The 1,153,433-nt window shown below is 42.9% G+C and overlaps 2 protein-coding genes across 2 annotated transcripts; both read right to left on the bottom strand.

Moving 5' to 3' along the window:
• Positions 1-175,679: 175,679 nt before the first annotated feature.
• Positions 175,680-177,274, bottom strand: LOC126088465 (pyridoxal phosphate homeostasis protein-like). The gene is given in 2 exon segments (XM_049906610.1): positions 175,680-176,834; positions 176,836-177,274. Coding segments are annotated over 2 exon segments (825 nt in total). The 5' UTR covers positions 177,076-177,274; the 3' UTR covers positions 175,680-176,249.
• Positions 177,275-300,660: 123,386 nt separating this feature from the next.
• LOC126088454 (discoidin domain-containing receptor 2-like) lies at positions 300,661-1,065,610 on the bottom strand. Its single transcript, XM_049906599.1, has 19 exons — positions 1,065,446-1,065,610; positions 784,652-784,759; positions 627,118-627,201; positions 574,643-574,748; positions 509,951-510,182; positions 452,800-452,947; positions 421,593-421,751; positions 396,551-396,690; positions 390,428-390,638; positions 387,331-387,719; positions 362,017-362,164; positions 351,981-352,132; positions 334,900-335,172; positions 323,360-323,469; positions 311,328-311,534; positions 303,867-303,959; positions 303,630-303,771; positions 302,045-302,194; positions 300,661-301,934 (listed from the first exon to the last, which is right to left on the bottom strand). Exons 3-19 carry the CDS (start codon positions 627,179-627,181, stop codon positions 301,782-301,784), a joined length of 2,877 nt encoding a protein of 958 aa, XP_049762556.1. The 5' UTR covers positions 627,182-627,201; positions 784,652-784,759; positions 1,065,446-1,065,610; the 3' UTR covers positions 300,661-301,781.
• Positions 1,065,611-1,153,433: the final 87,823 nt, after the last annotated feature.

Genomic DNA, 1,153,433 nt, shown 5'->3' with positions numbered 1-1,153,433 from the left:
CCATCTGCTGATAGCTTGCTTTCCCGTATTTCGAACGAAATACGTCATTGATTCTGCGCATCATGGATCCGACAGTTCTTTGGTAAGTTTGTGAAGGTATGTGGCATGAGATGTCTATGCATGTAGTAGTATTAGTAGTAGGCTTCTAAGGGACTCGAAGCTCCCATGTCGATCTCACATTATTCCTCCGGATGCTCCTGCTTTGTGCTGCCTCTTGCCAGTTATTTATTCCCATGCAATCAATTTTATTGCACCAAGTACTCTTTGGTCTCCCCATAGGTCTTTTGCCTTATAGCTTCTCCCTGCATATTCTTAACACAATTTGGCCTTCTTTCATTCTCATGCGATGTCCAGCCCATTGCAGTCTTCTAGCATTTATTGTGTTTACTATTGTTGGTTGTTGTGATAGCTTTTGGATTTCTATGTTGTGTCTTCTCTTCCAGCACTGTGGTTCATATCATGATATGGACCAAAGGCTTTTCCATAAACTTTATTCTCAAACACTTGTAAATGGCGGTGTTATGTTTTCGTTGGGCTCAATGTTTCTGCCCCATAGATTAGAACTGGTCTCATGATTGTATTATATAACTTTATTTTAGTTTTCCTAGACAGCAGTTTGGAACCTAAGAGATTTTGTATTCCATAATAGGCTCGGTTAGCCTTTTGCAGTCTCGCTTTTATTTCTACCTGTCTCTGATTTTGTCCATCTATCACTGATCCCAGAAATTTTAACTGCTCAACGCACTCGAATTTGTTTCCATCAACTATTAAATGTAATTGGTTATCCCATTGATCTCTACATCTTTGAACTATCATGTATTTCGTTTTCTCGTCATTTACTTCCAGGCCAAGTCTTGATGCTTCTGTTGCAAGTTCCACAAATAATTGCCTAATCTCTATTTCACTGTTTCCAATGTGCACTATGTCTTCTGCCTATGCTAATATGTTAATTTTGCTTTCGTGGAGGATCCCAGCAGGTACCGGTTTGAGTTACCTCACAACTCTTTCTAAAGATATATTGAAGAGAAGGGGGGGGGGACAAAGCATCTCCTTATCTTAAACCAGTTTTGTTTTTGAAATGGTCAGACTTTAATCCATTTAGTAAAACCCTGTTTGTATTTTCATCCAAGTAGATATTTATCAATTTAATTGGGAAACCAAATTCAGTCATAACATTCCACAAGCTTTTTCTATGGATGGAGTCTTAAGCTTTCATGAAATCGATGAACAGATAATGTATTTTTTGTTTATATTTCCAAACTTTTTCATCTATTGATTTGATTGCAAATACGTTGTCAGTGGTGGATCTGTTTTTGCGGAAGCCATTTTGACAATCTAAAATTATATTTTCTGCATATGGATTTAAGCGGCATAACAGCAAACAAGGTAAGATCTTATAACCTGTATTGACTAATGATATTCCTCTGTAGTTTGTGAGATCTTTCCTGTCTCCTTTTTTATGTACAGGGACTATTAATGACTCTCTCCACTCTCTTGGAATATTTTCTGTTTCCCAGATTATCTGTATAAGATGAAATAAACATCTGTGCAATGCTTCTCCGACTTATTTTAGTATCTCAGGTGGGATGCTGTCATTGCCAATTTTTTACCATTTTTAGGCGTTTGATACACTCTACCACCTCCTCATAAGTGGTTACTGGAATTTCCTCACAGTTGTGGCTGTTGCTGGAACTAGTAATCGGTGCTTCTCGATCAGAACAGTTCAGTAGGTTGTCAAAATACTCCTTGCTTGTCGGTTAAATTTTTCTTTGTTCAGTCATCATATTGCTATTTAAATCCTTCATTACCTTGATTTTGTAATTAAAACTTTTCTAATTTTGATGATTGTACCGTACATTTTCCGGATGTTGTTATTTTGATGATATTCATGAATAGATTCAATCTATTGTTTTATGAATTCCTTCTTTTTCTTCCAGTTAATTTTGTTTGCCAGCGTTTGAGCCTTTTGATAAGCAATTTCTATTTCAGAATTCTTATTTGCTTTCAACCATTTCTTCCGTAGTTTCATAATCTTGTCTTCAGCTTCTTGATACTCTTCATCGAACCATTTCTACCTTGTATACGCATGGGTCATGAAATTCGCGTAAATCAGACCGCTGATTTACGTACGCGGTGATGGCACCCGACAGCGACCCAGATGAGTTGCGCGGGATTTACATCAGGTGAGACGAATTTGGTCTCCGAGACATCTGCGTCAGTTCACTACAGTGCTCCTCAAACCACTGCAGCATGGTCCTGGATACTACACACGGACAGTTATACTGCTGGAAGATGACATCATCGTCATGGTAGACATCAAGAATGAAGGGAGCCAGGCGGTTCGCAGCTACTAGCGTTTCGTCAATTACTACCACAGATCCCAAGCAAGCGCAGGAGAATATCTCCTACTGCCTAATACTGCTACCGCCAGTCTGACCCGTAGCGCCCTCCACATTTCGATCCGTCGTTCACCTCGATGACAGCGTTTGAGCCTGTATGTTTCCATTCATCGACTGTCGAATTCTGATAGCCCCATGGCCAATGCACTTATAATTGATGTCGTCGCCTTAGGTCAACATGTGAGCATGTAGGAGTGGTATGCTGCAGAGCTACATGTTCAACAATCTACGAGAACGGTGCGCTCCGAAACACTTGTGTGTGGACCAGCATTGAGCTCTTTCAGCAAAGATATCACAGATCACCATCTATCATACTTCACAGAGCAGACAAGCCACGAAACCCCACATTCTGTGATGAGTCGGGGACGTCCAACAATTTAGAGATTAGTGGTAGTTAGTAGAGGGACAACCTATGTGCCACCCCACTCTCCATTGTTGCCAAATTTATTCAAGATGGCGACGATGATGTCATCCAAGATGGTGGCATGTAAACTTGGCAACATTGCATGATGTCATGCAAGATGGCGGATTTTGGCAGGAAAATAGGCCAATTGTGCTACATCCACTAACCTAACCTAAAAAAAAAATGGCGGGAATTTTGAATTTTGGAGGGGAAAATAGCTCAATTGTGCTATGTCCAATAACCTAAGCCTCCAGAAGAAAATATGGCGGGAAGTTTGAATTCCAACAGGATAATGCATGCAAAACTGTACTTCTCTTTATTATTATTATTCATTATTATTGATTATCATTTATTAACATTCATTATCATTTATTATTATTTATTATCATTTATTATTTTTTATTATCATTTATTATTATTGACCTGCCTCCACTAGAAAATTCCATCCAAATTCAAATTCCAACATGATAATGCCTGCAAAACCTTACTTTTGTTTATTATTCATTATCATTCATTACCAGTTATTAACATTCATTATCATTCATTGTCATTTATTATCATTCATTATCATTCATTGTCATTTATTATCATACATTATCATTCATTACCATTTATTATCATTCATTATAATTCATTATCATTTATTATCATTCATTATCATTCATTATCATTTATTATTATTATTATTATTATTATTATTATTATTATTATTGTTTATAGTTATTGGCCTACATCCACTAGAAAATTACGCCAAATTCAAATTCCAACACGATAATATCTCAAAAATTGTACTTCTATATATTATTATCATTTATTATTTATTCAAGATGACCGATTTTCTCGGTGAGAAAGCCATTTTCCTTACATCCATAACAAAAATCTATCATAAGTTCAAATCCCAACACCATAATTGAACACACTTACGATGTTTCTCCCTCACTTATCCTTTTTTTCACTGGTAGCCTATCATAATCGCACCAAATAATAAACTGCACTTATAGTAACGTAAGTCACATCCCTTGATTTTGCAGGGATGAAGGGATTGAAGACTTTATTTCAAGCGGTACGGTCATCACTTGTTTTCCAACACAGTCAGCACACACATCTTTGATATCGCAGTGCAGTCACCACGACGTCCGCGCTCCAACTGAATTAGTTCAAATCCTCGCCACCTCCTGGCCAGAGCGCGGAGACACTGCCTACGCCTGTCACATGGCGGCCGGCCACTAGCGCGGAGGGCGAACACAACGATCGCTCCCACGTCGTAAACATATTTTTGCTGGACACGCTAGAACTTGTCGAGTTTGACGTCATAGCGGCCCCTTGTCCGCTCACCACGTGCATTCGTCGCCTCCGCAGGTTTCCCGCCAAAATTGTCTGCCTCAGAGCTGAATCACACAATGGTCGGCCGTTTCCCTGCAACACTTTCGGCGCCGCGTTCAAACCTGTCAATGCCGACCGCTCACCGTCTACCACGTGTCCCTGTGTGAGCAAGAACGCAGTGCTACACTTTTGGCAGCAAAGTTTGCTCGACACTGGAATCCGCCATGACTATATAACAGCACGTTTGGACCACACTAGAACGCCCGCTAATTGACTCGCTCTAGTGAATGCGTAATAACTGTACAATCGCTTCGCCGCCGCCCCATTTACATCACACACCCTCCATACACGCGACAGACATACCCCTCTGTAAATACCTGTAAAATGACTCTCAATTTCAGACATTATTGTCATGCAGGTATGTCCCAACTGACTTCTCTATGCTCTCACAGCGAAACTCCAGAGCACAGCTGACGTACGCGCAGCCGGCTAAGCCCGCTCCATCGACAGCTCCCTGGCTCGCTGACGTCAAGCGACCAACGGTGCCCACACAGCCCCACGGCCAGCGTACCAGGTAGTTGGTGAGCGGCGCCTCAGAGTCTGACTACGTAAACATCTTTCGGCGCCCGCGAGCACTTAATGCTGGACACGATGGAACCTGTCGACCATGTACCGGACAAAGGATACGTTTGGCGCTAGAGTTTGACCAACAGTGAAATCTACCATGACCGTATAAGAGCACGTTTGCTCGTCGCGAGAATGCTCGCTAATTCACTCCCACCACTCCACTATATTAAATAATTGAATTCACAATTTAATATACGTATGCAAACGTATTCAACTCCCTAATTTCAACTACATTTCGAGGACCAGAACGCCACCTCCTCCTCCTAGGAACCAGCGCCAAGTTTGAAATCTGCCAGTAAACAAAGCTCACTTGAGCTTCTGCCACCAACCTAAGACAATTGTTTCAAACTAAGCCACCAGCACTCAACCTCTTCCTACACGTTTCTGATAAACGGACTGACCCTGCACTAGGTCCATGGACCGAGGAACGAATTTACTTTATTTAGGAATGAAGTATCTGTATCACATCATACAGACGTGCGAAACACTCCTACATAACTCATTTATAATGTTCTAGACACACGCTTGCTAATTGTAAACAGTTAAAAATAACTCATAGCACAGCCTACAGACATGTGAACCGCTCATAAATAATGCAAAACATATACCTCCAAATAGCCAAACAACTGCTTTTGAGGTGTTGGATTTGGTGTGCTGTTAGGAATTTTTGAATGCTTGCACTCTGAGTTATTCGAGGGGAGTATTGTGAATTCCGTTTGTCCGCACTGGAGGTGGATCGCATTTGTGCCTTCATGACTTTTTCACTGTTTGATGGCAGAGGATAAAGTTGATAGAGTGTTGAGGATCTGTTGTACTTGTACCTAGTTTGAGGTGTACAACATTGCGCGCATTTCCGGCGAATGGTCAAAACAAGGTCCTATAGATCATTCCGTTTATAGACAGGTTGCAGAAGGTAATAGATTTGTCTTTCTCTGACTTGATTTGCAGATATCAGATGGGTGAAGATAAATGCATACTCATCTATGCTTAGAAAGGGAGAATGTTTTTTATTATTAAGTGAGTTTTGGCAGGAGTGAATATGGTTTTATATATGCGAGTGGAAATTATCGGCGAAGGGTGAATGACGTCGGGTTCGATGGCGGGGGGGAGACACTGCTTACATGTCCTGTTGGAGATGCAAGGGAGAGATAGAGATCTGCGCTATTCTGGAATCCATTTGTGCACTGTATGTCATTAGACAATAGCTGGAGAGCAGGTATAGGGAGAGCACACTTCAGCATTCTGGTCCTGGGGCTGAGTGGACGGCTGTTTAGATGGACAGCTATGTGGCTTTGACATGGCGCCAGTGGCGCTCTGACACTCGCTTTGTAAGGCGCTATGGGATTAGTTTGAGCATTTAGTACTTGTTTCGGTGGTTATTGGATTAAGAACTGTAATATTGAAGGTCATGACCTCAGCGGGACCGCTGTGTAATTGAGTAAGTGTGTTTACGTATTTGAAGATATGTTTCGCGAATGGTGATGTTAAGTTGATAGCGCAGTTTATCTACCACTGTAAAAAAATAGCTGTCTGCTGCTGAAAGAAAGAAAGAAAGAAAGGGATGACCTTGCCCCCAGATCTGATGGATGAGTTATTAGATAAGAGCAAGTGATAGTTGAATGATGCTATGTGTTCGGATGTAGGAGTCTCTAAATGTTGCGGCGAGATTTTCTTTATGTGGAAATTTATGCAATCTATAGATAGTGATATTCGACCGCTAGTAACAACAGTTAAGAGCGGAAAAATAGGTACAAATCGAGCGCTGGCAGAATGTTGCGGCAATGGTAAGAATATTTAATTGTAGGTGGAGGTGGTAAACATGGACCAGGTGAAAGGTATGTGCTGAGATTCGATCAGGATAGAGCCAGTGAAAAATGTCGATAGTTCCCAACTGCAAGGTTGGACGAGTAGTACATCTTCGAGTAGTAAGATCTTTGACAGCTAACAGAGCTAGGTGCACGCGCTAGAAGTTTGAGGAGATGCGCAGAGACAGCAGACGTGTTTCGAGTTGGAACTAGATGCCTGCAGGAGGCAGCCAGGTCGTGACAGCATCAAAGTAAGAATTGGCGCTACGCACATAATAAGCTATATTGAGCGAAACTCGGCACATACCTGGGGAAACTAGAAAGAATAATTAATAAGATAGGTTTTGTTTGGTTAAATAATGTCTAAAACCTAGATAGAAATCCCATTGTTGATGCAATAAGCGTTTTGTGAAACTTTCTCATAAATCCATGCTATGGAAGTTGTTTTTAGTTTTTCACATGTGCCTTAAATGTTTGAACAATAAATATGTTTTAGATAAAATTAGAGTTTCATCTCACACCTTATGTCGTTCTCTGCATCCTGTGCTTGCATTGAACCAAAAGGTACATTAAAGTAAAGTTCCCATGAGTAAAGCTAATAATTTCATTTATCAGAGTAAAATAATTTATATGCCATTGCACAGTTGGCAAATTATTCAGATCAGGACAGAATTTTTATGAAGTAACAAACAGGGTCAAAATGAGTAAAGTTATCTCGAATGACAATTTTATGCCATTGCACTACGGCTGAGTTGAATATATGTTTTATTATCGGCTAAACGGGAAGAAGTGCACGAGCTAAGTCCACAGACGCAGTCAGATGCAGGTTGGTGACTTTCATTTATTTTTACCACTAAACTTTCATGCAGTCAGATGTGTATTTTGAGTATTAATTTTCCAACAATATTTTCATGCAGTCAGATAAAGTTCAGTTCAGTTAAATACGCAGTCAGATGCAAGTTTTATTAAAGACTAAAGCAGTCATATGCGATTCAGTCTAGTTTAAATAGAGAATTTTTATAAAAACACTTTCACAGGCTTTGAATATTGTCGTATGTGCTTGATGCTCTGTATAAAAGTTTGAATCTTTAATTGCGTTTGGTATTTCTCGGTGTGTGTAAAATTAATTTTACTGTTGAAAGTGAGAGAAAGATGAGTTTATTGGTGTTTAGATAGAGGCTACGTTTGTAATTCGAAAAGAGGGGATGAGAATGGCAAATTGATTGATGGGCGTGGTTTATGGGGTGATATATGAGTGTCAAGATAGGGTTGAGGACGTTTGCGTATGTTGATGGTGGGACGGGTGTGAGGTTAGCTGCGGTGGGAGGTGTAAATTAGATCTTATTTTTTTTTAAAATGTTGTAAAGTAGGAATGCTATTGAGAAGGTTTTTAGATGGGTGGTAACGCGACGAGGCGAGAGCAGGGATGTGTAGTTATGTTTAGTTAAAGGGCCATGTAATGTCTTGTAAGGAGCAATGTGCAGTGTGCTACAGTGTCATAGGAGGTAAAGACATGTGCTGCTATCGTGTGTCTAGCGTATGGAGGCTGCGCTTTGGAATTATGCTACGTTGATATAAAGTTGACTTTCACAATCCTGTAGGCAGGGTGCAGAGTGGGGGTACCTGCGCATGTCTACTGAGTTATTTTTCGAGCGGATCTGCAGGTTCTGCTATGCGTTATTAGGATAGTTTACGAGTACTGAGCGTATCTACACATCTGTGTGATGTATTATTTAGTAGCAGATTGCTATAGTGTGTACTGAAATTATGATTGGGTGCGTGTCTGTGGGCTGTGCAACTTGGCCCAGGGCACATCCGGGATAGGTGTTTTGTGATAGCGTGCTAGATACACTGTATGGTTAAATAAGTTGTTCGAAAAAAATAAATAGAGTGTTCTCAATTATTACACGCGCCTGCAGCGCAGATCAGAGTGATTTGGTTTATCCGCCACCATGTCGGTTGCATGCGAGTAGTAAATGTTTTCCCGGCCGCGTTAATCGAGGGTGTCAACGAGCTATGAGCTATTCTGAGAATAGACGTGAAGGCAGGTCCAGACCTGAGACGCCGGCGGTATACATGAGAAGAACAATGCAGCTTTCACATCTGTCGGCTGTCACGAGCGCTCAGAAGATGAACTTGGCTGGAGACTCTGGAATCCCCTTCTCCGCCGACCGCACGCGCGCGCGGCCTGACTTAGAGCGAAATCTAAGGCGCATATGCGATATCAATTTCTCCGGTGATTGGTGCTAAAGCGACTGTGTTGAGGTCATGTTTGGGGGAGGCCGAGCAGAGACTTTTGGTCGGTTTGGCAGCTGGTGGTGTTTGGGCGCGTTTGTTGCACTATTTTGCGAGCATGTCTGTGCACTGTGCGGTACTTTATTTGGAGAGTTTAAGAGTACAGAGCTCGTCTGCTGATATTTTGTACTGCATTATTTTAAGAGCTGTTTGCTATTGTGTGGTGAAATTAGGAGCTGTTTACGTGTTTGTGGCCTGTGTCAGATGGCCACAGTCGGATCAGTGCGGTTGTTTTGTGACAAATATACTCCACGACTAAATAAAAGGGCTCCAAATAAATAGAGTGCAGCCCTTCCTTACTTCCGCGAGCAGCACAGCGCAGTCTGAGCTGTTTTTGCGCAATATCGGCAATCTGGTCAGAATGTGAGTAGACAAGTAACTGGACAAATTTATCAGTAGAGGAGTTACAGGTCTGGATTGGAATGAATATCTTGATGGGTGTGGTTGTGTTGCCAAGTGTAGTGCACTACTGGAGTTCAGAAACTGCCTAATGTCAGCCTTACATATCGAAACCTGTGAGAAGTAAAAGTTTGTAAAAGATATGTTGCAAATAAAGAAAGTACACTCGTTCTTCCTTCCATCAGCCTATGCACTGAAATTATTTGCGAAAATTAGTTGTTTGGCCATTTGGAGGTATATGTTTTGCATTATTTATGAGCGGTTCGCATGTCTGTAGGCTGTGATATGCGTTATTTTTAACTGTTTACAATTAGCAAGCGAGTGTCTAGAACATTATAAATGAGTTATGTAGGAGTGTTTTGCACGTCTGTATGATGTGGGACATGTCGGTGTGATACAGATACTCCATTCCTAAATAAAGTAAATTCGTTCCTCGGTCCATGGACCTAGTGCAGGGTGAGTCCATTTCCCAGAAACGTGCAGGAAGAGGTTGAGTGCTGGTGGCTTAGTTTGAAACAATTGTCTTAGGTTGGTGGCAGAAGCTCAAGTGAGCTTTGTTTACTGGCAGATTTCAAACTTGGCACTGGTTCCTAGGAGGATGAGGTGGCGTTCTGGTCCTCGAAAAGTAGTTGAAATTAGGGAGTTGAACACGTTTGTATATGTACATTAAATTGTGAATTCAATTATTTAATATAGCGGGGTGGTGAGAGTGAATTAGCTAGCGTTTTCGCGATGAACAAACGCGCTGTTATACGGTCATGGTGGATTCCACTGTCGGTCAAACTCTAGCGCCAATCGTATCCTTTGTCCGGTACACGGTCGACAGGTTCCATCGTGTCCAGCGTTAAGTTCTCGCGGGCGCCGAAAGATGTTTACGTAGTCGGACTCTGAGGCGCCGCTCACCGCCTACCTGGTGCACTGGCCGCAGGGGCTGTGCGGGCACCGTTGGTCACTTGACGTCAGCTGGCCATGGAGTTGTCGATGGAGCGGGCTCAGCCGGCCGCGCGTACGTCAGCTGCGCTCTGGAGTTTCGCTGTGAGAGCATAGAGAATTCAGTTTGGACACACCTGCGTGACCGTAAGTCTTTTTCCAGGTATTTACAGAGGGCTATGTCCGTCGCCTGTATGGAGGGTGTGTAACGTAAGCGGGGCGCGGCGAAGCGATTTTACAGTTATTTCGCGCGCGCTAGAGGGATTCAATTAGCGGACGTTCTAGTGCAGTCCAAACGTGCTGTTATATAGTCATGGCGGATCCCACTGTCGAGCACACTTTGCAGCCAAAAGTGTAGCACTGCGTTCTCGCTCGCACAGGGACACGTGGCAGACGGTGAGCGGTCGCAATCGACAGGTTTGAACGTGGCGCCGAAAGTGTTGCAGGGTAACGGCCGACCACTGTGTGGTTCAGCTCCGAGGCAGACAATTTTGGCGGGAAACGTGCGGAGGCGACGAATGCATGTGGTGAACGGACAAGGGGCACTGTGACGTCAAATTCGACAAGTTGCAGCGTGTCCAGCGCAAAACTTGTTTACGACGTAGTAGTGATCACTGGGCTCGCCCCCCGAGCTAGTGGCTGGCCGCCTCATGTGACAGGCATAGGCAGTGTCTCTACACGCTGGCCAGGGGTGGCAAGGATTTGAACTAATTCAGTTGGAGCGCGGACGTCGTGGTGACTGCACTGCGATATCAAAGATGTGTGTGCTGACTGTGTTGGAGAACAAGTGATGACTGTACTGCTTGAAATAAAGTCTTCAATCGCTTCCCCCTGCAAAATCAAAGGATGTGACTTACGTTACTATAAGTGCAGTTTATTATTTGATGCGATTATGATAGGCTACCAGTGGAAAAAAAAGATAAGTGAGGGAGAAAGATCGTAAGTGTGTTCAATTATGGTGTTGGGATTTGAACTTATGATAGATTTTTGTTATGGATGTAAGGAAAATGGCTTTCTCACCGAGGAAATCGGTCATCTTGAATAAATAATAAATGATAATAATATATAGAAGTACAGTTTTTGAGATATTATCGTGTTGGAATTTGAATTTGGCGTAATTTTCTAGTGGATGTAGGCTATAACTATAAATAATAATAATAATAATAATGCCAGTCGTAAAAGGCGACGAAATTAACAAACCACTAATAGGGCTAACCCCCCTTTTAGTGTGATTAGTTGGTTCAGGACAGAACTAAAGAAGCCTTGGACAAGTGCCGTCATGGTCGGGGACGACGCTTGAACCCTATGCCCGCCCACAATGGTAGCCAACTGGAAAATGATTTAAATCCAAATAGAGGTGTTTTGCAGGATATGCTTCCTGCAACCACCCTAGAAGGAAAACAAAGACAGAGGATGAGATGGTCAGATGAAGTTAATCAACACCTCATGTTCTGTTATTACCAATCAACAAACCTAGGAACCAACGCAACTGGATACAGATCACAAGTATACACAACATTTATTACCACATACCCAGAATTAAAATTTTTAAGAGAACAACGTCTCGCTGATCAGTATCGTGTAATAATCAAGAATAACAGGATACCCCAGTCAGAATTAGAAAACATCAAACAACAAGTACAACAAATACTGGAACAAAATAATGTGCAATCAGAAGAAGAAGAAAATACAGTAATGGACTCAAACATCCCAGAGCAAACAAACAAAGACCAACACGCATCAATTAAACAATCAGAGGAAAACGAAATCTTAAGACAGCCACCAGAACAAGCACAAATAGAACACGAAGAGACACACATGTTAGATATAGAAGAGAAATTTCAGCTGACATATATAGAATACAAAGACACAAATACAGACATTAGACCATTCTTGCATAGACCGTCAAATAACCCACAAGTCGAAACAACAATAAAAACTATCAACACAATCATACACAACAAAATAAATGAAAACACAACTATCGAAGAGTTACAACTACTGGTTTATATAGGAGCACTCACTACACTAAATATACTCACTAGGCAGAGATCAGAACAAACCAATACACAGAAGAAACCCACAAAACCTACATGGCAACACAGGCTACAGATCAGAATAGAAAAACTGAGAAAAGACATCAGACAGCTAACACAATTTATAAGAAATGAAATATCAGACAAAAAACGAAAAAGATTAGGTAAAATCTCACAACAAGAAGCAATAGAGATATTAGATGAAAAGAAGCAGAAATTACAAGCATTGGCCAAACGACTTAGAAGATACAAAAAAAGTGAAAATAGAAGGAAACAAAACCAAACATTCAATACAAACCAAAAGAGATTTTACCAAACAATAGATAACACACACATTAAAATAGACAATCAACCAAACATAACAGACATGGAACACTTCTGGAGCAACATATGGTCAAACCCAGTACAACGTAACAGGCATGCACTGTGGATACAAGCAGAAACAGACTCATACAAGATGATACCACAAATGCCTGAAGTGATAATTTTGCAACATGAAGTCACCCGAGCAATTAATTCTACGCACAATTGGAAAGCCCCTGGAAATGATAAAATACCAAATTTCTGGCTAAAGAAGTTCACCTCAACACATTCACATCTAACTAAATTATTTAACAGTTACATTGCAGACCCATACACATTCCCTGATACACTTACACAAGGAATAACCTATCTTAAACCTAAAGATCAAGCAGACACAGCAAACCCAGCTAAATATCGCCCCATAACATGCCTACCAACAATCTACAAAATATTAACTTCAGTCATTACACAGAAATTAATGACACATACAACACAGAACAAAATTATAAATGAAGAACAAAAAGGCTGCTGCAAAGGAGCACGAGGATGTAAAGAGCAACTGATAATAGATACAGAGGTGACATATCAAGCTAAAACTAAACAAAGGTCACTACACTACGCATACATTGATTACCAAAAAGCTTTTGATAGTGTACCCCACTCATGGTTACTACAGTTATTGGAAATATACAAAGTAGTTTTTAAATTGATACAGTTCCTAAACATAGTTATGAAAAACTGGAAAACCACACTTAATATTCAAACAAACTCCAATAATATCACATCACAGCCAATACAGATTAAGCGTGGAATATTCCAAGGAGACTCATTAAGTCCTTTCTGGTTCTGTCTTGCTCTGAACCCACTATCCAACATGCTAAATAATACAAATTATGGATATAATATTACTGGAACATACCCACACAAAATCACACCTTAGCTATACATGGATGATCTAAAACTACTGGCAGCTACCAATCAACAACTCAACCAATTACTAAAGATAACAGAAGTATTCAGCAATGACATAAATATGGCTTTTGGAACAGACAAATGAAAGAAAAATAGCATTTACAAGGGAAAACACACTAAACAAGAAGATTACATATTGGATAACGACAGCGACTCCAATGAAGCGATGGAAAAAACAGATGCCTATAAATATCTAGGATACAGACAAAAAATAGGAATAGATAATACAAATATTAAAGAAGAACTAAAAGAAAAATATAGACAAAGACTAACAAAAATACTGAAAACAGAATTGACAGCAAGAAACAAGACAAAAGCTATAAATACTTATGCTATACCAATATTGACCTACTCATTTGGAGTAGTGAAATGGAGTAACACAGACCTAGAAGCACTCAATACACTTACACGATCACAATGCCACAAATATAGAATACATCACATACATTCAGCAACAGAAAGATTCACATTAAGCAGAAAGGAAGGAGGAAGGGGATTCAAAAATGGTTCAAATGGCTCTGAGCACTATGGGACTCAACATCTTAGGTCATAAGTCCCCTAGAACTTAGAACTACTTAAACCTAACTAACCTAAGGACATCACACACACCTATGCCTGAGGCAGGATTCGAACCTGCGACCGTAGCAGTCCCACAGTTCCGGACTGCAGCGCCAGAACCGCTAGACTACCGCGGCCTGCGAAGGGGATTCATCGACATAAAAAACCTACATTATGGACAGGTAGACAATTTAAGAAAATTCTTTCTAGAACAAGCAGAAACTAGCAAAATACACAAAGCAATCACTCATATAAATACATCGGCTACACCACTGCAATTTCATAACCACTTCTACAACCCTTTAGATCACATAACATCAACAGATACGAAGAAAGTAAATTGGAAAAAGAAAACACTACATGGCAAACATCCATATCATCTAACACAGCCACACATCGATCAAGACGCATCCAACACATGGCTAAGAAAAGGCAATATATACAGTGAGACAGAAGGATTCATGATTGCAATACAGGATCAAACAATAAACACCAGATATTACAGCAAGCATATTATTAAAGATCCCAATACCACAACAGATAAATGCAGACTATGCAAACAACAAATAGAAACAGTAGATCACATCACAAGTGGATGTACAATACTAGCAAATACAGAATACCCCAGAAGACATGACAATGTAGCAAAAATAATACATCAACAGCTTGCCTTACAACATAAAATTATAAAACAACACGTTCCCACATACAAGTATGCATCACAAAATGTGCTGGAGAATGATGAATACAAATTATACTGGAACAGAAACATTATAACAGATAAAACAACACCACATAACAAACCTGACATCATACTCACCAATAAAAAGAAGAAATTAACACAACTAATCGAAATATCCATACCCAATACAACAAATATACAAAGGAAAATGGGTGAAAAAATTGAAAAATACCTCCAACTGGCTGAGGAAGTCAAGGACATGTGGCATCAGGATAAAGTTGACATTATACCAATTACACTATCAACTACAGGAGTCATACCACACAATATCCACCAGTACATCAATGCAATACAGCTACATCCAAACTTATATATACAATTACAGAAATCCGTAATTATTGATACATGTTCAATTACCCAAAAGTTCCTAAATGCAATATAACATACCGTACAGTTAAAAGGAAGTGACACTTGATCAAGGTCCGTGTCACTTTCCATTTTTAACCAGACTTAACGTCTGAGAAAGTAAAGAAATAATAATAATAATAATAATAATGATATTGATTGATTATGAATGATAATAAATGACAATGAATTATAATGAATGATAATAAATGACAATGAATGATAATGAATGTTAATAAATGATAATGAATGATAATGAATAATAAACAAAAGTAAGGTTTTGCAGGCATTATCATGTTGGAATTTGAATTTGGGGGGAATTTTGTAGTGGAGGCAAGCCAATAACAATAAATAACAATAAATGATAATAAATAATAATAAATGATAATGAATAATAATAAATGATAATGAATGTTAATAAATGATAATCGATAATAATGAAGAATAATAATAAAGAGAAGTACAGTTTTGCATGCATTATCCTGTTGGAATTCAAACTTTCCGCCATTTTTTCTTCTGGAGGCTTACGTTAGTGGACATAGCACAATTGGGCTATTTTCCCCACCGAAATTCAAAATTCGCGCCATTTTTTCTTGAGGTTAAGTTAGTGGATGTAGTGTAATTGGACTATTTTCCTGCCAAAATCCGCCATCTTGGATAACATCACGCGATGTTGCCAAGTCTACATGCCACCATCTTGGATGACGTCATCGCCGCCATCTTGAATACATTTGGCAGCAATGGAGAGTGGGGTGGCACATAGGTTTTCTCTCTACTATAGTTTCACTGTCCTTCTTCTTTCCAAGGATGCTCACAACAGTAGCATGTGAACATTCGACCAACTTCGCCTCTTTTTAGATACTTCTTTCGAAGCTCTGCGCAATAATAATCAGGTCTTTGTCAAAGTTGCTGAATCGATTTTCCCATTTGCCACCTGTATCTTTGATAGGATGATCCCCCATCCGTGTCTGTGCCATTTACATACTTTTGTCACCTGATCGGCAGTAGCCATAATGTTTTGGCTGAACGATATGCAAAGGCCAGTGATTTCCCTAGCTCAATGATAATATTCAGAACCGAATAACAGAGCAGTAAGAAATTCCTGGCTCGTTTTCGAAGGAACCGATAATACAATTAACTGTGTGACCAGTACGTTTCACTAGTATGCCTTACGTAGGTTCTAGAAAGGTAGCAAACCTACGTAGGCCAAATAAAGAGAAATATAAAGATGGCATAAGTATCTTTCTTCACAAACAAGAAACTACAGCAGAAATTGGTCCACATCTTGAAAAACAAAGAACACAAGTTCAGAGAATCAGGATCATACTAAAATCACATGTAAGACTTGTTCAAGTTACTACATAGGACAATGTGGCAGGAATGTTAAAATTAGATACACTGAACACATCAACCATGACATACACAACCAATTTACATTGGACATCCATTCGAAAAGACAAAAGATGTTAAGATACTTCACCACGTACAAAAATCAGGTACAGTAGATTTAATAGAGGACCTTCAAATTTTTGTGCAACACGAAAAGCAAGGAGAAAAAATTCTCAGCCACAAACTGGGTAGTGAATTAGTTAACTTTTTCAAATGTTTCTTCTGCATATGATAGCTGTGCTAATTTTCATAAATATGTACCTTTCCTCCTATATAAATATGTAATTGATAATTGATTAGTCAACAGTATCAAAAATAAATTTTGTACTTGACAACTTAATCCAAAAACAATCTGAAACATCTGACTGTGTACGTACTCTTCGTGAGACCATAACGTCATAATATCTTTGTAGAATATTTTAATTACAAAAACAAATAGTTTAAGTGATGATTTGAGTATATGTTTCATTCTTTATGATGGAGGAGGCACCATACGTGTAAGCACGCAAACAAATCTATCTCATCTAACATTAGCACAACATAAAGATTAATTTTATCCGATTTTCCGGTTGCAATATAACCTCAAAAAGACATTTGCTTTCAAGAGAGGCAGAAAATCACACATGTAAACATCACCAAAAGTATTCGTGTAGATAAATGCAATTAAAAATAAGAATTAATTCTCGAATCATGTTGTGCCAAGCAAGGAAAAAATAAGTAACTAATTCAGTTTTCATTTTTTTCAACCAAGTAATCATATTTATTGACGATGTTGTTGGGTTAGCATGTCAACAAGCACCGTTCGTGTGCTGCGGATCATCAAGTTCAAGAGTGTGTGCTCAGAAACACTTAAACCTGCACTAGTATCTCAGTGTCTTCTGATCTGCTACAGATAATCGCTTGTCCTGTTTTATAGAGCGAGAAAGCTTCAGACTTTTATTGTCTGTAATGAGACACGAACGTCCGACACTTTGATGCCTACTCGTAATTACACTGTCCCACGTACACTTTCCACTGTTACGCTCTCGACAGGAGCATGCGAGCAAGGGATCACTTTCGCCGTTTCCTGGATACTCGTCCTCGCTTGTAGTGAGATGAACTACTGTTTCAGTTGCTTCATTAGATAATTTTCTATACTCTGTGAAATATTTTCATATTCTGAAGAGGCATTCAGAATTGGGAGCTGCACATTGATAAGAATGATATGTAATTGAAAATTACTGATCGTTAAACGCAGATGAAATAAGTAGAACCGTTCTTCGTAAATATCATTTAAAGGTAAGTAACTTTACTTGAATGTCTAATTATCCCACTTAGGGCACAGTGGTCCATACACATATCATTTAGAAGATTAATGTACATTTGTACTTTATAAACATATACACTGTCCAGTGACATTAATGTGACCACCAGCTATGTTTCGAAATGGACGTGCAAAAACCACCTACAGATGGAGGTGGCAATACTAATAGTGAAGGGTACATGAAGTGTATAGGGAGGAACGGATTAAACAGTGCAGTCATCGTCGTAATGTGGAAACGGAACGATTTATCTGCTGTCCAAATCAGATTTAACACTGGCTTTCGAACCAAATTTGAAAGCATTTCCAAAACAGTTAAGTTTGTAAACGACTCACGTGCCGCCGTGGTTGAAGTATTAAGTGCAAGTGAAAATAGTGCTATCCAAAATCGACTCCTAGGTTACTGTGGTTCACCTGGGCCGTAGATAAGAGGGGTTAACGTATGCTAGGGAGCTTTTTATAAGCGAATAGACGTGCAACTCTTAAGCAACCGATCATCCAGATGAACCAAAACTCTACCAATAGCGTCTCCTAGAGGAGCAGATTCGCTGGACTTTGGAATGCCTTTTGCATCTACGTTGCCAGAAACTTGTGTGATGTGACCCACATTAATGTCTTCCATTGTAAATCGCAACTAACGTGTGGATATCGAACATTGCTGCATATGGGTGTCCTCAGCAGCAGTCTGGTTCACGCACCCAAGTTGACTGCTGTCCATTGGCGACGTGCCATTACCGCAACTGGACATACCACTGATTGGTGACAGGTGGCCTTTTCCTCAAGTCCTATGCTCCATCGGTCAGATGGCAGACTCCTTGCGACACTCGTCTATAGATTCGAGGTTGCAAGAGAGAAACGACATGGGCTGGGGAACGTGTTCATGGTATTGCTTCTATGATCTCTTCATTCTGGAAGGCACAATGGATCAACACAAGTATGCATCTATTCTTTGGGACCATGTCTACCCCTACAAGTAGTTAATTTTTCCTCTGCATTGTAGCATACATCAGCAGGACAATGGAGTGTGTCATATAGCTCGCAGTGTGCGTGCGTTGTTGGAGGAGCACCGTAATGGGCTTACCGTATTTCCCTGACTGCCAAACCCCCATGATTTAAGCTCATTCGGTAACCTGTGGTACCGCCTCAGTCAGGTTGTATGCGCCACAGACCGGCATCCGAGGAACCTAGAGCAGCTGGGTACGGCACTAGAGTCGCCACAGCTCCACATTTCTGTCGGTACATTCCACAAACTCACTGACTGTCTCTGAGCAGGACTCACAGCGATCTGCAAAAGGTGGTTATTCAGACTTTTCAGATTTAACTGGGTGGAGTAGGTTCTTTGGAAGTGGCATTCCTTTTGCATCTACACTCCTGGAAATGGAAAACAGAACACATTGACACCGGTGTGTCAGACCCACCATACTTGCTCCGGACACTGCGAGAGGGCTGTACAAGCCATGATCACACGCACGGCACAGCGGACACACCAGGGACCGCGGTGTTGGCCGTCGAATGGCGCTAGCTGCGCAGCATTTGTGCACCGCCGCCGTCAGTGTCAGCCAGTTTGCCGTGGCATACGGAGCTCCATCGCAGTCTTTAACACTGGTAGCATGCCGCGACAGCGTGGACGTGAACCGTATGTGCAGTTGAGCGAGGGCGTATAGTGGGCATGCGGGAGGCCGGGTGGACGTACCGCCGAATTGCTCAACACGTGGGGCGTGAGGTCTCCACAGTACATCGATGTTGTCGCCAGTGGTCGGCGGAAGGTGCACGTGCCCGTCGACCTGGGACCGGACCGCAGCGACGCACGGATGCACGCCAAGACCGTAGGATCCTACGCAGTGCCGTAGGGGACCGCACCGCCACTTCCCAGCAAATTAGGGACACTGTTGCTCCTGGGGTATCGGCGAGGACCATTCGCAACCGTCTCCATGAAGCTGGGCTACGGTCCCGCACACCGTTAGGCCGTCTTCCGCCCACGCCCCAATATCGTGCAGCCCGCCTCCAGTGGTGTCGCGACAGGCGTGAATGGAGGGACGAATGGAGACGTGTCGTCTTCAGCGATGAGAGTCACTTCTGCCTTGGTGCCAATGATGGTCGTATGCGTGTTTGGCGCCGTGCAGGTGAGCGCCACAATCAGGACTGCATACGACCGAGGCACACAGGGCCAACACCCGGCATCATGGGGTGGGGAGCGATCTCCTACACTGGCCGTACACCACTGGTGATCGTCGAGGGGACACTGAATAGTGCACGGAACATCCAAACCGTCATCGAACCCATCGTTCTACCATTCCTAGACCGGCAAGGGAACTTGCTGTTCCAACAGGACAATGCACGTCCGCATGTATCGCGTGCCACCCAACGTGCTCTAAAAGGTGTAAGTCAACTACCCTGGCCAGCAAGATCTCCGGATCTGTCCCCCATTGAGCATGTTTGGGACTGGATGAAGCGTCGTCTCACGCGGTCTGCACGTCCAGCACGAACGCTGGTCCAACTGAGGCGCCAGGTGGAAATGGCAAAGCTGAGTTAACGTGTACTATCACATGAATGGTAAACACAGGCCCGCTCTAAGTAAACGCCATACGTAATTTACTGCACACAACGAGGAAGAACGAGATTATTTATTTGTTACTTCCTCTGAAACGGGCCGCAATACAGAATGGAATCCAGTGGACATTTCTCTCAGTTTTCCTGTTTAGTTTTCAAGTTCTCTGTGTGTGTGATACCGTTCTACATTTCTTCATATTTCCTGCTAGTCTCTTAATCCCTCCATGTACAGCGCCGTGGCTTAAGTATGTTACGTATTGTACTTTTTATGTGCCTCTACTATTTTCCAGCTTTGTTGACACTGTTTACAGCCATTAAATCTTTTCGTCGAAAAAGCTAAGACCTTCAGGAAAAGAAAAATCTCGAATTAAGGCGCACGAAATTCTCATTCACTATGTAAGTTTCAGAGGTGATATTACTTTTAACAGCTGACAGTGAAAAACATATACGGAATGTTCTTTCTAAACTTTTAACAATTCTGATAATGTTTGTACTAAGAATTAATATTAGCGAAAACAAAATTTCTAAGCTAATAGTGGGTGAGAAGGATACTTGTCAAAAAATTGAAAAAATTGAGCGAAATGACAGATATAAAAGTAATATATACTTAAATTTAAGTATCTTAATTCCCGAATACAACAAATCCTACATAGTTATCAGAAAAATAATTGTAACACCAACAGGCTTGCTTGTGAGCGTATTTGTCTGTCTTCAACAGTGTTGTCCAGCTTTGATACCTATACACGTCGTACATGTCAAAAGACTAGGTCAGGAGCCATTGTTTTCTTCCACTGAAAGCATACTGAACGTACGCGAAGAAGTCCGGTACGAATTGTCACTTTTTTTTTCCTGACTCATGGGACAGCGAAATGCTGAAAAACTTGAATTGACAGACGCTTGAGAAACAGATGCCAAGTATGCAGAAAACATAACTGCAGGGATTAAAGAACCGATATTAACCGAAGAATCTGATTATATAACTGGTGGTGAAATGAAAACGATAGAGATGGGAAAAATTTAAGTAAACTGTTTACTATTTCAAAAGTAATCGCCGTTGTTATTAACGCATGTATCCAACTGTGAGACGAGACGGTCACCGTTTTCATGGGAAAAAGGTCAGCAGTTGCCTACGGAACCGTGGCTCGTACCCAATGCGGCACCTTTCCGATCGAAGTGGACCAGTACTCATTAAGTCATTCTTGAGGGCTCCAAAACTATGGAAATCACATGGAGACGGATCGCGACTGGAGGATGTGTAAGGGCATGCCAGAGAAATTTCTGCGGCGTAAACGAAACAACCTGATAACAAAATCGCCTCCCACATGTTGGCAAGTGTGTTTCGACTACGCCGCAGACGTTTCGCGGGGAAGCCTTTGCACATCCTTCATATGGTCCCGATGTCTCCCGATGGGATTTCTATATTTTTGGAGTTCTGAATAAACACATTCGTGGGCGTCGAGTAGCTTTGGACGAAGAGGTGCACGCCTGGGTACAAGCATAGTTTTATGGACAATCGCAAAAATCTTTCCAAGAAAGCACTGACTCTCTTACCTCGCAGTGGGATAAGTTTATTACCAGTTATCACGTTTAATTTTAAAATAATAAACAGTTTACTTAATTTTCTTTCAACTTTCCATTTCACTGCCACTTACATGATACCTCCCCGCGTATCACACTTTGGAGTCACAAAAGTAACAGTAGATTAATTACCACGTACACAGACATAGTTAAGCGTTTATTCGTCTTGCGCATCACATACAAGCGGAACGGGAAGGATACTTCACACGATTACAATAGTAAGTACCGTTTGCTATGCACGTTATAGTTATTTGCAGTGAATGTACATTTGTTGATTTCATGTAGAAATATGAGACACTAGACATTCTGTGTGTTCGTGTTTATAGGTTCATGAATACTTCACCAACCATTTTCAGAACGTAGGTTGAATACAAAGACAGTTGTTAATTCAATGTGGCATAAACCTGAATGTTAACGCAGTATAAATAACATTGATCTGAGATAAAGCAGTCGAAATTAAGAAACCAAAAGCAATTCACTTTAAAACTATTAAGCAGTAATGTATTTCATAACTGTGTAGTAAAAGTATCTCACGGCGAAGAGCAAAAACGGGAGAATGTCCTAGGTTATACCACACAGTTATCAACTGCGTCCCTTCAAGAGAATGTCCTAGGTTATACCAGACAGTTATCAACTGCGACCCTTCAAGACGCTAAGAAAAAGTATAAAGAAATTTTTTAACTCGACAGATATAAGTCCTCCTTCGCAAATGTTAATATATAGCGCCGGCGTTGATGTATGATGTGTGTGTGTGTGTGTGCGTGTGTGTGAGAGAGAGAGAGAGAGAGAGAGAGAGAGAGAGAGAGACAGAGAGAGAGTGGGTAGTGTGCGAGTGGGCTGGTTTGTTTGTATGTGGGAAAGGAGGGAGGAAGAGTGTGAGTAAATGAGTGAGTTAGAGAGAGAATGTGGAGAGAGAGAGAGAGACGTAGGAGAAAAGGACTAGAGTGGATGAGGTAGAGAATGAGGAGGGGCGGAGGTCGTAGTGTTTCGTGGTGTGGTGTGGTGGCACTATTTATCCTGTGGAAGCGGGACTACCCCGGAATTAAATCTGGCGCATTAAGGCCCACAAATCTGTGGCGTCGGCGTTGCCGGCTCGTGAAATTGCTGCTATTAAATCGTGCTAGCGTAGCAGAGGCCCCACACCGAGGCACGCTCAACACTATGTATGGTGACATGTGTTTGTGTGTGTGTGTGTGTGTGTGTGTGTGAGTGCAGCACTAATCGGTCGCGGCTAGTCGACCACGGAGAATCTCACTCAATTTTCGCCCTTGTACACGTACGCTTAGCGGCAATTACAGATCCTCCTTTCCGCCGTGATAAAAGCAATGAAAGTTAAGTACTAAAGAGTGCAAGCGGTAAGTAACCAGACGATGTGAAACTGCACATATTTCGCACGAGTTTTGTACCAGCCTTAAGAAGTGATGGGAAAAACTACTGATTTAAAAACTTTATAGACCATTCGACTGTATTCGCGTTCAGTCGTTTTTTTTCTCTGTCGAATGAAACCACCGAGCGAAATACTCTCCGCGGCCATGTTGTAACGAATATTAGGGTCAGTGCTGAAATGTAGACTTACAGCAAAAGCGTGTTCGACCAGCGGTCGCGCGGTTCCGGACTGAAGGGCATAGAACCGCTCGGCCACGCCGACCGGCTATCTGCACAGTGGGTTATAGTAAATCAAACTTACCTTAAAGATGTGCCAGGATTAACTAACTCGATGGACGTGAGCAAGAAATGTTTGCGATCAATTTGCCTAGCACAACTGGAAGAATCTTGCCTACCTCCCGTCTACTAAGATGTCACATAGCCGTTGTCCCGTTTAGTTTCTTCTTCGTCGGTCGCGAACTCTAACGCTCGTACCATAGTCAGTTCATAATAGCGTGCTAAGTGGGTAGGTTTATACGCTAAGCATGTAATAAAATTTTCAAATGCTGGGATCCCAAATGATTTTGTTATATTTGATAATCGTAAAATAAGTAAAATGATTTGTAGAGCCGGTCTATCGTTAATATTCATAACAATTTTCTTGGTCATGAATCATTACTTTTTGCGCACCGCAAAAGTCACACAAATGCTTCACATTATCTTACAATCAACATGGAATGCACAAATATGTTTTCCCAGACAACTTTAACAATTCAGTCCGTCTTTATACGGAGTTGAATTTCACACACTAGTTCGCGTGATGCCACCTCAAAAATCGATTGTGGATTGTGTAATCAGTTATCTTAACAGTTTGGCACCTGTAATTTCAGGGTGCACTTGTGACTGGTACGTCTTTTCCATCAGTACGCATTGACACTGACTGGTACGTGTTTTCCATCAATAAGCATTCACACTCGAATCTCTAACTAGCATTACCTGATGACCTTAGTGATATTGAAATTATTATTAACACGTTTTCAGTTCAAGTAATGTCATTAGTACATTTGGAGTAGTATATTAATATTTAAACTGTAAATATACATGCTAATAGATTCGCTTGTTTACGCCCAGTGTGTTAGGTATATCTTCACTTCAGTGTGATATGGCTCTTGCACTCCCGGCCGTTCTAACGCTTATGTTGCCTTCTGATGCTTCTTTGGATGAATCTGCTTCGTGATCCTACCTACTCGCTAGCCTTCTGCAACAGAATCTTCCTATACAGTTAATTAAAACACAGCAACAAAATGTAGTAAACGCAGGAGCTACGTGGCATGAACGCCACAATCTCAGCTGTATGAATGTTTTCACTCACTGAAACTGATTCCTAAAATTCAAATTAACTATAACCGATATATATGTGCTGCCTAATGCGACATAAGAAAATTAGTGCTGGGCCAGGACTCGAACAAGGATTTCCCACTGGTCGCCTTATCACTTACCCTATCCGAGCACACTCACTGGATCGACCCAAACATCCACATCTCACACACGTATATATTTCTTCTACTTACAAATTTTTTCCTCCATTTCCTCCATTCCCAGTCAGAGATCTATCCCTGTAATGTGAAATTTTTATTGAAGTTCACCGATTCTACTCATTTCCTTAGACTTTATTTAATTAATGCAGTTCCAGAACAGCGAGGAAGAATTTTTTCCAGATGTCACTATTCTCATAAATTTTAAATGCTGTAGACGAGATGTTTGAATTTCCTGGTCTGGCATCAGTATCCATATGTTACGACGTTTAAAACAGAAGAAGCTGCAGTGCGGAGTGAAATACTTTTTCTGGAAGAATCCTCTATGCTGCCAATAAACCATTGCTCTGACATTTATTACACACTGAACTAACAATGCTGATGTGACGAACGATTGCTCATGTTTTTCCAGAGCCGTCTTCTGAGCGAGATAAACACAAGTAGCTGTTCATTTGCATGAAGTGTTGAGTGCTATTGACAAGAGATTTCAAACTGATTACGTATTTCTGGATTACCGAAAGGCTTTTGACACTGTACCACACAAGCTGCTTGCAGTGAAATTGCGTGCTTATGGAATATCGTCTGTTATGTGATGGATTTGCGATTTCCTTTCAGAGAAGTCACAGTTCGTAGTAACTGACGGAAAGTCATCGAGTAAAATATAATTCTTAAAGAAAAAGCTACACAATTCTGTCACATTTATGTGGCCACCGCATATGTTCGGCGTTATTAGCCAATAACAAATGACCGATGGCAGATTGCAGCATTATAAGTGGATGATATATAAAGCATTTCGGGGTGACGTGTAATAAACAGTGCAGTCATTATCGGAATGAGAATAGCTATTATGGTTGTCATGATAATAGTAAAATAGCCACAGGCATTTTTGCGACCACTCTTCTCAGTGACGTGTTTCGAAAATATCATCATCAGATTCAATTAGGGGAACAGATGACACCATACAAAGTACTGAGACAATATAAGTGTTCCAGGAATTATTATTCAATATGGCACACTTAAGTTGAGTCAGTGCATTGTATGGTGTCTGCTCTCTTAATTGAATCTGATGATGATATTTTCGAAACACCGCACTATAAAGGGTGGTCTAAATAATTGCCGTGGCTGTTACTGTTATCATGTTGTCCTTAACAGCTATTCCCATATGCCTACCATTTATGGAAAGGACTTGGCCTAAAGGATTTCAAATCCTTCATTCAGTGGTTTAACACATAATTTATGAACCAATCGTCATTACAAATTACATAAACTTCGCCATAAAAGTTAATGTAAGTTAGGAAATACATTCTAAAAAACAAGCCATTTCCCCAAGTGACACGTTGCTTTTTAAAAAAATTATAAGCTTTTATAATGCAAATGATTGACAATTTTAACAGCAGCAATAATTTAGAAGTGATGGATTACGAATCTGCAGATGCACCCAGGCAACATGAACATAGAGCAGCCACTAATGCACAGTACAAATTTCAAAACTTACTTTCAAATAAGAATGGGCATGAGGCATCCGATAACAAAGCTTTTAAAACAGAAACTTTGGTTTGATTTAAATACATAGTAAGTTACATTGTTGTGTTAAGTCAACAAAAATTAAGTTAAACTCCACTGCCTTAGAGAAAATACCCAGATATACTTTTAAAGAAATATTAATTTACTACAAATGAACTCAGCTCTGATAGAACAGCAATAAGAATGGCTGAGGTCCATCGTAATCAGGTTAGGGCCAAAGAACAAAGGAAGCCATAACAGCTGACATTCATAGAGCGCCTAGAAACCCAATTTGACCAAAACTTAATAACTTAACCTGTCCTCGCCTCGCCTATGCAGAATGTCACAGATGTCTGGCAGCAAGAGAGCACACACCAGCACTGTGCTATAGCACCATGGCAACACGCTAGCTGAACAGCTTGACTGTTGTCCTCAGTTTGAGTAGGCAACTTCCATATGAACCCATCACTAATGATTCCATCAGAGAAATCACAGTGACACATTCCTGCAGTACAGAGTAGTAACCTTAAGGTATTGTACTATTCACACACTACCAAGTGAACAGCTCCCAAATATATTTTCTAACGCCCATCACTTCAAGAGATCTTTTTCTTTGAACTGTTTTTTATATGGTATGGCAAGTTGGAGTTAGTATCATTCTGAGTGCTTCACAACTGGTAAATTATTTAGGTCAGTGTCTCAGTTGTGGTACTTCTCGCCGTTAGTTTGCCTGACCCGTCAGCACACAAAATTTCAGATATACAGCTGCATTTATTATTGCAGTTGCCTTTCGTTAATTATTTGTTTTACTTAAGTGATATTGCAATTCTGAGAAGATTCTTGCAATATCCATTAAGTGAGGATGAAAAAAATTTACTGAAGTCACTTTACTTAAATACGATTTAATATTGAAAAAACTGATTCCTTTTACTGTTTCGAAGAAAGAATTGCTGATCAACAGAATCCTCCTACATTTACATTTGTTTTTGTTTGTCAAAATCAGCAAATATTAAAATATTTATTACAATTCTGGGCCATTGTCATTCAGAACAATGGCGTTGACCTCTGTAGAAATGTTTCCCTACAAAATCTGCATAAAGCATTTAAGTCATTCACTTCATGAATACAGGGTCTTTTGCAATAAAACATTAGCGACACGTTTTCGTGCCTCATCACAAAATGGCTTCTTACAATACCAAGAAACGAGAGGGAAGTGAGTGGGAACCTTTTTCAAAAGGAAGAGATTCTCATATCATAATAGTTGATTACAGAGTCTTTGTGATTTTTCTGCAATAATATTTATTTTGTTTATATCAGTTTTGTTACATTTGCGAAGTTATTCACTATTATTTTTTGACGTTATGTGGTGTACCACCACAGTTTCCTTTAAGTAAGAAACAACATTCTGACAGTCTCAGCAGAGCCCACAAACACCAAGGAAAATTTTACTTATTTCTTCTAACTTGCAGCCTTAAAACTAAATTGCAACTAAAATAGTGAATTTTGGTCTCGCAATGTTCATGGTAGAAACGCTTCTACTATTGGCTTAACACTTTATAATCAAGCCAACACTGTGGAGAAACTTCGAGACACCAGTATACAGTAAATGCTAAAACATACTGCATAGTACATGAGCCAATGTATTATAATAACACACATCAGCCACTGCATCAAAACATAACCTAGAATAATTTTAGTTTTAGAGTGAGAAATAGTAGCTATCAATAGATAGAAAATGGGGCTACCAGCACCCATTTTGTGGGTTTCCTATTAGCAATCAAATTGACTCCTAATTAATTTCAAGCACAACACCTTTATTTTGACAAAACTAAAAAGATAAATATCATGAATGAAATAAATAAAAAAATCACACAAATGAAAATTTGAACCACATATAAAAATAAATAAAAAATCATAATTTCATATAATTTACACAGTATGAAGTTGAATGATTATCAGTTAATTATAAATTTTTCACTGAACAAAAAAACATGCACACAAAAAATTTTATTTTTGGGTTTAAATTTTAACATGGTTTTACATTTCTACTTTTTCGAATGAAAGGAGAAGTTAGTAAAACCTACAAATAAAAGAATTACAGTGTAGAACAAAAGAACTGACAATTAAAGAAGATTCTGAAGTTAAGAAATGTAATCTTGTTGAAAAAATCTTTATTGGTAATTATAATTTTAGTAATTTTTAAGTCATCTTATATATAAAAATATCTATAAAAGTATAGAACTTAAGAAATTGTATAATTTATATTAACAGAAGAAACCTATAGTAGCTCTGTTGTCATTATATTAAAAAGAAAAGTCATTTAAATTGACTGTTATTTGTCTTTCCTATAAATTACCTGAAAATTTTGTAAAAAAATTTAAAGATAAAGTAAACTGGATTTAAATTTCACAGTATTAAACTTTACCAGAAGATAACATTATAGGATTTAAAGATAACATAGATTGGTTTTATACTTCTATAACTGACTGATTACTCACCAGAAAATTTTATGAGTTTCAAGACGCAGTAAATTTGGTTTGTATATCGAAATACCGAAAATTATAGAAAATTTAGCAGGAGAATTTGAAAATTAGGTAGATTGAAGAATTGCGTAAATTATAATTTTCTAAAGATGAAAAGACTGATCCTGATTAAAAATTTTCAGTTTATATTCTGTTTGAAATATCATAAGTTAAAATATTTTATCTACAAAATAATAATATAAGCTAAATTATCATTAGAATTTTTTTCAATAAAATAGTACATTATTTTGTAGTGGTTCTTTGTGTTGGTATAACATTTTTTCTTTGAGTACTATTGTAACGTAAGTAGGATAATTTGTAATGAAATTATATGTATTTATATCAATATCTCTTTTTAAATGTGTAACTCATTTAAAAACACGAAATGAATTTAAAGTGTTCAAAAAATAATTTGGTGTATATAAATTCCGCATCTCCTAAGGAAAACATTTCCTTCCTCCATATTTTAGTTAATACTCTGTAATTTGGGATTATCAAATAATGTAGGACTATTTTTTAATTTTTAAGGAAACCAACAAAAATACAATAGTTATATCAAAGTTTGCTGCATGATAATGACTTGTTGCCTTTGATTGTGGCACCATACACAATCATTAACTCAGCTCCAGGGAGGTAGGGTCCTCTTTCCTATTCCTACACTGGGGTAATTCCTGTCTGGTGTGTCCATGTTGCGGGGCTGGGCATCCTACACTTCAGTAGATCGTAGTGATAGGATGGCTGAGTTCTGGTAAGGACCCAATCCCATGGGGTATAACATGGAACCCATGCCCATGGCAGCAACGGTTGAGATGAAAGTCTTTGGAATGGCGTAGCTGGGAGATGTGGCAACCCTCCTTTCTGGGGATTAAATGAGAAGGAAACCACTGCCTTTTGGTGGAGGAGGAAATAAAAATGCTAGGGAGACAACTCCAACAGAAAATCCTTTTTTTCGTTAGGCCCAGCAAGCCAGTAGGAAAGCCATCATATATTGCTTTCAAGGCACAGACGAGTTCGGAACGAACCACTCAGGATTTGACTCCACTGCTTCTTCAAATACTGGTGCGAATGATGGGAGACCTGATGGTATTCATCAGTACAAGAAGATGAAACCAAGTGGACTAAAAGATAACCTAAATATTGGAACCCTTAATATATCAACCCTCAATGGGAAAATGGAAGAAATGACAGATGTACTAACAGAGAAAGTTTTATATTTTGGGATTAAGCAAAACGAAGTGGAAGGGAAAAGGTGAGAAGAATTTGAGAGGAGGAGGAAAGCTGTACTGGAGTGGGAATAACAGGTTTGGAAGAAATGGTGTGGCAGTGACGGTGAATAAGAATGTACAAAGCTGTATTGAAAGTGTGAGATATGTATCAGACAGGATCATAATCTTAAACCTGAGATTTCAAAAAGAAACACTAAAAGCTATCCTGCTTTATGCTCCTTAAGTGGGATGTAGCGAAGAAGACAAGATAGAATTTGAAAATGAGTTAGAGAACCATATAAAGAGTTTTTACATAGTGATGGGAGACTTTAATGCACAAGTAGACAAAGACAGAAAGGGATTTGAGCAAGTGATGGGATGTTTTGGATATGGAGACAGAAATAAAGAAGGGGAAAGATACTTGAATTGTGCCAGAGGAATGGGATGAAAAAAGCGAACAGCTGGTTTATGAAGAGAGAAAGTCATGTTATCACTAGATACAGTTGCGATAGAAGAACTAAGAGTGTAATTGATTATATTCTAGTAGATAGGGAATGGGGAGAGAAAGAAACAAGTGTGAAGGTAATTCCAAATGTGAGTGCAGATGTAGACCGTTGATTACTGGTGGGACAATGGAAAATGAATAAGAGTGTGAAAAATATAAAACAGAAGAACGTGATGAGAATACGGGATCGGAAAGTGAAGGAGAGTGAAAGTACTGAGAAGAATAGAGAATTAATCACACAAAACTTTCCAAACGAAGTTTTCTGTGATGTAGGAAAAAATGGAGTTTATTCAAAGACACTTTAGTCACAGCATCACAAAAAGTGTGTGGTAGAACATCTGGAAAGGAAAAAGTAAGACACACAAGTTGGTGGGATGATACCACAATCCAAGCAGTTAGAAGAAAAAATGGAGCATGGAGAAAGTGGTGGAAAACTAAAAATGATGAGTCACGCGCAGTTCGTGCAGTTCACTCAGCTACTCAGATTAATCGGACAGATCAAGAAAGAGCAAATAACATGATAATGGAGGCCAATTATATATATGATTCTCATGTTTCACACAAAAATCCGACGATCTCTGCCACCTATAATACAATTTGAGGGGTACGGGTGGGAACGTGTAGTCCTAACAGTGAACAGTTGAATGGTGAAGGGGTTGTGCATACTGTGTCTTCAATAATGATGGAAAAGAGAGTTTAATTAAACACCACCAGTTTCAAACCTTCTCGACTGTCAAGAAAAATATTCACCCAGTTGTATTGATAAAGAATTTTCGAAACATACTGCCCAGAGCATGGACCGATAAACAAAAGATACAGTTAATTGTTTCGCACGTAGTAGGAGACGCTGCTGTATGGGAGACAGATGCAGCTGAAACTAGTTACACCTGAGAACAATTTGAGAAAGCATTTGAAAATAAGTACTGGTCACCTTGTACTCAGGGGAACACTTAGAAAGAAGTATACAGTCCAGAGGCACATAGCCCTTAATAAGGAATCCTAAGAAAGTATTTCGGAAAATATATTAAGAAAACGTGATATTGGGACGAACCGATCTCAATTCGTGATGTGGTCAGGCTATTAAAATCCAGACTTCCACCGAATATTAGAGAGAAAATAATCCATGTTCCAGACTATGATTTGGATAACTTCCTGTCTGTCTTGGATTCAACAGACTTTATTCAGGAAGACTTAAAGTTAGAATGTAGCAATGGAAATGGTTACGAGTACAATGAAAACAACAATAACAGACAAAATAGTTGGAATAATTGTGGGAATTGCTCTAATGGAAGAAACCACCATGGTAAACCTACGAACGGAAATAAGTAATTTAACAGTCATCCGAATGACGAAAAAGGTAATAACAACAGACAGGCTCGGGGTGACAGTTCACCTGAATACAGACAAAAACGAAGATATGAGGAAAGATTTGGCCCAGAAGATGTCAATCAACAGCTGATGCGGGATGCAGGGTCACAGGGGAAGAATAGGTTTGCAGTGCCCTGGCATCCGAGGCAGGACAATAACAATAGCCCCGAAAGATGCTCGAACCATAGCCATTGTAGGAACGAAGACGGTCAAGCAGGTACTTCAAACAGCAGGTACTTGGCAGAACCAGAATCAAAGTATGAGTATAGTTGATGTGACAAATGAAAATTATCCTACATCAACCGATTCAACAAACTAAAGACGGCCGCGATTAGCTCTCCGTTGTTGGCCATGGGGCGGAGGGAGACCTCACAAGAGACTAATGAGAAACAGGATGTAGTCAATATGTTATGATATAACGATGGTGTTGGAATGAAGGAGGAACTTATATCTGAGAATAAGAGATGTAACCAAGTAGATAGTGAGTTGATACAGGCTGTGGTTCAGGCTAAGGTTCTTAGTTACCAGTTTAAAGCACTCCCATTCGGTTCAAATACAAGTGCGGTCGTATTCATAGCAGCTCTTGATATGGTATAAGGTCCAGAGTTAATTGATAGAGTCACGGTATACGTGGATGACATTTTAATTACGACTCCCACATGGGAAAAGTATATGAAGACAGTAAACAGAATAGTGAGCAAATTCGAATAGGCTGGAGTCACTGCTAACCTAAGCAAGTCAAATTTCGTTAGGGACAAATTAAATTTCTAGGACATATCCTTTCACCCTCGGGGAACGTGCCACACAGGAAGAAGAAACTGCGAATCATTAGAGCTTTTCCAACGTCTACATCAAAGACGCAATTAAAAGCGTTCTTGAGCCTAAAATCTTTAAATTGGCGTTTTGATACTGATCAATTATTAACATCGATGTGCTGTTATATCTGATCAAGATAAAGACAGGGTGGTCCATTGTTAGTGACCGGGCCAAATATCTCACGAAATAAGCGTCAAACGGAAAAACTACAAAGAACGAAACTTGTCTAACTTGAAGGGGGAAACCAGATGGCGCTATGGTTGGCCCGCTAGATGGCGCTGCCATAGATCAAACGGATATCAACTGCGTTTTTTAAAATAGGAACCCTAATTTTTATTACATCTTCTTGTAGTACGTAAAGAAATATAAATGTTTTAGTTGGACCACTTTCTTCGCTTTGTAATAGATGGTGCTGTAATAGTCATAAACATGTGGCTCACAATTTTAGACGAACAGTTGGTAACAGGTTGTTGTTGTTGTTGTCTTCAGTCCTGAGACTGGTTTGATGCAGCTCTCCATGCTACTCTATCCTGTGCAAGCTTCTTTATCTCCCAGTACCTACTGCAACCTACATCCTTCTGAATCTGCTTAGTGTATTCATCTCTTGGTCTCCCCCTACGATTTTTACCCTCCACGCTGCCTTCCAATACTAAATTGATGATCCCTTGATGCCCCAGAACATGTCCTACTAACCGATCCCTTCTTCTGGTCAAGTTGTGCCACAAACTTCTCTTCTCCCCAATCCTATTCAATACTTCCTCATTAGTTATGTGATCTACCCATCTAATCTTCAGCATTCTTCTGTAGCACCACATTTCAAAAGCTTCTATTCTCTTCTTGTCCAAACTATTTACCGTCCATGTTTCACTTCCATACATGGCTACACTCCATACAAATACTTTCAGAAATGGCTTCCTGACACTTAAATCTATACTCGATGTTAACAAATTTCTCTTCTTCAGAAACGCTTTCCTTGCCATTGCCAGTCTACATTTTATATCCTCTCTACTTCGACCATCATCAGTTATTTTGCTCCCCAAATAGCAAAACTCCTTTACTACTTTAAGTGTCTCATTTCCTAATCTAATACCCTCAGCATCACCCGACTTAATTCGACTACATTCCATTATCCTCGTTTTGCTTTTGTTGATGTTCATCTTATATCCTCCCTTCAAGACACCATCCATTCCGTTCAACTGCTCTTCCAAGTCCTTTGCTGTCTCTGAAAGAATTACAATGTCATCGGCGAACCTCAAAGTTTTTATTTCTTCTCCATGGATTTTAATACCTACTCCTAATTTTTCTTTTGTTTCCTTTACTGCTTGCTCAATATACAGATTGAATAACATTGGGGAGAGGTTGCAACCCTGTCTCACTCCCTTCCCAACCGCTGCTTCCCTCTCATGCCCCTCGACTCTTATAACTGCCATCTGGTTTCTGTACAAATTGTAAATAGCCTTTCGCTCCCTGTATTTTACCCCTGCCAACTTAAGAATTTGAAAGAGAGTATTCCAGTCAACATTGTCAAAAGCTTTCTCTAAGTCTACAAATGCTAGAAACGTAGGTTTGCCTTTTCTTAATCTTTCTTCTAAGATAAGTCGTAAGGTCAGTATTGCCTCACGTGTTCCAGTATTTCTACGGAATCCAAACTGATCTTCCCCGAGGTCGGCTTCTACTAGTTTTTCCATTCGTCTGTAAAGAATTCGTGTTAGTATTTTGCAGCTGTGGCTTATTAAACTGATTGTTCGGTAATTTTCACATCTGTCAACACCTGCTTTCTTTGGGATTGGAATGATTATATTCTTCTTGAAGTCTGAGGGTATTTCGCCTGTTTCATACATCTTGCTCACCAGATGGTAGAGTTTTGTCAGAACTGGCTCTCCCAAGGCCGTCAGTAGTTCTACTGGAATGTTGTCTACTCCGGGGGCCTTGTTTCGACTCAGGTCTTTCAATGCTCTGTCAAACTCTTCACGCAGTATCGTATCTCCCATTTCATCTTCATCTACATCCTCTTCCATTTCCATAATATTGTCCTCAAGTACATCGCCCTTGTATAGACCCTCTATATACTCCTTCCACCTTTCGGCTTTCCCTTCGTTGCTTAGAACTGGGTGTCCATCTGAGCTCTTGATGTTCATACAAGTGGTTCTCTTATCTCCAAAGGTCTCTTTAATTTTCCTGTACGCAGTATCTATCTTACCCCTAGTGAGATAAGCCTCTACATCCTTACATTTGTCCTCTAGCCATCCCTGCTTAGCCATTCTGCACTTCCTGTCGATCTCATTTTTGAGACGTTTGTATTCCTTTTTGCCTGCCTCATTTTCTGCATTTTTATATTTTCTCCTTTCATCAATTAAATTCAATATTTCTTCTGTTACCCAAGGATTTCTACTAGCCCTCGTCTTTTTACCTACTTGATCCTCTGCTGCCTTCACTACTTCATCTCTCAAAGCTACCCATTCTTCTTCTACTGTATTTCTTTCCCCCATTCCTGTCGATTGTTCCCTTATGCTCTCCCTGAAACTCTCTAAAACCTCTGGTTCTTTCAGTTTATCCAGGTCCCATCTCCTTAAATTCTCACCTTTTTGCAGTTTCTTCAGTTTTAATCTACAGGTCATAACCAATAGATTGTGGTCAGAGTCCACATCTGCCCCTGGAAATGTCTTACAATTTAAAACCTGGTTCCTAAATCTCTGTCTTACCATTATATAATCTATCTGATACCTTTTAGTATCTCCAGGGTTCTTCCATGTATACAACCTTCTATCATGATTCTTAAACCAAGAGTTAGCTATGATTAAGTTGTGCTCTGTGCAAAATTCTACCAGGCGGCTTCCTCTTTCATTTCTTAGCCCCAATCCATATTCCCCTACTACGTTACCTTCTCTCCCTTTTCCTACACTCGAATTCCAGTCACCCATGACTATTAAATTTTCGTCTCCATTCACTATCTGAATAATTTCTTTAATTTAATCATGCATTTCTTCAATTTCTTCGTCATCTGCAGAGCTAGTTGGCATATAAACTTGTACTACTGTAGTAGGTGTGGGCTTCGTATCTATCTTGGCCACAATAATGCGTTCACTATGCTGTTTGTAGTAGCTTATCCGCATTCCGATTTTCCTATTCATTATTAAACCTACTCCTGCATTACCCCTATTTGACTTTGTGTTTATAACCCTGTAGTCACCTGACCAGAAGTCTTGTGCCTCCTGCCACCGAACTTTACTAATTCCCACTATATCTATCTTTAACCTATCCATTGCCCTTTTTAAATTTTCTAACCTACCTGCCCGATTAAGGGATCTGACATTCCACGCTCCGATCCGTAGAACGCCAGTTTTCTTTCTCCTGATAACGACATCCTCTTGAGTAGTCCCCGCCCGGAGATCCGAATGGGGGACTATTTTACCTCCGGAATATTTTACCCAAGAAGACACCATCATCATTTAATCATACAGTAAAGCTGCATGCCCTCGGGAAAAATTACGGCCGTAGTTTCCCCTTGCTTTCAGCCGTTCGCAGTACCAGCACAGCAAGGCCGTTTTGGTTATTGTTACAAGGCCAGATGAGTCAATCATCCAGACTGTTGCCCCTGCAACTACTGAAAAGGCTGCTGCCCCTCTTCAGGAACCACACGTTTGTCTGGCCTCTCAACAGATACCCCTCCGTTGTGGTTGTACCTACGGTACGGCTATCTGTATCGCTGAGGCACGCAAGCCTCCCCACCAACGGGAAGGTCCATGGTTCATGGGGGGGGGGGGGGGGGGTAACAGGTAGGTTTTTTAAATTAAAATATTGAACGTAGGTACGTTTGAACATTTTATTTAGGTTGTACCGATGTGACACATGTACCTTTGTGAACTTATCATTCCTGAGAATGCATGCTGTTACAGCGTGATTACCAGTAAATACCACATCAATGCAATAAATGATCAAAATTATGTCCGTCAACCTCAATGCATTTGGCAATACGTGGAACGACATTCCTGTCACAACAGCGAGTAGTTCGCCTTCCGTAATGTTCGTACATGCATTGACAATGCGCTGGTGCATGTTGTCAAGCGTTGTCGGTGGATCACGATAGCAAATATCCTTCAACTTTCCCCACAGAAAGAAATCAGGGGATGTCAGATCCAGTGAACGTGCCGGCATGGTATGATGCTTCGACGACCAATCCACCTGTTATGAAATATGCTATTCAATACCGCTTCAACCGAACGCGAGCCATGTGCAGGACATCCATCGTATTGTAAATACATCGCCATTCTGTCATGCGTGAAACATCTTGTAGTAACATCGGTAGAACATTATGTAGGAAATCAGCATACATTGCACCATTTAGATTTCCATAGATAAAAAGAAGGCCAATTATCCGTCCTCCCATAATGGCCTAATCTACACCATATTTTAAATCTATTGACGATGCTATGCAGATTATATTTATATGTTTTGACGATGCCATTATGGCAGTATCACTTTAGGACATGGTGTAAAAAATGGTACGTTATACAATACTTTATCTGTACATTTCCCTGGTGTATGACAGTATATTGTGAGACATATTGCTGTTTTATGTTAAAAGACACACTGCTCACTAGATGTATATATTTATATATTTTAGATCTGAAGATGGTCATTACCGACTGAAACTGGTCATCGTCTAAAGAATTCATTTGTAATCAGAGACTGGAATAAAAAAGCATTTTACAGTATTGGATCACTGTTTGTACACGCGGTTTTGTCGCAGTTGGTGAAACATCTATTAACCTATAACAAGCTGATGCTGTTGTTGTTCTTGCATTTCATGAAATTTTGCTGTGGAGCCGTGCCGGAAAACATCTTAAAGGAGGGTATAAGACGACGCACATCCGGAACGCGGTTGTGTGCGGTTTGTTGCTGTCGTGCGTCAGCTGATCGCTCGCCTCGGTGACGTCACAACCTGCAGTACGAGGCCTACGAGAGAGACATGACGCGGCGCGTACGTCACGAAGGTAGTCCTTCGCTCGCTAGCACGTTCAAATCAGCAGACAAACTAAGTCTCCACAACTGTTAACTCTTAACTAGGCGTGTCTGTACAAACGAAAATTGAATGTTCTACTGGAATCGGCTGTTATGGAATCTTACTGTTATTAGTCCTATAATGATAAGTCCATGGGCCTACTTACAATTTGTTACGGCTCTGCTGGATTACAGTAAAATAAAATCATGCTAAAATGACTATCAGCTGCATAAGGCACCACTTCCAGCATGTAATGAGTTCTGTTAAACAGAAGAGATTAAATGCTATAAACAAGCCGCTATACCATTTATATCGAGTATTGACCTAAAATTAAATTTTACTGTAGTACTGTTAATCAGTAAGACTTTGTAATAGCGGATTCCAATGGAAGATGCAATTCTCATTAGTACTTACACATCGTGCTGCGAGTTAACAGGTTTGTAAACGCATTTTGTCTGCTGAGCTGAGCGAGCGCGTTCAGGACTACCTTCGTGACGTACGCGCCGCGGCCTGTCCTTCTCGTGGGCCTCGCTGCAGTACGCGCTGTCGGGGGCGCAATCCGGCGCCCACTCCCTGAACAATGCACATTCCAAAGTTTGTAAAAGACATTAACGATGAACTGAATTGAAATCTTTTATTTATGTCTTCAAATGTTGAATAAAGGACAGTCTTATAGACCTATCCTGGTTTTCCCTCGGTTTCCCAGTGGCTTTTACCCAAAAGTGGGAGCGCAAAACAAATTATTCCGAGAAAAGATAGTAAAAAGACTGTCCTAAACTTCAGAATAAAATCATCGATGTGCAAGAACTGCAAGAAAGTACCTGTATTATCACAACTACTGAAATCACTTGTCTGTAGTCACCTGCTTGTTCGCTGGCATACTTCAAACTAATTAATACAATGATCAATTTGTCGCCACCTGTGTGGACGCAAACGAATTCAATCAATGACAATAAAAATAAATCACATAAATCTGTCGTCACCTGTTTGGACGCAGAGAAACTTAAAATACATTAATACCATTATTAAATCAAATACATCTGCCGTTACCTGTTTGTACGTAGACATTATAAACTGAAATATGCTATCGTGGAATGCCATTTACAAGACCGTATGTAACTATGCAAATGGCATCCCAGGGAGCTTTTATAGCAAAGCCTCCGGAATAAAGAGTATAAATTAAATTATCAACAATGGAAGCGCTATATGCGCTCACAGAATAGTGATTTGTAGTATCTTTGTCATTTGGTACAAAGAGGGATGAACGTTTTTTGCTTCATTGTCTTCTTGGTTCTGATGTTGTAGCCGGCGGATGTTTATTGTTCACATCTGAACATATAAACAAATACGTAATCAGTGCCGTTTGCTGCATTGTAAAATGTTTATTACATTCGGAGATATTGTAACCTAACGTTGACGCTTGAGTACCACTCCTCCGCTGTTCGATCGTGTGTATCGGAGAGCACCGAATTACGTAGGGATCCAAAAGGAACGGTGATGGACCTTAGGTACAGAAGAGACTGGAACAGCATATTACGTCCACATGATAACACTTTTTTATTGGTCTTTTTCATTGACGCACATGTACATTACTGTGAGGGGTGAGGTAAACGTACACACGTGGTTTCCATGGATCACTACAATAGTAGTTTGCGGTTAAACTGAGAATATGGGTCAGACGGAGACGTGTTCGGATAGTCCATACGGTGTATTGACCAATGTGTCCGGCTGGCTTAGTGGTCAGAACACCTGCCTAGTAAGCAGGAGACCAGGTTCGAATCCCAGTCCGGCACAAAGTTTCAACCTTCCTTTTGATTTTAATCAATTCTCGTTCGCAACCAATGTCTCTAAATCCCTCTGTATCTTAGCTCATAATGGTTGCTGGATCAAAATTATGTCTGTTGTTTCGGATATGTGCGTAAGTATAGACACCACTTATGTATAAAAAGATGATTGCCAGCCAGTATATCACTTCCAGATAGACTAAATACAAAGACTGATATGGCTTCCGGTAAAGTGAATCCATGAGAAGTGAGTGTAACAAGCAGCAACACCTGACACACGTGATTCTAGTTCCTTTAAGCATTAATCTTACGTATGTGGAGATATTAGTATCTTTGAATTCATAACAGCACGGAGTTATTAAAGCAGTATGTGAGGCAGTTACCAGCTTCTAAACAGTTCATGACAGCAACGTGTGAGCACCTACCACATTGTACGGATACACACGATCGGATACTCACACTACAAATAATACAAGAAAACGTTCCCAAAATAACATCGCCACGTAAAATTCACCCTCATCACAGAAAATTAATTGAGTTGGTCTCACTCGATTCGCTACGCATTGTAATGTCTGCTCAACGGCGTGGACCTCTGCCAGACGGTAGCAGCTGTCCTCGCAACATCAGAACACAGCACAAAGTCCGCCTTCGATTTTGCCATACCTAGTCCGATGAAGAAGTCAACAGGAGTAATGGAGCACTACTTTCAAACGAGAATGGGCGCATGTCCCAAATTCGCGAACGAATACTGTTGGTATATTGTAAACCGACTCGCCAAAGTCTTAAATCTGTCACAGTGATCACGTAAAGATATCGCTAAGGAGATTGTATCCATTGATCGAAGCTGGTCACTGCAAGCTCTTGTACATTTTAGCAAACTTATTTATCGATATTCACAAAAAGGCAAAATATTATATAAAGGAATGAGAGTCTTGAGTCAACAGCCCACTTTCATAGTAAAGAGATGACAGAATATTTTGGCTGTTTGTGAAAATCAGGTGACTGCAGCACCACTTGATGGAGATACTACTATCTAGTAGAATCCCTGGCTAGTCATCATTTGAAGAATTTCTTAAAGTTTCTTCAGCTATACGAAATTTCAGAGTGAAGTCTGATTAGCACTTGTCTCTATTTTTGCAAAAATTTCTGAAACCATGAATATGTGGGGCAAATGAATATATGATTACCTAGCAGTACGCCCCGAATTTGTTTTTAAAGCATTGTAGCGCAGCAAAAGCCGCCAAAAGCCGGCGCACACTTTGTTAGCCTTCATTTGGAAGCATTCCGAATGAGCGTGTTCCGCGAAAGTAAACAGACAAACAAAACGCATGAAAACTGCACTTTGAATTCGTGTGCTCTTTTGGTGCTTCTTTTCCGTTTGCACTTGTATACGTGCGGTGGAAGCTGCTCTCGTGGTGGAACCCACAAAGCCCGCTCGTTGCTAATAGAAGCTTTCACATAGTGCCACGCTAAGTTTGCTTGTTTTTCCAACTCTGCAAAACTGCTCGTAATAATTGTTGTGTCTACACTGGCTGGGTTCTGTCGTCAAAAGAAACACCTATGGTGCTGCCGCTAAAGTACAGAGAATGAATATTCCATTTTTTGGCTTTACACCACAACAGAGAATTAGTGCCAGACGCAATAAAAGTTCTATATATAATTTTCATGTTTTTATGTGTTTCTCAGTTAGAGGTTAGTGCAGACCACTGCTGGTTTAACCTTTAAGTAATCAGACGTTTTGAAGTGGTATTTACATGCTGGTTGTCTTAACATGCCATAAGAACGGAAAAACAAATTTAATGATAGTAATTGAACAGTCTGTAAATTACATCTGTGAGAATGCGTAGCTGAGTTGCTTTTGAGACTCAAAGATGATCTGATGTCGGATCGAAATGGATTATGCATTTTATAAAGCAATTATTAATGAAATTAAATTTATCTATTGAATGAAATATAACAAAAATTGACAAAGCAGTTCTTTGTTGGAACAGACTGCATGCAGTTTCATCAAAGGAAATTATCATATTGGATACAAATATAAATCCGTTTCGCACCTGTTTTAGTCTTTTCCATCTGCAAGCATTCGGCCCACTTCACGTGTTGTTGTTTCGCGCTTCTTGATTGCAGCTGTGTTAAAGCTTACTTTTATTTTACAATTTGCATATGAATCCTGGAAAGTCAGGATGAAGATACATCAGTTATTAGAGTCTCATAATCTAATCAACAATATCCATCTCACGTTGCAGTACTTGTCTTCAATAATCTACTTTCTCTGAATTTTGTAATCACCTTAGAACGTAAACAGTGTTTTCCCCAACCATCTTCAAATTGAAAATTGAAAATCTACAACAGTCATCATTAGTCAATGATTAGTTTCTCTAGTCTGTAACTGGACCGAAAGAGTGACAAAGTAACTGTGCAAAATATAGTATTAAGTGAGAGCCATGTTCCTTAGCGTAGCAACTGCGTTTGTCTTTCTCGTCTTGAGACGATTAACTCAGATGAGACCAATTTTATGTCGTTATTTACTTATCAATTCATGTAATGTTTCGCTGGGCTCCAGAATTTTAAGTATGTGACTTTCTACGATGTCTTGTAACCTCAGAAGATGTTACTGCGGTGTGCTTGCAAATGTATCCATTGCTTTCTCTTTTAGCGAAATTTCAGGTCTTCCCGTGACCAATTTAGCAGCAGGTGAAAACTCTTCCCACCCTCCCCCTTGTTCTATGGGAATATGGGGATACTCTTTCGATCAGGGGAAGCTAGGGCACAAAGCTCCTGAAGTGCAAGGTACTAGGCACAAAAATGACATTTATTGATAAAATCGTACTTCGACACTTGTGCAATGCACGATGTTATTGAGAAAACTGTGTACAATTGGCATTAGCGACTTTACATAATAACACATTCTAGTTTTCAGTTTAATTCGACAAGAGACGACCACTCAGGGTCCTTATGTTTCAGTTGGTGCAAGCCGCATTTAAATCAAATGACACAAGCTAGGAAGTAATCCAGATCTAACTACCATTTCGTAACTAAATAATTACAAGACGATAAGACCTCAATATTCCCCACAGTTCATTTATGATTCTCGGTTCCAATTGGTACCAGCCGCTGTGGGAATAATCCCATAAGCCATAGAATTATTCAGATCAGCAACGGGTCTAACCTTCTACTAATGATTACACAACACTCAAGATACTAAAAGTTTAATCGGCGTGTAGCTCCCTTGGAAGACTAACTTGACTTTTCTACTTGAATCGGAAGTAACTACTTAAATTGCAAACTGCATACAATATAAAATAAGATAAATTTATTGTTCCGGCGTAACGACAAGCGCCGGCACGATGATCAAGAACAAGAGCAGAGAGAGAACAGCCGCACTAGAAGAGCAGCACTAGAAGGCGACCAGTGATATTAACGATAGCAGTGACTCATGAACGTGCGTGATTAGGATGCATGGAGATTGTATATTTCGAAGGACACTGATTATTTGTATGTCGCCAATTACTTGCGACACCATCATTTAGAAACGAAAGTTGAGTATTGTCAATTCGATTACTGTAATGAACTCCATTAATATGATCTGCTTGTATGTTGTCTAGCTATCCGAGCAAACAGTTTCCTAGGCAACGTATATTACACGAGTGGGCAGGATCCCACCTTTATCAAAAATCTAAAGATTGCGCAAACAGACAAAACGCTTAACTTGGCGCTTAGCTGTCCTTGAAATCACAGACTGAATCGGCACTAGCCCATTAAATTTTCAAACTAAACAAGCAGCTTATACAAGCAGATTAATTTTTAAGTTGAACTCGGCAATTAGCTGTCTTCAAATTCTGAAATAAAGTGTTCAATAGGAATCGGCACTATTCATTTAAATTTACAACTACACTTGCAGCTTACGCAAACGTATCATATTTTTAACTTTAGCTCGGCGCTTAGCCTTCTTTAGATTGTCCAATGAATTTTCCAATTCGAATCTACACTAGCTGTTTTATCTTCAGGAATACAGCAAAATCTGGTCTTGACCACAAATAACACCAAAAACGTTTTTTAAAAACAACTTCACGGCTCTAGCCGCCATTAAACTACGCAGGTTAACTATTTTCCTGAGCAATGACAGGTGTTTGGAAGTTTCAGTTCACAGCATTAATAAACCTAATCGTCTAACAGGCCTGGGTCGACTCAGTACATGAAAACAGTACTTGCTTTAGCTGGTGCCTCCGGCGCAGACGACAAACCCCGTTACACGTTAAGTCCAGCCAGTCACATGGAACTATATCGGCTCTAGCTGCGTGATACTTATTCAGATATAAGGTTACGACTTGTCAATGAATAAACTCACAAATCCTGCGACATAAAGGTCGAAGGTTTCAAAAGTACTTAATGAGAACAATATTAAAATGAAGCTGCAATTGAAGGCTAGACATAAACCATTTTACTACCGCAAATTACTCTGAAACATCGCGTATGGCAGTACTCACACAACAAATTAAAGATCGAGGGAAGAATAATAACAACAGAGAATATTTAAAAAAAATGGCTCTAAGCACTATAGGACAGAACTTCTGAGGTCTTCAGTCCCATAGAACTTAGAACTACTAAAACCTAACTAACCTAAGGACATCACACACATCCATGCCCGCAGCAGGATTCGAACCTGCGACCGTAGCGGTCGCGCGGTTCCAGACTGAAGCGCCTAGAACCGCTCGGCCACCCCGGCCGGCAGAGAATATTTCAGCTAGATGGCTTTAACCACTCATATATACCAGTAGCTCATACGCAAAAATTCCTTTGCTAGAACAGTTCACCGGCCCATGACAGTCCCAAACGTTTAACTTGAAAACTATCAGATATAACAACCACCGGGTTACCACTACAGCTACACAACAGACGGGCCTTTAGCCACTCTGCGTTTTAACTGCTTTTAAACACACAAGCATGTAGGAAATGGATACACGATACATAGCAGCAGACTATTAGCTCTGACGTACAACGCCTGATAATTTTAGTCCCAACACTTTACTTCTGCCCACCAAGACACAACTGAGGATTATACTCCAAGACTGCCACATTTCTAGCCAAACTCGTGCAAGATTCCGCAACAACGTGAGTCTTTCAGCACGTGACAACGTGAGTTTTATGAAAGATAACCGATAAATTTTCCAGGAACGATACTTGACGATGATTTTATCATGAATCGGTGTTGTAGTTCCAACACATCACTCCCAAACCCTCGGAATGCCACCCGCAGAGGCTTGTTCCGTCCTCGGTAAACAGCGCCGCGCCAGGCCCCGCTGTTCTCGACTTGGGTTCACTTACGCGCTCTACGAGTCCACAAGTCGGGTCCGTTGCGGCGTGTTACGTGTTGAGTTCCGACTTGTCCACTGCTCGCCGTGCTTCCTGCTGTCCCTATCGCGTGCCATTCTCCTCCTTCAAACGCCGTCCTCTCGACCTCGCCCTCTAATCGCGCATCCAACGCTGCAACTATCGCTGATGCGGTTGGTTGGTTGGTTTGTGGGGGTTAAAGGAACCAGACTGTGACGGTCATCGGTCCCTTTCTCCAAAAAAATTAAATCACCCACAGAGAATAAAAAACGAACAACAGAAAATATGGCAGACGACACAGGACAAGAGAGACTCAGACATCAGATAAAACAAATTAAAATCACACAGAGTGTGACGGTGGTTGGCCGACCATAGAGATAAAAAAGGAAAAGCCAACCACCGAGAACACATTAAAAACTCAGTTTAAAATCGTAGGGCAAAGGCCAGAATCAACACAAAATACAAACACTCAGATTAAAAGGTAAGAACCCCCTGCTCGAATAAAACGCAAAACTAAGTCCACAATGGCAGAGTCATCTGTTAAAAGGGCAGGGAGCGTGTCAGGCAGCGCAAACGTCTGCTTGAGCACACTTAAAAGTGGACAGTCCAACAAAACGTGGACCACCGTCAAAGCCGACCCGCATCGACATATAGGCGGGTCCTCATGCCGCAGTATAAAGCTGTGTGTCAAGCGGGTGCGGCCAATGCGGAGCCGGCAAAGGACTACTGATTCCCTGTGAGTGCCTCGCAGGGATGACCGCCACACAGTCGTCGTCTCCTTGACGGCACGGAGTTTATTAGGGGTGGTCAGGCCGCGCCATTCAGCGTCCCATAGCGCGAAAACTTTGCGGCGCAAGACTGCTCGCAAATCAGTCTCCGGGAGGCCAATGTCCAGGGTTGGTTCACTGGTGGCCTGTTTGGCCAGGCGGTCCACATGTTCATTGCCCGGGATACCGACATGACCGGGGGTCCACACAAAGACCACAGAGCGGCCGCAACGGGTAAGAGTGTGCAGGGACTCCTGGACAGCCATCACCAGACGAGAGCGAGGGAAGCACTGGCCGATAGCTCGTAAACTGCTCAGGGAGTCGCTACAGATAACGAAGGACTCACCTGAGCAGGAGCGGGTATACTCTAGGGCACGAAAGATTGCGATTAGCTCGGCAGTGAAAACTTTGCAACCAGCCGGCAAGGATCGTTGTTCGAAATGGTCCCCTAGAGTTAGAGCATAACCGACCCAACTAGCAAGCATCGAACCGTCAGTGTATACAATGCCAGAGTCCTCATACGTGGCTAGGATGGAATAAAAGCGGCGGCGGAAGGCTTCCGGAAGGACTGAGTCTTTCGGGCCCTGTGCCAATTCGAGCCGAAGGCAAGGGCGAGGCACACACCACGGGGGTGTATGCAGAGGGGCCCGGAAAGGTGGTGGAACAGGGAACACCCCAAGCCCGGAGAGAAGCTCTCGGACGCGGACGGCGATCGTACAACCCGACCGGGGCCGACGTTCTGGGAGATGGACGACTGACTGCAGGAACAGGAGACGATAATTTGGATGCCCGGGGAAGCTAAAAACATGGCAGCATAAGCGGCCAGTAAATTTTGGCACCTTAACCGCAGTGGAGGGACACCTGCCTCCACAAGTATGCTGTCCACATGGCTGGTTCAGAAGGCACCAGTGGCAAGTCGTATTCCGCTGTGTAGGATTGGGTCCAGCACCCGCAAAGCAGATGGGGATGCTGAGCCATAAGCCAAGCTCCCATAATCCAGACGAGACTGGATTAACGCCTGGTAGAGACGTAAGACGGTAGATCGGTCGGCGCCCCAGCTGGTGTGGCTCAAGCGTCGCAGAGCATTTAGATGCAGCCAACACATCTGTTTAAGCTGCCGAATATGAGGCAGCCAAGTGAACCGGGCATCAAAAACCACACCCAAAAACCTATGTGACTCCACCACATCAAGAAGTTCGCCATCAAGGTAACGCCGCGGCTCCTGATGAACAGTGCGTCCCCAGCAGAAATGCATAACGCAGGTCTTGGCTGCCGAAAACTGAAAGCCATGCGCTACAGCCCAAGACTGCACCTTGCGGATAGCGCCCTGCAGCTGACGTTCAGCAGCTGCAATGCCATTAGAGCTATAGTAAAGGCAGAAGTCATCGGCAAACAAGGACGCTGAGACAGACGTTCCCACCACTGCAGCGACCTAGTTAATTGCCATTAAAAACAGGCAGACACTTAAAACAGATCCCTGTGGCACCCTGTTCTCCTGAACTCGGGAGGAACTATGAGAGCCCGCGACTTGCACGCGGAAGGTACGATGCGCCAGAAAATCGCGTATGAAAATCGGCAGCGGACCCCGAAGACCCCAATCATGAAGTGTAGAGAGGATGTGATGGCGCCACGTGGTATCATACACTTTCCCCATGTCGAGAAAGACAGGGACCAGGTGCTGACGGTGGGCCAAGGCCGTACGGATGGCTGACTCCAGGCTCACCAGATTGTAGGTGGCAGAGCGGCCTTTACGGAGCCCACCCTGAGATGGTGCCAGGAGGCCCCGTGACTCAAGTACCCAACTCAATCGCCAGCTCACCATCCATTCGAGCAACAAGCAAAGAACGTTGGTGAGGCTAATGGGGCGGTAGCTGTCCACCTCCAAAGGGTTCTTGCCAGGTTTCAAAACGGGGATATCAATGCTTTCCCGCCATTGCAACGGAAACTCACCCTCAACCCAGAGACGGTTGTAAAGGTCGAGGAGCCATCGCTGGCAGTCCACTGAAAGGTGTTTCAGCATCTGACAGTGGATGCGATCTGGCCCAGGAGCGGTATCAGGGCAAGTGGCTAGGGCACCGTGAAATTCCCACTCGCTGAATGGAACATTGTAGGATTCAGGATGGTGGGTGGGAAATGAAAGCCTCTTTAATGGAATGGAAGGCCAGTGTGTAATTTGCAGAAGCGGAACTCAGAGCAAAATGCTCTGCCAAGCGGTTGGCAATTACGTCGGAGTCAGTACAAACTGCTCCATTCAGTGACAGCGCAGGGACACTGACAGGGGTGCGATAGCCATAGAGGCATCGAATCTTGGCCCAGACCTGCAATGGAGTGACATGGAGGCCAATGGTGGACACATACGGCTCCCAGCACTCCTGCTTGCGTTGGCGGATAAGGCGGCAGGCTCGCGCACGCAGCCATTTGAAGGTGATGAGATGTTCTATGGAGGGATTTCGCTTGTGACGCTGAAGCGCCCGCCTGAGATCTTTAATCGCTTCATCGATCTCAGGTGACCACCAAGACACAGTCCTCCACCTATGGGACCCAGAAGAACGGGGAATGGCAGATTCTGCGGCAGTAACGATGCCGGTAGTGACCGAGTGAACCACCGCATCAATGTCGTCATTAGAGAGAGGCTCAAGAGCGGCAGTGGAGGAGAACAAGTCCCAGTCAGCCTTATTCATAGCCCACCTGCAAGAGCGCCCAGAAGACTGACGCTGTGGCAGTGACAGAAAGATCGTACAGTGGTCACTACCATACAGGTCGTCATGCACTTTCCATTGGACAGACGGTAAGAGACTAGGGCTACAGATCGAAATGTCGATAACGGAGTACGTGTCGTGCGCCAGTAACAAGAGAGGTGGCGGCAATTGGGCTATCAGTGCAGCCAGGACATGCTGCGCGACATCACCATCCGGTGGAAGATAAAGACTGCAGACGGTAACAGCCTGTGGCGTCCACACCTGAACAACGACAGCCTCTAAAGGTGTTTCTAGAGGGACAGACTCGCTGTGAAGTGAGTGAAGGACATAGATGCAGACGACACCAGACACCCTGCCCGGTTCTTATAATAACCCCGATAGCCACGGAGGGCGGGGGTTCGCATCGCTGGAAACAAAGTTTCCTGAAGAGCAATGCAGAAGAAAGGGTGAAGACTGATAAGTTGTCAGAGCTCAGCTAGATGGTGGAAGAAACCGCTGCAGCTCCACTGGAGGATGATATTGTCCATCGCTCAGAAAGGTGTGAAGGGACTGGAGAGGCAGATTACGCCGCTGGGTCACCTGCTGCCTCCGATGGAGCACCTGTGCAAGTGCTATCCACTGCGTCTGAGCGACCGGCGAGATCCTCAGCGGACGCAAGAATCTCCACCTCATCCTCAGACGCAGAGCCTGTAGGTAGCGGTGGAGTAGGTGCCACCGCAGGTGCCTTGGTCTTACGGGTCTTCAATTTCGCTTTCTCTCACTGTTCCTTAGGTTGCCGTTGCTCGGAGGGCGTATTGGAATCAGTCTCTGGGACCGAAGATGAGCGCGAAGCTCGACGACCAGCGACCTGTGGCTTCTTCAGCGACTAGTGGGTGTCTGCTGCGCCGCTGGTAGGAACCTGGGAGTGACCCTTACGAGCGAGAGAAGACGAAGAAGACGAACGCATCTCCGGCTTAGAAGTGGGGACTGGCGTCCCCGATGGTTGGGGGGGGGGGGGGGGGTGTTGCTCCTGAAGTAGATGGAGCAGGCACAGGATGGAGCCTCTCATATTCCCGCCTAGCCTCGGAGTAGGTCAGGCGGTCCAGGGTCTTATATTCCATTATCTTCCATTGTTTCTGGAATATCCTACAGTCCGGCGAGCAGGGGGAACGGTGTTCTCTCCAGGTAACACAGATGGTAGGCGGAGCACATGGAGTATTGGGATGCAAAGGACGTCCACAATCTCGACATGTGTTGCCGGAAGTACAGCAGGATGACGTGTGCCCGAACTTCCAGCATTTAAAACACTACATCTGAGGAGGGATATATGGTTTCACATTACAGCGGTAAACCATCACCTTGACCTTTCGGGTAAGACGTCACCCTTGGCGGCCAAGATGAAGGCACCGGTGGCTACCTGATTATCCCTCGGACCCCGATGAACGCGCTGGATGAAGTGAACACCTCGTCGTTCTAGGTTGGCGCGTAGTTCATCGTCAGACTGCAGGAGAAGATCCCTGTGGAATATAATACCCTGGACCATGTTTAAACTCTTATGGGGTGTGATGCTAACTGAAACGTCCCCTAACTTATCGCAAGCGAGCAACCTCTGTGACTGGGCAGAGGATGCTGTCTTGACCAGAACTGAACCAGAGCGCATTTTGGACAATCCCTCCACCTCCCCGAACTTGTCCTCTATATGCCCCACAAAAAACTGGGGCTTGGTTGACACAAATGGTTCACCATCAACTCGCGTACATTCTAGGTACCAGGGTGAATAATCTGCACTGCCTTCTTTAGCCATACGTTCCTCCCATGGAGTGGCCAGGGAGGGAAATGATCTCGGATCAAATTTCTTCCGGTTGAGGTTAGACCTCGATCGCTTAGAAGCTGCTGGTGGAGGCCCACCAGTGAGAGATGTTGTACCACGCTTCATTGCGGGTCATCCGCCCTGATGCCACCCACTCTGACCAGGGGCTTTCCCCACGGGCGCCATCCAGCCACAGCAAAGACCACCTGGCAGGATGGCCTTTGCCGGGAGTCCTGATGGCCCAAAGGGATAGGCATCTACTCCTTGGCATACGTGAGGAGGTAGCAGCTCAGGCATCAGCAGTGCGATCCCTGTGTAGTAAGGGCGCTACCACCAAGAGGGTACATGACGAGCCCCCCACACTGGACTGGCTACCATGCTGGTTGTCGGGGGTTGAATATCCATTACTAAAGGGAGCAAAGATGGAAGTGCTCAATGGAGGGCATATACACTACCTGGAACACACTGCAGCTGATGTGGCCAGAAGCTCGGTGTAAGGCCAGCTCCATGACAATATCCGGTGTGCCAGATCTTAGAGCAAGATGGATATATAATGCACCGCGTAAGGCGTCCTTCCCCGAACGGTACGCACTAATGGAAAATTTTGAAATGGAGTGGTCATACCCTGTAGGGGACCATCACATTAAGGCCGAAACGTTTGAGACTCCATTTAGTCGCCTCTTACGACAGGCAGGAATACTGCCGGCCTATTCTAACCCCGAACCCAGAGGGGGCCGCTGATGCGAATCGTTAGGCAAATAACTCAGCGGGAAGCATCAGCAAGGACGGGTTAGCTGTTCTTGTGTAAAAATCTGTATACCGACGACGTTCAAACTTCAGAAACAGCAGACCCGGTCTCCTGAAAGACGAAGTTGTTGCGCAATAACAGCATAATCAGCGCTACGATGACGCTGAAATAGCAGAAAGACTGAGCCAACAAGGTGGTGGTGACATAATTCTCAAATTATCGTGCTTTCCTCCTTGTTTCTGTTGTGAAGTAACGGAGAGATATTAATTTTTAAAATAAATTATCACTTTTCTTTTAGTCTGTTATCTAGATCCGAAAACAGACCAAACGTTGCACATGAATTGGCATGAATATGGCACATAGTGTTTTATCATAACTGCAAATGTGTTAGCATAATATAACTTAGCATTATGGTTTTTAATGGAGTGAAAATCAACATAAAGGAAAAGGTCATAATAAGTTTTGAATAAATAAACGGCAAAATTTTTAAATACGACCCTTTGACCATCTGGCGCATGGATGTATGTCCATCCATAATCCAGAAAGCTAATTTTGTTGTTCTACTGTATTACGCTGTACTGCTGCGTCGCCAAGTTTTCGATCTATAATTCTGGCCGCCACTACTATATAACAATACACTATACAGCAGTACAGTACTCTACAACGCTGTATTGTTCTTTTTTATTTTTTTATTTGCAGTGTTGTCCACTACAATATATCTCTAATACTAATGCATGTATTGTGTGTGTGTGTGTGTGTGTGTGTGTGTTCGTGTGTTTGTGTGTGGAATGGGGAGTGTAATGTTTGTGTTGTATGATGGTAATGATGATGATGATGATGATGATGATGGCGATGGAGAGGGTGGAACGCGTTGCCGGCATATCAGCATATACCCTACCCTTCAAGAACCGCTACAAGGGGGCAGCCAAGTATGACGTCAGGGAGTTCCATTGGACGGATCATCCTCGTGTGTCACACGCTCCCACTTCAAGAGAAGCTGCGGAGTATCTGATATTTAAACTTCTGTAGTTGATATAAGAACCAAGCTAGGTTCCTCATTTGCCTGAACAGTTAGCCCCCGGCACACTGGGGCACAACTCTGGATTCACAGGAGCTGTGACGCTATGACACTGTCTAGAGATTGGGAGATGGCTGTCAGGGTATCAGGAAATCCTTCCTGATCCTCTCCGAGGCTCATTTCCTCTCTTATTCTGGAGGTTGTTTTAAGTCGATGTTCTGCCGTGGTGCGTCTCGTTGTCATAAGGTATGGCCTCTTCTCGCTTATCTCTTAGCCGCGTAGGCTTGCAATTCATAACCTGAGAGAAAGCGATGCCCTTCAGGAACTGTAAAGCACCAAGCCCACATAAATACCGCCAATTAAAGTCAAGCAGTATCAGTCACCAGCTACGGCCAGCTTCGAAGGGATGTTTTGTTAAATTAATTTGATATGCTAAACCAAAGATCCAGTTGTATCATATATCACTGTCTGTCTAAAATTCTTGGCATATTTTCGTTATTCAGTTTCTAAAAGTAACTGAGGCCTTCTGAAATCATTCATCTTTTGTCCGCCTTCATGTAAGGAAGCATTTTCTTGTTACTAATCCTTTTTCAAATAACAATAACAGTATTCAAATAAATTTTAAATGATAATAACAGTATTAAATGTATTTAAGTGTTTATTTTATAATAGTCCAATATAGACTTCGTTAGTAATGATATGTCCGAAATTTATCTCTGTTTCAGTTTTAATTACTTTAGGAAATGATTGGTTTGGTGACGTCGATTTTAGCGCCAACCGTGCGCCATTATAGGCAGATCTGCGTTCTATGCAAGTCGAAACTTTCAGTCTACAGTTCTTGTCAGGAAGTACGATTAAAATTTTTTGTGTAATGCAAAACATTTTGTCGCATTATACCTCCTACTATCACGTTCCGCCGTCACGAAGATTACCTGCTGGGCAACAACAACCCTGAATCTGGCCAGCACAAAATCAAATAACACAAGAGTTTTATTTTGAAAAATGACTTGTCTTTCTTTATAAAAGTCCTGCTGTGGTCACTGAGATGTATCCCGACTCTGCAGTATCTTTACGGAGGAATTATGTACGTTCGATGCTTTTCACTCACATTTCTTCCTTTGTTTTAAAGAGGATACGTGAAAAGGTCTGTTCCAGTCTTCATCATGGGGTGGGACATCAAGCTATTGTCACTACATGCAGTCCTAACCAGCTGGGGTCTGCCAGCTGAACCTACATCCGAATGCTACTCACTTGCTGCCGGAGGGTCACATGCTAGATAACGTCCTTCCATTGCTAGTTGCCTACTCAGGGGTCCGCTGTTCTTGCCTGCGTCCCCTAGCTGACCAACCGTCTTTGCCCTGTGCGGGCAAACACTGCCTACTCTGCAACTCATCCCTGCTGCTGGACAGTATGGAAAAGGAACAAGTGCTCATAGCTCTATAGGTATGCATGTTAGAGTTCATGTTTACTAGACCTTTTTATTGTTTGATCGATACACTCACCTGTTTCTCGGTGGAGTTTTAGCTCTCGCTGAATATTACGTGAGTTTCGGCATTTTCGGGTTACTAATCATTCGTAATACTGTTGGTATAAACAGAAGCGCAGCCAGCAGTCGTTACAAATTAGCTCTCACCAAATGCTCGCGTACAAGCTCGTTTTCATATTCAGAGATTAGTGGTTCTATAATTAAATAATGTTCACAGTTTTTGCAGATCATGCAAAATGACACGGACGATCTTCTGTGGAGAGTGATCCATTACTCCAGAAGTTCGTAATTTTTTGGTCTTCCTGCTTCACTTATTTTCTTTCAGGGAATTAATTAACTTCTGTCATAGTTAATTATCTCCTTCTGGTACTCGATAGACTGCTTTCCGTTGTACTTGAAGATTTTAACTGATGTCACCACCTAGACAGTGGTCAGACGCGTCTTTACAGGGAATTGGAGGAAAAATGGCGGTATTCAACTGCAAATAGTTCAAATTTTCGTTCGGTTGTTAAGTCAAGGAGGACGACTGTTACCTTTCAATTTGCATACTCTGCGATGTTAAGGTTTCAAATGGCTTACAGTATCAAGATTAGTGAGTCAGAATCGTGAGATATTCATTAGTAAACTCTCAAATAACTTATCGTAATGGGCAACATTTTGCTTTCGCTTTGGTAAGTGTCATATGAAAGCTTCTGTTAGGAGGGGGGGAGGGGAAGGAAGGAGGGGAACTGCAGTGAGCAACTGGAACAAGCAAATGAATGATTTTTTTTCACAGTCGTCATTTTTCAACAACCGTAGATTCATTTTCCAGAGTAAAATGATTTGTCAACAACACTTCTGGAATACTTTAATACTCTTAATCGCTCATCTTCGGAAGTTCAACTCTGTCCTGCACGTCTGCATATCCATGTTATAAGCCAGTAATGAGCTACCGAAAACGACAGATTACTCTGTCGAGATGGATTCACTGAAATAAAGTATTTCAAACATGCAGCTCACGACTGATTTTACTTTGGAAAACAACATAGATGAGCCAATATTACAGTGTGCGTTAATCATAGCTTCGGCAGATTTGCGATCACACAAGGTGGAACGTGTGGATAACATTCCTTGCTAATTTCTGGTACCAATGGTGGAAGTGGCACTAAAATTAGTATTCCACGTGTTTACGATCTATGGGTCTACTGTCGTAAAAATATACAGGAAAACAGTGGCAAAATCAGTTTAATATTTCATGCATCAAACATGGTAATAAGAATAAGTTAACGAAGAATAGGAAAGAAAATGAGGGGCTGTTAGCTGACGATAGTCTAGCCTCAAGGACGTTGGTCTTGATAGTGGATGGAAGACTCAAGAAAAATCACGAGAAGTTCTACAAACTGTTGACCAATCAAAAGCACTGGATAAAGTAAAAGGGAGTAAGGTGTTTAAAATTGTCAGAAGAATAATTGTAGGGTACAGAGAAAGACATGTGATATTCAATATATACAAAAAAGAGAAACAATAAAAATCAAAGACAAATAACGAAATTCTCGGATTTAAAGGGATGTAACGGATAGAGCCTTTCTCCCACATTGATCAATCTATACATCGAAGAACAATGACGTATCTGAAAAGAAAGTGAAATTCAGCATGAAAGATTCTCAGTTATCAATTTCGCTAATGACATTGCTATCTTCAAAGAATGTGGGAGCAAGTTACAAGATATGTTACATGGAGTCTAATAAGGACGGACTATGGTCTGAAAGTAAACGAAAGAAACGCGAAGTTAGAGGAGTAGTAGAAATGGGATAGACTTAACATCGTATTTAAGGCCGTGGGGTAGACGAAAGGATTTTGCTACCTTGGAAACAAAATAACACAAGAAGGACAAAGTACATAGGACATAAGAAGCAGATTGGTATAGACGAAGAGGGCACTTCTTGCCAAGAGCCGTTTGATATTATCTAAATTCATTCATAATCCGAGGAATAAAATTCTGAGAATATATATTTGGAGTACAGTTTATAACACTCCTGTCTGCTACTGCTATACCATAACCTCAAAACTGGAGGCAATTTGCAAAACAGAATTATTTTGTTAGACTGATAATGGTATAAAGCAACAGAGCAGTGTTACCCTCTGAGAGGAATTTTGTTATGTTGACTGTGTTGTACCTAACGGAGGTGGCTTATCGGAAGTAAAAGTCAGAATTACGTGAATATTTGAACATTACCAAACAAAATTTTGCCTATCTGCACTGTTCAACAGATAAACAAAACGGTCGCCAGCCTAACTAGGCAAGAGAATGATTAACATTCTCGTCCAAGAAAATAGTTATTAGTAACTTTAATGGATAAACACAACCTATACTTTGTCACACGCGAGTGCAGTAAACTCTGACACATATATATGTTTATGGTAAGATTGAAACTAACAGTTAGAACAGCAGAAACTATTTGCAAAATTATAAGAGATAGCGCAACACACTATTACTTTCAGGGCTTAAATAAATTATGGTTTTACTAATTAGTGGTCTTTCCATTACTTGTTACCGCACATTAATACAATAGACAAACTGTGTATCTTGTTATACTATTAATATGCACTTCCAATACACAAGAGAGACAAACACTTAGCAATCATGAACATATAGTTTTCTACTATTGCAGTTTCCCACTTTTACTACAGCGAAACACAATGTTGACAAAATTGCAAGAAACTGACTCACCTTTTAGAATTTACTACAGACAACAATGTGATCATTTACTTTATAAGCCCCAGTCTTAAGAACTTTTAATTTTGAAGTTGGCAACAGCACTTTAATAAGCAGTTTTAATAGGAATATTTTCAGCAAACAACATTTACTTTAACTCACTCTCTTGCCATATTAACTTTAACTTTCTTTTTACTATGTTGAAGAGGCATTAATGAGCAAAATACTGGGCTTTAATGTTCTTTTAGTAAGGACACTCGGATATCACTTTAGCTCAAAAGGAGAGGAACCTGAGAGGTGTTATGATGAGGAGAAAAATCAGGTTAAGTACATAAATTCAGATATAAATTACCTTATATTTGAGCACACTAACACATCCATTAAGCTGATCCTTCACAGTACATCATTGTAGTATTCTGATGTAATGATTGCGCAATGTGGTGGCAACTGCATGTTGTTAGGTGGAATTGCAGGTAGAATTGCTGGACTCTGTCATTTCTTGGTGGCGATGATTGATACCAATCCCAGAATATTTCTAGCTATTTATCCATTCTTCCGAGGCATTGGAAAGCGGCAGGAAAAGCCTCTCTCGGAACCGGCACAATATGCATCTTTTACATGGCAGTGCACCGACTCGTAGCACGACCCCGACTCGTAGCTCGTCCCCAACTGACTATCAGTTCCACCTTTTCTACATAGGCCAACCACAATTTGCGCGCGCTACACAGTTCCGTTCCTGAGGGGAATCACTACACCTCTTACATACAGAATAACTAAGAGCCCTAAGTGAGGATCAGCAGTTTACATAACAGCAACCAAATATATTAAATAAAACAGAACATTTACAAATATTGACATTTCTACAAAAAATTATTTTCACAGAAATTACATTTATATATGGGAAGTTTTGTTCCCTCCAAATGGGACAAAGGTTTAAAATTACAGATACACTACTTTGCATAGACTCAGACCATGACTCAAAGTTTGTACAAAGAAAGGAGTATACAATTTTATGTTATCGATTCAATCAAACAATATTTACAGAAGCTCAACGATGTAACGTTAAATGAAACAAAAGCAAAATAAATCAGTAGAGTATTAGAGCTATGGTGTTACACATGCCCCATGTTTTGTTGAAGTTTCCCATCAGGGATACTTCAAGGAAACATCCATAACACCTAAGTGGTGTTGGCTACAAAAAAAAAAAATTATTCCATTTAACTTTAGTTGGGAAAAAAAACACACATTACAAACATACAGTATATACACTAAGAAATTGCATACATTTCTTCCAAAAGATTTTCAAAATGAGACATTTACAGTAATTTTCATTTTCACACTTGTTTAAGGATACTAATTTTCATCATTACACAAAATATCTTTAAGCATGTTCATTTCATACACACACAGTTCAATTAATAGGCAATCAGTACACAAAATAAACCTGCATATTAGTAGAAAAGGGATAGCCTTCAAAATAAAATAAAAGAATAAACACATATACAATAGCACAAAAAACTTAACAAAGCAGAAATTAGTCTTTCAATATTTTCAAAGAAAGTAAATATTCATAGACACCCAAGCATTCTCATGGTCACAGTACATTTTACAAGATTCAACAATTAATGTAATATTGAAAATTTCAATTTGCATCCAGATATGCACGAATATTTACACAAACAACTATGAGAACCTTTTTCCAACTGACTCTTTAAATACCAAAGTAACTTTGCAAGGTTTTTTCAAAATAATTTACTTTAAAGCTGCTCTCCATTAATAACAGTCCAAAAATATTTGTTGCACATAAACACACTAACATATTCAGAGCCTATCTTTAATCATCACTGCTGTGTTTTAAAACAAGCCAGTCCAAAACTTTAAGTTATTTCAAAAAACCTTGTATCAAAAACATCTACATCCATTTAAATAAGAATGCATATATAATTTATAATAACTTTTCACTGACTTCAATAAGAATAGTCAGTTCATAACATATTGCTCAAAAAACCTAACTTAGTTCACTGCTTGCCTCAGCACTAGCAGTCCATGTTACACATTCTGCCCATTATTGGTTTGGCAGTCTTTGTATGTAAACATTTAGGCACAAATACACAATTTAGATTAACAACACTAAAAAAAAACACCCTTTTAAGTTGACACACTGCCCCATCCTCTAGGTTTGGCAGTTCGTGACCACTTATCAACTTCTTGCCCCACAACGGCAAGTCCTTTGGCTACTGCTCACATAGCATATTTTGTAGTCCTTAGCTTCAGGACCACAGCATTCTTATTCTTTTGTCTTGTTTTGCTGCCCAACAACATATTTTTGAGCAGTTTATTGTCATCATCTATAAGTTTTTTATCATCATGTCACATCTTTGTTACCAATTGCATTAATGGTATAAAACATAAAACCTGCAACTCTGAAACAGTAATTAGACACTGATAATATTAAATCTTTCTTTACACCATGACAAAATCAGTTAATATACACATCATTAATAGAGAAAATTTTAAATGACATTGTTGGTATAATGACAATGTTCAGGGGTTATTTGAGAGTCCCTGATTTGTGGTTTTTCTCCCCACTTTCATACTCAGTAATATTTCTTTTAAAGTCAATGTTTATCTCCTCAGTTTTAAACACACACAAAGTTTTTCAACATCATAATTATCCCTATTTTCAAAAAAACATTTACATTCAGTCATATTATAGTATTAATTTGCCTTGTTTCCAGTATTCTTACCTTTTCTCATCAATATTTCTCTTTCCAATTACTTTTCCATTACATTTTTCCTACTCAATACCCACTATACATTCATTATTCTTGGTCATTTTCTAGTGTACCCAATTTAATTATTCATTTACTTGTCCTCTCAGTATCTTGTCCACAATACTCATTACTTATATTATTTTTACACTTTTCAGTTTATTCTGATAGAGAAGAAAGAAAGAAGATAGTAAAAGTTCTGAATGATGAAGAAGAAGGTTGGCAGCACGAAAAGAAATGGAAGTAGTGCTGGCAGCAACTTGGGTCCCTGGTGCTCGTCAGGCACCTGACAATGCAAAGAGTGCATTGCCCCCTGAGGGTTGTACATTTAATTCTTCATTGATTTCTGTGGACATACATTTTCAGGTCAACTATATTTCTAACTACTAAAGGCTTCCTTGACCTCTAATATTTTACTGAAAGGCATTTTTTCAGTAAAATGTGTAGGTCCTGATTGTATTTTTCTTTCCAAGTCATACATTTTGCCTTGGATTTGTGAAGTGTTATGTTCACACTTCTTTTCGCAAGTAACAATCTGTTTGGTTAATTCTCTACTTGTTTCTGTTACAGATTGTTTAATCTGTGCAAATTCCACGTTACATTCTGTTTGTATTTCGGATTTAATACCGAATACCTTTTCATCCACTTTAGTACAGACTAAGGGTTCTATTTGATCGTGAATTTTAATTACTTCAGTGTCAAATCTTTCGTTAATGTCATCAATCTCTCCTTGTATGTTGGCAATATTGCCACTGATGACAGTAATTTCGCTTTTAAGGTTTTTAATTTCATTACTCACAATGTCTACTTTTACATCAACCTTCTCAATCTGTTTACTAATATCACTACCCTGTGTTGCAATTTGCTGTCTTTGTTCTACATTTTGTTGCCCCAGTGCTGCGATTTGAGCATTAATATTGTCACTGTGTGCTGTAATTTGCGCATTAATATTATCATTTTCTGCTGCATTTTGTTGCCCCTGTGCTCCAATTTGTGCAGACAACATTTTTAACAATTCTATCATATCTGAATTCTTTTCACTTTTAGGTTCTGCTACATTTTTGTGTTCGAGTCCTACTTCCCTTTCAGTTTTTGGTGACTCAAACATATCCCGCGATTCATTGACATAGCCACTGTCTTCGACAACATCGCCCATATTGTCTTGCTTAGTACGCGCGACATACATAGCTTCGATCTGTTTATTGACGTCTGCGTGATAACGTACGTAATTTAAATCACGCATAATGCCATCTGTTGTTGTGCTGCCTGAACTGCTCTCGATTGCATTCTGTTCTCACGTGTCTACATTTATTTCTAGTTTCCTGTCCATTTTAGCTATTATTAAGTACTGATACCATTTATTTTCAATTTAAACTGAACTTTCACTATCCGTTCTGTCATCTAATGTACAGGTTCGTGCCGCTGGACGTTTTATGTTCACTCTATGTTTGTAAAATGCTAACTGCTTATAATTTTTTCCGTCTGTAGGTGCAAACTGAACAACGTCCTGTCACGCGGCGCCACATATAACACTCCTGTCTGCTACTGCTATACCATAACCTCAAAACTGGAGGCAATTTGCAAAACAGAATTATTTTGTCAGAGTGATAATGGTATAAAGCAACAGAGCGGTGTTACCCTCTGAGAGGAATTTTGTTATGTTGACCGTGTTGTACCTAACGAAGGTGGCTTATCGGAAGTGAAAGTCAGAATTACGTGAATACTTGAACAGTACCAAACAAAATTTTGCCCATCTGCACTGTTCAACGGATAAAGAAAACGGTCGCCAGCCTAACTAGGCAAGGAAATGATTAACATTCTCGTTCAAGAAAATAGTTATTAGTAACTTTAATGGATAAACACAACCTATACTTTGGCACATGCGAGTGCAGTAAACTCTGACACATATATATGTTTATGGTAAGATTGAAACTAACAGTTAGAGCAGCAGAAACTATTTGCAAAATTATAAGAGATAGCGCAACACACTATTACTTTCAGGGCTTAAAGAAATTATGGTTTTACTAATTAGTGGTCTTTCCATTACTTGTTACCGCACATTAATACAATAGACAAACTGTGTATCTTGTTATACTATTAATATGCACTTCCAATACACAAGAGAGACAAACACTTAGCAATCATGAACATATAGTTTTCTACTATTGCAGTTTCCCACTTTTACTACAGCGAAACACAATGTTGACAAAATTGCAAGAAACTGACTCACCTTTTAGAATTTACTACAGACAACAATGTGATCATTTACTTTATAAGCCCCAGTCTTAAGAACTTTTAATTTTGAAGTTGGCAACAGCACTTTAATAAGCAGTTTTAATAGGAATATTTTCAGCAAACAACATTTACTTTAACTCACTCTCTTGCCATATTAACTTTAACTTTCTTTTTACTATGTTGAAGAGGCATTAATGAGCAAAATACTGGGCTTTAATGTTCTTTTAGTAAGGACACTCGGATATCACTTTAGCTCAAAAGGAGAGGAACCTGAGAGGTGTTATGATGAGGAGAAAAATCAGGTTAAGTACATAAATTCAGATATAAATTACCTTATATTTGAGCACACTAACACATCCATTAAGCTGATCCTTCACAGTACATCATTGTAGTATTCTGATGTAATGATTGCGCAATGTGGTGGCAACTGCATGTTGTTAGGTGGAATTGCAGGTAGAATTGCTGGACTCTGTCATTTCTTGGTGGCGATGATTGATACCAATCCCAGAATATTTCTAGCTATTTATCCATTCTTCCGAGGCATTGGAAAGCGGCAGGAAAAGCCTCTCTCGGAACCGGCACAATATGCATCTTTTACATGGCAGTGCACCGACTCGTAGCACGACCCCGACTCGTAGCTCGTCCCCAACTGACTATCAGTTCCACCTTTTCTACATAGGCCAACCACAATTTGCGCGCGCTACACAGTTCCGTTCCCGAGGGGAATCACTACACCTCTTACATACAGAATAACTAAGAGCCCTAAGTGAGGATCAGCAGTTTACATAACAGCAACCAAATATATTAAATAAAAAATAACATTTACAGATATTGACATTTCTACAAAAAATTATTTTCACAGAAATTACAATTATATATGGGAAGTTTTGTTCCCTCCAAATGGGACAAAGGTTTAAAATTACAGATACACTACTTTGCATAGAATCAGACCATGACTCAAAGTTTGTACAAAGAAAGGAGTATACAATTTTATGTTATCGATTCAATCAAACAATATTTACAGAAGCTCAACGATGTAACGTTATATGAAACAAAAGCAAAATAAATCAGTAGAGTATTAGAGCTATCGTGTTACACATGCCCCATGTTTTGTTGAAGTTTCCCGTCAGGGATACTTCAAGGAAACATCCATAACACCTAAGTGGTGTTGGCTGCAAAAAAAAAAAAATATTCCATTTAACTTTAGTTGGGAAAAAAAACACACATTTTAAACATACAGTATACACACTAAGAAATTGCATACATTTCTTCCAAAAGATTTTCAAAATGAGACATTTACAGTAATTTTCATTTTCACACTTGTTTAAGGATACTAATTTTCATCATTACACAAAATATCTTTAAGCATGTTCATTTCATACACACACAGTTCAATTAATAGGCAATCAGTACACAAAATAAATCTGCATATTTGTAGAAAAGGTATAGCCTTCAAAATAAAATAAAAGAATAAACACATATACAATAGCACAAAAAACTTAACAAAGCAGAAATTAGTCTTTCAATATTTTCAAAGAAAGTAAATATTCATAGACACCCAAGCATTCTCATGGTCACAGTACATTTTACAAGATTCAACAATTAATGTAATATTGAAAATTTCAATTTGCATCCAGATATGCACGAATATTTACACAAACAACAATGAGAACCTTTTTCCAACTGACTCTTTAAAAACCAAAGTAACTTTGCAAGGTTTTTTCAAAATAATTTACTTTAAAGCTGCTCTCCATTAATAACAGTCCAAAAATATTTGTTGCACATAAACACACTAACATATTCAGAGCCTATCTTTAATCATCACTGCTGTGTTTTAAAACAAGCCAGTCCAAAACTTTAAGTTATTTCAAAAAACCTTGTATCAAAAACATCTACATCCATTTAAATAAGAATGCATATATAATTTATAATAACTTTTCACTGACTTCAATAAGAATAGTCAGTTCATAACATATTGCCCAAAAAAGCTAACTTAGTTCACTGCTTGCCTCAGTACTAGCAGTCCATGTTACACATTCTGCCCATTATTGGTTTGACAGTCTTTGTATATAAACATTTAGGCACAAATACACAATTTAGATTAACAACACTAAAAAAAAACACCCTTTTAAGTTGACACACTGCCCCATCCTCTAGGTTTGGTAGTTCGTGACCACTTATCAACTTCTTGCCCCACAATGGCAAGTCCTTTGGCTCTGCTCACATAGCATATTTTGTAGTCCTTAGCTTCAGGACCACAGCATTCTTATTCTTTTGTCTTGTTTTGCTGCCCAACAACATATTTTTGAGCAGTTTATTGTCATCATCTATAAGTTTTTTATCATCATGTCACATCTTTGTTACCAATTGCATTAATGGTATAAAACATAAAACCTGCAACTCTGAAACAGTAATTAGACACTGATAATATTAAATCTTTCTTTACACCATGACAAAATCAGTTAATATACACATCATTAATAGAGAAAATTTTAAATGACATTGTTGGTATAATGACAATGTTCAGGGGTTATTTGAGAGTCCCTGATTTGTGGTTTTTCTCCCCACTTTCATACTCAGTAATATTTCTTTTAAAGTCAATGTTTATCTCCTCAGTTTTAAACACACACAAAGTTTTTCAACATCATAATTATCCCTATTTTCAAAAAAACATTTACATTCAGTCATATTATAGTATTAATTTGCCTTGTTTCCAGTATTCTTACCTTTTCTCATCAATATTTCTCTTTCCAATTACTTTTCCATTACATTTTTCCTACTCAATACCCACTATACATTCATTATTCTTGGTCATTTTCTAGTGTACCCAATTTAATTATTCATTTACTTGTCCTCTCAGTATCTTGTCCACAATACTCATTACTTATATTATTTTTACACTTTTCAGTTTATTCTGATAGAGAAGAAAGAAAGAAGATAGTAAAAGTTCTGAATGATGAAGAAGAAGGTTGGCAGCACGAAAAGAAATGGAAGTAGTGCTGGCAGCAACTTGGGTCCCTGGTGCTCGTCAGGCACCTGACAATGCAAAGAGTGCATTGCCCCCTGAGGGTTGTACATTTAATTCTTCATTGATTTCTGTGGACATACATTTTCAGGTCAACTATATTTCTAACTCCTAAAGGCTTCCTTGACCTCTAATATTTTACTGAAAGGCATTTTTTCAGTAAAATGTGTAGGTCCTGATTGTATTTTTCTTTCCAAGTCATACATTTTGCCTTGGATTTGTGAAGTGTTATGTTCACACTTCTTTTCGCAAGTAACAATCTGTTTGGTTAATTCTCTACTTGTTTCTGTTACAGATTGTTTAATCTGTGCAAATTCCACGTTACATTCTGTTTGTATTTCGGATTTAATACCGAATACCTTTTCATCCACTTTAGTACAGACTAAGGGTTCTATTTGATCGTGAATTTTAATTACTTCAGTGTCAAATCTTTCGTTAATGTCATCAATCTCTCCTTGTATGTTGGCAATATTGCCACTGATGACAGTAATTTCGCTTTTAAGGTTTTTAATTTCATTACTCACAATGTCTACTTTTACATCAACCTTCTCACTACCCTGTGTTGCAATTTGCTGTCTTTGTTCTACATTTTGTTGCCCCAGTGCTGCGATTTGAGCATTAATATTGTCACTGTGTGCTGTAATTTGCGCATTAATATTATCATTTTCTGCTGCATTTTGTTGCCCCTGTGCTCCAATTTGTGCAGACAACATTTTTAACAATTCTATCATATCTGAATTCTTTTCACTTTTAGGTTCTGCTACATTTTTGTGTTCGAGTCCTACTTCCCTTTCAGTTTTTGGTGACTCAAACATATCCCGCGATTCATTGACATAGCCACTGTCTTCGACAACATCGCCCATATTGTCTTGCTTAGTACGCGCGACATACATAGCTTCGATCTGTTTATTGACGTCTGCGTGATAACGTACGTAATTTAAATCACGCATAATGCCATCTGTTGTTGTGCTGCCTGAACTGCTCTCGATTGCATTCTGTTCTCGCGTGTCTACATTTATTTCTAGTTTCCTGTCCATTTTAGCTATTATTAAGTACTGATACCATTTATTTTCAATTTAAACTGAACTTTCACTATCCGTTCTGTCATCTAATGTACAGGTTCGTGCCGCTGGACGTTTTATGTTCACTCTATGTTTGTAAAATGCTAACTGCTTATAATTTTTTCCGTCTGTAGGTGCAAACTGAACAACGTCCTGTCACGCGGCGCCACATATAACACTCCTGTCTGCTACTGCTATACCATAACCTCAAAACTGGAGGCAATTTGCAAAACAGAATTATTTTGTCAGAGTGATAATGGTATAAAGCAACAGAGCGGTGTTACCCTCTGAGAGGAATTTTGTTATGTTGACCGTGTTGTACCTAACGAAGGTGGCTTATCAGAAGTGAAAGTCAGAATTACGTGAATATTTGAACAGTACCAAACAAAATTTTGCCCATCTGCACTGTTCAACGGATAAAGAAAACGGTCGCCAGCCTAACTAGGCAAGGAAATGATTAACATTCTCGTTCAAGAAAATAGTTATTAGTAACTTTAATGGATAAACACAACCTATACTTTGGCACATGCGAGTGCAGTAAACTCTGACACATATATATGTTTATGGTAAGATTGAAACTAACAGTTAGAGCAGCAGAAACTATTTGCAAAATTATAAGAGATAGCGCAACACACTATTACTTTCAGGGCTTAAAGAAATTATGGTTTTACTAATTAGTGGTCTTTCCATTACTTGTTACCGCACATTAATACAATAGACAAACTGTGTATCTTGTTATACTATTAATATGCACTTCCAATACACAAGAGAGACAAACACTTAGCAATCATGAACATATAGTTTTCTACTATTGCAGTTTCCCACTTTTACTACAGCGAAACACAATGTTGACAAAATTGCAAGAAACTGACTCACCTTTTAGAATTTACTACAGACAACAATGTGATCATTTACTTTATAAGCCCCAGTCTTAAGAACTTTTAATTTTGAAGTTGGCAACAGCACTTTAATAAGCAGTTTTAATAGGAATATTTTCAGCAAACAACATTTACTTTAACTCACTCTCTTGCCATATTAACTTTAACTTTCTTTTTACTATGTTGAAGAGGCATTAATGAGCAAAATACTGGGCTTTAATGTTCTTTTAGTAAGGACACTCGGATATCACTTTAGCTCAAAAGGAGAGGAACCTGAGAGGTGTTATGATGAGGAGAAAAATCAGGTTAAGTACATAAATTCAGATATAAATTACCTTATATTTGAGCACACTAACACATCCATTAAGCTGATCCTTCACAGTACATCATTGTAGTATTCTGATGTAATGATTGCGCAATGTGGTGGCAACTGCATGTTGTTAGGTGGAATTGCAGGTAGAATTGCTGGACTCTGTCATTTCTTGGTGGCGATGATTGATACCAATCCCAGAATATTTCTAGCTATTTATCCATTCTTCCGAGGCATTGGAAAGCGGCAGGAAAAGCCTCTCTCGGAACCGGCACAATATGCATCTTTTACATGGCAGTGCACCGACTCGTAGCACGACCCCGACTCGTAGCTCGTCCCCAACTGACTATCAGTTCCTCCTTTTCTACATAGGCCAACCACAATTTGCGCGCGCTACACAGTTCCGTTCCCGAGGGGAATCACTACACCTCTTACATACAGAATAACTAAGAGCCCTAAGTGAGGATCAGCAGTTTACATAACAGCAACCAAATATATTAAATAAAAAAGAACATTTACAAATATTGACATTTCTACAAAAAATTATTTTCACAGAAATTACATTAATATATGGGAAGTTTTGTTCCCTCCAAATGGGACAAAGGTTTAAAATTACAGATACACTACTTTGCATAGAATCAGACCATGACTCAAAGTTTGTACAAAGAAAGGAGTATACAATTTTATGTTATCGATTCAATCAAACAATATTTACAGAAGCTCAACGATGTAACGTTAAATGAAACAAAAGCAAAATAAATCAGTAGAGTATTAGAGCTATGGTGTTACACATGCCCCATGTTTTGTTGAAGTTTCCCGTCAGGGATACTTCAAGGAAACATCCATAACACCTAAGTGGTGTTGGCTGCAAAAAAAAAAAAAAAAATTATTCCATTTAACTTTAGTTGGGAAAAAAAACACACATTACAAACATACAGTATATACACTAAGAAATTGCTTACATTTCTTCCAAAAGATTTTCAAAATGAGACATTTACAGTAATTTTCATTTTCACACTTGTTTAAGGATACTAATTTTCATCATTATACAAAATATCTTTAAGCATGTTCATTTCATACACACACAGTTCAATTAATAGGCAATCAGTACACAAAATAAACCTGCATATTAGTAGAAAAGGTATAGCCTTCAAAATAAAATAAAAGAATAAACACATATACAATAGCACAAAAAACTTAACAAAGCAGAAATTAGTCTTTCAATATTTTCAAAGAAAGTAAATATTCATAGACACCCAAGCATTCTCATGGTCACAGTACATTTTACAAGATTCAACAATTAATGTAATATTGAAAATTTCAATTTGCATCCAGATATGCACGAATATTTACACAAACAACTATGAGAACCTTTTTCCAACTGACTCTTTAAATACCAAAGTAACTTTGCAAGGTTTTTTCAAAATAATTTACTTTAAAGGTGCTCTCCATTAATAACAGTCCAAAAATATTTGTTGCACATAAACACACTAACATATTCAGAGCCTATCTTTAATCATCACTGCTGTGTTTTAAAACAAGCCAGTCCAAAACTTTAAGTTATTTCAAAAAACCTTGTATCAAAAACATCTACATCCATTTAAATAAGAATGCATACATAATTTATAATAACTTTTCACTGACTTCAATAAGAATAGTCAGTTCATAACATATTGCTCAAAAAACCTAACTTAGTTCACTGCTTGCCTCAGCACTAGCAGTCCATGTTACACATTCTGCCCATTATTGGTTTGGCAGTCTTTGTATGTAAACATTTAGGCACAAATACACAATTTAGATTAACAACACTAAAAAAAACACCCTTTTAAGTTGACACACTGCCCCATCCTCTAGGTTTGGCAGTTCGTGACCACTTATCAACTTCTTGCCCCACAACGGCAAGTCCTTTGGCTACTGCTCACATAGCATATTTTGTAGTCCTTAGCTTCAGGACCACAGCATTCTTATTCTTTTGTCTTGTTTTGCTGCCCAACAACATATTTTTGAGCAGTTTATTGTCATCATCTATAAGTTTTTTATCATCATGTCACATCTTTGTTACCAATTGCATTAATGGTATAAAACATAAAACCTGCAACTCTGAAACAGTAATTAGACACTGATAATATTAAATCTTTCTTTACACCATGACAAAATCAGTTAATATACACATCATTAATAGAGAAAATTTTAAATGACATTGTTGGTATAATGACAATGTTCAGGGGTTATTTGAGAGTCCCTGATTTGTGGTTTTTCTCCCCACTTTCATACTCAGTAATATTTCTTTTAAAGTCAATGTTTATCTCCTCAGTTTTAAACACACACAAAGTGTTTCAACATCGTAATTATCCCTATTTTCAAAAAAACATTTACATTCAGTCATATTATAGTATTAATTTGCCTTGTTTCCAGTATTCTTACCTTTTCTCATCAATATTTCTCTTTCCAATTACTTTTCCATTACATTTTTCCTACTCAATACCCACTATACATTCATTATTCTTGGTCATTTTCTAGTGTACCCAATTTAATTATTCATTTACTTGTCCTCTCAGTATCTTGTCCACAATACTCATTACTTATATTATTTTTACACTTTTCAGTTTATTCTGATAGAGAAGAAAGAAAGAAGATAGTAAAGTTCTGAATGATGAAGAAGAAGGTTGGCAGCACGAAAAGAAATGGAAGTAGTGCTGGCAGCAACTTGGGTCCCTGGTGCTCGTCAGGCACCTGACAATGCAAAGAGTGCATTGCCCCCTGAGGGTTGTACATTTAATTCTTCATTGATTTCTGTGGACATACATTTTCAGGTCAACTATATTTCTAACTCCTAAAGGCTTCCTTGACCTCTAATATTTTACTGAAAGGCATTTTTTCAGTAAAATGTGTAGGTCCTGATTGTATTTTTCTTTCCAAGTCATACATTTTGCCTTGGATTTGTGAAGTGTTATGTTCACACTTCTTTTCGCAAGTAACAATCTGTTTGGTTAATTCTCTACTTGTTTCTGTTACAGATTGTTTAATCTGTGCAAATTCCACGTTACATTCTGTTTGTATTTCGGATTTAATACCGAATACCTTTTCATCCACTTTAGTACAGACTAAGGGTTCTATTTGATCTTGAATTTTAATTACTTCAGTGTCAAATCTTTCGTTAATGTCATCAATCTGTCCTTGTATGTTGGCAATATTGCCACTGATGACAGTAATTTCGCTTTTAAGGTTTTTAATTTCATTACTCACAATGTCTACTTTTACATCAACCTTCTCACTACCCTGTGTTGCAATTTGCTGTCTTTGTTCTACATTTTGTTGCCCCAGTGCTGCGATTTGAGCATTAATATTGTCACTGTGTGCTGTAATTTGCGCATTAATATTATCATTTTCTGCTGCATTTTGTTGCCCCTGTGCTCCAATTTGTGCAGACAACATTTTTAACAATTCTATCATATCTGAATTCTTTTCACTTTTAGGTTCTGCTACATTTTTGTGTTCGAGTCCTACTTCCCTTTCAGTTTTTGGTGACTCAAACATATCCCGCGATTCATTGACATAGCCACTGTCTTCGACAACATCGCCCATATTGTCTTGCTTAGTATGCGCGACATACATAGCTTCGATCTGTTTATTGACGTCTGCGTGATAACGTACGTAATTTAAATCACGCATAATGCCATCTGTTGTTGTGCTGCCTGAACTGCTCTCGATTGCATTCTGTTCTCGCGTGTCTACATTTATTTCTAGTTTCCTGTCCATTTTAGCTATTATTAAGTACTGATACCATTTATTTTCAATTTAAACTGAACTTTCACTATCCGTTCTGTCATCTAATGTACAGGTTCGTGCCGCTGGACGTTTTATGTTCACTCTATGTTTGTAAAATGCTAACTGCTTATAATTTTTTCCGTCTGTAGGTGCAAACTGAACAACGTCCTGTCACGCGGCGCCACATATAACACTCCTGTCTGCTACTGCTATACCATAACCTCAAAACTGGAGGCAATTTGCAAAACAGAATTATTTTGTCAGAGTGATAATGGTATAAAGCAACAGAGCGGTGTTACCCTCTGAGAGGAATTTTGTTATGTTAACCGTGTTGTACCTAACGAAGGTGGCTTATCGGAAGTGAAAGTCAGAATTACGTGAATATTTGAACAGTACCAAACAAAATTTTGCCCATCTGCACTGTTCAACGGATAAAGAAAACGGTCGCCAGCCTAACTAGGCAAGGAAATGATTAACATTCTCGTTCAAGAAAATAGTTATTAGTAACTTTAATGGATAAACACAACCTATACTTTGGCACATGCGAGTGCAGTAAACTCTGACACATATATATGTTTATGGTAAGATTGAAACTAACAGTTAGAGCAGCAGAAACTATTTGCAAAATTATAAGAGATAGCGCAACACACTATTACTTTCAGGGCTTAAAGAAATTATGGTTTTACTAATTAGTGGTCTTTCCATTACTTGTTACCGCACATTAATACAATAGACAAACTGTGTATCTTGTTATACTATTAATATGCACTTCCAATACACAAGAGAGACAAACACTTAGCAATCATGAACATATAGTTTTCTACTATTGCAGTTTCCCACTTTTACTACAGCGAAACACAATGTTGACAAAATTGCAAGAAACTGACTCACCTTTTAGAATTTACTACAGACAACAATGTGATCATTTACTTTATAAGCCCCAGTCTTAAGAACTTTTAATTTTGAAGTTGGCAACAGCACTTTAATAAGCAGTTTTAATAGGAATATTTTCAGCAAACAACATTTACTTTAACTCACTCTCTTGCCATATTAACTTTAACTTTCTTTTTACTATGTTGAAGAGGCATTAATGAGCAAAATACTGGGCTTTAATGTTCTTTTAGTAAGGACACTCGGATATCACTTTAGCTCAAAAGGAGAGGAACCTGAGAGGTGTTATGATGAGGAGAAAAATCAGGTTAAGTACATAAATTCAGATATAAATTACCTTATATTTGAGCACACTAACACATCCATTAAGCTGATCCTTCACAGTACATCATTGTAGTATTCTGATGTAATGATTGCGCAATGTGGTGGCAACTGCATGTTGTTAGGTGGAATTGCAGGTAGAATTGCTGGACTCTGTCATTTCTTGGTGGCGATGATTGATACCAATCCCAGAATATTTCTAGCTATTTATCCATTCTTCTGAGGCATTGGAAAGCGGCAGGAAAAGCCTCTCTCGGAACCGGCACAATATGCATCTTTTACATGGCAGTGCACCAACTCTTAGCACGACCCCGACTCGTAGCTCGTCCCCAACTGACTATCAGTTCCACCTTTTCTACATAGGCCAACCACAATTTGCGCGCGCTACACAGTTCCGTTCCCGAGGGGAATCACTACACCTCTTACATACAGAATAACTAAGAGCCCTAAGTGAGGATCAGCAGTTTACATAACAGCAACCAAATATATTAAATAAAAAAGAACATTTACAAATATTGACATTTCTACAAAAAATTATTTTCACAGAAATTACATTAATATATGGGAAGTTTTGTTCCCTCCAAATGGGACAAAGGTTTAAAATTACAGATACACTACTTTGCATAGAATCAGACCATGACTCAAAGTTTGTACAAAGAAAGGAGTATACAATTTTATGTTATCGATTCAATCAAACAATATTTACAGAAGCTCAACGATGTAACGTTAAATGAAACAAAAGCAAAATAAATCAGTAGAGTATTAGAGCTATGGTGTTACACATGCCCCATGTTTTGTTGAAGTTTCCCGTCAGGGATACTTCAAGGAAACATCCATAACACCTAAGTGGTGTTGGCTGCAAAAAAAAAAAAAAAAAAAAAAATTATTCCATTTAACTTTAGTTGGGAAAAAAAACACACATTACAAACATACAGTATATACACTAAGAAATTGCATACATTTCTTCCAAAAGATTTTCAAAATGAGACATTTACAGTAATTTTCATTTTCACACTTGTTTAAGGATACTAATTTTCATCATTATACAAAATATCTTTAAGCATGTTCATTTCATACACACACAGTTCAATTAATAGGCAATCAGTACACAAAATAAACCTGCATATTAGTAGAAAAGGTATAGCCTTCAAAATAAAATAAAAGAATAAACACATATACAATAGCACAAAAAACTTAACAAAGCAGAAATTAGTCTTTCAATATTTTCAAAGAAAGTAAATATTCATAGACACCCAAGCATTCTCATGGTCACAGTACATTTTACAAGATTCAACAATTAATGTAATATTGAAAATTTCAATTTGCATCCAGATATGCACGAATATTTACACAAACAACTATGAGAACCTTTTTCCAACTGACTCTTTAAATACCAAAGTAACTTTGCAAGGTTTTTTCAAAATAATTTACTTTAAAGCTGCTCTCCATTAATAACAGTCCAAAAATATTTGTTGCACATAAACACACTAACATATTCAGAGCCTATCTTTAATCATCACTGCTGTGTTTTAAAACAAGCCAGTCCAAAACTTTAAGTTATTTCAAAAAACCTTGTATCAAAAACATCTACATCCATTTAAATAAGAATGCATACATAATTTATAATAACTTTTCACTGACTTCAATAAGAATAGTCAGTTCATAACATATTGCTCAAAAAACCTAACTTAGTTCACTGCTTGCCTCAGCACTAGCAGTCCATGTTACACATTCTGCCCATTATTGGTTTGGCAGTCTTTGTATGTAAACATTTAGGCACAAATACACAATTTAGATTAACAACACTAAAAAAAAACACCCTTTTAAGTTGACACACTGCCCCATCCTCTAGGTTTGGCAGTTCGTGACCACTTATCAACTTCTTGCCCCACAACGGCAAGTCCTTTGGCTACTGCTCACATAGCATATTTTGTAGTCCTTAGCTTCAGGACCACAGCATTCTTATTCTTTTGTCTTGTTTTGCTGCCCAACAACATATTTTTGAGCAGTTTATTGTCATCATCTATAAGTTTTTTACCATCATGTCACATCTTTGTTACCAATTGCATTAATGGTATAAAACATAAAACCTGCAACTCTGAAACAGTAATTAGACACTGATAATATTAAATCTTTCTTTACACCATGACAAAATCAGTTAATATACACATCATTAATAGAGAAAATTTTAAATGACATTGTTGGTATAATGACAATGTTCAGGGGTTATTTGAGAGTCCCTGATTTGTGGTTTTTCTCCCCACTTTCATACTCAGTAATATTTCTTTTAAAGTCAATGTTTATCTCCTCAGTTTTAAACACACACAAAGTGTTTCAACATCATAATTATCCCTATTTTCAAAAAAACATTTACATTCAGTCATATTATAGTATTAATTTGCCTTGTTTCCAGTATTCTTACCTTTTCTCATCAATATTTCTCTTTCCAATTACTTTTCCATTACATTTTTCCTACTCAATACCCACTATACATTCATTATTCTTGGTCATTTTCTAGTGTACCCAATTTAATTATTCATTTACTTGTCCTCTCAGTATCTTGTCCACAATACTCATTACTTATATTATTTTTACACTTTTCAGTTTATTCTGATAGAGAAGAAAGAAAGAAGATAGTAAAGTTCTGAATGATGAAGAAGAAGGTTGGCAGCACGAAAAGAAATGGAAGTAGTGCTGGCAGCAACTTGGGTCCCTGGTGCTCGTCAGGCACCTGACAATGCAAAGAGTGCATTGCCCCCTGAGGGTTGTACATTTAATTCTTCATTGATTTCTGTGGACATACATTTTCAGGTCAACTATATTTCTAACTCCTAAAGGCTTCCTTGACCTCTAATATTTTACTGAAAGGCATTTTTTCAGTAAAATGTGTAGGTCCTGATTGTATTTTTCTTTCCAAGTCATACATTTTGCCTTGGATTTGTGAAGTGTTATGTTCACACTTCTTTTCGCAAGTAACAATCTGTTTGGTTAATTCTCTACTTGTTTCTGTTACAGATTGTTTAATCTGTGCAAATTCCACGTTACATTCTGTTTGTATTTCGGATTTAATACCGAATACCTTTTCATCCACTTTAGTACAGACTAAGGGTTCTATTTGATCTTGAATTTTAATTACTTCAGTGTCAAATCTTTCGTTAATGTCATCAATCTGTCCTTGTATGTTGGCAATATTGCCACTGATGACAGTAATTTCGCTTTTAAGGTTTTTAATTTCATTACTCACAATGTCTACTTTTACATCAACCTTCTCAATCTGTTTACTAATATCACTACCCTGTGTTGCAATTTGCTGTCTTTGTTCTACATTTTGTTGCCCCAGTGCTGCGATTTGAGCATTAATATTGTCACTGTGTGCTGTAATTTGCGCATTAATATTATCATTTTCTGCTGCATTTTGTTGCCCCTGTGCTCCAATTTGTGCAGACAACATTTTTAACAATTCTATCATATCTGAATTCTTTTCACTTTTAGGTTCTGCTACATTTTTGTGTTCGAGTCCTACTTCCCTTTCAGTTTTTGGTGACTCAAACATATCCCGCGATTCATTGACATAGCCACTGTCTTCGACAACATCGCCCATATTGTCTTGCTTAGTACGCGCGACATACATAGCTTCGATCTGTTTATTGACGACTGCGTGATAACGTACGTAATTTAAATCACGCATAATGCCATCTGTTGTTGTGCTGCCTGAACTGCTCTCGATTGCATTCTGTTCTCGCGTGTCTACATTTATTTCTAGTTTCCTGTCCATTTTAGCTATTATTAAGTACTGATACCATTTATTTTCAATTTAAACTGAACTTTCACTATCCGTTCTGTCATCTAATGTACAGGTTCGTGCCGCTGGACGTTTTATGTTCACTCTATGTTTGTAAAATGCTAACTGCTTATAATTTTTTCCGTCTGTAGGTGCAAACTGAACAACGTCCTCTCACGCGGCGCCACATATAACACTCCTGTTTGCTACTGCTATACCATAACCTCAAAACTGGAGGCAATTTGCAAAACAGAATTATTTTGTCAGAGTGATAATGGTATAAAGCAACAGAGCGGTGTTACCCTCTGAGAGGAATTTTGTTATGTTGACCGTGTTGTACCTAACGAAGGTGGCTTATCGGAAGTGAAAGTCAGAATTACGTGAATATTTGAACAGTACCAAACAAAATTTTGCCCATCTGCACTGTTCAACGGATAAAGAAAACGGTCGCCAGCCTAACTAGGCAAGGAAATGATTAACATTCTCGTTCAAGAAAATAGTTATTAGTAACTTTAATGGATAAACACAACCTATACTTTGTCACATGCGAGTGCAGTAAACTCTGACACATATATATGTTTATGGTAAGATTGAAACTAACAGTTAGAACAGCAGAAACTATTTGCAAAATTATAAGAGATAGCGCAACACACTATTACTTTCAGGGCTTAAAGAAATTATGGTTTTACTAATTAGTGGTCTTTCCATTACTTGTTACCGCACATTAATACAATAGACAAACTGTGTATCTTGTTATACTATTAATATGCACTTCCAATACACAAGAGAGACAAACACTTAGCAATCATGAACATATAGTTTTCTACTATTGCAGTTTCCCACTTTTACTACAGCGAAACACAATGTTGACAAAATTGCAAGAAACTGACTCACCTTTTAGAATTTACTACAGACAACAATGTGATCATTTACTTTATAAGCCCTAGTCTTAAGAACTTTTAATTTTGAAGTTGGCAACAGCACTTTAATAAGCAGTTTTAATAGGAATATTTTCAGCAAACAACATTTACTTTAACTCACTCTCTTGCCATATTAACTTTAACTTTCTTTTTACTATGTTGAAGAGGCATTAATGAGCAAAATACTGGGCTTTAATGTTCTTTTAGTAAGGACACTCGGATATCACTTTAGCTCAAAAGGAGAGGAACCTGAGAGGTGTTATGATGAGGAGAAAAATCAGGTTAAGTACATAAATTCAGATATAAATTACCTTATATTTGAGCACACTAACACATCCATTAAGCTGATCCTTCACAGTACATCATTGTAGTATTCTGATGTAATGATTGCGCAATGTGGTGGCAACTGCATGTTGTTAGGTGGAATTGCAGGTAGAATTGCTGGACTCTGTCATTTCTTGGTGGCGATGATTGATACCAATCCCAGAATATTTCTAGCTATTTATCCATTCTTCCGAGGCATTGGAAAGCGGCAGGAAAAGCCTCTCTCGGAACCGGCACAATATGCATCTTTTACATGGCAGTGCACCAACTCTTAGCACGACCCCGACTCGTAGCTCGTCCCCAACTGACTATCAGTTCCACCTTTTCTACATAGGCCAACCACAATTTGCGCGCGCTACACAGTTCCGTTCCCGAGGGGAATCACTACACCTCTTACATACAGAATAACTAAGAGCCCTAAGTGAGGATCAGCAGTTTACATAACAGCAACCAAATATATTAAATAAAAAAGAACATTTACAAATATTGACATTTCTACAAAAAATTATTTTCACAGAAATTACATTAATATATGGGAAGTTTTGTTCCCTCCAAATGGGACAAAGGTTTAAAATTACAGATACACTACTTTGCATAGAATCAGACCATGACTCAAAGTTTGTACAAAGAAAGGAGTATACAATTTTATGTTATCGATTCAATCAAACAATATTTACAGAAGCTCAACAATGTAACGTTAAATGAAACAAAAGCAAAATAAATCAGTAGAGTATTAGAGCTATGGTGTTACACATGCCCCATGTTTTGTTGAAGTTTCCCATCAGGGATACTTCAAGGAAACATCCATAACACCTAAGTGGTGTTGGCTGCAAAAAAAAAAAATTATTCCATTTAACTTTAGTTGGGAAAAAAAACACACATTACAAACATACAGTATATACACTAAGAAATTGCATACATTTCTTCCAAAAGATTTTCAAAATGAGACATTTACAGTAATTTTCATTTTCACACTTGTTTAAGGATACTAATTTTCATCATTATACAAAATATCTTTAAGCATGTTCATTTCATACACACACAGTTCAATTAATAGGCAATCAGTACACAAAATAAATCTGCATATTAGTAGAAAAGGTATATCCTTCAAAATAAAATAAAAGAATAAACACATATACAATAGCACAAAAAACTTAACAAAGCAGAAATTAGTCTTTCAATATTTTCAAAGAAAGTAAATATTCATAGACACCCAAGCATTCTCATGGTCACAGTACATTTTACAAGATTCAACAATTAATGTAATATTGAAAATTTCAATTTGCATCCAGATATGCACGAATATTTACACAAACAACTATGAGAACCTTTTTCCAACTGACTCTTTAAATACCAAAGTAACTTTGCAAGGTTTTTTCAAAATAATTTACTTTAAAGCTGCTCTCCATTAATAACAGTCCAAAAATATTTGTTGCACATAAACACACTAACATATTCAGAGCCTATCTTTAATCATCACTGCTGTGTTTTAAAACAAGCCAGTCCAAAACTTTAAGTTATTTCAAAAAACCTTGTATCAAAAACATCTACATCCATTTAAATAAGAATGCATACATAATTTATAATAACTTTTCACTGACTTCAATAAGAATAGTCAGTTCATAACATATTGCTCAAAAAACCTAACTTAGTTCACTGCTTGCCTCAGCACTAGCAGTCCATGTTACACATTCTGCCCATTATTGGTTTGGCAGTCTTTGTATGTAAACATTTAGGCACAAATACACAATTTAGATTAACAACACTAAAAAAAAACACCCTTTTAAGTTGACACACTGCCCCATCCTCTAGGTTTGGCAGTTCGTGACCACTTATCAACTTCTTGCCCCACAACGGCAAGTCCTTTGGCTACTGCTCACATAGCATATTTTGTAGTCCTTAGCTTCAGGACCACAGCATTCTTATTCTTTTGTCTTGTTTTGCTGCCCAACAACATATTTTTGAGCAGTTTATTGTCATCATCTATAAGTTTTTTATCATCATGTCACATCTTTGTTACCAATTGCATTAATGGTATAAAACATAAAACCTGCAACTCTGAAACAGTAATTAGACACTGATAATATTAAATCTTTCTTTACACCATGACAAAATCAGTTAATATACACATCATTAATAGAGAAAATTTTAAATGACATTGTTGGTATAATGACAATGTTCAGGGGTTATTTGAGAGTCCCTGATTTGTGGTTTTTCTCCCCACTTTCATACTCAGTAATATTTCTTTTAAAGTCAATGTTTATCTCCTCAGTTTTAAACACACACAAAGTTTTTCAACATCATAATTATCCCTATTTTCAAAAAAACATTTACATTCAGTCATATTATAGTATTAATTTGCCTTGTTTCCAGTATTCTTACCTTTTCTCATCAATATTTTTCTTTCCAATTACTTTTCCATTACATTTTTCCTACTCAATACCCACTATACATTCATTATTCTTGGTCATTTTCTAGTGTACCCAATTTAATTATTCATTTACTTGTCCTCTCAGTATCTTGTCCACAATACTCATTACTTATATTATTTTTACACTTTTCAGTTTATTCTGATAGAGAAGAAAGAAAGAAGATAGTAAAAGTTCTGAATGATGAAGAAGAAGGTTGGCAGCACGAAAAGAAATGGAAGTAGTGCTGGCAGCAACTTGGGTCCCTGGTGCTCGTCAGGCACCTGACAATGCAAAGAGTGCATTGCCCCCTGAGGGTTGTACATTTAATTCTTCATTGATTTCTGTGGACATACATTTTCAGGTCAACTATATTTCTAACTCCTAAAGGCTTCCTTGACCTCTAATATTTTACTGAAAGGCATTTTTTCAGTAAAATGTGTAGGTCCTGATTGTATTTTTCTTTCCAAGTCATACATTTTGCCTTGGATTTGTGAAGTGTTATGTTCACACTTCTTTTCGCAAGTAACAATCTGTTTGGTTAATTCTCTACTTGTTTCTGTTACAGATTGTTTAATCTGTGCAAATTCCACGTTACATTCTGTTTGTATTTCGGATTTAATACCGAATACCTTTTCATCCACTTTAGTACAGACTAAGGGTTCTATTTGATCTTGAATTTTAATTACTTCAGTGTCAAATCTTTCGTTAATGTCATCAATCTGTCCTTGTATGTTGGCAATATTGCCACTGATGACAGTAATTTCGCTTTTAAGGTTTTTAATTTCATTACTCACAATGTCTACTTTTACATCAACCTTCTCAATCTGTTTACTAATATCACTACCCTGTGTTGCAATTTGCTGTCTTTGTTCTACATTTTGTTGCCCCAGTGCTGCGATTTGAGCATTAATATTGTCACTGTGTGCTGTAATTTGCGCATTAATATTATCATTTTCTGCTGCATTTTGTTGCCCCTGTGCTCCAATTTGTGCAGACAACATTTTTAACAATTCTATCATATCTGAATTCTTTTCACTTTTAGGTTCTGCTACATTTTTGTGTTCGAGTCCTACTTCCCTTTCAGTTTTTGGTGACTCAAACATATCCCGCGATTCATTGACATAGCCACTGTCTTCGACAACATCGCCCATATTGTCTTGCTTAGTACGCGCGACATACATAGCTTCGATCTGTTTATTGACGTCTGCGTGATAACGTACGTAATTTAAATCACGCATAATGCCATCTGTTGTTGTGCTGCCTGAACTGCTCTCGATTGCATTCTGTTCTCGCGTGTCTACATTTATTTCTAGTTTCCTGTCCATTTTAGCTATTATTAAGTACTGATACCATTTATTTTCAATTTAAACTGAACTTTCACTATCCGTTCTGTCATCTAATGTACAGGTTCGTGCCGCTGGACGTTTTATGTTCACTCTATGTTTGTAAAATGCTAACTGCTTATAATTTTTTCCGTCTGTAGGTGCAAACTGAACAAAGTCCTGTCACGCGGCGCCACATATAACACTCCTGTCTGCTACTGCTATACCATAACCTCAAAACTGGAGGCAATTTGCAAAACAGAATTATTTTGTCAGAGTGATAATGGTATAAAGAAACAGAGCGGTGTTACCCTCTGAGAGGAATTTTGTTATGTTGACCGTGTTGTACCTAACGAAGGTGGCTTATCAGAAGTGAAAGTCAGAATTACGTGAATATTTGAACAGTACCAAACAAAATTTTGCCCATCTGCACTGTTCAACGGATAAAGAAAACGGTCGCCAGCCTAACTAGGCAAGGAAATGATTAACATTCTCGTTCAAGAAAATAGTTATTAGTAACTTTAATGGATAAACACAACCTATACTTTGTCACATGCGAGTGCAGTAAACTCTGACACATATATATGTTTATGGTAAGATTGAAACTAACAGTTAGAGCAGCAGAAACTATTTGCAAAATTATAAGAGATAGCGCAACACACTATTACTTTCAGGGCTTAAAGAAATTATGGTTTTACTAATTAGTGGTCTTTCCATTACTTGTTACCGCACATTAATACAATAGACAAACTGTGTATCTTGTTATACTATTAATATGCACTTCCAATACACAAGAGAGACAAACACTTAGCAATCATGAACATATAGTTTTCTACTATTGCAGTTTCCCACTTTTACTACAGCGAAACACAATGTTGACAAAATTGCAAGAAACTGACTCACCTTTTAGAATTTACTACAGACAACAATGTGATCATTTACTTTATAAGCCCCAGTCTTAAGAACTTTTAATTTTGAAGTTGGCAACAGCACTTTAATAAGCAGTTTTAATAGGAATATTTTCAGCAAACAACATTTACTTTAACTCACTCTCTTGCCATATTAACTTTAACTTTCTTTTTACTATGTTGAAGAGGCATTAATGAGCAAAATACTGGGCTTTAATGTTCTTTTAGTAAGGACACTCGGATATCACTTTAGCTCAAAAGGAGAGGAACCTGAGAGGTGTTATGATGAGGAGAAAAATCAGGTTAAGTACATAAATTCAGATATAAATTACCTTATATTTGAGCACACTAACACATCCATTAAGCTGATCCTTCACAGTACATCATTGTAGTATTCTGATGTAATGATTGCGCAATGTGGTGGCAACTGCATGTTGTTAGGTGGAATTGCAGGTAGAATTGCTGGACTCTGTCATTTCTTGGTGGCGATGATTGATACCAATCCCAGAATATTTCTAGCTATTTATCCATTCTTCCGAGGCATTGGAAAGCGGCAGGAAAAGCCTCTCTCGGAACCGGCACAATATGCATCTTTTACATGGCAGTGCACCGACTCGTAGCACGACCCCGACTCGTAGCTCGTCCCCAACTGACTATCAGTTCCACCTTTTCTACATAGGCCAACCACAATTTGCGCGCGCTACACAGTTCCGTTCCCGAGGGGAATCACTACACCTCTTACATACAGAATAACTAAGAGCCCTAAGTGAGGATCAGCAGTTTACATAACAGCAACCAAATATATTAAATAAAAAAGAACATTTACAAATATTGACATTTCTACAAAAAATTATTTTCACAGAAATTACATTAATATATGGGAAGTTTTGTTCCCTCCAAATGGGACAAAGGTTTAAAATTACAGATACACTACTTTGCATAGAATCAGACCATGACTCAAAGTTTGTACAAAGAAAGGAGTATACAATTTTATTTTATCGATTCAATCAAACAATATTTACAGAAGCTCAACAATGTAACGTTAAATGAAACAAAAGCAAAATAAATCAGTAGAGTATTAGAGCTATGGTGTTACACATGCCCCATGTTTTGTTGAAGTTTCCCGTCAGGGATACTTCAAGGAAACATCCATAACACCTAAGTGGTGTTGGCTGCAAAAAAAAAAAAAATTATTCCATTTAACTTTAGTTGGGAAAAAAAACACACATTACAAACATACAGTATATACACTAAGAAATTGCATACATTTCTTCCAAAAGATTTTCAAAATGAGACATTTACAGTAATTTTCATTTTCACACTTGTTTAAGGATACTAATTTTCATCATTATACAAAATATCTTTAAGCATGTTCATTTCATACACACACAGTTCAATTAATAGGCAATCAGTACACAAAATAAACCTGCATATTAGTAGAAAAGGTATAGCCTTCAAAATAAAATAAAAGAATAAACACATATACAATAGCACAAAAAACTTAACAAAAGCAGAAATTAGTCTTTCAATATTTTCAAAGAAAGTAAATATTCATAGACACCCAAGCATTCTCATGGTCACAGTACATTTTACAAGATTCAACAATTAATGTAATATTGAAAATTTCAATTTGCATCCAGATATGCACGAATATTTACACAAACAACTATGAGAACCTTTTTCCAACTGACTCTTTAAATACCAAAGTAACTTTGCAAGGTTTTTTCAAAATAATTTACTTTAAAGCTGCTCTCCATTAATAACAGTCCAAAAATATTTGTTGCACATAAACACACTAACATATTCAGAGCCTATCTTTAATCATCACTGCTGTGTTTTAAAACAAGCCAGTCCAAAACTTTAAGTTATTTCAAAAAACCTTGTATCAAAAACATCTACATCCATTTAAATAAGAATGCATATATAATTTATAATAACTTTTCACTGACTTCAATAAGAATAGTCAGTTCATAACATATTGCTCAAAAAACCTAACTTAGTTCACTGCTTGCCTCAGTACTAGCAGTCCATGTTACACATTCTGCCCATTATTGGTTTGGCAGTCTTTGTATGTAAACATTTAGGCACAAATACACAATTTAGATTAACAACACTAAAAAAAAACACCCTTTTAAGTTGACACACTGCCCCATCCTCTAGGTTTGGCAGTTCGTGACAACTTATCAACTTCTTGCCCCACAACGGCAAGTCCTTTGGCTACTGCTCACATAGCATATTTTGTAGTCCTTAGCTTCAGGACCACAGCATTCTTATTCTTTTGTCTTGTTTTGCTGCCCAACAACATATTTTTGAGCAGTTTATTGTCATCATCTATAAGTTTTTTATCATCATGCCACATCTTTGTTACCAATTGCATTAATGGTATAAAACATAAAACCTGCAACTCTGAAACAGTAATTAGACACTGATAATATTAAATCTTTCTTTACACCATGACAAAATCAGTTAATATACACATCATTAATAGAGAAAATTTTAAATGACATTGTTGGTATAATGACAATGTTCAGGGGTTATTTGAGAGTCCCTGATTTGTGGTTTTTCTCCCCACTTTCATACTCAGTAATATTTCTTTTAAAGTCAATGTTTATCTCCTCAGTTTTAAACACACACAAAGTTTTTCAACATCATAATTATCCCTATTTTCAAAAAAACATTTACATTCAGTCATATTATAGTATTAATTTGCCTTGTTTCCAGTATTCTTACCTTTTCTCATCAATATTTCTCTTTCCAATTACTTTTCCATTACATTTTTCCTACTCAATACCCACTATACATTCATTATTCTTGGTCATTTTCTAGTGTACCCAATTTAATTATTCATTTACTTGTCCTCTCAGTATCTTGTCCACAATACTCATTACTTATATTATTTTTACACTTTTCAGTTTATTCTGATAGAGAAGAAAGAAAGAAGATAGTAAAAGTTCTGAATGATGAAGAAGAAGGTTGGCAGCACGAAAAGAAATGGAAGTAGTGCTGGCAGCAACTTGGGTCCCTGGTGCTCGTCAGGCACCTGACAATGCAAAGAGTGCATTGCCCCCTGAGGGTTGTACATTTAATTCTTCATTGATTTCTGTGGACATACATTTTCAGGTCAACTATATTTCTAACTCCTAAAGGCTTCCTTGACCTCTAATATTTTACTGAAAGGCATTTTTTCAGTAAAATGTGTAGGTCCTGATTGTATTTTTCTTTCCAAGTCATACATTTTGCCTTGGATTTGTGAAGTGTTATGTTCACACTTCTTTTCGCAAGTAACAATCTGTTTGGTTAATTCTCTACTTGTTTCTGTTACAGATTGTTTAATCTGTGCAAATTCCACGTTACATTCTGTTTGTATTTCGGATTTAATACCGAATACCTTTTCATCCACTTTAGTACAGACTAAGGGTTCTATTTGATCTTGAATTTTAATTACTTCAGTGTCAAATCTTTCGTTAATGTCATCAATCTGTCCTTGTATGTTGGCAATATTGCCACTGATGACAGTAATTTCGCTTTTAAGGTTTTTAATTTCATTACTCACAATGTCTACTTTTACATCAACCTTCTCAATCTGTTTACTAATATCACTACCCTGTGTTGCAATTTGCTGTCTTTGTTCTACATTTTGTTGCCCCAGTGCTGCGATTTGAGCATTAATATTGTCACTGTGTGCTGTAATTTGTGCATTAATATTATCATTTTCTGCTGCATTTTGTTGCCCCTGTGCTCCAATTTGTGCAGACAACATTTTTAACAATTCTATCATATCTGAATTCTTTTCACTTTTAGGTTCTGCTACATTTTTGTGTTCGAGTCCTACTTCCCTTTCAGTTTTTGGTGACTCAAACATATCCCGCGATTCATTGACATAGCCACTGTCTTCGACAACATCGCCCATATTGTCTTGCTTAGTACGCGCGACATACATAGCTTCGATCTGTTTATTGACGTCTGCGTGATAACGTACGTAATTTAAATCACGCGTAGTGCCATCTGTTGTTGTGCTGCCTGAACTGCTCTCGATTGCATTCTGTTCTCGCGTGTCTACATTTATTTCTAGTTTCCTGTCCATTTTAGCTATTATTAAGTACTGATACCATTTATTTTCAATTTAAACTGAACTTTCACTATCCGTTCTGTCATCTAATGTACAGGTTCGTGCCGCTGGACGTTTTATGTTCACTCTATGTTTGTAAAATGGTAATCAGGGTAAGTACTTAAATTCAGATATAAATTACCTTATATTTGAGCACACTAACACATCCATTAAGCTGATCCTTCACAGTACATCTTTGTAGTATTCCAATGTAATGATTGCGCAATGTGGTGGCAACTGCATGTTGTTAGGTGGAATTGCAGGTAGAATTGCTGGACTCTGTCATTTCTTGGTGGCGATGATTGATACCAATCCCAGAATATTTCCAGCTATTTATCCATTCTTCCGAGGCATTGGAAAGCGGCAGGAAAAGTCTTTCTCGGAACCGGCACAATATGCATCTTTTACATGGCAGTGCACCGACTCGTAGCTTGACCCCGAGTCGTAACTCGTCCCCGACTGACTATCAGTTCCACCTTTTCTACGTAGGCCAACCACAATTTGCGAGCGCTACACAGTTCCGTTCCCGAGGGGAATCACTACACCTCTTACATACAGAATAACTAAGAGCCCTAAGTGAGGATCAGCAGTTTACATAACAGCAACCAAATATATTAAATAAAACAGATCATTTACAGATATTGACATTTCTACAAAAAATTATTTTCACAGAAATTACAATTATATATGGGAAGTTTTGTTCCCTCCAAATGGGACAAAGGTTTTAAATTACAGATACACAACTTTGCAAAAAATCAGACCATGACTCAAAGTTTGTACAAAGAAAGGAGTATACAATTTTATGTTATCGATTCAATCAAACAATATTTACAGAAGCTCAACGATGTAACGTTAAATGAAACAAAAGCAAAATAAATCAGTAGAGTATTACAGCTATGGTGTTACAAGTTCTGTAGAGTAGTGAAACATCGACTAAGAGAAAATCAGAAAAGTAGAGGAACGAAGCGTTAGAAGGGACCCGATATAGAAGGATATTGAAAGTATTATGGATTGATAAGAAATGAGGCCGTTCTCCGCGGAATCGGCATGGAAAGGAACACATAGAGAGCACTCACAAGAAGAAGCGGCAGGATGACAGGTGTTAAAATATAACAGAATCTCCAATAAGGCTGTGGATGCAGCCATAGACGGTGAAACAGTAGAGCAGACAGAGACTGAAATATATCTAGCAGATAACTGAAAGTGCTACTCTTAGAAGATGTTGTGTTACGTGAGGAATTCCTACGGGGCCGCATTAAACCAGTCAGAAAACCAATGGCCGGAAGAAAGTGTGTGGCACGAAGAACCGTTCACTCACGCTTTCTGTCTACACATTAATACTATTTCGAATAGCATGGCTTGCTTCTATCATCACTTGAAGATATGCACACCGTCATTGTGATAATTATTTTACACGTTGTTAATCTCTCCCCCCATCAGTAGTAAGATACAGTCAACTGACTGAGAACATTCGGCAGTCCGTCGTAGTGTCCGTAGACAGAACTGGTATGGATGAAGCAGCTGCTCGTGCAGAATTCACCATACGAAAGAGTTCATGTCATAAGTTCCTCTCATTGTTCCTGCGTTTGTTTCAGTATGGTATTCCATTCGGCGCAAATCTCGTTTCTTCACACTTGTCGAACAAACTGTGAGGGCTCGACAGTATCCCTTGCGCTCGTTACGAATAATGCTACCTTTGTATGTCAATGGTACAATCCACAGAACTATTTTCTCTTGAAATGGGACCCTGATGATGCCGTTAGGCGTACATTACGTGTTCTTGTAAGTTAACACCGTTCTCTAAATTTTAGCACGACACAGTGCCTTCCATTTCACGCGTGAAATAATGCGACAACTTTTATATGCCTGCCCTTTCTCAGAACGTGACGAACTGAATGGCAGATGTTGGAGACAACGAAAGTGATAGTACAAAGACATCACAGTCAGCAGACTAAGGACGGAGGTAAACGCAACCAATAAATAATGAGTAAATAATTTCAACTGAAACGAAGTCTACGCCACTGAGCCCTGACGAATGATGGGACGAGTAAAATGGCCTATTTCGAATTAAATATCATCACCTGCTGTAAATTTACTTTCGATCAGCACGACCAATCTAGATCGCCAAAGCCTTTTCCAGTCATTATGTGTCAATCATCGCGGCACAGTCTGTCTCTGTACTGCCTTGGCGATAGGCTCTTAATCACCGAAAAATGACATAGGTGACCTACACCCGTCCGAGTGAAATGGAAATGAGCTTTTGGCGTCATTGGCCAGGAGGCCCCTCACGGGGCAGGTCATGCCGCCTTGGTGCAGGTCTTATTACATTAGACGCCACAATGGGCGACCTGCTCACCGGATGGGGATGAAATGATGATGTAGACCACACAACACCCGTCCCTGAGCGGAGAAAATCCACGACCCAGCCGGGAATCGAACCCGGGCCCGTAGGGCGGCAATCTGTCACGCTGACCACTCAGCTAACGAGGCGGACACCCGTCGGAGTAATAGACAATAAAAGCGCAGCTGATGTTGCCATTTGTTTCCACGCAGTTACTACAGTTGTGGAAACTGCACGGCCATGTCCCGTATTGTGGACAAAACATTTCACTGGCCATTACCTGAAAATGCATTGTTTCCGGATCTACGATAACAGGGCTATTTGTTTTTAATTTTAACCTTTACTGTAGCTTGTGTAAGTGTGACACCCTTTTTGGAAATACACTATACTAATAGTGAACTGTAATGGCCCTACTACACACTTAAGATACTCTCTAAGTTTCTACTTTGCATGACTTTACTCTGTTAGGAACAACGTTTTTAGTTGTATCTGCTAGAGAGTCCTGGTCCAATATTTCGTAAGATCGTATTTTGTTGCTTAGGTGATTGCGTACGAAATGCCTTCCCGATGTCAAGGAATACAATATGAATCTGAACGCCGATATCTATGACCCCTCTGGATCTTGTGGACGAAAAGAGGTAGGGGCTCTCATTAGATTTCGGTTTGCCGAATCCATTTTATAATTCCTCCTTCTGTTTGGTACAATTATGTGTCATTTATTTTATGAAATTGAGAAGAAGAAAAAGCGCAGTTATTTTAATGATGGGAGCTGGAGTAAAACCTCTACAGTTGATTCATTACTAGGAAACTGATGTGTGACCGCGAAAGAAATATGAGTATTTCAACGCTAATATTTGCGCTGCGTAGCAATGCTTCTTTTCAGAAATATCGAACTTCGTGAAAGGCGTTTTTGAATAAACGCATGCTCTTCCATGGACCATGCAACTGGTAATTAAGTTAGCGGCAATGGCGGCCGATCAATAGCAGCAAAGTATTAGTAACACCAAACTTCATTAGGCGCTTACCGATTTACTGCTATGAAAAAATTTAAAATAATGTTAGGACAGGAAATATCAGTAAAAATTATTCCATTCCATTTTCGTATGGTGGCACAGCAACCTTCTATTGCTACTATTTAAAAACAATCGTATGTCGCAGTATGTTCTTTATTATCTTAAGAACACGCGTTTCGCCCGAATAGCCCATCATCAGGTTATCTGAAAATACAAGGGGGCAACGATATTACAATAAATCCAGCGATGTCCTATTCTGGACTACTATAAAAGCAAAAGAAGCTTCAAAGACCGACCAAATAAAATGATATAAACGTAATATAACTCATGTTAAAAGATCAGTAATTGTCTGTCAATAAGCATCCGTCAAAAAGGTATGATACCGCATAGAAAACGCTAAAAAGAAACCCGCCTGGAAAAATATTCAAAATTAATGAAATAAAATCACTGGAATCAGGCATTAGTAGAGAACGAAGGAGAAACCGGAAATGCGTATTACTTCAGCGAGGTGACGACTGGTATACCAGCTAAGAACAGGATCTCGAGCGCACACCGTAAACAGCCATAAATTACAACGGCCCCAGAGGCCCATCCGCATTCACATAGTGCGTGCATATGGAAAATATTAGGCTTGTACTAGTGACAGTCGCCATGTGGCATTGCCGTCGGGTTTACAATGTTATAACAGTGTAAAAATAGAATCACCAGCTGCGACATAGTCGCGGATATGAACATTAGTAAAAATAGGGCTTGATAAATTAAGAACTAATAAAACATAATAGATCATTTGGGAATATACACAGTGCAGTGAAACGTCCCCTTTCAACAATTATACAAGACTGTGCTTAAACTGACACACAATATTTTTTAGCGCAACGTAATCTGACTTTCATAAATCCGTACAAAGGAATGGCCCTGAGTAACATTAAACTATACCTTTCAGAAATCACTTACCTCACAAAAATCTTCATTACTCGAACTACTGCAATACAGCGAGCGCCACTACTGCCAGCTAAATAAAAGATTCAAACTACGGAAGGCACTAACTACTGATAGGGATAGTTAGCAAATGAAAGATATTAATAGAGAACAAACAATGTATTTACCTTAATAGTCATAATATATATAGCAGTTCATGACAAATTACAAAACTCCGCCATCTCTCTCCCCACATGCACCACTGCTGGCGTCTCACCTCCAACTGCGCAACGCTACACGCTGTTCACATCCAGCTGCCGCTGCCCAACACTACAATGGCAGACAACAATGCAAACTAGCCACAGGCTGCACACAGCACAGCCAGTGATTTTCATCTGATAGGGATAGGACAATATTATGGAAATGGAAGAGGATGTAGATGAAGATGAAATGGGAGATAAGATACTGCGTGAAGAGTTTGACAGAGCACTGAAAGACCTGAGGCAAAACAAGGCCCCGGGAGTAGACAACATTCCATTAGAACTACTGACGGCCTCAGGAGAGCCAGTCATGACAAAACTCTACCATCTGGTGAGCACGATGTATGAGACAGGTGAAATACCCTCAGACTTTAAGAAGAATATAATAATTCCAATCCCAAAGAAAGCAGGTGTTGACAGATGTGAAAGTTTCCGAACTATCAGTTTAATAAGTCACAGCTGCAAAATACTAACGCGAATTCTTTACAGACGAATGGAAAAACTGGTAGAAGCCGACCTCGGGGAAGATCAGTTTGGATTCCGTAGAAATGTTGGAACACGTGAGGCAATACTGACCTTACGACTTATCTTGGAAGAAAGATTAAGAAAAGGCAAACCTACGTTTCTAGCATTGTAGACTTAGAGAAAGCTTTTGACAATGTTGACTGGAATACTCTCTTTCAAATTCTGAAGGTGGCAGGGGTAAAATACAGGGAGCGAAAGGCTATTTACAATTTGTACAGAAACCAGATGGCAGTTATAAGAGTCGAGGGGCATGAAAGGGAAGCAGTGATTGGGAAAGGAGTGAGACAGGGTTGTAGCCTCTCCCCGATGTTATTCAATCTGTATATTGAGCAAGCAGTAAAGGAAACAAAAGAAAAATTCGGAGTAGGTATTAAAATTCATGGAGAAGAAGTAAAAACTTTGAGGTTCGCCGATGACATTGTAATTCTGTCAGAGACAGCAAAGGACTTGGAAGAGCAGTTGAACGGAATGGACAGTGTCTTGAAAGGAGGATATAAGATGAACATCAACAAAAGCAAAACGAGGATAATGGAATGTAGTCAAATTAAGTCGGGTGATGCTGAGGGAATTAGATTAGGAAATGAGACACTTAAAGTAGTAAAGGAGTTTTGCTATTTAGGTAGTAAAATAACTGATGATGGTCGAAGTAGAGAGGATATAAAATGTAGACTGGCAATGGCAAGGAAAGCGTTTCTCAAGAAGAGAAATTTGTTAACATCGAATATAGATTTAGGTGTCAGGAAGTCGTTTCTGAAAGTATTTGTATGGAGTGTAGCCATGTATGGAAGTGAGACATGGACGATAACTAGTTTGGACAAGAAGAGAATAGAAGCTTTCGAAATGTGGTGCTACAGAAGAATGCTGAAGATAAGGTGGGTAGATCACGTAACTAATGAGAAGGTATTGAATAGGATTGGGGAGAAGAGAAGTTTGTGGCACGACTTGACTAGAAGAAGGGATCGGTTGGTAGGACATGTTCTGAGGCATCGAGGGATCACAAATTTAGCATTGGAGGGCAGCGTGGAGGGTAAAAATCGTAGAGGGAGACCAAGAGATGAATACACCAAGCAGATTCAGAAGGATGTAGGTTGCAGTAGGTACTGGGAGATGAAGAAGCTTGCACAGGATAGAGTAGCATGGAGAGCTGCATCAAACCAGTCTCAGGACTGAAGACCACAACAACGACAGGGATAGTTAGCAAATGAAAGATATTAATAGAGAACAAACAATGTATTTACCTTAATAGTCATAATATATATAGCAGTTCATGACAAATTACAAAACTCCGCTATCTCTCTCCCCACATCCACCACTGCTGGCGGTTCACCTCCAACTGCGCAACGCTACGCGCTGTTCACACCCAGCTGCCGCTGCCCAACACTACAATGGCAGACAACAATGCAAACTAGCCACAGGCTGCACACAGCACAGCCAGTGATTTTCATACAGAGCGCTACGTAACGTTGCCAATAAGAAAATATAAACAGCCTACTTACAGCAGGACATGCTAGATAGAAAGCTATGCACAGAGAATATCCTTATACACAAAAGCGTTGTAAAAGAACAATAAAATGGAATACATAGAGCAATAAAATAAAGATCAGACTACAAATCTGTGACTAAAGTGTAACAATGCCGAAAAGATAAAATACATTTGCATACACATGAGAAGTGACCGACCCAATGATAATAAAAAGCTAAAAACTAACAAATTGTTTATAAATGGGATCAGGCAATCATAGAAAACCTGATTCCTTGAATTGGATAACAGCGAACAATTCACCTCCGCTGAATCTGAATCCTTTTACAAATCTAATAACATCACTCACATCCGCTCAGCACCTTTTTCACCAGAGTCCAATGCGGAAGCAGAAAAGTTTGAGAGTACTTTCAAGGCCTAAATAACAAAGCGATGGCCATCTCACTTCAAGGAAAATGCTCTGCCTCTGTTCCTCTCCTTATACCATACGACGCATCAGGGAGATAGGTCTCCTGCGTAATTTCTCCATGGCAGACCTCACCGGACCACTCTGCATCTGCTCCATCCTACACACTCCCACGTCCCCTCCTTCACCCCCCCCCCCCAAATTCAGGACCAATAACAAGATATATTTTCGGGTTTCTCACAGTGGTCATTCATGGGCACTTGGATTGTCGTCAGTTCTGTGGGTACGGCTACATATGTTACTCAGGAAGGAATGGGGCGCTATCGGCATAGGCATCAGAATCAGCTGCTCTCTCCCGTTACTCCCGACCCTTCTGCTGAGTCCTTGGTTGCAGAGAAGACACTGATAGGATGCCACTTGCGGGTCTTCTTCCCTGGAGGCGTCTTCTTCCCTGGAGGCCCACTCAGCAGGAGCAGGTCTGCGGAATCCTCGCCTTGCTTACCCACAGCGACCTGCCTCCTGCCCAGACATTCCCCTCCCCCTCCCTCCCACCTCCACAATCGCCAACAGCACGACGCCATTTCAGAGCGGTATTTTGGTGAGGGGTAGTGCGGTATTATCAATGACTGCACAGTGGCGCACAGCATTTCCCAGCCATGAATCAGACGGCGTTCAGCGCGCCGCCAAAGGCGGCAGCACCACGGAGTCTTAACAACACAGGCGCGACCACCCCTAAGCCGCTTCCGCGGTAACCCAGAAACGCCAGCCGGCTCATATATAGAAAATAACAACCTACCGTCCACAGGCCAAACATGCCACGGAAATTGGTGTTAAGTTCGTATGAGACAAAACTGCTGACGTTATCGGTCGCTATACGTACACACTACTTTAGCTAACATAAACTAACTTACGCTAAGGACAAAGCGCACACCCATGACCAAGGGGGACTCGAGCCTCCGACGGGGGAGCTTTGCAAGCTGTCGTAGGGCGCGTTAGACCGTGCGGCAATCACACCATACGACGACACTGTGAGCTCGCCTGCGGCCTGTGTACTCCAGCGTGCCAGGACTGGCTAAAGGCGCACGCCCTGCCACGGAGGGCATTGCGAACTGGGGCTGCAGTCTCGCGAAATGCTTGGTCTCTCCGCTTGTAACTACCGACTGTTACCATGCTATGACACCGCGAGCTCGCCTGCGGCCAGTGTACTCCAGCGTGCCAGGACTGGTTAAAGGCGCATGCCCTGCCATGGAGGGCATTGCGAACTGGGGCTTCAGTCTCGTGAAGTGCTTGGTCCCTCCGCTTGTAACTACAGACATATACAGACTTGATTGACAGTGCTCTATGATTGTGTTAGAACCTCAGTGTACCATATTATTTTTTCTTTATTGTATTTCAATTCCCCATCAGGGCGGGCTGGCAGCAGCATCTGTGCTGCTCTTCAGCCAAAAGACATAGAACAAACAATAGAAGACAGTGAAAAATAACCAAAGGAGAGATTATGGTGAACATAGATATAAAAAAGGATGAACATCATGGAAGGCAATAGACAAAAAAAGGGGCGACTGTAATTAAATGGAGATAAAAAACTGTAAAAAAGTAGCGCACACAAAAAGCCACACACTGCGACAGTTAAATGAACACAAGTCACAGTATGACCGGAGCATAAAAAGCATCGACAGATGGCGTAGCACATAACAAACACTGACAGCGAACCTCAAGGCAGAACACAATTAAAATCACACCTTTTCATGCACATTAGAAACAGCACTAAACAGAACACTGACATGGCACATGGACGATGATCAAAACGGATCTGCCAGGGGCAAGGAGATGAGGGAGACTGGAAGAAGGGAGGGAGGGAGGTAGGGGAAGAGAGGGGGGAGAGGGGTGGGGGGTGCGCTGAAGAGGGCCAGGTAGGGAGGGATGTGGGAAGGAAAGAGGCAAGTATGGAGTGCAGGGTCTCAGGGTGGGGGGGGGAGGAGGAAAATCCGCTCTGGGAGGAGGAGGGGAGAGGAAAAAGGGGGCCCTGGGGAGGGGAACAAGGACAGGTTATGGTTGGGAGGAAGGGTAGATGTCACAGCGAAGTTCATCGTCTGGGAGCTGGAGGCGCTGGAAATTGGCCTGATGAAGGAGATGGAGGGTGTAGAGGTGGAGAGAGGGAGGAACACAGCGATAGAGGCGCGGCAATGTGTGGGGGGTGGAGAGGAAGGAGGAAACCAGAGGGTGGGGGGAATGAAGCCTACGGACAATGTAAAGCATGCAGAGGTATTGGAGGAACAGTAGGTGGTGGGGGAAGGGGATCAGTTCATACAGGAGCCGTGTGGGGGAAGGAGGGCGGATATGGAAGGCAAGGCGGAGTGCGTGGCGTTCAAGGATTTGGAGGGCCCTGTAAAAGCGGGTGGTGGCGGAGATCCAGGCAACACTGGCATAACAGAGGATAGGACGAATGAGAGATTTGTAGATGTGGAGGATGGTGGAAGGCTGCAATCCCCATGTCCGGCCAGACAGGAGTTTCGGAAGGCGGAGGCGGGAATGGGCTTTCTGCTGGATGGTCTGGAGATGAGAGGTCCAGGCTACGTGTTGGTCGAGAGTGAGGCCAAGGTATCTCAGGGTAGGGGTGAGCTGGATGGGATGACCATAAAGGGTGAGGTAGAAATCATGGAGACGAAAGGAGCGAGTGGTGTAGCCTATGATGATTGCCTGCGTTTTGGAGGGGTTGAGGCGGAGGAACCACTGGTTACACCAAGTGGTGAACTGGTTAAGGTGAGTTTGGAGGGTACGTTGGGACCATTGAAGGGTAGGATAGAGAGCTAGGAAGGTGTTGTCATCAGCATACTGCAGAAGGTGGACTGGTGGGGGTGGCTAGGACATATCAGCGTATACAAGAGATAAAGGAGAGGGCAGTGGACAGAGCCCTGGGGGAAGCCAACAGTGGGATAAAAGATACAGGAGTTGGTGTTGTGGAGGGTGACATAGGAAGGACGGTGCGAGAGGAAGGAAGCGACCAGACGGACAAAACTGATAGGCAGGGCGTAGGTTTGGAGTTTAAAGAGGAGACTGGGATGCCATACACGGACATAGGCATTTTGGAGGTCAAGGGAAACAAAAATGGCGTAGCGACGGGAGTTGAGCTGGAGGGACAGAAAGTGAACGACGTTAAGGAGTTGGTCTTTAGTGGAGAAGGAGGGTCGGAAGCCACACTGGATAAGGGGGAGGAGGTGGTGTTGAGTAAGGTGCTGATGGATACAGTGGGAGAGGATTGATTCGAAGACGGAGGTGAGGCAGATTGGACGATAGGAAGAGGTGGCAGAAGGGGGTTTGTTAGGTTTGAGGAATAAGAGGACGCAGGAGGTCTTCCATCAGTGTACCATTCTGTCTGACTGTTTATATTCAGATCTTGTGTGAACTTCAGCTGAGAAATTAAACTTCTTTTTCCACTCACACCTCCAGTCTTCGTTGTCTTGAACTTCCCTGGTCAAAAAGCACCATAACAAGATTCATAACGTAGTAAAACTGTAGGCTTAAAACTCTTAATCTATAAATCCCCTCGAATTCATGAATCTAAAATACTACCAGAGGAATGATTGATATTAATCTCCATAAAATCTGTTTATTCACCAAAAGTCCGTCAGACTTTACCAAAAGCTAGAGTAAACAAAAGTTATACGATATTGTTTATGAACTGTCATATAACTGAGCGTGGACTAAATACAACAATCCAACCCCACAACACAGCAACCGTACTTATAAACTCTTAAGACATTCAATGTTCCCTAAGCTAACGGCATCAACTGTTTTCTGAATAATAGCCAAGGCCACCCATCACTTCTGTGCAGCTAGTGCGATCTATCTGTGTCGACACCACAACCACACCATCCTGGCGACCATAAAGTAGCCAGGCGACACAATTAAAATAAACAACCTTACCACATTAGAAGACTCGATGATAACCCCCACTGTTGATGATATGGACCAAGGAGACAAGGACGCCAGGGCGTGGAAGCGGTGTCCTGCGGCGAACACGCCCAGTCAATGTTCCTCACAGGTCGAATACTGGATGAGCAAGGCCGCTGCTGCAGCCACTCGGCACCAGAGACCTTCGATATAGGCGGTGCCCCAGTAACGCTTCCCACATCTTGGCTGTCCACCGCCTGCGGCAAAGGTGCGGGCGGTATTTCGACTACGTCGCAACAGTGAAGAGTTTTTGTGACGGCACACCATACTTCCGGATTTTAGCAGATGCAGGAGTGCATCTTTTGCTTGAAAGTTACTAACAGCAGTACTTTACATACATAAATCACTTTTGCTGTAGCCAGTAGTCTGAGATGTGTCTTCTTCAGCTGAGCGGGTTAGGTAGAGTAGCTTTCCTTGGCGAGCTCTGTCTTGGTCTGGCAAATCAGTGCAGCCTCGGCTGGAAGAGCGTGGTTTGAAGAGAGAACAAAGTATTCTAGTCTTAATCTAGTAATGAGGTCTACACTGCAATAGAAAAAGTGCCAACACCGTATGCCCACCACACCAGAGTGAAACACAACCATTGAACGTGTCTCGCCTCCAAAGGAAACAGAACATGGGTGACGTAAGCCAGTGTGTGGCTTCGCTCGTTACCAGCAAAACCGATGCTCCTTGGAACAGGGTAATCCTGCTCTCCAACCAAGGGGCCAACGAAACACCACTGAGGCCATACTGACAAAACGATTCTACTGCCGCCAACATACACTGCGCGTAAGGACGACTAAGATAAGATAAGATAAGATACGCGAAATTAGGGCTCATACAGAGACATATAGACATTCCTTTTACCCTCGCTCTATTTGCGAGTGGAACAGGAAAGGCAATGACTAGTAGTGTTACAGGGTACCTTTCGCCATGCACCGTACGGTGGCTTGCGGAGTATCTGTGTAGCTGTAGACGTAGATGTAGATGATGCAGATTCAACCACAGCATCCTGCAGGCGCCCTACGAACCAGCAGACTGTGCCTATGGACCGGTGCACCTTGGAATGTTATAGACAAGAGCTGATGTTATTCGAAAGGCAGTAAACATAGATTTGGTAGTAAGTGCTGTTTTTATTCATAGTAGAAATAGTTTTATGTATTACTGGGCATTTTGGCTGATTTGGATTGGGCATGTGAATAGCATGAATGAAGGCAGGGTACTACGAAGTATACCATCCCGGCGGAAGAAACGGCGCAACTGAAAAATGATATGGAGGCAATGGAATGAACGAATAAGAACGCTGAGGAAACTAGGACAGAAGAAGATGGCGTCTGAGGACGGAGAAACGGCGCCAGCCGTAGATAATCCACAACAAGAAAAAGAAAAAGTTTGATGTAGTTATGGTGATGGAAGACAGTACTGCGCAGCATAAAATTAAGTCCGAAGTGACCCATTACGACTGATAAGAGTGGCACTTGTAGTCTGGGGGTAGCGTCTTTGATTAATAATCAAAACGTCGTCCGTCCTGGGTTCGAAACACGCGCATGCTTACATTGATAATTAATAATCGGCATAAAAGTCACCCTCATTCTACCAACGGCCTTGTCAAAGAGGACGGATGAGAAGACAAAGGTTCGGGGCACTCTCTTGTCCCAGGGGTGGGAAACAGCTTCTAAGGGCGGATGAATCTGCAATGATCAACCGCATGAGGATGCAGAAGGGAATGAAAACCACTGCATTAAAGACACATAACGTGTATCCACGGCACATGTGGCCTGTAACTGAAAAAGTGTAATGATGATGTCTCCATCGGAAAAAGATTCCGGAATAGTCCCCCATTCGGATCTCCGGCAGGGGGCGATGACCATGGGAAAAAGACTGAATAACGAACGAGAGGATAAAGTTCTAAGAATCGGTGTGTGGAATATCAGAAGCTTGAACGTGGTAAGGAAGCTACAAAATCTATAAAGGGAAATGCGGAGGTTCAGTCTAGATACAGTAGGGGTCAGTGAAGTGAAATGGAAAGAAGACAAGGATTTCTGGTCATATTAGTGTAGGGTAACATCAAGATCAATAGAACATTTTATAACGGGAGTAGGATTCGTTATGAATAGGAAAGGGCAGAAAGTGTTACTCTGAACAGTACATCAGAATCTACAGCAGACCACCACTGACAACGATAATTCAGGTTTACATGTCGGCGTCGTAGTCTGAAGACGAAGAGACAGAGAAAGTAAATGACGATATTGAAAGGATAATACAGTACGCAAAGGGAGATGAAAATCTTGTAGTCATAAGGAACCAGAATCGAGTAGTAGGGGTAGGAGCAGAAGAAACGGTTACAGAAAAGTGAGATTGGGACAAGGAACGAAAGAGGAGAAAGAGTAGTTGAGTTCTGTAATAAATTTCAACTAGTACTAGCACATACTCTATTCAAGAATCACAAGACGAGGAGGAGTACTTGGAAAGGGTCAGTTGATGCGGGAAGGTTTCAGTTGGTTTACATGATGGTCAGACAGACATTTAGAAATCAGGTACCGGATTGAAGGTGTACTCAGGAGCATATATAGACTCAGATCACAATGTAGTGGTGATGAAGAGCAGGCTGAAATTTAAGAAGTTAGTCGGGGGGAAAAATCAATACACAAAGAGGTGGGAAACGGAAGTATTAAGAAATGACTAGATTCGCTTGAAGTTCTCTGAGGCTATAGTATAGCATTAAGGAGTAGGTCAGTAGGCAGTATACCTGAGGTGGAATGGACATCCCCGAAAAGGGCAATTACAGAGGTTGGAAAGAAAAATATAGCTACAAAGAATGTAAGCGTAAAAAAATAAAGGGTAGCAGAAGAAATACTTCAGGTGATTGACGAAAGAAGGAGTACAAAAATAGAATTCACTGAGGAATGAAATAAATAGGAAGTGCAGGTAGAACTGACTCAGCATACAGGAAAGTAATAGCAAATTTCGATGAAATTGAAAACAACGTTGGTAGCACTAAGTGTGCAATTTCACTGTTAAATGTAGAGGAGAGAGCGGATAGGTGGAAAGAGTACATTGGAGGTCTCTATGAGGGCAAGATTTGTCTGATTTGACAGAAGGAGAAACAGGAGTCCATTTAGAAGAGATGGGCATCCAGTATTAGAATTTAAGAGAGCTTTGGAGGACTTAAAATGAAGTAAGGCAGAAGGGCCAGATAACATTCTGTCAGCTTTCTAAAAACATTGGGAAAAGCTGCAACAAAACGACTATTCACGTTCGTGTGTAGAACGCATGAATCTGGCGCCAAACCATCTGTCTTTCGGAAAAAAGTCATTCACACAATTCCGAAGACTGCCAGAGATGAGAAACCCGAGAATTGTCGAGGAGTCAGCTTAAAAACACATGCATTCATGTTGCTGACGAGAGTAATATACAGAAAAATGAAAAAGAAAATTGGGTATGTGTTACACGACGATCAGTTTGGCTTTAAGAAAGTTAAAGGCACCAGAGAGGCAACTTTGACGATGCGTTTGATAACGGAAGCAAGACTAAAGAAAAATCAAGACAAGTTCATAGGATTTGTTGACCTCAAAAAAGCGTTCTGCGAAAAATAAGGGTAACTACTGAGAATGTAAGTTTTGGAGCAGAGCATTGTATGGTAGTGAAACATGGACTGTGGGAAAACCGGAACAGAAGAGAATCCAAGCATTTGAGATGTGTTGCTACAGACGAATGTTAAAAATTAAGCGGACTGTTAAGGTAAGGAATGAAGAGGTTCTGCGCAGAATCGGAGAGGAAAGCAATATGTGGAAGACACTGACATGGAGAAGGGGCAGGATGATAGGAAATCTGTAGATGTCAGGGAATGACTTCCAAGATACTACAGGGAGCTGTGGAGGGCAAAAACTCTAAAGGAAGACAGAGATAGGAACACATCCAGCAAATAATTGAGGACGTAGGCTGGAAGTGCTACTCTGAGATGGAGAGGTTGACACAGAAGAGGAACTCTTGGCGGTCCGAATCCAACCAGTCAGAAGACAGACGAATAAATAAAAAAATAAAAAAAGTGGAAACGAGTGATAGGTTTCAATGTGCATACCACGTGGGCGAGAAATCAGGTTCTCTGTAGCACATCTGAATTGTAACTGAAATAAATAAATTATTTCCTCATTCATTTAACGACATTTAATAGTTTGGTAGGTTTCTTGAATACTTTCTGGATACATTTTTGTTGTGCAGTCGTATATCATGGTAAATGGTTCGAACAGAAGCAGTTGTATTCTTCCATATACTGTGATCTATGTTTTTCTTTGAAATAATCAGTTAACTGCTAGTGACCATGCATAACTCAGGTTTTTTAAGGTAACTGGAATTGAAATTTTCATAGCAGCCGGCGATGTCGTGAGATTCATTGATACTGTTTTTTCTTTTTTTGATTGTTCAGTGAGGTAATTTCATCATTAAAGTGCATAATAACGATCAATTGTGGCCATAGTATAACCATTCCCTTGTTAATTTGTCCATAAAATAGAGTCAGCTAGCGTTTAACAAAATTTCATGGATTACTGTATTCATATGGTGAGAGGACATTTTAATCAGGGCACTTTCTTTGTGGACATTCCTCCATGTAATCAGGCTTAACAATAATAGAGGACGACATAGAAAGTTAGTGACGTCATTCAATATTAAACTTTCAGAAGAACAATAATTGGTTTATTGGAACAGTATATACAGACTCTGCCTATCACTTTCGAACCGAAACTCCCGCCCCCCCCAACCCACTCTTCCAGCATCTGCCCCTTCCTGGGCGACATATGTAGTAAGTTCGTGTGACAGCCACTACTGAAGTTTAATCATAAGAGTAATTCGAGAGATTTGAGTCACTGTCGACTGCTAAAATGGGGCGTATCTACAACCTCTTTACTCAATTATCGTAGTATTTCGATGGATACAAACACCACATCTATCGCGATAAATATTAAGTGTGACCTCAAAGTTAAGAATACACTCTTCCATTCCCTGTGGCATGAAAGCAAACAGCCTCCGAATAACATCTTAGGGATTTTCTTACCATGCCAGAAACCAGAAACGCGTATTGTTTCAGTTCATGAAGATTGCTCAATGGAGTCTGGTATCCTGAGAGGAAAATTATGGAATTCTTGATACTAGTCAACGAGTTCGTATTGTGATTTGCATTAACCTGCTGGAATACGTCATTTGGTGCGCAGATCTTTTTGGCTATGACAGCAAGGCGGAGGTACTGGCTAGCCTTCAGTCTCCTTTTTGCAGCTACCAAGTCAGTTCTTTCGTAATACCCAGCAGCTGACCAATTCATGATTCCGAGTTATGAACAGGCATCGATATCGAAAACCACTGTTTCCTGTAATCACTCACCAGATCGTATACGGGCACATTGACTTCGATCTAACGGCCGGAAACAGATGCGATGCTCATCACTGGACATCACACAATGGCACTGAATGCCACCGTTGTCTCTAAACCATGTGTGTTTTTGTTGTCTATGGCAAAGGGTCAGCTATAAACTAAGCATCACAACTCGAGATCTAAACCTGGATTCCAGTAGTATGTTCCCGACGTTTCGTGGGGACACACTATATCTGTAACCCCTGCTCGTGTGTCAGCTGCTGTTCGCTGCTGTTTGGTGAGAACCAGCAGAACAATCTGAATATATTTTGGCTGTGAAGTTCTTCTGGAACGACACGTGCCTAGCCTCCGATCCAAAAAAAAAAAAAAAAAAAAAAACCAGCACACAACACCCAGCCATCACGAGGCAGAGAAAATCCCTGACCCAGCCGGGAATCGAACCCGGGAACCCGGGCGTGGGAAGCGAGAACGCTACTCCGATCCACCCTAGTCTCTAGTCCACCTAGCCACAACTTATTGTGCACTCATTGTACTTCAGCCGGCTGTGTTATCTGCAGTGTGATTAGTCTAACGCGAATCATTCGACCTTATTCTAAGCGTAAAAGACGGCGATAAGCAGAATGTGTACGTGTTCTAGGCAAGCTATTGTGCGTTCTCAATCTACGAAATTGCAGTAATGATACGCAAACACGTTGGCCATCTGGCACTTATTACATCTTTCTTCATACGCATGAATAGCTGAAAATCACCTCGTATAAGAATGAAACTATAATCAATGTAACAGATATGGAAAGTTCGGTGTCTTATTTTGGTATCTTTCGCTGAAGGTGGTTCATCTCCTACTTCCGCCAGTCTGTAACACTATCGGCCCTTACCAAATTGGCATTCACCGATAATGTTAACCTCCTGTGGAGGGTTTAGCCTGACAGTGACTGTACCTAATGAAAAGGAAACGGACTAAATTCGTAATCGGAAAGTATGTGAAACAGTAACAACAGCAAAGCAAACGAGTTTTGAAATGACGTTATACTGATACGAAAGTAAACTGTAATTATATATACCTGGGGTCGCCAGCCTAATTAGGCCATTCGGTACCAAGCTTTATGGGAATGCAGAAATATACTTCACCTAAGGAAACTAACCTCACTTGATATCCTAACTAATCTTTTCTAACACTGGAACTCTCATTATTTACCAGTAACACGCAACCCTTATGCAGAACATAGAATGGCCATAAACGCAGCAGTACACACTGTCTCACAATAGCAATTACTATTGGCAAAAACTACTGCGCAGTACAATGAACAAATGCAGAAGGGCATATGAACGTACTAACAAAGTCTGGCTGGTAGTAGCATGAAGTGTTATCATTTGAATTATCACGAAAAAAATCATGATTTAAACAGTACTGAATACTATGGGCTGCACAAAACTGACATGAATTTACTGTATACAAATGAGCAATATAGTTATTATTTATAAGAATAGTTTTGGTACAGAATAAATGATTGTACTGATTGCCGCACTTGCTCAGAACGAGCCTTTACTTTCACTTACCACACAAGTTAAGTAACTTATTGGGTCCTGAAACTGGTATGATTTGAATAACCACAATCAATTGTAAATAGTAATATACAACTTTAAGAAAATGGCGAATACCTTTAGGAACAACTTTAGGTGTAATGAATAATGCAAAATTATATTCAACATTTAACAAGGGGACCCAGCAAACAGTCTTTCATTGGACTCAAGGTCAAACTGGCTTTATTAATCACAACCTAACTTGGAAAACTTCTTTAAAACAACATATAGAAGAAAAACCACTAGTTTCCAGAACTGTTCAAAGTGAAATGATACTGTTGCCTTTTATAACTTTTACTTACAGATAGCTGTAAGCATTTATATTTTCGTCATTGATTATTTTAATGGCAGCTTCTTATTTAATCAAAAGGTTTCTTTATGAACTCACTTTAGGAAACTTTAAGATGAAAAATTATGTGGAATAAATCATTTACTACTGTAAAGAAAGCTAACCAAACCTCACACTTTACAAAGGTTATAAAATTGCACAATGTTTTACTGACAAAATTGTCAGATTAGATTAATACTTGTTCCATAGATCATGAATACGACACTTTGTAATGATGTGGAACGTGTCAGATTAATAAAAGATGTCTGTACAAGATATTACAGTACACAAAATATTGCATGACACAAATGTTTAAGCTGTTTTTTTCCTTAATTTATATCTAAAAATTCAGCCAATGAGTAGAAGGAGTTGTCATCTGGAAATTGTTTTAATTTATTTTTAAATGTTGGTTGGCTATCTGTCAGACTTTTGATGCTGTTTGGTAGGTGACCAAAGACTTTTGTGGCAGCATAATTTACCCCTTTCTGTGCCAAAGTCAGATTTAACCCTGAATAGTGAAGATCATCCTTTCTCCCGGTGTCATAGCTATGCACACTGTTATTACTTTTGAACTGGGTTATATTATTAACAACAAATTTCATAAGTGAATATATATACTGTGAGGTTACTGTGAGGATCCGTAGATCGTTAAATAGATGTCTGCAGGATGACCGTGGGTGGGCTCCAGCAATTATTCTGATTACATGTTTTTGAACAATGAGTACTTTTCTACTCAACTATAAATTACCCCAGAATATGATGCCATACGAAAGCAGTGAATGAAAGTAGGCATAGTAAGCTAATTTACTGAGATTCTTATCACCAAAATTTGCAATAACCCTAATAGCATACGTAGCTGAACTCAGACGTTTCAGCAGACCATCAATGTGTTGCTTTCAGTTTAGCCTCTCATCAATGGACATACCTAAAAATTTAGAAAATTCTACCTTAGCTACAGACTTCTGTTCAAAGTCTATATTTATTACTGGAGTTGTGCCACTTACTGTATGGAACTGTATATACTATTTTTTATCAAAATTTAAAGAGAGTACGTTTGCTGAGAACCACTTAATGATTTTGTGAAAAACATCATTTACAATTACATCACTTAGATCTTGGTTTTTGGATTTTATTACTATACTTGTATCATCAGCAAAAAGAACTAACTTTGCGACTTCGTCAATGTGGAATGGTAAGTCATTAATGTATATCAAGAACAGTAAAGGACCTAAGACCGAACCCTGTGGGATCGCGTACTTGATAGCCCCCAGTTTGACGAATCAGCTGTTGTTTTAATATTACATGAACCACTTATTTCAAATTTCTTCATTCTTCCAGTTAAGTATGAATTAAACCATTTGTGCACTGCCCTCCTCAAACTATAATGATTTAGCTTATCTAAAAGAATTTCGTGATTTACACAATCAAAGGCCTATGAGAGATCACAAAAAATACCAATGCGTGATGTCCGGTTATTCAGAGCATTTAAAATTTGATCAGTGAAAGCGTATATAGCATTTTCTATTGAAAAGTCTTTCTGAAAACCAAACTGATATTTTGTTAGTACTTTATTTTTACAAATATGGGAGGCTACTCTTGAATACATTACCTTCTCAAAAAGTTTTGTTAGAGCTGTCAGAAGAGAGACTGGGTGGTAGTTGTTGACATCCCACGTATCCCCCTTTTTATGCAATGGTTTTACAATGGCATATTTCAGTCTATTGGGGAAAACACCCTGCTCCAAAGAGCTATTACATACATGGCTGAGAATCCTACTTATCTGTGGGGAACAAGCTTTAAGTACCTTGCTGGAAATGCCATCAATTCCGTAAGAGCTTTTACTTTTCAGCAAGTTTATTATTTTACTGATTTCAGAGGGAGAGGTTGGTGGAATTACAGTTGTTTCAAACTGCACAGGTATGGACTCTTCTATTAATAGCCTTGCCTCTTCTAGTGAAGATCCTATTTTCTCCACAACATTTAAAAAATGATTATTGAAAATGTTTTCAATTTCTGATTGTTTGTTAGTCCACTTGTCATTCAGTTTTATGGCACTAAAGTCTTCCTGTGCTCTTCGTTGCCCTGTTTCCCTTTCAATAATATTCCAAATTGCTTTGATTTTATTATCAGAATTACTGATCTCAGACATGATACACATGCTTCTGGACTTTTTAATAACTTTTCTTAGCACTGCACAATAGTTTTTATAATATTGAACAATTTCGGGGTCAGTACTCCCCCTTGCTGTTAGATACAGTTCTCTTTTACGGTTGCAAGATATTCTTATTCCTTTAGTTAACCAAGGTTTTTTATATGTTTTCTTGGAATTATGTTTAACTATTTTCTTGCGAAAACGATTTTCAAATACCCTTAAAAATGTATCGTGAAATAAGTTATATTTCAAGTTTGCATTGGGTTCCTTATACGCTTCATCCCAGTCTAGCTGCTGTAGGCTTTCCCTAAGGTTTGCAATATTTATAATGTTAATTGAACGCACTGCTTTGAAAGTCTGATTTGATATACTGCATGGAGCTATGTCATGTACTGTAAGTAGCTGTGCACCATGATCTGAAAGTTTAATAAAAACAGGATATTCGGAATTAATTCACTTGGAAAGGACCCTGTCCAGGAATGTGACTGCTAATAATCGCAGGTGTGTACGCGTAAGTTAGAAGTTCCACAAAAAGTTATTATTCAATACATAACACCTGCTCGATTGGATGTACATATTTAGATAACAGTTCTCCTGAAGGTGGTGACACTTATGGCAAATTATAGTGGCTATAAAAGTGGAGGTAAAACAACCATGGTTCTTGATGTTAGCCACGCCCTGATTTGTCACTTCATGGCGTCGTAAATTTAACTAAGTAGGGTCATTATAACCAAACATGGCCAATATTGATACCATGGTCGATAGGCCACTTTACATTCCAACCGAGACTAATTTACATGCTTGCAAGCCCTTCCTGCTGCAACGTATATATCCAAATTAACCACAATAGCTGACCAGGTCTGCCGCTGTCAATTCAGTATCACAGTCAGAGCTCGAATTGCCACTCGCCACAAAGGAATCAAGCACCTTGCACGCCAAGTCCATCTTTCCAGTCCCGCCAAACTACTTCCTTAGCTGTAGGGCTTTGCTACAACTTCCCTTTTTTAAGGAACAGAAAAATATAGAGTTTTTACAAATTATTACATTTACAGAGTATTACATATAAAATCAGAGTTACAGTTACAGTACAATTTCTTAAAACGCCAAAATAATTAACATCAGTATGACATATTCACACAACCAAAGGCCTTGATCATGCATATACACAGCCTACAATGACAGCATAGAACGTATACGGAATATACATAAATCTGTCGATTACTGGTGTTATAATTCATCTTTACGAGTCGTCAACATAAGTCTCCAGTGTGTCATTGCTTCACTTATACAGGGTTGAGAAAAGTACTGAAACACCCCAACGGGACATACCACCATGCGTAATACGTTGTAGGAAACTGGTTGGCGCTCAAAACAACTTCGAGAGGAGTCTCGGAATGGATAAATTCAGGTCCTGTATGGTTTTAAAGAGATTCTTATACCATTCTTTCTGCAAAATAGCGTCAAGTTTAGATAATAATGATGGACAGCAACAACGCTCAAAGGCTCATTAATACGGAGATCTGTTGACTGTGGTGGCCTAGGTGAGATGTGACAATTCAGCCACGTGTTCAGAAATCAGTTCTAGACGCCGCAAGCTGTGTGAGCAGAGGCCTTCTCTTCGAGAGACGGCCTCACTTTCGGAGAACAAACAGGCGGACCTGATCAGTCGAAATCACATAATCCTTCACAGTATACTGTTCTGGCGTTATGACAAGCGCCGGCACGACGATGAAGAACGGAAGAGCAGAGAGGGCTGTGAGACGACTTCAACCAATAGTATGCTGACTAGAACGACACCAAGACAGGAGCGGCCTCTACATGACAAGAATGTAAGCGCCGCGCCTCCTAGCTGCGGCCGGAGTGGAATACGATCCATCATACAAACGCTATAGCAGTGACTTATGAACTGTATTGTTTTGCTTGCATTGAAACTGTATGTACCGAAGGACACTGATTACTTGCATGTCGCCATTTCAAACTTCCTGGCAAATTAAAACTCTGTGCCAGACCGAGACTCGAACTCGGGACCTTTGGCTTTCGCGGGCAAGTGCTCTACCGACTGAGCTACCCAAGCACGACTCACGCTCCGTCCTCACAGCTTTAATTTCGGCAGTACCTCGTTTCCTACCTTCCAAACTTCACAGAAGCTCTCCTGCGAAACTTGCAGAACCAGCACTCCTGGAAGAAAGGATATTGCGGGGACATAGCTTAGCCACAGCCTGGAGGAAGTTTCTAGAATGTCGCCAATTGGTTGCGACACACCTTTGTGAATATGCAAAGTACTGTCAATTTAACTTACTGTAATAAACTACATTAATACGATTTGCTTGAATTGTCTAGCTTTGACCTCGCCCCCACCCTGCAACGCTCCCAGCACCTTCTCCAATACCATCTTGACCGGTTTACCACTTGGTGTAACCAGTGGTAGCCCAAGGTCAATCCTTCCAAGACCCAGGCGATCATTGTAGGCAAAATCAACCTCTCCTTCGTCTCCTCGACTTCTATCTCACCATTTATGTCCGTCCTATCACCCTCACCCCAACCGTTAAGTACCTTGGCGTCACCCTTGACCGTCACCTCTACTGGACCCACCATCTCCGGACTATCCAAGCCAAGGCACGGACTCTGTCTCCTCTAGCTCCTTTCTGGACGCACATGGGGTCTGGACCCCCCCACCATCCTCCACACCTATAAACCCCTTATTCGCCCTATCCTCTGCTACGCTCATCCCGCCTGGATCTCCCACCCATCCTACAAATCCCTTCAAATCCTAGAACGCCATGCGCTCCACCTCACCTATAGCATCCTTTTCCCCTCCCCCACACGGATGCTATATGACCTTCTTACATTCCCGCACCTCCTCCTTTTCCTCGAACGGATACGGATCCTCTACACCTCCCACAAACTTGATCCCCCTCACCCGATTGTCTCTCCCATCTTCTCCCACCTCTGTCCACTGCCGCGCATGCATTCCCACATCCCACCTGCTCTCCATCTCTCCACTCTCCATACCCTAGCCCAAGGTGGCTTCCCCCAACTCACCTTCCCTGATGATGCCCTCTCCCCTCCATCCACCACTCCTACCAACTTTGATCCTCCTCTGCCGCACCCTGTGTTTTTTCCCGAGGACACTGTCTATCCCTTCTATCCCTCCTCCCTTTCTCCCTCCCTCCCACCCCCGGGCTTCCCTACCTGCCCTCCCTTCTTTCCTCGCCCATCTCCTCTGCCACTGGCATCTAGACCCTCCCCTCTCCCCCCCCTTTTTCCCCTTTTAGCAGGTTCCCGGACTCGTACACGTACAGTGAACTTTCGCGCGCCAGAGATCATCGTCTTCTGTTTGTGTGTGCCGTCGTGTTCGTGTTCCAGTGTTTCATCGTTCGTGTCCCATAGTTCGCGTGTGTCATCTCTGTCTTCTCTATGCGTGTCCACGTTTCTGAACGTTTTTATTTTGGACACAGCGCCCGTGAACGGCTCCGTGTGTTTTAATTTTGTATGTCTACCTTTGTATATCCATCATGTCTGTTCTGCAATTGTTTCCTTTTGTATCATTAGTCATGTCTGTGGCCGAAGAGCGGCGTTGTATGCCGCTGCTGGTCTACCTGTATCAGGTGTGAAAATAATGAATAAAGATTAAAAAAAATGTCTAGCTATGCGAGATAACTGCTTCGTAGGCACCCTCTATTAGATGGGTGGGCAGGGTATTACATATACGACATTGCACAGTGTCCATGGGGCTAAAGAAATACGTTACGATGGCGGAATCATTACGGAACTTCCGGGAAGTACCCTCACCTGGGACGTAAACTCGGTCAGAAATTCGAAACAGTGTGAAACAAGGCTGATCAAAGAAAATTAATTTTCCTTCATTGGTCCAACAAGGAGGTTTTATGGCTTTGGTAACACAGTTTGCTGCTAAGGTCGTTCGTATCACTGACGAGTGAAATTCCATCTCGCCTACAAAGTTTCTAAAATTTTTGGATTGTTTTGAGGGAAGAGACCAAACAGCAAGGTCATCGGTCTCATCGGGTTGGGGAAGGACGGGGAAGGAAGTCGACCGTTCCCTTTCAAAGGAACCATCCCGGAATTTGTCTGAAGCGATTTAGGGAAATCACGGAAAACCTAAATCAGGATGGCCGGACGCGGGACAAAGTTTCTACTTATGGAGTTCCCTTCTTGTCATTTTGTTGCTGACAGGGTCAGCGAATGCGTCATTTAGTTCTGTAGTGACTACTGCAGCTGTCTTTCTCTTTAATTTTCTTCAGTGCTCTTCCATGACAGTGCGTCACGATCACTGAATAGACAATTTCGTCCACATTGAGACTTAGCGGAAGAAGTTTTACCGATCACGCGTTATACATTTTCGATGCGGTGCCTCTTGAAACACCAAACGCTTTGGCTCCCTTGGTCGCGGAAGCAACCACCATACGAACACCAACAATTTTCCCACCTCAGAATTCAATAAGGTCCTACAAAATGCACTCACAATTACACAGAACACTGTTGTGACAACAGCAGACACCTGCAACGTACTGAGGACACTACACAGGTGCCATCCATGGCATTATACAAAAGCGCAACCAGCAGGCTTGGCTAGTGCCTGCATTTATTTTCAAGCACGCATTTCTCGCGGTATTTCCACGTTTCTGTCCAGTCCCTATATAACAGACGTTGCGTCGAGCTAAATGGAGAAAAGGATAAACGTCGCAAGTTGAGTGGCTGCCCTTTCGCTTTCCCAGACACTCCGCTTCCACCGCCCGCCTCGCACCTCTTAAGAGACCACGTAAATGCGATGGGAGGGCAGCGTGCGCCGAATAACTGCGTGCGCGGCGCCGGCAGCAGCCGTCCCCTCCTATCACGGCCGCACTCCGAGGGGAGTGGCCGCATTATTTGTATTCAGGGACAGTTTTCTTAAACACAATTTAGAGCAACGAGTGCGGCTCGGCGAGGCGCGGCGCTGCGGGGCTGGCGGTGTGAGTTACATGTAAACGAGACGGCGCCGCCGCCGCCGGACCGAGGCGCGCCTCGCGCTGACGTGCCGCGGCTGACAATGCCGGCAGTCAGCGCCCGTCCGGCCCGGCCCGCTGCTGACGCACTGTGTTAGCGGCGGCGCCGCCACGCCGTCTGACGTAGGCGCGCGGCCGAACATGTGGCTGAGAAGCTGTGCGACGTAGCGTGTGGGGCGAAGGAAGAACCAACGGGGTGTTTAGTAACGTTGCTGTTACCATTTACGAGTTTAAAACATTTTCGGACTTCTTACTGCGTCAGTTCAGGGTAAAACTTCGAGCTTTAGATCATGAACTCCATTGTCTTCATCGGGAGCAACTTACTGCCTACACTACAGCTGTGGTGGTCTTTTACTCGTATAGCCCAAAGATGGCTACTGAATGGTCGGTAACTACGTCTTACTGTCGCAGATGGTGACAGTTTCTGCGCTGATAGCGCCACCGCACCCACCGTATCGCAAGTGTACCGACGAATTTTCCCACCTCTCTCTGCATCGAGAGCTAGCTTCCATGAACCGGTAAGAGTGTATCCGCTGTTCTTCTTGCACGTTCTTACTTCTACAATCTCTTTAATTACAGAATCCTGATATGTAGGAGCCCGGTATAAAACAGTATTTTGTATTTGTATGTGAGGCTGTGCTCAGCACCTGTAAATTTCTACAGTTTTTGAATTTTAATGTGTCGGGTTGATGTTATTTGCTGCGCGGGATTAGCCGAGCGGTCTCAGGCGCTGCAGTCGTGGACTGTGTGGCAGGTCCCGGCGGAGGTTCGAGACCTCCCTCGGGCACGGGTGTGTGTGTTTGTCCTTAGGATAATTTAGGTTAAGTAATGTGTAAGCATTTGGACTAATGGCCTTAGGAGTTAGGTCCCATAGGATTTCACACACATTTGAACATATTTTTTGATGTTATATCCTGCAGTCCAGGACGATGTGGACTGACTGATGTAATTGCTTCCACACTCACAAGAAACATTTTCTGACAGCGAGACGGCTCTTAACAGCGAGTAGCATCTTCTTTCTTAGGAGGTCAGGAAATAGGTCTTATACCTCGTCTTCCCAGAACTCTGCCTATCTGTCTGGATGTAAAGCCACAGGAAGGAACAAATACAATCGATGGCTGCAGAGAAGATAAAGGAGACGCTACGCCCTGTCAAGAACAGACTTGACTTCAAGATCACATAGATTTATAATATCGCTTGCGAATGTGTAAACAGTTACATCGGTCTGTCTATCCGCACCGTACCGTACCGCTGGGCAGAACGTCAGCGTCATATTAAAAATCTAAAACTGGGGAAATCTGCAGTTACTGAGCATAGCCTCACAAGCAAACGCGAAATAATATTTGACTAAGTAAAACCTTTATCCCAGGCTCCTACTTACTTGGATTTAATAATTAAAGAGGTTGCAGACTTAGGAATGTGCGGGAAGAAGAGCGACAGCGTATAAAATCTTAGCGATGCATGGAAGTAAGCGCTCTGTGCAGAGGAGAGGCAGAGATATGCGTCGCAATGTTTACTCTTCGATGGGACGTTGGTGCCACCAGCACAGACATTGACAACATCTGCTATAACATTACGTAATTACCGAGGGTTTTTTGGGGAAGAAGACCAGACATCGAGGTCATCGGTCTCATCGGATTAGGGAAGGACGGGGAAGGAAGTCGGCCGTGCCCTTTCAAAGGAACCATCCCGGCATTTTCCTGGAGCGATTTAGGGAAATCACGGAAAACCTAAATCAGGATGGCCGGACGCGGGATTGAACCGTCGTCCTCCCGAATGCCAGTCCAGTGTCTAACCACTGCGCCACCTCGCTCGGTGTCGTAATTACCGAACAATCAATAGTCGTCTATGGGCTTTATGAGGAGAATATATTGTACTCAAACATTATGAATCACCTCGGAGGGAACTATCTATTGATACGTAATCAGCATGGTTTCAGAAAACATCGTTCTTGTGCAACGCAGATAGCTATTCGCACGAAGTAATGGCCGCTATCGACAGGGGATCTCAAGTTGATTCCGTATTTCTAGATTTCCGGAAAGCTTTTGACATCGTTCCTCACAAGCGACTTCTAATCAAGCTGCGAGCCTATGGGGTATCGTCTCAGTTGTACGACTGGATTCGTGATTTCCTCTCAGGAAGGTCGCAGTTCGTAGTAATAGACGCCAAATCATCGAGTAAAACTGAAGAGATATCAGGTGTTCCCCAGGGAAGCGTCCTCGGACCTCTGCTGTTCCTGATCTATATAAATGACCTGGGTGACAATCTGAGCAGTTCTCTTAGGTTGTTGGCAGATGATCCTGTAATTTACCGTCTAGTAAGGTCATCCGAAGACCAGTATCAGTTGCAAAGCGATTTAGAAAAGTTTGCTGTATGGTGTGGCAGGTGGTAGCTGACGCTAAATAACGAAAAGTGTGAGGTGATCCACATGAGTTCCAAAAGAAATCCGTTGGAATTCGATTACTCAATAAATAGTACAATTCTCAAGGCTGTCAATTCAACTAAGTACCTGGGTGTAAAAATTACGAACAACTTCAGTTGGAAAGACCACATACAGGGTGTTACAAAAAGGTACGGCCAAACTTTCAGGAAACACTCCTCACACACAAATAAAGAAAATATGTTATGTGGACATGTGTCCGGAAACGCTTAATTTCCATGTTAGAGCTCATTTTAGTTTCGTCAGAAACTGTACTTCCTCGATCCACCGCCATGATTTCATACGGGATACTCTACCTGTGCTGCTAGAATATGCACCTTTACAAGTACGACACAACATGTGATTCATGCACGATGGAGCTCCTGCACATTTCAGTCGAAGTGTTCGTACGCTTCTCAACAACAGATTCGGTGACCGATGGATTGGTAGAGGCGGACCAATTCAAAAAATGGTTCAAATGGCTCTGAGCACTATGGGACTCAACTGCTGTGGTCATAAGTCCCCTAGAACTTAGAACTACTTAAACCTAACTAACCTAAGGACATCACACACACCCATGCCCGAGGCATGATTCGAACCTGCGACCGTAGCGGTCGTGCGGTTCCAGACTGTAGCGCCTTTAACCGCTCGGCCACTCCGGCCGGCGCGGACCAATTCCATGGCCTCCACGCTCTCCTGACCTCAACCCTCTTGACTTTCATTTATGGGGGCATTTGAAAGCTCTTGTCTATGCAAGTCCGGTACCAAATGTAGAGACGCTTCGTGCTCGTATTGTGGACGGCTGTGATACAATACGCCATTCGCCAGGGCTGCAGCAGCGCATCAGGGTTTCCATGCGACGGAGGGTGGATGCATGTATCCTCGCTAACGGCGGACATTTTGAACATTTCCTGTAACAAAGTGTTTGAAGTCACGCTGGTACGTTCTGTTGCTGTGTGTTTCCATTCCATGATTAATGTGGTTTGAAGAGAAGTAATAAAATGAGCTCTGACATGGAAAGTAAGCGTTTCGGGAAACATATCCACATAACATATTTTCTTTCTTTGTGTGTGAGGAATGTTTCCTGAAAGTTTGGCCGTACCTTTTTGTAACACCCTGTAGATAATATTGTGGGGAAGGCGAGCCAAAGGTTGCGTTTCATTGGCAGGACACTTATAAGATGCAACAAGTCCACTAAAGAGACAGCTTACATTACACTCGTTCTTCCTCGGTTAGAATATTGCTGCGCGGTGTGGGATCCTTACCAGGTGGAATTGACGGAGGCCATCGAAAGGGTGCAAAAAAGGGCAGCTCGTTTTGTATTATCACGTAATAGGGGAGAGAGTGTGGCAGATATGATACGCGAGTTGGGATAGAAGTCATTAAAGCAAAGACTTTTTCGTCGCGGCGAGATCTATTTACGAAATTTCAGTCACCAACTTTCTCTTCCGAATGCGAAAACGTTTTGTTGAGCCCAACCTAGATAGGTAGGACTGTTCATCAAAATAAAATAAGAGAAATCAGAGCTCGAACAGAAAGGTTTAGGTGTTCGTTTTTCCCGCGCGCTGTTCGGGATTGGAATGGTAGGGAGATAGTATGATTGTGGTTCGATGAACCCTCTGCCAAGCACTTAAATGTAAATTGCAGAGTAATCATGTAGATGTAGATGTAGATGAGGTCAGCACAGCAGCAGTTTAGACAGTCAGTTGCTCCTGACGATGAGGGTGGAGGTAATCTTCGAAAGCTCGACGTTTCTCCCTGAACTGACGTGGCAAAAAGTCCGAGAATGTTGTATATAAGACTGCCGAGGCGAAAGACTTTGTTCTCATATTATTTACGAGTGCTATTTTTTTCAACATCCAATCAGCCGCGAATTTAAAAAAAAAACATAATAAAAATCCGGTGAACTTTTGTGGATATATGCTGAACAGTGTCTGTAATACGCCCGTCTATCGCGTCACGTCATACCTTTCAATTCCGTGCGCACAGTGAGCACGTAAGGAGCACTAGAAAATGGTGTGTACCGTCATGTGTGAAGTCCTGCTGAGGGCTTTCGCTTCATTTATGCATAGTAAACAACGCAACTGTCATGTGATTCTTGCTTCACGCAATTTTCGGCAGCATGGAGCAGGTGTAACGAAGACGCTCCTGTAGCGTTTTCGATAGCAAGTATTTAGTCACCCATCATACAATCCGGACTTGGCTCCCTTTGATTTTCATCTCTTCGCTCACGTGAACTGCTACATTTCGGCATTTCGCCACAGACAAAGATGTACAGACCAGCGTAAGTAATTTGTGAAAATCACGGGCAGATGCCTTCTACGACGAGGAATTGGAAATTTGTACCACGCTAAATGTCTAATTCGTCTCGGCGCCTACATAGAGAAGTCGTTTTTGATTTTTGCTGTGCTTTCCATTTAACAGCCGGTCAGATGCCTCGTATTAATATTGACATGAGCATTCCCTAAATATGAGATTTGGGATTTGGTAATATAAATAGGAACACTGAAAAAGCACTACAGCGAAAATCACACAAATACCGTGTAACACCGTGTCCAACCTAGATAATAACCTTAGTACAGGCATGCATTTTCCAGCAGATGAGGACATCCCAGGGAGCCAGCGTATTGCGGTGATGCTGATAGCTACGTTACACTCCCAGTTGGAAATAGTCTCACACATTTTCAGTGGGATTAGGATCGGGTGATTTATTATGCTAAGTTTTTATCAAACAAGGAATACACATCTGCAGTCCTATAAAAGCAGCTGTTATCATCTTGGAAGATGGGAGTGTTCCAGGATACTCATCATGAAGGTGTTGCAAAAACGCTGACATTCGGTCACTAAAAATATTGGAATAAACATTACGATTCTTGTTCAAGGTGCCCTAGGTAAATGGATCCGAATCACTGAACGAAATCCATCCCTGGAACATCACAGAACCACCTACGCCTGAACTACACTCTCAACACAATGCATGTTACGTGCGTCATTGGTCGGTGCATTCGATGCATTGCGGAATTAAAATCACGATTCGTCCGTCAGCTACCATCCAGTTATTGTATTTTTTGTACATGTAACACATGGAATATTATATGAGTGAATGTCTTTTGGGAGACACTAGATTAAAAATGCCTATTGCATTCAGCTCACTTGAAATGTTTGCAAGTAAAGTGCTGGAGACGGACCTGCATTCACTGACAGCAGCAATTCATATCGGATTAGAAGCCCATTGTCATGGCCTGACAGTGGTCTCCGATCCCTCTTGGTTGGTATCATTATGTGACCACTTTTCTTGCGTACAACAATCCTTGTAGTCACAATGGGCAGTCCGCACTGATACACCAACATATTGGACAAAATCGGTCAGGGTGCGCTCGCGGTTACGCCTTTTTTGCTGTTCTGTTGTCTCCATGTCGTTCTCCCTTAACGCATAGGCCCAGTTATACGACCACACCGCCACCTGAGAGATCGATCCGCCGGATGTGATTCTCTCGATAAACGGAACACAGGAGCGGCTGTGGTAGCCAAAGAGTACACAGCCACTCGCAGTACTTTTGCTCGCCGCGAGGCGCCGCTACGCCACTTCATGTGAAGCAGGAGTGCAGTTGTACCAGTCTACAGTTCGTAGCCGGTCTCAGTGGTCAGCCCGTGCCGATGTTAGTCAGACATCGTCGGCAACTCAGTCATTGCTGCCATCAAGTCTTTGTAGCCCACTTGTAAAGTTCCGTAATAGTACTACAGTAAATTCAGCAGTACTAAGTTGGTAGTTATAAACAATTCTACGTTCTGTCATGTCTACAGCCAAGTTAGTCTTCAAATTCACCGGTTTCAACATTCAAGATTACGAGAGTTTAATTTGTCACTGCGAGATTTGTACCTTGTAAATTATGTCATTCTACAGACGCTTAGTCTAGTCGCGTCTTCTATAATTGTCAACCAACAAAATCATGAATTACAAAGAAGTTAAGTAATAAATACTTTCTTATTTTGTACTCGTGCTAATTAATTGTGTTTTCCTGATGTAGCTACCAAGCCGTCTTGGCGTAGTAGAACTCACGTTTCCATCTCATTGGCTACCTCATATTTGCTACTTCATGCCGATGGACTCGGTTATAGTGGAAGATCGAGAGCCATCATCTACAGCCACCTGACACATATTGAGTGCCATGATTTACGTCGGGATGGAGGTCACATGACCACACAGCAACAATTCTATTCTACATACAGCGCTAAAGCGACAAGGTGGTGACTACTATTTTGTCTCGAATAACTTTTGAACCACCATAATGGGAGTACACAGGCCTAACTGTCATTCCTCATATGAACATAGCCGTCCTCTATGTAGCAACATCAGTTCCAGGTTAGTACTGTCATTTTAATTCGCCGTAGGTCTCTCCGTATCCAGATTTGAGATCTGTCGATAATAAGGTGCTGATAATATGTAAGTTCTATCCATCTTGCTGTTTACTGAGATGATAAAGTGGTCTGAAATTCTCTTAACCGAGTCTCGATCCCATGAAGCTGTCTACCTGTGTTTCTTGAATAGTTATCTGTCTACTTGCTTGCAACCCTCAAGGAACGACACATGGCTACCATTAGCTCCTGAGAACTACCATTCCATTCCACACAGTCAATCCCACAACGATGTGGTTTTGCGTCATACACAGAGTCGAGGTGGCTGCTGAAGTGCTATATCGTCTTCCAGAAGTGTCTGTTTGCCGCTGAAGCGTAGGCATCCCACCACACAATGCCCCATTGCAGACTGTTAACGAAGATCCGAGCATATGGAACAGGTTCACAGGTATGAGTACCACGAAGACTTCTTAAGAAGTAGAATACATTAAGTTGTCATGGACGCCCAGTGTTAATCAGAGACAAAGGTATCCTCAGTGGTGTGATAGGACTGCACTCGTTTTCTATAAACACAAATAGCTTGACGGATAGGTGAGCATCAATGTGGCATTTTTTGCTTATGACGCAGAAGTGGGTTACTGGCTGACTTAGAATTTGTTTAGTGTGGGTGAATGGCAGGTTTCTCTAAACGTAGAAAAACGTAAATTAAAGAAGACGGATAGAAAAAAAAGAAAACAGTCCAGTAATGCGCAAATCCAGTATTAGTGGTGTGTTGCTTGAGACCGTCAGGACGGTTACTATCTAGGCATAACATTGCCAAGAGTTATGAAACGGAACGAGCACGTTAAGTCGGTAAATTTCAAAGTGTAGCTCATCTACAAAGGAGATCGCATAGAGAACACTAGCGTGACTCAGTCCTCAATACTTCTCGAGTGTTTGGGATCCTTATCAGATCGAAATAATGGAATGTATTGAAGCAATTCAAAGGGGTACTGCTAGATTTGTTACCGGCAGATTCTGTCAACAGGTGAGTATTACAGAGATGCTTCGTGAACTTAAAAGCGAATTCGTGGAGCAAAGACTACGTTCTTTTCGCGAAACTCGAGAAAAACACAACTGAGAACATTTAGAGAATTTTCATTTGCGTCTGACTGCAGAACGATTAATTTTCCGCCATCTACATTTCTCGTAAGGACCTTTAAGTCAATGGAGGCATTTGCGAATGGATCAAGAAAGTAGTGGTACAATGCACCCTCCACCATGCAACGCTGGTGGATGACGGAGAATGTATGTAACGCAGGTACAGATGTAGAATCGGCCTTTGTGGATACCTCAGCTGGAAACTTCTTGCCCATAGTCGGTCGATTACATCCGTGTGTTTCCTTCAGCACATCGTGTCCTTTTGTAACTAAATGTAAGAGGCAGTTCACCGATTAGTAGTTTTTCACTTGCAATTCGACATACCCGAAGGTCTGAGAAGAATGCGGTTAAGATGGCAAGACGTTCTCACTGGAACGCAGTCAGAGATTGTTGCTTACGAGTTCAGGAGACAACGTAGCTAAAAAATTCATATACGTGTGAGGAAAGGGTGATCATATTCTCTTTGAAGTGCAATTCTGTCGTTCCAGATGCTAAGGTCACGAGAATTAGTTGTTGTAAGCTGAGGCAACGAAATTTCAATCTATTCTGTGTTTTACTGCAAAGGTTTTGGATCCATTGCTGTTACATTTAACAATCTGAAGAGAAATCCAAGTGTTTGTAAATCGTAAGTAAGGGAACAGCTTTTGTAAGAAAATCACTTTTTTATGGCGAGATAATACCCAACTTATGGAAAAACCAAACTCTCCACTACATTTTCACGAAAGGACTAGTGTGACTGAAATATACCTCTGCAGACATTATGAAGAAATGTAAATAAGCAAATTTCGCAGACGGAACTTTGAGACATTCCGAAAGAAGTCAATGGAGACTCTAAACTGATGACAATTGAAAACTAAATTTATATCAATAGTCAGATATGAGCTTCGGAAACAAGAAGGGAATTTATTTTTGGTTGCTTGGATAAGGTCATTGTGAAAGCTCTTTGCGTTATCATTGTGAAATGTAAGGTGCGTAACTGTATACAGTGAATAATGGTAGCGTTTGCTTGTGCACTGTACAGGGTTGGTATAACACAGCATCCTTTATTATTCTGTACACCTGTCGTTCCTAGTAATAATTACAATTCCACGTGTTCAAACAACTTAGCAGCTGGATGATGTCTTTGAGAACTACCGTGTACCAAGACAAAGTGGATGGTAAATGGACCACATGGATGTATGCGACTGGGAGTGATTCTATTGAAACATTTATTTTTCAGCTTCCGTTTGTTCATTTTTTTTCTCAGGTCGAATCAAAATTCACTGAAGTCCTGCGATCCGATGCTAATCTGGACCATCCGAAGTAGTTGTGAGCCAGGCACTAGATGAGACCAACGACGGAGCGCGTCAGCAAGAGCCGAGAGTGCAGTGAAATGGGAAACGCATGAACGGGAACAGACATCCATGTAACTATCGTTGACATACGTCAATTAACACCACGGACTGAGAACATTTAATAACGAGAAATTAAAACACCTGCTCGAACAAACGATTTTGAACAAAAGCACTGTGTTATTTAATCACGACTTAAGGTTTCCCGCCTCATAAAATATACAACAAGAAAAGCATTACCTTCCTGTGGCCACACTGGTTACAAAATTGCCACACATGTAGCAGACAACTCATGTACACCGACAATGCCAATACTGACCGAACATTAATAGACAGTAAACCGAAACACAAGGTGATTAACAAGAGCGCTCACCGGTAACTTCCCTGACTTACACAATGCCAGTAGGCGACTGTCACAAAATAAAAGAAAACTGTATGGTGGTAATTCGTCTTATACAAATATTCATTAGCCACAGCTTAATCTGAAACCCATGTCTAGTGATAGCGACTTTGGTTAGTGATCAAAAGTCATTGTTCCTGGGTTCCGGCCACGTCACAACTTAAATTTTGAATAAAATTCATCAATATTGCAGCCGAAGACTTTCCCCATTTGAATATCCGGGAGCGGACTGCCAAGGGGGATGTGACTATGGGAGAAAGGTTGAGTAACCAACGAAAGGTTAATGTTCTAAGAATTGGCACGTGAATCTATATCTGCTCCTGGGTACGTCTTACAGTACAGTATCTGATTACGGAATCTCTGTCTGACCGTGATGAAATCTGGTGTTCAATGAACTAACTCAGAATCGACAGCAAACCAACACCATCGACCGTCAGTACGTAAAGGAACATAAAATTTAATAGTGACGGAGGACTGAAATGCTGTGGAAGCAAAAGAAAATTTTTTGGGAAAACTGAAACAACCATAGGTGAAATTAAAAGCACAGGTGGTAACATTAAGAGTGCAATGGGAATTCCACTGTTAAATGCAGAGGAGATGGAGTGAGCAGATAGGTGGAAAGCAGTTCATTGGAGGCCTCTATGAGGGACAAGATTTCTCTTATGTTATAGTATAAGAAGGGATAGCGGCCCCTGTATTAGGATCAGAATTTAAAAGAACTTTAGAAATATTAAGATCAAGTGAGACAGAAGGGATGGATAACATTTCACCAGAATTACTAAAATCGTTGAGAGAAACGGCAACAAAACGAATATTCACATTGATGTGTAGAATTTATGAGCAGTCGACGTACAGTCTGATATTCGGAAAGATATCATCCACACAATTCCGATGACTGCATGAGCTGACAAGTGCGAGAAATATCGCACAGTCAGCTTAGTAGCGCATCCACTGATGCCGATGTTGCTGACGAGAATAATATACAGAAGAATGGAAAAGAATATTGAGGATGTGTTATATGACGATCATTTTGGCTTTAGGAAAGGTGAAGCCACTAGAGAGGCAATTCTGACGTTGCGGTAGGTAATGGAAGCAAGACAAAAGAAAAATCAAGAAACGTTCATAGGATTTGTCGACCTGAAGAAAAGCGTTCGACAATGTAAAATAGTGCAAGATGTCCGAAATTCTGAGAAAAACAGGGTAAGCTATCGGGAGAGACGCATCATGTACAGTATGTACAAGAGTCAAGAGGCAATAATAAGAGTGGACGGCCAAGAACGAAGTGCTCGAATTGAAAAGGGTGTAAGACAGGGATGTAGTCTTTCGCCCCTGGTGTTCCATCTGTACATCGAAGAAGCAGTGATGCAAATAAAAGAAAGGTTCAGGAGTGGAATTAAAATTCAAGGTGAAAGAATATCAATTATACCATTCACTGATGACATTGCTATCCCGAGCGTAAGTAAAGAAGAATGACGTGATCTTCTGAATGGAATTAACAGTCTGATAAGTACAGAATATGGAGTGAAACAAAATCGAAGAAAGACAAAAGTAATAAGAAATAGAAGAAATGAGAACAGCGAGGTTGATGGTCACGAAGTAGATGAAGTTAAGTAACATTACTACCTAGGCAGAAAAATAGCCAGCGAAGGTTGGAGCAAAGAGGACCTTAAAGGCAGATTAGCGCTGGGAAAGAGAGCATTCCTGGCCAATTAAAGTCTACTAGTATAAAATATAGGCCGTAATCTGAGGAATTAATTTCTGAGAATGTACGTTTGAAGCATAGCATTGTATGGTAGTGAAACATGGACTGTGGGAAAACCACAACAGAAGAGACTCGAAGCATTTGTGATGTGTTGCTACCAATGAATGTTGAGAACTGTGTGGACTGACAAGGTAAGGAATGTGGAGGTTCTGCGCAGAACCGGATAGGAAACGAATATATGAAAAACAGTGACAAGTAGACGGGACAGGATGATAGAACACCTGTAAAGACATCAGGGAATATCTTCCATGGTGCTATAGGGAGCTACAGACTCGACAAACTGTCGAGGAAGATAGAAGTGGAATACGTCCAGCATGGAACTGAGGACGTAGCATGCAAATGCTAGTCTGAGATGAAGAGGTTGGCGTTCGTACAGGAGAAGAATTCGTGCCGGACCGCTTCAAACCAGTCAGGAGACTGATGGCTCTAAAATGAAATCGGGCATAAGCGACCTTATCATTTAGCATGCACTAACCTGACCATTGGAATTGTATCATAAGCGTAGGACAGTAATCTAAGTCATCACCTCCGTAGGCTACTCCACCACTAATAGAAATAATCCAGTGACACAGTATGATTTTGGTGTGAGCTCAGAACCGCCGTCGCCAACAACACCGAGCCTTGACAGCGATCGCACATCCACTGTTCCATACACGCCTCAAGGAAACATCAAAGGAAAATAAAGATACTTGGGACACAGAACGTTTGCAGAAGTTGATGTAACCACCCAACATGAAACTCAAACTAAACTGATCAACACACGGCGCCGACTTCAAATAACTGCGCAGCTGTGTGTTCAGTATACAAGCTGTACCAAAATACTAATACTAAAGGCTAGACAGAGTAATACCTTAATTACCTGGTTAGTTAGTTACACGTTCCATAGACCATCTGAATGATTCTTTTATTGAAATTATCTGGAACCAGTTATATATATATACACTCCTGGAAATGGAAAAAAGAACACATTGACACCAGTGTGTCAGACCCACCATACTTGCTTCGGACACTGCGAGAGGGCTGTACAAGCAATGATCACACGCACGGCACAGCGGACACACCAGGAACCGCGGTGTTGGCCGTCGAATGGCGTTAGCTGCGCAGCATTTGTGCACCGCCGCCGTCAGTGTCAGCCAGTTTGCCGTGGCATACGGAGCTCCATCGCAGTCTTTAACACTGGTAGCATGCCGCGACAGCGTGGACGTGAACCGTATGTGCAGTTGACGGACTTTGAGCGAGGGCGTATAGTGGGCATGCGGGAGGATGGGTGGACGTACCGCCGAATTGCTCAACACGTCGGGCGTGAGGTCTCCACAGTACATCGATGTTGTCGCCAGTGGTCGGCGGAAGCTGCACGTGCCCGTCGACCTGGGACCGGACCGCAGCGACGCACGGATGCACGCCAAGACCGTAGGATCCTACGCAGTGCCGTAGGGGACCGCACCGCCACTTCCCAGCAAATTAGGGCCACTGTTGCTCCTGGGGTATCGGCGAGGACCATTCGCAACCGTGTCCATGAAGCTGGGCTACGGTCCCGCACACCGTTAGGCCGTCTTCCGCTCACGCCCCAACATCGTGCAGCCCGCCTCCAGTGGTGTCGCGACAGGCGTGAATGGAGGGACGAATGGAGACGTGTCGTCTTCAGCGATGAGAGTCGCTTCTGCCTTGGTGCTAATGATGGTCGTATGCGTGTTTGGCGCCGTGCAGGTGAGCGCCACAATCAGGACTGCATACGACCGAGGCACACAGGGCCAACACCCGGCATCATGGTGTGGGGAGCGATCTCCTACACTGGCCGTACACCACTGGTGATCGTCGAGGGGACACTGAATAGTGCACGGTACATCCAAACCGTCGTCGAACCCATCGTTCTACCATTCCTAGACCGGCAAGGGAACTTGCTGTTCCAACAGGACAATGCACGTCCGCATGTATCCCGTGCCACCCAACGTGCTCTAGAAGGTGTAAGTCAACTACCCTGGCCAGCAAGATCTCCGGATCTGTCCCCCATTGAGCATGTTTGGGACTGGATGAAGCGTCGTCTCACGCGGTCTGCACGTCCAGCACGAACGGTGGTCCAACTGAGGCGCCAGGTGGAAATGGCATGGCAAGCCGTTCCACAAGACTACATCCAGCATCTGTACGATCGTCTCCATGGGAGAACAGCAGCCTGCATTGCTGCGAAAGGTGGATATACACTGTACTAGTGCCGACATTGTGCATGCTCTGTTGCCTGTGTCTATGTGCCTGTGGTTCTGTCAGTGTGATCATGTGATGTATCTGACCCCAGGAATGTGTCAATAAAGTTTCCCCTTCCTGGGACAATGAATTCACGGTGTTCTTATTTCAATTTCCAGGAGTGTATATATATATATATATATATATGTGTGTGTGTGTGTGTGTGTGTGTGTGTGTTAAAATTAACTAACATATTATCATTTTATTCCCACTCATGCAACTAATCTTTAATTTTTTCCTTACTGACTATCAGCTGTGTGTAAGACAATCAATTCCACAAAACTTGAGTTTTTCGAAGAGAATATCATGATCTACACAATCGAAGACCTTGGAGGAATCACAAAAAATACCAACAGTTGATATTATTTAAAGTTTGTACTATTTCATTAGTGAATAGATATGTAGCGCTCTCAGGCGAGAAACCTTTCTGGAATCCAAACTGTGATATGCTAAATGGTCTGTTTCCACATTAGGGTGCGAGTAATTTTAAGTCCATTACTTTTTCATATATTTTGGAAAAATGTGTCAGTAAATAAATTGGATGATAACGATTTAAGTCTGTCTTGTCACTCATCTCATGAAGTTTTTTAATAATAGCATAATTCAGTCTATTTGAAAAAATTCCCTGTGCGCCTGACGCACTGCATGTATCACAAAGGACATAACTTATTAAGAATTCTGCTTGAAATACCATCAAACTCATATGATCCTACGTTTTTTAAGTTTTGTAATTGTCTGAATTTCAGTGAAGGATGTAGGTGCTACTTCTAGCTGCTTAAAGTTGTGTGGAATCACATTTTAATATATTCTCTGGCTTCTTCAACTGAAGCATTTAATCCTGTATTTACTATATGTTTAGAAAGAGGTTGTTCGAAGTACTTGGACCTTGTGAGTTATCAGTCAGAATATTGTAATTTAGTTTAATTGTTACGGAATATTCTTCACTGTCTGGCTGTCCTGTCTCCTGTTTGACAACGTCCCATGTAGTATTAGTCTGATTATCTGCATTATTTGTGTCAGGAGATGCATACTTCTGGGCATTTTAACGACTTCCTTAAAACACTACAATATTTTTTGTAGTATGCAAGTAATGTCGTATCTTTACTTACTCTAGCCTTTACATAATTTTTTCTCTTCTTCTTACATGAGATTTTAATTCTCTTAATTATCCAAGGCTTACTTGTTTCTCTTTTATGCATCTTTTGGACAATTTTTTAGGAAACGACAACGTAGCTAGATACACTCATATTCGTCGAATAAACCGACAATGAACAAGACAGACACCTTAATGCCACACGGCCAGCAGAATTTAGCTCTCTGTGGGATGCAGCCCACACTAAGCACCTGTACATACGCTAGCAAGCCCAGTGAGAGCCGAGGAAAAACAGTGCAAAGTACTTGCACTTTCGACTCCAGGAACACACAACATCACAGCTATCTAGGTGCACATTTCATTGCACGTCACTAAGCTGGCTAAATCAACGAGCAGATCACTGCTACAGAAAGCAGTATTCCTTTACCCTTAGACTGTGCGACCAAGCAAGTAAGTACGGTTGACCGCACGAAATAGTGGCTAATAAATATCGACGTACAAACCTAGAGTCTTTCATACACCCAGCGAACGTCACTGTTCCACTGCCAGCCACACGTTAGTATGGAAACCTCGCAAGCAACAGTTTCCCTAGATGTGAATCCTAAACCAACGGGGAACAAACACTTTGACTGGTTCACAACGACCAACCGACACATGCTATTCATCTTGTAATCTGCATTAGAAACGAAACATGTACCCTAATACACAACTACAGAAAATAACGGAAACTGTCGCAGAGGAGCCAACGCAAATTTCCGGACGCGTGATCACAGCTAACTAGGAATAGAACAAAAACACTAAACCAGCTGCGAAACCATGCCGGAGTCTTCCGGGCGAGGACTACAATACGAAACAATTTCTGTAGTTGGTAGTACGAACTCTAGCTCATGTCCAGTCATTTCGACACTCGCGATTGAAAACCTGTCACAACAACTTCTACGTGTGTGGCTGCACCCTTCTGTGACACAACGAGGAAAAAGCTATCACACAACGGCTAGAGGCCCGTACTGCCGGCTGCTTCTGAACTGCACATCGCAGTGTCACGCGAGGGAAGTCGTTTTCTCTGGCCGCTGAACGCCTCACCTCACTGAAACAGCTGCCAGAGAGTGTCACTTTGACACAGCGCACCGACAGGGTATGTCGCAGGGATTCAAAATCGTCGGAGGGCAGGACCAGTCGGCACAGCCGATTTATCGACAGGTGTAGATCCGCCTTCTTAAAGGCCCAGATGCAACGCGAGAGAGAGAGCCATTCAAGGAAATTTAAATACTCGGCAGCCGAGTCTATGCCAACCATAAACCGTCATACGGCGTATGAAGAAAGGTAAGACAACCGAGGTGAATAGCTAGTGTCACAATGTAAGCAAAGATGAGCAACGGCACAAGCTATCAACAGTTATTAATAATTACCAACAGGTGGGCATTAACAATGATACTGTCCGTCTACTATTTGACCAGGGAGAGAAGATGATTCCGCTCAGAAATGAAGCAAAAAATTTCATCTCCATTTACACTGAGGTGACAAAAATCGTGGGATGCCATCTAACGCGAATCGGACCTCCTTTTGCCCGGCATAGTACATTGACTCAACAAGTCATTGGAAGTTTCTGCAGACATATTGGGTCATGCAGTGACCTTAATTGTGAGAATGTTGCATGTGAAGGAGTTTCTGCACTAATTGACCCCTCGATTAAGTCCAATAAATGTTCAATGGAATTCATGTCGGGCGATCTGGTTGTCCAAATCATTCGTTCAGATTGTCCAGAAAGTTCTTCAAACCAACCGCGAACGACTGTGGCCGAGTGACATGGCTTGGAGCATTGTAATCCGCAAAAATTCCATCGTTGTTTGGGAACACAAAGTCCACGAGTGCTGGAAATGTTTTCCAAGTAGCCATTTCGGGTCAATGATGGGTTCAGTGGACCAGACGACCCAACCCATTCGATGTGAACACAACCCCACCATTATGTAGATACCACCAGCTTGCTCAGTGCCTCGTTGACTACTTGGGTTATGGTTACTTTCAAAGAGCACGGCCGACTTCCTTCCCATTTCTTCCTTAATCCGATGAGACCGATGACCTCGTTGTTTGGTCTCCTTCCGAAAATCATCTAACCAAAACTCGGCTCCACGGCTTCGTGGGGTCTGCGTCACACTCAAACCATACAATCAGCTTTTAACAGCTGAAATCGGGAACCATATGTTCTGGCCACGGTTTTCCTATCGGCTAGGGTCAAACCGATATGGTCACGAGTCAAAAATAGTCGTTGCTGGCAACGTCATGCTGTTAGCAAAGGCACTACCATCGGCCGTCTGCTGCCGTAGCCCATTAACACCAAATTTTACAGCACCGTCGTAGCGGATATGTTCGTTGTACGTCCCACATAGATTTCCACAGTTATTTCACGCACTGTTGCTTGTCTTTTAGCACTAACAACTCTACGTAAACGCCGCAGCTCTCGGTCGTTAGGTGAAAGCCATCGGCCACTGCACTGTCCGGGGTCTAAGGTTATACTTAAAATTTGGTATTCACCGGCCAGAGTGGCCGAGCGGTTCTAGGCGCTACAGTCTAGAACTACACGACGGCTACGGTCGCAGGTTCGAATCCTGCATCGGGCATGGACGTATGTGACGTACTTAGGTTAGTTAGGTTTAAGTAGTTCTAAGTTCCAGGGGACTGATGACCTCAGACGCTACGTCCCATAGCGCTGAGAGCCATTTGAACTAAATTTGGTATTCTCGACACTCTCAGTACTCTGATGATAATGCAATACTGAATTCCTTAACTATCTCCGAAATGCAACGTCCCATGCGTCTATCTATAACTATTATCCCGCGATCAAAGTCTGTTAATTCCCGTTATGCGACCATAATCACCTCGTGAACCTATAACACTACTGCTCCGCTAGTTATACCGGCATCCATTTTACCTAGTGACGACAAGGTTTATTTCTGTCACAAGGTAGCCAAGTATACCACTATTGCGGTTGTAAATTTGCCAAATATGACCTAGACTTGCAGTGGATGTTACCTCTGAGAGGAGTTTAGAAGTTTGACCCAGTTTGCCTAAGGAAAAGTTGGTATCGAACCTTAATTTCGTTAGAATAGCTATAGGTACTAGTTGTTGGTGTTGTGGTCTTCAGTCTTGAGACTGGTTTGATGCAGCTGTCCATGCTACTCTACCCTGTGCAAGCTTCTTCATCTTCCAGTACCTACTGCAACCTATATACTTCTGAATCTGCTTAGTGTATCCATCTCTTGGTCTCCCTCTACGATTTTTACCCTCCACGCTGCCCTCCAACACTTAATTGGTGATCCCTTGATGCCTCAGAAGTTGTGCCACAAACTCCTCTACTCCCCAATCCTAATCTAAACCTCCTCATTAGTTATATTATCTACCCATCTAATCTGCAGCATTCTTCTGTAGTACCACATTTCGAAAGCTTCTATTCTCTTCTTGTCCGAACTATTTATCGTCCATATTTCACTTCCATAAATGGCTGCATTCTATACAAATACTTTCAGAAACGAATTCCTGACACTTAAATCTATATTCTTCAGAAACGCTTTCCTTCCCAATGCCAGTCTACGTATTATATCCTCTCTACTTCGTCCATAATCAGTTACTTTGCTCCCCAAATAGCAAAACTCATTTACCATTTTAATTGTCTCATTTCCTAACCTAATTCACTCAGCATCACCCGACGTAATTCGACTACAATCCATTGTCCTCGTTTTGCTTTTGTTGACGTTCGTTTTATATTCTCCTTTCAAGACACTGTCCATTCCGTTCAACTGCTCTTCGAGTGCCTTTGCTGTCTCTGTCAGAATTACAGTGTCATCGGAGAACCTCAAAGTTTTTATTTATTCTCTATGGATTTTAATACCTACTCCGAATTTTTCTTTTGTTTCCTTTACTGCTTGCTCAATATACGGATTGAATAACAGCGGGGAGAAGCTACAACCCTGTCTCACTCCCTTCCCAAACACTGTTTCCATTTCATGTTCCTCGGCTCTTATAACTGCCATCTGGTTTCTGTACAAATTGTAAATAGCCTTTCACTCCCTGTATTTTACCCCTGCCACCTTCAGAATTTGAAACAGAGTATTCCAGTCAACATTGTCAAAAGCTTTCTCTAAGTATACAAATGCTAGACACGTATCTTTTAAGATAAGTCGTATTGTCAGTATTGCCTGTACGGATTCCAAACATCTTCCCCGAGGTCGGTTTCTACCACTTTTTCCATTTTTCTCTAAAGAATTCGTGTTAGTATTTAGCAGCAGCGACTAATTAAACTGATAGTTCGGTAATTTTCACTTCTGTCAACACCCGCTTTCTTTGGGATTGGAATTAATATATTCTTCTTGAAGTCTGACGATATTTCGCCTGTCTCATACATCTTTCTCAACAGATGGTAGAGATTTGTCAGGACTGGCTCTCCCAAGCCTGTCAGTAGTTCTAATGGAATGTTGTCTACACCCGGGGCCTTGTTTCGACTCAGGTCTTTCAGTGCTCTGTCAAACTCTTTACGCAGTATCATATCTCCCACTTCATCTTCAACTACATCCTCTTCCATTTCCATAATATTATCCTCAAGTACATCGCCCTTGAATCGATCCTCTATATACTCCTTCCACCTTTGTGGTTTCCCTTCTTTGCTTCGAACTAGGTTTCCATCTGAGGTCTTGATATTCATACAAGTGGTTCCCTTTTCTCCAAAGTTCTCTTTAATTTTCCTGTAAGCAGTATCTATCTTAGCCCTACCGATATATGCCTCTACATCCTTACATTTGTCCTCTAGCCTTCCCTGCTCAGCCATTTTGCACTTTATGTCGATCTCATTTTTGGCGTTTGTATTCCTTTTTGCCTGCTTCATTTACTGCGTTTTTATATTTTCTCCTTTCATCAATTAAATTCAATACTATTTTCTTCTGTTACCCAAGGATTTCTACTAGCCCTTGTCTTTTTACCTACTTGATCCTCTGCTGCGTTCACTACTTCATCCCTCAAAGCTACCCATTCTTCTTCTACTGTATTTCTTTCCCCCATTCTTGTCAGTAGTTCCTTAATGCTCTCCCTGAAACTCTCTACAACCTCTGGCTCTTTCAGTTTATCCAGGTCCCATCTCCTTAAATTCCCGCCTTTTAGCAGTTTTTTCAGTTTTAATCTACAGTTCATAACCAAATGATTGTGGTCAGAGTTCACATCTGCCCCTGGAAATGTCTTACAATTTAAATCTGGTTCCTAAATCTCTGTCTTACCGTTGTATAATCTATCTGAAACCTTCTAGTGTCTCCAGGTCTCTTCTATGTATACAACCTTCTTTCATGTTTCTTGAACCAAGTGTTAGATATGATTAAGTTATGCTCTGTGCAATATTCTACCAGTCGGCTTCCTCTTTCATTCCTTACCCTCATTCGATCTTCTCATCTTACTTTTCCTTCTCTTCCTTTTCCTGCTACAATATTCCAGTCACCCATGACTATTAAATTTTCGTCTCTCTTCACTATCTGAATAATTTCTTTTATCTCATCATACATTTCTTCAATTTCTTCGTCTGCAGAGGTAGTTGGCACATAAACGTGTACTACTGTAGTAGGCGTGGGCTTCGTATCTATCTTGGCCACAATAATGCGTTGATTATGCTCTTTGTAGTAGCTTACCCGCACTCCTATTTCTTTATTCATTATTAAACCTACTCCTGCATTACCTCTATTTGATTTTGTATTTATAACCCTGTATTCACCTGACAAAAAGGCTTGTTCCTCTGCCATCGACGTTCACTAATTCCCACAATATGTAACTTTAACCTATCCATATCCGTTTCAAATTTTCTAACCTACCTTTCCGATTAAGGGATCCGACAGTCCATGCTTCGATCCGAAGAACGCCAGTTTTCTTTCACCTGATAACGACGTCGTCTTGAGTAGTTCCCGCCCGAAGATCCGAATGGGGGACTATTTTACCTCCGGAATATTTTATCCAATAGGACGCCATCATCATTTAACCATACAGTGAAGCTGCATGCCCTCGGAAAAAATTACGGCTGTAGTTTCCACTTGCTTTCAGCCGTTTGCAGTACCAGCACAGCAAGGCCGTTATGGTTAGTGTTACAAGGCCACATCAGTCAGTTATCCAGACCTTTGCCCCTGTAACTACTGAAACGGCTGCTGCCCCTCTTCAGGAACCACACATTTGTCTGGCCTCTCAACAGATACCCCTCCGTCGTGGTTGCACCTACGGTATCGCTTAGGCACGCAAGCCTCCCCACCAAAGGTCCATGATTCATGGGGGGGGGGGGGGGGGCTATAAGTATTTAACAGAAAGAAAATAATTTTGCAAAAAGTAACAGTAACTGATTACTGTTAATTGAAATAGTTATACGGTATTTATAAAAAAAAAACAATTTTTATTTATTCAAAACGAATTTTCATTGAATACAGTTCTGTGAAGTGCAATGAACACACCCCAATGGACAAATTACACAGTGAATAGCATCAGTTGTCACTTTAGCAGTAAAGCAGTCACAAGATTTGCAAATGAGCCCTTTCTGTTGTTTACTTCTGTAGCATTAAGGTACAGTTGGGTTACTCTTTCGTCTGGGATCATTAAGTTTGTACTAATTTAACATACTTTGCCCTGACAATAAGCTCTACAAATCAGAGATAATCCCCTCTACAAATCAGAGATAATCCCCAGTAAAATTTTACTTCAAAGGACCTCAAGGCAAAGTGTTAATATACCTCCTGTGAAGGAAAATATTTTTTAAACAACTTTAAAGCGACAAACATTAGAACACTTTTGTTTTCCAAGTACTATTCTTTTCTAAACTAATATTCAAGCTCATTTTCTTGTTAAGTATCAAAATACTCAAACATAAACAGTCTCTCTTACATGTAATAAAAACAACTAAATTTTACCCGGCACATTAAGAGTACTGGCATAATTTTGCCACACATCAATAAAATGCTCTGTAAAGGACACTCTAGGATTTTATCACTTAAAGGAGAGGATCCTACTTCGATAAGTGTATAGGATGGACACATTTTTCAAACACTTTTTGAACATTAAGATTATATCTTCACAGTACCAAGCACAACATTACTGGTTTACACAGTGATAAAGTTCTGACCTTCCGTATGTGTGACGAAGTGGTTGCGCAGTCGTGGTGGTGAGCATGTGGCGTCTAGGTGGTCTTTCCGTTGGCAATAATTAGCTCTATTTACCTCTTCTTGGCGTTGTTAATATCATTTTTAGAGCTTTTCCCAAATCGAGAGCACGCTTTTACAGCCGCGTTTTAAACCCGAGGCCATTCCATTCCAATTGCAGTGCTGTAAGTCTCACTCGGCACCTGCGCTGTTTACTCGCCAGTTCTTGCTGCCGACTGACTACTGTGCTCTCTCACTTGCCGCCCAGACTGAGCGCCACATCCACCTTTTCCTAGCGCGCCAACTCAGTTCCGTTGCAGAGGGGAACTACTTTGGTTTCTCTATATATAATACAAAGTCCGTATGTATGAACCAGTTATTACACAGTTTCCAGCAAACATATGTTAAAAAATCTCATTATTTAAACATATTAAGAAGTCAACACAAATATACATAATTAAATACCACTTCCCTCCAAATAATACAAAGAACTTAGCTTGCAAAGAGTAAACATGTCATACTACCTTTCCACTTCTTTACATTAAATCAAAGACATCATGTGGTAAGGAATATATATGCTTGACATAATGCAGACTTAATCTGTACAAATTTTTAACAATATTGAATATAGTGTTACATACCTTCTCACATGAATCACCTTAGTACAAATGAAAGCTCCGCCAATGCACTGCCCTTTTGTGCCTTGTGTACGCGTTACTACCGCCATCTGTAGGTGTGCATATTGCCATCCCATAACTTTCGTCGCGTAAGTGTAGAAGGACCCTTGCAACATCAACTGCTTTCTTAATATCACTTTCCCAGTACCGGTAAATGCTCACCATAGTCTCTGTATTCTTATGTTCCACAGGATGACCGATGCCGAGGAAATGTTGCGTTTTAACTAATTTTATCGACTGTCGTGAGCACTCAACACACTGGTCCTCCACAGTCGAGATGCCCTGATCAATATATACATGCCACAACTGCAAGAAACACGATGGAAACCCCCTTCCCTCCTACGCAAGCCAAGGTCGTCATTTAAGGATCATAAAAGGGTCCTAACTTAGATGGTGGTCGAAAAACACATTCAACCTCATATTTCGGAAAAATGCAACCAATCCTGTTGGAAACGTTTCCTGCGTAGGGCAAAATGTCCGTAGTCTTCGGTGTCAACTCGTTGTTACTATCACTCACCTAGTTCACGGTTGATCGGTAGTGCAATGAGCGTCTGATCTGTATATCACTGTAGCCATTCTGATGAAAGGTGAATTCGAATTGCGGTAACTCAGCTGACGTCTGTGATGACGTGGGCCGTGTGAACCAATGACGTGGGCCGTGTGAACCAAGGTACGAAATACCTCTTCATGTTGAGACGAATGGTGACAACTTTCAACCTGTAGAAGCAAATCAGTGTGATTTGGCTCCCTATGATCCGCGAGTCCGAGTGAAGGCAGTCACTTTTTTTTCACATCCATCGTAAGACTAATAAATGGGTGGATTGAATTCAGATTTTCCAAAAAGCCGTGTTGAATTATCACCCCCAAATAACAAGACTGGCGTTACGTATCTTAAAAAACACCCTGGCTTCAATGACACGACTACAGGGAACGTTCCTCGAAATCTTTCATAAACAGATTTGCTATAATTAATGATAAATGGTTCCCCATCCTAGCTTCATCTCCTTTTTCTTAGCACTCGTCATTCCACTTACGTTTTGTTCAATGATCAGTTCTATGAAGAGATAGATGGAGTTGCGATAGGAATCCCTTTCTCTCCTTTATTGCCGATTTGTTTACGGAAGATCAAGAGGGACTTTCCTTGCATTCAGCGGAACTGAAATAGAGGTCCTTCTTTAGAAATGCAGAAGATATTTTTTGTTTTTAGACCTCACTGAAGCGAAATTTAAGCAGCATTTCATAATATCTGAATTCATTCCTTCCGAATAACATTCACAAGAAGCTACTTTGCGAGACGTACCTGTTTTAAGTCAAAGTATTAAGTACCATAGGTTGAAAGTCAAAAATTAAATTAATAAGCTCATGAAACTCTTGCATTAGTTGACATATGAATTTGCAATGGTTAGTGTGGAATCCCGTAGAACATTGTTTATTATAGAAGTTGTTGAGTTCAGCATTAATATCACTCTAATATCGTCGCACCTGCCTTGGAGTAGATTTATTTCTTTCTCCAATGAATTTGCACCACGGAACAGATCGTAACATTCAAACAGCAGCAGTAACTTACCTATTTCTTGTTATGGATGATTCGGAAAAGCATAGTTTATTACACATGAATATTATTTTAAGTAATTATTGAGAGGGACTCGAATATGTGTCATTGTTACAAGCTGGTGTCACATGTGATAAAAGCTGTATTAAGATCGTTTCAGAAGAACATAAATGTTGATCATTTTCTCTAGTTACCCGTTCCAAATCCATCGATGATTCTCCATTCAAATTTTAAGAATAATTCGATGATACACGAGTGTGACATGCTTTAAAAATCGGTTTCTGACTAAGTCGAATGTTAGGTGATAGTTTCTTTCATTTCCTCTACAGTACTGCTGATTTTATATATTTATTTTCTTTCGTAAGTCTTCCAAATAAAATACATGTATAAAATACTTATATTTACTACATTTGAAAGAATTATGACGCTAGTGATTGACAAAATTTCATTCGTCAGAGAGCTTAATATTCCTGCTACTAATGACTAATATAGTTACTACAAGTCTTGCACGTTGTATACATATGTAATGCACGCTGTTAAATGATTGATGTATCCATCAGAATTACTGATTGCGTTTCTTGTGTACGAGACCGAAGCACACACGCGTGGCGTGCCTCTTCCTGCGCATGCGCGCCGTTGTATCGGACAGCACGTGATTGATGATAATGAGAATTTTTTGTGGCACTGATTTCGCAGGCAGCAGCGCCATCGCCGACCACCTAACGATCTTGCATATTAGACCTCCATAGGCTGCCGTATGTTTTCAAATTATGAACTTACACGTAATGGTGGCAGAGGACCGATAGTTAAATGTATGTACCTACTACTTGGAATTTTAAAAGAATAACGTATTTAAATATATACAGTAGTTGTACATTGCTTAATGGTACAAGTGAAAAAGTTGCCGTAAACCATCACCATCTGAGGCCAAAATACGCGCAATACTTACACTATTCTTAGATTTTGAAGAGTACTTATGTTTATATCGTTATATTCAGGTTGCCATGGATTCTGGTTGTAGTAGTTACGTGGAGATAACGACTTTTGCAAAGGATACACTGGGGTGCAGAACTGCACCACATTAGCTATCGGGTGAAAGACACTATAAAATCAAAGAAACATGTCCATCTGCGTGTCTTGTTTGTCACAATTGTCCAAGGTGGTCACGGCTCTGACTGCTTCATGGATAATGACCATTTCAGTAAGTTTATTGTATATGCATTGAACATCCTTTCAATAAGTTTATTGTAATTCTCAACGAATATCACAATTGATCTCTTTACCTTACCGATTACCGAAAAATATTTTCGGCCAGTAATCGTCATTATATTTCAATACCATGCACGTCATCACTTCACATACAAGAACCACACTTGTATAGATCAAGTGACGAGGTATATACTACTCTGCTCTCCGAAACTAGTTTCATCATGTGTAGTATTAATTCTTCAACGGCATCGTAGTAAAAGGGATTGTGTCCGACACTGAAATACCCCTTTCATCAGTCAGCAAGGAGAGGTGTATGTCTCAGCACTTGCAACTGTTTTCGAATCTATACAATGTTTTCTAGCTTCCGGCTTAACATCGAACAACTGCTTTCTTTATTCTTCGATGTATTCTGGGTTGAATAAGGCATCCACGTTGCTCATTTTATTTATTAGGCTTTCCACTGCATTCTTTCTTCAGGAAACTGACCTATCTCATTGTTTTTCGATGCCTCTTCTCCCACACAATTTACGATTTCACGATTTGAGAAGTCTTTCATTGCCTCTATTCTGTGTACGTTCATATCAAGTGTTGTTGTTTACCTCCTCCCAAACTGCCAGCAACAGTCTTACCGTATACTTACAATTGTTATTCGATTTGTTGTACAGTAACTTCCTACTTACATGAGAAATTTCATATGCGCTCTCAGCGTCACCTTTAGTTGGCTTCTAAAAGGAGTGGAAGCGCCATGGTTCTATACAACTGTTTCTTCGTTTGTAGCCGGGTAACGTTTTTGCATATGTCACAGATAATGCTACATATATGTTCCAATTAGGCCTCTTTGTTTCAGCGTTTTTATTAGTATCAAGTCCAGTTCGTCAACCGCAATAGGTCACCGATGATGCTTGCCATACTATCTTGTCATCTGGAACAATATTCTTTGAGAATGGACCTTTGCCGTTGAAAATCATCACTTTGCTTCAGATTTACCATTTTCCACATCATATTACTTACTTAAGTTTTTGAAGCTGCAAACCGTCTCCGGAGTCATGATGTCTTACGGAATCGTCATCTTATAATAAAAAATTTAAAACCTTTTCTTTATACATATACTGCATATCGATACCTATCTGATAACACTTTTCTCGGTTGTGTATAATGTCGTTTAAAGAAGAGTTGGTGATCAAAATGCTGATAAATGTAACTGGAATGATTGTCCTCTCATTTTATACTGTTATATCAAATAAACAGAAATAGCTGTCAACTCTTTAAGATCTCTGCGCAGTATCACATTGAATCGAACATCAAGTGCCCTTTGCTACTTGTCTGTCACTTACACAAAACTGGTTATTGCCTTCTTTACGACTGCTCAATTGACATTTGCACTAATAAGCAAAACATTTCTTTCTCACGTCTTGTCTTTGACAAGCAGTATAAGTTCACGCGTACGTATACCAACATCCATAATATACAACAAAATCATAAATAAACAATAAAAATGAGAATAATACTTATTAAATAAATAAAACGAACCACCATATCCTTATCATAAATGGAATTTATTTTAAACGACCCGTTTTGACGCACCGCTTGCGTCATCTTCAGGTCCTGTTTACCAAAGAACAATTTATATAACTACAAAGCTTAAGTCTGGTAGCTGAACCAACATAAAACAACGTACTGGAAAAGAACTAAAACTATAAATGGACTAACAACAATTACACTGTTGGTAAATATGTCAAATGCATAACTTTTTTAACCGTAACTATAATCATAAAATGGGTGAAAATATGTGAACGTAAAAGCACACAACAGAAGCAGTATCATAATCACCATATATGTAGTTATTGCCATACAACACAGCAGCAGTATTTTATTAGTACAATTTTAATATGAGCCAAATATTATCTTTTGAACGTTCCACCTTTTTTCATGTATGGGAATAATTACATGTATGGTGACTATGATACAATTTCTATTGAGTATTTTGACGTTAATATATTTTCACCCATTTTATGATTCTATTTGCGGTTAAAAAAGTTATGTATTTGACATTTTTACCCACAGTGTAATTGTTGTTAGTCCATTTATGGTTTCAGTGCTTTGGTCGTATATTATCATTACATTAATTCAGCTGTCATACTTAGGAATTGTGGCTGTATAAATTGTTCTTTGTAAAATGGATGGCGTAATTGCAGCGTTGTCTTACATATGTTTCCTTGTTATTGCTTCGAACAGGGGCAAATATATTTCTACCTACGATCGGCTGCAGTTGCTGAAGGCGACACAGTTTCTGACTGCACCAATATTGCTGTTGCAAGGTGGCGGCAACATGGAGCATGTTTCACTCTGATTTTCATTAATTTAGTACAAATAACTTCCACTTAAACTGTAGTCCCAGAAATCAACTCAGCGACAAGATATATTGTAATCTCTCTGGGGATGAGTTCTGGGTTGGACTCACGGAGATGAACTGTTTCTGGCAACAACTCACCCCATATGTTTGTCTTTATTTGACTGGTGAACTGCACTTTTATTTAAACTTCTACACCCACACACTTAGTGTGCCCTCACAGTCAGTTAAGCTGATCTAAATTATTCCCCGTATACGAGAGTCCGTCTTACATTCTCTTTCACCAAAACACATTTCATATGTTTGCCACACCTCGTCTGCACAACACAGTACAAATACGCCTCCCACCGCAATGCCCAACAACATTCACGTTACTTCATACTCTGTAAAAAAACAGATCATTCATCTTATGCTAAATGGACTTAAGTCAAAGTCAAGTTAGTTTCCCAGTACTTCAAACATGACGTTTCTGCCGTCCACATCTAAACGACTGGATATTTCTCCTCTCAGTTTTTGGCATCAGACCTTCACCCGAAAATTAATTTCGGTTTCTTTTTCGTAAGTGGATAATGTTCTCTACTTTTCTTGGTCCATCAGCACGGTCTCTCAACACCTCATATTAGGGATGCTGAATAACTAGTTTGAAAATACTTTCCACCAAGACACCAAAACTCCATCGCTTGCAGCACTCTCGACTACGTCTGCGATTTCTTCAAAACCGCCACACCGTAAGTCTTCAGTTATTCGTTGGATGTATTCCTCTACAGTTTTTGCCTTCTAAATCTCCCTCTAGTACCGTGGAAGCTGACGTTTTAACATATATCCTAGCGTATTAGCATCCTGTCCCTTCTTCTTGTCTGTGTTTTCCACATATCCCTTGTCTCACCAGTTCGGCAGAGAACCTCCTCATTCCCTACCTCAGCAGTCCACCTAGTTTTCAACATTCGTCTGAAGTACCACATCTGAAATGCTTCGATTTTTTCTGTTCACATATTCCCACAGTTGATTTCATAGATACATAAGGCTGTGCTTCAATCGCACATTCCAAGGAAGTTCTTCCTCTAATTCAGGTCTATGTTTGATACTAGTAGACCCCTCTTGGTCACCAATGCCCTTTTTGCCAATGTTAGTCTGGTTTTCAAGTCCTCCTAGCTTCGTTCTGCGTGGGTCATTTTGGTGTCTAGGTAGCAAAATTCTTTAACTTCGTCTGCTTCGTGATCACCAATCCTGATGTTAAGTTTCTCGTTTTTCTCGTTTCAGCTATATCTCATTACCTTTGTTTTTCTCCGGTTTATTCTGAAAGTTGTAAGGTTTGTACCTTTTTTTGGTATTCAATGAAAATGATGTTGTTGTTGTTGTGGTCTTCAGTCCTGAGACTGGTTTGATGCAGCTCTCCATGCTACTCTATCCTGTGCAAGCTTCTTCATCTCCCAGTACCTACTGCAACCTACATCTTTCTGAATCTGCTTAGTGTATTCATCTCTTGGTCTCCCCCTACGATTTTTACCCTCCACGCTGCCCTCCAATACTAAATTGGTGATCCCTTGATGCCTCAGAACATGTCCTACCAACCGATCCCTTCTTCTGGTCAAGTTGTGCCACAAACTTCTCCCCAATCCTATTCAATACTTCCTCATTAGTTATGTGATCTACCCATCTAATCTTCAGCATTCTTCTGTAGCACCACATTTCGAAAGCTTCTATTCTCTTCTTGTCCAAACTATTTACCGTCCATGTTTCACTTCCATACATGGCTACACTCCATACAAATACTTTCAGAAACGACTTCCTGACACTTAAATCTAAGCTTGAGAAAATGATGTGTGCACTCTTTTTATTCGATTTGTCGTACTTCATATCTTTGCAATGGATACTTTTCGAACTGAAGTCTTCAGTAGACGTTATGCTACGCCACAGACGTTCTGAGTACAAGCTATGTGATCTTTGTCAGTAGCATTATTGCTGCCAGTGTAGTAAGAGGGAGAGTCGGATGTTGTTCATGGAGCTGAGTGGTCTGGAAATAACTAAGCAGAACATAGAAATGTAAATGAAGAAGATGTTGATAATTTAAATATGATTTTGTAAAGATTCATTTAAGAAGAGTGAAGATTTTCCAGCAGTACTGCCGCTGCATTGCTTGCTCGTGCACAGTTTAAGATGAGTCTGAAAGAGGCAAATTTTTAGCATAATTTTAAGTCATTGTTTCGGATCAGTTTGTCGAGACGACATTAAAGAAAATTATCTGCTCGCAAGGTTTGCACCCAGTGTTATAGATTCACAACTTCTTTCACATTTCAGTAACTTATTACATGTCAGAATTATATTTTTATAAGAAATTAATTTTGTAGAGATTGTTGTAATTATCAAGAAGTCAGAGTATCATAATATAGTCTATGAATGCTACTTCTTCTGCATCATTCATTAAGGTCAATTACTTTCACCGTCTCCTCATGATAACTTGTCTTGTAATCATGTGTCACCGCATTGCACGTAGCGGAACACGTTCATTCAAGGTAAAGCGTGATGGGCCCCATTGCGCTGGTGCAAGGTTTATTCACAGTTAAGCATTGCATTACAAAATTACTTTCTGGTTCAGGTTAGGTAAACTTCACTTTAGATTTCATTCCTTTCAGATATCTTTATTCGTACAGTACTGTTTACGTGTACATGTGTGTGCCACTGAGAGTTTGGAATTCTGTTTAGTCAGTTTCGGCAACTTTTACAGAAGCGTTTTAGACAGTTATTATTTCAAAATTTGATTTGTTATTTTACTTTATTGGTTTTTCCGTCTTTGAATTGCAAGGCTCATACTGTGAGCCACACTTTTGGCGATGTTCACTACATTGCGGAATGCAGACAGCCACTTTAGGTTATAGTATTACGTTTTCTAGTCATTTTTGGTACACGTTACGTTACACAGGTTTCAGGTGGATTTGGCGACTCATTTTATCATATAGCGTTTACGTAAGCGTACAGTGTTTAGCGTTCAGGTTCACATTAAAATGCAGCAGACACATACGACAGTTCAATAATGGGAAACTAGATTACATACATAACACAACAACAATAAATAAAACTAAACAGTTACAAAGTCTGAATTACCATGATAGTCTCACAGATTCTACATACCAAACTGAATTGTTCTTTGGTTGACATTTCCCCCAACGATTTTGGAAACTTCATTGGAATGTTATCTAAATGAATGTTATCCTGTTGTCATTTCGCCTTGCCTGCCCTAAACTATTTATTAAATTCATTTCTAAGTGATTTATATTGTTGTATCCCTTCTTTTTCTGGACATTCTTATACTTCCATCTTTCGTCGAACAACTGAAATACTCGTATTTCTTCCGTTACCAAAAGTTATTTTTCTTGTGCTTATGCCTGAGTGTCCAAGACATCGATTAGTGGTGGAATGGGATTACGTTACTTTACGTAAGCCGTACGCAATGGCCGCCGCTGAGGTTTCGAACAAAGTCAACTATATATGCTTTACTTAAGTGAAAAATAAAGTAAGTTAATATTTTGTATTCCTGGTATAAATCGTTGTCGAAATAAATTAGATTTACAATTCTCTGAGGATCTTCTTCAAAGAAGTAGAATTTTCACAAGTCTTTTTATTTCACACCAATACGAAAGCATACCAGTTATCCTATATGAATTCTTAGCGTTTTGCCATTACCTGACCTTTAAGAACGCACTGTTATAAACTGTTTGATTCTTGTGACTATGAGAATCTTAGGTATCCAAATCTGTATGTCACGATAACTCCTGTAGGTACATTCGATTTCAGATTGCCTACAGAATGGAAAACGTCCCAGGTACACTCTTCCTGTGACACCCAGATCAAATAAATGTAGGAATTGCAAGGACTACAATAGTTTTATTTCCACTTTTCTATTCCTTCGACTTATTCGCCAATGTTTCGTACCGCTTGAGAAAGAGTCAATGCTTAAGGAAAATACACAGATATTGAAACACGTTATGTCTTTCCCCTCTGTGAAAGTACTTACCATGAATGTTCGCATCTTCCATTTGTAGAGTTTCAAGAATGTCTAGTCATTAAGGTAAAGTTTTGTAGCTGGTGAGTAAAGTTTTCTCATACTTCTCTCCCACTTTCCACCCACAGATGGCCTGTGTCCTCACAACATAAGTAGCTGCCCAGACCCTCAAACAGCTTTCTTCGGTCTAGATGTTCAGCAAGCAGTGACTATCAGCACCTGTAATGTAGAGTTCGCTATGTACACTAATCAGCAAAAGAAACTGGTACACCTGCCTAATATCGTCTAGAGCCCCCACGAGGACCAGAAATGCCGCAACAGTATGTGGCACTGACTCGAGTAATGTCTGACGTAATGCTGGAGGGAATTCACAACATGAATTCTTGGAGGGCTGTCCATAAATCCATAAGAGTACGAGGGGTGGAGATCTCTTCTGAACAGCACGTTGCAATGCATCCCAGATATGCTCAATAATGTTCACGCCTGTGGAGTTTGGTGGCCACCGGAAGTGTTCGAGCTCCGGAAAGTGTTCCTGGAGCCACTCTGTAGCAGTTCTGGACGTGTAGGGTGTCCCATTGTCCTGCTGGAATTTTCAAAGTCCATCGGAATGCACAATGGACATGAATGGATGCAGGTGATCAGACAGGATGCTCACATACGTGTCCCTGTCAGAGTCGTTTCTAGACATATCAGGGGTTCCATATTACTCTAACTACACACGTCCCACACCATTACACAGTCCCCACCTGCTTGAACAGTCCCCTGCTGACATGCAGAGTCCATGGATTAATGATTTTGTCTCCATACCCGTACACATCCATCTGCTCGATACAATTTGAAACGAGACTCATCCGACCAGGCAACATCTTTCCAGTCATCAACATTCCGATGTCAGTGTCGACGGGCCCAGGCCAGGAGTAAAGGTTTGTGTCGTGCAGACATAAATAGTACAAGAGTGGGCCTTCGGCTCCGAAAGCCAGTATCGATGTTTTGTTGAATGGTTCGCACGCTGACACCTGTTGATAGCCCAGCACTGAGATCTGTATCAATTTGCGGTAGGGTTGCACTTCTCTCTTTACTCTCGTTCTTGCTCGATCTTTTTCCGGCCACAGCGATGTTGGAAATTTGATGTTGTATCGGATTCCTGTTATTTACGGCATACTCGTAAAATGGTAGTACGGGAAAATCCCCATTTCACTGTTACCTCTGAGATTTTCTGTCCCATTGCTCGTGCGCCGAGTATACACTACGTTCAGACTCACTGAAATGTTGACAACCTCCATCGTAGCAGCACTAACCGATCTAACAATTGCGCCACACACTTGTTTTCTTATATAGGCGATGCTGACAGCAGCGCTTGTTTACATGTCTCTTTTTTGGAATACCTATGCCTGTACCAATTTCTTGGTGCTTCAGTGTAAAATGTAAGTAAATGTGCCGCAGTATCATTTTAATTTATTAAAACGTCTTTTCCTTTAAAAATATTTTTTCTCCCATTTTCAACATGCAATACTGTACACACAGCGTGTAATTACTATAATTAAAATACGTAGGCCCTTTTTTCGTAAAACAAGCACTTTCCCAATTTTTTTTTATCTTAATGGGTCTGATCCCAATCAATTCGGATAATTGGAGTTCTACAGTAGCTTTAATTTTTTGATGTGTTCAAACAGAGGTGTACTCAGAGAAGAGCAGGGAGTGTTTGTTGTCATCTCCAACCCTCACGCCACTTAGAAAAAAAAACACGATTTGGACAAATAAAACTTGTCTACTGCCCTACCTCACAGACAGACTTAACAGATCAGCATCACTTTTAGAGAAAGCAGTCAGTTTCAGTGGATTTACTAGCAAGTGTACGTAAAATAAGTTGTCCTGAATCTTCAGTCTATTTCGCCATTTGCCGGTATGCTCCATACAACCGAAATACCATACATACAACTGAAATACCAGGTGGGCAGTGTACTAAACGCTCGTAGAAATTTCGTGTCTTCATTTAGTGATGTTCTTTTTGGGTTGTTAGCCAATGTGACTGTTTTAAATGCAAGAATAGGAAGTATGTATCTTTGAAGGTTACCTGACTATAAATTAATATGTACAATAAGCGTCAACCTGAGTAGGTAGCTTACATTTATTCCATTCAAACATGCGTCCCATTTCTTATAGCATTTCGAGAGAACGCTTTTGGCGATGTTCACTAGGACACACTCTTTGCAACTCTGAAAGTAGCAAGAATAAAATAAAATAAGTGAAATGTTATATACACCTTGTGCAGAAACCAGACTGCAGTTTCAAGAGTTGAAAGAGAAGAAGGGGAGAATGGAATGAGATAGGTTTGCAGCGTATGGTGATCAAGCAGTAAGGGAAACCAAGGAGAAGTTTAGGATAAAAATTAAAGTTTAGAGAAAAGAAATGATAACGTTGACGTTTGTCGATGATATTGTAATTCTGTCAGATATGGAGAAAGACTTGTAAGGTGAGCTGAACGGAATGAATTGTATCTTGAAACCAGCTTATAAGATCAACACCAACAAAAACAATACAATGGTAACAAGGTGTACCCACATTGAATGACGTCATATTGAGTGAATTAGATTACGACATGAGGCACTGAAAGTAGTCGAGGACGTTGCTTCTGGGCATCAGAAAAACTGACAATTGCTGAAGTAGAAAGTGTAAAATGCAGACAGACAAGAAAAGCAGTTGTTAAAAACAGAAATTTCTTAACATCATTATAAATTTGAGTTTTGGGTAATATTTTCTGAAAGCTTTTGTCTGATGTTAAGTCTTGTCAGGAGTGAAACGTGGACAATAAACGAATTAGACAAGATGGGAATAGAATCTTTTGAGGTTTCCTATAGAATAATTCTGAAATTATGATGAAAAAGTAATACACTACTAGCCATTAAATTTGCTACACCAAGAAGAAATGCAGATTATAAACGGGTATTCATAGGACAAATATATTATACTAGAACTGATACGTGATTACATTTTCAAGCAATTTGCTTGCATAGATCCTGAGAAATCAGTACCCAGAACCACCACCTCTGGCCGTAAAAACGGCATTGATACGCCTGGGCATTGAGTCAAACAAAGCTTGGATTGCGTGTACAGGTACAGCTGCCCATGCAGCTTCAACACGATACCACAGTAGTGACGTATTGTGACGAGCCAGTTGCCCGGCCAATATTGGCCAGACGTTTTCAATTGGTGAGAGATCTGGAGAATATGCTGGCCAGGGCAGCAGTCGAACATTTCTGTATCCAGAAAGGCCCGTATAGGACCTGCAACATGCGGTCGTCCATTATCCTGCTGAAATGTAGGGTTTCGCAGGGATAGAATGAAGGGTAGAGCCACGGGTCGTAACACATGTGAAATGTAACGTCCACTGTTCAGAGCGCCGTCAATGCGAACAAGAGATGACCGAGACGTGTAACCAATGGCACCCCATACCATCACGGCGGGTGATAAGCCAGTATGGCGATGACGAATACACACTTCCAATGTGCGTTCACCGCGATGTTGCCAGACACGGATGCGACCATCATGTTGCTGTAAACAGAACCTGGCTTCATCTGAAAAAATGGCGTTTTGCCATTCGTGCACCCAGGTTCGTCATTGAGTACACAATCGAAGGCGCTCCTGTCTGTGATGCAGCGTCAAGGGTAACCGCAGCCATGGTCTCCGAGCTGATAGTCCATGCTGCTTCAAACGTCGTCGAACTGTTCGTGCAGATGGTTGTTGTCTTGCAAACGTCCCTATCTGTTGACTCAGGGATCGAGACGTGGCTGTACGATCCGTTACAGCCACGCGGATAAGATGCCTGTCATCTCGACTGCTAGTGATAGGAGGTCATTGGGATCCAGCACGGCGTTCCGTAGTACATTCCTGAACCCACCGTTCCCATATTCTGCTAACAGTCATTGGATCTCGACCAACGCGAGCAGCAACGTTGCGATATGATAAACCGCAATCGCGATAGGCTACAATCCGACCTTTATCAAAGTCGGAAACGTGATGGTACGCATCTCTCCTCCTTACACGAGGCATCACAACAACGTTTCACCAGGCAACGCCAGTCAACTGCTGTTTGTGTATGAGAAATCGGTTGGAAACTTTCCTCGTGTCAGCACGTTTTAGGTGTCGCCACCGGCGCCAACCTTGTGTGAATGCTCTGAAAAGCTAATCACGTATCAAAGCATCTTCTTCCTGTAGGTTAAATTTCGCGTCTGTAACACGTCATCTACGTGGTGTAGCCAATAGTAGAGATCTCATTGAGGAGAAATAATACTTATAACACAACTAGAATAAGAGAAGCGGATTAGGCGACAGGACATATCCAGAGACATCAGGGAATTAGCAGTTTGATATTGGAGAAGAGGCAGGATTAAAATTTGGTTACAGTAAGCAACTTCATATGGGTGTAAATTGTATTAATTAGGCAGAGATGAATGATCTTATGCTGCCAGGAGCTTTGCGAGCTTCATGAAAACATTCTTCGGACTGAAGACCACAATAACCAGAAGACCAAACGTTTAACCATGCTGAAAAAGACCGCTTCAGTGTACTATAAAACCTCATTTATCATCTAAGTAGTTTCGCGGCGTTAGAGCCACATCTTCAGGGATACATATTTATTTCAAAATTTCTTTCAAACGGTAATCAGCAGATGACGCAGTAGTGTTTGTCCAGTTGTGACAAAACTGTTCACCCTGCAAGAGATCTATAGACCAGTTCTAAGTACGGCAGAATGCAGGAAATATCATCCCGATACGGGAAATAAGCTGTAACACCGCCATCACATGCGGTCCTCAGTGGCCACCCGTACGAACTGCATTTCCTGTATTTGGATGATGTTCTCTGCATTCTGCCATATTTTAAACTGAACTACCGACCACTTCCCACAATTTATCAAAAACTGTTTCGTCATATTCTGGTTATCGTTTGAAATGGATTGGAGGGGGGGGGGGGGTGTTAGGAATGAAAGAGGAATACGCCTGGTAGAATTTTACACAGCGCATAATTCAATTATAGCTAACACTTGGTTCAAGATTCATAAAAGAACGTTGTATATATGCAAGAGGCCTGGAGACACCAGAAGGTTTCGGACTGATTATACAACTATTAGACAAAGATTTAGCTTTAATAGATGATATAGTGAACGCAGCAGAGGATCAAGTAGGTAAAAAGGCAAGACCTAGTAGAAATCCTTGGATAACACAGGAGATATGGAATTTAACCGATGAAGGAAGGAAATTTAAAAACTGCAGCACACGAGGGAAGTGAAAGGGAATACATATTTCTAAAAATGAGATTTGACGGGAAATGCAAAATTACTAAGCAGGGTAAATGTAAGGATTTAGAACCGTATTTCACTTGGCGGAAGATAGATACCACCTACAGAAAAAACTCAAGAGACGTTTGGGGAAAAGAGAAGAACTTGTATGAAAGGCAAGTGCTCATATGGCAAATCAGTCCTAAGCAAAGAAGGGAATCCTTAAAGGTGAAAGGAGCATATAGAGTATCCATACAAGGGAAATCGAACTGATAGCAATATTGCAGAAAGGGAAGTGGACGTAGATGAAGATGAGGTGGGAGATGTGTTACTGCGAGTAGATCTAAGTCTAAATAAGGCCCCGGTGGTAGACGATATTCGGTCAGAACAACTACTGGGTTCGAGAGAGGGGAGAGCCAGCCATCATAAAAATCTTCCATCTATTGTTCAAGATGAATGGGACAGGCGAAATACTATCAGACTTCAAGAAGAATGTAGTCATTCCAAAGGAAGCAGTTACTGACAGGTGTGAAAATTACCGAACTATTAGTTCCATAATTCATGTTTATAAAATACTAACATGAATTCTTTATAGAACATTGGAGAAAATAGTAGAAGGCGACTTCGGGAAAGATCAGTTTGGGTTCTGGAGAAGTGTAGGAAAATACAATGCTGACCCTACGACGTATCTTAGAAGACAGACTAAGAAAAAGCAAACCTACATGTATGGTATTGGTACACTTACAGAAAGCGTTTGACAACGTTGACTGCAACACTCTCTTTGAAATTCTGAAGATTTCAGGGGTAAAGTACACAGAGCGAAAGGCTGTTTATAACTTGTACAGAAACCAGACGGCAGTTATAAGAGTTGAGGTGCATTAAAGGGAAGCAGGGGTTGAGAAGGGAGTGAGACAGTATTGTAGCATAACCCCGATGCTACTCAATATGTACATTGAACAAGCAGTACAGGAAACCAACAAAAATTATAGTAGGAATTAAAGTTCAAAGAGCAGAAATAAAAACATTAATGTTTGCCTATGACATTGTAGTTCTGTCAGAGACAGCAAAGGACTCGAAAGAGTAGTTGAACGGAATGGGCAGTTTCTTGAAAGAAGAGAATAAGATGAACATCAACAAAACCAAAACAAGGATAATGGAATATAGTCGAATTAAATCAGGTGATGCTAAAGGAATCAGATTGGGAAACGAGACCCTTAAAGTAGCAGACGAGATTTGCTGTTTGGACAGAAAAGTAACTGATGGCTGAAGTAGAGACTGATAGGACACATTCTGAGCCATTAATGAATCACCAATTTAGTATTGGCGGAGTGCGTAGTAAAAATTAGAGGGAGACCAAGTGATGTATACGGTCGTTATTCGCAGGTGAAGCAGCTTGCACAGGATAGAGCATCATGGAGAGCTGCATCTTCGGACTGAAGACCACAACAAATAATACCTTTTGAAATAATTGTGAAATAAATATGTGTACCTGAAGATGTGGCTCTAATGCTGCGAAACTTGTCGCATCATAAATATGCATTTATCATACCGCTGAAGCGGTGGTTTTGATCATGGTACAATTATACAGCTGTGTATATCCACAGTACAAAATTTGCTCCGAACATTTAAACAAAATGTTAATGAGAAGATGTGTCTGAGTTACAGTCAGTAGTATATTTGTACCCCGCACGAGTGGGTTTTAGAGTAAGTAAATAAATGAAAATAAAAACTAAAGCATTATTAATTGTACATGTCTGCCTGCTTATTTACGGGTTCTAATTTTGGGATAGTGAAAGATAACCTATCTAAAGACGACCAGAAATTCTTATTTGCCTCGCAAGCTGTGATGAGAATGACAGAGTGCTCCAAAGACATGTGATTTTCTGATGTGCGCAGAAATTTCATCTGATGACCGCGTGAAGAAATGACCTGATAACGCCCCAACAGAGACCTCCGATATCGGGCAAAGGGCGAGAATTTGTGACGCCGTCGGAGTCAACGGGAGATGTAACGCCGTAAGGCGGTCGGAGCGAGGAGGAGGGTGGGGGCAAGGCGACGGCTGACTGGCGATGGGCGCCTACCAAGTTTATCGCGACGAACGTAATTCAATAAGGGAGCGCGCGCGCGACCTGCTGGCAGGCCGAGGAACTGCTGGCGACGGCAGCGACGTCAAGCGGAATTTGGCGGAGATAGCTGCCGCTGCGGCGTCTTCGGGATAAGCAGCGGCGCGACGCGGCGGAAGGCGGGGCAGCGTGCCAGGGGAATGGGATTCCCCGTCACGGCTGAACTGCGCGAGGTGGCGCCCTGATCCGCGCGCCCTCATGCGTCTCCATTACCCAGCCAGGCGGCGGAAAGAAAGCGCCGCGACGCCTCTGCAGCGCCTCACCGTTGACCCGTTAGCACCGTGTCTTCCCCCGACTATTAGTTGTACGCTGTAAATCTGGGGGACGATTGTCTGATGCAAATCCATAAACGGACTACTTCTCGAGTAAAAACGATACGTATGCTGTATGATTACGACGTTCTAGGTCTCTTTCCTCCACAAATGAGCGGCTTCAGTAAACAAAGAAGGAGCAGCTTCCAAATCCCAACAGAATATAGCAAGGGTTAATACATTGGACCCATAGTTGTGACTACACTAACGTAGAATGTTCGGCACGAGTACGTCAAGTAAAGTAAGAATGATTCTAAAAAGAATCATTCTTACTTTAGTTTCCGTGATGAGGTCCAGAGGACCTGCCGGCAGTCAGCTTCTATGCCACACCGCAGCAAGTCTCCGTGGATTCTGTCTTTCAGCTCTCCTTTCATCTATTTACCTGTCTTCTTCCACGGAGAGTAAAATCCACAAATTTCAAATGCCGTCAACGTTTCGCTATCCCGTTAAAATAAATGTCATGTGACTAGGGCCTCGTTCGCTGGGTGCAAGTCTTTCGATCTGACTCCACTTCGGCGGCTTGTGCGTCGATGGGGATGAAATGATGATGATTAGGACAACACAACAACCAGTCCCTGAACGGAGAAAAGCTCTGAGGCAGCCTGAAATCGAACCCGTGCCCTTAGGATAGACCTTCTGTCGCGCTGATCACTCAGCTACCGGGGGCGGTCTCTATCCCATTGAAGTCGTTTCTTATCAATCCCAGAATGTTATACCGGTCCTTCCACTGCACATCGATTTCAATTGCACCGAACCATAGATCTCCCTCAAAACTTTCCATTCGAAAATGAGAAAGTTATTCGTCCTTTTTCCAGATCGTACACGTTTAGCAACCGTTCAGCCCTACTGATCGCAGGGATATAATAATGACATTGTTTTGTTCCCTGTTTTCGTTTGTCGCAGCTCATACATTTTGTCACGGTGGTGGTGCAATAAACAAGAACACAACCATTTTGTTTGCACTGGACGGAGTTTGTATGTTTTTCGTCTCAAGAGACGACTAAAGCGTTAAACTTATTCCAGATACCACTCCTCATGTACTGGAACACATTTTAAATTGTGTACTTTGCATCGATTAATTCTCATCTTACATCCTCCAGTCTCAAAAAACACAGCTCCGTTAAAGGCCATCTGAACCCAACAGTGGGTCATTCCGCCTTGTCATTGCTGTTTTACAGCAGCCAGATCGTGAACAGATCTTCTGTAGAAACAAGAATTCACGACTAGCCTTACACTCTTGTATGCTTCAGTAAGAGAGAACGAGTCGACGAGTGTCAAGGGACCGCAGCGCCACTATTTTCAGACTCATCATACTCCCAGAACAACAGGGAGCACGAAGAAAGCTCGTTACAGCGGTCCCTTGATCTGTGAAGAATGCGTCTCGCACATTAGAATCACACTCATTCCATCACTGATCTCGACTGTGCTGTGAATCGCCAATCCATAGCATACAGTTACATTTAGGATTAAAGTTTTCATTTACGCTCCAAAAATCTCCAATGTTCCCTCTGATAGACAGAAGACAAACATCCAGACGATACCAGACAGAATCGTTGCTATGCAGTGAGGTGTGCGTTGATTTGAAACTTCCTGACAGACCAGAAGTCTGTGACAGGCTATGTGTCTAACCCTGGGGTTATTTCCCACTGACAAATGCTCTACCGACTTAGCTCTCCAAGCACGACTCACTATTCGTCCTTGCAGCTGTACTTTCTCCAGTACGTCTCCTCCTTCACAGAAGTTCTCCTGCATACCTTGCGAGATAAGCCATATCTCCACAACATCCTTTCTTTCAGAAGGATATTTATGGGACGTGGCTTATTCACGGTCTGGGACATTGTTTCCGGAATGAATTTTCTGTCTGCAGCAGAGTGTGCGCACATTTGCAACTTTTTCGCCGATCAAGACTGTCTTCCACACTGGGACTCAGTTTTAATCTGCCACGAATTTTCATTCAGGCAAGGAGAGGCCAACTGCCTTGTGGAGATTACCGGGAGACTGCACTCTCTAAGATGATTGCATCCACTGGTTAACTATAAATGGCACAATAAAATCAATACAGATAAATACAATAAATCAGTGACAGTTTTACTACCATATTGTGCGAATTTGATATCATCTATAGCAGCAAGTACATTCAGTTGTGGAATAAATTTAACAAGACAAATGTATCATCTCATCATTTTTTACAACTTACGAAAAGGAGTGAGATTACATGTTGAGATTTTCCTCACACCCTGCCAGTTAATGTCTGCCAGCGAGCATCTACATTTATCAGTGTTGAATTTCAAGCTTCTCTGTGTTTGCTTGCAAATAGAGTTGTTTTTGGACGGGGGTCGACCTTGAGATATACACAATTTTATTCTTTATCTAGCTCCCAGACATGTTTGGCAGAATTTTCAGCATCATCATTGGGCTTTTATTTTCTATTTTGTCAGCACATTCTGTGTTTTCCAGCTTTATGTTTTTATTGTTCTTGTTTCGTTTCACAGTTTGCCATTTTTCTGGTTCCCCATTACCTTCAATGTGAAAAACTGAAATTATGCGCAATGTAGCTTTACTCTTCATTGCAATACAAATAACACATCTTTTTCCAATATAGTTCCTTTGCTTTTCAACGCACTTGGTCCATAGTTACACGAGCTTACTGTTGCTTTCAATAAAGGTATTCGGGTGAGCGGCGAGCCACACATGCACCGCGTTCTTGGTCCCAGATGAATCGATGGCCCCTAGATGTCTCTTCAAGCGGACCAAACAATGGTAGCCGGAAGGGGCAGTATCAGAACTATACAGAGGATGAGCCATTACTTCAAAGTCGAGGATCCAGAGTGTTTCATCAATGAGTGTAGCGGTATGTGGGCGGGCATTGTCATTCATCAACACAACACATTGAAATATAGTTTGGGGGCTATATGAAAAATGATTGAGAATGTATGCAAAATCTAGTTCACTGACATTTATTTTCCCAAAAACAAAGCCATAAATTTATGCTACACACGTCATTATAGAATATTGTAAACAATTAACAGGTGGTTTAAGACCACAATGGACAAGGATTCTGAGTGGCAGAAGTGAGTCAAGTGCTCTGGCCCTAAAGATGTGGATAACACAATCTGTATTAATCTGACGTTGAGCAGACTTTGATCGATAATCTACAGAAGTCTACATAGGTGCAGCTAAGAGGAAGTGGCGATTGAGGTTTGTATGCTCCGACAAGGCCGGAACAGCAATATGTTACCCTGTTTGCTTTGTGCAGCGATGTAACTTGCAGCTAGCTAGATGTATGTCTAGGGGTAGTGTCTTTGATTCATAATCAAATCGTCTCGGTCCCGGGTTCGATCCCCGGCACTGCCCAAATTTTTATAAATAATCAGCATTGGCGGCCGAAGACTTCCGGCATAAGAAGTCAGCCTCATTCTGCCAACGGCCTTGTCAAAGAGGGCTGAGGAGCGGATAGAGGTTCAGGGCACTCTCTTGTCCTTGGGGTGGGAAACTACCCATAAAGGTGGAAGAATCAGTAATGATCATCGACATGAGGATGCAGAAGGCAATGGAAACGACTGCATTAAAGACACGTAACGTGTTTCCGCAGGACATGTGGCCTGTAATTGAAGAAGTGTCATGATGATCTCTCCATTGGCAAAAGATTCCGGAATAGCCCCCATTCGGATCTCCGGGAGGCGACTGCCAAGGGGGAGGTTACCGTGAGAAAAAGATTGAATAATCAACGAAAGGATAACGTTCTACGAGTCGGGCCGTGGACTGTCAGAAGCTTGAATGTGGTAGGGAAACTAGAAAATCTGAAAAGGGAAATGCAAAGGCTCAATCTAGATATAGTAGGGGTCAGTGAAGTGAAGTGGAAGGAAGACAAGGATTTCTGGTCAGATGAGTATCGGGTAATATCAACAGCAGCAGAAAATGGTATAACAGGTGTAGGATTCGTTATGAATAGGAAGGTGGGGCAGAGGGTGTGTTACTGTGAACAGTTCAGTGACCGGCTTGTTCTAATCAGAATCGACAGCAGACCGACACCAACAACGATAGTTCAGGTATACATGCCGACGTCGCAAGCTGAAGAAGAACAGATAGAGAAAGTGTATGAGGATATTGAAAGGGTAATGCAGTATGTAAAGGGGGACGAAAATCTAGTAGTCATAGGCGACTGGATTGCACTTGTAGGGGAAGGAGTAGAAGAAAAGGTTACAGAAGAATATGGGCTTGGGACAAGGAATGAAAGAGGAGAAAGACTAATTGAGTTCTGTAACAAGTTTCAGCTAGTAATAGCGAATACCCTGTTCAAGAATCACAAGAGGAGGAGGTATACTTGGAAAATGCCGGGAGATACGGGAAGATTGCAATTAGATAACATCATGGTCAGACAGAGATTCCGAAATCAGATACTGGATTATAAGGCGTACCCAGGAGCAGATATAGACTCAAATCACAATATAGTAGTGATGAAGAGTAGGCTGAAGTTCAAGACATTAGTCAGGAAGAATCAATACGCAAAGAAATGGGATACGGAAGTACTAAGGAATGACGAGATACGTTTGAAACTCTCTAACGCTATAGATACAGCAAGGAATAGCGCAGTAGGCAGTACAGTTGAACAAGAATGGACATCTCTAAAAAGGACCATCACAGAAGTTGGGAAGGAAAACATAAGAAGGTAGCTGCGAAGAAACCATGGGTAACAGAAGAAATACTTCAGTTGATTGATGAAAGAAGGAAGTACAAACATGTTCCGGGAAAATCAGGAATACAGAAATACAAGTCGCTGAGGAATGAAATAAATAGGAAGTGCAGGGAAGCTAAGACGAAATGGCTGCAGGAAAAATGTGAAGACATCGAAAAAGATATGATTGTCGAAAGGACAGACTCAGCGAACGGGAAAGTCAAGAAAACCTTTGGTGGCATTAAAAGCAACGGTGGTAACATTAAGAGTGCAACGGGAGAGCATATAGGTGGAAAGAATACATTGAAAGCCTCTATGACGGTGAAGATTTGTCTGATGTGATAGAAGAAGAAACAGGAGTCGATTTAGAAGAGATAGGGGATCCAGTATTGGAATAGGAATTTAAAAGAGCTTTGGAGGACTTACGGTCAAATAAGGGAGAAGGGATAGAATGCGCTAGGTGACGATCAGTTTGGCTTTAGGAGAAGTAAAGGGACGAGAGAGGCAAGTCTGACGTTACGGCTAATAATGGAAGCAAGGCTAAAGAAAAATCAAGACACTTTCATAGGATTTGTCGACCTGGAAAAATCGTTCGACAATATAAAATGGTACAAGCTGTTCGAGATTCTGAAAAAAAGTAGGGGTAAGCTATAGGGAGAGACGGGTCATACGCAATATGTACAACAACCAAGAGGGAATAATAAGAGTGGACGATCAAGAACGAAGTGCTCGTATTAAGAAAGGTATAAGACAAGGCTGTAGCCTTTCGCCCCCACTCTTCAATCTGTACATCGAGGAAGCAATGATGGAAATAAAAGAAAGATTCAGGAGTGGAGTTAAAATACATGGTGAAAGGATATCAATGATACGATTCGCTGATGACATTGCTATCCTGAGTGAAAGTGAAGAAGAATTAAATGATCTGCTGAACGTAATGAACAGTCTAATGAGTACGCAGTATGGTTTGAGAGTAAATCGGAGAAAGACGAAGGTAATGAGAAGTAGTAGAAATGAGAACAGAGAGAAACTTAACATCAGGATTGATGAGTCAATGAAGTTAAGGAATTCTGCTACCTAGGCAGTAAAATAACCAATGACGGACGGAGCAAGGAGGACATCAAAAGCAGACTAGCAATGGCAGAAGGGGTATTTCTGGCCAAGAGAAGTCTACTAATATCAAATACGGGCCTTAATTTGAGGAAGAAATTTCTGAGGATGTACGTCTGGAGTACAGCATTGTATGGTAGTGAAACATGGACTGTGGGAAAACCGGAACAGAATAGAATCGAAGCATTTGAGATGTGGTGCTATAGACGAATATTGAAAAATAGGTGGACTGATAAGGTAAGGAATGAGAAGGTTCTACGCAGAATCGGAGAGGAAAGGAATATGTGGAAAACACTGATAAGGAGAAGGGACAGGATGATAGGACATCTGCTAAGACACGAGGGAATGACTTCCATGGTACTAGAGGGAGGTGTAGAGGGCAAAAACTGTAGAGGAAGACAGAGATTGGAATACGTCAAGCAAATAATTGAGGACGTAGGTTGCAAGTGCTACTCTGAGATGAAGAGGTTAGCACAGGAAAGGAATTCGTGGCGGGCCGCATCAAACCAGTCAGTAGACTGATGACCAAAAAAAGATGGGTTGCAATTTACTCTCTAACAGAGCCCTGAAATCATGGTAGATTTCAGCGTGTGACACACCCGTTCGCTGGTCGTACCAAGAACTAATTTGGCTCACTTACACGATAGGGCATACAAGAATACCAAGCGTCAAGGCTCGTAAACAAAAAAACGAATGAGTGTGCCATCGGCAAATGAGTAGTCCAAGACGTTTGAAGTCACACTGCCGGTACAGTATGATCTTCACCACATGCTCCCCAGTCTAACTACTCGCAAGTGAAGTCCGTCTGAGAACAAGTCCCAAGTACCAACCACACATGCCAGATCTTCGACCAGAAGATGCTTCCAGACCGAAGTCCAGAATCCGAGTGTCTCACACCTCTCCATATAAAAAAATTCCGTTTTCCTGCAAAGTGTACAAACGACACCGCCTTCACCCTATCTAGAGCCAACCACAGGGCTTTAGAGGCGCTAAATCTCCCGTCCTACACGACAGCACAAACTTATGTCGAACCAATGCAAGAGTTAAGAAACCTGTGCCTCTGAAAAAAAAAGAACCGCCAATTACTAGCCTTTTTAAGTTTTCACATAGGGAGAATTCTATATCTAAACGTTTCTCAGACGCCAGAGTTTCTTATACGACCGAGGTGGCCGATGGAAGTGGCTCACAGGCCTATTTGCAGTATTGACGAACATGAGAACTTGTGAAGTTTTATCAAGCGTGGCACAGCACACAATGCCCGGTTTATGACTCCACTGTGTAGACATGTCCCTTCGGTCCATTGCCCCCAGCCCAGCCTTTGGCTGGCGCCAGTGCAGGTATAGCGGCATTGTCCTGCTGGAGACCTGTCTCAATAATGGGGTGTTCTGTCTGCCCTGTAAGGCGGTGTGCCTGTCCAGCAAGAGTTACTGGGGGATGGGCTTGCAGCCACTTGCTTTCAGCTTCCAACATTCTGTTTCTATGAATTAAGAACCATAAAAATATCTCATGCCTCTAGTGCCCTACCAGGCTCCATCAACATATGCTCAAGCCGTTAACTTTCTGGTCACAGTCAAGCTGCTTAGGTTGAAACAAAACTCTTTACTAATTTTTCATATACGAAAAGTAGTGATAGATCAACTTATGGGGACTGATGACCTCAGATGTTAAGTCCCGTAGTGCTCAGAGCCAGAGTAACTTGTTCTCTGGCTCTGAGCACTGGGGGGCTTAACATCTCTCAATTTTCCAAGAGTAGCCCTCTGTGTTTGCTTCAAAATGAAGACTTAAGGCTGTCACTAAGCATCTTACTGTAATGTGCTCAGTTTATTATCTTGTCACTCTCCCTAAAATGTTCTCGTGTTGGGTCTTGTGTCTCCCACTAAATGGTAAACATCTGTTTTCCTGCAGATGGTCTGGTTTTGAACTTCTCCATGCAGGATGATTGTTCATGTTTATATGAAGGGCTTATTTCAATAGTGGTACAAGTCCATTACCTCCACTTTCCTGTCTATAATGCTTCTGAAATTAATGAGCCAAACAAACAGAAAGAAAGATTCATTCCTAGCAAGAAGTCATATGCTTGAATATTTCTGGTATCTCAATTGCAGATTTTTCAACGCTCATTTAACTTCAGAACTCTGTATCTCAATATGAACAAAAATGGACTTGTACCACTACTGAAATAAGCCCTTCATATTCCATACTCCACTGCTTACTGTCTGGCTCGTAGTGGCGGATTCTTGTTTCGTCACCAGTGATGATAATGTCTAAGAATCCGTCAAGTTTGTTACCATAGCGATCCAAATGTTTATGGCAGACACCCAAGCACGTTTATTTCTGCAGCTCTCTGAGTTGTTTCAGGGCGCATCATACATAGACTTCATGAAACCCAACTCTGCAATAGGTGATTTCGTGGCAGAACCATGACAAAGCTGTAGACGGTGTACCACTTCGTCAGTAGCACTTCTCTGTCTACCAGAACCATGTCACGTGCATGGTAGAAGTTGTCATAATTTGTGGCGTGGATGGTCGTCCGGGCCTTTCCTCATGCGCAACACTTGTGCGAACATTTCCTAATTTTGCAATCCATAAGTGGAGACTCTCTTGCAGCAAGACACTGTTCCCGAGTTGCGCCAAAAGTCTTCGTTGGACTGCGGTCCCCGACATATCTTCCGACCACAGAAACCGGATAACCAGTCATTGTTCATTTTCGGTGTAAAATTGTAATGGATTGGCCGTGGTCTACCTACTATAAGAGGAATACAAATGGAGGTATTAGGACCAAACTTTCATAGCATGACCACAACAGCATAAAAATAAACGAGGGCAGAGATAATAATGAACAAAGTAAAATGAGTTATGTCAACATTGCCGATAACTTTTAGCTTATCCATGTAACTTTATTCATGGTCACAGTAACAGTGAAAGTTACATAGTGCATTTTATCGCAGTGAAGATAATGGGACCAGTGACGGTGGCTGGCTCTGAGCACTATGGGACTGAACTTCTGTGGTCATCAGTCCCCTAGAACTTAGAACTACTTAAACCTAACTAACCTAAGGACATCACACACATCCATGCCCGAGGCAGGATTCGAACCTGCGACCGTAGCAGTCCCGCGGTTCCGGACTGCACGCCTAGAATCACTAGACCACCGCGGCCGGCCTACCAGTGACGGTGAAAGATACACAGTTAAATTTCTCGCAGTATAGATAATGGAGAAACCAGAAGAAATTACAAACTGTGGAAGAAAACAAGTGAAATAAAAACCAGGAAAACTATAGCATATGGATGATAAGACCATACTGAATGCAGACACGTGGCCGTCGATCATGAAAGACATCACTACCATGATTTCGTTACCGTTAAGAATTTCGCTGAATTAGCACTTCGCTAAACCAACAGCACTGGATAATTAAAGTAAGATGCTGAATGTCTAACTTATCACCTGATACTGTGTTACGGCCACATGGATAGCTACTGTGGAAGAATAAAGTATGAACACAAGGTCTCTAGCTGCACACTAATCTGTTGGTGTACACATGCAAGTATTTACTGAAAAAGCATATCTGGTCAGTAAGTGATCATGAAAGGGCTGATACGTTTCAACCTAACAACACAGCAACCGCCGGCCGGCGTGGCCGAGCGATTCTAGGTGCTACAGTCGGGAACCGCGCGACCGCTGCGGTCGCAGGTTCGAATCCTGCCTCGAGCATGGATGTGTGTGATGTCCTTAGGTTACTTAGGATTAGTAGTTCTAAGGTCTAGGAGACTGGTGACCTCAGAAGTTAGGTCCCATAGTGCTGAGAGCAAACACAGCAACTCACATAGTGTAGCCCGGCTTTTGATAGGGTCATATTCCAAGTGAACAACTGTACTCCTACTTTGGGGCCTGCAGGATGAGTGTCTCCACAAAGCCAGCCTCCGATCCTCCTTTGAGGAGGGGATGGTGCCGTTCGACTAGACAACCGAATGAAACATAAAATTCTGGGGAGCTCACAATACGCAGGATACTGTTTTAGCTGGGCAAACAGAAAGACAGGGAAGGCTCAGGTTTCGATACATGTTGTTTTACTGCACATCTATATAGATCAATTTCAGAGGAAAGGACCGGCCGAAGTGGCCGTGCGGTTAAAGGCGCTGCAGCCTGGAACCGCAAGACCGCTACGGTCGCATGTTCGAATCCTGCCTCGGGAATGGATGTTTGTGATGTCCTTAGGTTAGTTAGGTTTAACTAGTTCTAAGTTCTAGGGGACTAATGACCTCAGCAGTTGAGTCCCATAGTGCTCAGAGTCATTTTTCAGAGGAAAGGAGCTTAGATCCAAAGGTTGGTAAGACCACTTACGAGCGCAAAGAACGACTCTGACCTAGTCCGAACGTTCGAAAATATGTACACATGCTTCCATATCATGCAGAGGAAGAAATCAAGGCCTGGTGAAGGAAAAGGGAGAAGCTGATGTTCTCAAGCGAAGATTAAAACACAACGTTTCATTGTAATCATCTCCAAAGCATCGGCATGTGTTGAAGATAGTATTATACTAAGAGCAACAGATCTGTGCCATTAAAAAGTCGTGGAATGATTTGCATATGATGATGCAAAAGATGTACCTTTTTCAACACCTTTGTTGATCTTTCCCCTTATGACGATACAGAAGTTTCCATGGGGGAACCATGCAGATTATGGTGGCCTTGAAGCTTTCCCTGATGCAAACATCTTGGCTTCGAAGACCTGGAGTATGAGTACAGGTCTGCTCGCTAAGGTTCCCTGTGGTGCTTTGGTGCCAATGGCTCTGAGCACTATGGGACTTATCATCTTAGGTCATCAGTCCCACTTTGGTGCCAGACAAGCCGTTTACTTTGTCTACAAGAAGAGAGGAGAAGCTGAATATGGGCCAAAGTAGGGAACAATAATTGTAAAATTTAGATTACTGGGACTGTATGTTCTATTATGGACTTAACTCTCTGGCGCACTCAGCCGGATGTGACGGTGCGTGCGGATTGCCTACCTCGGGCTTGTCCTGAGGCGGTCCCTCTAGTATTAAGAGGGTTGCCGTCCGCGGCTCGTGGTCTTGCGGTAGCGTTCTCGCTTCCCGCTAGCTGGGTCCCGGGTTCGATTCCCGGCGGGGTCAGGGATTTTCTCTGCCTCGAGATGTGTGTCTTTCATCACAATTTCATCCTCATTCACTCGCAAGTCGCCGTAGTGGCGTTAAAGAACTTGTGGAGTGGCGGCCAAACCGCCCCTCGAGGGGTCTCCCGGCCACCTATGCCATACGCTCACTACTGTTATTACTAGGGCTGCCCGGGGAAAAAAGCTTACTACTGTATCAAGGTATATATAGGCTTTGTCAAGGAGGAGGTATTCTGATAGTCTTCCCAACAAAAAAAAAGAAAAAAGAACCTCCCTGCCTGCTTAATAGTTAAAATTTACTTCCACGTTCAGAAAAATCACCCTATTACCAGCTATATCTTAGCTAAAGAAGCACTTCCATATATTTACTCATTCTGGATATATCTTGGGTTGGCTTTTCTAAGCTAACGCTGATTGTTCGTTTCAGTAGCACCTGTATATCTCATAGAAAGAAAGTTAAATAAGAAAAATTCTGAAACAGAAGATATGGGTTATAAAAACTAGCGTAAGTATCCAATTTCGTGTGTACATTACAAGGGTAGATATCTGTTCAATAAGTACTGACATACAGGAGTTGGATAAAAATATGTAAACACAAAAGACACAACAATTTACAGTGCGTAATACGGTGTTGGAAACCCGTTGGCATTAACAAGAATTTCCAGTCGTCACGGATAAATACAGCTCCTATATGGTTTTCAAGGGAATCCTATACTATTCTTCCTCCAAACCAGTGAAAAGTTCAGGTAACGATGATGAAGTTGGATAGCGATCACGAACAAATGTAGACCACAAAGGCTCAATAATATTGAGGTTTGGAGACTGTGGTGTCCAAGGGAGATGCGACATTTCATCCTCGTGCTCATCCAACCAGCCGTGGACGACGCGAGCTGTGTGAACGGGGCCGTGTCGTCTTGGAGCACAGTATCACTGTCGGGAACAGACATTGTACAGTGGGATGGATCCTATTAGCCGAAATAGTCACGCCGCGCGGGATTAGCCGAGCGGTCACAGGCGCTGCAGTCATGGACTGTGCGGCTGGTCCCGGCTGATGTTCGAGTCCTCCCTCGGGTATAGGTGTCTGTGTTTGTCGTTAGGATAATTTAGGTTAAGTAGTGCGTAAGCTTAGGGACTGATAACCTTAGCAGTTATGTCTCATAAGATTTCACACACATTTGAACTTTTTTTTAATAGTCACACAATGCTTGACAGTAAACCGACCTTGCAAAGTGACCATGCTGTCCACTGAATACGATAAGGCTGCTCAGATCCTCACCATACCCACACCATGTTCCACTCTTGGGATGTAAATTCTGCCAGAAGTTGGAAACTATGAAACAAGACTCATCCGACGAAATTACTTTCTTCCATTGCTCCATAGTCCTGGTTTTATGGCTTCGGCACCACGTTTTCGTGTTACGGGTATTTTAAGCAGTGATGAATGGTTTCAGAATTCCACCTCGCCCTGTAATTGCATCCATTAGGTGCTGACAGTGTGGCAAGTGAGAAATGTAGTTTAGTAGTGACTTTCGCAGCTGTGTCATCTTTCTTTTCGTCACAGTTCTCTTCAGCGTCCGTCTATAACAATCACTCAACACACGCATTGGTCCGCATTGTGACTTAGCAACCCACAGGCTTCGCTACCATGTATTTGCGTTCAAGTATGCATTTCTCGTGTTCCAGGGTGAGGGTTGCCACTCGGCAGCAGGGTGTGTGCTGATGTGTAATTTACTGGCAGATTAAAACTGTGTGCCGGACCGAGACTCGAAATCGGGACCTTTGCCTTTGATGGATGAGCGCTCTGCCACCTGAACTATGTGACGTTTCAAGCTCGAGTCTCGGTTCGACACACATTTTTAGCGTGCTGGAAGCTTCATTTCGCGTGGTATTTCAATATTTTTATTTTCCAAACCAGGCACAGCAACAAATGGGGGGGGGGGGGGGCGGCCGGAGTCGCCGAGCAATTCTACGCGCTACAGCCTGGAACCGCGCGGCCGCTACGGTCGCAGGTTCCAATCCTGCCTCGGGCATGGATGTGTGTGATGTCCTTAGGTTAGTTAGGTTTAAGTAGTTCTTAGTTCTAGGTGACTGATGACCTCAGAAGTTAAGTCCCATACTGCTCAGAGCCACTTGAACCATTTTGAACAAAGGGGGAAGCGGTGACGGCGGTTGGAAGACATTGCTCACTCTGATTCTCGTTCCTGCACAAGAAAGACAGCTTTCAACATCACTCTGCCCATTTCTCTTTCTTGAACAGAAAAGTCTCGGAGGAAGAGTCGTAAACTGAGCAGCTTCTTGTAAGGTAGACGCAGTATCACAAACTGCAATGCTTTCAATCCGTGTAGTTCAATTCCTTCAGTGGCAATAGCGTTTACCTCTGTCGTTATATTCAGGGAGTGAGGTACTATTCGATTCCAAAATATTTAAAATTGCATTCTGTTTTTTCTGATTAGATCCGTGGTGTCGGTTTCACTAAGAATAATGTGCCATTTTCTAATATAAAACGCGCTACATGTTGCTGTTTGTGTCTGTCCCTTACATTATGTCGGAACCTTGGAACCTTTTATAAAGTGTACCAAAAGTTGATCAATGGAAATCTCCAAACGCCTTAAATTAATGAATCTAGAAGCAGCGGTACTCCACCCACACACTTTTCACGGATTAACAGCGCGGGAGGCGCATCGCTAGCGCCGATGAAATTGCCTCCGTTTAATCGATAGCTACGCGGACCTTATAGTTGATACCGAGACAAATTTGAGAATAAATCGCCGCAGTTCCGGCGGGCTTCAGCAAGTTTTAAGCTCGGTATAATATTCGCGAATATTCATGAACCGTACAAAAACCTTGTGCCAACAGACAGTGTTGGGCGGAAGTTGGGCGCCATCGGAGGATAATGTCGACCGCGCTCTTTCGCGGCCCGGGCGCGAGGCCGCTGGCGCTGACGTAGGCGGCGCGGCGCGGGGGCGGCGCGGCCACTCTGAGCAAGCGGCGGGCCGATCCCCGCGTCAGCACACTCCACCACCGCGGCTGTACTGTGCTGGCGGCGGGTGCTGCGCCTAACGGCCGCTGCGCACGGCTACCCGCCACACTAGCTGTGCTCCGGGTAATCAGCTTCACCTGCACTTTCCGTTATCGGTTGCAAAAGTTATTATCTCCATGCCACGGTTTCTCACCGTGCCAGTACGGAGATGAAGAGGCAGCAGCTGACCTAATGAGGATTTTATGTAATTTAAACAAGAAAACAAGAAAAAACGAGAAACGCATTTCGAAAAGATACGATCCCAGCAGCGAAGTTGTATAAGCAAGGAAATCACGAATCATTACGTCGCCTTATTTCACATTTAACATACACTGAAGAGCCGAACAAACTGGTACACCTGCGGGAAACCCCGCATGCACGCAGAAGTTTCGCAACATGACGTGGGATGGACTCGACTAATGTCTGAAGTAGTGCTGGAGGGCACAGACACCATGAGTCCTGCAGGGCTGTCCATAAATCCGTAAGAGTACGACGGGGTGGAGATCTCTTCTGAACAGCACGTTGCAAGGTATCCCAGATACGCTCAGTAATGTTCATTTCTGGGGAGTTTGATGGCCAGCGGAAGTGTTTAAACTCAAAGATTGTCCCTGGAGCCACTTTATAGCCATTCTGGACGTGTGGGATATAGCATTGTCCTGCTGGAGTTGCCCAAGTCCGTCGGTATACACAAGGACGTGAATGGATGCAGGTGATCAGACAGAATGTGTGGTATCAACGTTCGATAGTGCACTTGTTAGGGGTTGCAGTTATCGACCGCGGTCCTTACTAGTTTCGCTGGACCCGCGAGTTGCGACTAGCGCAGCTATCGCCGCTCCGCGACTTGTAACAAGTCTCTAGCGAGCGCTCGTCCACCCTTGCTCGGGACGTCAAGTAGGAAAGTAGTATAGCTTTCAGCTGATAGGAAGCAACCTCTAACAAGGCGCTTAGTTAAAGTATGGCCTATGTGATGCCTCTATAGCTCTCTATTTGTAATTATATTCCACCTGACTATAAGGACTCCTGTACTACCAGTTAAGTACAATATATTATATTTTACCAACGACTTCTAATTATTTTAGTCGTTGTAGACCCAGACCATGCAGCCAGCTTCTTATTGACTTCACTGCCAAACCTACTGCGTACACAAAGAAGAGATCTGTATGTTTCTATTTAGTATTAGCCACCAGTCATTCTCGTTGGCGACGATTCGTTCGTCGTCATCATAACAGTATGTTAACGTATGTGTCACCTGTCAGAGTCGTATTTAGACGTATCAGGGCCCCATATCACTCCAATTGCACACGCCCCACACCATTACAAACCTTCCACCACCATGAACAATTCCCTGCTGACATGAAGGTCCATGGATTCCATACCTCTATACGTCCATCCGCTCGATACAATTCGTAGCGAGACTTGTATCACCAGGCAACATGTTTCCAGTCACCAACAGTCCAATGTCGGTGTTGACGGGTCCAGGCGAGGGGTAAAACTGTGTCGTGCACTCATCAAGGGTACATGAGTGAACATCCGGCTCCGAAAGCCCACAGCACTGAAATCTGCAGCAATTTGCGGAAGGGTTTAACGATTCTCTTCAGACATCATTGTACAATTACTTGCAGGATACTGCAAGGATCTTTTTCCGGCCGAAGCTATGTCAGAGGTATTTTGTTTTACCCGGTACACTCGTAAAATGGTCGTACAGGAAAATCCGCACTTCATTGCTACCCCGGAGATGCTGCGTCCCGTTGCCAGTTTACATATCTCTGCGTTTGAATACGCATGGCTAGACCCATTTCTTTAGTGCTTCATTGTATAACTGACGCCCGTCTACGTTGTCCATGTATTACATTCCTTAATAGAATATTGTGATAAGACACAGCACAAAACATGCAAGGTGCAGAAACGTTTTGTGCAACATACGGAAGGGTCTCCGTTTTACATCTAACACGCTAAACGACCATAAGTACTCTTGGCCCTTAAAACTGTCAGGGAACTCTGTTCCCTTACTGACGAATGTCCCTTGCCATTTACGTACCAGAGACTGTACCACCTTGTCACCTATATAGCAAAATAAACAACGATGCAGCTGTCGTCTCAAAGACCTCTGGAAAGCATTATGACCACGTCATAGCAATAAAAAAATTTTACAACTATTATACAATGCTTTGCAGCTATTAGATTTGATAGAGTGTTATAATGTTCACTAGTAGAGCATCCTACGCGATTGACTCTTGACCCAAGTTCCAAATAATGCTCATTGCGTACATTGCAAACTACAAACTAGAAACATATAACAACTTATGACTATTGAAGAATATTAGTTATGATAGCTTCTTTTTCCAAGATCATCGCTAAACTTGGAAATGCCCTTTGGAGACTTACCACTTTTCGTTTAACATTTACTGTCGTTCAGCATTGATAGCGCAAAGTAGTTTTACTTCGGCTAAATGCGGCAGTAGTCAACCTTTTTCTGAAAAATACAATATATTTAAGCTGTATGTATGGCTTCGTAACGAGTGTTGCTCATTCTTAAGGTGCTTTAGTAACTTCGATATCTCATTCTCTTTATTAAAAGGTTCACGTGAATTAAAGTTTCATCTTCCTTAACCTACATACTCCGACAAACAAACTTGGCATTTTATAGCGTATGAAACACGCTGTCTTGGTGATTTCTTCGGTTAGTGTATTTGTCTTTCTGCTACTTCTTGTAGGATTTGACTAATAGTATAATTGCTAACGACAGATTTAACATCAGTGGTACTCGACAGATGGGCGTGGGAAGTATATAAAAAAATTAAATGGAGAAAGACTGACAGTATAATGACAATAAGATATATTTAAGATGTTTAAAGAGGAGTGTGGAATAAAATATAAATAAAATGCATAAATAATACAATAAACAATGATCGGATAGTTAGAATCAGTGTAATGAATTATCAGTAGTTTCATAAACAGTGAGATCTCAATTAGGTAAATGAAACAAAAGTGTATTGAGAGCAGTCGAGACCCGTTTTGATAGTTAGTCTCAATTTGTCCGCATTAGTCTTACCTGTTTATTGAATGTTACATGCAAAGTTTCGCACTTCTTGAGTGCTTGCACTAGCTTGTTCTCATGTCCTGCACCGCAACATAGTGTGCGGTCCGTATGTTGCTTAATACTTAATATGGTTTCATGGCTGAAAAGGGCAACCCCTCTGTCAGACAGCTGTCTTAACCACCTGTATTACATTGTCTCCTTCTGAGAATGCTATCTAATACTACCGCATGAACCCGTGTCTCAACAAGTATATCACTGCAACGAGAGTGAAAGAAAATTATTGTACCATATGTATAAAAAGGCTGCTGCCGTTGCTGCATGTGTCATTTCGTTTCCCGGAATACTTTCTGTCCCGATTTTCAACATAATAACACAGGTTTCATTTTATTTTGTACACGTAGGAGGTAGTTTTATGTACTTTCAATTAGTTCCATGCTCCAAAAGTACTAACGATAACCTAAGGAATCGAAGAAAACTCAGATCAGACAAATAACTTCAGTGTGAAAATTCATCTGTCTCATCTGTTGCACCATGCCGTGAGGAAGCCTGCTGGGGACGGCAACAGCAACCAGATTTTTAAGCGTCACTGCTTCGTAGATCCGCTGAGTACGCTCTGTTTCATCCAGTCGCTCTACTGTTAATACATGAATTCTCATACATGAATTCTCCCACATCCGTTTGGAATGAGTAACACTACACAGAACGGACACGGCAGAAATTCTGTGGGCGCTTTCAAACCGAAAATCGACTGCGTTGAAAACGTTATCCACCTCGTTGAATTTAACACCCCTTGACTTCAGGAGTGAAGTAATGACCCGGAAGGAACAACTTCCAGTTTCCTATTTCGAAGCACACCCGCTGTAAGGGCACCAACACGACCGTGAACGTCACAAAGAAAAAGTTTTATGCACTCATCTGATTACTCCAGCATAGCAGGCTAGAACTGTGACGAGCACGCGTCGACACCTCCAGTTGTTGGCACATTCCGATAAACCTCCTGTCGGACGCGAAGAGACAAAGTCTACATGTATATCGCTGAATAGACTTCGCACAGGACTACCTAGATCTAAAGCTGAAAGAATAGTATGGGTATATGTGAATATGGAGAAGAACAATCATGAAATGTTCATTATGTTCGCCAACATGTTGCTATGACAACCTGTTCCTAGATACCCATAATATGATTGACGTAGCCAAATTCTGATCGTTCTGATCGTTTATCTGAACTACGTGGAACCATAGAAGATAAGGATTATCGAAAATGCAGATAATCTGGAAATTCTGATAAATATAGAGATATTTGTTAAATGCCATAAACCGAAATGTTATTTTTTCTGTTTGCCAGAAAAATTATACATAACTCTATCATAAATTTTGATCAAATGCTGAAAAAAGGAAAATGAGACTGAAATAATCAATAAGAATCGATTGAGCCCTTTTCGTATGTCGCTTATGTGTAGAACGACTACGCAGACGTTTCACCAGCATTAGCTCGGCGAAGCTGTTTCCACCTTGTTTTCAAAGAAACCATTGCCATTCCCTAGAGCGTGGTTACTTTTTTATGTGTGATAATGTGTTTCGATTGAGTTCCAACTTCATCAGTCATTGAGGGCTACGTATTTCACGACAAACTTTTTCACGACAAACTTTCAATCTTTCTTACGTGTCCTGACTGGTTGTGAAATTAAGATCACTACTAGAACTTCATTTTTTTCCTGAAATACTCGAGCTGAAATGCAGTACTACTTCTGAGCACTACATCACATGAATTCTGCATAATCTAGGAATACGCGATTTGCTGTCTTGGTTGCCCCGCGAATCTCTAAACTGTGCTTAGTCATCGCTTTGAAACAAAACTCTTCAATTTCTTCCCGGCTTTTTTCCCAGTATGACATCGATGACGTTTCTACAACAACCGCAGGAGTGATGTTTTCCAATCATTCACGTTTAGCCGGCATATACAGTGCGTCCAACACCTTTGTACACGGACGTAACTTTGATACTGCTCTACACTCCCAATGAACAGGGTCAAACTATTACTGAACAGTTCAATGATGGTTGTTAACTGACACCGTATCATGATCTCTACGAACGAGTTATTAAATTTAAAATTAATGATTGTCATGGTCGATTGTTGACACTAGTACTTCCAAAATGTGAAATAGTGCACCGTTGGTGCAACATGGGATTCCACCTTTGCAAAGAACGCAGCTGTGTGCACATCAATACTTTCATGGGCGACTTCGCAAATCGCTTGCCAGTTGAGAGATTTGCTTCGAGAAACCTTTGGAAACGATTAATCATCTCTAGGCAACTGTGTGGCCTTGCAGATCCCCCGACCTAAATCCGTCTTGAGGGTATCAGAAAGACCGTGCCTGTCTGGGCGGTATCCGGACTCTTCCTGATCTGAAGGATAGCACAAGATGACATATCACTCTGATTACGGTGGGGCTACAATCACATTTATCATGTGTTTGATCATTCCTCCCCTTTTCCCGCACCTGCACGACATTCTGACCTGTTTTCCTGAGACAGGTGCAGTCCACACGGAAGCACTCTAAACTACATCATTTTAATTATAACCATCTGGTATGTCAAGTTTCTGTACGTTTCCTTCATCAATGTCTGCAGTTTTACTTGATCCTGGTTTACCTTTGTGCAATATTCATTCAGAAATGCATGTGTGAAACTGTCACAGTCAATTGCATGCACATTGCTGCCTGATAGTGGAAATGTGCACAAACAAATTCATCCTCAGTGCATGATCCCAAGGCATGAGGAGCACCTCCTGATTCATATCTTTGGATGCAAGTTGTTCGATGGGTCAGGTAACAGCGTATATTTCCACTCTGAGACAGAATGTCTGAAGATCTCCTCTTCATCAGATTCCCGGTAATTCATACACATGAGTGCAGATGACTGAATTACTGTGCCTCTGATGTGGCAAAGTTTGTCAGGTCATGCAATTCCTCTCCCTTGTGCCTGTTCTCTGTTTCACTTACGCTCGATTCTACCTCTTTTCCATTGTTACTGGAACTCATACTGCAATTTTTCTCTTGCTGCAGCCGAAGAAGGCGGTTCTTGATTAATGTTCAACAGTGTTTCCTTAAACTACAGTAAATTTCTTATCTCCTCTTGATATATTATATCGATCTGAAGGTTTGTACCAGATTGTGCATCACTATCAAACCTTAGTTGTTCCTGAACTCATCTCGCCGTAATGTGGCTCCTCCTCCTGATTATGACACTCTCTGTTCAAGTTTTTCACGGAGGGTGGCTTGGCCACTGTTAACGACTATATAACGTCTTCTTGCCGTGTACCAACTGATTCGAGATTCTTTTGCATCTGTGATTTCATTCCTGAATTCTTCTACATTCCCTGCGGTATCTTGCGCAAACGTCTCTCTAACTTGTTCCCGAATAGTCGTTCCTCCTCATCTGTTTTCTTAGTTAACCTAATCGCCACATCAATTTTCTTATCGGTGTTCACCACCAGTTCATCATTCGTCATATCAGACTCTTAATTATTTTTATCATGCTCTTCAATTTTTGTATCATTCATCATTAATTGCACTTCGTTTTTAGACTTACTATCCACTCTTTTTGAATTTTTGGACTAAACAGACTCGTTAGTCAAATGCAGTGGATATAAGAGGGACTACACACAACTGGCAACACTTCCGTCATGCCTTGTAGCGGCGGATTCGGCCGTCGCCAGTGCAGTTACCTCAACTTCATCATTAATTGTTAAATCTGGCCCTAAACTATTCCCTGTGCTTTTGTGTATATGACAGGCCAATTTCAATATAATGAACTCTTCCTAAATTACCTCAATGTTTTCTAAGGCTACTCTGATGATTGATTTCTTCCAGATTCTCCACGTTGAAACCACTATCTGTACTCTCCAGATTTTTAGAATTCCCTTCCTCTACAAATTAAACTACTTCCTCACACCCACGTCAACTTAGGCATTAACTAGCAGTACTAAAATAGTTATAACATTGTGAACGCACCGACAGTCAAACAGGAAAAAACATAACTCTGCAAACTAATTTCATTACTCCACATACAAAGTCACTCTGGAATTCTCCACAATTTCCCCACCAGAAGTGCAACACAGATTTCAACACTATTTATGAAAACAAGATGAGCCAGTACAAATCGCCACTGCATCAAAACTGCTGCAGTACAAACACATTTACAAGTTACGCCAACAAACAACTTCATTATAATTATTCACACGTCTCTACTGATTATTAAAGTCACAATTCGAATACTTTAATAATGTTACCTGAATGATGCTAAAGCTTGCAGCAAATCAAAATTTTCCATTAATAAATTTGCACAGGATTATTTACTTTATTCTACAAATTCTAATTATCAATCAGAATTTCCATAATAATCGAAATCCTGGTAGGGTCGAAGATTCTTGAATGAGATTATGCCTGAGCATTCGACATACCCTGTGGAAGGCAGAATAATGTACATCAGTTGGCCTTGCTGGCAATCAGATCGTTCCCCACAGACGCAAATGCGTTTACTAAAAAGGTGTTGTGCAACACATGATTATTAATGACGCCGTGCTCACCCTAGCAAATATGAGACCACAGTACTGTTAGTAACATAACAAACAATAAACCTATAAAATGAAAGAGTGGTGTACATTTAACCCTGTTTATTACAATATACTCTGCTTACCTGCTTGAATAACAAATTTTTAATGGAATAGTTCGATCACAAGTAATGCTGATGTCAACACCGCGGTAAAGATTCAATAATTCAGTTGGGTGGGATGAAGCTGAAATCTACACATGATTTATTGACAGTTAAAACCACAGTGATGACTTTGTTATTGGCGGTGTCCGGCAAAGGTAGGAAATAATTACACATGCAAGTAATATTTCGGATCTATTCTTGATGAGCCTGTAGACGTTTAGACTATTTTGAATTCTGTAATGTGACTGCCTTGCAAATAAATGCACCCGAATTCTCACATCCTCTTCACCAACGCTGTTATCTTTAACCATACTCAGCTTACTGATTTGTGAAGCTAGTAGGTGGTGGGCTCTTCAGCAGATGCAACACTTCAGCTGTTGTTTCTAAGTCAAACGTTCTCCTTTGGGAACTTCAGTGAAGTTTCCTTCTCCCGAGAACAAGGACTAAGCGTGTGCTCTCTCTTAAAGGTTTCACAGAAGTCCGTCCTCTCCAGAGAGGTGATGTGACGCAGCGTCTCCTCTCTATCAATCGCCGAGTTATTTCTCTATTCTGCAAGTTCACACATTTCTAGAATCTTCATTTGTTGGTGCACGGCAGCTGAACATTGAATAATACTTTTTCTTGCATTTAATTGTTAAATTTTTTTTGTCATCAGTCTACTGACTGGTTTGATGCGGCCCGCCACGAATTCCTTTCCTGTGCTAACCTCTTCATCTCAGAGAAGCACTTGCAACATACGTCCTCAATTATTTGCTTGACGTATACCAATCTCTGTCGTCCTCTACAGTTTTTGCCCTCTACAGCTCCCTCTAGTACCATGGAAGTCATTCCCTCATGTCTTAGCAGATGTCCTATCATCCTGTTCCTTCTCCTTATCAGTGTTTTCCACATATTCCTTTCCTCTCCGATTCTGCGTAGAACCTCCTTATTCCTTACCTTATCAGTCCACCTAATTTTCAATATTCGTCTATAGCACCACATCTCAAATGCTTCGATTCTCTTCTGTTCCGGTTTTCCCACAGTCCATGTTTCACTACCATACAATGCTGTACTCCAGACGTACATCCTCAGAAATATTTTCCTCAAATTAAGGCCGGTATTTGATATTAGTAGACTTCTCTTGGCCAGAAATGCCTTTTTTGCCATAGCGAGTCTGCTTTTTATGTCCTCCTCGCTCCGTCCGTCATTGGTTATTTTACTGCCTAGGTAGCAGAATTCCTTAACTTCATTGACTTCGTGGCCATCAATCCTGATGTTAAGTTTCTCGCTGTTCTCATTTCTACTACTTCTCATTACCTTCGTTTTTCTCCGATTTACTCTCAAACCATACTGTGTACTCATTAGACTGTTCATTCCGTTCAGCAGATCATTTAATTCTTCTTCACTTTCACTCAAGATAGCAATGTCATCAGCGAATCGTATCAGTGATATCCTTTCACCTTGTATTTTAATTCCACTCCTGACCCATTCTTTTATTTCCATCATTGCTTCCTCGATGTACAGATTGAAGAGTAGGGGCGAAAGGCTACAGCCTTTTCTTACACCCTTCTTAATACGAGCACTTCGTTCTTGATCGTCCACTCTTATTATTCCCTCTTGGTTGTTGTACATATTGTCTATGACCCGTCTCTCCCTATAGCTTACCCCTACTTTTTTCAGAATCTCGAACAGCTTGTACCATTTTATATTGTCGAACGCTTTTTCCAGGTCGACAAATCCTATGAAAGTGTCCTGAATTTTCTTTAGCCTTGCTTCCATTATTAGCCGTAACGTCAGAATTGCCTCTCTCGTCCCTTTACTTCTCCTAAAGCCAAACTGATCGTCACCTAGCGCATTCTCAATTTTCTTTTCCATTCTTCTGTATATTATTCTTGTAAGCAGCTTCGATGCATGAGCTGTTAAGCTTATTGTGCGATAATTCTCGCACTTGTCAGCTCATGCCGTCTTCGGAATTGTGTGGATGATGCTTTTCCGAAAGTCAGATGGTATATCGCCAGACTCACATACTCTACACACCAACGTCAATAGTCAATGGTTCAAATGGCTCTGAGCACTATGGGACTCAACTGCTCTGGTCATAAGTCCCCTAGAACTTAGAACTACTTAAACCTAACTAACCTAAGGACATCACGCACATCCATGCCCGAGGCAGGATTCGAACCTGCGACCGTAGCGGTCGTGCGGTTCCAGACTGTAGCGCCTTTAACCGCTCGGCCACTCCGGCCGGCCGTGAATAGTCGTTTTGTTGCCACTTCCCCCAATGATTTTAGAAATTCTGATGCAATGTTATATATCGCTTTACCTTATTTGACCGTAAGTCCTCCAAAGCTCTTTTAAATTCCGATTCTAATACTGGATCCCCTATCTCTTCTAAATCGACTCCTGTTTCTTCTTCTATCCCATCAGACAAATCTTCACCCTCAGAGAGGCTTTCAATGTATTCTTCCCACCTATCTGCTCTCTCCTCTGCATTTAACAGTGGAATTCCCGTTGCACTCTTTTACCACCATTGCTTTTAATGTCACCAAAGGTTTTTTTGACTTTCCCGTATGCTTAGTCTGTCCTTCCAATAATCATATCTTTTTCGATGTCTTCACATTTTTCCTGCAGCCATTTCGTCTTAGCTTCCCTGCACTTCCTATTTATTTCATTCCTCAGCGACTTGTATTTCTGTATTCCTGATTTTCCCGGAACATGTTTGTACTTCCTCCTTTCATCAATCAACTGAAGTATTTCTTCTGTCACGCATGGTTTCTTCGCAGCTACCTTCTTTGTACCTATGTTTTCCTTCCCAACTTCTGTGATGGCCCTTTTTAGAGATGTCCATTCCTCTTCAACTGTACTGCCTACTGCGCTATTCCTTATTGCTGTATCTATAGCGTTAGAGAACTTCAAACGTATCTCGTCATTCCTTAGTACTTCCGTATCCCACTTCGTTGCGTATTGATTCTTCCTGACTAATGTCTTGAACCTCAGCCTACTCTTCATCACCACTATATTGTGATCTGAGTCTATATCTGCTCCTGGGTACTCCTTACAATCCAGTATCTGATTTCGGAATCTCTGTCTGACCATGATTTAATCTAATTGAAATCTTCCCGTATCTCCCGGCCTTTTCCAAGTATACCTCCTCCTCTTGTGATTCTTGAACAGGGTATTCGCTATTACTAGCTGAAACTTGTTACAGAACTCAATTAGTCTTTCTCCTCTCTCATTCCTTGTCCCAAGCCCATATTCTCCTGTAACCTTTTCTTCTACTCCTTCCCCTACAATTGCATTCCAGTCGCCCATGACTATTAGATTTTCGTCCCCCTTTACATACTGCATTACCCTTTCAATATCCTCATACACTTTCTCTATCTGTTCATCTTCAGCTTGCGACGTCGGTATGTATACCTGAACTATCGTTGTCGGTGTTGGTCTGCTGTCGATTCTGATTAGAACAACCCGGTCACTGAACTGTTCACAGTAACACACCCTCTGCCCTACCTTCCTATTCATAACGAGTCCTACACCTGTTATACTATTTTCTGCTGCTGTTGATATTACCCGATACTCATCTGACCAGAAATCCTTGTCTTCCTTCCAATTCACTTCACTGACCCCTACTATATCTAGAATGAGCCTTTGCATTTCCCTTTTCAGATTTTCTAGTTTCCCTACCACGTTCAAGCTTCTGACATTCCACGCCCCGACTCTTAGAACGTTATCCTTTCGTAAATTATTCAATCTTTTTCTCATGGTAACCTCCCCCTTGGCAGTCCCCTCCCGGAGATCCGAATGGGGGACTATACCGGAATCTTTTGCCAATGGAGAGATCATCTTGACACTTCTTCAATTACAGGCCACATGTCCTGGGGATACACGTTACGTGTCTTTAATGCAGTGGTTTCCATTGCCTTCTGCATCCTCATGTCGTTGATCATTGCTGATTCTTCCGCCTTTAGGGGCAATTTCCCACCCCTAGGACAAGAGAGTGCCCTGAACCTCTATCCACTCCTCCGCCCTCTTTGACAAGGCCGTTGGCAGAATGAGGCTGACTTCTTATGCCGGAAGTCTTCGGCCGCCAATGCTGATTATTTATCAAAATCTAGGCAGTGGCGGGGATCGAACCCCGGACCGAAGGCGTTTTGATTATGAATCAGAGACGCTACCCCTAGACCATTTTTTTTTTTTTTTTTTAATTTTTGGTAATTTAATTCCAAGTAGGTCACGAAAAGGAATAGGTTACATAGTTACAGTTAAACACACACTACTGGGAAGTACACGCTCAACAATTACAGATACTGTTATTTACAGAGTAATAGTTATACTGGACTTCCATACAATATCCATTACAGATTTCACAGGAACTTTCAAGCCACCAAGTATTAACCACTAGTGGTAACTGACAGGAAAAACATTTATCAACAGTACCAACAAAGCAAACAAATCTTCGAGAATTACAATGTCTCTAAATGGCCCAATGAAAAAACTTATAAGTATATACAATTTCTGATCAACACAAAATTCCTAGCACTTGATAAGAAAGTAACAGTTTTTACAAAGAAATCCATAATTCCACAAAGGTGTATCCATACAGTGCCGAGGGAAAACAAAAACCTTGACACATTAGTTATGGTGTGCAAGCAATAGAAGAGAATGATTTCTGACAGCAAACTCAGAACGCATAGTATCAACACTTCACAGTGGAAATTTGGCTGTTTAATATGACATTGTTGAATTAATGTTCAAAGCAGTTAAAATATTGTTAATTCCCTCCTGCTTTGCTAAGTGTCATTTCAGCAAAGTCTTGCACCAAGTCTTTGTCAGAATTACTATCTTTCTTCTGTCTTGCACCAAATATAGAACTCCCCACTCTAACATTTGTGCTACCAAGCTCGATCGCATGTTCAAAATCATCTGACATCCCCATGGACAGCTCAACTTCTTCCAACTTCATACTCAGCGATTTACATACTTCAGTTCTCACATTTCTCAGACAAAGAAAGTCAGGATTTGGGCCCAAAGCTGTATCATAGCCATATATGCCAATTGTCATCAAACCAACAAATTCCAGATTCTGACAGGAATCTTTAACGTATTTCACGACTGACACAGCCTCTTCTGGTTCACATCCACTTTTCTCTTTCTCACCACTGGTATTTACTTGAACCATGACTTTCAGCTTGCTATTGTGGTGTAGTTTCTTCCAAGCAGCATCTAAAGCTGACGCCAATTTCTCAGAATGCAGTGTTTCTACCATGAACAAACCAGGAGTACTTACAACCTTGTTCACTTTATTCCGTTGCAAGTGGCCAATGAAGTGCCAACAAATTTCTGGACATTTTTTTGCAAATATCAGGATCATTCCCCTTTTCAATCAATTCTTGTACATAATTCTCTCCAAAATGACGTTGGCCATTTTCGTATGCTGCTATTACCAATTCCTTTGGCTTAGTTTTGCTGACAGCCACTAATCTTGGTTCGTGGGTTTTGTACTCTGGTGGTCTACGTTCGGCTGCGGCTCTGACTTTATTAAGGATCACACCCAAGTTCTTGGCAATATCTAGTTCTCCCATTACTGTGCGTATCATTGGAAATTCTAGAACACTACCATATGTTGCATGTATAGAACGGTACAAATCCAGAAAAAAAATTATCTCTGCGAGACGATATCACGTGATTTTTTTCCCACTGTCTTTAATACCTAAACGCTGTTAATAGATACATGTCGCTGCTCTACTCGTTGATGAAAATTGCTCGAATCATCTAGTACAAGTACCCACATCCTTACTGCCACAGAAGATTCATGAAAGTGAGTGGTGGCATCCCAGCATCTGCACCCTTCTTGAAACCTAGGTAAAGAACTGTCGGTATAAAACCAATATGGAAAATACACTTTGCTGTATCAATGATAATTGTTAAACGTTTTTTTGTTTCTGGATTCATTTTAACCATTTTAACTTAATATGTATGCCCTACACGCAGTTTCACACTAGCTGTCTCACACACACACGGTAAACCAGTATTGAGACCATGGGTCTTGTTAGAGTAGAGTTTTACACTACAAGATTCAAAATCAACGATATTTCTGATATACTTTTGTCAACTGTGAACTCTGTTCCAGAAATTCTGAGATTTGAGCTCGTAACTCTAACTGCCGGTTTATCTTTAACAATTCTATAGTTCTCATTTTCCATTTATTAGGTGATCGGCGTACCACGTTTCTTGGATGCCTGCCAGCAAGATGTGTTGCTGTTTTAGATGATTATCATTTGCTTGAGTTTCCAAAGTCTGCAGAGGGAGATAACATTAATCGTTGCAAATTTATATTTCCTCCTTAAAGTTTCTTTGAGACCATAATGAATCTGAACTTGGCTTGAATAACACAAAATTTCATCTAGATGTAGTAACAGCAATTAAAACAAACAGTTCTGTATCAGAATTTTTTTAAATATTGTTATCATTTCAAGAAGATGTTTAGTGTTGTTCAGGACACGTTCAGAATTATTCTGACCCCGAAAAATGTTGTGATTATAATAGTGTTTTTTATCTGGTTTAATTGGCTTTTACTTCAGCTTTAACTCATCCAAAAAGGAATTTCTGGGTCTAAGTTATTATTATAGCCGCCTAGGTCTCATCTCTTTTTCTTCACTGGTTCGGTGACATCATATTCCTGATACCTCAAATGGCATGACGTACTCTTAAGTCGTTCATTGGTGCGGCACCCAGATTCCTGTACTGACAATCCATATTGACGGTTTCCTTTTAAGAACATTTTTTATAGATACCTAGATGTGATATTAATCAGCGCATTATTAGAAATCGTCTTTTCTGGACTGCGTAGTGTCTGCAAGGACTACGAAGAATGAGAAAACGTCGACGTAGGAGGCTGATACCCAGGCTTCACTTGTTTTTCGAAATAATAATATGGCTGGGGCGTTCACGAGGTTAGCTAGTCCTCCTCTAGCTTTCCACCGCAGTGTGACATAATAAATCCCATTAGAGAGAAAGCAACATAAGAACTGGTTAATGGTGTTTTTCTAAAATTTATTGGGCAGGTCTCTGAAAACTGGTCCGTCACTTAATTTTGATAAAACATGTTCTTCAGTTCTGTTCAAAAATAAAAGGAGTCGTACGAACAATTAATGTAGTACACGAACTGGATTCAGTAAACTGGGTAAAATGGCCTAAAGTTGAACTGGAAGAAGCTTATCACTGAGCTGTTCTAATAATTGAGTTCAGCTACAAATTGGAAATGCGGTAGGGAGCTGGTGTTGAGTGGAAAGGTACTGAGCCATGATGAATTTGCTAACGTTTCTAAAAACACTAATGAATTTATTTTTATAAAGCGAAAATCCAAGTTAAACATTAACAAATGGCCTCCAGAACTGATATCAAACACCTCCAAACGGCAACAGTATAAAAGCACTTCATTTTACTAAATAATATTAAATGAAGTAAAAATAAATTTACATGACAAACACCAAAACATATGAAACTTCCTGGCAGATTAAAACTGTGTGCTGGACCGAGACTCGAAATCGGGACCTTTGCCTTTCGCGGGCAAGTGCTCTACCAACTTTTCTTTTTCTTTTCTTTTTTTCGTTGCAAACGTCGCAAGACATCCTGTTCAAGTACGGTGGTTGATCGTTCCACACAGTTTTTTTATTACAGAGGCCAACCGGCTCTCTGACCGAACACGCTGAGCTACCGTGCCGGCTACCAACTGAGATACCCAAGCACGACTCACGTCCCGTCCTCACAGCTTCACTTCTGCCAAAACCTCGTCTCCTACCTTCCAAACTTTACAGAAGCTCTCCTTTCACGAGTGATAGTTCTACAAGGTTAGCAGGAGAGCTTCTGTAAAGTTTGGAAGGTAGGAGATGAGGTACTGCCAGAAGTGGAGCTGTGAGGACGGGGCGTGAGTCGTGCTTGGGTAGCTCAGTTGGCAGAGCACTTGCCCGGTAAAGGCAAAGGTCCCGAGTTCGAGTCTCGGTCCCGCACACAGTTTTAGTCTGCCAGGAAGTTTCATATCAGCGCACACTCCGCTGCAGAGTGAAAATCTCATTCTGGAAGCAAAACATATGATTATATGAATATGTCACAAATATCAAAAATCGGCTATTGCCAGTAATTATCAAAACGCGATTACCTTCACAGTAGCCAAAATGACTGACAGATGTGGTTCCAATTTATGATAATAGCGGCGATGTCAGAGGCAACGCCAGTGTCAATAATCCCTCCTTCTCTACTAACATAGGACGGCGGTTGCCACTACCACAGTACTAGAAACCTTCGTTAAAAATTTCAATCATGAAACCTTCGTTAAAAATTTCAATCATGGTGCACAGGCATCTTTAACTAGACCACAATTAACAAGAGATACAATCACGCACCCTGTGAAATAGTGACAACTGGTTAATTATTTAGTAAAAATTAAACGTACTACAAATGCAGAAAAGCGCGAACGTACGCAGGAAACTTTGATTTGACTACTAGGGCATAAAATTTGTGTTTAGTGCTTTTTTTTATTTTTGGTAGATGCAAGCAATTTAGTAAACAGCTCGAGCTCGTGATACTAGCCAACGTAACTATAGACATGCCTCAGAAGTGAAGTAGATAGATTAAACAATTTTCTATGACTATAAAGTACAAAATGAGAAGAATTACATCTGCCTTCTATACCCTTCTTCTATACCCTTAGGTTCTAAAACCAACTTGGAATTGTGACAGCCACAAGCCCACACACACACACACACACACACACACACACTGGATGTTCACCCTAAATTCTCATAAAATCCGGACATACGCTTGTTTAGAGAGCGCCGAGAGAAGGATGTAACGAAGATCACACGCAGTCGGAAACCATCGGGTATCATCCAGCAGACGCCACCACGTGCAGTACTTGCAATGGTCACACCGGACTCCAACCCGGCACCACAATGGATACAAACTGCGAGCAACTTCAACAGCAGAGGACACACTGAATACTGTACGTCCTGCCGAAGTAGCTTTCGACGAGGAATGTTCACTGCAGTGACCAATATTCGGGCCCGCCAAACCGGCAGGGAGTAAAGGCGCAACTGTTGCCAACTGGCCACGGTAGACACTTGGCCACAACACGCTGCCTCATTTGCGCTCTCCTCTGCCCGTGTCACACTCACCATTCTCCATGTCGCCGCAGCCCTTAAGTACTTTCTCCTCTGACCTGCCCTCTACCGGCGACAATAACGCTCTATGCGCTATTGCAGCCAGAGGGATTTCAAATCCGTGGGAATCACGCGAAATTAAACGCGGAACCACGGCACAATTTGCCCTTCGTATCATTGGTCAGGCGATTACCCACAACTGAGGAGAACATTAATAGTATGAAAATATGCTTCAGTTGACAGTAATTTGTTAAATATTACACGACCGGTTTCGAGGACTAAAGCTCCATCTTCAGATGCCACGAAGTAATTAAGAAAACTTGAACGTGTGGCAGTCGGACTAGTTAGTCGCGAGGAACTACGCCCACTCCGACCAAAGGCTTGGGAGTCCAGGATCAGTATCCACCCCATTCGCCTTGACGGTCGACGAGGAGGACTTACACACTGTGGGGTCAAAAGGATCCGGACACCTTTCAGTGGACATTAATATGTAGTGTGTCTATCCTTCGGCTTATGACAGCCACATCGCACTTGGAGATATCATCAGGTGAATCAATATATGAGGAGTAAGAGGAAGACTTCCACACTATGGGATCAAAAGGATCTGGACACCTTTCAGGGGATATTAATATGTAGTGTGTCTATTCTTCGGCTTATGACAGCTTGAACGCACCTGGAGATATCATCAGGTGTCTCACTACCTGATGAGTAATGGCAACCCATTCTCCCTCAAGAGCCGGAACCAGACAAGATCTTGTTGAACTCAATACTGGGTTCTGTAGTGGAATCATAATTCTGACTCATCCCAAAACTTTTCCAACGTGTTCAGGTCGGGAATCTGGGCAGTTTTGGGACTGGGGTCAACACAGCTGTTCAAAGTGTCATCATTGTCAGCCGGATGTTACAATATGTGAAGATGGTCTACTATTAGAGTCCGCAACCTGTTATCTTTTTAATAAATAATTGTGCAATCAAGACTATTTTTTACCAATTTCATTTCTGGAATGCTGTCTCCACAAGACACTGCCTCGCGGATGCTGCTTTGTGACTTGTTTCCTTGTCATACTACTACAATCATGCTATCCGCACTGTACACTGTACACAATTCTGTGAATTTCTTTCATATCTTTAGCCATTTGGCTGGGTTCAAATGGCTCTGAGCACTATGGGACTTAACTTCGAAGGTCATCAGTCCCCTAGAACTTAGAACTACTTAAACCGAACTAACCTAAGGACATCACACACATCGATGCCCGAGGCAGGATTCGAACCTGCGACCGTAGCGGCCGCGCGGTTCCAGACTGTAGCGCCTTTAACCGCTTGGCCACCACGGCCGGCCTTTAGCCATTTAGTGTAGTTCTAAACCCAAGAGAACCCCATCCTAACCACGAGAAACACCCCCATACCCTAATACCTCTTCCTCCGTTATTCACTGTTAGCACTGCACTTGATGGCAGGTAACGTTTTCCAGGTATTCGCCAGCCCCTATCCCTCATTTGATTACCACAGAGTATAGCGTAATTAATCACTGCAAATCTCTCGTTTCCAGTCATACAACCCAGAGCCGTCGCCCTTTACATCACCCCAAGGTTGCTTAGCATTGGCTACAGAAATGTGTGTTTTATAAGGAACTGCTGGACTGTTAGGCTTCGTTCTTTTTGACTCCCGACCTCAGTCATTGTGCTAGCTGGACTTCTGGTAGCACTCGGGAGCTCAGTGGACTGATTCCTTGAGCTAGGCTGACATTGAGGCTCCACATTGGTGACCGATAGTTCCTACCCATCGGCACATGACGTGTGCTTGGTCTTTGTTTAGATGTCGTTGTTCCTTCGTGTTTTCACTTCACAGTCAGGTCACCAATAGTCGACTTGGGAAGATTTAATAAGGACTGAATGGCCTCTGATGGATTTGTTACTCAGGTGGCATTCGATGACTAGTCCACGTTCCAAGTCGCTGAGCTCTACTTACCTGACTATTATGATACTACTGTTTTCTGCTAATGACACAGTATTCCTCTCCTTCAATTATGCCTCTCTCGTGACATCTAGCCGTCAATGCCGCATTGCATAGCGGTGTACGGATACTTTTGATCAGCTAGAGTGCACTGTTGGCTAAAAACTGAAACACCCGAAAGAGAAGGTCGTATACCAATATAACTTCTTATATGTACCTACCATCGGCGTGTTCGTAAATGATTAGAACTGCAAATCTTTGTGAGGAGTAGAACGGCCACAATGGAGAATTACTGTTGGTCGTAATTAGTGCTTTTACCAGTCCTGGTAACGTGTAACTCATGAGCGATGTAAACAGCGTCAGGTGTTGAGTAATCAATGTGAAGGACATGAGTATGGCGCGTATTTGTGCGAGACAGCGTTATGAGCCTCAGTGTGTATCCATTTGACCGGCTGGTCGAATCGTGCAATTTCTACATTTAAGGGGCATTCAGATCAGATAATGGCACGGTACTGGACTGCATGGGAACATAAGGGCAGGCATACTAGTCGTCAAGATTTCGGTCAGCCGCATCTGACCACCACAAGGGAGAATCTTCGTACTGTGCACCGAACACGTCTTGACACCTCCTCTTCTACCCCTGCCATCCAAGGGTAACTGTGGACGTACTGCAACATTCTGTGTCATCTCACACCACTTTTTGGAGGCTACCAGCAGCCAGAGTAGGGAACAACAATCACATGCGTAGGCTGTTGTTTTTTACCACCAGACCACAAATGGCTACGTTTGGAGTGGTGTTGTGACCCCATTGATAGGCATCGCATCGCATACAGTCATGAACTGCGGTTCTGTCCTATCACCGATGACTACTGCCATCTAGTTTGGCAGCGACCTGGGGAGAGACCAGATTGTTCCAAAGTTTTGGAGATGTACAGCAATCTTTGAGTTGGGAGCCGTTGGACGCGACTTTAGGTCGCTGCTTATAGTGACTGAGGCAGATCTAACATCACAGGGTCACGTCAGAGACATCCTGCATCCCCAAGTGCTCCCGACAGTATCGCGGTGGCATTTTTCAACAGGACAATGTTCGTCCACACACTGCACATGTCTCTAAGAACTTTCTACAAGCTACAGTGTCCAACAGAGTGCCCCATCGGTCCCTGATAGTACATGTTTGGGATCAGATAACGCATCGGCTCTTTCCCTAAGTCACTATACGGGGTATCCAGATCAGTTTCTGGTGGGCCAATTTGAGCCAGGAGAGGATACAACACCTTTATTGTACCCTTTCCAACCGAATCGGTGCATGCATCCATGCTAAAGTGGATGCAGCGTCATACTGATAAGCCTCTCATACTGCCAATTTCGTAATTACAGAAATAATGTCCCATATACTCTCAAACCGTGAAGTTTCATTTCGTTTCCTCCTTCCGAGTGATTCATTTTTTATGGAGGCAGCATATATCCGCCAACGAAATGCCTCTCAAATAACACTTCACATCTTTTGTAGAATATCGATGTCCTTTGTTACCTATTATTAAAGATGTCAATGGCTCAAAAAGACGTTCACTATCAACCAAGAAAAATATGGGATCATTTTCCCAATAACATAAAATATCAGACAGATAGTGCAGCAAATTTAAAGATATTTCGAAGTTTTGGAGATAAGGTACAATGATTTCCTCTGACAATTTCTGCTATCCCACTCTCAAATTTGAAAACAGAGTGCCTGTAAAAATCTGCTAGGTTTGAGTATAGTTGTATGAGTAGAACTGAAAAATAATATTTAATTATTTTTAAATGGAAGCCTTTGTTCCAGTTTGGTACTTGTGATTAGCCATCCTACAGCTATCCATTAAAACTAATTATGATCAGAGGTTGAAAATACCGCTTCAGTTGTAAATTTCTTTATTTTCACATGACCGGTTTCGGACTGTTATAAGCCTGTCCTCAGGTGTTCTGCGCTCATAGGCAGCACACCACGCCTGGTACACCCGGCGCACGGGGACCACAGCACAGATACAACACCCGAGGTTGGGCTTATAACAGTCTGAAACCGGTAGTGTGAAAATAAAGAAATTTGAGACTGAAGCGGTATTTTCAACCTCTGCTATAATGCTCAGTTGCGGATGTTCTTCCAATAGGATTGTTTGTAATTGTGAACACATATCGCGCAAAAAATACCATTCCACTGTATTTGGATTAAAAACACGTTTAAATTTTCTACGGAATATGTAACTGTCTAACTAAATAATTAAAACGACTTCAGAGTAAAATGGCTCTTAGGTACAATGCAGAAGTTGTAAGACCGTTTTCTATCGCTAGGATACATTTGAAAATTATCAATAAGGTGAGTTAGTAGTTAAATTGGTCTGGGATCGGGATAAGCACACCCTTAACATTTTTTCTGTGACATCGCTGAGAAATTTATCTCGGAGAATATGGAACTGGGCTAAGAGTAAACCCATGTGAGGTGGAACCCATATTACGATTTTACACACACCAAGAAAAGTTTTGCGTCACCTTACTTCCGAGGGTTCCGGAACCTGTACAAAAAACTGGAAAAGAAGTCAACATAAACATCATTTACACCCTTTTTATTGCTCATGACAACCACACATTGCATGTTATACCGCAATACAGCGAGACCTTCAGAGGTGGTCGTCCAGACAGCTGTGCACACCGGTACCTCTTTCACCCAGTAGCACGTTCTCTTGCATTGATGCATGCCTGTGTTCGTCGTGGCATACTATCCACAAGTTTATCAAGGCACTGTTGGTCCAGATTGTCCCACTACTCAACGGAGATTCGGCGTAGATCCCTCCGAGTGGTTGGTAGGTCACGTCGTCCATAAACCGCCTTTTTCCACCTATCCCAGGCATGTTCGTTATGGTTCATGTCTGGAGGACATGCTGGCCACTCTAGTCGAACGATGTCGTTATCCTGAAGGAAGTCATTCACAAGATGTGCACAATGGGGGCGCGAAATGTCGTCACGAAGGCGAGTACCTCGCCAATATGCTGCCGGTATGGTTAGACTGTCGGTCGTAGGGTGGCACTCACATATCATACAGACGTTACGGCGCCTTCCATGATAACCAGCTGCGTACATCGGCCCCACATAATACCACCCCAAAACAGCACGGAACCTCCACCTTACTGCACTCGCTAGACAGTGTGTCTAAGGCGTTCGGACTGACCGGGGTGCCTCCAAACACGTCTCCGACGATTGTATGGTTGAAGGCACATGCGCACGCTCATCGGTAAAGAGAACGTGATGCCAATCCTGAGGGGTCCATTTGGCATGTTGTTGGGCCCATCTGTACAACTCTGCATGGTGTTGTGGCTGCGAAGATGGACCTCGCCATGGACGTCGGGAGTGAAGTTGCGCATCATGCAGTCTATTGCGCACAGTTTGAGTCGTAACACGACGTCCTGTGACTGCACGAAAAGCATTATTCAACATGGTGTTGTTGTTGTCAGGGTTCCTCCGGTCATCCACTGCAGTAGTAGCCCTTTGGCGGCCTGAGCAAGGCGTATCGTTGATAGTTCCTGTCTCTCTATATCTCCTCCATGTCCGAACAACATCGCTTTGGTTCACTCCAAGACGCGTCGACATTTCCCTTGTTGAGAGCCCTTCCTGGCACAATGTAACAATGTGGACGCGATCGAAGCGCGGTATTGACCGTGTAGACAAGGTTGAACTACAGACATTACGAGCCGTGTAACTCCTTCCTTGTGAAATGGCTGGAACTGATCGGCTGTCGGAACCACTCCGTCTAATAGGCGCTGCACATGCATGGTTGCTTACACCTTGGGGCGGATTTAATGACATCTCTAAAAATGGTTCAAATGGCTCTGAGCACTATGCGACTTAACTTCTGAGGTCATCAGTCGCCTAGAACGTAGAACTAATTAAACCTAACTAACCTAAGGACATCACACACATCCATGCCCGAGGCAAGATTCGAACCTGCGACCGGAGCGGTCGCTCGGCTCCGGACTGTAGCGCCTAGAACCGCACGGCCAATCCGGCCGGCTAATGACATCTCTGAACCGACAAAGGATCTGTGTCTGTGATTTAATATCCACAGTCAACGTCTGTCTTCAGAAGTTCTGGGAACTGGAGTGATGCAAAACTTTTCTGATGTGCGTAATTTCTTTCCTACTCAATTCTTCAATTGTTCCACCGTTTTGAGAATGTTTTTGTTGGGAATCTGATAAATAATTGATACTCGTTTTCTAATAGACAGCTGAAATAAATTGGAAGATAGACTATAGGAACATTTTCTTTAGTTTCCTTTCATCACATCACTTCCCACCACCTTACAGAGTAAGTATCTAAAGTATTTACTAAACTTCCTTGTGCCGACAGATATGAGATTGCCTTATGGACAGCCTTCGCGTGTTTATCACGTGTTTGTTTTCATGTGCGTTGCACCGCTGTGATCAATCTTTATTAACCGCAGTGTTCACTCCGCTTGACAACAAATATTATGGAAATGAGTAGCGTAAGTTAATTTTTACCTTGTTGACGTCAAGAACGCACAATGCCTTTTTACAATCTTACTTTTATTATTGATACTGCAACATTAAACGTATTCTATATACTCCAATAGCATTTCTTAAATGTTCCCGATGATGATCGAAAAGACTGAAACCAATAGCGAGTAAAGAATTTTTCATTCATCGCTCATGCTGTTGTAAAGAAATGACTTTCTTCAAAAAGGCCTCTAATTTGCTTAATAAGGTATTACATTCCAGGTGTGTACTAGGCTGGTAAATACTTGGAAAGTTTCGGTGAACTGAAAGACAAAATATCTATAAAATCTTGTGTTGGTTTTCGTCGATGGTCATCATCTTGTTTTTAATCTGTCACTGCCTTGTAACTCACCAGTGTCATTACATTCTGCATGCCACTGAGCATTTCAGCCATATCATTTAGGTACCCACCGATGGAAATATTTATTCGAAGTTACACTGGCATACGACCATGTCTTCTGCGCGCTTCACTTCTTTCGTCAGGAAATGTATCAAATGGATATGTTCTAGTGACGGAAGTTCCTTTATGATCCAGTATCTACTAGCGAAGCATTTCTCGGCCAGTCTTAAAAGTAAGAGAGCGTACTATAACTAAGGCAACACATTTTTTATCGGCCAGTTTCATTTGAAAAAAAAATGCGGAATTTGTTGTGAGACACAGTGGAATATTCTCGCGTCAGCCCCTATAGTTTCGAGAAGTTCCGATAAGTAGCGGCGCCATACGTAGCCTTCAAAATGGCGTCCTTAAGGGAGAACCTTTCCCAGCAGAAATCTGTCACTGAGTTTGTTTTGATGAACCATCGCAGGTATTCATAGGCTCTTGAAGAATGTCTTCGGAGACAAGGCAGTGAACAAAAGCACGGTGAGCAGTCTGGTGAGGTGTCTGTCATCATCGCAACAAGGGCGCGTGAACCTGTCCGGTCCACCACGTGTCGGCCAGCTGCACACAGCTATGACTTCTGCACTTTTGGAACGTGAGGACACACTCATTCGCGGCGATCGACGAATCAGAACCAAATATCTTGCTGCTCGAATGGCTGTCTCTATCGGTAGTGTTGACAAACTCGCCCATCAATGATGTGTGCCCGCTGGACTCCTCATGGTGCTACAATCAACTCTGGAGTATATTATGATACCCTCAAGAAAGTCAAGAAACGACTTCAGCGTGTTCGCCGTCACAAAAATGGAAACTAACTTATCCTTCTCCATGACAATGTAAGGCCTCACACAAGTCTGCGCGCCAAAGAGAAGATCACAAAACTTCATTGCACTCTTCTTCCTAATCCACCCTACAGCCCGGATGTAGCAACTTCCGATTTTCATCTGATTGGCCGATGAAGGATGCACTGCACAGGAAGCAGTGGGTGAATGATGGAGAGGTTATTGTCGCAGCAAGACGTCGGCTCGACGTCGACCATTAGAGTGGTATCATATGGGTATACAAGCCGTCCCAGTATGGTGGCCTACAGCCATCGCACTGAACGGAGATTATGTTGACGAACAGGGTTTTGTAGCCAAAAGAGTGGGGAATACTATGACGTATTGAACCGTGCCGCGCGGGATTAGCCGAGCGGTCTTAGGCGCTGCAGTCATGGACTGTGCGGCTGGTCCCGTCGGAGGTTCGAGTCCTCCCTCGCGCATGGGTGTGTGTGTTTGTCCTTAGGATAATTTAGGTTAAGTGGTGTGTAAGCTTAGGACTGATGACCTTAGCAGTTAAGTCCCAAAAGATTTCACACACATTTGAACATTTGTATTGAACCGTAAATAAAGCCAGCCTACTATCAGAAAAAAGTGTTTTGCAGTGCTTATGAAAAGACCCTAGTATTTGTTTGAAATCCAAGTGCAAATCGATGTCAGTGACATTGGGCTATAATTAAGTGGTTTACTGCAAAAAGTAAATCACACATTTTATAGGCAGATCAAGTAACTTTTATTGAAAGCTGCATTGCATTTCAGACCTACACAAATACATGGCATTTGAATACAACCATCAAGTCTCTGTAAACAATGGTCGGAACGTTCTACCAATCCTTCAGTTATCCAACGATAGATATCCGCTTCTTGGTTACGGAGCCGTTCGGGAACCGCTGTGTGAACATCCTCACCGTTGGAAAATCCCTTTCCCCCGACATGTTGTTTCAGCTTTCGCGTGGTGCAAGGTCTGTACTTTCCGTTCAGCATCCGCCATGTGCATAAGGCCGTGGTCAAATTGTTGGTACAATTTCACTACGAATGAATGAGACATTGTACTCAGTTCATGTACCACGAGAATTTCAATTGAGACATATTGAACACAAGTACCCACTGTCACACGTATTTCTACATCGGAGCACGTTTCCAGATACCGCGCTATTTCACTGGCACCATGTGATGCACCTGTAGCAGTCCATATGTATCTACAGAAAACAAGGAATAATACGCCACTCCTGTTACTTAATGGCCGTATCGTGAGACGACACGCGGAATTTAATTTCTGAAGTATCTGCGTACGATGTGGGATTCTTTGTTTTCGAAGCACGTTTCCTGATTAACGCCTGGATCCAGAAATAAGGCACCTCTTCTCGGACGTGCCCAGGGGCAGCGCAGAGCAGCACACGCGCCCTCGCGCCTGCTGCGGCGTTATCGGATCAGGCCGACAACGGCGGGCGAACATTAGCCTGCGGTGGTCGGGGCGCGCGGTTTGTTTGTGAGCGCGGCGGCGACCGCGTAATGAGGCGGCGGTTCCTTGGCGCTAATTGGCGATGCTTATCAGCTGCTGCCGCTGCCGCTGGCCGAAGAGCGGTCCCGGTTATCGCGCTGAAGAACCCGCTGGTCCGATTTCCAAAGAGCTCTCCCACTTGTCGCTAACGAGTTAGTCTCGCTCCAGGGAGGACACGCGGCGTTGGCCTCCGTCACGTGTTGCTGATTTAGCTACGGCGGCTTTCTCAGACTCGCTGAATTAGCGTTAGCTATCGTGTCTGTGCGGAACCTCCCGCTGCGCTAATTACCTGGGACACTTGCTATCCTGTAGAAACATAAAATGGTCGATCCTTAAAATTCTCTATCGCACAGCGATACGGAACGAGGCCTCAAACGAGATCCACTTAAAAGAATCACGCACATTGTGGCGTAGAGATACGCATTGACGATTAGAACTCCTGGACGCTTCTTGCTGCTCTCAGTGGCCCAGTGCCCTGGAAAACGTCTTTCCTATCACCAAAGCTGCCACATGTCGTTTTTATACTTACTTGCTACAGGTTTAGTGAGGTCCTACAAATTAGATACCAGCCTGTTAATGACGAGTCATTTCCTGTGTACACCAACCGTTCTAAAATTTTATTTGACCTTTGAGGACACAGGTAACAGTTGCGTGTGACTATTTTATAGCCAAAAATTTTGAGATACTCAGAAACTATAAAATTAATATTTTATATTTTTCTATCACAAGCGACTTCCTGACACGTTGATATGTCTTAATGAATATTACAGAGGGTGACAAGCTTAACACTTTATTACTAAATAGTGTAATTAACAATATTTTTTTCATAAAAGTACATGCTACACGATGTTTTCAGTTTCAGGCAGTAATTCCTATTTTTCGTTTTTGGGTGAGTAACGTACACGGCATGAAATGCTTATTGTACCGTACTGAAGCCATTTTTGGTATTCTAGAAATCAAATCCTTACTTCTGTTCGTGAGACAAGTACAGAGTGGCGTTACGAGTTTATTCGTGTTTCGAGAAATGCAAATTTTGATATGTGATTAAATTAAATTCGTAGTTGAGGTGAATGGGTGTAATTACAGGACTTTCTGCGAAAAGTTATGAAGCTGATTGATCACACTATTTTCCAGCGTTGTAGAAAGCAGATAAATTAACGCACAGTCATCTCGAAGAGACGTGATTAAGTGTCAGCAATGTGAGAACATAGTGTCATGGACTCTCATTTTTGTGAATAGGTTGTAATTTACGTTTTCTGGGAAGCTGAGTAGATCGAAAAGTAATGAGATTTTTCGGAGAGGAATTTCTTCCAGTGGAATGAAACATTACATGTATCATACCACATGGGAGTAATTCAGAAACTATGCAAGATGTTCGGAAATGGTTAAAATGGCTCTGAGCACTATGGGACTAAGGTCATCAGTCCCCTGGAACTTAGAGCTACTCAAACCTAACCAACCTAAGGACATCACACACATCCATACCCGAAGCAGGATTCGAACCTGCGATCGTAGCGGTCGCGCGGTTGCAGACTGAAGGGCCTAGAGGCGCCCGGGCCACAACGGCCGGCTTCCCTTTACAAACCTCTAGGACTTGTACAACGGATGATCAGATAGTATTCTGAGTAGGAACTCTTGTCTGGAAAGGTACCTTTTCCGTTCTACGGCGGACTCAATTTTGATGATTAAGTTGTACATTTCTACTTGATGAACTTAATTATAAATGATGCAGTAGGCAATAATCCCAAAGGAACCATTACGAAACATTTATTTATCAATTAAGCACATTTTTTTGTATTAACACTTATAAACATTACATTTTGTACGCGCAGTATGCTGGGTTCTTTTTTATTTTGTAATAATGTAAACACGTCGGACATCGCTTCCTCTTCAAAATATTATCTACTCCCTGCCCTCTAGAAGTTTGTAAGGAGTATTCCCTAACACCATGTGTAGTACCGAATGAGTATACTGAATTAACATCGAGTAAACTTCCCAAATTGTTATTCACTGGTTAAAGTTACAGTTCTTTTAACAGTAGGTCTCCAGTTGTAATTCTGGCTACTAGTGTGAGCATGTACTATGTAAGTGAACGGGATAATGCAAACTAGTGCAGCTGGTATATACTTTGAGGTCTCTGCGAGGCACTTAAATGTGACCTACAGAGTAGCCACGTAGATGTGGATATAGAGTTGTAGAGTGCAGTAGCAGTCGGTGGCTCAGCGGTGGTGGTGGTGAAGGGCTGGAGCGTCCAGTGGAGTCATTGCTGACAGTAAAGAACGGTTTATTCACCTTCGATGAAAGCTTTACCGTAGTTCAGTAATGCGTTGTATTAAGGGTAGCGGTTTCTAACCTGGTGGGGGGATGCTGCATGAGCGCCCTGCGTTGCTGGCGACAGGCCTTTGTGTGGCTGATGGCCTCTGCCGGCCACAGACGTGTAAGTGAGAGTCGCTCTACTTCTCCATTGGCGATGGCTCCTGGAGCATCTCCTCGGTTCCGCAAGCGTTCAGCGCGGTAGGGCGTGAAGACTTCTGTGCGTGGGTTTCGACCCGCTGCCCTCTGGCAGGAGTCAGACGGCGGCTGCAGGTGAGGCACTGAGTCTCTTGGGGAACTCGGCGCAGGTGGCAGCTTGTGAAGATGGCAGTTTGACGGTGCTATGTCACAAAGTCCTGCGAAGTACTCGTGCTGGCCGCGACAGGCACGGCCCCCTCTCGAACCAAAGGCTGCTGTTGGCAGTACCCAGTTACCCCGCCGTGCGGCGCGGATCTGGTGCCGTAGTGGTGGTGGTGGTCGTCGTCGTCGTCGTTTCTGACGAAAGAAATGCCTCTGCTTCAAAATTCAGATGTATTTAGGTCATTCCGAGACGCTTCTGTTTCACTGAATCCTGGCACCTAGTCACTTCGACCATAATAAGAGACTTTCCCTAGTGTGATGACATAGATCCGCCTACTAAGGTTATTATCCCTGCACTGAGCGTGGCTAACCTCTACTTGCAATCCCCCTTGCGTTAATATTATACTGATCCGACATAACGGCACGCTGCAGCTACCAGTTTGCGGCTTATGATGCAGTATTTCACAGCGGGTTTCTCACGACTTCCTCTTACTTTGTCTAAAAGACACGGCACTGACCTTCTTCTTAGCAGGAAGTAGAAGGATTTATAAATCCTGTTAAGACATAAAGCGCAATCAGTCTTTTAAACAGTTTTTCCAAGTTGAACCACATTATAAGTCGCTTCGGGGCAGGGCGTGCTGCTAAGGCTCTCTCTGACATAATTGAGTACATTGAAAATAATGAAAGACGTTGTGCCACCAAAGTGTGAAGTCATTCTGTTTTATGGCTTGCAGGAGCTAAATAGAAAGTCGAATTTCATCCAACACCTCTTGTCCATGACGGTCATACTCCATCACAGAAACCACAAAACATCAGGGTGCTTCGAGAGGGTCTTCCGGTTTCACAAGTCTACGTCTACTACATGAACGGAGTACATTTTAACTCAAAGGTTGAAACTACGTGTCCACCTAGCCGTCAGATGTAGGTTGCTGGCTCATGTGGATTTGAAGCTATCTCTCGGGCTCACTCGCTCACTCGTTCATTAGCCAACAAACGTCGAGCCAAAATGGCAAAAACGAAACAAAAGTATTTTTGTGCTCTCCTTTTCAGTTATATATATATATATATATATATATATATATATATATATATATATATATATATATATATATAGGGTGTTACAAAAAGATACGGCCAAATTTTCAGGAAACATTCCTCACAAACAAACAAAGAAAATATGTTATGTGGACATGTGTCCGGAAATGTTTACTTTCCATGTTAAATCTCATTTTATTACTTCTCTTCAAATCACATTAATCATGGAATGGAAACACACAGCAACAGAACGTACCAGCGTGACTTCAAACACTTTGGTCCAGGAAATGTTCAAAATGTCCTCCGTTGGCGAAGATAAATGCATCCACCCTCCGTTGCATGGAATCCCTGATGCGCTGATGCAGCCCTGGAGAATGGCGTATTGTATCACAGCCGTCCACAATGCGAGCACGAAGAGTCTCTACATTTGGTACCGGGGTTGCGTAGACAAGAGCTTTCAAATGCACCCATAAATGAAAGTCAAGAGAGTTGAGGCCAGGAGAGCGTGGAGGCCATGGAATTGGTCCCCCTCTACCAATCCATCGGTCACCGAATCTGTTGTTGAGAAGCGTACGAACACTTCGACTGAAATGTGCAGGAGCTAGCTCCATCTTGCATGAACCACATGTTGTGTCGTACTTATAATGGCATATGTTCTAGCAGCACAGGTAGAGTATCCCGTATGAAATCATGATAACGTGCTCCATTGAGCGTAGGTGGAAGAAACTAAAATGAGCTCTAACATGGAAATTAAGCCTTCCGGACACATGTCCACATAACATCTTTTCTTTATTTGTGTATGAGGAATGTTTCCTGAAAGTTTGGCCGTTCTTTTTTGTAGCACCCTGTACATATTCTTCCGACATTGGCCATAATCTGGCATTGAAACAAATTCATTCGTAACAGGCGCAAGTTCGTGCCAGACTGGGACTCGAACCCGGATTTCTCGCTTTGCGCGAGCGGCCATCTTAACTCTTGAACTATCTGCGTTGTGGTAACGGGCTGGTGTTGAATGGAAGGATACAGGACCACAAATTTATTAACATATTTATTAAAAACACAAAACCAATTTATTGCGACACAGAAAATGGTGCAAGATAATCTGAGCAGCTTCCTCTGGAATTAATTAAATTAATTTGCTGTTGGCAGAAATTACATAACTTTCAGGAATGACTTGATGACATTTTTTAAAAAGATGTTGTTTAAGAACATTATTAAGTAAAAAAAATTGACAGGTGCTTCGCACAGAGGTCTTCTCATATCACAAGTCTATTAAATTAACCTGCGTATTCCACATTAAAAGTTTGAGAAATATAATGAAAATAGCTAAAAGGTCATTAACATCAGCCATTCACTGTTACCTGACTGACTGCAGATGATTATGAAGAAGACCAAACGGAATTGCCTGATTACATCAAATTCAAAGCATGATACAACTGGGAGTTCCAAGTAGTTTTTCTTTCTTCCCTTAAGTGTGGATGGGGATTGCCTCTAGAGACGTAGACACCGCCAGTACGGACATTTATCGTATCCGGCCTCTTCAGCTGAACCCACAATGAAAGACACAGCTACATCAAGCTATCCTCTAACATACTAGTCACTCATTAACAATTTGCTTTTACAACACAAACATGCACTGTAAATACGCTTGACAGGCGAACGTTGCGCATAAGGCACTTGATTACAAGACAAACCACAAATTTTAATTGTAGGTGCCGCCGAACTTAGTTAAACAGCTCTAGCACCACTAGTTTCCTCACATATTCACACAAACGTAACATGAGTGAACATTTACAGTATTCAAGAATGAAGAAGTTTAACCAGGATTGCAAGTTAGAAGAGCCACTGCGTGACAGAACATACTCATGCACACGGTAATCGGACACTGGCCGTGTTTTCTAGGTAGTCGAAGCGTAAGTTCAGAAACGCTCCATCAAGGGCTGCCATCAAGCACTTTTACGACGAGTTTGCTAAGAATCAGGAACCAAAGAATTCACCAGCTGGTCCTTTAGCCGCTTCTTAAAACTGGCAGACAGGAACCCAACCCAACACAACATCGGACAAGGGCTTCTTGCAAACTCAGATACCGAGGACAAGGCTGGTTCCGTGCATCGCGCAGAGATTTCTTTTCCAACGGGCAATCTTCACGGCCCTGACCAACACTCAGTCCCACCGGACCCGCTGTGACAAAAAACTCAAAATTCGGCAACTGGCAAAGGATATTATCGGCCATGATGTCACTTCATTTACTTCAGTCGCTGTCTAGCATACCACTCAATCGTCGCTTCGAGAGCGCGTCCTTGCCGCTACAGCGCTTGGTTGCTGGCTCGGAGCCCGGCCTCCGCGGGCGACAAACCGTGCCCGGACGGCGCAATCCCCCCCACCCACACACTAAGTTTGAAAAGGTGCCGGCGGGGCGAGCGAAAGGTTTTACTGTCTTGGAATCCCGGTGATCCATGATACTTTGAGTGGGCTTTTTGCGAAGGTGAATCTTGGATCAGGAAACTGACCGGGGCGATAGCCCAACATATCTTTCAATGCCCCACGATGCTTGGAATCATCTTAGTGGTGGCCAGAGCTCCTTTGCTGCGAGCCTAGAAATTTTCAAAAATACCGTGCTACCCACCGGACGCCCCATTATGTCTATCGACCTCTCTTCTATGGGCCATCTGAATATTCTTCTCTCCAGTCTCCCAATTTTTCTTTATGCTAACGGGATTACTGTCCAGCGCAACACATTATTGACGCCCCCCCCCCCCCCGCCCTCCAAGTTCGAAAGGGGAGAATTTACTAATGTAAGTAAACATCAATCTGGCAGGAGTTGTTTTGTGAGCTTCACGCACAGTGGTGTTGAATGCACAATTTAACCAACTGATTGATCCCATTTGGTCTGTGATTGAGTGGAAGATAGTAAACACTAACTTCAAATTTCCGTTCACTTGATCGGCTAAAAATGTTTGGTAGTAACAGGAGGTGGTGGTTACATGAGATATCCCATTACCAAAATAGAATATCTTAAATTCTTTAGACACAGACGCCGGCGCGTTATCGGTCACTAATACTCTGGACGGGCCTAACACAGCAAATACCAGAAACGAAAGCTCAATCGTAGTTCCCGTGGTTTCCGACTAGCTCGGAATTAGTCACACAAAAATAGAAAAGGCATCAACTATTATGAAGAGGTACCTACTTACTTGCATGTTGTTGCGTCATCATGATAATCGACAAAAGTTTTGTCCATAGGTTTTTCCAACCGGGTTGAAGCTAGTTCCCCTTTACGCAGTGTTCTCAATGGGTTTAGCCTCACAACATTTTTGGCACTGGACAACTAACGTTTGGACGTCTCCATTTAAGGTAGGCCAGGCTAGATGTTTGCTTTCTCTTCGTGATGGTCTTATATCCACACAAAAGATCCCCACGCAATGACTTGTGAACGTACTGGAATATGGCAAGAACAAACTCCTTGGGAAGACACAACTTGTCTTTACTGTTGTAGCAAGTATGAAAACAAAGAATCCCCTTGTTAATGGAATATCCCGGTACTTCTGCACTTTTACACAGCTGCTGCTTTATCGGAGCTACCTGAATATCATCCAGTTGCTTACCCAGGTTTCCAAACAACACCGGATCTCCTCTAACACTGCTCCCACGCTAACTTAACCCTCGTTAAATTTTCTAGATTCACCCGACTCGTCTTCAGAAAACATCCGACGTAAGGCATCGTCCACTTCTTATCCGTCCTCTTGATATGACGCACCTGACAACGGAACGCCGAAATTCTTACCGCCCACCTGGCTACACGTCCCGACTTACTAGGTCGGGCCGGAAATCCAAACTTTCTAGCTAACGAGCTTGAGTTGAAACTTAATTGATGTTATAACGGATTTGGGCTCAAATTTGGCACTATTGTATCACCGATATTTTACCCTTGATGTTGGATCAGTATAAATGTTATTAATTACTAATAAGTCTTGTAATGTGTACCCTTTAACAAAAAACATTTAAAGGCGTCGGACAATATGTTTTCTCATAACTGTTCAGTAAGAATTGTTTGTTAACAAATTTATTTCAAAGGATGTTTGAATTCATGTTGGCCCTGTACCTTACCACTGCTTAATACTCTTTGTCCAGTACTCGTGTGTGACGCACGACATGGTAGGAACTGTTAAGGAGTCGTAAGGTGCCGGGCTAACGTGGATTCAGACATCCTTTGAAATAAATTTATTAACAAACAATTATTACTCAACTGTTACTGGAAAACGTATTGTCCGACCCCTTCATGTTGTTAAAGGGTATCCATTACAAGGCCTAGTCTCAATAATATTTACACTGATCCAACATCAAGGGTAAAATACCGGTTATAAAGCAGTGCCAAATTTGAGCGTTAAGTGTCAACTCGAGCTCGATAACTGTTTATGGTAAAAGCTTAAAAATGCCCAAGGCTATTTCAAAATGCATGATGTAGCCTTTAAATTACAATCAGGCCGCGCTATGACTCCAGGTGCGGCCAAGTCGTTTTCCGGCACATACAAGGGCCCCGCTCGCGACCTTCCTCGCACTGCTGCTCACACCACAAGCCACTCTGGCAGAGAGTTATACACAACCAGCGATTCCAACAGAGACGAAGAAACGCTAAAAATACCAAACTTTGCGGAAGATTTTGACACATGGCACACCGGAATAGGAAGCGTTCGTTTGGAGAATGAAATTTTCCCCAAAAATTCATATGGCCAAAGCCGGCGCACTGCCTAACGCCACCTTAAGAGTGTCGAAGGCTGAATGCTGGGATTCGTCACAAACATGTTTCTCCCCTTCCGCCTCAACTAATTAAGGAGGGCCGGAGACTGTGCGAAACTGAGCAGCAATTTTCCAAGAATGCTGGTCATCCCGGCGAATCTAGCCAAATTTCTTGGGCATCAGAAACTGATGTATGGATCGGGTGCGCTCTTGCTCTATTTTTACCCCATTGGCAGAGACTGTGCGACGGACGAAGTGCATTTCCTTCTTCGCTAGGCTAACCATCCGTGGCTTAACTGTTAATTCTGCACCCGCAGTCGGCGTAACACCTGACTTAATGACTTAAGTGGTCTTCAAATGTCTCAGTACAAGCAACGACGTCATCTAGATAGTTGTATACGTTCTTGAAATTTACGTCGCACCAAACAGAATCTAAAAGACGTTACAACACTGCAGCTCCCAACATCAAACCTAAAGGGACACGGTTATATTCAAACCAATTCTAATCTACACACAATGCTGTCAAATGCTTCGACTCCTCTGCTAACGATATCTGATGTACGCCGGATTCTAATTCAGGACTGAAAAACGCTGTGCACCGGAAAACCAGGTAAAGCAATCACGTAAAGGAGGAAGTGGAACTGATTCTATAATCAAGTGTTCATTCAGCTGACGGTAGTCAACCACCAGACGGTACCCCTGATATATGGCATTTGCCCCTAAAAATTGCCGCGTGGGGTAGCTTCGCGGTTCTAGGCGTCCTGTCACGGTCCGCGCGGCTCCCCCCATCTAAGGTTCCAGTCCTCCCTTTGGCATGGGTGTGTGTGTGTATGTGTGTGTGTGTCGTCCTTAGCGTAAGTTATTAAGTTAGATTAAATAGTGTGTAAGCTTAGCGACCGATGACCTCAGCAGTTTGGTTCCATAAGACCTTACCACAAATTTCCAATTTACACTAAAAGTCCCAGAGGAACATAGGGAGACAAGGATGGACGAATTAGAGCATCGGTCAACTGCTGATCGATTATCTTGCAAACTTCTTTCATTTTAGGAGGTGTTAACTGACAAGGCGACTGCCGCCCCGGAGCGCTAGGTGTCATCTGAAAGGTGCACTCAATTTTATTCGTGGCAGCTAGCTATCAGTCAATATCTTCGGATACTGTGGCAAAACCCTAGTCTGCTCCGTATCTAAAGGTGAAAGTTCAAAAGGAGCCGCAGTTTCTTCAACCGCACACATTCCTCGGCGATGCTTTAGATCACATGAAGGGAATTTTTTCCCAGGTCAGAGTTTTTAACGATTTCCTTTGTCAACATAATTCTACATTCATCTGGTGCGCTTAAAAAAAATCACAACCTTACAATACATCGAAGCTGATACCCTGTACTATAATAAATTCAATTGGCCACGGCCTAAGTTGAACATTGAAAAACAGAACCACATTGCCTGCACCTGAGATTACGCAGCCGTTGACACTCCGACATTTAGCCTGAGACTTCTGAAGCTTAGGAAACTCGCAAATTTGAGCAAACCTACGATGCCAGAATTCACTGATCATTTCCAACTCAATTAACAAGATGCTTTAGTTGGACTTGAAAGTGAAATACTTGCGCGCGTGTGGGAACACTCCCCTGCCTATTGGCCTGCGAGCTGTCCAGGGGGCAGCCACAAACACAGAAAGTGTCACATACCGCGCCTACGACATCCGCGTTGACAACAATAATCCACCCACTAGGCACATACTTCTGCACGGCGCGAATTACAGTGCGTTTAAGCTTTGTGCACAATTTCTTTATGTGTGTCATATTGTAAGTAAAAGATCCCCATTCATTGTTTAAACAAGATGCTAACGCCGGCCGAAGAGGCGGAGCGGTTCTAGGCGCTACAGTCTGGAACAGCGCGACCGCTACGGTCGCAGGTTCGAATCCTGCCTCGGGCATGGATGTGGGTGATGTCCTTAGATTAGTTAGGTTTAAGTAGTTCTAAGTTATAGGGGACTGATGACCACAGCAGTTAAGTCCCAAAGTGCTCAGAGCCATTTCGAACCAAGATGCTAGCAACCGCTTAGCTGCCAAAATGAAGCCAGACATGCTCGTAAAGGTAGAGGATGAGTTCAATATCATCTGAATGTCCGTCATGCGTCTATTAGAGGGCACCACGAACATATGTGAAAGGTAAAGGAAATTCTGATTCGAATCATAATTCTAAAAAGTAGCAACAAGTATAAGTGCACAAACGTAAAAGATATGCCCTCTCAAAATCCAGTGATTTCGTCTAAAATAATAGCTTTGTATGCTGTATGTTAGATAGAATTCATCGCAAGTATCGGTCGTCATTTACGTAAAAACTGTGTTCTGTTGAAGTCAAATTAACCTTTTGGAAACCTGTGTACTGAGAATTCTTGATATTGTAAAGTAGGTCCGGCCACGGCGTGCCAAACGTCATGCGAGAAAGGTGTGCGGGCCGCACGCGGACCGAGGCTCCGCCGGGCTCGGCTTTGCTCGGTCGTTCTCGAAAGTGTCCACTACAGAACGATATTTCATTTAGATTTGCGATGCGGCATTGTAAGGTCAGAATGACTCTCTTCGGTTTCCAGAATCGTGGCGGCCGCGCTGTTTTCCCTTCGCTATTTGTTCCTAGTATGCAAAACATTCACAGGCTCAGTGGCCGTTTGCACAAAAAGAGGCAGTGAAACAATCTGTCGTTGAAAGCCTTTAAAATGAATGCAGTTAAGCAAGCAATGAGAACTGCAAATTTACTCCAGAACGACATTACACTAGCATGCAGAAAGAATTTAGAGATTTAACCGACAAGGAAAGGGCGAAAAAATAGAAGAGTCGACAGACAGGTTTCATTTTTCTGTTTATCAAGCAGCTTTCAGATGCAACAGTTTTCGATAGAACTGAATGAAGAATAAGGAGACTTTGTGTAGTGCTGAAGAGTATGTTGGTAAAGTCAAGGGGACTTGATGGAACGATTATTAGATTTAAAACACACTATTGTTGAATTTATGAAGGAAGAAATAAAACTGGAACACCCAAAATGGATTACTGACTTCGTATTCTAAGTGGACTTGACTGCACACTGGGCATGGCACACTGCAAGGTAATAAATGATTTCTTTCTTCTTTAATGGGGTGTGCTCAAAAAGCAAATCACGTTGTACACTACTAGCCATTAAAATTGCTACATCACGAAGTTGGCGTGCTACAGACGGGAAATTTAACCGACAGGAAGGCGATGCTGTGATATGCAAATGATTAGCAAAAAACGGTTCAAACGGCTCTGAGCACTATGGGACTCAACTTCTTAGGTCATACGTCCCCTAGAACTTAGAACTACTTAAACCTAACTAACCTAAGGACATCACACACACCCATGCCCGAGGCAGGATTCGAACCTGCGACCGTAGCAGTCCCGCGGTTCCGGACTGCAGCGCCAGAAACGCACGGCCACCGCGGCCGGCAAATGATTAGCTTTTCAGAGCATTCACACAAGGTTGGTGCCGGTGGCGATACCTACAACGTGCCGACATGACGAAAGTTTCCAACCGAGTTCTCATAAACAAACAGCAGTTGACCGGCGTTGCCTGGTGAAACGTTGTTGTGATACCTCGTCTACGGGGGAGACGTTTCCCACTTTGATAAAGTCGGATTGTAGCCTATCGCGACTGCGGTTTATCGTATCGCGACATTGCTGCTCGCGTTGGTCGAGATCCAATGACTGTCAGCAGAATATGGAATCGGTGGGTTCAGGACGGTAATGCGGAACGCCGTGCTGGATCCCAACGGCCTCGTATCACTAGCAGTCGAGATGGCAGGCATCTTATCCGCATGGCTGCAACGGATCGTGCAGCCACGTCTCGATCCCTGAGTCAAGAGACGGGAACCTTTGCAAGACAACAACTATCTGCACGAACAGTTCGACGACGTTTGCAGCAGCATGGACTATCAGCTCGGAGACCGTGGCTGTGGTTACCCTTGACGCTGCATCACTGACAGGAGCGCCTGCGATGGTGTACTCAACGACGAACCTGGGTGCACGAATGGCAGAACGTCATTTCTTCGGATGAATCGAGGTTCTGCTTACAGTATCATGATGGTCGCATCCGTGTTTGGCGACATTGCGGTGAACGCACATTGAAAAAGTGTATTCGTCATCGCCATACTGGCGTATCACCCGGCGTGATGGTATAGGGTGCCATTGGTTACACGTCTCGTTCGCCTCTTGTTCGCATTGACGGCACTTTGAACAGTGGACGTTACATTTCAGATGTGTTACGACCCGTGGCTCTACCCTTCATTCGATCCCTGCGAAACCCTACATGTCAGCAGGATAATGCACGACCGCAAGTTGCAGGTCCTGTACGGGCCTTTCTGGATACAGAACATGTTCGACTGACGCCCTGGCCAGCACGTTCTCCACATCTCTCACCAATTGAAATCGTTTAGCCAATGGTGGCCGAGCAAGTGGCTCGTCACAGTACGCCAGTCACTACTCTTGATGAACTGTGGTATCGTGTTGAAGCTGCATGGGCAGCTGTACCTGTACACGCCATCCAAGCTCTGTTTGACTCAATACCCAGGCGTATCAAGGCCGTTATTATGGCCAGAGGTGGTTGTTCTGGGTACTGATTTCTAATGATCTATGCACCCAAATTGCGTGAAAATGTAATCACATGTCAGTTCTAGTATAGTATATTTGTCCAATGAATACCCGTTTATCATCTGCATTTCTTCTTTGTGTAGCAATGTTAATAGCCAGTAGTGTAGAATTGTACATTCTAACAAGCACGGTTCACTTCCATAAGCTAACCGGCGTTAAATTAAACACGATTTTGAATAATTCATAATGGTCTTGAAAGAATTACAAGGTTAGTTTCGTAATTGTCCTGAGGATGCAGCCAATCTTACATCTTGTTTCTAGGCCGTTTGAGCTGAAGCGCCTCTCTGCATGTGTAGTTGTAACTCACGGACCTGCAATGTAATTCTCGTTTCAGTGACAAATCCATTATGTTAAAACTCTCCACGATGTTTGCATTGTTTTCCACAGTTGGAGTTTCCGCGTCTCCATATAAGGATTCAAGAATGCTACAATATTTCCATCAACGTATGTCTATGGAAGACCTTTTCTCAATTATGAAAATACGTAAGCCATAATTACGTGGTATCCTGAGTGCGAAAATTTGTGAAATTGTCTGTGTCTTTCTGTGGCCCTTGTGCCAGATAATATACACTGAAGCGCCAAAGAAACTGATATAGGCATGCGTATTCAAATACAGAGACATGTAAACAGGCAGAATACGGCGCTGTGGTCGGCACCGCAAATATAATACAACACGTGTGTCCGTCGCAGTTGTTAGATCAGTTACTGCTGCTACCATGGCAGGTTATCAAGATTCCAGTGATTTATGTTATTATTGTCAGCGCACGAGCCGTAGGACACAGCATTTCCGAGGTAGCGATGAAGTGGGGAATTTCCCATACGACCATTTCACGAGTTTATCGTGAATATCAGGAATCCAGTAAAACATCAAATCCCCGACATCGCTGCGACCAGAAAAAGATCCTGAATGAACGGCGCCAACGACGAATGAAGAGAACGTTCACAGCTTCCTCTGTATGCTTTTTCTCTAATCTGCAATCCTTCCTCTGTTACCTACTGCTCTTCCTCTGGCCAGTCAAATTCTTCTCCATAATGATTGCTTCTGTACCGTTGTTACACGATTCTGTTAGAGATAATAACTCATAGTCGAATGATGAGGAATTTGATAAATTTCGATGAGACTGGAATTTCTTAGATTCCAAATATTCATAAATAGACATGTTACGAGGGTTTTCTAGAAAGTAATGCACCGCATTTTTATTTTTTTTTTCTCAGCCGAAAACAATGCTACGAATGCGAAACGTTACGTATGTATTATTTGAAGTCTGCTGAGTGCACGCCAAGTTTCTGTGACTTCCGACAGATAGCGTAGCTGCAAGAGAGTTTCAAAATGGCGTCCGTAGGTGATGTACGTTACAAGCAACATGGCGTCATTGACTTTCTCACTGCAGAGAAAGAAACTGTGAGGAATATTCACAAACGATTGTGCAAAGTCTATGGGGAATCTGCTGTCGACAGGAGTACAGTTAGTAGCTGGACACGAAGAGTGAGGTCATCAGAAGGCGGTTCGGCGGAGCTGCACGATTTGCCGTGGTAGAGGAGACCATCCACGGTTGTCACACCTGACAACCCTGACCTCGATCCCTCGGACTTCATCTTGTTTACGCCATTAAAGGATGTCATTCGTGGAAGACGTTTCGAGGGCAAGAACTGGTACCGACAGGGCATACACGCCCTTGATTCGCGCAAAAGAAACCCCATAACACGGGTTAGAGATTGCGTGAGAAAACAGGGTGTGTAGATAAAACACCATTCTTTCGTGTGTGTAGTTTTCATTATGTTCAAGAAAGCATTGTTGAAGAAAAAAATGAGGTGCTTTTCTTTCTGGGCAACCCTCGTATTATAATAATAATTATTATTATTAGTGTTAATAATTATTATTGTTAGTGTTATTATCATTATTATGTATAGTCTATGTACAGTTGTCAGTAACCTGTTTGTATGTTGGCAGCGCTATAGACAGTGTTAATACCGCTGACAGCGCTCTGCACTCTCGGCAAGAGATTTTGTGGTTGGAGCGACTAGCGGTTAGCGAGTGGATAGGAAAGTGTATGGACATATTATTCTTAGTGGAAAATCTGTGCTGGTACGACATGCATTGTAAAGTGAGATGAAATAATATGTTTATAAGAAAATACGCAAGGAAATGTATGACGATGGATGTATGGTTGATAATGTTTGGGCGGTGGAATTATTGACAACTATATAAATTTTGGAACTGGATGTCAGACGAATAAGGCAACATTTTCTAGAAACATTGCTTGCTCTTCAATAAAATCTTTCTTTTTGCTGACCATATGCCTCATAGTAGTTAGAGTCTATAGCAGTTAGAATCTTTTTATTTAGCTGGTTATTGTTTTTACTGTAATTGCTGTAGTTCGTGTTATGAAGATTTTCTGTGAGGTAAGTAACTTACGAAAAAGAATGGGGTTTCCACTATCGCGATTCGTGATTGAAATGAGTTGGAGATAGTTTCATATTTCTTTAATTTAAACCATTTTTATTTGTATTATTGTTAGCATATCTTGTAATTCAGGACCATTCTTTTATCTCAGTTACTGGAAGCCATGTTGGCAATGCATAACAGTCAGATTGTGTTGGGCTTGTATATTGTGGGTAATAAATAAATAGATTAAGTCTTAGTTGTCTTTGTCAGGAAAAATTCTGTGGGTAAGTGTTTAATAAAAAAATAATTAAAGAGCTAGTTTCACTGTACAAATAGTAATGTTTACTCACTGAGGTAATCTGGTAAGGTATAAATTCTGACATTTCCAGGTAAAGTAAACACATGAAAAAATGTGGTGTTGTTGTGGTCTTCAGTCCTGAAATTGGTTTGATGCAGCTCTACATGCTACTCCATCCTGTGCAAACTTATTCGTCTCCGAGTAACTACAGCAACCTACATCCTTCTGAATCTGATCGGGGTATTCATCTCTTGGTCTCGCTCTAAAAAATCTTTCTTCCAGTCCTAAATCCCTTGATGCCTCAAAACGTGTCCTACCAACTGATCCCTTTTTCTAGTCAAGTTTTGCCACAAATTCCTCTTCTCCCCAATTCTATTCAGTACCTCGTCATTAGTCACATGATCCACCCATCTAATCTTTAGCGTTGTTCTGTAACACCACATTTCGAAATCTTCCATTATTTTTTTGACTAAACTATTTGTCGTCCATGTTTCACTTCCATACATGGCTACACTCTAAAAACACTTTCAGAAAAGACATCCCGACACTGAAATGACGTAGAAATCAAGGAGGGTATAAGTAACAGATAAGAACAGGCAAAGTGGGCATTCCTCGCTAAACACACCTATTAGATTCAAACATAAGCTTTTATTTGAAGAAGAAGTTTTTGAGAATCTAGCTCTGGTACACAGCATTGCATGGAAGTGAATCATGCATTGCAGGAAAACTGGAAATGTGTGAATTAAAGCGTCTAAGATGTGAAGCCACAAACGGATGCTGAAAACCTAGTGTTTCAAAAACATCATAAGGTTCTCTGGATAATCAACGAAAGAAGGAACGTATGCAAAGCAATGACTAAAAAAGAGACTGGATGATAAGACTTGTGTTAAGACGTCAAGGAGTAGCTTTCTTGGTAATGAGGGAGCCGCCGAATGCATAAATTGTAGAGGATGGCAGGGATAAAAATAAATCCAACAATCAGGAACGAGGTGGTCTAGTGTTAGCGTAACATGAAGAGGTTGGCACAAGAGTAGTCGCCTAAAGGAAGTCTGAAGACCTGCGACCCGTCAAAAAACACGACCTCGCTAAATCAGGAAATTATACACGATACACGATTCCTATGTTATCTGGAGAACGGAGGTCATTGGTCAGTGGGATATTCCGGACATTACTGGTTTTGGAAATATGAGGTGTTTTGGGTTTTCAGTACAGCGGAGAAGATATTATGTGTAACCTAGTGTGTACTGAATCATCCATAGAAGTATGAGACACTTAAAATAAGAGTAGAATGCGGCAGGATACCGTTAATGCTTTGCACTGGAAGTGCAATAAGCTCTAGGGTAACTTGAGTTTTTACTAACCACAATAACGACGGATATCACACACTTTTAACGAGAGTGATTACGTCAGGGAAGTTTTCAACAATCAGCCGTACGGTACTCTGAATTCCCATATCACCTTTAAGGCAAAGCAAGTACTCCTTCCTTTTGCACCGGTGCGGGGCCGGGTAATTCTCTGATTGGACATTTGTCATGATAAGCAAGAAAAATACGTAAAACTATTTACATTATGAATGACACAGTTACAAGGTCCCAAAACTTCGATTATGATGAATGGAATTAAGCATTGAGTCTCCGTTCACCGATATGCTAGTACATCAAATTACTTGCACTGCAATAGTAATTCCTTAGAATTACGTTTTTCGTTCAAGGAAAATAAAATATACAAACAGAGAAAATATGTATCTTTTATTTTAGCGTAATACAAACTGCGATGAGTGTTTGTAACACATGTGAATTGGTTTACTTGAACCCTGATATTCCCTATTTGCGGGGATTCCGCAGTCCACAAGCGCAAGGACAAATAGAAAGCTTGAACTTATTACTAATTTCTCTGCGCGCTTTCCAAACTTAAATGTTCAAGTAAGAGCATACTCTTGGTTCATAATGTGTTTATAAATATAATCACAGAGATATCAAGCCCTTTCTCTACACACAATTTTCTTTCTTCATTGCCTCTTTACCAGCAGAAAATTATTCACAAACAGACACAATTCAAAGTTTTCTTCTGTATTCCGTGAGTATTCGTAAAATAGAATCATAGGAAATCTAGAGTCTTCATTCCGTCATTCTGATAGAGTTGGAAATAGTTTATCTCGTATTATGTAGGTCTGCTTACCGAAGTACCCACATCGCTTTCGAGTATTTGCAGTATCAATACGAAAAGAGTAAAATTTATGGAAGCAAACGTAATTTTGCAGCTTTTCGTTTCAAATGACAAGTAATGCAGAAGGCGAGAGAGGCATATGGGACGGCGCTGAACACAGTGAGTTTGCAGATGTCGATAACATACATAAACTAGACAAGTCGACAGCGTCACAGAATTGAAAGTAATATGGATCACAATAACAGTCACACTCGGGCTATAAACTGCTTCTATATGCTTTTAATTGCTTCTTGACGTGAACAGTCAGACCTGTCTGTCGCAGTAAATAAACTGAGTTGAGGTAAAAATTCTCTATCGTACCGCGTCATCATGTAAAAACCTTTACTGGAGAAACCAACGTTTCGGGCAAGTTTACAGTGGCCTTCTTCTAAGTGTACTGATGTGCTTTAGCTGTGAAGAGTCGTTTATTTTAGGTCATTGCGCTCACTCAGTATGACGCTACGTTATAATTTTGAAAGGTCGAATTTGTGATACAAAATAGCAGAGACCCCCATCTTCCACCGTAGCAACCGATTATAATTAAATTCTCGCTCCTTTTACCTCAAGTGACCAATCACATCTATGACATTTCAAAATTATGATGTAGCGTTATCCTCAGTGAGCGACAATTATAAAATAAAAGCGAAAATTCATAGCTAAAGCACATCAATAGCCCGAGAAGAAGGCCACTGTAACCCAGGCCGAGAAGTTAGTTTCTCCAGTCAGGTTTCTTACATTATGACGCGGTACGCTACTCAGAAAATTTTTTGTCAACTGACACTGCCCTCGGAAGACTACGCAATTATAAATAAATTCAATTAAATAGTATCTTGAAGCTAAATGTTTTGAAATACTAATGGAGCGTTATTCCAGGTTTGCAACTAATAGCGAAAAATTTACTCTTCACAGGAGATGTAAATAAATGAATGAAATTTAGAAACATACTGTGAACATCATGCCCGTTAGAGATAAAACGCTAGGTAGGTTACAAGCAATAACAAGCATTAGGAAGAAGTTCGGTCACCTGCAATTAAACCAGATTTAAAGCTTTATGCAACAACTTACGACAAGTCATTATAGCATGGCAAGATATAGAAACGCCTATTACCGATCTCTGAGGGTCACCCCAGTTCAATGCTACAGATTTCCTTTCATGCGGCTGTTCGAACAACTTTGTGTTTCCTACTTCTGAAACGCTTACTCACTAATTCCATTATTATTTAATCTACACTCCTGGAAATTGAAATAAGAACACCGTGAATTCATTGTCCCAGGAAGGGGAAACTTTATTGACACATTCCTGGGGTCAGATACATCACATGATCACACTGACAGAACCACAGGCACATAGACACAGGCAACAGAGCATGCACAATGTCGGCACTAGTACAGTGTATATCCACCTTTCGCAGCAATGCAGGCTGCTATTCTCCCATGGAGACGATCGTAGAGATGCTGGATGTAGTCCTGTGGAACGGCTTGCCATGCCATTTCCACCTGGCGCCTCAGTTGGACCAGCGTTCGTGCTGGACGTGCAGACCGCGTGAGACGACGCTTCATCCAGTCCCAAACATGCTCAATGGGGGACAGATCCGGAGATCTTGCTGGCCAGGGTAGTTGACTTACACCTTCTAGAGCACGTTGGGTGGCACGGGATACATGCGGACGTGCATTGTCCTGTTGGAACGGCAAGTTCCCTTGCCGGTCTAAGAATGGTAGAACGATGGGTTGGATGACGGTTTGGATGTACCGTGCACTATTCAGTGTCCCCTCGACGATCACCAGTGGTGTACGGCCAGTGTAGGAGATCGCTCCCCACACCATGATGCCGGGTGTTGGCCCTGTGTGCCTCGGTCGTATGCAGTCCTGATTGTGGCGCTCACCTGCACGGCGCCAAACACGCATACGACCATCATTGGCACCAAGGCAGAAGCGACTCTCATCGCTGAAGACGACACGTCTCCATTCGTCCCTCCATTCACGCCTGTCGCGACACCACTGGAGGCGGGCTGCACGATGTTGGGGCGTGAGCGGAAGACGGCCTAACGGTGTGCGGGACCGTAGCCCAGCTTCATGGAGACGGTTGCGAATGGTCCTCGCCGATACCCCAGGAGCAACAGTGTCCCTAATTTGCTGGGAAGTGGCGGTGCGGTCCCCTACGGCACTGCGTAGGATCCTACGGTCTTGGCGTGCATCCGTGCGTCGCTGCAGTCCGGTCCCAGGTCGACGGGCACGTGCACCTTCCGCCGACCACTGGCGACAACATCGATGTACTGTGGAGACCTCACGCCCCACGTGTTCAGCAATTCGGTGGTACGTCCACCCGGCCTCCCGCATGCCCAGTATACGCCCTCGCTCAAAGTCCGTCAACTGCACATACGGTTCACGTCCACGCTGTCGCGGCATGCTACCAGTGTTAAAGACTGCGATGGAGCTCCGTATGTCACGGCAAACTGGCTGACACTGACGGCGGCGGTGCACAAATGCTGCGCAGCTAGCGCCATTCGACGGCCAACACCGCGGTTCCTGGTGTGTCCGCTGTGCCGTGCGTGTGATCATTGCTTGTACAGCCCTCTCGCAGTGTCCGGAGCAAGTATGGTGGGTCTGACACACCGGTGTCAATGTGTTCTTTTTTCCATTTCCAGGAGTGTTTTTAGCAATATGTCATGATTCATATAATCAAGATCCATTAAATCATGGGAGTAACGTAGGTGCCAAAGTTTTTTTCTTATGCCTTGCACTATCCCGTAAAAGTAAGAATCTATTGATTGGTAAGCAAGAACCACTACAAATGCTGAATAAAGAATCTGTCCTTACGTTGAATTCAGAGAAATAGCAACTCGTTTGTAGTAGATCAGTAATTTTTGTAAGCACAGACAATAATCGTAGTAAAACATAGTTTTAAACTCAATGGTTCTTCTCAGTTTTTGTGTAGAGGCATTAAATTTCTGTTTGTATTGTGTTACCTCTTACCCCAGTAACAACGTACAAAATAAAAGTACATTGTACGAATATCAACTGTCTTCCTTGGATTCGTATCACACCTATATATGAATCTGTATCATTCAGACACTTAATTATAACATTCCGGTTATCTCTAGCTGCCATATCCAGATGCTTCCTTGAACCCCATTCTTACAGGAAATCTGTGTGCTTGATCTTTTGAAGAAAGTTTTCATTCAGTTCACCCACCCTAAACGAGAAGAGATTACAGAAGATCTCAGTAACGTCAGTAACACTTTTGTTCTCCAGCTGTGTGTTACAACTACATCCCACATTCCTTTCATTTTGTTTGAAGATTTACGTACCTTATTTTTAAAAATCATTAATAACTTTACCTTAAATCTTATGTAATTTGTAATGAGCTACTCCAGACTTTCTCTTAAGTGAGATTCTGATGCAACTCAGATGGTCTACAGACATGAACATGGAGATTGCAAACATAATTTTGAGTAAATCATTTCTAATATTCTAGGGAATCCTGCATGATATCCAAATACAACAGCTATATTTGGTGCACAGCGGAACTATCTGAAACAAAATACACTACTGGCCATTAAAATTGCTACACGACGAAGATGACGTGCTACAGACGCGAAATTTAACCGACAGGAAGAAGATGCTGTGATATGCAAATGATTAGCTTTTCTGAGCATTCACACAAGGTTGGCTCCGGTGGCGACGCCTACAACGTGCTGACATGACGAAAGTTTCCAACCGATTTCTCATACACAAACAGCTTTTGACCGGCGTTGCCTGGTGAAACGTTGTTGTGATGCATCGTGTAAGGAGGAGAAATGCGTACCATCACGTTTCCGACTTTGATAAAGGTCGGATTGTAGCCTATCGCGATTGCGGTTTATCGTATCGCGACATTGCTGCTCGCGTTGGTCGAGATCCAATGACTGTTAGCAGAATATGGAATCGGTGGGTTCAGGAGGGTAATACGGAACGCCGTGCTGGTTCCCAACGGCCTCGTATCACTAGCAGTCGAGATGGCAGGCATCTTATCCGCATGGCACCAACGGATCGTGCAGCCACGTCTCGATCCCTAAGAGGCGGGAACGTTTGCAAGACAACAACCATCTGCACGAACAGTTCGACGACGTTTGCAGCAGCATGGACTATCAGCTCGGAGACCATATTGCGGTTACCCTTGACGCTGCATCACAGACAGGAGTGGCTGCAATGGTGAACTCAATGACGAACCTGGGTGCACGAATGGCAAAACGTCATTTTTTTCGGATGAATCCAGGTTCTGTTTATAGCATCATGATAGTCGCATCCGTGTTTGGCGACATCGCGGTGAACGCACGTTGGAAGTGTGTATTCGTCATCGCCATACTGGCGTATCACCTGGCGTGATGGTATGGGGTGCCACTGGTGACACGCCTCGGTCACCTCTTGTTCGCATTGACGACACTTTGAACAGTGGACGTTACATTTTAGATATGTTACGACCCGTGGCACTACCCTTCATTCGATCCCTGCGAAACCCTACATTTCAGGAGGATAATGCACGACCGCAAGTTGCAGGCACTGTACGGGCCTTTCTGGATACAGAAAATGTTCGACTGACGCCCTGGCCAGCACATTCTCCAGATCTCTCACCAATTGAAAACGTCAATGGTGGCCGAGCAAGTGGTTCGTCACAGTACGCTAGTCACTATTCTTGATGAACTGTGGTATCGTGTTGAAGCTGCATGGGCAGCTGTACCTGTACATGCCATCCAAGCTCTGTTTGGCTCAATACCCAGGAGTATCAAGGCCGTTATTACGGCCAGAGTTGGTTGTTCTGGGTACTGATTTCTCAGGATCAATGCACCCAAACTGCGTGGAAATGTAATAACAAGTCAGTTCTAGTATAATATATTTGTCGAATGAATACCCGTTTATCATCTGCATTTCTTCTTGGTGTAGCAATTTTAATGGGCAGTAGTGTACTATATTTGGAAACATTTTTGTGTAACAGCTGAAAAGGTTTTGATACTCCGAAAACTCCCATTCATAGAAGCAAATCTACTGTCAACAGATAAAGGCAGCACGTTCCATTTTGTCAAAACATCATTATTTTTTCAGAGAACAGTGTTCAATTTAAGCCCTCTCTTTCAACATGAGTCTCGCTTTCTCAGTACGTAAGTGCGTTAAGAATGCAGCAAGGTCGGTATAGTGTTGTATAGTTCTTTAGTTAATATAGGGCTATGAAGGTGATCCTCATTAGACAAACAACAGTAATATAAAAAACACCCTCATGTGAATATTACAAAACTGACGAAACCAGAAGAGCAACCAGTTACTTCTTACAGAATTTCTTACCTTTGAGTCAGTCAGCCAACCTTTGCCCTTGACGACAAATTTTTACATGTGCCGCTCCAAAACTGATTTATTCTCGCTGCATAAAGACACTGAAGACCGCTCTCTCGTCAATAATGAATTAGCAATAGTAAGAAGAGAGTTGTTTTACTCCGTCGATTGTTGTCACGAGCTGCTTCATAACTGTTTCATCCTCATTCTATAACTCTTTCTCAGCAGTCATCGGCAATACTCTGCACTACTTTACTGCTACGCTAAATATCTGCGACTACACAAAGCTACAAAAAAGCTCTTGAAATTATTATTACCTTGAACATCTTTAATACGTCTTAATTTTCATAATATAATTAATTGTAACGTAATATGCTATTTCTTCGAAGTTACAAGGCATGTACACACAGTGCCTTCTCTCTCCCTCTCTCTCTCTCTCTCTCTCTCTCTCTCTCTCTCTGTGTGTGTGTGTGTGTGTGTGTGTGTGTGTGTGTGTGTGTGTGTGCGTGTGTGTGAGTGAGTGAGTGAGTGAGAGAGAGAGAGAGAGAGACAGGAGAGAGATTAAGAGAGGATGAGAGTTGCGGGGGGGGGGGGGGGGGCAGGAAGGAGGAGGAGTCAGACCATCATCAATGCATCACCGTTTAACCCTGTCAGTTCAAACATTTTCAGACTGGATTAACAGAAAAACTGAGAAATGTTAATAGATGGATTTAATGTTTCAGTCCCCCTCTGTTTGATTACTGCGCTTAGACCTTTCGTACAATCCTGTAAAACTGTCAGAAAAAATATTTTTAAGCGATGTTTTTCAAATCACACATCATATTTGCTTGAATTTCGGTTATGTAGCCAAAGCCCTGACGCTTCATGTGAATTTCTACACTTTGTCGTTTATTGGTAGGTTCGTATTGGTGACACCAAATCTCGTCATACCTGGTGATTTCTTCCGTAACAGAGTGGTCCGCATTTTGCTCTTTAATAAAGTCGCCTCAGATGTCCGCGAATCTTTGTATTTTGTTTGGGAGAGAATTTGTGCGTGACAAGTTTTACTCATCTCCAAAACATTCTGAGAAATATCTTGAAGACTTGATTGAGAGATGTTCCTCTATTTCAATTTATGACACAACTACGTAGATACGCTTTGGTCGCACATCCACTTCTTGCCACTGCCTGCATACAAGTGATGACCGAAAGTTCATTTGTTGTTTATTGTTGTTAACTCAAGCTGCTATCGGAATTACTGTGCTGACATCCTTACAAGCGAAGAATAAAACCATTCACGGGAGTTTATTGACATATCATGTAAGTACACTCCTGGAAATGGAAAAAGAACACATTCACACCGGTGTGTCAGACCCACCATACTTGCTCCGGACACTGCAAGAGGGCTGTACAAGCAATGATCACACGCACGGCACAGCGGACACACCAGGAACCGCGGTGTTGGCCGTCGAATGGCGCTAGCTGCGCAGCATTTGTGCACCGCCGCCGTCAGTGTCAGCCAGTTTGCCGTAGCATACGGAGCTCCATCGCAGTCTTTAACACTAGTAGCATGCCACGACAGCGTGGACGTGAACCGTATGTGAAGTTGACGGACCTTGAGCGAGGGCGTATAGTGAGCATGCGGGAGGCCGGGTGGACGTACCGCCGAATTGCTCAACACGTGGGGCGTGAGGTCTCCACAGTACATCGATGTTGTCGCCAGTGGTCGGCGGAAGGTGCACGTGCCCGTCGACCTGGGACCGGACCGCAGCGACGCACGGATGCACGCCAAGACCGTAGGATCCTATGCAGTGCCGTAGGGGACCGCACCGCCACTTCCCAGCAAATTAGGGACACTGTTGCTCCTGGGGTATCGGCGAGGACCATTCGCAACCGTCTCCATGAAGCTGGGCTACGGTCCCGCACACCGTTAGGCCGTCTTCCGCTCACGCCCCACCATCGTGCAGCCCGCCTCCAGCGGTGTCGCGACAGGCGTGAATGGAGGGACGAATGGAGACGTGTCGTCTTCAGCGATGAGAGTCGCTTCTGCCTTGGTGCCAATGATGGTCGTATGCGTGTTTGACGCCGTGCAGGTGAGCGCCACAATCAGGACTGCATACGACCGAGGCACACAGGGCCCACACCCGGCATCATGGTGTGGGGAGCGATCTCCTACACTGGCCGTACACCACTGGTGATCGTCGAGGGGACACTGAATAGTGCACGGTACATCCAAACCGTCATCGAACCCATCGTTCTACCATTCCTAGACCGGCAAGGGAACTTGCTGTTCCAACAGGACAATGCACGTCCGCATGTATCCCGTGCCACCCAACGTGCTCTAGAAGGTGTAAGTCAACTACCCTGGCCAGCAAGATCTCCGGATCTGTCCCCCATTGAGCATGTTTGGGACTGGATGAAGCGTCGTCTCACGCGGTCTGCACGTCCAGCACGAACGCTGGTCCAACTGAGGCGCCAGGTGGAAATGGCATGGCAAGCCGTTCCACAGGACTACATCCAGCATCTCTACGATCGTCTCCATGGGAGAATAGCAGCCTGCATTGCTGCGAAAGGTGGATATACACTGTACTAGTGCCGACATTGTGCATGCTCTGTTGCCTGTGTCTATGTGCCTGTGGTTCTGTCAGTGTGATCATGTGATGTATCTGACCCCAGGAATGTGTCAATAAAGTTTCCCCTTCCTGGGACAATGAATTCACGGTGTTCTTATTTCAATTTCCAGGAGTGTATTTTCTATATTTTGTTTTGTTTTTCAAAACTTGGTATATTCTACAGCATTTACTGTTTACTGCAGTAGGTCCTAGTTGGTAACCAGCACAGTTCCATTACGAATTGTTCTGCAGCCCTGTAATTTCAAGTTAATATCTTTCGTACTCCGGCCAAATAACAGTAGTGGGCGGCCGGTGTGGCTAAGCGGTTCTAGGCGCTTCTTTCCGGAAACGTGCTGCTGCTACAGTAGCAGGTTCCAATCCTGCCTCGGGCATGGATGTGTGTGATGTCCTTACGTTAGTTAGGTTTAAGTAGTTCTAAGTATAAGGGACTGATGACCTTAGATGTTAAGTTCTATAGTGCTTAGAGCCATTTGAACCATTTGAACAGTAGTGTGCGACAACAAACGGATAATTAACTGAAGCTGCTCGCCTCCTTAGCTTAGTGGTCAGCGCATGTGACTGCCACACTGTGCGCCCGGGATCGATTCCCGAACGGGTCTGAAATTGTCTCTGCTTGGGGGTTGGGTGTTGTCGTCATCATCATCTCATTATCGTCGCCACGCAGAACCACCAATGTGGCGTCATATGAAAACACTTACAACTCTTCGGCCAAACTTTTCGAAGTGGGGACTATTGGCCATCAATAAATACCATACGACCATTTCATTTTTTCAAACTGAAACTGCGAAAGAAGTGATAGGAAAGTGAATCTGTTGTAGAAAGTGTGATTCGGACCTCCTACGGAAAAATATGTAAACTGTGTAACGTCAGATTTAATTTTCGTGAGGCATAAATTTGGCAATGTTCGCCCCTCGTGGTCTCGCGGTAGCGTTCTCTCTTCCCGAGCACGGTGTCCCGGGTTCGATTCCCGGCGGGGTCAGGAATTTTTCCTGCTTCGAGATGACTGGGTGTTATTGTGTCGTCTTCATCATCATCATTCATCCCCATTACGGTCGGAGGAAGGCAATGGCAAACCACCTCCACTAGGACCTTGCCTAGTAAGGGGGCGCGGTTCTCCCGCGTCGCTCCCCTACGCTCTGTAAAGAAGTATGGGACTCATCATCATCATCATCACCCTTGGCAATATGGTGAGATCTCAAGTACTAGATCTCTGGTGAAAATTATTGGAGTGCATGCGCATTGATGAGCCGATGATACAGACATCGTGATTCGAACTCACATAACCTTTCTGGTGGCAACCACCGTAACTGGACATGTGAAACACAGAAATGGTCAAATAGGTGGATGTTACAAATGCAACGAACACAAGAATTCACCGTTAGTTCTAGCCCCCTGAGTTATCACTTCTCGTTTACCTATCGAAACGTTTACGGGGCATAGAGCCCGGCTGGTAATGTGAACGACTCAAAGCGAAGGTAAATTACAGCTGTTACTTATTTCATGACAGCATGCATCTATACTGTATAGGTTCATATTACAAATGTAAAATATACCCATTCGAATTATCTGGGATGGACTGCTGAGGAAGATGTCGTCATAAGGAAAAACAGAACTGTCATTCTACTTCCCTTATTCTGGTGTACTGATTAGAGCATTTAAAAAGGGAAATGGATAGGTTGACGTTAGATACAATGTGAATTAGTGAACTGTGGTAGCAGTAAGAATAGATCTTCTGGTGAAGTTAGTGTAATGTAGAGTAACCTAGAAAATAAATTCGAAAACAGGAATGGAGGGTAAGCCACTACGAAGAGCCATATTATTACAAGTTTCTATGACATCTAGATCAGCAGATGATGAAGAGATTGATAGAATATGTGGTTGGACAATGGAAATTAGTCAGGTATTCAAGGAATTCAGAAGTAGGAAAAAGAAGAGAAGAAAAACCTTCAGCAGATCATGAACTGGGGGAAAGGAATAAAAGAGGAAGCTGCCTTGCATAATATAATCGCCGCTAACTCTTGATTTAATAATCATGGTAGAAGGCTGTATATGTGAAAGAGATCTGGGGACACTACACGGTTTCAGACAGATTATATAATGGTAAGACAAAGACCTTGAAATTGTAATTTCAACTACAACCTATTTCCAGGGGTATATATGGCCTCTGACCGTAATTTATTGGTTATGAAATACGGACAGAAACTGATGAAATTGCATAAATGTGAGAAACCGAGGAGGTGGGGCCTAGATAAAATGGAGGAATTAGATATTGTTGAGAGATTCAGAAGAGAAGTAGGGCAATATTGGACTGAAATGGGGGAAAGGAATACAGCAGAAGACGAATGTATAGCTTTGAGAGTGAAATGGGGAATGCAGCAGAAAATTACGTAGTTAAAAAGGCAAGGATTTTTATACATTTCAGGATAATACAGGAGACATTAAATTTTATCGACGAAAGGAAAAAATACAAAAGTACAACATATAAAGTACGCAAAAAGTAAGTATAGACGCCTAAGAACAACGAGATCGACAGAAAGTGCAAGGTATCTATACAAGACTGGCTAACAGAAATGCAAATGTGTAGAAGCACGTAAAACAAGGGGGAAAATGGAAGCTACCTTTAGGATGATCATTGAGATCTCTGGAAAAAAGAGAAGCAACTGTATCAATTTCAACAACTCAGACGCCAACCCAGTACGAAGCAAGCAAGAGAAATCTAAATGGTGGATGGAATATTAATTCTACCTAAGAAAACGAACTTGAAGGCAATGTTATACGAAGAGAAGAGGACGTAGGCGAAGATGAGGCGGGAAATATGATACGCTGAGAAGAATTTGACAGAGCACCGAAAGACCCAGGACCCGGGAATAGACATTATTAGAATCAGTGAGATCCTTGGTAGAGCCGTCCATGAGAACACTCCACTCTGTGTGCAAGGTATATGAAGGATTCTAAATTCCCTCAGACTTAAGGAAAAAGATAATTTAAATTTTCTACCTGTTCAGTGGTACATACATGTAGGATCTGGGTGTGCAATGCCACTGGACAGGACTCATAAAATAACATTAAACAATTTTATTTACTAAGAACAATTCTAGTACCACACATGTTGATATTTGGAGCACAACAGTGTCAATTGATATTTTATAATTAATATAGTCATCACAGCGACGAACCCTGGTCTTTGAAATCTTATCACAAACAAGAAAGGCATAAGTTAAACAACTGACAGGTATCAGTCATTCAGTGATGATTAACAATAGCCAAATCCCCTTAAAATGTAATTTATCCGAAAGAAAAGAAAAACACTAGTTACTTAAACAACTTGGACGAAGGTGGCGGCCAAAATTGTTCACAGGGAAGGATAGATCGTTTAATTGCACAACTTGAATACGGCAAAATGTCCGTGAATATTTTTGGCAAACAAAAGACATCGTCACGTGTTACTGGATTATTTGAATTTACTTGAGCAACTGTCGTTATGCCACCGTACTTAATATTTAAGAATAATAGTGCACTGATAATGGCCTAAGTTACTTTAACATGGCCTGGGCAGGGCTTATTGAACTCTACAGCACTTGACGATTTAAATACAACCACGTAATTAAAAAAAGATCTCACAGCAGTCTGGTACTGGAATACTACAATCACAACATCACTTGAACATAACGTTTTTAGTTTAAAATCAATTTCTACAGTTGCAAACTCTTATCACCTAGCAGAGACAAATTATTTCACGGCAAACTGTTTGCAATATCAGCGCCCAGGCAGTGGCCCCTGACGGATACAACATATTCAGCAACAGTAGCTGGTACAAAATCCACTGGTTCACACAGGTCTCTTGTCAGCTTAACTCGGTACATACAAATAATAGATCAGATCTCTACAGCAAAACTAAGTAGTATAAAGACATACGATCCCGCATGGAGAAGCAGTCATGACTGTATCAATAGGCGCATCATTGTGACACTTTACTGCATGTAATCTTGAATGTAACTGACTCGTTAATAAACTCCACACAACTGACTGCGGAATGATAACCACTCAACAGGAAACGTCGCCGTAGGTCGTGTTTGCACTGAAGCCCAAACGTAACAGGACACATGCCAATGTTTGATATTCACAGTACATATATTTAAACCCACAGATTGGAACATTATCAGGGCAGACAGTAACATGTAATTTGGCAAGACAATGCCAAGGCTCAAACAGTACAATTCAGTATATCAGTTAAAGACTAGGCTTCAACGAACAGTCGCTATTAAGCTGGTGCAGGATCAACAAATCCCCTTTGAGCTTAGGGTGACATACCTCCGTTTAAAACAGTTATAAAAGGGAGCTCACCATCTTCCTGAACAGATTGAGAGGATGAAAACAGCCACCACAGATTCGCAGCAGAATGCGGTACTTGCTCCCACGCACCACCACTTTCCTCACCAGCAACATCACGCCGCGTCTTCCTGTGTTATCGGCGCCCACCTCTCGCCGGCTCGAGACTGTTAACCTCCCTGTCTATCCACACCCGTCGACGTCATCGCAGGCGTGGCAGAGATAAATAAGAAGACGCGAGGCAATACTGACGCTACAAATTGTCCTAGAATATAGACTGAAGAACGGTAAACCTAAATTTATAGCATTTGTAGTTTTAGAAAAAGCATTTGACAATGTTAACTGGAATTCACTCTTTGAAATTCTGAAGGGATCAGGGTAAAATGTAGACAGTGAAAGGTTATGTTCAACTTGTACAGAAACCAGATCGTAGTTATAAGAGCCAAAGGAAGTGAAAGAGAAGCCGTATCTGAGAACAGAGTGAGACGGGGTTGAAAGCTATCCTCGATGTTATTCAATCTGTACATTGAACAAGCAGTAGGGAAAACCAAGGAGATTTTTGGAGAGAGAATTTAAGTTCTGGAAGAAGAAATGAAAACTTGAAGGTTTGCCACTAACATCATACTTCTGTAAGAGACGATAAAAGGAGCTGAATGGGATCGATACTGTCTTGAAAAGAAACTATAAGATGAACTTCGCCGAGAATAAAATAAGGGTATTGAAGTGAAATCGTATTAAATCTGATGATGGTGACGGAATTAGGTTAAGAAGAGAGAAACTAAAAGTAGAGGAGATATGCTATTTGAGCATTAAAATAGCTGATGAAGAAGTAAAGAGAATGTAAAATGTAGACCGGCAATAGCAAGAAATGAATCTCTGAATATTTATTAATAAAATGGGCAATCAAAAATTTCCGTCTGAGGGTGGTGTTGCAACTCTGGCAACTCCGATGCGTGTATATAAGCACCGTCATGTTGGGAAGGGATTATTGTGATATGTATGTCGTCCCGATGTGCGTGCGATCAAATGCAGCAACGTGAACTATGACGATGTTATCACTAAACGCATCCAAAGAGGACCAACGTGTTGTTATTTTTCTCTTGTATGCCAAAGGACTAACACAGGCAGACATCCATAGAAGAATAAGATGTGTGGGCAGTATGTCCGTGGAAAACTACCATTGTGGAATGCTACACGGCAAGCTTCGTGATATCGCTCGTCCCTATATCGCAAATGTAACGCTTAGCTACAGCAGCTCAAAATTGCGAGACAATGAAGAACCGCGCTACTGTCCCGAGCTCTCCCCCATGCTATGACCACGCCTATAGTCCCTTAAGGCCTTGAAGGACCGACGGTTCCTGTGGCCGAGGTTGTGCAGCCGACACCTGAGCAGATCTTCAATCAGCAGGACGCGGTGTTTTACCAAACTGGAATCTTCAACCCGGTGCGTCGTTGGAATGATTGCCTCCTTGATCACGGTGATTTTGTTGAAGATATTTGTCTAGAGAGTAGCCTTGTACGGAACTGAAACATGTACGATAAGCAGTGCAGACTACAACAGTAGCTTTGGTAAGGAGGTACTATAGAAAAATACTGAAGATGAAATAGGTGGACCACGTAACTAATGTGGAGCTACTCAACTGAATTTGGAAGAAAAGACATTTATGGAACAACTCGACTAATCTAAGGGGTCCGTTGGTAGGACACATTCTGAGAAATCAAGGTATCGTCGGTTGTGTGTTGTTGGAGATAAAATTGTAGACCGAGTTCAAACCTTCGAAACAGTTCGCAGATTAAAATGATTTAGATTATAGCAGTTATGCAGAATGAAGAAGCTTACATAGACTAGCCTGGGGGGGGGTTGCTTGAAAACAGTCTTTGGAGTGAAGATTACAACAACAACAACAACAACAACAGAAGCCGGTAGACGACTTCCTACACGTGGCGAAAGTGTTTAGCACACAGCTGAGGCACTCACGTATAGTTCTACTCAACTCCATTGCTATTTTCTGCTATGGGATTAGAACACCGCCAAGGAGAATAGAATGATGTTTTTTTTTTAAATAAAAGGTGCGAAGGGAACAGATAAAAATACTGAGGCATGTAGATGGCTTAGATGATTTGGCGTAAATGAAGGTAAACTTACGAGCTTGTTGAATGTGATGGACGTCGTACTTCGCAGCAGTGACAACGTTACATGTCTTCATTCATCAGTAAGTGCAGATGACTCATGCAGGCTGAAGATTCGTTCAATTGTATACCGTGCAATGCATAGCCTGGGGTCATACAAGGTAATACCAGTGGTCACCAGCATTCCTACCATTATAGTGCTTGTAAACCCAACCTTAACGGCTGATGACTTCGTTTGAGGATATTTGGCAGTGCTTCCCGGAAGAGGACGTTTGAAAACCGTTCCTTTCACTTTTGTTGTGTTCGACACTTAAGCTACACGTTCATTTCTAGACAATTTTTTCAGCATAGCAACAAAATGAAATGTTTCATAATAATTTTTTTAATATTTACACTAATAAGGTTACGTGTTAACACAATTTTTCTTATGTGCAGATGACTAAATGCATTATTGTAGGTCTACATAACTTCTTCAAGAGCGTGGAAATGATTCTAAAATTATTTTAGGCCTAATATTTGCAAATCATTTTCTCTACAGCCGTAAATTACAGTTTCCTGTAACTGAAACACAACATATATTTTTCTTTAGTTCCAGGGATATAAACCAGCAGATGGTGTTGGCATTTTGGTGTTGTTCTTGATTTCCAGGGTATGATCATTTTTCAGTATTTAATTTGATCTGACACACCACTGTGATGTCATCTTATAATATGCACGTTGTTTTCCCAAACAAAATCAACATTAAAGCGATCATGCCCTTTTGCCTCATTTGAATTGCAAATGCTGATCTTCTTTGGAACGTAAGTGCTGCAAGAGTGTGCGTGCAGGACTTAGAAGCAAGTAACAACAAAACTAAGAAGGTCACATTGCTCACACTACTGAGTAACTGTTACGCACTCAACTATTTATAACAATTGTGACTTACATTACGTAATTAACAGTTAATATCGTTCTAATATTTTACATAAGAATAGTGTTCCTGTTCGAGTTTTAAGAACTCTCCCGTTTAAACTATGAGACCTGTAGGCGTATCGCGGAAACGAGGAAACTAATGTGCTCTTAATCGGCTTAATCGAGCAAAAGCTTATAGGATATGGTGCAAATATGTTTTTGGTAAACTGCGTTATAGTGTTAAATGAACAAGAATATGTAATCCGCCTTTAAAATGTGTTTTAAATGTAAGTTTAAGATTGGTACCACTGCGATATAGGTGTATGCTGATTTATAGTACACATGTGCAGCCAATAGGCTAATACACGTCCTGGCTGACAACAGCAAGAACGGTTTTTCTGAGAGAATGGCATTTGTTGAAACAGGAGATAAATGTGTTACAATTTCATTTGTGCGGAGTGTTAACTTCCATGGAGGTAAGAATTGGAAGATACTCAGCTTTTGAAACGGGGTGCACAAATGAATGCAGAAGAAGGTGAGACGATCGGACAACTTATGAAGAGATATTTAATCTAATTAGAGGGAAAAGAAACGTAGGGCTCAAATTGACTAATATAAGGGGTTAGCTGTTAGGACACATTCTCTGACATCACGGAATTATGAATTTGGCATTGAAAGGGCTATAAAGGTTTGAATAACTAAGCATGTTCGGACGCACGTTTGTTGCCAGTGTTATGAAGAGATGAAGAAATTTGTATAGGAGAATAGTGTCAAGAGCTACATTATACCTGCCTTTGGACTGCTTACCACATAAACAAAGGACACCCATACCGATGTATATCTCCTTATAAATTCATTTATATCTTACGGCACACGAAAACTTGTATTTTCATGTCTCTGGCCAGTGGAAGATACTAATAACTGTTCCGAAATATCAGATCAATAGTTCCAAACCTCTGGAGAAATGAATTTCTTCACAAGAATAAATTCTTCACGCCCTTGTTTATGCGCCAACTTCTTTCTTTCGGTCGAATCGTTCTGTCTTCGGCAAACAGATGATCCGCTTCAGAAATCGTAAGACATTAAATTTAAACGTAAATTGTTATCGCAGGCGAGGATAAATGAAAATATAACAGCAACGTAACTCGAATTCTTATCCTGGGATCTTTAATTTCCGCTAGGAAAGCATTAAGGGAGACTTGGCAGGATTCGGGATTTCTTGATAAGAGTGGGAGGGTTGTAGCAGCAACAGAAGGCGTCCCTGCAGCAGAGATCGATAGGCAACCCGCGCGACAGCCAGTCGCACTCCGCGCCTTCTGTCGCCTCAGCCGACTGACAGAAGACGTCTCGATCCGCGAAGCTACGAACTGGACATGCCAGCTGTTTTCGGCAACACGAAAACGCTATTTTCCTTGCGTGCTTGCATAATCATTCTCAAAGTGCTTCCGCAGTAAACGATCATTTCAGCTACAATATCAGACATTAACTACTTGAAAGTTCCTTACAGATTAAAATAGTGTGTCGGTCTAGTGCTCGAACCCGGTACCTTTGAGTTCTGCGGACAAATGCTCTATTGACAGAGCTATCCAGGGACGATATATTATCCGTCCACACAGCCCACAGATCTTATGCCAGCAGTACCAATCTTGTGCTTATGCTTATGCTTAAGGATCTCATGAAAATACCTTCTCCGAATTGTGAGTAGTTCCCGCAGTGCAGCAGAAGTTCCTTCACTATCACTTCGTACAAATACACGAACTAAATTTCGTCACATGGTAGCAGTAACTACATATGGCTGCTACATTAATGTTGGGCCAATACATATTTATTATTATTATTATTATTATTAGCGGTAGTTGTCAGTCTGAAGTCTACCAATTTCTGCCAATCCAGAAGTAAGGAGTCCGGCATTCAAGTGACGGACTAAATGTACTGCACCCATTTTAACTCGGTGGTGAATAGGGATTCTTGAGTATGTGTAGCAAGTGTCACTAGGGAGAGGAATGATGGAAGGCAACTATGTTTTGTAACAAGTATCTAAGCTCAATGTGGATAGCTAGTTTAGCTGGCTGTTGTGGCCGAGCAGTTCTAGGCGCTTCAGTCTGGGACCGCGCTAATGCTACGGTCGCAGGTTCGAATCCTACCTCGGGCATGGATGTGTGTGATGTCCTTATGTTAGGTAGGTATAAGTAGTTCTAAGTTCTAGTGGACTGATGACCTAATATGTTAAGTCCCATAGCGCTCAGAGCCATTTGAACCATTTTGATGGGTAGTTTTCCTTTCTGAGAATGCGTCGTAGTTAGCACTCTGGGTGCACAGAGAAGTGCTTCATCATTCTGTATAACAGTAGTTGTTAGAAGTAGGCAGTACACGTTTTCTCATTGACTCACTGACTCAGTAGGTCGTTGTGGGACGGCGGGTGGGATACTTGTTGGTATAAAATGTTCCTATTATTTATGCTGTTGTTTGACATTCTCAACACTGGCTCTCTAACTACAATATTGGCAACCAGAAAGTGATTAGCAAAACGTGAAGCCTGTAATTAGAATTCCTAGTGCCCACTTCATCTGAGAAATACATTTATAGCTACAGCTTATAGCTCTGAGAAATTGTCTGGGATTCATAATCAAAAACCATTCTCTCTAAAATGTTCACTATATTCTGAAAGTCACAGACCAAAACGAATCCACACAATCCAACTACCAGAGCAGTTCAGAGTCTAACGCGCTGGTGCAACTATAACTGTTCAAATTAAATGTTTAAGTGAATGCTGATGATAATGTTCATCAAACGCCACGCTAAATAATGGTAGAATGTCTGTCCCGTGACGGCACATGAAAATACGACATACGCAAACTGAAGATAGATCATTAAAGTCATCCCAGAATTAACACTTCACTCGAAAACGATTTCATGGTTACGCGTATCCCGAGTAACTTATTACGGCATCCAAGGCTGTTTATAGCAATGATACCGACGCGACGCGACTCCTGGCACAGGTGGTGCGCTAATCAGCGTCTGGAGAGAACTGGGGCCTTTTTTCACGTTCCTCTATATAAAGCTGCGGTGCGGACGGCTAAGGGAACGCCTGATCAAATCCGCTCCTCCAACTAGCCGCTGGGCTATGCACCACTTTAAGTTATCGAATAAATCATTGCTTCCTTTGCTGAGGGCCGATTAAGCTCTCAATTTAAATGTGCAATCAGCACACAGGTAAGTAATCATAATAAAAGTCTGACGTGGCTAAGTCAAATATTTTGGGCGAGAGAATTAATTTAATTACACTACACGCAGTAGACGAGCTCTGAACTTGCCCTTTGGAGATACGCTATCGCTATAGTTTTATAGTTATTCAGTTGAAACTTCTCACATCTTTATGATTATAGCGGATCTCCTTTCAACTTAAATTTAAACATCCTAGCTTTATTTATTCGCCTACTTAATCTATCTTGCTTCCTTAATTTTTAAGACAAAAACCAGAAAATCATGAATTTCAACTAAAATTTTAATTTGTGAGATCCAGAACACTGTTTCTACTAAATTATTATGAAAAAGGAATCTAAGTATAAATTTTTAAGTTTCTAGCTCTTTTCTGTTGCGCCAATGATTTTTTATAGAAAAACGTACAAATTTCGATAATGGTTAAAGTTATTGAACTGATATTCAACACATATTGATTTAGTATTACTCCTGACATGCTAGAAACATTTCAGGTTATTTACTTGATTTTTAAAGTATTGCGCAACATTTATGACGTCAGAGCTAGTTACAGCGGACTGCATGGCACACAATGGAAAGACTGATGTGAATTTTATACGGCATGAGTAGGCTGCTTCCCTACATCGTGGTTTAATAAAATATCTACAGAAACTGAATTTGATTTATGTTTCGTCGTTTTATATATGAAACTGTGCAAAGTAAATTTTGGTTTAGTCTAAAGTTTAGTTAATGTTCGTAACAGGGTGGGGACCTTTCAATCTTGTTGCACTCAGGATCAATGGCCTCTCAAAGGTTGGGAGCCACTGTTCTACATCATCGTGAAGAGTATCCTGTGATCACTCCCGCCCTCCAGAACGACTACAGCCCTATTCCTGGTGCTACGCATTTACATTACTGGTTTGAGGAACACTCAGGCACCCAATGGCAACCACATCGGCCTGCTAAATTACCTGATGTTAATCCCGTAGGAAATACCTGGGACTATTCAGAGCAGTGTTTGAAGTGTGCTATCAATTTGGCGTACGTCTACTGGATCTAACAGACAATGAGTAACTTGTGGACTCTGTTCCTCGCCCAATCGAGGCCATGAACAAGGTTTGAAGGTGGTGTTACAGCGTATTACCGTTATGTGTCATGGGGGTGACAAACGTCTTGTCCGATGTGCTTATTAATGCCTTAGTGCCTGAATAAATTTTTAGATAAATGGTAAAAATAAAAAATCATGGATCTTCATAGGTAGCGGAAACTCTCAGGAGGATGCAGCACTTTTAAGAAGCATTGGTAGCTTCAAGTTGAATCAGCAACTGCCGGCACTGGCGCTCAAAAGCATGTAGCCTTCCGGTTATTAGCACAGCATTGGTGAGATACGAATTCACTGCACTTGGAATTTAGGGGTTAGGCATGTTGATTTCTTTTAATAAGACTTTCAGCAACACAACTTTAGTAAATATGATTATGGTCCACTTTATATTTTATATAGGTTAACTGCTATACTGTAATGGTTCAGGTGTTCTATATTGAGAACAGAGTTACGCTGTTTCGCCTAGGACGATACGTACGTCACATATTGTGGCCCTCTTATGGAGGACACACTTTTCAATTTCTAGAGCTTTGAGTACCCACTACTTGTTAATATTATTGTCTGGTCTATTGGTTCATAAAATGAAAATATTTTTACTTGTGAGATGTACGGAGTAAAAGTTAATAAAACCCTGTCTTAAATGATAAACATTCATTTCTTACAAGAACCAAGGCTTCATAAACATTTAAATTTTTATTTAGCATTATGTATTGTAACTAATTCGCAGATATGCCTGTGCTGCCTGTGTGTAATGCTGATAACTTAGATTATCAGTCTTCACCGATTACTTGTTCGATCTATGATAATAACATAACTATCTCATACAATTCAGTGTTAGAAACTTATTTGCAATGTGTTCTGTTGCATTTAAGTTGCCTCTACCCAACATGGTAAATCGTTCCATCACATTCAAATAGCATCTTTTTGAAGGTTATCGTTTAGAGGCAGATCATTGAATAAACCTTGAAAAGAAATGGTCCTGGAACAAACACTTACGGGTCACTCCTCCGCTCAAGTTTTGCCTCAGTGCACCCTCATACCAGGTGCAGTAGGTCTGGAATTATAACTAAACAGTTATGAGTCTAGCCTTTTGGTGACTATTCCTGCAACTAATTAAAACTCCTCATTTATTACGAAAACATTCGTATAGATGCGCCTTTAGTGTAACAATTTTGAACCACATTGAAGTACAATAAACTATATTTCTATGTAATATGTTTTATTATCTTATTTGCCTTCAGTTTCGTTGTACCACTGAGTGTGTAATTCAGTTTCGAACTGCTGTTACGTAGACTTACGCAGTACGGTGTACCTATTTTTCTAGACTTCTTCACAAAGCTAAACATCATTACCGTGCTTTTCAACGCACTTATAACAAAAATGCCTTCCTAGTCACTTTGAGGCGTGTGGCTAGTAATAGCTTCATACGCTCTGCTGACAGTAAATTACTTTGGTACCAAATATAACAAATTTCAATATTAGCACTGGCGATTTAATTGCAGTTTATTAGAGTGGAAATTTCCAATCGAATAGTTCCCCTTATTACTAGCTGGTAATTATATATTTTCCGTTTCACGCGTTTGATTTTCGACAGAAAGATGGATATAAAACTTGTCTCTCCAAAACACCGCCTGTTAGCTATCACCGGACAGGTGTCACTGTACGCTGTCCATGTGACAAAGACACATCAGCTGCGACAGACATCGGAAACTGTGCGCAATTTTGTGAATGAAAAGTAGCCTTCAATCTATTGTAAGCACAAGAATTTGATTTTTACTCTTAAAAAACCGTGTCATGAGTTTGTTTTATCCCTGAGACTCTACCGTTCCGCACAAGCTCCATTTGTGGGAAAGTTTTGTGCACTATAATGCTCTTCAGTACAAATAAACTAAAATACCTGACGTGCCACCTCCCTTAAGCTTTTCACATTTTCTAACATACTTCTGTCTAAATTTCGTTAAAACCAATATTTGGTTTTTGCACAAATTATATATAAAGAATTATCATGGTTAGTCGAGAACTGTTTATTCCGATTAAGTGGTCGAAAAATTTTCGTCCCCTCCTACTTAAAATGTTACAGGTTTTTCACAATTCCGGGAAACGTTTAACCATTAGATTTACTCCGTGCAAGTTAGACCAAATTGTTTCTTTGACTCACTCTATCTTACATGTCAGTAACTTTCGTTAAAAGCTTCAGGCACAGTTTTATGTTTTTGTGTATCAGTTTTTCAATGACGTAAATTGTCTCTTATTGTTTGTAATATCCACGAGATAAATTTTAGCCACAGTGCGACGAGAGGAAATAATGCCTACAACAGTTATAAACATTATGTATCCGACATATGGAAAAACAATGAAATAAATGCTAATTATTTATATAATATTCTATGATGTGATTGAACATATCGATGTGTATCATACGAAGATAATGAAAATTGTAAATTCCTTTTATGATCTGCGTTTGTCTTCCTTTGATTTTACCTTTTGTTGGTTGGCTTTTGTAGGCTGCGGACGCAAGACGTATATCAAACTGAGGTCTGTTAAGGAATTGTAATTATTTGTTGATTATTACTTGATAATAAAGTTCATTATTATTATAAATACGAGTGAATAATTATTTGTAACTTAAATTCCTCTCTCAATAAGCATTATCTATGTTAATTATTTCTTTCCGCTGCAAGGAGCGCAGCCATTGATGATAGCGATTTGTGTCGCGTTTTTGTCTGTGTTTTCCTTAGAAAAAAATCAAATGTTTGCTTAATGAAGTCTAAATGCTGCACAACACGAAAGTAAAGTTCAACAAGCGTTTCAAATACTTATCCTATTTGCTCTAACAATATAAAGTCTCTATCAATTGTCTGCCGCCATCTTAACAATTATCTCAGCGGCAAATTCAAATTACGCAACTCTGCAGACATAAATGCCAAAGGTACTAAAAATGTGAAAAAATAAATGTGCACCGGTGGTCCCGAACTCATTTTAATGAAAATAATTCGAATCAGATTGGTTCTTTAAAAACAGTGCTCATAGCACGATCCATGTAACAAACTTTTCTAGCTGATGTATGCAGCCGAAATTAATTAAGCACGAGTTGCGAAGAATACTGTTTCAGGTAACAAACGTCAGTGTTTTGCGCGGCTGATATTCAGTGGTTTTAATGATCATTTTGCTAAAGATAACTGTTTTGATCATAATCAATGGTTGTATAGAATCTGTTGTATGAACTGTGATTTAGTGACACTTACATAACTTACAGACAACACTTAAACACAACGTTAACTTGGAGTTCTTAAGCAACTTGACCAAATCTTTAGCCGGGAGAAAACTATTTTGTGATTAGTCACTGAAATGAAGTAACCTTATGACTTTCATTTACAAATCAGTTAAATTCCAAAACACTGAATAACACTGCGAACGCAACATGTTCCAGATCTATGTCATTCTATAGACTTCTGTATTTTACAGATTCTCTACTTATTAATGCCACTTTTTAATTAAGGGTGACCCCGTTAACATTTGAACAATGCACTAATTCACGATTAATGCAGGTAGAGAGGTAAAACTTGATGAACACTCCTGGAAATGGAAAAAAGAACACATTGACACCGGTGTGTCAGACCCACCATACTTGCTCCGGACACTGCGATAGGGCTGTACAAGCAATGATCACACGCACGGCACAGCGGACACACCAGGAACCGCGGTGTTGGCCGTCGAATGGCGCTAGCTGCGCAGCACTTGTGCACCGCCGCCGTCAGTGTCAGCCAGTTTGCCGTGGCATACGGAGCTTCATCGCAGTCTTTGACACTGGTAGCATGCCGCGACAGCGTGGACGTGAACCGTACGTGCATTTGACGGACTTTGAGCGAGGGCGTATAGTGGGCATGCCGGAGGCCGGGTGGACGTACCGCCGAATTGCTCAACACGTGGGGCGTGAGGTCTCCACAGTACATCGATGTTGTCGCGAGTGGTCGGCGGAAGGTGCACGTGCCCGTCGACCTGGGACCGGACCGCAGCGACGCACGGATGCACGCCAAGACCGTAGGATCCTACGCAGTGCCGTAGGGGACCGCACCGCCACTTCCCAGCAAATTAGGGACACTGTTGCTCCTGGGGTATCGGCGAGGACCATTCGCAACCGTCTCCATGAAGCTGGGCTACGGTCCCGAACGCCGTTAGGCCGTCTTCCGCTCACGCCCCAACATCGTGCAGCCCGCCTCCAGTGGTGTCGCGACAGGCGTGAATGGAGGGACGAATGGAGACGTGTCGTCTTCAGCGATGAGAGTCGCTTCTGCCTTAGTGCCAATGATGGTCGTATGCGTGTTTGACGCCGTGCAGGTGAGCGCCACAATCAGGACTGCATACGACCGAGGCACACAGGGCCAACACCCGGCATCATGGTGTGGGGAGCGATCTCCTACACTGGCCGTACACCACTGGTGATCGTCGAGGGGACACTGAATAGTGCACGGTACATCCAAACCGTCATCGAACCCATCGTTCTACCATTCCTAGACCGGCAAGGGAACTTGCTGTTCCAACAGGACAATGCACGTCCGCATGTATCCCGTGCCACCCAACGTGCTCTAGAAGGTGTAAGTCAACTACCCTGGCCAGCAAGATCTCCGGATCTGTCCCCCATTGAGCATGTTTAGGACTGGATGAAGCGTCGTCTCACGCGGTCTGCACGTCCAGCACGAACGCTGGTCCAACTGAGGCGCCAGGTGGAAATGGCATGGCAAGCCGTTCCACAGGACTACATCCAGCATCTCTACGATCGTCTCCATGGGAGAATAGCAGCCTGCATTGCTGCGAAAGGTGGATATACACTGTACTAGTGCCGACATTGTGCATGCTCTGTTGCCTGTGTCTATGTGCCTGTGGTTCTGTCAGTGTGATCATGTGATGTATCTGACCCCAGGAATGTGTCAATAAAGTTTCCCCTTCCTGGGACAATGCATTCACGGTGTTCTTATTTCAATTTCCAGGAGTGTACATGCCTGAAATGACACGGGGCTTTATTGAAAGCAAAACAAATCCAAGAACTGCCCAACAGTTGGCGCTGGTCAGCAACACGTCAGTGACACCGCAGGAGAATCGTGTACAAAATGGGCTGTAGTGAGAGAGGGAGTCAGATACGCCAGTAATTGAGGCATATTGATCATACAAGAAAAAGGCACTAAAACGTACACTCCAATGCTACCGTAAAATATCCAGCATCATCATGAACTATTTGCCGCCTATTTTGTGACGCGAAGAGCATTTGCGGTGTGAGAACTAAAAAAAATTGGGAGAGATGGCGACTGGTTGTCTAACATGTTACGGACTATCGAAACCAATCCCACACTTCGAGGGCCTGTCAGTACCTTCAGCCGTAGAATTAGGGCTACTGAAAACCCTAGATCTGCGGTGGAAACCCCACTGCACGAGAAAGTCGAGGTCAGACCCTTTTCCTTCGAAGAAGCGCGGGGTGTTACTTTTCAAACTGTCAGCATGACGGGTGCGAATTACATCGATAAGTTATATTATCATATCATCCGTAGCCTGGCTGGGAACCTCAGTCCATATGATTACTGGTTGTGGGTTTACCTCAAGTCGCATGTCTACTGTGAACATCCGACATCATTACGGATGCTGGACTACATCCTACGGAAATTTCTCACCATACTTAATGATGTGCTGTACACTGCTGTTAACAACAACATCCATCGAGTACAGATATTGTTGATGAAGGACGACCGATACATTCAACATTTGTTATAAAACTCAGTTGCTATGCTAATTATTATTACCCTCTAAAGCGCCATCATGCTATTTCAAGCATATGTGTTAATTTTTAACTCAGCATTTACATTATTTCGTGAAGTATTGTATTCTCAAAACTTAATGGACTTTTGGGTCCCCTATAGCACAGACTGAACGATGTCTGAATTTAAGTTCAAATGGGTTCAAATGGCTCTGAGCACTATGGGACTTAACTTCTGAGGTCAACAGTCCCCTAGAACTTAGAACTACTTAAACCTAACTAACCTAAGGACATCACACACATCCATGACCGAGGCAGGATTCGAACCTGCGACCTTAGCGGTCGCGCGGTTCCAGACTGTAGCGCCTAACACCGCTCGGCCATCCCGGCCGGCTGAATTTAAGTAGCAGACATTGCCTAGTTACGTTACTGGATACTAGACATGGACATATCCTCGAGAGCCATCAATGTATTGTTTTTCTTGTAGTATTATTAATTTTAGCTTGTTCGTAAACAAATTTTTTCGGCTGTTGTAATTATGTTTATTACGTTTCAATCTAAAGGCGTCAGCAAGTGGTGCTCTTGTGATTAGCGTAGCTTATTGCTGATCACGGAGCCCCAGGTGCGGTTCAGAGGCGGGTCGGGGATTTTCTCCACTCGGGACTGAATGTGTGCATTATCCTCATTCTTCCATCATCATCCATACGCAAGTCGCCGAAGAGACGTCAAATAAAAAGACTTGCACCATCCGGCCGAACGCAAAAAATGTCACACACGTATTTCATTTTAGTGTAACCGTGCTTTTAGAACGTTCACTAATGGAACATATAGAACGTTTCAAAATGAATGAACTGATTTCAAAACTGCAAATTTATGAATAAAAAACATATTACAAACATGGGATGAATTGCAAAATACAAAATCTGAAGGTTATACACTGTGACATCAAAAGTATCCGGACACCCCCAAAAACATCTGTTTTTCATACTAGGTGCATTGTGCTGCCCTCTACTGCCAGGTACTCCACATCAGCGAGCTCACTAGTCGTTCGACATAGTGAGAGAGCAGACTGGGGAGCTCCGCGGAACTCAAGGACTGGTCAGATGATTGTCACTTGTGCCATACGTCTGTACGCGAGGTTTTTACACTCCTAAACATTCCTAGATTCACTGTTTCCGATGTGATAGTGAAATGGAAACGTGAATGGACACGTACAGCATAAAAGGGTACAGGTCGACCTCGACTGTTGACTGACTGAGACCACCAACAGTTGAAACGGGCCGTAATGTGTAATAGGCAGACATTATCCAGCCCTTCACACAGGAATTCCAAACTGCTTCAGTATCCACTTCAAGGACTACGATAGTTAGGCGGGAGGTGAGAAAACTTGGATTTCATGGTCGAGCGATTGCTCATAAGCCACCCATCACGCCTGTAAATGCCGAATGACGCCTCGCTTTGTGTAAGGAGCGTAAACGTTGGACGATTGAACAGTGGAAAAACGATGTGTGGATTGACGAATCACGGTACACGATATGGCGATACGATGGCAGGGTGTGGGTATGGCGAATGCCCAATGAACGTCATTTGCCAGCATGTGTAGTGCCAACAGTAACATTCAGAGGGGATGGTGTTATGGTGTGGTCGTGTATTTCATGGAGGGGGCTTGCACCAGTTGTTGTTTTGTCTGTCACCGCACAGGCCTACATTGATGTTTTAAGCACCTGCTTCCTTCCACTGTTGAAGAGAAATTCGGGGATGGCGATTGAATCTTTCAACACGATCGAGAAACTGTTCATAATGCAGAACACATCTGAGATGTTTTGGAACGCCGACTTCGTGCCAGGCCTCACCGACTGACATCGATACCTCTCCTCAGTGCGGTACGACGTGAAGAATGAGCTGCCATTCCTCAAGAAAACTTCCAGCACATAATTGAACGTATTCCTGCGAGAGTGGAAGCTGTCGTCAAGGCTAAGGGTGGGCCAACGCCATTTTGAATTCCAGCATTACCGATGGAGAGTGCCACGGACTTGTAAGTCATTTCCTGCCAGGTGTCCGGATACTTGCGATCATATACTGTAGCTCAGCTATCAAGGAAGCTCTATGTGTCTCCCAACAGCAGCAGCAGGAACAACATCGAGACGGCAGCTAAATTTGCCATAAACTTTACACCTTGTATCTGCTTTTATAGAAGTTTTGGTGGCTAACTTTACACTTTGTATCTGCTTTTATAGAAGTTTTGGTGGCTGTTAGTCTATTCTTCAGTTCTTCTACGTCACGAAGTAAAGGCGAGATGAACACTTTTTCCTTATGAGGGTTCATGGCTGGCGATGTTGGAGGCTAAGAAAGCAGACCATTGGCCTGGGGTTCCGCACGCCCTATCAAGCGTTGAGCCAAAGCATCATTGAGAAACTGACATACGTTGTTGTGCCAGTGTGGAGCAGCTCTTTTCTGTTGCAAAATGAAGTCATTGGAGTCCGTCTGAAGTTGTGGAAAATGCCTGTTCTGCAGTATTTGAGGATAGCTCATCCTAGTCACCGTGTTTTCCTCAAAAAAGAAGTGGCCGTACACTTTCTCACTAAAAATGTCACAAAAAAGTTCACTTTAGGTGAGTGACTTTTGTCATGATGTTTCTGGAGTCGCCACATGTGCACGTTACGTCGGTTTACTTTACTTCTAGCTCGAAATGTTGCTTCAGAACCAAAAACTAACCAAGGTAAAAATTGATCGTCTTCATGTTGTCTAGCAGAGCACTGCTGAAGTTAACCAGTTTCCTTTTACCGTCAGTCCAAAGAGCTTGCACTGAATATAGTCTTAATACTCGCCAGACCGTCGAATAAGGCAGTGCCAGTTCTCTGATTGTACTGCGAGTGGACTTCAGTGGACTCCGCTCAAACGTTTGTCGATTTATTTCCACCAAATCATCAGTAGCGCGAGGTCGATTCTGGACTTTTACATTTGCATAGGCATTCCTTCTCTTCAAACTAGCGATACCAACGACGAATGTTTTCGGGTGCAAGCGGATCAATGCCAGAACACCGACGATAAGCATGCTGGACGGAAATCACTGAGTCGCTCTTTGTCAACCGCAGCACATAAAACACCTTCCTTCGAGGGGAGGCCATCTTTCCTCTGACTGACTGCAAACTGAGACATAGACTGACATCTAACGGCGGTTTTCTGAAACTCCAGGCCCCGTTCACTCAAACAAACTTCATTTCCTCGCTGGTACGTTCTACGTTTCGTAATTATTTCCGTCCACATTCAGATAATTCTTTTCGAAACACAACATACCATTACTAGTTCACATGTCTTTGACTAACAAGAAACACGAGGTGAAATTGTAAAATGAGAGTGCTGTCGGATTTTCATTCGGGTTTATTCGGTTTTCTGGCAATATAAGAAAGTTGTGCTGGTGAAACAACCCCATCTTCTGTCCAATTGCCCCCCACCTGCTCTCGACTGTGGTATGTCACATTTGCCAACTTTTTAGTGCAGTGTTCCAGTGACTATTCAGTGTTGTTTGTCTTTCTCGTGTTGCGAACAGAAACCATGCTGTCGCTAGGTGTGAATTTTATGTCTTTTGCGAACAGAATCCAGACTGTCGCCGTGTTTTTTTTTAATTGTCTGTCTATTGTTTTCCGTGTCTGCTTCGTATGTTTTTTATTAGCATCATCATCCCTCTGTTGTTTGTTTTAAGTTCCACGATTTCTTTTCGCTGTGTTACTCTTTAAGTCTCCGATTTTATCGCCTGTTTTTTTTATTATTTATTCTCTTGATCTTTCTCACAAAATCTGTAGGCTGAAGAGCGGCATACTAAGCTGCTGCCAGCCCGCCCACTTCGGGGGGGAATTGAAATTCAATAAAGAAGAACAAAAGTGAAACAACTTATAAAGACACGAATTTAAGAAATTTACTGTTAAAGCGTAAAATAATTCGGAGCGAGAGATTGTCTTCGTGGAAAATGCTCCTTAAAACAATATTATAACACGTCATCCTTGTTGGCGGCGATAGGAGACTCATGAACTACACTGAAATACCAAAGAAGCTGGTAGAGGCATGCACTTTCAAACACAGAGATACGTAAACAGGCACAATACGCCGATGCGGCCGGTAACGCCTATATAAAACAACAAGTGTCTGGCGCAGTTGTTAGATCGGTTCCTGCTGCTAGAATGGCAGGTTATCAAGATTTAAGTGAGTTTGAACGTGGTGTTATAGTCGAGGTAGCGATGGAGTTGGGATTTTCCCGTACGACCGTTTCACGAGTGTGCCGTGAACATCAGGAATCCGGTAAAACATTAAATCTCCGACATCGCTGCGGCTGAAAAGAGATCCTGCAGGAACGGGACCAACGATGACCGAAGAGAATCGTTCAACGTGACAGAAATGTAACCCTTCCGCCAATTGTTGCAGTTTCCAGTATTCAGCCATCAACAAGTGTCAGCGTGCGAACCATTCAACGAAACATCATCAAAATGGCCTTTCAGAGCCAAAGGCCCACTCGTGTACCCGTGATGACTGCACGACATAACACTTTACGCTTCGCCTAGGTCCGTCAACACCGACACTGGACTGTTGATGACTGGAAACATATTTCCTGGTCGGAAGAACCTCATTTCAAATTTTATCGAACGGATGGACATGTAGAGGTATGGAGACAAACTCATAATTCCATGGACCCTGCATGAAGGCTCTGTAATGGTGTGCGTTGTGTGCAGTTGGGGTGATATGGGATCCCTGATATGTCTCGATAGGACTCTGACAGGTGACACGTACATTCAAATGCTCAAATGTGTGTGAAATCTTATGGGACTTAACTGCTAAGGTCATCAGTCCCTAAGCTTACACACTACTTAACCTAAACTATCCTAAGGACAAACACACACACATCCATGCCCGAGGGAGGACTCGAACCTCCACCGGGACCAGACGCACAGTCCATGACTGCAGCGCGTAAGACCGCTCGGCTAATCCCGCGCGTCGACACGTACGTATAAGTACCCTGTCCGATCACTTACATCAATATTGGGCAATTTCACCCCACACGTCCAGAATTGCTACAGATTGGCTCCAGGAACACTCGTCTGAGTTTAAACACTTCCGCTGACCACCAAACTCCCCAGAAATGAACATACTGAGCATATCTGGGAGGCCTTGTAACGTGCTGTTCAAAAGAGATCTCCACCCCCTTGAACTATTACGGATTTGTTGACAGCCCTCCAGGATTTATGGTCTCAATTCCCTCCAGCACTACTTCAGACATTAGTCGAGTCCATGCCACGTCGTGTTGGGGCTATTCTGCGTGCTCGCGGGGGCCGTACACGATATTAGGCAGGTGTACCAGTTTCTTTGGCTCTGCAGTTTATGTTAATACAACGAATTTGGCGGGAGCAGGTGAGTAACTGCTCAGTTACTATTTGTGAGGGCCTTACGTAAACTTACTGAAGTTGCTCAGTTTAAAATTTCGCCGGCCGGTGTGGCCGTGCGGTTCTAGGCGCTTCAGTCTGGAACCGCGTAACCGCTACGGTCGCAGGTTCGAATCCTGTCTCGGGCATGGATGTGTGTTATGTCCTTAGGTTAGTTAGGTTTAAGTAGTTCTAAGTTCTAGGGGACTGATGGCCACAGATGTTAAGTCCCATAGTGCTCAGAGCCATTTGAACCATTTTTAAAATTTCGGGACAATAATGCCGAAAATACAACATGGTAGGCCCAGTTATTACCAGACCAGTTCTTTTCTGGTGTCGCCCAGAGAAGAGACGGCAGAAAAAACTGACGTCGCAGAGAAAAGGTAGGATTACACTTTTCCTCCCACAACGCGACACTTCTCCATTGTTTTGCGAAAAGCGAAGTACAAGAAAATAGTAGTGATGTTCTTGTGAAAGTGCAGCGTTAGAAGAGGAATACATACCAGATTTACTAATTATCTGATTAACAAATTTTGAATTATCACGCTCATTATAACCAATAAAGACAGTAGGCTGTGCAACAGTTCTCACAGCTGTATGTGTATGTGTTCCATTACTTATTAACAAATATAAATTTGCAATGTGTGTTGGGGATAAGTTTAGCAATGATGTTCGACTATAATCAGAGTCAATGCAGCTAGATTTATCCGAAACGTGTTATAGAATTCTAAAGAGTGTGCTTTACATTATGATACAATGCCACGTGTTACGTAATTTGATTGCAGTGGAAAGCTTATTTTTACATATTAACAGAAAGTAGCATTTAGTTGATTTATAATTTCATTTGTTTATTACGTGTTTCTTATGTTGTGGAATGTACACTGGTTGCAGCACATGCTTTACAGTTACATTGAAACACACTGCATCGATAATGATTTTCAGTTTAGAATATTAATCGACAGTGTAGGCGGATAGATTAGTTAGTTTATGAATAGGTATTTTGCAAAAGGGTTTCAAGGCTATATGGGATGATCTGCTGAGTTGTGGACCTTGGTTCGACTACATACTAGAAATAGGCGTTACACTTTGAGGTTTCTTGTTAATGTTTAATATTGTACTAACGCGCTGCACAAACTGTCGGTTTGCATTTGATCAATATTCTTTCCTTCCTGATAATTAAACGTATCTGTAGGTGCTTTATTCCCTTCCTGAACAACGGAACGGAGTAAACTGAAGTAATGATGGTGACTGGATTCGTAACACGATATGATAGGATTAAGTCACTAGCCGTTCTGTTTCTTAATGGTTTTCGATTGTTTTGTGAAATATATTCTGATGTCAGCTTGGCTGGAGGGATGATTCGTCGCCTCTCCATGCTGTTCCTAAATCAATACGCTGTGAGTGCAGCAGTCACCAATAGCTAGGCACCACACACCATGGTATCGACCATTTATCGTTATGCAAATATCTGTAACGTCCTTTTATTCCACATACACACGTAAATGCAGATAGTATACTGATCAATTTGAAACGTCCCCTTTCAACAATTATACATGACTGTGCTTAAACTGACACACAATATTTTTTAGCGCAACGCAATCTGACTTTCAGAAAGCCCTACAAAGGAATGGCCCTGACTAGCATTAACCTGTACCTTTCACAAATCACTTACATCACAAAAATCTTCGTTACCCAAGCTACTGCAATACAGCAAGCGCCACTACTGCCAGCTAAATAAAAGATTCAAACTACAGAAGGCACTAACTACTGATAGGCATAGTTAGCAATTGAAAGATGTTAATAGAGAACAAACAATGTATTTACATTAACAGTCACAATATATATAGTAGTTCATGACATCCAGTGTTACAAATTTCAAAACTCCGCCATCTCTCTCCCCACATCCACCACTGCTGGCGGCTCACCTCCAACTGCGCAACGCTCCTCGCTGTTAACATCCAGCTGCCCAACACTACAATGGCAGACAACAATGCTAACTAGCCACAGACTGCACACAGCACAGCCAGTGATTTTCATACAGAGCGCTACATAACGTTGCCAATAAGAAAACATAAACAGCCTACTCACATAGCCCCCATGCTCCCCACAAAAAATTTTACAAATTGTTTTGGGCAGTGGCCAATAATGATTTGATAAAATTTTTCATAATTATAATAACAAAGATATTCAATGCACACACTTATTAATACAATGTTGGTCAAAAGCTAAAATTTTCTCACAGTCCATAAAGACAGTCCTGATCATTCATCACAGGAAAATTGCCGTTTCTTTTCTCAAAGTCTGAGCAGTAAAAGACAATGCACACGGAAGTAGTGGATTTCCATGCAGTCTTGAAGAAGTAGTGTTGTCCTTCCAACGGAAAGACAATGCTGACTCTTGACATACTGACAGGTAATGGGCCACAACAGAGCAAACCCACAGCAGAGTCAGTCGAAGTTTTGAAGAATATTAGTAGGTAGGTCATCACAAAGCAGACCCACTGTAGTCCTGGTAGAGAGTATGGTATTTGTGGGCCACCAGAGGTGCAGACCCACTGCAGTCCTTGTAGAAATAATGGTATTGGTGGGCCATCAAAGATGCAGACCCACTGTAGTCCATGTAGAAATAATGGTATTGGTGGGTCATCAAAGATGCAGACCCACTGTAGTCCATGTAGAGACGGCCAGCAGCCATCTGTTGCGACTGTGCAGGTGCACATTCACCATCGAAGAGTCTTGCGGAGAATATAGCAAGTCCATAAACCACCACTTGAGCACTCACAAAGGTTTTTCTTTTTATCCTTAGAACTAGCAATGCTGTTAACCAGTCCCTTGCTGAATTATTAACACACGTGCAAACGCTATCAGTCCCTACTTCTCACATATTGTCCATATACTATGACCAACAGAAAAGTGTGCAGTGAAATGTAACTTACAAGTTACTTAATTTGATGAACTGGTGTCAATTACAATTTTATAACATAAAAATACAATAACAAAGGTACAAAATACATCATTAAAGAACATAACAATACAGATAACATTTGTGGTACAGGCTTTACAAAAGAATCGAACTAACATATACATCAGTGTTACAGGAATTATGACATAAGTAAATACATAAAAGATCAGAATTACTTTTGAAACATCAACTTTACACATGAGCATTAAAACAAAACAGAATAAATAATGTCTAAGCATATTTACAAGGTAAATAACATATTATTAATGCCAATTATATTTGAGAATAACAGTATTCCTCATAATAGTGAATGTAGCTTAGTATTAGAAGAAGAAAAAATTCTATGAATCTACACAGAGATAGGAAGAAAACAAATACACAAGGGTACACAAACACATAGAGGGATAACACAAAAGGAAATTACAGGGTTTGTTTTCAGTGTAACATTTGGTACTGCAGTCCAACCCAAAACTTCATTCCATAGATCTTTCGTCTTATTTCGATATTTGCTCCAGCCAAAAAAATCCTATCCAAGCATGCTTTCTGTATTTTTCTCGTATAACCTCTCAGTGCATTTCTTCAAATTCATCGCAACTCATTCTCTTATAGTCTACCCCCTCTTAAGCTAACTTAAATCTACTGAGCTCAGATGCTAAACTAAGGGACGAGGCAATGCAGCAGCACAAAACAATTAACACGAACAGCAATGACAAAAAAATTCAAATTGGCAAAGTAAGCAACAATATTACAACTAATATAAGGCAATGAGCAGCAACCAAGAAAAATAAATCAGTAGTAAACTGGCTTAGCAGAGTAACACAAAGTCAAATTCAGTAACACTATGCCTGGCAAACAGCAGCAACAAATGAAATAACTTATATCTAAACATGACATAGCTCAAGCAGAAAAAAACATTACACTAAAGACAACAATGCAGACAAGGGAAACGTATATTCACATCTTAATGTCTATGTAATTAAAGTGGTGCACCACAAGAAGTTATTTTACAAAAAAAAATTACCAAGTAGTTGAAAATAAAATTCCGTATGCAATTCCTGTGAAGGGAAATGTCTTTGTGCTCCCCCATTTTTGGGAAATGTATTACAAAATTAGTATTTACTGGATCTGTAGACAGAAAATATTTATATTAGTACATCTATAAAATTCTATTTTAACCAATGCTGCAGTGCAGCTAGAAACTAGATATTAAAAAAAATGAAAATATGTATAAGGGAAGGCATGAAACATCATTCATTAGCCATATGGCATTTCATAAGGTAGTAAAAAATCTCTCAACTATAAAGACATTAGTCATAATCAGGTGCATTGACATAAAATATTTCTCGTCATTTCATTAGGCATTTCAGTAAATCATAAATTAAGAGCTCCACAGTGTAATCATATGTTTTCAAGTTTGAGCGTGTCGTATTTGGGATGCTTTCTACAAAGGAATGTCAATAGCGAGGATAAGGGCCTCCCTTTTTTTTTCTACCTGTGCCTCTGAAAATGCACACACTAATGGCTTTTTCTCCAGGGGTCTGACGCAGCTGGGTGCCCACGATGCATTACGTGCAGGTGGTCACTTAACTTTCTTATGGAAATATTTACGACACCAGTTTCCGCTACAGTGACAGTCTCATATACAAAATTTCGCGGGTTGAGAATTTGCGTCGCAAATGTGTAGAAACAAAATCTTGTAAATATAACAGTGTCCAAAAAATTTTCGCCGGCATTGTGATACATTCACGCATTTACACACATTTCATAACTCTTAAAGTAAGATTCTTGGTTTCCAACATCCTTTCTCACAAGTCAGAGTCCCTAACCACTATTCATTACTCCTTACCTTATTACACATATATATATATTCGTCGACACGTCAATCTTACGACGACACTTCAATATTTCATCATAATAAATACATAGCATAATCAAATTCCTCATATAGCATCAGCTTATTGATCATAAACATACCTCAACAGCATAATACACATAGTCATCGTAATAATAACATCATAACACCTCAGCCAACTCTCAAAATCGTCGTAGCTTCCTCCAATAATTTCAAAACCTAAAAAAATTCTCTGCTCGTGTCAAAAGTGTCATCTGCCTCAAACGTACTTTCAAAATCGTGATCCCATACCTAATATATCATTCAAAGCTCTCATAATATCACAATGGTTCTGAAAAAATATGAAGAGTTCACAAAGTACAGACAAAATACAGTTTCGTAAGTGTGAAGTTCCAACTGTGTAATTGCGAAAACATGTGTCACTGATGTAGTAAAAAAAATGTTTATCTCTCAGTTAAATGATCATATAGCTGTGTAATTTGTGGGTTAGAGAAATATGGCACCGATGTGTGAAGTCGTATAAGCAAATACCATATTAGCTAGGGCTCCTTGTGCTTGCCAAACACATGATACACAAAGTAGGCGTGTACCCCCCTGAGGATTAATGTAATTATACCCTCAGGTGTTACAGATTCCAGCAATGGAATGAAATGTATTACGGAAAACTTTTGTATCATTGTACTTCAAATATCTTTAAAAATAAAAGATTTAAGTACAAAATTAATCACTCAAATACGTGTCCTGTAGCGCTAAATGTACGTCTTGCTGTAAGATAATTCTGTGGAAGTGTCGTAGTTATTGTCCTCCGAAAGCTAAGTTCTGCAGAAGCCAATGTACTTACCTCATGATAAACAAAAGTGAAATGCTTTGCATATAGATATCTTATTTATTACGCTTATTGCCATGATGAAGAAAGTACTGTGCTGTAACGTATTGTTGTGCTATGGAAAAGGCTGTCTCCTTGTAGCTATACCACAAAAGTTACTACTAAAACATGTTTTACTTTCCAGAATAATACAGAAAAACTGTGCGGATATAAAACAGAAACACCGCAAAAAGAACATTGTAAATTGTCACTCATTAGTAGCGTCGTGATAAAATCGTGTAGCTGTCACATAAACTAACCACTGTCTCACCTGGTGTCTCACAGAAAGTACCTTAAATCCAGAATGTATTTTCAAGTAAACCAAAATGTTGCATTAGACTCTCATTAGCAGTACCAGTATATGTTCTAAGTATGTGAGCCTTGTAGTCGTTATGTAATCGTGCAACTAACAAGCAAGAATGTACACACACAATAACACTGTGTCGTCTGTTCACTATAACAATGCACTCGTAAATACTGTCTAAATATGTTCCCTAGGTTCTAGACTGGATAGTTAACTTCAAAACATTATTACATGTTAACAGTTTCTCAGTGTGACAAATTGTACTAGTACCGTGAAGTGAAAAATTTTATGGCAAAGACAAAGTTAAAAAGCAGATTATCTTTCAATAAACGGTGTTACATGTGAAATGTGCTGTAAACCTTTACTCTTCGTAGTACGCAGAGTTTCAACTTCAACACATATATCATGCGGTATATGTCGGTAAAGAATACTGGAATTTTTCTCAAGGTTAGCCTCTATGTTATTTTTCCCTGAGACAGCGGGCGCACGTGGCTGCCTGCGGTGCGAGTCATTGTCTGTTTCTTTGTTGGCGCGCATTGTTACTGGGATTAGGACACCTAACTTCTACAAATTCGCCTTGCCGAGAAGGCCCTGCCCTGTTTGAAGCTCGCCAGTTCTGATGGAATTCAGGTCTGTCGTTTTGTCGGTAGTTCCTGTAGATTCTTTCTTGTCGGTTAAGTGGTGGAGAATTTCTCCCTGAATCGTAACTACGCGCTGGACCGTTGCGTCTAAAGTTATTCTGTCTCCCTTGATAATAATTATTTTGGTTCCCATATTGTCTGTTTCTCTGATTGTTTCTGTGATAGTCACTACCGCGGAGAGGTGATCTTCCCCTTTAATTATTACCGCTCTGCCAACGGTTGTCATACGGGTGGTGTTTTTGCAAGAGCCCCTGAAAAGCTTCAATGTCGTCTTTGCAACGTCCTGCCAAAATAATATGTCGTAAATGTTCAGGTAATTTGATTAAGCAAATGCGAATGAGTTCTGAGGGACTGTATGGGTTTGACAGGTACTGATTCTTGTGGAACATGTCTTCAAAATATTTCACAAGACTGGAAAATTCAGATTGTTCGAAATGTTTCATCATTATGATGCTATGGTTTACTCGGTCTTGTGTAGCTTGAGACCAATACGCTGAGAGGAAGGCATGATAAAATTCTCCTTCACTTGTACAATCGTGAATGACCAATCGCATTCTTACAGCTGGTTCATTCTCCAAGTAGCCACACATAAATTCTAATCTGTGCTCTAATGACCAGTTGGGAGGAAAACAATGAGGGAATTGATGGAGCCACGCTTGTGGATGAATGTCGTTGCCAGAATTCTTAAATGTTTTAAATTTACGTGCACTAATGAACCGCTTATAGTCAAAATCATCATGTCGGCGAATCGCATATCGGTCATTGTTACGTCGTTTCGGCGGTTCCATCTCAAAATTCGGTGCACATTGCCAATTTGTTTCATAACTTCCAAAATGCCCTGTGTTATTATTTTGTGGCTGTTCCGTATTTCTATGTCCCTCTTCCCGTACTGGAGCGCGTTTGTCCTCTGAAATATGTAATTCTTGTATTACCTGATCTTGTACTTCCCGGATTTCTCTTTTGTACTGTGTATTGATTTGATTTTGATATTGTTTGAATTTTCTAATTTGTTCATAATCTTCTGTGTCAGTGAAGGCTACGGGTCTTGTGTCATTCAGATCATCATCTACCTTTGTAGATAAGTTAGTGACCTGATCCGAAAGTTCGGCTACTTTCTCCGATAGTGAACACATTTCCTCAGTGTGTTTTTCTGAACCAAGTTTCAGAGTGTCCATTTGTGTTGAAATCGAATCTACTGCGTCCTTTAAGTTTTCCTGAGTTTTTGCAAGTTGCGTAACCGAATCGGTAGATGCAACTGAGTCAATTTTAGCCCACAAGGTCTCATGATTTTCATGAACAATGGTTTGCAGTTCTTTTATGGCTGCTTCGTGATTCTGTAATGCATTTTCATGTCGCGAAAAAATAGGTTGAAAATGCTCATAAATTTGTGTTTTTACGTCATTACAGACTTTCTGACATTTCGATTCAATGTTATGTAACTCAGTAGTTAAATCTTCACGTGTTGGTTCAAGTGTGGTGTCTAACTTACGAAGATTTTGTTCCATTGTGTCTAACTGTTGCTGTGTTTGTCTCTGGTGTTGTTCCATTGTGTCTAACTTTTGAAGCTTTTGCTCGGTTTGTCTCTGATTTTGTTCCATTGTGCCTAACTTTTGAAGATTTTGTTTCATTGTGTCTAACTTTTGAAGATTTTGTTCCATTGTGTCTAACTGTTGAAAGGTGGCTACACTGAGCCACAGCGCCAGATATCGCGCCAGAGAGTATTGTTCCGCCGCCTCCACTGGCAGTGATTATTGAGACGCAGCGACAGGCAGTTCTTGCCGAGAAGTTGTGGTGGACACTGCTTGTAGCTGAAGTCAGAGTGAGAGGCGGTAGTGGAGAGTGTTGTTCCATGTTTTATGCAGTGGTTTGATGGGAGAGATGATGATGTTCTAATGGAGATATTGTAATGGTCAGAGTGCATTTCGTCAATATATATGGAGGTATTTTCTTTTATTCTTTTATTCTTTCAGTGACCTGAATAATGTGTCATTACAGGTTCAGTCAACAAAGCATCTGGCGTGTGTTCTTGTATTAGAGTATAATTTTGGTTTTCTTGAACAATTATGGTATTTCTAATTTTCTTTTATCACGTCAGTATAATTGGTATTTAAAAATTCTTGTCTTGTTGAAGAAGAACCGTGCCAGATGTGCGTTGAGTCATACTACCACATACAGAACAGCTACACTTGTGTTTGTTGTTTCGTAGGTTTTATAGTTGCTGGGGACTTAATTAATTAATTGTATTAATTGAAATTTTCATTTCATTCTTTGTGGTTCTTACATGCAGTCAGATTGCGTACAAAAACTAGTCAGGGCCAGCCGTTTACGAGACTTGCGTAATCGGACATACAGCTACTAAAAATATTTGCATTCATATTTATTTTAATTAAGCCCCCATGCACGTGGCGACCGCTGCTTTTGATCGTCCCTTGGAATTCTTCTGATTGGAAAAATAGTAGACAGTAGTGTTGTTGTAGTAATTTGTAGTTTAGTAATTGTAGTTTGTATTGCATGTGTAGATTTGGTGATTGTCATTCTTCTATTGTCGTTAATCGTGTTTGAAGGAAGCATTTCGTGTGATTGATATTGTTGGTGATAAAGTGTCATTGTGTATAAATTTCATATAGTGACGAGTTTTGTACATTTAGTAAATGATTACGCGATCAATGAAAAAGGCAAAAATGATGAATAGTGAGAATGACGAAATTGTTAACATGGCGAACTCGCCAACACAGGACAACAGTGTGATGAATAATGAAGTTGAAAACAATTTAGTAAGTCGGGAGAATAGTCCAGAACCAATTCAAAACTTTTCACAACTAGAAAATTTTCAGAATTCGAGATTAACGACAGAAGATTCTGGAATAGTATCGAACACAGATAGTCTTACAGCTATGACAAAGGAAGCTGGTTTTGCGGGAAACGTTATGGGCGAAAAGAATTTCGAACCAGTTACTATGGAGCGGTTGATGAGTGCTATATTAAATATGGGATCACAGTTACGATCTGAAATTAAAACTGATATGGGAACAATGGAAAAACGGTTAGGATCTGAATTAAAAACAGTGGCAACACGTTTAGAAACAGAGATGGAAACAATGGAAACACGGTTAGACTCATGAATAGGGACATGTTTCAAAAATATGAAAGATGAATTAAAGAAAGAAATCAGAGAAGAAGTACAACCGATTTTGAATTCTCACAATAATAGATTAATTGCAGTAGAGATTAGACAAAGGGAACAGGATAGAGAACAGGAAGAAAGAGATCGCATGATAGTACAGAAATTTTCAGAGTTAAATTTACAACGTGCACACGATAAGGAGGAAATATTTGAGAGAATCGAGAAATCCGTACCAAATGACAGATTAAATAATCTAACACAACAGTATGAACAGTTAACTACTAAATGTGTTAATACTGAAACCCGAGTCGCGACACTTACGGAAGACGTACATAAACAGAAAGAACAAATAGGTGATTTATCGGAAAGAGTTGAGGAGATTTCAGATAAATTGACAAATCTTAGTTTAAATGAGGACAGAGTTTCAGATGACACAGCTCCATTGCCATTTTCAGAAACGGAAGAGTATCAGAACATAAACAAGCATGTTGAAAATTATGGAAAATTTAATGATCGCATTAAAAGGGAATTTGAGGCATTAAAAAAGCAAGTCAAACAAATTGAAAGCAAAATCGTAGGAAAAGACAGTAGAAGGAATTTAGAATCACAAATAGCAGAAGGGTTTGAAGATAGTAATTTATTTCATTTACGAGAAGCAACAAGAGAGCGCCAGGCGCGCGAACTTGACAATAATCGACATTCGGACTGGGACAGACGCAGTAGGTCTTTGTCGCCACGAGGCGAAAACTTTGACTATAGACACTTCTTAACTGTTCGGAAATTTAAGATCTTTCGCAAATCTAAGAATGACATACATCCATGTTCATGGTTAGATCAATTTACGTACGCAGTTCCGCCAAATTTGCCACTAAGTCACAAACTGTAATTTATGTGCAGCTATTGAAGTCCTCAGGGGATTCACTACTCTTAAGTGAATATGTGCCGTAGCGAGCATAGGGCACCGAGCTGTAGTGGTGCTATTTCCCTTTTAGTTTTCTGCGCTGCTGCCTACTCTTTTACTATTCTTTGCATCTATCGAAACAACTCTTCAACTATCAATCTATCTAGTGAGTAAGTAAATAATAACCGGATATGACTGATTTACCCAAAAGTGACTTCGGAAATTACCGTTTGGACTTACTATATTTTCTGCAGCATTCATTTGTAGCTTAAACGAAATTTTATCTGTTTATCTTCGTGACAATATTAATTCTTATGTCGACGACATTCTTATTGCTAAACATTCTTGGAGTGAGCACAACAAAATTTTGGATTCATTATTACGTATTTTTGCAAGAGTTGGCATTACAGCGAACTTAGAAAAATCTGAATTTGGTCGTTCTCAGGTGAAATTTCTCGGTCACATTATTTCTACAGAAGGTATTCTTCCTGATCCAGAAAAACTTGACGCTATCCGTAATTATGCTGTTCTACCACAAAACGTGATGTTCGTAGTTTCCTTGGTGTCTGTAATTTTCTTAGACGCTTTGTTAAATTGGACAATTTGGCCACACCTCGTTTTTGCGATCTATCTGGAAAGTTCTTTTTAAACGAAAATCGGTCGACAACTCTGTTTGGTTAGTTTGTATTCCTGATGAGTGGGTTAATAAGCTGATTTGGTATACGCATTTCAGTTATGCACACTTTGGTCCCAGAAAATGCTGTCGTAAATTACGAGAAAATTGCTACTTCAGTAATATGGAAAAACGTATTCGATTTGTTCTTGCCAAATGCAAATTATGTCAAAATGCTAAGCCGCCGACAATTTCTCACAGAGCACCGTTGTTTCCTATCATTCCAGTGAAATTAAAGGACATGGCTGCAGTTGATTTGTTCGGTCCAGTGGTTCGATCTACTAATGGTTTTGCGTACATTTTCGTAGCAGTGGAATTGACATCAAAATATGTGTGTTTTACACCTTTACGCAAAGCAACAGCTCGTTCAGTATCTAACGCTTTCATCAAACATTTTCTTAAAGAAGTGGGTCATGTTGATAAGGTTATATCAGATAATGGATCACAGTTTCGTTCTAAAATTTGGCTTCGTACTCTACGGCGTCGTAAAATTAAACCAATTTTCATTTCACTTTTTCACCCTCAATCTAACGCTTCAGAGAGATGGATGAAGGAAATCAATAAATTGTGTCGTCTTTATTGTCATCAGAATCACAGAACGTGGGATCAGTATCTTCATATTTTTCAAAACATTCTGAATGAACTCCCTAATGATTCAACTTCTTTACCGCCTATACTTATATTAAAAAACAAAGCACCGACAAATCGCATTTCTGAAATCGTTCCTTTTCCGTCTACACGGAAACTGCGGCATTCTGAAGTTGTCAACCTGGCTCTACAAAATATTGCATCTGCGGCTGCTAGAAGAGAGAAATCAGCTAAGCGTCCTGGTCGTTTAAAAATCTTGTCAGTTGGTCAGAAGGTGTTAATTAAGTCTCATCGTTTGTCTCACAAAGGAAAAGGCTTGTGTCGCAAATTTTTTCTGCTTTATAACGGCCCATATAGCTTTCGCAAAATTATTCATGATAACACTGTCGAAGTAGAAACTTTTAAATCACGACGCTCTAAGGGAATACATCATATATCTAACGTTAAAATTTTTGTGGAATGATATACTTTTGAAAAATTTTTTTGTAGAATGACATACTTTTGAGAAACTAACAGTTGTATGTAAACACACGGAGAGTACAAGGATACCGCGCTGTGTTTTGGCGGCGGCATATACTCAAAGCAACAGTCAAGTCTGCGCGCCGCACAAGGCAGTCGTTGACCGCAAACAATCACTTCCTACGTCACGCGCCTACAGCTGATCGAGCGCTCAGTGCGAATGCACTGACAGCCGTAAATAAATACACAGTCTAATTTCTCCGACTAAATTCAGTATAAAGCTATAGTGACTTGATGATTTCTGTTATTAACATTCAGTATTTTTCAGGATACGGTTCTATAAAATATTTAAGAACTTCAGGTAAATTCTGTGCGTGTCCGACGTTAAGACGACTTGCTATCGAGAAAATTTCAGGAAAAATGTCATTTCGAAGAAGAAAGTAATAAACTAAAAAGGTAATTATTAATTGAGTTTATTTTTCAGGTAACATATTTCCACTTAGGTACGTACTTTAGACGTAATTTGCTGCTCGCGATTACGTGATTCATACTTTGTGCTAATTACATGTTCAATGAAATTACTTGTGAAGCGACGTGCTTGCGTACGTTAACTGATTTTGACAATGATTATTAATGAACTGGATTGTTACTTGTGTATATTATGCATCGCTTGGCTGCACTGCTTTTTCACTTATGTCATATTTTTAATTATGTGCCTGCTGTGCCCATTTATTTAAATTATAATTGTCACCTGATTAATTGTGCTGATGTGGTTAGGTATGTAAGTTATACTTTGTGATTTATCTGCTTGCGCCTTCATGTTTACTTATTAAGATACGATGCTAATGACCTGTTTAGTACGTAAGATATATGTTTACTGCTATGCGTATGGATTGCACATTTACACAATTCTGCTTGTTGTCATAACTATACTTTAATTTGGTATATAGCAATGCTGATGTACAGTGTACAAACATAGAGTTTAGGTTACACTATGGTACTAGTTACAGACTGTTCGCTTGGCAGAGCCTCGTTGTAAGAATTGTGCTGCATCCACTTGTTGACATTCTGTTCACTACTGGTATATTTACTCGCTATTGCTTGCCTTGCTTACGCTCAGTGCCTTATATTTTTAAGATAAGAAAATGAACTGCTATAATTCGACGAACGACATTAGTACAAGAAACTTCATAGAAGTCACATGAGCTGGAGGTTTTATGAAAGCTGTATAAATGTATGCCAATAGGAAGGAAGCTAACGACATGACATACCAACACTGTTATTACACTGCATTTTTCGTGAGCAATTGAAATAGGAAGTGACACTTGACACAAGAAATACTCCACATGTTTGCTTCTGTTTGCCATAATTCTTGAAGTGGTGTACACACTGTGAAATATTAGGATCATTCACACTCCGTAATCGTACTTAATTACTGAGAGTTATTCGAACTAAGTCTGTTAGAGGTCATGTATACATTCTTTGTTTATAATTCATAATGAGTAGAAGATTTTGGTCAGATGGATTACACAGAGGTTGTGTGTTGACAGTGTGTCTTCGGATTGTATGGGATGAGGAGGTTTGCATTAGGATTTTATCTAGGTATTTAGATTATATGAAGTTGATTGGAGTTATGGTGTATAAGAGGTAAAATAAGTGAGGTGCATTTTTTTTTTTTTTTTGTTGGTCTATATGGAACAAGGAGGATGAAGATAGCAGACTAGAACACTAAAATGGAAGGAAGATTGTCTACACACACTTTGTTAAATCACTAAGCAGTATGTACTTTTTTTTGGAGAGAGGAAGTTGCATATCTTGGCACACTGACAGTTGTTCAGCAACTGTACATTTTGGTCTTGACATGATGACTATGACGTTGACTTAACTATTATTGACTGTTATACATTGCTGCCACTATTACTTGATACACATGATGAACATGAAATTTTGACAGAAGTGCATGTACACAGGTAACACTATTCAATTACACAGTAGTACTTAATGTGGATGAAAGATGAGTGAGTGTGTTTTGTGTGTTTTCCTTTCCTAATCCTACCCACCTATCTCCTAAATATTATTTTATTTGTTTGTAGTGGCTTGCATTGACACCCATAAATATTATATGTTTACTGATGTTTGTGTATTTGTAATAGTAATATGACAATTATCTGATATCATTTGTGTGTTTGTTATGATTTGTATGTTTAGTGTAAGAGCATTGTAAAAGCATTTGTATGTGCATTCAAACTATTGTTCATGCTTGAACTGTCTGATTAGTGATGGTGAAATTATGGACTGTTACTTGTACTTTTTCTACATGATTGGTGCCACTAGGACATGTTTAATTTCTGCTGATGAACTGTGTGATCAGTGATAGTGAATATTATGGACTGCTGTCTGCACCTACTCAACATTGCTGGGTGCCACTGATGGACTGCTTCTACTGAAATGATGTGACCTGTTGGAGTCTGCACCTGTTCCACAATGCTGGATGCCACTGATGGACTGCTTCTACTGAAATGATGTCACCTGTTGGAGTCTGCACCTACTCAACAATGCTGGGCGCCACAGATGGAGCTACTTCTATGGAAATGATGTCATTTGTCGGTGTCTGCACCTACTCAACAATGCTGGGTGCCATTGATGAACTGCTTCTACTGAGAAATGTGACTTGTTGCTGTGTGTACCTCTTCAACATTGCTGGGTACCACAAATGGAACTGCTTCTACTGAAATGATGTTACTTCTTGCTGTTTGTACCTCTTCAACATTGCTGGGTACCACAGATGGAACTGCTTCTACTGAAATGATGATACTTCTTGCTGTCTGTACCTCTTCAACATTGCTGGGTACCACAGATGGAACTGCTTCTACTGAAATGATGTTACTTCTTGCTGTATGCACCTACTCAACATTGCTGGGTGCCACTGATGGACTGATTCTACTGAGATGATGTCACCTGTTGCTGTTTGCACCTACTCAACATTGCTGGGTGCCATTGATGAACTGCTTCTACTGAGAAATGTGACTTGTTGCTGTGTGTACCTCTTCAACATTGCTGGGTACCACAAATGGAACTGCTTCCACTGAAATGATGTTACTTCTTGCTGTCTGCACCTACTCAACATTGCTGGGTGCCACTGATGAACTGCTTCTACTGAAATGATATCACCTGTTGGAGCCTGCACCTACTCAACATTGCTGGGTGCCACTGATGGACTGCTTCTACTGAAATGATGTCACCTGTTGGTGTCTGCACCTATTCCACAATGCTGGGTGCCACTGATGGACTGCTTCTACTGAGATGATGTCACCTGTTGGTGTCTGCACCTATTCCACAATGCTGGGTGCCACTGATGGACTGCTTCTACTGAGATGATGTCACTTGTTGCTGTCAGCACCTATTCAACAGTGCTGGGTGCTACTGCTGTAACTGTCAACTACTTGTTGTGAAAATTTGTATAAACTGATTTTTTGTGTATTACTGTCTGTGAAAAGTTATAAGACTCTTACCTGATCATATTCGTCATTGCTGACGCTATCGATTGAATTGTTTAACCACATGATATTTGTGTAAACTATTATGTAAAGTCATATGTATGAATGAATTTGTATTCCTTACTGTATTTTATATATTAGGCTATTGTAAGGTCAGTGCAAAGCCAAAATTTTATCTAGTTATATAATATTTCCGTATTAATACTATCTTTTATTTTTGTCTGTATTTTTTTTGACGAATTTGGTGGTATTTTCACCACCAATGCTGGCAAAAATACCATCAAATTCTAGCCCGTGGAGGAAGGGCATATGAAAGGTGGCTACACTGAGCCACAGCGCCAGAAATCGCGCCAGAGAGTATTGTTCCGCCGCCTCCACTGGCAGTGATTATTGAGACGCAGCGACAGGCAGTTCTTGCCGAGAAGTTGTGGTGGACACTGCTTGTAGCTGAAGTCAGAGTGAGAGGCGGTAGTGGAGAGTGTTGTTCCATGTTTTATGCTGTGGTTTGATGGGAGAGATGATGATGTTCTAATGGAGATATTGTAATGGTCAGAATGCATTTCGTCAATATATATGGAGGTATTTTCTTTTATTCTTTTATTCTTTCAGTGACCTGAATAATGTGTCATTACAGGTTCAGTCAACAAAGCATCTGGCGTGTGTTCTTGTATTAGAGTGTAATTTTGGTTTTCTTGAACAATTATGGTATTTCTAATTTTCTTTTATCACGTCAGTATAATTGGTATTTAAAAATTCTTGTCTTGTTGAAGAAGAACCGTGCCAGATGTGCGTTGAGTCATACTACCACATACAGAACAGCTACACTTGTGTTTGTTGTTTCGTAGGTTTTATAGTTGCTGGGGACTTAATTAATTAATTGTATTAACTGAAATTTTCATTTCATTCTTTGTGGTTGTTACATGCAGTCAGATTGCGTACAAAAACTAGTCAGGGCCAGCCGTTTACGAGACTTGCGTAATCGGATATACAGCTACTAAAAATATTTGCATTCATATTTATTTTAATTAAGCCCCCATGCACTGTTGCTGTGTTTGTTTCTGGTGTTGTTCCATTGTGTCTAACTTTTGAAGCTTTTGTCCCATTTGTCTCTGATTTTGTTCCATTTGTTGCATTAATTGCAATAATAATGTATTAGTGTCTGGAATCTGTTTCTCTATGCTTCTTGGCAGTGCATTTTCACCGGCAACATTCACATTTTGACAAGCAGAAAATGTGTCTTGACTCATTTGAGAAAACGGTGAGGACCCAAAACCTAAGTCTACAGTATTTGCAATATTGTGTTCTGTCATTTCGGATTCCTGAGGAGAGCTGTTGCCGACCGATCGATCGATAATGCTTCCTTGTTCACTACCTGTTTCACTGTCTACACCATTATTTGCCGCCCGCTCCATTTCTCTATGCACAATTACCAAATTACTACTTCGAATGCCTGTTAATTCACTACATAGTGGTGCTGATAAGCTACGCTCGTCGTCACTATTATTTCTCAGTGTACTTTGAAGCCTAGTATTACGTTTTTCACACGCCATTATTGTCACAATATTTCACACGATAACACACAAAAGCACAATTTGAAGGGCAAAAATAGGAGAACACATTAACATAGCACTGAAAATAATATGTAGTTAATTGCAAGCGCAGCTGCGAAATACACTCCTGGAAATTGAAATAAGAACACTGTGAATTCATTGTCCCAGGAAGGGGAAACTTTATTGACACATTCCTGTGGTCAGATACATCACATGATCACACTCACAGAACCACAGGCACATAGACACAGGCAACAGAGCATGCACAATGTCGGCACTAGTACAGTGTGTATCCACCTTTCGCAGCAATGCAGGCTGCTATTCTCCCATGGAGACGATCGTAGAGATGCTGGATGTAGTCCTGTGGAACGGCTTGCCATGCCATTTCCACCTGGCGCCTCAGTTGGACCAGCGTTCGTGCTGGACGTGCAGACCGCGTGAGACGACGCTCCATCCAGTCCCAAACATGCTCAATGGGGGACAGATCCGGAGATCTTGCTGGCCAGGGTAGTTGACTCACACCTTCTAGAGCACGTTGTGTGGCACGGGATACATGCGGACGTGCATTGTCCTGTTGGAACAGCAAGTTCCCTTGCCGGTCTAGGAATGGTAGAACAATGGGTTCGATGACGGTTTGGATGTACCGTGCACTATTCAGTGTCCCCTCGACGATCCCCAGTAGTGTACGGCCAGTGTAGGAGATCGCTCCCCACACCATGATGCCGGGTGTTGGCCCTGTGTGCCTCGGTCGTATGCAGTCCTGATTGTGGCGTTCACCTGCACGGCGCCAAACACGCATACGACCATCATTGGCACCAAGGCAGAAGCGACTCTCATCGCTGAAGACGACACGTCTCCATTCGTCCCTCCATTCACGCCTGTCGCGACACCACTGGAGGCGGGCTGCACAATGTTGGGGCGTGAGCGGAGGACGGCCTAACGGTGTGCGGGACCGTAGCCCAGCTTCATGGAGACGGTTGCGAATGGTCCTCGCCGATACCCCAGGAGCAACAGTGTCCCTAATTTGCTGGTAAGTGGCGGTGCGGTCCCCTACGGCACTGCGTAGGATCCTATGGTCTTAGCGTGCATCCGTGCGTCGCTGCGGTCCGGTCCCAGGTCGACGGGCACGTGCACCTTCCGCCGACCACTGGCAACAACATCGATGTACTGTGGAGACCTCACGCCCCACGTGTTGAGCAATTCGGCGGTACGTCCACCCGGCCTCCCGCATGCCCACTATACACCCTCCCTCAAAGTCTGTCAACTGCACATACGGTTCACGTCCACGCTGTCGCGGCATGCTACCAGTGTTAAAGACTGCGATGGAGCTCCGTATGCCACGGGAAACTGGCTGACACTGACGGCAGCGGTGCACAAATGCTGCGCAGCTAGCGCCATTCGACGGCCAACACCGCGGTTCCTGGTGTGTCCGCTGTGCCGTGCGTGTGGTCATTGCTTGTACAGCCCTCTCGCAGTGTCCGGAGCAAGTATGGTGGGTCTGACACACCGGTGTCAATGTGTTCTTTTTTCCATTTCCAGGAGTGTACTTGGTGCAAATCTACATGCATGCCACAACTGCTTTACTGTACAACAATGAAAGACTGCAACTACAAAGGAGATTCTCTCTACAATTACGCACAAGCAATAAACAATAGCTACACTAATTAAACAAACTACAAGAAAAATCAGAAGATTCCAGTGAGGTATCCTCGGCTAAGGGTCGACATATGAAACGTCCCCTTTCAACATTTATACATGACTGTGCTTAAACTGACACACAATATTTTTTAGCGCAACGCAATCTGACTTTCAGAAATCCCTACAAAGGAATGGCCCTGACTAACATTAACCTGTACCTTTCACAAATCACTTACCTCACAAAAATCTTTGTTAATCAAGCTACTGCAATACAGCGAGCGCCACTACTGCCAGCTTAATAAAAGATTCGAACTACAGAAGGCACTAACTACTGATAGGCATAGTTAGCAATTGAAAGATGTTAATAGAGAACAAACAATGTATTTACCTTAACAGTCATAATATACACTCCTGGAAATGGAAAAAAGAACACATTGACACCGGTGTGTCAGACCCACCATTCTTGCTCCGGACACTGCGAGAGGGCTGTACAAGCAATGATCACATGCACGGCACAGCGGACACACCAGGAACCGCGTTGTTGGCCGTCGAATGGCGCTAGCTGCGCAGCATTTGAGCACCGCCGCCGTCAGTGTCAGCCAGTTTTCCGTGGCATACGGAGCTCCATCGCAGTCTTTAACACTGGTAGCATGCCGCGACAGCGTGGACGTGAACCGTATGTGCAGTTGACGGACTTTGAGCGAGGGCGTATAGTGGGCATGCGGGAGGCCGGGTGGACGTACCGCCGAATTGCTCAACACGTGGGGCGTGAGGTCTCCACAGTACATCGATGTTGTCGCCAGTGGTCGGCGGAAGGTGCACGTGCCCGTCGACCTGGGACCGAACCGCAGCGACGCACGGATGCACGCCAAGACCGTAGGATCCTACGCAGTGCCGTAGGGGACCGCACCGCCACTTACCAGCAAATTAGGGACACTGTTGCTCCTGGGGTATCGGCGAGGACCATTCGCAACCGTCTCCATGAAGCTGGGCTACGGTCCCGCACACCGTTAGGCCGTCTTCCGCTCACGCCCCAACATCGTGCAGCCCGCCTCAGTGGTGTCGCGACAGGCGTGAATGGAGGGACGAATGGAGACGTGTCGTCTTCAGCGATGAGAGTCGCTTCTGCCTTGGTGCCAATGATGGTCGTATGCGTGTTTGGCGCCGTGCAGGTGAGCGCCACAATCAGGACTGCATACGACCGAGGCACACAGGGCCAACACCCGGCATCATGGTGTGGGGAGCGATCTCCTACACTGGCCGTACACTACTGGTGATCGTCGAGGGGACACTGAATAGTGCACGGTACATCCAAACCGTCATCGAACCCATCGTTCTACCATTCCTAGACCGGCAAGGGAACTTGCTGTTCCAACAGGACAATGCACGTCCGCATGTATCCCGTGCCACACAACGTGCTCTAGATGGTGTAAGTCAACTACCCTGGCCAGAAAGATCTCCGGATCTGTCCCCCATTGAGCATGTTTGGGACTGGATGAAGCGTCGTCTCACGCGGTCTGCACGTCCAGCACGAACGCTGGTCCAACTGAGGCGCCAGGTGGAAATGGCATGGCAAGCCGTTCCATAGGACTACATCCAGCATCTCTACGATCGTCTCCATGGGAGAATAGCAGCCTGCATTGCTGCGAAAGGTGGATATACACTGTACTAGTGCCGACATTGTGCATGCTCTGTTGCCTGTGTCTATGTGCCTGTGGTTCTGTGAGTGTGATCATGTGATGTATCTGACCCCAGGAATGTGTCAATAAAGTTTCCCCTTCCTGGGACAATGAATTCACGGTGTTCTTATTTCAATTTCCAGGAGTGTATATAGTAGTTCATGACATCCAGTGTTACAAATTTCAAAACTCCGCCATCTCTCTCCCCACATCCACCACTGCTGGCGGCTCACCTCCAACTGCGCAACGCTATGCGCTGTTAACATGCAGCTGCCCAACACTACAATGGCAGACAACAATGCTAACTAGCCACAGACTGCACACAGCACAGCCATTGATATTCATACAGATCGCTACGTAACGTTGCCAATAAGAAAATATAAACAGCCTACTTACAAATTAGCCACGTCGTTATGCGCAACTGGCTGCAATATAGAGTGTCAACTACAATCATCATCTGACTACTTTTATGAAATTTCTTTGAAAGATTCATCCATCCTGTGCCTCCGAATCAAATGGTTCAGTGTACACTCGAGACTGGAGTTTGTTTCAGCATTACATTTCCCATACCTGTGACATCGGAGTCTCCTTCCAGTCTGTTACATCCGTGATTTCTCTTATAGTTAAAAACATGAGATCGAATCTAGGCTGCAACTTTGAAAATTCAAAGTGCATTAAACTATGCAAGAAACAAGTTCTTTTGCTTTCTACTCTTCAGGCAACGTTTCGCCATATGCAGTTAACCTACTCCTATAATCCTTCAGGGACAGTCCCAATGATTTTGTTCAACTTACACGATCGAGTCACATTAATGTGACCTCCGCCTAAGTTCGACGTCAACGTGGAATAACCACTCAAAGACGGCAATTTGCAGTGGAGGGTACTTAAAGAGCTTCGGGAGCAGTAGTTGTCGTAACTCGGAAACGAAACTATTGGTCTGAAGTCCAAAAGGACATAGGCACTGCCTTTAGGGCCAAGAGTGGGATCATTCTCAAAACAGCTAAGTTTGTAAACTGTTCGTGTGCCGCCGTAGTTAAGGTACATTTAAGAGTCAGAAGTCATAGGATATCTCCTCATATTGCGTTGGACCAACTTTTCGCCGCCTTAGTGTTGCAAAACAACGTGTCATGGACGCAACAAGTTGTCACAAGTCCCCTGCAGTAATATGGAAACATGCTGCATCTATAGCCGTCCATAACTGCACTAGTGTAGCTGGTGTCGGATTTTGTGCTCGAACTGATCTGTAGATTATGTCCCACGTCGGGTGACCTGGGAGGCCAGATCATTCACTCGAATAGTTCGGAATGTTCATCAAACGAATCAGGATGAACTGTGACCAGGTATCCTGGCGCATTGTCATCAACAGATATTACGTCGTTGTCTGGGAACGCCGGCCGTTGTGGCCGAGCGGTCCTAGGCGCTTCAGTCTGGAACCGCGCGACCGCTACGGTCGCAAGTTCGAATCCCGTTTCGGGCATGGATGTGTGTGATATCCTTAGGTTAGTTAGGTTTAAGTAGTTCTAAGTTCTAGGGGACTGATGACCTCAGATGTTAAGTCCCATAGTGCTCAGAGCCATTTGAACCATTCTTTTTGTCTGGGAACATGAAGCACATGAATGGCTTGAAGCTACAAATGGTGTCCAAGTAGCCGATTATAATCATTTCCAGGGAATTATCTGTTCAGGTGGACCGGAGGACCCAGTCAATGCCATGTGAACATAGCTAAGACAGTTGCGGAGCCATGGCGGGCTTGTACAGTGTGCTGTTAACATTTTAAGCCTGTGGCTTCGTGGATCTGCGCCACACTCGAAGCTTACTATCAGCTCTTACCAGCTGAAATCTGAATTCACCTGCTCAGGCCAGGCGGTTTTTCTATCGACTAGAGCCAAACGAAATGGTCAGGAGCCCAGCAACGTCGCTGCACGCGTTGTCGTGCTGTTAGCAAAAACACTGTCGTCGTCTGCTGCTGTAGCCCATTAACGCCAGATTTCACACACTGTAGCTTGTCTGCTAGCATTGACGCCACTCCACAAACGCCACTACTCTCAGTTGTTAAGGGAAGGCCGTCGGCCACTGCGCTGTCCGTGGTTAGGGGTAATGCCTGAAATTTGGTATTGTTGGCACACGCCTGACGCTGTGAATCGCGGACTATCGAATTCCCTATAGATTTCCTAGATGAAATGTCCCATGTGTCTAGTTCCTACTGCCACTCAGCGTTCAGTCTGTTAATTCCCGTCGTGCGCGCTAATTACGTCGGAAACATTTCAAATCAATCACCGGAGTGCACATGACAGCTCCGCCACTTTACACCTTTTGTACACGGTACTACTGGCATCTGTACATGTGCATACAGCTATTCCGTGACTTCGGTCAATTCATTATATACCGTGCGTATCCAAAACCAGTGCCGAGGCAACTGACCAATAAGATAAACCATGGGGCTACCTACAGTGTCCCTTCAACGACCGTTCGGCAAATATTGCTGTGTATGCGCCTCCGCAGAAGGGCCTGGTTCACAACTGGATATTCACGGAGTGGCAGCAGAAGACCTTATCAGATGAATCACGTTTGTTTCTCCATCGGATAGGAAGAAAACACCTTGCAATAATCGTTGGAAGGATCCTGTCTGGACGAGAGAGTGTTACGGTTTGGCGAATGTTTTCGGGATATTCTTTGGGTGATATCGTCGTTCTGGAAGGCATTACGGATTAACACAGGTACTCAACTGTCCTTGGGGACCATGTCCACCCCCTTATGCGGTGTAATTTTCCTCAGTACGATAGCATCTTCTATCAGCACAGTGCAACATGTCACAAAGCCAGCAGTGTACGTGTGTGGCTCGAAAAGCACAAGGATGTGTTTACATTACTCCCCTGGTTACCAGACTCCCCGTATTTAAACCCAGTCGAAAGTCTGCGGATCACCTAATCGGGATCCTCGGCAGAGAACCCTAGCGCGACAGGCCACGGTCTCCAAATCCCTGTCGGTACCTTCCGGAACCTGACTGACTCTCATCCTCCAAGACCCGCAGCGGTCCGCCAAGTAACAGGTTGTTATTCAGGCTTTTAAATGGTGGTCACATTAATATGGAGATACTGACGCTCAATTACACTACTGGGAATTAAAATTGCTACACCACGAAGATGACGTGCTAGAGACGCGAACTTTAACCGACAGGAAGAAGATGCTGTGATACGCAAATGATTAGCTTTTCACAGCATTCACACAAGGTTGGCCCCGGTGGCGACACATACAACGTGCTAACATGAGGAAAGTTTCCAACCGATTTCTCATACACAAACAGCAGTTGATCGGAGTTGCCTGGTGAAACGTTGTTGTGATGCCTCGTGTAAGGAGGAAAAATGCTTACCTTCACGTTTCCGACTTTGATAAAGGTCGGATTGTAGCCTATCGCGATTGTGGTTTATCGTATCGCGACACTGCTGCTCGCGTTGGTCGAGATCCAATGACTGTTAGCAGAATATGGAATCGGTGGGTTCAGGAGGGTAATATGGAACGCCGTGCTGGATCCCAACGGCCTCGTATCACTAGCAGTCGAGACGACAGGCATCTTACCCGCATGGCTGTAACGGATCGTGCGGCCACGTCTCGATCCCTGAGTCAACAGATGGGGACGTTTGAAAGACAACAACCATCTACACAAACAGTTCGACGACGTTTGCAGCAGTATGGACTATCAGCTCGGAGACCGTGGCTGTGGTTACCCTTGACGCTGCATCAGAGACAGGAGCGCCTGCGGTTGTGTACTCAACGACGTACCTGGGTGCACGAATGGCAAAACGTCATTTTTTTGGGATGAATCATGATGGTCGCATCTGTGTTTGGCGACATCGCGGTGAACACACATTGGAAGCGTGTATTCGTCATCGCCATACTGGCGTATCACCTGGCGTGATGGAATAGGGTGTCATTGGTTACACGTCTCGCTCACCTGTTGTTCGCATTGACGGCACTTTGAACAGTGGACGTTACATTTCAGATGTGTTACGACCCGTGGATCGACCCTTCATTCGATGTCTGCGAAACCCTACATTTCGGCAGGATTACGCAAGACCGCATGTTGCAGGTCCTGTACGGGCCTTTCTGTATACAGAAAATGTTCGACTGCTGCCCTGGCCAGCACATTCTCCAGATCTCTCACCAATTGAAAACGTCTGGTCAATGGTGGCCGAGCAGCTGGCTCGTCACAATACGCCAGTCACTACTCTTGATGAACTGTGGTATCGTGTTGAAGCTGCATGGGCAGCTGTGCCTGTACACCGCATCCAAGCTCTGTTTGACTCAATGCCCAGGCGTATCAAGGCCGTTATTACAGCCAGAGGTGGTTGTTGTGGGTACTGATTTCCCAGGATCTATGCACCCAAATTGCGTGAAAATGTAATCACATGTCAGTTGGTTTGGGGAAGGAGACCAGACAGCTTGGTCATCGGTCTCATCGGATTAGGGAAGGATGGGGGAGGAAGTCGGCCGTGCCCTTTCAGAGGAACCATCCCGGCATTTGCCTGGAGTGATTTAGGGAAATCACGGAAAACCTAAATCAGGATGGCCGGACGCGGGATTGAACCGTCGTCCTTCCGAATGCGAGTCCAGTGTCTAACCACTGCGCCACCTCGCTCGGTCTCACATGTCAGTTCTAGTATAATGTATTTTTCCAGTGAATACGCGTTTATAATCTGCATTTCTTCTTGGTTTAGCAATTTTAATGGCTAGTAGTGTAATAACCAGATATACTATTCATTCCTATGTGGTGTGGGTATCATACTGAAGAGCAACAATCAAGTATTAGTCGAACGTTGGTTTTGTAAGCTACTGCCTTTGTTGATGGAAGATCTTTGCTGAAGATTCTTCCAGTGAATTTCAGCCTGCCATCTACCTTTCCTGCAATTATATACTTATATGGATATGATGTCTGCTCTTTCGGACATGTCCGAAAAAACAGACACCACATATATTTAAGTATATAGTTCTGGCAATGCTGGCCATGACCTTTCTCTTCTGTGCTGATGCACTTGGTAAGAATGTCTCCCACGAGTAATGAGTGTGTTGGGTAGGGACACTACGATTTTAGTATGTTGACATGTACGGTGAGAAAGTGCGTCTCGCGAGAGGCGTGCGCGAGCTAGTCCCTACAGTCGCACTATACTCTGTGCCCTCGGTGGCTCAGATGGATAGACCGTCTGCGATGTAAGCAGGAGATCCCGGGTTTGAGTTCCGGTCGGGGCACACATTTTCACCTGTCCCCGTTGATATATACACTCCTGGAATTTGAAATAAGAACACCGTGAATTCATTGTCCCAGGAAGGGGAAACTTTATTGACACATTCCTGGGGTCAGATACATCACATGAACACACTGACAGAACCACAGGCACATAGACACAGGCAACAGAGCATGCACAATGTCGGCACCAGTACAGTGTATATCCACCTTTCGCAGCAATGCAGGCTGCTATTCTCCCATGGAGACGATCGTAGAGATGCTGGATGTAGTCCTGTGGAACGGCTTGCCATGCCATTTCCACCTGGGGCCTCAGTTGGACCAGCGTTCGTGCTGGACGTGCAGACCGCGTGAGACGACGCTTCATCCAGTCCCAAACATGCTCAATGGGGGACAGATCCGGAGATCTTGCTGGCCAGGGTAGTTGACTTACACCTTCTAGAGCACGTTGGGTGGCACGGGATACATGCGGACGTGCATTGTCCTGCTGGAACAGCAAGTTCCCTTGCCGGTCTAGGAATGGTAGAACGATGGGTTCGATGACGGTTTGGATGTACCGTGCACTATTCAGTGTCCCCTCGACGATCACCAGTAGTGTACGGCCAGTGTAGGAGATCGCTCCCCACACCATGATGCCGGGTGTTGGCCCTGTGTGCCTCGGTCGTATGCAGTCCTGATTGTGGCGCTCACCTGCACGGCGCCAAACACGCATACGACCATCATTGGCACCAAGGCAGAAGCGACTCTCATCGCTGAAGACGACACGTCTCCATTCGTCCCTCCATTCACGCCTGTCGCGACACCACTGGAGGCGGGCTGCACGATGTTGGGGCGTGAGCGGAAGACGGCCTAACGGTGTGCGGGACCGTAGCCCAGCTTCATGGAGACGGTTGCGAATGGTCCTCGCCGATACCCCAGGAGCAACAGTGTCCCTAATTTGCTGGGAAGTGGCGGTGCGGTCCCCTACGGCACTGCGTAGGATCCTACGGTCTTGGCGTGCATCCGTGCGTCGCTGCGGTCCGGTCCCAGGTCGACGGGCACGTGCACCTTCCGCCGACCACTGGCGACAACATCGATGTACTGTGGAGACCTCACGCCCCACGTGTTGAGCAATTCGGCGGTACGTCCACCCGGCCTCCCGCATGCCCACTATACGCCCTCGCTCAAAGTCCGTCAACTGCACATACGGTTCACGTCCACGCTGTCGCGGCATGCTACCAGTGTTAAAGACTGCGATGGAGCTCCGTATGCCACGGCAAACTGGCTGACACTGACGGCGGCGGTGCACAAATGCTGCGCAGCTAGCGCCATTCGACGGCCAACACCGCGGTTCCTGGTGTGTCCGCTGTGCCGTGCGTGTGATCATTGCTTGTACAGCCCTCTCGCAGTGTCCGGAGCAAGTATGGTGGGTCTGACACACCGGTGTCAATGTGTTCTTTTTTCCATTTCCAGGAGTGTATCAACGCCCGTCAGCAACTGAAGGTATCAATATATAATTCTAATTTCCTGCAATTAGTTTCATGCGGTCTTTCCACTTTATATCGCTCTGTACGTGTAATACTAGACTATTAAAGTGAGGGCTGCCAATGATTGTTCTGCAGTCCTATAATCAAACAATGATGGGTCTTTATGTCCGTTTATTCGCAGTGCGTTACATTTATTTATGTAGCGAGTCAACTGCCAATCTTATGCAGCTCTTTCTGCATTTCATTACAGTTTTCTAGCGTTGTTAATAGAAAAGAGACAAGTCCGTTTGCAAACTCTGTGTGGAAACGTAATGGTATCTCGTCAGGTCTAGCGTCCGTTTCTCTTTTGAGCGATTATATCTGTATATAATTCTCTAGGTCACTTATTTCGATATCTATCGTTTTGTCGTCCGTGTGACTATTTAAAGGAGACACTACAGTCTTCCTCTATGAAACAGTTTTGGAAAAAGACGTTTCATATTTCGGTCTTTTTTGCATCGTCCTCCGTTTTAGTGCCATTATGGTCACAGAGATTATGGACGGAGGGCGTAGATCCGTTTATTGATTTAATATCAGAACAAAATTTCTTAGGATTTTCTGTCAAGTCGTAAGATAGAATTTTTCTTTCAAATCGGTTTAACGTTTTAAGCATGGCTATCGTTACGTTAGCTTTGGCTTCGTTTAGTTTTTGTTTCTCTTTGAGACTTCGACTGCGTTTAAAGATGCGGTGAAGCTCTCATTGCTTCCGTAACCGCTATCCAAGACGACTGTTGAACTACAGCAGGTCTTTTTCATCTCTCACCTACACCAGTGATAATTTTGCACTGCGCGTCTCGGTTTAGAAATCTGGCTCGATATCGTCATAGCGTCGAACCAAACACGTCTCCTTCCATGCCGATTAGCTAACCTCGCTGAAAAATAATTACACCTGTGTTTCTGCACAGTCTAATTTTCTAAGCATTGACATGTAATGCTAATTATTAAGTCAAACAAGTTGCAATAAAATCAGAAAATAATATTAAATGATAAAAGGGATTTACTCAAGTGAACAATTCATGTAGACGGCACCAAAGGTTTAAAGTAAATGAACTGATTTACTGAATCATTTACACATAGCTACTACCAAGAATGAAATAAAAGAAAAATAATACTCGAATATAGTCAAGTATGCGTACGTGCGTAATTACAATTGTAGCAGAATATACAAATACTATCTAAACATCACTAGCAAACGAAAAACAGATTCTATTCTCTTCACACAACATATTCGCTAACTCACAATTACTTACACTTCACTTAAGAATCAACATATTAAGACATGCGTATTCATGAACAGATTTTCCAGTATGAATTTGAAAAGTACAACATAAAAAAGCAACTACACCCCTGCTTTATGCTCAGGAAATGTTGAGCTTCCAACCAGTTCTCAAGTCTAAGTTCCAAATGACTAGCAAAATTTAGTAAGTACCAACGGGTGTTAAAGTATTCGTGTGATCACTTGCCAGCTAGAAACCAACACTTAACCGCACTATCAGATCCCCGACGCGCTTCATGAAGACTGCTCAGAACCAAGCTTGACTTCAGAATTCTCTGGCGGCTCGACTCAAAATTTCTCCAAACTAAATTTTCGTCCAGATTTCCTTGCTTCCAAGAGACAGTTCACGAATCAGAATAACGTGAACGCCCCCACGAAAATAGCATAATATACTTAAAATATTTAAAATGGAATACCATTTGCATAATAGTAATGTTACAACCCAGTTATATAGAGGCCAAACGCCGTAGTCTACATATAAAAGACGTAAATAATTAAACACGGATCTGTTTGCTATCCTTACTAGCTGCTTGGTGTAATTGTGCTGCAGCGTCACACATTCATCCATCGGCAGCCAATTTTACATTTCCTGACTATACGAGTATGAATATCAAAATATTTGTTAGTGCACATGGCGATATATCAGACTTGTGATACTGCGTTTGAAGAATCTGATAGTCTGTCATATTTCCCTATTAAAAATTCATAAAGACATATTAACTCAATAAATGGAATATGCAGAAGTGTCTGGCTCTGAGGGATGACAACTAGAGTGCTAAGTTATCATCCAATACCTTGTTTATTAAGATCGTATGAAGCGTTCAGCAATTATCGATTATCAATTATTATTGAAAGAATATTTATTTACTGAAATCACCTAATTTCTGTAGTTCGTGATAATTACAGTGTTATCGTTTCAACAGACGCGCCTCGGTGCCAGGTGTGTATGTGCACGTAAGAGCCATTATAAATTCCTCGTCTCACATGTAAATAAATGAAAATAAAAAAATATAGATGCTCCATTTGCGTGTAACGTTTGAATAATTTTACCATTGTTTACGTCTAGGCTGGTGAGTACATTGACATGGTTGGATTTGCACTATGGTGAATCATCGAAATATTGCAAAATTAAGAGGTTATTAAATATTGCTATCCTCCATCACACCAGTGTACCAGTCACATACACTTCAGATCATGCTGGTTCCTGACCAGCCACTTCCTGTTTCCAGGAACAATCCGCCTATTATACGCCGAACACCGCTGTTCTGTTGGCGCGCTCGGATGACCGTGAAAACTTCCAGCCATGGCCTTGCACAGCCATGACTATTCTTGTATAGAGATAGCAAAAGTCGTCCACCTTTGGGAACTAGTTCACTGGTAATCGTTCTTTTTTGGGAACAGTTCATTTTTACTCGTTCAGCTTTCATTGTGCTTAGTATATGGTTCTTACGAAAAATTGAAAATTAGTAGCATAGGTGGCTAAAGAAGTAAGGCGCCAAGAGGGGCACTTGCCTCCCCCATGGAGCACAGAGTTTTTATTCATAGCAGAATTCTCAAACACTTGTAATTTCCGTGATTCTGCAAAACATCTCGTTTAGCCTACTGCAGCGTTATGTGGCTGATCGCTGTGAAATAATATAAGGTGGCACATGAAAAACGACCCCGAGTACAGACTGCTTGCCCATTACGCACGATTTGTTGACCGCTACGCGCAGAATAGATAAACGTGTAATAATTAGGCAGTGAAGAAATAACAAATAAGCTAATGCAAACAACTTCGAAACGATAGACGACGACTGGTAAACGACAATGAGCAGTCTAGTACTCGGAGCCGATTTTTCGTGTGCCACCCTGTACCACTGAAATAATATCGTAGGAGGTATCACACTCTCTTTACAAAATGTAACACCATACACTCGATTACGAAGCGCGGGCTTCGTACGGTTGTAAGTCGGTCTGCCTTCGATAACAATGAACATACTCTTTAACCTTGGATACAAAAAAACGGAAAATGGCCACTCGTGTGTGCCGTGCCGACGTCCTGTGCATGTGTACTAACAAAAAATCTTGCCTTTTTACAATAATTTCTTCTGCTGTTTATCTAAATACTGAAGTAAGCTGATACGCCGTTTTGTTACCTGAAAATATGTATGTATTACGTATCACGTAATTTTTATGTAATTGACGTACTTATAAAATTCGTTTTAATTACCGTTCGTGGACACTGAATAGAATAATAAAAGAACCAGAAGTTCAGAGTTGAAAAAGGTGTGAAACAGATCTAGGATGGGCTGGCGAAGCGAACGAAACAAACAACAACAACCCGATAGTGAATTAACTATGAGCAGTCGGCAGTGGAACTGCGACGAGTGGCCACGCGAAATAGGACGAGTCCGGCCGAGCGAGACCGAGACCGAGACAGGCGGGAACGGGACCGAGGCTGGAAGGAGACCGGCCGATGTGCCGTTGCGGGAACGAGACCGACCGTTTCCCGTTCCCGGGAACTATAAGTAGAAAGGCGCGACCGAAGTGAACTATGCAAGACCGTTGCTTAGAATTCGTTCCTCGCTCGTTCCCTTCATCTTGGTGAACCGTTCCTTTGGACCCGATAGTTCGCGAACGACCCATCTCTACTCTTGTATTCCAAATCTCGCCAGCATGTGGGTGCGTTGCACAGTTTGAAGCAGGGGTGACCAACCTTTTACGGTTCTTCGGCCATACTGGAAGAAGACGATTTTTTGTGGGCCACACATAATATACTTAACACTGACAATAATGAAGAAAAGGTAGAAGAGAGGAAAGAAGAAAGAGATAGAGAGAGAGAGAGAGAGAGAGAGAGAGAGAGAGAGATGGGATGGAGAAATGGGAGAAGAGCATCACGTGGTGGGAGTCTCTAATTCAGAATATTTTATCATAACTTTACATGAATGGAGTATTGTGGATTTTTTTAAAAAAGTTTCTGTTTCTTTCTATCTTTTTTTTACCGATTGTGTGATAGATGCTCACTTCCTGCGACGCAGTGAAATTTGGTTTAGGTGACATGCGGCACGCGGGCAGTGCATTAGACACCTCTGGTCTCTAGTACATTGACCGAGCTGGATAGTACAGTGGTTAGCACACTGGACTTCCCTCCAGCCATCCTGATTTGTTTCCCGTGATTTTCCTAGAACACTTCAGGCAAATGACGGGATGGTTTTTTCAAAAGGGTACGGTCGCCCTCCTTCTCCATCCTTCCATAATTCGAGCTAGTGCTCCCTCTTTGACGTCCTCGTTGTCGGCGGGACGTTAAACACTAGTCTCCTACTGCTCCTGCTGCTGCTCCTCCTCCTCCTCCTCGTTCTCTTCCTACAGCGTATTGCACAATGCTCTCGAACTTTGTTCATTAAAACTCTACACCGTTAGTGCTTTAGCTGAAATTTTCATGCTTACTGTTCAGGTAGTCTGATTTCTGCATCATGGCGCACTTGCCAAGTAGAAAGATTTTACTAACTTTCTTTTAATACCTATGTATATCTGAATTTTGTAGTACTGTAGCGTCTTTATGATCACTGATTCCCTGTTCTCCGCTAACTGAGCCGCAAAGTTCTCGTCTGCTGGTCACCAGCAGATCTAAGACATTACCGAGTTAGCTCTTTGATTAATTGCCGATGGTAGTTTACGGAAAAGACATACAGCAGAGTTTCGCCCTATTTGCCGTCCCTAGTAACCGCTCTAATCAATTGAATCTCCCGTCTATAGCTCGTAGGTTGAAATCTCCACATAATGCTATAACAAGTGCAGGAAATTTACCCGAAATAAACCTTCTCTAAGTTTCCCGTTAGACGTTCAGCCTCTTCTGATCCTGAGACAGGCGTTGATCTCTAACATTTACCTGAACGCAAATTATTTCGCGTACGGAATCTGTACTGATCTCACTAGATCTCACTACCTGCATGTAGAGCACCCCAGGGCTATTAACGGCGGGAGTCCTAGAATTCTCCACCCGACAGCGGAGGTCGAGAAATCCTCATCCAGGATCATTACGGAATCATCTGAGCCTCGGCTCCAAATCAGAGGATCGCAAACTATTTTAGCAATAATACCGAAAAACGACACAGCTGTACTTCCAGTGCCGGCCGGGGTGGCTCAGCGATTCTAGGCGCTACAGTCTGGAACCACACGACCGCTACGGTCGCAGGTTCGAATCCTGCCTTCGACATGTATGTGTGTGATGTCCTTATGTCAGTTAGGTTTCAGTAGTTCTAAGTTCTAGGGGACTGATGACCTCAGAAGTTAAGTCCCATAGTGCTCAGAGCCATTTGAACCACTCAATAAGCGAGGCTAACTGTCTTCACCAAATCACTCAGTAGTTCATAGGAAACGTTGATGGCTCTGAACCCAGACAACACGCGTTTCCCGTCGACAAGAATCACGATTTGCAGCCGGATGCGCCCAGTGCAGCCAATCGCTGCTGGCAGAGCCTGCTTCACATCTCGTACGAGACTCCTGGACAGCAAATAGAGTAATCTCTGACCATGTTTCCCGATATGCCCGCTATTTCTCTGAGGGGCTCCATCACCTGTCTAACACTGGATCACAGAGACAAGCAGTCCCATTCTACCCGCCTGTCCAGACTTTCCGCCATGCAATTATCGAGCCCCACCACTGTTAGCCAGTCAACGTCAGGTAAGTGTCCATCTGCTGTAACCTACGAAGCAGAAGGCACAACAGCTGAGGCTACAGGACCCAGTGGTGCCAAGACATTTGTTTCAGGAGCCCCGACGCCACCGCAGCTCAGGAAAACACCCGATACCTGTCGGTCGTGGCCAGCATGGCTTCCACCTGTTTACAGACAGTGGCCTTTTCCTCCTACATCTGTACACCACAGACACAGTCCCTATCCACCTTTAATTAGATTTTGTCTACATCACAAGTTATGTAACACTGGCCCACCGGTTAGCCACGAGGTGCAATGCACTGCTTCCTGGGGAGTAGGCGTGACGGGCCTGGGCAAGAATCCGCCCGTCTGATTAGTGCCGAGGTCCGGTGTGCCGGCCATCCTGTGGATGGTTTTTAAGGCGGTTTTCCATCTACCTCGGCGATTGCGCGCTGGTTCCCTTTATTCCGCCTCAGTGATTGCTGCGCAGACACTGTCCCCACATAAGCGTACACCATAATTACTCTACCACGCAAACATCTGGGGTTACACTCGTCTGGTATGAGACGTTCCCGGAGGCGTGGGGTGAGGGGGGGGGGGCGGGGTAGGGTGGTGGGTGGGAGGGTACACTGGGGGCTGAATACCACAATAACCTTGGGTTCGGTGTGGGGCGGCGGTGGGGTGGGTGGACTGCTGTGGCCTGTTGTGCGGTTGTGAGCCACTGAGGGCTACGGCGAGACGAAGACTCTCCATTGTTTCTAAGTCCCCTGTTGAATACATAATACACACACAATGTAACGCTAGCCCAACAAGTCACTCGATGCAATCTAAATTCTGCTGCTACGAAATTTCTAGTGTGTACCACGCTCCAGAATCACCTCACCCAATGTTACCACACTAAAATACACTCCTGGAAATGGAAAAAAGAACACATTGACACCGGTGTGTCAGACCCACCATACTTGCTCCGGACACTGCGAGAGGGCTGTACAAGCAATGATCACACGCACGGCACAGCGGACACACCAGGAACCGCGGTGTTGGCCGTCGAATGGAGCTAGCTGCGCAGCATTTGTGCACCGCCGCCGTCAGTGTCAGCCAGTTTGCCGTGGCATACCGAGCTCCATCGCAGTCTTTAACACTGGTAGCATGCCGCGACAGCGTGGACGTGAACCGTATGTGCAGTTGACGGACTTAGAGCGAGGGCGTATAGTGGGCATGCGGGAGGCCGGGTGGACGTACCGCCGAATTGCTCAACACGTGGGGCGTGAGGTCTCCACAGTACATCGATGTTGTCGCCAGTGGTCGGCGGAAGGTGCACGTGCCCGTCGACCTGGGACCGGACCGCAGCGACGCACGGATGCACGCCAAGACCGTAGGATCCGACGCAGTGCCGTAGGGGACCGCACCGCCACTTCCCAGCAAATTAGGGACACTGTTGCTCCTGGGGTATCGGCGAGGACCATTCGCAACCGTGTCCATGAAGCTGGGCTACGGTCCCGCACACCGTTAGGCCGTCTTCCGCTCACGCCCCAACATCGTGCAGCCCGCCTCCAGTGGTGTCGCGACAGGCGTGAATGGAGGGACGAATGGAGACGTGTCGTCTTCAGCGATGAGAGTCGCTTCTGCCTTGGTGCCAATGATGGTCGTATGCGTGTTTGGCGCCGTGCAGGTGAGCGCCACAACCAGGACTGCATACGACCGAGGCACACAGGGCCAACACCCGTCATCATGGTGTGGGGAGCGATCTCCTACACTGGCCGTACACCACTGGTGATCGTCGAGGGGACACTGAATAGTGCAAACCGTCATCGAACCCATCGTACTACCATTCCTAGACCGGCAAGGGAACTTGATGTTCCAACAGGACAATGCACGTCCGCATGTATCCCGTGCCACCCAACGTGCTCTAGAAGGTGTAAGTCAACTACCCTGGCCAGCAAGATCTCGGGATCTGTCCCCCATTGAGCATGTTTGGGACTGGATGAAGCGTCGTCTCACGCGGTCTGCACGTCCAGCACGAACGCTGGTCCAACTGAGGCGCCAGGTGGAAATGGCATGGCAAGCCGTTCCGCAGGACTACATCCAGCATCTCTACGATCGTCTCCATGGGAGAATAGCAGCCTGCATTGCTGCGAAAGGTGGATATACACTGTACCAGTGCCGACATTGTACATGCTCTGTTGCCTGTGTCTATGTGCCTGTGGTTCTGTCAGTGTGATCATGTGATGTGTCAATGTGTCAATAAAGTTTCCCCTTCCTGGGACAATGAATTCACGGTGTTCTTATTTCAATTTACAGGAGTGTATATACAAAAAACTAAGAGTAAGTTTGTGAACAATAGTCTACACAGTAAAATACACAGCTACAATTCACTTTATCACAGAAGCATGTGGAAACAAGAATTAAGCTAAATACTTTCTATAAAACGCCAGGGGCGGCCGCTCGTCTCCGTGACAGCCAGTAGCACCCCAGGGCTACCTGGGACATTGGGTTATGCGACGCTTATTCGGCGTGGGTTCCGGCTCACACTGTCTCTCGAAAGCTAGATTACTACGCAGGAGCTATAAGCAGAAGTAAGATTCCTTGTTGCATATTATGATGGTGACATCGCTGTATAAGCGACATTTTAAATGAATGAAGTTCTTGTCAGATTTGAGATGGACTGCATACATTAGAATGAAGTTTGATAAATAGCAAATAACTTACAACGACATATATATTAAGTTTGAAATAAAAATAAAAAATAAAACAGGTAAATTAACCAAACATTTCTTATTCCTGTAACCTAGATGTAGTAGGGGTCAGTGAAGTGAAATGGGAAGAAGACAAGATTACATCATGGTGGATGAGAATAGGGTAATGTGAACAGAAGGTGAAAATTGTGAACCTGCAGTAGGATTCTTTATGAGAAGGAAGCTAGGGCAGAGAGTGTCACTGTGAACCGTTCGGCGATAGGGTTGTTCTTATCAGAATCGACAGCAAACCAACACCAACAACGATAGTTCACGTATACATGCCAACGGTGCAAGCTGAGGATGAAGGGAAAGAGAAAATGTATTAGAATATTGAAACGGTAGTTACAGTACGTAAAGTGAGAGGAAAATCTAATTTTCATGGGTGACTAGAATGCAGTTGTAGGGGAAGGAGTAGAAGAAAAGGTTACAGGAGAATACGGGCTTGGGACAAGAAATGAGAGAAGAGAAAGAGTAATTGAGTTCTGTAATAAATTTCACCTAGTAATATCGAATGCACTGTGCAAGAATCACAAAAGGGGGAGGTATAGAAGTAAAGAGGTGGGTGATACGGAAAGTTTTCGGTTAGATTACATCATGGTGAGACTGAGATTACGAAATTAGATACTGGATTGTAAGGCGTACCTAGGAGCAAATATAAACTCAGATCACAATGCAGTAAATACGCAAAGAAGTGGGATACGAAAGTACTAAGGAAAGATGAAATACGTTTGAAGATCTCTAATGCTATAGACATAGCAACAAGGATTTGTTCAGTACGCAGTAAAGTTGAAGAAGAATGGATATCTCTAAAAAGGGCAATCACAGAAGTTGGAAAGAAAAGCATACAGAGAAAGAAGGTAACTACGAAGAAAACTTGGATAAAAGAAGATCGATGAAAGAAGGATGCACAAAAATATTCAGGGAAATTCAGGGATACAGAAATATAAGTCGCTCAGGAATGAAATATGAAGTGCCGGGAAGTCGGAAGGACTGACTCAGCGTGTAGAAAAGTCAAAACAACCCTCGGTGAAATTAAAAGTAAGGTTAGTAAGATTAAGAGTGCAACACCAATTCCACCTTAAATGAAGAGAGCGAATAGCCGGCCGAAGTGGCCGTGCGGTTCTAGGCGCTGCAGTCTGGAACCGCGAGACCGCTACGGTCGCAGGTTCGAATCCTGCCTCGGGCATGGATGTGTGTGATGTCCTTAGGTTAGTTAGGTTTAAGTAGTTCTAAGTTCTAGGGGACTGATGACCTCAGAAGTTAAGTCCCATAGTGCTCAGAGCCATTTGAACCATTTGAAGAGAGCGAATAAGTGGAGAGAGTACACTGAAGGCCTCTGTGAGGGGAAAGATTTGTCTGATGTGATAGAAGAAGATTTAGAAGAGTTAGGGGATCCAATACTTGAATCAGAATTTAAGCGAATATTCACGTTGGTGTGTAGCATGTAGAAGAATGGCGACGTACGCTATAACTTTTGGAAAACATCATCCACAGAGTTCCGAAGACTGCAAGAGTGAGAAATATCGCGCAGTCAGTTTAATAGCTCATGCATCCAAGTTGTTGGCAAGAATAATATACAGAAGAAAGAAAAAGAAAATTAAGGATGTGATTGATGATCAGCAGTTTGGCTTTAGAAAAGACAAAGGCACCAAAGACGCGATTCAGACGTTGCGGTTGATAATGGAAGCAAGACTAAAGACACGTTCATAGGACCTGTGAACCTGGAACAAGCGCTCGACACTGTCAAATGGCGCAAGATGTTCCAAATTCTGAGAAAAATAGGGGTAAGCTGTAGGGAGAGACGAGTAATTTGCAATATGTGCAAAACCCAAGAGATAGTAATAAGAGTGGACAACCAAAAACGAAGTGCTCGGATAAAAGGGCGTAAGACGAAGATGTTCAATCTCAATTCAAGAAGCAATGAGGGAAATAAAATAACGTTTCAGGGTTGGGATTAAAATTCAAGGTGAAAGGATATCAATGATCCTATTCCCTGATGACATTGCTATCCTGAGTAAAAGTGAGGTAGAATTACATGATCTGCTGGCTGGAATGAACAGTCTAATGAGTACAGAATATGGATTGAGAGTATCGAAGAAAGATCAACGTAACGAGATGTAGCAGAAATGAAAACAGCGAGAAATTTAACATCAGGATTAATGGTCACGAAGTAGATGAAGTTAAGGTATTGTACTACATAGGCAGCAAAATAACCAATGACGGATGGAACAAGGATGAGATCAAAATGTAGTCTAGCACTGGCAAAACGGGAATTCCTGACCAAGAAAAATCTACTAGTATGAAACATAGGCCATTATTTGAAAAAGAAATTTCTGAGAAGGTACGTATGATGCATAGCATCTTATGGCAGTAGAACATGGACTGTGGGCAAACTGTAACAGAGGATAACTGAAGCTTTTGAGATGTAGTGCCAATATGGTAAGGAATGACGATGTTCTGCGCAAAATCGAAGAGGAAAGGAATATGTGGAAATCACAGACAAGGAGAAGGAACAGGATAATAGGACATCTGATAAGAAATCAGGAATGACTTAGAAGGCAAATATTGTAGGGGAAGATAGAGATTGGAATACATCCGGCAAATAATTGAGGACGAAGGTTGCAGGTGCTACTCTGAGATGAAGAGGTCGGCCCAGGAGAGGAATTCGTCACACGGGCCGCGTCAAACGAGCCAGAAGACTGGAGACTCAAAAAAATAAAAAAATAAAAATAAAAAAACAGGTAATATCTGTAGATAAATACGGGATCAGAAATCGTTCCAGGCGAGGAATTTCAGTCATTTGAGGTGTTATGTGCGGTGAAATGCTAAAGATCAGATAAATGGACAGATGGGAAGGAAATCAGTACTAAGTGGTAAAGAAAGAAGGAAACTTGAAAGAAGAGCATAGTTAGTAGAAAATATAATAAAACATCAAGACTTAACGTTTTTACAGTGGCGTTAGTAATGGACGATTGACTATCCGAGGGAAGACAAAGAAACGAATACCATGTCTTTCATGATGTAGGCGCCGGACTAATAGAACATAAGAGTCATACACGTTCTACATTAGGACGGTCGGGCTGCTACACTGCTTATGTAAATTTGATCCATAGTTTAAGAAAATCAACAGTCCATGAAGAGCTTGGACATTTTGTAGGTGATATGCTCTGCTCAATGGAAATCACTGTGTTATAAACAAATATTATGTATCCAATGGCATGTGACCTGTAACTGAAAAAGTGTAAAGATGGTTTCTTCACTGGCAAAAGATTCCATATCAGTCCCCAATTCAAATCACTGGGATTTGACTGCCAAGAAGAAAGGAGACGACAATAAATCTATTTCGCAATCAACGAATGGATTACGTGGTATGAGCCGGATCGCTGAATGTGGTAGGGAACCTAGAAGAAGTGATGTTAAACTGAATGAAGATATGGATTTCTGCTCAGATGAATGGGGTAACTGTAGTGGGTAGCGCAGAGAGAGAGAGCAAGAGAGAGAGAGAGAGAGAGAGAGAGAGAGAGAGAGTCACTGTCCACTGTTTAGTGACAGGATTATTCTCATCAGGATAGAGTAAATCAAGTGCATCAAAAAATGTTGAGGTACACATGCCGATGTCACCGGCAGAAGGTGAAGAATTAGAAGGAAAGCTAGGATACTAAATGTGTAATTTAGGAATCAGCTACGAATGAAAATTTACTAATCACCAGAGGTACGACCAGGATTCGATCCAGCGCACTCTCGCTTTTCAGGAAAGCGCTTTAGCCTTTACCCCTGTTTTCTCCTCTGTTTCTTCGTTATCTTTCGTCAGTAGTTCTGTGTGGGTGTTGCATGTCACCTCTCAAGTTCCACTGATGAAAACTTCAGTTTTTCAAGTACCTCGGCGGCTATCACAAAATTCCGAACAGGCCCGACTTGTGGAAGGCTGCAGATATAGTCCTAATTAATAACACGATAGCCAGTACGGTTGGAAAGGAAAGGGCGTCTCTAAAAAGGGCAATCACAGAAATTGGACGGACAAATATACGTGCGAAAAACGTAAGTCGAAGAAACCATGAATAACAGAGGAAATACTTCAGTTGATCGGCGAAAGAAGGAGGTACAAAAATGCTCATGGCTACACAGGAAAACAGGAATACAAGCCACTCAGGAATGAAATAAACAGTAAGCACAGGGAAGTCATGGCTAAATGGCTACAAGTAAATGTATGAAGAAATCGAAAAAGAAATGATCGTCGGAAGAACTGAGTCTGCATTCTGAAATGTCAAACCTACGCTATAATTAAAAGGAAAGGCGTCAACATTAAAAGTATAAAACGAATTCGACTGCAAAACGGACGAAATGGAGCGTATACTTGGATAAAGCACATTAAAGGCCTATACGAGGGGGAAGAAGTACTTGGCGCGAGAGATGAAGAAAGGGGAGTCGCTATGGAAGACGTAGGTGCTCCAGTAATAGAGTCAAAGTTTAATAGATCTTCCTAAGACTAGTGATATAATAAGGCACAAGGCATAAACTAACAGTCCTTAGGATTTATTAACATCATTGGGGAAAGTGGCACACAAATGACTGCTTCATTTGGTATGTGTATTCTGTGACTCTGGAGACATACCGTCACACTTCTTTACAGCTCCAAAGACAGAAACAGTAGATAATTGCGACTGCTATTGCAGTAACAGTTTAACAACTGATGAAACCAAGTTGCTAACAAGAAAGGAACGAGTGTCAGTTATGACGTTATACTTGACATTGTAAGGAAGAGTTTAGAAAAATCACTATACATTTAAAGGATTCACCGATATACAAAAGGCGTTTGTTAATATAAAATGGTGAATGACGTCAAAAATTCTCAGAGAAATAGGTATAAGCTGTAGGGAAAGACGAGTGATGTACGATGTGTATGAGAACCAAGACAGAACGATAAGATTGGGCATATAGAACGAAGTGCTAGATCAGAAAGGAGATAATACGCCGTACTATTTAGTTTGTACATCGAAGAAGCAATAATGGAATTAAAGAAGCCTTCTAGAGTGGCGTTAATATTCAGGATGAAACGATATCGTTCGCCGATGAAATTACCTTCCCCAGTGAAAGTAAAAAAGGCTGAATTTCCAGCATACTGAAATAATTGAAGGTCAGCTAATTCTGTTAACCAGTGTAACGGAAAACCAGCCGGAGTTGATAATTTAATTTTTTTTTATTTGCTTGATAACTAGTTTCGTGTCGGTACCCATCTTCAAATCATCCAGATTGTCAATATGGTATTTCCGAAAATGCGAAGATCATGTCAAAAATATATACCTATTATGAAGTGAAAACGAACAATTACCGCGCAGTTATCTGTTTGCCCTGTAACTGTTAATTCGCATTTCATAACATGTATATATTTTTGACATGGTTCTTTATTTTTGGAAATACCGTTTGACTATTTGGATGATTTGAAAATAAGTCCCGGTCCGAAACTAGATGAAATGTAAACAAAAAAGTGAAATTTGCATCTACGGTTGGTTTTCCGTTGTAGTGAAGGTGAAAGAAATTTACAGTATCTATTGAAAGGAATGAACTCTCTAATGAATACACAATGCGGATTAAGAATAAACCGAAGAAAGACGAAATTAATTAGCAGTAGCAGAAATGTGATAAGTGATGTATTTAACATCAGCCCTGGGGATACCGAAATATATAAAGAAGAGGGTTTCTGGTATAATGGGAGCAAAGCAACACATGACGGACAAAGCGAGGAAACCGTAAAAAGAAGACTAACAGAAGCAAAGAGACATTCCTGGCCAAAAGATGTCTACTAGTGTGAAACAATGACCTTTTTTTGAGAAAGAAAGATCTGGGAATGTGCGTTTGAAGCAGAATACCATGTTGATGTAACTTATGGATCGTGGGAAAGGAACAAAACAAATGGCTCTGAGCACTAAGGGACTTAACATCTGAGGTCATCAGTCATCTAGAACTTAGAACTACTTAAACCTACCTAACCTAAGGATATCACACATATCCATGACCGAGGTAGGATTCGAACCTGCGACCGTAGCAGTCGCGCGGCTCCGGACTGAAGCGCCTAGAACCGCTCGGCCACCACGGCCGACAACAAAACAAGCGAAGCGTTTGAGATGTGATGCTATAGAAGGAGGCTAAAAATTACTGATGAGATTAAAAAATGAGGAAAGTCTCCTCAGAATCGGCGAATCGGCGGGAGAGAAACACGTCGAAAACGTTGATACAAGACGGGACAGTACGAGTGGACAAGTGCTAAAACATTAAGGAATAACTTCCATGGTACTTAGAACCCGTAAAATGTAAAAACTATAGGGAAGACAAAGACTGGAAAATGTCCATCAAATAATTACAAATAATTGATAACATTGTGTACCAGTGCTATTCTGGGATGAAAAGGTTGACGTATGAGTGAATTCTTGCTCCCAGTCTATCAGCAGACGGAAGATCCTGCTGCCGCCCTCATGAAAAAAAGCTCTTGCCTTCATCTGACTATGAACTGACTTATGGAGCCAACTGTACGAGGAACTACAATTGAACTACGTGTCTGAACCACGACGTAGGGGGAAAAAAGTAAGTTGCAACACAACCACGTTCTTATTATACAGAAGGTCCAGAACGGTTGCGACGTAATTATCGATCATTATTTCACGGCACATGTGTTTCGACTTTCATTGCCAATTTCAAGTAACTTGAGAGTACAATGTTGGTGAGGTCATTTACGTACATAATACACCCAACGTATTGGATTGATTTCATATTGGTACTTTCGTCTAGGTGAACCTGAAGTCCATATGAGATCGATAGTGAACTCTCACGTAACTGCCAATGCTCAGTTGTAAGTAAAATTACATAATTGTAATATCTGTGATACGTTGTATATGAATTGATAGTAATCTGCTAGTTCTCCAACTATGGTGTTAACTGATTGTAAAGGACAACGATGATGCTATTTCCCACTAGGCTGTCTTTGGCTGTTTTGTATTATGTGTTTTTATTTTACTCCTTTCCGTATTCCAATATTTCAGTAAAGGATTTTTAGATAGAATCTGTGTTTAAAATCTATATGTTCCTTTTATATTCCTTGTGGACAGTTTCTTATATGTATATACATTTCTAAGTCTTCAAGAATGTTCATGGAATGACGTTTTGGTGTTCTGTGCAGTATCTGCAGTGCATTTTAAATTTTATGTGGGTTTCATTTTTCAGACAGAGAAGGAACTCGACTGGTTATTTTCGCTATTTATGATGTTTTCTTTGAATCTAACGTTAAAATTTCGCCCTTTGTCGCAGATGTAAAATTTACTGCAATCGTTAAACGCGATTTTATATATACTTAGGTTATGTTATCCGTGGATTTTGTACTGCCGGAAGGCTGCTTAACGTTCCGGTTATTATTAATACGAAAGGTTGGCTGCACATTCGCACTTTTCAACAGAGCATTTATACAGATAGATATCTGACCTAGGTAAATTGTCGATATATGTTTTGTTTCACGATTAGTTCAAGTTTCCCTTGTTAGATGTATTTGATTGTGTACAGTGCTATACTTGGGTTTCATGAGCTTGGTGTATAGTTTTGCGACTAAGTCCGGTTTGATACTTTTTTGTAGTGTGTCTAGTTATTTTCGTATTGCTTGTTCTTCTAGTGACAAGTCAATTAACCTGTTAATCATTTAGTGTACATATGCAAGTTCGTGTCATTTATGATGACAAGATTTACGTTTGTAATGTTGTCCATAATGATAGCTTTTGTATAAATATTAAATGTGTTGTATTTGATATTTTTGCTAATCGTGACTTCTTGAAGAAATAGATACACATGAGAAATCATCCACAAAAGTGTTAAACTAGCAAACAGATTTTAAACACAAAGAGGCTGCACACGCCTGTGTTTAATATGTAACTGCCGGAATTTCCATCGTTGTACACTATGTTATCCAAACTATCAGGACACCCCCAAGAACATACGCTTTTCATCTTAGGTGCATTGTGCTGCCAAATAATCTCAAGTAATCCGTATCAGCGAACTCCATGGTCATTAGTCATCGTGAGAGAGCAGAGTAGGGCGCTCCGCGGAACTCATGGACTCCTAAGGTGGTCAGGTGATTGGGTGTCAGTTGTGTCACACGTCTGTACGCGAGATTTCCACACTCCTAAACATCCCGAGGTCCACTGTTTCCGATGAGGTAGTGAAGTGGAACCGTGAAGGGACACGTACAGCACAAAAGAGTAGAGGCCGACCTCGTCTGTTGACTGACAGAGACCGCCGAGAGTTGAAGAGGTTCGTAGTGTGTAATAGGCAGACATCTATCCAGACCATCACACAGGAATTCCAAACTGCATCAGGATCCACGGCAAGTACTGTGACAGTTAGGCGGGAGGTGTGAAAACTGGGATTTCATGGTCGAGCGGCTGCTCATAAACGGCATATCACGCTCGTAAATGCCAAACGACGCCTCGCTTGGTGTAAGCAGCATAAACATTGGACTATTGAATAGTGGAAAAAGGTTGTGTGGAGTGATGAATCACGGTACACAATATGGCGATCCGATGACAGGGTATGGATATGGCGAATGCCAGGTGAACACCATCTGCCAGATTGTGTAGTGCCAACAGTAAAATTCTGGAGCGATTGTGTTATGGTGTGGTCGTGGTTTTCATGGAGAGGGCTTGCACACCTGCTTGTTTTGCATGGCATTGTCATAACATAGGCCTACACTGATGTTTGAAGCACCTTTTTGCTTCCCATTGTTGAAGAGCAATTCGGGGATGACGATTGCATCTTTCAACACGATCGAGCATCTGTTCATAATGCATGGCATGTGGTGGAGTGGTTACACGACACTAACATCCCTGCAATGGACTAACCTTTTCAAAGTCCTGACCTAAATCCTACAGAACAACTTTGGGATGTTTTGGAACGTCGACTTCGTGCCAGGCTTCACCGACCGACATCGATACCTCTCCTCAGTGGAGCACTCCGTGAAGAATAGGCTGCCTGCGAGAATGGAAGCTGTCATCAATTCCAGCATTACTGATGGAGGTTGCCAGAAACTTATAAGTCATTTTCAGCCAGGTGTTCGGATACTTTTGATCACACAGTGTGACATCATTGCTGTCTGTTTTCATACACTTTGTAAACATATAACATCATAGTAAGAGAACTGGCAGAGTACTGTCAAAACATACATAACGCGCAACACTATTACAATTATGCAATTCTGCCAACAACTGAGGACTGACAGTTACGTGGCAGTTTGTTATCGCTGTAATATGGACGTCAAGTTCACGTAGACGTAGATATTAGTCCATAATGAATCAAATAAGCAAGGCGTATTATGTACGTAAATGATCCTACCAACGCTGTATTCGCAAGTTCCTTGAAAATACAATGAAGGCCGAAACAGATGTGTCGTGAAATAATGACTAATAGTTACATTGCAGCTCTTCTGGGCCTCTCTTTAATAATATTATTACCTGAAGTATACTATGGTGCAAGCCCAAATGAAGGAAAAATTAAATAAATTTGTTCATCGATTGGGGTGGTTTGAATCGGGGATGTGTTAGATGTCCTGTAGCTACGAATCCTACCTTTAGTCTTCGGACTCCACTGACATAGTTTTCGCTTGATCCGAGCATAATCACATGCTGATGTTTCTGGCATATCGAATCTAGTATGCAACGGACTCTCTAGATGCGTTGGAAAGTTATTTGATAGCATTATGTCTGTACTTGGACTTTGAAACCAGTCTCGTTATTTTCTCTTGATGATGGGGTGTAGCAGCCCTTGATCCGTGGACTTCTCAAGATGATATAGAAAACATCTGTTTCCGGGTTACTGTGACATTTTGAGGAGCGTGTCACTGGTTACAGAATTTAATTGCAATTTGCGTTAATTTTCTGTTTAATGAGATTAAATGATTCGAGGTCAAACGAGAAAGACCCCTACTACAATACCATCTCCTTCCAATTACTCTACATATACATCCTCAATTACCGGCAAAAGTTACTCTGCAGTGCGTGATAAAATGCACTGCGTAGCAGCATTGTCGACGTTCTTCCCTAGTTCATTTGCATCTAACGCGTATACACTTACCCGGCAGTGTTTTGAGCTAAAAAATTGGCATTTCTTCTAAACATTCTTATATCTGTTATACTTTCGAATATGCTTTACCATATTAATATTATGATAAATTATATATAGCCCGATTAAAATTACGTGATAGTTGACACTTAACGCACTGGAGGCGGTTTCCTTCAATGAGAGCGTTCAAAGTCATACCCGAACCGTTCGACCTCGCCAAATTGCTACAATAATAATTATTAGTCAGTTCAATTCCTACGACCTGTCCAGCTTTCTTTCTTTATGTGTTTGGAGCTTGAATCCTGTGTCTGGCTCTTTTGTTAAGTACGTCACCACACATGATAACCACACACAAGTACAACGATACAAAACAAACACGTTTTATATACAGCACTAATCAAACACTAGCTGTCACTGGATCCTACAGCACAGGACGTGATTCAGCGTCACATACATGATGTACCATAATTAATGGCGTAAGCCCATACAGTTGAAAGTACATGATACTAGAAGCAAAAAGGTCTCAGTAGAAATAGCGTCGAAAATGCATACCTCAAGAGCTTCGAGGAATTTTTCATCTTCGATACTGTGAAACAAATCTCTTCTACTGCAAGTTCTTTACTTTCCATATTTTGGGAAGTGGTAGTATGGAACAAAATAAGAAAAAAATGACCGGCAAACATGTGCTCTAAAACGCATACTTTTAAAATTATGAGCACTTGATCAAAAATGGTTCAAATGGCTCTGAGCACTATGGGACTTAACATCTGAGGTCATCAGTCCTCTAGAACTTAGAACTACTTAAACCTAACTAACCTAAGGACATCACACACATCCATGCTCGAGGCAGGATTCGAAGCTGCGACCGTAGCAGTCCCGCGGTTCCGGACTGAAGCGCCTAGAACCGCACGGCCACCGCGGCCGGCTGCAGAGGTTAGCTTTAATCACAGCGAACAAAGCGATCGTGAGTGCAGTTCTGCCGCCAATTATTGTTCGCTCTTGATCGCATTGCACAACACGAGGTTCTGGTTAGATTAGGACATGAATTCAAATTCGTGGCTACAAAGCGCTGCAGTTCAGTCATTGGTCATTTAAAATCATCTTTCGACAGAGCAACTCCCATTTCCGCCAGTCGTACATCGTTGCGGTCGCTTCCAACATTTCTCCGCGTTATACATTAATAGCACTTGTGATGCGACGCGCCGTGCCTTTGTGTCTCCTACAACAGGTTGCCGCAACACTGTAGGTGCAAGTGACAGAAGTCAACTGTCAAGTAATTTTAATCAGGCTATAGTCATCTGCAACTGCCGTTTAAAAAAATCTCGTATATCAGTGATGCAAAGTTTATTCAAACGAGTAGGTCGTTTGGATTAGTGCCCTAAGTAGGTACATTTTTTGCTCGGTCCTCAGCCACAGTTGGTATTTTCCCCTAGCGCTGGCTGGCACTGATGCTCTATGTTCCTTGCTCACTCATTAAACACTCCATTGTTGATTTTACTTTACGAATCAAAACTAAAGTGGTTGAGGATAGAAAGTAATGTATTAAAAAAGAGAACGAAATTTTATTTTCACATAATCAATGTTTGAAAACAGGGTGCTGTGCAGGGAGGAACTTCACATCCTCTACAAGAATTAAATGTCGCCGTGTGGTGGCCTCTTCTCGTGGATTCTCACACTTCCTTGTAAGTCTCTGCTTCAGTGTGCTAAAGATGTTGGAATTGCCGGGCCATAAGGCGAGATACTTTTGGTGTTGGAGCTAGGGGCTCGAGTGGTAACCCTTACTGCTTGGAAGATACGGCCAACTGTTCCTCGAGACTAATCATGAACTCCACTCTTCTTTTTTTATTTTTATTTTTTACTGCCACGGTTTCCTTAAAAAAAAGAACTTATGTGTTGAAGCATGCAACGGTTAATAAATCGGAAAAATCCACTGTTAATATTTTTTCAGTCTGTTTCTGGTTATTTGATAGCTTTGCAACTGGAAACTGCTCCTACACGCACCTTCATTATTCTTGTACCAATCCATGTCACTTGGTTTTTGCGCGTAAGTCACTGAACGTACTTTCCATCACGACGTCCCCCCTTATTTCTATTTCATCATCGTCCGCTTGTTACTGTACGCTTACTTCGGTTGACCTTAATTAAGTTTTTTATTTTGCTTGAAGTCAGGGAACTCCTTTCTGATCTACTGAATAGTTCGACGACATCCGCATTTTTGCTCGTTAGTTTGTCAACCGCAAACGGCCTTGCTGCGTTGGAAACACAGGTTCTCTGCCGAACACCTAAGTTACGCGACGTCAGGCCGTGTCAGGACATGGAGAGGTGACCGGCTGGGTACGCGAGGTGCCGTCGCTCAGGGATACAGAAGTTGCCGAAGTTACGCCCAGGTGAAAGATCTGCATGAGGTCTATAGGTCATATGACATTATTACTGTCAGTTAACCAAATGTGGACTAGCGTAAATACAGTTAACACCATGACCCTCTCCGAGTAAACTCCAACAGTTCGAGAAGTTACTTCCTCTTCAGCACAGACTGTCGTAATTTGTGTCCCTAGTGGCATAAATAATGAAAAACGTTATAACTAGCCAAGAATACATACAGGGCTAATACAAATGATTGAAGCGATTTCATAAATTCACTGTAGCTCCATTCATTGACATATGGTCACGACACACTACAGATACGTAGAAAAACTCATAAAGTTTTGTTCGGCTGAAGCCGCACTTCAGGTTTCTGCCGCCTGAGACAAAATGGCGACAGGAGCCGAGAAAGCGTATGTCGTGCTGGAAATGCACTCACATCAGTCAGTCATAACAGTGCAACGACACTTCAGGACGAAGTTCAACAAAGATCACCAACTGCTAACTCCATTCGGCGATGGTATGCACAGTTTAAAGCTTCTGGATGCTTCTGTAAGGGGAAATCAACGGGTCGGCCTGCAGTGAACGCGTGCGGGCAAGTTTCACGCGTAGCCCGCGGAAGTCGACGAATAAAGCAAGCATGCAGCTAAACGTACCACAGCCGACGGTTTGGAAAATCTTACGGAAGAGGCTAAAGCAGAAGCCTTACCGTTTACAATTGCTACAGGCCCTGACACCCGATGACAAAGTCAAACGCTTTGAATTTTCGGCGCGGTTGCAACAGCTCATGGAAGAGGATGCGTTCAGAGCGAAACTTGTTTTCAGTGATGAAGCAACATGGTGAAGTGAACAGACACAATGTGCGAATCTGGGCGGTAGAGAATCCTCACGCATTCGTGCAGCAAATTCGCAATTCACCAAAAGATAACGTGTTTTGTGCAATCTCACGGTTTAAAGTTTACGGCCCCTTTTTCTTCTGCGAAAAAAACGTTGAGGCACATATCGAACATTTGTGAACGCCTAAAAAAACTTTTTGAGTTTTTGTATGTGTGTGCAAAGCATTGTGAAAATATCTCAAATAATGAAGTTATTGTAGAGCTGTGAAATCGCTTCAATCATTTGTAATAACCCTGTAGTCTTAAAAGACGAGAGGGGTGAACTTGACGAGGGAATATTAACTAAAACATTTTACACCTGCGGGCTGAAGTTCCAATAATTAGCTACAAATCAAAGTATACTATGGACAGACACATCCGTCGAACCCTATGGCAACAGTCAAACTATAGACGGATATATCAATTGTCCACACCTGAAGGGTCTGTTCGTTGCGAAAGAGAAACTCGATAGATATAACCTACGACAGGCGATAACCATGTAGTGAATAATCGAATATTGATTTCCTGAAGCCTGTCCTTTGTGCTATTTGAGTAACGTTCATAGTTTTATGATTCTTGGGGTTCTACCTTCAATGTATTCGCTATGCAAGAGTTGGATGTGGTAGATCAATAGTATGGTAGTATTCCCAGACGAGAACGTATTTTTAAGTTAGGCTTTGAAAGCTTACTTTTTCAGCCTGCCATCTGTTTCTGTAACACAACACATCCAAGTAAATTAGTACATCATTGTAATCACATACTCTGTTACTTGTGCCACATCTTGAGCCGTTAGTCGTATCTATTCCCATTATACCACAGAGCTGTTGTTTTCGCCATTCTAAGCGACATCAGAAACTCATTCCAATGATCGATGCTTTCGGGCCAACAACGCAATCTCGAAAACAGTCTTATCAAATGTTACTTTTTTTCTGTCTCTAACCACGGTAACTTGCACTGCAATGCAAGTCTTCTGTAAGAGTTAGCAAAGATGTATGGAACAATGCACTTCTTGCTGTAAAGTTCCTCGACCAAAACGATATCCCAAATTATCCCAACAGGAAGCCAATCTATCCTACCCTCAGCTCATAGGCATATTTGTTATTTGCGTGAAAACAGCAGTCTTTATTCTACAGCAGACCACCCAGTCCTAAGCCGTGGGGAATGGAAGATGTTAAAAAGCCACGTAATTTAAATTGTCCCCAGGATTAGTGGAATAATTTCGTCACCCTTTCCAACCAAGGCTTTTGGATGTTATTTGTCGAATGTTGGAACTAAAACTCCCCCCCCCCCCCCCCCAAATATTCCCAACTGGAACCACCTCACTCATAACGTTCCACAACAGTCTGTTCTGCTCTCAAGAGTTGTGAATGAAAGATGCAAAACAAACAACAAAAACTAGTGACGTAGAGAAAAATGTGTCAGACTATTTATGTTTTCCGGCTCATATTCTGATCCCATACCACGTTACAGAAGTTATATGGAGACTCTGAGCCATGTAATATAAATGTACTGGCAATTCGAGTGTTTCGTATGAGACAGGACAACATTATTATAGTACTAGTGCCATGATGCAAACAGCACGCATAATCAAAACCTGGTTACAAACATACTGTTTACTTCCCTTTTACTTCAGATTTAACTACAACCCAAGTCACGCCATTATCACTACTGCTAGCCTCATTGTTACACTACTACTGAATACAGCTAGATATTTTCATCATTATTTTGGCACACAATTGTTGGCTTTGTGATAAACGTCACGTCTTGGATTATTTACATCTATTTCGCTGTATTGCTGTGGGTTAAGAAATAAAGTTTCATGATATTAACCCTACTTACCCCTTGTATCTGTTATCGTTGCATTTCACTGTAAGAGTCCACGGGCTTAAACTTTAAGCTCATTTGTACCGCTCCATATCATTTCCTTGGCTATATGACCCAAAAACTAAAATAAATAAAGGCGATTACGTTGTCCTTATGTTGCTCTCATAGTAAGAGCTCCACGGGCTTAAATCTTAATGTCATTTTCTGGGTATCTGAAGTAAAAAAATAAAGGCGATTAGGCTGTCCTTTTCGGCTTCTAACGGTTATTATGTAAAGGAGAAGTGACAAGATTTAAATCTGTCTGATGCGTGTACTGTGTATTTATTTGTGTGCTGTGGCCTAGGTTGTCTATTGAGTGCAAATTATGGACTTCTAGATGAACTATGTGTTCTTATGAGCAGGCTGCGTGAAGATATTTAGCTGTCAAACATATCATGCTGGTGGTGTTAATTACGTACATAGTTAATACACTTACAACTACAGATACGCCATGTTTTCATATATAATTACTTTACATTTATAGTTAATTCTATGGGCTCATGCACAGTAGTAATCGTTTCTCAGTTAAATAAAATACTAAATATCCAAAACATTTATAATAAACTGTAAATAGTTTCAGCCACTTGATGACGGAAGTATAGCTTGCATAAAACCTTTGTGAAACCATTACGTATGAGTGACTCGTTACCAATATATTGCGTGTTTCACTTGAGATTACTACATTTAAAATAGGTATAGCCTATTCAAACTTTATTAACTTATTTCACTGAATCACCAAACGTTAAAGACAAAATTATCAAGAGCTCTGGTTGTTTCAGTTGGGATACTTGTTTTATTCAAAGTAACGTGCTGATACTGGATGTGCCCCACCTTCAATGGTGGAATAAAACTGAAACAGAGATGTGTGTGTGTTTTATGTTGAAGACATCGCCTTTAGAGACAACGACGTACTGCAGACTCAGGATGAATATTTTTTTAAACGGTATAGTTTCTATGCCAGACTTTGTGTTGATTTTGTACGCTTGAAAACAGATAAGCCGCAGGCTGCACTACGTAACTGAAATCCCATCATCATTGTTCACTAAGTTATGTGCAATGAGCTTCCTTTAACAAGATACTTAGCTTAATCATTGTACATAAAGAGGACAAATTTTTGTAATCATGCGCATCTCACCACCTCTTATTAAAATGAAATTATCGAAAAATGTTCACTATAGATCAGAATCCTAAGCAGTGCAAAATTTGATTTAAAAATGCCGGCCTTAAGGCGTTTCAGTGGAGGGCAGTGAAATGAAGTGTGAGCTCTATCATAGTTTTGGCCAAATTGAAGATTGTTTAAAACAACCTTGTAGTTAATTTCGGCGAGAATTAGGCTCAGATACATAACTAGTTTTTCTCATCACGTTGTTAAAATTTCAGTGCAGGATTGGCTCAAAATGGTTCAAATGGCTCTGAGCACTATGGGACTCAACATCTTAGGTCATAAGTCCCCTAGAACTTAGAACTACTTAAACCTAACTAACCTAAGGACATCACACACACCCATGCCCGAGGCAGGATTCGAACCTGCGACCGTAGCAGTCCCGCGGTTCCGGACTGCAGCGCCAGAACCGCTAGACCACCGCGGCCGGCAGTGCAGGATTATGTACTGTTTTCGTACTATGTGACAACATACTTGGCTAAAAGTAAATCATAACTATTTTTAAGTTGTTTTGTACCTGCGATATTTTATGGACAAAGAAAGTGTATTGCGCATCCTCTAGTAGTTCTGCAGAGAAATTAACTTTTTATCAATTTTATCGAAATACAACAGTTATTTGTAACTATTCTAGAAGGTTTTCGCGTGTAAACATGATATCAAAATATTTTGCATACAATTTATGCATTCTTTTGTAACGTATTAGTAAGTATAATGCTCTCTTACTTTCTTTACCTTAGTTTCATTAGAAAGAACTGCTGTTTTCTTCGCCACAATCTGGATTTCTTGTCGTATCCTGTGGCACCACAAAATTCAACGCTTGGAGATCGGTCGCTATGACGCTTGATAATGCTGGCTAAAGCATCGGTCACAATGATAGCTTCTGAGCTGATCGTGATTTCCGTACGCCGGAGGCACGCACGCCACCAGTCCAATCCAACGCAGACATCGTCCAGACGTAGACTAATCCGCATTTGTTGAACCTTTCAGTCACTGAATCTAGGCTGTGGACGAAGTTACGCCCACAATGTCGACGGGACGTTAAATCTTATCATCAACCCATGTTTCGATCACACTGCATGGAGGACTGCCCCCTTGTCGCGGGGTGCTACCTCCTTCCATTCACTGCCTCAACTGAACCAATACTACTGTCCATATGAGCTGAAATGCCAAGTGTAACTAAACCTGTGGTACCCAAACTGGGGATGCTTAACTCCAGTGGGACAAAACAAAATTTTCTGGATGCTGAAGTCATAAAGGGTACCGATTGTTGTTTATTGACAATTGTAAGCTGTATTTAAAATAATAATCTTTACTATCAATATTTCGGCAGATTCTATAATCAAATAGAGCGGAACTTCAAATAAAATCACTTTGGGCAATAGAACGCGTCATTTTGAAACAATATCCACAATTTAAACGGACGCTCCGACCGTCTTTGCGGCGATGTTATTCAGAGCAACCAAACTGCTGATACAAGGGAACATATTTCCGTACGTACCATCCTACCTCGGTTATCGCATGACAAACGAAGTCACTTTCCTGAGTGTTTTTGGACTATTCAAAATAAAGACGACTAAGGAGAGGTGACCATGCGGTAAGCTGCTTCTTGTGATACTTTAACTAGCGGCCAGTAGTTGTAACGCCGGAAATGCATATCCTCCTATTTGCACCTATTGTACTATAAATTTGTTTTCCTTATTTTTGTTACCTGAATATATGACATTTCTGTCTCTTTATATATTGTAATACTGTTTGTATATATATATTTATGCATTTATGTCGATGTATAATTGGTTGTTTTGTAAATATTATTTGTATTTTTACGCTGGGTCTTGCCTAGGGAAAACTGCTATCGAACGATTACATCGATAGGTCGTGTGAAGAAACAAAGTGTGTAGGATCTATGGTAGTGTTAACTCGGCCGCGTGGAGCGCGGGCAGAGAGAGTCTGGCGGGAGTAGCGAGTGGAGGTGTGTTGTGTGACGCTCCCGCGAGTTGCCGCGCTTTCGGGGTTTGGCAGCATGTAATTGCGCTCGACTTGCGATGATAGTTTCTGAAATGGTGTCGCGGACGGGAAGCATTAGCTGGCGCACATCAAGAGCCCGTTTCGCCTGGTGACCGTGTCGAGAAGAAGGCGCGCCAACATCCAGCTTCTGCAACAGCGACGGCCGACTATGAGTGACTGTCGCCACCTCCTCGATCGACGGCTTCAAACCTTCAATCAACCAACAAGGAAGACTGGAAGCAAGTAAAGTTTTAGAACTGTATGGCAGACCTCAGCTTTTCAAACTGTACCATTTTCGTAACTATAATTACAGCAACTTAGCATGAACGTTTGTTGCTCAATTGTCCCAATTGCATTACCAAGCAGGGTCCCTTCCTTTTCCGGAATGAACCCGAGTGTCGTTGAAATTCAAATTCGATTTCACTGCTTTAATTTCAAAGTTCAGTCAAAGTATTCATAGCTGGCTATTATATTAGATTACGCAAGCACAAATTAAGAGTGCGAGTTTTGTTACCGTATTTTAGCTTACCTGTGACTGCAGCTCAGCTTGGTACGTACTAAATTTTACTATTGTTAATTGTTCAGAATCGTTTAATTCAAGTTCAAGGTTAAATCTCTTCTTTCTAAATTGCGTAGATTCAAGTAGCTTTAGAAATGATTGTTGAGGTAGTCCAAGACTAACTGTATTTTACTGAATTTCGATGTGCTTCAGAAAGAAAGCTCACTATTAACTTCAGTCACTAAATTAACTTCCGATTTTCCTGTTTTATTAATTCATTTGCTAAATTAAGTCAGAGTGTAGCGAAATTTATTACTTCTGACAAACTTTCAGTTTTCACACTGAACGTGTCAACCTTCAGTTGCCACGCTTCTAGTGCTAATTATATGTGTAATAACCTTTTTTTTCAGTTACTATAGTAATTGTCCTTAGGACTGGCGACCGTAATTTCCCCCAAATCTCAAATATCTAATTACCGCTAGTTGATTGTTAACGTAACAGCCGTTCATTTACTTTCTTTATTAACTTTACCCCTTTTCCAAAATTAATTTCCACCAGTTTCATTTGCATTTTTCCTTTCATTCAGATGGAACCCTTTCCTCCCTCTTTACCGACAGGTTAACTTCGGTGACGATTGCTTTTCCAAAATTCCCATTAGGTACACGCGGTTTCATTTTTCACTATCATTAAGGTCGATAAGAGAGGGGGAGGTTACATAGTGAAACAGCATTTCCTACTCAAGGACAGTATTTTCCTGAAGGAAGATTTCACTAACGCACGTCGGATTTCTTATAGCCGTTTGTTTAGATTGACATATCCTGGTCTTGATGAGCTACAGGCCGAAGAGTACACGCCTGTTGGACTGGGATGGCTGGCAGCCAGGCGGTCGGCAGCTTTTAGCCATCCATTCTTCTCGTGCTGTTGAGGCGTTTATTCCAAAGGCTTCCCTTACACTCGGTTGCTGGTTCCATGGATCCCAGGCAAGCACGCGGATATCTTGAAAATTGATGTGTCAGCCGCAATCTAGATATTGTTCGGTTATTGCCACCTACGTGGCGATCAGTCCCCGACACGAGTGCTAATCTCGGATTCGCAAACACAGACGCCTCCATAATCACATTGGAGTTCGTAAACGCATTATGGGATCCTTCACGGACCAATACAGATCTTAGATCGAACGGCCGCTCTTAGCCTGCAAAAGTTGCTGACAGCTTTCGCCTAAGGTAAGCGAATAACACAGGATTCGCCAGTCAGCAGCTCCACAGCACCCGCATACATCAACGTAAACACGCCGCCGTGCGCTGCCGACATCTTGCTGCAGGAAATCGCTGCCCTTAGGCATAAGACGTCGATTTGCTACGGCATCCAAGTCGTCTGGTAAAGTAGCTCAGGCATTAACTGCCTGCGCTACAGTCATTGCTCCAGAGGCATCTTGACTCTGAACGGCCCAGTGACGGCCAAGAAACTGTCTTCGGTTGTCACGTGACGGTAGAAATAGGACGGTATATGGACATGGCGATCCTTTGAAACAAGGTCAGACGACCTTAAAAGAACCGCTGCAATGAAAGTCGAAACTTCAGTTTCATTTGTGGATTTAGTTTCAAAATGACATTGCCTAGTAACCAAAAAGATTTTATTCACGTGAGGATTATGGACGAACACATAGTTTCGTGGAGATATATACAGATAAAATTCTATCGATTTGCCTGAGAAATTTTGGGCGAGTGCCCCTCGGCTACTGTCAAGTGGTGACTGTTGTAGTTTTTTTTTTCGTTGTTGTTTTTTCAGTTATCCACGAAGCGCCTGATTTCCATCGGATAGAGCCGCTTTTGATCCAAAAGTTACACATGTTAAAAAAATGTTTAAATACATAAGAAACATATGACAGAAATATATTTTAAAGAAAACACATCGGTGAACAATACTTACGGAACTCAACGTTTTATTGATTTTATGTTACGGTTAAAATATATTGACTCAAATAATGTTAATGACGATGAGGTATAATGTTGATCCTGGTCGTGCATAAAATATTCATATTCATGATAATGCCAAATGACGAGTGTGACCATGGGACCCTGTGGAATAGCGGGTAGCGACTATACGTCATGGATGTGGTGGTAGGGTGAGAGAAGAAAATGCAAGGATGATGGAGCGTTGCGACTCAGGTTGCAAAGAGGAGTATATAATGGGACGGATTTCATCGTTGCGCGTTTGAAGTTGGCTTAAATTCAGGCGGGTGGGGATGGATAAACATGAGGGTGCAGAGATGGTGGAATACGGACGTAGCGGTGCAGCATGATAAATGGGCTGGTGATTAATGTGTGGGATGCTAGGTGCTGGAGTGGATTTTGCGATTAATATATTTGATCCGAACGTGGCCTAGAAGCTGTAGGAAGTGCATCCATTTGCTGTGTCTGCGGCAGACCTCAGTTTTAGATTGGTAAATAAAAAGAATTCCTTTTTTCTAGTGAGAAATAATTAATCATGGTTAAATTGTGTAAAACCCAGAAGCTTTTGGAACAGAGTTCATTGGAAATTTTCAAGTGATGACTGTCGAATAGTGGCTGCTGCAGTCCTTATGTGGCCGTGATTCCTCCTTTTCTATCGCTGGTGCTCAGTACGGCGCCATGTAAGACGATATTGTGGCTGCAAGACCGGGCCGTCCGTTTCAGCCTTCTGATGGCAGGGTACCAAACCGTACTTAACTGCAGACCGCCGTCTTTATTGAGGAGGTTGTCACAAATTTTTATCTCAATCACTTTTTTTACGCTATACAGAAAACCCATTTATCCATTTAATAACAGATGTCTCGTCGGTTGCAATTCGGTGTCCGTCCTCCACAGCAATTTCTCCTACTGCTAATTTCTGAGGATACCGAAGGCGGAACTACCACTCGTGTTCCGCGCGACACTGTTCAATAGCTGGCACAGTCAGTCCGAAATAATACACGGTATTTTATATGTTCCTCTGGTTCTGAGATTTATATCATCTTTCACAAGCCTCATGAGTTGTCGAATTTTTTCTCGATGCCTGGGGATTCAGTCGGTTTTATGACTCTTGTAACAACCGGCTAATCTTTCCTGTTGCTGAGCCACAAATGGAAAAAGCTCAAGCTTCCTTGCGTTCTTCCAGCAGGGCTTCTGCTTACGAGTTGTCAGTGGAATGGCTTAGACAATTTGTCGGTTATTGTAGCCGTTTTCTTGGAATACCTTCCGTAAATAGATCGGTTCTTTCGGCTTCTAAAACGGATTTCCCGGGATGCGTTGAAAGGTCCTCAGAACAGTGCGTTCCCGAGAAGAAAACTTTTTTACTGGTCTGTGGTTCAGGAACAAAAGACGGTAGATGGCTCCCGAGAAAGCATAAAATTGATTCAGTCTCCAGGCCTCCAGCAAAATTCTTGGGGCCTGTGAAAGGTAATGTAGCTCTAAGAAGACCAGGAACATGCAAAATACCATGTGTGCAAGAACAGTCTTACGTCGGACATACTTTGCGCGCTATTGACAGCGCCGCATGGAACACGAGTGGTGGGTCCACCTATAGTATCCCGAAAAATCAGCGGTAGCGGAACATTCTATGGAAAACGACAACGAGTTGCGAGCAGTGGGACATTTATTATTATATGATCCAATGGTTGCGTTGGGTAGCCGCACGGTCTGGGGTGTCTTGTCACAGTTCGCGCGGCTTCCCCCGCCGGAGGTTCGAGTCCTTCCTTGGGCATGGGTACGTGTGTTGTCCTAAGCGTAAGCTAGGTTAAGTTAGATTAATTAGTGTGTAAGCCTAGGGACCGATGTCCTCAGCAGTTTGGTCCCATAGTCCTTACCACAAATTTCCAAATTTTTCGGAATACGGCAATAAGAGTATAGATTGAGATAAAAATTTCTGACAACACCCCCAGTACAGAGGATGTCTGCAGCAAAGCACAGGTTGGTACCAGGGCTTCGGAAGGTTAAACGGGGTGTTGCACTCTTGTAATCTCAACATCGCCTTTTACCTGGAGGGGGCACCAGTGACGTCCAGCTGGTATACGTTTAATTGTGTATTTTATTTTCGTATGAACATTACTCATTGCTTTTCCAATAACAGGTACGTAATGTATAACGAACAGAAGTTATGCAAACATGGTAAGATATGGGTAAAAATAGAAATTTAAAATAGGAATACAAATATATCTCAAACACTGGTTCTCGGCCAATCCAATGATGTAGGCGTAAGATCGGGATTTCTTGCTGCGACCCTTTAGACCGAGTATTTGGGCATTCAAGGTCTATGTGGAAGATTGTTTGTTCTTTAGCTTCATACTTTCCAGGTGAAAGATTTTTGGCCATTCTCCATTGGTACGGCAATTTACTGTATATTCACAGTCCAGAGGACAGAATTCTGTACTGGGTGAACAGCATTCGGTAAAGGATGAGACTTATTCTTCTATTCTGGTCGAAACCAGCGACCTTCATTGTACGATCTTTCATGTGATTAGAATTTCTGAACTCCTGTCTCCATTGTGATCGCCAATGTTAATCTGTAGTAATTTTACAAAGCTGCATTGCTGTTCTCAGTGGGGGATTTCTTAATTTAAATTTTAATTCCATATTTTCGTTGGTAAGTTGGACAGAATCGGCGTCAGTATGTAATGCTGGCTTATTAGAACATTTCTGAAGCTGAGATTTACGTTTAGTCTGGGAAGGTGCCAAGTTGCTCCAAACGGGTAGCCACTGCGTGGGAGTTGTTCTGATCTTTCCCGAGACTTGTCTCACTGCTTGATTGAACTGGAAGTCAGTAAGATTAGTGTGGTCGCCACAGATCGATACAGAGACACTTTGTAGGTGTTATTTGTAGGACATAATTGGGGCGAACGTTACTTCTAGATATTTAGGGTACGGATGTCAGAGGAGGTAGCACGGCTCTATAAAGACGGCAGCAGCAACCACACACAATTTGACAATGATCGAAGTGTACTTGGTTAAAAGCTCGTGGGTTTTTAACCACTTCACCAGCCATTAATTATTCGTCACTTTTAAAAAAAGAATGTTATTTTCCTTTTTATATCTAAAGTTTCCTTATATGGCAGCGTTTTTTGGGGGGTGTAGATTGACATTTGATTTCGATCTTGCTTCATGCACTCAGAAAGTTTGGGAGCCACTGAACTAAACCAGTCCCCGAGATCGATTTTACCATCCATTTCGACGAATTCATTCGTTTAGGTTGCACCCTTTGCCGTTATTGAGATGTACTGGAATTTGCAATGATGAGAACACGTCAGTTTTTCACACGCCGAAGACGAAGCTTAACATAACTTTGACCCCTAATGTCACGTTAGAGGCACTGTTGCTGTGCTGGTTACGCCATCTCATTGTAATTATAATCTGTAACTGCTGGTACGTGTGCACTTTTATGAAGTGTCTGCTGTGCACTGTTTCTTTGACTACTGATGGTCTGGCATTTCAACAAATGCTCATACCACTTGATATTCTTTTAGTTCCATCTGTCATCGTCTCATTTGCCCTCATTCTATCTCTTACTTCATAATTAGCTTTTTATCTATTCTCGACATATTCCGATGCTCCTTCGTGAATAATCCATTTCCACAGCTATTAGTCGTACTCAACTGCAAATAAAACTTCTGTTTTCGTACTGAGTTACTTACCAAATGATAGTGACTGTTACTTCTGTACTCACTGTACTCACATTTATTGCACTAGACTTATAACAGATTTGTTCTGTCCTGTTGACATCACTATTTAATGGAAGACGTCTTTTTACAACTTCAAAAATAATTTTGTTAGCCTAATTTACAAGTGTTGTAGACCTATCAATGATACGTTATATTTTCCTCCAAAATGACACATTCATTCTAAAATAGCAGTCTGAATCTAATTCGTCAGTGATATGTGCCTCCTTTTCATCGAATACCTTACGTTTGTGCCTTATATGTATAGCATAGCATCTCCGACATTCATTTACCTTATAATTAAATTTTATGTGTTTTTATTCAAGATAAGTGAGTCAAAATACATGGTGCATGTCACTAAAGTTGCTTTTCTGCCTAAAAAAATTGTTTACCCTACGGCAACACACCTCCAAATTAACTTACCATGAATTGTTATAAAAGCACATAAGCCGTCTGCTGATGAATTTATAACTTTGAAGCAGGCAACGGTGCTTTCTTAAGTAAAATGAACCAAATCCAAAGTGTAGCTGGTTGCTGTTGAATGCCATAAACATTCTTTAACATTAATATTTACTACATTTCACCCAATATGTAATGTTTGTCAGTGCTCTTTCATATAATATGATTGATTCTTTCATGAAGTCTGCTACGTTTGTTTCATACATTTCGTCATTACTTTACACGTATAATATTGTTTTCCTTTACTGATTTCTTAAAAATTTTGTTCACCTTCAGTTTAATAAAATAATTTTGCATTGTTTCAATCTAGCTGTTTCCAGTGGTCCTGCATCTAAATACTGTTGTTCGTTCCTCTTCCACCTAACCATAACTATGTATCAATATGACTTACAAAATGTTATCTGGTATTTAATACTGCTAGTTTTATTGTTGTTTCTTGAATTTTATGTAATATTATCATTGTTGCGTCCGTTCAGTTTCTTTTATCCTACCTTCTATGTGTTTATAACTTTCATGTCTTTTTAATTTTATAGATTTCTCACAATACTGCTTTTCTTGTTTATCCATAGCCACTTTCATCAAACAATAGTCACAAAATAATCTGCTTTATAGGAGTACTATTTTGTACGTAGGATTAGACTGAAAAATCTGCATGGCCTGCCCCAAGGTAATCATGCTGAACATCCGGATACGTATCTCCACACAATTTTTCTACGCCATGTATAACTACACATACAGTTCATCGTTGTTTGAATTGTTTTCACTATTCTAGTCAGCTAACTACGAAAAAATGAATTCGTTGATAAATTATAGTCTATGTACAGTTCACTGTTACCCAGAAACTTTTCTAAAAGGTGCATGAATTTCACAAATCTGTAAAAGGGACACAGTACATAAAGCGGTTGTTCGCAATCTCAAAGCAGTAAGATATGGTTCCTTATGACGCAGACCAATATTTCAACAAATCATTTAATAATTTATGCCATAAATACTGGGCTTCAGCAAACGGAATTTGACTCAGAGTCACTTAAATGCAGCAGGAGACTGGAGGAATGCAAGGTGTTAGCTTCTTTCAACATGATTCAAAGTTTACTGTTCCAAAATTATCAAAATGAATTACATCAACTTTTTACACCAGTAGATACGTTTGCTGTACAATTAGAAATAACAAACGTTCCAGACATACAAAAATAACATGGGCTAGGAAATATATAATCAAGTGAATATTCAACAGACTATACATTGGAGTTAAAACCCATTATTCAAGCACTGTTACAAACCATGCAAAATCCGTATTGTCACATTCTAAGACGGAAGGCACAAAGATTGTTACGAATAGTATGAGGAAATAAGAAAGAGACAGTAGCATGTGGAAACATAAGAACAATTTACATTTTATATCAGTCATAGTCTTCTTAAGACTCTCAATTAAACAAAACTGCAAAAAGAAGAAGTGATATGAAATTCTTGTGCTTAAAGATGATTTCGTACAAAATGAGCTTGTTATAAAATATCGCTAGCTAAAACTTAACAAATCATTACTAATTTTACTGATGCTAAATATCTGTCAGAGAAAAAATTAAGATGTTGATCACTCCATCACAAGTCACAAGTATTGTCTAAGTTTTTAAGGAAACTTGGCATTTTCCCCCATTAATGGAGGGATCCAGTATTATTTACTAGCGCCACGGCGAAAATTCTGACACTCATTATCATCCACAAAATCCAAAAATACCATTTCTAAACTTCTGCAATATTCCAACTCGAAAGTAGTCTACGTAGTACTCTCAACCACCACTTCTCTGACTTCTCTGTTATAACAGCCCATCACCTGAAAACTGTTTCTCTTATAAACGTGTGATATGTGAAATTGATCTGTTTCATGAATAGAATATCTTTTAAGCCCTGAACTGACAATTATGTTGTTAATGATATAGTGTTTACACTCCCTTTGAAACGAAAGAAAATGAATGATATGGCATGACTATCTCTGTCTATCGACTTATTCTTCCACCAGTGCTTTATCACATATTGCTTGAGCAGAAACTTCACAGTTCTTCCAGTAAAACTTCAAGCTTAATCTGTCAAAAAGAGGGTACATGCAGTAAATTACACTACCCTCCCTTCTAGGCACGTACTGATAATTTCATTAGCTCAAGCTCTAAAATTAGTCTGTGATGCTAACAATTCAATTCATGTCCGGTTCGTAACCAAGGTTTTTCCGTTGTAGAAACAGATGAATCTCTCGGAAGTTTGGTCTGTTGGATTCGTTCCTCTGCCAGCATTCGCACATCAGGTCATATATTTCTTTGGGGCAATTCTTTGGTGGAGGTAGGAACATCTGAAACAATGTAGCAGTTTAATGAAGGCGTATCGTTCAGTCCCTTGCTACAATTGATAGCTGTATCTACGACGTACAGAGATTTACGGTAGGGATACTATGAACATTACCTGCTGTCCATCGTCTTGGTAAATGTGCGACACATTTTCTATTACTTTGTCGTCACACAGCTCTTCAAAAGGCTGCTCTCTAGCAAATGTTAGTATTTCCCATAGCGTAACAGCAAAGGACCAAACGTCGCTCTTTGTAGTAAACTTACCCTGAAAAATCATTACAGTTATTACAATTATTTTTTTGATGTTTATTATTACTGTATAGCATCAAGAGACAACCAAGATACCTAGAACTATGATTTTAAAAGTACATTTTTCATTCTCCATTCGGCAGCGAAAATTCGTAGAGAAATATTCTCTCTTCGGCGTTGTGAGAGGTACATGAAAGAGAGTCACGTGTTGCCTGGAAGCACTTTCATAAATCCGTTTTTCCACTCATGTAAAAGTTTCAGAGTAGTTTGTTATACCAATATTCTCTTCAACTGTCGTAATTTTAATCCTACCGCTGGAGTCTTCCTCTGAGCCAAGTCTTCTTCAAATCACTGGTTACACATTTCGGGCTGAAAGAATGAGCTCTGGAGGCAGAGACCTGACGTCACCAACTAACCCACAATCATTTACTTCAATCAAAATGATCACGAATACTTTCTTTTATATATACCACTACTCTTATAAGCATTTATTTACGTTGAAGTAGCACTGCCCCTTTCCTATATAATTTAGTGAATATACCCGTAGTAATATATATACTTGTTATTAATGTATGCTGTTGCTTTCGTGTTCGGTTTTCCAAACCGATTTCTAATTCTAGTATTTAATAAATCACTTGCTGTAATTAGTTTTCATTATATCTACTTGGAATTACTTTTCCCTAATTAGGCTACAGATCGTATTTAATCGTAGGACCACGAATCATACTCCTGCTGGTTCATATAACTCTGTTGGCTCGACTACTGCTGCATTAACTGTTGGACTCTTTTTCAAAACGTGACCCTTAAGGAGACAAAATATTGGCTAGTTAATTTCCATTAGTATACACGATTACAGTCAACTAAAATTTCTGCAAAGGAGTAACGTTGTAGGTGACATGCTCAAACAGTGATAACTTACAGGGTTCAACTTTGCTGTTAATGTCTCCTGTAAAATTCCATAGCAGAATATAGTCTTCATAATTATTAATATGCAGTACAGTAATTAATTTTTCTTGGGTTTTAATGAAATCCTAAGATTACATGTCCGCACACCTGTTGTATTTCTGTATCGATGAAGTAAACTTAAAGATAAATTTGTCCATTTACAAATAGAAAGCACAAAATTGTGGATGTTCTACAGTATTTCTCCAGTTCACTGTTAGTAAAGTGTAAGGATACACACGCGGAATAAACATCACAAATTTCTCCAGCTGTTCTCTGAGTTTTTGACTCATATATCTGACTGTGGAGTTTGTTATTGACTAGAATAATGAAGTTTACCGTTCACTGAATTTGAAAATAATGTCCGAAAGCTTAATGTATATGGTCCACAGTAAGAGTATTTGATGGCTTCGTTAAAATATGGGAAAAATCCTATTCGATACATTCATGTGAGAGCTAGAAACTTTTTTTTTGTGCGTAAGAATCGAATGCAATTGTTCTACCCTTACCATTAGAATACTTTCCCAGGCCATCCATCTTATGGGCAATAACGCCCATTCATCTACCTTGTAGTAATCGCCAGCGTAGATATTTCTACACATAGCTGTGTCAGAAATTTTTATTTGATAGGACAGACCGACGAGACAGTTTCTGAAATAAAGCGAACAGAATATGCAGTGAGGAGTAACTTGATAGCAAATGTATTCGGTGTCATTCAGTTTCCACATGCAATTATGTCTACGAACCTTGCTGCCAGGTCTCTGTGAACAAAATTGTGAGATTCTAGATACTTCATCCCAGCTGCAATTTGAGTAGCCATGTATATCAGGCATCCGTAGCTGCAACAGAAAAACAGCCATGGAAAAAGTTATATTAAAATTTTCTAGCGATACATGCAGCTTAACTAGCATGCTTGGGTGAGTCGGTGGATGCCGTTCTGTATTGTAAATCTGCCTATGGACCGTCAAGTGGAAAACATGATACCAGTTGAAAGGTTAGTGAATGTAATGATTTTACTGCAAATAGTAACTGCTTCTAACAGCTATCCCTATGTACAAACGTCATTAATTATATTTATGGAAGGTGTCACCAGTCATAAAGAGTTGTGCTAATATTCGCTAGAATATAAACTGAAATTCCTCTTAGTTAGTAAATTTTACTTTTCCACAAAAATAGGCATCATGGCTTTAATGTGGTATCAACAGGTACATTGCAGAGAAGAAAGTATAACTCATCTATGTTGTTGTGAAGTTATTTACTTTGTGCAACGTCCCACTAACTTTGTTGCAAATTCTCTACAATTGTTGTACACATTATTGTTTCCGACTTTGCGTTGCCTACTGTGATATTGTACTAAATTTCCCTTTTATGGCCGTCGCTTAGCAGACAAATGGGTAGCGATATTTCACATCCCCAATGTTCCACATCCCCGACGTCTTCAGGATATTTAATACCAACCTGCTTTCATTTATTTCTATTTCAGTTTCTCCTTGCCCTCCCCCCCCCCCTTTAGTTCTCTCTCATTCCGTTGATGGAATTCTTAACCAAAAGTTTATATGTTCATCTTCTCAACTTCTGCTCTATGCACGAAACTTGTAAAAAAAAAGCCGTAATATACCTTTATCATAAACCTTTGCCTGCTTTTAACGAGAAAATTCGTTTGAAGAAAATTATATCGTGGGCGAAGTAATTCATAGATGCGCTTTTCCAATTGACCACTGGAGTTGTCAACTGACGAATGGTGATGCTTATCTTTTGACATAGCAGCAGTACCACTCCAGTGTCGTTGTTCCATTAGTGTGCCTGTGTGTGTTAGTAGCCGTATTTAGACCACGTTCTCACATTCTAATTAACTTTTTTATTTTTAATAAATTCTCTACACATTGTATAACAGTGTCGTTGAGATTTTTCTTAAGTCAGAGAGAATTAATGACCACAACTGATAGCAAATAATGAAGATTGAATGAATTTAGGTTGAGAGACAATGAAGACAGAAAAGAGGTGAGTGTTTCAGTTAATCAAATGATTCGTCGAAAGAGCATTGATGAGAATAACGAGAACAAAATTAGAAAAACTGAAATAGATGACTATGTGTCCTTCGACCGACCCACTGTCCATTAGTTCAATTCTTTTCTATCAGAAAATAAAGAAAACGACATCTTACTACGCTCGCATCTGATATACATACCCGAAGAATATAATAAGAACTTAACATTTTGTATGCAGGCCATCCGCAGTCGAAGTATTGTATGTTGAATAAGAAGGAGTGCTGTGACTATTACAAATCTTTATTCAAAGACATGACTTGTTTCAATAAACTATATTTACATCATCTGGTGTTCATGACCCGTCGGTAGAAGCGATCTGTTTAAAGCTGGAAAAAGCATATTTCCAACATTCAAATAAAGGTGTTTGAAATTTTTAACCCGTACATGAGCGAACGTCTACAAATGGAAAAATGGGGCTAAAGCCGTTCGAAAACTCGAAAGTAGACAGCATGGGGAGAAACCGTTGCAGCTGCCCGTATTATTAAGAGCTATAGATACACTTGTGGGAGTATTCCAACATTTAATATGTGCTATTCGTCTTCCTATCTCACGGGAAAGTAAACAAAACTAAGTGAATACGGTTATAGAGATCCACTTTCTTGAATACATTTCTTTTATAATGTAATGTCTCGATAATGCTTCAGACAATGGTGCATTGTTTCGCAGAAAACGGATTGCCCAAAGTAGGCCTCGTTGTTTATCCTTTACGAAGTTCTGCATGCAGCGCAGATTCACATTGTTAACAAAGATGAAACTTCTTATAAACAATTTACTTGGCTTACAGTTAATCATAACCACGTCATACAACTACAAAATAACATTTCAACTGATAGGAACGCTGCCTTCCACAAACAGCCACATAGGCTGCTGGTTAGCAATTACAGTGCATACCAAATAAATTCCAATATTAGTAGCGGTAGCGAATAACGACATTTTATTTGTTGTGTATATTGTCTTTTCCCTGAAGCTTTGCCTGCAAACGCATTTGACACACACATTGAACAGTCCTCCCCCTATGTGTCCTCCTCTTCCTTCCTCTTTCTGTCCACCTCATCCTCCCACCTCTATCCGCTTGTGTCCTCCTCCTTACTCTAGCTATCTCTCTCTTCGTCTCCTTCTCCGCCCCCTCTGTGTCCATAAGCAGGCCTATACTCATCCAGCACAACGCACCTGCCATGCAGAGCAGCCTACTTGTTGCGGTCCAGATGACTATTTGTTGCACCTAACATGTAGTCTGCTATGTGAAGCAGGTCCATTTGGCAGGCCAGTATTGTTCCTAAAAAACATGCCTGTCATGTAGGACACCCTTACGCCCACCACTCTGCTCCTATCTGAATTAAGAAGTTATAAACCCTACAGTGTTGATACTTGTGAGGCCTGTTTTCTGTCTGCAAATTTTGGGTGAAACTGTCCAGGGTTTGGGAGGAGATCCCAGACATACACACATATAACGTGTAACAAATAAACTATGGCAGGAAGAAGCCATCATTAAACATGGTTTGAGGCTATAATGGACGTAAAATCTAATAACGGAGCTCTCACCTATGGCAAAAATCGCTGTATCCCAGACAGGTATCGAACTGAACTGAGCCTGGGTGATAAATTCGAGTACATCACTACATCATGCTTCCATATCAGGCCAGAGTTCACCAATTACAGTGGTTGGTGAGTAGTGGTATGTCATTTCTCCCCAGAATCCACGACCAGATGTTTCCAGTGGGTGAGGGATCTGGACAACAAGTTAGCAAGGACAACAACCGAACATCCTCTGTGACGAATAAGGTCAGGATTGCACGACCTATATGCAGTCTTGCGTTTTATTCGTGAGAGACAACGTCGCAGAGACGTCGAAGACTGGACAAAGCCACTGACCTGAACTGGAACGGCTGTTGTCGAGATTATCGACCTTGCAAACCAGACGCGATCGTGTTGTCTGGTCACTGGCATTCTGTACCTTCACATTACGTGCTGGACCCGTATGAGATCGACAAACAGAATCTGGAAACGTTCAGTCTTCGGGGAGCCTCCACACACGGGTACGACCTTCGTGATGCTGCACACACAACCAGAGATCATCATAAAGGATGACGTGTTGTCAGCCCTCTATCAAAAGTTGTCGTTAGGCGCACCATTGTCGGTGCACCACCGTCTCCTGCCACGTCAAGGAAAGCTGCGGGAATAGTAGACGCCCTGAAAGTCCGTGGCGCTCGGAGAGGAGGTATGGAGGTACGGAACGTGCCTCAAAAATCCTATACGGTCGCTTGTGGGGTCGTTGGGATCATTCATGGTTTTGAGCATGCCCTCCTTGTCGCATGGATTCCATATCTGCGAGCAAGTCGTGGGATCCCGACAAGAGCGAGCACCATTCCGGCGAAACGATAAATCGCAGTCTCGATGGACCTCGATCTGCTTGTCAAAAATCTTGCAGGGAGTCTAATACGAATATCTCTAGGAGCCAATATTTAAATGCGGTATTTAAATCAGGAACCCAATGTGTAAGCTTTCATTGTATGCAGAATGTAAGTAGTGTTACTCCTAGCTGCTTAGTGGGATTGTAAGGAAATGATAATCACTTGCTTATCGATACACGCAGTACGCTTGCTGCCAGTTTGACGTTTGTTTTATGCCGCCTTCTTGATATGGCAGTTATTAAAATTGCTTTATAATGATGACGCATACAACAAACGTCAAATTGGCATGGAGTGTATATCGACTTGTTAACCACTCTGGGCAGGTCTTGGTGGTATGGCTGACATAGGCAGTACATGAGTGGTAAAGTTGACTATGCCTACGTAGGTCTCTATGAAAGTATGCATTTCATGCGCTGCAAAAATTCTAATACGCCTAGGTATTTGTGGAGAGGAGACCTGTCAAGTGTATTTCAAATAGAATAGAAAGATAGCTGTAGGAAGAAAGACTAAATAAGAATTAGCCTTTGAGTGTATTTAACAACTCCAGGTATACTGTTACTAAAATCAAACGACGTTTCATAATCATAAGGAAAGGCAAAGATGATTCGCGAGTTAAGTTCCACGTTCGATGGCAGTACAGACAGCACTTAAGATATCACTAAGGATGGACATTGACTGCCTCCGTAGCTGAGTGTTCAGCGCGGCCGACTGCCATGCGAACAACCCAGGTACAATTTCCGGTAACGCTAGCGATTTTTCATTTGTGGTAAGTTTGGAACTGGGTGCACTCAGACAATACAGTTGCTACCTGACAGAGCAGTAGCGGCTCCAGGCAACGAAAACTGCCAATGGGTGGGAAAATGGTGTGCTGGCTCCATAACGTGACCAATGACGCCATTCAGAGAGGCTGAAACGGCATTCCATTGGTACCGATGTGCCCGCCAGTGCCTGTAGACGGGGATTATCTTTACAAGCACGAAAATTAGCCATATATTTGATGTAGGGACTATGCTTGCATTCACCAATACCATTTTTTTATTGTAGTTCTAACAAGAAGTCAGTATTCTGCAATTTAGAACGGCGCCTTTCCCAGTGGGATCCAGTTTCCCTCTGTAAGGCTAATGCATCCGTTCTCTTTATATTATTCAACCAATCACGTCACTGTCTTTTCTACTCTCTTAATTACTTGTGTTCTGGTGCACTTCTCTTTGAATATCAATGGTTCTCTCACATCAGTTGATGCTAGTGTGCTCAGTTCAAACACACCTTGAATTTCAAATTCACTTTTCGTAAACTGTAATAAAGTGTGTTTCTCTTCCTGCTGTAAGTACTACAGCTTTCAGCTATTTATTTTACCTTTACTTTGTTGTTTGGCAATGTTAACATCAGTTACACTGGCTGTTACTTGTTTACAGTGTTTTTCATTCACATTTTCTCTTGTCACATCCACTACCACTTTCATGCTGTCTGATTCATTTATATCCCTCTTATTGGTTTAAAGTGTACGATTTTCTCATCATTCTCTCGTTAACAATTGACATGACCCATAGATACTAGCCTTGCATTTATAAAGGGAATCCTTTCTTTCATATAACATCGCGAATGAAATTCTACTCTTTTCAAAATACAGCCAATAACTTGGCACACCAAAAATACCTCCCACAATCATTTTTACTATGTAAGAACACAACACTACTGTTTACTCCTGGATGTGTCTTATTAGTTGTCCTTCCACCAATTCACTCGCTAATAAGCGAAAATACTAAACAACGCGATCTTATTGACTGCACTGAAGTCACCGAATGCAGCTCGTCTTTTCTTTAAACAAACCTACCTTCCCTAGCGATAACAACAGACACTATTAAACGTTTCCTGGTGTAGGGTTTCCTTTAACCTTACTTCCTTGTCTATAAGCCACAAGAAAATAAACTCCGAAAAAAAAATTCACTCACCAGGGTGGAATTACCTGTATGCAACGGACAGTGGTAGGTGTGATGTACATGTACAGACAAGTAAATGATTACAACTTCAGAAAAACTGGGCGATTTATTTAAGAGAAGGAACTTCACAAATTAACCAAGTCGATAATATATTGGTACACCTCTGTCCCATATGCAAGTAGTTATTCGGCTTCGCATTTATTGTCAGAATCGTTGGATGTACTTCTGAGGGATATCGTGCCAAATTCTGTCCATTTGGGGTGTTACATCGTCAAAAGCTGAGCTTGCTACAGGGCCCTGCTCATAATTCTCCAAACATTCTCAATTGAGGAGAGATCCGGCGACCTTGTTTTCCAAGATGTGGATTGGCAACCACGAAGACAAGCAAAAGAAACCCTCACCGTGTGCAGGCGGACCTAATCTTGCTGAAAAGTAAGCCTGGGATGGATGGAGTAAGGGCAACGAAACTGGGCAATGCAGTCGATATACCGTTGTGCTGTAATGGTGTAGCGGATGACTACCAAAGAGAATCTGCTGTGAAATGAAATGGCACCCCAGTTCACCAGTCCTGGCTGTCGGGCCATATGGCGGGCTACATTCATATTGGTGTTCTTCTGGCTTCTGGGATACTGGAGTCACGTGCTCGGTGGTCATCGTGGTTAATTCCGAAGCAAGGCTCATCGCTTAAGGCAATTCTACTCCAGTCGATAAGATTAAAGGTCGAAGACATATCTGGAGTGCCTCCAGACAGTGGTAGGATATCAACCTGACTGTTGCCCACCATACGGTCCGACAACCAGGAGTGATTATCTGGCGTACCATTTTTTTTTTTTTTCACACCAGGATCCCTTTCGTTGCGATCCGCGGCACTCATACTGCACAGCCGCATCACACTGATATTCTACGCCCGTTTTGCTATCCTTCATCGCAAACCATCCTGGGTTTATATTTCAGTAAACGCCCGCTCACAGATGGCGAGAGTTTCAACTGATGTCTTCGTGCTTGCCGAGTCCAACCTTCGCCAGCAAACTCGCCGGATCTCTCCGCAACTGAAACGTTTGAAGCATTATGGCACAGGCCTCCAACCAGCTCGGAATTACGACGCTCTAACTCGTCAGTTGGACGGAATCTTGCACGACATCCGTCAGAAGGACATCCAGCAACTCGATCAATCAATGCTAATCGAATAATTGCTCGCTTAAGGGCTGGACCTGTAAAAATGCTTTAATGACTGGGTCAATGTGTGAAGCTCTTTCTCTTGAATAAATCGTCCAATACTTTCTTGGGAATTATAATCATTTGTCTGTCTGTAGATGTACATCACATCTACCGATTTCCGACCCAATCGGTTAATTCCTTCATGGCACGTCGTTTTCCTTAGAATGTGTGGAGAATGGCTGGCTAGATCAGGGTTTCCCTAACTGTTTTCCGTGGAATATTGTTGTACTGTTGGGAGTGAATAAGTGCTGCACGAAAGACTATTAGTAACATGCCGTATTTGTTTGAACAATTTTCTTATTTTTAGAATTTTATAATGATTTTTGTGTTATTACTTATGATCTGAAACTGAAGTAACCACTGAATAATATAAGTTTACCTCGTTTCGAAAATTTTGTTACTTTCATTAACCTTCATATTAAACAACATGTTCAGTCAAAGTACCTGGATTCTCAAAGCGTTCCGTTATAGGAAAACTTTGAGAACTTGTGCATTAAACATAATGCCATGTTAAATAAATAAATAAACAACAAGCTCTGCCTTAAATAAAACAGCAAAAAGTGTGGGCTTCGGGTTGTTGCTGGCGGTACCTGAGTGTGCGGCCGCGGCAGGAGGGCGGCGGCGAGGTGACGGTGTCGGCCAGGTGCTCCTGCAGGAACTGGTTGAGGTCTCCCAGCTGCGAGTACTGCACCACCAGGAAGGCGGGGGAGTCCTGCGGCGCGCTGGCGCCCAGCAGCTGGCAAAGGTTGGGGTGCCGCAGCCGCCACAGCGCGCAAGCCTCCTCCTGCAGCCGCAGTCTGCCGAACGCCAAAGCATGCGCTAGTCACTCTCATCTGTCCCACCACACCATTAGAAAACGCAGTGAACAATTACACTAAATTATATAACACCTGGAACCCAATCTCGTCACGTGGCTTCAACACTTGTAGTTATACAGGGGCGTTCAGTAACTAGTGCAACTCATTTTCCATTTCTCGGCCAACCTCCGTTGCAAAAATGCAGAATCTGGTGTGAGACAGTTTGAAATATTCCTGCTTCAGCCCATATAGTTTCATGAAGTTACAATAGGTGGTTGCGCGACATGTAGTCTTCAAAATGACGTATTTAACGGAGGAGCGTTACAAGCAGAGAGCGGCAGTCGAGTTTCTTCTGGTGCTTCCAGAATGTCTACGCGGACTTGTCAGTGAACATAAGCATGAGTCGTTGGACAAAGCGTCTGCCATCATTGCACCAAGGTCGCGTAAACTGTCCCATCTCCCATCTGCTGGCCGGCCGCACACAGCTGTGACTCCTGCAATGTTGGAACTTGCGGACAATCTCATTTTAGGCGATCGACGACTCACAATCAAGCACCTTACTCCACAACTGGAAGTCTCTGCAGGTAGTGCTGGCTCACTCATCCACCAATTGGAGTAATCAAAGGTGTGTGCCCACTTGGTTCTTCTCCGCCTAACAGAAGACAATAAAGCCAAACGGAGGACCACTTGTGCGAAACTGGTTGCACATTTCGAGCCTAACCATGACCAATGTTTGTTGAAAATCGTCACTGGCGACAAAAGGTGGGTTCATCAATTCGAACAGGAAACAAAACAACAATCCATGGAGTGGCACCGCACCACCTCTCCTCCGAAGAGAGTGTATCCACGACCCTCCTCCGAAGAAACGGTTCAATGCCACATCCTAAGACGGTAAAATCATGACGACGATCTTCTGGGACTCTGAAGGGCTTATTCTGTGTGCTGTCCTCCACCATGGAGTAACGACCAACTCTGAAGCGTCTTGTGCTACCCTCAGTAAATTGAAGAAACGACTTCGGCGTGTTCGTCGTCACAAAAAAGCAAACAAGCAAACTTCTTATTCTCCATGATAACACACGGCCACAAAACAGTCTGCGCATCACAGAGGGGCTGACAAAACTTCATGGGAGTGTTTCTCATAATCCAATGTACAGCCTGTATGTCGCAGACGTCCTTCTCTTTTGCCCAATGAAAGGTATACTCCGCAGGAATATGTACGCCCATACATCAAAGTGGCGTCAGGTCTTCTCATTGAATTGAAATAATGTTGAAAAATAGGGTTTTGCACCCAAAGGTTTGCGGAATAGTGCAGTGTATTGTAATTCTGACTACAAATAGCCAGCTTTCATGAAAAAAAGTGTTGCCTTACTGAACGCCCCTCTTACGTAAGATGCACCAGCCTTGCAAGCCGCCCGTATTACACGTTTTCGGGAGGGTCACAATGACAGAGGAGTGCCTCAACATTACTTTTGTTGTCATTCAGGTTCTGGTAAACTCTAGACCTCTTATACAAGCTAACTGCGATCTCTACACTGCCTTGATTCCAGCGCTCTTTCTTTTTGACAAAGAACTGAACGTAGTACCCAACTGTCCGTACCGCTACGACCACACAGGCCTGAGGAAGCAGTACAGTTACCGACAGAAACTTGCAGATGACTTCTGCAAGTGATGAGAGATGAAATATCTTACATAGCTGCCGTTTCTACGAAGTTCACAACAGCAAAGGAACCACAGTGCCAAGATTAGCTGACATTTCTCTATAGCACGACGATATCCATTCCAGCCATACGTGGAAATGAGCCCATGTTGAGCAAATGCTGAAAGGACCAGATGGAAAAATATGTACCCCGTTGTGTATGCTCCTAATGGCAACGTAGTTGCACCCTCCATTCAGCTGGTAATCCTCTTAGAGAATGGAGAGGATATGATGTCTGTGTTTGGTTTGTAATTCTCTGACGGTTTATTACGCTCTTGTATGCCCGCTCTTTGGAGTTAATAGAACGTAGCATTCAACGATCTTAATGGACATTTGTTTTATATAAGCGATACCGCTACAGAACTTTTCGGATACAAATCCGAGGTACCTAGCTGTTATCTACACCTACTTATTTACCTACCGGTTCCATGTTCCGGAAATAGCAGTTGAAAATGCGACAGGTCGTAATATTTTATTGCTAAAATTAACACATCGAAGAGAGACGTCGCAAACACTCTGAGAACCACTGACTCCTGTTCATCCGTACGGCTCATACTTTCCACATTCACTTAGAGGGTATTCAGTTTGGGCACACCCTGCACAATGTATCTGGTAAGGTTTTTCCTTGTGCCTGTTCAGTGGCTCCAAGTGCGAAACAACATTACTCGACCTCATGTGAGAAATCATCAACTTCATGCTCGACTCTGGACAAAATACAGAAAAATTAGCCTCTTCCAATACAGGATATAATTCAGCAAGGTTCTATAACGCTGCTGAAAACCAGCCACTAGACCCTCTATCATCCTGTTATCCAGTGCTATCACTCCAGTGGCTGCATAGCTATCGGAATATTCATCTTCACCCCAGCAGTTCCTTGAGAATGTAGAATGCAACCATCAGACTTCTGGGCTTCAGTCATCCTCATGTCACATGCTGTGAACGGAACTGTGTCACACATGGAACAGGAAGAATATCTATTTCTCTCTACAGCTGAAATTGGCAAGACACTCCAGGCTGTGACTAGAACGAGATGGCGCAGACAGCGCCATAAGTAATTCAAGACTGTCCTTTAAGTGATTTCGCCAGCTCCCTATCAGAGCTACGAGTACTTCAAGCTGAGTATAAAGCAACTGGGTGGTTGGAAAAATTGGACATCAATCTTTGATTATTATCTTTAGTTTATTGAACTGGCTGTTTATAATTTCATTGTTTATGACTGTAAATGTATTGATTGACTGTCCAAGAGCGTCAAGTCGTAAATAAATTGCGCGGAAGCGTATGGTTGATAGTGGGAGGCAGGAGGTAATCACCCCTTCACTAACCCAATTACCCATTTATAAACAGAGGAACCAGTATCTACGCATTCCTGTAAAACAGCGCGGTTTCTGGCCAAACATCTCTTCCGATATCAATCTCCTGAACATGATCCATTTCAAGAGCTGAATAAGCGAAAAATCCATTCACTTTGTATACTTAAGCAAATATAAAGCTCTTACCACGGATGGCATTCTGGTTTCATCTTTCAGCTATCCAACAATACGTTCTCTGTCAGCATTAACAACAGCAACTCCAGGAAGACCCTTCCCACTGCGAGTGTGATCCATGACGCTGAGCATCTGTACGCCAATCCGTCCTGCCTCAGGCCCTTCCCGCTACTTATCTCTTTTACACCGGACACGTCGTCTTCTTCGCCATCAGCTGCCACCTCAGAAATCTCAGCAGTCTCTCCAACTCAGCCAGTTCAAGTCCTGGAGAACCCACTGATCCTAGACATAAATCCTGCTAAAACAATATGCTTTGAAATAGCTTTGACCTTCACATAATATGGAGTTTACAAATGCCTGAAACAAAGACCACAAGAGACTAAATATACTAATCCCTCGACCATCGGGATTACATTCCTCCATCATCTTCCATACCTACAAAACCTTTTGATCTGGCCTATCCTCGCCCACAGGGTAGCCTGTATCTCTGTTCTTGCAACGTTCTACTATGCCTCGCAAACCCCTCAGTTATGCTTCCTGCATCTTTACACCCTCCTACAATAATCATTTAGCAGTCAAATTATACCTCTTCCTCCCTTCTCACATAGAATACTTCTCCATTTCTCACGACCTCGAATTCAACCGCACATAGTATGAGGCCGTATTTGTAACAACATATATTACATACTTTACGTCTACACACATTCCATATATTCTCTTGAAATCGGAAATTTATATCACTGGTCCATTTTATCTCTTCCCTCAAATGTACCCCGTTTTTCCTGTTCTCTCTTCCAAACAAAGGCTCCCATTAATTCCCCAATCTCTCTCTCTCTTCTATCTTCGAAGGTCCAGCCTTCATCCAAACAGTTTCTATCCCATGTCACCTACCAACCAACCTGACAGATTACCCCAATATCATCGGTATTCTGACTGGTTTGGTGCAGCATACCACGTTCTCCTGTACCAGACACTTCATGTCAGAGTACTACTTGCACTCAAAGTTGACAATTACGTGTTGTATCTCTTCCAGTCTCTGTCTTCTCCTACAGTTTTCAATCCCTACTGATCCCTCTAGTGTCATGTAGGATTCCGCTGACTTTTGAGCACATGTGATCTCATTCTGGGCCTTCGTCTTGTCAGTGTTATTCCTACGATTTTTTCTTAGCCGATTATGCTAACAGCTTCTGCATTTCTTGTCTTAAAAATCCACTTAATTTTTAACACCCATCTACGAGTATATCTTCTCAACTCAAACATCTCAATTTAGTTCCTTCCCAGTATAAGCACAGTGCATTAAGAACCCTTATATAATGCTGTGTTGTAAACGTGCATTCTCAGAAATTTCTTTCTCTTATCTTAAGTTTAATTCTTTTGGCGAGGAATGCCCTCTTTCCCTGTGCTAGTCTGACTTTTATATCCTCCTTCCTTCGCAGGTCAGATGCTATTTTGCTTCCAAGGTACCAGAATTTCATCATTTTATCAAATTCATGGACACTACATCGAGGTGCCGGAAGTCATAAGATAGTGATATGCACATATACAAATGACGGTAGTATCGTGTACACAAGGTGTAGACGGCCAGTCCACTGGCGGAGCTATCATTTGCACGACATGGATTAACAGACTTTGAGCGTGGAATGGTGATTAGAGATAGACGCATGGGACATAAAATTTCGGAAATCGTTATCGAATTCATTCTTGCGAGACCCATAGTGTCAAGAGTGTGCCGAGAATACCAGATTTCAGGTATTATCTCTCTCCACGGGCAAGACAGTGGTCAACGGCCTTCACTTGACTACCGAAGCAGCTGCCTTTGCGTAGAGGTGTCAGTCCTAAGAGACAAGCAACATAGGGTGAAATAACCGCAGGAACCAATGTCAAACGTACGACGAACACATCCCTTGGGACATATATGGCGTTAATGGACTACTAGGAGACGGCCGACCCGAGTCCCTCTGCTAATAACACGACATCGCCTGCAGTGCCTCTCCTGGACTCTTGACGGTACCAATTGGACCGCAGAAATTTGGAAAACCGTGGCTTGGTTAGATGAGTTTCGATTTCAATTGGTAAGAGCTGATGGTAGTGTTTCGAGTGTGGCTCAGACCCCAAATTCTCAACAAGACACTCAACACAGGAATCTCTGGTCAAACTGAACCGATCATTGACTAGAAATGGCTATTTCTGGCTAGCTGGAGACCATCTGCAGCCTTCTTGGACTTCATGTTCCCAGAAAACAATGTCATGTCACCGGGCCAGTCCCTGACTTCTCCTACAGTTTTCAATCCCTACTGATCCCTCTAGTGTCATGTAGGATTCCGCTGACGTTCATGCTTCGTTTGAAGAACATTCTGGACTGTTCGAGCGAATGGTTTGGCAGGCCAGATCGCCCTACGTACGTTTATGGGAGATAATCGAGAGGTCATTTCGTGATCAAAATCCTGAACCGGCAACACATTCGCAGTTACGTGCCGCTATAGGGGCAGCATGGTTCACTATTCCTGCAGGGGACTTCCAGCGACTTGTTGAGACCATGCCACGTCGAGTTGCTGCACTACGTTGGGTAAAAGGAGGTACAACGCAATGTTCGAAGGTCTCCCGTGTCTTTCATCACTTCAGCGTCAATGTGATGTTACACATATCGCTGATCTCATTTCTGATACACAGCGTTACTCTCGTTTTTCTTCGGTTTGTCTTCAATCGGAAATGAAGCGTCAATGAAATTGGTACAGCCATGCGTATTCAAATACACAGATATATAAACAGGCAGAATACGGCGCTGCGGTCGGCGACACGTATATACGACAACAAGTGTCTGGGGCAGTTGTTAGATCGAGTACTGCTGCTACAGTGGCAGGTTATCAAGATTTAGGTGAGTTACAACGTGGTGTTATAGTCGGCGCATAAGCGATGGGCACATCTTCTCTGGGGTAGCGATGAAGCGGGAATTTTCCCATAGGACCGTTTCATGAGAGTACCGTGAATATCTGGAAACCGGTAAAACATGAAATCTTCGACATCGCTGCACCGGAAAAAGATTCTGCAATAACGGGACCAACGACGACTGAAGAGAATCGTTCAAAGTGACAGGAGTGCATTCCTTCCGCAAACTGCTGCAGATTTCAGTGCTGGGCGATCAACTAGCATCAGCGTGCGAACTATTCAACGAAACATCATCGATATGGGCTTTGCGAGACGAAGGCCTACTCGTGTATCCTTGATGACTTCACGATACAAAGCTTTACGCTTCGCCTGTGCCTTCAACACCGACATTGGACTGTTGACGACTGGAAATATATTACCTGGTCGGACAAGTCTTGTTTCAAACTGTATCGAGTGGATGGACGTGGAAGGAGAGGGAGACAACCTCATGAATCCATGGACCCTACACGTCAGCAGGGGACTGCTCAAGCTGGTGGAGACTTTTTAATTGTGTGGGGCGTCTGCAGCTGGAGTTATATGGGACCCCTCATACGTCTATATACGACTCTGAGGGGTGACACGTACGTAAGCATCTTGTCTGATCAGCCGCATCTATTCATGTCCATTGTGCATTCCGACGGACTTGGGTAATTCCAGCAGGACAATGAGACATCCCACACGTCCAGAACTGCTACAGGATGGCTCTCGGAGCACTCTTCTGAGTTTAAATACGTATTTCTGCTGGTCACCAAACTCCCCAGACATGAACATTATTGAGCATTTCTGCGATGCCTTGCAATGTGCGGTTGAGGAGAGATCTCCAGCCACATGTACTCTTACGCATTTATGGACAGCCCTGCTGGATTCATGGTGTAAGTTCCCAAAATCACTACTTCAGACATAAGTCGAGTGCATGACACGTCGTGTTGCGGCACATCTGTGTGCTCAAGGGGGCTCTACACGATGTTACGCACGTGTACAAGATTCTTTGACTCTTCAGTGTATATTCTGGACTTATACTTGTTACGTCATACAACAGGTCATGTAATTCTGCTTCACATTCACTAAGGATTATCAATATCATCAGCGAATCTCATCACTGACATCCTTTCGCTGTGAATTTTAATCAGACTACTGACCTTCCATTTTGTAATTGTTTCATTCACGCACAAAGAGCACAAGTGAGGTGAAAGCCGGCAACACTGTGTGAGGTCATTACTCTTGCTCATCCGTTCTCATTCTTCCTTCATCTTTTTCTACATATCGCACATAACCCGCCTTTCCCTATTGTTTACTCATATATTATCATTCCAGAAGTCTTACGTTATATCTCCAGTCTCTTCAGTTCTACACACCAACCTGCATACATTTTCAGCTGCTGCTTTTTCCCAATGATTTTAAAAGTTCCAAAGAAATGTTTTCTATCACTTCTACGTTATTTGGTATCAGGCCTTCGAAAACTCTCTTAAATTCTAATACTGAATACCTTAGGTGCCCATTTCTTCTTCCATCACGTCATCAGGCAAGCCCTTCACACGGTATCCGCTCTCTGTTTTAATTTCCTTACTTTTGTTTTCCTCGGAGTCTGTTTGACTTTTCTGTACGATGGCTTCAGAAGATCATTTCTTTTTCAGTTTCTTGGTTTTCTTACTGCAAATTTTGCGCGTAGGTTATCTCGCACTTCCTATTTAAGTGACTTGTATTGCAGTATCCCTCTGTTTCCCTGAATATTTTTCGTTGATCAGTCAAAGAATATCTTCTGTTACCCGCAGCTTCGTCACAGTTACCTTCCCTGATCCTATAAACCTACAAAATCCCCCTCTTTTTCCTAATTTTACCGTTAGCAAATTCGATGCTCACCAACTAATGCAGTACCGCACAGAGCAACTCTTAACATCGTGACTGTTTCAGGATCACCTTTTCTGGAAAACCACAACTGTGTATGATCCTGTTCATAAAGCAGCGATGAATACAATTATAATAAGAATTAGCTTAAACCCTTTATTCTTTTAAGTATTTTATGTTATCACTGAAGAGTGGAATGTAGTATGGCTTTCAACCGACCAATCCCGCTATGGGTATGGTGCAGTTATAGTGTGATAAAGAACTAGGGTAGTCAACGTTGTTCAGTCATGTCGAGGTGTCACTTAGCAGTCCAACTGTATTAGGGGTCCAATCGTAAATTATAGACAGATCGTCAGAAGTGTGGTCAGATGGTTGAATAACACGTATTGTGTTATTCAGAGACGTAGGTGCAGGCTCATATGTTTTGGAAATTCCTCATGAGCTGTATAATCGAAACTAGATTATACACAAATACCACAAAGCTCTCTCGAAACCTTTTCTACTCTTTAAATCGTCTTAAAAATGATGAATGGTTTCAATGGGTCTTGCATATAAGTTGTTACTAATATCCGTATTTACTCCGACTTAATGATATTTTACATCTTAATTTACAAAGTAGGCTACAGAAATAATAACGTCAGACCAAAAATTGTGCTATGTGGTTCCCTGTAAGTGTCATATTCAAACGTCGGTGAGCTAAGAAAGACATATCAAGTTTTCTCAACTTTCGACAACGCCATCAATTTATCGATCATATTAATTTCTGTGAAATATTGAAAATAATTTATATTTATATATTTCATGTGAACAAAGTCATATTTAAATAATTTCATTATTTACGATTTATATAGCTGTAATTCATAATATGAAGTTAATATGGCTGCTATAAACGCTGCCTGACAAGAAAGTAGAACAACCAGAGGGGAGAAGGAATCGAAACCAAATACCACGGTCTGGGAGGTCGTATGATATCATTTCAGCGATTGCAAAATCGAGTCAAATTTACAATTGATTTTGCCCTTTTAACAGTATGACGTTGTACCTCCTCTGACCTGCATGCTGCCACTGAATCAGTTGGGAAGGTTGTCAAAGCAGTTGCATCATCTCCTAACGAAGTCAACGCTCGAGCTTGTCTCACACACGATGTATCGAAAACAGATGTGGAGATCTTGCTGGCCACGGGAGTAGGCCAACATCAAGGAGGCAATTCATAGAATCACATGCCATATGCAGGCGAGCGCTGTCCTGCCAAAAAGTGGCATGGGAGGTAATACATGAGAACGCTGGATATCTGAGACGTACTGTAACGCCGGAAATGCATATCCTCCTATTTCCATCTATTGTACTATTATTTTTTTTCCTTGCTTTGTTACCTCAAGATATGACATTTCTGTCTCTTTGTATATTGTAATTGTTTTACTGTTTGTATATATATATTTATACATTTATGTCGATGTATAATTGGTTTGTTTCATAAATATTATTTGTATTTTTACGCTGGGTCTTGCCTAGGGAAGACTGCTATCGAACGATTACGTCGATAGGTCGTGTGAAGAATCAAAGTGTGTGGGATCTTTGGTAGTGTTAACTCTGTCGCGTGGAGCGCAGGCAGAAACAGAGAGAGTCTGGCTGGAGTAGCGAGTGGAGCAGGTGTGTTGTGTGAAGCTCCCGCGAGTTGCCGCGCTTTCGGGGTTTGGCAGCATGTAATTGCGCTCGATTTGCGATGATAGTTTCTGACATGGTGTCGCGGACGGGAAGCATTAGCTGGCGCACATCAAGAGCCCGTTTCGTCTGGTGACCGTGTTGAGAAGAAGGCGCACTAACATCCAGCTTCTGCAACAGCGATGGCCGACAATGAGTGACTGTCGCCACCTCCTCGATCGACGGCTTCAAACCTTCAATCAACCAACAAGGAAGACTGGACGCACGTAAAGTTCTAGAACTGTATGGCAGACCTCAGCATTTCAAACTGTTCAAATCACAAAATTACAGCAATGTAGCATGAACCTTTGTTGCTCATTGTCCCAATTGCATTACCAAGCAGGGTCCCTTCCTTCTCCGGAATGAACCCGAGTGTCATTGAAATTCAAACGCCAGCATTAAAGTAATATTCTATTTCACTGCTTTAATTTCAAATTTCAATTAAGGTATTCATAGCTGGCTACAATATTTAGATTACACTAGCACAAATTAAGAGTGCGAGTTTTGTTACCGTATTTTAGCTTACCTGTGACTGCAGCTCAGCTTGGTACGTACTAAATTTTACTATTGTTAATTGTTCAGAATCATTTGATTCAAGTTCAAAGTTAAATCTCTTATTTCTAAATAGCGTAGATTCAAGTAGCTTTTGAAATGATTGTTGAGGTAGTCCAAGACTAACCTTGTTTTACTGAATTTCGATGTGCTTCAGAAAGAAAGCTCACTATTAACTTCAGTCACTAAATTAACTTTCGATTTTCCTGTTTTATTAATTCTTTTGCTAAATTAAGTCAGAGTGTAGCGAAATTTATTGCTTCTGACAAACTTTCAGTTTTCACACTACACTTGTCAACCTTCAGTTGCCACACTTCTAGTGCTAATTATATGTGTAATAACCTTTCTTTTTCAGTTACTATAGTAATTGTCCTTAGGACTGGCGACCGTAATTTCCCCCAAATCCCAAATACCTAATTACCGCTAGTTAATTGTTAACGTAACGGCTGCACATTTACTTTCTTTATTAACTTTATCCCTTTTCAAAATTAATTTCCACCAGTTTCATTAGCACTTTTCCTTTCATTTAGATGTAACTTTTTCCTCCCTCTTTACCGACAGATTAACTTCGGTGACGATTGCTTTTCCAAAATTCCCATTAGGTACACGCGGTTTCATTTTTTACGGTCATTAAGGTCGATAACTGAGGGGGAGGTTACAGTACCATTCAGCCATCCGAGCACCCTCAGTCACTACCAACCGCTAACTGAAGTCAAATTCGACGGCTCCTCGCACCATGACGACAGGAGTACCGCCGTTCTGCCTTTCCAAAACATCGGAAGAGTTACACCTCTTTCCAAATAGACACGATATTCACCGACGTACGTTGTACGGCGTAGTACAGTTCTAGATTCAACGCCGAACACAATGCGACGCCATTCATTAGAGGTCGTCTGGGTCACACACCACTCCAAACGCAGTCGTTTCGTGTAGTGTTGTTAACGGGAGCCAACGAATGGGACGGTAATTTATTATTCCGGCTGCTGCTAGCTTGCTGTCAATAGCGTGGGATGACATAAAATGTAGCAGGAAACCCTTTAGTTGTTTTCGGATGGAAGGCGCAGACGTGATAAATGTGCAGGGATCGCGATGTGCTTCGTGCATAATGTGGCGATCCTCCGTCAAGGTGGTCAGATACTATTCCATTAGAACCTTGACAAACATGCCTGCCCTCACTTTCTAATTAGTCCAACGTAGGATAATTGTCTCATCCAAATGCAGTACATATACTGAAGCCGCTTAATTCCATCATCCGTCCCGAATAAAGAGCCACGTTGAGCACCAGTTCAAACCCTATCAGGTGCCGAAAACGCAGTCTAATATTAGAACGCGACTTCTCCATGTCCTTCACGTTGATCACACAAGTCGTGACGTTGCTCTCGCCCCTTATATACCCTGGTGACAACAACAAACATGAACAACGGTAATGAACTCTAGTGGCCATTCTCTCTGTCATACAGAATTGCTACTCTTACTATTCGCGTACCAGAGGATGGTTTGTACGTTTCAGAAGCTATATTGACATCCAACACGTCTTGTGGTTACTTCACCGGTTTTGTCAGTCGGTGTATTTGTAAATAAAATAGTCTAAATAGCGCTGCTTAACAGCTGGTTCGTAGTACCTTACAGCCTCCGAAGCATTCGGACGAAGGAATTTCACAGCCACAAGTTTGCATGTGCAGAGATTCTTGTCGAGAACTTCTGGAAACTGCTTCACTTCACATAAGTGTACCTGAAACAGACAAAACGTTTCAATGAACCATAAATCCTTCATTCACACAATTCACTACAGATTGCATTAATTGGATACTGAAGGGCCATTCACATATAGACTTCATAAACGAAGTTACAATGATATTCTCTTTGTTACCCTTATGCTTTCACAAACAAAACTGTTAAGAATTCCTGAATAGGAAATCCAGTCATTAATTTAGAAGAAAAGTTTTCAGCTTGGTATGTGTTGATAAACTTAGAAACTTATATCATGAAATATTTTTGTAAGGGATTAGGCTTTTGCGGCAACAAGAAGTCTAACCAGGGCGTCACTTTAGTCTGTCTGTCTTAATATTGCTGACAGGTAATTTGAATACGGACAAGGTAGGAGTTCAGCTCATCATTGATCTTAAAGACTGGAGCACGTACCATGATATGATGTGCCCGTAGAAGTACATCAACAAGAAGTAAAAGATTTTCCAGGACCTCTTCAAACTTACACCTCTTATAAAATTACTGTGAATTTCTCTTCCGTTGTGCCTCTGTCAGCATGAATTATCTAGAAACGTAGGTAATACCAGGTGTCATGTGAAACTCAGAAGCGGTTCTAGGCGCTGCAGTCTGGAACCGCGAGACCGCTACGGTCGCAGGTTCGAATCCTGCCTCGGGCATGGATGTGTGTGATGTCCTTAGGTTAGTTAGGTTTAACTAGTTCTAAGTTCTAGGGGAGTCCCATAGTGCCCAGAACCATTTGAACCATTTTGAAACTCAGAAGATATTGTTTCGCTGAAGAACGTGGAATATAGTGCTCCCACTGATTTCATGCGATTTGTTACAACCACCGTCCGCCATGCTCAGCTATCCCTGACTGTCGGTACAGGTGGTCTCCGTGGTAGTTGAAACTCCCCATCCCACCACTCTCAGATTTAGTAGTACGATGGCGCAACGGATTGACCGTCAAAAACTGATCACAGACCAAACATGAAAACAGGAGGAAGGTGTACTGAACTGTGAAAAAAAAGCAAAGTAGAAATAGTGAACGGTCCATGAACAATAAGTTTTGTGGCGGCGTTCGTAGCGACAAACCCTTCGCTGTAGAAACGGCTTACGAAGTCACCGCCACACTTTTAATAGCGGGCCGACCGGTCCGCTGGAACAGTGAACAGAAAGATGAAAACCCAAACACTCTGATTAAATAAAAGTCGGTACTTATCTTTATTAACGAAGATACAGAAACACAGTAGTGAACTCCGTGTCTACAGAAATCTGTCTAGTTCGAGTCGGAGCGGCTAGGTCAGCATCGGCTGACGACAAACAACTCTGCTGCGATGAACACACAACTGACTAGCAAGTACACAAATCGGTGGCGAGTATACAACTGAGCGGCGAATACAGAACTGTGCTAGCGCTAGCGACTCCAGCGCTTAAGAAACCAGAAGCCAGCGGTGGCGCGCGCAGACTTGAGGCGATTTCCTGTATCGCTGGCGCTGCTTATGCGGACGGCGTCCGGACTTTGATGCTGCTAACCTTTTGGCAGCGGGCTCGGTTGGCAGTACTGGCTAGGATATAACAATAAGTACATTAAAGCGCAGCATGCAATAGCATTAGCGTCGTGGGTGAGTGTCCATGATGGATTGTTTTGTGGGCGAACCGTTTTCGAAACTCACTTGTGTCGATTACTTTTTTTCACAACATTATGAAGTGTCCGTCTGGTCATTGAAATGTTTGTTCTCTTCCTGTAGTCTTAGTAACTCTCATACTATAAATTGATTACTGAATATGAGTCTTGTGGTAAGATTACGTTACCGTCGCAAGACGTGTATGACACACCACACGTGTTTTCCGCCTTGTCATGAAACTTTTGCGGTTCCCATGAGAAAACCACTTCCTTTCGGCTGTTAGTAGAGCAGTTGTGCAGAATCAAGCGTCATTTAAGTCGCTGCCTTACATCTCGCTGTTGCAAACGGACGTTACATCAGGACACAGGCACAAATTTGAATAAAGAGAACAGCGAAAAGCAGAATTGGGCGAGGGAGGTTTGAACAGGGCTCGTCAGTGTGGTAGTCCTACATCGCATCCACGTAACAGGACGTCATTTCTTACTCGTGTTGCTGTATATTGTACTTCTTGTCCTTGGACCGTTCACTGTTTCTATTTTGATTTTTTTTTCACGGTCCAGTACACCTTTTTCCTGTTTTCATGCTTGATCTGTAATCACTTTTTGACGGGCTGTCCACTGGGCCCTCTTACCGCTAAATCTGAGGGGGGGGGGGGATGCGTTGGGGAGTTTCTCTTGTCAAGTGGCATCCTCTGACTAGTGAAACGCTGGACGTCACTGAGTTCTGCTGACCGACCCATTCGCTGTTGTTGTTTGTCTGCTGACAACAAAGCACTACGCGTCTCCTTTTATAGTGGCAGGTGCGTCTCTCGTTGCACCTACACTCATGCTCACAACGTGGCACTACACAAAACTGGCGCTAACAGCATAGACACATAGGGAACACACACGACACAGATCTGCAAGTCCACGGTATTGGTGACAAGTAGAGAAAACCGTCCCGGAACACATGTGCTATAAAACGCCACTGTTTCCTGCTCATTTACCCCGACATCAATATGGGATATGATCACCATGCACACGTACACCGGCCGCACAACGGGTTGGCATACTCTGGATTAGATCGTCGAGCAGTTGCCTGTCGGAGGTCCTGAAGTGTCCTAGGGGTTTGAAGACGTGCAGCGATGCAGCGATACGTCGACGAAGAGAATCCCAGACGTGCTCGATGGGGTTTACATCATCAGAACAGGCAGGCCTCTACATTAGCCTGATATCTTCGGTTTCAAGGTACTCTTCCACGTTGGCAGCTCGGTGGGGCCGTCCGTTACCATCCATCAGGAAGATGATGGGACCCACTGCACCACTCAAAAGATGGTGGTGCAAAATGATGTCCCGATACACCTGACCTGTTACAGTTCCTCTGTCAAAGACATGCAGGGGAGGACGTGCACCAATCATAATCCCACCCCACATCATCAAACCACGACCGCCATACAGGTCCCTTCAGGGACATCAAGGGGTTGGTATCTGGTTCCTGGTTCGAAAACCCGGCGAGAATCACTGTACAGACCATACCTGGACTCGTCCGTGAACATAACCTGGGACCACTGTTCCAATGACCATGTACTGTGTTCTTGACACCAGGCTTTACGTGATCTCCTGTGACCAGGGATCTGTTCAGTCGTCTACAGACTGTGTGTCTAGAGACAACTATTCCAATGGCTGCGGTAAAGTCCCGAGCAAGGCTACCTGCACTACTCCGTGGCCATCTGCGTGCTCTACTATGGTGAGATATCGGTCTTCTTGTGGTGTTTTATACTGTGGACGTCCCGTACTGTAGCCCTGGACACGTTTCCTGTCTGCTGGAATCGTTGTCATAGTCTTGAGATCACACTTTGTGGCACACGGAAGGCCCGTGCTATGACTTGCTGTGTTTGACCAGTCTCCAGTCGCCCTAGTATTCTACCTCTCATAACGTTATCAATATTTTCAACACACTGTCACCATTAGCACGTCTGAAAACTTCTGTACACTTACTAGCAGCACAGTACCCTGCCATGCACCAACACACCTCTGCGTATGTGGACTGCTGCCAGCGCCACCGTGCGACGACCGCAGGTCAAATGCACCGCATGGTCATACCTCGAGGTGGTTTAAACCCGCAAACCGCCAACCAGAGCGTTGTTTCACCATGTATCAGCATGATCCTTAATTTATGAGCATGAGTGTAGTAGTCAGTTCCGCATAACAAATGAGTAACCGGGCCCTTTAGATCAGATAGTTTATATCGAAATTTCTCGACTGAGATTACGTAAATGACACCAGATGTAGGGATATTTAGTTTGTGTGTCACTAAATCTTTTCGTTAACGAATTCTTCAAGTATTTACGCAGTCTTCATCAATTACAGTACAGTAGTTAATATTTTTCTGTGTACTTTCCCAAATAGAGATAAAGTTAGCTCCTTAGTAGCTTTGAAACAGGAAATGAATATAGATTAGTGTTTCATTTCCTTAGCTATGGTCATCTCAGGTTAGCCATAGCAGCAAACGATTCACGTTGCTTAGAGAATCCTCGCAAAAGGTAAACTTGATTAATGTCGCAACACTGCTGCAAAAACAAGCACGAGAGATGACTGAAAAGAGCAGAGATGAGTCTCAGGGGTCAAACAGAGAGAGCCATTAAAATTGGTCAGGAATTTTGAATAAATGTATATATTTCGACTACAAATGCAGAAAAGGTTTCTAATGAACAGATACAAGGCTACTGGCCGATGTAGAGAATTACCTATCTACCAAGGAACACTGCGCAACGTTGTGCTTCGGAAAAAATTACACCTGTAGTAAGGCAAACTACCTTTGCAACTATTAAATACGGATACGAGTTGTTATTTTATGGACTACTCTTCTCTTTTGGGAAAATACATCATAATATATGGTCAGATTCATTTAGGGAAAACTGAGACACAGTTCAGAAATCGTCCGTTGTTCTTCTGAGAAAACTCTTCACTTCGTTGTGAGTAGTCAGCGTTCCAAATCAGGTTAAATACAGTTATGCTGTAATGAAACACTGAAACTGCTAGAACATGAGACTCCTTTGCTTCTAACATTATTTACATTGAAGGCAAGGCTGCTTTGATTTCTAATGATTACAGTGTTCAATCACTATATCTAAGATCTCTTCAGCCTCATCCTCTCCCCGTCGCATATCATAGAAGTCAACCGCCTTTATGTATTGCTTGTCGGTTTCTCAAGCCATCACCTCTATTAAGATTTCTAGTACTTCACCTGAAATCTTATATGTCCACGAAAGCTGTGCAGTGGAATTCTATCGATCATTTCTCTACACTGACAGTGGACCATTAATGCCTCTGCCAGCTTAATAAAACTTCTACTGCCTCCTCCACACAGCAAACATCCTGTCTCGATTTCCGTTAGGAAACTCCTGCTCAATGCAGGAAACTATTCTTTCTACAGATTACGAGTATAAGCTCTACCTCCTTACTCCTCTTGTCAACGCTCCGTTACCCAAATACTTATCACCCACTTCATAAAATCCACGCCCCATATTTCTGGATGTGTTGCTTAAAGGGTGCTGATCTTGCTACAAACAGGCTACTTCGAAGGCGTTGGAGTCAAATGACCAACACGATTTACAGTTTCATTAAATTAAACCCTCAGAAGATATTCCTTAAATATCAGTGAAAATGTACTCTTACATCGTTAACGTCACCTCAATAGATAAGCAAGCTGAACGAACTAACAGAAGACTTTTGGAAGTAACCCAACCCGAAATTACCGAATCGGCTCGGCGGCATACGTTCGTTTTTCAGGATCGCACTTCCTAAACTATTGTGTGTGTTTACTTCGTAATAGTTCCTTCAATAGCAGGGCCTAGAAGAAAACTGCCGTTGAACATGTTTTTTGCTCGTTTATTGACAGCGTTCCTAAATTTTCGCATTCGTGGAAAGGCTTTGAAAGACGTTGCTGTTTGGCAGTCTTCAAGCCTTTTACAATATGCTTCGTGAAAGCTACTACTTCATACTTCATTTAAAATAATTTTATCACGATTTTTAGCATTACAGGTAGCCTGTTTTGTGCATCCGACGAATTCGCTTGCCGCTCTCAAAATGTGGTGCATGTTCGACGAAGATATTCCTCGCACATTGGTTTTGACCACGCTCCGTCGACTTACATAGCCTGCTGGCCATTGTAACTGCAACTAAGTGGACAGAATGCAGCAATCGTCAAACTGGCACAAATGGAGCTGAATATTCTAGTGAGTGTATTTCAGTGCAAACACAATACTTTGACTGAACGACTTCTATAGTCAATACATAAGGAAGGATTACGCAGCCAGAAATCATTTCTGAATGTTGGTTAGTTGAGAAAACATCGTTTTACGCCTCAGGTAGGGAGAAGGAACATCTACTATCATGTGACAAGAGTTTTTCCGCAGGACTGCGCTTTATCGTTCCGTGATATTGCTGCACAAGTTGGTCGGGATCCAGTGACGGTCATGTGGTTATCTAATCTGTCGGTTCAGAAGTGTCGTACGCAACGCCATGCAGGACTTCAATGGTCCCACTCCGCTAGCTCCTAAGAGGAGAGACATATTGTCCACTAAACCGTGCAGGAGATAAACGAATGTTCCGAGAGTCCATTCGCTATCGTCACAGGGGCCAATTGCATGGTGTCGTATTATGGACTATTGAGTACACAACGCAAGGTATTAACACAGTAGCTAATTTTGACAGCACGCGTTATACAATACTGGATACAAAAATTCAACTGACTCTAGGATAGTGTTCAGCGGCATCAAAGCAGAATATGTGCATAATGAGGGGTTGCATTCTTAGTGGCTCAAGTGTGACAGTCATCGGCAATTTGATGGCGCTCAGATCGGCAATTAGATGGCCCTCTGTTTTGATTCTGCAGGCAATAACTGTGCTAAGAGGTGAAAGTTTTGCAACATTCATTCTAGGTTACAGCCTTTCACCACCGACGAGAACGCACTCGTGTTGAATAGCTTAAGCCATTTGAATGTGGTAGACTGTGGAGCTGCGGGAAGCTGGATGGACCTATCGACGAATAGCTGTACATGCTGTGCAACAGGCATCGGTGGTATGTTTGAACTTTCAGCTGTGGTCTGTGGAACATTCTCGCACCCATAGACCAGGTTATGGACATCCGCGTAGTACAGGCTCACGCCAAGATCGAAGCATTCGGCGAGCAGCGGTAGCCGACCGAATACCATCAAGGGCCCACATGTTGCACCTTCGGTGTCATCAGGGACCATTAGGAAGCGTCTGCTTGCAGCAGAACTAAGAACACATACTAATCTGGCCAGCTTACGCATGACAGCTCAACACTGACAATCATGGCTACTCTGGTATCATGAAAAAGTTGACTGGAGAGTGAAACGGTGCCCTGTTGACTTCAGTTATGATAGTAGGTTCTGTTCGTTATGAGAGTGATGCGTCTTGGCGGTTCTGCGCCAGGGTAGTTGGGATTCGTTTAGGTGAAGGTGGTGGAGAGGGGGGGGGGGGCGCTGAGGACGTCCGTACCTTCCGAGCCTCCGGGTGATCAGTATAGCCTGCGTCTTTTCAGAGTTGATGGTGGTGAGCCAGTATGGTGTATACCCTGTGACCTACCTTTTCCAGAGTGCAATCACCCACAACACACAAGTCTCAACCCATGTTCCATTGAGCGGATAAGGGGGGATGCAAATTGCCGTTACGGTGTTTCTGCAGGGTAAAGTAACCAGTGGTCACTACTTCGATAGATTATCACCGTGTCACAGCAATATCTTGGACAGAAAGGTGATGTTGTTTATCAGCTGGACAATGGACATCTACATACGGCTGCTGCGAATCAACGTGCTCTTTATGGTGCACACAGGGCCGGTTACAGAACTTTGTGTCCCCCTCGTGTCCCTTTCCCCTCGTACATTTTCACCCGTGTCAATTCAAATGGTTCAAATGGCTCTGAGCACTATGGGACAACTTCTGCGGTCATCAGTCCCATAGAACTGCCTGTAGCGCCTAGAACCGTTCGGCCACTCTGGCCGGCCCGTGTCAGTTTTCGCTACTTATTGTAACATGCACGGCACATTAATCTTGCACTTTTACGTCCATGGCACCCCCTCATCTTTCCGCCACAAGCGGCCGCTACTAAATTGTGGTCTGCCCTGAATATAAATGTTACAGTTGTGGCGCCTCCGCTGCTCCTCTCATCTTGTGTCGCTTGGGCGTTAAACCAGCCCTCGCTGTATATCATCTGACTCGGCCAGCAACGTCAGCATATCTTTAGCCAGCTGAACAAGTGTGGAGCTGGCTGAAGCGGGTGCTTGTCCTCCTGGGCTGCAAAAACCATTGCAAAATTGCTAGGATATGTGCATGACCAGACGGCTGGCATGCGAGAATGCACGCCTGAGTTGCCGTCACGGGGTGTTCTCTGTACAGTGATGTTAAATTTTGCACAACGTTAACCGTTACATGTGGTCTCCTTTGGTCTGAATTCATTGTCATGTACTCCTATAATACGAGGTGTGGCTAGAAAAAAACCGGACTAGTACTGGTGAAACAATAAAACGAATGCAATAAGGCTGAAAGTCGCGTGGCCTGTCACGTGACTCTCGCTCCGCCTACTGCTCGAGTTTCATCTGCCTCCTGCACTCAGTCTGCCCGTGGCGTCTGTTCTACGTAGTTGACGTTTTGTCTATGCGTCGGAAAATGTTGAGTGTACAGAAAGAACAGCGTGTTAACATCAAATTTTGTTTCAAACTAGGAAAATCTGCAAGTGAAACGTTTGTATTGTTACAACAAGTGTACGGCGATGATTGTTTATCGCGAACACAAGTGTTTGAGTGGTTTAAACGATTTAAAGATGGCCGCGAAGACACCAGTGATGACACTCGCACTGGCAGACCATTGTCAGCAAAAACTGATGCAAACATTGAAACAATCGGTAAACTTGTTCGACAAGATCGCTGTTTAACAATCAGAGCAGTGTCTGAGTTAACAGGAGTTGACAAGGAAAGTGCTAGGCAGATTCTTCATGAAAGTTTCAACATCAACAAAGTGTGTTCAAAAATGGTTCCAAAGTGTCTCACAATTGAACAGAAGGAACGCCGAAGAATGATTTGTTCTGACATCCTGGAAAACATTGAAAGTGATCCCACCTTCTTACAAAATGTTATTACTTGCGATGAATCGTGGTTTTTTACTTACGATCCTTAAACTAAACGCCAATCGATGCATTGGAAAACTCCTAGTTCTCCACGACAAAAAAGCACGAATGTCAAAATCGAAATTCAAGGCAATGATGAATGTTTTTATTTTTGACATCAAAGGGGTTGTGCACATTGATTGGGTACCAGAGGGACAAACAGTGAATCAGCATTGCTACATTAGCGTCCTGGATACTCTACGTGAGCGAGTACGGAGAAAACGGAACGATTTGTGGAGAAAAAAGTCATGGATCCTTCACCAAGACAATGCCCCAGCTCACAGTGCGTTGTCAGTGAAGACGTTTTTGGCAAAACACAACATTCCCATCTTAGATCATCCACCCTACTCACCTGATTTGGCCTCCTGTGACTTTTTTCTTTTCCCTAAAGTCAAGTCAGCTTTGAAAGGAACTAGATTTGAGACTGTTGAAGCAGTAAAGAAAAAAGCGACGGAAGTAATGTATGGACTTACCGAAAATGATCTGCAGCATTGCTATGAACACTGGAAAATTCGTATGGAGCGGTGTAGAGACCGAGGAGGAGAGTACATTGAAGGAGATAACATGAAATTGTAAATAATTGTAAATAAATGTTTTTTCCCGCATCAGTCCGGTTTTTTTCTAGCCGCACCTCGTATAAACTACACTACTGGTCATTAAAATTGCTACACCACGAAGATGACGTGCAACAGACGCGAAATTTAACCGACAGGAAGAAGATGATGTGATATGCAAAAGTTTAGCTTTTCAGAGCATTCACACCAGACTGGCGCCGGTGGCAACACCTACAACGTGCTGACACGAGGAAAGTTTCCAAGCGATTTCTCATACACAAGCAGCAGTTGACCGGCGTTGCCTGGTGAAACGTTGTTGTGATGCCTCGTGTAAGGAGGAGAAATACGTACCATCACGTTTCCGAATTTGATAAGGGTTGGATTATAGCCGATCGCGATTGCGGTTTATCGTATCGCGACATTGCTGCTCGGGTTGGTCGAGATCCAATGACTGTTAGCAGAATATGGAATCGGTGGGTTCAGGAGGGTAATACGGAACGCCGCGTTGGATCCCAATGGCCTCATATCACTAGTAGTCGAGATGACAGGCATCTTATCCGCATGGCTGTAACGGATCGTGCAGCCACGTCTCGATCCCTGAGTCAACAGACGGGGACGTTTGCAAGACAACAACCATCTGCACGAACAGTTTGACGACGACAACTTTTGCAGCAGCATGGACTATCAGCTCGGAGACCATGGCTGCGGTTACCCTTGACGCTGTCTTACAGACAGGGGCGCCTGCAATTGTGTACTCAACGACGAACCTGGGTGCACGAATGGCAAAACGTCATTTTTTCGGATGAATCCTGGTTCTGTTTACAGCATCATGATGGTCGCATCAGTGTTTGGCGACTTCGCGGTGAACGCACATTGGAAGCGTTTATTTCTCGTCGCCATACTGGCGTATCAGCCGGCGTGATGGTATGAGGTGCCATTGGTTACACGTTTCGGTCACCTATTGTTCGCACTGACGGCAATTTGAACAGTGGACGTTACATTTCACATGTGTTACGACCCGTGGCTCTACCCTTCATTCGATTCCTGGTAAACCCTACATTTCAGCAGGATAATGCACGACCGCATGTTGCAGGTCCTGTACGGGCCTTTCTGGATACAGAAAATGTTCGACTGCTGCCCTGGCCAGCACATTCTCCAGATATCTCACCAATTGAAAACATCTGGTGGCCGAGCAACTGGCTCGCCACAATACGCCAGTCACTACTCTTGATGAACTGTGGTATCGTGTTGAAGCTGCATGGGCAGTTGTACCTGTACACGCCATCCAAGCTCTGTTATGACTCAATGCCCAGGCGTATCAAGGCCGTTATTACGGCCAGAGGTGGTTGTTCTGGGTACTGATTTCTCAGGATCTATGCAACCAAATTGCGTGAAAATGTAATCACATATCAGTTCTAGTATAATATATTTGTCCAATGAATACCCGTTTATCATCTGCATTTCTTACTGGGTGTAGCAATTTTAATGGCCAGTAGTGTACCTGTCAGCCCACCTGTCAATAAAATGACGTTGTTCTTGAGGGTGTTGCAATTTTTTGGCAGTGTATTCTTTACATATTTTAACCGGTGGATGTGACCTATCTTCGACCTATCTGTGGAGCTTTCAGCGAGATAATGCAAGACACCATGTGTCCTGTGCAGTCCTGACCCACCTCGTTACAGAGGCTTTTCGACTGCTGTCCTGGCCAGCAAGTCCACCAAAATTCTCAAGCGCTGAAAACATTTGACCACGTGTTACCGAGAGGCTGACACACCACCACAAGCCTTCCACTTCGATTAAATATCTCTTGCATAAAGCGGAAGCGGGATGGAATGACGTATCTGTATGAGTCATTCACTCTCACTTCGATTCGATGTACTACATTTCGCTCTCTGTTTACCTAGTAACCACCATCAAATTAAATCGTGTCTACTTCCTCCTATCCTGAATACATAAAATAAGTAACTTCATAAAGAAAATCTGTCATTCGTTGCCTTTCTCCGGTGTTGCAGTTTTAACGCCCAGGAGAGAGATGCAGCCAATGAGCGAGCTTGCTCAGGGAACTGCAGCAGTATCTGTGACGTTGGTGTCACACTGCACGCTACTCACGTCCCCGAAGTGGCCGACGCCGAGCATCTCGACAACGCGCAGGTGTTCCCTGGGGAACAGTGGCAGCGGCTGCGCGCCCGCCGCAGCGTCGTCCTCCTCCTCTTCGTCGCCGTCGCCATCGCCGTCTGCGGCCTCGTCCTCGGTGGCCGTGGTCAGCTCGTCCAGGCCCGCCGAGTCGCTGCCCGTGGCGGCGCCGTCGTACGGCGAGCCGGGCGCCAGCGGCGGCAGGGGCGGCAGCGGAGGCGGCACCGGCGGCGGTGACGACTCCCCGCCCTGCAACCGCAGACACTTACCGTCTCTCGTTGTCTCTCGCAGCCCGCATGCCGAGACGAGCTAGGAACATCGGAGGGCAGAAGCTAATTACTTGTGTTCTTTCCTGCAGCACTTAACTACATTTGTGCGGTGATTTATTACCCCCCTCCCCCCTCCGCGTCACTCTTTTGCTTACAATTCCGATCTTACGGCAACGTTGCCACCGCAAGCGTATTGTCATATCGCTGGCATAGTTGTGGAGTATCTTTGCGGGCAGCCGCGCTTGTAGAGTCGAGCACGGGACACGGAACTGTTACGTTGTGTTGTGTGTAGCTCTGCATGTGAGAGCATTGTTAGTATGGAAATTGAAGTGTTGCTACAAGTGCTATTACAGTAATGTGATAAAATAAGCAAATTATTCTGAGGAAAGTGCGTCAAGAAGTAATTTAAAAATGAGCAGTGCTGCTGATAACGTATTTGTGTATCCTCTCGTTGCGTGTCGTACCGTACAGTATCAATCATGTTCGGTCTCCAAGAATGAACTAATGTGAATCAGTTATACGATTTACCACAAAAGAGAGCATTTAAGTGCCAGTGTCACGTAGCGAGCGTGAGGACGTGCGTTCGATTATCGCGTTTCCCCATTATCAATAATCAACCGCGCCACGGCGGTTACGCGCACACTCGTAGAACCGAGAACTGTGAACTGTAAATTTAACTTTGTGAACAGTTTTAAAATATCATTACTAGTGTCAAGGAGGACTGGTACCAAATATCTGTGTATGCGTGACGAGCGTAAGAACCATCGTGCGATCATTCGGCTTCCGCATCATCAACAATCATCCGCGTCGTGTCGGTTACGCGTACGCTCGTCCGAATGATATTGTGGACTGTTAATCAACCATTAATTGGGATAACACTTCTGAATTAGAATGTAAACAGTGCAACCTGCGACTTTCTTTTATCGTCTCAGAATATAGTTGTTCATACCAGACGACGGACAGTGTTGTGATTTAACGTTGAGTGGTTCCCCTAAACCCGCTTCCATATTTCGATAGATAATTTCAGGCAAGCCAGCAGCAGTGTGGAGCAGAATAGCACGACCGCCGCGGGATTATCAGGTACGTGGTGTGGACCGGGCGCACGGTCAAGAAAAGTAGAAACGAACACCAGCTTAAAGGTACCGAACCTATTTGTACCCCCGGGCGTATTACACCACTGCTCTCCTAAGTAATCTTAGTGCCGGATGTGCTTCTGCACTGTGCAGACGTGTGCTAAGCAGTGACCATTATTTCTGTGGGTTCATACCAGTTTGGATCGAAATCTACCCCACGAACTTATAAACATTACTTTTTTTATCTGTCATCACAAATTTCTTTTTATTGTTTCAGACAGAATAGAACGACTCGTGGACGCTGATTAAATTTTGGAGTTATTTGTAGCTGGTGAAGACTCTAACTCATTGAATACACCAGCCACACTTTTCACTGCAGCAGATTGTAATGACAATGAAACACACATTTCTTATCATGAAACTGTCAGTGAAATAGAAGACGATGAAGAGACAGAATAAGACAAAGTTTTTGAAGAAAACCAAGATAGACTAAGAGAATAGGGCTATTTTTATTCAAAAACGCGTTATACAGGGTTATTACAAATGATTGAAGCGATTTCACAGCTCTACAATAACTTTATTATTTGAGATATTTTCAAAATGCTTTGCACACACGTACAAAAACTCAAAAAGTTTTTTAGGCATTCACAAATGTTCGATATGTGCCCCTTTAGTGATTCGGCAGACATCAAGCCGATAATCAAGTTCCTCCCACACTCGGCGCAGCATGTCCCCATCAATGAGTTCGAAAGCATCGTTGATGCGAGCTCGCAGTTCTGGCACGTTTCTTGGTAGAGGAGGTTTAAACACTGAATCTTTCACATAACCCCACAGAAAGAAATCGCATGGGGTTAAGTCGGGAGAGCGTGGAGGCTATGACATGAATTGCTGATCATGATCTCCACTACGACCGATCCATCGGTTTTCCAATCTCCTGTTTAAGAGCTGCCGAACATCATGATGGAAGTGGAGCACCATCCTGTTGAAAGATGAATTCGGTGCTGTCGGTCTCCAGTTGTGGCATGAGCCAATTTTCCGCGGGCTACGCGTGAAACGCGTTCAACCGTTTCTTCGCTCACTGCAGGCCGACCCTTACAGAGGCATCCAGAAGCTTTAAACTGCGCATACCATCGCCGAATGGAGTTAGTAGTTGGTGGATCTTTGTTGAACTTCGTCCTGAAGTGTCGTTGCACTGTTATGACTGACTGATGTGAGTGCATTTCAAGCACGACATACGCTTTCTCGGCTCCTGTCGTCATTTTGTCTCACTGCGCTCTCGAGCGCTCTGACGGCAGAAACCTGAAGTGCGGCTTCAGCCGAACAAAACTTTATGAGTTTTTCTACGTATCTGTAGTGTGTCGTGACCATATGTCAATGAATGGAGCTACAGTGAATTTATGAAATCGCTTCAATCATTTGTAATAGCCCTGTATATAAGAATGGAAAGAAGGTGCATTGAGATTTTACAAAACAAATTGGCATAGCATTGATCAAAGACAGGAAAATGAATTCTAGAGATTTTTCTGAGGAGTTATAGAACGAAGTTCTTAGCAAAAAATTTTGAAAATTATATCAAAGACACTGCACTGTAAATACTAGCAGAACTGACGCACCCAAAAAAAGGCAATGGTGTCCACGTCGTAAAGACACCAAAGCTACTAAAGCATGTTTTAAATGTCGAAAACACGCATGCAAATGAATTCTATTGAGTAAAAGCTGTGACTGGACTGTGATGAATTAAAATAAGTGCTTACTTGATTCGTTCATGTACCTACTCTCATTCTTTTGTTGAAAGCCATTGTCTAATTTTTCTTTATACTTGACGTAATTTATCATTATTTTTATTTAAAAACGTCTTTTCCTGAAGAAGGTTATCTTCGTTTGTTAAGTTAATTCGGAACATTATGTTTAAGGGGCCAATATTAATCTAAGAGCGTTAATCGTTGTTAAGATCACATTTTCCTTTACAATAAAGATTGATTTTTCATGAACAGAAGCCTTCACTGTATTGTTTCCTAAATAAGTTTAGAAAAACTTAGAAGTACGTCAGTATAAATAGCGAGTCTACTAAGGTTTGGTGGAGAACAATGGTTGTCATGTGATACTGAATGTTTATAGAGCACGGCAGCAACCAACCAAAACATGGCTTTGGTTTACTTTACTGTAAAAGCAGCGTTACCAGTTTCGAATTCACACATTATCACCAGTATACTTCCATCTAAATACATGTTACGTAGGTTTACACGTGAGTTGCCCTAGCAGAAACACAGGTTTCTGATTTAAAAAGTGTGACAGTGGTGGTTTCACTAAGAACCCGTGTTAGAATGCCCGAAACAATTGTTTTCCCCATTTTTGTGTAATCAATAATTTTCATGTTTTTTCTGAAGTATTTACAGACTCTAGCAGTGGTCTTCATTACTACTCAAGATCGTTACGCAACGCACAACTTATCCACACGCAACACGTTCTCTGACACATTTTGTCAGGCGAAAACAAATACAGAGTAATACAAGAGCGTCTAAGCTGCTGCTATACAGAACTACAGCACTTCAAGTGATGAGGCGTAGTCATTTCATATCAAAAATAAGGCTTCAGAGAGAGAGGGGGGAGGGGGGGTGACCGGAGGAGGGGGATAAAATAGCATTTACAGATTTACAACATTAATAAGTTACTTTTTTAAACAGCGTAGAAACAAATGTAAATCCACATGTACCTTTTCTACAGATCTCTCAGCGGTGCATTTATTATATATTTTGTGCCATGAAACTTACTGATTAAAACAGACTTATAACATTTTAAGATAAGTCATGGGATTTAAAACTATGCGGAGAAATTTTATTTTGGGTGCAATATTTTCCCACCTGTGCGTAGAACTATTGATAGAAATGTGCCAAGACACGCGTAGCGCTTAGATAATTTTCGTTGTTGACAACGGACTAGAATAGTAATGAATACTATGTGAGCGTAGAAAAACATTAATAATAAAATTTCCAGCCGCTAAATTCACTAAATTGCATTTAATACAAGTTTCAAGTGCAAACATCGTTTTCACACTTTCGAAACTGTGAATTTCTATTTATCATAAGCTACTCATCTGTAAACCAACGAACCAGCTGTTTTGATAAAAGCACGCTGAGGGTGAGAATCGTGTAAATTCAAATCCACTTCTGCTGCTTTCTCAATAAAGTGAACAACAATTAAAATATGGCAGGTTTCTACTGCACGCTATAGATATTCACTTATTACTTGTACTTCAAGGCGACAGGTTGTTATTACTCCACGTATTGCCCCTCCTATTACCTTCAGGTTTCATACCATTTTTATTACGCTGGGGGACGAGTAACAAACGCTAAAGGTAACTAGTTTCTTTCGTAGCTGAATATGTCAGTTCATCATTTTAAGAAAATTGAAAGAAGCCTTGCTATTATGCCCCAGATAGCGAACTATGACAATGTTCATTAGGTGATTAACGAAAAAATTTTTACATAAAATCGCTAATTCACTCTATTCATTAAAAATCAAGTCCGCTCTTAGCCACTGAGTTATCGAGAAACGCACTGCATTTGCGAGCAATAGTAATCACTGCAGTAAGCACACACAAGTGTGTTGAGTGCAAACTAGGAAGCGTTTCAGTTTCATTTTATCTCTTAATTATTTACTTGTAAAACGGTTATCGCGGTAGTTTTACAATGAGCAGTGACTGAATGTACAAGGGACGATCAAAAAGTTTCCGTCCGAAGTCTGTACAGTCCATAATTTGTATGCCAGTCAGGTAAAATCGCTTGAGCATAGATGCAATCATCCCACAGACGCACCAAGTAGAAGACACCCGTTTGGTAAAACACAGTGTGCTGCTGCGTGGAGTCCACAACTGCCTGGTAAATATCCTAGTCTGACTGGAATCGTCAAATCTTTGACGTCTTTTTTAAGGAACCGAAGGCGTGATAATAACGTGGCGATAAAGTGGTTCCATACGGCAGGTACTCAAGTGTCACTTCAGCTGGCCTACCTTCTACGTTAAGACATTTTCGATATGGAGACGAGCGTTAGCACGAAGTAGTTGCATCTATCTTGGAACTTGGTGCACCATTCCACAACGGTGGTTGTCAATAGACATACTGCCCCACCCACATTCTTCATTCTACGATGGATGTCTACCATTATTTGGTCTTCGGCATCTAAGGAAAAAAAAAAATGTTCGTCCTGTTTGGACGCAATTGGAACTAACGTCACCATAGTCCACATTACCGACACGAATGCCACGCTAAGACCGGGTGCATATTGGAACACAACCGACGAAGGACATGGAAGGGCACGGCAGCTTTTGTGACTCACGCGTGTATATACAAAAGCGCAAATTCAGGCACAGGACAAAACAGGGCAGGGCAGCAAAGTGCCTACTTCCGCCTTAACCACATAGTGTCTGTGACACAGTTCGAGCGCCACGCAGCTGACGTACTGTCTTCGGGTGGGTGCGACTATGGAAACTGACTCCCAGTATACGCAGCCACTGTGTTGCGAAATACTTCCTGTGCTGCATTGCCCTGCCCTGACGTTTCGTGGGCTGCGTCCCCATATGCGCCTGGCCTTATCCTTGCCCTACATGCCGGTGCTTACATAAACGCATTGGAGTCCCGCTACGTTGCATATGCGTTGTAGCAACGCCCTTAGACCGAAACGTTTAGATCATCTCTTATATTTCAGCTCACGTTAGTCGAATAAAGACTACGGTTGTCTTATCCAGTTTGGTGAAGATTTTCGCACTCAAACTGTATAGCACATTCGCAAATGCCTTTATGTACCATGAACTCGACCCAGTTCATTTAAATAGAAAGTCGGTAACACTGCACTGTTTCATTATACAATAATGCGTTAAAATCTACGATCGTCAGCATAAGACAGTGTCAGTTCACCTTTGGAATGCAATGCAGCAGCAGTTCAGTTGGCATGGATTCGGCCAGTCCTTAGTCACTACGCAATCGATTACCAAGACCGATACCAGTAGCATAATGCTCACCTGGGATGCGTTCGTGGCGCTATGCAAGTTTCGAGCATCTTTTCGCCTGGATGAGAGAGTAGCCAGACTCGACCATCGACCTGGTGTAACCAGAAACTTGATTAACTCGAACAGGCGACAGGTTTCTATTTATCTACGGTCCACTCTCAATTATAATGTGGCCCCTGCAGTCGTAAATGACGACGTCGTTGGTTAACATGGGAAAAGGTAGGGATTGTCTGTTGTAGAGCTCAATGTTCAACAATGTGGGCTGAACGGTGCAAACCGAAACACTTTCGCATGTCCAACCACTCTACTGTGTCGTCTGATGTATCACAGATCACCACACGTCCTGCTGTACAGGACAGACAACCCTCAGACAAAGATTTGTCACTTACTCGCGGTTTCACTATGCTTCAACCACTTTCAATAGATGCTTATGACAGAAGGAAACAAATAGCCGACCAGATTTTACAGGTTAGAACACAAGAGACCGGTGTACAAGCCGGATCGTAGGTGACTGCAGAAACTAGTATCATCATGTTAAGTCGGAAGTACAGCTGACGTGCAACGATGAGTAAAAATATTATGACCACCTTCGTCTTTGGAACGAAATACATCACTGACTCAGCGTATCAGGGACCCGACAGTTTGTTGGTATGTTTGCGGAGGTATGTGGCTTGAGATGTCTACGTACAGGTACTGCAATTCGCGTCAATAACGGGCCGCCCATTTGAGTACGCCGTGATGCCGACAGATAGCGACCCAGATGTGTTCCATAGGATCTACATCATGCGAATTTGGTTGCCGAGACCCCAACGTGAGTTCGCTATAATGCTGCTGAAACCACTGTATCACGGTTCTGGCCCCGATATAAGAACAATTATTCTGCTGAAAGATGACTCGCCGTCGTGGGAGACATCTATCATGAAGGGGTGCAGGTGATTCGCAGCGTGTCTGCTATTACTACCACAGGACCTATGAAAACGCAGAAGAATGTCTCCTGTAGCGTAACACTCCCTGCATGCCTCCGACCAGCCTGTGCCCGTAGCGTCTGCACGTTACGAGCCGCCTGTCTCATCGATGACGGGGTTTTTGGAGAGACCATCGACCTACTGTAGTAAAAATATGATTCACCTGAAGAGCCGGCACACTTCCATTGAACGAAGGTCGAATCACCGTGGTCCCGTGCGTGCTGCCATCGTAACTAACTATGTTGTTGGGTCAACATGTGAACACGTAGGGGTGGTCTGCTGCGGAGTTACATGTTCAACAATGTACAGTGAAGGGTGAGCCCCGAAACAGTAGTGCGCACATCAGATTTGTGCTCTTTCGGCAGAGATGCCACAGATCACCATCTGTCCTACTTAACAGAGCTGGCAAGCCTACGGACCACACATTCTGTGAAGTGTCGTAGACATCAAAACTATTTAGCTTGTAGTGGTAGATTCACTGCTCTTCCACCTCTTTCCGACATAACATTCGACCAGATTCGCCGTTTTCGTGATACCGTACTCGTTCAGAGGTTCTAAATAATAATAATCTGCCCTTTGTCAAAGTCGCTTATCTCAATGTATTTCCCCATTTTAGCCTGTATCTTCGCTAGAGTGATCCGCAATCAGTGTGCGGTCCGCTTACATACTTTTGTTACCGCGTAACGTGCCCGCAGCGCCACCAATTCGCATTCAACGTCGCGGAGAGTAGTAGTCACAATGTTTCGGCTAATCAGTATACGAGTCCTATGCCTTTGTGTACTTGATTTTGGTATGTTTCGAGCCAATCAATTTCCAGTGTCTGTATAGCTTTGTGTAAATTAATCATTGTATTTACTTACAGAAAATAGGCGTTGATGCTTACTATCATGTTGCCGACTTTGATAAAGGTCTGATTGTAGCATGAAGTGATTGCGGTTTATGGTATCACGACATTGCTGCTCGTGTTGGTCCAGAGCCAATGAGTGTTAGCAGAATATGGAATCGGTGGGTTCAGGAGGTTAATACGGATCGCCGTGCTGGATCCCAACGGCCACATCACTAGCTGTCGAGATGACAGGCATCTTATCCGCATGGCTGTAGCGGATCGTGCAGCCACGTCTCGATCCCTGAGTCAACAGATGGCGACGTTTGCAAGACTACAAGCATCTGCAGGAACAGTTCGACGACGTTTGCAGCAGCATGGACTATCAGCTCGGAGACCATGGCTGCAGTTACCCTTGACGCTCCATCACAGACAGGAAGCCTGCGATGGTGTACTGAACGACGAACCTAGATGCACGAATGGCAAAACGTCATTTTTTCGGATGAATCGAGGTAGTGTTTACAGCATCATGATGGTCGCTTACGTGTTTGGCAACATCGCGGTGAGCGCTCGTTGGAAGCGTGTATTAATCACCGCCATACTGGCGTATCACCCGGCATGATGGTATGGGGTGCCATTGGTTACACGTCTCGGTCACCTTTTGTTCGCATTGACGGCACTTTGAGCAGTGGACGTTACATTTCAGATGTTTTACGATCCGTGGCTCTACCCTACATTCGATCCCTGCGAAACCCTACATTTCAGCAGGATAATGCACGACCGCATGTTGCAGGTCCTGTACGTGCCTTTCTGGATACAGAAAATGTTCGACTGCTGTCCTGGCCAGCACATTCTCCAGATCTCCCACCAACTGAAAACTTCTGGTCAATGGTGACCTAGCAACTGGCTCGTCACAATACGCCAGTCACTGCTCTTGATGAGCTGTGGTATCGTGTTGAAGCTGCATGGGCAGCTGTACCTGTACACGCCATCAAAGCTTGACTCAATGCCCAGGCGTATCAAGGCCGTTATTACGGCCGTTCTGGGTACTGATTTCTCAGGATCAATGCAGCACCCAAATTGCGTGAAATTGTAATCACATGTCAGTTCTAGTATAATATATGTGTCCAATGAATACCCGTTTACCATCTGCATTTCTTTTTGGCGTCGCAATTTTAATGGCGGGTGGAGTAAATTAGTTATGGAAAAGTAATATTTTTTTGCGAAAAATGTAAATAGCTTCAGAAATGTTGATACAGCACTGAATACAGTATATCTCCAAGTTCTATTTAAAAATGTTCAATGTGGTTGCCTTTCGTAACAAGACAAATGTTAGAGCTCTAACCAGTCTCCTGCCAAACACTATGAAGCAAGTCTTCAGTGTGGTGGCAACTGCTTGTGTTATCTGTTGTCGAAGATCGTCTACTTTTCCCGGAATAGAACGAACAAACGTTTGGTCTTTAATGTGAACCCATACACGGAAGTTCACTGGGGTTAAATTAGGTGACTGTGTTGGCGAGGATATGGTTCCACAACGTCCAATCCAAGTTCACACGTTCCTACGAAGATACGAGGAAACTTCACGATTGTAGTGTAGAGGCGCGCCATCTTCCTGCAAAATAAATTCTGTGCCCATATCCTGTTGTAACTGAGGCATTAGATAATATCCAAGCACGTCCAGGTAGTGGGGACTATGAATGTGAGATTACTGAACTTGTTCATTTATTGCTGCGTAAAAGACTTCTTGCAGGCCCTGGGTGATACAGAGCCAGGTTCGGTGAAACTATTGTACAAATTCATAACAGTTTGTCTTTAAGGTGGTGGCTAGCGATATTTAGTGCCGAACTGTCTCTGAACTGGTTTCATGAAACCATAAACAACACTGCGAACACAGTGCACCGTTACTTACTCCAGGCGATCCGTTGGAACAACTGATTCGGGCATGACACCTAGTGTGAGTGTCGGGAAATAACAGCGTAAAGCCGGAGTAAGACTTAAGGATATACTGCATTCAGAGCTGTACGAAACATTTCTGTAACCTATCTGCCCTTTTCACAGCTGAAGGTTACTCTTGTATAATTAATTTACATTCATGTTCAGAAAGAAACAGAACACCTTGAATGACTAGAGACAGGACGTTCGTATTCACGGGAGATGTATTGCAGAAATGAGTAGCATTTCAGTCATCTTGATTCTGCATGTGACGTATTGCCTAGGAGGCACTAGGTCCACCATAGGCCTTGATAACTTGCCCCACGCGTGATGGCATCGACGCGTATAAAGCGCTGATGGCATCCTGTGGTACTGCCATCCACGCTGCATTCATTCGGATCCAAAGTTTCCCTGCAGCGGTTGGCATTGAATCACAGTGCTGCACGCGTTGTTTCACCATATCCCACACATTTTCGACTGGCGAGAAGTCTGGTGATCTGGCAGGTCAGAGAAAAAGGCCGACATCCTGTGACACCAAGAAGCACGTTTTCGTGCAGCAACACGTGGTCGTGCATTGTCTTGCTGAAAAATGGCGTCCGGGATGTTGTGTAGGAAGGGTATGGCAACTGGTCAGATGATGTCATTCACATAGGTCACACTGGGCCCAGTGCCCAGGACACGCACCAGCTGTGACTTGTGGTTGTACCACTCCATAAGACCTTGAGTTAGTGATGTATGTCTTGTGCGAACACAGTCACTGTGATGCTGCTCCCCAAATCTGCAGCGAACCAAAATGCGTCCATCATTTACAAACAAACAGAACCTGGATTCGTCCGAAAACACTATCTGATGTCATTCCTGCCGCCAGTGACGTCATTCCATACGCTATTTGCCATCTCATATGTTTCTGCACGTTCGTCAGAGGTAGGCAGAGAGGAGAACAATGCCCACATAACCCGTACCTTAATAAATGCCGACGACAGTCACCACTATAATGCACAATGTGTTACACTGTTCGACTGTTGTACCAGAACTGAGGAAGACGCAGATTTGTCCTGCAATACCATTCGGTTGAAGTGTCGATCTTGTTGGTGAGTGTTATGTTTGATGCGTCCTGACACATCTCGTCGTGTTCGAGGGTCATTCTGCACACACCCGTTGCACTGCCGGAACACTTCGCTCACACGAGCAGCAGTTTTCCGGATGTGTCACATTCTCTCATACCAATTATGCGTCCTCTTTCAAAGTCACTGATTTGACAATAGGGTTCATGCGTATGTCTGCGAGACATTCTGCACGTATGCTCATGTAGCACTGATCATTACCTTCGGTCTATAGCAACAATGAGAGTCGCAGGCAAGTTTACCGGTGAGGTGTTGAGTCGCGATATCGATGTTGACCTTGAACTCGCAGGCCGACATGGTTCAATTATAATAATTTCTGCAGAACATACTAATGCACATATCCTGTGAATATGAAAGTCCTATCTGTAGTCGTTCAGTGTGTTCTGTTTTCTTCAACATGAGTGTACAAACAACCTGTATTGTCAAAGTCTACTTTTGTTTCGCGTGAACTTCAGTTTGTTATCAAGCTTCCCCATGACATCAGTTGAAACTGATGTTTCGTGCTTTGTCCCGATGGTGTCCAATGTTTGGTGACAGGCGATGTTTAACAGACGATCTTAAACGAGGAAAAGTGTGTAATTATCTAAAAATCAGTAAAATGAATGACTGCTAATGGCGGTAGGAAAGTGATTTTCAGTGAAGATTAACTACTGGTGACGAATGTATTGTTGGTAACTGCGCCTTCACTAGACGTCACAAGTCCGTGACGACAGAGCAGCGGCTTTGCCAGTGCTATAACGTGACGGTGCCCTTCGCAGCAGCAACACTACGGCAGTGCGGTCCGGAGCCAATATGGGAGGCCACTGTGTACTTCAGACAGAACGTCGGGTATCACAACCGTAAGAATGCTGACCACCAGAAGCGAGAGAGGAACAGTAAAAGGAAAAGCGTTGGGTAACCGTTGACTGTCAGGTGGCAGCGAAGGAGCAGGTGCTCTTCGACGGAAATAAGTACGGTACGTGTGGCGTGGTTTCAGTATGGCAGAGTGTGCTGCGCGCCGACTGGAATGTGAGAACTAGAGTTGGACTTCAGCTGTGTATGTATGGTGTGTGTGTCTGTTTTTTGCAAGCAGCTCTCTCCAGTCTCCGTTCCTCGTTGCAAATGTCGTGAACCTGCGTGTGGCACAAACAGTGACGTATTTACATGAAGTAGAGGGCAGAAATGTGTAGTGGATGTATACAATCTGCATCTACATCTACGTCTACATCCATACTCCTCAAGCCACCTGACGGTAAGTGGCGGACGGTACCTTGAATAACTCCATCGGTTCTCCCTTCTATTCCACTCTCGTATTGTTCGTGGAAAGAAGGATTGTCGGTATGCCTCTGTGTGGGCTCTAATCTCTCTGATTTTATCCTCATGGTCTCTTCGCGAGATATACGTAGGAGAGAGCAATACACTGCTTGAATCCTCGGTGAAGGTATGTTCTCGAAACTTCAACAAAAGCCCGTACCGAGTTACTGAGCGTCTCTCCTGCAGAGTCTTCCACTGGAGTTTATCTATCATCTCCGTAACGCTTTCGCTATTACTAAATGATCCTGTAACGAAGCGCACTGCTCTCCGTTGGATCTTCTCTATCTCTTCTATCTACCCTATCTGGTACGGATCCCTCACTGCTGAGCAGTATTCAAGCAGTGGACGAACAAGTGTACTGTAACCTACTTCCTTTGTTGTCGGATTGCATTTACTTAGGATTCTTCCAATGAATCTCTGTCTGACATCTGCTTTACCGACGATCAACTTTATATGATCATTCCATTTTAAATCACTCCTAATGCGTACTCCCAGATAATTTATGGAATTAACTGCTTCCAGTTGCTGACCTGCTATATTGTAGCTAAATGATATGGGATCTCTCTTTCTATGTATTCGCAACACATTACACTTGTCTACATTGAGATTCAATTGCCATTCCCTGCACCATCCGTCAATTCGCTGCAGATCCTCCTGCATTTCAGTAAAATTTTCCATTGTTACAACCTCTCGATAAACCACAGCATCATCTGCAAAAAGCCTCAGTGAACTTCCGATGTCATCCACAAGGTCATTTATGTATATTGTGAATAGCAACGGTCCTACGACACTTCCATGCGGCACACCTGAAATCACTCTTACTTCGGAAGACTTCTCTCCATTGAGAATGACAAGCTGCGTTCAGTTATCTAGGAACTCTTCAATCCAATCACACAATTGGTCTGGTAGTCCATATGCTCTTAATTTGTTTATTAAACGGCTGTGGGGAACTGTATCGAACGCCTTGCGGAAGTCAAGAAACACGGCATCTACCTGGGAACCCGTGTACATGGCCCTCTGAGTCCCGTAGACGAATAGCGCGAGCTGGGTTTCACACGATCGTCTTTTTCGAGACCCATGATGATTCCTACAGAGTAGATTTCTAGTCTCCAGAAAAGTCATTACACTCGAACATAATACGTGTTCCAAAATTCTACAACTGATCGACGTTAGAGATACAGGTCTATAGTTCTGCACATCTGTTCGACGTCCCTTCTTGAAAACGGGGATGACCTGTGCCATTTTCCAATCCTTTGGAACGCTACGCTCTTCTAGAGACCTACGGTACACCGCTGCAAGAAGGTGCAGATGAGACTGTATGAGACTGGTAATATTAATTAACATTGCAGTTAAATATTTATGTGATCGATACTAAGCAGAAGCTGTAAGTTGGAGTTATGTGACGCTGATCAGTGAACGAAACTAGCTTTGTCTTACCACTGCATACATACCTGAGTAACAGACTGTTCGACACGTGCCACGTTCTGATAATCTCATCAGGGCCGCGGGCTCTGTTAACTGATATTGATAATCTTGTGTATTCTAACGGCTAATTCAATGTGATTGATTTCATTTTCATTCACTGTAATAATTTAATTTATTTTATGATTCTAATATTTCAATTATTGCTGAATATTACAAATTTTGTACAGTGGGTTCTGTCTGGTTTTTTTTTTTTTAGTTATGTAAATTCATTATATGATTTATAATTTTTGGTTATTATTGTTTTTACTCTTTGGAGTTGCGCAATCATCGTGAATTTAAATTACTCTTTGATGTCTTGGGCATTTGGAATTTTTCAGGATGCGTTATCTTGTAAATAAATTTTTGTTGTTGTTTTGCCTATCCAGGTGACCGCTCCAGAATGAAAAACATTTTAATGAAATATTATAAACTGAAATTTTGTGTGATTAGAATATAAATTCCAGACGTTGAAAATACCGCTTCAGTTGTAAAGAACTTTACAACTGAAGCGGTATTTTCAATCTCTGCTATAATGCTCTCTTGCGGATGTTCCTCCAACAGGATTGTTTGGAGGAAATAAATGGTCAAATTCATATGTTCGAACACTGCTCAGCCCATTCTTATCACTCTCACTACCACCATCACAGTGGGTTTTATTATGACGATAATGATATGGTAAAGGTGAAGACAGAGTCTTTCTAGGCTGCTCAGTACTGAACTGCAGCAATATGACCACTAAACTATTAAAAGCAGAATCACATTTCACACAGTAAAATCCTCTAAGGTGTATCCCATCTTCCATAAATTAACTTGCAGGTAACGATTATTCACAACTTGTTGTTCTCTCTACAATAGGGTAGCTTGATTAAGGCCAGAGAAAAGCAGTTTGCAGGAGACTGGTCTTGACTATATCATGCACTCCTGTGGCGGACTGCGTGCGAAACGCGGAATGCAGGGAATTCTACAGTGCAAGTTGTGAACTTACAGTATACACGTTGCAAATATCCTGTAGGTTATAGCGCACATACAACTTACGTAATGACTAAGTGAAAGTCACGTAGGTAGGAGACCCGAAGAACAAATAAAAGTGTATCATACGACGCGACGACCAATTAGAATTATACGCAGAACACATCCAGAGCAGCATGTTTCGGTATGAACTTTCCAAGTGTACATCTGAAAGCGAAATTCAGAACGTCGTACCAAATAGGGTCTATCTTTCCCAAATGGGAAGGAAGAGTAGTCGTATCGTGGGGCCGTATCGCAACGTATTCTCTGGTTATCAGCGCAGCATATGCCGCCCATGTGGCTTAATACACTGATGGAAAGAATATCTCAACACCAAGAAGGAGTTCTGCGACACAAACTGAAGTTGGTAGGCGTATTTCCACATCTGAAACATGATGTCTATTCAAATTTCGGGCCAGTGGCGTAAGAGTGGCGCTAACAGTTCCATGGCCGGCTGCTGTGACCAAGCAGTTCTAGGCGATTCAGTCCGGAACCGCGCTGCTGCTACGGTCGCAGGTTCGAATCCTGCCTCGGGCATGGATGTGTGTGATGTCCTTAGGTTAGTTATGTTTAAGTAGTTCTAAGGGACTGGTAACCTCAGACGTTAAGTCCCATAGTGCTTAGAGCCATTTGAACCATTTTAATAACGCCATTAGTTAAGACAGAAAAGACGCCAGTATCAACACCTCTCTGAGTTTGGACGAGGTCGTGTAATAGGGCTACGAGGAACATGGCAGGAATGGATCCACGGTACATAATTGCTAGCAGTGATGAACACGAGAATGTATGGTCGCGAGAAGACCGCGCTCCGGACGGCCACGTGACACTACTGAGAGGTAACACAATCGTGAGCCGAGTATGGCTCTGGCGCAATCGCACTGCATCTGGAGCAACAATGTGTGCAGCTGTTGGTACGCCAGTGACACAACGAACTGTTGCAAATCGGTTAATCCAAGGACAGCTCCGAGCCAGACGCACTGTAGCGTGCATTCAACTGAATCAAACCACAGCCGTTTGTGATATCAGTGGTGTCAAGCGAGGAGGCATTGGAGTACCGGGGAGGGGGAGGTCTGTTGTGTTTACTGACGAAAACTGGTCCTGCCTCAGTGCCAATGATGGCCGAGTGTTGGTTAGAAGGAGGCCAATTGAGCGCCTCCCACCAACGTGTCTGCGTGCTAGACACACTGGACCTACACCTGGTCCGGGGTGCAATTTCGTATGACATCAGGAGCACTCTCAGTTATTCAACGCGCCATGACTGCAAATGTTTACTTCCGTCCAGTAATTGAACCTGTTGTACTGTCATTCATGAATAGCACTCCAAGGGGTAGTTTCCAATAGGATAACGCTCGCCCATATACCGCTGTTGTAAACCACCATTCTCCACAGAGTGTCCACATGTTGCCTTGGCCTGCTCGATCGCCAGATCTGTCTCAAATCGAGCACATGTGGGGCACCATCGGACAACAACTCCACCGTCATCCACAATCAGCATTAACCGCTGCTGTATTGTCCGACAAAGCGCAACACGCATGGAACTCCATTCCCAAAACTGACATGCAGCACCAGTGGACCGGGTGGTTCTAGGCGCTACAGTCTGGAACCGCGAAACCGCTACGGCCGCAGGTTCGAATCCTGCCTCGTGCATTGATGTGTGTACTGTCCTTAGGTTAGATAGGTTTAAGTAGTTCTACGTTCTAGGGGACTGAGGACCTCAGAAGTTAAGTACCATAGTACTGAGAGCCATTTGAACAATTTAACACCAGTGAAGAACAATGCATGCACGTGTGCATGCTTGCATTCAACACTCTGGCGGTTACACTGGTTATTAATGTACCAGCATTCAGTATTGACACTGGCTTATTTCACGCTCACATTTCTCTGTGATGTTGGAATATGAATCACTTAAATAGACGACCCCGACAAATTTTTGCCCGAAATTCCATTACTCTGCATTAATGATTTTTTGCGACTTTCCCGTCAGTGTACATACAAGCTGATGTAGCTACTGTTATGCTTTCTAGATAACTGTCGGAAGTGTTACTTGAGCTTATGGAGAATCTCAAAAAACAGTTGCCGCCGACGGCAGCATGTACGTTACCTTGCATATTTCGGTGGCGGCGTAGTACTGTTCCGGCGGCGGAGGCACCGGCGGCGGCTCTGAGCCGGCGAAGGGCGGCGCGCGTCGCGACGGCGGCGGCGTCTGCCTCACCAGCGGCACTGCGTACTCGCGCGACACCACGTCCGGAACACCTGTGCAACACAGCGACACGAGCACCGTTACGCGCGCTCGCTGCTGGACACCACGTGCACGAAACGCGTGCTGCACGTGGGCACAGAGAGCGAGAGTGACGCCGCGAGCGATCTCGTGCTCGTTATAAACCTGATGACGCAAACTGACGTCACATGCAAACATTTCGGTGTACCATAAGGCGGTAGCTCAACTCGAACTGGAGTTGCTTCTAACAGCATGTGACTTCATTGTTACAGGCTTTGAAAGCAGCTAGAATGGCAAATACTCTGGGCTACTTTTCGAGACACAAGACCTAAATGACAGTCGTTTTCCAATTCGTTATTTTCTGCCGTGTTGTTTACCACACTTTCGTGCTGAAGATGAGCATACATGGCAAGAAACATACTACGAGGGGTGTTCAGTAAGTAATACAACACTTTTTTTTCGAAAGCAGACCCGTTTTATTCTGGACTCCATTACACGGTACTATTCCTCACTCTTGTAGCTACAAAACGCTATTGTTTGACATCTCCTTTCAACGTGACAGTCTTACGCCGCCTTATTGTGAGAAGAGCTTGCATGCCTGCAAGGAACACTACACTGATCGACATCCCAGCCGACGTCTTGCTGCATCAATGACCTCGTCAACCACGTAATTCTTCTTGTGGAGTTCATCCCCCATGGTGTCAAACAAGCTACTTCTTCCTTACTCTTTATGGTCTGCTACGAGGTGCATTCAAGTTCTAAGGCCTCCGATTTTTCTTCTCTGGACTGGAAAGAGATAGAAACATGCGCATTGTTTTAAAATGAGGCCGCGTTCGTTGTCAATACGTCCCAGAGATGGCAGCACCGTACGGCAGATGGAATTTTACCGCCAGCGGCGAGAATGAGAACTGTTTTAAATACTTAAAATGGCGACGTTTTTCTTACTTGAACAGCGTGCAATCATTCGTTTTCTCAATTTGCGTGGTGTGAAACCAATTGAAATTCATCGACAGCTGAAGGAGACATGTGGTGATGGAGTTATGGATTTGTCGAAAGTGCGTTCGTGGGTGCGACAGTTTAATGAAGGCAGAACATCGTGTGACAACAAACCGAAACAACCTCGGGCTCACACAAGCCGGTCTGACGACATGATCGAGAAAGTGGAGAGAATTGTTTTGGGGGATCGCCGAATGACTGTTGAACATATCGCCTCCAGAGTTGGCATTTCTGTGGGTTCTGTGTACACAATCCTGCATGACGACCTGAAAATGCGAAAAGTGTCATCCAGGTGGGTGCCACGAATGCTGACGGACGACCACATGGCTGCCCGTGTGGTATGTTTCCAAGCAATGTCGACGCGCAACGACAGCATGAATGGGACTTTCTTTTCGTCGGTTGTGACAATGGATGAGACGTGGATGCCATTTTTCAATCCAGAAACAAAGCGCCAGTCAGCTCAATGGAAGCACACAGATTCACCGCCACCAAAAAAATTTCGGGTAACCGCCAGTACTGAAAAAATGATGGTATCCATGTTCTGGGACAGCGAGAGCGTAATCCTTACGCATTGCATTCCAAAGGGCACTACGGTAACAGGTGCATTCTACTAAAATGTTTTGAAGAAGAAATTCCTTCCTGCACTGCAACAAAAACGTCCGGGAAGGGTTGCGCGTGTGCTGTTTCACCAAGACAACGCACCCGCACATCGAGCTAACGTTACGCAACAGTTTCTTCGTGATAACAACTTTGAAGTGATTCCTCATGCTCCCTACTCACCTAACCTGGCTGCAAGTGACTTTTGGCTTTTTCCAACAATGAACGACACTCTCCGTGGCCGCACATTCACCAGCCGTGCTGCTATTGCCTCAGTGATTTTCCAGTGGTCAAAACAGACTCCTAAAGAAGCCTTCGCCGCTGCCATGGAATCATGGCGTCAGCGTTGTGAAAAATGTGTAAGTCTGCAGGGCGATTACGTCGAGAAGTAACGCCAGTTTCATCGATTTCGGGTGAGTAGTTAATTAGAAAAAAAGTCGGAGGCCTTAGAACTTGAATGCACCTCGTATTAGGTGGCGAAGAACCCACATGTTAGCATGTTACGTCTGTTATGCGTCGTCAGGTTTATAGCGGGCACACAACGTTGAGGACCGCAAGTAGTGGACGACTGTGTCAGCAGAGAAGACGAGTTGAGCAGCGAAGTGTTTGTGATCCGTCGATCACATCGAATGAGAGTGTCCGCACGTTCCTACATCACAGGAGTCACAACTGCGTGCGAGCGGCCGGCATGCAGCCAACCGGACAGGTTTGCGTGACCTTGTTGCAATAACGACTCACCGTACTTTTTATTTTCAATGACAGCTCTCTGTAGACACTCTCCAAGTGTCTGTGAATATCTCCTATGCTCTGGTTTCCGCCAAAAGAAACTGCTTGAATCACACTTCCGTTACAAACGCCATTTCGAAGGCTACTTGTAGCGCCGCCACGTATGAAAACTTCATGAAACTATACTGACTGATGTTCCACAACCGAAACTGGCCGAAAATACACTCCTGGAAATGGAAAAAAGAGAACACATTGACACCGGTGTGTCAGACCCACCATACTTGCTCCGGACACTGCGAGAGGGCTGTACAAGCAATGATCACACGCACGGCACAGCGGACACACCAGGAACCGCGGTGTTGGCCGTCGAATGGCGCTAGCTGCGCAGCATTTGTGCACCGCCGCCGTCAGTGTCAGCCAGTTTGCCGTGGCATACGGAGCTCCATCGCAGTCTTTAACACTGGTAGCATGCCGCGACAGCGTGGACGTGAACCGTATGTGCAGTTGACGGACTTTGAGCGAGGGCGTATAGTGGGCATGCGGGAGGCCGGGTGGACGTACCGCCGAATTGCTCAACACGTGGGGCGTGAGGTCTCCACAGTACATCGATGTTGTCGCCAGTGGTCGGCGGAAGGTGCACGTGCCCGTCGACCTGGGACCGGACAGCAGCGACGCACGGATGCACGCCAAGACCGTAGGATCCTACGCAGTGCCGTAGGGGACCGCACCGCCACTTCCCAGCAAATTAGGGACACTGTTGCTCCTGGGGTATCGGCGAGGACCATTCGCAACCGTCTCCATGAAGCTGGGCTACGGTCCCGCACACCGTTAGGCCGTCTTCCGCTCACGCCCCAACATCGTGCAGTCCGCCTCCAGTGGTGTCGCGACAGGCGTGAATGGAGGGACGAATGGAGACGAGTCGTCTTCAGCGATGAGAGTCGCTTCTGCCTTGGTGCCAATGATGGTCGTATGCGTGTTTGGCGCCGTGCAGGTGAGCGCCACAATCAGGACTGCATACGACCGAGGCACACAGGGCCAACACCCGGCATCATGGTGTGGGGAGCGATCTCCTACACTGGCCGTACACCACTGGTGATCGTCGAGGGGACACTGAATAGTGCACGGTACATCCAAACCGTCATCGAACCCATCGTTCTACCATTCCTAGACCGGCAAGGGAACTTGCTGTTCCAACAGGACAATGCACGTCCGCATGTATCCCGTGCCACCCAACGTGCTCTAGAAGGTGTAAGTCAACTACCCTGGCCAGCAAGATCTCCGGATCTGTCCCCCGGCACTCGTATGAAAACGGACATCAGCTAATTTAGTCGTCAGTTTACAATACACCCTTGGAGGTGACAGCATTGTAGTACAATGAAATGACAGTTTGTGGACTTAATGTGTAAAAAAAAAGCATAACGTGATAGTGGCAGGTCCTCACTTTCATACAACGTGCATACACATGTGTACTATGTTTTGAATCTCTTTACTCATATTGTATTTTTAGCTATTTCATATAGATGGTGAAAGGTAAGATAAAGCTACAGATTTTAGCAGTAGATGCGTTAGATACCGAAAATAATTTCATGGTAAAATATCTCTTCATTACAGACAGAGAAACAAACTTTGACTTCCCTCTCATTCGCAGGAAATTAGCACCCTTCCACTGCTTCAACCGTTGTTTGTGTTCTGACCCGTATGTGAAACATAAGGTCACATCACCGGCAAAACAAGTTTGAAAGAAACGTGTTAACAGTTCGTTGAGTCACGTCTACAACTAAAAAATCAAAACTGTGTGTAGTAGTGATATCTCTCGGAAGAATCCATGACTACAGTCTTCCCGCCAATAAGAAAAGAATTCTTACCGCTCTCGTGTGCTCCATTCTTTATGTAGAATTTCCAATATTACGAACATGACGTAATGTACGAGGGGCGATCAGTAAGTGATGAAACACACTTTCCTTCTAGGCAAATTTCTTTTGAAAAGAAAAAATACGGAATTTGTTGAGGGACAACAGGGAATATGTCGCCATGTTTCCATGCCACTATGTTTCCATGAAATGGCACTATGCGTAGCCTTCAAAATTGCCTCTGTAACGGAGGTGTGTTCCAAGTAGAGAGCCGACATTGAGTTTATTTTGGTTAAAACCAGAACATCACAGATATGCATAGGCGCTTCAGAATGTCTACGGACGCATGCCAATGAACAAACGCGAGGTGAGGCATCTGTCATCATCGCAACAAGGTCGCGCTAACCTGTCCGATCTCCCACATTCCAGCCGGCTGCAGCCACCTGTGACTTCAGCGATGTTGGAATATGTGTACCCCTTAATTCCAGGTGATCGACGAATCACAAACACGTCGCTGCTCAACTGGATGCTTCTGTTGGTAATGCTGACATACTCGTTCACCAGTACTCAAAGGCTTCTGCTCGCTGGGTGCCTCGCCGCCTATCAAAAGACCATGAAGACCAGCTAAGAACCATTTGTGAGTAATTGCTTGCGCCTTACGTGCTAATATTTTGTCGAATATGATCGTAGGCGATGACACGTAAGTTCATCACTTCGCACCGGAAATTAATCGACTGTCCAAGGAGAGGCGCAACACCATAACTTCTCCTAAGAAGAAGTTGAATGCTCCACCCTCATCCGGTGAAGGCATAGCGCCGACCTTGTAGGACTATGAAGAGGCTATTCTATTTCATATCCTCTCTCTCATGGTGCAACGATCACCTCTGACGTGATTGGGTGATTGGTGTTGGGATTCATCAGTCTCCTGACTGATGCGATGCGATCCACCACGAATTTCTCTCACGTGCATACCTCTTCATCTTAGAGTATCACCTGCAACCTACGTCCTCAATTATTTGATGGGTGCATTCCAATCACTGTCTTCCTCTACAGTTATTACCACTGCACTCCCTCTAATACCATGGAAGTTATTCTCTCATGTCTTGACAGTCGTCCTACGGTCATGTCTCTTCTTTTTCATGTCAGCGTTTTCCGTATATTTCTTTCCTTTCCGCTCCTGCAGAGAATCTCCTCCTTCCTCACTTTAACAGTCCACCTAATTTTCAACATTCTTCTGTACCACTACGTCTCAAATACTTCGATTCTCTTCTGTTGCGGTTTTCCCACAATCCATGTTTCACTACCATACAATATTCTGCTCCAGACGTTCATACTCAAGAAATTTATTCCTCAAATTAATGCCTATGTTTAATACTGCTAGACTTCTCTTGGCCAGAAATGCCTCTTTTCCCAGTGTTATTTTGATGTCCTCCTTGCTCCGTCCGTCATGGGATATTTTGCTGCCTAGGTAGAAGAATACCTTAATTTCGTCTATTTCGTGATCATCAGTACTGATGTTAAGTTCTCGCTGTTCTCATTTCTGGTAATTCTCATTACTTCCGTTTTCCTTCGATTTACTCTCAATCCATATTCTGTACTTATTAGACTGTACATTCTATTCCGCAAATCCTGTAATTCCTATCATCAGCGAATCTTATCAGTGATATTCTTTCACCTTGAACTTTGATTCCACTCTTGAACCTTCCTTTTATTTCCATCATTGCTTCTTCGGTTCATACAGGGTGACAATTATTCAACTATATGGGAAAAAATGTAAATTAGTTACAAACTACGGAGGGCACACACTGTATTCAACATGTAAACGTCACTACAGATATTCGGATTTAAGTTATGACATGATCTATATGCCTGCCATAATTGGCGATGGTATGGGGCAGACTAATAGCCAAAATCTCCTGAATTGCTGTTTTCACCACAGCAGTGGTTTTTGGACTATTGCTGTACACCTTGTCTTTAAATATAGCCCCATAAAAAGGAGCTGATTGTGTTCAGATCCGGAGAATATGGCTGCCAATGAAGGCTCATGCCAGTGGACTGTGGGTACCCCAGAGACAGAACGTGGTTCCCAAAGTGCTGCCCCAGGACACCAAATAATCTCCTGCTTCAATGGGGTCGAGCTCCGTCTTGCGTAAACCACATGTTGTCGAAGCTTCACGTACCGTTCGGTAGTCTCCGTGGCATCACGGATAATCCGTTACAGGACATTGCACACCACACAGTCATCCATTGAGGGTGAAGAGATTTCTCTATTTCTAAATGCGGATTATCAGACCCTATAATGCGCTAATTTTGCTTACTGACAAATCTATCAAAATGAAAATGGCCGACAACAACAAAGCACTTTCGCATGCGCTTACTTATTCCCGTTATGCCCTGATGCAAACCGTTCAGCAGTTATGACAATTTTATTTCATACAGTTCAATAATTGTAACCCGTAGATTGAACAGTAGGGGCGAAGGTATGCGTCCTTATCTTACTACCTTTTTAATACGAGAAGTTCTTGGTCTTCATCTCTTACTTTTCCCTCTTGGGTTTTGCACATACTGTGTATTGCGCGTCTCTCCCTATAACTTACCACTATTTACCTCAGAATTTCGAACACATTGCATCGTTTAAAATTGTGGAGCGTTTTTTCGAGGTCGACAAATCTTATGAACGTGTTTTATTTTTCTTTAGACTTGCTTTTATTATCAACCGCATCGTCAGAACTGTTTCTGTGATGTCTTTACCTTTCCTACAGCCAAACGGACCTTCGTCTAACAGATCCTCTACTTTCTTTCCCATTGTTTTATATATTATTCTTGTCAGAAACTTGGATGCAAGAGCTGTTAAGTTGATCGTACGATTATTCTTGCCCTTGTCGACTGCCGCAACCTTTGAAATTGTGTGGATGACGTTTTTCCGAAAATCAGATAGTATATCGCAAGAATCATACTTTCTACATACCAACGTGAATAGTCGTCTTGCTACTTCCTCCAATGATTTTACAAAATTTGATAGAATGTTATCGATCCCTTCCGCCTTATTTGGTCTTAAATCTTCCAAAGGTATTTAAATTCTGATTCTAGTACTGGAACCCCTATTTCTTCCACATCGCCTCATTTTTCTTCTTTTATAAAGTCATCAGACTAGTCTTCTTCCTCATAGAGACCATCAGTGTATTTCTTCCATCTATACACTCTGTCTTCTGCATTTAACAGTGGAACTCACATTACATCCTTGATGTCATAGCTCTTGCTCTTAATTCCACTAAATGTTGTTTTGACATTTCTACATGCTGAGTCAGTCGTCCCGACAATCATTTCTTTTTCGATTTCTTCAAGTTTCTCATGGAGCCATTTTGTCTTAGCTTTTCTGCACTTCCTACCTGTTTTATTCCTAAGTGTCTTAGAACGTATTCGGGAATTTCTCTGAACATTTTTGGAACTCCTTCTTTCGTCGATCAACTGAAGTATTTCTTCTTTTATCCACTGTTCTTTCGTAGTTACCTTCTTTGTAGTGACTGTTTTCTTTCTAACTTCCACGACTGCACTTTTCAGAGATGTCCATTCCTCTTCAGCTCTACTCCCTACTGAGATATTCCTTATCGCCGTATCTACCGCTTCAGAGATCTTCAAATGCAACTCTTCATTCCTTATATTCCTGCATCATACTTCTTTGCGCATTGATTCTTCCTGACTAGTCTCTTAAACATCAGCCTATTCATCACCACTGATTTCGGAATCTCTGCCTGACCATTATGTAATATAACTGAAAATTTACTGTATAGCCCGGCGATTTCCAAATATACCTCCTCCTCTTGCGATTATCCAACAGAGTATTCGCTATTACCATCTGAAATTTACTGCGGAACACAGTTAGTCATTCTCTTCATTCTCTTCTCCTATTCCTAATACCAAACATGTACTCTCCCGTTACCCTTTCTTCTTCTCCTTCGTATACAACCTCATTCCAATTCCTCGTGACTATTAGATTTTCATCTCCTTTTACGTACTGAATTACCCGTTCAACACCCTCACATACTTTCTCTATCTCTTCATCTTCAACTTGCGAAGTCGGCACGTATACCTAAAATACCGCTGTCGATGTTGGTTTGTTGTCGATTCTGATGAGAACGACACTTTTAGTGAACTGTTCACAATAACTCACTATCTGCCCTGCTTTCCTATTCATAACGAATCCTACTCCTCTTAAACAGTATTTTGCTGCTGTTGATATTACCTCATATTCATCTGACCAGAAATCCTTGTCTTCCTCCAATTTCATTTTACTTACACCCACTATATGCAAATTGGGCCTTAGCATTTATCTTTTCAGATTTTTTAACTTCCGTACGGTGTTCAGACTTCTGACAATCCATGCGCCGACTCGTAGAACGTCATCGTATCGTCGGTTATTCCATCTTTTTCTCATGGACATCTATCCATTGGATGTCTTCTCCCGGAGATCCGAATGGGGAGCTAGTCCTGAATCTTTTACCAACGGAGAAATCACCATGACACTTTTTCAGTTACTTGCTACCACCAGGAAATTGCAGAAACAAGTCTTGCGCATGCTTGTCGCCATAAAAACGCAGACGAACTTCTCTTCCACGACAACAAGGCGTCAAAAATTCTGCGCACTCGAGGGAGCTCAAAAAATTCTTTCAACTGTCCTTCCTCATCCTTCCTACAGCCCACAACCCAGATCTTGCACCTTCCACCTTGCATCGGTTTGGTCCAATGAAGGGTGTATTTCGTGGGAAGCAGTACGTGGATGATGAAGCAGTTATGGCTGCAGCAAGACGTTGGCTCCATGTTCGACTAGTATATTGGTACCATGCGGGCATACGGATCCTCCCAGTGAGGTAGCGTAAGGCCGTTGCACAGAAAGGTGACTATGTTATGTTGCCAAAATAGTGGGGAATAATATGGTGTACTGGAAACTTGCATAAAACCAAACTGCTTTCAGAAAATTTATGTGTTGCAGTACTTACTGAACACACCTTATATTCTCTGCAAAGAGCTCGCGTTTGATTCCTCTTGATAGATAATTAATTAATAATATCGCAAAGGTTACAACGGAGAGCTTAGATGTGATGTACGGCATATGAGTGCTAAACCCTCTTCAGATTGTGCAAATACAACGTTTTAGGCACCCAACAGGATCAAATACACATCGAGTATGTACAATATGCTGTGTTAGCCTGACTTTGTAGACATTATCGAAAGCAGCATCACCATAAAAGCTTCACTTACTGAACGTCACTTGTAGCTCCTACCTGGTCGGATGCTATTTAAATACCTTAGTACACTGCGGCACTGAAGGGTAATGTATCGAGAATCTCACTAGGTGCTCCTCGCTCACTGGATGTCAACACCGCTTCTCTAGTCCTGGTCCAATGGAGTTGAAAACTCATGACAGCAGATTACTAATGCTAGATTTAACTAGTTTGCTCAAACAATAGGACGTGATGCTGCTAAATTCTTAATTAAATGGATACAATGTGTTTCTATCAGATACGTTGAAATAGTGGAAGTGAGGCACGCCAGTAGTAGCATGTTTCAAACGTATTTAAAGCTAAGTGTTTAGGCTCACGTATTTATAACGACTTTTCCTTCTGATCCCAGGAATACCCACTCCAAGCCCGATTCGTTATTAATGTGCCAACTTCTACAGGCTGCAGACGTAAAATTAGAATGAGCACACACTGTTGCAAGACAAGGATGTAGGCGGAGCAGGTACGTACCCGTATTATAGGGCGCGCCGTTGAGCGGCAACGGCTGGCCGTAGAGCGGCTGCTGGTAGTGAGTCGGCGCCGGCGGCTCGGGGTCGTCTAGGGACAGCTGCCCGTACACCCTCCCGTTGGCCGCAACGTTGACGCGCATTTGCAGCTCCTGTGGACAACAGCGTACGGAGTAGTGATTTTAGGCTCTCCCAGCGTATGATACTTTTGAAAAGTTCTGGCGTAGTCATCTGGGTGTTGTCGTCCATATTTTACGACATTTAGGCAGTCTGACTTATTATCTTTCACTGGGCGCGATCTTGTACTTCCACTCCCTCCCACCCCGCTGGTGAAGCGGCTGGGGATCCCAGTCGTGATGGTCAGCCCCTGTACCGTCACAACGGGAGCAGGGACTTTGCAGATGCAGCGGTGGTGGCACACTAACTAAGGACCATAACTCGGACAGCGATCGTGCTCTTCCCATACCATATCGCCAGCGGAGCAGCGATAGTGTAGAGGGTAACCAGGCTCGACAGCGAGAGTGAGGAGATGCACATTATCCGATAAAAAATATCCGGACACCTATTCTTTGAGATCAGTGTGGGTTGTTTCCACTCTTCGGCCTTCGACGGTTTGAACTCTGGTACGGAAACTTTCCACGAGGTGTCTGTCTTTGGAGGAATGTGAGACCATTCTTCTTCAAGAGTAGGAATTAGAGAAGGTAGTGATGCTGGCCGCTGGGGTCTTGAGTGAGGTCGGCGTTCTAACCAACCCCAAACGTATTTTATTGGGTGAGGTCCGGACTCTCTGGACAGCTCAGTACATTTCACGAATTTTCAGTCCACAAACCTGGGAAATTAACTAAATAAATAAACGGAGACTTCTTGCACTGGAAATGGACCATCGGAGGAGGAGTAGCGGTGTGTCAACGTTGGATGACATAAGAAATGAGAAAATACGGAGGAAAATGGAAGTTGTGAAAACTGTAACTGACACAATTCGTACAAAAACGGCCCTTTGATATGGGGATTTTGAAAAGATGGGTGGTACAATCTGGCCGAAACGATTATGACAGTGGATACCATCTGGATGAAGAATAAGAGACCATCACGAAAGTGTAAACAGGAAATAGATGAAGCAATGCAAAGAGGTATCTACAATGGAATGAAATGATCGTATGGCACTGTTGGCCGCCAGGTGCAAGTCTTATTTCAGTCAGTGCCACATTTGAGGCCGATGATGAGGATGAAATGATGATGAGGACAACACAACACCAAAACCACGAACGGCGAAAATCTCCGACACGGCCTAGAATCGAACCCGGGCCGGCAGCATAGGAGGAAAGCACGTTACCACCCGACTAAGCAGGCGAACTTATCTACAATATGTAGAGTAGATAGAGAAGAAGCAATAGAAAACGGCAATCGAGAAACAGCGACATCTGTATTAATCACGTATCTATATTCATTGTCCACAAACAATTGCCGCTCAAATGTTACTTCATGGCTGTGCACACTGTCATGGTGATTCAAACACTCAGCGTCTTCCAGCTGTTCCTATACTGTACTGAATACACAATACTGTAAAATTTAGCGTTTTTCTTAAGCACAATAAGAGATCCACATCGTAACCACGAAAAACATCTCCATACCGTAACAACGCCTCCTCCGTACTTTAATGTTGATAGGCAACGTTCTCCAGCAAGTCGCCACATCCAAACCCTTGCATCCCATGTCACAGGATACAGCATGATTCATTACTTGGATCCACTGATCCACTGTCTCGTCGCGTCGCTCTTGACTCCGCTTAAAGCGTTGCTCAGCACCGAGTACAGAAATGTGTGACTTAGAAAGAGCTGCTCGACTAGTGTGCTCCACTCTTTTTATCTCCCGACGCACAGCCATTCTACTAACTCACCTGCTGGTCGCACTCTGGAACTCACAAGTGATTCCTTCTTCTAATTTGATTCGTTTTTTACAACCAATGGTCGAAGGTCCCTGTCCGTCAGTAGATGAGGTCATTCTGATCTCGTTTATCTATTGTTGTTACTTTGCTATTCCCCTTCACAATCACATCAAGAGTCAACTTTCTCAGCTTCAGAAGTGTTGACATGTCCCTGGTGGCTTTGTTACTCAGATGACATCCGTGACTAGTCCATATTCGAAGTCACTGAGCTCTACTGACTACCAATTTGGCTGTCAATGCTTCTCTACTGATAAAGATATTACACACATCTTTTTTCATACTGGGTCCGTTTCTGATAACATCTAGAGGTCAATTCCGCATTACCTGGGTTTGTCCGAATACTTCATAAAATAGTGCATGCGACTGCACCCATTGGAAGGTAGTCATCAAGAGCACCTGAAGATGGCAACAAGCAGCTTGTCAGAATCTGCCAAATGTTCAAATGTGTGTGAAATCTTATGGGACTTAACTGCTAAGGTCATCAGTCCCTAAGCTTACACACTACTTAACCTAAATTATCCTAAGGACAAACACACACACACCCATGCCCGAGGGAGGACTCGAACCTCCGCCGGGACCAGCCGCACAGTCCATGACTGCAGCGCCCAAGACCGCTCGGCTAATCCCGCGCGGCTCAGAATCTGTCAGTTGACACAAAACACACACAGTTCGTGAACTACAGGAAAGCTTTTCCAATTAAGCGGCTGAACAACTCTACTGGGATGTCTGAGCCACCAATGACAGAAAATTTACTGTAGCGTACACGCCAAGACTGAAACTTTCATCTTTGTTTGCGAGACAGTGTGGTATTATGAAAGGTTTGGAGCGAAGCAAATTTTCGAAACCTGCAGTTAATGATGCCTTTTGCAAAATTATCGTAACTAATTTTGATAAAGAAAAAAATGAGATGATAGGTCAGATCTCACATTAATACACATAGCTGTTATTTAATTACTACGTCGAAAGTTGAGTGAAGATAAGTGAATGAAGATTTGAAAACAGAAATAGTTGTGGACGAGGAACAAATGCTAGTGACCGAGAGAAATGTAAACTTGAAAGACCTTTCGAGTGGAATAGATGGGATAGACAATATTAAGTCCAAAGTAGTTTCATACAATAAAAGGAGAATGTTTACTGTAACAGTTTAATTCAGTTTAATGTAACAACTGTGACTGACGCAATGGTAGATGGACTGAACACCTTCTGGAGACGAAGTAAGATAACATTAGATGAGCCGAGCCACATGCAGACATGGATCGGAACAGGAACAATAGTTTCTTCAAAGAAAATAGGCAAAAAAGGACCTCTCTACTGCTATAAAATTTTGGCTCTTAGGAAGAATTTCTTAATGGAAAATCTCCCTGTAAAAATGATAAAAATGTACGTACAGAGTACGATGTAAATATTTGCTTACAAAATACGCGAAAATTGAAGTGTTCGGTCAGCCATCACTGAACGAAAGCATGGGAAGATTCATTACCTATTATAACAAAGTTAACTTGGCATGGAAAAAGCAGGAGAGTGGAAAAACCAGAAGCGCCAAATAATGACTAGAAGAATGACATGAAACGAAGACATGCTAAAAATTTCGCTGGATATCCATGAAAATCCATCCATTGTACTTGAACTCTTTCGAATTTATCAATTAACTATTCAGACAACGTCATCAAAATGGCTCTGAGCATAGTGGGACTCAACTTCTGAGGTCATTAGTCCCCTAGAACTTAGAACTACTTAAACCTAACTAACCTAGGAACATCATACACATCCATGCCCGAGGCAGGATTCGAACCTGCGACCGTAGTGGTCTCGCGGCTCCAGACTGTAGCGTCTAGAACCGCACGGCCACTCCGGCCGGCACAACGTCATCAAAAAACCTTAAGACCCTGATCTTTATTGCCCTTATAACACATTTCTTCGTCATGTACTATCAAATCATTTTATCACTTTTCCGGTCAAAAGAAAGAGTAAAATTCATGCTGAAGTATTTGAAGGCACGAGTCTCGCAACTATAAAATGTTAAGTACCTATCAATGCAGCATATGATATAGCGATTGTTACTAGCTTCTGAAGTTTGATAAGGCAGTTGTAATATTACGTATACACGCTGTTCGCACAGGTCGATAAAGAAGTACTTATTGTGTACACTGTGTGAAATAGAAACTGAATCTATTAAAGGAAAGCAGCATACAGCAACATTAGAGGAGGTGAAAATTAGAATAGCATAAGATATCCAGTAAAACAAACATAATGCGACAACAGCATGTGCACTGCCTGTCAAATAAGCGAAGCACCCAGCAAATGAATGGTCGAGCGTCAATGTAACATCCGACACGTACGCACATTCGACGAGTACATGAATGACTAGCGAAAACGGAAATGCTTTGCAATTGCTAAAAATATATGGGAATTGGGTATACGTTCTAATCCCCCCCCCCCCCTCACATCACTCCGGTCTCTCTGTCCATCACTTCCTCCTACTCTCTTGGTCCATCTCTTCCTTCCCCTCCTCTCTTTGTCTGTTTACTCCATCATCGCACTTTCTATGTCATTCGCCCCCCCCCATCTTCGTCTATTTATCCTTTCTCGGACCTTGAGCGTTGTCCATTGTTGTTGGCAACGAGACCTTGGTGGGAACAAAAGTCACTTAAACGCAATGAATAAATCAGTTTGGATCATTAGTATATTGGTATACAGGGTATAAGAGACTTCTCCTGTTGATGGATCTGTAAGTAAAATAGCACCTGTGACAATAATTTGGAAAAAACGAAACGGCACATAGTTGTGTATACATTTCTGTATAAAACTGTTTATAAGGAAAAAGAATATAATCGGAGAAACAATTTGTCTGTTAATTTAAATGTGCTGCTATCGTAATTAAAAATGACTTCGAGAAAGAAAATGAAAGCATACGTTTCCGCAGCAAAGCATTTACGTTCCCGCAAGTGGTTGTAATGGAAACCCTGCACATTATAGTTTAAAATAACAGATAGCCCACGTCCGTTTGTATGTTTCTAAAGTGCTGCGCAAAACTTTAAAGTAACTCACTCAAAAACTTCTCGTAACTTTTGCAAACGACTTTTCCGTATTGCAGTTTGTATGTGGTACAAATATACAGCCGATGTCTCGCCAAACGAATATTAGAGTATCGTGAAATTAAAATTAAATCAGGGATTGATGACCTTAGCAGTTGAGTCCCATAAGGTTTCAAACACAACATTACATTACAGTGAAGAACTTCGCGAGACTTTTGCCAACACCGTTTGACCTTCATGCTGTACATACATACTTATGTACTGTAATACTTAAAAAATGTGTAGCCTATGTCCATCCAAACGTTTATTAGAATATCACGTAACAATGTGAAGTAAAGCAGTCAAGAACTTTTTAACGCATTTGGTAACCACTTTAAACGACTTTCATTTATATGTTTATACAACATAAATGTTAAAAATATGTAGCCTATGTCTGTCCGAACGTTTATTAGAGTACGTGCAAAAATTTACAGTGAATCATTCAAGAACATTTGGAGTTTTTTGATAAAAACGTTTCTCCCTTCATTAGAGTAATCTGTAAAAGTTTGAAGTAAATCGGTCCACAACTATTAGAGATTTTTACAAACAATTTTTGCTATATATATATATATATATACACTCCTAGAAATTGAAATAAGAACACCATGAATTCATTGTCCCAGGAAGGGGAAACTTTATTGACACATTCCTGGGGTCAGATACATCACATGATCACCTTGACAGAACCACAGGCACATAGACACAGGCAACAGAGCATGCACAATGTCGGCACTAGTACAGTGTATATCCACCTTTCGCAGCAATGCAGGCTGCTATTCTCCCATGGAGACGATCGTAGAGATGCTGGATGTAGTCCTGTGGAACGGCTTGCCATGCCATTTCCACCTGGCGCCTCAGTTGGACCAGCGTTCGTGCTGGACGTGCAGACCGCGTGAGACGACGCTTCATCCAGTCCCAAACATGCTCAATGGGGGACAGATCCGGAGATATTGCTGGCCAGGGTAGTTGACTTACACCTTCTAGAGCACGTTGGGTGGCACGGGATACATGCGGACGTGCATTGTCCTGTTGGAACAGCATGTTCCCTTGCCGGTCTAGGAATGGTAGAACGATGGGTTCGATGACGGTTTGGATGTACCGTGCACTATTCAGTGTCCCCTCGACGATCACCAGTGGTGTACGGCCAGTGTAGGAGATCGCTCCCCACACCATGATGCCGGGTGTTGGCCCTGTGTGCCTTGGTCGTATGCAGTCCTGATAGTGGCGCTCACCTGCACGGCGCCAAACACGCATACGACCATCATTGGCACCAAGGCAGAAGCGACTCTTATCGCTGAAGACGACACGTCTCCATTCGTCCCTCCATTCACGCCTGTCGCGACACCACTGGAGGCGGGCTGCACGATGTTGGGGCGTGAGCGGAAGACGGCCTAACGGTGTGCGGGACCGTAGCCCAGCTTCATGGAGACGGTTGCGAATGGTCATCGCCGATACCCCAGGAGCAACAGTGCCCCTAATTTGCTGGGAAGTGGCCGTGCGGTCCCCTACGGCACTGCGTAGGATCCTACGGTCTTGGCGTGCATCCGTGCGTCGCTGCGGTCCGGTCCCAGGTCGACGGGCACGTGCACCTTCCGCCGACCACTGGCGACAACATCGATGTACTGTGGAGACCTCACGCCCCACGTGTTGAGCAATTTGGCGGTACGTCCACCCGGCCTCCCGCATGCCCACTATACGCCCTCGCTCAAAGTCCGTCAACTGCACATACGGTTCACGTCGACGCTGTCGCGGCATGCTACCAGTGTTAATATAGATATCCTGCCCTCTGAAATAAATCGGTCAAGAACGTTTCGAGTTTTTGACAACAACCTTGAATAACGAAATGTGTTTGTGTAAAAATGTAGCCTATGTCCGTACGAACGTTTATTAGAGTACTGTGCAAAGATTTTAAGTAAGTCGGTCAAAAAGTTTTCGAGATTTTTAGTAATAACGTTGAACAACGATAAGTCTTTTTATAGTAGTAAAGATTTAATTATATGCTTGTTTACATAAAATATTAAGACAATATGTAGCCTATGTTCGTCCGAATTTTTATTGCAGTAGTGGTGCTACACACAGACTTTGACTGTGGCCCGATGCTCGACTGCGGGGAAAAGTGAGTGCAAGCATGCTCTTTGTCTGAACTACAGAAGGAATGATTGCCATGCCATGCACCAAGCACATCGCAGCTCCTACACATTTGTGTATGCCATTTGGGAATAACTTCCTTTGTCATTCCGCATCATAGCTCCGTGACTTGCAGCAGCCGGACTATGGAGATATGGAATTACCGTCCAATTCAGGACTATGGAATTACCGACCCATTCATAGGTTGCCGTTAACACAAAACAAATGGCTGTGTTTAGAGTGGTACCGTAATTAGAAAGTCTAGACTTGTAATGAATGGCGGCGCACTGTGTTCGACGTAGAATCGCGATTCTGCACTACCGTTGTTATCCATCGTCGGCAAATAAGGTGGCAACAAGAGGAGAGGTCCCAAAGCGCTGTTGTTTTTGAAAGGGATAACGATGTTACTCCCAGCGCCACGGAGTGGGAAGCTATGTGTGTAAATCGTCACGGCTGGTAGTAACTGCGGGAACTCTGACGAACGGTATGCCAAAAATATCACCTCTTATGTAGGACACGCTGGGATCTCAGTTTAGTTCCAGTGCCAATATTGATTATATAAAGGACCAGTTACAACAACTGTGGCCGTCTTAAGTCAAGAGAGGATGCCAAGTCCTTATGACACCCTCTCCAACTCAATCAGTGTATGCATCCAGGCCAGAGAGGTTGAAACGTGTTACTGAGAAATGGACACACACAGCACAATTTTTTGTAAATCTGATTGGTTGTGTTAATCGCTGAACTAACACTCTTCGAACTCGTGAAATTTAATTTCGTTTCCTCCTCGCCTCACGGTGCATATTTTTCTTTTTCTTTTTCAGGCAGTGTAACATTAATTCTATTTCTCTATGATGATGATCACTATGACTACGACAACAATGCTGAGTGAGATAACAATGATGGTGATAGTTGTAACATTCTCCAACGATTCTCATAATGATTAATTATAATCGAAACACTGCGATAAACATCCAGAACCGTTGAAACTTTAATTTCTGTCTTACGGCTCATAATTTGCATCGTCAAATGCTAAAGACAATTTTTGCACTGGTCGCGGATTGCTGTCAGTGAAACAATGTTCACTTACAACAGATGGCTTCCTAACATTGCAACACAAAAAAGTTGTGAGATAAAAGAAATTAGACGTAAGATGACGTCTGTTCAAATTTCGCATAAGACTGGCGCTAGTAGCGCCATTGTAAGGACGCATGTCAGGTTTGCTTTAAACACGTACTGTAACAGTCGTGAGCGTTAGTTACTCTTTGAGATTGAACGTGGTGAGTTAGCCAAAAATGCTTTTAAAGACGCCATTATCACCACAACACTGAATCAACGAGGTCGTGTAATAGGGCAACGAGGAACCTGATATTCCTTCTGTGATGCTGCAGGAAGCCAGAACGCAGTCAGCTTACATGACTGCTGGCAGCGGTTGTCACGAGAATGTAGGGTCGCAAGAGAGGAGGACCATCATGTTCAGAGTATGGCTCATGTGCATCGTGTTGCATATGCAGCAGTAATTTGAGCAGCAGTTGGCATGACAGTGACACAACGAACTGTTACGAATCTGTTACTTCGATGACAGCTACGAGCCAAACATCCTGTAGCGTGCGATTCACTGATCCCAAACCACCGCCTTTTTCGACGTCAGTGGCGTCAAACGAGTGCTCATTGGAGGGCAGGAGGGATGGCTCTCGTGTTTTCTGGCGGAAGCTGGTTCTGCCTCGGTGCCTTTGATGTTCGTGTGTTGGTTTGAAGAAGGCCATCTGAGGGCCTGCAAACCGACCTATCTGTGTGCTAGACACACTGGACCAACACCTGGACTTGTCGCCTAGGGCGCAATTTCTTATGGCAATGGGAGCTCTCTCGTGGTTATCAGATGCGCCCTGACTTTAACATTGTATCAATCTGGCCATTGTGCTGCCACTCATGAACAGCAGTCCAGGGGAAGGTCTCCAGCAAGATAATGGTCGCATACATACCGCAGTCCAGGGATTGTTTTCCAACAAGATAACACTCGCGCACATACCGTTGTTGTAACCTAATATCCTCTACAGAGAGTCAGCTTTTGGTCTTGGCCTGCTCGATCACTAGATCTGTCTCCAATCGAGCACATAGGGGAAATTATTGGACTACGACTCCAGCGCCATCCAGAAACAGCATTAACCGTCCCTGTACTGTCCGACCAAATGCCACAGGCGTGGAACTCCATCCCACAAACTGACATCCTGCACCTGGGCAACCACTATAAGCACGTGTGCACGCTTACTTTCAACATTCCTGCGCTTACATTGGTTACTAGTGTACCAGCACTTTCAATGGCTTATCTCGCTCTTACGTTAACCTGTGAACTTGCAAGGTTAATCACTTAAACGTGATATGCAGACAAATGTAATGCAGAAATTTCGCTACTCTATACTAATTTGTTTTTGATGTATAAATTTTTTCTGTCAGTATGGTATCAAGGTACAAGTTTCCAGATTTTGCAGCATAGTATTGCATCGATGTCATATTGCTTGGATCGAGAACAGACAATGAAGAAACTGGGTGCTATTTAAATGTGCTGCAACAAAAAGAAATTTAAAAGTCAATGTGAATATACGGCGTAAATAAGAGGGCTACAAGTCATGAAAATGAAAATCTATTGAAAATAAATTAAACTGACGTGAAATAGTAAGGATCTTAAATTCATAAGGGCAGACAAGCATTACAAGGTGTCAAGAATGATGATAATTTGTCGGGTATGAAAGTGTCACGCGAAGACGGGACGATGCTTTGCACGGTAGAGTGAGACATGTGCAAATATGTTTCACCCGCTCACGAAGAGTTCATTTGTCCTCATTTCGTCTATGAATTGTGAAAAATTTCTGCAGAATGGTATGGATTCTATGTGCTATATAATGTGGAAAAATATGGAAAGTAATAAAAGCACATAACCACAACTACTTCATTCACAATACGAATACTGTTTAGTGTACTGTATGCTCAAAAATGTTAACAAGAATTTACTTTATGAACATTATGAATACACAACACATTGGAAATAATATTTTAATCAAGTTAACCTTTGAATCCAGACTTCACACGAACATCACAACGAACAATGATGTCGGGGTAATACACTTCTGTAGTAAATATCAAGGCAAATTTTGTACATAGTTCACAAGCCTGTATGAGAAGTATTTTCATACCATCGCCGTTTGTAACTGAAGCTGCTATGGTACGTCTAAGCTACTCCGCAGTTTTTCTAAGAAGGGGAACTGAAAGCAAGAGATGCAATTGCGGTTAAGCTCGGCAGCATCGTACTCGATCCCATTCACAGGCATCAATGACGCAGTCAAATGGTACGCTGATTAACCAGTGGTAATGATGAGGATGTAGATGAACAGGAAGGGTCATAACACTGACACAAAAATGGAGAAACACCAAATTCGAATGGAAAGAAATATTTTGCCCAACCAAGATTAACACAAAATAATGTTGTCTTAATATCTGGAGAAAACGGTGTACTAATACAATTAAGTGTCTCAAAAATGTCGTCATTCCGAAATAAGTTACAAAATAAATACTTTCTGATACTCTGCTTCAAAACTGCTAAGGAACAGAGACATAATCACAATCAATGGTGGACGACATGAAACTCATTACATACGTAATAGAGGTTGAGTGGTATATTTGTACCAAAATTGGTACAGATTTTACCGCTTGGGGAAGCAAGATAACAGAGACAAGTAACATTAATGTTTGACGCAAGTCAGACTCCCAACAAGAGGGTCGATATCAGACTCTAATCCCTCCTCGGTGAGTAATGCGGATTTTGCACCTTTATTCATGGTGGCTACCAAACTGTTGAGGAGGCGTTGGAGGATATTGTCCCACTCCTTTCTGAAGTCCGTTTTCAATTCTTATTCTATTCGGGGAGTGGTTGTTCGTTGAGAAACACGTCTACCAAGAGCATCACAGGCATGTTCCACAGGGTTTAGGAGCTGGGAGCACGCAGACCATTCCATACGTTTAATATCTTCACTCTTCAGTACGTCTATCATCTCAGAGGTCCTGTGTGGGCGGACATTGTCGTCTGTAAACGGAAAGTCGAGCTCCACTGCATTTCTAAACAGATGGACATGATGCAGAATAATCTTCCTGCACTACCACTGTGCTGCATCGGTAGTTCGCGCAAAGATATGCAGTGGTGTTCGGCCACTGTGAGTAACTCCTGCCCACACCATAATGTCTAGACCGTACCGATGACCTTCATAAACATTCTGTGGTGTGTAACGAGTTCCCTTCTCTCTCCACGCTAACTGATAGCTAGAAACACTTGGCCACGGTGATACGGTATTCGTCGCGGAATGTCACTCTGGATCATAGTGGCTGACACCACAAAACATTCTTCTTGTACCAACGAACTTTTTCTTGGTGATGGCGTCGATGAATTGGGATGAATGAAGCAGGCTTCCGATCCTACAAAACAGCCTGATTTAATCGCTGCAAAATGGTTCTGTCAGAGACACGTGTACCGGTAACTGTTGCAAGGTCTGCAGCGATCTGCCTAGGTGTGTGACGTCTTTTCGTTTCGCCATTGGGAATACCTATTGATCCTCTTCCGGTATGGTGGTGCATCTGCAATCACTCCCATATTCAGCGGAATATTTTAATCGTGAGATGATACTTTTCAACACGCGCATTTCAATGGCCACAATAGTAATACTTCGACCACCTTCGATCCGTACAACTGTTCGTCCATGAACGTAAGCACTGAAATGATGTCTTGCCCACACGATAATGTAATACGTACAATGTCGCACTAAGCAATTCCACCACAACCTTCGTCAAACACCATACTACATGAACTATAGAATGCATGCAAAGCGATTGTGCAGAGGCTAAGTTGTAGTTAACTCGTCCCGCCCTCTACATTTCCTTACACTATCATTGGTCAGGTGTTGCTTAGCAATTGTCAGTTTTGCCTAGCAACTGCCTGTTGGTTCTTAGCAGGTGTCCGCTGTTCCTTAACAATTTTCAAGTAATGTATGTAGAAACGTGTTTCAGGGTTCAGCGAGAAAATGACTTTTTAGGTTGCAGCGTATAGAAATTGTGTCTCTCATGCACGGTACTAGATGTCCTTAACTGACGACAGCCTTTTATTGTAATATCAGTGTTCGGGATGGTAAGTAGCATTTCTTCAAGAATACATACTATAATAACCAACTAGTGAACACTATTATTTACTTTTTTCACCGGATATAGATAGAAACACAATGAAGTGTAACTACTGGTAATTGAGACCCGCCATTCCAAAGTTGTGTATAGGCTGCGAGGCTTTATGTACAAAAAAAGCAATTTCATCTTTAAACTAGAATGTAGCAGGACGAAAGGACTCGCTTAGAGAGCTACCGAATACCAGTCGCTTGTTTTACAGGAACACAGTAGGCAGCGAGAGCAGCAGCTGTGGCCTCAGCAGTCACGGCGCAACTATTGGCAGGTGGGTTTGATTGACGCTGTAAGGCGAGCAGCAACGCAATCACTGCAAGTAGCCACAGGTGGCTTTGATCGGCGCTGCAGCAAGAGCTGTTACGCCGAGCCGCCGCTCATATTCGACTTCGAAACTCCGGAAGTGCTTGGCTAACTTTCCATTACACATGAAACTAAAGTTACCTTCCTATTTCGTCCAGGAATATAGTTTTAAAATAACGTTGAGTTATATGGTTCTTTGTGAGTTTTTACTAATGTTATTAAGTCATGTAGTTTACTCATCTTTTCAGTTATTCACATAATGATTGTTACACCAAACATCACGAACAGCCTTGTGACGAGGAGCCCGCACATGGAACACGACGCCACTGGTTTGATGCGGTCCGCCACGAATTCCTCTCCCGTGACAACCTCTTCATCTCAGAGTAACACTCGCAACCTACTTCCTCAATTATTTGCTGTATGTATTCCAATCTGTCTTCCCTTGCAGTTTTTGCTCTCTACTCCTCCCTTTAGTACCATGGAAGTCATTCCCTAAAGTTTTAACTGGTGTTCTATCATCCTGTACCTTCTCGTTGTCAGTGTTTTCCACATATTCCTCTCCTCGCCGACACTGTGCAAAACCACCTCATTCCTCACCTTATCAGTCCACTTACTTTTAAAAATTCGCCTGTAGCACTCCATCTCACATGCTTTGATTCTCTCCTGTTGCGGTTTTCCCAGTGTCCATGTTTCACTACGAAACGATTGTATGGTTCAAACGTACACTGTCAGAAATATTTTCCTCAAATTAAGAACTATGTTTGTACTAGTAGACCTCTTGGCCAGGAATGCACTTTTTGCCAGCGCTAGTCCGCTTCTGGTGTCGTCCTTGGTCCGTCCGTCATCGCTAGAATTTACTGCCTAGGTAGCAGAATTGCTCAACTTCACCTACTTCGTAGCCATTAATCCTGATGTTAAGTTTCTCACCGTTCTCATTTGTGCCACTTCTCATTACTTTCGTTTTTTCTTCGATTTATTCTCTATCCATATTCTGTACTTACTAGACCATTTCAGTCAGCAGATCATTTAATTTTTCTTCACTTTCACTCCGGATAGCAATGTCATTAGCGAATCGTATCATTGATGTCCTTTCACCTTCAATTGTAATTTCACACTTGAACGTTTCTTTTATTTCCGTCATTTCTTCTACGACGTACAGATTGAAGAGGCTGGTGAAAAACTACATCCCTGTCTTACACCCTTTTTAATCCGAGCACTTCGTTCTTTGTCATCCACTCGTGTTATTCCGTCTTAGCTATTGTTCGTATTGTGTGTTACCCTCCTTTCCCTATAGCTTATACCTATTTTTCTCAGAATTTCGAACACCTTGCATCATTTTACATTGTCGAACTTTTTTCCAGATCGACCAATCCTGTGAATATGTCTTGATTTTTCTTTAGTCTTGCTTCCATTATCAGCCGCAACGTCAGAATTGCCTCGAGGGTGGCTTTACCATTCCTAAAGCCAAACTGATCGTCATCTAACACGTCCACATCCACTCTGCACTTGTGGTCTAGGGTTAGCGTCTTCAATTAGTGATGAAAACGTCCACGACTCCAGGTTCTAAACCCGCCAACGCTTCAATTATGGTTAATAAACTATTTTGGCGGCCAAATACACTCCTGGAAATGGAAAAAAGAACACATTGACACCGGTGTGTCAGACCCACCATACTTGCTCCGGACACCGTGAGAGAGCTGTACAAGCAATGATCACACGCACGGCACAGCGGACACACCAGGAACCGCGGTGTTGGCCGTCGAATGGCACTAGCTGCGCAGCATTTGTGCACCGCCGCCGTCAGTGTCAGCCAGTTTGCCGTGGCATACGGAGCTCCATCGCAGTCTTTAACACTGGTAGCATGCCGCGACAGCGTGGACGCGAACCGTATGTGCAGTTGACGGACTTTGAGCGAGGGCGTATAGTGGGCACGCGGGAGGCCGGGTGGACGTACCGCCGAATTGCTCAACACGTGGGGCGTGAGGTCTCCGCAGTACATCGATGTTGTCGCCAGTGGTCGGCGGAAGGTGCACGTGCCCGTCGACCTGGGACCGGACCGCAGCGACGCACGGATGCACGCCAAGACCGTAGGATCCTACGCAGTGCCGTAGGGGACCGCACCGCCACTTCCCAGCAAATTAGGGACACTGTTGCTCCTGGGGTATCGGCGAGGACCATTCGCAACCGTCTCCATGAAGCTGGGCTACGGTCCCGCACACCGTTAGGCCGTCTTCCGCTCACGCCCCAACATCGTGCAGCCCGCCTCCAGTGGTGTCGCGACAGGCGTGAATGGAGGGACGAATGGAGACGTGTCGTCTTCAGCGATGAGAGTCGCTTCTGCCTTGGTGCCAATGATGGTCGTATGCGTGTTTGGCGCCGTGCAGGTGAGCGCCACAATCAGGACTGCATACGACCGAGGCACACAGGGCCAACACCGGCATCATGGTGTGGGGAGCGATCTCCTACACTGGCCGTACACCACTGGTGATCGTTGAGGGGACACTGAATAGTGCACGGTACATCCAAACCGTCATCGAACCCAACGTTCTACCATTCCTAGACCGGCAAGGGAACTTGCTGTTCAACAGGACAATGCACGTCCGCATGTATCCCGTGCCACCCAACGTACTCTAGACGGTGTAAGTCAACTAGCCTGGCCAGCAAGATCTCCGGATCTGTCCCCCATTGAGCATGTTTGGGACTGGATGAAGCGTCGTCTCACGCGGTCTGCACGTCCAGCACGAACGCTGGTCCAACTGAGGCGCCAGGTGGAAATGGCATGGCAAGCCGTTCCACAGGACTACATCCAGCATCTCTACGATCGTCTCCATGGGAGAATAGCAGCCTGCATTGCTGCGAAAGGTGGATATACACTGTACTAGTGCCGACATTGTGCATGCTCTGTTGCCTGTGTCTATGTGCCTGTGGTTCTGTCAGTGTGATCATGTGATGTATCTGACACCAGGAATGTGTCAATAAAGTTTCCCCTTCCTGGGACAATGAATTCACGGTGTTCTTATTTCAATTTCCAGGAGTGTATTTCCGGGATAAGAAGTCACCCTCGTTCTGCCAAGGGCTTTGTCAAAGAGGGTGCAGGTGGGGACAGAATTTCAGTCCATTCTCTGGTCCTTGGAGTGGGAAACTGCCCCTAAAGGTGGAAGAATCAGCAAATATCAACGGCATCTGCAAGCAAAAGGCAACGGGAACCACTGCATTAATAATACATAACGTGTACCCACAGGGCATGTGGACTGTAAATGAAAAATGTTCATGATGAACTCTCCATTGGCAAAAGATTCCGAAATAGTCCCCCTTTCAGATCTCCGGGAGAGGAGTGCCAAAGGGGAGGTACCCACAAGAAAAACATTGAATAACCAACAAAAGGACAACGTTCTGTATGTCGACGCATGGAATGTAAGTAGTTTGAACGTGGTAGGGAAGGCAGAAAATCTGAAAATGGAAATGGAGAGGCTCAATTTAGATATAATAGGGGTCAGTGCAGTTAAATGGAAAGAAGTCGAAGATTTGTGGTCAGATGAGTATAGGGTAATATCAACAGCAGCAAAAAATGATGTAACTGGAGTAGGATTCGTTATGAACAGGAAGGTAGAACAGGGAGTATGTTACTGTGAACAGTTCAGTGACAAGGTTGTTTTTATCAGAATAGACTGCAAATCAACACCGGCAACGATAGTCGAGGTATACATGCCGAAGTCACAAGCTGAAGATGAAGAGGTAAAGTGTATGAGGATACTGAAAGGGTAATATAGTATGTTAAGGGATCTAACAATCATGGGGGTCTGACATGCGGTTGTAAGGGAATGAGTAGAATAAAAGGTTACAATACATTATTGGCTTGGGACAAGGAATGCGAGAGGAGAAAGACTGATTCAGTTCTGTATTAATTTCAGCTAGTAATAGTGAATACTCTGTTCAAGAACCACAGGCGAAGGAGGTATACTTGGAAAAGACCGAGTGATACGGGAAGATTTCAGCTGGATTACATTATGATCAAACAGAGATTCAGATACTAGATTGTAAGGCGTACCCTGGAACAGATATAGACTAAAATCACGATTTAGGTGTGATGAAGAGTAGGCTGAAATTTAAGAGATTATTCAGGAAGAATCAATACGCAAAGAAGTGGAATACGGAAGTATTAAAGATTGGCGAGATACGCCTGAAGTTCTCTAAGGCTATAGGTACAGCAATAGCGAATATCCCGGTAGGCAGTACAACTGAAAGGGAATGGACATCTCTACAAAAAGGCAATCACGGACGTTAGAAATAAAAACGTAGATACAAGGAAGGTAACAGCGAAGAAACCACTGATAACAAAATAAATTCTTCAGTTGATTGATGAAGGAAGTAAGTACAAGAATATTCAGGGCGATTCAGGAGTACTGAAATACAAGTCGCTGGGGAGTGAAATAAGTAGGAAGTGCAGGGAAGCTATGACGAATTGGCTGCATGAAAAATGTGAAGAAATCGGGAAAGAAATGTTTGTTGGAAGAACTGACTCAGCATTTAGGAAAGTCAAAGTAACCTTCGGTGAAATTAAATGCAAGCGTGGAACATTAAGAGTTCCACGGGAATTCCACTGTTAAATGCAGAGGAGGTAGTGGATCGATGGAAAGAGTACATTAAAGGACTGTATGAAGAGGAAGATTTGTCTGACATGATAGAAGAAGAATAGATTTAGAAGAGATGTGGGATCCAGTATCAGAATCAGAATTTAAGAGATCTTTGGAGGACTTAAGATCAAATAAGGCACTAGGGAGAGACGAAGTTCCATCAGAATTTCTAAAATAATAGGTGGAAGGGGCAACAAAACGACTATTCACCTAGGTCTGTAGAATGTATGACTCTGGCAACATTCCATCTGCCTTTCGGAGAAATATCATCCACACAATTCCAATGACTGCAAGAGCTGATAACTGCAAGTATTATCACACAATTAGGTTAACAGCTCATGCATCCAAGTTGCTGACAAGAATAACATACAAGAGGCTGTAGTGCGTGTTTTGACGGCTCGAAGTGGTTAGCAGACCCGGCTGACGTCCGGATGGAGGTTTTTTTTCCTCCAAGGCCTCGGAAGGCGCATTGCTGAAGTGTGAAAATGACGCAATGACGGCTATGATAGTTACACTGAAAGATGAATGTTATGTCTTCAATGAATTTACATTAAAGACCCTAAAACCAAATTCACGAAAATCAAGTACACGAAAAAAGCTGCGGTGGTGAGATGTGCTTTGAGGCAACTTCAAACATAATTCTAAGGTAAATATTAAGAAATCAGAAATTGGTTTTAATATGACATATTAAATAAATTCAATAAAAAAATACCCTAGAAAGTCAAGTGCAGATGTAGCATCAAAAATGTAATTGTATACTAGAAGACTTTTTCGATAGATTTTGACGTGGTGACTAAAGCATTGTAGATCGTAATCTCTTTAACAGTTCAATTAATCATAGATAAATGAAGTGTCTCTATGCAAAATACCTGAGGCACCAGAGTGATTCCTTATGAATATAAGACGGCATTGATTCATTCGCTGTACAAAAAAATTATGCCTTCTTATATACTGGCGACTAATGTCATTCTATCAGTAGAGAATGAGGAACCCTCCACTATAGTTCAGACCAGGCTAGCCGATCAACTAGATCTTCGTACTGTTGGACACGGAGGGGGATTTGGAAATGTAGTTCACCGTGTAGCTCCATAAGGAAATTTAAATAACTTTTAAATAGAAGGACGAACAGTCACCACTTCCACTCACCTGTATTTCAGGGAAGGTAATTAGAGAACGGCAACTTTTCAGGGATGTGGACAAGGAGTGGAGAAGGAGGAATTGAGGGTTTAGTGGACTAAGTCCTTGCCTCTTTGAGTAACGGTTCAAAATATGACCTAAGATATGACGTTATAGTCACCAGGCTAGTCCGCAGTCTGACAACTTGTTCATTATTATTTATTATTAACTGACAAACTATAGACCTGTTACGTGATGTTTTAAAACAGGTCGTACATACTGCACTTTCCTTTTTTAATTTTTTTGTAGATTTCTTTTCTTTTGTATTTATCTACAACATTTTACAGAGAATAATACTTTTTAAAGCAACAGTAATTTATGGTTAAAATAAAAATAAAATTTTGTTGTTTTAGAAAGAATATAAAAAGATGGTAGGACAGAGGTGAGAATGGTTAATTCCATCGCCGACTGTCACTGGCAGTGAATAACTCGAAATGGTTTGTTCGAGCTGTTGACCGCCAGTCACAACAAAAAAGTTTGGTTAGTAGTAGAGAAATAGTATTGCTAACCGTATGTATTAACTTTAGGTGCTCATCCGTGTACAACATTTGGTGCTTTCTCTGCTTTCACTGACAATAGGTGTGTTGTTGCCCACCCTCTGGAGATTACGTCGCATATACGCATGTCTGTTATGTCGTGTCCCCAGGTACTGATCACGTGTTGTTTGTGAAATACTGTTTGTTTGTCAACACGCTTAATCACATTAGTGTTCGTCTCTTACTGCTGTGTATATATCTGTGTATGTATCTGTGTAGTCTATTGTTCGCGTATTTCCCTCGGAAAAAGGCAGTGTTTTCTAGGGAACCTTCTTCCTCGCATGTGCATGTAGGTTTCTGTCTCAGACTCACGCGGCTTAAGTGCGTGGGATAAGGTCCGCGTCCGGTTAAGAAATGTACCATACCGCGGCTGGGATCGGTATGTTTCATTCTCAACGACTCCCTTACGACCGGGAGAAAGTCGTGCAGTCTACGTTCCTTATCACCTACATCACACTCACCTTACCACACATCTAGACGCCATGTTTTAAGGTAACGTGTCGTCTGTATCGGTACAACAGTTAGTGTGTGTGTACATTATCTAGTCCCCCAGCTTTATCCTGTACCTTGCAGCTCTGTATTTGATCCTGATATATATGGGGCGCCGGCCGAAGAGGCCGAGCGGTTCTAGGCGCTACAGTCTGGAACCGCGCGACCGCTACGGTCGCAGGTTCGAATCCTGCCTCGGGCATGGATGTGTGTGATGTCCTTAGGTTCTAATTTCTAGGGGACTGATGACCTCAGAAGTTAAGTCTCATAGTGCACAGAGCCATTTGAACCATTTTTGTATATGGGGCATATTCCGAGCACCACATACAGTGCACCCACTGAGTTGGTGCCGAATGTTCCAGAGAGGCCGAAGCTAGGACACTTCCCTACCTTCATCTGACTGACGCTTTGTTGTTGACCAGGTTCAGTCTGTGTGCCCAAGTGCTAGATGCGAAGCTGAGTATTGCTTCGAAGAGCGCACAGTAGCATGTCCGTATGACTGGCATAGGTAGTCTGTACTGTTTTGAAGTTAGCCTCACCAGTTTATGTAGTATTTTTGCGGCTTTGTCTGTTGTTAGCATTATATATTTGTGGAAATTCAATTTCTCGTCTATGTGTACCCCAAAATGGCACGTAACATGGGCTTGTTTGATGTTTGAGCCCAGAATTTTAGCTGAAGGGTTCTTTTGGAGTGATCCTTTCAGTAATATGTATGTTGCTTTGTTTTCGGCTATCCTGAATTTATTGTTGTGACACCACAGTGTAATTGATTGTAGTATTCCACTGGCTTTCTTTCTAGCTGGGATTTGTTGTTTGCATTGACAACAACTAGTAGGTTATCTGTGTAGGAGACAATTCGGTCTGACCTGTCATCCCCAACTGGAAGTTGTAGGAGGGGTTCGACTGTTACGTCCCAGAAGATGGGGTTGCAGATCGACCCTTGAGGACAGCGCTTGGTAGTTCTTTTAATTACTTTCTGGCTGTCCATCTGACAGTCGACTACTCTGTCTTTACGGCAGTTGCGGTACCTCGAGATGACTTAACCTTTGAAACATTGCGGGTCACCTGAGTTTATAAATTGTCCCCGCAATGTCAATCATTATTGCCATGTTGTACTTCTGAGTTGTAGTATAAACAATTGTAGGGCATGGTTGATGACATCGTCTATTGATTTGCCGGCTCTTATGTTACGTCACTGGTGAAACTAAATACGTAGTATCGCGGCCTCCATTTCATTTGAAAGGATAATTTGAAAAACGAGACTCCGTACACTGCTACGGTAATTCATCCCAGAATCAGAACTTTTTGGTATAATAGCTAGCAGGTGGAGTGGTGTTTGTAATTTGTTTTTCAATTTGCCTATAACACTGTGCGCCCCGCTTCCAGGCGGGAAGAGTTCAGAGACAAGTAAATGAGATTTTTACGAACGGAGATCGATGCTGGTGAGCGGCCCTGGAGGAGTGCGTTTACTGGTAATCCCAGAGCCATTATACAGTGGCTTGGCGTGCCAGGCGGCTGCAGCGGACGGACGCATCACGGCAGATCGCGTGCGGCGGCGCCGGCGCCCGAGGAACAGTCGAGTCGCCGATTGAGCCATCTGCCGCGGTCGCCGCTCAGCGGCTGTCAGACACCGCCCACCGCCTGGCCGCATTGTTACGTCATACAGCCGCCAGTACTCCACAAGTCATTCGCGACAACATACTTAATCCCAAATCCAGAGCACGGCAAATTATAAACAATGGAAAATTCGGAAGCAGTTACATTTACACGGTCCGGTCACGTTAATGTCACCACCGCCTATGTTCGACGTCAACGTGCAATAACCACTCACAGCACTTGATGTGGAGGGTATATAATGCGTGTCAGTGGGGCGCGGAAAACACTGCAGTCATCATCGCAATTAGGGAAAAAAAAAGAATTATCTGATATCCAAAACGGCGGGATCATCAGCTTTCGGGTCAAGAGTGGGAGCCTTGCAGAAACTGCTAAGTTTGTAAACTGTTCTCGTGCTGCCGTGGTTAAAGCATATCGTGCATGGCAAAGTGATGCCATCCAATATCAGCGCCGCCAAAACTGTGGTGCTCAATGGGTGATATAACGACAGCTGCAGAGACGTGTACGGGCGAACAGACGCGCAAATATTGAACAACTGACTGTCCACACGAATAAACAGTGTCCCCTCAACGAATGTCCGGCTAGAATTTGCACGCCATTGCCGCACTTGGACGTCCACTGAGTAGCGACTGCCGGCTTTTTCAGTCAAATCCCGTTTTGTTGTCAGTCGGACGGAAAGAAAACACCAGGAACAATCGTCGGAAGGTTAGAGGCCACAGGACTGATTGTTATGGACTGGGAATGATTTGGCGTCATCCCCTGGACGCTTTCGTCATTCTAGAGGGCAAAAAGCATCAACGCAAGTATTTACCTATTCTTGGAGATCACATCCACCTCTACATGCTGTTTGTTTCCTCTCGGCCGATGGCAACTGCTAGCAGGACAGTGCGGCTTGGGACACAGCTCGCGTGAACGTGGTCGGCTTGAAAAGCACGGGATAAGATTACCGTACTCCTCTGCCACCAAATACAGCACATTTAAACGCAACCAAGAATTCTCGATCGGGGTGTTCGTGTCATGGATTCTCAGTCGAGAAACCTACGTTACATGGCCACGGCTTTGGAGTCGGCGTGCCTCCACATGCCTGTCGATACCTTCCAGAACTCGCTGACTCTCTTCCTGCACGTGTCGCGGTGGTACGCGCCGCAAATGGTTGTTATTCAGGTGTTTGACAGATGGACCCATAAATGTGACATAACAGTCTACATAGAGCGCTTTATGTTTTACAGCTGAATAACAGAAGAACATAGTAGCATAGTTCTCCTTCGTCTTCTTCGCCTACTTCGGTTACTTCTTGACGGGTCATGGATCTTACGTCACTTACTGACTTCGAACTGGCGAAGATAAACTTCCCACCTTGTTTATGGTGAACATAAATGGGCATTTACACTGATACCGATTGGCGGAAACTGCATTGGCACGGAAGACTGATTATAAAGGAGACAGTGCGTTGCCAGGCAACTTAGCGGATCCTAGAATACATCGCCAACCCCCCCTCCCCTCCCAGTATGATGCACTGCGGGATGTTGCGACGGGAGATCGAGGTGCACAATTGTGGTCAACAGTTGCGGCAGACGCACAGCGATAGTAACATCAGAGAAGAAGTCCAGCCGTGAGACGAGACACGCCAACCAAGGAATTAGAATTGCGCTCTTCAGCGGCAACATCTATGTTCTCTACCAACAGATTAGTTGTCCGTGAGAAGGAGGAAACTGACAAACAATGGAAGAGGTAGATTCCACAACATCACCCTCCGCAGTGCCCAAGGAAATGCCAGGCTGTACCTACGGACCAGGGTGCGATGGATTGCATTTTGAATCGTAGCAGAGAAAAAGCCGGTCTCATTACTGTTTAACTTATAATTTGTTTCAATTAGTCGGGCGCAGTAGAAGCTATAGTTCTGTATGGTAAGTAGGTGCAGTATAATACTATAAGTAGTTACAGTGATGTGACATAGTATCATCTTAGCTTTAATAGTGTATTTTCTGTTATTAATTAGATGAAAAGGAAAAAAAGAGAAAATTCCTCCTGTCAGAAATAATTTTAGCAGAAATTAACACATCCTGTGCTTAAATTGTAGGTAACAAGCCACTGCTGTTGTTATTGTTGTTTTTTCCGTCTTCATTGTGTTATATGTTTGGGCGATTTGAAGGAGTTCTGCGGTTCACTGTTGGGAGGCACTAACAGGTGCCTAGTCTTTTGTCTTTTTTGAGTCCTGACTGGTTTAGTGCGGCCTCTCATGTATGCCTCCGCTGCGCTAACTTCTTCGTTTCAAAGAAGCACTTGCACTCTGCGTCCTCAATTATTTGCTGCATGAATTCCAATCTATGTCTCCCCCCCTCCACCCACCCACTTTAGTGTTTAATCCTCTACTGTTCCCTCTAGTACCAAGGATGTTATTTATTCCGTGATGCTTTAACGCATGCCCTGTCATCCTGGCCTTCTTCTTGTCAGTGGTTTCCATGTATTCTAATCTCCTCCAGAGTACTTCCTGCTTCCTTGCCTCGGAAGTCGAGCTGATTTTCAACATTCTAGTGTAGCACCTCTCTTTAGAAACTTCGATTCTTTTCTGTTCCCTACCAAAAAATGCTGTGCTAGGAAACGTACATTCTCAGAAATCGTTTCCTCAAATTAAGGCCAGCAACTTTGACGTTTACTTTCTCGATACTCTCATTTCTGCTATTTCTCATTGCTTTGTCTTTTTTACGGTCTACTCTCAACCAGTATTATGTACTGATGAGGATGTTCATTCTGTTCAGCAGATCCTGTAACTCTATTCTACTTCCCCAGAGGACAGCAACGTCATCATCGAATCTTACCATTGATATCCTTGTCGACATGACTAAGGGCCTCACAATGATACATATGCAGCTTAGTCGAAACAACCGTGTTAATATGTGGTAAGATCCACATATTGCCAAGATTGTTTCGAATACACTGCAAAAATTTCATAGGGAAGCCCTTAATGTTCATACAGCCATGATCTTTTGCCATGCGATTCACATACTTTTGAAGCCCTGAAGGAAGGCTTTCGTTACCGTCGATGTGCCTGGGACGAAGAAATCCATGCCTGGGTACAATCATGGTTCCGTAGGAAACCGCAAACATTTTTCCATGAAAGCATTGACCATACTGTCTAACAGTCGAGTAAATATATTAACAGTTATGGTGATTACATTTGAAATATTAAGCAGTTTACTTTCCACATCTATGTCGTTTTGACTGCTGCTACATTAACCTGCTTCAACAATTACACTTTTGATATAATGAGTAAGACAGCAGGAGGAGTCCAGAGTGTCTGAAGAACAATAGAAAGATAATTAAACAAAAAGACAACTAGAGAAACGCAACTCAAATTCTACAAAGCACTAGCCGTCCCATTGCTCGTACTTTACAGATCAGAGGCTTGGATGCCAAACAAGGAAGACATAAATCGAATAGCGATGTCAGAAACGAAATTCCTAACGTCAGTTAAAGGATGTAAACTAAAAGGTAAAGAAACGAAGATATTAGACATGAGATTAAAATATTTGTAACATTCCACATGTAAAGAGAAATGGAAGAAACACCTAAGCAGGCTGCCACAAGGAAGATATCACAAAAAGCTTTGTAATATGTGCCCAACGCGGTACATGAACCCCAAGAGGCAAGGGGCGTAAGTAGGCCCAGGAAAAGGTAGAGCTTAGAATCTGAAGCCAGAACAGAGTCCTCGAACCTAATCCATGATGATAATTGTGTTGATGATACAACCCCTCCCTGGCAGATGAAAATAAGTTGTGAGACTTTGCATATTTCATATGTTGCTTAAAATGTTATTGTAACCATGTAAACGCAAGTTCACATTAATGTCTCCATGTCACTCATTTCTTTCTTTGGAAAGAACTGAATAATATGATGATGCACACAAGGAGAACATATACCACATCCAACACTTTTAGCGCATCAAAGTACGACCGCTGATTCTTCACATCTCAGGAGACTGCAAAAGGAAATGAAGTAATATATCTTTTCATTATTCCCTTGTTTCCCCAAACGCCTCCGATATTTCAACAAGCAACAGCAGACTACATCGATCGTCCCTCAGCAGCTTATGGCTACTGTATTACTGCCAAGGACACACTAAGCAATATGGCTGACACAACGGCTTAAGGGAGTACTTATTGTAGCGGTGGACATGCCAGAAAGCAGTGGTGCTGGTCTGCTACCCACCTTGATGCCTCCCGCCTTGTCTCCGGGAGAAAAGGCAGCCACGGTTGAGCCGTGCGGGGGCGGCAGCGGGGAGGCGTTGGCGGCGGCGGCCTTGAGGCGGCGGTGGCGCAGCACGATGAGCAGGATGGAGGCGGCCAGCAGCACGATCACGGTGGACAGCGAGCTGATGACGGGTCCGATGTAGCCGGGGGACGCCACCTCCGGCTGCGGCTGCGGCTGCGGTTGGCCGGCGGAGGCGGGGGGCGGCTGGGGCGGCCGCGGGGGCGGCGAAGGCTGGCCTGGCGCCGGGGGCGGGGCCGGCGGCGGCGGCGCGGGCTGCTGCACCTCGTCCCTCTGCGGCGGGTCCTCCGACGGCGCCTCCACTAGCGACGAGTTGCCTACTACCACGGCTGTAGGCGACAGCAAAGCACACAGTGGTGTAACCACATACTGGGCGTATCACACTTAACAGGGAATACAGTGCTACAAGACCAGATAGCAAGTCGAATTGTATCACTATCTAGAGCACCACGAGACAAACACCACACACAAAAAGTAAAAAGGGATTACAGAAACATACAGCGAACAACACCTCAAGAAACTGAGTACTGCAATTGAAGAACTAGAAGCTGCTCTCAGTGATGTTAAAACGGGTAACGCGCCTGGTTATGATGGAATGCACCCTGAATTCCTGACTCGATATGGGAAGGAAACGAAGAAATGGCTGACCAAGTTTTACTCGATCAGGCTGCCTTCCAAAAGCTTTTAAAATTACTAAAATAATTGCTGTGCTGAAACCAAACAAACCATCAGATAAAGCCGAAAAGTTATCGCCCTATGGCTCTTCTCAGCTGCTACTACAAACTTCTTGAACGGCTACTCCTCAACAGGCTCGGCCCACGTATCCTAGAAGTCATACCACCAGAGCAGGGAGGTTTCAGACCCAATAGGAGCTGCACAGACCAGGTTCTAAGTCTAACGACATATATTGAAGCAGGTTTTCAAAAACAAAAAAAGACTTCAGTAGCTTTCATAGACCTAACAGCTGCCTATGACACTGCACGCAAGGAAGAACTTCTACACAAACTGGTAAAAGTAATCCCCTGCCGTATGACAATGAGACTTATCAACAACATCCTTTCGGATAGATATTTCCAGGTGATACAGGGTAATGACATAAGCAAACAGAGGAAACTCACAAATGGACTGCCTCAAGGATCAGTTTTAGCACCAATGCTCTTTAATCTTTACATCTCTGACCTGCCTGAAACCATCTCAAGGAAGTTCAGCTATGCTGATGATATGGCCCTAGCTATCCAGAGCAAGCAGTTTGAAGACACAGAAAACATCCTCACAACTGACCTAAGCAAAATGCATGAGTATTTCATCAAATAGAGGCTAATACCAAATCGCACCAAGGCTGAAGTCAGCTGTTTTCATTTGAACAAAAGAATGGCTGGATATGAGCTGAAGGTTCATATGAATCACAGTCAACTGCGATATCAGCCACATCCAAAGTACCTGGGGGTCACTCTAGATAGGACATTGTCCTTCAAAAGACACCTGGAAAATGTATCCAATAAAATAAGCTCACGGAACAGCCACATTCACAGGCTGGAGGACTCGAACTTTCGACGGGAGCAAAACAGTTGATTTTTTTTTCTGGGTACTGGCTGGGTTGCCGATTCCACTTAAGAGTTATCAGTGCATGTTTTGGGAGTGCAGCTGGGTGCCGTTCAGTTTCGCACACAATGTTTAATGTATCGTGTTACACTACGGCGTATTACACTACTGGCCATTGAAATTGCTACACCAAGATGCAATGCAGATGATAAACGGGTATTCATTGGACAAATTCATTATACTAGAACTGACACGTGATTACATTTTCACGCACTTTGGGTGCATAGATCCTGAGAAATCAGTACCCAGAACAACCATCTCTGGCTGTAAAAACGGCCTTGATACGCCTGGGCATTGAGTCAAACAGAGCTTGGATGGCGTGTACAGGTACAGCTGCCCATGCATCTTCAATACGATACCACAGTTCATCAAGAGTAGTCACTGGCGTATTGTGACGAGCCAGTTGCTCGGCCACCATTGACCAGACGTTTTCAGTTGGTGACAGATCTGGAGAATGTGCTGGCCTGGGCAGCAGTAGAACATTTTCTGTATCCAGAAAGCCCCTTTACAGGACCCGCAGCATGCGGTCGTGCATTATCCTTCTGAAATGCAGGGTTTCGTAGGGTTCTAATGAAGGGTATATCCACGGGTCGTAACACATCTGAAATGTAACGTGCACTGTTCAAAGTGCCGTCAATGCGAACAAGAGGTGACCGAGACGTGTAACCAATGGCACCCCATACCATCACGCCGGGTGATACGCGAGTATGGCGTTGACAAATACACGTTTCCAATGTGCGTTCACCGCGAAGTCGCCAAACACTGATGCGACCATCATGATGCTGTAAACAGAACCAGGATTCATCCGAAAAAATTACGTTTTGCCATTCGTGCACCCAGGTTCGTCGTTGAGGACACCATCGCAGGCGCTCCTGTCTGTGATGCAGCGTCAAGGGTAACCGCAGCCATTGTCTCCGAGCTGGTAGTCCATGCTGCTGCAAACGTCGTCGAATTCTTCGTGCCGCTGGTTGTTGTCTTGCAAACGTCCCCATAAGTTGACTCAGGGATCTAGACGTGGCTGCACGATCCGTTACAGCCATGCGGATAAGATGCCTGTCATCTCGACTGCTAGTGATACAAGGCCGTTGGGATCCAGCACGGAGTTCCGTATCACCCTCCTGAACCCACCGATTCCATATTCCGCTAACAGTCATTGGATCTCGACCAAAGCGAGCAGCAATGTCGCGATACCATAAACCGCAATCGCGATAGGCTACAATCCGACTTTTATCAAAGTCGGAAACGTGATGGTACGCATTTCTCCTCCTTAGACGAGGCATCACTACAACGATTCACCAGGCAACGCCGGTCAACTGCTGTTTGTGTATGAGAAATGGGTTGGAAACTTTTTAATGGCCAGTACTGTATAAGGGCCAGAGGTAGAGGAAGGTCCTATTATGTTATAAGAGAGGTAATTATTCATAAATTAACTCACCCGAATCGAAAGAGATCTCGCTAAGGAGAATCCACGAGGCGGCAAAGTAGAGTTGCAGTCGCAGGAAGCGACCGACGCGATGGTGCAGCTTGACCGTGACGTCACGCGGGTGCTCCATGAGCAGGTCAGCCACGTACGAGAAGGCCACCGGCTCCGTGGACACATGCTGTTGTTCGGACACGCTCACGAACGCCTTCGCGTGCGAGAATACCTGAAAAGATCGCAAACATGAAGTTTTATAATCCACGAACCAACAGGAAACATACTATTCTCATTTCATTTCTAATGTTCTCGTACACATCTACATCCCTAGTTTGTAAGCCACGGCACGGTGTACGGTCGAGGGTATTTCTTCGCTCCTTATTTCATTCACGGATAGTACGCCGAAAGGCTGACAGTCGGTCCTTTTCCGTACAGTCCCGAATTTCTCAAATTTTATCGTCGTGGTCATTGTTAAAATATTTTTGGTTTCTGAAAACCTACCCTCGTGCTAAACTGAAGTAGGTCACAAAATAGATGCAATACACTATTATCTTTTCAAAATTCAAACTTGTGGTAAGTTCCTATGGGACCAAACTGCTGAGCTTACATATTACTTAATCTAACTTAAACTAACTTACGCTAAGGACAACACACATACCCAAGCCCGAAGGAGGCTCGAACTTCCGACAGGAGGAGCCACGAGAAACGTGGCAAAGTGCCTCTGACCGCTCGGCTACCACGCACGGTTATTATTATTATTTTTTCCCTTATTTTTCGTAGCGCAATACTAAAGCTATGAATGTGTACAATATAACTTAACAGTACCTGTACAGAAAAAAAAGAATTAATTAAGATGAATGTGGAAAGAAAGTGACCTATACAAGACAAACCAAAAATAGTGTATTAACTTGCTTCCGTCGTTATAAAATTTAACGTTGCAGTAAGCCGTGTGTCAATGTCAGGCCCTGCTGAGGCGTGTGACGGGAGATGGCAAGGCGCTAGGAGCTCGGTAGCATGTACCTGGCCTTATGCCAAAATGTAGCGGTTCGCATGCATGCTCCATGTTTGGCGCCAAAATGAAGCGAGTTGGGGATCAATGACCGCTAGAGAGAGGAGGAAGAGCCGGTTCTTCTAGTAGGCAGGAACGCCATAGCTCTTCCAACTCGGCTTTATGGGTTCGATGGAGTAGCTAGGTCAGAGGTCAGGACGGCTGTGGTGAAAAAGATCGCATGATGACTCTTTACCACTCCAAGCAGCAATAGGAGTCACATGTACTCGTTTTTCTCTGGTGGTGCAGCACAGCATCGGTCCTCGGCGTCCATGTCCAACGGGCAAGGTCAGGTATCGATCTCACGATCCACAATGGCGAGAGGAAGGATCATAAAGTTGACGGTACCCGCTACTCTAGTAGCGTGTCCCGTCCAGATGAGGCGACTGACAGGGGTTGGCGGGCGCTCGCAACTCAGTGACTAGGAGGGCATCGGTTGGACCCTTGGCAGCGGCAGCCTGCAGCAGGAAGAACACTGGTGGGTTCGCGATGACAGACAACACACAGCGGACGCCGATTCAAAGCCCGGCTTTCTCGGCATGTTCAGCCTGTCCGGGCGGGCAGCTTTTATACACGTGTGGACAGGTCTTTTCCCAGTTGAAGTCACATACGCGGCCCCCGGAAACCCATCAAAATGGCTTGAAAAGACAGTTATTGCACCGGCTGCGAAATTGTAGTTGCAGAACTGCTGGTATGGCTTAATTTATCAGCCAGAGGATGTTGGCGAGTTTTCGGATTGAGGCATCAACCTCCTGGCAATGAATCCCGTGACGGGAACCTGTCATAGGCGCGCCGGTACCAGAGTTTCTCTTTGTGACTGTGCTGCGGCTTTGCTAGCAAAAAATGGCTCTGAGCACTATGGGACTTAACTGCTGTGGTCATCAGTCCCCTAGAACTTAGAACTACTTAAACCTAACTAACCTAAGGACATCACACACATCCATGCCCGAGGCAGGATTCGAACCTGTGACCGTAGCAGTAGAGCGGTTCCAGACTGTAGCGCCTAGAACCGCACGGCCACTCAGGCCGGCCCTTGCTAGCAGCTGTCTCACATTAGGGACAGTCTGCGTTGCATCAGCTCCACTGACTGAGGTCTACGTGGCTGGAGAGTGTCGCCTGGCGTCGGTAGATCCCAATGGCTCGTGTCTGGAAAGCCCTCAGTTTGTACCTAGGACCAGGAGGAGATGGCGAAACCTCTGCCACACGTCACGTGGAAATAGCAGTGCAGCAAAAGCGGCGAGATGACGAAAGTCGTCTGGCAACAGTTGGTGGTTAGTAAGCCCACTGCAGTGATGACACTTCCAACGAGAGAGCGTCGATGATCCCCATGACGGACATCGACACATGGTGGAGACTGCTCTGTAGCCTGGCCAAACCGATGACCTGCTCTAATGGCCCTCTCTCTTTCGCTCTCTCACTCTCTCTCTCCTTTTCAGTCACCAGTCTTCAGACTGGTTTGATGTGGTCCGCCATGAATTCCTCCCCGGCACTAACATTTTCATTCGTGAAAAGCCTTTTCACCCAACGTCCTCAACTACACTCCTGGAAATTGAAATAAGAACACCGTGAATTCATTGTCCCAGGAAGGGGAAACTTTATTGACACATTCCTGGGGTCAGATACATCACATGATCACACTGACAGAACCACAGGCACATAGACACAGGCAACACAGCATGCACAATGTCGGCACTAGTACAGTGTATATCCACCTTTCGCAGCAATGCAGGCTGCTATTCTCCCATGGAGACGATCGTAGAGATGCTGGATGTAGTCCTGTGGAACGGCTTGCCATGCCATTTCCACCTGGCGCCTCAGTTGGACCAGCGTTCGTGCTGGACGTGCAGACCGCGTGAGACGACGCTTCATCCAGTCCCAAACATGCTCAATGGGGGACAGATCCGGAGATCTTGCTGGCCAGGGTAGTTGACTTACACCTTCTAGAGCACGTTGGGTGGCACGGGATAAATGCGGACGTGCATTGTCCTGTTGGAACAGCAAGTTCCCTTGCCGGTCTAGGAATGGTAGAACGATGGGTTCGATGACGGTTTGGATGTACCGTGCACTATTCAGTGTCCCCTCGACGATCACCAGTGGTGTACGGCCAGTGTAGGAGATCGCTCCCTACACCATGATGCCGGGTGTTGGCCCTGTGTGCCTCGGTCGTATGCAGTCCTGATTGTGGCGCTCACCTGCACGGCGCCAAACACGCATACGACCATCATTGGCACCAAGGCAGAAGCGACTCTCATCGCTGAAGACGACACGTCTCCATTCGTCCCTCCATTCACGCCTGTCGCGACACCACTGGAGGCGGGCTGCACGATGTTGGGGCGTGAGCGGAAGACGGCCTAACGGTGTGCGGGACCGTAGCCCAGCTTCATGGAGACGGTTGCGAATGGTCCTCGCCGATACCCCAGGAGCAACAGTGTCCCTAATTTGCTGGGAAGTGGCGGTGCGGTCCCCTACGGCATTGCGTAGGATCCTACGGTCTTGGCGTGCATCCGTGCGTCGCTGCGGTCCGGTCCCAGGTCGACGGGCACGTGTACCTTCCGCCGACCACTGGCGACAACATGGATGTACTGTGGAGACCTCACGCCCCACGTGTTGAGCAATTCGGCGGTACGTCCACCCGGCCTCCCGCATGCCCACTATACGCCCTCGCTCAAAGTCCGTCAACTGCACATACGGTTCACGTCCACGCTGTCGAGGCATGCTACCAGTGTTAAAGACTGCGATGGAGCTCCGTATGCCACGGCAAACTGGCTGACACTGACGGCGGCGGTGCACAAATGCTGCGCAGCTAGCGCCATTCGACGGCCAACACCGCGGTTCCTGGTGTGTCCGCTGTGCCGTGCGTGTGATCATTGCTTGTACAGCCCTCTCGCAGTGTCCGGAGCAAGTATGGTGGGTCTGACACACCGGTGTCAATGTGTTCTTTTTTCCATTTCCAGGAGTGTATTTGCTGTATCTATTCCAACGTTAGCCTTCCTACATCTTTTGCCCTCTACAGCTCCCTCTAGTAACATGGAAGCTAATCACTGATGTCCTACAAACCAGTCCCTTCCTTTTGTCGGTGTTTACCATATGCACTGTCCTTCGCACAATCCGCGGAGAACCTCATCATTCCTTATCTGATCAGTCCAACTGATTTTCGACTTTCCTCTGTAGCGTCACATCTCACACACATCAATACTCTTCTGTTCCAGTTTTCATTCTGAAATTCAGAATCTGTTACATGATGATCAGTTTGGCTTCAGGAAAGTTAAAGGCAGTCTACAGTGGAGTGTGCGCCGATACGTAACTTCCTGTGAGATTAAAGCTGTGTACCGGCCTCAGACTCCAACCAGGGACCGTTGCCCTTCGCAGGCAAGTGCTCTGCCGATTGAGCTACCAAAGAACGGCTTACAAGCCATTCTCACAGCACTACTTACGTAGTACCTCGTTTCTTAACTTTCAAACTTGCCGCGTATTATAATACGTTGACTGTAGCATTGTTCAGTAATTCAAATGTATCGATTTTTGATAACTAACGACTGCCTTAACCCTGAAGTCGTTCATGTCACCTAGTTTAAACTTGGAGAATGCATGTGAACATAACATGCAGAGTCACACAATTCTGATGTTCTGTTTCCTACTGCATGTAATCGTGAGATCTCGTGTCAGTCAGACATGCAAAATTACTGTCTAAATTAAGGCATTAATATTTAATATTTAGCGTAATGTGTAATGATATTTAACTTCTTTCGCTTGAAATGAAAAACAAATCTTAAAGCACTCAAATTTATAGTCTCTGTTCTTGTTAATTCTGTGATTTGTCTCCTGAACAAGCTTCAAAGCAGAAATATGTACCTGCAAAAATATTTTTCTCATTCGTTGTTTTTAACTGCATGTGCCATTAGCGTAGAAAGGGCTAGGGAGGTCTATAATTGGTGCATTATGCATAGAATACTTCTAAACAGGCTTACTAGCATATATTCCCCGATTCTTTCTTATATTTTTGCTTCACTGCCAGAGGTAAAACAGCAGGATTAGCACTCGGTTCTCGTCCGTTCGTACGTGCAGCCGCAGTTGGGCAGAAACATCACTGCCGTGCATCAGCGGCGTTGGCCATTCACTGAAGTTGACTCAATGAGTGTGACTGCAAAGGAATACCAGGAAGGAACTCAAAGATGTACAAGGTAACTTTGTATATAAAACTAGATAGTTTTATTATTTTACAATTGCTGGTTTACATGTGTTGGGGTGAAATTCTTTGTAATAACAGCAAAAGCAATAATTCTATCGGCCTCTTACACATGTTATGAACACCACATTTTTACAATTATACGGTTCTTTTCAAGTTTCTATGCGAAAACAAATTTGGTCTACTTTCGTAAATGGTTCTCCCTCGTCGCACAGATAGACAACAAAGAACGCGCAATGCATCATTTTGCCAAATATGGGGAGGATAGCTGGTGATGTACAACGGTTTTCTGCGCAGTCGTCACGGAATGTGATTTCTTTTTTTCCCTACGAAATCAGAGTAGTTTTTGAAACTTTTTGATCTAGCTCTTTACCTGACGGACATCTCAGGTTGCAGAAGCGGAGTGTATTTGGGGGGGGGACTGAGTTTAATACTGCACGATGGCAATGCCTCTTCATCTTGAAAAACGTCGTCGTAAGACCGTGAATTTGTTTGTCGTATATTCTGCCACGTACTCATCCACTGGTTTTTGAATTTGAATTTATCTTGCCTTTTCCTTTCATGCCTCTCATGAAAATATTAATAAATACAATGTATTGAGCATTACTTCAGTGTATCCGGGAATAAGTAATGGAAAAACTGAAACGAAATTAAAAGCTTCCACGTACGAATTCGCCTCCAAAACTCTCAGATTCCCGTTCTGAGCACTTTTCGTTTCACCAACCGCTGCCTGGAAACTAATGATAAACGGTCACTGCCTCGCCCGACACTGATCAGAAACACTCCCCCCCCCCCAAACCACTTCGCCACCGGCACTTCTGTCACACTTGTGTCCGGCCAAGTCTTGTATATACCGTAAATTTGTCGGAAATCGGTCGGCTTGTGTCTCGTCTCGCTTCCTCCTCACCTGCACGTCCTTGCTGAACTGGTTGTTGGCATGTAGGTGCACCGCCGAGAAGTTCCTCACGTAGTCGAACTCAAACAGCATCTCCACGGGACTGCCTTCCATGCCGGGCGTGTCGTTGCGCCAGCCCACCCACTCGTGTTCTGCAGCAGAAAAAATATACATTTTTGAAGCAGATGTAGGGTCACTCGGGGTTAAATGCCTTATTTCGATTTTAAGACGCATTTAGATAGAAATAGCACATAATATGTTTTTGGAAAACTATATCGTACATCAACGATTTCATCTATATCCGAAATGAAAGAAAATAATTATAGATACGCAGAAAATACACATAACAATAAAATCTGTGGTCTTAGTGTTTTACTCACGTCACATCCAATTTATAGGGCAAAGAGAGCAGAAGACATCCTGCTTGCGTAGAATTAAGTGCTAAGCACACTGAGCACAAATGATTTTTTTTTCTCGGACACAGTGCTCAGGGTACTATGTGTTGCATATTGCGAACAAAATCAACTGCAAATTCATTCGTTCAGAGCTGTCTTTATCTTGAAAATGCATAGGCGAAACAGTTATTTTCTGAAGTCGATGTAACGTATTTTTTTGAAAAGCTGACAATGTTTCATCCACCTGCCTCTTAATGCCACCCCAGTGCTCAGTCCTCTGATCAGGTTAGTGGACAGTACGACTCTTGTTGCAGTTTTCAGCATCCATAAACAGCTGCTGATGTTCGCCATTGAATGTTCCCTATGCTGTTTCAGAAATTAACGTTTCTTCGGTAAAATGTCCGTACCTTCCGCTGTGTTTGCGACTGTAGCTGATTTTCCTCTGGTTTCTTTCAAGACAGTAGCAAAAAGCTTTGTCGTTAACATGTGGTGTGAGCTGTTTAAGACTGATTGTCTGCACGCTTGCAAACAGAAGATGTCCAAAGGCCTGAAAAACTCCTAGTCCAAATGGTGGAATGAATGTATTGTATGAGAAGGGAGGCGTAAAGCCACAGTGTCACAGTGTCATTATCATTTTACAATGCAACAAACGGCACTGATTACGTATTTGTTTATATGTTCAGATGTGCTAACAAAACTAACGGGGTTCCATTTAAAAAAAAAAAAACGTAGGTTTGTGTTAAAAACATACTTCCGTGCATTTTTTATATGGTTTGTATTAACCAATTACACTAGCCCCTCTCCTCACGTTCGGTCTGTGGAATCGATTCGTCAGTATTTGATGTGCTTTACGAAATATATCCAGCGGTAATGTTAGGTGACTCACCATATCAGTTAAATCCGTTTATAAAAGAAATTTCATTTCATGTAATCTAACTAAAACATATGTAATGGAAGTACTGGTTGTCTCAGCTTACTCACCTAGAGAGAACACACTCTTTCCTTGAAATCCAGGGACGAAGCAGCTTGCCACTATGGTCGTTTGTACTGTCAGGTATCTTACAACGACTGGTAACGCCAAGGCCAAGTTCCTATTGTCATTTCTCATTATCCGAACAGCAGTTTACTCATATTCCTCCATTCCTCACCTGGCCCCGCGTTACTGTCTACGTCTCTCCATCCGGATGAGAGTTGTAAGTAATAAGTGCTAGAAACTGACCTACACAGCTCCCACCTGGATTTCATATATTATTGACGTGTTTTCGAAGAACGAAGATTTTCTATCTCTACCTCAAACTCCAATATTCACTAAAAGCCTTTTCCTGGCGGTACATCAGTGATTACAAAAACAGGTTTTGCCGGTAGACAGCTACAAATGCTATTTATTTTGCCTGGTATTCGACATAACGTAGGGAACGACTCATACCCACTGAGAGAGGATCGACCGGTCCAGGCTTGTCAACAGCGGATCGACGGGGGCGGACAGATAGACAAACAAAGAGGAAACAGATAACTGGAGGCGGTACTATAAACAAACAAGCCCAACGACTCATCTTGAAACAGCAAATATGAGACGCAGCGAAATCTGAGACCAAGAACCAAAGGTTTGTTACGACAACGATACGACAGCTAAACGAATACACAAGTGAGTGCGTTTTCGCTGCGTGGTGGGAATTACAGTGTGGCCACGCGCTGTAATTCGCCGGCGAGATGGGTTTGCTGCTGCGCATGACGACGGCGATGCTACACAGCTGTTGCGAAACTACCTGCTTCACCACTACAGAAACCATCATTGAGATGGTTTACCTCAAGGAAGACAAATTAAAAATAAAATCAATAAGGTCAACAGCAAACACTTTAATAACTGAAACAGAATCGCAAGCAGACAAAAATTAATAAAAAGCAGCATATGTTAAGCACGGTAGGTGTGAAGAACCCAAGAAGTTTGGATCCGTTTTGGCAGTGTACCGCCCAGGCGGCGAGACAGCGGTACTGGTTAAGGGCAGAAGGTGCTTCCGCCCCTTGGAACTTCCGCAGACTCAGATTATCGAGGCTGCCGGTGTAGAAATCACGATTGGTCAAAACCATTGGCAAATTATTTTGGCCAACCATCTCCCCACTTCACGTATCACTGCACAAGACCTTTAGGCACTGCTTAAGGTTGGCAATCGTGTATTGGTGGGAGGAGACCTAACTTCGAAACACAGAGCCTGAGGCTGCCGTGCCGAGAATGCAAGTGGCTGGACTCTGCGGGGGTTCATCGAGAGGCGGACCACCCTTAGTGTCATCGCCCCAGACGAGCCCTCGCATGTTCCTGGCAATGCGAACAGAAATTCTAATGTATTAGATATTTTTGTCGAGAGAAACTGGGATCTCGATGAGACTGCGACAGTGCGCTACGAGCTGGACTCCACAGTTCTGTCGTGCTGGATCTCGCCAATGTCGAAGACGATGCCGGGAGAATGGCAAACACACAAGTAATCACAATCTAGGATAGATATACCTACCTGGTGGGAGAGCACATGGAGGAAATGCCCCCGCTTCAGACGGAAGGGTATGTGGACGAAGCCTTTGATAAATTCACTGGCATACTCCACGCCTGTGCTCGTGCAACTAGCGTCAGGATAACCACTGATCCTGCCGCCAGGGAACTCTTGCCCCCTGAAACCTGAGACCTAACAGTCGCCAAACACAGGAGGCAACGCTGCCGTGATCCAGCCGATCGCCGCCTGCTGCAGGGACTAGAGGACCAGGTGAGACAAAGATTACAAGAACACAGGAGCCGCTGCCGGGAGGAGAAACTAACATCCGCCGAAGCAGACATATCCAGACGCAAAATCTGGAAAATAACCCTGCAGCGCAAAGATCCCACCAGAGAAAACAATCCACTCCACGGCGAGAAAGGTCCTGCATACGACGAGAAAAAAAAGGCGGAAATAATGGCAACATCATTGGAGTCACAATTCCGAACTCACGCTATCCACGATGATGTGAGCGATAGGCAGGAGAGAATAGTTACCGGACCATGACTCAGATAAGAAATACGCTCCCAATGACAGAATTCGTGCCCGTTAACGAGCTGACAATATGTGTACTCATCAAGCGACAGGGTAACCACAAAGCTCCTGGCCCCGACCACGTCCAAACTCCAGTTCTAAAACACCTTCCCCTCCCGCAATATCCTACCTAGCAAGCGTTAATAATGCCTGCTGGAAACTCACATGTTTCGACTCAGCGTGGAATACTGCAAAGATCATCACCCTTCCCAAACCCAATAAAAGCCGGCTCCTTTTCGAAAGCTACGTGACCATTTCTTTCCAAATTGGCCTGAGTAAAGTCCTGGAATTAATAATCCTTCCACCCCTCTATCAGATCCTGGCAGAAAACAATATCATTTTGTCCGAGCAGTTTGGATTCCGCGCTGTACATTCCACTATCCAACAATCCCTTCACTTTGTAGAACACATTTGTCTGGCCAGGGCAAGGAGAGTAGCAACAGGAGCAGTGTTCCTAGACAAAGGAAAAGCATTTTACCGCATCTGGCACGATGGCCTAATTTACAAACTAGATCAGATAGGGTGCCCATTTTACATAACCTGAATCTCTGACTCCTTCCTTAGAGGACGTCAGTTGTACGTAAGGAACGCAGACGAATCCAGCCAGACAGGACGGATTATGGCAGGAGTCCGCAAGGTTCGGTTTAAGGTCCCGTCCCCTAAACCATATATACGAAAGACATCCCTAGGCAGATTAGCGGACAGATTGCTCTCTATGCGGATGATACCGCTATGTACAGAAGCAGTCGCAGCCTCTTGCTTATACATCGCCACCTCCAGCATTATGTCGATGAAATTACGCAGAGGTGCAACAACTGGAAAATAAATATCAACCCTACAAAGTGCCAGGCGATCTATTCCACCCCTAAAATCAAACTTGCCGATCGTCAACTCACCATTGACGGCAGAGAGCTAACTTGGAGAAATTCTATCATTTACCTGGGGGTCGAAATAGATCGGCGCCTAATATGGAACAGGCACCTCACTACCGCAGCAAACAAGGGATGAGCCTTCTTATGTAGGCTATATCCACTGTTGAAAGGCGATGGTATAGCCATCCAGTGCAAAGTGTTGCTCTGGCGCCAGCTCTTACTTCTAGTCATTCTGTATGGCACGGAGGTATGGTCTATGGCGTCAGACATAACACTATCCCGACTGCAACGTCTCCAGAGTAAAGTTTTCCGTGTCATCTCAGGCACTGGCAGATACGTCTCCAACCCACACATTGGAGACTTTCTAGGCCAATCCACCATTTACACACTTATTGAAGAAAAATCCACAAAATTTTACGAAACAACACAAACTTCGCACCACTTTCTCATACAAAATTTAGGAAACGAACCACCATAAGCTTCCCACAAACACCCTAAATTAACCCTTACACGCCTCCTTAGATGCCAATAACACATACATAAATCGCCGAACTCAAGCTTCCACACAGGAAACACGCATACAACCCCAATCCCTCAACTTCCCGTAAACCACTAGCGCATTCGTAAGGCAGACGGGAACAGTCCAGTGGTATTTCGTACACAACCAGTGCACCCATAGTCTCGTCGTCCTCTGGCAGTGCACCATGGCTTAACATATTTAACAGACCAGGAATTCTTAGAAGAGCTATACGAAATACATCCGAGTGAACACATTACCAAAGAAAGATTCGATAATGAGATTAAAATAAAATTTGAAACAGGAACAAAGAACAAAAGGACAGTAAACAACATTTTAGAAGCGTCACAAAGAGTACGACTACTGTCACTTTAAAAAGAAAGAGTTTTTATTCAGTTTGGATCTTTGTGTATCAACGACTTTGTTGCTGTACAAAAATGTTTTAACAATTGGAGCTTCGGTCACCCATCGAAGCGCTGGGACAAAGACCCGATATGTGCAAAACTGTCTGAATGCAGGGAAGAGAATCCTCTAGGTTGTATAGGATACAAAGAAACCCACCCTCCTAACACACACACAGAATAGACGTAACTAATAACGCAAATAGGCAAAGGTATAAGTCGCCGTCTACTAGAATAAGAGGTCGGTGGTAAGTCGTTGCCTTGCGGCAACATATGGGGTTACTACAAGCCCCAAATGCAGATATAATACAGATATTAATACTAATGTAATGCCTCATTTCTTGGAGATAATAGAATATAGACACTTCAGCATTACATCTACATCTACATCTACATCCATACTCCGCAAGCCACCTGACGGTGTGTGGCGGAGGGTACCTTGAGTACCTCTATCGGTTCTCCCTTCTATTCCAGTCTCGTATTGTTCGTGGAAAGAAGAATTGTCGGTATTCCTCTGTGTGGGCTCTAATCTCTCTGATTTTATCCTCATGGTCTCTTCGCGAGATATACGTAGGAGGGAGCAATATACTGCTTGACTCTTCGGTGAAGGTATGTTCTCGAAACTTTGACAAAAGCCCGTACCGAGCTACTGAGCGTCTCTCCTGCAGAGTCTTCCACTGGAGTTTATCTATCATCTCCGTAACGCTTTCGCGATTACTAAATGATCCTGTAACGAAGCGCGCTGCTCTCCGTTGGATCTTCTCTATATCTTCTATCAACCCTATCTGGTACGGGTCCCACACTGCTGAGCAGTATTCAAGCAGTGGGCGAACAAGCGTACTGTAACCTACTTCCTTTGTTTTCGGATTGCATTTCCTTAGGATTCTTCCAATGAATCTCAGTCTGACATCTGCTTTACCGACGATCAACATTATATGATCATTCCATTTTAAATCACTCCTAATGCGTACTCCCAGATAATTTATGGTATTAACTGCTTCCAGTTGCTGACCTGCTATTTTGTAGCTAAATGATAAAGGATCTATCTTTCTGTGTATTCGCAGCACATTACACTTGTCTACATTGAGATGATGATGATGTTTGGTTTGTGGGGCGCTCAACTGCGTGGTTATCAGCGCCCGTACAATTATCCAATCTTTGCTCAGTCCAATGTCGCCACTTTCCTGGATGATGATGAAATGATGAGGACAACACAAACACCCAGTCATCTCGAGGCAGGTGAAAATCCCTGACCCCGCCGGGAATCGAACCCGAGACCCCGTGCTCAGGAAGCGAGAGCGCTACCGCGAGACCACGAGCGGCGGACAATTGTCTACATTGAGATTCAATTGCCATTCCCTGCACCATGCGTCAATTCACTGCAGATCCTCCTGCATTTCAGTACAATTTTCCATTGTTACAACCTCTCGATAAACCACAGCATCATCTGAAAGAAGCCTCAGTGAACATCCGATGTCATCCACCAGGTCATTTATGTATATTGTGAATAGCAACGGTCCTACGACACTCCCCTGTGGCACACCTGAAATCACTCTTACTTCGGAAGACTTCTCTCCATTGAGAATGACATGCTGCGTCCTGTTATCTAGGAACTCCTCAATCCAATCACACAATTGGTCTGATAGTCCATATGCTCTTACTTTGTTCATTAAACGACTGTGGGGAACTGTATCGAACGCCTTGCGGAAGTCAAGAAACACGGCATCTACCTGGGAACCCGTGTCCATGGCCCTCTGAGTCTCATGGACGAATAGCGCGAGCTGGGTTTCACATGACCGTCTTTTTCGAAACCCATGCTGATTCCTACAGAGTAGATTTCTAGTCTCCAGAAAAGTCATTATACTCGAACACAATACGTGTTCCAAAATTCTACAACTGATCGACGTTAGAGATATAGGTCTATAGTTCTGCACATCTGTTCGATGTCCCTTCTTGAAAACGGGGATGACCTGTGCCTTTTTCCAATCCTTGGGAACGCTACGCTCTTCTAGAGACCTACGGTACACCGCTGCAAGAAGGGGGGCAAGTTCATTCGCGTACTCTGTGTAAAATTGAACTGGTATCCCATCAGGTCCAGAGGCCTTTCCTCTTTTGAGCGATTTTAATTGTTTCTCTATCCCTCTGTCGTCTATTTCGATATCTACCATTTTGTCATCTGTGCGACAATCTAGAGAAGGAACTACAGTGCAATCTTCCTCTGTGAAACAACTTTCGAAAAAGACATTTAGTATTTCGGCCTTTAGTCATCCTCTGTTTCAGTACCATTTTGGTCACAGAGTGTCTGGACATTTTGTTTTGAACCACCTACCGCTTTGACATAAGACCAAAATTTCTTAGGATATTCTGCCAAGTCAGTACATAGTACTTTACTTTCGAATTCATTGAACGCCTCTCGCATAGCCCTCCTCACACTACATTTCGCTTCGCGTAATAATAATATTACCGGCTATATAGACTATATGTGCAGGGAGCAATTGAATACGAAGTGGACCAGTACCTAAAACACCACATGTTTGATTGGGCCATCTTCAAGGCTGGCCTCCTTTTACGAGGTGACAAACTGGTATACAAAATACAACGACACAGTATAGAGAAATGTAACGACATTCTTGAACATTCTGAGGAAGAAGAAGTCACAGAGCTATACAGAAATGCAACACCGCAGCCAAACACTAACAAAGACAATTGCACGCTACCTGCACAACAAGTAGAATAAGGTAGATCAAAATGTAGACTCTACATTACCTATATTATCAGTTCCTTTTGTCTACGAAAAAGTAGCACATACAGTCACTATGAAAATCAAAATAGTAGAGTAGCTGAATAGATAGACACGTTCTGCACCAGCACAACACCAGGCACAACCACCCAAGAAACGAATATACAACAGTCAGCTTCCATGAACAACAGGTTCCCAGTTGAGATCAAAAACAACAAGTCTAGCAAGGAAAATGCTCAGCGGAAACACATCAAACTCCACACTACCAGAAAAAATAAAGCAGGGAAAAACATGCTACACTACTAGACGGACAGTCAAGAACATAAACCAGATGCAACTGAGGATTCCCAAGCGAAATACCATGAATCACGTAAAATATGAAAACTTAGAAGCTAGCCGGCGACTTAGCAGACTAGAAATGAAGCATATATTTTAAACAGCTCAGGGATAAAATCTGCTTCCCAACTAAAGAGGAAACTGGCAGGATGATCTTAATGGTTGGGGACAGAAACAACCGATGTCGACAGAACTGGCAAGATTTAGGAAGGAATCACGGGTCAAAAGAAAGTACTACTAATATGCAAAGACAGTTCCTGAAAGACAGTTTAGACTCGACCTGTATGGGACGCTAAACAGAAATACCAAAAACAGCTGAAGATAACAAGGCAAGACTACTGGACTAATTTCGTAAAAAAATATTTACAGAACGGCACCTGGGGACAACCATTCCAGACAGAAACAGAATGAGTTAAGAAACCTACAGTTCTATCGACACTAAAACAAGCTGCCGACAATGACCAAAGGGGAGAAGCATACCAGAATATCTCCTGAACAGGCTCCTCCCAGATGACGACCCCATACAAGACGAGCGACACCACACTAACCTAAGAGACAGGATGAGGCACACACACGTCAGTGACAGCGTAGCGATATCACTCACGCAACAAGAGGTCGCAACGGCAATCATCAGGCTTAAAACCCAAAAAGAACCCGGCGCAGATAAAATATGTTCAGAAAAAAACAAACAGTAATACAAATCACACTTTCCTTACCAAAATGTTCAACGAGGCACTACTAACATGCAAAATTCCAAGACTCTGGAAAACCGCTAATGCAGTAATAATCAGGAAATCAAAAGACAAATAGTCAGTAGAACCACAAATTTTCCGACCGACTTGCCTCTTGAACTCTCTCGCCAAGGTACAGGTGTGACCGCCTTTAATCGCACAGCCGCCTCTTCAGCCTAACATCCGATCAGCCTTCAACCAAGCACTAACAGTAACAAACAGCAGCAGCCGTCAAGTACGTGGCCGTCATACTAATCGACATAGCTGAGCATTTGACAATCTGCGCTGGCCGTCCCTCTTCGCCATTGTAAGTGACATGCAGCTATCAGCTTCCTTCTACAATGGCCTCCTCGAATACGGTTCTTAAGAGAATAAGAATGAGCTGTCTACAGGGCTCGATCTGCGAATCAATGTAATGGGATATCGTAATCGAGCCCTTGCTGAACATCCTGGACGGTGACGACCAGGTAAGAGGTGTGCTTGCGTAAGCAGATGACCTGCACGTAGTGGTGTCAGCCAACTCTAGAGCAGCACTGGAATCAAAAGGCACGCAACTGCTTCAGAAAATGAACAATTGATGCAAAGAAAATAAACTAAAAATAGCTCTCAACAAAACTGCATATTTACTGCTCAGAGGGACACTACAGAAGAAATCAGTTCAAAAATTAAACAGTATTAGCATGCAGAAGAAGCAGACCACACGATATTTAGCACCACATCTTGACGAAAAACAAACTTTCAGCGGAGATATCAAACTGACAACTGGCAACTGACAAAGCCTCCAAAATTATGCACAAACGAGCAATACAACACAATGCAGTACAAACTATCTATTAAGACCATAAGGACCGACAACATTGCGATAATTGAATACATAATATGCTTCGCCGCAAGTGCTTGGGCTCACAGATTGAACATACAGACTAACAAGACAACAGCAAGACGAGGTCAACATAGAGTACCCCTGGGAATGAGCGGAGCCTACAACACCAAGTCACTAGAAGCACTTTGCATTCTGGTGGGGACTTCCTCCATAGACATAACAGCACGTGATCGATCTGCACTTTACTGGATTACGAGCGGCAGGCTCGATAAGGCCACTGAGATTACAGAACCTACATTATAAACAAAACACATATGAAACAATGGGCCATTCAAACATGGTAGAGGAAGTGGAGGCACCCGATAAGGGTCACCGAATACACTCTTTCTTCCTAGACGTGCGGGAAATACTGCTACTAAAACATGACGACCTAAGCCGGTGGATGGTCCATTTCCACGGGCCGTACCTGGTACATTTAAACCACCTGGGACTAACTAACAATGAATTATGCATCTACGTAGATACTGGAACACGACAACGTGTCATACTACAATGCACAGCGCTAGCACGTGTAATACCGATCCAGAATGACAATAACAATGCCAGAATAATACGCAATCGCAAAGAGTGGAACACAATCAATAGCGCAGCCGATATTGTGTCGAACACACTCCACGAAGAATACAAGGGCCAAACCCTATGGAAGGAGACGTAGACAAGAACAAACAACACAACAAATCACATGGGAGGACACAAAATACGACCACAGACACCGAAACCGGGATAGGAACCAACAGACAAAGTGGACATGAATCAGAAGGGATCAACACGTAAGGGACCCAAACCAACACATGACACTGCATGCCATAACACAGCCATAAACAATACAACACGCAATAATAATCACAAAAAAATAAAGCACCGACAGAAGCAGTGACTGTAATAATAAGGTAAAGTCGCTTGGGAGAGAAGGCTCATAGGACTTTTTTTCCGATGCTCCTACTCCCCAACGACACTCTGTATACTGAAACTTCCTGGCAGATTAAAACTGTGTGAAGGACCGACACCCGAACTCGGGACCTTTGCCTTTCACGGGCAAGTGCTCTACCATCTGAGCTACCCAAGCACGACTCACGATCCGTCCTCACAGCTTTAATTCCCCCAATACCTCGTCTCCTTGGGTAGCTCAGATGGTAGAGCACTTGCCCGTGAAAGGCAAAGGTCCCGAGTTCCAGTCTCGGTCCGGCAAACACTTTTAATCTTCCAGGAAGTTCCATATCAGCGCACACTCCGCTGCAGAGTGATAATTTCTTTCTCGAAACTCTGTATATTGTTTATAGTATACTGTATAAAAGCAGTAATCTATTATGCGTCTTATTATTCGTAGGCAGAAATATATTCCCTTCTTTATGTAAAGCTACAATAAATTTCTTTTATATATCTAATGTATTTCCTGTATAAATCATGTACAAAACTAACAATATGATGTATTATGTTATTTAAGGAATACTGCACCGAAGTACCAATGAACCATTCTATTTCTACTAATAAACTTACCGCCATAAGTTTATTCTTCATGTAAAGCTAAAACTCATGTATTCCATGTGTCAAATGCTCAGTCAGTATGTAATCCGTATGACACCAGGTGTGTGTGTCTAGGGAATGACACAGAATATACCACAACTACCAACAGTAAGACAATCAAACAACTACTGAATACAATGTAGTATCCTGACATGCAACACTCCAAGTAATATATCAATACACACAAACATAACAAACCTACCTAAACACGCAGCATTTCAAATGAGAACAAATCGAGGTTCTACCGAGAACGTATCACCTGAAGTAGGTGGGAATAGGCTACTATCAACCAACAAGCTACTTAGACTGTATTACATATCCAAATGCACTCTATCGCTTCCCTCTACATATTACAATTTATTTTTGCCATACTTACTGTACTACATTTTTATTTATTCGGTTTCTGTCTTCTCCTGTCCAACTGATCCTCCCCTTTTAAGACCACTTGCTCCTACCTCATCTTCTCACCCCTTCTATCTCTTCCTCCGCCCCCCTCTCTCTCTCTCTCTTTCTCTCTCTCTGTCCATTCTGTCCATCTCCTCTTCCATTTCTCTGTCCATTTCCTCCTCCTCATCTCTCTGTCCATCTCCTCCTGTTCCCTTTTCTGTCCATTTCTCCCTCTATTTGTCACTCTCGTCCTCCCCATATCATTGTCCATGTCCTCTCTTTCTGTCCTGCCTCTTCCTCCTCCTTCTCTCTCCATGTTATAAACCCCAACAAAATAGGAAATTGATAGTTTTTAGCCACACAGTATATATTTCAGGAAGTAATAGTAGGTGTTTCTGAAAACGATTCATGGGAGTAGGAACAGTTTTTAGCCCACACACATTCCCAAATTCGCCCTTGTCACATATATGTCATATGTATTTAATATATTTCACACACATTTCTATACTTGTTTCAACTGTGTCTCTAGCGAATTTCCCCCTGCACTTGCGTTTACAAGCAGCTCGACTTGTAAGTTCATCTTTCTGCAGATGGTTGCGGGACATCTGCTGTCCACTATGAAATGTCGAATCAGGGCATCTTCCACCGTCTAAACTTTCAGTTGTTATCTTATTTGAGTAACCAGTTTCAGCGCTACCTCAATCGATCTTCAGCCACCTGACCGAAAACTAGTAAGAATCCCACATCTGGTCCGGTCAAAATAAAGGCCAGCTTCCAATGACTGGTACCTGCAGATTTTTGACACAGTGATCTCTTCGATTATCTCTTGGTGAGAGTCGTTTGCTTCAATACGGCTTAATGCAGTGCTGAAACTGGTTACTCAAATAAAATAACAACTGGAAATTTAGACGGCTGCACGTGGTTTGATTCGACATTTCAATGCTTATGATATCATATATCGTGAACTATATGTCGTACATACATATAATTTTGTAGTTACATCGAGCAGCAAATGTCGGTACTATATGCGAAGTGTGTTGCGAATAGAATTGGGAGTAAAGTAGTAATAAATTTAAACGTCTTGCACGATACGGCATGTTTTCACGCATCTCACTGTTTATGACGTCGTATCTGGTGAAGTATGTGCAGTACAATGATAAATTACAGCGTTGGACTAATGAGTGTGAGTGAGTTACAGTCACGGGAACTTGTAAAAGTTTGAGGTAACTTGAAGCCTGCCAAAATTTTTGGGATATTTTTAAAGGTGCTGAGGAAGTTAGAATAAGGCAGCTGGTACCCCACATTTCAGTCAGAACCTTTTGAATAAATAGGAACATATTGAAATTTTTTGCGCTCTGATAGGAACGTTTTTATTCTGGTGTTTATATGTTTCATATCTTCTCCTGAACTGCTAAACAGATTTGAACCAAACTGGGTATATGTATCACTTACACTCTGGAAAGAAGATTCGCTGTGGGGGGTAAGATCCACTTGCCTATCAAAAGGGGTGAAAAACAACTGTTGCCCACTATGTGCGAATACCCAGAACGTATCCATACAGTATTTGAGAATGAGAGCACTTAGTGACTTACAGCAAATATTAAACATAATTTCTCGTTGACAACTCCCAGAAATTGATGAAAGGAAAAAAGTTTATCATTTACTCCATTTCATTGTGCTTGCAGAAAAGCAGGAACTTCATTTCAATGAATTAATTCTGTACAACTGAATGTATTCGTGGCACATTGTACACGTAAAATACGCACGTCAAATCCGGTATGAGGCGAAACGTAGTTTATAAGGTGACTAGAAGAAGGGATTATTTGGTAGGACATGTTCTGAGGCATCAAGGGATCACCAATTTAGTACTTGAGGGCAGTGTGGAGAGTAAAAATCGTAGAGGGAGAACAAGAGATGAATACACTAACCCGATTCAGAGGGAAGTAGGTTGCAGTAGGTACTGAGAGATGAAGAAGTTTGCACAAGATAAAGTAGCACGGAGAGCTCCATCAAACCAGTCTCTGGACTGAAGACCACAACAACAACAATAACAACAAGGTGACAAAGCTGTAAAGTGCCTCCGTTATCATTTGGGACCCTATGTTGTAGTACTGAAGCAAAAGCATTTAGCCCAACTCATTATCTCTTTGTGTGTCCGTCATTGCTTCTTGTGTCAAAGCGACAGACCCGTTCGTGCTGTCTTACCACCCAGTCTCCTCTTGCTATCACTGCTTCCCTCTTGATCTCTCTTACTGCTACTACCTCCCACTGCTGGTGTCTCTTGTCACTGCCACTAACTCTATCTTTCTCTGTCATTATCATGTAATCTGTCTCTCATTGTCACTGGCTCTCAAGCACTTCCACTTCCACTTTCTGTTTCTCGTTATTCCTCCTGCCCCCCTCCACCCGGCACTGCTCCTTCACTTTTTTCCTAGTACTGTTCTGTCACTGTCAACTATATTATTCTTTTTCTCTCTATGCAAGCGTCACCTTCTCTCTTTCTATAAAACAACCACTATCTTCCAATATCTATTAACTTACCGTCTCTTTCCCACTGATAATGTCTTCGTCGGTATCAGCATATCCCACACCAAAATTTTTGGGAAAATTTTTAAAGGTGTTAAGGAAGGTAAAATGAGCAGCTTGTACCCCACTTTTCAGTCAGAGCCTTTTAAACAAACTGGAGCATATCTGCACTTTTACCCCTGTGTCACTTCTTTCCCTGTTGCAGCAAGGCATGTAACTCATATGGAAATAAATGAGTTGATCAGTAAAACTGATACAGTTTGCTTTTTTTTTAGACCTCAGACCTGACTTTACAAGCAAAAAAATTTTCTTTTGCTTCAGTACTACAACATAGGGTCCCAAATGATAACGGAGGCACTTTACAGCTTTGTCACCTTGTTGTTATTGTTGTTGTTGTGGTCTTCAGTCCAGAGACTGGTTTGATGGAGCTCTGTGTGCTACTTTATCTTGTGCAAGCTTCTTCATCTCTCAGTACCTACTGCAACCTACTTCCCTCTGAATCGGGTTAGTGTATTCATCTCTTGTTCTCCCTCTACGATTTTTACTCTCCACGCTGCCCTCAAGTACAAAATTGGTGATCCCTTGATGCCTCAGAACATGTCCTACCAAATAATCCCTTCTTCTAGTCACCTTATAAACTACGTTTCGCCTCATACCGGATTTTACGTGCGTATTTTACGTGTACAAGTAAAGTAACTCTGAACCTGTGTTTTCGGAAATTGATTAAGATTTGAAGAAAATTTTCAAAGATGTTCGAGATCAGGATCTCAGGAATACATCGCCAAAATTACAGCCATTTGCTGTATGGGGCAGTCAGAATTCTCGGCTGGGTTCTGATCCGCTTGTGACGGCGAAAATATAATGACAAAAACCCTTTGTAGGGTTTTACGAGGAACCACCCATGAACTAATGGTGCCTCCATAAGTCCCATAAAACCCACCATAGACTATATACTGCAAAAAGAATCAAACGATTTCCTCCATTTGCCTAAGCAGGTGGAAGTGTGTAATATTCATACTTTCACCATGTACTGTAGGATAGTGACACTAAGACGATCCTTCTGTTGGGTATACGAATGGTCCTATACCTAAGAGCTAGCCAAAAAACTTGACCTTGCCTTTTATCACCCATAGAACCTGATGTAAATGCAGCAGACAAAAAGGAATACAAACGTCTCAAAAATGAGATCGACAGGAAGTGCAAAATGGCTAAGCAGGCATGGCTAGAGGACAAATGTAAGGACGTAGAGGCTTATCTCACTAGGGGTAAGATAAATACTGTCTACAGGAAAATTAAAGAGACCTTTGGAGAAAAGAGAACAACTTGTATGAATATCAAGAGCTCAGTTGGAAACCTAGTTCTAAGCAAAGAAAGGAAAGCAGAAAGGTTGAAGGAGTATATAGAGGGTCTATACAAGGGCGAGGTACTTGAGGGCAATATTATGGAAATGGAAGAGGATGTAGATGAAGATAAAATGGGAGATACGATACTGCGTGAAGAGTTTGACAGAGCACTGAAAGACCTTAGTCGAAACAAGTCCCCGGGAGTAGACAATATTCCATTAGAACTACTGACAGCCTTGGGAGAGCCAGACCTAACAAAACTCTACCATCTTCTAAGCAAAATGTATAAGACAGGCGAAATACCCTCAGACTTCAAGAAGAAAATAATAATACCAATCCCAAGGAAAGCAGGTGTTGACAGATGTGAAAATTACTGAAGTATCAGTTTAATAAGTCACAGCTGCAAAATACTAATGCGAATTCCTTACAGACGAATGGAAAAACTGGTAGAAGCCGACCTCGGGGAAGATGAGTTTGGGTTCCGTAGAAATGTTGGAACACGTGAGGCAATACTGACCCTAAGACATCTTAGAAGATAGATTAAGAAAAGGCAAACCTACGTTTCTAGCATTTGTAGACTTAGAGAAAGTTTTTCACAATGTTGCCTGGAATACTCTCTTCAGATTCTGAATGTGGCAGGGGTCAAATACAGGGAGCGAAGGCTATTTACAATTTGTACAGAAACAAGATGGCAGTTATAAGAGTCGAGGGACACGAAAGGGAAGCAGTGGTTTGGAATGGAGTGAGACAGGGTTGTAGTCTCTCCACGATGTTATTCAATCTGTATATTGAGCAAGCAGTAAAGGAAACAAAAGAAAAATTCGGAGTAGGTATTAAAATCCATGGAGAAGAAATATAAACTTTAAGGTTTGCCGATGACATTGTAATTATGTCAGAGACAGCAAAGGACTTGGAAGAGCAGTTGAACGGAATGGACAGTGTCTTGAAACTAGGATCAAAGATGAATATCAACAAAAGCAAAACGAAGATAATGGAATGTAGTCAACTCGGGTGATGCTGAGGAAATTAGATTAGGGAATGAGACATTTAAAGTAGTAATGGAGTTTTGCTATTTGGGGAGCAAAATAACTCATGATGGTCGAAGTAGAGAGGATACAAAATGTAGACTGACAATGGTAAGGAAAGTGTTTCTGAAGAAGAGAAATTTGTTAACATCGAGTATAGATTTAAGTGTTAGGAAGACATTTCTGAGAGTATTTGTATGGAGTGTAGCCATGTATGGAAGTGAAACATGGACGATAAATATTTCGGACAAGAAGAGAATATAAGCTTTCGAAATGTGGTGGTACAGAAGATTGCTGAAGATTAGATAGGTAGATCACATAACTAATGAGGAGGTATTGAATAGAACTGGGAAGAAGAGGAGTCTGTGGCACAACTTGACTAGAAGAAGGGATCGGTTGGTAGGACATGTTCTGAGGCATCAAGGTATCACCAATTTAGTATTGGAGGGCAGCGTGGAGGGTAAAAGTCGTAGAGGGAGACCAAGAGATGAATACACTAAGCAGATTCAGAAGTATGTAGGCTGCAGTACGTACTGGGAGATGAAGCAGCTTGCACAGGATAGAGTAGCATGGAGACCTGCATCAAACCATTCTCAGGACTGAAGACCACAGTAGCAGCAGAACCTGATGTACGAAGACCGGAAAACCTTATGTAATGCGCGGCGCTTTGCAACATATCATTTACCGATACACACCTGTACGTATATATATATATATATATATATATATATATATATATATATATATATATATATATATATGCATGAATGGATTCAGTATCAGAATACTTCTTTCGTATTCCTCCATGGCAAATAGTAGATGAAAATAGTACGGGTACATAGTAGTAAATAATAGTTCTCTGCCAGAACTCGAAATTTTGGCTTTGGCCAGAATTAGTGCGGTATTGGAAATTTTACGCCCTCGGCAACTAATGACTTACAGTTAATTCAAATTTATTGTTTGGTGTCGGGCTATTACAGCATAGGGAATGACAAAGTTTTATTAAGGGGCCTTAGCTGCATTTATACAATACGCATCTGAGTACATGATTGACGATACCTCACTCGCAAACAGTTCGGTATAGCATATAAAGTCAAAAATATAACAACGAAAATAAATTATGTGTGAAACAGTTCGCGTGGAAACCCACTGTACGGAGGTCAGTTTCTCCCGGATATTGGTTGTTCAGATTTGACTGATTCAGGCTTGCACCTCCACTCAAACTGGGTCCTTCCTTTGTTTCCGTGTTTCACATCGTATTCAATGTAAAACATTAACGAGTACGTTGAATGACTCCATCCAGAATGAAAAAACACAAATATGCGTATTACGTTACTCGTACCAATTTTAATACCCGTTGACTCTATTACGAGGAAGAGTGTCACAGCTTCACCAAAACATTAATAGTAACTCAATTTTATGCCATAATTTTTTATGTAATCTTATACCTGACAGCGACGCGTAAAAGGAAAATGCAATAGCGCCATATAAACAGTTACAGCTGTAAGTTGGAAATTCTGTCACGTAAATAATAGTGGATACGTAGTGTATGATGTCTTATTGACTTTACATGCCATGTGAATCCACTTGAAAATGAAAGTAAACGTTGAAACCGGTCCTGAAAGGAATGAATACATTTAATGCAGAAGGGATGGTTTTAGAGAGTTTGCTACTGAACCCTTGGCAGGGGTAGCGTCTTTGTCTACTACCCAAAACGTCCTGGGCCCCGGTTCGAAAATCGTCGCTCATCAAATTTTGAATAAAAATCATTAACAATGGCAGCCGAAGACATCCGGCATAAGAATTCACCGTCGTTCTCCCAACGGCCTTGTCAAAGAGAACGAGGAGCAGATAAAAGTTCAGAGCACTCTCTTGCCCTTGGGATGGGAACCGGGCCCTATAGGGCGGAAGAGTCAGCAATGATCAACGGTATGAAAACGCAAAAGGCGAAGGAAAACACTGCGTTAAAGATACATAACGTTATGCATCCACTGGACATGTGGCCTGTAACTGACAAAATGGCATAATGATATTTCCATTGGCAAAAGATTCCGTACTACGCCCCATTCGGATCTCCGAGACGGGACAGCCTACGAAGATGTAACCATGAGAAAAAGACTGGATAACTAACGAAAGGGTGAGGTTCTGCGAAATGGGGAGTGGAACATGAACGTTTGAAAGTGATAGGAAAGCTAGATTATCTGAAAAGGAAAATTCAAAGGATCTATCTGGATACAGTGGCGGTCAGTGAAGCGAGGGATGAAGACAAGAGTATCTGATGAGACCAGTTCAGGGTAATAGCAACGGCAACAGAAGCTGGTATGACGGGAATAAAGTTAGTTCATGATTAGTAACTAGGGCAAAGTGTGAGTTACCGTGAACAGTTGAATGATACGGTTGTTCTTATCAGAATCTACTGCAAATCAACACCGGCAAGAATATTTCAGGCATATATGCCGACATCGCAAGCGGAAGATGAAGGTATGGAGAAAATGTGTTAGGATACTGAACAGGTAATTCAGTACGTAAAGGGAAATGAAAATATAATAATCATGCGTTGTCGGAATGCGGCTGTAGGGGAAGGAGTAGAATAAAGGCTTGGTAGTACAAATGAGAGAACATACAGAGTAGTTGAGTTTTGCAATGAATTTCACCTAGTAATAGTGAATATTCTGTTCAAGAATCACAAGAGGAGAAAGTATACTTGAAAAATCCCGGATGAAACGGGAAGATCCTCTTCAAATTGCATCATGATCAGGCAGAGATTCCGATGCCGCATATACGATTGTATGTATACCCATTAGTAGATATAGACTCAGATCTCAATTTAGTGGTGATGAAAAGGTGGCTGAACTAAAGGAAACATCTCAGGGAGAAGCAATGCGCTAAGAAGTGCGATACGGAAGTACTAATGAGTGTAGAGATACGTTTAAACTTTCTTAGGCTATAGATACTGCAATAATAAATAGCTCAGTAGACAGTTGGTTGAAGAGGGATAGAGATCTCTAAGCAGAGGAATCAAGAAGTTGGAAAGGAAAACTTAAGTGAAAGTAAGACAACTGTCAAGAAACGATGGATGACCAAAGAAATACTTCAGTTGATCGACGATAGTAGGAAGTACTAAAATGTTCAGCGAAATTCAGAAATACAAGTTCCTTAGCAACGAAATAAATAGTAATTGCAGGAGACTGATGGCCTCTGATGTTAGGTCCCATAGTGCTCAGAGCCATTTAAGGCGAAATGTTTGCATTACAAATGTGAAGAACTCTAAAAAGAAATTACTGTCGGAAGGACGACTAAGCATACAGATAAGTCAAAAATACCTTCTGTGAAATTAAAAGCAAGGATGTTAACATTAAGAGTGAAATGGGAATTCCCTTGTTAAATACAGACTGGAGATCGGATAGGCGGAAAGACTACACTGAACTCCTCTATTCCTCTATGAGGGGAGGACTTGTCTTAGGGCGTGATGGAAGAAGAAACAGGAGTCTACAGCGAAGAGACAGGAGATTCAGTATTAGAACCAGAATTTCAGAGAGCTTTGAACAACTTAAATGTAAAGGAGACAGAAGCGGAGGACAACATGCCATCGGAATTTCTAAGATAATTCGAGTAATAGGCAACAAAACGACTATCCATGTTGGTGTGTAGACTGTATGCGAGTGGCGATGTACCATCTGTCTTTCGGAAAAATATCATCCACACTATTCCAAAGACAATAAGAGCTGACAAGTACGAGAATTATCGCACAATCAGCTTAACAGTTCATTCGTCCAGTGTGCTGACAAGAATAATATACAGAGGACTGGAGAAGAAAATTTAGGATCTGTTAGATGACGATTAGTTTGGCTTTAGGAGAGGTAAAAATCACCTGAGAGGCAGTTCTGACATTGCGGTTGATAATGGAAGCAAGGCAGAAGTGAACGCAAGAAGTGTTCATAGGATTTTTAGTACTGTAAAAAGCGTTCCAAATCGTAAAATGGCTTTCGATACTCTGAGGAAAATAGGGGTAAGCTATAAGGAAATGGAGGGGACATGTGTAGTACGTACGAGAACCAAGAGGGATAAAAAAGAGTGGGAGACGAAGTACGAAGTGCTCGGATTAAAAAGGGTGCAAGACAGGCATGTTGTCTTTCCCCTCTACTATTCGAAGGCGCAATGATGGAAATAACAGATATTCTTAAGAGTAGGGTTAAAACTCAACGTGAAAGGGTATTAATGATAAGATCCGCTCATGACATTGCTATCTTAGTGAATGTGAAGAATTACAGGGTCTGTTGAACAGAATGGAAAGCCTGGTGAGTATAGCATCTGGACTGACAGTAAATCGAAGAAAGACGTTAGGAACGAGAAGCAGCCGAAATAAGGACAGCGAGAAACTTAAAATAAGAAAGAGGGATCACGAAGTAGACGAAGTTAAGGAATTCTTGGTATCTAACAATAAAAAAAAAACAAAAAAAAAAACACCATGATGGACCAAACAAGGAGGATATAAAAAGCAGACTAGCGCTGGAAGAAAGGGATCCCTGGTCAGGAGAAATCTGCTAGTATCAAGCATAGAGCTTAATTTGACAAATACATTTTTGATACTGTACATTTGGACCACAGCACTGTATAATTACGAAGAATGGGCTGTAGAAAAACTGGAACACAAGAGAGTAGAAGCATTTCAGATATGGTGCAATAGACGAATGTTGAAAATTGGGTGGTCTGATAAGGTATGGAATGAGGAGGTTCCCTGCAGAATTGGCACATGAAAGACATTTGAGAAACACTGGTAAGAAAAAGGGACAAGATGATAAGACATCTGTTAAGACATCAGGGACTAACTTCCGAGATACTAGAGGGAGCTGTAGAGAGTAAGAAGTGTAGGTGAAGACAGGGATTTGAATTTATTCATCACATGTTTGAGGACGTACATTTTAAATTGCACTTTCAGCTGAGGAACGGCCACTTACCAATTATTTCACCAAATGATGTAGGAAGGAACTTCACATGCAATAACTGTAGCGCAGAAATTTCAATTATGACACCACACACACACGTTTCTGTAAAAAACGAAAGAGTGAACACGCAGAATACGAAGAAAGTCATCAGCCAATTCGTCTACGTGATATTAATGACATTAATGATGACAGTAAACAGTCAAAAGCATACAATTTCAGTGTAAGACTGTCGAAATGATTATGGTGTTTACGGAAGCTGCCGTTTTGTATACTGCAGAAATGATAGGCCATAGAACGACGAGGTCACTGGACCATAACCTCGGAATTGATGAAGATAAGAAATGAAATTTCCATATACTCTTCAAAAATCCATCATGGCATCCGGTGCCATTTATTCCCCGGGCAAGACTTGCCGTCTGCTATGTTTTACCAATTAAACATTCTTCAAGCCAATCACGTAATTGTGATGATATCTTGCACGACTGTAATTTACTGTCAGTCAATGGGTGAATCTGCCTCATGCAGTCCGCCTTATAGCTCGTGGTGTAATCGGTATGGTTGCAGCCTCTAGATACCTAGGCCGCGTCTTCGAGTGCCGACCGGGTCAGAGATTTTCTTTGCTTGGGGATAGGTGGATTGGTGATGGTGTGGGGGAAGAGACCAAACAGCGAGGTCATCGGATAAGGGAAGGACAGGAAAGGAAGTCGGCCGTGCCCTTTCAAAGGAACCATCCCGACATTTGCCTGGAGTGATTTAGGGAAATCACGGAAAACATAAATCAGGATGGCCGGACGCGGGATTGAACCGTCGTCCTACCGAACGCGAGTCTACTGTGCTAACCACTGCGCCATCTCGCTCGGTTTTGTTTGCGGACTTTGGGCTTGTGTTGTCATCATCATTTCATCTCATCTGACAGATGCTAAAGTCACCGAAATGGCGTCAAACAGTATGGCTGGCACCAGGCGGCCAAACAACCCCACACAGGATCTACCGACCTATTATTTCATTCTGATATTTCAGAGGATATTAGGTCCACTCTTTATCATTAAGGTATAGTCTGGTGATAACTAACTAATTCCATCACATTTCTCACCAAATACCGACCAGAATTTGAGCAAAGAGCGTCCAATAAGTGACGCAACACGCTTTCTTTCTCATCAAATTTCGGTTGAAGAAATGCGGGTTGTGTTTTGAGGCATCGTGGAATATTTCTGTATCAGCCCCTATAGTTTCATGAAGTTCCTACAAGTGGAGGCGCAATCGTAGCCCTCAAAATGGTGTCTGTATCGAAGGTGCGTTCGAGGCAGAAAGCTGTTACTGAGTTTGTTCTGACGGATAACAAAAGTATCGCAGATATTCACAGGCGCTTGCTGAATGTCATAGGAAACCTGGCAGTGAACAAAAGCACAGCGAGTTGTTGGGCGAGGCGTCTGTCACCGCCGCAACAAGGGCGCGCCAACCTGCCCGATCTCCCGCGTGCCGGCCGGCCACCCACAGCTGTGATTCCTGCAATGTTGGGAAGTGCAGGGCGACTGCTACGGTCGCAGGTTCGAATCCTTAAGTAGTTCTAAGTTCTAGGGGACTGATGACCTCAGATGTTAAGTCCCATAGTACTCGGAGCCATTTGAACCATTTGGGAAGTGCAGACACTCTCATTCGAGGTGATCAAGGAATCGCAATCAAATACCTCGCTGCACAACTGTACGTCTCTGTTGGTGGTCCTGACACACTAGTCAACCAGTGCAACCGTCAGCTTTGAAATGTAATGTGCTACTCCCAGGAAATTGAAGAAACGACTTCAGAGCGGGCGTCACCACGAAAATGGAAACGAACTTGCCCTTCTCCGCGACAACGTTTGGCCTCACACAAATCTGTGCAACTGAGAGGAGCTCACAAAACTTCATTGGACTCTTGTATCTCATCCACACCATATCCCAGATCTCGAACCTTCCGACTTCCACGCGGCACGCGGGAGATCGGGCAGGTTGGCGCGCCCTTGTTGCGGCGGTGACAGTCCGACTTGACCAACGAACAGTGCACTCCTCTGGATGCAGTACGTGAATGATGAGGAGGTTAATGTCGCAGCAAGGCTTTAGCTCTGATGTCGAGGTACAAAGTTGTACCATGTGGGCATAAAGGTCCTCCCAATGAGATGGCGTAAGCCCGTCACACTTAAAGGCGGTTATGTTGAAAAAGAAAAGGCTTTGTTGTCAAAAGACTGGCGAATAATGCGGTGTATTGGAATACTATATAAATCCAAACTAATTTCAGAAAAAAAAATGTGTTGCACTATTTATTGAAGGCCCCTCAAGTCTCTGAGCAGAGCGCTGCCGTCCTACCAAACGTTATCGACTTCACCTTCAGGTGCTTTTATCGGAGTGCTGAGATCTATTACCTTGTCGTACAACTTCAAAACGCCTAATTTTAATTGGATAAAAAACTTCCTGGCAGATTAAAACTGTGTGCCGGACCGAGACTCGAACTGCGAGCAAGCGCTCTACCAACATTTTTTTTTTTTTTAATATCTCATTTTGTTCGCTTTCGTTCGTTGTATCTGCTCGGGGCGGACGTCGTAAGACATTCGTTTAAGTTCGTTGTTGATCGATTAACGCAGTTTTTTTTGTTACAGAGGGCAGCTAACCCTCTGACCGAACACGCTGAGCTACCGTGCCGGCGGCCAACTGAGCTACCCAAGCTCGACTCACGCGCCGTCCTCACAGCTTTACTTCTTCCAGTACCTCGTCTCCTACCTTCCAAACTTAACAGAAGCTCTCCTGCGAACCTTGCAGAACTAGCACTCTTGAAAGAAAGGATATTGCGGAGACATGGCTTAGCCACAGCCTGGGGGATGTTTCCAGAACGAGATTTTCACTCTGCAGCGGAGTGTGCGCTGATATGAAACTTCCTGGAAGATTAAAACTGTGTGCTTGTGCAGCTCAGTTGGTAGAGCACTTGCCCGCGAAAGGTAAAGGTCCCGAGTTCGAGTCTCGGTCCGGCACACAGTTTTAATCTGCCAGGAAGTTTCATATCAGCGCACACTCCGCTGCAGAGTGAAAATCTCATTCTTCAACAGGATAGTTTGTGTGGTAGTCTACAAGGCAGTCACAGATGGAGCTTCAGGTTCAGTGACTTACTTGGCCAAAAATTTGTCTTCTTTATGCAGGTGTGTCATTTAAGTTTGTAAAAGACTTGCTATATGAAAATAAACATTCGAATACCTTCTTAAATTTTTGAGAGATGATGGGTAGGGGTCTCACAGTTGTGAAGGAAGCCGTAATTGAAGCACTCTCAGAGAGAATGTGCGCTTCATACTTCATCTTACCCCTACTTCGCATGCTGGCTTACTTGGCACCCTTGCAGGCGAACGCTTACCTTGCCCCGCTTCCAGCGACGGCAGCAAATCCTGCGCCTTCCTGCCGTCGGAGAGCGTCCCCAGGCCGGCCGACAGGTGTCCCGCCGCCTCCCTGCCGTCGTACAGGCGGTCCGTGAAGCCGCGCGCGCCCTGCGCCACGCTGTAGCTCAGCAGGCCCTCTGCAACACAGCGGGCTCCGCTCTCGAACGCTCCAGCTTATACAACAACCACTACACGATAAATCTCAACCTATTACACACACTCGGCAATTCAGCATGTTTCTGCATGTTACCGACTGAGACTACGAGTTTACTGTTACCAGTCACAATTTACACTGAGGTGACAAAGATCGTGGGGTACCTCGTAATATCGTGTCTGATATCCTTTTGCCCAGCGTAGTACAGCAGCTCGACGTGGAATGAACACGGCAAGTCGTTGGAACTCCCTTGCAGAAATATTGAGGCATGTTGTCTCTTGCCGGCCATAACTACGGAAGCGTAGCTAGTGTAAGATTTTCTACACGAACTGAACTATCGATTATGTCCCATAAATGTTCCATGGATGGCCAAATCATTGTCTCAAATAGTTCAGGACGCACTTCAAACCAGTCGCGAAGAACTGTGGCCTGGTGACATGGTGCATTCTCATCCATAAAAATTCCCCAGTTGTTTTGGAACATTAATTCCATCAATGGCTGCAAATGGTCACCAAGTAGCCGAACTCCGGAGGACCCAGTCCATTCCAAGCAAACTGACCCCACACCATTATGGAGATACCACCAGCAGCTTGCTGAGTGTCTTCTTGACAACTTCGGTCCATGGCTTCATGGAGTCCGTGCCACACTCGAGTCCTACAGTAAGCCCTTACCGACAGAAAACGGATCTTATATGTCCAAGCCACGGTTTTTCCGTGTCTAGGGCACAACCGATCTGGTCAGGAGCCCAGGACAGGCGCTGCAAGCGATGTCGTGCCGTTAGCAGAAGCAGTCATGCCATGGCCCATTAACGCTAGATTTTGCTACACTGCCCTAACGGATGTATTCGTCGTACGTCCCACATCGATTTCTGCGGTTATTTCACGCAGTGCAGGCTCGTCTGTTAGTATTGACAACTCTACGCAAACGACACTGCTCTCGGTCGTTAAGTGAAGCCCGTTGGCGACTGTGTTGGCGGTCATGAAAGGTAATGCCTGAAATTTGGTATTCTCGGCATACTCTCAACCCTGTGGCTCCATTAATACTGAATTCCCTAACAATTTCCGAGAAGGAATGTGCCACGCATCCACCTCCAACTACCATTCCGCAGTCAGAGTCTCTTAATTCCCGTCGTGCGACCATAATCACGTCGGAAACCTTTTCATTTGAATCACCTGAGTACAAATGACAGCTTGTGTAGGTGATAGCGCCATCTACGTATGTCCATATCGCTATTCCACAACTTTCGTCACCTCTGTGTAGTTTATTTCCACTACACTTTTCACAGGCTTAAACCTCCATCATCAGGCAGATTTGTGCGTGTTAATAAGACTTCTACTCTTTGAGATAAGCTGTAGCACTTCAGAAGCAGAAGGCAAAACAAAACGTTATTTTATTATAGCCCTAAAAAAAGCTCAAGAGGTCCTTTATTGCAAAGATTTATTCATCCATGTAGAGTCACTGCAACGTCGTGATTAGTGTTGTTCGCTCCATAGAAAAAGAATTCCCACTCATCTTTCGGTGATATCTTCTTCTGCTATGCGGAAGACAGCCCTGGCCTCTTACAAAATGAATAATGTTCTTCGGCTAGAGAAAGCTGTAGCGGAAACTAGCCGCTCTACATGTCTCTACAGGTCGTATAAAATGTTTTCTGCTATCAGGTTAACAGAGCTGTTAAACGATGGATAGTTTGTGAGTGAAAAATTCTACGTATTGTAACTACTCTGGTTCAAGAAACATCGCAATATACCTGCTAATCTTTAGTTAGAGTTTCGACAGTCACAAGTGATCACAGTCACTCGTCGTAGCTTATGGTATTCAGCGGAATCAGTTACTAAAAAGATCTCGAAACGAATTGTCTGTCGTACAGTGCTCACGCAAACATTACACAACCGATCGTTTTGAACGTTCGAGACTTGCACAATACACCACACCCACACGGAATTTAGTTACTTCAAAAGTAAAAGTTTACACATAAAATTGGAAACTCGCTTCATCTTTCTTAAACGTTCTCGTTCACTTTATGGCACTCCACGATCAAGTTTAAATCATCATTCCTTAAAATTTTCACATGTGTGTAAAGCCTCCCAACTCGGTGAAGGCTGCGCTCCAAGCTTCATTTAGACTTTAGAAAGCAACTACCTTAGCCCACAAAATACACGCGAAGATATTGTCCACTAACTGGCTGTGGCCAATCCTATATTAGTACTAAACTGCGCAATGCTGCGTCTTTTTCGCTGGACTAAGTACAACATAACAGCTTTCATGAACTGTGCATTAAATGGACTGATTGAGAAAATCTACCATTATCAGACTAGCTCCCTATCTTACTAACAGAATCAGCCCAAGTCCAGTAAACTTTACAGATGCACTTTACAGATTTACCCTGAGAGTACGATTCACTCTCTTCATACTGATACAATTCCCACGCTAACATTTACTCCGTTAATAGATATGACAATATTCATTTATTATATTACTTCACATTTACACCTTCATTCAAACTGCTAATGAGACTTACGAAGAATAATTAACGAAGGTATTCACAAAAGACAAAGTTTTCTTTCCAAAATATACTGTTTTAAATACGTATGATTTAACTCCATAAGATGCTGGCACATTTCATTTATAACCAAAACTACTTAGAACTGATGCTGGATCAGACTACACATCTGTCTTGCTAGAACCATGACTTGCGGGCTTCCAAATAGAAAGTGTGATGTGTGGCCCTCAGCTACATACCCTCTGACTCAGAGTTGAAATAAAAAACGTTTGGGCTGGTTTCGTTGTCTAGGAGCTGGGATACGTAGTTGCCGCACTCCAAGCCAAATATTGCTAAGTGTACAGTATACAATATGAATATACACGTGAATCGAATGGTCGAAGGTTCCTATCACTTGGCAGTTGCGAATTTGGATGTGGCATAGAAATTTGTGTATGAAATATTTCAATTAAATAAAACCTTCAGGTACGATAGCAGAGGTACCTTAAAGAATGCAGTTTATTACTGAAAATCACTTATTGGTGTCGATGATCCCGCAATTAAATAAAATACGAGTTGAATAACACGGAAACAATAGATTCCTACTTCACGTAATTAGTTATGAACAACAACATAGCTCGCGAGATATCCACTTCTACAAGCATACTACGTCTTCACTGCAGAAGCCACGGAAATCTCACCAGTGCACAAGTCGGTACTATGAAATATTTCTATCTCCCGCGATCACGCGCAAACTGCCCCACTCTCCAACGTAGTTCCTGCGACGGCCTGTCCTGCTCCCCATCCAGCACCCCAAGTCCCTTCCAGCACTCCTTCCCCTTTTCCATCCAGTCTCCCCATTAACGAGCGCTGTGATTGGCTAGAACACTCCCGCCATTTCTTCAAGCCAACGCACACTCACAAACATATTGAAACACATACGAAATACTGGATTTACATTTAAATAACTTGACATTAAATAAATATTCCTATGGCTGGACCATAAAAACTCTGTAACACACATAATTAAATACATAAACAAATCAAATAAACATATATCAAAGGAATAGAAACAAAAGGTAGGCCAGCAGTCTTATGTCTCTGTGCTTTCTAAAATACAGTAACCAATTTCTTCATTTATAGTATGTATCGGATATAAACAAAGACATAGACGAATCAATATATTGATAAGCATGCTGATACCGTTTTTTCGTGTAACTGAGGAGTACTTATGGCCTGACACGATCAATAGTAATCGGTCACTTTGACCTCCAATAACTGATGTACTATTCAAGTTATGAGCCTGTAATACATATCAATTTAGGTTAACACTATAGCTTTCTAAAGACACATCGATCGCCAAAATCGGATGAACCGTTTAGATTTTGGAAATTCGTTGCTGGGTGTTACTTGTATAATTTACAGTCCGATACTAAACTTTAAAGTAATAATCTGGCTACGCCATCAGAATCGTCGTGCAAATAATGGTAATGTACATGTTTCTTTCTAAGGTATCATGATTCCTATGGCTATTATTAATTTCTACACGGACTGTGAAATGTCTGCCATTATGTTTCCACAAAGTCCGCCATCTTTGGCACCCCCGGCATACAAATCTCCTTCATCGACACAAAGCACAGTCCTCGTCACAGCGTCAACACTGAATTCCCAGCCACGCGGTCGGCCTGGACCACGCGCTGGGGCTGTCCTTCTTTCCCCGGCCGATGCTCGGCACCACTCGGCTTGCGACGAGCCGCGGTGCGCCGAGGGGCCCCCGTACGGCCACGCCAACTCCGAACTTAGACTGTTTTCAGGGCACCACAACTCGCCCGTTGCCTCACAGACTCGTGTATGAAGCTGTATGCTTGTTCGTGTCTGACATACAAGGCGCAATGCAATTCGCTACAGCTCACCACGTGTTAAAACAGTGATTTGTTTTGCCTGTCCGCCGCTGAACAGTAGCAGAGATTACCCCAACCTCATACACAAAACACATAAATGTCGAATTATTTCACGTGAGTTCATCTGATGATGGGGGCTTCAATCTCTGAAAAGCGGAATGGCCTGATTACAAAAATTCCCAGTTTCAACCGATATCAGTAACAGTGTTGGTAAGGTACAACCTAAAGCACTTTATAGCCCAGCTGATTACTTAAAGGTAGTCAGACAGTAGTTTATCGTCTACACACTCACACTCCTTCTGCCCTTCCCCTGCCTCCTTCCCAAATCCTACAGACATCTGTCTCCATCTGGGATAAACTAATAGCCCATAACTCTTTGATTACATCTATCAACTGTGTCTCCATATATAAGGCACTCATGTGAAAATGAGACAGACAGGAAAGAAAGTTAGTAAACTATTTTTTATTTTAAATATGTTTCCCACACCAGTTCCGGTCTGATTCAGCAACGGTAATCCAATTTTCTACTAAAAAGCCGGTCTTTGAGGTAGGTGTTTGTTTTAAAAGTTTCGCGCTACTGGCACATCTTCAGAATTTCTTAGACGGCGTAACCCGCACTAGAAAAAAAAAAAAAAACGCTAAATTCAATTTGTTCTTCCGCAACAGCTCAGGGAGCTGTACAGTAAACTTTGCAACATCTGGTCCCAAGAAAGCCGTTGTGTAAGAAACAGAAGTCTGCACTGAGAGATTGTTTCTTGAATTTCATATTTTTGTAATCTCTCCCAAAATAAATGGTTGTTGTTAAAATATTACTGGCGTATTTCTGAACTTGAATCACAAAATTAAACCTGTTGCCTATAGCAGCATTTGAGGCAAAAACTTTCTTAATGGCACTTACCACGTTATTAATAGATGATTTATTTTATAATTTGTGTCAATGTTCTTTTTTTAAAGTGATGAGCTCGGTACCATAATTCTGTCGTATCAGAATATTTTGTCAATTTGTTGGACACAACTAACTTTCGTACAAAGTGAGACACACTGTTTCCTAATTCTCCTGACACATGCGACATTTGTCATTTTAATCCTTCTTCAATTCCACTTTTGGTACGTAGGAAGAGCAGATGTGTTGCTTTGTCGTTCCTGGAACGTGCGCATGAGGAAGTTCATCAGTTAATTTCTTCTTTCTGTACAAAGTCTCTCTTGTAGATAGATCCGAATCTTCGCGACGCTGACATGCCTACTGAACAAGTCCGCTACAAAACGCGTTGCCCTTTATCTATCTACTCGAAAATCCATTAATTGTACTTGTTAAGTGTACCCGTATGACGATAAATACAGTTCAGTCGGAAGTAAGACGATTTCTTAAACTACCTACTTCATCGATGAGCTACCTTTCCTAGCGATGTCTGGCATGGTTTGTTTCACTTCTTCTTGCTTCAGACACTCGCTTCTAGATATTTACAAGTTGCGTATGTTATCAGTGATTGATTATTAGCCGTATTATCGAACAACAATGCATTTTACACTTATTTCTCCTCTATATTTACTGAGATATTTAATTTTTTTATACACTTTTTTTTTATCTTATCAGACCTTTGTGGCGACGCATTCCCTTTCATTTACTTGGATTATGCACTGATGAGTCAGAACATTGTGACCTACTATCGATATACGAGTCCTAAATATCACTGATTAAGTATAACTGTCTTCAGTGATTAGTCCCGCTACGAACTAAGCCCCGATGAAGAGCGATGACGCTTCTGGAGACACCCCGGACAACATTGTGTTACCGACCCGAATGTCGCCCGCCATACGGCCCGAGAAGCAGGAGTGATGGTGTGGGGTGCCATTTGATTTCATATTAGGACCCCTTCGGTTGTCATCCGCGGTACCCTTACAGCACAGCGTCCAGGCGTTTGCAGCGACACCGGGCGAGGAATGACTGCTAATCAGACACACGTGCGGTGCAAGCAGTATGAGTGAGCGTGCTGTCCACGTGTAGAATAGGAAAGAAGCATGAACTACCTGAGTTTGACCGACTGCAGATTGTGATGATCCGTAGGCTCTGCACGAGTATTTTAGAAACTGCACGACTTGTCTGGTGTTCCAGAAATGCTGTTGTGAGTGTCTTCAACAAATGGCGAAACCATGATGTCAACACTGGACAGAGGACATTTAGTTGCGTTCAAAGAAGCCTGTTGGAGTAATCAGCAAATGGCTGACATTTGAACAGGCGATGCCAGTATTGACGATGTTGGCAGGAATGGGTGAACCATGGACGAACTCTGCGTCAAGAAGGAAGTAGTCGGTCGACCTATGGTGACGACAGAACGTGAGGACCGAACAATCGTCAGAGAGGCACTCGGAACACCGGACTGATCATTATTATTAATCCGACGTGCAACCTGTGCACTAGTGACCACAAGGAAAACTAATAGCAGGCTCACACAAGGAGGGTTGAGCTCACAATGCCCCTTCCGCCAGCTACCATTGACCTCTGTACACTACCAAGCACATTTGCAGTGATGTTGGGCAGATAAGGCGTGGATTATCACTGATTAGAGTATAACTGTCTTCAATGATTCGGTTCTAGAAGCTACAGTCTGGAACCGCGAGACCGCTGCGGTTGGAGGTTCGAATTCTGCCTCGGGCATGGATGTCTGTGATGTCCTTAGGTTAGTTAGGTTTAAGTAGTTCTACGTTCTAGGGGACTGATAACCTCAGAAGTTAAGTCCCATAGTGCTCAGAGCCATTTGAACCATTTTCAGTGATTAATCCCTCTTCGAACTAAGCCCCGATGAACAGCGGTGACGTCTCTGGAGACGCCACGGGCAGCAGTAGGATACCGCCCAGACTGTCGCCCACTATACGGCCCGAAAAACGGTAGTTGTGGTTTGGGGTGCCATTTCTCTTCATAAATAGGGCCCCATTAGTTGTCATCCGTGGCACCCTTACAGCACAGCGGTGCGTCGACGAAATTCTGCGCCTTATTTTGTTGCCCTTCATGGCAAGCCATACTAGTCTTACATTTCAGCAAGAATTAACCCGCTCGCCAGCAATCCTCTAGAGTTTCTACTGCTTTCCTTCGTTTTTGCCTAACACCACCTTGGCCAACAAGGCCGGCGCATCTCTCCGTAGCTGAGAATGTTTGGGGCATTATGGACAGAGCCCTCCAACCATCTCGGGCTTTCGACGATCTAACGTGCTAATTGGACGGAATTTGGCAAGTTATCCTTCAGGAACACATAAAGCCACTCTGCCAATCATTCCCAATCCGACTAACTGCTTGCATATTTGATTTGCTCAATTTGTGAAGCTCTTTCTCTTGAATAAATCATGCAATTTTTCTCAAACTGTACCAATGTGTTTGTGTTTGTCTGTACATGTACATTTCATTTGCAGATCTCTATCTTATTCAGAAAATTGTTTCGCGGAGTATCTTTTTTTTTTGTCTTAAAATTTACAGCTGCATATACGAAGACGCTGCACAAGCCACTGCACGGTACTTGACGATAGTTCGTATAATTATCAGAGATTTTTTGCCCGTGTCTATTCAAATATGGAGCGAGGGTATAGTTACGTTAAGGATGCTCCAGTACGTATGTCGTACATAAGTGGGGTGTTCACTTACGAGCAGATGAATTAGAGAAATCTATGTACCAGTGTGTGTAGCCCCCCCTTGAGTCCCAGACTGCTAAAGACTAATTTGAAGGACTATGGAACGAGGCAATGAAAGCATTGGCCTGCCATTCTGATCCATTATCGTTCAGTTATCGCCTTTAAGTAACGGACGTTGGTCTAGCCGTGTCCCAGCACATTTAATGGCGTGCTAAATGCGCTGAGCAGAATTAAGGTCCGGTGATTTGGCGGACCACACAAGTACCCATATGTACTAAAGGTTAAGCTTTAATTATTCTGACATAGCTCCGCTATGAGAATGGTACATTTTCTAGGTGAAGGAACAGACCGTCTCACGAGACCTGCTAACAATCATTCTAATTTACGTGGTCCGACAGTAAATGATGCCGATAGGTAATGTGTCAGTGGCCCTTTTTCGTCCCATGCAAACATCTTCCACACGAGACAGTTGAAGGCCTTTGGGTGGCATCCACTTCCATGTCCATTATATTCAAGATGCGCACATCTCGATCGATAGCATCCAATGTGTGGTCAGCAGGAATTAGATCAGTTGCTCTAGAGTTGCGAAGCACGAATGCTCCAATTTCAGTGGAGTGTTTTTCAAATAACAGAGACACAATTTGGGAACTCTAAAGTGGTCCATTGCCACATGGATTGTACTGGTGGCCTGCGGGGTGTCATGGATGAGCAAACGTACACACTCGATATGCAGTATGTTTGGCAGGACCAAAGGATACGTCGAGGACAGCAAGGATTTTCTTCGATTTAACAAAAGCATTCGATTGTGTGGACCTTGTATAAGTTGGGGCATTGTGGAGTTTATGGGAAGAGGCAAGCAACGATTCGCTTCATATATGGAAAGCAGGAAGCAGAAGATTATTCTGTAGCGTGAATAAACATGGTCTACTCTTGAATCTGGTATCGTGTGAGGTGGGGTGTGCCACAGGGATCTGTTCTGGGTTCTCCGCTTTTCGATGCACATAAACTCGCAACTGCAACAGACCACAGTGCATATAGTTTCTACACGGAACCCCTGTAAAAGCTAAATTATGGTCTGAAGGTGGTCACACAGTCAGTGCAGTCGACTGTGTTTACTTCATAGAACTGAGGTACATAGAAGGCTTTCGAAGTATTGAGTTCTAAAACTTACTGCTGCCTTTGCTATAAGGATAGTCCTCACTCTTTCTGAGACTCAAACGCGAGGTTTTGTTTACTTCCCTGGCTCAAACTCATTAAGAATATTCTTAGCCCAGAAAAGGGCAGTCAGAAATATTTTCGGTTGTTGAAATCTGGTTGAGCAGGACAGAGCGAATCAGATTGTGGAAAGGGGCCACAGTCAGTTATGGTTAGTCACACAGGAACACACAACTTTATTCCTCGAAAACCCATACACAGTTTTCTCTTTAAAACAACAAGGATCAATTCACGGCTGAGGGCCCAAGTAACTTCACAATAATAAGTTTAAATAATTCCTTTTAAAACGCAAGGATGTAGAGAAACGGCTGAAGGCCTTAGTTAGGTAAAATTAAAATATCCTCAAATAATTCCTTTTAAGGCATAAGAATTTAGACAAAAATGCTGAAGGCCTTACTTTAGTAAAATTAAAACATCTTCTCGGCTAAAGGCCCAAATACACTCCTGGAAATGGAAAAAAGAACACATTGACACCGGTGTGTCAGACCCACCATACTTGCTCCGGACACTGCGAGAGGGCTGTACATGCAATGATCACACGCACGGCACAGCGGACACACCAGGAACCGCGGTGTTGGCCGTCGAATGGCGCTAGCTGCGCAGCATTTGTGCACCGCCGCCGTCAGTGTCAGCCAGTTTGCCGTGGCATACGGAGCTCCATCGCAGTCTTTAACACTGGTAGCATGCCGCGACAGCGTGGACGTGAACCGTATGTGCAGTTGACGGACTTTGAGCGAGGGCGTATAGTGGGCATGCGGGAGGCCGGGTGGACGTACCGCCGAATTGCTCAACACGTGGGGCGTGAGGTCTCCACAGTACATCGATGTTGTCGCCAGTGGTCGGCGGAAGGTGCACGTGCCCGTCGACCTGGGACCGGACCGCAGCGACGCACGGATGCACGCCAAGACCGTAGGATCCTACGCAGTGCCGTAGGGCACCGCACCGCCACTTCCCAGCAAATTAGGGACACTGTTGCTCCTGGGGTATCGGCGAGGACCATTCGCAACCGTCTCCATGAAGCTGGGCTACGGTCCCGCACACCGTTAGGCCGTCTTCCGCTCACGCCCCAACATCGTGCAGCCCGCCTCAAGTGGTGTCGCGACAGGCGTGAATGGAGGGACGAATGGAGACGTGTCGTCTTCAACGATGAGAGTCGCTTCTGCCGTGGTGCCAATGATGGTCGTATGCGTGTTTGGCGCCGTGCAGGTGAGCGCCACAATCAGGACTGCATACGACCGAGGCACACAGGGCCAACACCCGGCATCATGGTGTGGGGAGCGATCTCCTACACTGGCCGTACACCACTGGTGATCGTCGAGGGGACACTGAATAGTGCACGGTACATCCAAACCGTCATCGAACCCATCGTTCTACCATTCGTAGACCGGCAAGGGAACTTGCTGTTCCAACAGGACAATGCACGTCCGCATGTATCCTGTGCCACCCAACGTGCTCTAGAAGGTGTAAGTCAACTACCCTGGCCAGCAAGATCTCCGGATCTGTCCCCCATTGAGCATGTTTGGGACTGGATGAAGCGTCGTCTCACGCGGTCTGCACGTCCAGCACGAACGCTGGTCCAACTGAGGCGCCAGGTGGAAATGGCATGGCAAGCCGTTCCACAGGACTACATCCAGCATCTCTACGATCGTCTCCATGGGAGAATAGCAGCCTGCATTGCTGCGAAAGGTGGATATACACTGTACGAGTGCCGACATTGTGCATGCTCTGTTGCCTGTGTCTATGTGCCTGTGGTTCTGTCATTGTGATCATGTGATGTATCTGACCCCAGGAATGTGTCAATAAAGTTTCCCCTTCCTGGGACAATGAATTCACGGTGTTCTTATTTCAATTTCCAGGAGTGTAATATTTCAGATCAGCAAAGGAAATTGTTTAAAATGCAAGCATTTACAAATTTCGGCTAGGCGCTTCAGTCCGGAACCATGCGGCTGCTACGGTCGCAGGTTGGACTCCTGCCTCGGGCATGGAAATGTGTGATGTCCTTAGGTTATTTAGGTTTAAGTAGTTCTAAGTCTGGGGGACTGATGACCTCAGATGTTAAGTCCAATACTGCTTAGAGCCATTTGAACGTTTTTTTTTTTAAATTTTGGCTAATTGCCATATTGAGGAAATTTTAGATCAATTTCTCAGCTGAAAGACCAATAGTATTATAACATAATAAAGTACTTACAGAATACCACCGTAAGGAAACTTGAAATATATTGACGGCTGAAGGCCCATACAGCTATTCAACACAATTAAAGACGAACTTTAAGGTAAGCATTTATACGGTACGGCTGAAGGCCATTTTAAGAATTCAAGATAGTGAAAGAGAAACCACAGACCAGAATTCACACATTATGGCTGGAAGCCCCAGATTTTAGAAGAAACGCGGCAGACGGCAAACAAGAATTAAAAAAAAAATACCTGGCTGAAGGCCTAATCTTAAAATAATTCACATAAGGTTCGGCTGAAGGCCTGGCACAGTACTTGCGACAAAAGAAAATCACAATCACAAACAGCAGTTCAGTGAGACAGGCAGCCAAGCGTAACACTAAATGATCAGGTGGCAGCACGACCTAGGCACGGCTGAATAACCAACCAACAACCTAATCAACTCCCTTCCGCCCGACCAACGGACGACGACCAAAAACATCGGAGAGGAAGAGGATCGCAGCAGGACTATGTCATAATAATTGGCGTTTAAACACAGTCAAGGCACAATAACCACTCAAAGAAAAGGAAAGAAAAACATCAAATCTGTCGAACTACACGCCGTTCTGGACAGCATCAACACTGCGAGGAAACACACGCTCGTTGTTCTGTCCCAACCGACCGACTACCTACTCCAGTACGCAGACAGCATTCATAACTCAGTGGAAATCACAGTAGCTACACACAGTTCCACGTAAACGCTTGCATTAAGAGCTCCGAAAATCCTAAAACAAATCACCGTGGAACAATAAGGAAAAATGACAAGTCACACACACACACACACACACACACAGATTTTTCATAAGCGGTAGGCGACCAAATACACGTTGTCCGATGAGACGATCGACTGACCGTCCAACCACGGTCGTCCCCACTCAAGTTATGAGTGTCGGCAAAGGTCGGCGAGTCTTGGATGTCCGGAGCTCACTGCGGCTCCAACCCGACTGAATTCGATGTCCGTTCGGAACTCAGAAACACGGCGTCCCGGGCACACTTGCTCGGCCCCACCCATGCAGAGGTAACTCTTGCCCATCGGCGACGATATCTCTGCACGAGGAAGGAACCGACCCACGGCCGGCAAGATGACCAACGGACGAGGGCCAGAAACGGTCAAAAGACCAAATACACGTCGCCCAATGAGACGACCAACCGAACGACCAACCGGCGGTCGTTCCCGCTCCAATCTCCTTCCGCCGGACAGTTCATAGGTGTGGCCATCGGTAGGCAGGTACTGACTGTCCGCGCATCACTGGCGCTCCGTCCCCAGACTGAACCCCCGACACACGACGAGCCGGAAATACTAGCGGTCACTTCAAAGATAATACGACAGTGCTCTTTTCGATAAGCGCTGCTTCTGTCAATCACTGGCAGGCAAAACAGGAACTTAGTGACGCCAGTAAGTCGAATAAGAAAACGAGGCGGCAGTGCCGTTAAGAGAAGATGACAAACAATAAACAGCATGAACACGAGCCGCGCACGGCTCAGTTGTCAGTTCGCGAACTTCATGTAGGCCGTTATTCAAACTCTGTCATCTCTGTACATACGTTCCCCATCATGAGATTTTTACGTATCAATAATAACTCGTCCAGAAGGAATTATAACGCTAGACGGAAAACCGATATGCGCTTAGAGAAAGCTTCCTTAACCACTGTAAAAAAAGGTACACACTAGTATTTTGACCGGTATTTCTGCCGTGCGGTTCTAGGCGCTACAGTCTGGAACCGAGCGACGCTTACGGTCGCAGGTTCGAATCCTGCCTGGGGCATGGATGTGTGTGATGTCCTTAGGCTAGTTAGGTTTAATTAGTTCTAAGTTCTAGGTGACTGATGACCTCAGAAGTTAAGTCGCATAGTACTCAGAGCCATTTGAGCCAAAGTATTTCTGTCCAAGGTGAAAGGTTTCCTAGAGGCACACTCCTTCTAGTCAGTACAGGAGTTCCTCGTAGTATCTGGGAACTCATCTCAGTAAAGTGCTGTCTATCACGTTCTATTAATTCTGTAATGTTTTTGTTCGCAAATTTTCTATCAGCATTCTCTAAACTATGTACTACCAAGTTCTACGAACAAGGTACTTTCGCTCGTCTGCTCCTACAGAACCTAATAAACAAATAAATAAAATTAGATAAAAACAGGAGCCATTTTTCCAACGGGATCCTGATTCTACTTGACTGAACGGCGTCTTGATGTAGCACATTATGTAATTTTCGGCATATCCTGCCATTAGCATGCAGCACCATGTACTGTTCCTCAACAATCCTACTAACCAGTCTCCAAGCTTCGTACGCTCAATGGCGGTGCTGGAGCGTCCATGCTAATCTCTGTGCCCTACACATAACGTGCTTCGTGGAGCTATGGAGTCAGCACCTGACAGGGAAGATTTTGTTGGTATCAATTACTGAATTAACGACTGAGTTGCTGCACTGCGGCGGGTCTATTTTCTAATACGATTAGCATTAGTAGACAGCAACCTCTATGGTGTAAATATGCTATAATCCAAGGCAGCTCATTTTTTTATTCGACAGTTCTCCCCAAATTGTGTCACGGTACGGTATGCCTTCCTGAGCTGGTTCTATGTTAACATTTACTATGTCATATTTGTTAGAGCAAGTCACATACTTATGATTATACTCCCTGAAACCGTATTTTGATTTTCCATCGATTATGTGACTCTTTGTTACACGCCTTTCGGATATCTAAGGAGCCCTATTTCGCCCACCCACCTACATATACTATTATTTGGAATGTTATATGAAAGAGGCAAACTTTGTTTCTCGCCATTATCACCATTTATGAAGAGAAAAATCTGTGTCTCCGACGTCGCCCTCGGTGGTACCCAAAACACACAGTCACGCAGCAAATACTAAACAGCATTTTTCTACTGGAATGTTGTAGCTGCGTGCCGTGCGCATTCACAATTCGTTACAGGCTTGGCTTCCGTCCTCCGGTGGCGGATAAATAGCATGCGACTGTTGAACACGGCACGAGAACGGTTGCGTGTCACGGAGGTATTCGCCATTAAATTTATATTCATAATAAACGGTAACGAATGACAATCCTTTAGATCTATCTAGGCTATTTGTACTGGAAAAAATTATCAACCAAAGTTGAACTTGATTTAAACACCTGAAAAATTTATGTCTCTTCACTGGCATGGTGATTAGTTATGTTGTCCTTGCACTTTTCCCGATAACGTGACTTCACGAAGACGCACACTCTTTGTAGACCTGAACGTTCCTTTCCTTTCGTTCTCCTCAACGAATCGAATCATATTCGCCGTGACTTATTTTCTTATACAATCTTTCACTGCACAAAGTCCGTAAATGAAAAGCGCTCTCTATAACAGGAGGGTTAGCCGTAATTCCAGCAACATTGTTACCGAATGCGCTATTATCTGATAATACATCACTAGGTAAATGTCAGTGAAGGTATTCGAGCCCCAGCTGCGTTGTAATAAAATTCTTCTGGATGTGTGACAGCGTCACATTTTGATAAAATTACTAACGTTTACGCTGCTGTTGTAGGTAGCTTTTTTCAGTTACACTATTTTTGCGGAAATCACTGAAAAGTAGTTCAGTGAAGTAGTGAGGCATATAGTAACAGTATATCAGATATAAAGTTAAATATCAAACGTTGCTGCGTATGTCACAACCAAGTCGAGGAATATTATCTCAAGCATGGAACTTTGGATGTACCCTTTACAACCATATGATACCTCCCAGGAAACTCTTCTTACAAGTGACCAAAAGTACCAGGCTTCGAGAATTTTCTTTTAAATTTCGTTCACAATATGAAAATAAAGCTCCATATTCTGCTGAAAATTGATGTTTATTTCTTAACAGTGACAGCCGCAACTCTGTAAGTGACGAGTAGAAGTATTTCCTATACAATGGATCACAGAACTCGCTGCTGCAGCCTCTCAATTCCTACCTCGATAAACATTATGAAAATGCATCAGAATTTACATCTCGCTGTTGCTTCAGATTGAATAACATGTGAGGTACCGAGATAGCAATCTTCTTAGTGCCCTATGAAACGAGAATTGTGTAGTACCTAGCTAAGCTAATTTTCAACTTCACTCTACAACTTTATTTCACGTGCACTGATTTTTCACCATAGTGAGTGAAATTCAAATCATTATTCGTTATGAATTACGCACAAGGTAAGGCTGACACTGACTAACGTACCAGCTTGTAACAGACCCCAACGAACATGCTACGCTTCAGACAACTTGTGAAACCATAGTCGCTACATATGACACACAGTCTTTTAAAATAAAATAATTTTATGTTATATAAAACAGTGATGAATGTGCATTGAAATGGCCGCCGAATATGCATGTATTGCGGCTGGAAAACATGATATAAAATATAAGCGATCGCGCCTCTGACCGATGGCTACAAAACGTAGCAAATATTGGAGAAAATTTACAAATGGGTAACCTTTGGCAATGGGGATACATTTTAGAACTTTCAATGAGTGTGGGTTAAGGGAATGACTCGAGTGAACAACCACTAAGCGACAATGTTTAACTGTCTATATAAAACATGCTCTTTATAGCCACATTAGAGTAACGCACATTTTCATAGGACATCTGATATATACTGGAGGCTATACTTGTTAGATAATGTTTAGGAACTTGGATAGCCGACTTTTTAAAATAACGTTCTACTAGATTTATTTATCTGTTATACTGTAGTACTTAAAATAATAAAGTTACTGACTCCCGGCAGCGGTATTTTCACGGGGCGTATTATCAGACATTGATGTCCATATTGTACGTTCTCATTAATTCCAAAATAACACTGTGACGTCGTAGAATAGAGGGCGGTGGCTTTCGATGCTTGCCAATAATTGTTAAATCATTGCAAGCCTGTGAAAAATTTCTGACAGTCGTTTCCAGTGCACTGGAGCACTGCCGCCTCGTTATCTTATTCGACTTACTGGCGTCACTAAGCTCCTGTTTTGCCTGCCCGTGAGTGACAGAAGCAGCGCTTATCGAAAAGAGCACTGTCGTATTATCTTTGAAGTGACCGCTAGCATTTCCGGCTCGTCGTGTGTCGGGAGTTCAGACTGGGGACGGAGCGCCAGTGAGGCGCGGACAGTCAGTATCTGCCGACCGATGGCCACACCTATGAACTGTCCGGCGGAAGGAGATTGGAGCAGGAACGACCTCCGGTTGGTCGTTCGGTTGGTCGTCTCATTGGGCGAGGTGTATTTGGACTTTTGACAGTTGACGTTAGTCGCTTAAATACGACGCCACTTCTTCTTCCTCTGTTCCCTCAGAGGATCGCGGCAGTGTCCGGACAGGCTCAATGAAATCTCTTATTTTATTACAGTGCTTATGAAGCTGCTCCCAAGCAAGGGAACTTTAAACCCGCAGTTACGCTGGTGTTACACTATGAACGATTTACTTAACTGTCGCAACTGCATATACAGTTTCTTGCATTCCTGGCATTACTTTTGCGGTTGCTAACTAGGGCCGGCCGCTGTGGCTGAGCGGTTCTATGCGCTTCAGTCCGGAACCGCGCTGCTGCTACGGTCGCTGGTTCGAATCGTGCCTCGGGCGTGGATGTGTGTGATGTCCTTAGGTTAGTTAGGTTTAAGTAGTTCTAAGTCTAGGGGACTGATGACCTCAGATATCAAGTCCCATAGTGCTTAGAGCCATTTGAACCATTTTGCTAACTAGGTTCCACCATCCCCACCGGGAATGTCCCTCGAATGCACATTCTTTGAGATTCCTAACTAAGAAGGAGTCCGGCGTACAGTCTGTCAGGTTAGTTTGGTGCCTCCTGGCAACTTAGAAGCTGACTCTTTTAACAAAACGTAAGTGAAACTGCTAGCCGTGGCCTCACTCCGGCTCACGAGGTAATCACCTTTGTTAGTATCAACCCCTATTGCTCTGGATCCTGTGTTGCACGGGGACTACATGAACCTAGCGGTCACATATCTACACTATGTGATCAAAAGTAACCGGACAGCTAGGTGTTACAAGACGTGGCGCCCTCCACCAATAATGCTGTAATTCAATATGGTGTTGACCCACTCTTTGCTTTGATGACAGGCATACGTTCAATCAGGTGCTGGAAGGATTCTTGGGGAATGGCAGCCCAGCCCATTCTTCACGGACTGCCGCACTGAGGAGAGGTAATAATATCGGTCGGTATGCCTGGCACGAAGTCAGCGTTGCGGAACATCCCAAAGGTGTTCTATAGGACTCAGGTTAGGATTCTGTGCAAGCCAGTCCATTACAGCAATGTTATTGTCGTGTACGTGTAACCACTCCGCCACAGGAATGCATTATGAACAGGTGCTCGACCGTGTTGAATCGTTAAAATCGCCATCGCCGAATTGCTCTTCAACAAGGGAAAGCAAGAAGGTGTTTAAAACATCAATGTAGGCCTGTGCTGTGATAGTGCAATGCAGAAAAACAAGCGGTGCAAGCCCCCCCCCCCTCCATGAAAACCACGACCACACCGTAACACCACTACCTCCGAATTTTACTGTTAGCACTACAGACGCTCGCAGATGACGTTCACGGGGCATTCGCCGTATCCACACCCTGTCATCGGATCGCCACATTGTGTTCCGTGACGCTTCACTCAACACAACGCTTTTCCACTGTTCAATTGTCCAATGCTTATGCTCCTTACACCAAGCGAGGAGTCGTTTGTCATTTACCAGCGCAATGTGTGTGGGTTATGAGCAGCTGTTCGAGCATGAAATCTAAGTTTTCTCAGCTCTCGCTTAACTGTCATAGTATTTGCAGTGGATCCTGATGCAGTTTGGAATTCCTGTGTGATGGTCTGGAAAGATGTCTGCCTATTACACATTACGACCCTCTTCAACTGAAGGCGTTCTCTGTTGGTCAACAGACGAGGTCGGCCTGTACCCTTTTGTGCTGTACGTGTCCCTTCACGTTTCCACTTCACTACCACCGGAAACAGTGAACTAGAGATGTTTAGGAGTGTGAAAATCTCGCGTACAGACGTATGACACAAGGGACACCCAATCACCTGACCATGTTCGAAGTCCGTGAGTTCCGCGGAGCGCCCCATTCTGCTCTCTCACAATGTCTAATGACTACAGAGGTCGATGATATGGAGTACCTGGCAGCAGGTGGCAGCCCAATGCACCTAATACGATAAACGTATGTTTCTCGGTGTGTCCGGATACTTTTGATCACATAGCTTATTCCGCAAGTGGGTACGCTATCAAGGGAGTGATGTGCAACTTAACTACCAATTCATAATGTTTGATAAGCTGCAACATAGTCTCGAATACAAACAGTGATCCGGGTACTGTCAAATGTTTTTATTCCAGTCTATGATCACATGACTAAAACCGGTCATCGCCGAAGGACGTTATATTGTGATCATAGACTGGAAAAAAAAACATTTAACAATTTCTAACGACCATAAAAACTAGATTATGCTGGATGATAACGGAGCTTCAGCAACATAGGTGAAATCAAAACGATGAGAAATCGTAAACATGATTATTATTTTACTCCGTCAAACGATGCGCTTGAATGAAAGAGAGTCAGGGTCCATAAGACAGTGAAACATAGAAAGTTAATAATGAAGAGGCACAGCTGCCACCTCACGTCGTCTCAAAACTAGTGGCAGCTGTTTGTGTGCTAAGTAAATGAACCAGCTCAGTTTCGTGACTGTTAATTTCACAACATACGATCCCGCAAGTTATAATTAATTAAATGAGTGGATACTTAGCTCTGAGAGAATAGGAAGTGAAAGAAAGAAGATTAACACCACTTGGCTAGGCACGGTTGTCCATTTCCCCACGTTATCTAACCGAAACCTGTATTATTTCCCATGAGCCCCCTATGATTCGAACTGCGCTGTTCTTGCCGTGGCTGACTCGCTGGTTACGGCAGCAGATGTAGGGGCACGGTTGCCACTCTCACCCCAGCCTCGCTTAACGGTAGCTGGCGCAAATACCGGCTCCCTCAATCTGCCTCCGTCATCCACCGAAAGTCACCAAACCGAGGCAGTTGGGGTCTGAACACCGAGTCCATCATCTACCATACCTACACACCGAATAGCTCTCAGTCAGAATGGCTAAGTAGAACGTAAAGTGCTGAGTTCGAAGTCCGCTATCATTGTGACAAAATCCAAATGAGAAACAGCCGAGTTCGGGGTCTAACAACAGAATGACCAAGTTTCGTTCTCTGTGGCTCTCCACCTGAGCTCGGAGCAGTGCATCCGTCGCTCTGTCATGACCAACTGCTGGGCAGATGCGAGCCGCAGCTCCCAATTAAAACAATTTAGAATAAAGTTTAAGACACAACCATCATGTTCAAGAGCAAAGAGACAATCTGGTTCGCCCTTGCATAAGTCAGAAAGCGCTCTCAAAAAATATGCCAAGCTTTCTACACCAAAAGAATTGATTTAGATGCCAAGAATGTTATTCTGTGTTGCTTGTCAGATCTCCCGACTCTGGAAATGATACTATGAAGTCTGGAAACTCTGAGGCCTCCGTTCTTCCGACTGCGACTAGACTCAAAAACAGTATTAACTGGCTTCATTTAAAACTTCCGGGCTGATAGATCGTGGTCGATGTATAAAACTCTCCTCTTACGTTTCGTCTCCGACTGCGAGAGACATCCGCCGAGGTAAAGCGGCAAACTGCAAGGAGAGCTCGAGGAAGCTCTGATTATACAGTATAGGCAGTGCACTGTCCACCACATGGCGTCGCCCATGAGACTGTCTCTGGTAATGCCAACATTCTCGACTGAAAGTAATCGATCGTCACGCTTCCGATGCAACGCTGACATCCAAAACTTATCAAGTTTAACACCTTTCTCTTTCCTTTTAAATTTGTTATGGCGTTTATCAATCTCGACAATGGGCAACTGATTTTTCTGCATGTTCTGTGATTAAACGATGGGACAGACCGTTGGGCCACAGGTTGTATAGAAAGGCCACACACACACTGATCGTTATCTGCATAAAGATTCTAACCAACACCACAGACAGAAAAGAGGTGTTATTAAAACCTTGGCAGACAGGACGGTCGAAATTTGTGAACGTATTTATTTAAAAGATGAGATTGAACATCTACGCTCGACCTTCATGAAGAACGGCTATTCCAGCAAGGAGATAGATCGAACACTTCGCTCTCGGCAGAGAAACAGGAGCAACGACGAGCAATATCCGCCCAACTGCAAGGCTTTTCTTCCGTTAATTAGTAAGGTCACAGGTCACATTGGGAACATGTTAAGCGAGAATGGTGTGGAAACTATTTTCAGACCCACCAGGAAAATAAAAGAATAAGATCGGCAAAATATGCACTACTTCCTTTGGCTACACCGGGGGTATATAAAATTCCTTGTAGTTGTGGAGAGCTTTATATCGACACCACCAAGAGAAGTGTGAACACCCGTCTTGTTGAAAAGACACGGATAAATCGCCCGTAGCAGAACATATTTACCAGGAGGGTAGTCATGAAATGAAATTCACCGAGACGAGTATCATATCTAAAACCTCGCATTATTATGCGCGCATGTATAAACAGGCAACCGACTTTGATAAACACAACGTAATAATTTTAAAAGGAAAGACGAAGGTCTTAAACTGGATACGTTTTGGATGCCAGTGTTGCATCGGAAGCGTGACGATCGATTACTTTCAGTCGATAATGTTGGCATCGCCAGAGACAGTCTCATAGCCGACGCCACGTGATGGACAGTGGCGCCTTCTACACCGCCTGTACTGTATAATCAGTACTTCCTCGAGTTCTCCTTACAGTTCGTCGCTTTACCTCGGAAGATCTCTCCCGCAGTCGGAAACGAAACGTCGGGGGAGAGTTTTATACATCGACCACGGCCTTTCAGCCCGGAAGTTTTAACCCATGTTAATTCATCAATGTTAATGACTCATTATCTCAGAGACTGTTGTAGATGCGGATTTGAAATTTCTGCATTATATTAACTACTGTCTCTTTATTCTACTGATTTATGATGGAAGGTTTTGTATCAAAACAAAAGGTTTCACAAATTTTTTACTCAATGCCTGTATTTCTGCAAAAACATAAATATACATAAAAATAGCTGAGCTGAACGTATATTCTTGGTTGTAGATCCATGGCTTACTGGATAGTTGTGCAGGACCCTGTAAAAGTTTCAGAGCAATAGGATGAATAGTTTCTGAGAAAACGGGGCATTTGTAGAAAAAATGTATAAACTGAGAAAAGGACGTTTAAAGTTTTCATATGAAATTCCTTACTTTTATTGTTACATGACGTTATTAAAAATACCCTGCTCCATATTCTAGGTCATCACCACCAGTTCTATCAAGTAACAGCTGCCTTCTCCTTTTCCTGGCCTCTTTGGTCACATGTTTTGCTGAAACATCAGCTTTTTTCACTCTTCTGATGTCCACTTTGTGAAGACCTTCCACTGTATGATTCCCCAAAATCACTCTCAGCTTCTCAAGTACTCTCAGTCTGCCATTACATCCATTATTAAATGTGATTAAAATGTCATACGTTCCTAACTGTAGGGTCTTCATCCCAACAAATACACGTTTTGGTATGCGACTCCAGAGAAGATTATTGAAAGATTCGTTGACGTTTTGTGTTTTCCCATGCAAACTCCTTCTCAACAGATCTGGATGGGCCAGATCTCTAAATATAGGTTTCAGAGCCCCCATTACTACTTGAGGCGCACTGTTTTTATGCTTAAAATCTGCCAGAGATCCTTCAGCTTCAGATTTTCTATATTTGCACCATGTCTCAGGAGGTGGAGGACACAAACAATGTTCGGGGTTGTTATCAGTTGAAATTTTATGATAGAAGATTGCCTACACAGCTCTCACCATCTTGTGCAAATCATTGGTGTTGTCCCTGATAGTTTTACCATAATAATCTTGAAACCGATCTATCACCTTGTCAGTCAGTCTGCCAGGACCTTTTATTGTTTTACCATCTGATAGCTTTGCGTTGCCAAGTTTTATTTTCAACTGTCTGAGACGTGCACCCAATCTCTTTTTCACATGGCCTACACACTCTACTTTTGGTATGGGCACACTGTACGGTTTGCTGTCCACTACTGCTTTGAAAGACTTGCTGTCTCCATATCCCAAGAACTGAATGTACCTAACTCCCCTTTCTTCCTCAGATCGCTGAAAAATATTTACTGCAGCAGCCACTTCCATCCCTCCACTTGTTCAAAAATGGCTCTGAGCACTATGGGACTCAACATCTTAGGTCATAAGTCCCCTAGAACTTAGAACTACTTAAACCTAATTAACCTAAGGACATCACACACACCCATGCCCGAGGCAGGATTCGAACCTGCGACCGTAGCAGTCCCGCCGTTCCGGACTGCAGCGCCAGAACCGCACGGCCACCGCGGCTGGCCCTCCACTTGTTCCCTCACAATTTTTTCCACAGTTTGGCTTATGGGCTTCTACTCTCTGTGTATCCACGCCAGCACATGTGCATCCTTGACAATATTTTGTCAAAATCTCAAGATCCAGGACTTTTCCTGTGTCAAGACTTGTTGCCGTTGCAACTCCATTCTTAGATTTGGGTTATCGTCTCTGCCAGGAACCATCAAAGGCGATACTGATATCAGTGCAACCATCATTTGCTTCCACTGCTTCTTTTGTTGCAGATATCATGGAATCTGTAGCCACTTCCTTTACACAATCATCAATGACATTTGTGTATTGTTCATACTCTGTAGGAGGACCTGGCAAATTCGTGATGCTGCACAACATTTTCCCAGTTGCCTGACCCTTCCCAATGCACCTCAGTCCATATAATAACCATACGTTATTAGTACACAAGTTGTTTTTGCACTTGATTGATATGCAAAATGATTTAGAGAATTCGCAGTTCTGACAGGAAATACGTAAATGACAAACAATTCCTTTCCTATCTGATTCATTTTCACACAGTGTTACTGCACCACTGCAAAGAGAACAACTCACTGCTTCACTTAGAACACGAGCAAAAATACCGAACCCCCCCAATTATATTCGTATCCATGACTTTTCTACACTGAGCGCTTCATAAACGTTAGTTAACATTCCTCTTTGTAGCACTGGTGGGAGAGGGTGTAGACACTTCACTTCTCTTGTCACTGCTGTCGCTTGTAGTTCCTTGTGATGTACTCAAACAAACTTCATCAGCTACACATTTTCGGCAAAACCTGTTACCTTTGTAGTGACCTATTTCTGACAATCGATCCCTACAAGTGTACAGTGCTTCATAAACATTCCGTGAAGTGTTAATTTACGTGCAGTGATATAGTTATTCTTTGACTTAGCTTTAGTTAGTCATTCCGTGCTCAGTTATTGCTAAATGTATGTGGGAATAAAGGAATTGTTTTCTCCAACACTCACATTTGGTGACCCCGACGAACTACGTAACATCCGCGTCGGCTTCAGCGTTTAACGAAGTTCCGCAACGTTCACGTTTGTAACTTCCGCGCCAGCCGCGTCGCGCTCGTTTCAGCACGATAATGACCGATTCGCCAGTCTCAATTCAACCTGGAGCCAGCAGTACAATTAACAGGGTGACGATAAAACCTCCACCTTTCTGGTTACATAATCCTCTATTGTGGTTTGCCCAGTTAGAAAACCAGTTCGTCCTCGCACAAATATCGGTGGACGAAACTAAGTACAGCTACGTGGTTGCAGCACTTACAGAAGATCTAGCAGCAGAAGTACAAGATATCCTAGCCGCACCACCGGATACCGATCGTTATGCATCCATTAAAAACGCATTAATAACGCGTTTGTCACAATCAGAGGCAAAACAGCTAGAGAAGCTACTGCGCACTGAAGAACTCGGAGATAGCACTCCATCACAACTCTTACGACGTTTGCGCACACTGGCAAGTAACACTGTAACTGATGATGTGCTACGAAATATATGGTTGTCTCGGTTGCCGTCAGATACTCAAAAAATTTTCACGGTATGTGCAGGCGATTTAAACGCATTGGCACAAACGGCCGATAGGTTAACTGAAATGTATCCCACATCAAGTGTCTCAACATTAACCCCACAACAAGAAAATTCGCCCACAGTGACGCTAGTCTCCCTACAATCACAACTGGCAGAGTTGACCGCACAGGTAGCTGCATTACAAACAACGCACAACCGCCAACGGCCACGCCGCCGACGGTCACGAGTCGCAATCGATCACCACCACTACAGAACTTATGCTGGTACCACAAGACATTTGGTAACGATGCACGAAAGTGTACGCCAACTTGCAAGTGGAAACATGAGGCAGACACCGTAGCAGCGATAACTTCCAGTGCAAACACTCGTCGACTTTTTGTGACAGACCGCGAAACAAAACTACAGTTTCTCGTCGATACAGGCGCAGAAGTGTCCGTATATCCAGCAAACCGCCTATCACGCCGGAGCTGCGACGACTGTTATCTATACGCCGCCAATGACCCCAATATTAGAACATACGGTTGAGTAACATTATTCCTTAACTTGGGGCTACGCCGTGTGTTTGAACGGCAATTTACAGTGGCAGATATATCACAGCCTATTATCGGAGCAGATTTTTTGTCCTTCTACGACTTACTGCCAGATCTGCGACGCCAGCGACTGATAGATTTGACTACTAGTCTGCATACAACAGGAGAAGTCCGTTGTATCACACCACTAGAGGTACGCACAGTCACAGGCGACACACCATATATACGATTACTGAAAGGATACCCCGAGATCACACAGCAATCACCTACTCTCCCACCAGTCAAGCATGCAACCGTCCACCACATTTTGACCAGGCCAGGGCCGCCAACTCACGCTCGGCCTAGAGGTTTAACGGCCGAAAAGCTAAAAGTGGTAAAGAAGGAATTCGCAGCATGCTGTCACAAGGTATCTGCAGAGTTTCTAGTAGCAGTTGGGCATCCCCAATTCACATCGTGCCTAAAAACAAGAATGGATGGCGCCCCTGCGGCGACTATCGCCAACTCAATGCAAGGACCATTCCAGACCGGTACCCAGTTCCACATATAGAAGACTTTTCTGCAAATGTTCACGGTAAGACTATATTTTCTACCATTGATCTAGTTCGAGCTTACTATCAGATCCCTATAACTGCAGAAGACATTCCTAAAACAGCGGTGACAACACCAATCGGTCTCTTTGAATTCACCCGAATGCCATTCGGACTATGTAATGCCGCCCAGACCTTCCAACGTTTTATGGATGAGGTTACAAGAGATTTTTGCTATGTGTATATAGATGATTTATTGGTGATGTCTGCATCAGAAGAGGAGCACTTACAGCATTTGGCACAAGTGTTTGACCGCCTACGCACACATGGACGAGTAATTAATCCTGCCAAGTGCGTTTTTGGTGAGAAAGAGGTCCACTTCCTAGAATATTTGGTGAATGCACAGGGTATTCGACCGCCACATAGTAAAGTAGAGGCCATAAACAACTACCCCCGCTCTGTCACAGTCAGAGAATTACGACGATTCATTGGAGTAGTGAATTTCTACCAACGCTTCATTCGCAATCATGCACTGTTAACTGCACCATTGAATCAACTACTTAAAGGCGCACCTAAACCTAACCACAGTGTGCATTGGACTATCGAGGCGGACACCGCGTTTCACGCTATAAAAAAAGGTATACCAGAGGCCGCACAATTAGCACACCCGATCGCGCATGCTCCACTCTCTCTCATGGTTGATGCTTCGTCCACTGCAATTGGTGCCGTACTTCAGCAATAAATTGATCACTTATGGCAGCCCATTGCATTTTATAGTCATAAGTTGTCACCATCTCAGCAACGTTGGGCAACATATTACCGAGAGCTGTACGTAGCTTATGCGGCACCATATGACGGACCATATCTGGTAGTCAGTAGGCATACCAATACTTTCCGCATAATGATTAACGGTACACCCACCACAGCTGCAGTGGACCGTATCAAGCCTGCATTTCTGGATGCAACAGACACCACAGCTACCACTGAACACAAACCAGAGAAGACAGGAGAAGCTACAAGATGTGTTCCTATACCCCATGAACACTACAACACTCGGCGAACACCAGTCACGTAGAGGACTACTACACCACTCCCTGGCACAACCACTGACACACGTGATGCACCGCCCGGTTTCAAGAAAGAAGTAGTTACAAGAGCTGGACGGCGTGTGAAATTTAATCTGCAGTACCGTTAGCATTAAAGGGGGGAGTCATGTAGTGACCTATTTCTGACAATCGATTCATACAAGTGTACAGTGCTTCATAAACATTCCATGAAGCGTTAATTTACGTGCAGTGATATAGTTATTCTTTGACTTAGCTTTAGTTAGTTATGCCGTGCTGTTCATGTCTACACAATTCATTCATATGTGTAGTGTTCAGTTATTGCTAAATGTATGTGGGAATAAAGGAACTGTTTTCTCCAACACCCACACCTTTGTTTCTTCGCTTCTTGAATATTCCGCGTGGTTTTGTCATTTTTCTTCTGCAAAATGCTGTCAATGTCTGCTTGCTGAGCGAACTAAAACCCACTAAAAAGAAAATTATTCACGAAACACTTCGCTCCATCCAAACCAAGAGCTACGGAAACAATACACTGTGTAGAGCAGACTGTCAACTACAAAACAACAAAACCACAGCCTTCTATAGTGAATAGTTTCGGAAACATGACCGTTCAAATGAGTCAATGTAAGTCGTGAGGAGGAAAAATGACAATGCAGATATACAGTAAAGGATGATAATACCAACAAGATAACATTTCCATCAAATAAATAATATATCAGAATGTTCAGGAGATTCCGTAGCCCGCATCTCGTGGTCGTGCGGTCGCGTTCTCGCTTCCCACGCCCGGGTTCCCGGGTTCGATTCCCGGCGGGGTCAGGGATTTTCTCTGCCTCGTGATGGCTGGGTGTTGTGTGCTGTCCTTAGGTTAGTTAGGTTTAAGTAGTTCTAAGTTCTAGGGGACTGATGACCATAGCTGTTAAGTCCCATAGTGCTCAGAGCCATTTGAACCATTTAGATTCCGTAGATTTTAATGAAACAAAAAAATAAAAATCAATTTTATTCCACTTTTTGCCCCTGGCCTCCCCTTAAGTGAAATCCATTGTTTTATTCTGCCTATCGATTCGGGAACCTCTGCGTAGCCTTATCAATTCGTATTTGGTACTTTCTGCGCCAATAAATTGATATCGACTTCGTCAGTCATGCTGAAGAAAGGAAGAGGCAGATCAGGGTAGACAACAGGGCTATCATAAACGAAGTACGATTTCAGATTGAGGAAGCCCGGACAAAGACACTGTGATGTTCATTTCAAGGAACAACACCGGGATTTCCCTTAACAGATTTTGGGAACCCACGAAAAAATGTGGAGTGCCAGACTGGTAACTGAACAGCATTCCTCGCAAAATGCGAGTTCAATGTGTTACCAATGTGTCATATTATCTGGTTATGGCAGATTGAGTGCACAAGGCAGAGTACTCTGAGTTTCGAGTGCACGTACGTATGTGTTTGAATCGCAGGCATGGTGTTCCCGAGTAAAACAGGCGTTCTGCTAACATCTATAACAAAAAAAAAAGAAGGAATCGTTCTATTACTTCGTTGTTCTTAGAAAACTGCTAGTAGGACCTCGTCTGCATGTCGTTAGATAGGTTTTCCGTTCCATTAGACCAGTGACTAATGTAGCGGTGCGCCATTTAATGGGATTCAGTCAAATCCTTGCTTAAATATGTCCCGTGTTTTAGTGCGGTGGGTGTCACTCCATCTGTTTCTTCACATTATTTACTGCACTTGGCGAAGTACGTAGAGGAGAAACAGCACTGCACACCATGGTATTCATGTGGCACAGCTGCATGCAATGTATTGTTCTAAGTTTATAATTATTTACTGTCCAACAAATAATTGAGGACGTAGGAGGGAAGTGCTACCACGAGTTTAAGACTATGGTACAAGACATATTAGTGGTGAGCCACATAGAACGTGTCAGATGACTGAAGTCTCAAAACTCTAATCTTTAGACAACCAACAGCCTTCCATTTCCCTTCTCCCTCTAGCCTACACAAATACCAACAAAACCTCAAAGAATTATCTGAGAATGTTGAGTATTTTGTAATAAGATACGGCAGTGAATCTAGAGAAAATCTAACGAAATGGTCACTGTATGGAATTCTACGTGCTTATAGTTCATACTCGACTAATTGCCAAATTTTCTGCCAAATTGGGCATGGCAGTGAGAAGTAGATTCTAAGAAAAATAATAAAGAATCAGGGATGCCTTACAGGTAAGTGGAAAACTGAGAAGTTATGAGGCCATTTTGAAATTATGAGACAATGAGCACAATGTATAACGGCGCACCACAAATGATTTTGGAATGAACTGTAGAATGGAAGTGTTAGTAGCTTTCTGGTTCATTCACACTGTGTGCCGGGCCAGGACTCGACTCTGGGACCTTTCACTTTCGGATCAAGTGATCTAATGACTGAGTTATCCAAGTATGAATCATGAAACGCCCTCACATCTTCCTTCCTTTGTTCCAGGAGTACTAGTCCCTCAAGATAAGCAGGAGAATGTGAAGGAAAAGGAAGAAGTATTGGGGAAGGTGAAACTGTGAGGGCGGAACGTGATTTATGCTTCGATAGCTCTGGTAGAGCAGAAAGTCTAAGGTTCCAGGGTCCGTTACCAGTCAGGCAGAAAGTTTAATCTGCCACAAACCTTCAAATCACAAATTTGAACGTGCACTCCATTGCAGAGTGAAACCTCATTCCTGGAAATACTGATAATTTAGATCGAACTCAATACGTCAGATGGTGAGTGGTCTCAACAAACTCTACCAGCAATATTTTTCTTCCTTATTATTAGGAAAGTTTCTATGTGACAAAGCATTTACGTTACGGATCATTAGCGTAAGCCAAAAGTCTTACTGCTGTATTGTTTAAGTGCAGACAACCCAATACGCTTTTCTTAGCTACAACACTGAACCATTAAGCACCATTCGTTTACAGAATACTCAATTGCTGATTCAAATAGAAAAAGAATTTCCAAGTTTATTTCTGCATAGCAGGGAAAGTAGGAAAATAAGGAAAGGCTTTTTTTTCCTTTTTACATCGCATCAGTTTTCTAAATTATGAGACCCACTACGAATGTCTTCCTGCGCCAACATGTTCATCTCACAGTAGCCCCAGCATAAAACATCCTCAACTCTTTGTTGAACGTATTCCAGTCTTTGTCTCCTTCTAAAGTGTTTACCCTCTGCAGCTCCCTCAAGAAGTTTTACCGTGAAGTCTTATTACACGTTTTATCATCTTGTCCATTCTGAGTATCAATATCTCCTCGCGAGTTCTGCAGAGAACCTCCTCACTTCCTAAACACGGTGATTCAGCTGCCCCTACACATGGGTTTTAAGGAAACCGCAACGCCTTCAAAAACCACGCACAAGATTATCATATTCTCTAGCCTGCTACGACCAGTTCATTTTTTGTGTAGGACTAATAGTCTGCACGTATCGAGCGAGAGAATATGAAAATCTTGCAGGCGGTATCTGGAAGCGCGGCAAGCTGCATAAAACCCACACTTCGATTCTCTTCTTTTCGAGTTATCCCTACAGTCCGCTAATCATTGCCATACAATGCCTGCTCCAAACGAACGTTCTCAGAAATTTCTTGTTCACCTTAAGTTCGACGCTTTTGCCATGAATGTTCTCTTTGCCTGTGCTACTCTACATTTTTTTTCCTGCTTGCTTCGTCCATGGGGGTTACGTTGCTTCATAAGCAGCCGTATTCGTTGAGAAAATCTACTTCATGGTACAAAAGTCGCCGAACAGAATCCATTCAACTTGAATTTTAGTCCCACTCCCGAAGCTCTCTTTTATTTCTATCACTACTTCCTGGATGCACAGATTCAACAGGTTCTGTGGAAGACTACATCCTCGTTTTTTACAATCTGAGCACTTCGTTCCTAGTCTTCCGTTCTTACTTTTATCTCTTGGTTCTTGTGCATATTGTACATCACTGGACTTTCCCTGTATTTCCCTTGGAATTTGGAATATCTTACGCCCTTTACACTGTCAACTAAATTCTCCTGGGTACGCGACAGCATTGTCAGTGTGTAGTATTCTCCAACGTTTCGTTCACTATTGAAAATAAATTTCCTGGGGGTGTTTTAGCAAAAACAACTGATGCAATAAAATTTTTTGTGGTACGTGATCGCATTGACAATGTGCAAAGTTTTCCGACTGTTTATCCACTATTGCAAGTGGCCTTCCTCAGGATACTTCAGCAAAAACACAATGAGGAAGGCCACTGGCACTAGAAGAGGAAACATCGGAGAATTTTACACATTGACAACATGGTAACATACATTGACCAATATCATTGACTATGGCAACGGCCGGGTAAGCCTGCGCTTAAACATTAAGTTGTTGAAGGCACTTTTCCAGATCGATGTATCCTATTAGCGTTCCTTGACTTATCTTAAGTTCTGCTTCCACTATCAAGCGCTACGTCAGAACTGTTTGCCTTTAGTTTTCATAAAGCTCCGGTGATCATGTAACAGACCCTCAATTTTCTTTCCCTTTCTTCAAGAATACGTACGAGGTTATGTAAGCGCTGTCGTGGAATCACTTGCCTTTGTTCCTGCAGCCGACGAGCTCGAGCCTCATGCAGACCGTCCTCATGTGCTCGCTGAAAGGCACCACGCGCACCCTGGTGGCCACCACGGGCGGCTGCAGCCGCTGCTCCACCACCGTGTTCGTGTCCGTGTTGCCGGACAGCATCTGTAATTCAACAGAAAATGCTTCATTGCCGCAGTAAGAGCATCTCTCATACAGACAATTTGAAATACATACATCAAAAAAGTTTTGCATCACCTCGGTTCCGAGAGTTCCGGAACATCTACAGAAAATTGGAGTAGAGGTCAACATAAACATCATTTCCGCACTTTTTATTGCTCATGAAAACCACAAATTGCACGTTGTACCACCATACAGCGACACATTCAGAGGCGGTGGTTCAGATTGCTGTACATACTGGTATCACTAATACCCAGTCGCACGTCTTCTTGCATTGATGCATACCTGTATTCGTCGTGGCATTCTATCCACTAGTTCAACAAGGCACAGTTGGTCCTGATTGTCCCACTCCTCAAAGGCAATTCGGCGTAGATCCCTGAGAGTGGTTGGTGGGTCACGTCGTCCATAAACAGCCCTTTTCAATCTATCCTAGGCATGTTCGATAGGGTTCATGTCTGCAAAACATGCTGGCGACTCTAGTCGAGCGATGTCGTTATCCTGAAGGAAGTCATTCACAAGATGTCCCGATGGACGCGCGAATTGTCGTCCATGAAGACGAATGCCTCACCAATATGCTACCGATATGGTTGCACTATCGGTCGGAGGATGGCATTCACGTATCGTACAGCCGTTACGGCGCCTTCCATGACCACCAGCGGCGTACGTCGGCCCCACACAACGCCACCAAAAAACAGCAGGGAACTTCCACGATGGTGCACTGGCTGGACAATGTGTCTAAGGCCTTCAGCCTGACGGGTTGCCTCCAAACACGTTCCGACGATTGTCTTGTTGAAGGCATATGCGACACTCATCGGTGAAGATAACGTGATGCCAATCCTGAGCGGTTTATTCGGTATGTTGTTGGGCCCATTTGTACCGCGCTGCATGGTAACGTGTTTGCAAAGATGGACCTCGCCATGGGCGTCGGTATCGACGTTGTCCACAATGCATCCTATTGCACGCAATTTGAGTCATAACACGACGTAATGTGTTTGCACGAAAGGCATTATTCAACATGGTGGCATTGCTGTCAGGTTTCCTCCGAGCCATAATCTGTAGGTAGCGCTCATCAACTGCAGTAGTAGCCCTTCGGCGGTCTGAGCGACGCATGTTATCGAGTTCCTGCCATTGTGTATCTTCTCCATGTCAGAGGAACATAGCTTTGGTTCGCTCCGAGACGCCTGCACCCTTCCCTTCTTACGCCGGCTGTTGTGGCCGAGCGGTTCTAGACGCTTCACTCTGGAGCCGCGCGAGCGCTACGGTCGCACGTTCGAATCCTGCCTTGGGCATGGATGTGTGTGAAGACCTTAGGTTACTTATGTTTAAGTAGTTCTGAGTTCTAGGGGACTGATGACCTCATATGTTAAGTCACATAGTGCTCAGAGCCATTTGAACTATTTGAACCTTTCCTTGTTGAGAGCCCTTCCTGGGACGCGAAACCAGGTTCCAGGCGCTACAGTCTGGAACCGCGAGACCATTACGGTCGCAGGTTCGAATCCTGCCTCGGGCATGGATGTGTGTGGTGTCCTTAGGTTAGTTAGGTTTAAGTAGTTCTAAGTTCTAGGGGACTGATGACCTCAGAAGTTGAGTCCCATAGTGCTCAGAGCCATTTGAGCCATTGTAATCTGAGGTCCGAGCAACAATTTGGAATTCATTAGACAGTAGACAGTTGTCGACGACTTCGAAGTTTTTGATTCACTTGATGAACGATGTTCATAGTGAACACTTGAGCAGCCATTTTGAAATTCTCCTGACCAATTTCGAACTTGCTTGCCACTTATTTCTTCAGGTCAACACACTAGACATAACTCACGATGGATTACAGCAACTGAAGATCCTTTTACCAGCAGATTTCTAATCACACCGCGCACTTTACAACTGGCGTGATCTATGTTTGCCTCGAACTTGGTGATCTGCTCTCACCGAATGGCAAGTGACCACTGAATCACACCGACACTGATTAGTTTCTTGAAGCATCAATAGACCGTTCTGCATGCGCGAAACTTTATTCGAGCCTAATATCGGTTAAATACTGTTCCCGGACCTTAGTTTTGGAATGCTCCTCATACGTGTAGCACTTTATTCAAACCAATAACTGATTTACTACGTGGTACGATAAATATGTTATACATATTATTTGAGAAGAATATCAAGTTCATTCTATTACTGTGCAACTGGACACGCACAGAGCGAGAAAATGGACATTACCCAGTACGTAACGCGCGTAAACGCTTTCGTAAGTAGGGATGAGAGGATCAATTCCAAGAGTACCGGGGGAGGGGGGGGGGGGGGGTCAGGTGATCTGGATGCACGCAAATTTCGAACCATATTTTTCGTACATAACATGACAAAAAGGCGGAGATCTTATCTTTGCATTTTACGCTCTGCTATCGAACTGAAGTGTACATATGACGACGAAATATCGTTAGCTGATTGTAGCAATTAATTTCCTCGTGAAAACTACAATGCCTCAGGCACATTATACTTCACATGAAGTTGTTGGAACCGAAGCCCTATATCAGAGGGTCTTGAAGAACTAACGTCGAACTAGCTGTAGCTGTGCACTTCGAAAATTCACAAACAGCAAACGACTTAATTATGAATATGGGTAAACATACCTATCCTGTAAAAGACGGTTGTACTACATGAAAGGGAAGGTTGTCTCAGGTTGCGATACTTTTTACACCGTTACACTAGAGTCGTAGGTCAGTGGTTTCAGTAGTATACTGGTAAGGTAGTTGGGCCCATATTCTCAACACTTGAAAGTAAGCTAACTTATCTCGGCTCTCATACACAAGCAGGTCGGAGCTCCTAAATCACTTTCGTTGATCTGCAGGAGTCGACTGACTTCTCAGCGGTCGCATAGAGCCGTCTACGTCTACCTCTATAACAATGGCTTTGTCAGAGACTGTGTCAGTTCAAGAGAAGATGTTTTGCCATTTAGAGGCGCACGCTCCAGTGTGGTGATGCAGAAGTGTCGTGTTTCAGAGTTACGGCAACGCTGTCTGCGTCGCCTCGTACTGTGCATATTTTGGTGATACCTGTATTTTGTTTACATAACTTGGGAAAGAGGAGAATTAAATTCTTATTTTAGGTTTCTCTGTTATCTCCTACCACATAAATATTTTTAGTAACGCTTATCACATTTATAGAAATTAATGATAAGAATCTTTTGTGTTTGTGGTGCTTTTGCTGCCCATCAGCCAGGTTACTTGTTTCACATACACTTGCTCGTACTTTGTGTTAACTCTTTACACTGATGATTCACTTTTAAAGTAATTTCAGGAACGACAATAGATATATCAAGCACTGGAGTTTATTTGCTTGTTTGTGTAATTACATGTGTTGCTACCGACGACGCATTACTGTCTCGCGTAGCGTAACTAACTACGTAGTAATTTACCTGGGATATTACGTTTACTTGTGCAGTTACGAAAAGCAGACTGTTTCTGCAATTTGTAACATCAAGCACGACGTAACCATTAATGAGCGTTGTAACGAATACGTCGTCTCATCAGCTTATTTGCAACGACGCCTAGTTAAGTGCAGTTTCCACAGAGAAAGGATGCTTCTGCTGAATGAGCAGGAAGCTTTCGTCGCATACAAGTCAGTCTCCGAATAATTTTACTAAGTAATTGTGACCGTCCATCACCCAACCAAATATCTAGCATTTGCATCTTGGGAGAGTGATGTACATTTGTATTACCTGTGTATCTATTAAATGTTTCTATGGGAACTATAAGTATATTAAAAACACGCATTGATAGTGTAAATCCGCGAAATAAAAAATCAGAAGTGTCTCATCAGTATTTATGACGTGAGTTGTTGTTTGTTCAGTGGTAAAGTTTTATGGGACCAAACTGCTAAGGTCATCGGTCCCTAAGTTTTCGCACTAACTTTAACTGACTTACGCTAAGAACAACACACACACACCCATGCCCAAGGGAGTACTCAACCTCCGACGGGAGGAGCCGCGCTATGACCTGAGTGTAATAATAATTTAGTCATCCCTCATATATTTCAATTATATTGTTTCTGTGGTGTACCTAATTTCAGAATATAGATTCATTAACAACAGTTACTTTCACGAGCTCACTTCAACTATGAGAATTCCCTTTGAACCTATATGTCTGTGTTCCGTCGTGGCCGGCCGGTGTGGCCGTGCGGTTAAAGGCGCTTCAGTCTGGAACCGCGTGTCCGCTACGGTCGCAGGTTCGAGTCCTGCCGCGGGCATGGATGTGTGTGATGTCCTTAGGTTAGTTAGGTTTAATTAGTTCTAAGTTCTAGGCGACTGATGACCTCAGAAGTTGAGTCGCATAGTGCTCAGAGCCATTTGAACCATTTGTTCCGTCGTGGACGGAGCGGGCTCGCAGCATGACCAGTACCTTATTAGAAAGTATTGTACGCTACCGCTTTCCTTTCAGTATACGGTTCCAGCGTATTGCGCTCTAGTAACAAGACAACAAATAATTCAAAAAATTTCTTCTTGTTTCACACAAATTTTATAACGCTTCGTTTGTTGTTAGTTACGTGACAATTAGACTAACAACAGAGGAGAGTTCACACAGTCACAAACATTATACGTTATTCGTTTTTTGTTAAAGAATGGTGAAATAAATGAGTTTCAATTCGTAGTGTTATCCCTGGTGTTTCTGATGGTCATTTAATATTAGCTACACCTTTAATAACATATGATCAACTGTTTCTTCAATAACTAGTATCGTGTTTCAAATGGTTAAAATGGCTCTGAGCACTATGGGACTTAACATCTGTGGTCATCAGTCCCCTGTAACGTAGAACTACTTAAACCTAACTAACCTAAGGACACCACACACATCCATGCCCGAGCCAGGATATGAACCTGCGACCGTAGCGGTCACGCGGTTCCAGACTGAAGCGCCTAAAACCGCACGGCCACACCCGCCTGCCGTATCGTCTTTTCCACAGCGCTTAGCTGCTGGTGCATGGTATTACAAGTTCTGCCTCGTCAGCGGAAACCGCTTGCGTTCAATATTCGACGGTATACAGTAATGTTTCAACAGATACATATCACAGTAAATTGCTCACATTTGGAGGAAAAACAACGGGCCAATAATTTTCGTAGCATTAATTGCGCACCACACTCTTGCTTTCATTCGACGCAGGGGTCTTCATGTAACTGACACTAAGAAACACTCCTTCGTTGATAGTTCAGTTAGTTCTAGTAACGTGATAAATACAGCCACGCTTCAATATGAAAATGAGCCATTCAGGATCAACCTATCTATCAAGCACAGACTGAAATAGAATGCTACAATAGTCATTTTTTCTTATATAGATTGAAGCGCTGAGTGAAAATTTGTACCAAGGCCGGTAATCTAACCTGAGTCTCCTGTGAAATCGTATCATTTCATTTCCACTATCAGAATTGATCAGTCTGTGCACTGGTGTTACTTTCTAATGTTTAAGTTCGAGCAAATGAAACACCAACCTATGATGGTAAATGGCGCAAAGATATCCCGGAAATCTTTCCAAAGACGCGCCTAGTTCACCTAGAGCCATGACTCACCACCTATCAGTCCGAAGAACGGGTGGCAGCGTTTACGACGATCGGAAATTTCCTTTCTAGTTATTGTCTCCTCGTAATGCGGATCACAGTGCCTGCGTGAAACAGATAGTATTCTCTTCACTTAAAATTTCTTGATCAACCTGTAGATTTTATAGTCCCTTTTGAGTTTAATGAAACCCTTCGACTACTGCAGGATTTTACAGATCCTAAGAAACAACATGAAGCACGGTTATAATCTGCGCATTTGTGAGACACAATGATACGGATACAAGAGTACTAGAAAATAGGATATAGGGCATGAATACGGTGAATTCTGCGAAAGGACGGCATTGCAGGACACCCGGCGTATTACCACAAATTGAGTGAATCTGCCCCAAGCGAATTCCAACGCCGATTGTCACTGGTGGAAAAGAACTCTCTGCAAGCGAGAAACGAACTGTGATTGAGATTTGTGAGCGGTACTAACTCGCAAAGCAACCTGTGTTCAATTAATTTAACTTCGCTGAAATACCTGTGAGTTCACCGAGCTGGGTTGTGCAATAATAAGCACAATGGACTCGTATACGGAAGGACGAAGCTTCAAAGCCGGGTTTGGCCATCCTGATTTAGGTTTTCCGTGATGTCCTTCATTCGCTTCAGTCAAATGCCGGGATTGTCCGTTTGAAAGGCCACGGTCGTTTTCCTTCCCCATCTTTCCGTAATCCGAGATTGTGCTCCATTTCCAATGACCTTGTTGTCGACGGGATGTTAAACACTAAGCTCCTCCTCCTATGATTTCACACGTATTCTATCTGGATATTGCAAGTACCCGCCCACTAATCCGCCTTTTGAGGCAAGTTATCATTACTAACGATAAGAAAGAACCAAATCCACTACGCATACGATGCACATATCGCTGCATGGTGTCATCCCTACACAATTTGATCAAAATAGTACACAATACCAACACACGAAGGAATTGCCGTACACGTAACAAGATCCAGCCACACTTGAGAACACTTTGACTGCTGTACCAACCCTTTCCACAACACTGGCAAGGTTTAAAGGCGAAACCCGTATCAAATACAGGCGGCATCACTACTAGTCTGTGAACAGGACAATGTTCTTATGTGGCGTTTATGACATATCACTGCCTACAATTATTACATTTTAGTTGCTATGCATTAATGCACAGTATAGAAGATTTTTCCGAATGCTAGTGAGTAGGTAGGATCAAAATGCACACACAACGATGACGCGCCAGATGGTCGCACAGCATGAGAACGGCCGGGTCAGCAAGACTCATATCGTTCCGGAGCAGAGAGAGACAATGCGGATTCACCTACCACGCTGGACTAAAAGAAGCGAAATTTTTATTTACTGTTTAAATACACACATCAAAAAAAGGTTTGCATCACATCGGTTCCGATTGTTCCGGAACCTTTACAGAAAATTGAAACTGGAATACATCATTGCGACTTTTTTATTTTTGCCCATGAAAAACACACATGGCATGTTTTACCACCATACAGCTAGATCTGCACAGGAGGTGGTCCATATTGCTGTACACACCGGTACTTTTAATACCTATTAGGACGTCCTCTTACATTGATACATGCCTGTATTCGTTGTGGCATACTATAAACCATCAAGCCATTGTTGGTCCTGATTGTCGCACTCCTCAACGGCGTTTCGGCGTAGATCCCTCAGAGTGGTTGGCGGGTCACGTCGTCCATAAACAGCCCTTTTCAATCTGGAGAACATGCTGGCCACGCTAGTCGAGCGATGTCGTTGCCCTGAAGGAAATCATTCACAAGATGTGCGCGATGGGGGCGCAAATTGTCGTCCATGAAGACGAATGCCTCGCCAATATGCACTATCGGTCGGAGGATGGCATTCACGTATCGTACAGCCGTTACGGCGCCTTTCGCGAACACCATCGGCGTACGTCGGCCCGACATAATGCCACCCCAAAACAGCAGCGAACCTCCACCTTGCTGCACTCGCTGGACAATGTGTCTAAGGCGTTCAGCCTAAACGCCTTGCCTGTAAACACGGCTCCGACGATTGTTTGGTTGAAGGCATATGCGACACTCATCGGTAAAGATAACGTGATGCCAATCCTGTGCGGTCCGTTCGGCATGTTGCTGGGCCCATCTGTACCGCGCTGAACTGTGTCGTGATTGCAAAGATGGACCTCGCAATGGCCGTCGGGAGTGAAGTTGCGCATCATGCAGCCTATTGCGCACAGTTTGAGTCGTAACACAACGCTCTGTGGCTGCACGAAAAGCATTATTCAACATGGGGGCGCTGCTGTCAGGGTTCCTGCGAGCCATAATCTTCGGGCGGGTTTAGTGACATCTCTGAACTGTCAAACGGACTTTGTCTGTGATACAATATCCACAGTGTAAGTCTATGTTCAGGAGTTCTGGGAACCAGGTTGATGGAAAAGTTTTTTTGATGTGTGTATTAATCCACAGCGCCAACTGTGGTGTTCACGTTACTTGCACTAAGAACTTGTTAATAATAATTTCAATATCTCTCAATTCATGTGCAAATGCTTATTACACTACTGTCAATGCTTATTGATGGAAAGGATGGACCAATCACAAGTGCGCACTATAAGGGCAGGCGCGAAACTGTTAAGGTAGCTCACTAGACAGTCTATGATTGGTTTTCGAGGTGGCGACACGCGAACTAGTATGCGGAGAGCAACTCTGCGTAAAGACATTTGCCTCGGAAAACATGTTTGTAGGATCTCATGTTGATTCTCGTGTGAAGAATTGTGACTTTTTTTAGCTCGGAAATTAATTATTAATGACTGGTAAGTTATGAATATTAACGACAGACTGGCTTTGAGAATCTTTTTTTTTTAATTTTTTGGCTTCTGTATATAGAAATAAATTAAAATAACCTCAGTAATCCATGAATTCAATTTTAAGAGCACTGAGTTCTTTTCCATTCTTCATTTCTTTATGCACTGTTTACTGCACGTACAGAAGATCCTGAGGCCAACGAAGAACAATTGGGACGAAATCTATATCATCACAAGACGAGAGGTAAGAAATTAACCCCGAGTTATACTATGCATGTTGAGAGCGCGCATTGTTTACTGAAATCCACCATGTTTGTTCATCCTGGCACATCTTTTTCGTGGGAAGTGCTAGGCCCAGGAACTCACTGTGTGGTGTTTCATGGTAAGAATTTGCATTTTTTTAAATTAAACCAGACGCATCCTCATGAATGTTTTGCACTTGGCTTCCCTCACTGGAGAAATCGACCACAAGCTGTTGAGAAGTCGATGTGTCAGAAACTTTTGAGGGACAACAAACTTGCGGAGTGGCAATCATTCGTGAACCTTTAAAGACAGTTTAATTGAAGTGCGAGGAATTTCGAATAGTGCATATTTGAACAGAACTCTGAATTTGACTTATGTTGTGGATTATGATATTGTTCAAGATGGTTCAAATGGCTCTGAGCACTATGGGACTTAACATTCTGAGGTCATCAGTCCCGTAGAACTTAGAAGTACTTAAACCTAACTAACGTAAGGACATCACACACATCCATACCCGAGGCAGGATTCGAACCTGCGACCGTAGCGGTCTCGCGGTTGCAGACTGAAGCGCCTAGAATCGACGGGTCACAACGGCCGTCTATGATATTGTTAACAGTGAATATTAAGATTCCCGCGTGATTGTTGGAAAGGCGTGATATTTTTTTGTTACGAACGACGGATGTTTAGAGGAGAACACTGCTTTTGAACTGTGGATCTAAAACGGATTTTATGAACTAGGAATGGTTGGCTATCGCTGCCATGGCGGTGTCTATACTGCGAGTGGAGCTGGACAAGTGAAGATGACGTCATCGGCCTACGAGGCTTCGAATGTGGCGGCTGCGGCTGTGACGCAGACCGGCGACTGGAGGCGGTGCGGCCGGCAAAATACGTCGGGAGCGTCTGCTAGTTGGCGGCTACGGAGGCGCGTGGCGGGCCACGAACGGTACTTCACAAGCGGGTACACGAAATGTATTGGCAGTTGTGAATATAGACTTATGGACAACCATCAGCTATATTGTGGAACGACGACAATGAAGGCTTGTGCCGGACCGGGACTCGAACCCGGACCTTCCGCTTTTCATGAGCGGTCGCCTTAGCTTCAGGCTATCCGTGCACGACTCACAGCCAGACCCATACTTCCATATGTCGTCAACCGTGTGTTTACAACTTGTAGTCGTATATCCATTACATAAATATTCCCGCAGAGGGGATATATTTTACTTGAAAGTCGCTTGTTCTGTGTCGGAAGATAAATACGTTATTGCAGAGCCTGTGTTGTTCCGAATTACGATGCGATGTTCCCTTTGGACATGCATACCGGTCCGGCACAAATTTTCACTGTCGTCTTTCCATTATACAGCTGATGGTTGTCCATATTCACACATACGAATACATTTCATTTATTTCATAACGGCTGTTCTTTGGGACATTCATGCAAGTCCGAAGAAACATTGCATCGTTGTTAGGAGTAACACAGGCAATATCGTATTCACGTGCGGAGGTCAGTGCAGTACGTGTGACTGACTGTGGGACCTGGTCGAGTTGGCAGCTCGACGAGCGCGGCTGGTTTCGTGACATAGTGGAGGCGGCGCCTGACTTCGTTGTAAGTAGCGTAAGTTGTACTTACAGAGCTATTAAAGAGGGGGGGCTTTCGTTCTAATTTCAGGAAATAAATTTCAGCAGTTTTAGGATTTTTAAGTTTTGTGTTTCTGTATTACTGACGACGCAAAATAGATCCTAGTATTGATAATATGGGTGATGAGATTGACACTCAAGCACAGGTTGCCAATATTATCAATATTAATGAATTAATTGATAGCGACGATAATCCTTTATTACCATCGAGTGAGTCTCATAATGTAGAATATGACGAAACTGTTGAGGGAAATGGGGAACAAGATGTTAGTGACAGTGTAAATCACATTGATAATATAGTCGACGACGACAGTGTTGAAGTAAATGGGAAAAAAGAGGTTGATATTATTGAAAATCATATTGAGTCGACAGAACTGTCAGTTAGTGGTGATGAAATTATTATCGGGACCACCACAGAATGTGATTTTAGAATATTGTTATGTGAAATGATGCAGATGTCAAAGAATTTTCACAAGATTAAAAATGATTAGTCAAAAGAATTTCGTAAGGTTCGAAACCAACCAGTAAGTAAACCAGTGATGAATTAAAGCAAACTAGGAAGGACGTCTCAAATAAAACTGATTAGAGAATGAATCAGCTGACCAAATCTTGTTATGAATTAAGAAAGAATTTTAAAACTGAAATGCTCGAAATTTACTCTAAAAAATTGGTGAATGAAATACTGAGCAGGAAGCGTGAGGAAAGGTTATTTGTGATGAAAATGAAGTTCAAGTATATGGCAATGAAATGGAGAGTGAGGATAAGAGTTATGATTTGTCAAACAGAGTTGTCGTAAATGAAAATATGAGAACAGAATATTTAACGGATAATCAAGAGTTAAATATGTGGAAATGAAATGAGCCTATGGCATCGTTGGCCGGGAGGCCCCTATGTGGAGAAATTCGGTTACCAAGGGCAAGTCTTATTTCAATCAAGGCCACATTGGGCGACTTGCACGCCGGTGATGAAGATGAAATGATGATAAGGACACCATAACACCCAGTCCTCGAGCGGAGAAAATCTCCAATACGGCCGGGAATTGATATTAGGCCCGCTTGCATGCGATGCGAGCGCGTTAACACCCAGCTAAGCAGGCGGACAAATATGTGGAGAAACGTGTTTAAAAAGGTAAACAGAGTAATATTAATGATGAAGTAATGGAGAATGAAATTAACTGTCGTACACAGTGAAGGAGTAAAGGAATAATGACAAATGCAGATAATGCACATGAGGAATACATAAAAAAATCATCTTGTAAGATAATTCTGCTTTGACATCTTAAACCAGAACAATGACTTTAAAACCTGCAATACAAACTGTAACTTTATTTGGTCGGAGAATGATATTTTAAAATTATTGCGAAGGCACCAGAAAATATTTTCTGAAATATGTATTATTTGGAAATGACATGTTTACTGGTCTGAGGTGCAAAAGAATAGAACTTTCAAACGATGTCTTATGGCAAAGTCATAGTTGCGTGAAAAGCTGTAGATGGTAACACTATTAGTTGTTTAACTTGTAAGAAGTATGTCTATTAATTTAGTGTTTTCTTGGGAGGTCATTTCAGTGTTTTGCTAATATAGTGTGGCACTGATCACGGATTGTGTATGTATTGCGCGTTTAAAATAAAGTGTTTTTTTATGTACAGCGTATGGGCTTTCAAATGGTTCAAATGGCTCTAACCACTATGAGACTTAACGTCTGAGGTCATCAGTCCCATAGACTTAGAACTACTTAAACCTAACTAACCTAAGGAGAGCACACACATCCATGCCCGAGGAAGGATTCGAACCTACGACCGTAGCAGCAATGCGGTTCCGGACTGAAGAGTGTAGAACCGCTCGGCCGCAGCGGCCGGCAATGGACTTTCAATCAGCTGAGCATGCAATAGTAGTGCTGGAGACGCGGATGATGCGTCAAAGGCGACAGATTACCAGCCACCGGCTGTTGAAGCAAGCTCGTTGACGCAGCGTTGCCACAACAGTAGGTGAATAACAGAGTAGTTGGTCACTTAACGTTTACAAACTTGGGACCTAGTTGCTTAAGAGATGAAGAAGAATATTTTATAATTAATAATTTCATAATTTTGGTTTTTCGGGAAGACGAAAATACTGCATGTGTCTAATGGTTGTATTATTTAATTTATGTTGCAATTCTCAAAGCGTACGAGGGGAATAGAGAGAGGGTGCCCACGACACCAGGACGACACCACCTCCACCCGGAAGATCAGCACGTAATTCTGAAACTGGCCACATAAAACAAAGAAATGGGCATCACGGTATCGTAAATGTTAACAAGATCTATAAATCTGCAGTTCAAACATATAATCAAAAGAATGTATAGGTTGAAACAATTTTTCAATTATTGCAAATTTGAAAGAGCCAGATTTTTATGCGAATAATTATACAGACATTATTGTATTCCGAACACCTGAAAAGTTAAAGGATCTTAGAAATACTGAAGAGAGAAAACTGTAGGGACATTTTATGTAACAGTGCAGTTAAGATCCCAGTAGGGTCACAGTCCTTTCTTAGTTTTTAAATCTTAGAAAGAACGCATGTTGGAGGATAAGTGGCGTTTATGCCACATCACCGCCCACGTTTATTACTGTTTTGTTGTTATGTTTTAATGCACAGTATAGGATGGTTTTGTTACGGGAGGCTAGCGAGTAGGTAGGATCACAAGGCGGATTCATTGGACGACGCGCAACCTGGGCGCCAAAAGCGATCATTTTATTATTTATATTTACTATTTAAATATTAGTACATGCCTGAAAACGTGCTGATGAGATTCCTTGCACTGAGAACTTGTTAATAATAAATATCAATATCACTCAATTCACCAGGAAATGCTAATTAAAAAATTTAGTTACTGTCAGCGTTTATGACGGAAAGGGTGTATCAATCGCAAGTGCGCCCTATAGGTACTGGCGCCAAACTGTTAAGATACCACACTAGGCAATCTACGATTGGTTTTCGACATGGCAACAAGCGAACTAGTGTTTGAAGTACGACTCCGCGTAAAGCCGGAATTAATGGCTACATTTGCCTCGAAAATATTGTAGTGCAATTGATGTTAAGATCGTGTGAAGTATTGTTATGATTTGTTTTGCGGTGCTAAGTTAACTAATGATTAATGTCCGGGAGTCTTGTTATGAATATTAACGGTAGACTGGCAGTCAGAATATTTTACTTGATCTTTTGATTTCTATAAGGAGAAGTAAAATCCAGTGGCAGCCCAATACTCTGTGATTTCAGTTTTAAAAGCACTGAAATCTTTCTCATTTCTACTTCGTTAGGCATTGTTTACGGCATGCACGTCAGAGCCCGCAGCCAACAGAGACGAAAATAACAGGGACGACGAGAGTTAAGCAAGATTTCTAGAGTTGTGCTGGGAACAGTGAGCAGAAATCCACCGTGTTTGCTAATCGTGGCACATCTGTCTCGTAGGAAGTGTTACATAGTTTTACCTATTTTAGGAATCATACCTGACGTATTTTCACAAATTCTTTACACGAACTGTTCCTAGCTATGCACACAGTATTGAGGCTGTTTGAGGAAATACATCTAGCGGATCGTTGAGCAAATAGAGCAATCACTCCAAGCCCATGGTTTAGTCTGACGGAGAATATAAGACGCAGTGGGCCCTTGAGTTCCCTAGCCATGGCGTAAACTGTGCTTGTTTGTCACATTTCTGAACTTAAAGCGGTATATTGTTCCTCGGAAGATCAAGAGAGAAGTGATGAGTTTAATGTTGTTAGGAGGCAGGTATGCATTCCTTATCCTTTACTTTTCAACCTGTACTTCGAGAAAGAAATGAATAAAATGAAAGTTCAGAAATGGGTTTAAAATTCAGGGTGAGAGGACGATAAGAATCGTTGAAGACATAGCTATTCTTCTTGGACTGAATTGAGTGAATTGTCCGTTGAGCACACAATATGGAATGAGAATAACCCAAAGATCGAGAAACTATTAAGTGGCAGCAAAATTATATTTGCAACAGACTTAATATACAAAATGGACAATGTTTATTAGACTAAGTGATTGTGTTTTGTTATTAGAATCAAAACAAAGCATGTTCGGGGGACTTAAGTAGACATATAGTGGGACAGAGGCAGCGTAGTTCGCCAAATTGTTCACAGGTACTAAAGATACGGCTTAATTTCAGAAATAAATTTCTGAGAATTGCCTTTGGGTTACAGCACTGTGTGGAAATGAATCACAGATCAAAGCAAACAGAGATTGTAGGTAATCGAAGTTTGGAGATGTAGAGTTAAAGAAGGATTTTAAAAAATAGGATAAGACATAATAATATTCTTCGCAGAATCGGCGAGAGAAAGAATGTAAGGAAAAGACCGTCGTGAGACGTGGATCCATTCCAGACAGGACTGACACAAGAAATAGAGAAATATATAAGCACAATGAAGAGACGTATGAAAATTTGTTCCAAGGCTGGAATTCAAAACTGGGTCTCCTGCTCATTAGGGATATGTGCGAACCACTGCTTCAACCCCAGCACAGTAGCTTTGGACAACTGCACGGACTGCCCTGGTATACATGCCTTAGCCTAAATTGCCATTCGCGCCTCAGCCTACCAGTTATCCCCCTAAATTCGAACAGCGTTGCAGAGGCTGTCTGACTTTATTGGAATAGCACCTCAGCATCAAACGTACGGGAAATCCTGCCTGAAATCCACGCACAGGTATTTGAATCAGATCGGGCTATATTCTTGCAGAGACTAGTTTAATTTGATACTGAGATGGTATTCCAGTATAATTAGAGAGCCTCTCCACTGCTGTTAGAGTTTATCGGGAACACCATGTGGGCTGAGGCGTGAATGGGAATTTGAAATGGGAAGGGAGGCATGGTAAGTTCGTCCGCATAGTTATGCAAAGCCACTGTGCCTGGATGTGTACTGGTTAGCCCATTTTCCTAGTGAAAATGAGATCCAGGTTCGAATCCTGGTCTTGGTACAAATTTTCATTCGTCTGCATTTACACATCATAGATGTTCGAGACTTGAAGAGATCTCTGGAACGATAAAAATGCATTTGAACCACAGAAGATCTAAATAAGAGCAGCACATTTCGTTACAGCCTCATTTAATATACTTGAAAACCTCACAGAGATGCTCAGCCAACTGCAGTGCCAGATGCTGCAAGAGTGGCGTTCTGTATCACACTGTGGTTCACCCTTAAAATTGCGAGAGCTTACGTTGCTAGAAGAATAATCAGTCAATATATTGCTTCCTCCTACGTATAACTCGTGAAAAGAATATGAAGACAAAGTCAGGAAGGTTCGAGCCCACACGGAGGTTTACTGGATATCTTTCTTCCCGTGACCCAATCACGTTTGACACAGGAAAAAGGAAAACTCTTACTGGTACACAAGGTACGCCCTGCCACACAGCGTAAGGTGGCTTGTGGACTGTAGATGTAGATGTATGATGTGTGAGGGAATGAGGGAATGACAAAGAAGAACTTCCAAGGCAGAGGACACGAACGGTAGCAAAAGACTGATGTTAGTATGTACAGGATGATCAGAAACAGTCTGAAAAAATTGTAAGGATGCTGCAGGGTAGTTTGTGCTGAGAACTAACTGATAAGAAAAATATCTGATGCGTTGCGCCGTTTCCGGTGTAATTAGCATCGAGATTAGTCAATCAGGCTGTTGTGCCCGCAAATTCTAGTGGCCACCAGATGCTATTACTGTCAGTAAGTCGCGCAGTGTAGATGATAGCGGGCGAGAGTGCTCAGCCTTTGGCTCGGGTTCGATACTTACTATCTTCCCAAGTCCATTTTTTGTATCAGCCTCTTCTTCGATTTTGGGAAACCAACCGAAGAACATGTCTGACGACACCGTCTCTGAAGGGCCTCTTCTTTGCGCGTGCAACTCGATGACTGACTAATTTCAGTTCTAATTAATTCGGAAACGGCGCAAAGTGTCTGTTTTCTTAATAATTATTTCTCAACACAACCTACCCTGCAACACCCTCATGAACTTTTCAGATTGTTTCTGACTACTCTGTAATATTTGTGGACAACGAAGTGGTACTCTTCGTTGTTTGGATGTATTATGAAGAACAGTTTCAGGACGACCTTATGAGTGAATAAAATAATACATTAAGGTTGCAGCTCCAGTGTCAGGAATCGAGCAGTCATCATCTGTTTCGCATGTGATGGGGCTGTTTCTGCAATGAATCGACTAAATTATTAACAAATTTAACAGGCGCGTTAATCCGTACATCATTTACTGTCCTACTATTACAATGCAAAAATGTTGTGTAGGCAGGGTATAAAGTATTACAACACATCAGTGAGTCTCTATCACAGCTACATACAAGAAGCTTCTTCCCACCACTGTAAATCTGTAGTTCAAAACGGGTGGAAGTTTTTCTTACCAAAACATTATGAGAGTGGAAGTGAACTGCGAAGACAATATTATCAAACGACGCAACCGTAGTATCTTTAGGTACTAGCACCACACAGGGAGACGTGTTATGTATTGCGAAACCGTACAAAAAAATTTCAATCTATCTGTAACATTGCAGTCGCTGCAGTACAACAAGTGCTACAAACTAAAAAGAACTTCCTGGGGCACAGCTTCAGTAACCTCTCCCGGCGTGAAAAATGATCAACAAAATGTCAATTCTGATTCGTACGAAATATGATTAGCGCTCACCTGTTTTTTACACTACGATACACAGCAAAGTAATGTGAAGATGTCAACCGTTCACCAAATTTATTACCATAGAATCTAACCAGAAAAAAAAATACCTCCCGACGTTGGCCACAAACTCTTGCTTTATGTAATTTCGCTTCGGAAACAAATGTGAACAGAACTTTTCGCATTCCGTTCGAAAGTCATCATTATTCCACGAAAACACAGTGCTCCGGTGCCGACGGCGTCCACGTTCACTCGCACATTGTTGAGTACCAGAAAGTACAGCGGAACTCGCAGAGAGCCACAATTTCTGCTCCGCGTTCGACGTAACGCGCCGCTAACGCGCACCCGCACCTGCGTCGCATTGTACAGCCTGTTCCGTCGTCCCTTTTATGCCGATTCGATGTCATTGTTTGGTGCCCTACTTTTTTTTGCCGTATTCTGCTGCACGCTGGTTCGTGAAAGAGCGTAGGCGGAGAGCCTAGCTTTATCCGCGGCCCACATTGTCGTCGCAGTTGTGTTTCCTCGAGCGCAGGATACCTGTGAAACGTGTTCCTGCCGTAGGGAACTTTTGTTTAATCTCCCTGTCGGCTATTGGAAAGGGCGGATGACTTAAAGTATTGTTCTCTGGATTAACCGGGTTTACGTCGCTGAACACAGGGCTCCGTCTTAAAGCGGATACCTCTATACTGTTACAAGCGGCGCTCATTTACAGTCCTTGGCGTCGCCCACACTTTAAAGCGGCCTGTAAGAATATATTATTCTTTATTCAATACACCGCTGCAGCCAGAGAGCAATATTTTATGTAATGAGACTGATAAACAGCTATGAATAATACGAAAAAACTCCTGATGTTTCTCTGAATGAAACAACACTGACATGCTACTCTGGCCTATATCACATTGTACGTACTTCGTAAAAGGCCTTGTATACAACGTTGATTAAGCAAATGGCGGCATCGTAAACAACAACAACACTGTAGTCTTGCTTACATCATATACGGCATATCTCATAAAATGTCTTGTACACAATGCTGGTTAAGGAAATGGCCACATAAAAAAATGATCGTATGAGGGACAGATTTGCTACACAGTCTTTTGCAGACCTTAGCTCGCACATATTTCGATGTTCTATGGCAATGGCCGACGAAATCGTGCCAACCTGTTTTTTTCTAAGACAGCTGCAATTAACAATTTTTAACACATTGTTTTCGTATTTCAAACAGTCCTACTGTGATCAGTTGTCTTACTCTTGCTGTGCTTAGAACCTACTTGACTCATTAAAACGACTGTACACACTCTTTAACAACTAAAGTACCTTACAGACTTCCATTCTTAGATTTCCTTAAGACTTACGAAATTTGAAGCTCAGATGTCTGGAGATAAATTTCCTAAAGAGGTACGAAGCAATTCTCAAGGAAATACGAGAAAATCGTCTTTGAACGTTACAGGTTTTGCCACCACTGTTAGTATAAATATTTCTACTAATTAATACCATCGCCGGTAGCTGAATTACATGATGCGTAAAAGAGGTACAGATTCAATTAAGGTTTATATAGAAACTGATTTCTCTAAAGAATTTACTGGACGAGATGACAAAATAAAATTTGATAAAATGCTGAAAATAATATTTTATAGTCAAAGAGCAGGACTGAATTTAATGCAGTTGAAACGGAACAATTGTTTGACGGAGAAACAATTGAATGTTCATTAAACGTGACGTAACTTTATTTGTATTATTTTCGATCACTATCATCTGTGATTACGTACATGCCTTGAACAGGTGACTAAAATTTGATCAACAGTTAAAAAAGAAGCTTAAACAATATTTTATACACAGGTACTCAGAGGAGTATAATATGATGTGGTAAGGGCTTCTCTGTGATTTATCAGAATTAGAATTCTTTCTGTTTCGATGTACTATGAACAGTTTGTGATCTATAACTGAAATTTTATATAAATCAGTTTTATAAACAAAATGAATTTTCAATAAAGTGTTTGTTAACAAATAAGGAAGTGAAATTGCCGATGGCTGGAATCTCGCTAGTAGTAACTGTATATTTTGGTTTAAATTGTTTATTTGTTAACGAATGAGAATGTAAATTGAATAAAAATATATTCTTTCATTGATAAATACTAATTGTATGGAAATGCGAGTATTCATAGAAAAAAGAAAATTGGATATAAAAATACGAACATCAAATAGAATACTTCTTGAGACTGAACAGTATTATTGATGTAATTTTTATCATTTAATAACAAACCATCGGACACGTCACTACAAAATTTCATTTATTCTCATACGACTAGTAATTTAAAATAAAAAAGTATAACTTTTATTGAAAGGAATATAATTCAATAATTGTTGTTTAACTTCTGTATTTATTAAATATAGAATTTCAATAAAAGTAAATCAACAGCTCTTGATAGTGAGTTTATAATTACAAGCCTTTTACGCTACGCACCGAGCTATCGGCCATTATGTTAGTTAACTGATAATACTGACGCTCTCAAATCTTGAAAGACAGGTTTTTTGAGAACTGTGTCGTACTGCCGGGCATTAAATTGCCACAAGTTTGAAAGAAACCTAAGAGGGCAGAACAGTCCGTAATGTCTCCTTGTTAGACGCAACGGAGACGTGTACATTTTTCGCTATACATAAACACATGTTACACATTAATCACTTATCACTTAACACTTCCGGACTGAAATGCCGTGGTCCATACATAAAACTCTCCCCTGACGGTTCGCTTTCGACTGCGGAAGGCATACTCCGAGGATTGGCGATTAAGTTTCTGTTGCACTCACATTAAAAATAGTCGATGATATGAAACTTTTTTAAGAGTTGACTCTCTACGTTCGATATCCATTCAGAGATTAGTAGAGGAGGTAGCTTCATTGCTTCACTTCGTCTTCTGTCTGACCCACAATACTGATGCCATACTGGTCACTAATAGCATGTTTGTAATTCACCTCATTACTTTCTTCTTTCTTCGTCTACTTTCAATCCATATTCAATAACCTGTTGACCGTTAATTCCACTAAACAGATCCGGCATTTATTCCTCAGTATCGTAAAGGACTTATGTCATAATCAAATCTTATAATCAACATCCGTTCACAATGAATTTTAATCGTAGTCATTCATCTCCCCAATTGTCATTGTTTCTTCAACGTACAGGTCCAGCAAATGAAGAGAAATACTAAATGTGCGTCTTATGCTCCTTTATACTGACGAGGTCCTCTCTTGGTAACGTATCCTTATTGTCCCATCTTGCATCTTAAATACATTGTAGATCACCAGTCTTTCCCTGTCACTTATTCCTATTTTCGGAAAATTTAAACATTTTGCAAGGTCTACAGCGCCACAAATGGAGCCCGATCGCCTGGGACAATATTTTGTGGTTTAGGGACCGTTGGAATTCTAAAATATCATGATCCTAGAGCCTACTCCCCGCTGAACACGGACCGGTCTCAGTACTTGTACCATGACATTACGGAACCTCAACGAATGAATGTAACTCCATCTTCTGGCTAGAGTGTGAGACTACGGCTGGTCAATATCCTATAAGACAGTATTTAGGTTTTATTTAGGTTTTATTTTTAGACCTCAAGTTTATTGGAAGTTGCTCAATAGATGACGCTTATAGGGTGAAATATTAAAATCCTTCCTGGAGTCGACAGTGTCTGTTACAGCACAAACATCCAGAGGGAGTACAGATTCTTAACTTACTCGAGCTACCATCTGAACGAATGAGCTGTCTAGGACCTACTCACATCACTACCGCTTTCTGAAAGAGCTGTATACACCTGTGCTGTCCGGCTTGCTCGTCAGAAAGTTTTAAACACAGAAACATGCTATTCATTGAGAAATACCGAAAATGTAGACAACAAACAGGAAAGCCAGTATTGGGAGCATCTTTAGCGATGCCAAAATATGTCCCAAGAATGTGCAGAGGAATACAATTGCTAAATGCAGAAGTCGTCAACAGAAATATAGTCCATTAAGCACCCAATCGAAATCCTAGGAGGCAGTAAAACATTTGATCCGACAGAGTTGGGTCCGATACCGATGTGAACAGCCAAGTGACTTGCCTTGCAGATTTGGCCCGAGGCTGTGCCCATCACAGGCGACAGCTGCGCCTCCGATGGCGCTGGTAAGCTCCTGCATTCAGAGGTGTCCGTATGGGACGCTACACAAAGAAAACGTCCAGGATCGAACCACATTCTAGTACATATTAACCTGTCAGGAACTTTACAGCTGTTATCACTAATTATTTCCTGGTATTAAGTCTGCTTTATAACGTTTCGTACGAAGAACTGTGCCAAGCCTACATGTATGAGACTTCCACCTTCGGAGTTATTCAGTGATATTTTCTGTTTTGTAGCAGGTACGTGTAGTTTATGTTCTCTCGTTGCACAGTGGTAATGAAATTAAGATTCCCCCGGTTTGTTAACCTAGTTGTTTCAGTGAATACGTCTGCGTAACTGTAAAACATCTAAAATATATAATCAACAAAAAGGAAAACACAAAACCCAGAGGAAAGCACCAACCTTTAATGGGGTAGGACGACAAACGGGCCGACTTGGAGCAGTTGAGGCACCGCAGGACATTTTAATTTCCACTGTCTACTTTTACAAGTAAATTCATAAAACTTGGTCAGCATGACCAGGAAGGATTCAGGATTCACACTTATAGCAGTGAAAGTTCAAAAGCATAACAAAATTTTTTTATGTGAAATTTGATCTTTTTTTCACTTACTGTTGGCTGCATTTGTTGCTATAGGTACACTTCTCTTTGTAAGTAAGAGATATTCTTCGATAAATTTTGCACTCTATACAAACCATACTTACAGGTGTATGAAACTCTAGAGTTTTCCAGATCAAGTCTATTAAAAACTGTGGTAAAAATTGAGATAATTCACTATAAAATTTGAGTTTCTCCTAAACATGGAGCCTAAAATGTAACAGCTTATTCATTTTTTCATCAATTAAGTAAATTCTAGAATTTCATACCCCTGTAAGTACGGTTTGCATGCTGCGCAAAATTCATCGAAGAATCTCTCTTACTTATGAAGAAAAGTGTACCTATAGCAACAAATGCAGCCAATAGTAAGTGAAAAAATGATGAAATTTCACATGTAAAAAATTATTTTGTTATGTTTTTGAACTTTCACTGCTATGAATGTGAATCCTGGATCCTTCCTGGTCATACTGACAAAGTTTTATGAATTCTTTCGTAAATGTATAGACAGTGGAAATTAAAATGTCCTGTGCTGCCTCTTCTGCTCCAAGTCGGCCCGTTCGACGTCCTATTCCCAAGTACCAATGTACTATGAAATGCGGTTGCCATCGCTGTGGTAGCAACGCATCATACCGTCCCTCTGACACTCTTCCGTTGCATTCGGTGAACATACACAGGAGGTGCACTTCTGCAAACTCTCCATCAGTAAGTCTTCATCCACGTTCACCGCAGTAAAAGTACAGCTAACACTGCTGGAAAAGCAAATATGAGGCAGAACCGAGCAGCTTGAGGACGAAAATTGAAGTCGGTGTGACGTCTGTCAACAGCCAGCAAATCCAGTCAATGCAAATGTTTGTTTCTGTGCAAGTCATGTCATACAATCGATGTTACTTATACAAACTAGTGTCAGTGCAATACAGATCCAAAGGAAGGTGAGGCTTCAAACGAAATTTAGTCACTCCGTAACGAGCCACTGTTTGGTCCCTTATAAGGAAATTTTCCCTTAACTATCCCCGCAATTTTTGGAAGTGTAATCGATCGGCTCGAGTGGCCATGTCAGTCGGACAATTGGGCCGCCAGTTATGAAATTCCAGTGGTAGGCACTGGATTACTGATACCCTGACACCCTGCCCTCTGCAAGCTGCACCACACCAGGAAGGGATGCTCCTCACCAGTACCTCTGGCCGTGCTTTTCAGTCGTGCCTGGCACTGAATATGGCCCTTTGGTCTCAACAACGGCGATCGGAGGAGTGTATCTTGGCGTCGAGAAGAGTGGAAGATCACTTGCAGTGGGTGCTTGCCTGTCACCGCCCTATATCAACACTTTCCTGACTTGAGACCGGGCTTTTGTCGTGTCTACCGCTGCCGCCGTGCTGCTCTTCGATTTATGACCTGACTTCGAGCTGATCTTTACTCCAGTTGGCGTCCTCCACGGTCCTGTAGACGCAGTCACGGGACTCCTAACGCCTGCTGCTCTCGGGCGACGAACTGGGATCATCGCCATGGGGTTGTTCAGAACGCGCCAACGCTTAGCACTCCATTATGTAACACGACGTCCGTCTTGTTGCCTCCAGGGCAACTGACAACACTTGCTGCTGACCGCCTCTCTGCTGCAGGGCTGTGGTGACACCGTCTACCTTAGTAAGGCCACCCAGCCAGCATTGAAATCGATGCGTACTGCCGACTCAGTGGCTCATGACTGTTTTGTATAGAATGGGCTGCCAAAGAAAGCTGTTTATCTTCTGGGAGCTTTCTCTGGCTACGCCATCGCCTAGGACCTGGCATTTCCTGTTGTCTGAGGTCACCCATAGCTGACATCCTGGTTATTCTTGGATGACTACATAGCAGTCAGCAGCCTGAACTGCCGCATCTATGTGTCCCGTTACTAACATCCTTATTTTTTATTGAAACTATAAATACATTTAACTTCTCATGAAATATTACAGTATGAAACCTGTTCTAAGTTTTGGTATCGGCATGAAGAAAAACTCTTTAGTGACCTAGTGATGACTGTTCTTAGGTGTCTTCGCTGACCAATATTCACTGTCCATTACAAGATAATGGGCCGAGCGAACACATAGCGATGAGATAACCTAGGCTAGTGTCTTGGAAGAAAGAGGGATACAAGCTGCGTAGCTTCTCTGCCAGGACATCCAGTGGAAAGGACGAGGCTGCCCTTTGTCCAGATATGTTCTACTGCCTCTTTAACGTCTTACAAAACCAGGGTTTGCATGGTCTGTGAAAAGTTTCCCTACACATTGAAAAAGTGTTTTGATATATTATTAAGTGCTGGAAATAATCTACGGAGGGAAACGTAAACTCAACATCGGCCAAAGGAGGCTATAAAAGCTCCTCAGAGACGCATAAGGTGGAAAGAAACAAGGTCAAGTTTCTATCTTCTATTTGGTTGAGAGTTGAACAAAGATGGAGATTGTCCTGTGTGGTGATTTCGCTGCTAACGAGTGAAGAACACATTCTGCCTGCCCCAATTCACTTTACCACAGCATTATAGATCATGTTTTTCACAGTATCTGGATACGCGATGGGCAAGAGTAAAGTGTGTAAGTAGAGACACGCTGCCGTAAAATAACTTTTCTTTCGCCTTTTCTCAAAGCACATCCAGCTTACTGCCTGTGGCAGCCAGTCAGTGAGAAAGCACTATTAACACTCTCTATCTATCTACCTATCTGTCTGTCTATCTATCTTTATATCTACCTCTATCTCTCTTTCTTTTATAATTACTGCGGGAAAGCTTAACAGAAGAGATTCGAAGCATTTGGAATGTGGTGGTACACTAGAAATTAGAAAATCAGGTGGATTGATAAGGTAAGAAATGAAGAGGTTCTCCGCAGGAAAAGAGGTTGCGAAAGGATTGCCGATGCAAGATTTTGTTGACGTAGTGCCATCTTGATAATGTCGTATAAATGTTCGATGGGATTCATGTCGGGAGATCCGGGTGACCAAATCATTCGCTCAAATTGTTCAGAAAGTTCTTCAAATCAGTCGCGAACAGTTGTGGCCCACTCAGTGGCACATCATCATCCAGAAAATGGTCGCATCCATAAAATAGTCTACTAGCAGCCAAATGTAAGCATTTCCCGTCAGTGATCGGTTCAGCTGGCCCAGAGGACCCATGCAGTTGCATGTAAACAAGACCTACAGTGTTACTAAACCACCACCAGCATGTACTGTGCCTTGTTGACAACGTAAGTCCTTGACTTCGTGGGGTCTGCGCTACGCTAGAAACCTACCATCAGCTTTAAACGAATGAAATCGGGACTCATCTTATCGGACCACCGTTGTCCAGTCATCTAGGGTCCAGCCGTAATTCTCACGAGCCCAGGGAAAGCGCTGCATACGATGTCCCGCTGTTCGCAAAGTCACCCGCGTCGGTGTTCTGCTGCAATTGCCCATCAACTCCGAAATTTGCTAGACTGTCCTAAAGGATACGTTCGTTGTACTTCCCCAATTGGTTTCTGTGGTTATTGGCCACTACGATTGTCCGTGGTGACAGGTATCGTATTTTCGGCACATTCTTTACATTGTGGATCTCAGAATATAGAATTCCCTAACGATTTCCCAAATGTAATGTCCCCGTTCAGAGTCAATTAATTCGCGACTTGCGGCCATAATCACATCGGAAACCTTTTTACATGAATAACCTGAGTACAAATGCCAGCTGCGCCAATGCACCGCCTTTATATACCTGTGTACACGATACTGCAGCCATCTGTATGTGTGCGCATCGCTATCTCACGACTTTTTCCCTCTCAGTGAGTGCTCAGAGTACTGTACTGAGAAATCTCCAGTGGTAATGTCTCTATTCCGAAGGAAACCACGTCGGTTAATTTCATAATTTATGTTTGACTGAATGTTGAAGACACGGGTTGTCGTGATTTGCGTCAAGAGGCTCCAGTGCTGTCGTGAGAGAAACCGCGTTGCAAAACCAGATTTGCGAACCGATACGGGCGACCAATCAATAGAAACGCAAACACAGTATCCGTGGGTCCAAATGGTTCAAATGGCTCTGAGCACCACGGGACTTAACTTCTGAGGTCATCAGTCCCCTAGAACGTAGAACTACTTAAACCTAACTAACCAAAGGACATCAGACACATCCATGCCCGACGCACGATTTGAACCCGCGACCGTAGCGGTCGCACGGTTCCAAACTGTAGAGCCTAGAACCGCTCGGCCACTCCCGTCGGCTTATCCGTGGGTCCAACCGAGTGCAGTTTCGCTCCGAGAACTGGGCGGCTGGCTTGTCCGGCCCAAGCCGCTGTAGACAGGTTTTACTTTAACCGATGCACCTCTGTTGGTCACGTCGAGGTTTTTGGTGACCTATCTGCATCTAGCCTGCTATAAGCAGTTGGTCGCTGGCCTCTACTCTTGCGAACTCGTAACGTAGCAATCTTATAGATTTGGGAAAGCTGAGTCCAGGCAGTCAAGCACTCTGGCAAAGGAGAAGTAACAGCGTACAGGCTTTTTATACCTTAAAAGGCAAGGAATCCTCCCTTGCGGCATGCTTCGGATACTTCCGCGATGCTCTCGGAAATCTGTCACACGATTGGGTTGTTTGGGGGGAAGAGACCAAACAGCGTGGTCATCGGTCTCATCGGATTACGGAAGGACGGGGAAGGAAGTCGGCCGTGCCTGTCAGAGGAATCTGTCATGCGAGTCTGGCCGAATGTCCCCAACTCAGAGGAAGGTGCAGAACAAATTCTAGACAATAAACCTCCCATTTTTTTAAAACAGTTATCTAAGTGCCAATCATAGGCAGGCCCACACGCAGGCCCACACGCAGGCCAGGATTGAGGGGGGGGGTCTAGTGGCCTCGTGCAACCCGCCCCCCCCCACGAAATGTTTGGGCTTATACTAGATAAAATGGAAATTTTCTAGTACCAAAATGCTTCTTAATATTATTCATTCTGGATTACGACTGAAAGTCAAGTGAAATGAGGTTTAGTTGTAAAGGAGTTGCTGAAAAACGGTGGTGGAAGGTACTTGAATATTGATTTCCGTGCAGCTGAAAATAGATCCTTCAAAAGACGTTATAATTGACATTTTCACTCGATCCTCTCGGCAAATTGACTTTACTTTGTAACTTGACTTTACTTCGTAGCGCTATGTTAGTTTCTTTGAATTTTCGGGGTATTTGCTCCTCTACTGCGTACTACGTGAGATACTTCAGGACATTAAAGAAATATTTGTCTAGTAGTTAAGCGGAAATTTGAGCTATTAATACGTTTATGGATCATTTAAGGTTAATGAAAACAGCAATTCGTGTGCACCTGTCTGATCTTTTTAAAAGTTGAATCGAATATTTATTTACATTATAATGTACCGTCGGGTGGCTTGCGGAGTATAAATGTAGATGTAGATGTAGATATAAAAATCACACCATATAAAATTACCTTTTCCAGTCTGCCACCCCCCCCCCCCCCTACCCACGCCCGAGAAATAATATCGTGTGTGCGATATTAATCACAGGTGAACCGAATCTATGACGGTCGACGATTAATACACAATTACTGAACTTCAGTATTATTGTCCTGTAACCTCCGTTTTTCCTAGCTTTCCTCTAGTAGACGAGTCCCTACATTAAGACACTTTTTCTTGGGTCATCAGTCTTCTGACTTGTTTGATGCGACTCGCCACGGAATCTTCTCCTACGCCAATGTCTTCAGTTCAGAGCGTAGAATATACAACCCAACAAAGAAAGTTGAGGGATTCCAACTACCTAGTCGAAGTTGAACCGCACTAGGATGGGCTAAGAGAGGACTGGCTACACCGTGAAGAATTGGACTAAGTATACTATCTGCGACTGAGGAGCCTACAATAAACTGCACATTTAAGCTGTGCCCACGTTGAACATTTGACAGCGATTTGAGCACTCTATAGTAACTAACTCCGAACGCTCTTTGTCAAATTTTGACATTTCCGTTTGATTATAGACACTTTTGCTGTTTTGTAAAACGATACGATACACATATACATAAACTCCTGAAAATCACGCGAAGATGTTCTGGTCATAATTAGGTGGTCTTCCAATAGAAGCAACAGATGCGAATGATCAGCGTTTAACTATGTTAATTTCATGTACTATAACTCGTCGTTCTCTTTCAATATGTTCTTCCTACACAGCCATCGCCAGACAGAGTTATATCAACGGTTTACAAAGCCTTAAATTATAGTTAAAGAGGGTTTCCACGCTCCATAGAAAACTAAAAACTGTATTTCCGTGAGATATCCTCTGTCCCCATCCCCACAGTCTTATTGAAAATCTACGTTAAAATATTTATTTACCGTTAGACACAGTGATATAGTTCAATTACTAGAAATGCTCTTGTTTCTCACGTGTAGGCAGAGATGGCCACAGATTTTCCTTCGGACGACACAAGACCCATTGACTGTAACGTAATGAGGAACTGTCAAAAACGAGCGAGGTGGTGCAATGGTTAGCACACTGGACTCGTATTCGGGAGGACCACGATTCAATCCAGCGTCCGTCCATCCTGATTTAGGTTATCCGTGATTTCCCTAAATCACTTCAGGAAAACGCCGGGATGGTTCCTTTGAAAGGGCACGGCCGACTTCCTTCCCCCTCCTTCTCGAGACCGATGACCTCCCTGTCTGGTCTCCTCCTCTCCTCCCTCTCAAACCAACCAACCAACCAACTCTCAATTGATTCTCTCTTTGCACAAGTTTACGCTAAGCGATTGATCGCTAGTATTCGGTCGTCGCTCACGGTTTAGATACATCTCAATATAGACTCATCATGCTATAGCATTCAGTGAAAGAACGTATTTTAAGTCTATTGCTTTCGTATCGATTTTGGTATCGATATGAAAAATGGTGCAACACTTTGAAAAACAAATCGACTTATGTGTTTGAACATACGCAATGACAGTTCGAAAATGTTATACGGATTATTTCGTCTGAAGGAAGACAACTTTTGTAATGGGAAAGTACACTACAGAACAGAGGTTCAAGCAGAGGTGGTAGTTATCTGTTACGCACCAGCGAGAAAAGGAAGAATGAACGTGAATTATGTTTCATTCTAATATTACTCAGGGTCTACATTACTTGCGATCGGTTCAGCATCCTGTCCTGCCATCCTAAAATGGTGACTTGAAGTCTCGGACATCATTCTACAAGGCAGGTTGTATATGGACAGGTTGCATGTAGTTCTCATATATTGTCACAATCGCAAATCGCGTGATCTCATCGTTCTCGTTATGGAATAAGATATTTATTTTATTTTTATTTATTTTGGTCATCGGTGTCATCAATCTTCTGATTCCTTTGGTGCGATCCACAAAGACTTCCGCTCCTGTGACAATCTTCACATTTCAGAGTAGTACTTGCAATCAACTCCATCAATTATTTATTGGATATATTCCACTACAGCTTTTTCCTCTACAGTTTTTACTCATTTCAACTTCCTGAAGTGTGAAAGGTTGGGGTAGCCAATATTTCTCCTCGCGTCGAATCACCCCCCTCCCCTCCCCCCCCTCGCCCACCTCCCACCACACTACGCTGTCTTAGCGCTAGGAATGGGAATGGGGGAAAACAGCGAACGCGCCGCATTAATGGCAGTACAGTCGTACTACGTCTTCGTCATATTTCACATTTCTCAACTACAATGATCACAAATAAAACAAGTATTCAGTATTTATTAATTATTTTTTGGCGCGCTAAAGACATAATTTTTATCTGGCACGCACTGCCGGCATACGGTCAGACGCAGACAATTTTACAGACTTTCGTACAAAGTTGCCATGTAATCGTGACTTTTATTTAGTCTCACAATCTAAAAATGTCTTTCACACAAATATCTAGATCGAAATATTGCAGCACTTTCGGAACTTCATTATGGAGACCTGGAAATTCTATGTAAGAAAAGCAATGTCTCAGAATCAAAAGAATTCTTTCACACAAATACGCCGATCGAAGTATTGTAGCACTTCCTCATTATGGAGACTTGAAAATTCTACCAGAGAAAATCAATGCAGACGACCTGGACAGATGTAATGTAAAAAGATTTGTCATTAAAACTGCAATTATCATGCAAGTCAATCAATTACATCTGCGCATTTACAATGGCGCTTTCATCTGAAACGGAAAACGGTCTCGAAAACAGGTGTAAAATTGACAGCGTTCTCAAAACCTTTATAAAACTGTCGTTGTAATTCTTGCAATCCATAATGAATGCTTCAAACGTCGCGCTATCTTTAACACCAGTGACTTTAGGGAAACGAACGCTGTTATCTCTTAGAATTAGTCCCTTCCCAAACGCGATATTCTTTTCGAATCGGAAAGGAGTGCCTTACTTTGGGCACTGTGCAATCAGGCCCACTGGGAGAGCTAAGTCTGCAATCCATTCTGGATGTTCTAATTTTCGTTCCTGCACTCCTCTTTCCTTCATAAATTCAACAATGGTGAAGTTTAAATTGTTCCAGGCATTCCCCTTGAGCACGATGTGGCACAGTGGTTAGCACACTGGACTCGCATTCGGGAGGACGACGGTACAAACAGGAGTCCGGCCATCTTGATTTAAAAAGGCACGGCCTACTTTCTTCCCCATTATCCCTTATACCGATGGGACCAATGACCTTGTTGTTTTGGCCCCTGCAATAAATCAAAAAAATGGTTCAAATGTCTCTGAGCACTATGGGACTCAACATCTTAGGTCATAAGTCCCCTAGAACTTAGAACTACTTAAACCTAACTAACCTAAGGACATCACACACACCCATGCCTGAGGCAGGATTCGAACCTGCGACCGTAGCAGTCCCGCGGTACCGGACTGCAGCGCCAGAACCGCACGGCCACCGCAGCCGGCTGCAATAAATCAACCAACCTGCAAACCTTACCGCTTGACTTATGCAACGCACTTTGCAGTAATGTAAGAAGTCTCCGTACGCTTCATTCATTTCCACTGAAAACTGTTGCAACTGAAAGTAGAATAATGGATGCTCCATTCCTGCATATTTAGCACAAGATACTTCCCGGTGTACAGAACGATGAACCCCGTCTGACGACCGTTGCAGTTTTTTGGTCTTTCATTGTCACCTAAAAGTTTAAATTTTTTCTGCGAGGTACTAAAATGTTATTTATGTTGAAAATAAGCAGTTCCTGTCGCCTATGCGGATCGACAATTCTCATTCGTCTCTTACGTCATTCCCACCCATCTTAAAGGATGCTGACGATAGACCCTGACACCACAATTCTGCCGAACTCAGAGAGTTTTGTGCCGACCGCAAAATGTCGCACCGCAATGCTAAATGAAATGTCGCACTGTTCCGGGTACCTCCGACAAGGACCGAGAAAAGCCGAGTGACAGGTGCGCCCGCAACCCGGACGCGCTGCACGAGTGAATTTTGGGACTCAGTGGATGAACGTGTCATAAAACATGTCCCAAGTTATCAACGAACCCACTGTGCAAGCTGTTGGTGTCTCCATAATGAAATCGGCTGGATTTAGAGGGATTGCACTGGGTCCTCTGGTGCAACTGAACCTATCATTGAGTGAAAATGGTTACGTTCGGATATCTGAAAACCATTTGCAGCCATTCATGGCTTAAACCATCGATCGCTTTCGAGAACCGTCTCGTTCGATTTGTTTCAGTAGGTTTCAGTAACATCTAAAACCTCCTCTCTTCCACCCCCATGCCGGACTTCGACGTCAGAATCACAGTTCTTCAAGTGTTGAAGCGATTCTCTGCACTTTCTTTCATTAAAAGGTGCGTCGCCCTGGCTCTCAACCAGCATTTTATGAGCTTCAGCCGCTGATTTATTCACGCTACTGCAGAAAATTAAAATTTCCCGCAAATAATGACAATTGGTCTCGTAAGTTCATATATTCAAAAGAGAATAACTTTATGATGCAATCACAAATCGACTAGTATTTTGACCGCGTTATGTTTACAAATTCCGAGGCTTATTGTTTAACACGACCTATCACTTGCACCACCACTTGTCAATCCTGTCACGTATGGAAAAAAGGCGGAAGCAAAGAGAACAGAATCTAAGACACCAGTGTAAATCAACCAGCCCTGAGCAACACTTCATAGCGTCCGAAGAGTGTACGGGCTTCCAAGACTTTTCGGTAAACGTCGTCAACATCAGAGTCATTTCCAAGCAGTAGTATGTATTTCAGTGTAAAATTTCCGAAGCACTGTACTGAATGTATGAACAAGTCTGTTTTTTCCCCTTTTTTCGGAAAGCAATACGGTTCTGTGCAGAGGAGGGTATCCACAACGCTGACTTTCAATTACAACTCACAGCAAAGCGCTACAGCGTTCAGTCGGGAAGTGACATCACAGTCGTATCTTTGGATGATACATCGAGAGTAGAATCCCGCTTCAAAAAAACGATTTCCGGGAACCGGAAGTCAATACGGTCAGCAGATCCGGCGCACCGGCACTGCTGACGATGCCTTGCCTCGTGCTGCAGGTCGATCGCAATCAGCGCGGAGTCGATATGGGCCGACATCGACCGCGCACTGGCGGCGGCGGCGTGGTTGCGATTTAAGCGGCCCGGCGTTGACACCCGGCAGTGATGCATCGGATCGCATCTGTTCGGATGATTGATAGAGTCATTAGCGTCCCGACAGACGTGATGCATTTCGCAGTTCATATTCCGCTCTGGAGCAGAGTAATAGGAGGGGGCGATGGCCGGTGGCGGCGCGCGGTGAATCGGCGAGTGGGTTAGTGGGACGCGCAGGGTTTGTCGGGATGGGGAGAACTGGACGATGGGGGTTGTGGGCGGGTTTTCGAGGGAAGGGGCAACCAATAGCACATCTCGCTCCAACAAAACGGGGTCCGTTTTGTTTCACGCCGTGACACATGGCGAGTGAAACGAGCGACAGGAGTGGAAGGTGCTTTGCGAACGAGCCATTCGGAACACTGCAAATGAGAAATGTAGCAAGCAGACCACCACAAAAAGGTATTTCTGTGAACAACGCTTTAATGGTGTCCAGCGCTCGATCGGCAATGGATAAAGCTAGGAAAATTGTTTCCCCGCGCTGCTCTCACACGTGTACATCTTATTGCAGTATCTACCAACCCTCAAATCTTTACTTCTGCTAGTGTCCCTTCACCCAATTCCTCAACTTCACAGAAGTCCTCCTGAGTACCTACGGGTGTAGTACTTGTTGAGGCTAGGATATTGCGAAGAAATGGTTACCCACAGCCTCGCCGTCTGTTTCCAGAAATAATTTTCTCTCCGTAGCATACTCTGCCCTGAAATTTCTTGACGGATTTAAACGATGTGCTTAAATGTCACCCGTCCAGCCAAGTTTCCACTATTCGCAGTAGTGGAGTTGCGAGGAAGGATCCTGATTCGCGCCCGAGTAGCTCAGTATGTATAGAATTGACCACGAAATGCAAACTTTCCCTATTCGACTCTTAGTCAGGCTAGCAGTGTTACGTATGCGAGTCGAAAACAGTTAAGTTCCGAGGACCCAAATTTTACGTACTCACTACTAATGACAAATAGTTGGAAGGTGACCAAGAGATCCACCATAGTAGGAATCTGCACTTGCAAGAAAAAGATTACTTGATACAAGTGCACTTTCAGAAAATACATTGAAGTGACAACAGTTATGGGATAGACACATGCACATACACAGGTGACGGTAATATCACGTACACTAGGGGTAAAAGGGCAGTGCAGTGACGGATTTGTCACTTGCACTCAGGTTATTCATACGAAATCGTTTCCTATGTGATTAGGTCTCACCACTGGAATTAACAGAGTTTGAACGCGGAATGATAGTTGTAGCTAGACGCTGGGATATTCCATTTCAGAAATTGAATATTCCAGGTCCACATAGTCAAGAGTGTGCCGAGAATACTAAATTCCAGGCATTACGTCTCATATGTCAACGCAGGGGCCAGCGGCCTTCAGTTAACGACTAAGGGCAGCGACGTGTGCGTAGACTTTCCAGTGCTAACAGACAAGCAACACTTGAGATAACAAGCTTGAAATAACCGCAGAGGTCAATGTGGGAGGCACGACGAACGTATGCGTTAGTCCATGTGGCAAAATTTTGTGACAGTGGGCTGTGGCAGGAGACATCGAGGGCGAGTAACTCTGTTAACAGCAAGACGTCGCCTAGACGAGAAGAATTCCATGGCCTGATCAGATGAGTCGCGATTCCAGTTGATAAGAGCTGAAGATAGGGTTCGAGATTGGCGCACACCACACCAACCCATAGATCCAAGTTATCAATGAAAGCACTGTGGAAGCTGTTGGTGCCTCCATAATGAAGTAGGCTGTATTTAGAGCTAATGGATTGGGTACTCTGGTGCAAATGAACCTATCATTGAGTGAAAACAGTTAAGTTCGTATGTTTGAAGACCATTTGCAAACCATTCATGGGCCTCATATTCACAAACAACAATGGAATTTTTATGGATGACAATGCGCCATGTCACCGGGAAGTAATTGTTCGCGATTGATTGAACAATGTTCTGGCCAGTTCGAACGCATGATTTGGCCACGCAGATCACACGGAATGAATCCCATTGCACATTTATGGGATATAATGGTCAGGCCAGCTCGTGCACAAAATCCTGCACAGAGAACACTTTCGCTGTTATGGACGCTATAGAGTTAGGACGACTCAGTGCTTCTGCAGGGGACTGCCAACGACTTGTTGAATACAAGCCTAGTCGAGCTGCAGCGCTAAGTCGGGTAAAAGGAGGTTCGACACAATATTATGAGGTTTCCCACGGAATTTTTCATCTCGGTGTATATTGCACTAAACTTGTGGGTGAGGAAATGCTACAACTTGTAGCAGATGCCGCTAACGACGAGCAGAGGCTTGACACCGGCGTACGTCTATGTACAGGCAATCTTTACCGGTAGAGCTAACTACCAACAATTCGGTGTAACGTTCGGCAGCAACTAGCGACACAGAACTAATCTCGACGAAAAGACTGGTGTCCAGGTACCTGCCACTTATAACACCGTCCCGGCAGTCATTAATGGTCGTCGGCCTGGAAGTTCTTCATTGGTTTCACTGTTCTAAGTGCCCCTATTGGCGCTCGCAGGAATCTTCGAGGCACCGGCTCCGGTAGAATAGATAAGGAATGGAACTAAAATTCAAGGTGTAAGGATATCAGTGATACAATTCGCTGATGTCATTGCTATCCTGAGTGAAAGTGAAGAAGAATTACATGATCTGCTAAATGAAATGAAGTCTAATGAGTACATAATATGGACTGAGAGTAAATCGAAAGTAATGGGAAGTAGCAGAAATGAGAAGAGCGAGAAATTTAAGATTGCTGGTCATGAAGTAGATGTCGTTAAGGAATTCTACTACCTAGGTAGCAAAATAAACAATGACGGACGGAGCAACGAGGACATCAAAAGCAGACTAGCACTGGAAAAAAGACGTCCACTAGCATTAGATATAGGCCTTATTTTGAGGAATAAATGTCGGAAAAAGTACGTTTTGAGTGCAGCATTGTATGGTAACGAAACGTGGATTGTGGGAAAATCGGAAGACATGAGAATCGAAGCATTTGATAAGTGATGCTACAGACGAATATTGAAGATTAGATGCACTGACAAGGCAGGGAGTGACGAGGTCCTGCACGGAATCGGAGGGAAAAGCAATAGGTGGAAAATACTATCGAGAAGGAGGGACAGGATTATAGGACATCTTTTAAGGCACCAAGGAGTAAATTGCATGGTACTAGAGGGAGCTGTAGAGGGTAAAAACTGTAGAAGACGAAAGAGACGGGAATGCGTTCATCAAACAACTGAGGATGTAGGTTGCAAGTGTTAGTCGGAGGTTAAGAGGTTGGCACAGGGGAGGAATTCTTGCCGGGGTACATGAAACCAGGGGTAAGCCTGATGACGAGGATATCAATAATACGATTCGCTGATGACATTTCTATCTTCAGTGAAAGTGAAGAAGAATTAAATGATCTGCTGAACGGAATGAACAGTCTAATGAGTGAAGGGTATGGATTGAGAGTAAATCGAAAAAAGACGAAAGTAATGAGAAGTTGGAGAAATGAGAACAGCGGGAAACTTGACAGCAGGATTGATGGTCACGAAGTAGATGAAGTAAGGGAATTCTACTACCTAGACAGCAAAGTAACCAATGGCGGACGGAGCAGGAGGACATCACAAGCAGACTAGCACTGGCAAAAAGGGCATTTCTGTCCACGATAAGTCTGCTACTGTCAAACATAGGCCTTAATCTGAGGAAGAAATTTCCGAGAATGTACGTTTGGAGGACAAATGGTTCAAATGGTTCTGAGCAATATGCGACTTAACTTCTGAGGTCATCAGTCGCCTAGAACTTAGAACTAATTAAACCTAACTAACCTATCTCACACATCCATGCCCGAGGCAGGATTCAAACCTGCGACCGTAGCGGTCGCTCAGCTCCAAACTGTAGCGCGTAGAACCGCACCGCCACTCCAGCCGGCGTTTGGAGGACAGCTATGTACGGCAGTGACACGTGAACTGTGGGAAAACAGGAACTGAAGCATTTGAAATGTGTTAAAAACGAATGTTGAAAATTAGGTGGACTGGTAAGGTAAGGAATGCGTAGGTTCTGCGCAGAATTGGAGAGGAAGGAAATACGATGAAGACACTGATCATAAGGAGGAACAGGATTATAGGACTTCTGTTAAGACGGAAGGGATTGACTTCCATAGTACTAGAGGTAGCTGTAGAAGGCAAAAGCTGTAGAGGAAGACAGAGACTGCAATACATCCAGCGAATAACAGAAGACTTAGGTTGTAAGTGCTGCTCAGAGATGAAAAGGTTTGTACAGGAGACGAATTCGTGGCGAGCCGCATCAAACCAATCAGAAGACTGATGAGTCAAAATAAATAAATAAATAAAAGGAAAGAAAAATGATACTACATGGAGCTTTAATGTGCAGGTAATTTTGAAATCAGTGCACTCTCCGCTGTAGAGAGAAAAATACTCTGGAAGCTCTACAAAGGTTCAGTCACATATTGATAAAATTTTAAAGTGATCCTACAATTAACAACATGCTTTAACGGACCCTCGAAAAGTTAAACTGTGCAGTCGAGACAGAGCAGAAACGAAGTATCCAGTGTCTGTAATGACAATGACAGACAATTGGAAACAGTGAATTCATACGAGTGCATAGTCTGATAAAAATATTCGCACACTTCTATGTAGTGCGAAACTGACAACCAGGTGTCACTAGAGGCGGGCCCGCCAGTACAAAAAGAGGCAGCACGTATTGTGTTGTCATTAGAGAAATAGTGGTAGCAGAATGGGTCTGTCGGTAGAGCTCACTGACTTCGAACGTGGTCTAGTCACTGGAAGTCTTCTGAGAAACAAATCCATCAGAGACACCACCAATCCTTCTATAATTGTTCACGTTTGACTGTTAGCGATATGATTGCAAAGTGGAAACAAGCTCAGCTAAATCAAGAGCAGTACGATCTTTTGTACTGGTGGGCAGGGACCATCGACCAAGTGGATGATTGCTGGAACAAAGATAACGAAAACACGCAAGGAATCACTGTTGAGTTCCATAGCACAACCAGCAGGCCATCGAGCACAACGGCTGCGCCTAGGAAGTCATAAAGCATGGAGTACAATGGTCGGACAGCGTCTTATGAGCCACAGCCACGCATTGCTGCACTCAGTGCTAAGCGACACATGATTTGGTGTAAAGTGCGACGCCACTGGGTAGTGGATGACAGGAAATGACTGATTTGGAATGATGAATTACGCTTTGTCACGTCGAAATCCCATTAAAATGTTTGGCGTGGCGAATTCCTTGCGCACCTTAGTTGCCATCATGTGTAGTTCAATAAAAGCTTGTCGGCTTACAAGCCACATCATTTCAATAAACCCCTCGAGCTTTCGATGGCTGTCTCCAACATCGTCATCAGGACTGCTGGAGTTGAAATTACTGACTGCCGGGGTTGGCGCGGCGTTCTGCTTCTATAGATATAATGTGAGTGTCTGGAATATTGCAGAGAGGGCCAAAGTGGTGTATCCGTTGAAGGCAACTTTGGCAGCTCCTAGCGGCTCCGTTCCGCCGCTGGACCGAGCGACGACACTTTGCGCGAGAGGCAGCCGCCATGTCTGAAACTGCCGCTCCCGCGTCCCTACAAGCGTCAAGACTACGTTTTGGGTTCGCTCAATGTCTAAAAGCCCTACTAAATTTGTATCCCTGATCTCTGTTAAAACCATTGTTGTTTATTCTAATTTCGGCCGCTTCTTTGATAACAGAATCGCAGTATGATGTTGTCTGAGCCTAAAATTTCGTTACCGACCGTTGTGGAGAGTATTCACAACACATCGCACAAAGGGAACTTGAGAAATCGGTCGTGGCTGAACATTGCCTAGAAAACGGACATAAAATACAATTTGAAAGAATGAGGGTTTTCAGAATGAGATTTTCACTCTGCACTGGAGTGTGCACTGATATGAAACTTCCTGGCAGATTAATACTGTGTGCCGGCCCGACACTCGAACTCGGGACCTTTGCCTTTCGCGGGCAAGTGCTCTACCATCTGAGCCGAGTCCTCACAGATTTACTTCTGTCAGTACCTCGTCTCCTACCTTCCAAACTTTACAGAAGCTCTCCTGCCAACCATGCGGAAGTAGCACTCCTGGAAGAAAGGATATTGCGGAGACATGGCTTACCCACAGCTTGGGGGATGTTTCCAGAATGAGATTCTCACTCTGCAGCGGAGTGGGCGCTGATATGAAACTTCCTGGCAGATTAAAACTGTGTGCCGGACCGAGACTCGAACTCTGGACCTTTGCCTTTGGTGAACAAGTGCTCTACCAACTGAGCTACCCAAGCACAGCTGTACTTCTTCCAGTACCTCATCTCCTTTCTTCCAAACTTCACAGAAGCCTTACTGGCAGAAGTAAAGCTTTGAGGACGGCGCGCGAGTCGTGCTTGGGTAGCTCAGATGGTAGAGCACTTTCCTGCGAAAGGTAAAGGTCCCGAGTTCGAGTCTGAGTCCGGCACACAGCTTTAATCTGCCAGGAAGTTTCAATGAGAGTTTTGGCTCAGACAACATCATACTGCGATCCTGTTATCAAAGAAGCGTCCGAAATTAAAATAAACAGCAACAATTTTTACAGCGAGCAGGGGTACACATAGTAGGGCAAGGAGCTGGCTTTAGACACTGAACGAAAGCAAAAACGTTGCCTTGACGCTTGTAGGGGCGTGGGATCGGCAGTTTCAGACGTGGCGCCAGCTGCTTTCGCCATGTGACCCGACTACGTCCCATGGCGTGACGGAGCCGCTGGGAGCTACAAAATTTGCCTTCCGTGCATTCGCCACATCGGCTCTCCCTGGAAGGTTGCAGACATTGACATTATGCCTACATAAGAACGCCGTGTCAGCCCGGAAGCCCTGATGTCGGAGAAAGCTGTCGAAAGCACGACTGTTTTATTCGAGAAGACGTGACTTGTTAACAGAAAAGAGTTTATTGATAATTGCCATAGCGAAAGACTCCGAGGACACACATAGTGTTTAGTCGTTACAGTGAAGCACTGAGGCTGTATAGTCACGTTATGTCGGTGTATTTCTTGTTTAGGGTGTCGTCCCCTTATTGCACCAAAGAAAACGTTAAATGCGGAAGGATATAAACAACTTTTACACCACTGTGCACTACTCACAGCACAGCAACAGCACGGAGACAATGAGTGTATCAGCGTGACATTGCACCTGTCATAATGTGACACCTGCGAGGCAATAGTTTGTGAACAGTAATAGTCCTGAAATGTATTGGCCTGCCGAGTCCGGATCTGAAGCCAATCGAACACTTTTGTGATGAATTAGAATGTCGACTTCGCTCCAGAGCTCAGGGTGGAACATTACTACCATCTCTGGTTAAGGATTTTGAGAAAGAACAGACTGCCAATCCTCCACAGACATGCACACAGCTCACTGAAAGTGACTCCAGCGGTGTTCAAGTCGTCATAAAGGCAACGGGTTGGTGCAACGTATATTAATATCTACCAGTAAGTGCCCACATATTCGGACAGTGTTTTTGGGTATGATGCGTGTAAGGGTATGAAGTGGAATGATAGCACAAGCTCATTCGATGGTCTAGCGAGTGGTGGACTTAGGTTCATTGGCGGAAAACTAGGAAAAAGGGAATAGTTTGCAGAGGAGGCTGCTTACAAAATGCGAGGGTGCTGCATATGGTATCAGGTTCGTTCGTGTCACAGGAAACTATCAAGGAAATCGAAACGACTTCACCTGGCGGACGGTCGAACACACTCGTCTTCTGCTCCACGAAAACCTAGTTATAGATCATCAACAACCAACATTAAGTCAAAAATCTAGGAATATTCTATAACTACTACGTATCACCGATTAGGACTCGAAGACACGTTATTGAATACTGCAGGAGCACACAGGCACTGAAGTAATTCTTCCCGCCCTCCATCAGCGAATGGTACTGAAAGTAAGCCTCATAATTGATAAAGTGGGAAGTACCCTCTGCCACGCACTTCGTAGAGGTGTGGAGAGTACGGATGTAGACTGACCACAGAAGGAACGTTTACATTCGTGCAACGTGCGGCTGAATTTCATTATAAATTTTGTGAGATAACTGACGACGAACGATAGAGTGCGGTGCTGTTGTAACTGTATTGTTTCTTCCTGTATGCTGTTGTTTGCTGTTAAACATTTCACTTCGCTTTACGCTGCACACTCTATAGTCTGCTTTCCACACAAATGTGGTTTTACCTTTGACTTTAATAGTGCAGGTTGCGCGCATAAAGTATAAATATACTATCCACCTTTGCAGAAAACTACAACGTTCCATGACATGGCTCCTTTCCCAAACCCTGTACCTCTCTACACTGCACTATCCACACTTGAAAACAGTTAACTGCGTAATCCTGGCGTCGGTGTCATAGCAGGGAGTTCCAAGAAATTTGTCCAGAATTATTAACCTGCCCCCCCTCCCCCAAAATCATTTCATCTATTTGCGCCAAATGCACCATCTCCTTTACATTTCACCGTGACTCTACCAGACAATCCAGATAGCACTTGGGACAAATGTTGTATTATAAAATATTATTAGATTCGCCAACCGAACGAACATCGTACTGGTATACTACACATTCTATTATCGTTGCGAACAGCAAACAAATACTAAGCCCATCATAAACGTTTCCTGATTAATGTTCCTAATAATTAATATATGAAGTGCTTCATCTAAAGACAGATAAATTGTGATTGTTTCCATGATAAATATTAAAATATTACACGCTATTATGCAGTGATCGGATGAATCCTAATGTTTCGTCCACATCTGCGGAGGACATTTTCAAGAGTGGCTGCTGCTTTCTCTAAGGTCAGACTCACACTTTGGCTTGCTACTGACTGAAGTAAATTTCTGTTTATGAGTGCTCCCACGCACAGGCAGAGAGTCGCATGTTTTGAAAACTCGAGTAGCAGTTATCGGTTGCTGCCGTTCGTTGTAGGTATCGCCCCGATGGACAAATAGTATACATATTCTTCAGCACAGGAATCCAGGTACCATTTAGTTTTACACCCTGCACCTTCTGATTAAAATTATTGTGGTGTTTAGTAATATCTATGGGCTAACTCTTTTCCCTTTCGTGGTATCGACTTCTGGCTACCACAACCTGAGTTTATCAAATCGAATTCGGTAGCCTCCTGTTTGCAAAGTATGTTGCGCGACAGCTGATCTGTCCCCTTCCTCCTTCTACAATTGTCTTTGTATTTTTGTAGCCGTTTTTCCAACAATACGTTTACTAGTATCCACGTAAACGGTTCGACTGTTACATGGTTTGCTGCTTTTTCCATCGGCTTGCGAGCTTCCTTATATCTTTCTGCGTCTGGATATGTAGATTACACAGATATTTTGTTTTTTGAAGATATTTCCTATGCGGTCGGTAACGACTTTAGTGAACGACAGGAAAACATCGGATTTCGCAAACGCATGTATATGTGTATTGCAGTCTCAAGGCATTCTTAACGCTCTTTTTATCTCAGTCCATTGTACATCAACACACAATTTTGCGTCGAGCGCCTCCAGTTCACAGACGTCCCTTGCGGTATCGGCTCAGTCCTGTCACGAGTGATAGTTTGAAACTTCAGTCAGTGGCGATCGATGATATGCATTGGACCTTCTATCCATTATAACACTCCTTGAAGAGATCCTACGTAGATGTAGATGAAACTTAGAGACTCAACATGAAATACATCGAACCACAGCATATGAAACTGGAAATATTTACTAACCGTAACATTTCCCACCGTGAAAGTTTACCTTTTATTACGCGTTTCCATCGTTGTCTCTCTTTTTCCTTGATGGTATTTGTCTATTTAGATAAAGAATTGTTGGTTTTCGTAGATAGAAGGTATTTACTGGTCAATTGATTATAAAATTGGTCAAGTGCTACACATTTTCGTCATCTTCGAGTGAAATTTGCGGTACATATTAGTAACTCAGCAATTTGTTCTTCAAATAGCCTGATTAACAACGCTGCAAGTGACCAGCCAAGGAGGTCGTAAGATGCAGCAACCAGCGACATACACTCCTGGAAATGGAAAAAAGAACACATTGACACCGGTGTGTCAGACCCACCATACTTGCTCCGGACACTGCGAGAGGGCTGTACAAGCAATGATCACACGCACGGCACAGCGGACACACCAGGAACCGCGGTGTTGGCCGTCGAATGGCGCTAGCTGCGCAGCATTTGTGCACCGCCGCCGTCAGTGTCAGCCAGTTTGCCGTGGCATACGGACCTCCAGCGCAGTCTTTAACACTGGTAGCATGCCGCGACAGCGTGGACGTGAACCGTATGTGCAGTTGACGGACTTTGAGCGAGGGCGTATAGTGGGCATGCGGGAGGCCGGGTGGACGTACCGCCGAATTGCTCAACACGTGGGGCGTGAGGTCTCCACAGTACATCGATGTTGTCGCCAGTGGTCGGCGGAAGGTGCACGTGCCCGTCGACCTGGGACCGGATCGCAGCGACGCACGGATGCACGCCAAGACCGTAGGATCCTACGCACTGCCGTAGGGGACCGCACCGCCACTTCCCAGCAAATTAGGGACACTGTTGCTCCTGGGATATCGGCGAGGACCATTCGCAACCGTCTCCATGAAGCTGGGTTACGGTCCCGCACACCGTGAGGCCGTCTTCCGCTCACGCCCCAACATCGTGCAGCCCGCCTCCAGTGGTGTCGCGACAGGCGTGAATGGAGGGACGAATGGAGACGTGTCGTCTTCAGCGATGAGAGTCGCTTCTGCCTTGGTGCCAATGATGGTCGTATGCGTGTTTGGCGCCGTGCAGGTGAGCGCCACAATCAGGACTGCATACGACCGAGGCACACAGGGCCAACACTCGGCATCATGGTGTGGGGAGCGATCTCCTACACTGGCCGTACACCACTGGTGATCGTCGAGGGGACACTGAATAGTGCACGGTACATCCAAACCGTCATCGAACCCATCGTTCTACCATTCCTAGACCGGCAAGGGAACTTGCTGTTCCAACAGGACAATGCACGTCCGCATGTATCCCGTGCCACCCAACGTGCTCTAGAAGGTGTAAGTCAACTACCCTGGCCAGCAAGATCTCCGGATCTGTCCCCCATTGAGCATGTTTGGGACTGGATGAAGCGTCGTCCCACGCGGTCTGCACGTCCAGCACGAACGCTGGTCCAACTGAGGCGCCAGGTGGAAATGGCATGGCAAGCCGTTCCACAGGACTACATCCAGCACCTTTACGATCGTCTCCATGGGAGAATAGCAGCCTGCATTGCTGCGAAAGGTGGATATACACTGTACTAGTGCCGACATTGTGCATGCTCTGTTGCCTGTGTCTATGCGCCTGTGGTTCTGTCAGTGTGATCATGTGATGTATCTGACCCCAAGAATGTGTCAATAAAGTTTCCCCTTCCTGGGACAATGAATTCACGGTGTTCTTATTTCAATTTCCAGGAGTGTAGTTAATGTTCAGACATTTTTGGAATTGTCTGTGAACCTTTTCCTTAATTACAAGACATACATATTACCTTTTCCATAATTTCCTTTATGGTAGCATCCGGAATAAAATTAATGAACTCTAGTATAACGGTGTAGAAATACACTGATGAACAAAAACAATTAAGAAACCTTTTTAATAGCGTGTTGCTCGTCCTTTGGAACGCATTGAGTGGCGTAGCATTGGACTTGGTCACGTAAATTTCGGGCCGCTAATATCTAGGAGTGGAGCTGGAGCCCTAAAGAGTTCCATAGCTGACCTTGTGACACGGTCAGTTATCCTATTGGAAGATCTCATGGATGTCGGGAGAGACGTCGAACATGAAGGGAAACAGGTTTTCCGCAATAACGTTCACGTTGTCCACAGCTATTAAAATGCCTTCGATTACTACCAGAAGCTTCACGGAAATCCATGTGAATGTCCTTCATAGCATAATACTGCCGCCAACAGACTGCATCCGTGGTGCAGCGCACCTTTCGAACAACCGTTCTCGTGGATGACGCCGCATTCGGGAACGATCATCGACATGGTGTGACAAGAAATTTCGTTCATTCGACCTGGACCACGAGCGAAAACGTTATTACTACCAACCGCGAGATAGATTGCCACCTACATACAACTCCATCCTATATCTGAAGTGCGGGACTTCGGCTGGTCGATTTCCAATAATAAAATACCAACAGCCGTTGTTTTGGTTTTATTTGTTAGGCAACCAGTTTCGACATTACATTATGCCATCTTCAGGCCTATACAATGAAGGTTACAAAACGGCAATAAGTACATAGTAAAAAGCCAGAGAGTACTGCCTAAACAAATCTAGTGTTACATATTAATTTACATCAGTAAAAGAAAATAGTCTTAATTGAAATCTACATGATACAACTTAATATGTACTATCAGAAATTAACCAGTTATCGTGCCTACAGCGAAAATAATTTTAACCTAATGGAAGCAATCAGAAAACAGAAGTGTCAAAGTTTTGCAACAATCGGTCCTGTATACTCACTGTCAGGTTTGCATCCATCTTCTTGTTATATGGCCTATGTTCGTCTATTAGCGATTGACTGAACTATGATATATCGACTGGTCTCAAGTAGGCTCTTCCATGCTATATGAAATAAGTTGTGGTGTCGTCTTTGGCCCTCTAGTTTGAGTGGTTGGTTGACACTTGCTGACAGTTGTGCAAGGAGCGCACATGCCCGTGAGAGTATGTATTTGTGAGGGTATGAGACCTTATCTGTGATATATTGTTTGTTAGTTTATTACTCATGTTGACTTCTCTCTTCAGAAAAAAATCTTCACGATATCAGTTGACAGTGCTGCATTGGTTTCCGAGGGTTACCCGATATACGCAGGTGAGTGGACCCTCTCTCGTTGATTTACGTCTTTGTGGTCAGCTGTAGCTTAATGTAGGCCCGACAGTACAATTTATAGTGCGTTTGTACCTCACTTGTCTCGTGTAGTTATGTCATTTGGGTATGGGATACTTTTAGGTTTTTTTATGTATATGTTTCAGTCAATTCGCTTTTTACGTTACCCTGGTGGTGTATTGCATCTGTTACGCCTATGCGATTTTCATCTGCATTTAATTGTTGTAATGATAGTTTGGGGAGTGGAGATTATTTTCTAGTGACTTTTCTGCTATTACGTTACTAAGAAGTGATATATGAATGTTATATGGCGAAGTGTATGTTATCCTTTAACTATGCCAAGTTTGGGATCCACTGTGGACTCCCATTTGCTTTAACATTTTGTGGTATGTACTTGAGTTTACTTCCTGGTTTTTGCGTTTTTTATATCCGGTTTGGTTGAGCATTTTTCCGTATATAAATTCCATAGTCACATAGTCAAGAAGTATATTTGTTATTTTCGCGACTTCCTATAATGAGCCTACTGCTAATTATGTTCTTTCCATAGATACTCGCCAGAAGTACGATGTCAGGAATTTTCTGCCCAAATAATTGAAGTTGGTTTCCCATCTTATTAATAGTGTTCTTACAATAGGAGACATAATAAATTTGATGGTACTGTTGTAAAAGGTGTGCTTTTTTAAAAAGTTAACTTACGCAATATACAATTGTCGTTTGTGGCTTCCTTCGTCTTATTACATGGGTGGACACATTTTTTTACATTTTACAGAATTCCTCCTAAAGTGTTCTTCTGGTTCCCCCTTATAGAGTATTGTCTAATAACCATTGAGTACAGCTACGGTGTTTCTATAGCCTCAGTTCCTCTTTTAATTTGTCGTTCTTTTCTGTATACTTACTATACAGATTACCATTAGCTATACTGAACTCCTTTAGTGTACATGAGTTATGATCCTGTTATCATACTTCACATACGATGAATCGGTCCCTTTGCCCTCCTCTTCTACTTTTTTGACAAAAACCGGTAGAGCCTTACCACGCGTAACCATACATATTTGCAGACAATGAGTATACAGGACTGATGGTTGCATTACTTTCACACTTCCGTTTTATGATTACTTCCATTACGTTACTGAATTTTTCGCAGTATTCATGAATAACTGGTTAATTTCTGACAGCACTTATTACCTTGCATCATGTAGATTTTAATTAAGGCTGTTTTCTTTTACTTATGCAAATTAATGTGTAACACTTGCTTTGTTTAGACAGTACTCTTTGGCTTTTTACTATGTACTTATTGCTCTTTTGTAACCTTCATTGTATAGGCCTGCAGATGATGCAATGTAATGTGGAAACTGGCTGCCTAAAAAATAAAACCAAAATAACAGCTGTTGGCATTTCATTATTGGACAATGCTACATGGCGGAATTTTAGGCCGAATACAGACGAATGGAGAATCACTCTGACGATGCTAGAAGCCGCAAATGGGGACGTTCAATGCGCAAACAACTCTGACAAACGGTGTCTGTAATTATTTGGAAACGGGCATCTCATAAATTGTGAAGGTAGTTGGCTTTGGCTTTTTGAGAGCTGCTGTAGTGAATGTCCATGGTAAGTGGTTGAGTGAAGGTTGAACCTTGAGTAGGCGACAAATTGATGGACGTAACGCCTCATCACTGAACCTGGCGGTCTAATCTCGATGATATCGTTCGCCGTGAAATCGTAACTGACTGTGTCTTTGGGTCAACATGGGAAAATGAAGGGGTCATCCGCTGCGGAGCCCTATATGAACGGTGTGACTGCACCAGCATTGTACTCTGTCGTTAGACACGCCACTCATCGCCGCCTTCCCTTCTTTACAGAGCAGGAAACCTTCCGACCGTCAGGTCCTGTGGACCCGAATTCGAAGTGATAGATGCTAATATTTTGGCCATAAGCTCTGTCTTCTCCACAACGGAATAGGGAGGCCCGTTAGATCCTTCTAGATTGGGTGTGTACTACCGCTATGTGAATTATCGAGTGAAATTCAACAAGATTGGGTGCGAGATATCCCGGGCTTCTGATGTCAGTGTGCTTTCTCAATGTTTGTACTTCCTCCCGTATTATTCCCTGGAATCGGTTGACAGGGACATGTAAGATGCCAGTACCTCCCAAGACCGTTTCACATGATGATAGGATAGGGGGTCTGGCAGGCATGGCTGCTTTGTGCTTTTTCTGTGTTGTAACTGAAATGATGTCAGCATTGCAGCGCCTAATTGCATGCTTATAGTTCAGTAAGCGGCTGGTGCTGCGTTCTGCACTGTCTCTTTCATATACGGTTCAAGAGGTGGGTGATGGGACGACAGATCTTTCTGAAAAGATAGTCCCAAAAATTACGTAGGGGGTTGTCCTACAAATTTTATAAAGGTTATGTCTAGAACTTCTGGTAGTTCTCGCCAAGTTTCGGGCAAGTGCGTGGGTACGATGTATCCAAGCACGATGTAGTTATGATACACTGAATAGGCAGACAAATTTTTTCTCTGGAACTGCTCAACGATGACCTGAAGTCGGGGTGTTTGGCCTTAAGCTCTTCGGCAATAATGACAATGCAGTGGGATGTTGAATAAGGTCCTGATATGACGTTTTAGTATGTCTCTTGACGATTTGTTTACCTTAGTGTATTTGATAATGTAGGCAAGACTTACGAAAAATCAAGACACTTTCGTAGAAACTGTCACCCCAGAGAAAGCGTTCCACAATGCTAAATGGTTCAAGATGTCCGAAATTGTCAGACAAGTTGGTGAAAGCAGTAGAGAACGACCGGTAATTTGCAATGCTTATAAGAACCAATAGGAGTCAATATAGAATATGCGACAGCATACTTTCTGTTGGTTTTGGTAGATCTGATGATGGGTTTATCCTATAACGCGTAATGAGATGAAAAATTAAAAATTATTTTGGCTAACCATTGTGTTACCATTCAGTGCAGATACGTAATAGACCTCTTGCCTAACGAGATAAGGAGCAACAGTAATGGAAGACCAAGACTGAAGTGCTCGAACCAAAAAAGGTGTAAGGCATGGAAGCAGTCATTCTGCCATACTCCTTAATCTGTACATTCAAGAAGCAGGGACGGAAATACAATAAGTGAGACTGAAATCCAAGGTGACGGAATATCGATGAAGAGGTTCGTTGATGACATTGCTACCCAAGTAAAAGAATTAGAAGAAATACTGAATCCATAGGAACCATGTAAAGAGCTCAGAAGTATTGAGAGTAAACCGAACGAAAACGAAATTTACGAGAAGTGACAGGAATGAAATTAGTCATAAAGCTGTGGACAACATAATAGAAGTAGTGAAGGAAATCTGCTACCTTGGGACCACAATACAGTAACGTAAGACGGACGAAGAAAGGCGTACATCAAAATCAGACTTGCACAGGCAAGATGGCCTTCCTATGGCGTAAACTGAGGAGGAAAGTTTGAGAATATGCGTTTTGAGCACAGAATTGTATGGAAAGAATCATACACTGTCGGAAGTCAGGAAATAATAGAATCAGAGTGTTTGAGATGTGATGTTAGAGACGTATGGTAAAAATTAGAAGTCAGAAACGAAGAGATCCTCTGCAGAATGAGCAACGAAGGAACTGTGTAGAAAAAACTGACAGACAGATGGGACTGGGTGATAGTGCTTTAAGATAGCAGGAACTGACTTCCATTGTTGTATAGAATAACTATTTAATCTTTTTGTTTTTAAATTAATTTTGAACAGCTGTATTTGATGATCTTCCTATAATACAATAGATTACAAAGTTCGGATGCCTTCATAATCAGGCGTATGCCGCGCAAGTAAAATTGCTGCACACTCGCAAAGTACGCAACTGCACAATCACGGAATGCTATCACGTATAGCCTTACCTTAACTGGCAGCAGCAGCAGCAGCAGCAGCAGCTACATCAGCAGCAGCAGCAACATCCAGGTCGAAAACTGACTATAATGGATAGAAATATATAAAATATACACGTACGCACGTGGAGCTTCAACGTAACTGTTATTTTTCTCCCCACGAGAGTTATTATAAATTTATGAAATAAGCACATTACGCGAGATTATATCACGTTTACATGGGTTCAGAGGCACACTGTGTTTTAGAAAAAAATACAAGCAAATAGGTGTTTAAATGTTCCCAGCGGGTCCTAGGTACATGTTGGAGGCGATAACACTGGACTACAAATTTAGACTGCAGAATATTTTCTTAATAATTTTAAGTGATTCTAAGGTTTTTTGATACGTTCAGCAATTCGGTTTCCCTCTCTCACATAAGGTTTTCTTCAAATACAATGATAAAGACGCAGAAAGTTCATACAAACTATATTGGATTAAAAATACTTTATAAAAAAACTGATGAAATATGGCACTGTTAACACTATAATGAAATATTGCGCTGTACAAGTCTGATACTGACAACATTCCCTATTCAACATGTAGCAATTGTAAGCTATCATGCTCACATCCAATCGGTCTTTGAACCCAGTTCAATTTATTTAATGTTTTAATCGATGTATATGCCTGTTCCTCACTCGCAGCACCTAAATGTTCTAGAAAACAGCTGAATCTGGAGTCGAGGATATGTCGCTTGAATCTGGCAGAAGCACTGGATACTTAGAAGATAATCATCATGTTTCTTACTAACTCTCATAATGAAGGCCTTTGCAGTTGCCAAGAAACTTGTTTACATCTTGTTTGAAGGATATCTAAGATTATCTTTAAGTTTCATTCGTTTTCTCTTCGAATGTGTAGTCTTTCATTACTTTACGAACCTGAGTACTGACAGAAACCCCTTTCTTCCATCTTAGATTCTGTAGTTACGGTAACTTACTTCCCACATAGTTGAAAATAGACTGTTAATAATTTGAATACTTGAAAGTATTTGAACTCTTGAAAGTAAAGCGTTAACAATTTGTTTCATAGTTTCATAATACACAGTTTGTAAAGCGGGGGCAGGAGGGTTTTTAGAGCCACCTTGGAATCGAATACTACGTTTTGCCTCCAACTTTTGGCTTTCTTATTCTCTTCTGCACGACTGTCCCATCTGCATAGAAAAGAGGGATCTTTTCTCGCAAGTTGAACACATTCGATGTGAGGCCCGTGATTCGTCCTGATTCTCTAACTACATTCCCAGTTATGCAAAATATACGTCTTTGACAAAGTCTGTGATTGTCTGCTGTTGTTTTTTCACTACAAATTGGCCACAAATATGAGAGAAGTGGCCAGAAAATTAATAAATCCTATTGAAGCCTTGAAATTTGCAGAAGCAGGCACCAGTCGATTTATCATCCGTTGCTGAATTTTGCGTTAAAACGATAAGTAAAACACACATATAGTTGTCTTAACATTACGGTAATATGGAAATGTGAAGGTAGCTGTATTATACGCTGTAAAAGAAAATATGTTTTTGTAGCAGATTGCATTGGAAACTTTCACAAAGCAAGAGTGCCGTTATTTTAATGATTGAATAGGTACATCTTCGATACCTCACAGAAATTCTAAATATGGTCAAAACAGCATGTGCCTGAACATTCTAGGCACTGAAAGCAGCTTCAAAAACACACCATAAAAACCTTTTACCTTTAGGAAAACATTTGAGTGTCATCCAGTGTAGTCGATTCGAATATTTTAATAACGAAGCAACATACTGGGTGATTATAATTAAAGTGCAGCCACTCGGAGAGGTCTAGTGCGAGCTGTAATTACGATATGGCAGTGAAACCTGCAAATATATTAATGCGTTGATGTGGAACCGATTTAACTGAAAAAATTAGTTTCCCACCTGGGGAAAATATGGCATTTTGAATAGAAGAAAGAAGTATAGAAACGTTTCCATATGTAATGGATTAGGAATGGGTCGCGGCCAGGGAAAGCAAACAAGAGAGAAAGGCATAATATTGATTTTATTCTTAACAGCCGCTTATATAGTTTAATCAGCATGAGAACCCGAGACGTCGACGAGTTGCTGTACCACGCCAGATTAGCACCTGGTGGCCAAAATTGGAACTAATTTGTTTTCCCGCGTAAATCGGTTTCGCATTAACGCATTAGCATGTGTACCAAGTTTCGCTACCATACTCCCACTGGACCTTCGTGAGGAGTAGTACTTTAGTTAGAAACACCTGGTATGTGAACTACCTGTGGAAGGATTTGTTTCTGACAGTGTGTAATGACGTTCCATGGTACACAGACGAAAGTACTACTTTTAGTACAGTCTGTTCATTAACCGTGATTGCTGGTCTCATCGCAGTTGCATGAAAATCTCTACTTCTTCTCGAATATACAACGTCCCTCCGTTATCGTGAATTATTGACTAATTTTCATAAAGTTGTAGAAATTTTCTGATCCCATGACTCAAGAATGGCTAATCGCCCTACATAACGCTGAGAGAATGTGCCTCTTAGCTTTATACAGGGTTTTTAAACATTTTTGTGTCATGTCACCGATACATTTATTAAACTGATGGTAAACTTTGGGTGTCACCTGAAGATAATCATTTGGAAGGAAACTGTTTGCGGTATAATGAACGGACCTCAGCTACGTCTATGGTGGAATTCATCTACATTTGATGCTGAATGCTTACGCATTCTCTCCTCACTACAGTGGCTAACCTGTCACTTTGAATCCATCACAAATATCCACTGTGAACGTAGCTGTAAGCTCATAAGGATCTCTGGCAGCTAGGAACCGAGTGAGTCGCCGATGGGTATGTTCGCTCCCCAAGTTAGCTTTACCAAACATGCGGCTCCACTCGTCCGCCCTGGCTGCCTTGTAAGTAAAATGTCTTGCCGGCGGGACACGCCGGAGCGAACGGCAGCGGCGAAATTCAAATAAGCGGGAGGGGTTAGGGGTAGGGTTGGGGGGGGGGAGGAGTTCGGCTTGGGTCCTCGCGGCGCCACTTTACTCCCCGCGCGCAGACCGCGGCGTCGTGGCGTCGCGCCGCGCCACACGTTATGAAGTCGGGAATCCAATAAAGCGAGCGGGCCCGCCGTGGAGGTGAGCTGCGCCTGGTAGGCAGGCAGCCTCCATGCCACGTACGTGCGGCGTGACGCGCTGTGCAGGCGGTGGATGCGCTCCGACTTCAACGTCGCCAGATGGTCTGGGGGGTGACCTCGGTGTCGCAGCTTGCTAATTATATCATGTCAGTCCTACCCGTCCTCTGCCCCGCCCCCTTTTCGCTATCTACCCCTTGCCACTGCAAAACCGACTCGGGAGGAATGGATCTGACACGAAACGAGCGAAATATTTTCGGGTGCGGTAATTAACAGCAAACAACTTATTTTGACTTACAAGAGGAACTTCTCGACAGGCCTCTTTGATTTTATTCATACTTACAGAATTTTAAGGTCAGTTCCCGGACATCAAGCAGTAGATCACAAATGTCAGAGATACTAGGAAAACATCACATTTAAAGGTAAGAAGACCTGTGAGCACCGTTAAGTACATTTCCAACAATTTTAAAGAGTCGCCGTAGCTGAATGGGTAGTTCATAAGTCTTCTAATTGCGTAGTCTCGCATTCGAATCTCGCCAGTAGCAACTTTTTGACCTTTCATTTACAGTACATATTTGCGGTCAAATGCAAATTCTAATTAATAAATATTGAATCATTACTTTTAACGCATTTAATTTTATTAAAATATAATTCAATATTTGTTAATTAACGTTTTCTGTAATTTATGGCTGGGGCAGGTCTCCTTCTTTCAATCCAACAGCTTGTAACCGATGCTTGAAGACAAGCTTAATACATTCTGCCCTACACACAACTCACCATGCCGGTAGGACATGTTCAACGCTGCAGTGGGGTGTGGTGTAGTCTGTTTCATTCAATTGCTTAGTTTCGAGCCTATGCTTCCTTAACATTCTCGTCAATTAGACTGTGACAGTTCCCAAATTACGACATGGATGTCGATGGTATTTGTACCAATACGAAAAAATCTGACACGGTAATGACATATGAAGAATGTAGAGGGAATTATGTTCGCTCTTGTGCTCTGTAAGTGGAACGACACTCGTCTAGACTTCACTCATATCAACAATTCTTTGTGAATATCTTCGACCAATTATGATAAAAAGGAAGTTTAAGGATCGAATTCACCGTATAAATTAAATGTAATGGCTTGTAGTCCTCAGAAGGTTCATACTACTAGATAAAAGAAACATCCCGTTATGAAAGGTTGATCGGGTGATACGTGTCCGCAAAAGTGCCCTACGGCTAATTTCCTATGTCGCTGTAGGCTTAAATGGATATTTTATACGTGACAGTTGACAAATATGCTTTTTACGAGTTTTTGTGCCGAAGTATGTTTGTTGAGTGTAGGTGACTGTAATGAATGGTTACAGAATTTTAGTGGCGTGCTCGTGTTTTTCTCGACACTACAATAGAATTCTGGAGCCGTCACGTAGTCAGCTATTTTCAAACAGCTCCAAAGAAGTCGCCGAGCTTACTAGCTCCTTTAGAAGAACGGACCACCTGCATTAAGGTTACATGCTCTCACTCCATTAGACACTTGAAGTTCCGGAGCATAATTTGGGACATTTGCGCAGATTCTGGTGATCAGGAGGTGTATGTAATCACTTTCGTTTTCCGGCCTATTTATAGGAGTGAAAATCTTTTCTCCGCCTCATTTCGAACCTGCTGCTTCAAAGTCGAGAGCCATCTCACAAGCGTACTACTACTACGAAGTGTGCTCTTAAGATTACAGATCGACAGATGACAAACGGAAGTTCTTTATTTTTTAAAGAGAAAAACAATTACTGCTTACATTATTATGTAATTACATTCCATTTTACTGAGTATTAAGACTTGAAAATAGTGTCAGATAAGAATCAGTAGTTCTGCATTCAGGCCGCCTGGGTCATAATCGTAAAATTTAAACATCAGGCAAGGAGTGACTTTATTGCTCATATGAAATGTTTATCCATTATTAGGTATCCAGGAGCGATTGCTCCACACAGACAAGGACTTTCCAATGCATGTGCAGCAATTGCTCCTGGATATCTGATGACGGGTAAATCCCTAAACGAGTCTTACGAACAATAAATTCATTCCTTGGTTGATGTTTGACTTTCACCATTGTAACTCAGTCACCCTGAATGCAGAACTACTGATTATTATAATAATGGTGGTCTGCCTCCTTCATGGCTTTATGTCACATTTATATAACTGTCGTATAAGTTACGCCCATTTTCTTGAATGCAGTTTTCAAGCACTTGCTGAACATCCAGTTATAAGTGTTCCAGAGTCATACGCTGAATTACGATCGGCTTTTGACACTTCATTTTTTACTGGGCTCTCCGGTTCGGTTAAGATGCGGGCTTTGCGAGTGTGTACATGTGATTTGGCATATCCCCACAAAAGAAGTTTCAAGTGACCTTTGTGTGCAAAAGAATATCACTAAGACCTGAAATGATCTTTCTTCTAATTATGACTAGCCACGTCAATTGACAGTCTTACAGTGTAATGGATTTTACCATTCTGATGGAAATAAACATTCTGAATGCTGGGAAGATGTAGTGTTTCTAGTTGTGGGCGCATGAAAATATTGAACATAAGTAGGTAAAGCTCGCCAACGGCCTAGCCGTAGTGATAACACCAGTTCCCGTCACATCACCGAAGTTAAACGCTGTCTGGCTGGGCTAACACTTGGATGGGTGCCCATCCGGTCTGCCGAGCGCTGTTGGCAAGCGGGGTGCACTCAACCCTTGTGAGGCAAACTGAAGAGCTACTTGATTGAGAAGTAGCGGCTCCGATCTTGGAACCTGACATACGGCCGGGAGAGCGGCGTGGTGACCACATGTCCGTCCATATCTGCATACAGTGACGCCTATGAGCTGAAGATGACACGGCGTCCGGTCAGTACCGTTGGGCCTTCATGGCCTGTTCGGGAGGAGTATTTTTTTTTTAGTTTTTTAGTAAGTAAAGTTCAGCGGTAACTGTGGCACTATGTCACTTTTGATCCTCAAAACAGTAGTGAGAAACAACGCACCAAATGTCAGTCGCGCAGCATATCGTTACACATTCTGAGTGGTGCGGTTTATTAAGATTTTTATCGGGAGCGTCATCGGTCTAATACTAGTTATTTTACTGACCTCTTGATGCAGACGAAAATGAGCCTGACCATCCTCGTAGTGTATAATTTGAAACCTTCAACTGATGAACAATAGATTTCCTGAACTGGCAAAATTTCAAATTTTTCGCTAAATTATGCGAGCTCATTCAAGTTCATGTCCAAGATCAAGTTAGTCCAAGATCACCATGGGTGATGAGCGGTTGTCTCAGAACTTAGAGGTTTTTAAGAGTTTTATTCTCATTCATTTCCTCTGTCTCATTGGTTGCGGAACTTACTATTTTCTCACAGTCAACTAACCGTATTTTTGCGACTGGAAAAGATATCTCAATGCCCAAGCTTCAAATTATGTATTGGAATATTCGTAGGTAGCGGTTTATGGTCCATTTAAACCTAATTGCAAGAAAAGCAGAGGAGATTGAGAGTCATTGGAAGAATCCTTAGGATTCACGAAAAATGTTCTGCACAAAACTCTCGTTTGATCTAACTCCAGTAATACTTGTCATTGTGGGTGGCTTTCCAATCAGAATGTTTTACTGAGCGTGAAAGATGTTCCCAACTCCAATGGCAGACGCTGTAAGAAAGACGTTGTGTATCACGATGTGGGGTACTGTTAATATACGGAGAGCGTGCGTTTCTAAAAGAATCAACCAATATATTGCTTCTTCCTACATGTATTTGGAGAAAGTATCAGGAAAAGAAACTGAGAGCTTCGATCTCACACGGAGGCTTAACAGCAATAGTTCTTCCCACGTACCACCCGTGACTGGAACTGGACAGATTTGGAAGTGACAAGCGGTACAAATCTATATCTACATCTATACTCCGCAAGCCATTTTGCAGTGTGTTGCGCAGGGTACCTCAGGTATCACTATCACGCAGAATCGCGATCTTCGCTGAATGCAATGCGACGGCATTCAGCAGCATTCCAAGATTTCCATTCACGGCAACACTCCAAAAGCAGTCTTTAGTGTTGTAAAAGGAAGCCTACGCATGGGTCAGTAATTCCGAAGACCGGCTGCTGCCGGTCCATAATTTGTTCTTGGATGACAGGCGCATATGTGAAGCGGTTACAAAGTGCTTCGTGCGCAATACGCAGATCAGCCCCTACGGTGATCAGACGTGGTCGATTGGAAACTTGACGGCGAATATGCCTCACGTTCCCAAGCAGCCCACCATCGAGGCACTGCCACATCCGAATGCCCCATAAGTATCTGTTCTACATGATTCGACCAGCCGGTAAAAAAGAGGCCCACAGTGAGTCCTCTTTCAAACTATTTGTTGCTGAAACGCTAATACGGATACACGGCATCTGCTTATCCTTCAGGGTGATCACTCAATGTATGACACTGTTCACGCCTGTTGTATACCCTGTCCGGCCTGGTAACAACACTAAAACAGGAACAACACAAATTAATTTCTGATGGTCCAGGAACAACACAAATTAATTTCTGATGGTCCTTATAAGCCCCGGTATTGCAGTTCTGATCATTTATACGCTTGCCGATGGTGTGTATGTGTACGAAGCCACACTGTCATCCGACCATATCTTCTGGGTGCTTCACTCTTACTGCCAAGCACTATGTAAAAGACGCTACAACATCCAGTCTACCTCAGAATCCACTTTCATACCTGTCAACTTCGTACCATTAATAATAAAGTGTTGAGTACTCTCCCACATTCATAAAATGATAATAAGAGGAGAATGGATGTAGGTGCATACATGCGGTGCTCTACTGTACACCGCCCCATCTCCGTCGATATGCTACTGTATCTAGGGTAAAGAGAATTGGTGCTCTCACAATACCGACTTAGGCGCCGCACACAGACCTGTTCGCATTCGACAGCATGAAAATAATACTCTGTAATACCGACGCGCAGTGACTTACCTTGTTACCTGCTTTGTCCCTCCAGCGGGCCCACGTGGCGAGACCGGGCCGCCAGTAGTCGAGCAGGTAGTTCTCGGCGTACTCCTGGCCCAGGCCGTGTCCGAAACGGCCCTGCGTGCGCACCGCCGTGACGGCGTGCAGCGAGTGCAGCTCCACCTGCAGCCACTCTTCGGCGGCTCGCGTCACCATGTTGCGGGGACACCAGGCACCGCCGCCCTTGTCCTCTCGCAACCTGCAAAGGACCAGGTCACACGCTACAGTCAGTCTCATGCACTTTTCTTGCAATATTGTGCCATGATAATCGCTGCACGGTGGAGGTCTTAGCCCATTCAGTATGGAGGCAGTTTCCTCGTTGAAAGCGAGAGAGTGTCGCAGACTTGGCAAGCGTTCCAGCCGGCGCCACCGCAGTCCACGAAGTAGTGACCGGACCGACCTATTGGATTTTGCAGAGAGCAGAGGAACGAGCTGGACACGGGGGCAGCGGTTCGATAGAGACAATTGGAGGCTGGCGCGTATTTTGAGGACGAGCGAGCAACGGGCAGTCCGGTGATCGTCATTTTGGGAGGATAACACAATGGAGTGCCATTGCGAGTGTTTCAGTGTCGTTCCTTGTCAGCGTAGAATTTTTATATTACGCAAATTGGAGGTGGAACGGGAGGAAAGGAAACGAAAGGGAGGAAAGTAATTATATCAGCTGCATCCTGAATCTACTGCTTATTAAGTAGTTGGGTTAAGCTTTGCCTCACCCAGACACAATGTCTACCGCAAATGAGCGGGACTATCTCGGCCCGCTCCCCGGTCGATTCACATTACCACCTAGCTCCACCTATCTGCAGTTCCTGTCTATGTCCTTTTTTTTCCATTATTGTACACTCCTGGAAATTGAAATAAGAACACCGTGAATTCATTGTCCCAGGAAGGGAAAACTTTATTGACACATTCCTGGGGTCAGATACATCACATGATCACACTGACGGAACCACAGGCACATAGACACAGGCAACAGAGCATGCACAATGTCGGCACTAGTACAGTGTATATCCACCTTTCGCAGCAATGCAGGCTGCTATTCTCCCATGGAGACGATCGTAGAGATGCTGGATGTAGTCCTGTGGAACGGCTTGCCATGCCATTTCCACCTGGCGCCTCAGTTGGACCAGCGTTCGTGCTGGACGTGCAGACCGCGTGAGACGACGCTTCATCCAGTCCCAAACATGCTCAATGGGGGACAGATCCGGAGATCTTGCTGGCCAGGGTAGTTGACTTACACCTTCTAGAGCACGTTGGGTGGCACGGGGTACATGCGGACGTGCATTGTCCTGTTGGAACAGCAAGTTCCCTTGCCGGTCTAGGAATGGTAGAACGATGGGTTCGATGACGGTTTGGATGTACCGTGCACTATTCAGTGTCCCCTCGACGATCACCAGTGGTGTACGGCCAGTGTAGGAGATCGCTCCCCACACCATGATGCCGGGTGTTGGCCCTGTGTGCCTCGGTCGTATGCAGTCCTGATTGTGGCGCTCACCTGCACGGCGCCAAACACGCATACGACCATCATTGGCACCAAGGCAGAAGCGACTCTCATCGCTGAAGACGACACGTCTCCATTCGTCCCTCCATTCACGCCTGTCGCGACACCACTGGAGGCGGGCTGCACGATGTTGGGGCGTGAGCGGAAGACGTCCTAACGGTGTGCGGGACCGTAGCCCAGCTTCATGGAGACGGTTGCGAATGGTCCTCGCCGATACCCCAGGAGCAACAGTGTCCCTAATTTGCTGGGAAGTGGCGATGCGGTCCCCTACGGCACTGCGTAGGATCCTACGGTCTTGGCGTGCATCCGTGCGTCGCTGCGGTCCGGTCCCAGGCCGACGGGCACGTGCACCTTCCGCCGACCACTGGCGACAACATCGATGTACTGTGGAGACCTCACGCCCCACGAGTTGAGCAACTCGGCGGTACGTCCACCTGGCCTCCCGCATGCCCACTATACGCCCTCGCTCAAAGTCCGTCAACTGCACATACGGTTCACGTCCACGCTGTCGCGGCATGCTACCAGTGTTAAAGACTGCGATGGAGCTCCGTATGCCACGGCAAACTGGCTGACACTGACGGCGGCGGTGCACAAATGTTGCGCAGCTAGCGCCATTCGACGGCCAACACCGCGGTTCCTGGTGTGTCCGCTGTGCCGTGCGTGTGATCATTGCTTGTACAGCCCTCTCGCAGTGTCCGGAGCAAGTATGGTTGGTCTGACACACTGGTGTCAATGTGTTCTTTTTTCCATTTCCAGGAGTGTATTTCGATTCCCCCCCCTCCCCCCCCCCCCGAAGAGGGCGGGTTGGCAGCAGCTTAGAATGCCGCTCTTCAGCCTACAGATTTTGTTTAAAAAAGGAGAAAATGATATATACAGTAAAAAACAGGCGACAAAATCGGAGACTAAGGGTAACATGGCGAAAAAATCGTGGAACTTAAAACAGAGAACAAAGGGATGATGATGCTAATAAAATACATAAGAAGTACACAGGGAAAATAATAGACAGACAATTAAAAAACACGTTGACAGTCTGGTTTATGTTCGCAAAAGACATAAAATTCACACTCAGTGAAAGCATGGTTTCTGTTCGCAACACAGGAAAAGACGAAACAACACTCAGCAGTCACTGGAACACTGCACTAAATTATGACATACCACAGCCGAGAGCAGGTGGGGGAAACTGGTCAGATGATGGGAAAAAAAGAGGGAAGGTGAGGAAAAACGAAGGGAGAATGGGGGAAAGGAGCCAATGGAGGATGAGGAACCATAAGACAGGTCGGGAGTGCTGGGCAGACGTGACAAGGAGTGGGGAAGGCAGAGGATGGGAAGAAAACAGGAGTCGTGGGAGGGGGGGGAGAAGGGAGATAGGGAGAGGTTAGGTGGGGAGAAACACAGGATGGAAGGGGGAAAGAAGGAGCCCAGGGAAAGGATGAGGAAAGGAGGGAGGGTGAGGATCAGAGGAGGGATAAATGGAGGGAGAGAGGGCATCATCCGGGAGGGGTAGTTGATGGGTGTAGAGATGTGTAGAGATGGAGGGTAGGGGGGACACAACAGTGAAGCGTGGCAGGGGGCGGGGACAGGAGAGGAAAGGAGCAACCATGGGGTGAGGGGATCAAGGCGGTGGGAGGTGTAGACTAATCGGATATGTTCGAGGAATAGGAGCACATGGGAGAAAGGAATGAGGTCATAGAGGATCCTCATGGGGGACGGGAGGCGGAGTGCATGACGCTCAAGGATCTGTAGGGACTTACAGAATTTGGGGGGGGGGCAGATATCCAGGCGGGACTGGCATAATAAAGGATGGGACGGATTAAGGATTTGTAGGTGTAGAGGATGGTAGAGTGGTGCAACCCCCATGTCTGGCCAGAGAGGAGTTTGAGAATTCGCAGACGGATGTGGGCTTTGGATTGGATATGTCCGCCACTCTTGCTAACTTTAGATTCCTGCTGGAGGTCGAACGTTAATGTGCAACCGCAATGAAGGTTGTGGATTCATTACCCATCGAGGCGAATCGATTAAATGAATGCGTGATGTCTCTTATTTCGGACCCATTCATATCATCGATTTGCCTCAATGCGCACTACATTCATAACATTCATTGTGATTGCACACTTACATTCGACGTCCAGCGGGTATCCAAAGTCAGAGGGCGTGGAGGACATTGACAGGGAGCGCAGGTAGGTGGCGCTAGATGAGAATGTGACTCGGCGTGGGAGCGTGGCGAGATATTCCGCACATTTTCTATAACCACTGTGTCCGGATGGTGCAGCGGTTAACGCACCTGTCTAGTAAGCAGTAGATCGCGGGTACAAGTCCCGATCTGGCACACATTTTCAATCGTCGCCTCTGATTCCTCAGCTTGTTTGCCCACTGCTTGAGTATTACTCACCAGTGTGGGATCTGTACCAGATAGGGTTGATAGAAGAGATAGAGAAGATCCAACGGAGAGCAGCGCGCTTCGCTACAGGATCATTTTGTAATCGCGAAAGCGTTACGGAGATGATAGATAAACGCCAGTGGAAGACTCTGCAGGAGAGACGCTCGATACGGGCTTTTGTTGAAGTTTCGAGAAGATACCTTCACCGAGGGGTCAAGCAGTATATTGCTCCCTCCTACGTATATCTCGCGAAGAGACCATGACGATAAACTCAGAGAGATTGGAGCCCAAACAGAGGCATACCGACAATCTTTCTTTCCACAAACAAGACGAGACTGGAATAGAAGGGAGAACCGATAGAGGTACTCAAATTATCCTCCGTCACGCACCGTCAAAAGTCTTGCGGAGTATAGATGTAGGTGTAGAAGTCCAGTTGCAGCTGATACCATAAGTTTCTACCCTTTCGTTTCTACTCCAATGTACATAATATGTATCGCAACTGCGGATTTCGCTAGGTGTCTGAAAGGCATTCATATAAAAAATACTTATGGTTGGAGTGCATGGACAGTGCCTATGCCTTTGTACTGTGTGCCCTGTACTTAAGATTCTGCAAGAGAAATGCTCGTGCTTAATTAACGCTAGTCTGTCATATCGAAAGTTACATTTAGCTGAATATACAATCCGGTAGTGCTTAATGTTAAGTGATGGTGTGTCTTAGTTCACTTCTTGTTTTATAGCAATTTTGGGTCAGATTTTTTATTGAAGTATGTGAGATAACGTATTGCTTTCATTTCTTTAGTTAGTTCATTGGTTGAAGTTTTGACTTCGAGTGCATTTCATTTGTAGTATTTTCATTAATGTTATATCTGAAGACCAAGAGCTTTTTCTATAGATACGGAAATTGAGGTTACAATTCAGTTTTTGTTTTATAATAAACTTGTGTTACCACAGCGCTAAGCCCTTCCACCTTACAGCACCAGTGCTGCTGCATACTCGTCTCTCTGTAGACAAGGATTTGTTATGAGAGAAATTAACGCTACGTTAAGGAGCCAACTCACTGTGCTATTTCCAGCGACACTAGAGGACTTGTTCATTACTGTATGACAGAATAAATAAATAAATACTAACAGAACACTCGTCGCTCTTCTGATCAAACAGCTATTTTGAAGCAACTTAAGAGGCAATTACCATTAAATACAGAATTTTATACATGCGCTCTACTGACGCATCTGTATCCGTTTCTAATTATACTGATGTGAATAACAATGAGATTCTTCTGGCTTTGTGACCGCGTCATGTGTCATGAAAGTACCAATATTTAGACAGCTACTACAGCCAGCTTTCATCGAGCGACTGATGAAGGCTGCGTGCAGTAAATGCCAAAATGTCGGTTTTACTACATATGACGTGATCATACACCCAGAAGGGTTTTAGTGAAGTGGACTACGGCTATGAACACCTACCTTCTTATAAACCACAGTGTTCAAGTGCAGTAGACTGGCCTTTAACCATACAAGAAATGAGCATTCAGATACGCAAAACTATTTTTTTTTTGCATCATTAATTGCTACCAAAAGTAATGTGACTATGGTGTAGCGTAAGATTCGTCCACAATTTCCCTGCACGTTTTGATTGCTATTAGATCGCTAATTCGTACAGATATCTTTAAAAAGTATTACAGATTTTGTTTACGAATTTCACAGGCAAATTAACAATTTGCATTCGATATTTGGAATATGCGTGGCTTAAATATTGGAATACATAACTGAAAGGTCATTTCGCTTGTTTCGATAAGTATCACAGGTAGTATATCGCAAATCATATTGTTTACGAGAAAAGAAGTCATAGACACCGTTGTATTATTAGATTTTGTACTGTATTTCGTATTACTGAATCTGTGACTTAACAAATTATTCTGGGGTGGTATTGTGAAATGGGTTCCTTGTACACCACAGTGAAATGTGTCCAAAAATGAAGTCGAATATGGTGCTACGACGTGCAGCAAGTTATCGATTTAACACACAATGAGATATATTTAGAGATGACCTTGTGTTTTTCTTTTCTGGTACCGTATGTTTCACCTTCGTTGATACCTTGGGAACTAAGACATTAATTGTACATAATCATTTATTAGGACTTAGACAGTAGTACTATACTTACCTAGTGTGACCGCTTTAAAATTTGTGCAATGGTTTTGAGATCTATGCAATACAGAGATAATGACTCAGACTGTTGCATATAAACAAATCATATCTGTAAGCGCAAACTGCTCGAATTTGTATACGTTCAAAGGAATGACTGGCTGCACTGTCCCAAAGTACCATTTTTGGCCCATGTATGACCATAAACCTATGTAAATTACCGCTACAAAATTAATCCTCAATCACGATGAGTCTGAATATTTCCAGCACATATAGCGACTCTTTCTAGTATGATAACTGAAATTAGGCCATTGACTGTGAAAAGTAGCATTAGCACCTTTGGGAAATTTCGATTTGCATTTGTGGCAGCAAGAATTATTCAGCATCACTCTTCCTATTAAATAAGTGTCTAAGACCAGAAAAATTAGTTTAATTATGGAATTAAGTCTCAGTGAAAGACTTAAATTTCCTGATACACATGTCAGGTGGCCGTCATTATTGACAAAGTAATACTGCACACTATGCTTCGTTTTAGAGACTAGCGTGAAAACGAGTTTTTTATAGTGGTCTCGCTCTTTTACTAATACTCGTAGGAAATAATTACATAAAATTACTTCTTAAGTAGTCGACGATATGCCTACAACTGAAACGGTAGTAAACACAGAAAGAGGGCCAACATCAATAAAGCAAACTTGTTTCTTCAATTTATGCTTATCATATACATCCATCATCTCAATCGATTTTATTCCTTCATTTACAGTAAATAGATGGAACATATCAGTGCGTTAGAATGCCTAGTTCATAAGCAATACGCAATAAGAAGAATAAACTTGCTAAATCAAATTTCATTAGCACGAAGTACAGGATAAATGTCATTTAGCTTACTATTAGTGACTCTATACAGAGAAAATGTTATTTCTGCGATAATGAATGTAATTTAAATCCATATGTATATTTACTATCATTCAATATCAATGAAAACTTTCGAAAATGTAAGTGTTGGCCAACGAACATCACTGCAGTGGAAACTTTCGAAAATGCAAATGTTGTCCAATGAACATCATCGCTCCAGCACATAATCTTTAAACATTACTTTAAGATACACTGTTTGGTTTGATGACACCTTACACAGCATGTGGAAATCGTTGTGTGGCACAGTTTGTGTAATGCGTTAGTCATAACACGTAAACATAAACTATGTTTTCCAAAATGATTTAGGCAACAAAATTAATGCAATAGTTGCAACTAACTGTAAGCAATACTATCAAGTCAACGTTATGTCACCAGTTATGTGCTTACTTGCTTGTATTTTTTTCTATTTTGCGACACACAACGACCCCTTAGCCGTAGAAACAAACATTAAGAACTGTCTCCCTTATGATCACAGGCCACTGGTTACCTTGTAACCGGTAATGAAAACATAAAAAAATCAATAATCACAAAAGACTACTAGCTACAATCATTTCTGATAATCATCGTTATTTCTTTGAGGAGTGAATGGGTGGAGGATGCATAATTACAGAGCTCTGTTCAGTGGACTTGATAAATTTTGTAAACAAGTTTCTGTCACAGCAATGAGTCTTGGAGACTACAGCAATTTTATACTTATATAAAAACGTCTTCTTGTCCTGCATGGGAAAAAATACAGATAGTGGAAATTTGTACACACTAGGGGGCTGTCTTCCTGTACACTGCAAAATTCACCATCGCAGTATGCACATATTTATGAGTTACACAATGACAGAAGGTACTTTTTGTGCTGTACAGAGCAAATAAGAGAGGAAAAATTTCAATATCTGCTGGTGGAAGAACGATAAGCTATGGCAAGGTTTCAGTAATTGCTGTGCATGTGCTGAGAATCTCTCTGTAAAACTAAAAGCTGAGGTTTATCTCGAATTGTTTAGCACGAGATGATATGGAAGCTTTTCGTAAAGGTAAAGCTATAGCATGTTGCGGTGCAGCAAATTGCTTGAACACTTAGGTGCAGATACTCAGTTGCATTAATTACACTGTTCGCGAATTACGGTAATAACTGGCGTCCAGACTAAGCTGAAACCCATTAACACTGCTGATCAGATTAGCTGCCAAGCGGAATGCTAGTGAATAATTTATGACCGGTTCTCAGAAGCAGAATGGGTAGTTAAGGATGTCGCTATTGGTACAATTCTACAGAGAAATACAATTGTTCTTTCATCGCGAAATTTTCTCTTTCAATCTCTTATACATCTCTAACCTCTTGTATTTTACCTCCTCTTTTATTTTCGCTATTTTCTCCTGTGTATGTTTCCCATTTTTCTAGTGTTCTCTTATCTTGTCGATTTTTCCTGTCACCAGTATTAACTCTATCAATAAAACTGAGTGGCATTTGATAACAGACTTCTGCTTTTTTCTCGACGCAAACACTGTGCTTTGCTAAATGGAATTTTGGTCATGTTTTTAGAATTGTTGTTATCTTTTGACTATTATTATTATTGAAACTTCCTGGCAGATTAAAACTGTGTGCCCGACCGAGACTCGAACTCGGGACCTTTGCCTTTCGCGGGCAAGTGCTCTACCAACTGAGCTACCGAAGCACGACTCACGTCCGGTACTCACAGCTTTACTTCTGCCAGTACCTCGTCTCCTACCTTCCAAACTTTACAGAAGCTCTCCTGCGAACCTTGCAGAACTAGCACTCCTGAAAGAAAGGATATTGCGGAGACATGGCTTAGCCACAGCCTGGGGGATGTTTCCAGAATGAGATTTTCACTCTGCAGCGGAGTGTGCGCTGATATGAAACTTCCTGGCAGATTAAAACTGTGTGCCCGACCGAGACTCGAACTCGGGACCTTTGCCTTTCGCGGGCAAGTGCTCTACCAACTGAGCTACCGAAGCACGACTCACGTCCGGTACTCACAGCTTTACTTCTGCCAGTACCTCGTCTCCTACCTTCCAAACTTTACAGAAGCTCTCCTGCGAACCTTGCAGAACTAGCACTCCTGAAAGAAAGGATATTGCGGAGACATGGCTTAGCCACAGCCTGGGGGATGTTTCCAGAATGAGATTTTCACTCTGCAGCGGAGTGTGCGCTGATATGAAACTTCCTGGCAGATTAAAACTGTGTGCCCGACCGAGACTCGAACTCGGGACCTTTGCCTTTCGCGGGCAAGTGCTCTACCAACTGAGCTACCGAAGCACGACTCACGTCCGGTACTCACAGCTTTACTTCTGCCAGTACCTCGTCTCCTACCTTCCAAACTTTACAGAAGCTCTCCTGCGAACCTTGCAGAACTAGCACTCCTGAAAGAAAGGATATTGCGGAGACATGGCTTAGCCACAGCCTGGGGGATGTTTCCAGAATGAGATTTTCACTCTGCAGCGGAGTGTGCGCTGATATGAAACTTCCTGGCAGATTAAAACTGTGTGCCCGACCGAGACTCGAACTCGGGACCTTTGCCTTTCGCGGGCAAGTGCTCTACCAACTGAGCTACCGAAGCACGACTCACGTCCGGTACTCACAGCTTTACTTCTGCCAGTACCTCGTCTCCTACCTTCCAAACTTTACAGAAGCTCTCCTGCGAACCTTGCAGAACTAGCACTCCTGAAAGAAAGGATATTGCGGAGACATGGCTTAGCCACAGCCTGGGGGATGTTTCCAGAATGAGATTTTCACTTGCCCGCGAAAGGCAAAGGTCCCGAGTTCGAGTCTCGGTCGGGCACACAGTTTTAATCTGCCAGGAAGTTTCATATCAGCGCACACTCCGCTGCAGAGTGAAAATCTCATTCTGGAAACATCCCCCAGGCTGTGGCTAAGCCATGTCTCCGCAATATCCTTTCTTTCAGGAGTGCTAGTTCTGCAAGGTTCGCAGGAGAGCTTCTGTAAAGTTTGGAAGGTAGGAGACGAGGTACTGGCAGAAGTAAAGCTGTGAGTACCGGACGTGAGTCGTGCTTCGGTAGCTCAGTTGGTAGAGCACTTGCCCGCGAAAGGCAAAGGTCCCGAGTTCGAGTCTCGGTCGGGCACACAGTTTTAATCTGCCAGGAAGTTTCATATCAGCGCACACTCCGCTGCAGAGTGAAAATCTCATTCTGGATTATTATTATTACTTTGGAAGCATCAAAGAAGAAAACATATTTCGGGGTTCAACTGCTCTCAACACCACCATAGGAAGAAAGCAGAATCTATGATAGGTCAGGAATGAGATGGGAATGAGCTCTGGCGGTTTTTAGGGGACAACTCTTAAATATAGCAGAGAAATCATGGAAAGGCTTCCTATATCTGGTTATTTCGATATGATTCTGAGTTCACTGCTTGACAGTGTCATGTTGGTCGCTATGCATGATGCAGTACTTATACATTTTGTTCAGTTCAGTGTCATATACAGAGCATAAGAGGAATGTCAAATTATTCTAAGAGTTTAGATAATCTGCATTACTGAATAACTCGCACCACGACATTGTAGAATGACGGCAGAGCTAAATCGTCTTGTGGGACGAAAAGTTTTCTTGGCCATTCCAAGCTATTTCATTTAATGCGTTTCCTTCCTAATATAACAAAAGTTAAAATTACTGTTATGTCCACTTACAAAAATCCGTTATGAAGAGTATCTAGGTTCTCATTGGTGGCCATAAGAGACGCCTACCTGCTGATATGATCCAGTTGACTTGAGAAACTTGTCTGTTTACATATCCAATCCTGTATCGCTTCTACCACATACGAATCTTTGTTTGGACATTTCTGTTGTGTCCTGCCTACTGGTCAAATATGGGGTGCCTAGGAAACTTGTTTCCTCAGATCGCTAGACAACAATTCAAGCAAATTTTATTTACAGAAAATAAATGACAATACTTTGAGAACTTTCAATGAGGCGTCTCAGCAAATTGCAACAGAAAAAATAAGAAGTCTCATCAGTATAGACAATTCCTAATACACACATCACAAAAATTTTTGCATCACCTCGGTTCCGATATTTCCGGAACCTGTAGAGAAAATTTGAATGGAGAGCAACAGAAACATCATTTCCGCCCTTTTTATTGCTCATGAAAACCACACATTACATGTTGTACCACCATACAAGACCTTCAGAGGTTGTGGTCCAGACTGCTGTACAGACTGGTACCTCTAATACACAGTAGCATGTCGTCTTGCATTAATGCATCCCTGTATTTGTCGTGGTATACTATCCAAACGTGTAAGTAGGCTGTTTAGGTTTTCTTTATGTAAGTAGGCTGTTTATGTTTTCTTATTGGCAACGTTACGTAGCGCTCTATATGAAAATCACTGGCTGTGCTGTGTGCAGTCTGTGGCTAGTTTGCATTGTTGTCTGCCTTTGTAGTGTTGGGCAGCGGCAGCTGGATGTGAACAGCGCGTAGCGTTGCGCAGTTAGAGGTGAGCCGCCAGCAGTGGTGGTAGTGAGGAGAGAGATGGTGGAGTTTTGAAATTACATATATTATGACTTGTGATGATATTAAGGTAAATACATTGTTTGTTCTCTATTAAAATCTTTCATTTGCTAACTATCCCTATCAGTAGTTAGTGCCTTCCGTAGTTTGAATCTTTTATTTAGCTGGCAGTAGTGGCGCTCGCTGTATTGCAGTAGTTCGAGTAACGAAGATTTTTGGTGAGGTAAGTGATTTGTGAAACGTATAGGTTAATGTTAGTCAGGGCCATTCTTTTGTAGGGATTTTTGAAAGTCAGATTGCGTTGCGCTAAAAATATTGTGTCAGTTTAAGCACAGTCTCGTATACAATTCTTCTAAGGGGACGTTACATATGTCGAGTAATTTCAGGTGTGCCGCAGGGGAGTGTCATAGGACCGTTGCTATTCACAATATACATAAATGACCTGGTGGATGACATCGGAAGTTCACTGAGGCTTTTTGCAGATGATGCTGTGGTGTATCGAGAGGTTGTAACAATGGAAAATTGTACTGAAATGCAGGAGGATCTGCAGCGAATTGACGCATGGTGCAGGGAATGGCAACTGAATCTCAATGTAGACAAGTGTAATGTGCTTCGAATACACAGAAAGATAGAATCTTTATCATTTAGCTACAAAATAGCAGGTCAGCAACTGGAAGCAGTTAATACCATAAATTATCTGGGAGTACGCATTAGGAGTGATTTAAAATGGAATGATCATATAATGTTGATTGTCGGTAAAGCAGATGCCAGACTGAGATTCATTGGAAGAATCCTAAGGAAATGCAATCCGAAAACAAAGGAAGTAGGTTACAGTACGCTTGTTCGCCCACTGCTTGGATACTGCTCAGCAGTGTGGGATCCGTACCAGATAGGGTTGATACAAGACATAGAGAAGATCCAACGGAGAGCAGCGCGCTTCGTTACAGGATCATTTAGTAATCGCGAAAGCGTTACGGAGATGATAGATAAACTCCAGTGGAAGACTCTGCAGGAGAGACGTTCAGTAGCTCGGTACGGGCTTTTGTCAAAGTTTCGAGAACATACCTTCACCGAAGAGTCAAGCAGTATATTGCTCCCTCCTACGTATATCTCGCGAAGAGACCATGAGGATAAAATCAGAGAGATTAGAGCCCACACAGAGGCATACCGACAATCCTTCTTTCCACAAACAATACGAGACTGGAATAGAAGGGAGAACCGATAGAGGTACTGAAGGTACCCTCCGCCACACACCGTCAGGTGGCTTGCGGAGTATGGATGTAGATGTAGATGTAGATGTAGACCCTTAGCCGAGGATACCTCACTCGAATCTTCTGATTTTTTCTTGTAGTTTGTGTAATTAGTGTAGATTTTGTTTATTACTAGTGCGTAATTGTATTGAGAATCTCCTTTGTAGTTGCAGTCTTTCATTGTTGTACAGTAAAACAGTTGTGGCATGCATGTAGATTTGCACCAAGTATTTCGCAGCGGCGCTTGCAATTAACTAGATATTATTTTCAGTGCTATGTTAATGTATTCCCCTATTTTTGCTCTTCAAATTGTGTTTTTCTGTGTTGTTGTGTGAAATATTGTGACAATAATGGCGTGTGAAAAACGTAATACTAGGCTCCAAAGTAAACTGAGAAATGACAGTGAAGACGTAAGTAGTGTGTTAGCGCCACCATGTAATGAATTAACTAATGTTCAACATAGTAATTTGGTAACTGTGCATAGGGAAATGGAGCGGGTGGCAAACAATGGCGTAGGCAGTGAAACAATTAGTGAACAGGGAAGCATTATCGATCGATCGCTCGGAAACAGCTCGCCTCAGGAATCCGAAATGATAGGACACAATTTTGCAAATACTGTAGATTCAGGTTATGCGTCCTCACCGTTTTCTCAAATGAGTCAAGACACATTTTCTGCCTGTCAAAATGTGAATGTTGCCGATGAAAATGCACTGCCAAAAAGCATAGAGAAACAGATTCCAGACACTAATACATTATTATTGCAATTAATGCAACAAATGGAACAAAATCAGAGACAAATGGGACAAAGGCTTCAAAAGTTACACACAATGGAACAACACCAGAGACAAACACAGCAACAGTTAGACGCAATGGAACAAAATCTTCACATCACACTTGAAAAAACACGTGAAGATTTAACTACTGAGTTACATAACATTGAATCGAAATGTCAAAAAGTCTGTAATGACGTAAAAACACAAATTTGTGAGCATTTTCAATCTATTTTTTCGCGGCATGAAAATGCATTACAGAATCACAAAGCAGCCATAAAAGAACTGCAAACCATTGTTCATGAAAATCATGAGACCTTGTGGGCTAAAATTGACTCATTTGCATCTACCGATTCGGTTACGCAACTTGCAAAAACTCAGGAAAACTTAAAGGACACAGTAGATTCGATCTCAACACAAATGGACATTGTTATATTCATAAGATTTTGTTTCTACACATTTGCAACGGAAATTCTCGATCCGTGAAATTTTGTATATGAGACTGTCACTGTAGCGGAAACTGCTGTCATAAATATTTCCGTAAGAAAGTTAAGTGACCACCTGCACGTAATGCGTCGTGGGCACCCAGCTGTGTCAGACGCTGGAAGAACAAGTCATTAGTGAGTGCCTCGTCAGAAGCACAGGTAGAAAAAAAGAAAGGGGAGGCCATTGTCCTCGCTATTGACATTTCCTTGTTGAAAGCATACTGTGGAGCTCGTAATTTATGATATTTAATAAAATGCCTAATGAAATGATTAGAAACATTTTACATCTATTGTCTTTGTAGTTGAGAGGTTGCTCATTTTGTTTAATATCTGGTTTCCAGCTGTGTTGCAGCATTAGTTTTATAAAATAAACTTAGATGCATTTACTAATGTGAACACTTTCTGTCAACAGATCTATTAAATAATTATTTTATGATCCACATTCTTCGAAAAAGGAGCTCTTGGAATGGAAAGAACAATAATAAGGGACTGATAACAATAACTGCGTGTATAATTTTCTTTTCAAGTACTTGGTAATTTTTTGTAGAATTAGTTTTTGTGGTGCACCACTTTAATTACATAGACATTAAGATGTGAATAGACATTTCTCTTTTCTGCATTGTTGTTTTTACTGTAATATTTTTTCTGCTTGAGCTTTGTCATGTATAGATATAAGTTTTATATTTTTTATATTTGCTGCTGCTGTTTGCCAGGCATAGTGCTACTAAATTTCACTTTGTATTACTCTGTTAACCTAGTTTTACTACTGATTTATTTTTCTTGTTTGCTGCACAGTGCCTTATATTAGTTGTAGTGCTGCAATTGCTTTGCCTATTTAAATTTTTTGTCATTGCTGTTCATGTTAATTGTTTTGTGCTGCTGCATTGCCTCGTCCCTTAGTTTAGCATCTGAGCTCAGTAGATTTAAGTTAGCTTAAGAGGGGTAGACTATATAAGAAACTAACTATGATGAATTGGAAGAAATGCATTAAGAAGCTATAAGAAAATGGTTTGGCCAAAAAAGTAGTGCACAGTGGTGAAAACGTATTTTGAAAGAGGATATGAACAAAAAAAGTAGGGTTAAGGGACATCAGGTTTAGGTAGGATTTTCTTGGAAATAAATGTTGAGGTAAGATAATGGTAAATAAATAATGAGGTAAGAAATGTGTGAACAGAATACAGAAAGCATGCTTGGATAGGATTTTTTTGGTGGAAACAAATGTTGAAATAATACGAAAGATCTATGGAATGAAGTTTTGGGTTGGACTGCAGTACCAAATGTTACACTGAAAACGAACTCTGTCCTTTCCTTTTGTGTTATCCCACTATGTGTTTGTGTACCCTTGTGTATTTGTTTTCTTCCTGTGTCTGTGTAGTTTCATAGAATTTCTTCTTCTTCTAATACTAAGCTACATTCACCATGATGAGGAATACTGTTATCCACAAATATAATTGGGATTAATAATATGTTATTTACCTTGTAAATATGCTTAGACATTATTTATTCTGTTTTGTTTTAATGCTCATGTGTGAAGTTGATGTTTCAAAATTTATTCTGATCTTTTATGTATGTACTTATGTCATAATTCCTGTAACACTAATGTATATGTTATTCCGATTCTTCTGTATAGCCTGTACTACAAATGTTATCTGTATTGTTATGTTCTTTAATGATGTATTTTGTAACTTTGTAATTGTATTCTCATGTTATAATATTGGAATTGACACCAGTTCATCAAATTATTAACTTGTAAGTTCCATTCACTGCACACGTTTCTGTTGGTCATAGTATATGGACAATATGTGAGAAGTAGGGACTGATAGTGATTGCACGTGTGTTAATAATTCAGCAAGGGACTGGATAACAGCGTTGCTGGTTCTAAGGACAATTCCAAAAACTTTGTGAGTGCACAAGTGGTGGTTATGGACTTGCTCTATTATCCGCAAGACTCTTCGATGGTGATTGTGCACCTGCACAGTCACAGCAGATGGCTGCTGGCCGTCTCTACATGGACTACAGTGGGTCTGAAAATCTGGTGGCCCACCAACACCAATACCATACTCTCTACCAGGACTCCAGTGGGTCTACTCTGTGGTGACCTACCTACCAATATTCTTCAAAACTTCGAATGACTCTGCTGTGGGTTTGCTCTGTTGTGGCCCATTACCTGTCAGCATGTCAAGAGTCAGCACTGTCTTTCAGTTGGAAGGACAACACTACTTCTTCAAGACTGCATGGAAATCCACTACTTCCGTGTGCATTGTCTTTTACTGCTCAGACTAAAATTTTACTGTGATGAACAATCTGGACTGTCTTTATGGACTGTGAGAAAATTTTAGCATTTGACCAACATTGTATTGATAAGTGTGTGCATTTGATATCTTTGTTACTGTAATTATGAAAAATTTTTTCAAATCATTATTGGCCACTGCCCAAAACAATTTGAAAAATTTTTTTTGGGGAGCATGGGGGCTATGTAAGTAGGCTGTTTATGTTTTCTTTATGTAAGTAGGCTGTTTATGTTTTCTTATTGGCAACATTACGTAGCGCTCTACATGAAAATCACTGGCTGTGCTGTGTGCAGTCTGTGGCTAGTTTGCATTGTTGTCTGCCTTTGTAGTGTTGGGCAGCGGCAGCCGGATGTGAACAGCGCGTAGCTTTGCACAGTTAGAGGTGAGCCGCCAGCAGTGGTGGTAGTGAGGAGAGAGATGGCGGAGTTTTGAAATTACATATATTATGACTTGTGATGATATTAAGGTAAATACATTGTTTGTTCTCTATTAAAATCTTTCATTTGCTAACTATCCCTATCAGTAGTTAGTGCCTTCCGTAGTTTGAATCTTTTATTTAGCTGGCAGTAGTGGCGCTCGCTGTATTGCAGTAGTTCGAGTAAGGAAGATTTTTGATGAGGTAAGAGATTTGTGAAACGTATAGGTTAATGTTAGTCAGGGCCATTCTTTTGTAGGGATTTTTGAAAGTCAGATTGCGTTGCGCTAAAAATATTGTGTCAGTTTAAGAAAGTCTCGTATACAGTTCTTCTAAGGGGACGTTACAAAAGCACTGTTGGTCCAGATTGTCCCACTCCTGAACGCCGATTCGGCGTAGATCCTCCAGAGTGGTCACGTCGTCCATAAATAGCTCTTTTAAATCTATCCAAGGCATATTCGATGGTGTTCATGTCTTGAGAACATGCTGGCCACTCTAGCCAAGCGATGTCGTTACCCTGAAGGAAGTAATTCGCAAGATGTGCACGATGGGGGTGCGAATTGTCGTCCATGAATATGAATGCCTCGGCAATAAGCTGCCGATATGGTTGCACTATCGGTCGGAGGACGGCATTCACGTATCGTACAGTCGTTACGAAGCCTTCGATGATCACCAGCGACGTACGTCGGTCCCATATAATGGCATCTCATAACAGCAGGGTACCTGCACCTAGCTGCACACGCTGGACATTGTGTCTAAGGCGTGCAGCCAGAACGGGTTGCTTCTAAACAAGTCTCCGACGATTGTCTCATTGAAAGCATATGCGACACTCATCGGTGAAGAGAATGTGATGCCAACAATGCTGAGCGGCCCATTCGGCATTTTGTTGGGCCCATCTGTACCGCGCTGCATGGTGTCGTTGTCAAAGATGGACCTCGCCATGGACGTCTGGAGTGAAGTTGCGCATCATGCAGCCTATTGCGCAGAGTTTGAGTCGTAACACGAGGTCATGTGGCTGTAATGAAAGCATTATTCAACATGGGGCGTTGCTGTCAGGGTTCCTTCGAGCCATAATCCTTAGGTAGCGGTCATCCACTGCAGTAGTGGCCCTCGGGCGGCCTGACCGAGGCATGTCATTGACAGTTCCTGTCTCTCTGTATCTTCTCGATGTCCGAACAACATCGGTTTGGTTCACTCCGCGATGCCTGGACGCTTCCCTTGTTGAGGGCCCTTCCTCGCACAAAGTAACAATGCGGACGCGATCGAACTGCGGTATTCGCCGTCTAGGCGTGGTTGAACTACAGACAACACGAGCCGTGTACCTCCTTCCTGGTGGAATGACTGGAAATGATCGGCTGTCGGACCCCCTCCGTCTAATAGGCGCTGCTCATGCATAGTTGTTTATATCTTTGTGCGGGTTTAGTAACATCTCTGAACAGTCAAAGGGACTGTGTCTGTGATACAATATCCCCAGTCAACGACTACCTTCTGGAGTTCTGGGAACCGGGGTGATGGAAAACTTTTTTTGATAGCGTATAAGTGAAAATATACAGATCCTAAGTCGCTGCTGTAAAGCTCGTAGTATGGCTACTCTTCAACTCGACTGTGGCCAGACGGTATGGCGCTGCTGTCTTGGTGTCGTTCTAGAGAGGGATTGGGCAGCGTACTATCGGCTGACATCTTCTTCACAGCCGTCTCTGCTTTAATGTTCCTGATCGGCCTCCTTGAGCTTGACTTCACACCAGAACAATTTCAATGAGTAACGCCTTCATCACCTGTACCTGAAATGTTGTGGTAGTCTACTGCCTCGATATCACAGAGTTCCCAACGATATTTCTTATTTTGGCAACGACTGACTAGAAATGACTTCGTAATTTAGCAGATGTCATGTATTAATTACTTGCAATCTGGAAATCAGCAGTATGGGTGAGTGGCGGGGGGGGGGGGGGGGGGGTAGAGCTGCCTCTCTCCCAGAGCCTATCTCCCACAGGACTGGAGATACAGTAAAATGCGTTTTCCAGCCCCTTACACTTAGGCTGCCCCGCACAATGTGGCTGTTGCCTTGGTAGTATTGGCACGCACTGTGGGGGCTACATGTTCTGATGGGCGAAGTGGAGGATGATATGGATATTGATAAAGGGGAGGATGAGTTGCACAGAGAAAGGGAGGAGGATGAGATGGGTAGAGGTACAAGAGAGGTATGGAAAGGACGACATGACGAGACAGAGAGAGTGGGGATGAGGAAATGAACAGATAGACTGCAGGCAGAATTGGACTGAGGGAGGGACGGAAGACTTAGTCTGAGAGACTGAGGTGCAGGAAATTTGCAGGACAGAGACGGGGGTGGAGGGGCGGTATTCTGAAAATCTGAGAGGAGCAGAATGCCATACAGAGTGGAGAGGAGAAGCACACAGAGGGAGAAGGAGAGGATGGCCAGAGAGAGAGGTAGGAAATCTCTGAGAAAGATCAGAGGAGGGATGGACAGTGGAGGAAGGAGAAGTTCGACAGTGAGAGGGGGATGAGATGGGCAGAGGGAGGGGGTAGGAGAAGGACAGATTGAGGGCAGAGAGAAGGAGGTGAATAGAGTGATGGGGGAGGAGAGATAGTGGGGAAGCGGAGATGGGCAGAGAGAGAGGGGAGTAACAGATGGGCAGAGAGAGAGAGAGAGAGAGAGAGAGATCGAGAGAGAGAGTAGGAGGAGGAGGGGGAGGAGGAGGAGGAGGAGACTGACAGACAGGGGTGAGGACGAAATGGTCATAGAGAGAAGGTGGGATGAGATGGCCACAGAGATGCTTAGAGGAGGAGGTGGCCAGAGGTGCGGTGCAGGGTATTAAACGGTCCATGGGTACATATACCATGCCGACGATACACCTGAATAGTTGATATGCCGCCTTGACATTGGAATTACTTCTGAGGTAATAACAAATAACTTTCGCGGTTTTGTTCCAGTTTAGTATTCCTGTACCAATATAAACGTCGTACATTACTATCAGCTATGCACGTTGTACACTTCCAGGCACAAGCGACAACATGCACAAATCGTTGGCCATTCACAAAGTTCCAACAACAATTAGGCGCTGCCACTGAGACGTGAACAAATTCGCATCTCTTAATCGGAGGAGGCAGGTGCACGTAGAAGCGGGGCCACACCAACTCTCTGCCTTCTTAACACGCAAATGCTGCTGGAGTAGTACGTACAAGAATACAACAAGACTGCCATCCAAATATTTTTGCAACATACCATTAATTGCATCATCATACAGTCTTCTGCCACCACAATGCCTATGAAGAAACATAGGCAGTCGACCATACAAGTTTTTCGGTGTCGAACGCATACGCAGACAAAGCCCCTGGGAAAAGGGAAGTAGGAAATAAACTCCCTGCAAATACGCTGTATGCTGTAACGTTCTGTTTTTTCTGAATACAAATAATTAATATCGCTTAATCCGAAATCAGAATGTTTTATCCTTCTTTCTGAAACTCCCTGAATAGTTACTGCCAGTGATTTTTCGCGAACATGTAACCGACAGTCTATTTCACACTAAGTATTTTTACTTTTTTTCAACTTATGCATCAGAATAGTCAAGTCGACCAGAAATTCTTAGTTCTGCGATTACCATGGAATGTTTTAAAGAGCTTTATGGTGGTGATACAACCGTCTGCTCTCCAGTAACTGCTGAACTCTAGGAATTAGCGATGGCATTTCCAAGTGTTACATAGAAGCTCACATTAGATCTCGATGAACGCAGAATGATGCTTCTTATAAGGAGAGGGAAAAGTGTACCACCTATTTAAGGATTTGTTGTAAACTTTTGTCACCTCTCATATCGTTAAATGTATAGACGTAATACATAGTGTTCCTTAGAGACCTGCTGTGTTTCAAAGGCTCAGGTGACATTGCACAATATCCTAGAGCATCTCGCAGATTTAATTTAACCATCACCTGTACAATTTATACATGTGAACAATTCATGGTACGAAGAAGACAGTACATTCAATTTCATTCCGTGATCTTAGTAACCTCTATTACTGTTGCAGTCGCATCAGTGATATGACGTCCTAACACAGAAATATCGTCAACTTTGTTCGACACGAATCACCACAAGTAGAAATCCAGCGTGGTTATGTCGGAGGAACGTGATGGCCAGGCAATGGGCTATTCTTGTCCGATCCAGCGACTAAGGAATTTCGTATCCAGAAACGTGCAAAAAGCCGTTGACCAATGCCGAGGAGGCTCATCTTCCTGAAAACTGAAGCTGGGTTGCTAGTCTTGCATGTGAGGTTCTACGAACTGTTCCAATATGTCCAGATATAGTAACCCATCAACTGTGTTTCCTGCATTAGCCCACTCCAGAGGGTCTTCAGGCTATCATGAACATGTTCAGTGATAGCGTACAGATTTTGCGAGTCCAAATCCGAACATTATGGCGATTATCCCTTCCTGATACATTAAAGATTGCCTCGTATGAGAATAAACATCTCTCCAAGAAGCTGACATTCATGTCAATACGATGAAGCATGTCCGTAGCAAACTGTTGTCGCCGTGTTTGCCGTTCAGAATCAATGTTGAAGAATCTGCACTTTATAAGCTTACAAACAAAGACTCTGGTATTATACATGATTTCATGTTTCTCGGTACCTGGTGAATAGCAACGCTTGTCTGATGTCCTCCACCTGCCACTTCCAAAACACTGTGATGTGTTCCGCCATAATGATTCACACTTCCAGTTGCCAGAAATTTACGGCAGCATTCCTTACTTGTTTCCATACTAGGTGTATCACATGCATACAACCTACGATAATTTATTTGTACAGAAATCAGCGATTTTGGTTCTGCAGACCACGTTACTGCCAGCCTGCGCACTCCTGTGGAGTCGTCGTTTTCACTTCATGCGATCGTGCTGCACTCGAGTGACAAGAGCTGACAAGTCCAGGGTGGTAATACAAATTTTTAAGCTGCTCTGGCATATGGTGATTTCATTATCATGTCTACTGCAATTTTTTTCTGGGCCTCTGTAATGTGGGATGTTTGAAAGGGACACCCTTTAATTTTAGGATGTGTGGAATGTGACCAACTCATGAATTCAAGGTTTTTCGAAAGTGTGTACCATCTGCAAAGACAAGTAGAAACCATCAGAAACAGGTCTCTAATGTGACTTATGCCCTATTCTGGAGTACTAGAATTCTTAGCGACTGTGAATGAAAAGATACATGTATATAATTAACAAACGCACTCCTGGATTCGTAGAAAGTCAGTATAGGCCATACTAATGTGTAACAGAGGTACTGAGGAAAGAAGAAAGACTAGAATTTCCTATCGACAGTGTGGTCATAAGAGACGGAGCACAAGATGGGGTTACGAATGTATGGGGAAGAAAACTAGCAATACCCATTACAATGGAACAATCCCGGCATTTACCAGGAGTGATTTAGAGAAATCACTGAAAATCAAAACCCGGATGACCGCACGCGGGTTTGAACCGTCGTCCTCCCGAATGCCTCACATCGCTCAATAGGTGCCCGCGGAGCTTGCATACGAATCTGAGGATCGAAGGCAGAACTGTTATCGCAAGAAACTGTTTGCTAAATTCCGAGAACTGATATTCGAAGAAGACTGTACAACAGTTTGAAAGCCTCCGTCATACATTTACGGCGCCGGAAACAAGGCAGGTGGGCGCCATAAAATCACCGAATGAAAACACACACACACACACACACACACACACACACACACACACATACATACACTTGTACATCTCGCGTATATATCCTAAGAACGAGAAGAAGAGTAACGAGGCATCCAGTCATTTTTTCCTTGCTCCACATGCAAGTGTATGGCAGAACGAGGCTAAGAGGGTACCCCCTAATGCGCCGATTTAATGTGGGACAAAACTAATCAACCGAGCGTAAGCAAAAAAAAAAAAAAAAAAAAAATTAGTAAGAGACTGGTTCATTACTTCGATTTCTTTCTCCTCGTTGCACATTATCGGGTAAAGACCACGCACTGAGGCTGCAACAGATCCAGGTATACGCTATTCGTTAGCCATATAACCTAAAGTCATGAGCATTGCAGATTGTTTCGGTCAATATAATATGCAGCCACACTGGAATGTTGAGCCGATTTATGGTTTTTCTGCCGTCTCCGTTCAGCAATAACCTTCCGAAACACCCAACTTGTCGGTTGATGAAATAGTGCCCCCATTCCATATTTATCAACTTTCGTTGTTCTATTGTGACCGAAAACGGCTCTGTACCCTTCGAAGCACAGTCAGACTTCATAAACAGGATATTAGGAGGACCTCCGGAGACGTTGGGCGTGTAAGGGATAGCGAAGCACACTGTGGCGGATGCTATGCAGAGAAAATATTCCAGAGAAGGAAGCTTTCACAATGAAAGCAGAAAGCATACAGATAATAAAAATTATTAATGTTCTTTATTTAAAGTAGCAAGAAATTCATCTGAAATGTAAGTACTTTTAAGCGAACACCTGTCTGTCGTTTTAAATTACACTCTGGTTGCAAGGGATGCGTCATTTGAACAGTTGTGACGACTTTCGACGACATCGGCCGCTTACGAGGTTTCCTTGAACGCTCAGATGCATTGTCAGCAAACTTCTGTGTTTGTTGTAACACTATCCCCCTGTCCTAGTTGTAGGATCTCCCGTATTGAGAACTGCATGACCAATAATACTACAGGCCACAGCTGTGCTGTAATAAAATTCTCATATTACTCAAGTGAAGCAACAAACTTAACTGCGAGCTATTATCTCATCAACTCGAAATATCTCTCAAATACGTTTATCTACATTAAACGCACGTGCTTGATGTTTGGATGTCAGAGGATAGAGTTCCGTAATATCTTAACGCTGACCAGGCACGTCCACCGCTCACAGACATTTATGGCTATTCCTCCGTAACACCTATGTAACTCAGATTAAAAGAATAATAGTGTGATTAGCAACAGTGAATACTGAAGCGCAAACATCTGCATACTGCAGGTCATAGCAGCTTCACTCGCTTCTGCAACGACATTTCATCACAAAAATCGTGATCTATGAGGAAGAGCAGAGAAGTTTCGGTGCTAAGTGTAAAGAACATTGCCTCCTCGGAACTTTCGCACATTAAACAAAATGTTATGTTCCGTGTATATTATGGCCAGACATGGGTTAATTTTCTTACTTGAATTATATATTGCACATCTGCAGATATTTCTGAACTCATATGATTGCCAGAAAACTGTTTTACGATAGTATAGTTTTATTAATCATATTAATCAATTTCTTAATGGCGACCTTGTATTATGAAAATTAATTATCGAAGTTGTCAACTTAAATGATCAAAAAACAAATTTACGGTGAATATAATACTGCTCTGCTTCGGTTTTCATGTAAACAAAATTTCTATCCTCGCTTATAATTTTTCTAATTTTACTACTGATAACGGAATTACAGCATATAAAATAGCGAGAAGCTATTCTTTTTCATACTGCGAAAATCTGCAACCTTTGCTATTACCCATAAGGCTATAAACCATAAATTAAATAATTATTTTTGAAAGCAATACATAAATTAAATCTGAAAAACAATTTAAGGTAGCCATATCCTTTCCTAGAAGGTACTGGAAGCTACACTCGCATTATACAACGTATTTTTGGCGCCAAGCGCGTCGGAATTGGGTCAGAGCGTCGGAGTGGATTTAGCATCTATTGAGTTTGATACGTGTTGTTCTATTACCGATTGTGTTCTTTATACGACACAATCTAGCTGCAAAATATATATTTGAAAAAAGTCAAATATGTGATACTAAATTATGTTTCAAGCCTACGCAAGTAAAAGAAGAAAATGGTTAAAAACACAGTAATGTTCCAGTGAATCGCCATTTGAAAACGACGCTGGACAAAATCTTTCACTACGTTATACAGGACCACATGAACCAGCCCTGACACTGAGACCAACTATGCAAAAGAAGTACTAACTACCTGCAAACGCAATGCACTTGCTCTTACTATGTACACTACTGGCCATTAAAATTGCTGCACCAAAAAGAAATGCAGGTGATGAAAGGGTATTCATTGGACAAATATATTATACTAGAACTGACATGTGATTACATTTTCACGCAATCTTAGTGCATAGATCCTGAGAAATTAGTACCCAGAACAACCACCTCTGGCCGTAATAACGGCCTGGATACGCCAGGGCATTGAATCAAACAGAGCTTGGATGGCGTGTACAGGTACAGGTGCCCATGCAGCTTCAACACGATACCACAGTTCATCATCAGTAGTGACTTGCGTATTGTGACGAGCGAGTTGCTCGGCCACCATTGACCAGACGTGATCAATTGGTGAGCGATCTGGAGAATGAGCTGGCCTGAGCGGCAATCGAACGTTTTCTGTATCCAGAAGGACCCGTACAGAACCTGCAACATGTAGTCGTGCATTATCCTGCTGAAATTTGGGGTTTCGCAGGGATCGAATGAAGGGTAGAGCTACGTGTCGTAACACATCTGAAGTGTAACGTCCACTGTTCAAAGTGCCGTCAATGCGAACAAGAGGTGACCGAGACGTGTAACCAATGGCACCCCATACCATCACGCCGGGTGACACGACAGTATGGCAATGACAAATACACGATTCCAACGTGCGTTCACCGCCATGTCGCCAAACACGGATGTGACCGTCATGATGCTGTAAACAGACCCTGGATTCAACCGAAAAAGTGACGTTTTGCCATTCGTGCACCCAGGTTCGTCGTTGAGTACACCATCGCAGGCGCTCCTGTCTGTGATGCTGCGTCAAGGGTAACCGCAGCCATGGCCTCCGAGCTGATAGTCCATGATGCTGCAAACGTCGTCGAACTGTTCGTGTAGATGGTTGTTGTCTTGTAAACGTCCCCATCTGTTGACTCAGGGATCGAGACGTGGCTGCACGATCCGTTACAGTCATGCGGATAAGATGCCTGTCATCTCGACTGCTAGTGATACCAAGCCGTTTGGATCCAGCACGGCGTTCCTTATTACCCTCCTGAACCCACCGATTCCATATTCTGCTAACAGCCATTGGATCTCGACCAACGCCAGCAGCAATGTCGCGATACGATAAACCGCAATCGCTATAGGCTACAATGCGACATTTATCAAAGTCAGAAACGTGATGGTAAGCATTTCTCTTCCTTATACGAGGCATTACAACAATGTTTCGCCAGGCAACGCCAATCAACTGCTGTTTCTGTATGAAAAATCGGTTGGAAACTTTGCTCATGGCAGCACGTTGTAAGTGTCGCCACCGGCACCAACCTTGTGTGAATGCTCTGAAAAGCTAATCATTTGCATTTCACAGCATCTTCTTCCTGTCGGTTAAATTTCGCGTCTGTAGGACGTCATCTTCGGGGTGTAGCAATTTTAATGACCAGTAGTGTATTTTAACGTTGTTCAAACTATTAGATAATTATTACAATGCAATAATTGTGTTTCGAGATATATGGACTATTTTAAAGGGAGTGCCTTGTATGACACTGCGGAAAAATGATAGTACTGCTACCACCAGTGCTACTACTTTAGCACTGTTGGTAATAATAATAGTAGTAGTAGTTTTAATTTGTATCTCCTGATGGCAGTACATTATTAGATGTAACGTACATACGTGTGCACATTCCAAAACAAGGAATCAACGTAATCAGCTCCACGAATGTTATTACAGATCACTGTATATTTGAAAGACCTGACTGATTGGCCTTTGCAATTTTTTTGATAAGTGCTGCTTAAAGCATGTTTGTCTAATAAATTAACGTGACATCTGAAAGTACAACGAAAAGTTTTACGAATCTAAAAACAATAGCATTTATTTTGGCACTACTTGAAGCAGTCTGCTCAGCGACTGGCGGTTCACTAGTCGTGAGGACATTTAATTTTCGTTTGATTTAATGCATCTAACACTTTTAAAATTTTGTGTGTAAACAGAAATTAGAAATTCTTTAGTGGATTTGGCTCTATTTTCGATTTTACTCTCGCTGTTTGGACTCACAAGGATTCCGTTGAGTGCGAGGTCACTAAAGGCCAATGATGTTTACAGCGTTCGACGTCCCACACATTGTATGCCACGCAACCACAATATTTTATGCTAATGGTAAGAGGGGGCTGGACTGGATGAATCCAGTGATGAACTCAGCATGAGACTACGGAGCGTAGCTGAACTGCTTAGTCGACTAGTAAATCACATCACTGCCAGTGTCAGTGAAGTTCATACAGAGCAGAGCGAAGGCAATGACAAACAAAGAAACATTACATTATATCTAAAACAGTTACCGGAGTTGTCATTTCGACAGAAAGGAACCTAAGGCATTTCGCAGAGTGAGAAAGAAGTGGCAGACGAAATATTTGCGTTTCTGGAAGATGAGTCAGTGGAATGTGTGATGTCCTATAAGCTGGGCAGTACGGACAATGTACATGGTGAGTACAATGATGACGATACGTGCTTAAAAAGTGGAAGTAATATTGAAACAGTTGTCGAACCATGTAGTTCATCATCCTTGTCAGACAGGAGGACAGTGAGCCACAGGTCACGTCTCTGATAGTTACGTAGTTGGTAGATCATCCGCAGCATAGTAAGAAAACAATAATGAACAGATTTCGAATAAGGCCTCAGTAATATGACCGAGCAGCGTATAAGAAAAACTACGGGTATTGGGGGGAGAAAAGGGCGTGCTTGTTACAAAATCTGGTGTCTTCGCGCTTCAAGGATGCTCGACAGAATTTACAGGATGTTCTCGATCGAGACCTACAACGTTATGCACATGAAACTGAACGCGACATAGATTATGGTGATTTTAGGGAAAGCAGTGGATGGTAGCATAACTTCCAACAGTGCTACAGAATAGAAAGACGTAAGATAACGAAATTTCAAACAAAGCGTCAACTTGACGACGCATAGCAATCTGCGAAATCGGCACGAAAATTTATGGAGGAGATAAAAAACCTTACCCAATCGTTCAGTAAGGAATCTGTTTTTAACTGCGACCGGTCGGCATTTGAAGAGGAAATGCGTATGAAAGGAACACTGGAAATTAGAGGTACCAAGAAAGTTGTATCAGTATCAACCAATATCAGTGCCTTAACGCATTTTTATGCAATTATGCCGACTGTTCATCTGGATGATAAATTGGCTGCAAAGTTATTGTTCATATGTGTGTGAAATCTTGTGGGACTTAACTGTTAAGGTCATCAGTCCCTAAGCTTACACACTACTTAACCTAAATTATCCCAAGGACAAACACACACACACCCATGCCCGAGGGAGGACTCGAACCTCCGCTGGGACCAGCCGCACAGCCCATGACTGCAGCTGCAAAGTTATTGTGCTGTGGGAAGTTGGAGGTGCCCCTTACGTTTCTTCCTCGTATCAGTGATCTTGCAAGGGCAGTAGAGGACATTTACGTCACAGCAAGCAAGAGGGAAACACGGGCATTAGAGAACTATATCTATGGTATGAGTACTAATTTTGGCCAATAGCAGGTTAAAATAACTCGCTTTTTCATGATTCCTGCTTTGTGTGTAAAAATTATACTCCTTTAGAGCAAACTTTCCCTTCTGAAAAGTATATGACATAGTGTGCCATTTTTCATTCGGTGTTCATGGTGCAAGCTGATGGTTTGTTTTGAACATTTCTTGAATGTCGACGATATCCTCTTGCGTGAAGTGTAATATATACATCCCATAGAAAGTTGATCCCTGCATCTCCCGGACACTCATTTTTCTGTCGCCCTCGCGATGTACATTGTGAGTCATTAGCAGCTAATAGTTTTCCTGCCATAATGATTAAGACAACACTTTCAAATTAGCCTTACTAACAATTGAACATGCGATCTTGCACTCAAGGGGTTCCTTGTCGGTAAAATTCTGTTTGAGCTACTGTGCTGGTCTTGACCAAATTCGTGACAGCTACCGCCAGAAGTTGAAGTTATTCAGTGGGCGCTCTGTTATACTGACTTATGAGTGAATACCTACTCTCACTAAATTAAATTTTGTATTGATTTACAAATTACTGTGAGATCAGGGTCGCTCGTAGTTTTCTGATGTCTTGTCACAAACGTTGTTGATCTACTAACTTGGGAAAGCAACGATCGCTATATTGGAGTTAGCGGTTGTGCAGTCGTTCTCAACTTTAGCTAAATGGCAATAAGAATTCCGTTGTCTGTTAGAAAAAAATAGATTGTCCAAATATCGGAACAATAATAACTTTAACTACACTTGTAGTACGATATTGCCAGGATCAGAGAGCTCAGTGAGCTATAAACGTTAAAAGAACCGTCGCAATACTGATTTCACACTACATCTACATCATACTCCTCAAGCCACCTAATGGTTTGTGGCGGAGGATACTTTCTGCACCACTATCTGATCCCTTCAACCCGTTCCACTCGCGAATAGTGAGTGGGAAGAATGATTGTCGGTAAGCCTTTGTCTTGGCTCTAATTCCAAGAATTTTCTCCTTGTGGTCAATAAGCGAGATGTATGGTGGGGGGAAGAAATATGTTTTCCGCCTCCTCCTGAAAAGTGCTGTCCCGAAATTTCAATAGTAAATCTCTCCGTGAAGCTCAATGCCTTTCTTGTAACGTCTGCCGGTGGAGTGTGTTTAGCATCTCCGTAATGCTCTCTCGCCAACTAAACGATCCCGTGACAAAACGCTCCGCTATTCGCAGGATCTTCTCTACCTCCTCTAACAGTCCTACATGATAGGGATCCCATATAGAAGAACAATGCTCAAAAATCGGGCGAACAAGCGTCTTATAAGCAACTTCTTTCCTGGATGAGTTACATTTCCTTAAGATTCTTCCCATGAATCTGAGTCTGGTGTCTGCTTCACCCACTATCTCATTTATTCGGTCATTCCACATAAGATCGCTCTGTATAGTTACGCCCAGGTATTTTACGGCAGACGCTGTCTCCAGCTGTTTGTCGCCAATAGAACAGCTGTACCGTAGTAGATTTCTTTTCTATGTATGCGCAATATGTTACATTTATTTACGTTCAGGGTCAACTGCCAGAGCCTGCACCATGCAGGGCGTTCTGCAAATTCTTACTATCTTCTGCGAATAGCCTTAAAGAGCATCCGACACTTTCTACAAGATCATTTATATATACTGTACACAGCGAGGGTCCTATCACACTTCCCTGTGGTGCTCGATTTAGTTCCGTTAAGAGCGACGTGGTGAGTTCTACCTGCAAGAAAGTCTTGAATCCAATCGCAGGTCTGCTCATCACACTTCCCTGTGGTACTCGATTCAGTTCTGTTAAGAGCGACGTGGAGAGTTCTATCTGCAAGAAAGTCTTGAATCCAATTGCAGGTCTGCTCCGATACTCCGTAAGCTCGCATTTTCTTCATTAAACGGCAGTGCGGGACGGTGTCAAATGCCTGACTGAAATCAAGGAACACGGCATCAACGTGAGTGCCGTTATCCTCTGCACTGTGGATCTCATGGAGGAACAGAGATATCTGAGTTTCGCAGGCTCTCTGTTTGTGGAATCCATGTTGATTTTTATAGAGGCGTTGTTCATTTTCCAAAAACATCATAATTCTTGAGCATGAAACATGTTCCATAATTCTACAACAGATTGAGGTCAACGATATAGGCGTATAACTGTGTGGATCTGTCTTACGGCCTTTCTTAAAAACGGGAATGACCCGCGCTTTTTTCCAGTCGTTAGGTACCTTTCGTCGCTCAAGCGATCTACGATATATTACTGCTAGAACGGTAGCAAGTTCTTTCGCATAATTTTTATAGAATCATATTTGTGTCTCATTTGGCCCTGAAGGCTTTTCGCTAATAAACGATTGTACCTGCTTTTCAGTTCCTCGATCGGTTATCTCAATATCTGCCATTTCGATGTTCGTACTACGATTGGAAGAAAGGACAGTGTTACGATCTTCCGTAGTGAAACAACTTCGGAAGACCGGATTCAAGCTGGCCGAATGGCCGAGCGTTTCTAGGCGCTTGTCTGGAACCGCGCGACCGCTACGGTCGCAGGTTAGAATCCTGCCTCGGGCATGGATGTGTGTGATGTCCTTAGGTTAGTTAGGGTTAAGTAGTTATAAGTTCTAGGGGAGTGCTCAGAGCCATTTTGAACCATTTGACTGGTGACCTCAGATGTTAAGTCCCATAGTGCTTAGATCCATTTCAACCTGATTCAGTATATCGGCCTTCTCTCTGTTTTCTTCCGTTTCAGTGCGGGTGTGGTCGCTGAGAGAATGAATAGATAGGTGCGAATTGGTCTCATCGGTTCAAACATCGACGCAAGCAGGTTAGGAGAAGGTGGTAGATCACAATTTGGTCTGTTACAAAATTACTTAACATAAAATTTAGTGAGTCATGTTGGAACACCAGAATCGATGTTGTAAACGTGGATTTCTGCGTGAAAACTGTAGAATGATATGTATAACCCTCGTCTGTGTCGAACCGGCCAGTATGAAATCTGATTTTACGAAGGAGTTGGAACGTGTAGGCAAATATATTACAGAAACTCTAGTTACCTCCAAGATACCCAAAATCGTGAAATTTCAGAGGTAGCCGCTTAAGAAATGCCACAGCTAATTTACATGGTCGGTTGCATGCCTTCCGGTCAGCGATTATCCAGCGTCACGCGACGGAGAAAACACCGCCCAGATGGCAGCAGTGTACGACAACAACAGCCGAGCCAACTGTTTCCGGAGGGAGACACTGGCAACCAGCGGCTCCCGAAATAACGCCACCTGAACGCAAATAGGTAATTAAGCGCCGTGGCAGACACTCACCCTCCAGATAAGGATCGATCTCAAGCGACTTCTTGGCTGAGTGCGGAGAACATTAAGGGATGATTTAGCGCTGCGTAGCTCGAGGGTAGGGGGAGGCGTGATACAAGCATCGCCGATTTAGCGGTGCCTCCCTCGCAGGAGAGAGAGGCATCGCTTGATTGAGCCATTCGTTGATTCGCAGGAGGGACCGACGGATGTGGGGTGCTGGCAATGAACGACGGCTGAGTGATTCTGGCCGGGGAGAACACGGTGGTAATTTAGCTGATAGCAGTCGGGCGTGCAACGAGCTGAGAAAAACGGGCGACCAGCGAGAGATTTATTTTCGGGCTGATTGCGTATTTGTTTCTCCAAAAGTTTCAGGCGCTAAAGGATTTGCAAAATATTTTTCATTTGAAATAACGGCCTGAAGTAAGGGCAGAATTTCAGGTTGACACGATTGTTTGTTACGATTCCTTATCTATGGTGCACCAGTTCCTATAGCTCATATCGCTGACATATGCCCATGTGCTAACGCGCTGTTCGGATCAAGGACGTGCCTACGGTATGGCAATTGTGGGAAGGGGGAGAAAGCGTATAGCATAGGTTTTTTAGTGGCAGGAAAAACGAGAACGTAGAAAAGAAATGGTGAGGGCTGGAGCAGTAGCAAGGGAAAGAAGAAGAAGGCGATGAAGAAGAATGGGGTGTATTGTAGAGCATTAAAATGTGACGGTGGGGAGTTGTATGAAGAGATTCGGACTGCACGGTACTGAGTATCATTTTCAGAAGACTTACCAACTTTCTCCGGAACGAAGACGACAGTGATAGCACATATTACAGACCACAGTACCGATTTGAACCAAATTTGGTACACATATACCCTACTGTCAGGCAACAATTGCTGCGGAAGTAAGAACCACCTACTTATCAAAGTGGTGGGGTGGGCGTGAAAAATAGCGTAGCCCGCGACGAATGAATTCTCACATTTTAACTATCCAATATATGTGAATGAAAGCACTTAATTACTGCAACAAACTCTGCACATAATTTCAGATATTTACGAACTATTTTCTCGCTGACAGCCCTTACGAAATGATCGAAGGTGAAATGTTTCTCACTTATTACTTTTGCGGTGTTCAGACAGAAAGAGGTACGACGTTGTAATTTATCACTTCTTTAAGGCTAACAGTATTCGTGACACATTTCATAGACGGCATGTACACCTACCACTAAATGTAAGTGCAAAAATTATATCATTGTAATAACATAATTCAGGGGATATGGCGTCATAAACAGGGGGTTGCGTGAAAAACTGCAGCAGCATGTATGACGTTTAAATTTTTACTTTTTTGCTACTAACTCCACTTGAACCACATTTTGTAGCCTGTATCCAAATATGCTGCTGAATGTTCCTAGAAAATTATACTATTGTACGTCACATAGTTCAGGAGATATGACGTCATAAACTCTAAGCACGAGGCCAGACGCTGCATGGTACTGGCGTGGGCGCACAAATGCAAATAAATACTGGCCAACGCCGGGTTTCTCCGTTAGTTAAGCTATAAATTTCAGTAATGATAATCATGTTACGCGATATTCGATTTGTATGCGAGACAACAGTGAGACAGAAATTACCTAACATTATTACATCTGTACCGGAGTAATTTTGGGCCACTTACATTTGAAGGTAACGCCTGTCACTCTGTAATTACTGATGATCACCAAAATGGCGGTGATCCTTAGAGAAGAGCCTTGGTTTGAAGAAGGACTCCAGAAGCACAGGTATACATTCCTGGGTAGCTGGGAACAACCAGGTAAAGGCAGTCTAACAGATCGGGATAGTTCCCTCAAAACTCGGTGGTAAGACAGACGTAGTTTTTTCAATGAACATGCACTGCCACTAGTGGCAGTCGGGACAGCACGGCGAGATGCTACGGTCTACAGGAATGGCTGGGTAACGAGCCATCACGCTTCACTGCTGCTCCTCATTGACAGCATCTCTCTCTCGCTCGTTTGAACCTTATAAGGGCTCCATTGATTACGTTTTTGCCACTTTTATTTTGACCGATGGTTGGTTACATGTAAACTTAATAATATTGACCAGTACTGCACTCTTTTCTCCAGTTTTCAATTCTTAATATTGGTTTTCTAATTATTTGTAAATCTTGATCCACAATACGTCACCGAGCGAGGTGGCGCAGTGGTTAGCACACTGGACTCGCATTCGGGAGGACGACGGTTCAGTCCGGCGTCCGACCATCCTGATTCAGGTTTTCCGTGATTTCCCTAAATCGCTTCAGGCAAATGCCGGGATGGTTCCTTTGAAAGGGCACGGCCGACTTCCTTCCCCATCCTTCCCTAATCCGATGAGACCGATGAATTCGCTGTTTGGTCTCTTCCGCCAAACAACTCAACTCACAATACGTCAAATTTGAGAAGTGAAATTTGTTTGTGTTACTGCCCTTCATGTTCACCTCCATCCCCTTAGTTAGTTCGATACTCAATGATACTTCTTCATTCACACCTACTAGAAGGATTGAGTGAGATGCTTCCACGACACCACTGTGTAGGAAAGACCATCATGGGGTTCCATTTGTCAGTGTAGCCAGAGGGTAGACGAGTTGTAGCACTCTTTTTACTTGTTTTGGAGCACTAGATGGGCAAACTCTCGTAATGCCAAGTAATCCAACCCAACGTATATCTAAGTAACATATTTTGCGCTTTTTTGTGCTTATGTCGTCTTTGCATTCATCAGTAAAGGAGCAATGAAGAACGAATAGTGTTATTGTTGCAAGCAGCGTGACTTTGAACAGCTTATTATACTACGTTTAGAGTCCTACAGAAAAGAATTATTAAAAAGTTTCGATTTCACTTCATTGTTAAATCATGTTGATCTCAATAAACAAACAAAAAGATTAAATAGCGATGAGGATCACGCAGACAAATCGGTAGGTAAAGGATAGGGGATGGGAGAGGGGGCGTAAATACGAATTTTGCGCTAGGTGCCACTTACCACAGTTATGTATCTGGTCGCAGAAATCAGGTTCTAAATCAGGCATTAAGAATCATACATCTCCAGTAGTTGGATAAAAAGCGAAAGAGAGGTTGTGGGAAAACTTCGCCGTAGTTAGTACTCATGTCCTGTGTTGGATTCTAAACTTCTCTGTAGCGTTGCACCACCTCTCTGAGGCTCACGTTAAGCACAAATTGAATTGTTCAGAGGAGTTGGCCGTATGGATGTTATATGCCCTCTCCTTCCTCTCACCATCATCATTAAAGACAACATTACACATCCAGTAATAACAGTGACTCAGTGAAGACAACTATACGAAATCAGTTTTACAAGCAGTGATTGCGGATTTTTCTCAAAGGTTGTCAGCTTTTGCGAAGTTACCAACACTACACAATTACTCATAGTACATGTCAGTTACTGCAATGCGTGAAGGTAACAGGTATTCTCTAGTCCAGCGTTTGGCAAACGTAGTCAACAGTGGCAAATATCGACAGTGCACCGACTGAAATTTCTTTTGAATGCAAATTTTTTTAAAACTTGAACTGAATAGGTAGATAGATTGTCACTGTTTTATTTAGGGTACTCATAAGCTGGTCATTGCTGAAAACCTCCACATCACATTGTGATAGACCCCTTCCAACTCTCACATCAACACTCGTGTGGTATACTTGTTTCGTCTATCTCGTTTCGTTCAGCCTCTCTATAAGTCCAAACTATCTCATTGTACCTTTCTCAGTGTTGGTCACCACAATCCCTGCTTTCGCTCCACAAGGCTCCCTAAAATTAGGTTACTAAAGATTACTTAAACTCTAAAAGCTAAGCTGAGCTATAGTTATGTCGAGTGAAACTTGATATCATACTTAACAACGATATTATTTATTGATAAAATTAAATTGTATGATAGCCACAAAATTAAATCAATATAATGACAACTGAACACCAATGTGAACAAGGGCTTTCTTCTGTCTGTCTTTGTCAATTTTAGGCAAGATGCCAGTTACCATCAATAAGACGACATTTCTATTCAGTATTGATAAAGTTCAGGCTTGAAAATGATTGTTCGCATGAATATGTAGATCCGAATAGTGAAATAACAGCAAACGGTAATTTTTTATAGCTGATTACATAAATCGGGGATACTATTTCAGGTGTTAAAAATCAACATATCTTTCTTATCCAGGTCTTTCAAAACAGTGTTTTTCTCCAGTAGTCCTATATTAACACAAAGACGTTCAAATTTCGAACTACACAATCTTTTGTTTTTCAGATCCAGCAACTGCATTCAAAATTGATAATATCTACTGTATAGTCAGGAAACCAAAATTCTGTTCCAGTAGCATTAAGAGTTTTTCTTTAGCAAAGGTTAATGTCGCTATGCTCTTTCCGAATTTCTAAAAGATGACGAGGAAAGCTTCCCTCATATTTAAGAGTGTTGTTTTCGATCGGCATATGTCATTGTCAGAATTATTTTCTTGGTGCTGTTTCAACATGCTTCAGTGATGTGAATCAAAGTTTCTCCTACGATACCTTAAGCAAGTTAAAAATTATCTCACGCACCCAACTTTGAAGCATTTTCCATCCACCACTTTCGAAGACAACAAGGACCAGCGGTTCAGGTGGCAGTGAATGCACGCTGTCAGAGTCCCGAGAGAGAATGGCAGTTTCACCTACACTCCCGTCTAACGCCATTTCTTCAGAATAGTTTCGTCCAGGCCGACTTCTGAGCCTAGTATGTGCGCGACGGCATGTAGTATTTTGTGGAAGAGCCACAAGCGAGGGAACAAACAGCAGCATGTGGCTCACGAGACACTGTTTACCGACCACTGGTCTAGACAATGAGCCGCATAGAAGTTAACTTCTGTACCTGAAACAGTTTGCCAGCTATTTCCTGTACCCGGTTTATTTTAACGACTGTGTTCATTGTAGCTGTTAATAAGGAAGAGCGACAGTAACGTGCGTATTAATCGTTGGGGATATTTCTGGAGGCACTGTATATAAATGTTGTGCTCCAGTAAGTGAAAATGAGCATGTAAATTGTGGTGGTAATTACGTGAATGTAAACGTGCTATGCAGATTACAGTGCAGCAGTGCGTGTTGAAAGGTCATGTCTCGAATTTTTAACGTGAAAACTCTCCAACCTTATTAAATAAAACAAATTTTATTAACATTCTATGTCTTTGAAACTTCGTGGCAAATTAAAACTAAGTGAAGAACCACAACTCGAACTCGGGACCTTTGCTTTTCGCGGACAAGCAAGGCTCAGGACCGCTCCTCACAACTGTACTTTCGCAAGTACCTCTAATGCTACCTTTCAAACCTCACGAAGCTCTTCTGCGAAACTTACAGGAAGTTTGGAAGATACGACATGACGAAGGGGGCTGAAATACAGCAGTGAGGACGGAACGTGACTTTTTCTTGAGTAGCTCAGTCCATTAGGACACTTTCTGAGCACAGGGCTGCTTTTTAAAGTGAGACGTAAAACCTTCACCCTCCCTAACAAGCATGAAGGCCTTGGGCTAGTCCACGTCCGCGACCGAGCCGTGGCGATTTATGTAAACATGATGATCAACAAATGTACTTATGTAACTACCGACTATCAGGACGGCAGCGGCAGCTGCATCTTGAGGACGGCCAAATAACAGAGCCAAGGTCGGCTGAATGGCGTACAGTGCACCAAGTACACCTTAATACGGGGACGCGCGCACTATGGTATCAGGCTGTAATTGGGAAATATGTGACACAATCCATCAGTTCACATGACGGATGTGCCACTGTGCCCACGCTACAATGTTATAGACACCGATGAACATCGCCTGACATGGGGGCCTTCAGCGGTAGTGTGGTGTTTGGTTCGTAAAATGATCGCCTTCCTTCCTCGGGAGGTGCCGCAAGCAATTGAACCACAGATGCTTGCAGGCTGTGGCCTCGTCAGCAAAGTCGTTCTACATTGCCCGTTGCAACAAACTGAACTCTCTTTGGGACAAGTACGTTCGTCGCCAGGGTGACTATATTGAGAAATAAATATATAGACATGAATAATAAAGCTGTAGAATGTTAATAGCGTTTCATTTATTTAAATGTGTGTAGGAGTATTTCCATAAACATTTGAAGGCATTACTTTTCCGTATGCGCTCGTATGTTCTCTGCACAAAAATAACCTTTCTCTGTCAATTCACCTACGGTGTTATGAAGAAATGAATGAATCTCACGCCCGATTTACTTCAGTGTCAGTCCTTCGAAAGTGTTATGGGAGTACTGCGACTTTCGAGTGATTTCTTTATTTCTGTAGTGACAAATCGATTTTCTAAATGGCAACTACGTTCTGATATCCAGTGTCTTTCTTACTCATATTAGGTTATATGTTTGGTACTTGTTGTTTATTTTCAGATGTTACTAGATAAGTCATACATTAATTAACATAACAGATTTTATTGAACTTCGCGGATACATTAGTAATCTATAATCACAAAAATTGGCGAAAACAGAATGTAATCTTTTTAATTATTTATTGCAGCCTTAATCATTTTCGGACAAGTCAGGCAGGTTACAATTGGCTTCGCTGTAATTTATTACACGATCCAATGAGTTAACGACGGATCTTCTGCTGGTGAACTGTGTAAGCTCCAATTCCGCCGTTGGTCCCGTTTTTTTAAACTAAGAATGAATAAAATCGATTACACAACGAACTTTTTGGTGTAACATGCACGTAGTGTTTATGTAATACTTTTCTTGACATGTGTTAAAAAATTTCGACATTTCGCTTCCCCAATTACACTACTGGCCATTAAAATTGCTACACCAAGAAGAAATGCAGATGATAAACGGGTATTCATTGGACAAATATATTATACTAGAACCGACATGTGATTTACATTTTCATGCAATTTGGGTGCATAGATTCTCAGAAATGCCCATGCAGCTTCAACACGATACCACAGTTCATCATCAGTAGTGACTTGCGTATTGTGACGAGCGAGTTGCTCGGCCACCATTGACCAGACGTGATCAATTGGTGAGCGATCTGGAGAATGAGCTGGCCTGAGCGGCAGTCGAACATTTTCTGTATCCAGAAAGACCCGTACAGAACCTGCAATATGTAGTCGAGCATTATCCTGCTGAAATTTAGGGTTTCGCAGGGATCGAATGAAGGGTAGAGCTACGGGTCGTAACACATCTGAAATGTAACGTCCACTGTTCAAAGTGCCGTCAATGCTAACAAGAGGTGACCGAGACGTGTAACCAATGGCACCCCATACCATCACGCCGGGTGACACGCCAGTATGGCGATGACGAATACACGCTTCCAATGTGCGTTCACCGCGATGTCGCCAAACATGGATGCGACCATCATGATGCTGTAAACAGAACTTGGATTCAACCGAAAAAATGACGTTTTGCCATACGTGCATCGAGGTTCGTCGTTGAGTACACAACCGCAGGCGCTCCTGTCTGTGATGCAGCGTCAAGGGTAACCGCAGCCATGGTCTCCGAGCTGATAATCCATTCTGCTGCAAACGTCGTCGAAAAGTTTGTGCAGATGGTTGTTGTCTTGCAAACGTCCCCATCTGTTGACTCAGGGATCGAGACGTGACTGCACGATGCGTTACGGCCTAAGATGCCTGTCATCTCGACTGATAGTGATACGAGGCCGTTGGGATCCAGCACGGCTCTCCTTATCACCCTCCTGAACCCACCGATTCCATATGCAGTCATTGGATCTCGACCAACGCGAGCAGCAATGTCGCGATACGATAAACCGCAATCGCGATAGGCTACAATCCGACCTTTATCAAAGTCGGAAACGTGATGGTACGCATTTCTCCTCCTTACACGAGGCATCACAACAACGTTTTACCAGGAAACGCCGGTCTACTGCTGTTTGTGTATGAGAGATCGGTTGCCAACTTTCCTCATATCAGCACGTTGTAGGTGTCGCCACCGGCACCAACCTTGTGTGAATGCTCTGAAAAGCTAATGATTTGCATGTCACAGCATCTTCTTCCTGTCGGTTAAATTTCGCGTCTGTAACACGTCATCTTCGTGGTGCAGCAATTTTAATGGCCAGTAGTGTACATAAACGTCATAAAAAAGCAAACAAGGACATTCTTGCACACATAAATAAGAAAGAACCAGAAGAACAGCAATAGATACGCCACTAATTCCCGAATATTATTCCCTGAACACAGAAAAATTACTTCCACAACTAGTAAGCTTTGGCACTTCATCACTCTTTAGGCCAGTTTGGTATGGCCCGTGACGACTTCCTTTCCTCTGCGAACCTCTTTATCACAGAGAATCATTTGTAACCTACTTACTCAGATATTTACTGGATGTAATCCAGCAGTTTATACCTTCTACAGCTCCCTCCAGTACCATGGAGGTTGCTCCCTGATGTCTCAACAGATGTCCTACCATCCCCTCCATTCTTCTTCTTAGCGTTTTCTGTCTGTTCCTTTCCTCGTCAATTCTTCTAAGAAGCTCCTCACTCCTTACCTTATCAGTACACCTAATTCTGAACATGCTTCTGTACCACCACGTCTTTCTTCGATTTATGCTCAATCCATATTCCGTACCCAACAGACTGCTTATTCCATTCAACATACCCGTTACATTTCTTCACTTTCACTGAGGATAGCAATGTTATCAGCGAATCTTATCATTGATGCACTTTCACCTTGAATTTTAATTCCACTCTTGAACTTTTATATCCGTCATTGCTTCTTCGATGTACGGAACGAACAGAAAGGGTGAAACACGACATCCCTATCTTACATCCTTTTTGATTGGAGCACTTCGTACTTGGTCTTCCACTCCTACTATTCAAACTTGGTTCTTGTATGTATTACATATTGCCCGTCTTTCTCTATAGCTTATCCGTATTTTTCTTAGAATTTCGACCATCTTGCACTATTTTGCATAGTCGAACGCTTTTTCAAGATCGATAAATCCTATGAACACGTCTCGATTTTTCTTTAATCTGGCTTCCATTATCAACCGCACCGTCAGAACTGCCTCCCTGGTGCCTTTCCCTTTCTTAAAGCAAAATTTATCTTCGTCGAAGACGTTCTCCGTTTTCTTTTCCATCTTTCTGCATAATATTCTTGTCAGGAACTTGGATGCATGAGTTATTAAGCTGATTGTGCCATAATCCTCGCTGTTTTGGCTCTTTCAGTCTTCGAAATTCTGTAGATAATAATCTTCCGAAAGTCTGATAGTACATCACCAGATTCATATGTTCTCCGCACCAACGTGAATAGTCGTTTTGTTGCCACTTCTCCCAGTGAATTTAGAAATTGTATCACTTCTGCCTTATTCCAAACTTATTCCAAACACCTTTCAAATTTTAATTCTAATACTAAATATACCCTACCTTTTCCTCGTCAACTCTTGTTGCTTCTACTGTCACGGCATCAGGCAAGCCTTCCCCTTTCAGTGTACCCATTCCTCCTATCCGCTTTCTGCTCTGCACTTGACAATGGAGTTCCCATCACTCTTAATCTTATCGCCATTGCTTCTAATTTCACCGAACGTTGTTTTAACTTTTTTGTGTGCTGAGTCAGTACTTTCACCAACCATTTCTTTTTCGACTTCTTCACATTTTCCATGCTACTATTTCGGCATAGCATCTCCGGATTTCCCGTTTATTTCATTTCTTAAGCGCTTGTATTTCTGTATTGCTGAATTTCCCTGAACATTTCTGTACTTCCTTCTTTTATCGATCAAGTAAAGTATTTCTTCTGTTACCCATGGTTTCTTTACAGTTATGTTGTTTGTACCTACGTTTTTCTTCCGAACTTATGTGACTGCCCTTTTTAGAAACGTATTACAGACCAGTATTCTTCCCCTGCAGCCGCATTCCTGTCCCCCACGGCTATTAGACGTTCATCTCCCGTTACGTATTGAATTACCCGTTTAATATCCTCATATTCTTTCTACACCTCTTCATCTTTCGCTTGCGAAGTCGGCATGTATACTGAACTTTCGTCGACGAACTTGGTTTTCTGTCGATTCTGGTGAGAACCACCCTTTCACTGAAGGGTTCACTGTAACTCACTCTCTTCCCTACTTTCTATTCGAAAGAATTCTACTTCCGTTGTACCATTTTCTGTTGCTACGGATATTAACCAACGCTCATCAGACCAGAAATGCTTGTCTGCTTTCCATTTCACTTCGCTCATCCCCACTATGTCTAGATTCAGCTTTAGCAGTTCCATCTTCTCATTTTCTAGCTTCCCTACCACGTTCAGTTTTCAAACATTCCATGCCCGAACTCGTAGAACGTTATGGTTTCGTTGGTTATTCAGTGTTTTTCTCATGGTCATCTCTCCCTTGGCTCTTCATATCAACTGTTATTTGGTTTTCCGGTTTTAAGCATACTGTAGTTTAAAAGAGCATTACACCATAAGAATTTAGCTTTTAATTACAAGACATTGTCAGTGGTCGTTCGGTAAATATAATGAAATTTTTATGGTTTAGTCTGTACTTTTCCTGAACACTCGCACCACTACTAACATGGAATTACAGTCAGAGATACACGCATGAAAGTCACAAGCAACAAGAAACACCTTATCACGCTGAAACAAAACTACCCTTTTCTTAAAATCATAACAGAAAGTAAACAACCCGTAACGACCAAGCCATTATGGCAGAGCACATTATTTTTAAAAGTAGACAAACCATCGTTCCTCTCTATTTACAGAACGGCATCCCACCTCTCGAGTAGTCTTCCATTTAACCACTGCTTCCCGCTCCCTCAATCATCTATTCCATTCACACTTTTCAGCCTCCTCCTACCCACGTCATTTATCTGCTGACTTCTTGAAATATCACTTGTGATTTTCACATTCTCTTCTCTTTATCTCTCGCTCTCACTCATTCAGGCACATACGAAAGCACGCACACACACACACACACACACACACACACACACACACACACACAATTCGTTTCGCGATGTTAGCAGCATCCAAACACACTTTAACATCAAATGATCAGACAAAAATTCGCTGCTAAACGCCAAACAGGTGAAGCCGCATTAAAATTCCTGTGAGGAAAACTTGCGTTAACTTTTATGAAAGCGAAGTGACGTGCAAAGGAAGTGAATCCAAAAGAAAAGGCCGAAGAACTGTTAACAGCGAAAATGCAACCAATTTATTTTTCGGCTACAAACTCTGCTATCAATGAGGGAAGAACCTATCCACTTGGAAATGTATGCATTGGAGTCATGAACGCCGTAAGTAAATTGTACAATACATTCATAATAAAAGTATGGCATTATAATACTATAAAACTTCGAAACTTCTGTCTATGTTGTAATGACGGAATGACCTCTGGTGTTGGTTTGTAAACAAAAACGAAACGTGTCCAGTGTAACGCACTCTAAAACTGCAGTGTGTCTACGACGGTATGAAAGATATGCTTCAGTAGACTATCAACCAATAAAACATATTAATTTATATAGAATCGTTCTTTTCAGTTATATCTGTGACGAAGGGCGCATTTGTATTTTGGCAAAGCTTTACCACCTATCGTAGAAGATTAAATATTCCACACTGAAGTTGCCATGACTTACTCACCACGATTAAATAACTGTCACATCTGAACAAGCGAACTGGTTCGCAAACTTTCCATGTTGAGTGAGGGGCACTAGTGTCCAAATAATTTAACCAGACCGTCAAGCGATCCAAAGCCCAGTCGTTGTACGCAACAACTAAGTCCTCCAATGTTGTAATCGAGTACGCATTCGAGTCCGCATGCAACGTTACGATCGGTTCGAGCGGTATTACTTGTTGCCTGAATACATGAAATGCCCTTGCACAGTTGACGTAGGTCACTATATACTCGCCATGGACCACTTTTGAGATTACCGCGAAAATTGCGAACGGCTCGTGGCGCGGCTGTCGCGACTGTCAGCAATTGTGCTGTGTCGATATCTATGTCTGAGTAGGTATCTATACATGAAGAGCCGTTGAGCTGGATACGACAGAAATTCTAAAATCATCTGAAGATGATCAAGTATGGTCGAAACTAATGATACCGCAAGAAATGTGTAACTCAGATTGAAAAATAAACAATACGGAAGGTGATTATAATTAAAGTTCCGGTGTCAAAACACGGTAAAAAAGAACTACAGCTCAGAATGAAGTCAAATTTGAATAGAATATTATCCAAGAAGGGGAAAATGTTATTGGACGAAAAAAAATATTAACGAAAATTTTGCAACTAGATGGAGCTGTAAGCGGGAGAATATGCAAAATAAAAGATGAGGTGCACATGGCTCTTCCTCATTTAGTGTCTAAGACGCTTGGCATGACTACATCAGTGCAGGGTCACACTGATTGTAAGGCTCCTTTAAAAGAGCGGTGACTGTCGCCAGTAGCTCTTCTGAAGTTCCGGGCACTCAAGGGCGTGAGACAAGGCGTTGGTCTTTTGTCTGCCAAAGGTCTGGAAATAATGATTACAAAATTTAAAAAGACAGGGTCTTTTAAAATGCAGTGTGGCAGAGGTAGGAAAAGAATTGATCAGACGTCAATAGAGCATGTAGGCACAGCATTGCAGGAGGGGTAGACTTCTGGTCCACAAATATGCAGTGGGCAGGGATTTGCGCGATCATTGGACATGGCTGCGAGCACGGAACATAAAATTCTAAGAAACATCCTGAAATGCTATCTGTGCAAAATTACCTATATTCAGGAGTTGCTTCAGGCTGACCTGCCAGACAAACGTTTTTTTTCTATAATTTTTTGCTCAAATGGAAGTGGACAATAGATGGCCATGAAGCATTATATGGACAGACGAAGCCATCTCCAAGGAGAAGCACACAGATTTGCAGAATGTGAGCAACGTAAAATCCGCACGCACATCAACTGGTGTCAGTTCAATCTGCAAAAGCGTGGTGCTGAAATATGCTGTGTTCAGCGCACCGGTTACAAACGTATTTCATTTCAAGGCACGCATTATGCAACGAATTCTGAACGCGACCCCTGAGACACTACGGGCAGATGTAGAACGTGCCGTTTGTCGATTTCTACCGTGGCAGAAAACAGTTGACTGTGAGCCGTGGCGGCTCATCGCTGCTGGTGTACCTTTGATTCGCTGCCACATCGTGTGGCTAGGCGGTGCTCTGGGACTGGGACGTAAGCTAAGCGAGAGTGAGTTGACATAGCGGGGTGCACCGTTTACGAGGCAGTAGGCGCTACTGGGCATGCTGCACTGCTGGAACGGCTCCGCAGGCTCCGGGCGCTGGCAGCATTTTGCAGTGGTCATTAGCCGTATCTATGCTGCATGTTGGCTGACGGGCAGAACCGATTTTGGCTCCTTCCGTTTGTCCATTAAGATCATATTTGCGGAAAACGAAACCGATCTTCTGGAAGTGAAGGTCTGCCTCCCATCCTAATTGTTAATGTATTTGCTTGCGGAGGGCTACCTTGCTTGCGTTATTCGTCCACGCTTGGGTCGCTGAGAGGGTCGCGTTGGCCAGTCCGCACTTCTGCGTTCCGGAAGGAACACCTAGACGTCGGGCAATATACATTGTTGTGTGTTCCGTTCAAATTTGGCGTCATTCAGCGCGGTTGTTCTTTATTACAGCATTTTGAATGCGGTACTTTAATTATAATCACACTCTGTCTTAACGAGCCAGGTGGTGCAGTAGTTAGCACACTGGACTCGCATTCGGGAGGACGACGGTTCAGTCCCGCGTCCGTCCATCCTGATTCAGGTTTTCCATGATTTCCCTAAGTGGCACCAGGCAAATTCCGGGATGGTTCCTTTGTAAGATCACGGCCGACTTCCTTCCCCCATCCTTCCCAATCCAATGAGACCTATGATATCGCTGTTTCGTCTCTCCCCCCAAAGAACCCAACTCTATCTTTTTTAATATCAACGCAATTGCTGAATTCTCTCACGACGAGTTTGTTGGCTGTGCTGAAGAAGGCATAAGCTTTGAGTTAATTTTTTTGGCAATTTTATTTGAGAAATTAATTGAATTGCAGTAATTTTTCGGAACTAGAAGTCTTCGTCCGTTTGTCATTCGAGTACATTGTTTTAATTTATAACGAAATGTCAACCACAAATCACACAGAAGTACTGCTAAATGGGGAGAGAACTAGCAGAAGTGCAGAGAAACGTATTATGATGAAAAATTGATCGAAAATGTCAATCTTCAATTCATTTTTAATTTATTAGGAGAACTCGTGTAGAATAACTTCCCAAAGTTTCAGTGATGGTGTGCATCAAAAATAATTAAATGTGTGACGCGAGTTTCCTGCCACACCCACTTTTCGAAGTAAGACTTCAATACTAGCCCGGTGAACAGCGATTCCACAGATTACTTTCAAGCCAACATGCATGCATCTAGGAGGCAATAAAATGTACTCTTCGGTTTTGTAGATCATCTGTGACGCTGTTCCGTATATTAGAAACAATAAAACCAACTACTTTGTTTATGAAGAACCATTTCTCGTTTTTCCGTGTGCTACTGGCTGGCTGGCCTGAGTGGCCGTTCGGTTCTAGGCGCTACAGTCTGGAATCGAGGGACCCGCTACGGTCGCAGGTTCGAATCCTGCCTCGGACATGGATGTGTGTGATGTCCTTAGGTTAGTTAGATTTAATTAGTTCTAAGTTCAGAAGTTCAGAAGTTAAGTCGCATACTGCTCAGAGCCATTTAAACCATTTTTTGCAACTGGCTGAGGTTTACACAAGTTTTCTATTCTTTCACCATTCAGTAATGCCACTGTCACAAAGAGTGTATAGAGAACTGGACGATGGTATTAGATTGGGTATTAAGAAATTTCACTGATGACAGCTTGAGAAACATCTATTTACAGCGTCTCTTTGTAGATGAAAAGTCAGCTGAGGACCTGGTAAAGTAAAGAAGGCACAAAACAAAAAAACCAGAAGGAAATCCTTGTGGGTAAAGATGGCCCTGAGTACAAATCTTGGATCTTCTAAAGACGTGGCATAAGAAAAAATGTTGGGTTGACCGTTAAATTGCATTTCCTGCAAGTTTATATTGTAAAGTTTATGCACATTTTTCTCAGAATCTATTAAGACTATAATTATGAAATTTCGACACTTATTTCCATAAACATATAAATGTTGTCTCAAGACTAAATTTTGAACTTCTGAGCGTAGGCTGAGATACAATGCAAAGTGCTTGGAATTTTGCATGAATGTTAAATTATACCTACAGAATCATTGTTAAAGACATTATAATTCTTCAATGCGATATATTCAAGAATACTTTTGAGGGAAACATACAATATTTGAAGAGATTAACCAGAGAAAATTATGTATAAAGATCGTGAATAGCTTCTGAGGAAACATAAATAGTGTTTTTTGAAAATAAAACTTTAAATTTTATAAAAAAAAGGAAGTTAAATATACATAATCCAAGGAACTTAAGGTAAAAATGCTGATATCATGTAAAGCATGGGACAAAATTTCATTGCCGTATCTTCAAAATTGTGTATTTGGTGCAACTTTTTAAATGAACGTCCCCCCTTAAATCTTAAAATATCCTGCTATTATTATGAGAGCGACTGTTGCGCGTGCCACCTTGGCACAGAAACGGCGCTTTGCTCAACTAAATGGGCTATAAGTAGCGGCCGCTTACAGGAACAGCTGGAGCAGAACGCGATTTATCTGGTTAGAGCGTATTTCGCACATTTCATGCCAGGGGTCCGCGGCGAGGACGCGCTCCCACGCACGAGGCTATAAATAACCCGCCGTGGGCACCGGCCAGACGCCTGTGGCTGCAGTAACCTGGAGGCGGTTGCACGGGTGACGTAACACGCCGCTTTCTTTTGTATGAAGACATGTTCAGCAGCATCATTGGTGACACTGTTGTCTCTCAGGGCTTGTTTTCAGCGGCCTATAGTTCACAGTTCGGTTCAGGAGGGTTGAAGGACGGAGAAAAGGTTACATTAAAAACGTCCATCAGAGTCTAAAATCGTCAGGGACGAATCACTAGCTCAAGTGGTCAAAGGCTGAAGACTACACCGAACTATGTGGCGGAGCGATCAACACATTGTATTCGGGTTGACGCCGGTTCGCTTCATGTCCGATCATCTAGTATCATATTTTATGTGGTTTCCATAAATTGCCGAAAGAAAATAATCTGGAAATTTTGCTCGGAGAACACAACCAGTTTCCCTCCCAATCTCCTCGTCAAGGTGTTGTGTTCAAACATAACTAACAACTCCAATTTTTCCTCCTTACTCTTGTCCTTCCTTCCATGAAGATTGTCTGATTAGCAAGGGCCACAGCAAAGATCTGGAACTGGCATCTCTACTATGGAGCGAGCCTGTTAGTTTTCGAGTTCATGGTGATTTACGAGTTACTGTTGACCACTGTGAAATGTTAATTTATTTCAAGCCAAAAATTATGGTGAAAGAAAATATGGCATCCTGTATTTATTCCTTACTTCTGTGAGGTTAAGAACGAAAACTTACACCCAATATGTGTACAGAGGAAATACATTTATTTCTAATATTTCATAACACTGTGATCACGTTAGTTATCAGGTGTCGAAAATTACTCGCTATGGTCAGAGAGGTCGTAGATTTTATTCCTAGTGACATATCAAACATTTTCTGCTGCGCGAAGTTTGGGCATCAGATCTTGTAAGCATCCAAATAGGCACAAAACCCATCGAGGTAACGTAAGGGTAATTGTTTTTATTAAAAAAATGTAACAAGTGGTCAGCACATGGAGCGCCGTCTCTGACGGGAAAGGACAGGGTAACGAAAGGACCATCGTTCTACTGAAGAAGATTTCCCATCATTCCTATAAGATCCTCTATGAAAACAAAAAATGAAAAAATCTAGATTAGTACTACTGGAGGACGATGTACAGCGCGTAGTCGTGAATCTTGAATACACTAACTTTACCGTGTAGTACTGTGTCTGGTTTCACACGGGGAATTTGACTCACTGACTACCTTCTCTATTATGATTTAATACACAAGAGGCTTCAGATGGACTTAGAAAGAAAATTATACTGGGTGTAGGTCAGGGAAACCGAGATGTTGGGTATTCGATCCGCCTCGGCTCATCCAAATGTCATAGAATCTATGTAGATGACGAGTAGCATTAATACTGAAAGGAGGAAAGTCTTCATGGACTGAGTACACATTTCTTCGCACTGGTAATGGAACATCATCCAGCAGAGAATGGGACTGTCATTAACCTAACTGAGAGTAGGAACTGCATAAATCTTTAGGTTTACATTAACGTATCCAGCAAGTAATGCGAAGGAGGGTTGATGCATGTGTTAATACTAGACTATGACATATTGAGCATTTAGGCATATTTAACATTTCACCCAAGAAAGGATTTCATATGGTATTCTAGTATATTCTCCTCCTGTTGCACGCTTCCCGTAATTAATATACTATGTATAGTAGTAGTTCTAAAACGGTGTTATAGCATTTCCGGACCCAACCCCATAAAAATATTTTCTTGCTCACTGGTTACAGTATTTTCCTGAAAGTTTGGGCTTCTCTCTCTCTCTCTCTCTCTCTCTCTCTCTCTCTCTCACACACACACACACACACACACACACACACACACACGCACACACATGCACACACGTACACACAAACATCCAAACACACGCACACACACAGCAGATAAATTTCTGACATATCCCCGCCGAACGTGGGCCTCAATTCCATTATCTTTGTCACGCAAGGTCGAGCCTGAGAACAGAGATATCTGCCTAGAGGTATTTCTGCCCGAAACAACTCTATTCCGCATGCTCGCTTCCTAAGTGTCTCCAACATTTCGTGGTTACTTAACTACATCACCATTGAAAAGACTGTAGTCTTACGCTGTCGTCGCTGTATGATAGTCAATACGTGATGTGTTGCTTACAGGAGATAGTTTTACGCTTACGATGGTAAAACAAATTCATCTGTCACGTTAATCACTTCTAGTGTTCCAGAAAATAGCGTATTTTCCTCTTATGAAATTCGTGAAGTGAGTAAGCGATAGTGTGCAATTAAACCTTCCTAGACGAGACTTGTTGCCTGAGACCCTGTTATGAAAAAAACAAAAATAAATTAAACCAATATTTGATAATAATGGAACTCTTGCAAGGAGGGATATTGTGGAGACATTGCTTAGCCACAGCCTAGGGGACGTTTCCTGAATGAAATTTTCACTGTGCAGCGGAGTGTGCGCTGATATGAAAATTCCTGGCAGATTAAAACTGTGTGCCGGACCAAGACTCGAGATCAGGCAAGTGCTCTACATCTCCCAGTCTATGGTTAAGCCATGTCTCTGCAATTTTTTCTTCCAGGGGTGCTATTTCTGCAAGGTCTGCAGGAGAACTTCTGTGAAGTTTGAAAGGTAGGAGACGAAATACTGGCGGAACTATAGCTGTGAGGAGGAGTCGTGAGTCGTGCTTGGGTAGATCAGATGGTAGAGCATTTGCCCGCGAAATGCAAAGATCAGGAGTTGGAGACTTGGTCCGGCACGCATGTTTTATCTGCCAGGAAGTATCATATCAGCGCATACTCCGCTGCTGAGCGAAAATTTCATTCGTAAAACAACAATTACTTGCGCGTAGATGTTTTAACTGGAAAAATTCCTTATCGTAGTAGTAGTAAGGTACAGGTTGAACTGTTCGTGGAGTAATCCCAGCTTTTACTCGAATTGGCTCTGAGTACTATGGGACTTAACTTCTAAGGTCATCAGTCCCCGAGAACTTATAACTACTGAAACCTAACTTACCTAAGGGCATCACACACATCCATGCCCGAGGCAGGACTCGAACCTGCGACCGTAGCGGTCGCGCGGTTTGACTGTAGCGCCTAGAAGCGCTCGGCCAGCAAGGCTTGCTTACTCGAATTAACGACACTATAGAAAAGACGGTGAATTCCACCTTAATACCTTCCTGGAAGGTATCTAAAGTTTTTTGATGCGGCCATTATCCGAAGCACACATGTAAATATTCGTTTTGTAACTTCGAACGCCTTTTTATTGCTACAATATGATATTTATGTAGCGTGAAATGCTTCGAATCCAGAAACACCGCATATAAAAACCAAACGTTATTAAAGATTAAATACACTGAAAATGCCTTAAGACAAAAGGCGTAACGAATCTAAAGTGCACGTCATTTATGTTGGCGGCCGAGTTTAGTTTCGTTCTGCGCATCTGACGTCACAAAACACAGTCAGCCAATGAACAGAGAACGACGTTGCCAGATCTCGACTGTAGTGCAGAGCTTGGACGAGTGTCTTCAGTTTTAGAAACGTTCAGTCATAAATAAAGTAATAGAACAAAAGCAATGTCTTGATAGCAGACTTTCTTTTATAGAAAGTTTGGAAAAAGCATTCTTTATACCAATTGCTTCATATTCTATTAATTAATTAAATCAAACAAGCAATAAGACTCCTAATTCACGCGATAGCAAGGAAAGGTGTTTGTATCAATCTCACGAAGCGCTTTTTCGCAATAAAGAACAGCGGTAATTGTTTATTTCCTATTATACTTCGACGAAGCGTGGGTAATTCATAGTCATACCAGCAGTGTTTGTCAGTATTTTGCGTGACGTGTTACAGTCCTAATGGCGTCACGTAATTAAACGAGGTGTGTTAGCGTAACGGTTAAGGTGTTGGGCTTCTAAGCGAAAGGTTATGAGTTCAAACCTTGTGCTGTGCTTATTATTTTCATTATCTAATTATATTCGTTTGAATGCAATTTTTTTAAATTTCTAGTGCTTTGTCTCTTCATTAACCCTTTCGCTGCTGCAGACACATGCTCCCCGCATTCCACGCTGTGCGCGATTTTGTCGTCACTGCACTGCTCGCCTGTGCAGATACATGGTGTTCCCACTGTTTTGACACACTTATCATTCGATTTCACAAAAACTATTTGGCCCAAAAATTTGATTTTTACACGTCTTCTTGACTGATACCTTCCCCCCATAAATGACTTAATTTTGTTTCGATGTTCAACGCAGTTATTATGCAGCATTAAATGTAGTAAACCATTGCGCGAAATTTTGAAGAGTTTGCAGAGGTAGAAGTCCATAGCGTATACTTTCCGTATGGTCGATTTTAGTTGCCACAATGTTGAGAATGAAATGTGGACAAGATACCTAAATTTCATATAAAATTTACTGTATAACAATATCTCATTTAATTTAAGTACGACATAGGTGTCGTATGTAATATTGAGAAATATTCCGTCTTTCGCGACTGTAATAAAAGTTTTATTTACACCGGACGCGTTTGGATTTATTTTAAAGCACTTCAATCAAAGAAATTTATGGCACATACACAATGGTACTCATGTTCTTTTTCTTGTTTTTGTTCCACATTCGCATTTTTACCAATGGTACTGAAATATATTCCTCTTCTGCAACTGTAATAAGCGACTTATTAAGACCAGACGCGTTTCTCTCTTTTGAAGCATCTTCAGTGGGCAGTATTTTGTCTCCTCCATTGCCAAGTCATCTTTCGTAGTTTTGTGCTACGGTAACACAATATTCAACGTTTGTGTTGGCTGATCAGTGTTTTAGCAAATAAATGATGTTTGTGTGTGCCACAAAAATTATATTTGGCATAGCTCAGAGCACTTCACTGATAGATGGTATATTCAAGTCCTAATGTTTTTGTAAGTCCACAGTTTTGTTTAATGTATTTTGTCTACTTCCTCTTGATTGACGGAAGTGGTTTAAAATAAAGCCAAGTGTGCTCAGTGTAAATAAAACTTTTGTTACAGTCGCGACAGAAAGAATATTTCTCAATATTACATATGATAGCTATGTGGTACTTAAATGAGATATTGTTACACAGTAAATTTTATATGAAATTTAGGTATCTTTTCCACATTTCATTCTCAACATTGTGGCAACTAAAATCGACCATACCGAAAGTATACTCTATGGACTTTTACCTCTGCAAACTCTTCAAAATTTCGTGCAATGGTTTACTATATTTAGTGCTGCATAATAACTGCGTTGAACATCGAAACAAAATTAAGTCATTTATGGGGGGAAGGTATCAGTCATGAGGATGTGTAAAAATCTAATTTTTGGGCCAAATAGTTTTTGTGGAATCGAATGATAAGAGTGTCAAAGCGGTCGGAACAAGATGTGTCTGCACAGGCGAGTAGTGCAGTGACAAAATCGCGCACAGCACGGAATGCAGGGAGCACGTCTTTGTAGCAGCGAAAGGGTTAATGCGGTCGTGGTGGCTTTACTTCATGAACTGCGCGCTCCCCCCTAAACGTAAGCTTGCGAACTATGCTATACTATGGCGCTGCTTCTATTGGCGCGTGCGTCGTGTGCAACTGGCAACGCAGCAATCTCCCCCGTCTGGGCGGGCATGCGCGAGCCGCCAAGATAAAAGAATTGAACCACAGCACGTAATTAGATTGCACCAAGGATAAGACTTTTGCATTTTATATATTTTCAATGTTATGTTAGACTATCTTCTGAAGAAATACTATCGCCTGCATGAATACAGAGAAATGAACAGTATGTTTAAATTATTTTTACACTTGCAACATGTAATTAATTTAGTTGCAGGTGAGATTAGTTAAGGCAGACGAGATCCCTAAAACAGTTTTTCGTCAGGCGTCGCAGTTATATTACTTGAGATCTCAACTTTTTTGTGACTTTTAATCATAATTAAATGAAATATTTCTTCCGTAACGGAGAAGTAAATTTGAGCGATAATTCTTAAGAATTCTTTTGCACAGCACTTCTTCTGCTGTTGATGATGTAATCTGAGCGAAAAACTATACAGAAGCTCGAGCAGCGAATTAGAATGGAAGAAGTGCCGGTCTGGTGCAGTGATATTCACAGGTTTCCCGTCAACTGTTATCCAAAACGTCGTGAAATGCAATAAACAGAGCAAGAACAATACTCAAGAGCTCGGATAAGAAGGTTAGAGTTTGACCTACATACACTATCAAGGTACACCGTGATGAGACCACTCAGCCCAAAACAATTTTCTCCTCAAAAATAAAATGAGCAACAGCTACAAGCTCCAGAATAACAGAAATTATTTAAATGTACGCATTTGTTTTTTGGAACAAAATTTTTCTTTTTTCTTCGTAGTACTGTATGATTTGGCGTGTGGAATCTGTGTATTACCTGGGCAACAATTAGCCGCATCAGCATTCTCGGAAGTTTCTACCCTCTGAGAACACACAGAGGACTGACACACCGAAGGAAAGATATATATATTTGAAGCTACAAATAAGCAGGTCTTCCCACGAGGAGACGGCTTAAACGCAATAGTGATCCAACGAGGAATGGAACTGCCAACCACATTACTCGGCAGTAGCCAACACAGATGTTAGGTCATACAGTTATTTGCTGTGTGGACAAGAACTTTATCTTCCTTCGATGATAGTAGCCATTCTTGTCAAAGAAGTATATTCATTCTGTATTAAATATCTTTGATGTCTGATTCTGTTTTAACATATGTGTTCTTTTAAGACACCTTGTAATGATAAAGCCTGTAAGAGAACTTTTTCTGTTTACCAGTTTATAATCGGGTCATTTGAAGATCAACAGCCGGCCGATTTGGCCGAGCGGTTCTAGGCGCAGATTCGAATCCTGCCTCGGGCATGGATGTTTGTGATGTCCTTAGATTAGTTAGGTTTAAGTAGTTCTAAGTTCTAGGTGACTGATGACCTCAGAAGTTACGTCTCATAGTGCTCAGAGCCCTTTGAATTTGAAGATCAGCAGAGACCGTAACACATAATCAATAACAAAGGGATCTAGAAACGTCCCGTGACTATTATTTTACGACCAATCTGCTATTTTAAAGCCCTTTTTATCAATGTGCATGTAACAGTTGCAATAAATTTTACATTCGACAGATAGTACGTAATTTTATAATGAGGTTTAGACAACATATTTGAGAATGACACTAATCAATCGTGTCTCTTCGTGTATTTCAAAAACCAGTGTCACAAAGTCGGCAAACATCGAAACTGCACATCGAATCTTACACATAATATCAAAATGAATCACCATGAACGTAGTGTAAGAACTAATATTAAACGAACATTAAATATGTTCGCAGTTGTGAATATGGGCTACCAATTGTTGTATACTGAATTGACGACATTGTAAATCTGAGCCGGACCGAGACTCAGACCCGGATTTCCCGCTTTTCCTGAGCGATCACTATTGCTTTAGGCTATCTGAGTATACGTCGTCAACCATGGTAAGGCGACCGCTCGCGAAAAATGTGAAACCCGGGTTCGATTCCCAGACCGACACAACTTTTCATTGTCATCATTCCATTATACAGCTGATAGTAGTCCATATTCACAGCTGCATATACATTTAATGTATTTCATAATAGGTGTAGCGGCAGCAGTGCTTGTCGCTTCGGACATGCGGGAATGTCCGAAGGAACATTCAAATGGCTCTAAGCACTATGGTTCTTAACATCTCAGATCATCAGTCCCCTAGACTTAGAACTACTTAAATCTAACTAACCTAAGGACATCACACACATCCATGCCCGAGGCAGGATTCCAACCTGCGGCCATAGCAGCAGCAGGTGAAAGAACATTGCAAGGTACTTTTGAACAACATGAGCACTGCAGTATCGTATTGATCGAACAGACCGAATTCAAACATAAATATTTCATGGAAACTTTTATTGACATTCTGGGATATGAGAACGGATAAAAAACCAAAGATTACACAAAGAAGTATTTAGTCTGTGACTCGACCAATACCGCTGACAATCTATAAGCACTACCTGTCAAATAACAATGTGATTTTATTATATCTTCATAAAACTAGTGACACCGACAATAGGATTCATCAATTATGCAATATGCACGTCCCATCTAGAAGTAAGTATACATGTACATTCAACTCCATACACAAATAACGCAAAAGTAAATCAAATTTACCACCGATAATATTCGCAGGTGTATTTGACTACATCACTGAAGACGAAATAGGCCCACTGAGCGAAATATAATAAAACTACTTGCAGCTAATTCAAACCTTTTGTTTTCTTAGATAAAAATATTGTAGAGCGTCTTCGTTACATGAATTCATTTAATGGGTGGAAATGAACATCTGCTATCTAATTTGTGGTTAATGTCTTCACCAGTGCACCTGTTAATGTGATTACTTGTGTTGGGCATTTCCTCTGTGACTCGTCAGTGCGGTTCCAGTGAGAACGTGGTCTCCTCGTATGGAACGATATTAAATTCTACGCCCACTCCACACAACTTCTGAAATGTCACCGTGTCCAAAATTAGGGTGACTGCCTCTTAAGCAGCTGATACGCGAAGGCTCCAACACGACGAGATATTCCATTATTTCGTGGCAATCATGGGTAACACAGCACTTTTCTCTTCGTCATCCTGACACGTTGCGAGCTACGTGGGAAGTGGCTGCCTTAAGAGTGCTACAACTACAACACTCATGCGCCCTACGGAAACGGCGGTTCATCGGCCAACCCTCAATCCAATTGTTGACAACATGCCAACATCTGAATTTCAGTTGGTACATAATTTATACCGAGAGAGCGTATGTGACTTACAGTGCATCCGAAAGAAAAAGAGATATCTCGCAATCATATCCAAAAATTTCAAAATCGGTCCTAAACGGATGATTAGTACGGAAGTGATACACCTGTGAAACTATACCTAAAAGTATGCCATGTCTAGCAGACAGAAACAAATTGACATTACCTCTGTTTAGCTCTGCAATACTAAAGCCTCATTTTTTTATTAACCCCGAAATGCAGTGCTCATCCTTGTTTCCCCTAGTTATCATTTAGAGACACAAGATTAATTGGGATTGACTGTCGCGTCCTGAGACTCAGAAGCTGGCACTAATCCTCTTTTGCATGGTTCCTTGTCCATTTAACAATTGAGGTGACGGAGGGAATATAAATGTAAAAGAATAGTTAGGCAGTACGGAATGTGCATGTCTACAGCAAATCCTTAACTGTGATCGATTACTTAGCTCATATTCCCATCCAGAAGGTATTAAAAATTCGACTAAATGGAGATAAAATTTCAGAAAAGTTCACGGTGAATCTTTGCGACTATATTCGCTGAAAAGACTGGAATATTCCCTCCACACCAGGTTGAATACGATCCTTTGCGAACAAACATACTAGTCAAAGACAGTGGTTCCACATCCACGAAGATGTGTCTGAAACGGAATCCCTGCTAAAAAAAAGTTTACGATGGAGACCTCTTAAGCGAGCACACTTTTTAAACAGGATAGGGTATACAAACTCTTTCCTACCTCTTTCTCACAAGTAAAACTGTATAAAGTTAAAGACAAATTGACATGACTAGAAACAGCCAAAGTATTTGGACATTGTTAAGACGTAGAAATAGTAATCATAATCAAGCAGGTACGTATTAAAATGTTCTGTAAATCGGACTTGTCACTAGTTTTTGTTAAACAGCGGATCAGTTTGTCTAGCAATGCTTAAAAGAAAATTATCACCAGACAGTTTGGTCAAGAAAACAGATTTTCACGAAGCTTTCAAGCTAGATTAATTGACACTGGCTCTGAGGAGACGTAGGGTGGTTAAGGTAGCCGGCTTTTATGAGCTGCAAGCTATTCGATTAAAACATTTTGGTAATATGAATGCATGGTGTCTGTTCTTTCGGACGTGTCCGAAGGAACAGCATAATCTGCAGCTGTGATGTATTCTATGTATAGATTCCGGGCTGGGTTCGAATCCCGGTCGGGTACGCATTTTCGCTCATCGCCGCTGATTCCGCGTAATGTCTCTCTACAGCTGACAGCAGAGATCCCCTTCCATTTGCATATACATTTTGGTCCCGTCCATCCTACTGCTGGAGGTTTGAGGGACTTCAGGCGCTGACTTACGTAATAAAATGGAACAACTTCAGCTGTCCTTATGATGTTATTTGTTATATAGCCGCCAGTTTCGGTTCTTCAGCACACCATCTTCAGACCTTAGCTGACGCTGAGGGCGTTAATTCAAATCGTATACATGTTAGAAATATTGTCTCCAATTTTCAGATTTAAATTAATATAAGAAATTATGTAAGTGCTATCTTGTTTCAACGAATGCACAATGCCACAACCTCTCCTCTACAGGACTCTAGGTGTTTGCGATATTTCCTGCCATCAGAGAAGACATAAGAGACGTCCACAGACAAGTTGCTGACCTACTGTCGTTAAAATTTCTTTGATTAATGGTTGGTGTTTAATGATGGTAAAACAGGAAGAATCAGTTATAAGACTATGATTTGATATAGGTTTCTTCACTGAAAACCTATTGAAGAAGATTGATCTGTGCACATTACTAGTCCTGAAACGTTAGTGAATGTTACTGCCAAAAGGGTACTCCAGGAAGATGAGACTAGAAGAAAAGAGCTACATGAAGACCAAAAAAACCAAATGTATGGCTATGGCCTACATTATGGTCTTCTTTCTTGCATAACACATTTGTAAAATGTTTTTTCTGCATGTCCCGTAACTTTAATTTTTCAGTGTATAAAGAGCATTTCTGCTGAATTATTGCAGATAAAAAGGTGAAATTTGCTGATTTCGTGCATACTGTAACACAACTTACTGTGGTCTTTTCAAAGTACATTACTGTCAAAATTTAATTAAACTTTTGTGAAATAAAAATGGCTGTGTTCATACACATAAATTTAAAAATTTGTTGCTTGACTTCTAAGACTGATATTAAAATTGTGTTTATCTAATTGCTAAGAACAACCCACAATATTTTGAAAGTAGTAAGTAAACTAACGTTCAAAAAAAATGTTCCACGTGTGATAGTTTGCGTTCTAAAAGTATCCATCAACTTCCTGATCAAATCAATTGAGAAGTTTGAAAAAATACATATTAAAGCCAGTAACATGATGACACGATGCGCAAAGTTTGGTTCAAATATCTCGTAAGTTACATTAGGTTGCATTAGGTATGTGTACCCGCGTATTTTCTCATATGTCCCACCTTAATATTTTCAGAGTCCGATCTAAAGTAAAGACGAGCTTTAGATTCGAGTGAAAACTGACGCAATGGAAAAGAAGACGAACACACGTCAAACAATTAGTCGGATCAAACATATCGCAGACGCTTCTGAAAGATCGCTGGAGCTGTTTTTCATAGAGTTTATTAGCTTAGGCTACGACGAACTACTGTATTTTCCACCGGGACTGGTGGTCTAATGATAAAGCGCGCCTGGAAACAGAAAGGCCAAGATACAGTTCAGTCCATCTCTAACCCAGACTTCGTCCCTCCGTGTAGGTGCTTTCACCTCGGTAGGATCAGTGGGTTAGATTTGAGACACTGAAGTCGAACTGATGTTCAACTGATATACTGACTTCAGACCGAGCGAGGTGGCGCAGTGGTTAGCACACTGGACTCGCATTCGGGAGGACGACGGTTCAATCCCGCGTCCGGCCATCCTGATTTAGGTTTTCCGTGATTTCCCTAGATCACTTCAGGCAAATGCCGGGATGGTTCCTTCGAAAGGCCACGGCCGATATCCTTCCCCATCCTTCCCTAATCCAAGCTTGTGCTCCGTCTCTAATGACCTCGTTGTCGATGGGACGTTAAACACTAATCTCCTCCTCCTCCTCCTGACTTCAGGACGTTGAGTCACACGTAATTATTATTGCTATTGTGTTTTAATAGAAAAACATGTCATCACAGAAGGCACCTTCAGGGTACCTAGGGATTACGCTGGACAGCATCTTAGTTTCTATATGCACATATGAGTAATTATCAATGAGACGTAAATCATTATTACAACCTGTGTACCGCCCATCCCTGCACAAACGTTACGCTGTCTTTCTATTTTATCTTGCTTCCATACAGTACAATGATACAGTGAATTTATCGTAAAAACTGAAATTGCAACAGCATACATTAGGTACATTAAACGGCCTTTGTAGTGAAGAAATCATGACTTTCCAAATACAGAGTAAATTTATATACAGAAGGCATTCAATAAATAATGGTGGTCTGCACTTGGTATCACTATATGATTGTCTTTCTCCTGCTAATGGTTACACTTGCGGGCGTTGAGTGCAATACCTGGCGCGGCAAGCGAACTTCCCTGAGACATCATGATTTAAATTATAAAGTTACTCCGTGTTGTAGGAAATCGTCCTCCTGACTACCAGCTAGAAAATATTCCCATAAAATCCGAATATCATCCTCTGCTGGATTCTCACTTACGATTCCAGACGAGAAACTGCTTCTTTTATACAAATTAGGTGCTCATATCAATAGCGAGTCATTGTAAAAACGTGGTGAGGTACAACTCCGCACCTGAAAAGAACAAGAGCTCCTTGACGTCCATGCAGAAGAGCGAAGTAGTAGCACATACCCATCCATGTCCAAAAGAAATTAAAATTAGTTACAGAGATGAGCTTTCACTGAGTAACTTATGTGATGTGAATGTGTGCACGAGCCGATCTGAACCCATTTCATAACGAATCCTGCACACGAACTGCCTTTGAAACCAAACTCAGGTCCGCTGTTACTAATACATAGTAACCATTATATTTGGTTAACATCAAGTATATATTTAAAAGTTTTGAAATATTTTCTGAAGGTATTCGTATGGAGTGTAGCCCTTTACGGAAGTGAAACGTGGACGATAAATAGTTCAAACAAGAAGAGAATGGAAGGTTATGAAATGAGAAAAACGCTGAAAACTAGATGGGTGGAACGAATAGCTGCCATGCGGTTCTAGGCGCTACAGTCTGGAACTGAGCGACCGCTACGGCCGCAGGTTTGAATCCTGCCTCGGGCATGGATGTGTGTGATGTCCTTAAGTTTAAGTAGTTCTAAGTTCTAGGCGAATGATGACCTCTGAAGTTAAGTCGCATAGTGCTCAGAGCCATTTGAACCATTTTTGAACGAATAGCTCATGAGGAGGTATTCAATCTAATGTGGGAGAAAATAAATTTGTAACACAACGTGATTAAAAGAAGGGATCGGTTGATAGAATACATACTGAGGCATCAAGGAAGTGTGTTAATGGGAGGTTGGAGGAGGGGGAGGGGGCATTTAGGTTGAAGTCATTAGGTAGAGATGAAGAGACTTACATGGAAAAGACCACCATCAAACCTTTTTTCGAAGAGAAGACTATTAGTACAAAACCACATTTCGTTCCTTAGGTTATTTATATATTTTTATGTTGTGGCTTTGGAGACGATATACTGAAAAATTAAACTTAAGGATGATTTGTTTCGGGATCGAAGTACTCTCGTTACTTTTTCATTAACTGGTTGCTAGAACGCTGTAATGTTTCTTATTGTCCCGTTTTGAATCACTCATAACGCTTGTTGCATTAACAATTTTTATTTAGTGACTCTTGCTCTAATCTTCAGCGACGCACATTTGAGTTGGACGTGACATACCTAGAACTGAAGTGCCGGTCGAGATTGTTTTTTCTGGGTTCTATGTAACATTCTGATACAGTAAATTTATCACAAAATATAAATTCCAACATCTTACAACTTTAAGTACACTAACGGCCTTTGTCAGGAAGTCATGACGGTTCCAATCACATTTTAGGATTTTGTCCTTATTTTTTCTGCGTGATTTAACTTAGACAGTAGATTTATTCACAAAAAGTATTCAATAAATAATAGAGGTATGCGTTTGGTGTCGCTATAACATTGTCTTTCATATGTAAGCGTGTACATTTGCGGGCATAGAGGGTAACATCTGGCGTGGTAAACGAGTATTAGCAGACGATGTTGTAGAACCTGCCCTAGAGATGAATGAAAGCCTACCTTGACTGAGAGAGACGCCATCATTATCTTCCTTTCGTACCTGCAAGCCCCTCGCTTTATGACGTTCATTAAGATCAAGCGACTGATTGAAATTAAGGACAGGAGGCGATATTCCAAATCTATGTACTTGACATATATTTAGTAAAACTCACACATATAGTAACAAAACGCGCACTTCATCAGTTTTAATGATTGCACTGAAATGAGTGGTAAAATATTCTCAAACTATTCAAATTTTATACGTTATAGCACAGGCGGTCACTACACGGACAACAGAAGAAAATCACGATTGATGCTAAAATGCACGAAAAACTGAAGACAGGCGAAAGTTAGAGAGAGAGTGAGTCTGTAAAATGATGCTACGGTGGTAATCAAACATTTAGCGTTACTGGAGTGGCAAGACTAATGACTCAAAGGTCGTTATGTCGAACTGTCACCTTATACGTTAATAAGCTCATTCATCAGCACATGACGTTATGAGGGTTCGATGACTGTAGAATAAGATATATGCAGCTACCAACCACTAACTTGATGACTTATTCTTCAACAAATTTTATTGATTCTTGTTATTATTACAATACAGCATGAAACAATAAAATATCTTAAATGATAGAGCACAGGTGAGTAACGCTAACTGGTTTGGGTGCTATTTAAAATCTCGACCGCCAAAGAAAACAGTGAGCAATGCAAATTGCCTCTACTTTTTGTAGCCAGTCTGAACCTTTCGCAGAATTACTGGAAGGACCGCTGTGGGACGTTAAAACTGCTAACGATCAGCTTCCTCTTGTAGGTGTAATCCTCGTTGTGATAGTTTTGAAATTCCTACAAAGGTTTTGTTATACAGTAACGTCTTAATACAACTAGATATCGCCATGCAAAAAATCAAAGAAGAAACATCTTTATATGTGTCCTTCCATTGCCAATTGATTCTCTCTCTGTCTCGCATCATGCGTCAAACTGATACGTATATTTGTCCACGCGTTAACTATTGATGGTTTCGAATTTATTTTTTGTCAAAGGTGATTCATTTCCATTAATTAATTCTAAAGTTTAATATTGTTTCCATTGAGGTGATGTCCGCACACGGTATCAATATAGCCGCGAAAATAGTATGCGGTTACCTAGACAGCGTAAAGAGCTGCTGAAGTTTTGGTGTCAGATTAAGAAATCATTTTCTTTAAATATTAATTAAAAACGGTAACAGTGTACATTGAGGAACGAAAGTAAAGAATAAGCCAATATTAAAATTAATTATCATATGCAGCAAGGTTTTCGTATTTAGAAACAAATGGAAATGTTATTGCCCTCTCAGAAATTGTCCTGAAAAACCGCATTTATGTACCTCTCCGTAGCAAGCAATAGGAAACTTCAATAACTAGCTTGTATTTAGAGCAAATAATATCTATCGTTTATCGCTGCACATATTGCCCCATAACGGATTTGTGTTAAATGGAGGACTTATTCAAAAGGAACTGGCATAGTCACTCAGTGAACTCTAGGCGGAAGAAACGATTTATATGATTCTTGAGTTTCTCCCGGCGTATTTGATAATCAGAATATCCACGGGTATGCTGCCGGTCTATAGTGTCCAACGGGCACAATATTTCGGCTATCAAACATGTCGCCATCATCAGGTGAACTGACGGACTGAGCTCCTGTGAACGTGCCGGCACGGAGATCCGTACGCTATGGCTGCTCAGAGGGAACTGGGTTTGGTCGCGGCGGCGGCCGATTTAAATACCCTCCGCCCGCGGCGCGAACCCTCCGCCGTCCGCGCCCAGCGCCACGGTCGCGCGGTGGAACAGATTGCGACGGCGTCTGAGATGACGTCGGTGTGATGGCTCTGTCCGCCGTGGTCGTCACAACTATACGTCTGCTCGATTTACTCTTGATTAAACCGATCGCTGGTTCCCAAGCCATGCTAAGATTATAGCCACAGTCCCGGTTTATGAGGTCGTCATTGGTGCGAATTTCGATGGCCTCTCTAACAACGCTGTCCCAGTATCTCGACGTCTGTACCAGAATCCTCGTGCGGTCATACTCCATGGCGTGATTTTCCGACAAACAATTGTCCTGGGGTCAGATACATCACATGATCACACTGACAGAACCACAGGCACATAGACACAGGCAACAGAGCATGCACAATGTCGGCACTAGTACAGTGTATATCCACCTTTCGCAGCAATGCAGGCTGCTATTCTCCCATGGAGATGATCGTAGAGATGCTGGATGTAGTCCTGTGGAACGGCTTGCCATGCCATTTCCACCTGGCGCCTCAGTTGGACCAGCGTTCGTGCTGGACGTGCAGACCGCGTGAGACGCCCTTCATCCAGTCCCAAACATGCTCAATGGGGGACAGATCCGGAGATCTTGCTGGCCAGGGTAGTTGACTGACACCGTCTAGAGCACGTTGGGTGGCACGGGATACATGCGGACGTGCATTGTCCTGTTGGAACAGCAAGTTCCCTTGCCGGTCTAGGAATGGTAGAACGATGGGTTCGATGACGGTTTGGATGTACCGTGCACTATTCAGTGTCCCCTCGACGATCACCAGTGCTGTACGGCCAGTGTAGGAGATCGCTCCCCACACCATGATGCCGGGTGTTGGCCCTGTGTGCCTCGGTCGTACGCAGTCCTGATTGTGGCGCTCACCTGCACGGCGCCAAACACGCATACGACCATCATTGGCACCAAGGCAGAAGCGACCCTCATCGCTGAAGACGACACGTCTGCATTCGTCCCTCCATTCACGCCTGTCGCGACACCACTGGAGGCGGGCTGCACGATGTTGGGGCGTGAGCGGAAGACGGCCTAACGGCGTGCGGGACCGTAGCCCAGCTTCATGGAGACGGTTGCGAATGGTCCTCGCCGATACCCCAGGAGCAACAGTGTCCCTAATTTGCTGGGAAGTGGCGGTGCGGTCCCCTACGGCACTGCGTAGGATCCTACGGTCTTGGCGTGCATCCGTGCGTCGCTGCGGTCCGGTCCCAGGTCGACGGGCACGTGCACCTTCCGCCGACCACTGGCGACAACATCGATGTACTGTGGAGACCTCACGCCCCACGTGTTGAGCAATTCGGCGGTACGTCCACCCGGCCTCCCGCATGCCCACTATACGCCCTCGCTCAAAGTCCGTCAACTGCACATACGGTTCACGTCCACGCTGTCGCAGCATGCTACCAGTGTTAAAGACAGCGATGGAGCTCCGTATGCCACGGCAAACTGGCTGACACTGACGGCGGCGGTGCACAAATGCTGCGCAGCTAGCGCCATTCGACGGCCAACACCGCGGTTCCTGGTGTGTCCGCTGTGCCGTGCGTGTGATCATTGCTTGTACAGTTCTCTCGCAGTGTCCGGAGCAAGTATGGTGGGTCTGACACACCGGTGTCAATGTGTTCTTTTTTCCATTTCCAGGAGTGTATAATCACCGCTTTTTTTTCAGATTACGCTAAATTGTACCAGCATTAGACTGAAGTGCGGGAGACCAGTGTTAAAGCCACGGTGTAATTCTTGTTTTCGCTTACCTGCTGTTGCGAGCACCAACGATACTGGAATCGTAAGCGGAGCTGGCAGAGATGTCTTCGTCTGGGATGGCGCCGGACTCCATGCCCAATGGCGCCGTACAGTGATCTGCAGAAACAATAATGCAGCTCGTCATTTTTGAATTTGAATTATATTTCCAAGTAATGTCATACAGAGGGTGGAGTAGAAAAAGTGCATGTTTTTTTCAAATGGTAAATACATTAGAAAAGCAGGCGTGAAAGTCATCCCCCCTCCACCACTTTAGCAGAGACTGTGCTGTTAAACTGGCCACTGAGCAGCTAGGTGATTGTCTAGTAGAGCATTTCTGCACGATCTGTGAATCTGTAGTGATTAAACCATTTCCTTTCAAGCAACTGGACACCGATCCACACGAAATTAATATTAATACCGAGGGAGGTGGCGCATTGGTTCGCGGTCAGAACAGAACAAGTATATCTGTGAGTGAGCACGGAGATACATAGAACAGAATATCTGTAGTCAAAATATACCGCATCCTAAGTCACGTGACAATGGTATGGCGTGATGTGACCCTGCAAATTTTGAACGTACAGGTAGATCTCGTTCAAAGACATAGTGAATTTTGCAGATGCTATTCGTATCTCACAATGTACATTAAATATTTGGGATGTACTTGACTCTCACCTTCGAAGAGCTAAAGATCAGAGCATTTTTCTTCCTTGCGACAAGTCTTAGACTTCGATACATTTCTTTATAGGAGAAAAATATTTCAACTGTACTTTGTCGTAGAATATCACAGCAGTAATATCAAATGGCTTCGTAGTACACCAAAGTGAAAGTGGCTCAACATAAATCGAATTTAGAGTTATCACACGCCGAAAGGAAGCGATTTATCGAACACTGAAAAATTTTTAGAGACGGAACAGTTCCGTTTTTATTTTTTGCTAGTGTCTTTTGAATCTTTGTTCATCATTAGAGAAACTGAAACACGAATCGCACATATTCTCCTAGTCGGAAGTACTAGTGGTACGATTTTCTCTTGTGGCTACTTTCAGATAAGATATGAAAGCTGATACTGCATTGAGCAATTTTTTTGTTAATGGTTAAGACATGTTATTTGACAGAAAATGACAATAGTGAAAATTTAGCGAAATGTCTTTCGTTGCAAAAGAAGAAGAATTATTATTTACTCAATGAGAAACGTACTTCCCTAACTACATATTTCAGTATTGGTTATGGATAACAAAAAGTCAACAGATGTCGGTGACTGCTGTTCCGGTTTCTGTAAACGTTTCCGTGAAAAGAAGTCAAATGGTTCCAATTTCTCAGAGATGTTCCGTCACGCAGTAAGAGACCTCAACAAGCATTTTATGTTGACACTGGATGCGTAAATTTTACATATACCGGTGTCGTCTTTCTACTTTCTTTTACACTCTTTAAATTGGTTTTTTTATGATCTTAGTACTCTATATTCATGAAATACGAATATTTTCTCCTAGAATAGCCATTTCTACTTTCATCAATGTGTCCTCAAAATTGTTAAGAGGCGTCTCTTCTACTTCTCCGGACAATTATGTTAGGTTTTGTGGCCTCTGTGATGCCGGACTATAAAGCCTCGAGTAAACTCCCACTGTCGATATAATCAGACGTTTCTAAGAGGGGACCGTTGTATTAAGTCAAGGCGGATCAAATGATACATGCTCCAGAAGAAAAAATAAATATGTATTTCGTTGGACGAAATACACTAATGGAAAGAAATTAAATCAACAACGAGACTTGTGCGACATAAATGAATGTTGGTAGGCGTGTTTCTTCAATTGAGAGATGATATCTGTTTAAATTTCGCGCCAGTCTCATAAGAGTGGAGCTAGTGACGCCACTATGAGGATGCAAATAATGTTTACTTTAAATACATACTACAACCGTCATGAGCGTTACTTACCTTCGAGATTGGACATGGTGAGTTGTTGTCAGTCAAGAAAGCCTTTAAAATGAAAATGACGCCATTATAAACACCTCACTCAATTTGAACGAGGTCGTATAATAAGGCTACGAGAAGCTTTATTTTCCATCTGTAATACTAGAGAAAGACTTCTCCTGAATGTCGAAAACTGTACATGATTTCTGGCAACAATGATCACGAAAATATACGGTCGCAAGAAAGCCAGGGTCTGGATAGCCATGTGGCACTGCCGAGAGAGAAGACCATTGTGTTCGGCGTATGGCTCTGGCTCACCGTGCCACATCCGCAGCAAGAGTCTGAGTAATAGGTGGCACCAGAGTGACACAATGAAGTGTTACAAATCGGTAGCTGCAAAGAGAGCTCGACCCAGTTAGTTGTTGATTGGTTTGTCATGAAAAGCGCGGACTAACGCGGGAGAATAACGTTTCTCTACTGGCCTTAAAGAAAACTGACCAATCAGGACGGAGTATTCTTTGCGCGTCTTTTGTCTTGGAGATATAGAATGCTCACAGCAGTCTAAAGAAATCGGAGCCCAGTGTAGTATGAGCACCGAAGGAGGTTGTATTTTGCCGGTTTTAGTTGTGCTACATGTTTCAAAAATATTTTAAAATGAAGGCATATTTACTCCGGTGTGTTTTATAGAAAGTACGGTTTTTTAAATAATTTTGTGTGTGAGAAAAGACAGTATTTCCGCGTGGCATATTGAGCAGATCTGTGACTAAAAACCTGAGTGTATTAGACGCCGATAAACTTAATACCATGGCAAGCATTTTCATTTAAAAACAATCCGTGTTTAATAGCTGTTCAGATTTCGAGAAATACGTTGCAATAAACTTGCTAACGTGAATGAAAGGGTTTGTCCATGACTGTGTTAAGATTAGCAGTGAACATGTACATTATCAAGGTACAGAATATACCGAGCTTTGCCCGTATTTCCACCATTCATTCAAAATTAATACCTTTTCTCTATAGTTACGATGTATGCAGCCTGGTGCGAGATGCAGTACTGTAGGTTTCTGCTCGCATTTCCTACCGCCGATCTACATCTACTTGTACAGCTACGTGATTACTCTGGTATTTACAATAATGTGCCTGGCAGAGGGTTCAATGAACCACCTTCAAGCTGTCTTCCTACCATTCCACTCTCGAACGGCACGCTGGATAAACGAGCACTTAAATTTTTCCGTGCGAGCCCTGATTTCTCTTATTTTATCGTGATGATCATTTCTCCCTATGTAGTTGGGTGCCAACAGAATGTATTAGCAATCGGAGGAGAAAACTGTTGATTGAAATTTCATGACAAGATCCCGTCGCAACGAAAAACGCCTTTGTTTTAATGATTGCAACCCGAATTCACGTACCATGTCTGTGACACTCTCTCCCCTATTTCGCGATAATACAAAACGAGCTGCCTTCTTTGTACTTTTTCGATGTCATCCGTCAGTCCCACCTGATGCGGATCCCACACCGCACAGCAATACTCCAGAATAGGGCGGACAAGCATAGTGTAAGCAGTCTATTTGGTAGACCTGTTGCACCCTCTAAGTGTTCTGCCAATGAATCGCAGTTTTTGGTCTGCTCTACCCACAATATTATTTATGTGATCGTTCCAATTTAGGTTGTTTGTAATTGTAATCCCTAAGTATTTAGTTGAATTTACAGCCCTCAGATTTGTGTGACTTATCGCGTAATCGAAATTTAGCTGATTTCTTTTAGTACTCATGTGAATAACTTCAGGGTGAATTGCCACTTTTCGCTCGATACAGATATCATATCTAAATCATTTTGCAAGTCGTTTTGATCATTTGATGACTTTACAAGACGGTAAATGACAGCATCATCTGCAAACAATCTAAGACGGCTACTCAGATTGTCTCATATGTCGTTAATATAGATCAGGAATGATAGAGGGTCTATAACACTTCCTTGGAGAACGCCGGATATTGCTTCTGTTTTACTCGATGACTTTCCGTCTCCTACTACGAACTGCGACCTTTCTGACAGGAAATCACGGATCCAGTCGCAGAACTGAGGCGATACTCCGTAGGCACGCAGTTTGATTAGAAGACGCTTGTGAGGAACGGTGTCGAAAGCCTTCTGGAAATCTAAAAATATTGAAACAATTTGACATCCCCTGTCGATAGCACTTATTACTTCATGAGTATAAAGAGCTACTTGTGTTTCACAGGAACGATATTTTCTGAATCCATGCTGACCATATGTCAATAAATCGTTTTCTACGAGGTACTTCGAATACAGTACACAGTATACAGTATATGTTCTAAAATCCTACTGAAAATCGACGTTAGTGATATCGGCCTGTAATTCAGCTGATTACTCCTACTTCCCTTTTTGGGTATTGGTGTGACTTGAGCAATTTTGCAGTCTTTAGGTACATATCTTTCCGTGAGTGGTTGTATATAACTGCTAAATATGGAGCTATTTTATCAGCATACTCTGAGAGGAACCTGACTGGTATACAATCTGGACTGGAGGCCTTGCCTTTATTAAGTGATTTAAGCTGCAACGAGTTCACAAGTAGGTGCAGGTAATGGACGAAAGGAACCGCGCCACCGCGCTCTCTCAATCGTTGCTGTTACGTGTCACATACACCATTCAGCGATTGCTCCTGCTCTGTCTGTTCTATTCGATAGGTAGGTAAACCATTCCACTATGTATACTGACCCACAATCGAACATTGGCGTTATTGACGTACATCAGTAGCAGACCGCAAGCCATTCGTCTACCCGTATGCGACACCTCTTGACACACATCTGGCAGCGACGGCTCTGCAGTGCGTTTCGCTAGTCGCGGACAACGGTGGCAGCGTCACGTGCAAGCAGCGGCCCCTCTGGCAGGCGACGCACGTGTCCTGTCCACGTGGGGCGGCTGGCCTTAGCAGCAGCACATGCCTCGCCTCATGCTCACTTTGCATTAAAGGTGCTGGAAGCTGGTCTTATCTGTGCAGGAAGCTAGCGTGATGTTATACATGTTGGGTGTAGGTGCTGTGTCATTCTCACGTACAGTAGTTTTTAACCAAGCAGTAATGACCACTCAAAGCAGTGTTGAAGGCAGAGCTCAAGATTTAATGCGAATGGGAGAGAGAGCGTTATCATATTTACAGGAAGCACCAATGATTGGACCGCTATTTTGAACTTAGCATTGAGTCCGACTTTCACTCCATCATCTACGTTCCAGTCTTAAACTTATTATTTTACTTTAATGTTGAGGCATCAGCATTTCCGTTAAAATGCACATGGAGAATCCTCAGTTCCTTGTGATGACTTGATTCAGACGTCTTTTGCGTGTCGAGTTTAGCAGACAGTTGAAGAAAAGTGATTTCGTTCTCATAGCAAGCGAGGAATCGTATTGTTCCGAACGTTGGACTCACTCTCAGGAGGTCGGCGGTTCAGAAACCTGTACGGTAGATCATAATTAGCTGTCCTTGGATGCTTTAGAACACCGGTTTCGTTCCCTCCAAAAGCACGCGGTCCGATTACTTCTCTTACATTTCCCACAGTCCGTGCCTGTTCCCCTATTTTATGTCTTCAACATCTACGGGACATTAAACTATAATCTGCTGTGTCTTCCTTTCATTTTTTATCCGCCATCCACAGCTTCATTCCCGAGAAGTTTTCAAACTAGGACCTTCATTTCGTTAGGCGAGGCAAGTTACGACTTAAGTACTCTTGTTTACGGTGTTATTTCAGTTCTTCACTGCATAAGTCATTTACCTCTGAGTTGGCTTTATTGTAAAACAGTGAATAGCGTGCTACACATTGTGAGAATTTCCTTGCAGTTCTTGTTTTTATAGCGATAAGAAGTGCAATTGTATCGAAGGAAATTAACGGAGATCCGAAATGTGCAATAATTTGGGTGAAGGTCACGGTTAAAGCAGGCTCAGACATGGTAACTGGATGTCTCTATAGGCCCCCTGGCTCGGCAGCTGTTGCGGCTGAGCACCTGAAGGATAATTTGGAAAATATTTCGAGTAGATTTCCCCACCGTGTTATAGTTCTGAGTGGAGATTTTAATTTGCCGGATATAGACTGGGAGACTACCTTGAGCAGTTAAACAGAGAACCGACTCGTGGCGATAACATATTAGACCTTCTGGTGACAAACAGACCCGAACTATTTGAAACAGTTAGCGCAGAACAGGGAATCAGCGATCATAAAGCGGTTACTGCATCGATGATTTCAGCCGTAAATAGAAATATTAAAAAAAGGTCGGAAGATTTTTCTGTTTAGCAAAAGTGACAAAAAGCAGATTACAGAGTATCTGACGGCTCAACACAAAAATTTTGTCTCAATTACAGATAGTGTTGAGGATCAGTGGACAAAGTTCAAAACCATCGTACAATATGCGTTAGATGAGTATGTGCCAAGCAAGATCGTAAGAGATGGAAAAGAGCCACCGTGATACAACAACCGAGTTAGAAAACTTCTGCGGAAGCAAAGGGAACTTCACAGCAAACATAAACATAGCTAAAACCTTGCAGACAAACAAAAATTATGCGAAGCGAAATGTAGTGTGAGGAGGGCTATGCGAGAGGCGTTCAATGAATTCGAAAGTAAAGTTGTTTGTACTGACTTGGCAGAAAATCCTAAGAAATTTTGGTCTTATGTCAAAGCGGTAGGTGGATCAAAACAAAACGTCCAGACACTCTGTGACCAAATTGGTACTGAAACAGAGGATGACAGACTAAAGGCCGAAATACTAAATGTCTTTTTCCAAAGCTGTTTCACAGAGGAAGACTGCACTTTAGTTCCTTCTCTAGATTGTCGCACAGATGACTAAATTGTAGATATCGAAATAGACGACAGAGGGATAGAGAAACAATTAAAATCGCTCAAAAGAGGAAAGACCGCTGGATCTGATGGGATACCAGTTCGATTTTACACAGAGTACGCGAAGGAACTTGCTCCCCTTCTTGCAGCGGTGTACCGTAGGTCTCTAGAAGAGCGTTCCAAAGGATTGGAAAATGGCACAGGTCATCCCCGTTTTCAAGAAGGGACGTCGAACAGATGTGCAGAACTGTACACCTATATCTCTAACGTCGATCAGTTGTAGAAATTTGGAACACGTATTATGTTCGAGTATAATGACTTTTCTGGAGACTACAAATCTACTCTGTAGGAATCAGCATGGGTTTCGAAAAAGACGGCCGTGTGAAACCCAGCTCGCGTTATTCGTCCACGAGACTCAGAGGGCCATAGACACGGGTTCACAGGTAGATGCCGCGTTTCTTGACTTCCGCAAGGCGTTCGATACAGTTCCCTCCAGTCGTTTAATGAACAAAGTAAGAGCATAGTGCAGGAAGCAGACTATCAGACCAATTGAGTGATTGTATTGAAGAGTTCCTAGATAACAGAACGCAGCATGTCATTCTCAATGGAGAGAAGTCTTCCGAAGTAAGAGTGATATCAGGTGTGCCGCAGGGGAGTGTCATAGGACCGTTGTTATTCACAATATACATAAATGAACTTGTGGGTGACATCGGAAGTTCACTGAGGCTTTTTGCAGATGATGCTGTGGTGTAACGAGAGGTTGTAACAATGGAAAATTATACTGAAATGCAGGAGGATCTGCAGCGAATTGGCGCATGGTGCAGGGAATGGCAATTGAATCTCAATGTAGACAAGTGTAATGTGCTGCGAATACATAGAGAGATAGATCCCTTATCATTTAGCTACAAAATAGCAGGTTAGCAGCTGGAAGTAGTTAATTCCATAAATTATCTGGGAATACGCATAAGGAGTGATTAAAAATGGAATGATCATATAAAGTTGATCGTTGGTAAAGCAGATGCCAGACTGAGATTCATTGGAAGAATCCTAAGGAAATGCAAGCCGAAAACGAAGGAAGTAGATTACAGTACGCTTGTTCGCCCACTGCTCGAATACTGCTCAGCAGTGCGGGATCCGTACCAGATAGGGTTGATAGAAGAGATAGAGAAGATCCAACGGAGAGCAGCGAGCTTCGTTACAGGATCATTTAGTAATCGCGAAAGCGTTACGGAGACGATAGATAAACTCCAGTGGAAGACTTTGCAGGAGAGACGCTCAGTAGCTCGGTACGGGCTTTTGTTAAAGTTTCGAGAGCATACCTTCACCGAAGAGTCAAGCAGTATATTGCTCCCTCCTACATATATCTCGCGAAGAGGCCATGAGGATAAAATCAGAGAGTTTAGAGCCCACACAGAAGCATACCGACAATCCTTCTTTCTACGAACAATACGAGACTGGAATAGAAGGGAGAACCGGTAGATGTACTCAAGGTACCCTCCGCCAAACACCGTCGGGTGGCTTGTGGAATATGGATGTAGATGTAGATGTAGGTACAGGGTAGTTCAGCGAAGTTTTCACTTCAAATGTTTCTGAAGTCGTTTAAGATATCCTAATACGGATTTCATTTACATGAATTTTAAATTATTTAATTTTATTTTACACGTCAAGTTCCGTAGAACTAAACTGAGGAGCTAATCTCCATGGTCATGGAACGTGTCAGTAAATGAAGTTAGGTACAACAGAAAAATAATAATAGATGAAGTAACATATCTGTGAATCCTAAAAGCACGACAAGCTTTAAGTCTATATAAACGCTAAACATAAGAGTCAGCTTAATTTTTCAAGGAACTCCTCGACAGAATATAACGAGTGACTCACGAAGGAACTCTCCACTTAAGATTTGAAAACAGGTGGAATACTGCTAAGATTTCCGGATTCTTATGGCAGCTTACTGAAAATGGACGCAGCAGAATATTGAAAGTCTTTCTGCACAAGAATTAAGGAGGTGCGATCGAAATACAGACTGCATTGCCGCCTACTGTTAACTGATCCGAAGCTTCTATCTCTTGGGAAGAAGATGATATTGGTAACAAGAAATGACGTTAAAGAATATATAAACTGACAGGCTGCAGAGGGGCGGGTCGGTTGCTCACTATCCATTAAGCAATCAGTCCAACTACTTGCTAGGCTTCAGGTTGGCTGCCCCTTCACTCTTCGATAGTAGGTACTGCTTTAGCCGACAGAAGCACCGTTGCCGTGGCCAAGCGGTTAAAGGCGCTACAGTCTGGAACCGCGCGACCGCTACGGTCGCAGGTTCGAATCCTGCCTCGGGCATGGATGTGTGTGATGTCCTTAGGTTAGTTAGGTTTAAGTAGTTCTAAGTTCTAAGGGACTGATGACCTTAGAAGTTAAGTCCCGTAGTGCTCAGAGCCATTTGAACCATTTAGAAGCACCGTTGACGAAAATTCGACTAAATACCTAACACGAAAAGGCCACATAACTCCAGTCCATAGGCAAGTTAGTTAAACTAATGAGTTAGTTAAGTTAGTTAAACTAATGAGCGTTCGGGATTCTTGAATGAGTCTTTTGAAAAAATATTAAAAAATTCCTTTTTTGTTGGGTTATTTTCTATAATCATGGAAAATGGTTATCAAGTCCGTATTTAATATAGCGACAATTTTGTGATGTTACTGACTGTCTCTGTAACAAGTTCACATCCAAAAGCAGCCTGAAGTTATTTAGTCCGACCCGATACTTCGAATGTCCTAAACAGTCACAGACTCACGACTACTTGCGAGTTACCACATTCCTCGTTCAGTAGGCTCCTTGTAAAGAAGTACTCACTATAATGTCTCGCAATCTGATAGAAACACGCCGCTAGAGTTTATGTACGACTTGAAATGTTCACAGGCAAATATCTCCTAAAATAAACTATACACAAAGTTCAAATTCCACAAAATACTCAACACTGTAGTCGCTTTTCGTCAGTGATAAGAGATCCGATCAAACGGGTGAATTTCCTCGTTATGGTACAAAACTGAACAACGTGATTTAACATGGGCTTTTACCAGAAGACAGCTCCCGAGCGATTACATCGACTCACAGATCTGAGGTAGAAAGCGCTACTCAAACTCACGGGAAATGCTCAATTCATGTTGGCTAGTATGTTAAGCAGCCAGTCAAATCATCTCCAGCTCCTTTATACTGGCAGTATTTCTAACGTCAGCCAGTCACATTACCACAACTAATTTACACTAGAAATTTCGTAATTCCGAAACTAAATAAAATTTAATGAAAAAAATACGATTCCTTTACACAAAATAAATTCCTAATAAATCTTATACTCAACCCCTCTTCTGGTTGCTTTTTACATAATCAAGCTCACAAATTCCCCTGTTGCACAACAGTTTTCTCACGCATATATTTCCATACTTTTAATACAATATCACATTCTCGCTTTCCGTATATCCTCCGCTCACTCTTTCATTCTCTTCAAAACACTCACACAACCAAAACACGACGAAATATTAATTTTCCAAAGTACTTAAACCCTTTCACGCAGGCGCCGTGACTGTTACGTCATGCGCTGTGGACGAGCGCCAGTCCCGCCAGGCCGTGCCCGCTGTACGGGCGCATTTTTTCGCGCTCCCCGCGGCGCTACACTCGTAGTGTTATCGCAATTCCTGGACTTTATACTATATATTTATTCGGGATAATATTTATACAAATCACGCATGTTTCTGATATTGTGTGTCATGTCTGTGCAGAAATCCAAGTCTGTGGATGTCAATCGAACAGCTGGAGCAGCACGTGCACCTGATGTAAAAGCAGCTACAACAGGTGTTTCATGTTCGTCAGATTCTGGCGGTGATTCGCTTTCATCTTCAAAGTTTCTACCCAGTATGAGAGAAAGAGCTTACTCCACAGTATATCGCTTAGCTGCTATAACACTTCTAGTAGAAACTGAGGTTAACAACAATTCATTTCAGATTAGAAAAAATCCGGGAAATGAGCTGTGGAACTGAAGCGAAACCAACGCTTTGAAACTGAATGCAACTGCCATCCAGTGACTCTGTTGCTAACTACAGACTTTGAACAAAGCCGCTCGATGGTGCATAGGTCAAACTTCAATACAAGTCGAGCGTAGTGAAGCGGAGAAATACGACACGAAGCGGAACTACTACAGCAGTCCACCGGCTGGACGGCACAGTCCGCACTCGACTGCTGCAGCAGTCTCCCGGCTGAGCAGCACATTCGCTCCAGACTTCTGTAGAAGTTCACGTTAGCGACTGGGTTAATCGCGTCAGAAATCTGTAGTAATGAAACAAAAGAAAATTTCAGAAGATTAGATTATGTGAACCTATCCATTTTGCAGTAGTTTCATTTGACACTATCGATGAACGCATTATAGTCTGTACTCAAGTTCCACGATGCCAGCACGCTTATTATGTGTTTTAGGTAAAAATTTGTATCTCCAAAAGTACTGGCATTATTGATTTGAAATTTTAGCTGTGTGGTTGTGTTATCTATAGAATTTGGTACGCTAAATGTGAAAAAGATCGATTAATATTTAATAGTCTTTCTTGAGATTCATGGTGAATATGTGTAACTTATTGCAAGCAGCATTAGTAAAGCACACTGCTCTAGAGATGGGTAGTTACCGAAGGAACGGGTGCAAAGGAACGGTTCACCAAGATGAACGAAAGGACCGGGGAACGAATTCCAAGGAATGATCGGTTCATAGTTCACTTCGGTCGCGGCGGTCTACTTATTGTTCCCGAGAACGAGGAACGATCGGTTCGTAGTTCACTAGTTCACTTCGGTCGCGGCAGTCACTTCGGCAGTTCTCGTTCCAGCTTCGGTCGCGTGCTCGTCTCAGTCTCGGTCTGCCTCGCTGCACTCGTCGTTCTTCGCATGACCACCTGTCTCAGTTCCACTGCCGACTGCTCCTGGTTAGTTCAGTATCCAGTTGTTCGTTTCGTTCACTGCGCTCGCCTATTTTACAAATGTTCCAAACTGTTCAGCACTTGGTTCTGGCTGTTTAGCGTCCACGACCGGTAATCAAAAAGTATTTTATTGTTATGTAAATTACACAAAAATTACTTCGTATGTAATAGGTAAGTCTTTTCAGGTAACAAAAGGGCAAATCAGCTCACTTCATTATATCGAAGAACAGCAGAAGACATACTTATAACAAGGAAAGTTTTTTTTGTTATTGATATATTATTTTGGTTTCATCGACTTGATTTAGCAGCTAACTTTCAATAACTTGCTTAATTTTTAGTTTAACAAAATTCATATAAAACGATTTTCGTGTATCTTTCATATACAAAACGTTACATTTTGGAAGGCTCTAATTATTTTTAAGTTTGGTTGTTTCCAATTTCCACAATTTCCATTACCTGCTAGTATGGTTTCTTTGAAAAAAAGTGGGTTCTGGGTCAGTTTGGCACAGTAGGAAAAGCGGTGCTCTCCATTTGAAAAGACATAAATTACCGTAAAATCGTATTTACTTATTAGCTCAAAAACATTGTTAAGAAGGAGCCTTCAAACCAAAAACTTTACTACTGCGAACTTAATTATTATTATTATTATTATTATTGCTGCCTTAACTTTAATAATACAACATAAAAACCCAATTTTTAATATGCGTGTGACGCAAGTATGAGAAAACCACATTTTATTTTATGCTTCCATAAAGTCTCTACTTCTCCTACGAACTCAGAGACAACGTGAAGTATATATAGTGTGTAATAGATTATTGTTTACGACATAGCATAGCTATGTGGTGGAAGTCGAAACGAAGAATTTTATACAAGACACTTGTGGTCTATTAAGTTGGGAAACAGCCACCAACAGGTTTACAAGACTACATGAGCTATAGCCCAAACGCTTCGCGTGAGATTTTCATGTTCTCTTCTCCAGCTCTCTACACATCGTCATCGATTGTTTCGCATTTGTTGCTTGCATTAGCTTGTTATTTCTTCACTGCCTAATTATTACATGTTTGTCTGTTTGTTGTATCTGCTCCTAACGGGAAACACATCGTCCGTAATTGGCGAGCAGTCTGTACTCGGGGCCGGTTTTCCGTGCGCCACCCTGTATTATTTCCCTGCGATCAGCCACACAAGGCTACGGTTGGCTAAACGAGAGGTTCTGCAGAATCACAGAAATTACTTCTAAAAGTGTGTAAGAATCCTGTAATGAATAAAAACTCCGTACTCCAGGGGGGAGGCAAGTGCCCCCTCTTGGTGCCCTCCATCCTACAGTCACCTACACTACTAGTTTTCAGTTTTTCATAAGAACCATATACCAAGCACAAATGAACGGTGAACGAGTAAAAATGAACGGTTCCCAAAAAAGAACGATCAGCAGTGAACTAGTTCCCAAGGATGAACGAGTTTACCCATCTCTACACCGCTCTCCCGGCCCTGTAGCTAGCGTCAGCTGTGCGAGCGTGAGAACCAAATTCTGCTCTCCTCCCAGCTCCACGGCGAGCTACGCTTTCAATGATAGACAATAACTCGTGATAATTCGCTACGTTACACACCCCCTATGAACCCAGAATTACTTTGAAGTACATCTGAGGTTCATATAATGGCCAAATTGTTACCACAACGTAATTTTAACTAAACAACAAAGCCAATTCCTCACGGATTCTTAACAAAATTTTGAATGCTTAAGAGCTAACTGAAAGATGAAAATTACGAAACGCTTAACTCTGTTGCAGTATTACGATGAACCCAAACATTAAAACAAAAGCCTTTTTCGTTGCGGCGAAATCTTCTCACGAAATTTCGATCACCAACTTTCTCCTCCCAACGCGTAAATATTTTGTTGGCGCCGACCTACATGAGGAGAAACGATCATCATAATAAAATAAGGGAAATCAGATGTCGCACGGGAAGACATAGGAGTTAGCTTTTTCCGCGCGTTGTTCGAGATTGGAATGATGGTGAATTATTGTGAAGCTGGTTCGATGAGCTCTATGCCAGGCGCTTAAATGTGATTTGCAGAGTATCCATGTAGATGCAGATGTACGGCTTCCGGCCGAATAGCGAGTGAAACGAAATACAGCCGCTATTCTACGTGGCATGTATTCGACAGGGCCTTGGCGGGTTCACACCATATGTGGGACGATGTAATCAAATAATATATACAAGGCGCTTCACATTTCGTGTTACACATAGAGGCTGTAGAGGGGACTTTGTACATCAAATTTTATATAGGAATTGATGTCCGGAAACGTAGTCCAGCGACGCTACACAGCGTCGAAGTCTCAGGCGCCGGTGCGTTTAAATGCATGTATATACAGGGTGATTCGGTGGTGATTTTGCTAACTATCAAGGATGATGGAGACAGATAAATGTATCAATTTGAGTTAACGGTCACTGATTCAGAAACGAATGAGTCGGTAGTAATAAGACGGAAACTTTCAGACGCCTCTGACAGTGGAATAAATGTACTATTGTTGTTGATGCTAAGATTGTACGATAGGCACTTTCAGAGGTGGTAGTATAGACCAAAACAAAGAAAAAGTATCCCGTGAACAAAGGCTCTAAAATGCATACCTGAGGAGCTATAAACGCTAGTTCGTCTTCCTATTGTGAAACACATCTCCGCATCTCCTCCATTGAACGAGTGCTCATAGCTCTTAAGAGATGCATTGTAGATCAAATGCTTACTACAAATTTTTTCTTGTTTTGATCCATACTGTCACCTCTGAAAGTTGCCTAACCTACAGTCTTAGCCACAACGGTACCAGTACACGTATTGCACTGTAAAAGGTATCTGAAAGATTTTAGTTTGTATTTTCGATTATGATGATGATTATGTTTGGTTTGTGGGGCGCTCAACTACGCGGTTATCAGCGCCCGTACAAATTCCCAACCTTTGCTCAGTTCAATATCGCCACTGTCATGAATGATGACGAAATGATGAGGACAACACAAACACCCAGTCATCTCGAGGCAGGTGAAAATCCCTGACACCGCCGGGAATCGGGCCCGGGACCCCAGTGCTCGAGAAGCGAGAACGCGACCGTGAGACCACGAGCTGCGGACTATAATTTTCGAGTCGTATCCGGCACATGGACCCAGACGTTAAATAGATGAATGGAAAACTCCCGAATAAAGATTCAAAAATACCAGCGTCCTGGTATAATAATATCTAAGATGTCTTTACAAATAATAGTATGAATTCGCGTAAATTACAGGTCGTTGGTAGTGTGCACGAATCTGACGCCCGAGAGTGTATCAGACATGTTTCATCGAGTTGGTAAATTTAACTGTCAAGCCTTCAGCGTGAGTCCTCCTCATGCCCTACAAACCACTGTAGCACGATTCCGGCCTTGTGAAGTGAACTGTTACGCTGTTGGAAGATACATCTACGAACTAAAAAGTTCAAAGAAGGACAGCTTGTTTTGTATCATCGCGAAACAGGGGAGAGAGTGCTACGGGTGTGATACATGGTGTTCTACACCTACATGATTACTCTGCAATCCATAATTAAGTGCGTGATAGAGGGTGCATCGAACCACCCTTAAGCTACTTCTTTACTGTTCCCCTGCCGAGTAGCGCTCTGATTTCTGTTATTTCGTTACGGTAATAAATTCTCTATATGTAGGTGGGCGCCAGCAATATATTTTCACACTCTGAGGAGAAAGTTGGTGGCTGAAAAACGCCTTTGTTTTAATGAAAGCCATCCAAATTGATGTACCATACCCGTAGCATTTTCTCCCCTATTTCGCGATAGTACAAAACGAGCTGCTCTTCTTTGAACTTTTTCGTTGTCCTCCATCAATCGTATCTGATGCGGATCCCTCACCGCACGGCAGTATTCCAAAAGAGGGCGGAGAAGCGTAGTGTAAGCAGTCTCTTTCGAAGACTATTAATGTCGTTCGTTTCCTTTCCCCACAACATTATCTAATGTGATCGTTCCAATTTAAGTTATTCGTAATTGTGAGCCCTAAGTATTTAATGGAGTTTACAACCTTTAGTCTTGTGTTATTTACCGTCTAACTAAAATTTAGCTCATTCATTTCAGTGCTCATGTGGATGACTTCACACTTTTCATGATTCAGAGTCAAGTTGTGCTTTTTGCACCTCACAGACATGTTGTTTAAATAATTTTGGAATTCGTTTTGATCATCTGATGACTTTTTATGACAGTAAATGACAGCATCATCTGCAAACAATCTAAGAGGGCTGCTCAGATTGTCTTCTAAATCGCTTATGTCGATCTGGGGCAACAGACGGCCTATAACACTTTCTTGGGAACGTCAGATATTACTTCTGTTTTACCCGATGTCTTTCCGTTAATTATTATGAACTGCGATTTTTGTAACATGAAATCACGAATGCAGTCACACATCTGAGACGACACCCCATAGGAACGCAATTTAATTAGAAGTCGATTGTGAGGAACGGTGTCAAAAGTCTGCTGGAAGTCTAAATATATGGAATCAGTTCCACGTCCCATGTCGATAGCACTCATTCCTTAGGGAGAACAAAGAGCTGGTTGTGTTTAGCAAGAACTATATTCTCTGTTTCCGTGCCTGCAATTTGCCAAAATGGTTCAAATGGCTCTGAGCACTATGAGACTTAACTTCTGAGGTCATCAGTCCCCTAGAACTTAGAACTAATTAAACCTAACTTACCTAAAGACATCACATACAAGCTTTGCCTTTCTGAAGTGTTTTGAGTTGCTTTGCTACACAGATGATATCTACTTCTAAATTACTCAAGTAGGCAGTTGTTCTTGATTCGAATTCTAGAGTATTTACTTCATCGTGTAAAGGAATTTCGGAAAACGGTGTTTAGTAACACTGCTCCTGTGGCATTGTTATCGGGGACATCATCATTGTTAACGTGCAAAGAATTTGTTGCTACCATCATTGTCGTGAGAGGTAACAAGCATGAAGGGAGCAGGTAGTCCACAGCTACTGTGGAGCCGTGAAAGTCCAAGAGAATGTCCCACGTAGCATAATACTGCACCCATGGTCCTACGTCGGTGGCGCTGTGTTGTTTTGGGTAGCCGTTTCCCTCTGCGATGGCGTACTGTACACCTAATGTTACAAGAGACGTGATTCATCCGACCGGGAGAGAAATTTTCGCTAATCCACGGTCTACTCTCCTCTGCCAAGTGCACTGGTAATAAGTGACGCCATTGGATTAACGTCGGTACACCGAGGGTTCGTGTGCTACAGCTCCGTGTTGAACGTAGTGCTCTGAATGGTATGTTCCGAAAGAACTTCTCCTGCATCACCAATGTACTATCTTCAGATCATCCACAGATCACGTCCAGTCATGGGTACCGGAGCTAGCGACACTCCGACTACACTTTTCTGTAGATCTCGTCCTCACATGGAACCACTTCGGTTCGAAAAGTGGATGGTAATTTTGTATTTTTGTTTTACGTTAACAGTTTCGGTTTGTGGGCTACATAAAACTTTCATTCCTGTTCTACTCCGAAATTCGCAGTTAGGTTAACGTGGGACTGTTGTAACTACTGCTGGTGGTATGGTTATTGCATCCCACACCCATAATAAACAAATAAATAGAAACAGGAAAATGCTTTTCGGCTCCCACTTTTTTTTTTTTTTTTTTTTTTTTTTTTTTTTTTTTTTTTTTTTACGGGGCATGGACGTCCAATACTTACTCGTCCTTCTGCCACTTTACAAAGATGATCACAACATTAGCATGCGAACAGCTTATCTCCTTCGCCGTTTCCGAGAGAACCGTTCCCAAGCGCCAGGCGACAACACTCTGCCCTTCGTCAAAGTCTGTTATGTAAATGGCTTTCCACATTCGCGGCCTGTATCGTCGCTCGATTGATTACCCTCAAATTTGGAATCTTTTCGTTAACACGTAACGTTATTGTGCAGGATTTACCCGAAGGCAGTTTCTCATAGTACCGATGTTAGGATGAAAGTAAGTTTAGCTTCGCATCTTTATCGCGTCATTTGGGTTGAGTTAGGTAGATACACTGGTGGAAAAAAAATCGTACCACCAAAAAATAATTAACGTTCCAGAGACGGAAGATCTCGTACACGGAAGTTTCCTCCCTTGTGACCCTTGCAGCAGGGTGACCTTGTCCACAACAAGCGCAATTCTGCTCGGTCTTCTTTTTTGATTCTGAATTTACGACTTTCATCTATTTCTCCAGACTTAAAAAATTTTGATGACTTCGTGCATTGGCGTGCAACATTTCACGGTTCACGAGTTGCTTATACTGAAGTAACTATTTAACAGAATCTTTTCGGTTCATACCTCGTCTGTTATTTTTCCGTCAATCCTCAGTGCTGTTGCCATCTGTGTTCGTGGTAGCCATGGTATGATTTTTAGGATGCCACTTAAGATTTTTCTTATTAGTTTTGGTCTCGGTTTGGGGAAACTGAAGCATGGCATCCCTTCTTTTTCGTCCACATACGTTTCGTTGACATAATCATATGTAGATACGAGGAGCAACCTCAGTCTTTTCCCACCCGCATACTTAGCTGTGAACGGATGTTGTAGCGCCGCAGCTATTACGAGACTGCAGATTTTTGCAGTAAGTGTGTTACGTTATGGCAAGCTGTTTTGGGAGCCTCTAGATGGTACAACTTTAGAGAAAGACAAATACTGGAATACGTCCAGAAAATAACAGAAGATGTAGGTTGCAAGTGCTACTGAGAGATGAAAAGGTTTGCCCAGGAGAGTACTTCGTGGCGAGCCACATCAAACCAGTCAGAAGACTCAAAAAGGTGTGGGGTTGTGACGTTAGTGATTCACGGTCATCGACGATGAGATGGGACTAACGAAGCCTGTCTGTGCACCCGCTGTTTTGATACGGTGAGCGGTAACTGTGCTGAGTTTACAGTTGAACTGTATATACAACATTCATTCTAGGGTATAACCATGCCCAACCGAAGAGTACGTACTCTTGTTGAACAGTTTCAGCCATTTAAATGGGGTCGCATTGTGGGCCTGCTGGAAAATTAATGGACGTATCGACGGACAGCTGCTCATTTTGCGCAATGCATCGGCGATGTGTGACTGCTTTCGGCTCTGGTCTGTGGAACATTTCCACATCTATAGACCATGAGCAGGATGTTTGCCTAATGCAGCCGTACGTCAAGATCGACGCATTGTGGGAGCAGCGGTGGCCGAAAGAACATAATCCAGGAACAAAATCTGGGCACATGTTGGATCTGCTATCTCATTCGGAAATCTGGAAACCGACCGCTTGCAGCATAATTATAAATACGTGTGCATCTTTCCAGGCTACCATTGACAGCAAGACTCCACCAAGCATGGCTACACTCATATCTGATAATGCAACCAATACGCCACCGGCAGCTGTGTTGAGCCCATCCTTTCGAACACCCTTAGTTTTTTCGCAAAACTTTGGGCTGTTCTCCGGCTCTAGCCAGCTTTCAGTACCTATGTCGATTTGAGTATCAGTGCTTTGTATTAGCGCTTGGAGCTCTGGTTCTTTTCCAACAGAGCTACGACAATTTACAAGAGTTAGACCGATGGTTCCTGTATCTACGATCATCCGGCGATCAGCCTGCACCCTTTGGGACTGAAGTCTTTTTCGTGTTTTCCGTACACCCTCTAACCTAAAAACCCATGCCACGAAGTCCCTGCTAGCCTTGTAGCCGCGTCCTGCGTGTAGTCGGCTCCTGACCTGTACAGCGGAACCCAAAACACAACCGCCCTACGGCGCAACTCCTGGAATTTGCAGCCTACGCAATCGCAGAACCGTCTGGCCTGTGATTCAGACCCTCCATTCTTCTCTGTACATAGGTCCGCAATCGGTTCTGTCGACTACACTGCCAATTGTGAGTTCTGCTTTCATCACGCAAGCAAGACTGGCAGCCATCACCACTTCTGTCGGCCGCACGAAACCAGAGAACGTCTCGTCGGATTCAAAGCGACACACATAATTGATACCGACGTGAGCCACCACCTTCAGTTGGCTGCACCCTGTACTCTACGGCATCCGGAAGGACCCGTTCCATGTCTGGAATGACACCACCCATAAACACACGAAATGCACATTGGCTTTCTTCCCCTCCTTAGCAGTCAATGTTTTGCTTCACCAGAATAGGCTTTTATGGCTTTCCTAAATCTATTAAGACGATTGTCCGGATAATTCGATTGGAAATATAGCTTGTGCTTCTACTGCATTCTGCTAACTTTTGTTAGTGTAAACAGCTATTGCGCCCAGATATATACTTTAAGTGGCAACATAGTGATTGCTTGTATAATATGAAATTCCTCAGAGAGCCTAATTCTTTTGCCCGACAAGAACACAGAGACAACTTTCAGTAGATTATTTACCACTTAGGACAAGTAATCGACGAACCTCATTTGAGACCATTACTACATTGTGCTAGACTGATGGCCATTTCTAATCAATTCTAAAATATAAGTTACGAATTTAAGTCCTAATGAACGTCAACATAAAAATTTGTGTAACTCCTTTAAAAAAAACGTCGTACTATTATATAATTCAGATATCATGAACTACAAATACATGGAATGTTTCTGACATGTTGATAAATAAAAATATCGTCAAAGTACAGACAAGATTTGCCAACGTTTTGGGTCACGTAATTTCGAATACAGTACTGGCTGAGAATATACGGTTTAGGAAAGCTGTTTAGCGACCTAAAGGGACTAATAGAGTGGGCAATATAAAGCAAATGGCCTAATACTACAAACAAAGCGCCCTCCAGTGCCGTTAAATTTGTAGCATTAAAGTTGTTAAGCGACTGCAGTTACGTTGCGAACGGAACAAATGAGTATTTACCTGCTAGTGGCATTGCCAGTAATTATTCCAAATGTCTATGTCTCCCACATTTGCATTATAATTATTGAGCGCAGTGGCACCGCTACTGTTGTTACACGTATATTACGAAAATGTTTTCTCTCCGTGGAGATAGCAAGTGTACTGCAGCCACGGTGGGGTAAGTATTTTTATGTGCTGCAAGCACGCAACATACCACACCCACTGTTGTGACAAAAACCCTCGACATTATGCCATCGTGGCACGAAGAACGCTGGGAAAATTTTCTTTGTTAGTATAACTCATCAGTCAACGAAAAAACCTCAGCAGTGTGAACCAAGGTGACAATGTACTAACATATCTACTTTTGTTCAGAGCAAGAAATTTATGAGGATTCTAAACTTTATAAGCAACATTAAATAAAGTGTTCAAGCCGTAATACATATATTTGGAGAAGGGTTCCTACCTATCTTCCGGCGTAAATAAATGTCCCAAACGCGATAGGGTTTCTCATAAAGTTTTATTCGTAATCTCGAATGACATGTAATCAATTTTTTATTTATTTGCAGGTACGTGGCTGCAGCCCTTGTACACATTGAAATCCTCGTGCCACAGCACCGTAGCACGCCTCTAGAGGAACCAGAGAGAAGTTGGAGCAGTTTATCCCGACTAAAGAAGTTGGAGCAGTCCATCTCGACTAAACAAGTTGTAGCAGTTCATCCCGACTCTGTAAACATATTGCACCATTTTGTTTCGGTTCTGCAGACATTTACCTGCCAACAAACAAAAATTAATTAGTTAACTTAATATTTTGGAAGTAACAATTAAAACTTTACCCCTTGTATGTGAAGAGAGAGATTTTTCCCTCTATCGTGGCCTACATCGCTAACACACACTTCTAGTGCTCGGTTTCAAGATACCAGTCGAATGATGGCCTGTCAAATCACCGTGACAGAGGATAAGGTCGTCACTGGGATTTGGGTGGAAAGTGGAGAAAAGAATGTTATAAACAATTGCTGGTTACCACAATGTTAAGTCACAGTCCATAGAGTTTCAGATAGAGACCAGGTCTCACTGTTAATAGAAGTTTATATAAGTCAGACAGGGCCTCAAATTTCGGAGACCTTGAAAAGCTTGCATTCATCCTTATTCATTATACACACCTTTCCCATTTTTAAACTTTTTAATTTTCTAATGAAAGTATTTATTGTTTCACTAATTTTTAATTTGCAGTAGCATGCCTGTGGAAGAGAGCAAGATTTTTTTCTTAATTTTTTACATTCAGCTCAGCTTGTCTTATTGGTGTGGCCGTGATGGCTTCCTTTTCCCTCCATGGCTGTTCTCGAAATCTTGCGCCGGCAGTTTTAGTGCTGTGTAGAGGCTAAAGTAGTGCCTTTTCTTATTCTCGCAAGTTGTAGTACGAACTTTGAAGCTTCACTTCTCTCTCTCTCTCTCTCTCTCTCTCTCTCTCACACACACACACACACACACACACACCTTTGGCGCTGTAAAGAGGTTACCCTGACGAAACTCTGGCGAATCACGAGCCACACCTCTAAGTTCGGGCTGCCAGCTAGAACGGAATCTAATTCGTGGCAAAAACTGTGCCCTCTGATTGGCCGTTTTAGGAGTGCGTCAATTCTCGCCGCCACCGGAGCCAGCTCTACTCTGGAGACAAGAGAACGGGGACAGTTGCTGCTAGCGGCTGAAAGCGAGATTTTGCGGACCTCGCGGTAGTTGCATGTGCTAGTTAGCTGTGATGTATTTAGAGCGTTAGGGGATCGATTCGTTAGCAAGCATATCTTTGGAATTCTCCACCGCTAATTCAGTTATTCTAGACTCGGCGTCAGACCTTCGTCCGCTAAGTAATAGAAGCGCGCGATGCCAGTCGTTGTTCAGATTAGAGTAGAAATTTCTGTTCTTCAAATTATTGTATTGCCTCCAGCGTCATTGCTTATGCTTTTTCATAATATGCGTGTGGAAATGATAATTTATAAAAGATAGTTTTTGTGAGACAGGCCCATGTCCCTTTGTGTCAGAGCATGCGACCACGTGGCGAGTGGTTGGCCTTATACAGTATTAGGTTAATCTAACAGCAACTTGTTGCACTCGCTGTGGTGTAATCTATATTTCTCAAACCAAAAACCGTGTTCTAGATTTTACAGAAATTTCCCTAATATGCGGTTGGGAGGCTACTTTGCCACTTTACTGTTCTTGTACCAATCGTTTCATCTGTTTATTCTTCACTAGAGATAGTCGCATTATGGTAATTTCTTTCTCTTGTTGATCATTAACGTAATTGTTTAGCCACAACGATCAGATTCTATGATTCCTTTTCCCGTTACTTTTCCTTCGCCATGTGGAGAGGCTAGGCTGATGTTTGTTTCTCTCCACCACGTCGGTCGGAGTGGCCGAGCTGTTTTAGGCGCTTCAGTCTGGAACCGCGCTGCTGCTACGGTCGCAGGTTCGAATCCTGCCTCGGGTATGGATGTGTGTTATGTCCTTAGGTTAGTTACGTTTAAGTAGTTCTAAGTTCTAGGGGACTGATGACCTCAGACGTTAAGTCCCATAGTGCTCAAAGCCATTTGAACCATCTGATTTTCTCTCCACCACACCCCTCTACTCCAAATATCGTGTCAAACTGTAGCATAATAGGCCTAGGTACCGAGATAATTCTGTATTTCTAAAAGATCAAGTTTTCTTTGTAGTAGAATGGATCGGAGTATTAAGATAAATCTGTGTCTGTAGAAGAGCAAGTTTCGTTTGTAATAAAACGTAATGTTGAGTTGTGTTCCTCGTGTTCCTGAAATCTACTCTGGTTCCAGAGACATGGAGATGGAAACCGAGGCCCTGACGGACTGCCAGGCGCACGAGACCGAAGATGGAACTCCAAGAAGTGGGACTGGTGGGCGCTGATCGCAGAGGGAACATCCAGAGCCGCAGCGGACGAAAAACGGAGCGGCAACGCTCCAACAGGTCGTGGTGAGCGTGCGCGGACCGCAGGGAGAACGCTTGGTACCCCAGCCGTAGACGAAACCCCCAGGAGCGGGTTTGGTGGGCGCGGACCGCAGAGGGAACACCTAGAACCGCAACGGACGGAAAACAGAGCAGCAACGCTCCAGCAGGTCGCAGGGAATGGGCGCGGACCACAGAGGAAGCGCCTGCAGCCGTTGGTGGAGGGGGAAGGCCATAGGCATAAATACTGGACCAGGTCCACTCGAGGAGCAGTCTCAGGTCGCACCTGATGAAGGTCACGAGCTACGTGACCGAAATATCGTGCAAGTACGACGCTGATATCCGGCAGAACACCCGACAACCCAAGATGTCAGTATCCCATATGTTTGCGGCTCTAATAAGTCGTTAATCTTACTATAATAGTCGGTAATATTCAGAACAACTTTTGCATTTCCCTTATCAGTGGGGAGAATGGTAACACTATCGTCCCCATTCAGGCGTTTTATGGCATTCCTCTCACCAACAGTTAAATTACTTTTTGGAGGCTTCGCGCGAGACAATACTCTTACGGATTCTATGCGGATTTCTTCAGCTGTAGCCATGTCCACACTATGAATACATGCTTCTACACTGGCTATTATTTCCACCATGGGAAAAAATAGCGAGGTAGTGGCGAAATTTCCACCCTTGGCAAGCACAGATTTCTCATCGTCAGGCAACGAATGTCCGGGAAAATTGATAACCGCGTGGGTAGCGTGTAAATGGTGGATCCTCCGACTATGTTGCAAATTAGCAAATTTCTTCTTCAGTCTATTAGACGTTATCAGCATGCGCTTCCAAATAGTATCGTGAGATAGTCTGTCAATTCTATCCCAGTCATCATTACACTATTTACGAGTATTTCCGATGATAATATGGAGAGAAATTAATGTAAGAAAATGAAACACCTACAGCCAAACTTATGTTATCATTTATTGCGTAGCTACAAGTTTCGGCGTTTCAGTGGACCATCTTCAGGTCTTAGCTGATGTTGAAGGGGTTATCACGGTCCATATACACGATACATCAGTGACAAACAACTGGCTTACTTTGGCTACCTGTAACTGAGATGTCGTCGTCTCTTCAACCATCAACTGCTGACAACTGACGGTTGGAGAGACAACATCTCATTTACAGATAGTCTGCGTACACCAGTTGTTGGCCACAGATGTATCGTGTATATGGATCGTGATAACCCCTTCAACATCAACAAAGGCCTGAAGATGTTGCACTGAAGCACCGAAACTGGTAGATACATAATAAATGACAACACACGGACAGCTGTAGGTATTTCATTTACTTACAATAGTGAACGGCCGTAGTCTCCAGACCTCCTGTCACAAGGATGGACATAAAAAGCATTAACTTAAGGATTGTGCCTGCCGGTCCCGGCGGGTCTGTTGAATCTGCTTTCGCAGTAAAGCCTCTTCCATCCGTTTGAAAATCCGCTGCGCCTTGGCCAAGCTGCATAATCACTTAATCCTCAAAAACCTCTGAATAAAACTGACCGCTCCCCAAGGAGACAGAAAAGTGAAGGGACACAAAAACTGCACTCTACTCTTCTGGAGGCCTTACATGCGCCTGACATTTCTTTGCATATCCTCCCCACAGAAGCATCTAACTGTAAAATGCAAACCTACACGGCCGGAAATGTCACAATTAATAAAATTTTCCGGGCTATTATGCCAAGAAAGGTTCTAGAGAGAGGCCACAGAGATTGTTAGACACCCCAGGAATTTCAGTAGGAAGGAGAAGGGCGTGAAATTAAATGACATCTGGATTACGGTGCTGAAGAAGATGTGTACCAGTCTTCCGCCATCGGGTAATAGCAACAGCGGGCGATAGCAGTCGACAACGGGCAACTGTACTCGCTTATTCAAAACATGTGGCGTCACTCCACTCCGCGCAAGCACGCGGAAGCGAGCTTTTGCTGTAGCCAGTAGCGAGCCAGGCGTGAATTAAATATTCACAGAAGCTATGATCCCCCTTCAAAATATTCTCTGCAGGCGGAACGAAACCAGTTACACTAGGCCCTCTCCTCACGCTCGGTCTGTGGAATCGATTCGTCAGTATTTGATGTGGCTTACGAAATATATCCGGCGGTAATGTTAGGTGACTCACCCTATGTATATATATGTATATATATATATATTGATGCTGGCAACAATCAGAGCAAAAGGAAACCACAGCGAAAAAAAATCTGGGTGGTCAGACGGGGATGTGAACCGCCGTCCTCCCGACTGCGACTCCAGTGTCCTAGTGTCTTCGCTAGTAATTATGAAGTGCATACTGAAAACTTATTCAACTTAAAAAAACAGAAACATAGCTACGACACGTAAGAATGAGTCATTGATATGAGTACTCTAAAAAATGGTTCAAATGGCTCTGAGCACTATGGGACATAACATCTATGGTCATCAGTCCCCCAGAACTTAGAACTACTTAAACCTAACTAACCTATGGACAGCACACAACACCCAGCCATCACGAGGCAGAGAAAATTCCTGACCCCGCCCGGGAACCCGGGCGTGGGAAGCGAGAACGCTAACGCACAACCAAGAGCTGCGGACTATGAGTACTCTAATTCGATTTGAAGTCACTTACTGAACAGTATTACACATGTATCGTTCTGTAAATTCTCGGAAACCAACTTTCTCATTGAATTTAGGGAAAGAAAAATTTTAATGAAAAGGAAAATCGTTGCCTATCTTAATCATTTTTCAAATCCTTAATAGCAATTAATTTGCTGTTGGCAAAAATAGTCAGTAATAAGGTGGACTGTAGTATTCACTAATATACTGCCGGTAAATATTGCAAGTATTTTGCGAGCTGTTTTTGTTTCATCAAAATTTCTGGGAGAAATAATGAACAATGGTAGCAGTATATGCAAACAGCACGAAAAAGTGTTAAGGGAACGTATCACAACTTTTGTCCCAATAGTCACATAAACTAGGATTTTTCTCGTCAGTTGACAACAAGGACTTGTATTATCCATTGTAGCGGATCGTAAATGCCGTCTTCTCACAAACTGTCTCAGGCATATCTGCTCTATTGTTGCAGTTCAGCATTAATAAGACATCTAAACTTACAAAGTCATTAAAATTGTACACTTCACAAAAATATCATAATACCAATGAGTCACCACCCATACATGCACCAGAGGCGTTTAGTAAGTAATGCAACATTCTTTTATCCACCTATTCGGTTTAAAAAATGCGGAATTTGTTATGAAACGTTGTGGAATATTCGCACTTTAGCCCCTATAGTTCCATGAAGGGCCGATAGGTGGTGGCGCTATATGTAACCATAAAAATGGCGTTTGTAACGGAGGTGCGTTTCTGAGTTTCTTTTGGCGGAAAGCCAGAACATCTCTGATATTCTGAGGAGCTTGGAGAATGTCTACGGAGATCTGACAGTGAACGAAAGCACAGTGAGTCGTTGGGCGAAGCCTCTGTCATCATCGCAACAAGGTCGCGCATACAAGGCCGATCTACCACGTGACGGCAGGCCACACACAGTTGTGACTTGTGCAGTGTTGGAACGTGCCGACGGTCTCATTAGAGGTGATCGACAGGTCACAATCAAACACCTCGCCGTCCAATTGGACGTCTCTGATGGTAGTGCTGAGACACCAGTTGTGATACTCAAAGGTGTGTGCCCGCTGGGTCCTTTGCTGCGTAACAGAAGACCGATTTGAACAGCGGAACACCATCCATACGCAATTACATCCGCATTACTAAGCTGATCGTGAAAATTTCTTGTCGAACATCATCGCAGCCCATGAAATATGCGCTAATCGCTCCGAAGTGGATAATAAAATGATAATCCATGGCGCGTCGCCACTCTACCTCTCCTTCGAATAAAATGTTCAAATGCTCACCACCAGGCGGTAAAGTCATTGCAACTATCTTCTGTGACTCTGAATGAGTTATTCACTTTGGTGTCCTGCCTCATGGTGTAACGATCACCAATACTGCAAACCAATTTCCCCTTCTCCAAGACAATGTAATGCATCACACAAGTATGCAGACACGAGAAGAGCTAATAAAATTTCGTTGGATGGTTCTTCTTCATCCACGTTACAGCCCGGATCTCACACCTTCCGAACTCGGTCCAATGAAGGAGGCACTCCACGGGAAGCAGTATGTAGGTGACGGGCAGGTTATTGATGCAGCAAGACGTTGGCTCCAATTTCGACGAGTAGAGCGGTACCATGCGGCATTACAAGCTCTTCCAGTAAGGCAGCCGCACTGAACGGAAGTTATGTTGAAAAATAACTTTTTGCAGCTAAAAGAGTGGGAAAGAATACGGTGTATTGCAATCCTGATTAAAACAAATTTGCATTTGGAATAAATGTGTTGAATTATTTATGGTAAGACGCGATGTACCTGGCTGCAACAAATTTTAAGGATAAAAAGTGGCATGATCACATAGGCTCCCTTAGAAACTCCGCCATTGCCGGTCCCAAGCCCGGGGCCCCATGTCGCAAGTCATGGGGAAAGAGGAGGAGGAAGAGTAACAACCTCGTGAAAAAACCTGGGTCCATCTGGCTCCGGATGGTAGCACCCAGTTAGGGCCCCTACCTAGGTTTACAGGCGAAGCCCGGCCAACGGTCTCGAAGGCGGAAGAGGAACGTCGTTTCCCAACGGCAGAGAGAGCGGAAGAGCCACTGAAAGATATCAGGTAGCGGCTGTCCATGTTAGGGGCGGCTACCAAAGGCGTCTGTGTCCCCATGTCAGGGGCGGCCTGAACACATCTTCTGGGGCTAACAACTTCAGTCGTACAAGTAGGCGGACATGAGCCGTATCATCAAAAAAATTTTTTAGCTCATGGGATGGATCGCACTATGAAATCGAGATTACCCCAGGGGGACAATCCCCCGTTGACCAAGGTCGACGCAAGCAGGCATTCGGGTTCTGGGGGACCTGCCAAAAAGTGCATAAGGGAACAGTCGGAGCTCCCAAGAACCTCAAAGAAGATCAAAACTAAAACGACTTTCCGAATTGGAACCATAAATGTACAGACAATGATTAAGACTGGTAAACTTAAACAGGTAATAGATGAGATGAAAGAGAGAAGCATTGGAATACTAGCGATGCAAGAAACAAGATACACTGACGAAGACACAGTGGAGTCAGAAGGCTTCATAATGCTAAAGGGGAAACCAGGAGTTAAAGTGGGAAAGGAAAGACATGCACCTAGATGCTTTAGTACAGGGTTCATAGTAGACAAGAGATACGAGGATGGCATAACTGAAATGAAGAGCAGGTCAGAAAAGATATCAACACTGACATTTCAAGCAGGGAACAAAAAGTATACAATAAATGGACATGCACCTACAAATGACAAGAACAGGAAACACAAGAAAGTTGCAGATAGTTTCTGCGAAGAGCTAGATGATACAATGGAAACATACAATAAAGACATGTAAAGATACTCGTAGGAGATTATAATGCACAGATTGGAAGAGAGAAGCAACATAAAGGAGTAGTGGGCGAGTACCCTGCACACCAGCGGACAAACAAAAATGGAGAAAGACTAATTGAGCTGTGTTGAGAACACAAAATGAGACTGATAACAACACACTTCAGGGCCAAACCGTGTAAGAAAAAGACATGCGCAAACTCATTCACCCGTCTTGGTTAATTCCAAATTGACCACATAGCAATCAGCTGGACAAATGCTAAATAGATCATGAACACAAGGGTCAGGAAGAACACAAGAATAGTATCAGATCACTATCTTACAGAAGTTAAGTTCCTCTGGATTCCAAACAGGGACAGACTGCCACAGACGAATAAAAAATGTGTGAAATCTTATGGGACTTAACTGCTAAGGTCATCAGTCCCTAAGCTTACACACTACTTAACCTAAATTATCCTAATTACAAACACACACACCCATGCCCCAGGGAGGACTCGAACCTCCGCCGGGACCGGCCGCACAGTCCATGACTGCAGCGTCCAAGACCGCTCAGCTAATCCAGCGCGGCCAGACGAATAGAAAACATAAAGATAGGCAAATTAAGACACAATCGATCCAGATATGAGGAAGGAATTGAATAATTCAATGAATGGGACGACATGAAGCGGAATATGGCGAAACAGGCTGAACTATGGGGTAAGGAAGAACAGAAACGGAAGCACTGGTGGTGGAACAAGGAATGTGAGAAAGCGGTAGAGACTCGCAGGAAAGCCTGGAGAGACTGGAGCACCAAGAAGGACCCGGAAAAATGGGTAGTTTTCTTAGGAGCAAGACCGGAAGTGACCCGAACAATAAGATGGACCAGAAGACAGAAGATGAAGCAGGAGCTGTACGAGATTGAGACCAACTTCAGGAAAAACAACAGCTGACACTTTTACGGGAAATTCAAAAAGAGTCTGATTGGATACAAGGGTAGAGAACTGTTTATACGAGAGAAGAAAGTGGAGCTGGCTGTCAGTGCGAAGGAGAACTGTCGGATTTTTGCAGAGCACTTTCACGACCAGCTGAACTGTGAACCACCTGGAGAACAGCTGGAACTGAGGACTGACACAGAAGAGACAGAGCCACGCCCTTCAACCAGGGATGAAGTCGCACATGTCATAAGCGATCTAAAGAATAATAAGGCAACTGGAGAAGGTGGTATAGCAACCGAGATGATAAAATGGGGAGGCAGCAAAGCAATAGACAACATGACCAACATAATTCACCAGATATGGAGAACAAAGAATTTGCCAGAAGGATGGAAGAATGCAATTGTAGTAACAATACATAAGAAGGGGGACAAGAGAGATGCAAACAACTACAAAGGAATATTGCTGCCTGAGGTCGGAGACAAGGTGCTGTCAAAACTCTTGCTCAAGGGAGTAGAACAACAGGTAGAAAGTACAGTTGGCGACTACGAAGCGGGATTCAGGAAGGGAAGAGTTGTATAGAACAGATATTTATCCTGAAGCAAGTGATAGAACATAGGGCCTTAAAAAACAAAAAGACAGTAATAACCTTCGTAGACTTCACAAAGGCATGTGACTCCATCAACAGACAGACTCTTGTTAGGATACTGAAGAACAGAGGACTTGATGGAACTACACAAGAACTCATAAAATAAATTCTGACAGACACAAAAGCAAGGGTGAGGATCAGAGGAGCACTGTCAGAAGAATTTGAGATCAAGACTGGTGTTAAACAGGGAGATGGAGTGTCACCATTGTTGTTCAATATAGGACTGGATGAAGTGATCAGGCAGTGGAGAGCAATAAACGAAGAAATGGGAACACCGAAGACCCATGTGGGGGACAATAAGGACAACAGGGCTCAAGTGGACTGCGTAGCCTTTGCAGATGACATAGCAATAGTAAGTGAGACCGAAGAAGACGCAAAGACACAACTCGACAGCTTAAGTGAGGTAGCCAGAAAGGTGGGACTGAGATCGCTTGTAACAAGACAAAGACATTAAATACCACTGCAGACTGGGAAACACCGGAAGGCACTGTGCAAATGGTGGACAAATTTAAATACCTGGGCTAATTTCTAACAGGAAGGAACAGGAGCAAGGAGGAAATAACAGAGAGGATAAAGAAGACGAGGTCAGCCTTCTGCATGATGAGAGAGATATACAATTAAAATAATATATCCATAGAGGCAAAGATAAGCCACTACAAGGCAACGGTGAGGAATGCAGTATTATATGCTGCTGGGACGATGAGACTAGGAAAAAATGGGACAGAACAACTAGAGGAAGAAGAAAAATACAAGGTCCCAAAAGATGTGGAGAGAGGTGGATGCGAAGATCTAGGGAAAAATTGTACTGGAACATGAGAACAATATCCGAGGAAATCAGACTCAAAAGGACAAGGTTTGCTGGACATGTAGTTAGGATGAGTATGGACAGAGAGTGTGGGAAACAACTGGGAGGACAAGGTGAAAGACAGGAACCAAGTGGGTTGTTGAACTTCGGAAGGACTAGTTGGAATTGGGGATCAAGGTCGAAGGAAAGGAAAATTGGAGGAACAAATATACACCGACCAATATGCTGGAGATCAATGACAGAGAGGTGTACAGGAAAAGATTAGACTGTTACCAGTGGAGCTAACAGGAGAAACGGAAACTGAAGATCTCGGAAGAAGAGCGGGAGAGAAGAAGAGAAAGAATAAAGAGGTTCTGGGAGAAGAAGAGGAAAATGCAGTCCACGAAGGGGCTACATGTGGTCCTACAGAGGCCGTAATGCAAGAAGAAGAAGAAGAAGACTCCTTTCGAAGTAAAACTCATGGCAGAGATCAGTTCATGCTTAGGATACTGAGATAATGCGGTCTAAAAGCAAGACTCTCAGTAATGGTAAACATACTGCTTATTCTATTAGATGAATTTCTGTGGGGGTGAGAACTACCTAGCTGCTTTGGAGGGAGTGAGGGTCAGAAAATTTGTTTATGCCTGACATCTAGGCTAGCCTGCATGACTGTCATATTGCGAGGAAGCACGGGGATGAACTGCAGGCTCTGTACATGTGGTAGGGTATGGTTGAGCAGAGAAAGAGGTGGGATGGGTGGAGGAGGAAGTGGTGGAGAAGGTGGTGAGTGAAAGAGGGTAGGATGAGACAGACAGATAGAGGGGCGAGTAGAAGATGGGCAGATACATGGGGGATGATGAGCTGCACAGAAAGAGAGGGGGGGAAGAGGAGAGAGAGAGGAGGAGCAGGAGATGAACAGGGACAGTGGGAAGATACTGGTGTGGGTATTTGTGTTATGCCACTCATTTCATCTCATTTTCATCTGAAGTGCAAATTGAAAAAGCAGCAACAAATAAAAAGACTTGGACCAAGTAATCCCTGTGGTATCTCTGGGCTAATAACGCTATACAATTACTTCTAAAGTATATGGAAGGTATATCAAACAGGACAGGTTTGTTTGGCCCATGAGAAATTGGCACAGAGATACTGAAAAACTGGACTGGCTAATGCTAGAAGATAATTCGTGAAAGTGTACTACAAAGTTTTAAAAACCCAAATTAAGTAATAACTGTGGGAACACACAAGAACCTTCTAAAACTGATATCATGGGGACCACGAAGAAAGGATTAAAACAATTATTGCACCCACACAGGCATTTAAGCAACGTTCTTCACGCACTCAATATGCAAATGGAACAGAAAGAACCCTTAGTAAGTAGTACATCTGAATGTTCCCTCAGCCATTATATTCAAAACGGTTTGTACAGGGTATGTGCTGATTTAGCGGTATCCTCCATGTTTAATGAGGGGCAGTTCCGAACCAGTGTCTCGAACTAATACAAATCGAGTTACGTTAACGTGACCACGGCCTATGTTCGACGTCAACATACACTAACCGACTGACGGCAGCTGGCGGCACTAGCAGTGAAGCGTACATAAAGTGTGTCATGTGGTGAGGGGGACGGTGGGGGGGGGGGGGGCGGGGAGCAGGAATCAGTGTAGTCATTGTAATGCGGAAGTGTTTTATCTGTCCGAAAGGCCTTGGTCATTGGGTATGGGATACAAGTGGAAATATTTCTGGACCAGCCAAGTTTGTAAACTGTTCACATGCCGCCATGGTAAAAATACACAGTGCAAGGCCAAATAATGCTATACAAAACCGACGCTGAAGCAACTGTGCTGCACTATGGGCAATAGATGACATGTGTGAACAACAGCTGTGAAGACATGTTTGAGTGTATAGACGTGTAACTGTTGGCAACTGACCGCCCAGATGAACCAAGATGCTACCAGCAGTGTCTTCTCAATAAGCTTTAAGCCAACGTTGCTGCGTACTGGCCTTCGGAGCAGGTAGCGGTTTCACTGCTGTTCATCGGGGTCAAATGCTGGACTTTGCACGCTAGTATCACAGTTACACACCCACTGAGCAGTGACAGGTGGCTTTTCCAGATGAGTCACGATTTCTGCTCCATCAAATGACTGTTGGAGTGAACGGCGTGGAACAGCTGAAAGTAAACACACTGCAACAATCTTCGAAAGGGTCCAGACCAGAGGACATTCCCTGGATGATCTCGTCATACTGAAAGGCACAATGGCCCAATGTACGTATGGAGTTCCCCTCCCTTACACGCCATGTCCACCCCTCCACACTGCTTTTTTTTTCCACACATACTGGCATCTACAGCAGGACAATGCAATGTGTCACACATCTCGCAATGTGCATGCATGGTTCGACGAGCACCGGGATGAGTTTGTCATACTTCCCAGGCCACCGATCTCACCCCCCCCCCCCCCTCCCGGATTTAAACTCAATCAGGATTTTGTGGGACTGCGTCGATCGAGTTGTTCCATGATGGACCCTCAACCGAGATAGCAACTGCAACCTGCCCGGCACTGCAGGCGGCATGACTCCACATCCCCTCGGTACCTTCGAGAACCTCATTGAGTCCCTGAATGTCTCGGAACGGTCCGTACTGTCAAACGTATTTATTCAGGCTTTTCACAACTGGTGATATTAATGTGACTGGACGGTGTACTTTGAGCTGAACAAAAGAAGAGACGGCGATAATGGGCTACAGACAGCTAGAAACTCGATAAGCCATCATGACTGGAAAGAAACAGGTCCATAAACCAGAAAGCAATTAGACTCACAATTCAAAAGCGCAGGCTGTTAATGAGCGTAAAAAAGCTATCTAGCAATCGTAATACCATGAAATTTTCAGGCCAATGTACCTGAATGAAGTAAATACCGTCTTCCAAACAACGTCCTGTGTACAAACGTTTGCACTGCGGCTATATGTGTGTGGCTCCCTCATATGGTATAGTACACCAAGATCCGCTGTTGGACAGGGAAGCCCGTGACGGCTTGTTGTCGAAACTCCGCTTGCAGTTTTGCAGAGGATTACTATGGGGACATGCTCTGAAATTTTGTCAGCAAGAGTATGTTATGCGCATGATAAAATAAAATATAAAGCATTACAAATCCACTCGCGGTCACGATACACCCTGCTGAAAGGAATTGCAGCGTCTTGTGACTCAGTTTAAGGCGGATGCTTTCTCAGACATCCACGGAAAACATAAGTTGTAAATGATCATTATCGCACTCTGTGCCGTCAATAACTGGATTTTTGTGTCCAAGACAAATGCAATCTAAATGTGAGCTCATTCGAGTCAACGAAAAGCGTTATTACACTATAACCTACACCGCTGTCTATTCGGATATGCAAATGACCTTGATCGTATGAACGCAGTTGGATCCGAAAATTAATGGAATCATTTGCGAAATAATATGAGCTGGTTGGGTGGGAAAGAGCTGTTACGCAAATCACAATCAGTAAAAACACAGAAGACTATCGCGAAATTATGAGTAAATTACAACTAATCACTGAAGTTATTCGTACGTGATTCTTCAATTTCTCCCAGCGTAATTCATGATGAAGTAGTTCGTGAGTAAATGACCAGACTGCACTGTCCAAAAGACACAATATTTCGGCAAAAGAACACGTTTCCAGCATCGGGTGTGCTGAAGGACTGAATGCCTATGCATTGGTAGCGGGTTGAAATCACCTCTTAGCCTTCCCTACCACATGGCATTCTGTAACCATTCTCTGTCCACGTGCAGGGACGCACCAAGCGTTTCCTCCCCCCCCCCCCCTTTCCCATCCTCCACTAACAAGTCGTTCCGTCCAAGGCCCGCTGGCAGCGTATCTGCTCCTGTTCTGCCTGCACCCAAAATCAGTTCGTTGTTGAGTATTTCCCTCCTCTTCTTAATCAGACTCAGTGTTGGTTCCCAGGTCTTACTAAGGGGTAGTCACTACCACCATTGACTCGGCTCTGTTATCAGTGTTGGTTCCCAGGTCTTACTAACAGGTAATCACTACCACCATTGACTAGCTGCTCTGTTATCAGTTAGTTCCCAGGTCATACTAAACGGTAGTCATTACCACCATTGATTAGCGACTCTGTTATCCGTATATCGATATATTCTTTAATTACGCAGTCCCAGAAGTTAGAGACGTCTGCGTCAGAACCTCGAGACGGTCATAATCCATTCCTCACAATTCCGATAGGCAGTATTCCACAACTACAAACGTGTTAGTCTGCTTCAATCTGTTGTGCCATTAGTGTTCTCGGCAACGATGTTCGACGATATGCACGGTTTGGTTATGTAAGTCATGTCAAGTAAGCAGCGATCCTATACAGGGTGTTACAAAAAGTTACGGCCAAACTTTCAGGAAACATTCGTCACACACAAAGAAAGAAAATATATTATGTGGACATGTGTCCGAAAACGCTTACTTTCCATGTTAGAGCTCATTTTATTACTTCTCTTCAAATCACATTAGTCATGGATTGGAAATACACAGCAACAGAACGTACCAGCGTGACTTCAGACGCTTTGTTACAGGAAATGTTCAAAATGTCCTCCGTTAGCGAGGTTACATGCATCCACCCTCCGTCGCATGGAATCCCTGATGCGCTGATGCAGTCCTGGAGAATGGCGTGTTGTATCACAGCCGTCCACAACACGAGCACGAAGAGTCTCTACATTTGGTACCGGGGTTGCGTAGACAAAAGCTTTCAAATGCCCCCATAAATGAAAGTCAAGAGGGTTGAGGTCAGGAGAGCGTGGAGGCCATGGAATCGAGGAAGTACAGTACATACTGACGAAACTAAAATGAGCTCTAACATGGAAATTAAGCGTTTCCGGACAGATGTCCACATAACATCTTTTCTTTATTTGTGTGTGAGGAATGTTTCCTGAAAGTTTGGCCGTAGCTTTTTGTAACACCCTATATATCGCGGATTTCCGTTGTCTGGGGTCACTCTTTACACCACCAAACAATGGTTATATATTAGCTGGTTGGCAAAAGGCAGTTTTCAATTGATGTTTCGGAAGAATTTTTTCAATATTCCCATAAAATGCACCACAAAATGGAATAAAAGCAATGGCCGCACCGCCCCATCTCCTGAGGTTCCCTTTGTGTTTCTGCCTGTTTTATCGGCGATGTTGGACATAGAACTCTCCTAATTTGCCTTTCTGCGAATCCGTTTTTCGGGAATACCATCCTCTGATGTTCATGTTGGTTGTAGCTCTCATTGTTAGATAGGGTGCGAGCCCAGTGTACCAACATTACGAGCACGCCGCTTGTCTACACCTGGTGGTGACAGCTGTCCGCGGATAAGTACGGTCAGGAGTGCGTCTTCTTACGGTAAACGCTGTGGCCCAACGTAAAGGCCGCTCTTATTTTTACCAGGACGTCCACAAAAGCGGAACACTCCATCCAATTATGCTTCTATGGCACAACTGATGTTCTGGTGCATGGAACACAAATGTCTGGCGAAATCTAGATCGTCTCTTCTGTACGGCCATATGATGAATGTGTTTTCGACATACCGGAAGAAATACGTAGATTTTACAGAATGGGAGGAAGGACAGCATCGGTCATACATTTTAAACTTCTTATTGCGGTTAGATTTAAGCTACCGTGTAGCTATTTTCAGTGCATTTACATCCAGGTCATGATGGCTGATCGTAAATTAATGGCACATGGTACTACATTGACAATACAGATAGTTAAACTACAACACGATGTGCATTTTGCCGGCCGGAGTGGCCGAGCGGTTCTAGGCGCTACGGTCTGGAATCGCGCGACCGCTACGGTCGCAGGTTCGAATCCTGCCTCGGGTATGGATGTTTGTGATGTCCTTAGGTTAGTTAGGTTTAAGTAGTTCTAAGTTCTAGGGGACTAATGACCTCAGTAGTCCCATAGTGCTCAGAGCCATTTGAACTATTTTTTTCAGAGCCATTTGAACCATTTTTGATGTGCATTTTATTTACGATTAGTCGTCATCACTTGGATATTATTGCACTGAAGATCGCTATGCAGCAGATGAAATCGATCTGCAACATAAGGATTAAAATTTATGACTGATGTAACCCTTCCCCCCATCTTGAATCGCATTAATATGGTCGTGAAGAGCGCTGTATTTTTCCACTGAGCTGATTCCTGGGTTTCCTCCCACAAATGTTCCATACACATTTTGATGAAGACTGTTGTAAATGAACTCCCCATAGTTGTTACTTCCGTCTGCTCGTAGCAAGCACCATCGAATGCATATTATTCGACGTCAAGAAATGCCTAAAAATGTTATTTGGCTCTAGTTCACATTTCTGGTCAGTACGTTCCCAAGAGTTTTCAAAGGTACTTTGGTGAAAAGAGAGGCAACTTGAGATTCTCAAGGATGTCAGAATCACTAAGCCTAAAGTAGTTAAGGCGTCCAATAAAACCCATTGATTTATAGATTTTCCGACGTAAGCGCTAAGCATACCCTCCAGCTATTTAGCGAGTGAGTTCGTCATGAGAACAAAGTTGCTAATAATGGGGCGTAAAGGCACCTGCGAACCTTCTGAAATCCATAAAGTGTTGATGGAACCGGTACCCTCTGTTGCTGCTTCCTAACAACTTCGTCTGGCAATCCGAATTTCTTGAGAAGCGCCATGGTCTTCGTTTCAGCGCTCTTGGTAGGATCAGTGTTGCTCTTCTTATTATAATTCCGGTGAGATAAAATCACAGCTGTGTTGTCTATATCGGTTAGCGAAACCACGATATCTGTATCGTCTCTTAAGTCCCTTAAGGCCGGTCCTCTCCCTGTTAGAGATATTTGATTTGATTGGTTTATTTGACAAGAGAGCACGGCAGGTTTCGTGACGTACTTCTTTAGTTGCGCTAACGATGTCAGCGGTAAGTGTGGCTTTAAGGGTTGGCGCAACTCGTCCAGTTGCTTGGCCGTGTTGTAAGTGTAGCGTTGCGCAGTTGGAGGTGAGCCGCCAGCAGTGGTGGATGTGGGGAGGGAAATGGCGGAGTTTTGATATTTGTAAGAATGGATGTTATGAACTGCTATATATATTATGACTATTAAGGTAAATACATTGTTTGCTCTCTATTAAAACCTTTCAGTTGCTATGCCTACTAGTAGTTAGTGCCTTCCGTAGTTTGAATCTTTTATTTAGCTGGCAGTAGTGGCGCACGCTGTTTTGCAGTAGTTCGAGTAATGAAGATTTTTGGTGAGGTAAGTGATTTGTGAAAGGTATAGGTTAATGTTAGTCAGGGCCATTGTTTTGTAGGGATTATTGAAAGTCAGATTGCGTTGCGCTAAAAATATTGTGTGTCAGTTTAAGCACAGTCATGTATAATTTTCCTAAGGGGACGTTTCAGTGTGATTGATGACGGTCTTTCAGGGAGCATCAGAATGTATTCTCTCTGATATATTCTCCAATTTAGATGTTTTACTTCCGGTGGCCTTCCTGTGTTCGGAGTCTGCTGGCCCAAATGACAACATCAGTCCATTTCCAAGTACAGTAATTGAACTGGTTTGGCGGTTGTAGATGTAATGTGTCTATTCGACGGCGGTTACTACGAGCCGACGAAAAGAATAAACATTCACCACTGGTCGCCAAAATGTGTGTGGAGTTCTTCGAGGAGGTAGCCCTGGTGTCAACTCAGAGAAAGCCTACTACGTTCTTCCGGTATGATGAAGGTACCTTCGTCCTATGGCCTCATAGTAGAGGAAAACTGAATGATTTCCTCATAAATTTCAATTCCATACATCAATTGTACCATGGAAGTTGAAGTGGATAGAGTGCTCTCCTTTCTTGACATACTGGTAAAAAAGAAGAGCAGCCGGCGTGTTGGGCCACACAGGCGCATACGGACACGGAAGAGGAACCTAAGGGGGATACGGCCAGTTATTTATTCCATTTCATGGAGTATTATACAGTGATACTGCACGAATTCTTCTTAAACATCAAGTGCAAACTGCCTTCCGCCCACCAGCTGAAACACAGGCACTACTTGGTAGTATAAAGGACGACATCGGCCAAAGCAAGCCCAGCATCTATCAGGTCCCCTGCCAATGTGACATGATGTACGTGTATATACGTCGGTCAAACCGTGCGCACTCTCGAAGACTGCAGCCGAAAACACCGATGACTCCCCAAAATGCAGCAGCCTACCAATTCGGCAGTCATGTGATGGTTTATGACCATAATGTCGTTCTGACACAGATGCCTGACATAAACACCTAACTTCTTGGACTGTGTAATTAAACAATCTACATATACTTGAGTAAGTGTGGCAGTGTGCTGGTGGCTACACTCTTAATGAGGCCTGAGTTCTTGGACTAAGTCTGACTGAGGAGTGTGATATCCAATGACGAACTGACTTCAGGTATACGCAGAGCAACAGCAGAGACCCCGCGAGCACGCATCTACGAGTGTGAACCTCTGACGGAACGACTTGGTGGCGGGAGGAAGGGGAACGACTTGCTGATGTTAAACGACCGTTTTTCTAGAAACAGTCAGAATATTTAATTGCCACCAAGGAAAATGATAAACAGCAGTACTAGGGATTGTCGGTAACTGACTAACGTAACCTTGCTCTTTATTCACTCTTGTTTCGGATATGCATTCTGGATGGTGCAGAGCCAGTAAGTGCCGTCCCCCACCCTTAGAGACATCTTGCAGAAAGGCGACGGACAATGGCACACGGTTCGGCAGTTATTTGTGAAACCTCCATGGGGTGCCTAAAGACTTCGTGGACACACAGATAGGGCCTCCAGAGGGGCGAGATCACACTGCCAGTACTTTACAACCTACAAAACGAGAAATGTTTTATGAGAAAGCAATATTGTGCACAGTCTTTCTTTGGACAGTACTAAATACCACAGATAAACATTTCTAAAATTTAATGGGGATCGGAAGTTTTAGGTCTTTGAAGACGTTAAACACGAAAAAAGAGGTAATGCAATACAGGAATCACAGAGATTGGTTCAATTAAATAAACTACAGGTGAGACCCAGGAATTCAGCCATGCCGACGAAGAATGCCTCATTTGTCGCAGAAAGAGGTAGAGAGAGAGAGAGAGAGAGAGAGAGAGAGAGAGAGAGAGAGAGAAAGAAAGAGAGAGGGAGTGAAGCGAATTTTTTCTTCTGTGTAAGAAGATAGGAAGAACACTATTTGTTAACCAAATAGAGGAGACCCTAGGGAAAAGGAGTACCGTTTTCTAACGAGCGTTTATATCGATCGGCTTTCGGAAGATCCAGAGCACACCCAATCTGAATTTAGTAAGAGAAGCAAAATGCGACGGTTCCATGTAGTAAACATTTTAGGCAAACTCTCCCGCAGTTTCCTTGTAGTAAACAAATGCCTCTAAGCACCATGGGACTTAACATCTGAGGTCATCAGTCCCCTAGACTTAGGACTACTTAACCCTAACTAACCTAAGGACAACAGACACATTCATGCCCGAGGCAGGATTCGAACCTGCAACTGTAGCAGCGGTTGCGGACTGAAGTGACCAGTCGGCCACAGCGGCCGGCCATTGTTGTAAACCTTCGAGAAGGAATCTCTTAATTTTCACTGTCAACTGCTACTTCATCTTCTCCTTCATTATAAACATCGTCTGAGCCTCATTCTTCGACTTGGTCGCAGTCAAATACCACCGCCAGGCTTGATTTGTAGAGAGAGGGACGTAAAAAGATTTCGGGCAGATTTCCTCTTTGCCGTCGGCGTGGTTGTTGCTGCTGCCTGTGATTGATTTTGCAGCCACTTCAGACTCCACATAGAACACTACCGTTCGATAGTGCCGCAAACACGAGGCGATGTGTATGGAAACTAAAGTGATATTATAACATGTCAATCACTTCAAGACCTTGGAGACTTGTATTTCGAATCAATGAACAGTCTGCTTTCAACTCCAACGACATGTGTGATGTTTTCCGCTTTGTTCTATCTATTTTCAATTAAATTCAAGTCAATCACAGGGCATTTTGCGAGTGCAATTAACACAGTCGCACAATTGTTAGTATCTTCCTTCCCATCCTATGTCAAGTAGATCAAGGCCTCATTACACTGGCCGGCTGGTGTGGCCGAGCGGTTCTAGGCGCTTCAGTCTGGCACCGCGTGACCGCTACGGTCGCAGGTTCGAATCCTGCCCCGGGCATGGATGTGTGTGATGTCCTTAGGTTAGTTAGGTTTAAGCAGTTGTAAGTTCTAGGGGACTGATTACCTCAGACGTTAAGTCCCATAGTGCTCAGAGACATTTGAACCATTTTGAACCTCATTACATAAATGTTGTCATTTGTTTTGTCAATAATATTGTCGATAAATGAATCAAAGGAATTGTGTTTCGTGTCACATTTAGTAGTCATATGTTTCCTCGTCATTTTGGTGGCATATTAATTTTTGCGACGCCAGCCGGGGCTACAATTCATTGATACGCAGGTCACCTTGCACTGGATGCACGCCCGCGCCTGGGTGCGGAGCGCTTACGCAACCCCAGGTAGGAGGGAATGGAGGGAGGTGACATAATACTGACGCCAGCTCCTAGGCATTCAGTTCGTCAGCTCAACTGATGATGGCAACGTTGTTGTTTGCTGAAATAACGAGCCCGTTGGACAATGACGTCTGGTATTCACCCATGAGCTATTAAGATATTTGTAAAATCTATCGCCATTCCAATTCAACAAAAACAAGCTCATTTGCCAGTTGGTTAATAGAACAGTAACTAATAAGTAACTTATCAGAATAATTGTCTGCTGATGAAACAGTTCACACACGAAACCAACAGGAATACTTGATAAATAAAAGACACAAATGTTAACTACAGATTCAGATCACTAAAGGAAATAAAATGCAATAATGTGGAAAAACCGAATAATCGTTTCCTAAATCACTAAATGGTGAAACAACTCTATAACAGCCAAAATAACATTACCTCACATCAAAACTTATCAACTTCACTATTAAAGGTTATAGGACTTCACCCTTTCAAATAATTTCGAGATCTTTTCATGACGTAATATTAATAATTATTCAACGCAGTTGCAACGATATAAAACGGAAACACGGAACGTGAGTCATGAAATGGAACGTTTGGAAAATATTATTTTAGTTTGATTGTATTATGACATTGAAATTACGTTATCATTTCTTTAACTGCACTTCTACACTGAAAAGTCAAAGAAATTGGTACACCTGCCTAATATCGTGTAGGGACCGGGCGAGCACGCAGAAGTGCCGCAGCACGACTTGGCATGTCTGAAGTAGTGCTGGAGGGAACTGACACCATGAATACTGCAGAGTTGTCCATAAATCCTTATGAGTACGAGGCGGTGGAGATCTCTTCTCAACAGCACGTTGCAGGACATTGCAGATACGCTCAATAATGTTCATGCCTGAGGAGGATGGTGGCCCGGAAGTGTTTCAACTCAGAAGAGCGTTTCTTGAGTCACTCTGTAGCAGATCTGGGCGTATGGGGTGTCACATTGTCCTGCGGCAATGGCCAAAGTCCATCGTAATGCACCATGGACATGAATGAAGGCAGGTTATCAGACATGATGCTTGCGTACTTATCACCTGTCAGAGTCGTATCTAAATGTACCAGGGGTCCCATATGACTGCAATCGCACACGCCCCACACCATTACAAAGCCTCCACCAGCCTGAACAGTCCTTTGCTGACATGCAGAATCCATAGTCTCATGAGGTTGTCTCCATAACCGTGCACGTCCATCAGCAACATACACTCCTGGAAATTGAAATAAGAACACCGTGAATTCATTGTCCCAGGAAGGGGAAACTTTATTGACACATTCCTGGGGTCAGATACATCACATGATCACACTGACAGAACCACAGGCACATAGACACAGGCAACAGAGCATGCACAATGTCGGCACTAGTACAGTGTATATCCACCTTTCGCAGCAATGCAGGCTGCTATTCTCCCATGGAGACGATCGTAGAGATGCTGGATGTAGTCCTGTGGAACGGCTTGCCATGCCATTTCCACCTGGCGCCTCAGTTGGACCAGCGTTCGTGCTGGACGTGCAGACCGCTTCATCCAGTCCCAAACATGCTCAATGGGGGACAGATCCGGAGATCTTGCTGGCCAGGGTAGTTGACTTACACGGGATACATGCGGACGTGCATTGTCCTGTTGGAACAGCAAGTTCCCTTGCCGGTCTAGGAATGGTAGAACGATGGGTTCGATGACGGTTTGGATGTACCGTGCACTATTCAGTGTCCCCTCGACGATCACCAGTGGTGTACGGCCAGTGTAGGAGATCGCTCCCCACACCATGATGCCGGGTGTTAGCCCTGTGTGCCTCGGTCGTATGCAGTCCTGATTGTGGCGCTCACCTACACGATGCCAAACACGCATACGACCATCATTGGCACCAAGGCAGAAGCGACTCTCATCGCTGAAGACGACACGTCTCCATTCGTCCCTCCATTCACGCCTGTCGCGACACCACTGGAGGCGGGCTGCACGATGTTGGGGCGTGAGCGGAAGACGGCCTAACGGTGTGCGGGACCGTAGCCCAGTTTCATGGAGACGGTTGCGAATGGTCCTCGCCGATACCCCAGGAGCAACAGTGTCCCTAATTTGCTGGGAAGTGGCGGTGCGGTCCCCTACGGCACTGCGTAGGATCCTACGGTCTTGGCGTGCATCCGTGCGTCGCTGCGGTCCGGTCCCAGGTCGACGGGCACGTGCACCTTCCGCCGACCACTGGCGACAACATCGATGTACTGTGGAGACCTCACGCCCCACGTGTTGAGCAATTCGGCGGTACGTCCACCCGGCCTCCCGCATGCCCACTATACGCCCTCGCTCAAAGTCTGTCAACTGCACATACGGTTCACGTCCACGCTGTCGCGGCATGCTACCAGTGTTAAAGACTGCGATGGAGCTCCGTATGCCACGGCAAACTGGCTGACACAGACGGCGGCGGTGCACAAATGCTGCGCAGCTAGCGCCATTCGACGGCCAACACAGCGGTTCCTGGTGTGTCCGCTGTGCCGTGCGTGTGATCATTGCTTGTACAGCCCTCTCGCAGTGTCCGGAGCAAGTATGGTGGGTCTGACACACCGGTGTCAATGTGTTCTTTTTTCCATTTCCAGGAGTGTACAATTTGAAACGACACTCGTCCGACCTCGCAACATGTTTCTAGTCATCAACAATCCAATGTCGGTGTTGACAGGTCCAGGCAAGGCGTAAAGCTTTGTGTCGTGCAGTCATCAAAGGTACACGAGTCGACTTTCGGCTCCGAAAGCCCATATCGATGGGCTGACATTTGTTGCACTTTCTATACGTTGAACGGTTCTCTTCAGTCGTCGTTGGTCCCGTTCTTGCACGATATTTCTCTTGCCGTAGTGATGTCGGAGATTTGATGTTTTACTTGGTTCTCTCGTGAAAAGGTCGCACTGGAAAAACCCCACTTTATAGCTACGTCGGAGATGCTGTGTCCCATCGCTCGTGCGCCGACTATAACACTACGTTGAAACTCACTTAAATCTTGATAACCTGCCATTGTAGCTGCAGTAACCGATCTAGCAACTAAGCCAGACACTTCTTATATAGGCGTTGCCGACGGCAGCGCCACATTCTGCCTATTTACATGTCTCTGTATTTGAACATGCATGCCTATACCAGTTTCTTGTACTTCATTGTATATAAATTATTTTAATATAAGCTGTATAGATTAAATACTGTATTTTGCAACCCTAATGAAAATTATTATTAATCCAATTGCAAAAGACAGTACTTAACCTGTGAAACCTTCATATCTGCAACTGGGGCACTGCCTCGCAGGGAAGAACGGAGGTTCAGAGTCACATTGGCGACGCGATCATTAGCGACGAGAGCACGAGCTCGGACTGGGGATCGACGGGGAAGGATATCTCCGTTCCGAAAGGGCACGGAGATTTCCTTCCCAGTTGATATCCAGGGAACCGCCCCGATATTCGCCGTAACTGTTTTACGGAAATAGCAGAAAACATAAACCTTCAAGGCAGGACAGAAATTTTAATCGCAGCTCTCCCCAGTAGGTGTCCACCTCTGCGCTCGTTCATAAGTCTTCCCTATCACTTAATCTAAGATGGAAGATTCAGTTTTGGTAAATTACTTACTTGTATTAAATCTCAAGCTAGCATCGGTAACATACATACCACATTTAATGTTACTATTTGTCTCTGACAGATGTAGCACTTATAAGCCGAAAATAACTTTCTTTTTACTGTTGTAGACTATTTGACTGATAGGTTATGGCGCAATCCTCTTGAACAATAAAATGGGATCCCAGAAATTGTTATTTATTTGCAGCAGCCAGTAGTATTTTCCACGGGAACAAACATTTAAAAGTGAACAAACCTCTTATTCCTTCGTCTATGTGGATCATAGCTCTAACTGAAAATATCATACAAAAATCATTCTAATGTCGCACTAATCCAAAATTTCTGCATTTAATTAAAAATGCCGCCTGACTCCTAGCACTAGTGGACTAGGGGTAGTGCCTTCGATTACTAATCAAAACGTCCCTTACCGGCCGGAGTGGCCGAGCGGTTCTAGGCGCTACAGTCTGGAGCTGCGCGACTGCTACGGTCGCAGGTTCGAATCCTGCCTCGGGCATGGATGTGTGTCATGTCCTTAGGTTAGTTAGGTTTAAGTAGTTCTAAGTTCTAGGGGACTGATGACCTCAGCAGTTAAGTCCCATAGTGCTCAGAGCCATTTGAACCAAAACGTCCCTTGTCCCAAAAGTGCTCGGGCCACTCACCTGACCTTGGTGTCAAAAAGTGACACTAAAATGCAAATGAATCAGCATTGATCAACGGCATGAGGATGCAGTAAAGATACATAATATGTGTCCACAGGAGATGGACCAGTAACTGAAAAAAGTCTCATAATGAGCTAAAATTGGCAAAAGATTCCGGGAGGGACTGCCAAGTGGGAAGCGACCATGAGGAAAAGACTGAATAAACAACGAAAGGACATGGCAGTAGGTCTGAGAGGAGAGAGAGAGACTAATTGAGTTCTGCAATAAATTTCAGCTAATAATAGCGAATAGTCCATTCAAGAATCACAAGACGAGGAGGTATAGTTGGAAAAGGTTGGGAGGGACAAGGAGATTTCAGTTGAACTACATCATCGTCAGTCAGAGATTCCAAAATCAAACATTGGATTGTAGTGTCTCCAGGAGCAAATAAAAACTCAAATCACAATAATAATGATGAAGGGTAGGCTGAGGTTTAAGGGACTTGTGAGGAAGAATCATTGTGCAACGAAATGGGACAAGGCAGCACTAAGGGATGAAGAGATATGCTTGAAGTTCTCTGGGGCTGTAGATACTGCGATAATGAATATTTCACGAGGCAGTTCAGTTGACGAGCAATGGACGATTCTCAATAGGGCAACCACAGAAAGAAAAACATAGGTGCTAGGTAGGTAACAGTGAAAAAACAATGGGTAACAGAAGAAATCCTGCAGTTGATAGACAAGAGAGTGCAAGAACGTTCATGAAAAATCAGGAGTACATAAATACAAGTCACTTACGAATGAAATAAACAGAAAGTGCAGGGAAGCTAAATCGAAATGGCTCCATGAAAAATGTGGAGATATAGATAAACAAATGATTGTAGAAAGGACTGACTCAGCATACAGAATAGTCAACACAACCTTCGATGAGATTAAAAGCACGGGGGGAGGGTAACATTAAGAGTGCAATTGGTTTTTTTTCACAGTTAAATGCAGAGGAGAGAGATAATAACGGAAGGAGTACGTGGAACGCCTCTGTGATCAGGAGGGCTCGTCTGATATCACAATAGAAGAAGAAACAGGATTCAAAAAGGAAGAGACAGAGATCCAGTGTTAGAATCAGAATTTGAAAGTGGTTTTGAAGACTTAAGATCAAATAAATCAGAATGGATAGATAACTTTCCATCTGAGTTTCTAAAATCGTTGAGGAAAGTAGCAACAAAACGACTTTTCATGTTGGCGTGCAGAATGTATGAGACTGGCGATGTCACCAGACTTTCGGAAGAAATATCATCCACAAATTTCCGAAGACCGCAAGAGCCGACGAACGTGAGAATTTTCGCATAATCAGATTAGCAGCTCAATCATCCAAATTGCTGTCAAGAATAATAAACAGAAGAATGGAAAAGGGAGCTGACGATATGTTAGATGACGATCAGTTTGGCTTGAGGAAGGGTAAAGGTACCAGAGAGGCTATTCTCATGTTACAGCTGATAATAGAAGGAAGACTGAAGAAAACTCAAGACACTTCCATAGGATTTGTCAACCTGGAAAAAGCGTTCGACTGAATAAAATGGTGCATGATAATCGAAATTCTGAGAAAAATGGGGGTAAGCTAGAGGGAATGCTGACATACAATAACTACACAAGAACAAGAGTGGAAGACCGAGAACTATGTGCTTGGATTTCAATGGGTGTAAGACAGGGATGTAGTCTTTCGACCCTCCTGTTCAATCTACACATCGAAGAAGCGGTGACGAAAATAAAATAAGTATTCAAGAGCGGGATTAAACTTTAAGGTGAAAGGATATCAATGATAAAGAGTTGCTGATGACATTGCCATTCTCAATGAAAGTGAGGAACTTCACATCTTTAGATTGGAATGAACGGGCTAATGAGTACCGAATATGAACTAAGAGTAAATCGAAGAAAGTCGAAAGTAATGAGAATGGCAGAAACGAGAAAAGCGGTACACTTAGCATCAAAACACGAGATCACGAAGTAGGTGAAATTAAGGAACTCTCCTCGCTAGGCAGCAAAACAACCCATGATGGAGGGAGTAAGAAGGCAGTAAAGAACAGACCAGCACAGGCAAGAAAACTATCCTGGCCAAGAAAAGTCTGCTGCTATCAAACATAGACCTTAATCTGAATAAGAATTTCTGAGAATGTACGTTTGGAGCACACAATTGTATGATAGTGAAACATGTTTTGCTGGAAAACTGGAAAGGAAGAGAATCAAAGCATCTGCGATGTAATGCTACGGAAGAATGTTGAAAATTAGGTGGAGTGAAGAGGTATGGAATAGCAGGATCGATGAGAAGAAGAGACAGGATAATAGGACATCAGTTAGGAAATCAGAGAATAATTTCCTCGATACTAGAGGGAGCTGTAGAGGGCAGAAACTGTAGAAGAAGCAGAGATTGGAATACATGCAGCAAATAACAGGAGACGTTATTTGCAACTGCTACTTTAAAATGAAAAGTTTGGCGCAGGAGAGGAATTCGTGATGGGATACAAAATCAAAGTACTGCTAAAAGCAATTTGAGCATATGCGATAACACGCATGCAGTTGTTTTCTAAAGCTTTCGTAACGGTACGGAATAAAATCAATACAGGAAATAGAAAACGAGCTTAATGCTACGGTCATGCACTCTGATGTGACAAAAGTCATGGTCTGCTTCCTAATATCGCATCGGACGTCCTTCTGCCCGACGTAGCTCACCGTCTCCGAATGGCTTGGACTCAACAAGTCGTTGGCAGTCCCTCGCAGAAATCGTAAGCCACGCCACCTCTATAGCTGCCCATAATTGCGAAAATATTACTGGTGCTGGATTTTGTGCACGAACTGACCTCTCGATATGTCCCACACATGTTCAAAGCCGGCCGCGGTGGCCGTGCGGTTCTAGGCGCTGCGGTCCGGAACCGCGGGACTGCTACGGTCGCAGGTTAGAATCCTGCCTCGGGCTTGGATGTGTGTGATGTCCTTAGGATAGTTATGTTTAAGTAGTTCTAAGTTCTAGGGGACTGATGACCTAAGATGTTAAGTCCCATAGTGCTCAGAGCCATTTGAACATGTTCAAAAATGGTTCAAATGGCTCTGAGCACTATGGGACTTAACTGCTGAGGTCATCAGTCCCCTAGAACTTAGAACTACTTAAACCTAACTAACCTAAGGACTTCACACACATCCATGCCCGAAGCAGAATTCGAACCTGCGACCGTAGCGGTGTTGCGGTTACAGACTAAAGCGCCTAGAACCGCTCGGCCACACCGGCCAGCCCACATATGTTCGATGGGATCAATGTCGAGTGATCGAATTGTCCGGATTGTTCTTCATCTGTGACCTGGTGACATGGCTCACTGTCATCCATAAAAATTCCGTCGTTCTCTGGGTTGACGAAGTCAGTGAATGGCTGCAAGTTGTCTCCAAGTAACCCAACATAAACATTTCGAACCAGTGATCGTTGAGTTTGTGCAGAGGACCCAGTCTATTCCATCTAAACACAGCCCTCACCACTATGGAGACACGACTAGCTTGCTGACAGCTTGGGTGAATGGATTCGTGGGATCAGCGCCACACTCGAACCCTAACCGCAGTTCTAGCCAACTGAAATAGGGACTCATCTGACCAGGCCCCGGTTTTCCAGCCGACTAGGAAAAGAAACTTGCGTCAGTCATCTGCTTCCATAGGCATTAACGCCAGATTTTGCCGCATTGTCCTAACTTAGGCCGAGCGGTTCTAGGCACTTCAGTCCGGAACCGCGCTGCTGCTACGGTGGCAGGTTCAAATCCTGCCTCGAGCATGGATATGTGTGCTGTCCTTATGTTAGTTAGGTTTAAGTAGTTCTAAGTCTAGGGGACTGTTGACTTCAGATGTTAAGTCCCACAGTGCTTAGAGCCATTTGAACCATTTTTTCGTAACTTATATGTTCGTCGTACGTCTGACATTGACTTCCGCGGTTATTTCAAGCAGTGTTACTTCTCTATTAGCATTAACAACTCCACGCAAACGCTGCTGCTCTCGGTTGCTAAGTGAAGACGTTGTCTGTGGTGGGAGGTCCTGCCTGATATTTAATGTTCTGGGCGCACTTTTCACACTGTAAATCTCAGAATACTGACTTCCTTGGCGATTTCCGAAATGGAGTATCCCCTGCATCTAGCTCCAGCTACCTTTGGCGTTCAGAGTCTACTAATTCCCGTCATGCGACCATAATCATGTCGGAAACCTTTCGACAAGACAGACTTGAGTGCAAACGACAGCACTATCTTTTAATGCGTTGCGTACGCTTTACTACCGCCATCTGTATCTCTGCTTTTCGCTCTCTCATGACTTCCGTCACCTCACTGTACCTGTGGCTGTAGCCTAATTTGTTTAATATTTTATTATTGGGCTGAAACTGCAAGGCTATTCCCGACTCGTTACTAGTCCTAACAACTCTTCCTCTGTTGATGACCAATCCTCTCTCCACCAACCCCCTCTAGAGGTCGATCTGTTGCAACACATGACACCTGCATATTACCTCAGATCGCGTAAAAAAACCTGTGGAACAGGCCACCTGCTGTCCTTTTTTAACTGTAACTCACATTCAGTACTATTACCTCTTTATAACCTCTGTCTGAATTTAATACCAGTCTCAATAGAGTGATAAAAATATTCACAGCACACAGAATCATACTACAGCGCAATCCATATCAGTCCCACCGGAGATAATGCCCAGAACATATACGAGGGGCGTTCGAAAAGTCCGTGCAAAGTCTGAGAGATGACACCACCGGAGAGCATCGAGGTCATGTTTAGTTAGTAGCATCTTTGGAAAGAACGCACAACTAGTTTCAGCCATATTGCTCTATTTCCTTGCTTTTTGGCATTCGTGTGAATCAAGGAAGTCGAGTGATTGTCAAAGAATGGACGAAAAAAAATTTCTTGTGGTGATTAAACATTACTTTATGAAAGGCAAAACGCCTCAGGAGGAGACTAAAGAGAAGCTTAATAAATATTACGATGACTCTCTACCTTCGATTAGGACAGTTTACAAGTGGTTTCAAAATTTTCGGAGTGGCCATATGGGCACAAGTGATGCTGAACTTTCTGGACGCCCTGTGGAGGTTACGCTCCAGAAATCATTGGTAAAATCCATGGTATGGTGATGGATGATAGAAGAGTTAAGCAACGTGAGATTGATAGTGCTGTGGGCATCTCGAATGAACGGGTACATAATATTTTGCATAAACATTTGGACATGAAAAAGCTATCCGCAAGATGGGTTCCGCGATTGCTCACGATTGACCGAAAACGGAATCGTCTGATGTTTTGCAAGGATGGCTTGCAGCTGTTCAGGAAGAATCCACAGGACTCTAAGCGTCGTTTCGTCACTGTTAATGAAACGTGGATTCATTCCTATATTCCTGAGACCAAACAACGATCTAAATAATGGGTTACCAAGGGAGAATCTGCACCAGAAAGGTGAAGACCATTCCTTCGGTCGGAAAGGTTATGGCGACTGTCTTTTGGGTTTCGCAAGGTATAATCCTCGTCGACTATTTGGAAAAGGGTAAAACTACTACAGGTGCATATTATTCATCGTTATTGGACAGTTTGAAAACCGATGCTATAAGAAAAATGCCGGTGATTAGACCGCAACAAAGTCCTTTTCTATTACGACAATGCACCAGAGCACATCTCAGCAGTTGTGGTCGCAAAATTATTGGAAAAAGGATTAGAACTCGTTTAACATCCCCTCTGTTCTCCAAACTTGGCTCCCTTTCCTACTACTTGTTCCCCAATTTGAAGAAATGGCTGGCGGGACAAAGCTTTTATTCAAACGAGTAGGTGATTGCAGCAACTAATGGCTATTTTGCAGACTTGGACAATTCCTATTATTTGCAAGGGATCAACAAATTAGAACAGCGTTGAACGAGGTGTAGAAGTCTATAAGGGGACTATGTAGAAAAATAAAAAAGGTTTACCCCAGACACGTAAGTATTTTTTATTTTTGGACGGACTTTTCAAATGTTCGAATGTGTGTGAAATCTTATGGGACTTAACTGCTAAGGTCATCAGTCTCTAAGCTTACACACTACTTAACGCAAATTAACCTAAGGACAAACACACATACACACCAATCCCCGAGGGAGGACTCGAACCTCTGCAGGGACCAACCTCACAGTCCATGAATGCAGCGCCTAAGACCGCTCGGCTAATCCCGAGCGGCACGGACTTTTCAAATGCCCCTCGTATAATCATTAAAAACAATCAGACCTGTGTGTTAGCTTGTAAGTGCGATGACAAAAAGCGTACAGTGTGCGTAATATTTGAATACACATTTTTCACTTCCTTTTTTACTAGAGTATTCTGTCCACATGCAGATGAAGGGACAGGTTGTGAATGTAACGGTGCACACCGAAAGCGGAGCGCACGCCGGTGCTGCAGAGCGCTGGACGGTGGGCTACTGACCGAGGCGCAGTCCGTGGGCGGCGAGCTGCAGCGCCAGTAGGAGCCAGGCGGCCGCCCGCGTCATCTGCCGCCGCGTCACGCTGTCTGCAACACACAGGAGGGGGAGCGGCGCGTCAGTCGCAGGCAGAGGCGAGCGAGCGGCGGGCCGCGCGCGCGACCTAGTGCTGACACGACGTCAAGGTTCAAATGGTTCAAATGACTCTGAGCGGTATGGGACTTAACTCATCAGTCCCCTAGAACTTAGAACTACTTAAACCTAACTAACCTAAGGACATCACACACATCCATACCCGAGGCAGGATTCGAACCTGCGAACGTACTGGTCGCGCGGTTCCAGACTGTAGCGCCTAGAACCGCTCGGCGACTTCGGCCGGCACGACGTCAAGGGTTTCAGTCTAAAACGTCTTAGCAAACTGCATAGGAAACAGTACAATGGAAAGTGTCGAACCACAAACATTGTGATTATCAAGAAACACTGAATCGAATTTCTCTGCGCCACAGATTAACTTCGGGTGTTACCTATAACATGACAGCTCAGAGTACCTTTATTTGTGAACAATAATAAAGGAATTGCTTTCCGATTAGTAAGTGCCCCTCGATAAAAAATTCGATCTTCGAGTCACACATCCTGCGAAAAGGTGCAATCATCGTTGTTTATGACTCGTACATAATATGCTTACATACGTGAAATTCTATGTACGCCGGTATAACAGTATAACGACCAAACAGTAAGTTCCATTTCATCCAAATACACGTTACAAGAGATTATACTAGGAACTGGGGGTTGTTAGAGGTTTCTCGAGAAGCGGGCGTAGATACATTTCAATCTAGTTAATCCGGTGTAGCGCTGTCAGAAAATAGTCTACAGTGTTCCTCATAAACTACATTAGTGTTCCTCCTACAACACCTGTTAATCAGTACCACATCCCATGTTCAGTACTGTAAAAATGTAAAATGCTTTTTTATTACAGTCTCTGATCACAATATGAATTCTTTAGACGATGACCGGTTTCAGTCTGTAATGACCATCCTCAGATCTAAAATATATAAATACATACATCTAGTGAGCAGTGTGTCTTTTGACATAAAACAGCAATATGTATCACAATATACTGTCACACAACCAGGGAGATGCACAGATAAAATATGGTATAACGTACCGTATTTCCACTCTGTCCTAAAGTGATACGGCCGTAATGGCATCGTCAAAACATATAAATATAATCAGTGTAGCATAGACACTTAGTTTAAAAATATGGTGTAGAATAGGCCATATCGTCCACATAGTGATCATTGCCAACTAGCTACTGAAGTACAGTAGCATCCAGAAACCAGTTTGCCTACACCCTCCCTAGATGTCGCTACTGTGGGCTTGCTTATATGTAGTCATCATTTACACAAAAACATAATCTGATAAAAGCACATTAGATAGAATGCATGTAGCAGACTTATACTCTTCACTTATTTCCTTTTAATAATTTTACATGGGTAACTGCATTCTTCTTTTAATGTATCGCAATTGGTTTCTATGATAGTCGTCAATTTTAATAAGTCTGCTACATGCATTTTATCTAATGTGCTTTTATCAGATTAAATTTTTGTGTAAATGATGACTACATATAAGCAAGCCCATGGTAGCGACATATAGGGAGGGCGTAGGCAAACTGGTTTCTGGATGCTACTATACTTCAGTAGCTAGTTGGCAATGATCACTATGTGGACGATAAATCTATGTGACGATGCTACGCTGATTATATTTATATATTTTGACGATGCCATTATGGCCGTATCACTTTAGGACATGGTGTAATAAAGGTACGTTATACCATATTTTATCTGTACATCTCCCTGGTTGTGTGACAGTATATTGTGATGCATATTGCTGTTTTATGTTAAAAGACACACTGCTCGCTAGATGTATATATTTGTATATTTTAGATCTGAGGATGGTCATTACAGACTGAAACCGGTCATCGCCTAAAGAATTCATATTATGATCAGAGACTGGAATAAAAAAGCATTTTACAGTATTGAAGCACTGTTTGTACACGCGATTATGTCGCTGTCTGTAAAAATGTGCTGCGATAACCTAATTAGATTATCGCACACTGTCACATTGACAGAACATCCAGATTTTTTTCAGCTGCGGGTATCTAAAGTGTCAATTATTTTATTTTCATTTACCCTCGTTAGTGGTCGTATTCACGCTACTGAATATCAGCAACTAATTTGCAGTTATAACCACGAAAGTAAGACACATGTCGTAAAATGGTTCAAATGGCTCTGGGCACTATGGGACTTAACATCTATGGTCATCAGTCCCCTAAAACCTGGAACTACTTAAACCTAACTAACCTAAGGACAGCACACAACACCCAGTCATCACGAGGCAGAGAAAATCCCTAACCCCGCCGGGAATCGAACCCAGGAACCCGGGCGCGAGAAGCGAGAACGCTACCGCACGACCACGAGCTGCGGACACACATTTCGTATTCAAAACTGTCCACACAATGGTCAGTTTTTGCTTTACCCTTGTTTGGGAGCGTCCGAATATGTTACAGGACAGTTCGAAACATACAGTGTATTCCAAAGTCTTTGGATCACACGTGTACGGGTGATAGCTCGTACCACTGAGAACAACTACTGTGGGAGACAAAATGTTTCCTGACGTTTTAAAGTTTTGTGTTTATGAAAGACGGCAGGGAGTAGGCACTCTGTGGTGCGCGTATCTTGTATGACGCCTATCATAAAATCATCTGCGCCATATGAAAGGCGGTAGACCCAGCGAAACTAAAATACCTAATTCGCTTCTAAAATATTTTCCTTCTCGTTAGAGACATTCATTCTTAGGGTTCTCTTCTTAAATGTAGACGCAGCTTTTTCGGTGACATCTCGTCATCCATGGTCGGCGAATGCAAAAGATCTCGTAGACTTGCCGGGAAGCGTTATCAAATATTTAATGCTTCACAAAAGTTATTCGTCATGACTTGATATGTCGTACTAGACGCTTGGTACAAAGACTCCGAAACACCCTGTATAAATAACGAAGCTTCACACTTTGCAGGAAAAATCTCTTAAAACTTGCACCGCAATTATTGTGCAAATGTATGGTAGATGTGCGGTTTTCCCGGAATGGTTTGGCAGTCAGGGACTCGTACTGTTAGCCAAGCATCAATAATAATGCTTAGAAAATGTATTATTTGTGCAAATCTACACTTCCTTAAATGTAACAGTGCCTATCTACATTATAAAACTAAAAGTATGGTAAATTTTAAAGTCAGTGGTGTTGTTGTGCACGATTCTAGTGCGAGCCGCTTACGAGATATCGTATTTTGAAAAGTTCCCACCCTAACATTTCTGCATTACCTGCTGTAGCACTCACTGAAGAAAGACCCAAGTGCATAGACTAGTTATGTGGAGACAACTGACCATCACAGGCTGTATTCAGAATGATCACCGGCAGCGGCAATTACACGCTTCCTGTCTGGTAGAGAACGACTGTGGCACACGTACTATCATTTCAGAGGAGAAGTCCGAGCAGGCTGCAATAATAAGTCGTTGTATACCATCGGGTGTACTTGGTACGTCCATGTAGACAGCGTCTTACAGTTTTACCCACAGAAAAAATTCTACAGGCGTCAAATCCAGGAACGGGCTGCCCAAGGTACAGATGCTCTGCGTCCAATCCTACGATTTACAAACAATTCGCGAAGACATGCTCCAGTACATCGTGCACTATGGGCTAGATAGGTTCCTCCAAATCTGCAAAGGAACGTCTTCTAGCATCCGTGGAAGATGGTCTGTTAGGAGGCTGCAATATTTGTGCGCGTTCGGTTTTCTATCTATGAAAAATAGGTCTATCAGCTGATGATTCACTATCCCACATCATATGTTTACACTCCATGTAGAACTCCACCTGACAAAGCCAACGGGGTTGTCAGCAGACCATTAGGGCGTGTTTCGGCGCTTTACCAGACTATGATTGATAAATGTGGCATCATCGCTATGTAAGATATATCATACATCTGGAGTACCTTGTCTTAACAGCCTTGTATATAAGTTAAAACCATTCTCATAATCGTTTCCACGCAGCTCCTGATGGAGAGAGATGTGATGAGGATGGAACCTATGTCAATAGAGAATGCATAGGACACATGACTGACTCGTGCCACTTCCTCGTGCGACTGCGCCGGAGGTAACGTGAGGATCATCTGAAACAGCAGCAAGAACATTAATTTCCCCCTCTTGTGCCGTCACTTGTTTCCTTCTGTTACACTGTCTAGATCTTACACTAATACTTTCACGTAACTGTTTGAAGACATTAATAACTATTTGATGAGATAGTTGACGTCTATTGGGACATCTTGCCGCATACAACATACAACAACGAATTGCATTCTTCCTACACTTTCCATACACCATAAGTATGTCAGCTTTTTCTGCGTTGGTAAATCTCATCGTCCACTTGGACTGTTAAACACTAACTCACTACAAGTCAAAATGCACTCAGGGGACACACAAGCATTCTGTAAACAAACATAACATCACTCCTAGCAACTACGGAGACTGAATAGCACAAACAAATATCGGTGTGGAAATTTTTCAAAATACGAGATCTTGGAAACGACTCGTACTAAAATCCTTCAACAAACACCAATGACATTCTGATTTACCCTACTTTTAGTCTATTAATATCAATACGCATTATTCCATTTAAAGGAGTGTATGTTTGCACAAAAAGTACACTTTCCAAGTATTAGTACAATCTGTTGGTTGGCTAACAACATGAGCCCCTGGCTGTCAATCCATTTTGCGAAAACCACAGATCAATGACACTTTTGATTTCAACAACATTTGTGTTGCAAGTTCTAGGCGATTAAACCTGGATACTATTTGAAAAACAGTCGTATGTTGCACAATATTTCGCCAGGTCTGTAAATTCACTATCGTGGCACACATGCAAAAGGTTGACGGAATGTAAATTCACGATGGGTGAGTCAAAGCAAATTTAACAGTGTTTTGAAACTGCGTACGGGACGTACATAACGAAGCCATGAGTATAAAAGACGTCATACGAACTTGGATATACGCAACAACTACGTCTAACTAGTCTGTGACCAAAGGCATTATACGGCGGATAATATTACCGCCAGGAGAATCATTAACTAAGCAAGAGGATGTACCCGTGGCAATCTGATGACTGATGGAAATACAATAATTACGCTGTCAGAATCACCGAACCGCCGCTGATGTAACAACGCAACGGCCAGAGATACAGATAAGCTGCACGCCAAACGGTCGCCCTGTAAAGAGTTAAAATAGTTCATATTGATTCAATTGTAGTTTTTCTTCTATCTTGTGACAAACGTTCCTCGGTATTTGCTTTCCTCTGAAATAAATGTAATTTCGGCGAAGCGTGTTTACTGGTCATGTTGACATTATTGACCTACCATTAATAATAGTTATTGCTATTTACTTTCTCTATCTTATTCATTAATTTTATTGTAGCTGGTACTGAATGCGTTTTTGCTTTTTCTTTAGGGGTGTGTGTATTCTTCTATGCGGACAATGTTGTATCAGGCGTATTTAGGTGTTTTGGTGTGGTATTCCCCAATCCGTGTGAGTTGCGGTGTCCGCCATTAAATTCTGGATGCCGACCAATCACAGCAAAAATAGCTAGCGGCACTCGCTTCTGGAGCAAGGCACGTTACCGGCGAAAAGTTTGGTTTTGGCTGCTGTCAACTACTTAAGCTGTGTTTACATTGAATCTATATCTACATCTGCATCTACATCTACATTTATACTCCGCAAGCCACCCAACGGTGTGTGGCGGAGGGCACTTTACGTGCCACTGTCATTACCTCCCTTTTCTGTTCCAGTCGCGTATAGTTCGCGGGAAGAACGACTGTCTGAAAGCCTCTGTGCGCGCTCGAATCTCTCTAATTTTACATTCGTGATCTCCTCGGGAGGTATAAGTAGGGGAAGCAATATATTCGGTACCTCATCCAGAAACACACCCTCGCGAAACCTGGACAACAAGCTACACCGCGATGCAGAGCGCCTCTCTTGCAGAGTCTGCCACTTGAGTTTGCTAAACATCTCCGTAACCCTATCACGGTTACCAAATAACCCTGTGACGAAACGCGCCGCTCTTCTTTGGATCTTCTCTACCTCCTCCGTCAACCCGATCTGGTACGGATCCCACACTGATGAGCAATACTCAAGTATAGGTCGAACGAGTGTTTTGTAAGCCACCTCCTTTGTTGATGGACTACATTTTCTAAGGACTCTCCCAATGAATCTCAACCTGGTACCCGCCTTACCAACAATTAATTTTATGTGATCATTCCACTTCAAATCGTTCCGCACGCACCGTCATATTGCGGCATTCCCATTTTCAGATGAGAGTTTATTTATCTCTTTCAGTTAAAACCCAGTAAAATTATTGCCATTTCCTTAATTATTTACGAATTTATTTACGGTAGTTTTGATGTTATATATCCTGTGGTGTTTGTTGCCAAACTCTGACGTGCTTACTTCCGTTAAGTTTGGAGGTAAACCGTATTCTTTTGGATTTAAATAATGGAAATTTATGGTAGAAATGACGCAAAGAAGATCTCTGAGAAACGTTTTCTTCACAAACGGCAGAGGGGAAAGACGATATCGGTACAAGAGTACCATCCAACACACTTGTAGTATATGAAAGTAAACGTAGGTTTAAATGTATTATACAAAGTATGTATTGATACGATGAACAAAAATAATCTCTCCCTTTTGGCGGAAGGAGCTGCTGGATCTTCGTCAAATGTTCGATTCAATTTAACAGGACCGCTAGCTCTCTCTGAAGTTGACCTCGACGTAACGGAAAATCCACTTGTTTCCTCCAGTCCGGGGGCTCTTCTCAGGCGGGTTCCCTGGGAACGGGGCTGAGCGCTCGTGGGATCTGACGTGCGTCAAGTTAGCCAGCGCTCCTTTCATCTTTTATCTGGGCGCCCGCAGGCGGGCAGGTGGTAGCGGAGCGGGGTTAACTTGTCATTCGTCCCGTTGTACCTAGCGACGCGGGGGCGGGGGCGGAGGCGCGGATCTGCGGCGGCCTTCAAATATTCATAAGCTGCACGGCTGCCGAACTGCCGCGGGCACAAAGAAATGCGCTGCCTGGCGACGTTATGGAAATGAGGCGGGCGAGGACAGGGAGGGGGTGCGCAGTTTAAAACGGGGCGCCGCGCGCTGCGGCACGTGAATAACAAGGCCGTGTGAGGACTGGGAATGACCTCCGGCGAGTGAAAAGGGGTGCCGGCACCCTCCAGTGGCAGTCCGTGGCATCTGTCTCTTCCTGGGGACCGAGTGTTTTGCATGAATGTTGATACGCGTGGCAGCTTGTTACGTTTTTTTCCCGTTCCTTTTTACCGCTGTGTTGGCTTCATTCTCCCACACGTGATTCAGAGGGAAGTCCAGTTGTGGCTGCTTGTTTACAAGCAGGACGGCAGCGAGAATCCACAAGTGCATCACCGGGACTCTGTAGCTACTGCTGTAACTTTGAAATTAGGTAGCATAATCAGATCGCGTATCAGTCTTGCAGAGAGAGGGTATAAGTCGGTACGGAAATCTTTCGCTGTCAAATGAATATCGTTTGCATTTGTATGAGATATTAGTGAAAAAGCCAACACTTCATATCAGCATCCAAAATATTTCTTAATTTATAGGGCCGTTCCTTGTGGCCGAGCGGTTCTAGGCGCTTCAGTCTGAAACCGCGCGACCCCTACGGTCGCAGGTTCGAATCCTGCCTCGGCAAGGATGTGTGGGATGTCCTTAGGTTAGTTAGGTTTAAGTAGTTCTAAGTTCTAGGGGACTGATGTCCTCAGATGTTAAGTCCCATAGTGCTCAGAGCCGTTTGAACCATTTAATTTATAGCCAGCATATAAAACAGAGTTTGAAACAAGTGACTTTACACGAAAGAGTCGGTATTCACAGTGGTAATTACGACTGTAACTCTGAAGTGCAACTGTGTATTGAAGAATCTACGTTCGCTGTTCTCTCTCTCTCTCTGTCTCTCTCTCTCACGCACACACACACACATACATACATACATACACACACACACACACACACACACACACACACGCGCGCGCGCGCGCGCGCGCACGCACGCACTCACTCACAAACAAAAGCGCGCGACTATATGCGATCTTCACCTTTCCTGTCTCACAAGAGTTTTGCAATTTTTTATATTGGTGGTACTTGATTTTAGAACTCAAATATCAATCCACAAACCGAGTTGATGCAGATCTAAAAAATTCTAGAGAAAATCGAGGTTGGAGTTTTCCGTGCGCATTTAATACCCTAAAGTAAGGCCGATATTTTCAGAGGCCGTGTGGCTCTGTGGTTGGATGCTTTTCTGCCAAGTGGTAGTCTGGATTCGACTCCTGGCTATGGTAGATTTTTAAACAAATGTGCATGTTCTTCGATCTTTTCCGTGAAGGAAAAAAATACATTGAAAGACATCCGTTTACTTGAGTATTTCTTACATTAGTGTCTAGCCTTTCAATTAGATATGGTATTTTATCTTTTTCATCTGCCATCTGTATCATTTTCTACTTGGACCGATGCTTAAAGGAAGTGATCTGTGGTGTATGCTTTTTATTTAGTCCTTAGTTTTCTTCATTATCAGCAGCCTCTATTTCATGAACACTTTCTGTCTCGAACGAAATCAATTCTCTTAGTAGGGCTCTGGCATAAGACGAATTTTCTGCTCACTCCAAGCTTATAAACGGGTTCTGAATCGTTTGAATGCTCAGGACAAGAGCAGGGGCGTGGGAAGGGGCGGGGTAGGATCGAAGAATAAACAGAGGAATCGTAGAGATAGTGGCGGAGGGCACCAGCACTCTCTGTCTTCAGGCATGCAGGTAGAACGATCTTTCCAGCTGAATTCGTGGCGTGTGTTTCCATTGGCTGCTGGAAGTTCGCGGCAGAGGTTTCAAGATCTTTCAAGAGAGTCTTTCCGTCACAACTAGCGGATAAGCAATCCACAGGGCGCGCTTTGGACGCGATCCGATTGGGCCACTGTGTTGTACCCAGAACCTAGAGTTGCGCGACTGGTCGGAAGGTGTGCCAAAACGGATTTAGGGAGCGAAAGGACAACTGAAGACCGGATGTGCTACAGGCTGGAAGCATTGGAGATGCTGTTGGCCAATGGGGACACACTATGCAGCTGTACCACGAGACAATATTGGTACAATGCAATGAATCTACCTTCTGTCGTGTCGTTAGTTATGTTGTGATCAGAAACTGTTAGTAACCGCAGTTCTTTGTATCAAACTCTTTCTGAATTTCTAAAGTATTTGGGACGTGTATCCATCGTAAGCTGTGTACTTTACACCACACTGTTTTACGTCGAGCAGTATGCTCGTTATCTTGTTTCAATGACTGTAATAAGCGTAAATTTTTCTCTCGTCCTGTTCTTGGCCCATGCAAATCGCTTCACGAAGTTTTAAGTTTATCAGTACGCTTAACAGTTACAAGCTTAAAAAATCGTTTCCTTTGTTCCCATAAAGGCACCCCTCGCCCTGCACCCTCCACCACATGCTGACCACTTTTTCAAATCCGCTGCGCTTCATAAGAGACAGCAGCAAGAAAGAACATTGTTTATTACGCAGGTGAACTTCATTCAAGTATAAGTAAGTGCAATATATCCTAAAGATGAAATATAATCTCTTACTTAAAACGTGATAGGTCATTTTCGAGTGCATCAGACAAGAAATTAAATATTATGTGAGGAGCTGCTCAACTTGGTTTCGTCCCCATAAGATGATACTGTGCTGTTTGGATCCGTTGCGTCGGGCTAAGGAAATGTTTTTACATGCTTTCATGGCAGAAATGCCACCTACTTTAATTAACCACAGGGTGGCTATTGTACTTATGTGGCGCAATGGCAGCTTCAGCGGGTGTTATTAATAAAATAGGGATCAGAGTTAATGTATTTAAGTCCCCTTTTAGCATATTGTTATCCAGAATCATAGATGAAGATCACTGTCATTTGCCGTCCGCTCACTCCATACTACGAAGTATAAAAACATAACCATCATCTAAAACCATAAACATAAAAAAATTATTTGTAAATTCTTTCCATTTAAACTATCTTTATTTACAATATTTTATGTAAGACTAGTAAATAAAAATTTATATTTCCAATTAAGAGTGGATTTCTGTTTGTGATATGTAATTACAAAAGAAGATCTGCGTTTTCCATAAAACTGACAATTAGATGTGTGTTGATTACAATATATTTAATGAATTTTGCATTTAGTCGACTTAGATTTTCAAACTGAAGTGGAAATGAAATCCGTTGAAACTCATCGAAATGAGAGTTGTACAAGCAATCCAGCGATTACCAGTTTCGACCAGTACCGACTTTTCCCCATATTTATGCATTTTACGCTACACAGAAATGCTCGTATCTACGGTTTAGAACATGCAGCTTCGTTTAAAAATTTGCATCGGCTGGGTGTCCAAACCAGGCCACCACCTTGACAACGAGCCCTCTACCACAGAACCAAGTTCCTTGTGGAAGAATCGACCTTGCTGGAACTAAGGACACTCGAGAAACTTCAAAGCCGATTTTATCGAAAACTTTCGACAGATGGATCGAACTGATTTGTGTGAGTCATATCTGAGTTCTGCATTTTATATGCCATATATGTATAATACGAAAACCCGATTGCCTTGCGGTCTCCTTGTCACTTGTCAGTATGATTTTAGTGAGGTTGAAGGTTTTAATTTTGCCACAGTTTAAGCCGGCTCAAGGACTTACAGATGCAGTCAAGACAGTTATGCTAAGTATTTGAGACTCGCCATATCAGCGTGGCGAGACGCAAGTCACAGTCCACGTTTGAAGTAATACAGATATCGTATTAAGATGTTTAAGGGCCACAATCTCAGCGTAGGGAGAGTACTGTACCTCGGTCTACTTTTCAGACATTCCCCACTAGCCAGCCCCGTAATAGAAGTTTAATATGTATTGTTAGTTCGTTTTTAAATGGTGGCACTCTTCTTATGTGCTAAGTCTTTCCCCGAATTTACACAAATTACTCCGGGAAATTAAGGTATTCACATTTAAGGTTTTTCCAACTGCAAAATCATGTAATTTAATACAACGAGGTAATGTACCTCTAGGAATTAATATTCTGTTGAGATTTGAAAGTGTTGCAGTTGAGAAAATCTTGTCAATATATATTTAATTAACTATCTGCTACATTATTACTCTAACTCACCAACAATAATCAGTAAGTATAATCAAATCAAACAGAAGTATTATCAAAAGCCAGTTCGCCTTATTTTAACGTAGAAACTGCTAGAAACTACACTAATTGGCATTTTGAAGAGAGATAAATTTGTTGAGACATTTAAAAAAATCGGTTCGTTTGTAAGTATGAGATGTTCCATGTAAATGATAAGACTTTGGTCTGTTTCAAAGTACAAAATGGCGCACGAAGTATGACTTAACTGTTCACATGTTATATGAATGGTTCTAAAATCATGTAGAATTTTATTCATCATAGAATTCTATTACTGAAGAGTTATCAGTATATTTAAAGCGCCTTAATACACTGTATTGTAGAGCACTTAAATAAGTAAAACGCTAAATATTTACAAATGACGCACAAACCACATCGAGATTAACAACAACTACAAAAACTGTAGAAAACGACAGAACCTGCTTATGGCTGTCCTACATTCGCATTTCTTCATGTGATTTTAAAACCAGTTACTAGACTGAAGTGCTGAACAAGAAACAGTCATGTGTTCCTAAGTACACTATCCTCTAGGTACAACTGTCTCCTCTACTGCTGCGTGTACTGAATTGTAGATAGACCACCACAACCATTGTGGCAAGTCCTACTGCAATGTTGAACATCGATTGCGTTGCACCAGCGATGATAAAGTGAGGAAAAATGTGTTGCAACTGTGAACAGACTCCGCCATGTATCTTATAACGACAGGTCTGGTTGACTATTGGCGTCATTGACGGAGACGTAAGTCTACCAATGTTCTCTCTCTCTATCTACCCCTCTCTCTCTCTCTCTCTCTCTCTCTCTCTCTCTCCTCTTCCACTTCCCCTCCCCATCCCTCCCGCAAGATAAGATCTCCATAAATCGAAAACGCATCCTAGTTCGCCACAGACATCAATTCCGTATCAGTCTGAAGAATAGTTAAACGTGCCATCATGAGTCAAACATGATAACCACTGCCCACTGCGAGATTGATTGCCTCTTGGCGGTGTTGCGGGCACGTGAGGCAGTAAGATAATGATGTAAGCAGCGGAAGAGAGACGAATAGTCAGTCACTGAAGCGAAGATACTGGCCGCAAGAGCTGAAATCCACCGATATAAGCGGTTCTGACAAAGGGCACACTGTAATTACCTTGCGGCTGGATACGAGAATCTCTGATGAAACAGCGAAACTGGTCAGCTGTTGGCGTACTATGGAAAGCGGTTGAAGGATGGTGACATAACAAGTAGACCGCATGGTGTTGGACGATCATGTCTCATCACAAAACGTAGAGGTCGGAGGATCCCCACTGTGTAATCCAGGATGGGCTGCGACATGTGGCAGATTTGTTGACAGTGTTTCGGAGAACACCGTTCAGACACCATTCAATGTCACACGACCTCTACGTGTTCCTGTGTTGACCCAACGACATCGTCGGTTATGACTGCAGTGCTCACGGCAACACTGAGCTTTCACCGTGGATCAATAGAAGGGTTTCTCCTGTCAAATGAATCGCATTTCTCGTTACACCAGATCGATGATTGTATTCTTACACGCCGTCATCCGGTCGAATGGCTGCACGAAACATGCAACCGCGCCACAGATGCAGGCCGGTGATGGCAGAATTATGCCATGCAGTACATTGAATTGGGCTTCCATGGCATCTGTGGTGCTAATCGAAGGCGTCATAAGAGCAGTGAACTTCGTGAACATTATTGCGGACCACCTGCATCGCTTGAAGTCCTCCCGCCACGGCTACGACATCTTCCAGAAGGATAACTGTCAACTTTACAAGGCGAGAATCGTCCTAAAATGGTTTGAGGGTTACTATTGTGAACTGACAGTGATGTTTAGGCCAGAAAATGTGCCTGATCTGTACTCGTTGGAACACATATGGGGCGCCAGCTGGGTGCTCGTAAACCTCCATCCCGTAATTTGGGAGAATTGCCTGATCTGTGCGCAGACATTTGGTGTCACATATTTTTGTAATCCTGTCGAGGACTTGCAGACCCCACGCCAAACAATAACTCTGTTGCGTTGCATTTTAAAGTGTAAAAACAGGTGGCCATAATGTTTTGGCTCATCGGCGTATAATGGGTACTGAGTAGTAGCAATCGCACCAACAACCATTTTTCGTGACATCCCGAGACTATTTCGTCACTCATAGCGAACTCAATATGAACAGCACGTTCCCTGTCTCATTTCTTGGGTACGCCCTCATACTGGTCAAAGTCGTAATATGCTGTTGATAAGTGGCACACGTCATTAAGAGTAGACTCGGCTCCGGGAAACGAGAATACAGGCAACACATAAGATGATATAACAAACAATGCACTGCACTCTGCATAGCAGAATAGTTTCTGTATAATCTCTGTGTAACATAGGCAATGAAGATCAGAGACAATGCTTTGATTGAACCAACTCTCCTGTTTTTGTTTCGTCTAGCGGTAGGCCGCCCTTGTAATGCAGTCTGATAATTAACGTAAGTAATTTTTGAAAAATATAATAGAAATTGTTATTAGAAAGTCTATATTATTGACTTAGTTGTCACCTCGCATGATCGCAACCATTAATTATAAATAACAAAAGTTTTACAGGACTTCATAGTGCAGGGAGCTCATCTCCCCTAGTAGGATTTAGTCGCCCATTACGCTGACTATTATTTAATTAAAATTTCATGTCATAATATTAAATGTAAATGTGAGAGGTTTCTCTACCTTGATCTTACAATAGTCTCAGAGTTAACAGAGTAAAAACAGATTTCGTTTATTAATATTAAGAATACTGAATGAGTTCAGTATGTTTCGTGTTTGGCCGCCGAACGGCAGATGAGATTCTCTCCAGTTTTGCCTGGCAAATAATGAACAAGAAATATCAAAAACATTTTCATTCAATAGGCTCCGCAATATCTCAGTTAATCTTTATGTAGTTTGGTATATAAATAACCAGTAGCCCCTGAGATCCATATTAATAATTACAGTTTGCGTTAGAACACGCCTATTTTCTTTTCTAAATAGCAGCGCTCACGCAAACTATTTATTAGTAGGCGGTGAGTCACGCGTTATGTTAAAAAAATATTATATCGTACGTACTTCGGGGCAGCCAATGTCCGTACGATTGTTATCGCGATATAAGTTAATTAAAAGTCTCATGCTAGCCCACAATATTTAAAGCCACCCAAACCAAAATCATAAAATATAATTATAAAAATAAAAATATATAATTATCCCGTGATAAGTGGCCACACATACATACAAACGCATATACACTTATACCTTGATACCTCATGTAACAAAACACTGCAAGGGAATTCAGCAGACAAAACGGAGGACTTCGATATTTCATCAGACGATTCTCGGCAAACACAGTCTGGCGTCCGGATGTCTGCTCACACCCCAAGCAGGTTTCATAGGCGAGGAATTCACATCATATCGAGACTCCCTCTGGCTCCAACAAGGCGTGTGTAGGCTGATACTACTGGAATTTTGGTCCCGCTGGAGGACATTAAATATTTGAGTAAACCAAGGTACTAATACAAACTGATAAACCATTTCTTTCTAGCTGAGAACATAATTTTATTCCACAGTATAGCTAAAAGTTCTGTTGCGTCTTAGATCTGTTAAATCCAGCACTATTTCTATGTGGTGTTATGAAATGTATTCAGTTTCATTTGCACTGCTATTTGGTCCTTGCTGATTACATTTCCTATTTGATTCCTTCTCAATGGAATGTGAACATGGAGCATAGCCTTAAACTTTTTCCATGTAATACTTTCTGGTTATTTTGAAACAGTCCTTGCTCTCTTGTCTAACATTCTTTAAATATGTGCCATACTGCTTTTAACTTTCTTATACTGCCATATTACGGTAAAAGCCTGTATATTCTGATATTTTTTATGGTCGCCAGTCTTTCATCACGATTTAAGACATCCACAAATCCATGTATCCTGTCCAGATCTGTTGATCTTCACATCTGTATAACAAGCTCGTCGTCATTATTCGGGGGATACTAGAAGCCGGCCAGTGTGGCCGAGCGGTTCTAGTCGCTTCAGTCTGGAACCGCGTGACCACTACGGTCGCAGGTTCGAATCCTACCTCTGGCATGGATGTGTGTGATGTCCTTAGGTTAGGTCCTTAGGTTATTATTATTATTGAAAAAAGTGACTGGTTGCAGTTGTGTATAACTTATTTACAAGTACGTATTAGTTCATATTATTTTGCATGTCGAAGTAGTTTCTTTCTCCGCTGCAGATTTGTGCTTACCATTCTTTATAATGCTACGTTTGATCGCCGTGTTCACCTTTGAAGTCTTGACCGTGTTCCCATTAAGCTTATCGGATCTTCATAATTTTCCAAAGTACACAGGTGGGCTTCAGTTTTTGTAATTATCGTACTAGTTGAAATAACAACTCACACGACCTTTTTATTAATAAAACAATACTGTATTTTTCTAAACGGTGCACATATGAAATACATACTCCTCACTTATTCATAGCGACCCCAAAATGGCGGTCTACAATTACTCGCTAAAAATGGCGTGCTTCTCACTCGTTCACTAGCTGAACACGAATCATCCCTTCCTCATCCTGGTACAAGAAAATCTCCTCTGTTTTTTAACAACTGAAAATAAAAAATACCTGACGGTAGGCATAGGCTCTATGATGGGCTACCGATTCATCTTTTCTCTTTACCTTTAAAGAAGACGAAAACATAAAAGAAATGCAAAAGGTTTATCACATGTCTACGGAGCACTCTTACCACAACAAGGAAAATCGTGGTAGCAAATAAGGTAGTGCAGTAAGCTGTAAAGTTCGACTTCTAGTATCAAAAAATGGTTTAAATGGCTCTGAGCACTATGGGACTTAACATCTGAGGTCATCAGTCCCCTAGAACTTAACAGCATGAGTTGTAAAGCGCATGCTGGATGCTGGTAAAGTGTCACTGTTATAAAGTGTGAACTAATATAGTTCGTGTGAAAGTGTTCTGGACATCAAAATAGAGGCAGACAGATACGAAAAAAGCCGCCTATACTGTCGCAAACCAGCACCCAGCATTATGCTAGTACCAGTAATGATGTAACTTCCCGGATCCTCCCGAAATCATCTGAAGATGAACCTGAAAGGGTTCGAAAACCGGTTAATGTAATAAAGCATTATTATTGAAAAAAGCGACTGGTTGCAGTTGTGTGTAACTTATTTACATTAATATACAGTCACGGTTCTAAAATATCCGTAATGGATAAGCATAATACATACTTATTTCCAGGCATAGCTCAGATTATTGTGCTTGTCATTCATGCCGAAAAATTAATCTCATTAATTCAATACATTTTAAAAAGCCACGCATTTCAACATTTTATTATCATCTATTCCATTATTTTATTATATTATAGACACCCCTCATTATCCATCCCAACATATTATTCTTTCCTTTTCTGTGTATTCTTTTAGATTTTAACTGCATTCTGAAACTTCTTACTTGTCGCTGGTGTAGGTTTAGACTGCAAGACTACCGAACTAACATTGTGTCCATCTACGAAAGAAGATTTCGAGCTCAATGAAACTCAACATTTTATTTATAATGACATGTAGTGTGACGTACATCTAACATAGAAACAGAAAAAAATAATCTTCAACTACACACAAGCACTATTATCATACAGTTTCCATCAACAACCGAGGGAAAGTAAAACAGTAATAAATAAAGAAAAGTTCACTCCACGGAACGTCCGCTCCACAGCAAAGAGCAGTCAATTTCTAGCGCTCAATGCGGCCCGCGCACGAACTCAGCTGACGTTTTGCAATCAGCTGATCGCTAGCTGTCAGGCGCGAGCCAAATGCGACTTCCCGCTGTCTCTATATCCATTGACGTTCTTCTGCCCATCAGCTGTTGTTTATCTAGCGAGGGACGGTCCGTAACAATTACTACGATAGTAGCGCGTCAGCCGGCCGTGGTGGCCGAGAGGTTCTAGGCGCTACATTCTGGAACCACGCGACCGCTACGGTCGCAGGTTCGAATCCTGCCTCGGGCATGGATGTGTGTGCTGTCCTTAGGTTAGTTAGGTTTAAGTAGTTCTAAGTTATAGGGGACTGATGACCTCAGAAGTTAAGTCCCATAGTGCTCAGAGCCATTTGAACCAGTAACGCGTCAGTGTTTTTGCAGTTCTAATTGACTATGGGTTTCTGTGAGTGTTTTAGTACATTGTTTTTGAAAAGTCTGTGTTATATATTCCACGGCTTCTATACATCAATTTATTGACGGTTATCATTATCGTGGATTCTTGAAGCACAGGGAAGAAGAGGTTTGAAAAGGAAATAGGCTAAAAGTTCAAGCACACAGCCTATTTACCGGTTATTTTTAATGGAAAAGGACACTGGTGATGCCTTGACAACAGTCTCGAAAGCAGTCAACAGAGTAACAGAGGGAATTTCGAGAGGAATTTGAGACACTAACCACAGGCTTTGAACCGTTACGGAATAGTCATCAATGGTGTGACGACACTTCATGGTGTGCATTTTGATTTGCAATTCCTTATAGCGCTATTTCTTGTCACATTTTCGTTTGTTTCAAGGAATATTATATTTTTAATATGTTATGTGTTCTAGAGAGCTTAACAGCTATGAACACTTGCTCAGTAGAGGAGATGTGTTTCACATGACGAGATGTGTTTCACATTAGCGAAGATGAACGAATGGTCACAGCTCCTCAGGTGTGCAATTTAGAGCACACGTTTATTGGACATCTTTTCTCGCTTTGTCCACACTATCACCACAGAAAGTTACCAGCACTACACTCTTCCAACACAAGAACCGGTGTACGTATTCAACTGTCGGAGGTATCGGAACGGTTTTCGTTTATAACTTTCTACTCGTTCGTTTCCGGTAAAGGGATCCTTACTTTAAATTAATACATTTATCGTTCTCCATCGTGCTAGAAAGTCTGTAACATCATCACGGAATCACCCCGTGTATACAAACATTTACAGACGCCCGCACCTGTAACTTCGACGCTCTGTAGTCTCGTTGGATGACGTTTCTGGTTATGGGTTCCTATTCAAAATACGATGTACTCACACCCCTCTACAAGTCCTAGAAGTCTGTAACGGGAATTTCAAAGCACCCTGTATATATGTAAAATGTATTTTTCGATAACGGGTACGATTTATTTACTAAAACTTTTGTTTTCTTCTTGTACTCTGTGTCGTGAAGTTCAGTAGAGTTAATTTTTGCGCCACTCCATTTCATCTCTTTCTGAGTTAAAAGGTCATCTTGTCACAAGTGTTTCAATTTACGTCTGCTACATACATTAATTCGTAATGGCGTATTGTAATCTCCTCTTGACCTATAGAGCTTAAGTGTATTTTCAGATACTGTCTTCGATTTCTTAACAATAAATAATTAATATCCACTTAAGGTCTAGAGCACTTTTCACGGCAATCGATTCAATTTCTTTCCGACAAACAGTTAAAATGGTTCTTCTTACTGATGTTTTCATTTACTTCCGAAAGATAACTACGTACATAATTGCGTACTGCGATTACCTCTTGAGCTATAGAGTTAAAGAATATTTTCTTAAGGTTGTACTCTATGTTGTGACGTCCATTACATTTGTTAAGACTTATTTTTACGATATTAGATTTCACTTTTTTCCCACGAAACGTTTCTCTTATTTGTATGTGACTGAACGTAATTCGTAAATCCGAGTATTTGGCTCTCATTATAGCAAACTTTGGTTATAAAATCATTCTCCTCATGAGAAGGCGTTTAAAATTTGAAAACAATGTTATATAAATACCTGGAAGAGGACTTGGAATTAGTTGGTAAATCGTTCATTGATCAAACAGGCCGTATTGTATTGTACTGCATGGAACTGGGGACCTAGAAACGACGAAGAGGCTTCGTCCCCGCCGTAGCCCACAGTGGTACACAACCCCACAACAGGCTACAACAGTTAATTCACCCCACCGCCGCCCCACACCGAGCCCAGGGTTATTGTGTGGTTCGGCCCCCACGTGCCCCCCCCCCCCGCCCCCACCACCCCTCCGGGAAAATTGGGCTCTATCACAAGGAAAACGCACCACGGAAATTTAACTATGGAGTTTCGACCTATCAAGGACCGAAATTTACTAAATGCTTCTTCCTATCTTTCCCTTACGTGGTACTGAAAATTAGTGTCAGTCTTTTTTTATCATTTATAAAGCAAAGATCACCTCTTTGGGTAACCAATGTTCAAAAGACAAGTATATCCACAGAAGTTGTGAATTTGTTCTACGTCATTAGTAGGCTCTCGTATTAATACCATTTCAAACAAACCACAAATGCATGTCACGCAGGCACACACCACTTTGGGCGAGTTTTGCAGGTAAGCGAAATTAAATAACTAGCAGGTACCTGCAGGTGCTCTCACGTGTGAGTAGTGTTGTTATGATACCTGATGGTGAGTGAGTAAGCTGTTGTATGTGCAATAGCGTCAGCTACCCTCAGATGCCTCCTTGTTCGAATAAGGATAGCCTGTGATGTTTTCTGTCCCCTCTCGACCCTCTCCCACTAGTCTCTCCAGCTCACGATGACACCCGCAGCGTCGCTGATGAATGGTGCGTGTGAACGGGCATGGGCAGGTCACATCTATGCACTGTGTATCCACTATTTCTGTTTGTATCCGGTTTCGTAGTCACTTGCATTGTACCCTTTGAATGACGATTTTCAGGATTTTTTTGTATGTGGATTACTATTTATTCTGACTAGAGATGGGCAAAATTGTTCTTTTCAGAGATTGGATCAGAACTGTTCACTCCCTGAAATGAATTAGCTCTTTTTCATAACTCACCACTCATTTACAATAGAAAATAAATGGAAGGCACATTGCCCTTTAAACTTGGTTTATTCCAGTACTATACCTGTATTTTGATCTTATTTGATCCGATTTTGAAGTAACACAGATAATGAGTAAGAATTTTGTATTGTTTATTGAAATTTCCACGATATGACAAAGTTTTTGATTATTGATTTATTTTGCACTATCGTGGTTTTTTGGGTGATCGGAAAATGTTGTAACTTGAGATTTACATTAACAATATATTTGGCTATAATGTATTAAAATTTCATTAACCTCATACAAATACATCGCAAGCCATATATTTTTAAAGTGAACGTTTCCTTCCAAAGACGCCTAAAATCGCAAAATCCGTACCAGAATAAGAAAAAAAATATATAAATTTGACTGTAAAACGGAAGTGCTGCATATAGCCTTACGCAGAATAAAACAAGGAAAATATTGGTGTATCACATTTTGCGATACGTTTATCGGTTCGCTCGTAATTAAAGCGTAAATTCGAGTGTCCATAATAAAAATCCTATAGTAAGAGGAGTCATCAGGAACCTAATCTAATCAGTTTAAACAAATAAAAATAAAATAAAAACAATTGATGTATACATAACATAATAATGTAATATACATAGCGGTATTACTACGAAGAACAATATCCAGTGGGGACGAACTCCGATGCAGAGGCGCTGAGTCGAGCAGGTCGAGCCGCGAGCTGTATTACTGCGTGAGCTGAGACCGCAGAGACCAGAGTGACACCTGAGTCGCTTTGCTCAACACTCTGGCTAGAGTCGAGACGGTGGGGTGAGCGTTGAGCGGGCGAGTTCCGAGGGTGGGGGGAGCGGTGAACTCACCCACTCCGAGACAAATCGTCCGTTCCCTTGCGAGCAGGTTGTTGCAAGTAGTTCCTATGTTATCCGCTAGGTGGCTCTCTGTCCTGTTGCTCGCATCAACTGCCCAGAGGGCAGGACGTGCGACTGAAACGATCGCCGACAGAGTGCAATGCGAAGTTAAGCTGTGCCAGACACTGCACACAGCAGACAACGCACAGAGATGGCACGGCATATGTGAAACACAAAATCCAATGGGGCCCTGCACAATGCAGGCAGCCAAGGTAGAAGCAGGGCAGAGGCCGGCGCTGGCTGTGTTGTGTGGCGTGCACTGTGCTCTGACCAGCAGAGGCGCTGCTGATATGCTCCATCTCTCTCTCTCTCTCTCTCTCTCTCTCTCTCTCTCTGCCGTGGGAAACGTTTGGAGCTACCGTTCTTTTTTTCTGAATCACTGATTGTTCACTCCTTCGAAAGATTCAACTCTATGAATTAGTTCAAGAGCAGATCCCCCATCTCTAATTCTGACTAGATGGGTGATTTGAGAATAGGTTATGAATAAAAATACGGAAGTATCATCATCAAATAGTAGATTTTCATATTGGAATACAGTATCAAAATTTTCTTACTTTTCAACATCCTAGCATGCTGGAAAACCGTATCTATGCCTTGTGTTACTGAAGTATTTACATTATACTATGTGAACACAATGCAACAAATTTCTAAATTACAAAAAGGATGTTCCATTCCCTGCTTCACACTTTCACGAGTCGATTTTTTTTAAGTTGCCCATGTGCTTCTTTACGGTTCAAGCTATCTCCATACTAAATTAAAAGTTTAGTCGTGAAAACGTAGCAGACAGGTTTACTTTGGTTTTTACAATATGAGTATGGATACTTAGGATTATTCATAAACATCGTGTGGTGACTCAAACTGTGTGAAAATTACTAAACATTTGGAAAATGGAGAATTGCAAGTGGATTGAATACCTCTCTAAGTTCTGAAATCACATTTCAGATGCCCAAAAGGGATTTCCCGTTGTGATGTGGCGAACGTTAGAACGAGCGGAAGATCACGTGTGTGGAGTTCATTGCTGTACGGGAAAGCGCAACGATGGCAGCCCGCTATGGAAATGTTTTCGTTAAGTTGCCTACCTGCCGGAGCGCCTATTGAAGCGCTCTGTAACCACGCAACGGCGACGGCGCGTATTATGAATCGGAGCTTGGACGGATGATCTACCCATGGATCTGTGTCATATTGTAGTTTTCGTGCAGTCATCTTCTACACTACAGGCCAATAAAATTGCTACACCAAGAAGAAATGCAGATGATAACGGGTATTCATTGAACAAATACATGATACTACAACTGTCATGTGATTTCATTTTCACGCAATCTGGGTGCATAGATCCTGAGAAATCAGTACCCAGAACAACCACCTCTGGCCGGAATAACGGCCATGATACGCCTGGGCATTGAGTCAAATTGAGCTTGGTTGGCGTGTACAGGTACAGCTGCATTTACAGCTTCAACACGATACCACAGTTCATCAAGAGTAGTGACTGGCGTATTGTTACGAGCCAGTTGCTCGCCCACCATTGACCAGACGATTTCCATTGGTGAGAGATCTGGAGAATGGGCTGGCCAGGGCAGCAGTCGAACATTTTCTGTATACAGAAAGGCCCGTACAGGACCTGCAACATGCGGTCGTGCATTATCCTGCTGAAATGTAGGGTTTCGCAGGGGTCGATGAGGGGTAGAGCCACGGGTCGTAACACATGTGAAATGTAACGTCCACTGTTCAAAGTGCCGTCAATGAGAACAAGAGGTGACCGAGACAGGTAACCAATGGCACCCCATACCATCACGCCGGGTGATACGCCAGTATGGCGATGACGAATACACGCTTCCAATGTGCGTTTATTGCGATGTTGCCAAACACGGATGCGACCATCATGATGCTGTAAACAGAACCTGGGTCATCCGAAAAAATGACGTTTTGCCATTCGTGCACCCAGGTTCGTTGTTGAGTACACCATCGTAGGCGCTCCTGTCTGTGATGCAGCGTCTACATCTACATCTACATCTACATTTATACTCCGCAAGCCACCCAACGGTGTGTGGCGGAGGGCACTTTACGTGCCACTGTCATTATCTCCCTTTCCTGTTCCAGTCGCGTATGGTTCGCGGGAAGAACGACTGTCTGAAAGCCTCTGTGCGCGCTCGAATCTCTCTAATTTTACATTCGTGATCTCCTCGGGAGGTATAAGTAGGGGGAAGCAATATATTCGATACCTCATCCAGAAACGCACCCTCTCGAAACCTGGCGAGCAAGCTACACCGCGATGCAGAGCGCCTCTCTTGCAGAGTCTGCCACTTGACTTTGTTAAACATCTCCGTAACGCTATCACGGTTACCAAATAACCCTGTGACGAAACGCGCCGCTCTTCTTTGGATCTTCTCTATCTCCTCCGTCAACCCGATCTGGTACGGATCCCACACTGATGAGCAATACTCAAGTATAGGTCGAACGAGTGTTTTGTAAGCCACCTCCTTTGTTGATGGACTACATTTTCTGAGGACTCTCCCAATGAATCTCAACCTGGTACCCGCCTTACCAACAATTAATTTTATATGATCATTCCACTTCAAATCGTTCCGCACGCATACTCCCAGATATTTTACAGAAGTAACTGCTACCAGTGTTTGTTCCGCTATCATATAATCATACAATAAAGGATCCTTCTTTCTATGTATTCGCAATACATTACATTTGTCTATGTTAAGGGTCAGTTGCCACTCCCTGCACCAAGTGCCTATCCGCTGCAGATCTTCCTGCATTTCGCTACAATTTTCTAATGCTGCAACTTCTCTGTATACTACAGCATCATCCGCGAAAAGCCGCATGGAACTTCCGACACTATCCACTAGGTCATCTATATATATTGTGAAAAGCAATGGTCCCATAACACTCCCCTGTGGCACGCCAGAGGTTACTTTAACGTCTGTAGATGTCTCTCCATTGAGAACAACATGCTGTGTTCTGTTTGCTAAAAACTCTTCAATCCAGCCACACAGCTGGTCTGATACTCCGTAGGCTCTTACTTTGTTTATCAGGCGACAGTGCGGAACTGTATCGAACGCCTTCCGGAAGTCAAGGAAAATGGCATCTACCTGGGAGCCTGTATCTAATATTTTCTGGGTCTCATGAACAAATAAAGCGAGTTGGGTTTCACACGATCGCTGTTTCCGGAATCCATGTTGATTCCTACATAGTAGATTCTGAGTTTCCAAAAACGACATGATACTCGAGCAAAAGACATGTTCTAAAATTCTACAACAGATCGACGTCAGAGAGATAGGTCTATAGTTTTGCGCATCTGCTCGACGACCCTTCTTGAAGACTGGGACTACCTGTGCTCTTTTCCAATCATTTGGAACCTTCTGTTCCTCTAGAGACTTGCGGTACACGGCTGTTAGAAGGGGGGCAAGTTCTTTCGCGTACTCTGTAACCGCAGCCATGGTCTCCGAGCTGATAATCCACGCTGCTGCAAACGTCGTCGAACTGTTCGTCCAGATGGTTGTTGTCTTGCAAACGTCCCCATCTGTTGACTCAGGGATCGAGACGTGGCTGCACGATCCGTTACAGCCATGCGGATGAGATGCCTGTCATCTCGAGTGCTAGTGATACGAAGCCGTTGGGATCCCGCACGGCGTTCCGTACTACCCTCCTGAACCCACCGATTCCATATTATGCTAACAGTCATTGTATCTTGACCAACGAGAGCAGCAATGTCGCGATACGATACACCGCAATCGCGATAGGCTACAATCCGACCTTTATCAAAGTCGGAAACGTGATGGTACGCATATCTCCTCCTTACACGAGGCATCGCAATAACGTTTCACCAGGCAACGCCGGTCAACTGCTGTTTGTGTATGAGAAATCGATTGGAAACTTTCCTCATGTCAGCATGGTGTAGGTGTCGCCACCGGTGCCAACCTTATGTGAATGCTCTGAAAAGCTAATAACTTGCATATCACAGCATCTTCTTCCTGTCTGTTAAATTTCGCGTCTGTAGCACGTCATCTTCGTGGTGTAGCAATTTTAATGGCCAGTAGTGTAAATCCTCGGAGCTACTTACGAAAAACACTGTTCGTGTGCTTGAAGTTACATTACCGTCAGCAGACGAAGGAATGATTTGATAATTTCTCTTTTGCCTTTACAGATTTCTAGACCGTAGTTTCCCCATCAGATTGGAACATTTGCCCTCTTCATTCAGCTCCGATCGTTTGTGTCGTCATCCCGGGAACAACCCAGCCCATACACCCACAGTACCAGCGATGTGACTGGGAGATATGCGCAGAGATTGAGCAGGGCTGTGCGCCTCGGAGGCTGGCACGGGCGCGGAATTATGCGGACAGGCGACGGCGGCTGCGCGTGCGCCAGCACTCTTAATGGGACAAAGGGCCGCGGCGGGCGGGACGGGGCGTGAATGCCGCCGCCGCCTGGCCATTGTTCTGCAGGCCCGGTCTGCAGCGCAACGGCGGCCGGCCCAGCACTCCCAATTAGGCGCTGCGACGCCTGCAAACTGTCCACCGCACTGCGCCTCTGTCTTAACTGTTATCTGACGGGCCTGCCGTTCCAGCCGGCCCACCTCATCTGGACGCTAATGGGTCGCATTAGTAGGTACCAAACCGGTGGTCACCCGTTCCGCCATAAGCAATTCGAATTTGGTTCCACTTTCGGCAGGATTAATACACTGCGATTCCACACTCCACGTTCCTCCCGCGAGATATACTCGACTCCCGTCCAATACACAGCCCTTTTATGCTCTTTATGCACACAGTTTTTCCGTACCATATTTTCTATGTAAATATGGTATACATTTCATCTTAAGTCCATCATGAGATAGGGTCAACGTGCTTTAGTTGAAATCTTCGCCAAAACCGCAACACTGAAGTGAATCATTTATCACGTAGCAACCAAAAACGACCGCAATAACCGCGCAGGATTAGGCGAGCGGTCTAAGGCGCTGCCGTCATGGACTGTGCGGCTGGTCCCGGTGGAGGCTCGAGTCCTCCCTCGGGCGTGTGTGTGTGTGTGTGTGTGTGTGTGTGTGTGTGTGTCCTTAGGATAATTTAGGTTAAGTAGTGTGTACTTGTAGGGACTAACGACTTTAGCAGTCAAGTCCCATAAGATTTCACACTCATTTGAACGTTTTCTTGACCGCAATGAACAGGCTGTTAGTAGGACCAAACTTGAGATCAAAATGGTTCAAATGGCTCTGAGCACCATGGGACTTAACATCTGAGGCCATCACTTCCCTAGACTTAGAACTAATTAACCTAAAAGCAGCACACACATCCATGCCCGAAGGAGGATTCGAACCTGCGACTGTAGCAGCAGTGCGGTTCCATACTGAAGCGTCTAGAACCGCTCGGCCACAACGTCCGACACCAAACTGGAGAGAAACTTACAAACGATAAAAGAAAGTATCTCCTGCGGCTGCTTGCGTGGACTTCATAGTTGTTTGGATCAGTACTCTTGAAAGCTAGTGGTTGATACCGTTAATTTCTTCCATATACGCGGGTCACTCAAAAAGAAATGCACACTATTTTTGTAAAAATACAGTCTTCATTCTGCATGTGTGAAAGTTTTAGAGTGTGTAGATACATCCTTCCCGCTTGTTTTCATACTTAGTTCAACCTGTTCCCGTGAGTGGCGCCGTCACAGCATGTCTTCAAAATGGCTGCTACACTTGACGTTCGTCAGAAGCAACGTGCTGTCATAGAATTCCTGTTCTGTGGAAACGAGACAGTGGGAAACATCCACAAGAGGTTGGAAAAGGTATATGGAGATTCGATCGCAGTACAGTTAGTCGGTCGGAAAGCAGGTTACGTGATGAAAACTGGCACGGCAATATTGAGGATTGTCCTCGCAGCCGCAGCCCTCGTACTGCACACACTCCAGACAATATGCAGAGAGTTAACGGACTGGTGACTGCTGACAGACGCATCACAGTGAACGAATTGTCACGTTACGTTGGGATAGGGGAAGGCAGTGTTGGCAGAATACTGAAAGTGTTGGCCTTAAAAAAGATTTGTGCCAGGTGGATTCCCAGGATGATGACAGTGGCTCACAAAGAAACAAGAAAAACGGTATGCAGCGAACTTTTGGAACAGTATGAGAATGGTGGAGATGAATTTCGTGGAAGAATTGTGACAGGAGATGAAACATGGCTCCATCTTTTTTCACCAGAGACGAAGAGGCAATCAATGAAGTGGCATCATGCAAATTCACCCAAGAAAAAAAATTCAAACCACACCTTCTGCTGGAAAAGTTATGGCTACAGCGTTTTTCGATTCCGAAGGAGTCTTGCTTGTGGAAATCATGCCAAGTGGAACCACCATAAATTCTGATGCATATGTGACAACACTGAAGAAACTTCAAGCTCGACTGAGTCGTGTTCGACCACATCGGCAAAAGCAGGACGTTTGCTGTTGCACGACAATTCACGGCCACATGTCAGTCAAAAAACCGTGGAAGCGATAACAAACTCGGATGGACAACACTGAAACACCCGCCTTACAGTCCTCACCTGGCTCCATGTGACTATCATCTCTTTGGGAAACTGACAGACTCTCTTCGTGGAACAAGGTTTGAAGATGATGACTCCCTTGTGCACGCTGCCAAACAGTGGCTCCAACAGGTTTGTCCAAAATTTTTCCGTGCGGGTATACAGGCGCTGGTTCCAAGATGGCTTAAGGCAGTTGAGAGGGATGGAAATTATGTGGAGAAATGAAAATATTGTTCCTAAAGGATATATCTACACACTGTAAAACTTTCAGACATGTAGAATAAAAGATGGACTTAAGGAAAATAGTGTGCATTTCTTTTGGAGTTACATTTGGAGTTACATTTCTCACGGTTTCATCAAAGTGACGCTGCTGTAACTATAATCGTTCATTGCAAGGCTGAACTTTCAGACGCTGTTAGACCGGAAATTCTTAACGTAACTTGGATCCCGGTTAATGTAGCATGCTGGACGACTCAAATTTGACTTCCACTTCGAGCGTACCGTATATACCGAGAAATGTAGGTAAATAAAGTGCTTTTAGCAATTACAGACAATTGAAATCAATTATTTTATACTTCTGTAGATACAGGACGACCCAATGAAAATGAAAGCGTGTAGGTAAATATGAGTTAGCAAGGGTGTTTGTATGATTTCAAAGCAGAACTAGTCATGTTGCTCTTCACACAAACAAACCTAGCATTTGAAAAGGAAACACAAATAAATACCGCCACAGTGTTTATGGAGTGAAATGAAAACTTTATTGACATTTCACACACCTCATGAAAGGAAGGCAGCGAAATGTATGCATAAAAACACATGTATTACATTTGGAGAAACTACATTACAAGTTCAAACACATTCTTTAACTTCATGATGAAGTTCTTCAATGACCTTTTAAACTCCGTATTTTATTCGTAATGTACATTTAGAATCACAGATACATATTCAGGGCTTTAGTTAGATACTGGACTCTCTTCACTGCGATGTCAACGTTACAAGCTCGTTTACTTGAAAATGTTTAAAGTGCATTTGCAGTTGAAATATGTACAATTTTTGGAACGGAAATAACATAGGTAAGGATTTTTTTTGAGGTGTCATCTACAACACAAACAGAAAAAATGATAAGTACCATACAATTCTTCAACAAAATGTGTATATATGCATCCATATTTTGGGCAATTTCAATCAAAATCTCCCACAGATACGCGTTTCATTCAAAGTGACATTACAGTGAAGGTTCTCTGTTAGACAGGCTTAGCCGTAAATATGATTCCAATTCCAAATTAATACACAACACACTGTTTATAAGACAATAAAACAATTTTGCTCTTTCAAATTCCCATTTATGTCATGGTCTAGATGTTTCCAGTAACATCTGTTACGGCAATCATTAAATGTGTTTTGCTGAAAGTTACTAGACGTGTAATAAGCACTAAACATTGTGAAAGTATTTTACCTCACGAAATTACCTGTAATGAGAGCTAAATAATAATAAAACTTTCGTCTATCAGTGTAGAGCCAGTAAATATGGTATCCCTTATGGAAGGAGAGCGACGATTGTTGTAGGAAATGGCAACTGACTCTGAACGTACTACAGTAAAATGCGTAAAATGATTCAGTGTACTATTACCGAAGAAACAATTGAAACAGGAAGTATAGTAAAAATCCATGAGTGTCCTTCCGGTGCAACGCAAGGTGGAATCACGCCATAAAAATCATCGTATGATAATCGGATGTCAGGGGGCGATAAGTTGGAAAAAACTTCCTTGACGAAGTAAGTGACTTGCGAAACACTGATCCGACCACTTCTTGAGTACTGGTCATCAATCTGGGACGATTACCAGGTTGGCTTACTGTAAGAGGTGAACAAGGTCCAACTAAGGACGAAAGAAAGGAAGGGAAAGTAGAGCTTAAAGTCCCGTCGGCACCGACGTCATTAGAGACGAAAGATCCAACGGAAACTGACGAGCTTTAAGGAGATGCCCGTCAAACGCCGTAAGCAAACGATGCAACAAAGGTATTCTGCATCAACGAGAATTTTATTTTTGAAAATTCATGAGTATACCTAGCAGGAAGAGTCGAACTACATATTACTCCCTTTCGTATATTTGTCGTGAAATGACCACTACAAGAAAATCAGAGTAATTAAGCGTCATACGGAGGATCAGCCCTCAGCCGAATGATAAGCGTCGCTGATTTCGGTGCAGAAGAACCCAGGTTTGATTCCCACTATCCCCGAATTTTTCTGAAGCGAGGCGGTCTGTAACGGGAACCATTCAGCCCTGTGAGGCCAAACGAGGAGCTGCTTCAATAAAGAAGCAGCGGCACCACCAGGATTTAAATCTACTGGCAATAACGAATAGAAGAATTGGTCACACTCTAATCGCAAGTTCCACTATCATAGATCGTTCTTCGTACTGCCTTGTAGCCACCAATCGTGTCGTCAGAACAGGCGTTAGTTCTAATCCGTGAGTGACCATGTCTCTTCAGTTACGGAGGTTTCACGACTGTCACTGCTGAGTGGTCAGCGCGGCTGAATGCCGTGCGAGGAGCCCAGGCTCTATTCTCGACCGGGTCGGAGATTTTCTGCGTTAGAGTACTTGGTATAGTGTTGTCGTCATCAACGGGTATCCTGTTGTCACCATCATCGTCGACACGCATCTTGCTAAAGCGGCGTCAAATAAAAAGACTTTAAAAAAAATTTAAAAAAATCTTTATTTCCATATCATATTAATTATACATTTTTTAGCCCACTGCCTTATATGATTAGTGGGCCGAAGATCTCATACGTTTATACAATTGCAGCTTTTTCTTTATAAGTTAGTAACTAGTTAGTAGCAAGTAGCAAAGTACATGGAAACTACAATGGGCAATTAGTATGTTAATTAGAACTAAGTGGTAACCTAACTAACTAACTATATACTATTCACTAAGCCTGCAGCGTTACAAAGGTGTCAGCAGATAGTATAAACCTACTATTAGGCCTTGCTCATTGAGCTAACCCCAATGAGCGTGCCCCTGACACTGGGCAGGCCATGGAGTTGGTCGCTGCAGGTTCCTAAGAAAGTTATCTATAAACTAGGTCCTACAACTAAACTTATCCTAATGTCACAATTGGGTGCGTTGTCTAGATCGGTGGGGTTGCACCCCACTCCCCCTAATCCCGGGGCTCGGCGGATTCTAGACTGAAGAGTCGACCTTTCCGTGCCCGGGCGGATTGGCAATAGGGTGCTGTCTTTATCGGAGCTAATTTGGTTCATTCAGGTAGTCCCTTAAGACTTTCTGTGATACCGCGTTAGCCAATTTGTTAATGGTCTGAAAGGTGTCTTGATGTCTTAGCAGTCTATATGTGTTATTATGAGGTAGTTGTTCGCGTAACTCTGAGGCCACATCATTGAAGAGTGGGCACTCGTAGACCACATGGTCAGGAGTACCTTCCGGAGCACCACAGTCACACGTAGGTGTCGCCTTTTTCCCAAATCGACATAGATATGTCGAGTAGGGTCCATGTCCAGTGAGAAAATGGATGAGTCCCCTGGTTGGTTCGAAATATGTCATTCCTATTCTTTCCCTGATTTCTGGTAGTAAGTCAAAAGTCCTACGCCCTGTTTCTTCGCTTTCCCAAGAAAGCTGCCATAGCTGTTCCCCTCTTAACCTGATCTCTACTTTGTTTTCAGTCCTACTCCCAAGAATTTCCTCTATTTTATTCAAGTTCCCCTTTTTTGCCCAGTACCAGGCGGCCTGCTCCCGAATTTTGATATCCAGTGGGCAGAGTCCCATTATGACTAACAGGGCTCCTCCCGGTGTGGTCCTGTAAGCCCCCATTGATCTCATAATCATATTCCTCTGCACTCTTCTCACTGTCATGGGGGGCACCACCCTCGTGAGCCTGTGTGCCCAGACTCCTGAACCGTAACCCACTATGGAGGTGAGTATGCTGTTATGATACAGTTTGATAAGATGTGGTGGGAGGTGGAAGCGTTTGTGTCCAATGGAGATGAGATTGTTGAGTACTTGTAAAGCTCTTTGTGTTACGGGTTCAATGTGTCTGCCAAATGACCACCTCTCGTCAATGATGATGCCCAGGTATCGAGTCTCTCGTCGCCTAAGAACAGGTGAGCCCTCTATCCTGACTGTTGGATTTCTGACTAATTGTCCCTTTAGAAGGAGATATGTTGATTTAGTTGGTGAGATTGTCATCTTAGTTTTCCGGCACCAAAGTTGTAGTGTTTCTATTGCTCGTTCTATTTTGGGCTCAATGTCTTCTCGGCTTCGGCCGCCGACCAGTAGGAGGAGGTCATCTGCGTAGGCTATCACCTCTAGGACTTCATCAGTCTGCTGTAATTTATCTAGTAAAGGTTCCATGTGGATGTCCCAAAACAGGGGACCTAGTACGGAACCCTGGGGACATCCCTTCGTGATTATTTTTCTTACCCTTGTGCTAGGGGATGATAGCCAGACCTCCCGATCCTCACAATAGCTCCTCAGACACCCATATAGCGGCCCTGGACACTCCTTCTCCCGTAAACAGGAGAAGAGCGAAGGCCACCACAGGTTGTCGAAGGCGCCACTTATGTCCACCATGATGCCGACAACATACTTGTACGGGGTAGAGCCACAGACCTCAGCCGCCAGGGCGATTGCGTCAGATGCCGAACGCCCCGGCCTAAAGCACTCGGTGCGCAGCCGGTCTGTCAGCCAGTAGTCTCTCCAGAACCTTCCCAAGCAGATCAAGCAGGCAGATTGGCCGGTAAGATTTTGTTTCTGCTGGGTCTTTGTCAGCTCCTTTTTTGATGATGACTACATTTGCCCTCTTCCAAATTTGAGGGAACTTTTGCTGCCTCAAACATTCGTTATATAGGTGAGTTAGAGCGGCGACTATCTGGGGAGCCAGGAATTGCACCACCTCCGCCACAATGCCATCTGGCCCGGGAGCTTTCCCTATCTTCGGGGTTTTTATGTGGGCAGCTACCTCCTCTTCAGAGAATGGGTAGACTGCCGTATCATTTCCATATGCATCGCTTCTGTAGTGCTCTCGCAGCTGCCGTTGTTCATTTGTCTCTCCATCCGCTGTATCATCAGGCAGCAGGGACTGGAGAAGAACCTCGGCAGTTTCCTGCCAGGACTCTGTCATCCCGTCCCCTCGCCTGACGGTTGAGAGGTCCATCGAAGAGCGGATTTTTTCCCGGACAAGCTTGTAGGGAATTCCCCAAGGATCGAGAGCAAGTTGGTTTAGAACAAAGTGTTCCCAACTTTTGAATCGTACCTCCCGTAAGTGTCTATGGAAATTTTCTTTCGCTTCCCGGTACAGTTGCAGCCATCTTTGTCTCTCAAGCCAGACGACACTGCGCTGGTAGTGCCTCCTGAGCCTTCTGACAGACCGACGCATCTCCTCCAGTTCAGCTGACCATGGTGACGGAGAGGCCGCTATGGCCTTCCTCCTAGTAGGTACGGCAGCCTTCACCGCTCGAGTTATTGTCGTAGTCAGTTCTTCAGCTCTTTTGTCAATGTCGATGTCCAAAAGTCCGTCACCTTCTGGCAGTGCAGGAATCTCGCACTCCCTGGCAAGTTTCTCCCAGTCGGCTCTTTTATAGTTGTATTGCACCTCCCACCCCATGGCCCAGCAGCTCTCCCTGTTTCCCACACTGAAAGTGATAAGATTGTGGTCACTGGTGGTGGCGTTCTCTATCACTTTCCACTGCTGAATTAGGTGCACCGTGTTGGGCGTAGCCAAGGTCACGTCAATGTTTGTGCCTTGGCCCCCTCCCGCCACATAGGTCGGAGGATTTCCAGGTTTATTTACCACCACCAGCTGCAAGGCCATGATGGCCTCTTCTGCCTTCTCTCCATTTGGGTCCCTGGTGCCGCTGTACCATAGGGGGGATTTAGCATTTATATCGGCAGTTATAATTACTTTTCGCCCCTGCAACGCCGTGATGACTGTGGTAAGATGTGTCAGATGTCTTTCGATGTCATCACCATACTGGAAGTACATATTGATGAGGATGATGGTGCCAGATGGAGATTGCAGCTCCACGACGTTGCAGTGGCTGGTTGTAAATTGTGTCAGAACTATGGCTCTCAGGGTTTTATTGGTTATAATTATTGCCGATTTTGGGTCTTCTCCTCTGCTTATAACTTGCCATGTCGCGGCTGTGAATGCTAGTTTCCCATTTAGGGAGTACGGCTCTTGCAGACAGATCAGATCCAGTCTCCTCTCCTCCACTTCCTTACGTAGCTCCTGCATCACAAGTCTGCTGTTATGGGCGTTTAGTTGTCCAATGGTGATTTTTGTCATTTAGTTTTTATGGAAAGTACGTATGTATTCTGTCATTTGGCCAGGTCTTACTCCAGTCAAATGTGATACGTCCATTTGCTAGAACTGCTTGTTCGTATATGTCGTCCAAGTCAAATTTTTCCCCACGTCTTTCAAGAAGTTTCTTGAGTAAGTCCCGCAGGGCTCCGAAGTCGGTGGGGAGATTCACTGACTTAAGCTGGATTCTGTCTACGGCCTCCATTACCGAGAAGGTGACTCTCCTACCATTCTCATGTCCCACCCGGACCACGTGTCTTAAGGCAGTGGTCAGGGTAGTCGGCTGCTCTAGTCTCGCTAACTGCATGGTAAACTCGAGGTTTGGATAGACCCTGACTGGGTCGATGGGTGGCAATCTCACGACAGGATCTTTCGTGGCTAGTTCACTGGAGCTAGTTATTTTGTTCTCCTGTAGTGGTTGTTTTATGTTTTTGTTCTCTTTCGTTGAGATTGCCACCGTCTCTGTTACAGGATGCCATTGCCGTTGATCTTTAGTCGGCGTTGTCCTCCGGCTTTGGGAGGAGGGAGACTTGACTATAAGAGGCTCAGTTTGAGTTCCTCTATCAGTTGTGGTGGATTGAGTTTGAGTGCTCGCATCCTTTGTAGTGACTGAGGCGTCAGTGAGCGACCTCAAAAACATCTTAAAGGCACTTGCCCTCATGGCATCCCTCCTCCTTTTGCTCGGGGATTTTCTTTTGGTCATCCTGTTTGCTTTGGCTTGTTCAGCCATAGTCTATCCTCGAGATTAACCTTTGCTCCAGGAATCTGTAGGTGGGGCAATTCCGCCCAGTGGCGCCACAAGGTTTTTTGCCCCTTCTCTTACAAGGGATGCAGATTGTTGCAGCCCTACAATCTTTACGGACATGTCCGTCCTCGCCACATTTTGAGCAGGCCGACCCCCTGGTACAGTGCCTCAGAACGTGGTCGAGATCTCCGCAGTTGTGGCAACGCGGTATCACAAGATAGTCACGTGTATTTATTGCGTGAAAGCCGATATAGAGTTTGCCCATTATAGTTATCTTGCTCCATGCGGCCGAACTCCCCGAAAGAGGACTCTGGGTCAAAATATGCCACACCCACAGCACATTTTTTTCCCACCCACAGTTCGCGAATGGAAACAGGCATGTTGGTGAAATGATAGTTCCAGAAGTGCTCTCCACCACACACTGTTGAGTCACTGGCGGACGTTAGATGCAGGTACGGGGTAACACGTGTCTTCATGATGTTGTCGCCGACGTAAGACCAGAGAAACCCGGAACGCGACCCAGGCGTAGTCACCTGTTTACAGCCGAGTGCTGGGCTGAGTCTCCAGAACAGCGCACGGAGAGCGCGGCGCGGCAGCGTCATTGACACGGCGCAGGCAATTTGAATGCGGGAGCGCGGAATGGGGCGTGGGCGGCGCCAATCAAAACAAAGGGCGGCTTTGTTTCTGGAGTGGCAGCCCTGGCAGCCAGGGGAGCCACCCATTAAGCTGTCACGTCCCCTTCAAGGAGCGCGCGGCGCCGCGGCCCCCGCGCTCCAAAACTTTCCATTTTACACGAGAATACACGCGGCGCCGGACTGTCACGGCATGGAGGCGAGCCAGAAAGAAATGGAAGCAATCTGCCGGCCTATTGTTCGTTAAAAGGTTCCCTTTCTTGGCGCTGCAGCTTATGCTGACGAGTGACTCAGCGGTTGCCGTCTGGACATCGTTGCTGTAGAACCGGGCGGTCTCAACCTGCGCGCAAGTTGACTTGCAGCTGGCTGCTCTTACGGCTGGAACGTGGTTGTAATCGGCTTGTACCTTTTCTTTTCTATTTTATTGGTTAAAAACAGTTTCGGTTGCAATTTTAGATTTTTATTTTTCACCTACGCTTTTCGCCTTATTTAGGCATCTTCAGGTTATCTTTATTATTTCTTAGAAGTATCCTTTAGTCATTGTAGCCAAAGGGCCTCGTCGAATATATCAGGCCAACGTCGCCTTCGTTAAACTTGCTCCTGTGAACGGGAACGCGTTATGCAGGTCTTGGTGTCACTCGTGTCCATCTAGAAATGTTTTTATTGAGTTTCACAAAGGCGATGTTGGCGAATATACTCGACGATTCCCTTTGGCTACACTGACTAAGAGATCCTTCTAAGAAATACCAAAGTTAAGATAACCTGAAGATGCCTAAACAAGGCGAAACGCGTAGGTGAAAAATAAAATACTAAAATTGCAACCAAGACTGTTTTTAACCAATACTGTTAAGCACTGGTTTGCTGTATCCCACATATGGATTGGAAAAATTTATTTTCTATTTTTTACGCCTTTCTTTCCCCACTCACGAGAGCCTGGTAGGCTGTTCTAGAACGTAGTTTTTTACAACTAAATATACGAGTAGGAGCAGAGAAGCCCCCAATTAGGAGTATACGAGAGGGTACTTCCAGTTTGTGAGATTACATTAATAGAAATATCAGCCCCATTCAGCATATCATGTCGCTAACACTAATAGTGAATTTCATCGGTGTAATGTGATGAAATTACTGGCTGTAGTCGATCCCAAGCCTCTGGTATCGATATTCACTTATTCTTGTAACTACGTCCTATGAAAACATTGATAGACCGAAATATGTTCTCACATTTCAGTATTTATTTCGTAAGCAACTCACAAAACATGTTCACCACTGACAGAGGACATGTTTACTGACTTTTTCCAACCTACATTTGGTTGGAATACAACACAACTGAAAGTAATGCAGGTATTACATGACCTACTGCAATATCGATCCACTCCCAAGGAATGGTTCCGTTTGTCTAAAACATGTTTGAAAATTATTCTCTACTCACCACTTTAAGGGATGCGACATCACAAAACGAAGTACAAACATGTACTTAGTAATAGAATAAATGAAGGCTATTTGAATTAATATTAACTTAAAGCAGTTTCTTCGCCGCAGTTAAATATTAATGTGGCAGCAGCCATGTTTTAGTCCACTATTATGTGCACGGAGATATCTGCGATCTTAACAAAATAAAATGTTTCATATTCGTAGGAAATTTAAAACGGATGTTAGATTAACTATAAAATATATCACTTTAAAGAAATTTTTGCTTTGATTCAAACTCTGGTCGTGGATTTTGCGAGTCTGTAATAATTCAGAATTTATGGGAGAATTTAATATTGCGATATACGCCGCAGCACCAAAGAAACCGGTATAGGCATGCGTTTTCAAATACAAAGATATGTAAACAGGCAGAATACGGCGCTACTACGGACAACGCCTATATATGACAACAAGTGTCTGGCGCAGTTCTTAGATGGGTTACTCCTGCTACAGTGGCAGGTTATTAAGATTTAAGTGAGTTTGAAGTAGGTGTTATAGTCGGTCCACGAGCAATGGGACACAGTATCTCCGAGGTAGCGATGAAGTGGCGATTTTCCCGTACGGCCATTTCACGAGTGTACGATGAATATCAGAAATCCGCTAAAACATCAAATCTCCGACAGCAGGAAAAACATCCTGCAAGAACGGGACCAACTACGACCGAAAAGAACCGTTCAACATGGCAGAAGTGCAACCCTTCCGCAAACTGCTATAGATTTCAATGTTGAGCCATCAACATCGATATGGGCTTTCGGAGACGAAGATCCATTCGTGTACCTTTGATGACTGCACGACGCAAAGCTTTACGCCTCTCCTGAGCCCCTCAACACCGACATTGGATTGTTGATGACTCGTCGGACGAGTCTCGTTTCAAATTACATCGAGTGGATGGACGTGTACGGGTATGGAGACAACCTCATGAATCCATGGAGCCTGCATGACAGCGGTGAATTGTTGAAGCTGATGGAGGCTCTGTAATTGTGCTGGGTGTGGGGTGTGTGCAGTTGGAGTGATATGGGACCCTGACACGTCTAGATACGACTCTCACGGGTGACACGTACGTAGGCATCCTGTCTGATCACCGGCATTCATTCATGTCCATTGTGCATTCTGACGGACTTTTGCAATTCCAGCAGGACAATGCGACACCCCACACGTTTTGAATTGCTATAGAGTGGCTCCAGCAACACTCTTCTGAGTTTAAACACTTCCGCTGCCTACCAAACTCCGCAGACATGATCATTATTGAGTATATCTGGGCTGCCTAGTAACGAGCTGTTCAGGAGATACCTCCAGAACCTCTTACGGATTTGTGGACAGCCCTGCAGGATTCATGGTGTCAATTCCCTCCAGCACTACTTCAGACATTAGTCCAGTCCATGTCGCGTAGTGCTGCGGCACTCCTGCGTTATCGCGTGGGTCCTACACGATATTAGGCAGGTGCACCAGTTTCTTTGGCTCTTCAGTGCATGTTTCAGTAACATTAATTCTGTACATAAAACATGATGTTCTTCCCTCCAGTATCTGTTGCAAAAATGTTGCTTTTGAAACCAGTATTTTAATCGAATATGAATATTGCACCAGTTTCCTTTTTTCATGTGAGAGTCTGTTTTGGAATTAGTAAAACGAGTTGGTCATCCACGAAACCTATTATCCTATTATGGCCGTCACTTGCTGTACGCGGAGGTGACAGACGTCATGTGACAACTATTAATATCGTGTCGGACCACCTTCTTATCGGCATAATGCAGCATCCCCACGTCACATGGAAGTCCCCTCCAGAAACATTGAGCCATGCTACCTCTGTAGCCGTCCATAAATTTTCGATGGGATCCACGTCGGGCCATCTGAGTGGCCAAATCACTCGCTCGAACTGTCAAGAATGTTTTTCAAATCAATCGCGAACAATTGTGTCCTGATAACGTGGCGACGTTGTCATCCATAGAAATTCGATCTTAGTTTGGCAACACGTAGTCCCTGTGGTCTCCCACAAGATGCAACTGATGGATAGAATTTTCATGAGTTCTTTGAATGCCTATTACTCTGAGCAAGTACGCGTAAATATGGGGGAAAATGCATTTCCACTAACAAACGCTGACATAGACGAACTGGTTTGGAAGGCCTACTTCACGAGCCAGACAGGGGAGATAGCATAAATGGGTTTAGGGTGACAAGAATATATCCGTTAAACCCTCATATTTTCACGGGTGCAGTTTTCAATGTCAGAAATGGAGGAATAATTGAGGTTTACACAATGATCCAATCAATGAACCATCTGCAGAAGCTGTGGCCTCCAAAAACGGAAAGGTTAATGTTGAAGTCCAACCAGGAACATCTTCCGCCACATAGTAAATTAGACACCTTGACAGATCTCACCCTTTGCACAAACAGAGAACAGGCCAGGCGCCCGATGAAGGAAAGCAGGGTCTTCAGAAGTCCTAACTTCGTCTCCGTACGAGAGTTCTGTTTAAATGTCGACGACGGCAACAAATAAACCGGAGACATAGAAGCAGAGGCCAGAAAAGCCCAGGAACCAAGAATCACCTGATTCTGAGGATGATTTTTTAAGCCTGGGACATAATTCATGTACTGTAGCGTTCTGGACAACATTGTACCCACCAATGGAGAAGCCGGTTGGATATTTTTCCTAGCTAAATTTTCGCAGGATAAGGAAGGGAAAGAATGGGTAATCTTCCTAACGTGTAAAATTGGGCGCACATTGAATGTGCAGGTTACGATAAAGAACGATGTGTGTGTGACTTCTGCAACTAAATTACTTACAGTAAGTAATTTAATAACTGAAAATGGTAGATATCATGTGCTTTCTATTGTGTTATTATGTTTTGTATTGCTTTTTTTACAATGAATTTCCTGTATTTGTTTTAAGTTTAACAAACTTGAAATGTATCGATTATTGCATATTTGTACCCCAAAATATGAGGAGCCAAACAAACTAAGAAATTTATGACCGTAAAAGAAAGTGTTATTCCACATTTTTCCCATTACCACTATGTGTAACTCTTCTTCCCTTCCTGCCAACACGATGGTACCATCTGCATATTTAAGGGTCTTTGTATTTATCTCAGCTTCTTTAATTTTTGTTCTTCATCTAACCCCGCATTTCTCATAATATTCTCTGCGCACCGACCCAATAAATAAGCTGAAAATGTAATTTTACATTACCTTAAGACCCAAGGCTATAACGAATCCATCAGAAGGCACATTCAGGGTCTGGCCCAACCCGTAACAGGTGCCAAGAATGATGGCACTCGTCACCTGCTGGTTACGGCTGCACCGACGCAGCACGGTACGCCCGCCCACGAACTCTACCGACCCACAGCGTATCGGCCGCAGCACACGGCTCGCCTCAGTGGTGTCGGCTGAGTGCGGTGCTAGAGCGACGCCCGCCCCCGGAAATCCATACGGCTGCGTGCGGCGCCGGCGGCGGCTCCGGCGTTGCGTGAAGGTCGGTGCTCGCCGGTACGTGGGGGGAAGGGGGTGGTGGGGCTACGAGGGGTGGCTGAAAGGGGCAGAGAGGGGAGGGGGAGGAGCAGGCGTCGGCGTCGGCGTCGCCGGATGCCGGCTTGCGTGTCGCGTCGCGACGTGACGTGACTGACGCGACGGCGGGGAGCTGCAGCCTGAGCCCTGCCTCCTGGGCTGCGGTCACACCCTGCCAGTCTCGCCGGTGTGGCGGCTCCGCTGAGAGGTATCGAACATTCATGCAACAGTCTAGACTGCCACAAAAGTCAGTTCGCCACCACTAATTTAGCAGCGCTCTAAATTTCCTTAATTTTCTATTCTGGTTGGGTTATATTATTTTTTCTGAAATGCTGTTTGTAACAAGCGTAAAAAATGGAGATTCTTCAAAAATTTATTTATTTCTTGATTCTTCTGACTGGTTTGATGCGGCCTGTCTCGAATTCCTCTCCTGTGCCAACCTCTTCATCTCAGAATACCATGCGCAACCTAAGTCCTCAATTATTTGCTGAATGCATTCCAATCTCTGTATTTCTGTACAGTTTTTACCCTCTACACCTCCATCTAGTAGCCCGGACGCTATTCCTTGATATCTTAACAGACGTCCTATCATCCCGTCCCTTCTTCTTGTCAGTGTTTTCCATACATTCCTTCCGATTCTGCACAGAATCCTTACCTCACCACTACACCTATCAACCTTCGTTTGTAGCATCACATCCAAAATGCATAGATTCTATTCTTTTCTGGTTTTTCCGTAGTCCATATTTCACTTCCATACAATACTCTACCCCAAAATTAAATTCTCAGAAATTTCTTATTCAAATTAAGGCCTATTTTTGGTATTAGTAGGATTCTCTTTGTCATGAATGCACTTTGTGCCATTGCTAGTCTGCTTTTGATGTCCTCCTTGCTCCGTCCGTCTTTTGTTATTTTACTGCCTAGGTAGTAGAATTCCCTGACTTCATCTAATTTGTGACCATCAGTCCTAATGTTAAGTTTCTCGCTGTTCTCTTTCTGCTACTTCTCATTACTTTCGTCTTTCTTCGATTTACTCTCAACCCATATTTTGTACCCATTAGACCGTACATTCCATTCAACAGATACTGTACTTCTTCTTAACAATTGCTAAGGATTGCAATGTCATCAGCAAATCTTATCATTGATATCCTTTCAACTTTATTTTAATTGTACTCCTGAACTTTTCTTTTATTCCCATCATTGGTTCTTTGGTGTATAGATTGAACAACAGGGACGAAAGACTGCACGCTTGTCTTACACTCTTTGTATCAGAAAAATTCATTCTTGGTCTTCCATTCTCATTATACGCTTTTGGCTCTTGTACGTGATGTATACTACCTGTCTCTCCCTATAGCATATCACTATTTTCCTCAAAATTCTGAAGATCTAGCAGCATTTGATAGTGCCGAATGCTTTTTCCAGGCCGACGTATCTTGTGAACGTTTCTTGATTTTCTTTTATTCTTGCTTCTATTATCAACGACAATCTCAAACTGCCTCGCTACCTTTCCTGAAGTCAAACTAATCGTCATCTAACACATCCTCGGTTTTACTATATTGCATTGCCCGTATTATTCCGAATTGCTGCAAATTCCTTTGGGCATGCATGCATAGTAATCCAGAATAAAACACGCGTCGCCATATTGTATTTACACCCCAACACCTGGCAAGCGAATATCAAGTAAAATATCTCACCTGTACGGGAACATACATGATGGATGTACGTATGCATGTCCAAAGGAACTTTGCATCGTGTTTCAGAATGATATACAGAACATAAAATCCCATCTGAGGCCTGTGATCATGTTTATGTTAATAATTGTCAACCAATTATTTAAAAAAATCCTTTAGTGTTAACGTGTGCGGAAGTACTATTCCGATCTATACTCGTAATTACACCCTGTCAAATGTTATATGCTGAGTATATTATTATTAAATTACATGTGAACGCATGGAGCACATGACCATGCAGCGCCCCCTACCGAATGCGCTTCGCTGCTAATTGACTTGTTTAGCGTCAGTATACGCTCTGCTTCAAGACTGCGTTTGTCAAAGTAATATATTATTCGACACTTTCTTTGAGTTGTCAAGGCCTGGTTGGTTAGGAAGGAGTTTAAGTTTGTGGTTTGTAACTCATATGACCAGATCACATTTTCTGTAACGTTGAGACGTGGTGAGTGTGCTGTTCACTTATGTTTTGTACTTTTTTGTAACAGATGTCTGAAGATGGGTGTAATCCCCAAACGCGTAACATGTCTAATAAAAGAGTCAATTGAACATCTCATTACTTTATTGCGATTGTACAAAAAAATGGTTCAAATGGCTCTGAGAACTATGCGACTCAACACCTGAGGTCATCAGTTGCGCTTGTACACTATTGGTTGCTAATTATTATTTATAGTAATTCGGAATAACGCAGGCACTACAATATCGTATATATCCGCCGACACCGAGCAAGCGACTTTCAAGTACAGTGTCTCACATTTAGGAGAATATACATAACTGCTATTCGAGGCCGGCCGCGGTGGTGTAGCGGTTCTGGCGCTGCAGTCCGGAACCGCGGGACTGCTACGGTCGCAGGTTCGAATCCTGCCTCGGGCATGGGTGTGTGTGATGTCCTTAGGTTAGTTAGGTTTAAGTAGTTCTAAGTTCTAGGGGACTTATGACCTAAGATGTTGAGTCCCATAGTGCCCAGAGCCATTTTTGCTGTTCGAGTACCTGTTGTAGACGCATGGTTAACGACGCATGAAAGTTTGTGTTGGTCGTGAGTCGTGCGTGGATAGCCAAATGGTAAGGCGACCGCTCGCGATAAGTGGGAAAATCGTGTTCGAGTCCCGGTGTAGCAAAAGTTTTCATTGTCGTCGTTCCATTCTGCAGCTGATGGTATTCCATATTTGCAATTGCGAATACATTTAATGTATCCTCAATTTTATTTTCTGTTCTTGTGTACATTTTTAATCAGCAACTTGGAATCATGAGCCGTTAAACTGATTGTGTGATAATTTTCGCACTTGTGAGCTCTTGCAGTCTTCTTAATTGTGTCGATGATATTCTTCCGAAAGAATCGCCAGACTTGTAAATCCTACATAGCAACGTGAATAGTCGTTATGTTGCTATCTCCCCCAATGATTTCAGAAATTCTGATGGGTTATTATCTATCCTTCCTGCCTTATCTGATCCTAAGTCTCTCTAAGCTCTTTTACATTATGGTTCTAATACTGGAACCTCTGATTCTTCTTTGTCGACTCCTGTTTCTTCTTCTATCAAATCAGTCAAGTCTTCCCCCTCATAAAAGGTACAATCGTTTCTCATGTGTGTGGCCTGGAAACTAACACTCATTACTCTCCTCGCTGCCCTGTTCAAGCCCAAGGTATCGAATTAATTTACCGCTAAAGGCGTTATTCGACCTTGTAAACACAATCACAGGGAATAAATCCTGCTTGATTGTAGATTAGGGGATTATAGATTAGGGGCAGAAAGAGGGTAGTACGACAACAGACAACCTTAAACACATATTATCTGAAAAGTAAAGACCACAATTATATCAATAATAAAACTCAAACAAGGTAAAAAGGCAATGAAATCTGTGGGAAATGCGCCTGGATATCAGATTCTGGTTATAGGACTCGGAGACAATATTTGGTCACACAAGAAAAGCTGCACACTTAAATTGCTAGATAAAAGGAAGAAATAAAACACGTAACTCAGGGCGAACGAGAGATATACGATTTAATTTTGGTAGGTGGCATTAGACATCCTGTTCTCGCAAAATTTCGCCGACGATCAGAGCATTTCGCCGAGGAAGAAGAGGGTGTGTCTTATATATTAAGAAAGCTTAAAGAGAATATGAGCAGTGGGACATGAAAATTAACGTTACAATGACTGACTACTTGGTTTTCAGAGGTATAGGAAGGGATGGAACTTGTTATTGTTGATGAGTTTATAGCAAAATATAGTCTACCATATAAATATTTTGGCACAATCATTTCAGATAAAAGTGGAAGCAATGAGGAAACAAGGCAGAGAATAGGAAAAACATAGATGGCAATTAAGTAGTTACACTCCATGATTTGCAATACAATAACATCAAAAAAGTTGGAAAGGAAGATATACGAAACCTTATTTGACAGCATTGTTCTATGTCGTGCTGAAATGTAGGAAGTCTCCAGGGTCAATCAAAGGCAATGGTAACTGAGTTTTCGAGACGAAGTTGTGAAATAACAAGAAGAGACAAAATAATAAATGTGCGACGAGAACGATTGAGAGTTACCAAGGATATTGTCGACACAACTGAAAATTAAAGGATGACATGGTATGGTCAACTTAGAAGAATGCCGGAGGAAGTGCGGCCTTCAAAAATATGGCACTAAGGACCTCCAAGACACAGAAAAAGAGGAAGACACCGGCTACATTGGAACGATGGAGTGAGGCGTGCATGACAAAACGTGTAAGAAGGGGACCGGCAAGATAAAAGGAAATGGAAAATTGAATATGAGAGACCGTACATAGTGCAGAAAGAAGGAGAGAAGATGGCAGTAGATGAGCAGCGTCATAAAGGACGCTGAGGTGTGATTTCGATCGTAATTACGAGTGGCCATCACTTCGAATGGTCTGATAGTCGCAACTAGTAGATCCTCCAACTAACCGGTGTATTTGATACCTCGGATTCCGTATAAGGCTGTGTGTGAGATTCTGCTTTTCATACCCATCCTACCTGTGTTCATTTACACAGTTTTGGATAGGCCAAGAAGTTGAGTTAGGATGGCAAGCATTGCCTTCCTCTAACGCCCGGGATCGCTTCTCTGGCGGCTGATCTGTCTATCCATATGAGAAGGACTGTTTAAACTTGACTACAAAGGGATCTCTTACAACTAAAAACGCCATCTTGGAGAAAATAACCATATCCAGAATTATTAGTACTATTTACGGACAGTAGTTTTATACCGTGGCTTCTGCACTGCCTATTGAATGTCTCTCATCTGTCCAGGAAACAGATATAAAATTTGTAACGGAACTGAAATGATGGTGGGCTGACAGTAACTTGGAGCCTGCACGTCGGAAACGGGCGCGCTTGTGTGAGACTGCCAGGGAGTGCACCCTGATGCCATCCATTGGCGAAACTGGGAATTAGCGCTACCTGTCAGACAATGCACTAAGCTTTCGGAGTCAAATGTATTCTTTTTCTTGGTAATTATAAGTTATTACTGTATAATTTAATGTTGTAAAGCGCTAGTAGTAAATCATTATGACTGGTATGAACTCCAGGGTAATAAATATAAATATTCTTAAATACTAAATGATTTTGGTAAAAAGGTGGTAGGGGAACGCCCCCACTCTTGGTGATACGAGTGTAGCTAGGGGTAGCTCGAGACACAGGGACTGAACAATGGAATGGCCTGGGGAGTGTTGACGTGATCGGACGTGCGTAACTGTTCTCACGCAATAGTGATTGTGCAACAGAGAAGAGGCGAATATCGTCGCCGTTTTTGGAGTAAAACGTGACGAATGGTTGTTGAAGACGCCTCTATGCCACTGGGGCTGATTGTAAGAGTTCCTGCGCCCAGATTTTATGGCGGACGTGCAGTAGCTTATACGAATGCTACAGCTCGTAGTTCCAGCCGCCATTAAGGCGTGAAGAGCTGCATTATCCACATGTATCTCACCACCAGCACCGACACGTCTACCCAAGGCAAGACTGCTTGCAATTGTTAAGTCGAACTTTGTATACATGTAAAAGGAGAATACCAGTTTTCTTTTATGCAAGTGCAGAGGACAGAATATAGTAATGAGTAAAATTACGACGCATGTTGTTCATTGTAAAGTGTAGTAACCTCAAACATAGTATACTGAAATCAGACTGAGGCCACCATCGCCTCTTTCATTTACAATTCTTTTGGTTGTAGAATACTTTAGCGTATAAGAATGTTGAAAAGAGAATTGGTCACACCAGAATGAGTCGCCTATTTATAGTTACTTAAATTTTTCTGAGTAACCTTTCAAGTAAAGTCACTTAACTAATTCTGTATCAGTTGTCCAAAGAGTAATATCCAAAATCATTAAATTAGTTGAAGGATAGAATTTTGTTAACCCAAGTTGCAAAAACTGTCTTGGTAGTAATTACCAAGCCAACTCACAGAAATTGAGAGAGTATTTGCTTTGTAGAATCATCTAGAATGATCAGAAATAGTAATATTCAGAATTAAGTTTAAATTCAACTCAAGCCATTTCACTTTGAAACGAGCCCAAAAATTGATTTATTCTTTTGCTCCTTCAGAGCTGGCGACCGTAGTTATAAGTATTTTCAGGAGGATTCGACGGTAAGTCTGCTGCTCTCGTCGTGCTGATAGGATTATCCACTGCTGCTAGCAGTGGTGATTGGATACATAAGCTCACTACCAAGTTAAGTGGGTCAGGTAGGCAGTGTTACCGTGTGAACTGTAGGGCACTGTAGGCCGTGGATCGAACCCGTTCAATCATCACAGCTCTTAGGGAAATAGTCTGGTTAGGAGTGTACTAATCATTAGGTAAATAATGGCGAGTAACGGTCAAAAATGTATACGCAAGTGAATTTAGCAAGGTCCACGTAGCACCTAGTTAATGTGGTGCAATGGCGAGGGTAGGAGTGGAGTAAAAGTGAGCTGAGCTTGTGGCAGCTGTGCTGTATTCAAATATTAACAACGTGAATTCACTACTACCTCTTACCATTAGGACTGAGCTATTTGCAGTTAAAATACGTAGCAGTAAGCGCAAAGGCGTGACAGCTACAAGTCCGTATTGGTTTTATACATACGGAATTAGGAAGCGGGTCATTCCGTCAGTGGAGGGGGCTAAAAGAACCGAGTCCGTTGAGAACATACCCCATTTACTGATGGAAAGATTCGGCGGTTCGGTCGCAAATTACAAATAAATTATGGTTAATATTAATTGCTTTATATAGAATAATCTCTGATTAAGTGGGTTGTTAATCGCGTATCACCCAAATTCAGTTGAAGCGATAGCAGTTTGCCCCCGCTCGAGACTGCTGTGTGACAAATAGTCTCTGGTATCTCGTTACAAAGTAATTAAATTTGACTCGATTATCCCCATTTATCATTGTAACTGTTCTGCACTGCAAATACCTGCACAACCTCTGTGTGTACTTTGGGTCTTGTTTCAAATTCCTACCCATCTCTTCCAGTTCTTTCCCCTGTCCCTATTCCTTATAAAGGTGTGCAGCAGCAACGCCATCACGAATGGTGTCTGTCCCGTCAAATATGCCCAGCAGAATAGACAACTCTCAAATATACACATTTCTGCGTGAAGTGTTCCGCAAGCCGCGCAGGTGGTGAACAGACCAGACACACGTTGTTTCATGTTTTTTTCCCATGGGTCTGTGCTGGAGTGGACTAAAGTGAGCTACTAGTTCTGTTCAAAAAATTCCGGAGTATTCATAATTTAGCGCCAGTTGTTTGTTGGAACGAAATGCGGTTAGCGTCGCAGCACAGGCCTGTGTTTAATATGTAACTGCCGCAAGTTTCATTGTTGTATGTCTGGTAGTTATTGTGTCGCACAATGTGAGAATTTCGAGATGATAGAATTAGAGGAGTAATACGTCTGCATTAAATTTTCCGTGAAACTCAAGAAAAGCTTTAAAATTTAAATTAATTAATTTCTAGATAGATCTAATGGGACAAAACCGCTTAGGTCATCGATCCCTAAGCTTACAGACTACTTGATCTAAATGAAACTAACTTACGCTATGGACAACACACACACCCACGCCAGAGAGAGGACTCGAACCTCCGGCGGGAGGGGCCGCGCGGACCATGACAAGGCGCCTGGCACACCAAATGATGCAGAAAGCTTACGGCGATGAGACTTAATCGTACTCGGTGTTACGAATATTCACACAGTTTAAAAATGGCCGGACGGAAGTTAACGAGCATTGTTTTAGACGTCTACCGACGACGATCATTCAGGAACCTCAATATACACTACTGGCCATTAAAATTGCTACACCATGAAGATGACTTGCTACAGACGCGAAATTTAACCGACAGGAAGAAGATGCTGTGATATGTCAATGATCAGCTTTTCAGAGCATTCACACAAGGTTGACACCGGTGGCGGCACCTACAACGTGCTGACATGAGAAAAGTTTCCAACCGATTTCTGATACACAAACAGCAGTTGACCGGCGTTGCCTGGTGAAACGTAGTTCTGATGCCTCGTGGAAGTAGGAGAAATGCGTACCATCACGTTTCCAACTTTGGTAAAGGTCGGATTGTAGCCTATCGCGATTGCGGTTTATCGTATCGCGACATTGCTGCCCGCGTTGGTCGAGATCGAATGACTGTTAGCACAATATGGAATCGGTGGGTTCAGGAGGGTAATACGGAACGCCGTGCTGGATCCCAACGGCCTCGTATCACTAGCAGTTGAGATGACAGGCATCTTATTCGCATGGATATAACGGATCGTGCAGCCACGTCTCGATTCCTGAGTCAACAGATGGGGACGTTTGCAAGACAACAACCATCTGCGCAAACAGTTCGACGACGTTTGCCGCAGCATTGGGTATCAGCTCGGTGACCATGGCTGCGGTTACCCTTGACACTGCATCTCAGGCAGGAGCGGCGGCGATGGTGTACTCAACGACGAACCTGGGTGCACGAATGGCAAAACAACATTTTTTCGGCTGAATCCAGGTTCCGTTTACAGCCTCATGATGGTCGCTGCGTCATCGCGGTGAACGCACATTGGAAGCGTGTGTTCGTCATCGCCATACTGGCGTATCACCCGGCGTGATGGTATGGGGTGCCATTGGTTACCTGTCTCGGTCACCTCTTGTTCGCATTGACGGCACTCTGAACAGTGGACGTCACATTTCAGATGTGTTACGACCCACGGCTCTACCCTTCATTCGATCTCTGCGAAACCCTACATTTCAGCAGGATAATGCACGACCGCATGTTGCAGGTCCTGTACGGGCCTTTCTGTATACAGAAAATGTTCGACTGCTTCCCTGGCCAGCACATTCTCCAGATCTCTCACCAACTGAAAACGTCTGGTTAATGGTGGCCGAGCAACTGGCTCGTCACAATACGCCAGTCACTACTCTTGATGAACTCTTGTTGAAGCTGCACGGGCAGCTGAACCTGTACATGCCATCCAAGCTCTGTTTGACTCAACGCCCAGCCGTATCAAGGCCGTTATTACGGCCAGATGTGAATGTTCTGGGTACTGATTTCTCAGGATCTATGCACCAAAATTGCGTGAAAATGTAATCACATGTCAGTTCTAGTATAATATATTTATCCCAGGAATACCCGTTTATCATCTGCATTTCTTCTTGGTGTAGCAACTGTAATGGCCAGTAGTGTAATTATGCGCACCAATCGAAGTCTGACTGTTCGGGAGACTGCACAAGAAGGTAACATTTCAGTTGGATCCTTTAATGAAATCTTAACGCATCATCTAGGAATGCATCATGTTGCCAAGTTCGTCCCATGGCTCATGAGTCAAGACCAGAAAGACTTTCGCCTCGAATTCTGTGAAGAGCGTTTGGATCACTCAAATGAGAACGAGATGTTACTTAAGAGAATCAAAGCTGGTGAGTAGAAGTGGGTCTACGGTTATGATGTTTGAGACCAAGGTTCAATATTCACAATCAGTCGGGAAATGTTCTCCAAGATCGAAAAAGGTTGTCAGCGCATATCAAATGTCAAAGGCATGCTGGTAGTGTTCTCCGACTTTCAAGGATTAGTTCATCATGAATTAGTGCCACAGGGACAAATTTTTAATCGATGGTATTATCGGGACGTGTTGCGACGCCTGTGAGAAAATATGAGAAGGAAACAGCCTGAAGTTAAAATGGTTCAAATGGCTCTGAGTACTATGGAACTTAACAACTAATGTCATCAGTCCCCTATAAATTAGAGCTACTTAAACCTAACTAACCTAAGGACATCACACACATCCATTCCCGAGGCAGGAGTCGAACCTGCGACCGTAGCGGTCGCGCGGTTCCAGACTGAAGCGCCTAGAACCGCTCAGACACACCGGCCAGCCGGCCTGAAGTGTAGCGACGCAATTCTTGGGTCTTACTTTTATTTCCGAAGTTGAAAACCGGATTGAAAGAACATAGATCTGCAGCGGTAGATGATATAAAACAAAATTCGCAGACGGTGCTTCGAGTAATACAGGAAGAGGCATACGAAGACTGCTTCCAGAAGGAAACTGCGTTGCGAGTGGTATGTTAATTCCAGAGGGTATTTCAAAGGAGACCATGTACAATAAGTAAAAGGTAAGCGCAGAATAATTTTGTGGACGAAGTTCCGGAATTTTTTAACAGACCTCGTACATCCCTACAACCGGGGGTTGTTATTGGTCCAACTACCGTCATGTATTTCACAAAGCGCAATTTAACGCAAAAGCTAGCAAAGAACTAAACCGTTGGATAACCCCATAAGGAAGCAAAAGAGTACAGTTAGCTTTTACGACAAGTTTTCCAAACCAAGAAATGTTGGTGAGCATTGTGCTATCGCCTCAGTAAATTTCAACGTACTCGTACCCTGCTATCTGTGAATACGAATGTATACTGACACTAATGAATCCAGGAAACCTATTTCCATGTTTCGAGCGTCTAACAGCGTTGCTCCTATTGTAGTCCCCGAAGCATCTTTATAAAACATATGTGTTGTTCGAATCTACCGGTAAAAATCTAGCAGCCCGCCTCTTAATTACTTCGATGTCTTCCTTCAGTAAGACCGGGTACGGATCCCAATTATGCGAGCAGTACTGAAGAAAAGGCCGCACCAGTGTCCTACGGGCGCTCTCCTTTAGACTTTGCAACGTTACGCCCACATATATAAATGACTTGAATGTGTCAAGCATGACACTAGTGAGACTGTATTCGAACATTACAGGTTTGTTATTTGTACTCATCCGACTTAACCTAAATTTTTACACATTCAGAACTAGCTGCCGTTCAACACACCAACTAGAAACATGATCTAAGTCGTCTTCCTACAGTCACTTAACTTCGGCACCTTACCGTACACCACAGCATCATCAGCAAACAGTCGCTGATTGCTACCCACCCTGTTTGCCAAATCATTTACGTATTTAGAGAACAACAGCAGTCCTAACAAACTTCCCTGGGGGACTCCTGACGATACTCTTGTCTCTGACGGACTCTCTGCGTCGAGGACAACATACTGGGTTCTACTTAAGAAGTCTTCGAGCCACTCGCATATCTGTGAACTTATTCCATATGCTCGTACCTTAGTTAACAGTCTGGAATAGGGCACCTGTCAAATGCTTTTGGAAATCTAGAAGTATGGAATCTGCCTGTTGGCTTTCATCCATAGTTCTCAGTAAATCATGTAAGAAAAGGGTGAGTTTCGTAAGAGCGATGCTTTTTAAAATCATGCTGATTCGTGGACATAAGCTTCTCATTCTCAATAAAATTCAAGATATTCGGACGGAGAATATGTTAAATGGTTCTGTAGCAAACCGAAGTCAGAGATATTGGCCTACAATTTTGCGGGTCCGTCTTTTTACCCTACTTATATACAGGAGTCACCTACACTTTTTCCAGTCACTTGGAAGTTTGTGCTGGGCGAGAGATTCACGATAAATGCAGGCTGGGTAAGGGGCTAATGCCGTAGAGAACTCTTTGTAAAACCGAAATGGGATTCCATCCGGACCCGGTAATTTATATGCTTTCAAATCTTTCAGTTGTTTCTCTACCCCACGGACACTTATTACAATGTCGCCCATACGGGAGCCTGTCCAACGGTCAAATCACGATATGTTTGCAAGGTTCTTCTGTGTGAACGATATCCTGAGCGTGAAATTTTAAACTTTCCGCCTCACAGGACTGGTCAACAAGGGACTGAATGGAAGACACAGACCCGCTCAGTGATTTTACGAAGGACCAAATTTAATTCAGAAAGCTGACACCTCCGTTACCAACATGGATATGACCCACCTGGGCACCGATTAGGAAAGAGTCGGGATGTCGGATACATAATTTCACGCAGATGGAACTCTATGGCAGGGTTTATGATGTGTAATCCTCAAGAGTGGTGAAATTTCAGTCTCAGCTAACTACGACCAGATGTTTCCATGGACGAGAGTTCTGGAGAACTTGCTGGCCATGACAACCGCCAAACATCCTTCGTAGTGGAGCTACACCAGGTCAGCACAAGCAATATGCGGTTTTGAGCTATCTTGTTGAAAGATGTCATGGAGACATCGAAAATAGGGCCCAGCCACCAGCTTGAAGACGTCTGAAATTTAATGCCTGCTGACTACATTACCTATGGTAAAGGGGTGATTCTGGTGTGCTGCCGAAGTCACCACACACCATGACGCCAACTCACTGGGCCCATATGACAATGATGAATGCAATATGGCAACGATCGTTCCTTTCGGTGCTTCCACACACGGATTTGTTCATCGAGATATTGTACGCAAAACTGAGACTCGTTTGAATGGATGACTAGATGCAACTCCTTTTTCCATACTTGTCTTTGGGCGCATCACTGTTTGCATACCTCTTTTTGCTGTCGAGTGACGGTAGTGGTGCTGAGTATTCGTAGCGCTGCAGATGTCGTCACATTGTCCTTGTCAATACCGGAAGCAGGCACATGCCTTGTCTCAACGGACGTGCCTGTATGACTCTGCATGGCCGAGCGAACAATACAGGCCTATTTGTCCTGCTGCACGTTATTTGTATGCGGCCGCTGAGATCCAGCCTGATGTTGAGCATGGCCCTCCTGAACCCATCGAAGGAAATCTCGATCATCGCCAGCAGCGTTACGTTATAACAACAAACTGCAGCCTCAACAGGCCGCGATCTCGCTGTTGTCGAATTCGGAGACAAGCTGTTCAACCTCCTCCTCCTTGCACAATGCAGACAAACAACCAGCAATCAGATGTCATTTGTGAATGAAAAACCTACTGAGTGATCTTCTCTTGCATACAATTTTGTATCCCGCCTGGAAGGCGCGTGGGTCTGCTCCTGATATCTGCAAATTAGGCCGAATGAAGGAAGCGAGTAAGAGCAGGTGAGGTAAAGCACTTATACTGGTGTATAAACATATACAAACACATTACTTAACTTTTATGACAGATGAGCACGTAGACGCGAAGCCGTTCGTGTATCAAAGCTAACGGTTACTGTAAGTTACAAAGGGAACGTCTATAATGGTGAGCCACCTACAAGTAGAAGCTAAGTTGCAATGTTGACTGCTCTTGATCAACTCTGCAGAAAGTAGAGTGGCCCTCGTTGAGCTCCACAGCATCGGCTAGAGGGTGCTGTGGTCGGCGTAGTTCGTCCGCTCTCGTACTGCCAGCCTACGGCGTGCAACTACGCTGTGGCATCGGAACAATCGATACTGCATACAGAGTGTACACTGCTTGACAATTGCTAAGGAACAACCGTTACTTGTTAAGGAACAACTGCCAGTTTCTACGGAACAACCGACAATTGCTACGGAACACGCGACTAATGACACTAAATGGAAATATAGAGGTCGGGAGGTGTTAACTGCAGTTAAGCCTTTCTACAACCGCTCTGTATGCATTCGAAAGTTCATGCAGTACAATGTTTGACGAAAGTAGTTGTGGAAGCGATTGGTGCGACATTCCATGTGCTACTGAAACGTGCCTCCAAGACGTCATTTGAGCGTTTAAGGTCGTGGGTAAGCAGGTGGAAGGTTCGAAGAGGTCAAACTGTCACTACTGTGGCCACAGTTAATGGGTGTGTCCAAAACTGTCATCTCGCGACTAGAAAGGTCATGATGGTGAAAATGCTATTGGAAAGCAAGACAGTGGTCGTAGATGGATCCCCACAACCTAAGGGGATCGATACGAAGCCCAAGTGGCGAAAACGAACAGATATCACACTCCTGGGCAGATCGCTGCAGACATTGCATCCGCTACCGATACACATGTCGTTGCGAGAACCATTTCACGGTGATTAAATCAGGATGGTTTGTATGCTCGGAAATCTGTTAAATGCATCATGCTCCAGCGACGCCATCATCGAGATAGAGTTCGTTGGTGTAGGGAGCATGTTGGTTGGGATCAGCAACAGTGGTCCAGAGTGATGATTTCCGACGAATCCCGCTCCAATGTGGCAAGTGATTCTAGCCGTCAGTTCGACTGACTGTGTGTTGACGACAGTGCCCACTCATACAGGGCCACTGAGGTGTCGGACACATTGGAAAGTGAAGATACCGAATGTGTGGAATGGCCGGCGTACTCCTCGCACATAAACCCTGTAGAGCAAGTCTCGGATGTTATTGGTCATGGTGCCTATAGGGGGAAAGGGTGCCGCGGTCACCGCTAGCTCTCAGGAAAAGAAAAATATATTGTGTCAGTATTTTGTTGGTTTTTAATAGGGTCGAAAATGGAACTTACAGGTAGCCATCCGTTTTCCAAAATATTAAAAGGACTCCATATCTCTAGGTCTACGGCCGTCCCCAGAAACTTCTGTATGGGCGGCATTGCTATTGGCAGACGGGTTTCTCAAGAAACACCCGCTCCCTGAACCGTGCAAGAACTGAAGACCGCCAACTGAGTGGAGTGGGGACAATATCCCTGAAGGACTCCACAACAATTTTCCAGCTAGCATAAATAACAGGCGCAAAATGTGCATTAGAACCGAGGAAGGCATATTCCGTTCTGAGTGTCCGATATCAACCTTTATGTTGGGAGTCTGACCTGTGTCAAACATGAGAGTTATTTATGTCTGTTATCTCGCTATGCCAAGTGGGGAAATCTGTATCATTTTTCGTCATAAATATATCACTCCATCTCTATTACGAATGTACTGTGTTTCATTCGTCCATAATTGCCCATGATTATTCCTGTCCAACTATGTCACTATTTCTTAGCAAGTGTCAAGCAGTAATAGATGCCCCGTTACTCGTTCGTATTTTGTGTTACTGTTCTGAAATGTTACACTACCGCATATCCAAGCTTCACACGAGTTTGACATTTTTCCACGTCGTATTCATGGTGTTGTTATTTCAATGGCTAGCAGTGCAATAACGTTTTATGTAGTCGATAAATACAGACCCCACGTCAATTGGGAATAGTCCAAAAATTCAGTACAGTTCCATAAATTTATGCGTGTTTGTTAATGCCAACTGTATTTTACTTAATCCGAAATTACAGATGGGAGTCAGACAGACTCCACACTGCTAGATACTCCGTGGTTTCTGAATTTCGTAATTTCGTAATGTCGTAATTTCGTTAAAAATCAGTACCGTCAAGTCAAACTTTATTTAGTCAGCATGTGGAGCGACAAGACCCAACAACTGTTACTTAGTAAGTTATCTGTTACTGAATTTAGCGATGCGTTTTACCGAGTTAGTTTGATTGCGTGAGAAAAAAATTGTGATGCCTCATGTCGTTTAATATAGGCACTTGGGAAAAAAATTTAATTACTTCATCGCAACAAAATCTGTTTAAACCCTTAAACCTTGTATCCACCGTCAAGTGAGAACATCAACCACGAATTTTCTGGGTAAAGAAGAGGAACAAACAGTTTCGGGTGGAGATACATCGGCGACTATAAAATATTGCTCTATAGGTCCCGAAAAACAGTGAATGAAAACTTCTGGAATATGCAAACTCTACAAATAATCTGTGGACAATACTCGTCAGCTGTCTGTCACATTTGTATCTGACATAACTTTTTTTTTCTTAAAGAGAGTACTGTTTTAAATTATTTTTATCTGACATAGTAAAGAACAATGTTTATTACTTTCTAAGGAATGAGTGAGTCAGTAATTCCAATTTCTCGCTGAAAACTGCATAATTTATAAGTGAAGAAAGAGTTTTTGAGTTTTATAAATACTTCAATATGATTTTGATTTACTGAATGTAATTTCTTTTCCTAATTCTTCTAATCTCCCCTAGCTACACATAAAATAAAGAAAAGTTGCGATAATAAAAGACAAAAGGGATGTACGGAGGCAATTTGATTCCATGTCTGTAGTTATGTAACACGATTCAATGTCTGTACTTATCGGTTAACTGTACATCTTTTGCTTCAAAATAAGAAGAATCTCAAAACTTTCGACAGCGGAATATAATATTGCTTTCCTCTTAGCTTGGAGAGATGTTAGCTTTTGAAATTATTACAAATTAAACATACATTACACGTATCTTCTATATATGAATGCCTCAAAATTCGAGCATGTTAAGTTTTTTATGCGAGTGAGAAATATTTTTATCTTATCGGTCATGCGCGAAGCCAAGTCATTTGTCCCTTCTTGCACCTTCTCTTCTAGACTCTTGGCTTGTTCCCTTTTCTCCTTTTTGTTGTCTCGGTTGAGGAATCTGACCTCATTTTCCTTAGTGCACTATCGACATTCTTTAATGGCATTGCGAAAAACTTTTGTTTGCTAACTCTGAAGGCTTCTTATCGATAGTTTGTAAGTAATGTCTTCTTGTTAGCGTTTCCCTCATAAACTATGCCGCTAAGTTTTCAGGTACATAAACAGTTTGAAAATGATTTTAGGCTTGATATGATGCATTGTGTGGAAAGGTTTGCAGCTCTCCCTCTGCTACTTCACGGAAAACTTCACTGTTACATGGGATCATGATAGCACTGTCTTCAATAGCTGTACACATCGTTATTGGAGAGGCTGCAGGGCTATAAAATCACATAAATCAGACTATGGACATGGAATACTATATTAAAATGTCTAAAGATTGTTCTTGAAAACGAGTACCAAACAGTAAAAGCCAAAACAAAATTGTGTTAAATCAAACCAATATCATCGTCATTAACGTTGCTACTTTAACATATCGCTCGTAATGTTAGTATGTTATTACTGCTACCCGCTAAAAACTAATTCAGAGCCACAGTCAAATTCTCCTACGGCATGCAGAGAGAGCGGATTTGTGAATCATTTTTAAGGAAAGTAATCTTTAAGACACTGAACGATATCCTGGAGCTTCAAAGTCCAAATTTAAAATCACTCATTTTGAACCTACAACATTACAGATTCCCATAAAATCCAAGAAAAAGTCTGAAATGTCATAAAAGGGTGATAGGAAAAGGGAGTAGCACAGTACCATTTTGCGTTAGGAACTCCACTATTCCAATGACTTTAGAGAAGTGAATAAAAATTTTTATGTGGCTGTTTTATGAGTTTCCAGTCTCCTTATGTCAGGACTGAGGCACGTAACCTTTCTTCTCCTACTCTCCGCATGGAGTTGGTTTTTTGTTCTGCTTGACTACAGCGTTTATGCCTGTGTGATGTTCTTCCTCTGGTCCGCAGGTAAAGCAAGAGGTTAAATTAGGAAATGTGAAAGTATTGTCACCAGCGCGCCGAAGAAATATGCAAAAAGGTATGACGATTCCTTAGCATTGCGAATAATTACTAATACAATGTTAACTGGAATGAGATTTTCACTCTGCAGCGGAGTGTGCGCTCATATGAAACTTCCTGGCAGATTAAAGCTGTGTACCCGACCGAGACTCGAACTTGGGACCTTTGCCTTTCGCGGGCAAGTGCTCTACCATCTGAGCTACCGGAGCACGACACACGCCCGGTCTCACAGCTTTACTTCTGCCGTATCTCGTCTCCTACCTTCCAAACTTTACAGAAGCTCTCCTGCGAACCCGCAGAACTAGCACTCCTCAAAGAAAGGATATTGCGGAGACATGGCTTAGCCACAGCCTGGGGGATGTTTCCAGAATGAGATTTTCACTCTGCAGCGGAGTGTGCGCTGATATGAAAATTTCGTGAGTCGTGCTTCGGTAGCTCAGATGGTAGAGCACTTGCCCGCGAAAGGCAAAGGTCCCGAGTTCGAGTCTCGGTCGGGCACACAGTTTTAATCTGCCAGGAAGTTTCATATCAGCGCACACTCCGCTGCAGAGTGAAAATCTCATTCCGGAAACATCCCCCAGGCTGTGGCTAAGCCATGTCTCCGCAATATCAGTTCTTTGAGGAGTGCTAGTTCTGCTGGGTTCGCAGGAGAGCTTCTGTAAAGTTTGGAAGGTAGGAGACGAGATACGGCAGAAGTAAAGCTGTGAGACCGGGCGTAAGTCGTGCGTCGGTAGCTCAGATGGTAGAGCACTTGCCCGCGAAAGGCAAAGGTCCCGAGTTCGAGTCTCGGTCGGGCACACAGTTTTAATCTGCCAGGAAATTTCACAACGTTAACTTTTTAATAGTCTAATGTAGCTTCATCTGATTTTGTATTTTCGAAACACATCGCAATATTTCCCTTTAACCTCTCCTGAATTAAAAATGTTCTTAATCTTTTCAATGGACTTTTAGCGGTGTGTCGCCATTATTTTTCATCTGTAACCAGCCAGCTAATTTAAAAAAAGAAGTAACGGCGGAAAGCGTTTGCACGGCTGCTAAAGTGTCACGACACAATGAAAAATGTGACTGCTCTGGAAATGAATGTTTTTATAGGTAAAAAGAATTATTTGACATTTCGCGCATTTTTGTGAACACAGAACCGTGGTACGGCAATACGTCGAGTATTACGGAGTACTCACTTTCTGTATTACTTTTGGTTCTGCTGATAGTTTCACGACAAAATGTATGATAAGCACGTGCAACAAATTTTTGACGACGTATCCTGGTTGGATGTTTTTTTCTCATCAATAATACATAAACTCTACTCGCATAGAATCGTTAAGGAGATCCTTGATGAGACCAACAACCGAATCCGGGGAAAGCGTGTTCTTTTAATTATTATAAAATAAGCAGAAGATTATGCAAGTGACTGAGATAACAATCAAGCACAGCAGAGTCTGTTGGACAAGATCAGTACAAGTGGAATAGAACTAGAACTTTCTAAAAAAACTATGCATATTTTATGCATATTCTTTCGACGGACAGTTGCTCTGACTCGCAGACGTGCTCCGATGGAACACTTGGAAAGATTTGTGATTATGAACAATTAGGTATGAAACTCAAAACCTAAAATCGGATTAAAGCTGCCACAGCTGAACTTTGTTGTGTAAAAATAAATGACTATCTAGGCATAGAATAAGAATATATTCTGACCAATTTTCAGTACACTATGTAATTCCTTGAAACATCCGAGACCGATTGAAATGTGCATCGGCCGCAGAGTGCAAGGTATTCCCTGGCATTATCGTTCCTGTAACGAAGTAAATACCCCGAAGCGCAAGAACAGAGAGATAAGAGGTCCAGTTATAAATTGCTGTCATATCACTTACATTGTTTACACATAACGTGGAGACAAAAGCCGCTGAAGACTCCAAACATATAACTATGTTATGAGTGATATGTAATCGAAAGGTAACAATACCATTAAGAAAAAGTTTGATTGATATAGATCAGATACAGATATAAATATTTAAAATCGATCTAAAAGTACAATTTTTACATTAAGTATGCTCAGAGATGCGGCATACGTTTTTCGTCAGTTAACTAAGTACTACACCATAACTACTATCACACGAAATTTGTCTACTATGATCTCGTTGCTTACTTTGTTTCCACCTCTTTCATTCTTATATGTTCACAAGTACATGTGTGATAATATTTTTCCTTCCTACAGAAATTTAAACATATAAATCTAATACAAGAGAACTGCCCATCTGCTTCAAATGTCTGAAACATAAGACTCATCTTCATATCAACACTTCATTTAACACGTATTCTACAGAAAAAGTTCAGAGTTTCCGTCATTATTACCTTAATGTGACCAAAAATTCTCATTATTCTTTACATTTCCTTGATCTTTTTAAATGTCTGCCGCAGCTCCTCGTTCTCATACTTTCACTTCGATCTACTACGACTGCATAGAGACCTGTGGCACTGAAGACAGAATCTCAAATCCGTAAAGGACTTGCTATGCACTATACTAATCGCACATCGTGAAGAAATCCTCTCAGAAGTTTGTGACTCCGGTAATTTCTTACGCCCTTCACCTCGTTACGTGAGGCTTCAGTACATGATTACCCTCTCACATTCACTTGAGTTATAGTGTGAGTCCACTGTGGCAATGAAAAGTCGTCTCATGGATGTGGCGCACAGTTATTTGACAGTTTCTGCATCGATACTAAGAATGCCACTTTCTGTATCAATGTCTCTATTCTCCTTATCTGTTCCAGTTGCGAATGGTGTGAGGGAAGAACGAAAGCTGGAAAGCCACCATGTCAGCCTGAATCTTTCAGCTTTTCCCGTTACAGTCTTTCCAAGCGATAGGCGAAGGAGGAAGCAGTAAACTACCTGTTCAGAAGTATTCGGATACATATTAGTAAATACTTATTTGACCTGTGTCTGCCTTTCTCCTTCATGACAGTTTGAACACTCCTGAGGACACTTTAAATGCTATGTCTGAATGTCTGTGGAAGAATGGAAGCCTATTCTGCCTCAAGAGCTGGAACCACAGGAACGCTGGGTTGTGGAGTGAAGTCGACATTCCAACTCATCCCAAAAGTCTTCCATTTCGTTCAGGTCGGGACTCTGGGCAGGCCAGTCCATTTCAGGAATGTTTTTGTCCACAAACCACGTGCTCCACAGATGCTGCTTTACGACAGGGTGCATTGTCATATTTAGACGAACAATCATCATCTCCGAACTGTCACTCTACCTAACATCGAACACATTGGTTTAAGATGTGTTCATGTTCTTCTGTATTCGGCGTTATCTTATGCAAAATGTAGGATCTATACAATAATCACGAAACACACATTCATACTGTAAAACTACCTCCTCCGCACTTCACTAGAGGTAACGTTGTCCAGGCAGTCACCAAACCCAAACAATTCCAACGGAACCCCACACGATATATCGTAATTCATCACTCCAGATCAATTGTTTCCAGTCGTCCACAGTCGCTGACGCCGCTCTTTACATCGCCTCCAGTCTCACTTAGCACTGAATACAGAGATATGTTGCTTACGAGAAGTTGCTCGCCCTTTTCACCGCATTCTTTTTAATTCCCTACGCACGGTAATCGTGTTTGCTGAACTGCTCCAGTCAGTTTGAAACACATGAGTGACTATTTCTGCTGCTTTCGCGAGATTTTTTAAAACAACAGTCTGCAGTGTTCGACGGTCTCTTCCTGTCAGTATATGAGGTGTGCCTGGTCTTGGTTCACCTGTGATTGTTCTTTCGTGTTTCCCCTTCACACCCACATCACCAACAGTCAACTTTGGTAGCTTTAAAAGGGTTGAAATTGCCCTGATGATTTTGTTACTCAGGTGTCACCTAATGACTAGGCTACGTTCGAAGTACCCTGACCAACACATTCTGCTCTTAATGCTTCTGTACTGTCAGTACAATATTCCGCGCCTTGATTTATACTGGTGGGTCTGCTTCTTATACACTGAAGCGCGAAAGAAATTGATATAGGCATGCGTATTCAAATAGAGAGATACGTAAACAGACAGAATACGTCGCTGCAGTCTGCAACGGCTATATAATACAACAAGTATCTGCTGCAGTTGTTAGATCGGTTACTGCTGCTACAATGGCAGGTTATCAAGATTTAAGTGAGTTTGAACGTGGAGTTACAGTCGGCGCACGAGCAATGGGACACAGCATATTCGAGGTAGCGAAGAAGTGCGGATTTTCCAGTACGATCATTTCACGAGTGTATCGTAAAAATCAGCAATTAGGTAAAACATCAAATCTCCGACATCGCTGCGGCCGGATAAAAGATCCTACAAGAACGGGACCAACGACGCCCGAAGAGAAACGTTCAGCGTGACAGAAGTGCAACCCTTCCGCAAATTGCTACAGATTTCAATGCTGAGCCATCAACAAGTGTCAGCGTGGGAGCCATTCAACGAGACATCGCTGATATGGGCTTTCGGAGCCGAAGGCCCACTCTTGGACCCTTGTTGACTCCACGACACAAAGCTTTACGCCTCGCCTGGACCGTCAACGCCGAGATTGGGCTGTTGATGACTGGAAACATATTGCCTGGTCGGACGAGTCTGTTTTCAAATTGAGTCTAGCGGATGGACGTGTATGGGTATGGAGACAACCTCAAGATTCCATGGATCCTGCATGTGAAGGAGGGGATTGTTCAAGCTGGTGGAGGCTCTGTAATGGTGCTGAGCGTATGCTGTTGGAGTGATATGGGGCCCCTGATACGCCTAGATACGCTTCTGACAGGTACCACGTACGTAAGAATCCTGTCTAATCATCTACATCCATTCATGTCAATTGGGCATTCTAACGGACTTGGGCTATTCCAGCAGGACAATGCGACACCCCACACGCCCAGAATATTTCCAGAAAGTAGCTCCAGGAACACTCTTCTGAGTTTAAACACTGCCGCTAGCCACCAGATTACCCGGACATGAAAATTATTTAGCATATCTGGAATGCCTTGCAACGTGCTGTTCAGAAGAGATCTCCACCCTCTCGTACTCCTACGGATTTATGGACAGCCCTGCAGGATTCATGGTGTCAGTTCCCTCCAGAACTACATCAGACATTAGTCTAGTCCATGCCCCGTAGTGTTGCGATGCTTGTGGGTGCTTCTGGGGGCCCCACACGATATTAGGCAGGTGTACCAGTTTCTTTGGCTCTTCAGTGTATCACCTAGTAATGAGTTGCCGATACTTTTGATAAGACACAGTATATTGGTTGAGTCTTAGGTAAGTACCCTCTCGGTATCTTAACATCGCCTGCTGCTGGAGTGGATGTGCATCTGTGGCAAACTTCGGCGGTTACTAGACGTGCCCGTGAGAAATGAGTTCCTCCTCCTTTCATATTCCCTGTTTCCTTCGTTAATCCTATCTGGTAAGGGTTTGATATTGATTAACAGTACTCACGTATCGGTCGAACGAGGGCTTTGTAAACTACAAGGGTCGTTCGCGGACTACACTTTCTACGGATTCCACCTGTGAATCTCAGTCTGACATCTACAGTTAGGTGTGCGTGATTTACTTTATATCGCTCCACACATATGCTCTCACATATTTTGTGGCTGTGGCTGCTTCCAGTGACTCTTCGGCAGTCGGGTAATTATACAATAATGGGTCTTCCTGTCAATTTTAGTGCAATACATCACATTTGCTTATTTTAGTTTCAACGATCCACCTCTGCACCAAGCGTGGATCCTGAGCAGGTCTGTTTACCGCTGCGGCTTCCCTGTATACAAAAACAAAATCAGAGAACAGCAACATGGCGTTATCCACTAGTTCATTATAAAAGAGTAGCTTCAGTGACATAGGAGTATAGTTACGTGTGTCTGCTCACGACCCTTCTTGAGAAATGGAATTATTCCAATCACCTGGCGACCTACAGTTATCTGCTGCTGGAAGGGAAGATATTTCTTTCCGATTATCTTAGAATTTGACAAGTATCCCATTTCGACCAGCATCCTTCCTCTGCTCGTCAATTTCAGCTCGTTGTGCCATGCTTACAGTCATTCTGATATTCGTATAATATTTGAAAAAAGGAACAGTTTATTGTCTCCTTTTTTTATATCAGTCCTTTTCTGCCTTGAAAGAAACCCTGAAGCTCCTCTTTCAAATGTTGTCTGCAACTGGGACTGTGTATTTTTTATGTACGATGTTATAGCCCGTTCTGTTCACCATCGCAACTTGAAGTATGTGGTGACGTCTCGGTAACGAGTAGTGTAGCCTAACACGGTTCGGCGTTCGATGCTCGCCACAACCAGCTACTGTCAAGAGAAGTATTCAAGATAAATTTTAAGACCTGCTAGTTGTCTTGGACCTGGAGTCCCTGTCACATTAAAGGCGCCTCTGGGACAGTGACGAGGGAAAGGCTGCGGCCCGTTTTGCTTTGAGCCGCCCGGCGAGGCCCGCAGCGGCTGCCAGATAACTACTGCCCCCATAACAAGGCGCGCCGCCGCCAGCTCGCGTCTCGAGAGGAGCGCAAACACTGTGCCGCGCGACCAGTCACCCCCTCCGCTACCGCCCTCCTCTCCCCCCCCCCCACCCAACCACTTCTCCCGTCAGCTATGGTGGGGCGGCGGCCGCCGACGTCGCCTGCAGCTACCGGCGGCGCGGCGGCGTCCGAAGGCGGACACTTGTCAACAGAGGGCGAAACCACGCTGAATAACACGTGATGGTGAGCGCTTGTGTCGTAAGAACGGCCTGTCAAGAAACCATCCTAGCGTTAGCTTGAAGCTATTCAAGGTAACCAGACAAGAATATGAACCGTTCGTTATTCTGAATACTGAGTATGAAGTCAGTCTCTTTAAAGCTGAACCTCTTATCATAATGCTAACGCTGAAAATCGAATAAGGTAGTTTCGATTTATGACAATTTAATTGAAATTTTTGCTGTAGAATTAAAGAAACACACATGGGGTGCAGACAGGTAAATCGGCTCTACTAACAAAGAGTTTACGGAAATATTCGCCCGATATTAGGAAAAGGGTCACAAGAAAAAATGCTTATAATGTTTCACACTCTGCAGACGACTAGGAATTCCTGACAACAAATGATTTCGGTAGGTTTCCTGCCGAACTGTGATGTTCGTATGCTGGCCACTGAAATCAATATTGTTGTTATTGTTTACAAAAATGATGATCCCGCTCAGAGAGAAGGCATTTTTATTGCTCGATTAAGCTTGAACAGCGGCGGATGTAACGACGCAAAGAGACTTTCGAACACAATTTGAAGCGCCCACCGTCGAGGAACATGCGATTAGGTGCAACACTTCAAATATAATCTATATTTGCCGTTCCCCATCAGACGTCGACAGGGACGGTGGAAACTATTCGAATTGTGTATGTAAGGAGTGTACAGAAAGCGATGAAATAAATACGGCAAATCCCTCGGTGAGGCACGTACATTTAAAATATCTTTCTTGTAAGTAACAAACAAAAAATATCTTTCCTGTAAGTAACGAAAAAAAAGTCTTTCCTGTAAGTAACGAACAAGAACCAGAAGTGTAGGCCAGAAGACAAGGTAAAACGACTACAATCTGCGCTGAAATAAGGAAAACGTTACAAAAAGTTAGATTCGCTGACGGTTAATTTCCACGTAATGGAGAGGTGAAACCCCACAACAATAGGACCTAATTCACCGATATCCAGCATAACACTGGATGCATGAGAGAGATCCGCCGACAGTGATGATGTTTGAGAGGATGAGCATATATATATATATATATATATATATATATATATATATATATATATGTGTGTGTGTGTGTGTGTGTGTGTGTGTGTGGCCCGAGCGAGGTGCAATAATGATTAATACACTGATCATGCATTTTGTTGGAAGCGATGGGTTCAGTCACTTGTGAATATATCCAGCTTTAGGTTGTCAGTCGTTTTTCCAAATGTCTTAGTTCAAAAGTTAAGAGGCATTTTGCTGTTTTTGTGGTCCTCATTCTAAAGGCTGATCTATTCTGCTCTTATCTGAACTACTAATCGCCCATGTTTTGTTTCCTTACAGGGGTATATTGCAGGCAAATAACTTCATAACACTTAAATTTATATCAAATGCTAAAAAAATGTACTTTCTTCAGAAACGCTTTTCTTGCCGTTGCCAGTCTCTATTTTAAGTCCTCTTTAAATTGGCCCTCATCATTTATGTGGCTGTCCAAATCGTAAATCTAGTCTAGTAGATTTAATGTCTCAGTTGATAAGCTAATGCCCTCAGCATCGCCGATTCAATTCGACTGCAATTAATAACCTTGTTTCGCCTTTGTTTATGTGCATCTTAAACCTGTTTCTTAGATGCCATCTATTCCGTCCAACAGGTTCTCCATGCCTCTAGCCTTTTCTTGACAGAATATCCATGTCATCAACAAACCTTAATGTTTGCACTAATCAAATGTAAACTTTACATTCATAGAATCCAAGCTCAGAACTCAGGAGGGCCGGCTGGTGTGGCCAAGCGGTTCTAGGCGCTACAGCCCGGAGCCGCGCGACCGCTACGGTCGCAGGTTCGAATCCTGCCTCGGGCATGGATGTGTGTGATATCCGTAGGTTAATTAGGTTTAAGTAGTTCTAAGTTCTAGGGGACTGATGACCTCAGAAGTTAAGTCCCAAAGTGCTCAGAGTCATTTGAACTCAGGAGGGCACTGTTGCGTACCATCCTCCACCTAGCAGTCTTTATGAAATGACACAGCAAGTGTTTCAGACATGGCAAGAAATTCCTCAAGATGATATCTGGAGGCTGTTTGCTGCCATTTTAGAAGGAATATATGGGTTTCTAACTGCCCTTAGGGATCAAACCTCATGATGATGTATATCAGTTCCGAATGTGACGAAAATGCAATCAAATAATGTTGTGTATGCGATGAAAATCTCCACAAGGTTTGATAAATATCGGACTGGTCGTTTATGGTGTAACACTTTCCGTTTCCATCAATGTAACCTTTCCGATTTAGGAGGATGGAACGCTATCAATGATACTATACGATGTTTGCATTAACCCACTTGTGCTGTTCAAAATACGATTAGGTAAGGAGATTTGAAATGAAACATACGGACGCAGATGTCAGCAGGTGGAGTGAGAGAAACTACGTCTCTCAGCCTTTCCTTCGTGTAGTGCCTATATTGTGTTGCTGACTGTTGTACTGGTGACACATTTTAATCATCTTACTCGCCCTGTGCTCGCGTATTAGGTTCTGAAATCTTCGCGTAAAACGTCTTCAACAAACAAACAAAGTAATTTTATGAGATTTTTCAGAACACTACACAAAGAACATCCAGTTTTGTGCAGGTATGGCTGCTGAAATGGAAGACGCACTTTGGGGTATGGATTTGCTAATGCAGACAGACGAACATCAATGCTTGGGAATTATAAGAGTTTCACATTTAGTTGTTGCTTCACCGTTTACGAGAAACAAACATCATCAGTAAACAAACATGTAACACAGGTCTTTCCTCAGTTACACAAAGCATTACCCAGAATGTCGGCGTAGAGCTTCGCCTTTGTGGAGAAAGCTACATGAGCAGCGGTGTAATTCCTTTTCAGCTGTACCAATGGGACACAATGTTTATCCTCTGCGACGAGAGCCCACGCAGCGGTTTATGCAACACACTACACTGCAGCCCTTCTTTAGTCCTGTGTACTTTACACCGCTGAGAGTTGCTGAAACTAGACACAGAGCGAGGTCGCGCACGACTAAGGCACTGGAGCCACATTCGAAAAGGTCTGAGTTCAAATCCCTGTCTGTCAACCAAATTTACGATTTCTTCGTTTTCTCGTGTGTTTATTGTAGAAATACAATCGGGTGAAGACTACAAGAATATATTAAAAATAGCGAATAAGAAACAGATTTGAACATATGAACTGCCGTCCTTTCATGACCATAAACTATTTTCCCATATGAACTAATGAGACTGAATTGCTAAAGGAAAGGAAAGGAGAAGTCCTTAATCTGAATATTGGTTTCAGAGCTCTACTAGACGTGGTCTTCATAAATGTTGTATTCCCTTGCCTTCCTCTGATCTTAACTTATTTACTCAGCCAGTTACTGTAGGACACAATTTAAAGTGTGAGCAAAACCACGGTGAAATTGTGCAGCATATCCCGTTTCGTAAGCTTTTGTCATTTAGCTTTTCTGAGCGTGTTATTCGACATGTAACTGAATGGTACTCCTTTCTGTGGTGGTGGGCCTCTGGAGGAAGGATGAGTGGAAAAATGCTTTTATTTATTATGAAATTATGCCCACTTATTTCCACATCCTTTTCTGTGTACCCTTCTCAGTGACTGGGCAAATGAGCGAATCCGTTTCGAAGGTCCCGCAGGTTATCAGAAAGTTAAGGACTGTATATCCGAGCTTTACCTTCCTGACAGTATTGAAATAGCAGTGAACTTAGGGCAAGCCAGAGATATACCGCATCTACGAGCGTTGGTTGGTACCGACTAACGGTTCTATGTGCCCCTCCACTTTCAGAGAGGACGCGATCGGCCGAAATTTGCGAACGGTAAGAGTCACTTACCTTCTGTATCGCGTGAATAGAAGACGGTAATTCTTCCGAGTTTACTGGTATAGTTTGGACTCAGATAAGGATTTTAATGATATCGACATGTAGCGAGTTTCAATCTGATTCAGTTAGAAGTGAAATTCAATAGATTACTCTGCGACTATATTTCTTGGTTGCTTTTATTCAAATTTTACGTGTAGAGTGCGGTTTAGTGTCGAAGCCTGGTCTGTGATGGGATTTAACGAAGTGCGTTTATAGATCATTGAATTTAGTCTCCCATGAATTTCTTCCTTCCTAAAAAGAGCGCCGATTTGTTCACAAAATTTTCGGAAATCTTCCGTCAAGAATTCGTGTTACCTTTAGCAGTATTTTTGACCCTGGTTCTTTATCTTCATCACGCCACATGGCACTACAGTCACTTTAAGATCATCCCGTGGTGATTTAATGAAAAGAGTAGTGCCTTCAGCGAGCTGATTTCGCAAGCCTCGCTCTTAAAACATTTTGTACGAGTTGAAGTGTTTCCGAATTTTGAACGCATTCACACCGTGCCAAGTGTTCGTAATCTTGTACCCGACAAGTACGTCTGTGTTCAAAATTATAACATTTGGAACAATTGGCAAGACGACTACCAATATGCGCGAAACATTATTTCTCATTTTACAGTCATAGACTTTAACCATTTTTTGTCACTACTGTATCTGACTGGTAACATGTCTGTGGGTTTGATTTCTACAGTTCAGCACCCATAGTATCCTAGAATGTTATTTTTGAGAATTTGTGGGAGATATTCCTGTTGTCCTCGTTCTGTACAATCCCTAACCTCTGTCGTCTACATGAGGCTAACAGTATCTGCAGTACCATGCTCATGTCCACAATTTTGTTTTAGTAACTGCGGGAAAGAAGGGAGCAGTTAATAACGACTGCATTATTACCCTTGCTAGGACTTTTTCGTATGTTGAAGACGATCCTTTAGTAAACCCTCGTCGCCAGTTTTGTAGAGGCCTCTTCACTACTGCTGTGGAGGCCGAGTTGCCACTGTTGTTGCGGTAGTCCGAGTTTATGAAATCGTGAAACGGCTTCTGGTGCAGTACACAGCTAAGACAATTTCTCTCTGTCACTATTACACAGTTATGCCCCAGGATAAGGTAACAGGATAGCAGAACGATGGTTCTACAACACTCCAACAAATTAGTAACAAAGTCAACAAATGAGCTAAAAAGGTGTAACTAGTTGAATACTGATGCCTGTAACACTGCTTGTAACATAATACAAAAAAAGGCCATCAGTGGCGAAGTGCAAATAATCGTATGTTGACTCCACAGAACGCAGCAAAGGCAATTACAGCTACTGTCTGTTCAATTCTACGAGTGCACTAATCGACATACCCTGTGTAAGTTAGCCCTGGACGATGATGTATAACCAAGTAGGCGAGAGCTGATCTTGTATCTTCCGAGTAGGCTTCTCTCCGCTGTCGTCCAGTCATTGGCGGATTGCACTCGGCCGGCAATTGGCCGAGGTGAAATCGGTGAAATCGATATCTTCATGTTCAGCGCCGCTCATGGCGCTAGTGAACTCCCGCAAGTGCAAGTCTCTACAGCACTGACACCAGCTCGCATCTTTTCGCCTGTGTGCTTTTGTCCACCCCTCTTTCCTCCCCCTCCTCCCTTTACACTGCTACAGCTTCAGATTTTTCACAAGTATTGTGAGGTACGATGCATTCTAAGACTTTCGAAGTGAAACAAATAAATCTAGGGTCATTGGGGAGGGGAAGGGCATCTCAAGATAAAATTCCACTTGGGAAGCACCTGTTAAGCCTTATAACATCTGTACAAAGCAATGTACGGGCTAATACTGGAAAAAGATTCGTCACTTACAAAATGTATCTACTGAGAGGGATTGTAAAACTTTGGCCTGTTGATTTTATCATGGCTTGTGGCTAAAAAAATATATATACAAATATATACATGGATGGTAGTAATGAAATAGGAGCAGTAATGTATAAGCACAGGAAGGGAGAACCTCCAGTGATACTCATATGCGGCTAGCGTCAGGTGGCATGATGATGATTCAAGGTATTCGGATTTATTATTTCCTCAACGAGGTTTTCTCGAGAGGAAACGAAAACCTGTACCTGAAAATAGCTCATTTCGTCTATTCATAACTGGTAGGGTTCCTGATCTACTAATTACTAAATTGGTCTGCACCAAATCGGCGTAACATCGTGAGAAGTTCTTGAATGACTACAGCGCAATAAGAATGGAGATACTCATCTCCTCGTAAGAGACACTGAGACCTAGAAATCTTAATACACCATTTGACCAGACAATGGTGACGCTTATCATCCTTGCAACTCTTAAGACTGGAATTTTGAAACAGAAAGTGTATTTTAGTCCTTGACATACCTTTTAAAAGTACTCCGAAATTAAATTTTCTTCCTTTTAAAATTTCTATACGACATGTTGTTGTACCTGATACACCGCAGCACTTAATTTTAGTATCCCCTACCTTAATAGGGTTATTGTCTATCTATAAGCAACATTCTTGAACGTATGATTGGACCATGGTGGTCTTGTGGGTGGCAACGGACGTCTTCACACTCCAACATCGTGATTTCTATCTACTGTTTATGAATATCCCAAAACCGCGTTGTCGGTGGATCACGACAGCAAATATCCTTCAACTTACACAGAAAGAAATCCGGAGACGTCAGAACCGGTGAACTTGCGGGCCATGGTATGGTGCTTCGACGACCAATCCACCTGTCACGAAATATGATATTCAAACAGCTTCAACCGCACGCGAGCTAAGTGCCGGACATCCGTCATGTTGGAAGTACATCGCCATTCTGTCATGCAGTGAAACATTTGTAGTAACATCGGTAGAACATTACGTAGGAAATCAGCATACATTGCCCCATTTAGATTGCCATCGATAAAATGGGGGCCAATTATCCTTCCTCCCACAATGCTGCACCATACATTAACCCGCCAAGGTCGCTCATGTTCCACTTGTCGGAGTCATCGTGGATTTTCCGTTGCCCAATAGTACATAGTATGCCGGTTTACGTTACTGCTGTTGGTGAATGACGCTTCGTCACTAAATAGAACGCGTGCAAAAAATCTGTCATCGTCCCGTAATTTCTCTTGTGCCCAGTGGCAGAACTGCACACGACGTTCAACGTCGTCGCCATGCAATTCCTGGTGCACAGAAATATGGTACGGGTGCAATCGATGTTGATGTAGCATTCGCAACAGCGACGTTTTTTAGATTCCCGATTCTCGCGCAATTTGTCTGCTACTGATGTGCGGATTAGCCGCGACAGCAGCAAAAACACCTACCTGGGCGTCATCATTTGTTGCAGGTCAGGGTTGACGTTTCACATGTGGCTGAACACTTCCTGTTTCCTTAAATAACGTAACTATCCGGCGAACTGTTCGGACACTTGGATGATATCGTCCAGGATACCGAGCAGAATACATAGCACACGCCCGTTGGGCATTTTCATCACAATAGCCATACATCAACACGATACCGACCTTTTCCGCAATTGGTAAACGGTCCATTTTAACACGGGGAATGTATCACGAAGCAAATACCGTCCGCACTGGAGAAATGTTACGTGCTACCACGTACGTATACGTTACTGACTATTCGTACGTATATGTTACTGACTATTACAGCGCCATCCATCACAAAGTGAAAAAAGTGGTCCAACTAAAACATTCATATTTCTTTACGTACTACACGAGTATGTAATAAAAATGGAGGTTCCTATTAAAAAAAAAAAAAAACGCAGTTGAAATCCGTTTGACCTATGGCAGCGACATCTAGCGGGCCAACCATAGCGCCATCTGGTTTCCCCTTTCAATGTAGACGAGTTTCGTTCTTTGTAGTTTTTTCGTTTGATGCTTATTTCGTGAGATATTTGGCCCGGTCACTACCAATGGAACACCCTGTATATTGGCTATGAAAATATCGGTGCCAGAATCAAATAAGAAACACTTCAGGCAATTTTTTTGAGTTTGACAGTAGTGTAGCAGCTAGGCATAAATAAGTAAAATCGCTGCATCTGCTTTAAAAAGACATTCAGACACGGAAATGATGTGGTAATACACGCATTGTACATATTTGTAGAATCAGCAACAATTACAGTATTTTATTAAACAAAGACAAGGTTTCTAAGTGTTGAGCCCTTTAACTTCCAACCTCGTATTAATCGAAAATGATACTGTACTGCCGTCTTTTTCCATTGTTACTGATCTTCATTTGACCAAGTAGTATTTTCAATGAAAGATCCTTTATCATTTAGCTACAATATAGCAGGTCAGCAACATGTAGCAGTTAGTTCCATAAATTATCTGGGAGTAGGCATTAGGAGTCAATTAAAATGGAATGACCATATAAAATTAATCGTCGGTAAAGAAGATGGCAGACTGAGATTCATTGGAAGAATCCTACGGAAATGCAGTCCGAAAACAAAGGATATAGGTTACAGTACACTTGTTCACCCACTGCTTGAATACTGCTCACCGGTGTGGGATCCGTACCAGATAGGGTTGATACAAGAGATAGAGAAGATCCATTGGAGAGCAGCGCGCTTCGTTACAGCTTCATTTAGTAATCGTGAAAGCGTTACGGAGATGATAGATAAACTCCTGTGGAAGACTCTGTAAGAGAGACGCTCAGTAGCTCGGTACGGGCTTTTGTTGAAGTTTCGAGGACATGCCTTCACCGAGGAGTCAAGCAGTATTTTGCTCCCTCCTACATATATTTCGCGAAGAGACCATGAGGATAAAATCAGAGAGATTAGAGCCCACACAGAGGCATACCGACCATACCGAACAATACGAGACTGGAATAGAAGGGAGAACCGATAGAGGTACTCAAGGTACCCTCCAAATGGTTCAAATGGCTCTGAGCACTATGGGACTCAACTTCTCAGGTCATTAGTCCCTTAGAACTAGTTAAACCTAACTAACCTAAAGACATCACACACATCCATGCCCGAGGCAGGATTCGAACCTGCGACCGTAGCGGTCTCGCGGTTCCAGACTGCAGCGCCTAGAACCGCACGACCACTTCGGCCGGCAGGTACCCTCCGCCACACACCGTCAGTTGGCTTGCGGAGTGTGGATGTAGATGTAGATGTAGGTGTAGGTGTAGATGTAGATCGGCATGGTTGCGGTACACGATGTTAAGTCTCATTCTATGTCTGGTAAAAAGGGAACCTGGACGGTCAGTACGTACTACTTAAATGTTGAAATTTCCTGGCAGATTAAAATTGTGTGCCCGACCGAGAGTCGAACTCGGGACCTTTGCCTTTCGCGGGCAAGTGGTTTACCATCTGAGCTACCGAAGCGCGACTCACGCCCGGTCCTCACAGCTTTACTTCTGCCAGTATCTCGTCTCCTACCTTCCAAACTTTACAGAAGCTCTCCAGCAAACCATGCAGAACTAGCACTCCTGAAAGAAATCCTCCGCTGCAGAGTGAAAATCTCATTCTGGATACTTAAATGTTGTTCAGGTGATTCAATGTATCGATAAATAATAATACAACGAATACAATTTGAGACTGTGCGAACCGCGTCCCAGTTAGACGTCTGAAGCACGACCGATGGATTGGTCAGTGGTCTGTTAATGCCGCCGAAGATTTTGGTACAAGAGGCTCAGCGTGTGAGCGCCTAGCCGCAGCTTCTGAATGGAGGCGATCCTCGTCTTGGCGCTCTGCCGCCGCCGGTTGCCAGGTGTCTGACAATGCCGCCGGCCAGCGCTGGCGGCGGCGTGCAGCTGCAGCGGCGGCGGCGACCGCAGCGGTGGACACAGCAACAGTGAGTGCGCGTCACGCGCGTCGTTCCCCACAATTACACCGGGCCGCACAGCACTGCTGCGGTCGGCGCTGGGGCGGCTCGCCGCCCGGAAACTTGTTTAAATTAAACGGATGCGTAATTCACGTGCTGCAGCCGCCAAATGGAACGCGACAATTATGTTGCGTTTATATTTCGTTCGCGGTAGCTCACAGTGGCCACGACTGAAACGGACTGGTCTACATATTCGCCTGTGTGAAATACTTACGGGGAGAAACATTTAATCAGGGAACATTAGCTCATTTGTTCAACTCTGCGTAGCATAGCCTCCGTTTGTTGGAGCACTGCGAAAATCACGATGCTGAAGTCCCATACTCCTTGACAGAGCGTAGGGGACGATGCAGGAGACCCGCATTGCTTTACTAGACAAGAGCTGAAGGTAACACCTACACTCTGCTGTTATTTTAGATATTTCATCTGGTGCTACATGAGTTTTGTGTTGTGTTTCTTTGAATCATGCACATGCTAGTGCTCTGCTTCCATTAAGCAGACCTGGAGAATGAGAGGCGCTACCTTGTAATACGTTGGTACGCATACGTCAGCATCGCTACTCAAAATGCTTCAAAAAAACAGGATTCTTCCAGTGCTCGTCCCTCGGGTTCTATTGGTGAGGCAAGTGTTTTGGATAGCACTTCGCCAGGGACCATTTGTACACTCAACAGAAGGGTCGTCTTGGTGTCAGTATCCTACGTTCAAGATAACAGAATCAATATTACGCACTCCCCCCTGCTTACGCAATTGGAGTAAATCGGTTCGTTCCTTTTGCGGGTAATCTGGGCTACGTTGGATCTTGTAAGGGGTCCGTAGGCCCTTACTATAACTTTGCACTCGACACAGGTCGATAGGGCGAACAATCGATTGTGACGTGTTGCAAGCGTGAGTGTAGAGTTGCGCCAGAGTGGTTGGCGGGTATATGTGTGTGAAGGCCATTGTTGAAATACAGGGCTTTAACGGAGAAGGGTACGCTATCGCCGTGGTTAGACCCCTATGTAATAGATTAATACCGGGAAAGTGACGTTACTAGTGACAATATTTGGTTTCGCGTCTACCGCGCCGGCCTAACCTTGGATTGCAGTGTTGGGTGCAGTGATGGATTAGCGTGTGACGATAAAGGAAAATGAAGAAAGCCTGTGCTGAGATTAGCCGTAATTAGATATGTATGGCGAAGGCAGTGGCTGTCTCCTTTCTTGTGTTTTGAGAAGAATATAATTTCGTAATTACTAAAACTGTGTTGGTGTTTCTCATTACCAGACATTCAGTATTATAGTATTGAACAGGAAACTGGAAAGTAACAACTTCCGTAGCAGTCAATTCCAATTACCAGCCCCATTAGGTTCACGTTCATGTTAATAATAAATATTGGACTGCTATTCGATCAGATTAGGTCGGGATAAAAATCGGAGGTGTTACAATCTTAAGGCGCAAACGGAGCGCAATTTTTGGTGGCTGCATAGTGTTGCATAGTACTGCACCATTAGTTCATGGCCCTTTCCTTAGAAAACCACTTTTTCGTACCAAAACCGAGCCGCCGATTCCAACACTGCTACGCACATATAAAGTGTCTGAAATATTTACGATGTATTTCAGAGATCCAGATCTCGAACAACGTTGAAACTTTTCTATATGTTTATCCGCTTCCGAGGTAGAAAACTTCAAAGTTACCCTACCAGTACACGTAAAATACGCATGTAAAATCCGGTGTGAGGCGAAAGCGTAGTTTATTAAGTGGCATTGCACGAAGAAATATGCTGTAAAGTGTCTCCCTTATCGTCAGAAGGGCTATGGGAGCCCCATATTATAGTGCTAAATCACATGCAGAATTTTTGTGCCTGGATCAATGGTCTGGGAGGAGAGGTCGTCAGGAATGGGAAATATTTTCGTGGCACTTGCTGGCTGATTTGGTCGTTTTGGAAGGAACAATGGATGAAAACAAGTATTCATCTATGATCAGAGACCATCTCCATCCCTACATGCTATTTGTTTTTGCTCGGCAGGACGGTGTAGACCACCAGGACCACACATCTCGCAGTGTACGGGAGTGGTTCGAAGAGCCCAGGGTGAGTTTATCGCTGTCCTCAGGCCACCAAACACCTCGTATTTAAACCCAATTGAGAATCTGTGGGACCACCTCAATCGGGCTGTTGGCGCCATGGATGCTCAACCGAGAAATTTATCGCCGCTCGCCACGGCACTGGAATCGGCATGGCTCCACGTCACTGTCAGTACCATCGAGAACCTCCTTAACTTACTGCACGCCGGCATTGAAAAGGTTGTTATTCATGCCACTGGCAGATGGCCACATTAATGTACTTTCTTCTGCTTCTGGTTGTCTGCTTTCCCCACGGCTGTATTAAAGAGGCCGCTCTCTCCAAATCGATCCTGACTGGCGTCCTCATACGTTTAACGATTATGACTGAATCCACCCATTAGCTGCCGATAGTACAGTTAAACAATACTTGATATTATGGTGTAGTTACGCGCAGTCCATTACGTTTATTAATGGTGAATATCAGCTTGTAGTCCTTGCATGAAACTCAGATACTCGTATACATGACAATCGCTTTCTAACGATGTGGTTCTTCTTACATAGCAGCTTTCTCCGCGAACAGACTGAGAGGGCTCAAATGCAACGATTCACGTAATCTATGTCCGTCATGACTTAAAAATGGCCTTTCAACAATTCCCTTACATACACTGAATGCTACTTGCACTCCTAAGGCTGTCCTTATTATGAAGGACTTACTGAGTTCATTTGTGTCGAGAGGCTTCTGTGAATTTGCGAACCTGTTTCGATTCTTCATAAGCAAATATTCTGTTTACCAGACGACGGTGCGAATCTGAACCTGATGCGTTCTGGCTCTCGCGAATGGTTTTGGGAGGTACGTCGCACAAGATGTCTACCCAAGATCAGGTAAATCCCTTAAATGAAGGACCATCCAAGGAGCATTGCATCGGGTCTGGGTAAGTCTAAATTGTCGAAATTGATGGCTAAGATGTGATTTTGAGTTTACTATCATGCTCCTGACGCTACAATAGTATGATTCTGGCCTTGTGACATGGACAGTTATTGTTCTGGAGGATGCCATCACCGTCACGAAAGACATCAAACATGATTGCATGTAGCTGGTCCGCAATAGCGTCCACCTAGTTCATAGATGGCATGGGGGTCTTTGACAACTATCACAGGTCCCATGGAGTCACAGATGAATTTCCCCCGAAGCCTAATACTATCACTACCAACCAGCTTCCGTTGCAGGGTGCATATCAGGAACAGCTGATCGTCTGTATGACGGCGTATATGGACGTGACGATAGACCTAGTATAACAAGAGATAAAACTGTCGTTAGATCCGCCACGATTCTCCGCCCGTCCTGCTTTACTGGGCGGACTAATTAGTCTCAGGCAGAAACGCCCTGTTTTGAGGCATAGGCGACAAATACCTTGTCGCCTACTCGTTGTTTCACCGTCTTGTAACTACTTTCCATTCATGCTCACGAAAGTACAAATAGTACGCTAACTGATACTCGTTCGCAAGCACCGGGCTATGATAGTTTGACCTTCGTGAAAGTCACTTATGTCAGTGGATATCCACTTCTCTGGGATTTTCCTCCCCTCCGTCTCTGCTCCTCCGGTTATATACTTCCTTCACCGCGTGAAGTTCCGGCAGCACCACAAGGCAGCATTCGATCTCACGATGGACAGTGGTCTTAACGTGCTAAGTTAACAGTGTATTAACAATAATACTAAGCAATATGATACCTCTAAAATTAGTTTTCAATTGCACGTATCTGTACTAAGACTTTTTAATGACTAGAACGATCAGAGTTTTTCCCAAATATACAAAATGCTCCAGAGACCTTTGACTGATTGTTGCGAGACTGGCGGCTGTCATTACACATATTCTGTATGGAGTCTAACGAGTTTGCCATCTGGTGCAGTGGACTTTACTTTATCGAGGATTTGCTGCTACTAGTTTTCAATCACTCGTTCAGCTATTACAATGTGATTCTCGACTTACTCAAAATATGAGGTCGTTACGAAAACGAAGGGAGTATATGAAAGCAGACTTAAGGATAAAGTGTAATTTGATATCCTTGTAAGCAGATATATAATTCACGTTGAACAAGGACGTCGATAGGTATCAGATGTAGTAGTACTGAAAGAACCATCTCAGCATTTCCCGACAATGATTTATCGAAATTCGATTTTACCCATTACAAGAGTGACAGTTATAACAATAGTTTCGTTTTTAATATAAAAAGCATCTGCTCTGACCAGTCACGTTAGGTACATTTAAGGGGCAGTGAAATGAAAACAATATACATATATATATATATATATATATATATATATATATATCGGCGTAAGTGCGAGTACGACTCGATCACTCAAGGTTCCGTAGGAACTTAATTATGTGCACAGAAAGTTGATCCATCCTTTAAATCGAGAATCTACACCAATGTTGCCTGTTATCGATGCTGATACTGCCACGATTTCGGTCCCCAGAATTCCAAGGATTTCTGTACTAATAAGAAATATTTTTTCACGTGATATAATTACAGATTATCAAATTTTGGATTTCTTTCCTTCCTTGTAATGTGACACCTTGCTTCTTTCCATATTTCATGATTCTGTGTCAGCGGGAGGTACCTCACAGATTTTGATGAGAGATTTTTCATCAGAATACGTGGCATAAAGGGACATGTCTTTTGACTGCTTTCCCTTCGAAGCTTGAGTTTTTTTACATCGCCAAGGTATGATAGACAGTTTGCGCCATAAATTTCAACTTGACAGGTCTTACCACTCCTGAGAAAAGGGGGCTTTACAGGCGGAGCGACGAACAGACAGACAGTCATATAACAAAAGAAATATTTCTTTCGTGTGATTTAGTTACAAATTAACACTTTTTGGATTTTTTTCGTTTGCTTCTACTGTGAGACCTTGGTCCTTGTCGAATTTCATGATTCTATGTCAAGTAGTGGTACCACATAGATTCTGATGAGTCAAAATATGTAACATAAAAATATATCAAAATATGTAACATAAAAGGCACTGATTTAGAAGCGTGCATGTATTACAGAGCCAAAGGAATGTAAACCGTACTATGTGATAGAAATATCAACTTAATGCGTTTACCCCTTTCTAGGGAAAGGCGCTTTTAACAATCAGAGAGACAGACAGACAGTCGGACAGACAACAAAGTGATACTATAAGGATTCCGCTTTTATCGACTGACTTACGAAAGCCTGAAAAATCAGTAAACTGTTTTTTGTTCTAAAGTAATGGCCATAGCTCTTAATACATTATCCAACTGTGAGACAGGACGGTCAGTGCCTTCACGGAAAAATGTTTGCGGTTGCCTATGGAACCATGATTGTACATGAAAAAATTCCCACAGCCGAGTTTGTACTCTTGCTACAGTACTGCAGTTTAAAAATGCGATTTGTTATGTCGGAGGTCCTGTATTGTCCTGGTAACTTCAAGAAAATATTTACGTTCTGACAGCTTGATGTACACTACTGGCCACTAAAATTGCTACACCAAGAAGAAATGCAGATGATAAACGGGTATTCATTGGACAAATATATTACACTAGAACTGACATGTGATTACATTTTCACACAATTTGGGTGCATAGATCTTGATAAATCAGTACCCAGAACAACCACCTCTGACCGTAATAACGGCCTTGATACGCCTGGGCTTGGGTCAAACAGAGCTTGGATGGCGTGTACAGGTACAGCTGCCCATGCAGCTTCAACACGATACCACAGTTCATCAAGAGTAGTGACGAGCCAGTTGCTCGGCCACCATTGACCAGACGTTTTCAGTTAGTGAGAGATCTGGAGAATGTGTTGGCAATGCAACAGGCGAAAATTTTCTGTATCCAGAAAGGCCCGTACAGGACCTGCAACATGCGGTCGTACGTTATCCTACTGAAATGTAGGGTTTCGCAAGGATCGAATGAAGGGTAGAGCCATAGGTCGTAACACATCTCAAATGTAACGTCCACTGTTCAAAGTGCCGTCAATGCGAACAAGAGGTGACCGAGACGTGTAACCAATGGCACCCCATACCATCGGGTGAAACGCCAATATGGCGATGACGTATACACGCTTCCAATGTGCGTTCACAGCGATGTAGCCAAACACGGATGCGACCATCATGATGCTGTAAACATAACCTGGATTCATCCGAAAAAAATGACGTTTCGCCATTCGTGCACCCAGGTTCGTCGTTGAGTACACAATCGAAGGCGCTCCTGTCTGTGATGCAGCGTCAAGGGTAACCGCAATCATGGTCTCCGAGCTGACAGTCCATGCTGCTGCAAACGTCGTCGAACTGTTCGTGCAGATGGTTGTTGTCTTGCAAACGTCCCCACCTGTTGACTCAGGGATCGAGACGTGGCTGCACGATCCGTTACAGCCATGCGCGTAAGATGCCTGTCATCTCGACTGCTAGTGATACGAGACCGTTGGGATCCAGCACGGCGTTCCGTATTACCCTCCTGAACCCATCGATTCCATATTCTGTCATTGGATCCCGACCAACGCGAGCAGCAATGTCGCTATACGATAAACCGCAATCGCGATAGGCTACAATCCGATCTTTATCAACGGCGGCAACGTGATGGTACGCATTTCTCTTCCTTACACGAGGCATCACAACAACGTTTCACCAGGCAACGCCGGTCAACTGCTGTTTTTGTATGAGAAATCGGTTGGAAACTTTGTTCATGTCAGCATGTTGAAGGTGTCACCACCGGCGCCAACCTTGTGTGAATGCTCTGAAAAGCTAATCATTTGCATCTTCTTCCTGTCGGTTAAATTTCGCGTCTGTAGCACGTCATCTTCGTGGTGTAGCAGTTTTAATGACCAGTAGTGTACGTTTATAGCGGGTATGAGTGAACGTCGACGATGCATTGCCGTTCACTATTCTTGAGGTTCCCAGGACGACGCACAAATGGGAATCTTGTATACTTCTGGCAAATTCAAACTGTGTGCCACACCGGAATTCGACGCAGAACCTTGCATTTCGCTGCTTCTGTTCATACCTGAGCAACCCAGGCGGGAGTCATGACCCGCAATCGTACATTTACATCTGATAATACATCCCTGTACATAGTGAGCTTCTCGTGCCCCGTCTGGACTGATGAGTCCGTGTCCGCAAAAGTTCCGGGGTTGAGTCCCGGAGCAGCATACAGTTTCAACTTGCCAGGAAGGTTTAAAACAGTGCACACCGCGCAGCAGTGAGAAAGGTTCATTCAGGGAACAATTTATTTAACGAATCGCGTTGTGGACCTGTATTTGAAACATGCACCTCCTGAATACTACCCACTGCCGGCCGAAGTGGCCGAGCGGTTCTAGGCGCTACAGTCTGGAACCGCGCGACCGCTGCGGTCGCAGGTTCGAATGCTGCATCGGGCATGGAGGTGTGTGATGTTCTTAGGTTAGTTAGGTTTAAATAGTTCTAAGTTCTAGGGGACTGATGACCACAGAAGTTAAGTACCATGGTGCTCAGAGCCATTTTAACCTTAATCACTAGGCCATCTTAACTTGTAAAAAACTAATGACACCCCCAGTATCTAGGATGGACCCACAAACAAACACCAACAGAAATCTCAAGTGACTACACATTTGTATTTAACATTTTTTTACTTTTTACCGTGTCAGTTATGTTGGACAACGAAAACGGACTGTGTCTCGAGTTTTGTAGCGGCAGTTTCTGTTCAGCTCTGAAAGATTACGGCAGGATGCTCCAATCATTGCGAGAGGATGGTAGGGAAGTGACGTCTGCTTGCGATGTTGAGCGGCGTGCGCCTGTTTCGCAGCGCCTCCAGGCCGGGACACGGCGGAAGGCGGAGCCGGCACGTAATCTCATTGGAATTTAATTACGCGCCCCAGAGGGCGGTAGGGCCTGTGTAAATCATAACCGCAGCCAAACAGGAGCACCAGAGATGGACTCGCCGTTGCGCGGAGTTCGGCCGCCCGTGCCGGCGCCCGCGTGGGGCTGCAGATGCTGCCGCTATTCATTTCGTGCTCCGCTGTCTCCCATTTACCTGAGGGCGTTGCCTCTGGGTAGGCTGAATCTGCTCTTGCTGTGAGATCGAGCAGGAGTATGCCGTTATATGTTACAGATACACCTGCAAACAAGTTATGTTGTTTATCATTATTTTCTGTAACAGGTACATAAAAACACCGTCCGAACAGGCCTTGAAGGCGACCGGCCGCCACGTTATCCTCATCCCTTATGCGTCACCGTATGTGGATACGGAGGGGCACGTGGTCAGCGCACCGCTCTTCTCGCCTTTGTCAGTTTTCGTGACCGGTGCCGCTACTCCTCAATCAAGTAGTTCCTCAATTGGCCTCACAACGACTGAGTGTACCCCGCTTGCCAACAGCGCATGGCTAACCCGGATAGTGACCCATCCAAGTGCTAGCAAAGCCCTACAGTGCTTAACTGACAGGAATCAATGTTACCTCTGCGGCAAAGCCGTTGGCAAGTGAGTTCATAGGCAAAATAAAAATATTATCCTTGGTGTATCATAACTAGAAGCAAACCTGACAAGGGTAAAAGTATACGACAATAAAAGCAAAAACGTTAACAAACACCGTTCACACCCCTACATGCATAACACGCCACATCCGGCCCCTGCCGCAAACAACCAGACACTGACACAGATCCTGTTCTGGAATGCAGACGGGATCAACAACAAAAGGGCAGAATTTGCCGCGCTCATGAAGCGTAAGGGTATCCTTATCGCACTACTGAGCGAAACTAAGCTCAAACCACGCAACCAGCTAAACTTCACCGGCTACTGCGCCTATCGCAGTCATAGGACCGTTGCTATTCACAATATACATAAATGACCTGGTGGATGACATCGGAAGTTCACTGAGGCTTTTTGCAGATGATGCTGTGGTGTATCGAGAGGTTGTAACAATGGAAAATTGTACTGAAATGCAGGAGGATCTGCAGCGAATTGACGCATGGTGCAGGGAATGGCAATTGAATCTCAATGTAGACAAGTGTAATGTGCTGCGAATACAGAGAAAGATAGATCCTTTATCATTTAGCTACAAAATAGCAGGTCAGCAACTGGAAGCAGTTAATTCCATAAATTATCTGGGAGTAGGCATTAGGAGTCATTTAAAATGGAATGATCATATAATGTTGATCGTCGGTAAAGCAGATGCCAGACTGAGATTCATTGGAAGAATCCTAAGGAAATGCAATCCGAAAACAAAGGAAGTAGGTTACAGTACGCTTGTTCGCCCACTGCTTGAATACTGCTCAGCAGTGTGGGATCCGTACCAGATAGGGTTGATAGAAGATATAGAGAAGATCCAACGGAGAGCAGCGCGCTTCGTTACAGGATCATTTAGTAATCGCGAAAGCTTTACAGAGATGATAGATAAACTCAAGTGAAGACTCTGCAGGAGAGACCCTCAGTAGCTCGGTACGGGCTTTTGTCAAAGTTTCGAGAACATACCTTCACCGAAGAGTCAAGCAGTATATTGCTCCCTCCTACGTATATCTCGCGAAGAGACCGTCAGGATAAAATCAGAGAGATTAGAGCCCACACAGAGGTATACCGACAATCCTTCTTTCCACGAACAATACGAGACTGGAATAGAAGGGAGAACCGATAGAGGTACTCAAGGTACCCTCTGCCACACAGCGTCAGGTGGCTTGCGAAGTATGGATGTAGATGTAGATGTAGATATCGTACCGACCGACCGGACGGCTCTGGTCATGGCGGAACAGCCATCATCATACACACAAACATTGTGCTCCCTGAACTTGAAAAACTAGAGGCAACCGCCGTCAGGGTCTTATTCGACGGAGCCTACAGTACACTGGTGTCAGTATACAACAGCCCTAAAAACATCAAAACACCTGACATCAGCACAATACTCAACATATCATCGCGCGTAACCGCACCCGGACTGGAACTCATGTATTCGAAACTCCAACGGAAAGAAACTATAATAACACGCACTAGGACGAAACTACATCACACTAGCGCCGACCGAACCGACGCACATTCCTTACCGGAGGGGTTACAAGCCAGACGTGTTAGACATGGCCCTCATCAAGCGCATAACAACGATACTCATCGTTGCTGTTGAAAACGATCTGCCCTCAAATCACCAACCCGATATACTGTACATTGCAGAAACACTACAGAAGCACATGGAATATCGCAGGATGTTAGACTACACGCGCGCGAATTGGACGCTGTTCAAGGAAACGCTTGACAGTCGCATCCCATCCACCCACGCGATTAACAAGACAGCTCAAATTGATGAGACAGTTGAAACCCTCACCAGCGCCGTCCAAAACGCAATAACCGACACCATACCGATCCACACACCACAACAAAACAGTGCCGCCCTGTCCCAGGAGATCCTGGGCCTTATCTCAATGAGGAACCACCTCAGGAGACATTGGCAGCGTACCAAGCGCCAGCACTTCAAACAGCACATGAACAGGCTCCAGGGAATAATCCGGGACAAAATACAAACATTTAAAAAACAACAGTGGGACCAGAAATTCGAAGGGCGTGTGGCAGATGGCCCGAGACTTCACCCGGGAGAAACTGTACACACCCACGCTACAAGGGCCCGACGGACCTGCATATTCTGTGGAAGAAAAAGCGGAACTGATGACTCTCACATTCGCAGCGTCATTCACACCGAACCTGGATCCCTCAGACCCAGCATTCACACTTGCGACCGACCAGGAGGTCCCACGCATCCTGGCCCAACCAGCGCGCAACATCATCCGACAAGCTAGTACAGCTGAAGTCAAATGGGCCATCATGCATACCACCGCTAGGAAGGCCCCTGGTCACGATGGCATTCAAAACCGTGTCCTCCAGGAGTTCACGGACAAAGCTGTAGACTACCTAACACACATCACGAATGCCATACTTAAACACCAACACTTCCCCGCCTTTTGGAAGACGGCCAAGGTCCTGATGTTCAGGAAGCCGGGGAAAGATCACTCCCTCCCACAAAATTACCGACCCATCAGTCTGCTGAGCGCGCTCAAGGTCGTTGAGAAGGTAATACTAAAACGACTCACGAGGCACTGTATCACAAACGACACCTTGACACCGGAGAAATTCGGTTTCAGGAATCACCACTCAACAACACAACTACTCCTCTGCGTCGTTGAATACATAACACACGGATACAACCCAAACGAAGCAACTGGGGCGGTGTTCCTGGACATCGAAAAGGCTTTCGATGGTCTATGGCACAACGGCCTTATACGCAAAATCAGCGACGCAGGGTTCCCCTACGGGCTCGTACGTCTCATACACTCATATCTCACGGACAGGAGTTTCAACACCGACGTGCGTGGCAAACAATCGACACGACATGGTATCCAAGCAAGAGTACCCCAATGAAGCATCCTAAGGCCCTTACTGTTTAACCTCTACATTAACGGCCTCCCTGCTACACACAACACGACGGTGGCAATCTACGCGGACGAAACTGCCATCCTTGCGCAAGATTTGAAGCCGTCTAACATTAACTCACGACTACAGACTGCACTCAGAGCGGCAGAGCCTTGGCTGGTGAAATGGCGTGTTAGAGTAAACGTCGACAAGTGCGAAGCCGTTCTGTTCACTGGAAGACCGAAACTACTGTTCAGACATCAGCACTGCAACCCAATAACACTACATGCACGCCCAATATGTATCCGCGAGAAGGTCAAATACCTCGGTGTCTGGCTGGACCGGAAACTACTCTGGGGGGACCACATTCAACACGTGACCAACAAAGCAAACGCGAGGCTCAAACAACTCTACCCTATGCTTAACAGGCGTAGCACACTGAATAGGAGGGTGTCTAGGTCCACGTACATGACACTTATTCGACCCCTGATGACGTACGCATCCCCTGTCTGGGGATACGCTGCTCCCACACGCCTGCGCCGTCTGCAGCTCATACATAAAAAAGTACTCAGAATCTTAAGCAACGCTCCTCGCTACACACGCACCGCGGAACTTCACCTGGAATATTGGCTAGATACCACGTTTCAGGTATTCCAAAAACTCTCCACACGAGTGTACAATAACACGAGACACTCGCGCAACCCGTTTATCCTTTCTCTGGGTAACTACGACCACAACCATAGATGGAAACATAAAAGACCAAAGACACTATTGGCAAGGAAATAAACATCTATGGTACATAGCACGCTAACACAACAGTACTGGCGAGCCCCTGCAACACAGCTACTACTGGTAACCACAGATGCTCGACCCGCCAAAAAACAGGCAACCGCAGGGAAACCGTACTGTACACAGCACGCAAACCAGCCACACACACCCCCTACACTGTGAGCCCATCTACGACCGATGGCCAACTAATTTATGACAACCTTGAACTGTTACAGGGACCCAGCAACTGCAGCAAGCCCCACGAGCTTCCGCAACAACAAAGGTAACGATGCACGGTATCTCGCATTACCATAACCACACCTTGCATGCACTGTCACATATAGCATGCCGCTACTGCCCCTACTACCCGTCCTACTGTCGCAGAGGTTTTTTTCCCTTGGCGCTTGCCTTGGCATTTTTTTTTCTCTGCCCTTACAACCGCTACCCTTCGATCGCTTTCGTCCACTTTCTATCTCCTGATGGACCAAGTTAATGAGTAATCTTACCCAGACCCATGGATAACATCACAGCCCGCATCCTGTGACTCCTGATTCAAAAACTAACATGTTATACGGAGGTGACAGTAGAACTTTTGGTTTGCTCACCACGTTGCTGTGGGCATGGAGGGGCCCCATCTTTTGTGAAAAAAAATGGTAGCATTCAATACCGCGTTGATACACGTCGTGCACTGTGACATGTTTGCAGTCTTCTTAGCGGAGTTTTCATAAGGTTTTCGGATATCTGTAAGTCACCCAGTGTGTGAGGTGGTTTCGTGCGACAATCCACTGCAAGTTTCATTTGGTCCAAGGCATGCCTGTGTATGGTTGATCTCAGCAACACTAGTGGCTACTCGATTCAAATCTGCCACGGGGCAAGATGTGATCGGACGTTATCATATTGAAAGACGAATTACTGCCGACCAGTTTCCTGCAGGCCAGCCCGTAATGTGCCCCAGTGTGCTCCAAGACAAAGTTTTTCAGTCCTCTATAAACGACAAATAATCTGAACCACGATATCAATTGGTAGCTCTTCCAGGTACTTCAGAAAAGATATCAGACCGATTTCTGTGGTTGCTGGAACTACTGGTACGCCGTCGCCATTCTGTGTGTCACCATTGCTTCTAATGCCCCCTTCCAAAGGTTGATATGGCGGAAAGCACAAATCAGCGAAACAAAAATGGTTTGGAAACCGAAGAAAAATTGGGAACAGAAAGAAGAACGGAGAAACGCAAAACGAAAACTTTTGATGTGGAAGAACCAAAAGAGGCAAGCCGTAAAGAAAGCGAAGAAGCAGAAAGGCTAGACAGACTTAGAAAAGTTGAGAAAATAAGAACAAAAAAACACAGACTAAGCACGTAGATTTGTAACAGGCTATATTCAGACTTGTTACCGAAGGAGACATGGATCCAGTGTCCATCTTGTCGTGGTTGGGCTCATGAACAACGTTCCAGTGCTAAGAAAGAAGACAACTACTTCGTTTGCGATTTCTGTTCTTAATAATGTGTTTCTCTGTTTCTATTAGAACCAGTTATTGACAACATTGTCTGTATTACTGGAGTGCTTTGAAAATCTGAAGTTCTTCGTCAAAATCAACTTTTGGCTTGTAAACGTTTTCATATATTCTTTTTTTAAGAATAACATTTTTTCAATGTTTTCCCATTCATTTAAATGGGTACCCACATTTTACCCCACGGATAGTGCAAAACAGGGTATCTTCCAATTTTGTTTATGGTGAGATGGTTCATTTTCGGCTGAAACCGGACTATTATGTTGTTAAATGTATAAGAGATCTGAATAATCTTAATTTGCAAACTTATTGACCACTGACAAACTTGTATATGATTTAAAAGTTACTGAATGTTTTTCCCCACTTTCCTGAGGGTTATGCAAAACTTAGTTCTTTGGCATCGTTGTCTATGCGAGCTAGTTATCGCTTCCACACGACACTCATACCGTTAGACAATTTACCCTGCTTGCTCTTATTTTGTTTTTATTTTGTTGTTATTCCTTTTGTATTTACTTTTTTGTGTAGCTGAACTGTCGCTGAGCCTCTAATGATCTCGAAAACGACGAGTCATTGTCACTGTTTCCTCCGAGACTGTGTAGGGGCAGGTTCATCCACGACGATAGCAGAACCTCCTACAAGTAGCTGACAGGCAGTCTGTGCGGAGCCGCTGCTCGGCACTGTGCATAGCTGGCGGCGAACAGTTGACAAGCGGGTAGCCCGCTGCTCGCTTGGCAGGCGCAGTGCAGCGGCAGCCTCGCCTACCCGGCGGCACGCGACCTATGTAAGCGTGGCTCTGGCTCCCCTAGCTCCCCCCCCCCCCCCCCACCTCTTCCTTTCCCTTCCCTTCCACACCTTTATTGATCACCTGCGGGCAGCAGCGCACCTTCGCCTCCGTCCGACTTGTGGTGGCCTTTCCAAGTTGTACCCCAAATGCCGCAGAGCAGTAGGACACGTCGAGTCCAGATTTCCGCTTTCCGGACGGCAACGTTTACGTGGCCACACACGCACGAAGCTGTTCACTGTGATTATAATCGACATCATTCAAAAAATCGAGCGGTTTCTGGATATCTACACCCTCAGAGGTCTTGGTCGTATAATCACTTTCTTGCTAGTCCAGATTAACTTTTCCCGTTTCGCCTCGTGGTTTCACAGTTTGTCTCCAAACCTTCCACGCTTCCGTTCCGTTTAGCCTCATATTACACTGCATCACCATATTTGTTAACTATCCTTTCGTTTCCAGTTTATTGCTGTGTAACTCGCCACCCACGTAAGAAATCTCAAAATCACATAACGAGTTAGCGCAATGAATAACTTACTGGATTTAGGAAGAACCGAGCTCATATACCCAACCACACACCCCAATTTCGGTTTTCCTAAATCAATTCTTAATAATGCCGCGATGCTTCCTTTGTAAAGACTACCAATGAACTCTTGCTGCATCAAATGAAGACAAACTTCAGACCTACATCCACATCTACATCGACGTCTACACTCCGCAATTCATCTTTAAGCATGTGGTGGAGGTACTTGTGTACCAATGTCACTTCCTGCCTTTCCTGTTCCAGCGCACGAGCAGAAAGTTTGTTGGGAGTTTCCGTATGAGCTCCAATTTTACCTCCATGGTCTTTCCACGGCATATACCTATGAGGACGCAATATATAGGTTGTTTCTGCTAGGAACGTATGCACGGCATGTCTGTTACATCTCCGTTAAGCGATTACCACCGGAGTCATATCAGTATGTCCTTGATCAAACCTGACTTGCAACTCTGCTATGGTTTTCTCTATACTCAGTCATTTGGTGTAAGTCCCGTATTGTACTTAAACATCTGCCGAAAGAGGGTTTTATGGGCGACATCTTTCGCGGATGGACTATAATTCCAGACAGCTCTGCCTATGAACCTCCGTCTGATATCATCCTACGATTAGCTTTATGAGGGTTGTGTCACATTAAATCGCTCCGTTCTCATACTCTGAGATGCTTAATGGATGTGACTGGTTCCAATAATTGTTCAACAATTGCATAGTAACACAGTACCAGGATTTTCGGCCTATTTGTGCAGAATTCATTACGTTTGTTTATGTTGAGCGGCAACTTTTAATCCTGTAAATAAGCGGAAAAAAATCTGCAGCTGCTACTGCATTTCGCTATGATTTTTCAGCATTGCTACTTCTGTGTGTATGTTATCATCCATGAACGAATTCACACAGCTTTCGACATTACCTGTTATTCAGGATTGAACGCGCAAGTTTATTTAACGGACATCTACAGCTAAAAAGTTGACGTTCGGTAAAAACACCGCTGCAGTTGTATCCTTACCTTATTTAAAAAGTAAGACCGGTTTCGTAATGTTAGGTACATCATCAGGTGAAGGCAATTACAACATGATGCTACAGTACATTTAATGTTAAACTTCTTCCTCAACTGGCGGAATTTTATTCCATTCTAAACATCACTCCGCACCTCGTGATTCATATGGAATAGGGACCATAGCAGGAACCATGTGATAGTGGATACGACGAGCCGAGTACAGGCCAGCCTCGCGATTAACGGCGAACCGGTCGTGAATTTTAAGTAAAGAAACCATATAGATGCAGCGGTGTTTTTAGTCAACCTTATCCACTGTGTCATTTAGGAAGAGTGGAGCTCATATCCCTCGACGATCAACCAAATTTTGGTTTCCCGTGATTTTACAATTCAGTTTCTTTGTTTCGTTAGGAAAAAAGTGATTATAATTTTGGTCACTTCATCATCATCATCATCTTCTTCTTCTTCTTCCTTTCTTCTTATGCTACAGCCTGTTTCCCTCAGTACCCCTCAGTCTGCCCTGAGATTTTCATTCCATTTTTTTCGTGGACGGCCAACACGTCTTTTACCAGCTTGTGATTTAATTCTTACTATTTTCACAGTATTCCTTTCACCCATCCTGTCTATGTTCCGTTCCATTCATGCTTTCTGTTATATACCCACTCAGTAATTAAATCCACTTTATATCCTTTTCTAACGCCTTTATATCTCTCTCTATCTCTCGGTGTCTTCCCTGCAATCGTTTGCAGAATTTTCATTTCCGTGGTTTCCGAAAGTCTTCTAGTTTTTTATGTATCAGGTCTTGTCTCAGCTGTGTATGTGACAACTGACATGGGATATTATTGGCTTTGCATCTTTTCCTGTACTCTTGTCTTTCCAAACAGTCTCATTTAAGTACCCAGCCACTTTGATTGCTTTTGATACTTGTCCTCTAACTTTTTTTTTACAAATCCATTTCTGGACAGTTCAATTACCATATATTTAAATGTCACTACCTACTGAATGACTTGTCCAACCACTTCCAGCTTGCATCAAGTTGGTTCCACAGGTATGGTCATGCATTTAGTCTTATGAGTGGACATGACCATTTTTATGTTTTTGACTGCCTTCATCAATATACACTCCTGGAAATGGAAAAAAGAACACATTGACACCGGTGTGTCAGACCCACCATACTTGCTCCGGACACTGCGAGAGGGCTGTACAAGCAATGATCACACGCACGGCACAGCGGACACACCAGGAACCGCGGTGTTGGCCGTCGAATGGCGCTAGCTGCGCAGCATTTGTGCACCGCCGCCGTCAGTGTCAGCCAGTTTGCCGTGGCATACGGAGCTCCATCGCAGTCTTTAACACTGGTAGCATGCCGCGACAGCGTAGACGTGAACCGTATGTGCAGTTGACGGACTTTGAGCGAGGGCGTATAGTGGGCATGCGGGAGGCCGGGTGGACGTACCGCCGAATTGCTCAACACGTGGGGCGTGAGGTCTCCACAGTACATCGATGTTGTCGCCAGTGGTCGGCGGAAGGTGCACGTGCCCGTCGACCTGGGACCGGACCGCAGCGACGCACGGATGCACGCCAAGACCGTAGGATCCTACGCAGTGCCGTAGGGGACCGCACCGCCACTTCCCAACAAATTAGGGACACTGTTGCTCCTGGGGTATCAGCGAGGACCATTCGCAACCGTCTCCATGAAGCTGGGCTACGGTCCCGCACACCGTTAGGCCGTCTTCCGCTCACGCCCCAACATCGTGCAGCCCGCCTCCAGTGGTGTCGCGACAGGCGTGAATGGAGGGACGAATGGAGACGTGTCGTCTTCAGCGATGAGAGTAGCTTCTGCCTTGGTGCCAATGATGGTCGTATGCGTGTTTGGCGCCGTGCAGGTGAGCGCCACAATCAGGACTGCATACGACCGAGGCACACAGGGCCAACATCCGGCATCATGGTGTGGGGAGCGATCTCCTACACTGGCCGTACACCACTGGTGATCGTCGAGGGGACACTGAATAGTGCACGGTACATCCAAACCGTCATCGAACCCATCGTTCTACCATTTCTAGACCGGCAGGGGAACTTGCTGTTCCAACTGGACAATGCACGTCCGCATGTATCCCGTGCCACCCAACGTGCTCTAGAAGGTGTAAGTCAACTACCCTGGCCAGCAGGATCTCCGAATCTGTCCCCCATTGAGCATGTTTGGTACTGGATGAAGCGTCGTCTCACGCGGTCTGCACGTCCAGCACGAACGCTGGTCCAACTGAGGCGCCAGGTGGAAATGGCATGGCAAGCCGTTCCACAGGACTACATCCAGCATCTGTACGATCGTCTCCATGGGAGAATAGCAGCCTGCATTGCTGCGAAAGGTGGATATACACTGTACTAGTGCCGACATTGTGCATGCTCTGTTGCCTGTGTCTATGTGCCTGTGGTTCTGTCAGTGTGATCATGTGATGTATCTGACCCCAGGAATGTGTCAATAAAGTTTCCCCTTCCTGGGACAATGAATTCACGGTGTTCTTATTTCAATTTCCAGGAGTGTATGTAAAAGTTGCTGCTGGTTATCTTTATTGCTAACAGAACTGAAGCGTCAGCATAACAAATGATTCTTATTTATTTGACCCCTACTCTATAGCCACTACCTTCTTTATCACCTTCGTCCATGACTGTATCAAAAAGTTGCGGGCTCAAAGAGTCATCTAATACCACTATTAGCTGCTACGCACCAAGTTACCCTGGAACCAATTTCCGAATGGATGTAGCTGCTGGAATAAATTGCTCAGTTGTTTTTATTAAGTTGGAAGAATTCTCCGATGGTAGAGAAGTTTGAAGAAAATTGTTCACTGCATCCTATCGAAAGCCTTCTGTAAATCAATAAAACAAAGTTAAGCTAGTCTATTGTATTCACCGGACTTCTTTAAACCTGTCTAAGAATGAATATTGCGACTGTGTGTGAGCTACCGCATCTGAAACCATACTGCTCCTCTGTAAGGACTGTAAATCTTGTTATTTTATTTCGTATTATTTTTGTTAAGAGTTAAAGAACTGAACTTTGTAGGTTTACCCGTTTGTAATTGGATGCGTCTTTCTCATCCCCTTTTTTGTACATGAGAAATTTAAAACTAGATCCCCATTAATTTGGAATTTTATTGTCAATTATATCACTGTTAATCAACTTGTTGAACTGTTCAGTTAGTAGATATTCTCCATACTTCAGTAATTCGTTCTGAATCCCTTGTTTCCCTGGAGACTTCGTATTTGTTAGCGGACTTACAGCATCTTCTAACTCTTCATGTGATCAAGCTAAAATTTAGCTGCATCGAAAAGAAACTTCATCAACTGAATATGAAACACGAATTTTACTAATTTTTTTCGGACTATAATGTTGTTAGTTGGATTACGAGTCTTGTGAGAAACCTGAAAATTGCCTATAAATACATATTGGGCACTACAGTTCCATTTAGCGCCGTAGCCAGTACCAAGGAAGCAGAGAACAGTACACTGCAATTAAACTCGGAACCTGGTCTTTCGGAGCCAATGCTGTTATCGACTGAGATACTGAAAAACTCATCATGGACACCCTAAAAGCGTTTTTGTTTTCTGTTGATATTTCTATATCTCTTTAGGAAAAATCTTTTTCTTGGTGTGAGACATTTCTGAAAACATGGCAGCTTTCAATGTGTAGTAAGCCCGTTAAACCCAATCTACTGTCTTCGATATTTCTTCTTTACGTCCACACGGGTTTACAATGAATGTAGGTACAAGAATCACCTGTGGTATGATTTTCATAATTTCACATATTTTCTCACTATTAACGTCGAACTACTGATGATGGTAATTACCGTCATTACAGGTTCATAACTTCTCCGTCTTGCTTATTCAGGCAGATGAAATAAGTATAAAATAAGTTTTCATACTATATGATTCACAATCGCATTAGCTTTTTTATTTGAGTCCTCCATAATTCATTTTCTGTTTTCGGATATGGTTGGAAAGCTCCAAAGAGTTAACGATAAACAAGCACAGCTCATTAGCAGTGTCACCTTCCCCACGCATACTGAACCAATGTCTCGTGACGCATTTACCTGTCTGTGTATGAAAACCAACTCAGGAACTGCTGTGTGAATATCGATACGGTTTCCATTAGTGGTTGGACTGTTTCTCGAGAAAGGTTTGTATTTATAATTTATTACTGTTAGTCCAGGCTAGCCGTCTGGCCAGCGGAATCCGCAGCAGGTCGCTAGTTACAGTAGAACGCAATGAACTGTGACAAGTGGCGCAATTATTGCTACTTGTGTCACGCGAGAACACATCCTTCTTACGTCTTTTCTTTGGTACAAATTAATATCATCCAAGCTGAATTCAGAATTGTTTCAGTGAAATAAAAAAGCAGACCTCTGCAGTAGCTTTCACTAGCTTAAACTCTTGCCATGCAGATGACAGGAATTCGGTTCCGTATGACACGGAACACTTATTCAAGTGAATAATTACATGAGTTTGGTGCTCCAAATTTCATTGGTTAACTGGATCATTCCAGAAAGTAAGCTACCTAATGATGAAAGGCACCCTTTATTCTGAGTTACCTGCAGTATTCATTGCAGGTGGAAATTTAGTTGACTCCGTTTGGTGCTAGACCAAAATCGAGTGGAGTTACGGGTAATAAAGTTGACAGTTAACATGATATTTTAAATACTCGAAGCATCAATGAGTTCCAATAGTACCATGTGACCACAAAGCGTTGTATATTTCTGCATTAAGGTAAAATGATGGGAAATGGATGAGAGAACTTAAATTAACGGAGAACAGAAGGTAATGATTGTATCCATTCTCGATTTTGGATGTGAATCGTATTACTGTACGTAAGGAACTATGAAGCTTCAGACAGTTCAAAGAGAATCCGGTTTCACGATAAAAATCGTAATAATGCAGTAGCCCCATCTCTCGCTCCCTCCCTCCTCTCTCTCTCACTCTCTCTCTCTCTCTCTCTCTCTCTCACACACACACACACACACACACACACACAAATCACGCATGCATCAACGAACACATTCTTGTCGGAGTTACTGATAGTGCCCTCCAAAATTATTCTTGAAAGACTAAAGTATGATACTAACCAGCAGAATTATCACAACGAAATGTAAATATAATGTTATGTACACAACGCTCTAGGGTTAATTTTGGCCGAAATGTAATAATGAGAAGCAGTGACTCATACGTGTTGTTTTAGGTGGAGAATTTCGACACCGAGTAAAAAGGATCACCCACCGAATTTTTAACTGTGGTCGAGTTCCTTACCAGTTGCTGTAACTTAAAATTTTTATGAGTTGTCATGGCAAACAATAAAAAAATGAAACACAGTTTAAACACAGGAAAACAGCAATCGGCAGGGTGCTTATCTTACGAGAAGAATTTTAGCATCTGAAAAGGTGCCGGTTTGGTATCCAGCGCGTCTTCTTGAGCGTCCTTAAAATCTCGGAACTGCTGTGTTCCATAAAAAATACGAGAGGAGCTCTGCAAACTGCGGGTATGGAGAAGCATTCACCACTTAATTTGATTTCATTTTTTCCATATTTAGGGACCTGTTGCCTAGTATTTTGACATTTTCCAAATGATGACAGTACTTTTCCATATTAAACTCAAATATATATTTTAAGTAATAAAAAGATAATCTAATAATATTGAGATATAAAGAAGAATTATACAAATTCACGGAAACGGAAGATGTGAAGTAAGAATGTAAAACATTTGTTGAAAGTAAAGGAAATTTAAAGATTGTAGGAAGGATGAGAGATTAGTTGCAGATACCTGCCACTTGGGGACACGGGGACATGAATCGCTGCTTTGTGTTGTTTCTAAGTTATCTACCTACTTCTACTAAACAGGTTTTACGACGTGACTCTAGGTACAATAACACGTCATGGCCTATGCAGTAGGCGATTTGGGCAAGTAAGCTGCCATGATCATCGTATATATCGTTTCTTGATTCAGGTTCGCCATTTCTCCATGATGTGTCTGTCATGTTGATAGCAGAACGTCGACTCGAGTTAATCAACCTTTTTGTCCTTTTAATAAGCTGTCCCAGCCTGGATCGGCTGAGAGACAGATTTATGCCCCGAACTCAGTATTACTAACTGGAGTGTGTCAAACATCTATTGAATTGAAAGTCTTAGTCCAAAACAGCCCCAATTCTATTATTCGCTCTTCACAAGCACACGCGTCAAATACGGGAAAGACTACATATTAATAAGAACAGCACGGATACAAACCAAACCAAAAGGATAATAAGCACTGAACATAGGCAAGATTTAACTGAATATTAGGGCAGCTTGGCAAATGCCGCCGGAAATAGATAGGAAGCGAGTGACTATCATTCCTACAAGTCGTTTTCAAAATTCATGATCGTGGCTGGAAGTGCAATGACTGTTCTGAACGAAACAGGAAGCGCTGTAGATCCCACACGCAAATTCCTAAAATTGTTTCGTCATGGTTGAGTCCACCGCTATGAGATTAGATTGAAAAGTACTGCCTAACGGTATTTGGTGCAAAATGAATCGTGATCCTCCCATGACAACCAGCGCTGGAACTACTCTCCCAGAATTGACGACTCGAGGAGACCAGACCTGCACTTTTAGTGGCATTCTGGTGGCAGAAACTCATCATTGACGGTATGGTGAGAAATTCTCGAGGTAGCGGGCTGCGGCTCTCTAAGCAGCTCTCTGCCAGATCCGTCTTCTTCCGCGTCTCTAACACAGGTGTCTGTACCTCAGGCCAGAACGTCCTCTTTCTTATCCCTATCTAAAATGTCCAAAACACTACACTTCCACTCCGGTCCACACAAAATCTGCGCAAATGAGCGTCCGTCAATGGGAATGGTTGGTCTAATGATTAAACAATAAGCTTTTCCTCTAATGCATTCTAAAATCCACCTAGCAAGTATATTTTTCCTTACCCAGTGAACTACTTTCCCACACATTACATTTTGGGAATGGGAATTCCAAACTCGCTCCAAACTGATATGTTCTACATTAACCAATGAGCTATCCTGCAACGTCGCGAAAGAGAGAAATTTGCAGTCCACGTGGGGTGCCATTTCGATGCCGGCAAGCGTCTTACACAAGTCGGAGAAGAAAAAGTTTTTAACAATGAGTGCTGCATAGCCTCCCGTGTGGAGGCAACGAGACGGCTATCTCTCGGCCAGCCCTCCTTCCCTCGGTTTTCTCAGAAGGCCAGTCGGCGAAAAACATGGCACTGGAACGTCCTGTGAGCAGATATTCCGACTCGTAAAATAATACACTCCTGGAAATTGAAATAAGAACACCGTGAATTCATTGTCCCAGGAAGGGGAAACTTTATTGACACATTCCTGGGGTCAGATACATCACATGATCACACTGACAGAACCACAGGCACATAGACACAGGCAACAGAGCATGCACAATGTCGGCACTAGTACAGTGTATATCCACCTTTCGCAGCAATGCAGGCTGCTATTCTCCCATGGAGACGATCGTAGAGATGCTGGATGTAGTCCTGTGGAACGGCTTGCCATGCCATTTCCACCTGGCGCCTCAGTTGGACCAGCGTTCGTGCTGGACGTGCAGACCGCGTGAGACGACGCTTCATCCAGTCCCAAACATGCTCAATGGGGGACAGATCCGGAGATCTTGCTGGCCAGGGTAGTTGACTTACACCTTCTAGAGCACGTTGGGTGGCACGGGATACATGCGGACGTGCATTGTCCTGTTGGAACAGCAAGTTCCCTTGCCGGTCTAGGAATGGTAGAACGATGGGTTCGATGACGGTTTGGATGTACCGTGCACTATTCAGTGTCCCCTCGACGATCACCAGTGGTGTACGGCCAGTGTAGGAGATCGCTCCCCACACCATGATGCCGGGTGTTGGCCCTGTGTGCCTCGGTCGTATGCAGTCCTGATTGTGGCGCTCACCTGCACGGCGCCAAACACGCATACGACCATCATTGGCACCAAGGCAGAAGCGACTCTCATCGCTGAAGACGACACGTCTCCATTCGTCCCTCCATTCACGCCTGTCGCGACACCACTGGAGGCGGGCTGCACGATGTTGAGGCGTGAGCGGAAGACGGCCTAACGGTGTGCGGGACCGTAGCCCAGCTTCATGGAGACGGTTGCGAATGGTCCTCGCCGATACCCCAGGAGCAACAGTGTCCCTAATTTGCTGGGAAGTGGCGGTGCGGTCCCCTACGGCACTGCGTAGGATCCTACGGTCTTGGCGTGCATCCGTGCGTCGCTGCGGTCCGGTCCCAGGTCGACGGGCACGTGCACCTTCCCGTGCACCTTCCGCCGACCACTGGCGACAACATCGATGTACTGTGGAGACCTCACGCCCCACGTGTTGAGCAATTCGGCGGTACGTCCACCCGGCCTCCCGCATGCCCACTATACGCCCTCGCTCAAAGTCCGTCAACTGCACATACGGTTCACGTCCACGCTGTCGCGGCATGCTACCAGTGTTAAAGACTGCGATGGAGCTCCGTATGCCACGGCAAACTGGCTGACACTGACGGCGGCGGTACACAAATGCTGCGCAGCTAGCGCCATTCGACGGCCAACACCGCGGTTCCTGGTGTGTCCGCTGTGCCGTGCGTGTGATCATTGCTTGTACAGCCCTCTCGCAGTGTCCGGAGCAAGTATGGTGGGTCTGACACACCGGTGTCAATGTGTTCTTTTTTCCATTTCCAGGAGTGTAGATTTTGCATCAGCCTGGATGCGTGCCAACGTCCTCCAGACTGAGCTTTTTAGAAGAAGTCTCTGACCACACATCACAGAGGTTGCAGTTTTGAGGAGATTCACATGGACGCATCTGGATGTCACAGTAGGAGACATTGCTGTGCGTCTGGTGCAGCTTATTAGCCGCCGAGCCGTCGGGCCAGAGAGAGCCCTGCCTGTAATGAGTGGCGTTCACTTGAGAAGCTGCCTTTACCCTCAGAGTCTCGGCTACTGTCCATGACCACTTTTTCCCTCCTGCTTGATGCAGCTCATCCACCACTCCTGTGAGTCATGCAGTTAATTACTGTTAATAGAGGACATGCAGCTAAATTCATATCGTTATTTTTGGGGCCTTCTTTTTGGATGATAGGTGCAGCTTTTGCTTAGCAATATTTATGTACCTGTACATTATTTAAGCCCCCAAGAGCTTCACCAGTATGCTTCTGACAATAAACAGTTCTTCTCCTATACTTTGTTGTCTAAGTTTCTTAGCATGACTATAATTTTTCAACCTTACTATAACGCACTGATTGTTTACCTGATGCTTACTACACGTCACCTTCATATGAATTTGTAGATCTTGGTTTCAGCAACTCTATGTATCCGCCTTATAGCAATGTACCCCCTTGGTAGGCAGCACATGTTTATTAGTGAGCATGTTTTTAGTTTATTGGTATCATTTAAGTTACTTTTATACTTAGGACAATGAAGCATTTAATGCTTCCTTATAATTCCACTTGCTTTTTAGACCCAAACTGACACATTCCCCAGTTCGCTTGTGGGAATTCGGTATGTCTTGACTACACCTGATGAGTATGATTGGGACCCGGTTAGTTTATCAGCGCGTCAGTGTTGTCCTTACTTCTTCATTCAGTTTATGGAATATGTTACGATGTTCTTACTAGAGATGAGTTTTGTATTCATGGAGATAGATCATGGTACTCACTTTATGGGCTTCAACTTCTATAATATGGTGGTATTCGCACACTCATTTAACTTTTATTTTTTTTCGTACCCACGTTCCCTATCGCGAAACAACTTGCTATGCTTAGTACTTAGATTGTTTGCAACTATAGACAGGCCGTGTTACGTATTGTGCTATACTCCCAGTGAAATTATATGAATTTGTCGGCTGTGAACTTAGAGGACTAGTCTTGCTGAAGTAGGAATTGACTTCCTTGTGATTTGTCTCACTGTGGTAAGGCCGACCTCTTAAGTGATATAAAGGAAACCAATCATATCTTTTATTTCGATTTACTGTACAACCTAGGCCACAAGATAGGTGTGAATATTCTTAGTGTTCGCTATGCATGCTATTTTCTCTTAGTAGTCGAGTATCATTGGGTTTTCTGTCAAGTTAGTTTTGATACTATGACAACTACTTGTCTTACCATCCATTATATTGGTTAGGATGTAAATATGCATATTATTGTAAATCATAGCTTACTGTGTGACATTTTATTTTATATGAAAATTGGTACTCATATACACTAGGCGGTTCCTCATCTAAAAGAATTCTATAAGATTTTATTATTTAAAAGAAAAGAAAATAAATAAAAACAAGACGACCTTTGTTCTACGGAGCTCTTGATTGTACACTGTCTAGTGCTGATCTTTTTAAGGAATTTACATGACCCCTAGTAAATCTGTGATGTTAAGTAGATTTATGACAAACAAACATGTACACATGTTTTAGTCTATTGTTCTGGATGTACACATAGATTTGATTTAAGGCCAATATTTTCATCATTTTTAAATTGAAGCGGTATTATGATTACCTGTCACTTGTAAACTTGATTTGTACACCCTTATATTATTACATGTATACACTTTTATTATGCAGGGCCCTCAAGATGGAAAAGTGAACTGTCGAAACTGGTTGTGTTTGAAATAAAATAAAGAATCTCAAAAGGTACGGCTGTTGGTAAAGTTTATTGTATTAAAAAGTGAGAAGATGGCTGTGGACATGTACCATCCTGGCTGCCAACCACCAATGACCGGCAGGCAACACTGAGAATTTGAGACTAGAACGTTACAACTGAGAAATATACTGCGTATCCGGAGTCCTGGGAACATATCCCTTTCATCGAAAACTGCCGACGATCATTAATCATACTGAATGGAGGAACACGCGATACTACATCCAAGGAACACGCGACACTACATCCAGATCGCGTCAGTTGAAGAATATATCTGCTTTTAGCTTAGGAAAACAATCAGTTTAACAGATTAATAATTTGGAAACTCAATTTGGACTTGTTATCGGTGACGTAAATATTTTCTATTCAATTTCCATTTTTTCCAAGTATGTTGATACCAGAGTGTGGTTGTTTTCAAACTTTTGACCTGTTTTCTCCAGTTTCGTTTTGTGGTTTCCTCGAGAGATGGTACTGTTTAAAAACTTGTTTTCGAGATATACCACTATTCAGGATTTCATGTTAAAAATTAAACTAAACTTCGGCCGAACGGGCTATGAAGTCAGAACGGTCATCCTCAGCATACAGGCGTCACTGGATGCGGATGTAAATAGACACGTGGTCAGTACACCGCTCTCCCTGCCACATGTCTATTTTTGAGACCGGAGCCGTTACTTCTCAATCAGGCGGCATCTCAGTTGTCCTCAGAAGGGCTGAGTGCACCCCGCTTGCCAACAGTGCTCGGCAGACCGTATGGTCACCCATCCAAGTGTTAGCCCAGCCAGACAGCGCTTAGCTTCGATTATCTGACGGGAACCGGTGTTACCACTTTGGCAAGGCCGGTGGCAGGATTTCATGTTCTTCACTCTACTTCTTTTTCAGAAAGCTTCTGATTTCTTGGAGCATTAGCGTAATTGTACAAGGCTGAGGAAAATAAATGAACCGTACTCATATCGAACAAACCATTTCGTTAAACGCTTTTAATAATTATTAAAAAATGCTTCAACACAGAAAATTTGCAATCGAAATATTTTTTCACGACGGATTGTGCCATCTCTGTCGACCCTCAATCGTTTCATACACAATTATAGACACCCTGCGTATTTATTAAAGCAAATAAATAGGATATCACGACCAAAAGAAAGCAGAAGTGTCCATTCTTGTGACTATACTATAGTTTGCAGTATTGAGATTCAAGTGGACCACAGAATTCTTAGTATGCTTTTAATCTAAAGGCAACGGTCTTACCGCATTGGATACACCGGTTCCCGTCAGATCACTTAAGGTGAGCGCTGTCGGGCCAGGCCGGCCGGCACTTGGATGGGTGACCATACGGGCCGCCATGCGCTGTTGCCATTTCTTGGGGTGCACTCAGCCTCGTGATGCCAATTGAGGAGCTACTCGACCGCATAGTAGCGGCTCCGGTCAAAGAAAACTATCATACCGATCGGGAGAGCGGTGTGTTCAAAAAATGGTTCAAATGGCTCTGAGCACTATGTGACTTAACATCTATCGTCATTAGTCCCCTAGAACTTAGCACTACTTAAACCTAACTAACCTAAGGATAGCACACAACACCCAGCCATCACGAGGCAGAGAAAATCCCTGACCCCGCCGGGAATCGAACTCGGGAACCCGGGCGTGGGAAGCGAGAACGCTACCGCACGACCACTAGATGCGTGCGAACGGTGTGTTCACCACACGCGCCTCCTATCCGCATCCTCAGCAGAGGATAACACGGTCGTCGGATGGTATCGACGGGCCACTTGTGGCCGAAGATTGAGTGCTGCTTTTTTTTATAATCTAACCTCCACAACGTGAATAATTGCCAGGAAATACACGGAGTTCGGATTTTACGCTATGCTGTAGGTCCCCGTTCTCCACTTGAGTAACCGTGGTGGATTAGGGACGCTAAAGTCTTCGATGTGGCGTCGAATTAACCACTTGTACTTGGCGATTGAGTCGCACACAATTATTATTACTACGCCGATACTGTGTTGAAATGAGCGCAACAATCAGAGACTACTTTAATTTTGAAATTTTTCTAGAATCATCTATCGTTTGACTAATCTGAAGCGGCGCACAGCGATTTCTTGTCTTGTGCAAACCTCTTCCTCCCAGAAAGGCTCTTACCCTTTACAGCTGCTTCGAACACCACAGATGTCTTAACACATGTCCAATCAGTCTGTCCGTTGATGTTGTCAGTATTTCACACAGATTTCCTTCTTCGTCGCATCTACGGATAAACTTCTCCTCATCCCACCTAATTTTAAACACCCTTCCACAGCACGATATCTGAAACATTTCTATTCTCTTCCTTTTCGGTTTCCCCACCGTCTTGCAAGCTGTTGCCAAAATTAACATTCTATGAAATATTTTCCTTTAAACTTGGCCGATGTTTCGTACTAACGGATTTCTTTGCTTGTGCTATTTTTCTACTAATGTCTTCCTTGCATGATCTGTCATGTGTTAGTTTACTTTCTAGCTAGAAGTTGCGAAACTGTCGCGCAATCATTTTAGCAGCTTGTGCATCCTCGCTGCTGACGAAAATAAATACAGAAGAATGGAAAATAAAATTGAGGGCTCTTAGATGACGAGCAGTTTGGCTTTAGCAAAGGTAAAAGCCGCAGAGAGGCAGTTCAGACTTCAAGCTTGATAACGGAAACAAGACTGAAGCAAAATCTCAATTCGGTCATATATTTTATCGATCTAGAAAAAACGGACGAAGATGTCAACTGGAACAAGATGTTCGAAACTTCGAGAAGAACAGGAGTAACGTAAAGAGAGAGACCGGTGTACAGCTATCGAGAGGGAACAATAAGATTGAAAGAGCTAGCACGAAGAGCTCGGATTAAAAAGGGTGCAAAACAGGAATGCAGTCTTTCGCCGCTTCTAGGCGCTCAGTCCGGAGCCGCGCGACTGCTACGGTCGCAGGTTCGAATCCTGCCTCGCGCATGGATGTGTGTGATGTCCTTAGGTTAGTTAGGTTTGAGTAGTTCTAGGTTCTAGGGGACTGATGACCATAGATGTTAAGTCCCATAGTGCTCAGAGCCATTTGAACCTTTCGCCGCTACTGTTCAATCTGTACATCAAAGGAGCAATGTCGGAAGTAAAAGCAAGGTTCAAGAATACGATTGAAATACAGGGTGAAAGAATATCGACGATAAAATGCGCCGATGACATTGCTATGCACAGTGTAACTGAAGGTAAACTACAGGATATGTTGGATGAAATAAACAGTCTCATTAGTACAGAGTATGGATTGAGAGTAAACCAAAAAGAAATGGGATGTAAGACAAATGAGAATACCAAGAAAGTTAACATCAAAATTGGGGATTACGAAGTAGACGAAGTTAATGATGTTTGGCTTTTGGGGCGCTCAACTGCGCGGTCATCAGCTCACGTACAAAGTCCCAATTCCAGCCACTTTCACGAATGATGATGAAAACACAAACACACGGTCCCCGGGCACTGAAAAACCCCAACCCGTCCGGGTATCGAACCCGGGACCCCGCGATTCAGAGGCAGCAACGCTAACCACTTATATATCCCATTTTGTTCGTAATTGATCGTTGAGTTTGTTCGGGGCAGACGTCCTATAACACTGGTTCCAGTTCATGGTTGATCCATTAACTCAGTTTTTTATTACCCTCTGACCGAACACGCTGAGCTACCGTGCTCGAATACGGGCCTATTGCAATCCAGATGTCCACTAGACAACGACCTGCGGACGGACAAAGTCGAGGAATTCTGCAACCTTGGAAGCAAAATAATCCATGACGAACGAAGGAATGTGGACATGAGAAGCAGGCTGGCACACGCAAAGGGGACATTCCTGGCCAAAGAAGCTTGCTAGTATCTAAAATACGCCTTAATGAAGAAAGAAATTTCTGGGATGTGAAACCGAAACAGAAGAGAGTCGCCACGCGAGATTAGCCGAGCGGTTAAGGCGCTGCAATCATGGACTGTGCGGCTGTTCCCGGCGGAGGTTCGAGTCCTCCCTCGGGCATGGGTGTGTGTGTTTGTCCTTAGGATACTTTAGGTTAAGTAGTGTGTAAGCTTAGGGACTGATGACCTTAGCAGTTAAGTCCCATAAGATTTCACACACATTTTTTTTAGAAGAGAATTGAAGTGTTTGAGACCTGGTGCTACAGATAAATGTTGATGGTCAGGTGTACTGATAAGGAACGAAGAGGTTCTCCGCGTCATCGGCGAGGAAAGTAACTGTCGCAAACACTGACAAGAAGAAGGGACAGGATGATAGGACATCTGTTAAGACATGAGGGAAAAACTTCCATGGCCTTAGAGGGAGCTGTGGAGGGCAAAAACTGTAGGGGAAGACACAGATGGGAATACATCTAGTAAACAGCTGCCGCATCAAATCAGTCATAAGACAGCAATACCTCCGTTGTCCTCAATGTTCATGTCAAGTACAACAATCACAAAGTGATGTCAGCCGTACGTACACGGCCGCGAGCTGTCTCTTCGGACTACAGAACACTCTGACGGTGGCTCAAAGCCAGCAAGCGCGGTGTGGCCGCTGCAGCGAAGCCGTACGCACGACAGCCACACACGCTACCTGCTGACGACGGGGGACGGCCGCCGGCAAATGGGAAGGCTGCGCGATCGATAAGTAATTGGAGCAAAGTGTCGGCCGTGTTCCCGCCTGGGCAGCGTAGCGCGTCGCCTCGCGCGCCGTCTGGTTAACGAGCGACGGCGGGACGGGGCGGCATCGGCGCCGGCGCCGGCCCTGCCGTCCCGCCTCGTCCTGTCCCGCTGCCGGATCGGAAGTGTCAGCAGTGTAGAGAGCCGCGTACCACGCGCCTTTGTGTCCGCACGGACAATCTGGAGCTCCTCTCTGATCCCAGTTACGTCCTACTACTGTCGAGCCGTCTACGGTATCTTACATCAGTATTTTCACCAGAACTTCATGTAACTACACAAGCGACACAGTCCGGCTTCGCACTAGTCTCATTCTCTTTCTACGGCCAGACAACCTGTGTGGCGTAGCGTACTTTGCTTGCTGGCGACAGCGTAGAGCTACGAATAAATTCCAGACAACATTGTTCACCAACCCAACATCATTACTTTCTTGCAACTTCCGCGATATAAGCGGCGCTCGGCAGGGAATTTGGCTGGATGCGTGAATATTATTTGTTCCATGTTGAAATGCTGTTGAAATTCCGAGAAAAATAGGTTGAAGCTAAAGGGAAAGACGAGTGTACAGGAACCGAGAGGGAACGGTAAGACTGAAAGTGCAAGCACGAAGAGTTCGGATTAAAAAGGACAGTCGTGGGAGCACATCGTGATCTGAGTAATACGTTTAGAGCCTATGTAAATGTACGCGTATCATGGGTGAATGTATGCGCGTCACTGATTCAGTGTGTACTGAAAGCTGGCCGAAGCTGAACGAATGAAAGAAATAAAAGTAGGAAAAAAAACACGCATGATATAAATGTTTAGCTCATTTTACAGCAGTGCTCTTGTGGGTCTTAGTACAGACTGTGATGCATTGTTGAGACTCATTTCAGAGGAGACACACTGTGGAGGTCTCTTTATGGCGAGCTTCTTCACCATACCACGTGAAGAATCGTGTCGACATCTAGGTTTGATTCAAGGAAGGTAGAAACCTGAATGTTGAGTCATCTGCTGCACTGCAGAAAGAATGCACTTCAACGAAGCAAAGTTGCTGAGCTTGCCGGAATAGTTTCTTGGAAAGCGTTTTAATTGTAGCATAAATAGTAAAACACCACATACTTGGGATTCACATGCTTTTTCACTACGTAATTGTTCTCAACCAATTGTAGGGAACTACTGATTAAAAATATTTGATTAATTCAAATTATAAGCATCACATCACTGCCTGATGAAGAGGTGGTTATCTTTTCGGTATTGGTCACATTTATTACGATACTGCAGATCTGAGAAACTAACATTGTTCGAAAAATCTGTACTGAATTAAGAGTGCGAACTGCGATTACTAATCTGACGGAAGCAGACACTGCCAATCTTCAGTTGTCGTCATAATAATAAATGCGCATCTCCACATCGCTAATAGTTGATGCTAGGTTAAAAAGGAAGAGTGGAAAAAAGTGCCCCCTTACGATTCGATCCCATAACCTGTCGATTTCCAACAACACGAACTAGCACTAGGCCAAATTCAAATTACAATGAGGTGACAAAATTCAGGGCATAGAGATATGTACATATACAAATAACGGCAGTATCGAGCATACAAAGTGTAAATAAGCAGTGGATTGGTACAGTTATCATCTGTACTTGGATAATTTATGTGAAAAGATTTCCGAAGTAATTATGGCCGCACGACGGGAATTAACAGATTTTGAACGCGGAATGGCAGTTGGAGATCGACTCATGGGACATTCCATTTCGGAAATGCTTCGGGAATTGGATATTACGAGATCCGTAGTGGCTAGAGTTTGCCGAGAATACCAAATTTCAGGCCTCACCTCTCACCACGTGCAACGCACTGGTCGAAGGTCTTCACTTAACGATCGAGAGCAGGGGCGTTTTCGTAGGCTTGTCTGTGCTAACTGACAAGCGACACTGCGTAAAATAACCGCAGAAATCAGTGTCGCACGTATGACGCACGTATTCGTTAGGATAGTGCGGCGAAATCTGTCCTTGATGGGCTATGGTGACAGACGACCGATGCATGTACCCTTGCTAACAATACATCGGCTGCAGCGCCTCTCCTGCGCTCGTGACCATATCGGTTGGACCACACGCGACTGGAAAACCGGGGCCTGATCAGATGAGTCCCGAACATAGTTGGTAAGAGCTGAAGATACGGTTCGAATGTGGTGCAGACCGCACGAAGCCATGAGAAAAAGTTGCGCCAGTTCTTAACGAGGGAAGGTGGAAGCTGGTGGTGGCTCCATAAATATGTGGGCTTTGTTTACATGAAATGGATTGGGCCATCGATTATGATGGGCTACTTCGAGACTATTTTCAGCCATTCATGGACCCCAACGATGGTATGTATGACAAAATGATACAATTGTTCGCGATTGGTTTGAAGAACGTTCTTGATCCGTGACACCCTTCGATTTTCTTGCCTCCCCTTGGATTTATCTGCCGGAGCACTGAGATTTTCAAGGGCCGCTGGAAATGGTTCGCCACGGCTTGACGGGAAGGCGTGATAGGTCGCTAGTCGGCGGGGGTGATGGAGGGGTTGAGTGGGTATAGAACATCTCTGCAATGAGTTGGCATAGCGGCAGAGCAGTGGCGGCGCAGCTGTATTCGACGGCGCTGTGCAATGTCTTCCTTGTAGCGGAACTGGAGCTCGGCAATGGACACAAAGCAGATGCAGTCGCTATTCGTGTGCTGTTTGTGCCTGCCTGCGCCCGCCGAGGCCCGTCCTGGGGATGGCGCCGTGCTTGCTACCTCCCTGTGCCTCTGCTACTGCCGACGGGAGACTGTGATAAATGATGAGCTGCCTTGCTACTGCAGATCTGATCATCAAGCAGGTTCGTGCTCCATGCTGTTTTTGGGGTTGAAATCATTTTGCCCGGTACTAGTTGTGTTTCTGTCTTAGCGCCTCGTCTGGGCTTTTTGAATTGCTCTGGCAGTGCCTTGGTTGTTATCTGAACGTTCTGCATCTATGGTTTAAAATTTACGATTGTGTTACGACATTTGGTAGAAATCTGTTGATCATGTTAAGGGCTTTTAATAATGCGCTAAGGTCCCTTACTCGTTTGGTTGTGAGATCTCCTTGAAGTTAGTGTCGATTACTTACAAACAGTTGAAGCATAATCATCTGCGTTCAATATTTTAAAAGAAAAAAGGCTTTGATATTAAATGAAGGTTCATAGTTGTTTTTGAACCTTAATATTAATAGTGATAGTTTAAACTCAGGTGAAGGGAACGGTGGTGAAAATACAATATTACAAAATAACGTTTGTAATTTTATGTATGTGTAGCAAATAGAATTTTGAAATCATGTCTAACGTTAGGGGTTCTCTGTTCACTTAAGGAGTAGTCTGAAAGGTAAACTGTTAATAATAATTGTGTGTGTAAGTTAACCAGTGGAATTTGTTCGTGGGCACTCCGTTCACGATACTTTGTAAAGCTTGTGTCCAAACGTCAGTTACTTGTCTTATACGGTAAAGCATGGCTGCCATGGTAACTTCTGAAAGTGCGCCCTTTGCCATCATCGTTTCCCTATGTTTTAGATCAAGCTGTTGTTTGTTTAGTCGTTCTGCCTATGGAGATGCGTCGGGTCGCGTGACCGAGTTAACTAAACGACTTATGTTGTTTGTGGTGTGCCCAGCTCAGCAACTCTGAAGTCCATTTTGATTGACTGTAAATTTCTTAGCTAAGATGTTGCTAATAAGTCTTGGTGACTGCAGTAAATCTGAAGGAAGATCTAAATGTTTTTATTTAACAGCCCTGTGGCTTGCAATCCTTCTTTCAATTCCGGGCAGAGGAAGGTCCGAAACATTATTAGAAAATATCCAAAGACTTTTGTCATCACAGTGTACATCCCACTTCCTGTGTTCTCTAGGCACTGCAGTTATGGCGGCTGCTCGCTAGGTGGTAACAGCATCATTCTCAAAACTTAACTTTAATTTATCACTATTAGTAAGGCTTTGTTAAAATTATATACAAAAACCTTCCTCGTGAATGAGTGTATACGTTAGTCAATACAGGATCAAAATCCCTACAACATTTTCTGTGATTATCCTGCGTATTCAGACGGACGCGAGCAAGCAACTTCAATTTATATTTGCGTATAGAGAAGAGAAGATGCAAGGACGTGCCATTCAAAATTTACGAGAATGAATACTGCGCCCATACAATAAGCAGTACAAATTACACCGCTATGCACTCCCAGTTGTGTCTTTCAATTTCCAGATTGCCACTTGTCGTCATGGTGAGCGCTCATGGTGATGTGCTCAGTTGCAATTGGTAATTTAGAACCGGCTGGGGATTTATGGCTAAGTGTTTGTTAATTTCAAGTGCTTCTAGTAGGCTGAGTTTTCTGCCTTCGTTGGCTATATGTAGCAGTTCTGTGTGTGTTAGATATTTGTGTCCTTCTTTGAGCACATGTTCAACAAAGTAGAGTCTGGTTTATTTAATCTCCAGTTGCGTTCATGTTCAGTCAGCCTTGTTGAAGTACTACCTATAGCCAACAAAGGCAGAAAACTTAGCTTTCTAGAAGCACTTGAAGTAAACAAACACTTAGCCCTAAATTCCCAGCCGGTTCTAAATGACCATCTGCAACTGAGCACATCACCACTCTTAAACTTTACATAATTCAGTAAATCTGCTACTAACCACAAAGTGTCCCAATTGTAAATAAATTCAAACCCTAATATAATGTAATACCTCTTATGTGTTTACATTCCTGACTGTAACTCAACTGTAACACTGTAATATTTGATATTCATTAATGAACAACTTTTCTAATAACAAAATGTAACCCCCAAAGAAAACATCGCTGTTGTACAACCAACAATTAGTGTCCAGTGCAACTGTTCACAACAAATACAAAAAAAATTGTAATTTTGTAATAACGTGTATTCTAAATATTTCTAATTGTCATACATAGTACTGACAAACCATAAAATGTGATTTGTTATGTTAAAGAACACTTTTACAGAGCAAAAACTCAAAAGACCCGTTTGACAATTCCAAAGACAATACCACAACTAAAGATCGTAAGTAAGTGCGTTGTATCTTAGTCCAGAATGTTTAGTTCGTAAAACACAAGCTCCTTGTAAACAATAGCCTGTAGTTATCTGAAGATGGCCTAATAAACCGAAAACTAGATCATACAAAAAGTCAGTAGAACAAAAAAACCTCCTAAGTGTTATTCAACGCTCAATATGGAATTGTTCTATCAAGAAGCGACGGAAAAATCCATAAATAAGAAATCAACGTATTAATTAAAACACGTCAAATGTCTAGTGCGTGAAGCATCAGGCAGTAGAGGCATGACAATGAGAAATTATGCAGGAACAGAGTGAGGAAGAGTTAGTAATAAGATCAGTGGATGATAGCAGAAGCACAAGCGGTGAAGACTGTCACAGTGAACATGAAATATATGTTGATGATGGCTTTACACTCTTCCTTAAGATGCAGGTAAGAGATGCATCTATGCATTAGATAGGTGTTAAAGTGTTGAAACATCGTAATCTATACGTTATCTCGCCATACATTTCCAAACCTTTTCTTTTTAATTACGGAGATATTGTGTCGTTCCCCTGAGGTTATTAGCGGTTTCTCGCGCTTCACTAGTACGGCACTGCAAAGGATTTAAAATGATGTAACTTCAGTTGTGCTCGAGGTAGTGTGTTGGGACGTTTGCCGTTCTCATTAGGTATTAACGACCTCGTAGACAACTGTCTGAAAAAATCTGCACAAATATTCAGCTGTATCATGGTAAGACTTCGAAGCGATGAGAAGGTTAGTTACATACTTTGAACAAATAGTGAAGTTCACAGAAAGAAAGAAAACCTAGGACACTAACTACAAAATCAACAGAGTTTTAATATGCCAACTCATACCTGAGTGTAACCATTACTAGGAACATGGAACGGAACAATCACACTGCCCTAGTCGTAGGCAGTGCAGGTGCCAGACTGCTGTGCATAGAAAGACTAATAGGACAAAGCAAATTGTCTACTGAGGAGATTACTTACAAAATACTCATGCGACGAAGCATACAATACTGCTGATGTGTGTGGAATCCGTACCAAACAGGACTAGCAGGTGATATTTGACCGTGACTCGTGGAAGAGATTCACGAAGATGTTGAAGAAACTGAACTGGCAGACGCACGAAGATACACGAAAAATTCCCCCATGAAAGTTTATTTATAAGTTCGTAGAAACACATGCAAGTGATGTATGGAGCAACGGCCTCCCAGGTATCGTACCATTAGTAACCGCGATTACAAGATCAGTCTAATTATAATGTTCACAGAGATCGTGCTTCGTACGTGTGTGGAACGGGAAGAAGCCCTAGTACGTGATACAATTGGGAGTGCCTCCCGCCAACCACTTTACAGCAGTTTACAAAGTGTGAATATAAGTGTAGTAGTAGCAGCATAAATAGTGATTAAGCCATTTTTACATCTTGAAGCCTGATGACGAGCGCTGGCAGATCAAAACGAGTCGCTAATAAATTTATCTCGTAAGGTTAATTATTTTAAACACTTTGCTTGCTTGCTGTCCAATGTAATTAAAAGTCCCATACAACTGGGTGGAAACAGGCAGGTATCTACAGTCGGTGCTTCATTACATCGCCGACAAAAATTCTTCTTACTCGTAGCTGAGGCATCAAACATCATTAAGAGTCCCAAAGGAGTTGGCAGAAACAGCCAGATAGTCGCTGTCAGTGCTTCTTTATGTCATCGATGAAAACTCTTGCTACTCGTGACCGTGGCTATCGGACTGTTGCCTCCCTGTTCTACGGGACTTCCAAGTACGTTCGACGCCTCGAGCACGATTAGCAAGAGTTTTTATCGATTGTCTGGTGATGCTTAGAACAGGCGAAAAGTGCAACATGTAAAGAGTAAATCGACCTATCTTGTGCAACCAAGACTGTTTTTTCCGTATCTCAATATCTATTAAGGCTGTGGTATTATGGAGTGGAGTGATTTTAAAAGTATTTAAGTCTGTTGGGATAGAAGGTTTCAAGGCGTATTTTTACCCCACCGTCATGTAAGCAAGGGATTAGCTGGTACTCGCGTCTTTCCGATGGGCGTGCGATTAATGCGGAAACGTGCATTATGTCAGCGTTATTACCAAATGCGTCCAAACAGGATCAACGTTCTGTTTCTTTTTCTTGCCTGCCGACAAACAAACACCAGTAGATAATTTCATTGGGGAATGAAGAATGTGTATGGGCAGCATGTTTGACGAAAACCACTATTGAGGAATGGTGCGCGACAAGGGGTGCCGTTACATTTTGACAACGCACGTCCCCATTTCGCAAATGTCGTAACGCAGAAGTTACGCCTATTCAAGAAGGACACTCGAGCATCCGCCCTATGGTGCTCGTCTCTTCTCATCCGGTTATCACGCCTTCGGTCCATTTAAAAAGTCCTGGAAAGGTCGACGAGTCCCATTGGAGGAGCATGTGCAGCAAGCAGTTACGGACTACTTTACGTAGCAGGACACGATGTTTTACCAAACGGGTATCTTCACCCTGGTGCGCCGGTGCGACGAATGCCTCAATGCCCAAGGAGATTTTGCGTGATTGGCATATACATTCTGGAATGTACGGCCTTCTAACGGTAATTTTTTTATTTCTCCTCATATTTGTAAACCTTTATCCCATAATCTGTACTTTGACCTGTGTAGTCCCTTCCAGAGTTTTGAGCCGCGGGGTAGCCGCGCGGTCTGGGGCGTCTTGTCACGGTCCGCGCGGCTCCACCCGTCGGAAGTTCGAGTCCTCCCTCGGGCATGGGTGTGTGTGCTGTTCTTAGCGTAAGTTATTTTAAGGTAGATTAAGTAGTGCGTAAGCTTAGGGACCGATGACCTCAGCAGTTTGGTCCCATAAGATCTTACCACAAAAATCAGGAACCAGAGTTTTGAAGCATTTCTGGGCGGTGTTTATTTACCTTAGAAGCCTCACTGTACACCGTAGAGAACTTAAATAATTTTTTATTATCTGTAGTTTTTCTTTCGTTGGATAGCGGCTTTTTCAAATACAACCACCTCTGCCGGCCGCGGTGGTCTAGCGGTTCTGGCGCTGCAGTCCGGAACCGCGGGACTGCTACGGTCGCAGGTTCGAATCCTGCCTCGGGCATGGGTGTGTGTGATGTCCTTAGGTTAGTTAGGTTTAAATAGTTCTAAGTTCTAGGGGACTGATGACCTAAGATGTTGAGTCCCATAGTGCTCAGAGCCATTTGAACCATTTTGAGCCAACCACCTCTCAAACACTCTTCTAATATAATCACATCTTTCATAGAGGTATTTCTCTTCCAGAAACCGACCAGGAACATCAGCTGGACAGACATTAACAGAGCCACTCTGCGATCAATCCCTTGGCATATTGAAACTGGGAGCTCAATACGACAAGCATCAAAAGCTATCGGGTTTTAAGGGGCTGCCTTAACGATACGTCTGGAAAGTAACATCTACATATGTAGTCCGTTAGTTACCGTATGGTGTATGGTGGAAGATACCCTGTACCACTACTAGTAATATCCTTCCCTGTTCCATTCGATAATCGAGCGATGGCAAAAGGAGTAAATACTTCCATAGGAATACTAATTTCTCGTATCTTATCTCCGTAGTCCTTATGCGAAATGTATGTTCGCGGCAGTAGAGTCGTTCTGTGGTCAGCTTCAAATGTCGAGTCTCTAAATTTTCAATAGTATTCCTCGAAAAGAACGTCGCTTTCCCTCCAGGGCTTCCCATTTGAGTTCCCGAAGCATCTCCGTAACACTTGAGTGTTGTTCGAAGCTACCAGTCCCCCTCTGAATTGGCCCTTGTCTTCCTTCAATCTGACCTAGTATGGATCCTACGAAATCTAGCATTACTCAAGAATAGACGGCACTAGCGGTCTCCTGTACATATGACCCATACATTCTCCAAATTCTCTCAATAAGTCGAAGTGGACCATTCACCTTTCCTACCAGAATCCTGAAATGTTCGTTCCATTTCATTCGCTTTGCAATGTTACGTCTAGATAGTTAAAAGACGTAACTGTATCAAGCAGGGGACTGAATGAGAACTTTTGTTTTCCTACTCATCCCCATTAACTCACATTTTTTCTATATTTGTAGCTAGCTACCATTCACCGCACGAGTCAAAGTCATCTTGTATTCTCCTACAGTCACTCAACTTCAACACCTTCCCGTGCACCACAGCATCATCAGCAAAGAACTACCGATTGCTCCCCACTCTGTCCGCCAAGCCGTTTACGTATATAGAAAATAACAGCGGTCCTATACACTTCCCTGGGGCGCTCTTGACGATACCCTTGTCTCTGATGACACTTTTGTCGACGAAGACATCATGCTGGCTTCTGTGATTTAATAATTCAACGAGCCACTCACATATCTGGGAACATATTCCATATGCTCGTATCTTCGTTACAGTCTACAGTGGGAAAAACACTTTCCGAAATCTAGAAATATGGAATCTGCTTGTTTCCCTTCCTCCCTGCCGGCCGGTGTGGCCGAGCGGTTGTAGGCGCTACCGTCTGGAACCGCGTTGCTGCTACGGTCGCAGGTTCGAATCCTGCCTCGGGCATGGATATGTGTGATGTCCTTAGGTTAGTTAGGTTAAAGTAGTTCTACGTTCTAGGGGACTGATGACCTCAGATGTTAAGTCCCATAGTGCTCAGAGCCATTTGAACCCTTCCTCCCTAGTTCGCAGTACAGCAAGAGAGAAAAGGGCAAATTGAGCTTCGCAAAAGCGATGCTTTCTAAAACCGCACTGATTTGCTGTATTCGAACTGATAGTATACTCAAAGATTCTGCAGCAAACCGATGTTAGGGGTATAGGTCTGTAATTTTGCCTGTCCGTAGTCCTACCCCTTCTTGTATACAGGAGTCACCTGAGCTTTTTTCCAGTCTCTTGGGACTTTGTGCTGGGCGTGAGATTCGCGATAAGTGCAAGGCAAGGAATGGGCCAGTGCCTCAAAGTACTTCGGACGAATCAAGAAAATTTTTTCACTAGAGGGAGAGCGAGCAATACTGCAGCATTGTATTTCCCTCGATAATTTTCGGCCTTACGCTCAGATCATTATGATATTTACTTCTTGAATGCGCCAAATATAAAAAGTTTGTAACTTGTTTTTCTATGTATTTATTCGTATTTCTTTTTCTTTCCTTCAGTTGGGAGTAAAAGTACGCAATGCGTACTATGGCTCCACAGCAATGAATAACAGTACGCTAGATTATTTTTAAGGAAACTAATATTACTCCTCTAATAATAACTGAGTGACAGTGAAACGTTTACAAAATGTTACTAAGATGACAAACTAACCGTTTCATGCGTAACTGATATAACATCACTGCAAGTTTTTTTTAAAAATATTTAGTAAAACTAAAAATGCTTACTTTTACCCCCATCTAACCTACGAAGGCTACTCAAAAAGTAAAGTCAGGTCGTTCGCAAACAGGAAACCACAGTGAAAGTCAAAAACGTTTTATTTGCAACTGTTAGTTATACGTTCCAGCTAGTTCTCTACGTAGTCGCAGCCATTGCTGAGACATTTGACGTCGCATTGTACGTCAAAGAAGACAGACGCCTGTGCTTTCTGCCATTTATGTACCCTGATCTTTAGCTTGTTGTCAGTGCCAAAACGTTGTCTTCATAGCTAGCGGTTCATGCAAGCGGAGATGAAAATCAGAGGCAGCCACGTCCGGCCTATATGCAGGGTCAAAACGCTGCAGGAACATCGTCATTGCCGCTGGAATGTGCGACCTGGAATTGTTATGAGCCGGCCGATGTGGACGAGCAGTTCTAGGCGCTACAGTCTGGAACTGCGCGACCGCTATGGTCGCAGGCTCGAATCCTGCTTCAGGCATGGATGTGTGTGATGTCCTTAGGTTAGTTAGGTTAAAGTAGTTCTACGTTCTAGGGGACTGATGTCCTCAGATGGCTCTGAGCACTATGGGACTTAAGTCCCATAGTGCTCAGAGCCATTTGAACCAACTGTTATGAAAAAGGAATGACAGTTACGTTATGTGGGCGGAATTAAATCAGGGGAAATCTCTCACAGGCACTGATACTTGGCCAGAGACACTATTTTCTAGGTATCTTTACGTGTTCGCTGTAAACTCAGAACTGAAAAGAGCGATATGGCGCGATCGCCGAGCGTACTAGAGACACTTCCAACACACACCGGATAAACATCAATAATACCGACAAATGCAGGGACGGCTTCCTGACTGGAAATGGAAAAAAGAAAAAACACGTGTCTTAAAATGCATCGTTGCGAAGGTAGATGGCGCTGACGGATGGAAGTTCCTCTCACCAAGTGCTGTGTGTTCCATGCGTGTTGCGGGCTGTGTGATTGACGCAGCGTGCTGTAAAAATGGGACTGGTCCAGTATTCGTGTCCGCAACAAGCAGAAATGGTGTTTGTGTACGGCCTAACAGATGGAAGTCGTCGAGAGGCAGCACATCTGCGCCAAAACAAGTACTCTCACAGACACCAACCACTTCACACATTTCAAGCCCTTTTTCGGTGTCTGTATGATCATGGGTCCTTTCAGACGAGCGAGCAGGGAGGCAATGGACTACGCGTACACCAGATTTGGAGGCCGCAGTTCTGCAGGATATTGAGACGAACTCTAGTACAAGGTACAGGCAAGTGGCCCGTCAACACACTGCGTATTATGCATGACAACCGCTACTGCCCCTATCACCTGCAACGATTGTGACGATTATCACCAGTGGAATTCCCTCTTTCAAGAGGGATTTTATCGATGGTTTCTGCATCACAGCCTCACATCTATAGCATTTCTGTCTCAGTCCTCTTTACCGACGAAGCAACCTTTACGAGAACTGGCATCATCAATCTGCATAATCGTCATCTGTGGGATACAGGCAAACCTAGGGGAATGGTTGAGGCTTCTCTGCTTGAGAATGTGCCTTTCGCAGTAAGACAGGTTATGTCGTTTGTGCACGACGGAGTAACACCACAATTCCGCATTACAGTTCGCCGACACTTCAGCAACACCTTCCGCGGACGTTACATAGGACGCAGAGACGCTGTAACATGGCTTGCTAGACCATCGGACTTAAATCGCTGTATTTTTACACTTGGAGCATCTGAAAGCGTTGTGTGTGCTCACGCGGTTCTTGATGCGCAGGCCCATCAACAGCGTGTTCAACAAGAACCTAAGGCTGTTCAGAGACAGGCCGGAACGTGCAAAAAAGTGCGACCAGCAGAAATGGTGTTTGTGTACGGCCTAACAGATGGAAGTCGTCGAGAGGCAGCACATCTGCGCCAAAACAAGTACTCTCACAGACACCAACCACTTCACACATTTCAAGCCCTTTTTCGGTGTCTGTATGATCATGGGTCCTTTCAGACAAGCGAGCAATTGATGATGCGGCATGTGAACGCGTGCACTTCATCCCATGCAGGCCACTTTAAACATTTATAAGGTGGTCGGAATGCAGCTCTGTACTGTGTTCTGGGATGATTTGTTGCCATTGCACGGATACCGTCCGTTTTCGGACATATGTTCATAGGACCTTTTTGTTAATGTTCATTCTGCATAATAATGCTGCAAATTTTTCAGAACATATTTAGTAAGACCAAAAATGCGAACTTTTACTCCAATCTAACCTGCATACGCCATTTAATAAACAACTTCAGTGTTGTATTGTATTGTATTGTATGTTAACCGGGGACCTAGAAAAAACGGAGGGGTCCGTCCCCACCGCAGCCGCAGTGGTCCACAACCCCACGACGACTACCGCAGTCCACTTCACCCCTCCGCCGCTCCACACCGAACCCAGGGTTATTGTGCGGTTCGGCCCCCGGTAGATCCCCAAGGGAACGTCTCACACCAGACGAATGTAACCCCTTTGTTAGCGGGCTAGAGTAATGGTGGTGTACGCGTACGTGGAGAACTTGTTTGCGCAGCAATCGCCGACATAGTGGAACTGAGGCGGAATAAGGGGAAACAGCCCGCAATCAACGAGGCAGATGGAAAACCGCCAAAAAAACCATCCACAGACTGGCCGGTTCACCGGACCTGCACACAAATCCGGCGGGTGGATTCGTACCGGGGACCAGGTGCTCCTTCAGTAAACTTCGCAAATGAGAAGTGGAATCCGCATTCTGTGCGTCGCTGTCATTGGGTTCGTCGGGAACAGAAACGAGATCTAGTGCGCCACATTACACGACAGTGCGCCCCAGTAGTAGTTCGGCGCACGCAGACACACCTGTCCTGTCCCGCCGCTTATCGTCTTCAGTAAACAGCGCACACGAACGCCTTTGGTCGTCGGCGGCCCGGCTGGCCGCGCTGCGCGTTGCCACAGTGCGGAACGCGCCAAGTTTTAACGGCCGTGCTGTGCCGCCTCGCTGCCGAGACTGCAGTGCGCCAGGAAATTAGAGGCTCCGCGGCGACGGCCGCTGTCTGCGACGGCCCGGCCTGCCACCGCCGCCGCGAAAAGGCGGCCGCGATGCGCCGCCCGCGCGGGCTGCGGAGAGGCCAGCTCTCCAGCACCAACACCATTACCCCAGTTACCTATTTCAATTTGCATCTCATAAGCATCGTTGCTAGCACTTACACACTTCTAACCGCGCCTTCTGGCACGATTACAGCCACGACGCCACGTATCCTGTAACGACGACGTTCCCACTCATTTGCAAATGAAGTAACGAATTCGATGCTCACTACTTGCAAAAACTCTTGAGCTTCATTTGCAAAATTTTAGCTACGTAAGTTCTGCACCTCCATACTTGTTATTCCACAATTATTTGAGCCAAAGGTGGAGGGGGGAAAATGAAAGGACAGGGAAGCATCTATCTATGTCAGCTGCACCGGGACATGTCCGAAAGGACAGACACCACGCATTCGTATAACTGATTCACCTCGATGGGCAATGAATTCACCATCTTCAGAGCGGCTGCACAATTATGTTCGGCCCTTTGGAGTAATCTGAAAGTAACAAACATGGAGGACATGGACGGCGATTGCGGATAGGTGACGCTAAGCGGGAGCGTGGGACGACCGAGAGGCGCAACTGCCTAGTTACCAAGAGATCCCGGGTTCGAATCCAGTCCGCCACACAATGTTTACCGCTTAAGCATAAAGCAACGACGCTACTGATGTCATCCATTACTTTCTCTAAGCTCAACTTTCAGTTTACATAGTAATTATCACAGCTGCGGATCCCGGGCCTTGTCTGTTCTTTCGGACATGTCTGAAAGAACAGACATCATGTATTCATATAACTTTACCTAAATAAAGGCTGCAACGCAGCTGTTCACTACAATCACTAAATGAACAATGTGGCGGAACTGGAACACATCGCCGGCCGGAGTGGCCTGCGGTTCTAGGCGCTGCAGTCTGGAGCCGAGCGACCGCTACGGTCGCAGGTTCGAATCCTGCGTCGGGCATGGATGTATGTGATGTCCTTAGGTTAGTAAGGTTTAATTAGTTCTAAGTTCTAGGCGACTGATGACCTCAGAAGTTAAGTCGCATAGTGCTCAGAGCCATTTGAACCATTTTGGAACACATCAATATAATTCTTCTTCTCAAAGTACGTGCTGCGTTAACGGCTTCAAAACAAGTATTTACGAAAGTTCAGAATGAGCAGTTACACATTTTGAAATAAAGTATTAAACAAGATAATATCTGTCAGTTCACCGGAACAAGTAATACGAGTACATTCAGTCTGTACACCGAGCAAGCGATAAATGAAACCAAAGAGAAATTTTCAAACTGAATTAAAGCAGAGACATAGCGACTCTCTGTGGTACGAAGGCAGGAGTGGAGTGAGCGTGAAGGACGTGGTCGAGGCTAGCGGCTGGTCGGTAGTGGTGTCAGAAGGAGCGTACGTGCTTCTTGGGGAGCAACTTGTCAGTACTGCTGGCGCACGGATTTATTGGTGCGACGGCGGTGAGCCAATGTTTGCTGTATCGGACGGTGCAGTTGTCGATGCGACGTGCCTGGTGAGGGTACAACTCTCCAAGCGGTGCTAGTTCGTGTGGTTTCGGGGTCTCTCCTGCAGAAGTCAGCGCGATTCGGTGTATCCGGTGGAGCTTGCTTGCTCCACGCTGCCCTAATCGCTCGGAACGCTTTTGTCCTACGATTGCGATATGTCTGAAGCAGCTTGGCTCTTGCCTTTCGCTTGGTTTTCTTCAATTGTGCTGCGTTTCCACATTTTGCATTGAACTGGTGATTATCTGAGTGGGTCGCTAGCATCTATTCCAGGGCCGGCCAAACGCTGCACAGTGTGCAGACGTGCGGAAGTGCTGCACATGTGCGCACGTGTGCGACAGCGACATCTGTTATTAGACATGTGTGCTAAATGAACGGCGGTGGCTCCACTTCCCTGTGGTACAAGCAAGAGCGCAACATATCCAGTCTCGTTTACCCCTGGTGACCGTAACCTTAAGGGGCTCCGGAACGCCCTATACTTGCAATGTTAAAATAACGCTTATAAATTACATCTTTCCTCACAAAGTATTTGAGGTAGGAAGTTGAACTTTTTACAGATTATTTATTGGAATATGGGCTACAACGTAACACAGGGATTTTACAAAATTTTATTTCAGTTATCAAAGATGATTTTTTTTTCAATTGTAATGAAAATTCACAACATTTCTTTGCAATTTTTTATTTATATATTCAAAAATATACAGTTTTTTGGAAAAAGTCTGTGTTAAATTATGCAGAAGGTACTGTGTAACATTTACTGAAAGTTTGAAACAAATATGTTTGGAAGATCCTTAGAAAACATGTAATTAGTATGAGAAAATAAAAGTTTTGGGAATCGAGCGACAAAGATTGGATTAACTTTTTAGTGCATTCCAGGTCCATAGGATGGATTATCTTCATCCTCTGCAAACTCCTCCTCCAGCTTCCTCTTGTTCCTCCTCCTGTTTACTCTTGCTTGTATTTCTAGACTCTTTACAGCCCTGTCTGCAGCCCGAAGGCGTTCCTTATCTAAATCAAGCATCGCTCGTACCATGTTAGAACCTATCTTCATTCCCATATTTCTAAATACCTTGCACCTTACAATGTTGCCATCATTGAAAGTCGCAACAGCATCATACACACCAAAATGAAGTGTTTCTATTCCAACAAATACAGTCTTGGGGATTCTCGACCATATAACACTATTTACACTTTCATTGGGGTTTTGAGTTTTTTCGTGAATACACGTTTTCAACAGTTCAGGTGCTGCTAAGTCTCTGAAAATAGGTTAGCCACAACACATACTTTATCTCACATCACTAAAATGTACCTGATGAACACGGACGTTAATAATAACACCATTTGACAGCAGTTTAACAGCGCCACAGTGGGTCACGCCCATGTAGAACACACTTCAAAAAAAATTTAAAAATAGTTGTAGTCTTCGGAATTGAATAAATTATATATCTATTAAAAGGTTCAGAAAACGCAAAAAAAGTAAAAATTGAACTTTTCATGATTTTGAGCCTTTCCGGAGCCCCTTAACAGAGAAGTACTGAGAAATGGCAAGTACTGTGAAAAAGCAAAGGACGGGAGATCTATGTTCTCAGTCGTAGAAAAATGACTGGGAACTGCAATTCTTTTTTGTAGCCGTTGGTGAAAACTCACAGTGTTTGCTGTGCCGCCGAATAATAGGCGGCCAGCTCAAGTTTTCAATTGAAAGACATTGGAATACATATCACAAAGACGAGTGTAGTGTACTCAACAGTGAAGAACGGCAAGCAAAATTAAATGTCCTTAAGAAAATAGATGAGACACATCAACTTGATTTTACTGTACGTCAAAGTAACTGATATTTCTTGAACTCTTAGTTTCTTGTGTTATATTTATGTCTGTTTTACTGTACGCTGTACAATGTACTGTTTTCAATTTTCCAGAATGACAACCACACTAAATCTTCACTGCGAGCAAGTTTCAAAATCGCATTAACAATTGCACAATCTGGGAAACCCTTTCTCGAAGGGGAGTTTATGAAAGGGTGTCTGATCGATGCTGCAGAACTTGTGTGTCCCACGAAAGTTAGCAGGTTTCAAGAAATCAGTGTATCCAAACAAACAGTGACAAGACGTATCAGTGCTATGGCCGGCGATCTGCACAGGCAGCTAATAAATAAGGCTAAATACTTTGTTGCTTTCTCTGTTGCGCTCGATGAAGCAACAGATCTTACAGATAAAGCCCAGGTTGTGATATACATACGAGTTGTCGATAACGCACTTTGTGTAACAGAGGAGCGACATCTATGCGCAGAAACATGCACTACATGAACGCTGACGGCTGCGGCGTGCACGCTGTGACCCGGAAGCTGCACATGTGCAGGAGTACCGCAGAATTTCTGGCCGGCCCTGATCTATTCTATACTCCCTCCCATGTGGAAACTGGCTTATCTGTTTAGAGAAGATTTTTTTTAAAAAATCGAATGCCCGATTATAAGTTAACTGTTGTTTTCTTCTGATTTTGATTTTAATGAATTGCCGCCTGTGCTCAATATTAAATTTAGATTTAATCTTGCCACTGTGCTGAGCTTAAAAAAGGTGATCCACCTGAAGGCAGCAGTATATGTCCCTCCTTACTCTTTAGCGGAATACGTGGCATATTTTATATGTTATTCAACATTTAAAATATACGTAACCTTTGATTCTTGATTATTCTCGTGGTTTTGTTTTACCCTTTCACTGCTTAAGAGAGTGATTGCTGTACATATTGTAGTGGTCAACTTACGCTTCCTTGCCTTGTTGTTGGGCCCGAGGTCTACGCCTGGAATCTGTTATGCTGTCAACGGGATTGTGTCTCGTTCTGTCGTCCGGCCGGCCAATTGTAATTCATTAATACTTAATGTGTGTGACCATTCGTACTCCTTTTAAAATTGTGAAGCATGTCTAAGTTGCTTAACACAGGGTATTTGGTGTTTAATAATTTTTCTTAAAGCTGATCTTCTGTTTTCTTCTTTCTTTTTAAATAGAAGAAAATCGTGTTCTTTGAAAGAAATGATGATTTGTCAGTTTCACAAGCGTTAATTAATTTCTTGTTGGTTAATAAAATTTTGGAGGAAGTACTGAATAACAAATTATGTTCAACGGTTTTCCCTCAAACCTTCCTCCCGCCTTGACTGCTTGTGTTCTCCACCTACCTACACGTCCCTGTTGCCTGTTTCAATAACAAACAGAAACTTAGATCACTGCCGATGACATTTTGAGTCTGTCAAAGAAGGCAAATGACTTGGAAGATCAATGGAACGGAACGGATTATGTCTTCAGTCTGAAGACTGGTTTTATGCAGCTCTCCATTTTACTATGTCCTGTGCAAGCTATTTATTCTCCAAACAACTACAGCAATCTTCTTCCTTTTGAATCTGCTTACTGTATTCATCTCTTGGTCTTAACCACTCCCACTACCCTCCAGTACTAAATTGGCGATCCCTTGACGTATCAGAACGTGTCCTGTCAACCAATCCTTTATTTAACTCAAGTTGTGTCACAAATCTCTTTTCTCCACAGTTCTATTCAGTACCTCATTTTCAGTTACATATCTACCTACCTCATCTTCCACACAATGACGTCGGAAAACCTCAAAATTCACATTTGTTCTTCCTGAATTTTACTAACTTCTCCAAATTTTTCTTCGGTTCCGTTTACTGTTTGGTCAATGTACAGACTGAATAGCAACCCTGTCTCACACCATTCTCAACATTTGTATCCCTTTCATTCACTTGGATTATTATAACTGCCCTCTGGTTTTTATACAAGTTGTGAACAACCTTTCGCTACTTACCCTCACTGCCTTCAGAATTTTGAAGAATATGTTCCAGTTATCGTTGTAAAAAGCTTTCTCCAAGTCTACAAATGGTACAGACGTTGGTTTGTCCTTTCTTAACATATCTTACAACAGAAGTCATAGGATAAATATTGCCTCGATGTTCCTACATTTCCTCGGAATCGAAACTGATACCTCCCGAGGTCGGCTTCTACCACATTCCTTTACTTCTGCAAATATTTCATCTTAATATTTGGTAACCGTGGGTTATTAAACTGATAGTGCGGTAATATTCACACCGGTCAGCACCCCCTTACTTTCGAACTGAGATTATTAAATAATTCTTTAAGTTTCAGAGTTTCTCACCTGTCTCGAATATCTTGCACACGAGATGGAAGAGTTTTGTCACGGCTGTCTCCCCCAACGTTGCAAGTAGTTGTGACGGAGTGTGGCCTATTCCAGGTCCTTTGTTTAGGCTTAAATCCATCTCACCTTCATCTACATTCTCTTCCAATTATTTAATTTTGCCTTCGTCTCCCTTGTACAGTCGCTCTATACTCTCTTCCCGACTCTAAGCTTTCCCTTCTTTGCTTAGTACTGGTTTTCCATCTGAATTCTTGATACTGGTACACTTGTTTCTTTTTTCTTCAAAAACATTTTTCATTTTTCGGTAGGCGCTGTCTATCTTTGCTATAGTGATATGTGCTTCTATATTCTCAGACTTATCCTCTAGCCATTTCTGCTTACCCATTTTGCACTTAGTGTAAATCATTTTTGGACGTTTGTATTCCGTTTAGTATGCTTCATTTTCTGCATGTTTAGAGTTTTTCTTTTAATCAGTTGGATTCAGTGTCTCCTTTTATATCCAAGGATTTCTACTAGGCCTTGTCTTTTTTCCTTATTTCATCCTTTGTTATCTTTACTATTTCATCTCTCAATGGTACCAATTCGTCTTATACTGCATTCCTTTCTCCTGTTTCAGTCAATAGTTACCTAATGCTTCATCTGAAAGTCTCAACAACTTCTCTATCTTTCAACTTATCCAGCACCCTTCTCCTTAATTTCCTGCCTTTTGGTCCTTTCTTCAGTTTTAATCTGCATTTCTTAACCAATAAGTTGTTATCTAACCAACGTCTGCCGCAGGAAACACCTTGTAGTTTAAAGTCTGGTTGTGAAATCTGGTTACCATTACATAGGGTGTAACATCTGTAAGTGCAGATATTTCTATTGGCGACTGAGGACAGCGTATTAACAACATTACATCAGTATTTAAGTCATCTGCAGACTAATAATTATAGATTTTATAATCATGTTTTTAGATTGGGTAGAGCCGGCCGGAGTGGCCGAGCGGTTCTAGGCGCTACAGTCTGTAACCGCGCGACCGCTACAGTCGCAGGTTCGAATCCTGCCTCGGGCATGGATGTGTGTGATGTCCTTAGGTTGGTTAGGTTTAAGTAGTTCTAACTTCTAGGGGACTGATGACCTCAGCAGTTCAGTCCCATAGTGCTCAGAGCCATATGAACCATTTTAGATTGGCTAGTACCTCCAAGCACATGTGCAAAGACCAAGCCATTAATGCTTATTTTCCCGTGGGCAACAGGGTCAGATATTTAAGTGTGGACATGCAGGCGAAAAATGATTAGTCTATACTGACAGCTGTAGTCCATTTATTGGTGCAGTTACGACCGCGTAAAAACATCATATAGTAAACTATGTGATCTGTTTGTGGCAATATTGTTCGATGCAGATAAAAAACAACCAACCCATTGCTGTATGAACATATTAAGATAACTTCACTTATTCTCGTTTCATATGGTATAATCAGTCTGAAAGTTTCCAGCGTCTCCAGATCCCTTTCACGTATACACCATTTTTTCATGGTTCTTAAACCAAGTATTACTGATTTTTGAATTATGCTCTGTGAAATATTCTACCAAGCGGCTTCCTCTTTCATTCCTCTCCCCAGTCTATTTCCTCTTACTATTTTTCTTCCTTTCCTATTCGTACTACCAAATTAGAGTCCCCCATCACAATTATATTTTCCTTTCCTTTAACTAGCCGAGTAATTTCTTTTTCCTCATCAAACATTCTTTCAATCTCTTTATTATCTGTTGAGCTAGATGTATAAACTTCTACTAATGTGTTTGGTGTTGGATTTGTGGTTATCATGGCTATGATAATGCGTTCACTGTGCTGTTCGTAGCAGCTTACCCAAATTCCTGTTTTCTTATTCATTACACCTATTTTATTTTTCATTTTATTTCTGTTCATTCCAATTTTCTTATTCATTATTATAAAGGAAGTTAGGAGATGAACATCAACCACAATAATAGACAGATATTGAATGTAGGTGAATTATTTCAGGTGATGCTGAGGGAATTAGGTTAAGAAAATAAGTGGATGAGTTTTATATTTGGGCACGGAGCCAAGTGAAGACGGCTGAAGTGGAGTCGATATAAGACGCAAACAGATAACAGCGCGATAAGCATATCTGATAAGAACAAATATTTTAAAACTTTCAAAAATGTTATACGTAGTCTTTTATGAACGCATTTATATGGATGTAGCTTTGTATGGTGACGAGGCATTGACGATAAACAAGATATACAAGAAGCAGTTAGAAGCTCTTGAAAGTTAATGCTACTGAACAGTGCTGAAGATTGGACGGACAGGTTGGACGACTAATGAGGAAGCATTGAATTGAGCTTGGAAGAGTGTTTTATGGTGCAACCTGAATAAAAGAAGGGATCCTTTGGTATGGCAGATCCTCAATTTGTCTGTAGAGGGAAATTTGGGGTGTAAAGAAGTGCAGGGGTAGACTTCGGCTTGACTACGAAAATAATACTGACGTGGATGTATTATACAGCTTTCACACAGAGATGGAGAGTCTTGCACAGTATGGACCAACATGGGGAACTCCGTGATATCAGTCTTCGGACAGGAGACAGCAACAACTTTTGGCAGCGATTTGGCATGCATTCCATATGGCTTTATTAACGGTTTGTTCTGACGCCTATTCGGAAAAGCGTGGCATCTTCCATGAAAGAAGTGTTGGATTTGCATCTTAACTAAAATTGTTAAGCTTAGATAACTGTGAAGAGAACCGGTAGAGCTATGGTTTCGTATTTTTTGTGATCTTCAATAAAATTTGTACGGACGTGCGACCACATTACACGTTGTAACACAGATCCGAGTGTTGTAAGTGACCTTCATCCGAATGGTGTGTTGTTGCTGCAGAGGCAGAGTGAGAAGGTAGACGTGGAAAACTGGTACCGGTACTTCTTCCGAATAACACAAAGTGGCCAACCATCTTAACTTTCAGACGGAAATATCATCATCAACTGTGTCACATATCGTCACACCTCGAGACAGTGGGGAGAGGTTTTGAATTTGTTCCTGGACAATGTCGCATAATCTGCTGATTATAAACTTCAGGCCGTGAGATGATCTCTTGCAGGCCGTATACTGGCGGGAAATAATTTCTTCATGCACCGTGATTCGAACCGGCTGCCTACAAGTCTAGTGCCACCCTACCGTCATGCATTACCATCCATGGAAACGAAGATGGGTTTTTGCTGTCCATGAGTAAGGCAAAGCTCGACAAGGCGCTTTGCTTACGACAATGAAATCGTACTTGCGAAGATCCAGGAATCAAGATTTAGGCGAATTACGAGATAAATTACTCCCTTCAACACATCCACGAGTTATTTCTTTCTCCATTTTTGCTTTCATCCTTCAGCGTGTCGTGTATTATCATATGGATAACCGCAGATATTAAACATTCACCTAGCTATTGAATTTTACACAAAGTTCAAATTCAACTACTTTTCCTGTCGATTTTATACAATCCCGAGAATAAAACACGCCTGATCTCCTGATTTATAGTTATGACGTATTTCATTCCCAAGTAACTGATACTGAGTTTATTAATATCTTTACGGCTGACTAACTGCAAGTGAATATTCTAACCTCATTTGGTATAAGTCTGCCCACGCTAAACAAGTGAATGTTGCACTTGATAAGTTGTGTAGACTAATTACCGAATGTCTGAAACCTACGCTGTCGGATAAACCCTACCATTTATCTGTAACTGCCCCTCCAAATATCATGCCTGAGATAACTGCAGGCAGAGAAAAGTCTAAGGTATCTGACAAACATCCATTATATGGTCACCATCCTCCTTCTTCACAACTGACGTCCCGCAAAAGTTTCACGAGAACAGATGTGTTCACGACCATCTACATGCAAGAAGAGATCTGAACATTCCCATCGGCAAATCTGTATGCTGAAGATTGGACCGTCTGGGAAACTGAACAGGCTCAGAACAGGGGTCGGGTCGCAAGGTCAAAATATTTGCAGGAATGGGACTGCACCATATCATCAAATCTTTGTTACTGTAGAGTTCAACGAATTATGGAGCACTTATATAAATGCAGAATATGCCCTGCAGGATGTACCATTGACCACCTGAAGCTCTGAAGTCGTTATTATTACCAAATTCTGCGCTAAATTTGCTTAGATAGTCATTATTATGTTTATTTCTCTTGCTTAGGATTCTTTTAATGTATACCAATACAGACTATGATATGTAAGGTGTAATATGGTGTTAGGTTTTTAAAATTAGCACTTAGTTTACAAACCGTATTATCTATGGGTACATAAATATGTACATACGAACGTATTTAAGTCTAATGCTTTGACACGAATAAATAAATGAATAATTCTTCAAGTTTAACAATTTACCTCTAAGAATACTGCCGAACTGCAGTTCCACGGAATGACTTTGTTGATAACTGGCAATGACCCAGTGTTACAAGGCATATCTTCTGTGTGTGAATGATAGTACTATGCTCGCTTTGATACGAGATTTTCATATAAGTAACTTCCACATATTTTCCTTCTCGGGTTAACGTTCTACTTCATTAGCCAGATATTTTAATGCAGTGCTTAAAGTAAGCGCAGAAGACCTCTGTGTGTTATTCCGTCAGATGGATAATGTCTTTGACTTATCTGCACTCGCTGATTATGCGTTTCTGGCGGAGTGAACATTTAAATGTATTATGTAAACTCGCGACACAATTCCGTTACTTTTGCTTCACTCACTGCGGTAGGTTCGCTTGGTTAACAAAATCGACGATGAATTTGAGCGATATTATATCCTCCTCGTGTTAGAAATAAAACCAGTCTTCTAGTTCCACAATTAGCCACATGTATTACTGCCGCTTCCACTTCAGCTTCAGGACTCTGTGTTAAAAATTAGAAAATAATGAACCGACAGTAAGGTGGAGAATAGACAAGTTAATGGTGACTTGTGTGCACAAAATAATTACTACTATCAATCACTTTTCATGCGTGATCAGCTCTTAAATTTGAGTCTTACTTCATATGATTCTTATTCAATTTCGAGTAATTAATCTGAATATTTTTAGTTTTGCAACTAATATTGGGTGTCCTATACGGTTACTTACTCTTGTCAAAACAGAGAACCCATGCAGTCCATCAGACACACCAATATGAAAAAAATATCTTCCACTTCATTCACCGTTATAAGCACATTAATGGATTTGCGACAAAATACTGAACATCCGCAAAAGACTACTTACAGGATACTAAACACATGGTCGTATATAAATGACGTGACTGAAGCAATAACAATATTTTTCTGTTAATATTCTTCCGCTCTTTCTGTAGAACAGTAAAAGCCTGAGGGAATAATTTTCCGCGGCACCTTATGTAAATATAACAGTACTGGAAAAATGGAAAATTATTTGCAACAGAAAGAAAGTAGAGACACCATATCTTGTGTCGTACAGTCAAGCATCCTCCTGCGGCAATATTTTCGCAGGAACTCAGTTTACTCTGTGTTTTTTGTTTGAGTCTGTGTGTGTGTGTGTGTGTGTGTGTGTGTGTGTGTCTAAGAGAGTGAGAGAGAGTGATAGAAGGGGGAGGGGGAAGGGGGAAGGGGAGGGAGGAAGGGAAGGGGAGGGGGGACGTAGAGAGAGAGAGAGAGAGAGAGAGAGAGAGAGAGAGTGAGAGTGAGACGTGGGGGGGAGGGAGGGAGGGAGCGAGAGAGAGAGTTCGTATTCGTCTCTACGTTGGTTGTTTCTTGCAGGTTAATTTCAGACTTATGAAGTTTTGTCTCGAAAAAGGCTGGTTCATCTGAAATGAGAATTCGCGTTTAAATACGCGCTGTCTAGAAGGAGCTGGTTTTAATAACTTGTTGACAAGCTGCAGCCTGGGAACGCACTGATATCTGACTTCAAGAAACGCGGTCTCTCAAAGACGTCGCCTAATACATTTTTCATCACGTACTGTGACTGAAATTCTTGCATAATTTACTTTCGCTTCTAGTCTAATATTGCTGATTATTTGATTCATAATTACTTCCGCATCTAGTCTAATGCTACTGCTTATTTGATGAAGTTATCCTTTTTGTTAAACGCACATCAACAAGAAAAACTAAAACGAGTGTTCCCACAAAAAAAGAATTTAAATACTCGAATACCTCCCTGCCGTGCAGTGTGGACTGTAGTGAAACATCATATTGAACCTTGTTCAAGAAAAGTGTGTTTCAAATAGACCAATGACAGTAACTTGGGTTGTCCATGGATGCCACTACAGACCGCACATGCAAGGATAGTACCTTTGATTAGTTTACGGCTTATTCCTTTCACGACACAATTTTTCCAGCTCGCACGTCTTCTCAGCGTCAGCATAGCTTAGTCAAAACATTACAGCATACACTGAGGTGACAGAAAGTCATGGGATAACGATATACACATATACAGATGACGGTTGTATCGCTTACACGAGTGTAAAATGGTTCAAATGGCTCTGAGCCATATGGGACTCGACATTTGAGGTCATCAGTCCTCTAGAACTTAGAACTACTTAAACCTAATTAACCTAAGGACGTCACATACATCCATGCCCGAGGCAAGATTCGAACCTGCGACCGTAGCGGTCGCGCGGTTTTAGATTCCAGACCGAAGCGCCTAGAACCGCACGGCTACTGCAGCCGGCGTGGTATAAAAGGGCAGAGCAGAGCATTGGAGGAGCTGTCATTTTCACTCAGTTGGTTAATGTTAAAAGCTTTCTGACGTCATTATGGCCACACGATTGGAATTAACAGACTCTGAATGCGGAATGGAAGGTCCAGCTACACACGAGGAACGTTCCGTTACGGAAATCTTTAGGGAACGCAATATCCCCTGAGCCACAGTGTCAAAAGCACGCCGAGGATATCAGATTCACGCATTATCTCTCATTACGAATAACGCAGAGGCCGACATCTTCACTTGACAACCGAGAGTAGCTACGTTTGCGCAGAAAGGTCAGTCCTAACAAGGTAGCAACACAGCGTGTAATAATCGCTGAAGTCAATTTGCGACATACAACGAATGTGTGCGTTGCGACATTGCGGCGAAATTTGGCGTTAATCGGTTACGGCAGCAGACGATGGACGCGAGTGTCTTGCTAACAGGACGATATTGACTGGAGCTCCACTCCTGGGCTCGTGAGCTTATCGGTTGCACCCAGACGATTGGAAAACGGTGACCCAGTCAGGTGAGTCCCAATTTCAGTTGGTAAGAGATGATGCTGGGGTTAGAATGTGGTGCAGATCCCACGAATCCATGGGTACAAGTTGTCCACCGGCACTGTGCAAGCTGGTGGTTTCTCCATATTGGTGTGGACTGTGTTTACATGAAACGAACTGGGTTCTCTGGTCCAAGTGAACCGATAATTGACTGTCTCTTCGCCGGCCGGGGTGGCCGAACGGTTCTAGGTGCTACAGTCTGGAACCGCGGGACCGCTACGGTCGCAGGTTCGAATCCTGCCTTGGGCATGGATGTGTGTTATGTCCTTAGGTTAGTTAGGTCTAAGTAGTTCTAAGTTCTAGGGGACTGATGACCTCAGAAGTTAAGTCCCATAGTGCTCAGAGCCGTTTGAACCATTTGAACGATCTCTTCATTGACTTCATGTTACCAAACTACGATGTCATGTCACTGGGCTACAACTGTTTTCAATTTGTTTTCAAGAACATTCTGGATTGTTCTAGAGAATGATTTGGCTACCCAGATTGCCCAACATGAATAACCTGGAACATTTATGAGACGTAACTGAGGGGTCAGTTCGTGTACAAACCACTGTATCTGCAACACTCCCACATTTACGAGCGGCTGTACCTGGTAGATGCAGCATGGATCAGTATCTCTACAGGGAACTTCCAGCGTCTTGTCGAATCCATACCACGTCGAGCTACTGTACCACGCCGAAGAAAAGGAGGTACGACATGATATTTAGAGGGGTCTCACAACTTTCGTCACCGCCGTGTATGACAACAAGCACGTCAAATTTTAATTTACTGTCACAGACGTGAGCTATTGCTGACGATGAGCAATAGCAGCATACGCCCTGTGGTATATACTAAATGTAATTGCGTGCCGAAATGCGTTCCTCGTTGATTAAAGTAACTATTACAGAAGCCAAAGTGTGGCACAGCGAAATTCGCAGTCCCCAAGGGCCGTTACATATTTCTTACTTTTTTGTAGTAGATTAAAATAGCGCAATTTTCCTTCCGGGTAGCACTCAGCTGCCTTCTCACTTGTTCAAACCCAGCGGTCAAATGATTCAAATGGCTCTGAGCAATATGGGACTTAACTTCTAAGGTCATCAGTCCCTTAGAACTCAGAAATACTTAAACCTAACTAACCTAAGGACATCACACACCTCCATGCCCGAAGCAGGATTCGAACGTGCGACCGTAGCGGTCGCGAGGTTCCAGATTGTAGCACCTAGAACCGCTCGGCCACTCCGGCCGGCCGGCTAATGACAGCCTCTGACAGGAACGTACAGGTATACTGCGCAACGACGTGGTTAAGCCGGAAACATGGTTTACCGACACGTTCAGATACAACAGCCCAGGGAACACTGAACACTGCCAAGTAAACACGTTAATGCAAAGCCCACTACAAAGCTTGTGAGTTACCTGGAGTAGTTATCAAGTAATAGCGTCTCCTTGAAGTCCAAGACTACTTGTGAAGAGAGACGGATGTACGTCTCTAACTGTAAAGTGTTACTTTGTACTTGCCACAAAAACTAGTACACCGTTTTAGAGATTTCCAATTCACTCAAGATTTACTGGAAAAATTTTGAAATTTGTGGTAAGGTTTTATGTGACCAAACTGCTGAGGTCATCGGTCCCTGCGCCTACATACTACTTAAACTAACTCGAACAAACTTACGCTAAGAACAACACACACACCCATGCCCGCGGGAGGACTCGTACCGCCGACGGTGCAAGCCACGCGAACCGTGACTAGGCACCTAAGACCTTGCGGCTACCCTGCTCGGCCAAGATTTATTGATGCGACAGTGCATAGGGAGTACCTGAAATAATAACATTTGCAGATCAATAGCACAAGCGGTTCTAATGTACAATGTATCGACCCATGCTGACGTGGTCTAGCCTCCACAAGCAGTAATTGACTGTGGGACCAAGTCGATCGTACAGATGGCGAATACTGTCCTGTGATACATTACGCCACGCCTGCTCCTCCTGAAAAAAAAAAAATGGTTCAAATGTCTCTGAGCACATTGGGACTTAACTGCTGTGGTCATCAGTCCCCTAGAACTTAGAACTACTTAAACCTAACTAACCTAAGGACATCACACACATCCATGCCAGAAGCAGGATTCGAACCTGCGACCGTAGCCGTCACGCGGCTCCGGACTGTAGCGCCTAGAACCGCACGGCCATGCTCGTCCTGTTCACGTAGTTCTCTAAGAGCTGCTGGTTGATCACTCGCATGAGTCGCTTATCGTCTCATCATATCCCACATGTGCTCGATTGGAGACGTGTCTTGAGATCACGCTGGGCACAGAAGCAGCTGCACGTCTTACAAAACAGGTTGAATTATACGGGCAATGGGTGGTCGAGAATTATCCTGTCGCAAGAATGGCAAAATAACGGGTCTATCAACATTCTGAACGAACCGAGTGCTGGTTAGCGTCCCATCCAAGGCGAACGGGAGTTATACTTATCGCACCTCAGACGATATGGCCTGTGGTGGGGCCAGTGTGTACTCTACGAGACACGGCTCACCAGGTATATGTCGTACGAACCATCTACTTTCATCACTGAAGACCATGGCGCGCCATTTCATCTTCCAAGTGTTCCTCTGACAGCACCAGTTGACCGGTGCACTTAGATGTTGTTGTGTGAGTGGAAGACGAGCTAGAGGTGTGCGTTCTCGTAGTCTCGCTGCTAACAACCGGTTCGCAGCAGCTCATGTTACCACATATGGGATCATAATCCCTCTTACTTGTGCTGCCGCCCTTACAATACACGATCCTGGCTGGTAACTATGCGGCTTGGACGTCCAGAACATCGTCTACGGGTCTGAGTATATTCTCGTGACCACTGATACCAGCATCGTTGCACAACTGACGGAGCACGTCCAATGTGTGTGCCAGTGCTCCGAAAGGTCCATCGCACCACTCGAAAGGCCACACTTGACCCCTTCCAATGCTCAGCGAATGGAAACCGTTTCATAAAAATGTGTAACCAGAGTGAAAGAGCCTTTATTCAGGACACTCAAGTCACTTCCCGACCTCTATAGTACCACTCGTAGTTACGTACAGAAATTTCACAGTTTGAAAAAGAAACTGCTTGAGTAGAGCGTGCGCCAAATAACTGTACAGACTAAAAATCTGTCACCACAGGAAGATTCTTCTCCTCCTGACACCGAACTGGCTCTAATGAAAGTTCTTAAAAGCCAAGGAACCTACTACAACAAGATAAAAGTATTTAGCTTACAATAAAATATTCATCGTTTAGCTGTAAGCTCAAATTGAGATACATTTGTGGACGCACATGTCAGGGAGCTTCAGTAAAGTGCAAATTTAAATTTATAACTAGAAATAAAAGTAGAGGAGCATGCTTATGTTTCAAGATAGTAATATAAATCTTTACTGGAAAAGCGTTCGAGTACACATAGATGCAGAACATTACGGTATGCTAGAAGGAAATCGACATGTGGAATGCAACATGTGTCTGAAGTACGTATGACTGACTAACATCTGAAGAAGTGGGTGCATTCTATACTGGCATATTACTTGGCGTATTTTTTGAGGCAAGAGGGGCATTATAAACAAAGTAAGATATGGTACTTCTGGTTCTGAGCACTATGGAACTCAACTGCTGTGGTCATCAGTCCCCTAGAACTTAGAACTAATTAAACCTAACTAAGCTAAGGACATCACACACACCCATGCCCGACGCAGGATTCGAACCTGCGACCGTAGCAGCAGCGCGGCTCCGGACTGGAGCGCCTAGAACCGCACGGCCACCGCGGCCGGCAAAATTGTTTATGGTACTTCATGGAGGGTCAAATTTTTATCATTTTACAGCAAATGTTCATTTAGAACTGTAACAAAGTGAATACTACGAGGATTATGTGTCTTATGTTAGTTTGCAACTGCTCTCTATGTGATACACCGTAGAGTGTCATAAAGAATTGATTTCTTTCTTTAATGCTACTAACGGTGTGCTTAGTTAAAAAAAGATTAAGAGAAAAAGGAAATGGTGAAAAATTAAAAAGAGATCTGAGTTCAACCATCAGAGTAATGCCAGGATCAATACATATTGAAACTGAAATATAATTTTTGTTGTTGATCTTCGTTAGCAGTATGAACGCTACGAGACCATTCATATATATAATAACGCATGTAAGTGGTATATACGGGTGCTGAACGGCTCGATTATCAGCCACCTTTATATTATTGTTGACATTTTAGCTCCTAAATAGCAAGCTGCGATGCTCTGTTAAGAATCTAAACATAAAATAAAATGAAGCAGGATCAAATAATAGGTAATCAATGAAACAATTGTTTCTTTGCAACAATATCTGGCTGCATTTTCTCGCTGCAGAAGATTAAATTGAAACAGGAACATGCGATCATTGTAATTAACTGGAGTACACTATCACTGCTCCGGTAACGGACCACAAATGCGCAGAATTATGTGAAATAACCACTGTCAGAACCCGCATCTATGTCGTGCTGAGGAAACAAAATGAAGCATACACACGGAACAAAAATATCTTTCATTTGTGCCAACGTCTGAAAACAAATGAAAGGGGGATGACGATCCGTCGTGCCGTGAATGGCGAAGTCATTACCTTAAACGCTTGTCGCCTGTACTCTTTCCAACTCTTCACATCACGAAAGCGAGCAGTTGCATTTCGTCGCCATCTGGATTACGCTAATCCATCTGCAGCTAATCGACTACCACAATTAGGCTAAAATCTGCTGCGACGGGACAAGCAGCTGTGCAGTACTGTGCATCTGTGGCTCTGCCTAATGGATTTAATGGATATAGCTAGCTGCGATACAGTGATAGCAACTAATTCTGCGAAAGCTGTTAAGTTAATCGACGTGTAATTAATTTCACTTCCTAGTTTCATCAGCTGCTCACTAATGGCTGCATATAAAATCGAATTTTCTCTTAAATGGTATCTAAAAATTTAGAACTAAAAGTGACGTGTGAATTTTCACTGCGTGAAGCTATTTGTATTAACTTTTCTAAGCTTATCAGGAGAAACGATTTCTTTAACAGCAAAACCTTCGACTGTTTCTTCACGGACAGATACAGTGATGTCACGTTTGAAGATATACTGAATGTGTTTATGAAACATGAAAACACTGACACTAACGAGCCAGAACATTATGCCAACAGCTTAACAGAGTGTTGGTCCATTTATGGAATACAGTACAGCAGCGGCTCTTTGCGCATTGATTCTATAAGTCGTCGTTAAGTTTCCGGGCGTACTTATGTCGCACCAGATTTCCATACACGTAAATCGCAGTTTGTGGAACCGGATCTGGCGCCCAATAGCATCGCAGCTGTTCCTTCGGGTTGACACAAGGCGAACTTGACTTTCTGTCAGTTACTACGAACTGTGATCTTTCTTACAGGAAATCACGAATCCAGTTGCACAACTGGCAAGCAATTTGATCAGAAGTCACTTACGAGTGACAAAAGCCTTCTGGATATCTAAAAATATGGAATCAATTTGACATCTCTTATGGATTACAATCATTACTTAGTGACAATAAAGCACTAGTTGAGTTTCATAAGAACGACATTTTCTGAACCTGTGTTGCCTTTTTACGCCTCAAAAATGACAGTGTTTTCATTATTAAGATTTTTGTTATTATTGATGATTATTAATGGATTTTTCTTCATCAAAATGCTGACAATACGATATATAAGTGGATGAGTTTGATGGAAGCAAAAAAAAAAAAAAAAAACCCATGAATACATGAACACATGATTACATACTAAAGTAAGACACATTTAACAGATATTTGTTTGTTTGTGACTCAAGTAACTTTGTAAAGCGCTATATTTTGTGACACGTAGCCATCACGGTTCCAAGATACGAATATATGATATTATGATACGAACGTTCAGAGGGTGCTCGATCTCTTGGAGTCTCTGCCAGGGCTGACGCTGCAATTAAAGATTTTTTTTAATTTCTGGGTCTTGCGTTTGGATGTACGGTATCAACAAAATGGTTCAAATGGCTCTGAGCACTATATGACTTAACATCTGAGGTCATCAGTCCCCTAGAACTTGGAACTACTTAAACCTAACTAAGCTAAGGACATCACACACATCCATGCCCGAGGCAGGATTCGAACCAGCGACCGTAGCGGTCGCACGGTTCCAGACTGAAGCGCCTAGAACCACTCGGCAACAGAGGCCGGCTGCGGTATCAACAATTTAGCATTATCTGTTGAAGTATCCACAAGTTATCATCGCTGGTTAATTACGTATTCCACATATCATTTTAAAGTATACCGTTATACTGTGTTACGAATCACTTAAAAGTTAGTAACGTGATTTATTTTAAAATACTAGAAATAAACTGGATCAGACATTGGGGCTGGGTTGGAGCAGCAAGGACGCATCGAGTGAGGGGCAGGGCAGTGCAGGTGCCTCTTTCGTCATCCCCGTCCCCCTTTCATCCTTTCCAACCCATTCCTAGGTATGCTCTTGTGGAGTGTGCCTGCCGATACTGCCCCATCATACATAACCGACTGTTCGACAACCCCAACCTGTAGACGATACGTACCTACAGCAAGACACTGTGCCGTCCCAACGCTGTCAGACTACGTTTGAGGGACAATTTGCTCGTACGAGGTTGCTTATGTGAGGCCCCCGTTGCCTACTTGGTCACCAACCCATGAACCTAGCGAATACATCTGGGAACCTACTGAGTGACATGTGTGTCCTGGAAACACTTCCTACCTGCATTTGCGAGTTTCGCCTGGCGGTTGGATTATCTGTTCAAAAATGGCTCTGAGAATTATGGGACTTAACATGTGAGTTCATCAGTCTCCTAGAACTTAGAACTACTTAAACCTAACTAACCTAAGGACATCACACACATCCATGCCAGAGGCAGGATTCGAATCTGCGACAGTAGCAGTCGTGCGGTTCCAGACTGAAGCGTCTAGAACCGCTCGGCCACCGCCGCCGGCCTGGATTATCTGCATGAGGTTGATTCCCCAAAGCTGCTAGTGTCTCGTGAAGTCCATGCTGCAAAGCATCGCCACTATGATCAGATGATCAGAGTGAATCCAGGTGTTAATAACATACTGGGAAGATGTCTAATCCAAATGTTCCTATGATTGGGTAGGTATATTCTACTGAAGTTTAGCAGGTGATTGAACGTTTGCTGTTCTGTTATGTGATGTACGACTGTACAATAAGTTAGTAATGAAGAATTCAGTTTTCGTCATTTTTTTGAAATGCGGTACAGTACATAAATTTTTCATAATAATATAACGTATTATAAACCTTTTAAAATTTGCATCGACAGCACGATCTCGAATGATTTAGCACGTTTCTGAGAAAGTAAATTTTCTCCCTAACAAAACGCTTACGCAAGAGTTACAGTCTATTCAAATGCAGTCTATTAAAAATGTGTTAATATATTGTTTATTTTGTCTTCAGACTTTGAAATGTACCAAAATGCAAACAATGCTTGGCGAGTCTATTTCAAAAGCGCCAGTTATTGTTTATTATGGTTCCAATTCTCATACATACATTAACCAATGAAGATGTTTCTGCTCCATTTACAAGCGACGGTTCAAATACCACCTCTGCAATAGCATTGTATGTATCGATATGTATTGGGAGGTTAAAGGTCTGTGTTTTGCGAGCATAAGGGAATACCTTTTTCATAGGGACCACACTGTCGTTATTTGAAACATACAGTTAGTCATTCTGTCTGTTGCTGTATGTCTCATATATAATGTGCGAAATGACTGATTTTGGTATTCTACATTGTCTCGAAGATTATTAACATGTATGAAGAACCACTGTGTACTTAACTGAACCTTGTGGATCTTCATTCCTGATACCTCCTCCTATGTGATATATCTTTCTCTTCTGTTCTTTTAGGTGATATTTCGCACAGTGTCTTCAGCTTTCTTTTGTTGCACTTGATATGAATCAATCAACTGCTATGGACTACATTCCATTAAAAATTATCAGTTTCTAACAAATTATCACACTCGTATTGTAAGACGTCGTGGTCTCCTGACGTTCATTGCTTACATAATCCGCCCCCATAACCATATTCCACCCATCAAGACGCTTCATTCGAACCCAAACTCGATAAGATAAAATCAATATTGTATGAATTCATGTAAACGATATGCAAATAACTAATAAATCGCAAGTGCGCACTGTGGTTGAAATACTCGAGGCTGGCGTACACACATAAATTCCAGACACGACGGTCACAGGAGCTTTAAGTTCGAGAGAGGCAACCGCACGCCAGGAGGCCGGTCCCAACCCATCTACGTCAGCCGGTGACTGCCCGTAGAGCTGACAGCGTTTGCCCGAGTGAAAGGACGACCCCGTGTTCGGCTTAAAAGCAAATTCCGCTACACTGTGTGGGAGCAGCCAGCCTACGCATTCTTTACACATAGCATGCAGTTTCAGAGATTTTCACAGGGAGACAGCAAACGCCAAAAGCCGATACTACAGATTTCCGGACTGGTCGCCTTAAACGAAACGTCATTCTCCCGTTTTAGGAGAGCAATGCTGATTGGCAGACGATATTTCTGACGCCTTGAGCTGAAGGAGTAATGGAAGAGACCGAAAGGTATACCCCTTCACGTCTGTCATGGAGAGGGGCCATTCCGTTATCACTCTTGGAGCGAGAACATGTAACGAGAGCGTATACGCTCGTACGTGTACTCAAAGAGCGAGGAACAAGTCTCTCCTCAATACTTCACTGGGAGAGCAACTCTGTCGAGAGCGAATGAAAGTGCGACTCTATATTGAGTCCTTACGATTAAGCGTTGTTCACTGTGTTGGCCGCCACACTTATTGTGCGGTGTGAATGGACAGAGTTATAGTTAAACGCCTACGAGCGAATTTTTGAGTGGAATCGCGGTGGACTGGTTATCTGACCGGTGTACCACGCCAATAGTTAGACTAGGGGCGAATAGGAGTCCTTGACTTCATCAAGGCGTAGGGAGAGATTGATTGGCGAAGGTCAATCCTGATAGAACGAGAGTTATCTTATTTGTCAGTAGCGTGCGGCGCAGACAGCAGTCATCGCAGCTTACGGTATTGTGCGCTACAGCTCTTGCGAGCCCAATATTTTCTCCACAACAGTACACTTCACTGCATTTCTCACATGACAGCCTCGAACGTACCTAGCAACATTCTAATGAATAATTATTCAAGTTGAGTAGGCGCGGCTCTCAGCCATTCTGCCAAGTCAATAACAATCTTAAACTTTGTATAGAAATTTCATTAGCGAATACTATCCTTGAGAGGTAACTTCACATTCCGAAAAGAACCAGAAAATAATATGTTCAGTTCATAACTAAAAGTGCCATTGTGATTTCTCAGAATTTGCGTTAGTTTCATGTTTTTCTTACACTAACTAGCACTACTCCAGGACCCAAGTATCCCACTAGTTACGTAAGAAATTTTGTGAATTTTTGTGTCATTTCCTTACAGCGGACGACTCCAGAAGATATTTATTGCTGAAAGTTTTTCAAGCATTACTCTTTAGAAAAATAGGAGCGTCTGTCTGACTTCTGTAGTAGTGTGAGGGTGGAAATTGCATCTTGCAGGAGCCACAGGGTAAGGGGTACATCTCAGATTAATCCGTTGCGCACTCACAATATTACACCGGGCAACTTTAAAAATACATCTGAAATTTGTTTCTTACTTAATCTTTGTAATCTTTCCTACGTGGCTGTATCAATGGTATTAAAATTTTCATTGTTCCTCCCAAATCCGAAGAGAGATGTTTATTATTTTCATTACTATAATAATAATTATTGTTACCATTAGTACTAGTAGCAGTAGCAGCAGCAGCAGTAGTAGTAGTAGTAGTAGAAGTAATAGTACAGAAAGTATCATTTAAGATGTTACGTTCTCAAAAACTTTAAAATGAGGTTTCTGGAAAGGAGAATTCAGAAAGAAGTGGTACTGTGTAGACGTTTAAAATTCGCACATTTTAATGTAGCTGGGAATATATTCTGATCTAGTGACACCTAGTTGTAGTTGACGCATACCTTTCGGGTGGGATCAATCTGAAAACTTATATTTGATGTTCCACCTCAAACATACGTAACTTTTTTTTTTTAAATATAAAAGTTCCTTATTCTATGACGATGCATGCGGAAGACTCTTGATTCATTTTTCAGAAACGTAATACTGGGCTTAAGTTCGTAGGCTTCCATGAAAAGTGCGAATTTGAATAAAATCATTCTGGGTATTAGGTCGCGTCGTTATGGACTCATCTAAAATGCCGACGTTTCGGCCGACTTTATATCGGTCCTATTCAGGGCCCTGAAGAGACCGCTGCAATGTCGTCCGAAACGTCGGTATTTTAGTTGGTTCAGTGTTTACAATGACGCAGCCTAATAGCCAAACGGCTTGTATTCAAAAAGTCTTATTGGATGTTTTTCATCCTTTAGATTCCATTTCCTGCCTTATAAAAAACTATCAACTTATTTTCCTTCTTGTCTCGTATGACCAACCGTGGAGCAATAGTGAAACGCTGTACGCATCACCACATCGTAAGATTCTCTTGGGAAGTGTCCACGTTACTTACGATCTTAACACTTGCTCTCCAAGTTACGCGGACCTACGATACGGTTTAAGAGCTCCATTACAAGCGACCGCAATCAAAAGACTAGAAGTAGGCGCTCGTCCGTGGCACGGCAAGGCAGAGATTTCGTTAACTCCGGAGGGCACCACGTATATCTCTGCGGGATCCCGTACACGGCCGGCGTTACGAGCGGTGCTAACAAGAGCGCCCTGTGATTACCCGTAATGGAGCAAGTGCCCGAAGAGAGGAACTCGCGCCCCGGCTTATCGGGAGGTAAGTGTAAATTGTACGCCGAGGGAGGCAGAGGAGAGAGGGAAGCTCGTGTGCAGGTCGGCGGCTTAGCGGCTCCGCACTGCTAATTGCAGATGCCTATCTCCCCGAGCTGGCGGGACGGCAGCTGGGCCCCGCCTAAACACACGCCGTTGTGACGGCATTCTGCTGACGTCTAGCGTCCCTGAAGATGGTGGTCAACCATGTGTCGAAACAGCCACCACTACTGCCCACCAGTAGCCTCGCTGTGATCTTATGATATTCCCATGTCCCGCAATCCATAATCAAGTGTTACTATAAACACAGGTGTTTGAGGTAAAGTTTTTTCTCTTTACTTAAAAAATACTAACTGAAATGGAAATTTATTTCGATAGCTGTATAAGAAACTTTACTCTCTCTACTGAGCTATGAAGAAAGTTTATTTAGATGTCTTTGAGAGAGTGACAGCAACGAACTATGATTTTATAATTTTTAATAGAACATTATTTTTTCAGTAGTTCCCTCATGTGTTGGTACACGGTCTCGACGTAATTTCTGACAGATAAATAATTTTTTAAATATCCATCGTAGGCTGTCAAATTCTTCACACAAGATGACTTTTATTACATCATGTATTATACTGCATCAGTGATGTTTTGCCCTGCGACCACTTACAAATTCGTTTAATAACAATACCAACCACTAAAAAGGTAAATCGAAGATCTGCATATACATTGTTGCACGTCACATATTGCGTACAGGATCATGTACTGTGACGCCTCAAGTAATTGAACTGATGTTAACAAATGGCTTCTAGATCATTATTATTTATTATCAGGTCCCTGTTATTAGGTATTTAACAGCACATCGCATCCTTTCACCTCAGCAGACATAAGGACTGTCGTTATAAAAACAGGAAGAAGCGATGTTCAAAGAATATGTTTATACAGTGGCACTCGGCGGAGAATCAGTGTATATTCGTACCGGCAGAAAGAGCTACAGTCGTCTCTCCACAGTATTGGGTGCTTTCTTGCTTCTCACCGATGCAGCTGTCAATAATCTAATAGTAATTAGAATTCGGCGAAGTGTGACGATTTAAAATAAGTAATTTATCATTTTACCTCGTTAGTATTGTTACTACACTCATTTAAAATGGTCACAGGCTGGAACTGGCCAGAAACGTAATGTAATTCCAATCTGCATACAGCCTTGGTAAAGAGATGGTATAAAAGTGGTGTCTTGTTATGGGGTATTAGGTAATGACAACCTTACATTGGAAATGGATATAAACAACATGTTAAAATCCTTACCACGAATGACTCGATACTAAGAGAGCACAATCCTCTTAGGGTTTTTTAACTGCTTGCTCAATAGCTGGATGAACCTTAAGGCAGAGGATTATCTCCAGCAACCAGACCACTCTGGCTCGTTGGTGGAGGATGGAAGAAACACGTTTTCCATAGGAAAAAGAGGTCCGCGACATCATCAGCACCGTAGAGTTGGCAAGGTGTCAGTGGCGGCCATGTCATATCAGCATCGGCTAGTAAGGCTATCTTAGTCTTCGAACACTATAACAAATTAGAAGTCTTGCTCCAGTGTTGTACTATAACGCTTCAACTAAACAGAATTCTCTCTAAGTGTCCCCTCTTTCTAACTGTTCCTCTGAAAAAGAAAACGCTTAACGAGCTCTCTGTAACAATGTTTTCACTCCCACGCTCTTCATTTTCCCATGGTCTGCTACCAGTGGTTCGTCCGCTGTACGTCCTCCAGCTGTGATGTCACAAACTAGTCGTTTGCAACGGGTCCTCTTCGCTCCATTTATTTAACCCATTAAAAAAGTTCCCCGAGTAATGCGTTATGATCAAAATTTCCATATCTGGCTCCAACCTGTATCTGGCCATGTAAAAGGTTCTTTTACGATGATCGTGTTTTTTCCAGTCACTATTTTGTAGCAGGGTTTTTGGTGCACTGTCTCAGTCGTTCTCCAGATGCTCCTGTGTCCAAATGGACAGTTTAGAGATTAGAGGGATATGGCGAATCGTTTGCCGACAATCAGCTAACGAGTAGTACTCACGAAGCCCTGTCTTACCCGACTTGTAGTATAGGTTTGCCTTCCTTTCCCAAAACTGCCATTTTGATCTGAATCGTACACAGTGCTCGCAGATCCTGAAAACCTCCTATATCTTTCCTTTTTCTTTTTTTTAAACGTGGGATGAGTACAAAACTGGCGTAAATTCAAAGAATTTTGAGCCAGGACAGCAAAGTAATGCTATACTTACTGATGTACTGATCTACTGAGAAGTAGGAAAGATTTTTATAGAGCCAAGAGTAATTTAACTAGAGCTTGAACATATAATCAAGTGAATACAAGATTACAGCCTACATACACTAGGATCTGCACGTATATTGGTATGATTTCCTACAGACGTGGAAAGAGGATATAGATCCACACTTCGGATGTCTAACACCTATTCACAACGAACATAAATCGAAGTAATTCGGACGTATTCAGAGTCAGCAGGAATTCTTGAAGTTTTTGGCAACAGTATCCTACTTTATACTTGCGGTAAAAGACCACTAGGAACACTTTCGGATCACTTTTTAACAAAACCAAGCCAATTTTCAACAAAAAATTAAACTCCAAAATTAAACAAGTACATGAAACTAACACAAAATTTATTTTAGACAACAGGAACGAATTCATTAAGAAGCTTCACACACAGAAGCTGGGAAATCGAGATAAGATCGGAGTAGCAATGATAGAAACTATAGAAAAACTAGAACACTCACGAAGAAGAAGGAAACGTAGGTGATGGAATAAGTGATGTGACGAAGCGATAAAGAGTAGACTAACATCATGGGAAAAATGGAACTCCTGCAAAAAGGAAAGAGAATGGAACGCATTCAGTGAGATCAGAAAACAAACGTAAAATGTTATTCGAACTGAGAAACGGAAATATGTGCAAATACTCGTTAAAGGAAACAAATTTCAGGCAGAGCAACACTAGTCACTTCTACAAAATTTTCGGAGAAGAAATAACAGGGTACAGGTCGATGAATCTTCGTTTCGATAATTCAACAGCTAAACTGATTACCAGCCACTAAGACAATTGTATGTTACTAAAAAGTATTCTAAAAATTTAAACTGCGAGGAACAAACGCAAAGACTAATTTTCAAATACCCTCAAAAACGAATCCCACCTTCAGAACCATTGTCACTGCATCAAATTCAACAATAAATGGGCCAGCTTAAAAAACAACAAAACGCCTTGTGAAGAACGGATGTTAGCTGCGATGTGGAATCTGAGAGGGAAGCAGGCAGATCCATCTAGTACAAGAAAGTAGAAGTTCTGAGATGAAATGTCTCGCTTTCACTGACGATATTGCAATTACTTCTAAGGACAAAACAGATGCAAAGACGACGATTGAAACACTTCGGAGAATTGCAGCTCAAACCGGATTAGAAATATCTTCTGAGAAAACAGAATACATTGAATATAGCCGTGCTGGATTAACCGTGTGGTTTAAGGCGCTGCAGTCATGGACTGTGCGGCTGGTCCTGGCGGAGGTTCGAGTCCTCCCTCGGGCATGGGTGTGTGTGTTTGTCCATAGGATAATTTAGGTTAAGTAGTGTGTAAGCTTAGGGACTGATGACCTTAGCAGTTAAGTCCCATAAGATTTCACACACATTTAATTTTTTACATTGAATATAAACATCACGGAGAAAAATATATGCAAAAACTACAAAGAAAAATCTACATGTATATAGATACTCCGCAATCTACCTTACTGTGCCTGGCGAAGGGTACCCCGTACGACAACTAATAACTTCCTTTCCTGTTCCACTTGCAAACAGAACGAGGGAAAAAGGACTATCTACTTGCCTACGTATGATTCCTAATTTTTCATTTCTTATATTTGTGGTCCTTTCGCTCAATGTATGTTGGAGACAACAGAATCGTACCGCAGTCAGCTTCAAATACAAATTTTCTAAATTTTCTCAATAGTCTTCCTCGAAAACAACGTTGCTTTCCCTCCAGGGATTCCCATTTGAATTCCCGAAGCATTCCCGTAACACTTGCGTGCTGTCAAACCTACAACTATGAAATGTAGCAGCCTGCCTCTAAATTCATTAGATATCTTCCTTTAAACTGACCTGATCGGATCCAAAACAGCCTAGCATTATTCAAGAAAAGGTCGCATTAGCGTCCTATATGTGGTCTCTTTTGCAGATGAACCACACTTCCATGGTATTCATCCAACAAACCGCAGTCGACCATTCACCTTTCCTACGACAGTCCTACATGTTCGTTCCATTTCATATCGCTTTGCAGAGTTGCGCCCAGATATTGATACGACGTCCTGTGACAAGCAGGGCACTGCTAATGCTGTATCCCAACATTACGGGTTTCTCCTACTCATCCGCATTAACTAATATTTTTCTACATTTACAGCTAGCTGCCAGTTATTACTTCAATTAGAAATTTTCTCTAAGTCATCTTGCATCCTCCTACGGTCATCCAACTTCGACGCGCCATCAGCAAACAACCGCAGCCCACGGTGTCCGCCAAATCATTTATGTACGAAGATTGGACCTTAATAGTGGCAAGTATTTATTTGCAGCTCGTACAAAATACACTCCTGGAAATGGAAAAAAGAACACATTGACACCGGTTTGTCAGACCCACCATACTTGCTCCGGACACTGCGAGAGGGCTGTACAAGCAATGATCACACGCACGGCACAGCGGACACACCAGGAACCGCGGTGTTGGCCGTCGAATGGCACTAGCTGCGCAGCATTTGTGCACCGCCGCCGTCAGTGTCAGCCAGTTTGCCGTGGCATACGGAGCTCCATCGCAGTCTTTAACACTGGTAGCATGCCGCGACAGCGTGGACGTGAACCGTATGTGCAGTTGACGGACTTTGAGCGAGGGCGTATAGTGGGCATGCGGGAGGCCGGGTGGACGTACCGCCGAATTGCTCAACACGTGGGGCGTGAGGTCTCCACAGTACATCGATGTTGTCGCCAGTGGTCGGCGGAAGGTGCACGTGCCCGTCGACCTGGGACCGGACCGTAGCGACGCACGGATGCACGCCAAGACCGTAGGATCCTACGCAGTGCCGTAGGGGACCGCACCGCCACTTCCCAGCAAATTAGGGACACTGTTGCTCCTGGGGTATCGGCGAGGACCATTCGCAACCGTCTCCATGAAGCTGGGCTACGGTCCCGCACACCGTTAGGCCGTCTTCCGCTCACGCCCCAACATCGTGCAGCCCGCCTCCAGTGGTGTCGCGACAGGCGTGAATGGAGGGACGAATGGAGACGTGTCGTCTTCAGCGATGAGAGTCGCTTCTGCCTTGGTGCCAATGATGGTCGTATGCGTGTTTGGCGCCGTGCAGGTGAGCGCCCACAATCAGGACTGCATACGACCGAGGCACACAGGGCCAACACCCGGCATCATGGTGTGGGGAGCGATCTCCTACACTGGCCGTACACCACTGGTGATCGTCGAGGGGACACTGAATAGTGCACGGTACATCCAAACCGTCATCGAACCCATCGTTCTACCATTCCTAGACCGGCAAGGGAACTTGCTGTTCCAACAGGATAATGCACGTCCGCATGTATCCCGTGGCACCCAACGTGCTCTAGAAGGTGTAAGTCAACTACCCTGGCCAGCAAGATCTCCGGATCTGTCCCCCATTGAGCATGTTTGGGACTGGATGAAGCGTCGTCTCACGCGGTCTGCACGTCCAGCACGAACGCTGGTCCAACTGAGGCGCCAGGTGGAAATGGCATGGCAAGCCGTTCCACAGGACTACATCCAGCATCTCTACGATCGTCTCCATGGGAGAATAGCAGCCTGCATTGCTGCGAAAGGTGGATATACACTGTACTAGTGCCGACGTTGTGCATGCTCTGTTGCCTGTATCTATGTGCCTGTGGTTCTGTCAGTGTGATCATGTGATGTATCTGACCGCAGGAATGTGTCAATAAAGTTTCCCCTTCCTGGGACAATGAATTCAAGGTGTTCTTATTTCAATTTCCAGGAGTGTATATACGTGTTTCGAAGTCTTACTAACTCTCAAAGTAGTCACCATCATTGTGTCTAACCCGTTTCCAGCGATGTGGAAGTCGTAGGATGCTCTTAGTAGTGACAGTTGTGTTGACAGTTCGAGCGGCGCTGTCTATTTGCGACGAATTTGCAGCAGTTCTGAAGCAAAAGCCGTGAAGTGCTTCCTTCAGTTTAGAAATCTAGTTGAACTTACGAGGGCTTAAGTCAGGGGAGTGCAGTAGGTGGTATAGCACTTAGCAACCCCATCAGTCAAACAAATCAGTAACAGCTTGCACTGTACGTGCTTGAGCATTGTCCTCCAAAATTATGGTCAGGTCCTGCAGAAAGTGTCATCACTTGTGTCTCTATGCTGTTCATTTTTGGAACATAAACCTACGACCAGCTTAGGGACAGAAGTGATGACACTCAGACACACTCAGTGATTTTACATGGGACCAAAATTTTCTCGGGCTGTCTGCCAGATCTTTTGTTGAGGTATGACGGTGATAGTAGTTGTATTCCTCGCGCATACATCTTTTCACAGACGCAAGAATATCTACTACCCTTGGTTGAGCCCCTCCACACGACTTCAGACCAAACTGACCCCGATGAGCTCTGGGAATAACGCTACAAATTGTGAGCTCTGCTTGCGCACCAAGCTTGAGGCCAGCAGCCCTGACCACTTCCGCCAGCTGTCTGTATGAACTGAGGATGGCCTCAAAACCCATGCGGCAGTTGTCGTTGGTGCCGACGTAAGCTACAGCTTGAAGACGACTGCACCTGCACGCTCGATAGCCACAAGATGTGGTGGCCCGGCAGACATACCGAGCGCGCATTGGGTTCTTTCCAGCCCTGAACGCTAAGGGATTCCTAACGTTCGAGCTTCCGATAACTAGTAAACCTCTTTCCCCGTGTACCGGCTCGGACTCTTCTGAAGGAGCGGTCATCTGTCCACTCGCAGGGTGAATGGGCGAGGCCAGAAGACCACTATTAACATTGGCCCGTCACTCATTCTGATGTGCTGGTGGATCGACTGCGTCGGATACACTAGGAGGTACCTTGGCTGCAGAGCCCTTGGGCGAAACAAGAGTCACCAGTGGTATCCCATGCGACGCGCCAGATTGTCCGCCACCGTTACACCTCTCGGCTGCCGCCTGAAGGTGATTAACGGTAGCCGAAAGCATCTTCAGCTGTTCGCAAACTGTGGCCAGCTCCTTCTGCACAAAGCATGCACACATCCTAATCATCCTAAAAAGACTAACTAAAGAAGTAAAGCATACAGAATGCCAGATAAGCAGCTTGATTTCCTCTTAATGTGTCACCAATGGACGCTGATGGCTCAGTGAGCTACGTAGCTGGCTGTTTCGAAGAAGTAAACACTGCGCAACAGACTGCCAGAATTTAGCTAACAATTTGTCAACTTACACCTCTTAGACGGAAACATGCACGAAATTTGATAAATATACTACAAATAAAAGCCAGGAAAAGATAAACACTTAACTTGCTGTTCAGTAATTCAGTATCAGTCGAGAGCTGGAGACTCACGGACTAGTTTACTAAACGATCTGACGCTTGTCTTCAAAACAAAAAAAATACAAGAATAGATAAACAGTTAAATTACTGCTCTGTAGACCTGTATCAGGCCAGAGCTGGAGCCTCACTCAAAAGGGGTGGTAAGTTTACGTACTTGGGAGAAAGGATACCATCAAATGGATTAGATAATACCGCAAGTAAAGAAAGACTGATACACGGATGTGAATGGCTAACACTGAATATAGGGGGTGAACAAGAACAACTGGAAAAGAATGAAAGATAAATATTTACAAAAATTTTGCTGCTGTTGTTATTGTTGTTGTCTTCAGTCCAGAGACTGGTTTGATGCAGCTCTCCATGCTACTCAACCTGTGCAAGCCTCTTCATCTCCAAGTAACTGCTACAACCTACATCCTTCTGAATCTACTTAGCGTATTCATCTCTTGGTCTCTCTCTACGATTTTTACCCTCCACCCTGCCCTCCAATAACAGATTGGTGATTCCTTGATGCCTCAGAACATGTCCTACCAACCTATCCCTTCTTCTAGTTAGGTTGTGCCACAAATTCCTCTTCTCCCCAATAATATTCAGTACCTCCTCATTAGTTACGTGATCTACCCATATAATCTTCAGCATTCTTCTGTAGCACCACATTTCGAAAGCTTCTATTCTCTTCTTGTCTAAACTATTTATCGTCCATGTTTCACTTCCATACATGGCTACACTCCATACAAATAGTTTCAGAAAAGACTACCCGACACTTAAATCTATACTGAGCGTTAACAAATTTTTCTTCTTCAGAAACGCTTTCCTTGCCATTGCCAGTCTACATATTTTATCCTCTCTACTTTGACCATCATCAGTTATTTTCCTCCCCAAATGGCAAAACCCCTTTACTAATTTAAGTGTCTCATTTTCTAATCTCATTCTCTCAGCATCACCCGATTTAATTCGACTACATTTGATTATCCCCGTTTCGCTTTTGTTCGTGTTCATCTTATCTCCTTCTTCCAAGAAAATGTCCATTCCATTCAACTGCTCTTCCAAGTCCTTTGCTGTCTCTGACAGAATTACAATGTCATTTCTTTTCCATCGATTTAAATTCCTACTCCGAATTTTTCTTTTGTTTCCTTTACGGCTTGCTCAGTATACAGATTGAATTGATAGGCTACAACCCTGTCTCACTCCTTTCCCTTTCATGCCCACCGACTCTTGTAACTGACATCTGGTTTCTGCACAAACTGTAAATAGCCTTTCGCTCCCTGTATTGGACCCCTGCCATCTTCAGAATTTGAATGAGGGTATTCCAGTCAACATTGTCAAAAGCCATTTTGGCATTGTCAAATGCCAGAAACGTAAGTTTAGCTTTCCTTAAACTGTTTTCTAAGATAAGTAGTAGGGTCGGTATTGCCTCATGTGTTCCTACATTTCTACGGAATCTAAACTGATCTTCTCCGAGGTCGGCTTCTACCAGATTTTCCATTCGTCTGTAAAGAATTCGCGTTAGTATTTTGCAGCCGTGATTTATTGAAGTGATAGTTCGGTAATTTTCACACCTGTCAACACCTGCTTTCTTTTGGATTGGAATTATTATATTCTTCTCGAAGCCTGAGGGTATTTCACCTGTCTCATACATCTTGCTCACTAGATGGTAGAGTTTTGTCAGGGCTGGCTCTGCAAAGGCTATCAGCAGTTCTAATGCAATGTTGACAACTCCCGGGACCTTGTTTCGACTTAGGTCTTTCAGTGTCCTGTCGAATTCTTCATGCAGTATCATATCTCCCATTTCACCTTCATCTACGTCCTCTTCCATTTTCATAATACTGCCCTCAAGTACATCATATTTGTATAGATCCTCTATATACTCCTTCCACCTTTCTGCTTTCCGTTCTTTGCTTAGGACCGGTTTTACATCTGAGTTCTTAACATTCAGGCAAGTGGTTTTCTTTTCTCCAAATTTTAGGACCACAAAGTAACATATATAACTGGACAAAGAGGAGGAAAGAAAATCTGTACAGAAACTTACGAACAGTTACAGAGACAATACAGAAAAGGAGTTTATAAAGTTTTACAGTCATATTTAAGGAACTGATGACAATAGGCTAACAAAAATATTTTTATTTCATTTACAAAGCAAAAAACACCACGGGATGATTGGAAGCGACCAACAGGGATTTTAGAAAACTTAACGACACAGAAGACACCATACAGCACAGGAAAAATTTCATGTTTCTGATCTTTAATGAAATATTTCCTACCCAACAACATAAATCACAACCTACAAAAGAAAAAAGGAACACTTGGCTTAACGTCCCGTAGACATCTTGGTCATTAGAGACGGATTACAAGCTCGGACAGTCTGAAGGATGGGGAAGGAAATCGGCCATGCCCTTTAAAAAGATCCGTCCCAGCATTTGCCTGAGGCGATTTTGGGAAATCACGGAAAACCTAAATCTGTATCGCCGGACGCGGAATTCAACAGCTGACCTCCCGAATGTGAGTCCAGTGAACTAACAACTACGCCGCTTCGATCGGCCACCACTTTGGAGGGTGATGTCGAATGAAATGAATGTGTGCCATTGTTTACGTTCGCTGATGAGTAAGTGAAATATCGATACTGATACTGGTACATGGTATCAAACCTCTCGCTGTGAACGACGGATTTAATCTTGGTTACAAAGACCATATCTATAAAACAGAAAGCTCTACGAATGAATTATTTCACTACTGTGCACTTGTAAGGTACAGCCTCATCATAAACTCCTAGATACTGCAAGAAAGAAAATAGGCATCGAAATTGATGTCATACAAAGTCATCAAGAAATTTTCAGTAACGTCCTCATAATGCATCTAGTTCCAACATTCCCGGACACACAAGCGTGCTTTGTGTGACCACGTACAAGTCACGTTGCTCAAACTCCGCTGTCCTGACACCAGATTGTTCAGACAGCTCCTCCTCCAAAGTATGGAATATGGATGTAACTCCTCTATACAGTCGAAGATTGTGGCGTTCGCAACAGATGAAATGGTTCAAATGGCTCTGAGCACTATGGAACATAACATCTGAAGTCATCAGTTCCCTAGAACTTAGAACTACATAAACCTAACTAACCTCAGGACATCACATACATCCATGCCCGAGGCAGGATTCGAACCTGCGACCGTTGCGATCGCGCAGTTCCAGATTGAAGCGCCTACAACCGATCTGCCACAGCAGCCGGCCGCAACAAATGAAACCCATAATATAAACCCATACATAGTATGTCATCACATACAGCTAGCGACTAATATCCCCTGTGAGGATAAATGATTTGAAACTTTTTTGTATGGGTGGCTTACAAGGGTATGGAATAATATCACAAGCAAACAGAAACGACAACATATTAAATCACTTTACTTCTCTGTTCACCACCAACACATGCACATTAGTTACTGTAGGAGCACAGACCCTACAAATTGTTCTTCACGATGACTTGAACCGCCATACTGAGAATGATCGAAGTAGAGTCCAAGACACATATAAAACATTCGATGGCATTACTTATGGACTACAGTGGATTCTGTGTAATTGTCCAAAGATAGCGGCAAAACACGATGTGTGCGACGCACACCGATACCAAAGACATTAACGATGTCTCAGTGCAGAATGGATGAGCTTGAAGAAGACACTCCCTCTCTCTCAGCACAGCAGGTTGCTCTGCTCCCCCCCCCCCCCCCCCGTTTGTGACCTCAGCTACAGCCGTCAACACCATCGCGTAAGACTAAAGATTTATTCAAGTCTGAGGTTGATATGTGCTTTTGTAAATGCTGACTGTTGCACATCAGAACAGATCATTAATTAATTCATGAAGAGATGTTTTAATAGTGAATTACAGCTGTAAATTATCAAGTACACCTATGGCAAAGGATTGTATCAGGTAAATCTTTTATCCATTCACCTAATAGAGGGAACTAATATTTCGTATTGTAGTTCTATGAACCCTTTCCCAGAACAACGGAAGAACCCACAGTTATGGCCTGAGAATCGTAGTTTCCTCTGGTTGTAACAGATTTAGGTCAGCTGACATGAATGTTGAAGAGGAAGGGTCGATAGAGTGGTAGTATCACGTTTTTAAAGTGTTCCTCATACCGTTATTTCACGATCAGTCAGTGGAGGGGCTGCACATTGTCTTATTAGAGATGATGACTGCTTTCACACAAATGGATACGTGTCACGGATAATTCGTTCATGCATCTTTCACGCGTCATGGAGTTGGCTGGGGGTGGTTCTGCAGTGATTTTGTGGGATGTTCTTCTTAACATGACTTGGCACCAATGATTTAGATTACTGTGAACATGGATCAGGGTGTTTCATAATCTTTCTCTGTGACCCGGTGTTGCCGTTTCTTCTACTTCAAGAACAGTATGCTGTGGAATACTCCAGACTTCCGGTTGACAACATCCGTCATCACAGAGCTGCAAGCATACGTTCCTTGTCTGACGAACACTGAGGCATCCTATAGATTTCTATTGGCACTGCTAAATTACCCGATCTTAAGGCGGTAATACAGGAGAAATGCAACAATCAGCACTTCTGCCTTCGACTGGATATGGCGTATCTGAAAGCATCTGGGGACTTACATCCTCACTGAATTGAGACTGTTATGAAGATTTCAGGTGGTACTACATGGTATTAGTGTGATCTAGTTTTTAATGAGCTTTTATAAGAGAACTAAACGTGTTACTGAATCTGCACTGCAGGTTTCCCTTTTCGGGAAAGATTGAACGTCCCTGTAGGAACCGGACATGTTAGCCCAACATACACTCTAAGACAAAGCAAAACGACACTCCACGAAAGAATTCAAATGGTTCAAATGGCTCTGAGCACTATGGCACTTAACATCTGAAGTCATCAGTCCCCTAGAACTTAGAACTACTTAAACCTAAGTGACCTAAGGACTTCACAAACATCCATGCCCGAGGCAGCATTCGAACCTGCGACCGCAGTGGTCGCGCGGTTCCAGACTGAAGCCCCTACAACCGCTCGGCCACAGCGGCCGGCGAAGGAATTATCCGAATGAGACGGAAATCGGTAGATGTGATGTACGTGTTCAGACAAATAAATGATCACAATTTCAGAGAAAATGAAATGATTTATTCAAAAGAAAAGGCTTCATAAATTGAGCAAGTTAATAACGCGCTGGTCCACCTCTGGCCCTTACGAAAGCAGTTATTCGGCTTGGTATTGATAGATAATTGTTATACGTCCTCCTGAGAGATATCGTGCCAAATACTGTCCAATATGTGCGTTAGACCGTCAGAATCCCGAGCTGCTTGGAAAGCCCTACCCATAATGCTCCAAACGTTCTCAAATGGGGAGAGTTTGGGAGACCTAGCTGGCGCAGGTAGGGTCTGACAAGCAGGAAGACAAGCTGTAGAAAGTCTCGTCAATTATGCGCGAGCATTACCTTGCTGGACTGTAAGCCCAGGATGGCTTGGCATGAAGAGCAACAAAATGGGGTGTAGAGCATTATCAACGTGCCTCTCTGCTGTGAGAGTGCAGCAGATGGTAACCAAATGGGTCGTGCTATGAAATGAAACGGCACCCCAGACCATCACTCCTGGTTTCTGGGCCGTATGGCAGGCGACATTCAGGGTCGTATCCCACTGTCGTCCAAGGTGTCTCCAGACAAGTCTTCACTGGTCATCGGGGCTCACTCCGAAGTAGCACTCATCGCTGAAAATTACACTCCAGTCAATGAGGTTCCAGGCCAGAAAAGCGTCTGGAGGCGCCCCAGACAGCGGTGGGACACCAATCTGACTATCGCCCTCCATACGCGACAAGGAGGGGTTATGGTCTAGGCCGTCTAGGGTGTCATTTCTTTTCATAGCAGACCACTTTGATTGTCATCAGCGGCATGCCTACAGCACAGCGGTACGTCGCCGACATTCTACGCATCGCCTTTTGTCCTTAATCGAAAGCCATTCTTGTGTTACATTTACACAAGAAAATGCCCGGCCGCACATGGCGGGCGTCTCTACTGCATGTGTTCGTGCTTAAACTGTACCTTGTCCAACAAGGTCACTGGATTTCTCCCCACTCGAGAACGTCTGCAGCATTATGGGCAGGGTCCCCCAAGCAGCTCGGGATTTCGAAGATGTAAAGAACCATTTGGAAAGATTCTGGCATCATATCCCTCAGGAGGACATCCAACAACTCTGTCAATCAGTGCCAAGCCGAATAACTGGTTGCAAAAGGGTCAACATGTTACTGACTTGGTCAGTTTGTAAAGCTCTTTCTCTTGAATAAATCATCCACTTTTTCTGAAAGAATAATCAGTCGTGTGTCTGTAATGTACGTCACATCTACCGATACCGTCGCATTCGGATAATTCCAGGTGGAGCGTCGCCTTGACTTTTTTTGTTTTAGAGTGTATTCTACACGAAACTCATCTAATGGCCAATATTTCGCTTCAGGCATGTCCACAGGACGTACTAACAAGGGAACCTCCCCATCGCACCCCCCTCAGATTTAGTTATAAGTTGACACAGTGGATAGGCCTTGAAAAACTGAACACAGATCAATCGAGAAAACAGGAAGAAGTTGTGTGGAACTATGAAAAAAATTAGTAAAATATACAAACTGAGTAGTCCATGTGCAAGATAGGCAACATCAAGGATAGTGCGAGTTCAGGAGCGCCGTGGTCCCGTGGTTAGCGTGAGTAACTGCGGAACGGGAGGTCCTTGGTTCAAGTCTTCTCTCGCCTGAACATTTTACTTTCTCTATTTTCGCAAAGTTATGATCTGTCCGTTCGTTCATTGACGTCTCTGTTCACTGTAATAAGTTTAGTGTCTGTGTTTTGCGACCGCACCGCAAAACCGTGCGATTAGTAGACGAAAGGGCGTGCCTCTCCAATGGGAACCGAAAACATTTGATCGCCAGGTCATAGATCAACCGATTCCTCCACAGGAAAACACGTCTGATATATTCTATACGACACTGGTGATGGCATGTGCGTCACATGACAGGAATATGTTGTCGACCCACATAACTTGTACACTTGGCGAATGGGTAAAAAGATTCTTCTACCTTGCCCGATTTAGGTCTTCTTGTGGATGTGATAATTACTCCCAAAAAAGTGATGAAAAAATAAGAGTTTGTCACATAAACTGAAAATAAAAAATTAAACTTTTCACTCGAGGGAAGACTTGAACCTAGGACCTCTTGTTTCGCAACTGCTCACGCTAACCACGGGACCACGGCGCTCCTTGAGTCCCATTATCCTTGATGTTACCTATCTGCGCACAGACTACTGAGTTTGTATATTTTACTAATTTTTTTCATAGTTCCACACAACTTCTTCCTGTTTTCTCGATTGATCTGTGTTCAGTTTTTCAAGGGCTATCCACTGTGCCAATTTATAACTAAATCTAAGGGGGGTGCGATGGGGAGGTTCCCTTGTAAGTAGCGTGAAGTTTCAGGGGGCCTGGCAGGTGCCCCTTTTGACGTATTTCTTGTCGCTGGAAGCGAACAATGGCGGGAGGCCGTGTGTCGCGTCGTTCCTCGCTGCGCAGCAGCCAGACAATGAGAGCAGCAGGCTGCAACGCTCTGCGCGGTACCCACCGGCGGGAGCGTGACGTTGACGCCAGGGGTGGTGCTGGGTCTGGTTGTGAGGCTGGACGGCAGGCCGCAGTCGCGGCCACGGCTCCGCATTCCGCCCGAGCGGCTAGTCTGCAACAAGAAGTGACGCACCAATCAGAGGAGTGCACCCAATGTCTTTGATGACTGGTGGCTAGCTTACAAGGCTTGCCTTGCGTCTTGTTGTGAAGCCAGTATTCATACGTGTTTCACACAGACAGATTTCGAAGGAAAATCAAAACAGAAGTGTAGCCAAGAAACCTCTCAATACGACTGAAGGATATGAAATAGAGAAGCAAAGTGATTCAAAATTCGAAAGCAATGCATGCGGGCAAGGCTGTGGGACTTTATCCTCATTATCTTGAGTGACATCCAAATGTAGACCTTTCACTGTCGCATGCTGTGTACCTGAGTCTTGAACCTGACTGCGATGTTTGCTTGCGGAGTCAACTGTTGTGTTTGTATTGTTACGATGGGTGGGAAATGAAAGTACGAAAGGGAAGTAAGTCGGGTTCTACGTATTCTTTTCCTCTCAAATGCATCCAAGGTGTCCGTCGAGTTTAATTACCGCTAGACCGAACGATCGCCGCAGTGTCAGACAGTGTTGTTCCGTCACACTCTGAGGAGAGGTTTGCCATTTGACCCATGATAAATACAGAGGAAATTTCATGAAATAAAAATTAATCTTACGTCCCGTCCGAAATACAAAAGATCACCTTAACTCTAGTAAGTAGAAACTGGTATAGAGCAGATAATATGTAAAACGCTGTAGCCCTAAGTACGTTTGTTCTTAGTCACTTACGTAACCCATCATTAGCCAATCGCTGGTTGGATTTAAAACGGTCCCTCTACTGTGACAGGTATTTATACATTCTCTAAGTACATAACAAAACCTTTAAAAGACAAAATTTCACCAGGTGTGATCTTCTATGACATACCGAAGGCATCTGATTGTGTCGATCATGATATTCTAAATTACTGGTAAATATTTGGGGTTGTATGGTCGTGGTACATGAAAACGGAATACATAGTTAAGCGCTTTCCTGGTTTAGTTTTTATTCAAAAAACAGAATGCCGAAAGAGGGACACAACATAATTTGAGCGGGCAGAAATTACATTGGGTGCTTGAAGACGATCCAAGCATTGTTTTCAAGCTAAGCAAGGAATCATCAACATGTTCTTGTCATAGTTTCTGACTGGTTTAGCACCGATAGGCTAGTTTCAAGCTTTGGAAAAATACACGTCTCCAGTTCTCTACAACCAAAAATATCCCAGCTCCTATTAAACTTTTGTACTAACAGATTCCCCATGGAATACAGACATTTCCGAGTTGGGATGGCGTGCATACCGTAGGGTGCAAGTGCAACAGAGGGGCTGTCGTGAGGCCAGACAAATATGTGGTTCCTGAAGAGGGGCAGCAGTCTTTTCAGTAGTTGCAGGGTCATGCTGTGCTCGTATTGCGTTTCCCACTTTATGGTTAAATTATGATTATATCCTCTTGAGTGAAATATTCCGAGGTAAAACAGTCTCCAATCGGATCTCGGGGTTGGGCATATCGTGGAGAGTGTCATCATCAGGGAAAACAGAAATGGCATTCAGTACATCGGAGCATGGAATGTTAGATCACTTAATCGGTTAAGTAGGCTAGAAAATTTGAAATGAGAAATGAATAGGTTGAAGTTAGATATAATGGAGATTAGTGAAGTTCTCGGGTAGAATGAACAGTACTTCTCGTCAGATGAACGGCATTATCATAGCCAAGATTGACATGAAACCAATATGCACGACAGTAGTACAAGTTCATATGCCAAGTAGATAAGCAGGTTATAAAGCTTTTGAAAGAATGTAAGACGAGATAAAAGATTTTATTCAAGTAGTTGAGGGGGAGGGAAACATATTTGTGATGAGGGACTGGAACTAGGTAGTAGGAAGAAAAAGAGAACGAAAAATATTAGGAGAAAATGAACTGGGGCAAAGGAATCGAAGAGAAAGCTGCCTGGTAGAACTGCACACAGCACTATTAAATCATCGTTAACACTAGGTTTACGAATCACGAAAAAAGATTGTACATGTGGAAGGGACCTGGAGGCACTAGAGAGTTTCCGATTGATTATGTAATAGTAAGACAGAGATTTCGCAACAATATTTTTAACAGTACGACAATTCCAGGTAAGATGCGTATTCTGGCCATAATTTGTTGGTTGCGAATTGTAGACTGCAAGAGATGAAATGGTAAAAATGTATGAAATTTTATAAAAATGATCTGGATAATTTTAAATAACCAGACGTTGTTCAGAGATTCAGAGGGAGCATTAGGCAACGATTGACTGAAACAGGGGAAAGAAATACACAACAAGAGAGAGAGGAAGATATCACAGTGTATACTGAATTTATTTGATGGAAGGAGAATACGTAAAAATGCAGAAAATCAAGCAAGCGAAAGGGAATACAGACGTCTAAAAATAAATTCACGGATACTATAAAATACCTAATTACGAATGTCTAGAGGACAAACGCAAGTACGGTACGAAGAAGCATGTACAATTAGGGGAAAGACAGATACCACCGACAGCTAAATTAAAGTAGCTTTAGAAGTAAAGAGAAGCAGCTGCATGAATATTAACACCTCAGATGAAAAACCAGTACTAAGAAAAGAAGGAAAGCTGAAACGTTGAAAGAATATATAGAGAGGCTGTACAAGGGAATGGTCCTGCAACACTGTATAAAGGGAAGAGAAAATAGATGAAGTGCAGATTGGAAATATGATACGGCGAGAAGAATTTGACGGAGCACTGAAAGACTTAAGTCGAAATAAGGCCAGCCAGTCATGACAAAACTATTCCAACAAGTAAGCAACATGACCGAGACAGAGGAAATACCCTCAGACTTCAAGGATAATATCATGATTTCAATTCCAAAGGAACCAGTGCAGGTTCTTATACACTAAAGAGCCAAAGAAACTGATACATATGTCTAATATTGTGTAAGGCCCCCACGAGCACGCAGAAATGCCGCAACAGGACGTGACATTGACTCGACTAATGCCTCAAGAAGTGCTGGAGGGAACTGACACCATGAATACTGAAGGACTGTCCATAAACCCATAAGAGTAGGTGAGGGTGGAGATCTCTTGTGACAGCAGTTGCAGATAACACTCAATAATGTTCATGTCTGGAAAGTCAAGGGGCCAGTGGAAGTGTAAAAACTTACAAGACTGTTCCTAGTGCCACTCTATAGTAATTCTGGACGTGTGGGGTGTCGCATTATCCTGCTGGAATTGCCCAAGACCGTTGGAATGCACAATGGACATGAATGGATGAGGTGATCAGACAAGGTGCTTACGTTCGTGTCACCTGTCAGAGTCGTATCTAAAGGTATCAGGCGTCCCATATCACTCCAACTGCACACGCCCCACACCATTACAGAGCCTCCATCAGCTTGAAGTCCTCTGCTGACATGCAGCGACCATTCAGTCATGAGGTTGTCTCCATAGCCGTACACGTCCGTCCACTCGGTGCAATTTGAAGCGACACTCGTCCGACCAGGCAACATATTTCCAGTCATCAACAGTCCAATGCCAGTGTTGACGGGCCCTGGCGAGGCGTAAAGATTTGTGTCGTGCCGTCAGCAAGGGTACATGAGTGGGCCTTCGGCTCCGATACCTCATATCTATGATGTTACGCTGAATGGCTCGCACGCTGACACTTATTCATGGCCCAGCATTGAAATCTGCAGCAATTTGCGGAAGGGTTGCACTTCTGTAACTCTGAATGATTCTCTTCAGTCATCGTGGGTCCCTTTCTTGCTGGATCTTTTCCCAGCCACATCAATGTCGGAGATTTGATGTTTTATCGGATTCCTGATATTCACAGGTACACTCGTGAAATGGTCGTACGAGATAATCTCCAATTTATCGCCGGCCGAGGTGGCCGAGCGGTTCTAGGCGCTGGTCTGGAACCGGGCGTCCGCCATGGTCGCAGGTTCGATTCCTGCCTCGGGCATGGATGTGTGTGATGTCCTTAGGTTAGTTAGGTTTAAGTTGTTCTAAGTTATAGGGGACTCATGACCTCAGAAGTTAAGTTCCATAGTGCTCAGAGCCATTTGAACAATTTTTGAACCCTCTTTACCGCTACTTCGAAGATGCTGTATCCCATCGCTCGTGTGCCGACTATAATACCCCGATGAAACTCCCATAAACCTTGATTACCTGCCATTGTAGCAGCAGTAACCGATCTAACAACTGTGCCCGACACTTGTCTTACATTCGCGTTGCCGACCGCAGCGCCGTCTTATGTCTGTTCATATATCTCTGTATTTGAATACTCATACCTATTCCAGTTTATTTGGTGCTTCAGTGTATTACCGAATTATCAGTTCACTAGGTCATGGTTGCAAAATACTAATTAACGAAAGAGTGGGAAAAACACTGGTAGAAGCATAGTACGGAGAAGATCACTTTGCCGGTCGTTGTCGTCGAGTGGTTCTAGGCGCTTCAGTCCGGAACCGCGCTGCTGCTACGGTCGCAGGTTCGAATCCTGCCTCGGGCAAGGATATGCGTGATGTCCTTAGGTTAGTTAGGCTTAAGTAGCTCTAAGTTCTAGGGGACTGACCACCTCAGATGTTAAGTCCCATAGTGCTTAGAGCCATTTGAACCATTAATGACGATGGCATGCTCTTGGGTGGAATATTCTTGACAAAAAATTGTCCTCCATTGGGATCTCCGGACAGGAACTACTCAGGAGGACGTCGTTATCACAGTAAGCAGATTCAGAGAGACGCAGGTTGCAGTAGTTCCTTGGAGATGAAGAGGTTTGAACAGGATAGAGTAGCATGGAGGGCTACATGAAACCAGTCTTTGAACTGAAGACAACAACAACAACAACAACTGAAACAGGAGGGCATTTATAAGAGTCGAAGCAGTGGTGTACAAGACAGAGAGACACAGCTGTACCTTATGGAACGTATCCGCATTAAATCATGGGATTCTCAGGGAATTAGATTAAGAAAATTGGCACTAAAAGTAATAGATGATGCCCAAAGTATAGACGATATAATACGTAGTGTTGAAATGGCAAGAAAAGCGTTTCTGAAGAAGGGAATTAGTTAATATTTAACATAAATTTAAGTGTTATAAGTTATTTTCTGAATGTATTTGTCTGAAATGTAGCCTTGTACGGAAGTGAAACGTGGGCGGTTAACATTTGAGACAAGAAGAGAATAGAACCTTTTAAAATCTGGTGCCACAGAAGAATGTTGCAGAATAGATGGTCAGATCGCGAAAGTTTTTCAAAAATTCCTCGCAGAGGTATAGCGTTAGTATTGACTATCGTTTAATGTGGTCGGTGGTACCGTTACAAGCTGTTATACAAACAAGGTTCTGACAATCCACTCCTTTTCACATTCGTCAGTCATCAGCAAAAGCACCCTATGAGTGCGTTAGCGTCAGTAGAATAAATTTTTGGGGTTAGAAGTGGACACTTATCCTATGGGTTTACATATACAGGGTGGTCCATTGATCGTGACCAAGCGAAACAGATAGCAACAAGTAGGTTTTTTAAATTAAAATACAGAACGTAGGTACATTTGAACATGTACTTTCGGTTGTTCCTATGTGATACATGTACCTTTGTGAACTTATCATTTCTGAGAACGCATGCTGTTAAAGCGTGATTACCTGTAAATACCACATTAATGCAATAAACGCTCAAAATGATGTCCGTCAACCTCAATGCATTTGGCAATACGTGTAACGATATTCCTCTCGACAGCGAGTACTTCGCCTTCCATAATGTTCGCACATGCACTGACAATGCTCTGACGCATGTTGTCAGGCGTTGTCGGTGGATCACGATAGCAAATATCCTTCAACTTGCCCCACAGAAAGAAATCGGTGAAGTCAGATCCAGTGAACATGCGGGGCATGCTACGACGACCAATCCACCTGTCATGAAATATGCTATTCAATACCGCTTCAACCGCACGCGAGCTATGTGCCGGACATCCATCATGTTGGAAGTACATAGCCATTCTGCCATGCAGTGAAACATCTTGTAGTAACATCGGTAGAGCATTACATAGGAAATCAGAATACATTGCACCATTTAGAGTACCATCGATAAAATGGGGGCCAATTATCTTTCCTCCCATAATGCCGCACCATACATTAACACGGCAAGGTCGCTGATGTTCCACTTGTCGCAGCCATCGTGGATTTTCCGTTGCCCAATAGTGCATATTATGCCGGTTTACGTTACCGCTGGTAGTGAATGACGCTTCGTCGCTAAATAGAACGCCTGCAAAAAATCTGTCATCGTCTTGTAATTTCTCTTGTGCCCAGTGGCAAACCTGTACACGACGTTCAAAGTCGCCATGCAATTCCTGGTGCATAGAAATATGGTACGGGTGCAATCAATGTTGATGTAGCATTCTCAACACCGAAGTTTTTGAGATTCCCGATTCTCACGCAATTTGTCTGCTACTGATGTGCGGATTAGGCGCAAATGCAGCTAAAACACCTACTTGGGCATCATCATTTGTTGCAGGTCGTGGTTGACGTTTCACATGTGGCTGAAGACTTCCTGTTTCCTTAAATAACGTAACTATCCGGCGAACGGTCCGGACACTTGGATGATGTCGTCCAGGATACCGAGCAGCATACATAGCACACGCCCGTTGGGAATTTTGGTCACAATAGCCATACATCAACACGATATCGACCTTTACTGCAATTGGTAAACGGTCGATTTTAACACGGGCAAATACCGTCCACACCGGCGGAATGTTACGAGATACCACGCACTTATACTTTTGTGACTATCACAGCGCCATCTATCACAAAGCGAAAAAAGTGGTCCAATTAAAAAATTCATATTATTTTACGTACTATACGAATATGTAACAAAAATTTGGGTTCTTATTTTAGAAAAACGCAGTTGACATCCGTTTGACCTATGGCAGCGCCATCTAGCGGGCCAACCTTAGCGCCATCTGGTTTCTCCCCTTCAAGCTAGACGAGTTCCGTTCTTTGTAGTTTTTTTCGTTTGATTCTTATTTCGTGAGATATTTGGCCCGGTCACTGTCATTGGACCACCCTGTATTGTGGCATGACAATTTCAGGACAGTTGTCAAGATAACGCATTACGTTGTGTTTAGCAGAAATAACACTGAACATAACGATATCAAATTTAAATAGAAGGTCCTCTACAAGAATTATCATACTTCTAGACAGTGAAGTTGGCCAATATTACGACACATCATACTACTCTGGTTCTAATTTCGGTGCTTCTCGTATTTTGGATGACAATCACGTCCACAGTGGATAGTTAGTTTTTGTGACAAGATTACTCAAGGCTGCTCAGGTTGACAGTGGACGCAAGCTGGTGATCCAAGCTGTGCCAGCGGCATTTACCTTTAGCCGCGACGTGCTGTCGGTTGTATGGCTGCTCTCACCCTCTGAAAACCCTATAAAAAGATAATCAAAATCTTCACTGATCTTATTAGCAGAAACTGTCCTGTGTTTGTCGTTAAGTCAGAAAACATGCACTCATCCATAGTCTGAAAAATATGGCGATATACACGTGCATAGATGGAGCAGCGTGTATACTTCAATGCCCTCTCAGTTCTCACAAAAACAATTAACTACGTGGCTGTTTCGTTTCTCCGCTATCAGAGCTCAATGACCCTTCCGATAATTTCTAGCTGAATGTCAGCCAAAGTAAACACAGTGTTCACGCAAAAATTCCTCTTTTGGCGGCGAACAGCGCTGGGCCGCTACCTGCTCCTCTCATAGTTTCTCCCGGCGCGTTTGTTGTCTCTCTCCCTGCAGGTCGCCAACCCCTGTTAGAAGCCTTCCATTGTATACAGACCATGATGGCACAACTTGCATCTGAACTCGCGTCTGCCCCCAAAATAAAATGCTTCTTCCAGAAGCTTTTTTCACCTATCGCTCATTTACATGCAGGATTTGGGTTTGATGTGTTAATACTGTCGAACTGAGTGTCCTCCGTTTTGGCATTACCTACTGTACGTTTTGATAGGCAAATCTGCTCACTACCACCAAATTATGTCAGGTGACATAATCATCTACTTGTTACGATGTGTAAATCCCATGTAAGGTGCGAAATTAACATCCATTCAAGCTGCGGAGGTCACAAAAATCGTTTTCGGTATTTGCCACAGATCTAAGCACCATGTGGATTCTTATGCAGTTGCAAAGAAACTAGCCTATGTACAATAACGATTGTAAATGTAACTTAAATTAAATTTGTTATTTTACTACAGAAAATAAAGTAGTAAATAACATTTTCTAAAACAAATAAATATTTATTTATCAGGATGTGTAATATCAGCAACCTTCATTATCTCGTAAATGTTAATGCGATTTCCTAACAAGATACCAAGAATTTTAGAGACGTTTCTAAAAACGAAACGTCATTTTGGCCTTAGAAAATGACAACTTTCCATTAATAATTGGCTCTGGGTGATGGATGTAGTGCTTTTACAAACTCGTGAAACGTCCCCTTAGAACAAATTATACATGACTGTGCTTAAACTGACACACAATATTTTTAGCGCAACGCAATCTGACTTTCAATAATCCCTACAAAACAATGGCCCTGACTAACTTAAAGCTATACCTTTCACAAATCACTTACCTCACAAAAATCTTTGTTACTCGAACTACTGCAATACAGCGAGCGCCACTATTGCCAGCTAAATAAAAGATTCAAACTACAGAAGGCACTAACTACTGATAGGGATAGTTAGCAAATGAAAGATATTAATAGAGAACAAACAATGTATTTACCTTAACAGTCATAATATATATAGCAGTTCATGACAAATTACAAAACTCCGCCATCTCTCTCCTCACATCCACCACTGCTGGCGGCTCACCTCCAACTGCGCAACGCTACGCGCTGTTCACATCCAGCTGCCGCTGCCCAACACTACAATGGCTGAAAACAATGCAAACTGACCACAGACTGCACACAGCACAGCCAGTGATTTTCATACAGAGCGCTACGTAACGTTGCCAATAAGAAAACATAAACAGCCTACTTACATAGCCCCCATGCTCCCCACAAAAAATTTTACAAATTGTTTTGGGCAGTGGCCAATACATATTTGTTAAAATTTTTCATAATCGTAATTACAATAATAAAGAAATCAAATGCACACACTTATTGATACAACGTTGGTCAAAAGCTAAAATTTTCTCGCAGTCCATAAAGATAGTCCTGATCATTCATCATAATAGGAATTACAGTTTTTTTTTCACAAAGTCTCATTAGTAAAAAAAATTGCACACAGAAGTAGTGGATTTCCATGCAGTCTTGAAGAAGTAGTGTTGTCCTTCCAACGGAAAGACAGTGCTGACTCTTGACATGCTGACAGGTAATGGGCCACAACAGAGCAAACCCACAGCAGAGTCATTCGACGTTTTGAAGAATATTGGTAGGTAGGTCATCACAGAGCAGACCCACTGCAGTCCTGGTAGAGTATTGGTATTGGTGGGCCACCAGAGGTGTAGACCCACTGCAGTCCTTGTAGAGATGATGGTCACCGGCCATCTGCTGCGACTGTGCAGGTGCACAATCACCATCGAAGAGTCTTGCAGAGAAGATAGCAAGTCCATAAACCACCACTTGTGCACTCACAAAGTTTTTTGTAATTGTCCTTAGAACGAGCAGTGCTGTTATCCAGTCTCTTGCTGAATTATCAACACACGTGCAAACACTAACAGTCCCTACTTCTCACATATTGTCCATATACTATGACCAACAGAAACGTGTGCAGTGAAATGGAACTTACAAGTTACTTAATTTGATTAACTGGTGTCAATTACAATTTTATAACATAAGAATACAATTACAAAGGTACAAAATACATCATTAAAAACATAACAATACAGATAACATTTGTAGTACAGGTTTTACAAAAAAATCGAAATAACATATACATCAGTGTTACAGGAATTATGACATGAGTACATACTTAAAGATCAGAAGAACTTTTAAAACATCACCTTCACATGTGAGCAACAAAACAGAATAAATAATGTCTAAACATCTCTACAAAGTAAATAACATAGTATTAGAAAAATTCTACAACATAGCTCTCATCAGCTAAACACATAAAGACAGGAAAAACACAAATACACAAGAGTACACAAACATATAGAGGGATGACACAAAAGGAAAGGACAGGGTTTGTTTTACTGCAGTATTTTGCATGGAGATCTCCCTTCATTCATCATTATTCCCAAAAAGTCCTATCTAAGCCTGCTTTTTGTATTCTGTTCACATCCTCTGTCAAAAATAGTTTTTCTCCACTGTACAGTATCCTTTTTTTTTTTTTGCCCAAACCATTTTCATATAGCATCTCAATACATTTCTTCCAAGTGATCATAGTTAGTTTCTTATATAGTCTACCCCTCTTAAGCTAACTTAAATCTACTGAGCTCAGATATATATACCAAGGGACGAGGCAACGCAGCATCACATAAAACAATTAATATAAACAGCAATGAAAAAAAACGCAGATTTGTGAAGCAAGCAGCATTAAGAAAATAGCAAAGCAATTGCAATATTACAACTAATATGAGCCAATGTGCAGCAACAATAAAAATAAATCATTAGTAAAACTGGCTTAACAGAATAATACAAAGTCAAATTCAATAACACTATGCCTGGCAAACAGCAGCAACTTATACCTAAACATGACATAGCTCAAGCAGAAAAAATATTACAGTAAAAACAACAATGCAGATAAGGGAAATGTATATTCACATCTTAATGTCTATGTAATTAAAGTGGTGCACCACAAAAACTAATTCTACAAAAAATTACCAAGTACTTGAAAAGAATATTATAGATGCAGTACTGTTATTAGTCCCTTCTTATTGTTCTTTCCATTCCAAAAGCTCCTTTTTCGAAGAATGTGGATCATAAAATAATTATTTAATAGATCTGTTGACAGAAAGTGTTTACATTAGCAAATGCATCTAAGTTTATTTTATAAAACTAATGCTGCAACACAGCTGGAAACCAGATATCAAATGAAATAAGCAATTACGCAAACCAAAGCATAAAAATATCATTCAGTAGTCATGTGACATTTCATAAGTTAGTAGAAATTCTCTCAACTCTCATAGAAAGACGCTTGTCGTAATCAGGTGTGGAGATGTAAAAATATTTCTCGTCATTTCATTAGGCATTTCAGTAAATATCATAAATTACGAGCTCCACAGAATGCTTTCAACAAGGAAATGTCAATAGCGAGGATAATGGCCTCCCTTTTTTTTTCTACCTGTGCTTCCGGAAAGGCACACCCTAATAGCTTGTTCTCCAGGTGTCTGACACAGCTGTGTGCCAACGACGCACTTGCAGGTGGTCACTTAACTTTCTTACGGAAATATTTACGACAGCAGGTTCTGCTACAGTGACAGTCTCATATAAAAATTTCACAGGTCGAGAATTTACGTTGCAAATGTGTAGAAACAAAATCCTATGAATATAACAGTGTCCAAAAAAATTTTCGACGGCATTGTGATACATTCACGCATTTACACACATTTCATAACTCTTAAAGTACGATTCTTGGTTTCCAACATCCTTTTTCACAAGTCAAGAGTCTCTAACTTCTATTCATTATTCATATACATATAAACACGTAATCACATTCCTCATATATGGTAGCATCATCTTATTGACATAAACATACCTCAACAGCATAATACACATCATCGTCGTAAAAATAACATCATAACACCTCAGTCAAATCTCAAAATCGTCGTAGCTTCCTGCAATAATTTCAAAACCTAAAAAAATTCTCTGCTCATGTCAAAAGTGTCATCTTCCTCAAACGTACCTTAAATATCATGATCTCATACCAAATACATCATTCAAAGCTCTAATAGTATCACAATGGTTCTGAAAAAATATGAACAGTTCACAAAGTACAGACAAAATACAATTTCTTAAGTGTGAAGTTATCCAACAGTGTAATTACGTAAACATCTGTCACTGCCGTAGTAAAAAACATGTTTATCTCTCTCAGTTAAATGATCAGATAGCTGTGTAATTTATGTGTTAGAGAAATATGGTACCGATGTGTAAAGTTGTATAAGCAAATACCATATTAGCTAGTGCTCCTTGTGCTTGCCAAACACATGATACACAAAGTAAGCATGTACCTCCCTGAGGATTATTGTAATTATACCCTCAGGTGCTACAGATTACAGCAATGGAATGAAATGTATCACGAAAAACTTTCTTTGTAATTCAAAAATCTTTAAAAATAAATGTTTTAAGTACAAAATTAATCACTCAAATACGTGTCCTGTAGCGCTAGATGTGCATCTTGCTGTAATATAATCTCTGTGGAAGTGTCGTAGTTATCGTCCTCCGAAAGCTAAGTTCTGCAGAAGTCAATGTACTTACCTCATGATAAACAAAAGTGAAATGCTTTGCATATAGATTTCTTAGTTATTACGCTTATTGTTGTGATGAAGAAATTACTGTGCTGTAACGTATTGTTGTGCTATGGAAAAGGCTGTCTCCTTGTAGCTATACCACAAAAGTTACTAATAAAACATGTTTTGCTTTCCAGAAGAATTCAGAAAAACTGTGCAGATATAAAACAGATACACCGCAAAAGCAACATTGTAAATTGTCACTTATTAGTAGCGTCGTGATAAAATCGTGTAGCTGTCACATTAACTAACCACTGTGTCATCTGGTATCTCCCAGAAAGTACTTTAATTCAGAATGTATTTTCAAGTAAACCAAAATGTTGCATTAAAATCTCATTAGCAGTACTGGTAAATGTTCTAATCGTGCAACTAACAAGCAAGAATGTACACACACAATTACACTGTGTTGTCTGTTCGCAATAACAATGCATTCGTAATTTCTGTTTGAATAAGTTCTCTTGGTTCTTGACTGGATATTTAACTTCAAACATTGTTGCATGGTAACAGTTTCTAAAGCATACTAGTAACGTGAAGTGAAACGTTTTATGGCAAAGACAAAGTTAAAAAGCAGATTATCTTTCAATAAACGGTTTTACATGTGAAATGTGGTGTAAACCTTTGCTCTTCTCAGTACGCAGAGTTTCAACTTGAATGCAATTATCATGCGGTATTCGTCCGTAAAGAATACTGGAATTTTGCTCATGGTCAGCGTCAATGTTATTTTTCCCTGAGCCAGCGGGCGCAAGTGGTTGCCTGCGGTGCGAGTCACTGTCTGTTTCTTTGTTGGCGCGCGTCGTTATTGGGATTTGGAGACCTAAATTCCACAAATTCACTGTGACGAGAGAGCTCTGCCCTGTTTAAAGCTCGCCAGTTCCGATGGAATTCATGTCTGTCGTTTTGTCGGAAGTTCCTGTAGATTCTTTCTTGTCGGTTAAGAGGTGGAGAATTTCTCCCTGAATTATCACTGCACGGTGGACCGTTGCATCTGAAGTTATTCTGTCTCCCATGATAATAATAGTTATGGTTGCCATATTGTCTGTTTCTATGATTGTCTCTGTCATATTCATTACTATGAAAATGCGATCTTTCTCTGTAACTACACTCCTGGAAATTGAAATAAGAACACCGTGAATTCATTGTCCCAGGAAGGGGAAACTTTATTGACACATTCCTGGGGTCAGATACATCATATGATCACACTGACAGAACCACAGGCACATAGACACAGGCAACAGAGCATGCACAATGTCGGCACTAGTACAGTGTATATCCACCTTTCGCAGCAATGCATGCTGCTATTCTCCCATGGAGACGATCGTAGAGATGCTGGATGTAGTCCTGTGGAACGGCTTGCCATGCCATTTCCACCTGGCGCCTCAGTTGGACCAGCGTTCGTGCTGGACGTGCAGACCGCGTGAGACGACGCTTCATCCAGTCCCAAACATGCTCAATGGGGGACAGATCCGGAGATCTTGCTGGCCAGGGTAGTTGACTTACACCTTCTAGAGCACGTTGGGTGGCACGGGATACATGCGGACGTGCACTGTCCTGTTGGAACAGCAAGTTCCCTTGCCGGTCTAGGAATGGTAGAACGATGGGTTCGATGACGGTTTGGATGTACCGTGCACTATTCAGTGTCCCCTCGACGATCACCAGTGGTGTACGGCCAGTGTAGGAGATTGCTCCCCACACCATGATGCCGGGTGTTGACCCTGTGTGCCTCGGTCGTATGCAGTCCTGATTGTGGCGCTCACCTGCACGGCGCCAAACACGCATACGACCATCATTGGCACCAAGGCAGAAGCGACTCTCATCGCTGAAGACGACACGTCTCCATTCGTCCCTCCATTCACGCCTGTCGCGACACCACTGGAGGCGGGCTGCACGATGTTGGGGCGTGAGCGGAAGACGGCCTAACGGTGTGCGGGACCGTAGCCCAGCTTCAAGGAGACGGTTGCGAATGGTCCTCGCCGATACCCCAGGAGCAACAGTGTCCCTAATTTGCTGGGAAGTGGCGGTGAGGTCCCCTACGGCACTGCGTAGGATCCTACGGTCTTGGCGTGCATCCGTGCGTCGCTGCGGCCCGGTCCCAGGTCGACGGGCACGTGCACCTTCCGCCGACCACTGGCGACAACATCGATGTACTGTGGAGACCTCACGCCCCACGTGTTGAGCAATTTGGCGGTACGTCCACCCGGCCTCCCGCATGCCCACTATACGCCCTCGCTCAAAGTCCGTCAACTGCACATACGGTTCACGTCCACGCTGTCGCGCATGCTACCAGTGTTAAAGACTGCGATGGAGCTCCGTATGCCACGGCAAACTGGCTGACACTGACGGCGGCGGTGCACAAATGCTGCGCAGCTAGCGCCATTCGACGGCCAACACCGCGGTTCCTGGTGTGTCCGCTGTGCCGTGCGTGTGATCATTGCTCGTACAGCCCTCTCGCAGTGTCCGGATCAAGTATGGTGGGTCTGACACACCAGTGTCAATGTGTTCTTTTTTCCATTTCCAGGAGTGTATTTCTCAAGACTGGAAAATTCAGATTGTTCGAAATGTTTCATCATTATGATGCCATGTTTTACTCGGTCTTGTGTGGCTTGAGACCAATATGCTGAGAGGAAGGCATGATAAAAATCTCCTTCTCTGTGACAATCGTGAATGACCGATCGCATTCTTACAGCTGGATCATTCTCCAAGTAGCCACACATAAATTCTAATCTGTGTTCTAATGACCAGTTGGGAGGAAAACAATGGTAGAATTGATGGAGCCACGCTTGTGGATGAATGTTGTTGGCAGAATTCTTAAATGCTTTGAATTTACGTGTAGTAATGAACAGCTTATAGTCAGTGTCATCGTGTCGGCGAGTAGCATATCGGTCATTGTTACGTCGTGTCGGCGGTTCCATCTCAAAATTCGGTCCACCTTGCCAATTCCTTTCATAATTACCGAAATGCCCTGTGTTATTATTTTGTGGCTTTTCCGTACTTCTAAGTTCCTCTTCCCGTGTTGGAGCGCGAGTGTCCTCTGAAATATGTAATTCTTGTATCACCTGCGTCAACTGATCTTGTATTTCCCGGATTTCTCTTTTGTACTGTGTATTGATTTGATTTTGATTTTGTTTGAATTTTCTTATTTGTTCATACTCTTCTGTGTCAATGCAGGCTACGGGTCTTGTGTCATTCAGATCATCATCTACCTTTGTAGATAAGTTAGTGACCTGATCCGAAAGTTCGGCTACTTTCTCCGATAGTGAACACATTTCCTCAGTGTGTTTTTCTGAACCAAGTTTCAGAGTGTCCATTTGTGTTGAAATCGAATCTACTGTGTCCTTTAAGTTTTCCTGAGTTTTTGCAAGTTCCGTAACCGAATCGGTAGATGCAACTGAGTCAATTTTAGCCCACAAGGTCTCATGATTTTCATGAACAATGGTTTGCAGTTCTTTTATGGCTGCTTCGTGATTCTGTAATGCATTTTCATGCCGCGAAAAAATAGGTTGAAAATGCTCACAAATTTGTGTTTTTACGTCATCACAGAATTTTTGACATTTCGATTCAATGTTATGTAACTCAGTAGTTAAATCTTCACGTGTTTGTTCAAGTTGGTGTCTAACTTCCGAAGATTTTGTTCCATTGTGTCTAACTTTTGCAGCTTTTGCTGTGTTTGTCTCTGATTTTGTTCCAGTGTGTCTAACTTTTGAAGATTCTGTTCCATTGTGTCTAACTTTTGAAGATTTTGTCCCATTTGTTGCATTAATTGTAATAACAATGCATTAGTGTCTGGAATCTGTTCCTCTACGCTTTTCGGCAGTGCATTTGCACCAGCAATATTCACATTTTGACAAGCAGAAAATGTGTCTTGACTTATTTGAGAAAATGGTGAGGACGCAAAACCTGAATCTACAGTACTTGCAAAATTGTGTCCTATCAATTCGGATTCCGGAGGCGAGCTGTTGCCGAGCGATCGATCGATAATGCTTCCCTGTTCACTAATTGTTTCACTGCCTACACCATTATTTGCAGCCCGCTCCATTTCCCTATGTACAATTACCAAATTACTACTTTGAACATTAGTTAATTCATTACTCGGTGGCGCTAACACACTGCTTTCGTCTTCACTGTCATTTCTCAGTTTACTTTGGAGCCTAGTATTACGTTTTTCACACGCCATTATTGTCACAATATTTCACACAACAACACAGAAAAGCACAATTTGAAGAGCAAAAATAAGAGAACACATTAACATAGAACTGAAAATAATATCTAGTTAATTGCAGCTGCGAAATACTTGGTGCAAATCTACATGCATGCCACAATTGTTTTACTGTGCAACAATGAAAAACCACAACTACCAAGGAAAATCTCTCTATTATTATGCACTAGCAGTAAACAAAAGCTACACTAATTACACAAAGTACAAGAAAAAAATCAGAAGATTCCAGTGAGATATCCTTGGCTAAGGGTCGACATATGAAACGTCCCTTTAGAACAAATTATACATGACTGTGCTTAAACTGACACACAGTATTTTTAGCGCAACGCAATCTGACTTTCAATAATCCCTACAAAACAATGGCCCTGACTAACTTTAACCTATACCTTTCACAAATCACTTACCTCACAAAAATCTTCGTTACTCGAACTACTGCAATACAGCGAGCGCCACTATTGCCAGCTAAATAAAAGATTCAAACTACAGAAGGCACTAACTACTGATAGGGATAGTTAGCAAATGAAATATATTAATAGAGAACAAACAATGTATTTACCTTAATAGTCATAATATATATAGCAGTTCATGACAAATTACAAAACTCCGCCGTCTCTCTCCTCACATCCACCACTGCTGGCGGCTCACCTCCAACTGCGCAACGCTACGCGCTGTTCACATCCAGCTGCCGCTGCCCAACACTACAATGGCTGACAACAATGCAAACTGACCACAGACTGCACACAGCACAGCCAGTGATTTTCATACAGAGCGCTACGTAACGTTGCCAATAAGAAAACATAAACAGCCTACTTACACTCTTCACGATTTATTTTGCATCCCGACCGCCTGGGGACATCTGATATTACTGATACGGTTCAGTATCGATATCTTTGTTTCGATACTAGTGGCAAGACTACTGATAACAGGTATTTGATAATATCAGAGTTTCGTAAGTAGTATCAGAGTATCGCTGTCGGAAATATCAAACGGAGTGTGGATACCCAATAACATTTCACTGTTGAATGTGTACTGTAGCAATGCATTATTCAGGGAACACAAATACTGTAATAAAAACTACTGATTATCAAATGACCTTATTATATTTCAGTAGCATGTACAAAAAATATTTGGTATCTATCCATCATCTTCGGAACTTTTTCGAGTAATTAAATATATAGGAACTAATTGTGGAGAAAGAAACATGTTAATAATAGAGATGTATATTTTAGGACTCTTTTCAAACTCTCAAGATGCTGTAGATCTGGTCACAGAGAATCCCATCCCTATGTGCAGTATGGAAATATATTCCTAAACTCTTTATCGTAATTCTACAAGGTTCATTTTCGGGGTAGGGCTTTTGAAGTTGCGCTAACAGTGCTTAGTGAGGCGATGATCAATTAGGTAACATACACATGAAAACATAGTGGCATCTAACGTCAGACTGGTTTCAGAATGTAGATATATTCGTGAAGTGCAGTTGAACTAGAATTTATTAGTGCAGCTTTAATAGGCCTGGCTTGAAATTGAACTTGATAATTCGAAGCTAGTCACCAGCATAATAAAACGCAACCATGATGGAATCACAATATAGAATTTATGTAACTCAAGTTGCTGAACCTGCACCGACGTCATGTTGGAAGTACATGGAAATATATTCATTACTTGTCACATAGCAGCTGAACTCAAGGAGAATCCCAGAATTTAACATTTCTCACGGGATTAAGTCACAGTCTATTTTCATACTAACTTTCCCTTCACCTGACTTTATTATTTAATTTATTTTCCATCTGTACTGAAGCCTTTTATGATTTCATCATGAGGCACTTAGACACCGTTACCGAAAGGAAATACACAAACCAGTGGCTCTTGTAGTTGTGTTACATAATACTGTAATGTGGTAAATAAAAGTCTGTATCTAAGTGCCTGAATATGGAGCCATATGAAAGTATCATATGGAGAAACCAGCACTCTTGGTTGCAGTGTTAAAATTTTTTGTTATTTCCCAATGACGCGTTTCTTTTTATTTAGACATTTTCGGATTGGCGGCTATTTGGTAGCGACGTGTACATGTAATACCTAGCATAAAATATCCCAGCAGAAAATGCACGTTATCAAAGCTTTAAAAAGGTTTGAATGCTGTCCTTATTAGAGTGCGTGGCGCCGTCTAACGCAAACCAAACGAAATCAGTGAGAAGTCGATTTCAGGTAAAGTAAACAAGATAATAAGCTGGGAGGAAACTACGTACGAAAGTAGTCAGTGTGAAAGTAACTTCCAGCTGGGGAACTCTTTATCCAGTGCCAGGGAAGCAACAAGACTAGGCAAGGCTAGACATTTCAACTTATGCGTTAAAGTAAATATTAAAAATATTTAAAAAAGCAAGGAATATCTTGCAATGCCCTTTGGTTCGGTACTTTTGCTACGGTATTAAGGAAGTATCGATGCAATTATAGGTATCAATAGTAAAAAGTCGTTGTTGCCTGTCATCAATGTTATTCAGTCTTTACATCGAGCAAGGAGTAAAGGAAGCGAAAGAAGAATTGGAGTAGGATTTAAAATTCATGGAGACGGAATACAAACTTTGAGGTTTGCCGATGGCATTGTAATTCTGTCAGGGACAGCAAAGGACATTGGAAAGAAGCTGAACGGAATAGACAATGTCTTGAAAGGAGGACGTAAGATAAATATCAACAAATTCAAAGCAAGGATAATGTTCAAATGTGTGTGAAATCTTATGGGAATTCACTGCTAAGGTCATCAGTCCCTAAGCTTACACACTACTTAACCTAAATTATACTAAGGACAAACACACACACCCATGCCCGAGGGAGGACTCGAACCTCCGCCGAGACCCAAGGATAATGGAATGTAGTCGCACTGCCATGAATGGAGTGGAAATAGGGACGATAAGCAGTTTAGACAAAAAGAGAATAGAAACTTTTGAAATGCAGTGCTACAGAAGAATGCTGAAGGTTATGTGGGTAGATCATGTAACTAATGAGGAAGTACTGAATAGAACTGAGGAGAAAATAAATTTGAGACACGACCTAACTAAAAGAAGGGATGGTTGATGGGACACATTCTGAGACATCAAGGGATTGCCAATTTAGTAATGGAGGGAAGTGTGTCTGTGTGTGTGAGAGTGGAGGGGGGTTGGGAGTGGGTAAAAACTGTAGAGGGAGACCAAGAGATGAACACAGTAAGCAAACTCAGAAGGATGTAAATTTCAGTAGCCATTTGGAGTTGAAGAGGCTTCCACAGAGAGAGTAAAGTGGATAGCTGCATCAAACGAGCCTTCGGGCGGAAAGCCACAACGGGTGTCGCCGCAACTGCCGTCTGATTCACATCTGCTGTAGAGCGAGCTACGTAAATTTAAATATTAACTGTGTTTTTCTTACTTGTCACTTCTTTTTCCGTGTGTTTTTCCTTTTAGGATGCTTTAATTTTCGAGTAATAGTAGTAGTGTTCCATAGATTTCGTGTTTTGTTTTGAATACAGTCAGAGAGAATCCCTTTAGTCAGCCATAGTGCCAGTATTGTCAGTGTCGTCGTAACTGCCGTCTGCCTCACATCTGCTGTACAGCGAGCTACGTAAATTTAAGTATTAACTGTCTTTCTCTTACTGGTCACTTCTTTTTCCGTGTGTTTTTGCTTTTAGGAAGCTTTAATTTTCGAGTAATAGTAATAGTGTTCCATAGATTTCGAGTTTGTTTTGAATACAGTCCAGAGACAGGTAGCTCTTATTTTCATTGTTTCCAGCAAGAAGTATCTAGTAACCACAGTTTAGTCAGCTATCAGACGCCTCTAGTGAATTAGCAGTCCAGTTAAAAGTTGATTAACTCTCTACAGTAAATTGTTGATTTCTTAGTATGGATAGGATGTGTGACTGCTGTGTACGGACGCAGGAGCTGGCCACTGTTCGCGAACAGCTGAGCGTGTTGATGGCCGCGGTCAGCCGTCTTTAGGCTGCTGCCTTGGAGTGTAGCGGCAGTGGGGAATCTGGTACACCCCATGTGTTACATGTTTTACCCACTTTCCCTGCTGTCGAGACATCTTCGCGGGTACCGAGCGCGGTTGGGCCACCCTCTCCCAAGGCGAGTGGCGGGTTAAGCGGCGTTCGCGTCACACGAGTCGGAGGGTCAACGTGGAGGCTAGCCATGTGGCATCGCCCGCTCCGCCTGTGAGTGGACATGTGGCCGCTCCTTCAGCAAGGTTCGAGCAGGCACACGGGGGGAGGGGTTTATTAGTGATTGGGAGCTCCAATGTTAGGCGAGTGATGGAGCCCCTTAGGGAAATAGGCGGTTGGCGGAGTTGGTGAAGGCGGAAAGCCTCGCTCGCGGGGTGGAACCTGAGCTAACTATTTGTAGCATCGTTCCCAGAAACAATCGCGGTCCCCTGGTTTGTAGCCGAGTGGAAGGCTTAAACCAGAGGCTCAGACGATTCTGCGGAGATCTGGGGTGCAAATTTCTCGACCTCCACTATCGGGTGGGGAAATGTAGGGTCCCCCTGAATAGGTCAGGCGCGCACTACACGCAGGAAGCAGCTACAAGGGTAGCGAAGTACGCGTAGAGCGTACATGTGGTTTTTTTTTTGGTTAGAGAATTCCCTCCCCAGGCCAGACAAGACGCCTCCTGAGACGCGACAAGGTAGTAGCAGGCGAAACGCAACAGGGAATAACAATATTAATGTGGTAATAGTAAACTGCAGGAGCGTCTATAGGAAGGTCTCAGAACTGCTCTCATTTAAACGGTCACAATGTCCACATAGTACTAGGGACAGAAAGTTGGCTGAAACCAGATGTAAAGAGTACTAAAATTCTAAACTGAGATTGGAAGGTATACCGCAGAGCCAGGCTGGACAGTGAAAGGGGAGGCGTGTTTATAGCGATAAAAAGTGCAACACTATCGAAGGAAATTGACGGAGATCCGAAATGTGAAATAATTTGGATAAAGGTCACGGTTAAAGCAGGCTCAAACACGGTAATTGGATGTCTCTATAGGCTCCCTGACTCAGCAGCTGTTGTGGCAGAGCACCTGAAGGAAAATTTGGAATATATTTTGAGTAGATTTCCCGGCCATGTTATAGCTATGGGTGGAGATTTTAATTTTCCAAATGTAGACCGGGAGGCAAACGTTTATAACGGGTGGCATCTACAAGGCATCCAGTGTAATTTTTTTAAGTGCTTTATCTGAAAACTACCTTGAGCAGTTAAACAGAGAACTGACTCGTGGCGATAACATATTAGACCTTTTGGTGGCAAACAGACCCGAACTATTTGAAACAGTTAACGCAGAACAGGGAATCAGCGATCATAAAACGGTTACTGCATCGATGATTTCAGCTGTAAATAGATATATAAAAAAGGTAGGAAGATTTTTCTGTTTGGAAAAAGTGACAAAAAGCAGATTTCAGAGTACTTGACGGCTCAACACAAAATTTTTGTCTCAAGTACAGATAGTGTTGAGGATCAGTGGATAAATTTCAAAACCATAGTACAATATGTGTTAGATGAGTATGTGCCAAGCAAGATCGTAGGAGATGGAAAAGAGCCACCGTGGTACAACAACCGAGTTAGAAAACTGCTACGGAAGCAAAGGGAACTTCACAGCAAACATAAAAATAGCCAAAGCCTTGCAGACAAACAAAAATTACGCGAAGTGAAATGTAGTGTGAGGAGGTCTATGCGAGTGGCGTTCAATGAATTCGAAAGTAAAGTTCTGTGTACTGACTTGGCAGAACATCCTAAGAAATTTTAGTCTTATGTCAAAGCTGTAGATGGATCAAAACAAAATGTCCAGACAATTTGTGACCAAAATGCCACTGAAACGGAGGATGGCAGACTAAAGGCCGAAATACTAAATGTCTTTTTCCAAAGCTGTTTCACAGAGGAAGACGGCACTGTAGTTCCTTCTCTAGATTGTCGCACAAATGACAACATGGTAGGTATCGAGATAGATGACAGAGGAATAGAAAAACAATTAAAATCTCTCAAAAGTGGAAAGGCCGCTGGACCTGATGGGATACCAGTTCGATTTTACACAGAGTACGCGAAGGAACTTGCCCCCTCCCCCCCCCCCCCTTCCTGCAGCGGTGTACCGTAGGATTCTGGAAAAGCGTAGCGTTCCAAACGATTGGAAAAGGGCACAGGTCATACTCGTTTTGAAGAAAAGACGTCGAACAGATGTGCAGAACCATAGACCTATATCTCTAACGTCGATCAGTTGTTGAATTTTGGAACACGTATTATGTTCGAGATGTGGTGCTACAGAAGAATGCTGAAGATAAGGTGGGTAGATCACGTAACGAATGAGGAGGTATTGAATAGGATTGGGGAGAAGTTTGTGGCACAACTTGACTAGAAGAAGGGATCGGTTCGTAGGACATGTTTTGAGGCATCAAGGGATCACAAATTTAGCATTGGAGGGCAGCGTGGAGGGTAAAAATCGTAGAGGGAGACCAAGAGATGAATACACTAAGCAGATTCAGAAGGATGTAGGTTGCAGTAGGTACTGGGAGATGAAGAAGCTTGCACAGGATAGAGTAGCATGGAGAGCTGCATCAAACCAGTCTCAGGACTGAAGACCACAACAACAAAAACATTATGTTCGAGAATAATGACTTTTCTGGAGACTAGAAATCTACTCTGTAGGAATCAGCATGGGTTTCGAAAAAGACGATCCTGTGAAACACAGCTCGCGCTATTCGTCCACGAGACTCAGAGGGCCATAGACACGGGTTCCCAGGTAGATGCCCTGTTTATTGATTTCCTCAAGGCGTTTTATACAGTCCCCCACAGTCGTTTAATGAACAAAGTAAGAGCATATTGACTATCAGACCAATTGTGTGATTGGATTGAAGAGTTCCTAGATAACAGAACGTAGCATGTCATTCTCAATGGAGAGAAGTCTTCCGAAGTAAGAGTGATTTCAGGTGTGCCGCAGGGGAGTGTCGTAGGACCGTTGCTATTCACAATACATATAAATAACTGTGGTATGCGTATTGTAAGACCTTCGGTACACACACCATCAGATTATTTGACTTGTCGCTCTAACGAAGTAGGCATGTGTCAAAAATATGTCTCGTTGTCTTCTCGTGGCGTGTTTGTCTTCTGCCGTACGGTCAGACGATAGAAATGCCACTTGCACGCTTAGAGTAGCAGATTGACAGTGACCAACTTTAAACAGAACTTGATTAATTTTCACACACATTTATTAAAATAATAAAAATCATAAACCCTACTTCACTTGATTCTGGATGCTATTTACAATTGACAATCTGAAGTTCCTTTGGTCTTGGTACGTTAATCTTATTCTCACATATCTCTGATCCTTGACAAAAGTGTCTACACATTTCTCTCCATGGATATGTACAGGAATATGATAATCTTATTAGGCGCAGACTGAAACTTGACTATTGACTAATGCAGACTAATGCAGACTGACTAATCGGATATCTGTACACTCGTTATAATACCTCGAGCGTTCAGGTATCACTGCGCATGTGTGATCTACGAGGAGAAAAGGTTCTACGTTAGCAGCAATCTCATTGGCTGCGTTACATATTAATACGCGGATCGGTGGAAGCAGAATTTGGTCCGTCTCTAAGACAGTGCCATCTCGCAGTGCGGAGACGGACGAGCGCTGTGCCTGCGCTGTTGTGCTTAGCGGGGCGCGCTCTATTGGGAAAGTTGTGTACGCGCTGACTACGCGGAACTATGTACACAACAATGACCTTGTGCATAACATCGGAAGTTAACTGAGGCTTTTTGCGGATGATGCTGTAGTATACCGAGAGGTCGTAACAATGGAAAACTGTACTGAAATGCATGAGGATCTGCAACGAATTGTCGCATGGTGCAGGGAACGGCAATTGAATCTTAATGCAGACAAGTTTAATGCGCTGGGAATACATAGAAAGAAAGATCCTTTATCGTTTAGCTACAATATAGCAGGTCAGCAACTGGAAGCAGTTAATTCCATAAATTATCTGGGAGTAGGCATTAGGAGTGATTTAAAATGGAGTGACCATATAAAATTAATCGTCGCTAAAGCAGATGCCAGACTGAGATTCATTGGAAGAATCCTAAGGAAATGCAATCCGAAAACAAAGGAAGCAGGTTACAGTACACTTGTTTGCCTACTGCTTGAATACTGCTCACCAGTGTAGGATCCATACTAGATATTGTTGATAGAAGAGACAGAGAAGATCCAACGGAGAGCAGCGCGCTTCGTTACAGGATCATTTAGTAATCGCGAAAGCGTTACGGAGATCATAGATAAACTCCAGTGGAAGACTCGTTAAGAGAGACGCTCAGTAGCTCGGTACGGGCTTTTGTTGAAGTTTCGTGAACATACCTTCACCGAGGAATCAAGCAGTATATTGCTCCCTCCTACGTATACCTCGCGAAGAGACCATGAGGATAATATCAGAGAGATTAGAGCCCCACAATCTTTCTGTCGACGAACAATACGAGACTGGAATAGAAGGGAGGACCGATAGAGGTACTCAAAGTACCCTCCACCGCACACCGTCAGGTGGCTTGCGCAGTATGGATGTAGATGTAGATGTAGAACAACTGCAGATCGAATTTGGTATTGTAATCTCCATAGACACCTACAGTAGATGTATACTGTATCAAACCAAACTTCCGTCTGTTTCAGAAATATTTCAGAGCTTTACTGATGAAACGCCGTAAAGTTTCACACATGAGCGAGCAGCTCGAGGCGTGGCTACCTGCTGCGGCGCGGCGCCGGACGGCAGGTAGTCCGAGCAGAGAGTGCGCAGCCATTCTCACGCGCGCCGCAGGAGGTGGCGGTGGATAAAACTCGCGGAGTAGTGAGTGCGCGCAACTTGGCCGAGTGGCGCGCTGGTTTATGTGCCAGACGTGACGCGAATTAGGAGGGCCAATGCGAAGCCGCCGCCACCGGAGCCGCGATTGGCCGCCGCAGCCGGCGCTCCGCACCGCGACGGTCAACTTTTTTAACTTCCCTCCCCCTCACTGGAGAGAGCCCATCTCCGCTCTCAAGGTGGAACGGCCATCTGCGCGCCAGCGCCCGTTTCCACACCGTTCATTTCCCTAGCTGTAGTTGGAGGAGCCGCACAAACCCGCTCACTGTTTTTGCCACCTGCGAATTTTTTGGGCATCCCACGAAACTGCAGTCGGGGCCATGGTGCTGGTCGGACTGACGTTCATGACAAACGTGCTTGGACCATTCTAATGAACTAGAAATGTTATTTAATGGTAATTAACACAATTTAAATCACTTGGGTTGGTGCCTATGTTCGTAGCTTGCCTCCATAAGTTAAATAAACACAACAGATATATATAATAGCGACTGCATTCATCAATAGTACACTACTGGCCATTAAAATTGCTACACCGAGAAGAAATGCAGATGATAAACGCGTATTCATTGGACGAATATATTATACTAGAACTGACATGCGATTACATTTTCACGCAATTTGGGTGCATAGATCCTGAGAAATCAGTACCCATAACAACCACCTCTGGCCGCAATAACGGCCTTGATACACCTGGGCATTGATTCAAACAGAGCTTGGATGGAGTGTACAGGTACAGCTGGCCATGCAGCTTCAACACGATACCACAGTTCATCAAGAGTAGTGGCTGGCGTATTGTGACGAGCCAGTTGCCCGGCCACCATTGACCAGACGTTTTTAATTGGTGAGAGATCTGGAGAATGTGCTGGCCAGGGCAGCAGTCGAACATTTTCTGTATCCAGAAAGGCCCATACAGTACCTGCAACATGTGGTCCTGCATTATCCTGCTGAAATGTAGGGTTTCGCAGGGATCGAATGAAGGGTAGAGCCACAGGTCGTAACACTTCTGAAATGTACCGTCCACTGTTCAGAGTGGCGTCAATGCGTACAAGAGGTGACCGAGACGAATACACGCTTCCAATGTGCGTTAACCGTGATGTCGCCAAACCATCATGATACCGTAAACCGAACCTGGATTCATCCGAAAAAATGAAGTTTTGCCATTCGTGCAGCCAGGTTCGTCGTTGAGTACACCATCGCAGGCGCTCCTGTCTGTGATGCAGCGTCAAGGCTAACCGCAGCCATGGTCTCTGAGCTACTAGTCCATGCTGCTGCAAACGTCGTTGAACTGTTCGTGCAGATGGTTGTTGTCTTGCAAACGTCCCCATCTGTTGACTCAGGGATCGAGACGTGGCTGCACGATCCGTTACAGCCATGCGGATAAGATGCCTGTCATCTGGATGCTAGTTATACGAGGCCGTCGGGATCCAGCACGGCGTTCCGTATTACCCTCCTGAACCCACCGATTCCACATTCTGCTAACAGTCATTGGATCTCGACCAACGCGAGCATCAATGTCGCGATACGATAAACCGCAGCAATCGCGATAGGCTACAATCCGACCTTTATCAAAGTCGGAAACGTGATGGTACGCATTTCTCCTCCTTACACGAGGCATCACAACAACGTTTCACCAGGGTACGCCGGTCAACTGCTGTTTGTGTATGAGAAATCGGCAGGAAACTTTGCTCATGTCAGCACGTTGTAGGTGTCGCCACCGGCGCCAACCTTATGTGAATGCTGTGAAAAGCTAATCATTTGCATATCACAGCATCTTCTTCCTGTCGGTTAAATTTCGCGTCTGTAGCACGTCATCTTTGTGGTGTAGCAATTTTCATGGCCAGTAGTGTATATTCTCCTGCACTTTACAATAGTCTCTAAAAGCTGGGGTAACTTTTTGATTCCGCGGCTGTAGAAGTGACGTGGTTCGGAGGCGAAGAACTCCGCGAGCCATGTTCAGAGAGCATTGTCAACCGGAAAGGAAGTTCCTTCAAAGGTGTTCTATAAAAAGCGGAAAAAGTGAAAATAAGAGAGTGCAAGATCAGGTGAATAAGGAGGGTGCGGAATTACTTCTCAATCCAAATCCTATCAGAGTAAATGTGAGGGAAGCAATTCTTAGTACTCCACAACGCCGCCGTTACATCAAATGCATAACATTTTCTTTTGTGGATGCGTGCAGGTCTTCGTACGGGGAGTTGTTGTTTTGTTTAGGCCCAGCCATTCTATTATTTTCCTTATGTTAGCATGAAGATACCATTTCTCGTCACCAGTAACGATACAGGGTATGATTGGTCGGTGTTGTTCACGAGCCAACTGATGACTAGGAAACAGAGACGCATACAGACGACGTGGCACCCATATAAGTGATTTTTGAACCTTCTCCATTGCATGCAAATGTCGCACCATGATGAAATGATCACAATTAATCAGATTCGCTAGTTCTCGAGTACACTGACATGGATCATTGTGGATTAATGCTTTTAACCGCTTCATCAAATTCTGAATGTGGAGAATCGCCAATGTTAACTGACCCTCCTTAAAACGGAAAAACCATGTTATTACCGCGCTCTTTCCATGTATACTGCGCAAGTTTTTATGGCTGCCTCCATTACTGTCAGCCCTCTGCTGAACTCAAAGACAAAAACTTTGGGCCCGTAACATTTGACAAACTAGAGTCTGATAATCTTCAGTATGACGCTGACTCTGATATTCATAATGTTAACCCCACGACCATGATAACAGCACGCTACAAACTTTCACACACGGGGACATCTCCTGCAGCCTACCTCAAAGATCCTGTGAGCAAGTACAGTACACCACACGTTTATGCTACAGCAGCATTTTCTGCTTGTCCAGTCAGTGGCAGTTTATTTCGTCGTATCGTCACGTTGCTAAAATGCTAAATTGCGCTGCAAACTACGTAGAACACAAATCTGCCGAAACCGAATGACATGTCAGAGTGAGTCGGTGATAATAACTGCTACACATTTACTATCTGATGAGCCGTTTGCTAGACGGAGGGGGTCATCACCGACCCTTTTATTGTGGGATCATTAAAAGCTCAAAATTCTGCAATCAGATAATAAAGGAATGCGAGCACGGATACAAGTACTAGACAGTAATAATAAAAAGGGAAGATCACGAAACACAAGTTCTTGTTATTTAGGATAAAGGAAGATTTTCCATGCTACTATGGTTCTGTATCTATTAAACGATGAAGTACGCTAGTATAAGAAAAAACAAGAGTTGGCAGACGATGTAGGTATACTGCTGCAAAGTGAGAAAGTGAGAATGAATACGTACTCCCGTCCGCGGCTCGTGGCCTTGCGGTAGCGTTATCGCTTCCCGCGCAGGGGGTCCCGGGTTCGTCCCCGGCGGGGTCAGGGATTTTCTCAGCCTCGAGATAACTGGGTGTTGTGTGTCTTTCATCCTCATTCACTCGCAAGTCGCCGTAGTGGCGTTAAAGAACTTGTGGAACGGCGGCCGAACCGCCCCGCGAAAAGTCTCCCGGCCACCAATGCCATACGCTCATTATTATTATTAATAAGTACTCCTGAATGTAAAAGTCAGCCTGTTTAGCACAGAATTTTGGTTAATGAAACTTAAAAGAATGTGTCGAGGAGGTAACATATGAGAAACCCCTACAACAGAAGATTGAGGAATGAAGATTACAAAGGCGCGGCTATGCGAAGGGAATGGATAAGGATACTTAGGAAGCTGTAAAAGGTGAAGATGGCTGAGGGAAAAGAGACAAATTAGAATTCCGTGAGATAAGTTGCTGAGTGGAGTGGAGAAAAACAGTCGTACGTGAGGAGAATCCTTCGCCAGAGTAGCAACTGAGATGTGAGAAAACCGGAGAAGTGGGCCCTGTTGCTTTCCAAGCAGACCCTACCAGCGCCGGGAAACTGTAGAAGATAATAATGATGAAAACGTAAAACAAACACAATAGCAGCGAACATGTATTCAGAGCGGGACCAACGTGGTACACGGGCTCTGCAACGAACTTGTGACGTCACATTACAAGGCTTTCCCGCCAAACTCCGCGAACGCTCGGCTCCATGCAGGGCCCATGGGAAATCAATGTTTAATTGTAAAGGTGCTCAATAAAGTTCTTAATTTTATCGAGTGCTATCGATAACTTCCACGCGTTTAAACACTCAGTCAAGAATTACTAAATTCGTCTGAAATACTTACTCGCTCCCGCCGGAGACAGCTGCTGGCACTCGTAAGACATGTAGGGTCACGTGCTGTGAAATATGCGCCACGGCCTGTATTACTAGTGGGCCTCGATTTGGAGAAAGTACATCCCACACTTATTTGTTAAATACAAACGAGTTTAGTGTATGCATCTAACATGAAATAACTGACTAGCTGCAGTCCGGAACCGCGGGACTGCTACGGTCGCAGGTTCGAATCCTGCCTCGGGCATGGGTGTGTGTGATGTCCTTAGGTTAGTTAGGTTTAAGTAGTTCTAAGTTCTAGGGGACTTATGACCTAAGATGTTGAGTCCCATAGTGCTCAGAGCCATTTGAACCATTTTAACTGACTAGTAGCCCTGTTTTTGAACAGAAGATAACAGAGGACTATAATTCAAATGCCTCATCAACTTTTGATTACTTGCCTAATTTGCGTACACCCGACTTGTGGTCATTACTGTGGAGTCCAGGTGACCATAGCAGGGTGACCATAGCAGCTACTCAGTTTTCCCACTCTCTGTGAACAGCGATTGTGACGCAATGTGGGGACGATAAAGTTAGGCATTCTCCTGCACCGTGATCTCCAGCGAGGTGCTGTAGCGAAACAGTGTCATATTTTTACAATTAGCCTCTATTTTCCCACACATAATGACTTTTCCTATAAAAATGGAAGAATCATAATCACATTCTGTATAAAATTGATCCATAATCACAATGCCGCTTAATGTATCCAAGTATTAGTAGCTTCGATGGTCATTTTCAAATAGTCTTGCTCACCAAATCTAGCAAAACTTAACACATCCATAGACGTACCACAGCCCGACATGCAGGTGCTGGTCATCTTCGTGCTACAATATTGTATAAATTGATAAAGTTCACTCGCAGTAGTGGGCCACATTTTGATTCATTATTTTAAAAAAATTACACGATCTACTACATTTTACATTCACTTGAATGCCATGCATATCTCTTTCTTTCAGCGAATATTAAGTTTATTTCTTAAAACCCAAATTTCTCAGCAGTGCTTCCTAGGCATTATGCAGTGCAAAGATACGTCCCGTAATTGACAGCACCCCCTCAAGAAATCAGTGCGAGAATCATACTACGCACCAGTAGCTGTTGGTGGCTCTTAGTTTCAAATGGAGTTACCACAGAATATGTTATGAGAAAGTGGCAAAAAAAGGAGAGATGAAACATAAAAAAATGGTTCAAATGGCTCTGAGCACTATGGGACTTAACAGCTGTGGTCATCAGTCCCATAGAACTTAGAACTACTTAAACCTAACTAACCTAAGGACATCACACACATCCATGCCAGAGGCAGGATTCGAACCTGCGACCGTAGCAGTGGCGCGTTTCCTGACTGCGCGCCTAGATCCGCGAGACCACCGCGGCCGGCGATGAAACATAAAACTTGCTACATTTGATCAAAGCTAGTAAGCGTAATTTATTAACAGCAGATACGGAAAGAGAAAAACATGTAACGGTGGATCTTTTGTATTCCATACTCTCAGGAGTTTAAGTAGCAGTGAATCATCTTGCTCGGTTGGAAGCTTACCTTGAGCTCTTTCCGTGTTTGCGATTTAAACATTTTTATATAACTCCGCCTTATGCAAAAACACTGTTTCTTTTCATTCGCCGAGTAATGTTTTGACACATATGTGTCACCTTCTGTGTGTCAAATTTATTTCTGTAAAGTATAATCCAAACTTTATAGTCGTTTATCTATTGCAGGGCCAATAATTATAACATGCGCATCTTGTTTGCTATGTTTCGATTGCTCATGTGAAATTTACATTGCTAATCAAAATGAATTTTTACAGACTGTTTTTTTGGAACTTTTCTTGTCATTTTGATAGCATGCTAACTGCAAAACAGTCCCGAAGAAACACTGTGTATTTTTTGAACACTTTTTCGTGGATAGCGATTATGTAGGTTACTGTGATTACATTTTCCATCGTGTTTTGTATCTGCGGTGATATCCCTTTCTACTGCTGGTTTCAGACCTTCTTTTAACTGTATTCTCACTCTCACCCTGTTCGACCCCGATAGCTGAATGGTCAGCACGACAGAATGTCAATCTTAAGGGCCCGGGTTCGATTCCCGGCTGTGTCGGAGATTTTCTCCACTCAGGGACTGGGTATTGTGTTGCCCTAATCGTCATAATTTCATCCCCATCGACGCACGAGTCGCCGAAGTGTCGTCAAATCGGAAGACTTGCACCCGGCTAACGGTCTACCCGACGGGAGGCAGTAGTCACATGAAATTTATTTATTTACTCTCACCGCTACTTCACAACATTGTCCACAAAAAGTGATTTGAGCACACGCGTATGTCTCCATACTCATTGAGAGGCTGTTGACTTGTTCATCGTTTGACTTATATTTAGTGTGGCGCTAGCTTCGAATGTTTCGTGAGAACTATTGTTGTGTCTCTGGTGGGGAGAAGTCAGTTGATACTAAGTAAGAGTGTGTGTAAAATGAGAGACACAGTGAGAGTGAGAGTGGGGGAGAGAGAAGCTGAAAAGAGGGAAGACGGGCGGGGAGGAGGTTGAGAACCAGATGTTTTTCGATATTTGAGAGTGTTTGATTAAAATGTTGTATGTGAGGAAATGGCTCTGTATAGTTTATTGAGTGGTTCAAACAGTGCTTTTTTGCACAGTGCTGTATATTCATTCAACACTTCCTCAGTTTTGTTCAGCTGGTGGTTTTCTTGAATGAGATAATCAGCATATTCCACTTTTGCATATCGTACGTGTCTCCTCAAATCACGTTTTTTGTGAAAAATACGAATGAAGTAAAAGTGAGAGTGAAACCGCATTTATAAAATGATGCGAAACCATTGTACAAAATAGCAGTAGAACGGGATATCCACTAGAAAGACACAATAGAACGTAAAATGGAAGTACAGTAAAATACATATCCACTACCCATGAGACAGTACATAAAAAACGCACAAATTTACGTCATGAATACTTTGCACGTAACATGCTGTCAAAAATACAAAAAAGGGACACAAAAAACCGATCTTTAAAAATGCGTTTCCAGTACCAAAAATTTTCAAGTCAGCTACCGAAACAAACCAAACAAAATGCGTATGTTACAGTTTTTAGGCCTGAAATATGCAAACGACCACAAAATTTGTATTATACTATACTGAAAAATATTTGACGCACAGAAGATGACACACAGCTGACGAAACACGTCAGTGTGAATAAAAAGAATTGAATAGTCTTTTTTACAAGGCGGAATTCAGAAAAAACTATGAATTGCAGTGTACTATAGAGGATCTGAAGAGCGGTCTGCCGTCTGCATGCATCTCCGTACTGAAATCGAATGACGCAATTGAGAGAGAATAGCACAGCGGTTAGTAGGTAGTGAATGGGCTGTCAGAGCCAGTACCGGGTTGTAAAGAAGCACATAGTAATGCTTAAATGGTTCAAATGGCTCTGAACACTATGGGACTCAACTGCTGTTGTCATAAGTCCCCTAGAACTTAGAACTACTTAAACCTAACTAACCTAAGGACATCACACACATCCATGCCCGTGGCAGGATTCGAACCTGCGATAGTAGCGGTCGTGCGGTTCCAGACTGTAGCGCCTTTAACCGCTCGGCCACTCCGGCCGGCCAGTAATGCTTACAAAACTTGTGTGAAAACATCTGCTCGATACTTCCTGCTACTAAATGATAAGGCAAAGAGGAAAAAACAAAAGAAAGAGTAGAACGGTGAGAAAATAAGCTCCGACGATATTGATCACGAAAATAAATACGTATCGCTACTGTCGTTTGTCCTTCCTGATTGCAGTAAACAACGTCGCGTGAGTGGCGGTAATTTAAGTGACTTCAGATCTTTTAACGGCGGACGATACTCAACTGACGCAGCACAAAAATACTCATTACCGATGGGAAGTCCGGGAGTGTCTTAAAGTACCGCCATTACGTAAGTGATGTAACGATTTTCAGTAAAAAAATGTTGGGCAACGGCCACCAGCTGCAACTGGCTACAGACTGTGGTATTACTGTAGAAGATAAAACAACTATTTAAAATAAAAACTCCTCGAATTTCTTGTCGAATTATCAACAAGCTCCTCAGCCGCCTAAAATACATTCACAGAAATTTTAAAAATAGGCATAAAGACTGAGAAGTGCAGAAGAATCCTGATGGTATTGTGAGCCATGCGACATATAGAAAAGACACTCTTACGGATATATACTTGTCACCGATGAGCTGCCATCGCCCAGTACAGTGAGTTTCGTAGATGATACGCAGGACGAATAATATGAAACTATTCGACGGCGACAACCTACTAATGAAGCTGGATGGTCTGGAAAATACCTTTGATTCCCAATTGTCCCCTTCCTACCTCATGCTGGCGGAGCCTCCGTAAGAATCTATCGAGCTCTAAACAAGGAAGGAATATGAAAACCCCACCTTCAGACCATCTGTAAAAATGAGAAATCTGTAAGGCAGAATGGAAGATAACCTCCGAAAACCTCGAGTAGTGTGATATTCCTGGTTCTTGCAGGCATGTTTGCTTCAATGTCACTCGCACAGCCTTACGTATTGTAGCAGGGAGCTGCAATCATATAAAGTATTGATCGGTGTCAACGACAAAGGAGAACTGCCACATGCAGGGTTGCGCACAACTTTACAGTTCGTTGAACCAGTGCATCATGTTACGTCCTCACAGGTTACCGGTGTATGGCTTACGCGCGAAAGTCTTCTACTTCCGAACTATTTACTAACTGAACAAGACTTTTATTCGGAAATTGCGAAAGAGTAAAAAGTCTTCATTAATGTACTCAATAGTAATCTGACTGTAACATTTGTTCAATATGAAAAAGTATTAACAGCCTGAAAGACTATGTGCGTTGTGGCGTTCATCTACATCTACATCTACATGGATACTCTGCAAATCACATTTAAGTGCCTGGCAGAGGGTTCATCGAACCACCTTCACAATTCTCTATTATTCCAATCTCGTATAGCGCGCGGAAAGAACGAACATCTATATCTTTCTGTACGAGCTCTGATTTCCCTTATTTTATAGTGGTGATCGGTTCTCCCTATGTAGGTCGGTGTCAACAAAATGTTTTCACATACGGAGAAAAAAGTTGGATATTGGAATTTAGCGAGAAGATTCTGTCGCAACGAAAAACGCATTTCTTTTAATTATGTCCAGCCCAAATCCTGTATCATTTCAGTGACACACACTCCCATATTTCGCGAAACTACAAAAAGTGCTGCCCTTCTTTGAACTTTTTCGATGTACTCTGTCAGTCCTGTCTGGTAAGGATCCCACACTGCGCAGCAGTATTCTAAAAGAGAACGGACAAGTGTAGAGTAGCCAGTCTCCTTAGTAGATATATTACATTTTCTAAGTGTCCTGCCAATAAAACGCAGTCTTTGGTTAGCCTTCCCCGCAACATTTTCTACATGTTCCTTCTAATTTAAGTTGTTCACAATTGTAATTCCTAGGTATTTAGTTGAATTTATGGTCTTTAGATTTGACTGATTTATCGTGTTACCGAAGTTTAACGAATTCCTTTTAGCACTTACGTGGATGACCTCACACTTTTCGTTATTTAGGGTCAACTGCCAATTTCGCAACATTCACATATTTGTTTAAATCTTCTGATGACTTTATTAGTCGCTAAACGACAGCGTCACCTGCAAACAACTTAAGACGGCCGCTCAGATTGTCTCCCGGATCGTTTATGCAGATAAGCAATAGCAAAGGACATATAACACTACCTTGCGGAACGCCAGAAATCACTTGTTTTACTCGATGACTTCTCGCCAATTACTACAAACTGTGACCTCTCTGACAGGAAGTCACAAATTCAGTCACATAACTAAGACGATTTTCCATAAGCATGCAATTTCACTACAAGCAGCTTGAGCGGTACAGTGTCAAAAGCCTTCCGGAAATCCAGAAATACGAAATCGATCTGATATCCCTTCTCAATAGCACTCAACACTTCATTCGAATAAAGAGCTAGTTGTGTTTCTCAAGAACGATGTTTCCTATACCCATGTTGACTGTGTTTCAATCGACAGTTCTCTTCGAGTTAATTCGTTACATTCGAACACAACATATGTTCCAGAATTCTGCTCCATATCGACGTCAATGATATGGGCATGTAATTTAGTGGATTACTCCAACTACCTTTCTTGAATATTGATGTGACCTGTGCAACTTTCCAGTCTTTGGGTACGGATCTTTCGTCGAGCGAACGGTTGTATATGATTGATAAGTATGGAGCTAATGCATCAGCATACTCTGAAAGGAACCTAATTGGTATACAGTCTGGACCAGAAGACTTGCTACTATTCAGTGATTTATGTTGCTTCACTACTCCCAGGATACATATTTCTACGTTACTCATGTTAGCAGCTATTCTTGATTCGAATTCTGGAATATTTACTTCGTATTCTTTTGTGAAGGCGTTTCGGAAGGCTGTGTGTAGTAACTCTGCTTTGGCAGCACTATCTTCGATAGTATCGCCGTTGCTATGGCGGAAAGAGTGCATTAATTATTTCTTGACCCTAACATACTTCACATACGACCAGAGTCTCTTTGGATTTTCTGGCAGGTTTCGAGCCAAAGTTTCGTCGTGGAAACTGTTATACGCATCTTGCATTGAAGTCCGAGCTAAATTTCGAGCTTCTGTAAAAGATCGCCAATCTTGGGGATTTTGCGTCTGTTTAAATTTGGCATGTATTTTTCGTTGTTTCTGCAACAGTGCTTTGACCCGTTTTGTGTACCAAGGAGGATCAGCTCCGTCGTTTGTTACTTTATTTGGCATAAATTTCTCAATTGCTGCCGATACTGTTTCTTTGAATGCAAGCCACATCTGGTCTACACTTATATTATTAACTTGGAAGGAGTGGAGAATGTCTAGGTGTCAAGTGAATTTTTAACTGATTTTTTGAATAAGTATATTTTTCGTTTACTTTTGCAGGATTTGTGGGTTACAATATTCAGTCTCGCAACGACAGCCCTGTGTTCACGAATCCCTGTGTCCGTTTTGATGCTCATTCTTAACTCAGGATTATTTGTTGCCAAGTGTGTTTTCACAACCGTTTACTATTGATGTGGGCTCATGAACTAACAGCTAGAAATAATTTTCAGAGAATGTGTTTAGCACAATTTCGGATGATGTTTTATGTGTACCTCTGGAACTAAACATGTATTGTCGACAACATATCGAGAGTATTGGGACAATAGGGATACTGCCCCAAAGTACTGTTATCCAAGATGGCGACATTCACGTTATCCAAGATGGCGGGGATGACGTTGTCCAAGTTGGCGGCCGTGACGTCATTCAAGATGGCGGATTTTGGCGGGAAGTTTAAATTTTGGCAGGAAAGTGCCACACCCCCTTCGCCCAGAAAATGGCGCGAATTTCAAATTCCAACATTATAATGAGTAACGCCCCAGTTATCTCTACTAAGCAAAGAAAATGGCAGGGAAAAAGGACTTGTCTTTATTATGTACCCAATTTCAAGCATATCTGTTCGCCACTGGGTCTGGGCTGCAACTGACTTAGTTCATATCCTCGCCACCACAGAGCGCCACTGTGACGTCAGTTCATGACGCAAGTACCGTTATTCAAGATGTAAGATTGGACACTTGGCCTGTTTCCACTAACCTAACACCCTCCACAATAAAAATAGCGCGAAGTTCAAGTTCCAACATAATAATGCAGTACACCTACGATAATGGCGGGAGAAACGGACTTGTCTTTATTATTTAACGTATTTCAGGCAGGTGTGTTCTCGACTGCAGCTCGCTGAGTTCATTTCGGTGCCAGCAGAGGGCGCTCTCCTGACGTCAGGTGATGACGCAAGTACCGTTATTCAATATGGCTGCACCCGATGTATCCACCACGAGCTCCAGAGCTCAAGTGCATTAGTTCATATCGTGCCCACCAGAGGGCGCTACCATGAAGTCGCGTGATGACACAAGATCGTCTGCTCTCTCTCTCAACCGCGCTTTATAACCGGACACACGCCGACCCGCCGGCCCGCGGGTGTCCGACCGCTTACGTCACACACCCTCGGCCACCATCTCCATACACGTGCCGGACGTACTCTTCTGTAAATACGCTAACTAAAGTAACACACACATTGCGCATATAACCTATCAGTTACCAAAGTACTTAATGCCACTTAAATTTTAATCGTATTAAATAATTGAATTTACAATTTCAATATTCAATAATCAAATGAGAAATTGCACATTTTCTCACTATCAGCGAGGTTTTCATATAGGTAAGAAACGGGGGTTACTATACTTTCAACTACCTAGTTTCAACAACTTTTCAAGGTCATCCGACTACCCACTTTCCACAATCCAAATACGTGCCTATGGATCAATGTATATAGGAAATGTCTTACGAATTTTGGGAGATTAGAGAACAACACAAACAAATATTCTAGTACCAAATCTTTATTAACTTTTCCGTATACATTTACGTACAGGAAACAACTCTTTCCTTATTTTTGGTAGGTGTAGCTTTAATAATGTCCACTTTTATTTTTAACTTATAACTTAAATCCACATCTGAATCATCAATTTCCTTCTCCAGCCAGTAATTGACAAATAAAGAGAAGGTATGTTTTCGAACTCCAGTACATATCTAATTTTTTTCCTGTAAACTACCTCTTTTAAGGCTTTAATATTTAGTTCTGTTCCTTCTGGCACTTCTTCTAGACGAGAGCATCCGGAGACTTTAATTTTTCCTCTCATTTCCTGCATGATACTGTTGTTATAACACTCCACATCCTCCTGGGTATAAGCCGCAAGTTTTTCTTGTTGCACATTCTTGCGGTATTTTGGTATAGAACTTTACGTTTACAACTTTTGCAAAAGGAATTGCCATTAAAGGTTGTTATTCCGTTGGTTTTAAGCTCAGCAAATAGCTTTTCTGTTGCTAAGTGTTGGGCCCACCACATTTCGATATAATGTATCCATCCTTTTAAAGCAGCTCTAAGGAGGAATGGAGTTTGATAAACACATTTTTCGTGTGTCCCTTAATATAGTAAACGTTCTCGATCCCACTGATTTCGGCGAGTAAACCTACATATGGCCAGTTACCACTGCTCTTTATAGTAAACGCTATTATCTTGTATTCCCCTTCTGTAGTCAGATTTTTCCATACAGAATGTTTAAATCCATATGTAAACCTGGCCTGCACTTGCAGGCTGAGAGATTTTCTCTGAAACAGGACAGGCGACAGCATCTGGCTCAGCGACAGTGTCAGCCACAGACAGCACATGGAACCTGTTTCTCAGACAAACCGGGGAGGCCTTATGTCCTTACGTGAGGCCGCCTGGGAAGTCTTTCGCCGCCTGCTACGACCAGGTGAGAGGTCAATAATTGGGCTGGCCACTGGTGAGGACCGATCTGAGGACTCCGACGTGCTGGGCGTCCGTTGGATCCCTACGACCCACCCACAACAGTGGTGGCCATTCACTGCAGCCTCAAGCTTTGTAACCTAAGCCATCACAGCCTGAACCTGAGAGTGAAGCGTCACCAACTCGGCTCGCATCAGCACACAACAATTGCAGTCCCTGTCCTTACTGAAGACCGTGGAAAACGAAACTGTGCAAACGGACTACCGGCCAGAGCTGCGCAACTCTACTGTAGACCCTTTCGAAAACGCAGGAACTGTGTCTAATAAATTCGATTAGTACGCAAAGATTCAATAACCTAACTAACGAAGCAGTCAGGTGAAACCAAGTAATTCACCCCAGATTAGGAACTTGTAATATGTCACAAAATCGGTTTATTTTCCGACGCAAACGAAAACGCGGAAACTGTGGCTATTAGATAAATAAACACGCAGAAACTCAGTAAACTAAACTATTAAAGTACACAAAATTCAAATGGCTCTAAGCACAATGGGACTTAACATCTGAGGTCATCAGTCCCCTAGACTTAGAACTACTTAACCCGGACATCACACACATCCATGCTCGAGGCAGGATTCGAACCTGCGACCGTAGCAGCAGTGCGGTTCCGGACTGAAACGTCTAGAACCGCTTGGATGCAGAGGCCGGCTAAAGCACACAGATGATATTATAAAATTCGCTCCTGGTTAGGCACTCGTATAAGTCGCAAAATAGGTTACTTTCGTGTTGCTGCTTGTGTCTCGGCCGGCTGCTACTGCGTTCTTACAAACGACGCCCCAAGAAGTGATGCAAGCTGGCAGCAGTGAATCTGCCTACAGGACGAAGTCTGTGATCAAGGAGACCAATTCCTTTTGGTAAGCTTTTTTTTGTTCGCTATGCATGAAAAGTACTTTTGGAACTTATCTTCCTTAAGGATCGCAACTGGTTGGCCTTTGTGTGAGCGCATGACTTCGTGGCAAATGTGGTTGTGTTATTTTGACCAACGTCGTCAATAAATTAATTGGCATCTCTTGCGAAATTTCGGCATCACCACATAATACTCTGCTTAAGCCTAAACATGTAAATCAAGTATAGCAGCATTCAGTTTTCACTAACAGTACCAGTTCAAGATTCGACTACTCCCCAATTATTGTGCTGAAGAGGCCAGGTCAGTACAGTTTAGAGAACTCTGGGATCTTCTCCGGTGCATTTTGATCCTACTGCGGCCCACACGGATTTCGTTCTCGGTACAAATGACGGCGTTACCCCTGACACAGAGGTAACATTTGTAGGGGGAGGATTTCTTATTAGACGTTGTAAATGACTGTCATAGCACATGGCCTAACACCCCAGCAGAGCGCCACTCAGGTGAAAGGGTATCTAAGTCTCTGTCCAGATACGTTGTTAAAGTGCACACCTATGGTGTGTGGGTGACATCAAGTATGTTGACGAACTGGGGAAGCCTTAGCGTGATCATCTGTGCCGTTGTAGTCACCCATGCATCAATTTTGTATACAGCCTCCCCCCCCCCCCCGTCCTACCCACTTCCGTACTTACGACGAAGGATGGCGCGAAGAAGGAGGACTGCTTCAGATAACCTTCAAATTTCGTCGAATAGTTTTAAGCTGTCCCCCTGTGTAGTAGCGCAAAAATTGCTATCGCACTCCTCTCCAATGTGGTTAGGTCACATTCAGTGCCGTTGCAGGCCCACTGTGTCCTTAGAGAAGACTTAAAATGTTCGGAGGTTGCCATCAGTGTCGAACGTTGTCAATAACGTAGTCCTGTTGCTTATCGCACTCCGAAATGTCGTTTTCTAAAGCGAAATATGAGTGAATCAGCGCACCAAGGGAAGGGATGGTATCTTTGACGCTCTTCATGCCACCTCTTGAGGCCTTTCTGTGTTATTTCGGAGCGGCGGTGTGTCTGAAATGTTTTCCTCGACAGCCCATGAGGAAACCGCGTGATTTCAATGCTGGGTGTCGCTTTTGGAAACTCCATTGCGGAGGCGTCTAATGAGGGCTGAAATGTGGGTAAAGGTGTGACGACCTTCCCATCGTATGACATGCCCACGATGGCATTGGGCAGAGTTGTGGTGAAGTGCCAATGTGACATCATTAACTCATCTTACACGTTACATGAACTTCTAAGCTCTGGCCTTCTTCAGTAACGTGTCGAGACCTTACTGTTTGACGCGTCACAGAGGCCTAGGGTATGGGCAGAAAGCCAAGCTCTTGCACCATTACAGAGGAAGCTTGGAGGCATCCTTGAGCCAAATTTCAAACGTACAAGTCATAGCTGCTCAGTGTATATTCAGTATCTAGCAAGTCTTCATTTGCTTCACTGAAAACATACGCGTACAAAGAATGGGCCAAGCAGAAAAACTAGCACTGGTTACGTGCAGCTTAATCGAAAAACTCGCTTTCGATTTTGACGAAATCTGTTATCTCCCCATCGAGCGGTTTCTGGAACAGGACTGAAACAGAAATACGACTTACATCGAATTCCTTTAATTGGGATTCGTGGTTGGCCCACAGCTCAGTATGATAATTTGAGGTGAAGCCGTAAGATGAGAGCGGCAATATTTTCCATTTATTGAGGCAGGGAGTGTGAGCTGCCGGCCCCGTAGCTAAAGGCTCTTGTGGCTGCTCAACGGTTGTGGAGCGGCCGGTCCAGGGACGTTAGTGTGTACCCCCACCGCCTCTGAAGACTACATAAGAAGCAGCACAGCGAGAATTCTGCACTTCACCACAAGATGTAACAAGAAAACGTGTCCTCCGGAACGCTGTGGGCACGTTGCGGACTAGCACTATACAATAACTGGAGAAAATATTGTTTTAATTGTTTGCTAACAATGATAAAAATTTAATTCTCGTTCCATCCACTAACAAATCATGTTATTCCTCTAGTTTCCGCTTCCTGTCATTGACCATATTTCTCACCTTTGGCATTTGTTACAAATGCGAAAAACGCCAAGTTGGGACTCTTGCGGAGTCGATGTTAAAAACTAGCTTCCCCTGTAATTGTCTAAGGCAATTAAACAGTCCGAGGAAGGCGTCGGCCACCAGGTTTATTAAGAAGGTGCATTCAAACCAACCTTCAGGTTGGCATTTTTAGTTTAGTTATTATATTATTATTGACAAGAGTTTTATTTTATGTGAATTAAATGATGTCTAATTTTCTGCGTGGTTTTTATTCCACATTGTAAGACACGCACATCTGCTAGGACACTGTCCATCATGTATATCTACTGGTATAGTGTCCATCATGTGGCCTCAAGAGATATGATGTGAAACTTTTTGGAGTAAATGTAAGTCCCGACAACTGTTACAACATTTGTTTTTTATGGGGCCCTGGTAATTCATTTCCTTTTGTTAACTTATACAGGGTGGGCCATCTGAAGTTTCGGATGAGATTATCTCGAAAACTATACCTCGGGTAAAAACAGTGGCTAAGACAAGCTCGTAAGCTCAAAGGCGCATCAAATTATACTACACATGACTTCCAGCCACCGCCCCCTTAGATGGGGTGGGAGGCAACTTTTAAATCTTAAATGGGAACACCCCTTTTTATTGCAGATTCGGATTCCTCATAAAAAAGTGATCAAGCTTTGTCTAAAACATTTTTTTAAACCATTGACAGAAATCGAGAAAAAAGTGAAATTGGGGAGGAACTCTCATTTATTTAGAATTATCCGAGAAAGACGCATTAAAACGATAAAAAAGCGTGCACCAATTCTTTGGTTACGCCAAATTAAGTTATTTTTGTACAAAATGTACTGTATCCTACTTTCAGCGTTACCCAGGAACAACGACATGGACGTAGTACAATGATGTTCCCATGGGGTGCTTCATTAGTGTGAATCTCCTTGCCTCTCACGTGTTGGGGTGCTTCATTAGTGTGAGTCCCCTTGCCTCTCACAATTTGGAGTGCTTAATTAATGAAATTGGCCACGAAGAAATTGTTCAAAATTTGCCCCATTTGCTTCAATACATAAAGTCAATCGCCTGCGAAAGCTGTGGTATGGCAGCACACCCTCTTTGAATGCGTTGCTCCACATCGTTTCAGATTGTGGGCTGTCTTCCATAAACAATATTTTTTTAAATAACCCCTCAAGAAAAAATCAGGAGATGTTAGGTCTGGTGAACGTTGAGGCCACTGAATTGGTCCGCCGCGTCTTATCCACCGACCAGGGTACCGTAAATTTAAAACGTTCCGCACATTTTTAGCATAATGGGGAGCTGCTCCGTCCCTTTGGAAACACATTCGTTGCCTAGTTTCTAAATCAACATCTTCCATTAGCTAAAACAAATCATCGCGGAGAAGTTGTAAATAAGATTCCCCAGTACTATTTCAGTCAAAAAAATACGTTCCCATCCAGTAACCGTTTGCCGGCCGGCGTGGCCGGGCGATTCTAGGCGCTTCAGTCTGGAACCGCGCGACCGCTACGATCGCAGGTTCGAATCCTGCCTCGGGCAGGGATGTTTGTCATGTCCATAGGTTAGTTAGGTTTAAGTAGTTCTAAGTTCTAGGGGACTGATGACCTCAGATGTTATGCCCAATTGTGCTCAGAGCCATTTTTAAACCAGTAACCGTTTAAAATTTCACACCAGACCATTAACGACCATTTGTGTTAATTGTCAACAGGTCTGTGCCATTGTGGATTGACACGGGACCAATAATGACAATCATGTCGATTTAATTCGCCATTGTTTTTGAATGTGGCTTCATCGGTAAACGTAATGTATCTAAAAAAAAATCATTGTCATCTGTTATCATTTCCAAGGCCCATTGGCAAAATGGACGTGTATTTGCATATCATTCGGCGTTAATGCCTGTGTCAGTGTGATACGATACGCATGATATTTATGTGCCTTCAAAATCCTCAAAACAGTTGATTTCGGCATTCCAGTTTGTCTCTTAATCACACGACTACTAATTTCGGGATCCAGTTGAACACAGGCGAGAACGGTAAGGGAATGAGCGTCATTTTCATTGTATTCGCGATGACGAGGTGGACGGTGCATGTATCCATTTCGAGCTCGTTGAGTGAAATTTCGAATAACGTTTTCGCTTGAATGTTGTCTGTTTGGGAAACGATTCGCATAAAATTGCGCAGCTGCAGCGTACTTGTTATGGCATTCACCTAAAATTAACATCGTGTCAACAAACTCTGTAGGAGGCTAGTGAGTCATGTATTGCTAATGAATAATTTACAGTCGTTAGTTGATGTTTACGGTTCACGATATGAAAGTGAAGTGACATCTGATCGCATTGCACCGACCATTATACTGAGCCATAGTTAACAGTTTGGCCACGGTAGCGCCACAGTCGGGTAAGTAATGCAGTTGTGAAGAGTTCCCTAACGAGATTTTAATACCATTCCTCCTCCCTCCATCAAAAAGTGTGGCGGATAGGATACATTTTGTAACAAAAAAAACAAAACAAAAAAAACTTAATTTGACGTAATGAAAGAATTGGTGCACATTTTGTATCGATTTGATGAGTCCTCGGATGATTCTAAATAAATTGGAGTTCTTCTGCAATTTTAATGTTTCTCGATTTCAGCACCATCTGTCAATGGTTTAAAAAATTTTTGACAAAACTTGATTACTTTTTTATCGAGAATCCTAATCTGCAATAAAAATGGGGGTATCCATTTAAGATTTAAAAGTTGCCCCACCCAAAGAGGTGATGGCTGGGTGTCACGTGTAGTATCATTTGATGTCCCCCTTTGAGCTTACGAACTTATCTTGGCCACTATTTTTAACCAATTTATAGTTTTATAGATAATCCCATCCGAAACTTGAGATGGACCTCCCTGTATATGTCTATTTGGCGTAGGTGGAACGAATTCTCCAACATTACAATACTATTTCAACAAATAAACTACATGCAATTTTGTCATATGATGACATGATGGAGACGGTGGCTGTTGTTTGAAGACAAATGTTGATGGTGTTAGGACAGCAACCAGCCACAAATTTGAGTTCCTTTATTCAAAGGAAACCGTTACCAGTTTCGAATCGTTGTGATTCATCCTCAGACGGTTTACACGCTTTCTTTATGACATTTGGTGTGTTTTTATAGATTAATTGTCCTAAAATATAAATAAAACATAATTATAAACACGCCACACACAGATGGTTGCGTTACAGATTTTCGTTGCATGTGACTTACGTGAAACGTCGGTTTCGAGTGTTTGTTTTCATAACATTCGTCCAACCCATGTAAATGCATTCCCAATGCATCCTCGTTGTTGCACACGTAAATAGTTCTCACTGTAATAGTTGGCCGTAAATTAAAAGACCTCATTACCAAATACTACACATTTGAAAATAACTACACCATACATACCACACATGAACTCATAAGCTTAATTAAAGACATCCACATCCCACCAACAGCTAAATTAGCATCACTAGACATAGTCAACCTGTACACGAACATCCCTGTCAAAGAGACTATTAACATTATAGGAAACAAGCTGCTTAAATACGGGCAACCAGCACATCTCAAACAAAATAATATACTATAAAAGATATGTTGATGATACAATCATGCTTTTTGATGGTACAAGCAATGAAATAGATACATTAGCAGCAGATCTTAGCAAAATGCACAAAAATGTTAATTTCACAGTTGAACATCAAACTAATAAAAGCATTAACTTTCTTGACCTCAAAATTTGCAATAGTAACAATAAACATCAATTTAGTATTTACAGAAAATCTACCACCACAGATGTCAGTATTAGCAACTCATCTTGCCACCCCCGCCAAAAAATGGCGTATTTCAGAATGATGCTACACTGAATTAAAAAAGTACCAATGAGTGACACAGACCAACAAAATGAAATCAGTATAATTAAAACAGTTGCTCATAATAATGGATATAAACCCACAATAATAGAAAAACTCCACAACAAAATGCAGACAAAAACCACAGATCCATTTCGCAGCAGTCACTTCTAGCCAAATCAGTGTGTCACTGAAGCCAAACCTAAATTTGCTACTCTCCCATACATAGGCCTACTTTCATACCAAATATCAAACTTATTTAAAAAGAAGAAAAATATCACAATCAGCGTTTCCACAAATAATAAATTACAACAAAAAGTAATACATGATGTAGATACCTCCAACAGTCCCTATCGCAAATCAGGAATACACAAACTCAAATGTGATACATGCCCAAAATTCTACATTGGACAGACAGGCAGAAGTTTTGAAATTAGATACAAAGAACATATTGATGCTCTAAGACTTGGTAACTTGAACAAATCGGCATTTGCAGCCCATATTGCTGAAGAAAACCATTCAGTGGGAAACATTGAGGACAACTTAAAAATTTTGCATCTATCAGAAAAAGGAGCCACTTTGAATATATTAGAAGAATTAGAAATACACACACATAAAAAAAGCGCCCCAGATTATATCCTTAACGAACAAACAGAGTTAGCTACCACCCCTTTCCTGAAAAATTTCCAAAAATTACTTTCCAGCCTTCAAAGCAAATAATATTAATACACCTATCTGCAGATCAAGCAGCAAATTTATATATTACTATAATTCTCATGATGGCAAATGTAATAAAATAATATACTATTTTACCTATACAGTTCTAAATATATACAGAAAAACTTTATAATTAATTTAGCAATATCAACTCAAAATTTCAATGTCTCTGGTCTCATGTAAAAGGCATTACAGTTTTGTAAATGAATATATGATCCTTTCCAAACATAGGACATCATCGTCAAATGTTACGATATATCATAGCATCTGTGATACTCATATGTTTGTAAGCTCTTTGTATGTATCAAAACATGTGGTGTGTGGTTGAAATGATGTCCGCGACAAGTCTAAAGTGTACAGTGAGAACTATTTACGTGTGCAACAACGAGGATGCATTGGGAATGTATTTACATGGGTTGGACGAATGTTATGAAAACAAACACTCGAAACCGACGTTTCACGTAAGTCACATGCAACGAAAATCTGTAACGCAACCATCTGTGTGTGGCGTGTTTATAATTATGTTTTATTTATATTTTAGGACAATTAATCTATAAAAACACACCAAATGTCATAAAGAAAGCATGTAAACCGTCTGAGGATGAATCACAACGATTCGAAGCTGGTAACGGTTTCCTTTGAATAAAGGAACTCAAATTTGTGGCTGGTTGCTGTCCTAACACCATCAACATTTGTCTTCAAACAACAGCCACCGTCTCCATCACGTCATCATATGACAAAATTGTTGGTGAGATGAATGGCAGCTTGCTGTAACTATTGAAAAATGTAAGTTAATGCAGAAGAGTAGAATAATCAGTCCCATAATGTTCGAATACAGCATTAGTAGTATGCTGTTTGACACAATAAGAGCGATTAAATATCAAGGCGTAACGATGAAAAGTGATATGAAATTAATAAAGGATGGTATTGATTCTGCATGGTACACAAAACATGCCACAACACTATTGCAGAAGCCACGAAAACAGCGTTCTAAATTTAAAACAACGCAAAATTCTAAAGATAGGTGCTGTTTTACAGAAAGCCGAAATTTAGCACGAATTTCTATGTGAGCTGCTTTTAACAGTTTTCACAAAGAAACTCTGTCTCGAAATCGGGCAGATAATCCAAAGAGATACTAGATCGTATGTAAAGTACACCAGTGGCTCAAATGGTTCAAATGGCTCTGAGCACCATGGGACTTAACTTCTGAGGTCATCAGTCCCCTAGAACTTAGAACTACTTAAACCTAACTAACCTAAGGACATCACACACATCCATGCCCGAGGCAGGATTCGAAGCTGCGACCGTCGCGGTCACGCGGTTCCCGACTGTACCGCCTAGAACCGCTCGGCCACCACGGCCGGACACCAGTAGCAAGACACATTCAATACCTTCACTGCATGATTACAATGGTGACGTTATTGATGACAGGACCACTAAAGGAGAGTTGCTAATCATAGTTTTTCAGATCCCTTCACAAAAGAAGACCAAGAGAATATTCTAGAATTCGAATGAAGAAAAATTGCTAATATGAGTAACTTAGAAATAGATATCCTTGATGTTGCGAAGCAGTTTAAAATACCTAAGGAAGGCAAGGGTTCAGGTCCAGGTTGTACACCAGTCAGGTTGCTTTCAGGGTGTGCGGTGTGCTGAAACATTAGCTCCATGCTTAGTAATCGTACAAACGCACGCTCTTAGAAAGATCCGTACTCAAAGACTGGAAAATTCCACAAGTCACACCGACATCCAAGAAAGAGAAAAGGAATAACCCGCTGGCTTACAGCCACATATCACTAACGTCGGTCTGCAGTAGGATTTTGGAAAGTATACTTTGCTCGAACATTATGTATGACCTCAAAGAAAACGATTTAACGACAAACAGCCAATACGGATTCCGAAAATATCGTTCTTGTGAAATTAGACTAGGTCTTCATTCTTGCGAAGTAGCGAGTGCTTTTGACAGGGGAAGGTTTTGTACACTGTACATTGTATCTCACAAGCGACTTCTAATCAGACTGCGTGCCTATGGAGCATCGTCTCAGTGGTGAGACTGGATTCATGATTTTCTGTAGGAAAGATCACAGTTCGTAGTAATTAATGGAAAGTCATTGAGTAAAACAAGGAATATCTGGCGTTCCCCAAAGAAGTATTATAGGCTTTCTGTTGTTCCTGATCTGCATAAACGATTTAGGAGGCAATCTGAATATCCCTCTTAGATTGTTTGCAGATGATACTGTTTACCGTCGTGTAAACTCATCAGAGGTTCAAAACTTATTGAAAAATGATTTAGACAAGCTATCTGTATGTTGGAAAAAGTGGCAGTTGATTGTAAATAATGAAAAGTGTGAAGTCATACACATGAGTACTAAAAAGGATCGCCGGCCGATGGTGACCAAGCGGTTCTAGGCGCTTCAGTCTGGAAGCGCGCGACCGTTACGGTCGCAAGTTCGATTCCTGCCTCGGGCATGGATGTGTGTGATGTTCTTAGGTTAGTTAGGTTTAAGTAGTTCTAAGTTCTAGGGGACTGATGACCTGAGATGTTAAGTCCCATAGCGCTCAGAGCCAACTAAAAAGGATCCGCTAAATTTCAATTACACAGTAATCCACACACATGTAAAGGCTGTAAATTCAGTTAAGTACTTGAGGATTATAATTACGAATAACTTGTACTGAACGATCGCATAGACAATGTTGTCGGGAAATCAAAAAAAGACTGCGATTTATTGGCTGAACATTTACATAAGTAATAGGTTTACTGAAGCGAGTGCTTGCACTACGCTTGTCCCTCCTCTACTGGGATTACTGCTGTGCTGCATGGGGTCCGCATCGGATGGGATTGACGGAGAATATCGAAAAAGTTTAAAGCAGGGCGGTTCGTTTTGTGTTATCGTGAAATAAGGGAGAGAGTGCCACTGATACCATAAACGAATTGGGGTGGCAGTTATTAAAATAAAGGCGGTTTTCGCTGTGGCACGACCTTCTCATGAAATTTCAGCCACCAACTTTCTCCTCGAATGTGGAAATATTTTTTTGGCGCCCACCTACACAGGTAGAGATGATCTTTATAATAAAATAAAAGAAATCAGAGCTCGCACGGCAAGATATGAGTGTGTGTTTTTCCCGCGTGCTATTCGAGAGTGAAACGGTATAGAAGTAGCTTAAAGGCAGTTCGATGAATCTTCTGGCTTGTGCAACTCCTCACTGGCTCATCCTACCCCATCAGAGGCCAGGTAAACTGTGAAGCAGCCATGCCATATACCAGCTCTGCTGCAAACACCGTAGAACCTTTTATGTTGGCACAACTTCCGATCAGCTGTCTATCAGGATGAATGTCCACCGACCAACTCTTGTCATCAACAAAGGTGACCAACAGATGGGACAACATGCAGCTCTGCACCACATGCACAATTTCAATAGCTGCTTCCCTTCACCGCCAGCTTCTCTGAACGGCGCAGATGGGAGGTATCCTTGCAACACATCCTCCGCTCCCATAATCGACCCCGCCTCAGTCTCGCACGACGCGCTATCCCCACACCCTCCAACCAACAGTTTCCGTTTCTTAGTCCTGGCACCCCCTCCCAATTCACGTCCTCACGTGGCCTTCAGTGTGTGCCGCTCCTTACTGGCTATTACAATCGTGCTAACCCACATTCTTGCCACTTGTCCATCCCAGTCGGTTGACACCCGACTTTCGAGAAATATACTGGGTGATCAAAAAGTCAGTATAAATTTGAAAACTGAATAAATCACGGAATAATGTAGATAGAGAGGTACAAATTGACACACATGCTGGGAATGACATTGGGTTTTATTAGAACAAAAAAAACACAAGTTCAAAAAATGTCCGACAGATGGCGCTTCATCTGATCAGAACAGCAATAATTAGCATAACAAAGTAAGACAAAGCAAAGATGAAGTTCTTTACAGGAAATGCTCAATATGTCCACCATCATTCCTCAACAATAGCTGTAGTCGGGGAATAATGTTGTGAACAGCACTATAAAGCATGTCCGGAGTTATGGTGAGCCATTGGCGTCGGATGTTGTCTAGCAGCATCCCTAGATATGTCGGTCGATCACGATACACTTGCGACTTCAGGTAACCCCAAAGCCAATAATCGCACGGGGACCTGGGGGGCCAAGCATGACGAAAGTGGCGGCTGAGCACACGATCATCACCAAACAACGCGCGCAAGGGATCTTTCACGCGTCTAGCAATATGCGGTGATTCTAATAAAACCCCATGTCATTCCAAGCATGTGTGTCAGTTTTTACCTCTCTATCTACATTATTCCGTGGTTTATTAAGTTTTCAATTTTATACTGACTTTTTGATCACCCGGTACATTACTTTCAGAGTTTTTGATACGTATGCCATAGTTCTACAGTTCTCTGTACAAAATTTAAATAGTTCTGCAGAGTTTCGTGAAGAAAACACTAGCGATCAGGGCAACTTTAATTTCGAACAAAAAATTGACTGCCAAATTTACGAAAAAATAACAATCACAATTTTGAATAGCTTCTCAAGAGTTCTACAGGAAACCTATACAACAATTTTTTTCGTGCAGGTAATAGATTATGAGCCGGCCAGTGTGGCCGAGCGGTTCTAGGCACTTCAGTCTGGAACCGCGCGACCGCTACGGTCGCAGGTTCGAATCCTGCCTCGGGCATGGATGTGTGTGATAGCCTTAGGTTAGTTAGGTTTAAGTAGTTCTAAGTTCTAGGGGACTGACGACCTCCGATGTTAAGTCCCATAGTGCTCAGAGCCATTTGAACTTATAGATTACGAGATAACTGCAATAATGAGAGGTCGACTTTCACTACAGAAAATACACGAATTCGCACAACAATTCTGATGGCAGTTCCGATCAGAGTCCTGGATAGCACCCCAAGGGTTTTATCGAAAAACTTAACTTAATTTGTTATGAAGATAATTGTATACTTGCAATAATGTCGGACCCACTTTATGAATATCTAGCTTTTCGGTTTCAGGTTGAGCTGCCCTAATTGTGATCAGTGCACTTAGATACAAGTAGGTACAACATCGTGTCGACTGGCGTTATCTGTCCGTCTGTTATGTACCCGACTGGTGCCAATCTCAGCAATCTAGGCAGCTGCCACTTTTTCGTCTACTTATTGCATTGTATTACAACAACTTCAATTAAATTTTATATTCTTTGCAACAAATTTGTACCGGATTTGATGACAGCTATCTCTAAAACGTGCTTTGACGACTTACTTCGGGGTTCAGTACATATTGGATATTTTCCAACATTTAACAAGACATACGCTGTTTTTTTTTCCCACAGAGGAGCTCAGATGCGTAGACGGGTAGGACATCGTTCGCGTAGATTCATGCAAGTAAGTCAACTAAATTACGTCAGTTCAAACCACACACCCTTACTGGAACACAATTTAACAATAGTCAGAAATCATCTCCTCGGTAGCAGGATGAGTGCACTGTCGTGGATCCCGGTTGTGCTGGTGCAGCTGCCGGAGTGTGTCATTTTCTGAAGATAGCCCTGGGACAGATTTTTGGATGCGAAGAGTGCGAGAAAGAGATAGAAATAGAAAGAAAAATAGAGATAGTTGGATTGAGAGCTGCTTCACAACGAGTGTACACTGGATCCTTCCCTACACCGCCTGCTTCTCTGAACGGTGCCGATGGGAGTTATACTTGCAACATATATAAAATTTGAATATTCCTGCAAAATTTCACTAAGAAACGAGCTTCTGACCATTTAAAATCATATCTAAACTGACATTTGTATCAATCTCCACACCTGAAACTAACTCAAATCCTTATTTTAAAACTGGAAGATGACCAGTTTTATAATCTCATATCAAAATAATTCTGCCGTAATTGATTTCTAGTATTCATTACGCAGTGAACATTTCCTAGACCTAAGAACATTCGCATATAGTTATAGAGAACTACGTCTCTTTTCAGACGACACACAGATGAATACATGGCTTTTCATCCATAACACTTATTAAAGGCAAAACAATACTAGCGATATAAAATCACATTAATGGTATGTAAGGTCCCTGTCCTGCAACAGATGTTGTTTAAATATCTTAATTGACCCACTTAAAACCGCTAATTAAAACTACGAACATACGTTAGGCTATTAAGCGTATGCTGGGACGCCTTCTTTTGAGAAAAGAGAATAGACAATTCCATACATATACACTGAAGCACCAAAGAAACTGGTATAGGCATGCGTATAAAAAAAAAAAAAACAGAGATATGTGGACAGGCAGAATATGGCGCTGCGGTCGGCAGCGCCTATATAAAACAAGTGCCTGGCACAGTTCTTAGATAGATTACTGCTGCTAAAATGCCAGGTTGTCAAGATTTAAGTGAATTTGTATGTGATGTCATAGTCGGCGCACGAACGATGGGACACAACATTTCCGAGGTAGTGATGAAGTGGCACTTCTCCCGTATGGCCATTTCACGAGTGTACCGTGAATATCAGGAATCCGGTAAATCATCGAATCTCCGACACTGGTGCGGCCCGAAAAAGATCCTGCAAGAACGGGACCAGCGACGACTGAAGAGGTTCGTTCAACGTGGCAGAACTGCAAGCCTTCCGCAAATTGCTGCAGATTTCAGTGTTGCGCCGTCAACAAGCGTCAGCATGCGAACCATTTGACGAAACAACGTCGATATGGGCTTTTGGAGCCGAAGGCTCACTCATGTACCCTTGATGACTGCACGACACAAAGCTTTACAACTCGCCTGGTCCCGTCAACACTGACACTGGACTGTTGATGACTGGAAACATGTTGCCTGGTCGACGAGTCTCGGTTCAATTTGTACCGAGTGGATGTACGTGAACGGGTATGGAGACAACCTTATGAATCCATGGATCCTGGATGTCAGCAGGGGACTGTTCAAGATGGTGAAGGCTCTGTAACGATGTGGGGCGTCTGCAGCTGGAGTGATGTAGGACCCCTGATACGTCTAGATACGGCTCTGACAAGTGACACGTACGTAAGCTTCCTGTCTGATCACCTGCATCCATTCATGTCCATTGTGCATTCCGACGGACTTAGGCGATTCGAAGAGGACGATGTGACACCCCCCCCCCGTCCAGAATTGCTACAGGGTGGCTCCAGGAAGACTCTTCTTAGTTTATACATTTCCGCTGGCCACCGAACTCTCCAGTCATGAACACTATGGAGCATATGTGGTATTGCCTTGCAGAGTGCTGTTCAGAAGAGATCTCCAATCACTCGTACTCTTACGGGCGATACAGTATTCATGATTCACTTCACTCCAGCACTACTTCAGAAATTAGTCGAGTCCATGCCACGTCGTGTTGCGGTACTTCTGCGTGCTCGCGGGAGCCCTACACAATATCAGGCGGGTATGCCAGTTTCTTTGGCTTTTCATATGTACCACACATCGCATCCGAGAATTTGGCCCAAAATCATCTTCACCAAACGACACTTTCCGGCAACTGTAGCACCATAAGCTGGGTCCACGACAACACTCGCCCTCTCATCGGAGAGATGATTACCAACCATTGTTGAATGGTACTCCAATAAGGGTGTGTGTTTCGAACTGACGAAAATTAATTTATTTAAATGCATTGAGTCTAGGCGAAACAGCTCTTACCCTTATCCCTGTTTTGCAACCCAGACACTGAAAGTATGAATGCATGAAAGGTGCCTGAATCGTATGATACAACGGAACTCCTCTGTGGGAAGAAAAAAAAAACTGCGTTTGTCTTGCTAGGTGTTGGAAAAATCGCAGTGCATTTCGAACACTGAAGTAACAGGAATTCTTGAAAGCACATTATACAGACAGCTATCTTCAAATCCGGTACATAATTGTAACAAAGACTATCAAATTAAACTGATGCTGTTGTAATAAAACGCAACATGTAGACGAAAAGACGGCAACTACCACGATTGTTGAGACTGTCAACAGACGGATACATAACGACAGCAGACCCATTGTCGACTTGTACGTACATGCACCGATCACAACTACGGCAGCTCAGCTCAGCGTCCAGTCGAAAAGCTAGATGTTCATGAAGTGAGTCCCACATTATTACAATTACAAATGACTATCTTCATTCGAAATTACGTAAAGTTTCCCATAAAACTCTTGGGGCGCTATCGAGAACTGTAATCGGAACTGTCATTGGAACTCTTGTGCGATTTCGTGTATTTTCTGTAGTCAAAATGGGTGTCTCATTATTGCAGTTATCTCCTAAACTACCACCTGCTCAAGAAGATATCGTGGAGGTTTTCTGTAGATCTCTTTGTGAGCTATTCATAATTGTGAACACAACCTTATTTTCTCAAATTGGCAAATAATCTTTTTACAACTTCACAACTTTCCAGATTTTTGCAGATCTATTCAAATTTATTAAAACGCACTCTAGTATTATAGCATGTCCATCAAGATCTCTGGAAAAAAAACGCGTATTTCTGGGAAGACAGGTGCGAACTTCACAGCCAGTCAGCTATTCGGAAATGTGATGATATAATGTTTTTCGCGAAGTTCTACAGAACAATTCAAAATTTGTACGGAGAACGCTAGAACTGTTGCATATCTACAGCGAACTCTGAAAAAAGTATATTTCCCGGAAATTGAAACTGGTTCCCTCAGTAATGTAGTTATCTCATAAACTATTACCTGCACAAAAAATGTCATTAGGGTTTTCTGTATAACTCTTGGGTGACTATTAAGAGTTGTGATTACTATTTTTTTCGCAAATTTACCAATTAATTTTTTGCAAGAGATGACAATTTTTTGTATTGCTGTGTTTTCGTCGCTAAATTTTGCCGAAATAATCAAACTTTGTACAGAGAAATGTGTAAATATGGCATACCTATCAAGACTCTGAAAGCATACATATATCTCGAAAGTTGGATGCCAACTTATTCTCCGCCAGCATTACTAGCCGGCAAACTGGTCGCCTTCCTCCCACCGATCCCCAGACCCTGTTCCTCTGCTCACCCCACCACAATTACTCAACCTGTTAAAAAATAACAGTTGCACTGTGAACCTAGACGGCAACGTGTAGGGTCACAGGTGTGTGTGTGTGTGTGTGTGTGTGTGTGTGTGTGTGTGTGTGTATGGAAGAGACAGACAGAGAGAGAGATAAACAGAATTTTATTTTAATTTATTTTGCTCTAGCTCGTCAAAGGATAACTTCGAAAGCTATTAACTTTTCTTACTTTTGTGTGTGCCTATCGACAGTTCAATGCTTCTGCTTTTCGGCGAATGCTTTCCTTTAATCCTGAAATATTTACATTCTACAATAGCTTTCCTACAAAGCATATACATGTACATCTAGGTGACTACGTTGCAATTCACATGTAAGTACTTGTCAGACATAAATACTTTCAGACTATTATCCTATCATTCCACTCTCGAATAGCACGTGGAAAAAATGAACACTTCTCTCTTTCCATCGAGCTCTGATTCCTCTTATCTTTTATGTGGTCAGTTATCGTTGTATGGATCTCGTCACCAAAAAATGTTTTCGTTTTAATGATTGAGTATGAAATCCATTGAGACGCTTTCTCATTGTCTCGCGATAATGCAAAACGAGATACCATTCTCTGAACTTTATAGATGCCCTTCTTAACGGATCATCGAGCTTCAGAGTTTCATTGTTTCACGTCCTTGGCATCCCGTGCGTACTTCCACGATAAGGAGCGACCCACAGTGCCGCGTCACACTGCCATCGTTTCGGAGAACCCCGTTGCGGCGCTGGCGGCAGGCGCTGCCACCGTGTGACGTCACTCCCAGCTGGCGCACGCCGCGCCTGTGGATTTATAATGCCTTCTCGCCCGCCTTGGTAGCTGGCTGGCGCGACGGGGCGACCCCGCAGCCATGCGCTACGCCGCGCTGTGCCCGGAGCCTATCTTCCCCGACTCCTGGAGACAAACTTTGCAACTTGACTAATTCCGCGTCATGCGCCGAACCCGCGCCGCCCGCAAATTTATCGACGCATTAAACCCGCGAAGGCGTCGCCTGCTTCGAGCCGAGACTGGCGGGAGGCAAAGCGCCAAGGGGGCAGCTGGCGCTGCGCGTGCACCACGCCACGTCACGGCTGTCCGCAGTGTTCAGGGGTAACGTGTAGCCGGGACATTCTGCGCCAGAAAGATGCCCAGAGACATCGTACGATGTGTGGATATAAAATAACGGGTCTGCTGTTGTCAAATATTTTATTTACAAAACTGAGAGAAGGGTGCTCTTTATTTATCTATTTATTTAACCTAATCAGATTAGGGCCATCAGGCCCTCTCTTACATCGCACCAGTGTTCCACACATGCAGCATTTCACACATCAGAGTTACATCATGACAATAGTTTAAATAAGAAAATTAAATTACTGTAGTGACAATATGAATAAAGGGTAATGACTAAGACCAAATAAAGTAAATACTGGCAGTATTTTTACAACAGGTGCTATACATACAAATTATGATAAGAGCAATAATAATAACAGTAAAAAAATCAAATAATAATGATAAACATGAGAAAAATTGGCAATAGTAATGAAGATTTGTGCAGATGTACATTAATATATTGGTATGTAAAGTAGATGTTTACTAGTATAGCGAGTTTTGGGGAAGGGAGATTTAAGGAGGGGGAAAGAGGGAAGTAATGGGGCGAAGTGCATTCATATACAGAGGAAGGCATTACTGTTGCTTAAGTAGATACGTCATTAACTGTTTTTTGATGCCGGACATGTTTTAAGTTCTCTAACATAACGAGGGAGGTTATTCCAGATTCGGGTTCCCGCTACTGTAAAGGACTTGGAAAAGGCGACTGAGCGATGCAGTGGAACAGAGAGGATTTTATTATGATGGGAACGTGTGTTTCTGTCATGTTGTTCCGACATTAGCGATAAGAACGAGTAGAGATTTGAGGGACGGTGTACATTCAAAAGGCAGTAAATGAGACAGAATGTATGGAAATCTCTGCGTTTGTCTGCACGCAGCCAGCACAATTTTGCATATGCTGGTGAAATGTGATCAAAAAGTCGATCGTCACAGATATATCGGACGCAGGCATTCATGACCAGTTCCAGACGTCGCGAATTTTCCTGAGAGAGGCCTTGTAGGACAACATCGCTGTAGTCAATGACTGGGAGTATAAGCGTTTGTACTAATTTCTTTTTCAGATAGAAAGGGAAGAGTTTTTTGTATTTTTGTAGGACATGAAGGGATGCTGATCCTTTTTTGCCCACTGCAGTTACGTGCTCTTTCCAATTTAGATTTTCATCTATTATTACTCCCAAACTCTTTGCTGAGGAAGAGAAGTTAATATTTGTTCCATTTAGGATAAGAGATTGTCTCGTACCTTCCAAACTTTACAGAAGCTCTCCTGCGAAACTTGCAGAACTAGCACTCCTGAAAGAAAGGAGTCTAAGCCATGTCTCCACAATATCCTTTATTTCAGGAGTGCTAGTTCTGCAAGGTTCGCAGGAGAGCTTCTGTAAAGTATGGAAGGTAGGAGACAAGGTACTGGCAGAAGTACAGCTGTGAGCACCGGGCGTGAGTCGTGCTTCGGTAGCTCAGATGGTAGAGCACTTGCCCGCGAAAGGCAAAGGTCCCGAGTTCGAGTCTCGGTCGGGCACACAGTTTTAATCTGCCAGGAAGTTTCATATCAGCGCACATTCCGCTGAAGAGTGAAAATCTCATTCTGGAAACATCCCCCAGGCTGTGGCTAAGCCATGTCTCCGCAATATCCTTTCTTTCAGGAGTGCTAGTTCTGCAAGGTTCGCAGGAGAGCTTGTGTAAAGTTTGGAAGGTAGGAGACGAGGTACTGGCAGAAGTACAGCTGTGAGTACCGGGCGTGAGTCGTGCTTCGGTAGCTCAGATGAAAGAGCACTTGCCCGCGAAAGCCAAAGGTCCCGAGTTCGAGTCTCGGTCGGGCACACAGTTTTAATCTGCCAGGAAGTTTCATATCAGCGCACACTCCGCTGCAGAGTGAAAATCTCATTCTGAAATAAGTTACTGTCGACGACAAGTGGCGCTATGGAGTGGAAATTAGGGAACTAATCTCCGTACAGCTGTAGCGAGGTCAGTAGCATTCTTATAGGGAACCTGTCAACATAAACCAAGTGCGAAGCGCTTCATGAGGCTGGAGCTTGTGACGAGTAAGTGGAGAGACTATTCTGTCATTACCTAATATTAAGTATCGGGAACTGACTGCTGAGGGAAAGAAGGGTGGCACACTTATACAGGGTATTACAAAAAGGTACGGCCAAACTTTCAGGAAACATTCCTCACACACAAATAAAGAAAAGATGTTATGTGGACATGTGTCCGGAAACGCTTAATTTCCATGTTAGAGCTAATTTTAGTTTCGTCCACCTACGCTCAATGGAGCACGTTATTATGATTTCATACGGGATACTCTACCTGTGCTGCTAGAACATGTGCCTTTACAAGTACGACACAACATGTGGTTCACGCACGATGGAGCTCCTGCACAATTCAGTCGAAGTGTTCGTACGCTTCTCAACAACAGATTCGGTGACCGATGGATTAGTAGAGGCGGGTCAATTCCATGGCCTTCACGCTCTCCTGACCTCAACCTTCTTGACTTTCATTTAAGGGGGCATTTGAAAGTTCTTGTCTACGCAACCCCGGTACCAAATGTAGAGACTCTTCGTGCTCATATTGTGGACGGCTGTGATACAATATGCCATTCTCCAGGGCTGCATCAGCGCATCAGGGATTCCATGAGACGGAGGGTGGATGCATGTATCCTCGCTAACGGAGGACATTTTGAACTTTTCCTGTAACAAAGTGTTTGAAGTCACGCTGGTACGTTCTGTTGCTGTGTGTTTCTATTCCATGATTAATGTGATTTGAAGAGAACTAATAAAATGAGGTCTAAAATGGAAAGTAAGCGTTTCCGGACACATGTCCACATAACATCTTTCCTTTATTTGTGTGTGAGGAATGTTTCCTGAAAGTTTGACCGTACCTTTTTGTAACACCCTGTATAATAATGGAACAAGTAGTACTGGAATATATGCAGGAAGCAAGTATGTTTCGTGAAAGAATTATATCAACGCGCACACAGCGCGCGAGACGCATCAAGCGGCGAGGTGTAGTAATTGGAGTGCATGGAGAAATAATTCCTAGTCAGTAGTTAAAAGAAAAACCCAAAATTAACAATGGGAGGAAGAAAACACGGGCGTCGTTGCATAGTTTTTATGCAATGGAATAAGTAGTTCAGAAACGTATGTCGGCCGTAGTGGCCGTGCGGTTCTAGGCGCTGCAGTCTAGAACCGAGCGACCGCTACGGTCGCAGGTTCGAATCCTGCCTCGGGCTTGGATGTGTGTGATGTCCTTAGGTTAGTAAGGTTTAATTAGTTCTAAGTTCTAGGCGACTGATGACCTTAGAAGTTAAGTCGCATAGTGCTCAGAGCCATTTGAACCATTTTTATCAGAAACGTATACAAAGTTCTAAATACGCTTAGTGAAGTTAACATAACTAGCGACCTTCACATCAGATGTATCAAATAAGCACAGTATCTTTGACTACCTGACGGCGAATAGATAAAAGTGCTTATTAGCTGTAAACATTACTTGTAATCACAGTGTAATACATCTGAAAGTTTCAGAATAGTTTGTCTGTGAGACATTGTTTACACAGAGTTAACTATATGTACCAAATAAATCAGCACCTGTACGTTGTAGATGGTTTAGTACCTGCAATAATAAATGGTTAACTACCTGGCAATGTAAGTCGTATACGCACATGTTCTGGGTCTTGAATACCACGTACAATGAATCTCTGCCTGACGTGTCGTTGGGCGCAGTGTGGAGGTGCAGTGGAGTTTATATAACAAGGCCACCTGCAGCACCTTTCAGTTCTCGTATCAAAGAAGAATTCTTAGTAGTTCCCAGGAACAAACCGATGACTTCCACGTGTCAATCAGACACGATGATGCCTCAACTTTGGAAACGTAATTAACTACAGAGGTGGGACAAATACGGAAACCCAACAAAAAAAAATCAAGTAGAAGTGTCTAATACGATTTAGGAAAACGGTTGGCGTTCAAAACGGCTTCCAGTCGTCTCGGAACGGATAATTTCGAGTTCAGCTCATGTATGGTTTTCAAGTAATCTAATACTATGAGAACGTAGGCTTCCGCGGCCGGTGTCGCAGTGATTAAAATTCTTCTGGGTATTATGCCCCGTCATTGCTAAAAACTAACAACAATAATAAACTAAAACTGCCGTTTCGGCCAAATTGCAACGGCCTTCCTCAGGGCACGACTGGTTTTGCATGGGGATAGGTGCTTCTATTTATTACAAACTATCGATGTCTGACGTCACTGTTGTAAAACTTTTAATTGGCCCTCTAATACGATTGGCTAGTCGTGAGGTATGGAAAGATGGAAGGAATGAGGCTATTCGTGGATGTCCATGCCGTCAACGATTGGTAGCTGTCCGCCGATCAGCGTTCGGCTTCTGGTCGGCAAGTTTTCCTCCTGGTGTGCGCGGAAGTGGACTGACAGTTGCTCTACAGCTGTTTGTGCAGATACGTCCGTGTCCCGTGTAGCTTCTGTCCCGTGACCGCTCGCGGTCCGTTGGACTTGGATGGCCGGCAGCCAGGACGCCGGGTGTTTGTAGCCATCTTCTCTGTTGATGTTGTCAGCTGCTTAATAATTTCGATCGCCTCCCGTATTTTGCGTTCTCGCAAACAATGGTATCTTGCCATTTCTGGAAGTGGAAGTATACAGAACTGCCGAAGGTAAACTGGGACACAAAGTGTACCGGAAACCAACACACACTAATCGGTACCTGCACGCGGGGAGCTACCACCACCCAGCTCAAAACTATTCTGTTCTGAATACGTTAACTGCCCGAGCCTACCGGATAAGCGATGAAAATAACATCAAAGAAGAATTAAAGGAGCTACAACACACGTTTCGTGCCAACGGCTATAATGGCGACATCATAAGAAAGGTAGCTAAAACCAAAGGGAGCAGAACACGAGAAGAAGGCAAAGAAGAGGAGCTCCCACTGGTACACTTACCTTATGTAAAAGGCGTCAGTGAACGGCTACGCAACGTCCTACCCCGACGAGGTTTCTAACCACTTTTTCGAAGCAGTCACAGGATCCACGAAATGATAGGTTCCACCAAGGATGTAGTCAACAATCTTAACAATGCAGGTGTTTACGAAATACGGTGTGAGTGCGGAGCTGCCTACATAGGAGAAACAGGGAGACCTATCAGCTTATGAGAAGCAGAACACAAACGCTATGTACGATAACAACAACATAATATATCGGCGATAGCGGAACACCACCGTGACTGTGGACAACCTATCAAGTTCCAGGAAGCCCGAGTACTGGCGAAAGATTCGTGGATGCGAGAACGCAAAATACGGGAGGCGATCAAAATTATTAAGCAGCCTGACAACATCAACAACGAAGATGGCTACAAACTTCCGGCGTCCTGGCTGCCGGCCATCCCAGTCCTACGGGCCGCGAGCCGTCGCGGGCAGAAGCTACACGGGTCACGGACGTATCTGCACAAACAGCTGTAGAGCAACTGTCAGTCCACTTCCGCCCACACCAGGAGGAAAACTTGCCGACCAGAAGCCGAAAGCTGATCGGCGGACAGCAACCAATCGTTGACGGCACGGACATCCACGAACAGCCTCTTTCCTTCCATCTTCCCTTACCTCATGACTAGCCAATCGTATTAGAGGGCCAATTAAAAGTTTTACAACAGTGACGTCAGACATCGATAGTTTGTAATAAATAGAAGCACCTATCCCCATGCAAAACCAGTCGTGCCCTGAGGAAGGCCGTTGCAATTCGGCGGAAGCGTCGGTTTTAGTTTATTATCGTTGTTAGTTTTAAGCAATGACGCGGTATAATACCCAGAAAAATTTTAATCACTGATCTTATACTATTCTTCCTGCAAAGTAGTGGTGAGTTCACGTAACGATGAGGGAGGTGGATAGAGCTAACGCACCCCGCTCTCCAAAGCTGAAAACAAAGGGTCAATACCACTGAGAATCACTGACTATGGCGGCCAGGGAAATCCGACAATTCATTCTCGTGCTCACAAAACCAGTCCTCTAAAACGCAAGCTCTGCGAACAGATTTCCTCTCAACTTAGAACACAGCATCGCTATTGAGCAGCAAATTTTCTACTTTGGATGTACCTGGTCACCGGTAATTGTCATGTAAACCTTGACAGTATTCCGTCCTTGCTGGGTATCATGCAGTCCATGGAATACCCCGATGTGGCTGCCCAAATCATCACCGAACCCCTGCCACATTTCACTCCTGGGTCTTAAACTCTACCAGAAGTTGGAAACCGTGTGAAACGAGATTTCACTTTCGCTAATCCATCCAGATTCACGGCTTTTGCAGCATGTTACGAGAACTTACATCACTGTTAAGTGGTTTTGGAATTGCAGCTCGTCTTGAATTTTCTTTTATGTGGAGCTCCGTGTGCGCATGTTGATGCTGACGGAGGTAGCGAGTACGACATTCTCCTCTACAATGACTTTCGCAGGTGTCTTCCTCTTACTTTTCGTCACAATCCTCTTCAATGCCTGTCCTTCACGGTCACACAACACACACGCGCGTCCACGTTGTGACTTATAGGATGATGTTTTTCCGCTTTTTCTACATTCAATATAAAGCTTCAATGGGTATCTCTTGAAACACCAAACGATACGGTTCCCTTGATTGTGTAAGCACTCGCCATACGAGGACCAACAAATTGCTACGTCTGAATTAATTTAGCTCTGACATAATGCACGCACAACGCTGTTTTGACGTTGAATGACACTTTCAGTATGTTGAGGGAATTTCACAGCTACCGTGATCGAATACAACAAGGCAACTTGCAAACTTCGTTAGCATCGGCATATATGTCCACGTATGCATTGTTTCGCAGTGTCCATATTTTTGTCCATCCCCTCTAAGTGATAACACTTAAAAAAATATTTCAAATTGCTCTGAGCACTATGGGACTTAAGATCTGAGGTCATCAGTCCCCTGCAAGTTTGAACTACTTAAACCTAACTAACCTAAGGACATCACACACATCCATGCCCGAGGCAGGATTCGAACCTGCGACCGTAGGATAACATTTACTTTACATGGAGCCGTTTAGAGGGTGTGTGTATGTAATGTGCGTTTTCGTGGCATAACAGTTTGGTGACAAGGCAATGAAAAGTTTAATATTCGGGCGCAGTCGGAGATTCCATCCCAGTGTCTGTGACAAGCCGAAGCTTTCAGTACATCCAGTAGGCATGTGCGGCTAGCGTAATTAAAAGTAAATTACCCGCCAAGTTGGAATCTCGATCCAGCTCACAACGCTAACCTGTCCTGTACAATTATCGCAGTAAAGATCCTGCGCAGAGTATAAGTAAATTTGTCCTCAGATAATCTGACATCAAGATTACTGTAATTAGTAGTTTTATAAAACTTGCCCTCTGAAATTTTAAACATCGCAGCGCTTCAGCAACGATACGCGTAGATACTTGATAGAACTGGAAAATAACAGCCGACCAGTTTTGGAATGAAAGACTTATTAAACGTCTACCATGGTTTCGACAAATTTACTTTGTCCTCTTCAGTAGGAGAATGGACTCATAGAATCACATACTGATAATGTGTGACTGTACCTTCATTCATTTATTTGTCGGAACCACGGTAAATGGTTGATAAACCTTTAATTCTGCAACTGGTCTGATGTTATTTTCCAGTTTTATAAAGTTGCATTATGGTTACTGGAAGTTAAAATAAAACGCGCATGTAGTTATGCGTAAGTTAAGATTGTAGTACAAATAAAGAAAGAGTCTTTAATGACTGTAGGAATTATCCAAAGCTCTTTTAAGTTCTGAATCTAATAATGGGTCCCTATCTCTTCTACATCGACTCCTTTTTCTCCTTCTGTCACATCAGACAAATCTCATAGAGGTCTTCAATGTACTCTTTCCACCTGTCCTCTCTCTCTTCTGCATTTACCACTGGAATTCCCATTGCATTCTCAATATTACCACCCTTGCTTTTAATGTCACCGAATATTGTTTTGACTTTTCTATACGCTGAGTCAATCTTTCTGACAAACATTTCTTTTTCAATTTCTTCACATTTTCATTCAGTCATTTCGTCTTAGCCTTCCTGCACTTTCGATTTGTTTCATTCCTAAGTGATTTGTATTTCTGTAATCCTGAATCTCCATGAACATTTTTCTACTTGCTCCTTTCATCGTTCAGCTGCTATTACCCACGGTTTCTTCGCAGTTACCTTCTTTGTACCTATGGTTTTCTTTCCAGCTTCTGTGATTGCAAATTTTAGAGATGTCCATTTCTCTTTAACTGAACTGCCTATTGAGCTGTTCCTTACCGCAGTATCTACAGCATTACAGAACTTCATCTCACCTTTCCCTAGTACTTCCGTATCCCACTTCTTTGCGTATTAATTCTTCCTGAATAATCTCTTAGATTTCAGCCACTCTTCATCGCCGCTAGATTTTGAGCTGAGTCTGTATCTGCTCCTGGGAAGGCCTTACAATCCAGTATTTGATTTCGGAATCTCTGCCTGACCATGATGTAATCCAACTGAAATCTTCCTGTATCTCCCGGCCTTTTCCAAGTATACCTCCTCTTCTTGTGATTTTCGAACAGAATATTTGATATTATTAGTTAAATTGCAGGAAACAAGTAGTTTTTCTCCTCTCATATTCCTTGTACCAAGCCCATATTCTCCCGCAAACATTTCTTCTATTCCTTCCCCTACAATCGCATCCCAGTCCCCCCATTACCACTAGATTTTCATCTCCGTTTATATTCTGAATTAGTCATTCTGTATCCTCATGTACTTTCTCTACTTCTTCATCAGCGGCCTGAGACGTCAGCTTGTACTCCTGAACTGTCGTTGTCGGTGTCGATTTGCTGTCGATTCTGATGAGAACAATCCTATCACTGAACTGTTGACAGTAACATACTTTCTGCCCTACCATCCTACTCATAACGAATTCTACTCCTGTTACACCATTTTCTGCTGCTGTTGACATTACCCTATTAATTACCTGAGCAGAAATCTTTGCATTCTTCCCATTTTACTTTATTGATCCCCACTATATCTAGATCGAGCCTTTGCGTGTCCCTTTTCAGTTTTTCTAGCTTCTCTACCCAGGTGGTCGATCAGTGGCAAAAAACACGAAACACTAATAGAATATGTTGTGAGAAGTCATACATTTCAGTTGGATAACTGATGGATGGTGCTACCTTAGTTCCGCATATAGAGTAGAGTGGAGGGAAAAAAATTAAGAAAGCACTGCGAGAACTGCTGTCCTGAACATAAATGCAAATGATAGCCAATTCCGCAGGTTGCGCTGTTGTATCTGACCACGAACGGTACCACTGCGATGCCGCTGAAAATGTATGTAGTGATGAAAACAGTGGTCGGTGTAGTCGTTAGTGCATTACGCCGGAGATAAGTGTATTCGAACATGGGCGAATTTCTGGTGATAGTATGGGAGAAACATCATCCGCTAAGCCATAACGTGGACGGGCGGACACTGAAGAGGATTTGGTGAAATATAAGAGGACGACAGCTGCAAGTCACTGCATAACTGATTGTCGCATTCGGAACTCTATCAGCACCAATACAACACTAAGGGAGCTACATTAGCAGGGAAGTGCAAGACGAGCTGGAATTCTAGAACCATTCATCAGTGATGTAACATTTGGTGCCAAAAATATAATTCCGGGACTATGGAAAAAAGAACACATTGACACCGGTGTGTCAGACCCACCATACTTGCTCCGGACACTGCGAGAGGGCTGTACAAGCAATGATCACACGCACGGCACAGCGGACACACCAGGAACCGCGGTGTTGGCCGTCGAATGGCGCTAGCTGCGCAGCATTTGTGCACCGCCGCCGTCAGTGTCAGCCAGTTTGCCGTGGCATACGGAGCTCCATCGCAGTCTTTAACACTGGTAGCATGCCGCGACAGCGTGGACGTGAACCGTATGTGCAGTTGACGGACTTTGAGCGAGGGCGTATAGTGGGCATGCGGGAGGCCGGGTGGACGTACCGCCGAATTGCTCAACACGTGGGACGTGAGGTCTCCACGGTACATCGATGTTGTCGCCAGTGGTCGGCGGAAGGTGCACGTGCCCGTCGACCTGGGACCGGACCGCAGCGACGCACGGATGCACGCCAAGACCGTAGGATCCTACGCAGTGCCGTAGGGGACCGCACCGCCACTTCCCAGCAAATTAGGGACACTGTTGCTCCTGGGGTATCGGCGAGGACCATTCGCAACCGTCTCCATGAAGCTGGGCTACGGTCCCGCACACCGTTAGGCAGTCTTCCGCTCACGCCCCAACATCGTGCAGCCCGCCTCCAGTGGTGTCGCGACAGGCGTGAATGGAGGGACGAATGGAGACGTGTCGTCTTCAGCGATGAGAGTCGCTTCTGCCTTGGTGCCAATGATGGTCGTATGCGTGTTTGGCGCCGTGCAGGTGAGCGCCACAATCAGGACTGCATACGACCGAGGCACACAGGGCCAACACCCGGCATCATGGTGTGGGCAGCGATCTCCTACACTGGCCGTACACCACTGGTGATCGTCGAGGGGACACTGAATAGTGCACGGTACATCCAAACCGTCATCGAACCCATCGTTCTACCATTCCTAGACCGGCAAGGGAACTTGCTGTTCCAACAGGACAATGCACGTCCGCATGTATCCCGTGCCACCCAACGTGCTCTAGAAGGTGTAAGTCAACTACCCTGGCCAGCAAGATCTCCGGATCTGTCCCCCATTGAGCACGTTTGGGACTGGATGAAGCGTCGTCTCACGCGGTCTGCACGTCCAGCACGAATGCTGGTCCAACTGAGGAGCCAGGTGGAAATGGCATGGCAAGCCGTTCCACAGGACTACATCCAGCATCTCTACGATCGTCTCCATGGGAGAATAGCAGCCTGCATTGCTGCGAAAGGTGGATATACACTGTACTAGTGCCGACATTGTGCATGCTCTGTTGCCTGTGTCTATGTGCCTGTGGTTCTGTCAGTGTGATCATGTGATGTATCTGATCCCAGGAATGTGTCAATAAAGTTTCCCCTTCCTGGGACAATGAATTCACGGTGTTCTTATTTCAATTTCCAGGAGTGTATAATTCCGGGACTGTGGAGTAATGGAAGATAGTCATTTGGTTGGATGAGTCTACTTTCACACAGTTTCCAACATCTGGCCGAGTTTAGTTCCCAAGAGTATAACGTAGCGGGGATTCAGTGATGTTTTGGGCAGCCATATCGTGGTATTCCATGGACCCCATGGTTAGTCATCAAGGTGGCTTTGGTGTCAAGGATTACGTGACCGTTTTGGCTGATCACGTCCATTCTATGATAGAATATTTGTTCCCTAATGATGACACTGTATTGCAAGAAGGTAGGGCCCCGTTTATAATGTTCTCACAACCCAGGAATTATTTTGTGAGCACTAGAATGAATTTTTGTATATTTTCTGGCAACAAAATTTAACAGATCTCAACAGTATTGAGCCCCTGTTGTCTGTTTTGGAGAGAAGTGTGCTTGACCGCTACCAGCCTCCATCATTTGTACGTGAAATTACCACTGTTTTGCAGGAAGAATGTTGTTATATTCCCTTGGAAACCATACATGACCTGTTTTTATCAACACTGAGGCGAATGGAAGCTGTCTTTAATGCCAATGGCTTTCCTAAACCGCATTAGGCCAGGTAATGTGCTGCGCTTTTTGCCCACCCCCTACATTTCAACACCGACTCTGAAAGAGATTAGAATTATTGTTGACATCATACTCTTAAAGAAAAATGGTTCAAATGGCTCTGAGCACTATGGGACTTAACATCTGAGGTCATCAGTCCCCTAGAACATTGAACTACTTAAACCTAACTAACCTAAGGACATCACACACATCCATGCCCGAGGCAGGATCCGAACCTACGACCGTAGCGGTCACGCGGTTCCAGACTGTAGGGCCTAGAACCGCTCGGCCATTCCGGCCAGCACTTTTAAAGAAATTGATAACGTTTTACACTAGACAGACAAGGTTAACGAAAGTAGTAAATTTCATTTCTTCAGAAGGATGTAGATTGCAGTAAGTACTGGGAGATGAAGAAGCTTGCACAGGATAGAGTAGCATGGAGAGCTGCATCAAACCAGTCTCAGGACTGAAGACCACAATAACAACGACATTTCTAACTTCGTACTTTTGCTAGGATGAGCGTTGTTCCTTGTTTTAGCCCTCAGACGAAAGAGAGCACATTCACATTCATGTTCTATTAGCCACAAACGTTAATATTTTCATCGTGTACGTGCAGCACTCTTACGAAATTTCATATTTTTAGTTGATTTATCTACTTGACCTGCAAAATTTCCAATAACCATTCTCAAAATCAGAAGACAATCTACAGTCAACGACAACCACGAGGAAACGAGCCATATAGGGAAGTGGTAAATTTATTCGTCGTTTCTTCTGATCTGTGAAGTTCACATAATAACATTCTGATGTCTCCATTTCTTCGTCCGGCCTGTTAAATTCGAAAAACTGCTGTACCTGTGTCCTGAGCCGAGAGCAAAGCATCAGTTGCTGCAGAGGTTGACCACATCATATGATCCATTTCTCCTGTAACACTGCAATGCTGGGAACACCCATAGCAGAAAGAGAACATCACAACGCATCTCCAGGTCGACGTCTCTACTGTTGCAGCCACTACTGAGAGCATCACATTTAAGGTGGAACTTATTATAGGTATATTATTATCTAGTGACTCTCTTGAACGCTCCGATGGGGAACTTCAATACCTCACCGAGCCAAATTCAATATCTTTTGCAACTGCTCTTAGTGTATTTTGTGTCTTTACTTACCACAGAGCTTTATTTCTTATCAGTCGAACAAGTTTTTGGGATAGAATATTTAAGAAGGCTATCGAAATACAAGTGTTAGAAAAATCTGATAAACAGTTATGGCGGTTTGAATTCTAGTAACGCTGGGGTCTGGCACTCATTTTTGTAGATTCTCGTCTTCCACCACATCTACCAGAGTTGGAAAGCAATGAGAGAATCTGCTTTCACGGAATGAAAAGAGGGAGTATCAGAAGACCTAACAGGCATCGGGAATCGAACTCTGGCCAAAATAGTGGTGTGTTACCAACAAAAGCCCACTGGATAGAGTCCAGACAGAGAGTACACATGACAGGAAAACTCACTGCACATGAAGAAGACGAATGGGTCAGTCGTCGAAATATTGTGCAGAAAATGGAAACAACTCCGCGGAACACCTGGAAGCATATTTTTGAGCAGAAGCTTTTTTTTGTTAGTTTTATGACTTCTATTCAATGTTCTAGTTCCAACGTGTATTTCTCCAATCCTTAGTTCTGTTTGCCATTGTAAACGGAAGAAATATATTGCTGACTATTGCAGAGTAACGCATTTAGTTCTCTGAAGTTACAATTGCGCTTAAGTGCAAGAACATTCATTATTTCTCAGGTATTTTCTCAGAAGAAATCTGCTGAACCCATGAGCCGAAAATCCATAATGGAAAGATTGCTCCACGATGCTTCGTTGGCTCCTAAAAACATATCATCAACATCGTACATTTTCTCCCCGTCGTAATATAAACTGAGGTGACAGAAATCATGGGATAGTGTTATGTACACATACAGATGGCGGTAGTATCACATACACAATGTATGAAATGTCAGTGCAGAGCTGTCATCTGTACTCGGGTGATCCATATTAAAAGGTCGCCGACCTGATTATGGCCGCACGACTCTCTGAGTGCGGACATTCCATTTCGGAAGTTGTGAGGGAGTTCAATATGCCGGACTCTACAGTATCAAGAGTGTGACAAGAATACCAGATTTCAGGCATTACCGGTCACCACGGACAATGCGCTGGCAGACGGCCCTGATTTAACGACCGAAAACAGTGGCGTTTGCGTTAAGTTGTGTTGTCTAACTGACAGGCAACACTGCCTCAGATAAACAAAGAAATCAATGTAGGATAAACGACGAACGTATCTTTAGGTCAGTGCAACACAATTAGGCGTTAATGGGATATGGCAGCAGACGATCGACAGCAGTGCCTTTCCTAACAGCACAACATCGCATGCAACGCCTTCTCTGGGCAGGTGATCATATCGGTTGGACCCTAACATCTGGAAAACCATAGCCTGGTCAGATGACTCTCAATTTCAGTTAGTAAGAGCTGATGGTGGGGTTAGAGAGTGGCGCAGACCTCACGAAGCTATGGACTCAAGTTGTCGTCAAGGCATGGTGCAAAACTGGTGGTGCAACGGTAATAGTGTATATGTACTGCGTGTACGTGCAGTGGGCTCGGACCTCTGGTCCAACTAAACGCATCTATGAGTGGAAATGGTTACGTTTGGCTACTTGGAGGCTATTTTCAGGCATTCATGGACTTCATGTTCCCAAGGACCGGTAGAATTTTTATGGGTGACAGTGTCCCATGTCACCGGACCACAATTATTTCTCGATTGGTTTGAAGAACATTCTTGACGATTGGAGCGATTGATTTGGTCAACCTGATAGCCCGAGAGGAATCCCATCGAAAATTTATGGGAAATAATTGAGAGGTCAGTTCGTGCACAAAATACTTCACTGGCAACAACTCCGCAATAATGGAGAGCTTTAGAGGCAGCATGACCCAGTATTTCCGCAGGACACTTCCAGCGTTTAGTTGAGTCCATGCCACGTCGAACTGCTGCACCATGCAGGGTAAAAGATTGTCCGACGTGGTATTATAAAGTATCCCATGCCTTTTGTCACCTCAGTATACAATTAGTGACAGTGTAAAAAAGAAAACATTTATCTTATTAGGCACAGTGAAGTCATATTTTGCGCTTATATATGATCTGTTGTCACTACGAAAATGCAAACAAGTGTGTTTCCTCATATGTTGTTGTTGTTGTTGTTGTTGTTGTCTTCAGTCCTGAGACTGGTTTGATGCAGTTCTCCATGCTACTCTATCCTGTGCAAGCTTCTTCATCTCCCCATACTTACTGCAACCTACATACTTCTGAATCTGCTTAGTTTATTCATCTCTTGGTCTCCCTCTACGATTTTTGCCCTCCACGCTGCCCTCTAATGCTAAATTTGTGATCCCTTGATGCCTCAGAACATGTCCTACCAACCAGTCCCTTCTTCTTGTCAAGTTGTGCCACAAACTCCTCTTCTCCCCAATTATATTCAATACCTCCTCATTAGTTATGTGATCTACCCATCTAACCTGCAGCATTCTTCTGTACCACCACATTTCGAAAGCTTCTATTATCTTCTTGTCCAAACTATTTATCGCCCATGTTTCACTTCCATACATGACTACACTCCACAAAAATACTTTCCGAAACGACTTCCTGACACTTAAATCTACACTCGATGTTAACAAATTTCTCTTCTTCAGAAACGCTTGCCTTGCCATTGCCAGTCTACTTCGACCATCGTCAGTTATTTTGCTCCCCAAATAGCAAAACTCCTTTACTACTTTAAGTGTCTCATTTCCTAATCTAATTCCCTCAGCATCACCCGACTTAATTCGACTACATTCCATTATCCTCGTTTTGCTTTTGTTGATGTTCAACTTATATCCTCCTTTCAAGACACTGTCCATTCCGTTCAACACTCTTCCAAGTCCTTTGCTGTCTCTGACAGAATTACAATGTCATCGGCGAACCTCAACGTTTTTATTTCTTCTCGTGGACTTTAATACCTACTCCGAATTTTTCTTTTGATTCCTTTACTGCTTGCTCAATATCCAGATTGAATAACATCGGGGACAGGCTACAACCATGCCTCACTCCCTTCCTAACCGCTGCTTCCCTTTATAACAGGTATCTACTAATCATTTCCCCTTAACGGATTATAATGAAATCATTAATTTTAATTTGGTTTCTTCGGATATATTTTATCTTTATTTAATGCAGAACACTGGCAGCCATTGTTTTGTCATTATTTAGAGATAATTAATGTCAGTTAACGTGATACATTTCTGATTTTTTTAGAGTGTAAATCAGTACATATTTGACCAAATTCCCTTATTATTTATTATTTAAGCTGTGACAAATCTTTCAAAAGTGAATGATAAATCAGTACATGGCTGACAACCATGCACTTTGCCGCTGGAGGGGGGGGGAGGGGGGGAGGCTTGCGTGCCTCAGCGATACAGATAGCCGTACCGTATGTGCAACCACAACGGAGGGGTATCTGTTGAGAGGCCAGACAAACGTGTGGTCCCTGAAGAGGGGCAGCAGCCTTTTCAGTAGTAGCAGGGACAGCAGTCTGGATGATTGACTGATCTGGCCTTGTAAGACAAACCTAAACGGCCTTTCTGTGCTGGTACTGCAAACGGCTGAAAGCAAGGGCAAACTACAGCCCTAATTTTTCCCGAGGGCATGCAGCTTTACTGTATGGTTAAATGATAATGGCGTCCTCTTGGGTACAATATTCCGGAGGTAAAATAGTCTCCCATTTGGGACTCCGGGCGGGGACTACTCAGGAGGACGTTGTTATCAGGAGAAAGAAATCTGGCGTTCTACAGGTCGGAGCGTGGAATGTCAGATCCATTAATCAGGCAGGTAGGTTAGAAAATTTAAAAAGGGAAACGGATAGGTTAAAGTTAGATATAGTGGGAATTAGTGAAGTTCGGTTACAGGATGAACAAGACTTCTGGTCAGCTGAAAAATAAAATACAAAATCGAATAGGGGTAATGCAGGAATAGGTACAATAATAAATAAAAAAGTAGGAATGCGGGTAAGCTACTACAAGTAGCATAGTGAAAGTATTATTGTGGCCAAGAGAGATACGAAGTCCATGCCTACCACAGTAGTACAAGTTTGTATGCCAACTAGCTCCGCAGCTGACGAAGAGATTGATGAAATGTATGATGAGATAAAAGAAATTATTCAGATAGTGAAGGCAGACGAAAATTTAATAGTCATGGGTGACTGGAATTCGATAGTAGGAAAAGGAAGAGAAGGAAACGTAGTAGATGTATATGGATTGGGGTTAAGGAATGAAAGAGGAAGCCGCCTGGTAGAATTTTGCACAGAGCATAATTTAATCACAGCTAACACTTGGTTCAAGAATCATAAAAGAAGGTTGTATACACGGAAGAATCCTGGATATACTAGAAGGCATCAGATAGATTATATAATTGTAAGACAGAGATTTAGGAACCAGGTTTTAAATTGTAAGGCATTTCCAGGGGCAGATGTGGACTCTGACCACAATCTATTGGTTATGAACTGTAGATTAAAACTGAAGAAACTGCAAAAAGATGAGACTGGGACGTGGATAAATTGAAAGAACCAGAGGTTGTAGAGAGTTTCAGTGAGAGCATTAGCGAACGATTGACAATAATGGGGGAAAGAAATAAAGTCGAAGAAGAGTGGATAGCTGTGAGATATGAAACAGTAAAAGCAGCAGAGGATCAAGTGGGTAAAAAGACGAGGGCTAATAGAAATCCTTGGGTAACAGAAGAGATATTGAATTTAATTGCTGAAAGGAGAAAATATAAAAATGCAGTGAATGAAGCAGGCAAAAATGAGTTCGACAGGAAGTATAAAATGGGTAAGCAGGGATGGCTAAAGGACAAATGTAAGGATGAAGAGCCTTATCTCACTAGGGGTAAGATAGATACTGCCTACAGGAAAATTAAAGAGACCTTTGGAGAAAAAAAAGCCACTTGTATGAATATCAAGAGCTCAGATGGAAACCCGGTTGTAAGTAAAGAAGGGAAAGCAGAAAGGTGGAAGGACTATATAGAGGGTCTATACAAGGGCGATGTACTTGAGGACAATATTATGGAAATGGAAGAGGATGTAGATGGAGATGAAATTGGAGATACGATACTGCGTGAAGAGTTTGACAGAGCACTGAAAGACCTGAGTCGAAACAAGGCCTCTGGAGTAGACAACATTCCATTAGAACTACTGACGGCCTTGGGAGAGCCACTCCTGACGAAACTCTACCATCTGGTGATCAAGATATATGAGACAGGCGAAATACCTTCAGACTTCAAGAAGAATATAATAATTCCAATCCCAAAGAAAGCAGGTGTTGACAGATGTGAAAATTACCGAACTATCGGTTTAATAAGTCACAGCTGCAAAATACTAACGCGAATTCTTTACAGACGAATGGAAAAACTAGTAGAAGCCGACCTCGGGGAAGATCAGTTTGGATTCCGCAGAAATGTTGGAACACGTGAGGCAATACTGACTCTACGACTTATCTTAGAAAATAGATTAAGGAATGGAAAACCTACATTTCTAGCATTTGTAGACTTAGAGAATGCTTTTGACAACGTTGACTGGAATACTGTCTTTCAAATTCTGTAGGTGGTAAGGGTAAAATACAGGGAGCGAAAGGCTATTAACAATTTGCAGAAACCAGATGGCAGTTATAAGAGTCGAGTGGCATGAAAGGGAATCAGTGATCGGGAAGAGAGTGAGACAGATGTTATTCAATTTGTATATTGAGCAAGCAGTAAAGGAAACAAAAGAAAAATTCGGAGAAGGAATTGAAATCCATGGAGAAGAAATAAAAACTTTAAGGTTCGCTGATGGCATTGTAATTCTGTCAGAGACAGCAAAGGACCTGGAAGAGCAGCTGAACGGAATGGACAGTGTATTGGAAGGAGGATATAAGATGAACATCAACAAAAGCAAAATGATGATAATGGCATGTAGTCGAACTAAATCGGGTGATGCTGCGGGAATTAGATTAGTGAAAGAGACACTTAAAGCAGTAAATGAGTTTTGCTTTTTGGGGAGCAAAATAACTGACGATGGTCGAAGTAGAGAGGATATAAAATGTAGACTGCCAATGGCAAGGAAAGCGTTTCTGAGGAAGAGAAATTTGTTAACATCGAGTATGTATTTAGGTGTCAGGAAGTCGTTTCTGAAAGTATTTGTATGGTGTGTAGCCTCGTCCGGAAGTGAAACGCTGACGATAAATAGTTTGGACAAGAAGAGAATAGAAGCTTTCGAAATGTGGTGCTACAGAAGAATGCTGAAGATTAGATGGGTAGGTCACATAACTAATGAGGAGGTATTGAACAGAATTGGAGAGAAGTGTAGTTTGTGGCACAACTTGACTAGAAGAAGGGATCGGTTGGTAGGGCGTATTCTGAGATATCAAGGGATCACAAATTTAGTATTGGAGGGAAGCATGGAAGGTAAAAATCGTAGAGGGAGATCAAGACATGAATACACTAAACAGATTCAGAACGACGTAGGTTGCAGTACGTACTGGGATATGAAGAAGTTTGCAGAGGATACAGTAGCATGGAGAGCTGCATCAAACCAGTCTCTGGACTGAAGACCACAACAACAACAACAACAACGGGTGAAACTTGGTTTTGTATACACAACCGGCTTCACAGTTCTACAGCCGCATCTTCAGGTGTAACAAAGAAGTATTACAGTAATCCATCTTAGGTGAACCTAACGCTCTTCGTCTGGACATTACCATTCACAGGCTAACAACGTTAGGTTCACCTGTGATATACTAATGTTATATTTTTTCTTGCTCCTGAAGACGAGGCTGTAAGCGTGAATCCAGTAGTGTGATCAATTAGGATCAATTAAAACCAATTTTTATCAGCTGTCAGAGGTGTTTTCATTCATTATGTCATTCAGCAGCCTCGGATGCCCTCCATTTAAAATTGTTTGGTTTAAAAATGAGACTAATACGTCCTCTGTGGAATTCAGATAAGAAATAGAATTACGTGGTGTGAAGCTCTAACTGTGATACACTTGGGCTCTCCACCTGATTCGTCGACAACAGGTTACTTCACTGACAACAGAATACGTAGAAAGGAAGCTGGGACGTTGCACAGAATACTCGACAGTGGCAGTCTAATGAGTTTGAAGATTCAGTCTGCACAACCATGACCTTCCATGCCTTGAGGCGTTTTGTCGCCACTCCGCCATCTTGAGAGAAGCGCACAACGACGTCGATATGCGAACGCGGAATTGTTTGCCATCCGCCGCAGCCGCTGCATTTCCCGGTTCCCAGCGGACGGCCCCAAATGCAAAACAGACAGACGTTCGGTGTCACAGCTGCCACGAACAGTTCATGAATTTAGATTATATATGTGATTTAGTATCAGCGGCGTTGCGCTGTTTGGGGAAGGGGCGCGGAGCCGCCGCTGCGGCGCCAGCTGACTATGTTGTTGCATCGAATTCATGCCACGCTCCCTCCAGGGCCTGCTGACAGCTGCGCCAGAGGCGCCGTTTGCAGTTGCAGGCACACAAGGCAGAGTGATCCCATAAAATAATGAACTAGAAGTAATTGTACACGTGTTTCACTGCAGGTATGCGAAGTTAACTTGCGCATCATTGTAAGCGCCAAACAGAATATTGTTCATCAGTATGAATGCGCTACGTCTGTTCTTTTGGGTGCTTATAAAACTAATTAGCCTTGATGGGCCACGAATACAGCACCTTCAGTCCGATTAGACAGTTACTCTCGCCCTCCGGCGGGAATGTTAAAGCAGCAAACATGGAGGACAGGGCCGGGGACTTCGGATAGGTGGCGCTCGGTGGGAGTGGGGGGGGGGGGGGGGGCGTCAGGGCGGCGTGCCGAGATAGTGCACGCAACTGCGATAAATACTGTGTCCGTATGGCACGGTGGTTAATGCAACTGCGTAATACGCAGGAGATCCCGGGCTCGAGTCCCGGTCCAGAACACATTTTCATTCGTCGCTGCTGATTCCGCAGAAAGTCCCGACGCAGCTGACATCAATAATTCCTTTGCTTTCTTTTCCTTTCTCCTCCATCCATCTTCAATTTACATGGTAAGTATTCATTTGGTATTTGGAAAAGAAACTTATCAAAGGGCCATAGACACGGGTTCCCAGGTAGATGCCGTGTTTCTTGATTTCCGCAAGGCGTTCGATACAGTTCACCACAGTCGTTTAATGAACAAAGTAAGAGCATATGAACTATCAGACCAATTGTGTGATTGGATTGAGGAGTTCCTAGATGGCAGAACGCAGCATGTCATTCTCAATGGAGAGAAGTCTTCCGAAGTAAGAGTGATTTCAGGTGTGCCGCAGGGGAGTGTCGCAGGACCGTTGCTATTCACGATATACAAAAATGACCTTGTGGATAACATCAGAAGTTCACTGAGACTTTTTGCGGATGATGCTGTAATATATCGAGAGGTTGTAACAATTTAAAATTGTACTGAAATGGATGAGGATCTGCAACGAATTGACGCATGCTGCAGTGAATGGCAACTGAATCTCAATGCAGACAAGTGTAATGTGCTGCGTATACGTAGAAAGAAAGATCCTTTATCATTTAGCTACAATATAGCAGATCACCAACTGGAAACAGTTAATTCCATAAATTATCTGGGAGTAGGCATTAGGAGTGATTTAAAATGGAATGATCATATAAAGTTCGTCGTCGGTAAAACAGTTGCCAGACTGAGATTCATTGGAATAATCCTAAGGAAATGCAATCCGAAAACAAAGGAAGTAGGTTACAGTACACTTTTTCGCCCACTGCTTGAATATTGCTCACCAGTGTGGGATCCGTACCAGATAGGGTTGATAGAAGTGATACAGAAAATCCAACGGAGAACAGCGCGCTTCTTTACAGGATCATTTAGTAATCGCGAAAGCGTTACGGAGATGGTAGATAAACTCCAGTGGAAGACTCTACAGCAGAGACGCTCAGTAGCTTGGTACGGGATTTTGTTGAAGTTTCGAGAACATACCTTCACCGAGGAGTCAAGCAATATATTGCTCCCTCCTACGTGTATCTCGCGAAGAGACCATGAGGATAAAATCAGAGAGATTGGAGCCCACACAGAGGCATACCGACAATCTTCCTTTCCACGAACAATACGACACTGGAATAGAAGGGAGAACCGATAGAGGTACTCAAAGTACCCTCCGCCATACACTATCAGGTAGCTTGCAGAGTATGGATGTAGATGTAAAATTGCATTCCGAACATTGGACGGTAGCTGACTTTTGTATAAACTTCGTGCCCTGGATATTTCTGCCCAAGGTATGACGATAAAATTTACCATTTCTCAAATGATCGTTTCATGGGGATTTAATATTGCCGCAAAATGGAAAAAATGGTACAAGTCGAGCACGAGGAATACTGACATCAGTTCCAGAGAAGTGTAAGAAAACGCGTGCCCATACTGATGCTCTAACTTAATTCAGAATGTAACTGGAGAAAGGTGCACCTACGTTCATTTCATTTGTTGATTTAGAGAAAACATTTGTCATTGTCGACTGGAATAGACTCTCTGAAATTTTGAACTTACGTGAGGTAAAGTAAAGCCAGTGAAAAAGTTATCTATAGCTTGTGTAGAACATCGGTGTACTATTCTCCTTCAGCTTTCCTGCCCCTACCTCAGCCGCAACCATTAAAGCAGCTCAACTTGCCGCTATAAAATGCGTGTGAAATCTTATAGGACTTAACTGCTAAGGTCATGAGTCGCTACACTTACACACTACTTAACCCAAATCATCCTAAGGACAAACACACACACACCCATGCCCGAGGGAGGATTCGAACCTCTGCCGGAACTAGCCGCACAGCCCATGACTGCAGCGCCTTACACCGCTCGGCTTTCCGCTATAGAGACACAAGAATACATGTGTACTGAAGCACAGTGACTAAAACAGGGCAGCTGGGGTTTCCTCAAAGCCTGAAAAGCTTCACGAAGCCCGTACACCCTGCTGCACCTCACAACAGATTGCGCCATCAATTAAACGTGACTACCCAGGTGTATGCTTGCTTAGGAAGTTTCACTGCCACTTAAAGGAGATTGAGGAGAAATTAAGAATTGTGGAATATATACCAATCACGAAGCTGAGCCCAAGTGCAGCACGGGAGAAGTTGTCGTCTGTTTATGACGCGCTTCAAATAAATCTGTAGGTGTCTCGAAATGCAAATTGTGCAAAAAGTCAGTAAACACTCATTCGGGAACCGCGGATACGTTACATGTTTGTGCATTTGGCCGGCAGTTTCTTCACTCCACAATTTTTTTGAAACAGGACGAAGACTTGGTGGTTGGAAGGATGTGGAAATGTGTGCTAAGGACTTGAGGCCATTTAGCAGCGTATATGCTTTCTAGATTTAGGGCAAACATTCACTGAAATAGGAAAAAAAATATGACCGTCTATCAAATTTTTGTCGGGTTTCCAGCCGTATCAAACTGTCATCTGAACACAATATTTCAGTGGTCCACCTGGCCGCCATCATCAGGTGATGATGATGGGGACCAGGTGGACCGCTGAAATACTGTGTTCACATGACGGTTTGATCCGGCTGGAAACCCGACAATAATTTCATATACTAACACGCCAGGAAAGTCTACATAGTCACATGACTCCGTCTATATTAAAAATCACAATCTGCGTGTATTTTACGTAGTGCAAAAAAGCTTAGCATGAAAGAAAATCTTTTTCTTGTAGTCGCGTGCTTTTTAGATCAACATAACATAAAAAATGAACTTCGGGTTTCCTAAATTGCATTTGACCACTTATGAATTCAGCGAAGCCGCCATACGCATTGTTATAAATAGGTTCAAATTTCTCTGGAACATTTAGGTTACAGAAACTAGATTTCTAAAACTTTACTTTAGTAGGCTTTAAAGTATAATAAACACCCGCAAGTTCTCAGGCACAAAGGATCTCGACTTTCAGAGATGGTTCTGACTATAACAGAAAACATGTTTTAGATGTGACGTGTTGATGGTTAGAATTTAGAATAGTCAGCACTAGTTAAAAAGAGGGTGAAGCTTCAGAGGAAATTGTTCATATGAAATAAATAAATAAACCCTAGGTACTCCAAAAAGGAAAAGAGACCAAATAAAATGCACCATTTTCTGGTCTACAATGGCCTAAAATAAATATATATTTCATTGAGCCTCGTCTTATGACACTCAGGTAAACAAAAGGCTGATGTTGTACCTAGCAATACATACATGACAAAGGCTGGGACGTGTCTAATTTTAATTTTTGACTTGAGGATACGCCTATCTGCTCTAAACTTTGGCCATTGCCTTCCTTCAAAGAAACTTTACAGTTTCTCAAAATTTCATTCTGATGAAGACATCCTTAGAAGTGTCGAGGCTTAGTTCATGGTAACAAACAGTTATTTGCAACCGGTTAGTTGCATTGAAACTTACGTGTCGCTTAATTTTATTGTGTAGTGGTTCACGTTTCTCTGTACATTCCGTCGCGGTGCACGATGTCACAGTGTTCCCAGCTCCTCGTTTTCATTCATGCGTTTTTCAAATCCACCCGATCTGATTTGCCACATAAACTTTTGAGGACTAACATGCCGACTTCCAAGTGCGGAAGTTTTTCTTCATCCCATCTATTTTCCGGTCTTTCCCAAGTCTGGCTGAAGCATAGAGGCCAACTATTTCGCCAGTTTACACGTCGGTGAGCCAGGAGCGCTTACAGTCAGTCATAGTGGGACATTATCTGTGTGGATCCATACAGCCGAGGTGGTAGGCGCTCTGTACGTCTGCCTCGAGAGAAGACGCCAATATTAACCCATTCGTATTACGTGTGGTCCGCTGCGTCTGATCTGCGTTTAGTTTTCGGTACATTGTCCTATCTAACATGTCCCGGATGTTCTGCTCATAATTTTTGGTCTTCATTATAACGGTCACATTCCAGTTGTCGACAGGCAGTATCAATACACTCTTGTAGGCGTTAAAATTCTTGATAGCTTGTAAACGTTTACCAGGTTGCAGGCTGGGGGATATGCTTAGCGTAGTATCCTGGCGGTTTCCGTAAGTGTTTCCTCAACTATTTCACAAGGAATGGTCCGAATGGCCACTTCGGTATTAGGAACGATATCATCAACAGCTACAGGTCTTGGGATGATAGCGAAATTCCTTCCGTTTCCGAAGCACAGACTGCTCCTCTTTGATCGATCACAGTGAGTGATATGTCAGAAATCGAACTGTCGATCTGCTTCACACATCCTGCAAGATTTTTGTTTTGTCGCTCGATACAGCGGTCTAGATCATTCTGCTTACTCATGTGAGTGATGCTGTCGATCTTGTACCAGTCGTCTCGATGCAGTTAGTTGATACAAAATGTCCAAAAATTGCTCATTCGTTCTTGCTAAGACACTCGGTGTTGCATGGATTCGCTCAAGAAGAAAAACTCATTCCATTCTGTCATACATGCGATGTGACTGGGCGCTGGTGATCAAGCGCTCACATTTAGAGAACTGTGGTGTGGCCCGTTTATCCCAGCACCGCGACAGAAAGGCGACAGAGGACAGCAAACATACTTTCTTCCTCTGTAGTAGGCGTCGATTCAACCTAGAAATAATCTTTCAGTAGAGGCGTTGTGCAAAACTGTTAACTCTTTCGTGGCCATTTGTTGATAAATTACCTGCTAGCTTCTGTTTCGGGATCTTCGACCGTCTTTTGTTCGATGTTTTTTCTGGCGACAAAGAAAAATCTCAGATCGGTAAAGAACTGGGGCCCACCTGCAATTTCGGGGATATACTGCACACCTTGTACATGTGGAAATGTTCTATGTCGTAATGGCTAGGCGATCAGACAACACCAGGATCACCAAACATAATCAGCATTGGAGGTTGGGACAGGTAGAGAAATCGGCCTTGCTGGAACATTCGGTTGCTTGAGACTGAAAACATAATAAAATTTGCAGAGACGCCATGTTCTTGCTGTGGAGGAGAACTAAGACGTGCGCTTGTTCGGCGAAGCTATAGAAATACTCCAGAAAATGACAACAGCTTCAAAAAGAAAAAGAAGGTTTTAAGGTGAACGGACCCCGGATTCGCGTGATGCAGCGAACGAACGTTGTAGATAACGAGGGGAGAACGGCAGCAGTAATGACCACGGAAAATCGTGGAACACTGACGCGCCAGGTACGTATAATCGACCATCACGATATCGATTCCTGTCCGCCACCGGCAATGGAGGGTCTGGCTTTGATAATGACATTCACTCGTACTGTTGGAACGTTAGAGAAATCATGAAAGGAACATGGGCCGAAGAACCGGAGAAAGAAGCCAACAGGAATTTTATCAGAAATAGTTTTCACTTTTAATCCGGATTATCATGGGATTGACTGAGAAACTATAAGTAAAGTTACTAGTAAAGATTACCAAGTTGGTATTTACACATAGCACGTTAGGTATATGCAGTGCTAATGCTGAAAGCACGCTGCTTGACAAACAAAGATAAAGCGCTCAGAAGACATGGTCGGATGTCAATGTAACTCCGTACATGTACGGACCATCCGCGGGTATGCAAACGATTAGAGTTGTAATAATACGTGACAGGTGGAGCCACCACCACAGTGCTTTCTGATCTTATTTTGTGTATTTTTCGACAGTCCTGTAGGGTATGTAAGCAACGAGAATAGCCTCAGACGCTGAGCGATCACCGTGAAGGACACGTAAATGCTACATCCTAGTGTGGTACAGCGTTGTCAGCATCTTACAGAGTCTGAAAGTGGCCTCATTGTGGGTCTCAACTAGGTCGGATGGTCGAATCGTGCAAATCCAGAGTTTTGGAGCATTAGGATTTGACAATGACCCAAAGGTAGACTGCATGGGAAAATGAGGGCAGGCCTACTCATCATCAAGGTCCCCCCCCCATCTGATCACGACAAGGGAAGCACAGTACCCCAGAAACATTGTAACTTCACATTGCACTATTATCCGAAAATCAGAAGTGGACTCTCTGCTACATGTGAGTCATCTAACACCATTAGTCGGAGACTAGCAGCAGCCGGACCAGAGAACTACCGTTCCATGCGTCGGCTGTGAACACCGCAACACAAATAGCTGAGTTAAGAGTGATGCCGTGACCGGGAAGCTTGAACCCCTGATGAATCGTGTCACATTATATTCATCGATGAATTGCGGTTTTGCACTGTCCCGGATGCACAACTTTGGTGAGCAGGGCGGCGACCTGGGGAAAGGTCCCACTGTTGCACTGTTTTCGAGAGGCACAGCAGTGCTACTCCTGGTGGGGAACCGCCGGGTATGTCTTCAGGTCGTGGGTGGCAGTGATTGAAGAAGCACAAAAAATGGTTCAAATGGCTCTGAGCACTATGGGAATTAACATCTGAGGTCATCAGTCCCCTAGAACGTAGAACTACTTAAATCTAACTAACCTAAGGGCATCACACACATCCATGCCCGAGGCAGGATTCGAACCTGCGACCGTAGCAGTCGCGCGGTTGCAGACTGAAGCGCCTAGAAACGCTCGGCCACACCGGCTGGCCTGAAGGAACACAACGGCAAGTCATGGACGTCCTACGTTTCATGTGTTACTTCCCGTGTAACAGTATCGTGGTTCCATCTTTAACAGCTTGGCTCTCCTCTACACATGTAGGACGTGTTTCTGTTAACTGTCTATCCGATCCAGAGGAACTCCCGTGGCCAGGAAGCTCCCCATATCCGTCCCCAGGGGAACATGTGTGGAAGCATCTCAGAAACCAAATACATCTCATAGCTTGTATCCAGGATACCAAGGACCAGCTACAACGCATTCGGACAAGAGGGAGTGCAATGTCCTAATGATAAGTGGGCCCCTACCGGCAAGTTCTTTATAACTTTGACTCTATATTATCGTAATGAAATCACGTATCCTCTCAAGTCAAGAGGCTACATTTCGTTTCTGCCTCTTACGATGCTCCCCTTATTTTGTCAGCGAGCGAGGTGGCCCTTCAAACCCGCGTCCGGCCATCCTGATTTGGGTTTTCCGTGAGTTCTCTAAATCGCTTCAGGCTACTGCCGGAATAGTTCCTTTGAAAGAGTACAGCCGATTTCCTTACCCGTCCTTCCCTTATCCGATGGGACCGATGACCTCGCTATTTGGTCGCCTCCTTAAAATCAACCAACCAATCTTATTTTGTCAGTCAAATGGTTCAATTGGCTCTGAGCACTATGGGACTCAACTGCTGAGGTCATTAGTCCCCTAGAACTTAGAACTAGTTAAACCTAACTAACCTAAGGACATCACAAACATCCATGCCCGAGGCAGGATTCGAACCTGCGACCGTAGCGGTCTTGCGGTTCCAGACTGCAGCGCCTTTAACCGCACGGCCACTTCGGCCGGCTTTTTGTCAGTCAGTGTAACTTACTTTTCTGCCTTGTGAAATGTAACTTCGTAATTTTATGACCATTACCGTGTCTTTTTAGAGAATTATAAGAATGCCCTTTGTCTCTTATATCAATAAACCGTGTTAATTGTGTTCATTGGCCGCCATTTTATGGGATTCAGGTAAATACGCTTTTACGGATACAAGGAAAAATGACAGATCAAACGTGAAGCACTCAAGTTAGCTACAGCCACTGGGGAATTTCGGTCTTCAGGAACAAAAGATTTGTGCATTCGCTTATCCTCCTTAGCACGACAGTTTACCTGCTGATCCTAATATCATCTCTACCCCTTGGGCACTGACAGCCAGCGAAGAGCGACTATTTTTCTCCTAAACGCAGACCAATGCGACCCTAACCAGTCCAGTCGAAACTCTGAAAATTTTCAGTTGTGCTAAGCTACCCCGTCTACACAAACACATCTGCATCCATATGATCCCCATGTTCTCCCTAAAAGAAACATGAGCAGAGCCTCAGCAAAGTACACTGAAACACACCCTAATATTTTTCTGTTCTATACAATCTAACACAGTTTCCCTATACATCCGTACAAAATGACCTAACCTCTAGCTCTGGACCTCTATCCTAATTACACTCCCTACAAATCCCATGTTATCTACCACTTGATATTCCTCATCTGCTCCTTAGCTACATTCATTTATGGCACCTCAAAAACACTACGTCTTTCCTCTCCCAAGTTATCATACTTTGGTGTCAGTTCATCTAATTTCAGTTTTTTGAAATACATTGTTTCGTCATCCCTTCCATCGGCAATATTTTAATGTAACAATCAGCTTCTAAATACCAGCAGCATATAAAAATTACATGTTGTGGAATGATAACCGCAGACAGCGGTATGTAAGATCTTTTACTCGGAACCACAACCGCTTTTGTAGCTTAAAGCCGTATCTTCAGCTTGGTACATAAATTATGTCATATGAGACCTAAATGTGACAATGGATACGATACCCAAAATGCACTGTTCAAGTAAAAGTAATACGCCAAGTGAGCATTCTTCTATCCATCCCCATATCTGGCATATTACTATTATTTGACAGCGAATGTTGTTTCTTCTATCCATCCCTACATTTGGATTAGCCGAGCGGTCTCAGGCGCTGCAGTCATGGACGGTGCGGCTAGTTCCGGCAGAGGTTCGAGTCCTCCCTCGGGCATGGATGTGTGTGTTTGTCCTTAGGATAATTTAGGTTAAGTAGTGTGTAAGTAGTGTGAATTTCACACACATTTGAACATTTTTTTTGGTCTCATATGACGTAATTAATATACCCACCGGAAAATGTAGTTTTGAGCTACGAAGCCAATTGTGGCTCAAATAAAGGATCTTACATACAGTAGTTTGCAGTTTTCATTCCACATGATGTACTTTCACACCTGCGGTTCCTCTGAACACAAAGTTGTTTGCAAAAAATGTTCAAATGTGTGTTAGATCTTATGGGACTTACCTGCTAAGGTCATCAGTCCCTAAACTTACACAAAACCTAAAGTATCCTAAGGACAGACACACACACCCATGCCCGAAGGAGAACTCGAACCTCCGCCGGGACCAGCCGCACAGTCCATGACTGCAGCGCCTTAGACCGCTCGGAGTTGTTTGCAAATACAAAAATTAGTTTGATAGCTTGTAATCATAATTCCTTTAAATTTTTTAATACTTTAAAACTAATTATGTTTAGTAATAATCGGTTGATAATAAGATAGAAAATTCTACGTTTACAGAGAATGAAAGGCGGCTAAAATTCAAATACCGCCTGCTGAACGCAGGGGAACTCATTTCCTTTCACAAAATTTCACCTGAAACGTCCAGGTCTTACAGTAACTGGCGGAATCGCAGTTACTAACAATTAATTCCAACTGATGCCGCTACTGTTATGTGAAGATGTAGGAACCGTCCAGTTCATTTCAGAATAGCGAAGAATTATATCAGTTCCTTTCCTTTTCCCAGTACAATGTCCGTGTAGTCTAAATTTGATTGTTTTCAATGTTCAACACACATTCGATTGGTATATTTCTGTTTACGCAGTGCCTTGATATTGGGATGTTTCGAATAGGTATTTATTTTTCAGGTTGTCACGGCCGGTGTAATGTTGCCGTTGAAAGAAGAATCGATACAGTCCGAGCGACAACAGAATCCTGGCGAAATTGTGTTGTATGCCGTGATGCGATATTGTGCAGAATTAAAATCGCGTCCAGTTTTTATCCGGACTGTCAGCAGTAAGTTCTACAGGGAGTACCGACAGAAGGGGTGGCCGGCTGTGAGGTGAGGAGAGGCCTTCAGCAGGAGTCCGCGGAGGCCCGGCGGTGGACGTCCGTCGTGCTGACGGATGCGTCGCTGCCGCTGCTGGGACGTCGTCCGTTATTGACGCGCTGCGCTGCCTGTGCTGACAGGCGCCTTCCCACACCTTTCTGCCGGCCGCGGGGGTGGACGCCCTCGTCACATGCCGGGAATGCGCGCGCACGCACGCACACACACACACACACACACACACACACACACACACAATCAGGTGTACGTACTCCTATCAGTCACGGGGGCACGTGCAAGATGTCCACTATTTTTAAACTGTGAAGGTTTATTCATAAGTACTTCCACGGTTCTGAGCATTTATCTTGTTATGGCTGAAACGTCGGTAGAATAATGGACAGTTAGGCATCACTCTTCAGTTTACCAGCAAATATTGGGTGCGAACAGAGGATATGTTACTAATGTATTAGATTTTATTTACAACCCGTTATTAGGAAAGCCAAAAATCCGAAATTAGGAACAATATTTTCTGGAGGTACAAATTACATTCTTTGTTCTGCTATAGCACAATGTTAAAGTATTCGGAAGTAGCAAGGTAGTATTTAAATATTCCCTAGTACTATTATAGCACACTCCCTAGTACTACACTACTGGCCATTAAAATTGCTACACCACGAAGATGACGTGTTACAGAAGCGAAATTTAACCGACAGGAAGAAGATGCTGTGATATGCAAATGATTAGCTTTTCAGAGCATTCACACAAGGTTGGCGTCGGTGGCGACACCTACAACGTGCTGACATGAGGGAAGTTTCCAACCGATTTCTCATACACAAACAGCAGTTGATCGACGTTACCTGTTACATGTTACACGTTACATGTTGTTGTGATGCCTCGTGTAAGGAGGACAAATGCGTACCATCACGTTTCCGACTTTGATAAAGGTCGGATTGTAGCCTATCGCGATTGCGGTTTATCATATCGCGACATTGATGCTCGCGTTGGTCGAGATCCAATGACTGTTAGCAGAATATGGAATCAGTGGGTTCAGGAGGATAATACGGAACGCCGTGCTGGATCCCAACGGCCTCGTATCACTAACATCCAGATGACAGGCATCTTATCCGCATGGCTGTAACGGATCGTGCAGTCACGTCTCGATCCCTGAGACAGCAGATGGGGACGTTTGCAAGACAACAACGATCTGCAACAACAGTTCGACGACGTTTGCAGCAGCATGGACTATCAGCTCGGAGACCATGGCTGCGGTTACCATTGACGCTGCATCACAGACAGGAGCGCCTGCGATGGTGTACTCAACGACGAACCTGGGTGGACGAATGGCAAATCCTCATTTTTTCGGATGAATCCAGGTTCTGTTTACAGCATCATGATGGTCGCTTCCATGTTTGACGACATCGCGGCGAACGCACATTGGAAGCGTGTATTCGTCATCGCCATACTGGCGTATCACCCGGCGTGATGGTATGGGGTGCCATTGGTTACACGTCAAGGTCACCTCTTGTTCGCACTGACGGAACTTTGAACAGTGGACGTAACATTTCAGATGTGTTGCTACCCGTGACTCTACCCTTCATTCGAGCCCTGCGAAAGCCCACATTTCAGCAGGATAATGCACGACCGAATGTTGCAGATCCTGTAGGGGCCATTCTGGATACAGAAAATGTTCGATTGCTGCCCTGGCCGGCACATTCTCCACATCTCTCACCAATTTAAAACGTCTGGTCAAAGGTGGCCGAGCAACTGGCTCGTCACAGTACGCCAGTCACTGCTCTTGATGAACTGTGGTATCGTGTTGAAGCTTCATGGGCAGCTGTACCTGTACACGCCATCCAAGCTCTGTTTGACTCAATGCCCAGGCGTATCAAGGCCGTTATTATGGCCAGAGGTGGTTGTTGTGGGAACTGATTTATCTAGTGTAATATATTTGTCCAATGAATACCCGTTTATCATCTGTATTTGTTCTTGGTGTACCATTTTAATTGCCAGTAGTGTACAAAGCTGCACACTCACTGACACACACACACACACACACACACACACACACACTCACAGCATGTCAGCGTTCCTGACATCACAACAGACAGCGGGTAGCCCGCTACATCAATGCGTTCGTAGTTCCTATTTGCTGACTTCAGCACACGCGACGCATGGCATAGCCACTGCTGAGAGCAGCTACAAGTGTTGTAATTTGTTCTTCATTAAAATGGGTGATTACTAGTGTACCTCTGAGCAATCACTAGTCGTCATCCTGACAATAACCCACTACAGTCATTTAAACGTTGGCACGGTAATCCAACTCGGTCCTCCACATTTTAATGACACATTTAGGTACAGTGGCCTGCTGTTGTCATCTCGAGGTGATTCATCTTGTGGCTGGTATATAATTTTGTTTTGATATGCGTAGTTTGGTAATTATACTCACAGTGTTTTGAGGATGCCTAAGGGCATTGGGTCTTTTTATGACAAAGGGAGCTCATAGTGTAGGAGTATATAGAGTGTTAATAATGGGCAGTGATTCAGCAGGTGAATCTGGGTTTTGTCGAGAACTATTGTGATACTGAGATTTATTCCTGGAACCCAACTCAGCTTAATAGCTGTGGATTTACTACCTAGAGCGACGTTGAAAATTTGTGCCAGACTCGAACCCAGATTTCCCGCTCATCGCGAGCTGTCCTCTTACCACTTGGCCTATCGGAGCACGCTTACTGGACTGACCCAAACTTCCATATGTCACACATCTGTCTATACCTTATATATACGTTACAGTGAAACAGCGAAATCAGGAGAATGTCGACTTTCACGGGTGAATGTAAACATTCACATAGTCGCTTAGTGTATGTCTGAAATACTTGCTAAATACCCTTACTTCTGAAATACACCGGTAAATGTTGACATTCACCATGCACTAATGGTGAATGCTGAATATGTTGGAGATTTATATTTTCTTCTCCGTAATTCAGTCGCTATAATACGTCACAAGGGTGACGTAACTTTTTCGCCTCTCTTTCTGAAAGGAGTGACCAAGAATTTAAAATACACAGTACATTCTAAATGAGAAAAGAAAATAATAGTCATAAAAATTACTTAATTATATGATTCAAATCTTATTTATTGCAACAACTTAAACTATTCAAAAAATGGTTCAAATGACTCTGAACACTATGCGACTTAACTCCTGAGGTCACCAGTCTCCTAGAACTTAGAAGTAATTAAACTTAACTAACCTAAGGACATCATACACATCCATGACCGAGGCAGGACTCGAACCTGCGACCGTAGCAGTCGCTCGGTTCCAGACTGTAGCGCCTAGAACCGCACGGCCGCGTCAGCCGGCTTTAAACTATTATGACACTTTGAACTGCAGAAGAGTCCCTTGGTTTTACAACTGTATTTATTTGTGGAACACTTCCTTTTGCAATGACAGCGTGTATAGCCTTGTCCCCCGCTTCTCGAATTAGCTGCAGCTGCTTCTCTCTGCGACATTTCTTGAAAAGAAATCTCATCTATGGAAAGTAACGTTTCTTTACAAATAGCGAACTGATTACGTGTGTAAAGCTGCTTGAGGGTACCAATTTTTATTTGCCACTTTATAGAAGTCGGAGTCTTCTATTCCAACAAAAACCGCTAAGGCATTTCGGCTATCTGTACGACCACGGTCAACATCAGGGACTTGTATTCGTACATTATCACCAATTTGAGCAGGAGGAAATTGTTTTTGTGAGGTTCGTATCATCTTTGTTGCTTGCAGTAGAAAATTTTCTTTCGCGGCCGCTCTTTTTGTAGAAATCAACTCGTGTTTTTCAGACAGAACTTGATGTGGAGACGTTGTAGGTTGTAGGCCCTCTTCAATATTTTTCTTTGGAATATGGTTTTCGGTATGACCACCGCTCAAATTTTTTTTATAAGCATTAACAGTTTCTAAAAGCTGTTCTTCGGTTTCAGAAATATTGGCAATTTCTTCGAGTTGTTCTTCAGTTCCAATATTTGCGATTTGTTCGCCAGGAGTGGAGTGATGCAAAATGGCCCAAAAGTAACGGGAACCACCACTGATTGCACAAGATGCAGAGGAAGGGAGCAACAACCAATCGCTCGTAACGTCGCAGGGTATTATCAAAAGATTTAACGCCAAACATGGCTTCATAAGGACGTTGGCGTATTCCTTCGTGGTATGTAGTGTTCTTGGCAAATTGAACAAAGGATAAACCATTTGACCATTTAGTTGTATCGTTATCGTTCATCCATGCAGTTAGCATATTCTGTATATCCTGATTGTCCCTTTCAACTGAGCCTTGTGTTTGACTGTGACGAGGCTTTCCATGAACTATTTTAACATATTTCCACATAGCGCACATTTCGAATATGACTTGATTACTAAATTCTGTACCACTATCTGATTGCAATATTGCTGGTGCAACAAATGTTAAAAATATTGAAAGAACGTGATGCACTACTTCTTCAGCTCTTTTAGTATTCAAAGGTCGTCGCTGGACAAACTTCGTTAAATGATCTTGATACACCATTATGAACTTATATTCGCCATTTCTGTTTGACTGCAGATCTATCAGATCAACTTCACATCTCGATTTCAATTCAGAACTAACCATTGGCTTCACAACAATACCATTCTTAGGTGCACTGTGTTTCATTTGACACTGTTTGCATACATTTAAGTACAACATTACAACTTCATATGTAATATTTTTCTATTCAACTTTCAACTCTTTAAGCATACGTGTTCTTCCTCCGTGGCCCATTCTGACGTGAGTTTGATATAGTATACTGTACACTTCTTCATTGGTAACATAATACTGTATGTTCGTTTCCCCTGTTTTTAATGGTACAATTAACTTCTCATCATCATTAATTTTTAAAACATCAAAACGTTTTAATCGTCTGTAATCCAAAGGTGTGTTGCATCTAATTTTAGCAGAAACCACTTCAGAACGTATTTTAGAATACTTTTCTTGAGAAAAATAAAAACAATTGTCTTCTCGTTTACCCGCAATTAATGCATTTAACTTTTCATGAAAACGATCACGATTTACTGCAGTATTCATTTAGTATAAATTAGAGTATAGGCCAGGAAAAAGACATAAGAAAACGTTGCCCGCGTTATCAAATCTTGCATAATACTGACCAAGCTGATTAACTCCGAGCAGAACAAAGGATTTGGCGGGAGAGAGCCAGTTGCTTGTTTTTTGACTCTTCTGTTTTGGACCTCCACCAGAGCATATCTCTGATTGTCGACACACACCGGCGAGGGTCCGAATGTACAACAACTTAATGAAATATTCGACCATTCACCGACGTATTTGGTATCTGTTGGCATTCACCGCTGAAAGTCGGCTTCTCCAATTTCGGTCATTCACGGTAACGTACATACTTAAGGTGAAGATGGGCCTGTGCCGAAAATGAAAACGATGGTTATGACTTGTCGTTGTCTTTATTTTAAAACCTGTAAGTGAATCGAGAGGTGTGCAAGTGAATTAATAATCTTCGTAATGAAATAAAAATGTGTGTGACATACGGAAATTGGGATCAGTCAGAGGAGCGTCTCCGACTGCCTAAGTGGTAAGGCGACCCCTCGCGATAAGTGGGAAATCCGCGTTCTAGTACTGGTCCTGCACAGATTTTCATTTGTCGCTTTAGGTAATACATCTGTGATTATCACAGTTAAGTTGAATTTCAAAAACGAATCTCAGTATTTGAAACTGTAGTCCGTTAGCAGATATATTACGATATTGTTAGAATCAAGCGATCTTTCCGCCGTTTGATTTTATTTTGTCGTTTTGTTGTATTTCCTGAAGAGATTTTTCACAACGTCGTAGTCTGAGAATTGTAAGAGATGGTTACTAATTTGCGGCTCTTAGGACGCGCAAGGCATTTTACTTTGAACACGAAATATGGCCTATAATGTTTGAGCATATAATTTAGTGTTCATGAGTTACCTCTCAGGCTGAGAAGTAAAGTTACAGTGTTAGAATAGTATGTGTAAGTGTCCTGGTCGTCAATTTTTTTTCTTTTCTCGTCCTTTGTTGTTGTCTGTGTAGTCGATAGAGCGTTAATCACGTCGTTGTCGATGCTATAGGTGGCTACCCTGGGGGAATCGTTGCGAATCTTAACAGCTGAGATAGTTCGTTTCCAAGAAAACAGTGTGTGTATGACATGGATCTATAAGCTATGAGAGCAGGCGAGGCAGAGGTCGGAAAGGTTGAGGAACAGAACACAACAGACCGGAGCTTCTTGCAGAAGGGTTACTCCAAAGTATGCGGAGAAGAGGCCTGCCACGGCAGCGAAATTCGTTGATTGCAGCTCTGTTCTCGGTCGTTTGAAAATTTCTGTGGAGTGATGCAAAATGGCCCAAAAGTAACGGGAACCACCACTGATTGCACAAGATGCAGAGGAAGGGAGCAACAACCAATCGCTCGTAACGTCGCAGAGTATTATCAAAAGTGAAGGCTCACCCTGACCGCCTTCACCAAGCTGAAGAGGAAATCAGGATGAATGGCCTTATTTGGAAGTCAAGTGATCACCAAGTGATCTGATAAGGAATGTCCAAGTGTGTGACTGACATTCTGTCGTGGTAAGTGTGATCTCATGCCTTGTGAGCAGCAAACAGTGGGGAACGACGGAAAGTTGTGCATTTGGTAAGAGCGAAGGATTCGCTGAATACACACAGCGGGAGCGGCCAACGTGATTATTTCCTCTGACCCCAGTAATATTCACCTCAGCCGTATCATCAAACAAGTGCTCTGACTGTAAAAGTCATGCTGGGCATTTAGTCATTGAACTTCATGACCAACAGCACCGATGACTCGGTCAGATTGTGTTTGGCCCGTCTAAGTAAAATGCTTCAAAGTAAATCCTTCTTGTCTTTAAGAAAATCCAGAAACCTAATCAATCATCCTATCTTTTCATTCATACTACGTTTTTCGCTAGTGTAATCACCACTATATCACTGCTACCAGAACGACTGCCACCACCACGACTGCCACCACACAAAGACTACCACCATCACCACCACCACTAAATCTGTCTTTGATTGCTATTTCAATGCATATACCTTCCCTTCAGGAAATAATCATCTTCTTGGTGGTACTACAAGGCACTTGGTGCCCAGCGCTTAGTTAGCACACCATTCTTAACGCCTTAAAAATATGTGTACACTTGTAGTCCCATTTGTAGGAAGCAAACTTTAATGGCGCACAGCTTTAAAAAAAATGGCTCTGAGCACTATAGGACTTAACTGCTGTGGTCATCAGTCCCCTAGAACTTAGAACTACTTAAACCTAACTAACCTAAGGACATCACACACGTCCATGCCCGAGGCAGGATTCGAACCTGCGACCGTAGCGGTCGCGCGGTTCCAGACTGTAGCGCCTAGAAGCGTTCGGCCACTCCGGCCGGCGCACAGCTTTAAATTAATTACATCTCCATAACTTGCTGTTTATCTCCAACGGACTCTGTGAGACAGGCGAAGGAACCCAATTCGATGTACGACACCAGTATGGATTGTTTCTTGGCTGGAGTAATTGGTCAACCTCTCTTAAGTCACTGCTCAGTCATTTGAAAGTGATGTTGTGGCTCTAGGTTCAAAATGACTTCCCTCCAGAGATGAAACAGTGTTTGGGATATTAGCTTATGTCCTCCACGACGATGCTGCCACGAAACATAGTTTTATTTCAGACTACATGTGAACTATCGGAACTCACACTTCGTTCAGTTGTCGCGAACCCTATATTTAAAATATGATAAAAGTGAAACACAAAACAATGACAGTAATATCTAACAATGCGGGCTACGAATAAAAACCAAACCAAAGACCTTATAACAGAATAGTAATGAATCCTCCAAATGGTACCTGAGTTTTCTTTGCGAGACAGGAGAAACCTAGATCTAGAGTAATTGCATACATAGTGGGCCGCTGTACAGTTTGAAGGCATGAAACATACAAAACTGGAATAAAACGTTTTGGAAGTACAGATAAATTAATTGCTAATTTATCTTCGCTTTGTGAAGATGTAGGTTTAAAACTTCGTACAGAGTGTCTTTGGAATACAGACCGGAAACAATCGTTGGGAATCACATTGGAGGAAAAGCCTTTAGTGGAAGGATAAAACTGAGTGTCTCGAAATACGATGAAGCTTTATGTATTTAGTTAGCACATCATTCATAACATCCAGTGCTGAACAACCCAAACTGCGGATCTTACCTACTAAGGGTTCCCTGACTTTGTATCCTGGTCGGAAGAGCGTCAAATCAGAAAAACTCTATCGAGTACGGGAAACAGCGAGGGCATTGCCGAAGCATGGCGACAAAGGCACGCCCGTGACAATCCCACGTCACATGGCCACAACCAGTCTCGTAACTACGTAAATAACGCGACCGGGGCTCTCCACTCACCACTCTGTAGAAAATCAGGTAATTTTTTTTATTTCTCTTATGTTTTCTTTCCCTGAAATTAAATTTTGTTACTTATATCTTCAATATGATCATGTATAGGGCTTGTGCATCGTACCTAAAATCTCAGGACATATTCCAATTAACTTTATTATTTGTTACACTCTTTTGGTTAGTTAGAGTCTGTTAGTGCAATTAGTTTACCTAGAAACAGTACCAATTGCACACACCAGTAATTTCAGTGTTCAATGTCATTGTTCATATGTAAACATATACCCAATCGCTAACTTCCTGATAAATTAGATTAAAAAGATACGCGAATAAGTAAAGTATCCCTGCAAGCAATGTTGAAAGTTTGTTAGCATGACTTGCATGTATTTAGATGCACAGTAGTTAGCTCCTTTAGTTAAAACACTGTTACTGAAACAGAATCCCGTGTTTAGTCAAACTAGCCTTTGTAATTCAATAGAAATTATTTCTGAATCTAAAAGTCCTCAACCAAACAAATATTATTCTACTATTCAGTTATTCGCACACGTAAATCTTTAATTTTAATTTGTGAAAACCTAACTCACAAAAATAACTGAAACTAGAGATATTTATTGTAAATCTATAAAAGAAACATTTGGTACCCATTTTAAGCCAGTCTGCTAAAGGGTATGGAATGTGTAAGATCGTTGTCCGCCGATACGACGATATGTACCAATCCAGTTAGCACAAAATACAAGTCGTAAAATACACCGCCTTTTACTTCAAGTTGGTATCCAGGAGTTTACTCCATGATTTAGTTACTGTTGGAATGATTAATTCGACAGCGAAGGTAGAATTACTATCACTGACTCTGTAGAACTTCAATAACGCTCACTGTCACCATAGTATCTGACTGTAAACTATGTTATTTCCAAGTAATATTTACTGTGGACGTCGTCTTCTAACTGAATTTTCTGATGTGTAAGTCAGTGTCAACAGAACTGCAATCAGTGACTGAGTTGTTTATATGAAACTTCCTGGCAGATTAAAACTGTGTGCCCGACCGAGACTCGAACTCGGGACCTTTGCCTTTCGCGGGCAAGTGTTCTACCATCTGAGCTACCGAAGCACGACTCACGCCCGCCCCTCACAGTCACAGCTTTACTTCTGCCAGTATCTCGTCTCCGACCTTCCAAACTTTACAGACGCTCTCCTGCGAACCTTGCAGAACTAGCACTCCTTTCTTTCAGGATGAACGTAGCCGTGAAGCCACACCATACGGTGACACGTTCACCATACAAAGGAACTTCATACACACTAACTGGTGGTGAAGATCCCGACATTCGGCAGTTCTGTCTGTTAACCTTATCTGTCAGAGAAAAATGAGCTTCGTCTGTCCATAGGATGGTCCAGGGCCAGCCCTCGTCAACTTCAATCTTCGTGAGAAACTGGAGAACGAAGTCAACACGTCGTTGTGCGTCCTGTGGTGCAAGCTGCTGTAAGATATGGATCTTGTACGTATACCACATGAGAATGGTTCGAAGCACAATGGACCACGGGATGTGCAACGGTCGTGACACAGCACGCACACAGCCTGAAGATCGGGAATTGCACGCAGGGTTGTCTGCCATAGCAACAGCGATTTCATCAACCACCTGTTGGTGCAACCGGTCGTCGGCTTCTTCCCGAAGTAATGCTGCCCAGTTCGTCAGTTGATTCTAATATCTTCATCATGTTCCGCACAGAAGGTGGAGAAATCCGTAATCCTTTCAGCCGGCGATTTACGCGAAGTGAAGCTGCTGTATTACTGTTGTTTCGATAATAGAGCTTCACCAACAATACCCTGCTCCTTTTGTGCAAGCTCATGTTGACAACAATTGCACTGCGACTGGTCAGATATGTGAGACTATGAATCAAGATGACTGATCACGACATCTGGTGGCCATAGTTGGAAATGGACGGTGGCGCTGTGAGGCATGGAAATCATGCACCCATACTCTGTGCATTAATGCTACCAAGTTTGGTACTTGTACGGTGATTGTTTTCCGTGTCATGACATGTTAAATAGGAAAATATTAATTATAACCGCTCAGTATTACATTTCTAACTGTCGACAAGTAAACGACCAGACGGATGAAGATTTATTGAAACTGTATGCCTGTCGTGATTTCGGAAATCCCTCATATCTGCAATTGGGTAACATAACGAGAACTGCTTTGCACCTGGACCCTTCCATTTGCAGGCGCAAGTTTTCATGTACGAGTGATAGTCTTGGAAAGCGCAAGTGAAACAACAGTAAATAAACGTGTATATAAATTTATTCAATAATACATTGAGTTACAATATGCAACAATATGAAGTAATGTACGATTAATCATCGGATTTGCTTTCGGCATTACAAGTTGCAGGATGATATTCTTAATACAGACACGAATAACGTGAATTAAAACGGTGTATCATCGAATGAATACAATTTTCTGCATGCACAAGGAATCTTCAGAGTTTGTAAGACTTTCTTCTCACAATTTAGATCCATGCTTTGCGTAACGCAACATTTTCGTAAATATCAGTGCCAAAAATTGATAATGTACGATTGAATAAATTTTAATAGCAACCACACGAGAAGCAATTTCTCGTTCGTTAATAATCAAACACGAACAAGTCTGAAGGTAATTCGTCATGCTTTCCCGGCGATCTGTTGACATCTTGGATATTCGGGAATCCAGCCTGATGTTCGCGTCTTTCTTGCATGATATTTCAACAGCGTGCCTCGCTGTCTTCTTCAGGTGCTACCTGAGACTGCTCCTTGAGTCGAAGGAGACTGGTCCTTGAGTTGGAAGGAGCTGGGCGTTCCCTAATCGGTCCGCGCCGAGTCGAGTGTTCCGTCTGTGGTCCGCGCCCGACAGACTCGGCTTCAATGGACCCCTCCAGTCGCAGACGTTCCGACTGCCGTCCGCGCCCGTTTTGGCCGTCCTCAACGGTTGTGGTAGTCATCTGAGGTGTGTTAGAGCCTATCTGAGATGTTGGGTACTCTGTCTCATGACTGTTACTGTGATTTCCACTTCTGTTTTGTGCTGGGCGCTCTATAAGCGGTCCGCGCTGTGTCGTGTGTTCCGTCTGCGGTCCAAGCCCGCCAGACGCAGCTACATTGGCCCTCTCTGGTCGCCAGTGTTCCGACCGCCGTCTTCTGAAGTCGAGTTTGTGGTCTGGGGTGTGTCAAATCTGGTCTCTAATGTCCGACACCTTGTCTCACGGGTGTTCTCTCAGTCTCCACTTCTATTTCTTGTAGAACCCCGGAGTGTTCTGCGTTGAGTTTTGAGAAGCTCAAGCGCTGGATTCCAGGCAGTGCTGATTTGGTACCCCAAGTGACGGTTGATTAGATTATCTGTGACCTTAATCTCAATGGCTTCTTTAATGACGCTGTCCCAAAATCTTGAGGTCTGTGTCAAAATCTTGGTGTCATTGTAATCTACTGAATGACCAAGTTCCATACAGTGCTCTGCTATGGCTGATTTAGTTGCCTGTCTGAGTCTGGTATGTCTCTGGTGTTATTTACACCTGATGTCCGCAGTTCTGGTGGTCTGGCCAATGTATGACATCCCACACTGGCATGGTAAGTTGTAAATACCTGCCTTGCGTAGCCCCAGGTCGTCTTTTACATTCCATAGCATAGCGCCAATTTTGGTGGGTGGGCAAAATATGCTCTTGATGTCAGATTTCTGGAGAATCCTGCTAATTTTGGCAGAGATAGGTCCGGCGTATGGCAGGTATGCCATCTTCTTTGAAGTCTGAAGGTGTTTGATAAAGCCTTTAGCTTCCCTATAGAAACAAAAATCACGCAATACTTGTTACAATAATAAAAATTAGTTAACAGCAAAATAACGTTGGAAATTCAAAAAACCTTCATGCAAATACAGGTGTCTTTTCATCATAATACCTTTATTCAAATACAATACGTACGAAAAACGTAACTAGTGTAGAAAAAATATAAATTAAAAAAATAGAGTGGGACTCGATCTCGATCGAGTGATCCACCGATCATGGAGCCTGACCGCTAACCACGTGACTGCCGCAATATCATGCTCACGTCCGCAACGCACTGGTACATAAGAGACGCGTAAAACTTCTCTTGCTATTTTCTCAAAATTGCTTAAGTAGTTTTCCTTGCTGGTTGCACGTTATATGTCCTAATGAATTAGGAACGATTTTTTTTTTTTGCGTCATCAGTCCTCTGACTGGTTTGATGTGGCACACCACGTATTCCTTTCTTGTGCCAACCTCATCTCAGAGTAGCGCTTGCATCCTACGCCCTTTACTACTTTCTGGATGTATTCCGATCTCTGTATTTCTCTACACTTTTTCCCTTCTATACCTCCCTCTAGTACCATGGAAGTCATTGTCTTAAGTCTTAACAGATGTCCTATCATCCTGTCCCTTCTCCCTGTCAGTGTTTTACATATAGTCCTTTCATTTACGATTACTTCCTTATTGCTTCCCCTAACAGTCCATGTAATTTTCAACGTTCGTCTGTAGCACCAGATCTCAAATGCTTCGAGTCTCTGCTGCTCCGGTTTTCCCAGAGTCCATATTTCACTACCATACAATGTTGTGCTCCAAACGTACATTCTCAGAAATTTCTTCGTCAAACTAAGGCCTATGTTACACTGTTGTGCTCCAAACGTACATTCTCAGAAATTTCTTCGTCAAACTAAGGCCTATGTTTTATTCCAGTAGATTTCTCTGGGCCAGGAATGCCCTTTTTGCTAGTGCTAGTCTGCTTTTGATGTCCTCCTTGCTCCATCCGTCATTGGTTATTTTGCTGCCTAGGTAGCAGAATTCCTTAACTTCATATACTTCGTGACCATCATTCCTGATACTACGTTTCTCGCTGTACTCGTTTCTGCTGCTGTTCATTACTTTCGTCTTTCTTCGATTTACTCCTTATCCATTTCTGTACTCATTAAATTGTTCATTCCATTCAGTAGATCATATAATTCTTCTTCTCTTTCACACAGGATAGTAATGTCATTAGCGAATCGTATCACTGATATCCTTTCAGCTTGAATTGTAATTCCATTCCTTAACCTTTCTTTCATTTCCATCATTGCCTATTGGATGTGCAGATTGAAAAGTAGGGCTTGAAAGACTACACCCTTGCCCTACATCCTTTTTAATTGGAGCAGTTCGTTCTTGGTCGTACACTCTTATTATTCCCTTTGGCTCTTGTACATGTTGTATATTACCCGTCTTACCTATAGATTACCCCTATTTTTCTCAGAATTTCGAATATCTTGCGCAGTTTTATATTGTCGTAAGCTTTCTCCAGGTCGACAAATCATATGAACGTGTCTTGATTTTTTTTTTTAGTCTTGCTTTCATTATCAACCGCAACGTCAGAATTGCCTATCTCGTGCCTTTACCTTTTCTAATGCCAAACTGATTCCCATGTAGCACATCTTCCATTTCCTTTCCCACGCTTCTATATGTCATTCTTGTCAGCAACTTAGATGCATGAGCTGTGAAGCTGACTGAACGATGATTCTCGCACTTGTCAGATCTTCCAGTCTTCGAATTGTGTGGATAATATTTTTCCGAAAGTCAGATGGTATGTCGCCAGACTCATACATTCGACACCCCAACATGAATAGTCGTTATATTGCCATTTCTCCCAGTGACCTTAGAAAATCTGATGGAATGTTATTTGTTCCATCTGCCTTATTTTTTCATAAGACCTCCAAAGCTCCATTAAATTCTGATTTTAGTACTGGATCTCCCATGTCCTCTAAATCGAATCCTGTTCCTTCTTCTATCATATTAGAGAAATCTTCCCCTTCATAGCAGCCTTCAATATACTCTTTCAACCTATCTGCTCTCTCTGCTGCATTTAATAGTGGTATTCCCGTTCCGCTCTTAATGTTACCACACTTGCTTGTAATGTCACTGAAGGTTGATTTGACTTTCCAATCTGCTGAATTAGTTCTTCCGACAATCATTTATTTTTCGATTTCTTCTCGTTTTTCATGCAGCCATTTCGTCTTCGCTTCCTCGCACTTCCTCAGCGACTTGTAATTCTGTATTCCTAAATTTCTTTTAACATTTTTGTGCTTCCTTTTTTCATCGATCAACTGAAGTATTTCTTCTGTTACCCATGGTTCCTTCGCAGTTACCTTCTTGGTACCTATGGTTTTCATCAACTTTTGTGATTGGCCTTTGTAGAGATGTATTCGCCTTCAACTCTACTGGCCACCGAGCTACTCCTTATTGCTGTTTCCAGATGATGATTATTAATTAAAATTTAAGCGGTAGCAGGTTTCGAACCAGGGACTGAGGGAGTTTACATTAAGATTTAAAATTTCTTTCACTAGACCTATTGCAAGTACCCGCTGTTATTATGAGTGAGTGGTTCTTCCTGTAAACAAACTGTTACTTTCTAAGCTTGTCTTCCTTTTGTTTCTCAGCAAGGATGGTACTGTATATGACAGTCGAATGTCGGCTGCCAGTAGCTACTTGAAAATGCAGTAGGTAAGATTCAGCAGTCATATCTAGCGTTAAAATAACGCTGAACGGAGTCAAACGGGATATGAGAATCATTCGATGTTTCTAGGAAGCGTAATTGAAAGCAGTAGGAGGTGCAGCACATATTAAATTCGGAAAAGGTGTGGCAAAAAAAATGATCATTCTCTAGCGCTATGGAAATGGGATTACAAAAAATGTTGATGAAGCGTTTTGTCTGGAGTGGTCCATTGTACGTATCCGAAAAATGGATCGTGAATGACAGGATGTGGTTGGAACTTTTAAAACGTGGATACAGAAGAGAAAGGAAGGGATAAGTGGGTAGATTGCGTGATTAGCGAAGTTGTGATGAGAATGTAAATGGAAGGTAATTACTGGATGTAAGCAAATGTGGGTAATATAATTAGACTGGGTATATATTGAGAAAGTATGATAGATTTTTAATAACCGTTTAAACAATGTGTGGAGTCAAAGAGAAAACAAAGACGGAACAGCTATCATATCCTGGAAGATCTGCACCATAGATGTAAATAGAAAGACCTGCGGAAATACTTGATCAAAAGCAAAAAATGTTGACAGCAACAGCAGAAAACTCATGATGATAATGATGTTTATAGTGATGGTAGTGGTACTGGTAGTGATGGTGGTGATGAAGTTTCATATTCGGAAGAAACCAAGTTAAATTTCCTCTTTCAGGCCGTCATGATTAACTTGTCTCCTGATTTTCCTAAACTGTTTCTACATCTACTTCTACATCTACATGTATATTGCACAAGCCACTATGTGATACATGGTGAAGTGTGTATCTGTAATAACAATCTCCTTCGGTTCTATTTCATCCGGGTTTTCAGCGACGGATAAACGACTGTTTATATGTCTACATACGTGTTTTACTATATCTGACCTTTCTCTCGTTATCTGTACGTACATTATATACGATGGTGGTGGGGATTGGTACACTGTGTCCTTCGAATACATTGTGTCACCAGAACTATGTCATCCTTAATCCCTAGATTCTTATTTTACGTTCCTCTGTCACTTTTGTTACTCTTTCATATTAACTACACTGACCTGTTAAGATACTAGCAGCCTGTTTCAGAATTCTTTCGATGAGTACAGAACTGGACACAACAGCGTTCTTTTAAGTAATTTTCTTTTAAGTTTCATTTCAGCAGAACCCTTACAACAAATCTAAGTACTCCATTTGGATACCCCAATACTTATATTGTGAGATCGACCTTTTTCATATCGCTTCATAGCACCACGCGGATATTTGGATGGTTCCATTCAAAATTTCATGACATATTATGTTACATCCCTTGTGCTCAGAGTAATGTGTAGGTATTTTGTGTAAAGTGCTGGTGGGTAAAGCTATTTTGTGATCACGCACAAGTGGATAACGTATCTTAATCTCGTCTCAAGTCCAAGGTGGTAAACAGACATTCTACATAACTATAACTTTGGCCCTGTAATACTGATAATGTTAGGTTGTCTCAAATTAATTAGAAATTCTGCTGTGACATAACAAGAATGCACAAATTGATATGAATGAGAGATTGGGATTTTTTCTAAAATGACAACACAACCTCTCCCTTTTTCCTTCTACATTTAATTTATCACTGCTTTCAGGGTTCAAGTGATACATAATAAGCAAGATCAATTACTTTAAACTCTCAACAAGCAGAGAATTACATCCGTTTGGAAATAGAGACAGTAAAAACTGCAATAAAATCTTTAAAGAATGGAATGGCTACAGGCATTGGAGGTATTCCTGCAGAATTATTAAAATTAGGAACAAAGAAATTAATGGAATTGTTAAGAAACCTTTTCGAAAGATGTTTAAATGGGAAAGATGTCCCAAATGATTTGAAAGTAGGATATATTTCAGTGATACATAAAAAAGGAGCGAAAGATGAGTGTAAAAATTAAAGGGAATAACAGTGACCAATACCTTCAGTAGATTATATGGAAGAACTATTAAATATTTGTTAGAACAAGAATACAAAGAAAAGGAGGCTGAAGAACAAGCAGGTTTTCGAGCTGGAAGATCAACAATTGATCATATCTTTTGCCTACAACAAATTATTGAAAAAAATGGTTCGGGCACAACCTATTCATTTAGTATTTATAGATATAGAAAAAGCCTATGATAGTGTGCCTTTATCCAGTTTATGGAAAGCTTTAATATCAATAGGAATAAATCCAAGAATAATTAAAGCAATTCAAAATTTATATAAAAATTCTATTTCAAAAATAAAAATTGGTAAATATCTATCACATGGATTCCAAGTCACAAAAGGATTACGTCAAGGATGTAGCATCTCACCTACATTGTATAAAATATAAACAGAAGTAACTTTACAGAATTGGAAGAAAAAAGTCACGCTATGGGAATACCAATAAATGATAGAACAATATACTCGTTACAATTTGCAGATGACCAACTGATTATAGCCCAAGACTATGAGGACATAGAATATATGACCAGAAAATTGATTCAAGAATATAAAAAATCAGGTCTAAATGTAAACATGAATAAAACAAAGTACATGGTAATTGGTGGAGTGAATGGAGACTTAATATTAGAAGAAGGGATGGAAACATTAACAGCTACTGAGGAATATAAATATTTAGGTGTGAAAATTACAAATGATGGGAAACAGGGCAAAGAAATTAGATCAAGAATAAATTCTGGAAAGACGACAATCTCTTTATTGAATGGAATTCTCTGGGACAAATACATAACAACTGATAACAAAATAAGGATTTTTAAAACAATAGTTAGGAGCATTATTACATATGGTTCAGAAGTGTGGACAACAAAATGGCAACTGAAATCAAAATTATTAGCCACAGAAATGGATTTCTGGAGACGTTCAGCAAGAATATCAAGACGAGAAAGAATAAGAAATGAAGTAATCAGAGACAAGATGAAATGTAAAAATTCAATTATTGATTTCATCGAGCACAAACAACTTAAATGGTATGGACACATCAGACGAATGGAACAGGAAAGGCTACCAAAATACATAATCGACTGGGTACCAATTGGAAGAAGAAAAAGGGGACGACCACCTGATACATGGAAACAGGGAGTTCAGTCAGCAGTGAGGAAGAACAATATTCCTGAAGATTTATGGACAAATAGAGAAGAGTGGAGAACAATAATTGGTGACTTACTGTAATCTAGAATAGGTGCTGGAAAAATGTACTCACATTGTAAATCCAGAATAATAATAATAATAATAATTTAGACATTGAATATGTGATTATTAAATCTTTATCTCTATATGTTAAAATGTCATAACTAGTAAAACAATTAAATCTGTATCAATGAAATTTGCATCTATGCTGTCATAGCTGTTCAATGGACGAAGTTGGTTGAGAATGAAATTTTATCTTTTAAACTAATCAAAATCTCATATAGTCAATGGCGGGCATGTTAATATTCAACTCTTGAAATTCTGTATTCAAAGCGTACAAAAATTGGCGTGAGCAAACTCTCGACTCAACATTTAATGTCGCCTGATCCGTGTTGGTACATTACCAATCAGGAACTGTGGCAGCGTTGTCTCTGTGCTGGATCTGAATCGCTAATTCCCTACTCTTGTCTTGACTGAATCACTCAGTCTCTACTTTTCTGCGTTCCGCAGAACGTTAAATTTTCCCTAGTCAAAATAGCGGCTATTGTACACTCGCTAAGGGATGAGGCGACGCGCACAATGCTCTGCCCGCAAAAATTCCCGCAGGAATATGAACTAATGCTTTACATCTGTCGCCATGATATGTGAAGCGTACCGCCCTCACTTCGCAAACGTAAAGGTCTCAACGTCTTCACTATTTTTCCACACATAGTTGTGGCCCGCTGAGAGACAAGAGAGCTCTGTTAATGTAGTTTAATGTAGTTCTCAAAAATGCTTTTATATGACGTGACTCTCCTCACTGTGTCTCTTCTATGTCAGACAGTATGGCTTCAGACAACCGCTTTCTCGTTATAGGTGAATTTTTATTTTTCTTGCCAGGTTGCCACTACCCTTGTTAGTGCTGTCCAGCAACTTACCCACGGTCTCGGCGGTGTTTGTTTGAAAAGTATTGTATTTTTCTCGCCTTATTTCTTTCTGCACTGCAGCTGGGTCTTCTTTAGTGAATGTTAATTGGGGTTTCCCATTGCCATTAGCAACATGCACAGTCCGCCTCCAAACTGCGTCCACTTTATCTCATTTACGCATGTCCCTGTCGTTATAAGGGTAGATATTGTTGTTTTTTTTGGTAATGAGATTATTACAATTGCTTCCTGTTAACAATATAGAGTTTTTTCCGGAGATTTTATTCTGTATCGTAATTATGAAGCTGATGTAAGGTCCGAAAAATGCGGATGCGTTACATCAGTTGATCAATTACTCAGTCTCTAATCATTGCGACACTGAGGGGATGTTAACGGTCTGCATTTTGTTCCTTCCGGATACCACGTGTAGCAACATGACACAAATGGACGCTGAGCCACGAGGTTAGAAGTAGCGGTAATACCTGCGTGAAAATAACAGAACAGGAGCACTAAAAAAAACGACATTTCCTTCTTGGAGTAACATCCCGATCAGTTGACTGTTATTGGCATCCATTTGCAAACAATTTCCCTAATACTACTAAATTTATTTGTCTATTAAATGCAGTATATTCAGAAAAGGTTTTTGTACTACAATGGTGATATCTTGTGCAGCATTTGGTTGCACTGAAAGATATTTGAAAGGATAATATTTCATTCATTTTAAAAATACGAAAGAACCTGCAAGCATATTTTTCGAGTTTAGGTCAGTGGAATTGCAGGTTGAAATTAAGGAATGATATTGTTGCCAAGCAATTGCTAATGGCCTTCCATTTGAGAGTATATTTGTGTCTAAGTAATACAAATTGAATGAATGGGTCGTTACATTTCTATGTTGTAAGAAATACTTGTGGACGTTTATGAAATATTATTTGCGAGGTCTTCCTTTTTAATAGTTTTCTGTTCATTTTCATAGGTTGTTTATTTGTAATCTTAAAACTGATACCAGTTTTACCACTTACATATGAAGGAATGTTTGGACGCTTGCTTTGAAATGGGAGAATTTTAAGTCAAACAAAGCCATGCTGTAAACATACTTCTAAATCCTTGTGGGGCCATTTCCACGAGTTGAAGGATGCATGTTATTCCTCAGATTTAAACCTCGATGAACGACGAAGATTTTGAGACAACAGAATATTAACATATGCTTATCTTGATATTGTTTCATTATCTGCATTAGATTATACAAATGTCGTAGAAGTTAAGCGTTTATTTTGTACATAAACTGGACGATATGGATACAAACGGATGTCATCTCTTACAAAAGCATTTCACACGTGTTGTTGTGGAATGATTAGGAAATAAATTACTTCCTGTCAGAACGATACTTCTCCTCTCCTGTGAAAGAGGTGAAGTGAATGACTCACAGTGCAACAAAAACAAGAATTCATTGATGAAGTGTCGTTCTCTCATTTGTATGGAAAGATAACTCTCCTTATGTTTGTTACCCTTTCACCTAGCCAAATGTCAAAACGATAACCGTCATATTCATGTTAGTGTATGTGTGACTATGTGTAACATTAATACAAAAAGTTCTTCAATTTTTACGACCAATGCATCATTTCAGCTGCAAATAAGGTGACGTATAACTGTCAGCTCCGGTTCGCATAGTCAGTACTCAAAGAAACTCGGCATTGTGCCCTCCGTCAAGTGGCTTACTTACTCTGACCTCGAACGCCTGGAACTGCACGAAGCCATGCATAGAATATCACTGTCATATCCATGTGTCATATTCATGCAAAAAGGTGGATTCAAACACAAGTGACTTTTTTAATTGACAGAAACAAAGAAACAAGAGACCAATAATATAGGAGGGAAATTACACGTAATACAATGATGGCAGTGTATCATTACATTTTCGATATACAGTGCCATTAACCCGCTGCTTGAAGTAATTATAACAGCGCAAAACACACATATTCTACACATCTGATAGCGCTAACATTAGTGCTCATAAGGTAGATGGGGGATTTCGATGAAGTGATTAAAACAAAGGGGGAGAGAACAATGTGCACACCTCACTGAAGCCATGTTTTTACGTTCAAAATCACTTTCGCATTCAAACAGTCAAATATCTAAATCCACACTAATAACATTTTAAAATGATTATATGGATATGTCAGTGTCATAACCTGCCTTCTGTGAAGCATATGCAACATAGGCGTATACTTTTGGGCAGAAAACTAACTGTAAATCTCAGAGTGAAGTTAGAGAATGAGATAACGATCATGCATCTTCACTTGTTGGATGGCATATTGTAGTCTTACGAAACCAGCAGTCCTTCTAATATAGGGCTGATATTGCCGAAAGAATTTAACGTCAAAGGGTTGGCAATATTTTATTCTTTTCGTTGGCAATATGTTCAGTATAATGTCTTTGCGTGGAAAACTTGCATCTAGAAGGGTACGAGTTGTATGACCTGACCAGGAATCACATAGCTATAGCCTCTTTCCAGTTGTCAAATGTTCGCCAAGGACTGAAGATAGAAAACGTTGCATGTGTTCTTTAGTCGTTTTTCCGTTTTCGCTTGCCTCCATGTGACTGTTTCGTAGGTTAGGTTAAGTTTCTTTGAAATATCTGGACCGAAAGTGCCTTGTGCCTCGTGAAAACATATGTTGATGACGCTGCCACAGGTCAAATTGATATCAACTGCGTTTTTTAAAATAGGAACCCCCATTTTTTATTACATATTCGTGTAGTACGTAAAGAAATATCAATGTTTTATTTGGACCACTTTCTTCGCTTCGTGACAGATGGCACTGTAATAGTCACTAACGTATGGCTCACAATTTTAGACGAACAGTTGGTAATAGGTACGTTTTTTTAAATTAAAATACACAATTTGAAAATTATATTTCGGTAGTTCCAATGTGATAAATGTACCCTTGTGAACTTATCATTTCTGAGAACGAATGCTGTAAATACCACATTAATTCAATAAATGCTCAAAATTATGTCCATCAACCTCAATGCATTTGGCAATACTTGTAACGACATTCCTCTCAACAGCGAGTAGTTCGCCTTCCGTAATCTTCGCACATGCATTGACAATGCGCTGACGCATCGGAGACGTCAGATCCGGTGAACGTGCGGACCATGGTATGATGCTTCGACGACCAGTCCACCTGTCATGAAATATGCTATTCAATACCGCTTCAACCGCATGCGAGCTATGTGCCGGAAGTACATCGCCATTCTGTCATGCAGTGAAACATCTTGTAGTGACATCGGTAGAACATTACTTAGAAAATCAGCATACACTGCACAATTTAGATTGCCATCGATAAAATGCGGGCCAGTTATCCTTCCTCCCATAATGCCGCACCATGCATTAACCCGCCAAGGTCGCTGATGTTCCACTTGTCGCAGACATCGTGGATTTTCCGTTGCCCAATAGTGCATATTATGTAGGTTTACGTTACCGCTGTTGGTGAATGACTCTTCGTCGCTAAATGGAACGCGTGCAAAAAATCTGTCATCGTCCAGTAATTTCTCTTGTGCCCAGTGGCAGAACTGTACACGACGTTCAAAGTCGTCGCCATGCAATTCCTGATGCATAGGAATATGGTACTGGTGCAATCGATGTTGATGTAGCATTCTCAACACCGACGTTTTTGAGATTCCTGCTTCTACTACTGATGTGCGGATTAGCCGCGACAGCAGCCAAAACAACTACTTGGGCATCATCATTTGTTGCAGGTCGTGGACGACGTTTCACATGTGGCTGAACACTTCCTGTTTCTTTAAATAACGTAACTATCCGGTGAACGGTCCTGACACTTGGATGATGTCCAGGATACCGAGCAGCATACACAGCACACGCCCGTTGGGCATTTTGATCACAATAGCCATCATCAACACGATATGGACATTTTCCGCAATTGGTAAACGGTCTATTTTAACACGGGTAATGTATACCGCCCGCACTGGCGGAATGTTACGTGATACCTCGTACTTATACGTTTGTGACTATTACAGCGCCATCTGTCACAAAGCGAAAACAGTGGTCTAACTAAAAACATTCATATTTGTTTACGTACTACACGAATATGTAATAAAAATGGGGGTTCCTACTTTAAAAAACGCAGTTGATATTTGTTTGATCTATGGCAGCGCCATCTAGCGGGCCAACCATAGCGCCATCTGGTTTCCTCCTTCAAGCTAAACGAGTTTCATTCTTTGTATTTTTTTCGTTTGATGCTTATTTCGTGAGATATTTGGCTCGGTCATTATTAGTGGATCACCCTGTATAACATACCCGCGAACTTTATATCTTCGACCCAGGTTATGGTTCAAATGGCTCTGAGCACTATGGAACTTGATTTCCGAGGTCATCAGCCCTAGACTTAGAACTACTTAAACCTAACTAACCTAAGGACATCACACACATCCATGCCCGAGGCAGGATTCGAGCCTGCGACCGTAGTCCGGACTGTAGCGCCTAGAACGGCTCGGCCACCCCCGGCCGGCGACCGAGGTTATATTTCCATATTCAGCACATCGCAACTTTGTCCTTAATATCTGGACAATATTCGTAGGATTTATTCTCTTCTTTATATCGCTACACAAAAATTACACGCTAATAATCCGCATGTGAACAATCCAAGGGACACATTCGTAATGCAGCTACACATCCATGCAACTCGAGCGCTTGTTAGTGCAGCTAGCAGACAAGCGTGGAGTTTTACATCGAAATGATACAGACCATTATCGTTTTTACGGTACAGTCTTAGTCAAAGCATGGTTTTGCGCGGCTCCGAGCGTACAAGGTCAAAGGTTTCACTTGATAGACGTTTCAGTGTCTAACAATATCACCACTTGCAAAGTAGGTTAGAAATCAGATTAATAATGTTGCTCACGCAGCATATGTTCGCTTTATCGGGCAACAACTAAGTTATTGACTCTGGATGGTGTCATCAGAATGGAAATAATGAGGTCACTGTAAAAAAGTCATTAATTTGGCACTTATCTTGAATGGATTCCCACGTAGATTTTGTCGAAGTTGTTATGGCTCATCTAGTTGATTCTAGGGTGATTCCACTTTGACTGCTAGAAGGTCCAGATCTGCATTTTAGCAATATTTGAAGACCTAACAAATGCGTTTTTCAGGAAATTCTTAATGATCAGATAATCCCAGATCAGAACAATGGTATGGTAGAAGTAATTTTTGACTTGGTGTTCACGATCCACATTTTTATTGAACTTCTTGTAAATTCACATATACTTATTCTTAATTGTCACATCACCAAGAAAACAGTTTTGAATCAATCTTCATATATTTAATTTAAACTTTAACCGAACACAAGACTTGACTGTTCTTTTACAAAGCGAAATAACAACTTAACTTCCGATAAAGTGAAACAAGACTGCTCTGTGCGCATTCGCGCCAAAACGGTTACAAGTCAATGATTATGACAGTCTCACAGAAATGAATACACACAAGAACCATATCACTGTTATATATCGATACAAGTAAGTCAATGATTATGACAGTCTCACAGAAATGAGTACACACAAGAACCATATCACTGTAATATATCGATACATCGGAGTACCTATACATTAATAAAACCAAATGTGAATATTGTCACAAAAATATGTCTGTTAATTCGCAGAAAAGTAGTACGATATTACTGGTATCTAGAACTGGTGTTGGAGTGCCGTAATGGTCACGTAAATAGATAACTATTACAAGTGGCGTGCGCGTTTTATACAGGGTGTTACAAAAAGATACGGCCAAACTTTCAGGAAACATTCCTCACACACAAATATAGAAAAATGTTATGTGGAAATGTGTCCGGAAAACCTTAATTTCCATATTAGAGCTCATTCTAGTTTCGTCAGTGTGTACTGTACATCCTCGATTCACCGCCAGTTGGCCCAATTGAAGGAAGGTAATGTTGACTTCGGTGCTTGTGTTGACACGCGACTCATTGCTCTACAGCACAAGCATCAAGCACATCAGTACGTAGCGTCAACAGGTTAGTGTTCATCACGAACGTGGTTTTGCAGTCAGTGCAATGTTTACAAATGCGGAGTTGGCAGATGCCCATTTGATGTATGGATTAGCACAGGGCAATAGCCGTGGCGCGGTACGTTTGCATCGAGACAGATTTCCAGAACGAAGGTGTACCGACAGGAAGACGTTCGAAGCAATTGATCGGCGTCTTAGGGAGCACGGAATATTCCAGCCTATGACTCGCGACTGGGGAAGACCTAGAACTACGAGGACACCTGCAATGGACGAGGCAATTCTTCGTGCAGTTGACGATAACGCTAATGTCAGCGTCAGAGAAGTTGCTGCTGTACAAGGTAACGTTGACTACGTCACTGTATGGAGAGTGCAACGGGAGAACCAGTTGTTTCCGTACCATGTACAGCGTGTGCAGGCACTAACAGCAGCCCACGGGTACATTTCTGCGAATGGTTCATCCAACAACGTGTCAATCCTCATTTCAGTGCAAATGTTCTCTTTACGGATGAAGCTTCATTCCAACGTGATCAAATTGTAAACTTTCTCAATCAGCATGTGTGGGCTGACGAGAATCCGCACGCAATTGTGCAATCACCTCGTCAACACAGATTTTCTGTGAACGTTTGGGCAGGCATTGTTGGTGATCTCTTGATTGGGCCCCATGTTCTTCCACCTACGCTCAATGGAGCACGTAATCATGGTTTCATACGGGATACTCTACCTGTGCTGCTAGAACATGTGCCTTTACAAGTACGACACAACATATGGTTCATGCACGATGGAGCTCCTGCACATTTCAGTCGAAGTGTTCGTACGCTTCTCAACAACAGATTCGGTGACCGATGGATTGGTAGAGGCGGATCAATTCCATGGCCTCCACGATCAACCTTCTCGACTTTCATTTATGGGGGCATTTGAAAGCTCTTATCTACGCAACCCCGGTACCAAATGTAGAGACGCTTCGTGCTCGTATTGTGGATGGCTGTGATACAATACGCCATTCTCCAGGGCTGCATCAGCGCATCAGGGATTCCATGCGACGGAGGGTGGATGCATGTATTCTCGCCAACGGAGGAAATTTTGAACATTTCCTGTAACAAAGTGAAGTCACGCTGGTACGTTCTGTTGCTGTGTGTTTCCATTCCATGATTAATGTGATTTGAAGAGAAGTATTAAAATGAGCTCTAACATGGAAAGTAAGCGTTTCCGGACACATGTCCACATAACATCTTTCCTTTATTTCCTTTTTGTAACGCCCTGTACGTACCTAAGGTCGGCGACTCGAGACACCTGTCGCACTCACTTGTTTCGCAGGAAGCTGCCTCTTTCCAAGTGGCACAGTGCCACGCGGCAGCTCCACACAACAGGTTCCTTTGGTGTGCGCCACAGTCGGCACGGCACACACGGCCTTGGGACGACCGACCGCAGCTCGCAGGCGGCCATCGGAACGCTGCGCGGCGGCCCCCGGTCCGCCTGGCGCGGCCGCAGCCGGCGCGCGCGCCTCGGCCAGTGACGGCCGGTCCTCGCGGCCAGCCAATAATTCATGGGACACCGCACGGCACTCCGGCGCTGTCCGAGCGGCCTCAATGTTTAAACAGCGCGCCGCCCGTCGCAGCTACTCGCGTCCATTGTTCCGATTGCCGCTCTTCCTGCCGCTGGGAGCGTGCGTGTCAGCGTCCTGGATAATACAGTAGCGCTCGCCAGGTGGCAGTTTCGCTAAACGAGATGCAAGCTCGTGCGGCAAGGGCCCAAATTTAACTCAGTTTTCGTTACAGATGCTTAAACTTCACCAACTGTTGCACGTAGTTTTTCGCAGGAGCTGGACGTTAATTTTGATGATACGTAATTACTTTATCCGGTCAGTTCTCACTAGGGATGCCAAATAATTCGGTTTATCGAGTCCAACTTGGTTTTTAACTATCTAATTAAGCCCCCGGCTGAAAATTTGTACAGCACTAAAAAAAACGATTATTCGACTTCCTTGTCAAGCTGTTCTTATGTGATATCAAGTGTCATCTGGCGGACTGAAATTGAAATTGTTAAAGCAGGTTGGCAACACGTCAGGTGATCGTCAACTGTTGTCGTACGGCGACTTTATAGTTTGTTTTCGTGAACAGTCGTTCTGGACATGACTGTACACAACTTCTGAAAATTGTGTAATACCTTTTTGCAGTCCATGCCCAAAATGCCGTTGTGGAAAATAAATTATCAAATTGTACAGTGTAAAATGATGTATGATGTTCGAAATTCTGAGGAAATTATGGGTAACTTATAGGAAAGACAGATACGTAATATACGATACATACAAGAACCAAGAGGGAAGAATAAGAGTGGAAGATCAAGGAACGAACTGTTGGGATTACAAAGCGTGTCAGGTAATGATGCAGTAGTTCCCCCCCAACTGTTCAATTTATAAGTCGAAAAAGCTGTGATGGAAATAAAAGAAAGAGTCAACATTGGAATTAGAACTTATGGCGAGAGTACGTCAACGATAAAATCTTCAGTGAAAGCGAAGAAAAATTAAAGGACGGGTTAAAGGTGGTGTAATAGAAATGAGATTAGCGATAAACTTTATATCTCAATTGGAAACTCTAAGATAGACGAAATGAAGGAATTCTGCTACATTGGAAGCAAAAACAACATGACACAGAGAGCAAGAGGGACATAAAAATGGCCTAACACAGGCAAAGGGTCGGCCGGTGTGGCCGTGCGGTTCTAGGCGCTTCAGTTTGGAACCACGTGTCCGCTACGGTCGCAGGTTCGAATCCTGCCTCGGTCATGGCTGTGTGTGATGTCCTTAGGTTAGTTAGATTTGAGTAGTTCAAGGGGACTGATGACCTCAGAAGTTAAGTCCCACAGTGCTCAGAGCCATTTGAACCATTTTTGAACACACAAAGGCAGCACGCCTTTCCAAGAGATGTCTATTATTATCAAACATCGGCCTTAAGGTGTGAAATAATTCTTGAAAATATACGTAAGGAGCACATTAATGTAAGGCAGCATTGTACGGTAGTGAAACACTGACTGCGCAAAAACCAAAAAGCATAGAATCGATGCGTTTGAGAGTACTACTGAGGGATCTTGAAAATTAGGTGGACTGATGAAGAAAGAGGAGCTTCTGAGCAGAATCAACTGAGAAAGGGACGTTTGAAAAATGTTGTCAAGAAGAAGGGACCGGATAATAGGATATGTGTTAAGAGATCAGCGAATAGCTTCCATGAAACCAGAGGGAACTACAGAGATTGGAACACATTCAGCAAATAATTGAGAACGTAAGTTGCAAGTACTACTGTGAGATGAAGAGTTTGGCGGAAGTGAGGAATTCGTGGCGGGCGGCATAAGAAAAAGTCAGAAGACTGATGATAATCACAGATCTGAAGGCAGAATGTCACTTGCATCCGCCATGCTGTCCAGACGTCCTAAAATATTTACATTCCTCGTGGCACACGCTGTATGTGTAGATTTTGGTAAAACATCATGCGCGTTCTACGTGATTTGTCCGCTGGAGTATTAGCTCTTATGGGAAATTTTCTCAATTGCTCAAAGTGGTTGCGGAGTTTGCATATAGATAAAGGTAAAAACGTTTCGTGCGGCTCCCATTTGGGCATACCTCTTGTCGAAAATATCTTCAATTGTTCCGGAAATTCTTGAAATTTATTCCTTAGGTAGCCCTACCTCCACAGTGAGGACACGGGTTACAATATTTGCAACTTAAAAAAAACTAAGAAGTATTACAAACAACCTGTACGTGAACCACAATGCTTATTTGTTTTTCTTTTTTTTTACAAAGGAAATTTTCTCTCATCCTCGACATTCTTATGTAACTGTTTCTTGGATTTTATGTTACCGTAGTATTGAGAACAAGTGAAATATTTAATAAATTCTGTACACATTGTACAGAAAATCAATTTTTTCATCAGTCCAATGCACTCGTAAAGTTAAGAAGGAAAATATACTTTCTACTAACTTCCAAGATTCTGGAAGGCATGGCGTCAGCAACTGTATGGTGTACGAAATTATGCAGTGAATTGTAAAAAAAATCGTCGAACTTGTAATATTAATTTATTGCTGACTAATTTGGAGCCCTCAGCTCACTTACAACTCATTCACTAAACTAAGCAGTACCATCCATTACGACAGCCACATAACAGTTTTAGTCAAACACGTCATTATAAGATATTACAGGACTGTACCCCATTCACTTCGCTAGTTACGTGAATAAGGTTCAGTCCTACATTACTTTACTATGATGTGTAATGCCTGCAACCCCTTTTAATCTAAGCAATGCGTTCTTGATCTTTCACTCTTATTCTTCCCTCTCGGTTCTTGTACGTGTTTTATATTACGGCACCTGTCTTTCCCTATAGCTGTCATATTTTTCCCCCAGAATTTCGAACATCTTGCATAATTTTACACTGTCCAACACTTTTGACACTAATAAGCCAATGCATGTGTCTTGATTTTTCTTAAGTATCGCTTCCATTATCAAGCGCTACGTTAGAACCGCCGCTCTGGTGCCTTTGCGTTTCCTTAAGCCGACCTGATTGTATAAGATCATACGGTTAAGAAAGGAAACAGTTCCCTACTTCTAAGTTGTTGTTCTAAAGTAGTTAATTTTACGAAACTATAAAAATAGAACTGTTTACTGTTTTGCGTGCCTAGGCACATGTTCCTTGGTGTTAATGAATCTTCAGGAGAAGCCTAAGTCTTCGAGGTATGTGATTCCTAATTTAGAGTAAATAAGTTTCCTAATATTCGATTTAACTGAAAGAAACATACTTGTATTTTACAGTTATCAGAAATCATGGAAAATCAGTTTGATTACTTAAACATTACAAAATACTTTCTTGGCTACTCTTTAATAGTAAACAAATGCTCGTACTTTATAGGCATATTAATCACGTACTGCACATTTTAAGTCTTAAATTTCACACAAATCCTTTCGAGCCATAATGCTCGTTCCGAGCACACAGTTCCTGTCCCTAGCGGAAGCACTTGGTGCGCTTTGTTCTAGCATCTTCAGACGCACGTGTTTACAAAGGCTGACTGCAGTAAATACATTATTCATCTTCATCATTTTCTGATGAATTTTCCAACACAAGCTCTTAAAGGATAGAATGATAATTTTCAACTTAATTCGTCTCCTTGTGTGGTTGTTTTTCAAGATAGGAACAGTCGATGTGGAGCTAAAATACTGCCTCGACTTCACCCTGCTGACCTGTCATCTGCTGCTTTTCATAAATTTGGAATAGTTGGTTCACCAATAATCAGTCGTTTCTTGAGGAGGGAAGTCAACTAATGAAAAAACTAATGGATCAAATGGAAGACGGTGTGTAGTATGTGTATGCGCGCACGCGCGGGCGCGCGTCTGTGTGAAACACGATCAAACTCATCGAAGTTGCGAATATGAGAGTAGCGGCCACGAGAAATAAGCAAAGCTGTATCTTAAGGAATAGCTTCCACACTACTGATGAAATGTTCGAACCACTAGGTGAAAACTGGCCGTAACTGTCAAAGTGACAAATGATATCTGATAACAGAAACTGATGATCTCCTTCTTGAGATTTTCGTCTCTATTCTTTCTAGGAAATATTAGGAATAGTGGAACAAAACGTCCTGTTGGACTCGCACACGTCATAACAGACATAAGAGGTCGCTATTCGGCGAAAGATACTTCTGAGACAATTTTTTCCCCCTTTCAAGCTAATGATTCCGCTGCTTTTGCAGTTGTGAGGGATACAGAGTCTCAAAACTACATTCGTTAAAACGCACCATAGCAATGAAGGATATATACAGTAATATACCTACTTAAAAATAAGAAAAGCTTCTCAAATTTTGTACCTCCCTCTTCATACATGTATGAAATGCCAATGTATTTGGTAATGGTCATATTCGTGGTACTAAGACCTACTCTAAGAGAAAAATAATCCTTGAATTTTAAAGTATCCTTCAGTGAAATTGTTCTTGGACCCTTATATTTTTCGCATTCTCGTAATACATGTATAGTTTCCTCTTGAATGTTGCAGGAATGAGTGAAAAACCACGATTTCCGTCTCATCGTAAGTGAAAATCCTGCGTGGAGGGAAAACTATGACTTTTTTCTGGTATTTAAGGGGACGAAACTGAATTCACTTTCTCCGAATCGAAACCTTTGGCCATAGATATGAAGGCTTTTCTGGAGTTCGGGACTAGATTCAGGTGTCGTTTTAGAAGTTGTGAGTATCGGCTTTCTACCTATATTTGAGTTTAAAACGTCATGTATACTGCTGGTATTGCATTTTGTAACGTAATGTAAGGTTGACTGGTATACACCAGAAGATTTTGCAGACTTTAGATAGCCCATCTCTTCTGCATGGACAGCTTCAACCGCTATGCGCCTGGAATCCTGGTCCCAAGAACGATACTTTTGCCAGCCGTCTGCAGTCAGAGTCAGTTTGTGATTATATACGATGAAGCCAAATTTCGGGTACCCGTAATAGAGAAACCAGACGTGTGGTGGCTGAACAAACAACGGTCGAATTGCGCATAAAAGAGGAATCTTTCAACTATACTGTAATATATTTGTTTTAAAACTACTTCTCAACTTACGGGCTTAAGACTTTGCAACGAGCAAAAAATTTTATTTTGCTGGAAAATGATAAATCTTCGCTACAGAGTGAAAGATTATTTGAGTTTCATCAGATAAAAAATGGCGGATTCCAGAATCCCGAAAAACTAGTCGACGGAAGTGGCTGCAGAGTATAGTATCAATCTGATGAAATACAGCCATACCCGAAAACAGGCATCCGCTTAGAGTTAGGCCACTTTTACTATCGTTTACATAATATAATCAATCAAGCCAAGCCAAGCTATTGGTAACTGAGATTTTTTTTCCCATCTAGACCTGCATTCTGTAAGCTACCGTATGGATGGGTCTCTGAGAGCATTCCTGGTTCCACAACTATTTTCTCCTCTCCTTTCGCATTCTCGAACGGTGCACTGGAAGAACAAACCTCTGAAGGCCTATGTATAAGATCTGATTTCTTTAGTTTCCCGTTGTCATCTCGCGAGAGGTTTGTAGTAGGAACTCTTTGTTATTTGACTCTTATGGCACGTATACTCGCAGACTTTTAATAGTAAACCTCAGCATAATGAATAATGTTTTTCTTGCAACCTTTGCCTCAGAAGTCTAATAAATATCTCCACAGCGCTCTCACGGTTATTAGATTAACCCGTGTATAAATGTGCAGTTCTTTTTTGGAGTACACAGCGAAAAATGTCTACATCATCCATGTATAATTTTTACGATTTCCGTAGTATCATTCATTGCCACACAGGTATTTTTCTTCACGCGGACTTCAGAGGGCCTTGTGTTATTGAATCACAACAGAAAGTGTTTGACCCAACGAAATGTTCTTTTTGTGTATACGCAACGAACAGCAGAGCAACTTAATTTTTTGTGCTGAAATGTGACTCTTTCAACAACCTTTCAGTGTAAATTGTGCATAGCAACTACGAAGACGTTAATGAATGAACACAACAGCAGTTAATTCATCAACTGGTCGCCGTCTCAGAACACACTGGTTTGACAAACTAACATCTGGAAATAACTGGTATTCGTAACGTGTGGGACCTGTGTAAGATATCACCCCAAGGCTGAGACGTATTTAAAACTCACGTAAAACAAAAAGAAACACATGGAAGAATTCTCACCAACACACCCCTAAAATACAGTGAATTCTATAGGAAGCTCACCAAACAAACAAAAGCGAAAAAAGTAAAGTTACTGGACGCGGCACCTGAAATAGAGTGATTCAGCTACAGATGCCAGTCCATTCTTGGTTCGTCAGCTCCCAGAGTTCAAGAGAAAAGAAATTGTTATTATTAACAGCGCTGGTCCCATCAAAACTAATAGAAAAAGACATTGGTTAAAATTCATACCCTCTCTAAACAATCAATCCTGCCTCATTCAAGAGGAAAGAGTACACGCATTACGAGAATGCGAAAAATATAATGGTCCAAGAACAATGTCACTGTAGGATATTTTAAAATTCAACGATTATTTTTCTCTCAGAGTAGGTCTTAGTTCCACGAATATGATTATTACCAAATACATTGCAATTTCATACATGTATGAAAAGGGAGGTACAAAATTAGAGAAACTTTTCGTATTTTTCATTAGGTATATTACTGTGTATATCATTTATTGATTTGGTGCATTTTGACGAATGCACTTTAGAGACTCTGTATCCCTCACAACTGTTCGTTTATCTTTATATGGTTCTTTTAAACGTAATGTAATGTGTTTTACATTTTGTTAAGTCTAGCAAATATCCTGTTTGTATCATAACGCCATGCTATTGAATCTTGTGAAATGTTCTCTTACTGAAACCAATAAAAGAAAGCACATGGAAATAATTATATGACTCAATGTCACATAGCAGTTCTTGCGTCAAATAAACGCGCAGTGTTAAGATAGCTGCTGGAAGCTACGCGCGTTTGTTAAGAACTTCTCACGTGGCACGAAAGTGGATATTGGCACGCGCGTCTTGATGTTGATTGGATAACGTAGAATGGAAGGAAGACACCTCCAATATGCAGCTCGGACTAAATAACGAGTCAGAGCGGAGGGCATACGGAAACCTTGTCAAAGGAACCGTTCTGGTATACAGCAGAAAGTCTTTTAGCAAAAGCACAGAAATTCTATGTAGCTAGCAGGAAACTGAATCCGATCCTGACCAATAAGAGTGCTATACTGTCACGTAGAAGAAGTTGTAATTAGATGAATGATGGACAGAAACTTCACTTATCGAAGGTTTATTCGGCACTTGCACATACAAGAGCGTGGAGCGAACTGTCTCCGGCCAGAACACATACAGTATATAAACAGCTACAAAACATTCCAGTAGAATGACATTTGTGGATACTTCTAGAATGTACTCGAATTGAAAATAGAAATTAAAATTGTACAGTCCAGGCGAGTTTCGAACTCACGACTACCGATGCAACAGTTTAATATCATAACCAATACACTACGGTGCTCCTCAGCTTTTTCTGCGACATTGCTCCCTCAAAGAGAACGGCGTCTCAGTGTTAACGTGCTCCTAGTCCGGGAAGCGTCATCGGTCCTGCATACTCCGACACCCGATGGCTGATCTTAGAACTTCTTTTGCCGCTACGCTCTTCGTCACCTTTCCGCTTGTCGCCTGTCTCTGAAGCTTCGAATTTACCCTGGGTTGCGAGATTCTTATAGGGCTTCATCCGAAGGACGTGGACAGTATCTCTGACCTCACGTCCTTTTGTGTCGTAGTCGAAATCTTCAACTTCATAAGTAACATCAGACAACTTTCTTACAACCTTATAAGCTTCAAAGTAGCGCCTGAGGAGCTTCTCAGAGAGACCAACCTTCCTAACAGGAACGAAGATCCAGACGAGGTCACCAGGCTGGTAGACAACAGGGCGATGTCTCGCGTCATACCTTCGGCGATCGTTTTCTTGAGCCTGCAGCGTGCGTAGTCGAGCTAACTGCCGAGATTCCTCAGTTCTGCATAACACCTGGCCGGTGTAGCCGTCGTCCACGTCATCAAGATGTAACGGAAACACAGTGTCCATCGTCGTAGTCGCCTCACGCCTATGCACCAGCAAAAATGGCTTAAATCCTGTGTTGTCTTGTTTGGCGGTGTTGTAGGCAATCGTCACGAAAGGTAGCACCTCATCCCGGTTCCTCTGCTCAACATTGACGAACGTTGATAGCATGTCAGCCAAGGTCTTATTAAGCCGTTCAGAGAGCCCATTAGTTTGGGGACGGTAAGCAGTCGTCATGTAATGAGTAATGTTGCACCAACGGTTTATCTCAGTCACAAGATGCGATTGAAAAACTTTCCCTCGATCCGTAATTAACGACCATGGGGCACCGTGTTTTAATACAATGACTTCCATGATGAATTTGGCTACCTCGGATGCTTCGACTGTTTTCACGGCTTTTGTAATGGTATAGCGTGCCAGATAATCAGTGCAAACAATAATCCATCTATTGCCACTAGCAGACGTTGGAAATTGTCCGAGGAGGTCAATCCCAACACGCTGAAAAGGCGTTTCGGCTGGTGGAATTGGTATGAGTCGGCCATGTGGTTTTTGAGGAACTGCCTTTCTCCTCTTGCACTCTCGACAGTGTGACACGTAGTGACGGACACTCCTAAATAAATCTGGCCAGAAAAATCTCCTGCGGATTCTACCGTATGTCTTAATAAATCGAAAATGTCCGGCCTCAGGTGTGTCACGGAATTTCTGTAGAACATCTAAGCGCATGTGTTTAGGAATCACTGGTAGCAACCTCTTTCCAAACGGATCGAAGTTTTTCTAGTCCTTTCACATCCTCTGACCAATTTAAGGCAAGTATAATTTGAGATATCTTGGCGTCCTTCTTCTGCTCAGCAGAGAGATCCTGGAGTGCAGCGAGACAGTCACTATCTTCATCAAAATCTTGATGGTCTTGCAAAGGGTTTCTTCAGAGACAGTAGGCATCTTGGTGTTTTCTTCCACTTTTGTACACTATGGTAATGTCACACTCTTCAAGACGTAGTGCCCACCTGGCGAGTCGTCCTGTTGGATCCTTAATACCTGTCAACCAATAAAGTGAATCATGGCCTGTAACAACTGTTAATGGTCTTCCATAGAGATACTGTCGAAATCTGCACATGGCTCAGATCACAGAAAGACATTCTCTTTCTGTAGTTGAGTATTTTCTCTCGGATTTTGTCCTAGAAGCATAGGCTATAACCTTCTCTTTTCCATCCGAAATTTGCACCAGAACAGCACCGATCCCATACCCGCTGGCATCTTTCTGTAGTTCTGTAGGTGCTCTCTCATCATACAGACCAAGTACAGGGTCGGCCGTCGGAGCTTTTCGCAGCACATCGAAAGAATCTTGTTGAGCACCACCCCAGATAAATTTAGAATCAGCTTTTAACAACTCTTTCAGTGGCCTGGCTTTGATACGAAATTCTCTGATAAAACGACGGTAATAAGAATATAATCCGAGGAAGCTTCTCACATCTCTAATTGTTTTAGGAATAGGAAATTCCGTTATAGATCTCACCTTTTCTTGGTCTGGTTGCATACCTTCGTTTGACACAAGATGTCCTAGTATTTTGATTTCTTTTGCTCCAAAGAGTCACTTTCTCTGATTAAGTTTCAGTACGCCTTGTCGGAGTCACTTAAGAACGGCCCTGTCTTTTTATATGGTCATCAAATGTCTCTGAGAACACTAGAATGACATCTAAATAACAAAAACACATCGTCCACTTCAGGTGCCTTAGAAGATTATCCATCATCCTTTCAAAAGTTGCTGGTGCATTACACAAACCAAACGCCATTACCTTAAACTCATACAGACTCTCAGGGGGGATGAATGCAGTTTTCTCACGATCAGCCTCATCTCCTTCGATTTGCCAGTATCCCGAGTACATGTCCATTGTTGAGAAAAGCTTAGCCCTCTTCAGACAATCTATTGTATCGTCAATTCGTGGAAGAGGGTAAACATCCTGTTTAGTTGCCTCATTAAGCTTCCTGAAATCAATACAAAAGCGCCAACTGCCATCCCTCTTCCTGACGAGAACCACTGGTGACGACCATGGGCTCTTCGAGGACTGAATGATGTTATTCTTCAACATTTTCTCTACCTTGTCGCGAATTATTCGACGTTCCGCTGCTGACACATTGTATATTCCCTGGCTTTTTTGTTGATGGTCTCTAGTGCTAATCCGGTGCTTAAACTTCGATTTGTCTTATTTGCTCTTCACCTGTGGATTGAAGCATTCAGAGAACTGTTGAAGAATGGCACGTAGCATCTTCTGTTGTTCCTTAGTGAGATCTGCTGGTAGTCGAGCTAGCAGATCATGTCTCGTAGTGGTAGTGCTAATTTCACCCACAGACTCGGCATGGGAGGTTTCTATGTCGCTCAGCTGTTCTTCAATTAACGGCTCAACGCTTGGTACGCGCATGCGTCTTGGAAGGATCTGTGGTTATCGGTGACAGTTAACTATCCACAATTCACCAAATCCGTTCTTAAACGAGACGACAGAGGCGGGGATGACCAAATTATTCTTCAATGGTATGCTTCTCTTACATTTCATTACAAGATCCATGGGTTGATGCAAGGCGTGACACGTGACAGTTACGTTTCTAGCGCTGACTGCAGGAGCGATCACTTCATCCAGCACATAAAGTCTCCACACAGTCGGATGCACATCTTCGTGTCCACAGTATCTCATCTCATCTAGCATAATCTTCGAACCACCACAATCTATAATTGCCTGAGAAGCTTTCAAAAATTCCCATCCGAGAATGACGTCATGAGTACTCTCTTGTAAGACTATGAATTCTATGGGCTGTGTATGGCCACTCATACCCATACAAATGGTCAAATGGTACATCTTCCTGAAGGTTTTACATATTTCGCATTAGCCACCTTCAGCAGAGATGTTTTGCTGTCGACGAATACGGTTTTCTGCAACTGGCGACGGTACTTCTCCGAAATGACTGAATACGATGCTCCAGAGTCAACAAGAGCTTGGGCTGGTCGGCCATCCATGAGGATAGCGACTTAGTTTCATATCATTTTTGTAGTGAGAGACAGCGGAAGATTTTTCACTGTGGTGGCCTCACCTACAAGGAAGGTCGCACCATTTAGTTTTCCAGGTTGCGGCGGCTAGGTCTAGCTTCTAAACGGCGATGGAGACCTTGATCGGCGTGTTCGGGAGCGTCCTCTCCAGCTGCTAGCTTGCGGCGATGGTGACCTACATCGTCCTGCACCAACATCTTTTTGTTCATCTTCGTCGTCCCGGAGTTGGCGTCGGCTAAGATCGGTCTGCTGTCTTCTGGCGTGGGCGTCATCAAATATCCGTCGCCTTTCTCGACAATAGTGCACTACATGTCCCGGTCGTCCGCAGCAAAACATACTGATTGGTTATCCTCTGTCCTCCAGACGTCAGTCTTCCTCCTTCATTCTAGGGTCCACTATTTTACACAGTTCCCAGACGTCTTAAATGTAGGATTCTGTAGTTTCTCCTGGACGCTGTGCCCTGCTTTTTAATTTATCTTCAGCCTTGCACTTCTGTCGTTGTTTGACGCCGAAATACTTGCGCCGTTCCGCCTGGAATACTTTCCAGCTTGTGAACTTCTCCTCGTTGTTCTCGTACCATTGCTTGGCAGTGCCCTCCAAGTGAAAAATACGTTATCCAGACACACGGTGTCATCCAATTTGTAAAATTTGGCTATAGGCTCATATACCTTCAGCCACGTGTTTAAATCTTGGTCATCGTCACAAGAGAACCCGGAATGAATTCTCATGTGGTGGCACACCGTTGCTGTCATCGTAACGTCCTCTTCTTCTTCTTTCTCCGGTAGATTGCGATCTGTTGAATATGGCTCGAACTCGGGTTTCTCGCCACGTAATCGGCGGCTCTGTCGTGGCCTGATAGGAGCCACTGTGTCGTCGATAATGTACGCAATCGCAAGTTCCAATACCCAGCGTCTCCACCAGAATAATGTCAAGTAGGAGAAGGTGCAACTAGATGAATGACGAACACTAGCTTCACTTAACGAAGGTTTATTCAGCACTTGCATATACAAGAGCGCGGAGCGAACTGCCTCCAGCCAGAACACATAAGGCCGGTATTACACTATCAAATTTCTTTGTCAAAGATTTGATCAAAGATGTGATCCAATATTCCGTCCAATATATTTGACAAAGATCTTTGACGTAGCGCTAGAGGGGGTATTACACTGTCATCAAATTTTTCGTCAAAGTTCAAGATGGCTGACAACAACTTGTTACTAACCGCAGCAGTTCTACGTACTCCAATTGCATTATGTGCACATGCGGAAAAGAAGTGGGGGAAAAAATGGAACCATACATACGAGGTTGAGAGTCTTGAAAGTCCTGGGATTACAACTTGATAATAAATTCAGTTGGGAGGAGCACACCACAGAACTGCAGAAAGGCCTTAACAAATCTGTATTTGCAATTCGAGTGTTAGCAGACATAGGAAACATAAAAATGAAAAAGCTTGCATACTTTCATTCCATAATGTCATATGGGATAATATTTTGGGGTAAATCTTGAAGTCAAACAAGTTTTCAAGGTCCAAAAGCGTGTAATACGTATTATTTGTGGAGTAAATTCACGGACCTCCTGCAGAAACCTCTTCAAAGAACTGGGTATACTAACCACTGCCTCTCAGTATATTTACTTCTTAATGAAATTTGTCGTAAATAATATATATCTTTTTCCAACAAACAACTCAGTTCATACATACAATACCAGGAACAAAAATGATCTTCACAAGGACTTAAAAGCGTCTGTGATCTATTCTGTTACTCGTTTTTATTCTCTGTGGGTTTTCTTAGTATTTGAAAAAAGGGACCGATGACCATCGCAGTCTGGTCCCTTTAATCCCACAAACCAACCAAGTTACTTTAGTTCAAAAAGGGGTCCACTACTCAGGAACACTCATCTTCAATAATTTGCCAGGAAACATGAAAAATTTTGTTATAAATAAAGATTAGTTTAAAAGGAGCCTGAAAGACTTACTACTGGCCAACTCCTTCTACTCCATTGGCGAAATTTTTAATAGAAGCAAATGATGTATTGTATTTATTCATACTATTAGTATTGTTATTTCAGCTTAAAAAAATCGACATGTTCCACATCCACGAGGCTCTCCTCATCACGGATCTATGGAACGAAAAACTAATCTAATCTGGGTGAAGCCGTGGGTTTTACGACGACACGATAAAAGCTTTCAACAAAACTTGTTACGTGAGCTTACAGTGGAAGACGTCAAGTCGTACATCAATTACTTAAGAATGGATGAGCATACATTTCTGTATGTGCTCAATGAAGTGTATCCTCATATCACAAGGCACAATATTCACTTAAGAACTGCTACATCTTCAGAAGACAGGCTCACTATGACACTCCCATTCCTTGCTACAGGAGAGGGTTATGTTAGGTTAGGTTAGATCAGGTTAGGTCTCCAATCTTCTTAATCTATTTTTGTATTAAGGGTGCCTCACGTTGTAAAGCGCCTCATCAGCTTCAGACATCTCTATTAATTTTGTAGTTGTCGGCACACACCAATTGTATTTACCGGCAATGGTTATAAAAACACTACAGACGACAGTACGCTGCAGCGACGCTAGCGCTCCATGTGGTAACATGTCACATTGCAGTGAACAGAAGACAAGCGGTTTCTTTGATCAAATATACAGCGAGGCCCTAGATTTGATCAAATATTGGACGACATTTGACAAAGTCCCTATTACACTATCAAATATCTTTGACAAAGATATTGGACAAAGATATTGGACAAAGAAATTTGATAGTGTAATACCGGCCTAAGGTATATATATAGCTACAGAACATTCCAATAGAATGATTCTCGACATTTGTGGATACTTCTAGAATGTACTCGAATCGAATATAGAAATTAAAATTTCTAGAATGTACTCTAATCGAATATAGAAATTAAAATTGTACAGTCGAAGTGAGTTTTGAACTCACGTCTATCCACGCAACAGTTTAGTATCATAACCACTACACCACGTTGCCACTCAGCTTCTTCTGCGACAATACGTTAATCAGAGCTTACATCGTTCCATCAGTATGTGTAGAATACGAGAAATATCTAGCAGTAAAGGAGGCTACATATGCACTGGTCAGTGTAATTTTGATGAAGTATGACTAAGAATCAGAGTAGGTTACAATTTAATATCGTATCAATGTACAGTTTGTTAGAGATGGAGCACTTTATGTAGAAGAAGGGAACAAATATAAAAGTTTAATATCCCGTTAACATCGAAGTCATTAGAGATGGAGCACAATTTCGAATTGTTTCAAGGACGGGGAAGGGAAACGACCGAGGCTTTCAAAGGAAACATCCCGGCATTTGCCTGGAAAGATTTAGAGAACTCAGGGAAAATCTGAATTGGGACTGTCGGACGCAGAATACTAGTACAGTGTGCTAACCACTGCGCCGGCTCGCTCAGTGTTTATGTGGACATGTCCACTCCAATGATAGGCCATCGCTAAACTTTGGGGAAGGTAACAGCCGACGGCTCCGTGGTAGAACATGTTGCTTAGCACAGATTATAAAGTTATGCCATTCGGGTCCTCCCACAAGTACAAGATTCTCTGAATTAAGTAGATGGAAGGTGTCTTTATAACATACCTTTATCTCCCGCAGTTTTCTTGCCCTTTTTTCCTCTGGGTGCTAGAGGTTCCAGAGCCTGCCCATGTGCCTTCGATTTCACCCCGTTAATTTCACACCTTCCTCTCTGCAGTCTATTCCTCCGTTCTATCACCTCCTTCCCCGCTTGCGTCACGTCACCTTGTGTCACACCTAACTACCTAGGATATGTGGTGCCGCAACACTTTCTCGTTCCCATGCTGAGTAGTTCCCTTCTACTGAGGCATAAAGCTTCGGCGGTCTCAGTGAAAGAATAAAAACTGATTTCCACTTACTGTACGGGATGTACGTTACAAATGGTTCAAATGGCTCTGAACACTATGGGACTTAACAGCTGAGGTCATCAGTCCACTAGAACTTAGAACTACTTAAACCTAACTAACCTAAGGATATCGCACACATCCATTCCCGATGCAGGATTCGAACCTGCGACTGTAGCTGTCACGCCGTTCCAGACTGAAGCGCCTAGAACCGCTCGGCCACTGCGGCCTGCGGTAGGTTACAACTTCAGTGTCACATAACTCGACATGTAATTAACGTGGAGAGAAAAAAAAGTAAAGTTTTTCCGCCCCACCAAGCGAAAATGGTGATTTACGTAAAGTAACGAACAAATTTTTTGCCTTTCCACGTGACAATAGGAACACAACTGAAAACAGTTATTTCTTTATTGTTGCAGAACCTTAGGAATACGCTAAATGAATCGAAGAATGGAATCTACGGGGGAAGGCAGAGCTTGTGGCTTGGTTTCGTGAAACGATGTTAGACCCACTAGTTCAGAGAAACTTCAGAAAGCGGTACTCTAAACCATTATTTTCTCAGCCATCGGCAAGAACATGCCACAGGAACTTCACGTAAACAGCGAGTGTGGATCTGAAGAATCATGCAGGCAGGCCAAGGAGAAATGACGAAGATATGCAGAGAATTTCCCAGTCAACAACATTCTTTTGGATATGTGACCACTTTGTCAATGTGTGAAATTCTCCGACGTTTCGGCCACTATGGAAAACGGCCATCATCAGGGTGTTTTTGCTAACAATTAGCGAAAACACTCTGAGGAAGGTCATTTGCAATAATGGCTTAAACATCGGATAGTTTTACACTTTGACAATGCGGTCACATACCCAGAAGAATTTTATTGACTGTCGAAACGACCGCGAAAGCCTACGCTTACAGAATTCCACATGTTTTCCAGCTTTCACTATAAGTATCTGTTCGTAGGCGTCTAAAGAACTTTGAATCCCACGTACGACAGTGCACCTGCTACTCCGAGAACATCATCTGTTTCCGACGGTGATTCGAACTAGGACATTTCGACGTCAGACCAAGACACGGATGATTCTGAAGACCTGTTATATTAGGTTATATTAGATGCATTCCAAAACCTCTCGAATACTGATATCACGTTCATAATGTCCCGGAGGAAGTTTCTTTATCAGCTGTTTCTGATTTCAAGTTAACGAGATTCGTGAAAAACTATTGCCTAATGACATGGTTCCATACAGCCACTAGGTTCTTAATCGGCATCGTACATCGGCCTCGAAAATATCGTAAAACGCATCCTAGGACATTTTGTCCAATTGAAATTTGCCATAAATTAGAAGCAGTGCTGGGTATGCATCGAATAGAGACGCAAAGCGAATGCGCCAGCCTCGTATAAGTGGCAATGAACGCATGGCTTTACGAGGCTTATAAACAGTGATTTCTGGAAATGCCAGAACAGGAATTTTATGACATCAGGTCGCTTATAAAGACCAGACAGGCCAACTGAATAATTTAACAGCTACAAATAAACATCTCCCGGGTACGGGCGCTTTTTCGTTCTACGACCATTGTGCTGCTGGAGGAGAATAGTACCAGGTTCTTGGAAACAAATTTCTATACCTTTGCTGTTGTTGTTGTGGTCTTCAGTCCTGAGACTGGTTTGATGAACCTCCATGCTACTGTATCCTGTGCAAGGTTCTTCATCTACCAGTACCTACTGCAGCCTACATCCTTCTGAATCTGCTTAGTGTATTCATCTCTTGGTCTCCCTCTACGATTTTTACCCTCCACGCTGCCCTCCAGTACCAAATTGGTGATCCCTTGATGTCTCAGAACATGTCCTACCAACCGATCCCTTCTTCTAGTCAAGTTGTGCACAAACTCCTCTTCTCCCCTATTCTATTCAATACCTCCTCATTAGTTATGTAATCTACCCATCTAATCTTCAGCATTCTTCTGTAGCACCACATTTCGAAAGCTTCTATTCTCTTCTATTTATCGTCCATGTTTCACTTCCATACATGGCTACACTCCATACCAATACTTTCAGAAACGACTTGCTGACACTTAAATCAATACTCGATGTTAACAAATTTCTCTTCTTCAGAAACGCTTTCCTTGCCATTGCCAGTCTACTTTTTATATCCTCTCTACTTCGACCCTCATCAGTTATTTTGCTCCCCAAATAGCAAAACTCTTTTACTACTTTAAGTGTCTCATGTCCTAATCTAATTCGCTCAGCATCACCTGATTTAATTCGACTACATTCCATTATCCTCGTTTTGCTTTTGATGATGTTCATCTTATACCCTCCTGTCCATTCCGTTCAACTGCTCTTCCAAGTCCTTTGCTGTCTCTGACAGAATTACAATGTCATCGGCAAACCTCAAAATTTTTATTTCTTCTCCATGGATTTTAATACCTACTCCGAACTTTTCTTTTGTTTCCTTTACTGCTTGCTCAATATACAGATTGAACAGCATCGGGGAGAGGTTACAACCCTGTCTCACTCCGTTCCCAACCACTGCTTCCCTTTCATGTCCCTCGACTCTTATAACTGCCATCTGGTTTCTGTACAAATTGTAAATAGCGTTTCGCTCCCTGTATTTTACCCCTGCCACCTTCAGAATGTGAAAGAGAGTATTCCCGTCAACATTGTCAAAAGCCTTCTCTAAGTCTACAAATGCTAGAAACGTAGGTTTGCCTTTCCTTACTTTTTCTTCTACGATAAGTCGTAGGGTCAGTATTGCCTCACGTTTTCCAACATTTCTGCGGAATCCAAACTGATCTTCACCGAGGTCAGCTTCTACCTGCTTTTCCATTGGTCTGTAAAGAATTCGCGTTAGTATTTTGCAGCTGTGACTTATTAAACTGATAGTTCGGTAATTTTCACATCTGTCAACACCTGCTTTCTTTGGGATTGGAATTACTATATTCTTCTCAAATGGCTCTGAGCACTATGGGACTTAACATCTGTGGTCATCAGTCCCCTAGAACTTAGAACTACTTAAACCTAACTAACCTAAGGACATCACACACATCGATGCCCGAGGCAGGATTCTAACCTGCGACCGTAGCAGTCCTGCGTTTCCGGACTGAGCACCTAGAACCGCGAGACCACCGCGGCCGGCAGGTAGAGTTTTGTTAGGCCTGGCTCTCCCAAGGCTGTCAGTAGTTCTAATGGAATGTTGTCTACTCCTGAGGCCTTGTTTCGACTTAGGTCTTTCAGTGCTACTATACCTTTGTGGGAAAAGTATTGAGAACTTCATAGCTGGCACTCTGTAGACTGCTGCATGTGTATGAATTGGCGGATTAGGAACGTTGGATGGGTCAAAACGTGGACGACATCGTACAGAGTGATCCATAGATCTGGACCTATGTGTCTAAAACAAAAAAACAGGTGTAATAACGGAAATTTAAAGTCAAATATGTTACCAACATGCGGCCATTTTAGAATCAGCCATCTTGGATACAACTCGTAATTTTCAAACGGAAAGAGGGTAATATGTCATAACATGTTATGTGACTCTCCCCGGAAACTTCTCTCTCGAAATCTCAGTAGTAAATCTCTCAGTGATGCCCAACGCCTCCCTTATAACGTCTGCGAATGGAGTTTGTTGAGCATCTCCGTAACGCTCTCGTGCAAGCTAACGATCCCTTGACGAAACGCGCCACGCTTCGTTGGATCTTCTCTATTTCTTCTATCAGTTCGACCTGGTACGCATCCCAGATAGATGAACAGTGCTCAAGAATCGGTCGAACAAGCGCCTTATCGGTCACTTCCTAAGTGGATGACTTACATTTCCTTGATATTCTTCCTATGAATCTGAGTCTGGCATCTGCTTCTCTCACTATTTGTTTTATGTGGTCATTCCACTTAAGGTAAAAAAAAAATGGTTCAAATGGCTCTGAGCACTATGGGACTTAACATCTGTGGTCATCAGTCCCCTAGAACATACAACTACTTAAACCTAACTAACCTAAGGACAGCACACACATCCATGTCCGAAGCAGATTCGAACCTGCGACCGTAGCAGTCGCGCGGTTCCAGACTGAGCGCCTAGAACCGCTCAGCCACCGCGGCCGACCCACTTAAGGTCACTCTGGACAGTTACTCCTAGATACTTTATGGTAGGCACTGTTTACAGAGGTTTGTCATCATTGTGTAGCTGTACAGTAGTGGATTTCTGTTCGTATGTAAGGGGATTCACGAGGGAATTGTGCTTCTCATTTGAGTACAGCTTTATTATAGAGCTATGAATAGTGTCTTCCTTGTAGGTGACGTGAAGCCTATTGACATTAACACAAGCCGGACGCATTGTGATGCTCCTAATATCAGGAGAGAGGAGCGCTCGTGCTGTCGCAGGGGATTTCAGCCAACGACACCCAAACATAATGTTCGTTACCCATGGTGTGGTGGTAAAACTTCTCAGGAAGTTCTTTGATTTTGGCTATGTCTCAGACAAACCGAAGGCAGCAAGATAAAAGACGAGCTACGGGTGAAGCGAAATCAACCAGTTATCTCACATCGCCCAATAAGAGTCGGGAGTGCAGCACTCGCCGCATCTTCAGGAAACGAGGATCAGATGTGCATCATTAATCCAAATTTTGGACACACGTAATGAGACATAGCTAGAGAATGTATAAATTCATAATCAAATGAAAACTGCCACTGGTTTGGAGAGTAATTCCCTATCCTTTGCGTACAGACAGCTGCCACAGAGCCAGCAAGTCTGCCCCTGGACTTGAACGCTTCAGAACTGTATAACTGCATTTAAAAAAAAAAGTTACTCACCAAGGCAGATTAAGAGCGCTTTTCACCCCAACACAAGAGTACAATTTGCGAAGACGAAAGAAGTCACAGAGGTTGAGGAAGCCACAGCCTTTACACCGGCGTGCTATAGAGAAAATTTGTAAAAGTCGTGTGCATACTAAAAAAGCATCAAGGGAGAACTGTATTTTTCCAACTCGGTAAAATACAGGATTTATAGAGGAGCGACAAAGATGACCTCCCGTTGAGCCGTGGCTGGCTCATGCTACGTGTTGGATTAGACCTTGGTTGCTATTCTGTGTTTAGTCTCCCGCAGTTATCGCGATTATGCTGTTATCCTCTCTTTCCACGGGTGGCAGCAGCGGTGTGTATCGTTATTCGCACCTTGGACTATCTTTGGCCTTGCGCTTATAGTTTCCGGCTGAGTCGTGTGCACGTATTTGGTCGGTTGGCGTCGAACAGCGAGGAAATTTCCGCGGTGTGTAGTTTGGCCGGGTCCACTGGCGGCCTCTATGTGGTGTCTAAGTGTGTGGTGCTGTTCCCATTGCCGATCCTGGACATGAAAGTTGAGTTTTGACTTAATCTGCAAGCAAATCACGGCTGTCCACATTGTGTCGTTTGGAGTTCGTTGACATCTGTTGGGATATTCCCACGAGTAACAACATATGTTTTCAAGTTGGCAAATTTTAGCCACCCTGCAGTGGAGTTTATTTGTACTTGGTTATTTGAATTGAAGTGCACCAGCGGGATCGTTTGCCTTGTGGCCGTTGACGTTCCGGTTACTTGCCCTGGCCATTGACGTAAATTCAGGCAGTGTATTTTCCTCATCGTGTTGTCGCTGTCCAGCGTGGTGTGTATTTTGACAGCTCAATGTATAATTGGTTGTGGGCCCCAATACCTTCTGCGTTGTTCTATTGAACTCCCTGCTGTGTGATGGTCGGGTGAAGCGGAGGTTATCTTGTCAGTGGATCCGTCGACTGTGTGGCGGTTGGGTTGTCATTGGATCGACAATGGTTGGGTCGACTGCCTGTCTCACCTAAGCGAGGGTTAGTGTTTGAATTCCAGGCCGACCCTCGAAACTTCTGAGCGCCCTTGGGTGTACTGCCTTTTCTTGTTTGTTCTTGTTGTTTGTACTTCTATGGCTTCTAGCCCATTTTTAGATTAAGGTTGTTTTGCCCTCAAGGCGTCAGATGGTTTGGACCGTCAACTTAGTTAAAGAACTGTTTTACGCAAAGCATTTGGCATTTTTAAAATTAATGTTAATGAGTCTTAAGTGTTGGGCCTTCAGCCGATTCTGAATTTAAGTTGTTTGCTCTTAAAATGTCACATTCTTTGGGCCTTCAACCTAATTAAGGCACTGTTTTAAAATATGGCTTTGCCTTTTAAATTTCTGATTTTGGTTTAGCTTTAAGTTATTGGCTTTCATCCATTTTAAAATTAAAGTGGTCTTGCCCTTAAGGCACAAGATTGTACGGCGCATTCAGCTGCTAACTAAATTCCAAAACTAAAGCTGTGTTTTTTTATCTTTCTTGGCTGTTGTAACGTTTGATCAAATAAAAGGTTGTATATTCGAGTGTAACTGACAGCCGCTTATTTTGGCCCCTTTCCACAACTTAAACTACCTGCCCTGTCCTGCAGGTTTAGCAGGCCGTCTCACCTGTAGTAAAATGAAACATCTGCAGCCATTGTTTTGCCATCTGAACTCCAGTCGTGTACAGGATCCAGTCAATGGTCAACATCTATCAACCGGCTTCCATACAATAATGTAACAGCTATGTTGTGTCTGGAAACATGTTGATGACTGCAGGCACAACATTGCTCTTACTGTAGTCTACAGAAGCCAGTTCAGAGAAATGGCTCTGAGCACTATGGGACTTAACTTCTGAGGTCATCACTCCCCTAGAACTTAGAACTACTTAAACCTAACTAACCTAAGCACATCACACACATCCATGCCCGAGGCAGGATTCGAACCTGCGACCGTAGCGGTCGCGCGGTTCCCGAATGTAGCGCCTAGAACCACTCGACTATTCCGGCCGGCCCAGTTCAGAGATATTGGCCACCTAAGGGATAGTATATACGATCGTTCACCCCCTCAGCGTCAGCTAAGTCATGAAAATGGTGTATTGAGTCACCAAACCTGGTTGCAATTTAATAAAATAACATCAGAACGACGTTTGCAGATATTTCATTTTATTACGGACCATCAGTCACAAGGATGAAATATAAAAAGATGACCTTGGTTTGCGCAAGGCAGGGGTTTATCAGATTACGTGTCAATGTGGCAAGACAATAGTGGACAAATAGTGCACATAATCGAAGATCGGCGACGAGAACACAAGCTGCACACTAGACTAATGTATTCCATTAAGTCGGTGGACGCAGAGCACCGTTTGTAGGAGAATTATGAGATGGAATATGAAGGTACCAGGACTTAGGTACAGATTTCGAAATACTGAGACAATGTTGTTAGAGAAGCCATCGAAATTGGCGGTAAGGACAAGGCTTATGTCCTGGAACTGTGACTGTAGACTCAGTAACGCCTGGGAACTCGCTCTGCGTCTAATTAAGAAGACACTCAGCAAACACAACGATGAAGAACGGAGCAACTGAAACGATGCTGCCACAGACGCCGACGCAATCGCCTACGCAGCCGCCGATGCACGCCTTCGGGCGCAGACCGTGAAGCCAGCCTCTCGCGGGAGCGAAGTGAGTGGGTGGGGGGGGGGGGGGAGGTAGGTTGGTTGATTTGGAAGAGGGGATCAAAGAACGAGGTCATCGGCCCCATCGGATTACGGAAGGATGGGGAAGGAAGTCGGCTGTGTCCTTTCAAAGGAACCATCCCGACATTTACCTGAAGCGATTTAGGGAAATCACAGAAAACCTGAATCAGGATGGCCGGCCGCGCGTTTGAACCGTCGTCCTCTAATGCGAGTCCAATGTGTGTGGTTGGGGGGGGGGAGGGGTATTGTATCCATAGGACACTATGGACAAGCAGTACATCTGTCCCATGCACTGTTGCACTGTTCGATCAACGAATTCCCACTGCAGAAACTTAAAAATCACAGTTCTCTGTCTGTCAGATATGTCACATGAGCATCCTTCCATCTGAAAATTACGAGTTGGCGGTTTCCAATATGATTCCGTAGTTTTCCGTAGTTTCCCTCTCACCTATACCACATTATTTCTTTTAATTTTTTATTAATGTATCTGTTTGTGTTTTATAATAGTTGTTACACACCTATGGATCTTTCTGTATGTTTGAGTAGAAGAATATGATTCCTCCTCTCAGTTCTATTCTACGATAAATAGAAATTCTGAGAGATTTCGTTTAAGGCTACATATACCCAATGCCACACAGACTTAACTTGCCATGCATCTATAGCAACGTATATTTCGCTGAAGAATAGAATTATTACATTTCAGTAGCAAGATAGGACAAACACAAAATCCAAGATTGCCCTAACAGTTTTCATTTTACTATCTCGAAAGGGGAACTGATAAGCTCTGCAAACGAAGACAAGAGACGAATCGAGACATCAAATAAACGAGGTCGTGCTGAAAAGTAATGTTTCTGAATTTCTTATGTGAAAATTGTTGACGCTTTTTAAATAAAACAAGTCATTAACTTTCTGCAACTCCATATTTTCGGTCATCTGCCGCTAGAGGCACTGAATTGTAGCGATGTGTAATTTATTTACAATGAGGTGAAAAAAGCTATGGAATATCTCCTAATATCCTGTCGGACTGCCTTTTACCCGGTGTAGTACAACAACTCGACGTGACACGCACTCAAAAAATCGTTGCAAGTCCCCTGCAGTAGTACTGAGCGATGCTGCCTCTATAGCGGTTCATAATTGCCAATGTGTCTGCCGCTCCAGGATTTTGCGCAAGAACTAACCTGTCGATTATATCCAGCAAAAGTTCGGTGTGTCGGGCGATCTGGTGGGCCAAGTCATTCTCTCGATTTGTCCAGAGAGTTCTTCAAACCAACTGCGAAATAATTCTGGTGGGATGCCATGACCATACAAATTCCATCGTTGTGTGGTAACATGAAGTGCATGAATGGCTGAAAATGGTTTCCAAGTTGTCGAAAATACCCATTTACAGTGAATGATCGGTTCAGCGGGACCAGAGGACCTAGTCCACTCAGACACAGCCCACATCATTATGGATTCGCCACTAGCTTGCACATTGCCCTGTTGACAACTTTGGCCCGTGTTATCGTGGTGTCTTTGCCACACTCGACCCTAACCATCAGCTCTTCCCAACTAAAATCGGAACTCATCTGACCAGGACACTGTCTTCCAGTCGTCGGGTCCAAGCGATGTGGTCAGGAGTCTAGGAGAGGCGCTGCAGGCGATGTGCTGTTAGCAAAGTCGCATCGGACGTCTGCTGCCATACCCCATTAACGCCAAACTTCGCCGCACGTTCGTCGTACGCACTACATTGATTTCGGCGGGTATTTCACGCAATGTTGTTTGTATGATAGCACTGACAACTCTATGCGCACTACACTGTTCTCGGTCATAAAGTGAAGGCCGTTGGCCCCTACGTTGCCCTTGGCGCGAAGTGGTGCCTGAAATCTGATGCTCTCGGCACACTCTTGACACTGTGGATTTCGGAATACTGAATTCCCTAACGATTTTCGAAATGGAATGTCCCATGCGTCCAGCTCCAACTACCATTCCACGTTAAAAGTGTGTAGTTCTCGCCGTGAGGCCACAAGCATGACGGAAACCTTTCCACATGAATCACCTGAGTACAAATGACAGCCCCGCCAATGTAGTGTCCTTTTATGCCACTTGTACGCGATACTACTGCCGTGACTTGTGTCACCTCAGTGTATGTCGATGCGTGATAAACAGCATGCTGTAATAGAGTTTCCAATTCGTCCACACATGGAGCACTCTCTCTTTCAGCATGACAATGCCGGAACACACAGGGAAGCTGCGGCATCTGCAGCAATCCGACGTCTTTGCTTCATTGTCATCGGCCATCCTCAGTGTAATAGCGACTTGGCGCTATCCGATTTTCATTCGTCTCCAAATCTAAAAAAAAAAAATTTCGAGTACTTCAGTTTGATAGTATCGAAGCAGTGCGAGGAGAGGCGATTGTGGCTCCGTCAACAGTCATTGCACAGAGACGGTGTCAAAAGACTCGTCTCTCGTTGGGAGAAACGTGTTCGTCGCCAAGGTGATTATGTTGAGATGTAAATGTGGATACATGAAGAATAAAGATGTAGAATGTTAAAAACCTTTGTTTTTATTTAAAATACCTTATCAGTTTTCCATGTAAAATACGGAAGCATTAGTTTTCAGTACGCCCACGTAGTTACAAATATCGTATTCTTTTAACTAGGAAACACGAAATAAAGGCAATTCTCTTTATGCAAGAGATTTGGATTAAAAGCCCACAGTTTAAAAAAGAAAGTCAATCTATATAAATAGTTAGCGAACGTTGACAAAAGATACGTTTGCATATATCGGCCCTCAGAATCTATAAAGTCACATTCCTCTGAAACATACAGTAAACTCGGGTTTTCATTGAAGCCTCTTTCACAGCTAGATAGGTATTTGAATATCTTATGTAGTCAAATGTGGAAAATGATTTGCCCAGTTGTCTGTAAGTACGTGAGAGAATGACTAAAGATTCACTATCCGAGAAGTCCATAAATATAATGAAACTAATTGACAAACGCATCAGAGAGAAAAATAATGATAACACCGTCATATGGGTGTCTGTATCCACTTACTTAAATCCGACCGCTTTCAGTGGGCCCTATTTGCAAACAGTGGTCCTACAACCAACAAGTGAATTAAAAATCGGCGTCAGTAGACTTGCTCGTGCGTCATGTGACCAATACATCGTCAATGAGCAGCAGCGGAATTGTTAGTTTATGTACTGAACTAGTGCCATGAAAGAAAAGAAAAACGCAATAGAACCACAGTTAAAACGTCTAAATTCTCGAAAGTGTGTAGTCCGTCCCACTACAGACGACATCAGAGATCTCCACATGGTACACGAAACCGGTCAGATCGTTGTTGCAGAACCAACGGTAAAAGCATGCCAAATTTACAAGAACGCAAAATCCCCAAGATTGGCAACGTTTTACAGAAGTTCGAAATATGGCACGTACTTCAATGCGAGATGCTTTTAATAAATTCCACAACGAAATTCTGTCTCGAAATATAGCAGAAAACCCAAAGAGATTCTGGTCATACATACAGCACACCAGTGGCAAGACGCAATTAATACCTTCACTGCGCGATAACAACGGTGAAGTCACTGATGACAGTGCCACTAATGCAGAGTTATTAGACACGGTTTTCCGAAACTCCTTCACCAAAGAAGACGAAGTAAGTATTCCTGAATTCCAATCAAGAACAAATGCCAAGATGAGAAACATAGAAGTAGATATCCTCGGAGTAACGAAGCAGCTTAAATCACTTAATAAAGACAAGGCATCCGGTCCAGATTGCATCCCAGTCAGGTTCCTCACAGAGTATGCTGATAAAATAGCTCCATATTTAGCAATTATATACAACCACTCACTCACACAAAGATTCGTACCTAAAGACTGCAAAATTGTTCATGTCACACCAGTACCCAAAAAGGGAAGTAGGAGTAATCCGCTGAATTACAGGCCTGTGTCACTAACGTCGATTTGCAGTAGGGTTTCGGAACATATACTGTATTCGAACATTATGAAGTACCTCGAAGAAAACGATTTAATGACATATAGTCAGCACCGATTCAGGAAATATCGTTCTTTTGAAACACAGCTATCTATCTCTTTACACTCATGAAGTAATAAGTGCTATCGACAGGAGATGTCAAATTGATTCCATATTTTTAGATTTCCAGAAGGCTTTCGACACTGTTCCTCACAAGCGTGCCGGCCGGGGATGCCGAGTGGTTCTAGGCACTACAGTCTGGAACCGCGCGACCGCTACGGTCGCAGGTTCGAATCCTGCCTCGGGCATGGATGTGTGTGATGTCCTTAGGTTAGTTAGGTTTAAGTAGTTCAAAGTTCTAGGGGACTGATGATCTTAGAAGTTTAGTCCCATAGTGCTCAGAGCCATTTGAACCATTTGAACCTCACAAGCGTCTTCCAACCAAACTGCGTGCCTACGGAGTACTGCCTCAGTTGTGCGACTGGATTCGTGATTTCCTGTCAGAAAGATCACAGTTCGTAGTAATAGAAGGAAAGTCATTGAGTAAAACAGAAGTAATATCCGGCGTTCCCCAAGGGAGTGTTATTGGCCCTCTATTGTTCCTGATCTGTATTAACGACATCGGAGACAATCTGAGTAGCCGTCTTAGATTGTTTGCAGATGATGCTGTCATTTACCGTCTTATAAAGGCATAAGATGATCAAAACGACTTGTAAAATGATTTAGTTAAGATATCTGTATGCTGCGAAAAGTGGCAATTAACCCTGAATAAGGAAAAGTGTTAAGTTATTCACATGAGTACTAAAAGAAATCAGCTAAATTTCGATTACGCGATAAGTCACACAAATCTGAGGGCTGTAAATTCAACTAAATACTTAGCGATTACAATTAAAAGTAACCTAAATTGGAACGATCAAATAGATAATATTGTGGGCAGAGCAAACCAACGACTGCGATTCGTTGGCAGAATACTTAGAAGGTGCAACAGGTCTACTAAAGAGACTGCTTAAACCATGCTTGTCCGCCCTATTCTGGAGTATTGCTGTGCGGTGTGGGATCCGCATCAGGTGGGACTGATGGATGACATCGAAAAAGTACAAAGAAGGGCAGCTCGTTTTGTATTATCTCGAAATAGTTGTGATAGTGTCACAAACACAATACGTGAATTGGAGTGGCAATCATTAAAACAAAGGCGTTTTTCGTTGCGACGGGATCTTCTCATGAAATTTCAATCACCAGTTTTCTCCTCCGATTGCGGAAATATTCTGTTGGCACCCACCTACCTAGAGAGAAATGATTATGACGATAAAATTAGAGAAATCAGGGCTCGCACAGAAAAATTTTAAGTGCTCGCATTTCCTGCGCGCTGTTCGAGAGTGGAACGGTAGGGAGACAGCTTAAAGGTGGTTCATTGAACCCTCTGTCAGGCACTTTACTGTGAATAACAGAGTAATTACGTAGATGTATATGTACATATGAACTGCAAATTGTTAGATACTTGCAGACGACCGTGTATCGTACAGCGACAGCAGTGGCTTTACTCTTCAATATTTCAAAGCCCGCTCGCTGAACCGCCCGTGTTCAGCAGTTCCGGCAACAGGTGACACAGGACGACACCTGTGGTGTCACCGCCAGACACCACACTTGCTAGGTGGTTGCCTTTAAATCGGCCGCGGTCCGTTAGTATACGTCGGACCCGCGTGTCGCCACTATCAGTGACTGCAGACCGAGCGCCGCCACACAGCAGTTCTTAGAGAGTCTTCCTAGCACTCGCCCCAGTTGTACAGCCGACTTTGCTAGCGATGGTTCACTGACAAATTACGCTCTCATTTGCCGAGACGATAGTTAGCATAGCCTTCAGCTACGTCATTTGCTACGACCTAGCAAGGCGCCATTACCAGTTACTATTGATGCTGTAAAACATGTACCGTCAAGAGCGATGTTCACCAATTATGGATTAAAGTTAAGTATTCCAGCAGCTACGTACGTTTTTTTACTAGTCTCATTTCCGTGTCCTGTTCCAGACCTCACGCCAGCCTGCGTGAGCTTAAACGCGTGCCTTTCGGCTTCCTCATAGTGGGTTGGCTGTCTTGCCAACCCACAACAACACCTTTGTCTCCTACCAGCATTACAGCTGCCCTCCTGCTTCAGTGAAACGGGTATGTGATGGTTTATGTGATAGTTCCGAAGCAGTGACCTGTCATATGCGAACCTGTACTCTGTTTCTCACGATCTCGGTGTCTATGAACTGACTTGCTGTTGCAGAACACTAAATAAATGTCAAACTGTAACTACCGTTGGAAATTTGAAATGAGTGTCGTAGGAAGCCGAAGGCTACAAACGAAGCATGATTTGCTGAGACGTGGAACATCAGTTTCGTCATGGACGGTTCAGGACATCGAAACTCAGTTTCAGGCAAATGACAGTACGCCGAGTGGCACATATTGCTGCGTTTAATCAATTTAACCCTTGTACCAACAGAGATACTGTAGCATGTATGATTCTCTTAATGGACCGATGTACTTTTTCACCTTATGAAAATTTTTTTGAAAAGACTAGTACATAGATACATGTTGATGTTGTCGCTGAAACCTTCCGCAAAAGTAGCCAAAGAAAAATTCTCGTATTCCAAGGCAAGGCAACCGCCACTTGGATCTCTCACAGCAGGATCTTTACTGTTATGCACCAGGAAGACAGGCTATGGCTACTAGGATTTCTTCTAGGCCCCACTTTGAACGGTATCGACATAAGTTCAGATACAATACTTGCAACTGTACTACTGCGAGCCACCATTAGCAATCATCATATCACTGTCTCTTCTTATTGTAAGTATTTTACATCTCTTCGCTGAGTCTGTGGAGAACCTTCTCATTATTTTTTTTTTCAGTCCACTTAATTCACAGCATTCTTTTGTGGCACCACATCTCGAAGGCTTCGATGCTCTTCTGTTTCGGCTTTTCCGCTGTCCATGGGTCACTACCACATAATGCTGTGCTCAAAACGTACATCCTCAGAAATTTCTTCCTCAAATTAAGGCTAATGTTTGGTACCAGAAGACTTCTCTTCGCCAGGAATCCGCTGTTTGCTTGTGCTGCTCTGCTTTCTATGTCATCTTTGCTTCGTCCGTCGTGGATAGTATTGCTTCCAAGGTAGCAGAACTTAACTTTGTCTACTTCGTGATCATCTGTTTTCATGTTAAGTGTCTTGCTATTGTCATTTACTCTACATCTCATTATCTTTGACTTTTTCCGGTTTACTATGGAACGATATTCTGTATTCATTAGACTGTTCATTCCATTCTTCTTCATATTCATTGAGGATAGAAACGTCATCAGCGAATCCTATAATTAATCTCATTGCATCTTGAATTATAAAGGCACTCTTGAACCTTTCTTTTATTTCCATCACTGCTTCTTCGATGTATAGATTCAGTAGGGCGTGGTGGGGGCGGGGGGGTGGGGGGGTGAAGGTCTGCATCCCTCTCTTATATCCTTACCAATCCTTTTTTCCCAGAATTTAGGACTTCTTCCACCATTTTATATTGTCGGACGCCTTTTTTATGAGCGGGTTTTAATGTTTCCTCGGCCTTGCATCCATTATTAGCGGCCACGTCAGGATTGCCTCTCTGGTGTCTTTACACCATGTAATAGATCGTCAATTTTCTTTTCCATTCTTCTGTTTGTTATTCTTTACAGCAGCTTGGATGTATGAGCGGCTAAGCTCAATGAACGATAGTTTTCGTACTTATCTGCTCTTGCTGTCTTAAGAATTGCGTGGCTGCTATTTTTCCCAAAGTCTGATGGTACGTCATCCGTCTCCATCTTTTCTACACACCAACCTGAATAGTCCCCCCTGCGGGTCCGGGGTAAGAATAGGCCTGAGGTATTCCTGCCTGTCGTAAGAGGCGACTAAAAGGAGTTTCAACCGTTTCGGCCTTCCATGTGATGGTCCCCCTTGGGGTTTGACCTCCTATTTTTCAAAATTCTACAGAAGTACAAGACTTTTGGGGAAGGACGCCTTACGTGGTGTATCACTGGTCCTCAGTGCACTAAGACCTTGGCACTCAGCATTGTAACGGAGTTGTAACCACACCCACTACTCCTCAAATTGGGCCTAAACGCCTGATGGGTTGCACAAGTTACGCCCATAGTGCGTCCCCATCTGCAACTACGATCATGATGGACTTTCCATGGCACCCAAAATCCAGCACGGTAGCGAGCCCGTTGTGGTGGGGTCGTCATGTACCCTCTAGGTTGTAGCCCCCTGACAACACAGGGATCGTACTGCCGATACCTGAGCTGCACCCTTCCCACGTCGGCCAAGGAGTAGATGCCCGTCTCCTTGGGGCATCAGGACTCCCGGCAACGGTCATCCTGCCAGGTGGCCCTTGCTGAGGCTGGGTGGCGCCCGTGGGGAGAGCCCCTGGTCGGAGTGGGTGGTATCGGGGCGGACGTTTCGCAGATGAAACGTCAACATGTATCAGGTCGCACTGCGGCCGAGTCTTTTAAAAAGAAAGGTACTGTCTCTGGTTCTGGTTCTCCTGCCCTTTCCCCCTTGGCCACTCCCTGGGAGGAAGGACAGGCCCGCCGGGTCGGGGCGAAGTACTTCCCCCGCTATTTAGCCTGTTCTCGGACCAATGGGGGGACGTTCGCCACCTCCAAGCCCATGTTCTTTGTCCAGCACATCGAGAACATTTTCGGGGAAATCGAGGCTCTCAGTAAAATGCGTTCGGGGTCCGTTCTTATAAAGCCCGCCTCCGCCACACAGTCGGCGGCGCTCCAGGCGTGCGACCGACTAGGGGACATCCCAGTGTCCATTGTCTCGCATCTGGCACTGAATAGGACGCAGGGGGTTATTTTTCATCGGGACCTCCTGCTGCAATCTGATGAGGAGCTCAGGGCCAACCTGGAGCGCTGAGGCGTGTATTTCGTCCGACGAGTTCAGCGAGGCCCCAAAGACCGTCGCATCGACATCGGAGCCTTCATCCTCGCCTTCGAGGGGATGTTCTCCCGGAGAAGGTAAAGGTGATGTGCTACCGGTGCGACGTGCGACCTTATGTCCCGCCTCCTATGCGCTGCTTTCGATGTTTGCGGTTTGGGCACATGTCGTCACGGTGTGAGGCTGAGCCCCTTTGTGGCGATTGTGGACGTCCTCTTCGTGAGGAACATACATGCACCCCACCACCTCGGTGCGTCAATTGTCCTGGCATCCACTCGCCTAGATCTTTAGACTGCCCTGCGTATCAGAAGGAGAAGAAAATTCAAGAATTAAAAACTTTGGATAGTCTCTCTTATTCTGAGGCCAGGAAGAAGTATGACTGCCTCCATCCCGTGACGCTGACAACTTCGTTTGCCTCAGTCGTGTCCACTCCTTCCACAGTATCCTCACCCCTATCCTGTCCCCCCTCCACCTCCTCACCCCATCCGGGGTCTATACCTCCGCCTCCCAAATCCCTCCCTTCCAAATCCTCCTCCCTCGCGGCCTCTGCCCCCTCTGCCCCAGGGGCCACCCTTCCTCCTCCTCCCCCTCCGCCGCCTGAGAAGCGATCCTATTCTCAGGCGTCCATCGGGGAAACGTTCCGGACCCTGGCTTCCGAGGTCTGGCGTTCCAAAATGGACCCCGCGCGTGAGGACCTTCTTCGGGTCCAGCCCACCATCCCCGTGCCTCATTGGACTTCCAAGAAGGCCTCCAAGAAGAAGTCTTTATCCCCCTCTCCACACCGGCGCGTTTTGTCTGACGCTCCATCCGTGAGTCGCTACTCCCGGCCGTCCTCAGTTTCGCCGGGACGCTCTGCTGCCAGGCGCTCAGCTGGCCTCTTGTCGGCGAATGATGCTGCCCCTCTTACGCAACCCGGGAAAGTGGCCGCAGCTGGCGACGACTCGATGGAACAGGATACGCCTCCCGCCGGTTGTAGCGTTGTTCCCTCGAAACCTGGCCCTCTGCGGCCGTCGAGGTGACCAGTTCTTCACCCGTTTCGTTCCCCCTTTTTTCTGACTAGCGATGGCTTTGTTACATTGGAACATAAGAGGTATTCGATCTAATCAGGAGTAATTACAACTGCTCCTCCGCCTGCACTGTCCGCTCGTCCTTGGCCTCCAGGAAACCAAGTTGCGTCCAACTGACCGTATTGCTTTTCCCCACTACACCTCAGAGCAGTCTGACCTCACCCCTGTGGACGGTATTCCAGCTCATGGTGGGGTCATGTTGCTCGTTCGGGACGATGTCTATTACCATCCCATCCCATTGACCACCCCACTCCAAGCAATAGCTGTCCGTATTACTCTTTCTGCCTTTAATTTTTCTGTTTGTAACGTCTACATTCCATCGTCATCCACAGTTTGTCGGGCTGACATGATGCACCTAATTGTTCAGCTTCCTCCGCCGTTTATATTGTTTGGCCACTTCAATGCCAATCATCCCCTTTGGGGCTCTCCTGCATCCTGTCAGAGAGGCTCCCTCTTGGCGGATGTCTTCAACCATTTCCATCTTGTCTGCCTCAATACTGGCGCCCCGACTTTTCTCTCGGACTCTACTCATACCTACTCCCACTTGGACCTCTCGATCTGTTCTACCACTCTTGCCCATCGGTTCGAGTGGTATGTCCTTTCTGACACCTATTCGAGCGACCACTTCCCCTTTGTCGTTCGTCTCCTGCACCACACTCCATCCCAACGTCCTTCGAGGTGGCACATACCGAAAGCTGACTGGGGACTTTACTCCTCCCTGGTGACCTTCCCGGACCACGATTTTCTCAGTTGTGACAGTCAGGTCGAATACCTCACGGCTGTTATCATCAATGCTGCCGAACGTTCCATTCCTCGTCATACCTCTTCTTCACGTCGCGTTTCCGTCCCCTGGTGGAATGAGGCTTGTAGAGACGCTATCCGTGCTTGACGACGTGCTTTACGCACCTTTCGCCGCCATTCTACGTTGGCGAATTGTATTGGATACAAACGACTCCGAGCGCAACGCCGTAGAGTCATCAAAGACAGCAAAGAAGCTTGTTGGGCCTCTTTCACCAGCTCCTTTAACAGTTTTACTCCCCCGTCTGTCGTCTGGGGTGGCCTGCGCCGGCTGTCGGGCATTAAGGCCCACTCCTCGGTACCTGGCCTGACTTCAGGTCATGAGGTCCTTGCCGGCCGGTGTGGCCGTGCGGTTAAAGGCGCTTCAGTCTGGAACCGCGTGACGGTCGCAGGTTCGAATCCTGCCTCGGGCATGGATGTGTGTGATGTCCTTAGGTTAGTTAGGTTTAATTAGTTCTAAGTTCTAGGCGACTGATGACCTCAGAAGTTAAGTCGCATAGTGCTCAGAGCCATGAGGTCCTTGTTGATCCTGTGGATGTCTCCAACGCCTTCGGCCGCTTCTTCGCGGAGGTTTCAAGCTCCGCCCATTACCACCCTGCCTTCCTTCCCAGGAAAGAGACAGAAGAGGCTCGGCGACCTTCCTTCCACTCGCTGAATCTGGAAAATTATAATGCCCCCTTTACTATGCGGGAACTCGAACGTGCACTTGCCCTGTCCTCTGCTCCGGGGCCAGATGCCATTCACGTTCAGATGCTGGCACACCTTTCTCTGGCAGGCAAAAGCTTCCTTCTTCATACCTACAATCGCGTCTGGACCGAAGGTCAAGTCCCCATGCGTTGGCGTGACGCCGTCGTTGTTCCTATACCAAAAGCCGTGAAGGATAGACACCTTCCTTCTAGTTACCGCCCCATTTCTCTTACAAGCTGTGTCTGTAAGGTGATGGAGTGCATGGTTAACGCTCGGTTAGTTTGGATTCTCGAATCTCGACGGCTACTTACCAACGTTCAATGCGGCTTTCGTCGCCGCCGCTCCGCTGTTGACCACCTTGTGACCTTGTCGACATTCATCATGGACAACTTTTTTGCGAAAGCGCCAAACAGTAGCCGTGTTCTTCGATTTGGAGAAGGCTTATGATACCTGTTGGAGAGGAGGTATCCTCCACACTATGCACAGGTGGGGTATACGCAGTCGCCTGCCCCTTTTTATTGATTCCTTTTTAACAGATCGAAAGTTTAGGGTACGTGTGGGTTCCTTATTGTCCGACGTCTTCCTCCAGGAGAACGGAGTGCCTCAGGGCTCCGTCTTGACCGTAGCCCTTTTTGCCATAGCGATCAATCCAATTATGGATTGCATTCCACCTAATGTCTCAGGCTCTCTTTTTGTCATGACTTCGTGATCTACTGCAGTGCCCAGAGAACATGCCTCCTGGAGCGCTGCCTTCAGCGTTGTCTAGACAGCCTATACTCATGGAGTGTGGCAAATGGCTTCCGGTTCTCTGAAGAGAAGACGGTTTGCATCAACTTTTGACGATATATAGCGTTCCTTCCGCCATCCTTACATCTCGGTCCCGTTGTTCTCCCATTCGTGGAAACAACTAAGTTTCTAGGGCTCACGCTGGACAGGAAACTTTGTTGGTCTCCGCACGTCTCTTATTTGGCTGACCGTTGTACACGTTCCCTTAATGTCCTCAGAGTCCTTAGTGGTTCATCTTGGGGAGCGGATCGCACTGTCCTGCTTCGCTTGCATCGGTCCATAGTCTGATCAAAGCTGGATTATGGGAGCCTCGTCTACTCGTCTGCTCGGCCATCCCTCTTACGCCGTCTCAATTCCATCCACCATTGGAGGTTACGTCTTGTGACCGGAGACTTCTACACTAGTTCCGTCGAGAGTCTTTATGCTGAAGCTGCCGAATTACCATTGACCTACCGGCGCGACGTACTGCTTCGTCGGTATGCCTGCTGGCTGTTGTCAATGCCCGACCACCCCTCTTTCAGACCTTCTTCGCCGATTCTCTCGACCATCAGTATGGGTTGTATGTGTCTGCCCTGCTGCCCCCTGGAGTCCGCTTTCGTCGCCTGCTTCGACAATCGGATTTTGCCCTCCCTACCACCTTCAGAGAGGGTGAGAGCCCAACACCACCTTGGCTCCAGGCTCCGGTTCATATTTATCTCGACCTCAGCTCGCTCTCGAAGGAGGGTACTCCGGCTGAAGTGTGTTGCTCACAGTTTGTCGAACTTCGTGCGCGACTTCCCAGTCACACCTTTATTTACACTGATGGCTCCAAAACTGACGATGGTGTCGGCTGTGCTTTGTCGTCGGCTTTACGGCCGAGCTGTTTGCTCTCCATCAGGCCGTTCAGTATGTCCGCCCCCACCGCCATTCATCGTATGTACTCTGCTCTGATTCACTCAGTGTTCTTCAGAGCCTTGGAGCTCCATATCCGGTCCATCCCTTGGTGCAACGGATCCAGCAGTCCCTCCATTCAGGTGCTGACGATGGCTCACCTGTCAGCTTTCTGTGGGTTCCCGGCCATGTAGGAGTGCCTAGGAATGAGGCTGCTGATGCTGCAGCCAAGACTGCAGTCCTCCTGCCTCAGCCAGCCTCCCATTGTGTACTGTCAACTGACGTTAGTGGGATTGTTTGTACGAGGCTTGTGTCCTTGTGGTGGGATACTTGGTCATCACTTCAAGGAAACAAGCTCCGGGCAGTAAAACCATTCCCAACTGCTTGGACAACCTCCTCCCGACCATCTCGGCGAGAAGAGGTCCTTCTGACCAGGTTGCGGATTGGGCATTGTCGGTTTAGTCACCGCTACCTGCTCTCCGGTGACCCAGCCCCGCAGTGCCCTTGTGGTCATGCATTAACAGTGCGCCATGTTTTATTGTCGTGTCCCCGTTTTAGTCAATCTCGTGTTGTCCTGTCTCTGCCATCTACACTCCTGGAAATGGAAAAAAGAACACATTGACACCGGTGTGTCAGACCCACCATACCTGCTCCGGACACTGCGAGAGGGCTGTACAAGCAATGATCACACACACGGCACAGCGGACACACCAGGAACCGCGGTGTTGGCCGTCGAATGGCGCTAGCTGCGCAGCATTTGTGCACCGCCGCCGTCAGTGTCAGCCAGTTTGCCGTGGCATACGGAGCTCCATCGCAGTCTTTAACACTGGTAGCATGCCGCGACAGCGTGGACGTGAACCGTATGTGCAGTTGACGGACTTTGAGCGAGGGCGTATAGTGGGCATGCGGGAGGCCGGGTGGACGTGGGGCGTGAGGTCTCCACAGTACATCGATGTTGTCGCCAGTGGTCGGCGGAAGGTGCACGTGCCCGTCGACCTGGGACCGGACCGCAGCGACGCACGGATGCACGCCAAGACCGTAGGATCCTACGCAGTGCCGTAGGGGACCGCACCGCCACTTCCCAGCAAATTAGGGACACTGTTGCTCCTGGGGTATCGGCGAGGACCGTTCGCAACCGTCTCCATGAAGCTGGGCTACGGTCCCGCACACCGTTAGGCCGTCTTCCGCTCACGCCCCAACATCGTGCAGCCCGCCTCCAGTGGTGTCGCGACAGGCGTGAATGGAGGGACGAATGGAGACGTGTCGTCTTCAGCGATGAGAGTCGCTTCTGCCTTGGTGCCAATGATGGTCGTATGCGTGTTTGGCGCCGTGCAGGTGAGCGCCACAATCAGGACTGCATACGACCGAGGCACACAGGGCCAACACCCGGCATCATGGTGTGGGGAGCGATCTCCTACACTGGCCGTACACCACTGGTGATCGTCGAGGGGACACTGAATAGTGCACGGTACATCCAAACCGTCATCGAACCCATCGTTCTACCATTCCTAGACCGGCAAGGGAACTTGCTGTTCCAACAGGACAATGCACGTCCGCATGTATCCCGTGCCACCCAACGTGCTCTAGAAGATGTAAGTCAACTACCCTGGCCAGCAAGATCTCCGGATCTGTCCTCCATTGAGCATGTTTTGGACTGGATGAAGCGTCGTCTCACGCGGTCTGCACGTCCAGCACGAACGCTGGTCCAACTGAGGCGCCAGGTGGAAATGGCATGGCAAGCCGTTCCACAGGACTACATCCAGCATCTCTACGATCGTCTCCATGGGAGAATAGCAGCCTGCATTGCTGCGAAAGGTGGATATACACTGTACTAGTGCCGACATTGTGCATGCTCTGTTGCCTGTGTCTATGTGCCTGTGGTTCTGCCAGTGTGATCATGTGATGTATCTGACCCCAGGAATGTGTCAATAAAGTTTCCCCTTCCTGGGACAATGAATTCACGGTGTTCTTATTTCAATTTCCAGGAGTGTACTTTACAGGATATTTTAGCTGATGACGCTCGAGCAGCTGCTCGTGTACTTCGTTTCATTACTTTGACTGGCTTGTCCAAAGACATCTAACTTTTTCACTTATTTTATCTGCATCCCCCCCTTGAGTTTTACTAGATTCTATGTGCTCTAACAATTGTGACTGGGTGCTAATGACCTCAGTAGTTGAGCGCCCTTAAACCCTCCCCCCCCCCACCACCGCCAAAAAAAAAAAAAACTGAATAGTCCTTTGGTTGCCGCTCCCTCCCTTACTTTAAAAATTCCGATGGAATGTTATCTGTCCATTGAGCCTTAGTTCATCTCAGTTCTTCCATACCTCTTTTAAATTCTGTCTCTAAATCTGGATCCCTTGTCTCTGCCATATCGACGACAAATTCTTGTAATCGTTCCACGTTTTCTCTCCCCTCTGCGTTTAACAATGGAATTCCCATTGCACTCTTATTATTACCACCATTGCTTTAATTTCACCGAAGACTGTTTCGACTTTTATACATATTTGTTGTTGTGGTCTTCAGTCCAGATACTGGTTTGATGCAGCTCTCCATGCTACTCTATGCTGTGCAAGCGTCTTCATCTCCAAGTAACTACTGCAACAAACATCCTTCTGAATCTGCTTAGTGTATTCATCTTTTGTGTCTCCCTCTACAATTTTTACCCTCCACGCTGCTCTCCAGTACTAAATTGTGATTCCTTGATGCCTCAGAACATGTCCTACCACCGATCCCTTCCTCTAGTCAAGTTGTGCCACAAATTCCTCTTCTCTCCAATTCTAGGCAGTACCTCCTCACTAGTTACGTGATCTTCCCATCTAATCTTCAGCATTCTTTTGTAGCACCACGTTTTGTCTAAAGTATTTATCGTCCATGTTTCACTTCCATACATGGCTACACTCCATACAAATGCTTTCAGAAAAGACTTCATGACACTTAAATCTTCTCTACTTCGACCATTATCAGTTACTTTGCTTCCAAAATAGCAAAAGTCATTTACTATTTTAGTGTTTCATTTCCAAATATAATTCCCTAAGCATCACCTAATTTCATATGACCACATTCCATTATCCTCGTTTTGCTTCTGTTGGTGTGTATCCTGTATCCTCCTTTCAAGACACTGTCCACTGCGTTCAACTGCTCTTCCAGGTCCTTTGCTGTCTCCGACAGATTTACAATGTCATCGGCAAACCTCAAAGTTTTTATTTCTTCTCAGTGGAGCTTAATTCCTACTCCATATTTTTCTTTTGTTTCCTTTATTGCTTGCTCAATATACAGACTGAATAAAATCGGGGATAGTCTGTCTCACTCTGTCCCCAACCACTGCTTCCCTTTTCATGCCCGTCGACCCTTATAACTGCCATCTGGTTTCTGCACAAATTGAAAATAGCCTTTCGCGCCCTATATGTATTCATTTTCTGCACACCTGTCCTGCAGCCATTTACTCCTGGCTACTTATTTCATTCCTATGTGATGTATTCCTTTCTTCTTCCTCTTTCACCGATCAACTGAAGTATTTTATCTGTTATTCAAGGTTTCTTCGCAGTTCTTTCCAACTTCTGTGACTGCCCTTTTTACAAACGTCCATTCCTCTTCAACTGAACTGCCTACTCTGTTGTTCCTTGTCGTAGTATCTACGTCCTTATCGAGAGTCAAACGCGTCTCTACAGTGCTCAGTACTTCAGTATCCCCCTTCCTACCACAATGATTGTTTCTGGCCTTTTTCTTAAACTTTAGCCTACTTTTCATCAGTACTACTATGTGATCTGAGTCTATATCTGCTCCTGGGTAAGCCTTACAATCCAACACTGATTTAGGAATCTCTGTCTCCCATGTAGTTATCCAGCTGGACCGCTCCTGTGTCTCTGGGCCTTGTGATTTTTGGACAGCTTATTCGCTATTACCATTTTAAATTTATTGTAGAACTCAATTAGTCTGTCGCCTCTCTCCTTCCAACTGTCAAGTACATATTTTTCCGTAACCCTTTCTTATATTCCTTCTCCTGCAGCAGCGTTCAAAACCCCAACACTTTTAGGTTTTCATCTCCCTTTATATTCAGAATTACTCGTTCAACATCCTAAAATACTTTCTCTGTCTCTTCATCTGCTGCTTGCGACATTGGCATGTATACCTGAACTACCACTGTTGAATCTTACGAGAATGAACCTCTCACGGAAATGTTCAAAGCAGCTCACCCTGCCCTAAGTTTCTATTCACAACGATTCCTACTCCAGTTAAACAACATTCTACTGCTATTGATTTTAACCTATATTCTTCTGACCAGAAATCCTTGTCTTCTCGTCATTTCATTTCACTGACCTCTCCACTATATCCAAAATGAGTCTGTGCTTTTCCGTTTTCAGTATTTCTAGCTCTCCTACCACATTCAACCTTCTGACGTTCCATCCTCCGACCCGCAGAATGTTGTCCCGTCCTTGGCCATTCATTTTTTTTTTTTTGTCACCTCCCCTTTTGCACTCCCCTCCCGGCGATCCGAATGGGGACTATTTCGGAATCTTCTGCTAAAGGAGAGATCATCATGACACTTTTTCAATTACAGGCGGTACGTCCTGTGGATACACATTACATGTTTTTAATACAGTGGTTTCCACCGCTTTCTGCATGCTCATGCCGCTGATCATTGCATATTCTTTCGCCTTTTAAGGACAGTTTCCCACTCAAGGGTAAGCGAGTGCCCTGAACCTCTATCCGCTCCTGCTCCCTCTTTGAGAAGCACGTTGGTAGAATGAGGGTGGCTTCATATGCCGGATAACTACAGCTGACATTGCTGATCATTAAACATACATATAAAATTACGTGCCTCCCTGCGTGTTATCATTTGTCCAAAACCTTGCTTCGACAGCTTAACTTTCCACGAAATAAAACTTATATCTTTCTCGACTCACCCTTCATATCTGACTTTATGGTGTCAGATACGTGTCACAAATTTAACAGTCAATGCTTTTAAAACCTACAGTGAACTTTTGGGACTTTAATTAGTGGTTGCTATTCTTGAACGTCACTCTTTTTGAGATGTACCGCAACGCTAAGTTCAACTGTCTATTCTGTACTCCTGAGAATAACGTAATTTTCGTTATAAAACTTCTCCTAACTGAAATGAATTTCAATTTGACTTTAGTCGTCAAATGAAAAGAATTTTGTGACGTTTCTGTATTCCAGTTTTTTCCGCTTGAACAAAATACACAAAACAAGACAACTTCAACGAAAGGTATGGTACAGATGAATGATGTAATCAGTAAACTTTGTCTGAATTCAGAGCAGAGAAAACTGGAAAGTTGTTCAATCCAAGTATTTTGATAAAAGGAGATGGCAGTTATCATGTGATGTACATGCACTGCCTTCATTGGTGCCTGTGTATTGCATTGCATGTGAAAGGTACCATTATTTTGGAGCACATGTTGACGAATTTTTATTTGCTTATGTTGGTGATTGTGAGATGTCCTTCTGTCCCAGGAGAGTGTCTCCTCAGATTAGTTGCCCTGGGATTCAAACAAGCTGGCGTTGGCTGTAGCGTTGTTACGGGAGGCGGCGTGATATCAGTTAACAAGGTTCATCTTATTGTCTTCCAGTACAGCTTATGACGTTGTAAGTAGGCTGTTTAGGTTTTTATATTGGTAACGCCACGTAGCGCTCTGTATGAAAATCACTGGCTGTGCTGCGTGCAGTCTGTGGCTGGTTTGCATTATTGTTGGCCATTGTAGTGTTGGGCAGCTGGATGTGAACAGCGCGTAGCGTTGAGCAGTTGGAGGTGAGCCGCCAGCAGTGGTGGATGTGGGGAGAGAAATGGTGGAGTTTTGAAATTTGTAAGACTGGATGTCATGAACCGCTATGTATATTATGATTTTTCAACACTATTAAGGTAAATACATTGTTTGTTCTCTATCAAAATCTTTCCATTTGCTAACTATGCCTATCAGTAGTTAGTGCCTTCAGTAGTTTCAATCTTTTATTTAGCTGCCAGTAGTGGCGCTCGCTTTAATGCAGTAGTTCGAGTAACGAAGATTTTTGTGAGGTAAGTGATTTGTGGAAGGTATAGGTTAACGTTAGGCAGGGCCATTCTTTTGTAGGGATTTTTGAAAGTCAGATTGCTTTGCGCTAAAAATATTGTGTGTCAGTTTAGTGTTGATCAGAATAGGTAAAGAGCGAAATGTCTGAGTATGTTCAGTTCTGCTCAGCTGTTGGAAAATCAAATAACGTAAGGGATTTACCAGTACAGTAATTCATTAATTTTTCAAAGGGGACGTTTCAACGTCACCATTTTCCATCTGCTCTGTAGGCAGACTGAGTATACCAGCAGCCGTGTTACTGTTTTAGGAGTGTGTAGATAAGGTACGTTTTACTCTGTTGTACCAAATTTCACCAGGTATCGTCCGTGTTACGCGCAGCTGTGCAGTCAAACCTGAGTTAGTTACCGCGTATCTTGTGGGGAAACTACACGGACTGCTTAACATGCGTATGGGTATCTAATGTAAGCTATTTAGTGTTCCGTTCGTGGACTCTTCTTGCTGAATCAACGATATATTTGTCTCATTACTGTATACAGAAGAACAGTAGAACGTAAATGGAAGAATTTTACTAGAGTCATTTACTCCGTTACCTACGTGTACGTTTATAATGTACAATCCACTGTACAGTGCATAGCAGAGTCTAATTGCTGCCGGCTTTATACTTTTCTGTGGTTGAGCGAGACAAAAAAGTCTGCAGGACTCTCTACGCACAATGATATCTCTTCTTTTATTCCCATGGGTCCTCACAGCTGTTACACACTGGTGTTGATTCTGGGGTCGAAGCTTTTCAGTAGATCGAGTTCCTGAAGACACTCATTGCACATAATGGCACTTGGGAAGCACAGTCCGTAAGTTACCTAGATGTTTTCCACGTGTCAGGAACCCACGACCCAATGCACTGATGTCAAAGTGCTGGAATCTTCCGCTCGGCTACCACGCCAACAGCGAGCATTTTGCTGACAACACAATAACCCGTTGTTCCAACCGATAAAACAGACGTCTGAAATTCAGATGCTCATGAGTGCACTATTGCTTGTCAAAACTGCCATACCATGACCAAAAAAGTATCTGTTACGTTGTTTTTTCTCACTGATTGAGTGCATGATAATGTCATAATAATTAAGGTTACAAGTTGGACATTATCTCTGATAATGAGAATTCAGTATGTACTGTTGTCTTCTTATGAAAACTTTTATTTGCCAAGATCGCTATGTTAAAACATTAATGGATTACGAGCTTCTTCAGCTCTATAAAAGAAAATGTGCCGTAGATACAGGCGTAAAGTAATACAAAAACAGAGTAGAATGTATACAAAATCTCAATTACAGAAAACTGCTTGCCCTTAAAACCGGGTACTGGCAGTTACATCATGCAGTGTTTTAAACCACTCTGTCACACAACGTGCTGTCAGATAACAAGTCTCAAATTCAGCTGATAAGGACGGATATAAGCCAAAGATTGTTATGTTATTGTCACAGAGTGATTTAAATTATTGTGCGATGTAAATACCACTACCCGGTTTCATGGCCATGTAATTTTTTGTCACTGAGGTTTGTGTGTGCCCCACTGTGTTTTCCCATTGCCTTAAGCCTGTAACTTCGGCATACTTTCCTTTATATACCTGAAGATGGCAATTTATATTGTCGAAACTAGTAATCCACTTATGTGGTAACATAAAGATCTTGGCAAATAAATGAATGCTTACATAAGAAGACGACAGTGCGAATTCATAGATCGTCTTCTGTACCGACTGATCTTATCAGGTAAACACATTATTCAATATAGTGCAAAGCACCTTCGTGTTGCAATCAAATTTCGTAACACAGATTGGGGATGTCCATCAACAGGGGTTCCCGGATGTCAGAGACGATTAAGTTACTAAACAAGTGTATCGAAGACATTGTGAAGAACGTGCAGGTCAAGGAGCAGTGGAAACCGTCTGTTTCCTAAGATGACAGTCCCACATACTGGTGACTAGTGTGGTACTACCAAAACATAGGATGTAAAGTTACGTAAGAGAGTATTTACCTAAGATACCTGATGCTAAAGTGCGTAACATTCATGTTGTCCTGAGTGCATAGCAATCATATCCTGCGTCCAGCGGCGCTTCAAATTATCATTCTTCACTTTTGTTCGCTATACCGCTGAAGAATGTAGTTCATCAGGCTGTCGTTGCTAGCTTCTAGAATGATGATTCCCAATCCGAGAGAAAAATTAATGTTTCTGAGGGTTAGAAATCTATATTATCTTCACGAACAGCGAACTGACATTCACTGTTGGACATATATCCCCTCTAAAGTTTTCCAATGTATTGCAACTTTCAGCCACATGAATCTTTTTAGATGTCACGTACCCACCTTCCGTAGGTTGTCGTAGCGGTCTCTTCTTACCTATTGGAATCCAGTAAAGAACTTCCTTGGTCCAGCTATCGTACATTATCCTGCCTACATGTCACACACACCTATATCTCATTTTCATTACCGACATAATTATGTCTTCCACTTTATCTTCTTCCTGGTCCATTTGTTGGTTTTCCAGTCTCGCCTAGTAATTAACACACATCTGTCAACTCTTCACTAAGCCGCTTTTAGTATTATAGTAGAGTTCGCAAAACGTTCCAGTCTCACTGCAATAAATTAAAGCTAGACATACACACAGAATCCAAAATTTCGAAGTTAGCTGTGCCAAAAGTACTTGGGCCATTTTTACTCTAGTGTTTATTTATTTTCCTCTCCATCCACTTGGTATTAATCACTACTTGTCTACAGTATTAATTACATTTTCAACAATTTTATTGATTTGCAAGAATAGGTAAGTAAATGCTTGTGTTCTAAGACTATTTGCAGTGAATGAAGGATTTTTTCAGACAGTGAAATTAGAGCCGATCAATATAAATTATCATGGCTTGTGTGAATACAACACACTGAAAATATTGTTGGTAAAAAGGAAGTGCCAACTGGTTGGTGGTGAGTATCCTTTATTATAGGTAAAGCGCTACGAAAACAGATTTCATTGCCGAAAACTTTCATGTGTGGAAGAATCGAATTGAAATGGAGCATTTCTTACGACGTTATTCGGTTCTGTGATATTATAGGCTCTCAGATTTGTCTTACGGGGCTGATTTGGCGACTGTGAGGGTAGCATGTCTGCTGACAGAGGAGGAGGTTTCAGATGCCTATCTGCAGGCAGGACACTTAAAATCTACTGTCAAACTTAACAGCATCTAAATCGTGTTTTAGAGATTAGTTGCATATCTGTCACTTCGACCAAACCTTCGGACGAATTAGTTTTTAAATAAATTCAAATAAAATTAGATTCGATAAATGATGGACCGATATATTTGAATGTGATTGCCGCTTCACATCACATTACGAAACTGCTTTGTTGCAAGCTTGTTATCCAAGACAGGTTCCACTCTAATCACTAATCTGCTGAAGGCATGACTGAGACGGAAGTATTCTGATAATAAGACGTCAATTTTAACCAAATAATGATTAATAAGGAAAGCAAAAACTACGCGTATATGAACGTCCTGCTGAAAGATGCAGGATGAGTAACTCCAGTTACTGAATTCACAATAGTTTGAAAGTGGCAAGTCGCAGATGTTCACTACACTTGAGAAACAAGTATCTGCCGAGAAAGCATTGGAAAAGTGGAAAGACTTCGACATTACAAATATGTTACATGGTGTTGGTCATTCTGTTCAAAACTTCATGGATATGCATTTGTTGCGAGAGTTAATGAATGATGCTTTAGACGGTAAACACACAACCAACACAAGCATTTTTTTAAAAAAAAGAGAAAAAATTTAATGTTAAGTGTTTACGTCAAATGTGCTTACAATTCCCGCAAATCGGGCACCCTGATGTACGAAGGCAACGGGATAGCATTCCGTGGCGACTCATGTATGTGCCACAATATACACTCCTGGAAATGGAAAAAAGAACACATTGACACCGGTGTGTCAGACCCACCATACTTGCTCCGGACACTGCGAGAGGGCTGTACAAGCAATGATCACACGCACGGCACAGCGGACACACCAGGAACCGCGGTGTTGGCCGTCGAATGGCGCTAGCTGCGCAGCATTTGTGCACCGCCGCCGTCAGTGTCAGCCAGTTTGCCGTGGCATACGGAGCTCCATCGCAGTCTTTAACACTGGTAGCATGCCGCGACAGCGTGGACGTGAACCGTATGTGCAGTTGACGGACTTTGAGCGAGGGCGTATAGTGGGCATGCGGGAGGCCGGGTGGACGTACCGCCGAATTGCTCAACACGTGGGGCGTGAGGTCTCTACAGTACATCGATGTTGTCGCCAGTGGTCGGCGGAAGGTGCACGTGCCCGTCGACCTGGGACCGGACCGCAGCGACGCACGGATGCACGCCAAGACCGTAGGATCCTACGCAGTGCCGTAGGGGACCGCACCGTCACTTCCCAGAAAATTAGGGACACTGTTGCTCCTGGGGTATCGGCGAGGACCATTCGCAACCGTCTCCATGAAGCTGGGCTACGGTCCCGCACACCGTTAGGCCGTCTTCCGCTCACGCCCCAACATCGTGCAGCCCGCCTCCAGTGGTGTCGCGACAGGCGTGAATGGAGGGACGAATGGAGACGTGTCGTCTTCAGCGATGAGAGTCGCTTCTGCCTTGGTGCCAATGATGGTCGTATGCGTGTTTGGCGCCGTGCAGGTGAGCGCCACAATCAGGACTGCATACGACCGAGGCACACAGGGCCAACACCCGGCATCATGGTGTGGGGAGCGATCTCCTACACTGGCCGTACACCACTGGTGATCGTCGAGGGGACACTGAATAGTGCACGGTACATCCAAACCGTCATCGAACCCATCGTTCTACCATTCCTAGACCGGCAAGGGAACTTGCTGTTCCAACAGGACAATGCACGTCCGCATGTATCCCGTGCCACCCAACGTGCTCTAGAAGGTGTAAGTCAACTACCCTGGCCAGCAAGATCTCCGGATCTGTTCCCCATTGAGCGTGTTTGGGACTGGATGAAGCGTCGTCTCACGCGGTCTGCACGTCCAGCACGAACGCTGGTCCAACTGAGGCGCCAGGTGGAAATGGCATGGCAAGCCGTTCCACAGGACTACATCCAGCATCTCTACGATCGTCTCCATGGGAGAATAGCAGCCTGCATTGCTGCGAAAGATGGATATACACTGTACTAGTGCCGACATTGTGCATGCTCTGTTGCCTGTGTCTATGTGCCTGTGGTTCTGTCAGTGTAATCATGTGATGTATCTGACCCCAGGAATGTGTCAATAAAGTTTCCCCTTCCTGGGACAATGAATTCACGGTGTTCTTATTTCAATTTCCAGGTGTGTATGTTTCATGTGGAAGGAGCTGCATCGTATTGAATAGTCACGTCACATGTCGATTCGAAAATTCCACAATGACTTTAACAAAAAGAAAATTTTTTATTTATTTCGTTTTACTTATCATCTGAAACGAAGAAAGGTACAGTTTCGCGACTAGATCGCTCTCAAGACATATTTTGGAATAACTACACCCTCCGAAATTAATTTCATTAAATTTTTCTGAAAATTCGCCGTTGCTGCAGTAGCTTTCAGTCTGAACATTGTTCTGTACATACCTCACCGTCACTGCGTAACTACTGCAGATTACATCATTTCCAACCTGCTTACTGCACATAAGTTTTGGTCTCTTTCTAGAGCTTTTAGCCCAACAAATCTCCACATTACTGTACAGACTATTCTTTAATCTCGCAGCATGTGTCCTATCAACCGATTTTAGTTTTGCCACGACTTTCTTTTTCACCCATCTGGATTCAATACCTCATCATTAGTTCTTCAATCTATCCTCCTATCCTTTAGCTATATTTCGTAGCACATTTCAAAATCTTCAATTATTCTTATGTGAGCTACTTGCTGCCCAAGTTTCACTTTCGTGTAAGGCTATACACCAGGCAAATACCTTCAGAAAATACCTCCCGGAACTTAAAATTTGTATTCATTATTAATGAATCTCTCTTTTTTGGAAATGCATTCCTTGTTATTGCGAGTATGCACTTTACATCCTCTTTTCTTCTGCCGCCATCAGTCATTTTGGTACCCAAACAGCCAAACTCGTCTTCTGCTTTTCGTATCATGAAAACTCATTAGATTCACAAGAGTGAACAGAGACACAATGAAGCCATGAAACTATGGTCTTATGTCTAGCAAGAACGGCCGCAGAAAATTCAAGCCCTTTGGTTACCAGTGTAGTGCGAATGTCTAAGGTGTCCTCCCTATAAAAGTTTGGTTGGATAGGCCGCTTGCCGTTTTTACAGCTTCTTCACGTTTTATGAAGGGGGAAATCCATACAAGAATAGCTTTTGTAAAGGGAGGAAGAAGAAAAGAAAGAAAGAAATAAATAAAGAACGGTAGACAGAAGAAGCACAATATACGATAGTTGCTACAGGAAGCCCTGGTTTTGAGGGAACAGCGTAGCTGAGGTCTGTGATAAGGTCAGTGCAGTTCGTGCGAAGCCCGTAATACTAGGTTTTCGCAGTGGCGTCTTCTCTTTGAGGAGGCAGCGAGCGTTAACCCCCGAGTGCTGCAGCTGGCTCGCTCGGACCTAAATCAAGTGTTTTGTCGAAACAGCGCGGAGAGGAGCCCGGGCCAAGTTCACCTCGGACAAAGTAAATCTGGCGCCCGGCGAACGTGAACGTGTCGCCCGGGGCAGGCCGGGAAGAGTAGAGGGGAGACGAGGGCAGGAGTAGGGCTTCTCCAAAGACGAACCGAGAACGATCCACCGGCTCTTATTGATGGGAGTGGCGGTGATCAAGTCTGCCCTTGTGGCCTGTCGAGATGAGAAAACACCGTTATCTCAGGGGACTGCCAGTTTCGGCACTGACTGAAGTTTTTTTGTTCCCTGCCAGCCACCTCCTCTTTATCACCGTCGATCTGCGCACTAATGCTAAATAAACTAACACTGAGAGGATATTCCAAATGAATATAGTGATTACAAACAGCTATTACCGTTTAATGCATAGCGGTACAGCGATTAAAATAACACGGAAAGTAAAAAGGAAACCGACAACAAGCCTGTGGCTAAGCCATGTCTCCGCAATATCCTTTCTTTCAGGAGTGCTAGTTCTGCAAGGTTCGCAGGAGAGCTTCTGTAAAGTTTGGAAGGTAGGAGACGAGGTACTGGCAGAAGTAAAGCTGTGAGTACCGGGCGTGAGTCGTGCTTCGGTAGCTCAGATGGTAGAGCACTTGCCCGCGAAAGGCAAAGGTCCCGAGTTCGAGTCTCGGTCGGGCATACAGTTTTAATCTGCCAGGAAGTTTCATATCAGCGCACACTCCGCTGCAGAGTGAAAATCTCATTCTGGAAACATCCCCCAGGCTGTGGCTAAGCCATGTCTCCGCAATATCCTTTCTTTCAGGAGTGCTAGTTCTGCAAGGTTCGCAGGAGAGCTTCTGTAAAGTTTGGAAGGTAGGAGACGAGATACTGACAGAAGTAAAGCTGTGAGTACCGGGCGTGAGTCGTGCTTCGGTAGCTCAGTTGGTAGAGCACTCGCCCGCGAAAGGCAAAGGTCCCGAGTTCGAGTCTCGGTCGGGCACACAGTTTTAACCTGCCAGGAAGTTTCATATCAGCGCACACTCCGCTGCAGAGTGAAAATCTCATTCTGGAAAGTGCGTGTAAGTCTAGAACTCGGAGTGTTCCACACAAACTTAATTATATATACAGATAACAAAAATAATTTCGTATGACTAAATGGCCTGTTGCAAGTCTTTATATTGGATGCCGCTTCTGCGACGTGCGTATTTCCAAGCTACCCCAGTCATTCAAATGGGGAAAGGGGATCTACTGTTTAACGTGAAACCAAAACCAGGTATTGTTTCTGGTGATTCCTCATGTCGTTGAACGATTAATGCTAAATTAAGACGAACACTGGAAAATCCGTGTTCAGACTGGGATCGATAGCGTGACCTTTCGGTTTCCAGAGTGTCTCATCGCTAGACCACCAGGCCCGGCATGCACGTATGTAGATAGCTCATCTATAAGTTTTGATAAGCGAGACTTCTACCCGTCCCTGAGAAAAAGGGCTCTTAACTGCCGGACAGACTCAGTCAGACAGACACTGAAATAATACCCTCAGACCGCAAGGTCGTAATATTCCCAACGCTCTCCGATCGAATGTTCTCAGTTTTTCTCAGTGGATACGCTACCCAATGAAGAACACTGAATAATGGCATTCCTTAAGGATCAGTCTTGCCTCCCATTCTGTTTCCAAGAAAACCCAGCATGCAGATGAACTTGCATTAGATTTTCAGAGCAAAAATGTCAACCATTGTGAAAATATACTCTCATGCGACCTCACCATAATGAAGGAGTAAATTTGCAAATGGAGACTCCAACTTAACCCAAGTAAACCAAAAGGAACAGTGTTTCATCTCCATAACTAAGAGATATAGAGGAAGCTACACGTGTTGTTTGACTGTGTCCCTAAATATCTATGTCTCCCCTCGATACGCCATACGATGACAAGAACAATAATAATCGGAAATATGAAGGGGGTAAGTGGTGAAAGTTGCGAGCGTTACCGTATTAGCAATGTAAATGCGTCATGGTTGCATACTAGTGACAAAAATTATTTACTGAAGAACGGAAATAGTGGTGTAAGCCAAAGAAATAAAAGACTATGAGAGGAAATACTAGGCCTGCAACTTATCTTAGATGATAGTTCGTCTGCGTTTATAATGTTTGTAAATTTAGAGAATGATTTTGACATTGCTGAATGCAATGTACTGTTTGAAATTCGGGAGGTAGCACGGATACAATGAAGGGAATGAATGGTTATCCACTACTTGGGGGAGACAAAGTGCAGTCATGAGTGTCGAAGGAAACAAACCGGAGGCATTAGTTGAGAAGGCAGGGAAGGTTCTAGCTTACGTCCGATGTTTTTCAGTCTGCACATTGAGCAGAAAAGCGACATTCTGAAATAGAATTAAAGTTCTCAGAGCAGAAATATAATGTCTGAGGTTGCCGACGACATTAGACTAAAAGCAACAGTTGAGTTCTGCTGTTTTGGCACCAAAATGACCGTTAACGGTTTAGCACAGAAAATATAAAATGCGGACTACCATTAGGAAGAAAAGGGGTTCACAAAATCAACAACTGCCTGACATCGAACACATATGTTAGGAGTTATTTTCGAATGTGGCTTATGCAAAAGTGAAACGCGGACGACCCATAGTTCAAATAAGAAAAAATAGAAGCTTTTGAAATCTGGTACTATACAAATTCGTTGAAGATTAAATAGGTTTATTAAATACCTAGTGACGATGCACTGAATCGCAAACTGGAGAAAGAAGAAATTTGTGCACTACTTGAATGAAAGAAGGGATCGGTTGATGTGACCCACTGTGACACATCAAGAAAACTTTAAAATGTTAATGGAGTAAAGAGTTGGGGGTTAAAATTGTAGAAGAAGCCCAAAGCTTGAATACAGTAAGCCGGCTCAATGTGACATAGTTTGCAGCAGTTCCGCAGAGATGAAAAGGTTTGTATTAGAATGGCTTGACTCAGCTCCCACTCCTAATCTGACTTCAGACTGAATTCCACTATATTAACAACAACCTATGTCACCCGTTGGTCACAAAGACAGCAACTAAACGACAATCCATTTAATGCGACACATTTCGAAGCCTATGTGGTCACCAAGGCAAGTGCTTTGGAAATGCATGTTTTGAGTTCTGGCTTTGGTTACGGCAAAGTAGGCACTTAACCTTAGTCTTTCGTATATCCACATGAACGCCATAGGAGTCACAGAAACCAAAAACAGAACACAGCATCCAGTACGACCTATCCCACGGTTTGGAACATGTTGATTTAATAATGTGCGAACCCCATCTTGCTGGAAGATGTAATCCGTTCAATCCGTGTCAAGCTGCGGCATCGGCCATTGTTCAAGCATGACCAGTGAAATGCTTGTTGTCCTTTAAGTGGAAGGATGCCTAGTCGATATAACTGAGTTGTGAGACAAATGCTTTCCCCTTTATGAATTTCAACATTAACATAGTATAATTCGTACGTTTGACGTAATCTACCTGTTTTAATTCCCAAACTTAAACTACGTATGTTTCCATTTTCAGCTTCTTTTTGAGAAAGCGTTACGTGTTACATTTGTAGTTCTATACTGGTTACGAACGTTGAATCCCTACACTACGTTCAAAGGAAAGGAGAATTCCTTCAGTATTTTTTGCGGATATATGTGGCCAGTCGGTACTTTTCCTTTGAACAAACGTCCAATTTCTTCAAATGCTGATGTCTCAGCGGTGGCGGGTTTGCTGGCGTCGACTTTCGGAGTCCTGGCGCCGACTTTCGGAGTCCTGGCGCCAATAGCTCGATCTGCCATGTGATGTCTCCCTGGTTTGAGGCCATTAAGATATTCCCTCGAGATTGTTGATGACGGGGCTTGCTGTGGCATGGCGAGTGGTAACGAAGCGACGATGGTGGTGTGCAGGTCCCCCCAGCGAGTAAGGGTAGCACTTGCGCAAGCCTCCTGGGAGCGGAGTCCGCCGAGTGGTTGCTGGACATATTTGGGGGCCGATTTGAATCCGTGGCTGAATTCGAATGCCGTCTTCGTGCGTAGTCTGGCCAGCCAGGTGGAAATGGCTGGTGTCTGCGGCTACAACGTTGCTATGCAGCTTTTGCCCTGTTGATTCCGCACGATTTGTTGATTTGTTGGTATGATCAGAGCATAAAAAAAGAGTGTGTGGGGTCTTTGATGCAAAGACATATACCTGCTTTCTGAATAGATACCGTTCATTTATGTTGAGATGATTGATTTGATGTCTCATCACAGGTCTTTCATTAAGTGATTTAGTGCAGTGCCGTCGCCATAGTTCTCCGGTCGGAGAAATTGTGAATTGTATGCAATTTGCTTTTTGTCACATCGCTACTGTCAAAGCAAGCATGTGTGCTGCTCGTGGAAAATTGTATTTCTTATCCTTGTTCAGACGTTTTTTTTAACCACGGCGATAAAAGCGGAGGACTGCGCAATTAGCCGCAATGCCAGTGAAAGAAATACATACCGTATGTATCCTCACGAAATATACCAGGAAGTGTGTTTGCCACAAATGGTTCAAATGGCTCTGAGCACTATGGGACGTAACATCTGAGGTCATCAGTCCCCTAGAACTTAGAACTACTTAAACCTAACTAAGAACATCACACACATCCATGCCCGAGGCAGGATTCGAACCTGCTACCGTAGCGGTCGCGCGGCTCCAGACCGTAGCGCCTAGAACCGCTGGGCCACGAAATTGCCATATTTAGTGTGAGCAAAGATTTGATGATCTGCAATTTGATAAATCGCAATTGGCGTGGCCTTTTGATATTGTTTCCCAATGTGTGTTTAATGAAATTAAAAGAACGAGTTTAAGAAATTTTCTTGTGTGCAAAGGAGGTGGCCCTAATTCTAAGTTAGATGTAGGAAAGTGTACTGAAATGTTCAAATGTGTGTGAAATCTTATGGGACTTAACTGCTAAGGTCATCAGTCCCTAAGCTTACACACTACTTAACATAAATTATCCTAAGAACAAATACACACACCCATGCCCGAGGGAGGACTCGAACCTCCGCCGGGACCACGGATAGTGTACTGATTAATCACCTAGCACAAGTGGTGTCTATGCAGATTTAGCGCTGTAAAGGTGGGTTGCTTCAGAATGTATCTGTCTTAATTCGTGCAGAACTATTTAAGCTCTGCTGCGCGAAAAATAACTAGTTTGTGCTGATGATTTGGCATATAGAGAGCATAGCGCGTAATGGTGTACCGTTAGAGCTGTTGCATTGGGCACCAGTAGTTATATGTTGTGTTGTCCTGAAGTGACTGGTGACCAGAGGTTCATTAACTGTTACAGTGTTATAGTGGGATAGTTGTCGTCGACGTGAATGAATTGATTAAAATTGGAATTAACGTTTCCTTGAGTGTTTTAAGGTGAAAACCCGGGAAGAAAAGCACAATTTGGATATTATTTATTAAATTCCGTATTTATTATCATATGATTAATCTTCCGAGTAAAGAAGGCCTGCCTGTTTTCTATTTGGTAATTTTCCTTAACTGTAGCTATTATTAAAGAACGCCTGGCCTTTTTCGATTTGGTAATTTTAACTGATTGAAGCTATTATCAAAGAAGGCCTGCCTGTTTTCTATTTGACAGTTTTACTTAAGTGAAGCTCTTATTATTGCAGGCCTGCCTGTTTCTCCTTACATCCCTTTATCCATAACTGTAGGTTTCAATGTCATCTGCGAATTTTGTTGACATTTGCAGTTGCTTGATCTTATCACCAAGGACATCTGTAGTTTCAGAGTTATTTATTTCAATAAGGTGCTAACAGGAAATAGCACATCCCTTTATCCATAATTGTAGGTTTTAATGTCATTTGCGAATTTTGTTAACATTGCACTTGCTTCATTTAATCACCGAGGAAATCTTCTCAGCTCTATTAGGACAGAACGACATTTTTTTAAAATGTGTATAATATACGCCATTTTCACCATGCAAGTACCCACTTCCGATTCACTGTGCCTGTGCGACGATCGAAATGCTGAAATTTCTTTTGCATTGTCTTTATTCTTATCGATGTATCGCTAGGCACTAAATACTGACGGCCATCTGTAATTGCCCGCAGGCCTTCCGTTTCCATAGTGCAGCGGTGGGCCAACAGCTTCTGACTGTAATGGTACGATTTCCTTCCCTGTGTCAAAATCTTCATCTCAGGTTAGCAGTTACACCCAGAGTACTTAATTGTTAACTGGATATATTCCAATTTTTCCTTTTTTGTACTATTCTTGACCCTCTGTGGACCTCTTCAGTACCATGGACAATATTCTATGATGTCTTCAGGTTCCCCCTTCTCGTCATGCTCTCCTAACGGTTGCAGTAGATAATAGGTTTGATCCAGATACTATATTCCAACTCTGAAAGGAACCTTGTCCTCAGGTTAGAGGATGGGCAGCAAACATAACACAACAGAGTTCACTTTTAACGATCGACATGCTAATTCATAAGTTTTTCAATTGATTCTCATGTAGCAGTTAAAGTATTTCCGCACATTACTCAAATGTTTAAAACAAAATACACCATGCGCTACCAAAGCGCCCCCATTATTATTGTTGCCTCTGTCATTTTAGATTAACATTACCGATATACGTGATGAGCGCACTGATGCCCATACGTATTAACGACGCGGAAGCGAGAGCCAGATTATATGTGCAACCACTAGAGTGTTGTGCATTATAACGTAACACATACGGTTCAAATGAACGTAATAATGTCCAGTAAACTGAAAAAGTATATGATATTGAACTTTACATGTTTAGTTAAAACACTGAGGAACATGACACCAATCATCGTGGCCGTTCATTTATGCTTCGATCAAAATAACGATGTGATTGACAGTCGAACACTACAGGGGGTAACTCTATCGGTTTGGCTTGGCCAGCGCGCAAAGTACGTGTATAGCTGCAGGAGCAACACCTCTGCGCTTCCATTCTGTATAGGTTCACACACACTCTCTGTTAAGGGGCTCCGGAAAGTCTCAAAATCATGAAAAGTCCAATTTTTACTTTTTGCGTTTCCTGAATCTGCAGACTATTACCTTTTAATAGATATATAATTTATTCAATTCCGAAGACTACAACTATTTTTAATTTTTTTTTGAAATGTGTTCCACATGGGCGTGACCCACTGTCGCGCTGTTAAACTGCTGTCAAATGGTGTTACTATTAACGTCCGTGTTCATCAGGTACATTTTAGTGATGTGAGATAAAGTATGTGTTGTGGCTAACATGTGATGGTTCAATATATATCGCTGGTGTGATTGTCGATTGTTTCATGTTTATTTACTCTGTCGTTATCTCGAAAATATTCGTAATTAATTCTGTTTCTTGAGTCTCTGTTTTGTTGAAGTATAATAATGAGTAAAAGTAAAGTTATTAGAAATCCTCTGAAGGCTTTTAAGAAAAGGAGAAATGTTGGAAAGCCAAAGGTATGTTTTATTACAAGTGAGTGAACCTAACCTCTCAAGTACACCTGCCCATAGTCGACCTTCGGGCTGCAGACAGGGCTGTAAAGAGTCTAGAAATACAAGCAAGAGTAAACAGGAGGAGGAACAAGAGGAAGCTGGAGGAGGAGTTTGCAGAGGATGAAGATAATCCATCCTATGGACCTGGAATGCACTAAAAAGTTAATCCAATCTTTGTCGCTCGATTCCCAAAACTTTTATTTTCTCATACTAATTACATGTTTTCTAGGGATCTTCCAAACATATTTGTTTCAAACTTTCAGTAAATGTTCCACAGTAACTTCTGCATAATTTAACACAGCCTTTTTCCAAAAAACTGTATATTTTTGAATATATAAATAAAAAATTGCAAAAATATGTTGTGAATTTTCATTACAATTGAAAAAAAATCATCTTTAATAACTGAACTAAAATTTTGTAAAATCCCTGTGTTAAGTTGTAGCCCATATTCCAATAAATAATCTGTAATAAGTTCAACTTCTTACCTCAAATACTTTGTGAGGAAAGATGTAATTTATAAGCGTTATTTTAACATTGCAAGTATAGGGCGTTCTGGAGCCCCTTAACGTGCTATATTTTATTTTGCTTAGTATGATGACGATGATGGTAGTCTTATTACTTTCTTCTGCACTTCCATAACTATTTTCAGTTATTCTGCCACGTAAAATAAGCACGCCACACAAAGAAACAAGCAAACCGACGACGACAAACCACAACTGTTATGCTACTGTCCGCAAGCGTCGTTTTCATTTGACGTTGGTAATTGGCACTTAGAAAGTGGAGCGATATGACAGTGGGACACATAATGGAAGGCGTGAGGCAGTTCATTCGCTGGTTGGTTGTTGCTGTGGTAGCCATCTTGAAAACAAACTTCTTTTAGTCACCCTGTTATACTTATCCAGATTTAGTTACCATTTTCCACATAATCCCTTCCTTACTGATTCTGCGAAGCGACTCCTCATTTTATACGTTTCATCATCCTTGATGGTTGAAATGGCTCTGAGCATTATGGGACTTAACTTCTAAGGTCATCAGTCCCCTATAACTTAGAACTACTTAAACCTAACTAACCCAGGAACATCACACACAGCCATGCCCGAGGCAGGATTCGAACCTCCGACAGTAGCGGTCGCGCGGTTCCAGGCTGTAGTGCCTAGAACCGCTCGGCCACTCCGGCCGTCTCATCATCCTTGAGTTATGCTGCATCCACATACTTCAGCTCTGATTTGCCCTGCTGACACGATCAGCTTTCGAGCAGTGCTGTCCTAGGGACTACCAGCTACAAAGTGGCAAATTTGCGTTCTGTCATTTTTTTCTCCTTTCCTATGACCTCACCATCGAATCAGATCTCATTGGATGAACATATATCGTATTCCACTAATCGATGAAGACACTTTCCCTTTCGAGAGTTAATATTTTCACATAATGCTAACGCTGCACAAGTTACGTACATTGATCTACAAAATTTGAGGACGAAAGTAACTTCCGCATGTGTGTCATTGCCAAATAATATAGCTCGATGAAACTAGAACCTTATATGGAATCAACTGCTAAGTACAGTACAGAAAGTGACTGAAGGAAATTCGTTTTGAAACAAACAGAAGTGACACCTTTATTAAAAGACACTAACGACACTGACGTCAGAGTGATTCATGATGGTACCCTGGACATTACAAAAGGCATGACATGATTTTTAATACGGCGCGTGATCACCAAGAGTGGCAGTGCATACTCTGCAACATTCTCCCATGCTGGTAGTGTGTTCCATCTCTCCACAAGCGTGGTTGACAAATGCTGGTTGGCCGTTCGTGCATGTGTAGGATTTTAGACGGGAAAACGGGAAAGCCAGTCCATTCGTCAAATCTCCTCTCGTTCTAAGAGCTGCTCCACCTGCGTCGTCTATCCATAAAATTGAAGTCAGGGATGAATGTAACGCTGAAGAAAAAACGCATGTGGGGAAAGAGTACGCACTCACAATAACAATGACCGGGGGATTTGCCGGGTTCACCACGCCCACTAAACATTATGCCGCCCCACACCATAATACCGATGAAGTTCAGTGACTTACATGTTCTCTCCTCTCGTCATACTAGCATTATAGAGCAAATACTATTGCACAGTGTATAATGTTGCATAAGACGCAGGCCGGCCTCGGTGGTCTCGCGGTTCTAGGCGCTCAGTCCGGAACCGCGCGACTGCTACGGTCGCAGGTTCGAATCCTGTCTCGGGCATGGATGTGTGTGATGTCCTTAGGTTAGTTAGGTTTAAGTAGTTCTAAGTTCTAGGGGACTGATGACCGCAGCTGTTAAGTCCCATAGTGCTCAGAGCCATTTGAACCTTTTTTTTTTTTTTTTTTTTTTTTTTTGCATAAGACGCATTAAAGTGATTTGGTCCGACTGACGCAGTCTAGTATTGCATAACATCTACATCTACATCTACATTTATACTCCGCAAGCCACCCAACGGTGTGTGCCGGAGGGCACTTTACGTGCCACGGTCATTACCTCCCTTTTCTGTTCCAGACGCGTATGGTTCGCGGGAAGAACGACTGTCTGAAAGCCTCCGTTCGCGCTCGAATTTCTCTAATTTTACATTCGTGATCTCCTCGGAAGGTATACGTAGGGGGAAGCAATATATTCGATACCTCATCCAGAAACGCACCCTCTCGAAACCTGGCGTGCAAGCTACACCGCGATGCAGAGCGCCTCTCTTCCAGAGTCTGCCACTTGAGTTTGCTAAACATCTCCGTAACGCTATCACGGTTACCAAATAACCCTATGACGAAACGCGCCGCTCTTCTTTGGATCTTTTCTATCTCCTCCGTCAACCCGATCTGGTACGGATCCCACACTGATGAGCAATACTCAAGTATAGGTCGAACGAGTGTTTTGTAAGCCACCTCCTTTGTTGATGGACTACATTTTCTTAGGACTCTCCCAATTAATCTCAACCTGGTACCCGCCTTACCAACAATTAATTTTATGTGATCATTCCACTTCAAATCGTTCCGCACGCATATTCCCAGATATTTTACAGAAGTAACTGCTACCAGTGTTTGTTCCGCTATCATATAATCATACAATAAAGGACCCTTCTTTCTATGTATTCCCAATACATTACATTTATCTACGTTAAGGGTCAGTTGCCACCTCCTGCACCAGGTGTCTATCCGCTGCAGATCTTCCTGCATTTCGCTAGAATTTTCTAATGCTGCAACGTCTCTGCATACTACAGCATCATCCGCGAAAAGCCGCATGGAACTTCCGACACTATCTACTAGGTCATTTATATATATTGTGAAAAGCAGTGGTCCCATAACACTCCCCTGTGGCACGCCAGAGGTTACCTTAACGTCTGTAGACGTCTCTCCATTGATAACAACATGCTGTGTTCTGTTCGCTAAAAACTCTTCAATCCAGCTACACAGCTGGTCTGATATTCCGTAGGCTCTTACTTTGTTTATCAGGCGACAGTGCGGAACTGTATCGAATGCCTTCCGGAAGTCAAGGAAAATAGCATCTACCTGGGAGCCTGTATCTAATATTTTCTGGGTCTCATGAACAAATAAAGCGAGTTGGGTCTCACACGATCGCTGTTTCCGGAATCCATGTTGATTCCTACAGAGTAGATTCTGGGTTTCCAAAAACGACATGATATGCGAGCAAAAAACATGTTCTAAAATTCTACAACACATGGACGTCAGAGATATAGGTCTATAGTTTTGCGCATCTGATCGACAACCCTTGTTGAAGACTGGGACTACCTGTGCTCTTTTCCAATCATTTGGAAGCTTCTGTTCCTCTACAGACTTGCGGTACACGGCTGTTAGAAGGGGGGCAAGTTCTTTTGCGTACTCTGTGTAGAATCGAATTGGTATCCCGTCAGGTCCAGTGGACTTTCCTCTGTTGAGTGATTCCAGTTGCTTTTCTATTCCTTGCACACTTATTTCGATGTCAGCCATTTTTTTCTTTGTGCGAGGATTTAGAGAAGGAACTGCAGTGCGGTCCTCCTCTGTGAAACAGCTTTGGAAAAAGGTGTTTAGTATTTCAGCTTTACGCATGTCATCCTCTGTTTCAATGCCTTCATCATCCCGGACTGTCTGGATATGCTGTTTCCAGCCACTTACTGATTTAACGTAAGACCAGAACTTCCTAGGATTTTCTGTCAAGTCGGTACATAAAATTTTACTTTCTAATTCACTGAACGCTTCACGCATAGCCCTCCTTACGCTAACTTTGACATCGTTTAGCTTCTGTTTGCCTGAGAGGTTTTGGCAGCGTTTAAACTTGCAGTGAAGCTCTCTTTGCTTTCGCAGTAGTTTCCTAACTTTGTTCTTGAACCACGGTGGGTTTTTCCCGTCCCTCACAGTTTTACTCGGCACGTACCTGTCTAAAACGCATTTTACGATTGCCTTGAACTTTTTCCATAAACACTCAACATTGTCAGTGTCGGAACAGAAATTTTCGTTTTGATCTGTTAGGCAGTCTAAAATCTGCCTTCTATTATTCTTGCTAAACAGATAAACCTTCCTCCCTTTTTTTATATTCCTATTAACTTCCATATTCAGGGATGCTGCAACGGCCTTATGATCACTGATTCCCTGTTCTACGCTTACAGAGTCGAAAAGTTCGGATTTGTTTGTTATCTGTAGGTCCAAGATGTTATCTCCACGAGTCGGTTCTCTGTTTAATTGCTCGAGGTAATTTTCGGATAGTGCACTCAGTATAATGTCACTCAATGCTAAATGGTTCAAATGGCTCTGAGCACTATGGGACTTAACAGCTGTGGTCATCAGTCCCCTAGAACTTAGAACTACTTAAACCTAACTAACCTAAGGACATCACACACATCCACGCCCGAGGCAGGATTCGAACCTGCGACCGCAGTAGTTGCGCGGTTCCGGACTGAGCGCCTGAACCGCTAGACAACCGCGGCCGGCCACTCGACGCTCTGTCCCTACCACCCGTCCTAAACATCTGAGTGTCCCAGTCTATATCTGGTAAATTGATGTAAATAACATGCTGAGAAAATTTATGTGAAATGTATTCCAAATTTTCTCTCAGTTGTTCTGCCACTAATGCTGCTGAGTCGGGAGGTCGGTAAAAGGAGCCAACTATTAACCTAGCTCGGTTGTTGAGTGTAACCTCCACCCATAATAATTCACAGGAACTATCCACTTCTACCTCATTACAGGATAAACTACTACTAACAGCGACAAACACGCCACCACCGGTTGCATGGAATCTATTCTTTCTAAACACCGTCTGTGCCTTTGTAAAAATTTCTGCAGAATTTATCTCTGGCTTCAGCCAGCTTTCTGTACCTATAACGATTTCAGCTTCGGTGCTTTCTATCAGCGCTTGAAGTTCCGGTACTTTACCAATGCAGCTTCGACAGTTTAGAATTACAATACCGATTGCTGCTGGGTCCCCGCACGTCCTGACTTTGCCCCGCACCCTTTGAGGCTGTTGCCCTTTCTGTACTTGCCCGAGGCCATCTAACCTAAAAAACCGCCCAGTCCACGCCACACAATCCCTGCTACCCGTGTAGCCGCTTGCTGCGTGTAGTGGACTACTGACCTACCCAGCGGAACCCCAAACCCCACCACCCTATGGCAAGTCAAGGAATTTGCAGCCCACACGGTCGCAGAACCGTCTCAGCCTGTGATTCAGACCCTCCACTGAGCTCTGTTCCAAAGGTCCGCAGTCAGTCCTGTCCTGCAGACGGTGAGCTCTGCTTTCATCCCGCTAGCGAGACTGGCAGTCTTCACCAAATCAGATAGCCGCCGGCAGCCACAGAGGATTTCCTCCGATCCATAGCCACACACATCATTGGTGCCGACATGAGCGACCACCTGCAGATGGGTGCACACTGTACCCTTCATGGCATCCGGAAGGACCCTTTCCACATCTGGAATGACTCCCCCCGGTATGCACACGGAGTGCACATTGGTTTTCTTCCCCTCTCTTGCTGCCATATCCCTAAGGGGCCCCATTACGCGCCTGACGTTGGAGCTCCCAACTACCAGTAAGCCCACCCTCTGCGACCACCCGGATCTTGCAGACTGAGGGGCAGCCTCTGGAACAGGACATGCAGCCATGTCCGGCCGAAGATCAGTATCAGCCTGAGACAGAGCCTGAAACCGCTTCGTCAGACAAACTGGAGAGGCTTTCCCTTCAGCCCTCCGGAATGTCTTTCGCCCCCTGCCACCCCTCGAGACGACCTCCCACTCTACCACATGTGAGGGATCAGCCTCAATGTGGGCAGTATCCCGGGCAGCCACAGTCGTAGTCCGATCGGGGGATGCGTGGGACGAGCTGGCCGTCCCCGACAAACCCCCATCCGGAATCCCCACAGTGATGCCCATTGGCAACAGCCTCAAGCTGTGTGACCGAAGCCAACACTGCCTGAAGCTTGGAGCGAAGGGATGCCGACTCAGCCTGTATCCTAACACAGGAGTTGCAGTCCCTATCCATGCTAAAAACTGTTGTGCAAAGAACGTCTGAACTAATCTACAGAGAGCACAAACAATTCGACACAAAATTTAAACGGTTATTAAAATACAAGATTGCCTAATAGATGCAGTAATGTTGCTACTTGTGCACTGCTGACACACTGCTCAGCGGCGGAAGGAGACTACGCGATTTTACACTATTCAGGTACTAAAACGCGATGCTACACTGTGAAATACTATAATACGCCCGAAATTTATGAATTAAACAATGCAAGTACCAAAAACACGCAAAGGAATTAAGAATTAAACTATGTAACAAGTAAGTGAGCTAGGAGTGTACGACTTGTTGCTGCAGCTGCTTATCCAACGGCGGCAGGGAGCACCTTGTCGAAAACGTGGTAAGTGAATAAAATTGGACACCACATCCCTAAAACAATCACGTGAAAAAGTCGCAAGCGGAGCCAATCAAAGTGAAAGTCTTCAATACGTCTTTTGCAGAACTAACAACTGGCCCACACGTTTCTCATTTGAAGACTGTGCTTCAGGTAAGAAGCCCTTTGATCATGGTCTGTTGATTTTTGATAAATCACAGAACTGTTATCAAAGGAGGCTGTACATGCTGGTCGATGTAGAACGTAGCACAAGCGCATAATCACAAAATATCTACATGAAAAATTAAAACAGGGGGGGGGGGGGCGAGTACAAGGTAAGAGGTTAACTACATATAAACGTAGTAGGTCCATATATTTTTATTTATGGGTTGCGAACTCCGACAATGATATCAATGCAAAATTTCAAACAGTGAAAATATGGATTGGAAGTAACGGAGACAAACACTAGGAACAGAATGCTAGAAATAGGCTTAATTTCTGCAATGTAACAGCAAAGCAGCACTGACCAAACTGCGTTACGGATTTGAATGCTAGACAGTAATAATAAAAGCAAGAAGAACAGAGTTCACAAGAATAGGAGTGCAGAAGTGTCATACCTGAGTAGAGTGATGAAAAGTAAGCTACTGGATAGGAAAAGGAGGGGAAGCATTGGACAAGAGCGAATGAGTAATGATGTTAAATGACAATGCCATAAAGCTTATGAATTATTTGAAGGAAAAAGAAGGAAGAATTTATAGGCATTTTAATGCCATAGAGTTTCATCGAAATGCAGGAAACTTTGTGGAGTATCGATGGTTTGTACAGGGACTGGCAGTTGAAATTCAATGTAAATGATGTTAATCTATAATGCCTAGTTTGTCCGCCTCTGTCCTCGAGTCGTCAGTGCGCATGACTATCATTGTCAGGCACAGAACACGGGCTCAATTCCTGGGATTGCCAGGTATTTTTCCTGTGTGGCAGGAGTATAAAGTGGTTCACTCAGTCTCATGATGCCAACTAAGTAGCTGGGTACCTGAATAAGAAGTGGCGACTCCGAGGTCTGCAAAGTTGGCAGAGGACAGTAGAGAGGTGTGCTGAACCAATGCCCCTTTGTACCGCCCCAGAACGAAGGAACATCGCAGATGACATGGCAACAACTTGACATCGCGTGGGCTTCAGCGCTTATTCGGAGAGTTCACTTTAGTTTTCATTGTGCGTAGTTAAGCTAAAATTACTGTTCTATTACGTTATAAGCGAAACATCACTGTAAACACTAACAACAGTAAAATAGCTACCCGTCCACAGCGATCCAAAGTGGAGTGACGACATAAAGATATTTGTTGGAGAATTAGACGAAGTGGATGTCATAGCAGGGTTCATCGGAAGAATCGTAAGGAAATGCATTGTTTGGATGAAAAAAGTGACTTAAAAAACATGAAAGACCGATTCCTCCGTATTGTTCATCATTCTGAAATTCTTATAATACTAGCGATATGGAAGATGAAACGGTCTGCGGCACATGTCGTCACGGGACCGCTTAGGAGGAGCGAAAGCTTACGAGGCTGTTCAGCAAACAACTGTGTCAGACACTTCAAGAGACGCACTGCACATCACAGAGAGGTTTACTCTTGAAATAACAATAATGTACGCTCGAGAAAAAGCCACAAAATTGCCATCGTAAGCTTATCACCTACATTAGAAATTTTATCGATAGTCGTTCTTCGGAAGCACTATTTGCGAATGGAACAGGGAAGTGGGTAATTACAGTGGTACCTGAGTTACCCTACGCCACGTACCGTAAGGGCGTTTGCGTACTGCATATGTAAATGTAGTGGACAGGACCAGACTACTTGTAACGCAGCAAGTTATTACGAGACAACATTCTATGCAGTAAAGCACGCAGCCGTGTAGCAAGGTGGCTTCAGGATGGCTGCGTTTTTTCTTTGCTCTGCCTCACAGTGCAACTTATGTTTTGTGTCAATACATGGGAATGAATGAGAGAGTCTATGCGGGACATACGTTAAAACTTAATGTCATTTTATGTAAAACCTTATAAAATTAAACCGTGGGAAAATTATGTTGCAATTACGATGCTGATGACGTATGCCGATGTGTGCCTGCTTTTGTAAGAGAGCAGCCAGAATAAAAGTCTGATGCAGAAAAAGTTTCTGTATTAATTCAAAGAATATTTTGCATTTCGTTCTCTTTTATTAAACAGTATACCAGAAATTGAAATTGTAATGACGTAAATGACCATCTGATTGGTGGTTGACTAAGGCAAGCTCTGCCACAAGATCTGGAAGGACCATTCTGATTGGTCGTTCAGATCAATAGCGAATCAGAACTAAGCGGTTCCCGCGTGCAGATAGATAGGCAGAGAGGAGAGAAGCATCGAGAGAGTCGCTCGCTAACCTGCTTCTGAATAACATCATGCAAGATGTCTCCGCGAGAATAGTATGTAAAATGACGAGCTAGTGAGATCATTTCAGGTACAACATGTCATGACTAAATCGGTTTAAGTTACGAACATTTTGAGGAAAGTGTGATGTCTCAGAATTAATTAGTTGAAGTTCTATGAGCGTGTGAAATTTTCGGTCATAGTGACAGTTTTGCGTGGCATATTCCGTGTTCTTTATGGAATACTTTGGATAAACAGTGAACTTTGGAATGATAGAGTATTTGCATTATTAAATACGGACTTGTTAGCCATTTCATGTGCTTACTTATGTATAAAAAGGCGTTAATAGAATTTTCAAAGCCTTACTGCAGTCAAACTGCATTCTCCTACCGCCCGAAATTTGTGAAAGTGAACTTACGGGAACTGATTTGCACCTTGGTTACGCAGCGTCTGTGTGGTAGGTATTGGGCAGTGGTTTCATCGACGCTGCTTTACACTGCCTAGCGTGTATCTACTACTGCAGAGTGAAGGGACGTCGGAAGGAAGGAATATTGAGGTATGTGAACTGTTCGATGAAAATGACAGAGAGAGTAAGGAGACGAAAAGAACGACAGAAGGACCCCGACCCGCCGCATACTGAAGACTGTTGAATGTTACACGAAAATAATGGAGGAAGAAACGTGGTTGCCGACAGAAAGATGGCTGCACCGCGACTTTTGAGGTTTGATCAAACCCTTAGCATCCTTGACACTTGTGCTCACTATTAATTTACGTTGAACATAGTGCCGTAACTTCATTAACAGCTGACATTATCGATACCATGCATATATGTTGCACGATTTTCTGTTTAATAACATGCTACACATGCCTAGAAATATACTGATGGCCCAAACATTATGACCACTGTCCACCACGAAGTTGTACGCTGCCTGGTGGCGCTGAGGGCAGGTGACGCGGTAAAATAAGTATATGAGAGGAGAAGGGTCGAATTGGGGATCATTCAAGGAAGTGGCGCAAATGCGAAAATCCGCCGACTCATGCGACTTCGACAAAAGACAGATAGTTGTGGCCCAGTGTCTGTAAGCGAGCACCTCGGAAACGGTGAAGCTGGTCGGTTGTTCGCGTGATACTGTCTTAAGCCTCTATGGAAAGTGGTTGAAGAATTCTGAAACCACGAGTAGGTGCCGAGAAGTTGGACATACATACCTCTTAGCAGAACAAAGGGACCGAAGCGTGCCCACTCTCTAAAGCGGAATACGCGGCTATCTGTGTCAGAGCTGACGAAAGAGTACAGTACTGGCACAGGCACGAGTATTTTGGAGCACACCCTTGAGCGCACAGTTTTGAACATGGTGTTCTGCGGCAGAGAACCCCTACGTGTTCCCATGCTGACCCAACAATATCGTCGATTATGATTACAGTGGGCACCAGATCATCGAGGCTGGATCGCAGATCAACGGAATCGTGTCGCCTGGTCTGATGAATCCCTTTGTTGTTAAACCAGATCTATGGTAGTGTCCAAATACGACGTCTACTCGAAACATGCAGCGCGCCACGAACGCAGGCGGTGGGAGCAGTTTTATGTCATGGAGGCCATTTTACCTGGGCTTCCAAGGGACCTGAGGCAGTAATCGAACGCACCACGACAGCTGTGGACTACGTCAATATTATTAGGGGCCATCTGTATCCCCTTACGCCTGATGTCTTCTCTTCAGCTGTGGTATAATCCAGCAGGATAACTACCCCTGTCGCAAGGCCAGAATCGTGCTGCAGTGGTTTGAGTAGCGTGATAGTGAACTGATACTGATGTCTTGGCCATCAAATTTGGCTTATATGATCCGATGAAACCCATCTGGACGCTATCGGGCGACGGCTCACGTCCCACAAACCAGCTGCCTGTTGTAGACTTCTGATGCCACAGACCTCTGTAATCCTGTTGAGCTCTTGTCGAATCCATGGCACGTAGAATCACGGCTGAACACCATTCCAGAAGTGCACCAAGACCCTTTTAAGTAAGTGGTCATAATGTTTAGACTCATCAGTGTAAATTTACAGTGTGATGAGCGTTTCTCTCTGATTATGTCCAACGTTTCTAGACAAAAAACATTATGGCTACCAGCTTAAATGTATGTTGGAACGCAATAAAGCTTGGCATCGAGTCGGGTAATACTTTTTGGCTTCCAGGAGGTAGGTGCCACTGTAGTACACTACTGGCCATTAAAATTGCTACACCACGAAGATGACGTGCTACAGACGCGAAATTTAACCGACATGAAGAACATGCTGTGATATGCAAGTGATTAGCTTTTCAGAGCATTCACACAAGGTTGGCGCCGGTGGCGACACCTACAACGTGCTGACATGAGGAAACTTTCCAACCGATTTCTCATACACAAACAGCAGTTGACCGGAGTTGCCTGGTGAAACGTTGTTGTGATGCTTCGTGTAAGGAGGAAAAATGCTTACCATCACGTTTCCGACTTTGATAAAGGTCGGATTGTATCCTATCGCGATCGCGGCTTAACGTATCGCGACATAGCTGCTCGCGTTGGTCGAGATCCAATGACTGTTAGCATAATATGGAACTGGTGGGTTCAGGAGGGTAATAAAGAACGTCGTGTTGCATCCCAACGGCCTCGTACCACTAGCAGTCTAGATGACAGTCATCTTATCTGCATGGCTGTAAGGGATCGTGCAGCCACGTCTCGATCACTGAGTCAACAGATGGGGATGTTTGCAAGACAACAACCATCTGCACGAACAGTTCGACGGCGTTTGCAGCAGCATGGACTATCAGCTCCGATACCATGGCTGCGGTTACCATTGACGCTGCATCACAGACAGGACAGCCTGCGATGGTGTACTCAGCGACGAACCTGGATGCACGAATGGCAAAATGTCATTTTTTTCGGATGAATCCAGGTTCTGTTTACAGCATCATGATGATCGCATCCGTGTTTGGCGACATCGCGGTGAACTCACATTGGAAGCGTGTATTCGTCATCGCCATACTGGCGTATGACCCGGAATGATGGTATGGGGTGCCATTGGTTACACGTCTCGGTCACCTCTTGTTCGCATTGACGGCACTCTGAACAGTGGACGTTACATTTCAGATGTGTTGCGACCCGTGGCTCTAACCCTCATTCTATATCTGCGAAACCCTACATTTCAGCAGGATAATGCACGACCGCTTGTTGCAGGTCCTGTACGGGCCTTTCTGGATACAGAAAATGTTCGACTGCTGCCCTGGACAGCACATTCTCCAGATCTCTCACCAATTGAAAACGTCGGTCAATGGTGCCCGAGCAACTGGCTCGTCACAATACGCCAGTCACTACTCTTGATGAACTGTGGTATCGTGTTGAAGCAGCATGGTCAACTGTACCTGTACACGCCATCCAAGCTCTGTTTGACTCAATGCCTAGGCGTATCAAGGCCGTTATTACGGCCAGAGGTGGTTGTTCTGGGTACTGATTACTCAGGATCTATGCACCCAAATTGCGTGAAAATGTATTCACATGTCAGTTCTAATATAATATATTTGTCCAATGAGTACCCGTTTATCATCTGCATTTCTTCTTGGTGTAGCAATTTTAATGACCAGTAGTGTATTATTATGGTCTTGCGTCACGGACATAATTCCGCTTCTCCGTCGGGGTAGACATTAGAAGTCTAAGGTATACAAGTGGCCAGCAACACTGTTCACCTAAACGACAGCTGGCATGTGCCCGCTTCAGTCGTAATTCACCATGTCGTTGGGTTTTCCGTGGGAATACGCAGGGGTCATCGTCTGCGGTCCCCAGTATTCACCACTGTGCGCTCTGTGCATTGAACGGAGGAGTTCAGAAACACGGTGCCTGCACCAGCGTTGTAGTCCGTCGTCTGGTCTGCCAGAGAGTGAAGTCTATTCTACTTCACAGAGCAGTCAAGTCTTTGACCTCTATGTTCTGTAAGAAGGTGTGGACGACCAAAAACTTGTGGCCTACTCGTGGTTTCAGCGTCTTTCAACCACTAGCTGTAGATAATCAGTAGCATGCAAGCAGTCGAACATCTTCGCATTTCCGAGTGACTCGTTCCCAGTTGTTGGGCCACAGTAATCCGTCCTTTGTCAAAACCGTTACGTGGAGTCTATTTCCCATATGTGGCCCGTACCGTCTCTGGAGCGATTAGCAGTTCGTCTCTACTCCGCTTCTGTCTGTACTTTCCTCACCGCGTCGCGCGCCGACACCACCATCCGCTTCCATTTACTCTCACGTGGACAACGCTCATCAGAGCATAATACTGCAACAGTATATATGTCATTTGATACTGTTAGCTCTACTTTCGATATCAGTTTACAGCGATCACGTGTTTATATTCGAAACAGCTTGAAACAAGAGCCAGCGCATTTGATTTAATGGAACAAATTTAAATGAAAATCTGTGATACAAAATGCATTGTTGCGGCGACTGTAAGTGACGTTACAGGGTACATCATTACCTCTCTGTCGCCCAAGCGTCGACGCGGAAAAAGGCGGCGTTTTGTGCCGTTATCGGAGGAAAGTCTGGCGCCTGGGGGCAGTGGCGGAACGCGGGGTGAGGCGGCAGGGCGTAAAACTCGCACGCGCGGCTGCGCGCCCCTTTAAGCCTCTTTAGCGGCCTCCCTCGCCGATTTGAGGGCCTCGAACTGAAGATGCCGCTGGCGCAGACTGGCTGAGCACTGCGCTCGCTGGCGGCAGCAAAGAGAATACTCGATTTTTCAAAGATAATGGACGCAGCTTTTTCCTGTGGGATACCGCCACTGCATACTTAATAAACTGTTTACTTTCCCGTCTCCGTTGCGGATATGTAAATATTATAATGATAACCAGCTTCGACTACTCAGTTAAGGTCTTCAGAGCTGAGCCGTTAAAAATCATAAACAACTTTTTTTTTTTTTTTTTTTTGAGTAAGTGCTCGCAACTTCTGAGAACTTATGGTTGAGAATGATGAGTGAAAGATCGAAACTAGAAACCATTTGTAATAGAAGGTGGCCCATGTGGCACACACGTCGCTATCTTTGATCTGCTGAATCACTAGTTTCTTACATTGACGGCATTTTAAATGTAGACTACCCTTTTTCTCACTACTCAGGGCCGATCCGTAACAGAGAGCCTGTTGACATGTGAGTCGCACCGTGGTACATAATCGTACCACACTTCTGATTGCCAATCTCATCAAGGAGGATTTTCCAGGCTGTGATGGAGATCTTGTCCACCACAAACTAACACAGCGTGTATTCCTTGATAAACAATATATTTAATGACGACTTTATGTAACCTGTACACCTTTTTTTATTGTAAATCTTAACCAATTCAGTGAATTCTGTAAATATGTTGTTACTTTCTATGAAATTTTGCCTGTGTGTAAAAGTCGGAGGCAAAGAATGACAGCGACTAAGCTGAAGCTGAGACGTGGCTATATAAAGGCAGACGGGAGGGATGTGTCGCTTTATTACTGAAGAAAAGTAATAACTCCTGGAAAAAGAAATCTCTTCTTTATAGTAATACACGGAAGGTATAGGGTAGAGAAGTGAACTTTAGTACGGAGACAACGGATGCAGTCTGAGCGTACAGACCCGTGCGAAACGAAGAAGTAGCAGTGCTGTCACAGTAAAATACGAAAATTTACGATGATACTACGACTTTCTCTAAATTATCTACAGATAATAAAAGACAGAGGAGAAAAGCTACTTAAGGGACAATATTGTAGAACGTAAAATACAACAGAAGAGCAACGCAGAAGAACAGAAGATTATCAAGATGAGGAATCAAGACACCAAAGTACGAGAAGGGTCCAGGCGTCTTTACAACGCGCAAGTGTATGCTGCAGTAACAGAGACTGTGTGCTACGTAGATAAACGCCTTATTTACCTGGAAAAGGCAGGAGTCTCTCAAATGCACCGGTAGAGCGAACTGTGTTGCGAAAAGTGATAATGAATCGATTTTCGTGTTTCGGTAGGCGGCCAGTGAATTGATCGAATACTTTTAAAAGTTATTTAATGTGAAGACCAATGCACATTCTAAGCTTGACAGTGAAGTATTAATAAAGTGTCATAACCCCCCTTAAATATATCGTTACATGGCCGTCCATTGTTGTGCTTAAAATCTCTTAAGTCAACAAAGCAAGACTGTGTAGAGAGCGACTGTTTTAACACATAGTATTTTCCTAAGTTAGTTTACTTGTTTATAAAGATAGCTTGCCGCCATCTTATCGCCTTTCTGTAGACTGCCGAATATTTGACGTACAGTAATACGGCTTCTGCCAGAACATAACATTACGCAGTGGACTTATTAGAAAGGTGGCAGAAACTGAAGAAAGTTGAAACTGAACAACTTACTTGACATGAATAAATCCGAATGTATTACATTATACTTTCAAACAAACAGTTCACTCGCAGTGAAATGTTTTCACTATAACTGTAAGTAAGGCAGTGAAATCCCGCACAGCTAGTAACGATCACAATGTGGGTGTCAGGAGAGAAACAGTGGCCCAACGTTATTTACTAGTTAGCGCTAAGTGTATGGCTCTGAGCACTATGGGATTTAACATCTATGGTCATCAGTCCCCTAGAACTTAGAACTACTTAAACCTAACTAACCTAAGGACAGCACACAACACCCAGCCATCACGAGGCAGAGAAAATCCCTGACCCCGCCGGGAATCGAACCCGGGAACCCGAGCGTGGGAAGCGAGAACGCTACCGCACGACCACGAGATGCGGGCCGCTAAGTGTAAAGGTTTGCTCTCTTAATTTCTACGGTAAGAGAAGAAAGGACAAGTATCAATATTTCGTTTGTCTCAATTTTAAATGTGAGCAAGTTTACAGTCACGTTGATTAAATGTTACGAGATGTTCAATTGTTACTTCTCGTAAAAGTTCTTAGAAATATGTCGTAGATGTAAAAACAGTAGAATGATGCCACGAGATTTTACTGCCGAGGGTAGTAAGCTATGCAGAAACTTCGCGGCGACAAAGAGTGTTCTACGAGAACGAAACGGACTCATGCACGCTTCGCCATCGTGCACCAAATGTAATTAACTCTCAATATAAAGGTACTCGCATCGCTGCTCAGTCTGTAGAGTTCAATGGTTAATGAGCCTTAGACTGATTGTAATGGCAGTTGCATGATGGTAGTTGCACAGGCCAATTTCATGAGAGGAACTGCATGAGAGAGTTGCTTGAGGGTAATTATCTTAGGGAGTCTTGCGAGAACAATTAATTGTAGAGTTGGGTACCTAAGTCAACTTTAGAGAACTGTTTAAAGTCGTAAGTTGAAGATCATCTCATATTAAAGAATATTTCCTTTATTGCTGTCGTCATCGAGTTATGTTCCGATTGCACGAAGTAGTGGGCTGTATAAAGCCATATCCGTTAGGAGTGGTTTCTGTTTCTTTTTTTTTAAAGTATTTTTAGATTTGCCTTGTGTGCTAGTGGTAGACACGATAGGAAGTTTATTTTTGTAGCAGGGACTACCGTCGAACACCGGAAGTTTGAGCTGTTAGCTGAACTAAAACTGTACTTGATCACATTCTCTATCAATTAAAAGCAACAGCGTACTACATTTGCAGTCAATTACTAATAAGCTGAATCGAGTTTCTGTCTTAGTTGTAACAACTACTGGGAAGAGTATTTAGCTAGAGACAACGCTTGAAGTGGTGAAGATTGCTTCAGTTGTTTAGTTGATATGGATCAAGCTGTGGAGACAATACCTTCATTTTTTTCACGTGTAACTAATTGATTTGATAAAAAAATCAGTCTATCTTACAACACTGAATATAAAATCCTGATTTGTCTTTTCAGTAGCTATTTGGTCTAGTATATATACCCATCTCTGCTACTGAAAGGAGCTTTGAAAAAAATGAATAATTTTACTTTAACCAACAAAGCACAAATAGAAAGTGAAGGAAGGTCAAGCTACATTTTACGTACAAAGATACTATAATTCCGAACTAGGCTTTCAGTTTTAAAAGAAAGCTAAGAAATGCATTCAGATTCTTAAATGAGAAGTTATCTGGAAGAGAGAGAATTAGTATAAGATGGCTAAAAGAAAATGATGAATCACATAAATTAAAATCATATTTTACGATACATCAGTTATAAATCTTAAAAGGAATTTTGATATTCATAGCATGTCTGACCTATTCTATGTCTCTGACCAGAGAGTTAGCAAATCTTTGTTTGCTCCTTCGACCATAAATATAGTATCTATGGTCGAAGGTTTGCTCTCTTAATTTCTACGGTAAGAGAAGAAAGGACAAGTATCAATATTTCGTTTGTCTCAATTTTAAATGTGAGCAAGTTTACAGTCACATTAAGATACGGTATATTACACGATGTTAAATGGGTAAGACTAAAAAATAATCAAAAATAGGCGCAATTTATAGTAACTGAATCAGTGGTACTAGCTGCTTAGATGTCATTTGAAACACGATACTCAATCTCCACGCTTGGGTATGTAACTTTCTTTTGCTTTTATGCAGACCTATTAAGGTCATAATTGATTAAAGTTGTAGATATGTCATTTATAATTTATATTCCTATATGCATTCTTATCACAGCTGTAAAATACCGTCACCGATTGTATCAGACCAGTTGCTGTTACGTATAGAATGCTTATATCTCAAATGCGAAAACTGGTTACCGTTACGTGGGTAAATCTAACTAAATTGTGTCAGGACTTACTAAGGACCAGTGCATACTGCAGTTACTAACTTTGCAATTTGTTTTCAAAAATACATCAACTCCACTATTTCACGTCAGCATAAAATATAAACGAAACTGAACTTTATTTATACGCGTCCTTACACTGCAGTTACAATCCTACAATAGAAAATTATGTTGAAGTTTCCATCCGAACTTCACTTTTACATACAGATTGCTCAGTAAAACCAATAATTCAGAACAGTTTCTACTTCCGTAATTTTACACAAGAGAATCCACACTAGTTACACTGATGCACAACCATTCAGCTAAAACCGAGAGCTAAGATATCGATCTAAATAGCTCTATAAATATTGTTATAATTTTATTTTTGTACCTGTTTTACGTAATTGCAAATGTGCGTATGTGTGTGGAACGAGATCACATGTCATAGGAAAGCGCAGACCTGAGACTAGCCACATATAGGTGTGGCGAAAGCATCACTTGCTTGGAACTGAACAACTTGGCGAAAATGTAGCAGGTTTCTTGGTAACATTCCGTGTCGTCATTGAAAATCGGGTTTTTTGCCTGTAATCCGCGTCGCAACTTCACAATATTTCGATCGTGTAACTCTCAGTGTTCATTAGATGCTCCCTGAGGCTTGGGAGGCATATTATGAAGTTACGCGATCGAAATATCGCGCAAGTATGACGCGTATTACTGGTAGAAAACCCGATTTGCCAAGATGACAACGCCTCGTTAGGAAAGCCTAAAAACCTACAACATTCTGTGTGTTCATTATTGACTATGACAACAAGTAATCATTAGTCCATACTTCAGTGGTATTCAAATGTACGAAAGAGGTATTCCAAGGTTATTTAGGCGCTCGGTTAGTCTGTATATTAATTTATTAGTAACCATTTTAAGGTATCCCAGCTAGAGGGGATAGAAAATAAGATGTGTTAAAGAAATCAGGGAACAATCTTCATTATACTAGACCTAGAGCTTGGCTAGTAAAATAAAGTTGAAATATCTAACGTTTCACAACGACCGACTGCCGTCCACTAGCCCGCTGCTGCTGAAATGGTTGACAGTCCAGAAATAAACAGATATGCGCAGTCTCCCTCTCATAATTGACAGTGGTGTACTAGCCTTTCTAAAAAGTAAATTTCCCCGACTGACACTGTGAAAAACCTATATCTAAGACTCATCTCGTATAAAAGAAATGATCTGTGCAACACACCATATTTTTAACATATACTGATGCAATAAGGCAAAATAATTTTCTATATGAATGTGATATAATAATCGAGAAATGTCACTGTAAGTGAATCGTTCAAAATTTGTTTTATCTAAGAACTGAATTCGAAAGTTCCAGAAACGTGCGTCCGAGAAGTTGATGGGGAGTAAGCGGTAACAATATATCCTAGTATTATTATTATGTATCAATCCGTATAAATTAGATGTACAGGGGTCAGAAATGTTTTATGTTTAGCGACTAACATTTTGCGTTGGTAATCTTGCAGCCAATACTAGAGAAACAAGAAAGAAAAAAATTCTGCTATAACAACTGAGTGAAAGGAGTTATTTTTTGTCTGCGGAATATTGCATAATGAAACTCATGTGTTGTTCTCTAAATTGGAGTTCAGTGTCCGTGTCTTCTCAAAATCCTACCACGAGTAAAATCCTATTTTGTCAGAATGAGACTTTTCCGAGTGCATTGTGACAGACAATAAAAAAGAATAAACGGTCAATGGAATGAATCCACAAAAGTTAACAATGAAGATGAAAAGAATTCAGTCTTTCAATGTCTCGACGAAAGATCGTTCGGATTATTTTTAAGACATCAAACTACACTCCTCGTAAAACGTTCACCCTGACGACACATGATCGGTGATCAGGTAAATAGCGACTTGCTTAGTACAGCGTCACCTAAGACTACGCATTGTCGTTAAAACTTAAATGCATGTCAAATTACTGTGGCTATTCGCGATAGTCACGACCACAGATGCCGGGCTTGGTGCTCTATTGGTAAAGCGCATGCCTAGAAACAGAGGGATCGCGGGGCAAATTCCCAGTCGGACCACGTAGCTTTTCGGTCTGCCATTACTCTGATTTTCAACTCTCAAAGATGTGGAAAGTTGCAAGGAACGACATTTGATTCGGATTTCACATTAAACCGTAGTTCCCATTTCTCCGGGTAGACAACTAGGGTACTTTAGGGACACGCACGTCACTGAATTGACGTCCCAAATTAAAGACTTGCACTCGGCTATTAATCTGTACGCAATATCATTATTATTATTATTATTATTCTTTTCTTCTCCGATAGTCAACAAAGGACCTTGTGCCAATTTCAGTTCCTTTTTTGTTGTTCTTTTCTTCCGGCACTCTTTCGTCTGTTTACTATGTTTTACCTTCTCCTCTTCTGCCCACTTCATACTATTTGTTTCACTCTCCTACCTTGGAATTCTTCAATAGTCAGTACTTTCTCCCTAAACACTTTTGTCAGATGTTTCTTCGGCTTTTATGCGTTTCTTTCTAAATGGATTCAAGTTCCTATTGTATTCTCATTCCACAAATATTTGAAGATACTTATGGTCTTGTATTCGATAGATATACCCCAAAGATATCAGTGTTCTTTTTATAATTACGTCTGATACGTTTTCTGTGTCGCGATAAATTTCATCGGTAACTTCCGCCCTTCGATAAGTTTTCCTAGGCCACGTATTTTCCTAATGATTCTTCTGTCTAGAATTTTCAATTTATCGAAATTACAGTTTAATGACCGACTTTCGCTTGCATAGGCATTTTCTGTCTTCACTGCTGTTTTGCAGTGCCTTACTTTTACATTTTCACACCGACATTTTTTTTTTATAAAAGTCTTTAGTTATACCATGTGCCCTTCGTATTTTAAGTATCCTTCCTCTAAATCAGCTTTTTATTATCCATTTTGTTGCATTGTGTCCCGAAGATACTTGATTTTCTTAACGTTTTCTATCTGGCCAATGTCGGTGCTTATTTAATGTTTGTAAAAATGTGTTTTTCGGAAATTCTTCAGCTAGTCCCACTGCCTATTTCTTCTAAGAGATTAATTTATTTTTTCAGGTAGTATAGCAAAGTTATCTGCAAATGTGAGACAATTTATTCCAACAATTTTGTTTTCATTTCACAGTATTATTGCTCGAATCTATATGTGAAGTTTTTCGTATCAAATTTTCACCGTTCTTTCTAAAACACAATTAAAAAGAATGGTGGATAGGCCATCACCTTGTCATATATCTGTGTCTGTAAGTGTTTCACAAATGAGATTCGACAGCTTAGACTTTACACAAAATTCTCGGATTATTTTATTTATAGTTTGTCTGTCAACGGAATCAATGACCTTACAGATACCTAGAACCACTGTTACAATATCTTTTTAATTGATTGTTATTTTTGTTGTTATAGTACTAGAAGTAGCAGTAGTAGTAGGCGTTGTTGTTGTTACTGTTACCATTAAAGAGGAACGGTCCCACTCAGAAGTGATTCACGGCCACTGTCCTCGGATTGATTTTTGAACCAGATATTGCTTCCCCTAAAGACCAACACTGTAATTCAATATCAGATTGAAGCCTTCTTTTCGTCTGATTCCTGGATCTTCAGAGGCGGCTCGCGACGTCCCGCTCGCGATCATGGCCAGAATCTGTTTTCTTAGGCATGTGCGGCGTACGAGACATGTTACGTGATATATAGCTGTGTAGATTTACCCAGAAATGCTTACTGGTTGACACTCTTTGATCATCTGCACTGCGATGCAATTAACTGACAATCAGTCTGAATAACACACTCCAGCATCACTTTCATCTGCAACAAAGGGTTGAAATTGTCACCCCCCTCTATACCACTAACAAATGCTTTCTAATAATACAACCACTTTCAAAAAGATTCCCAAATATGACCAGTAAATTAAAAAAAAACTGTGCACAGTTACCACACAAGTTCCTTCAAATTGACCTCACCAAGTCTGCCTCGTTCATTAGAACCCCGCCTTTAGCTAGCCAATGACTTCATGTTATGATTAGTAAGCTCTCTCTAAAGAACATTTGTTTGCTAAACGGCAGTACCCGCCATGAACACCGTAAAATGGTCAAGCAGTATCTCACTTCTACGTATGGAAACGCACTTTCAAATTCCTGTAAACTTCCGTACTAGCAGATTAGCTTTTTTACAAACGGAGCACCTAAAATATCAGCTCTATCCTACAGAACAAACAACTTAACTCCTATGCTCGCAAAAGCTGCTAACGTCTCGATCTTGCAAACTCCAAACAGCTTTAACCAATAAACCACAGGGACAGATTTTCTGTAACCATTACCTACTGCTTCCAATAGCAAAGTGCTGCTTCCTGACAGAATTTTTCAAAAGTTTATGTATAACAGATGCTTGAAAACACGAACAACTACACCTTGAGCCACTAACACAACGCATTTAGAAGGCTTGCAGAATGACCAATTCATCTCCTCCAGGCTGAACGAACCACATTTCACTAGCGCCAGAAGAGGATTACGGTGTCCGCAATAACATGGACGCGGAATGAAATTGTATGGCTAATTTGTGTTTCTCAGAGTTTACTTTCTTTTATTACTTTCTTTTATTTTTATTTTCAATTTACATGTCTAGCACCGCAGGACCAAACTGAGGAGCACATGTCGATGGTTATGGAACGAGTCTAACGAGTCAATACACGAAATTAACTATATGAATAATAACACATTGTTATGATGGTTGATGATAAGTAAGCTACTGTACATACAATAATATCACAAGTCGTCACGTTTTTGCCTGTTCGGTATGCATAATTCGTGATGTGTGCGTCGCTCTCCCCCCTCCTAAGCTGACCCAGCGCACGTCGCGTTGTCATGTGCAGCATCGCTGCCGCGCAGTGCGTACAGATGGGTGAGCAGGAGTTCGCGTTTATGCATTACGCTATCAGAGTAGCTATACATTATACAACGTGTACCTCATGCAACAAATAGTGTTGAGATACGGATTAAACGCACTGAATTTTGTATAAGCACTGAATTCATTACTTTAAATCGTATCACGTAGCGTACACCGACCAATAAAAGCATTTTCACAAGTATGTTAGAGTTCAACAGTCAAAGAGAAAATAGCTGTTTCCAAGAGTAAATATTTTCTTTAATTTGCGTCATATTTTCAAATCAATAAGAATTTTGTATTCCAAACGTTCTAAAGCAACTCAGGTTCTTCCTTAGGGTTCAAGCTACCTCCATACCAAATCTTATCGAAAACGGTTCGGCGGGTTAGTCGTGAAAGCATAACAGACAGCATCTCTTTGGTATTGATAATGTTAGTATGGATAAAATTATTAATTACGATATCTTTTTTGTCCGTGATCCGATTTTGATGAATGACACTGAGATGACAAAGGTAACCGGATACTGATATGAACATACACAGGTGGCGGTAGTCGTACACAATGCATAAAGGGGCTGTGCATTGGTGGAGCTGTCGTTTCTACTCGGGTGATTCTCTTGGAAAGGTTTCCGACTTGATTATGGCCGCAAGACGGGAATTAACAGACTTTGAACGTGAAACAGTAGTTGGAGCTAGACGCATCTACATCTACATTTATACTCCGCAAGCCACCTAACGGTGTGTGGCGGAGGGCATTTTACGTGCCAGTGTCATTACCTCCCTTTTCTGTTCCAGTCGCGTATGGTTCGCGGGGGGAAGCAATACACTCGGTACCTCGTCCAGAAACGCACCCTCTCGAAACCTGGCGAGCAAGCTACACCGCGATGCAGAGCGCCTCTCTTGCCATAATCGACAGGCCAGTTCGTGCACAACATCCTGAAATTTCGCAATAATGGACGGTTATAGAGGCAACATGGTTCAATATTTTTGCAGCAGTCTTCCTACGACTTTTTGAGTTCATGCCACGTCGAGTTGCTGTACTTTGTCCGGCAAAAGGAGTTGCGACACGATATTAGGAGGTGTCGTGAATCACAGTAGAGCAGCGATTAGCAGTCCAACAACACTTTATTCCATAGTCACAGAACATACAATAAAACAAGTCAAAGATACATTGTCCTAAGAGTAAACAAACAGTCTCTCACTTGCGAGAAGTACATCACTCTGTGACATCCTCCCCACCCTGGTCGACCTCCAAATGTACGGCCAGCTGCACAGGACGACTAATGATGTGACCTGGTGTACGGAGTATTATCGTCCTTACCCTGCCGTCTCTTCCTGGTAGTACCTTTTCTATCCTGGCCTTCTTCCACATATGTCGCGGACGAAGGTCCTCTTGGATCAGCACGATGTCGCCAGGGCGAAAGGGGATGACTCGTCCCGATGGGCGTTTAACTTCATGGTAGTTCCGGAGCTCCAATAGGTATTCTTTAACCCAACGGTTTCAAAAACTGTCACAGAGTTGCTGTCTCAGTCGGAATTCCTTTGTTAAATTCGTGCTCGCTGAAGGCTCTGGTCCCGTCGGAATAGTCGTAAGTTTTTCTCCCGCCAGAAAATGGGAAGGTGTGAGTGCATCACAATCATCTCTTGGTGTGATGGGCCTGGAGTTCACCGCGGCTTCAATACTGATCAAGGTGGTGTTCAGTTGTTCCTCAGTGAGCTTTGCGAGTGCCAATACCTTCCGTAGACAACGCTTTATAGTGCCCATCATTCATTCCCACCATCCTCCCCACCAAGCCGCACGGGAGACAATGTATTTCCAAGTAATACCGTGGTGGGCGAAGAACTGATAAGATTTTGTGGTGGTTAATGCCTTCCAAAGTTGGGTTAGTTCCATATTCGTGGCGTGGAATGTTTTCGCGTTATCTGTATATATCGTGTGGGGTAGTCCGCGTCTTCCGACGAATCGCTGATGTGCCATAAGAAACTTGTCCGTTGACAAGTCTGTACAGAGTTCGAGGTGTACAGCTCGTGTGGTAGCACATGTGAAAAGAGTGATATATGACTTGTGCGTTTCCTTCCCCACTTTGATGAATAGTGGGCCAGGAAAGTCTATTCCGGTTATAGCAAATGGTTTGGCAGGTGAAACTCGTTCAGGTGGCAGCGGTGCTTCGATCTGTTGCCCTCGTGGATTCTTCAAGATCTTGCATGCGAGGCATGAGTTTAGGATTCTTTTGATGGCCTGACGAGCTCTAAGGATCCAAAATTCGGTTCGCAGTTCGGATAGTACAGAACGAACACCAAATTGATGAAGGCGGATGTGTGTCTCTCGAATAACCAATTGTGTGAAGTGGTGGGAACCGTCAAGGAGTACAGGATGTTTTTGTTCCCTATTTAGGCTAGTGCACTGCAGTCGACCTCCCAGACGTATCAGTCCATCTTCTAAGAAAGGATTGTATCGTGCGATTTTTGACTCTCTTGGCAGTGGTAAGTTATTCTGAAGTGCATGTAATTCGTTGGGGAAGGAATCTCCAATACGTTTTGGCAGCTGATAATTCGGTGGCTGTAATTTCTCCTGAAGATTTATTCTTCTGACGAATGTTGTGTAGGAAACGGAGAGTCAATGCTGTGATACGAATGAGCTTCCAGTACGAGCTGAATTTAAGTAAGTTCAAAAGGCTGGTTGGCGTAGATATCGACAAAACTTGGCTCTGGGTTTTCTTCCTCTTTTCTTCGGGAGGAAGTCGTACCATCGTTGGAGTATCGTTGTTTGGCCAGCATTCAGGAGGGCGTGTAAGCCAAGGCGGCCCATGTCACCAAATGTCCAAAGAATTCATTTGGTAGCCGAGGAGTCCACGTGAGAGGTGGTCAGCAGGATTGTCTGGTCCTGGGCAGTGTTTCCATTGCGTGGGAGTCGTGTGCATTTGTATATCAGTTACCCGATTACAAACGAAGGTCTTCCATCTGTTAGGATCACAGCGAATTCAACTTAGTGTTATTGTAGAATCCGTCCACAATATCGCATGGGCAATTTTAAAGTCTGTTGCGCGGCAAAAGTAACACAATAGTCTGTTCCCAACTACTGCTGCTAAAAGTTCGAGTCGAGGCAATGTCACCTTCCTAATAGGAGCAAATCTGTTCTTGCTGCAGACTAAATGGGTTACGACGTCATCATCTAAGACAGTACGAATGTACAAAGCTGCTCCATATGCCTTTTCCGAGGCGTCACAGAATACGTGCAGCTGAGAGTCTCTTCCATGAGCTGTAGCAATCCATCTAGGGACACGTATATGTGACAATGAAGGTAAGCTAGATATCCAAGTGCGCCATCGTGCCCCTAAGTCCGAGGGCATACGTTCATCCCAGCCAATTCCTCGGCACCATGTGTCCTGGAATAGCAATTTCCCAACAAGAGAAACAGGGGAAAACAGTCCGAGTGGGTCATAGAACTTAGCCGTACATTGTAAAAGGAGTCGTTTGGTGGCTGGCTCTTCTGACGACCTTCTGATGATTTCGCTAGGATCGATACAGAAGTAGTCACCTGCGGTGTTCCAGTCTACACCTAAAACTTGAGTCTGGGTGTGGAGTTCTCGCCCTTCTGCCCTCCAGATAGTGTGGAGTTGCTCACAGTTGGTAGCCCATTTTGATAAGGGGAGACTGATCAATTTCATTAGGGTTACAAGTTCATAGTATATAGTTATAACCAAATTATCACCTTCTACTGAGATCACAAAGTCGTCCATGTATGCAGTCTTGTTTATAAGTGGCGCTACGGTGGGAAATGCTGTCATACACTTGTCGGCAAGTTCTCTTAGTGTTGCAGAAAGTAAAAATGGGCTGCAGGTCAGGCCGAATGGGAGTCTGTTAAAACGGTATTCTGTTAGTTCGTCCGTCGTTTGAAGATTTCCTGTTTGATCCTGGCTAATTTTGAACCAGAAAAATCTGGTCAAGTCTTTGTCCTTTTCGTTCAAGGTTAATTGAAGGAAAGCTTCTGTGATGTCCGCGACGATAGCCGTAGAATATAATCTGAAACGCAGTAAAATTTCCAGAATCTCTGGTAATAGGTTCGGTCCTACTTCTAATACCTCATTCAGAGAAGGTGCGTTGTTTTCGTGAGATGAGGCGTCAAAGACTATTCTCCACTTAGTGGTTCCGTATTTCTCCTTCCTCACTGCATGATGAGGGAGATAAAATAGCTCCTTTCCTGAGAGTGGGGTGGGAGCGACCTCTACTTGCCCCTTCGTAATGTTGTCTAGCATAAGATCGAAATACATTTGCTTAAATGTCTCTTGACGTTGAAATCTTTCCCTGAGGTGCTTGAATCGTTTTTCCGCGATAGGTCTGTTACTCGAAAGCACTTTATGTTGCATTTTGGGAAGAGTAACGACTGCTCGATGATCCTTTATAGAGAAAGATGCTCTAAACTCTTCAAGAAGTCTCGTATCCTTGTTGTTCACAAGTAGATCCTGATCGGCAGTAATCCCTATAGTTTCCAAGTCCCAAAAGCGTCTGAAATCATTGTCAGAGTGCAGAGGAGATCGGTCAGTCTGAGCAAAATTTACCACGGTTGCATGCACACAGGCTTGTGACTTGTTACCACTAAGTATCCAGCCAAACAGAGAAGGAACTAACACTAAGGTTTCAGAGATGCGTATTGGAGAATTGTGCTTCACTATCTTCCAATAAAAATCGCCTCCTACAAGAATCTCCACGGGAAGATCTTCTGTTGAATCGGTTTTCGGATCTGCTAGCGTAATCTTACGGGCATCTGGTAAACTCTTTATATGGTGTGGAACTGAAGGCTGGTGAGAAATACCGTGAGTACTTTCGAAGGCAGTAAGTGGCACTGAAGAATTCTGCCAAAGCCCCTTCATACTAAACTGAACAAGCCTACGGTGGCGTAGGCGTGTAGGGTTTGATTCAAAGGAACAAACGGTTAGTTCTTGTCGGTCTACCGTTTGCAGTTTGAGATCATCAATCAGCGATTTTGCTATGAAGTTGGACTGACTGCCTGCGTCCAGTAGACATCGCGTTGTCCTGCTCAATCCTGTAGGTCCTGAGACGCATACTTGGGCTGTCTGAAGGTACGTGTATCCGTGGGGAGCGACAGATACCTTTCCCACGGAAGTAACGTTTGTCTGACCCGCAGGACCCCTAATATCCTTTCGTTCCTCACTAATGGACTTATGATGCAGTCTTTTACAGTTAACACACCGAGCCTTTTCCTTCTTTTTGCAATTTGACACTTTGTGCCCACGTTGAAGACAAAGAAAGCATCTGTTTGCTAGTTTCAATTTATCTATTCGATCATTAACGCGTACGATCTTCTTACAGTCTTGCGCCCAATGACCGCCAGATTCGCAAAAGACGCAGAATGGTTCCTTTACGCTGGTATCCTTCGGAGTCGATCTTTTAGATTTCGCGTGTACGTGAAGTGTGGACGCTGTGGGAAGGTTACTAGAAGTGCTTGAAAATTCACCGCGTATCTTCTGCGTGGTAAGCGCCCCGTCGACTTCCTCGTTCAGAAACTCCATCAGTTGCAAAATGTCCCCTTCGGATATTCCTGTACGCTTGGCGTGAATTATCCAGCGGCGGCATATATCATCCGGAAAAGCGCGTAAAATTTTCGGCGCGAGGACTCGACCGTATCCGTTCACGTCTTCCCCAAGTGCCCGGAGAGCTTGAATACGTCGCTGGCATTCGATGAATGTTGAATTAAGTTCCTCTGGGGTGGATAGCTTAATTGGTTTTATGGCTTCGAGATAATCTAAGTGGGCTTGAATTATTCGATCCTTGTTGCCATAACGCGCTCGGAGAATCCTTTTCGTTTCTGCGTACGTCTCGGCCGTCACCGCAATACCGTCCACTAAGTGCTTTGGTTCTCCCGAGAGATAGCCGCGAAGAAAAATGTGTTTATTGATTGTAGTTACCGTCGGATCTTTGTCAACTGACTGCTCAAACTGCTCCCAGAATCGCGCCCATGTCTCAATATCGCCTGAAAAAGGCTCAAGTTTGATCGGCGGAAGTTTTACTGAAGCTGTGGGAACACTCGTTGTTACAGATTGTACCGGCGGATTGTCGGGAATCTTTATGTCTGCTACCGATTTCGCAAGCTGTTTCTCTATTTCGTGAGACAATCGGGAAATTGTGAGTTTCGCGGTGTCTGTATAATCTTCGCATTTAGGAACATCTTCTACGTATTTGTCATCGTCTAACAACTCGTGAATATCCTCATCTAATTTAACGAGGCCGTCCAGAACGCTTCCCAATCTGTCATTGTAATATTTATAATCCGCGATTTCCGATGTGTCGGACAACCTTGCAACTTCCGCTACGAGTCGCGTAATGTTTGCTCTTTCTCTCATACGTTTTCTCTTTAGAGAGTGTAATTGCGCTTCTGGTTTGTGGTCTGGCACGTTCATTCCGTCCGATTACTCCAAAGTTTAAAGCAGTGTCGGCTAGCGATCAGCTGGTCCTAGTAAGGCGTTATCTTTGGATCGCTAGTCGAAGTAGTTCAATTGATGGTCGCTAGATGGCAGCACTAGTCATAAACAATCTACAGGCGTAGCGTATGATCTGATAATTCGTTAAAGAGCTAATCGAACAGCTACAATAGCAGTACACAGCAGCAATAATGTAATTAGTTGCCTTTACAAAAGGCACTACAAAACATGTTGCGTGATAATTCAGTTGAACTTAGCTGTGTATGATGGCGGTTGTCGTCGAAGAGCTTGTTGCGTGGTTTAACAAATCGCTGCAGTAAACCCCGTCGTAGTATTGCCGCGTGACGTGCGTCCAGAATTCGTGTTTCACAACGGCAATCGTGGAAATTGTCTCGGGCAAAGTCTATTCCGGGTTTCGGCACCAAATTCGTATGTCGTGAATCACAGTAGAGCAGCGATTAACAGTCCAACAACACTTTATTCCATAGTCACAGAACATACAATAAAACAAGTCAAAGATACATTGTCCTAAGAGTAAACAAACAGTCTCTTACTTGCGAGAAGTACATCACTCTGTGACAGGAGGTATCCCATGACTTTTATCACCTCAGACGTCCACCCCGATAACTTAAGGGTCAGCGTGACGGACTGCCGTCCGATGGGGCCCGGATTCGATTCCCAGCTGCGTCGGGGATGTCCAGATCATCCGCTCTCAAAACTGCGCCATCTCACTCCCCACATCGACCACTGCTGGCGGCTCACCTCCAACTGCGCAACGCTACGCGCTGTTAACATCCAGCTGCCCATCACTACAATAGCCAACAACAATGCAAACCAGCCACAGACTGCACAAAGCACAGCCAGTGATTTTCATACAGAGCGCTACGTGGCGTTACCAATAAAAAAAATCTAAACAGCCTACTTACAGTATCTTGCGATCAAAATCGTTTTAGAAATTCTTCCAATCCATATGTGGCACACAGCAAACCAATGCTTAACAGTATTGGTTAAACACAGACTTGGTTGCAATTCTAGTTCTTTATTTTTCAACGACGCATTTCGCCTTATTTAGGCATCTTCAGGTTATCTTAATTTGGTATTTCTTAGAAGAATCCTTTAGTCAGTGTAGCCAAAGGGCACCGTCGAATATATCAGGCAAACATTGCCTACGTTAAACTCAATAAAAACTAGAAATATAAAATAGTAAAATCATTACCTTTTCTAAGAAATAGCAAATTAAGATAACCTGAAGATGCCTAACTAAGGCGAAACGCGTCGTTGAAAAATAAAGAACTAAAATTGCAACCAAGACTGTTTTTAACCAAAACCGTTTTATAATTAACTTCAAATCAGAACATTACGATGGGAGAGTAATGAAATAAAAGGTTATTCAGTCTATTGCAAAAAAAAATTACGCTCCAAAACGCTTCAAGTAGCCGTGTGCTTGAGATTGTACTAGCTGACAAACGCAGACAATTGTGGAGGGTCTGCGGCTGCCAGGCGGCCGCGCCCAGAGCCCTCGAGGGCAGCAGGAGGCCGGTCGCCGGTCCGGCCCGCGGCGCAGTTGGGCGCTGCGGAGTGTACCTCTCGGCAGAGGGGCCGCTCCCAAGTTCTGACAGGGTTTGCCGCTCCACACCGTCTTAGTTTCTCCTCGGCCGCCTCCGCCTCCGCCCCCGCGCTGGCCTCCGCACCGCCTCTCGGCCCAGAAGGCGGCCGGCCTGCCCCTGTAATTGGTCGTGTTCCGGGATGGAGTGGCGCCGGCTCAATAGTTTGGCTATCCTCCACAGGAGATGACCTCTCGGCCGCTTCCTTAACCGGCTTACCAAGTTTTGCAACCCACCAGACCCGTAGACCTACAATCGACTTTAGCAGTTTCCCACTACGGGAAGATTCAGATATCGTATTCATACTCTTTCCACTGTTGTCGCAATGAGCATAAATACATGTCAGTATGTTACAGAAATCGTAAAAGAATGTACCTCTCGCCAAAGGTAATAGTGCATAGTCATTGACATTCTGATCCACTCTTTTCAGTTTTATTGAAGTTTGTAACTTCTATTTGTTTACTCAAACATACCAGATGGAGAAAGGGATATGTGTTAGATGCAGTGAATGGGCAGTCAGGTGGTGTTCTCAGAACGTATCTGATCATTCGCAAAATTTATGACTAAATTTTCCACCTGATACAGCAGCAAAAATGTGATAGTTCTAAGGTTTCATTGCAATTATCAGACAATGAGAATACAATACAGAGTAACAGGAAGTACCCCAACATCCTAAACTGCGTTAAATTCAAGTGGTGGAGAATAAACCTATTGACCCTATGAGAAAGATTTGGCATGTTAATGATATATAACTGGCTGGTAAAGTATTGTAAAAAAAATTGGATATTTGCCTATTAAAGCAGGGTGGGTGTCAAAGAGCACTAGAGAATAAATATAATTCGTACTCGAATTACCACATACAGGGCTGTACAGTGCTATACCCATCCCTGTACTAATTTCTAGGTGTGTTTGTAAAGTGCACATTACGGGTATGTGAACTTTTGCCACGTAGTCAAGAGCGGCTGCATCGTTGTGAACTCTGGAAATTTCGGAAATATATAACTATCTACAAAAATCAAAGTGAATTCCTCGATAATTATTGGGTCCTATTTCACGCACCAGGAACTATTTCGACGTAAGATACAGGGAATATTGAAGGCTGGCCGGTTGGTCAAATCCTGCAACGAGATTCTTGCGATTCACGTGAAGATTTAAGAAAGGGTATTGCATATTAATGTACAACATAGATAGAAGATCTGATCATCCTACACGCTGAGTTTCGTCATAGTACACTAGACGAATTCCCTGAGTCTTAAATTACACGCGGCATTTCGCTGCAGAGACAGTCATTCGCCGATAAATGAATTGAGCGCAGGTTTTCGGGTTTCTTTGCAAATATATTATGTCGTGTTGGTGCTTGCTGGATTACAAGAGCTTTAGACATCCACAATTTATATTCAACACCAGGTGGACGACGAAGACATTGAATTCCTTTCTGCAAAAATTGAAATCTAGTCACAGTTAATAAACATTATTAATTCAGTTTAATCTGGTAAATGTCTGATAAACCATAAACATAAAATCCAAGTACAACAGCAGCCTTCATAGACAATCAATTAATTTTTAACTTGTCAGTCAGTATTCAAGGGTATAGATATTGTTTAAATATTCTGGATGGATATAGTATATTACGCAACGTTCAAGAACTAATTATTCTTCTAGCGTTTGGAGACGTCGTTCGGCATAAATCAGACAAGCGTTGCTAAGTCCACAACAGGTCGCTATAGCCCATATGACAGTGGAACGAAGATGTCCTAAAACATGGAAGTATACAGCCTCCGAAGGTCGTCTTGATGAACGTCTTGGCATGCTTGGAACACATGCCATGGTAGTTCATGTAGGTTCCTTCCAATCATATCCCAGACATACTCTGTGGGTGACAAAGTAGGTAGCAGGGAAGGTCAGCCTATGATTTGTGCCTTCCTCAATGCTTTTATTACGTGAAATGCATGGCGTCTTACTATATGCTACAGGAATATGGCATCTAGTATCCTGGTCCTGAAGTGTGTGTGACGACCGGTTACGCCACTCATGCCACATGCTAGCGGGCGTTCTCCCTCCCCGCAACGATTACGAAGCCAATTCTTATTGTTACTGCTCTTCCCCTTCTTAATCTTCTTCTACTGTTGACTGTGGTTTCCCCCGTTTCTACCTCATTCCGTGGATACACTTGACCAGCTGCTGTCCCCTCTCTTGGATGGTTGTCTTAGTGGTCGTTTCCCGTGTTGTCGTCAACGTTTACAAATTTTAACTAGCTTTGTGGGGTCCACCTTCTCAATATGATCCAGGTTTGTTTCTTGCCTTGATCCATTTATTTATATCAAGTATTCCACACGGTTCCGTTACGTTATCGATACATTTGTTCTCTTGTCCCACATGGTTACTCCTTGCATCTGGCTTAGTAACTTCATTTCCATTACCGTTAACTTTTGTTTTTTTTTAGCTCTTTCGTATCCGCTCTAGTTTCTGGTACATATGTGATACCAGGGTGCACCATTGTTTTATATGTTTTTCATTTCTCCTCAGTTACTGTAAATTAGTTTCTCCATACAGTATTTTGGAGGCATCCGGAGGCCCTTATTGCCTTTATCACTCGATTTTCCCCTTCCATGCTCAAGTCTCTATAGTTGGTGACAGAAGTCCCTAGATAATTAAGGCTCGTCATTTGTTCAACTGACACACCATCTACTTCCAATTTACATCTTACACGTGTTTTTGTCATTACCACATTGCTTGTATATTTACGTATACAAAATTTAAATATTACATTTTTTTGCCATTTTAGTAAAATGTTTTAGTAACTCTTGTATATTGTCTCCATTGTTTGTTATCAGTAATGCGTCTTTAGCATAATATATAATATCTATTACCTCATTTCCCATTTAGTATCCAGGTTTACTTCTTACAGCATCAATGATTCGGTCCGTTACTAAGCTGAACAGGACAGGTTTGAATAATTCTCTTTATCTAATTCATTTATCTATTATAATTTCATCTGTGAATCACTAATGTTTTGCAATTCTCATTTTATTACCTTTATATATGTATCTTTGATGATTTTCAGTAAACGAAGTCAGTTATGTTGTGACGTTCAACTGTTCTGCACGCCGTATTCCACGAGTAGGCGGCCAGGTATGGGTCTCTGAAATTGCTGCTTCCGTGGCATTTCAATAGGTCACTTAAGGACAGGTTGCCGCCTATCTGACCACCACAAAGACAGACTCGGCGTTGAACATCGCAGGGGGCCACTCAATACCCCAGATGATACTGATTCTACACCATTCAAATGTGTGTTGCGTAGAATCTGGCCATGGTAACTCGAGATGCCAACCTAGTTCCCACTAATCTCGTTTAAACTGCTCTCTGTTACACTCCACCTGTAACCTCCGCTAGCATTTCAGCTATCATCATCCGGCTGTGCATCACAGCAATCTGAATCGTCTTTCGATCCTCTCTTGGTGTACTTTGTCTGGAGAGCCCATGCCTAATCTTCTTGATACACAGCTGTCCTGAGTCCATCTCATCACCATTCATTCTGCGGTCATTGCATTGCAGATGATGTCTGTGTGACCTTTTGGTATGATGCTGCCATGTTCCTCGTTCCTCGTGCAAGTCATTCAGCCTTTCTCAAACTCCATAAGTTTGCAACATCTGCTGTTATGCTACCATTTTTCCCATACTGTCCTGTAACTGATACAAATCCCGAACAGAAAAAAATCAGATAGGTATAATTTAATCTGTACAAGAAAATGATAAATGAATCAGTAAAAGTGACTGCAAGTATTTAACTAACATAGATAACAATTTCGGAAGGAAGGAAGGAAGATGGGTTTTAACGTCCCGTCGACATTGAGGTCATTTTAGACGGAGCACAAGCTCGGATTGCGTCAAGAATGGGGAAGGAAACCGGCCTTGCCTGGAAAGATTTAGGGAAATCACGGAAAACCCAAATCTGTATGGGCGGGCATGAGCTTGAGTCGTCGTCCCCCCGAATGCGAATTATAGTTTCGGATAATAAAGGTGTTACATGAAGTCACATAGAAGGCTGACGACTATTCTGGTAAATATACGAAGATCTGTAGTTAAGCCGGCTAGGCCACGTAAGAAGTCATACATCAAGTGAAGAATGAGTTTACTAAGTACAAAGTAAGCATGAGGAATTTCAGAACTACTTCAGTCTTCAGAAATCCAAGTGCAAAAGTAGCACAAGGACAACAGCGTTACCCGTTTTGCAACCCTTCTACAGACATCAAAAAAGTTTTGTATCACCTCGGTTCCGAGAGATCCGGAAGCCGTACAGAAAATTGGAAGAGAGATCAACATAAACATCGTCGCCGCCCTTTTTATTGCTCATGAAAACCATACAGTGCTAGTTGTAGCACCATACAGCGAGACCTTCAGAGGTGGTTGTCAAGATTGCTGTACACATCGGTACCTCTAATACTCAGTAGCACGTCCTCTTGCATTGAAGCATGCCTGTATTCGTCGTGGTATACTGTCCACAAGTTCGACAAGACACTGTTGGTCCAGATTGTCCCACTCCTCTACGGCGATTCGGCGTAGATACCTCAGAGTAGTTGGTGGGTCACGTCGTCCATAAACAGACCTTTTCAATCTATCCCAGACATGTTCGATGGGGTTCATGTCTGGAGAACATGCTGGCGACTCTAGTCGAGCGATGTCATTATCGTGAAGGAAGTCATTCACAAGATGTGCACGACGGGGGCGCGAATTTTCGTCCATGAACACGAATGCCTCGCCAATATGCTGCCGATATGGTTGCACTACCGGTCGGAGGATGACATTCACGTATCGTACAGATGTTACGGCGTCTTCAATGACCAGCAGCGGCGTACGTCGGCCCCATAGAAAGCCACCCCAAAACAGCAGGGAACCTCCACATTGCTGCACTCGCTGGACAGTGTGTCTAAGGCGTTCAGCCTACCCGGATTGCCTCCAAACACGTCTCCGACGATTGTCTGTTTGAAGGCATATGCAACACTCATTGGTGAAGAGAACGTGATGCCAGTCCTGTGCAGTCCATTCGGCATGTTGTTGGGCCCATCTGTACCGCACTACATGGTGTCATGGTTGCAAAAATGGACCTCGCCATGGACGTCGGGAGTGAAGTTGCGTATCATGCAGCTTACTGCGCACAGTTTGAGGTGTAACACGATGTCCTGGAGTTGCACGAAAACATTATTCGCATTATTCAACATGGTGGCGTTACTGTCAGGGCTCCTCCGAGCCGTAATTCATAGGTAGCGGTCATCCGCTGCAGTAGTAGCGGTAGGGCGGCCTGAGCGAGGCATGTCATCGACAGTTCCTCTCTCTCTGTGTCTCCTCCATGTCCAAACAACATCGCTTTGGTTCACTCCAAGACGCCTGGACACTTCCTTTGGCCGGTCGGTGTGGCCGTGCGGTTAAAGGCGCTTCAGTCTGGAACCGCGTGACCGCTCCGGTCGCAGGTTCGAATCCTGCCTCGGGCATGGATGTGTGTGATGTATTAGGTTAGTTAGGTTTAAGTAGTTCTAAGTTCTAGGGGACTGATGACCACAGATGATAAGTCCCATAGTGCTCAGAGCCACTTCCCTTGTGGAGAGCCCTTCCTGGCACAAAATAACAATGCGGACGCGATCGAAACGCGGTATTGACCGTCTAGGCATGGTTGAACTACAGACAACACGTGCCATGTACCTCCTTCCTGATGGAATGTCTGGAACTAATCGGCTGTCGGCCACCCTCCGTGTAATTGGCGCTGCTCATGTATAGTTGTTTACATCCCTTTGGGCGGGTTTAGTGACGTATCTGAACAGTCAGACGGACTGTGTCTGTGATACAGTATCCACAATTAACGTTCATCTTCAGGAATTCTGGGGACCGGTGTGATGCAAAACATTTTTTGATGTGTTTACTTGGACTTCTGAAAATGGAACTTATTCCGAAACGCGTCATGCATACTTTGCAATGAACAAAGTCATTCTTTACGTGCTATATGACTTCTTATGCAACCTAGCATGCTTAACTACAGTTCTCCAACGCATATTTGCAATTTCATGCATTGAACAACACGCACACGTAAATAATACGCCTCTTTAAAATCAAGTTGTACTTGGCTGTGGGTGAGGGGACGCACAAGATACCGGCCGGGAATACAGCGACCAGCAGAGTTCTCAGAAGACACTCTCGCACATGTGGAAGCCATCACGTCTGGAGGTCGGACTAGGCAGTGCCTTGAACGAAGCCCCTTGGCACCGGATGCCCCAAAGTCACAATACAGATTGTATCTATAAGTAGTGTTGGGACAAAAAAGACTGTTTTTAGTGAACTGTGTGGGGTCAGGAGATGCTTTTAATTTTTGGCGGAGTCGCGGAAGACTGACTATAACGCAGAACTGGAGACAATCAGAATTTGTCTAAATACACGAGACGTCATTATAACATCTCAGAGTGGAATGGGAACAGAAATGTTTAAGACACCTTTTAAAATTGTGAGCCGTCAACACCGCAGTCATGTCTCGCAGGACCAAATGCTTAACAACATGTGAAAGTAGCTACCACTGGTTAACTCAAAAAACTTAGAAGTGGGACAAGAAACACGGCTGTGCTTACAAGGGTCCACCTTCACTGGTCAGCACTTGAATGTAATAGTGAGAGAGAGAGAGTAAGACACTGTTTTTGAGCGCCAAATATAATGAATTTTGTAACTGGTTCACCACCTGAAATCAGATTAAGGAAGGGAGGCCAGAGTCTTCTGAGCCAACTTATTACTGGTCGCCACTCGCAATGTTTATCATTCAACCAATCAAAATTACGTGATACAAGAAAAACGCAGAGAATGAGTGTTCCTTGTTGAAATCATACTGTAGAAAGTTACCTCCTCTTCTCTGGCAGACTTCGAGGGAACTTCTATTTACTGAGTTTCAACACACAGATTGTGGACATACAGAAGTACTGACTTCACTTCAGACTCGAAGGCTCTCATTTAGTTGAGAAGAACTTAGACAACCCAACTTGTGAATATAGAGCTAGTGACGGATTGTGTAGCCACTTCAACAGCCACCAACAGGTTACGAGTTTGGTGAGATCCAGCTGCAACAGCTAGACGAACTGTAGGGAAACTCGAGTATGCTTAACAACATTCAGTGATTTCTATCTTAATTCTGATGACTTGCTTGAAATTAGAGATTTAATACGCTTCTAACTATACCCGTAGATGAAAACCCATATCCTTCAGCAGTGTCTTCTATTTTCATGCCCTAACCTTCATCAATTACGGTATGACTTCTGCAAATGTAACTGTTTTATCCAGATAAGCGTTCGTTTGAATCACATTCAAGATGCCTTGTCCCGATTTGCCCAGGAATTCGCTAAATTTCGGTTACACGATAAATCAAACAAATCTAATGGCTTGAAATAAAGTAGCTGCTTACTACTGCTCCGTTCGAGCACGCCTCGGAAGGCCTAACGGTACCAACCGACCTCCGTTTCATCCTCAGACGACAGCGCCACTGGATGCGGATATGGAGGGACATGTGGTCAGCACACTGCTCTCCCGGCCGTTGTCAGTTTTCGTGATTGGAGCCATAGCAGTGAAGTAGATACTCAATTGATCTCACAACCCGGTGAGTGTATCCCGCTTGCCAATAGCGCTCGGCAAACCCGGACGGTCACCCACTCGAGTGGTAGCCAAACCCAACAGCGGTGATCTCACGGGGACCGGTGTTACCAATGCGGCAAAGCTTTTGGCCAACTAAATACTTCAGTATTACAATTACGAATAACTTAAACTGGAACGAATGTTGTGGGGAAAGCAAACTAAAGACTGTGATTTATAGGCAGAACTCATAGGAAACGCTGCATGTGTACTTAAGAGACTGCTTACATTATGCATGTCCGCCTCATTTTGAAATACTGTTGTGCGGCGTGGGACACACATCAGAAAGGATTGACGGAGGGTATGAAAAACTTCAAAGAAGGGCAGCTCGTTTTGTACCATCGCGAAATAGGGAGAGGGTGCCACAAGTATGATACGCGAATTGAGATGGCAATCTTTAAAACAAAGGCGTTTTTCGTTGCGGCGGGACTTTCTCAAGAAATTTCAATCACGAACTTTCACCTCCGTGTGCGAAAATATTTTCTCGGCGCCTACCTATATAAGGAGATATTATCATCGTAATAAAATAACAGAAATCAGGCTTGCACGGACAGATTTACGTGTTGGTGTTTCCCGCTCGCTGTTCCAGAGTGGAACGGTAGAGAAATAGCTTGCAGGTAGTTCGATGAACCCTCTGCCAGGCACTTGATTGTGCCATGCAAGTAACCATGTAGATGCGGATGTAGATGGCTAGTGAGGCTGACAGTCTACAGATATGCAGACTGGAGAGCGATAGATTCGTATTTCGCCAAGAACCTAATGACTGACAGTTTTGTTTTTTTAAGACGGTGAACTGAACAATGACTGATTTATGTGTAGTATTTAAGTGTAGTTTTTATTTTTGGAGGAGCTAATTTTGATCTTTTATTAATATCTGGTGCCGCTTTTTAACATGTTAATGTCAACACAGGTTTGATAAAACTTATTTCTTGGAGTTTTTGATACACAGTATTAACAGCTACCCCAAGTGCTTGTTTCCAACGACAAAATGTGTCTTCCTGAAAATAGAATTCAGACTTTCTTGACTTATTTAATCAGTATTGTTAATGGTGATTGGTTCTTTTCAAGTTTATAAAGAAGGTCTTCTCCGTACACAAGCAGAGTTGACAGCACAGATAGAAGAGGAGCAAATATTAACATGTTTTTATTACCAAGAAAACTTCCTGAGTTGCCTGGTGCAGAGGAATCCTTAAGGGTCAGCAAGAGTCACTGCAGACACGCATGGATGAGCGGACGTAAATATTATCGGACCTGAAGGCAGTTAACACGATAAACATTACAAAGAACCCGTGACCCCACCGTACAGATTCAAATTCCGAGCTAACTGCTTCGCATTTTCCCCAAAAGAGTCTTTGTTTTGAATATTTCTGCAACACACGAAAACCAGTGCCGTATATTATGCAATAGTCATGTATTATACGGCCATAGCAAGAGAAGTGGCTTGTAGTAGTTCGCAGATGTGTTTCAGGCGGAATCACGTGATCTAGAAACGAACTCCGTACCTATTCTTTTTGCAGCAGTACTCTGACGATGAAAATTTCTTTCACCATGAGATACAAGGTTGCAGCCCACGAGTTCAGCAGGCCACTGCATTACCACAGTTTAATATCCTCGCCCACGAAGGTGTGCAGAGCAGCTCCACCTGCCCTCTAATTAGCGCCTAAATGAGATCCTGTGTGACGTCAGTGACACTGGATGCGTTACGCATCTCGCGTCCCCAATTAACAACCTTCACTCTAGCAACGAGCTATGGATACCTCATCCTTCTGTCCTGTACATTCCAGAGGATGGTGGAAAACTCGTTACAAACTTTGGAAACGTATTTTTAAGGTTCTGTACCTCAATCGGTAAAAGCGAAACCCTCTGTTTGTCCGACTGTTAAAAACTCTTTTCCTCAACAATGGAATGACGTATCGAGTTGAAATTTTTGTCACATACCAAGATGTACGTTCCGTCGGCGGTATAAAAAATTAAGATTCTAATTAGAAGACACTTATTTTGGTACACCAAAATTCACTAATCAAAATTTATAGGGTACTTCCCGTTGACCTATATTCACTAAATTTGGGAAGAAGCAGCTTTTCACAGTACAACTAACGGAAAAAACGGAAAACTATTAATCTGTATCTATCTCACGTGAAAAACATTGTCATATGTTATCCGACTGTCTGTCCGTCTATTAAGACATCTTTTTCTCGTGAACTGGCTGACATATCAGTTTCAAATTTTATGTCACACATTAAGGTCGGTGGTCTCTTGGCGGTATAATACACGTAAGCTTCTAAGTCAATGTAATTAAAAGACACGGCTATTTATGTCACTTTTTCGATTCCCGAGATGGATGAACTGTTTCTATACATAATTAAGTTTGTACGGAACACTCAGAGTGAGAGAGAGAGAGAGACAGAGTGTCCTACTCGCACCTGACCAATTTTTTTTTTTTTTACAAACATCTCACCAGAAAGACTCCTCGAAGGAACAATCCTCTCGGTTAATTTTTCCATTTCTTGATTTTATCTTTGTCGAGCATACTACTCGCTAAACAGTGTTTAAATGACGCCTATGTAATCTAACAACTCAACCTTCAGGTGGGTCAACTTGTTACTGTGGCAGGACAAGACGATACGAATTATTTTCTAAGGAATAATGATGATGTTTGACGACTTCATCCTTCACATTATTACAGTATCCCGTGCTCTTGAGCGGTGGTGAAATTAATTTCTTAGAGGAATGTCTGATTCTCACCCCGCATTCCTACAGACTACAGTAAAAGGTATAACGTTACACGTCTCAAAAACTCGAGCGCCGTTGTCAGATGCTGTCGTAAGCCCACGGAGGTAGAGTGATACACATGTGCCACATACCATTTAGTTTCACACCTTCCCTCTCCTCTGTACAGCATATAGTAATACCCGTTAGTTGCAGCCAGAAGAGATTTATCAAATTGTATCTGATGGTTTCGTACTGATAAGCTGATCTCTCTGTTTTTTTCCCTTTCCGGAACTGCCTTTACGTTCTTCCGGTCGTTTTCCCACCGTACTCGTTGGCATGACTCAGAAACTACATGGTATCCTGTAACTTTTTTTTCAGCGCTTAGGGAGCTCGCTGGTCGACTTAGAGATGTTTCTGTTCATTTCTGGTGGGCTTGTAAACTACGGTCGTCTTCCGTTTCTTCAAGGTCTTCCTTCATATGGTCAGTGATGTTTTCCCGTAGAGGTAGAAAAAATTTGAATCTCGCAGAAGGCTGTACATCAATTTGAGCTTCAAATGGTGGTCTCCAACGCTCTTTTTATTTCAGCGAACAAACGCCCATTATTCAGGAACACATTGTTGAGACATTCTAATTCTTCGTCGAGGGACTCTGGTTCATAGATGTTTCGCGCTCTATCCACAAACACTTCTATAACTTTTTCCTTGATCTTTATACTGAGTTAAGTAAAATATTATTATGAAAAGATGGCATGTACAGTACCTTGAAATTAGTTTTAGCAGATTTAAAAAAAAGATGGTAACATAATGCTTTTATCAAATACCTCCTTTTTATTTTTCTTCGTCTTCTTCGCAGTCTCCCCATAGAAGTTAGTCGCTTTCGAGCTTCACAGCCCTCTTTCGTTCCACTCACATACATAGTCCCACCGTTCGATCTTTCACTGCTTTCCATATAGTCTTCCTCTCAGTACGAGTGGCTCCAAGTTCAAAATTTTGGTTGGTCACTTCTGTTTACCTATTATCTACACATACCTATATCTATGAAGCGCTCCGTTCTCCTAAATTTTGGTTATGGTGATAACGTGCTCCATAACAAAAATTTTGGAGAGTATCACCATTAGCCTTCATACCTCCTCGATTTGTACCCTTTAGTGCCTCGTGAACTGCAGATATGTTCACATATTGGCCATTTCCACTGTCCTAATTTTCTTCCTAACTTTCCTTGTTTGAAGATACATCTCAGCTCCATATGTAACTATGTTCTCCAACAATCTGTGAAGCATTCTTTTGTCTGTGTCCTGCCGAACATTACTGAACCATATTACCCTATGCAAAGCTTTAGTACCTCTCTTCCTCATTGCTATACTGGCACTAATGCCCTTGTTACAAGAACCGGAGTAATGTATTATAATTCCCACGCTTTTATTTACCCTTCCTCCGTGTCAGTTTTAAACATATCTTGTTATATGCACATACACATACACTAAGTTTTGTCCAGATTTACTGTCAAACCCATGTGCTGTATACCTCTTTAAGCTTTCTCAGCATGTATTCCAGAACTCACGACCTCGCTATCTGGTACCCTTTCCCATATCAACCAACATACCATGTATTCCACATTATCTTCATCTTGAGAGAATATTGCCTGGCCGCCGATTAGTAAAAGAGAGTGAAGAGTATCCTCGCCAACCTTTATTCCCATGCCTGAGCATTTCCTGTATCAGCCTGCCAGTGCCTGTTCCAAGGATATCAAATACCTGAATCACCAAAATTTTGAAATTTCGCAACCTGACTCGTAGTTAAATATAATATAAGTCATTCTTCACACACTCTGAATAGCAGAAATCTCTCTAGAACAGCGTACATTGTATATTTTAAAGGTCATACCTCCGTATGACGATGCCCACTTGTTGATCGCGACCGCGCTTTGGCGTATTTAATGCATACTTTCTTCACCTCCGTCCCCACTTTTTCTGTCAGTGAGGTCACAGTTCGTAGCAAATGACGGAATGTCATCGAGTAAAACAGAAGGGATTTCCGGCGTTGCCCAACGTAGTCTTATAGGCCCTCTGCTGTTCCTTATTTATGTAAACGATTTAAGAGACAATCTGAGTAGTCATCTTAGGTTGTTCGCTAATGATTCTGCTGTTTATCATCTAATAAAGTCATCAAAAGATAAAAACAAACTGCAAAACAACGAGTAAAGATATCTACATGGTGCGAAAATTGGAAATTGACGCAAATGATGAAAAGTGTGAGGTGATGCACATGAGTGCTAAAAGGAACCCATTAAGTTTCAGTTACAAGATAAATCAATCAATTATAAACGCCCCAAATTCAGTTAAATGCCTAGGAATTACAATTACGGACAACTCAGATCGGGAATAACACATAGAAAATGTTGTGGGAAGGTAAACCAATGACTACGATTTATTGACAGAACACTTAAAACCTGCTACAGTCTAGTAAAGAGACTCCCTACAATACGCTTGTCCGTCCTCTTTTGCAGTACTCCTGCAGAGTGTGGATTAACGGAGTAAACCGAGAAAGTTCCGGTAAGAGCAGCACGTTCTGTACTATCGAGAAATAGGAGAGAGAATGTCACAAACATGATACAGTATTTGGGACGGACATGATTAAGTCGAAGGCGTTTCTTGTTGCGGCGGGATTTTCTCACGGAATTTCAATCACCAACTTTCTGCTTTCACCGCGAAAGTACTTTGTTGATGCCGACCAAACTATAGCGAGAAACGGTCATCATAAAAAAATAAAGGAAATCAGAGCTCGCGCACAAAGATATAGATGTTCTTTTTTTCTGTGCACTGTTAGAAAGTGGAATAATAGCGAATTATTGTGAAGGTGATTCGATAAACCCTCTGATAGGCACTGAAGTGTGATTTTCAGAGTATCCACGTAGACATAGATGTAGATGTAGACAGCCTGAAGGCACTGATCGAAACAAATGAGCTTACATGTGTGCTTCTTCTGTTTACGTGCTCTTGTTTCACGCATTTTGCTTTTTTCTCCTTTAACATCTCATTCTGACTGTTCTGTTTGTATTACAGTTTTCTTTGTATATCTAGACAAAACCGCAAGTCTAATTTACTTCTTACTTGGTTGATTTTCACCGCTCTTTGAACTCAGGTTGTGGCCATATACTGTCCGGGGAGCATGCACCAATAGCCGACGCGGCTAAGGCGACAGCCAGAATTGAGTCTCAGTCCGGTACAAATTTTCACATGTCACAACTGGGTATTAAATCTGCACCTAATGTAGCTGATGTCAAGGAATTTAGAGTCGGCGAATTAATTTCGAAATATTTCGTACAGCCGTGTGTCGTCAACAGTATCGTTCTTTCAGACTTGCATGTAAATATAGTGGTTTTGTGGTTACACAATTCACTGCAACACAGAACAGTTCTACATACAGCACATAGAGAGAGGTGACGTCTAGCTCAGTTATAGGACCGTCAACTCATTTCAGACGCCCTCGGGTAATTCTGTACTAATTCATCTAAACTTTACTAATACACTATTTGATCTATAGCATCCGGACAAGTATTGAATAACAATACGGGATGTGTCCAACCTTCGCCGTTACGACGACTTGAACTCTACTGGACACATTTTCAGCAGTGTGTCTCCAAATGAATGGCAGCGCATTCTTTCTCAAGAGCCGAAGCCAGACAATTTAGTGAAGTTGGACGCTAAGTGTCTGGAGCGAATGTGTTCCACTGAGTTCAGGTCGGAGCACTGAGCAGGCCAATCTATTTGAGGAATGTTATTGTCCACAGATTTTTGCATCACAGATGCTGTTTTATGACAACGCATATTGTCATGCGTTTACAAACAATCGTCGTTTCCGAACTGTTCCTCTACCGTATGCACTAACATGTGTTCATATCCTTCCGCATTTACCATTGTCTTAAGCGCAATAATGGAACGCACCTTATCAACGAAAACCAGCTCCATACCCTAACACCGCCTCCTTCGTACTTCACTGATGGTGCTGTACACAACAGCGGGTAACGTTCTCCATACATTTGCCAAACAGAAATTCTTCCATTGGATTGCGACAGAGTATTCCATGTTTCATCACTGAAAAACACTTGGTTCCAATCATTGGCTGTCTAGTGGTGTCGTTCTTTACGCCTCCTCAAGCGTCACCTAGTAGTGACTACAGCAATGTGTGACTTACGAGAAGCTGCTCGACCGCTGAACCCATTCTTTTGAACTTTCAGCTACAGTCATTGTGCCAGCTGGACTGTCATCACTTTAAAACTCAGTGATTCCTTTCACTGATTTCATGTGATTTTTTTATAGCCACCCTTCAAAATATAATAACAATCGCAGTCCGTCAGTACAAGAGGTCCATCTGGTTTTGGTTCAGCTGTGATTGTTCGTTAGTGCTTCCACTTCATGAACAGTCGACTTGGACAGCTTTAGAAGATGTGACAAGTCTCTGATGCATTTGTTACTTCGGTGACATCCACTGAGTCACTGAGTGAACAGTCGACTTGGACAGTTTTAGAAGGTTTGAAATGTCCTTGATGGATTTTTTACTTCTGTGATATCCAGTGAGTCACTGACTGAAAAGTCGACTTGGACAGCTTTAGCAGGTTTGACAAGTCCCTCATGGATTTGTTACTTCGGTGACATCCAGTGAGCCACTGAGCGAACAGTCGACTTGGACAGCTTTAGAATATTTGACAAGTCCCTCATGGATTTGTTACTTCGGTGACATACAGTGAGTCACTGAGCTCCCTGACCGACCAGTTCTGCCACTACTGCTTCTTCACTGACAGCAAAATTATACCCGCCTCCTTTTATTTTCGCAGTTCCACATTTCGTGACATCTGGTGGTCAATTCGGATTTACGCCGGGATACCCGGATACTTTTCGTCAGAGAGTGTACGTGGCTCAATCGACATCAGTTTATTTCTTATACAAAAAGACATGACGGAAGTCATAGGAGGTATAAGCAAAAGCTCGAACAGGCAAAGTCTGTGAAATAAAATCGGCTTTTCAACGGATCCATGCCAGCTTTCACGATTTCGGGAGGAGCAAATTCTGCTCCTTAGAAATCTAATCTTAATCGTTGCTTCACATCGCTCGTTTTATTTTGTTCGAAGGAGACTTACCAGAGCAGTTTACGTACGAAGCCAAGGGATTTGCAAACGTTGCTCGAAATAGTATTTCTCTTCCACAATTCAGCAGAAAAACAAAACGCGACAGTGATAAGACACTAGAATATTAGACTCGCATTCTGGATGAGGCGGTTTCAATCCGTGTCTAGCCAACCGGATTTAGGTTTTCCATGATGTCTGTTCATCTCTTTAGGAGAATCCCAATGGACCCTTTGAATGCTCACGATTATTTTATCTTCCGATCCTTCTTCAGTCCGACTTTGTGTTGCCTCTCTAATGACCTCGAAATCGACGAGTCTTTAACCCTTAATACATGTTTTTCTACTAACAGTATAATCTTAGTTTTTTTCTGTAGTGTAATTCTTCATTTCGTAACACCACCAGCTGCGTTCATCACTGCTGGCACTACAAATGATGGCAGATAATGTTTTCCATGCATTCGCAAAGCCAAATCCTTCCATCGTTTCCAATCTTCTGCTGTCCAGTGGTGTCGCTCTTGGCACCAACTCAAGCGTCGCTTTGAAATGATTAAAGAAACGTGTGTCTTATTATACTATATTAAAATATTTTTTGTCATATCAAATCTATTGTTTTATTTAATTATTCTTTGTTATTAATACAAAAGGAAGATTAAATAACGAAAGACAATAACATAATACATTTATTGGAATACAAGTTCGACCATTTTACCCCAATCTTTTAACTGCCTATCAACAATCATTATTTTGTGACGGCTCCCAAACCAAAGGTCCTCGGCGATATTTTTGGGGCAGCCACCACAAATTGTATAAAGCGTGGGTAGTGACCAGGATGTAGCTATGTCTGTTGGCCGAAAAATAATTAATGATAAGAATTGCGCCAGCTAGAATGAAGAGATAACTTATCTTTATTTCTGACGAAACGTGCACCAACAATACAAGTCCAAGTAATATCCAAGAGTAATCCGTGTACTGAGCCTAGTCGAATACAATAGCAAATATCACACTACAATGGCTCCGCTATGAACTCCACGAAAGGCTAGAAGTACGCAATCGACAATAGAATGTACGTCTCGGGGCCAGCGCTCCTCCTTATATGCAAAAGGCAGAGGGCGCTGCGGACCCGAGCTCAGCCATGGCGCGACCTCTTCCGTCGGCGGTAACGCCCTGAGACGCCGACGGCCGCGACAGGAACTGTGGCCAGCGATGTCACAGTCAGGGCGCGCGTGCGCGAGTTGGCTGGTTGGTTGCGTCCGTGGATACAACACATTATGCTAGCTGGACTGCTGGTAGCACTTTGATAGTCAATAACTGATATCTTCCGTTGATTTCATACGATTTTTTGCAGTTACTTTCCACAATGCTCGAATGTCCTTGTCCATCGGCACATGAAGTCTGCCTGGTGTTGGTTTAGCTCTGGTTGCTCCTTCGCGCTTTACATCACAATCGATAACAAACAGTCGACTTGAGTAACTTTAGAAGGGTTGAAATGTCCCTGGTGGCTTTGTTAGGTGCACTCAACTTCACGGGGCCAAATAAGGAGTTATGCGAACGCCTATCATCGCTCCAAGGGGACACTTTCCACCTAAGATGCATTGATTTGGGGCCTTTGCGCTGACTGGCTCAGCCTCGTGTTCTGCATGACCAAGTACAATAATTTTTCATAGATTTTAAGGTGGGAGCCGAACGTGCCAAAATCGGTCGTGGATTGAATACATCACTATTAAAACTGAAGCAACTATTTAATATACACTGATAGGGAAAACAATAGCAACACCAAGAAAGAGCTGTGGGCCATAAATGAAAGTTGGTAGGCGCGTTTTTACATCTGCAAGATAATGTATGTTCAAATCTCCCATCATACGCCTAAAATGAGACGCTAGTAGCGCTACTATGTCTTCTTCATTCTGCCAACGGCGTTGTCAAAGAGGGCGGAGGAGCGGACAGAGATTTCAGGCCACTCTCTTGTCCTAGGTGTGGCAAGCTGCCAGTAAAGGAGGAAGAATCAGCAATGATCAACGGCATGAGGATTCAGAAGGCAATGGAAACCACTGCATTAAAGAGACGTAACGTGTATCTACAGGACATGTGGCCTGTAACTGATGAAGTGTCATGATGATCTCTGCTTTAGCAAAAGATTCCGTAACAGTCCCCCATTCGGATCTCCGGGAGGGGACTGCCAAGGGGGAGGTTACCGTGAGAAAAAGATTGAATAAACAACGAAATAATAATATTCCACGAGACGGGGCGTGGAATGTCAGAAGCTTGGACGTGGTAGGGAAACTAGAAAATCTGAAAAGGAAATTGCAAAGGCTCAATCTAGATACAGTAGAGGTCAGTGAAGTGAAGTGGAAAGAAGACAAGGATTTCTGGTCAGACTAGTATAGGATAATATCAATAGAAGCAGGAAATGGTATAACGGGAGTAGGATTCGTTATGAATGGGAATGTAGTGTTGAGACTTTGTTACTGTGAACAGTTCAGTGGTAGGGTTATTGTTATCAGAGTCGACAGCAAACCAACTCCGACAACGATAGTTCAGGTATACACGCCGACGTCGCAAGGTGAAGATGAAGAGCTAGAGAAAGTGACTGGAATCCAGTTGTAGGGGAAGGAGTAGAAGAAAAGGTTACAGCAGAATATGGGCTTGGGACAAGTAATGAGAGAGGAGAAAGACTAATTGAGTTCTATAACAAATTTCAGCTAGTAATAGCGAATACTCTGCATACCAGGAAAAGACAGAATACGGCAAGATTACAGTCAGATTACATCATGGTCAGACAGAGATTCCGAACTCAGATACAGGATTGCAAGGCGTACCCAGGAGCAGATATAGACTCAGATTACAATACAGCAGTGATGAAGAGTGGGCTGAAGTTTAAGACATTACTCAGGAAGAATCAATACGCAAGGAAATGGGAAACAGAAGTACTAAGGAATGAAGAGATGCGGTTGAAGTTCTCTAAGAATATAGATACAGAAACAAGGAGTAGCTCAGTAGGCAGTACAGTTGAAGAGGAATGGACATCTCTAAAAAGAGCCATCACAGAAGTTGGGAAGGAAAACACAGGTACAAAGGAGGTAACTGCGAAGAAACCATGGGTAACAGAAGAAATACTTCAACTGATCGATGAAAGGAGGAAGTACAAAAATGTTCCGGGAAACTCAGGAATACAGAAATACAAGTCGCTGAGGAATGAAATAAACAGGAAGAGCAGTGAAGCTAAGACGAAGTGGCTGCAGGAAAAATGTGAAGACAAATTATCGTCGGAAGGAGAGACTCAGAAAACAGGAAAGTCAAAACAACCTTCGGTGACATTAAAAGCATGGGTTATAACATTTATAGTGCAACGGGAATTCCACTGTTAAATGCAGAGGAGAGAGCGGATGGGTGGAACGAATACACTGAAAGCCTCTATGAAGGGGAAGATTTGTCTCATATGATACAAGAAGAAACAGGAGTCGATTTAGAAGAGACAGGGGATCCAGTATTAGATTCAGAATTTCAGAGGGACTTGGAGGACTTAAGATCAGATAAGGCCGAAGGGATGGATTCTATCAGAATTTCTAAAATCATTGGAGAAAGTAGCCACAAAAGGACTATTCACGTTGGTACGTAAAATGTATTAGTCTGGCTGCATACCATCTGACTTACGGAAAAGCATCATCCACACAATTCCGAAGACTGCAAGAGCTGAGAGGTGCGAGAATTATCGCACAATCAGCCTAACAGCTCATGCATCCAAGTTGCTTACAAGAATAATATACAGAAGAATGGAAAAGGAATTGACGATGTGCTAGATGACGATCAGTTTCTCTTTGGGAAAGGTAAAGGCATGAGAGAGGGAATTCTGACGTTGCGGTTAATAATGGAAGCAAGACTAAAGAAAAATCAAACAAACTGTAGAGGAAGACAGAGATTGCAATACATACAGCATAATTGAGGAAGTAGGTTGCAAGTGCTACTCTGAGATGAAGAGGTTGGCACAGGAGAGGAATTCGTGGCGAGCCGCATCAAACCAGCAGAAGACTAATGACCCCCCCCCCCCCCCCCCGAAAGAAAAAAAAAACGGACTTGCATCCTTCTGAATCCGCTTTCTTTGTTCATCTCCTGTGTTAATCTCTTGGATTCCCTCTACGAGTTTTACGCACCACGTTAACTCTAGTATTACACTTGTGATCCGTTGATGTCACACACTGTGTGTCCTACCAATCGATCCCTTCTTCTAGTCAGGTTGCGCAACAAATTTCTTTTCTCATCAGTTCTGTTCAGCACTTCCTCATTAGTTACGCATTTTTTTCTGCAGCACCACATTTCAAAAGTTTTTATTCTCTTCTCGTCTAAACTGTTCATATCTTGTATCACTTCCATTCAGGGATACATTCCATACCAATACTTTCAGGAAAGACGTCCTGACACTGAATTCTACACTCGGTGTTATCAAGTTCCTCTTCTTAAGAAGCACTTCCTATGTAATTGTCAGTCTACATTCTACATCCTCTCTACTTCGGCCACTGTCATTTCTTTTGCTGACCAAATAGCAACCCTCATCTACTACTTTAAATATCTCATTCCCTAATCTAATTCCCTCAGCATCACCTGATTTAATTCGACAACACTGCATTATCCTCGTTTTGCTTTTGTTGATGTTCATCTTATATCTCCTTTCAAGATGCTGTCTACTCCGTTCAACTGCTGTTTCAAATTATTTTCTGTCTTTGACAGAATTAACAATGTCATCGGCAAAACTCAAGTTATTATTTCTCCTCCCTGCACTTTAATTCTTTTTCCAAAATTTTCTTTTCTCTCCTTTATTGCTTGCTCAATGTACAGACTGAGTAACAGTGAGGATAGGCTACAAACCTGTCTTACTCCCTCCTCAGCTGCTGCTTCCCTTTCGTGCCCCTCGAGTCTTGTAACCGCCGTCCGGTTTCTGTACAAGTTGGAAATAGCCTTTCGCTCCTTATTTTTTTTAGCCTTGGTATCCTCAGAATTTCAAAATGGGTATTCCAGTAAACACTGTCAAAAGCTTCCTCTAAGTTTACAAATGCTATGATCGTAGGTTTGTCTTTTTAACCCAACTTAAAATGAGAACCGTATTGCCTCGCGTGTTTCCTATATTTTTCTGGGATCTAAACTGATCTTCCTTGTGGTCGAGTTCTACCAGTTTTTCCATTCTTGTGTACGGAACCTGTGACAGTATTTTGTAACCATGACTTATGAAACCGGTAGTTCGGCAATTCTTTCACCTGGCAGCACCTGATTTCCTGTTCCTCCCGCCACCTAACTTCACCAAATCCCATTAATATAACTTTAACCTATCCCTTTCCCTTTTTAAATTTTCTAACCTACCTGCCCTATTAAGGGATCTAGTATTCCACGCTCAGATCCGTAGAACGCCAGTTGTGTTTCTCTTGATAACAATATTCTCTTAAGTAGTCCCCTCATGGATATCCGGATGGGGAACCACTTTATCTCCAGAGTATTTTATCCATGAGGATGGCACCATCATTTAACCATACAGTAGAGCTCTAAGCCCTCGCGAGAAGTTATGGCTGTAGTTTTCCCTTGCTTTCAGCCGTTCGCAGTACCAGCACAGCATGGCCGTTTTGGTTGATGCTGCAAGGCCAGATCTGCCAATCATCCAGACTATTGTCCCTACTGCAATGGTTGCTGGCCCTCTTCAGGAACCACACGTTTTTCTAGCATCTCAGCAGATACCCCTCCGTTGTGGTTGCACCTACGGTACGGCTATCTGTACCGCCTCCGCCTCCTCCTCCCCCCTTCCCCCCGCCCTGCCCTCCAAAATCTCATCTATCATTTTAAAATTATAGTTGGAGAAATTATTTCCCTCTAGTACGACTACCAGATTTACAACTGAATGTGTACTCCATGGATATTTCCTTACTCTACATCAATTATTTTTCTGTGTTACAGTTTTTGCCGTCAGCGAAATTATCATGTGCTATGCGCACATGCGCATCCTACATTGGTGGATAATTATAACTACACTCCTGGAAATGGAAAAAAGAACACATTGACACCGGTGTGTCAGACCCACCATACTTGCTCCGGACACTGCGAGAGGGCTGTACAAGCAATGATCACACGCACGGCACAGCGGACACACCAGGAACCGCGGTGTTGGCCGTCGAATGGCTCTAGCTGCGCAGCATTTGTGCTCCGCCGCCGTCAGTGTCAGCCAGTTTGCCGTGGCATACGGAGCTCCATCGCAGTCTTTAACACTGGTAGCATGCCGCGACAGCGTGGACGTGAGCCGTATGTGCGGTTGACGGACTTTGAGCGAGGGCGTATAGTGGGCATGCGGGAGGCCGGGTGGACGTACCGCCGAATTGAGGTCTCCACAGTACATCGATGTTGTCGCCAGTGGTCGGCGGAAGGTGCACGTGCCCGTCGACCTGGGACCGGACCGCAGCGACGCACGGATGCACGCCAAGACCGTAGGATCCTACACAGTGCCGTAGGGGACCGCACCGCCACTTCCCAGCAAATTAGGGACACTGTTGCTCCTGGGGTATCGGCGAGGACCATTCGCAACCGTCTCCATGAAGCTGGGCTACGGTCCCGCATACCGTTAGGCCGTCTTCCGCTCACGCCCCAACATCGTGCAGCCCGCCTCCAGTGGTGTCGCGACAGGCGTGAATGGAGGGACGAATGGAGACGTGTCGTCTTCAGCGATGAGAGTCGCTTCTGCCTTGGTGCCAATGATGGTCGTATGCGTGTTTGGCGCCGTGCAGGTGAGCGCCACAATCAGGACTGCATACGACCGAGGCACACAGGGCCAACACCCGGCATCATGGTGTGGGGAGCGATCTCCTACACTGGCCGTACACCACTGGTGATCGTCGAGGGGACACTGAATAGTGCACGGTACATCCAAACCGTCATCGAACCCATCGTTCTACCATTCCTAGACCGGCAAGGGAACTTGCTGTTCCAACAGGACAATGCACGTCCGCATGTATCCCGTGCCACCCAACGTGCTCTAGAAGGTGTAAGTCAACTACCCTGGCCAGCAAGATCTCCGGATCTGTCCCCCATTGAGCATGTTTGGGACTGGATGAAGCGTCGTCTCACGCGGTCTGCACGTCCAGCACGAACGCTGGTCCAACTGAGGCGCCAGGTGGAAATGGCATGGCAAGCCGTTCCACAGGACTACATCCAGCACCTCTACGATCGTCTCCATGGGAGAATAGCAGCCTGCATTGCTGCGAAAGGTGGATATACACTGTACTAGTGCCGACATTGTGCATGCTCTGTTGCCTGTGTCTATGTGCCTGTGGTTCTGTCAGTGTGATCATGTGATGTATCTGACCCCAGGAATGTGTCAATAAAGTTTCCCCTTCCTGGGACAATGAATTCACGGTGTTCTTGTTTCAATTTCCAGGAGTGTATAAAGGAAGTAGACTTCTTGGGCGATCAAAGAGTTTTACTATAAATCCGTCGTTTGTTTCTAGTACTTGTCCGTTGTTAATCTTATTGGTATTGTTAATAGCACATACACACTATCTCATATAATTAAGATGGCAGGCGCCTCCGGGATACTTTTTAAGACTCATATACAGAATTCGGTGTGAACATCAGGAAATGTTGCGCTGCGCTGAATCAATACAAATTTCTCTTATGAATTGGTCCTCAAAGAAACTTAGTTTTCAACTATCTTATCCGTTGTAGTCTGTTGAAGTGCCAACAGCCGGTGAGTAAGATTGCTCTGAGAATCTGGCGCATTAAAATCGTTTGGAGCCATCAGGCAATTCTGTCAAAGAAAGCAACCACTGGCAGCTGAATAGAAGAGACCAATTGTCGAAAGTGACGACACACGTGTCCGTAGCAAGGTAGTCCACAATACTTAACCGTTGCGTCTAAATATTGCGATCGTGTACACCGTTGCATGCATTCCTCAGTTTTCGACGAAAATTGAATTTTTGTTACAGGCAAAATTTATATTGAGATTTTGAATTCAGTGTAATTTAGGGATATCTTCCTGGCTATCTCAGACACATCTGGGCAGACATAAACCTTATAATGAGTACAGCTCAGTGCTGAATACTGACGGCAGTAAGTTAAGACGCTGCCTTGTTAAAACACCCGTTGCACTATGTGTGTATGTTCATCACGTACAATCTGTCTAAATAACTTTAAAAAAAATATCGAGATGATTCGACAATCAAAGACATTCATCACCTATGTCTCCGTTCATTGTACATCTCAGCTACTGTCTGATATAAATAGTTTGTTTTATCGTTTTAAAATTATAGTGGAAAAAATTATTTCCCACTAGTGCACCTAAGTGTTTTAAAATTGAATGTGTGCTTCACTTCTTCATTAAATTTCTCTGTTAATTATTTATTGACAGCAGTGTTTGCTGTCATAGCCTGTTACCTTCTGTATTTCATTCGCCATTCCCAAGCTTAATTTCTGGTCGCTGTCCACAATTTGCCGAACAGGCTGCTGCCTCTTTTGTGATGTAAGTGTTTCTGTGAATTTTGTGAAGGTACCTCGATTCATTATACGGTCATTAATGCTGAAATGGTTGAAGACGTGTCGAAAGAAGAGGGGAGAACTTCTTTAAAAAACTCTGTATAATGTGTAATCGTAGCTTGTTGAATAAATCAATTATACAGCATGACCCGAAGTACACCGACTAAAATTTAGAAATTGTTCTTGAATTTTTCTGATTATGCTCGTATGAGGGACAAATGATCCCGTAAATCGTATGACGTTACACCAGTATACTTCAAGTCTACGTTTAATATCTCTGGTAACTATTCATTGACAACCACAAGCTCAATATCAGGTCTCTGTCCGCTGTTTGCCAAACAGAGGGCCGCCGCCATTGTTACAGAGCAATAATGTAATTATAATTTATTCAATTTGTTACCCTAATTACGTTTCATTCTGTTAAAAAACATTCACAACAACGGAAAAGCTTCTAATATGCAATAATGAAAATGTACAACACAAAATAGCTCAGCAACCTCCAAACGAAAAACGTACACTTACTATTGTCAATAACAACTACCGTGAGTGAATGGAACGCGTTTCTTTGCAAACTAGATACAGAGAGCCTACCACTGGTGTTTACACTGTTGTGGCAATATTTTTTTCTGTAGCGAGTCACTTAGTCCACCAGCAAAACAGACGATTTCTTCACGTTGCCTAATCGCAGGCCTCTCTGCGCCATGCCGTCAAGGAACGAACAGAAAATTCGGGATGGCAACGTTGCGAACCAAACGCAGCAGTCCTAGACAATAACAACCGAACCAAGTTGTTGTCATAGGAAACTACAGCAGCCACCACTGCGATAAGTGGCGCCGACGTTGCCAACAGGTGCCGTTTGCATCGCCCGCAAGAGGTGCAACAATCACGGTACTACTTTCTTCCGTCCTCAAGTAGGCCACGCCATGTTCCTCCGCCTCTACAGTATTTAGCTAACGCTCGGTCAGAGCCAGCTAGTGGGACTTCGTAACTGAACCAGTCACCGTAGCAGCGTTCTATTCTTTGCCAGCCATCCAATAACCGTAGTAGAGAGTTCTGTCTCAGCGACCTAGCTTCTCGGAGTCAGCAGCCGATCCAGGGTCACTTCGCTTGTGCAGCCGTCCATAGCAGCCAGCTGGTCAGTCACGAGCCGTCGTTTAATTGACCTTTGCCCCTTCAGGACTCTGTCCTCAGACTTCTTCTCCGTCTTCGCCTGCACTGTTTTCCTGAGATGACAGCTGGTTTACCCCATTCTTCCACCTCTTCGATCATGATCTCTGGGGATTCCAGCCTTCGGACTTGGTATCAATCCATCATAGACTTTATTATGGTGAACACTGGACAGCATTCCGGCTTGTGGCCTGTCCGCACATAAACAAGATTCACCGTGATTAAAATACATCATGGACACTTAATTAAGACGTGTCATCGCTTCACAAAACTATCAGATTGCAGCAGTACAGATTAGATTAGAATAGACTAGATTAGATTAATTATTCATTCCATAGACCCATAAAAGAGGGAATCCTCCTGGGTGTGGAACATGTCAGATAAACACATTACAAAAATGTGTTTAGAAAAACTTGAGTTTCATTAATTTTAATGATCCTAAGCCAATAAACAGTAAAATTATGTACATGAATTAAATTTAAACTGGTGATATTTACAGGTTTAATACTTACATCATTTTTCATTAAATCCATCATTCAGACATTGGTAGTTTCTTGGCTATTACAACCAAGTACTGTCAAAAATTAAAGTTAATTATTCATTTCAGTGATCCTCAGCTAAGAACAGTCAAATTATGTACAAAATTTAAATCAAACTTCCACAATTTACAGACTTAAGACTTACATCTGCTTTCCATACATCCATCATTCACACAGTATGTAGTTACTTGACTGTTACAACCAAGTATTGTCAAAAATTAAAGTATAATAAATTTGCATTAAAATGGTCTACTGCACTTGTTGAGAACATATTATAAGCAGACGATCATTTTCGTGTCATTCAACGACAGCCCAAATGAATAAGATAGTGTCTTTAATTACGCTTCTAACAAACTTTGGCATTACTTGTCAACTTGGGAGCTATTTCTTTCTAAGTGCGCTGTGCCTCGGTCACAGCAATGCTCAGTACTCTGCAGATGCAAAGACAAATGAGGGTAAGAAATCAAACAGAATCAAATTACATGAAACGTACTCGCAGTTGCGAATAGGGACTACCATTAGTTGTATAATGGAATGACAATGAATATTTGTGCCGATATCGAACCTGAATTTACCGCTTTACTCTATCTTTCGCCTTAACCGTTTTGCATATGGGTGTGGCCGTGAGTCGTTCACGAATAGCCAAAGCGGTTAAGGCTCATCGCTCGCGATCATCGGAAAATCCGGGATCGAGTCACGGTACAGTACAAATTTTCATTGTCGTCATTCTATTACACAGCTGAAGGTTGTCTGTATTCGTAACTACGAATAAATTTTACGTATTTTATGATGGATGTAGTCGCTTTAGTGCCTGTTCCCTGGGACATGCATGCATATCCGAAGGAATGTTGCATCATACTTCTTAAAAACAAAGGCACTGCACACTCATATAATAAAACTACTCTATACGAGCCTCCGGAGACCACAGGTCTCTTGTACCAAAATACTCAGGAAGTAATCCTGTACGATCTCCAAAACTTAGTCGGTGGTGTTCTATTTCATAGTGTACAACTACGTCTCAGTTGTCTATTCTGGACTCTATATATTTTATAATTTTTTTAACCAACTGTCCACAACTGTGCAGTACTTGAAATAATGCGTGTTTATATCGGTAAAATGGGACTTCACTAAGAATCTGATCTATCTTGACTTACATAATATTTGTCAATAACTACAACAACTCTTGTCAGAAAATTATTTGAATAGGAGGAGCGTTTGAAAAGTCCGCGCAAAAATAAAAACTACCTACGTGTTTGGGGTAAACCTTCTTTATTTTTCGACATAGTCTCCTTTTAGACTTATACACTTCGTCCAACGCTTTTCTAATTTGTTGAACCCTTCCGAATAATAAGAATTATCCAAGTCTGCAAAATAGTTATTAGTAGCTGCAATATCCTCCTCGTTTGAATAAAATCTTTGTCCCGCCAGCCATTTCTTCAAATTGGGGAACAAACAGCAGCCTGAGGGAGCCAAGGTTGGAGAATAGGGGGGGTGTGAAACTAGTTGGAATCCTATTTCCATTAATCTTGCGACCACAACTGCTGAGGTGTGTGCTGGTGTTATTGTCGTGACGAAAAAGGACTTTTTGCGGTCCAATCGCCTGCGTTTTTCCTACAACTAGGTTTTCAAACGGTCCAATAACCTTGAATAATAGTCACCTGTAATAGTTTTACCCTTTTCCAGATAGTCGTTGCGGATTATCCCTTGCGAATCCCAAAAGACAGTCGCCATAAACTTTCCTGCCGAAGGAATAGTCTTCACCTTTTTTGGTGCAGGTTATCCCTTGGTAACCCATTGTTTAGATCGTTCTTTGGTCTCAGGAGTATAGTAATGTATCCATGTTTCATCCACAGTGACGAAACGACGTTCAAAGTCCTGCGGATTCTTCCTGAACATCTGCAAACCATCCTTGGAACACTTCAAACGATTCCGTTTTTGGTCAAGCGTGAGCAACCGCGAAACCCATCTTTCGGATAGCTTTCTCATGTCCAAATGTTCATGCAAAATATTATGTACCCGTTCATTCGAGATGCCCACAGCACTAGCAATCTCACGCATCTTAACTCTTCAGTCATCCATTACTATATCATGGATTTTATCAATGATTTCTGGAGTTGTAACCTCCACAGGGCGACCAGAAGGTTCAGCATCACTTGAACCCATATGGCCACTCCAAAAATTTTGAAACCACTTATAAACTTTTCTAATCGAAGGTGCAGAGTCACCGTAATGTTTATCAAGCTTCTCTTTATTCTTCTGAGGCGTTTTCTCTTTCATAAAGTAATGTTTAATCACCACACGAAATTTTTTTCGTCCATTTTGGACAATCACTCGACTTCCTTGATTCACACGAATGCCAAACACAAAGAAATAGACCAATATGGCTGAAACTTGGTGTGCGTTCTTTCCAAAGATGCTACTAACTAAACATGACCTCGATACGCATCGGTGGTGCCATCTCTCGAACTTTGCACGGCCTTTGCAAACGCCCCTCTTATGTGTATGTGAATAAAATGAGTATGTGATAGAGATCTTCTGACATAAGTTGTAATGATTAGCAAATATTGTGTCAGCCAAGACGAAGGTAAATTCATAGTGAAATGCTACTGCATCAATTTGTATGTGTAAATTACAGGCATCCAGCTTTCCCTGCAGTGGTGGTTTTACGGAGCGAAACCGGTTGTGGAGTAAAGCTTTGTTGGCATGGTGATGATATGCTATGAGTTATTTCTGGTATATACTTATTATCAAATGCTCTGTTATTTTAAGGTACATCTATGATTTTCGTTTAGTTTTTTCCCATCCATGTTTTTGTTGCATTTATTCCCAAAGGGCTAAGACTACAGAAAAATTCTGCAAATGCCATCTAACACTGAGAATACAATTCTGCATTACATGTTGGATGTTCTGAATACCTGCAGCAGTGGAGTGCTTTAGGTGACATACTTTCCAGCCGGAAGGGAAAATTCGGATGAGCGGCACTGGTTCATTAACAATGCCTGTACACCAGATAACGCGGGTTTGTTTTTGACACAGCCTGCCACAGTGATTTGCATAATTGTTGGACTGGTTTCTCATTTCCATACAGATGCGCTCTATGACAATACGAAAAGCGCACAGAGTGAAAGTTAAAGGGATGTGTGCTTTATTGTTCGTAGATTAACCAATAGTAGCCCACAATTGTCGCTCTCAAAGACCCACACGGTAACTTTGTTATATGTATGTAGTCAGGTTTCATTTAGTTAGCAAAACAAGCACTTTTGGGCAAGAGAGGCGAAATAAATGTGACTGAAGAGCAATAAAACCGGTGCAGAATAATGTAATTCCTTAATATGTTTTTCTTTTTTTTCAGAATGTTTTATGAATCGAAATTCCCTGTGTCAGTTGCAAATATAGGCGCTCAGCTGAATAATTCAGTTATAACAGAATATCATTTTAAACACCGCTCAAAACTTTAGTCACAAAGAAAAAGACGCAGAAGAAGTCATTCTTTTTCCTTTCCTCTGACAAGGAATGTAAACGTGTATAATAACGGAGAGTCAGTTATGCCTTCTAACTCTAGTGGTTTATGCCATCGGCTTCTGCGCGATGCAGATTTCCGAGAAAGTGACACTAGACATAACATTAAGGAATATTAGTTTGGTGAAAAACGGAGACTTTGTATAAAGGGATTTACATTGTTACGTATCGATAAATTCTGCAACAGTTTTGAAAATCGTACTGGAGTGTTTTATAAAAAACACACACATGAACTATGATCTGACGGACGTGCAAAGAATTAGATATTGAATCCAAAATAATCACATTCATAAATGGTGGTCGATCTGGAATTAGAAACACACGTCTTCCATGATTACAACAATTACAGTTAATTTGCAAATACCTTCTTTGCCCCAGAACTGGATGACTACCAAGCTGCCATTGCTGAGTGACGAAAGGTGATGATAAGTGTTATATACTAATTAACTAATTAAGTGTAACAAGGACCGAAAGAAATTAACGGAAAAAACGAAGCTACATGTTGAAACTTCCTGTCAGATTAGAACTATGTGCCGTACCTGGAAGATAGAGCTGTTAGTTCCCCAAGGAATGTGGAAGAAATGACAAGTTAGGATGGTACTGCCGGTACTAAAGCTGTGAGGGTGGGTGGTGAGCCTTACTTGGATAGCTCCGTTGGTAGAACACTTGCCTGCGGAAGGCAAAGGTCCCACAGTATTAATCCACCAGGAAGTTTAAAATCCGCGAACATTTCGCTAAAGAGTGGAAATCCGGCCTGGAACTTAAAAGTTTCTACTGTGCATAAAAACCACGTGATCCTCTGAAAGGCGTAGATGAGCTCGGAACACCGATACGTGGGTAATCTCCGCTTCAGTGACTCTGCCGGATGCAGTGAGATCGAACCCCTAGGCAGCCAATAATGACACCCTTCGCCCCACACAGCACTGCCACCTTGCGGAACTGCAGCTGGATGGACGGTATGGTATCAGCTCTAGAAGGTTATCTCATGTTACTCTGTCAGTAGCTAAGTATGTGAACAAGCGTGGTTTTCGTCGTATGTATACAATTTCGTCAGTATCTTCGATGTCCATCAATAAATCTTCAACCGTGCCTAACGTCTGTATACCACATAACGGTGAAACAACTTAGAAAAACCACACAAACATGGGACGCCAATACGACAATTCTTAGTGCAACAGCACATAGCCGGCCGGTGTGGCCGAGCGGTTCTAGGCGCTACAGTCTGGAACCGCGCGACCGCTACGGTCGCAGGTTCGAATCCTGCCTTGGGCATGGATGTGTGTGATGTCCTTAGGTTAGTTAGGTTTAAGTAGTTCTAAGTTCTAGGGGACTGATGACCTTAGAAGTTAAGTCCCATAGTGCTCAGAGCCATTTGAACTATTTTTGAACAGCACATATGTCCAAGATTCTTCGATGAAATGTTGTATCTGTATGTTGTACATATTTGGTACACATTTTTCGAACTATAGGGCAGCAGAACGGCACGCTGAATATCCAGGGTGAAGAAAAAATACCGCACTTGGAGGTCGGAATGTGATTCCCCATCCAGATTCAAGACAGAAGTTTATCTAGTAAAGTTGGTTCGGATGCATTTTCACTACACATGTATAAAAAAAAGGAGCTGGTAACACTGTTACATAGTGCAGCGCATCGGAATGTACAGAGGAACGTACATCAAGGTAAAGTAAGGGTAACGTCCACCAAGGAGCTATGGTTCGAATCCTCGTCAGGTTCCTTTTTTATATTTAGGCGTCCGATCACTACTTCTAGTCGTTTATAAGTAGGACATCACTTTGTCACCAGACAATAGCTTAACACATGACAATGGGATCCAATAAACTGGTGTATGCGTCTACTAACCTCGCAGTGTCCAGGTATAAATGTTCCTGTCAGGTTCATGGAGGGAGACTTCCAGATGAAGTATGCGAACGATAGATACGTCGGTATGGTTTTGATGCTGGGTGGATCCGATAATCAAGCTGGTGGTGGTGGTGGTGGTGGTGGTGTGTATGATGCACGGTTTCCTCAAAGGCGTCTTCCCGGTAAGAATACTTTCCGTCACCTGGAACAACACCTTCGGAAAACCGGTGCTCTTCGTCCGCAAGTAATGGACAGTGTTCGCCCATAAACATAGGACACGATTCTTGAAACTGTTCACCAATCACCACGTTGGTGTAACAGAGATACTGCAAAGTAACTCCAGAAGTTACAAAGAATGGCTGTTGATGTGTTACAGGACGCACAACTGCATCCATGCCATATGTTAACTCAACATCAGCGCCCAGAAGGCCCCAGGGGCTGGAATGATGGGAGGAGTGTTTTTGGGTCTTTATCTATTGCCGGAAAAATTAAATGCGCCCCTGAATGATAAGTTCCTTTGCAATTCTTTGCCTGGTGCGTTAGAAAACCTTCCATTTGGTGTTCGGCGACAGTATCGTTTCAGCGTGACAGTGTACCGCCACGCTTTGCTGTGAATGTACGAAGTGTTTCCAGGGGTATGGATTGGTCGTGAAGGGCCATTGTTCTTGTCTCCGCGTTCCCCGGAACTTAATCCAGTAGGTACTTATTTGTGGGGACACTTAAAGGAAAAAGTTTATAGTATACGTACCGGCCCGCTGAAGACAAGCCTGGACGTCAAAAGTACAAAATGGGATTATTATGTATAGCACAATGCACAAGCTAATGTAGCCTTCAAATGATTAAAATGGCTCTAAGCACTATGGGACTTAACAGCTGAGGTCTCAGTCCCATAAACTTAGAACTACTTAAACCTTACTAACCTAAAGAAATCACACAGATACATGCCCGAGGCAGGATTCGAACCTGCGACCGTAGCAGCCACGTGGTTCCGGACTGAAGCGCCTAGAACCGCTCGGTCACCGCGGCTGGCAATGTAGCCTTCCTATTGTGTTTCTGTACCTCACTGGATACAGACGATGTTACTATATTCACCATTATTATCTGCTGGCCTGATTTGTACCATCGGCAAAAAATGTGGTCCTTCACGTCTGTAAGAATTTCATATGATGTCTTAATGTTTAAATAAAGCTAATGGTAACAGCAAGAAATACTCAAGATATCGCATCGCGGAGGTGTAAATTGGCTACAGTTCGATGTTTCAACTGAAACAGAAATGTTTGGCGCCAACGCGAATCAAACATCGGCGCGTCTGCACACAAGTTCCCTCCAGCATTTTCTCGTCTCATTGAGCCATTGGGGCAGCTCAGGTACAGTGCAGAGTGCATGATAGCTGCTCTAGGACACGCTACACGCCGTTACAGCGCTGCCAGACCCTCGGTTTCCAAATCGCATTTCTGTTAAACCTATTGGCGGGACTGGGTTTTGCTAGATACACCGTCGTCTTGCACTGGGATGAGGAGTCGCAGGCCGACTACTAAGTGCGACATTTTTTCTTCGCCCTGTATATGATTGTCATTATATATTGTCAGTTACTGGGAAAAATTATTCTTCGTCGAATATCGCCCACACCCTTATAGAAACATTCAACAGCACCACGAGCAAGGTCGACGGGTTGCCACGAGTCAGCGACAGGCTCTTTATCGACCTTGACGCGTTCGAAGACCACTTACCAGTACAGCACGTAAAGTTCTGAAAGCAGCCACTGAGCCATGCAGATTCCCGCACATCACGTATCCTCGACTTCAAGAGCCACCTTATATACTAACCAATCACGTGGACACAAACCAGTCACCTAAAATCACTGGGTAGTGTGAAATAAGTTGTCTCTTGGGTACCGTGAGTAGTCTAGTACAGAGGGTTTCCCGAATGATTTGTACATGTTACGAGTACAACGTTACAGAAAGGACCGATACGGCTTCTTCACTGAAATGCATGTGGGTGGGTAGTTCAGTTTTCAGCCAATGCAATTTTCCCACCGTTCTCCAGTAAGTAGGTTCCATTCTAGAAGTAAGGTTCAGTAATGGCTCTAAGCACTTTGGGACTTAACATCTGAGGTCTCAGTCCCCTAAACTTAGAACTAATTAAACCTAACTAACCTAAGGACAACACACACAACCATGCCTGAGGCAGGATTCGAACCTGCGACCGCAGCAGCAGCGTGGTTCCGGACTGAAGCGCCTAGAACCGCTCGGCCACAGAGGCTGGCTAATATTCAGGAATATTTGACATCTTCCGTCTACGGCTGGTGCAGCCTGTTCATCAGAATCTAAATGCTTCCTATCAATAAAAACTGGAAACATAGAGCGAAAATATATGACAAGGTACCTGGGTATTACGACTGACGAAGGAATCTCCTGCCCACAAACTACAAAAGACAGGGCCGAGAAACAACGACAAACGTTGGCAAGAATAAACACTACAGATTATACTTTTCCGCTAACACGCATCAGAACATAACATTGTAATCTTTGAACCGATTACTTGCTTTCCGACAAGTGCATGAGCATGTACACTCCATGTGGAGACAAACAGAGATAGCGTGAGGAGCGGGCAGAGGGATATTCTTGTGTGGTTATCAGGCGCTTTAGAAGCACATCTCCAAAAACCATTTCTGTAGCCCTGGTCAGCTTTCCAATCGACATTACTATGAGGTACCTTGCTGCAGCATACTGGATGAAGATGAGCTTGTGGTCAAGACAAGAGCACTTAGAGAAGAAATAATCACCGATAAACGCCATCTTAAATCACTGCGGGGGATACATGGGAAAATGAGTGGAACACATGTGGTAAGGGCCGGAGAGTCTATGATTTCTTCCCAACTATAAGACACACATCAGGAATAAAACAAGGCATTACAACGCGATTAGGACATTGTCCTAGTCCAACGCTCTTCAGAGTAATAAATACAGAGAAACATAGCTGCGTAGAAACTTACGAATAAAGAAAGTGGTGGTCGGAAATGGATAACTAGAGGACTCCAATCCGAGAGCTGCCTTCATAACGAACTCCATGAAGAGTTGATAGCAATAACTATTATAATAACTGTTTTTAATGTGTGACCGCCTATTTTTTTCTAAAGTTCACTTTAAAATTTAACTATTTAAAGCATTCACCATACGTTGTCTACAACCTGTGGAAAGTGACTGGCATTTATTACTCAAAGGTCACTTAATATGTGTAACTGATTTAGGAACCGAAAAATACAATTAATCAACACAACGTAGAACTAATAGTAGCAAATAAATACCCTTAATATAAAATCAAACTACATACAAAAATTGTTATTTCTAATCGACGGGTGAAGGCTAGATTCAATTCCGAAGGTTTCCCTTCCGATCATTGATGGTGGCGTGCAACAGTTTTATATATACTTTGTATCCTCTCATTATTTTCTTGTAAATTTTTGACATTATTTACTATCACCCTCCATTAGCTAAATTGCAGCTTCTGTTTTGCTTAACTCTCTTTGTAACTCATTATAATTACCTTTATTTTTCTTTGCTGAACACAATAGTTCTTGTAATATGGAATAGTGTCTGCTGTTACATGAAGAAAATCGTAAAACAAGCGACTTGTTTTAACATACTAGGTAACATGTCTTCAAATATCAATAATAAAATGAAAATGTACTATTTTCGGTTAATGAACTTTGTCCAGGACTTTGTTATAATACATATTGCTTTCCTGGAATGTCTCAAACTACCCATCTACAGCTCCCATAGATCCATCGTGAGAATCTCAGTGTATTACAGTCACAAATTTCCTTAAATAAGAAAATACATGGACGTAAGAAGAAGCCGTATCTGATGAGTGTTTCTGTTTTTACAAATTATACTTTCTGTCCCTCAGTGTTATCATCAAGGCATATTCCTGACTAGGTTCATTGTCCTCAAGAATTATTTTTCACGTATCCAATCCGTCCTTTTTTTAATGTAATCTTCCTCTTTGCTACAAGAAAATTCACTTTAACATTTCCGAAAACACAGCTACATCATTAATTACATATGAAATCGGCTTAAACTGTTTTCATGGTGCATGAGCTGTTTATACGTGAAGTTGTATATTTATGATTCAGCCACAATAACAAATGGGGGCACAATTTTTTTGATTTGTCATCCATTAAGCACAGTTTGCTCACTGTCCAAAGGTGAGCAACTAAATCTGAGATTGACTTGTGCGGAAGGCTAAAGGGGGTTACTGTGTATGGATATGATGACTATTTCGCTGCTAACACATACACCTGTAAACTGTCGTTTTTTATATTTAAACACAGCAATAAAAAATTGTAACTTATTCAGCAATACAATGTGCTTCGATCCTAATAAAAGTTGTTACAGTTAGTTCTGAGAAATGTGCATGTAACATAGTCACCATCCTGCGACAAGAAACAGTGTCCCTGAGGCAGTAAATTGTATCCTGATAGTGAAGAATAGGAGAACTAATTACGACAATGTCACAAAGAAAAAAGAATTCAATCTGTCCATAAACGTCTCGAGTACGAAACGTAGTACTTCCAATTTACATATATTGACTGCAAATATTAGCACACTTTAGCTGAGTGATTATTACTGTCATAGGCGTTTTTCGGCCCCTTCAACGATCACACAACAGCATCCTCACCAATTTAATGCTTCATTGGTAGACCTATGATTGTAACATTATACATATATTATTTCTTTGCTTCTGTTTTGTCTATTCCATGACTTTGTATATGTGGATTTATATAAAGAAAAATTTTATTTTAGTTGTAATAATGTTTTCGAGTAATCATACACGAGGTGCATTCAAGTTCTAAGGCCTCCGATTTTTCTTTCTAATTAACTACTCACCCGAAATCGATGAAACTGGCGTTACTTCTCGACGTAATCACCCTGCAGACGTACACATTTTTCACAACGGTGACGCCATGATTCCATGGCAGCGGCGAAGGCTTTTTTAGGAGTCTGTTTTGACCACTGGAAAATCGCTGAGGCAATAGCAGCACGGCTGGTGAATGTGCGGCCACGAAGAGTGTCTTTCATGGTTGGAAAAAGCCAAAAGTCACTAGAAGCCAGGTCAGGTGAGTAGGGAGCATGAGGAATCACTTCAAAGTTATTATCACGAAGAAACTGTTGCGTAACGTTAGCTCGATGTGCGGGTGCGTTGTCTTGGTGAAACAGCACACGCGCAGCCCTTCCCGGACGTTTTTGTTGCAGTGCAGGAAGGAATTTGTTCTTCAAAACATTTTCGTAGGATGCACCTGTTACCGTAGTGCCCTTTGGAACACAATGGGTAAGTATTACGCCCTCGCTGTCCCAGAACATGGACACCATCATTTTTTTATCACTGGCGGTTACCCGAAATTTTTTTGGTGGTAGTGAATCTGTGTGCTTCCACTGAGCTGAATGGCGCTTTGTTTCTGGATTGAAAAATGGCATCCACGTCTCATCCATTGGCACAACCGACGATAAGAAAGTCCCATTCATGCTGTCGTTGCGCATCAACATTGCTTGGCAACATGCCACACGGGCAGCCATGTGGTCGTCCGTCAGCATTCGTGGCACCCACCTGGATGACACTTTTCGCATTTTCAGGTCATCATGCAGGATTGTGTGCACAGAACCCACAGATACGCCAACTCTGGAGGCGATCTGTTCAACAGTCATTCGGCGATCCCCCAAAACAATTCTCTCCACTTTCTCGATCATGTCGTCAGACCGGCTTGTGCGAGCCCGAGGTTGTTTCGGTTTGTTGTCACACGATGTTCTGCCTTCATTAAACTGTCGAACACACGAACGCACTTTCGACACATCCATAACCACATCACCACATGTCTCCTTCAACTGTCGATGAATTTCAATTGGTTTTACACCATGCAAATTCAGAAAACGAATGATTGCACGCTGTTCAAGTAAGGAAAACGTCGCCATTTTAAGTATTTAAAACAGTTGTCATTCTCGCCGCTGGCGGTAAAATTCCATCTGCCATACGGTGCTGCCATCTCTGGGACGTATTGACAATGAACGCGGCCTCATTTTAAAACAATGCGCATGTTTCTATCTCTTTCCAGTCCGGAGAAAAAAAAATTGGAGGCCTTAGAACTTGAATGCACCTCGTACATCCTCTCTGCATTTCTGGAATCTTCAGCCCGATAGGAAACATTTTATTTCAGTAACAAAATATTGCGAGCAAAGGAAGTGACAGCTGATGAGCGAGTCAGTCTAAACGGTAGACTTGAAAGTGTTATACACTGGTGTGCAAAACTTAAGGATGAAAGTATCTTCCGCGTGATGTGTTACTACCAAGCAACAAGCTCGACGAAACTTGCACATTGTAGCACAGAAGGTAAGTGAAAGAAATTCGTAACGAACAGAAACAACACTTTCATTCGAAGACAATAATTACACTGAAATCGCCGCGATACATGATGGTTCCTTAAACATAACGAAAAACAGGACATGGTTCTAAATAGGGTGCGTAATCGCCACAGGTGGCAACGCATGCAGTGCACCGTGCTCCCAGGCAGGTCACAAGGTTATTAAAGAGTTGTTGCGGTAGGCATTCTGTTCACCTACCAGCGTGGTTGGCAACTGATGCATGGTCGTTGGTGCACGAAACGGTGCCGCTATACGCCTCCCAAATGTATCCTAGAAGGGCTCGATGAGATTTAAGTCAGGTGAAAGAACAAGCCATTCCAAAAGCTCTTCCACCCGCACTGCTTGATTCGGTTGCGCACTGTCATCCATAAAAAATGAAGTGAGGGCCGAATGCCACCGCACTGTCGGAGGAATGAAACGCTTACCACAAGAACCCCTTACCATCCTTGGGTCCAGCGTGGGTGCACACTGCTGAGCATGCACTGGTGCTCTTGTGATCACACACTCTATTAAGAACCATGTCTCGCCTTTTGTGATGTTTTGGGGCCAACATGACTTCAGAGTAATTATACTCTATGAATAAAAGAGTCATTTCTGTTCGCTTTATTGCTTATTTCTTTCAGTTACCTTCTGTACTACACTGAAACAGTACTTTCTATACACGGTCGAAAGTTTTATCGAGCTACGTTACTTGGCAGTGGCACGTCACAAGAAAGTTACTTTTTAAAAAAATGTGAGGTAGTTCACAGCAGGACCCAAATGCAAGACAGTCGGGTGCGAGTGCGGAATAAATTTGTGAGAAATTAATTGGTTTTGCGGAAAGAAGCCAGGTTCAGTTTTGGTAAAAAGAGGAGAAGCTTGGAAGATACCAGGTATAGTGTTTTGAGAATGAAAAAGCTGTAATTTAGCACGGAGAGGACAGAAGATGCCAGAAATTTCTGGAAAACAACTGATTTGCTATTCTGCTGTAATTTACTAATATTTCCGCCAAAACATTTATTTCACAGATAAAAGCATAAGTGGAAAGCACAAGTGGTGAAAATCTTGGAGAGGCATCAAGAACCATAAGAGAGAGAAGATATTGTACGATCATCACCGAAGACGACGAGAAGAAGATGAAGCCGAAATTCATGTAACAGTCAATAAACTGAAGCAATACAAAAAAAGAGCGCTGTTACACCGCGATTTTTTTGAGCAGTAAACCGAATTACTTTCCGTGATATTTAAGACAAAAAAGAGAAATTGAATTTTACTGTTCTACAGACTTACACGTGGAAATGGCTTTCAAAGATTAAACTAAAAATTGTGAAGCCTTGACCTCCCAATGACTTTGTTTTGAGAAAAGTAATAAAAGTACGACCTGCCTTTTAAAATAAAGTCACGCAGACAGAACTGTGGAAAGTGTAAGTAAATATCTGCTAACTTTGCTAAACCAACATACGTTTACAGTAAGTTCAGCCATGAAACAATAAGCTTTGGAGCAGACGTGGAAATTTTATTTGAATTTTGGTGATTAATTTTCTAATTAACGAGAATAGCTACCACATTTTACAGATGTTCAGCGGTCTTCAAAGAATAACAGCACCACGGCGACAGCAAAGTGTCTACCACGCCGCAGTTCATCGCAAGATGAGCAATATCAGCGATTCAGAAATTATAAAACAAACGTTCTCTTTGTTGCTGCATTGTGCGAAAACAGACTTTCGTCAAACTACTAAATTAAAGTGAATAAACACAGAGTAGCAGTGTTAACATTGCTTTAAGATCCAATTAACAATATTGCACGGCATTTCAATTACATTAAAAGCGGTAGCATTCCCTTTCTCTCACTGAGAAGTTTGCAGTCATATGGTGTAACGAAACTGTGCTAACATTACAGTTTGTGCATGTGGTAGCATTTTTACATTTTCAGCCCTGTAATTCGTTGTTACTGGAATAGTTTGTTAAATACGTTTCGAGGGAGCTGTAAACGAGATTAAAGACGTTGTTAATTTCGCTTAAACATACAGTATAAAAGTTAGGGTTTGTTGTGAAACGTAACAGAAGCTTACAATCAGGTGACAGCAACTTCAGTTTAGATTTCATACAGGAATCATCGTTCACTGCGCTTAAGTGCTAATCTGCATTACAATTAATTAAATGTGGTCAGGATTCACATCGTCAAAGCAACCAGCATTTACAATAGTCAATATTTTGTAATTACGTTCGATCTGAATGCCTTACTCTATACCAAAAAGGTAACAAACGTTAGTAAAGCATTTGAGTTCACTTGCTCTTTGCACATCTGTGCTAAACATAACGCAGATACTTGTCCACATATTCATTTAAAATTGGAAATAGCATCTCAGTAACTATCACTGCAGTAGACCCGTTTAGCATTTGTAGATTTGTATATGTGTAGGTATTTCATTGTATTCATTGTTTTGTAACAGTGAATGCGAGTGCATTAGTCGTTAGCCTTATTCATCTGTCAGGCATAAAGTGAAAGGTAGACAAAAGCCTATATCAGAGATTTTTTTAGCCATATTTGAAACATACTTCGAGTTTATATCGCTCACTAAGGTGTTGTGGACACGTTGTGCGTTAAAGTATTAAGTAGCTGCGAAAGTGTAGTAAACACTTGTTATCAGAGCAATTCAGATAGTGAAGCGAGGACATTAAGTGCACTCATATTTGTCAGTCACAGTTGGAGGTATTGTAGAATACGTCAGTGACCTACAAGGTAAATTAATTTTTGTAGAAATGTCTTAACTAGTCAAGTAGTCGTAGTTAAAGCGTCAGTCACTCGCAGAAGGCAGTAGCTGTTAGGACAGTTTTACTAGTTATCATTCGTTACGAATAACGAGTCGGTTATTATTCTATGAGATCGCATAGGCTCAATACACCCACCATCTCAGAGACAAAATTTTCATTTACGTAACACTGACTGCAACGAACATGAGCAGAGAACATTAACCATTAGTCCTGAATGAACATCGCATACTCTGCAGATATGAAACATTACATCCCGGTGATATGACCCTTGAAACTGATTTCGGTTCACATACCATGACATCGATTGACAACAGCGACCGTGGAAGCGAATAGTATTTACCGCTCGGCAAATTAGTAACATTCTGCGTGTTTTATCTGGCAGTTCATCGACATTCACAACAACCAGGAGGAGTACAGAAAGTGCATGAACGAGCAGCCTCACCGAAAAAGACTTGCAGCGACGTACTGCAGCCAGCGTTATTTTCTCTGCTCTGCAGGAACCGTAACGCTACGTTTTGTTTTTCTAGACGTTAGTGACTAAACCAAGTTGAAAGAGTACTCCACTTTTTGGGTTATATAAGTACTAATTTTCAGCGTAAGTCGCTGGAAATCAACAAAAATTCCTTTTTCTTGTTTAACATCCTGGGAGTGGAAATTAGATACAATGGACGGAAGGTCACAATTTAACTTACTGTCGACAGAAATGTCGTTAGGGACGCAGCATTGGCTCCCACGAAGAGAAAGATGACAAGAAAACTAAGCGCAATCTTTCGGAAGAACTGGAGAGAAGATATGGAATTGGAGAAATTATGTTACGTTAAATTCTGATCTGTCTGGCAGAAATTTAGAGGTTGCTTCTCCCAAGACTCTAAGCATTTATTTTTGGTGTCAGTTTCTGCTTTCCCTTTCCGGGAGCCAATCTCGAACCAACAGTAATGTGATACCACTATGAGAACAACTTACTACAGAATACGTACCATGCACCAGATACGATTGAGATGATGTGATACACAAGTCACCTTTCATCTTTCTTGGAACAAAAGGGTATATATTCTAGTGTCGAAAACGTGAAGAAGATAACGCATTTATCTTACCGTTAAATATTGATATAGCACATCGTGTGGGAAATAGTATCGTGCAACAACTTACTTTTATTCTCCAAGCAGAAATTGGGACCAATGACACATCTTATACCATAAAGTCTATGGCGGACAACTTAAAATCAGCGAAATTATTTCTGTGGACTAAAACGTTGTACTGGCGGGTTCTCCTCCTAGTTGCCTCTTTTACACACTGCTTTCAGTTATTTAACGACCGTAATCCATACGGAGGTGTCAGTCATGTCGTAATGAGCATTTTCGTAAACGATGTAAACTGTCCCCAGAATGAGATTGTCTCTCTGCAGCGGAGTGTGCACTGAGATGAAATTTCCTGGCAGATTAAAACTGTGTGCCGGACCGAGACTCGAACTCGTGACCTTTGCCTTTCGCGGGCAAGTACTCTACCATCTGAGCTCCCCAAGCACAACTCACGACCCGTCCTCACAGCATCAATTCTACCAGTACTTCGTCTCCTAACTTCCAAACTTCACAGAAGCTCTTCTGCGAACCTTGCAGAAGTAGCACTCCTGGAAGAAAGGATATTGCGGATATATGGCTTAGCCACAGCCTGAGGGATGTTTCCAGATTGAGATTTTCACTCTGCAGTGGAGTGTGCGATGATATGAAACTCCTGGCAGATTAAAACAGTGTTCGTAAACCGTGTTCGTAATAAAGTGTTAAAATGAAGAGTATGTCGTAATCATAGCTTTATGGGCGTGATCCAGAACTGAACTAAAGCTCGATTCAGTAGGAGAATGCTTCTTTGGGACGGTTTTAAAGTACGTCAGTTAAATGGAATTTTTGCCATTTGGCGATCAAAATATCGTTTATTTCACCATGACAACGCTCCTTGTCTGAAAGTACAGGAAGTACGAAAGTTTTTGCCCACCAACGAAACAGCAGATCCGCACTCAACATATTCACTGTACTTGCAGCTCCCACCCCACCCCTCCCCCCTGTGACCTTTCTGACCGACAATAAGAACTAGCTTTAATCACTCTGAAAAGAGTTTGATTTTCCACAAATATTAACAATTCAAACAGTTTGGATCTTCTACTCCCATAATAAGATGATTAATGTACGGAGGCGTTTCAGAGTTTGTGTACTGCAATACTGCACGATAAGCAAAGGGGCCTAAAACGGCAATGTTTCCAGGATCTAGAAGATATGAAATAATATTCATTGAGATACTACGCTGCTTAAATTCGAACGACTTTAAATTTTGCTTCCATCACTGTTTGAAGAAGCTGAATAGATTTACCGCAGACTCACTCCTTAGTATTTATGTAAGTTGGCAGTCAACAGTGAGTGGATTCGCATTCGGAGAAAACCCAAGTTGTGTGTGTGTGTGTGTTTGTGTGTGTGTGTGTGTGTGTGTGCGTGTGTTTTCACTGTTCAAAGAATGGCGTTATACAGCGATGAGATTCTATGATTAACAGTGCAGTATATGCCATTTCGGTTGCTTTCATTCTTTTGGTGAATGCTCTTTAAAGCCACTCGGACGCGTAAAACAAATAATGGGTACGTCCAGCCTTATTGTACGGTTGTTGTTTAATTGCAGCATATTCGCACTAAATGTTAATTTCTGAATGATGATAAATATTCGCTTCATTAATCGTTCAATTGATAGCATGACGACAAAAGCTTTTGATATGCTTTTTGCATTTTGTTCGGTATGGTCTCCATCATACCATGCAGTCGTTTTAAATTTTCCCACTTGTTCACAGTAAAACGCAAAAGATACGAAATTAATTCTGTCGGAAAAACGTGCGGACTTAATAACGTAACATCCTTTTCTGCGAGCAACATAAAGCTGTCACCGTTTTAATACAGACACTGAAACGGTACATACATACACACACACACACACACACACACACACACACACACACACACACACACTTCCTTTTTTCGTACTAACAAGTTTTCTAACAAATTTGATCCGCGCTCCGTAGAAGAATCGTACTTTTATATTGAATGGTTGCTCAAGATAAAAACAAATGCATATCAAGTGAAGCATATGAAAATATGATCGACTGCCAATTTTAAGAGTTCTTCAGTGTTTTACCTAGGTTCACTTCATACTCCATTAACAGTTTCTTCTGCCCTTAAGTACATTGATAATATTGTATTTCGTTTTCGAACATGTAACTGTTAAGCACATGTTATATGTCATACAGTAAATTTTCTGTGAACCAATGAGAAATTTATGCAACTGAACAAAATTGCAACTACCTCAATAGAAATTTTGCATCATTCATTTACACTGCAGAGATTTTAAAACGCCTGCATTGGATTTTTTACCATAAATTAAAGACACCCGATTCAAGGTCGGCTATGGTCCTGTTGTATCCTCGTGGAGTAGGTAATTCTCTGCTGGCAAACACTGAAATGAACGTAAAAAATGAAGCCTTTTCGCAACCGTAATTAGTTCTTGAAGTGTTACTTGTTTAATAATGCAGCACCTGCTCTAAAGCTCTGAATACGAAAAGAACTGACAATCAAAGCAGCTCTCTTGGCTCAACAATTGTATGGCGTTTCTGCAACAATTAGACTGAGGCGTGTCTGTTATATGTAATCTCGTTGACCTCGCTCAGTTCCGGATTCTTAAGTTCTGTAGTCATGTTATGTTAGTTGATTAAGGTAAGCAAGGAGGTTGGTTCATAACATCTATGTGTTCTGCCTTTGCTTTTAGATCGACTGGTGCAAATTGCATCATGATTCGAGCTATAGATAACGAGATATTTCAATTTTGATTAAGCTTCGGCACTGTTTGCAATGGCAGGCATTGCTCAACAACAGTCATGTGGTCCAGTCTCGCGTCTTGAAGACCGGGAAAGGAAAATTGTCAATTCAAAAATTACTATTTTTAAGTGTTAGTGTTAAGAAAAATTTATTTTAAGCAATATTCGGAAAGAATCGCCACTGGAAGAACCGATGTAGGACACTATATTATTAAAAGGGTATAGATTACTAAAGTGGCTTGTATGGTGTACAAGGAGGCCACAAAGTTGTAATTTGGGGTGACAGAATGCTTCGGTTGTTGTCGGAGGCTGGACCTTTCTCAGAAGGCAGTTCCACCTCAGCTGTTAAATAATCTTTGTGTCTGTTTATTTTATGTAGAAGAAGTCTGAATACATACAGAAACGTACTCTGTGCTTTCCATTGGCTTCGTAACGTATATTTTAATGGTGACAGTACAATCTTAGTTAAAGTTCGTGTAATGAACAAAGCTTTTGTCGTGTATTGTGTCGACATCAACCTATCGTCAGTATATTCGACGATGCTTATTATCTAGTTGTATACCGTCGCAGTATTGGGAATGCACTGTGCAACAGACTTGAAGGATAGATTTTTCGAAAGCTCTTAACTGCCTCTCATTGCGACGCGTAAGTTTGAAACTTGGCTTAAAAAAGCCTACAACATTCCTCTGTAATAGTTGCAAAAGTGTGGCTCCCTTCGACGTCAATCTCCCGTTCGGCCACGCTTGAAACACTAAGAAATCGACACATGCGAAAAAGAGACCAGAGCCCGGAAATTCACGTGAGTAGTAAAGTGGGTTAATGATGTCCCATTGGCACCAAATTTCAGCACAATTCTGCCAACGCCACATTGTACGTGTCACATGATGAAAAGGTCGTCAGAGCCCCTCTTACACACACCTTCTTCCGACGTCTCTGCGATGGAAATCAGAACAGCAACACCAAGCCATTAAATTACGCAATTTCCTTATGGGTGGCTGAGGAAAACATGTCAGAGAAACTGCTGCTCAGAATCGACACAAAAAGGCCTCATGGGGTGGCATAAAAGCGTTAATGAATTCACCCCTATCCGTGGGGCATTGATTCAGAACATATTTCGCGGTCGTAAACTATATCTTGCAGTGCGAAGAGCAACAGGAAGATCTTCTTGACGATCTTTGTCACTGCTGACACATTTGGATGTTTCAACCCTTTTATAATGACGTAGCGGGCTGCGCCCCCTTTGAATGCGATAGCACCCCTTTGGATTGCACCGCGACCTGCTTTCGTGTATAGGTTGGAACCATTAGGAACCGTTCAAAAGCATTTGACGAAATCTGAACGTGATCGGAAGTAGCAAAGACTACTAATGCTTTTTCAAGCCTCCTGTTTTACGCCCTCCTGTAGCGTGATCATATTGGAATGCAGCATTAACATGTGTGTGAATAAGACGGGGCAATGTGTCCCTCTAAGACTCCCTGGTTTGGTAACACCCTCGGGGCCACATACGCTGCTTTGTTCGGTACATTAAAAATATACCTTCAGAAACTTCCATGCCTATGGGATACGTGATCCTTTCGACAGCCGTTGGGTGGGGTTTGCCCATCTTGCAACAGAGCTGCTTCAACAACGTCTTAAGATTATACCAGATTTGCTTAGTTTTTTATGGTGTATCAAACCATCCCAGAGTGTTGTGTTTAATGGAGAGCTAACTCACGTTTCACATAAGGGAGCGCAGTGTATGAACAACTGCATTACTGGTAAGAGCAGGTAAGATTAACAGATCCAGTATGTGCGGCTGGACTTCAAGTGCGCAGCGTAAGTAGGCAGGTCTATGTTGTACCTCAGCCAAACATCCCGTTTAGTCCTCTACTTGCTGTGCCAAGTAGTTTGTTGTATATTACGTTGAAGGATTGAGTTTTTTGGCTTTTACTTTTTCTCGAGGTAAACCAATATATGAATAATTAAGGAATAATCAATCTGAGAATTGTCGATTATAACTGGTCTATTACGGTTAGCGTCGAAAACGCCAAATAAAATAAAATTCGTACTACTATTCCGATTAGCGTCGAAAACGCCAAATAAAATAAAATTCGTAATACGGAATAAATAAAATGCTCCAAGACACATGTGAGTAATGGTCAAACTCAGGCAAGAGAAATAACTAAAGTAAGATAAATCGGATCGGAATACATCCACAAAATCTATAAGCCAAAATAAAGGTTGATAGCTATCAAATGGATTATTCTATCAAGGTTTGAATGTTCCCAATTTACGACTTGCGGTCCGAATGTTGACGTGATGCATCATAAGGGGACTAGCAGAAAGTATATATAGCTTTTCTAGAGGAGGAAGATCAACATTAGTACATTTCACATAGATTTTAGAATACCGTACAAACTATTTTATACCGCATAATGGCAACTGAAAAACCGAAGAGATTCTGAGTCGTATAAGATACCAATGTCCGGTAAAGCATTTTTGTAGGTGGAAGCTACAAGACAATGCGACAATTTCTGAAACCTCTTTTACGCTTTATTGTATTATCAGCACTACCAGTGGTTTATGTACCTGATGGGGCTGTCAAACAGAACTAAACATGGTTTTAGCGGTACCATGACGTTACTAATACTATTGTAGCGTTCACCTGACGTGTAACGTACAAAAGAAAAAAGGTAACAAGAAGAGTGCGCCAGACATATACTCGACTCAGCTGACAAAACTCTGTGACAGACATCTCCTACAAAACAGTCTCGAACGCGAAATTAGTTATAACATAATCAGAACAGCTGAAAATCTACGCGAGCAACTTATAACAAAGTTTGTGACCGGAAAAAGGCTCAAAAACTAATAACCCGGTATTGTGGTTGTGGTGATTTGTTTCGGCATTCCACGTTATCCTATCCCGTGACTGTCCCTTCTTCTTTGAATTTACTGCTCTAACCTACCTACTTTTAAATCTGCTTACTGCAGTCATGCCTATCTTACTCCCTCCAAGTTTTGTCCCTTTCCTACCACTTACCGGCCTAATCAAATTGAAGTTAGTACCTCACGACGGGTCCTATTAATGGGATCTTCTGTTAGTCGTGACATAATTTTTTTCCTGCCAACTCGATTCAGCATCCCTCCATTTGTCATACCACATATCCTTCTGATTTTCAGTATTGCACTGCAGCACCCAATTTCTAAAGCTTCTGTTCTCTTTTTGTCTCATCTGTTTGTCGTCCACTTTTCCCTTTCGTACAAGGCTACACTTGGCAGATACCTCCAGAAAAGGTTAACATTAAATTTATATTCGATGTTTGTAAAGTTCTCTTTTTCTGAGACACTCTTCTGCTATTGCTAGTCTGCATTTTATGTCCTCTCTGCTACGGCCATTCTCACTTACTTAGGACCCGGGCGCATCGTCAGACAGCAGTGAGGACTTCTCCTTGAAATTTCATATTTTCAGCGTCTAATGTAAAACAATACCCTTGGATTACTTGTTTACAAAAGCTTTTACATTATGGTCAAGGTCTTTATATTTTACTTATCTGAGGAATGATTTTCCTTTTTACAGAACAGCATAGGAGCCTCCGTCACTGCGCCACATACATTCTCACCACGTACTACACTAAAGACAAGATTGCGGACACATGCGTTTGCATCAGACGTCATGACAGCTAGTGATTTCATTTAATGCATCAAAGAACAAGATGGTACAGTAATGGAGCTCTAAAAGTTGGTCATTACAACATTTAGGACACACACTCTAGTTCAGTTTATATATACAAGCTTTGTTGTGTGGATTACTTTTAAAAAAATAGTTACGATTTAATTTAACCTTCAATCTCAAATCGTTGTGTCCTTTCATGTAACGAATCAAATCAGCAGCTGACGTGACATCAGATGTGAGCGCATATGTCTCCCATCTTGACTTAAATCTAGCTAATTTTCAGCATGCCATGTACGAATGATTCAAACCTCTGTGTTGTAATTTCTCAGGAGAAGCCTTTCCAAACAGCTTATTATATACATATGTCAAAAAACCTTTTTACATCACCCCGGTTCCCAGAAATCCTGAAGACAGCCGTTGACTGTGGATATTGTATCACAGACACAGTCCCTTTGCATGTTCAGAGATGTCACTAAACCTGCCCAAAGATGTAACAACCATGCATGAGCAGCGCGTATGAGACGGAGCAGATACGACAGCCGATCAGTTCCGGTCATTCCACTAGGAAGGAGGTACACGGATCTTGTTGTCTGTAGTTCAACCATACCTGGACGGTCAATACCGCGGTTCGATCGCGTACGCATTGTTACTTTGTGCCAGGAAGGGCTCTCAACAAGGGAAGTGTCCAGGCGTATCGGAGTGAACCGAAGTCATGTTGTCTGGAGATGTAGGAGATACAGAGCGACAAGGACTGTCGATGACATGCCTCGCTTAGGCCACCAAAGAACTACTACTGCGGTGGATGACCGCTACCTACGGATCATGGCTCGGAGGAAATCTAACAGCAACGCCACCATGTTGAATAGTGCTTTTCGTGCAGCCATAGAATGTCGTGCTACGACTCAAACTGTGCGCAATAGGCTGCATGATGTGCAACTTCATACCCGACGTCAATGGCGAGGTCCATCTTTGCAACCACGACACCATGCAGCGCGGTACACATGGGCCCAACAACATGCCGAATGGACCACTCAGGATTGTCATCACGTTCTCTTCACCGATAGGTGTCGTATATGCCTTCAACCAGACAAACGCCGGACACGTGTTTGGAGGCAACCTGGTCAGGCTGAACGCCTTAGACACACTGTCCAGCGAGTGAAGCAGGGTAGAGGTTCCCCGCTGTTTTGGATTTGCACTACGTGGGGCCGACGTATTCCGCTAGTGGTGATGGAAGGCACCGTAATGGCTGTACGATACGTGAATGCCATCCTCCGACCGATAGCGCAACCATATCGGCAGCATATTGTCGAGGCATTCGTCTTCATGGACAATTCGCGCCCCCGTTGTGCACATCTTGTGAACGATTCAGGATAACGACATCGCTCGACTAGAGTGACCAACCTGTTCTCCAGACATGAACCCTATCGAACCTGCCTGAGATGGACTGAAAAGGGCTGTTTATCGACGACGTGACCCACCAACCACTCTGAGGGATCTACGCCGAATTGCCATTGAGCTGTGGAACAATCTGGACCAACAGTGCCTTGATGAACTTGTGGGTAGTATGCCACGAGGAGTACAGGCATGCATGAATGCAAGAGGACATGGTACTGGGTATCAGAGGTACCGGCGTGTACAGCACTCTGGACCACGACCTCTGAAGGTCTCGCTGTATGGTGTTACAACATGTAATGTGTGGTTTTCATGAGCAGTGAAAAGGACGGAAATGACGTTTATGTTGATCTTTATTCCAGTTTTCTGTACAGGTTCCGGAACTCTCGGAACGGAGGTGATGCAAAACTTTTTTTGATGTGTGTAATATAAAAGATATTGCAAAAAAGAAAATCTTGAACATTCTATTATACGACAAAAATGTAAAGGTTCTACGAAAAGTCTTCGATGCCCTCTGATTGGACCCAGGGCAGAAATTATACTGCCAGACAGAAAAAAATGAGGCAGGCGGAAGGGAAGGAAGAAACGAAATGCAACTTCATGGATACAGGGGGTATGTGATATTATTTCAGTGATGACTACACGAGTCATTCACAGAGAGTTTAGCAGTATGAGCCCACGTATCAGTATGACGTTCCACTCCTCTGGCCTGCGCACATACACTGTGTTGGCTGGGATGGGTGTCATAAGAGCATTATATTGTCTCCTGAGGCATACTGGACCATGACTGTAGTAAATATTCCTTGATACTCTGAATAATGGCACCGGGATGCACTTTACGTCGGAGCTGGTTCCATGCGTATTCTTTCGGGGACAGATCTTGGGATTGTGATGCCCACCAGAGTAGCTCCACATCATCCACACATTTCATAGAGTGCCTTGCATGGACAAACATTGTCCTGTCGAAAATGGCAGCGCGAAACCGTCGCACGAGATGTAACACATTAGGACGCAGAGTCTCTGTAACGCACCACCGTGATATAAAATTCTCTCAACCACTACCAGAGAAGATCTGAACTCTTACCCAACGGCTTCCCTCTCACAACAGGTGTAATATCGCTGCAACTCTCCAAATACCTGGGGTAGCCTTGAACGACGATTCATTGCCGTACTGAATGTGATTCCATTCATCAGCATTCTAAGCTTCTTTGTAATGAAACCACTCCAAACACAACCCCAGGCGACACAAGGCGCTTCAGTTCCCTAGCCCGGCTGCTGCCAATCTATGGCCAATGGTGCAGGATGACAAGGAATATTACAGGCAGTCGACTTAGGTGTTCATGGACAGCAGGTACAAATGTAAAGGGGTTACGACGTGCCTGGTGCTCAGTACAACGATCCTCAATTATGGTTGTCAGACATGGTCGACCGTAAGCTCGACGACAAATGTTGATGATATTTGGTTTATGGGTCGCTCAACTGCGTGATCATCAGCGCCTGTACACAGTCCCAATTTTTTCACAGTCCAATCTAGCCACTGTCACGAATGATGATGATCATCATCATCATCATGAAATGATGAGGACAGCACAAACACACAGTTCCCAAGCAGAGAAAATCCCCAATCGGGCCGGGAATTGAACCCGGGACCCTGTGATCCAGAGGCAGCACCGCTAGCCACTAGACCATGAGCGGCTGACGACGATAAATGTGTCTGCACGTGCAGTCCAACTTCAGGCCACTATCTCATCTAAATCCCACACAAATGCGGATATTGCATGACTCGATCGGACCTATAATGGGGCTCCTTTCAAATTCTGTGAGATGCTGACAACGCTGTCTTACACAAGGACTCGGCGTCTCCCTGTCGTTCACAGAGATCATTTAACATCTGGCTTAGTTCACGCCCATTTTACACCCTACCAGACCCGATACCAACACTACAGATGATCAACACTAGTGCGCAATAGTGGCCATTCTACCTGTCACGAAGAATTGCAGCTCCAATCATTTCCATTCCCTGTCGATGGTGTGCACGTGTATGAAGTTACACTGATCGGGCTGTGTTCTCTGTGCTTCACTGTCTTGTCAGGCAGGTTAGTCCGCAGGTCACGGGTTTGATTCCCAACCGTGTTGGGGATTTTCTCTTCCCGATGGACTGGGTCTTTGTGTTGTCCTCATCATTTCATCATCATCATCATTATTCGTGACAGTTGCTACACTGGACTGAGTTAAACATTGGACTGTGGAACAATCTGGACTTTGTACAGGTGCTGATGACCGCGCAGTTGAGCGCCCCACAAACCAAACGTCATCATCATCATCATCATCATCATCATCATCATCAGTCAAAAAGTGTGATTGGTTGCATGTTTTCTCCTCTGATATTTCTCAAAACAGCCGAGTATTACTCAAGCCACCAAAATATCATGACTGAAAAAATCGCAACATAAAAAAAAATTAATCTATAGTAATGAAGTTTCGGGTATACATTTGTCTAGGTAACGTATTTAAGGATTAACATTGCAAGATCGCAGGTTAATGTAAGCGCGAGGTAAGTTATTGTAAATGTGAAATGTTGGTACATTAATAACTCGCGTAACTGCCAAAATGTTGAAAGCGCGCATTCAAACGCACATGCGTCCTGTTGACGCTGACGCCGTCGTCCGATGATGTCTCATGTGTGTTCGATTGGAGACAGATCTGGAGATCGGGCAGACCAAGGCGAAATGTCCACACTCTGTAAAGCATGTTCAGTTACAAAAATGTTGTGTGGGCAAGCGTTATCCTGTTGGAAAACACTCCCTACAATGCTGTTCATGAATGGTAGCATAACAAGTCGAATCGCCAGATTGTGTACAAATCTGCAGCCAGGGCGTGTTGGATAACCACGAGAGCGCTTCTGCTGTCATACGAAATCGAACCACAGATTATAACTCCAGGTGAGGGCGTAGTGTGTCCAGCGCACCACGACCTAAACTGGCCTCCCCATAACCACACACGGCCGTCACTGGCACCGACGCAGAACTGGCTTTTATCAGAAAACACCTGAGACCTCTATTTTGCCGTCCAAAGAGCTCTCGCTTGACACCATTGATGTAGCAAAAGGCATCGGTTTGGGGTCAGTGGACTGCACATTACAGGGTGTCTGGCTCGGAGGTATCTTTGAAGTACCCGTTTTGTAAGAATTAGTTGTGTTACTGTGGTGCCAACTGTTGCTCAAATTGCTGCTAGACAAACAGAACAATGCGCCAGAGACATACGCCGAATACGACGGTCTCCCCTCTCGGTAGTGCTACATGGCGATGTAGATCGCCGAGCGATGTGGCGCAGTGGTTGGCACATAGGTCTCACATTCGGGAGGACGACGCTTCAGGTAAATACCGGTATGGTTCCTTTGAAAATGCAAGGCCGACTTTCTTCCACATCCTTCCCTAATGGGACCGATGGCCTCGATGTTTGGTCCCCTACATATTAACCAATCAACCAAAGTCCAGATCTCGGGCTTCCTGCGACCGTATATTCTCGTGAGCACCGCCGCCAGCTATCATGTACGTTGGCTTTAGTCCTGTCAAGTCATTTTGTAATATGGTGGATGGAACATCCAGCTTATTGTAGCTCTGTTACATGACCTCATTCAAACTCAGTGAGATGATGACAAAGGCATCTTTGTCACCTCAAAGGCATTCTTGAAAAAGTTCAACTCCCCACAAAGTTAATTAATCACTCGTGACCGTTACAGTGTGTATTTAAAGTAACCTTGATTTGCACCCTCATAGTGGCTCTACTCTCGCGACTCTTATGCAAATGGCACGAAATTTGAATAAATATTCTGTATCAGAAAAGCGCCTGTCAACCTACGTTTATGTTGAACAACTCCTTCTTGCTGCTGCGAATTTTTTTCGTCAGTGTAATATATTGGCGTGCCACTTGTAAGAGGATGTGAAAACGTAAGCAATTCCGAGGACGGAATAGTGTCGGCATTTCTTTGACATAAAGTTGTCTGTAAATGCGGGGCTACTACGTCCCGCCGGCCACACGAGGCACTTTGCGGAATAAGCGCATAACGGCGATGGGGCGGAGCGCCAGCAGAGGCGGCCCGCGGCAGCGGCGCCCCCAGCAGCGTGGCCGGCGCCCGCATGCGGCCTCTGGGACCGCAGAGCCTCGTATTTTGGTTTTGGGGTGGGCGGAGGGCGCCCCGTGGTGTGTAAATCAGAGCGCTGTGGTCGCCGCCGCAGCGCCGGAGGAGAGGGTCAAGGGCGGCAGCGGGGCCCTAATGTGTCTTCAGGGCCGCCGCTATGCCAGCCCGTAAATTTCAATTGCACCGGCGCTACTTTATCTCATCGGGTGCGACCTCCGGTGAAAATAAAGTTCCGCGGAGGAGTTTTCTGAAATTCTTCAAGTATTGTTCGCCAAAGAGAACATTCACGCAACATGGCAACGAAGTCTTTCGCAAAGTGATACTCGAATAAAAAGTAGTAGGTCCACTTGCCCGGTCAAATTCGGACAAAAACCGAAATTTTCAATGACTGTCTCCATCATCGTTATCATGAGCTCTAACCTGACTGTCGTGAACCTAGCGATACTCCTACTTTAATGCCCCCAGGATGGTATCTGAGTTGCTGGATTGCGCTAGAATTCTACATCTACATATGTACTCAACAAGCCACCATACGGTGCATGGCGGAGAGTAACATGTACAACTATCAGTCATTTCCTTTTCTATTCCACTTGTCAACCGAGCGAGGGAAGAAAGGCTGTCTAAAAGCCTGCGAACAAGCCCTAATTTCGCGCATCTTATCTTCGTGGTCCTTACGCGAAATGCACGTTGGCGGCAGAAGAATCGTCCTACAGTCTGCTTCAATAGAAATTTCGATAAATTTCCACACTAGTGGCTCGCAAAAAGAGCGTCTTCTTTCCTTCACAGGGATTCTCGTTTGACTTCGCGAACGCCGGCCGGAGTGGCCGAGCGGTTCTAGGCGCTACAGTCTGGAACCGCGCGTCCGCTACGGTCGCAGGTTCGAATCCTGCCTCAGGCATTGATGTATGTGATGTCATTAGGTTAGTTAGGTTTAAGTAGTTCTAAGTTCTAGGGGACTGATGACCTCAGAAGTTAAGTCCCATAGTGCTCAGAGCCATTTTAACCATTTGAACTTCGCGAACCATCTCCGTAATACTTGCATGCTGACCAAATGTACCGCTAACGTTTCTAGCAGCACGCCTGTGAATTGCTTCGATGTCTTCCCTTAATCCGATCTGTTGGGGTTTCCAGACACAAAACACTCGAACAGTATTCAAGAATAGTTACATTAATCTTCTGCACGCCCTCTCCTTTATGGATGAGCCAGATTGCCTCAAAATTCTTCCAATAAAACGAAGTCGAGCATTCGCCTTCCCTGTTGACAAACTGACATCGTTATTTCATTTCATATCGCACTGTACAGTTGTGCCTAGATAGTTAATGAATGTGACAGTGTCAAGCAGCACCCTACTGACGCATTATTCGAACATTACAGGATTGTTTTTTCTACTCATCAGCTTAAACTTACATTTTTCTACATCTGATCAAGCTGCCATTTTCTCTATGTCACCTTGCATCCTCCCCAGTTACAAATTGACGATACCATGCTGTACATCATACCGTCATCAGTGAACAGCCGTAAACAGCTGCACACCCTGTCCGCCAGATAATAGCCTATATGTATATAAAGAGGAAGAGCAGTTGCATCATACTTCCCTGTCGATACCCTTGTCTCCGACGCAAATTTGCCATCGAGGGCAACGTTCCCGATTTTATCACTTAAAAGGTATTCGAGCCACTCACACATTCGGGAACCCATATCACACGCTCTTACCTTCGCCAACAGCCTGCAGTGCGCTACCGTGTCAAACGCTTTCCGAAAACTTAGGAATACGCAAACCTTCCTGTTGCCCTCCATGAATGATTTGTAGGATATCACGTGATATAAGGACAAGATTAGTCTTTCACGAGCAATTGTTTCTACTTGCTGTGGATCGTTGATTAGGAAATCAGTGGATATTAAACAGTGTGATAACTTCGATACATACATCGGCTGTATATTTACCAATACACGGAAGCGCGCTCTTGTCACAGAAAGAGCATAAAGAAAGGCTTTACATAATGTGTCGCTTGTTATCAGTGGTGAGGCTAGGTGGAACAAGACTTTCTGAGGCGTCACCCTCTGCATCCGTATAGCGAGTCTGTGTGTGTGTCCTGTCCGGTGTCCCTTGCACCTAACTACTGATAACAAGTGAGCGTTAAACTATCTGAAGACTTACTCTGTGATCTTTCTTTATCAATAGCACAATTCCATACATTGCTAAATGTTCTATTTAAGTTGTTATCCCTCATATTAATTTCAAGAAAAACATGTAAAATTTAAGTTTCACCAATTTCCTAATAAAGTCACCCTTACCAATGCGCAGCATCCATCGTGTGTGCGAGCATATCTTTTCTTAGCTGTCGAGAATGTGTTTACCTTCCGCACTCACAAGGGGCACCGACCCAATGCGGATCACTCGAGCTCGCCGTCGATGGTTTAAATGGCTCTGAGCACTATGGGACTTAACTGCTGAGGTCATCAGTCCCTTAGAACTTAGAAAAACTTAAACCTAACTAACCTAAGGACATCACACACATCCATGCCCGAGGCAGGATTCGAACCTGCGACCGTAGCGGTCGCGCGGTTCCAGACTGTAGCGCCTAGAACCACTCGGCCACTCCGGCCGGCGAGCTCGCCGTCGCAGTCGTATCCTGGAGTAACTTGGAGCGTCATTAGCGGTGATGGGCTAAGAATGGTACTTTGCTAGGTGACTGTGTTGTGACATAGTGAGCAACTTCTTCTTGGCGCCTTTCTACTTCTGATGCATTCCTAAGTCCAGGTCTGACTGTTAACTTAATAGAGCACCTTGAGAAGGATGTTAGCCTAAGCGCATTAAGTTTGACACAGGACATTCAAGCCTACGACTCCGTTACTCCAAGATGATTGCAGAAGAATGTTCATTCTGTGAGAACTTCATGCTGAGTCTGCTTCGGATCTCATTCGAAAACTGACGCTGAATATTTACCTTTTCTGCTCGTAAAAGTTAATATTTTACTAGGGAGTTCATCTTCGCTGCTTCGGTTGCTGTGTGTAATGTTTTCACTTACCACCTCAGCTGGAGATCATGTTATAACGTCTCCCCTGTAAGCTTACTCGTTCTGTAACTTCGTGTTTTAACGATGTAACTGTTTTCCTTTGTTTTAATTACTGTGTCTCCCTCTGTCATAGGTCTGCATCATTTGTCATTCTGACAAACCTTTATTACTATCCAAGGCTGTAGTCGGCTCTCTACGTCAATGCATCAAAATTGTGACAAGTGGTAGTTACTAAATTTCCTCAATTCACCACTTGGGGTCTTCATTGTTTATTAAATATGTTCCTCTTATAAATGTTGAAATGTATTTTTTAGATATTCTATGTACTCAAATTTTATGATAAACTACTAACACTGTTTGTGCTGTAAGTAGGCTGTTTATGTTTTCTTATCGGCAACGTTACGTAGCGCTCGGTATGAAAATCGCTGGCTGTGCTGTGTGCAGTCTGTGGCTAGTTTGCATTGTTGTCTGCCATTGTAGTGTTGGGCAGCGGCAGCTGGATGTGAACAGCGCATAGCGTTGCGCAGTTGGAGGTGAGCCGCCAGCAGTGGTGGATGTGGGAAATGAGATGGCGGATTTTTGAGTACAGAATGGATATTATGAACTGCTATGTATATTATGCTTTTTCAACGCTATTAACGTAAATACATTGTTTGTTCTCTATTAAAATCTTTCATTTGCTAACTATGCCTATCAGTAGTTAGTGCCTTCCGTAGTTTGAATCTTTTATTTAGCTGGCAGTAGTGGCGCTCGCTGTATTGCAGTAGTTCGAGTAACGGAGATTTTTGGTGAGGTAAGTGATTTGTGAAAGGTATAGATTAATGTTAGTCAGGGCCATTCTTTTGTAGGGATTTTTGAAAGTCAGTTTGCGTTGCGCTAAAAAAAATATTGTGTGTCAGTTTAAGCACAGTCGTGTATAATTGTTCTAAGGGGACGTTTCAGTGCAATTTGTGATTTTCATGAACTCGCACCTTACCAGTTAATCCTATGTTCCTGCTCCCTAGCGATTCAAAGCGTTAGCTGGAATACTTGTCTATTCAAATTCAATCTTGTGTTTATTTATTGGACTGTGTTAGGCAACCGCTAATTTTTCAAGATATCTGTACTTCAGTTGGCGATGCTGTTTAACGCAGCCCTAGCCAGTCGCCCCTATAGGTTGGTTAAACTTCTGCCACATCTGCAGGCAGTATCAGAAATACCTGGTACTCTCAGTCCAGTTTTATCTTTAACAGGTCACGCCATTTCTTTGACTTTCCTGAGTGGCCGGAAGACTAGTCGATTCCTCGCCTGTTTATTACTGATCATTACTGATTATTTCACCACAGAACGGAAACCGCACTATGTGATTGTCCTCCTGGCTTGGTTGAACGGCATCCCGTTTTAATTTCCTCGACAGAGCTGACTTAATATCACGGACTAAATATCTGTTCCTTCTAAACACCGCCTTCAAATAATTAATTCGGAGCCACAGTGGTTCATGTCCAAAACAGATAAACCTCTTTGTATTAGGGGGCGCTACATAGCACTTTTTTGAGCTGGATTGTGAAAGCTACGCTCGATAAGACATACATTCGCATGCGTCGATTTTCAGTAAACCGACCTGTCGAGTCGTCCGTGTGTCCTTTCATTACAGATACCAGCGGAAACGACCAGCTCCGACACTGGCCAAATCTAGGTCGTAGAGAAATAAGCCAAGTGGTTCGAACGCTTCTAACCAGTGACTCGTTCACCATTATCATACAACAAAAGACAGCAAAATGAAAGTTAAAGTGTTAGATTTTGCATTTAAGAAATGATTAACGCTGAAGGATCGTGCAAACCTACCGTCGTTTGACCTATTCACAGGCTCTCACATGCATGGCATAGTAATAGGCATCCCTAGTGTAGAGAAGCAAGGGACGGAGCTGAAAACAAGGAAACCGCCATGTCCGGATGGAATCGCAATGCGGTTCTACAGAGAGTACTCCCTGGCTTTGTCCCCTTACTTAGCTTGCACTTATCGCGAATCTCTCGCTCAGCGCATAGATCGAAGCAACTGAGAAACACATGGTTCCTGTATATAAGAAGGGAAAATGAACGGACCCTCGAAGTTGCAGAACAACATTCATAACATCGGGCAGTTCTTTAACATATTGTGAATTCGAACATAATAAATTTCCTTAAGATGGGAAAGCTTTTGTCCACAAATCAGTACAGATTTAGAAAGCATCGCTCTTGCGAAACTCAGCTTTCCCTTTTCTCAAATGATATGCTGTGAACCATGGTTGAGTGGCAACTGCCAGTTTCCATATTCCTAGATTTCTCGAAAGCGTTTGACAGGGTGCCTCTCAGCAGACTATTAATGAAGGTGCGAGCTTATGGATTAGTCTCCTAGATGTGTGAGTGGTTCGATGTTGTCTTAATTGATAGACGGTTCAAATGGCTCTGAGCACTATGGGACTTAACTTCTGAGGTCATCAGTCCCCTAGAACTTAGAACTACTTAAACCTAACTAACCTAAGGACATCACACACATCCATGCCCGAGGCAGGATTCGAACCTGCGACCGTAGCGGTCGCGCGGTTCCAGACTGTAGCGCCTAGAACCGCTCGGCCTCCCCGGCCTGTACTGTACGGCGATTGTTCATCAGAGACAAGTTTATCATCAGGAATACCCCAGGGAAGTGCGATGGGTCGGCTGTTATTCTCTATATACATACACGATCTGACGAACAGAGTGAGCAGCAATCTGTGGCTGTTTGCTGACGACGCTGTGGTGCACGGGAGCGAATGATCGTCCAGTGACTGTGCGAGGATACAACATAACACACACAGAATTTATAGGTTGTGCGATGAGTGACAGCTTACATTAAAAATAGAAAAATACGTGTTAATCCAGACGAGTAGGAAAAACAATCGCGCACTGATGGAATACAGCATTAGTAGTATGCTGCTTGATGCAGTCACGTCCATTAAATATCTAGGCGTAACGTTGCAAAGCGATATAAAATTGAACGCGTTCGATGTCGAGTGGTCAGCTTCGGTTTGCTGGGAGAATTTTTGGAAAGTGTTGCTCAGCTGTAAAGGAGACCGCGTACAGAAGTGCGATCCATTCTTGAGTGCTGGTCCAGTGTTTTGAGTTCCCTTTCAGATCGGACTAAAGGTAGACATCGAAACAGTTAAGAGGCATGCTGGTGTATTTGTTATTTCGTGAATTAAAACGGCAACCCCCGGAGGGGAGGAGACTGTTTTTGCGTAACACCATTAACGCCGAACATAATTTGTGCATATGTGCAACCCGTTCCGAGGCCTAAAGAATTGCTGGAAAATTAGCTGTTTTCCAAGACAGATCTCGCTGACCTATTTTCAGTTGCCTGTAGATGAGCACACAAAAAATGTGTAGTGACCAATACGACATTTGACGTATATCATTACAAAAGACTGCGATTAGGGGAAGCGCTCTTGCAATTTCCCAGAGATATAGAATTGCTAATCACCTGGTTTATGTGGGAACATATCTGTAAAATATACAGACGTTGTTTGAACAGCTTGAAGCCCGTAGTCAGCATTGTCGCCTTGAGAAATGTAGTTACTTTGAGTCAGGAGTGAAGTACCTAGGACGTGTACTAACTAAAGAAGGGCTCAAACACCACAGGGTCATGTGGACACCATCAATAATTTACAATCTCCTAAGAAATTCAGTGAACTACAGTCGTACTTGGGCAAAGTTGGTTATTATGGGAAATCAATTTCCAGTGCAGTTCAGATACCCTACTCCCTGAGTCAGTTGTTTACGAAAGAAAGTCAACTAGTATAGCTAGACGCGTGCCAGAATGTTGTCTTGCAACTTAGGTCGGCTCTTTGTTTAGCATCGATCAAACCGGGCTCATGATTAAAACTTGCCACCGATGTACCAGATTGTGGCATTGATTCGGTGATGGCCCACAAACACACCGACTGTATAGCATAGTCCACCGTATTTAAGTCTAATTCATTAAATGTGGGAATGGAAAATTACTCGCATACAGAGAAAGAGACATTGGTTGTCAGACAGGGCGGAAAGAAATTTGACGCATATCTACGGCAGTAAGTTGGACCTGATAACCGATCACAATCCCACATTTGGATATTCGGTCCTCACTCGAAACATCTCAATAAGACTTCGGAAAGTTGTTTCTTAGTAACTGTAACCACGGGATCCACCAACAGACCACCACTCGCAAATGCGGACTCACTTCTCCACTTGTATGGTGGTTCAGATGCAGAGTTAGACATACGTGAAGCGCTGTGTTTTGCCTTAAACACCATCGACGAATTCCCAGTTATGGTGCGTGAACAGAAATAGGCTGCGATCCGCTGCTCCGCAGGTTGTCTGCTACAGAGCGCGGTTGGCCGAAGCGCCTCCGCAAAGGCGTAGAACCGGCGTGGCACCCGTATTTTCCTCTAACACATTAAGACACCGGCTAAATGCAGATGACGGTGTCTCATTGTCAGCCATGGACGAATCTGACTGCTGGGCGGTTTCTTTCTGCTCCCGCGTACTGAAGTTCCTCCACACTGCTCATTGGGGAATGTACAGTATACAGCCAACTGGAATGCTGTTGACGCCACCAAAAACCAGGTGGTCCTGAACTGCAAGGCTTGCACCCGCAATCAATCAGCCCTGTGCAGCGTTACATCCTTTGACCAGGCCCTGAGCCCAGACCTCTGCAAAAGCGCATATTGATTATTTAGGACCATTTTGAGGCTCGATGTGACTGTTGATATGATCTCCACTTTCCGTATATGGCAGGGGTTGTATAGGTGCCTGGCACAACCAAAGCAGCTACCATTTGTGCCGTCACACTCCTATTTGCAAAAGGGGGGGGGGGGGGCACCTTCCACACAAGCGTCAACTTTTCACATTTTTTATTTTCGTAAACGAAGCGGTATTGAGTGCCTGACAACCGTTCCTTTCCACCTAGCGTCCAATGCGGAAGCCGAGCGGAAGATCAGGATCTTCAAAACACCAATGCGCTACATAATGACGATATCTGTCTTCGGGGAAGTATTCGTCAGTTTCCTTGCAACCTAATGGTCTACCACTCGAAAATGGATGTAGTCTGGTTGAAATTTTAAACGGACAAAAAAAATGGTTTAAATGGCTCTGAGCACTATGGGACTTAACTGCTGAGGTCATCAGTCCCCTATAGCTTAGAACTACTTAAACCTAACTAACCTAAGGACATCACACACACCCATGCCCGAGGCAGGATTCGAACCGGCGACCGTAGCGGTCGCGCGGCTCCAGACTGTAGCGCCTAGAACCTCTCGGCCACTTCGGCCGGCTTGGACGGACACAGACGCTCACACGCTACCACTGCGTTCACCATCAAAGCACACAGGATTATTACTGCGTGGGCTCCCACGTATGAGTTCGCATTTTCAACCACAACCCCGGGAGAATACAAGTAGATTGGGAGGTGGCAAATGTTTTAGGTTGCGAAGTACGGAGTGCATGACGTCAACGGAGGGGCACCAGTGATTAGCGTTGGGAGCCGTTGGAGGTGGAACTACTTTCATCTGTTATGCCACCTCTGGCTCCCACCAACGCCAGAGATACTCTCACTAAACAGCTGGCGGAGGTTGAACATTCTCGAACAGAGGCTCCGATGGAGGCTGAATCACTGTTCCCATCTGAATAACTGGCAGCACCCACCTTTTCGTAAGCATGTCGAACCGGCGCCCAGAAACTATCTACCGGCCGGCAAGTCCACAGACATCCCCAACGCCCTAATCGTCCCATCGTGAAGAGCAAAACTCGCACGAGGCTTTGGTTCTGATTCTAACCCCTCTCTTTCGCCTTTCTGCCCGATCCAATTAAGACCCTACGTGCCGGTTGAAGGGGGACGACCGTTCACCGCCGAACCAGGCTATCACTACGGGGGAAAGGGTGAAGACCACTTCTGCAACTTACTCTCGCGGAGGATGCCGCCAACGCGGGATTGTCACGTGCGCCATTCCACTGCCGCGAAAGTGACCATAATTACCGCGGCTATGCACTTGTCCGACAGCTCTCGCTTTTCTCTAAACCCTTCGACACATGCCACTGATAACAGACCGATCGACCATATGTGTGTTTATATTTATCGATTCGGATCGCTCCTAGGACTGTTTGCTCAGCTGACGACGACTTTCACTGTACCTTGGGAATTGCTTCTGGCTAGTCGTTCATTTCGTGAGCTGCACAATTTTTAGCCATAGGTAACACCTGTTTGTCCTGAAGTTGAACGCTCGTATCGTTTTTTGGAAAGTCGTTTACTGATTCTGCTGTTGCGTGCATACACAAACTCTGAGTCTGAGATATTATTCTCGCAAGTGGTAGCGAGCGAATTGTTGGTGAGAGTAAGCAACTTGGCGTGGAGAGAAGCCGCGTCAGGATAGGTGTCATCCTGCCCTGACCTTGCTAGAAGCCCGAGAGGAGATTTTTGTATTAATCGAGGATTTTTGGTAATTGGTTTTTGTTGCTGCGAGTAGTTGTTGCTTGCTTGCGCACTGGAGAGATTTTGGCAGAGTTGTGTACGCATACACTGAAGGTATATGTGACCAAATACGTAATTATTGATTAAATACATTATGGAATAATTAAAAGTTTTGCTAATCAAACTATCGAAGAAAAAACACGTCTGAATAAAGTTTGTCAGCGTTTGAATCGTCAATTTTCAGAATACAGTAAATTAAAAGTTTTTATTAGTTCGTTTCATTTTTTACACCGCATAAGACTTGTTGGCCCAACTCGTACCGATCATTTAATTTCTATGAAAAAAGGGCAGTAGTTGCATCAGTGGTTGACACCATACATTGCACTCTGAATGGATCTCTCTGCGTGGATCTCAGTATTTCTTTTGAATTATTTTAGCACGTTGCTGGATGGAGAATATTCACGCAATTGCAGCGGCAAGACGAGGTAAGTTGTCTTTTGCGTGCAGGAATATTACAGTATGTTTGTTAGGAGACGTTGGAGAATATTTTAAAAATCGCAATCAGATATAGGAGAATTGATTTTTCATGATTTATAGAAAGAGTTCTCTGTCAGAATCTACACGTCCAATAGTAGGAAGTTCCAGAAAATGTTTGGATACTGAAATCTCGGAATACGGATTTTCGTAACACACGTCGTACGGCTACACGTCATATTTTATGATAACGATAATGAAATTTCACTAGCTACCCTAGCAGTTTTCAGAGAGACGGTAGAGACAACGCTAATATTGTCAGAATTTTATGGATTTAGGGCCGTCTGTAATAATAATGATAATAATAATAACAATAATAATTTTTGATAATAAAACTTCCAGGTCCATCGGTCTTTGGGTCACCGCCAATGAGAGTGATCGCGAACTGTACTCTGAAGGAAGTAGAGGAATGGAAAAATAGAGGGCATTTAAAAGGAAAAGGATTGAGGAAGCTGTCAGATTCGAATTGAAAAGCGCTGGAAGTAGATACTTATTTTGAACCGCTGGTTGATGCCACTGTAGTTTTGCCATGTGAGCCTAAACAAAGAGTGACCGACGGTCGCAGGTTCGAATCCTGCCTCGGACATGGATGTTTGTGATGTCCTTAGGTTAGTTAGGTTTAACTAGTTCTAAGTTCTAGGGGACTAATGACCTCAGAAGTTGAGTCCCATAGTGCTCAGAGCCATTTTTTGAACCATTTTTTGAAAGAGTGACCGAGTAGTTCTAGGCGCTACAGTCTGGAAGCGCGCGACCGCTACGGTCGCAGGTTCGAATCCTGCCTCGGGCATGGGTGTGTGTGATGTCCTTAGGTTAGTTGGTTTAAGTAGTTCTAAGTTCTCGGGGACTGATGACCTCAGCAGTTAAGTCCCAAAGTGCTCAGAGCCATTTGAACCTAAACAATGAAAATGGAGTTTATTTTACGTCTTTGTTTTCTTTGTCACTTCGTTGAATTGATAGAACGTGGAACAATAATAATGGGATTACATATGTGTTGCAAGCAAGGTGTTATTCGACGATGTGTTGTACCAAGTCATTGAGTGCATTTTTTGCTTCATTGTAAAGCCGTGTCGCTCTCAGTAGAAGAATAAATACCCTAATTAGGATGAAGGTCAAACGGAAAAAATACTGTGATGTCGAAATAGGAGTAGCGGTGGGGGATGGGGGATACTCAAAGCCGATGTTCTTCCTCGGCACCAGTTAACATCACTGACAGTTTGAAAGTAACATCATCTTTTAAAATGTAAGCGATTCCTGCTAGGTTTAGCAAAAAACGCCCACCAAATGTACACAATTGTAGTCCTTAATGGTATTGGGTCATCTACAAATAACGTCGCACATATATGGTGTGCATATTCAGGATGTTTTCAAACGTATGGGTGATTGGTGTGGTGTGTGTGAGCGGGTGGAGGGGGGTGCAGAGGGGGGTGAAGGCGGCGGCCCTTGCCCTGTTGCCCGGCCAGTCGTGCAGCCGCTGCCCCAGAACTTGTTGCCGTGTTAGCATGTGTTCCGCAGCCTTTACCATCAGGAGCAGCTGCACTTCGTATGGCTTCGCGTACAGTCGCTTCCACAACAAGCACCGTTGTTTCACAGGTAGCATTTCAAATTGTCGGGTTGCCCATCAACTAGACTTTTTCATCGAAAATGTAAACAGCTTTCCCACTTTCGTCTGCCTCGAATGAAGCGTACTAACGCAGTCCTGTAGACTACTCTTTAGACAACCTTCTGTGACTATTCCTTTTTTCTTCATCCTACAACGCGCTCATTAGGCAACAGGCATATTCAGAGCCTGACTTCACGGTTGAATGTGCTAAATTGAGTTGCACATTGCTGACTAGAGCGTTTCCTCGAAATTTTTCCCAACACGTTGTTGGAGTTGTGGAACCGTGATTGCGATTGTAATTTAGCAGATATATAATGTACTTATGGGGGTATCAAAACAATTTCCTTCGAGGTATGAGGCACAGAAATTTAGGTGATGTGCACCAGTTGTGAGCATGAGAAAATGAGGGAGGTCTGGTTCGAAAGAGAGATGTAATGGGGTAACGGGTGAGTAGTGGGACAAAGGTATGACGCCCAAATAATTTCCGGGAATTCATCCAGGTAACACTTTCAGCGACCGCCGATATTTCGACAGTAGCCTTGAAAATGGAGGGGTGTTCTCCCGCCGAAATATCGACGGTTGCTGAAAGTGTTACCTGGCTGAATTCCCGGAAGTTATTTGGAAGTTGTATACGCCTGGACAATCTCAGGTCTCACAAAGGTATGACGTTATTGTAGCTTCAGAAGATTTGTCGTAAACCGTCTTTTGAAGCTGGAGGTGTTATTCAGGTATCTAATATTACAAGGGAGGTCATTCCAGTCAGGTTCCGGCCAACGACTGGCTGAGTGATTCATTGGGACAGAGAGAATTTTGCTGTGCTGGGAACGAGTATTCCAGCTATGACGTGCAAGCAAGAGCGTTAAGGCCGAGAAGAGATACGAGAGCCAATTTACGTTGATAAGACTGTAGAGGACACAGAATGCAAGGAAGTATCTGCACTTGTCTGCATTTAGCCAAGAATGATGAAATATCATCAAAGTGTCGAACGACTCAGATACATGGAAAGCAGTTGTTCACCAATTCGGACACAGCTTTACTGAGGAAGATCTTACAAGATAATGCCGCTGTATAAGCCTTTGTAGTGATTTCTTTTTCTGGTCGAAAGGGAAGAGCTCTTAATATTTTAGTGGGGCATGGAGGGATGCTGATGCCTTCTTGTACAATGCGGCTTTGTGCTCAGTCCCAATCCAGCTTTTCCTCTGTTAGTACCCACAGATTCTTCGCTGATGGTGAGAAGAGATAACAGCACCGTTTAAGATTAAAGATGATAGGGATTCTCGATACTTTGTGCTAATTAACCTAATATGGCCTAGCAGGGCCACTTGGCTTTTGGTTGCGTTGAGGTCTGAGCCTACGTTCTTTGCCCATTTGGATAGTGCACACAGCTCGGTATCGAATATCTCGGTAGCTGTCTTCCAGTTGATTGGTTTTGGACTTGGATGCAATTTGAGATCATCAGCATAAATGTGTTTTTTTTTCAGTAGGGCGAAACTAATGACACGCGTCTAGTACGACTAATAGTGCTTCCACCGTTGTTGTCCCGAAAGCTACCGTGAGCCTGTGCAGCATGCAGCTCTCTGTACGCCTTATGAGTGAACTGTGTCTATTGCATCGCAGTCTGAATGCCAAGAAACTGGCTGCAAATGCTACGACAGCAATGAGTGTCTCATTGTGACAGTCTAAACAGTTGCAGTGGAATCTTAAATCCAATTGTGCCCAGTCTTGCTAATTTGTGCAAAACTTTGGCAGCTTTTTGGCATATCTGAGAGACATGTGAGACTAAGTTACGCTTCTCATTCAAGTGTACGTCGAAATGTGAGGGTTGGAACCTTAACAGTGGCAACTATTAACATACGGCTCGTACAAAATAGATACTGACCTTCAAAGTAGTCACCAGCATTGTGTAAAACCCGTTGCCAGTGATGTGGAAGTCGTAGGATACTCTCAGCAGAGGCAGTTACGTTGACAGTTTGAGCGATGTGGTCTATTGTCCGACGAATTTGTAACAGTTCTGAAGCGAATGCCGTGAACTGTTTCCTTCAGTTTAGAAATCGAGTTGACCTTACGAGAGCTTAAGTCAGAGGAGTGCAGTAGGTGGTATAGCACTTAGCAGCCCCACCAGTCAAACAAATCAGTAACAGCCTGCGCTTTACGTGCTTGAGAGTTGTCCTGTAAAATGATGGCCAGGTCCTGCAGAAATTGTCATCACTTCACTTTTCACAGTATTTCTGAGTATGGCTGGCCGGGGTGGCCGAGCGGCTCTAGGCGTTTCAGTATGGAACCGCGCGACAGCTGCGGTTGCAGGTTCGAATCCTGCGTCGGGCATGGATGTGTGTGATGTCCTTAGGTTAGTTAGGGTTAAGTAGTTCTAAGTTCTAGGAGACTGATGACCTCAAAAGTTAAGTCCCACAGTGCTCAGAGCCATTTGAACCATATTTCTGAGTATTTTGGTATAAGCGACCCGTGGTCTCCGGTGGCTCGTTACACAGTAGCAATTTAATTATGATTTACTCGGTTTGTGACACTTAATACCCTTGTTTCTATGTGAAAAACTATTACGACGCTGAGAATGCCTGTAATATGCAATTATCAAAACGTAGAACACAAAACACGGAGTAATTTTCCTGTTCATGCTGTTGTAATAGGGAGTTACTTCAACTTGCCGGGTTTAGATTGGGGTGTCATGATGTCAAAAGTGGTGCCAGAGACAGGGATTCGTGCGACGTTGTTATGGATGTCTTGTCCGAAAATTACTTTGAGCGGATAGTTAGAGAACAAGCTATTGAGGGTAACGTCATAGACCTACTGCCAACAAAGACATCTGAACTTATCGAATCAGTTAACGCAGATGAAGGTACCATTGATCACAAGACTGTGATAGCATCTATGAAAACGGGTCTGACAACTAACATTAAGAATGGTTAGAAAGATACTTTTTTCTTAGCAAGAGTGGCAGGATACAAATTTCCGAGTATCTGAACAATCAGCATCAAATATTCGGTGTTGAGGAAGAAGATGCTGAGAATAAATGGAAAAGATTCAAAAGCATCGTGCAATATGCTCTAGGCAAGTGTGTTCCGAGTAAGGTCTTAACGCATGGAAAAGACCCACCATTGTTTAATAGCCGTGCTAGAAAGCTGCTTCGTAAACAATGACAACTTCATCTCAGATTCAAGAGAAGTAAACACTCAGGTGATAAACAAAAGCTGAACGAAGCGAAAATGAGAGTAAGGTGAGCAATGAGAGAAGCGTTCAATGACTTTGAAAGTAAATCTTTGTCAGCCGATATGAGTTTAAACCCCAAGAGGTTTCGGTCGTATGTAAAATCAGTAAGTCGACCAAAATCATCAACTCATTCACTCAGTGACTGCACTGGCTCCGAAACGGAAGGTAACAGAGAGAAGGCCGAAATACTGAATTCGGTTTTGCGAAATTGACTAGAAAGCGTCGGATGCTCTCTACAGCAGTTTGTAGATGATGCAGTTGTCTATGAAAAAGTAGCAACGCCAGAAGTAGTAATGTATTGCTGAATGAACTGAAGAGAATTGATGAATGGTGCAGGCTCTGGCAGTTGACCCTGAACATAAATAAATGTTATATATTGCGCATACATAGGACAAGAAATCCAGAACTGCACAGCTACACTACTGATGACAAACTACTAGAACTAGTTTCTGCCGTAAAATATCTGGGAGTAACTATCCAGAGCGACTTTAGGTATAATAACCACATAAAACAAATAGTGGGAAAATCAGATGCCAGACACAGCTTCATGTGAGGAATCTTAAGGGAATGTGATTCATCTACGAAGGAAGTGGCTTATAAGTAACTTGTTCGACTGACTCTTGAGCATTCTTCATCTATCCTATATATCAAATGGGACTGACGGAGCAGACGGAAAAGATTCGAAGAAGAGCGGCACGTTTCGTCACGGAATTGTTTAGTCGGCACGTCAGCGTTATGGTCAACAAACTCCGTTGGCAGACATTATAAGAGAGGCGTTGTGCATCACGGAGAGATTTGCTATTGAAATTTCGAGAGAGCACTTTCCGGGAAGAATCGGACAATATATTACTTCCACCCCCCCCCCCCCTCCCCATCCACATACGTCTCCCGTAATGACCAGAGAAGAAAATCGAGAAATTAGAGCCAATACAAAGGCCTACTGACAAACAATCATTCTTCCGACGCGCTATTCGCGACTGGAATATGGACGAGGGGCTCAGTTAGTGGTACAAAAATTACCCTCCACCACACACCATTAGGTGGGTTGCGGAGTATGATGTAGATGATTTTGATGAATGAAACAGCCCTCAGATGAAACACGTACAGTCTTCTCACAGTGCATTCAGTCACTTCGGTTAGTGAGCAATAGGGTACGTAACAGATGCAGAACTGTCCCTCTCACGTACTTTTCGAAAGATCAACCGTCATTATCACCACAGACTGTACAGCGATGCACCATCGACTTTCTTACACGCTAAATAACTCCAAGAACTTAGCAATCCTAGCAACCGAGGCCATGTGTCAGTGCGGTCTCGTAAACTTGTCTTTCGACATACTCCAAAAAGTAGTCATCCAATCTATTGACTAATCTGGTCTTGGAACAGAGCCAAGATGACTAATCCTTTGTTGCTCAAAGTGTACATCAATATGGTCCCTAACACCGAGTGAGAAGTGTGCTGGTGGCACTTCATGTTGAAACCACATAAGGTAACATACGGTATTGGTACAGGGTCGTGGAACTCTTAACCTAGATTCCCTGATGCCGTATAGGCAGTAGTATTAGAGGAGTTCTTATTACGTCTATGTATGTAGCCTACTACAATCGTTTGTAGGATGTGCCAAATTGGAGGCACGTTGAACGAAGGCAGTTTCTTCAACCCTAAGTACCTTCTGCATAGTATAAGTCAACATCGTATGTTGCGTGACACCACAGCAGCCTTCAGCTCAATGCGGCATGCCGTCGACACAGCAATGCCCTCAGTCGACATAGTGATACAGTGTGGATCCAACACTGCCGACAAATTAATCATCTTGAGGTTGAAGCTCTTTTGTCTGTGTTAGCACTAACAATACAATTGTTTTTGGGCGGAATCCGCCTTTAAGCACTCCGTCTTCAGGCCACGAGTGGCCTACCGGGACCATCTGACCGCCGTGTCATCCTCAGTGGAGGATGCGGATAGGAGGGGCGTGGGGTCATCACACCGCTCTCTCGGTCGTTATGATGGTATTCTTGACCGAAGCCGCTACTATTCGGTAGAGTAGCTCCTCAATTGGCATCACGAGGCTGAGTGCACCCCGAAAAAATGGCAACAGCGCATCGCGGCCTGTATGGTCACCCATCCAAAGGCCGACCACTCCCGACTGCGCTTAACTTCGGTGATCTCACGGGAACCGGTGTATCCACTGCGGGAAGGCCGTTGCCGGAGTCCGCCTTTAGCAAAACAAAATTATGTTTCTTGTCCCAAACGATCGTTTCCTGTCCGCATATACAAACCATTATCCTAGTAGCATGGCCAGTAGGCCTACTAGCCAAAAAGTCACAGTGTGATGCAAACAGTAGACATCCCGAGATGTTCGGTTCGAATTCGTTTTGTACGTTGCTCGCTGCAAAGTCGATGAGGCATACTGACTGTACTTTCACCTTCATGTTTGCTTTCGTCTGACTGGCTAATCTTTATTTGAGACTGACCATTCCCAACAGTTGTGAGCGTCTTCTCCTGTCCTCTGTACCACTCATCACTAAATGCTGGTACGGTTCTGCTCAATGTGCAGACGTCGAAATCATTCTCAACTTTCGTTCTGGACTGCGAAATTTTTAAAATCATTTCTGAAAGCAGTCAAAGAAAATAACAAGTTAATTGGTTTGAATTCTGTAGTAGTGCATCAGAGACGCCTATCATGTATTTCGCAATGTAAACCGTGCGACTGTGTACAGAGGTTACCACAACAGGCTCTTATTCCGAAGGAGTAAGGTTCAAACCCCTGTCATACCATCTAAATTTAAATTTTCTGTGTTTTCCTTAATCCAACGGAGGTGAATGTCGGGATGGTTTCACTGAAAAACGCACCACCGATATTCATTACCAACCTTCTGAACCTGAACGTGAGCTCTGTTGCTAAGGACCACGTCGTCCGACAGGACACTTAACCAAAATCTTCCTTCCTTCCTTCCTTCCGTCGTCTTCCACCTAAACTTTTCTTTCATAACGTTAATTCCGTCATACGAGGTCCGATGTTTTCATAATTTGGCAAGTGTATTTTATTTTACTTCTTGGCAGAGTGACCCTGTCGGCGCTGTCGTTAGTTCACCTGAGAAAGGGAAATTTAAGGAATGAATCCTTTGTTCCGTGTGTTATGGTACTTCTATTCTTCTGTATCGTATTTTCGAAAGCAGTTGTTGGTGATCACCCCAGTGCGAGCGGTGGAGACCGCCTGTAAACCACATTCAAGCTGGCCAGTGTAAAAAACCTAGTATCGTTATTCCGCCGCAAAGATTCAATCCAGAACTGTCTAACCTCCTTGTCCCAGAAGCGAGAGTGCTGTGCGCTACACTATACGGCCACGCCCTATTCCTTGTAGATTGATGAAAGTAAATGGAACACAAAATCAGATTTATGACAGGTAGTTGTTTAAATACTATCAGAATTCTGTCAACGAGACGTTACTTGTAAAAAACCAAAATATCTTGACAGGACTAGAAAGCGAGTTCGCACAGTGGTAACAGACTGGACTACCATTCGGAAGACGATGTTAAAAATCTCAGCCTGCTCATCCAGATGTAGGATTCTGTTGTTTCCTTAAAACAAAGTAAGGAAATAACAGGAAAGGTTTTCGCCAATTTTTCCCCAGGCTTTCTGAGTCAGAAACTCTGATCCATCTCTAATTATCAGTCAATCAAAGGACCGTTTAGCTTTAATATTTGCTTTTCTTCCATATTGACAGTACTCTTTATTAGCTCAAATAGTCCGCCACTTTCGCTAGTCTTTGATTGTGAGGAACGGACTAAAGGTGGACCGGTAGCGTAGGAAAGGGTGCCAAAGAGCCATTTACTGAACTGAGTGGAAGGACTGAGGAACGACGTTTCGTCCAGCCTTCCCTTAAGGTCGGTCTCGTTTGCACCTTGGACTCATTCGACTGGTCTTGTTCTTTGACAGGTGCTCCCTCGTTCCTGGTTCAGGTTCCACCAATTTCGTACATTACCGAGATAGGGCTCCTTTCGTTCATTGCATTCGCCGTTTCTTGCTCAGTTTCAAATAGTTCTAGAAATCTGGCCTGCTTGGCATGAGCCGTTTTGCATCTATGTTGAATAATTTATAACTTCATTATAATCATAAATTAAATTTAAAACAAGAAGACCAGAATGACAGGAACTCACTTTTGGACACGCTTGCCCATAACTTCGAATTTAGCTTCCATAAAAACTATTAATCAATGACAAGGTTGAATTTTCGATCTACATATTTTATGGGCTGTTAAAAATAAAATTTGAAAATGAAATTAGATGTCTTTGTCAAAGCAGTGCCCTATACTATTTTCACTTTTCAGCCTCCATTATACAGCTGATAATCATCTGATTAGAGAGCAGTCGGACTACGTGGAGTCCATTCGTTTCCTCAATTCGACAACTACGTAGTTCCACAGCACATGGGACACTTGCGTTGAACATGATATCCACACTAGTCTTTTGCAGTCCAGTAAGTCAGCCATGGCCGAGCAGTTTATTCTGCTATGGAAATCGTTGCCTCTACAAAATCCGTCTGAGATCCAGTTATCAACCAGTCTGTGGATACATATTTGGCAGTGGATCCCGGTGATTTTTTTCATATCTCGAGAAAGAAAACATTTCTAGACTAAAGACACGTGTAGCGACAAATGATTTTATTATGTTGACACTTGAATTTTAAGCACGTGGGCCCTCACTCTGGCAGGGGGCACGTATGCTGTATTACCATTACGCCTGCGCCTGCCGGTCTTAGATGGAGCAGTATTCTAGGAGGGCGTTAAATTCGACAGAAGACGCTCATGAAGCCGTAATCTGTGGAGATACGCCTCTGCAACTGGTTTTAGTAAAACTTAGCAACGTGCACCAGCAATCTCCTGTATAACACACACACACACACACACACACACACACACACACACACACACACACACATACATGCACTTCCGGATGGCTGAATTGTTGTCAACCGAAATACTGTGGCAAGACGTCGTCATAATTCGTCATAATACTGAAGCTTAAGTTCGACGGATAAACGACATTTATCCAAAATTTCAAAAATTTTAATGTCGACTTTTTTATTACCTATCTCTTGCGTCCCAGGAGAAATGGTCGATACTCAGGTATATGATAGGGACGATCATTCGAAGCAAAATCTAGTAAAATGGTTCAAATGGCTGTGAGCACAATGGGACTTAACATCTGAGGTCATGAATCCCCTAGATTTTAGAACTACTTAAACCAAACTAACCTAAGGAGATCACACACATCCATGCCCGAGGCAGGATTCGAACCTGCAACCGTAGCGGTCGCGTGGTTCCAGACGGGAGGGCCTAGAACCGTTCGGCCACTGCGGCCGGTGTTCTGGTAAACACGAGCTCCAAAATGAATAGCTTAAGAGCAATAAACACGTCTTCATCTTCGGAACTGTGAAACAAACGTCTTCTACAGCAAGCTCTTTGCTTTCTGTATTTTGACAGGTGGCAGTGTGGATAAAAACAAGAAATACATGTGCAGTAATGGGTTCTAAACTGCATACCTTAAGAGATGATTTGTTCATCTTTGATACTGTGAATTAATGTCACCGAGTGACAATTTGTCTTACATCTGAATATTCACCGTGCCTGTCGTGATATCCGTTGTATAGTTCTTCTTTCTTAATGGAATACGTGTGACGAGAGGATTTAAACATGTCATTAGAAGTATATAACGAATTTTCTTTTTAAAATTAATGCATGGGAATACGTAGAGGAGGGATCGGCGGTCACCCCATAAAAAACGCGGAAATTGTATCTTATCCTGTGACGCAGAAGATGTGCAGAATCTGTTTCAAGTAAGGCGGAACCTGCAACAGATACTGACCTAGAACATGTGTATACAGAACAGTTTGTTGTTGTATCTCAAAACTGTTTCTCTCTTCCCACGAAGCTAATGAATTTTTGTGCGACTCTGTTATTGGGAACACTACTTCTAGTTTTCCCTTTTGACATTTCTGTAAACCTACACGGCATAAAAATTAGATGAAACAGATATGGTGTGAGGAAAAATGTTAAAGGATCCAAAAAATAACCGGTCATCAATGAACTAGTTCCGTAATTTACCCGCCTCTATACTGGACGTATATTTCAAGTAAATTAATATATATTTAGAAGAGTTCTGTTCGATGTCTGCCTCAGTCTCGCATTCTTTTTTCTAACAAACTATAATAGGTACTCCCGTTGGAGACAGGGAGAAAGGACACAGATCTGATAAAGAGAAAAAAATAGTGCCACCGAAGAGAATGTCAACAAACCCTACCATAAGATACGCGGAGCCCAGCGCAGTCCAACTCACGAGATATCTCTGTAAACGGCATTTCTGAATGTCGCGCATGCTATCGACGCTCGAAAAACAGAGTTCCGTGCCAGGAAGCCGTAACACTCCCAGTCAATAAACTGCATGCTGCCGATGGCACGCCAGTTCGCTGCCGCCGCGCCGAGGGCCGAGCCGAACCGTATCATGCGGACGACCACCTCACCCTTTGTCGCCTAACATACCGACTGCATTCCACGGTTACGCTCCCAAATCAGAATTTATTGCAGTGACTAGTTTCCGATAAAGCTACAGAGACTGTATATGAACAGAAATATTCTCTCGTTATTTCTTTCGTTTTTCGTTTCCGTTTTACAGTGTCGCTTTCCCAAAAGTGCTCGCCCTACTTTGGAGACCAAGGTACGCACTGACAAAGCAACATCTACAAGTATAGCAGTAACGTAAGCTTCCGAGGCCACTGTCACAATCAAAATTAGTTTGGGTCTGTGATCGCATTGTCAATGTGTAGGACTTCCAACGTTTCGGCCACTACTGCAAGTGGCTGAATAAGTTTTACACATTGACAATGTAGTCACTTGCAGTAGGGGCCGAAACGTCGGAAGTCTTACATACCGACAATGCGATCACAGACACAAAATAATTTTATTGACTGTCTACAAGTATACGAGTAATTATGTGGTCGTCAGTATAAGTAACTGCAGCTGAAAGATGGCTAGGGAAATAATGAAGACCATTGACATAATCGGTTAGAATTTACAGGTTTTCCTACTTTGGGACGCGAGCCAACAAATCTTTGATAGCCTAAATTCGCTTTCTGAGATATCTTACCATACCTGGGATTGGCAGGTAGTGACGTACCTGTACACATCTATAAAATACTTTTACTTTAAGTTGTACAAAAGATACTTCCTTATGAATTCTTTGAGGATTCCGTTGTATCATAACGAACTTAATCTAGACTTCTCCAGTAAGTAGTACAGACACAAGTCCCGATTTTTTGTGCATTACCATGTGATTACAGAATATGTATTATTGTTGTTCATTACTATAACACAACGCTTGATTATTATTATTATTATTATTATTACTAGTATTAGTATTATTATTATTAGTAGTAGTAGTAATAGTAGTACTAGCAGCAGCAGTAGTAGAGGAGGTTGTTTGTATGGTCCCTATGGTGTATTAATAATCTTTCCGATTAAGCACCTCTCTTACGCGCCACTGCTTTTTCATTATACTACATGACGCAAACTTTTCTCCTAACTCGAGTTATCCCTACAATGTTATATTCTGTATTAATTGCCCTGGCTATCCTAGGAAATGCTCCACCTAACCTGTTCCTTCTTCCGGCAACTACTTCCCAATAATCTGATTCGTCTCATACTCTAAAATTTATATTAAATTCCTCCCTTAATCTCGAACAACCGAATACGAACGTTCTTCACTTTTCCCATGTAATGCGTCCTCTGACAAGCTGCTGTCTTGTAAAATCTAAACATTTCATACAATCTATATTCACATACACACAGTACACACTACTGTGAAGTGCATGGTAGAGAGCGTGTTCACTTGTTGAAGAATGTTCTATTTGTCTGTGCAGATTCGCTCCTGATGCCTTCCTTGATGTGATCACTCCTACAACACTGGTCGCCCTCTATAATGGTCCTACGGTATCTTTCATTTTTCCATGTACAAGTTCAACAACGCAGACCCCAAGTCCAGTCCCGTGACATGTATCTTGCTTGATTTCCCTCATTCAGATAACTTTCCAAGCCCGTTCGTAGTCCATTCCTTCAGCTAAAAGTTATTCTTACCTTTTTCCCCCAAGAGACACTGACATCTAGAGCGTTTTCCGTATCTGTTGTTGCACTACTACAATCTGCTTTATTATTTCCAGTAAACCAACTGGGACTGAATACTGTAAGTGGTATATGGTAAGGGATTTATCATGCCGTTTCTTTAAACTGTGAAACAGGTATGAGATTCCGATTACTTGAACCGGAACACTGCTGATTGTGAATTCATCTGTTTATTAATTTCGAGAGTGGTTTAAAAGTTAGCGATGCATTATGTAAACTTTGTGCAGTAGGCTTCGCGGTCTAAATAAATATGGTTTACGTTATTTCAAACCACGACTCTCAGTGAAGGCGTAAACTCTTGCCGTAGTTTTGTATAACTTGAATTTTACCGTGAGCTTCTCTTGGTCACTTTTATTTCTGTGCTAGCAGATACAGTGTTTAAGACGCAAACCTAGTATGTTGTATAGCTATACGCAAATGGGGGAACCAAGTTTTTCCAAAAGTCATATTCGAATATTTTAAATTAAATATACAATCGCATCCCATTAAACAGTAGCGGAAAACGTAAAGGAGACCAGTATTATTTGGGATATGTATAGCGTTATTAATGCTATAATTCTTCATGGAGATGACTAATTACGTGGCTTGTACGGCATTGGCAATGCTACGACTTGTCTTAGCGATTATTAATTTCATGCCATATATACATCTGCAGTAAACACAAGATAAAAGCAAAGGTAGTGTGATTATTGAACTGCCACAGTTTTCGTTTAGAATAGTAAACGTTTTGTGTTTTCTAGGATAGTAGTAGAAATTTTTGAGATATCTTAATTACATTCCAACCTGAAAATCTTAAGAGCTCCTGTCTGGTATCGATCCCATAGTCTCACGGCCGTTATTCTGTGTGATATAGACCCGATAACTATCGTACGGATAACAGAAAATCAGGATTATTCGTTTACATTCGTTGAGGTAGTATCATGTGACCTGTGAGCCTACGAAACATGCCAAAAATGAAAGGAAACTTTTATTTATTTATTTATTTATGCATTTATTTTACCTGGCAAGATTAGGGCTTTCAGGCCTTCTCTTACACTTAACCAGGCATACTCAGATTGAACGAATTTCAGTTTGTACAGAACGTAACGTGTTATACAGTATTAATGTTAAAGAAGAAAAATAGAGATTATAACAGTAGTACAATGATAATAATAACAATCAAAAAAATAATTATAACAATCAAGAATAATAATAATAATAATAATAATAATAGTAATGACTAAGTATATGAAAGTAAACATATTTTTGTTTTATGAATGTCAGTCCTATTGCTAGTTGAGAATTTTCTCGTTATGTTCTTGCAGCTTGTGAGTTATTCTCATCGAGCAGAGACATAATACGATAGAATGGTGTGAAAGAGATATAGAAGAGGTAGTTAGGTTAGAGGAAGAGAAATAGAATGGTAAAATTCGAAGCTATGATGGAGAGAAGAAAGAAAGAGATGAGAGGGGCACAGCAATGGTGGCTATACCGTCCCTAATATGTAAGTTTTGAGTTCCCTCTTGAATGTTGAGTGGTTCTGGATAAGACGCAGTTGGCATTGATCTTGAACTATTTATTGTACCACTTTCCATTTGAGCCATTCTCATACAATAAATGTTTAGGCTAGTAGTTCGTTAGTAATTCAGCAAGTTTCTCTTTTTCTAGGTAGATTTGTATTGTTTTGCAAGCATAAATGATAGCTCTAACTATCCGAGAAAGCTAAACATACGAAAAACTACTGCTGATTATTATATATCTCACTGAAAAGTTATACTGTGTAGCGCAGTCTACAGAACTAAATTTCTATAGTGTACAGTTCTGTAGAACAAATGGCAGGCCACCGATATCGGATTTTATGTTCTCAGATGTCAGACAATCCAACATTCCTGTATCAGTTACGTAGTTCCTTCTAAATCTGCTACCACTGTTATGTCTCTCACTTACGCTCGGTTCTTCCGAGCTTAACCCATCTTTATGCCCAACTCGTTAGGTCGTGGAGAGCAGTGACTCTCGAAGCGACCCCACGCTGCTGATGAGAACTATGGCAATGTCTCTGTGTACGAGGCATCGACGACCTTCATTCATCTGACGATAAACTCTACGTTTCCCTTGCTCTCTAGGGGAGATTTAGGAGATGAACCGGCTCTGTCACACAACTTCGCGATTCGTTTCATGTCAATGTGCAACAACACAGAAGAAAAATACTGCATTCGATGCACCGTTTTCATAGTTAAGTACACCAGTTACACATATAACTAACACAAAGAGATCGGAATTACTAGTAAACAGAGACCGGAATTACTAATACATATTGTTCATAAGGAGCTTATGAAATCAGCAGTACTTTGAGTAACTTAACGCTGTCGTAAGGAGCAAATATTCTCAAAACAATTGTCATTCTCCTCAGCCTTGCGAATCAATCCCGCGATACGTACTGGTAAGCAACGGTCTCTTCCATGTCCATGACATAACACATGCGGTATGTCAATGTGGCAGAGAATGGCGTTACAATTCGGCACAGCTAAAGACGTCTGGCTACTTTTAGAGACATTTAAGCCTCTGTCACAGCGATAGCAGATGGTTCTAACGATCTTCGACGAGAGAATCTAAGCCTTATACGAAAGTGTAAATGACCTACTTTTGTTCTCCATTTGGTACAAAGGGTACACACACCTACCTATCCCCTTATAAGTTAACGTCGTTACTCAAACAAAGAGGAAATAATAGTACGATAAATAACAAAACGGTGTTCTGACAAACACTTACTATTTTTAAAATAGCATGTATTACGGAGATATTACTTAAGATGTTTGTCATCTGCAAAGCACTATATTCGACTACTTTCTATTATAGAATCTGGAGCCAAGACTAAAAATAAAACGACAACTAAAGACTTATTGTAGCTGAAATAAAAAGTGTAGCTAAAGTGAAACATGATGATAGCGAAACACTAAATTCTCAGCATATCATAAATTTGTCACTTAGTTTACATATATACACATATTATTTTACACGATGAACATCATATGCTGCGAATAGCGTCCAACGAAAAGCAAATGGAAAATTCGCTACACATGCGAAGCCAGGTTAAAATTAGCTCTTTAGAAAGTAAGTATCAGTTGCACCAAGCTTAGGTGTTAAACTGAAACAATGACGAAAGTAAGCGACAATTGCGCCAAGCTTAGTTGTTAAATTGAAACAATGACCAACTACATCAGTCGCCATGACATTCAAGCTGCCTCGATACCTGATGGTTTTGTCAGGCTTGGCGTGATTATAGAGGTAGAACAAAAACTTATTTTGTGTTCGCTCTGTTTAAAAGTACTGAGGTACACTCTTTCCAATTAAATGGAACCTACTGGCGCCATTACTACAAACACTCGTCGTAACAGTGCCATCCAAAGTTCAGTTTATCATCTCATCTCATTAACAGTAACGTAGTGGAAATGATGTGAGCTTATGCACTCCTACATCATCCTACTTTTTCTCTCCATTCTGCTATAATGCCTCAACAATGTTATTCTGCTAGATATTTTTGTCCTTTCTTTGAGAATGTTTAATGTTATTAAATGTGATATCGTCACAGAGCCACTGTGATATAGATGTTGGAAACTGTAGTATTTGTACCTGTCTTCATTTTATTTATTCCTTGATGTCTTAAAACATGCCGTATGGTCTTGCCTCTTTTTTCGTGCCCATGTCTCCCACGTGTTCCTCTCCTCGATGAGTCCGCAAAGAACCTCCTCATTTCTTGTTATTCCACGTATTTTACGTAAACGTAACAGATGAAAAAGCTTCCACTTGATGATCAGAATAATATCGTCTTATGACATAAAAATACCTATCATTCTTGTTCTTCCTTTGACACAAACGCATTTGTCAAGTGAGTAAGTAGCGGGCGACACACAGAGGCAAAGATCCTTAGATTTCTTGTTCCTTAATTTTGACAGATTCTGAAAGATTTTTATGACGTTTTATATACAGTTATATTGTCACAAGTATGTTGTCCTACGACTGTATCACTTTACTGCTGATGTAGTTTTCCCATTATAAGTACATGCTATTGTCAAAACCTTCTAATCAGGATGTACTGTATTCACACACACATGCAGACTCTCTTGAGTCTTCCAGATTGGTGTGAAGGTGACCATTATTGGTGAAAACTGGTTATCTCTTTCGATTAAATATTGTTACGATCACCGGAATTTCTGTTTGCTGCGTTCGCCATACATTATGAACTGCTCACTGTGCTGGCAAAAACATACGTTGACCAGTGTCCTGCCCATTATCTCTAAGCTGCTTACAGATGAAACAGGAAAAGAAAAGAAACGAGAAAAAAAGAAAGAAACTAGAACAGGTGGTGTTGTACCGCGGATGAAGGACTTGCGACGTACTCGTCACAAAAGGAGGCGCAAGTCTGCTGGCAAACGCGCTTACCCTTGAGCAGCGGCTCAGCTGAGCGCGGGGGCCTGCGACGGCGACGTCTGCGCAGCCCGTGGCATGTCACTCGGCGACCCGCACCGCACAGTAGGGGCGCACGCTACGCTACGCTACGGAGCGCCGCTCGCACAGCCACCACAACAGACCGGACAGGACGCGCGCCCGCGCCACACTGCGACGGCGAGGCCGCCGCCAGCGCCGTCTGCCGGCCGGCCGCCGCAACTAGCGCCGCCGCCGTGCGTGACCAGCGGCGTGGACGTGGAGGGCTTCCCCACGGCGCACGTCCTCAATAGGCAAGCGTAATTGCGGCAGCTCCTGCCTTCGCGAAGCCAACCCCAGCTCACATGTCTGAACGCCACTGTCAAGAGCTCGGTTTAATGGCTATTAGATCCCCACAAGGGATAAGTTCAAACTTCCCACGTGACACTGTAATGTAGCCTGGTCATCGTGGTACCGCAGTCTAAAGCCGTCGGCACACGGACCGTGCTGTCGAACGTCAACGTTGAGCGTGCTAAGTTGAAGGTGGTGCTGAACGCTCAGAAATGATGCGATGTAGATGTAGAAGTAGATGTAGACTTGTGCATAAGGTACGTGGGCCCCAACTTGGTACACACGATCGCAACGCACTTCGGCGGCAGTTGCACGAAGTTCGTAAATCGCACTGTTTACTAAACGGGCGAGTGTAAAATTCCCACGTTAGCTCTATTAAAACGCACATTTCCTCCATCGTCCACGAAAAGGAAAGTACCATGTCCAATCAATAAGGACACAGGCTTATAAAAGTTCCATAACAAACAGCGCGATACTAATTTGCAATACTTCTTCACATAAGATAAACATTATTTCATCATTCCAACATTTTAGTAAAACTCTAAGGTCAGTCTTACTTGATCATTGTTCCTACCCAGTAGCAGAATCTTTGCAACACGTCAACTACGAAGCGTAAAAGAAGAAGGAGCAAAATGCCTTTACATAAGTAGCGCAAGGTGTCCTGTAGATCAAGCCAATCGAACACCCAAAGATAGGTGAACTTATATTTACATAAAGTCGGAAATTATAGTATGTACTTACATTAAACTAATAATAAGGTAAAAGAACCTAATAAATACCCAAATGTTAGGAAACAAAATGTGCGTACTGGCGAGTCGCGAACCACCGCCCAAACATAAAAATTTCTCTAATCACTGACGCAACTTTTTGTTTTTAATAGCCAGCTATCCTACCCACTTTTTTAACAAAAATGAAAAAAAGGAAAAAGGATTTTGGAAGGTTTGTTTTCTGCTTTTTTTAATTTTTATTTTATTCTATATTTATACAAATGGATAAAAGGAAGGCCGTTCCTCTTCGGCTACGTAAACAGAATAATAGGAAGTCGTCCCGTTACGAGAAAGGATGCTCCATACTATAGCCCGCTGCGAATTTTTCAATGACTGCCGTTTCGTTGCTGTGTTGTTTCCGTTGTTTGTTCAATCTCAGAAAAAAAAAAGGAACTGCGAAGAGGTGCTATGGCTATCTTCTCATGTCATCGATAATCCAGCTGCGAGGCGGATTATGGAATGCGCTCCAAAGAAAATTAGAAAAATATTGCGTATATTTAGGGTTCTTGACGATCGCATAATGTCGTTCGTTGAGGTAATACCAAAAATCGGGTACTGTCTTTATGCCATTACCGAATAGGTAGTGAACAGCGTGGCCGCTGATCCACGTCACAGAGGTGGTTTTTGCTCTTTGGAAATAAATCTTATCGGGGAAAAGGGAGTCGTGCGTGTGAGAAATGCCAATATATGACGCACCAAATACCAAACGACCTTTGCCGACCCGCATTCGAAACGATGTTCATCCGTGTCAATCACTTGGCATTTGGCACACAAGGGTGACTCGGCGAGGTGGATGTGATGTAGGCTGGACTGGAACAACTGTTTCCCATTAATAGTTACGTACCATGCAGACTTCACGTCAGTATCAAGGGTGGTGGCATACACTGCCTGCCACACAGCGCGCCACTTTGTAGTAGGGTGTTTGCTTTCTATTACATTCGGCGTTATGCTCATTTACATGGCAGCATATACCGCTCTCGTCATCATCAAGCGTGTGGGTAGTAGTGCGGTGCGGATGTAGCTTAATTCAAGGAAGAATTGGCTAATGTAGAAGAAAGGTGCTGGGATGTCCGATATCATCATAGGGGGTGCGAGTGAGATTGGTCGTAAGGCTTCCCGTAAGAGACTTGTGAGGCACGTCGGATTTCGTCGCCACAGTTGCAGGTGACAGCTGACGAACAGGGCCTTCGCTCTGTTCTGAACATGACACAGGCCTAAACCCCCTCTGCTCCTCGGGAGGGTTAGGGACTCGTAACGAATCTTAAATAACATGCCCGTATGAACAAAGGTTCCAAAAACCGCCAACATGCGGTGAGCCAGGGTAAGTGGTATCGGGAGTATCTGTGCAAAATGGGGGATACGTGACGCCAAATAGACGTTAGCATATCGTGTCCGTTACAGGAGCTCTAGATGCCTCAGACGGTGGTCACTTATTCCTGCTCTCATCTGATTCAATAAACGCCTGTAGTTAAGGGCTGTTGAACGCTTCATGTCAGATGTGAAATCAATGCCAAGACAGCGGATTGTGTCACTGATTCGTAGCGGTGCGATGCTCTCGTCGGGAAGGCCTCTGCCTAAAGACAGGGCGTGTGATTTGTGGAGATTGAGATGGCTCCCCTATACCGCGCCGTAGGTCTCCACCACGACCATCGTCATTATTCCGAAGAAGGAGTACCAGATCATCCGCATAGGCAGTGCAGCAAAAAGTGTGTCCACCAAGGGACATCCCAGTCAGGCGTTGGATCTGTATCGGCGGCGTGAGACGGCCATTATATAACACCTTGGGCGCCGCGCCGCGAGGGGGGCGCATCAGTACATTAACTATGACGTCCGGATACCCCATGTGTCGCAGTACCTCCATCAAAAAAGTGTGGTCGACTCTGTCAAAGGCCTGGCTAAAGTCGAGTGAGGCCAAAACTCCTGGAAGTTGGCGAGCTTTGGCTAGCGCGATCATATCTCTATATCGGGCACAATGCAGTGCGAATATTATGGTCACCACCTAACGATGTCTGGTCCTGCGACACAACACATCGTACTGATCACTTTAGGCGTGCCGCCAGAAGCCGGGTGAAAATCTTCAAGTCACTGTTGAGTAAGGTCAGAGGCCGATAGTCACTGATCCTGGATCCGCCTCGTGGTTTGCGTGTGGGCACAATCAGTCCTCCTAGGAAAGCCCCAGGGATCTGCGTCGTGGGAGACATAAGATCGCGGCAAATATCAGTCCATGCTGATGCCAGCAATTGTTGATATGTCCGGTAAAATTCCAGAGGAAGGCCATCAGGTCCCGGGGACTTATGAGCAGCCCCAGCCTGTATTGCCTCAATGATTTCCTCTTCCGTTACATCTGCAGTCAAATCCGCTGCCGCTGTCGGAGAAATCGTGCCTTAAGTGAGTTGAGAGACTTCGACGATCACCTCTAGGGGATGTCGATGTTCCGAGTACAGCCTAGTGTAGTGAGCATGAAGGGCGTTTCCTATGTCGCACTGGGTATCAAGGCGTCGTCCGTCTTCCGTCGTGATAGCTTGGATCAGTTTCCTGCGTCGGCGCCGTCGTTCTGCAATGACGTGGTACATGAAGGGTTCCTCCTGGGCCACTCTGTCTTGAGTGCGCGCTCTGACGATCGCACCCTCAAGGTGGCAACGTGTTAATCTGATTATCTGTGCCTTGGCACGGTTCACCGTCACCTTCCGTGCAGGTGAGTGCGGCAGTGTTGTACTTTCCCTTGAGATGCAGTAGTAAAAGTTCATGGTATGTCTCTTCCATGCTGCAACATCTCGGCCGTAGCCTATCAAGGTCTTCCGGAGGGCGGGTTTGGCGCAGAGTAACCAACACGACAGTGTAGACCGGTGAGTGCCACGCCGGCGTCTACAAGAGTCCCACGTGTTCTCTATAAGGCGGCGGCATTCCTGAGAAGCTAGGTGGGCGACGTTCAACTTCCAAGGACCACTGCTGTGCCATACCTTCTGGCGGCCGAGGGTAACAGCGCAGATGTAGCCCTCGTTGTCAGAAAAAGCTGTGGGCCAAACTTCGGCAGCTCTTGTCCCCACAGCTATGGAGCGCGAGATGTAAATCCGGTCGATGCGGCTGGAGGAATGGCTGGTGTAGTGAGTAAATCCGGGCCGATCGCCACAAACATGTTCCCACGAGTCCACCAATTGAAGATTATTTATAACTGTCATAAGTTCTGCGCAGGGAGAATGATGTGGTAACTGATCCTTTGGTGCTTGGCTACAGTTGAAGTCCTGTCCGATTATCAAGGCGTCCTGACGGCCCGTAAAGAGGGGCGTGATGGTATGAGCGAAAAAGGTGGATCGTTCGCGACGCCGACCAGATCCTGACGCTGCATAGATGTTAATAAGTTTGACGCCTTGGATAGTAAGAGCCATGCTTCTGGCCTCTGGGAGATACTCGACGTCTTCTGCGGATATACCTTCGCGGAGGAGGATCGCCACACCACTGTCATTGGCAGACGCATGTGAGACCCAAGTCTTGTAGCCATAGGGTTCCTTGAAGTCTGCGACATACGCCTCTTGAAGGAGCGCAATGTCGATGTCTGCTGCGTTGAGTAGATCCTGTAGCACCGCTAGTTTTTGTCGGGCACGTATGTTGTTGATATTAATCGTCGCTAGACGGTATGTTTGGTCAGCCAGGTCGGCAACTGCGTTGTGTAGGAGGCCAGGTGTGGGCGGCAGGGGCGGCCCCACAGAGGCTGACGATACAGCCGTAGTCACTGTGCTTGGTTGGTGCTGGGTACAGCCGAGGGAGCATGTCTGCCTTCGGCATCCTCCTTGTGCTGTGGCTCATCCTCGACATCATCCGCCCAAGAATCAGATGCAGCAATTGGTAACTGTTGATTAGTGCTGCCAGTAGAGCGCTTGCGCGCATGTTCAGTAGCAGAAGTGATGTTGTCAGACCAAGGCTCAGAAATTGTATCCCCCATAGCATCGTGATGGGAAGGGTGATTTGAGGTGGTAGAGTTCTGAGTGTTGTCCGACGCCGGATGTTCGTCCGGGTCACACATCCGAAGCAGGCAATCATCGGATGGCGTATGGCGCCGTTTCTTGCGTTTTCGGGGGGACCGTTGTATCCGGACATGTTGTTCTGTGTCAGAGTACGGGCGACAATCATCTGATGCGGTCTCCATTCGTAGGAAGGCAGAGGTCGGGAAAATTTCCGTTTCTACTTCCATCTTCTCTTTAGGCTCGTGTCGGTGGCACAATTGATCACCGTCTTGAGGCAAGTCTGCCGATGACGTCGTAGAGGGGGATATGCTGTCCGCCATACTGTCATCGACCACTGACTGCAATATAGTGTTACGATCCTGGGCAGGAACAGCTGATGCGGTTGCAGCCGCTGCATACGTGATGGGGAGTGAAGTAGGCGTCGCCGGGGATGGAACTTCACCAACCGGTGTCTGAGTCTGTCAGCGTTGAATGCAGGCCGATCGGACATGTGCTTCCTGGCCACTGCCGGCGCAAGTACGCGGTTGTCTGTCGTACATGACAATGGCTCTGTAGCCGCCAATTACAAAATAGGATGGCACATGCTTCGTCAGTTCAATCTTAATTTGTCGCACTCCATTTAAGACGGGGTACGTCTCAAACGTTTTCCATTTTTCAGCCAAGTGGTTTAGCACGTTGCCGTACGGCAGGGGCGGCCCCACAGAGGCTGACGATACAGCCGTAGTCACTGTGCTTGGTTGGTGCTGGGTACAGCCGAGGGAGCATCTCTGCCTTCGGCATCCTCCTGGTGCTGCGTCATCACAACATCTGACGAGACTTCGAATGGCAGCTCGAAGACCCTCAGAGTGCGAAGGCCTAATCCAGCGTGGTCGATCATGACAGTTCCTATGTGACCATCAGAATGCTTAAATTTAAGTCCATGAGCGTGTCGGCACACAACGTCAGTGCACGCCTTTTCATTGATCATTTTTATGTAGACGACACTTTGTGTTATAGAAAAGTGGATCCCAATGATGTCTTGAGGTGCAATATGAAGTTCTTTCCGGATGAAACGTTCAATGTCAAGGGCTCGAGGTCTTGCGTAGTCCGCTTGAAATGTGATCTTAATTGTGGACTTGCGATACGAGTGCGCCATGGCACTACCGAGACACGGACGTGTGACACTCGCCGCAGCGGTAAACAGTAAACACTCGCGCGCGCGGTGAGCTAACAGGGGAACACAGGCACGACGACCTTGCCCCACCGCTGCTAACAGCGAACTGACGCTACTCACCACGCTAAACCAAAAATTTGGAGCTAATTGCCATTCCAAGGATGTTACCATTCTTAGTACTTGCTGAAAGCTTTATGGTAACTATGTTACTAATTGAAATTTAATTATAACAAATTGTACCAAGAACAATGCGTTTTGGGCATATCCTCAGTGTATTGCTGCCTTCAAATAGCATACTCTCATAATACACAAGTTACAATAATTCCTTTGTCACGAAATGATGTTTCTCATTATTTTATTGCAACGGATCACACAGTTAACAACGGGTGTTCCAGTGATTCTCAATTTGCTGGTGCTCAGAAACGGCATACATACGTGTAGGCTTGAAATGAATGTCAATATGGCGCCTCACAACTCCGTACTGAAGGGAGAGGTAGGTGGCGTTGTGCCATCTCATTGGTCAACGCTCAGACGCACGCTCAGAATATCTGGCATGCTAGATATGGCTCTGCAAGTTCGGAAAAACTCCCGAACGTGATATTCCACGCTATGACGTCAGAAACTCGGCACGCTCAATGCTCAACGTTCGGTTCCACGGTCCGTGTGCCGACGGTTTAAGGCTACCCACATAAGGAACGACTCTTATGAAACCCGTTGTCGGCACAAGTTGTTAAACGGTTTACTGCGAATCACTTCCTGTGTTGTTAAATAGGGCTCCGCAAACTTCGTGACTGCTGAGTGAGTCGCCAGTAAATCGCTTACGACGCGTTGCCAACAACTTGGCGTCCGCGTTGCCAAGCGATCTGAGTTACTTCGTGTCCTGGAACACAGCTATATATAGGTTTAATATGAAAATGGATGAGCAGTTTGTGAACATCAGTTTTGTACAGGAGGAGCTAAAATTCCCATAAGTAGAAGTTATTGGCATGGTCATGCCCAGAACTGATGCTTTCGATACCAAAAAAATCATGGTTTTCCAGGTCTATATTGGTTACGGTAAAGGTATTGGAAAATGGGAAAATGGTTTATCTAGATAAATGTCTAAATAATGGACATAAATCATTTGAGCTGTTTTCTATCGCTAGTTATTTAGATACATAGTTGAAAAAACGGTAAAGAACCGGTTTCTGCGGTACAGAAAATCTGAAGCTCTAACATAAGGTAAAAATTTTGACGGTTTATTATGAACAGAAATGAAAGATCTGGACCTCCACGGAAGAGGTAGCCTTGGTACCAAAAAACTGTGGTTTTTTATTGGGGAGGGGGGGGGTGGAATTTCTCAGAATAACCCATGAACAAATGGTGTTTGTATAAGCCGTATAAGACCAACCCTGTACCATACTTAGTGCAAAAGGTCCAACCGATTTGCTCAGTTTTACTGGCCTTCAGTAAGTGTATAATGTTTAAATTTTCGTTCTGTACAATACTATAGCTACAGTATGTCCGTTCTTCCGGTAGGTATACAAATGGTCGCTAGGCCAAGGGCAATCCAAAACACTTGACACCCTATCTCTGTGACCAATAGAAATGGAGATATGAATGCCTGAAATTTTGAATTTTCGTGTGAGGCATTTTTAACATATTGATATCGCGCATTATCGTGCACGGAGTGTCAATTTCAAAATGGTTTTCCAGCATCATCTTGAATATGCATTGACATGAAAAACTGAAGGGCGAAAGCCACTTTTGCATTTTGTGTCACTGCCAAGTCACAAAGCTAGATTAACTCTACAAAGAAATAAATGCTACATTGTAGTACTGAAGGTAGCTGAGAGAATTCGCAATAAGACAAACAGCAGTAAAGGATATTTATATTCGAAGACATTTACACTGAAGGTATTGTGGGACATGAGGCCTCCTGCACATTGCAAACGGCGCTAAATAGTTCTTAATAAGGTGTATACTCACAAAATACGGCAATACATGCTCTAAACGTACTCCCATGCTGGCCCCAAGGTTGGTAAGCAGTGCTTGCTGTAGGCATTCCAATACTTCTTCAGCGCAGCTGACAACAGCTAAATGGTCGTGACATGCAAGTGACGTCTCCTCAATAATGCATCCCACAGGTGCGCGATGGGATTAGAGTTGGGGGACTGGACAGACCAGTCCGTTCGCCGAATATAGTCTCATTCCATGAGTTCCTACATCAGCACTCTTCGATGCGGCCGGCCGCGGTGGTCTCGCGGTTCTAGGCGCGCAGTCCGGAACCGCGCGACTGCTACGGTCGCAGGTTCGAATCCTGCCTCGGGCATGGATGTGTGTGATGTCCTTAGGTTAGTTAGGTTTAAGTAGTTCTAAGTTCTAGGGGACTGATGACCACAGCTGTTAAGTCCCATAGTGCTCAGAGCCATTTGAACCATTTTTTTCTTCGATGCGGTCGCACACTGTATTCCGTAAACATGAAATATGGGCCCACTGCACCTCTCATAAGATGCATAATATGGCGAACATGTAATATACACCAGAAGATTCTCAAACATGACAGTTTTGGTGATCGAAATTCATGGTTTGGTAAGGTATGATGTTGCACGTCTAAGTCTTTGAGAACGTTGCACTCACTAGTGAACGTCTTTGTGGCACTGTACCCTTCCCCTTGTATTTCTTTACCGGGGAGTTTTCCGACTTGACATCATTTTAGTGGACGTGTTTAGCTTAGCGAGTGACTTCTGCTGGCTTGGTATGTATCTCCCTGTTCTTACGTTAAAAGTAAATCGGTTCCTCATTCGCTTAAAGTAAATTCAATACAATCATTCAATGATTAAATGTAAATTACTTGCCTTTTTCCAAATTTTGCATTCCATTACGCTGAGGTTACTGAAAGACAATTATTACTTAACAAAGTTTCACTTAAAGTCATTCATTTATTTATCCAGGAACTTCATTTAACTTTGCTTTCGAAATTTAGTATTTCATAGTGAGTAAATGCAAACTCAGTGCTTTCTGATTCATTTATTTTGTCATGAACTGTTGTGCTATAGAAAAGCGTGACAAATTTCCGTTACCACGCCAGTAATTATTTGCTTAATTTCCTTTGCCAATATCTTTCTTGAGATTTTGGATATTCACTGCCCTAGTGGTAGTGTTAAAAATATTACATGTGTTAGAAATATTACGTGGTACCCTTTTCCCCCCTCCTGTAGCTCGTGAGTGATTGCACTATATTCCACCAATTTCGAAATTATTATCAGTATTTAGATTAGGTTTAGAATAAATGCTTCCTTCAGAGGGGTTTGTTGTACACTTTCCTCCTACTAAACGTCGACATCGGTAGCCTTACTCATTGTAAAATTTCACAAGGCATACGCGATCACAGTCTTTTATATCGCAATCCAACAGGCTGATTAGGAAGGGGGAGGTTACAGAGTTTTATTGCCTGTAGCAGTCACCCTCAGATCAGGATTCTTAGAGGATGTGGATGCTGCATAGATGGGGTGGTGACGCTGCTGGTGGAGGAGGCTGAGCGCAGAAGCTGGTGAGGGTGGCTGTCATTTACCTTAAGGGGCTAAAGAAACAGCTTTGCCTGGAAGCGTATTTATTACTTGTTATTGCCAGTGTGGACTTTCTTCTCCTGCGTGGAGGAAATCATGCCGATTCGCAAACTTTGAGTGCGACAAGAAATGCATATACGGCTGTGGTGTATGTCAGGACTATGCGGCGCTGTCGCACAGGTAGCCAGAACAGGAGTCTGTAGGCGCAAGAAGACGGAGTGCGTTTAAGCGGGTACCGACAGCATATCGCAGACTGCGGGTGTCGTCAAGGCGTAAGGCCAGCACCCAAATCACCAACACAGCGTATTTTCAAACATCACTACATTTTTAAAGAGCATCCTATGTTTTTTGTCGGCAATCCACTTCCTCTCCTCCTGTGCCACTCACAAAAACATGACGTAATTAAAACCGTAACGCAAATCTGACTGCACTAGTAGTTGTACCCATGAACTTGATGAAGTTGAATGTAAAGAAATGGAAACACAAAGAAAATGCACTTTGATCATTCAGTCAAGCGTCTTCAGTTGAAGGTTTGTGTATTATCAGAAACTACCTCTACTGCACACAACATAACATTTAAAAGTACTACAGTACTGTAGGGCGTATATCTGTGCTGGAAGTACGAAATATGTATTGCAATTGGAGCTCTTCTTACTTAAGTCTTCCATTAGAATCATTTTCATTTTCTCTTATTTGGTGTACATTGTACCCACACAAACCGTTAGTGACGAGTGAATTTTTCTTGTGTTCCCATTTCTTTACGGCCTCAGCAACTCGACCGTACCTTATTCCCACTACCGCGCTATGTGCTACAAACAAAGTCAATTCTGTGTTACATTTTTAATTACGTTTAAGGAATGGGACCTTGCGATACGTTCTGAAACAGGCCTTGACAGTAAGAAGTAGATTACCGAATAAAAAATATAGGGTGCTATTTGACCTTCCAGCGGACAACTCCAAGTACTGTCTAGAGTTTTTTATTGGGTCAGCACAAACAGATGTTCCTTCATCATTGCTTCAGTTACCGTTCTGAAAGATTTTTTTTATGTTGTCGAAGACCAGTAGTGCGTCTGTGAGACGTTTAAATGAGTTTGTCACGTTCAGTGTACAAAATACACGTCGCAGCTGTTCATGAAAGCAAATTTTCTATCGCCATCTCGTTTGAGATCGGGTGTTCTGCCGGTGGTCCGCGTCTTCCAAGCACGATATTTTCAGGCTGTAGCTCGACGTCTTCATCAGGTATTCCCTGTGGCCGACACTTCATGAACACGTCGAGTTAGACGTTGAAATAACTTTTGGGAAGACATGGACCAACTGCACAACATCCGATATCATTAATATGACAACGAATCGCCGGAAAGTCAAAGAGATTACAAAATTTCTTCTGTTAAGATTTTCTATTGTCCCTAATACGAGAAATGTTTTGCGTCTGGTTTTGTATGCAAGTGGTCTATAGAGTACAAAAGACTTTTTGCTGTTCAGGTCGCGTAAAAACGTCACAACTGACAAACTTCATAAGCTATCGAATAAGTTCTGATGCTGAAAGAGAGTATTCAGGTGGGTATTAGGACAGTTCTGATGGAGACGAGGAAGCCATTAACTGTAGCGAGCATGATTCACAAAATGAGTAGAGTACGATCCTGAAGATGATTGTAGTGCACCTGTTAGTAGACTAGCAATTAGATTCATTTCGTAGGAAGACAGAAACGAAGTAAATGGAAGAAAATCTGCAGCGGCAGTAAAAGCTAAACAAAGCAGAAAACACCGTGAAAACATTTTTATTTATTACAGTAAAGTATAATTGTGTATCTTAAGAGAAGAAACCAATTAACCCTGGCAATACGAAAGGTGAGAAGGAGGGCTGCGGGAGGGGGGGGGGGGGAGGAGAGTGAGTTATTTTATGCCCACATCTTGAAAATATCGTAATCTAGGTTGTACTCAATTTCTTAAAAATTCGAAAAAATAGTAACTGTTTGTAATTATGTCTTACACCAGATTCTGTAATTCCTTTAAATATTTTAGTAAAATTTAACCCAAAAAGTCTGAGTAGTGGTTGTGACTTTCCACAATATATATAGTATATATATTTAAGGTTCGGAACGTTCTTGCACATCTACATATCTCTAAAAAGTATGTTGTGATTAAAGTCATCTACAGTTAACAAAATACGTATTTTTTTAATATTCTGTGTTGTTCATAAATTACCTCTCTTCACGGTGTAGACGTTGTGGGAAATGATTTGGTGTTGCGAAGATTGTGCTACAATTTCAAGTTTTGGAGCCTACTTACATATCAGTACCTATTTTAAAAGTATGTCGTCAATTAAATTTAGCAACAAGTAGCGAAATTTATTTCTTTAACTTTATTTTTTGATGGGTAAAAAGAACCCACCCCCCCTCCTTACGTAGTACGCGTTATGAAAAAAAAGTTTGTGATTCTAGTGTTAATGCAAACAATAAAACAGAAATGTTTTATATCATAAAGTTACCATACCCCTATATAGCATGGAGCCCTAAACATGATTCTACTTGAAGCATGTCACCTGAAGCATAGATTGTCAGCTACCTTACCTTATCAGTGTACATAATTTTCAGAGTTCTTACATAACACAACATCTCAAGGACTTGGGCTCTATTCTATTTAAGTTTTCCCGCAGTCCTTGGTTCACATCATACAATGCTGTGTTAAAAACGCAGTTTCTTAGAAATTTCTTCCACAAATTAAGGCCCACGTTTGATGATAGTAGATTCCTCCTGGTCAAGAATGCCGTTTTTGGCAGTGCCAGCCTCCATTTTATGTCCTCCTTGCTTCTTCCGTCACGGGTTACTTTTCTGCCTATGTAGCAAGTTGCTTTAATTCCATCTAGTTAGTGATCACCATTCCTGATGTCAAGTTTCTCGCTGTACTCGTTTCTGCTACTTCTATCTAATTTCGTCTTCCTTCGATTTACTCTCACTCCACATTCTGTAATCATTAGACTGTTCATTCCATTCAACAGATTCTGTAATCATTCTTCACTTTCACTGTAGATAGCAATGTCACCAGCGAATCACATCACCTTTTATCTCCGTCATTGCTTCTTCGATGTACAGACTGAATAGTAGGAGCGGGAGACTGCATCCTGCCTTAGAAACGTTTTAATATGAGCACTTCCTTCTTGGTCTTCAACTCTTGGCTCTTGTACATGTTGTATATTAACAATCTTTCTCTATTGCTTACCACTATTTTCCTAGGAATTTCAAATGTCTTGCTCCATTTGACATTGTCAGACCATTTTTGCAGGTCGGCAGTTCCTATGAACATGTCCTGATTTTTCTCTAGTCTTGCTACCATTATCAATCGCAACGTCAGAACAGCCTCTCTGGTGCCTTTATCCTTCCTAAAGGCAAACTAATCGTCCTAACGGATTCTCAATTACCTTTTCCATTCATATGTATATTAATCTTGTCAATAACTTGGATGCATGAGCTATTGGGATAAATGTGTTATAATTTTCGCACTTGTCGTCCCTTACAATCATTGGAATTTTGTGCATATTTTTCCGACAGCCAGATGCCACATCGGCAGACTCATAATTTCCACTCGTCAACGTGAAAAATTGTTTCTTTCTTTTTTTTTTTGCCTCTTGCCCCAATGATTTTAGAAATTCTGATGGAATGTTACTTATCCCTATTGTCTTATTCGAACTTAAATCTTTCTAATATATTTTAGCCGGCCGCGGTGGCCGTGCGGTTCTGGCGCTGCAGTCCGGAACCGCGGGACTGCTACGGTCGCAGGTTCGAATCCTGCCTCGGGCATGGGTGTGTGTGATGTCCTTAGGTTAGTTAGGTTTAACTAGTTCTAAGTTCTAGGGGACTAATGACCTAAGATGTTGAGTCCCATAGTGCTCAGAGCCATTTGAACCATAATATATTTTAAATTCTGATTCTAATACTGGGTCCCCTATCTCTTCTACATCGAGTACTCCTTCTTCTTCTACCACGTCATCAAAATGGTTCAAATGGTTCTGAGCACTATGGGACTTACCATCTGAGGTCATCAGTCCTCTAGAACGGAGAACTACTTTAACCTAAGTAACCTAAGGACACCACATACATCCATGCTCTAGGCAGGATTCGAACCGCCGGCCGGGGTGGCCCAGCGGTTCTAGGCGTTTCAGTCTGGAACCGCGCGACTGCTACGGTCGCAGGTTCGAATCCTTCCTCGGTCATGGATGTGTGTGATGTCCTTAGGTTACTTAGGTTTAAGTAGTTCTAAGTTCTAGGGGACTGACGACTTCAACTGTTAAGTCCCATAGTGCTCAGAGCCATTTGAACCATGTTGGATTCGAACCTGCTACCGTAGTGGTCGAGCGATTCCATACTGAAGCGCCTAGAACCGCTCGACCACACTGGCCGGCACCACGTCATCAGGCGACTCTTCCCCCTTCATAGAGGATTTCAGTTTACTCTTTCCACCTGTCTGCTCTCTCCCCTGCATTTCATAGTGGAATTCCCGTTGCACTCTTAATGTTATCCCTGTCGCATTCAGTATCACCGAATGCTGGTATGAATCTTCTATATGCTGAGTCAATCCTTCCGACAACATTTCTTTCTAGATTTCTTCACATATTTCGTGTAGTCGTTTCGCCTTAGCATCCCTGCACTTAGTATTTGTTTCACTCCTGAGAAAATTGTATTTCTGTATTCCTGCATTTCCAGGAACATTTTTGTACTTCCTCCTTTCGTCGACCAACTGAAATTTTTTTTTGTGGATTACCCAAAGTTTCTTTGTCGTTACTTCTTTGTGTCTATGTTTTTTTTTTCGCAATTTCTATGATTGCTCTTTTTAGAGATATCCATTCCTTTTCAACTGAACTGCCTACTGAGCTTTCCCTTGTTGCTGTATCTACAGCCTCACAGAACTTCAACCATATCTCTTCATTACCTAGTACTTCCATATCCGACTGCTTTGCACACTGTTTCCTCCTGACTAGACTCTTAAACTTCAGACTAGTCTTGTGATCTGAGTCTATGTCTGCCCTTGGATGTGTCTTAAATCCAGTATATGATTTCGGAGTCTCTGCCTGACCTTGATGTAATCTAACTGAAATCTTTCCGTATCCCTGGCCTTTTCCAAGCATACCTCCTCCTATTGTGATTCTTGAGCAGAGTATTCCCTATTATTACCTAAAATTTACTGCAGAAGAAAATTAGTCTTTCTCCACTCTCATCCATAATGCCAAGCCCTTATTCTCCCACAACCCTTTTTTCTACTCTTCCCCTACGCCCGTTCGATATCCTCTTATACTTTTTCTGTCTCTTCATCTTCGGCTTATGATGTCGGCATGTATACCTGAACTATCGTTGTCGGTCATGGTTTGCTATCCGTTCTGATGAGAGTAACCTTATCCCTGAATTGTTCACAGTAACACATCCTAGTCATAACGCCTCCTACACTCTTTATAACACTGTCTGCTGCTTTTGATATTACCCTACATTCACCTGAGCATATACCTTTGTCTTCTTTCTATTTTACTTCACAGGCCCACACTATATCTTGATTGAGCCTGAAATGGTACTTGAATTGCGTAACCATTACGGCACCTCACCTCAACCTCTCGATACCAGCAATATTCTACTGTGTTTCTGTAAAGTAGTTAACATATTTCTGTGACAACATTCATATTTGACTTCATTAATGTAGAGGTACTTTGATACATCGATATGTTTATATTGCAATGATATTATTCTTATGTGTATTCTTTCTTTTGCCACTATGATCTTTGACGTACTTGTAACTCTGATTTTTGGGCACGTAAGCGGTTATTGGATAGTCAAGTCTTGGTCGTCGTGTTGAAAAGACGCAAATTGTAGTCAGTTTATAAAATGTGAACAGTGAGAAAGATATTTTCAAGTATGTTTTATATCGTGAAGTGATGTTTTTTGATTTACGTGATATTGCAACAAAAGTGATAAAAAAAAGAGTGTAACTTTAATTCGGAGTACTGATTACTTTTTTTACATCACCATTGTGCTAACTTTAATCTTCAAGAATGGTTTATGAAACACATCTATTAAACTTTTGAATATCGCAGAATAACACGAGGCTTCTTTGCATCCGAGTTTGGAATCATCATCACCTAGATTTTCGACGATTGAGCCATGAGTTCACAACGAGACCAGCGTGGGAAACACGAAAAGATGAGTGCCTATTTTATCCATTATTTCATGAAATGACTTTATTAACTGTGCTCTAATGACACCTGCCGCATAATATAACTTTCTTGATGCCCGAAAATGCAGTCTTTAGCAGCGTGAGCAACACCACAATCATAATTAATTTTTGACCTTTGTTGTGGTAGGGTTTTTAGAAGCCTTAGCATTTTCCTTTTCAGATTTTCTAGCTTCCCTGCTACATTCAAACTTCTTACATTCCACCACCCAACTCGTAGAACGTTATCCTTTCGTTAGTTATTCATACAGTTTCTCATGGATACCTTCCTCTTGGTAGCGCTCTTCTGGAGGTCCAAATGGGGGACTACTCCGGAATCTTTTGCTAATGGAGAAATCATGATGACTCCTTTTCAGGTACAGCGCACATGTCCTGTAGATACGTATTACGTGTCTTTAATAGAGTGGTTTCCATTTCCTTCTGCATCCTAAACCGTTACTCATTGCTGATTCTTCCGCCTTTAAAGCAGTTTCCAACCCCAAGGGCAAAATGGTACTGTCCGCTCTTCGCCCCATCGACAAGGCCATTGGCTGAATGAAGGTGACTTCTAATGCTAGAAGTCTTCGGCTTCCATTGCTAATGGTTTTGATTCCAAATTTAAGCCGTGACGGGGTTCAGACTGGGGATCGAGGACATTTTCATCACTAATGAAAGGCGTTAAGACTTTTTCAAAAATTTTTGTCAAAGGAAACTTTCTGGCGACCAAATACAGTGATGGGCCTAACCACCATTTCCCGTTCCCTATACTCAGAAACCAACAAAAGCGTAGAAAATATGACGTAGCGCTAAAAAGAACATCAGGTGGAAATTTTATACATCGACCACGGCCTCTCGGCCCGGAAGTTTTAACTGAAGAATAAATAATTAATTTGTTTATTTTTTTCCTTTTTTGTTGTATTTTTAATTATTATTAATAACATGGAGAATAGCAGGAAATCGACATCGAGAGGATGATGGAGCGACAAGTCTCCAGATTCGGTAAGACTACCGACGCATAGTTTTTTGGAGACGAAATTCCGATGACAAGAGAATAACCAGTTTGAAGAGTGGGAAAGGAGTGGATCAACTCCTCATTGCAGTACACTCCAACTCCGGGTTGGGTTAAGGAAGACACTACTGTATTTGGTATTACGTGCAACTGTACAATGGCGTTCATTAAGGAGGTGCCAGAAATCAAGGACATGTTTCTCACAGTCAGAAAACAAGTAGTGAACTGCTTGTCCACAAATCCACTTCACGGGGTTCGTCTTTGTTTTGGGAAGTATCAAGAGACCTGAAAGAGGACTAGATGAGGAGATATTTGATGAAGAATTGTACGGGTGATTAGGGCCAACTACTCTCTCACCAAGAACCGGATACCTATCGCCGATCCGAACACTAGACGATGCTCGTATGTGTCCAGAATATCACAGACGATAACTAACGGGGCCTCTGCAAGGTGATCTCGTGGAGGCGTGACCGGCAGTTTGTTTCCAATTGACAGTACGATACCATCCAAAGGAGCACACACCGATGGCTACGCGGCACGCCTGTTGACATGGAAATGCGTGCCGTCACATTCAGTGAGCTGTGCTGTTGAAAAAAATCCATAGATCGCCCCCGTGGATGGCAGGCGCGCTGGCAGTATCGCAATACGCACACAGCTCAGTTTGAGGGGAAAATGGCGGAAGTAAAATAAGGGCGGCGGGACTTCCGAAAGCTGGATAAGGGCTGAGAGAGTGTGGTGGAAGGGTTACCAGCAAAAGGGTGTCAGGGAGTTAGGACAACGGCTGAGAGCTTACGAAAATGGTCATCGTTGTGTCATGGACATGACACAGGCCTAAATCGCCCCTGCATATTGGAGGGTGAAGGTCTCAAACCTTAACTTGAAACAGCGAGCTGTGGCAAACATTCGAACCCAATGCCACTGGCATGCGGCGGGCCGTGAGCGGCGAAACAGGATGTCTCTGTGACGCGTGAGGGAAATGTGACGCCAAATATACATTTATATATTGTGTCCGTGGCAGATGGTCGAGGACTCGTAAACGAGCCCAGCTCGTTGGGACAGTAGTCGCCGGTAGTTGAGGGCAGTCGTGCGGTGTAGATCACTTGCGAAATCGAGTCCTAAGCATCGGACTGTAGCAGCTACACGCACTGGAACAGTGCTGTCAGCAGGAAGCTCCGCACCTACAACCAAGGAGTGCGATTAGCGTACTTTAAGGCAGCTACTAAAAGGTTCGGCATAGGTCGTAAACAATTCCAGTGACTCCCTGACCTCGCCACCGCTACGAAGAATGATTAAGATGTCGTCCACATAATACGTGGCCATTCGAAACAGGCGTTGACGGTGGCCGCAGACAACGGTTCCACGGCGAAAGTATACAACAGAGAGCGGGCAGCCTTGACCCACCGAATGACGGATCAAGATTGGAGGAGTGAGATGGCCGTTGTAGAGTACACAGGACGTAGCTCCACGGAGGAGACGCATCACGACGTCGACGGTAGTATCAGGGTATCCCACATTTGCGCAGCACACCTTCCAGGTAGACGTGATCGGCCCTGGCTGGAGTCAAGAGCCGCCAAAAGTCCAGGCACACGACGAGCGTGAGCAAGAGCGATCATGTCTCATTAGTGACAGAGGGCAGTGCGAATGCTGTCGGCACCTCCCAAAGAAGTTTGGTCTGGGGAACCCACGTACTGGGCCGTCCAGTTACGATGCGCAGCCAATAGCCGAATAAAGATTTTCGTGTCGCTGTTGCGCAGCGTCAGAGGGTGGTAATCGCATATCCTATATGTACCCCGAGGCTTGTGGAGAGGAATGAGGAAACCATCGAGGAAACTGTCTGGGATCTACACGAGAGGCGTCTTAAGTTCTCGACAAATTTCCGTCCACAGTGGCACCATTAGGGGACTCTAGTGGGAGACCGTCAGGACCGGACGACTAATTCATGGAACTCTGTCTAGATAGCATCATAGATTTCGTCCTCTGCAGATCCACCGTTGTATCCCCGGGAACCGAGCCAAAGGAGAATCGGGAGACCGCCGTAACGCTGGCAGCGTGGCGACGTCGTTCAGAGTGCGGCATAACAGAATGTGCTTGGCGGGCAGACCCTATAACGCGATGGGTATCTAAGCACCACGCATCATCAGTCGTGAGAACATTAATGTAATTTCTCCGACTGTGGCGCCATTCCGCTATCATATGTTACATGACTGACGCTCTTGTTCTAACCTGTCGTGTTGTGCGCACTGTCCATAGTCCCCTCACGGTGACGTCGAGAAAGGGATGTAAGCTGTGCCTTGGCACGATTCGCCACCGCCTTAAACTGTGATTAATGCGACATCGTAGTACATTCCTGGAGAATGTGGATGTGGAAATCAGGTGTTCGTCGTCACCACGTCGCGACCTCCCTTCCATAACAAATCAAGGCCTTGTGGAGGGGAGGTTTTGGGCGGAGAACCCACTATGCCAGGGCAGACATATGAAACATGGAGCCGACGACAAACAGTCCACGTCGTCTTGATGAGCTGCGGCTGTCGGGTGAAATAATATGGATGATCAGTTTTCATGGTCCCCGGCAGCGTCACACCCTCCGCCGGCAGAGAATGATGGCACAGATACATGCATCATGGTCGGAGAAAAACGTAAATCAGGGACAATCGCTATGAACATGCTCCCAATAGTCCACAAAGTTGAGGTGCTGGAGAATTCCCGGTAGCGCTGTGCACAATGTGTGACGCGGCAGTTAGTCTTTCGGCGCCTGGGTGGAGCCGAAGTCAATTCCCATTTTCAACGCAGCCCGTGGAGACGTAAATGGAACGTTTGTGGTGGCGACCCCAACCACATGGCGCATAGACGTTGATCATCGTGTACCCTCTAAACGAGAGAGCCATAACTCTCGCATCAGGGAGATAGGCAACTACCTCAGCGAGGATATTGTAGCGTTGGAGGAGCGTCTGTCCACTATTAATCGGGAAAGCATGGGAGACATGTGCCGTAAAGCCAAAGGGAGCACAAAGGTTTGCGGTATGAACCTCCTGTCAACGTCAATGTGCACAGCATATAGAGGGGGCGAAACAAACATTGGGAAGAACAGGAAGTTCCCTATTAGGCCACTGTGGAAGGGTACATCACTGTGAAGAGGAGTGACTCGACCCCATCAAGGGGCTTTCATTGCTCAGTACACCTCTATAATGTTCGCCCTCAGCATCGACGTCGTCCGCCCAGGAGACAGTTGTCCACCTGGTTGGTTCAGTGGAGCACTACCAGAGGTGCACCCACAGGTAGCGTCAGACACAGAAAGGGAGGCAACCGCAAAAGACGCAGGCAGGAAAAGGTCGGTGTCCAGAGATGGATGCTGAGTGGAGATGGAGGCGGGTAAGGAAGTCGCGTCGTCAGATGTCAGGGCTTCTGAGGACAGTGCACCATCCAGTGCACCATCCTGTGTACAAATCACCCGATGCAGGCAGTCACCACAAGAGGTATGGCGTTGTCTTTTCCGTTTCCTCGGTGATTGTTGTTTCCTAACATGTTGTTCAATGTCGTGTGGTGGGCGACTTTCGTCTGACATGTGGCCAGATGGCAGAAAATCGGAGAGCGATACAGCTCCAATGACCATGCTGTCGGGACAGACAGATTGCATTTTCTGACGGCCGTCGTTCGTTAGTAGTGCCTCCGGCCTCAGTGTAGGATGGAGAGGCAAAAGTTCCATCGCATCGTCGAGAGGAGTCAGTGTCGATACCGGCTGATGCAGCGGGGGCGCAGCAGGTAGCACCGCCGCCGAAGCGTAAGATGAACACAGTGGGCGCCTCAGGAAGAGTAACGTCTCCGATCGGCGTCTGAAGCAATCTACGTTGGAAATATTCGCACCGGACATGGTCTTCCTGGCCACAACCTGGACAAGTGCGCTGCCGGCCATCATACGACAGTTCCGCAACCGGCAATTGCCAAGTAGGAAGGCATGTGCTTCCTCAGTTCAGTTTTTATCTGACGGACTCCACTGAGGACACTGTAGGTTTCAAATGTCATCCACGTTTCAGTAATGTGGCTGATGATGTTACCGTAAGGTTTAAAGACTGCCACCAAAATGTTCACCGGCAACTCAACCGGGAGTTGGAATACCTGCAACGTTTGGAACCCACAACAATTATGATCAACCGCGACAGTCGCTGTATGGCTGTCAGAGTATCAGGACTTCATTATTATGGCACCGCACAACGTCAGTGCACAGCTCTCCATTCGCCGGCTCAATGTACACAGTAGTAGTGAGGAAAAATGTATTCGGAGAACATCCTGCAGCGGGAGATGCATTTCGTCCCGTATAAACTGTTCTACTTCATACGCGTTTGGTCGTTCACGATCCAGAGGAAAGGTTTGTTTAATCGGGGCTTGGGGGTGGGAAAACGCCTTGATGGTCTTTCAAGTCGAACTCTAATACAAGCCGCTACGCGGAAGTAAACAAATGTGCACTCTCCCGTAAGCAGCACAACAGGCATTCTCGCCTCATCACAAACGAAGACAGACCGGCCACTCGACCACAGGTGCACGTAAAAGAAAAGACGTACTGCTGTTTAAATATACAAGGAAGTCATAATGGTCAATGCCCGCTGGTAGCCTTAAAACATTTGTCTAATACGTTTCTTATTTTTGTTCTGGGTTGGTCGCGATATACTGAACGCTCTGTATACATTCTGAAGAAACTCTCCAGTTACATACAGTGGGCGAAATAAGACTCACCCGGGAAATATTTATAATTCTGACGCAGAATCGATCCTGAAAGTCACGTTACTATCACATGTCTGCGCACGCGCATCTCTCGCATGCTCAGTCCAGAGTACTTCGCTGAGTCAGAGAGAGGAGTAAATTTGTTCCGTGACCAGTCCAATGCTATGTAAGATAATACGCTCGATAAAACCACGTGATCTGAAAATTCCCAACAGTTTAAAACTATTTTTCGGGTCGATACTCATATCTGGAACGTTTGCCTTTCGCGGACAAGTGCGCCACCGATTGAAGTATCTAAGAATGACTCACGACCCGCCTTGACCAGTGTACTTCTCCCGGTAACTCATCACCTACCTTCCAAACATCACAGAAAGAAAGGTCGCAACATACCACCAATCTCGAAGGTCCTCAGCGCTAGAAATCTGAAGCTATTCGAGAACCTCTGTGTGATCGTCCTGCTCTTTCGGAAAATCTCGTTTCCCTCCTATGTTCTTACAGCTTGGTCGTTAGATGGGAATCACATAGTGATAGATACGGACATCCTGATCACACACATATGTGTGGGTTGATTAAACTGTAGGTAAGATTTCACTACGCCTGAAACCAACATTGCATTTCGTACACATATCTCCAGAATTTCAAGGTGAATCTGAGTGCAATTTGGACGATTTACCCAAATGAATTCTACTACCCCGGGTACTTCAGCTTTGGAACACGTTTCCGATCATACCGCCATTTCACTCCCTCGCTGTGATGCACCTGCTATACCCAAATAGAACTGTCTCAGCAGGAAACCCGTAACAGAACTCTCTCCTAACAACGAGTTACTCTTATTTTGTAATGTCCTTAGCGTGGAACGACATGGCGGCCACCTGGGGAGGACTTCCATTCTTGCAACATTTTGCTGAGGCACTGCAATTTTACTTCTGGAGTCAGGATACTGGCGACGGCTAGTGGTGATTGAGGGAACTGTGACAGCACAATGGGACATTACGGACGTTATTCGTTCTGTGTTTCATACGGTAGTATTGGGGAGCAAATTTTCAACAGAACGATGCTCGTCTACACATGACATTTTGTCTATGAAACGTGTGCTTGATGATGAAGTACTCCCTTGGCAAGCAAGATCCCCAGATCTGTTCCCGATGGAATGTTTATGGGACCCGCTCCTTTCAAGCTCCTTCCCGGTGCCAGTATCACGTGTATCAAAGACCTGTTACAACAGTTGTGTGTCAGCTTACCTGAGGAGGGGATACAACGGCCTTATGATACCCGTCCCAACCAAATAAGTGCAGGTCAGAGGTAGTGCAAAATAATACTAATAAGTGAAGTCACACTGCCAAGTTCTTAATAAATTTGACTCGATTTTGTAATCACGGAAGTAACTTTACGTATTCTCTGAAAATGTGAAGTTTCATTTCGTTTCCACTTCCCCTTCTGGGTGCTTGACCTGCTTTCTCAGGCAATAAATTTACTGGTTTTCTCCGTACTTTTTGCATAGAAAAACTTCGCGTTTAAGGTTGAAAAAGATACAATCTGTGTCTTTGTTCAACGAATATTTGTTTATTTTGAACCGATGTTCGGCTTATTGGAACATCGTCGGGAAACATTTATCTTGCGTCCATAAGAGATATTAATGTGTAGACAATGAAACTTTATAAACAAAGGTACGAGCAACAAAAGCAGTATCATGATATTAGGTGGAAAATGTCCTATCTCATCACTCGTCTCATATACCAAACACATAAATTACACTGTTAAATTACTGTTTACAAGATGGATAGTATTAAACGCAGTACAAAACGAAAACATGCAATACCATATAACACAATACTAAAATCTAAAATACTAATACTAATACTAAAAACTGCAAGGTAAAAAGAAATAAGCAATAATGAAAACTGTATTGCGGCACAAGTTTGTGGAGATGAATGTGATTTAATGTGAAGCTTAAGATTAGGGACATGCTCAGCTGGCCGGAGTGGCCGAGCGGTTCTAGGCGCTTCAGTCTAGAACCGCGCGACCGCTACGATCGCAGGTTCGAATCCTGCCTCGGGCGTGGATGTGTGTGATGTCCTTAGGTTAGTTAGGTTTAAGTAGTTCTAAGTTCTGGGGGACTGATGACCTCAGATGTTAAGTCCCATAGTGCTCAGAGCCATGCTCAGCTGTAATCAGGTGGTGATTTTTGCTAAATGTTTATTTAGCTCAAATACATCCAATAGGCCAAACGTTTTTGTCCATGTCTCTGCAATATGCAACAGTTCTGCGTAGAATTTGTGTTTATGACCTTTTCTCACCAAATGTTCGGCAAAAGTGCAGTGCCACTTAAGTAATTTCCAGCTACCTACAGATTCAGTCACTCTAGCTGCTATAGCCCAGTACGTTTAACCTGTAGCGACGTAAGTACGCAGGTCAGTCCACGACCAACGCCGGCAACGCTGCAGGCAGTATGTCGCCACCTGCCGTGATAGCAGTTGTCTGTCCTGTTGCGCAACAGAAAAATGCAGTGTCTTGTACTCAAACACTTTTATAGGTCTTGACCACAGTATTTATTCAGTTACTGCGGCTCAGGCATTTCAGCTTCGCCGTTTTCAAAGACTATTTAAAGACGAAGCCAACCTCTTCATTTCAGATCTTCTTCTTGTAAGCGATTACCGTATATTCATTTCTTCGCCGATTCTACAGAGAACCTCCATATCAGACCACCTGATTTTCAATTCCCTTCTGTAGCACCACATCACAAGAGCTTCGATTCTCTTCTGTTCTTCATTTCTCAAAAGCCTATGGTTGACTACCATACAATTCTAGCTCCAAACGTGCATTCTCAGACGTCTCTTCCACAAATTGGGGCCTATGTTAGACACAGGTAGATTTCTCTTGGCTGTGAATGACCTCTTTATCTGTGCTTGTCTGCTTTTTATGTCCCCCTTGCTTTGTCCGTCATGGGTTATTTTACTTTGGTCTGCTCCATCTGCTTGTGACCACCAGTTTCCGTGCTGAGTTTCTAACTATTCCCATTTTTGCTACTTCTGATTAATTTTCTCTTTTTCCGGTTTGCTCTGAACCCATATTTTACGCTCATTATGCTGTTCATTCCCTTCGAAAGTTTGTGTAATTCTTCTTCATTTTCACAGAGGATAGATAAGTCATCGGTGAATCTTATCATTGATATCCTTTCGCCCTTAACTATAATCTCACTTTAGAATCTTTCTCTTATTTCCCTCAATGGTTCCTGGATGTATAGATTGAACAGTAGAGGTGAAAGACTGCGTCTCTGTCTTACACCAGTTTTGATCCGAGCACTTCCTTCTTGGTCCTCCAGTTTTAATGTTTCCACTTGGTTCTTGTACATACTGCACATTACCCAACTTTCCCTATAGCGTACTCCTATTATTCTCAGAATTCAGAACACCACATTGCCGAACGCTTTTTCTAGGTCCATAAATCCTATTATGGTGTCTTGATTCTTCTTCAGTCTCGATTATATTATCAAGTGCAAAGTCAGAACTGCCTCTCGGGTGCCTTTACTTTTCATAAAGCCAAGCTGATTGTCATCAACAGAACTTCAGTTATCTTTTCCATTCGTAAATGTGTTTTTCTTTTCAGCAACTTTGAGAATGAGATGTTAAGCTGATTGTGCGATATTTTTCACATAGTGCATGGGCATGTGTAAATTGGTTTTATTCATTTTCTGATTTTCATCTTTCTATTTTATTATCAGTTTTAATTTTTACATTTTTCCTTTTTACAACATTCCTGCAGCAAATGACTCAACCGAGTCGTTATATACTCTTATAATGTCTTTCAACCTTATGTCATTATCTATGAATGTTTTCCTTCTTTTTTGAAGACACAGGCCAAAGGAATCTTTTTGAATTTCTTGTATAACATTTACTGTTCTCTCCTTCAGCTTATATATAAGAAAGCATACATCGGGAGATTTTGATATCTGTTTAGTTTTCTAAACATACCTTTGACATCTCTCGTGGTCCTGAGCCGCTGGTAAAAGCGTTTCTCATGTCAACTGATACATAAGAATCTTCCATCCACTGACTGAGGACGTAGTACGTGAATTTTATGACCTTTTCTCCACTGGGAAAATTCTCTATTATTATTGTCCACACTCAACACGTTTTGGTGGAAAATGTACCACTGCAGGACACATGATACAAAAACAATCGGGCTTCCTCTCTGTCGCTGTATTCCTTCTTTAATCCGTCTTCTTGTATTTTCTTCCAAAGGTATTGGTTGAATTGAAAACTGCAAACGGAGTGGAAGTTTCGGAGAAAAATGTTTTCATAGCTTTAATCCTAGCCATTTTAAAGTCTAACTCACTGGTTTTCGGTGACCGCCTACGCAGTTTATGTTTCAACCCAGAATAAAAGTTTTTCATATGTGTTTTGACTTAAATCTGAGAGCAAACCAAATAAATCAGGAAATACCTTCATCTCTTCCGATATCATGGAATACAGTTGTTTGAATAGTTTTGAACATGAAATGTCCCAGCCATATGAATAGTTTCATTTTCACACAGGATTTTCTCCACGTTTTCATAAATGAACATAAAGATTCTTTTATCAGGTGCAGACCGATCGTGAGTTTTCAAAAAACTGTTACCTTCATTTAATTTCAAGAGGTGTTCGCTGAGATGAATTTCTGAATAACTGCAAGGGTTCTGGGTCGTCCAGGTGGCTTCTCTTCTTGCTTTACACAGCGGAGTCTTAGAGTTCCCAAGCTTTGGAATGTTTGAGGCGAAATCTAAACTCTTATGTTTCAGAAATTCCTCTTTAATAGTTTAGAAAACAAACACTGTCATTTCTTCGCGGTCTCTTTTTCAGCAGTTTCGCATTGGAATTTTAAACTGCTCAGTATTATCACAAACCTGCCTGTCTACGGAAAGAAAGAGTTACCACAAGTTGACCTCATTCTGCGGCTATCCTCTCTAACACGTAACGGTTAGGATATGGGCGACAGGAGGTAATCACATTTCCTGCGACACCTCCATACGTTGCTTGGATGAAGGCCCTGGACTCACTCCTTTGCTCCATAAGGAAACTATGCTTAACGAAGATGCATTCCTTCGGTAAGGCAAGAGATGAATTTGAGCACACTGGCATAGATCACAGACAGGTTACTACTACAACGCGAGCTGGAGACAGCCTGGACGATATAACCTCTCGTCCCGATGATAGACACGGCAGGCGGCAGTCGTCTGTATACACAAACGTGAGAAAACATGCCATCTCACGGACACCCCAATGTGTGCTCCACGCTCTCGCCAGACCGGAATGAATGTTATTTACCACAACCGTTTTTTGGCGTAGGTACAGACGCTGTGTTCCTGGACGAAAACTGTGAACAGCAGCCTCCCATGCCAGACGATCTAGTCTGCCAACAGCAACAGCCTGGAAAACTATCACGATGTTTATTGGTTACAGGCAGGACTACTATTTCCGATGGATACCAGCTCTGACGTGAGTGTGTTTCCCAAGCGACTCTTGTGGTAACCGCGACCGTCTGCAAATTACATCAACTCAAAATGATTCTCTCGTAGCTACGTATGGGTTCATGATATTAGATTTGAGCATGGTTTACGACGGTGATTCAAGTGGCGATTGATCTTGGCTACATTAGTATTTCCGGAGAAGGACCCAGATGGAAGGACTGGATCCCAGGAGTTTTCTCTTCAACAATATTCACCTTCCGATAAAAATAAAAACATATGTTTGTTACATAAATAACACGTGCCAGCCGTTAACAAGAGCAATTGATTAATAAGAAAACTGAAAGGACCTATTTCAATTGTTAACTGACCAACATCTGACAATAAGAAAAAATTTAAAGCCACAGAATATTTTTCCATAAAACTAACAACAAACGAGACAAATAAACTTGTAATTAAGGTACAACATGTCTCCAAACAGGTTAAGTCCACTAAATAGTATTACACTCATTAAATTACTGCCTTTATCGGGGCACTAACATGAAAAGCGTTTACTTTCTCAGTTTCTTAAAAGTTCAATATTACTTCAGGAAATAATTGCGCTTCCCAGAAACAAACAAGTAGTTAATTAGAGAAAATCGTAGGAGTCCCAAAAGAATAATAAACTGTCACAAGCTTGCCAGCAAGAAACTTTTTTTGATAAGTTTCAATTTAAAATCTTATTTTTAAATAAATTGGAAATTTGAACAACTTCTTTCGCTGATACCCTGTAACAGGGGTACATCAGAATCTGGCAAGATAGCAAACGCAAAGATCAAATCTCAGAGCTAAGGAGCCAAAAGTATACACGATAATTTTTGACAGTAAACCTAACTTACCTACGGGATCCGCTTATTGATAGAGACAGGTTCTATGTACAATCTGAGAACCCCTTGCCGCCGTTGCACACACTGGGTAGCATTTCCGATGTGTATGTTGCCTTCGCCGAAACCAGGAAGCCGATGGAACCGACCAAATGCTCCGAAGGGACCCGAGCTTGCTCTCGTGGCTGGAAGGGCCCAGCCGAACTTTAACAATAAATGTGGCAGGCACACCTGAGATACAGAAAATATTGTTAGTTAGGATGTAAATACCAAATCTTCACATGAACCGGCACAGGTACTGAACTACAGCTTGGGTGCAGTAATATTACGCCAGTCTTCGTGCTCAATTTTACATTTAAAGTTACAAGTCGTAAATTATTGGCCGAAATATAATCCAGTCACCTTAGTAGCAAGTGACGACGAAGAAATATAAGGCAACAACATCCGCTAAATAATTTTCACACTCCTCGACACAACAAGTATGAGTAATACAAAGGGTACCGTGTTACAACTAAAATATTTAGTAAAATATTTATTCAGCTTTACTAAACTGAATACTGCGAACAACTCAGGGTCCTGTGGGGCGTCGTTCAATGGTAGGCATTCAGTAAAATTTAGAAAGCGGGAGAAATGCAGAACTCTATTAGCATGCTGTTTGCGTCTCTACCGGTAGCAAGCCGACAGGTAAATAACATGACCTGGACATTAACCGGCACTACTGCAAGGTGACATAGGGCACACTTGAGACTTAGTGGGCTCCGTGGACAACACTAAAATACACGTCAATTCCTTATGCAAGGAAAGCGCTCTAAGGATTAAATTAAAACTGTGGGCTTAAGAATATTACCACATCATACACATAAATATTACAGTTTCGGCGAGGCGGAAGGGCTCTAATTGTAACTGAGAGGCTATCTTTTTCTCACACCACCAAGACATGAAAGATCAGGACAAGATGTCACAAAGCATAGATTGAGAGAGCAAGGACATGTAATACCTCAGCTTCCTTCATTCCTTTCAAGTTCGGCCCGAGACACGAAGAGGAATGGCTGAAGGAAATAAAATCTTCCACACAGGAAGACATGCGACAAATCCATGGGTCCTGTGCAGGGTTGATGACGACAGCGACGCACTGTCAAGCCGAGAACAACACAGGATCCAACCACCGAGATGCTCGCAGCAGCACAGTACTTCACAAACTCTCTCGCCAAACCCTGTCTCCATTCCACCAACTGTGCCTAACTTGCTTCTCACGAGCCACTCCACCACGCTTCCTGCCACGGCTCAGTCCTGCTGGAGTTCCTGTTCTCCTGTGAGCTCATATTTCGGATGTGAGGAACAATTCGTTTTGGACTGTGTCACGTCATTGCGGTTTCGTGTAAGCCTATACTGCGCGGAGACCCATGGATACACTTCCTCGTCACACAGTGCCACAGCCGCTCCTGCTGTGAGAGTTCCTGTCAGTCGTGCGACCCTGCCCGGAGTGCCATAGCCTCACCCACTCAACAATGGATATCAAGACTGCGTCCTGTTCTCTCGTGGCCCAGGCGGGCTGGCGCCTAGCACGCTCCGAGCCGCAAAAGCAGAAACTGACGCAATGATCTGAGCAGACATGACACAACCAACAGAAAGCAACTTGGATTCTCCGTTCATCTGGTATGAAAGAAACCATACATCTGGGCGCTCCTGAGGCGACTGTAGCAGACTCAACTCTTGAGCAATTACGTACCGGAAACCATTTTGCCACTTCACAGATTTTTACATGCCAACTGGCAGGACGAGTCGTTTTCTCTACGTTTGACCAAGTAAAGGCCCGTGAAGATGTAGCAGGAGACGATATCTATAAAAATCCCTTATGGACTATTTGCATTTCCATACATGTCATATATCATACGGAGCATGGGACAGACTTTTCAGCACTTTATTAGCGTATTTTTGCAGGGACTTGACTCATGTTTCTCATACATAGATGGTATGTTCGGTGGCATCGACATCTTCTGAAGAACTTGAAAGATCTCTGCACACAGTTTCCCGAAGTCTTGATGACACTGGAATCCTCACAAAAGCGTCATAGTTGGTAGCAAAGTGACATTCTTGAGATTTCGGGTTACCACGACCGGTAAGTATCAGCTAGCTGAGGGCATCCGCACTTACATCCAATCTAGTGCGCGAAGTCCTTCGCTACCTGGGGATGATAAATGTTTATCTTTGCTTTTTACCCTGGACTGATGAGCATATGCGCGATTCCATGCCATCCTCATTCACTACAAGGTGCGCGGTTCCACGCTCGTCAGTTGGACTGACGAACTACAGGGAGCACTTCAAGCCTGTCTGACGGGCCTCACACAACATCCAAACCACGACGATCCACTAGCTATTTTCTCGTACGCCTCATTCTACACTTCGGTGTCGTGCTGCTACACAATGTGAATGGGCATTAGCCTTTTATATTCGTCTCCAACAATATCATACAAGCCACCACAGATCTTTACGGCAGCCTTTATTTGAGTCAACAGTGTTCTGACTTGTTTCACACGGCACGTCACGATTTCCTCTACTGTGTCAAACTCCTCACCCCAGAGTAGCAGTTGCAACCTACCTTTTCATTTATTTGATGGGTAATCCAGTCTCTGTTTTCCTCTATAGCTTTTGTCCTCTACCGTTTCCTCTAGTACCCTGGAAGCTATAACGGACTTCTTGACAGGTGTCCTGCCATCCTGTCCCTTGATCTTGTCAGTGTTTTCCATATTTTCCTTTCCTCGTCGATTCTGCTTATAACCTCCTCATCCTTTAATTTATCAGTCCACTTAATCTGCAACATTCTTCTTTACCACCACATATCAAACGCATCGATTATCTTCCGTTTCTGTTTTCTCACAGTTCATGTTTCGCTAAGTAATAATGATGTGCTCAAAATGTAATTCTCAGAATTTTCTTCCTCAAAGTAAGGCCTAGGTTTGATCCTGGTGTAGAGTTCTCTTGGCCGGAAATTTCCTTTTGGCCAGTGCTAGTCTGCTCTTCATGTCATTTCTGCAACCGTCATAGGTTATTTTGCTGTCCAGTTAGCAGAATTCCTTAACTTCGCCTACTTTGCTTTCATAAATTATGATACCAATAATTTTCTTGCTGTTCTCATTTTTGCTACTTTCCTTTACTTCCTCTTTCTTCAATTTACTCTCAATCCATACTCTCTAAGCTTTAAACTGCTCATTCCATTCTACAAACCCTGTAATTCGTCTTTACTTTAAATGTTTATAGGAATAGCATTAGCGAATCTTATCGCTGATATCTTTTCGATTTGAATTTTAATTCCACTCTTGAGCCATTCTTTTATTTCCGTAATTGGTTTTTCGATGTGTACGTGGGTCAGTAGCTGCGAAAGACTGCATCTCTGTCTTTCTCTGTTTCAGACAAACACATCGTTCACGGTCTACCACTCTAACTTTTCCGCCTTGATTCCTGTACATTTAGTATATTACTTGTATTTCCATATAGCTTATTCACACTTTTATTAGAATATTGACCATTTTCCCCATTCTGCAATGTAAAATGCCTTTTCCAGATCCACAGATCCCATGAACGTGTCTTGATTTTTCTTTAGACTTGCTTCCATTATCAACTGCAACACCAGAATTGTCTCTCTGATACCTTCCTCTTTCGTGAAGACGAACTGAACTTTATCTAACACATCCTCAATTTTCTTTTCCATTCTTCCCTGTATTATTCTTGTCGGCAACATTAACGTATGAGCTGTCTAGGTGATTGTGTGATAATTCTCCATTTGTCGGTCTTGAAGTCTTCGGAATTATGTGGATCATGTTTTGCTCAAAATCAAACGGTATATCGCCACACTCTTGCATTCTACTTGCCAACGAGAATAGTCATTTTGTTCTGACTTCCACCAATGATTTTAGAAATTCTGATGGAATCTTGTCTATCCTTTCTATCTTATTCGATCTTAAGCCCTCCAATTTTTTTTTAAGTACTGATTCTATTGCTGGCTCCCCTATCTTTTCTATATCGACTCTTGTATTTTCTTCTATCAAGACATCAGACAAGTCCCCCCCTCCCCCTAATAGAGGCCTTCTTGACCTTGATCTTTACTAAGAGCGCACATAGAGTGCATTCTACTGACTAAATGATCAAGTGGAGCCTGTACCTAGCAAATTTGCCTTTGTGACAGGGAGGCAAACAAAAAAACCTATCACATTATCCTGTAGGTCTGCTAACAATTTTTTTACAAAAGATTATGCCTTTACTCAACTCATCCACCAATTCCCGCGAAGTATTCAACGGCGAGGTCAAGGCAGCCAGCAAACACTGAGCAAGTTTTGCTAAGCTCCCTTCCTCATCCAGCTTATGTATGAATCCTGAGCATGTCGGAACCAACATCTTGCTGAATCAGTAACCTCCCTATCATCCAAGCTCTGCTCCCACAGAGTGCATCCGTCATTGGGCCAAACAGATGGAAATGTGAGACCTAGGATGCAGGGTAGAAACCCCAACTGCTGGACGAGTGTTTCAGCTCTACTAACAAAGACGTCGACTTGAGCAGCGATATGATAAACTATCATTCCCCGATTATCTCGAATGAGAGCATTTGCACTTTCCAACGTTGCAGGACTCACAGTTGTGTGTAGCTGGCCAGGACGCCGGAGATCGGACATGTTTCGATTATGGCAGACGCCTCGCCCGACGACTCACCATGCTTTTGTTCTCTGCCAGGTTTCCTTAGAAGTTCTGCAAGCGCCTATGAATATCTGCGACGCTCTGATTTTCCGTCCAAAGAAACTGAGCGACAGCTTCCTGCTTGGAACGCACCTTCGTCGGAGACGACATTCTGAAGGCTACGTATAGCGCCGCTACTTATCGTTACCTCATGCAAATATAGGGGCTGCAGCAGGAATACTTTGCGATTTTCCGCACGAAATTCCGAATTTTTTCAACCGAAATTGGCCAAGAAAATGAATTTATTGCATTACATATTGAACGCCCTCACTTATAATACGAGAGTGAGTCAAATGAAAACCTTAAATATGTAATAATACATCGAAATTTCGCGCCGTTATCCTGTAAGTTGGTATGCGTGCTACAAACAGCGTGCAGAAGGGCCTGTAGGTGGCAGCATAGTGCAGATGCACACATACCGTCGCAGTATCAGTATAAATATGGCCACCCCACTTTCTATTTGACCCGGGAAGAACAGCGTTCTGTTATTCGGTTTTTGCGTAGTGAAGGTGTGAAACCTATTGAAATTCATCGACAAATGAAGGTTCCGTACGGTGATGCATGATTGTCACAGCAGCAAGTCTGCAAATGAAGTAGGAAGTTCGCAAATGGTGTGACTTCAGTGGAAGATGATCCTCATCCAGGTCAGGCACAACGAGTTGTGACTCCACAGAACATTGCCGGGTGACACTGAATGACATAGCAACATGTTTACAGCTTAGTCATGGGTCAGCACATCACATTGTGCATGATGTGCTCCAGTTTCACAACGTGTATGCAAGATTAATACCACGGCAGCTGACTCCTGAAATGAGAGAACGACGAGTTGATGCTTGTGAAGAACTTCTTCGGCGCTTTGAACGAGAAGGTGATGGCTTCCTTGCAAAAATCGTTACTGGGGACGAAACCTGGGTTCACTTTCACCAACCGGAAATGAAGAGAGCGAACAAGAAATGGCGCCATTCCTCATCACCAAGTGATTTCCATATGTTTGGACCACTCAAAGACGCAATGGGAAGAAAGAAGTTCCGTTCTGATGAAGAGGTGCGCCACGCGGTGCATGAGTGGTTGCGCGGACTACCAAAAGAATTTTTTTCTAAAGGAATTTATTATGCACTTTGTAAGTGCTGGAGGACTTTCAGTGAGCGGTAGGGGGGGGGGGGGGAGATTATGTTGAAAAGTGATACAGCTTTGTACCACTTCTGCACATTAAATAATATTTAAAAAAATATTTATGGTTTTCATTTGACTCACCCTCGTATATGGATGTGTTTTAGAATAAGTTGTGTTATATATTATTATTGCTGATTTGAGTTAAGGCTCTGTCTGGGCGAGATATTGTTTTATTTCTGGTAACAGCATCTTTCTGAATTCTTCATTTGTGTTACTGGGTGTCAAGATTTTAATCTTCTCCTACTCTCACATTTTGTAATGTAATGTTCAATAAAGAACGGATTTGCTGTAAGACCATGCTCACAAAACCCCCAGCCAAATTTCATCCTTCGTAAATCTTGCCCCTCGTTTTTGTAATAGAGCACGTTTTTCGTGTTGTGCTGGTGTGATGGTCCCCATATGGGATCTTCCCCCTGCTTAGTCTTAGAATAACAAAATAGCCCGGGTGTCTCAGAAGGTTATTCGCACCGAGAACCGGCTGAGATCTCTCCCCGCTCTCCCCGCCTTCCCCCGACTCTTCCGTGAACATCCGGCTAAGAGCATCGGCAATGACATTCTCAGATCCCCGTACATACTTAACATTAAATCGGAAGGCAGATATCCGGACCGCCCAACGGGCTGTTCGATCGGTCATGCCTGGATAACACCCAACGCAGGGTTTCATTGTCCGTCTCAAGAAGGAACTCTTGGTGTTCCAAATAAAAACTACTAGATAGAGAACAACATCGCCAAAGCCTGGCATTCGTAGATAGAATAATTAGCGTCGGCCGAAGTAAGCCGACGTGAGACATAAGCTACAGGCCGCCTTTCGCCTTGTTGTTCTTGAAGAAGAACGGCGGTAGTTCCAGAATGAGAGGCACCAGTCTGCTCAATGAAAGTCGTACTGCTGAAACCGGAGGATTGGCGATAGCGTTTTTAATCGCTTCAAAGACATGCTACTGCTCTTCTCTCCCCCCCACCCCCCACCCCCCAAACAAACGGGTGATGCTTCTTACGCAGATCATTAAGTGGAGCGACTAGTTGCGCTAAATTAGCAATGAACTTACGAAATAAATTCGCAATGCCAGTAAATCTGGCAATGCCCTTCTTGTCTTTGGGGGTTCTTTGGGGGTAGGGCATTTGCCTGAGAGCCCTAGTACGCTCTTGATCAATTCTAGCACCGTCGGCAGAGACCAGATGTCCCAAAAATGAAATACCAGGCGGACACTGGCTGATCTTACTCAGCTTGACCATAAGCCCAGCCCTTCACAGCCTAGAGAAAACCTGATCAAGATGCTCAGGATGTTCAGATAAAGAATTGCTAAAAATAACCAAATCACTCAGATAGTCAGAAACACAGTTATACTTAATATCTCACAGAACATTATCCAACAAATGGGAAAGAACAGCTGCGCCAATGGCAAGGCCGCAATAAACCCGGTTGAACTCAAATAAGTTCCAATCGGTACAGAAAGCCGTAGCCGCTTTCGAGTACTCAGCCAGCGGAATTTGATAGTATGCCTGATTTAAATCTAAAACGGTACACTAGCGCGCTCCAGAAAACTAAGTGGAACAATTGTGAATGTCGGGCAAGGGGACTGAGTTCAGGATGACTTTCTTGTTCAGGGCCCTATAATCAACAACACCTCGAAAATCGCCATCCTGACTTTTAGGTATAAGGAAGACCGGCGAAGCATAATGGGAGGTAGGATAACGGATGACACCGTCCTCCAACATAAGTCGATTTTAGCACGCTCATCTCAGGAGGAGAAAGTCTATAGGGCGCCTGGCTCATAGGACTTCCATCCAGAAGATGGATATCATACTGGATAAGAGTCGTGACACCCGGCCTGTCCGACACAACATCAGGATAACGATCCGATAGTTCCCTCATAGACTTACGCTGCAGATCATCTAAGTGACTAACATCAATATTGCATTCACAGCTGTGCACGGTATGCACCTCAACTGCCTTTACGGCATGCATAGAATTCACAGCAATCTCCAGGCGGGAACTGGAAGTGGAAGGTACCGTCAGCATAACCAAGCACTAACCCAGTACGATGCGTTAAATCACAGCCAAGGATTAGTGGTATGCTCAAGCTTTTAGCAGTAATAAATTTCACGGGCCATGAGAAGCCCTGCACCACTTAACTGCCGCGCACCTTGCCTAACAAAGGTAACTCTTAGCAATCCGCAAGTCTACCTCTTTGTGCGACCGGCCTCGAAACCGAAAACCGATCCAAATGTCGATACTCCATGTAGGCTACCAGTCCTGATCTATGACAGAAACCGAACTGCCCGAATCAAACATGGCACATACGTGTTCGTTGCCAGTGAGTGTACAAATGTAAGGGGGGGAGTGGGTGGCCGAAGAGCCAATAGCCCTCCAATTAACTGGCCAATACCTACCACGAGCCGACCCCCTCTTCTTTGAACGTCAACTATTAGGACGGGAAGTTCGTTGCTTCGAACACTGGTGAATAAAATGGTCGTCAGCGCCGCAGCGAAAACAACTTCGGATCTCTAGTGTTTGCTTCCGTTTAAACGCGAACTCACTAACACTGTCCTGACAACCCCTCAAAGCAACGCGCTATTAGTCAGCAAACGCAAGAGCTTCCTCCGTACTTACAAGATCTTGCAATTGACTCCATGAGGAAGGCTTAATCGCAAAGGTAAAACACGAGTAGTCCTTGGGCCGCATTCCCTCAATAAGCTCTGTGCATCCGGGATGCGCATATCTAATGCGTCGGCAGCGATGCGTACTCGGTGAAAATATTGTCCCAAGGTTTCCTGCTGCGCCTGCACTTCCCAATAACATTCTTGCTCTAAATGAACGAGCATACGCGCTAACAGTTTTTGCTTTAACACACGTTGCCTAAGCTGCCATAACGACCCACGTTCCTGCAAAACTTCCGCCCAAAGCGTATTCAACCCGCCTCTAGTTACCAGATAAAGTAAGGCTAGCAAAACGGGTTGACGAACCTGTAAGGCATCCGCATGAACCTGAAGGTGTACAAGCAACAATAACACCTGCCGAACTTGAGTCACATAACCCAAGGAAAGATCCTTAATAAGCAACAATGTCGGTTTAGTCGAACGAGCAAATTGATCAGTAAACTATCTCGTGCCGGCTGTTCAAGCAGTAAAGGTCGTCTCTCGGCCTCGGGTTCAGCCTCAAAACCTGCTCCTCTAAACCAATAGCCAGCGAGCGAATCTTCAAGGAGCGCACATTAGCACATACGGTAATTTCTGATGAAGACAGGTATCCAACCTCACAGGAGTAATGATTGTTATACCACACAGATAGTTACTGTAATGTGCCAAATGTGCCTGAACTCGATACACCTGACACTGGGTAGATTGATACGATTCTAAAAATTCTACAGTTTGTGTTAGTTCCTGAAACGCCACTGAGACACAAGAAAGGCTCTCACCAAGAGCGGCGAAATGTCCCGGAGGCAAGGTAATTGATGTTTGTATTGTATTTTCATTTTCCGCTGTATTAGCAGAACATCAATATTTACGTAATTTGTAGACAAATTATGGCTGTTACAACTCTTACGTTCTTAGGCTGTTTAGTACCCCCTAGTAGATATGGTAAGAGCGAGACAGTAATGGTTATTTTACCGTGGGCCAGCAGGTTAGGTGCTGAACTGTGGAAGCGTGGATGCAAAACGGTTCGTCTATGTTGACAGGCTAGTTACGACGGTACAGAAAATATCAAATGATGTGTTTGTTGGAAGACTGTTCAACGCGGAGGAATAAGGAGCAACACAAATAACGCTGCTCACACAAAACTTTACGTTGGTTAGGGGAGATAAAAAATAACACATTTTTGTTTGAAAAAAAAAAAAAAAAGGCACAGGTACACCTTTTTCCCGTTGGGGGTCCATGAAGCTTTTCACGCCTGTGATGTCTAGAGACGATGTCCGTTGCTAAAAATGTCGTCCGTTTACGTTAACGCGATGATATCTGCTCGCTAATGACTGTGTAATACGCTCAAAACAACCACGTGTTTCCCGAACAATAGCTGCAGCCTTAGCTAAACGGATCAACAACAAAAGGAGTCGTATTCAGCGGCCTGCGAGTTTGAAAATCCTAAGACAACTCGCATGTTCCACCATCAATAGAGATTTACTATATATATGCAGGCTGGTAGCCGGCCAGAGTGGCCGTGCGGTTCTAGGCGCAGCAGTCTGGAACCGAGCAACCGCTACGGTCGCAGGTTCGAATCCTGCCTCGCGCATGGATGTGTGTGATGTCCTTAGGTTAGTTAGGTTTAATTAGCTCTAAGTTCTAGGCGACTGATGACATTAGAAGGTAAGTCGCATAGTGCTCAGAGCCATTTTGCAGGCTGGTATTGTGCACGACCACTTAATTGAACCGTATCTTCTACCCAACACGCTTGGAGGAGGAAAACATTTTATCTTTCTCCGTGAAGTACTACCGGAAATGTTGGGAATGTACCTCTGGAGTAAGGCAACTATAGAATTCCAGTTTTTGATGTTGCTGAGCAATGGTCATACTTTTTTTCTTAATTTATGACCAACTTTGGGCTTGACAACACGTTAAGTGCCCCACAAGCTATGTTAAAGACATAAAATCAAATACTTGAAAAGGCATAAAAGGCCGAAACCTGGGTTGTACTTAAATAAACAATAAAACAGTCAAATATTGGGGTGTTCTTTTAAAAAATGTTAGCGTTTCATTATGGCAGGACCCTACTACACCTCGTCGGTGTACACAATGTTTTCGTGAATTATTGTATTGAGATACATGGGGCAGTATCGTTGCCTGCCTCACTGCTATGGATTTTCGTTTGTGCGGGGTGATGTACGAGACAGTGACAGATACTAAAGAAAAGCTGATTGCCCGTTAGGCTGAAGTTGCAGGCGCATTAGCGAAACACCTTCTTGTTTTGAGCGTGATAGATCATCGTTACGTACCCAGTGGGCTAGCATACAGTAATTTTTTAGTGCTCGTAAGAAAGTCTTCAAGTAAGAGTCAAGTGGCATAAGACATAGACAACGAAAACAGAACACAAACAAATATAACATTAAGTAAATGAAATGGAAATGCTCCATTAGGGCAAGTATATTCCGTGACACTAGACATATGTTTAGTACAGGCTTTTATTTAGCCCGAAGAAACATAACTAAATTGGTGGTTATATATAGTGCTGTTAATACACGATATCTAAATAGGAGTCCAAATAATAATGCATTTAGAGCGAGATGATCGTATACAGGCACCATTTAATTTTTTGCTAGGGGCATGGTTAGATTCCCTGATTAGTGAACCTAAAAAAATTTAAGTATCTAATTACTCCACAGAAGTTTGTTATTTAATTGTATCTCAAAACGATATTTAGCGCAACTGTCCGTGGTAACACACTAGAAAATATTCTTCCAGAATTGTAATTGGTTACACTGAAAAGACACCTACATCTACATCTACATTGCGCAAGCTACCGTATGGTGCGTAGTGGGCGGTATTCTTCAGCACTAATCATCTTTTCCCTCCTGTACCACTCGCAAATAGAGCGAGGGGAAAGCGAATGTTCAAATGGCTCTGAGCACTATGGGACTTAACTACTGTGGTCATCAGTCCCCTAGAACTTAGAACTACTTAAACCTAACTAACCTAAGGACATCACACACATCCATGCCCGAGGCAGGATTCGAACCTGCGACCGTAGCAGTCCCGCGGTTCCGGACAGCGCCTTAACCGCGAGACCACCGCGGCCGGCGGGAAAGCGAATGTCTATACACCTCCACATGAGCCATAATTTCTTGTATTTTATCTTCGTGGTCCTTATACGCCATGTATGTTGGCGACATTAGAGTCGTTCGGCAATCAGTTTGAAATTACGGTTCTCTAACTTTTTTCAGTAGTGTTTATTGAAAAGAACGTCGCCTTCCCTCCAGGGATCTCAATTTGAGTTCCCGAAGCATATACGTAACACTTCCTTGTTGTTCGAATCTTCGCCTCGGAACTGCTTCGATGTCTTCCTTCAATGCGACCTGGTGTGGCTCCCCAACACTCGAGCAGTATCCAAGACTAGGTCGCACCAGCGTCCTATATGTTGTCTCCGTTACAGGTGAATCGCTCTTTCCTAAGATTCTGCCAAGAAACCATTGTCGATCATCTGCCTTCCCCACCACAGTTTCCATATGCTCGTTCCACCTCATATCACTTTGCAACGATACGCCTGGATATTTAAACGACTTGAAAGTGTCAAGTGGGAGAGTAGCAAAACTGTATCCGAACATTACAAGTTTGTTCTTCCTACTCATCGACATTAACTCACATTTTTCCACATTTAGCGGTAGCTGCCATTCATCACACGAACTGGAAATTTTGTTTAAGTCGTCTTGTATCTTCTTACAGTAACTCAACTTCGACACCTTACCGTTCACCACGGCGTCATCAGCAAACAACCGCTGACTACTGCCCAGCCTTTCCGCCAAATTATTTATGTATGTGCCCTGGGGCACTCCTGACGAGAGCCTTGTCTCTGAAGAACATTCGCCGTCGTGGACAACATTTCGGGTTCTGTTATTTAAGAAGTCTTCAAGTCACTTACTTATTTGTGCACCTCTTATGTATGATCGTACCTTCGTTAAAAGCTTGCTATGGGGCACCGTGTCAAATGCCTTCCGCAAATCTAGAAATATGAAATCTGCCTATTGCCCTGCATCCATGGTTCTCAGTATATCATGTGAGAAAAGGGCAGGCTGACTTTCGCACTAGCGAAGCTTTCTAAAACCATGCTGATTCGGGGACATTAGCGTCTCAGTCTCAAAAAAGTTCATTTCGTTCGAATTGAGAATATATTCAAGGATTCTGTAGCAAACAGAATTCAGGAATGTTGGTCTGTAATTTAGCAGATCCGCTCTTTTATCTGTCTTGTATATTGGAGGCACCTGCCATTTTTTTCCAGTCTCTTGGGACTTGGTGCTGGACTAGAGATTCACGGTAAATTCAAGCTAGGTAACAGACCAATGCCGGAGAGTTTTGGAGGGGGTGGGGGTGGGGAGGTTGTCATCAGTCTTCTGACTGGTTTCATGCGGCCCGCCACGAACTCCTCTCAGAGTAGCACTTGCAAACTTTTATTCAGTTGTTTGCTAGATGTATTTCAATCACTGTCTCCGTCTACAATTTTTGACCTCTACAGGTCCCTCTAGTACCATAGAAGTCATTCCTTCATGTTTCAACGTCGTATCATCCTTCCCCAGTAAAGGCGAAAGACTACATATCTGTCTTACACCCTTTTCAATTCGAGCACTTCGTTCTTAGTCATCTACTCTTATTATTCCCTGTTGGCTCTTGTAGATATTGTATATTACCCGTCTCTCCCTAAAGCTTATCCGTATTTTTCTCAGAATTTCGAACACCTTGCACAATTATATATTGTCGAACGCCTTGCCCAGGTCCACAAACCCTATGAACGTGTCTTGATTTTTCTTTTGTCTTGCTTCCATTATCAACCGCAACGTCTGATTTGCCTCTCTCGTTCCTTTACCTTTTCTAATCCCAAACTGGTCGTCATGTAGCTCATTCTCCATGTTATTTTCCATTCTTCTATATGTCATTCTTGTCACCAACTTGGATGCTTGAGCAGTTAAGCTGCTTGAGCGATAATTCTCGCACTTGTCAGCTCTTGCAGTCATCGGAATTTTGTGGAAGGTATTTCTCCGAAATTCAGATGGTATGTCGCCAGACTCATACATTCTACATCCCATCATGAATAGTCGTTTTGTTTCGACTTCCCCCAATGGTTTTAGAAGTTCTGATGGAGTGTTTTCTATCCTCACTGCCTTATTTGATCTTAAATCCGCGAAGCGCTTTTAAATTCTGAGTCTAATACTGCATCTCTATCTCTTCTAAATCGACTCCTGCTTCTTCATCTGTCACATCAAACGAATCTCACCCCTCATAGAGGCTTTGATGTATTCTTTCCATCTATACGCTCTTTTCTCTGCATTTAACAGTAGAATTCCCGTTGCACTGTTAATACTACCATCCTTTTTAATGAAACCGGAGGTTATATTGACTTTCCTGGATGCTGAATCTGTCCTTTCGACAATCATTTCTTTTTCGATTTCTTCACATTTTTTATGCAGTCATTTCGTTTTAGCTTCCCTGCACTTCCTATTTATTTCATTCGTCAGCGACTTGTACACTATGTCATCAAAGGTATCTGGACACCTCGCAAAAATTACTTACAAGTTCGTGGCACCCTTCCTCGCTAATGCTGGAATTCTATATGGTCTTGGCCCACCCTTAGCCTTGATGACAGCTTGCACTCTCGCAGGCACACGTTCAGTCAGATGCTGGAAGGTTTCTTGGGGAATGGTAGCCCATTCTTCACGGAGTGCTACACTGAGGAGAGGTGTCTATGTCGGTAGCTGAGGTCTGGCCCGAAGTCGGCGTTCCAAAACATTCCAGAGGTGTTCTACAGGATTCGGTGCTCGATCGTGTTGAAACATGCAATCGCCATCCCCGAATTGCCCTTCAACAGTGGGAAACAAGAAGGTGCTTTAAACATCAGTGTAGGCCCGTGCTGTGATAGTGCCACGCAGAACAACAAGGAATGCAAGCCCCTCCATGAAAAACACGACCACACCATAACACCACCGCCTCCGAATTTTACTGTTAGCACTACACAGGGTAGCAGATGAAGTTCACAGGGCATTCGACATGCTCACTCCCTGCCATCTGATCGCCACATTGTGTACTGTGAATCGTCACTCCACATAACGTTTATCTACTGTTCAATAGTCCAATGTTTATGCTCCGTACACCAAGCGAGGCGTCGTTTGGCATTTACCAGCGTGATTTGTGGCTTATGAGCAGCAGCTCGACCATGAAATCCACGTTTTCTCGCCTCCCGCCTAACTGTAATAGTATTTGCAGTGGGTCCTGATACAGTCTGGAATTCCTGAGTGATGGTCTGGGTAGATGTCTGCTATTACACATTGCAGTCCTCTTCAACTGTCGGCGGTCTCTGTCAGTCAACAGACGAGGTCGGCCTGTACGCTTTTGTGCTGTATGTTTCCCTTCAGCTTTCCACTTCCCTATCACATCGGAAACCATGGTCCTACGGATGTTTAGGAATGTGGAAATCTCGCGTACAGACGTATGACACAAGTGACACCCAATCACCTGACCCCGTTCGAAGTCCGTGAGTTCCACGGAGCTCCCCATTTTGCTCTCTCACGATGACTAATGACTACTGAGGTCGCTGATTTGGATTACCTGACAGCAGGTGGCAGCAAAATGCACATAATATGAGAGACGTATGTTTTCGGAGATGTCCGGATACTTTTGATCCCGGAACGTTTTTGTACTTCCTCTTTTCATCGATCAATTGAATTATATTTTCTTTTACCTATGGTTTCTTGGCAATTACCTTCTTTGTACCTATGTTTTTCTTTCGAACTCCTGTGATGGCGCTTTTTAGATATGTGCGTTCCTCTTCAACCTTACTGCCTACTGAAATATTCGTTATTACTGTATCTACAGCCTTAGAGAACTACAATCATATCTTGTCATTCCTTAATACTTCCGTACCTCACTTATTGCCTATTGATTCTTCCTGACTAATGTCGTAAACTTCAGTCTACTCTACTCTTCATCACTACCATATTGTGACCTGAGTCTATATTTGCTCCTGGGTACGCCTTACAATCCCATATCTGATTTCGGAATCTCTGTCTGACCATGATGTAATCTAACTGAAATCTTCCCGTATCATCCGGCATTTTCCAAGTATACCTGCACCTCTTGTGATTCTTAAACAGAGTATTTTCTGTTACTAGCTGAAATTTATTACAGAACTCAATTGTTCTTTCTCCTCTCTCATTCCTTGTCCCGAGCCCATACTCTCCTACAATATTTTCTTCTTTCACCTGAAACTGCATTCCAGTTCCCCTGTGAGTATTAGATTTCATCTCCCTTTATATACTGTATTGCCATTTTAGTATCCTCGTATACTTAATCTATCTCTTCATCCTCTACCTGCGACGTCGGCATGTACACCCGAACTATCGTTGTCTGTGTTGGTTTGCTGTCGATTCTGATAAGAACAACCCTACCACTGAACTGTTCACAGAAACACTTTCAGCCCTACCTTCTTATTCATAACGAATCCTACTCCCTTTATACCATTTTCTGCTGGTGTTGGTATTACTCTACACTCATCTGATCAGAAATCCGTATCTTCGTTCTATTTCGCTTAACTGACCCCTATTGTATCAGGATTGAGCCTTTTCATTTCTCTTTTCAGATTTTAAAGTTTCTTTACCACGTTCAAGCTTTGACATTCCAGTCCCAGACTCGTAGAACGTTATCTTTTTTTCCCCTCCCGGAGATGCGAATGGGGGACTGTTCCAGAATCTTTTGCCAATGGAGGAGTCATCATGACCCTTTTTTTTCAATTACACGTGACATTCCCTGTTGATACACGTAAGGGATCTTTAATCCAGTGGTTTCCATTGCCTTCTGCATCCTTCTGATGATTGTTGATTCTTCCGCCTTTAGGGCAGTTTCCCATCCCTAGGACAAGAGAGTGCATTGAACCCTTGTCCACTCCTCCGCCCTCTTTGACAAGGCCTTTGGCCGAATGAGGGTGACTTGTTATGCAGGATGTTTTAGGCCGCCAATGTTGATTATTAATTAAAACTTTAGTAGAGATGAGTATCGAAATCGGGACCAAGCACATTTTGAATACTAATCGAAGACACTACCCATAGACAACGGGTGTCGGAGAGTGCTACCTGTAAAATCGAAGTGACCTGGTGATTTATTTGTTTTTATATCTTTCAGTTGTTTCTCTACGCCAGGTATGCTTATTTCTATGTCATCGACGCGGGAGTCTGTCCGATGGTCAAATGATGGAACGTTTGTACGATTCTCCTATGTGAACTACTTCTTCACCAGCATATTTGAAACATCGGCTTTCGTTTTGCTGAATTCAACTGCCATATGAGACTGGTCAACAAAATACTGAATGGAAGCCTTAGATCGGATTGGCGATTTTACATACGACCAGTATTTTCTCGGGTTCTCTGGCAAATGTTTTTGTCAACTGCAATGAACACGTCCCCTCCTATGGCCTCTAATACGTCCTTCCGAAATACGTTCCATGACTCGCTAAATATATCAGAGCTTCCCATTTCAGGTTCCAGGTCAAAAGAATGATGTGAGCGCGAGAACTATTTTGGAGGGCAGTAAATTCGGGTACTTTATTACGTATACTTCGACAGTTTACTGACAAAATTGTGACAGTCGGAGTGTCTTTATTTTGAGCGCCCTTTGAGTTCCCCTGCTGTGAATCGATTGGCGAGTGTATATTAGAGCACCTCAAACTACCGATAAACCTAAAAATCTCCCATGCGCACTCCACAAGTACTCTGCTACCCGAGTAGCTGCTTCCTTCATGTAGTGCACGCCTGACCTATCAAGGGGAGTCCTACAGATCTCCACACGATAACACAGCCAAGACAGTCACCAGTGGACGAAGCCTTTGGTTGATACCCTCCACTCGGCGCCAAACGGAAGGACCCTGATTGTCTGGGAACAGTGCTGCCAATTGCAAGCTCTGTTTGCACTCCGCGCGAACAATCTTCACCACCTCCACCAGCAGCCTGTACGAACAGGGTAGTCTCAGAACCCATGTGAAAGGCATCGTTAGTACCGACGTAACCCGAAACATGCAGACGACTGCACCGTGCATGCTCTGTAGCCACAGCCAAGGCCGCCTCCAGATCTCGAGTGAGGTCTCCCGGCAGACATACCGAGTGCAGAATGCCTTTCTTTCCAGCCCTGAATGCTGTCTGCCTGAGGGGATCCATAACGTGTCTAACATTGGAGATCCCTGTACCCAGTAAACATCATTTCCTCCCCCACCTCCCCTCCCGCGTGCCTGCTCGGACTCTGCTGAAGGAGTGGCCACCTGTCCACACACACGGTGCACGAGGGCCTGTCTCCGCATTGGCCCTCCGCCTCGAGCAACGCGAACGCTTTACCACCGCCACTCACCATGCTGCAAGGCTGGATCCACAGCGTTGGGTGCGCTAGGAGGTGCCTCGGAAGCAGAGCCTGTGGGCAAATCAAGCGACATCTGAAATGTCCCAGGCGCCGCTCCAGATTCTCCGCCACTGCTATACCCCGAGGCAGCAGCCAGAAGGTGATTAACCGGAGCCAAAAGCACGTTCAGCTGTTAACGAATTCGGCCAGCTTCTCCTGCCTCCGCACACAGAATGCATACATCCTATCCATCTAGGAAGACTAACTGAAGAAGTGAACTATAAAAGCAGACAATCCTCGATATGAGACTTGCTACCAACGAACACTGATGCGTTAAAGAGCTACGTAGCTGGGAGTTCATTGAGCAATAATTGCGCTAAAGATTGAATGAATTTAAGCTTACAAGAACGTGATGTTACCCTCTTCAATAGAGAAACATGCACCAAATTTAGTAAATATATTACTTGGAATACAAAGAAAAGGATAACAAACAGTTAACTTGTCGCTCTGTAGACGCACTCGTATCATTGCCGAGAAACAAAGACCAACTACGTGCATACACTATATCACACGTGGCTCCAAGTCCGCACGGGATCTTCCTCCTTCAACTGACCAAACGATAGACCACGAACATCAGCATGCAAAACATGGTTCAAATGACTCTGAGCACTATGGGACTCAACTGCTGTGGTCATAAGTCCCCTAGAACTTAGAACTACTTAAACCTAACTAACCTAAGGACATCACACACATCCAGGCCCGTGGGAGGATTCGAACCTGCGAGCGTAGCGGTCGTGCGGTTCCAGACTGTAGCGCCTTTAACCGCTCGGCCACTCCGGCCGGCCAACATCAGCATGCCTTTCTTGCTCTGTGCTCAGTTACGTCACATGACTGCTACTACTGTATTCACGCCACCTCTTAACTTCTGTAGAGCTGAGCTAATTTCCTCCACTACTTACAAATATTTCTATATTAAACACGCAACAAAAATTTTAAAAAATCATAAACATTCTACTGATGGTACATATAATTGTGATAAATAAAATATTTTAAATATTTTATACTATTATCCGGAGCTACTGCTTCCTATCCATGTTGGATGATAGTTCCTCTCTAACCCTGCCGTACTACTCTAATCAGTTGTTGGTTTTACGATATTATTACACCATTGGAAACAAAGAAACCAAGGATACTAACCTTGTAGTGTAAACTGAACTCAGACCAAACAAGCCTAGGAAGGCCAAACGGTACTGACCGACCGTCGTTGCCCTCAGCCTCTAGGCGTCACTGGATGCGGATATGAAGTGGAATGTGGTCAGCACATCGCTCTGCCGGGCGTTGTCAATTTTCTTCGCCTGAAACCTCTTAGCGCAACTGCGGAGGATTACAGTGCTGGCGATCCTCACGGTAATGTGGCCATTTTATTCATAACAGCGTCTTCTTTTGTCTATTAACTTCTCACATTTCTTCACTACGTCATTGTTTTATTCTCATTTCGTTGGTGTATTATTTGTTTACGTAAGTTTGTATAAATTTGAATATATTTATTAAAACAAGATTTACACATAAATATTATTAACGGATGCTACATGTGTCGTGAGAAGTACGTTGGAATCGTCCTTTCTATTACTAATTCAGTGACATATTCAGATGTGCTGTAAGTCGTCTGGAACCGATTTTGTTCTTTCCTGTTGAGTACTTCAAGTATTCATATCTTGATGCTGACAGATTCTTGCCATGCTGGACTCGTTTGCGAGTGGCCACGCTGACCAGACGCTCAGCGGAATAGAGAAATCGAGATATATCCTGACTGTAACATCAAAACTAAGTTCAAAACCTTCATGGAACACAAGCGGTGAAACGATGCACCGGAGACATTTTCATTACATACAATGTTACTCTTTATCTCTTTCATAATGTTCAAAATTTTGTTCTTTATTTTTTTCACATCCTTTACATGTATTACAACAATCCATTTGATTCATAGATTACTGGGCTGGAACCAAATTTTGCCAAGACGAAGTACACAATGTGATCAAATGTATTCGGGCACCTGGCTGAAAATTACTTACAAGTTCGTGGCGCCCTCCATCGGTAATGTTGGAATTCAATATAATGATGGCCCACCTCTTAGCCTTGATGACAGCTTCCGCTCTCGAAGGCTCACGTTCAGTCAGGTGCTGGAAGGTTTCTTGGGGAATGGCAGCCCATTCTTTACGGAGTGCTGCACTGAGGAGTGGTATCGATGTCGGTCGGTGAGGGCTGGCACAAAGTCGGCGTTCCTAAACCTCCAAAAGGTGTTCTGTACGATTCAGGTGAAGACACTGTGCAGGCCAGACCATTAAAGGGATGTTATTGTCGTGTAACCACTCTACCACAGGCCGTTGAAGGATGCAATCGAAATTGCTCTTCAACAGTGGGAAGCAAGAAGGTGCTTAAAACATCATTGTAGGCCTGAACTATAATGGTGCCACGCGAAACAACAAGAGATGCAAGCCCCCTCCATGAAAAACACGTCCACACCATAACAACATCGCCTCCGAATTTTACTGTTGACACTACACACTGGCCCAGCCGTCCTAGGCGCTACAGTCTGCAACCGCGCGATCACTACGGTCGCAGGTTCGAATCCTATCTCGGGCATGGATGTGTGTGATGTCCTTAGGTTAGTTAGGTTTAAGTAGTTCTAAGTTCTAGGGGACTGATGACCTCAGAAGTTAAGTCCCATAGTGCTCAGAGCCATTTGAACCATTTGAACTATACACGCCGGCAGATGGCGTTCACGGGGCATTCGCCATAAGCACACACTGCGCCATTGGGTCGCCACATTATGTACCGTGATTCATCAATCCACACAACGTTTTTCCACTGTTCAATCGTCCAATGTTTACGCTCCTTACACCAAGCGAAGTGTCGTTTGGCATTTATCGGCGTGATGTATGGCTTATGAGCAGCCGCTCGACCATGAAATCCTAGTTTACTCACCTACCGCCTAAATGTCATAGTACTTGCAGTGGATCATGATGCAATTTGGAATTCCTGTGTGTTATAGATGATTGCCTATTACACATTACGATCCTCTTCAACGGTCGGTGGTCTCTGTCATCAACAGACGAGGGCGGCTTGTATGCTTTTTGCTGTACGTGACCCTTCACGTTTCCACTTCACTATCATATCGCAAACAGTGGACTTAAGGATGTTTAGGAATGTGGCAATCTCACGTACAGCCATATGACACAACTAGCACCGAATCATCTGACCACGTTCGAAGTCCTTTAATTCCACGGAGCTCCCCGTTCTGCTCTCGCACGATGTCTATTTTCTACTGAGGTCTCTGATATGAAGCACCCGGCAGTAGGTGGCAGTACAACACACTTAATATGAAAAACGATTTTTGGGGAGTGTCCGGATACTTTTGATCACATAATGTGTCTCCAAAGATAACTGGACATTTTAACACTGTTTTAATTTATTATTTTTAAGTGCAACATAATACTCAAGATGAAAGAAATTGCCTGTGTTGAGGCATTTGTACTTGGTACATCGACACTGATATCTTAGTTGCCCTTAAATTCTTTTTAAAGGAAAATGTCGATAAGCATCACACTAACTTGTATGAATGACAACCACAGTCATCAGTAGCCATCTTGAACAATAGCTGCTTAGCTGCTCTTGTTAGTTTATTTAACGACGGGATTCGTAGCTTGATAATGTCGCATCTAGGCTACGTAATCAATGGTTAAATAAGCCAAGCGATTATTATTGAAGATGTCCATCACAAAGTGGAAGAGAGTTCTTATATAAGTTTTGCGGAAGTAGTTCGCTCAACTTAATTCCCAGACATTCCGCTAATAGAAGTTAATTCTGGTGTCAAATAAATATGGTCGTCACTTTGGGGGATACTTCCGATAAAGTAAAGATAAGTACACTACTGGCCATTAAAATTGCTGCACCAAGAAGAAATGCAGATGATAAACGGGTGTTTATTGGACAAATATATTATACTAGAACTGACGTGTGATTACATTTTCACGCAATTAGGCTGCATAGATCCTGAGAAATCAGTACCCAGAACAACCACCTCTGGCCGTAATAACGGCCCTGATACGCCTGGGCATTGAGTCAAACAGAGCTTGCATGGCATGTACAGGTACAGTTGTCCATGCAGCTTCAACACGATACCAGAGTAGTGACTGGCTTATTGTGACGCGCCAGTTACTCGGCCACAATTGGAGAATGTGTTGGCCAGGGCAGCAGTCGAACATTTCCTGTATCCAGAAAGGCCCGTACGGGACCTGCAACATGCGGTCGTGCATTACCCTGCTGAAATGTAGGGTTTCGCAGGGATCGAGTGAAGGGTAGAGCCATGGGTCGTAACACATCTCAAATGTAACGGCCACTGTTCAAAGTGCCGTCAATGCGAAGACGTGACCGAGACGTGTAACCAATGGCACCCCATACTATCATGCCGGGCGGTAGGCCAGTATGGCGATGACGAATACACGCTTCCAATGTGCGTTCACTGCTATGTCGCCAAACATGGATGCGACCATCATGATGCTGTAAACAGACCCTGGATTCACCCGAAAAAATGACGTTTTGCAATTCGTGCATCCAGGTTCGTTGTTGAGTAGACCATCGCAGGCGCTCCTGTCTGTGATGCAAGATCAAGGGTAACCGCAGTCATGGTCTCCGAGCTGATAGTCCATGCTGCTGCAAACGTCGTCGAACTGTTCGTGCAGATGGTTGTTGTCTTGCAAACGTCCCCATTTGTTGACTCAGGGATCGAGACGTGGCTGCACGATCCGTTTCAGCCATGCGGATAAGATGCCTGTCATCACGACTGCTAGTGATACGAGGCCGTTGGGATCCAGCACGGCGTTCCGTATTACCCTCCTGAATCCACCGATTCCATATTCTGCTAACAATCATTGGATCTCGACCAACGCGAGCAGCAATGTCGTGATACGATAAACCGTAATCGCGATAGGCTACAAACCGACCTTTATCAAAGTCGGAAACGTGATGTTACGCGTTTCTCCTTCTTACACGAGGCATCACAACAACGTTTCACCAGGCAACGCCGGTCAACTGCAGTTTGTGTATGAGAAATCGGTTGGAAACTTTCCTCATGTCAGCACGTTGTAGGTGTCGGCAACGGCGACAACCTTGTGTTAATGCTCTGAAAAGCTAGTCATTTACATATCACAGCATCTTCTTCCTGTCGGTTAAATTTCGCGTCTGTAGCACGTCATCTACGTGGTGTAGCAATTTTAATGGCCAGTAGTGTAAAAAGACTTTTATGAACAAGACGGTTAATCTTAAGCAATATTACATTTTAATCTAAAGTGTCGTTACTTTACTTGAGAATCAAACTTTATTACGCGAAAATTATGTCATGGTCAATAAGGAGTCATGATCTAAAGCAATCGATTATTACTCCAGAAGTTGCAATCGATCTTTGCTTGAGAAAAATTGTGGGGAGTTCAACAGAATTATGCCGCAGCTGCCGACTTCTGTTATTTTTAGCAACATTCAAATTGTTATGGAGAACTGGAATCATGTCGAGATTATTGCTAAATGTGAGACGTACATTCTCATAAAAGTGTTGTCGCATGTTGTGACTGTATTTCTTTCGGCCTTGCCGTAACTCATAGTGGGATCTAGATGCCACACCGTAACTTCAGCCGGCCGGTAGAAAATGGCGTCAGGGTGTTGGAGATATGGCAGACCTTTGACCGCCCTCACGGCGCGTTACGTGTGGCGCGTATATGAGGAAGTGTGAGAGAAATGGCCGTGCTCGTATATTGCGTTACGAGTGCGCTCGCAGGAGTGCCAGCCATTAATCCGAGCGGGCGGCCGTGTCGGCAATGTTGATAATCTTCTGATGAATCAAGGCTTCAGCGCGCGAGTGCAGGCGCCGCTGATGCATTTGGAGCCATTTCTCACTGAAATGTTGGCTGTACTGCGCGTCACGCGCTCAGTGGCAGCCCACTGGGTCACCGTCCAGCGGTGACGGAGAGAGCTTTCCATGGCCGCGGCGGGCTGGAAGGATACAGCGGGAAGGTGCAATAAGAGCTACTCGCTCATCAGTCACATTTTTCACGTGATTAGCTCTTGAGGGACGAATTTCACTGTTTCTTGAGAAACTTCTTACGCTGCACATTTAGTCACTACTTCAGTGACTGCTGCTTCGTGCTTCATCTGCATTTAATAATAGTGATATGACAAGGAAGTGGTGATGATGTGAATTGGTGACATCAGCTGGGGTTTTAGGTCATCGTAATAGATGAAATGGGCCACTATTTTCAATAGCTGTCTTTTTCGGTTTTGATCATATTTTATCCCAAAATTTAGATCGGTATCGGAGTTCCTTGCCAAAAGATCGTTATATCTATTTCCGGCTTGGCCATGCGCGCGAACTGGGAATGTGTGTTGAAATTGGTACAGTAGTAGGACACAGTAGTAGAACACATAACGTAATAGCTGTCTATTTAGTCGCGTTTTCCCAGGCGTAATGAGCAGAACGTTGTATCGAAATAAAGTATCGATACTTTACTCATGTGTGGTCTCGTAAGAAGCAAACGTTCTCGTTAGGGTACCAAAGGCTACATATCGATATCTCGCGGTATCCATACATATTTTTGATAAAAGGTTTAGATTAGGAACTCTACAGTCTGAAATCTCGCCATCTTTATTGTAATCTACGTATAAAACAAAGACATAGCCGATTTTCAAATGTTTTAAATAGAATAATACCAGCATTACATTAAGCAATGTTTTCATTTGCAGTGAAGATTACAATTTTGAGAAATATGGAACTTTAAATGTGATACTGAAGAACAAATTTTCAGAAAAATAGCTGAAGAGTTCCCAAAAGCAAATAATTAAAACCTTACCTAAACTTTTCATTCTACCTTCGCACATAAAGTCAAAAACAATATTTTATCCAGTCAGTTCGCTAATAGTGTGGTACATGACTTTGACAACTGCTGCCTACCTCTAAAAATAAAGGCTGCGAGTGCAGTGTCGCTGGAACTGGCAAATATTCGTTGACTAGATTATGTAACTGGGAGGATGAAATGGTCAAATGGCTCTAAGCACTATGGGACTTAACATCTGAGGTTATCAGTCCCCTAGACTTAGAATTACTTAAACCTAACTAACCTAAGGACATCACACACATACATTCCCGAGGCAGGATTCGAACCTGCGAACGTAGCAGCAGCACGGTTCCGAACTGGAGCGCCTAGAAACGTTCGGCCACAGCGGCCGGCCACTGGGAGGATAATACTTTCAGTTCTTCCCAATGCTCTGAAACATTAGCCCTAGTGGTGACACAGGTGTTAACGTACACTTTCCATATTTTTGATCATCCACAGCAGGTTCGAAATAGACGAGTGCTTTGTCCATCTCGCCATGCGCTTATATTAACAAATGTGTGACGCTCTATCACTATCTTATTATTTTGATATTGTGCAGTTGCGATGGGGTGTATTCTTAAATATGTTTTCATGGTTTAAATTTTTACGAATAATCTAAATTTTTGGAATGGATACCTCCCTAGCAATGACTGTTCCACCAAATTTTTGTATCTGAGTCCTTTTCTGAAATCTCATGGAAATACTGTATAGTTTCTTTTTATACGATCCAGTCGAAGTACGATTTACGTTCACGTACAGGATGTCAGAGATGAACCGCTCTATTCTGAAATACAACGTATATTCGATGCATGAAGAAGAGACATAGCAGTAATAGATATCAAAAGTCTTGAAATTTGGTTTGTTAAACATCTGTAACAGGACATGTGGTGTAACTGCCCAATTTTACCTCTAATCCTCTTACGAGTTATTCCAGAGTTGTCACTTTGGTACGACTTTCCTTTTCCTTAATAAAACCCCACAGTAACAAATCCAGAGGAGTAATGTTAGGTGGGCTGGATGACCATGTAAGGTTTCAGGCAAATCCGACACCTTCCATGGAAACCCTGACATGATAAGAAAATCATGCAGTATGTCACATAGCTCCAAATAAATCCTGACATTAAATTAACCAAAGTAATACGATCAACGACTGAGCAAATGGAATTCCACAGTCTAACACAAGAACGCCTAAATGCATGTCATACCTTCCCACCGTGAAACAGACGCAGTTCTGTGGGGAGAAACGAGAACAGAAGCCGAGAGCAGAATCGTGTAGGCTAGGAGGCCCTACGATAAGGGACGGACACCCACGTCGCCAGCTGACCGCCAAAACCACCCCCCAGCCCATGTTAAAAGATAGAGCCCTCCAGAAGAACAGTATAGATCTTACGATAACACTAAAAGGGCCACACCAGCTGCAAGTTTTAGCGTGAGACTTTTTCACGTCTCTGTTACGTTGCAAACGTTAAAAACATTGCCCCAACACGAAAAGTGTAACGTTTCTCATTGGATAGATAGAATTCTGTAGGCGGAGCTTAAGATTAACATTGAGACCCTGATTGGTCACTTGAAAACACAGCCAGATAGCTTTTCTTAAACCAACTTCAGTAAATTGTAGTAAGGAAGTTAGGAGAGAGTTGCTTCCGAGACGGCGAGGTGTGGAGCTGCGCCACCCGCCGCCCCCTGACGCTGCCTAAACACCGACAAGGTAATAAACGCACGTGATGCCGCATTTTTGAGCGCATAAGGCTTCTCTCAGAACTGCAAAAGTCTCATCTGTTACATCCCCTTTTTATGTAATACTAGTGTCGATCGTGTTCACATTTGCTACTAGAAGTTAAAATCTGAAATGCGATGATTTTTCTGTAGATAGTTATTGAGAAGCCACATCAGCCACTGCAATTTATGACAAGTTAGATAAGTAATTAAAGATAATTGAGGGTCACTGTAGACCATTTTGATAGCTTTCTCTTTTATGAAACTTAACTTTAGGTTATAGATGTGATATGGCATAGGTCATCCTTCGATCCATTGTAGAACTTGGAAACCCATTCAGGTAATATTCGTTCACATTTTTATTGAACGCAGTTGGTTTTTATCATCCTGTATTATTTCCTTTTATCAATAGTGCAATTTATGATCAATGTTTTGTGGGTAGAATAAAATTTCCAATGGTAAACTTAACTGCTTTTTCGACGTTATTTTACCAGCTACCTAAAAATAGGAAAGCCTTGAACCCCTTCCACTAAATTTAGTTAGTATTAAGATTCTTTTACAGGGAACGCAATGGAGCTGACGCTGAAATCATTGAGTATTTGATTATATCATCGCTAGTCTCACTGAACTCTTCTGAACTCTACATGTCATGTGTGGTCTGGCGTCTCCTTACCACAGGTTCAAACTAGTCAATTCCCTAAAAAACACGCTCAGAGCGTCATTATGCGAAAGTGGTAGGGAGACACGACTTAGAACAAACAGACACCACGCAGAATGTTAGAGAATGGCGACCCTGCCAGGATGGTAAAATACCATGATTGAAGGTAGACCAAATGCCCAACTAGGCCAAAAAAATATCCTGTTAAAAATTTTCGTAATATAAATTTTTTTTGAAAGGCATAAATAGTTGAAAACAGTAGCTGCAGCGATAGATAGTAAGAAAGTATTCAATAGACAGTGAGACAGTCTAGCAGAGACAATAGCATAATTAAGTTATGAATTTTAATATTTTTAGAATTAAGTTTTCTCTCCAATGCAAGTGCACAGGTGGCGGATACATCGTTGACAAGTTGGTTCTGATCCAACAAGTAAGTGAATGGATTGTCAGTCTTGGGTATAATAAGTGTCAAGTCGTGTGTGCAAAAACTTTATGAAACGCGTGAGATCGTAGGAGCGCATGTTAACGCGAAGTGGGGCGCGTGAATTGCTTTTAAAACACAAAATAAGGGAATCAGAAAGATTAGCAATGGCAGATCGAGACCTTGACTGAATTGATGTAGAGACCCAGCATGAAGACGGACAGAGAACAGAGGACAGTACAACAGTCGATGCAGTATCGCAAGAAATAGGACAGATAACGCACCATAACGAGGATAATGTACGCCAAGGCACATAAAACCTAGGTCAACATACGACAGAGGAGCAGGAAAGTAGAGACACAGCCGATGAGGATTCTAACTTGCGTCTTGAATACGTAGAACCCATAGTACAAGTAATCAGAGCTCCCTCATCACAGAGTACAAGGAATTCGAGCAGAAACGTGTCACCGCACAGTTCAATGCAATCGGTTGCAAACCGACACTTGGGCGAAAGTACAGAGCGTAGGACGTCGGAAGAAAACGCAATAGGACCCACCAACCTGGCAGAATTATTACATCAAATTACGGAAACCATGACAAGGCAAAATAAAGAAATTGCGAAGCAAATTAAAATTCAGAATGCAGAAACGACGAAACAAATTGCAGGAACCACGAGACAAATGCGTGAGGTTAAAGAACAAAACAATACAATTCAGTTAGACCTAAGTCATATTGAAGACGAGTCAAAAGAATCTCGAGAAGTGATAGGAAACTTAATAACAGGTCACAATCAATTGAGAACAGACATTGACAAGGTACAAGCGGTCGTAGAAACATTGCGTAATGACACTCAGGACGAGATCAAAACATTACGTAACAACACCCAGGGAGAAGTCAAGAAACTAGAGAAACAGATAAACGTAATTACTAGACAAGCAGCAGGCACATCGCGTGAAATTGTTGAAAACAGTGTGTAACGCAAACGTATCACAAAAGCAGCACTGAAAAGATATGATAACCGCGTAGTCAAAATAGAAGCGCAAACGAAGCAACAATTTCAGAAATTGCGAACAGAGTTGTTGCAAACTATTGATGAGCGTAGTGAATAGGATCGAACAAGCACTGAGTCTGCAATCACATCCGAATCTGTAACAGCACCGGAAAAACAAGCAACTAACGAAGATATTACGCATTTGCGATTCCAATCACAGACCGAAAGTAACATACGTGAAATCAGACAGCCTGCACCGCAACAAACACGTTTCGAAACTCTTGATGAACAAGCGGCACCACAAACACATGCAGAACCACAAATGTATGTTTCAAGACAGTCTGGATCGTGCAGTGAAGCGGCAAGGTTAGCCAGACAAGATATCGAACCAATACGTGACAATGGAAAGCCAGGCCGCGAAGAGTACAGTGCAATGCATTCAGCTACACGTTCACAACCGATGCAAGAAAATTATTGCGTACCACGCCAACGATACTACGCAAGGGTAGGCGAAAGCTACAGTGGACAATATCCAATGGATCTACCACAACCGGAAAGAACGACGGGAGAAATGATCAGAAACAAAAGTGGCGAAGAATCGCGAATTTCATATGGAACCATGACAAAGTACGACAATGATCATTTCCTCACAGTCAGAAAATTTCAACACTTTCGAGAAGGAAACTCATTACATCCACGAACTTTTATTGATCAATTCCGAGTAGGATTACCAGAACACTGGACGCTAGCACACAAATTAGACTTTATATGTGCACACATGTCAGGAACAGTCGCAGAAACCACGCAGAATGTTGCAGCGACATGCCGATCGTACGAAGATTTCAGAGAGAAGTTTCTCTCACGATATTGGTCTAGTGAAGCACACAACAGAGTGAGGTAAGAATTATTACAGAACCCATATTTTGAAAATTCAGGAGAGAAGAGTCCCGTGAAATTTTTCGAAGTAATGGCAAAGAAAAATCAATGCTTAGGTGTACCATACAGTGACGGAGAGTTGATTAAATTATGCGCGATGAAGTTACCATTGAAATACCAGCAATCATTAGTAGGTCGCGGAGTCAATGACGTCGAAGCATTTAAAGGAATTCTACGGGAACTAGAGTTTATATTTTCGGAAGATGAGGCAAGAAAAATACGAAGCGCACGTGAAAACGAAAGAAAAAAGCAGTGGAATCCACAAGACACAGTACGAAGAAACAATAATTACGAACCACGTGATAACTTCGCACCAAGAAATGACAACAGATTTCGACAAACAAACGGTTACGGATTTAGAAGAGAATATGGAAATAGGTATAATTCACCCAGGAACGGCAACAACTATTACAGAGGGAATATCGGCAAGTGGAACGGGTATTTGAGAACCAATAGATCAACAAATTATCAACAAAGAAACCAATATCAACAAGCTGAACAAGAAAAGAGAATACAGATAGAAGAGGTGGGGGTAAGACCGCCAAACCCCAAAAAACGTTCGAATTGACAGCTAAGCGCCCATGCCAAAGAGAATGACACACCGACCCAGGACAAATGCAGCACCTTGAACAGACAAGAAAATAACAATATCGTGTTGGGACAAAATTAATTGGGAGAATACTGATGAGGAAGATGAATTACCAGAGGCATGCACAACGAATGTAGGAGGAAAGGACAAAGTAATGAGTATTTCAGAGCTATTTGAGATGGAAACCAGGGAAAGCGAATTCAATGAGGATAATGCGCAGTCGACAGAAGTTGAAAATAAGTTACTAGTGGGCACACAACCCAACGTATATAATGAAGGAAGTTATGAAGCGATAATTAGAGCATTTAAATGCGGTTGCGTGGAAGTAGCGATGAAGAAGGAGAAGATAGACGAGGATGAGGAAAAAGTAGGGGATGTTGAAGAAAGCGTAAATGAAGGAAGAAATAGAGAAGAGGAAATAAAAGAGAAGAAGTAGCACTCGAAGCTTATCCTACAGAAAGTTCGAATTCACCAGGGAAATTCCTGAAAAGACTCATGTATGATTCAGTAGAGGATTTGTTGATGCAAAAAGAAGAAGAACAGAACCAACCCTTTCAATTTCAACCAATTCTGAAGGCCATGGTAAAGCATATCCCAGTCAATATTGTAATTGATAGCAGAAGTGAACTGACTGCGATCTCAGAAAATTTGTTCATGCAGTGTAATGGCAATGAGGAATTGCCAGTTCTAAAAACATGTAAGATTAAAGTAAGAGGTTCTATTAGAAACAATGCTGCGGAAGTTACGAGACAAACAAGGTTAACTCTTTTGTGCCAAGGTCATAAGATTGAAGCCAACTTCGTGATTATACCTAAACCAACTGTAGATTTGATCATAGGTGCAGATTTCTTAAATGAGAGATGAGCGATAATAGATAAGTGGAAAGGTAGTGTAACATACGGTGATGTCACACTTCTCTTTGAGCAGAAGCTAAAATTAGAAGAAATACCAGTTATAAACAAATAATTAAGAATGATGTGAGATAAAGAGGATGAAGAATTAGAATGGTATGCACAAAAGAGGGAATCGCCTCAACTCATGTTAGAAGTCCATAAAGAAATCGACAAAAAATTTCAAGAAGTTCAAGTAAATAATTAGCAAAATATTTCAAGTTTATGTTGCAGATAAGATCGTCAGGAGAAAGATGAATGAAGAGAGAGGAAGGTGGGGAAAAGAAAGTAGTTTCAATAAAAACAAAAACAAAACTAATACCAATAGTACCATAGATTAAGGTGAAGGGATAAAGCATAGATAGTCTAACAGCATGAAATACTAAAATGCTATACACCACGACACTACACAAAAATAAAAAACGAATTTGAGGATTCTTGTAGAAGTTAAGACTCAAAATATCTTAGAATTGTAACGTGGAAAGGGCGCCAAAATTTGTAAAGCTTTTTAAAAAGGCTTAAAACAATGTAGGTAGTAGACATATGTTACATGAATATAAGTAAAACTATTTGTAAGAACCATTGTAAAAACTCCAGCAACAGCGAGATGCAACAACCCACAAGTTGCAATGAGAGAAGTATCAAGAAAGAAAAGGACGTAATTAGCAAGACACGATTCCTACAAGGCAGAAGCGTTGAGAGAAGGGAAAGGACAGCGAGACCAACAAAGTATCTTAAGTGGGCAGTAAGTCTGCTGCTAAGCGGAACCACAGAGTGGCGGAACCCTGCTGGGAGAGAACATGGAAGGTGAAGAGGGCCTTGGGATGCCCCGACTCAGCAGAGCGAGCAAAAAACGGCCCGATGAGAAGACGGCTTGGGCAAGCCACCACTGGCAAAAAAATATGTGTAAAAGTCACACTACTGCTATTAAACAGCACGCTGCACTATGAAACTGAAGAAAACTTCCACGAAGTAAAAATGACACATCCAAACAATTTATCAAACTGTTACTAAGAGGAGAACTTCAAAGCGACCAGTTATCAATAAATCTTTCCATATCCTGCCCAGAGAAGAACCAAGAATCAAGTAAGAAGCAGAGAAAAAGCAGGAAGAACAGAAGTTGAAGATTCGCAAGATTGAGACCAAGAAAGAAGATGGGTGAAGAATAGATGACACAACTTCCCAAATCCCTATCCTACTGCAATCTAGTAGTCTGCGAAGTATCACAACGAAAAACGACCACTTTCAGCGACACATAACGATGACTTTCACACACACACAAAGCCAGTAAACCCCGAGATTCTGCACTCACAGCGCCATTCCATTACGGGACCTCCACAACAGCAACACACCGTTGCAAAGCCAACAAGGAATGACGAATGAAGCTGTACATCAAATACTTGCCCACATCCATCTCGCTCAAGTCCATCACCTTCATGCAAAAACATTCGCCAACCTCATGCTTAAACATTCATAGGATTGTGTGAATGTGTGAAATCAAATTATGTGATGTAGGAATTATGCAAAAGAAACGTGTGAAAAAATAAATAAGTTAAGCACACCAGACAGGTAATAAACTACAATATAACAGTCATTGACTATGGACTTCAGTAAAAAATAGACTATCGATAAAAATAAGTCATTAGTTCTGAAATGGACAGTATATAAAGAACAAAAGTAAGGCATAATAAATACTAAAACTATATGCCACTTATTTTCTCCTCATAAAAATAAAAGAATAACTATATTTTACTTATTTTCTCCTTATAAAAACAAAGAATAAAACATTGTCTTGTTGGATGTTTTCCCTTTTTTTAACATTTGTACCATTTGTTAGGATAATATCTCAATACTTGTGTATGTATATTTCTTTGTCACAGCAATTCTTGGAAATAATTCTTATTTGTTAGTGTAACAATGTTGATATGAGTGTCTAGAAACAAAAACATTTTACTTACACATGATATTTAGAAAATGTATTAGGAATAGATTTTACTTAATTACTACATTTATAAAAAAAAATATTTCTAAGAAAATCGATGTGAAAGACTCCTCACTTTTGATAACAAACTTCTTAAAAAACAAACATCACACTTAAATAAAGAAAGAAAATAATTAAAAATAATAGCATAAAAATATTCTTCTCTTGTCAATATAAACACACTCCGCTGTAGAATGAAAATTTCATTCGAGAATTTCTTCCAGCTTGATGGACAAATTACACTACCTGAGAGTGTCTATCACATTCAAATCAGTGTCTGCAAATAATCTATCATGCCCATGTGTATTACAAACATTTCAGACACATGAAATAACATTATAAAATTCAATCTTTCACGCCATTTGCGCACATGTCGGAAAATTAAACCACAATCATTTTACCTTCAACGACAATAGCTGTTTTGTACACCATGGTAGGTCTCGTTTCACCAGTGCTGTGCTATATCATACTGGCGTTTTCAAAACAAATCGAGAGAGCCTCTATTGTATTAGAACCTCCTATAAGATTATATCACGTATCCCACTCTTCCATTACATCGAAACCAATTTCCGTCTGTGTGCTTCCATTTAACATTTTTGATGCACAACTCACCTCTACCGATGTGTCTGTAAAGGTACTGTCATACAGCAACAAATTCTTGTTATCTAGTTTTCTAAGCAATTTGATCATCATAGCCCATTTCACGCAATCACCTCTCATGTTGGGAAAAAATAGCTACCATTTCTAGATTCCGCAACGAGCTATGTATAGTTCAAGCGGTGTCTACTTTATAATTAGAGGTTATGAAGTGTGAAATAACATAGGATGGGTGGTAACACCTATGTTTTAATCACACAATCGTGACGATAATATAAAACAGTCATGATTCCACGAGAATAGATACAGCTCATTCCTATTAGTTTTATGAGCAAAATCGGTGTAGTTTTGAAAGAACTATCTGTATCAAAACTTTAACCAGCAATAGTACACCTTGTAATGGAACCTCCTATAAGGTTTTACCTTGTCTCTCTCTTCTGATATAGTGAAAACCGATTACCGTCTACGTGTTATCATTGAACATATTACATATACATGTATCGCTCCATTGGAGCTGGAGGCCAATGCTAAAAGTTGTTTGCGCAGATTTGCACAAAGTTTTGTCGTTTGTATTCGAGGAAGATCTATCCAACAGACTGTCAATCACATGAGAGGGCTCCTTCATTGTTCCTTCATAAACATCACCTCTGTGTTTTATTTCTATCAAACTTTGTGTTGTGGTAGCTGTACAGCTCACACTGTGAGTTGTTCAGCTTTCTGTGGGGAAACGTGTTAATGTCTGTTTAGCAGCAGCCGACGCAGATCTCAAAGTCATGGTAGAAAAAGAAAGAGTATGGCGGTGTGCACTCATTGTATGGGTTACAAATGAGAAAATAATGTATTAAACTGTTTATGAAGGAACAATGCAGGAACCCTCTCATGTGATTGACAGTCTGTTGGATAGATCTTCCTCCAATACAAATAATTCAGGGGTGATTGTGCAATGATGACCTCGTCGACATTTCTTCCCATGCTCCACAGTGACAAGTTGCAGATAACCAGTTGTTTCGTAATTTCAACGCCAGTCAGTTACATGGTAGAATACTTCCCAATATTTTTAACATTGCTAAATCACCCCTGCATTATTTAGCAAATACCATATACCAGATTACGAATGCAGATAGATGACTTTGTAGTATGTCCATTCGGTCATATAAATCAAAGTACACCAGCTGTTCAGTGATTTCAAGGCCAGGTAATCACACGGCAGAATGCTTCCCAGTTTCTACATCATCGCTAGATCTCTCCTCCGTTACTTTGAAAGTGTCGTATTCTGTATTGTGAATGCAGCTAGATGGGCGTGTCCATTGTGAGCGGTTGCCATACACTGGGTCGGAGCCTATCCACGATTTTATTCAGACTGGACATTGAGCAAGCGTAAAGGAAACCAAGGACATATTAGGAAAAAGGATTAAAAGCGTTAAGTATTACATCACAATAATTTTCACAGAGACAGTAAAGAACTTGGAAGAGTAGTTGAACTAAAGAAATAGTGCCTTCAAATAAGGTTACGAACATCCTCAGTCGTTAAACAAGGCTACAGGAATTTAATCGAATGAAATCAGACGGTGCTGATTGGATTAGATTAAGAAATGAGACAATAAAAGTAGCTTCTGGTGGCCGAAATAGATGGAATACGAAGGGCAGAGTGGTAAAAATAAGAAAAGTATGTACGAAAAAGAGGATTTTTGCTAACATCTAATATAAATTTGAGTGTTACACAGTATTTTCCGAAGATAATTGGCGTGTATCTTTGTACGGAAGTGAAACATGGATGATAAGCAGTTACAAGAGAACAATAGATACTTTGTCAGTGTGGTATTACAGAAAAATGCTGAGGGTTAAACGGTTAGATCGATTATCTAAAGAGGAGGTACTAAATCTAGTTATCTATAAATAGAGATATTTAGAGAAAAGAGGTATTTATAGCGAACCTTCTCTGAAACAAGGAATCGGTTGAAAGAACACATCTTATGGTATCAAGAAACAGTGAATTTGGTAATGGAGGAAAGTATGGAGAGGCATGACTACAGTAAGAAGGTTCAAATGAATTGGTTGCATTAGTTATTTATATATGAGGAAGCTTGCACAGGAGAGACTAGCGTGGAGATCTACAACAAACCAGTCTTCGAACTACACATTAAAACAACAAAGTTATTACAGATATTATTTGAGGTGATAATTGTTATTACAACAATAATATCTGTCAGATGTATACTTAATAGGTGTACAAACAAGTTGAGAAGTTTGTCATAAATGTGTTGTAACTCTTTTACTGTATATTTTTTCTGGTCCGATGGAATACAGGGCCTGAAGGCTATAATGTGTTCGGACTAAACGAGATGACAACTAAATAAGCAAAGACAGTGTGTTAATGCAATAAACCAAAACCCCCTTCATTTTTCTGATGACCTTGAATTGTTTACCTCAACAATTAATGGAAGAAGTTAACGAAGAAAATTTAAAAACAAGCGTGGTACAGTTCGTGAGCGATGGAAAGGGAGCGGGGTACAATGCATTGCGGAATGTTTGGGTCTCCTGTTGCGCGCACTAGGCGAACCACCTGGTACACATGATAGCTTGACCGTGAGATGCAATTGCAAGCGTACCAGGAGCTTTACTTCATCCTGATTAAACACACTCTGCACGAAACTAGCTCTATAATGTACCCGAGACCTGCCTAGATGAAAAGCGGACTGCATTGCCTCAGTTGGTTCTCGTCGTACTTGACCTCTGAATTGACGGGCAACCAAAATGTATCGTCAGTAATCATTCCATGCAATCATTAGACATGCTTGGAGCGTCCAGTGGCATCACTACTGTGCTAGTCTCTGTGCTTACAACATGCTGCAAACAGAGCTATCAGTGTGGACGGCTGGCTATACCCCTACAGTAAGGAAGTGGTTCTGAATGGTATGACTAGACACCATTTATTGCCCAACGTTGAAGTGGCGCCGATAGAGGAAAAGCAAATGCTAGTGCAGCAATATCTTGAAGTATTTCATGTTCGTAAAAGTGTAGAGATGCAAGCCAACATGAAATTAGGTCGAAAACATCAGTGCTAAACGCAAGATTACCAAGGAATCGTGAAATCAGGTGACACGTGCAGACGTAAGCTGAAATGAGACAAAAACGCTTTCTTTTTTTTAAACAAAAATAAAAAAAACAACAACATTCATCATCTTCTGAAACAAAGTGATTTAGGCTTGGAAAGCAAACCGAAATTGACAATATGTTTTAAAAAGGATCAAAGGAAATTCGTTAGATAAAATACAAAAGCATTGTTTAATATTTGCAAAAACTGGTTTTAAATACCTTTAATAAAGGAAATTTTCCTTCTTTCATATGCAGTGTGTCTTTAGAGACTTGTACTGATCCCATGTGTTTACTATTTGAAGTTTTGTCAACTTCAACAGCACATTCTTCTGTCACCTTTTGCTTGTATTGGAGTGGCTGTATGCAGTAATATGTAGATCCGTTTTTCGGTTGTCTGTTTATTATTGTCACTGTTGTTACTGCTGTATGTGTGCGTACGTGTGTGTATGTATTCTAGAGCCCACCAGAGGCGACCTCTTACGTGTGTGTAGTAAGGTCGAGCTGTTAGCGGTGGTGGGGTCCTGTGGTTGCCGGGGGGAGGCGGGGTGGGGGGGGAGGGACTGATGAGATATTTAATTATCAGACGTTTATATTCAGAGTTTTACAGTTATTCTGTCTTTTTCCCAGTGCTTCCTTCCTGCGGTCGTGCTGAGCCCGCGTTGCACGGATGCGCAGGAGAGGCCGTCAGCGTCTGGAGAGAAATCTGTTGGTGCAGTGCCTGGTGTTGATTATGGTCACTGATGCAGTTCCGTCACAAGAACGTACTGCGACCGGGGTGTTTCTACAGCCTCGCGTGGCTGTGGACATCTGGGACAGGCTCAGCGCTTTTTTTGGGTGAAGCTGCGCTTAGAATCGACCTGAGAAATCTGGTTGCCCCGGTTGTCGATTGTCGAGATGGCGTGTATGTGGTAGAAGAATACGATGGACTACAGCCCAGGAAGCGGCCCCATCACGCAGCCGGTAAAGCCAGTACGCGTACTGCCCGGCGTGGCATCACAAGCACCCTGCTCCCATACTGAACAGCTCGAGCACGGGCGGATCAGTTCTTCATCCGTGGAAGATGGCTCAGCCTTCATCAGTCACCATTGTGAATGGCAGGAATGCAGCTTGCAAAGTTGAAGCTCCCTCCGTAGCCTGACGGGTGCGGGCTCAGAGCAGTGGATTCAAAACTGGCTTCGGCAGAAGGCACTTTGTTGCATTCATCAAGCCATCCCGCAGCTCGGAGGGCTGGTCTTCCATCGGTGCCAGTGATGCAGAGGGAGTGGCCTGACTCTGAGGGTGAGAGGCTGGAAATCAAGAGTTTTATAGCAGTCGATGACGTAATTCCCGCATACTGGAACCGACTGTGCTCCCGTTTTCTGAACCTGTCAATGCTTCAGACTGTTGCTTTATGTAAAGTCTGCAGCCTGAAAGGCGTCCTTGCGTCAACGCTAGGTGAAGATACTACCCACGGACCCGTTACAGAAGGGTGTTTGTCTGGTCTGCACTGTCGTCTAAGCGGTGAATCAGATGTTCCTGACACCTCCCGTCGCTTGCTCTGAGGCAATGAACTCCCTTTTATTGTTACCTCTCCTGAGTGCCGGTATTGGTTACACCACTGTTGCGTACTTGGAGGACGTGCTTCACTAAATCCTCGTCGGTTCCAACAAAATTTTAGTCCTGCAGTTAATTACTATTCTGCTCTGCAACGGAATGTGTGTGTGTGTGTGTGTGTGTGTGTGTGTGTGTGGTGGAAAGAAAACCGTTGTGGTGCTGCAGTTGTGAGAAATATATTTCTTTGGCCCCATTAAAAAAACAAATTTTTTAGTAGTTGTGCAAACAGACTTAACTTTAACAACTGTAGTGCAACTACAGATGCGACAACCACAGAAATTGAGAATTTAAATAGCCTTTCATATACTTAAAGAGATGGAATTTATACACCAGGAAGATACCATTTTTATTTTTTGTCACTAACGAACGGCTGAAGATACGTAACTCAATGATTTGAAAAATTAATTGAATTCCTGTATATTTCAAACTATCGTCCAGCACCCTGTTACCGAGATAGAGAATGACACTTCGAATGAAGATTTTATTGAAATTATCACTCTGACAAACGTTTTATAAAAAATATTGTACTTTAATAAATTTTCGTTATGTTGTTGTCTAAACATGTTAATATGTGAAACGTTTTCATAACAGATTAAAAATATTGCATACTTGGTAACAGAACTATGTATTACTTTTCAATTTGAGAATTCAGAGTGACTGAAGTTTTGTGTTACACAATTTGTTTACAAAATAAATGTTAATATTATCTCATCAAGGAGTTGTTGATTCAGTGTAAAAGGAAAAAAAGTCTTGTATTTAGAAACAGCAACTTAAACCAGTTCAAAAGTGCTAATTTCTGTTTCATCCAATTTTTTCGCCATTCAGAGCAAAGGGATAAATGTTTTACATTTGGAAACAGCATTGAAATCAGTTCAGAAGTTGATAACACCTATTTGTTTTCATGTAAGAGATATCTACACAAAAAAACTTTTTTTTTCGCCCACCTGTAAAACTTAGAAAAACTAACTTATGTCGTTTCTGCAAATATCGATTCAATTACTTGTGATTGCAAGTGTTCAAGATTGTCATGAAAATTCTGGATCACTGTCCGTATAGCAAAAACTAAGTATATAACAGACTTTTAGAGGATTTAATCGCATATATCCCTGTACTGAACTTGCTACATCGATTTGAGGTCCAACACTGAGTTGGCTGTTGACTTCGCACTACTTCCTTCTTTTTATCTGCAGTAACCTAGGATTTTAGTTTCGCCCACGTAATATTTTCGATGAGTTAATAACTCAAAACATACAAAAAAACGAAGTACTCATCGCACGGAAAGAATGAATCATTTCCGCCATCAAAAACTCTGCAGCCGTTTCGATGAACGTCTCACTGCGTCTGCGAGCGTCGCCCTCGCCTGACACAGGTCGCATCGTCAGAGCAGTGATTAACGAGGCTCCAGTTTCTGCACCGCTCTGTGGCCCCTGAGGCAAGAAATCTGTCCGTAGGATACGAATCGCCGAGCCGAAGTTTCGGCTCTCGGACGGCCAAACCTCGCTGTTCGTAAGGGTTAAATGTTGCCGAAGATCACAATAACTGCGCTAAGTATTATTTTAGAACATGCAACCGTTGAAGCTATGACTATATTTTGTTTATCTGCATGCCTGCAAAAAAAAATTGTTCGTTAAAATGGGATTGTCTGCGCATAGAGCATGACTTATCTGTAATTGTGGAACATAACGGTAAAACATGTATGATACATTGTTTCCTGTCCGTTATGAAATTTGTAAAATGATTCTTGTAAAAATGAATAGTAGGTTCGTAATCTTATTCCGATTTGCATTTGAAAGACGTGATTTGGAGGGCGGTTATTTGTTCATGCATGGCCAAGAGTCTTCTTGTAAGCGAAACGAGCTATTAAGTTAACAGTAAACACTTTGTGCTAGAATGAACTACACACACACACACACACACACACACACACACACACACACACACAAGGCTGCTGCTCTGACTTCTCGTTTCCTTTCAAGAAGCCGGATTTTGCCGTCTTTCTTTTTTTTTTAATTTTCTTTCTCACTCACGAGTTTGGCGATGGCTTTCAGAACAATGCTGTCTATAAATTAAATTAAATACTACGTCACACGTCGCCATATTGTTGATTGCATTCATTTTTTCGGCAGGACAAAGATGTGCTTGAAAGGCGGTATAGCTATTCCCTTTATGTCTCTTAAGACTTATTCTGCGTACTATTTTTTACTATTCCCTAAAATTAGTCGTCTTCTGATAACAAATAACAGGAGGAGAGCAGGTTAAGCACTGTTGATTTGGTAAACAACGAAATTGTATGTCTACGTAAGCTACATCGTCATGGAAAAAACACGCCATTCCAAAGATTCGGTTGTACTATCACCTCATTATGTTAATTTCGATTACTGGTGACACTGAGTTGCCGCCTTGCCTGCCCGCAGCGGTGCTTATCGACATAAGCCCTGGCGTATTATCTTTGCTGACTGCTATTACTTCCCAGTTGTCGTGTGTTCGGAGTCAGTTCGTATCTGCTATTGAGTTGGAAAGTGCCAGCAGTTAGTTCGCCCCTGGTAGTGTTTGAGTGCTCACGTGGCACGAGTTCAGTCGCGGCGCGGCAGCAGCGAGGTCCGGACTGGCATGACTCGCCCGACGGTTGCCCATGACTTTGGTTGGTCGTCGGTCGGTCGTCTTTCCGGACGACGTGCCTGTGGCCGGCGATCGCGAATGGGTTGGCTGTGTCCCGACTCGTGATTCGTCCCTGTTACTGTGCATTCACTGCTGTTAGCATTGTTTGGTTCTTCGTCCAAGTGTTCGTGAAACTGTGTGAGGGTTGGGTGATTTTGATTGATAAATTATTTTTAATTTTTTCGGCGTACTGGGTCTGAAGAGTCGGTAGACTGGCGTGGAGCAGTGAGGAATTCTCGGCGGAGTGTAGTTTGGCCGGCGCCCGCTGGCTGTCTCTACGCGGTGTCGGAGTGGGTGGCGCTGTTCCCATTGCTACAATGTCCGTGGCTCACCGACCCTGCACACGAAACTTGTTTTGATTCAACCTACCAGCAAGTCAAGACTGTTCACGTTATGTTATTTGGAGTTCGTTGTCAGCTGTTGGAATATTGCCGCGAGCAACAACGTGGTTTTCAAGTTCGAAAATTCTAGCCACCCTCCGGTGGAGTTTCACAGTATTTGGTTATTTGAAGTGCACCTGCGGAACCTTCTGTCTTGTGGCCGTTAACGTTCCGGTTACCTGCCCTGGGCGTTAATGTAAATTTCAGGCAGCGTAGTTTCCTCATCGTGTTGTTTCTGTCCAGCACGGTGTGTAGTTTAACAGCTTCATGTATGATTGGTTGTGGGCGCCAATATCTTCTACGTTCTTTGTTGAACTCCCTGTTGTGCCCTGGTCGGGTGAAGTGGAAGATATCTTGTCGGTGGGTCCACTGACTGACTGACGGTCGGTTGGGTTGTAGACGGATCGTGAATGGTTGCCCGATTGCCTGTCTAACCTAAGCAAGTGTTAGTGTTTCAATTACAGGCCGACTCTGGAACATCTGGACGCGTTTGTGTGGACTGCCTTATTTTTTTGTTTGTTCTTGTTGTTGGTACTTGTATGGCTTCTAGTCAGTTTTGTGTTTTAAATTAGTTGTTTTACTCTTAAGGCGTTCAACCTACTTTAAAGTACTGTTTCACGTAAGCCCTTAGGCACTTTAAAATTTTTTTGAATTTTTTAGTCTTTGGCTTTCAGCCGATTTGAATTTAATTTTACTTCAACCTATTGAATTTTTAGGTCTTCTGCATTCAGCCGGTTTGACTTTGTTGTTGAGCTTTAAGACCTTCAGCCTAAATTAAAGAACTGTTTCATGTAAGGACTTTGGTATTAAAAAAAAATAGTTTTGGAGTTTTAAGTTTCGGTCTTCAGCCGATTGACTTTTAACTTGTTTACTTCATCCTAACTAAAGAACTGGTTTTAAGATCAGGCTTGACTTTCAAATTTCTCATTATGCTTGCGTTTTAAGATCATAACATCAAAGTGACCTTTAGCCGGTAATTAAGTCCCAAAGATTAAAGCTGTGTGTTTAAAAAATTTTTTGGGTTCTTGTAATTTTTGATCAGATAATAAAGTTGTATGTTCGAGTGTAACTGACAGCCCCTTATTTTGGCCCCTTTCCACAATTTATTCTATCTGTCCTGTGCTGCGGGTCAAGCAGGGCATATCCGTGAGTTCTCTCGCACTATAATTATGGATATGTATAGCTTATATTTTCAAGATTCTGAAGTTTGTTACAGTGTTTCAACGAGTTATTCCATGCTGGAATTGTACGTCCACGCCGCTTGCTTCTGTACCACTCAAAAGGAATTGGACGTCAACAAATGTTAGTATTGGACTGCCACGCCCACCAGGGATGCATTCCCTGGCGGGAACAGCTGGCATATTGTACGTCCTCGTGTCAGGCTAACCCTAAGCCCTTCTGCCTGTTTGATGAAGTACTGTCACCGTTGGAGTGTCGTACAGGACTCCCAAGTCCCATCGCCACACCTCCAAAGTGCATTGCAGTGACGCAACGTCACTGCCCTGTGGATAAATTTACTGCCTCACCAACACAGACCGCAAAAGACCGGTGATGCTGTATTGTAACATATCACATATGAAAAAAAGCCTGTTGAGGTTATTGTAAGTGGTTTGCAAGGTTGTTGTAAGTGATTTGCACTACCAAATATCGTTCAAACCCATGTGCGAGTTCACTCGATCGTTTGCCACACTTCAGCCGTATCGGAACGTACGCCTTGCCATCATTTCGAAAAGGATTTCAGAAATAGTTAGGTATTAACTAGCAGTGTTGCTGAGGTAGTAGCTCCGTATGTCAGTATCATGATGATGTGCCAATCATTTCGTTAAGTGTCATAATTATTGTGATATTTACGTGGAAGTAAAACACTGCGTGAAATTCGGAATAGTTTGCAATGAAAAATAAAGGTCGTTATGATTTTGCGTTTGGTGAATATTACACTATATGTTGGTGCGTATGAAATGTAGCTAACATACTGAATTTTTCTTTAGCTTTGGTTACCAGTCTCGAGAAAACTGATCTCACTTAGCACAATCATTTGCGATCGTGCTGTTTCAGCGATAAAGCCGGAGTGAAATATCCACAACATTCCCCATATTTCATTAACGGTTCATATCGTAATGAGAACTTGGCAAATGGTAGCACGCAAAGAGGTTAGTATTTTGCCATATCGTTAGTAAAACTTCATTATCTACCATGTTATTACACTAGTTACACTTTTTCGATGAAAAAATGTAATTTTTAAGGGACGTCGATAGCTGGTGAAAAAGGAAATGCTGTGGATTTTGGAACAACGTAAGTGAAGACATTACTTTTTTGTTAACAAGAATGTGCTTTTTAATAAGCTACTGGACTTCAGCTTTCCGCAGTTCCTCACTTCAGAAACAACTTTCTCTGAATCCTCTCGCAAATGTCTGTACAACATGTCAGTGAAGTGAGACTGTAAACGCCATTGTGTTTTGGCAAAAGAAGCAAATTGTAAATGGCAACCAGAGGTATGTGTAGGTTTTACTCAAAATTCGTCACTCACAGCACTTCTCTAAAACTTACAAATGGTTAACAAGCCAGGCGAAAACAAATTGCCGCATTTTGAGTGGAGTTCTCTTTAGACATTAACCAAAGCAGAGGACAGACCCTTTTGAATGGTCACCACGCAATTGTGGGCGTGGAGTATCCCACTTAATATTTACGGAAAACGTTGATTGTATGTTTCAGTTTAGAACGGAATTCCCCCTCCAGCGCTCCATATTTCCCCTACAGCACTTGCCCATAACCCCCACCAATACCAGTCTCTCCACGCGTGCTCTGCAGTCTGCGCATCTACCGTCCACGGTACACTGCGTGGACTCTACTCACAAGGGAACCTCCCCATCGCGCCCCTCTCAGATTTAGTTATAAGTTGGCACAGTGGATAGGCCTTGAAAAACTGAACACAGATCAATCGAGAAAACAGGAAGAAGTTGTCTGGAACTATGAAAAAAATAAGCAAAGTATTCAAACTGAGTAGTCCATGTGCAAGATAGTATAACAGAACGTAAAATCATGTATGTCAGTAATTTCTTTACGTGTAATGTTTTATGTAAATATAGCCTTTGACTGCGAGTTTAACAACTAAAAAACGGTTATCTTTGGTCATGCGGGAAGGAGGTCGATCTTAGGAGGTGGTTGATGGTCTTTGGATCGGGAGCGTGGGTGAGAGGAGGTGGTAATGCAGATGTGGTGTAAAACAATGTATTATTTCATATTATTGTAGAAGTGTTAAATCTGAATAAATGAATTAAATAGTGATGTGCAAAACTAATGTAACGTTTGCTCTCTAAAAGTCAAAATACCACATCGCCCTACAAACCAGTTAGTCTCATCCAAACACAAATAAAACCGCGGGAACATCGCAGTGGAATCACCTCTAGAGTTCACGAAGACAACAACGCAGCCATCGGTATGAGTTAAGTACCAAACTGTTCGTACTTGTTAACGACCTCGGACTATAAATTTGAATCTCCTGTAGTGCCTGAAGTCACCATGTGGACAAAGGAGTAGGACAACTTATAGACTGTGGAAATCTTAGGAAGAGATCTGTTAAACTTGGGGGCTCGTCAGGGATATTACAGTTAAATGCGATTACACTAATTGTGCTTCATTTTCGGAACATTATAAACTTTATGATTTGTAAAACATGAATAACATTGTACACGTTTCCTGGAGCAGAAAAAGTAGTGTGAGAACCAACAAAGTGCTGGCTTATCGGAGAGGTGGACCTGTGATCGACGTCGTGGTGTGAAAAGATAAGTACAATTCTGCTTTGTTTTAAACTTTTCATCAAAACTGTGTCCAAACACGTGGTGTCATCATGACGCTATCACAAGAAATTAAAAAGGATGTGGGAGAAGTGTTAGAATCGAACGTGTGTGGTGTAAGTGACGATCCAGATGACTCACAAACCGAAAGAAAACCGGATCAACAGGACTGGGTAAGTTTACTCTTTGCCAGAATGGCACAAATGCAGTCCGAATTAACAATGGCAATGAATTCAAATAGTGAATTCCTAGAATCGAAAATAAATGCATCCAGTGAGTCGCTAGAAGCGAAATTAAACTGAACTAGTGAATCGCTGGAAGCAAAAATGAAAAGGTGGACCTGTGATCGACGTCGTGGTGTGAAAAGATACTGATGTACTGAAAGAAGAGATCTCAAATTTAAAACTTCAATTTGGAGAAAGTTTGAAGGGCGTGAACTCCAAAATTAAGGCTATAGAAAATAAGTTTGTGACCTTAGAAAATAAATTGGCCACAGTTAGCTCAAGTCAAGGGAAAGAGATTGAAAGGTTAACTGCAGCTCAAAGAACTGTGGAGGAGAGGGTAGACAAATAAGTCTAGATACAGAATCAGAAGTTAATTCATTAGATGCTGAATTAAATAAGATACAACAGTCTGTAACATGTAATTTAAGTGTAATAGACAAGAGATTCACTGAAATGCAAGATAATTTTGTGCCTAGAAATTTATGTACGAATCGTGGAAATTTGTGGAGTAATTCATCTGTAAAAAGTTTTGTGATAATTTACACCCCGTAGACTTTTTACAACACTGCTCTGACAACCTTGTTCCTGGCATGTCTGATAATCTAAAGATTAAATTTGTCAAAAAATTCCTAGAGGGAGAAGCTTTGTCTTGGGCAAACCAACATTTTGATGAGTGGAAAACGTTTGATGATTTTAAGAAGAGTTTCTTAAATAAGTTTTGGTCTGAGACTGAACAGGGTAGAATAAAAAGTGAATTTTTAAATGGGCCTAGTTTCAGGGGCAGAAACTACTCAATGAAAGACTTTTGCAGGGATCAACTTAGGAAATTGGTGCATCTAGATAAACCCTTCGACGAAATGACGCAAATTGATGCCTTTAAAAGAAGATTACCTGAAAGAATACAGTGGGAATTAGTGCATGGACCTGACGACTGTTTAGACCAGTTTCTTAAATACATTGACAAATTAGACAGGGCAATGGAGAGAAATGTGCAACAGTTTAGTAATAGAAACCATTACAGTGGGAGGTGGAATTCTGATTACCGGGGGGAGAACACTAGAAGGGACGATAGAGATTTTCGGAATGAACACCAATATGATAGAACAAAAGAGTACAATGCTAATGGGAGAGGGAGTAACTGGGAAAACAGTGGTGTAACTAGGAACAACAGATGGGAAGGTAACAACAGAATGAATACAAATTGGAGGAGTGACAATAGAGGTAGACTTCCGGAAATCTCCAGACCGCCTCAATGAGGGTCCACTGTTTTGGGGCAAACAGATTTAAACATAATAGGACCACTAACGTTCACACAAAACCCAGTAGTGTAAATAACTGTACCATTAACAAACAGGTTAAAAACCAGGAATACCAAGTGGAATTATATAAATTTTGATAAAAAAAATTTGGGATGCTATGCGGCACAGTAGACCACCACAAAATAAACATAGGAGAGATCAAAGTTCTGACTTAATTCTGGATGAGGAGATGTTAAATGATTTTTACAGCTGGGCAAAAAGGGGAGAGCAAGCTAATAATGAAGAGAGTAATAAATGTTTTAGTTCAGAATTGGGGGGGGGGGGGTTGTTCACACAAGAAGGTAATAGTGAGTCAGCTGATGATAAACCTAAGCAACAGGAAAAAGAATCAACCATAGAAAGTGAGAAACAGAGAGAAATAAATGAAACTGGCAGTAAAGTATACCATAGTAGTGATGATGTTAGTATTATTGATGTGAAAAGTACGGTAAGCAAACCAGAAGGTGAGTACAATGTTTTTATTGAAATAAATAATGAAGTGTTGAAACTTGATGATAGTTGTGGTGACGAAGCAAAGGAATATGATAATAATAATGAAGTGACAGCTGAAAATCAATTGCTACATGTCTGTCCTGATGATTTCATGGTTAATCAAAGTGGTGATGACAAAAGTGAAAATATGGTGAAAGAATTAGATTTGTGTGATATTATTGAAAGTAAAGGAAGCCAATTTTTAGAAATCCTGTGGAAGCAGTATAATGAGAGTTGTAGTAGCAAAGTGTTTTGGTATCAGCTAACTGTAATTAGTAGAGTTTTATGCCCATGCTGGTAGGAGAGTAAAAGAAAGCGTCTGAGTGAAAGGTACATAAGCAGTAGGGAGATATTTTGTGTGCAGCCAAAGTGTAAACTTGACACTAGTAACTTAGAACCTGAAACTCAGGTAAAGCTGATGAAGACTGAAAGGGAGGAAGTAGGTGGAAATTATAAAGAAATTGAAAAAGATTTATTATATGAAGTCCCCGAGGAGAAGGCAGATGAAAAGGAATTAGGCTGTCCATACATTAAAATAAGAGTAAATCAGTGGGAAGGGCACTGCCTTATTGACACAGGAAGCCCCATATGTGCAATATCAGAAAAATTTAGAGATAAAATCAGAGATGGTAAGAACTTTGTAGAAATGCCATTTGTAGGGGTAAAAATCAGAGGTGCCACTGGTAGGCAAAGTAAGGTAGTTAAGAGTCAAGTATTGTTAACCTTTGAAATTGAAAATGTGGAATTTGAGCAGGGTTGCCTTGTGGTCCCAAGGTTAGAAGAAAATATCATTTTTGGTATGGATTGGGCCTTAAAAGTGGGTGTGAGCTTCTCTTGGGAAGATAAGAGTGTTATAATTATTGAACCTCAGAAAAATAGTGTTCTGAAAAAAGAAATGTTCATCCTTAACTGTAGTAATTCTTGCAACCATATCAGAGCTGTTGTAAGCGAGGTAGATAATCAAGCCATAAGTGATAACACATCCTTTGACCTTATAAATGAACAAAATTTCGAAGAATTTGTCGAAGTCAAATTGAAGGAAGCTGTAAATCTAAGTGAAAGTCAGAAAAATCAGTTAAGAGAAGTGTTATGGGAATTTCAGGATACATTCAGTGAGAGACCAGGGAAGGTAAAAGACTATCAGTGCAGACTTCAGCTCAGAGATCATCATCCTTTCTTCCTAAAACAATATGGCATTCCATTCTCCAGGAAAAAAGATGTAGAAAGGGAAATCCAAAAAATGGAAACTTGGAGGAGTATAGAAAGAAGTAGAAGTGCTTATAACAACCCATTAGCAGTTGTGTCTAAGAGAAAAGGTGGGGTTAGACTTGTACTTGACACTAGGCACCTTAATAAGTTTTTGATTAGAGAAAATGACCATCCTGACAATATGGATGATCTTCTGCACAAATTTGATAATGTAAAATTTATGAGTAGCCTAGACTTGACATCTGGTTTTCACCAAATACCACTTGAACTTGATTCTAGGAAGTATACTGCCTTTTTGTATGGTGGCAAAAGTTACCAATATTGTGTTGTTCCTTTTGGACTGAATGTATCTGTGGCTGAATTTATCAGAGCACTGGATTTTGTATTAGGTGATGAATTGTCTTCAAAATTAATAGTATATGTAGATGACATTCTTGTAACTGGAATAACCTGGGAAGATCATCTAAACCTTCTGAGACAAGTCTGTTCAAAATTGAGGGAAGGGGGAATGACTGTAAAATTGGAAAAACGTTGTTTTGCAGTTAATGAACTGAAATTTTTGGGGCATAATATTTCAGAAAAGGGAATCTTACCTGATAAGGATAAACTCGAGGCCATTGTAAACTTCCCTACTCCCAAGAACAAAAAACAACTCAAGTCCTTTTTTGGTCTCACTGGATTCTATAGAAAATTTCTTAGTACCCAAGCTTTAAATGCAAACTGCTTATGTAACTTACTAAAAAAGAATACTTTTTGGGATTGGACACAAGAATGTCAGGATGCATTCGTGGAAATAAAACAACTGTCCCAAAGTCAGATGTTGTATAGACCTGTTATGTCGTTACCATTCTGTATAGTGACAGACAGTAGTGAGACAGGTTTAGGGGCACACTTGTTTCAAAAAATAGAAGTAGAAGGAAAATTGAAACACCATTCTATTGCTTTTGCTAGCCGGGTTTAACAAAAGTATGAAACATCATATACAGTTACAGAGAAGGAACTGCTTGCCATCCACTGGGCATTTAATAAGTTTAAAAGTTATCTGTTAGGGCACAAGGTAATTGTTTTCTCTGACGATAAAGCTCTATCTTACATTCAGGAGTGCAGACTCTATCATGACTGTATAACAAGGTGGGTTTTATTCCTTCAACAGTTTGACTATGAGTTCAAATTTATTCAGGGTAAACATAATGTCATTGCAGATGTCCTTTCCAGACTACCAGTAGGTGCAGATGTTGAAAATACCTATGGAAAAGAGGAGAAAGAGTTCAAACTTATGTACTTAAAGGGTGTAAAAGATGAAGTTGAAATACTGAAAATCTGTAATGATATTCGTAGAAACCAAAACCATGATGAAAATTGGAAGTTGATTAAAAGTTACATAGGGAAAAAGGGAGGAGAAAAGGTAGATCAGTATTATAAAGTACAAAAAGGGATTTTGTTTAGGAGACCTACACCTGACTTAGACAATTGGAAACTATGCTGGCCTGAGCAATGTATTGACATGTTAATCAGCTACATACATGAAAGCTTCGGACACTGCAGAGCAACAAAATGTATACAGAAGATACAGGAAAATGTATACTTCTATAATATCAGTAGGAGAGTGAAGAAAAAACTTGAAACCTGTGATCGTTGTCAGAGGGTAAAAGTGAGTAACCAGACTTCTAAAGGATTGATGCAAAACATTTTACCCAATAAAAACCTTGAATTGACAGCTATTGATCTTTATGGACCACTACCAAGATCAAGGGGAGGGTATAGTTACATCTTCGTTATAGTTGACGTTTTCTCTAAATTTATAAAATTGTATACATTAAAGAGAGCGACCAGTAAACAAATTATCGTCAAGCTGACGAATCATTATTTCATAAATGTTGGTATACCCCAGGCCATCATGTCTGATAATGGGTCACAGTTTACATCTAAATTTTGGAAAAATTTTATTGAAGATACAGGAATAAAACATATTTTGATTTCAGTTTGTCATCCATCAAGTAACCCAGCAGAAAGGTACATGAGGGAAATTGGAAGGCTCTGCAGAACATACTTTAGTAAAAATCATGTTAATTGGATTGGATGTTACTGACTTCGAGGATATAATGAACAGCCTACAGCATTCATCCACTGGTTATTCACCTTATGAAGTAATGTTTAATAGACGACCTGCAAATTTGATTTCTGAAAATGTTGATTTCCCACCTTGTCAAACTATGACACCCCAGGAAAAAGAGACAGCTGTTAGGAACACTATGAAAAGACAAGGAAAGGTAAGAAAACGGAGACATGATGAAAGAAGTAAAGGAGTACAGTTCAGGACAGGAGATCTGGTTTTAGTAAAAACACAGGAAAAATCTAAATTGATGAGTTCTGAAATAAAGAAATTTTTTGACATCTATATAGGCCCCTTAGAAATCAAGGAAAACCCACACCCTAATGCCTATAGGCTAATCTACCCAAAATCCAAGAAGTTATTTGGACTGCGCAATGTTACAGAGTTAAAACTCTACAAACATGACCCATAAAATAGACATTAATAAGTAAAATGCTTCTCGGCAAGAAATAGTTGACTGGCCCAACTCTATCACTTTATTGTTTTATCATTCAAGGAAAACTTCATGTCAACGTGTGGGACTATGTCAGCTAAAAGTATGAAGTACATTTTGTGTTAATGTGAATTATGTTTGTACTAACTTCTCTTTGTTCTCTAATATACCCATTCATTGAATTTGGTATGAGGTCAGTGTGTCAGACTACTCAATACAGTACTACGTAGTACAGTGTGTCAGACTACGAACCATTCTACAGTATATAATTATGTACCCCTCTTACAGCCAATGTAACCTTCAAATTGTATACCATGGAAAGTATATATATATAACTAAGATCACTTGGGAAACCAATTTTATTACCAACTTTCGAAACTGGAAATTTTATTATGATGTGTGTATTAGATATATTTTATTCCATAGCGACACACAATCCCATGCATGCCATGCATGGACTTGTGTGTGTGTGTGTGGGGGGGGGGGGGGGTGTATTATAACAGAACGTAAAACCAAGTATGTCAGTAATTTATTTACGTGTAATGTTTTATGTAAATATAGCCTTTGACTGCGAGTTTAACAACTAAGAAACGGTTATCTTTGGTCATGCGGGAAGGAGGTCGATCTTAGGAGGTGGTTGATGGTCTTTGGATCGGGAGCGTGGGTGAGAGGAGGTGGTAATAGAGATGTGGTGTAAAACAATGTCTTGTTTCATATTATTGTAGAAGTGTTAAATGTGAATAAATGAATTAAATAGTGATGTGCAAAACTAATGTAACGTTTGCTCTCTAAAAGTCAAAATACCACATCGCCCTACAAACCAGTTAGTCTCATCCAAACACAATAAAACCACGGGAACATCGCAGTTGAATCACCTCTAGACTTCACGAAGACAACAACGCAGACATCGAAATGAGTTAAGTACCAAACTGTTCGTACTTGTTAACGACCTCGGACTATAAATTTGAATCTCCTGTAGTGCCTGAAGTCACCATGTGGACAAAGGAGTAGGACAACTTACAGACTGTGGAAATCTGAGGAAGAGGTCTGTTAAAATAGGCAACATCAAGGACAACCTGAGTTCAGGAGCGCCGTGGTCTCCTGGTTAGCGTGAGCAGCTACAGAACGGAAGGTCCTTGGTTCAAATCTTTCCTCAAGTAAAAATTTTAATTTTTTATTTTCAGACAATTATGTGACGCACATACCGTCACCAGTGTCGTATAGAATATATCAGACGTGTTTTCCTGTGGAGGAATCGGTTGACTTATGACCTTGCTATCAAATGTTATCGGTTCACATTGGAGAGGCACGTCCTTTCGTCTACTAATCGCACGGTATTGCGGTGCGGTCGCAAAACACAGACACTAAACTTATTACAGTGAACAGAGACGTCAATGAACGGACAGATCATAACTTTGCGAAAAAAATAAGTAAATTTTTCACACGAGGGAAGACCTGAAACTAGGACCTCTCGTTCCGCAGCTGCTCACGCTAACCACGGGACCACGGCGCTCCTGGGCCTACGATGTCCATGAAGTTGCTTATCATGCACATGGACTACTCAGTTTGTATATTTTGCTTATATTTTTCATAGTTCCACACAACTTCTTCCTGTTTTCTCGATTGATCTGTGTTCAGTTTTTCAAGGCCTATCCACTGTGCCAACTTATAACTAAATATGAGGGGAGTGCGATGGGGAGGTTCCCTTGTCAGTGATACGCAGTGGTCAAAGAACATCTTGTTCATACTTCATATGGAGTAGAAATCTTGTAGCAACTGCGCTATGCAGGAACACACAACTTCGGGTTTTGAAGCTTAATTATGCGTTATGAAAGAAGGAGAAAGCACGTTTTACATTTATTGAATAAACTCAAAACTAACTGCAAATAACTATTATGCTGAAGTATAATAACGTGACTCCAACAGCAAGCCCCCTTCATTGCGCTTACGTTTGCGGAATTTCCAGTATGTAACACCGCAAGTCGTGTCAGTTCCCTAACTATGGAAAAAATATTATGCTGAACTGTAATAACTTCAGCCGCTTTTGCGGCATTTCCAGCATACGACATCGCACGTTATCCAATATGAATCGTGATATGTAAAACTGATGGTGAATAATTATTAAGCTGAACTGTAGTAATTTGACTTCAGCCGGAAGATTGTTCATTGTGGTTGCTTTTGCGACATGTTCAGCACGCGATATCGGAAGTTACGTTAGTTCCATTGCAGTAATCGTGATAATTCTTTTTTCTACATTATGCCGGTGGATGACCTGATCTTTTGTGGATAGCCATGTTGTAGTGTTGCAAGAGGAGGCCGAAATGCACGCGTCAACTCACGCAGGTGGCGCTAGGTCTGAAACGGGATACGTAATGAATGCTATAAAGAAAAGTACGTAGCTGCTGGAATACTTAACTTTAATCCATCATTTGTATACAGCATTCTTGATGATACAAGTGAGACTCTCTCTAGAAATGGTTAATGGCGCCTTGCTAGGTCGTAGCCATGGACTTAGCTGAAGGCTATTCTAACTATCTCTCGGCAAATGAGAGAAAGGCTTCGTCAGTGTAGTCGCTAGCAAAGTCGTCCGTACAATTGGGGCGAGTGCTAGTACGTCTCTCTAGACCTGCCGTGTGGTGGCGCTCGGTCTGCGATCACTGACAGTGGCGACACGCGGGTCCGACATGTACTAATGGACCGCGGCCGATTTAAAGCTACCACGTAGCAAGGGTGGTGTCTGGCGGTGACACCACACATGGAATAGACAATGATATTGTATGAACATGTACACTGTGATAACAAGAAAAAAAAAACACCTAAACCTGCGGAGTATGATAGAGGCGAATGATCATAGGTTGTGAGTTACGCTCAATAACTCAGTTAACTGAAAGTTACTTTTAAGTATTTAATAACGGTAGCCAGTTATTAATATTGTCAAATGCTTCAACCTTACGAAATATATGTGTGTCGTAGTAAACATTTACACAGAGCACTACCATTAATGCACTGATCCTGTCAGCAGCCTATTTGAAATACCGTTGAATCATTTTGATTGATTTAGGTTTCATGTGTTTTCTGTTAATCACTTCATCGAAATCTCTCTGTCTCTCTGTCTCTCTCTCTCTCTGTCTCACTCACTCTCTCAAGAAGGCGCCGTCGGTACCATACCACACTGCATGACAAAAAAATGGAAGCACCCGCAAATGGGGGGCAGAGGAAACGAGATGAAACTACGCTGGTTAAGGTACGTTATCTTATTTTAGTAATTACAATGTTGAGTCAAATTTATGATAAACGTACATGCTGTGCACCATCTGGCGTGGATGCATACACTAATTTGATTGGGAAGAATGTCATAAAGCCGTTGTAGCCTCTCCTGAGGAAAACTGGCTAACTGTTATAGCTAGTCCTTTATATCCCGGATATAAGCGGTGGGTCGAGTTGACGTCCAGACTGCTCTGAAACATGTTCTGTTGGGGCAAGATCAGCGTATCTTGCTGGCCACAGGCGTAGCTCAGCATCTCGCATACAATTCAGATATACGTGCCATGTTTGGATGAGCATTGCTCAATTGAAAAAGAGCACTGCTATACCTCGGCATGAAAGGGAACACATGAGACCGCGGGAAGTCCGTGGCGCAACGTTGAACCGTCGGAGGTCCCTCATTCACTGCCAGCCGTGAACTGATCTCATGCCCGATGGCTCCCAGCACTATGACAGCAAGGATAACAGCGCTGTGCCTCATCAAAACATCGGAAGAGTGGGACCCCTCCCCCAATCACCGCAATACCCACCGATGAAGATGATTTAGGATTGTGAAAAACCGCGATTCGTCACTGAACACAATTCATCAGCTGTCTGTCGTTCCTACTGACGGCACCAATTCAAAAGCAAACGCTTGTGTTTCGGTGTTAACGACAGCTTACAGATATGACAAATTACCAGTCCGATACCGAGTGTGGTTGCGCAGTAGTTAGCACACGGACTCGGATTCGGGAAGACGACGGTTCAAACCGGCGTTCGGCCATCTTGATTTAGGTTTACCGTAGTTTCCCTAAATCACTTCAGGCAAATCCCAGGATGATTCCTATGAAGGGGCGCGGCCAACTGTCTTCCCAATCCGTTCCGAATCCGATGGAACCGATGACCTCGCTATTTGGTCCCCTCACTCAAATCAACCAACCAACCCATTCCAATTGCTGGTAGCCTCTGACCAATGTAACGGGTTAACACAGAATGTCGCAGCGAGTCCTTTCCTTGTTCATGGACGCTGGCACAGTTGTGAAGGTGGGGGTTGCTCTGTGCTTGGTGCATAGTGCAGGGATTCTCCCTTGGTGTTCTAATGGTGCCGACCGGAACCTTGACGCTAATTATTTTCTTCAATATTTTCCCCTGTTTACAATTTGATAATTTCTTTGGTTGTTTGGGTAATTTGCCCCTGTTTGAATTACATGTGTTCCTTTTCTTATGGGTTTTTACTTTTTTATGTTGTACTAGACTTAGGTTCCCACGCAGTCCAAGACTGTGTCGCTGTCACATCACAATTCCACAGAAATCTGTGAGTTGCACTATTTGACCAGGCGGCCAAGTGGAGACCCACAATGAAGCCGTTCCCAACTCTGATGCTGATCACACTATACCACACAAATGTGTGGCGTCTCCGTGTCCCTGACAGTGATCACTCAACATCTGACGCTGTTAACGCCCCTTACATATCGATACCTTACCACGTCTGGTAACAGCACTAATGAACTCTGATGGTTGTTCTACCTGTCACAGACAATTACGAGTACAAATCTAATCATTTATGTAGCCGCCTTTGGTTTGTAAGTGTACGGAGTTACATTCTTCTGGATGCTTCACTTTTTTTGTCAGGCTGAGTAGTAGTTAAATATCGTGATGGGCATATTGCAGCAGACAAAGAATGCGTGTGTATCTCAGCAGTGTGATCAACATACAAAGTACGGTTTCCAGTCGACATTTCTTCATACGTGTGATTTAGTCTTTTCGCTGTAATAGGGATCTGACCCTGTCGCGACCTATGGTGTCGCTAAAACTTACCGATAGTGACGAAGCAAAAATATGCAGTACACTTAGAGACAGATCCACGTTGAACGTTAGTGAAATGAATGATCGTAGGTGTGTGCCAACAGAATGTTTTCGTAATCGGAGGAGAAAATTTGTGATTGAAATTTCATGTGAAGATCCCGTCGCAACGAAAAACGCCTTTGTTTTAAGGATTGCCACTCCAATTCACATATCATGTCTGTGTCGCTATCTCCCCTATTTAGTGATAATACAAAACGAGCCGCCCTTCTTTGTACTTTTTCGATGTCATCTGTCAGTCCCACCTGATGCGGATCCTACACGCACAGCAATACTCCAGAATATGGTGGAGAAGTGTAGCAGTGTAAGCAGTTTCTTTAGTAGATCTGTTGCACCTTTCAAGTATTCTGCCAATGAATCGCAGTCTTTGTTTTGCTCCACCCACAACATTATGTATGTGATCGTTCCAATGTAGGTTATTTGTAATTGTAATCCCTATGTATTTAGTTGAATTTACAGCCTTCAGATTTGTATAACTCATCGCGTAATCGAAATTTAGCGTGTTTCTTTTAGTACTCATTTTAACTAACAGGAAGACAAGATACATCAGATGCATAATCAAGAACTGACAATGATAAAAGCGTGAAGCTAACAGAAGAAAACGCTACAAAAGAAATAAAAAGCCTTCGGACTCGGAGAGATACCTCTAATGTACTTTCTCAGAGTGCACTCCAATCCTCCAGAGTTGTCGGACAATTCCCATAATTGTAAGACAAATGCTGGAGCTACTAATCTCATTCCAAATATTCCCAGTTCTGAAGAGCACTCATAGATCGCGGGTCTAGGGTTGAAAGAACCGCGCTTCGCAGCTCGCTCTATCCTTTGAGGTAGAGAATGAAATGTTACTCATTTCTAAGGACTGCTTTTCCAAGAACATGCAACGTTATTTCATCGCAACGCCATTGGGATCTTTCACCAACAGTCAACGTCATTGTTACAAGGTAAGCTGGTTCGTCGAAGTGTAATTTTAGCGATACCACACGACGAAATGTCCAAGAATCTCTGCAACATTTAAGGCATTTTCGCAAATATCTATGATGTCTCTCCTAAGAATCGCGGAGCCTAATTTTTCTGGCTTTTCGACAGATATTTGCAATTTCGTTTTTGTGTTGTATAGCTGGAATCAGCCCAGACAAATTCTACTCATTACGTCTTAGATGCGACGCTCAGTGATGTGACTTTTACCTGCCCATACGATAGGGCGGTCCCAGATTAGTCTAGTGCGAAATTCGTTTTATCGGTATGTTTTCACAGGGACAGTAGACCATGAAGAATAAACAGCAGTCCAGCAGCGCTGCATTCTTAGCAGCGCTAGTCAGCGCGGTTCTGTTCAAAGACGGTGGAACTGATTACTGATTACCTCGGTATTATGCAAAACTGGTCGTAGTTTCATCAGTGATTCTTACGAATCCCGTGGAACATTCAGCTATAAAGTTTTTAAGCATGTTAAATGGCTGCATGCCTATACCTTCTTGTTTCAAGTACAAATGACAGGAACTGAGCTCATTTTGATAGATCGTGGCAGCTATTACTGGGAGGCAGAGCTGTGGTATTCATTGCGCGTCTCCTTACAAACACGCATGAGCGCCGCTACTTTTCATTTCAGCTAATGGTTGCCTTGCTGGTACGTGGGTCCCGGTTAAGACTGGATATGAGTTGAGCAGCTATAAAGGCACGGAAAGCGTTAAAGCAGTTAGTTCTAGTGTCTGCTACCTTGATGAAAAGTATTATATTCTCTGGGAAACTGTAATTTAGTTCGTGATAATAGGTAGATGGTTTCTTTCACTTATACAGAATTAAGAATTGCCAGATGCGCACATTTTTATTATTTTCATATTAATACGTTTCAGTGGTTGGATATGAAAATTATCATTTCAGCACAACCTCATGGATATCTTCCGTATAAGAAAGTACACTACTGGCCATTAAAACTGCTACACCAAGAAGAAATGCAGATGATAAACGAGTATTCATTGGACAAATATATTATAGTAGAACTGACATGTGATTACATTTTCACGCAATTTGGGTGCATAGATCCTGGGAAATCAGTTCCCAGAACAGCCACCTCTGGCCGTAATAACGGCATTGATACGCCTAAGCATTGAGTCAAACAGAGCTTGGATGGCGTGTACAGGTACAGCTGCCCATGCAGCTTCAACACAATACGACAGTTCATCAAGAGTAGTGACTGGCGTATTGTGACGAGCCAGTTGCTCGGCCACCATTGACCAGACGTTTTCAGTTGAGGAGAGATCTGGAGAATGTGCTGGCCAGGGCAGCAGTCGAACATTTTCTGTATCCAGAAAGGCCCGTACAGGACCTGCAACATGCGGCCGTGCATTATCCTGCTGGAATGAGGGGTTTCGCAGGGATCGAATGAGGGGTAGAGCCGCGGGTCGTAACACATCTGAAATGTAACGTCCACTGTTCAAAGTGCCGTCAATGCGAACAGGAGGTGACCGAGACGTGTAAACAATTGCACCCCATACCATCACGCCGGGTGATACGCCAGTATGGCGATGACGAATACACGCTTCCAATGTCGCCAAACACGGATGCGACCATCATGATGCTGTAAACAGACCCTGGATTCATCCGAAAAAACGACGTTTTGCCTTTCGTGCACCCAGGTTCGTCATAGAGTACACCATCGCAGGCGCTCCTGTCTGTGATGCAACGTCAAGGGTAACCGCAGCCATGGTCTGCGGGCTGATATTCCATGCTGCTGCAAACGTCGTCGAAATGTTCGTGCAGATGGTTGTTGTCTTGCAAACGTCGACACCTTCTGACTCCGGGATCATTACGCGGCTGCACGATCCGTTACAGCCATGGGGATAAGATGACTGTCATCTCGATTGTTACTGATACGAGGCCGTTGGGATCCAGCACAGCATTCCGTATTACCCTCCTGAAGCCACCGATTGTATATTCTACTGATAGTCATTGGATCTCGACCAACGCGAGCAGCAATATCGCGATACGATAAACCGCAATCGCGATAGGCTACAATCCGACCTTTATCAAAGTCGGAAAAGTGATGGTACGCATTTCTCCTTCTTACACGAGGCATCACACCAACGTTTCACCAGGCAACGCCGGTCAACAGCTGTTTGTGTATAAGAAATCGATTGGAAACTGTCCTCATATCAGCACGTTGTACGTGTCGCCACCGGCGCCAACCTTTTGTGAATGGTCTGAAAAGCTAATAATTTGCATATCACAGCATCTTCTTCCTGTCGGGTAAATTTCGCGTATGTAGCACGTCATCTTCGTGGTGTAGCAATTTTAATGGCCAGTAGTGTATTAGACGAGCACGTTGTTCATTAAAAATCTCGTTTGAACGTTGTCTGTGTGTGAGAAGAGCCTTTTGTACTTCCGATATGAAAAAAAAAAATGTATCAGCAATAGTCAGAATTAGAGAGCAGCAGGATCGCGGTTGATCGAAGCTGCAATTTACCACCCCACGATATTTCTGCTCGCGTTCGGCTGGATCCAACGACTTTCATGCGAAAATGTAATCGATGAGTTCATAAGGGGCTTCTACATCCATACATAGGGTCTCATCAGCCCACAAGCGATTATCACCAGAAAAGACAAATGTTCGTTAAGCCCTGTGGATCGTATTGTAACGATATGCACTTTGAGTCATGAGATGTCCTTGTTTTTAAGAAGACAAGTATTCACAGAGACAGTGGGGCGACTTATGGATCACCATGGACGGTCATCACGGAGACCACTGCCGTTGGTTCCCTTTATGTGGCAGCAGAGAGAGGCGCGCCGACGGTGGAGCGCCCAGAGACGACACTGGCCCTTTTTTTCCTCAGGCAAGTCTCGGTTCTTCTTACAGCATCGCAATGGATGCATTCGTGTGCAACTCTGATGGGAATGAAAATGGCTTACACTGCGTTTATCACAGTCATACGGGCCCACTGCCTATACTATGGGGTACCTTTGTGTACACAACACTACCACCTCTGGACTTTTG

This window comes from Schistocerca cancellata, chromosome 1 (genome assembly GCF_023864275.1).
Source record: "Schistocerca cancellata isolate TAMUIC-IGC-003103 chromosome 1, iqSchCanc2.1, whole genome shotgun sequence".
Taxonomy (NCBI): Eukaryota; Metazoa; Arthropoda; class Insecta; order Orthoptera; family Acrididae; genus Schistocerca; species Schistocerca cancellata.
The sequence above is the reverse complement of the archived record's forward strand: the minus strand, read 5'-3'. Positions and strand labels throughout refer to the sequence as shown.

What these genes read in the sequence shown, in the direction of transcription:
- LOC126088454 (XM_049906599.1), bottom strand. Translation starts at nt 627,181, where the DNA reads ATGACGCGGGCGGCCGCCTGGCTCCTACTGGCGCTGCAGCTCGCCGCC. An exon ending in CGGCGCGCCCTATAATACGG is followed by an intron (nt 352,133 to 362,016) that starts GTACGTACCTGC and finishes TGTGTTGCACAG; the next exon opens with GTGTTCCGGACGTGGTGTCG. An exon ending in CACAGAGACCTGGCAGCAAG is followed by an intron (nt 303,772 to 303,866) that starts GTTCGTAGACAT and finishes GCTTTATTTCAG; the next exon opens with AAACTGTCTCGTCGGTCTGT.